This window comes from Phyllobates terribilis, unplaced genomic scaffold (assembly GCF_046119375.1).
Source record: "Phyllobates terribilis strain yellow unplaced genomic scaffold, ASM4611937v1 Scaffold_1__5_contigs__length_1240528914, whole genome shotgun sequence".
Lineage (NCBI taxonomy): Eukaryota > Metazoa > Chordata > Amphibia > Anura > Dendrobatidae > Phyllobates > Phyllobates terribilis.
Window position 1 is genome coordinate 211,540,025 of NW_027362761.1, and position 1,153,433 is coordinate 212,693,457.

The following is a 1,153,433-nucleotide window of genomic DNA, read 5'->3' on the forward strand; positions in this document are numbered from 1 at the left end:
GCCCATTGAGTAAAAGTTGTGGTGTAGGAGACAAACCCTTTAATTTTGTTTTTTTTTAATTTCTTCTATTTGGACGTTCTCCACAGAGATATGGAAAAAGCATCTTCCACTGTCAATGTCAGGAATGCCTGCTCGGGGATGTTAGTGATAAGAGGACAATACCAGGTATTAGAAGCAAGGGTGTACTCACATTCTCCACAGAAAGAAAAGGCCTCGCTGTGTTTTTGCCCTTTAAATTATCACTGTGTCTCTGAAAAAAATTACCAAAATAAGACATTTTATATTTCAACTGGTAGGAGTTCTGCCATTCTAGCTCCTGCTTGTCAAGTAATTGAACTTATAGTCAAATTATACATTAATCCTTTTACCAATTGCTATTTGAAAATGATTTTAGAATACTACTTCAGGTACATAATGCGTACAAAATACAATCCTTTGGCATGTAATTCAGTTAGAAAAAATCAATAATAGTTTTCCTCAAACAGAAATTTGTAAAATCGAAATGAAAAATGATAGGAACTGTAACAATGCATTTTGGTTAGTAAAAAGCAGATCATGGGTTTCTAACACAATGCATTGCCTACTATTAGAGACAGCGGCTGCACTATACAAACAAGCATCGGGCACAGTGAAAATACTGAGTGCTTTTCTGGCCCTTTGCCACTCTTTAATGACTAAGCAATGAAAACAACATGGACTCATTCATAGGTGAAACTATTTGTATTACATTAGCTTTTCATCTCCCTTTTCTCTTTGAAAGTATATGTTTTATGTACATTCTAGTTGAATTAATAGAAACAAAACTGTGGAAATACGCAATAACTGCTCTGCCAACAAGCTGTCCAGTTCTATAAGTCGATTTTACTCTCAAGGTAATAGTAATTCCAAAGCAAACAATCCATTATTAATAATATGAATATGTACAACCAAGTGTGGAAAGTATGAACAGGTGTATACATCCCTTGTTTGTCCAGGGTGTTACTCCTAATAACAGATTAAGTACAATCTGGTACTCGACTCATTATGATAGGATGTTTTCTGGAGACCTATTTTACTTAATTCAAGCTTACTTATAGATCAAGTGGCAGCAAACTATCCATCAATGGATATCCAGTTGGAGAGGAAAGCAAATATACAATAGTCTTAATATAGATAAAGTATGTGTACAAAAAATGTAGTGATTTTGTTTAATACAATGTACAATTTTAGTTGGCATGCTACATTAGAAACCCATAGAAACTAATTGTCTGCTCAGTATGAAACTCCTTATGAGGCCATGTTCACGCATTCAGTATTTGGTCAGTATTTTACATCAGTATTAGTGATAAGTGAGCACTAGAATGCTCTGGTACTCGTTCGAGTCGAACAAATTGGAATGCTCGAGTGCTCGGTCCGAGTAATGAGAACAATGTAAGTCTATGGGAAACTCGAGCATTTTTCTGGCAGCTCCCCCCAGCGGTCTCCAGAGGGCCTAAAAATTGCCCAAATCAGTGGAAACAGTGCTCAAATGACATGGGAACAGCATGGGGAAGACCCCTGGAAGCATTTCTGACTCCCAGGTCACTGCTATCAACAACGTTGTCAGAGGTATTACTGTATGGTATGATCTGCAACAAGTACTAAGGAAAGAAGGGGAAAGCTTTTCCTACAGTAAGACTAAGCTGAATCCCTACGATGTAGCGGGCTGCCTGTTCCTAGTGAACGGACCCGCCTTAGTCCTAGGCTAGTCTGAACGAAGACCTATAGAATAAAGGGAAGGGGTCCTTAAAAGAACTAAGGACTGGAACAAAAATGGGACACCTCCTGAACAGAGAAAGTTGTTGCAGAACACAAAAAGATAAACTGACAAAGGTACTAGAGGTCCCAAAGGACCAAGTGAACTGACAGAGATAGGCACAGAAGCATCTGGCTAATAAAACAGTCAAGCAACACTGAAGTCCAGCACAGCCAAAAAGGCGGAGCTGGAATATAAAGGCAGATGGTCACGTGACCGCAAAACACAAGATGGAAAAAAACAAACAGGAGGGTTCTAATAGTACCCCCTCTTTTAAGAGGATCCTCCAGATCCTCCAGGCCCAGGCCTATCCGGAAACCTCTTGTGGAAAGTTCTAACAAGCCTAGGAGCAGAGACATCATCCGCCATTACCCAGGAGTTATCTTCGGGACCGGAACCCTTCCAGGAGACGAGATACTGTAATCTCCCTCTATGCCATCTAGAATTCAAGATACGAGAAATTTCATATTCGCCGTCTTCCACCACAGGAGGAACTGTGACAGTGGCATCCCTATCAGATACATCCGCCTTTTTCAACAAGGAAACATGAAACACGGGATTAATCTTCCAGGAAGTAGGGACATGCAACCTAACCGCAGATGGGTTAACAACCTGAAGCACTTTAAATGGACCCACAAACTTGTGTAATGCAGCGACTTGCGGCATTATGGTAATGGTCCAGGATGTGTTTTGGCCGACCATGTACCTCCCCCCAGGTGACTGGTCACATGACTCTGACATAGCACAGGTCCTGTGCACACAGAATGTCTGATCACATGACTGTGACACCAGCACAGGTCCTGTGTGCATTGGAAGATATATAACCCCTGGTAGTTTTGAGACAGGGTGTGTAAGGCGTGAGGCCTGTTCCTGTGTGGGACAACGCTAGAGTGTGAGGCCTAGTGAGGCCTATTGAAGCCTGGTGAAGCCTGAAAGGCGGAGGCTGGATCCTTAGCTGTGTAAACGATCCCAGTAGCCTTGGAGGGCCAGAGGCTTGGAAGGCAAGAGCCTGAAAGGCAGAGGCTGGATGTTGGCTGTGTAAAGATACCAGTAGCCTTGGATGGTACGAGGGCTGGAGACCCCCATCTGGGAAGCCGTAAAGGCCACAGCGGTGGCAGAATAAACCTGAAGCAGCTAAAACCCGCCAAAGGTAAAAACACTGCGTTATATGGACATTTATGTTGTAGCCTACCTGAGGGCTGTAACTGGAGCCAAGTGGACGTGTCTGTCGCTGGAAAGGCTCCCGAATGTTGTGTGTGTAATATGCCGGTGAGCCACTAAGATGGACTGTGTGATAAGCAGTTATGAAGTGCAATAAACTGCTGAAGTGTGAAAACTGAAAAACGTGACTGGTGTGCTTTCATTGACCCAGTGCAGCGAGTATCCCCCAGTATGATGACTAGCGCTGCCTTACACTTGGGACCCAATTTTTTAGGGGGAATCCTCAACCGCAGGTTCCTTGAGGACAACCAAACCATGTCACCAACAGTAAACAAAACCTAATTACGTTTCCTGTCAAAATACTTCTTGGACTTCTTGTTAGCCTCTTGAAGGTTGCAGCGTACATTAGTCCAAACTCTCTCCAAATCACCGGGAAAATTCTCCTCCTCCGGCACCGCCGACCCCAATTTGGAGAACGAACCAAAAGACGGATGTCTCCCAGTACAACAAAAAAAAGGAGAACACCCAGCTGAGGCGGATGTATGATTGTTAAGAGCAAAATTCTGCGAGAGGCAGAAACTCAGACCACCCCTCTTGATTGTCCGCCACAAAACATCGCAAAAACTGTTCTATATCCTGGTTCTTTCTTTCAGTCTGTCCATTAGACTCAGGATGATACCCAGATGAAAATGACAAATGGACTCCCAACCTGTCACAAAAAGCACGCCAAAAGTGAGCCACAAATTGAGGACCTCTATCAGAAACAATATCCGTGGGAACGCCATGAAGCTTGATAATCTCCTTAACAAACGCCTTAGCAAGTGTCTTGACGCAGGGCAACTTAATGAATGAAACCAAATGACACATCTTACTAAAACGGTCCACGACCACCCAGATAACAGTAAAACCCTCGGACACGGGCAGATCAGTAATAAAATCCGTTTTGAGATGCGTCCAAGGCGCACTAGGAACCTCCAGAGGGCAAAGCAACCCTGCAGCAGGAGTATGTGAACTCTTTGACCTAGCACACACAGTACACTGGTGCACCCACTTGATGACTTCCTTCTGCCATCCAGGCAGACTGATAAGTCTCTTAGTTTCAGAAATTCCTGGATGACCTGCCAACCGAGACTCATGACACTCCACAAACAAGTCTCTCCTAAAGGTTCTAGGCAGGAAAAACCTCCCATGGGGAGTGCTAGATGGAGCATCATCTTGAGCTTTTAGAATCCCATTCTCCAAAATGGAGTCCAATGCCGCCACCACAACTCCTTTCTGTAAAATGCTCTCCTCCTCCTCGGCACCGACCGCAGGAGAAAAGCTGCAAGATAAAGCATCGGCTTTAACATTCTTAGTACCAGGGATATAGGTAACAGAAAAATGAAACCGAGAAAAAAAAAGTGCCCACCTAGCTTGACGGGCATTCAAGCGCTTGGCAGCATCCAGATAGATCCAATTCTTATGATCTGTGAAAACCTTAATAAGAAATCTAGCGCCTTCCAAAAAATTACGCCAATGTTCAAATGCGAGTTTAATAGCCAGAAACTCCCAATTTCCAACATCATAATTCAATTCGGTTTCCGAAAATTTTTTCGAAAAAAGAAGGCACATGGATGTACTACATCCCTATTCTCCTGAGACAAAACTGCTCCGACCCCCACCAATGAAGCATCGACCTCGACCAAAAAAGGCTTGGTCTCATCAGGCTGCATAAGGATAGGGTCTGTACTGAACCTCTTTTTGAGATACTCAAACTCTTCAATGGCCTCAGTAGTCCATTGGACTGTATTCGCACCTTTCCTGGTGAGATCGGTTAGAGGCTTAACAATCACAGAAAAATTCTTAATGAATTTCCTGTAATAATTGGCAAAACCCAAAAATCTCTGTATAGATTTCAAACCAATAGGCCTAGGCCATTCCTGCACAGCCTGAACCTTCACCGGGTCCATCTCAAAGCCCTCGCTGGAGACAATGTAGTCCAAAAAACTAATTTTCTGCACAGCAAACTCACATTTCTCCAGCTTAGCAAAGAGTGAATTATCACTCAATAACTGCAAAACTTCACGTACACTCTGCCAATGGGACTCCAGATCTGACGAATAAATCAAAATGTCATCCAAATACACAACCACATTCTTACCAATCAAAGGTCTCAGGATGTCATTAATAAGGTTCTGAAAAAATGCAGGTGCATTGGTAATGTTAGAACCCTCCTGTTAGTTCTTTTTCTATTTTGTTGGTCACATGACTTTCTGCCTATATAATCCAGCTCTGCCCTTCTGGCCTTGCTGGACTTCAGTGTTACATTTGCTCTTAAGCTAGCCAGGTGCCTTGTACCTAACTCTGTAGTTTGCTTGGTCTTTGGACCACTAGTACTTTTTGTTTGTTTGTCTTTGCTCTGCTACAATTTCTGCTAGGAGGTGTCCAACTATATCCCAGTCCTTAGTTCTTGTAGGGACCCCCCCCCGAGGACTTAGGCGGGTCTGTTCACAAGGAGCAGGTCCCCCGCTGCATCGTAGGGAATCAGCTTAGTCCTATTGTAGGGACAGTTTTCCTATCTTTCCTTAGTGCTTGTAGAAGTTCATAACAGTAAGTCCAGCCCAAAATAAAACACTCTAAGGAAAGTAATCCAGAATTCAGCATGGTGTCGGTTCAGGAGTTGGCTCAACGCTTGCAGGGACTGTTTTTGGAGGTGGCCGAGTTCCAGCAACACATGAGTAGCTGTCCTGGAGCGCACTTTGTCGAACCGAAGGTAGGACTGCCAGATTTTTTTTATGGTAAACAGCAAGATTTTTATTCCTTTAAAAACGCTTGTTTATTATATTTTCGTTTAAGACCCAGATCCTCGGGGAATGAATCACAGCGCATTGGGTTTATAATGTCACTTTTGCGTAAAGAACCATAGAGATGAGCCTTTTCTCTACAACCTAATGATCCGTGTTTTAGATGTGTGGAAGATTTTTTTTCTGCTATGTCGTTGTTGTATGATGATCCTGATCGAGTCTCATCTGCTGAAACGGAATTAAGACGTATGAAGCAGGGATCAGGTGATGTGGAAAATTATTGTACATACTTCAGAAGATGGTCGGCCGAAGTGGAATGGAATGACTCAGCATTAAAATGTCTGTTTCTTGCTGGTCTAGGTGAAAGGGTTAAGAATCTGCTGATTGCCTTCCCAAAACCTGGAACCTTGCAGAAGGCAATGCAATTAGCTATAGGTGTGGACAGGAGACTGCGTGCTAGGATTAATGAGGAGAAATCTACTGCTATGGCAGCTCCTAGTTTTCAGAGGGTCTGCTCGGAAAGTGGAGAACCGATGGAGATTGGGGCGATGTCACCCCACTCTCAGGAAAAAGACCACAGGTTTGCTAAGGGATTGTGTTTTTATTGCGGTAAATCTGACCACTTTATTAAGAACTGTGTGCTTCGTTTGAACAAAGAAAAAAAAAAAGAGGTCAGTTACGCCCGTATAGCTTGTTTAAACTCAAAAGGAGTATTTCTTTCTGGAAGCACCTCATTCCAGGAGGAGTTGATTGAATTTCGGGTATTTGTGGATTGTGGTTCTACACTCAATGTGATTGATAAGGGATTTTTGCAAAATTTAAATTAGAATCCAAACTTTTGTCATCTCCTATTTCTGTGGTTGCTGTTGATGGCTCTCCCTTGAAATGTATTACTCACACGGTTTTTGAATTTCCCCTCACCATTAATGGTATTCACCAAGAGAATTTGGATTTGGCGGTATTAAATAATTTGCCTTCTCCAGTGGTTTTGGGGTTACCTTGGTTAACCACTTCGCACCAGAGCCTGTTTTTGCCTTCGTGACTGGGCCAATTTTTTCAATTCTGACCACTGTCACTTTATGAAGTAATTACTCTGGAACGCTTCAACGTATTCCCCTGATTCTGAGATTGTTTTTTCATGACATATTGTACTTCATGATAGTGGTAAAATTTCTTCGATATAACTTGCGTTTATTTGTGAAAAAATCGGAAATTTGGCGAAAATTTTGAAAATTTTGCAATTTTCAAACTTTGAATTTTCATGCCCTTAAATCAGAGAGATATGTCACACAAAATAGTTAATAAATAACATTTCCCACATGTATACTTTACATCAGCACAATTTTGGAACCAAAATTTTTTTTTCTTAGGGAGCTATAAGGTTAAAAGTTGACCAGCGATTTCTAATTTTTCCAACAAAATTTACAAAAACATTTTTTTAGGGACCACATCATATTTGAAGTCACTTGAGGGGTCTTTATGACAGAAAATACCCAAAAGTGACACCATTCTAAAAACTGCACCCCTCAAGGTGCTCAAAACCACATTCAAGAACTTTATTAACCCTTCAGGTGCTTCACAGGAATTTTTGGAATGTGGAAGAAAAAAATTAACATTTAACTTTTTCACAAAAATGTTACTTTAGACCCAATTTTTTTTATTTTCACAGGTTTAACAGGAAAAAATGGACCCCAAATTTTTTTGTGCAATTTCTCTTGAGCGTGCTGATACCCCATATGTGGAGGCAAACCACTGTTTGGGCGCACGGCAGCGTTTGAAAGGGAAAGAGCGCCATTTGACTTTTTGAATGTAAAATTTGTTTGAATAATTAGCGGACGCCATGTTGCATTTGGGGAGCCCCTGATGTGCCTAAACAGTGGAAACCCCCCAAAAGTGACACCATTTTGGAAACTAGACCCCTTAGGGAACTTATCTAGATGTGTGGTGAGCACCTTGAACCCCCACAGAAGTTTATAATATTGAGCCGTAAAAATAAAATTTTCACATTTTTCCCACAAAAAATGTTTTTCATTCCCTAATTTTGCATTATCATAAGGGTAACAGGATAAATTGCACCATGAAATTTGTTGTGCAATTTCTCCTGAATACGCCGATACTCCATATGTGGGGGAAAACCACTGCTTTGGTGTACGGCAGGGTTCGGAAGAGAAAGGAGCGCTATGTTGGCTGGGATAGGTAGCAGACACCATGTCACATTTGAAGAGTCGCTGACATGCCGAAACAGCAGAAACCCCCACAAGTGACCCCATTTTGTAAACTACACCTCTCAAGGAATTCATCTAGGGAAGTAGTGAGTATTTTTTAATTTTTAAATTTATACCATTGGGCAGTGAAAAAAGCATAATTATATTTTTACCACAAAAAAATGTTTTACCCTCAGATTTTAAATTTTCACACAGGGCAATGGGTAAAAATGGTGCCGAAATGTGTCACACAATTTCTTCTAAAAGTGGCAATACCCCATATGTGGCTGTATCGTACCGCTCAGCCATACGGCGAGATCTGGGGGGGACGGAGTGCTATTTGACAATTGGAGAACAAATTATTGTAGAATAGGCATTTGGATTTGGGAGCACAAAATTTTCTGAATTTCTTTTGGGTGGCAAGGACCATTTCGCTTTTCCAGAGCCTTTCTGCTACCAGTAACTTGGAAGTCCCTTATATTTTTAACAGATGACGGACCTGAGTGGGGACTAGCTTTTTTTGAGGACTGAGTTGAAGCTTTTATTGGGAACATTTTATGTAACATTTATCCGGCGCTCTAGGCTGAGCACTTACATCGGGGTTTCCATCTAAATTTCCAAGTGATGTAATTCAGATGAAACCCCTGCGGGATCCATTCACTGTAATGAGGCAGCAGAGTTACTCTGGACTCCGTCTGGCCTCTGTTTAGCGGTGTCCTTTTTTTCAGAAGTGCACAAAACTGTGGCCAACCGCACTTTTATGCACGCCTAAAACAAATGACACCGTGGGATCCCAGGCTAGACGGCGTCCACAGTGGCCTATATCTGCCTCATTACAGGGAATCTTCCGTCATGGGTTCCGGCTGAATCACGTATTTCAGAGATTTACACGGAAACTGTGGTGTAAGCGCTTAGCGCAGAGCGCAGGATAAATGTGAGCAGAGCCTTACTGCGATCTTTGGGAGACATAATAAACAAATCAGTAGCAGGTGAAGAATTGGTTTTATTTATTTTTTACGCCGTTCCTAGTGTGATAAATGATTAGATTACTTTATTCTTCGGGTCGGTGCGATTACAGAGATACCAGATTTATATCGGGTTTTTATGACTGACGCTTTTTTTTGCAAAATCTAGTTTTTGCATCACCATATTTTGAGAGCTATAATTTTTCCATATTTCGGCCGACAGTCATGTGATGGCTTGTTTTTTGCGGGACGAGTTGACATTTTTATTGGCACCATTTTTGGGTACGTGACATTTTTTGATCGCTTTCTATTCCATTTTTTGGGAGGTAAAATTAACAAAAACCAACAATTCAGGAATTGTTTTTTTGAGGTTTTTTTTTATACCGTTCTACGTGTGGTAAAAGTGATCAGGCAGCGTTATTCTTCGGGTCAGTACGTTTACAGCGATACTACACTTACTGTATTTTTTTTATGTTTTGGCGCTTTTACAAAATAAAACAATTTATAGAAAAAAATATTTTTTTTGCATTGCTTTATTCTGAGTGCTATAACTTTTTTATTTTTCGGCTGATGGAGCTGTATGGCGGCTTTTTTTTGTGGAACAAGATGACGTTTTCAGCGGTATCATTTTTATTTCTATTTTGCTCGCATTTTTTTCCACTTTTTGTTTGGCGATATGATGAAAAAGCATATTTTTTTGCTCCGTTTTTTATTTATTTTTATTACGGTGTGCACAGAAGGAGTTAATTAGTGTAACAGTTTTATAGCTCGGGTTGTTTCAGACGCGCCGATACCAAATATGTGTACTTTTTTTGGTTTTGTAAAAATATACGGATTTATTGGTTTAATATTTTATTTATTTATTTTTATTTATTTTGTGATTTTTTTTTTAACAGTTTAAAAACTTTTTTTTTTACTTAGTACCTGTATGGGACATTAATTTTTATTTTTCTGATCACTGATCTCATGTAATGTAATAGACATGTATTACATTACATGAGATCTTCGCTGACTGTTTCATAGTCAGAGTCTCCTGCCTGGCTTCAGCTGCAGGCTGAGCCAGGCAGGACACCATATATGGCAGATCTGGAGGCGGTCATGTGACCTGCAGCTGCCTTAGCAACCCCGGGTCCTGGAAGGTATCAGGGGTCGTCGGAGAGGTAAGTAAGACGACCCCCTCTCCTCTGTCTATCTTCTATATGCCGCGATCACTATAGATTGCGGCATATAGAACATAGCAAAGGGTTAACATCACTGGGACCTGATCCAATCAGGTCCCGATGATGTTCCCTGTCAGAGCTAATGCTCTGCACCGGAATCGCAGCGCTTGCAGGACCCTGGGGGTCCTGAGCGCTGCGAGACCACCCACCGTTTTTAAACGTCGGCGCTGCACAGAGCCCAGCAAGTGCCGACGTTTATCTACAGTGGGCGGTTGCGAAGCGGTTAAAATTGCAAAATCCTGTACTGGACTGGTCTACCCATGAAATTAAGTCTTGGAGTCCTAAGTGTCATGATAAATGTTGTAACGGTCGCATTGCTGCTGTGGAAAGAGGGGAATTACCTGTACCTATTCAGGATTTTTGGAAGGTTTTTTCTGAGGAGGAGTCGCAAGTTTTGCCTCCTCATAGGGACTATGATTGCACCATTGAGTTTGTTCCTGGAGCTACTCTTCCCAAGAGTCGCTTATTTAATCTGACTATCCCTGAGAGAAAGGCCTTGGAGGAATACATACAGACAAGCTTGGCCGCCAGTCTCATTAGACCTTCTAAGTCTCCTGTGGCTGTTGGATTTTTTTTTGTAAAAAAAAAAGGACGGCGGTTTACGTCCATGTCTGGACTTTCGCGAGATTAATAAAATTACCGTACGCAATTCCTATCCACTGCCGTTAATTCCTGACTTGTTCAACCAGTTAGTGGTGGCCAAGTGGTTCTCTAAAATTGATCTCCGGGGGGCATACAATTTGTTACGTATGAAGGAAGGTGATGAATGGAAAACTGCTTTTAACACTCCGGTGGGTCATTTTGAGAATCTGGTTATGCCTTTTGGTCTTACCAATGCACCAGCGTTTTTTCAGAACCTTATTAATGACATCCTAAGACCGTTGATTGGTAAGAATGTGGTGGTGTATTTGGATGACATTTTGATTTATTCGCCGGATCTGGAGTCTCATTGGCAGAGCATACGTTAGGTATTGCAGATGTTAAGTGACAATTCGCTTTTTGCTAAGCTGGAGAAATGTGAGTTCGCTGTGCAGAGAATTAGTTTTTTGGGCTACATTATCTCCAGCGAGGGCTTTGAGATGGACCCGGTGAAGGTTCAGGCGGTGCAGGAATGGCCTAGGCCTATTGGTTTGAAATCGATACAGAGATTTTTGGGTTTCGCCAATTATTACAGAAAATTCATTAAGAATTTTTCTATAATTGTTAAGCCGCTGACCGATCTCACCAGGAAAGGTGCGAATACGGTTCAGTGGACTACGGAGGCCATTGAAGCTTTTGTGTATCTCAAGGAGAGGTTCAGTTCTGCCCCCATCCTTATGCAGCCTGATGAGACCAAGCCTTTTTTGGTCGAGGTTGATGCTTCTTCGGTGGGGGTCGGGGCTGTTTTGTCTCAGGAAAACAAGGATGGAGTACATCCCTGTGCCTTTTTTTCAAAAAAATTTTCGGAGACCGAACTTAATTACGATGTTGGTAATCAGGAATTGCTGGCTATTAAACTCGCATTTGAACACTGGCGTCATCTCTTGGAAGGTGCTAAATTTCCCATTCAGGTTTTCACTGATCATAAGAATCTGATCTATCTTGATGCTGCCAAGCGCTTGAATGACCGTCAGGCTAGGTGGGCACTTTTTTTTTCGCGGTTTAATTTTTCTGTTACTTACATCCCGGGTACCAAGAATGTAAAAGCTGATGCTTTATCTCGCAGCTTTTCTCCCATGGTTGGTACCAAGGAGGAGGAGAGCATTTTACAGGAAGGTGTTGTGATAGCAGCATTGGACTCCGTTTTGGAAGGTGGGATTCTGAAAGCCCAGGAGGATGCCCCATCTAATACTCCCCATGGGAGGTTGTTTGTGCCTAGGAACTTTAGGAGAGATTTGTTTGTGGAGTGTCATGAGTCTCGGTTGGCAGGTCATCCAGGAATTTCTGAGACTAAGAGACTTGTAGGTCGCAGTTTTTGGTGGCTTGGGTGGCAGAAGGAAGTCATTAAGTGGGTGCGTCAATGTACTGTGTGTGCTAGATCTAAGTCTTCACATGCTCCTGCTGCGGGGTTGCTTTGCCCTCTGGAGGTTCCTAGTGCACCTTGGACGCATCTTGCTCTGGATTTTATTACTGACCTTCCTGCCTCTGAGGGTTTCACTGTCATCTGGGTGGTCGTGGACCGTTTTAGCAAGATGTGTCACTTGGTTCCTTTCATCAAACTGCCCTGCGCTAAGACACTCGCTAAGGCTTTTGTTAAGGAAATTGTCAGACTCCATGGCGTTCCTACCGACATTGTTTCCGATAGGGGACCTCAGTTCGTGGCTCGTTTTTGGCGTGCCTTTTGTGACAGGTTGGGAGTTCATTTGTCATTTTCATCTGGATATTATCCTGAGTCTAACGGACAGACAGAAAGAAAGAACCAGGATGCTGAACATTTTTTGCATTGTTTTGTGGCTGACAATCAATAGGGGTGGTCTGAGTTTCTGCCACTTGCTGAATTTGCTCTTAACAACCATACATCCTCTTCTGCTGGGTGTTCTCCTTTTTTTTGTTGTACTGGGAGACATCCGTCGTTTGGGTCATTCTCCAAATTGGTATCGGCTGTGCCGGAGGAGAATTTTTCCGGTGATTTGGAGAGAGTTTGGACTGATGTACGTTGTAACCTTCAAGAGGCTAACGAAAAATCTAAGAGGTACTTTGACAGGAAACGTCAAGAGGTTTTGTTTACGGTTGGTGACATGGTTTGGTTGTCCTCTAAGAATCTGCGGTTGAGGATTCCTTCTAAGAAATTGGGCCCGAAATTTGTAGGGCCGTTTAAGGTACTTCAGGTAGTTAACCAATCTGCTGTTAGGTTGGAGATTCCAACCTCCTGGAAGATTAATCCGGTGTTTCATGTTTCCTTATTGAAAAAAGCTGAGGTTTCGGATAGGGACGCCACTGTCTCTGTTCCACCGGTGGTGGATGATGGTGAATATGAAATTTCTCGCATTCTTAATTCTAGATGGCATAGAGGGAGATTGCAGTATCTCGTCGCTTGAAAAGGTTTCGGTCCCGAGGATAACTCCTGGGTAAAGGTGGATGATGTCTCTGCTCCTAGACTTATCAGAGCGTTTCACAGGAGGTTTCCTTATAGACCTGGGCCTGGAGGATCCTCATAGAAGAGGGGGTACTGTTAGAACCCTCCTGTTAGTTATTTTTCTATCTTGTTGGTCACATGACTTTCTGCCTATATAATCCAGCTCTGCCCTTCTGGTCTTGCTGGACTTAAGTGTTACATTTACTCTTAAGCTAGCCAGGTGCCTTGTACCTAACTCTGTAGTTTGCTTGGTCTTTGGACCACTAGTACTTTTTGTTTGTTTGTCTTTGCTCTGCTACAGTTTCTGCTAGGAGGTGTCCAACTATATCCCAGTCCTTAGTTCTTGTAGTGACCCCTCCCTTATATCTATAGGTCTGCGTTCAGACTAGCCGAGGACTTAGGCGGGTCTGTTCACAAGGAGCAGGTCCCCCGCTGCATCGTAGGGAATCAGCTTAGTCCTATTGTAGGGACAGTTTTCCTATCTTTCCTTAGTGCTTGTAGCAGTTCATAACAGGTAAGACCAAAAGGCATCACCAGATTCTCAAAAGGACCTACCGGAGTGTTAAAAGCAGTTTTCCATTCATCACCCTCCTTCACTCGTAACAAATTGTAGATCACTCGGAGATCAATCTTACCACTTGGTCCCCACTAACTGGTTAAACAAGTTAGGAATTAACGGCAATGGGTAGGAATTGCGTACGGTAATCTTATTAATTTCACGAAAATCCAGACATGGACGCAAACCCCCGTCCTTTTCTTAAGAAAGAAAAATCCAACTGCCACAGGCGACTTAGAAGGTCTAATGTGCCCAGCAGCCAGGCTAGTCTGTATGTACTCCTCCAAGGCCTTTCTTTCAGGGATAGTTAGATTAAAAAAGCGACTCCTGGGAAGAGAAGCTCCCGGAATAAACTCAATGGCGCAATCATAATCCGTATGAGGAGGTAAAACTTGCGACTCCTCCTCCGAAAAAAACCTCCAAAAATCTTGAATAGGTACAGGTAATTCCCCTTTTCCCACAGCCGCAATGCGACCATTGCAACATTTATCATAGCATTTCGGACTCCATGACTTTATCATATTAATAGACCAGTCCAGCAAAGGATTGTGCAGTTTTAACCAAGGCAATCCTAGAACGACCGGAGAGGGTAAATTATCAAATACACCCAAGTCCAAAATTTCTTGGTGAAGCCCATTGATAGTGAGGAGAAATGCAGCAACCTTGTGAGTAATACATTTCAAGGGAGTGTTATCAATTGCAATCACAGAAATAGGTGATGACAAAGGTTTGGATTTCAATTTAAGGTTTTCCAAAAACCATTTATCAATCACATTAAGTGTTGAACCACAATCCACAAATACCTGAAATTCAATCAAATCTCCCTGCAAAGTAGAACTCCCAGAAAGAAATACTCCTGCAGAGCATAAACAAGCTATACGGGCGTAACTGACTTTTTTTTTTCTTTACTTAAACGACGCTCAGAATACTTAATCAAATGGTCAGCTTTACCACAATAAAGACACAATCCCTCTGTGAACCTCCGGTCTCTTTACTGAGAGCGGAGTGACATCAACCCAACCTCCATCGGTTCTCCGCCGTCTGAGCAGATTTTCTGGGGACTAGGAACTGACATTACAGGAGTCTTTACCTCATTCAGCCTGCACCTCAGCCTCCTGTCCACACGAACAGCTAATTGCATGGCATCCTGCAGAGTCTCAGGTGCAGGTAATGCAATTAGCAGATCCTTAACCCTTTCACTCAGACCAGCAAGAAATAAACATTTCAGCGCAGGATCATTCCATTTAACTTCCGAGGCCCATCTCCTGAAGTGTGTGCAATAATTTTCAACATCACCTGACCCCTGATTCAAACGCCTGAGTTCTGCCTCCGCAGATGAGATTTGATCAGGATCATCATATAATAGCCCCATAGCAGAAAAAAATTCTTCAACAGACCTTAAACACGGATCATTAGGCTGGAGAGAAAAGGCCCACCCCTGTGGTTCATTGCACAAAAGTGACATAATAAAACCAATGCGCTGTGATTCATTCCCAGAGGACCTTTAAAGGAAAAAAAATCTTGCTGTTTACCATAAAAAACATCAGGCAGTCCTACCTTGGGTTCAACAAAATGCACTCCAGAACAGCTACTCACGTGTTGCTGAAGCTCGGCCACCTCCAGAGACAATCCCTGCAGGCGTTGAGCCAAATCCTGGACGGAAACCATACTGATCCCCAAATTTCTTTCCTTCTAGTTTTTTGGGCTGGACTTACTGTTATGATCTGCAATATGTACTAAGGAAAGACAGAGGAAAGCTGTCCCTACAGACTAAGCTGAATCCCTACGATGTAGCAGGCTGCCTGTTCCTAGCGAACAGACCCGCCTTAGTCCTCGGCTAGTCTGAACGAAGACCTATAGCATTAAGGGAGGGGTCCCTAAAAAAACTAAGGACTGGGACAAAAATGGGACACCTCCTAAACAGAGAAGTTGTTGCAGAACACAAAAAGACAAACTGACAAAAGGTACTAGAGGTCCCAGAAGGACCAAGTGAACTGACAGAGAAAGGCACCGAAGCACCAGGCTAGAGAAACAGTCAAACACTGAAGTCCAGCACAGCCAGAAGGTCGGAGCTGGAATATAAAGGCAGATGGTCACGTGACCACAAAACACAACATGGAAAAAACAAACAGGAGGGTTCTAACACCATGCATACCAGGATTGTGGGGTGAGGGGACCATGCATACAAGGATTGGGGTGTGAGAGGACCATGCATACCAGGATTGTGGGGTGAGGAGATCATGCTTACCAGGATAAGGGGTACCACACATACCAGGATTGTGGGGTGAGGGGACCATGCATACCAGGATTGCGGGGTGAGGGGTACCACGCATACCAGGAATGGGGGTTGAGGGGTACCACTGAATACCAGGATTAGGGGGTGAGGGGTACCCAGCATACCAGGATTGGGGGGTGAGGGGACCACGAATATCAGGATTGGGGGGTGAGGGGACCACGCATACCAGGATTGGGGAGTGAGGGGACCACGCATATCAGGATTGGGGGGTGAGGGGACCATGCATACCAGGATTGGGGGGTGAGGGGTGCCATGCATACCAGGAGAGGAATGCGGGGTATCATACATACCAGGATAGGAATGGGGTGCCATGCATACCAGGATGAGGGGTGCCATGCATACTAGAATGAGGGATTGGGTGCCATGCATACCAGATTTCTGGGATGAGGAGGCCATACATACCAGAATAGGGATGAGAGGTACCATGTATACCAGGATTGGGGATGAGGGGCCCATGCATACCAGGATAGGGATGAGGAGTGCCATGCATACCAGGATAGGGATGAGGAGTGCCATGCATACCAGGATAGGGATGAGGAGTGCCATGCATAGCAGGATAGGGGATGAGGGGGCCATGCATACCATGATTGGGGATGAGGGAGCCATGCATACCGGGATTGGGGATGAGGGGTGCCATGCATACCGGGATTGGGGATGAGGGGTGCCATGCATACCGGGATTGGGAGTGAGGGGTGCCACGCATACCGGGATTGGGGATGAGGGGTGCCACGCATACCGGGATTGGGGATGAGGGGTGCCGAACATACCAGGATTGGGGTGAGGGGTGCCACGCATACCGGGATTGGGGGTGAGGGGTGCCACGCATACCAGGATTGAGGGTGAGGGGTGCTACGCATACCGGGACTGGGGGTGAGGGGTGCCACGCATACCGGGACTGGGGGCGAGGGGTGCCATGCCTTCCAGAATTGGGGGTGAGGGGTGCCATGCATACCAGGATGGGGGTGAGGGGTGCCATGCATACCAGGATAGGATGGTGGGGACAGGATGGGGGCAGCATAAACACCAGGAGGGGGGCAGCACATACCAGCATGGGAGACCATATACCAATAAAAATGCTCGCCACCCGGGCGTAAAACGGGTTCAATAGCTAGTAATATGCACAGTGGGGGAAAAAAGTATTTGGTCAGCCAAAAATTGTGCAAGTTCTCCCACTTAAAAAGATGAGAGAGGCCTGTAATTGACATCATAGGTAGACCTCAACTATGAGAGACAATATGAGAAAACAAATCCTGAAAATCACATTGTCTGATTCGGAAAGAAATTTTTTTCAAATTTTGGTGGAAAATAAGTATTTGGTTAATTACAAACAAGCAAGATTTCTGGCTCTCACAGACCTGTAACTTCTTCTTTAAGAGGCTCCTCTGTCCTCCACTCATTACCTGTAGTACTGGCACCTGTTTGAACTTGTTATCAGTATAAAAGACACCTGTCCGCAACCTCAAACAGTCACACTCCAAACTCCACTATGGTGAAGACCAAAGAGCTGTTGAAGGACACCAGAAACAAAATTGTAGCCCTGCAACCAGGCTGGGAAGACTGAATCTGCAATAGGCAAGCAGCTTGGTGTAAAGGAATCAACTGTGGGAGCAATAATTAGAAAATGGAAGACATACAAGACCACTGATAATCTTCCTCGATCTGGGGCTCCACACAAGATCTCAGCCCGTGGGGTCAAAATGATCTCAAGAACGGTGAGCAAAAATCCCAGAACCACACGGGGGGACCTAGTGAATGACCTGCAGAAAGCTGGGACCAACATTACACAGGCTACCATCAGTAACACACTACGACGCCAGGGACTCAGATCCTGCAGTGCCAGATGTGTCCCCCTGCTTAAGCCATTACATGTCAGGGCCCATCTTAAGTTTGCTAGAGAGCATTTGGATGATCCAGAAGAGTATTGGGAGAAAGTCATATGGTCAGATGAAGCCAAAGTAGAACTGTTTGGTAGAAACACAACTCGTCGTGTTTGAAGGAGAAAGAATGCTGAGTTGCATCCAAAGAACACCATACCTACTGTGAAGCATGGGGGTGGCAACTTCACACTTTGGGGCTGTTTCTCTGCAAAGGGACCAGGATGACTGATCCGTGTACATGAAATAATGGATGGGGCCATGTATCGTGAGATTTTGAGTGCAAACCTCCTTCCATCAGCAAGGGCATTGAAGATGAAACATATCTGGATCACTCAGCATGACAATGATCCCAAGCACACCACCAGGGCAACGAAGGAGTGGCTTCGTAAGAAGCATTTCAAGGTCCTGGAGTGGCCTAGCCAGTCTCCAGATCTAAACCCTATAGAAAACCTTTGGAGGAAGTTGAAAGTCCGTGTTGCCCAGCGGCAGCCCCAAAACATCACTGCTCTAGAGGAGCTCTGCATGGAGGAATGGGCCAGCATACCAGCTGTTATGCACACGCCCGGACTGACTGGCGTGTGCGGGTGTTGTGGTTCCACTGGACCATGGACCGGAGAGTGCCTGGAGGGGCGTGACTAAGTATCTGGCCGATCCGACCAAGGTGGCACGACGGCATACGACGCCAGTGCACCAGGGAGAAACCGGGCAGAGGGACCAGGTGCTACTCCAGGTCAAACTCCGGACACGGGGGTTGACCCACACTGGGATTACTGGAACAGGCAGGTTAGGCTGGCACAGACTGGTGGATGTAAGCAAACACGGCAGGTATGCAGATGGGTGGATACAGGCGAGTATGCAGGCAGGGAGGTACTGGCCGAAAGGACGGGCTGGAGCACAGAAAGGTTAAGACCCAGTACAGACTGGGTCACAGAACCGCAGATGCGGTAGACAACCACAGCAGAGAGGGAACGCCCGAAGCGGTGGGCAAGAACAGAGCAGGACGGGGCTGCAGGAGCAGCGAGCACAAGCAGGGCAGGACAGGACTGCCGGAGCAGCGGGCAGAAGCAGGGCAGGACAGGACTGCCGGAGCAGCGGGCAGAAGCAGGGCAGGACAGGACTGCCGGAGCAGCGGGCAGAAGCAGGGCAGGACAGGACTGCCGGAGCAGCGGGCAGAAGCAGGGCAGGACAGGACTGCCGGAGCAGCGGGCAGAAGCAGGGCAGGACAGGACTGCCGGAGCAGTGAGCAAAAGGGTCAGAGCGGAGCAAGGATGCCGGAGCAGTGAGCAAAAGGGTCAGAGCGGAGCAAGGCTGCCGGAGCAGTGAGCAAGGAGTCAGAGCAGGACGGACAGGGCTCTGTACACACGGAACAGACAGGAAGGGAAAGGCAGAGCCAGATACCCACAGGGTATTTGCAGTGAAGTAGCAAGTGGACCACAAACTCACAAACGGGAGTACAGAGACAACAAGCAGGAGTTAGGTACGAGTTCAGACTCTGCAGAAAAAGGAAAGGAACGGACAGAGGCAAAACAGGTAAAGGATAGGAGAGAGTTCAGACTGGAACTGAGTGTACGGAAGAGACCGACACTGCAGCGGGATACAGGAGCGGGTCTGGGAATACGGCCCCCAGAGAGGCGGGACGAACAGGCAAGGAGCGTGTTCAGACAGGACAGACAAGATACAGGAACGGATCTAGGTAATCGGCCCCTAGAAGGCGGGAGGAACAGGCTAGGAGCATGTTCAGACAGGCCTGGAAATACAGCCTCCAGGAAAGGCAGCAGGCAAAAGTACACAGACAGGACTCAGTTCAGACACGGGAACTGATACCGCAAGGCAGGAGACATAGACAGGACTCAGTTCAGACACGGGAACTGATACTGCAAGACAGGAGAAATAGACAGGACTCAGTTCAGACAGGAACAGATACCGCAAGGCAGGGACACAAACAGGACTCTGTTCAGACGGGAACAGATACCGCAAGGCAGAGACACAAACAGGACTCTGTTCAGACGGGAACAGATACCGCAAGGCACAGACAGGCAGATCTAGGAATACGGCCCCTAGAAGGCGAAAGAACAGGCAAGAAGCGTGTTCACAAGAACAGACCACAGTTCAGACACAGAACTGGAAAACAGGCAGGAAAACAGGATAGGACCTGGCATGTCAGAGACAAAAAGCCGACTGACAGGACACAATGCTCAGGCGCCATCTTGAGGAAGAAGGTGGTATAAATACCCAAAGATGGACAGCAATAGGCTGAAGGTGCAACAGGGGCGTGTCCGCAGCAGGTACAAGAAACAGGAAGTTCAGCGGGCGTCGCCCTATGCAGCCAAAACAGACAAACAGACAGCAAGGAGGGAAGCCAGAGAGACATTCTGGACTGGAGATCAAGTGCGCGCTCTTGCACAGTGGGAGATGGACCACCATGCAAGGACGCCGCCAGGTATGTTACACCAGCAACAGTGTGTACCAACCTTGTGAAGTCTTACAGAAAACGTTTGACCTCTGTCATTGCCAACAAAGGATATATAACAAAGTATTGAGATTAGCTTTTGTAACTGACCAAATACTTATTTTCCACCAAAATTTGAAAAAAATTATTTCCAAATCAGAAAATGTGATTTTCAGGATTTGTTTTCTCATTTTGTCTCTCATAGTTGAGGTCTACCTATGATTAGTGATGAGCGAACACGCTCGCCACTACTCGGTACTCGCCCGAGAATCATGGTGCTCGACAAGCTCGGTGCTCGGCGAGTATTTCCGGGTTGCTCGTGCGGGAACTCGGGTCCCCTCCCTGCATGTTTGGAGCTCTTTAGAGAGCCAATGAACATGCACTGTAATGCCGTAGCCATGTTGGTTGTGGGCATTACAGTGATTGGCAGGCCGCACAGCGTCATCAGATCTATATAAGACCTGGCGCCGCCATGTCTCGTCACAGTCACTCAGGATCAGACAGTGTAGGGAGAGCTGCTGCTGTGTCAGGGAGAGATTTAATCGTGTATTAGGTAGTGTAGGGAGAAAAACCGCACATTACACATATCTATCTTAACAAACAGTCCTTTTGAGGACTAACTAATCCATCTGCAGAGATATCAGGCAGGCAGTGTATATAGGCAGGCAGGCAGGGTATATAACAGACTGCAGTGCACATAGGACAAGAGGCTCCATTCCAGTTCTGCCTTCTGCTGCTGTTATATTTCTAGAAATAGGCCCAGGTCAGGGCCAGGAATAATTTTTTTTGCATCTTAATCCTCATAATTTGCTTAAAAAGCAATCCAGAGAACACAGTTTTTCTGCGCCATGTGCTTGTTGGCACTGCAGAATACAGCCAGGTCCTTTCCATTTTACAGCGCTAAAAATCCAGCTATTTAAAACTGTGTTTCCTCCGTCACACGGATCACATATACGTTTTCAGAAAATACTGCCATTTCTGGCCTGCATTAAAAAAAAATGTCAGTGTGTCAGCAAAGTTTTTGACACTGGTTTGCTGTTCAAAACAGTTACCTACAGGCCAGGTATTTAAAACTGTGTTTTCTCCGTCACACGGATTACATATATGTTTTCAGAAAATACTGCCATTTCTGGCCTCCATTAAAAATTTCCTTTAGTGCGTCAGTGAAGCAATTCATACCAGTTTGCTGTTCAAACTACTTACCCACGGGCCAGGTATTTAAAACTGATTTCTCCGTCACACAGATTACATATACGTGTTCCCAAAATACTGCCATTTCTGGCCTCCATTAAAAAAAATTTTCAATGTGTCAGTGAAGCAATTGACACCAGATTGCTGGTCAAAATAGTTACCTACAGGCCAGGTATTTAAAACTGCGTTTTCTCCGTCACACGGCTCACAAATACGTTTTCAGAAAATACTGCCATTTCTGGCCTCCACTAAAAAAATTTTTCAGTGTGTCAGTGAAGCAATTCACAGCAGTTTGCTGTCCAAACTACTTACCTAGAGGCCAGGTATTTAAAACTGTTTTCTCCATCAAACGGCTCACATATAAGTTCGCTCCAAACTCACTCATTTGTAATGAGCGTGGAAGATGCTGTCCTCCATTTAAAATGGGCAAAGCACGTGGCAAGGGACGGGGAACTGGACGTGATGGTAATGGTGCATGCAGAGGCCGAGGACAAGGCCGTGGGCAAGCCGAAATTGTGCCACAACAAACACCCACATCTTCTCGTCTGACCTTCCTGTCCCAATTTCTAGGGGACCGCAGCACACCACTATTGAACCCAGAACAGTGTCAAAAGGTTGTTGGTTGGATAGCGGATAATGCTTCCAGTCACTTAGCCATCAACACCACCACACTGTCTTCCACACAGTCAAGTCTCAGTAGCCGTGAGTCTGGACCGCATATTCCTCACCCTGATCCTCCTTCCTCCCACCATGCCGAGTACCCAGAGACAACTGATAACACACTTGGACACTCTGAAGAGCTGTTCACTTTTCCATTTATAGATTCGGGCCTCTCGCCCGGTCCACTTGAAGCGGGGCAAGAGGAGATAGCGTGTAGCGATGCCCAAATATTTGCGCAGCCACGGTCACACGAAGGCGACGGTGGGAAAGTGTCACAAGAGGTGGACGAAGATGAGACACAATTGCCAGAAAGTCAGGAGGAGGACCAGGGTGCGGAAGTGGAAGACGAGGTGGTTGACGATATAGTAACTGACCCAACCTGGCAGGAGGACATGCAGAGCGAGGAGAGCAGCACACAGGGGGAGAGAGGCAGAGCACCCCAACAGGCAGGAAGAAGCAGTGTGGTGGCCGCAGACAGAAGGCAGGCAACCGTTCCCCGTAACACCAACAAGAAGGAAGTTGCCAGTACAACTGTTAGGTCTTCCCGAGTCTGGTTGTTTTTTAAAGACTCTGCCGATAACCCCAAAAAGGCCATTTGCACCACCTGCCAAGCCATCATTAGCAGGGGTGGCAAAACGACCAGCCTGACCACCACCAGCATGATCAGGCACATGGCAGCAAAGCACCCGACTTTGTGGGCCGAACCCCAGGGTCCAGGAACAGTGTCTGCAGGTGGCAGCATTGCTTCTTCCGCTGTTGTGGATGCAAGCCAATCCCCTGTCCATGGTGCATGCGAATATGCCTCCTGCCCTGTCGTTGCACACTCTCAAGTAGCAGCATCAGGAAGCACGTCCATGTCCTTGTCCAAGCGCAGCGTTCAGTTGTCCATACCCCAGTCCTTGGAACGCAAGCGCAAATAAGCAGCCAACGCCCCACAGGCCACACTACTAAATTCTCACATTTCACGACTGCTTGCGCTCGAAATGTTGCCTTTTAGGCTCGTGGAGACGGAAGCATTCCGCAAGCTGATGGCGGCGGCCGTCCCTTGGTACTCGGTCCCCAGCTGCCACTACTTCTCCCGATGTGCGGTCCCCGCATTACACAAGCACGTGTCCCAAAACATTAGCCGCGCTCTCAACAACGCAGTTCCCGGTAAAGTCCACCTAACCACGGACACGTGGACAAGTGCTTGTGGGCAGGGACGGTACATCTCACTAACGGCACACTGGGTTAACATAGTGGAAGCCAGGGACCCAGTCGGACCTTGGGACGGAACACGTCCTCCCGACTCCAAGGATTACGGGCCCTAGGTCAATCAGGGTTGCCACCATGGTCTACAGCTCCTGCACCTCATCCTCCTCAGCCTGCTCCTCCTCTTCAGCCTCCATCTCCGAAATGACCACATCAGTCACAAGCTGGAAGCACTGCAGCACTGCCTCGGCCAAGCGGTAACAGGCTGTGCTGAAGCTAATATGCTTAGGTGAAAAACCGCACAATGCTGAAGAGTTGTGGGCAGCTCTGAAAGAGCAGGCAGATCTGTGGCTCACACCGCTGAACCTACAGCCAGGCATGGTCGTGTGTGACAATTGCTGGAACCTTGTGGCGGCTCTGAGGTGAGGCGAGCTCACACACGTACCATGCCTGGCCCATGTGCTTAACCTCGTGGTTCAGCGGTTTCTCAAATCCTACCCGGAGCTGCCAGATCTGCTTGTTAAAGTACGCCGCCTGTGTGCCCATTTTAGAAAGTCAGCTACAGCTTCCGCCGCCCTTGCAGTGTTTTAGCAGCGTTTGCAGCTTCCGGCTCACAGACTGGTGTGTGATGTCCCCATGCATTGGAACTCTACACTGCAGATGTTGGAAAGGATTTGTGAGCAGAAGAGGGCAGTTGTTGAGTACCAGTATCCACAAGGCCGTCGGTAATCAGTTCAGACTCCACACATAAGACCTCAGGAGTGGACATGGATGTCAGACATATGTACCATCCTCCAAAACTTTGAGGACTCCACCAAGATGGTGAGCGGCGATGACGCCATAATTAGCATCACCATCCCGCTTCTCTGTCTTCTGAAACGCTCTCTGCTCACAATCAAAGAGGATGCATTGCAGGCGGAGCATGATGAGATGGAGCAAGGAACCATACAGGGTGATTACACACAGCCAAGCCTCATCTCATCCTCATCCCAACGTGGATTGGGTGACAATGAGGAAGAGGAGGAGGAGGAGGAAGGACAGGAGCTAGTTTCATGCACTATAGATGGTACTACCTGCACAGCTCTCATACTGTCTGTTCAGCGTGGATGGCCAGAGGACAGAGAGGAGGAGGAGAGCATGGTCAGTCATCCTCTTGGTGAGGACACGGAAGTCTTTCCTGTTAGTAGTCTGGCACGCATGGCTGAGTTTATGTTACGCTCCTTTCCCATGACCCTCGCGTTCTCAAAATTTTGGGTGACAGCCATTACTGGTTGGTGACACTTCTAGACCCACGCTACAAGGAGAACTTTATATCTCTTATTCCTGAGGCGGACAGGTCTACAAAAATGGGGCTGTACCAGAAGGCCCTTGTTGCGGAACTATTAAAAATATTCCCATCTGAAAACGCTAGCGGCAGAGGGCACACTTCGTTGGACAACCAAGGAGTGCAGGGAAGAGAGACACAACTCCAATCCAGCAGAGGCAGGGGAACACTGTCAAAGTTCTGGGAGAGTTTTCTCAGACCCTCTCATCGGACAGGCCCTGAGGCGCGGGGTACTCTCACAAGGAGTGCAAAGTTTGGGAAGATGCTGAGGGAGTACCTTGCCGACCATACCAACGTCCTCCGTGATTCCACTGTGCCTTATAATTATTGGGTATCGAAGCTGGATACGTGGAATGAACTGGCTCTCTATGCCTTGGAGGTCCTGGCCTGCCCTGCCGCCAGTGTTTTATCAGAGCGGGTTTTTAGTGCCGCTGGTGGAATTATAACTGATAAGCGCATCCGCCTGTCAACTGAAAATGCTGACAGGCTGACTCATAAAAATGAACAAGGGCTGGATTGGGCCAGACTTCACAACACCACCGAATGATAGCAGCGTAACATAAACTCCAATCCAGTGTCTTTTCTTGAGAGGTGTATTCCCATGCACCTTTTCACACCCACACATGGGTATACGCTTCCTGATTTTGGCTATTTGCTCTTGTCCTCCTCCTTCTCCTCATCCTCCACCACCATATCACCAGGGTGACTGTGGTCCGTGATTCAACACCCACCTAATTTTTTTAAAGGGTGTTTATGATGCCCGTAAAAAAAAATTTTGATACAGTATATTCATGTATACCCCCCAGGGGTAAATGTTTGTGAGCCCATACACTTAGTGCATGGGCATTACAAGTATAGGAGGCCCGCTCCATTCTAATGGGAACATCTTTTTATGAGGCCCTCCTCCACGTCTCTTCCAAGGGGCATTGAAGTGCCTCCAAATTTTTGGCAGCCCTTGCATTCACTGCATAGGTCAACACTATGGGAGACTCTCTCCTTTCTAATGGGAATTTGTCGTTACTGTGGCCCGGCTCTATGTGTCTTTAAATTCTTAGTGGGGTTTTTCCTAAAATGGTCAGCCGTTGGACTCACTGCATCCTCTATAACTGTATAGCAGACTCTCTCCTTTCTAATGGGAACATGTCGTACCTTGTTACTGTGGCCCTGCTCTGTGTGTCGTTAAATTCTTAGTGGGGTTTTTCCCAAAATTGTCAGCCGTTAGACTCACTGCATACCCTATAACTGTATAGCAGAATCTCTCCTTTCTAATGGAAATTTGTCGTACTTGTTACTGTGGCCCTGCTCCATGTGTCTTTAAATTCTTAGTGGTGTTTTTACTAAAATTGGTCAGCCGTTGGACTCACTGCATACCCTATAACTGTATAGCAGACCCTCTCCTTTATAATGGGAAAAATTTTTTTACTGAGACCCTCCTCTATGTCTCTTCAAAGGGGTATTGGGTTGCGTCCAAATTTTTGGCAGCCCTTGCAGTCACTGGATATGCAATAACAGTATAGGAGACCCACCTGTTAATAATGGGAACAACAAAGCATAGCCGGCTGATGGCTCTCTAACAATAACTAGGGTCGACTGCTGGCCTTTGAAGAATGGTAAGGGCTGTCTGATGTCCCTATAAAAACAGGCTTTATGACTTTCAGAGTCACTCCATCATAAATAAAACAGGAAGTGTCTGATGATGTGTCACACACCACATTGTCAGCTAAGGTTGTAAAATTGTAACGGGTCTGGGAGGCGGAACCTCTGAGCAACTATACAAGGGGGCGGTCCTTGTAAGGGAGCGGGTGGCGACCAGGCAGGCAGTCACAGCAGGTGACCGGGACAGTCTCTAGAAGAACGGGCAGGAGGTCACGGCAAGTGACCGGGGCAGTCTCTGGATGAACGGGCAGATGGTCACGGCAAGTGACCGGGGCAGTCTCTGGGTGAACGGGCAGATGGTCACGGCAAGTGACCGGGGCAGTCTCTGGGTGAACGGGCAGATGGTCACGGCAAGTGACCGGGGCAGTCTCTGGGTAAAGGGTTGGTACGACCTGTGGCGGCTGATGGTAGACGTGAGCTTCCAGGTGAGCAGGCGAGAGTCTCTGGATAAACGGGTGGTCACAGCATGTGACGGCGGAGCCTCCAGGAAGACCAACAGACAGGCGGCAGATGAGCGCTCCCAGGTGAGCGGGCAGAAGTCTCTGGACAGGCGGGTGGTCACAGCACGTGACGGCAGAGCCTCCAGGTAGGCTAGCAGACAGGCAGCAGATGAGCGCTCCCAGGTGAGCGGGCAGGAGTCACTGGACAGGCAGGTGGTCACAGCACGTGACGGCAGAGCCTCCAGGTAGGCTAGCAGGCAGGTAGCAGATGTGCGCTCCCAGGTGAGCGGGCAAGCTGGTCCATAGACAGACTGACAAGAGTTGGAAGGCAGACCGTCGGACCTCAGGCAAGCAGGCAGGTAGCAGAATATCAGGCAGGAATAAGACAGCAAGCTGGCAGGAATCTGGCAGGTATCTGGCAGGTAACTGGCAACGGGACCTGAGGGCTGAAGCAGAGTAGTGAACAGTGCAACAACATTGCTCGGGCACCTCCATTTTGGAGGAGGTGCCTTATATATGGTGAAGTCCTCCGGCCATTGGCCGGGGACTCCTTAGGACGGCGCGCGCGGCCCCTTTAAGAGGGAGGGAGAGCGCGCGCGCCCTAAGCACAGTGGCCGGGAAGGAGCGCGCGCTGCCAGCAGAGCGGGAGGAGGACGCCGGGCACGGAGCAGAGAGGTGAGGGGAACAGCGTCCCTGCCTAGCAGAGGGCAGGGACGCCGGCGCTACAAAAATGTTAAAATGACATTTCCCAGTGAATGCATTTGTCTTAAAAAAAAACAAAAACAATAGGATCATACTTTAGTATAAAAAACAGCGTCACCAATTTAACAACAATGTAATCACATTGTTCAGCTCATGCACCTCCTCCTCCATCTCTGAAATGACCACATTAGTCACAAGCTGATAGCACTGCAGCACTGCCTTGGCCAAGCGGCAACAGGCTGTGCTGAAGATAACATGCTTAATTGACAAACCGCCCAGCGCTGCAGAGTTGTTGAAAGCTGTAACACAGCAGCCTGATCTGTGGCTCTCACCGCTGAACATACAGCCAGGCATGGTCGTGTGTGACAATGGGCGGAACCTGGTGACGGAGAAATGACAGCCGGGGTAGATACGGTTTCCCTCTATGCCAGTCCTTTCACCGAGCTAAAGAATATGGCTGTGGTGAAATACAACTCCCACTGAGAAGCTGTTTCAGATTGAAAAACATTGTGCCCACCAGAGGATTTGATTCTGAGGGCTAACCTTTCTCCCCCGCTCAAGAGCCCCATAGCAGCTGCAAAGTTAGCGCTATCATGAACTTTCCTGAGGTAGAAGCCAAGGCACACCAGAGGATTCTCTGGTGGGACCGTCCAACCCTGCCGAGAAGCAGTCCTGGCTAAGAAAAGTGTGTGGAAAGGTTCCCGGACACTCTATGGCTGCTTTTCTAATATGGATCGGCCATGCTTATGCATGTTATTTCTCAAACCGCATTACAGAGCAGGCCATTGTCCAACTCTGTATTCAATAAATTAAATGCGCAAAGAAAAATGTGTGTGTGTGTCAAAGCACCACCGACAAGAGCGACTTGATGTTGGACGGGCTGCCATTGCTTCTACAACAAGCTGCATTACAGGACTTCCTGTGAGAAATGACATGCAGGGTGGATAGGGTTTCCCTCTATGCCAGTCCTTTCACCGAGCTAAATACAACTGTCAGCAAAAAAAAGTTGTGGACTGGCTCCGTACCGTCCATGGCCACATTCTCCTGTCCACGTGTTTGTGGTTAGGCGGTCCTTCCCAGTAAGTGCACTGGGGAGGGCACGGGTAATGTTGTGGGACCCGTGCTTGTGGAAGGCAGAGGCGATACCGGGAAATGTAGTGGCGGCTGGGGACTGAGTATGGCATGAGGTTGTGAAAAGTTTCCGCCTCCACGAGATTAATAGGCCACATTTCAAGTGCAAGCAGCTGTCAAAAGTTTGGCAGTATAGTATTTTGCAGCCTGTGGGTGGGTGGGAGGCTGGCTGCCTGCATACTTGCGCTTGCATTCCAAGGAATGGGGTAGGGACAACTGAACGCTGCAGTGGGACAAGGACGTGGATGGTGATTGTTGCAAGTCTGCAAAGACAGGTGCATGGTGGGAGGCATCTTCGCATGCTCCAAGGATCACTTATGATGGGCACACTTTTAGGCAGTGACCTGGAAGTCAGGGATGCTTCCAGAGGTCTTGCCCATGCTGTTCCCATGTCTTTTCAGCACTGTATGTACAGTACAGACCAAAAGTTTGGACACACCTTCTCATTTAAAGATTTTTCTGTATTTTCATGACTATGAAAGTTGTACATTCACACTGAAGGCATCAAAACTATGAATTAACACATGTGGAATTATATAATTAACAAAAAAGTGTGAAACAACTGAAAATATGTCTTATATTCTAGGTACTTCAAAGTAGCCACCTTTTGCTTTGATGACTGCTTTGCACACTCTTGGCATTCTCTTGATGAGCTTCAAGAGGTAGTCACCGGAAATGGTTTTCACTTCACAGGTGTGCCCTATCAGGTTTAATAAGTGGGATGTCTTGCCTTATAAATGGGGTTGGGACCATCAGTTGTGTTGTGCAGAAATCTGGTGGATACACAGCTGATAGTCCTACTGAATAGACTGTTAGAATTTGTATTACGGCAAGAAAAAAGCAGCTAGGTAAAGAAAAACGAGTGGCCATCATTACTTTAAGAAATTAAGGTCAGTCAGTGCGAAAAATTGGGAAAACTTTGAAAGTGTCCCCAAGTGCAGTTGCAAAAACCATCAAGCGCTACAAAGAAACTGGCTCACATGAGGACCACCCCAGGAAAGGAAGACCAAGAGTCACCTCTGCTTCTGAGGATAATTTTATCCGAGTCACCATCCTTAGAAATCGCAGGTTAACAGCAGCTCAGATTAGAGACCAGGTCAATGCCACACAGAGTTCTAGCAGTAGACACATCTCTTCAACAACTGTTAAGAGGAGACTTTGTGCAGCAGGCCTTCATGGTAAAATAGCTGCTAGGAAACCACTGCTAAGGACAGGCAACAAGCAGAAGAGACTTGTTTGGGCTAAAGAACACGAGGAATGGACATTAGACCAGTGGAAATCTGTGCTTTGGTCTGATGAATCCAAATTTGAGATCTTTCGTTCCAACCACAGTGTCTTTGTGCGACGCAGAAAAGGTGAATGGATGGACTCTACATGCCTGGTTCCCACCGTGAAGCATAGAGGAGGAGGTGTGATGGTGTGGGGGTGCTTTGCTGGTGACACTTTTGGGGATTTATTCAAAATTGAAAGCATACTGAACCAGCATGGCTACAACAGCATCTTGCAGCGGCATGCTATTCCATTCGGTTTGCGTTTAGTTGGACCATCATTTATTTTTCAACAGGACCCCGAACACACCTCCAGGCTGTGTAATGGCTATTTGACCAAGAAGGAGAGTGATGGAGGGCTACACCAGATGACCTGGCCTCCACAGTCACCAGACCTGAACCCAATCGAGATGGTTTGGGGTGAGCTGGACCGCAGAGTGAAGGCAAAAGGGCCAACAAGTGCTAAGCATCTCTGGGAACTCCTTCAAGATTGTTGGAAGACCATTTCCAGGGACTACCTCTTGAAGCTCATCAAGAGAATGCCAAGAGTGTGCAAAGCAGTCATCAAAGCAAAAGATGGCTACTTTGAAGTACCTAGAATATAAGACATATTTTCAGTTGTTTCACACTTTTTTGTTAAGTATATAATTCCACATGTGTTAATTCATAGTTTTGATGCCTTAAGTGTGAATGTACAATTTTCATAGTCAAGAAAATACAGAAAAATCTTTAAATGAGAAGGTGTGTCCAAACATTTGGTCTGTACTGTATGTGTCTGATGATGTGTCACACACCACATGGCCAGATAAGGTGGTAAAATGTTAAAATGAAATTTAAAAAACCATTACGCTGATACACTGAGGAAGATAAGTGAGGATTGTAAGAGGATAATAATGGGTGGATTTACAAATGTTCAGTTAATTTTATTATTTTATTAATTCATAAAATACGTTTAGAGATTTCATGGATACATAAATTAGTATAAAACCATGGAGTCGAGCTATATTAAAAATAGACTACTTGGTCAGTCTTCCAGGGATCCAGAGCTGATTAGGACCTGTAGCAGGATATATAAAGACTATGATTACTAGCCTGTATAGGTTAGATGTTTTGTGGTAGGACTACTATGCATGTATTTACCTTAAAATGCGAGAAGGTCTCTCTGGATAATGAAGAGGAGGACGAGGAGGGGGGTTGTTGTGGGTCCTCTTGTGAGATAGGGTGTCGGAATTGATGCTGTAATGAAAAATCTCATTAAACGAAACAAGCTCTGTCTTGCTTCTGTTAATTAGATTATTAAAAATTACATAATCACAGCTGATAGTTCTACTGAATAGACTGTTAGAATTTGTATTATGGCAAGAAAAAAGCAGCTATGTAAAGAAAAACGAGTGGCCATCATTACTTTAAGAAATGAAGATCAGTCAGTCTGAAAAATTGGGCAAACTTTGAAAGTGTCCCCAAGTGCAGTTGCAAAAACCATCAAGCGCTACAAAGAAACTGGCTCACATGAGGACCACCCCAGGAAAGGAAGACCAAGAGTCACCTCTGCTTCTGAGGATAAGTTTATTCGAGTCACCAGCCTCAGAAATCACAGGTTAACAGCAGCTCAGATTAGAGACCAGGTCAATGCCACACAGAGTTCTAGCAGTAGACACATCTCTTCAACAACTGTTAAGAGGAGACTTTGTGCAGCAGGCCTTCATGGTAAAATAGCTGCTAGGAAACCACTGCTAAGGACAGGCAACAAGCAGAAGAGACTTGTTTGGGCTAAAGAACACAAGGAATGGACATTAGACCAGTGGAAATCCGTGCTTTGGTCTGATGAGTCCAAATTTGAGATCTTTGGTTCCAACCACCGTGTCTTTGGGCGACGCAGAAAAGGTGAACGGATGGACTCTACATGCCTGGTTCCCACTGTGAAGCATGGAGGAGGAGGTGTGATGGTGTGGGGGTGCTTTGCTGGTGACACTGTTGGGAATTTATTCAAAATTGAAGGCATACTGAACCAGCATGGCTACCATAGCATCTTGCAGCGGCATGCTATTCCATCCGGTTTGCGTTTAGTTGGACCATCATTTATTTTTCAACAGGACAATGACCACAAACACACCTCCAGGCTGTGTAAGGGCTATTTGACCAAGAAGGAGAGTGATGGAGGGCTACACCAGATGACCTGGCCTCCACAGTCACCACACCTGAACCCAATCGAGATGGTTTGGGGTGAGCTGGACCGCAGAGTGAAGGAAAAAGGGCCAACAAGTGCTAAGCATCTCTGGGAACTCCTTCAAGATTGTTGGAAGACCATTTCCAGGGACTACCTCTTGAAGAGAATGCCAAGAGTGTGCAAAGCAGTCATCCAAGCAAAAGGTGGCTACTTTGAAGAACCTAGAATATAAGACATATTTTCAGTTGTTTCACACTTTTTTGTTAAGTATATAATTCCACATGTGTTAATTCAAAGTTTTGATGCCTTCAGTGTGAATGTACAATTTTCACAGTCATGAAAATACAGAAAAATCTTTAAATGAGAAGGTGTGTCCAAACTTTTGGTCTGTACTGTGTATATATATATATATATATATATATATATTATGGAATACCTTGACTAATGTAATGCACACGCCTGGGCTGAGCGGCGTGTGCGTGTGATTCCACTGGACCGTGCCGGAGAGTGAATGCCTGGAGGGGCGTAACTAGGTATTCACCCGATCCGACCAGGGTCGCACGACGGCATACGACGCCAGTGCACCAAGGAGGAACCGAGCAGAGGGACCAGGTGCTACTCCAGGACAGACCCCGGACACGGCTGTTGACCCACACAGGGGAATACAGGAACAGACTGGTTAGGCTGGCACACAGACTGGTGGGAATAGGCAGGCACTACTGGTATGCAGGCAGGCGGGTATGCAGGCAGGGGGGTACAGGCAAGCACGGCTAGAGTGCAGACAGGAAGGCACTAGCAGGCAGGAACACAGGCGGGACAGGACCCAGTACACACTGGGACCCTGGAACAGAACCACAGATGTGGCGGACAAACACAGCAGAGTGAGGCCGCCCAGAGAGGTGAGCGAGAACAGGGCAGGACGAGACCGCCCGGAGCGGTGAGCAAGAGCAGGGCAGGACGAGACCGCCTGGAGAGGTGAGCAAGAGCAGGGCAGGACGAGACCGCCAGGAGCGGTGAGCAAGAGCAGGGCAGGACGAGACCGCCTGGAGCGGTGAGCAAGAGCAGGGCAGGACGAGACCGCCAGGAGCGGTGAGCAAAGGGTCAGAGCTGAGCGAGACTGCCGGAGCAGTGAGCAAGGAGTCAGAGCAGGACGAGGCCGCCTGGAGCAGTGAGCAAGGAGTCAGAGCAAGACTGCCGGAGCAGTGAGCAAAAGGATAAGAGCGGAGCGAGACTGCCGGAGCAGTGAGCAAAAGGATAAGAGCGGAGCAAGACTGCCGGAGCAGTGAGCAAAAGGGTCAGAGCGGAGCGAGACTGCCGGAGCAGTGAGCAAAAGGGTCAGAGCGGGCAAGGCTGCCGGAGCAGTGAGCAAAAGGGTCAGAGCGGAGCAAGGCTGCCGGAGCAGTGAGCAAGGAGTCAGAGCAGGACGGACAGGGCTCTGTTCACACGGAACAGACAGGAAGAGAAAGGCAGAGCCAGATACCCACAGGGTATTTGCAGTGAAGTAGCAAGTGGACCACAAACTCACAAACGGGAGTACAGAGACAACAAGCAGGAGTTAGGAACGAGTTCAGACTCTGCGGAAAAAGGAAAGGAACGGACATAGAGGCAAAACAGGTAAAGGATAGGAGAGAGTTCAGACTGGAACTGAGTGTACGGAAGAGACCGACACTGCAGCGGGATACAGGAGCGGGTCTGGGAATACGGCCCCCAGAGAGGCGGGACGAACAGGCAAGGAGCGTGTTCAGACAGGACAGACAAGATACAGGAGCGGGTCTAGGTAATCGGCCCCTAGAAGGCGGGAGGAACAGGCTAGGAGCGTGTTCAGACAGGCCTGGAAATACAGCCTCCAGGATAGGCAGACAAGAGAAACACAGAACGGGACCTGGCACCTTCAGAGTGCAAGCACACACTGAATGAAACACAATGCTCAGGCAGGGATTGATTGGAGCAGCTGGGTTATATATCAGGTGACAGACAGCAATAGGCTGAGGACGCACAAGGGGTGTGACCCACAGCAGGTACAAAAAGCAGGAAGTGATCGGGCGCCGCCCTTAAGCAGCAGAAACAGACACAAACAGACAGCATGGAGGGAAGCCAGAGAGACATTCTGGACTGGAGATCAAGTGCGCGCTCTTGCACAGTGGGAGATGGACCACCATGCAAGGGCGCCGCCAGGTATGTTACAACTAACAGAACGTTCAATGGACCCTCTTGCTATATGCACTGCAGTCTGCCACATACACTGCCGGCCTGCATAACTCCTGCTGTCACCATTGAATAGACGCAGCTGGATTAGTCCTCAGAAGGACTGTTAGTTCAAATGGATATATATACGAGGGTCAGTCAATAAGTAATGCCTCCTATTTTTTTTCTCCTTAAATAAGGTAGTTATGTTAAATATTCGAATTTGGCACAATTCCTCAAACTTTCTTCTCCAATCCACAGCAATTGCAACGTCCTGCACCAACAGGTGGCAGGACTGTATCCATTTGCAAAATGGCTGACATCGATGTTCGTATTAGACAACGTTCTGTGATTGAATTCTTGCATGCAGAAGGTGAAACGCCCATTCGAATTCATGAGAGACTGAAAAATGTGTACGGTGATGCAACAGTGGATGTCAGTACTGTTAGACGATGGGTTTGTCGCTGTAACACAGCTGAAGGGCCATCACCGTTGGCTGACAAAATGCGGAGTGGCAGGCCAGTAACCGCAGTGACTTCAAGCAACATTCAGCGAGTCAATGACATCATTCGTGGTGACCGCCAGGTGACTGCAGATGAATTGTGTGGCATTATCTGCCTCAGTAAAGGCAGTGTGATGAAAATTATTGGACAACTGGGATACAGAAAAGTTTGTGCACGGTGGGTCCCAAGAATGCTTTTTACCATGCTGGAATACATGCCCTTGTTAAACGGTGGACCAAGACTGTGGAAATGGATGGAGATTATATTGAAAAGTGACAAATTAATCGTTAATGTTGTGGTTTTCAACCTATGTAATTGCATTTGAATTTCTTGCCAATTAAAAGGAGAAAAAAATAGGAGGCATTACTTATTGACTGAACCTCGTAGATGTTGTGGTATACTTACACTAACTAATAAAGAAGCAAATCTCTCCCTAGCTCAGCAGCAGCTCTCCCTACTCAACCTGATTCCATGGGTAGACTGTGACGTGCATTGCGGCGCCAGGTCTTATATAGACCTGATGACGCTGTGCGGCCAGCCAATCACTATAATGCCACAACCAACATGGCTATGGCATTACAGTGTGTGGCAGGCAATCCCTGCATGTTCATTGGCTCTCTAAAGAGCGCCAAACATGCAGGAAGGGGACCTGAGCTCCCGCCCGAGCAATCAGGATCGAGGGTCAGGAACCTGCTCGGATCCTACTTTGTTCTGCCCCGAATCCAACGTAAAAAAAAATTGGGCATCGGAGCAGATGCTTTCCTCCTCTTTTTGACACTTTTTGAATGTTTGGAGTACACTTCTGATGCCCATGGTATAGAATGGGTGAACAGTTCTACAGACTTGCACATCTGTGGTTTGCTACAGTCAGTTGGGCGCTTGGACAGTTGTGACACGGGGAGAAGCAAGGGTAATTGGGGTGCCACCTCTGTGGACTGTACTGTGTGTGATGTTGAGGTGGAGGAAGAAGAGGAGAGGCCACTTGAAGCAGCGTTTGCCATCGACTGGAGCACCTGCTCTTTCTGGCACTTATCAACAAGCCGCTGTGGGCTGCCAAAGAGAGGGAGTGAAGTAGCCCGTCTAGTAACAGAAGTTGTCAGTTGTCTTTGGATAGGACATGACAGTGTTGGTTCACTAGTGCTTTCACTAACATTACCACCTACCCCACGTATAACTTGAACACCAAGCCTGTTCCCCCTTCCACCACGACCTCTCTTTTTCCCACTCATGTTGCTCAGATACTGTGGTAGGAGCACGCTATTAGCAAAACAAAATTTGATTTTTTCCTCTGCAACAGCTCTGCACACACTTGAATTTCAGCGGCACTAAATGACAAGGTAAGATATGGCTTGCTGTATAACGTTACTAACCAAACAAAGTATTTTCTTTTACTGTGGATGACGCCTATATAACATAGGAGATTTTCTCCAAACTATTTCAAACTGAGATGTTTCTGCTGTATAGTGTTAGGAACCGAACAAAGTATTTTTTTACTGTGGATGAGGATGTTTTTTACTCTGAAAACAGCTGAAGTTCACCTCCACTAACGTAGAAGTGGAAGTATAGCAGAGTGTATGACGTTTGCCACACAAAAAAAATCTTTGGTGGACTGGGGCACTGGCTAGCAACAGAAAAAATCTATTTTTTGCTCTGAAAACAGATGAATTTAACCGCCACTAAAGGCACTAGGTGGCTTATAACAGAGTGTAACATGTCTGCGACACAAAAAAATCTTTGGTGGACTGTCGCCAGCAACAGAAAAAAAACTTTTTTTTACTCTGAAAACAGCTATTGTTCACCTACCAAAAAATGACAAACTGGGCTAACATAACTTGCACTATCACATTAGCAAATGAAAAAAAAATTTTCTCTGCTCTGCACTGACAAGCTCTGTAGATAGCTGAATTTCAACCCCACAAAAACAAAAAGTGGCCTACAAGGGCTTGCTTGCTTTATCACATTAGCAACTGCAAAAATAGATTGAAGGTCTGCATGGAGCACAGACAGTACAATAGTTGCACAACACTGTTCTATGCCATGGGCCCTGCTCTTTCTGTCAGAATCTCAGTGATTGCACCAAAATAAAAAAAATAAAAAAGGGCTGCAAGGTCGATTGAACAGGTACACAGCGCAGGAATTATCTACACTATCTGACTTCCACAGAAGCGCCCATCTATCTAGCTAATATCTCTCATTACACAGCACAGAGCACACTCTGCAGCGTCTATCTCTTTTAGTGACATGCATAAAATGGCGCTGAGGGAACATGGCCATTTTTTATATGGAAAGGACATGTGATTTCAGCAGCCAACTGCAGAAGCCCTTGTGTCTGGACACTGTGGATGCTTCCTGTGCTCTGATTAGCTAGCCGCGCTTTCCTGACTTAAAGCTACCGCCTACAGGAAAAAAAAAAAGCGCACCGCTGATCTGACCTGTTCTGAGCTATCACCAGCCCCCCACTCATCTGCCACGTGTCCCCGCTCATCATAGACAAGCACTATGCTAGCAAAACTGTAAAAAAACACTGTAGTTGGCCCGCAGTCACGTAACCACAGAAATTCACCAAACGTTACCGATTTTACCAAAAACGCACCCCACATTGCTTTCTATGTCGTATAATGCGCCTCACATTGCCTCTCACGTAGTATAATGCGCCTCACATTGCCTCTCACGTAGTATAATGCGCGCCACATTGCCTTCCAAGTAGTATAATGAGCACCACATTGCCTTCCAAGTAGTATAATGAGCACAACATTGCCTTCCAAGTAGTATAATGAGCCCCACATTGCCTTCCAAGTAGTATAATGCGCCCCACATTGCCATTCATGTAGTATAATTGGCCCCACATTGCCTTTCACATAGTATAATGGGCCCCACATTGCCTTCTTTGTAGTATAATGGGCCCCAGAGAACCTTCCATATAGTGTAATGGACCCCACATTGCCTTCCACATATTATAATGCACCCTGACCCCACCCCCAGGCCTTACAAACAGTATAAGAGTCCCCATGCCGCCTGGAAAAGGCAACCTTCAAACACGAGACAACTGGAGCAGTTTGCTCATGAGGAGTTAGTCAAAATACCTGTTGAGAGGTGCAGAAGTCTCATTGACAGTTACAGGAATCGTTTGATTGCAGTCATTGCCTCAAAAGGTTGTTCAACAAAATATTAAGTTAAGAGTACCATCATTTCTGTCCAGGCCTATTTCATGAGTTTAATTTTTTTTTAAATTCTGTGGAAGCAGGGTTGAAAAGCAATGACTGACTTTCATTTGTTCATTTTCATAGACTTTTAATTTATTATTACTTTTGTCAGATTCAAGTTATTTCTGTGACCATTGTGGGTTTTTCTTTCATTAAACGAGGGGTACCAACAATTTTGACCGCGTGTGTAAATAACGTTATTAACCCCTTTGCAACCCATGCCGTATTAGTACGCATAAGTTGCAATCCCCCCGTTCAGTGAGGGTTGCTGCACTGAGCCCGCACTGAACCGAGCACATGTCAGCTGATTTTACAGCTGACATGTGCCTGCAACAGCCGCGGGTGGAATCGCGATCCACCCACGGCTGTTAACATGTTAAATGCTGCTGTCAATCTCCGACAGCGGCATTTAACGCGCGCTTCCGGGAAGCGCGTCCTAAGTCCCGCCCATCAGCGACCCCCGTCACGTGATCGCTGGTCACCGATGGGTGGGCGTGACAACCCAGGGTCTGCAGCAGACGCCTGTGGTTGTCATAAGCTGGTCGCTATGAGCGCCACCTAGTGGTCGGCGCTCATAGCACAGGACCAATTCTGCTATATGCAGGGGATCTGCTGATCCCCTGTATGTAGCAGAGGCGATCGGATAGTTGCTGCTTCTAGTCTCCTATGGAGACTATTGAAGCAAGCAAAAAGTGAAAAAAAAAAAGTTTTTAAAAATATAAAAAAAATTAAAAAAATATAAAAGTTTAAATCACCCCCTTTCGCCCCATTCAAAATAAAATATTAAAAAAAAAACCCTACATAGACATATTTGGTATCGCCGTGTTCAGAATCGCCCGATCTATCAATATAAAAAAATAAATAATCCGATTGGTAAACGGCATAACGAGAAAAAAATTCTAAACGCCATAATTAAGTTTTTTGGTTGCCGCAAAATTGCAATAAAATGCAATAACGCGCGATCAAAACATTGGATCTACCCCAAAATGTTATCATTAAAAACGTCAGCTCGGTGCGCAAAAAACAAGCCCTCATCCGGCCCCAGATCCCGAAAAATGGAGACGCTACAGGTCTTAGAAAATGGCGCTATTTTTTTTTAATTTTTTTACCAAATTTTGGAATTTTTTTCACCACTTAAATATAAAAGAACCTATACATGTTTGGTTTCTACGAACTCGTAATGACCTGGAGAATAAAAATGGCAGGTCAGTTTTAGCATTCAGTGAACGTGGTAAAAAAAATAAATAAAAAACAACTGTGGTATTGCACTTTTTTTGCAATTTTACCGCACTTGGAATTTTTTTCCCGTTTTCCCGTACACGATATGGTAAAACTAGTAATGGCGTTGAAAAGTACAACTCGTCCCACAAAAAATAAGCCCTCACACGGCCATATTGACCAAAAAATAAAAACGCTATGGCTCTGGGAACAAGGGGAGCAAAAAACGAAAAAGCAAAAACAGAAAAAGCTCTGGTCCTTAAGGGGTTAATTAAACATGTACTGTAGACAAATGACTCGTAATCCGCAGCAAAAAAAATAAAAAATTTAATGCCAAGACTGAAGATTTTGGTTGCAGAAAAATACACTGCAAAAATGCTGTGTGTGAACATATTCTACACCTGTTCAGAAATGTGTTGCTTTTTATGCCAACTTGCTCTGTACTAAAACTAACATACTGCAGGTTCCTAGAATGTGGCAAACGAAAAAATGCTGCTTTTATTTTTAATATGATTTCATTGTTCCAAAAACAATAAAACATGAAAAAAATAGTTGGCCAAAGAGAGTATGGTTATGACTCTCGGAGTACAACAATGAAACTTTCGAACCAGCTTCTGGCGGTGCTTCAAAAAAATGCAGCAAAGACGTCTACAAAAAAAAAAAATAGCCATGTGTGATTCCTGCCTTACCCCCTTAGCAAGGAGTCAAATGCTCTGACTGACAAAACTGATCTGACTTGGACACTGCAGCATGCCTCAGTGTGCAGACCAAATCTCACGAGATGGTGAGAGCAGGGCGAGATTTCCTGCCTGAGAGCTTGGAGCACAGACAGTACTGGGGAGACTTTCTGTATAGCAGCAGCTGTGTGATCTCTGGACGCAGATAAAGCTTTACTTCATGAAAGGTATTGTTATGTGAGCAATGGCGGCTCTGCTGGTGAACACACCGAGCCCCGGATGCAGGACGGTCAGCCTCCTCAGTCCTGTCATCTACCAGCCTGATAGCTCATGCTTTTCGTGTTCACTAGTGAGAGCCTGCTGAAGAACCTCTCAAGCCTTGTGCACATGTTGAGTATTTGGTCAGTTTTTTTATCTCAGTATTTGTAAGCGAAAACCCGGAGTGGAACAATCAGAGGAAAAGTATAATAGAAACACGTCACCGCTTCTGTATTTATCACCCACTCCTGGTTTTGGCTTACAAATACTGAGGTAAAAAGCTAACCAAAAACTGAATGTGTGAACGTGGCCTTACCGGCAGGTCTGTCACTCGTCTAGCTGCGCTGTACAGTGAGATATAGGATACTGTATACCGCTTACATGAAGCAAAGTTTTATCCATCTTCTCTACTGATAAAAGTGCGTGAACAGCCCCCGTCACAGATCACGGTCAGAGAGGAGCAAGAATCCTCATGGAGGTTGTGGTGTATTCACTTGTGCCAGATTTGTTGCAGAAATTCCAGCAACTAAAATTTTTCATTTAATGGGGGGTGGTTTTGGTGAAAAGCACATGGATTACTGCAAGCCTCATTGGGATAAGGCTATTGCATGACTGCAAGTCTCAGACAAGCCGTGTCAGACTGGGGTGCCCAAGGCCCACCAGTAACCTGCTCCAGAGCCCCACTTTCAACTACAAACAAATGTGACATTATCCTCAATCACAGATTTATATAATAATGAACTGTGCGGATTGTTATATGAATAAGATGCTGCCTTTGTCTGTACATAGTGATTCACGTACTGCTCATATAAGAGGGTGGTGGCCCACCAGAGGATTCTCCTGTTCTCCTGTGGGCCAGTCCAAGCCTGCAGACAAGTCAAACAAGTAAAGAGGTTTTGAGGGGTTTTTTTGCTGAGTTTTCAGAGCAGAAACTTTACGAGGCTATGTGAACACGACGTGTTTCTGCCCAGAAGCCGCCGCAAAAGCGTCACATAAAATGAGCACAATGCATAGCAATGTCAAAAAGACATTGCTGTGCACGTGTTTCATCTTCTGTCACATCTTTTACCCTCTCCATGGTTCAGAAACCCTAAAGCGGTTAAAAGGGGTGATAATCTCATTCTTCGCGCTCTATACTTAACAGTATAAAGTAAAAGAATGACGACAAAAACGCCAGCAAAGCCAGAAAATGACTGCCAGTGGTTTCCTGAAGCAGCTTAGCCAAGGAAAACTTTGCGACTAAGGCCACGGCCCCACTATCAGTATTCGGTCAGTATTTTTTCTCAGGAGTGGGAGCCAAACCCAGGAGTGGGTAATAAATGCAGAATTGGTGACTTGTTTCTATTATACCTTTTCTCTGATTGTTCCTCACCTGGTTTTGGCCCCCACTCCTGAGAAAAAATACTGACTGAATACTGATAGTGGGGCCGTGGGCTAAAAGACGCCATGTGCATATAGCCCAACTCTCCAATCAAAACATGTGGTTTATAGTGAGTTTTCGCTTCAGAAACTATGCAAAAAACCTCCGCATGAACACAGCCTAAGGGCTCGCTCACACTGCCGTATATATAACACCGCTGAGTGTTATCTGATGTTTTGTTGAATAACACGCAGACCAATGTTATTCTATGGCGCAATTCGGCTTGAGAAAACAATCGCAGCATGCTGCCGGTGAATCCGATGATCGGATCATGCGCACCCATACAAGTCTATGGGTGCATGTGAAGCATCGGACTGCAATCGGATGTCATCTGAGTGCAGTCCGACATCCACGGACAGAGACAATGGAGAAGATGAAGAAATTAAGTTCTGTGTTCTCCACACCTGTGCTGTAATTCATCCGAGAGAATTGTATCACAGTAAGATGACACTCCGCTCAAACTCTGACAAAGTTTGATCCGATTGACATTAGCATAATTGCCTTGATTCTCTCATGCCATGTGACCGCAGCCGTGGTTTGGATGGATAGCACTCGTACATATGCTGTTCTATGAGGTGGACAGAGTGGTCCGAGGAAAAAAGCAGATATGTCCGATTTTTTTGATCCAAATGTCGGATAAAAATCGGCAATGCAAGTCGATGGATCCATGAAAAAAAAAAATTAAAAAATCGAACCACACTTGAATGTCAAGATTTTCACAGACTGACAGAATTGAGAAGGTAGAGAAACTTTTTTTTTTTCTCTCAACTGAGCAAAAAACTGAGAACACTGATCAAACTCTGATTAGTTTGATCAGAATAATCATATTGTTCTTCTCGGATGTGGAGAAAATGGTCGTGCGATCCTACCTTAAGGGTATGTGCACACGGTGCGTTTTTGATGTGGTAAAGCTGCGTGGAACTGGCCCCAAAAACGCATTGCAAACCTTATCCCAACATTTTCTATGAGATTTTGCAAGATCTGTGCAAACGATCAGGAATTTTCCTGACAGGATTTCATGTGCGTTTAAATAAGCAGCATGTCAATTCTATGTGTACTTTTGCCTGCGTTTTTCCAATACAATGCATTGGAAAAAACACATGGCAAATCTGCAGGTAAAAACGCATCAAAAACGCTGTGAAACTTCTGCAGCGTTTTTGCTGTCAAGAGGTGCAGACTCTTGTAGAAACGCTGCAGAAATTTCTGCAAGCAAATCCTGATCATGCGCACCTTACCTTTAGGGTGTGTTCAGAGTTTTTTTGTTGAGTTTTTGGAGCAGAAACTCCCAAGTTTCGAGGAGCTTTGAGTTTTTGGAAAGGAATTTGCAGAGTTTTGCACACAGAGTTTTTTGAGGTTTCAGACCAGAAACTGAGTGAAAATTCTCCAAATACTCGTCAAAAATGCTCAAACGCCTCAAAAATTTGGAGTTTCTTCTCATTTTTTTCTTAAAAAAACTGCATAAAGACTACATGTGTACATAGCCATTGTCAGCTGCAAAAATCTCAGCAAAAGACTTTGCGTGCACATATCCTTTATTGAATGTGCACACACCTTTTTTTCAGGCAAGAGAGCTATTAAGTTTTTCTAGGCGTATCTGCTTTTCACGTAGTGGATTTATTGTCCTTTTTTTGGGCAGATTTGTTGTCCGCATGTATTCCCTATACTTTCCAATATAGTGGCGAGTGACTTCCTGGCAGAAGCCACTTGAATAGTGAGCATGCTACTTCTTGTAACAGCTTCAGGCTGCGTGCCCACTATGCGTTTTTCAAGCGTTTTTGCTGCAGAATTTCCACAGCGAAAACGCTTAAAAAATTATTGGTAATACGTGCCCCATTGTCCCCAATGATAATCCCCATGTGCTCTGCACATGCTGCAGAAATTACCGCTGCGGATTATCATTGCTTAAAAATACGCAGCATGTCCATTATTTTTGCGGACATGCAGCGTAATTGCCGCCATTGACCTGCATTGAATCGCTTAATATCCGCATGACTACATGTGGTACCATAGAACCTGTTAAAAAAAGAATTTAAAATAAAAAATAAACATTATACTCACCTTCCGATGGCCCCCGGTCTCTTGTACGATGCGTCCGGTCTCTTGTACGTCTTGAGATGGTCTAAAAGGACCTGCGGTGACGTCATTTAGTCATGTGACAGGTCTCGCGACCGCTGACATCGGCGGTCGCGTGACCTGTTACATGACTAAATGACGTCACCGCAGGTCCTTTTAGACCATCGCGAGCTGTACAAGAGACCGGGGGCCATCGGAAGGTGAGTATAATGTTTATTTTTTACCATTTTTATTCTTTTTTTTAACAACTTGGTCACACTACATAAATCCATGCTGTTTGCATGGATTTATATAGTGTGAACAAGTTGTCAAGCACTTTTCCAAGTGATGCTAAAATCGCTTGGAAAGCGCTTCATAACCCGCATGCAGAAATGCATGCAAAAACGCTTGACAAACGCTTCTGCCTGGCAGGAAAAACGCATGTAAAATCCACATGCGTTTTTCTTGCCAGGGAGATGCGGAAAAAATCTGCAGCATTTCTGCATTGTGGGCACTTAGCCTCATGGTTTTGCAAACCCTGGAGTGGTTAAAAGAAGTAGCAAAAGACTGAACATGTGCGCAACAATGTCCTTTTTACATTGCTGTGCAGCATGTTCACTTTTTACAATGATTTTTCAAATGGATTCCAGGCACAATCAAGACATCGTGTGCATCCTAAAGCTGTGGGAAAGAAGAAACCAAATCTCATATGTGAGCCGCAATTCACACACACCTTATATAAAAGTCTTTGTTGCATGCAACCTACTAATAATAATTCAATATTGGATTTTTAGTGATGGTGGTGCTGCTTATGTAGTTGAGATCACATTGTACACTACCCCATTGTCAGTCATTAGCTGCAATATCTCAACGCAAAACCATGATTTCAATGTTACATCTAGCCCTTGCCTAAATGGGACAATTGCTAACATTTCTGCTACAAATCTGATGCAGTTTTAAATGATATGTACAGTACAGACCAAAAGTTTGGACACACCTTCTCATTTAAAGATTTTTCTGTATTTTCATAACTATGAAAATTGTACATTCACACTGAAGGCATCAAAACTATGAATTAACACATGTGGAATAATATACTTAACAAAAAAGTGTGAAACAACTGAAAATATGTCTTATATTCTAGGTTCTTCAAAGAAGCCACCTTTTGCTTTGATGACTGCTTTGCACACTCTTGGCATTCTCTTGATGAGCTTCAAGAGGTAGTCACCAGAAATGGTTTTCACTTCACAGGTGTGCCCTGTCAGGTTTAATAAGTGGGATTTCTTGCCTTATAAATGGGGTTGGGACCATCAGTTGTGTTGTGCAGAAGTCTGGTGGAGACACAGCTGATAGTCCTACTGAATAGACTGTTAGAATTTGTATTATAGCAAGAAAAAAGCAGCTAAGTAAAGAAAAACGAGTGGCCATCATTACTTTAAGAAATGAAGGTCAGTCAGTGCGAAAAATTGGGAAAACTTTGAAAGTGTCCCCAAGTGCAGTTGCAAAAACCATCAAGCGCTACAAAGAAACTGGCTCACATGAGGACCGCCCCAGGAAAGGAAGACCAAGAGTCACCTCTGCTTCTGAGGATAAGTTTATCCGAGTCACCAGCCTCAGAAATCGCAGGTTAACAGCAGCTCAGATTAGAGACCAGGTTAATGCCACACAGAGTTCTAGCAGCAGACACATCTCTTCAACAACTGTTAAGAGGAGACTTTGTGCAGCAGGCCTTCATGGTAAAATAGCTGCTAGGAAACCACTGCTAAGGACAGGCAACAAGCAGAAGAGACTTGTTTAGGCTAAAGAACACAAGGAATGGACATTAGACCAGTGGAAATCTGTGCTTTGGTCTGATGAGTCCAAATTTGAGATCTGTGGTTCCAACCACCGTGTCTTTGTGCGACACAGAAAAGGTGAACAGATGGACTCTACATGCCTGGTTCCCACCGTGAAGCATGGAGGAGGAGGTGTGATGGTGTGGGGGTGCTTTGCTGGTGACACTGTTGGGGATTTATTCAAAATTGAAGGCATACTGAACCAGCATGGCTACCACAGCATCTTGCAGTGGCATGCTATTCCACCCGGTTCGCGTTTAGTTGGACCATCATTTATTTTTCAACAGGACAATGACCACAAACACACCTCCAGGCTGTGTAAGGGCTATTTGACCAAGAAGAAGAGTGATGGGGTGCTACGCCAGATGACCTGAACCCAATCGAGATGGTTTGGGGTGAGCTGGACCGCAGAGTGAAGGCAAAAGGGCCAACAAGTGCTAAGCATCTCTGGGAACTCCTTCAAGATTGTTGGAAGACGATTTCCGGTGACTACCTCTTGAAGCTCATCAAGAGAATGCCAAGAGTGTGCAAAGCAGTCATCAAAGCAAAAGGTGGCAGCTTTGAAGAACCTAGAATATAAGACATATTTTCAGTAGTTTCACACTTTTTTGTTAAGTATATAATTCCACATGTGTTAATTCATAGTTTTGATGCCTTCAGTGTGAATGTACAATTTTCATAGTCAAGAAAATACAGAAAAACCTTTAAATGAGAAGGTGTGTCCAAACTTTTGGTCTGTACTGAATGTACAGAATATATTGTGCTACCGTGTTAGTTCGCAAAATCTATGTAAATTTCGCTGTTTAAAAAGACAAACACATTCTAGGAGTCATACTTTTTTCGTTTTGCTATTTATGTGTATAAAATGTGTTTTTATTTTGTTTTTAGTTTTGTGCCGTTGTGTACATGCGCTTTTTCAGCTGAATTGGAGACTGTGATCCACTTGTAACTTGTGAGTTTCACGGTTTCATCACTGTGTCTTAGGGATGCTGTGAGTGACAGCCTACCTGGCCTATAGGATCTGGAGTGTGTTGGAATGTCAGTATTGTGAGTGACAGCTCAGTTGTCCAATCTTAGACTGGGGCGTGCTGGGCTGTCAATATTTTGATTGACAGCGTTGCTGCTCAATCTGGCCTAGCCTGTGGGCTTTCCTTCAGGAGTCTGCCATTCTTGATAATTCTTTAGCTATTTGCTAGTTATTTAAGTGGCTAGCTATGAGCAGACCATTGTCAGCTGTGGCTTTGCATATTGGGGTGTGTGTTCTGTGTCTGATTTCCTGATCTTTATTGCCAGACCTTGGATTTGTCTTCACTATCCCTTTTGCTTTTCATGCTCTCTGACCTCAGGTACCTAACCCCTGACTTTTCCTCTATCTATTTCTCTTATCACTTTATCTTGAAGTACCCTCCTGGGATTTGACCACGCCTTTGTCTTGCACCTCTGACCTCTGACTTCCTGATTACCCTGTCTCATGGTTTGTCCGTGAGTAGTGACTCAGCGTCACAGTGAGTGATTTTTATGTTTAATGTGTGTTTCTAATCCTAAACTACAAGTGACTCACATTCTGAAAATATGTTGAAAACATGAAATTGCATACTGAAACAGTAATGCAACTTCAAGTCAAAAGAAAGTCAATGACATATCGTAGACTTGTATTAGACGTGATGTTGCCTTAAAGGGGTATTCCCATCTCCAAGATACTATCCCAATATGTAGCAGGTGTAATAATAATAATATTAGCAAATACCTACAATTAGAAGTGTAGTACAGTTTTTTTGATTCGCTATGTCTCTTTCCTCATGTGCAGGCATTGCAGGACCTTAGGTATCAATGGTTATGTCCACTGATAAAGTTACAGTTAGTTAGCTGCTAGTGGTCGTAACCATGGATACCTAAGGTCCTGCGATGCCTGCACATGAGGTAAGTGGCATAGCGAATCAAAAATACTATACTACATTTCTAATTGGAGATATTTGCTAATATTATTATTATTACACCTATTATATATTGGGATAGCATCTTGGAGATGGGAATACCCCTTTAACTTTATAGTGGCAAATGAGAATCTTTTAGGCCTAGTTAACAGTTTGATGCAAAGTTGCATGACCACTAACATGAGTGTAAATTATAAGTTTTATTGTGATAAACATGTTTTGAGTGTTGTCTGAAAAATGTAGATTTGGGTAGTATTGTAACTGTTTGGGGTCTAGCATTCTGGAAAGAGAGGGGTCGTAATCATAGGCACGTGAACAGATATGGATACGTACGTTCTTTTGCTGCATGGCTCCATACAAGTGTAATACTGGTGATCCATGCAGACTTGTATGTATTCCATATGTTCTCACATAAGTCTTATTTACAGGGCAGTGAACTGTTATGTTATGATATTTGAGTTGAACAAAATGATTCACAGAAGTCTATGGCCACTGCTAACCTTCTTATATCTGTTCTGATTACTAGGTTCAGGGTAACGTTGTTGCAACCTGATGCTTGCATGACGTGGTGCTAGGCCTAATCGCAGGGCTCTGGTCTGGCAGGCACAGACTACTAATCTGGCCGCTGTAACAGGGTCCTAAGAATCATTTTGCTCAACTCAATATGGATGTGCATTTATGTAATCTCTGTATTTCTCACACATTCAAGAAGCACAAATATACAATGCGAAAATGACACCTGTTTAGTAGATGGTAGTATATACACAAACCATAGCTCCCAACCGTCCCGTATTCAGCGGGACTGTCCCGATTTGAGGGATCAGTCCCGCGTCCCGTCATGGCACAGTTGTTCTCCCGCAAGGGCTCTGAGGAAGCGAAAGGGCAGAGCCTGTCCAGTCCAGGTCAGATCTGATACCAGAGCGGTAGCCAGTGATGAGTGAGTACACACGATTCTGAGTGGAGACGTGAGGTGCGGCATACTGGAGCTGTGTGCAGATAGAAAGCATGGCTTTTAATATTTTTACATATAGAATTAAGTGCAAGTGTGGCCTGTCAGAATTACTCCTCTAGTATCAGGGAGGTTCTCAGGGGTGTACTAAGATGGCCGACTCTAACTGCATGCTAAGGGTATAGTAGGTGTATAAAGATGGCACTAGGACTACGTTTCCCAGCATACATTGCATCCTTGGACTTCCTGACCCCTTCCTGATGTGGTTTTATGCAGCTGCTGGGGAATACAGTTTTGTACTTGACAGGGAGAAGTGGGAGACAGAAGTGTAACATTGTTATTACACAGCGGTGTCGGGAAGATTAGCATTGTGTACGGGGTGGAGAGTGGAGCTACAAATCCCAGCATTCAGGCAACTCTGTCATCATGCAAGTGGCAGTAGGAAGGGGTTATTATATAGAGAGGGGCTATAATGTGCTGTTATTTACAGGGTAGGATCGGGCACTACAAGTCCCAGCAGCTCTGTCATCAGGCAAATGGAAGTAGGAAGGGATTATGACATGTGTGCAGTCACATATATACACACACATATGCATATTTACATATATACACACGTACTATCACTTTTGCACACATCAACTCACTGTTACACAGACATACACACTGTTAAGGTATGCTCACACTGGCGCAAATTCTCTCATGCAACGCTGATTATGCTAATGACACTCGGCTCAAACTTTGTCAGAGTTTGAGCCTAATGTCATCTGAGTTTCATCCGATTTTCTAGCATGAGAGAATCGCAGAACAGGTGCGGAGAAGATGGAGAACGCAATTTCTCAATCTCCTCTATTGTCTCTGTGAGCGTACATCGGACTGCAGTTGGATGACATCCAAATGCAGTCTGATGTTTCACACGCACCCATAGATTTGTATGGGTGCACGAAATCCAAATATCGGAGCCACCCGCAGCATGCTGTGATTGTTTTCACATGCGCCATAGTTTAACACTGGGCCAAGTGCTATTCAATAAAACGTCACATAGCACTTAGCCGTGTTATACAACAGTGTGGGCGAGCCCTTACACAGACATACACATACTGTTAAACAGACATGCGCACACTATTAGGGTATGTGCACACGATGCAGAAGTGAAGCAGAAAATTTCTGCATCTCCCTGGCAGAAAAAACGCATGCAGATTGTGCATGCGTTTTTCCTGCGGAATACATGCGGATTCACATGCGTTTCCGCATGTGGATTGACAAGCGCATTCCAGGCGATTTTAGCATCACCTGGAAAGTGCTTGACAACTAGGTCACTCTATATAAATCCATGCAGCCGACATGGATTTATATAGTGTGACCCGAGAGAGTGTATATACTTACCTCCGATGGCCCGCGCTGTCCTGCTTTACACTCCGTTCTCCCGGCTGCCGGCAACTTTGAATTGAAAGACCTGCCGACGTCAGCGTCACGTGACCCGTCACATGACTCTGACGTCAGCGCAGGTCCTTCAACTCACTGCAAGTGCCGGGAACCAAGCAGGAGCGGTGCGCGGGCCGACAGATGGTAAGTATATATATATATATATATATATATATATATATATATATATGTATATGTTATATATTTTATTCTTGTTTTACAGCTTTTTTAATGGTACCTGGGTGTGGATGAGACTCTCCTCTCCTCCACACCCGGGTACCATCCGCACATTAGAACGCGCCAATAACGCAAGTACAGATGCAGTCTTGCGGAATTGACGCGTTCTAATGCAAGTCAATGGCGGCGAAAACGCCACGTTTACGCAAAATTAATTAACATGCTGCGGACTTTTGAGCGCAGCGTTTACGCTGCGGAAAAAATCTTCATCATGGGCACAGCACATGCGGATTTCAATTGGGGAACATTGCTGCCCTTCTACCATGCGTTTTTAATGCGTTTCCGCAACTGCAAAAAACGCCGCGGAAACGCATTAAATACGCATCGTGTGAACTCAGCCTTACACACATCTACACTTCTATCTATAGGGGCATAGTTCCCCTTTTTTGGGCTGTGCATCTTGTCTATTTAGCTTCCTACAAGCAGGTGTGAAACAGTCAGTTCTAGGGCCTACTCTGCCCCTTCCCTGTCTATTTTGAGGCCTACTGGCACAAAGCAAGGTGAAATAAGAATTAGGGACTGTCCCGATTGGGTACACCTTGTCACTGTGGAATAGCTTTTATTCTTTTTTCATCAAAATAGTTTCAACCCTAGGTTATTTACATGTACTATTTACTGCAGGGTATTTGTTCATTGCTTTTATTCTAGGTTTTGTCTGTTAATGGTCACAGTGTGAATGTGCACTTACATATTGCACTTATACTAGCAGGTGTGCTGGCCTATTTCTTTGGTTTTACTGTTACACAGACCTAGGCACACACTTGCACATAGATCTGCACACTGTTAGGCCTCATTCAGACATCAGTTTTTCGCAAATGAGTGATATTCGAGTTTTTAATGGAGAGTACTTGTACCTGTGATAGTCTGTAAGGCTGTTCACATGTCCGCGATTTTTTTTGAGGACCAAGTGGTCCATGCAAAATCGTGGAGACATGTCCAATATTGATACAAGTGTCAGATCAAACTCAACAATGCAAATCTATGGGTCCTTTTTTTACGGGCTGGTAAATAAGAGAAGCTGGAAATACTTTTTATTTCCCTTGCAAAAATAATTCTGTTGCATGTATTCCTGCTTTGTGCCATTTCTATGATTCCTCAGATGGATAAAGTATATTTTGTGTGAAATGCCATGGTTTGGCCGGATGAATCAGATGACAGGTTTCGTTTAACTCCATTATGAGTTTCAAATAATCGCTAGCACAAATGACTGAAGTAACTGGAGCAGTGTTACAAAACAGACAGAACATGGCTTCTGTTTACCTCGCTGTGTAAAAAGTGCTTTTCGGTCCCCAGTGTAGAATCTGTGGCTCTGGATACAAATCGTCCATCATTGTGGGATTCAGAACCACAGTTTGGAGCTGTAGCAGCTTTGGTTGAACAAGTGCTGAATGCCAGTGCAAGCAGAAGCTGGGGAGTTTACATTAAAAAAAAAAAAAAAAAAAAAAAAAAAAAAAAAGGATTTACAGAGGGGACTTTGTAAGGCTAAGTGCCCACGATGCAGAAATGCTCCTGATTTTTCCTGAGCGTTTCTGCTTCTCCCTGGCAGAAAAAACGCATGCGGATTTTACATGCGGATTGTACATGCGTTTTTCCTGTCAGGGAAAAGCGGAAGTGAAGCGTTTTCCACATGCATTTCCACATGAGGGTTGTCATCACTTTGAAAGTGCTTGACAACTTGGTCACACTATATAAATCCATGCAACCGGCATGGATAGTGTGACCGTAAAAGAATGGTAAAAAATAAATATTATACTTACCTTCTGATGGCCCCCTGTGTCCTTATCCGATCCGTCCAGTGTCGCCGGTGTCTCGCGGTGGTATAAAAGAACCTTCCATGACGTCATTTAGTCATGTGACGTCAGCGGTCGCGTGACCCATCACATGACTAAATGACATCATGGAAGGTCCTTTTAGACCATCACGAGCTGCCGGTGAGCCAGGACGCATCGCTAAGGAGACCGGGGGCCATCAGAAGGTAAGTATAATGTATATTTTTTATTTTATTCTTTTTTTTTTTTTTACAGGTACTATGGTACCCGGGTCTGGAGGAGAGTCTCCTCTTCTCCAGACCCGGGTACCATCCACACATTGAACCGCATGATATCCGCATGTGCACATGTAGTGATGCGGATATCATGCGATTCAATACAAGTCAATGGCGGCAAAAACGCCGCGATTCAGCAAAACAATTGGTAGTGCTGCGGATTTTTCTGCAGTGATAATCCGCAGCGGAAATATCCGCAGCATGTGCATAGCACATGCGGATTATCATTGGGGAACATGGCAGGCATTCTACCAAGCATTTTTTAAGCGTTTATGCTTAAAAAACGCATAGTGGGCACACAGCCTAAATCTAATTTTTTCTTACCCAAACTCACCATTTTCTTTTTCCAATAGCACCCAGCACTTGTTCGATGACAATGAAGTATCTTCTTCCCAAGTGTGTGGCTAAAAAGACCATATAATATACAATGTGATTTTGTCTTTTGATCTTGCCTTGTTCATTGATTGACATTGGCATTGCAAAAAATCTGTCGATTATGTGGTGCAACTGAAAAATGGCACCTGTGTTCAGTGTTTGCTACTGCGTGAACAGAGTAATCAATTTTGGTCAACACATGATTAAGTGAACAGTGCAAGCACAGACCAAAGTTAATTACTCTGCCCACATATGGGTTAACAACCTGCACATTCGCCAGTAGTCATCTCTGTTTCAATCACTGGAACATTAGCAGTAACAAAGATTGACCAGAAAACAAGGAGACGGTCCAGATACACCTAGCAGACACTTTAAAGGGAACCTTTCATGTCAAAAATGCTACTAAGTTGCAGATATGGAGTTGGTCTGCACATTAATATTGTTCTAAAGCTGTGCGACCACTGCCCTGAAAGCCCAACTACTGGGAGGAAGTGAACTTCCTTTGGCTTTCAGTCATAGAGGCGTTGCTTCAATTACTGCTCAGTACAAAGTGAGCAGTGGCTTTAACCACACCCTGGCACTGACTGACAGGCGGCTCTGCACTGATGCACTGCTGAGCCTGCTGTCAGTCAGTCCGGGGTGCGGTTACAGCCACCGCTCACTATGTACTGAGATGTGATTGAAGCCGTGCCTCTATGACTAGCAGCCGGGCTTTTAGTGCTCTGGCTGCACGGCTTTAGAACGCTATTATCCTGCAGATTAACCTCATATCTGCAGGTTAATAGCGTTTTTTTGACACGACAGGTTCCCTTTAATCTTGGTCGACTTACGATGCATGGGATTTTGCAAAGTATTTATTTTATAAGGTTGCGATAATATTAATGGATATAACTTTAGAAAGCTCTTTTATGTGAAGCTGGCGACTTGCACGCGTGGTAAACGCCACCCTACTCACTGCGGTCACCGCTCTGCTTTCACCAGTCTAGTGCTGTCTAGCTGAGTTGCCTTTTGTAGCATTTCCAACACTGCTGCATTCTCCTGCTGCTGGTAAGTCTCCACCTGGCTATAGGGAGGCACAGCCACTTTCTGCAGAGGTGAGATTCTTTGGCCTATCCTCAATCAGCAGGGGGTTTATTAGGCAGGTCCTCCCACCACTCCTCACCTGATCTAAGGCTCTAGTTCAATCTCTGAAAACTGAGACTGTGACTATCACAACTGCTGTACCCAGTAAACTAATTGATACATTGCAGTAATCAGGGTCTCTGTCCCAACATTATGCTGCTGTCAGATTAAATAGAAAAAAACCTGCTCACAGATTCCCTTTTAAGCAATAGGCCATTTTCTGATTACACATTCCCATTAGGGTCACAAACACTGATAGTTCCTTAAAGGGAACCTGTCATCAGAAAAAAACACTATTAACCTGCAGATATTGGGTTAATCTGCAGGTTTATAGTATTACTAACCTGCCCGGAGCCCACACTTTTCCAAACGCTGCTGGGAGAAAATTAAATTTATTCCCCCCCTCAGTGCTCTGGTTTCAGCCACGGGGGCGGTGGCGGCGCTAGTTCAGTCACCGCTCTGAGTATACAAAGTGGCGGCTGTAACCGCACCCCTGGCCCTGAGTGACCGCTGGCCCCAATGCAGAGCATGTGTCAATCAGGGCTGGAGGCGCGGTTACAGATGCCGTTCTGTAGTCTCATAGCGGTGACTGAACCAGCGCAGGCGCTGCCCCCTGTGACTGAAACTTGAATGTTGCCGGGGGAATAAAGTTAATTTTCTCCCCACAGTGTTCCGCTAAGTGCAGGCGCCAGGCTGGTTAGTAACGCTATTAATTGTATGGAGGATTTTGCTACATGACTTAGCTGAAAATGGGACATGTCTCTGTGATTTTTTTTGTGGACACACTATTTAGTAATTCCCTTTTCTAGTAAGTAAGCAGTCCTGAGCTTTTGATTGTAGTAAAGATAATTTATTGTGGGTAAAAAAAATCACTTTAACAAACACAAATGGAACATAGCAAGAATAGTTGAAGGAGCAATGAAGAATCTGGGACAGTTCTAAAGGTTGCTTCACTAGTACTGCTGGCAACAACTGTCACATCACTTGTCTCAGTCACAGCAGGGTGATGGAAGTCTCTGACAGTAACACCATCAGCTTGAATCAGTGTTCTGCTCAGTTGTCATAACATTTACAGTTGTAAATAGTGAAATTTACATTCTGTCGATGACCGCTATTTCTGTTTTGCCCCTAGGTGCCTAACTCACAAGGAAGATTTTACACTAGAACAACTTCTTCCAGCTGTTTTTTGTAAGAGATGAACAGTAAAAATATATATATATACAACTCTGGCAAAAATTAAGAGACCAATGCAAAATTTTCTTTTTCTCTGATTTTTCTCTTTATATTATTATTTTTGAGTAAAATGTACATTGTTGTTTTATTCTATAAACTACTGACAACATGTCTCCGAAATTCAAAGCTAAAAATTTTGTATTTATTTGCAGCAAATGAGAAATCGTCAAAATAATAAAAAAGAAACAGTGCTTTCAGACCTCAAATAATGCAAAGAAAACAAGTTCTTATTCATTTAGAAACAACAATACTCATGTTTTAACTCAGAAAGAGTTCAGAAAGCAATATTTGGTGGAATAACCATGATTTTTAATCACAGCTTTCATGCGAATTGGCATGCTTTCCACCAGTCTTTCACACTGCTTTTGGGTGACCTTATGCCACTCCTGGCACAACAATTTAAGCAGTTCTTTGTTTGATGGCTTGTGACTATCCATCTTCCTCTTGATTACATTCCAGAGGTTTTCAATGGGGTTCAGGTCTGGAGATTGGGCTGGCCATGACATGTGGAGCTCCTTCATCTACACATTGATTGACCTAGCTGTGTGGCATGGGGCACATGTCCTGCTGGAAAAAACAGTCCTCAGAGTTGGGGAACATTGCCTGAGCAGAAGGAAGCAAGTGTTTTTCAAGGATAACCTAGTATGCGGCTTGATTCATACGTCCTTCGCAAAGATTAACCTGCCCAATTCCAGCCTTGCTGAAGCATCCCCAGATCATCACCGATCCTCCACCAAATTTCACAGTAGGTGCAAGATGACGACCAGGTGTTAGGCAAAGCTGAAAATTAGACTCATCAGAGAAGATTACCTTACTCCAGTCCTCTATGGTCCAATCCTTATGGTCTTTGGCAAACTTCAGCCTGGTTCTCCTTTGCTTCTAATTGATGAAAAGATTTTTTTTTAGCTTTACATGACTTGAGGCCTGCCTCTAGCAGCCTGTTACGAACTCTTTTTGCCATGCACTTTACCCCAGCTGCCATTTGCCATTCCTTTTGTAGGTCACTTGATGTCATCCTGCGGTTGCTGATTGACATGCGAATTAGATGATGGTCATCCCGGTCAGTGGAGAGTCGCTTTCGCCCTCTGCCGGTCTGTAGCTTTGTTGTCCCCAATGTCTGCTGCTTGACCTTGTTGTAATGGACTGCCGTCTTTGAAATTTTAAGGATGGAGGCAACATGACGCTCACTGTATCCCTCTGCTAGTAAAGCCAGAATTGAGCCCTTCCTTTCCTCACTCAAGACTTTTCTTTTCAAACCCTTTGGCATGGCTAAAAGTTATTTTTCATTCAAATTTCTTTTGGACTATTCCTAGCACTTGTTTTGCCATCCAGCTTGTCCTATTGCAAGAGGATTGTGAAGACCACAGCAGTGTTTTTTATACTTTCTCTCGTTACATAAGATTTGGTTCAGGTGATCACCTAATCAGAAGCACATTAAGTAGAATGGGGTGTACTTTGGTTGGAATTCAACTGACACTGGAATGGAATGGCTGTCAGACATGTAGACATGGTAATTTTTAGAAAACTATGCAGTAGTGGTCTCTTAATTTTTGCCAGAGCTGTATATACTCATAAGATATTGGGACAGAGGTGAAGAAGGACCCAGTTTTAATGCCAAGCCTTGTTGTTTCCCATGGTGGTCAGGGCACTGGCAGTGGTAACAGCACACTGAACCAGGGCAAATCTGGGTACAGGGGTAAGGAGCCTATGCAATTTTACCCACAGAGGGAGCTGTTAGTCTAATTTGGGATTATGATTATGATTTTGTGGTGGAGAAAACCACACAGGGGTGCCGAGTAGGTGATATCATCAAAAGAGCAGAGTGTTGCCTAAGCAACACCTAGCACAGGTGACAGGCAACTAAACAATTTTCTGGGGCAAAATCTGCTTGTTCTGCAGTCAGTTGATGCTGCATGTGTTGTTGGTGGAAAATGGTCAATAATGCCTGAAAGGTATGGTTGCAGTGGTGGCGAGTCATACAAGTGGGCATCTCATATGTGGAATTACTTTTGCCACAAAACAATTGTTTGGAAGACTGCTGGCTCTACAAGAGGAAAATAAGCCAGGGATATTACAGCTAGGATCAATCAGAGCAAGCCTCCAGTTGTCTTCTCACCTTTGTCTTTGTCAGCCAGGTTCCACCCTCAAGTAGTACCTGGTCAGTGTAATCATCATCACTATCATTGTCATCCACCACTATTGATTGTCGTACTCCTCATTCTGTCACATCGGCAAATATCCAATCCTGTTTGTGTGTTGAGGAAACAGGTGTATGCGTCTAGTCATTGGCTGGTTTGCCAACTAAACTTTCACTTGGTAAAGTTGCTGTTGGTGCAGTACCTGCCATACCACCTTGTGGAGTTTGTTGCGTATCCAGAAATTATACCATACACTCAGATTCTCTGGTAGATACCCAGCCACCGTTAAATCTCACAGAAAGGAATGACCGCCATGTACTTTCATATGAACATACACTGTTCTCTTGACTTTTCTTTGAATCCTCTATAGCTGGGAATTGTCATGAGCATCATAACTCGCGCTCCCTGCATGGCACACATCCTGAATTTACTTGTGTAACATCTTTTTCAGAAAGATACCCACTTGAGGAAGGTGGTGGCTATGGCCATGTTTGCAAAAACAGAATGGTCTGCCACAGCTCCGCTTGCTTTTTTTCAATGCCTCTTGCTGGAATTCAATCCTGGCTATGTTGGAGCATCTGTACAAACAGTGTAAAGCAGTGATAGACTATATCATGCAGCAGTCAAACTGGAGGGATTGGTTACTTTGTGATATGTCAATGGCACCTCATGCGTGTTGCTTCTTGAAACCCTTTGAAGAGGTGAAAAAATGCTCACCAGAATGCAAGAGGGGATGGAGTGGAAAACCACAAATTGCACATGTTCATCTTTGTCCTGAGTCTGTTAGGCACCCTCAAGGTCCATGTTACATGCTGCAAGATTTTGAAGAGGAGGAGGAACCGCAGCTAGTGATGACCAACCGTTGCAACATGGTGATGAAAATGAACCAACAGTGCCCTTAGTTATGCTGACAAGTTTGGCAAGCTGTATGCTTGAATACTTGAGACAACAGGCATATATTCACTATTAGGTAAAAGGATGATAATTGGATAGTCTTGCTTTTTAGATCTTTGTTATGAAAGCAAAAATGGGGGAATTTTTCTGACTTCAGAAAGGCTTTCTACCAGGGTAGTCTGCATTTATCTGCTCTGTGAAGATATCACTGAGCAAGCATCTGTTGACTGACTAATTAAGAGGCCACTCGAAGAGATGCCCAAAGAGGCATACTTTTTCACTTCTATTTGATTACTCATTACGTCATCTTAAAAACTGCACAACTGTTTTGCTCCCTAAATAGAGGGATAATTGAACAGCTTGTGAAATTCTATCACTTCTCCATTTAGCAAAAAAAAAAGTTTTTATGTTCCCCAAACAGAGATTTTTGCACCACTCTGTGTGAAAAAAGCCATTGTTTTTTCCATTTGCACTCCTTTTGTATAAACATCAGCAAGGTAGGCATCTGACTCCTAAGAGAGATAATTTTTGGACCTTTTTCACAATGTAAGTAGGCAAAAAATTCTGTTACTTCAGTGTGTTGTAAAATAGGCTTTTGGTTACCACTAGTTATCATATGCTTTCCCCAGCTTGATCAGTTGATGCCACTTGGACATTAATAAGGCTGTTCAATACACTCTTAGGAGACCACATAGGTTTATACACATCTTTTTCAGAAAATTAGAGGCTTTGCAGTATTGAGATTCGTGGCAAATTTCCTCACTTTGAATAAAATTTTGAGGGAAAATTCAGCAAAGCTGACTAATTTGAATTTCAAATGATTTGCTCATCTTTAAAAGCCACAACTAGTGTTGAGCGATACCTTCCGATATCGGGAAATATCGGATCGGATTGGATCGGACCGATACCGAAAAAGTATCGGATATCGCCGATTCCGATACCGGAAACCAATGCAAGTCAATGGGACATAAATATCGGAATTAAAATAAACCCTTTCTTTCCTTGTAGGTTATTTCTACATGAAGGAAAACAACTAAGAATAATGTAGAATGTATTGGGGGAGGTGGGGGAGACAATAAAGGCATAGAGGTTTAGCCCAGTCAAATGGAATAGCAGGAATTACTATTTTTTTATTATGTTCTGAGTTACGGAAATATTGACTATGTTAAGTATTTTTATATTTTGTCAGATATTTATGTTTCACTACTTCCATGCTCTTCACCTTCTTTTTTACTTCTCCCACACTTTCTCCTTCATCATCCTCAGCATCTTTTTCATCCACTTCTTCTTCACCTTCTTCTTCTTCACCTTCTTCGTATTATTCTTTTTTTTACATTCTTCATATTCTACTTCTTCATCTTCTTCATATTCTTCTTCTTCATCATATTCTTAATTGTGACAGGCATTCCTGTAGTTGTTATCTATAAAAGGTTGGACATTACACCTTTCGTTCTGCCCGTCACAAAAGATTTACAACAGGATTTGTCCGCGTTCAGTTTGGCCTGCAGCAGCAGGTCTTTTCCAGGGGCACCACGAGGAGGAACGGACTCACCCCCATACACTGCTTAGTCATCTTCTGCTTATAATTTAGATATTATCTTTTGCTCTGATTTTTAGTCTTATGCTTAATGTTCTTCCGCTTTTTGTTCTGCAGCTTCTTGTATTTCTGCTTCTTGGTTTTCTGTCTCTTGTTCTTCTGTATCTTGGTGCTTGTCTTCTCTTCTTTGTCTTCTTGGTCAACTTCTTCAGGGTCATCTTCTTGGTCTTCTTCGGGGTGGTCTTCAGGGTCGTCGTCTTCGGGGGTCCTCGTCTTCGGGGTCCTCGTCTTCTTCGGGTTGGTCTTCTGGGTCCTCGTCTTCGGGGTCCTCGTCTTCTTCGGGGTGGTCTTCAGGGTCCTCGTCAGGGAGATCCAGAGTGATTACCAAGAACCATTTCAAAAAGCTTGAACTTGGAAATGTAGCAGAAGGTACAAGAAAGCTGTGGAACTACCGAGGACCAGCTGACGGTACTGGAACCCGGATGGGTAGCAGAAGGTACAAGAGCCAATGGAACTACCGAGGACCAGCTGATGTTACTGGAACTCGGTTACTAAGCAGGAGGTACCTGTGCCAGAAAGCACTACCAAGGACCAGCAGACGTTGGTGGAACTTGGATACCGAGAAGGAGGCACCTAATCCAAAGGCACTGCCGAGAACCAGCTGACGGTACTGGAACCCGGATGGGTAGCAGAAGGTACCCATGTAAAAAAAAAGTTCAAGGCCGCGAGCCGGCCGCAGTTACCAAAACCCACAGTCCTACAGGGGGTGCTTGTCCTATTGGCACTATGGAACCAGCCTTCATTGCCAGATCCCGCAGCCCACATAGGAGTCACCTAAACTGCAGGCACCATAGAGTCGGCTAACCCGACCGCAACACGACAGGACAACGCATTGGAGGCAAAGTGACGTTGACACTACCCGGAAACAGCTGGCGTGCTGGAACCAGGCTGGGCAGGAGGGAGTACCCGTGCCAAAGACACTGCCGAGAACCAGCTGACGGTACTGGAACCCGGATGGGTAGCAGAAGATACAAGAGCAAATGGAACTACCGAGGACCAGCTGACGGTACTGGAACCCGGATGGGTAGCAGAAGGTACAAGAGCCAATGGAACTGCCGAGAACCAGCTGGCGGTGCTGGAGCCCAGGGTAAATACTAAAAACAGAGGAGCCAGAGGTGTATTTGGAGGAGGTTTTAAATCCGTAGTACAGTGGATGTGGACAAAGCAGGAGAATTTGCCGGACACACAGCTGGGGATCAGCTGACGTTACTGAACCCCAATAACACTGGAGCAAGCGTTGACTGTGCAGACGGCACTTCTGAGCAGCAACTAGCGGTATTGGAGCCCAGGGTAAATACTAAAAACGGAGGAGCCAGAGGTGTAATTGGAGCAAGTTTTAAATAAGTAGCACAGTGAATATGGACAGAGCAGGAGAAATTGCCGTGAACACAGCAGGGGAACAGCTGACATTACCGAACCCCAATAACACCGCAGCAAGTGTTGACTGTGCAGACGGCACTTCCGAGCGCCAACTGGCGGTGCTGGAGCCCAGGGATAAGAATGAAAACAGAGGAGCCAGAGGTGTAATTGGAGCAACTTTAAAATGTGTAGTACAGTGGATGTGGACAAAGCAGGAGAAATTGCCGTCCATACAGCAGGGGAACAGCTGACGTTACCGAACCCCAATAACACGGCAGCAAGTGTTGACTGTGCAGACAGCACTTCCGAGCGCCAACTGGCAGTGCTGGAGCCCAGGGATAAGAATAAAAATAGAGAGGAGCCAGAGGTGTAATTGGAGCAAGTTTTAAATAAGTAGCACAGTGAATATGGACAGAGCAGGAGAAATTGCCGTGAACACAGCAGGGGAACAGCTGACGTTACCGAACCCCAATAACACCGCAGCAAGTGTTGACTGTGCAGACGGCACTTCCGAGCGCCAGCTGGCGGTGTTGGAGCCCAGGGATAAGAATGAAAACAGAGGAGCCAGAGGTGTAATTGGAGCAACTTTAAAATGTGTAGTACAGTGGATGTGGACAAAGCAGGAGAAATTGCCGTCCGCACAGCAGGGGAACAGCTGACGTTACTGAACCCCAATAACACGGCAGCAAGTGTTGACTGTGCAGATGGCACTTCCGTGCGCCAACTGGCGGTGTTGGAGCTCAGGGATAATACTGAAAACAGAGGAGCCAGAGGTGTAATTGGAGCAACTTTAAAATCTGTAGTAGTGAGCATGTGGACAGAGCAGGAGAAATTGCCGTCCGCACAGCAGGGGAACAGCTGACGTTACTGAACCCCAATAACATGGTAGCAAGTGTTGACTGTGCAGACGGCACTTCCGAGCGCCAACTGGCGGTGTTGGAGCTCAGGGATAATACTGAAAACAGAGGAGCCAGAGGTGTATTTGGAGGAGGTTTTAAATCAGTAGTACAGTGGATGTGGACAGAGCAGGAGAAATTGCCGTCCGCACAGCAGGGGAACAGCTGGCGTTACTGAACCCCAATAACACGGCAGCAAGTGTTGACTGTGCAGACGGCACTTCCGAGCGCCAACTGGCGGTGTTGGAGCTCAGGGATTACAGTTCAGGTGGTAGAAACATGAACAGAACAGGAGACCTGGATACTGTTGCCAACCAATTATTTATTCTGGAAGAGGACTGGCAAATTCATGAGAGATCCAGGCCTTGTTCATTTTGAGAAAAGTAAGCCGGTCAACGTTATCGGAGGATAGTCGCATGCGACGGTCTGTTAGTACACCACCTGCGGCACTAAAGACGCGTTCCGATAATACACTAGCAGCAGGGCAAGCTAGCACCTCCAGTGCATACTGACTAAGCTCTGGCCATGTATCCAGCTTACAGACCCAAAACTTGAAGGGAGAAGAGCCGTCTGGGAGTACACTAAGAGGGCAAGACATGTAGTCTGTCACCATCTGACGGAAACGTTGCCTCCTGCTGACTGAAGCCGTCTGTGATGGTGTAGACATTTGTGGCGGCGGGGACACAAAACTTTGCCACATTTCGGCCATACTGGTCTTGCCTTGTGCTGAGGCGCTGCTTCTGCTCCCTCTTTGTGCAGAGCTTCCTCCACTGCCTCGACGCACTGAGCTGCTTTGTAAAGCACTAGCAGCACTGCTCTCGGTTGGAATGGAGAACATGATGGAATGCACCAGTGCGTCTTGGTACTCCCGCATTTTACGCTCCCGGTTCAACGGTGTTATGAGGCTTTGTAAGTTGTCCCGGTAGCGAGGATCTAGGAGGGTGGACACCCAATAATCAGCCGTGTTGAGAATGTGGGCGATGCGGCAGTCGTTTCTCAGGCACTGCAGCATGAAATCAACCATGTGCTGCAGACTGCCAACTGGCCAAGAAACGCTGTCCCCTGCTTGAGGCGTGATCTCTGCCTGCTCTGCATCACCCCACCCTCGCTCTAGATACTGACTACTAGAGCATTGTGTACCTCCCTCCTCTGGACAGATGTCTTCCTCATCCATTGACTCCTCCTCATCCTCCTCACAAAGTGTCCCCTGCCTAGGCCTTTGTGAGGAACCACGTTGCGCAGACTGTAGAGAAGCAGATGGCATTTGTGACTCCTCATCCTCCACCTCTTCCAAAACCTCGTCCCTTAGTGCTGCAGTGTTTTTTCAAGCAGGCAGATAAGGGGGATAGTCATGCTGACTAGTGCATCATCTGCACTCGCCATCCGCGTGGAATAATCGAAGGCACGCAAAACGTGGCAAATGTCCTTCATAGAGGCCCACTCAGTGGTGGTGAAGTGTGAACGGCGCGCACTGCGACTTGTTTGCGCCTGCTGCAGCTGGTACTCCATTACTGCTGCCTGCTGCTCACACAACCTCTCCAACATATGTAACGTTGAATTCCACCTGGTGGGTAGGTCACATATGATGCGATGTTCCGGAAGACATAATCGGCGCTGCAGAGCTGCAATGCGTGATCTTGCATTGCTGGAACGCCGCAAGTGAGCGCACTCTATGCGGACCTTGTGAAGCAGTGCATCAAGATCCGGATAGTCCCTCAAAAAACTCTGCACGACTAAGTTGAGCACATGTGCCAGACATGGGATGTGAGTGAGGTTGCCTAGGCCCAGAGCTGCCACCAGATTTCGGCCATTGTCACACACTACCATGCCTGGCTGGAGATTCGCTGGCACAAACCACACGTCACTCTGCTGCTTGATGGCATTCCAGAGCTCCTGCGCTGTGTGGCTTCGATTCCCCAAAGAAATTAATTTTAATACGGCCTGTTGACGTTTGGCCACGGCTGTGCTCATATCGGTCATCATAACAGGTAACCGTTCACGGGTCGATGTGGAGGTAGACCGTGACGGCTCCTGCAGCGCTGATTCAGAGGAACTGGAGTATGAGGAGGAGTCAATGTGTACAGACTGGATTCCTGCAATCCTTGGAGTTGGCAGAACACGTACAGCGCCACTCTCAAGATCTGTACCCCGCTCCACAACATTTACCCAATGGGCAGTGAGGGAAAGGTATCGTCCCTGTCCATGCTTACTGGTCCACGCATCAGTGGTCAGGTGGACCTTGCTACTGACGGCGTTTTGTAGCGCATGTTTAATTTTTCCCTCCACATGATGTTGCAGGGCAGGGACGGCTTGCCTGCTGAAATAAAAGCGGCTGGGCACGTTGTATTGTGGGACTGCCAATGCCATAAAGTTACGGAATGTGTCAGTCTCCACCAGCCTGAATGATAGCATTTCAAGGGCCAGTAGTTTAGCAATGCCAGCATTCAGAGCCTGTGCTCGGGGGTGGTTTGCCGAGTATGGGTGCCTTTTCTCCCATGCCTGTGCTAACGATGGCTGTAGACTGGCCTGGGAGTGTGAGGATGACTGGGAAAGTGGTGCTGTGGGTGGAATTACACTGTGTCTCTGTACAACAGTGCCAGAGATTCTTCCATGGCGATCCTGTGAGGAAGCCGAACCAGCTGTGTGTGAGCTGGAGGAAGAGGCTACAACACGAGCTGAAGAGGTGGTAGGTGGCGCTGTAGGTTGGCCTAGGTCTTCAGTGTGTTTGTGTAACTCCACCACGTGCTTGGTCCGCACATGTTTCCACATATTTGTGGTATTGAGGTTGCTGACACTTTTCCCTCTTTTCACCTTCTGATTACACAGCTTGCATTTGACAAAGCAAATGTCATCTGCAACTGTGTCAAAAAAGGACCAGGCACTGCAAGTCTTGGGAGCGCCCGCTTTGGATTTTGGAAGAGCCATGCTCCTAATGGGTGCCGAAGTGGAGGCTACAGGCAACCAAGTCTGCCCCCTCCCTCTCCCTCCTTTTTGGGCCGTTCGGGGAATCTCTTCCTCAGAGCTGCTCCCACCACCTTCCTGTCCCTCACGCCATGATGGGTCAAGGACCTCATCATCTACACCACCCTCTTCAAACAACTGCTTCTCCTGGGTAGTCTCGACAGCACAGTACGCACCAGAAAGTGGCACCTGAGTCTCATCATCAGATGCGTACTGAGGTGTGCTGCTGACCATAGGCACTGGCCCACCCGCCTCTTCAGATTCAGAGAGACAAAACGGTTGCGCATCACTGCATACTACCTCTTCTTCAAATTCTCGAATTCTGCTTGGCTGGCCCCCTCTTTCCAAGCCAAGAGATTCAGAGAACAGAAATAGAGATGGCTCCTGTCCAGGGCTCTCTGACTGCCTGGGCAATTTGGCAGGTGGTGAAGAGACAGATGGGTGCTCTTCAGTGCTCAGGACCTGAGAGGATCTGGAACTAATTGAAGTCGATGCGTTAGCTGCAATCCATCCGACAACGGCTTCAATTTGGTCCTCGCGCAGCAGTGGGGTACGGCTAGCTCCTACAAAGCTGCGCATAAAGGACTGTTCCCTGGTAAAACTGGGGGATGCTGAGTCACTGGTGCCCGCAGCAGGCACAGAATCCCCACGTCCTCTCCCTGCAGGCACAGAATCCTCACGTCCTCTCCCTGCAGAAACTCCACGCCCACGACCACATGCCTTACTCCCTGCCTTCTTCATCTTGGTAGACTGATAAAGATAGGCAGAAAAGTACTAAGGGCTTAGTGTGCTTATTCCTGAACAGCTGCTAACAGGTATAAGAAACACTAATTTTATAAAGTGTGGACTAGACTTTAATATGAGCTAATGTGGCCTACACAACTGTAAAGTGGAGTGTTTGGTGAACTTTATTTAGGTTTTTTTTTGTCACAAAAAGACACTGGATGTGCCTAAAGATGTAATAACGATAGTATCACAAACTTTTTGTAGCTATTACAATGTAGGAAGGTAACCTACAATGCAATAGATGAGGCTGCAAAAAATAGGCTAATACTAATCTGGCTGGGGCTGCAGGGCCCAAGGCTGCAGAAAGGCTCCTCTATCTACTCCTATATAGTGTGTTTGGAATCAATTTAGCTGAATACGGATGGAACCACCACACTAATAGGAGATATCAGGAAAAATTCTGAATTGGCAAAAAAGGACAATGTATGAGGCAGTGACACACACTGAGTGCACTACAACCAGACGGGGTTGAAGCACACACTACAGGGTGAGCTGCACTCACACACCAGACCTTGCAGACAGCGGTGAACAGTACAGATGCAGAGCACTGTGCACTAGTGCTGCAAGACGGAAAAAAATGTCTCTATCTACTCCTATATAGTGTGTTTGGAACCAATTTAGCTGAATACAGATGGAACCACCACACTAATAGGAGATATCAGGAAAAATTATGAATTGGCAAAAAAGGACAATGTATGAGGCAGTGACACACACTGAGTGCACTACAGACTTGGCTGAAGCACACACTACAGGGTGAGCTGCACTCACACACACAGACCTTGCAGACAGCGGTGAACAGCACAGGGAACTGTGCACTAGCACTGCAAGGCACAGTGATTTAGAAAGTAGCTTGGGTAAAGCAGTATAGAGCAAATAGGTAGCTAAAACTGTCCCTCAGAACAACAGCGTCCTATCCCTAACTGAATTCACAGCAGAGTGAGCTCAAAATGGCGGCGGTGGCTTTTATAGTGCATCATGACATCATTTCAGCAGCCAATCACAGCCATGCCATTAGTTAAGATGCCTACATGCCTAACAGGATGTGCCCACACTTCTTAGGATCCTCATTGGCTGAATAAAATGAAAATGTCTCATTGCATTATGGGAACTTCCGATTCCGGTATACGATATTGCAAAAGTATCGGAATTCCGATACTGCGAATATCGGCCGATACCCGATATTTCAGTATCGGAATGCTCAACACTAGCCACAACATTTCTGTTCAATAGGAACATGATTACACTTAGTGCAGAATGTAGATATTCCCAAAGTGGAAAAAGGAGCTTTTATCATCACTGGAGGCTGGGCACCTTCACCTACATAAGACTAATTGAAGGTATTCTTGATCTGTCTCCCTTTTGGCTTTTGATAATTTACAGCTGCCCAACTTTTATTCTTCATTGCAAAAGTTTATAAAAAGATTCTCATATTTTCTTAACCATTTGGTTCTGTCAACGAAAAATTGTAGACTTATGCAAAGAACTAATATTTGCAGTTTCTCCTCAAAAGAGAATGGATTTAGGATTAAAGCATGATATTCTGATTGATTTTGGTGAAGGAAGAGACCTAAGGAATTAAAGAAGTCAAAACTATGTTGTCTGTCTGTGCGGATGGCACAACACACAGGTACAACAGGAGAATAATGGACCCCATATAATGCTTCATATAGAATAATGGATCCCATATAATGCTCCATACAGAATAATGGACACCATATATTGCTCCATACAGAATAATGGGCCTCATATAATGCTGCATACAGAATAATGGACCCATATAATGCTCCATACAGTATGGGCCCCATATATTGCTCCATACAGAATAATGGACCCCATATAATGCTCCATACAGTATGGGCCCCATATATTGCTCCATACAGAATAATGGACCCCATATAATGCCCCATATAGTATGTACCCCATATAATGCCCCATACAAAATAATGGGCTCCATATAATGCACCATAAAGTATAATGGGCTTCATATAGTGCTCCATACATTATAGGCCCCATATAATGCTCCATACATTATAGGCCCCATATAATGCTCCGTACATAATAGGCCTCATATAATGCTCAATATATAATGGGCCCCATGTAATGCTCCATACATAATGGGCCCCATATAATGCTCCATACAGAAAAAAAAGTCAAATACTCACCTCTCTTCTCTGGCCGCTGCTCTGCTCTGGACTCCTCAGCATTGCCATCTTCCCGCTCTCTGCACTGTGACTGCTCAGCAGAGTGCGTGCTGAAGTGACGTCATCGCGCCCTGTACCCTGAGACTTCACAGTCAGGAGTTGCGACGGAAGATACAGGACCTGCAGAGGAACGGGGAGAGGAAGTATTGCAAGTGCCTGGGCCCTGAGCAAGCGGGTGGGACCACTCGCGGGCGCTGGCACCGGGACCCCCGGGTCACGGTCACTTGCCCGGGTGCGCCAGGTGCTGACACCGGTACTGATCTAAATCTATGAAGATTGAGAATGCTTTTGTCTGATCTTTTACTGTATTGTGGAAAAAGGTCCTAATCATACATCTCCTAAGCAAATTCTAGAATGCAAGGAGTAAAAGGTTGCTTTTCTGGTCTTCCTTTTAGACTTGGATTAAGTTTGTAAAACAGACTTTACCCAAGCATATGCTGTGTTGGTTGTTTTGCCTCTTTTACTACCAATTTTGACCGACACCTGTATATTGATAAGAGGCTATCAACATTACAGTTGTCATTTGAAGAGTAAGTGATAGGTCAGCAACTGATGAATTAATTACTGGTAGTTTCAGTTGTCTGTCCTGACTCATCAGTAAAAAAATAATAAAACATGGCATTGTGACAAAACCATCTAATGTAAATAAACCTTATGTGGGGTAATTATGGCTCCCTCAAAAAGGAGGGTAAAAAATAATAATGTAAGAGAAATTATTAGCAAAGTTTAAAATTATTTCTCATAAATACCTTGCCCTTTACCCCAGCTGTGAAACTGTTCTGCCAAAATCATGTTATTTATAAAAAATAAATGTAACATGAAGAATGCAATTAATTGGGCTAAGCATATACAAATAGTATATCAGGAAAGGCCATTGGAAAAAAAAACATCACTTTACTGGCGTAACACTTGAGAACATTATATATTTTATAACTGTTTGCTCACTAACCCCTTGGAGTACCCGGGCATAACTGTATGTAGTAGTTTTGTCTACCTGTTCCACAACATGCATCAATTCTGGGGATGGCACAGGTTCTGGTGTCAGCAATAACAGACAACTGACATTTGACTACAATGGCCAGGATTGGAGGTAATTCCAAACATCTGTTTAACCCCTTAGGTGCCATGTTCAGTAGTGATCTTCCTCTGTTACCACATGATCTCTGAAAATTAGAAATTAAGAAAAGTTAAACAATGAGTTATGGGTGCTCTCAAACTATACCACTGATATAACTTGCAAAAAACAATTCCTCATAAGGATACACTGGCAAAAAAAAGTTAAAAAGTTATGGTTCTTGAAATATGACTATGAGAAACAAAAAGCTTTGTTTCGGTGATTGCCTAAAAATAAATGACAACGAAATGTTTATAGAATAACCTAAGTATTTTGTATTATGATCAATGGACACTAGATGGCAGGTGAATTGTACATAATAATTGGCATGCATGTTTTTTACACATCTGTTTTTCTAAAAATTCAATAGAATATTTTATATAAAAATGTTTATATGGATAATCATACTTAAATATTGCCTGCACCAATTTCTTACATCACATTTTTTTTTGCTTTACAGATTTTTTAGGGGGTTTATCAATGTAAAGACTTACTACCACAAAAATTACAAAGTGAAATCAGTTTTGTAGAAATTTTGGCATATTTATTAAAATAGAGATCTGAAATGCAACATTTACATAATTTGTCACTTTTACTATTTATTCAATATGCTACTTAAAGGTGTTTTTAAAAAAAAAAAAAAAAAAATTTAATTTTGCTGAAATTTTGACAACTTGATTTTGCTTTGTCTTTCTTGGAAATTGCTCCATATTTACAAGCAGATTGGGCTGTTTTTTAACATAAACAGCAAAGAAAAGGTGCAAATTTTATTTTCTTAGTTCAAAATGTACCAATTTTATTAATTAGCTTGGATTTTTGAATATATTTGGCACATACCACTTTCCCTATATACTGTTACTAATACTGGAAAATTATACACTGACCTATTGTGTGTAGATTAATTAGGGGAAAAAAATATTTATTCATTTTAGGCCAGGGTCAGACAGTCGCAGATTCTCTCATTCGAGAGAATTGGGTCAATTATGCAAATGACACGCTGATCAAACTCTGATCAGAGATTGATCAGTGTCCGCATAGTGTGAGCTGAATTTCTCGGATGAGAGAATTGGAGCACACTGAGGAGAAGATGGAGAAAAATATTTATCAATCTTCTCCATTGTGTAAGTGCGTGAAAATCGGACTTCACTTCAAATGCAGTCTGATTTTTTCCACGCACCCATTGACTTGCATGGCTGAGTGTGAACCAAATATCGGATTAAACTCGAACTTGCTGCGGCCTCATAGACTAACATTGGCCCGATTGCAATCCAATGTTTTTTTCGGATCACACTCGGATGTGCACCTGGTATTAGAATAAGGCATAAATGGGAACTTTTGTGCTAGGTGAGCCCCCATACATTATAGTAACATATGGGGGTGGCTTTACATAGTGGTAAATTGTGAGAATATTCATACAGGTCCATCAACATTAACAGAAATAAACACTTGAAATACATCACTCTGTTTGTAATGACTCTATATAATATATGAGTTTCACTTTTTATATTGAAAAACTGAAATAAATCAACTTTTTGATGATATTCTAATTTAGAGAGATGCACCTGTATATGTTATCACCTCTTTCTGGTACTGAGAGTATTATTGCTGTATTTAATTGGAGAAAAGCCACTGCAGCCTATAGTCGATTAGGACCTGCCAGTTTAATTTAAGTAGGAACTTGTTATGCTTATACGACGCTATGGATAAATGAGCCCCATTATGTCCACCAGTTTATTTGCAAACTCAAGGATGACTAATAGATCATCTTATGCACTTACACCATATGCAAGCTTTTCCTTTTGTCTTTCATTGTCTCCAAAGAGATGTCTCAAGTGCCCCTTACTATATTTAGTTAGTGTGATCATGGCTGACAAAAAATTTTATGATATGAAGCCATCAGAAAAACGTCTAAGCTCAGAGACTTAAAGTTTAATTTATTTCAATACATGTTGCCATAAATTGTTCAGAAAGGGATGTCACATAAATGACCCTACTAGATCAAATGTATTCACGATCAGACTTGAGATTGATCTTGGAAATTCAGTTTTAAATTTTAATTATTGATTTTTCTACAAAGTAATTCTAAAATGTTAAACATTTGAGGTCTTGAGAATAAAAGGTTATAAAAACTGCTTGATAAAGTTAATTGTTTAATTTCTCAAATATGTTTCTTATGTGAGCCCAGTACTACTAAAATAATTCATTAGGCAAAAAAATCTTTATTTATATAACTCTTTGATTTCGGTCCCACTACTTTGAAGGAATGGCAGGTTCTTTAGTTGAGAGATGACATTTTTAAGGAAACTACCTAGAAAAAATAATTGTCTGTGCTTTAAATTAATGATTTTATTACTGTTTGACTTTTTGATAAGAATGTCATACTTATGTTCTAGTAGAATGTCATGGTTAAAAGTTGATTAAAAGATTAATATTTTATCCTGATGTTACAATGAGATATTCATATTCTTGCTTCTAAAAAGTGCAAGTCAGATGAATGAGTTGTGTGTAATGTTAATGTGTGATATATGGCTACACATTCTTAAACAAATATTCACAGTTAAATTTGAGAGACGATTATTTTATATCTATGGCGAAGAAGAGCGTTCATCTCAGAAACACGTTGGATTGTGGATCGAATGTTTATCATGCTGCACACCATAGAGTATTGTGATGTCAGAACTGGTTACTCGCAGTTCCATAGATGGCATGGTAAATTGCCATTGGCTTGGGCGCTTTCCACAAATGATCCCTTCCTTTAAGAAAACCTGCTGCGCTTTATAAATATATATTCATATCCATACCATATGGTGGATATTGGGTAATATCTAGTGATGAGCGAGCAGGCTCGCTACTGCTCGGTCCTCGCCCGAGCATCTCACTGTTCGAGATGCTCAGCGCTCGCCGAGTAATTCCGGGTTCCTCGGGCGGGAACTCTGGTCCCCTCCCTGCATGCTTGGCGCTCTTTACAGAGCCAATGAACATGCAGGGATTGCCTGCCACTCACTGTAATGCCGCAGCCATGTTGGTTGTGGCATTACAGTGATTGGCTGGCCGCACAGCGTCATCAGGTCTATATCAGACCGGGCGCCGCCATGCTCGTCACAGTAACTCCAGAATCAGACAGTGTAGGGAGAGGTGCTGCTGAGCTAGGGAGAGATTGGCTTGTTTCTATTTAGTGTAGGTGTACCAAACTATATTAGAGACACATATCCATCTCAACAAACAGTCCTTCTGAGGACTAATCCATCTGCAGAGATATCAGGCAGGCAGTGTATATAGCAGACTGCAGTGCACATAGCACAAGAGGCTCCATTCCAGTTTTGTCTGCTGCTGCTGTTAGATATTTCTAGAAATAGGACCAGGAATAATTTTTTTTTGGATCTTAATCCTCATTATTTGCTTAAAAAGCAATCCAGAGAACACCGTTTTTCTGCGCCATTTGCTTGTTGGCACTGCGGAATACAGCCAGGTCCTTTCCATATTACAGCGCTAAAAATCCAGCAATTTAAAACTGTGGTTTGTCCGTCACATGGATAATATCATTGCGCTGAAAATACTGCCATTTCTGGCATCCATTAAAAATTAATTTCAGTGTGTCAGTGAAGCAATTGACACCAGTTTGCTGTTCAAAATAGTTACATACAGGCCAGGTATTTAAAACTGTGGTTTGTCCGTCACACGGATCACATATGAGTTCGCTCCAAATTAAGTCATTTGTAGTGAGCGTGGAAGATATTGTCCTCCATTTAAAATGGGCAAGACACGTGGCAAGGGATGGGGAACTGGACGTGATGGTGCATGCAGAGGCTGAGGCCGTGGGCAAGCTGAAATTGTGCCACAACAAACATCCACATCTATCTTGACCTTCCTGTCCCAATTAATAGGGGACCGCAGAACACCACTATTGAACACAGAGCAGTGTGAAAAGGTTATTGGTTGGATAGCAGATAATGCTTCCAGTCACTTAGCCGCCACCGTCTTGTCTTCCACACGGTCAAGTCTCAGTAGCTGTGAGTCTGGATCGCATATTCTTCAACCTGAACCTCCTTCCTCCCACCAGGCTGAGTGCCCAAAGACAACTGATCCCACACTTGGACACTCCGAAGAGCTGTTCACTTTTCCATATTTAGATTCAGGCCTCTCGCCCGGTCCACTTAAAGCGAGGCAAGAGGAGATTGCATGTAGCGATGCACAAATATTTGAGCAGCCACGGTCACACGAAGGCGACTGTGGGAAAGTGTCACAAGAGGTGGACGATGATGAGACACAATTGCCAGAAAGTCAGGAGGAGGACCAGAGTGCGGAAGTGGAAGACGAGGTGGTGGATGATATAGTAACTGACCTAACCTAGCAGGAGGACATGCAGAGCGAGGAGAGCAGCAAACAGGGGGGAGGGAGGCAGACCACCCCAACAGGCAGGAAGAAGCAGTGTGATGGCCGCAGACAGAAGGCAGGCAACTGTTCCCCGTAACACCAACACGAAGGAAGTTGCCAGTACAACTGTTAGGTCTTGCCGAGTCTGGTTGTTTTTTAAAGACTCTGCTGATAACCCCAAAAAGGCCATTTGCACCACCTGCCAGGCCAACATCAGCAGGGGTGGCAAAACTACCAGCCTGACCACCACCAGCATGATCAGGCACATGGCAGCAAAGCACCCAACTTTGTGGGCCGAACCCCATGATGCAGGAACAGTGTCTGCAGGTGGCACCACTGCTTCTTCCACTGTTGTGCATGCAAGGCAATCCCCTGTCCATGATGCATGCGAAGATGTCTCCTCCCCTGCACTGGTCATTACTCTCAAGTAGCAGCATCAGGAAGCACATCCACGTTCTTATCCCAGCGCAGCGCTCAGTTGTCCATACCCCAGTCCTTGGAACGCAAGCGCAAATATGCAGCCAACGCCCCACAGGGCACGCTACTAAATTCCCACATTTCGCAACTGCTTGAGCTAGAAATGTTGCCTTTTAGGCTCATGGAGACGGAAGCATCCCGCAACCTGATGGCGGCGGCCATTACTCGGTACTCGGTCCCCAGCCGCCACTATTTCTCCCGGTATGCCGTCCCTGCATTACACAAGCACGTGTCCCAAAACATTAGCTGTGCCCTCAACAATGCAGTTACCGGGAAAGTCCACCTAACCATGGACACGTGGACAAGTGTTTGTAGGTAGGGATAGTACATCTCGCTGACGGCACACTGGGTTAACATAGTTGGAGCCGGGAACCAGTCGGACCTTGGGGCGGAACACGTCCTCCTGACTCCAAGGATTGCAGGTCCTAGGTCAATCAGGGTTGCCCCCTCAGTCTACAGCTCTTGCACCTCAGCCTCCTCCTCCTCTTCAGCATCCATCTCCGAAATGACCACATCAGTCACAAGCTGGAAGCACTGCAGCACTGCCTCGGCCAAGCGGCATCAGGCTGTGCTGAAGCTACTATGCTTAGGTGGCAAGCCACACAACGCTGAAGAGTTGTGGACAGCTCTGAAAGAGGACGCATATCTGTGGCTGACACCGCTGAAGCTACAGCCAGGCGTAGTCGTGTGTGACAATGGCCGGAACCTGGTGGCGGCTCTGAGGCGAGGCGAGCTCACACACGTACCATGCCTGGCCCATGTGCTTAACCTCGTGGTTCAGTGATTTCTCAAATCCTACCCGGAGCTGCCGAATCTGCTAGTCAGAGTACGCCGCCTGTGTGCCCATTTTAGAAAGTCCACTACAGCTTCCGCCGCCCTTGCCATGCTTCAGCAGCGTTTGCAGCTTCCGGCTCACAGACTGGTGTGTGATGTCCCCACGTGTTGGAACTCAACAACTGCCCTCTTCTGCTCAAAATCCTTCCCAACATCTGCAGTGTAGAGTACCAGCATCAACAAGGCTGTCTGTATTCAGTTCAGACTCCACACATAAGATCTCAGGAGTGGACATGGATGTCAGACATATGTACTATCCTCCAAAACTTTGAGGACTCAACCAAGATGGTGAGCGGCGATGACGCCATAATTAGCGTCACCATCCCACTTTTCTGTCTTCTGAAACGCTCTCCGCTCACAATCAAAGAGGATGCATTTCAGGCGGAGCACGATAAGATGGAGCGAGGAACCATACAGGGTGATTACACACAGCCCAGCCTCATCTCATCCCAACGTGGATTGGGTGACAATGAGGAAGAGGAGGAGGAGGAAGAACAGGAGCTAGTTTCATGCGCTATAAACGGCACTACCTGCACAACTGTGATACTGTCCGTTCAGTGTGGATGGCCTGAGGACAGAGAGGAAGAGGAGGAGGAGAGCATGGTCACTCATCCTCTTGGTGAGGACACGGAACTCTTGCCTGTTAAACTCAGCCATGCGTGCCAGACTGCTATCTTACGCTGCCTTTCCCATGACCCTTGCATTCTCAAAATTTTGGGTGACAGTCATTACTGGTTGGTGACCCTTCTAGATCCACGCTACAAGGAGAACTTTATATCTCTTATTCCTGAGGCGGATAGGTCTACAAAAATGGGGCAGTACCAGAAGGACCTTGTTGCAGAACTATTAAAAAAATTCCCATCTGAAAACGCTGGCAGCAGAGGTCATTGTTCGTTAGACAACCAAGGACTACAGGCGAGAGAGACACAACTCCAATCCAGCAGTAGCAGGGGAACACTGTCAAGTTCTGGGAGAATTTTCTCAGGCCCTCCCATAGCACAAGCCCTGAGGCACGGGGTACTCTCATAAGGAGTGCAAAGTTTGGGAAGATGCTGAGGGAGTACCTTGCCGACCGTACCAACATCGTCCGTGATTCCTCTGTGCCTTATAATTATTGGGTATCCAAGGTGGATACATGGAATGAACTGGCTCTCTACGTCTTGGAGGTCCTGGCCTGCCCTGCTGCTAGCGTTTTATCAGAGCGGGATTTTAGTGCCGCTAGTGGAATTATAACTGATGAGCGCATCCGCTTGTCAACTGAAAATGCTGACAGGCTGACTCTTATAAAAATTAGCAAGGGCTGGATTGGGCCAGACTTCTCAACACCACCGAATGATTGCAGCGTAACATAAACTCAAATCCAGTGTCTTTTTTTGAGAGGTGTATTCCCATGCGCCTTTTCACACCGACACATGGGTATACACTTCCTGATTTTGGCTATTTGCTCTTGTCCTCCTCATCATCCTCATCCTCCACCACCGTATCACCCGGGTGACCGTGGTCCATGATGCAACACCCACATAATTTTTTAAAGGGTGTTTATGATGCTCGTAAAAAACTTTTTTTATACAGTATGTTCATTTATACCCTCCAGGGGTAAATATTTGTCAGCCCACACACTTCGTGCATGGGCATTACAAGTATAGGAGTATAATATAGAAGGGGGCGCTGTTAGATTTACGTCCAGGACCTGCTGCGGATAAAAGCAGTAAACCAAAAAGGCTGCAAGGGGAATGTAGTGTAGGTGTATATGGTATCTGCGCTAGTCCAGGTATAGTTGAGGTGCTGACAAAAAGTATTTGAGGAGAGATAAAGTTTAAAATAAGGTATTTTATTAGGTTGTTAAAATATTTGTTATGCACACGCCCGGACTGACTGGCGTGTGCGGGTGTTGTGGTTCCACTGGACCATGGACCGGAGAGTGCCTGGAGGGGCGTGACTAAGTATCTGGCCGATCCGACCAAGGTGGCACGACGGCATACGACGCCAGTGCACCAGGGAGAAACCGGGCAGAGGGACCAGGTGCTACTCCAGGTCAAACTCCGGACACGGGGGTTGACCCACACTGGGATTACTGGAATAGGCAGGTTAGGCTGGCACAGACTGGTGGATGTAAGCAAACACGGCAGGTATGCAGATGGGTGGATACAGGCGAGTATGCAGGCAGCGAGGTACTGGCCGAAAGGACGGGCTGGAGCACAGAAAGGTTAAGACCCAGTACAGACTGGGTCACAGAACCGCAGATGCGGTAGACAACCACAGCAGAGAGGGAACACCCGAAGTGGTGGGCAAGAACAGAGCAGGACGGGGCTGCAGGAGCAGCGAGCACAAGCAGGGCAGGACAGGACTGCCGGAGCAGCGAGCACAAGCAGGGCAGGACAGGACTGCCGGAGCAGCGGGCAGAAGCAGGGCAGGACAGGACGGCCGGAGCAGCGGGCAGAAGCAGGGCAGGACAGGACGGCCGGAGCAGCGGGCAGAAGCAGGGCAGGACAGGACAGGACTGCCGGAGCAGCGGGCAGAAGCAGGGCAGGACAGGACTGCCGGAGCAGCGGGCAGAAGCAGGGCAGGACAGGACTGCCGGAGCAGCGGGCAGAAGCAGGGCAGGACAGGACTGCCGGAGCAGCGGGCAGAAGCAGGGCAGGACAGGACTGCCGGAGCAGCGGGCAGAAGCAGGGCAGGACAGGACTGCCGGAGCAGCGGGCAGAAGCAGGGCAGGACAGGACTGCCGGAGCAGTGAGCAAAAGGGTCAGAGCGGAGCAAGGCTGCCGGAGCAGTGAGCAAAAGGGTCAGAGCGGAGCAAGGCTGCCGGAGCAGTGAGCAAGGAGTCAGAGCAGGCTAGAACCGCCGGAGCGGTAAGCAAAGGAGTCAGAGCAGACTAGAACCGCCGGAGCGGTGAGCAAAGGAGTCAGAGCAGACTAGAACCGCCGGAGCGGTGAGCAAAGGAGTCAGAGCAGGCTAGAACCGCCGGAGCGGTAAGCAAAGGAGTCAGAGCAGGCTAGAACCGCCGGAGCGGTGAGCAAAGGAGTCAGAGCAGGCTAGAACCGCCGGAGCGGTGAGCAAAGGAGTCAGAGCAGGCTAGAACCGCCGGAGCGGTGAGCAAAGGAGTCAGAGCAGGCAAGGCTGAGTAGGGGGGACAGGGCTCTGTTCACACGGAACAGACAGGAAGGGAAAGGCAGAGCCAGATACCCACAGGGTACTTGCAGTGAAGTAGCGAGTGGACCACAAACTCACAAACGGGAGTACAGAGACAACAAGCAGGAGTTAGGTACGAGTTCAGACTCTGCAGAAAAAGGAAGGGAACGGACATAGAGGCAAAACAGGTAAAGGATAGGAGAGAGTTCAGACTGGAACTGAGTGTACGGAGGAGACCGACACTGCAGCGGAATACAGGAGCGGGTCTGGGAATACGGCCCCCAGAGAGGCAGGACGAACAGGCAAGGAGCGTGTTCAGACAGGACAGACAAGATACAGGAGAGGGTCTAGGTAATCGGCCCCTAGAAGGCGGGAGGAACAGGCTAGGAGCGAGTTCAGACAGGTCAGACAAGATACAGGAGCGGGTCTAGGTAATCGGCCCCTAGAAGGCAGGAGGAACAGGCTAGGAGCGTGTTCAGACAGGCCTGGAAATACAGCCTCCAGGATAGGCAGACAAGAGAACACAGAACGGGACCTGGCACCTTCAGAGTGCAAGCACACACTGAATGAAACACTATGCTCAGGCAGGAATAGATGGGAGCAGCTGAGCTATATACCAGGTGACAGACAGCAATAGGCTGAGGACGCACAAGGGGTGTGACCCACAGCAGGTACAAAAAGCAGGAAGTGATCGGGCGCCGCCCTTAAGCAGCAGAAACAGACACAAACAGACAGCATGGAGGGAAGCCAGAGAGACATTCTGGACTGGAGATCAAGTGCGCGCTCTTGCACAGTGGGAGATGGACCACCATGCAAGGACGCCGCCAGGTATGTTACAATATTTAAATAGTGATTATGTATAAAAACAAGACTTTAAGACAGGGTCCTGAGTAGGATAACAGTAGATAAGTCAGATGGACGTAGAGGTCAATGCTGAATGGAGGTCACCTAAAAGGAAAGTTGAGCTGTGTTAAAGAGTGACCTGTTTAACTCTACTTGAATTATTCCAGTATTGGTGCAAACTGTTACCTACTTGGTCTGAGATGGATGATCGTATAGTGGCTCATATCCGTGTAGTAGTATGGTATTTTAGATTACTCTGAAAAAGGAGGGTGAAGGTTAATAGAGAACACAATAAGAGGTTGGTAGATCTGTGGTGACAATCACTGATTTACCTAAGTTAGAGGGATATGGCTTTAGTTCAGTCAAGTTCGGTACCAGTGGAGTAATGCAGGTTATACACTACGATCCAGGGTGAGAGATCTAAGAATTGAGAATTTTAGGTATTATTGTGTGGTTAGTATGGGGAACTGAGGCGTTTTTGAGATAAATTACCTGAGGTTGGAGAGTTGAATATCTGTGGGATACCAAGCTGTCCGGTTGGTGTTAGTTTAGCACTGTAGTGTGGTGAGGATCGGTGGGAACCCTTTGCTCCCCTGTACCTAGGGGTACATCCCTTAAGGTGATGGCAAGGGAGAGTTTTTGTTCCTAAAAAACGTTAGTCCTGTGGTTGCATCCACTTTTACGTAACTTACTCAGAGTGTACTATCTGCTGTACGCAGGTAGGCTCAGATGGTGATTCTGGTCGGCTTTGACCAATGAGGTCCATTCGCAGAGTGCTTGCAAAGATGGACAGCCTGCAGAGGTCCGCACTGTGCTGGTGTCGTGCCTAGAATAGCGTTGTTGCCTGGCAATGATCAGCGATGCCTGGAGGGCCTGTAAACTGGCTGATGCTGGTGGAATCGTGCAATGGGCAGCAGGCTGGGTGGGTACTGATCACGTACCTTCAGATGCGGTGGGTGCCGGCGGTAGTCCGGAGTCGTTGAGGAGCTTGTGGGCTCATTAACCTTTCCAGTTGAAGGCTGCTTGATGGATTCTTGCAGTGTAAGTGTCTCGCAGCACGTGGAGTCCCGGCCGGAGGCTCCAGTGAGAGCGGACACAGGATAGTCGACGGTAAAGCTCGTTGTTGGGAGAGGACCTGCGTGACGTCAGGTCATGTGGTTTCCCAAGATGAGGTTAGGACGGATAGCACTGAAGACCTTTCCTACGCGTTTCGGATTTCACGGAATCCTTCGTCAGGGAAGTATAGGAGACCTGCTCCTTTCTAATGGGAACATTTTTTCATGAGGCCCTCTACGTCTCTTCCAAGGGGCATCGGAGTGCCTCCCAATTGTTGGCAGCCCTTGCATTCACTGCATAGGCCAACACTATGGGAGACCCTCTCCTTTCTAATGGGAATTTGTCATTACTGTGGCCCTGCTCTGTGTCTTTAAATTCTTAGTGGGGTTTTTCCTCAATTTGGTCAGCCGTTGGACTCACTGCATACCATATAACTATATAGCAGACCCTCTCCTTTCTAATGGGAACATGTCGTACCTTGTTACTGTGGCCCTGCTCTGTGTGTCTTTAAATTCTTAGTGGGGTTTTTCCCAAATTTTGGCAGCCCTTGCAGTTACAGCAGCATTACCACTATAGGAGACCCGCTCTTTTATAATGGGAACATTTTTTTTCTGAAAGCCTCCTCTGTCTCTTCAAAGGGGTATTGGGTTGCATCCAAATATTTGGCAGACCTTGCAGTCACTGGATACGCAATAACAGTATAGGAGACCCACTCGTTAATAATGGGAACAACAAAGCATAGCCGGCTGATGGCTCTCTAACAATAGCGAGGGCCGACTGCTGGCCTTTTAAGAATAGTAAGGGCCGCCTGATGGCCCCATAAAAATAGGCTTTGTGACTTTCAGAGTCCCTCCATCATAAATGAAACAGGATGTGTCTGATGATGTGTCACACACACCACATGGCCAGATAAGGTTGTAAAATGTTAAAATGACATTTCCCGGTGAATGCATTTGTCTTAAAAAATAACGTAGTAAAAAAAAAACAGTAGGATCTTTCTTTTAGTATAAAAAACAGTCGCCAATGTAACCTCAATGTAATCACATTGTTCAGCTCCTGCACCTCCTCCTCTATCTCCAAAATGACCACATCAGTCACAAGTTGAAAGCACTGCTTGGCCAAGCGGCAACAGGCTGTGCTGAAGATAACATGCTGAATGCTTAGGTGACAAACCGCCCAGCGCTGCAGAGTTGTTGAAAGCTGTAACACAGCAGCCTGATCTGTGGCTCTCACCGCTGAACATACAGCCAGGAATGGTGTGTGACAATGGGCGGAACCTGGTGATGGAGAAATGACAGCCGGAGTAGATACGGTTTCCCTCTATGCCAGTCCTTTCACCGAACTAAAGAATATGGCTGTGGTGAAATACAACTCCCACTGAGAAGCTGTTTCAGATTGAAAAACATTGGTCCCACCAGAGAATTTGATTCTGAGTGCTCACCTTTCTCCCCCGCTCAAGAGCCCCATAGCAGCTGCAAAGTTAGCGCTATCATGAACGCTTCTGATGTAGAAGCCAGGGCACACCAGATGATTCTCTGGTGGGACCGTCCTACCCTGCTGAGAAGCAGTCCTGGCTAAGGAAAGTGTGTGGAAAGGTTCCCGAACACTCTATGGCTGCTTTTTTTACAGAGGTGGAAACCCACGCAAGCACGGGGAGAATATACAAAATCTTTGCAGATGTTGTCCTTGCTGGGATTTGAACCCAGGATCCCAGTGCTGCAAGGCTTCAGTGCTAACCACTGATCCAATGTGCTGCCATTCACCATCTATCTAACAGGCTGGAGAAACTTGCACCTACTGCCACTCTATCGTCAGCTCCTTTGTGAGAAACTAATGTATTTGGGCAGCCACTCAGTCTACCAAATAAAATTCCTGAGAAAGAAATTGGGGATGGCTTCGCTACTGGTACTGGGGGCTGTGCTATTACCATGGCATCGTACCATAGTTTACTGGAAATATTCCAGGCTGGTAAGAGGCAAGCAGATTCCCACAGAAATGTACCAGCAGTAATGTTCAGGGACCCGCGCTTGTAGAAGGCGGTGGCAATACCGGGAGAAATAGTGGCGGCTGGGGACCGAGTATGGACACCCGGCCGCCGTCGCCATGAGGTTGTGGACAGCTTCCACCTCCACAGGCCTAAAAGGCCACATTTCAAGTGCAAGCAGCTGCCCAGAAATTTGGCAGTTTAGTATTGCGGCCTGTGAGTGGATCGGTGGGTGGCTGCATACTTCCGCTTGCATTCCAATTAACAGAAAACTAAGCAGATGGTGGCCTCTATCATCATCATGGCCTCACCTTGGCACTATAAACTCTCCTGAAGGAGAAGCCAGGGCCCACCGGAGGAGTATCCGGTTCTCTGGTGGGCCCGTCCAACCCTGCCTAAAAGCAGTTCTGGCTAAGAAAAGTGTGTGGGAAGGTTCCCGGACACTCTATGGCTGTTTTTTTTAATGTGGATTGGATGTGCTTATGCATGTTCTGTCTCAAACCGCATTGCTAATCAGGCCATTGCCTAACTCTGTAGTCATGAAATTAAAGGTGCAAAGAAAGATGTTTGTGTGTCGAAGCACCACCGACAAGTGTGAGCTGATGTTGGACCGGCTGCCATTGCTTCTGCAACAAGCTGCATTAGAGGACTTCCTGGGAGCAATGACTCCCAGAGTAGATACGGTTTCCCTCTATGCCAGTCCTTTCACCAAGCTAAAGAATATGGCTGTGGTGAAATACAACTCTCAGCAAAAAAAAGCTGTGGACTGGCTCCTTACCGTCCCTGGCCACATTCACTTGACCACGTGTTTGTGGGTAGGCGGTCCTTCCCAGTAAGTTCACTGGAGAGGGCATGGGTAATGTTGTAGGACCAGTGCTTGTGGAAAGCGGAGACGACATCGGGACAAATAGTGGCAGCTGGGGACCGAGTATGGATACCCGGTCGCCGCTGCCATAAGATTGTGGACAGCTTCCGCCTGCACGAGCCTAAAAGGCCACATTTCATGTGCAAGCAGCTGTCAAAAATTTGGCAGTATAGTATTGCAGCCCGTGGGTGGTTGGCTGGCTGCATACTTGCGCTTGCATTCCAAGGAATGGGGTAGGGACAACTGAACATTGCACTGGGACAAGGACGTGGACGGTGATTGTTGCAAGTCTGCAACGACAGGTGCATGGCGGGAGGCATCTTCGCATGTTCCAAGGATCATTTATGATAGGCACACTTTTAGGCAGTGACCTGGGAGTCAGAGATGCTTCCAGGGGTTTACCCCATTCTGTTCAGCACTGTATACATGTCTCTGATGATGTGTCACACACCACATGGCCAGATAAGGTTGTAAAATGTTAAAATTGCATTTCACAGTGAATGAATTTGCCTTGGTTGAAAGCAATGCAAAAGTGCAAAAACGCATCAAAAACACTACATGTGAACATAGCCCAAGGTGTGGAGGAGTATTTTTGTTTTTGTATATTTATTTTGCCTTATATACAAGCCATTACCCTGGAAAGGATGTTCCTTAACATATTTCCCAGGAAAATCCATTTTGGATTAGTTTTTGTATATTTATTGTGAATCCGTAAAAGTGACCTAATAGCTCTGACAACATTGTTGACAGCAGTCAACTGGGAGTCAGAAATGCTTCCAGGGGTCTTCCCCATGCTGTTTTCATGTAATTTGAGCACTGTTCCCATCGATGTGGGCAATTTTTAGGCCCTCTGTAGACTGCCGGGGGGAGCCACCTGAAAAATGCTCGAGCTTCCCATAGACTTACATTGGGCTCGTTGCTCGGATCGAGCACCCGAGTATTCCAATTTGCTCGACCCGAGCATCGAGCACCCAAGCATTTTAGTGCTCACCCATCACTAGTAATATCAACTTATTTGGACCCTTTAATCAGCTTTGGGGACCTTTGAGACTTTTGTTTGATATTACCTCTATTATTTGGACCATTGGAACTATTGGGTATATACTAAATATGTTTATATGGTTGACTCCGCCCCCAGGGCCGTAGGGTACTCGGCAGCCGGGCCTTATGGCTGATTTTGGGGGAAGATTACGGTGGCTGGCCCGGTCCGTGACCCAGGGCGGTCAGTGCAAAAAGGGGATATTTATAGGGGATTTGTCGTGATGCCGCCTGTTGTCTGGTGAGGATCACCAGCGCTGTGACAGTCCTCTGAGGCAGATGATAGGGCAGCTTGAGATGGAACGGCTCCCCACAGGTGGAGCAGGCCTCAGGGCCGTGTAGAGAAAGGGAGGTGCGCTGGGCGTTGTAGTGCAGGGAGGGAAATGGCGCCGGCGAAAGAAAGGAGCAGAGGCAGCTCAGTGCAGTCATCCAAGATTTACTCACAGTTCTTAGACCGTCCACAGGTGCACTGTACTGATGCAGGCCTCCCTCGTCGCACTGTGTTCACCGGGCAGGGGTTCAGTCCTTCCTCAGGCAGCTCGGGTGTACCTGGCAGAACCCCACTTTCTCATGTGCCTCTCTAGACCGACTTCACGCTGGGTCTTTACTCCCTCCTGCCCTGCGCTTCCCACTGTGAATCCTGTTCGGGTGCTGCGAGGTCCCCCCTGTCCGTCAGAGTTGCACAGACCTGCTTGACCTTACTTGGATTGGAGTGGGGGTTTGGCTTCTGGGTATAAAAGCCAGAAGCCTCCGGTTTTTCCAGCCGAGGCCTGAAGCTGCCGACTGGGCCAGGGGCCGGGCCGGTCCCCTTCTTGCGGCCTAGATCCTCCTGACACTTGGCAGGTTCGGGGTGTACGGGTGCCACCTGCACTCGCCGTACTCCCCTAGAATCCCTTCTACAAAACGGAGCCTACTCCCTGCTCCCCTCCTGGGCCTCAGTCCTGGGCCCTTGTAGTGGAGCAGAGCTCCTACAGAGACTCTGCTCCCAGACTGTTCCTCTGAACCACTCTCTACACTCTTAAGATGTCTACCTTTTATATATCTACTATATGAGTGCTCCCCTAAACTACTTCCTCCACCCACACCGACTACTGGTTCCCCCTACCTTCGGGTTCCCCCCACCCCAGCTAGGGACAGGGCTCAGCAGAAAACTACATTGTGGCTTGCCCCTCCGGCTGGCCTGGGGTAGTGTAGTGTTGGTGTTCCATGCAGCACTCCCTCCTTACCTGAGAGAAGTGAGACACCACACCTTTGGGTGAGGTGCAGTACCTCTGTGACGACTGAACCCTCAGGGGCGCCACATGGTCACTGTGCACAAATAGAATGAGCATTGCTTTTTGTTCCAGGTTGATTTATTTTATCGTTTATTAGTGGCACCAGTATATTTTTGGATATTTTATATTGGTGTTTCTCCATTCTTCCTAATAATATATTGGATAGAGTAAAAGAAGAGACAGTAGATTTAATAAGAAAAAGAAAGAGCGGAGATAAAATGGAGGTGGTAGGGGGAAGGGTTAGCAGGAAAGGGTTTTATATTATTACATAGTTATCCAAAGTAACAGGATGGCAAATAGACCTGTGTGGGGGTGAAGAGGGGCTATTTACTCCCTTCAGATCTTGCGACATGTTGCCTCTAAATAAATTAGAATACTCTTTACTAGCGTATATTCTGCCCATTATTGCATATATCAGTCAACATATTGTAAAGTCCTGCTGGCATTGTTTAGACTAGAGGCATAACTTGATGCTCCTGGGACCCTTGTAAAATTTTGTAAAGGCTTTTCACCTACCATTTGCCAACACTGGTATCTACCATTACTTTCAGAGAGGTAGGGATGAACGGACCCATGGATGTTCAGGTCCGTCGGATTCAGCCGAACTTTATCAAAAAGTTTGGTTCGGGTACCAAACCGGAACCCCATTCAAATGAATGGGGGGCCCGAACATCAGGCAGTTCCCACGCTATCATCTGTGTGACAGCGAGAGAAACACTGGCTCTGATTAGCGGTAACTAGTGTTGAGCGATACCTTCCGATATCAGGAAATATCGGATTGGATTGGATCGGGCCGATACCCAAAAAGTATCGGATATCGCCTATTCCGATACCGGAAACCAATGCAAGTCAATGGGACACAAATATCGGAATGAAAATGAACCCTTTCTTTCCTTGTAGGTTAATTCTACATGAAGGAAAACAACTAACAATAATGTAGAATGTATTGGGGGAGGTGGTTGCCCAAATCGATGGGAACAGTGCTCACAGTGAAACATGAAAAGCCTGCAGTTCAGCAGCGGCATACACCAGTACCTGACAACTTAGAATAGAAAGAATAGAGAATCACACATAGATTAGATACATAGAAACATGTCAGTCACATATATAATAAGTACAGTGACAGTGTTGCTTACTGTACTTGTCATTTAGTGTAAAGGATTTATTTAAAAAAATATTAGTGTTTTCATGCACCGTCTCTTTAAAAAAGCCGGCCGGCAATTCAGCAGCGGTACCCGACAATTTATAACAGAAAGAATAGAGCATCACACATAGATTAGATAGATAGAAACATGTCAGTCACATATATAATAAGTACAGTGATAGTGTTGGTTACTGTACTTGTCATTTAGTGTTAAAATAAAGGATTTATTAAAAAAAAAATTGGCGTGGGGTTCCCCGTAATTTTAGTCTCTAGCGGAGGTTAAGCAGACGGCTGGGGCAGATGTTTGAAGCCTGGGAAGAGGGTAATACCCACGGAGCTCCCCAGGCTACTAATATCAGCCCCCAGCTGAATACCTAGCCTTTACTAGCTATTAAAATGGGGGACCCCCCAAAAAAATGACGTGAGTTCCCCCCTATTTTAATAGCTAGCAAAGGCTAGGCAGACAGCTGGGGGGCTGATATTAATAGCCCAGGAAGGGTGCCATGAATATTGGCCCCCTCCCAGGCTAGAAACACCAGCCGTCAGCCGCCCCAGAAATGGCGCATCCATAGGATGCGCCAATTCTGGCACTTAGCCTTGCTCTTCCCACTGCCCTTTGTGGTGGCAGTGGGGTAATAGTGCTGGGGTTGATGTCAGCTTATAATGCCAGCTGACATCAAGCCCAGGTTAGTAATGGAGAGGCGTCTATAAGACACCCCCATTACTAACCCCATAGTCAAAGATAAAAAAAAAAAACACAAACACCCAGAATAAAGTCCTTTAATTGAAATAAACACACAATTCTTTATTGTTCTAAATTAAACCATACTTGCCATCACGCCCATTCCAGCTTTAGCCAACGATCTCCTGCAATAAAAGAAAAATAATAAAGCAACATCATCCTTACCTTTCCATGGTTCCCAGGACATCTTCAGCTCTGCTACATCGAGATGACAGGCTGGACCACAGCAGAAAGCTGCCATCCAGCCTGTCATCCCACGGACACTGAGAAGCGCAGGCATGCGCAGTGGCTGCTCTAAACTGGAGATCATCGTGGGACACTCGTGGACTACTACGGAGGGGTAAGGATAAGGTTGTGGTTTATTATTTTATATTTTATTACAGGAGATCGATGGCTTCGGGGAATTAGGTGTCTAGGTGAGTATAGGGGTGTAGTTTTTTATTTTTTACTTTATTTTAGGTGGCGATCGGCGGGGACAGGTAATGTATAAACTAATTTATTTTAGGTAACCACTGGCCACCAATGACATGTATTTAAAATTTATTGGGGACCAAAAACAAATATATATGGGGGCCTAAAAGAATAAAACGTGTATAGGGGCAAAAATAACATATGGGGCAGTTTAAAGAGCAGGATCAGGCTGATGGGAACTACTGTTCCCATCAAGCTGATCCTGCTGGCACGAGTGGACGGGGGACAGACATAGGCCGATGGGAGTAGTAGTGTCACATCGGCCTATGTCTGCCTGCACGCACACACCCACAGACACCGTGCACACCCGCAGACATCGCACAGACACCGCGCACACACTAATCATGACGGGTCTGATGGTCTGGAAGGTGAGGCTGACCTGTGTGGCCGTGGTAAAGTTCATGTGAGTTCATGCAGTCATGCATGAACTCACATGAACCCTCTGAGGGCACCGCGGCTACTTCAAATGAACAGCTGATCGGCATCACCTGATACCTCAGCTGTTCATTTGAAATAACCGGCGGGAAAGCGCAGCACCGAACGGGAAAGCCGCGGTGAAGTCTTTTCACTGCCGGCTTCCCCGCCCGGGTCCTTCGCTCCCCGCTCCTTGGTGCTGCGCTCCCCGCCCGGTCCTAACTTACGATCAGGATGGGGGGAGCGGAGGATCGGGGTGGGAGGCTGCGGGAAAGCAGTATGGGGCTGTGTGATTGTTTAAAAGCCAGCGGCATTTTACCGCCCGCCGGCTTTTAAACAATCAGGAGAATTCTCCCACGCTGGGATGGCATTCTGATGACAGGCTGGATCGCAGCTGAGCGCTGCCATCCAGGTTGTCATCCTTCAGAGACACTGCAGAGCGCAGGCATTATGGGAACTTCCTATTCCGGTATTCGATATTGTAAAAGTATCGGAATTAAGTATCAGAATTCCGATACCGCGAATATCGGCCGATACCCGATATTTCAGTATCGGAATGCTCAACACTAGTGGTAACCTTACTGATGTTACCACCGGTCACAGCGCTGCGTTTCCCATGCTCTCATCAACGTATGCTTGGTCTCATTAATAGCAGCGAAAGCAGGCAACGCTGATAAGTATTCACCAGCCTGTGCCTGTGCATAGTAATAAAGATGTCAGTGTGATATATAATTAGTGCAGTGTATGTGTAGCTTACTGTACATGTATTTAGCTAATAAAAGGAAAAAATGTTGTGGGGTCCCCCTTATTTTTAACCCCTTTACCTCGGACGGTGGTTTGCACGTTAATGACCAGGCCTATTTTTTTCAATTCTGACTACTGTCACTTTGAGGTAATAACTCTGGAACGCTTTAACGGATCCCACTGATTCTGAGATTGTTTTTTATGACATATTGTACTTCATGATAGTGATAAAATGTATTTGATATGACTTACGTTTATTTGTGAAAAAATCGGAAATTTGACAAAAATTTTCAAAATTTGAATTTTCATGCCCTTAAATCAGAGAGATATGCCACACAAAATAGTTAATTTGTCCTTAGTACGCTGATGCCCCATATGTGGGAGAAAGCCATTGTTTGGGCACACGGCAGGGCTCGGAAGGGAAGGAGCACCCTTTGACGTTTTCAACTCAAAATTCGCTGGAATTGAGAGCGGACGCCATTTCACGTTTGGAGAGCCCCTTATGTGCCTAAACAGTGAAAAAAAACCCACAAATTACCCCATTTTGGAAACTAGACCCCTTAAGCAACTTAGTTAGATGTGTGGTGAGCACTTTGAACCCCCAAGTGTTTTAAAAAAGTTGATTTAATTAGGTAAATGACGAATGAGCTGTCACAGGTGAAGTATCCATTGATATTATATTTCCTGCCGGTATGTGGGTGGTAAATCAAATTCCCTTTTGTGACATTTGTTACATTGCCTACAATGAAGGCAAGGGAAGGTTCCAGTTTTGGGTTGTTGGAGGAAACGTTGTGTGGATACAGATTTATTAGTACCGATGTCAGCTCTGACAAGTGAGTCTCTAAAATTAGGGGCACGTTTGAAGCAGGGCATGAAGGGTTTCTGGAAACCGGTAATAGAGGGATAACTGGTACGTAAAATGCCCCAGTGTCTACGGATGGTTTTGTGAAGTAAATAGGCAAATGGGTGGAACGTGTGGACAAAGGGGATCCGACCAGAATTATCCGGACGTGTTGGAGAGGAATCACGGGGGGGTTGAAGACAAGAGGGGGGATAGCCTCTATTGATGAACTTCTGGTTCATTTCTTGGAGTCTATGTTGTCTGGTGGTGGGATCGGATACGATATGCTCCACCCTCTTGAGTTGTGACTTAGGTATAGATTTCTTGACATGTATTGGATGGTTACTGGTATAATGTAGTAGGCCGTTCCGGTCTGTAGGCTTGGAGTACAGGTCCGTAGTGAGTTGGCCATTCTCGTCCTTGATAACCAGTGTGTCGAGAAAGCTTATCTGATGTTGGTCATATGTAATAGTAAACTTGAGATCGGTGAAGAATGATTCTAGTGTTGCCAGAGGGCCATCCCAAATGCAGAAAACGTCATCAATGAACCTCTTCCAGACAATCGAATGTGTCTGGAAGAGGGGATGGGCATAGACAATGTGATCCTCAAATGCCGCCATATAGCAGTTAGCGTAGGGCGGCGCCACAATGGAGCCCATCGCTGTGCCTTTCGTTTGTAAGAAATATCTATCTTGAAAAAGAAAATAGTTCTTGTGAAGTATGATTGATAACCAGTCCATCACCTGATCAATAATCCGTGGGTCTGTCTGAGATTGTATCAGGAGAGACTTGACCGTGTAGATGCCTAAATCGTGTGGAATAGATGTGTATAGGTTTTTCACATCTAGTGAAACCAATAGGGCAGAAGTAGTAATCTGTTTGTGATCAGCCAGAGTTTTAAGAAATGAACCAGTGTTGAGCAGGAATGATGGACTTTTTTGTATGAGAGCCCGCTCGGCATTGGATAATCTGTTATCCCCGGCCCTATTTGACTACCCTCACTCGCACTGGGGGTCACAACTACGAGCGGTGGATGCCGCGTTGTGATGTCCAAGCGCCCATGTGCTTCGTAGCAGGTAAATTAGTTCTATATTCTATTATGCCCCTCTCCACTTCTGTGGATATTCCACAGCCACTCATACCGTTTACCATTTTACCTCCAGGCAGCCTGACTGGGACCCTATTCCTCCTCATACTATCCGCAGAACTAACTGGTATGTGTATACCTCGGTCCCACCACTGCCATTTGATTGAGTTCTTTTTTCCCCCTCCTCCCCTACGATTCATCCTCGTATGTTCCCTCCCTACTTTCCCAATTTCCTTGTCCTCCCACTTAGATATTATATATGGATAGAAAGCTTTTGTATTCATACTGAACATCAATTTGATTTTCACTGATGTATAATTATGCACACTTTTATTGTTTTGCTATTTAAACTGTTTTTTTTCTTCTTGGAGAATTTCTTTGTGTGGTATCCCGTTTTTGTGGTTTTTCCACCTTTATTTTGACATTGATATTGTCTTATCTTCTGCAGTCAACTGAAGAAGGTCATTTAGACCGAAACGTTTTGTGTTATTTCTGTGTGCAGATTAAGTTCCACAATAAATTTTCACTTACAAAGGACATTTGAGTGCCGAGGCTTTTTGAGCTGTATACCAGGGTTCGGCCCCTACTCGAGCACCCACATAGGGAGTGCAGTGATTTTGTATTTCTACATTGATAAATGGTGTCCTTGCGTATTCCCCTTTTGTAACACACTCGACACCTCTTTTGTGACTTACCTTTTTTTCGTCTTTGAGAGATCATCCCTGGGAAATGCTGGCCTGGTACGATTCAAGGTCCTTCAGAAGTATTAGGGCCCACTCTTCCACCACTGCCAAATATCAGGGCCTTGTACCACACCCTGGTCTTTCTCAAAGCACTGTACGGCTGGTGGACTTGATCAGAGAGATCAACTCCCCCCATGTACTTTTTGTACCCCACTACCCAGTCTAGTTTGATGACCTGTGTAGAGGAACCTCGTACAGTGCTGGGGGTGCTGCCATCACTATGTATGGTGGGCAAGAAAAGGACATCCCTCTTGTCCTTGTACTTGACCACCTGCAGGTGGTAGCTACATTGGGCTCTGCTCTGACCCCTTCTGAGCATCTGCCCAATTAGCGTCTTTGGGAGGCCTCTCTGATTTTTGCAGACACTACCGCAGGCTGCCGTACCTGGCGCAGAGAGAGTCTTGAAGAGTGGGATGCTGGTATAAAAGTTATCCATGCAGAATTGATAACCTTGATCCATCAGTGGGTGCACCAAATCCCACACAATTTTCTCACTCCCTTCCAGGACAGAGGGGCATTTAGGGGGTTCAATCCGGGAGTCCTTCCCTTCATAAACCCTAAACTTGTGGGTGTACCCTAGGGGGATTTGTTGGGGAGTGATTTGTTCAATTAAACAACTTTTTTTTTCTAGGTGTCTTTCTTACTTTTCACTACAGGGTTAGTAATGGGGGTGTCTGATAGATGCCTCTCCATTACTAACCCCTGGACTTAATGTCAGTGGACATAAAACAGCTTACATCAATCTCAAAACCATTACCTCACTTGCCAACGCACCAGGATAAGTGGGAAGAGCCGAGGCTAAGCACCAGAATTGGCGCATCTAATGGATTGTCCCTTCCCAGCCTATTGATATCAGCCTGCAACGGCCTGCTTAACCTATTTATTAAAAATACAGAGGTGGTACAAACAGGGGGAGAGTGAAGGTGTAAAACAGCGAGCACGGATGTTGATCAGTGATATGCGTCACTGGTCAGTGCTCGGCCGCTGCAGGACGCACAAAAAGAAACCTGCTAAAAATCGTGCAATCAAGTACTGATCAGTGCTCTGTGGAAGAAAGGGGGGAGGGGATTGGGGTGGATGAGAAGAGATCAGAGATCAGGCAGGTATCTTCTTACTCGTGTTTTCTGTCTTCTCTCTTCTTTCTTCTGTCTTCTTTCTTCACAGGCAGCAGCAGGCAACAGGCTTCTGTGACACCACAAGGCCCAGCACAGCGCTGATCAGCAGCGTGACCGCCCTATACAAATCCTCAGCTACTATGAGGACGTTCAGGGCGGTCACATCGCGGTCATCACCTGTGCGCTCTGGTGCGATCAATGATGACATCGATCGAACTAATCAGAGTGGGCTCAGGCGATGATTGGCATTGCCAGGCACCAGCCTATGATCGGTGCTCTTACAGCACCGATTCTAGGCTGCACATCAGTGTTTTAGGCAATCTGATTTCCTGAAACACTGAGAAATGCCGCACTTGACTGTTCGGAATTGAGCAGCCTATCACAGCAATCGTAGTTGTAGGGGGGGGCGGCGACACCCCCAAGGATGATGACACCATCTACTCTGTGGTAAGATGACGCCGAAATTTCAATGTGATCACCGCGACTCTGGTCGCCGTGCCGCGTTAAGCATGAGGCGTAATAATACGTACCTGGTCATTAAGGCCCAGGGCGCAGACACGTATTATTACGCCTCATGCCAAAAAGAGGTTAATACATAGCTGAGGGAGGGCAGACAGCTGGGGCTGGTGTTATTATTCTGGGAAGGGGTCAATAAACATGGAGCTACCCAGGCTATTAATATCAGCTTACAGCTGTGTGTGTAGCCTTTACTGGTTTTTAAAATAGGAGTCCCCCCAAAAAATGACATGGGGTCCCATCTATTTTTTATAAATAGGTTAAGCAGGCTGAGCGGTGACATCAGTAATGTGACCGCTCAGCCCCGCAGCCAGATCACACTGAGCTGAGCATGAGAACGTGGCTGTGTGTGACCGGTGGTAACCTTAATGATGGCCACCTCTCCATTACTAAACTCTGGGCTTGATGTCTGCTGACATTACAAAGCTGACAACGCCAAAATATTACCGGGCAACAAACGGGCAAAGCACCAGAATTGGCGCATCTAATGGTTGCGCCTTCTCTGGGGTGGCTGCGGGCTGCTATTTTTAGGCAGGGGAGAGCCAAATATCGATGGGCCTTCCCAGCCTGAGCATACTAGCCCCCAGCCTTTCAACAGGCTTTGTTCGGGCTGCCGAACCCAAACAGTAACGGGAGAAATCCGTGTTCGGGGTTTGTGTGCCCATCTCTACATAGGGGCTGTTGGGTTCCTGCAAGCACCAAGGCTGAATAGTCTGTAATGTTTACAAAGGGAATGTGCATAAAGTAAAGAAAAAACATCTTGTGCAAAAGGTAAAAGAATCTTATAAAAAGACATGTTACTGCAGCTGCTGTTGTGAACTGCTTTGTCTTCAGTATCTGCTAACTGCACCCGGAGCACATGTCCTGCCAGGTTCCCACTAGTTATTAGTCTAAGCTCTCCTATGTGCATGAAGCTCCATTCACTCTCTGTATGAATGTTGGTCTCGTACGCTCACTACAACTCAGGATCAGCACCCAGAACCCCAGGAATAATATTTTAATAATATATCCTGTGCATAGGTGATAAATGCTGTTTATGGGACAACCCCTTTAAAGATGTCCTTACCCAAAGCAGTATTGTACGTTGCAGCAAAAAGAAAACTTGATTTTGAGGTGCTTCTTTTTTGGTCAAGTGTACAGTTAAAACTTTGGTTTGCTTCGCTCTACATCTATGTCTCTGGTTATCCTTAATCATCTTTGAACTATTAAAGAGAACGTGTCACTTGTCTTATATATTTTTCCCTGATCTAAATGCTACTTTCCTATTTTTATTGTTTAGATATAACCCCATTTTCTTTTTTGCACCCTGTACGTAACTCTATTATTGTTAGCCAATGGGGCGTGATCCTGAAAAAGACACCTACAAAAATAGTTGAGGATCACATCCCCTTGGTTACATAACAAGACTGGGTGAACATATAAGGAAGAGGGGGTCATATGTCAGGGATGGAGAGGTGCAGGAACAAAAAAAACAATACCACTAGATTCATAAGAACAGAGACATTTCGTACATGTGAAACGTTACTTATATATACAAAGTGACAGGTCCTTCTTAAAGAAATTCTTAATGCATTTATCGCTGGTACTCCAGGAAGACTTGATTGGAAAACTGTAATTTAGAATAAAGTGTTAAATAGTGTTGCAGTCATACTTGTTAAGATGGTCACATCAATAGCTATTTCTGGCTGATATTAGCTGATCTTCCTAAAAATATTTTATCTTGTTTTTTTACTTTGTATTACCACATTATACTGTTACTTTTTTGTGTATTTCTTTTCATATTTACTTTTCCAAAGAAACAGACTCTGTTTGCTATCAAATGATCATTACCCAGAATGTTAATGGGTTTTTCTGCTATTAAGATGCAATGATATACCTCGAGTATTTAACAATAAACTTGAAAATCTTCTTGTGTAATCTCTAAGGAATACTTAGAATGCACTTCTAGTAAATTGGCTCATTTTCTCATAATTTATAAGAAGCACCGATTTTAGAGCCATGATATTCTAGAACTATATAAAACTTCATTATGCTGCAGGCTTTAAAATAGCTGGAAATGTGAATTTTTAAAATGAATTATACACTTTAAAACCCTCCTATTTTATGAAGCAAATATTCCTAATTTCAATATATTAATATGAAGAGCTAAAAAGAAATTAATAGAAACATGATCCAACCAGTCACTGAGACTTATTCTGCACAATAATTGCACTGGTTTAGTTTGTGGAAGTGAAAATGAGAGAATGGTTTTATTTCAGTAATATGGCCACTGTGCCCTTCTCTTTGTTTTATTGTTCCTCCATCTCTACATAGTGCAATTTAATAGTGGCTCAGTGGGTGTTCAAGAGTTTTACAGCTTGCTCAGGTACACAGGGTAAATCCCTATGCTATGGGGTCACTTGGTGAGATGGTTTCCATAAGCTGTACATCTCGGTGAACAGCACTGACCAAAAGCGATGGTGCAACAGAGTGAGGCTTGATGGACAACACATGGATCAGTGAGTATCAGGACAGCAGGGTATGAATGACAGCAGACAAACAAGCAGAACAGTAACTATATAGGAAACTGGTATCTTCCAGCAGGGAAATAGTTAATCACAGGAATAACACAGAACTAAATGCAGTCTGATATCTATGGTATCTTCCAGAAGGGAAGAGGTTAAGGGCATTATTGTATACAAATTGGGACTTCTAGCAATGACATGGTTAACTGCAGGATAGATGTGAAGTATAGGCAAACTGGAGACTCGCTTGAATAGATGCTTTACTTTGATTGCAGAAACCAGGTATCAACAGCAATGAGAACAGTTGTGAGCAGTTGGTATCTTGCTTTTTGAGATGTAGGTTTGGATTACACATAAAGGTGAAAAAGGAAATCACCAGCTCACCTATATTTCCAACTTTAGATTTCGGAGAACAGAAGGTGGGTTTGTCGAGCTCGATCAAAATAGGTTAAAATTATCACTCTAGTTAAAACTTTTAAAACCCATAGAGGAGTGGTGAGTGGGTGTTGATCATCAACACTTCTCAAACGCTATATGGGTTCTCAGTCTTGATGAAATATACTCTAGCTATGTGGATGAAAATTATATACACTCCAATAGAAAACTCCACTCCTCTCAAATGAAAACAATACCTAATATGCACATGTGAGATTTAGTTATCTTAATTTGATAGTTTGTGTGGTCTAAGAGTTAGTTATCCAAATTGGAGAAACCTCGGATTAATGTGAACAAGGTGTTAAAATATGGAGGTGGTGGGCAAGATTGAATAATTAAAAAATGAGAGATTATACCCCAAATGTGGTTGGTTTAACAATTAAGTACCCCTTGCCTTTGGTGGAGTTGGAGTCCATGTTCTTGGACATGATAAACAAACCTTAAGAGCGATTTATATGAAAATAATCCTTGTCTGCTGCAGATCCAGCAGTCCTTCTATTGATTACTTGGAATTTAAGGTTGTGTTCTCATGTTGTCATGCTGCATTTTTAACAGTCCTGTACCACTGTGGTCTGCAAGACCGCATGACCAATCATAATGGTTATGTAGTTTTGCAGGTGAAACAGCTGTTTCCTTGCAAGATTAAGTGATTGTGAAGGAAAATATTAAAAAGCCACAGCATTACTGCTACGTGTGAACACAGCTCAACAGAATTACCATTAAGAATAATTGTTGACCCTATTTTGGATTGATTTGATTATCTCTACAGGGTTGTGATAAATTTGAAATTATCTCAGGGAGCCTAATACAGCATATAAGATCCCAAAATGGGTTACAGACACATAGGCAATTGTATCACTATGTGTGGTTTTTAAAGAAGGAAAAAAAAAATATCAAGTTTTATAACATCGGTGCTGGATTACAACATTTTCAGCTTTACCTTCTAACTTTTCTAAAACAGCACATATCTCTGCAACAACTAAAATACACCATTTAATTTGAGGGATGGCCACTCGAAGCATTTTGTCATGCCAAATGCACTGTGCCAAAACTCGAACTGTCTTCCTGAAATTTGTAAATTCCAGGAAAATAAATTTAGTAGGATCACCTCAACCCCAATGTATGTGGACCTAGAAAACATTCTCATTTTCTCTCCAGATATCCAGTTGCATCTTATTAATGTAAACAAAGCTTGATAAGAGCCTGTATGAATTGAAGATGATTTCTGAAGAACTCTCTTAAAATGTTCCCTGGCTCCTGTCTTGGATGGTAAAATCAGTCTAGTCCTTTCTCCTCTCTTGTGCATGGCCAAGGTGAAAAAGCTTTCAAAAAGTTCAAAAAGAACATGCATATGTCTCTGTTCTCTAATAACAGTTGTCAGTTAGTTCTATTAGTTGACACTTTGTTTGGTGAGCTAGAAGTAGCTGTACTATGGGTAAAATTGACTTTCTTAAATACAGTCGTGACTGAAAGTGTTGGCACACTTGAAATTGTTATACACATGTTTGATTTGTGTGTATTGGAACAACACAAAAAAAACGGGAAAAAAAGGCAAATTGGACATAATTTCACACTAAGCCTCAAAAATGGGCAAGTCTAAATTGTTGGCACCCTTAGCTTAATATTTGGTGGCACACCCTTTGGAAAGAAAAAAATGCAATCAATCGCTGTCTATAACCATCAACAAGCTTCTTTCACCTCTCAACTGGAATTTTGCCCCACTCCTCTTTTGCAAACTGCTCCAGGTCTCGCATATTTGAAGGGTGCTTTCTCCCAACAACCATTTTAAAATCTCCAGAGGTGTTCAATGGGATTACAAAACGTGTAATTGCAATAATTTTCTGGGACAATTTCGAGAGTGCCAACACCTTCGGCCATGACTGTATAATAATCTTGGCCCTAGTCAGAGGGCCAACAGCCCGAAACACCGTGTCTGCAAATTGAGATTCTGATTTGGCTTATTATTATTATTATTGCACGACTCTTTAAAGGGTTGATTGTGACTTGTAGGATTGCTGCATCCAATAGGTGGCGCTATAGAGTATAAGTCCTCTTTTTCTCTGAAGAGGCAATTTGCATATTAAATTTCCCAGAGGAGCATTGCATGGCGAATAAGTCTCCTTACCTTGACATGCCAGAGCTGGTGTGTCACTCTCCATAAGGAGAAACGTTACTCCTTTTCTCTAGAGTTTTGTAAACCTGCAGTGTTTTTTGGTCATTTCCTGAGTGCTTTTGTGGCCACAGAGACGAGCACGTACCTGCCCACACTGTGTGCGTGACTGGACTCAGGCAGTATCAGTGTGCATGCACACAAGTGCGGTGCAGCTCTCGCTCAATTAGAAGAGGAGGAAGTCCCCAACATGCAGAATGAGGGGACAAAACGTTACACAAAAATCCTCGCCACGCTAAGGGTGCACCAAAGCCGCCTGATTTACATGCAAATTAAAAGTATTTTTCTCAGGTACTCTAGCGGTGTAGTAGGTGCAGTACTGGTATGATTTTTATAGAGGCTAAATCCCCTATAACACACTAGATCATTCACTATTGATTTTTGGCATGACAGACTCACCAACTACAGTGCTGGCCAAAAGTATTGGCACCCCTGCAATTCTGTCAGATAATACTCAGTTTCTTCCTGAAAATGATTGCAATCACAAATTCTTTGGTATTATTCTCTTCATTTAATTTGTCTTCAATGAAAAAAACACAAAAAGAATTGTCCTAAAGCCAAATTGGATATAATTCCACACCAAATCTAAAAAAGGGGGTGGACAAAAGTATTGGCACCCTTTGAAAAATCATGTGATGCTTCTCTAATTCGTGTAATTAACAGCATCTGTAACTTACCTGTGGCACCTAACAGGTGTTGGCAATAACTAAATCACATTTGCAGCCAGTTAACATGGATTAAAGTTGACTCAACCTCTGTCCTGTGTCCTTGTGTGTACCACATTGAGCATGGAGAAAAGAAAGAAGACCAAAGAACTGTCTGAGGACTTGAGAAACCAAATTGTGAGGAAGCATGAGCAATCTCAAGGCTACAAGTCCATCTCCAAAGACCTGAATGTTCCTGTGTCATCAAGAAGTTTAAAGCCCATGGCACTGTGGCTAACCTCCCTAGATGTGGACGGAGAAGAAAAATTGCCGAGAGATTTCAACGCTAGATTGTGCGGATGGTGGATAAAGAACCTCGACTAACATCCAAACAAGTTCCAGCTGCCCTGCAGTCCGAGGGTACAACAGTGTCAACCCGTACTATCCGTCAGCGTCTGAATGAAAAGGGACTGTATGGTAGGACACCCAGGAAGACCCCACTTCTTACCCCGAGACATAAAAAAGCCAGGCTGGAGTTTGCTAAAACTTACCTGAGAAAGCCTAAAACGTTTTGGAAGAATGTTCTCTGGTCAGATGAGACAAAAGTAGAGCTTTTTGGGAAAAAGCATCAACAGAGTGTACAGGAAAAAAAAAGAGGCATTCAAAGAAAAGAACACGGTCCCTACAGTCAAACATGGCGGAGGTTCCCTGATGTTTTGGGGTTGCTTTGCTGCCTCTGGCACTGGACTGCTTGACCGTGTGCATGGTATTATGAAGTCTGAAGACTACCAACAAATTTTGCAGCATAATGTAGGGCCCAGTGTAAGAAAGCTGGGTCTCCCTCAGAGGTCATGGGTCTTCCAGCAGGACAATGACCCAAAACACACTTCCAAAAGCACTATAAAATGGTTTTAGAGAAAGCACTGGACACTTCTAAGGTGGCCAGCAATGAGTCCAGACCTAAATCCCATAGAACACCTGTGGAGAGATCTCAAAATGGCAGTTTGGAGAAGGCACCCTTCAAATATCAGGGACCTGGAGCAGTTTGCCAAAGAAGAATGGTCTACAATTCCAGCAGAGCATTGTAAGAAACTCATTGATGGTTACCGGAAGCGGTTGTTCGCAGTTATTTTGGCTAAAGGTTGCGCAACCAAGTATTAGGCTGAGGGTGCCAATACTTTTGTCCGGCCCTTTTTTGGAGTTTTGTGTGAAATGATCAATGATTTGATTTTTGCTTCATTCTCTTTTGTGTTTTTTCCTTGCAAGCAAATTAAATGAAGATAATAAGACCAAAGAATTTGTGATTGCAATCATTTTCAGGAAGAAACTGAGTATTATCTGACAGAATTGCAGGGGTGCCAATACTTTTGGCCAGCACTGTAGGTTAATCCAGGGCTCGACAAACCCAGGCGCCTGGTCGCCAGTGGCGCCTAGAAAATGTTGTCTGGCGCCTAGAAAATGTTGCCTGGTGCTTGAGGAGTTGAGAAGAAAAAAAAATACTCTCAATCCAATCCCACCTCCTGCACGGAGTCATCCAATCGGAGGAAGCAGGGACAGTATCGCTCAGGCCGCCTTCTCCACTTTGCTCCGCCCCCCTTATGCTCCGGGACTGGACAGGGAGAGTTGGGTTACGGGGGAAGCAAGGCCGGCGTCAGCACCCGGCGTACCCGGGCAAGTGCCGGGGCCCTGGAAAATCAGAGGGGCCCACCCGCCCACTCACTGTCGGGGCCCGGGCCCACACACCCACCCGCCCACTCACTGTCGGGGCCCGGGCCCACACACCCACCCGCCCACTCACTGTCGGGGCCCGGGCCCACACACCCACCCGCCCACTCACTGTCGGGGCCGGGCCCACACACCCACCCACCCACTCACTGTCGGGGCCGGGCCCACACACCCACCCGCCCACTCACTGTCGGGGCCCTGGCCGCTTTCTCGGCACCTGTTCAGGGACGCAGGCGCTGCTTGATTGCCGGCACTTCCCCCAGACATGGCCGCGCGCTGTCCGGCTGTGTCTGCTAGTAATGACACGGCAGGGTCGACGGCACTGCACCTTTAATTGTGCTTGTGTGTCGCTCCTGCCGCGTCATTACTAGCAGACACAGCCGCACAGCGCGCGGCCATGTCTGGGGGAGTGCCGGCAATCAAACACCGTCGGAGCGGAGGTCCTGCACAGATGGGCGGGAGGGGCCCGGACCCGACCGCAAGTGGGCCCCTCTGATGTTCCAGGGCCATGAAGTCTGTGACACGCCGGGGGCCCTGCACTGCCCCATACCCGAGGAGCTGCTGGACAGGACACTGGACCGGGGACAGGTGAGTGAGGCTTCCCCAATCCCCATATTAAAAATATTAGTAATGGGTCTATGTGAGTGCATGTATGTGAATGTCAGTGTATATGACTGTGTATATATATTTGTCTGTTTTATCTATGTGTATGTCTGTATGTGTACATATGTCTGCGTACCGTGTGTGCGCGCGCATATGTCTGCGTACCGTGTGTGCGCGCGCATATGTCTGCGTACCGTGTGTGCGCACGCATATGTCTGCGTACCGTGTGTGCGCACGCATATGTCTGCGTACCGTGTGTGCGCGCATATGTCTGTGTACCGTGTGCGCGCGCATATGTCTGCGTACCGTGTGTGCGCGCGCATATGTCTGCGTACCGTGTGTGCGTGCATATGTCTGCGTACCGTGTGTGCGCGCGCATATGTCTGCGTACCGTGTGTGCGTGCATATGTCTGCGTACCGTGTGTGCGCGCGCATATGTCTGCGTACCGTGTGTGCGTGCATATGTCTGCGTACCGTGTGTGCGCGCGCATGTCTGCGTACCGTGTGTGCGCACGCATATGTCTGCGTACCGTGTGTGCGCACGCATATGTCTGCGTACCGTGTGTGCGCGCATATGTCTGCGTACCGTGTGCGCGCGCATATGTCTGCGTACCGTGTGTGCGCGCGCATATGTCTGCGTACCGTGTGTGCGTGCATATGTCTGCGTACCGTGTGTGCGCGCGCATATGTCTGCGTACCGTGTGTGCGTGCATATGTCTGCGTACCGTGTGTGCGCGCGCATGTCTGCGTACCGTGTGTGCGCACGCATATGTCTGCGTACCGTGTGTGCGTGCATATGTCTGCGTACCGTGTGTGCGTGTGCATATGTCTGCGTACCGTGTGTGCGCGCGCATATGTCTGCTTATGTGAAGGATGAGGGGGCAGGCTGGGCCATGTGTAATAAATAAATATATATATATATATATATATATATATATATATATATATATATATTTATTTCTCCGCCGTATCTGTGCATCATGAATCGTGTATGTGTTAAAAGGGCCCACTGAGACTCTTTCGCCCGGGGCCCAGAAAAACCTGGAGCCGGCCCTGGGGGGAAGGATCGCTGTGGCCGGGGGCCCGTTCTCATCTCCCGCTACCTGTGTAAGTATATACAAAGGCCGTGCTCCCCGGGGAGACGCCGTGTGTGAGGGGGTCTATATGTACAGTTTGTCAACAAAAAAAATTCTGGCTCCTAAATTTTTTGGCTGGCTCCTAGATTCTGAACAACTTTGTCGACCCCTGGGTTAATCCATCACTTGCTACATGATATTTGCAATTTAAAAAACATAGAACATCGTCATCAACCAAGAGAAAAAGTGTGTCACTGTTGAAACCTCTTGTTGTAAATCTGTATTACCGCAATTTGAAGAAGTCTGAGCATGTGATCTCCCAAATTAAAGACTATGAGGTAAAATAAGTAATAAGTCTTGTAGAAATAGAGAACTAACAGACTTTAAAAGGTGAACAAGTGCATGAAGTTCATGCCACACATACTGTAACCTTTGGGTACGGCCAAAGATTTATTTGATTCTGGCATCTTAGTTTGACCACAATACCATCTCCCAGCCATCAGTTGCAATATTGACTATTTTGGGGAGCCCTGTCGCAAAGTCTTTACACCCATGAGATGTAACACACTGGGAAATATTGCACAATAACCAATAGTATTTGGACAAGTTTTCCCACTTTTTTCTTTTAACTCCTTAGTAGTGATGAGTGAGCATGTTCGCTACTGCTCAATGCTCGCACAAGCATCTCACTGCTCGAGATGCTCGGCACTCGCCGAGTATTTCTGGGGTTGCTCGACAGGAGCTCGGGTCTCCTCCCTGCATGTTTGGCGCTCTTTAGAGCGCCAATGAATATGCAGGAGTTGCCTACCCCTCACTGTAATGCCGTAGCCATGTTGGTTGTGGCATTACAGTGATTGGCTGGCCGTACAGCGTCATTAGGTCTATATCAGACCTGGCGCCGCCATGCTCGTCACAGTCACTCCGGAATCAGACAGTGTAGGGAGAGGTGCTGCTGAGCTAAGTAGAGATTTGCTTGTTTCTAGTTAGTGTAGGTGTACCAAATTATATTAGAGACACATATCCATCTCAACAAACAGTCCTTCTGTGGACTAATCCATCTGCAGAGATATCAGGCAGGCAGGCAGGGTATATAGCAGACTGCAGTGCACATAGGACAAGAGGCTCCATTTCAGTTCTGTCTGCTGCTGCTGTTAGATATTTCTAGAAATAGGCCCAGGTCTCAGGGGCCAGGAATAATTTTTTTTTGGGATCTTAATCCTCATTATTTGCTTAAAAAGCAATCCAGACAGCACAGTTTTTCTGTGCGTTTGCTTGTTGGCACTGCAGAATACAGCCAGGTCCTTTCCATATTACAGTGCTAAAAATCCAGCTACTTAAAACTGTGGTTTGTCCATCACACGGATCACATATAATTGCGCTGAAAATACTGCCATTTCTGGCCAACATTAAAAAATTTTTCAGTGTGTCAGTGAAGCAATTGACACCAGATTGCTGTTCAAAATAGTTACCTACAGGCCAGGTATTTAAAACTGTTTTCTCCATCACACGGATCACATATACATTTTCAGAAAATGCTGCCATTTCTGACCTCCATTAAAAATTTGTTTCAGTGTGTCAGTGAAGCAATTGACACCAGTTTGCTGTTCAAAAAAGTTACTTACAGGCCAGGTATTTAAAACTGTGTTTTCTCCATCACACGGATCACATATACGTTTTCAGAAAATACTGCCATTTCTGGCCTCCATTAAATTTTTTTTTTCAGTGTGTCAGCAAAGTTTTTGACACTGGTTTGCTGTTTAAAACCGTTACCTACAGGCCAGGTATGTAAAACTGGGTTTTCTCCATCTGGGGTTACAGTGCCTACAAGTAGTATTCAACCCCCTGCAGATTTAGCTGGTTTGATAAGATGCAAATAAGTTAGAGCCTTCAAACTGCAAACGAGAGTAGGTTTTATGAACAGAAGCATAAATCTTACAAACCAAAAAGTTATGTTGCTCAGTTGAATTTTATTAAATTTTAAACATAAAAGTGTGTGTATTATACAACCCCTATGTTTAATATTTTGTGGAATAACCCTTGTTTGCAATTACAGCTAATAATCGTGTTTTATAAGACCTGATCAGGCCGGCACAGGTCTGTGGAGTTATCTTGGCCCACTCCTCCATGCAGATCTTCTCCAAGTTATCTAGGTTCTTTGGGTGTCTCATGTGGACTTTATTCTTGAGCTCCTTCCACAAGTTTTCAATTGGGTTAAGGTCAGGAGACTGACTAGGCCATTCCAACACCTTGACTTTTTCCCTCTTGAACCAGGCCTTGGTTTTCTTGGCTGTGTGCTTTGGGTCGTTGTCTTGTTGGAAGATGAAATTACGACCCATCTTAAGATCCTTGATGGAGGAGCGGAGGTTCTTGCCCAAAATCTCCAGGTAGGCCGTGCTATCCATCTTCCCATGGATGCGGACCAGATGGCCAGGCCCCTTGGCTGAGAAACAGCCCCACAGCATGATGCTGCCACCACCATGCTTGACTGTAGGGATGGTATTCTTGGGGTCGTATGCAGTGCCATCCAGTCTCCAAACGTCACGTGTGTGGTTGGCACCAAAGATCTCGATCTTGGTCGCATCAGACCATAGAACCTTGAACCAGTCTGTCTCCGAGTCCTCCAAGTGATCATGAGCAAACTGTAGACGAGCCTTGACATGACGCTTTGAAAGTAAAGGTACCTTACGGGCTCGTCTGGAACGGAGACCATTGCGGTGGAGTACGTTACTTATGGTATTGACTGAAACCAATGTCCCCACTGCCATGAGATCTTCCCGGAGCTCCTTCCTTGTTGTCCTTGGGTTAGCCTTGACTCTTCGGACAAGCCTGGCCTCGGCACGGGAGGACACTTTCAAAGGCTGTCCAGGCCGTGGAAGGCTAACAGTAGTTCCAAAAGCCTTCCACTTACGGATGATGCTCCCAACAGTGGAGACAGGTAGGCCCAACTCCTTGGAAAGGGTTTTGTACCCCTTGCCAGCCTTGTGACCCTCCACGATCTTGTCTCTGATGGCCTTGAAATGCTCCTTTGTCTTTCCCATGTTGACCATGTCTGAGTGCTGTTCACAAGTTTGGTGAGGGTCTTAAATAGTCAGAAAAGGCTGGCAAAAGAGATCTTTAATCCACACATGTGAAGCTCATTATTCTTGGTGCCTGAACTACTTCTTAATACTTTAGGGGGACCAAACAGAATTCTTGTGGTTTGAGGGGTTGAATAATAAATGGCACTCTGAATTAACTTTTAATGTTTTGTTTTTTTTTTTAAAAAAAAGAAAAAAAATTTGCTGCAGTGCATTTCCCACTTCCAGGCTGATCTACAGTACAAATGTCACAATGCCAAGTTAATTCCGCATGTGTCAACCAGCTAAATCTGCAGGGGGTTGAATACTACTTGTAGGCACTGTAGAACAGTCAATAAAGTAAGAAGGAATAGAGGTACAGAGAGATACATAAAATGCATGTACACTAATGCCAGAAGCCTCACCAACAAAATGGAGGAATTAGAATAAATTTTGTTGTAAAATAATTATGACATGGTAGGGATATCTGAGACGTGGCTGGACGAGAGCCATGACTGGGCAGTTAATTTACAGGGCTATAGTCTGTTCAGAAATCACCATCCAAACAAGCGAGGGGAGGGGGGGGGCGTGTTTATATGTAAAATCATCCTTAAAACCTGTCTTGCGGGAGGATATATGTGAATCTAATGAAAATGTAGAGTCCCTGTGGGTGGAGATAAGGGGAGGGGTAAAAAATAATAAATTACTGATAGGGGTTTGTTATAAGTCTCCAAAAATAATGGATGTAGCGGAGAATATCCTCGTAAAGCAAATAGATGAAGCAGCGACTCAAGGAGAAGTCATTATTATGAGAGACTTCAACTACCCTGAAATACATTGGGGGACAGAAACATGTAGTTCAAGCAAAGGTAATAGGTTTTTGACAACTATGAGAGACAATTACCTTTCACAACTGGTTTAGGACCCAACAAGAAGGGGGGCACTGCTAGACCTTATATTAACCAATAGGCCAGACCGCATATCAAATATACGAGTTGGGGGTCACTTGGGTAATAGTGATCACAAAATAATACTTTTTCATGTAACCTTTAATAAGATGTGGAGTAGAGGGGTTACAAGGACACTAAACTTCAGGAAGGCAAATTTCCAACGGTTAAGAGATGATCTTAGTGCAATAAACTGGGACGATATCCTGAGACATAAAGCTACACAAAGCAAATGGGAGACATTTATTAACATCCTGAATAGGATCTGTGCACAATATATCCCCTATGAGAATAAACATGCTAGAAATAGGAGGAAACCACTATGGCTAAATGGAGCTGTAAGGGGCACAATAAGTGACAAAAAGAAAGCATTTAGAGAACTAAAGCAAGTAGGTAGTGATGAGGCATTAAATAAATATAGAAAATTAAATAATTTATGTAAAAAACAAATCAAGACAGCAAAGATTGAGGCAGAGAGAATCATTGCCAGAGAAAGTAAAAATAACCCCCAAATATTCTTTAACTACATAAATAGTAAAAAACTTAAAAATGATAGTGTTGGCCCCCTTAAAAATAGTCTGGGTGAAATGGTGGATGAGGATGAGGAAAAAGCCAATATGCTAAATGATTTTTTTTCAACCGTATTTACACAAGAAAATCGCATGACAGAAAACATGATTAGTGATAACAAAAATTCTCCATTAAATGTCACTTGCTTAACCCAGCAGGAAGTACGGCGGCGTCTAAAAATCACTAAAGTTGACAAATCCCCGGGCCCGGATGGGATACACCCGCGAGTGCTGCAGGAATTAAGTAAAGTCATAGATAGACCATTATTTTTAATCTTTAAAGATTCCATAATAACCGGATCTGTACCACAGGACTGGCGTATAGCAAATGTGGTGCCAATATTCAAAAAGGGGACAAAAACTGAACTTGGAAATTATAGGCCGGTAAGCTTAACCTCTACTGTGGGTAAAATCCTGGAGGGTTTCCTAAGAGATGCTATACTAGAGTATCTGAAGAAGAATAACCTCATGACCCAATATCAACATGGGTTTACGAGGGACCGTTCCTGTCAAATTAATCTGATCAGTTTTTATGAGGAGGCAAGTTCTGGACTGGACAAAGGAAATGCAGTGGATGTTGTGTATATGGACTTTTCAAAAGCTTTTGATACGGTTTCACACAAAAGGTTGATACATAAAATGAGAACAATGGGGATAGGGGAAAATATATGTATGTGGGTTAAGAATTGGCTCAGTGATAGGAAACAAAGGGTGGTAATTAATGGAAAACACTCAGACTGGGTCTCAGTTAACAGTAGGGTACCACAGGGGTCAGTATTGGGCCCCCTTCTTTTTAACATATTTATTAATGACCTTGTAGGGGGCATACAGAGTAATATTTCAATATTTGCAGATGACACTAAACCCTGCAGGGTAATCAATACAGAGGAGGACAATTTTATATTACAGGAGGATCTATGTAAACTAGAAGCTTGGGCTGATAAATGGCAAATGAGCTTTAATGGGGATAAATGTAAGGTAATGCACTTGGGCAGAGGAAATAAAATGTATAATTATATGCTTAATTGTAAAACACTGGGCAAAACTGTAACTGAAAAAGACCTGGGTGTATTGGTGGACGACAAGCTCACGTTTAGTGGCCAGTGTCAGGCAGCTGCTGCAAAGGCAAATAAAATAATGGGATGCATTAAAAGAGGCATAGATGCTCATGAGGAGAACATAATTTTACCTCTATACAAGTCACTAGTGCGACCACACTTAGAATACTGTGTACAGTTCTGGTCTCCGGTGTATAAGAAAGACATAGCTGAACTAGAGCGGGTGCAGAGAAGAGCGACCAAGGTTATTAGAGGACTGGGGGGTCTGCAATACCAAGACATGTTATTACACTTGGGGTTATTTACTGTGGAAAAAAAAGGCTTAGGGGTGATCTTATTACTATGTACAAGTATATGAGGGGACAGTACAAAGACCTTTCTACTGATCTTTTTACTCTGAGACGGGGACAAGGGGGCATCTTCTATGTCTGGTGGAAAGAAGGTTTAATCATAATCACAGATGGGGATTCTTTACTGTAAGAGCAGTGAGACTATGGAACTCTCTGCCGCATGATGTTGTAATGAGTGATTCACTGTTAAAATTTAAGAAGGGCATGGATGCCTTTCTTGAAAAGTATAATATTACAGGTTATAAATACTAGATTCCTTGATAGGGCGTTGATCCAGGGAACTAGTCTGATTGTCGTATGGAGTCGGGAAGGAATTTTTTTCCCCAATGTGGAGCTTGGTGTTTGCCACATGGTTTTTTTTTTTGCCTTCCTCTGGATCAACATGTTAGGCTATGGGTTGAACTAGATGGACTTAGTCTTCCTTCAACCTTAAAAACGATGTTACTATGTTACACGGCTCACATATAAGTTCGCTCCAAATCCAGTTATTTGTTGTCAGTGTGGAAGATATTGTCCTCCATTTTAAAATGGGCAAGGCACGTGGCACGGGACGGGGACTGGACGTGATGGTGGTGATGGTGCATGCAGTGGCCAAGGCCGTCGGCAAGCTGAAATTGTGCCACAACAAACACCAACATCTTCTTTCTCGACCTTCCTGTCCCAATTAATAGGGGACCGCAGAACACCACTATTGAACACAGAGCAGTGTGGAAAGGTTATTGGTTGGATAGCAGATAATGCTTCCAGTCACCACCACCACCTTTTCTTCCACACGGTCAAGTCTCAGTAGCTGTGAGTCTGGATCGCATATTCCTCACCCTGAATCTCCTTCCTCCCACCAGGTCGAGTGCCCAGAGATAATTGATCCCACACTTGGACACTCCAAAGAGCTGTTCACTTTTCCATTTATAGATTGGGGCCTCTCGCCTGGTCCACTTGAATCGGGGCAAGAGGAGATCGCATGTAGCAATGCCCAAATATTTAAGCAGCCACGGTCACACGAAGGCGACGGTGGGAAAGTGTCACGAGGTGGACGATGATGAGCCACAATTGCCAGAAAGTTAGGAGGAGAAATAGAGTGCGGAAGTGGAAGACGAGGCGGTGGATGATATAGTAACTGACCCAACCTGGCAGGAGGACATGCAGAGCGAGGAGAGCAGCACACAGGGGGAGGGAGGCAGAGCACCCCAATAGGCAGGAAGAAGCAGTGTGGTGGCCGCAGAAAGAAGGCAGGCAACCGTTCCCTGTAACACCAACATGAAGGAAGTTGCCAGTACAACTGTTAGGTCTTCCCGAGTCTGGTTGTTTTTTAAAGACTGCCGATAACCCCAAAAAGGCCATTTGCACCACCTGCCAGGCCAACATCAGCAGGGGTGGCAAAACGACCAGCCTGACCACCACCAGCATGATCAGGCACATGGCAGCAAAGCACCCGACTTTGTGGGCCGAACCCCAGGGTCCAGGAACAGTGTCTGCAGGTGGCACCATTGCTTCTTCCGGTGTTGTGCATGCAAGCCAATCCCCTGTCCATGGTGCATGTGAAGATGCCTCCTGCCCTGCACCTGACGTTGCACACTCCCAAGTAGCAGCATCAGGAAGCACGTCCTTGTCCCAGCACAGCGTTCAGTTGTCCATACCCCAGTCCTTGGAACGCAAGCGCAAATATGCAGCCAATGCTCCACAGGCCACAGTACTAAATTCCCACATTTCACGACTGCTTGCGCTCAAAGTGTTGCCTTTTAGGCTCATGGAGACGGAAGCATTCCGCAACCTGATGGCGGCGGCCATTCCTCAGTACTCGGTCCCCATCCCCCACTATTTCTCCCGGTGTGCCGTCCCCACATTACACAAGCACGTGTCCCAAAACATTAGCCGTGTCCTCAACAAGGCAGTTACCGGGAAAGTCCACCTAACCACAGACACTTGGACAAGTGCTTGTGGGCAGGGATGGTACATCTCGCTGACGGCACACTGGGTTAACATAGTGGAAGCCAGGACCCAGTTTGAACTTGGGACGGAACTCATCCTCCCGACGCGGAGGATTGCGGGCCCTAGGTCAATCAGGGTTGCCCCCACAGTCTACAGCTCCAACACCTCATCCTCCTCAGCCTCCATCTCTAAAATGAACACATCAGTCACAAGCTGGAAGCACTGCAGCACTGCCTCAGCCAAGCGGCAACAGGCTGTGCTGAATCTAATATGCTTAGGTGACAAACCGCACAATGCTGAAGAGTTGTGGACAGCTCTGAAAGAGCAGGCAGATCTGTGGCTCACACCGCTGAACCTACAGTCAGGCATGGTCGTGTGTGACAATGGCCGGAACCTGGTGGCGGCTCTGAGGCGAGGCGAGCTCACACACGTACCATGCCTGGCCCATGTGCTTAACCTCATGTTTCAGCAGTTTCTCAAATCCTACCTGGAGCTGCCGGATCTGCTTGTTAAAGTACGCTGCTTGTGTGCCCATTTTAGAAAGTCACTGACAGCTTCCACCGCCCTTGCCGTGTTTCAGCAGCGTTTGCAGCTTCCGGCTCACAGACTGGTATGTGATGTCCCCATTTGTTGGAACTCTACACTGCAGATGTTGGGAAGGATTTGTGAGCAGAAGAGGACAGTTGTTGAGTACCAGCATCAACAAGGCCATCGGTATTCAGTTCAGACTCCACACATAAGACCTCAGGAGTGGACATGGATGTCAGACATATGTACCATCCTCCAAAACTTTGAGGACTCCACCAAGATGGTGAGCGGCGATGACGCCATAATTAGCATCAACATCCCGCTTCTCTGTCTTCTGAAACGCTCTCTGCTCACAATCAAAGAGGATGCTTTGCAGGCTGAGGACGATAAGATGGAGCAAGGAACCATACAGCACGCAGCCCAGCCTCATCTCATCCCAACGTGGATTGGGTGACCGTGAGGAAGAGGATGAGAAGGAGGAAGAATAGGAGCTAGTTTGATGCGCTATAGATGGCATTACCTGCACAACTGTCATACCGTCTGTTCAGCGTGTATGGCCAGAGGACAGAGAGGAGGAGGAGGAGGAGAGCATGGTCACTCATCCTCTTGGTGAAGACACGGAAGTCTTGCCTGTTATTAGTCTGGCACGCATGGCTGAGTTTATGTTACACTGCCTTTCCCATGACCCTTGCGTTCTCAAAATTTTGAGTGAGTCATTACTGGCTGGTGACACTTCTAGACCCACGCTACAAGGAGAACTTTATATCTCTTATTCCTGAAGAGGACAGGTCTTCAAAAATGGGGCAGTACCAGAAGGCCCTTGTTACGGAACTATTAAAAATATTCCCATCTGAAAACCATGGCGGCAGAGGTCACAGTTCGTTGGACAACCAAGGAGTACAGGAGAGAGAGACTCAAATGCAATCCAACAGGCAGGGGAACACTGTCAAAGTTCTGGGACAGTTTTCTCAGACCCTCCCATCGCACAGGTCCTGAGTTGTGGGGTACTCTCACAAGGAGTGCAAAGTTTGTGATGATGCTGAGAGAGTACCTCGCTGACCATACCAACATCCTCCGTGATTCCTCTGGGTATCCAAGCTGGATACGTGGAATGAACTGGCTCTCTATGCCTTGGAGGTCCTGGGCTGCCCTGCCGCTAGTGTTTTATCAGAGCGGGTTTTTAGTGCCACTGGTGGAAATAAAACTGATAAGTGCATCCGCCTGTCAACTGAAAATGCTGACCGGCTGACTCTTATAAAAATGAACAAGGGCTTCATTGGGCCAGACTTCTCAACACCACCGAATGATAACAGCGTAACATAAACTCAAATCCAGTGTCTTTTCTTGGGAGGTGTATTCCAATGCACCTCTTCACACCCACACATGGGTATACGCTTCCTGATTTTGGCTATTTGCTCTTGTCCGCCTCCTTCTCCTCATCCTCATCCTTCACCACCATATCACCAGGGTGACCGTGGTCCTTGATGCACCACCCACATAATTTTTTTAAAGGGTGTTTATGATGCCCGTAAAAAAAAAAATTATACGATATGTTCATGTATACCCCCAGGGGTAAAGGTTTGTCAGCCCATACACTTAACATTTTTTTATGAGGCCCTCCTCCACGTCTCTTCCAAGGGGCATTGGAGTGCCTCCTAATTTTTGGCAGCCCTTGCATTCACTGCATAGGCCAACACTATGGGAGACCCTGTCCTTTCTAATGGGAAGTTGTCATTACGGTGGCCCTGCTCTATGTGTCTTTAAATTCTTAGTGGGGTTTTTCCCAAATTTTGGCAGCCCTTGCAGTCACAGCATGGGCATTACCACTATAGGAGACCTGCTCCTTTATAATGGGAACATATTTTTTACTGAGACCCTCCTCTATGTCTCTTCAAAGAGGTATTGGGTTGCATCCGAATTTTTGGCAGCCCTTGCAGTCACTGCATACGCAATAACAGTATAGGAGACCCACTCGTTAATAATGGGAACAACAAAGCATAGAGGCTGATGGCTCTCTAACAATAGCGAGGGCCGACTGCTGGCCCTATAAAAATAGGCTTTATGACTTTCACAGTCCCTCCATAATAAATGAAACAGGATGTGTCTGATGATATGTCACACACCACATTGCCAGATAAGGTTGTAAAATGTTAAAATGACATTTCCCGGTGAATGCATTTGTCTAAAGAAAAATGACGTAAAAAAACCCCAAAACAATAGGATCTTTCTTTCGTATAAAAAACAGCGTCGCCAATGTAACCTCAATGTGATCACATTATTCAGCTCCTGCGCCTCCTTCTCCATCTCCGAAATGACCACAAAAGTCAAGTCACAAGCTGACAACACTGCCTTGGCCAAGCGGCAACAGGCTGTGCTAAAGATAACATGCTTGATGCTTAGGTGACAAACCGCCCAGCGCTACAGAGTTGTTGAAAGCTGCAACACAACAGCCTGATCTGTGGCTCTCACTGCTGAACATACAGCCAGGCATGGTCGTGTGTGACAATGGGCGGAACCTGGTGATCGAGAAATGACAGCCGGAGTAGATACGGTTTCCCTCTATGCCAGTCCTTTCACCGATCTAAAGAATATGGCCGTGGTGAAATACAACTCCCACTGAGAAGCTGCTTCAGATTGAAAAACATTGTGCCCACCAGAGGATTTGATTCTGAGGCCTCACCTTTCTCCCCCCGCTCAAGAGCCCCATAGCTGCTGTAAAGTTAGCGCTATCATGAGCTCTCCTGAGGTAGAAGCGAGGACACACCAGAAGATTCTTTGGTGGGACCGTCCAACCCTGCCGAGAAGCAGTCCTGGCTAAGAAAAGTGTGTGGGAAGGTTCCTGGACACTCTATGGCTGCTTTTTTTACTGAGGTGGAAATCCACGCAAACATGGGGAGAACATACAAAGTCCTTGCAGATGTTGTCCTTGCTGGGATTTGAACCCAGGATCGCAGCGCTGCAAGGCTTCAGTGCTAACCACTGATCCAATGTGCTGCCGTTCACCCTCTAATATCTAACGGGCTGGAGAAACTTGCACCTACTGCCACTTTATCTTCAGCTCCTTTTGTGAGAAGCTAATGTGTTTGGGCAGCCACTCAGTCTACCAAATGAAATTCCTGAGAAAGAAATTGGGGATGGCTTCGCTACTGGTACTGGTGGCAGTGCTAATACCATGGCATCATAACCTAGTTTACTGGAAATATTCCAGGCTGGTAGGAGGCAAGCAAATTCCCACAGAAAAGTACCAGCAGTAATGTTCAGGGACCCGCGCTTGTAGAAGGCGGAGACCACACCGGGAGAGATTGTGACGGCTGGGGACAGAGTATGGACACGAGGCATGAGGTTGTGAAAAGCTTCCACCTCCACGAGCCTAAAAGGCCACATTTCAAGTGCAAGCAGCTGCCCAGAAATCTGTCAGTTTAGTATTGTGGCCTGTGGATGGGTGGGTGGGTTAGCTGGCTGGCTGCATACTTGCGCTTGCATTCCAAGTAGCAGAAAACTAAGAAGATGGTGGCCTCACATCGGCACTATGAACCCTCCTGAAGGAGAAGCCATGGCCCGGAGTCTCCGGTTTTCTGGTGGGTCCGTCCATCCCTGCTAAGAAGCAGCCTTGGCTAAGAATAGTGTGGGGGAAGGTTCCCGGACACTCTATGGCTGCTTTTTTAATGTGGATTGGACGTGCTTATGCATATTATTTCTCAAACCACATTGCAGATCAGGCCATTGCCCAACTCTGTAGTCATGAAATTAAATGTGCAAAGAAAGATGTTTGTGTGTCAAATTGCGACAATTGCGAGTTGATGTTGGACGGGCTGCCATTGCTTCTGCAACAAGCTGCATTAGAGGACTTCCTGGGAGAAATGACACCCAGAGTAGATATGGTTTCCCTCTATGCCAGTCCTTTCACCGAGCTAAAGAATATGGCTGTGGTGAAATACAACTCTTAGCAAAAAAAAGCTGTGGACTGTCACCGTACCGTCCCTGGCCACATTCACCTGTCCACTTGTCCCTGCACATTTCATGTGCAAACAGCTGTCAAAAATTTGGCAGTATAGTATTGCAGCCTGTGGGTGGGTGGCTGGCTGGCTGCATACTTGCGCTTGCATTCCAAGGAATGGGGTAGGGACAATTGAACGCTGCACTGGGACAAGGACGTGGACGGTAATTGTTGCAAGTCCGCAATGACAGGTGCATGACGGGAGGCATCTTCGCATGCGCTATGGATCAGTTTTGATAGGCTCACTTTTAGGCAGTGACCTGGGAGTCAGAGATGCTTCCAGAGATCTTCCCCATGATGTTCCCATGTCTTTTCAGCACTGTATGCATGTGTCTGATGATGTGTCACACACCACATGGCTAGATAAGGTTGTAAAATGTCATTTCCCTGTGAATGCATTTGTCTTGGTTGAAAGCAATTCAAAAACGCATCAAAAACGTTACGTGTGAACATAGCCCAAGGTGTGGAGGAGTATTTTTGTTTTTGGTTATATATTTTGCCTTATATACAAGTCATTACCCTGGAAAGGATGTTCCTTAACATATTTCCCAGGAAAATCCATTTTGGATTAGTTTTTGTATATTTATTGTGAATCCGTAAAAGTGACGTAATAGCTCTGACAACATTGTTGACAGCAGTCAACTGGGAGTCAGAAATGCTTCCAGGGGTCTTCCCCATGCTGTTCCCATGTCATTTGAGCACTGTTCCCGTCGATGTGGGCAATTTTTAGGCCCTCTGCAGACCGCTGGGGGGAGCCGCCTGAAAAATGCTCGAGTTTCCCATAGACTTACATTGGGCTCGTTGCTCGGGTCGAGCACCCGAGTATTCCACTTTGCTCGACCCGAGCTACGAGTACCCGAGCATTTTAGTGCTCGCTCATCTCTACTCCTTAGCACCATAGCCGTTGTGGTGGGATGGTAATTTTTGTTTTTCTTCCCTTCTTCCAAGAGCTATACATTTTTTAATTTTCCTTCAACTGAGCTGTATGAGGGCTGTTTTTTGCTAGGTGCTATTGAAGAAAACAACTTTGTTGTTTTTCAGTTTTGTTTGGATGGTGTTTAATCAGTATTGATAAGTCAAAACTAGCAGTGACTCCCAAACACAAAACTGAATCTTACAATAATGAGTTTTTCTTTCTGTAGGTTCCATGCCTGATGATTAAACAGAAAACGACATGTGAATAAGGCATTACGTGTACCTATAACCTACTGATTTTACTAACTGTTTTTGGGGAGATGGGAAAAAACTGAAATTCTGCCATAGTTTTTTTTTCTACTACATTCACTATGCGGTATAAATGATAAGTTAATTTTGCAGGTAAATCAAATTACAGTTATATCAAATGTATACTTCTTATGTTTTATTACTTTTGCACAATAAAAATACCTTAAATCACTTCACAAAAATATTTTCTCTAAAAGGTAGAATTTAATAATTTGAAATTCTCTAAACATAGGAGTGAATGCACAGATATCCCAAGTGCTTATATTTGGTTGACTAGACTATATTATATTAATTAAAGCCAATTAAAGATTATTTGATTAATTTAAAAATAATGGGTTATTTTTTTCCCCTTTCCACAGTCAGTAAAATGATATAATTTTTGTCTTCTGCTGCAGTCACTGGGAGAATGTGCTAAAATAAATAAATTAAATACAACTCATTTAAATATTAAAATTTTTCTAAATACCTTCATTTTGCAAAAAGATATTTCTCTGTTTAGTCCGACTCCACTCCTCCGTGCCCTCTCAGGTTCAGTTAACAGAGGAATGCACGTCCACGATGCTTGACAGGACTTTGCTCTGACATGACCTCTGTCTCGTGCTTCACCCAGCAATCTAGGATGGGTTGTGATTGATGGGAGCTGCCATCTTTGAATTCTGACAGAGTGCAGTAGATAAAGCATGCATTTTTTTCTAAATTAAGGTATCTAGAAAAATGTTTAATATTCAAATATTTTTTATTTTAGCACATTTCTCGGAGAACCCCTTGTTATATTAGGCTTCCATATTCATTCCCTCTGTTTATGCTTCTGTGTTCGTTTCGCTCTACCATTGCTGGTGCTACTGGGTGACTGGAACAGTTTTGGGTGATTCTGAGACTTGTGGTGCCAGCCAGGCTGGGAGCGCGGGGTTGCCTCCTAACTTGTTACCTAAATTTCTCCCTTCTGTGAGCCTGGGTGGGGCTCACACTATATAATCCTCTGATTTTCACCACTAAGTATCAGTTATGAGCTTAGCTTCCTCACTGCCTGTGTTACAAGCTACTCTGTTTATTTGATTCCTGTGTTTTAACCTTAGCCCGTATTTTGATGATCCCTCTATCTGAAGTTTTTGCTTCTGTTTGTGACCTCCTGGTATTGAGGCGCCCTCCCAACCATCCTATTTCATCCTGCACCGGGTCATTAGCTTGTCTTTAGAAGCCTTTTTTTATATCTGATTGGCTACAATACACAATGCATCCATGACACACCAACAACAAGGAGAACTAAAACCATACTAGAACAGCTATTGAAGAGCCACTTAACATGAGGGTAGATTATTGTCCAAAATCCAGCTGACAACTTTCCTTTAAAGGGGTTGTTCCATGAACAAAAGTATATTTTAATCAATAGATCTTGGAATAATAATAAATTCCACAATTGGATGTGTTGAAATAAAATGTTCCTGTGCTGAGATAATCTTATAAATGTTCCCCTGCTGTGTGTGTGTGACCGTGCAGGAACACGGTCTGATCATACCACATCTCCTGGGCAGGGGAGGAAGCAAAAAAGGAGTATATCGACATTACAGCAGGGGATCACATCTGATTGTTTTTGTGAGTAAAATATTTCCCTGCCTGTTTTTAAACAATATTTTACCTCAATATTTTACCTTAAAACAATATTTTAAGAAAGAATCAGCTGTGATCCCCTGCTGTAGTATCTGTACACTTTCGTTTGCGTCCCCCCCCCCACCTGGCCAGGAGCTGTGGTATGATCAGACCATGTTCCTGCACGGTCAGACACGGCCATTACACAGTACACAGCAGGGGCACCTTGATTTATAAGATTCTCAGCACAGGAACATTTTTTGAAACATATTCAGTTGTGGAACTTATCATTATTCCCAGATCTGTTGAATAAAATATACTTTTGTTCATGGGAAATACGCTTTAAGTCAATGTAAAATTTAAACAATATAAAACATGCGTTACAGTTATTGATAGTAGGCAGGGGAATGCAGAGGGGAGGTGCCCACGGACACTTGTCGTGGAGCCTTATAACTTACTGTAGTGGGTACATTCACTCCCAGTCCCTGCAGTTTAAGGAGAAGATAATGTGACATGCAAAAGTAGTGCTGTTGCTTCCAAAGCATCCAGCAACTGTTACAAATAACACAAGCACAGGAGACAGGAAGTGTTGTGCTTCAGAAGCATCAAGCAACTAGAGGGGTTAACACAGTCACTGGAGACAGGGAGTGTTTTAGCAGAGCCCCAGGGGGATTGTGGGGAATTTGTTATTGTAGTCCAGCTGAAGTCGAAGAGAAAGGTGGTGGTGCTTTATCTGGATCTGACAGAAGGCACCTGAACAGGATTCAGATCAGGAGAGAAACTAAACACAGGTCAGATAAGCTCCCTGAACTAACAGTGCGGAGTATTAAGAGTACTATCAGGCAGAAAGATAAGGACTGGAAGAAATCATGTCACAGGGTTCATCTCCCTCATCAAACCCCCCTCCATCTCCATGCAGGATAAAGAATGCTGTGTACTATTGTGTCCTTGTGAAATAAAAACCTGTGGTTGTGTATGCATAGAAGTGTGCTGCTAACAGATCTAATCTATGCTAATTATGCTACTGAAGAGACTGTAATACTGTGCCTTGTGAAGAAACTACTGTATTGTTACTGGAGCCGGTTGATCAAGAAACTCAGACTGTACTGTAATGAAGATTGTTGCTGTAATATCCCTGAATGGCACTGGCCGTGCTTCAGATTAAGTTACACTGTTAAACTGTTGAAAAAGACTCTTGTCAGATGTGTCTGGTCAGCAATTGAATCTATCGTGTGCCTGAGAGAAGCTGCAGCCTATGGTCGCCCTTAGTAACTGTTCCTCCAGGATTCCAAAGAATTCATGAAACCCTGCCTCGCACTATCTGAACTTAGCGGCATGCGTGTAACATTGGTGGCCCATACGGAGAATCCGGGGGGGGGGGATTAGCGTGTAGAGGGAGAAGAGGAAAAGTGTTTGGAAAAACACAGCAGCACAGCACCTCAATTCAACTCTGCTACACCAGTTAACGGGGACCAGCCCTAAAGAAAACTCACTAGCAGCAATGGATGTGGAAATAGAAATGGACCGAATTAGTGAGCTGCTTCTTCAGTTAACCTGTGAAGAATTGAGAACAGTACCAGAACATATAAAGATGTCAGAAGAACAGATTTCTCAAGCACACGCAGCGCAACCGCAGGCAACTGTTAGCTGCTATTAATGCAAAAATGGATGAGCTGGGGGAGAAAGAAGCTGAAGACGTCATGGAGATGTTCCTCCAGGAGCTAATATAGTTTCTAACCAGATTGAAGTTGGAGGATGGAGGGGCGGCACCAATTACCAAAAGCGTGAATCTCCATCCGCAGACAGAACTACAGGAATTGAAAGAACAATTAAAAGCCCTAACAGCCCTGCAGGAAACGACCAAAACATCTGAACGGGTGACAGACTCAGACAGAACCTTTAACCTGCTCGGGTTAGATAAATCAGGAAGACAGCCCTCTCTAACACCACAAATCACCATAAGGAAAGAATTCAAGATCCTGGGACAGATTGGAGAGTGTGAACAGAAAGAGAAACTGTGTTATATGAACTTGTTGTACCATATGGATGCAGGCTTACAGAAAGGCTACCAGCCAGATGAGATTGTCAAGGGGATGGTGAAAGCGATCAGCCCAGGATTGAACATCCGTAGTATGCTTGAAATGAAGAGTTAATTGACCTTGCAACAGCTGAAGATGATTTTAAAAGGGCACTATAAAGAAGAGAGTACTTCAGAATTGTTCCACCGACTCATTAACCTCTCACAGAAAAATAATGAATCACCCCAAAGTTTCTTGTTCAGAGCAATTGAACTGAAGGATAGACTGTTGTTTGCATCCAGAGATGTAGAATCGGAGGAGAAGTTTGATGCTGGACTAGCCCAGAAGAAGTTCTTGAGATCATTGGGAACAAGGTTAATCAGCAAAGACCTCAAGTTGCAGCTGAAACAGTATCTAGAAGATCCTGGCATTCTGGACGAAGTCCTAATTGAAAAAAAATGAATGAGACAGCTAGTTTGGAGTCAGGGAGCGAACAAAAGTTAAAGAAAGGCTCTGCTCCTAAAATCACCAAAATGAGTCAGCTGAAGTTGGAGACCCCCGGTGGCCAGTCCGAAGATCATCATGGAGACTGTCCAGTGCCACCTCCGAGAGGGAACCTTAAATCACCAACAAAAGAGAGGACCGCCAGTGCTGACTGGGAGGAAATAATAGGAGAACTGCGTGCCGAGTTGATTGAGGTGAAAAAGTTGATTTGTTCCAGGCCAGAACCTGTATCCCTCAGACCCAGGAGTGGGTTCCAAAACAGAAGATACCCGGCTTGTGAAGCGTGCCGTTCATCAAATCAGAGTATGGTGTGTGTCCACTGTCTAAGATGTGGTGAGGAAGGACATTATGCCAAGGAATGCCAATGGTCACAGTTGTTTAGGTTAAAAGACAGGAGGCTGCCAGTGCAGGGCGACTGGTAACAGTGACATGGAGGAGGCCCCAGAAGCAAATCCAAATCTCACAAAACCCCAGTACGGCGCACGAGGTAAAACGGCTGCGTCAGTACTATCCCCAAGTGTGTTCCCGTCTACAACAGCTGCAAGAGTGACAGGGGCATCAGTTACTTAATGCCCAGTGCGGAAGCCAAACAACGTACTCCTGGGAGGAGCATTCCTTGGTCAGTAAAGATAGCCTCATCATCCTAATCAGTGAAAGGTGCTTTATACAGTGCCAGCTAGATGGACTCCTGGTAAAAGCACTGTGGGACACAGGAGCCCAAGCGAGCCTTTTAAATGATTGTGACGGCTGGGGACAGAGTATGGACACGAGGCATGAGGTTGTGAAAAGCTTCCACCTCCACGAGCCTAAAAGGCCACATTTCAAGTGCAAGCAGCTGCCCAGAAATCTGTCAGTTTAGTATTGTGGCCTGTGGATGGGTGGGTGGGTTAGCTGGCTGGCTGCATACTTGCGCTTGCATTCCAAGTAGCAGAAAACTAAGAAGATGGTGGCCTCACATCGGCACTATGAACCCTCCTGAAGGAGAAGCCATGGCCCGGAGTCTCCGGTTTTCTGGTGGGTCCGTCCATCCCTGCTAAGAAGCAGCCTTGGCTAAGAATAGTGTGGGGGAAGGTTCCCGGACACTCTATGGCTGCTTTTTTAATGTGGATTGGACGTGCTTATGCATATTATTTCTCAAACCACATTGCAGATCAGGCCATTGCCCAACTCTGTAGTCATGAAATTAAATGTGCAAAGAAAGATGTTTGTGTGTCAAATTGCGACAATTGCGAGTTGATGTTGGACGGGCTGCCATTGCTTCTGCAACAAGCTGCATTAGAGGACTTCCTGGGAGAAATGACACCCAGAGTAGATATGGTTTCCCTCTATGCCAGTCCTTTCACCGAGCTAAAGAATATGGCTGTGGTGAAATACAACTCTTAGCAAAAAAAAGCTGTGGACTGTCACCGTACCGTCCCTGGCCACATTCACCTGTCCACTTGTCCCTGCACATTTCATGTGCAAACAGCTGTCAAAAATTTGGCAGTATAGTATTGCAGCCTGTGGGTGGGTGGCTGGCTGGCTGCATACTTGCGCTTGCATTCCAAGGAATGGGGTAGGGACAATTGAACGCTGCACTGGGACAAGGACGTGGACGGTAATTGTTGCAAGTCCGCAATGACAGGTGCATGACGGGAGGCATCTTCGCATGCGCTATGGATCAGTTTTGATAGGCTCACTTTTAGGCAGTGACCTGGGAGTCAGAGATGCTTCCAGAGATCTTCCCCATGATGTTCCCATGTCTTTTCAGCACTGTATGCATGTGTCTGATGATGTGTCACACACCACATGGCTAGATAAGGTTGTAAAATGTCATTTCCCTGTGAATGCATTTGTCTTGGTTGAAAGCAATTCAAAAACGCATCAAAAACGTTACGTGTGAACATAGCCCAAGGTGTGGAGGAGTATTTTTGTTTTTGGTTATATATTTTGCCTTATATACAAGTCATTACCCTGGAAAGGATGTTCCTTAACATATTTCCCAGGAAAATCCATTTTGGATTAGTTTTTGTATATTTATTGTGAATCCGTAAAAGTGACGTAATAGCTCTGACAACATTGTTGACAGCAGTCAACTGGGAGTCAGAAATGCTTCCAGGGGTCTTCCCCATGCTGTTCCCATGTCATTTGAGCACTGTTCCCGTCGATGTGGGCAATTTTTAGGCCCTCTGCAGACCGCTGGGGGGAGCCGCCTGAAAAATGCTCGAGTTTCCCATAGACTTACATTGGGCTCGTTGCTCGGGTCGAGCACCCGAGTATTCCACTTTGCTCGACCCGAGCTACGAGTACCCGAGCATTTTAGTGCTCGCTCATCTCTACTCCTTAGCACCATAGCCGTTGTGGTGGGATGGTGATTTTTGTTTTTCTTCCCTTCTTCCAAGAGCTATACATTTTTTAATTTTCCTTCAACTGAGCTGTATGAGGGCTGTTTTTTGCTAGGTGCTATTGAAGAAAACAACTTTGTTGTTTTTCAGTTTTGTTTGGATGGTGTTTAATCAGTATTGATAAGTCAAAACTAGCAGTGACTCCCAAACACAAAACTGAATCTTACAATAATGAGTTTTTCTTTCTGTAGGTTCCATGCCTGATGATTAAACAGAAAACGACATGTGAATAAGGCATTACGTGTACCTATAACCTACTGATTTTACTAACTGTTTTTGGGGAGATGGGAAAAAACTGAAATTCTGCCATAGTTTTTTTTTCTACTACATTCACTATGCGGTATAAATGATAAGTTAATTTTGCAGGTAAATCAAATTACAGTTATATCAAATGTATACTTCTTATGTTTTATTACTTTTGCACAATAAAAATACCTTAAATCACTTCACAAAAATATTTTCTCTAAAAGGTAGAATTTAATAATTTGAAATTCTCTAAACATAGGAGTGAATGCACAGATATCCCAAGTGCTTATATTTGGTTGACTAGACTATATTATATTAATTAAAGCCAATTAAAGATTATTTGATTAATTTAAAAATAATGGGTTATTTTTTTCCCCTTTCCACAGTCAGTAAAATGATATAATTTTTGTCTTCTGCTGCAGTCACTGGGAGAATGTGCTAAAATAAATAAATTAAATACAACTCATTTAAATATTAAAATTTTTCTAAATACCTTCATTTTGCAAAAAGATATTTCTCTGTTTAGTCCGACTCCACTCCTCCGTGCCCTCTCAGGTTCAGTTAACAGAGGAATGCACGTCCACGATGCTTGACAGGACTTTGCTCTGACATGACCTCTGTCTCGTGCTTCACCCAGCAATCTAGGATGGGTTGTGATTGATGGGAGCTGCCATCTTTGAATTCTGACAGAGTGCAGTAGATAAAGCATGCATTTTTTTCTAAATTAAGGTATCTAGAAAAATGTTTAATATTCAAATATTTTTTATTTTAGCACATTTCTCGGAGAACCCCTTGTTATATTAGGCTTCCATATTCATTCCCTCTGTTTATGCTTCTGTGTTCGTTTCGCTCTACCATTGCTGGTGCTACTGGGTGACTGGAACAGTTTTGGGTGATTCTGAGACTTGTGGTGCCAGCCAGGCTGGGAGCGCGGGGTTGCCTCCTAACTTGTTACCTAAATTTCTCCCTTCTGTGAGCCTGGGTGGGGCTCACACTATATAATCCTCTGATTTTCACCACTAAGTATCAGTTATGAGCTTAGCTTCCTCACTGCCTGTGTTACAAGCTACTCTGTTTATTTGATTCCTGTGTTTTAACCTTAGCCCGTATTTTGATGATCCCTCTATCTGAAGTTTTTGCTTCTGTTTGTGACCTCCTGGTATTGAGGCGCCCTCCCAACCATCCTATTTCATCCTGCACCGGGTCATTAGCTTGTCTTTAGAAGCCTTTTTTTATATCTGATTGGCTACAATACACAATGCATCCATGACACACCAACAACAAGGAGAACTAAAACCATACTAGAACAGCTATTGAAGAGCCACTTAACATGAGGGTAGATTATTGTCCAAAATCCAGCTGACAACTTTCCTTTAAAGGGGTTGTTCCATGAACAAAAGTATATTTTAATCAATAGATCTTGGAATAATAATAAATTCCACAATTGGATGTGTTGAAATAAAATGTTCCTGTGCTGAGATAATCTTATAAATGTTCCCCTGCTGTGTGTGTGTGACCGTGCAGGAACACGGTCTGATCATACCACATCTCCTGGGCAGGGGAGGAAGCAAAAAAGGAGTATATCGACATTACAGCAGGGGATCACATCTGATTGTTTTTGTGAGTAAAATATTTCCCTGCCTGTTTTTAAACAATATTTTACCTCAATATTTTACCTTAAAACAATATTTTAAGAAAGAATCAGCTGTGATCCCCTGCTGTAGTATCTGTACACTTTCGTTTGCGTCCCCCCCCCCACCTGGCCAGGAGCTGTGGTATGATCAGACCATGTTCCTGCACGGTCAGACACGGCCATTACACAGTACACAGCAGGGGCACCTTGATTTATAAGATTCTCAGCACAGGAACATTTTTTGAAACATATTCAGTTGTGGAACTTATCATTATTCCCAGATCTGTTGAATAAAATATACTTTTGTTCATGGGAAATACGCTTTAAGTCAATGTAAAATTTAAACAATATAAAACATGCGTTACAGTTATTGATAGTAGGCAGGGGAATGCAGAGGGGAGGTGCCCACGGACACTTGTCGTGGAGCCTTATAACTTACTGTAGTGGGTACATTCACTCCCAGTCCCTGCAGTTTAAGGAGAAGATAATGTGACATGCAAAAGTAGTGCTGTTGCTTCCAAAGCATCCAGCAACTGTTACAAATAACACAAGCACAGGAGACAGGAAGTGTTGTGCTTCAGAAGCATCAAGCAACTAGAGGGGTTAACACAGTCACTGGAGACAGGGAGTGTTTTAGCAGAGCCCCAGGGGGATTGTGGGGAATTTGTTATTGTAGTCCAGCTGAAGTCGAAGAGAAAGGTGGTGGTGCTTTATCTGGATCTGACAGAAGGCACCTGAACAGGATTCAGATCAGGAGAGAAACTAAACACAGGTCAGATAAGCTCCCTGAACTAACAGTGCGGAGTATTAAGAGTACTATCAGGCAGAAAGATAAGGACTGGAAGAAATCATGTCACAGGGTTCATCTCCCTCATCAAACCCCCCTCCATCTCCATGCAGGATAAAGAATGCTGTGTACTATTGTGTCCTTGTGAAATAAAAACCTGTGGTTGTGTATGCATAGAAGTGTGCTGCTAACAGATCTAATCTATGCTAATTATGCTACTGAAGAGACTGTAATACTGTGCCTTGTGAAGAAACTACTGTATTGTTACTGGAGCCGGTTGATCAAGAAACTCAGACTGTACTGTAATGAAGATTGTTGCTGTAATATCCCTGAATGGCACTGGCCGTGCTTCAGATTAAGTTACACTGTTAAACTGTTGAAAAAGACTCTTGTCAGATGTGTCTGGTCAGCAATTGAATCTATCGTGTGCCTGAGAGAAGCTGCAGCCTATGGTCGCCCTTAGTAACTGTTCCTCCAGGATTCCAAAGAATTCATGAAACCCTGCCTCGCACTATCTGAACTTAGCGGCATGCGTGTAACATTGGTGGCCCATACGGAGAATCCAGGGGGGGGGGGATTAGCGTGTAGAGGGAGAAGAGGAAAAGTGTTTGGAAAAACACAGCAGCACAGCACCTCAATTCAACTCTGCTACACCAGTTAACGGGGACCAGCCCTAAAGAAAACTCACTAGCAGCAATGGATGTGGAAATAGAAATGGACCGAATTAGTGAGCTGCTTCTTCAGTTAACCTGTGAAGAATTGAGAACAGTACCAGAACATATAAAGATGTCAGAAGAACAGATTTCTCAAGCACACGCAGCGCAACCGCAGGCAACTGTTAGCTGCTATTAATGCAAAAATGGATGAGCTGGGGGAGAAAGAAGCTGAAGACGTCATGGAGATGTTCCTCCAGGAGCTAATATAGTTTCTAACCAGATTGAAGTTGGAGGATGGAGGGGCGGCACCAATTACCAAAAGCGGGAATCTCCATCCGCAGACAGAACTACAGGAATTGAAAGAACAATTAAAAGCCCTAACAGCCCTGCAGGAAACGACCAAAACATCTGAACGGGTGACAGACTCAGACAGAACCTTTAACCTGCTCGGGTTAGATAAATCAGGAAGACAGCCCTCTCTAACACCACAAATCACCATAAGGAAAGAATTCAAGATCCTGGGACAGATTGGAGAGTGTGAACAGAAAGAGAAACTGTGTTATATGAACTTGTTGTACCATATGGATGCAGGCTTACAGAAAGGCTACCAGCCAGATGAGATTGTCAAGGGGATGGTGAAAGCGATCAGCCCAGGATTGAACATCCGTAGTATGCTTGAAATGAAGAGTTAATTGACCTTGCAACAGCTGAAGATGATTTTAAAAGGGCACTATAAAGAAGAGAGTACTTCAGAATTGTTCCACCGACTCATTAACCTCTCACAGAAAAATAATGAATCACCCCAAAGTTTCTTGTTCAGAGCAATTGAACTGAAGGATAGACTGTTGTTTGCATCCAGAGATGTAGAATCGGAGGAGAAGTTTGATGCTGGACTAGCCCAGAAGAAGTTCTTGAGATCATTGGGAACAAGGTTAATCAGCAAAGACCTCAAGTTGCAGCTGAAACAGTATCTAGAAGATCCTGGCATTCTGGACGAAGTCCTAATTGAAAAAAAATGAATGAGACAGCTAGTTTGGAGTCAGGGAGCGAACAAAAGTTAAAGAAAGGCTCTGCTCCTAAAATCACCAAAATGAGTCAGCTGAAGTTGGAGACCCCCGGTGGCCAGTCCGAAGATCATCATGGAGACTGTCCAGTGCCACCTCCGAGAGGGAACCTTAAATCACCAACAAAAGAGAGGACCGCCAGTGCTGACTGGGAGGAAATAATAGGAGAACTGCGTGCCGAGTTGATTGAGGTGAAAAAGTTGATTTGTTCCAGGCCAGAACCTGTATCCCTCAGACCCAGGAGTGGGTTCCAAAACAGAAGATACCCGGCTTGTGAAGCGTGCCGTTCATCAAATCAGAGTATGGTGTGTGTCCACTGTCTAAGATGTGGTGAGGAAGGACATTATGCCAAGGAATGCCAATGGTCACAGTTGTTTAGGTTAAAAGACAGGAGGCTGCCAGTGCAGGGCGACTGGTAACAGTGACATGGAGGAGGCCCCAGAAGCAAATCCAAATCTCACAAAACCCCAGTACGGCGCACGAGGTAAAACGGCTGCGTCAGTACTATCCCCAAGTGTGTTCCCGTCTACAACAGCTGCAAGAGTGACAGGGGCATCAGTTACTTAATGCCCAGTGCGGAAGCCAAACAACGTACTCCTGGGAGGAGCATTCCTTGGTCAGTAAAGATAGCCTCATCATCCTAATCAGTGAAAGGTGCTTTATACAGTGCCAGCTAGATGGACTCCTGGTAAAAGCACTGTGGGACACAGGAGCCCAAGCGAGCCTTTTAAATGAAGAATGGAGAAGGTGCTACCTTCCACATACCTGCCTTAGGTCGCTAAGAGAACTTTTAGGACCAGTGGAACTGGATGGCAAAGCTGTCAACCAGACTTAAATCCCTTTCATAGGCTGGGGTGAAGTGACTTTCCAACTGAGGGCCACGAAGAACAGCAACACCATCAAGATTTTGGTACCTTTTCTCATGACCAGTGATCAGAACGTGGCAGAGGATCCTATCCTGGGTTATAATGTAATCAGTGAGGTCATCACGAAATGCAAGTCAGGGACGCTAGTGGTGGATGCAATTGCCACATCACTTGCCATACCCAACGCCATGGCGGAAAATGTGATTGATAGAGTAAAGAAAGCACAGAATACAATGGATCTAAAATAAGTCAAGGTAGGCTGGCGCCCAACCATCATCCCTGCAAACCAAATGGTGGGGGTGAGGTGTGGACTCCGGGTAGAACCGGGAAGAAAAGTCCAGAAAAGACTGTTCGTGCCAAAAGACTCCTCAGAACTTCCGAAAGGCCGAGTTCAAGGTGAGACTGTGCTTATGATTCCTACTGGTGGGTTTGCTCGAGTGACAGTACTGGTGATGAATGCTATGAAACACGAAATTAGACTGGATCCAAAGACTGTGTTAGGTCACGTTGAAACCGTTAAAATGGTATATCCAGCCAGTGTGAGACCTGCCCAGGGGTCTACCGTGAATTCAGTCTCCCCACCAAGGAACAGGAGTTGCCCAGGGGAGGAAATTGCACGACCCACCTCAGGGTCCTGGGATCCCCCAGTATCCCTGGAACACTTGTGTGCTGATGATATAGCAATAGCAAAACAGATGCTGAAAGAGTGTCATGCATTCTCTAAAGATGACTCTGATATAGGCTGTATCCTGTCGTTGCAATTGAAAATCAATTTGAAAGACACGACCCCAGTAACCAGAAGTTACATGTCTGTGCCGAAACCATTACACCGTGAAGTGAAAGAGTATTTACAATATCTAATCAACAGAGGTTGGGTCCAAAAGTCGAAGTTGTCTTATTCCTCTCCTATTGTTTGTGTTAGGAAGAAGGACAGTACGTTGAGACTCGGCTGTGATTACCAGGAACTAAATCGAAAGTCAGTACCTGATCGTCACCCGATACCAAAGATTCAAGATATGCTGGATAGCCGATCAGGAAGTACCTGGTTCTCTGTCCTTGATCAGGGTAAAGCATACCATCAAGTGTTTGTTGAAGAGTCCAGTAGACCCTTGACAGCATTCATCACACCGTGGGGGTTATAGGAGTGGATCGACATACCGTTTGGGCTCAGTTCAGCTCCAGCAGAATTTCAGAGGAGCATGGAGACCTGTTTGGAAGGATTGAGGGACGATATCTGCCAGTCGTACTTGGATAACAATGTGGTACACAGCAAAACCTTCTGGGAGCATGTTGAACACGTGAGGACAGTATTACAGCGGTATCAACAACACGGAGTTGAGTTGACCCCAGAGAAGTGTGAACTGTTCAAAAGGCAAATCCGATTTCTAGGGAAAATTGTCTGGAGAAGGATATACCATGGACCCAGCAGAAATCGCTCCGGTACTGGCCTTAAAAGACAAGAGGCCCTCTTCTGTCGGGGAGTTGAGGCAGATCTTAGGATTCCTCTCCTACTATCGTACTTGCGTTCGGAACTTCTCCAGGATTGCCACCCCACTTTACCGCCTCTTGGGGGGGAAAAACCGAGACCACAACACCCACAGAGAAAAACGAACTAGTAGACTACCTGGTAATACCACCTATCTTGGGATATCCTGATTTCAACTTACCGTTTGTTCTTCATTGTGACGCTTCTCAAGTTGGACTGGGAGCTACCCTGTATCAGCATCAAGATGGAAAATTGAGTCATCGGTTACGGTTCTAGAACATTGACAGACGCCGAGAAGAATTACCATCTACATTCTGGAAAATTGGAGTTCCTGGCATTGAAATGGGCTATCTGTGAACGATTTAGAGATTATCTCTACTACAGCAAAGAGTTTGAGGTATACACTGACAACAACCTTTTGACCTATGTCCTCACTACAGCCAAACTGAATGCAACGGGTCAGAGATGGGTCGCTGAACTAGCTGACTTCAATTTCAGCATCAAGTACAGGCCAGGAAAATGCAATGCGGATGCTGACGGATTGTCGAGAATGCCACTAGAGCCTGAGGACTACATGCAAGAATGCTTGGAGGAAGTTTGTCTGGAACCAATTGAGAGCACTACCCAAGCAGTGCAAGCTTATCAAGAGGAAGACACACCATTGTGGTGTCTGTTGACGGTTGAAACCACCATAAAAGCGATAGAACAAGATCACCCACCGTCCATTCAACAACTACCAAAAGGAAAAATCCATAGATCACAACGGGAAGATCAGATAATTGGCAGATTACTACTTTATGTGGACCAAAATCAGTTTCCAAGTAAACAGGAAAAAGATAATGAGTCACAAGCAGTTTCTGTTTTAGTTAAAGAATGGACGAAGCTCTGCCTCAGTGAAGATGGCATTCTGTATCGTAAAGGAGGACAAAACTGACAGTTGGAGTATTCCGTAGTTTGGTCTTCAAATAACTCCATGGAAACATGGGACGCCTGGGAGTGGAAAGGACAACCAACTTGATCCGTGAACGTTTCTTCTGGCCGTACATGCAGAGAGATATTGAAAGATACGTGACCAGGGAGTGTGGGTGTCTGAAAGATATATGTCCCAACATCCAAACTACGTATCCGTTTGAGATGGTCTCAATAGACTTTCTACATCTCGAGACGTGCAAGGGTGGTTACGAATAAATCTTGGTGGTGATGGACCATTTTACTCTATTTGCCCAAGCATATGCCACCACCAATAAAGCTGGTCGAACAGCGGCAGAGAAGATATTCAATGATTTTGCTTTGAGGTTTGAGTTCCCTACGAGGTTACACCACGACCAAGGAAGAGAATTTGACAACTAGCTTTTTACCAAGCTAGGAAAGTACTGTAGAATTCAGAGATCCCACACAATGCCTTATCACCCAGAGGGTAATGGACAAGTGGAACATTTTAACCGGACATTATTGTCGATGTTGCGCACTTTAACAGCTGACGAGAAGAAAGACTGGAAGAGTTCTTGGTCAAAAGTGGTACATGCCTATAACTGTACAAAGAGCAATGCAGCAGGTTACTCACCCTTCTTCCTATTGTATGGACGATTGCCAAGACTGCTAATCGACATCATGTTCGATACTCCGTTGTCCGAGACTTACAGAACAACGTATCCAGAGTACATTCGCAAATGGAAGGAACGGATGGCAGAGGCATACAACATAGCGTCCAAAGTGGTTACGCAAGGACAGAGCAAGAGTAAGGAGTACTATGATCGAAATTATGGAGCAGAATTGGTATCGGGAAGCCGGGTGCTAGTCAAGAACGTATGTGAGAAAGGTGGTCCAGGAAAACTTTGTTCGTACTGAGAAGACAAAGTGTATGTGGTCATAAAGAGGAAAGCCGATGAAAGTCCAGTGTATGAAATCCGATTGGAAAGAGGGAACAAGAAAACAAGAATAGTCCATCGGAATTTGTTACTACCCTGTGATTATCTCCCACCACAACAAGACTTCCCAGAAGCAGACCGACATCAACCGAGATCGACTAAGGGACCACCACAGACTGAAGCTCCGGAGGTGGATAGTAACCTTGAAAGTTCCGATGAGGAAGAGCACACCATTGTCTTTCTCGGACCGGCAAGGAGAGGGACGTATCATCCTCAAGAGAGTGAACGAAGTCCCGAGGCTCCTGAGCTTGTACCAAGGAGTACAGATGAAGTCCAATTCAGATCTGATGATTGAACACCGGTCATTGTAGAGACCGATCGACACTTAGGAATAGCAGAATTACCAGACCAGGTGGAAATGGACGATTCAAGAGAAGTACAGGAATTTACAGAGGCAGTTCCAAGATCATCTGAGGAAATACGAGAAATGAGTGCGGCAGAAGAAACTCCTGTAACTGAATTACCCGTGGTATCTGAGGAACAACCCACCAGGAGGATGTCGACTCGAGAAGTGAGGAGGCCCGTGATGCTGACGTACGAGACACTTGGTGAACCGAGTCAAGTGCCAAGGACTGTTGACTGGAAATAGGTATTTATGCCTGCGGACCAGGTAAGCACACTTGAGTGGTATTCACCACCGAGAGACAGTATGGACAATGTTACCTGGTGGAAAGACTTGTTTTGACCTAGTGAGAGAGAGAGAGCTGGTTGAAGACATACAAAAAGCTCTAGTGGAAGAGATGCTGATTGTTTTAATTGTTTGTTTATTTTCTTACAGGAGTCCTACAAGAAAAAGGTTGTAAGAATAGGTTGTTATCAATTTTTATAAATGTTATACCAATTTGACAATTACAAATTTATATGTATAGTTACTAAGCTTTCACCACTGTCTCAGAATTGGTCAGATTGACCAATTACGATGAATGTCGAGGACGACATTCAAAAAGAAGGGAAGAGTGTGACATGCAGAAGTAGTGCTGTTGTTTCCAAAGCATCCAACAACTGTTACAAATAACACAAGCACAGGAGACAGGAAGTATTGTGCTTCAGAAGCATCCAGCAACTAGATGGGCTAACACAGTCAGAGGAGACAGGGAGTGTTTTAGCAGAGCCCCAGGAGGATTGTGGGGAATTTGTTATTGTAGTCTGGCTGAAGCTGAAAAGAAATGTGGTGTGTTATCTGGATCTGACAGAAGGCAACTGAACAGGATTCAGATCAGGTGAGAAACTAAACACAGGTCAGATAAGCTCCCTGAACTAACAGTGCAGAGTATTATCGGGCAGGAAGATGAGGACTGGAAGGAATTGTGTCACAGGGATCATCTCTCTCATCAAACCCTATCCCCCCTCCATATCCATGCAGGATAAAGAATGCTGTGTACTATTGTGTCCTTGTGAATGAAAAGCCTGTGGTTGTGTATGCATAGAAGTGTGCTGCTAACAGATCTAATCTATGCTAATTATGCTACTGAAGAGACTGTAATACTGTGCCTTGTGAAGAAACTACTGTATTGTTACTGGAGCCGGTTGCTCAAGACACTCAGACTGTACTGTAATGAAGATTGTTGCTGTAATATCCCTGAATTGCACTGCCCGTGCTTCAGATTAAATTCCACTTTTAAACTGTTGAAAAAGACTCTTGTCAGATGTGTCTGGTCAGCAATTGAATCTATCGTGTGCCTGAGAGAAGCTGCAGCCTATGGTCGCCCTGAGTAATGGTTCCCCCCGGATTCCAAAGAATTCATGAAATCCGTCTCACCCTATCTGAACCTAGCGGCATGCGTGTAACAATAAGCACCTTTTTTTTTAGCTGACTGAGAATGAACATCCATCTCAGCCTGACAGTTTTAGTGCATCTGTCTCGTGCTTCTCACAGCCCGTCCTACTGCTTGTCCTGTCAGTTGCCATGTTTAAAATCCATACAGAGTGCAGTAGATAAAGAATACCTTTTTGCTAAATAAGGGCTTGGGTGCATGTTGCAGAGATGGTGCTTTTATGGTGCATTTTTACCATGCAGATTTGCTAGCAAAACCTGAAGCAATCCTGATGGCAGCAAAGTGAATGAGAAACCTGAAGTGTCGTGCACAGATTGCTTATTTGTGACTTGCAGATTTGGTGCAGAAAATAATGTGCAGCATGTCAATTCTCTGTGCGTTTTTACCAGCGTTTTTTACTATTCACTTCACTCAAATCAGTCAAAAGCGCAGAGCATAAACACTGCAAAAATGTGCGTATTTGCAGCTGTGTTTTCCGTGCCAAGAGATGCAGAAATGGTGCAGAAATTTCTGTATCCATTTACTTAATGGTGTGCACATAGCCTAAGGGTATTTAGAAAATTGTTTAATATTTAAATGTTTGTTATTTATTTTATTACATTTCTTGGAGAACCCTTTTTAAGGAAAACCTTTTTAAATGTGCTGTTGAAGCTACATTTTTAATCTATGATTCCATACTGCGGTAGCTGCATGCAGAGAAAATCATGCCTACATGCGATGTTCAAAGATTATAAGACTTTGGAGGTAATTACCTGCAAAATCATTGGCTACCACATGTTTGTTGTTACGTCCCCATGCCGCTGCACAGCTTGGAATCCCCCGGTGGTTACTTATGGAACTACCATTAATTTTTTCTGGTTCTGTTATTCGTGATAGATGCTCTTCAAATTAAAAGACTAATCATACCAACATCCTTTCTTTTGTATTGTTTGTTATATTTTCCTGTATAGTTATTTAATATGTTTTTATTTGTTTCTCTTACAGAATCCGTCTATAAAATGTTCCTGTCCTGCTTGAATCTTGACTTATTTTTGTGGCAATAGGATGGCAGGACATACAGATGACTTGCCATTGATGGCTAACACAAGTCACATTCTAGTAAAACACTATGCCCTGGACCTTGATGTGTGCTTTGGAAGTCAGACCATATCAGGGAATATTGTGTTATTCCTTCAATCCAATAACTCTCGTGAAAGTGACAGTACTGGAAATCTTTGCCCTTCTCAAGCTGGTAAAGCCTTCGGTGACCCGGCACGGGAGTCTTGTATATCACATTCTAGTAAATCCTTATCACAAAGTAGTATAAAAGACTCTACTCTGTGTGCTATAGGTGAAAGAGACACTTCTGAAAAGTATGGTTACCATGGCAACAAGAAGCAGACTTCTGGGATTACTAGTTCAGAGAAAGGCTGTGACAGAGGGAATCATGGGAGTGGGGATTTTGTTCTAGTGTTGGACTGCTGCGATTTATCCGTGCTAAAGGTTGAAGAAGTGGATGTCACCAGGGTCCCTAAAAAATGCATGACCTCTACGCTGCCAAGTTGTGAATCTGAGCAGCAGTTTATACACCACCATCAAATCCCACCTGAAGTTGTGTCTTTACCTGCGAGTCGATGGAAAGAACAACTATCCTATTACATGCAGTGCAGCCGAGCACCAGGATGTGGAGAACTCGTTTTTACCACTGACACCTGGAGCCTACAGATCAGCAAATGTGGAGTAAATGCACCCTCCGACTTCCCTTCTGCTGTAAGAATATGGTATAAGACAACAGCAAATGGCAGGTCGGTAAAATGGACCAAAGACCAAAGTGGAAGGTCAGTATTAGTAAAATAATGAATTAACCGCTACTGTCAACTTACAAGTATGACACGCCTAGACTCCTCTGTCATTAAAGAACAGTAACTATGCTTGGCATGCCTTTTATGCCTTCCTTCTTATTTGGATGACTGCAGAGAAGGTCAGATTTATAGCACATTGGGCTCTAACAGGATTACACAGCTTAAGCTAGGATCAAAGGCGTCAATTTCCCTCCCTCTCCTTTCAGACAAAGCACTTTAAGACAAGTATTGCAGAAGACCAGCTCACTATACAGCTGTCTGCATGTAGTACTAGATTGGCAGATGAAGGGTTGTCTGAAATCCTTTCTAGTTTGAGCATATCTGTTATTGAACACCTGCGTTTTATATGTTCCTACTTTAAATATTAGTGGTTGTTTTTCTATATTACTATAGAGCTTGTTCTCTTTAATGCATAAATTATAGTTTCAAATAGTTTAATGTATTTTGGAAACAATATTTGGTTAATCCATGAGCCATTACAATAAGGACAACTGTGCAGTTCACAACAACCAAACCTCATAAACCCTATTGATTATAATAGTCCATCACGCATATGTCATGGTGTCCATCATTTTACAAGAAAAAATACCTATTTCTTTGTCTTTTTTTTTAAATGTAAACTAAGAGTGTGGGGTGTAGCCGTGGGTGAGGCACTAGTCTTCAGCGCCCCGGCACGTTACATGAAAGTGCGGGTCCTAGCTGGGTGCGTGTCCTTGTGCTATGAGGGCCTTACAGCCATGCAGGCCACATGTAACCGATGGTGTGGGTTTTTCAGGACCAGGTGTTCTACAGTTCAATGAGGGAGACCACCATTCAAAAATAATGTCTTTACTGAACGGTAACTTGATAAGGGTTATATACAAGGGATAAGGAGTACAAAGTCTTATGGACATTTCCTTTACAGTATAATGCTTTTTTTCACACAGTATCCTTCCTTTGTAGTATATTCTAGGGCTTTCAAGGCACACTGTTTCTCTGTACTATAGTCCTGATCAAGTGTCTGTTACTTGTTCAGCGGTTCCGCGTCCTATTTCTTCTACTGTTGTCATCCTTGGACTCCTGCTTGGGACCCTTCACTAGTCCCCATCTTTCAGTGCTGCTAAGGCCTGTTACCTTCTGCATTACAAGTTCTAGATCTTGTGGCTAGGTGTCCTCTCCTAGGACCTGTCTCCGGAAGTGTGTCTCGTCGATCACTTACTTAAGGATCTCACCATCCCTCATCCTTCTGTCTCCTCTCACTCAGGATCACTCTTTTTGCAGTTCTGCTCACTACTCACTCCAAACTTTTTCTAACTAACTATCAGGAAGTCATCACTTTCCCTAATGTTATCCCCTCCCACTACGGGCTAGTCCCAAATATTAACTCTTACTTACACTATAGTCAACTATCTACATCTTACACTACCTATCCTATACCACTATGCCTTACACTATACTGTCAATACTTATCCTACATTACTATATGCTGTAATACCTTACATTATCTATAACACTGCTACATACTATGCATAACTATATCACAATACATTATACATTACAATTCACATGACATGATATATACAAAAGACACAATTCACACAATAAAGCTAATACTTGTTCTTCAAGAGGGAAATGCAATCAGCCTGTCCATACCTTCACACAGCTCCTAAAGTTGTCTGTAATACAGATATGAATAGGGCCTTAGGTTTTGTTCACACTTTCATTTTTTTCTTTGCGTACTAGAAAGATGGGTTGATTTTGATCAGTGTTTTTTAATCCCTTTTTTGTCTGTCTTTTTGGGGCTATATGTCTTCGGACTGTTGGTCCACAAAGACTCAATGGACGCATGAACATGACCATAGACTAAATGGATGTGTGTTCTGTTCATGAAAAATACACATAGAAACATGGATGTGTGCATTAGGCCTAAGGCTGAATTCACACATCTGTATTGTAGTCCATGAATGGTGCACACTTAGTTCACATTGCAACTCTTCTGATTTTTGACTTTCATAGGTTTAAAGAACAATGAGAAAAAGATTTTTGTCAATAAAAGTTGACTTTTAAGTTGGCTAAAACGTCCGGTGGTTGCCCAGTATGCAATTTAGTTATGTCCTACATTTTTATATGGTACTGATATTTTGGATTTGAACTAGTATGATACTTTGAACTACTCATTTGTTCCATACTTCATGGAGACATTAATGTTGCACCTCTTTGTACTGTATGCACTCTAGCGATTTTCATATATTTGTACTAAAGGTTTAGGGCCTGATTATTTATATATATATATGCAGGGTGGGCCATTTATACGATACATTTTTGGTGCGTATTTGCAGCGCGTAAACGCTCCAGAAACACATTGCATACCTTATCCCATGACTTCCTATGACATTCTGCAAGTTCTGTGCACATGGTCAGGATTTTTTCTGCACAGATTTTACTCGCAGAAAAAATACAGACATGACCAATTCTTGTGCGTTTCTGCATGCGTATTTGCCTATACAATGCATTGGAAAAACGCATGCAAAAACGCGTCAAAAACACATGGAAAAACCGCATGTGTTTTTCTGCCAAGGAGATGCAGAAATGCTCAGAAAAATTTCTGCTTCATTTCTGCATCGTGGGCACTAAGCCTAAGAGCAGTAGGAGTGTAAGGTATACCTAGTGTGGCGCTGCAACATTTTCAGAATTTGTCTCCACAACAACAGTCGAGAAAATATTGGCCAACGCTATGGATAAATATGGTAGCATATATTGCTCTACTAGTATTATGAAGTGAATATATAAAGTATAGTAGTTAGCTCAGTGCCCTAATAATACCCTGTTGGAAGTTACAATAGTCAAATGAAGTGTCCATATGGCAAACTGTGTCAATACGTTAATGAACAAAGCCTTGATAGTGCCATGAAGTTTCCCTAATAAATGCTACTGCCAGATGTTACTTTGAGTGAGAGAAAAAGGCAAATCAAGTTTTACTGCAAAAAGATTTTCTGCTGGAATCCAGTTTCACAGCATGAACAAATTGTGTGCTACTAACATTACAAAACAGCGTGTAGTTTCCAAGGAAATTATCATATCTGGGAAAGGCAAACTCAAATGGCCAACAAAGCTCATATGGTGAATGGTTTAGACCAAATGTGGACCTGATCCTGCAATGAGATTTACCGTATTTTTCAGACTATAAGAAGCACCGGACCATAAGACGCACCTAGGTTTTAGAGGAGGAAAATAGGAAAAAATTTTTTCCCCCAGACCTCCTACCACGCAGAGCCACAGTATATACAGGGAGATAGTATTCGGACTATAAGACGCACCCCCCACTTTCCTCCAAAATTTTGGAGGAAAAAAGTGCGTCTTATAGTCCGAAAAATACGGTAAATAAATCAGTCTTAGAAGACAACTGCAAAAGAAACAATTCTAAAAGGGAATCTGTTAGCAGGATTTCACCCCCCAAATAATTTATATCTACATGTAGCTCTTTCAAAGACAAGTCCAGCAATACCTTTACATGGCCAGTCCATTCCTCCATTACTGAGAAATCCGTATATAATTTGTAAATGAGGCTCAAGAACTATTTGTAGATCTGAAGCCTGTTAGTCCAGGTTTAAACCTCGCCCAGGGTTGCTTCCTCCCTACTTGACAGACTGCCTCTATACTTTGTGACTTCAGGTAAAGATTCAGTCAGTCAAGCAGAAGGAGGCAGAGCTGGGGTGACAGAGGCTTCAGATTTACAGTTATGTGCAAAATAATATCAGTGTGTTTTAAAGCAACTGAGAAAAAGCTCAATCCTCATAATAGCATTTATTTCCATATACACAAAGGCACAGAGAGCTGTACATTCAATAGCAAATGAAAACATGAGCAAAATATCCATTTTTAAACTAAAAATGAAGAAAAATAAATAGGCTATTCAAAAAGTAGCTGTGTCTGTATTTTCATTTACAAACTAAAATATCTACAGTATAAACTGAAATATGTTCACAGACTTGGCTTTTCTGTTAATCACTGGACTAATATTTAGTTCTATACCCTTTATTTCTGATAACTGTTTTAAATCTGTGTGGAATTGGGTCAACGAACATCCGACACCTGCGAACAGATATTCCAGCCCCAGCTGGCTGGACTTCATTCCACAGTTCTTTTGCATTCTTAGGTTTTGTATCATAAACCGCATCTATAATATAATCGTACAAGCGTCTCTCTGTCTAAAGCCTCTATAGATTGCGCAAGCGCGACACGCCTGTGAAGTCTGGAGCCCACAGAGGAACGCAACCACATCCTAAACGAGGAGATTAGGATGAGGATTGTGGCCCCGGAGATTGCGGTATGCATAAGCACTGAACGCATACCGCAATTTCCGGCCCCATAACAACTCACCTATCCGGGAGACCGCGCTGTCTCTTCGGACCGGCAGCCGGGAGATGAATGAGCCGTCTGAATCGGCCCATGCGCATAGCGCTATCCGGCACCAATTTACTGAAGACGCATTTGCAGTGTGTCCTCAGCAAAATGGCGCTGGACAGCACAGTACGGGCATGCGTGTACTCTGGCACCTCACTCCTTTCCCGGCCTCCGGCAGAACAGGACACAGCAGCGCTGGAGCACAGGGAAGAAAGGGGAGTATAAGTGTTTTGGTTTTTTTGTATGTGTGCAGCGTGAAAGGTACGACGGGGGCCACACATACCAGGATTGGGGGATGAGGGCGCCACACATACCATGATTGGGAGATGAGGGGGCCACACATACTAGGATTGGGGGGTGAGGGGGCCACACATACCAGGATTGGGGGGTGAGGGGGCCACACATACCAGGATTGGGGGGTGAGGGGGCCACACATACCAGGATTGGGGGGTGAGGGGGCCACACATACCAGGATTGGGGGATGAGGGGCAACACATACCAGGATTGGGGGATGAGGGGTACCACACATACCAGGATTGGGGGATGAGGGGTACCACACATACCAGGATTGGGGGATGAGGGGTACCATACATACCAGGATTGAGGGGTGAGGGATACCATGCATACCAGGATTGGGGGGTGAGGGGACCATGCAAACCAGGATTGGGGATGAGGGGTGCCATGCATACCAGGATTGGGGGATGAAGGGGCCACGCATACCAGGATTGGGGGATGAGGGGTGCCATGCATACCAGGATTGGGGATGGGGGGGTGTCATGCATACCAGGATTTGGGATGAGGGGGGCCATGCATACCAGGATTGGGGATGGGGGGTGTCATGCATACCAGGATTTGGGATGAGGGGTACCATACATACCAGGATAGGGATGAGGGATGAGGTACAATGCATACCAGGATTGGGTATGAGGGAGCCATGCATACCAGCATGAGGGGCGCCATGCATGCCAGGATTGGGATGAGGGGTGCAATGCATACCAGGATTGGGGATGAGGAGTGCCATGCATACCAGGATTGGGGGTGAGGGGTGCCATACATAGTAGGATTGGGAGTGAGGGCTGCCATGCATACCATGATAGGGTTGAGGCGTGCCATGCATACCAGGATTGGGGGTGAGGGGTGCCATGCATACCAGGATTGGGGGTGAGGGGTGCCATGCATACCAGGATTGGGGGTGAGGGGTGCCAAGTATACCAGGATAGGGATGAGGTGTGCCATGAATACCAAGATAGGGATGAGGGCAGCACATAACAGGATGGGGGAACAGGATTGGGGAGCACAAATACCAGGATGGGGGCAGCACATACCAGTATGGGCAACCATATACCAACAAAAATGCTCGCCACCCGGGCGTAGAACGGGCTCAATAGCTAGTTTTTTATGTCACTCTATAAATTTTCAATTGAATTGAGTTCTCTGGATTGGGCTGGCCACTTCATAACATCAATCGTGTTGGTCTGGAACCAGCATGTTGCCCCCTTGCTGGTGTTTGGGGTCATTGTCCTGATGAAACGCCCATCTCAAGGGCATTTCTTCTTCAGCATAAGGCAACATGACCTCTTCCAGTATTTTCATATATTCAAACTGGTTCATGGTGCCTGGTATTTGATAAATGGGCCCAACTCCATAGTATGACAAAAATCCCCAAACCATTATGCTTGCACCTCCAATCAACTTCTTGATCAAAGTTCTTTCTCTTTCGGTGCAATGTCTGGAACGAACCATTTTACTCACTGAGCAAGGGCTAAAACCAATACGTACAACATTTGCTGCCCTCCTTCTTTTAATAAGGGCCATAACTGACACCTGTTTCTTCACAGAATGAACGACCTCACTAATTGAACTCCTCTATTGAACACTGCTATTAATTAAAACACCCCCTTTCATTAAATGAGTCAATTACACCCAATTAGCAATGTGCATGTCATGACTGTTGATTCTGTTGGTTGCCCATTACTCACTTACACCTAGTCATGAATTGTTTCCCATGTTGTTGATCTTTAATGCCAAAAACAGTAATTAAACATATTAGTGCTGTTAGACTGCTATTATTTTGTACTTAACTGTATCATAGTCATTTGTATATCAATTCAAACTCTGATTTCCCAGTAAAAGAGGAATGGACTGGCCATTAGTGTTGAGCATTCCGATACTGAAATATCGGGTATCGGCCGATATTCACTGTATCGGAATTCCGATACTTAATTCCGATACTTTTATAATATCGAATACCGGAATCGGAAGTTCCCATAATGCCTGCGCTCTGCAGTGTCTGTGAAGGATGACAAGCTGGATGGCAGCGCTCAGCTGCGATCCAGCTTGTCATCAGAATGCCATCCCAGCGTGGGAGAATTCTGCTGATTGTTTAAAAGCCGGCGGGCGGTAAAAAGCCGCCGGCTTTTAAACAATCACACAGCCCCATACAGCTTCCCCGCAGCCTCCCACCCCGATCCTCTGCTCCCCTCGCCACCTCCAATCCCAATCGTAAATTAGGACCGGGCGGGGAGCGCAGCACCAAGGAGCGAAGGACCCGGGCGGGGAAGCCGGCAGTGAAAAGACTTCACCGCCGGCTTTCCCGTTCTGTGCTGCGCTTTCCCGCCGGTTATTTCAAATGAACAGCTGAGGTATCAGGTGATGCCGATCAGCTGTTCATTTGAAGTCGCCGCGTTGCCCTCAGAGGGTTCATGTGAGTTCATGCTTGACTGCATGAACTCACATGAACTTTCCCACGGCCGCACAGGTCAGCCTCACCTCCCAGACCCGTCATGATTAGTGTGTGCGGGGTGTGTGTGTGTGCGGGGTGTGTGTGTGTGCGGGGTGTGTGTGTGTGCGGGGTGTGTGTGTGTGCGGGGTGTGTGTGTGTGCAGGGTGTGTGTGTGCGGGGTGTGTGTGTGCGGGGTGTGTGTGTGCGGGGTGTGTGTGTGCGGGGTGTGTGTGTGTGCGGGGTGTGCGTGCGGGTGTGTGTGCGGGTGTGTGTGCGGGGTGTCTGTGCGTGCAGGCAGACATAGGCCGATGTGACACTACTACTCCCATCGGCCTATGTCTGTCCCCCGTCCACTCCTGCCAGCAGGATCAGCTCGATGGGAGCAGTAGTTCCCATCAGCCTGATCCTGCTATTTAAATTGCCCTACTGTGTCCCCAATAAATTTTAAATACATGTCATTGGTGGCCAGTGGTTACCTAAAAGAAATTAGTTCATACATTACCTGTCCCCGCCGATCGCCACCTAAAATAAAGTAAAAAATAAAAAACTACACCTATACTCACCTAGACACCTAATTCCCCGAAGCCATCGATCTCCTGTAATAAAATATAAAATAATAAACCACAACCTTATCCTTACCCCTCCGTAGCAGTCCACGAGTGTCCCACGAAGATCTCCAGTTTAGAGCAGCCACATAGAATGTGACCGCTCTGAACCGCTGCCGCCGCTAGAATGACTGGGCCGTAAGGGTTCACCGGAGTTCAGGCAGCGCTGCTCCGGTTAGCTCCTTTACGGCACTGCTGTATCGTGAGAAATTCCCATGGTACAGCAGTGCCGTAAAGGAGGTCTCCGGAGCTGCGCTGCCTGAATGCACTCCGGTGACCTCAGTCAGTGGCTCCCGCTGCCGGGAGCGGACGTGTTCCCGGCAGCGTGAGCTTACAGCAGCCATGCACAGCTGTCACCATCTCCAGATGTGACAGCTGTGCATGGGAGATCAGCGCAGGAACGTGGACAGGTAACTATTTTTTTTTTAGTAAACTAAGAATTAAATAAAATGGTGTTTTATTTCAAATAAATTATTTTTTTCTGGGTGTAGTGTGTTTTTTCTTTTTAACACTTTGTAGGTTAGTAATGGGGGTGTCATATAGACGGCCATCATTACTAACCTGGGCTTCATGGCAGCTGGCGCTGACATGAACCCCACCACTATTACCCCCTGCCACCGCACCAGGGCAGCGTGGAAGAGCGAGGCTAAGTGCCAGAATTGGCGCATCCTATGGATGCGCCATTTCTGGGGCGGCTGACGACTGGTGTTTCTAGCCTGGGAGGGGGCCAATATTCATGGCACCCTTCCTGGGCTATTAATATCAGCCCCCAGCTATCTGCCTAGCCTTTGCTAGCTATTAAAATAGGGGGGACCCCACGTCATTTTTTTGGGGGGGGTCCCCCATTTTAATAGCTAGTAAAGGCTAGGTATTCAGCTGGGGGCTGATATTAGTAGCCTGGGAAGCTCCGTGGGTTTTACCCCCTTCCCAGGCTTCAAACATCTGCCCCAGCCGTCTGCTTAACCTCCGCTAGAGACTAAAATTATGGGGGATCCCACGCCATTTTTTTTTTAAATAAATCCTTTATTTTAACACTAAATGACATTTGAGGACATAATAAAGATGCAGTCCCTAAATTATTATTTATTTTTTAATAAATTTTTCCCAAAACTTTTGACGTGGGCTTCGCCATATTTTTGTATGCCAGCCAGGTACAGCATCCAGCTTCTATGAACGCGCCATTTTCCGGGGCGACCGCGGACTGCAATTTTCAGCGGGGGGGGGGGGGGCAGAAAGCTTGGGCCTCCCTGCGCTGCAGATTCCATCCCCCAGCTGCCTAGTTGTACCTGGCTGGACACAAAAATAGGGAGAAGCTCCACGTTTTTTTTTTTTTAATTATTTCATGAAATTCATGAAATAATAAAGAAAAAAAGGGCTTCCCTATATTGTTGTGTCTGGCCAGGTACAAATAGGCAGCTGGTGGTTGGGGGCAGCCCGTTCCTGCCTGCTGTACCTGGCTGGACACAAATATAGTGTGAAGCCCCACGTCAATTTTTTTTTAATTATTTCAGGAAATTCATGAAATAATTAAAAAAAAATTATGTGGGGCTTCGCCCTATATTTGTGTCCAGCCAGGTACAGCAGGCAGGAACGGGCTGCCCCCAACCACCAGCTGCCTATTTGTACCTAGCCGGACACAACAATATAGGGAAGCCCTTTTTTTCTTAATTATTCCATGAATTTCATGAAATAATTAAAAAAAAAAAATGTGTGGCGCTTCGCCCTATTTTTGTGTCCAGCCAGGTACAACTAGGCAGCTGGGGGCTGGAATCTGCAGCGCAGGGAGACCCAAGCTTTCTGGGCCCCACCCGCTGCAAATTGCAGTCCGCAGCCGCCCCGGAAAATGGCGCGTTCATAGAAGCGCCATCTTCTGGCGCTGTACCCAACTCATCCAGGGCCCTGGTGCGGTTGCTCACTGGGTAATAAAGGGGTTAAGGCCAGCTTGGCATTATCAGCTGGCCCTAAGCCCGAAATTCATGGGGTCACGCCAATATTAGACATGACCGCCATGAATTTCTAGTAAAGTATTTAAAAAAAACACAAACACCCAGAATAAAGTCCTTTAATTGAAATAAACACACAATTCTTTATTGTTCTAAATTAAACCATACTTACCATCACGCCCATTCCAGCTGAAGCCAACGATCTCCTGCAATAAAAGTAAAATAATAAAGCAACCTCATCCTTACCTTTCCATGGTTCCCAGGACAGCTTCAGCTCTGCTACATCGAGATGACAGGCTGGACCGCAGCAGAACGCTGCCATCCAGCCTGTCATCCCGCGGACACTGAGAAGCGCAGGCATGCTTGCGCTCCTCAGTGTCTCTCTGTGACGTCATCCAGATGAGCCGAGGTCATGTCCAATGAACTCAGCTCACCTCATGCACGTCACTGACAGCGTGGGAAAATTCTCCTGCACTCAGCGCTTCAGCGTGAGAATTCTCCCACGCTGTCAGTGACGTGCATGAGGTGCGCCGAGTTCATTGGACATGACCTCACCTCATGCACGTCACTGACAGCGTGGGAAAATTCTCACGCTGAAGCGCTGAGTGCAGGAGAATTCTCCCACGCTGTCAGTGACGTACATGAGGTGAGCCGAGTTCATTGTCGGCTCATCTGGATGCCGTCACAGCCAGACACTGAGGAGTGGAAGTATGCCTGCGCTTCTCAGTGTCTGCGGGATGACAGGCTGGATGGCAGCGTTCTGCTGCGGTCCAGCCTGTCATCTCGATGTAGCAGAGCTGGAGCCGTCGTGGGAGCCATGGAAAGGTAAAGATGAGGTTGCTTTATTATTTTTCTTTTATTGCAGGAGATCGTTGGCTTCAGCTATAATGGGCGTGATGGTAAGTATGGTTTAATTTAGAACAATAAAGAATTGTGTGTTTATTTCAATTAAAGGACTTTTTTCTGGGTGTTTGTGTTTTTTTTAAATACTTTACTAGAAATTCATGGTGGTCATGTCTAATATTGGCGTGACCCCATGAATTTCGGGCTTAGGGCCAGCTGATAATGCCAAGCTGGCCTTAACCCCTTTATTACCCAGTGAGCCACCGCACCAGGGCCCTGGATGAGTTGGGTACAGCGCCAGAAGATGGCGCTTCTATGAACGCGCCATTTTCCGGGGCGGCTGCGGACTGCAATTTGCAGCGGGTGGGGCCCAGAAAGCTTGGGCCTCCCTGCGCTGCAGATTCCAGCCCCCAGCTGCCTAGTTGTACCTGGCTGGACACAAAAATAGGGCGAAGCCCCACGTTTTTTTTTTTTAAATTCATGAAATTCATGGAATAATTAAGAAAAAAAGGGCTTCCCTATATTGTTGTGTCCGGCCAGGTACAAATAGGCAGCTGGTGGTTGGGGGCAGCCCGTTCCTGCCTGCTGTACCTGGCTGACACAAATATAGTGCGAAGCCCCACGTCAATTTTTTTTTAATTATTTCATGAATTTCCTGAAATAATTAAAAAAAAATTGACGTGGGGCTTCGCACTATATTTGTGTCCAGCCAGGTACAGCAGGCAGGAACGGGCTGCCCCCAACCACCAGCTGCCTATTTGTACCTGGTTGGACACAACAATATAGGGAAGCCCTTTTTTTCTTAATTATTTCATGAATTTCATGAAATAATTAAAAAAAAAAAATACGTGAAGCTTCTCCCTATTTTTGTGTCCAGCCAGGTACAACTAGGCAGCTGGGGGATGGAATCTGCAGCGCAGGGAGGCCCAAGCTTTCTGCCCCCCGCTGAAAATTGCAGTCCGCAGCCGCCCCGGAAAATGGCGCGTTCATAGAAGCTGGATGCTGTACCTGGCTGGCATACAAAAATATAGCAAAGCCCACGTCAAAAGTTTTGGGAAAAATTAATTAAAAAATAAATAATAATTTAGGGACTGCATCTTTATTAACTCCTCAAATGTCATTTAGTGTTAAAATAAAGGATTTATTCTAAAAAAAATTGACGTGGGGCTTCGCCCTATATTTGTGTCCAGCCAGGTACAGCAGGCAGGAACGGGCTGCCCCCAACCACCAGCTGCCTATTTGTACCTGGCCGGACACAACAATATAGGGAAGCCCTTTTTTTCTTAATTATTCCATGAATTTCATGAAATAATTTAAAAAAAAAATGCGTGGGGCTTCGCCCTATTTTTGTGCCCAGCCAGATACAACTAGGCAGCTGGGAGCTGGAATCCGCAGCGCAGGGAGGCCCAAGCTTTCTGGGCCACCCCCGCTGCAAATTGCAGTCCGCAGCCGCCCCAGAAAATGGCGCGTTCATAGAAGTGCCATCTTCTGGCGCTGTACCCAACTCATCCAGGGCCCTGGTGCGGTGGCTCACTGGGTAATAAAGGGGTTAAGGCCAGCTTGGCATTATCAGCTGGCCCTAAGCCCAAAATTCATGGGGTCACGCCAATATTAGACATGACCACCATGAATTTCTAGTAAAGTATTTAAAAAAACACAACACCCAGAAAAAAGTCCTTTAATTGAAATAAACACACAATTCTTTATTGTTCTAAATTAAACCATACTTACCATCACGCCCATTCCAGCTGAAGCCAACGATCTCCTGCAATAAAAGTAAAATAATAAAGCAACATCATCCTTACCTTTCCATGGCTCCCACGACAGCTTCAGCTCTGCTACATCGAGATGACAGGCTGGACCGCAGCAGAACGCTGCCATCCATCCTGTCATCCCGCAGACACTGAGAAGCGCAGGCTTGCTTCCACTCCTCAGTGTCTGGCTGTGACGGCATCCAGATGAGCCGAGGTCATGTCCAATGAACTCAGCTCACCTCATGCACGTCACTGACAGCGTGGGAAAATTCTCCTGCACTCAGCGCTTCAGCGTGAGAATTTTCCCACGCTGTCAGTGACGTGCATGAGGTGAGCTGAGTTCATTGGACATGACCTCACCTCATGTATGTCACTGACAGCGTGGGAGAATTCTCACGCTGAAGCGCTGAGTGCAGGAGAATTTTCCCACGCTGTCAGTGACGTGCATGAGGTGAGCTGAGTTCATTGGACATGAACTCGGCTCATCTGGATGACGTCACAGAGAGACACTGAGGAGCGCAAGCATGCCTGCGCTTCTCAGTGTCTGCGGGATGACAGGCTGGATGGCAGCTTTCTGCTGCGGTCCAGCCTGTCATCTCGATGTAGCAGAGCTGAAGCTGTCGTGGGAACCATGGAAAGGTAAGGATGAGGTTGCTTTATTATTTTTCTTTTATTGCAGGAGATCGTTGGCTTCAGCTGGAATGGGCGTGATGGTAAGTATGGTTTAATTTAGAACAATAAAGAATTGTGTCTTTATTTCAATTAAAGGACTTTATTCTGGGTGTTTGTGTTTTCTTTTAACTTTGACTATGGGGTTAGTAATGGGGGTGTCTTATAGACGCCTCTCCATTACTAACCTGGGCTTGATGTCAGCTGGCATTATAAGCTGACATCAACCCCAGCCCTATTACCCCCTGCCACCGCACCAGGGCAGCGTGGAAGAGCGAGGCTAAGTGCCAGAATTGGCGCATCCTATGGATGCGCCATTTCTGGGGCGGCTGACGGCTGGTGTTTCTAGCCTGGGAGGGGGCCAATATTCATGGCTCCCTTCCTGGGCTATTAATATCAGCCCCCAGCTGTCTGCCTAGCCTGTGCTAGCTATTAAATTAGGGGGGACCCCACGTTATTTTTTTGGGGGGTTCCCCCATTTTAATAGCTAGTAAAGGCTAGGTATTCAGCTGGGGGCTGATATTAGTAGCCTGGGAAGCTCCGTGGGTATTACCCCCTTCCCAGGCTTCAAACATTTGCCCCAGCCGTCTGCTTAACCTCCGCTAGAGACTAAAATTAAGGGGAACCCCACGCCAATTTTTTTTAAAATAAATCCTTTATTTTAACACTAAATGACAAGTACAGTAATCAACACTGTCACTGTACTACATATATATGTGACTGACATGTTTCTATCTATCTAATCTATGTGTGATTCTCTATTCCTTCTATTCTAAATTGTCGGGTACCGCTGCTGAATTGCCGGCCGGCTTTCTTAAAGAGACGGTGCATGAAAACACTATTATTTTTTTAAATAAATCCTTTACACTAAATGACAAGTACAGTAAGCAACACTGTCACTGTACTTCATATATATGTGACTGACATGTTTCTATCTATCTAATCTATGTGTGAAGCTCTATTCTTTCTGTTCTAAATTGTCGGGTACAGATGCTGAATTGCCGGCCGGCTTTCTTAAAGAGACGGTGCACGAAAACACTAATATTTTTTTTAATAAATCCTTTACACTAAATGACAAGTACAGTAAGCAACACTGTCACAGTACTTCATATATATGTGGCTGACATGTTTCTATCTATCTAATCTATGTGTGAAGCTCTATTCTTTCTGTTGTAAATTGTCGGGTACCGGTGAATGCCGCTGATGAATTGCCGGCTTTTCATGTCATTCTACATTATTCTTAGTTGTTTTACTTCATGTAGAATTAACCTACAAGGAAAGAAAGGGTTTATTTTCATTCCGATATTAGTGTCCCATTTACTTGCATTGGTTTCCGGTATCGGAATCGGCGATATCCGATACTTTTTGGGTATCGGCCCGATCCAATCCGATACGATATTTCCTGATATCGGAAGGTATCGCTCAACACTACTGGCCATGTAAAGGTATTGCTGGACTTGGCCAGAATTGTTTTTGAAAGAACTGCAGTACTAAAAGTGCTTGTTGTTGTTAAATAGTTTCGTATTGGATCCCATTTTGGAATTGTCACTTTACTTTGGATATGCACTAGATGGGTAAAACAGATTTGATTAGTAAAACTAGTACATTGAAATTTATGACAACTGGAAATTCTTTTGAATTATTAAAAAAGTGTTAATTATTTGTTGTTACCAAAATCATGAAATGGTGTTGCTGTTGTGAAATGATGTGATGATATTCTTTTTGTCTAGGCCTTGTGTCTTCACTTTCGGATCTCCTATTAACAACAGGGCCCTTTTTCCATGTCAAGAGCCACCAGTAGCCATGTCAACTTGGGATGCAACTGTCCGGACTTCCAGCAACTCTGTTGTATTAATGAGTGGAGAAAATTTTGCTGCTCCCAATTACTGCGCTGAAGGTGAGGGGCCCAATGCAAATTTTACCATTATCAAAGATTTTGGTAAACATTTTATATTAAAGCTCACAAATGGTGTTGCTCTTTTTCACATTTCCTGCACCAATAAAAAATAAAATTATCTATATGCATCAAAAAAATGACTAGCCCACCCCCTGAAACAAAATTCACTGATAACGCTTAATTTCAAGGTGGGGGCAGAGGCTGTGGCAGTGACCTAAAGCCCCCGTCTCACATAGCGAGATCGCTAGCGAGATCGCTAGCGAGATCGCTGCTGTGTCACGGTTTTGGTGACGCAACAGCGACCTCACCAGCGATGTCGCTATGTGTGACACTTTGCAACGATCAGGCCCCTGCTGTGAGGTCACTGATCGCTGCAAAGTGTCCTGGACCATTTTTTGGTCGTTGCTCTCCCGCTGGTCAGCACACATCGCTGTGTGTGACCAGCGGGAGCAGCGATCAGGCTGGTAACCATGATAAACATCGGGTTACTAGGGGCACACGCGCACCTAGTAACCCGTTGTTTATCATGGTTACGAGCCTGCTAAAGTGAGCGGTAACCTCCCGCTCACTGTAGCAGAGTGGTAACCATGATAAACAACGGGTTACTAGGTGCGCATGTGCCCCTAGTAACCCGATGTTTATCATGGTTACCAGCCTGCTAAAGTGAGCGGTAACCTCCCACTCACTGTAGCAGAGTGGTAACCATGATAAACAACGGGTTACTAGGAGCGCGTGTGCCCCTAGTAACCCGATGTTTACCATAGTTACCTGCCTGCTTCTGCTTCAGCAGGCTCGTAACCAGGAGCAGGACATTGTGGAAAGATTCTTTCCACGATGTCGCTGCTCCCCTGATCGTTGGTGAGCCTGCCTGTTTGACAGCTCACCAGCGACCACATAGCGACGCAGCAACGATCCCTGACAGGTCGTATCGCTGTCGGGATCGTTGCAGCGTCACTAAGTGTGACGGGGCCTTAAGCCTCTCCCCCATGATAATGCTTTGTTTGAGTTTCCCAGCATGCACTGGGACACACAAACAAAGGGTTATCAAAATTAGAAGTAGGAAAAAAAGAAAACTAGTTAGCTAGTGTAGTTAAGAAAGGATAGAGAATATTTAATTCAACTATATTAGAAAATAGTTAAGATTATGGCTTTAAATAGACAGGGATTTAGAATGAAAATTAATTAGTATTTTGGACCACCCCTTTAAAATCTATCGTAAGTTTAGAGTATCCTAGCACAAAACACCAGGCTATATGGCATATTTGAAATATTAATTAGAAGTGGCCTCCTTTTACAATTAATAAACTAAATGTTTTTTCGTTTTTTTTTTACAGAATTCTTTACTGACTAATTTTCTTAATATGTTTGTAAATTGAGCAGAGCTCAGGGGTTTTTTTCTGATTCAAGATTTCAAATGACCTGCATAGACCAACAATTAAAACATAAAAAATGCTCTTATACATGGAACTAAATAATAAGACCTAATGCAGGGGTCGACAAAGTTGTTCAGAATCTAGGAGCCAGCCAAAAAATTTAGGAGCCAGAATTTTTTTTGTTGACAAACTGTACATATAGACCCCCTCACACACGGCGTCTCCCCGGGGAGCACGGCCTTTGTATGTACTTACACAGGTAGCGGGAGATGAGAACGGGCCCCCGGCCACAGCTATCCTTCCCCCCCAGGGCCGGCTCCAGGTTTTTCTGGGCCCCGGGCGAAAGAGTCTCAGTGGGCCCTTTTAACACATACACGATTCATGATGCACAGATACGGCGGAGAAATAAATATATATATATATATATATATATATATATATATATTTATTTATTACACATGGCCCAGCCTGCCCCCTCATCCTTCACATAAGCAGACATATGCGCGCGCACACACGGTACGCAGACATATGCACACGCACACACGGTACGCAGACATATGCACACGCACACACGGTACGCAGACATATGCGCGCGCACACACGGTACACAGACATATGCACACACACACACGGTACGCAGACATATGCGTGCACGCACACGGTACGCAGACATATGCGTGCGCGCACACGGTACGCAGACATATGCGTGCGCACACACGGTACGCAGACATATGCAATCACACACGGTACGCAGACATATGCGTGCGCACACACGGTACGCAGACATATGCGTGCGCACACACTGTACGCAGACATATGCGTGCGCACACACGGTACGCAGACATATGCGCGCGCACACACGGTACGCAGACATATGCGCGCGCACACACGGTACGCAGACATATGCGCGCGCACACACGGTACGCAGACATATGTACACATACAGACATACACATAGATAAAACAGACAAATATATATACACAGTCATATACACTGACATTCAGATACATGCACTCACACAGACCCATTACTAATATTTTTAATATGGGGATTGGGGAAGCCTCACTCACCTGTCCCCGGTCCAGTGTCCTGTCCAGCAGCTCCTCGGGTATGGGGCAGTGCAGGGCCCCCGGTGTGTCACAGACTTCATGGCCCTGGAACATCAGAGAGGCCCACTTGCGGTCGGGTCCGGGCCCCTCCCGCCCATCTGTGCAGGACCTCCGCTCCGACGGTGTTTGATTGCCGGCACTCCCCCAGACAGGGCCGCGCGCTGTGCGGCTGTGTCTGCTAGTAATGACGCGGCAGGAGCGACACACAAGCACAATTAAAGGTGCAGTGCCGTCGACCCTGCCGTGTCATTACTAGCAGACACAGCCGGACAGCGCGCGGCCATGTCTGGGGGAAGTGCCGGCAATCAAGCAGCGCCTGCGTCCCTGAACAGGTGCCGAGGAAGCGGCCAGGGCCCCGACAGTGAGTGGGCGGGTGGGTGTGTGGGCCCGGCCCCGACAGTGAGTGGGCGGGTGGGTGTGTGGGCCCGGCCCCGACAGTGAGTGGGCGGGTGGGTGTGTGGGCCCGGCCCCGACAGTGTGTGGGCCCGGCCCCGACAGTGAGTGGGCGGGTGGGTGTGTGGGCCCGGGCCCCGACAGTGAGTGGGCGGCTGGGCCCCTCTGATTTTCCAGGGCCCCGGCACTTGCCCGGGTACGCCGGGTGCTGACGCCGGCCCTGTTTCCCCCGTAACCCAACTCTCCCTGTCCAGTCCCGGAGCATAAGGGGGGCGGAGCAAAGTTGAGAAGGCGGCCTGAGCGATACTGTCCCTGCTTCCTCCGATTGGATGACTCCGTGCAGGAGGTGGGATTGGATTGAGAGTATTTTTTTTTCTTCTCAACTCCTCAACTCCTCAAGCACCAGGCAACATTTTCTAGGCGCCAGACAACATTTTCTAGGCGCCACTGGCGACCAGGCGCCTGGGTTTGTCGAGCCCTGACCTAATGCATTAAGCCCTCATTTTCCTTTTGGTGGTGGCTGGAGGTGGCCATACGCTTAAGAGCAAAGATTTAGAACATGGACAAGAGTTTTGGGGTTTTGTATCAGAAAAATAAATCCCCAATTGATATGAAGAAACATTGAGAACTTACTAAGTATAGAATTTTGGAACTAAAACGTTGTAATGATAAAAAGAGGAGATTTATTCCCCACAATCTTGATAAAATAGCCCCTGACTGAGTTATAGATGTGGCCAGCTGTGCTTTATTTTATTATTAGCGGACTACTTTTTACTATGAGTAAAGCAAACATTGATGGTTGTAATCAACTTGAGAAATCCTAAATATCTGGAGTGAATAAATATGGATCTATGCTTTTCAAAGTGAAGAAATGAAAAGATGATTTACCAGTAATTCTCTTAACAGGATGTCAAAGTGACAATGATATTCCAAGTTGTTGGCAGGACTGGTCCTTAACTTAGTCATTTGTGCCTAATGGCAGAGATGTTACTTTGAAGGGCACTGATTTTCTATTCATTATTTCTGAATGAGTCATGTTAGACTTCAGTAATTATAAGGTAATTTTAGATTTTCCACAGCCCTTTTCCACCTCCAAGTGAGCATAAAAATGGAATGTATTTACTTAAAGCAGATTAGCTCATTCAAACTTCAGTTCACATGGTCCCACCCATCCTGTGTACCTCTTTATTCCCTCTCCACAGACACCCGGTATGCGCCTTTCTGTGCTTAAACAAGTCAAGAGAATGGTGTATTTTTTGGTGTGCATGCTGGAGATCAGGCTCACAAATTGAACAAAGGCGACATCACAAAGAATATAACACAACTTGTGGTTTCCGAGCAAATCATCATATTTGGGAAATGCAAAGTCTAATCTCTAACAAAACTACAATCGATGATTCATGTAAAACCTAGTCCTGATGCTGTGATTTTTTATATATATATATATATATATATATATATATATATATATATATACTGTGTGTATATGTGCATGTATATATATATATATATATATATATAAAGATATATTGTGGACATTGATATTTGCAGTCAGTTGTCCTGTTAAGCTAATGCTGTGGTCATGTGCTTTTCTAATGCTGGAATGTCCTTTTTTTAAAGATTCTAGAATGCAAAGAGTATAATTATTATTTTAATATTATTACTATTATTTGTATTGTTACTTGTATTATTATTTGTATGTATTATTATTTATTTGTTTTTAATATAATTGTACCTCACAAAAATATCATGTGTTTTATGTGAGTACAAATCAGATGGCATTTCTAAAGCCTATATAATAGAGACACAGCAGCACAGAACAACAGACCATTTGTTCTGTTTTCTGAGGCTCAGATATCTGTGCACATAGGGCATCTATTGTATTTTTAGACCACTGTGTATATACAGAAATCTTTAGTATATCATTGACCAGCAACTTATAGCTCATTTAGACGTCCGTTTTTTTCGAATAAGTTCTATCCATGGTTTTGACAGATTGCACTCGTACCTACTATAGTCTATGGAGTTGTTCACATGTGGGCATATTTTTGCGGGCCGCACAAAGTCACAGACATACAGTCATGGCTGAAAGCGAAATGAAGTATTTCTTCCAGAATATGATTGCAATTCTGCATGTTTTGTTATACATATGTTTATTTCATTTGTGTGTATTGTAACAACACAAAAAAACTGAGAAAAAAAAGCAAATCGGACATAATTTCACACAAGAAAAAACACGAAATTGGGCACGACAAAACTGTTATCACCTTCCTAAATTGCAGATAGACAACTTTGTTTCAAGCATGTGATGCGCATTCAAACTCACATGTGGCAAGTAACATACCTGATAAAAAGGGGAGAAGTTGACTCAATCTTTGCATTGTGTGTCTGTGTGTGCCACACTAAGCATGGAGAACAGAAAGAGAAGAGAACTGTCTGGGGACTTGAGCATCAATATTGTTCAAAAATATCAACAATCTCAAGGTTACACGTCAATCTCCAGAGATCTTTATGTTCCTTTGTCCATTGTGCGCAACATAATGAAGAAGTTTACATCCCCTAGCACTGTAGCTAATATACCTGGAAGTGAATGGCAGAGAAAAATTAATGAAAGATTGCAACACAGGATAGTCCAGATGGTGGCTAAGCAGCCCCAATCAAGTTCCAAAGAAATTCAAGCTGTTCTGCAGGCTCAGAGTGCATCAGTGTCAACGCAAACTATCAGTCAACATTTTAATGAAATGAAACGCTATGGCAGGAGACCCAGGAGGACCCCACTGCTGACACAGATGCATAAAAAAGCTAGATTGCAGTTTGCCAAAATGTACGTGAGTAAGGCAAAATCCTTGTGGGAAAGAGTCTTGTGGACAGATGAGACCAAGATAGAGCCTTTTGGTAAAGCACATCATTTTACTGTTTACAGAAAACAGAATGAGGCCTACAAAGAAAAGCACACAGAACCTAAAGTCAAATATGGTGGGGTTTCAAAGATGTTTTTTTTTTTTTGCTGCCTCTGGCACTGGGTGCCTTGACAGTGTGCAAGGCATCATGCAATCTGAAAATTACCAAAGGATTTTGGGTCGCAATGTAGTGCTCAGTGTCATAAAGCTGGATTTGCATCCTAGGTCATGGGTCTTCAAGCAGGACAATGACCTCAAACATACTTCAAGAAGCACCAAGCCAGTAATGGATGGATACAAAGTGCTTGAGAGCTCTGAATTGGCCAGCTATGAGTCTAAATCCCATTGAACACCTTTTGAGAGATCTTAAAATTGCTGTTAGAAGACACCCTTCAAATATGCAGTAGTGGGATGTTGTCCATTCTGCTGTTAGCTAGCAGGGAGTGGCTGTCTGGGGATGATTGGGAGGTATTCAACACCTGATAATTAAGCTGGTTATTTAATCCTGCTACCTGCTCAGTCCTTTGCTGTTTATTGCAGTTCCTATGTGATGTATTGGTGAGTGGTGCTAGCATTAGTTTTGCTATCTTTTCTGGGGTTTTCTCATTTTCTCTTCTGGTTTCACTTCCTGGGGTTCTTGCAGAGGTACTCACCTGGTTCTTGACAAGGCAGACGCCAGCTGTCCAGCGACAGTGGGCCTGGGAAGGGCTCTGCCAAAGTCACCCTTCCATTTACTGGGAGCTGGGTGAAGAGTATTCCTGGCCCTCAAGGGCTTGCCTAGCTGAGCAGCTTGTTCCAAGTGAGTCTGTGACTGCGTTTTTGCTGGTTTGGTGCCAGTATTGCTGGGTCCCTCTGCAAAGCGCATAACAAGTTTACAAAAGAAGAGTGGTCCAAACTTCCAGCTGAGAGTTGTAAGAAGCTTTTTGATGGTTATAGGAAGCGATTGGTTGCAGTTTTTTTTTTCCAAAGGGTGTGTAACCAAATAATAATTTGAGGGTGTCAACAATTTTGTCCTGCCCATTTTTGGGGTTTTGTGTGAAATTATGTCAAATTTGCCTTTTTTTTCTCTTTCCAATACACACAAAGGAAATAAACATGTTTATAACAAAACATTTGTAATTGCAATAATTTTCTGGGAGAAATACTTCATTTTCTGGAACAATTTCAAGGGTGCCAACACTTTCGGCTTTGACTGTATGTGTATTGCATCTATTTAGAAAATTAATGACGTGCTCATTACTTATTTCACGCGTTGTATGTATTTGTCACCATGAGCCAAAGGAAGTGGTTGATTGAACCCTGAAATGCATTGTTTTTACACATCGAATAAAAAGACTTTCATAATACACTTCATAACCTATTGTACATGCTTCAGTCAGTCCATAGTCTAATGTAAACGCTTGTATCAGCATGTACTCTGAATGCATTCTTTATTTAACATTTAATTCTGCTGAATTTTAGGGTTACTAACCAACAATTAGAATCTGGCACCTTACCCCAAATTAATGGGTGAGAAAACTAAGGGGCTTCAAAAGTGGCAAAATACTTTGTAAGTGCTGCAATACACTCTGTCTTAAAATGTTGGGAGATTTGCCCTTCTTTGACTATGCTTATGCACTGTGACCCCACCTACTCCACCAATTTTTTTTTACAATTACTGCATCTACTATAGGGTCCAAAGATTTCTATGAACACACCTGCATACTCATACTTCTAAAAGGTTATTATACTTTTATTAAGCATACAATTACTGTTGGTAAAAATTATTTTGTGTGGCTGTATTCTTTGAGTCTTTTGGAACAGTCTTAGTTATTGATTAATAAAAGTGTCTTATGCGTAAGTCATGTACGTAACATTACACAGAAGGAAACAATGAAGTGGCTGCTTGAAATTTATTACATGTACAGTTTACACTCCAGACATTTTCTTCTTCTTACAAAAGCACTACTTATCTCTTTCTTCTGTCTGAAGAGTGACAATACATTGTTCCCATGACATTAAAAATAACATACTAAAATAATATAGAAAACCAACAGCTTTTGTCTGAGCATGTTCTAATTTTAAAATCAGACATTGTTTTCATTGTCTGATGAAAGATTTGACTTTATTTCTTAGGGCCATGTGACTCATACTGAACTTTCCCTAAGTAATGGAATGGAAAATACCACTAACTAGTTTGCTAGTAACAAAGACTTTCTACTCAATACTGATGTTTGGTAGGTGAACTTGCTGCATGAATAGGGCCTAGCTGTATGAACAGCATAGAAAGTGCAGCATTTACTTGTGTTATTTTTGCTATATTGTTGGAAATATATGGTAATAAATTAAGAATTCACATCCAGGCCTAGGAAGCACCAAGGAAATGAAGCAAATGTGGTGCTAACTTCACGTAACAAGGCTATCTACTCAGAGTGGCCACTAATATAATTTTCTTGAAACTAACGGCTTTACCTAAAATAGCAAAGCACCACATTTGTGGTTAATATATAGATTGCATAAGTACAATTCATCCATTGATATTATTTAAAGGGATTATCCGGGACTTGGGATTTTTCTTCCTATTGGGCAAAGATTTTACCAGGAGGGAGTTGCTAACTACCTACTTGTTCTATCTTTTGACGATTTCTGCTGGCCACGGACCGCTCCTGACAGAGATTTGCCTCCTTCCAGTGACGTCAAGTCAACAGATCAACTTCTTCTTTTCCATTTTGCTCTGGTAATGGGGCGTCTCCACCGATATCATGCTGACTGACAGCCGGCTCTCCGCTGCCTAACTATGCTGAGTCGGCTGTCAATCAGCGTGACGTTGGCAGTGACACCCCGTCGACAGAGCAGAGTGGAAGAAAAAGAGCTGCTCTGTTGACATGAGATAAAAAAAAAAAACACCTGAGCCGGTAAAGTCAACGTAGGGCAGAACGGGCAGGTAGTTCAGGTAGCCCAATAGGAAAGAAAATATAAATTCTGAATAACCCCCTTAACTTTTATGCTTTTATGTCCAATTTTACAGTCCATGTAGTTTTGTATTTGAAGTATAATCCATTAGCTAAGAAATTATCATAACTTTCCCTATCTTTTCAGATATTGGCATATCTGATCACATAATACTAGGTCACTGAAAAATACTGTATAATCATGTCAAGAAATTCTGCTGACTAGATCACACGGGACTTTTCGAGTCCACATTATATAGGTATCAACTAAAGAAGGATTTAGAGGAGTATTATTGTATTTTCAGGTATAGGTAAATCAATGACTGGGTGTTTTGTAAGGTTCTTTTTTGAATCACACAGTTTTTAAAACATTGAGTCTAAGTTTCCATTTTGTTTTTTTATAGAATTAGCTCAACTATTCAAATATAGTGTGACAGCCTGTTCCTTTTCAGTGTCTTGCAATACTTGTTGTTTGTTTTTGTTACATTTAGTTGATGTGGTATGTTGGATTTATAAGGGGATTATCCAGAGTACTGGACAAAAAATGTAGGCAGGTGTGTAAAAAATACTGCAAATGAAGAATACTTTCAAAAATAGAAGTGTTAATAGATTATTTTTTTTTATTAATGAGTAAAATGCAAAGTGAATTAAAAAAGAGAAATCTAAAGCAAGTCAATATTTATTGTGGCCACTCTTTATTGCAGGTGTAGAATTGCTTGAAGAATTGATGTTGTTTTGAAGTCAATGTCAAGGATTTTCTAGGTTTATAGTCAGGTGTATAAGTAATCAATTGTTCCAAAGAGGTGATAATCATCATCATTTTTATATGTAACACAATCATTAGGTGAAATGGAAACAACTGTGTAGGAGGCTTAAAACTTGATGAGGAACAGAAAAAACTGCTACAAAGGTGATACTGTGGAAGACAGTCATCGGTCATATACCATACACTAAAAACAGCAGCAAGACACAAAGTGGTTGTACTGTGTCACCAAGGTCTCTCCCAGGCAAAAATTTCAAAGCAGACAGGGAATTTAAAATGTGCTTTTCAATTTTTTTTAAGAAACAACAAGAAGTGGGCAACATGGAAGACCATAGGTGCAGTGATCAGCTAAAGAAACTTAGTGCACCAGATAAAAGACACATCATGCTTACTTGCGTTCAAAATTGGAAGACGTTCAGCAGTGCCAACAAGTCAGAACCAGCTACACTATTTACTGTTTGGAGAAGTCTGGTGAAAAATTTTCTTCATGGAAGTATTGAAGCCAAAAAGCCCTATATTTGACATGAAGCAAGGCCAAGCAACTCAACTATACACAACAACACAGGAACTAGTGTGCAGAAAAGTGGCAGCAGGTGCTAATGTATGGCTGTCGGAGAAGGCAATTTGTTCACTGAAGGGCTGGAGAATGGTACAAAAATGAATGTCTGTGGGCAACAGTGAAGCATGGTGGAGGTTCTTTGCAGTTTGGGGTTGCATTTCAGCATATGGAGTTGGGGATTTTGTTATAATTAATGGTGTCCTCAATGCTTAAAAAAAAAGCAGAAGCTCTGTGGTTAATTCTCCAAGATGTGTGGCACAACCTCCCTGCTGACTTCCTTCAATAACTATTTCCAGGTGTAGTTAGTAGAATTGATGGTGTTTTGAAGGCAAAAAGCTGACACACCAGATATTGACTTGTTAGATTTCTTTTTTCGTTCGTTCACTTTGCAATTTGTTAACTGATAAAATACACTAAAACTTCTATTTTTGAAAGCATTCTTACTTTGCAGCATTTTTTCCACACCTGCCTAAACCATTTGCAATTTGCTGGCATTATGGCTTAGACAAAAAAAAACAACTAAATTTAGGAGAGGTCACCAAACATTTTGTCTTGGTACCACACCTGTTAATTTTCAGTCTCAACATACTAAAAACACTGTCCTTTCCTGACCACATGGTATTCTTCAAAAACAAGGTCCTATTATATGCAAAAATTGCAGTGCCCCAAACTATCATGTACTTGAGTAACTAACATTGTAAACTAGTCCACTGCTAGGACAACCCCTTCTTAAACTAAATGTTCTGCCCCAATAAAATAAAAAAAACTGTACTCACCTCCTGTGCCGGCTCCATTCCAGCCCGGAGCCCAATCAGCTGTGGCATTACCGTCCCCGCCTTAGACAAACTGAACATGAAGAGGAAGCCAGGGCTGCAGCTGAGCCCCAACTTCCTCTTCATGTTCAGTTTGTCCGAAGGCTGAGACCGTGACACCAGTGCTGATTGCACCAACCAAAGGAACCGAGACAACCTGAGTAAGAGAGCCAACCACAGAGGTATCTGAGAGCACGAGCCAACCAGAGGGATCTGAGCGAGAGAGCTGGCCAGAGAAATTGAGATGACCCGAGAAAGAGAGACGATTAGAGGAATCGAGAGAGAGATAACCAGAGGAACCTAAATGACTGCGGCGTAAATTATGGTAGAGAGGGGACCCGGTGCCTGTGTGATTATTATTGCCGACGTACTGACTAAGTGATGATGATGAAGAACATGAGACTGACTGTGATGCACTATAGACCAGGGTATTAGGATGGACACGCCATTGAACATCATTATTGTTTAGTGCTTTGTATGATAGAGTTTTATTGTTAGAATTGTTATATCAACTTCCACCCTCAAAAGTGGTATACATTTCAATAATTTGTCAATCCTTCTTAATTCTGTATCCTAATCATCTGAACTGTTGTGTTAGATTAATAAATAATCTTTGGTTAAGTTACCACTGTGTCTTCATCCTCTGCGTCATTGCATCCATGCACCTGTTTACAGATGCACCAAGGGAATTGATCGTCAAGGAAAATGGATTCGGGTTTCGAGTTTGGTTCTCTTTTGTAGATTTCCAAATCTTTTTATCTTTAAGTAGCGAAAGGCTAAAATGACCTAATATTATAAAAGGCTATAAATACTGATGCAAATACATTAATATAGATGATAATAGCAGAATGCAGACAACCACAATTATTCATAGGGGAGTTAGCACAAGTGCAACTTCCTGGTGAAGAGCGACAAAACTACAATGTAGGGTGGGGCAACTATTGAAAATAAGGCTTGTATAAAGTCCAAATCATGTGGTTAAAAATCAGCTAGCAGCCTGTTGGCTATTGAAAACAATCTAGCACATTTACTTATGTATTTACACTTGTTGAATTTTCTCTTTTTTTTTTTAAATTTAACTATGAATATATTCTTACAAATGTTTTTTGGACTTTTTTTTTATTTATGTGCAGGAATTTGTAGCTGGTTTTACTATGTGACAATGCCTATGCCTGCCTCTACTTTTACCATTGCTGTTGGAAGTTGGACAGAAGTAAAGAATAGTCCATGCACCTCTTTGGAAAATTGCAATTTAGTAAGAATTATGCCATTAAACATGGATGAGAAAAGGTTTGTATTACCAGTTTGTTATACATTTGCTATATATATATGATATATGTATGTGTGTGTATATATACAGTCATGGTCAAAAGTGCTGGCACCCTTGCAATTGTTCCAGACAATGAAGTATTTTGCCCAGAAAATACTGTAAATTCAGTTACACATGTTTTGTCAAACACGTTTATTTCCTTTGTGTGTATTGGAACAGAGAAAAAAAGGCAAATTGGACATAATTTCACACAAAACCCCAAAAATGGGCCGGTCAAAATTGTTGGCACCCTCAACTTAATATTTGTTTGCACACCCTTTGGAATAAATAACTGCAATCAATCGCTGTCTATAACCATGGACAAGCTTCTTACACCTATTAACGGTAATTTTGGACCACTCTTCTTTCGCAAACTGCTCCAGGTCTCTCATATTTGAAGAGTGCCTTCTCCCAACAGCGATTTTAAGATCTCTCCACAGGTGTTCAATGGGATTTAGATCCGGACTCATTGCTGGCCGCTTCAGAACTCTCCAGCGCTTTGTTTTTATCCATTTGTGGGTACTTCTTGGAGCATGTTTGGGGTGATTGTCCTGCTTGAAGACCCATGACGCAAATCCAGCTTTCTGACACTGGGCACTGCATTGCGACCCAAAATCCTTTGGTAATCATCAGATTTCATGATGCCTTGCACACAGACAAGGCATCTAGTGCCAGAGGCAGCAAAACAACCCCAAAACATCTTTGAACCTGTACCATATTTGACTGTAAGTACTGTGTTCTTTTCTTTATAGGCCTCGTTCCATTTTTGGTAAACAGTAGAATGATGTGCTTTAGCCAAAAAAAAACTATATTGGTTCTCCTGCAGTAAAGTTTCATTTCATTCAAATGTCGAGGGATATCTCGTGCTGACACTGATGCACTCTGAGCCTGCAAGACAGCTTGAATTTCTTTGGAACTTGATTGGGACTGCTTCTCCTCCATCCGGATTATCCTGCATTGCAATCTTTAACCAATCTTTCTGTTGTCCACGTCTAGGGATATTAGCTACAGTGCCATGGGTTGTAAACTTCTTCATTATGTTGTGCACCATGGACAAAGGAACATCAGAATCTCTGGAGATGGACTTTTAACCTTGAGATTGTTGATATTTTCAACAATTTTGGTTCTCAAATCCTCAGATCTCTTCCTTCCTTTTTCCGTTCTCCATGCTTAGTGTGGCACACACAGACACACAATGCAAAGATTGAGTCAACTTTTCCCCTTTTTATCTGGTTTCTTCTGTGATTTTCATATTACCCACACCTGTTACTTGCCACAGGTGAGTTTGAACAAGCATCACATGCTTGAAACATAGCTGTTTACCCACAATTTTGGAAAGGTGCCAACAATTTTGTCTGGCCGATTTTTGGGGTTTTGTGTGAAATAATGTCCGATTTGCCTTTTTTTCTGTTTTTTTTGTGTTGTTCCAATTCACACAAAGGAAATAAACGTGTATAACAAAACGTGTATATTGCAATAATTTTCTGGGAGAAATACTTCATTGTCTGTAACAATTTGAAGGGTCACCAATTGGCAGCTATTTGCAGTGCCTATTATGTATAAAATGATGAAATGTGGTATACTTATCAGCTCTTACACCTACGGCTTTAGTACTGGTCACTTGACATAATTACCGTATTTTTCGGACTATAAGATGCACCTAGGTTTTAGAAGAGGAAAATAAAAAAAAAATGTAAGCAAAAAATGTGGTCATGATGCACTTTTAAGGGGGAGGGGGTCTTCTGCTGACACTGGTATAGGAGTAATGTCCCCTAATTCTGACAATATCCCCCATCCTGGTATATATGCCCCCTCCCTTCCTTTTATACGTGGTCCCCATCCCCATCCTGGTATGCCTGGCATCCCTCCATTCTGATATACATGGAACCCCTCCATCCTGGTATGCATGGCACCCCTCATCCCTGTCCTGGTATGCATGGCACCCCTCATCCCTATCCTGGTATGCATGGCACCCCTCATCCCTGTCCTCGTATGCATGGCACCCCTCATCCCTGTCCTGGTATGCATGGCACCCCTCATCCCTATCCTGGTATGCATGGTACCCCTCATCCCTATCCTGGTATGCATGGTACCCCTCATCCCTATCCTGGTATGCATGGCACCCCTAATCCCTATCCTGGTATGCATGGCACCCCTAATCCCTATCCTGGTATGCATGGCACCCCTCATCCCTGTCCTGGTATGCATGGCACCCCTGATCCCTTTCCTGGTATGCATGGCACCCCTCATCCCTGTCTTGGTATGCATGGCACCCCTCATCCCTGTCTTGGTATGCATGGCACCCCTCATCCCTGTCCTGGTATGCATGGCACCCCTAATCCCTATCCTAGTATGCATGGTCCCCCTAATCCCCATCATGCTGCACATAAAAAAAAAATAAACACTTCTACTCACCTTTCTTCTCTCCTCCAGCGCTGCGTCCTGTCTGCCTGCACTGATCTCTCCATGTGAGCCGCGCATGACGTCACTGCCATACGCGGCTCACAAGGAGAGATCAACTGCCAGAAGTCACTGCTCCCCACGCAGGGTCTGTGTACCCGGGGAGTAGTGACTTCACTCACCTTCATAGCCGGCACACAGCGGAGCCGCTGGCTATCTCGTGTGCCCGCTCATTTAAGGGTATGCATATTCACCCCCTCCCCACGCCCATGGGCGTGGAGAGAGGTTGAATATTCATACCCTTTAACAGCAGGCACAGGCGATTCCGGCAGCGGCAGGAGCCGCAGCGTGGCTACACTGTGTGCCGCTATTAAGGAGCATGAATATTCAGTGCTCCCCACGCCCCATGGGCGTGGAGAGCAGTGAATATTAATTTTCTTTAGCAGCGGGGACAGTGTAGGCTGCAGCTGGTGGCTGCTGCCTCCTATGCCCGCTCCTCCACTGCTACCGCTCCCCCCACACTATATATATATATATATATATATATATATATATATATATATATATATATATATATATATATATATATATGCTCCCCCCACACTATATATATATATATATATATATATATATATATATATATATATATATAATATGCACCCCCCCAACATTCGGACTATAAGACGCACCCCCCATTGTTCTCCAAACTTTTGGAGGAAAAAAGTGCGTCTTATAGTCCGAAAAACACGGTAGATGTGTCTTAGATGACTGTCCATTCCGTTAATCTGACCACTACAGCCAATTATTGGCCTCCGCATTTAGGTGACTGAAGAATAGGATGTCCTCACCTTCTGTACCAGTAGAGACCACCAGGGACAAATGTACTAGAGACACACTGTATGTAGCTGCTGAATATAGATCATTTCATAACCACCCCTGTAATTTTGACATTTTTTGGGAGGGGAAGACCGAGAACCTAATTAAGCTTTTGTGTGTATAAAACATTTTAAAGGAATTTTTACTTTTATAAAAAATTATAATTTTTCTTTTATTGACAGAAGAAAAATGTTTGGTGACATGTTTGTTCCATATTTTACTCTGGTGAATTGCCTACACCAGGGGGTTTAGTTTAAAATATGCTTAATAAACTACAAAAGCTCGCAACCTTTAATCCTGGGATGATTTTGAATGAAGCTCTTGTAAAGCTTTTAAAGTTTTCTTATGTATTATTTATAAATATCTGTGGGATCTCACATTTTTGTGTTACTACAGATATTATGTGGGCTGTGTAGGAATATGTCAAAAGAAACAAAATACAGTTAAAACCTAGATTAAAGAATCCTAACTTACACTATTTTTGTTCTTTACGGGACCGCACATAATAGTTAGCCAGATATATATTACTGTTTTCACAATTTTTTAAATATATGAATTTAATGTATTAAAAAAATTCATTCTTCTAAGGGCTCGTACAGATTTGTAGAAGCAATTTTTGATCTAGTTTCTGCACTAAAAGTATAAAATGTGGGGTCATGAAAACTGGAAAAGCTCTGTTCCGATTTTAGCATTACTAAATATGTTGTAAATATTTCCACTGTAGATTTTCCACAGATTTCGATTTCACCATTTAATTTGCACAATCTACTACAAAGCTGCTTCAAAATAATCAGTAGTGTTGAGCGAGCATGCTCGACACTGCTCGGTACTCGCCCGAGCATCTCACTACTCGGGATGTTTGGCGAGCACCGAGCATTTTCGGGTTACTCGGGCTGGAGCTTGGGTCTCCGCCCTGCATGTTTGGCGCTCTTTACAGAGCCAATGAACATGCAGGGATTGCCAGCCAGTCACTGTAATGCCGCAGCCATGTTGGTTGTGGGCATTACAGTGATTGGCTGGCCGCACAGCGTCACCTCGAGTATTTAAAACCGGGTGCCGCCATCTTGGACACAGGCGCTCCGGATCAGACAGTGTAGGGAGAGTGCTTCTGAGCTAGGGAGAGATATATACTGCGAAATAGGTAGTGTAGGGTCTCAAGCCTGCAAAATCAAACAAACAGTCCTTCTGAGGACTAATATCCATCCCAGATATCAGGCAGGCAGGCTGTATAGGAGACGCAGTGGTTATACCAACAAACGCTGCATTACAGTCCTGTGTGCTGCTGCTGCTCAAATTGCTAGACTTAGCCCCAGGTCTCAGGGGCCAGGAAAAATCCTTTTTTTTCATCTAAATCCTCTTTTTTTTTTTCCCTCAGTCAGACTGTACAAATGCCGTCTTATTAACCTTTTGCTATTCCCCCCCCAAAAAAAAAAAATTGAGTGTGTCTGTGAGTGTTCAGACACAAATATATCTGTTTAAAAGAGTCTGGTTTCGGCCAGATAACTAGAACTGTGGTTTTGCAGTTCCCATGTCTTTTCAGCACTGTATGCATGTGTCACACAAGGTTGTAAAATATTAAAATGACATTTCCCGGTGAATGCATTTTTCACGGTTGAAAGCAATACTAAAGTGCAAAAACGCATGAAAAATGCTACTTGTGAACATAGCCCAAGGTGTGGAGGAGTATTTTTGGTTATCTATTTTACCTTATAAACAAGTCTTTACCCTGGAAAGGATGTTCCTTAACATATTTCACAGGAAAACAGTTTGTTTCGTTTTTGAACGTGTTCTTGTGAGCCCGTAAAAGTGGCTTAATACCTCTGACCACGTTGTTGACAGCAGTGACCTGGGGGTCAGAAATGCTTCCTGGGGCGATCCCCATGCTGTCCCCATGTCATTTGAGCACTGTCACTATCGTTTTGGGCACTTTTTAGGCTTTCTACAGACTGCCGGGGGTGCCGCCGCAAAAATGCTCGGGTCTCCCATAGACTAACATTGGGCTCGTTGCTCGGGTCGAGCACCCGAGTATCACGGTGAGCTCGGCCCGAGCTTCGAGCACCCCATCATTTTAGTGCTCGCTCATCACTAATAATCAGGCTTCATCTGAAGGATTCCATACATCTTAAAGTTCATATTAATCACTTTCATCACATAGCTGACCTAGAAAATGATCTGTGTAGAGATACTAGAGGTCCTTAGATTAGAAAAATAAAGAAAAAAATGTCATTATAACAAAATTCCTAAGTACCTTTTAACCGCTTCCCGACCGCCCACTGTACATAAACATCGGCGCTGCCTGGTCTCTGTGAAGCGCCGACGTTTATGAACGGTCGGCGGTCCCGCAGCCCTCAGGACCCCCAGGGTCCTGTAAGTTCTGCGGTTGCGGTTCAGAGAGACAGCTCTGACCAGGGACATCATCGGGACCTGATTGGATCAGGTCCCAATGATGTTAACCCTTTGCTATCTTCTATATGCCGCGATCTATAGTGATCGCGGCTTATAGAAGATAGTGAGAGGAGAGGGGGTCGTCCACTTACCTCTCCGACGGCCCCCTGATGCCTTCCAGGACCTGCCGTTGTTATGGCAGCTGGTGGTCACATGACCGCCTCCAGATCTGCCATATATATGGTATGGTGTCCTGCTGAGCTCAGCCTGCAGCTGAAGTCCAGCAGGAGACAGACAGTGTGAAACTGTCAGCAAAGACCTCATGCAATGTGATACATGTCTATTACATTAATAATACATTATTGTCCCATACTGGGACTAAGTAAAAATGTAAAAAAAAGTCTAAAATAATGTTTTCAAACTGTTAAAAAAAAATCACAAAATAAATAAAAATAAATAAATAAAATATTAAACCAATAAATCCGTATATTTAAACAAAAACAAAAAGAGTACACATATTTGGTATCGCCGCGTCCGAAACAACCCGATCTATAAAACTGTCACACTAATTAACTCCTTCTGTGCACACCGTAATAAAAATAAATAAAAAACGGAGCAAAAAACTATGCTTTTTCATCATATCGCCAAACAAAAAGTGGAAAAAAATGCGATCAAAAAGCAAAATGGAAATAAAAATGGTACCGCTGAAAACGTCATCTTGTTCCGCAAAAAAAAGCTGCCATACAGCTCCATCAGCCAAAAAAATAAAAAAGTTATAGCTCTCAGAATAAAGCGATGCAAAAAAAAAATTTTCTATAAAATTGTTTTATTGTGTAAAAGCGCATAAAAAAATATACAGTAAGTGTTGTATCACTGTAAATGTACTGACCCGAAGATTAATGCTGCCTGATCACTTTTACCACACGCAGAACGGCATAAAAAAAACCTCAAAAAACAATTCCTGAATTGTTGGTTTTTGTTAATTTTACCTCCCAAAAAACGGAATAGAAAGCGATCAAAAAATGTCACGTACCCAAAAATGGTACCAATAAAAATGTCAACTCGTCCCGCAAAAAACAAGCCATTACATGACTCTGTCAGCCGAAATATGGAAAAATTATAGCTCTCAAAATATGGCGATGCAAAAACTAGATTTTGCAAAAAAAAGCGTCTCTTAGTGTATGACAGCTGTCAGTCATAAAAACCCGATATAAATCTGGTATCTCTGTAATCGCACCGACCCGAAGAATAAAGTAATCTCATCACTTATACCGCTAGAGGTAAATAAAACCAATTCTTCACCTGCTACTGATTTGTTTATTATGTCTCCCAAAGATCGCAGTAAGGCTCTGCTCACATTTATCCTGCGCTCTGCGCTGAGCACTTACACCAGAGTTTCCGTGTAAATCTCTGAAATACGTGATTCAGACGGAACCCATGATGGAAGATTCCCTGTAATGAGGCAGATATAGGCCACTGTGGATGCCATCTGGCCTGTGATCCCACGGTGTCATTTTTTTAGGCGTGCATAAAAGTTCAGTTGGCCACAGTTTTGTGCACTTCTGAAAAAAAGGACACCGCTAAACAGAGGCCAGACGGAGTCCAGAGTAACTCTGCTGCCTCATTACAGTGAATGGATCCCGCAGGGGTTTCATCTGAATTACATCACTTGGAAATTTAGATGGAAACCCCGATGTAAGTGCTCAGCCTAGAGCGCCGGATAAATGTTACGTAAAATGTTCCCAATAAAAGCTTCAACTTGGTCCTCAAAAAAAGCTAGTCCCCACTCAGGTCCGTCAACTGTTAAAAATATAAGGGACTTCCAAGTTACTGGTAGCAGAAAGGCTCTGGAAAAGCGAAATGGCCCTTGCCCCCCAAAAGAAATTCAGAAAATGTTGTGCTCCCAAATCCAAATGCCTAATCTACAATAATTTGTTCTCCAATTGTCAAATAGCGCTCCGTCCCTCCCAGATCTCGCCGTATGGCTAAGCGGTACGATACAGCCACATATGGGGTATTGCCACTTTTAGAAGAAATTGTGTGACACATTTCGGCACCATTTTTACCCATTGCCCTGTGTGAAAATGTAAAATCTGAGGGTAAAACATTTTTTTGTGGCAAAAATACAATTACGTTTTCTTCACTGCCCAATGGTATAAATTTAAAAATTAAAATATACTCACTACTTCCCTAGATGAATTCCTTGAGAGGTGTAGTTTACAAAATGGAGTCACTTGTGGGGGTTTCTGCTGTTTCGGCATGTCAGCGACTCTTCAAATGTGACATGGTGTCTGCAACCTATCCCAGCCAACATAGCGCTCCTTTCTCTTCCGAACCCTGCCGCACACCAAAGCAGTGGTTTTCCCCCACATATGGGGTATCGGCGTACTCCGGAGAAATTGCACAACAAATTTCATGGTGCAATTTCTCCTGTTATCCTTATGATAATGCAAAATTAGGGGATGAAAAACATTTTTTGTAGGAAAAATGTGAAAATTTTATTTTTACGGCTCAATATTATAAACTTCTGTGAAGCACCTGGGAGTGCAAGGTGCTCACCACACATCTAGATAAGTTCCCTAAGGGGTCTAGTTTCCAAAATGGTGTCATTTGTGGGGGGTTTCCACTGTTTAGGCACATCAGGGGTTCCCCAAATGCAACATGGTGTCCGCTAATTATTCAAGCAAATTTTACATTCAAAAAGTCAAATGGCGCTCCTTCCCTTCCAACCCTTCAGTGCACCCAAACAGTGGTTTTCCCTCACATATGGGGTATCAGCGCACTAATGAGAAATTGCACTACAAATTGTGTATTCCATTTTTTCCTGTTACCGTTGTGAAAAAAAAAAATTGGGTCTAAAGTGACATTTTTGTGAAAAAAAGTTAAATGTTCATTGTTTTCTTCCACATTCCAAAAATTCCCGTGAAACACCTAAAGGGTTAATAAACTTCTTGAATGTGGTTTTGAGCACCTTGAGGGGTGCAGTTTTTGGAATGGTGTCACTTTTGGGTATTTTCTGTCATAAAGGCCCCTCAAAGTCACTTCAAATAAGATGTAGTCCCTAAAAAAATGTTTTTGTAAATTTTGTTGGAAAAATGAGAAATCGCTGGTCAACTTTTAACCCTTATAGCTTCCTAACAAAAAAAAAATTTTGGTTCCAAAATTGTGCTGATGTAAAGTAGACATGTGGGAAATGTTATTTATTAACTATTTTGTGTGACATAGCTCTCTGATTTAAGGGCATGAAAATTCAAAGTTTGAAAATTGCAAAATTTTCAAAATTTTCACCAAATTTCCGATTTTTTTCACAAATAAACGCAAGTGATATCGAAGAAATTTTACCACTACCATGAAGTACAATATGTCATGAAAAAACATTCTCAGAATCAGGGGGATCCGTTGAAGAGTTCCAGAGTAATTACTTCATAAAGTGACAGTGGTCAGAATTGAAAAAATTGGCCTGGTCACGAAGGCAAAAACAGGCTCTGGCGCGAAGTGGTTAATTAGCAAAATACACTTGTGTTGCAGGTAATCACTACATTAAAATAACCATCTTGTTGCAGTGACAAAAACCTGTCCTAAAAAGTTAAAAAGACCGGTACCTAGGAGCATATGCAGTATGAAGCTATGCTGCTGTGATCTGTAGATTACCTATGTCATGTACTGTAAAGCAATCTTTAGAACATAGCAGCTGCTCAGCATTCAGAGGTACAGGGTGGACAGCATTGTGAGTGGCCTGTTCTTACCTAAGCATCCCTCGTACTTTCAGTATTCAATCAGAAAGACAGGGTGGCAGCAGTGTGAGCAGCCTCGTCTTCCCTCAGCACTCCTGATATCTCCATTATTAGATCGGATAGACAGAGTGGACATCAGAGTGAGTGGCCATTTCTTAACTCATCACTTCTGGTATCTCTAGTAATAGATCAGAAAGACAGTGTGGACAGCCGTGTGAGCAGCTTGTTATTACCTCAGCACATCTGATATCTTTAGTAATAGATCAGAAATACAGGGTAGACAGCAGTGTGAGTAGCCTCTTTTTACTTCAGCACATCTGGTATTTCCAGTATTAGATAAGAATATCCACTGGAAGCACATCTTCCTACACTTGAAGGGAAGGGAGTGGAGCTTCCTACTGCACATGCTCACAGGCACAGGGGTTGTCTGGTCTTCTGATGAAAGTGTAAGGATGCTGGACTGTGCTACATTGTTACTGCCCCTGAAGACACCGATTACATCAGTGTGAATAATATCTTGCATCTTTTGTATATATTGTGTAGTGTGGATTGTGAGAAGTATTGTAAGTATAACACGCATATTGTGTAGCAGTGTTATAGGTAATGTATAATGTAGGTTGTGATAATGTAAGGTATTATCTTGTATAGTAATGTAATGCATAGTGTATAGTATAGGGATGTAGATAGTTGATTGTAGTATAGGTATTGATGAAAGGATAACATATCGTTAATGTTTGGGACTAGCCCACAGGGGATGGGTTAAGTGTTTGGGCAAATTACGGTTTTCTGTTAGGTAGGGAGTTACAGTTTGGTGTGCAACATAAGCAGAACTGCAGAAGAGGTGGCTCATAGTTAGAGAAGACTAAGACAAAGGGATAGTGTGATCCTGACAGAAAGACAGAGTGGCATTCCGGAAATGCATCCTGGAAGAGGACGCCGGGTCACGAACTCCAAAGCTTGTAATGCAGAAGGCCTAAACAATACTGAGCACGTGGGACTATTGGGGGTCCTGAGCAGTAGATCCAGGAAGCCGGTAGTGGAAGAAATGGGACACGGAACAGCTGAACAAGTAAGGAGACTTGCAGATCAGGACTGTAGTGTTAAAGCTGGAGTGTGGTGAAATAGAGAGAAACCGTGTGCCTCACTAGCCCTGTAGTAAACTTGGAGGAAGGATACTGAAAGTGGAAAATGCTTCATATTGTAAAGGAAACTTCCATAAGACTTTGTACCCGCTATCCCTTGTGCATACCTCTTACCAAGTTACTGTTCAGTAAAGAGTGTGTTTTAGAACAGAAGTCTCTCTTTGAACTGTGAAACAACTGGTGTTGGCAAACCCACAACACTTGCTACATGCAGTGTGCACAGGCGTAAGGCTCTCACAGCACAAGTCGACACACCCAGCCAGTATCCACCCTTTCATGTAGTGTGCCGGGGCGTAAAAGGAAATGAGTGCCTCGCCCGCCGTTACTGCCCCGTTACAAAAATCTGAAGTCACTCTATGTGACTGCAGACTTTTGAATCCTTACTGAGCGCTCATTGCATGCTGTCAGTAATGTCTGGTATTGCTGCCAAGACCAGGCAGTCACATGACAGCAAGTATGCGTTTTGCATACTTCTGACCACATTCCGACTAGACGTCCTGGTCCTCACTCAAAATAAAGCATTGCTGCCAACACTGGGCAGTCATGTGATTATAAGTATGCAATTTGCATACTTTCGCCGACATTTCGACCAGACGTGGTTAGCCTCACTCAGTATTTATAGAGTCAGAATAGCGCAGAACTAGATGGAAAACAAGCAGGTAAGAGAGTGCACTTACAGTGGGTATGGAAAGTATTCAGGCCTCTTTAAATTTTTCACTTTGTTTCATTGCAGCCATTTGATAGATTCTAGAAAGTTCATTTTTTTTTCTCATTAAAGTACACTCTGCACCCATCTTGACTGAAAAAAACAGAAGTGTAGAAGTTTTTGCAAATTTATTAAAAAAGAAAAACTGAAATATCACATGGTCATAACTATTCAGATCCTTTGCTCAGACACTCATATTTAAGACACATGCTGTCCATTTCCTTGTGAACCTCCTTAAGTTGGTTCTACTCCTTCATTGGAATCCAGCTGTGTTTAATTAAACTGATAGGCCTTGATTTGAAAAGGCATACACCTGTCTATATAAGACCTCACAGCTCACAGTGCATGTCAGACCAAATGAGAATCATGAGCTCAAAGGAACTGCCCAAGGAGTTCAGAGACAGAATTGTGGCAAGGCACAGATCTGGCCAAGGTTACAAAAGAATTTCTGCATTACTCAAGGTTCCTAAGAGCACAGTGGCCTTCATAATCCTTAAATGGAAGAAGTTTGGGACCACCAAAAGTCTTACTAGACCTGGCCGTCCAACCGAAAAGAGCAATTGTGGGAGAAGAGCCATGGTGAGAGAAGTAAAGAAGAACCCCAAGATCACTGTGGCTGAGCTCCAGAGATGCAGTAGGGAGATGGGAGAAAGTTTCACAAAGTCAACTATCACTGCAGCCCTCCACCAGTCGGGTCTTTATGGTAGAGTGGCCCGACGGAAGCCTCTCCTCAGTGCAAGACATATGAAAGCCCGCATAGAGTTTGCTCAAAAACACATGAAGGACTCCCAGACTATGAGAAATAAAATTCTCTGGTCTGATGAGAAGAAGATAGAACCTTTGGGTGATAATTCTAAGCGGTATGTGTGGAGAAAACCAGGCACTGCTCATCACTTGCCCAATACAATCCCAACAGTGAAACAAGGTAGTGGCAGCATCATGCTATGGGGGTGTTTTTCAGCTGCAGGGACAGGACAACTGGTTGCAATTGAAGGAAACATGAATGCAGCCAAGTACAGAGATACCCTGGATGAAAACCTCTTCCAGAGTCCTCTGAACCTCAGACGTGGCTGAAGGTTCACCTTCCAACAAGACAATGACCCTAAGCACACAGTTAAAATAACAAAGGAGTGACTTCAGAACAACTCTGTGACCATTCTTGACTGGCCCAGTCAGAGCCCTGACCTAAACCCAATTGAGGATCTCTGGAGAGACCTGAACATGGCTGTCCACCAACGTTCACCATCCAACCTGACGAAACTGGAGTGGATCTGCAAGGAAGAATGGCAGAAGATCCCCAAATCCAGGTGTGAAAAACTTGTTGCATCATTCTCAAGAAGACTCATGGCAGTACTAGCTCAAAAGGGTGCTTCTACTCAATACTAAGCAAAGGGTCTGAATACTTAGTACTTAGTACTTGTAAAAAAAAAACCTGAAAATATCACATAAGTAATGTTCTGCTACCAGCTGTCTTTGGCAAAATTAAAACTTACTCATTAGCCATGAATGGTGCTTGAAATTTGTCATTTCTGTCACACTGTTTGAACACAGCTGGAGTGATCTCATTTTAGAATCCAATTGAAAGAATAGATTTGTCTAGGAAAACTTGTGGCAAATAAAATTAGAACATAAACGTATTAAAAGTAGTCATCTTAAATACTGAGCCATGAATGCTAGCAGGTTGTTTTAGGTATCGCTGCTATACATTGCTTATATTATCATTATAAACATTAATGTATATAGCTTTAGTGGGATTGTCTTAATCAAGCTCTGTTCAGACCATTCTATACTTATGAATATAATGGGCATATGGATTAGAAATATAAAACTGTCATCCAATTAAAGAGGTTGCCCACTATTTTAACAGTAATGTCCGATTGGTGGGGGTACGACTGTCGGCACCACGCTGATCAGCTTTTCTGTCGCCAGCGGCGCTCGGAAGTGCTCAGTTACTGATGGTGGCCGCACATCCGCCCTTAATTAAAATCAATAGGGGCTGGATGTTCAGTACCTGGCTGCGGACACTATCAGTAGACGGAGCAGCTCCGTAACTGAGCCACTGGAACTGAAAACAGCTGATTGTGGGGGTGTCCGGGTGTCACACCCCACAATCATACATTGATTACCTATTATGCTGTCTGTCTATTTGACCACTGCAGCCAATCATTGGTTTTAGAAAGCTTCATGCTGTCCGCTGCTTTAATCAGTGTGGTTGGCTACTGCTCTCACGTAGATAGTTGGTTTGTGGTTAACTGTAAGAAGCAAAACAGCTGGATTGGATGGGAATTAAAAGGGTGAGTAATTATTGTTTTGTTTAACTTTAAAGCATTTCTTACCATTACAAAATCATTTTTATTGGAGAACTCCTGTATTGTCAAAGCTTTAGAATGAACCAGGATGTCTAAAATATCAGCCCACAGCTAAATGTATAAAGGGCAGATCTTAAGTAGACAAGAGATAATCCTTAAACAGTCACTCCTCATTCTCAAGAATTTTAAAAGACCACACCTCATAAAAATAATAATAATATTAAAGAAGAAAGCTGCTCAACTGTACAGGATAGTAGCTTGGTGACTTTCCATCAAGTACTCAAAACAAGTTGATTTTATAATCCTATGTCATGCTCTGCCCAAAAAAAAAAACATACTACATAGTCCCAAAATAAAAAATGTAATTTTGCTCTAATGCGAATATTTATGCAACCTTTCTGCCCCTGTTTGATAGGAAGCTACTGCATTTCCAATCCCCTAAAATCTTTAATAGCATGCCAGAAAGGAAAAAGAGACATAATAGAAAGATTTTTCCAAGTTTATGACATTCAGATTACAGTGCCAGTCAAGCTCACATGCAGTCATCTGTCATGTTACCCTAACTAGCCAAAGCAACACCCACTGTCTAATGAGAAGTCTGCTTTATCGTTTGCAAGGTTTCAGGCAATGGATGAGGGAAATAATAGGATTGTCTGAAGAAAAATATCTGCTTGGATCTGTAGACTAAAGACCCCCATAGACATTAGATAAGTGTCAGGTAAATGGTCGTTTGACCAACAGCTATCTCCCCTGATATTCCCCATACGCAGGAGTGCTCGGTTTGACTCCTGTATTCTCCATCAGAGAGTCTCTTCTAGACTCCTCTGGGCATCCAACAGGCGGAATACTTCTCTTCTCCAATATCATGAAGCAAGAGGCCACGATAGAAATAAGATCGGTGTCAGGTAAATGGTCGTTCGACCAACAGCTATCTCCCCCAACATTTCTCTACACAGGAGTGCTTGGTGAGTCTCTGCTAGACTCCTCTGGTCATCCAACAGGTGGAATTCTTCTCTTCCCCAATATCATGAGTCAAGAGGCAAGACATAGACATTATCCAACTGTAGTCTAATATGTATGGGACTTAGGCCAAGTAGAGATATATTAATTGCGAAAGCAGAATAGAGAGCTGCATGTAATGATAAGCAAGGGCACATTAATGTGAATTAGTAAATTATATCATATGCAGGAATGTAATAATTTTGTCATAGATAAGTGATCTGCTAAAATCCCTTTCTAATTTAAGTAATCATATGCCAAAAGAGTGAAAGCTAAAATAGCTATAAAATTACATATTATCTTTGGGATGGGATTTCCTAAAAGCTTCCATAGGTGTGATGGTCAAATGTCCTCATGCTCCGGCCCAAATAGTGTACAGTCCAACTTTTTTGTTTTTGTACTTTTAAGGTAAAATGTCACATTCTTGAACAAAATTGTTGCAATAGAGGCCAGGGTGAGGGCACTTGTTTGGCTGTTTCCATAATGACAAATACTGAATGGCTGGCAGGAGTAGTAATTGAATACAGTTGTTACATATGATGTCCAGTCCCACATGTGCAAATCTCCTAGACGTTTCTATAGTTTGCTAAAATAAGTATATAATTTTCTACTCATTTATATATTAGCAGTCAGTAATTCATTGATGTATTAACCCTAGAACGCATACCTGGGGCCTCGCAGGCCCGCCCTGTTAATTGTTTTCTATTTTCTGCAAGATTACTTTAGTTAGAATTTTGAAACTCTAGGTATTCCTCAGGTATATAGTTGTTTGTCATTTTTGTTTGAGTTATTCCATGTTATTTGCACACGGGCCTAAAAGGCCCCAGGTATGTGAAAAAGTAGATTTTTATGGTCATGCGTTCTAGGGTTAAGAATGCTTATTTCTGAAAAAATGTACATTTTTCTTTCTGATCCTGCTTAACTTAATTGTTAGTATAAAGCATATTGATAAGTACTCTTTTGTTGTGTTTCCTATCTAACAGATCCTCAGGTGAAGAATGCAGACATTTGGAGTGTCCTTGCCGTTATAGAAGTCTTGAGGCCCACTCTCAGATTTGCATACCTAATCGTATTTTTGCTCCAGATATACTTAAAAACCAATGTAAAGAGATGTTGATTCCTGTTCTTTCTCAGTGCCTTGAGGCAGCCTACTCAGTCCTAGGCACCCACCCATTTTCACGACTTGACATACTTGTAGTGCCTTCTAACTTCTCCAGTCTAGGAATGGCAAGGTAAGACCATCGCCTTTTACATTTATTCTGAGTGTACCGATATGTTCTTTACTGTTTTAAATGCTGTCTGTTGCTCTATACTTAAAAGGAATCTGTCAGCAGGTTTTTGCTATGTAATCTGAGGACAGCATGAGTTAGAAGCAGAAACATTGATTTCAGCGATGTGTCACTTATAAGGCTGTGTGCTGTTGTTTCAATACAATGAACGTTTTATCACCAGATTACCACTGCCTGGACTACAACTGGAGTGAGCTCAGGTGCAACCACGCCCCCTCCTCTGATAAGCAGCTGACTGTCAATAGACAATGTACGTAGAGTGCTCTGGTGTGGGTGGGGTTAGCTTTCTGAGCTCTGCTACATGCTACAAAACTCTGTGTCACAACTGCTGCACTCAGTAAACTAAGTGATACATCGCTAGAATCAGGCTCTCTTTTCCTACATTATGCTGCTCTCAGATGACATAGTAAAAACCTGGTGACAGATTCTGTTTAAAAGGGAATATTCCTTTCATTTCATTCCACAAGAGCGCAATAGGATTGTGCTCACCAATAAATAAAGAGGTATTTATGCTTCTCGTTTTTGACCAAATAGTTTTTCATAGACTGAAAATAAGCTATAGTTTATTATCATGCTGCAAATTGACATTTATACTAATCAAATGCTGAGAACAGTGGATAGCCTGACATGATAACTGACAGCAATAATTTTTGTGTTTCGCTATTACTTGGGCACCATCTAAATCTCCCACCTTACTCGTAATATGACAGCTTCTGTTCCTCAGCCCAGATTGTGTTTTATATTTTCAAGACTTCCCACAGAAAACCTCTCAACAGGAATATGATCTGCAAGTGAGGGACTCCTTTAATGAAATTTCACAACTCTTCAGTTTTAGATAAAATTATTTTAATATACAAAAATGATAGAAATATATACAAATCACCATTATCCAAAGGTTAACATCAACTGCTCCCAATGTGTGTTTTACCCATTGGTGCTTTCTCCGGAGCTGTGATCCATGAATGGTGAAGATACCAAACAAGCATTTGATTGAACAATTAATCTATAGAGAACAGACCATCTTTGTGCTACTTCTAGTATAAGGTTGTTGTAACGCTGGCACCTCTGCCTTCTGCCTCCCTCCCCTGGAAGAGGTGCCGACTCTCCGTGGCTCCTGGCCAGAATTTCCCGCTCCTCCTTCCTCATCCTGCACTGATTCTGCCAGGAAAACGCGCACGGCGCACAGGTCTTCAGGCACTGTGCTTAGGGCACGCGCACGCTCCCTGCCTCTTAAAGGGGCTGCGCGCACAGTCCTAACATATCCCCAGCCAATTGCTGGCGGACACTTACTATTTAAGGCACCTCCTCCATCATGGAGGTGCCTGAGCAATATTGTAAGTTTGTTCATAACACTCTTGTTAGTTCTCAGGTCCCAGTCTGTGTATTCCATTTACTGCCTGTCATTCAGCCGTTCTCGTCTGCCCGTCCATCATTCGTGCCTGCCTGTGAGGTCCCTAGACACGCCCCTCAAGGCTCTCCTCAGATCATGGCACAGTGGTTCCACCACCCGCCCCATTGCAATTGTAATAAAAAAAAGTCAACTGGGTCAATTTTATTTTGCCTCATACTTATATTTTCTCAAAATTCTAACATGCTGCCAGCATTCATTATTTGCTGTTTTACAGATCTTCTCTTCTTTATTCCAAATCCTTAATGCAAATTAATTATGTAAAAATCATACAATGTGATTTTCTGGATTTTTTTTTTAAGATTCTGTCTCTCACAGTTGAAGTGTACCTACAATAAAAATTACAGACCTCTCCATTCTTTGTAGGCGGCAATATCTGTAGTGTATCAAATACTGATGTTTCCCACTGTATCTATTGAACTATTATTTATTTATCCATCCCTCTATCTATCTATCTTTTTAGCTAAGCCTTTTCTTCCTTTTTTTTTCAACTAACTTTAAACAGCATTCAATGTTGTAGAAAAAAGCAATCAAAAACGCGGTAAAAACGTAGCGTGTGTGTACAGCCGAGGGCCTTTAAGGTTACTGGAGTTCCCAGCTGCTAGGACACCTAGAAGCTGTGAACTAAGGTTAACAGAGTTCACAATCTCTAGGTGTTCCCGCAGCTGGGAACTCCAGTTACCTTAACATCTCCCATAAAGGCTCCCTTAAGGTTACCGAGCCTCACAATTTGTTGGACACGCAGAGCGCAGTCTGGCAGTCCACGTGACCCGGCGGAATTTCTGTAGTAAGTCAGACTGCTGGATGGCGGCAGTGGAGTCCAGGAGTCCGATGTCCTACAGAGATTCCGCAATGTCACGGTGCTCTGGTGTGAACTGATGTAATCTCATTGATGACACTAAGGTTACATCAGTTCATAGCCGGCCGGTAGTGGATGGCGGCTGTGTAAGCTTATGGAGCGTCGTTACGGCGCTCCATACACTTCAGACAATGCGGGACATCGTGGGATTGTTGGACTACTTCAGAATTGCATGGGATTTGTTTGTTTTTAATAAATGGGAGAACAAGGGAATCTGTTGTGGGGTGTTTTTGTAAATAAAGGATTTGTGTGTGTTTTTTTTTCCTTTTTCTTACTGGGTTAGTAATGGGGGGTGTCTGACAGACACCTCTCCATTACTAACCCTAGGGGTTGATGCCAGCAGTGATTTTTTGACCAATCACAGCTGTCATCAACCCCAAATCCCATTTACCCAAATTGCCACTGCACCAGTGCAATCAAAAATAGCTGTGGCAAGGCGCCAGAATGGGCGCATCTAATGTAAAGTGCCAGTTCTGCAGCGGGTGCGAGATGATATTTTTAGGCTGGGAAGGGGCCAATAACCATGGACCTTACCAGCCTGATAATATCAGCCTGCAGTTGTCTGCTGTGTCTTAGCTTGTTATTAAAAATAGGGGAGACCACACATCATTTTTTAAAATTATTTATTTATTGCTTATATCGACAAGGAAATGCGGTGAGAGATGGCATTTTTTTCCTTCTCTTTTTTTATTTTGCCTTATACACAAGTCACTATACAGGAAAGATTATTTCCTAACATTTTTTCCTGTAAAATTCATTTTATCTTCGGTTTTGTATATTTTACTGTGAGTCCTTTAAAAGTGGAGTAATACCATGACAACATTGTTCACTGCTGCAACATGGGAGTCAGAGATGCGTCCACGGGTCTTCTCCATGCTGTTCCCATTCCATTTCAGCAGTGTTTCACTCCATTTCAGCGATTTTCCAGCCCCCCAAACCTCCTGTTAGGGTCTGCCGGAAAAATGTTCGAGTTTCCCATTGACTTCCATTATGCTTGTTAGTTGAAACACACACCTGAGAATTACAATTCGAGTAATGAGCACAAAATCATTTTAGTGCTTGCCCATCACTAATGATGACCAAAAGCCTTAGGTCAGTTACAAAGCAACATGTTGATTATTACGAGTCCAGTTTCTTGAATCCCCTATGATCTGCTGAGTTGCCAGAGAAATGTGCTGCCTACCAAGCGTAAAAAAAAGTATTTTTATTTATTTTACTCACTTATATAGCACCATAAATTACATAGCGCTTTACAGACATTATCTGCACTGTCCCCATTGGGGCTCACAATCTAAATTCCCTATCAGTATGTTTTTGGAGTGTGGGAGGAAACGCATAAAAACTCCTTGGAGATGTTGTCCTTGGTTGGATTTGAACGTTGCAAGGCTGCAGTGCTAAACACTGAGCCACCATATACTGTATAGTACAAGTTGATGTCCTTTCAGATGACACGCCATTAGTGATGAGCAAACGTGCTCAGATAAGGGGTTTATCAAGCACACTCGGGTGCTAACTGAGCATCTTCTGCGTGCTCGCAAAATAGGTTTGCGTCACCGAGGCTGCAAGATTCGCAGCTGTTTGACAGCAGTGACACATGCAGGGATTGCCTGACAAACAGACAATCTCTGCATGTGGTGCGGCTGTCTAACAGCTGCGAGACATGCAGCTGCTGCAACACGAACCTATTTTGCAAGCACGCTGAAGATACTCGGTTAGCACCCGAGTGTGCTCGATAAACCCCTTATCCGAGCACGTTCCGAGCTCATCAATACTGGCCATCCATCCATGTAGCACAGTAGATCTACTCATAGAGGGTAGTCCTAAGTGGGTGGCTTCACCAGCTCTTTTATGTACGGTAGATATGTTGTATGATGGCATGTACTGTAGAGAGGGGTTCTTTAGTAAGACCATCCTTAACTCTATGGCTGTGTGAAGCATTGATTTTACTGGTCTGTATCAGGGAAACCGAGCTCATCCTCTATAAATATATATTGTGAAATTAATCTTCAGATTTCTGGTTATTTAGATAAAACAAACGTGCTGCCATATTTGGAAAAACTTGTATTTGTTATACGCAAGTCGCTCCAGTTTCTACCCTTTTTAAGGACATCTTTTTTGTGCTCGTCTTATGTAAAGATCTTCTAATCAGTAGCTGAAGTATTAATAAAATGATGATTTTATCAGGCTCTTAGCTGCAGTATTAGTCTGTGAAATATTTGGCAGCGATTGTCTTGAGTCATGCAGTTTTTGAATATAAAGATGAAATTGTCCGATATTATTAACTAGTTGTGGTTAAACAGAGATGTGAGGACATAGAAAGGCATATTTCAGACAATGCTTAATTTTGTCAGTTTAAACTTCTGTCTTCTAGTTTTGACTACTACCATTACGTAGATGTGAAGAATAATTTTATCCACATGCTTCAATTCATCCATATGTAACTGAGGCTTGTAACAATGTCGCTAGTCTTGGACGGCAGGGAGTTTAAGTCTTCAACCCCTGTGTGTACAGAGAAGAGCAGTAGTAATCTTCTCAAGAACCATATACTCAGGTTACACGTAATCCTTGATGTTGGCTATATAAGTATGTTCCCATATGCTAGCAATTATTGATGTCAGCTGGAAAGTCTGTTTTCTTGATTAAAGACGAAAATGGCAGGCACATTGTTTATTTACTCCATGTCACATCCTGAATTTTGACCAATAAGTCTTTTCATTCTATAAATGTCACAAGCATCTCTTGTTTATGGTGGACATTGCGGTAATTAGCTTTTGATCATCTACTTGTGACTTACGGTCCTGCAGCTGCGTTTTACATCCAGTTTCCTGTCTTTTAGCCAACTCTAAAATTACAGGTGCTTTTCTCACAATGTTCAGTTAGCCTATGTTTTGTGTGAACACTACTACTACGTTATTTAGATTACTTTGCACTTACTTCATAAAATATCATCTTTCTAAATGATAGCCCAAACTAAGGCCAAGCCTTAGATGCACAACATCGCTTCAAAATAAAAGTTACAGATGTGGAACTGCTGTTACTTAGGCTGGGTTCAGATGAATATATGAAATGTCCCCCAATTTTCAACCAGAGAAAAACAGATTATTTATATCCATATTGTCAGCAATCTGTGTGCCATTTGTATGTCCACATATATGACATCCGTTTTTTATACATCAGCAGTAAATAAAATTTAAAAGGACAAATACAGTTTCCTATGTTGTTAATTGCAATGTATCCATCAAAATTGGATACAATACGGATGATCCGTATGTGGTCCATTTTTTTTTTAAAACACCCATAGACTTGAATAGATGAGTCTCATCAAATACAAAAGAGACTAGTGTATGCTGGGATTTTTTTTTCATCTAAATATCTCTACAATACTGGTCTGTGTGCTATCCGATTTTAACAGATGCGTGTCTCTGTCTGAAGCCTTTATAGACTGCGCATGCGCGACGTGCAGTCTGGCTCCAGACAGAAGACCGCATCCAGCCGTTACAGGTAAGAGGAGTGTATGGCACCGGAGATCACGGTATGCGTAGACATTGAACGCATGCTGTGATCTCCGGCGCCATACTTACCTGACCGGGAGGAGCGTTGCCGCGGCGCCTCTCTTCCCCCGGAGACCGGGGCAGGAGTGAGGCGTCGGATCGGCGCATGTGCATAGCTCTATCCAGCGCCATTTTACTGAAGACACATTTGCAGTGTGTCTTCAGCAAAATGGCGCCGGACAGCGTGGTGCCCCGGCGCCGCCCTCCTCCCCCGGCCTCCGTCAGAACAGGACGCAGCAGCGCTGGAGCACATAAAAGAAAGGTAAGCATAACTGTTTATTTTTTTGTATGTGTGTACAGCGTGAAAGGGATGAGGGCCACACATACCAGGATTGGGGGCTGAAGGGGGCCACACATACCAGGATTGGGGGGTGAGGGGGCCACACATACCCCGGATTGGGGGGATGAGGGGTACCACGCATACCAGGATTGTGGGGTGAGGGGACCATGCATACCAGGATTGTGGGGTACCACACATACCAGGATTGCGGGGTGAGGGGACCATGCATACCAGGATTGCGGAGTGAGGGGACCATGCATACTAGGATTGGGGGATGAGGGGTGCCATGCATGCCAGGATGAGGGGTACCACACATACCATTATTGGGGGATGAGGGGACCATGCATACCAGGATTGGGGGATGAGGGGACCATGCATACCAGGATTGGGGGGTGAGGGGACCATGCATACCAGGATTGGGGGGTGAGGGGACCATGCATACCAGGATTTGGGGGGTGAGGGGACCATGCATACCAGGGTTGGGGGGTGAGGAGTGCCATGCATACCAGAATAGGGATGAGGGTTACCATACATACCAGGATAGGAATGCGGAGTACCATGCATACCAGGATGAAAGATGGGGTGCCATGTATACCAGGATGAGGGGTACCATGCATTCCAGAATAGGGATGAGGGGTACCATGCATAGCAGGATAAGGATGAGGGGTGCCATGCATACTAGGATGAGGGATTGGGTGCCATGCATACCAGGTTTCTGAGATAAGGAGGCCATACATAGCAGAATTGGGATGAGGGGTACCATGCATACCAGGATAGGGATGAGGGAGCCATGCATACCAGGATAGGGATGAGGGAACCATGCATACCAGGATTGGGGATGAGGGGTGCCATGCGTACCAGGATTGGGGGTGAGGGGTGCCATGCGTACCAGGATTGGGGGTGAGGGGTGCCATGCGTACCAGGATTGGGGGTGAGGGGTGCCATGCATACCAGGATTGGGGGTGAGGGGTTTAAATTTGGCCCCAAAGTCGCTGATTAGTCGCGTCTGACTGCCGCGACCAATCAACAGAGCGTTGTTTAAATTTTGCGCCAAAATCGCTGATTGGTCGCGGCCGTCAGACGCGACTAATCAGCGACTTTGGGGCCAAATTTAAACCCCGCTCTGCATCGCTCTGCCGATTGGTCGCGGTCGGCGGCCGCGACCAATCAGCAGTATTGGCGCCAAATTTAAACACCGCTCTGCTGATTGGTCGCGACTAATCAGCGATTTTGGTGCCAAATTTAAACACGCTCTCCAGTCCTCACTAACACGGTTCGCAGATTGGTCGCGGCCGCCGCCCGCGATCAATCACCGATATTGCCGCCAAATTTAAACACCGCTTTGCTGATTGGTTGCGGTTGCCGAACGCGATCAATCAGCGATTTTGGCGCCAAATTTAAACGCCGCTCTGCTAATTGCGCCCCGTCGGCCGCATACCTATTCTAGAATACCCGATGCGTTCGAATCGGGCCACCATCTAGTATACAGTATAATCGTCTTATCCCGTCTGTCTGTCTTTCTGTCTGTCTGTCCTGGAAATCCTGCGTCGCTCATTGGTCCGGCAACGGCCAATCAGCGCCGCGGGATTTCTGAAAAAAGATGGCGGCCGTTAGCGGCTCATCTGCTCGACCGAGCTCCGCGTCGATGCAGCCGGGAGATGACCGGCGCGAGGCGCTCATCTCCCGGCCGGTACCAGCAGAAGGACCTCGACCGCCGGACCCATCTGCGGGACGGAGATGCAGCCGGGAGATGAGCGGCGCGAGGCGCTCATCTCCCGGCCGGTAGCAGCGGAAGGACCGCCGGCGTCGCTGACCTCCATGCGCAAGGGAGGACCGGGGAGCGGCTCTGCGGGTCAGGATACTTCTGCTGCAAGCGCCCGCTCATGTCCCGGGTTCTCGCGGCGGAAGTACCCGCACAGGCAGTGCCGCTCCCGGGTCCTCACCAAGATGATTCGATGATTGGTCGCGGTCTTCGGACCCGACCAATCACTGATCTTACCGCTAAAGTTAAACACCGCTGTGCTGATTGGTCGCGGACGCTGCCCGCGACCAATCACCGATTTGGGCGCCACATTTAAATATCGGCCGCGACCAATCACCGATCTTGGCTCCACATTTAAACACAGCTGTGCTGATTGGTCGCCGACGCCGGGCGCGACCAATCACCTATTTGGTGCCACATTGGTCGCGGACGCTATTTAAATGTGGCACCAAAATAGGTGATTGGTCGCGCCCGGCGTCGGCGACCAATCAGCACAGCTGTGTTTAAATGTGGAGCCAAGATCGGTGATTGGTCGCGGCCGATATTTAAATTTGGCGCCCAAATCGGTGATTGGTCGCGGGCAGCGTCCGCGACCAATCAGCACAGTAGTGTTTAACTTTGGCGGCAAGATCAGTGATTGGTCGCGGGCCAAGACTGCGACCAATCACCGATTTGTGCGGCACATTTAAATAGCGGCCGCGACCAATTGGATGTCAGCGCCGCTCCCCGGTCCTCCCTTCACACCCCAGGCGCATGGATGTCAGCGGCGCTGCCTGTACGGATACTTCCGCTGCGAGAACCCGGGACAGCAGAGGTATCCCGACCCGCAGCGCCGCTCCCCGGTCCTCCCTCGACACCCTAGCTGCTGTCCCCACAGTATCCGCATGGTGTTACAAAGGTCCGGACATTTTTGTTAAAATGTTCATCATAATTGTCGGAAGGAGTTGCAGGGGTAACACAGAAATAATTTAGAGGAGATACTGTATATTTATAAGAAAGAGGAGAAGCTAAAAGCCTTATTTAGGCTGTTTGGGGTCATCGTGTTGAGTGTCACAATCCATTTTGTTTCACTTTGTGTCAAAAGCTTTTTAATATTACCCCCCAAATCCCCGTGTGAACAACATCAAAACCACATACCATTAAGGACCTAGGGTCACAGTTATGGACAGCCCGTAAATGTTGTGGGATTGTCTTAAGTTCGAGAGGGGTCGGTCACTGTCCTGGCCGCGCCAATGTCACATACTCGTATGCTAAGCTCCCTGGAGGTTAGGCCGACATATTCCAATGTCCTGCCACATTTGGCGTAGTAAATTATATTTGTGGTACTACACGAAATGTGATGTCTGTTTGGAAATTGTTTAAGGCCATTTGTGGATTCAAATGTGGAACAGCAGAGGACATTGGGGCAGGCAAGACGGTGACCGCAAGTGAAACATCCTAATGTAGGTCCTTGTGAACTGAAAGGGTTCAACTTCTCAGGGACATAATGTCTTTTTACCAAAAGATCATTCAAGTTTTTTGATCTTCTGGATGTCATTAATGGGAAGTCTCCCAGGGAGGGTTCAGTTGTTAATATATCCCAGCACTTTGCCAGGATATCTCTCATACCCGTCCACTCATGATTGAAAGTAGATATAAATATAATCTTCTCCTCATTCTCACTCAAGTATTTATTTTCATGTGCAGCATGGTGGCTCAGTGGTTAGCACTGCAGCCTTGCAGCGTTGGGGTCTTGAGTTCAAATCCCGCCAAGGACAATGTCTGCAAGGAATTTGTATATTCTCCCCATATTTGCGTGGCTTTCCTCCAGATTCTCTCGTTTCCTCGCACACTCCAAAGACATACTGATAGAGATTGTGAGCTCCAATGGGGACAGCGCCGATAATGTCTGTAAATTGTCTCAATTGTAAAGCACTGCAGAGTATGTTGGCGCTATATAAATAAAAAGATTATTATTATTATTCTTTTTTTAGGTATAAAAGATTATTTCCAGGGGTAGCTCTAGCTCTGTTGTAGCCACGCCTGACGCATCTCCAGGTATATCCTCTTTGTTCAAATCTTATTTTCAGATCGCTACGCTAGCTTGTCTCTTGAATTTGTCGTTCGAGGAACAAATCTGCCTCATTCTTAGGAATTGTCCAACCGGGACAGCCCTGATGGTGGCTGGATTATGGGCAGAATCAGCGTGAATCAAAACATTGACTGAAGTCGGCTTTCTGTAGACATCAGTCTGGATGTATGAATTGCCATCAATTTCCAAAGTGATGTCCAGAAAGTCTATCTTCTTTGCATTATATGTATAGATCAGCCTAATATTACACGGATTCACATTCAATTATTCCATAAATATCTTGAGCTGCCGCACCGTCCCCCGCCACAAATCAAAACATCATCTATATATCTGTGCCAGCACAGCACATGGTCTGTGGCCCCCGTGATGGCGTCGCCAAAAATGTCTCTCTCCCATGCCCTGAGGAAGAGGTTGGCATACGACGGTGCGCAGGCCGCACCCATGGCTGTGCCACGCCTCTGCTGATAGAAAAAATCTTTGAACACAAAAAAATTGTGGGTGAGTGCGAAAAGCAACAGCTCGAGGACAAACTCACACATGGGGCCATCCAGGTTTGAGGCCCCCAAGAGGAGGCGGACTGCATCCAAGCCATTAGTATGGCTGATGCACGTATATAGAGTTTCAACGTCGGCCGAGACCAACAGGGTTCCCTCCTCCACAAGGACGACGTCAACCCTGCTGAGGACATCCAGTGTGTCTCTAACATAAGATTATAATGTTTCTACAACTGGTTTTAAGTAGAAATCGATAAATTTACAAATGGGCTCACATAGTCCCTCTATTCCACCTTGGTAAAATCAACCTCTCCCAGTCATATTAGGTCATACTATGTTTTTGAATCTGCTCAAATACTAATTACTGTTGACTTTGGGAGATTCTTCTTGCCTATAAAGCATTTGCCATGTATACTGTACTATATATAAATATGTGTGGTTTTGCATGACTCACAGCTGACATGTTGTCTGTCTTAACACAAAAAAAAGCTTTTTAACTAGTTATCAATAAACATTATGAATTGTTCTACCTACAAACTCTGTTTTCTCCTGTTCCTTATTGAATTTCCCTTAGTTGGTTTCCTTAGGTGATCCACGGCGCTGATTTAGTGTGGTGTTTCACTATTGCCCTAATATGCAACTGGCGTGTTTTCTACTATTGTGAAAAGTGGGATGAAGTTAGTGGGGGATAGGTGTAGCCAAGAAAGTTATCATAACTTATGACATAAAAGTAGAGTAGATTATGACAGAAATGCACTTCAGTCCCTGACTGAAGTACATTTCTTCAGATATTGCATGACAGCTGAAAGTTATGCTAAGATAATTAAGATGTGCACTCCGCTTAATGAACAATTTCCCATAATCAAGGCTGGTGTGCAAAACACCAGTCTAGATGAATCCGTGCTCAAATCTTTCTGGTTTTGGTGGGGATTGTTTTTGAAGATTTCCCACTACGGTTTCCAACAGCTGATCTGAAAAACAGAAGTTAATAAATTAGTACTCACCTTCTACCGCTGTCATAATAACAATGACCCCATCCATTATTGATCTCTGTGTCCAGGCCTCAAAATATGTGACATTTGCAACCTGTAATTGGCTGCAGCGGTTACATGTCTACATGACACGTCATGACTTGAGTAAAGTATATAGAGACAGGCTGAAGACCAAGCTAGTTTTACAGTTGGAGCAGTAGGAAATTAGAAAAGTAACTGATTTTTTTTTTACGGGAACCTGACAGTTGATACATACTGTTCAATCTATGGGCAGCATTCATCAGACACTGGCTGCATGAAGTCAGCCAGGCTTGTTTAACTCTGAAATGCTACGACATATCAGGAAAAAAGATACTTTAATAAAATCCGCTGGGGACCGAGTTGCACAGGAAACTAGTCAGAAAGGCGGGTCCCCGGAGGCTTCTCCCCATCCGCTGCCCTGGAGTTACTAGTGTCTCTCTGTGTGCATGCATAGGGAGTGACCTGTCACTCATTGGTAGCAACATTATGTTTTTTCTCTGAAACGCCGCAGAGTTTCAGAGTCAAACATACATGGCTGAAATCGATCTACGAGAAGCATGTATCAGCTGTCAGGTTCTCACTGCATGTGTATTTTTATTTTACAATTGTACACACCTGTGGGTTTTGTTGCAGATCTTCAGGCAATCCACAGTAAAATACACAACATAGGATTTTATTGCAGGTTTTTTTCAACCCCATTGACTTCATTGCTGAAAAGCAGCAAATCGTTGCTTATTCTACATCAGAAATTGACATGTGATCCACACTGTAAGTACATTTCCATGGTGAAAATATGGATAGAAAATCCATATAATTTCTATCCCATGCGGGCATAGCCATAATGTAAGTGTTTTATCAGACTAATAATAAGGGACAATCGTCAGGGATCCTATTGAAAATAATTATATCTCTTCACTCTAACAATATACCAGGACTTCAGTGGGTCATAGTTGCTATAATCACATAGCAACCCATTTAACTGTGACCTAATATACATCCTCACTTGGATGTATGTGAATTTAATGGTCCTAAGTAGTGTTGAGCATTCCGATACTGAAATATCGGGTATCGGCCGATATTCGCGGTATCGGAATTCCGATACTTAATTCCGATACTTTTGCAATATCGTATACCGGAATCGGAAGTTCCCATAATGCAATGAGCCATTTTCATTTTATTCAGCCAATGAGGATCCTAAGAAGTGTGGGCACATCCTGTTAGGCATGTAGGCATCTTAACTAATGGCATGGCTGTGATTGGCTGCTGAAATGATGTCATGATGCACTATAAAAGCCGCCGCCGCCATTTTGAGCTCACTCTGCTGTGAATTCAGTTAGGGATAGGACGCTGTTGTTCTGAGGGACAGTTTTAGCTACCTATTTGGTCTATTCTGCTTTACCCAAGCTACTTTGTAAATCGCTGTGCCTTGCAGTGCTAGTGCACAGTTCTCTGTGCTGTTCACCGCTTTCTGCAAGGTCTCTGTGTGTGAGTGCAGCTCACCCTGTAGTGTGTGCTTCAACCACGTCTGGTTGTAGTGCACTCAGTGTGTGTCACTGCCTCATACATTGTCCTTTTTTGCCAATTCATAATTTTTCCTGATATCTCCTATTAGTGTGGTGGTTCCATCCGTATTCAGCTAAATTGGTTCCAAACACACTATATAGGAGTAGTTAGAGGAGCCTTTCTGCAGCATTGGGCCCTGCAGCCCCAGCAAGATTAGTATTAGCCTATTTTTTGCAGCCTCATCTATTGCATTGTAGGTTACCTTCCTACATTGTAATAGCTACAAAAAGTTTGTGATACTATCGTTATTACATCTTTAGGCACATCCAGTGTCTTTTTGTGACAAAAAAAACCTAAATAAAGTTCACCAAACACTCCACTTTACAGTTGTGTAGGCCACATTAGCTCATATTAAAGTCTAGTCCACACTTTATAAAATTAGTGTTTCTTATACCTGTTAGCAGCTGTTCAGGAATAAGCACACTAAGCCCTTAGTACTTTTCTGCCTATCTTTATCAGTCTACCAAGATGAAGAAGGCAGGGAGTAAGGCATGTGGTCGTGGGCGTGGGCGTGGAGTTTCTGCAGGGAGAGGACATGAGGATTCTGTGCCTGCAGGGAGAGGACGTGGGGATTCTGTGCCTGCTGCGGGCACCAGTGACTCAGCATCCCCCAGTTTTACCAGGGAACAGTCCTTTATGCGCAGCTTTGTAGGAGCTAGCCGTACCCCACTGCTGCGCGAGGACCAAATTGAAGCCGTTGTCGGATGGATGGCAGCTAACGCATCGACTTCAATTAGTTCCAGATCCTCTCAGGTCCTGAGCACTGAAGAGCACCCATCTGTCTCTTCACCACCTGCCAAATTGCCCAGGCAGTCAGAGAGCCCTGGACAGGAGCCATCTCTACTTCTGTTCTCTGAATCTCTTGGCTTGGAAAGAGGGGGCCAGCCAAGCAGAATTCGAGAATTTGAAGAAGAGGTAGTATGCAGTGATGCGCAACCATTTTGTCTCTCTGAATCTGAAGAGGCGGGTGGGCCAGTGCCTATGGTCAGCAGCACACCTCAGTACGCATCTGATGATGAGACTCGGGTGCCACGTTCTGGTGCGTACTGTGCTGTCGAGACTACCCAGGAGAAATAGTTGTTTGAAGAGGGTGGTGTAGATGATGAGGTCCTTGACCCATCATGGCGTGAGGGACAGGAAGGTGGTGGGAGCAGCTCTGAGGAAAAGATTCCCCGAACAGCCCAAAAAGGAGGGAGAGGGAGGGGGCAGACTTGGTTGCCTGTAGCCTCCACTTCGGCACCCATTAGGAGCATGGCTCTTCCAAAATCCAAAGCGGGCGCTCCCAAGACTTGCAGTGCCTGGTCCTTTTTTGACACAGTTGCAGATGACATTTGCTTTGTCAAATGCAAGCTGTGTAATCAGAAGGTGAAAAGAGGGAAAAGTGTCAGCAACCTCAATACCACAAATATGTGGAAACACGTGCGGACCAAGCACGTGGTGGAGTTGCAAAAACACACTGAAGACCTAGGCCAACCTACAGCGCCACCTACCACCTCTTCAGCTCGTGTTGTAGCCTCTTCCTCCAGCTCACACACAGCTGGTTCGGCTTCCTCACAGGATCGCCATGGAAGAATCTCTGGCACTGTTGTACAGAGACACAGTGTAATTCCACCCACAGCACCACTTTCCCAGTCATCCTCACACTCCCAGGCCAGTCTACAGCCATCGTTAGCACAGGCATGGGAGAAAAGGCGCCCATACTCGGCAAACCACCCCCGAGCACAGGCTCTGAATGCTGGCATTGCTAAACTACTGGCCCTTGAAATGCTATCATTCAGGCTGGTGGAGACTGACACATTCCGTAACTTTATGGCATTGGCAGTCCCACAATACAACGTGCCCAGCCGATTTTATTTCAGCAGGCAAGACGTCCCTGCCCTGCAACATCATGTGGAGGGAAAAATTAAACATGCGCTACAAAACGCCGTCAGTAGCAAGGTCCACCTGACCACCGATGCGTGGACCAGTAAGCATGGACAGGGACGATACCTTTCCCTTACTGCCCATTGGGTAAATGTTGTGGAGCCGGGTACAGATCTTGAGAGTGGCGCTGTACGTGTTCTGCCAACTCCAAGGATTGCAGGAATCCAGTCTGTACACATTGACTCCTCCTCATACTCCAGTTCCTCTGAATCAGCGCTGCAGGAGCCGTCACGGTCTACCTCCACATCGACCCTTGAACGGTTACCTGTTATGGTGACCAATATGAGCACAGCCGTGGCCAAACGTCAACAGGCCGTATTAAAATTAATTTCTTTGGGGAATCGAAGCCACACAGCGCAGGAGCTCTGGAATGCCATCAAGCAGCAGAGCGACGTGTGGTTTGTGCCAGCGAATCTCCAGCCAGGCATGGTAGTGTGTGACAATGGCCGAAATCTGGTGGCAGCTCTGGGCCTAGGCAACCTCACTCACATCCCATGTCTGGCACATGTGCTCAACTTGGTCGTGCAGAGTTTTTTGAGGGACTATCCGGATCTTGATGCACTGCTTCACAAGGTCCGCATAGAGTGCGCTCACTTGCGGCGTTCCAGCAATGCAAGATCACGCATTGCAGCTCTGCAGCGCCGATTGCATCTTCCGGAACATCGCATCATATGTGACCTACCCACCAGGTGGAATTCAACGTTACATATGTTGGAGAGGTTGTGTGAGCAGCAGGCAGCAGTAATGGAGTACCAGCTGCAGCAGGCGCAAACAAGTCGCAGTGCGCGCCTTTCACACTTCACCACCACTGAGTGGGCCTCTATGAAGGACATTTGCCACGTTTTGCGTGCCTTCGATTATTCCACGCGGATGGCGAGTGCAGATGATGCACTAGTCAGCATGACTATCCCCCTTATCTGCCTGCTTGAAAAAACACTGCAAGCACTAAGGGACGAGGTTTTGGAAGAGGTGGAGGATGAGGAGTCACAAATGCCATCTGCTTCTCTACAGTCTGCGCAACGTGGTTCCTCACAAAGGCCTAGGCTGGGGACACTTTGTGAGGAGGATGAGGAGGAGTCAATGGATGAGGAAGACATCTGTCCAGAGGAGGGAGGTACACAATGCTCTAGTAGTCAGTATCTAGAGCGAGGGTGGGGTGATGCAGAGCAGGCAGAGATCACGCCTCAAGCAGGGGACAGCGTTTCTTGGCCAGTTGGCAGTCTGCAGCACATGGTTGATTTCATGCTGCAGTGCCTGAGAAACGACCGCCGCATCGCCCACATTCTCAACACTGCTGATTATTGGGTGTCCACCCTCCTAGATCCTCGCTACCGGGACAACTTACAAAGCCTCATAACACCGTTGAACCGGGAGCGTAAAATGCGGGAGTACCAAGACGCACTGGTGCATTCCATCATGTTCTCCATTCCAACCGAGAGCAGTGCTGCTAGTGCTTTACAAAGCAGCTCAGTGCGTCGAGGCAGTGGAGGAAGCTCTGCACAAAGAGGGAGCAGAAGCAGCGCCTCAGCACAAGGCAAGACCAGTATGGCCGAAATGTGGCAAAGTTTTGTGTCCCCGCCGCCACAAATGTCTACACCATCACAGACGGCTCCAGTCAGCAGGAGGCAACGTTTCCGTCAGATGGTGACAGACTACATGTCTTGCCCTCTTAGTGTACTCCCAGACGGCTCTTCTCCCTTCAAGTTTTGGGTCTGTAAGCTGGATACATGGCCAGTGCTTAGTCAGTATGCATTGGAGGTGCTAGCTTGCCCTGCTGCTAGTGTATTATCGGAACGCGTCTTTAGTGCCGCAGGTGGTGTACTAACAGACCGTCGCATGTGACTATCCTCCGATAACGTTGACCAGCTTACTTTTCTGAAAATGAACAAGGCCTGGATCTCTCATGAATTTGCCAGTCCTCTTCCAGAATAAATAATTGGTTGGCAACAGTATCCAGGTCTCCTGTTGTGTTCATGTTTCTACCACCTGAACTGTAATCCCTGAGCTCCAACACCGCCAGTTGGCGCTTGGAAGTGCCGTCTGCACAGTCAACACTTGCTGCCGTGTTATTGGGGTTCAGTAACGTCAGCTGTTCCCCTGCTGTGCGGACGGCAATTTCTCCTGCTCTGTCCACATTCTCACTACTACAGATTTTAAAGTTGCTCCAATTACACCTCTGGCTCCTCTGTTTTCAGTATTATCCCTGAGCTCCAACACCGCCAGTTGGCGCTCGGAAGTGCCGTCTGCACAGTCAACACTTGCTGCCGTGTTATTGGGGTTCAGTAACGTCAGCTGATCCCCAGCTGTTTATCCGGCAAATTCTTCTGCTTTGTCCACATCCACTGTACTACGGATTTAAAACCTCCTCCAAATACACCTCTGGCTCCTCTGTTTTTAGTATTTACCCTGGGCTCCAATACCGCTAGTTGCTGCTGAGAAGTGCCGTCTGCACAGTCAACGCTTGCTCCAGTGTTATTGGGGTTCAGTAACGTCAGCTAATCCCCAGCTGTGTGTCCGGCAAATTCTCCTGCTTTGTCCACATCCACTGTACTACGGATTTAAAACCTCCTCCAAATACACCTCTGGCTCCTCTGTTTTTAGTATTTACCCTGGGCTCCAATACCGCTAGTTGCTGCTCAGAAGTGCCGTCTGCACAGTCAACGCTTGCTCCAGTGTTATTGGGGTTCAGTAACGTCAGCTGATCCCCAGCTGTGTGTCCGGCAAATTCTCCTGCTTTGTCCACATCCACTGTACTACGGATTTAAAACTTGCTCCAATTACACCTCTGACTCCACTCTGTTTTTAGTATTTACCCTGGGTTCCAGCACCGCCAGCTGCTTCTCGGTAGTTCCATTTGCTCTTGTACCTTCTACTACCCATCCGGGTTCCAGTACCGTCAGCTGGTTCTCGGCAGTGACTTTGGCACGGGTACTCCCTCCTGCCCAGCCTGGTTCCAGCACGCCAGCTGTTTCCGGGTAGTGTCAACGTCACTTTGCCTCCAATGCGTTGTCCTGTCGTGTTGTGGTCGGGTTAGCCGACTCTATGGTGCCTGCAGTTTAGGTGACTCCTATGTGGGCTGCGGGATCTGGCAATGAAGGCTGGTTCCATAGTGCCAATAGGACAAGCACCCCCTGTAGGACTGTGGGTTTTGGTAACTGCGGCCGGCTCGCGGCCTTGAACTTTTTTTTACATGGGTACCTTCTGCTACCCATCCGGGTTCCAGTACCGTCAGCTGGTTCTCGGCAGTGCCTTTGGATTAGGTGCCTCCTTCTCGGTATCCAAGTTCCACCAACGTCTGCTGGTCCTTGGTAGTGCTTTCTGGCACAGGTACCTCCTACTTAGTAACCGAGTTCCAGTACCGTCAGCTGGTCTTCGGCAGTTCCATTGGCTCTTGTACCTTCTGCAACATTTCCAAGTTCAAGCTTTTTGAAATGGTTCTTGGTAATCACTCTAGATCTCCCTGACGAGGACCCTGAAGACGAGGACCCTGAAGACCAACCCTAAGAAGACGACGACCCTGAAGACGAGGACCCTGAAGACCACCCCGAAGAAGACGAGGACCCTGAAGACCACCCCGAAGAAGACGAGGACCCTGAAGACCACCCCGAAGAAGACAAGGACCCAGAAGACCAACCCGAAGAAGACGAGGACCCCCGAAGACGACGACCCTGAAGACCACCTCGAAGAAGACCAAGAAGATGACCCTGAAGAAGTTGACCAAGAGGACAAAGAAGAGAAGACAAGCACCAAGATACAGAAGAACAAGAGACAGAAAACCAAGAAGCAGAAATACAAGAAGCTGCAGAACAAAAAGCGGAAGAACATTAAGCATAAGACTAAAAATCAGAGCAAAAGATAATATCTAAATTATAAGCAGAAGATGACTAAGCAGTGTATGGGGGTGAGTCCGTTCCTCCTCGTGGTGCCCCTGGAAAAGACCTGCTGCTGCAGGCCAAACTGAACGCGGACAAATCCTGTTGTAAATCTTTTGTGACGGGCAGAACGAAAGGTGTAATGTCCAACCTTTTATAGATAACAACTACAGGAATGCCTGCCACAAATAAGAATATGATGAAGAAGAAGAAGATGAAGAAGTAGAATATGAAGAATGTAAAAAAAAAGAATAATACGAAGAAGGTGAAGAAGAAGAAGATGAAGAAGGTGAAGAAGAAGTGGATGAAAAAGATGCTGAGGATGATGAAGGAGAAAGTGTGGGAGAAGTAAAAAAGAAGGTGAAGAGCATGGAAGTAGTGAAACATAAATATCTGACAAAATATAAAAATACTTAACATAGTCAATATTTCCGTAACTCAGAACGTCTTAAAAAAAAAAATATTAATTCCTGCTATTCCATTTGATTGGGCTAAACCTCTATGCCTTTATTGTCTCCCCCACCTCCCCCAATACATTCTACATTATTCTTAGTTGTTTTCCTTCATGTAGAATTAACCTACAAGGAAAGAAAGGGTTTATTTTCATTCCGATATTTCTGTCCCATTGACTTGCATTGGTTTCCGGTATCGGAATCGGCGATATCCGATACTTTTTCGGTATCGGTCCGATCCAATCCGATCCGATATTTCCCGATATCGGAAGGTATCGCTCAACACTAGTCCTAAGCCATAATATCTAATAAATTAATAAAAGTTAATTTTTATTCACATAACTCTTTTTTTCCCCTTTCCTATTAATCTTTTATCAGACTAGTTCTGAAGGCAAGCAACACAATGAAAGCAAAAGTTCTACTAGGTAGGTTATAATGATAAGAAAGTATTTTGAAATGTGAATTTTCAGATTCGCAATTCTATTCAGAACAAATCAAAAGTGCTCCAAAGCCTCCAACTGCTCTGAAAAATGTATATGACCCTATTATTTGTTTTTTTACTTATTTATATCGCGCCATTCATTTTAACAGCACTTTACAGACATCATCATCAATGTCCCCATTGGGGATCATAATCTAAATTTCCTACCAGTATGTGTTAGGCATGTGGGAGGAGTTCCGGGAAGAAAAAACTCCGAAATACGGGATGAGAATACAAACTCCTTGCAGATGTTGTCCTTAGTGGGATTTGAACCCAGCGCTACCAAGCTACCGTGCTAAGTGAGCCACCACACTATTCTCTTTTCCTCACACACTAATGTACCGCTATGCTGTCACACACTATCTGTACAGTTTCTTTAAAGGGGTTGTTTTGGGACGTTAACATTGATTGCCTATCCTTGGGATAGGTCATCAATGTCTGATCAGTGGAGGTCCAACTCCCGACACCCCTGCTGGTCAGCTGTTCCCAGTATCGACGGTGGGCTTAACTACTCAGTTATGGAGCTGCACAGCTCAGTCAACTGTACAGTGACCATGGCCAAGTACTGAACATCCGTCACCTATTCAAATCAATAGGGGGTGGATGTACAGTACCCTGCTGCAGCCACTATTTCGTTGACTGAGCTATGCAGCTCCGTAATTGAACAGTTCCAGCTGCCAGTGATCGGCGGGGGAGCCCGGTGTCGCACCCCCCACCAATCAGATATTGATGACTTATCCTAAGGATAGGCTAACTATGTTAAAGTCTTTATTGTTTTACGGCTTTCTCTCCCTATCTTTATGGCTAAGCTGTGAGCCGTGACGTCCTCTCACTGTTCAGATTCACCACAAAATAGTTGCTGCATTTCTTCCTTCTGTGATAATCCCTCATGATTGGCTCTACTAGAACATATGATGTGATCTTTGCAAGGAATTATGAGGAATCCCTCACTGCCACACCTGAGGCAATTTTATCCTTCTATAGCTGATGTAATCTTCTGCAATATTTTAAATAACTTGCCATTTCAGGTAATTTGCACAAAGCGAATCACAAAAAGTTCGAATTCGCCAGGTTCATTGAATTCTAAAAATTCAACACAAATTCACTTTGCAACGCATCAATTTGCTCATCTCTATAATAAGCACTTTCATGTACATAACAGGAATTAGACAACCTAAAGATTAGCAGCGGTGGACATCATGCAATTTTAATAAACAAGATTGGATTTAGAAATCTATGGGCCTATATTCCTTATAGATCTGGTTTCTCACGAGTTGGAAACTATCAGGCATTGACAAAATGGAAATGTTTATGACTGTCAGAAATCAATGCCATTGGTCGGAAATGAATTGAACAGCAGTTCTCAGGGGATTACACTAAAGATCAAATATGGCCTGGATGTGTAACATGCATAAGTAGAGTATACATCTAATATTAATGACCTTAATTACCGTATTTTTCGGACTATAAGACCCACTTTTTTCCTCCAAAATTTTGGAGGAAAATGGGTGTGCTTCTTATAGTCCTAATGTTGGGGGGTGTATATATATGTGGGGTGTGGGGGGAGCAGTAGTGGTGGAGGAGCGGGGCACAGGAGGCAGCAGCCGCCCTCTGCAGTCTACACTGACCCCGCTGCTAAAGAAAATGAATATTCACTGCTCCCCATGCCCATGGGGCATGGGGAGCGCTAAATATTCATGCTCCTTGATAGCAGCATACAGTGTAGCCGCAGCGCGGCTCCTGCTCCTGCCGGAATCGCCTGTGCCCGCTGTTAAAGGGCATGAATGTTCAACCTCTCTCCACGCCCATGGGCGTGGGGAGGGGGTGAATATTCATGCCCTTTAATAAGCGGGCACACGCGATAGCCCGGCAGCAGCAGGAGCCGCAGCACGGCTAAGCTGTGTGCCGGTTATGAAGGAGAGTGAAGTCACTGCTTCCCGCGCACACAGTCCCGTCGTGGGGAGCAGTGACTTCCGGCAGCTGATCTCTCCTTGTGAGCTGCGCATGGTAGTGACGCCATGTGCGGCTCACATGGTGAGATCAGTGCCCAGCCAGGACGCAGTGCTGGAGGAGAGAAGAAAGGTGAGTAGGAGTGTTTCTTTTTTTTTTTTTAATGTGCAGCATGAGGGGGATTAGGGGGACCATGCATGCTAGGATAAGGATGAAGGGGCCATACATACCAGGGTAACGCTGAGGGGGTCATACATAACAGGATAAATATGAGGGGGCCATACATACCAGGGTAACGCTGAGGGGGGCATACATAACAAGATAAAGATGAGGGGGCCATACATACCAGGATAACGTTGAGGGGGGCATACATAACAGGATAAAGATGAGGGGGCCATACATACCAGGATTAGGATAAGGGGCCATACATACCGGGATAGGGATCAGGGGTGCCATGCATACCAGGATAGGGATTAGGGGTGCCATGCATACCAGGATAGGGATTAGGGGTGCCATGCATACCAGGATGGGGATGAGGGGTGCCATACATATCAGGATAGGGATGAGGGGTGCCATGCATACCAGGATGGGGATGAGGCGTGCCATGCATACCAGGATGGGGATGAGGGGTGCCATGCATACCAGGATGGGGATTGCTGTGCCATGCATACCAGGATAGGGATTAGGGGTGCCATGCATACCAGGATAGGGATGAGAGGTTCCTTTCATACCAGGACAGGTATGAGGGGTGTCATGCATACCAGGACAGGGATGAGGGGTGCCATGCATACCAGGATAGGGATGAGGGGTGCCATGCATACCAGGATAAGGATGAGGAGTGCCATGCATACCAGGATGGGGATGGGGACCACGTATAAAAGGAAGGGGGGGCATATATACCAGGATGGGGGATATCGTCAGATTTGGGGGACATTACACCTATACCAGTGTCAGCAGAAGACCCCGTCCCCCTTGAAAGTGCATCATTAACACATTTTTGGCCTAATTTTTTTATTTTTTTTCCTCCTCTAAAACCTAGGTGCGTCTTATGGTCCGGTGCGTCTTATGGTCCGAAAAATACGGTAGCTATTGAGCTTCTGTAACTAGTATCATTAATTAGTAAGATGTTTCAAATTGCAATGCTAAAAAAAAATGGTATATTATGGTCCAGCATCACATAAATTAATCAATGCATTTGGTAACAAAATACCACTTAGGTTTGCTAAAAGATTTACAATACCTACCAATTTTGCTATTGTATACTTTTATTTTTCCCACATGGAAGGATGGTAAAAAGACAATCTAAAGCCAAATGTACTATGTTTTCTCAGCTGCCACACTTTTCAGTAAAACTGTATTAGCCAGCTCTGTTAACACATATATTCAACCACATTGAATTCATTAAAAACCTGCACTTTACAAGACCCATTTTCACTGTTACGAATGGTTATGTCACTTAGAATAGGACTGTATACCTGCCAAAATACTAAGATTGTACAAATAGTTCAAGAAAAATTAGCATTCTATGTTTTTTCCACGCATTTTAATCACTGATCTTGGTGCTCCCTTTCACACTACACACATAATTTACATTGAAAATAAAAGAAAAAACATTCATGATATTGATAAAGAACTGCATGTACACATTGATGTGGCAATATATTTAATCGAGCAGAATGATTTCAAACATTCAAGTACGTTACAAAGGCATCATGATAATGGATAATCATCAATCATTCAAGTAAAAAGACAATTTGCTAGAAATGTAAAGAAACATATATTTTCCCTTTTAGCAGTGTTTCTTAACTTAAAAAATGCCAAAAGGTGTACACGCCATGTCCAGGAGGTCCAACAAGTACCTAATGTTCAGTTAGATTAGATTGTTTCCACACATCATGATATTATTAAAGCATTGCCTAGATTGTGCGAAAATTGTGGCAAAACCACCACAAATGGCTCCATTCCTCCCTACCGCCTCCTTGTTTCAATATAAGCAGAAAACCTGATGAAGAAAATAGCTCCCTGCTCCAATATCTATGCCCACAGAAAAAAAACTATGTTTCTCTAGGTGGGTGTGTGTGTGTGTGCCTGTTTTTTTGTGTGTATGCCTGTAAATATGCATGTGTATGCATGTATACTTAAAATGTGTGTATATCTTTGTGTCTGTAGTGGGGTTCTTGTGCATGAGTACTTAGGTGTTTGTATTGTATGCATGTAAGTATATATGTATATTTAGGTTTAAATACATGTGTACTTAAGTATATGTATATACAGTCATGGCCGAAAGTGTTGGCACCCTTGAAATTGTTCCAGAAAATGAAGTATTTCTTTCAGAAAATTATTGTAATTACACAGGTCAGCACAAACTATCTATTGACATTTGAATTAAATGAAATGCCATGGCGGGAGACCCAGGAGGACCCCACTGTTGACACAGAGACATTAAAAATCTGGACTGCAGTTTGCCAAAATGTACGTGCGTAAGCCAAAATCATTCTGGGAAAGAGTCTTGTGGACAGATGAGACCAAGATACGAGCTTTTTAGTAAAGCACATCATTCTACTATTTACCGAAAACAGAATGAGGCCTACAAAGAAAATAACACAGTACCTACAGTCAAATATGGTGGAGATTCAAAGATGTTTTGGGGTGGTTTTGCTGCCTCTGGTACTGGGTGCCTTAGTTGTGTGTAAGGCATCTTGAAATGTGAAGATTACCAAAGGATTTTGGGTCGCAATGTAGTGCCCAGTGTCAGAAAGCTGAGTTTGCATCCTAGGTCATGGATCTTTCAGCAGGACAATGACTTCAAACATACTTCAAGAAGCAGCCAGAAATGGATAGAAACAAAGCGCTGGAGAGTTCTGAAGTGGCCAGCAAAGAGTCTGGATCCAAATCCCATTGAATACCTTTGGAGAGAGCTTAAACTTGCTGCTGGCAGAAGGCACCCTTCAAATATGAGCGACCTTGAGTAGTTTGCAAAACAAGAATGGTCCAAAATTCCAGTTAAGAGGTGTAAAACACTTGTTGAAGGTTATAGGAAGCGATTGATTGCAAATATTTATTCCAAAGGGTGTGAAACCAAATATTAAGTTGAGGGTGCCAACAATTTCATCTGGCCCATTTTTGGGGTTTTGTGTGAAATTATGTCCAATTTGCCTTTTTTTCATTTTTTTGTGGTGTTCCAATTTACACAAAGGAAATAAACATCTGTATAACAAAACATGTGTAATTGGAATTATGTTGTTGAAGAAATACATGATTTTCTGAAACAATTGCAAGAGTGCCAACACTTTCGGCCATTATTGTGTGAGTGTGTGTCTGCATGGCTGTGTATACATGTATACTTAATTTGGATTTGCATTTATTTGGATGTGGACCTGGCTTTACAATTGGATTTACCCCATTAATATCAATGTCAGCACTTATTCACACATTGTGATTGTATCCAGTTATTTTGCCACAATTTTTTCTTAAACTTCTAAAAGTTATAGCATGTGAATCAAAAAATGCTATATATTGTGAATAAAACATAACATCAGTTTTTATAAAACATTTAACTCCTTAATGGCAAAGCCAATTTTGACCTTAGTGACCAGGCCAAATTTTTTAAATGTGACCAGTGTCATTTATGTGGTAATAACTCTGAGACATATTGTAATTCACGATAGTTGTACAGTTTGTTCGATATGGCTTGAGTTTATTTGTGAAAATATTAGAAATTTGGCAAATATTTAGAAAATTTCGCAATTTTCAAACTTTTAATTCTCACACAAAATAGTTAATAAATAACATTTACCACATGTCTACTTTACATCTGCATCATTATTGAAAAATTATTTTTTTTTTTATATGAAGTTAGAAGGGTTAAAAGTTGACCAGCAACTTCTAATTTTTACGAATTTTACAAAACCATTTTTTTTAAGGACCACATCACATTTGAAGTGACTTTGGGAGGCCTATATGACAGAAAATACTCATAAGTGACACCATTCTAAAAACTGCACCCCTCAAAGTCCTCAAAATCACATTCAAGAAGTTTATTAACCCTTCAGATGCTTCACAGGAACTGAAGCAATTTGGAGGGAAAAAATGAACATTTTACTTTTTTCACAAAAAAAATTACTTTAGCCCCATTTTTTTATTATTTTTACAAGGGTAACAGGAGAAAATGGACCCTAAAAATTTTTGTGCAATTTCTCCTGTGTACGCCGATACCCCATATGTGGGGGAAAATTACTGTTTGCGTGTATGGCAGGAAGGACCACTATTTGACTTTTTAAACGCAAAAATGTCTGGAATCGAGTGCGGACGCCATGTCGCATTTGGAGAGCCCCTGATGTGCATAAACAGTGGAAACCTCCCAAAAGTGACCCCATTTGGAAATGTATCTAGATGTGTGGTGAGCACCTTGAACTTTATAACGTAGATCCGTGAAAATAAAAAAAATCAAATTTTTCCCACAACATTTTTTTTAGCCCTAATATTTTATTTTTAAAAGGGTATCAGGAGAAAATGGATCCCAAACTTTGTTGTGCAATTTCTCCTGACTATGCCGATACCCCATATGTTGGGGAAAATTACTGTTTGGGCGCACGACAGGGCTCTGAAAGGAAGGAGTGACGTTTTGGAACACAGACTTTGATGGAATGGTCTGCGGGCATCATGTTTGGAGAGCCCCTGATGTGCCTAAACAGTGGAAACCCCTCACAAGTGACCCCTTTTGGAAACTACACCCCTCAAAGATTTTATCCAGGGGTATGGTGAGCATTTTGAACCCACAGATACGACACAAAATTTGATAACATTAGGTCGTCATATTGAAAATTTTCATTATTTTGCCGAAAATGTTTTAGCCCCAAATTTGTATGTTTCACAATGAATATTAGGTGAAAACAGACCCAATAATTTCTCCTGCATGCAATGATACCCCATTTGTGGTTCAAAACGTGTGTTTTTCTGAACATTTTTAACCTTCAGGTGATTCACGAAACTTTATAACATTTAGATGTGAGAATAAAAAATTAAAATTTTTCCACTAAAATTCTGTTTTAGCGCCAAATTTATAATTTAAACTAGGGATAGTGGGAGAAATTGGACCTCACAGTTTATCCAACTTCTCCCGAATGTGGCCGTACCCCATATGTGGTTGTACGCTACTGTTTGAGCACATGGCAGGGATTGGATGGGATGGAGAGCTACTTGGCTTGTAAACCACAGATTTCTTTTGAATAGATTGTGGGCTCCATTATCTGAGCCCCTGAGGTGCCAGAACAGCAGAACCCCACCCAGGTGACCACATATTAGAAACTTCACTGCCTAAGGAATTCATCTGTGGGTGTAGTGAGTATTTTGAACCCATAGGAGCCTCACAGAATTTTATAACATTTAGACATGGAAATATGACATTTTAGTGGTAAAAATGTAGTTTTTGTATTTGCTGCAAATTTGTCAGGGACACAAGGGTTAATAGGTGAAACTGGAACCGATAATTCATTGCACAATTTCTCTAGAACTCGATGATGCCCCGTATGTCAACAAAAATTACTGTTAGGCCACACGTCAGGGCTGAGAAGGAAGGAGAGCTATTTGGCCTTTGGAGCACAGATTTTGGTAGAATAGTTTACAGGTGACATTTGCGGAGCCCCAAAGGTGCCAGAACAGCAGAAAAATCCCCAAAGTAAACTCATTGTAAAAATTGCACCTCTCAATGAATTCATCTATGGCTGCAGAGACTATTTTGTAACATCCACGCCATGCTTTATTCTGGAATATTGCAAATATGAAAGTTTAGTGCCCATACATTGTGCCCCCATACAGTGTATAGCCCCCATACATTGTGCCCAGATTGTGCTTCTGGTGACATGCATGCACCCCGTAAATTAAGTACGCTCTCTCCTCTACTGTAATGTCAAACATGTGGCCACTTGCTGCGGTTTAGGCACAGTGGGGCTCAGAAGGAGGGGGACATTTGGAATTGGGAGTGCATATCTCACTGGATTTTATTTGAGGGGATGGGAACAATGTCGCTTTTCCAGAATCTTTTTTCTACCAGTAATGTGGGAACACCCTATCATTCCAGTGACTGATGATGGACCTGAGTATGGGCTGGTTTTGTATGGGATAAATTAGGGTTTTTATTGGTAACATTTTGGGGTACATCATATTTTTCGATCGCTTCCAATATAAAGTTGGGATCACATTCTTGTGTTATATGCTGAGCACTTACGTCGGGGTTTCCATGTAAATCCCACAAAAATGCGATTCAGACGAAACTTCCAATGGAACCACCCATCATAATGAGGCAGTTGGAGACACTTTGGAGTCTTTTTGGTGTCTGCTCCGGTGGTATCTATTTTTTTAGGCATGCACAGATCTGTGGTTGCCCACACTTGTGTGCTAAAAAGATGCCTAAAATGCTGGAACACTGCCGGAACACAGACCAGTCCAAAGTGACTCCATCTACCTCTTAAGATAGTGGTTCCGTTGGGGGTTTTGTCTAAATTGCAGTTTGGGGGAATTTACACAGAAACCGCAACATAAGCGCTCATTGGAGAGCCCAGGATAAATGTGAGCCAAGTCTTATTCCGATTTCTGGGTGGTAGAATGAACAAATAGACAGCATTACAATAATAGTTCTTAATTTTATTTTTGCTCCATTCACCATGCGGAATAAGTGATAAGGTGGATTTATTCTTTGGGTCGGTACGATTACAGTGATACCAGATTTATATCTGCCATCACAAAGTAAAAATGCTATTTTAAAAAAAAAAGTGTTTTTTTTTTTGTCACCATATTCTCAGAGCTGTAACATTTTTATTTTTGAGTGACCAGAGCCGTTATGAGGGCTTATTTTTTGTGGGACGAGTTGCAGATTTTTTTGGTACCATTTTGGGGTGCATACTATTTTTGATCGATTTTTATTCAGATTTTTCAGACACCGAATGAACAAAAAAAAACAGCAATCCAGTTATTGTTTTTATTTTTGCGCCATTCACCATGCGGTAAAAGTGATGAGACTCTTTTGTTCGTCGGGTCAGCATGATTACAGCGATACCAGATTACATAGTTTTTTTATGCTTTGCTATTAGTACACACTGAAAACAGTATTTTACAAAAATGAATATGTTTTTGCATCACCATATTCTGAGACCTGTAACTTTTTTTTTTTTTGCCAAATGAGCCATATTAGGGCATGTTTTTTGTGGAACGTTTTGACTTTTTCGTTTTTGCCATTTTTTTACATACAGTACAGACCAAAAGTTTGGATACACCTTCTCATTTAAAGATTTTTCTGTATTTTCATGACTATGAAAATTGTACATTCACACTGAAGGCATCAAAACTATGAATTAACACATGTTAGCTCATCAAGAGAATGCCAAGAGTGTGCAAAGCAGTCATCAAAGCAAAAGGTGGCTACTTTGAAGAACCTAGAATATAAGACATATTTTCAGTTGTTTCACACTTTTTTGTTAAGTATATAATTCCACATGTGTTAATTCATAGTTTTGATGCCTTCAGTGTGAATGTACAATTTTCATAGTCATGAAAATATAGAAAAATCTTTAAATGAGGTGTGTCCAAACTTTTGGTCTGTACTGTATGACTTTTTGATTGCTTTTTATTCACTTTTTTGTGAGTTAGTATGATGAAAAAGTGACATTTTTGGCATGTTTTATTATTTTTTTGCGACGTTTGTCATACGGACTAAATAACATACCAGTTTTACAGAGAGTACTTTTTTCTTGTTTTATCATAAATGCTGCGTTTTTAGTGTTGAAACGCCTTTTCGTGATGTGTATGCTTTGTGTGTTTTTTTTTTTTTTACATATTTTATTTCACTTTTTTTTACTTTGTCCTACTGTGGGACATGTATAATTTTTATTTTGATTTCTAGTCTCATACACTGCAGTACTCGTGTACTAGAGTGGATGAGACTGTCAGCGTCTCACTGACAGAGCCTGTGAGACCCAGCTTACAGCTGGATCTCTCAGGCCACTGTACCCTGGGGTCATCACATGACCGCACAGTACCATGGTAACCATCGGCACCTGCGGAGGATGGTAAGCATCTCATCGCAGGGCTTTGATAGTTAAAAATGGGGTCTTGTAACCCCTTTTCACCCAATTAAATACCACTGTCGTGATTAACAGCAGAACTTAACGGGTTTATCGGCCCTGATCCGTTACAAAACCAGCTGGGGCTGATACTTCAGGGTGTCAGATGTCATGTACAGCTGACACTCGCAGGAATTGCGGCCACCAGAAGGCGTTGTACCCCTTAACGACCGCCTTAATGGGTATCATTTCAATGCATATCGGTGGTCGTTAAGGGGTTAAAAGTGATCAGCAAATATGCCAAAATTTGAATTCATCAGTTTGATCTACTTTGGCAAGGAAATTCAATTTGCATCAAATGTATTAATTGTGAACCAAATGTGCCTTATTATGCTTTGGGGTGTCTCTAAACCCAAGAACATAATAAATGTTGAGTGAAAAAATTTAATGCTCAACTCTCCTATGAACGTAACTCCTTCTCCGGTCCTCCGCCCTGCTCCCTCCGGACTCTACTTTGCTGCAGCATGCTATGTCCTCTTAACCCCGTATTCACACTACACTGGTGCTTCCTGTGTGAGTAATCTCTGAAGTCACAATATTCACCTTCAAATGCCATTGTGTCCTACTTGGCATCAGAAGCTGTATTTCAGAGTAAAGATGGGGGAAGGAGGGGTCGCATGAAGTGAATCACAAAAAAGTTGGGTTCAGAAGAAAACAATTTTTTTTGTAAAGGTCAAGGCAATTGGAACCAATCTACTCACCTCTTGCATGTAATGATAATCCAGCCATAGACATTTATGGCACGTATATTGTCTCTGATCTTTTCAACCTTCACTGAATGCAAAGCCCCTCATATATATTAGACTAATGTTGGCTGAATTCACAGATACCGACATTTTTTGTCCAACCGACTAAATGTACAGTATATGGGAGTTAAGAATCCGGCATGTCTGATTTCGGACTACCGATCCTTTTGTTCTCCGAGATAAGTCGCCGCCATCCAATGTGTATGGACTGCTTTAGGACTGAAGTTCATTTAAATCACTGTTTTGTGCTAGTCCAAAAGATCAAGATCAGCTCTCATCGTGTTATGTCACAGTCCAGGAATGTCCCCTAGAGGACATTAATGATCTTAAGAAAATACTTGTGTATTGACATTGCATATCACTAATTGACAGATAACTGGAAGTATATCTGTCACCATACAAACTGTTTACATAATTAAATAGATCTCTTCGACCATGACTGTATAATCATGAAAGGTTTCTCTTCAGATATTAAAATTAAAACTCCACCGATCTGAATGTTTAAACAGCCGTTCTGAAATGGATTTTCAAAGTAAGTATAACAGCCTCATAAGTCTAGGAGATCTTTTTAATAATTTATGTAGTTTGTATTGTGAGCTTTGGTTACAGACCCACTTTAAAGAGAGCTACAATAAAATAATCATAACAATTTCCAAAAAGCTCCAAATCCATGAAATTGCATCACCAGGAGGGAAAAGTCATAGAATTACGGAATTCAAAGGATTGATTGACATGTTAGCAATATGCAAATGATGAATAAAATAGGTAAAACATTTTCAAAACATCTTTTTTATTTACTCAATGTCTAGTATTAGCACCACACACAGAAAAACATGCATTTACACACTTTGCCATGCTACCAATGAGATTATTAATGTTTGTCTGAGGATTTCTCTGCTATCCTGAATAAACTTGGACATGTGCAACTCATCAAGATCCACTACTGGCAGCTTCCTTTGTAGTTGCAATGACGTCCCAGATGTGCTTTATGGGAGACCAGTCCAGAGTCACTGAAGGCCATGGTAGCACATTTAGGCCACACAGGCTACTCACATTAACACAAAAAAACATGCAGCCTATTGTTTTGTTGAAAAATGGCTCCTGGGACACTTTGGAGAAATGGCCATACTACTGGTTTCATGACCAAATCTATGCATCCCGAGCTTGTTAGTGTACTTGGAATAAAGAACGTTGGGGCCCGGCTACAGTACATTATGCCACCCCACACCATAATTCTGAGAGTAGGACCAGTGGGAAGGCCTCTTAATGGCATTACCCATGTGGTCTCATGAAATTCGCAAAATAGCGCAGTGATCTATTTCGTACTATAAATGAAATTGGACGTCACATACCAAAAGTAAGGCATCAAACGGTGTCTACACAAACCATCAGAAGGCATTTTTCAACACAACAATGTCAGACTACATGTTGCTTGTGCTATTGTAAGCAGCCTACATTGCATAAATATGCTACCATGGCCTGCAGGCTCTCCCATGAAGCACTCATTGGACATCATTGATTAGCAATTACAAAGGAAGCTGCCAACAGTGTATCTTTATGATTTGTATATCCAAGTATGTATTGCATGACAGAACATTTCTCAGACAACCATTAATAACCTTCTGCATGTGGCGCTCATACTCGATACTGAATGAATCAAGATACTTTGAAAATTTTGTTTCCATTGTTAATCATTTGCATATCATTAACATGTCTATCAATTTTGTAATTTCCATAATTCCACTACTTTTCCTTCTTGTTGTTGCAATTTCAGTATTGATGGGTGTAGATATAAATGAACCAAAGCAATGTACAATAACAATATTCCTCAAGGCGATCAAATCAAAATGGGCCTTTCCCCTATAGCTGTTATCCATGGCTCCTTTCCCACTGACTTCAGTTTGAGTCACAGTCACTTGAGGAACCCCAGCTCCTAATCACAAGTTGATTATTTTGCATGACTAAAAAGTTGCCAGAATTAACAAGATAGAACTCAAGTCTTGTTGATAGTGATAGTGACCATTGATATGCTTATTCTGATTGGCTGGATCTACCAGTTCCTCACTTGGTCCACAGATCAGCAATGCCTATGAGAGATTGTATGTTGAAAATAGTGTATCCTGAGATCATTGTAACTTTGAGATAGTTAGAACCACTGTATTTTTCGGTTGTATTGTAGTTTGAGTCTGCAGTTTGTTTACCACCTTCCATTTTCCTCTTCTTCAAAATTGCTTTCAATTGTAGCCGATAGCCTTTAAAGAGAAGGTGTTGTGAGAAAATGACCTATTTTTTTAAGCCCGGTTTTCGTGTTACATGTATTCCTTAAAAAATGTTGGCTTTGTTTTTTTTACACAACACAATTCTTATTTATAATCAACACTATTAATCTTGCAATTTTCACATCAGCCACTTGCGCTATTTTAGACTTATAGTTCCTGTTTCTTCAGGATGGATTTACAGTAGTTTTCTTTTCATTAGAGGCAGGATTAAAATGATTGATAACACCTCTATACACAGCTGATAATACAGGATCTACCAATCACAATCAGCGATGTCACAGCTGACACTAGTTACTCTCCCTTCACAATTACCTCTCCACATGCTCCTTAGATGCTTCAGTGCAAGATAGTGGCTGAGTCTGATTTCTGCTCTTTACGCTCTACAGAATCTGCACTTACCAAAATCTCTAATGATCTACTACCTAGTTATTTCTATTAGTAACTACTTTTTTCTGATTATTTTGGATCTCTTTGCAGTCTTTGATACCATAGATCACCAACTCCTACTGACAGTGATCAGCTCTTTAGGCTTTAATGATAGCGTTCTCTTTTGGTTCTCTTCTGATCGCTCTTACTGCTCTTTCAGTGTATCATTTACTGGCTCATAGTTGCATAGTTACATAGTTAATACGGCTGAAAAAAGACACATGTCCATCAAGTTCAACCAAGGGATGGGCGAGGATAAGGGAAAGGGATATATGAACTATTATAATGCATAATCCATTCTGCCCTAATGGAGCTTATATTTTCCTCCTGATTCCAACTGGTTTCTCTGGGCCCAGTCCTCGGTACTCTCCCCTTTTCTCTACACAGCCTCTATTAGACAAACCATCAGTAGATTTTGCTTTCTCTACCATATTTATCTTCTCCGGTCATCACCCCCACATTACTACAAAATACCAGTCATTGTCTGTCTGCTGTCTCTAACATCATGTCTTTCCTCTGTCTGAAACTGAATCATTTCAAAACTGAACCATCTACTAACTTACCTAAAGCTGATATTTCCACTTCCATGTGTGGTGCTACCATACCTCTCAAGCGGCAGACCCACTGTTTTGGGGTTATATTTGACTCAGATCTTTAGTTCACTCTCTACATACAGTGAATCACTTCTTCATGTCACCTACTGACCTATGCCATGAAAACCTCTTCAGAATTCTACCTTTTCTAATCTTCAAAACTGCCAAAACTCTTACTGTCATTCTGATCCATTCTTGACTAGACTATTGCTAATTGTTCTTCCTCTCACTAAACTCTTCCCTTTCCAATGTGTCGTGAAGGCATATTTTTACCAGCCTCTACAAAGAAGCCTCCACTCTGTTCCAGTCTTTGCACTGATTGCCCATCTGCCACAGAGTTCAACATAAACTCATCACAATTCTGTGCACAAAATGACATATCTTCCCTCATCTCTGTCTACCAACTTAAATGTTCTCTCCATTCTGCTGATGCTCTAAGGCTAAAAATCCTTCATAATCTGAACCTAACATTCCTATCTACAAAACATTTCTCATTCTGCACCAGTTCACTGGAGTGCATTACTCCATACAATTAGCCTAATACCCAGTATCCACAGTTGTAAGCATACCCTAAAAACCCATCTCTTTTAGTTGGCCTGTCACATCTCCTCACTACTCTAACTGTTCTTAGTTCTTCCTTCCTATATTTCCCTCAGAATATGGTTCTTTGTATCACCTGTTTCCACATACTCCATGCACTTAGTAGCATTTAAATGAATACCTTTGATTATTATAAAGATTTTATGTTTCCTTTACTTCCTTATAGATTGTAAATTTGCAATTAGGACCCCAACTCCTCTTGTTTGAATTTTTGGATAATGTGTAAAATGCTGCAGAATATGTTTGTGACTTATAAATATAACTAATATTTATTACTATTTGTTACGGATCCGGGTGGTGGAGCCTCTGTGCTTTGATGCAAGGAGGGACCAGAGGGGAGTAACTAAGTGCCTACTCGAGCCGACCCAGGTCACACGGCGGCTTAGTCGACTCCGTGAACCAAGGAGGGACCTAGCAGGTGAACAAAGTGCCACTCTGGGACTGACCTTGTGTGAGAGCAGGTGACTCTCACGGGTCAGATGACAGGAGCTGACCGATACAGTGGATGAGCACGGCAGATAGGCTGGTGGGTGATCCGGGTAGACAAGCAGACGGTTACGGCAGATAGCCAGACATGTACTATGAGTAAACGAGCAGGCGGGTATGGCAGGTAACTTGGCAGGTGCTCCGGGTAGGCAGGCAGGCGGGCACTGCAGGTAACTGGTAGGTACTCTGGGTAGGCAGGCTGGCGGGCACGGCAGGTAGAAAGACTGGTGAGCAGGACTGTTAGACAGATTGGCGGGCAGGACTGTTAGACAGATTGGCGGGCAGGACTGTTAGACAGATTGGCGGGCAGGACTGTTAGACAGACTGGCGGGCAGGACTGTTGGACAGACTGGCGGGCAGGACTGTTGGACAGACTGGCGGGCAGGACTGTTGGACAGACTGGCGGGCAGGACTGTTGGACAGACTGGCGGGCAGGACTGTTGGACAGACTGGCAGGCAAGGAGCCTGAGGGCTGAGGAGAGTGTTAGCACACAAACAACAACCTTGCACAGGCACCTCCATTTTGGAGGAGGTGCTTAATATAGGGGCAGTCCTCCGGCCATTGGCCGGGGACTCTTTAGGACGGCGCATGCGGCCCCTTTAAGAGGGAGGGAGCACGTGCACCCTAAGCACAGTGCCCGGGGAGCTGCTCCCAGTGCGCGCCTCAGCAGCACGAGAACAGGAAGACGCTGGACCGGGACGGCGGCGGTGAGGGGAACGGCGTCTCTGCCCGGCAGCAGGCGGAGACGCCGATGCAACACTATTATTGTTCATAGTTGCTAATGTACATGTTGATTTCCTGAAACAATAGGAAGTTAGAGTCTAAAAAAGCCTTTGTGGCAGTGTAAAAAATGCAAGATTTCTAAGTTTTTTTTAAATAAAGATCATGTAAAAAAAATGGCAAAAAAATGTTTAATACAATCTGATTTAGGCTATGTGCCCACGTTGCGGACCTGAAGCATATTTTTTACGCTTCTCCCTGGCGGGAAAATCGCATGCGGATATTACATGCGGTTTTCCCGCCAGGTAGAAGCGTTTGTGAGGCGTCTTTGCATGCATTTCCGCATGCGGGTTATCAAACACTTCTCCAAGCATCACTTGGAAAAGTGCTTGACAACTTGTACAGAATGGTAAAAAATAAAAAAATAAAGTTTATACTCACCTTCTGATGCATTCTCTGCCCCGTCCGGAGGCTTGAGCGGCTCACGCTGTTGTGTGCAGGACCTGCGGTGACGTCATTGAGTCATGTGGTGGGTCACATGACTCAATGACGTGGCAGGTCCTTCAGACAACAGCGCGACGGAGGGAAAACATCAGAAGATAAGTATAAACTTTATTTTATTCTTTTTTTTACAGGTTCTTTGGTACCCAGGTCTGGATGAGAGTCTCCTCTCATCCAGACTTGGGTACCATCCGCACATTGATTCCGCTGCGCTTCCGCAAAAATAATGAACATGCTGCGGATTTTTGACCGCAGCATATACGCTGCGGAAAAATCCGCAGCATGGGCATTGACATTGCGGAATGCCATTGGGGACCATGGGGTGCGGATATACATGCGTTTTTCAAGCGTTTACGCTGCGGAAATTCCGCAGCATATACGCTTGAAAAACGCTACGTGGGCACACAGCCTTAAGTAATGAGTCATTTTCTGATCTCACATTGCCTTTATTTTTATTTATAGTACTAACATATTGTAAAGTTTTATCACCAAAGGCTTTTTTTAGCAGAATAGCAAAGATATCCAGTTTCTATTGTCTTAAGCATTTTTAACTTGGTCCCATATCCTAATTAGTTCTAACTTTTCTCTAACAATATCATTACCGTATGTGCAAATCCAGGCTGCAATTACAGCAAGCAAATGTTCAGAATCGTTTGCTAGCTACTACCCTTCTGTTTATAATGAATTCATCCAGGGGTAAAACTATTAATTCTGATTGTTTTGTTCATGATTGGGTCTATTTATTGTAAGCCTGATAGAAAAAATCCTAGAATTGTTGGAGGAAGGTTAAACTTGATGGATCTAGGTCTTTATTCAACCTATGTTACTATGAATACGTACATGAAAATACTAATAACATTTTAAAATATGGTGGCCAGACTCTTCCAGAGCCAAAAAACTATGAGAAATCATACTTTCAGAATTACCAAATAGAAAGTAAAACTTATCATCACTTATTATAATCCCGATGGAAGAAATCAGAGGTGAAATTACCAATAATTTTTAAAAATAATGGCTCATTCTCCTCCAGAGTCAAGAGCCATGATAATCTAGCTTTGCTTGAGCTGTGGGGTGCTTCCTATATTGCGGTTGGCTGCACATCCAAAGCTTTCCCCCACCCGCAGTGATCTAATAGCTTTTTTTTTAAACAAAATTGTCCACGGTGGGCGCGTTTTGGAAACACACGGCGAGATGATGCATGTAGTCTCATCCTTAGAGATTGTCTATGCTGGGGTAACATTAGAAAGCTGATGTTACAGGGGTAAGTTTAATCTTTTTGCTCCTGTCTGCATACTATTGTATCCTAAAAAGGACTATATGAAAATATATAGACATAATCTAAAAATGCTTATCATGCATTTCTACTACTTATGGCAGTATTACAGTAAGGCTAAGTGCCCACGATGTAGAAATGCTCCGGATTTTTGCTGAGCGTTTCTGCGTCTCCCTGGCAGAAAAAATGCTTGCGGATTCTACATGCTTATTATACATGCATTTTTCCTGCCAGGGACATGCGGATGTGAAGCGTTCTTCACTTGCATTTCCGCATGCGGGTTGTCAAGCGCTTTCCAAGCGATTTTAGCATCCCTTGGAAAGTGCTTGACAACTTAGTCACACTATATAAATCCATGCAAACGGCAACCAGCATGGATTTATATAGTGTGACCGAAAGAATGGTAAAAAATACAAAAAAAAAAATAAATCTATACTTACCTTCTGATGGCCCCCTGTGTCTTTATCTGATGCGTCCTGGCTTGCCGGCATCTCGCGGTAGACTAAAGGACCTGCCGATGCCAGCGGTCTTGTGACCCTTCACATGACTAAATTATGTCATGGCAGGTCCTTTTCAAACCATCGCAAGCTGCTGGCAAGTCAGGACGCATCGTATAAAGACACCGGGGGCCATCAGAAGGTAATTATAATGTATATTTTTTATTTTATTCTTTTTTTTACAGGTACTATGGTACTCGGGTCCAGAGGAGAGTCTCCTCTTCTCCAAACCTGGGTACCATCCGCACATTGAAACGCATGGAATGCGCATCTGCAGATGCAGTGATGCAGAATCCATGCGTTCCAATGCAAGTCAATGGCGGCGAAAACGCCGCGCTTCCGCAAAATAATTGGTAATGCTGTGGATTTTTCCGCAATGATAATCCGCAGTGGAAATTTCCGCAGCATGTGCACAGCACATGCGGATTATCATTGGGGAACATGGCAGACCTTCTACCTAACGTTTTTTAAGCATTTCTGCAGCAGAATTGACGCTGCGGAAAAGCTTAAAAAACATATAGTGGGCACACAGCCTAAATGTAACATTTACAGTACTAGAATATTCACCAATCAACCATAACATTAAAACCCCTGTATTGAAATTATATCATTACAATAGAATAGATCCTGTCAAGGGGTGGGATATATTAGACAGCAATTGAGTAATCAGTTCAGGTTGATGTGTTATAAGCCAAAAAATGGACAAGCTTTAGGATTTGAGTGACTTTGACAGGAGTCAAATTGTGATGTATGGATGACTGGGTCACAGCATCTCTTAAAATGTTGGAGTTGGTAGTTACACACGGACTATGTCTATTTGTTAGACTGGACACCAATCCAGCTTAACAGACTGGATACTTACAGTTAGGTCCATATATATTTGGACAACAATTTTCTAATTTTGGTTCTAGACATTGCCACAATGAATTTTAAGCAAAACAATTCAGATGCAGTTGAAGTTCAGACTTTCAGCTTTCATTTGAGGGTATCCACATTAAAATTGGATGAAGGGTTTAGGAGTTTCAGCTCCTTAACATGTGTCACCCTGTTTTTAAAGGGACCAAAAGTAATTGGACAATTGACTCCAAGGCTATTTCATGGACAGGTGTGGGCAATCCCTTCGTTATGTCATTCTCAATTAAGCAGATAAAAGGCCTGGAGTTGGTTTGAGGTGTGGTGCTTGCATTTGGAAGGTTTTTCTGTGAAGTAAACATGCGGTCAAAGGAGCTCTCCATGCAAGTGAAACAAGCCATCCTTAAGCTGCAAAAACAGAAAAAACCCATCCGAGAAATTGCTACAATATTAGGAGTGGCAAAATCTACAGTTTGGTACATCCTAAGAATGAAAGCACTGGTGAACTCATCAATGCAAAAAGACCTGGGCGCCCACGGAAGACAACAGTGGTGGATGATCGCAGAATAATCTCCATGGTGAAGAGAAACCCCTTCACAACAGCCAACCAAGTGAACAACACTCTCCAGGAGGTAGGCGTATCAATATCCAAATCTACCATAAAGAGAAGACTGCATGAAAGTAAATACAGAGGGTTCACTGCACGGTGCAAGCCACTCATAAGCATCAAGAATAAAAAAGCTAGACTGGACTTTGCTAAAAAAACATCTAAAAAAAGCCAGCACAGTTCTGTAAGAACATTCTTTGGACAGATGAAACCAAGATCAACCTCTACCAGAATGATGGAAAGAGAAAAGTATGGCGAAGGCGTGGTACAGCTCATGATCCAAAGCATACCACATCATCTGTAAAACACGGCGGAGGCAGTGTGATGGCTTGGGCATGCATGGCTGCCAGTGGCACTGGGTCACTAGTGTTTAATGATGATGTGACACAGGACCGAAGCAGCCGAATGAATTCTGATGTATTCAGAGCCAAACTGTGTGCTCAGATCCAGCCAAATGCAGCCAAACTGATTGGTCGTCGTTTCATACTACAGATGGACAATGACCCAAAACATAAAGGCGAAGCAACCCAGGAGTTTATTAATGCAAAGAAGTGGAATATTCTTGAATGGCCAAGTCAGTCTATAAGGATCTGAATCATGTATCTGTTCTGTCCGGTTTTTGCCCTTATCCAAAATGGAGCCGAATGTACCTGTGCTGCCCTTATCCAAGATGGAGCTGCATGTACCTGTTCTGTTTGGTTCTGCCCTTATCCAAAATGGAGTTGACAGCCTCGGGGGCCATCTTGTTTCCTGTCTGATATCTCCTGTTTCCTGTTTGCTATATATATATAAAGAGACTCTGGCCAACTATACTTTGCTTGTGTATCTTGCATCTTACTTGCTGCCAAGCTTGAAGGACTTGCATCGTGCCTGTTGCTTCTCTACATTGGGATTCCCCACCTGTTACCTGCCTGCCGTTTATCTGGACTTTCATCTGTGTGCAAGGACCCGCTCTGCATCCACCTGCAGTTCAGCCTGCTCTCTGCAAGGAGCCTGGTCCGGACTCAGGATCTCGTGGACTGTGCGTTTCTGGACCTGGGACATCTATCGGTTGGTACTGACATCACAACCATTTCCAGAGCCTTTACTGATCGCTTATTGCCTATACCTGCCTGCTATAATATATGCTTGCCTGCTTCAATATATCCTGTTAATACGATATATCGTGTTTGTCTTCACTCCGACCCACGCTATCGATCTCCATAAGTATAAAGTATATAGTTGACACAGTCACCTGATCTCAACCCAATTGATCATGCATTTCACTTGTTAAAGACTAAACTTCAGACAAAAAGGCCCACAAACAAACAGCAACTGGAAACCACCGCAGTGAAGGCCTGGCAGAGCATCAAAAAGGAGGAAACACAGCGTCTGGTGATGTCCATGAGTTCAAGACTTCAGGCAGTCATTGCCAACAAAGGGTTTTCAACCAAGTACTAGAAATGAACATTTTATTTACAATTATTTAATCTGTCCAATTACTTTTGGTCCCTTTAAAAACAGGGTGGCACATGTTAAGGAGCTGAAACTCCTAAACCCTTCATCCAATTTTAATGTGGATACCCTCAAATGAAAGCTGAAAGTCTGAACTTCAACTGCATCTGAATTGTTTTGTTTAAAATTCATTGTGGTAATGTCTAGAACCAAAATTAGAAAAACGTTGTCTCTGTCCAAATATACAGTACAGACCAAAAGTTTGGACACACCTTCTCATTTAAAGATTTTTCTGTATTTTCACGACTATGAAAATTGTACATTCACACTGAAGGCATCAAAACTATGAATTAACACATGTGGAATTATATACTTAACAAAAAAGTGTGAAACAACTTAAAATATGTCTTATATTCTAGGTTCTTCAAAGTAGCCACCTTTTGCTTTGATGACTGCTTTGCACACTCTTGGCATTCTCTTGATGAGCTTCAAGAGGTAGTCACTGGAAGTGGTTTTCACTTCACAGGTGTGCCCTGTCAGGTTTAATAAGTGGGATTTCTTGCCTTATAAATGGGGTTGGGACCATCAGTTGTGTTGTGCAGAAGTCTGGTGGATACACAGCTGATAGTCCTACTGAATAGACTGTTAGAATTTGTATTATGGCAAGAAAAAAGCAGCTAAGTAAAGAAAAACGAGTGGCCATCATTAATTTAAGAAATGAAGGTCAGTCAGTCCAAAAAAATGGGCAAACTTTGAAAGTGTCCCCAAGTGCAGTTGCAAAAACCATCAAGCGCTACAAAGAAACTGGCTCACATGAGGATTGCCCCAGGAAAGGAAGACCAACAGTCACTTCTGCTTCTGAGGATAAGTTTATTCCAGTCACCAGCCTCAGAAATCGCAGGTTAACAGCAGCTCAGATTAGAGACCAGGTCAATGCCACACAGAGTTATAGCAGCAGACACATCTCTTCATCAACTGTTAAGAGGAGACTTTGTGCAGCAGGCCTTCATGGTAAAATAGCTGCTAGGAAACCACTGCTAAGGACAGGCAACAAGCAGAAGAGACTTGTTTGGGCTAAAGAACACAAGGAATGGACATTAGACCAGTGGAAATCTATGCTTTGGTCTGATGAGTCCAAATTTGAGATCTTTGATTCCAACCACCGTGTCTTTGTGCGACGCAGAAAAGGTGAACATATGGACTCTACATGCCTGGTTCTCACCGTGAAGCATGGAGGAGGAGGTGTGATGGTGTGGGGGTGCTTTGCTGGGACACTGTTGGGGATTTATTCAAAATTGAAGGCATACTGAACCAGCATGGCTACCACAGCATCTTGCAGCGGCATGCTATTCCATCCGGTGTGCATTTAGTTGGACCATCATTTATTTTTCAATAGGACAATGACCCCAAACACACCTCCAGGCTGTGTAAGGGTTATTTGACCAAGAAGGAGAGTGATGGGGTGCTATGCCAGATGACCTGGCCTCCACAGTCACCAGACCTGAACCCAATCGAGATGGTTTGGGGTGAGCTGGACCGCAGAGTGAAGGCAAAAGGGCCAACAAGTGCTAAGCATCTCTGGGAACTCCTTCAAGATTGCTGGAAGACCATTTCCGGTGACTACCTCTTGCAGCTTATCAAGAGAATGCCAAGAGTGTGCAAAGCAGTCATCAAAGCAAAAGGTGGCTACTTTGAAGAACCTAGAATATAAGACATATTTTCAGTTGTTTCACACTTTTTTGTTAAGTATATAATTCCACATGTGTTAATTCATAGTTTTGATGCCTTCAGTGTGAATGTACAATTTTCATAGTCATGAAAATACTGAAAAATCTTTAAATGAGAAGGTGTGTCCAAACTTTTGGTCTGTACTGTATATGGACCTAACTGTATTACGTATTAGTACGTCATGGCGATCGCGCACGCACACAGGCTGTGCTTGCACGATCGTCGCCGGGTGTCAGCTGATTGTCACAGCTGACACCCGGTACTATGTGCAGGGAGTGGTCCCGCACCGCTCCCGGCACATTAACCCCCGCAATGCAGCGATCAAAGTCTATCGCAGCATTGCGGTGGCTAAGGGGAGGTGATTGGGATACTCACCTCCTCTTCCGACCTCCAGCGCTGTCTGCCGCGGCTTCCCGGGTGTTGCCATGACGACCCGATGTCGTCATGACAACATCCGGGTCACCAGACAGCAGGAAGATTTTTTGGTCATGCGCAGTACGTGACCAAACTATCTTCTCACTGTGCAGCGCTGACTGCCTGCATAGCACAGGGATGCTCCATCCCTATGCTATGCAGGCGATCAGAATAAAAAAAAAGTGAAAGTCCCATAGTGGGACAAGGTAAACAAATAAAAAAACTGTCAAAGTGAAAAAAAAAAAATTGTAAAAATATAAAAAAAAAATAAAACAAATAATCCACCAAAAATAAAAATATAATGTACCCATCAATAAATATTATGAAAAAAAAACAAAAAACAAACAATAAAAGTACACATATTTGGTATCGCTGCGTCCGGAACGACCTGACCTATAAAATTGTCCCACTAGTTAACCCCTTCAGTGAACACGGTTAAAAAAAAATAAAATAAACGAAGCAAAAAGCAATGCTTTATCATCATACCGCCAAACAAAAAATGGAATAACACGCGATCAAAAAGACGAATATAAATAAAAATGGTACCGGTCAAAACATCATCTTGTCCCGCAAAAAACAAGCCACCATACAGCTCCATCATCCGAAATATAAAAAAGTTATAGCTCTCAGAATAAAGCGATGCAAAAAAAATTTTTTTTTCCATAAAATAGCTTTTATTGTGTAAAAGCGCCAAAACATAGAAAAACTATATAAATGTGGTACCGCTGTAAACATACTGACCTGAAGAATAAAGCTACCTTATCAATTTTACCACACGTGGAGTAGAATAAAGAAAAAAAAAAAAAAACAATTCATGAATTGTGTTTTTTGTTTATTCTGCCTCCCAAAAGCTGGAATATAAAGCGATCAAAATATGTCACGTGCCTGAAAATGGCACCAATAAAAACATCAACTCATCCCGCAAAAAACAAGCCATCACATGACTCTGTAGGCCAAAATATGGAAAAATTATAGCTCTCAAAATATGGCGATGCAAAAACTAGATTTTATAAAATGTGTCTTTTAGTGTGTGACACCTGTCAATCATAAAAACCCGATATGATTCTGGTATCTCTGTAGTCGCACCGACCCGAAGAATAAGGTCGTCTAATCACTTATACCGCACTAGGAATGGCGTAAAAAATAAATGCTAGTGCTGGGGTTAGGGTTGTGCTAATGTTAGGGTTGGGCTAGGGTAGTGTTGGGGTTAGGGTTGTTTTTTTTTTTCAAAAGTTAAAAAAAAAAAGATGACGATATGGCAACTAGTGTTGAATGCAAGTGCTCGCTACTTGAGTTTGCATCGGGTGCTCGGGTATGCATTGAGTATCGCGGGTGCTCGAGTCTCCGCCCCATATGCTTCGCGGCCAAAAAAAACCTCACGGGGATTGCCTGCCATGCATGAGCGATCCCCGCATGTTTTTTTTGGGGTGTCTAATAACCGTGAAACATGCGGGCGGGGACTCGAGCATTTCACTTGAGCACCTGTGATACATGGTGCATACCTGAGTACCCGATGCAAATTCAAGTAGTGAGCACTTGCGCTCAAGACTAATGACAACTTATTCAATATGATGAGCTAATGTTATCAAATTCTGTGTCGTACCTCTGGGTTCAAAATGTTAACTATACCCCTTGATAAAATCCTTGAGGGGTGTAGTTTCCACAATGGGGTGACTTGTGGGGGGTTTCCACTATTTAGGCACATCAGGGGCTCTCCAAACGCGACATGGCGTCCGCTCTCGATTCCAGACGATATTGTGTTCAAAAAGTCACACAGTGGTCCTTCCCTTCTGAACTCTGCCGTGCGCCCAAACACTGTATTTTCCTCACATATGGGGTATGGCGTACTCAGGAGAAATTGCACAAAACTTTTTGGGGTCCATTTTCTCCTCTTACCCTTGTGAAAATAAAAAAATTGGGGCTAAAACATAATTTTTGTGGAAAAAGTTTGATTTTTTATTTTCACGGCTCCACGTTATAAACTTCTGTAAAGGACCTGGGGGTTCAAGGTGCTCACCACACATCTAGATAAGTTCCCTGAGGGGTATAGTTTCCAAAATATTGTCACTTGTGGGGGGTTTCCACTGTTTAGGCACATCAGGGGCTCCCCAAATGCAACATGGCGCCCGCTAATTATTCGAGCAAATTTTACATTTAAAAAGTCAAATGGCGCTCCTTCCCTTCCGAACCCTGCCGTGCGCCGAAACAGTGGTTTTCCCCCACATATGGGGTATCTGCTTACTCAGGAGAAATTGCACAACAAACTGCATGGTGCAATTTCTCATGTTACCCTTATGAAAATGCAAAAGTGGGGGCTGAAAAACATTTTTGTGGGAAAAATGTGAAAATTTTATTTTTACGGCTCAATGTTATAAACTTCTGTGAAGCACCTGGGGGTTCAAGGTGCTCACCACACATCTAGATAAGTTCCCTGAGGGGTCTAGTTTCCAAAATGGTGTCACTTGTTGGGGGTTTCCACTGTTTAGGCACATCAGGTGCTCCCCAAATGCAACATGGCGTCCGCTAATTATTCAAGCAAATTTTGCATTCAAAAATTCAAATGGCGCTCCTTCCCTTCCGAACCCTGCCATGCGCCCAAACAGTGTTTTTTCCCCACATATGGGGTATCTGCGTGCCCACGGGAAATTGCACAACAAATTTTGGGGTCTATTTTTTCCTGTTACCCCTGCAAAAATAAAAAAAAATGGGTCTAAAGTAACATTTTTGTGAAAAAAAGTTAAATGTTAATTTTTTTCTTCCACATTCCAAAAATTCCTGAGAAGCACCTGAAGGGTTAATAAAGTTCTTGAATGTGGTTTTGAGCACCTTGAGGGGTGCAGTTTTTAGAATGGTGTCACTTTTGGGTATTTTCTGTCATAAAGACCACTCAAAGTGACTTTAAATATGATGTGGTCCCTAAAAAAAATGGTTTTGTAAATTTTGTTGGAAAAATTAGAAATCGCTGGTCAAATTTTAACCCTTATAGCTCCCCATTAAAAAAAAAAATTTTGGTTCCAAAATTGTTCTGATGTACACTGTGTTCCAAATTATTATGCAAATAATATTTTCTCAGATTTTCTCAAATTACCTATATGAATTGCAGTCATTGTAATTTTCCAGTCAAATAACTATTAGAGTACAATTGAAAGGTTTTTGTACAAACTGCCTATGATAACAGTATATTTTTATAAAAATAAAAAACTCAAACTGCACTCAAAATGCATGTTCCAAATTATTATGCACAGCAGAGTTTTCAGCCTTTTCTTTTTAATAAAGAACAAAAAAATGGTCATTTTTGAAATTATAAGCATTAGCAGGTTATTACAAACTGAAATCAAACAGTTTTCAACTCAAAACTTTATTCTAGGTGATGTTACATTTGCACATAGGACCCCTTGTACGAAAGGAGCTTCTGAACTCTCTCGTCCATTGAATTTGTCAGGTTTTGGATGGTTTCTGCTTCAATTGTTTTGCATGAGGACAGAATACCCTCCCAGAGCTGTTGCTTAGATGTGAACTGCCTCCCGCCATCATAGACACTCCTTTTGATGATGCTCCAGAGGTTCTCAATGGGGTTGAGGTCAGGGGAGCATGGGTGCCACACCATAAATTTGTCCCCTTTTATGCCCATAGCAGCCAGAGATGGAGATGTGTTATGTGCAGCATGAGACGGGGCATTATCATGCATGAAATGATCTCGATGGTCCAGATGGATGGAGTGGAGGATGGCTGGTTGATGGACACCCCATGCAAACACGGCTACTGCGCTAACAAGGAGGAGGTGGAGTAAAAGATGAACTCCATAATGTATGTGGAGTTTCTCAAACAGCACTTCCTGCCATGGTTCAAGAAGAAGAACCGTGCATTCCGCAGCAAGATCATTTTCATGCATGATAATGCCCCGTCTCATGCTGCACATAACACATCTGCATCTCTGGCTGCTATGGGCATAAAAGGGGACAAACTTATGGTGAGTGCAGTTTGAGTTTTTTATTTTTATAAAAATATACTGTTATCATAGGCAGTTTGTACAAAAACCTTTCAATTGTACTCTAATAGTTATTTGACTGGAAAATTACAATGACTGCAATTCATATAGGTAATTTGGGAAAATCTGAGAAAATATTATTTGCATAATAATTTGGAACACAGTGTAAAGTAGACATGTGGGAAATGTTATTTATTAATTATTTTGTGTGACATATCTCTCTGATTTAAGGGCATAAAAACTAAAATTTTGAAAATTGCAAAATTTTCCAAATTTTCACCAAATTTCCTTTTTTTCACAAATAAACGCAAGTGATATCAAAGAAATTTTACCACAATCATGAAGTACAATACAGTACAGACCAAAAGTTTGGACACACCTTCTCATTTAAAGATTTTTCTGTATTTTCATGATTATGAAAATTGTACATTCACACTGAAGGCATCAAAACTATGAATTACCACATGTGGAATTATATACTTAACAAAAAAGTGTGAAACAACTTAAAATATGTCTTATATTCTAGGTTCTTCAAAGTAGCCACCTTTTGCTTTGATGACGGCTTTGCACACTCTTGGCATTCTCTTGATGAGCTTCAAGAGGTAGTCACCGGAAATGGTCTTCACTTCACAGGTGTGCCCTGTCAGGTTTAATAAGTGGGATTTCTTGCCTTATAAACGGTGTTGGGACCATCAGTTGTGTTGTGCAGAAGTCTGGTGGATACACAGCTGATAGTCCTAATGAATAGACTATTAGAATTTGTATTATGGCAAGAAAAAAGCAGCTAAGTACAGCAAAACGTGTGGCCATCATTACTTTAAGAAATGAAGGTCAGTCAGTCCGAAAAATTGGGCAAACTTTGAAAGTGTCCCCAAGTGCAGTTGCAAAAACCATCAAGCGCTACAAAGAAACTGGCTCACATGAGGACCGCCCCAGGAAAGGAAGACCAAGAGTCACCTCTGCTTCTGAGGATAAGTTTATATGAGTCACCAGCCTCAGAAATCACAGGTTAAGAGCAGCTCAGATTCGAGACCAGGTCAATGCTACACAGAGTTCTAGCAGCAGACACATCTCTTCAACAACTGTTAAGAGGAGACTTTGTGCAGCAGGCCTTCATGGTAAAATAGCTGCTAGGAAACCACTGCTAAGGACAGGCAACAAGCAGAAGAGACTTGTTTGGGCTAAAGAACACAAGGAATGGACATTAGACTAGTGGATTTTTGTGCTTTGGTCTGATGAGTCCAAATTTGAGATCTTTGGTTCCAACCACCGTGTCTTTGTGCGATGCAGAAAAGGTGAACGGATGGACTCTACATGCCTGGTTCCCACCGTGAAGCATGGAGGAGGAGGTGTGATGGTGTGGGGGGGCTTTGCTGGTGACTCTGTTGGGGATTTATTCAAAATTGAAGGCATACTGAACCAGCATGGCTACCACAGCATCTTGCAGCGGCATGCTATTCCATCCGGTTTGCGTTTAGTTGGACCATCATTCATTTTTCAACAGGACAATGACCCCAAACACACCTCCAGGCTGTGTAAGGGCTATTTGACCAAGAAGGAGAGTGATGGGGGGCTACGCCAGATGACCTGACCTCCACAGTCAACAGACATGAACCCAATCGAGATGGTTTGGGGTGAGCTGGACCGCAGAGTGAAGGCAAAAGGGCCAACAAGTGCTAAGCATCTCTGGGAACTCCTTCAAGATTGTTGGAAGACCATTTCCGGTGACTACCTCTTGAAGCTCATCAAGAGAATGCCAAGAGTGTGCAAAGCAGTCATCAAAGCAAAAGGTGGCTACTTTGAAGAACCTAGAATATAAGACATATTTTCAGGTGTTTCACACTTTTTTGTTAAGTATATAATTCCACATGTGGTAATTCATAGTTTTGATGCCTTCAGTGTGAATGTACAATTTTCATAGTCATGAAAATACAGAAAAATCTTTAAATGAGAAGGTGTGTCCAAACTTTTGGTCTGTACTGTATGTCACGAAAAAACTGTCTCAGAATCAGGGGGATCCGTTGAAGCTTTTCAGAGTAATTACCTCATAAAGTGACAGTGGTCAGAATTGTAAAAATTGGCCTGGTCATTAACGTGCAAACCACCTTGGGTTGTAAAGTGGTTAAAGTACACTCTGCACCCCATCTTGACTGAAAAAAACCGAAATGTAGAAATTTTTGCAAATGTATTAAAAAAGAAAAACTGAAATATCACATGGTCATAAGTATTCAGACCCTTTGCTCATACACTCAAATTTAAGTCACATGCTGTCCAGGGGCGGACACAGACTGTAGTGGGCCCATGTGCAAGAAATTTTTGAGGGCCCCCCCCTGCCCTTCATAAGGCAACAAAGTTATGTAAACATAACCCCCCCATGTGCAGCTCTCATCCCCCCCATGCATCTCTCATCCCCCCCGTGCATCTCATCCCCCCCGTGGATCTCTCACCCTCCCCCGTGGATCTCTCACCCTCCCCCGTGCATCTCTCACCCTCCCCCGTGCATCTCTCACCCTCCCCCGTGCATCTCTCACCCTCCCCCGTGCATCTCTCACCCTCCCCCGTGCATCTCTCACCCTCCCCCGTGCATCTCTCACCCTCCCCCGTGCATCTCTCACCCTCCCCCGTGCATCTCTCACCCTCCCCCGTGTGCATCTCTCATCCCCCCCATGTGCATCTCTCATCCCCCCATGTGCATCTCTCATCCCCCCCATGTGCATCTCTCATCCCCCCCATGTGCATCTCTCATCCCCCCCATGTGCATCTCTCATCCCCCCCATGTGCATCTCTCATCCCCCCCATGCATCTCTCATCCCCCCCGTGCATCTCATCCCCCCCGTGGATCTCTCACCCTCCCCCGTGGATCTCTCACCCTCCCCCGTGCATCTCTCACCCTCCCCCGTGCATCTCTCACCCTCCCCCGTGCATCTCTCACCCTCCCCCGTGCATCTCTCACCCTCCCCCGTGCATCTCTCACCCTCCCCCGTGCATCTCTCACCCTCCCCCGTGCATCTCTCACCCTCCCCCGTGCATCTCTCATCCCCCCCATGTGCATCTCTCATCCCCCCCATGTGCATCTCTCATCCCCCCATGTGCATCTCTCATCCCCCCCATGTGCATCTCTCATCCCCCCCATGTGCATCTCTCATCCCCCCCATGTGCATCTCTCATCCCCCCCATGTGCATCTCTCATCCCCCCCATGTGCATCTCTCATCCCCCCCCATGTGCATCTCTCATCCCCCCCCATGTGCATCTCTCATCCCCCCCATGTGCATCTCTCATCCCCCCCATGTGCATCTCTCACCCCCCCATGTGCATCTCTCACCCCCCCCATGTGCATCCCTCACCCCCCCATGTGCATCTCTGATTCCCCCCTGTGCGTCTCTGATTCCCCCCTGTGCGTCTCTGATTCCCCCCTGTGCATCTCTGATTCCCCCCCACTCCTAGTTAATTAATTGTATTTAAAAAAAATAAAACTTGTTATACTTACCCCCATGCGATCCCTGCAGAATCCTGGCGCTCGTCCACGTCGCTGCCACCAGGTTCTCCTGACTAATATTACCACCACATTACTAATATTACCATAAGTGTCATTATACACGGGAGCTCTATACATTGTATGTATAATGTAAGTGTCCAGGTAATCTAGTGATCACCAGTGACATTATACACAGGAGCTCTGTATATAGTGTCAGTGTACAGGTAATACAGTGATCACCAGTGACATTATACACAGGAGCTCTGTATATAGTGTACAGGTAATACAGTGATCACCAGTGACATTATACACAGGAGCCCGGTACATAGTATATAGTGTAAGTGTACATGTAATACACTGACTCACTGGTGACGTCTCTAGGTGAAGTGCTTCAGCTATTCTTTTCTCCTTCATCCAGCACAGACAGCCATCACGTCTTCCAGCCAGGACTCGTCTCTGCATAAAATAACACAGTTATCTAGAGCACATTCCCCAACTTCTACATTACGCAGCTGAATACAGACGTGCATCCACCATCAATATATGGTTAGATATTATGCAACCTACCATTCCAAATATAAATTGTAATACAACACGGTGCCCCCATTAACTGTAAATAGGCACTTAATATATAATTTAATTACAACTTCTACTCTTTCCGCCAATTTGTTACCAGTTACACTCCTGCATCCGCAACGCCCCCTTCTCTATACTTCCTGCTCCCCACATTCATTATTTACATGCACCCCCTGCCCCAATTCATTATATCATGTCTGTGCTCTCCCCCACCCCACATTCATTATGTGCAGCTCATTATCCCCCTACTCCCAATTCCCCCATGTGCAGCTCATTTTCTCCCAATTCCCCCATGTGCAGCTCTCATCCCCCCCATGTGCACATCTCTCATCCCCCTCCCCCACATGTGCCCCTCTCTCATCCCCCATGTGCATCTCTCACCACTCCCATGTGCCCCTCTCTCATCCCCCTCCCCCACATGTGCCCCTCTCTCATCCCCCTCCACCACATGTGCACCTCTCTCATCCCCCTCCACCACATGTGCACCTCTCTCATCCCCCTCCCCCACATGTGCACCTCTCTCATCCCCCTCCACCACATGTGCACCTCTCTCACCCCCCTCCATCACATGTGCACCTCTCTCACCCCCCTCCACCACATGTGCACCTCTCTCACCCCCCTCCACCACATGTGCACCTCTCTCACCCCCCTCCACCACATGTGCACCTCTCTCACCCCCCTCCACCACATGTGCACCTCTCACCCCCCTCCACCACATGTGCACCTCTCACCCCCCTCCACCACATGTGCACCTCTCACCCCCCTCCACCACATGTGCACCTCTCACCCCCCTCCACCACATGTGCACCTCTCTCACCCCCCTCCACCACATGTGCACCTCTCATCCCCCTCCACCACATGTGCACCTCTCTCATCCCCCTCCCCCACATGTGCACCTCTCATCCCCCTCCCCCACATGTGCACCTCTCATCCCCCTCCCCCACATGTGCACCTCTCTCATCCCTCTCCCCCACATGTGCACCTCTCTCATCCCTCTCCCCCACATGTGCACCTCTCTCATTCCCCCCACTCCTAGTTAATTGTATTTTAAAAAAAATAAAACTTGTTATACTTACCCCCATGCGATCCCTGCAGAATCCTGGCGCTCGTCCAAATCGCTGACACCAGGTTCTCCTGACTTCCGGCCATGTGACGGCGCTGTCACATGACCGGAAGTCAGGGGAATCATGAAGGCGCTGCCGCAGGAGCGCGGCGCTGAGATGTCCCGGACTCGGCGCTTAGCATGGGGCCGGGGGCCCCATGAGGAGGGAGGCCCCCCTCTTGTGCGTCTCTAACGGGGCTCCGAGGGGGCCCCTACCGGCCGGGCCCCATACTGGAGTCAGGGCAGTCATGCCCTGATGGCGGCCCTGCTGGAGGGGCCCCCTCTCCCTCGGGGCCCCCATTCAATGAACTGGCTGCACGGGCGGTAGTTCCGCCCCTGATGCTGTCCATTTCCCTGTGATCCTCCTTGAGATTGTTCTACTCCTTCATTGGAGTCCTGCTGTGTTTAATTAAACTGATAGGACTTTATTTGGAAAGGCACACATCTGTGTATATAAGACCTCACAGCTCACAGTCAGACCAAATGAGAAACATGAGCTCAAAGGAACTATCCAAGGAGCTCAGAGATAGAATTGTGTCAAGGCACAGATCTGGCCAAGGTTACAAAAGAATTTCTGCATTATTCAAGGTTCCTGGGAGCACAGTGGCCTCCATAATCCTTAAATGGAAGAAGTTTGGGACCACCAGAAGTCTTCCTAGACCTGGCCATGCAGCCAAATTGAGCAATCGTGGGAGAAGAGCCTTGGTGAGAGAGGTAAAGAAGAACACCAAGATCACTGTGGCTGAGCTCCAGAGATGCAGTAGGGAGATGGGAGAAAGTTCCACAAAGTCAACTATCAGTTGGGCTTTTATGGCAGAGTGACCCAACGGAAGCTTCTCCTCAGTGCAAGACATATGAAAGTCTGCATAGAGTTTGCAGAAAAACACATGAAGGACTCACAGACTATGAGGAATAAGATTCTTTGGTCTGATGAGACAAAAATAGAACTTTTTGGTGATAATTCTAAGTGGTTTGTGTGGAGAAAACCAGGCATTGCTCATCACCTGCCCAATACAATGCCAACAGTGAAACATGGTGGTGGCAGCATCATGCTATGGGGGTGTTTTTTCAGCTGCAGAGACAGGACGACTGGTTGCAATTGAAGGAAGCATGAATGCGGCCAAGTACAGAGATATCCTGGATGAAAACCTCTTCCAGAGTGTTCTGGACCTCAGACTTGGCCGAAGGTTCACCTTCCAACAAGACAATGACCCTAAGCACACAGCTAAAATAACAAAGGAGTGGCTTCAGAACAACTCTGTGACCATTCTTGACTGGCCCAGCCAGAGCCCTGACCTAAACCCAATTGAGCATCTCTAGAGAGACCTGAAAATGGCTGTCCACCAATGTTCACCATCCAACCTGACGGAACTGGAGAGGATTTGCAAGGAAGAATGGCAGAGGATCCCCAAATCCAGGTGTGAAAAAACTTGTTGCATCATTCCCAAGAAGACTCATGGCTGTACTAGCTCCAAAGGGTGCTTCTACTTAATACTAAGCAAAGGGTCTGGATACTTATGACCATGTGATAAAAATTTACCCAATGGCTGAAACAAGGAGTGAAAAATTTAAAGGGGTCTGAATACTTTCCATACCCACTGTGTGATATATATGTATATATATATGTGTATATATATATATATATATACTGTATCTCTCATAAATATCGGAAAAAACAAAACCCCAATATTTATCACTGACCACTGGCTCCAAAACATCTAAGAAGATTCTTTGATTAGAGGAAGACACATCCCTGGGGAAGGTACTTCTCCGCCTCTGCATAGACTGGTCTGTCGTGTTGTCTTTTCTGCAATGTATTTCTTTTCTGTAATAACCTGAACACTGCAGGAGGTCTCTACTTCAATTGAAGTTGAAGTGTTAGTTCTCTTTCATTTTTCTAATTCTAATTAGTTTTCTTTTTTCCCAGCCAGAATTAATTCTATATATTCAATGTGAGTTGAAGTGCTAGTAATGAGTCCTATATGTTCCATGTGATTTTTTTTTTTTTATATGACATAAAAATGATGATAAGCCTGCAGCATTGTTCCATGTAGACAGGGTACGTGCTGGCATCAGTAATGTACTCTGTATGGGAAAAGGAGGGAAGCAAATGATCATTCTGGCAGGAAAACTGGTGATGATTACAACACGCCCCCTTCATGTTACTGATCAAAGCAGATGGCTTCTATGTGCCATTAGTTTTTATTGGAGCCCCGTAGACTTGAATGACCAATTTTTTTGGTCACCAAAAGTGGATCAAAATAGAACATGCACTAAGTTGGGCACACAGATCTGTTTAAAAAATGTATGTTGTATTAATAGTTCTATTAAATTTTATGAGTCCATGCCCTGTCTATTTTAAAAATGGACAGCACATGTACAAGAAATACTGCCATGTAAATATGTCCCAATGACAGTAAACAAGTGCCAATCAGCTTGCAAAATATAGCCAGTTCTCGTTACAAGCAATTCATCTGATCATGTACAAGAACCCTTAGACCTTTTTCTATCAGACTTTTTCCAAGGAAATGACTACATACCCATTTTTTTGGGCAGTAGCCAAATTTCCTTATTAAAATTCCTTACACAAAATGTATAAATGAAACAAATGAACCAAAAACTTCTTATGCTTATATTGTTTGTTGGGGCAGTAATGTGGTATAACATGGTGTTATTGAAATACATGTGCACCATGTAATGCAGGATTACGCTGAGTTGTCTGTTGAGTCGGCTGTCTTTCCAGTGGCTCTGCACGAACAGTAGAGATATCAATGTTCAATGCCTAGTAAATTGGCTTTTTCTTCTTAATCCTTTATATGGCTTGCACAATATATATGTATAATACAAGCTATTGCCTTGCCATATATGACAATATAACATAGAATTATTATTTTTTTAATTGTAGCATAAATGCTTTGAGGGGTTTGGTACTCACTCAGCCGTGTTAGAGGTAGACACAGGATACTGTTTCTTTAAACACATCAAAGTCATGTTTATTATGCCTGCATAAACCGCACTTTTAGAAGTAAACAAAAGACAGCCTTGTCCGGCACAGTGTAACAAAACAGAAAATAAACAGTCCATACAATATGGCAGGTTCGCCCGCTCACGGTCAGTGTCCTTTAGCACAAACACTCTGGAGGTCTCCTCACCTCATGCTACAGACACTGAATGAGACACTCAGTCTGCATTTTATACACACTTCCTGGGGTGGGGATATGTGAGCAGCCAATCCCACCCATCTCTTATGACTGCTTTTAAAAACCGGCCCTGATGCTCCCAATTAACCCTCTCAGCACTATGTGTGCTGGAGCATGCTTTCCCGGTTTTACATCACTGAAGCTACCAACCTCAGCTATGCATATCTCCCCTCAAGGACATGTTCGGCAGACATCTTATAAAGTGGCGTTATTGACTGAGAATTCCATAAATATAATATAAATAAAAGTTTGTTTCTAGGTTTAAAAAATATAAAAAGTCAGCTTGGTATGGGTTAATATAACAAATGATTAATTTCTCATCTTTCTAGTGCCACACTGACCATTCCTTAGAACAATGCTGAACTGATGGCAGCTTCCATTAACACGTGTCCTAGGGCAGCAATTCACTGGCCACAAAGGTGATACAATATGTTGATGTTAGTGAATCACTGCAGCCAGTAATTGCAGTGTTGTGAACACAGACCACCAGAGACCTTCTAATAATAGTCAGCCAGGGAGTGGAGGAGGATATAGGAGGGGAGTAAACTATAATCATTTATTATTTTAACCAATATCCAGCTTTATTGGCCATTTTTTTTAAAGTTTTGATATTGAAAACTAAATATATAAACTCTGCGACAGTTTTATTTCAATGGTAAATTTAAAGAACCGTGAAAAGATGATTGCAACAGTATATTTAAATAGGAGCAACATGGAAAAAGTATGAAAAGCAAGATATTTTAAAGCAAGAAGTCCAGTCTTTGTTCTTTTAGAGTAAGATGTATCCAGAAGGTTTCAAGTGCTCAGCATGTGGAGATATTCCTTGAATGGGAATTCTCAAGTTTGAATGTTCTACCCTATCCACTGTAAAGGTGATAACTTCCTAATCTCCGGAGGCCTAACCACAGGGACCCACACATATTCTAAGAATCAGTGCTCTGAATAGCCTCATGTTAACTGATCAGTGATCGATAAGGTGCACTGCTTTCATTCTTATGGTAGTGCCAAGACTAGCCAGTGCAGCGCTCTGTTATCTTTAGCGGTTTCGTTAACAATGAATGGAGTCTCAATGCGAATAATTGGCCACTACTCTATTCACATGGGAAGAGCCCTATGTTGCGGGATAGGTGGAGGTCCCAGCAATTGGGAAGTTATCCCCCATCCTATGGATAGGGAGCAACTTCCAGACTTGATAATACTTGATATGTCCAAGACTATTTTATCTTTTTTAAAAACTAACAGGCAGGTAGTTGTTAACAGAGGCAACTACCTGCCTGTTCTACCTAGCGCCGGATCAGAGCGGTCACCAGCAGTTCCTGCCAGTGATTCTGCTGTTGCAAGTAAACAGAGCAGCTCTTCTTTTCCTGGGCTGCTTTGCCTATGGAGCGTCACTGCCGACTGCATGCTGATTAAAAACCATCTCATCGCAGTTAGGCTGTAGGGAGCTGGCTGTCAATCATCATGACATCAGCAGTCACACCTCATTAGCACAGCATAGCGAAAGAGAAGCCACTGCTCTGTCGACATGACGTTAGCGGGAGCCACTGAATCCCTGGCAGGAGCGATCTGTGAACGCTTTGTGCCGACAGAGATCGGTGTCGGGCAGAACAGATAGTTAGCTGCCTGTTAGTTCTTGGACCCTAAATGGAAAAAAATAAAAATACCCTTTTAAGTAGTGTTGTGGGCACAATATATCAATACACTTTCTGTAGATGATGTAGGAGTAGACCAGCTGAAGAATAGCTTAATTTAATCTTACTACAAACATATACTACTAAAAATTTTCTTGTCAGGCATGTTAGTAGAAAAATTATATTTTCAAAATCTCTATGAACCGCTGTCACGTAAAAAAACCTTAGTTCAAAAATCAAGTGTAGATTTAGGCGGGTTTTTGATAAAGCCTTATTTTGAGGTAACAGACGGTTCTAAATTTTTTTAAAAACTTTTTACATATTTTATACATATTTATTAATAAAATCTAGAGGAAAAATCACAACAAAGATGTTATGTCAAAATACTGCAAATGTATTAAAAGAAAAGCATGCTTTGAAATTATAATACATTTCTGTAATAAGAGCTTCAATGTCACATTCCATTTCAATAACATTAACTTTACAGCTGTTGTTGTAAAATCTGAAAAAATGTCATGTGAGAACAAAGCAATAAATGGTTGATGTAATTCTTTAAATCTAGTAGCATTGAATTACTGGCAGGAATCAGCTAAACTTGTTTGTGTGGACTTCATACATGCAGCATTCGCCAGCCACATTTAAAAATGAGTGCATCTTGGCATGAAGAGTGTCCGTTTGCCATGCATTTTCACAGGTCCATGATTGTTCAGCTTTTTAGCGTGTTGAATAACATAGGTTATTACACTTTTGAGAACCACAATAGCTCCACATATTACGGGTCTCGGAAAATGGTGACACAAGCGGAAAACATTTTTCCACCACTTAAATTAAAAAAAAAAACCTATACATGTTTGGTATCTGTGTACTTGTACTGACCTGTAGAATCATACTGCCAGGACAGTTTTACCATATAGTGAACAGGGTAAATAAAAAACAGTTGTGGAATTGCACTTTTTTTGCAATTTCTACCCATTAGGAATTTTTTTTCCTGCTTTTCAGTACATCACATGATAAAATGGATGGTGTCATTCAAAAGTACAACTTGTGCCGCAAAAAACAAGCCCTTATACGGCTATGGAGATGGAAAAATAAAAAAGTTATGGCTCTTGTAATAAGGAGAAGAAAAAACGGAAAATCACAAGGTCATGAACGGTTTAAAGGGAATGTGTTGCAAATTTTTTGCATTAATTATTAATGATATAATCAATTATTTTTTATACAAAATGGCATGTACTGTTTAAACATGTATTTACTTATTTTGTTCTGCAGTCGCTGGGGGCTGTGATTCTTATTTGCAGTGTGTGTCTGAGCACTACACTTACACACTGCAAATACGGCAGTCACTGGGCATAGGAGACTACGGTCAGTGTTAAAGCGCATCTCCTACACTGTGGCTTCTTCACCTATGAACTGGGCACTCCCCTTGGGCTGTCCAAGTCACAGCTGTGGGAGGAGATGAGCACCATTTTATTGTAGTAGAGAGCTGTGTTCTGAACTACAGTAACCCCCTGTCATTGCTCACATAGTGTTCTGCGGCGATCGGTGATGGTGCACAGCCTACAAGTATAGATTGGGCAGTGGCAGTGAGTGCAGGTCAGCAGCCTAGTATTATACTACTAATACCAGGATACCAAGCTGATCTCACCTCTAGAAGAATTTACCATCGTAGGGTTGCTCTGAACGGTGGGAGGAGCCCTGCGACGGTAACTTCTTCCAGTAGTGAGAACAGCTCGGTAGCCTGGTATAAGTAGTACAATGTCAGGCTGCCAACCTGTGCTCACCGCCACTGTCACCACAGTGTTCACAGCACAGCAGTGTAATCATCACGCTGCTGTGCTCTGAACACTGATTCAGCTTGGCTATTTCATCGTAACTCCTCATTCATATGTCTGAATGAGGCTTTACTGCTGCGTCTGCAAAGCGTATCAGAAGTCTGTGTGTGCAAAAACAGCATTAAAGCCTCATTCAAACCTTCCTGCATTGTAGACATATAAATGAAGTGTTACACTGACTGCGCAGAGCCATTTATCTAGCCCCATCATGTGTGATACAGTCCACTGAGTCGTGCATCTAACCATCTTGTGTGATATGGCCTATTGAGCCATGCATCTAATCCCTTAATGTGTGATACAGTCTGCTGAGCCGTGTATCTGATCCCATTATCTGAGATACAGTCTGCTGAGCCGTGTATCTAATCCCATTATCTGTGATACGGTCTGCTGAGCCGTGTATCTAATCTCATAATGTGTGATACGGTCTGCTCAGCCGTGCATCTAACCCCATTTTGTGCGATATGGTCCGCTGAGCCATGCACCTAATCCCATCTAGTGTCATACAGTCCGCTGAGCCAGACATCTAATCCCATTATGTGTGACACAGTCTGCAAAGCTGTGAATCTATTCCCATCATATGTGATATGGTCTGCTGAGCCGCATATTTAATTTCTGCTCATGATACAGTCCTCCTATCTTATCCCCAGTGAGTGATACACTCTTTTGAGCTGTGTATCTAATCCCATCAAGTGATAGTCTGCATATCTATTACCAGTGCATGATACACTCCTCTGAGCCATGTATCTAATCCCATTGCATGATGCAGTCCGCATATCTAATCCCAGCTCATGATACAGTCTGTGTATCTAATCCCAGTGTGTGATACAGTCCACGTATCTAATCTCAGCATGTGATATACTCCGTGTATCTAATCCCACCATGTGATATACTCCGCGTATACAATCCCTGTGTGTGATACTGGAAGCAGCACCAACTAACAGCTGTTCACATCTTGGTATCACTTTACAGTCACCAACAAAATGTCTCTGTACTGTGATCCTAATCTTCATCCTCCCTTATCCTTTTGCAAATGCTCATAAGAGGAAGAGAAGAGAATGACATCACACACGTGCAAGGAGATTCTGCCCACTTTTACTGCAGTCGTAATGTGAGCTAGCAGTACACTAAGTTTTCATGGCAAATTTCAGCAGTGGCTCCCCCTAGTGTTTAAAAGTGGAAAATAACAAAACTGATTAAATTATTTTTCATATTTTAGACCACTAAAAAAGTTGTTTTTTTAAATTGAAACATCAATGCTTTACAAAAAAGCAGATTTCTCTGATAAGATATATTACAAATTTTCTTATTTTCCTATCCTCTATTGATTTATGAAATAAAATGTAAAATGACAGTTACACTTTAAAACATATATATGCACTTACAAGTGTCAGTGACATATTATTGCGACTTCTAAATGTCAAGTATATTAAGAAGTATAATAACAATTCCAGGACAGTCTGGAGTATTCCGTGACTTCATTGTTCAAGAAATTAACCAAATTGCTACCCCTGACATTATTATTATTATTACTATTATTATTTATTTATAAAGCACCATTGATTTCATGGCGTAAATATATCACATCTTTCTTTCCACCATCCTTTATAGTTACTGTGTCACATTATAGAATTGTATATATTGCCAGTTCACTGCAGATCAGATTTTCTCTCACTGATGGGAAGAGGTAAATAAGTTTTCTTTCCTTTATTTACTACAGAAACTTGTTGACTTTTGGTAAGATGGCAAATCAATTTATGCATTCATATTTGGTTTCTGAACGTCTGGAAAATGTTTCTCACAGCTCACGTCTACTCTGATGTAAAGCTAGGAAACAGCTGGGGAATTAGAGAACGACTCGGGAGGCAATGCACCTTAAATCATGCTTTATGTTTTTACAGCAAATGACTTGCAAATGAGAGTAGATACTAGTCTTGAAGATTAGATCCTGCTCTATTTTCATTCTGCCATTTGCATTCATAGATGTCAGCTTCCAATGATCCAAATAAGTGGAATTTGAACATTCTTGATAAAAGAATGACATTTTAATGTAAAAGCGCTAAGTTGAAAGAGAGAGACATGGCTGTGATATATGAAAGGGCTGAAACTAAAATTGAATCAGTTTGCCTTTACACTTTGTAAGTGGAGGTGATGGGAAATGAATTTGATTGAAGACATTTTACTTTAGAAGCAAATTAATGCTTCTTTTATGGGTATGATGAAGATCTTTCTTGTAAAACAGCAAAGTATTTTAATATGATCAGGGCTAAAAAAAAGTATATTTAAAACAGTTTTACCAAGAATTTATTAATTATTTCACCATATTGGAATTTTGAGTGTTAAATATAATGTTCACTAAGTTATATTAGAGATCAAAGATATAGAGACCCAAGACTTGCTTTACTTAATGTATATACAGTTTTAGAGGCTTCACTTTTATGCATCTTTAGTAGTGATGAGCGAGTATGCTCGCCACTACTCAATGTCTTTACCCTGTCTTTACCCTAAAAATTACATGGAGATATTGTTGTGTGACTGCCTATATTGGCTTTATATATATTATTCTACATGACAGCTAGTTGGGCTGACCAGTTTACTTTCTATATATTTGTACTTTGTCTCTAACTGGTCTTATATACACTGTTCTTTGTCAGCTCTTTCAAAATTGAAGCCCATGTTTCAGTAAATGAACCTTCACTATTTCTTGTGGGGCCTTTTATGCTGGGGGCTTGAGGTACCTCTTTTTTCAATCTTCTACATGAACATTTGTGTGTTGTACTCCGTATGTAATCTTATTGATCTTTTATCGACCTATAACTAATAAAGATTGTATTTTTTACTCTTTGAAGTACATTGTGGGCCTTTATGTCGTATATTTTTTCTTGTATTTCGTTATGGTTTCTTCGAGATGCCCATTCCACAATTATCTATAAGTCCTTCCACTGTGGCTTTATACCATTAACATGCTGTGGATTTTTCTGTGGTACGCTATAAATATGAAACTCAATGTTGCCCAGCGACAGCCCCGAAAACTGAAAAATCTGGAGAAAATCTGTATGGAGGAGTGGGCCAAAATCCCTGCTACAGTGCGTGCAAACTTGGTCAAGAACTACAGGAAATGTCTGACGTTTGTAATTGCAAACAAAGGTTTCTGTACCAAATATTAACCCCTTAAGCCCCGCGGGTGGTTTGCACGTTAATGACCGGGCCAATTTTTACAATTCTGACCACTGTCACTTTGAGGTAATTACTCTGGAACGCTTCAACGGATCCCCCTGATTCTGAGATTTGTTTTTTTTGTGACATATTGTACTTAATGATTGTGGTAAAATTTCTTCGATATCATTTGCGTTTATTTGTGAAAAAAATGGAAATTTGGCGAAAATTTTGAAAATTTTGCAATTTTCAAAATTTGAATTTTTATGCCCTTAAATCAGAGAGATATGTCACACAAAAGAGTTAATAAATAACATTTCCCACATGTCTACTTTACATCAGCACAATTTTGGAACCAAAATTTTTTTTGTTAGGGAGCTATAAGGGTTAAAAGTTGACCTGCGATTTCTAATTTTTCCAACAAAATTTACAAAACCATTTTTTTAGGGACCACATCACATTTGAAGTCACTTTGAGAGGTCTTTATGACAGCAAATACCCAAAAGTAACACCATTCTAAAAACTGCACCCCTCAAGGTGCTCAAAATCACATTCAATAAGTTTATTAACCCTTCAGGTGCTTCACAGGAATTTTTGGAATGTGGAAGAAAAAAATGAACATTTAACTTTTTTCACAAAAATGTTACTTTAGACCCAATTTTTTTATTTTCACAGGGGTAACAAGAAAAACTGGACCCCAAAATTTGTTGTGCAAATTCCCCTGGGCACGCAGATACCCCATATGTGGGGAAAAAACACTGTTTGGGTGCACGGCAGGGCTCGGAAGGGAAGGAGCGCCATTTGACTTTTTGATTGTAAAATTTGTTTGAATAATTAGCGGACGCCATGTTGCGTTTGGAGAGCCCCTGTGTGCCCAAAAATTGGAGCTCCCCCACAAGTGACCCCATTTTGGAAACTAGAACCCCCCAAGGCACCTATCTAGATGCATAGTGAGCAGTTGGAACCCCAAGGTGCTTCACAAATTGATTCGTAAAAATGAAAAAGTGGAAAAAAAATACTTTTCCATTTTTACGAATCAATTTGTGAAGCACCTAAGGGTTCCAAGTGCTCACTATGCATCTAGATAGGTGCCTTGGGGGGTCTAGTTTCCAAAATGGGGTCACTTGTGGGGGAGCTTCAATGTTTGGGCACACAGGGGCTCTCCAAATGCAACATGGTGTCCGCTAACAATTTGAGCCGACAATTTGTTAGCGGACACCATGTTGCATTTGGAGAGTCCCTGTGTGCCCAAACATTGGAGCTCCCCCACAAGTGACCCCATTTTGGAAACTATACCCCTCAAGGATTTTATTAAGGTGTATAGTGAACATTTTGAACCCAGAGGTATGACACAGAATTTGATAACATTAGGTCATCATATTGAATAAGTTGTCATTAGTCTTGAACGCAAGTGCTCTCTACTTGAGTTTGCATCAGGTACTCAGGTATGCACCATGTACTGCGTGTGCTCGAATGACATGCTCGAGTCCCCGCCCGGATGTTTCACGGTTATTAGACACCAAAAAAAAAATATGCGGGGATCGCTCGTGCATGGCAGGCAATCCACGCAAAGTTTTTTGGGCCGTGAAGCATATGGGGCGGAGACTCGAGCATGTCACTCAAATACCCACGATACTCAATGCATACCAGAACACCCGATGCAAACTCAAGTAGCGAGCACTTGCGCTCAACACTAGTCGCCTTATCGTCATCTTTTTTTCTTACTTTTGAAAAAAATCCCAGCCCCAACCCTAACCCTAGCACAACCCTACCCTGAGAGTTTATTTTTTACGCCGTTCCTCATGCAGTATAAGTGATTAGACGACCTTATTCTTCGGGTCGGTGAGACTACAGCGATACCAGAATCATATGGGTTTTTTATGACTGACAGCTGTCACACACTAAAAGACGCATTTTTTGTAATATCTAGTTTTTGCATCGCTATATTTTGAGAGCTATAATTTTTCCAGATTTTGGCAGACAGTCATTTGACGGCTTTTTTTTTGCGGGATGAGTTGACGTTGTTATTGGTGACATTTTCATGCACGTGACATTTTTTGATCGCTTTCTATTCCGATTTTTGGGAGGCAGAATAAACAAAAACCAACAATTCAGGAATTGTTTTTTTTTATTCTGTTCCGCGTGTGGTAAAATTGATAAGGCAGCTTTATTCTTCGGGTCAGTACGTTTACAGCGGTACCACATTTATATCGTATTTCTATGCTTTGCACTTTTACATAATAAAAGCAATTTTATAGAAAAAAATATTTTTTAGCATAGCTTTATTCTGAGAGCTATAACTTTTTTATTTTTCGGCTGATGGAGCTGTATGGCGGCTTGTTTTTTGCGGGACGAGATGACGTTTTCAGCGGTACCATTTTTATTTATATTTGTCTTTTTGATCTCGTGTTATTCCATTTTTTGTTTGGCGGTATGGTGATAAAGCATTGTTTTTTGCTTCGGTTTTTTTTTTTTTTTTTTTTTACCGTGTTCACTGAAGGGGTTAACTAGTGGGACAGTTGTATAGGTCAGGTTGTTCCGGACGCGGCGATACCAAATGTGTGTACTTTTATTGTTTGTTTGTTTTTTTTAATAATAATATTTATTGATGGGTACATTATATTTTTATTTTTGGTGGATTATTTTTATTATTTTTTTTATATATTTTTACAATTTTTTTTTTTTTTTTCCACTTTCTGATAGTTTTTATACTTTATTACTTTGTCCCACTATGGGACTTTCACTTTTTTTTCTCTAATCGCCTGCATGGCACAGGAATGCAGCACCATCCCTGTGTCATGCGGGCTGTCAGCGCTGGACAGGGAGAAGATTGTCTGGAGATGCACTGCACATGTCCAAAAAATCTTCCTGCTGTCTGGTGACCCAGATGTTGTCATGACGACATCGGGTCGTCATGGCAACATCCTGGAAGCCACGGCAGACAGCGCTGGAAGCCGGAAGAGGAGGTGAGTATCTGCGATCACCTCCCCTTGCCTCCGCAATGCTGCGATCGACTTCAATCGCAGCATCGTGGGGGTTAATGTGCTGGGAGCGGTGCGTGACCGCTCCCTGCACATAGTACCGGGTGTCAGCTGTGACAATCAGCTGACACCCGGCGGCGATCGCGCCCGCACAGCCTGTGTGCGCGCGCGATCGCCATGACGTACTAATACGGGTCTGGCTCTTAAGTCCCAGGGCACAGACGCGTATTAGTACATCAAATGTTGTTAAGGGGTTAAGTTCCGTTTTTCTATTGTAACAAATACTCATTTCTTGCAATAAAATGCTAATTAGTTATGTAAAAATCATGCAATGTGATTTTCTGGATTTTTTTTAAGATTCTGTCTCTCCCAGATGAAGTGTACATATGATAAAAATTACAGACCTCTCCATTCTTTGTAGGTGGGAAAACTTGCAAAATCGGCAGGGTGTCAAATACTTATTTTCCCCACTGTATATGTATACCCTCCAGGGGTAAATGTTTTTTATCCATTGCGCTTTATGATTGTACCTAACAATTTTAACAGAATGTGTATGATGAGGACCTCCTTCATGTCTAATATAGGGTGTATTGGTGTCTGACCATGTCACACACACCACATGCCCAGATAAGGTAGTAAAATGTTAAAATTACATTTACCAGAGACTACTGGTGGGTGTAGCTTTATTTCCCCTTCTGCTATGTCCTCTAACATAGTCATAGGTGACAGGGAAATACAATGAGAGATGGCCCGGCTATTAACCCTAGAATGCATGACCATAAAAATCTACTTTTTCACATACCTGGGGCCTTTTAGGCCCGTGTGCAAATAACATGGAATAACTCAAACAAAAATGACAAACAACTATATACCTGAGGAATACCTAGAGTTTCAAAATTCTAACTAAAGTAATCTTGCAGAAAATAGAAAACAATTAACAGGGCGGGCCTGCGAGGCCCCAGGTATGCGTTCTAGGGTTAAAGGGAACTTGTCATGTCATTTGTATAATTTAAACTGTCCCCAGGTCACAATTAGTAATGCAATGTGCATCACTAACATGCTTTTTCCATGAAAATCAGTGCTATAGTCATTTGTCAAAAGCACTTTATATAGTTATAACCAGGGCCGGCTCCAGGTTTTTCTGGGCCCCGGGCGAAAGAGTCTCAGTGGGCCCCTTTAACACATACCACGATTCATGATGCAGAGATACAGCGGAGAAATATATATATAGTACAATGCAAAGATTTCACTTCTTACATTACATGAGTGATATCTATTGTAAATTCCACAATAGCTCAGAAACCGGTGAATCGCTCCACACAGAATACTGGCCCCCATACAAGGCTCCATACGGAATACTGGCCCCCATATAACGCTTCATACAGGATACTGGCCCCCATATAACGCTCCACACAGAATACTGGCCCCCATATAACGCTCCATACAGGATACTGGCCCCCATATAACGCTCCACACAGAATACTGGCCCCCATATAAGGCTCCATACGGAATACTGGCCCCCATATAAGGCTCCATACGGAATACTGGCCCCCATATAACGCTTCATACAGGATACTGGCCCCCATATAACGCTCCACACAGAATACTGGCCCCCATATAACGCTCCATACAGGATACTGGCCCCCATATAACGCTCCACACAGAATACTGGTCCCCATATAACGCTCCACACAGAATACTGGCCCCCATATAAGGCTCCATACGGAATACTGGCCCCCATATAAGGCTCCATGCGGAATACTGGCCTCCATATAAGGCTCCATGCAGAATACTGGCCTCCATATAAGGCTCCATATGGAATACTGGCCCCCATATAAGGCTCCATACAGAATACCGGCCCCCATATAACGCTCCATTCAGGATACTGGTCCTCTTATAAAGCTCCATACAGGATACTGGCCCCCATATAACGCTCCATACAGGATACTGGTCCCCTAATAAAACTCCATACAGGATACTGGCCCCCATATAACGCTCCATACAGGATACCGGTCCCCTATATAACGCTCCATACAGGATACCGGTCCCCTTATAACGCTCCATACAGGATACTGGCCCCCATATAATGCTGCATGCAGGCTGTTACCCCCCACATAATGCCCCATACAGACCCCCCCCCCCTTTAATGCTCCATGCAGGCTGTTACCCCCCACATAATGCCCCATACAGGCTGCCCCCCCTTATAATGCTCCATGCAGGCTGCCCCCCCCCCCTTTATAATGCCCCATGCAGGATGTCCCCCCCTTTATAATGCCCCATGCAGGATGCCCCCCCTTCTCTTTATAATGCCCCATGCAGGCTGTCCCTCCCCCCTTTATAATGCCCCATGCAGGATAATAATAATAATAATAATAATAATAGTTTATTTTTATAGCGCCAACATATTCCGCAGCACTTTACAAATTTTAGGGGGGACTTATACAGACAATACAGAATAAGCATATCTCATATCGAACGGAGTGAGGGCCCTGCTCGCGAGCTTACAGTCTATGAGGAAGTGGGGGAGACACAAAAGGTAAAAAGTACATATATTGTATAATGCAGCCTTGATATACTGAATAGGATAAATAATAATAATAATACATGGACTGGTCGCCAGCCAGTATGTGTGCAGTCCTGACAGAGGCTTTTATGTGCATGGTTGGTTTGAACCCGAAGTTGAAGAAGATTTTAATATGGGGGAAAGCTGGGATGGACAGAGTGTGTTTAGGTGATACGCCAGTCTAAAGAAATGTGTTTTTAGGGTTCGCTTGAAACTGTGGGTATTGGGAATTAATCGAACTGTCCTGGGTAGTGCATTCCAGAGAATTGGCGCAGCACGCGAGAAATCTTGGAGACGGGAGTGGGAAGTTCGGATTATGGAGGATTTTAGTTTCAAGTCATTTGCAGAACGGAGGGCACGTGTAGGGTGGTAGACTGAGACAAGGGAGGAGATGTAGGGGGGTACTGAAGCATGGAGCGCTTTGTGGGTAAGCGTGATAAGTTTAAAACGAACTCTATATTGGATGGGCAACCAATGCAATGACTGGCACAGGGAAGAGGCATCTGAGTAGCGGTTGGCGAGGAATATGATCCTGGCTGCTGCGTTCAGGACGGATTGGAGAGGGGAGAGTTTAGTAAGAGGGAGACCGATTAGTAGAGCGTTGCAATAGTCAAGACGAGAATGAATAAGAGCGACAGTAAGAGTTTTTGCCGAGTCAAAGGTGAGAAAAGTCCTGATTCTTGAGATGTTTTTGAGGTGTAGATGACATGAACGAGCGAGTGATTTGATGTGAGGAGTGAAAGAAAGATCTGAATCAAAAATGACCCCAAGACAGCGGGCTTGTAGCTGGGGAGTAATGGTTGAGCCACAAACGGAGATGGCAATATCGGGCACAGGTAGATTAATGGAGGGAGAAAAGACGAGTAGTTCAGTTTTTGACAGATTCAGTTTTAGGTAGAGGGAGGACATAATGTTAGACACAGCAGAAAGACAATCACTGGTCTTTTGTAGTAATGCAGGGGTGATGTCCGGAGCAGAGGTGTATAATTGGGTGTCATCAGCATAGAGATGGTACTGAAAACCGAATCTACTGATTGTTTGTCCAATAGGAGCGGTGTATAAGGAGAAAAGAAGGGGGCCTAGGACTGATCCTTGAGGAACCCCGACAGTAAGAGGAAGTAGGGAGGAGGAGGAGCCGGCAAAAGACACAGAGAAGGAGCGGTCAGAGAGATAAGAGGAGAACCAGGAGAGAACCGTGTCCTTGAGGCCAATAGTGCGGAGCATAGTGAGGAGGAGCTGGTGATCCACAGTGTCAAATGCTGCAGAGAGATCCAGGAGAATCAGCAGGGAGTAGTGACCATTAGATTTAGCTGTTAGTAGATCATTAGAGACTTTAGTGAGGGCAGTTTCAGTAGAATGTAAAGAGCGGAAACCAGATTGTAAAGGGTCAAGAAGAGAGTTGTCTGAGAGATAGCGGATTAGACGGGAGTGGACCAGGCGTTCCAGGAGTTTAGAGATAAAGGGAAGATTGGAAACAGGTCTGTAGTTGGCCGTGCAGTTCTGGTCGAGGGATGGTTTTTTAAGTAATGGTTGTATGCTGGCGTGTTTAAAAGAAGAGGGAAAGATACCAGATGAGAGGGAAAGGTTGAAAATTTTAGTTAGGTGAGAGGTGACAGCTGGAGCAAGGGACTGAAGGAGATGTGAGGGAATAGGGTCGCTGGTGCAGGTGGTAGGGCGAGAAGATGCAAGGAGCCTGATCACTTCATCTTCCGTGACTGGTTCGAAGTCAGAAAATGAGCAAGATACAATGTGGCGGGGGGGAGCATGCATAACATTTGGGGATTGGGAGAAAATTTCCTGTCGGATATGGTCAATTTTTTCTTTGAAATAGTTAGCCAGATCGTCAGCGCTGAGGTCGGTGGTCGGGGCCTGTGCTGTTTGATTGAGGAGAGAATGAAACGTGTCAAAGAGTCGTTTAGGATTATTGGAAAGTGAGATGATGAGGTTGTTAAAGTAGGTTTGTTTGGAGAGGTGAAGGGCAGAGTTATATGTTTTCAGCATAAATTTATAGTGGAGGAAATCTTCGGGCAGATTTGATTTTCTCCACAGCCGTTCAGCGCACCTGGAGTACCTCTGGAGAAGACGTGTTTGAGGCGTGTGCCAGGGTTGTCGCCGTCTATGCCGAATTGTTCTTTGTGTAGGAGGTGCGGCTTCATCCAGGGCGCATAGCATTATTTTGTTATAATGCTTCAATGCAGATTCGGGACATGAGAGGGAGGAGATTGGGGCCAATGATGATTGCAACCTTTTTATAAATTTCTGGGTGTTAATGGCGCGTAAATTTCTATAAGTGTGGACGGTGGGAGTGTCTTGAGTAGAGTCACAGTTCTTGACAGAGAATGAAAGAAGATTATGGTCAGAGAGTGGAAGGGGAGAGTTAGTAAAGTCATGTACTGAGCAAAGCCGGGAGAAGATCAGGTCCAATGTGTTCCCGTCCTCATGTGTAGGAGAATTAGCAAGCTGTGAGAGGCCGAAGGAGGAGGTTAATGATAAAAGATGCGTGGCAGATGGGGAAAGAGGATCGCCAATTGGGATGTTAAAGTCTCCCATGATTATCGTGGGGATGTCGCAGGATAGAAAATTTGTAAGCCAGGCAGCAAAGTGATCCAGGAATTGACGGGGGGGACCTGGGGGGCGATAGACAACAGCCACTCGCAGGGAGAAGGGCCGGTAGAGTCTGACTGTGTGGGCCTCAAAGGACGGGAAGATAAGGGAGGGTACAGGGGGGATAACCTGAAAAGTACATTTTGTTGAAAGAAGCAGACCAACACCTCCACCTGATCTGTTGTCAGGTCGCGGGGTATGAGAGAAATGTAGGCCACCATAGGAGAGAGCTGCAGCGGCGGTGGTGTCCGACTGCTGGATCCAGGTTTCAGTGAGAGCCAGAAGGTTGAGGGAATTAGAGAGGAAAAAGTCATGGATGTAAGAGAGTTTATTACAAGCTGAGCGTGCATTCCAAAGGGCACAGTTGAATGAGACAGAAGATATGCAGGGAATATTAATGAGATTAGCAGGGTTTCTGAATGTAACAGGGAAAGAGTTAGTGTTATTATTACTGGAGGGTCCTGGGTTGGGAGAAATATCACCTGCGACTAATAGAAGGAAGATACAGAGAGTGAGCAGATGATTGAGTGATTTGTGAGAGCGTTTCCTGCGTTGTATGGTGGGAATGAATGGATCTGCGTGGTATAACATTGTGAAGAGAGCATGACAACTGTACATAGGAGAAGAGAGGAGTGAGGGATTAATATGGATGAAGTGTGCCGCATTTGTGGGAGAACGGTGAATGTGGATGATTGTAGCAACCAGAGTATAAATGGCACAGATACAAATGGTGAATACTGTTTGACAAAAAGATGACCTGGAAGCAAGTTTGTTTAATTGTCTTGCATGTCTTACCTGTCTCCTGCCCTGTCCAACTGCCATTTTCTAACTGCCAGGGCACTTTGCTAAATTATGGCACTTCGATAAAGTATGCATAAATGCTATATGCATAAATGCCCACGCATAAATGCCTCCCCTTAACTAAGTCTCAATATATAGGGACGTATCTGCTTAGATCTGCACAGATTTAACTCATTAACAATCAATCACTAGCTTAAAAGACAACAGGAGACCATAAAGTGCAGGGAAAAAAAAAAAAAAAACAGACTAGTAAACTCGGCATGGATCATAAACTCTTAAAGTAAGTGTGATGACCTTTAAGTATCATGGAATAAAAAAGCTAGAGGAGTGAAAAAATATATACCAGAAATTGATAGGCTGCAGAGCATTGCATGGAGATATAATGCAGTTTTCAGGACAGATCACACAAGCAGTGAAAAATATATACCAGAAATTGATAGGCTGCAGAGCATTGCATGGAGATATAATGCAGTTTTCAGGACAGATCACACAAGCAGTGAAAAATATATACCTGTAAGAAGAGAAGAAAGATGAATATTAGCAATGCCATTTTCTAACTGCCAGGGCACTTTGCTAAATTATGGCACTTCGATAAAGTATGCATAAATGCTATATGCATAAATGCCCCCGCATAAATGCCTCCCCTTAACTAAGTCTCAATATATAGGGACGTATCTGCTTAGATCTGCACAGATTTAACTCATTAACAATCAATCACTAGCTTAAAAGACAACAGGAGACCATAAAGTGCAGGGAAAAAAAAAAAAAAAACAGACTAGTAAACTCGGCATGGATCATAAACTCTTAAAGTAAGTGTGATGACCTTTAAGTATCATGGAATAAAAAAGCTAGAGGAGTGAAAAAATATATACCAGAAATTGATAGGCTGCAGAGCATTGCATGGAGACATAATGCAGTTTTCAGGACAGATCACACAAGCAGTGAAAAATATATACCAGAAATTGATAGGCTGCAGAGCATTGCATGGAGATATAATGCAGTTTTCAGGACAGATCACACAAGCAGTGAAAAATATATACCTGTAAGAAGAGAAGAAAGATGAATATTAGCAATGCCATTTTCTAACTGCCAGGGCACTTTGCTAAATTATGGCACTTCGATAAAGTATGCATAAATGCTATATGCATAAATGCCCCCGCATAAATGCCTCCCCTTAACTAAGTCTCAATATATAGGGACGTATCTGCTTAGATCTGCACAGATTTAACTCATTAACAATCAATCACTAGCTTAAAAGACAACAGGAGACCATAAAGTGCAGGGAAAAAAAAAAAAAAAAACAGACTAGTAAACTCGGCATGGATCATAAACTCTTAAAGTAAGTGTGATGACCTTTAAGTATCATGGAATAAAAAAGCTAGAGGAGTGAAAAAATATATACCAGAAATTGATAGGCTGCAGAGCATTGCATGGAGATATAATGCAGTTTTCAGGACAGATCACACAAGCAGTGAAAAATATATACCAGAAATTGATAGGCTGCAGAGCATTGCATGGAGATATAATGCAGTTTTCAGGACAGATCACACAAGCAGTGAAAAATATATACCTGTAAGAAGAGAAGAAAGATGAATATTAGCAATGCCATTTTCTAACTGCCAGGGCACTTTGCTAAATTATGGCACTTCGATAAAGTATGCATAAATGCTATATGCATAAATGCCCACGCATAAATGCCTCCCCTTAACTAAGTCTCAATATATAGGGACGTATCTGCTTAGATCTGCACAGATTTAACTCATTAACAATCAATCACTAGCTTAAAAGACAACAGGAGACCATAAAGTGCAGGGAAAAAAAAAAAAAAAAACAGACTAGTAAACTCGGCATGGATCATAAACTCTTAAAGTAAGTGTGATGACCTTTAAGTATCATGGAATAAAAAAGCTAGAGGAGTGAAAAAATATATACCAGAAATTGATAGGCTGCAGAGCATTGCATGGAGATATAATGCAGTTTTCAGGACAGATCACACAAGCAGTGAAAAATATATACCAGAAATTGATAGGCTGCAGAGCATTGCATGGAGATATAATGCAGTTTTCAGGACAGATCACACAAGCAGTGAAAAATATATACCTGTAAGAAGAGAAGAAAGATGAATATTAGCAATGCCATTTTCTAACTGCCAGGGCACTTTGCTAAATTATGGCACTTCGATAAAGTATGCATAAATGCCCCCGCATAAATGCCTCCCCTTAACTAAGTCTCAATATATAGGGACGTATCTGCTTAGATCTGCACAGATTTAACTCATTAACAATCAATCACTAGCTTAAAAGACAACAGGAGACCATAAAGTGCAGGGAAAAAAAAAAAAAAAACAGACTAGTAAACTCGGCATGGATCATAAACTCTTAAAGTAAGTGTGATGACCTTTAAGTATCATGGAATAAAAAAGCTAGAGGAGTGAAAAAATATATACCAGAAATTGATAGGCTGCAGAGCATTGCATGGAGATATAATGCAGTTTTCAGGACAGATCACACAAGCAGTGAAAAATATATACCAGAAATTGATAGGCTGCAGAGCATTGCATGGAGATATAATGCAGTTTTCAGGACAGATCACACAAGCAGTGAAAAATATATACCAGAAATTGATAGGCTGCAGAGCATTGCATGGAGATATAATGCAGTTTTCAGGACAGATCACACAAGCAGTGAAAAATATATACCTGTAAGAAGAGAAGAAAGATGAATATTAGCAATGCCATTTTCTAACTGCCAGGGCACTTTGCTAAATTATGGCACTTCGATAAAGTATGCATAAATGCCCCCGCATAAATGCCTCCCCTTAACTAAGTCTCAATATATAGGGACGTATCTGCTTAGATCTGCACAGATTTAACTCATTAACAATCAATCACTAGCTTAAAAGACAACAGGAGACCATAAAGTGCAGGGAAAAAAAAAAAAAAAACAGACTAGTAAACTCGGCATGGATCATAAACTCTTAAAGTAAGTGTGATGACCTTTAAGTATCATGGAATAAAAAAGCTAGAGGAGTGAAAAAATATATACCAGAAATTGATAGGCTGCAGAGCATTGCATGGAGATATAATGCAGTTTTCAGGACAGATCACACAAGCAGTGAAAAATATATACCAGAAATTGATAGGCTGCAGAGCATTGCATGGAGATATAATGCAGTTTTCAGGACAGATCACACAAGCAGTGAAAAATATATACCTGTAAGAAGAGAAGAAAGATGAATATTAGCAATGCCATTTTCTAACTGCCAGGGCACTTTGCTAAATTATGGCACTTCGATAAAGTATGCATAAATGCTATATGCATAAATGCCCACGCATAAATGCCTCCCCTTAACTAAGTCTCAATATATAGGGACGTATCTGCTTAGATCTGCACAGATTTAACTCATTAACAATCAATCACTAGCTTAAAAGACAACAGGAGACCATAAAGTGCAGGGAAAAAAAAAAAAAAAACAGACTAGTAAACTCGGCATGGATCATAAACTCTTAAAGTAAGTGTGATGACCTTTAAGTATCATGGAATAAAAAAGCTAGAGGAGTGAAAAAATATATACCAGAAATTGATAGGCTGCAGAGCATTGCATGGAGATATAATGCAGTTTTCAGGACAGATCACACAAGCAGTGAAAAATATATACCAGAAATTGATAGGCTGCAGAGCATTGCATGGAGATATAATGCAGTTTTCAGGACAGATCACACAAGCAGTGAAAAATATATACCTGTAAGAAGAGAAGAAAGATGAATATTAGCAATGCCATTTTCTAACTGCCAGGGCACTTTGCTAAATTATGGCACTTCGATAAAGTATGCATAAATGCTATATGCATAAATGCCCCCGCATAAATGCCTCCCCTTAACTAAGTCTCAATATATAGGGACGTATCTGCTTAGATCTGCACAGATTTAACTCATTAACAATCAATCACTAGCTTAAAAGACAACAGGAGACCATAAAGTGCAGGGAAAAAAAAAAAAAAAACAGACTAGTAAACTCGGCATGGATCATAAACTCTTTAAGTGTGATGACCTTTAAGTATCATGGAATAAAAAAGCTAGAGGAGTGAAAAAATATATACCAGAAATTGATAGGCTGCAGAGCATTGCATGGAGATATAATGCAGTTTTCAGGACAGATCACACAAGCAGTGAAAAATATATACCAGAAATTGATAGGCTGCAGAGCATTGCATGGAGATATAATGCAGTTTTCAGGACAGATCACACAAGCAGTGAAAAATATATACCTGTAAGAAGAGAAGAAAGATGAATATTAGCAATGCCATTTTCTAACTGCCAGGGCACTTTGCTAAATTATGGCACTTCGATAAAGTATGCATAAATGCTATATGCATAAATGCCCCCGCATAAATGCCTCCCCTTAACTAAGTCTCAATATATAGGGACGTATCTGCTTAGATCTGCACAGATTTAACTCATTAACAATCAATCACTAGCTTAAAAGACAACAGGAGACCATAAAGTGCAGGGAAAAAAAAAAAAAAAACAGACTAGTAAACTCGGCATGGATCATAAACTCTTAAAGTGTGATGACCTTTAAGTATCATGGAATAAAAAAGCTAGAGGAGTGAAAAAATATATACCAGAAATTGATAGGCTGCAGAGCATTGCATGGAGATATAATGCAGTTTTCAGGACAGATCACACAAGCAGTGAAAAATATATACCAGAAATTGATAGGCTGCAGAGCATTGCATGGAGATATAATGCAGTTTTCAGGACAGATCACACAAGCAGTGAAAAATATATACCTGTAAGAAGAGAAGAAAGATGAATATTAGCAATGCCATTTTCTAACTGCCAGGGCACTTTGCTAAATTATGGCACTTCGATAAAGTATGCATAAATGCTATATGCATAAATGCCCCCGCATAAATGCCTCCCCTTAACTAAGTCTCAATATATAGGGACGTATCTGCTTAGATCTGCACAGATTTAACTCATTAACAATCAATCACTAGCTTAAAAGACAACAGGAGACCATAAAGTGCAGGGAAAAAAAAAAAAAAAAACAGACTAGTAAACTCGGCATGGATCATAAACTCTTAAAGTAAGTGTGATGACCTTTAAGTATCATGGAATAAAAAAGCTAGAGGAGTGAAAAAATATATACCAGAAATTGATAGGCTGCAGAGCATTGCATGGAGATATAATGCAGTTTTCAGGACAGATCACACAAGCAGTGAAAAATATATACCAGAAATTGATAGGCTGCAGAGCATTGCATGGAGATATAATGCAGTTTTCAGGACAGATCACACAAGCAGTGAAAAATATATACCTGTAAGAAGAGAAGAAAGATGAATATTAGCAATGCCATTTTCTAACTGCCAGGGCACTTTGCTAAATTATGGCACTTCGATAAAGTATGCATAAATGCCCCCGCATAAATGCCTCCCCTTAACTAAGTCTCAATATATAGGGACGTATCTGCTTAGATCTGCACAGATTTAACTCATTAACAATCAATCACTAGCTTAAAAGACAACAGGAGACCATAAAGTGCAGGGAAAAAAAAAAAAAAAAACAGACTAGTAAACTCGGCATGGATCATAAACTCTTAAAGTAAGTGTGATGACCTTTAAGTATCATGGAATAAAAAAGCTAGAGGAGTGAAAAAATATATACCAGAAATTGATAGGCTGCAGAGCATTGCATGGAGATATAATGCAGTTTTCAGGACAGATCACACAAGCAGTGAAAAATATATACCAGAAATTGATAGGCTGCAGAGCATTGCATGGAGATATAATGCAGTTTTCAGGACAGATCACACAAGCAGTGAAAAATATATACCTGTAAGAAGAGAAGAAAGATGAATATTAGCAATGCCATTTTCTAACTGCCAGGGCACTTTGCTAAATTATGGCACTTCGATAAAGTATGCATAAATGCTATATGCATAAATGCCCCCGCATAAATGCCTCCCCTTAACTAAGTCTCAATATATAGGGACGTATCTGCTTAGATCTGCACAGATTTAACTCATTAACAATCAATCACTAGCTTAAAAGACAACAGGAGACCATAAAGTGCAGGGAAAAAAAAAAAAAAAACAGACTAGTAAACTCGGCATGGATCATAAACTCTTAAAGTAAGTGTGATGACCTTTAAGTATCATGGAATAAAAAAGCTAGAGGAGTGAAAAAATATATACCAGAAATTGATAGGCTGCAGAGCATTGCATGGAGATATAATGCAGTTTTCAGGACAGATCACACAAGCAGTGAAAAATATATACCAGAAATTGATAGGCTGCAGAGCATTGCATGGAGATATAATGCAGTTTTCAGGACAGATCACACAAGCAGTGAAAAATATATACCTGTAAGAAGAGAAGAAAGATGAATATTAGCAATGCCATTTTCTAACTGCCAGGGCACTTTGCTAAATTATGGCACTTCGATAAAGTATGCATAAATGCTATATGCATAAATGCCCCCGCATAAATGCCTCCCCTTAACTAAGTCTCAATATATAGGGACGTATCTGCTTAGATCTGCACAGATTTAACTCATTAACAATCAATCACTAGCTTAAAAGACAACAGGAGACCATAAAGTGCAGGGAAAAAAAAAAAAAAAAACAGACTAGTAAACTCGGCATGGATCATAAACTCTTAAAGTAAGTGTGATGACCTTTAAGTATCATGGAATAAAAAAGCTAGAGGAGTGAAAAAATATATACCAGAAATTGATAGGCTGCAGAGCATTGCATGGAGATATAATGCAGTTTTCAGGACAGATCACACAAGCAGTGAAAAATATATACCAGAAATTGATAGGCTGCAGAGCATTGCATGGAGATATAATGCAGTTTTCAGGACAGATCACACAAGCAGTGAAAAATATATACCTGTAAGAAGAGAAGAAAGATGAATATTAGCAATGCCATTTTCTAACTGCCAGGGCACTTTGCTAAATTATGGCACTTCGATAAAGTATGCATAAATGCTATATGCATAAATGCCCACGCATAAATGCCTCCCCTTAACTAAGTCTCAATATATAGGGACGTATCTGCTTAGATCTGCACAGATTTAACTCATTAACAATCAATCACTAGCTTAAAAGACAACAGGAGACCATAAAGTGCAGGGAAAAAAAAAAAAAAAACAGACTAGTAAACTCGGCATGGATCATAAACTCTTAAAGTAAGTGTGATGACCTTTAAGTATCATGGAATAAAAAAGCTAGAGGAGTGAAAAAATATATACCAGAAATTGATAGGCTGCAGAGCATTGCATGGAGATATAATGCAGTTTTCAGGACAGATCACACAAGCAGTGAAAAATATATACCAGAAATTGATAGGCTGCAGAGCATTGCATGGAGATATAATGCAGTTTTCAGGACAGATCACACAAGCAGTGAAAAATATATACCTGTAAGAAGAGAAGAAAGATGAATATTAGCAATGCCATTTTCTAACTGCCAGGGCACTTTGCTAAATTATGGCACTTCGATAAAGTATGCATAAATGCTATATGCATAAATGCCCCCGCATAAATGCCTCCCCTTAACTAAGTCTCAATATATAGGGACGTATCTGCTTAGATCTGCACAGATTTAACTCATTAACAATCAATCACTAGCTTAAAAGACAACAGGAGACCATAAAGTGCAGGGAAAAAAAAAAAAAAAACAGACTAGTAAACTCGGCATGGATCATAAACTCTTAAAGTAAGTGTGATGACCTTTAAGTATCATGGAATAAAAAAGCTAGAGGAGTGAAAAAATATATACCAGAAATTGATAGGCTGCAGAGCATTGCATGGAGATATAATGCAGTTTTCAGGACAGATCACACAAGCAGTGAAAAATATATACCAGAAATTGATAGGCTGCAGAGCATTGCATGGAGATATAATGCAGTTTTCAGGACAGATCACACAAGCAGTGAAAAATATATACCTGTAAGAAGAGAAGAAAGATGAATATTAGCAATGCCATTTTCTAACTGCCAGGGCACTTTGCTAAATTATGGCACTTCGATAAAGTATGCATAAATGCTATATGCATAAATGCCCCCGCATAAATGCCTCCCCTTAACTAAGTCTCAATATATAGGGACGTATCTGCTTAGATCTGCACAGATTTAACTCATTAACAATCAATCACTAGCTTAAAAGACAACAGGAGACCATAAAGTGCAGGGAAAAAAAAAAAAAAAACAGACTAGTAAACTCGGCATGGATCATAAACTCTTAAAGTAAGTGTGATGACCTTTAAGTATCATGGAATAAAAAAGCTAGAGGAGTGAAAAAATATATACCAGAAATTGATAGGCTGCAGAGCATTGCATGGAGATATAATGCAGTTTTCAGGACAGATCACACAAGCAGTGAAAAATATATACCAGAAATTGATAGGCTGCAGAGCATTGCATGGAGATATAATGCAGTTTTCAGGACAGATCACACAAGCAGTGAAAAATATATACCTGTAAGAAGAGAAGAAAGATGAATATTAGCAATGCCATTTTCTAACTGCCAGGGCACTTTGCTAAATTATGGCACTTCGATAAAGTATGCATAAATGCCCCCGCATAAATGCCTCCCCTTAACTAAGTCTCAATATATAGGGACGTATCTGCTTAGATCTGCACAGATTTAACTCATTAACAATCAATCACTAGCTTAAAAGACAACAGGAGACCATAAAGTGCAGGGAAAAAAAAAAAAAAAACAGACTAGTAAACTCGGCATGGATCATAAACTCTTAAAGTAAGTGTGATGACCTTTAAGTATCATGGAATAAAAAAGCTAGAGGAGTGAAAAAATATATACCAGAAATTGATAGGCTGCAGAGCATTGCATGGAGATATAATGCAGTTTTCAGGACAGATCACACAAGCAGTGAAAAATATATACCAGAAATTGATAGGCTGCAGAGCATTGCATGGAGATATAATGCAGTTTTCAGGACAGATCACACAAGCAGTGAAAAATATATACCAGAAATTGATAGGCTGCAGAGCATTGCATGGAGATATAATGCAGTTTTCAGGACAGATCACACAAGCAGTGAAAAATATATACCTGTAAGAAGAGAAGAAAGATGAATATTAGCAATGCCATTTTCTAACTGCCAGGGCACTTTGCTAAATTATGGCACTTCGATAAAGTATGCATAAATGCCCCCGCATAAATGCCTCCCCTTAACTAAGTCTCAATATATAGGGACGTATCTGCTTAGATCTGCACAGATTTAACTCATTAACAATCAATCACTAGCTTAAAAGACAACAGGAGACCATAAAGTGCAGGGAAAAAAAAAAAAAAAACAGACTAGTAAACTCGGCATGGATCATAAACTCTTAAAGTAAGTGTGATGACCTTTAAGTATCATGGAATAAAAAAGCTAGAGGAGTGAAAAAATATATACCAGAAATTGATAGGCTGCAGAGCATTGCATGGAGATATAATGCAGTTTTCAGGACAGATCACACAAGCAGTGAAAAATATATACCAGAAATTGATAGGCTGCAGAGCATTGCATGGAGATATAATGCAGTTTTCAGGACAGATCACACAAGCAGTGAAAAATATATACCTGTAAGAAGAGAAGAAAGATGAATATTAGCAATGCCATTTTCTAACTGCCAGGGCACTTTGCTAAATTATGGCACTTCGATAAAGTATGCATAAATGCTATATGCATAAATGCCCCCGCATAAATGCCTCCCCTTAACTAAGTCTCAATATATAGGGACGTATCTGCTTAGATCTGCACAGATTTAACTCATTAACAATCAATCACTAGCTTAAAAGACAACAGGAGACCATAAAGTGCAGGGAAAAAAAAAAAAAAAACAGACTAGTAAACTCGGCATGGATCATAAACTCTTAAAGTAAGTGTGATGACCTTTAAGTATCATGGAATAAAAAAGCTAGAGGAGTGAAAAAATATATACCAGAAATTGATAGGCTGCAGAGCATTGCATGGAGATATAATGCAGTTTTCAGGACAGATCACACAAGCAGTGAAAAATATATACCAGAAATTGATAGGCTGCAGAGCATTGCATGGAGATATAATGCAGTTTTCAGGACAGATCACACAAGCAGTGAAAAATATATACCTGTAAGAAGAGAAGAAAGATGAATATTAGCAATGCCATTTTCTAACTGCCAGGGCACTTTGCTAAATTATGGCACTTCGATAAAGTATGCATAAATGCTATATGCATAAATGCCCCCGCATAAATGCCTCCCCTTAACTAAGTCTCAATATATAGGGACGTATCTGCTTAGATCTGCACAGATTTAACTCATTAACAATCAATCACTAGCTTAAAAGACAACAGGAGACCATAAAGTGCAGGGAAAAAAAAAAAAAAAACAGACTAGTAAACTCGGCATGGATCATAAACTCTTAAAGTAAGTGTGATGACCTTTAAGTATCATGGAATAAAAAAGCTAGAGGAGTGAAAAAATATATACCAGAAATTGATAGGCTGCAGAGCATTGCATGGAGATATAATGCAGTTTTCAGGACAGATCACACAAGCAGTGAAAAATATATACCAGAAATTGATAGGCTGCAGAGCATTGCATGGAGATATAATGCAGTTTTCAGGACAGATCACACAAGCAGTGAAAAATATATACCTGTAAGAAGAGAAGAAAGATGAATATTAGCAATGCCATTTTCTAACTGCCAGGGCACTTTGCTAAATTATGGCACTTCGATAAAGTATGCATAAATGCTATATGCATAAATGCCCCCGCATAAATGCCTCCCCTTAACTAAGTCTCAATATATAGGGACGTATCTGCTTAGATCTGCACAGATTTAACTCATTAACAATCAATCACTAGCTTAAAAGACAACAGGAGACCATAAAGTGCAGGGAAAAAAAAAAAAAAAACAGACTAGTAAACTCGGCATGGATCATAAACTCTTAAAGTAAGTGTGATGACCTTTAAGTATCATGGAATAAAAAAGCTAGAGGAGTGAAAAAATATATACCAGAAATTGATAGGCTGCAGAGCATTGCATGGAGATATAATGCAGTTTTCAGGACAGATCACACAAGCAGTGAAAAATATATACCAGAAATTGATAGGCTGCAGAGCATTGCATGGAGATATAATGCAGTTTTCAGGACAGATCACACAAGCAGTGAAAAATATATACCTGTAAGAAGAGAAGAAAGATGAATATTAGCAATGCCATTTTCTAACTGCCAGGGCACTTTGCTAAATTATGGCACTTCGATAAAGTATGCATAAATGCTATATGCATAAATGCCCACGCATAAATGCCTCCCCTTAACTAAGTCTCAATATATAGGGACGTATCTGCTTAGATCTGCACAGATTTAACTCATTAACAATCAATCACTAGCTTAAAAGACAACAGGAGACCATAAAGTGCAGGGAAAAAAAAAAAAAAAAACAGACTAGTAAACTCGGCATGGATCATAAACTCTTAAAGTAAGTGTGATGACCTTTAAGTATCATGGAATAAAAAAGCTAGAGGAGTGAAAAAATATATACCAGAAATTGATAGGCTGCAGAGCATTGCATGGAGATATAATGCAGTTTTCAGGACAGATCACACAAGCAGTGAAAAATATATACCAGAAATTGATAGGCTGCAGAGCATTGCATGGAGATATAATGCAGTTTTCAGGACAGATCACACAAGCAGTGAAAAATATATACCTGTAAGAAGAGAAGAAAGATGAATATTAGCAATGCCATTTTCTAACTGCCAGGGCACTTTGCTAAATTATGGCACTTCGATAAAGTATGCATAAATGCCCCCGCATAAATGCCTCCCCTTAACTAAGTCTCAATATATAGGGACGTATCTGCTTAGATCTGCACAGATTTAACTCATTAACAATCAATCACTAGCTTAAAAGACAACAGGAGACCATAAAGTGCAGGGAAAAAAAAAAAAAAAACAGACTAGTAAACTCGGCATGGATCATAAACTCTTAAAGTAAGTGTGATGACCTTTAAGTATCATGGAATAAAAAAGCTAGAGGAGTGAAAAAATATATACCAGAAATTGATAGGCTGCAGAGCATTGCATGGAGATATAATGCAGTTTTCAGGACAGATCACACAAGCAGTGAAAAATATATACCAGAAATTGATAGGCTGCAGAGCATTGCATGGAGATATAATGCAGTTTTCAGGACAGATCACACAAGCAGTGAAAAATATATACCAGAAATTGATAGGCTGCAGAGCATTGCATGGAGATATAATGCAGTTTTCAGGACAGATCACACAAGCAGTGAAAAATATATACCTGTAAGAAGAGAAGAAAGATGAATATTAGCAATGCCATTTTCTAACTGCCAGGGCACTTTGCTAAATTATGGCACTTCGATAAAGTATGCATAAATGCCCCCGCATAAATGCCTCCCCTTAACTAAGTCTCAATATATAGGGACGTATCTGCTTAGATCTGCACAGATTTAACTCATTAACAATCAATCACTAGCTTAAAAGACAACAGGAGACCATAAAGTGCAGGGAAAAAAAAAAAAAAAACAGACTAGTAAACTCGGCATGGATCATAAACTCTTAAAGTAAGTGTGATGACCTTTAAGTATCATGGAATAAAAAAGCTAGAGGAGTGAAAAAATATATACCAGAAATTGATAGGCTGCAGAGCATTGCATGGAGATATAATGCAGTTTTCAGGACAGATCACACAAGCAGTGAAAAATATATACCAGAAATTGATAGGCTGCAGAGCATTGCATGGAGATATAATGCAGTTTTCAGGACAGATCACACAAGCAGTGAAAAATATATACCTGTAAGAAGAGAAGAAAGATGAATATTAGCAATGCCATTTTCTAACTGCCAGGGCACTTTGCTAAATTATGGCACTTCGATAAAGTATGCATAAATGCTATATGCATAAATGCCCCCGCATAAATGCCTCCCCTTAACTAAGTCTCAATATATAGGGACGTATCTGCTTAGATCTGCACAGATTTAACTCATTAACAATCAATCACTAGCTTAAAAGACAACAGGAGACCATAAAGTGCAGGGAAAAAAAAAAAAAAAACAGACTAGTAAACTCGGCATGGATCATAAACTCTTAAAGTAAGTGTGATGACCTTTAAGTATCATGGAATAAAAAAGCTAGAGGAGTGAAAAAATATATACCAGAAATTGATAGGCTGCAGAGCATTGCATGGAGATATAATGCAGTTTTCAGGACAGATCACACAAGCAGTGAAAAATATATACCAGAAATTGATAGGCTGCAGAGCATTGCATGGAGATATAATGCAGTTTTCAGGACAGATCACACAAGCAGTGAAAAATATATACCTGTAAGAAGAGAAGAAAGATGAATATTAGCAATGCCATTTTCTAACTGCCAGGGCACTTTGCTAAATTATGGCACTTCGATAAAGTATGCATAAATGCTATATGCATAAATGCCCCCGCATAAATGCCTCCCCTTAACTAAGTCTCAATATATAGGGACGTATCTGCTTAGATCTGCACAGATTTAACTCATTAACAATCAATCACTAGCTTAAAAGACAACAGGAGACCATAAAGTGCAGGGAAAAAAAAAAAAAAAACAGACTAGTAAACTCGGCATGGATCATAAACTCTTAAAGTAAGTGTGATGACCTTTAAGTATCATGGAATAAAAAAGCTAGAGGAGTGAAAAAATATATACCAGAAATTGATAGGCTGCAGAGCATTGCATGGAGATATAATGCAGTTTTCAGGACAGATCACACAAGCAGTGAAAAATATATACCAGAAATTGATAGGCTGCAGAGCATTGCATGGAGATATAATGCAGTTTTCAGGACAGATCACACAAGCAGTGAAAAATATATACCTGTAAGAAGAGAAGAAAGATGAATATTAGCAATGCCATTTTCTAACTGCCAGGGCACTTTGCTAAATTATGGCACTTCGATAAAGTATGCATAAATGCTATATGCATAAATGCCCCCGCATAAATGCCTCCCCTTAACTAAGTCTCAATATATAGGGACGTATCTGCTTAGATCTGCACAGATTTAACTCATTAACAATCAATCACTAGCTTAAAAGACAACAGGAGACCATAAAGTGCAGGGAAAAAAAAAAAAAAAACAGACTAGTAAACTCGGCATGGATCATAAACTCTTAAAGTAAGTGTGATGACCTTTAAGTATCATGGAATAAAAAAGCTAGAGGAGTGAAAAAATATATACCAGAAATTGATAGGCTGCAGAGCATTGCATGGAGATATAATGCAGTTTTCAGGACAGATCACACAAGCAGTGAAAAATATATACCAGAAATTGATAGGCTGCAGAGCATTGCATGGAGATATAATGCAGTTTTCAGGACAGATCACACAAGCAGTGAAAAATATATACCTGTAAGAAGAGAAGAAAGATGAATATTAGCAATGCCATTTTCTAACTGCCAGGGCACTTTGCTAAATTATGGCACTTCGATAAAGTATGCATAAATGCTATATGCATAAATGCCCACGCATAAATGCCTCCCCTTAACTAAGTCTCAATATATAGGGACGTATCTGCTTAGATCTGCACAGATTTAACTCATTAACAATCAATCACTAGCTTAAAAGACAACAGGAGACCATAAAGTGCAGGGAAAAAAAAAAAAAAAAACAGACTAGTAAACTCGGCATGGATCATAAACTCTTAAAGTAAGTGTGATGACCTTTAAGTATCATGGAATAAAAAAGCTAGAGGAGTGAAAAAATATATACCAGAAATTGATAGGCTGCAGAGCATTGCATGGAGATATAATGCAGTTTTCAGGACAGATCACACAAGCAGTGAAAAATATATACCAGAAATTGATAGGCTGCAGAGCATTGCATGGAGATATAATGCAGTTTTCAGGACAGATCACACAAGCAGTGAAAAATATATACCTGTAAGAAGAGAAGAAAGATGAATATTAGCAATGCCATTTTCTAACTGCCAGGGCACTTTGCTAAATTATGGCACTTCGATAAAGTATGCATAAATGCTATATGCATAAATGCCCCCGCATAAATGCCTCCCCTTAACTAAGTCTCAATATATAGGGACGTATCTGCTTAGATCTGCACAGATTTAACTCATTAACAATCAATCACTAGCTTAAAAGACAACAGGAGACCATAAAGTGCAGGGAAAAAAAAAAAAAAAACAGACTAGTAAACTCGGCATGGATCATAAACTCTTAAAGTAAGTGTGATGACCTTTAAGTATCATGGAATAAAAAAGCTAGAGGAGTGAAAAAATATATACCAGAAATTGATAGGCTGCAGAGCATTGCATGGAGATATAATGCAGTTTTCAGGACAGATCACACAAGCAGTGAAAAATATATACCAGAAATTGATAGGCTGCAGAGCATTGCATGGAGATATAATGCAGTTTTCAGGACAGATCACACAAGCAGTGAAAAATATATACCTGTAAGAAGAGAAGAAAGATGAATATTAGCAATGCCATTTTCTAACTGCCAGGGCACTTTGCTAAATTATGGCACTTCGATAAAGTATGCATAAATGCTATATGCATAAATGCCCCCGCATAAATGCCTCCCCTTAACTAAGTCTCAATATATAGGGACGTATCTGCTTAGATCTGCACAGATTTAACTCATTAACAATCAATCACTAGCTTAAAAGACAACAGGAGACCATAAAGTGCAGGGAAAAAAAAAAAAAAAACAGACTAGTAAACTCGGCATGGATCATAAACTCTTAAAGTAAGTGTGATGACCTTTAAGTATCATGGAATAAAAAAGCTAGAGGAGTGAAAAAATATATACCAGAAATTGATAGGCTGCAGAGCATTGCATGGAGATATAATGCAGTTTTCAGGACAGATCACACAAGCAGTGAAAAATATATACCAGAAATTGATAGGCTGCAGAGCATTGCATGGAGATATAATGCAGTTTTCAGGACAGATCACACAAGCAGTGAAAAATATATACCTGTAAGAAGAGAAGAAAGATGAATATTAGCAATGCCATTTTCTAACTGCCAGGGCACTTTGCTAAATTATGGCACTTCGATAAAGTATGCATAAATGCTATATGCATAAATGCCCCCGCATAAATGCCTCCCCTTAACTAAGTCTCAATATATAGGGACGTATCTGCTTAGATCTGCACAGATTTAACTCATTAACAATCAATCACTAGCTTAAAAGACAACAGGAGACCATAAAGTGCAGGGAAAAAAAAAAAAAAAACAGACTAGTAAACTCGGCATGGATCATAAACTCTTAAAGTAAGTGTGATGACCTTTAAGTATCATGGAATAAAAAAGCTAGAGGAGTGAAAAAATATATACCAGAAATTGATAGGCTGCAGAGCATTGCATGGAGATATAATGCAGTTTTCAGGACAGATCACACAAGCAGTGAAAAATATATACCAGAAATTGATAGGCTGCAGAGCATTGCATGGAGATATAATGCAGTTTTCAGGACAGATCACACAAGCAGTGAAAAATATATACCTGTAAGAAGAGAAGAAAGATGAATATTAGCAATGCCATTTTCTAACTGCCAGGGCACTTTGCTAAATTATGGCACTTCGATAAAGTATGCATAAATGCTATATGCATAAATGCCCCCGCATAAATGCCTCCCCTTAACTAAGTCTCAATATATAGGGACGTATCTGCTTAGATCTGCACAGATTTAACTCATTAACAATCAATCACTAGCTTAAAAGACAACAGGAGACCATAAAGTGCAGGGAAAAAAAAAAAAAAAACAGACTAGTAAACTCGGCATGGATCATAAACTCTTAAAGTAAGTGTGATGACCTTTAAGTATCATGGAATAAAAAAGCTAGAGGAGTGAAAAAATATATACCAGAAATTGATAGGCTGCAGAGCATTGCATGGAGATATAATGCAGTTTTCAGGACAGATCACACAAGCAGTGAAAAATATATACCAGAAATTGATAGGCTGCAGAGCATTGCATGGAGATATAATGCAGTTTTCAGGACAGATCACACAAGCAGTGAAAAATATATACCTGTAAGAAGAGAAGAAAGATGAATATTAGCAATGCCATTTTCTAACTGCCAGGGCACTTTGCTAAATTATGGCACTTCGATAAAGTATGCATAAATGCTATATGCATAAATGCCCCCGCATAAATGCCTCCCCTTAACTAAGTCTCAATATATAGGGACGTATCTGCTTAGATCTGCACAGATTTAACTCATTAACAATCAATCACTAGCTTAAAAGACAACAGGAGACCATAAAGTGCAGGGAAAAAAAAAAAAAAAAACAGACTAGTAAACTCGGCATGGATCATAAACTCTTAAAGTAAGTGTGATGACCTTTAAGTATCATGGAATAAAAAAGCTAGAGGAGTGAAAAAATATATACCAGAAATTGATAGGCTGCAGAGCATTGCATGGAGATATAATGCAGTTTTCAGGACAGATCACACAAGCAGTGAAAAATATATACCAGAAATTGATAGGCTGCAGAGCATTGCATGGAGATATAATGCAGTTTTCAGGACAGATCACACAAGCAGTGAAAAATATATACCTGTAAGAAGAGAAGAAAGATGAATATTAGCAATGCCATTTTCTAACTGCCAGGGCACTTTGCTAAATTATGGCACTTCGATAAAGTATGCATAAATGCTATATGCATAAATGCCCCCGCATAAATGCCTCCCCTTAACTAAGTCTCAATATATAGGGACGTATCTGCTTAGATCTGCACAGATTTAACTCATTAACAATCAATCACTAGCTTAAAAGACAACAGGAGACCATAAAGTGCAGGGAAAAAAAAAAAAAAAACAGACTAGTAAACTCGGCATGGATCATAAACTCTTAAAGTAAGTGTGATGACCTTTAAGTATCATGGAATAAAAAAGCTAGAGGAGTGAAAAAATATATACCAGAAATTGATAGGCTGCAGAGCATTGCATGGAGATATAATGCAGTTTTCAGGACAGATCACACAAGCAGTGAAAAATATATACCAGAAATTGATAGGCTGCAGAGCATTGCATGGAGATATAATGCAGTTTTCAGGACAGATCACACAAGCAGTGAAAAATATATACCTGTAAGAAGAGAAGAAAGATGAATATTAGCAATGCCATTTTCTAACTGCCAGGGCACTTTGCTAAATTATGGCACTTCGATAAAGTATGCATAAATGCTATATGCATAAATGCCCCCGCATAAATGCCTCCCCTTAACCAAGTCTCAATATATAGGGACGTATCTGCTTAGATCTGCACAGATTTAACTCATTAACAATCAATCACTAGCTTAAAAGACAACAGGAGACCATAAAGTGCAGGGAAAAAAAAAAAAAAAACAGACTAGTAAACTCGGCATGGATCATAAACTCTTAAAGTAAGTGTGATGACCTTTAAGTATCATGGAATAAAAAAGCTAGAGGAGTGAAAAAATATATACCAGAAATTGATAGGCTGCAGAGCATTGCATGGAGATATAATGCAGTTTTCAGGACAGATCACACAAGCAGTGAAAAATATATACCAGAAATTGATAGGCTGCAGAGCATTGCATGGAGATATAATGCAGTTTTCAGGACAGATCACACAAGCAGTGAAAAATATATACCTGTAAGAAGAGAAGAAAGATGAATATTAGCAATGCCATTTTCTAACTGCCAGGGCACTTTGCTAAATTATGGCACTTCGATAAAGTATGCATAAATGCTATATGCATAAATGCCCACGCATAAATGCCTCCCCTTAACTAAGTCTCAATATATAGGGACGTATCTGCTTAGATCTGCACAGATTTAACTCATTAACAATCAATCACTAGCTTAAAAGACAACAGGAGACCATAAAGTGCAGGGAAAAAAAAAAAAAAAACAGACTAGTAAACTCGGCATGGATCATAAACTCTTAAAGTAAGTGTGATGACCTTTAAGTATCATGGAATAAAAAAGCTAGAGGAGTGAAAAAATATATACCAGAAATTGATAGGCTGCAGAGCATTGCATGGAGATATAATGCAGTTTTCAGGACAGATCACACAAGCAGTGAAAAATATATACCTGTAAGAAGAGAAGAAAGATGAATATTAGCAATGCCATTTTCTAACTGCCAGGGCACTTTGCTAAATTATGGCACTTCGATAAAGTATGCATAAATGCTATATGCATAAATGCCCCCGCATAAATGCCTCCCCTTAACTAAGTCTCAATATATAGGGACGTATCTGCTTAGATCTGCACAGATTTAACTCATTAACAATCAATCACTAGCTTAAAAGACAACAGGAGACCATAAAGTGCAGGGAAAAAAAAAAAAAAAACAGACTAGTAAACTCGGCATGGATCATAAACTCTTAAAGTAAGTGTGATGACCTTTAAGTATCATGGAATAAAAAAGCTAGAGGAGTGAAAAAATATATACCAGAAATTGATAGGCTGCAGAGCATTGCATGGAGATATAATGCAGTTTTCAGGACAGATCACACAAGCAGTGAAAAATATATACCAGAAATTGATAGGCTGCAGAGCATTGCATGGAGATATAATGCAGTTTTCAGGACAGATCACACAAGCAGTGAAAAATATATACCTGTAAGAAGAGAAGAAAGATGAATATTAGCAATGCCATTTTCTAACTGCCAGGGCACTTTGCTAAATTATGGCACTTCGATAAAGTATGCATAAATGCTATATGCATAAATGCCCCCGCATAAATGCCTCCCCTTAACCAAGTCTCAATATATAGGGACGTATCTGCTTAGATCTGCACAGATTTAACTCATTAACAATCAATCACTAGCTTAAAAGACAACAGGAGACCATAAAGTGCAGGGAAAAAAAAAAAAAAAACAGACTAGTAAACTCGGCATGGATCATAAACTCTTAAAGTAAGTGTGATGACCTTTAAGTATCATGGAATAAAAAAGCTAGAGGAGTGAAAAAATATATACCAGAAATTGATAGGCTGCAGAGCATTGCATGGAGATATAATGCAGTTTTCAGGACAGATCACACAAGCAGTGAAAAATATATACCAGAAATTGATAGGCTGCAGAGCATTGCATGGAGATATAATGCAGTTTTCAGGACAGATCACACAAGCAGTGAAAAATATATACCTGTAAGAAGAGAAGAAAGATGAATATTAGCAATGCCATTTTCTAACTGCCAGGGCACTTTGCTAAATTATGGCACTTCGATAAAGTATGCATAAATGCTATATGCATAAATGCCCCCGCATAAATGCCTCCCCTTAACTAAGTCTCAATATATAGGGACGTATCTGCTTAGATCTGCACAGATTTAACTCATTAACAATCAATCACTAGCTTAAAAGACAACAGGAGACCATAAAGTGCAGGGAAAAAAAAAAAAAAAACAGACTAGTAAACTCGGCATGGATCATAAACTCTTAAAGTAAGTGTGATGACCTTTAAGTATCATGGAATAAAAAAGCTAGAGGAGTGAAAAAATATATACCAGAAATTGATAGGCTGCAGAGCATTGCATGGAGATATAATGCAGTTTTCAGGACAGATCACACAAGCAGTGAAAAATATATACCAGAAATTGATAGGCTGCAGAGCATTGCATGGAGATATAATGCAGTTTTCAGGACAGATCACACAAGCAGTGAAAAATATATACCAGAAATTGATAGGCTGCAGAGCATTGCATGGAGATATAATGCAGTTTTCAGGACAGATCACACAAGCAGTGAAAAATATATACCAGAAATTGATAGGCTGCAGAGCATTGCATGGAGATATAATGCAGTTTTCAGGACAGATCACACAAGCAGTGAAAAATATATACCAGAAATTGATAGGCTGCAGAGCATTGCATGGAGATATAATGCAGTTTTCAGGACAGATCACACAAGCAGTGTGCCCCCCCCTTCTCTTTATAAAGCCCCATGCAGGCTGTCCCCCCCCCCTCTATATAATGCCCCATGCGGGATGTCCCTCCCCCTTTATAATGCCCCATGCAGGATGCCCCCCCCCTTCTCTTTATAATGCCCCATGCAGGCTGCCCCCCCACTCTATATAATGCCCCATGCAGGATGTCCCCCCCCCTCTTTATAATGCCCCATGCAGGCTGCCCCCCCCCTTCTCTTTATAATGCCCCATGCAGGCTGTCCCCCCCCCCCCCTCTATATAATGCCCCATGCAGGCTGTCCCCCCCCTCTATATAATGCCCCATGCAGGATGTCCCCCCCCCCTCTATATAATGCCCCATGCAGGCTGTCCCCCCCCCTCTATATAATTCCCCATGCAGGATGTCCCCCCCCCCCTCTATATAATGCCCCATGCAGGATGTCCCCCCCCCCCCTTTATAATGCCCCATGCAGGATGCCCCCCCTTCTCTTTATAATGCCCCATGCAGGCTGTCCCCCCCCCTCTATATAATGCCCCATGCAGGCTGTCCCCCCCTCCTCTATATAATGCCCCATGCAGGATGTCCCCACCCCCCTCTATATAATGCCCCATGCAGGATGCCCCCCCCTTCTCTTTATAATGCCCCATGCAGGCTGTCCCCCCCCTCTATATAATGCCCCATGCAGGCTGTCCCCCCCCCCCTCTATATAATGCCCCATGCAGGATGTCCCCCCCCCTCTATATAATGCCCCATGCAGGATGTCCCCCCCTCTTTATAATGCCCCATGCAGGATGCCCCCCCCCTTCTCTTTATAATGCCCCATGCAGGCTGTCCCCCCCCCCCTCTATATAATGCCCCATGCCTCCATACATTAAAAAAAAAAATCAAATACTCACCTCCCTCCTCCTCACCTGCTACCTGCTGCCCGCTGCCCGCCGCTCGGCTCCGAACTCCAGCGTTGTCGGTGTCTTCCCGCTCAGCGCTCCCTGTGACTACTCAGGGGAAGGCGCGGTGTAAAGACGTCACCGCGCCCTCTGACCTGAGACGTCACAGGGAGCGTAGAGCAGGAAGACAGCGGATCTGCGGAGGCACGGGGAGAGGTAAGTATCGGGCTGCCGGGGCCCTGAGCAAGCGGCGGAGAAGGGCGGGCGCTGGCACCGCTCTCCTCCGCCCATAGCCCAGCGGGGTGCGCGACCGCTAGTGGGCCCCTCTGCCTGCTCAGGGCCCCGGCATTTGCCCGGGTGCGCCGGGTGCTGACGCCGGCCCTGGTTATAACTTACTTGCTCGTTCAGTCATAGGGGTGTTCTTTACTGTATTAAGTCATGCTGGTCGCCGCCCACTCAATTTGAATTCTAATACTGCACTTGCGCACTTTGCTGTATTAGTCAGCTTACTGAGTGTGTTTGTGACATTACCTGCGCTTGCGCAATGTGTAAGTTTAATCCGCGCCTGCGCATTGTTCCTGGGGTCCCTGCGTGTGCGCCGTGACGTGCGGCTCCCCATGCGTGCGCACACAGTCAGTGATGCTGTGAACTAAACACAGCTTCACTGTGCACGCACGCATGTTAGTGATGCACATTGCATCACTAATTGTGACCTGAGGACAGTTTAAATGATACTAATGACATAACAGATTCCCTTTAGGGGGTGTAGGAGGCATTTTTTTTTCTCTTTTTAATTTTACCTTATACGTATACAAGTCATTACAAAGGAAAGAATGTTTCCTAACATGTTATCCTTTAAAATCCGCTTTAGCTTCTGTTTGGTATATTTTATATGTCAGCCCTTAAAAGTGGAATAATACTCTGACAACATTATTCCCAGCAGCGATCTGTGAGTCAGAGATGCATCCAGGGGTCTTCTCCATGCTGTTCCCATTCCATTTGAATTTTGTTTCCATCAATTTCAGCGATTTTTTTTTTTTCCTGCCCCCCATCCCTCCTGTTAGGGTCTTCTGGAAAAATGGTCGAGTTACCCATTGACTTCCATTATACTCATTGCTCGAGTTAAGCCCATCCGAGCGTCCGACCTGCTCGATTCGAGTACCGAGCACTCGAGCATTTTAGTGCTCGATCATCACTAATCTTTAGGCCTAGGGAATTTTTGCCCGAATAGCAGGATCTGTGCCCTAATCCTCATGGCCATAATAAAGCATATGTGGTAAGCCTGCCCACCTAAGTAATGCAAATCACAAAAATAGCCTTTGCCTCACATTTAAGGGAAACTGTAACAAGATTTCTGTTACCCCAGTAGCAGGCTGAGACCCTGATTCCAGCGATGTATCAGTTGGACTGTGTGCCCACGATGAGTTTTTGGTGCGTTTTTGATACATATTTTTGCTGTGTCAAATACGCATTTTCTTACAGATCCAGCAAAGTAGATGGGATTTATAGAAATCTTATGCCCACTGTGCTTCTTTTTTACTCACCATAAACTGCCCTGCGGTGCATGTTTCAATACTGCAACATATCAATTTCTCTTGTGGAAACGCTGAGTTTTATATGTCGATTTATTCCCGTAGACTTGTATTAGATGCGGAAAATAGTAAAAACACACATGCATCTTTAGCGTGTTTCCATGGCAGAAATGCATCAAAAACTCATGAAATCCTCACATGACTGTATCAGCAAAGTTATGTCAAAGACAATTAACCGGAAGTATCAAAAGACAAAGCAGCTTTCTTTAAAACATGACATATCAAAAAAAGGCAAAAAACCTGATAAAAACCCATGTCTGATTTATTTAATAGGTTCAGAAATGGTGCAGAAAATCTGCAACACCAAAATCTCACCAAAAGCTCATTGTGGGAACATAACCTGCGTGTTGTATTTTTTTTTTAATAAATCTTTTTTTTTTTTTCTTTTAATGCGGAGCTCTGTATAAGTCTACCCACACCAGTGATTGGCAGTTTTATGTGTACACTGTGCATAGGCAGAAAACTGCCAATCAGTGGTGAGGGCATGGTTACACAGAGCTCGTAAATATGGAGGACTACATGGCAGCAAATTTACTAGTTCTCTAGTGATAATCTCCTGCTGATAAAACTGTGATTTTAACAAAACTACAACACGCAGCGCAGTTAGTGATACATCGCTTTAATCGGGGTCTCTGTCTCTACTGTATATTATGCTGCTCTCAGATTAGATGGCAAAAGCCTGGTGGCAGATTCCCTATAAGTAGCATTTAGGGTCAGATGCCTTTGAATTATACAGGTTTCATGTTATTAAAGAAAATAGGCAGTGTTACTATTCAAGATGCACTTTCTGATTACAATCTCAGTATGGGTTCCCATTAGTGGTTCTAAGTTGAGTGTTGGATCATCACTTTTCATTTCTTTTAGATTGTAGTTTCCATTATTTATGATAAAGTGGGTAAAACTAGGCATATAGCTACAGTATAGTTATCTGCATGATGTTAAACCTTATAGCAATCTCCAGTTGTTGTCTGCTACCTCATGCTGACAGATTTATCAGTAGTGAAGAATGATATCATGCAGAGTAATTTAAGTGGGAAGAAGAAATAGATGAGCTCTAAAGTAGAAGTGCTTCTAGATATATAACTAACTTCCAAGGTCAACCAGTCTTGCTCACCCATCGCTCAGTAATGTAAGTAGGCCAGCATCTGCTCATAATGTCCCTGTTGAAATGGTTGGCTTAAATTATTTTCCAGACATTAGCGGGCATTTACTATTGTGTGAATCTGACTCTATTGTTACCTGCTTATAAATATCAGAAAACAGTTACTCTGATTATGGCTGTCTGCTTTCCAGAACCTCAGAGAAGTTCCAGGGGTTTTGTCCAAGTCTCGTTGCAGTGTATGCATGTTAATATCGTGCCTTGTGATGTGTCCCATGAACAGAAGAGATAATGAATATATTTACTAAAAGTACAATTCAAATTTCTTTATTATGCAACTTATGCCATTTTTCTGCCAGAAAAAAAGATAAAGATTTTGGCACAGAAATGTGTGACTTTTTCACTTTTAAATTGGGCTGAAAAGATTTCATATAAGAAATCCAAAAAGAGAGGGAAAGACACCATGCAAAAATGGCACATTTCAGTACAAGTATCATCATTTTTACATATGTTTTGTTATACACATGTTCATTTCCTTTGTGTGTTGGAAAAACACAAAAAAAAAAAAAAAAAAAAGGCAAATTGGAAATAATTTCACACTAAACCACCAAAAAGAGCCAGATAAAATTGTTGGCACCTTTCCAAAAATGTGGGTAAACAACTTGGTTTCAAGTATGTGATGCTCGTTCAAACTCAACTGTGACAAGTAACAGGTGTGGGCAATATGAAAATCACACCTGAAACCAAATAAAAAGGGGAGAAGTTGACTCAATCTTTGCATTGTGCATCTGTGTGTGCTACACTAAGCATGGAGAACAGAAAGAGGAGAAAGAGAATTGTCTGAGGACTTGAGAACCAAAATTGTTGAAAAATATCAACAATCTCAAGTTTACAAATCCATCTCCAGAGATCTTGATGTTCCTTTGTCCACAGTGTGCCACATAAACAAGAAGTTTACAACCCATGGCACTGTAGCTAATCTCCTTGGATGTGGACGGCAGAGAAAAAATTATGGAAGGTTGCAGTGCAGAATAGTACGGATAATGGATAAGCAGCCCCAATCAAGTTCCAAAGAAATTCAAGCTGTCGTGCTGGCTCAGGGTGCATCAGTTTCAGCGTGAACTATCCGTTAACATTTGAATTAAATTAAACGTTGTGGATGGAGACCCAGGAGGATCCCACTGCTGACACAGAGACATAAAAAAGCATTGGAACCCTTGAAATTGTTCCAGAAAATGAAGTATTTCTCCCAAAAAATGATTGCAATTACGCATGTTTTGTTATATAAATGCTTATTTCCATTATTTCCTAGTGCCAGCAGTCAGTCAGTGCCTGTGGCGTGGTTACAGCTAACATTCTCTATACAGAGAGTGGTGACAGAATCCACATCTCAATGATTGGGTATAAATAATCCCAGCAATACAGACACAAAATGGTTTAAGATTAATGGGTGAGCAGTTGTGGGAACCCCAACAGCATAATTCGCACATGGTATAACATTTAATCACAGAAAAAAAAAAAAATAAAATAAATATATACATATATACACTGTTCAAAAAAATAAAGGGACCCCCAAAATTAAAGTGGAAAAACAACACTACAGGCTGATCCAACTTTGATGTAATGTCCTTAAAACAAGTCAAAATGAGGCTCAGTATTGTGTGTGGCCTCCATGTGCCTGTATGACCTCCCTACAATGCCTGGGCATTGTCATGATGAGGTTGCAGATGGTCTCCTGTGGGATCTCCTAAAGCATCCGCCAACTCCTGGACAGTCTGTGGTGCAACGTGACGTTGGTGGATGGAGCAAGACATGATGTCCCAGATGTGCTCAATCGGATTCAGGTCTGGGGAACGGGCGGGCCAGTCCATAGCTCCAATGCCTTCATCTTGCAGGAACTGCTGACACACTCCAGCCACATGAGGTCTGGCATTGTCCTGCATTAGGAGGAACCCAGGGCCAACTGCACCAGCATATGGTCTCACAAGGGGTCTGAGGATCTAATCTCGGTACCTAATGGCAGTCAGGCTACCTCTGGCGAGCACATGGAGGGCTGTGCGGCCCTCCAAAGAAATGCCACCCCACACCATTACTTTGCAGGTGGCAGATCGCTCTCCATGGCGTCTCCAGACTCTGTCACTTCTGTCACATGTGCTCAGTGTGAACCTGTTTTCATCTGTGAAGAGCACAGGGCACCAGTGGCAACTTTGCCAATCCTGGTGTTCTGTGGCAAATGCCAAGAGTTCTGCACGGTGTTGGTCTGTGAGCACAACCCCCATCTGTGTACGTCGGGCCCTCATACCACTCTCATGGAGTCGGTTTCTAACCGTTTGTGCAGACACATGCACATTTGTGGCCTGCTGGAGGTCATTTTGCATGGCTCTGGCAGTGCTCCTCCTGTTCCTCCTTGCACAAAGGCAGAGGTAGCGGTCCTGCTGCTGGGTTGTTGCCCTCCTACGACCCCCTCCACGTCTCCTGGTGAACTGGCCTGTCTCCTGGTAGCGCCTCCAGCCTCTGGACACTACGCTGACAGACACCGTAAACCTTCTTGCCACAGCTCGCATTGATGTGCTATCCTGGAGGAGATCCTACAGGAGACCATCCACAACCTCATCAGGAGTATGCCCAGGCATTGTAGGGAGGTCATACAGGCACGTGGAGGCCACACACAATAATGAGCCTCATTTTGGCTTGTTTTAAGGACATTACATTAAAGTTGGATCATCCTGTAGTGTGTTTTTCCACTTTAATTTTGGGGGTGACTCCAAATCCAGGCCGCCATTGGTTAATAAATTTGATTTCCATTGATGATTTTTGTGTGATTTTGTTGTCAGCAAATTCAACTTTGTACAGAACAAAGTATTCAGTGAGAATATTTCATTCATTCCGATCTAGGATGTGTTATTTGAGTGTTCCCTTTATTTTTTTGAGCAGTGTATATGTCACTGGTATGGTATATGAGGGGAGATATGTGTCGCACAGGTTGCTAGCCTGTGTGAACTGAAACCAATGGACTTTCTGCCAGCATGTTATATGCTGGTGGGTTAACTCACTTAAAGGGCGTGGTTTCAGGGAAATGACATAGAGATGGGAGGGATGTCATTCCCTATACCTCCACCTCCGGGTGTGGCTGAGCAACGTTTAAAAGTTCTGTCCTGTTTTTTTTTTCTGTGAGTTGTGTTTGGAGAGGCAAGGTCTCCAGACTGGACAGCCATAGCTCAGGAGGGAGCTGAAGGTTGGACATAACCTGTGTGTGCCACCCGCACACACTTATATGGACTGTGCTATAGTTTATCTTTTGTTTTGTTTTTTGTGGTTTAGCCAAGTAAGGCTGTATTTATTTTGCTGGAGTGCAGAGCTTTATGCTGCTAATAAAGCCTGCAAAGAAAACCCGGGTTCCTGAGTCTACTTCCGGAAGTGGCCGAGCGAGTCGTCCTACCACAGTTGGTGCGAGAGTGCGTCCTGGGTAAAGGCCACCAGCCAGCCAGAGAAGTCCGGGAGCATGGAGGAGCTCGTTAAGCACCTGGCCCAAAGCCAGCAGAGCATGCAGCAACTGCACTTGCAGACCCAGCAGAGCATACAGCAGACCCAGCAGAGCATGCAGCAGCAGCACCGAGAGCAGTTACAGCAGCAACGGGAGCAGCTGCAACAGCAACAGGAGCAGCAGCAGGAGACAAATAAACTCCTGATACAGCAAATCCAGCAGCAGCAACGACAGATGGAGCTCCTAGCAGCAGAGATACATGGCAGGACATCCGCTCCACCCCCAGATCCAGGTGAGGACGCACACGTCAGGAAAACGGTAAGGACAACCTTACAGAAGATGACCCCGGGGGATGACGTTGAGGCGTTCCTGACTGTTTTTGAAAGGGTGGCGGAACGGGAGATATTACCTCAGGAGCAGTGGGAGGAGGTTCTGGCGCCATATTTGACTGGGGAGCCATAGAAAGGCCTATTATGATCTGACTTTACAAGACGCGAAGGAGTATGCAAAATTAAAAACCGAGATATTGGCACTCTCAGGAATGACTATGTCTGTCAGAGCGCAAAGGTCCACCACTGGGCGTATGCTGGCGACAAACCTCCACGCTCACAGATGTTCGACTTGTTACATCTAGTCCAGAAGTGGCTGCAGCCAGAATCTTCCACTCCTGCCCAGATGGTTGAGCGTGTGGTGATGGACAGGTTCATCCATTCCCTACCCAGGTCGGCGCAGACCTGGGTTGCCCAGGGCAACCCTCAGAATGTGGATGACCTTGTTGGCCTGGTAGAGAGGTACCAAGTGGTCGAAAAATCCCTAGGGAAACCCGACATTATCACCTCCCCCTACTGGAGTGCCCAAAAGTGGGCGGGTTCACAACGGAAGGGGTTCAGAGCCACAACTGGGGGGCGTCCCACTTCCACTGAAGGTGCCGCAAGGACTGTTGTTAAGGACGTGATCTGTTGGCGGTGTCTCAATCCGGGACGCATAGCCGCCCAGTGTCATACGTCTGCTCAGCCAATGGACTGCAGCCTAAGCAGACGATGTTCATACTATGCTTACCCAGCCTGCAGTGTGGACTGTCAACCTGGCGAGGGGCCGCAGGCTTGTGCCGTATCCGTTAACGGAGTGATGGTCCTGGGGCTGTTGGACTCTGGGAGTCTGGTAACCTTAATCAGTGCCACCCTTCCCCACCAGCTGATCCCTACCAAATCTGTGGGTGTCCGCTGCATACATGGGGACACCAAGAATTACCCGGTGGCCAGAGTGACAGTCAGAACAGACTGTGGCGCCCAGTCCCACGAAGTCAGGGTGGTCAAGGACCTGATACATCCCGTCATTTTGGGGCACGATTTTCCCTTGTTCTGGGACTTGTGGGGGAAGGGATCCAGACTGAGTCCCATGAAAAAAAGCCAGGACCCTAGAGAAATACCCCGGTCGACATCGGAAGTGGATGAGTTCCCACTATGTGTCCTTGTCGGCGACGAGGACTAGACTGTGTCTGAGGTGGTCGACCTCCCTGAATTAGAGGTGCCTGGAGAGAACTTTGGGTCAGCTCAGGTTCGGGACTGGACTTTGAAAGGGGCGTGGGATAATGTTACTGTTTGTAATGGTGTTGCTCAAGAGCGGGGGCGGACACCAGGTACCCACACTTTGCAGTTCAGGGGGAGCTATTATACCAAGTGACCAAACTAAAAAGTGAAGAGGTAGTGGAACAGCTGTTAGTTCCAGGTTCATATCGTCAAAGGATATTAAACATGGCACACTCACATATTCTGGGTGGACACCTAGGGGTTGAGAAAATCCAGGAGAGAATTATAAGGAGGTTTTATTGGCCAGGATGTTATCGGGAAATGTTAAATTATTGTAGGTCCTGCCCCACCTGCCAGATAACCGCGCCAACCTCCCACTTCCGTAGTCCATTAGTTCCACTACCTGTCATAGAGGTTCCCTTTGAGAGGATTGCCATGGACCTTGTGGGTCCCTTAGTTAAATCGGCCCGGGGCCACCAATACATTCTAGTGGTCATGGATTATGCGACCCGGTACCCCGAAGCGGTACCCCTAAGGAACTCGTCCAGTAAAAGTATAGCCCGAGAGCTAGTTCATATTTTTGCTCGGACAGGTCTGCCAAAAGAGATTTTGACAGACCAAGGAACCCCCTTCATGAGCAAGGTGATGAAGGAGCTATGCAGAGTCCTTCAGATTGCCCAGATTCGGACCTCAGTTTATCATCCACAGACGGACGGCTTAGTGGAACGCTTCAATAAGACCTTAAAGGTGATGCTCAGGAAGGTCGTTGAAAAGGATGGGCGAGACTGGAACTACCTGCTACCATTTCTGCTTTTCTCTGTCACAGAACTTCCTCAAGTCTCCACTGGCTTCTCTCCATTTGAGCTCCTGTATGGACGGCATCCAAGAGGTCTCCTAGACATCGCCAAGGAAACCTGGGAGGCCGAGGTCACGCTCCACCTGAGCATCATTGAACATGTCACCCAGTTACAGGAGAGAATGGCAAAGGTGATGCTCATCATGAAGGAACATCTCCAGGCGCAGGAAGCCCAGGCGAGGGTGTATAACTGGTCGGCAAGGCTGAGACAGTTCCAACCTGGGGATCACGTCCTGGTTCTTATTCCCACCATTGAAAGTAAGTTTCTGGCCAAGTGGCAAGGCACATATGAGGTGGTGGAGAAGCTCAGTGAAGTGAACTACAGAGTCCACCAGCCTGGCCGTAGAAAGCCACACCAGGTGTACCATGTAAACCTGCTCAAGCCGTGGCGAGATCGGGAACCCGTGGGAACTCCTTGCCTGGGAGCTACTCCCGAAGGCCAGGTGGAAGATGTCACGATAGCGGAGACCCTTTCGCCAGCCCAGAAGCAACAGTGTCGAGAACTGCTCCAGCAGAATCTGGACCTGTTCTCCGAGTTGCCGGGGCATACGCAGGTGGTAGAGCATAATGTACTAACAGAGCAGCATATAAGGGTGAACCTGAAGCCATACAGGATTCCTGAAGCACGCCGGGAGGTGATCTCGGCCGAGGTGAAGAGGTTGTTAGACCTCAGTGTAATAGAGGAGTCAAAGAGTGGATGGTCGAGCCCCATCGTCCTTGTGCCAAAACCCAACGGATAGTGGAGGTTTTGTAACGATTACCGCTGGCTGAATGAGATGTCCAAGTGTGACGCGTATCCGATGCCCCGCGTCGATGAACTCATCGAGAGGCTTGGACCTGCGAGGTACATCACTACTCTGGACCTGACGAAGGGCTACTGGCAGATCCCCATGTCCCAGACGGCCAAGGAGAAGGCGGCTTTCTCAACACCTGATGGGTGCTTCCAATACACTCTGATGCCGTTCGGACTACAGGGGGCCCCAGCCACCTTCCAGAGGGCTATGGATTGGATCCTAGCCCCACATAAGAAGTATGCCGTAGCCTACCTTGACGACATTGTAGTCTTTAGCCCAGACTGGGAAAGTCCTCTACCTAAACTACAGGCCGTTCTGGATGCTCTAAGGAAGGCGGGATTTACAATAAATTAAAAAAAATGCGCCGTTGGAAAAGAGGAGGCCAAGTACTTGGGCTATGTCATCGGGAGAGGCGAAATAAAGCCGCAAGTTAATAAAGTGGAGGCAATCCAGACCTGGCCGAAACCGCTCTCCAAGAAGCAAGGGAGATCATTCCTGGGAATGGTAGGATATTACCGGCGGTTTATCCCAAATTTTGCCATGATGGCCGCGCCAGTGACGGATCTCCTAAAAGGCACCAGATCAACCATGGTGAAGTGGACGGAGGAAACAGAGACTGCGTTTCAACTGTTGAAGTCAGCACTGTGTAAACAGCTGGTCCTGGTCGCACCAGACTTCAAGAAAGAGTTTGTGGTCCAGACAGACGCTTCAGAGGTTGGTCTAGGAGCCGTACTCTCTCAAGAGATAAACGGAGAAGAACATCCCATTCTGTATCTGAGTCGGAAGCTTTCGTCCTGCGAGAAAAACTATGCAATAGTAGAAAGAGTGTCTAGCCATAAAATGGGCCATAGATACACTAAGATACTACCTACTAGGCTGGAAGTTTAAGTTGGTATCAGACCATGCCCCATTGAGATGGTTGAGGGAAAAGAGGGGTAAAAATGCCATGGTAACTAGATGGTTCCTAGCTCTTCAGGACTTCAACTTTCACGTAGAGCATAGGCCCGGGAAGTTACACGGGAACGCTGATGCCCTTTCTAGAATTCCCTGTCTAGTATCGGAAAGTGCCCAAACCCCCGGCTTTGGGCAGATGGGTGGAATATGTGACAGAGTCACTGGTATGGTATATGAGGGGAGGTATGTGTCTCACAGGTTGCTAGCCTGTGTTAACTGAAACCAATGGACTTTCTGCCAGCATGTTATATGTTGGTGGGTTAACTCACTTAAAGGGCGTGGTTTCAGGGGAATGACATAGAGATGGGAGGGACGTCATTCCCTATACCTCCACCTCCGGGTGTGGCTGAGCAACGTTTAAAAGTTCTGTCCTGTTTTCTTTTCTGTGAGTTGTGTTTGGAGAGGCAAGGTCTCCAGACTGGACAGCCATAGCTCAGGAGGGAGCTGAAGGTTGGACATAACCTGTGTGTGCGACACACACACACGTATATGGACTGTGCTATAGTTTATCTTTTTTTGTTTTTTTGGCGTTTAGCCAAGTAAGGCTGTATTTATTTTGCTGGAGTGCAGAGCTTTATGCTGCTAATAAAGCCTGCAAAGAAAACCCGGGTTCCTGAGTCTACTTCCGGAAGTGGCCGAGCAAGTCGTCCTACCACAATATATATAGAATATTTCAATAAAATGTGTATGAGTCAAAATGTAATAATATGTGAATGTGTATATAAAAATATTTATACGCTAATAAGTATATATTCCACAATGGGTCACAGGTAAAAATTGATAAATCATGAAAGATGAAAGGCTCAACCACCAAACACCAATGCGCTTTTCACCAGTGCTTTGTCAGGGGTCAAGACAAATTTGGAACTAATCGCTGAAGACAATACACCTACAATGCTGTTTTGCTCTACACCATTAGAACCTTTGAGCACGGTGGCGTGAGTTCAATGGAACACGTTCCCAAAAGAATATTGCACCTGTCCTACTCCCAGGATTATGGTGTGGGGTGGCATAATGTACGGTAGGAGGAACCCTCTAGTCTTCATTCATTTACTAAGTGCTTGGTGTTACATTGATTTGGCCATGGAACCCATGCTACAGCCATTTCTCCAAAATATACTAGGAGACGTTTTTATAAAATCCCTATGAGTGTCTAGTATACCAGAAACAAATTGGATAAACAGGTGAGCTGGGTTTGTTTTGCTTTTTATGTTGCTGGGGGACCTAGTGGTTGGACCCCCAATGATTAATAAGGTATCCTTTATCCTATGGATAGGGAATAGCTTTCAATTGTGAAAAATTGCTTATTGCAACCTGTTAGTTTTACTTTTATCACTTCTTGACTTTGTTGTTTATGTAAACTGTGTGCTACTTTCCCCTTAATATGGTAGGGAGTATGGCAGCTTCCTGGCAGCTAGTTAATATGGCACAGAGGAGTATAGGACTTCATGGTACTGGGAACTGCAGTCACTAGGTCCTCTGAATAAGGGGCCTGCGTGACAGAAGTGTGACCCGAAATACTGCTGACACAGCATTTAAGAAGGTGTTTTAATTTTGTGAGTTTTGGTGTGCTAAACTTGGAAGCATAAGCTGCCAAAGGTGACTTCTGTTATGAGACAAGATTGTCCACTGAAAATAAAGGTGCAGCATTGATTCTGGTGGGCTACTGAAAAACCTAAATGGAGTGGTTGCCAAGCTGTGAGATTGTTGAGGCCAAGTAGTTGGAGCATAGAGTGTCTTTGGGAAGAGGTTGGATAATGTAATTTATCATTGTGACAGATATACACACGTGGTCAAAATTGTTGGTTCCCCTCATTTAATGAAAGAAAAACCCACAATGGTCACAGAAATAAATTGAATCTGACAAAAGTAATAATAAATTAAAAATCTATTAAAATGAACAAATGAAAGTCAGACATTGCTTTTCAACCCTGCTTCCACAGAATTTAAAAAAAAATTAAACTCATGAAATAGGCCTGGACAGAAATGATGGTACTCTTAACTTAATATTTTGTTGAACAACCTTTTGAGGCAATCACTGCAATCAAACGATTCCTGTAACTGTCAATGAGACTTCTGCAAGTCTCGACAGGTATTTTGGTCCACTCCTCATGAGCAAACTGCTCCAGTGGTCTCGTGTTTGAAGGTTGCCTTTTCCAGACGGCATGTTTCAGCTCTTTCCAAAGATGATCAATAGGATTTAGGTCAGGGCTCATAGAAGGCCACTTCAGAATAGTCCAATGTTTTCCGCTTAGCCATTCTTGGGTGTTTTTGCTGTGTGTTTTGGGTCATTATCCTGTTGCAAGAGACCCATGACCTGCAACTGAGACCAAGCTTTCTGACACTGGGCAGCACATTTCTCTCTAGAATCCCTTGATAGTCTTGAGATTTCATTGTACCCTGCACAGATTCAAGACACCCTGTGCCAGATGCAGCAAAGCAGCCCCACAACATAACAGGGGCTCCGCCATGTTTCACAGTAGGGATAGTGTTCATTTCTTGATATGCTTCATTTTTCCGCATGTGAACATAGAGCTGATGTGCCTTGCCAAAAACTTTCATTTTTGTCTCATCTGTCCATAGGATATTCTCCCAGAAGCTTTGTGGCTTGTCACCATGTAGTTTGGCAAATTCCAGTCTGGCTTTTTTATGATTTTTTGTCAACAATGGTGTTCTCCTTGGTTGTCTCCCATGAAGTCCACTTTAGATCAAACAATGACGGATGGTGCGATCTGACACTGATGTTCCTTGAGCTTGAAGTTCACCTTTAATCTCTTTAGAAGTTGTCCTGGGCTCTTTTGTTACCATTTGTATTATCCATCTCTTTGATTTGTCATCAATTTTCCTCCTGTGGCCATGTCCAGGGATGTTGGCTACAGTCCCATGGAGCTTAAATTTCTGAATAATATGTGCAACTGTAGTCACAGAAACATCAAGCTGCTTGGAGATGGTCTTATAACCTTTATTACCTGTCAGGGCCATTTGCTTCTAAATTAATTCATTAACACAACACTGTATCTGTAACCCTGATCTAATCTGCAGACCCTATCAGGTGATCCTTGTTATTATATCACCTCTACTGTACTGCTGTTTCCCAGTTCTCTCTCATTATTATTATTTAATGACCTTAAGCTCGATCTAGAACCATGGCGACTTGATGGATGAATTCTCTGTAGGAAGCTTGATCTTGTGCAAGCCTAGATAGGTCCACCAGGGTTTTCTCCGCCGTTATCTTAGTTGTACAAAGTCCAAGCTATCGGGTTGCTGGTCTTCCTCTTTGCCTTGTTCCTTCTATTCTTCCGACCATGATGTCCTTCTCCAGTGATTGCTCTCTTTATATGATGTATCCAAAGTAGGCAAGTCGTAGCTTGGTGATCCTTGCTTCAAGTGACATGCCTGGCTTGATTTGTTCCAAAATTGATTTGTAAGTTCTTCTTGCCATCCATGGTATTGAAAACATCCTTCTCCAGCACCATATTTTGAAGGCGTTCATTCTTCTATTTTGTTTCTTTATCGTCCAGGTTGTGCATCCATATGTTACTACAGAAAAGACCAGACTATGTACAAGCCATATGTAAAGTGAAAAGATGGCAATACGTCTTTAAAGTGCAAATAGTAGCAAAATGCAGCATTGTAGGTGTGACTATGAGATATTTTAATTCAAATAGTCATTCCATTTTCAGTAATAATTGCTCATTCACAATAATGCATATCTGTTTGCTGATAAACAACCCGTAGGATGTTGCAAAGTGGCTTCCAATAAGAAGTTTAATATAATGAGAAATGAGGTGCTGTCGCTGAATGTGACTTTTGTTCTGTATTTAACACATTAGTATGTTGACATTTGTCCGTGGTGGATTTCATTATTTGCTGAAAGGGTATTAGAGGGCTTGACAGCGTGAATGGCTTGTCCTATGGTCTTTGAGAATTGATAAAGGCATCTTTGTTCTGAAAGCAAAAGCATAACAGACATCTTATTGATGGACACAAACACACATACATACATAGTGAAACTTTGTGTCCCAAACATACACATGCTACGAAAGATTATGCAAACGTCATCTATTGAATATATTCTGATCAAAATTATTAACCATAGTTTTTCTTATTTAATTTATAATACATTTAAAATCACTATCTTCTTAAATATCATTCTTAGCCTTGACTCGTTTTGACAGTAATGATTTTTTTGTGTTGAATTAAAAATTATATCAAAAGAATGACTGTGGGAATTACAGCATGATACTTTTATTTCTAAGACTTATCTCACACTGGCATTATTCATATTTTCACAGCAAGAATAGTTCTCTTTTAATGTAATTCAAAATTCCAGATACAACCCCATTCCAGCAAAGTTGGGACACTATGTAAAATGTAAAGAAAACAAGAATACAATGATTTGGAAATCTCTTATAGCTATATTTTATTCACAATAGAACATAGAACACAGATTATAAATTAAAAGTTAGACATTTTTCCATTTCTGATGGCAGCAACACATCTCAAAAAAGTTGAGACAGTTAACAAAAGGTTGGAAAAGTAAGTGATACTAATGAAAAACAGCTGGGGTCAATTTTCAACTAAGTCACATGGCTGTGTAGAAAAAGAACATGATAAATAGGCAGAGCCTCTCAAAAGCAAAGAAGGTCAGAGGCTCACTATTCTGTGAGCAACTGTGTCTAACAATTGTGGAACAATTTCAAGGTTTCACAAGGTTAATATTGGATGATCAGGATCTACGAACTCTCAGATATCACTGCTTTAAAAACAGAAATGATTTGATATAATCCACAAATGTAAGTAAAAGCTCTATCATGTAAAGAAGAAGCCTTATATCAACACAATCCAGAAATGATGCCATCTTTTCTGGGCCAAAGCTCATTTAAAATGGACTAAGGCAAACTGAAAAACTGTTCTTTGATCAGATGAATCAAATTTGAAATTCTTTATGGAAATCACAGATGCCATATCATGCAGGCTCAAACGATAAGGGACCATCAAGCTTTTTATCAGTGCACAGTTCAAAAGCCTGCATCGCCGATGGCATGGGTTTCAATAGTGCCTATGGCATGGGCAGCTAACACATCTTGAAAGGCACTATCAATGCTGAGCATTATATAGAGGTTTTAGGACAACATACAGTGGATACGGAACGTATTCAGACCCCTTTAAATTTTTTACTCTGTTTCATTGCAGCCATTTAGTAAATTCTAAAAAGTTTTTTTTCCCCTCCCCCATGACAGCACACCTTGACAGAGGATCCGCCCCACCAAGGACAGGAAACCGTCTGAAATAAAAGGGCGGCACCTCTCCCTCGCTTCAGTTGGTTTCCTGTCCTTGATGGGAACCTGTCTCAGGAAGAAAAGAAGACTTACCTGGGGCTGTCCCTGTGTGGAAGAGTGGGCACTGGCCTGTGCACCGGGTTCAGTATCCCAGAAGCGCCGTCCGCAGTTTCCCCTGGGGTTTCTGCGCCGAGCGGGGCGCACACGGTGAGGCGGTCTCTGTCCTCCTGGAGACCGCGGCGCCGTCCTCCCCCTGCCGTGCGGCAGCGCTTCCGGGTGTGACGTGCCTGACGGCATGGCGCAGGGCGCGCTGGGTGACGCCAGGAGGTGGCGCCCGATCCAAGATGGCGGCGCCCATCGCAGCGTTCCAGGCCGGAGGTTTTTTTCGATAGAGCTCCGGCCTGGGGAAGGGGGAGGGCCCACGAACCGGAGGAGGCTGGATGGCCCTATTTTTAAGGGGGGGGCTATCCTGGAAGCGTGGTATGCTTCTGAAACATGGCTGACCAGGATAACCCGGAGCAGCAGCTTACCCCCCCCCCTCAGCAACGGAAAAGCAGAGGGACTCAGACCTTTCTGGGTCTAATCCTAGACTCTCATCGCCAAGCCTGCTTCCTCCCAGAGGACAAAAACTGCAGGTTGATTGCGTTAGTCTCGAAGGCCATTCAAGCTCCAGGGATGTCTCTGAGAGAGGCAATGTCCCTCCTGGGTTCTATGACGGCCTGTCTCCCAGCAGTAATGTGGGCTCAGGGGCATATGAGACGGCTTCAGTGGGAGGTCCTGTCAGCACAGAGGTCCTGCAACGGGCATTTAGAAGGCAGGCTCTCTCTCTCCCCAGAAGTAGTAGATTCCCTTTCGTGGTGGACAGTCAGGGGAAATCTGACCGCAGGCGTTCATTGGTCCAGACCAGTAGATCGGATAATTACGACCGACGCATGCAGTTCCGGATGCTGGGGTCATCTGGCAGAACTCTCAATACAGGGTCACTGGGCTTGCCACAAGAGGGGGGCATCCTCAAACATAAAGGAGCTTTGGGCAGTAGAAAGATCCCTCAGGGGCTTCCTCCCTCACATCCAAGGTCACCATGTCCAGGTCAGGTCCGACAACCGGACAGCAGTAGCCTATGTGAATCACCAGGGGGGGACAAGGTCACGCCCTCTGATGGTGGTGGCAGACAGGATCCTTCGTCTAGCAGAGCGAAACCTACCATCCCTCAGCGCCCTTCACATAAAGGGGGTAGAAAAATGTGAAAGCAGATTTTCTAAGCCGCCATACCCTAAGACAGGTGGAGTGGGGGTTAAACCCAGAGGTCTTCCACCAGATTGTCCAGTTATGGGGGCAGCCAGACATAGACCTATTCGTCACAAGGGCAAACAGGAAGGTGCAGAGATTTTGCTCCCTAAATCCGGCAGAGAATCCCCATGCCGTAGATGCCCTCCAGATTCCTTGGGGGTTCAGGAAGGCCTATGCCTTCCCACCATTAGTGATGATTCCAGTAGTGTGAGGAAGATCCGGGAGGAGGGCGCCAGGGTGATTCTGATAGCCCCATTTTTTCCCAAGAGGCCTTGGTTCTCTCTGCTTCAGCTAATTGTCGGTGTCAGATCCCTGGATTCTACCAGAAAGGCCGGACCTTCTCATGCAGGGACCAGTATTCCATGCCCAGGCCAGGGGGTTCCATCTTTCGGCATGGAATTTGAGAGATCACTATTGAGTAGCAAGGGGTTTTCACCATGCTTAGTTTCTACTTTATTGGGGAGCAGAAAACCAGTTACAACTAAGTTTTATAGCAGGGTTTGTGTTAAATTCCTAGAGTTTATAGATGTCCCGTTATCGAGCAGACCTCCGATCAGAGGGATCCTGGAATTTCTACAAAAGGGGCGGGACCTGGGTCTAGCTACAGGGACTCTTAAGGTTCAGGTTTCAGCTTTGGGGGCACTCTATAATTGTAATCTGGCTGGGAATACGTGGATCTCGAGGTTTATCAAGTCCTGTGCCAGAGCAGGACCGGTTAGGTCCATGGGAGTTCCTCCTTGGGACCTGAATTTAGTCTTGAACGCTCTTACCAGCGAACCGTTCGAACCCCTACACAAGGTCTCTCCAAAGATTCTCACCCTCAAGACCATCCTCCTAGTGGCCTTAACGTCAGCCCGTGGGGTGGGTGATCTGCAGGCCCTCTCTGTTAATCCTCCTTACACACAAATCTTTGAGGATAGGGTCACCTTGCGGCCAGATCCAGCATACCTTCCCAAGGTGGTATCTAGATTTCACCGTAGTCAGGAGATTTTGCTACCCTCGTTCTGCAGCAATCCCAAGAACCCAGGGGAAGTCAGGTTCCATAGCCTAGATGTAAGGAGGTCCCTGCTACAGTACATTCACATGACTAGTCTGTGGAGGAAGGACTATTCCTTGTTCCTGGCCTTTCAAGGGAGTAGGAAAGGTCACGGGGTGTCCAAGGGTACCATCTCTAGGTGGCTTAGGGAGGCCATTTGCTTAGCCTATACATCCACAGGGGTTCCAGCCCTGGACAATGTGAGGGCTCATTCCACCAGAGCCGTCGCAACCTCCTGGGCAGAGAGGGCAGACGTCGATCGAGCAGATATGTAGGGCTGCTACTTGGTCTACACCATCCACCTTCTTTAAGCACTATCGGTTGGATCTGTCCTCTTCTGATCTCACCTTTGGGAGAAGGGTACTTCAGGCGGTGGTCCCTCCCTAGGGTGCTCATAAATTCTCCAAATTTCTCTCAAGGTGTGCTGTCATGGGGGAGGGGAAAACACCAAGGTTACTTACCGGTAGCCGGTTTTTCCTGAGCCCATGACAGCACCCGTAGGTTCCCCCCCTATTTTTTCTATGTTTCTCACACCCTGGTGTGCACTGTTTTGGGTGGTGTGTATATGTATATTGTGGGTGTTGGTTATATGCCTAACCTGTTTAGGGAGGTCCTCTCAATGCTCTGTAAACAACTGAAGCGAGGGAGAGGTGCCGCCCTTTTATTTCAGACGGTTTCCTGTCCTTGGTGGGGCGGATCCTCTCTCAAGGTGTGCTGTCATGGGCTCAGGAAAAACCGGCTACCGGTAAGTAACCTTGTTTTTTTTCTCATTAAAGTACACTCTTGACCCCTTCTTGACTGAAAAAAAACAAATGTAGAAATTTTTGCAAATTTATTAAAAAAAAAACTGAAATATCATACTGAAGTATTCAGACCCTTTGCTCAGTATTGAGTAGAAGCATCCTTTTGAGCTAGTACAGCCATGAGTCTTCTTGGAAATAATGCAACAAGTATTTCACACCTGGATTTGGGGATCCTCTGCCATTCTTCCTTGCAGATCCTCTCCAGTTCCATCAGGTTGGATGGTGAACATTGGTGGACAGCCATTTTCAAGTCTCTCCAGAGATGCCCAATTGGGTTTAGGTCAGGGCTCTGGCTGGGCCAGTCTAGAATGGTCACAGAGTTGTTCTGGAGCCACTCCTTTGTTATTTTAGCTGCGTGCTTAGGGTCATTGTCTTGTTGGAAGGTTAAGTTTCAGCCAAGTCTGAGGTCCAGAGCACTGTGGAAGAGGTTTTCATCCAGAATATCTCTGTACTTGTCCGCATTCATGTTTCTTTCAATTGCAACCAGTCGTGCTTTCCCTGCAGCTGAAAAACACCCCCAATATCATGATGCTGCCACCACCATGTTTCACTGTTGGGATTGTATTGGGCAGATGATGAGCAGTGCCTGGTTTTCTCCACACATACTGCTTAGAATTATCACCAAAAAGTTCTATCTTCGTCTCACCAGACCAGAGAATCTTATTTCTAATAGTCTGGAAGTCCTTCATGTGTTTTTGAGCAAACTCTATGAGGGCTTTCATATGTCTTGCACTGAGGAGAGGCTTCCGTCGGGCCACTCTGCCATAAAGGCCAGACTGATGGAGGACTGCAGTGATAGTTGACTTTGTGGAACTTTCTCCCATCTCCCTACTGCATCTCTGGAGCTCAGCCACAGTGATCTTGGGGTTCTTCTTTACCTCTCTCACCAAGGCTCTTCTCCCATGATTGCTCAGTTTGACTCGACGGCCAGGTCTAGGAAGACTTCTGGTGGTCCCAAACTTCTTCCATTTAAGGATTATAGAGGCCACTGTGCTCTTAAGAACCTTGAGTAATGCAGAAATTCTTTTAGAACCTTGGCCAGATCTGTGCTTTGCCACAATTCTGTCTCTGAGCTCCTTGGGCAGTTCCTTTGAGCTCATGATTCTCATTTGGTCTGACATGCACTGTGAGCTGTGAGGTCTTATATAGACAGGTGTGTGCCTTTCCATATCAACTCCTATCAGTTTAATTAAACAAAGCTGGACTCTAATGAAGGAGTAGAACCATCTCGAGGAAGATCACAAGGAAATGGACAGCATGTAACTTAACCCCTTTAAAGCCTGGGGCGTATTAGTACGCCCCAGGCCATCACCCCCGGTTCAGTGAGGGCTCCGGCACATGTCAGCTGATTTATACAGCTGACATGTGCCCGCAACAGCCGTGGGTGGAATCCCGATCCACCCACGGCTGTTAAGTAGTTAAATGCCGCTGTCAATCTCTGACAGCGGCATTTAACATCGCCGCGCTGAAAGCGCAGCATTAGCCCCGCCCATTGGTGACCCCGTCACATGATCGCGGGTCACCAATGCGTGGGCATGACAACCCGGGGTCTGCAGCAGACCCCTGTGGTTGTCATGTATTGATTGCTATGAGCGCCACCTAGTGGTCAGCGCTCATAGCACATGAGCATTTCTCCTGCATACAGGCGATCTGCTTGTTGCCTGTATGCAGTAGAAGCAATCAGACAACTGCTGCTTCTAGTATCCTATGGAGACCATTGAAGCATGCAGAAAGTGTAAAAAAAATGTTTTTAAAAATATTAAAAAAATATAAAAGTTTAAATCACCCCCCTTTCGCCCCATTCAAAATAAAATAATTTAAAAAAAAACCACATACACATATTTGGTATCACCACGTTCAGAATCGCCCGATCTATCAATATAAAAAAAATTAATCTGAACGGTAAACAGCGTAATGAGAAAAAAAATCTAAATGCCAGAATTACTTTTTTTTGGTCGCTGCAACATTGCAATAAAATGTAATAAAGGGCAATCAAAACATCGTATCTACCCCAAAATGGTATCAATAAAAACGTCAGCCCGGCGCGCAAAAAATAAGCCCTCAACCGGCACCATGATCCCGAAAAATGGAGACTCTACGGGTCTCGGGAAATGGCACCATTTTTTTTTTTTTTTTTTTTTAAGCAAACTTTGGATTTTTTTTTCACCACTTAAATAATAAAGAACCTATACTTGTTTGATTTCTACAAACTCGTAATGACCTGGAGAATAATAATGGCAGGTCAGTTTTAGCATTCAGTGGACATGGTAAAAAAAAAAAAACATTTGTGGTATTGCACTTTTTTTGCAATTTCACCGCATTTGGAAATTGTTTCCTGTTTTCCCGTACACGATATGGTAAAACCAGTTATGTCGTTCAAAAGTACAACTCGTCCCGCAAAAAATAAGCCCTCACACGGCCATATTGACCAAAAAATAAAAACGCTATGGCTCTGGGAACAAGGGGAGCAAAAAACGAAAATGCAAAAAACGGAAAATCCCAAGGTCCTTAAGGGGTTAAATATGAGTGTCTGAGCAAAGGGTCTGAATACATATGACGATGTGATATATCAGTTTTTCTTTTTTAATAAATTTGCAAAAATTTCTACATTTCTGTTTTTTTTTTCATTCAAGATGGGGTGCCGAGTGTACTTTAATGAGAAAAAAAATGACCTTTTTAGAATTTAGAAAATGTCTGCAATGAAACAAAGAGTGAAAAATTTAAAGGGGTCTGAATACTTTCCGTACCCACTGTATGCTCCTAACCAGAGAATGTCTGTGTCAGGGAGGGCCTTAAATATTTCAGCAAGATAATGCTAAACCATATACTGCATCTGTAGCACCCCGAGGGCTCGGCTGCTACAGGGGTATTGCACCTCAAACCAGAGGTGTGATATTTCACTCCCGGGTAAGGATGCAGTGTGGACCAGGACTCGTTAGGCTGCATGCACCACACACACCCCATTTCCGAGGGACAGCTCAACGGTGCTCCCACAGAAGTGCAGGCATGACAGCTTCTGTCCCTGGCTGGAGTGAGGAGGGGGAGGAAAACCCAGTGGTGTAGGAGCAGATAGGGGTGGGTCTCTGGGCATAGGTAGGAGCCCATTGGTTGCTAGTCACCTGGGCTCACACATAGAGGGAGGTATATAAGGTGGGCACCATCTTAGATCAGGGTCCAGTCGGGAGAAAGAAGAAGAAGTTGAGTCTGAAGAGAAGTGACAGGGAGCAGAGCTGCTGCATGGGCTCTGCTCCACGGGCAGGCCTTGTCAGGAGGCCAGGGCCTGAGAGAGAGAGAGGAGAAGGAACAGCAAAGGAAGTAAGAAAGGAAACAAGGAACTGGAACACAGAGAAAGGCCCAGAGACACGAAGGCAGAAGGAACCCCAAAGGCCCAGGAGATTGCGGGTGAAGGGTTGGCAGAGCAGGGTACCGGGACCCAAATTGGTGGAGGCAACAGATTCCTCAGCCAAGGACCGGAGGTTGTGACCACATCTTGGTGCGACCCCTCACTACATCCACCAGGAAAGCATACCACATAGGGTCAGGGAAACCGGAGATAGGTTTCGCCAAGAGAAGGCCCGAGGAAGCTGGACAAAGGTGGGTCACTGGTGAGGACGGCCAGAGAAGGGAAGAGAAGGGAGCCCTGTGCCACGCTCTGGAATTGCCTGGGAGTTGGTCGAGCCCCTTGCCTGGTGAACGCAGCACGGCTCAGGCGGTCCTTCATGTGCACAAGTGACCTGGATGAGAACTGTGAGTAAAGCATTGGAAACTGTACCACACGTCTCTGTGTTTCATCGCCGCACCAGCACCATTAGTACTGGGACGCTCACACCATCACTCCCATCATCCACACTAGCTGCCCTGAGGCAATACTTCTCCCGTGGGGAGTTATCCCATACTCGGCTGCGCAAACATCATCAGCCTCAGCGGTCTGCAGCGCAGCGGCGGTCCCCACTGACCGCAATCCACGGGTGGCGTAGTCGGACATTTGTTATTATACTAAGACTGCCACTGAATTGACCACCCTGGGCACGGACCGGGTCAGCGCCACGGAGACTACAACCCCCAGCGATCCGGCTCCGGGTATCCCCTGCACAACACAGGCCCAGGGGGCGCGTCACATCCAACACAACAGCATGGCTTCACAGAAGAAGAGTTCGGGTGATAAACTGGCCGCCCACAGTCCAAGCCTTTCACCAATACAATACAATCGGTGCACTATGAACTGGAAAATCCGGAAAAGAAAACCCAGGCAGCTGGAATCTTACATCAGACAAGAACATTCCTGTCCCAAAACTCCATTAATTGGTTTTCTCTCTTCCCATACATTTACAGACTGTTGTGCAAAGAAGAGGGGATGTTGCAGAATAATAGGCATATGACCCTGTCACAACTTTTTGAGATATATTGCTCCCATCAATCTGTAAATTAGTTAATATTTCCACATGAGATGGAAAAATGTCTATCTTTCAACTTATGATCTGTGTTATAGGTTCTGTTGTAGATAAAATATGGCTATAGGAGATTTCCAAATCATAAATCATTGCTTTCTTGTTTTCTTTACATTTTACACAGCATACCAATTTTTTTTTTTTAATTGAGGCTGTAATAGGATCACCAGGATTTTTGGAGATCTGTTAGATTGGTTTTCAATCATATATCCTTCTGTTATGAATGGAAGCCAATAGAATATATTATTCATGGTTTATATGTTTTAGAGAAAATGTGAAATCCCATTTACCCCACCCCATGTTCATTGGCTGTTTTCAATGATACAAATAATTTATAAATAATCCAATGCACTGCACATTTATACTAATTGTTGCAGGATCTTTCACATACAGATTCTGGTTCAGCAAATTAGCAAATGGGAATTAGTTTCCCATTGCTAATTATTATATAAAGGATTTAATCATATTAAGCAGGTGGTTGGACCAGATGACCCTGGAGGTCCCCTCCAACTCTAACATTCTATGATTCTATGATGGAAATGAAAAGTCTCATGTAATCACTAAAAAATAAATGCTATTAGGGCTGCACAGTGAGTAAATAGTTCCCACAACAGACTGTTCCCGTTGTGTAACCGCCGAGCTCTGTACCTCAATACTATGTGTAGCTACTGGACTGCGACCTTCTTAAGATATTTAAACCTATAAGCTTAGTTGCCTCTTGCTGAGTAAATTTATGTTCCAGTGAAAAACCTGAGACCTTGTGAGTAACTGCAACATCCTTAAGTGGCTTACCAAGTTAAAGAAGTTGTCCAGTACTTTATATTAACCCCCAATGTATCCCCCCGGGGCCCCTCTTTTTGTAAATACCTTACTTTGCTGATAATGCCTGAGAGCGGCGCTATCCTTGGCCGCTCACAGGCATCACGTGACCCCGCACTGACGTCACGAAAAGTGAGGCGTGACTCAGCGCTGGGGTCCCCGCGGTGGCTGCTGGGTTGTGGGCGGGGTTACCCCCCGTGTCACACCCAGCATCCATCGAGCGCTTTCCCATTGAATGGGGAGAGGCAGAGCGCGCGGTGGATGCCGGGTGTGACGCGGGGGGTAACCCCGCCCACAGCCTGGCATCCACCTGGAACGCGGAGACAAAGACCCCCGGCTGCTGCCAGCACTTGTCGTGACATCAGCGGATGTCAGAGCCGGCTGCAGCCGGGGGTCACGTGATGCCTGCCGCTCACAGGCAGTATCTGCAACGTAAGGTAATTGCAAAAATCCTTAGGAGCCCTGGGGGGATACATTGGGGGGATAATATTAAGTACTGGACAACCCCTTTAAGGGTCACACATGCAAAACTCACCCTCTTACAATCTTATTTTTGGCTTATTAAGCACTTGATTTACTCCCTTTTACATATTTCTTTTTATCTTGTAGATGATGGGATGCTTTCTTCACTCATCAAAGCCTAGCTTAGTCAGCGATTGACCTCTAATGTTTTGTCCTTGTACACCTTTTAGACCTAATAAAACAATTCTTGTTTCCTGCTAATAACTGCATCTACTCCTATGAATTGCCTCCACATGAAAGGTTCATTTAAGGAAGATTATCATGCAGTTTAAAGCTGCACTCCCATCTATGTTTTCTTTATTAAACGTGTGTATTTATGTATGTAATGTAGTGTGAGTGTATAAATATACTAAACTATCGCTGCTCTCTCTGGGATCCAGCACCGTTCTTCTCCTCTTCTCAGTGACGTCTCCAGAGTTGCAACTAGCCGGATCACTCTATGATCAATGCGTGACCCAGAAATCTCTTTTACAATGAAAGCTTATGGTGCCTTATTCTCATGCTCCATATTCTAACATTGTAAAAGCCACTTCTGTGTCACGCAGAGTGATACGGTGAGTCTACTGAGCGGTGATGTCACTGAGAAGAGGAGAAGAATGGCATATATACAGACATTTAATAAAAAAAATATTGATGGGAGTTCTTCTTTAAAGAAGCTGGTAATCACCCAACAAACGATCAAAGTATTTGTTTCTCGGGTGAAATAATCTTCTGCGCTGCACAGAAGATCATGGTCCTCAGCAGCGCATAGTCTTGTGTAAACAGGACCTCCGCTGCTGAAAATAATGTCAGCCTATGTTCACTGAATGATCTATTACAGCTCATTCAGTGCTCACCTGAAGAGTGGTCGACCTGTTTAAACAAACTATTTAATGGCTCCTGCTAACAAGTCATTTAATGCTGTTGGTCAGTTTGTGTAAATGGATCCTTACACTTGCAGTTTAAAAAGCAATTTCTCTATAACCAAGGTCACCGGGAAATTTCTGGATGCTTAAAAGATCATCCGTAGTTTGGTTCAAAATTGGAGAAAATTCTTGCACTTTGCTGCCCACGGTTATCGTGGCAGCAAGCTGAATTTTTTTTCAGGTTATAGCAATGAAACAGTAATGATTTTCATATCCACATTTGATTTCTATGCAGAAATTTTGCTTTAGAATTATAAAGTATGCATATAACTAAACAAGCACAATTGACATGTACAGTTGAAACCAGAAGTTTACATACACTTTATAAAAAGACACATATTCATGTTTTTCTCAATATCGGACATGAAATCAGAATAAACCTTTCCCGTTTTAGGTCAATTAGGATTACCATAATTTTTAATATTTGCCAAATGCCAGAATAATGAGAGAGAGAGAATGTTTTAAGGCATTTTTATTACTTACTGCAAAGTCAAAAGTTTACATACATTTCATTAGTATTTGGTACCATTGCTGAATGATTTGGGTCAAACATTTGGGATATCCTTCCACAAGCTTCTCAAAATAGTTGGTTGGAATTTGGGCCCTTTCCTCCTGACAAAACTGGTGTAACTGATCCAGGTTTGTAGGTTGCCTTGCTTGCACCTGCCTTTTCAGCTTTGGCCATACATTTTCAATAGGATTGAGATCAGGGCTTTGTGATGGCTACTTCAAAACATTGACTTTGTTATCCTTAAGCCACTTTGTTACCATTTTGGCCGTATGCTTCGGGTCATTGTCCATTTGGAAGACTCATTTCCACCCAAGCTTTAACTTCCTGGCTGATGTCTTGAGATGTTGCTTCAGTATTGCCACATAATCTTCTTTTCTCATGATGCCATCTATTTTGTGAAGTGCACCAGTCCCTCCTGCAGAAAAAACAACCCCACAACATGATACTGCCGCCCCCGTGTTTCACAGTTGGGATGGTGTTCTTAGGCTTCCAAGCTTCTCCCTTTTTCCTCCAAACATAACGATGTTCATTATGCCCAAAAAGTAAAATTTTAGTTTCATCAGACCACAGGACATGTTTCCAAAAATTAAGGTCTTTGTTCCTGTGTACATTTGCAAACATTAATCTGGCTTCTTTATGTTTATTTTGGAGTAATTGTTTCTTCCTGGCAGAGTGGCCTTTCAGCTCATGTTGATACAGTACTCATTTCACTGTGGATATTGACACAATCTTACCTGCTTCCGCCATCATCTTCACAAGGTCTTTTGCTTTTATCCTTGGGTTGATATGCACATGTCGGACCAAAGCACATTCATCTTTGGGACACAGAACCCATCTGCTTCCTGACTAGTATGATGGCTTGACATTCCCATCTTGTTTGTACAATTAAACATCTTGGCTGATTTCTTTAGACTTTCCCATGATGCTACACAAAGAAGCAGTGTGTTTCAGGTGTGCATTAAATACATCCACAGGTGTGTCTCTAATTAACTCAGGTTTTTGGCAACATCTATCAGAAGCTTCCAAACACAGGACATCATCATATGGGCAGTCCATAATTGTTTAAAGGCATAGTAATCTCTTTCATTATTCTGGCATTTGGCAAATATTAAAAATTATGGTAATCCTAACTGACCTAAAACGGGAAAGGTTTATTCTGATTTCATGTCAGACATTGAGAAAAACATGTATATGTGTCTTTTTATGTAGTGTATGTAAACTTCTGGTTTCAACTGTAGGTAATGAAAACTAAATGACCTATACTACAGATACAATATCTACAAAATAACTCTGTAGAACTTAATCTAGGACTAAAAGATATAGGGAGAAAATTTAGATAGAGAATTTGACCTGTCCATCAACAATTGGTATCTGTAATTTTCTTTTTGGATTGTCTTCACTCAGTCCTATGGCTTCTGTTTGTGCAGATGATAATGGGAACATTTTCGAATTGTAAATATGCATGTTTGCACACGAGTGCTTAAAAACCTCATGGGAATGCTTACATGAAAAGGAAAAACAACAGAGAAAAGGGAAAATCGCAGAATTGTGGCTTTGATAGACAGAGGATTGTGTACGTGAGAATTATCTTGTCCGTCAGTATGTTTATCGACGATCCTGTCTAAATGTTTATGGGAAGCTCTGTGGTGAATCCGTCAACACATCCACAAACTTGTAACCATTACATAGAAGAAAAAAAAAACCTGAACCAACAAAGCAACTATGCTGTGGTCTGTTACTAATTTCTCATATATATTTCCTATATGAAAGAAATAGAACGTTGATTCAAAAATGCAGATGCTTAAGCTTCAGGTTACATTGTGTTTGGTCTTGCAAACTCTTACAGCAAACAGCCATGAACATTTATAGACAGGAAATAGGACGGACAAATGTGCAAGACAGTACTGATACCAAGGTGGCAGGGATACCCTAAGGGATGTCTCCTACTGAGTTATTGACTCTAAGTACAATGTAGAAAGCCAACACTGCTATAATTATCCCTCTAGTAAAGATTAAATAGAAATTCCTTCCTCCATATAGAAAAACATTATGGCGACATCAAGCAACTTGAAGAACATTGAAATATAAAAACCAGATTGAAAGTAGCTCAAGAGGCAGCTGCATTTTTTATCCAAAAGGAACTACTATGTGTTATTATGTTACTAACTATGGACCTAATTAAGAGTGTGTACAGGCTTCAGCTTCCCAACCTACATAAATACAAGCTGCCCACATTGTTCAGTCTGTACTTTTATCTACAGAAGCATTACTAAGGCTTTCAATGGATGTCCAAGTGTACTCCCTTTTACTTAGACATGAACCCCTGGATTTTGTTTCTTCTTTCCAATCATTTTTCACAAGCCCATTAATTCAATATTCTCTACTTTATCTGTTTGGGATGGTGAGAAGTAATCTTCAGTCACATCTCTTCCTACAACTGGAACTTCCTGCAACTGGAAAACCAACTATTCTGCCCCAGGTTATAATTCTCTGGTGAACTTTAGATCTCGGAGATCATCTTGGGGTGGGGGAGTTAAAGGGTTGGTCCAGTACCTTAAATGTCTTTATTTATTTTTACATCATAATCACCTTTGTAATTAGCTTCATTATAACATACCTTACAGTTCTTCCTATCTTGCTAATACGTAAATGTGTTTTTTTTTCACTTCACTTCCTGTGAAGTTTCGTTTGAGAGGAGTCTAAGGCAGATAGGAGCCTGGGGCTACCATCATTTCCCCACAGCCTGTATCACTCCTCCTGGAACAGGACATCTTCAGGTGGCAGCATTGCAGTTGCTATAGTTTCTTTCATTGCCGCCCTTTGAAGATGTCCTAATTCCATGGTGCTGTTAGAAGCTGTAGGAGAGGCGAGTGCCTGCATTCTGCTTCTGTCTCAGCCACTGTAGTTTCCAACTGGGAAACAAGACATTGTCGGGAGGCACAGAAAGTAGCAATGAGGGACACCAGTGCTACCACACAGCTTCTAGCACCACTCTTAAATGAATCGTCATCATTCTGTTTGAGGAGTGATGAAGCTGACAGGGTTGCTAAACGTCCAAAAATTCCAGTACAGTCCATAAAAATAGGGCACTTTTTTGCCCTGTCCAAATTCCAAAATGGAAACAAAATGGCAGACACTAAACTCTGTCAGATGGCACGAGCAGTTTCTGGCTATTCATTATTTTTGAGGGTGTCAAATTCGATGTGACCTCCTCTATAGTTAGTGGAAGTGCCCAAAAGTTCCTGTATATGCACCTATACACTAATGCTCTCTCTTACTAAAACAAGTGAGCACCCCCTGGAAGTTGTGTTAAGCATCTTTAATTCAACCTGAGTCCTTATCTTTCTTGTAATCCTGGCCACCAAGCAATCTATGGAAGCTTCCTAGGAAAATAATGAAACAGAACTTATAAGATAATTGTTTTTTGTGTTTGTTTTTTTTATTTCAACCTGTCTTATGAGCTTTAAGTAATTATATGCATTTTCAGATTTTGGAGAATGCCATCCAACATTCCTATTGCTATACCGGTCTTATCTTTTGTTTTGTTGTTGGTTACCTCATTTAGCATTCTTATTTTGGAACTTATAATGGTTTGTAATTTTTATTAGAGTGTTTTCACACGGTAGTTTTTTTTTTATTAAATAATACAACCAGTTGCATTATATGGGAATATAAAGCTTGCTACAAACCTGTGTATCCATCTAGCTGGCCTCTGTGATATCAGTTTAACATTCTAATCAACCTTTGTGACTAGTCAGTCCAGTGAGGATATACTGTACCAGTCTATGCCCTCCACTAATGAGAGCAGTTGCTGTGTCAACCTTAAATGTGGCCCATTTGGTCCTACCCTACCAGAAACACCTTATGGCCATGTGGACTGTCCCATTTTGTTACATTATACAGTCATGGCCGAAAGTATTAGCACCTTTGAACTTGTTTCAGAAAATTAAATATTTCTCCTAGAAAATTATTGCAATTACACATGTTTATTTCCTTTGTGTGTTTTGGAACAACACAAAAAAGAGAACAAAAGGCAAATTGGACATAATTTATTTCCCACAAAACCCCAAAAATGGGCCAGACAAAATTGTTGGCACCTTTCCAAAATTGTGGGTAAACAACTTTGTTTCAATCATGTGATGCTTATTCAAACTCATCTGTGGCAAGTAACAGGAGTGGGCAATATGAAAATCGCACCTGAAACCAGATAAAAAAGGGAGAAGTTGATTAATCTTTGTATTGTGTGTCTGTCAGGGGTGGATTAAGAGTAGCTTTGGCCCCGGGCAGTTTAGAAGGCGTGAACCCCCTTCCCCCCCCGTACCTGATGTATCACGTGACATGTCACATGACCCACTTTGATTAATGATGTGATAGTTCATGTTGGTAACGTGCAGGTGCTCTGATGTAGATCTGTAGACGGAAAAAGACAGCCAAATTTTTCCCTTGGGTACAGCGCTATGCATAGCAATGCGCTATACAAAATAGAGCAGGGGTGGGAGATTAATTTTCTCAAGGGGCCATATGAGAGACCATGACTGTTGTGGAGGCCGAACTATAGGCTGAAATTAATTCTGCTCAATATTAATATATTAATTATAATTTTTTTACATTAATTGTATGACTTAATATTGAGCACAATTAAGCATGCTGACATCCCTCTATATACCGTATGAGACCGTAGATACAATATGAGCCCCCACATACAGCATGAACCCCTGCATATCCCTCTACAAACAGTAAGCGCTTCCACATAATCCCCTTAAATACAGTATAAACCCCACAACTCCCTATATACAGTATGAGCCCCCAAATAACTCCCTATATACAGTATCAGCCACCATATAGCCTTCTAGATACAGTATGAGCACCACGTAGCCATCTATATACAGTATGAGCCCCACGTAGCCATCTATATACAGCATGAGGACGCACGTAGCCATCTATATACAGCATGAGGCTGCACGTAGCCATCTATATACAGCATGAGCCCTACATAGCCATCTATAAACATGGGTCCACACGTAGCTCCCCAGATACAGTATGAGACCGCATGTAGCCATCCATATACAGCATGAGGTCGCACGGCGCTCCCCAGATACAGCAAGGGGCTGCACGGCGCTCCCCAGATACAGCAGGGTGCCGCACGGCGCTCCCCAGATACAGCGGGGGCCACACGGCGCTCCCCAGATACAACGGGGGGGCCACATGACGCTCCCAAGATACAGCGGGGGGGTCACATGACGCTCCCCAGATACAGCAGGGGACCACACGACGCTCCCCAGATACAGCAGGGGCCCACATGGCGCTCACCAGATGCAGCAGGGGGGCGCACGGCGCTCCCCAGATACAGTAGGGGGCCGCATGCAGTCACGCACACACGCAGTCATGCACACACATGCAGACTTGCACGTATACGAGTCGCAGAAATGTGCACACACTCAAACATATACAGACATATACAAAGACACATACAAGCATAAACATATTTGAAACACAAAAATACATATAAACAAACATCACACATACATAGATAACACAATGATATCTGTACACACACACACGTCACTCAGCATCCCCCTGCTCGGCTTCTGTCGTCCAGCTCCTCTCCGGTGGTAAGTAGCAGTGCAGCATGCACTGTGTGACGTCACTTCAGCAGACACGGCAGTGCACAGGGCCATGTCTCCTAGCTGTGACGCAGGCGGGCCAGCACACAAACAAGTTTACAGGTGCAGTGCCGGCCTGGCCGAAGAAGAAGCAGGGGCCCTGTGCAGCTGCTGGGGGAGCGTCAAGGGGGCCCCCCGGCCCAGCCCACCCCTGCCTACCGGGATATGTGGGCCGCACACATTAAAATGAGGGCAAATCTGGCCATGGACCCACCCGGAGCTTCGAGCCCCGGGCGGTAGCACAGATTGCCCTCATTATAATCCGCCTATGGTGTCTGTGTCTGCCGCACTAAGCATGGAGAACAGAAAGAGAAGAAAAGAAATGTCTGAGGATTTGAGAACCAAAGTTTTGAAAAATCAACAATCTCAAGGTTACAAATCCATCCCCATAAATCTTGATGTTCCTTTGTCCACGGTATGCAACCTAATCAAGAGTTATCAACTCATGGCACTGTAGCTAATCTCCTTGGACGTGGACGGCAGAGAAAAATTTATGGAAGGTTGCAAAACAGGATAGTTCAGATGGTGAATAAGCAACCCCAATCAAGTTGTAAAGAAATTCAATCTGTCCTGCAGGCTCAGGGTGCAACACTGTCAGCGTGTATTATCTATCAACATTTGAATGAAATGCTATGGCAGGAGACCCAGGATGACCCCACTGCCGAGACATGAAAAAGCTAGACTGCAGTTTGCCAAAATGTATGTGAGTAAGTCAAAATCCTTCTGTGAAAGCGTCTTGTGGTCAGATAAGACCAAGATAGAGCTTTTTGGTAAAGCCCATCATTCTACTGTTTAGCAAAAACAGAATGAGGCCTATAAAGAAAAGTACCCAGTACCTACAGTTAAAATGGCAGAGGTTCAAAGATGTTTTCTGGTTGTTTCGCTGCCTCTGGCACCAGGTGCCTTGATTGAGGGCAAGGCATCATGAAATCTGGAGGTTGCTAAAGGATTTTGGGTCGCAATGTAGTGCTCAGTGTTAAAAAGCTGGGTTTGCATCTTAAGTCTTGGGTCTTCCAGCAGGACAATGACCCCAAACATACTTCAAGAAGCACCCAGAGATGGATGGAAACAAAGCACTGGAGATTCCTGAAGTGGCCATCAATGAGTCCAGATCTAAATCCCATTGAACACCTGTGGAGAGATCTTAAAATTGCTGTTGGGAGAAGGCACTAGTGATGAGCGAGTATGTTTTGTTAACCCTTTCGCCGAATATACTCGGCCGAGCACTGAGTATTTATAGCGTGCTTGGGCTTTAAGTATTCGTCACTCCGTGAACATGATTTGCGACTGTTTGACAGATTTAATACATGTGAGGAATGCCTGTTTTTCCAGCATTCCTCACATGTATTAAATCTGTCAAACAGTTGAAAATCATGTTCACGGAGCGACGAATACTTAAAGCCCGAGCACGCTATAAATACTCGGTGCTCAGCCGAGTATACTCTGCGAAAGGGTTAACAAAAAATACTCGCTCATCACTAGAAGGCACCCTTCAAATATGACTTTGGGCAGTTTGCAAAAGAAGAGTGGCCAAAATTCAAGTTGAGAGGTATAAGAAGCTCGTTGATAGTTATAGGAACCGATTGATTGCAGTTATTTATTCCAAAGAGTGTGCCAAATGGGTGCCAAAAATTTTGTCCGTACCATTTTTGGGGTTTTGTGTGAAATTATCTCCAATTTGCTTTTTGATTTTTTTCTGTTGTTCCAATACACACACAGGAAATAAACGTGTGTATAACAAAACATGTGTAATTGCAATAATTTTCTGGGAGAAATACTTCATTTTCTGGAACAATTTCAAGGGTGCCAACACTTTAGACCAGTGTTTCCCAAACGCCAGTCCTCACGGCCCCCCACACATCCTGTTTTCAGGATTTCCTTAATATTGCCCAGGTGATAGAATTATTATTAAGGCATCAGAAACTGCCACAGGTTCTCTCACCTGTGCAATACTAAGGAGATCCTGAAAACGCGATGCGTTGGGGTCCGTGAGGATAGGGTTTGGGAAACACTGCTTTAGACCATGACTGTATAACCCTTTCTATCTTCTCTGATATAATTGCTATTAATAAAATATTAATATCACTGGGTGACAATTTTCCCATTATCACCATTAAAGGGAATCTGTCATCTGTTTTTTGCTATGTGATCTGACAGCAGCATAATGTAGGGACAGAGACCCCGATTCCAGTAATATGTCACTTACTGGGCTGCTTGCTGTCATTTTGATGAAATAACTGTTTTATTTGCTGCAGATCTACCAGTTTTCTGAAGGTTGAGCTCTGTATAAACCCGTCCGAATGGCTTCTTTCTGCCCATAAACAATGTACACAGAAAGCTGGCAATCAGTGGTGTGTTATACAGCTGTGTTATACAGAGCTCATGAATGTGGAGGACTACATGGCAGCAGGTTTACTATTCCTTTAACCCCTTTAAAGCCCATGACGTACTAATACGCGTCTGTGCCCTGGGACTTAAGAGCCTGACCCGTATTAGTACGTCATCGCGATCGCGCGTGCACACAGGCTGTGCGGGCGCGATCGCCGCCGGGTGTCAGCTGATTGTCACAGCTGACACCCGGTACTATGTACAGGGAGCGGTCCCGCACCGCTCCCGGCACATTAACCCCTGCAATGCTGCGATCAAAGTCGATTGCAGCATTGCGGTGGCTAAGGGGAGGTGATCGGGATACTCACCTCCTCTTCCGGCCTCCAGCGCTGTCTGCCGCGGCTTCCCGGGTGTTGCCATGACGACCCGATGTCACCATCCGGGTCACCAGACAGCAGGAAGATTTTTTGCTCATGCGCAGTGCATGACCAAACAATCTTCTCACTGTGCAGCGCTGACTGCCTGCATGGCACAGGGATGGTGCTCCATCCCTATGCTATGCAGGCGATCAGAATAAAAAAAGTGAAAGTCCCAGAGTGGGACAAAGTAAAAAAGTAAAACAACTGTCAGAAAGAGAAAAAAAAAATTAAAAAAATTGTAAAAATATTTAAAAAAAAAATAAAAAAAGAATCCACCAAAAATAAAAATATAATGTACCCATCAATAAATATTATTATGAAAAAAACAAACAAACAATTAAAGTACACATATTTGGTATCGCCGCGTCCGGAACAACCTGACCTATAAAACTGTCCCACTAGTTAACCCCTTCAGTGAACACTGTAAAAAAAATAAATAAAAAAAAATAAGCAAAAAACAATGCTTTATCATCATACCGCCAAACAAAAAATGGAATAACACGCGATCAAAAAGACAAATATAAACAAAAATGGTACCGCTTCATCTTTTCCCGCAAAAAACAAGCCGCCATACTGCTCCATCATCCAAAAAATCTAAAAGTTATAGCTCTTAGAATAAAGCGATGCAAAAAAATATTTTTTTCTATAAAATAGCTTTTATTGTGTAAAAGCGCCAAAACATAGAAAAACTATATAAATGTGCTACTGCTGTAAATGTACTAACCCGAAGAATAAAGCTACCTTATCAATTTTACCACACGCGGAGCAGAATAAAAAAATTTAAAAAAAAAAGCAATTCCTGAATTGTTGGTTTTTGTTTATTCTGCCTCCCAAAAGCTGGAATAGAAAGCGATCAAAAAATGGCACGTGCCTGAAAATGGCACCAATAAAAACGTCAACTCATCCCGCAAAAAACAAGCCATCACATGACTCTGTCGGCCAAAATATGGAAAAATTATAGCTCTCAAAATATGGCGATGCAAAAACTAGATTTTACAAAATATGTGTTTTTTAGTGTGTGACAGCTGTCAATCATAAAAACCCGATATCATTCTGGTATCTCTGTAGTCGCACCGACCCGAAGAATAAAGTAGTCTAATCACTTATACAGCACTTGGAACGGCGTAAAAAATAAACGCTAGGGCTGGGGTTGGGGTTAGGGTTGTGCTAATGTTGGGGTTGAAAAAAAAAAAGATGACGATATGGCAACTAGTGTTGAATGCAAGTGCTCGCTACTTGAGTTTGCATCGGGTGCTCGGGTATGCATGGAGTATCACGGGTGCTCGAGTCTCCGCCCCATATGCTTCGCGGCCAAAAAAACTCGCGGGGATTGCCTGCCATGCACGAGCGATCCCCGCATGTTTTTTTGGGGGTGTCTAATAACCGTGAAACATGCGGGTGGGGACTCGAGCATTTCACTTGAGCACCCGTGATACATGGTGCATACCTGAGTACCCGATGCAAATTCAAGTAGTGAGCACTTGCGCTCAAGACTAATGACAACTTATTCAACATGATGACCTAATGTCATCAAATTCTGTGTCGTACCTCTGGGTTCAAAATGTTCACTAAAATCCTTGAGGGGTGTAGTTTCCAAAATGGGGTCACTTGTGGGGGGTTTCAACTATTTAGGCACATCAGGGGCTCTCCAAACACGACATGGCGTCCGCTCTCGATTCCAGCCGATTTGGCGTTCAAAAAGTCACACAGTGCTCCTTCCCTTCTGAACTCTGCCGTGCGCCCAAACACTGTATTTTCCCCACATATGGGGTATTGGCGTACTCAGGAGAAATTGAACAAAAGTTTTTGGGGTCCATTTTCTCCTCTTACCCTTGTGAAAATAAAAAATTCGGGCTAAAACATCATTTTTGTGGAAAAAGTTTGATTTTTTTATTTTCATGGCTCCATGTTCTAAACTTCTGTAAAGGACTTGGGGGTTCAAGGTGCTCACCACACATCTAGATAAGTTCCATGAGGGTTCTAGTTTCCAAAATGGTGTCACTTGTGGGGGGTTTCCACTGTTTAGGCACATCAGGGGCTCCCCAAATGCAACATGGCGTCCGCTAATTATTCAAGCAAATTTTGCATTCAAAAAGTCAAATGGCGCTCCTTCCCTTCCGAACCCTGCCGTGCGCCCAAATAGTGGTTTTCCCCCACATATGGGGTATCTGCTTACTCAAGAGAAATTGCGCAACACACTGTATGGTGCAATTTCTCCTGTTACCCTTATGAAAATGCAAAAGTGGGGGCTGAAAAACATTTTTGTGGGAAAAATGTGAAAATTTTATTTTTACGGCTCAATGTTATAAACTTCTGTGAAGCACCTGGGGGTTCAAGGTGCTCACCACACATCTAGATAAGTTCCTTGAGCGGTCTAGTTTCCAAAATGGTGTCACTTGTGGGGGGTTTCCACTGTTTAGGCACATCAGGGGCTTCCCAAATGCAACATGGCGTCCGCTAATTATTCAAGCAAATTTTACATTCAAAAAGTCAAATAGCGCTCCTTCCCTTCCAAACCCTGCCGTGCGCCCAAACAGTGGTTTTCCCCCACATATGGGGTATCTGCTTACTCAGGAGAAATTGCACAACAAATTTTGTGGTCCATTTTTTTCTTGTTACCCCTGCGAAAATAAAAAAAATTGGGTCTAAAGTAACATTTTTGTGAAAAAAGTTAAATGTTAATTTTTTTCTTCCACGTTCCAATAATTCCTGTGAAGCACCTGAAGGGTTAATAAAGTTCTTGAATGTGGTTTTGAGCACCTTGAGGGGTGCAGTTTTTAGAATGGTGTCACTTTTGGGTATTTTCTGTCATAAAGACCCCTCAAAGTGACTTTAAATATGATGTGGTCCCTAAAAAAAATGGTTTTGTAAATTTTGTTGGTAAAAAGAGATCACTGGTCAACTTTTAACCCTTATAGCTCCCCAATAAAAAAAAAATTGGGTTCCAAAATTGTGCTGATGTAAAGTAGACATGTGGGAAATGTTATTTATTAACTATTTTGTGTGACATATCTCTCTGATTTAAGGGCATAAAAATTCAAATTTTGAAAATTGCTAAATTTTCAAAATTTTCGCCAAATTTCCGTTTTTTTCTCAAATAAACGCAAGTGATATCAAAGAAATTTTACCACTATCATGAAGTACAATAGTCATGAAAAAACAATCTCAGAATCAGCGGGATCCGTTGAAGCGTTCCAGAGTAATTACCTCATAAAGTGACAGTGGTCAGAATTGTAAAAATTGGCCTGGTCATTAACGTGCAAGCCACCTTGGGTTGTAAAGGGGTTAATGATAATCTCCTGCTGATAAAACTGTGATTTTTATTAAAATTACACTAAGCAGCTCAATAAGTGACACAAACCTGGAATCAAGTTCTCTGCCCCTACATAATGCTGGTCTCCGATTAGGTGTCAAAAACCTGGTGACATATTCCCTTTAAGCACATTATCAGGCAATATCCTATCTGATAGTAGTGCTGGATATTATATATTTTACAAATATAGAGTCTTCTTTACCCACAGAACAATCGCATTGATAAAATACACTGTTACTGCACAAAGAAAATGTATATTGCAAAAACTAAAAAAATACAGATTGGTAAAATAACAATGTTTTTTTTTTTGTTTTGTTTTGTTTTTTAAGGCTGAGTTCACACGATGCGTTTTTCATGCGTTTCCGCGGCGTTTTTGCAGTTGCGTAAACGCCGCGGAAACGCATGAAAAACGCATGGTAGAAGGGCAGCAATGTTCCCCAATTGAAATCCGCATGTGCTGTGCCCATGATGCGGATTTTTCCGCAGCATGTCAATTAATTTTGCGGAAACGCTGCTCTTTTGCCGCCATTGACTTGCATTAGACCGCATGGAATCCGCATCACTGTATATGTTGATGCACATTCCATGCGGTCTAATGTGCGGATGGTACCCGGGTGTGGAGGAGAGGACTCTCATCCAGACCCAGGTACCATTAAAAAAAAAAAGAATAAAATAAAAAATATATATACTCTCACCTTCTGACGGCCCGCGCAGCGCTCCTGCTTGATTCCCCGCACTTCGCGGTTGAATGAAGAAGGACCCTCGCTGACGTCAGAGTCATGTGACTGGTCACGTGATGCTGACGTCGGAAGGTCCTAAAGTCTTCACTGCCGGCAGCCGGGACCGAGCGAAGCAGGACACCGGGGGCCATCAGAGGGTAAAGTATATATTTATTTTTTATTTTTTGACATTCACACACTATATAAATCCACGCCGGTTGCATGGATTTATATAGTGTGAAGTTGACAAGCACTTTCCAAGTGATGCTAAAATCGCTTGGGAAGCGCTTGTCAACCCACATGCGGAAATGAAAGTGAAGACCGCTTCACATCCGCTTGTCCCTGGCAGGAAACCGCATGTACAATCCGCATGTACAATCCGCATGCGTTTTTTCCTGCCAGAGAGATGCAGAAACGCTCAGGAAAAAATCCTGAGCATTTCTGCATCGTGTGCACATAGCCTAAAGGGTGTTTTTTAGACTATAAGTACATCCAGAATATTTTCTCTGGTCTAATCGGAAGTAAGTTAACCAAGATTATCTTGGAATGCACATGTTTCATGATAAAAACAAATATACAAAATAATATAAGAAATATATAACATCATAAAGTACTACAAATAAAAAACAATTTTAACTTAACCCCTATAATAACCAATTGTCATATTACTAAACATTAATACATCGAGTAATATGAAGCTCAATAAAAAAATAAGTGTGCAGCCAAATATAATTTTTGTATTTAAATTTACAGACTGCTTTGCATGATCTTGCAGAAAACCCCTGTCAGAATCTGTAAGTGAAATGTGAAGAAGATTACACAGGGCTGTGTCAGAAGGAAAATCAGTGCAGGAATGCAGCAGTGCTATTACAAGAGAGCTACGGAGGGCAGCAACAACCTGTATTCATAGAGAACGCATTCAGTATGTGTTGTATTACTGGGACTCATAAGCAAAGTTTGAATTGGGGAGAGAATGAAATTGCATTTCAGATGGGCCTAAGAATGGATAAAGAAATGAAGATTGCAGGATGAAACTTGTTGCAACTTTTTCAATTTTTTTACTTTATTATGATATTGGGTTGAGCAAATGCACATTTAAGGGTCCTGGACTTATACTCCTAGCAAGAATTAAATTATTTATATTATGAACTTACTGTCAATATCTTTTTAATCTCTTTGTTTAACCTCTTTACTCGCGAAGGCTGTTTGCACATTAATGACCAGGACAATTTTTACAATTCTGACCAGTGTCATTTTATGAGGTACAGTAATTACTCTGGAACGCTTCAACTGATCCCAGTGATTCTGAGATTGTTTTATCATGACATATTGTACTTCATGATAGTTGTAAAATTTCTTTGCTATGACTGGTGTTTATTTGTGAAAAAATCAGAAATTTGGCAAAAAAAATTTTGAAAATTTCGCAATTTTCAAAATTTGAATTTTCATGCCCTTAAATCAGAGCGATATGTCACGCAAAATAGTTAATAAATAACATTTTCCCCATGTCAACTTTACATCAGCACAATTTTCGAACCACAAAGTTATAAGGATTAAAAGTTGACCAGCGATTTCTAATTTTTCCAACAAAATTTATAAAACCATTTTTTAGGGACCACATCACATTTGAAGTGACTTTGAGGGGCCTTTATGACAGAAAATACCCAAAAGTGACACCATTCTACAAACTGCACCCTTCAAGGTGCTCAAAACCACATTCAAGAAGTTTATTAACCCTTCAGGTGTTTCACAGGAATTTTTGGAATGTGGAAGAAAACAATAAACATTTAACTTTATTTCTCACAAATATTACTTTAGACCCAAATTGTTTTTATTTTCACAAGGGTAACAGGAAAAAATGTTCAAATGCAAGAGAAACATTCTGGCACCACACTGTTTTTTCAGAAGATCAATCACCAGGGCATAATTCAGACTGTGTGCTTCAAGACTTAAACGGTGGTGCACATCCAAGAAATATTTAAATCACAAGCAAGAATAGAAGGAAAGGCAGCACTCACCCAGTCTTCTTTAAAACGGCCGTTGTCCCTTTTTTCCTCTCCCCCGCATACCCTTCGGGGTCTCAGTCCAATGCTGTACGCTGAAATGCTCCGCACACAAAAATAAAAGAAAGTTTTAAAGAAGACTGGGTGAGTGCTGCCTTTCCTTCTATTCTTGCTTGTGATTAACAGGAAATAATGGACCCCAAAATTTGTTGTGCAATTTCTCCTGAGTACGCCGATACCACATATATGTGGGAAACCATTGTTTCGGCTCATGGCCATTTGCCTTTTGAATGTATAATTTGCTTGAATAGTTAGCGGACGCCATGTTCCATTTGGAGAGCCCCTGATTTGCCTAAACAGTGGAAACCCCCCACAAGTGACACCTTTTTGGAAACTAGACCCCTTAAGGAGCTTGTGGGGGGTTTCCACTGTTTAGGCACATCAAATTTTACATTCAAAAAGTCAAATGGTGCTCCTTTCCTTCTGAGCCTTGCCATGCGCCCAAAAAGAGTTTTCCCCCCACATATGGGGTATCGGCTTACTCAGGAGAAATTGCACAACAAATGGTATGGTGAAATTTCTCCTGTTACCCTTATGAAAATTCAAAATTTGAGGCTGAAAAACATTTTTGTGGGGAAAAATGTGAAAATGCTATTTTTACGGCTCAATGTTATAAACTTCTGTGAAGTTCCCTCAGGAATTTATTTAGATGTGTTGTGAGCGCCTTGAACCCACAGGTGCTTCACAGAATTTTACAACGTGGATCTGTAAAAATGAAAAATATATATTTTTCCTACAAAAATGTTGTTTTTGCCCCAAATGTTTTCATTTTCACAAGGATAGCAGGAGAAAATGGACCCCATTTTACAAACTACACCTCTCAATTAATTAATTAAATAATTAATTAATTAATCTAGGGATGTAGTGAGCATATTGACACCACAGGTGGATCACAGAATTTTATAGCATTGGGCAGTGAAGAAAAAACAATTACACTTTTACCACCAAAATTTTGTTTTAGCCCCAGATTTTACATTTTCACACTGGGAAATGGGTAAAAATGGCACCAAAATTTGTCCCACAATTTCTGCTGAATGTAGGAATACCCCATATGTGGCTGTACAGTACTACTTAGCCATACGGTGAGACTCAGGAGGGACAGAGCGCTATTTGCCTCCTGGAGTGCAGATTTTTCTAGAATAGTATGCGGACTCCTTATACAGAGCCCCTAAGTGCTAGAATAGCAGAATTCCCCCTCAAGTGAATTTATCTACATCTGTAGGGATGATTTTGACTCCATGGGTCTTTTCCAGAAACAAGCAGCAGCGGATGTTGCTGAGTGAAAATTGCAAACTGCTGTTGTAGTGACCAGTACGTTGTGCCCAGCTCATGCTTCTGGAGACACACACCTGTAAATTAGGCAGTCTCTCATCACTATAGAAATGCAAAACATGTGGATGCTAACTGCAGTTTAGGCACACACTGGACCTCATAAGGAAGGGTGGCATTTGGATTTGGAAGTGTAGAATTTGCTCAATTTCTTTTGGGGGGCGATGAGCCGTGGCGCTACCAGTAATGTGGAAGCCCTATATTTCCGATAACAGATGACAGATCTAAGTGGGGACTTGTTTTTTTTTCTGGGTGTCGGCACTTTTATGCATGCCTAATAAGACGGATGCTGACAGATCATAGGCCAGACGGCATCCACAGTGACTCCATCTGCCTCATTATAGGGAATCTTCTGCCGGGGGTTCTGTCTGAATCACATATTTCAGAGATTTACACAGATATCTCGGTGTAAGCGCAGAGCGCAGAATAAATGTGAACCGAGCCTTACTGTGATCTTTGAGAGGCAGAATGACCAAATCAACAGCAGGTGAAGAGTTGGTTTTATTTATTTTTTATGACGTTCTATGTGCGGTATAATTGATTGGGTGACTTTATTCTTTGGGTCGGTGCAATTAAAGCGATACCAGATTTATAGCGTTTTTTTATCTTTGGCAGCTGTCATACACTAAAAGATGCTTTTTCTTGCGCATCGCCATATTTTGAGACCTATAATTTTTCGTTATTTCGGCCCACAGAGTTATGTGAGAGGCTTTTTTTGCAGGATGTCTTGATGTTTTTATTGGTACCATTTTTGGGCACGTGGCATTTTTTGATCGCTTTCTATTCTGATTTTTGGGAGGCAGAATGAACAAAAACCAGCAATTCAGGAATTTTTTTTATGCCGTTCCGCATGTGGGAAAATTGATAAGGCAGCTTTATTCTTTGGGTCAGTACGATTAGAGTGGTACCATATTTATAGCGTTTTTTATGTTTTGGCGCTTTTAGACAATAAAAACAATTTTATAGAAAAAAATATTATTTTTGCATCGCTTTATTCTGAGAGCTATAACTTTTTTATTTTTCCCCTGGTGGAGCAGTATGGTGACTTGTTTTTTGCAGGACAAGATGACATTTTCAGAGGTACCATTTTTATTTACATGCATCTTTTTGATCACGTTTTATTCCACTTCTTGTTCGGTGGTACCATGATAAAGCATAGTTTTTTGCCTCATTTTTTAGTTATTTTTTATGGTGTTCACTGAAGGGGTTAACTAGTTTTTTTTCATAAAAATATTTATTTATGGGTACAATATTTTTTATTTTTATTTTGTGAGTTTTTAAAAAAATATTTTTACAAATAGTTTTTCGCTTTTTTTCACTTTTACAATCTGTCCCACTAGGACTTTCACTAATTGCAGGCTGTTCGCTTGTATAGTATAGGGATGCAGGAGCATTCCTATACTATGCAAACTGTTAGTTCTGTACTGACACACAAAGCTGCCAGATCATGCACTGCGCATGATCTGGCAACTTTCCTAGCTCTGGTGACCCGGATGTCATGACGACATCGTGTCACCATGGCACAGATCTGGACCCACGATGACGTTGCGGGGTCTCCAATCCAAAGGCAGAGGCACTTTCTTCCCTCTGCCTACACGTTAAATGCTGTGATCGCAGCATTTAGCTGTTTAAATTTCCGGGAGCAGTGCAGAATCAGCTGATATCCGGCGGCGCAAAATCGGCCAGACGTATCAATATGTCCCTGGTGAATAAGTTCCAGGCCACAGGGACGTATGAATATGTCTCATGTCAGATAGGGGTTAAAGAAGTTCTCCATTACTTGGACAACTCCTTGTCATACCCCACGCTTGGCTCCGATAAAATAAAAAAAGCTTATACTCACCGCCCATTCTGGCACTCGCTCTCCCCGGGGCTCCTGTTCAGTTGTGACACATGATCCCGGCACCAAATCAGCGCTGTCATCACTGTCCCCACCTCCTGTCCGATTGAGCATGAAGAGGAAGTCAGAGATCAGCTGCAGCCCGGACTTCCTCTTCATGTTCAATTCGACAGTAGGCGGTGACAGTGACGCTGGCGCTGATTGAGTGCCTGGTTCATGTGTCACAACAACAGCACGGGAGACCCGGGACCGCGAGTGCCAACACCGCTGGAACAGCACCAGCACAGAAGGTGAGTATAGGCTTTTTTTATTTTATTGAGGCCAAACATTTAGATCAAGAAGGGATTGTCCAAGTATGGGAAAACCCCTTTAGGCTTTGAGATGTCTTTATCTTATAGTGATTCAATAAACACTGTGAAATATTAAACAGTGCATTTTTTTAAATTTAGCCACTAACAAAGAGTAGGTAAAAATCATATATTTCACCTTAAAAAGTGTTCTTATCATTTAGGGCTCGTGCACAATGCCGTATTTTTGGTCCGAGTGCGAGCTGACAAAACATTGAATCGCACTCGAAACAATGTTATGCTATGGGGCCGTGCACATGTCAGATTTTTTCCTCAGACAGAGCCAGTCAGAGGAAATAATCTCTGCATGCTCGAGTTTAATCTGATATCCGGATCGCACTCGGCCATGCAAGTCAATGAGTCCATGGAAACCATCGGACTGCACTCGGATATCATCTGAGTGCATTCCTGTTTCCACAGACTCACAGAATGGAGAAGATGGAGACATTTTTTTCTCCATCTTCTCCTCATCCGAGAGAATCAGATCATACTATGCTCACGCTCTGATCAAACTGAACAGAGTTTGAGCGGAGTGTGATTTACATAAGTGACCCAAATCTCTCGGATGAGAGAATATACACTTGTGTGACCCTAGCCTTAGACTGAGTTCACATGAAGATATAATTTCTTGAGCCAGTCTGGTTCACAAGTTGCAAGCAAGGACAGCATTCCGACAGAAAATATGGTTATGTGAATGTAGCCTAAGGGAAATGCTGTGCTTGTGCCATCACGTGCGAGTGTCAGCTGTAATTTCAGCCAACATCAGAATGCCATAGCTGTAATTGTAGATAACTCCGATCTCAGCTGCTTAACCCCTTAAGTGCTGCAGAAATAGTGTTTGTGGCACCTATCCTAAAAATCAAACAGTTTACATATATGTCCACTTATGTTAAAAAATGTGTCTCTATATTTTCACATGACATTAGTTATGCAAATATCTTAATTTTATATTTACAACCTATATAATTTATTTAAAGGTGTAACTTTGTCTTGCATTAGTAAAAGCATCCGGCAAAAATAAGGTCACTCTCTTTAGCCTGTCTTCACAACATACATTTATTTTTAATCCCAAATCAATAGCGAGGAGTTGTATGGAAAGTAAACCTAGCGCTTTTTTAAAAAAAAAAAAAAAAACATTTTTATAGGAATGTTCATTGCTTGTAAGACACTTCTAATCTTATCCCATTAAAAAGTCAGTTAACAGTTTTTACCCTACAAGACTGCTGACAGTACTAGGAGTACTAGGTAAGAGATCTGTGTTAAAACACATTTGGGTAGGGGTTTAGCATCAGAATCAATGAAAAAGTAAAGTTCTACGCTGACCAGGCAATGTTATCTGGTTGTAGACATTTGTGTTTCTCTTCTCTATCCATTCTAGATCTCTGTAATGACAATTACCACCACAGACTCTTACAGGTGCATCTCACTAAATTAGAATATCATCAAAAAAGTTAATTTATTTCAATACAAAAAGTGAAACTCATATATTGTATAGTCATTACAAACAGAGTGATCTATTTCAAGTGTTTATTTCTGTTACTGTTGATGATTATTGCTTACAGCCAATGAAAACACAAAAGTCATTATCTCAATAAATTTGAACAATTAAGAAAAAACACGTGCAAAGGCTTCCTAAGTGTTTCAAAAGGTCCCTTAGTCTGTTTCAGTAGGCTATATATAAACAGGAGAAAAAACGAGCGTATTGGCATAAAAAAGCTTGATTAGTAATTCATATAAAATTCCATTAATAAATGGCAAGGAATATATAATGTAAAGTGCAGACATGCAGATAAAAAAAAAACACCAAATCTATAGCCTAAAAGAAAGGGTAATATAGATATATTCAAGAAATTACATAAATATCAAAAAACATACAAGTATTACACACACATCCTCCTTAAAGGAGGAAATGTAATGAGTATTAAATAATAATGACAAAACAGTAGAGGTAGTAGAAAGAAATAGACCGGGGCAAAAAGAGGTGGTATACATGGACAATTAAATATACCACTGAGTATATGGGGATCACGTATACCATAGTCCAATGCCATTAATCAATTGCCATAGTGCATATCATGTACAGCACAATGGTGACTCACCCCAATATTGTCACATGTAGAAAGGTGACCACATGAGGGCAGGTGTCTGTCGTGGAGGGCAGCCTCGACGCTCGTTTCGTGGGTGCTTTTTCGAGAGGCGTCTTTTGATATTTATGTAATTTCTTGAATATATCTATATTACCCTTTCTTTTAGGCTATAGATTTAGTGAGGGGTTTTTTCTTCTGCATGTCTGCACTTTACATTATATATTCCTTGCCATTTATTAATGGAATTTTATATGAATTACTAATAAAGCTTTTTTATGCCAATACGCTCGTTTTTTCTCCTGTTTATATATATATCTTGTTCGAGTTGGCGACACGGATATGGGGTGTGAGTGGCATTTCCTCCACACCGCCTTTGTGTGAATCTCAACATGTGGGCTACCGTGTTTCTCATTGTTTCAGTAGGCTGCAGAATCATGGGGAAAACTGCTGACTTGACAGATGTCCAGAAGGCAGTCACTCTACAAAGTCCCAGAGATCCAATTTTCATTTGGAAATCAAGGTCCCAGAGTCTGAAGGAAGAGTGGAGAGGCCACAATCCAAGCTGCTTGAGGTCTAGTGTGAAGTTTCCACAATCAGTGATGGTTTGAGGAGCCATGTCATCTGCTGGTGTAGGTCCACTGTGTTTTATCAAGACCAAAATCAGCGCAGCCGTCTACCAGGAAATTTTAGAGCACTTCATGCTTCCCTCTGCCGACAAGCTTTTTGGAGATGGAAATTTCATTCTCCAGCAGGACTTGGCACCTGTCCACACTGCCAAAAGTACCAATACCTGGTTTAAAAACAACAGTATCACTGTGCTTGATTGGCCAGCAAACTCGCCTGACCTTAACCCCATAGAGAATCTATGGGGTATTGTCAAGAGGAAGATGAAACACCAGACCCAACAATGCAGACGAGCTGAAGGCTGCTATCAAAGCAACCTGGGCTTCCATAACACCTCACACACTCTGTTTGTAATGACTCTATATAATATGAGTTTCACTTTTTGTATTGGATAACTGAAATAAATTAACTTTTTGATGATATTCTAATTTAGTGAGATGCACCTGTAAGTGTCTGTGGTGGTAATTGTCATTACAGAGATCTAGAATGGATAGAGAAGAGAAACACAAATGTCTACAACCAGATAACATTGCCTGGTCAGCGTAGAACTTTACTTTTTCATTGATTCTGATGCTAAACCCCTACCCAAATGTGTTTTAACACAGATCTCTTACCTAGTACTCCTAGTACTGATGATATTCTAATTTAGTGAGATGCGCCTGTAAATGCAGTCGCAAGAAACTTTTCAACCCACTTTGCAAATTAGATTTTTTTCCAAAATGTACCAGCTTTCTGCTGTTTTTCATAATAAAGCAATGAAACAAATAATTTAAATACCTCAAAGCAACTCATGTGACAAGTGATTTCTGTAAATTCAACACAAAATGGCACTTTTAATGACTACTGCAGGCGCAGGATTATTCAACTCTTTCATCACTACCATTTGTAATACTTAGTAGAGCAGCTATGGCTATTATGACCTGCTGCAAACATGATGCAGAGCCAGACAACAGCTTCTAGAAGTGTTCCTGAGGAGTCATAGCCCATGGTAATACAATGGCCTACAGTTGACAAATATTTTTGCCTTTATATTCCGCAAACATTTTATTCAAATACCTTCAATATTTTCTAGCTACACCACCAGAATCTTCCAGGACTAGTTCTGAGCCAAACCTGGTGGACTTGCGATCATTGTCCTGTTGGAAGGTTCAGAAATGTCATTGTCCAGGCTTAAACTTTTCTCCTAAGATTTCCTGATACTTGATTGAATCAATCTTGCCCCCCACATGCTGCAAGTTCCCAGTGGCAGAGGGAGCAAAGAACCCCCAGATCATCATTGAGCCACCACCAAGCTTTATGTAGGTGGCGTGTTCTTCACAGCATATGCTTCATTTTCCCACGCTTGACATACCGCTGATCCATAAGCCTAAAAATCTACAAAAACTACAAAACTCATCACTTATTTATATGGTTTTGAGCATATTGGAGTCAACTTTTTTATGCTTTAAGGTTAGTAGAGGTGTGTATCTTGGAGTTTTGGCATGAATACCTTCAGTATATAGTTTGCACCTTGCTGTACCAATTGAAACCTCAGTTCCTGTTGCCTCCCAATTTTGCTTCAGGACTATTCCAGTCACTTGAGGGGTTTTGACCTTTTGTCTCCACAGGAATTTGACCGTAGCCTGTGTTGGCTTCCCGGTTCTGTCACATTCAGGCAATGTTGCCAGTATTCCTCTAAGTTTGAACTTATGAAATATGCTTCCAGCTGTATCTCTAGGAACATTCAATGGCTTTGCTATATTTTTGTATTATTTTCCATCTTTATGCAAGGCTTAACTTTTTGGACTACTCTCTCGACTTAAGGTGAATTTAAACTGGACAACTGTTGTGATCAAGCGACGAATCAGAAAAATGCGCATTTGTCGGGTGAAATGATCTTTTGGTTTGCACAAAGGATCATCGTTCTCTGCACTACTTCATTCTGTGTAAAAAGACATGTGCTTCTGAGAATAATGGCAGCCTATGCACACTGAATGATCTGTTACACATCTGAAGCTGCGTCTGCTGTGTAAATACAGTTAGGTCCATATATATTTGGACAGAGACAACGTTTTTCTAATTTTGGTTCTAGACATTACCACAATGAATTTTAAACAAAACAATTCAGATGCAGTTGAAGTTCAGACTTTCAGCTTTCATTTGAGGGTATCCACATTAAAATTGGATGAAGGGTTTAGGAGTTTCAGCTCCTTAACATGTACCACTCTGTTTTTAAAGGGACCAAAAGTAATTGGACAGATTAAATGATTGTAAATAAAATGTTCATTGCTAGTACTTGGTTGAAAACCCTTTGTTGACAATGACTGCCTGAAGTCTTGAACTGATGGACATCACCAGACGCTGTGTTTCCTCCTTTTTGATGCTCTGCCAGGCCTTCACTGTGGTGGTTTTCAGTTGCTGTTTGTTTTTGGGCCTTTCTGTCTGAAGCTTAGTCTTTAACAAGTGAAATGCATGCTCAATTGGGTTGAGATCAGGTGACTGACTTGGCCATTCAAGAATATTCCACTTCTTTGCTTTAATAAACTCCTGCGTTGCTTTGGCTTTATGTTTTGGGTCATTGTCCATCTGTAGTATGAAACGACGACCAATCAGTTTGGCTGCATTTGGCTGGATCTGAGCACACAGTATGGCTCTGAATACATCAGAATTCATTCGGCTGCTTCTGTCCTGTGTCACATCATCAATAAACACTAGTGACCCAGTGCCACTGGCAGCCATGCATGCCCAAGCCATCACACTGCCTCCGGCGTGTTTTACAGATGATGTGGTATGCTTTGGATCATGAGCTGTACCACGCCTTCGCCATACTTTTCTCTTTCCATCATTCTGGTTGACGTTGATCTTGGTTTCATCTGTCCAAAGAATGTTCTTCCAGAACTGTGCTGGCTTTTTTAGATGTTTTTTAGCAAAGTCCAGTCTAGCCTTTTTATTCTTGATGCTTAAGAGTGGCTTGCACCGTGCAGTAAACCCTCTGTATTTACTTTCATGCAGTCTTCTCTTTATGGTAGATTTAGATATTGATACGCCTGGAGAGTGTTGTTCACTTGGTTGGCTGTTGTGAAGGGGTTTCTCTTCACCATGGAGATTATTCTGTGATCATCCACCACTGTCTTCCGTGGGCGCCCAGGTCTTTTCAGCAGCAGAAGGGAAGGAAGGGAGACACAGATTCTCTACTTCGTGGGTAGGCGGAGCCCCATAGGATAGTCACCTCAGATTGGAAAATGACGACCGGCCCCTCCAGTATATAGGCTCCTCCTACTCCCATGTTCATCAGTCTTTTTATCTGAGGTCTCAGAGGATAGTCGCTGCTTCGGCAGCTCCTCAGAAGAGTTTGTTATTTTATATCCAGCGAGTCCTGGACCCCCCGTGGTCTAGAGGTCTCTAGGGGTCTCGGCGCTGCTGAGACCCCTGACCCTGCCCTGGCAGCTCTGTGTACCCCTTGAGGAGGTTCCCACTTATGCCTGCCGGCCCCGGGGGATACAGGGCGCTCCCTGGTGGAGGCGCACACCACACATCTGAGAGGGTCCCTGCGTGCTCCGCCATAGGGGGGAGCAAAGGGCCATGGCGCCACACATCCCTGAGGATCCCTGTGGCGTTCACCCGGGTAAGTGCTCTTTGGTCTAAAGAGTATCTTTGACGGCTACGGCAAGTGTACTGCCTGTGTGTTTCTTGTCTAGTTCAGACGCTGCCTTGACTGGGGAGCAGAGACGGAGGCCAGTAATTTTTATTTTTTATTTGCGCATGCTTTTTCGTTTTTGTGTCCTGCCTTCATTGAGGCAGGAAGCTCCCTGTATTTGCGCGCGTTTCCTTGCTTTTATTGACTTGCTTCCTGCCTTCATAGAGGTAGGAAGTTTTCTGCCCTCGTTTTTTGAATAAGCGCGGGCTTTGGCGGGGGGCGTGGCCTAGCGGGGCGTGGCCTAGTGGGGGCGTGGCTTAGCGTCTCCTGGCTTCCTGCCGTCATTACTTAGACAGGAAGTGCTTGGTTGAGCACGCGCTGGCAGTCCCTGCTTCTCCCTCCGGCGTCCAGCGGCATCTCCTGCTCTCTGCTCCCCGTCCGTCCGTCCACACACTCAGGAGGAGCGGTCGCCGCAGTACTGGTGAGTCCCCTCTGCCTCTGGCAGAGGTTCGTTGTCAGTGCTGTCACTTCGGCTACCTATTAGGAGTCCTCGTGAGCACTGCCGCTTTCCCTCCTAAAGCTATTTACTCCACTGACCTTTTTAGGCAGCGTAGTATTATAGTTGCTGTGATGTTAACCCCTTCTGAACAAGTGGAGCTTTAGGGGAAACACATGGTGTTTAAGGGAATTTCTCCCTTTGATTTTTTGCTCGGCATTTCTGGGGTAGCTCTTTTCTAAGAGTGAGCTTTAACCCTTCAGAGCCTGACGCATATATATAAAAAAAAAAAAAAAAAGTGAAGCGACACACTCAGGAGGAGCGGTCGCCGCAGTACCCCCTCTGCCTCTGGCAGGGGTTCTTTGTCAGTGCTGTCACTTCGGCTACCTATTAGGAGTCCTCGTGAGCACTGCCGCTTTCTCTCCTAAAGCTATTTACTTCACTGACCTTTTAGGCAGCGTAGTATTATAGTTGCTGTGATGTTAACCCCTTCTGAAAAAGTGGAACTTTAGGGGAAACACATGGTGTTTAAGGGAGTTTCCCCCTATTGATTTTTGCTTGGCTTTCTGGGGTAGCTCTTTTCTAAGGGTGAGCTCTAACCCCTCAGAGCCTGACGCATATATAAAAAAAAAAAAAAGAGTGAGTTTTGAAAACAGGCTGTGCAGCTTTTACATTTTTTCTGGCATCTGGTGTGGGTGGCATGTCGGATCAGGGGCCTGGGAGTGCGGATCGGTCTCCTGATCCGTTTCAGGTTCAGTCGCACGCCTCTGATACACTCAGGCCTTCTACTACATCAAGTTCAACGCTCAGTGATGTTAAAGTGGAGGCGCTCACTCGCTCCAATGATAGTCTCTCTAGTCTCCTGGGACAGTGGGTGTCAGCTAGATCACACCCAATGCCACGAGGTAAAAAGCGCCACAAGACTATGGTGGCGTTGTCTCCCTCGCAGAGCGCATCAGAGGCTTCGGATTCACCAACAGATTCGGTTGATGAAATTTCTGAGTCCGAAGAGGAGGATCAACAGGATCGCTCTGTTTCTCTTTCAGGTCGTGTAGATGGGCTTATTAAGGACATGCGGGAAGTATTAGAGCTGTCTGAAGAGCCGACAAGACCGTCTAGGTCGGCCCGTCTGTATCAGAAGATGCGCCGTGTTCATTCTACATTACCTGCGCATGAGGAACTTAACGAAGCGGTGGAGAAGGAGCGTCAGTGTCCGGATAAACGCTTCCGAGGAACGCGTTTTTTTGATGCCCTATATCCCTGTGCCAAGGAGATGGTTATTAATTGGGTTCCCTCTCCTGAGGTGGATATATCTCTGTCTCAGCTGACCAAGTCTTCCCTGCTTCCTGTTAAAGGGAGAGCCAATCTTCAGGATCCTTTGGACAGAAGATCGGAGTCAGCGGCGAAATCCATCTATGAAGCCGCAGGTCATGGTTTCCAAGCGGCCTTGGGGGCCATGTGGGCCGGTGAGGCTTCTCTGCGGTGGTTGGATCAGCTGCGTGCGGCGTGGCAGGATGGGACTTCGCGTTCAGAAGTGGAAAAGCTTTTTCAGCGAATGGAAGAAGCTATGTATTATGGCAGAGATGCAGTACTGGACACTGCTTCAATTCTATCCAGGGCTCAGGCTTCGGCAGTCACGATTAGAAGAGCTCTGTGGCTTAAACAGTGGACCGGAGATGCGGTATCTAAACAGGGATTGCTTAGTCTGGCATATAAGGGCGGTCAGCTCTTTGGTTCAGATCTTTCGGAACTAATTGCCAAAGCTAAAGCTAAGGATGTTACTCTGCCTGGGAAAAAGGCAGTGGCATCCACAGCCAGCAGGACAGGGCCCGGCAGAGGTCTTCGGTCCTTTCGGGCCAGGGGACGATTCAGTCAGCCTTCTTGGAGATTGGGTCGTCCCTCATCCTCCGGCAGATCCGCCCAGAAATCTCTTACTCCCTGGAAGCAACGGTCCCGTCAGGACAGACTGGAGGTTGATAAAAAGTCCGCTAAGGCTGACTGACGCCAGGGATCCCCCCGAGGGCTCTCGGGTGGGAGGTCGTCTGCTACAATTCGGGTCGATCTGGGCATTCCACATAGCAGATGCCTGGGTGACACGGGTTATGTCGGCAGGCTATTTCATAGAGTTTCATTCTCTACCTCCAGACAGGTTTCGTCTGACGGGCATTCCGTCCGTGCCAAGACTGGCTGCCGCACTGTTTCAGGAGGTCGACTCTCTCCTACAGCAGGGTGTGGTGGTTCAGGTTCCTCCGGAAGACCAGGGAAAGGGTTTTTATTCCAACCTTTTTGTGGTCCCCAAAAAGGAGGACAAGTTTCGTCCGGTGCTGGATCTCAGGGATTTGAATATTTACGTCCAGACACGGAAGTTCCGCATGGAGTCTCTCCGATCGGTGATAGCGACCCTGTCGCAGTACGATTTCTTGGTGTCGATAGACATCCGCGACGCCTATTTGCATATCCCTATCGGCAGGGCTCACCAGCGTTTCTTGCGTTTCGCTATAGGTCAACCCCATTACCAGTTTGTGGCTCCCAGGGTTTTTACAAAAATTCTGGCTCCTCTCATGGCGCTTCTTCAAAGACAGGGGGTTACGATCCTCCCCTACCTGGACGACCTGTTCACAGTGTCACCCACAGCAGAGGAGGCAATAACTGCTCGCGATCTCTCCCTTCAGTACCTGATGGACTTCGGGTGGCTGATCAATTGGAAGAAATCGTCATTGGAGCCAGCACAGTCCATTCTTTTCCTGGGGATGCAGTTCGATACAGTTCGGGCAGTTGTGTCCCTGCCTCCTGTCAAACAGACGAACCTTCGTCTTCTGGTCCAGGCTATGAGGTCGGCGCTGTCAATGTCCCTTCGGGAATGCATGCGCCTTCTGGGTCAAATGGTGGCAACTATGGAAGCCGTACCGTTTGCACAATTTCATTCCCGGGATCTCCAAAACCTTATTCTGACCCATTGGGATCGATCGCTAACTTCTCTGGATCGCTCGGTCATGATCTCCCGCAGGGTGCGAGAGTCTCTTGGATGGTGGTTACGCCCGGAGACTCTATCCGTGGGGAAATCCTTCCTTCCCCCGAGATGGTCGGTGGTGACAACCGATGCCAGCCGGACAGGCTGGGGGTGAGTTTGGAACGACCTCTGGATTCAGGGGGTCTGGTCGCCAAAGGAGTCGTCTCTCCCGATCAACATTTTGGAGTTGAGAGCAATATTTCTCTGCCTCCAACATTGGACGGTCTTATTAAGCGGTCTACCGGTCCGGATCCAGTCGGACAACGCTGTCGCGTACATCAACCACCAAGGCGGGACGAGGAGTTCCAGTCTCATGTCGGAGGTCTCTCGAATCCTGGTCTGGGCCGAGTCCAAAGTTCCAGCAATTTCTGCAATTCACATTCCAGGGGTGTTGAATATCTCGGCGGACTTCCTCAGTCGCGAGCAAGTGGACCCTGGGGAATGGAGTCTCCATCCAGAAGTGTTTTCTCTGCTGTGTTCCCATTGGGGGACTCCTCAGGTGGACTTGATGGCATCCAGGCAGAACGCCAGGGTTCCGACGTTCATGTCCAGGTACAGGGACCCGGAGGCGGTGGCGGTGGATGCTTTAGTGGCCCCGTGGGGTCAGTTCAAGCTGATCTATGCGTTTCCGCCGATATCCTTACTGCCTCTGGTGATCCGACGGATCAAACTCGAAGGGGTATCAATAATTCTGATAGCACCAGACTGGCCGCGGAGGACATGGTATTCGACGCTGGTGTCTCTTCAGGCGGCACCTCCGTTTCCGCTGCCCCTTCGCCCGGACTTGCTCACTCAGGGGCCCATTCGTCATCCGGACCTGAGGTCCCTTCGTTTGACGGCGTGGCTCTTGAGACCGAGATCTTGACCCGTCGCGGTTTTTCGCCCGAGGTCATTGCTACCTTGCGGGCGGCCCGGAGTCCAGCTACGTCCAGGATTTATCACAGAACTTGGGAGTCTTTCTATTCATGGTGTTCTGGATCCTCAAGAAACCCGAGGGTTTTTTCCATCCCCAACTTCTTGGCCTTTCTGCAATCTAGTCTGGCCAGGGGTTTGGCAGTAAGTACGGTGCGGGGACAGGCTTCTGCTCTTTCCGCACTTTTTAGGAAGGCTATTGCCTCTCGCAGGGATGTTCGTTCTTTTTTTCGCGGAGTCACACGTCAGTTTCCGCCACGGAGGGCAGTTGTGGCTCCATGGCGGCTTAATCTAGTCCTGGAAGCCCTTCAGCATAGGACTTTTGAGCCTATGGATTCTGCTAAACTTTTACTACTTTCTTGGAAGGTGGCCTTCTTGGTGGCAGTCACCTCTTTGAGAAGGGTATCGGAATTGGCAGCACTTTCTTGCTTACCTCCTTTTCTGGAATTTTTTCCGGATCGCGTGGTGCTTCGTACTCGTGAAGATTTTTTGCCTAAGGTAGTGTCACAATTCCACATTAATCAGGACATTGTGTTGCCTTCGCTTTGTCCAGGACCTAAGAATCCAAGGGAGCGGGCTTTGCACTCGTTGGACTTAGTGCGGGCATTGAAGTTCTATCTTACGATCACTCAAGGTTTTCGGAAGTCGGACTCTCTTTTTGTAATTCCGGCAGGTCGTCGGCGTGGTCAACGTGCTTCCAAAGACACGATAGCTCGGTGGATCCGTTCAGCTATTTTGGAAGCGTACCGGCTCAAGGGCGAGCCTTGTCCGGTTAAAGTTAAAGCTCATTCCACGAGAGCCATTGGCTCATCGTGGGCTTTTCGTCAGGGGGCCTCGGCAGCGCAGCTCTGCCGGGCGGCCACCTGGCGCTCCGTTCACACCTTTACTAAGTTTTATAAGGTGGACGTAAGTGCTTCAGCCGATGCGGCCCTGGGACGCAGGGTCCTGCAGGCGGCGGTAATTTAAGTTATCCCTTTATTTAGTTTTCCATTATTTAGCGCGGTTTGCGCTCTTGCCTAAGTTTTGGGGTATGGAAGCTTCTGCCTCTATTTCCCACCCTTAAGTAGGTACTGCTTTAGGACGTCCCACGAAGTAGAGAATCTGTGTCTCCCTTCCTTCCCTTCTGCTGCTGAAAGACGGATTTTGGTAAGAACTTACCTGTAAAATCCTTTTCAGCGAAGGAAGGAAGGGAGACACAGCACCCTCCCAGGGCAGAAGTGTGTTGTTGTGTTTCTAGATACTGCGCGTCTCCTTCCTGATGTCGATCTTCTGGACTGGGTTTAGCGCTCTACGGCTCTCCTTCCAGTTTCGCCAGCTCTACACAGTTGTCAGGTCCAATGGGGTATGCCTAAGACTGTGTGTTTCTATTACATAACCTGTTTTCTCTCATTTCTGAAATTTCAGAAGGGGATATGTTGTTCTGCTGGTTGGTCTGCTCTTCCTTAGCTTGTGTACGGACTGATGAACATGGGAGTAGGAGGAACCTATATACTGGAGGGGCCGGTTGTCATTTTCCAATCTGAGGTGACTATCCTATGGGGCTCCGCCTACCCACGAAGTAGAGAATCTGTGTCTCCCTTCCTTCCTTCGCTGAAAAGGATTTTACAGGTAAGTTCTTACCAAAATCCGTCTTTTGCATTGATGAGTTCACCAGTGCTTTCTTTCTTTGTCAGGATGTACCAAACTGTAGATTTTGCCACTCCTAATATTGTAGCAATTTCTCAGATGGTTTTTTTCTGTTTTTGCAGCTTAAGGATGGCTTGTTTCATCTGCATGGAGAGCTCCTTTGACCGCATGTTTACTTCACAGCAAAACCTTCCAAATGCAAGCACCACACCTCAAATCAACTCCAGGCCTTTTATCTGCTTAACTGAGAATGACATAACGAAGGGATTGCCCACACCTGTCCATGAAATAGCCTTGGAGTCAATTGTCCAATTACTTTTGGTCCCTTTAAAAACAGGGTGGCACATGTTAAGGAGCTGAAACTCCTAAACCCTTCATCCAATTTTAATGTGGATACCCTCAAATGAAAGCTGAAAGTCTGAACTTCAACTGCATCTGAATTGTTTTGTTTAAAATTCATTGTGGTAATGTCTAGAACCAAAATTAGAAAAATGTTGTCTCTGTCCAAATATATATGGACCTAACTGTAGGCTATTAAATGACCGCTGACTGGAAAGCATGTTGCTTGTCTGTGGTTGTTTAATGCTGTGCATTATTTAGTGTAAGTGGACCTTAAAGGGGTATTCCCATCGCCAAGATCCTATCCCAATATGTAGTAGGTGTAATAATAATATTAGCAAATGCCTCCAATTAGAAATTTAGCATAGTTCTTCAGATTCACTATGCTTCTTACCCCATGTAGGGCATTTCAGTACCTTAGGCATCCATGGTTACGACCACTATGAGCTGTCTAACTAACTAACTATCACTATATGAGTGGTCATAACCATAGATAGATAATCTACTGCAATGCCCTGCACATTGGGTAAGCAGCATAGTGAACCTGAAGAACTATACTATATTTCTAGTTGGAGGTATTTACTAATATTATTATTACACCAACTACATATTGGGATAGGATCTTGGAGATGGAAATACCCCTTTAAGCCATAATTATAACATGCAATCACACAGCCAACAATTCCCCAGCCAGTCCAGGTATTTGATGCTTTATATCTCCAGCACACAATGCCAGTGATGAAGACCTTGATGAGTTGCATGTGGTGATTGAGAAATTGCCTAATTTGTAAATGTTTGCCATTAAGAAGTATTCTATCCAGTGGGTTAAATAATTCTGACACTGACATTAAAGGTGGCAGTTTGTGTTGGATTTGGAGAAACCACTTGTTATAATAACAGAGAAAATCTTGGCACTTGTTCTATTAGTTATGTTATGTATGCAATTTAATTTTTTTTTATTGCGAACAGCAGAAAGTTTGTAAGCATTGCTAATAAAGTTAATTTGCAATGGGAATTGAATAATTTTGATTTCAGGCCTCAGATCACATGCCTAAATTAATTCTGACCCCATATTAGATGCCTTAATTTATTTAGTCCCCATACCAGAACTCAAAATTAATTTAGAACCCAGACGAGACCCAAAAATTAATTTTGACACAAAATCCTAAATAAATATAGACCACAGTCCACTTTTCAAATCAGACCACAGACCAAACTCCTGTATATCCATATCTTTCTATATGCTGGGCTTCTCCTTAGCTCCAGGTGTCACCATACTCATGGTCCTAACACTGGCATAATTTAGACCTTAAAGCACCACTCTGACGTTTTTGATATATTGCAGCGCTGGAGTGATGCTACTAATCTAAGATACCTGCCCTTAGTATTATATTTATCAGACAGCCGCCATTTTCAGCTCTTCTCAATGCCCTTCCGGTCGGTTTTCTGCAGCTTGTGACCTGCCGGATCGCTGAAGTGTTTGCTGGGTGATTGGAAGCTACAACTCAATGTAAATCTATGAGAGCCAGAACAAGGTATAGACTTACATTGAGAGCTTGTGATCATTACTTCTGACCAGTAAAAAGTTGTGATCAGAAGATGGCGGTGCAGGACCGGAGTGGCACGGCTCCGGGAACAGCTAAAGACGGCAGCTGGTAAGTATAAAAATAGGGTCAGGGAACGTACATTAGTGGCACCACTCCAGCACTGAAATGAAGAAAAAAAAATCGCTTGAGTGGTGCTAAAATAGAAATCTATGTTGTATATCTGCAACATAGTGCAACTTTTCTACCGCTTAGTGCTTAGAACCAGAAAAAAAAATTAGTCAATGTCTTTAGCTTATTTATTTTATTACAGACCAGGAAATATATCCAGAACATATATTTTTTGTCCATATCACTGGGATTGTGCTTTAGGACATTTGAAATGTAAAATGAGACAGGCAGGTAAACTGTATTATTGTTAGAAACGGGCAGAGGACTGCCAATTCAAATGTGAAGCTTGTATACAGATAACATCGGCACACACCCTGTTCTGGCAGCCAAGTATTAGTCACTTAACCACTGAAATAGTAGAACATGTAATAGTGTAAAAGTGTTTGCCTTGGAACCCTGTCACAACTTACCTGTACCTTTACGTGTTCTTTGTGGAACGCTCTCGTGTGGGTGTTAGTTTATTAGGTATCAAGTGCCTTATTAATACACTGCCAAGAGGTGACAATTGAGCCAGCGGTATGAATGGAATGTTTTTTACAAGGTGCATGTCTGCGGTTGTCTTTCTATGGTTCTAGGTATACTCCTGCTCTGGTCATATATGTTACTGAGAAAAAAAATAATCTCAGACCTACATTTTCACATGACTTTCCACTATGTCTTTTTCATACAAATCTAACTCTAAGGGCTCATTCAGAAGAGTAAAAATTGGACAGCACACTGATCAATGTAATTCAATAGCACTGTGTAGATGACCATTTTTTCAAATGGAAACACTGAGTGAAAAAAATTGCAGCATTCAGTATTCTCTTCCGTATATCGGAAGATACTTCCCTATTTCAGTCTATGGGTGTGCAAAAAAAAAAAATCAGATCCCATCCAGGACATCCATATTGCATCTGATTTTTATGGATACATTGCCATTATTAACATAGGGAACTGTATTTGATCATGTACATTTTACATTGTTGCTGTATAAATATGGATGTCATACAATGTATCAGGTAATCCGCCCCTCTATATCTCTTCTCTAGTGATGTCCAAAGAAAAGATATGAGTGCAAGCTAATAGTCCTGTAATATTCTTTTCATGAAAGTTGCTAGCACTTTCACCTTTGAGTAAGGAGGGGACATTACTTGTGACAGAGGAATCCTAAAGATATTGGAATGCAGCGGTTTCCACGACAGTGTGATAAAGAGGCAGTAACCCAGATTAGTCCAACTTAAACGTCTTTATTTTCTACTCACAACCAAAATCCAGAACTTTTATCCTCGGGTTCGCAGCCGGATCAACCAAAACAGTCTGTTGTCGTGGGTGACTGCACCACTGTATGACTTGTAGGTGCGTCAATAGCTTTGCCTTTTCTGGCCTGAGTTCAGACTCACACAGACCAGTCCTGCACATAGCTTCCTACTTTGCTGCTTGCAAACAAAACACTGACACACCAAGACCTAAACTGAAAGTTTAAATGGGAATCATGGACATGAGCCACTCCCAAGATCCGGAGTGAAGGGAGATCCACCCCACTACCATCCCGCATATCTCTCCAAAAATAAAAGCCCATGTCAGGTTTTCCTAAATCTGACTTTGTCAAATAGCTTGACCAAGTTCACATTCACTTTTACTTTGCATTGTAACCACACCTGTGGCTGTAATTACAATGCACTCCAGCAGGTTTTAGTATGCTTCTATGCGCATCCTGGGGGACACATGCCGACCATCGTATATGATTCTCCTCACTGCCTCACATACCCCCCCTGTTCAAACTTGGGGGTTGAACACCTGTCACCATACAGGGCGCCCGTGACAGGGAATCCGCATTTCCTTGTCCCTTCCCAGCTCGATATTACACTGAGAAACTAAAGTTTTGCAGCGACAGAAACCATCTGGTGACTCAAGCATTTCCTCTGTTCCACCAAACCATGCCCGATTTCCTTCCCTTTAAAAGGTTGGTAAGGGGTGCACATCTCCTAGCAAAATTAGGTATAAATCGTCGGTAATACCCAATGATGCAGAGGAATGCTCTTACCTGTTTTGTCATAAGAGGCAGGGGCCAGTTTTGTATGGCCCCAATTTTGTTTATTTGGGGTTTAACCACTTCGCACCAGAGCCTGTTTTTGCCTTCGTGACCGGGCCAATTTTTTCAATTCTGACCACTGTCACTTTATGAAGCAATTACTCTGGAACGCTTCAACGGATCCCCCTGATTCTGAGATTGTTTTTTCGTGACATATTGTACTTAATGATAGTGGTAAAATTTCTTTGATATCACATGCGTTTATTTGTGAAAATATCGGAAATTTGGCGAAAATTTTGAAAATTTTGCAATTTTCAAACTTTGAATTTTCATGCCCTTAAATCAGAGAGATATGTCACACAAAATACTTAATAAATAACATTGCCCACATGTCTACTTTACATCAGCACAATTTTGGAACCAAAATTTTTTTTTGTTAGGGAGCTATAAGGGTTAAAAGTTGACCAGCGATTTCTCATTTTTCCAACAAAATTTACAAAAACATTTTTTTAGGGACCACATCATATTTGAAGTCACTTTGAGGGGTCTTTATGACAGAAAATACCCAAAAGTGACACCGTTCTAAAAACTGCACCCCTCAAGGTGCTCAAAACCACATTGAAGAACTTTATTAACCCTTCAGGTGCTTCACAGGAATTTTTGGAATGTGGAAGAAAAAAATTAACATTTAACTTTTTTCACAAAAATGTTACTTTAGACCCAATTTTTTTTATTTTCACAGGGGTAACAGGAAAAAATGGACCCCAAAATTTTTTGTGCAATTTCTCTTGAGCGTGCTGATACCCCATATGTGAGGGAAAACCACTGTTTGGGCGCACTGCAGGGCTCGGAAAGGAAGGAGCGCCATTAGACTTTTTGAATGTAAAATTTGTCTGAATAATTAGCAGACACCATGTTGCGTTTGGAGAGCTCCTGATGTGACTAAACAGTGGAAACCGTCCACAAGTGACACCATTTTGGAAACTAGACCCCTTAGGGAACATATCTAGATGTGTGGTGAGCACCTTGAACCCCAAGGTGCTTCACAGAAGTTTATAATATTGAGCTGTAAAAATAAAATTTTCACATTTTTCCCGCAAAAACGTTTTTCATCCCTTAATTTTGCATTATCATAAGGGTAATAGGATAAATTGCACCATGAAATTTGTTGTGCAATTTCTCCTGAACACGCCGATACCCCATATGTGGAGGCAAACCACTGTTTGGGTGCACGGCAGGGCTCGGAAGGGAAGGAGCGCCATTTGACTTTTTGAATGCAAAATTTGTTTGAATAATTAGCGGACGCCATGTTGCATTTGGGGAGCCCCTGATGTGCCTAAACAGTGGAAACCCCATACAAGTGACACCATTTTGGAAACTAGACCCCTTAGGAACTTATCTAGATATGTGGTGAGCACCTTGCACCCCCAGCTGCTTCACAGAAGTTTATAATATTGAGCCATAAAAATAAAATTTTCACATTTTTCCCACAAAAAATGTTTTCCTTTCCCTAATTTTGTACTATCATAAGGGTAACAGGATAAATTGCACCATGAAATTTGTTGTACAATTTCTCCTGAACACGCCGATACCCCATATGTGGGGGAAAACCACTGCTTTGGTGTACGGCAGGGTTCGGAAGAGAAAGGAGCGCTATGTTGGCTGGGATAGGCAGCAGACACCGTGTCACATTTGAAGAGTCGCTGACATGCAGAAACAGCAGAAACCCCCACAAGTGACCCCATTTTGTAAACTACACCTCTCAAGGAATTCATCTAGGGAAGTAGTGAGTATTTTTTAATTTTTAAATTTATACCATTGGGCAGTGAAAAAAGCATAATTATATTTTTACCACAAAAAAATGTTTTACCCTCAGATTTTACATTTTCACACAGGACAATATGTAAAAATGGTGCCGAAATGTGTCACACAATTTCTTCTAAAAGTGCCAATACCCCATATGTGGCTGTATCGTACCGCTCAGCCATATGGCGAGATCTGGGGGGGACGGAGTGCTATTTGACAATTGGAGAACAAATTATTGTAGAATAGGCATTTGGATTTGGGAGCACAAAATTTTTTGAATTTCTTTTGGGGGGCAAGGGCCATTTCGCTTTTCCAGAGCCTTTCTGCTACCAGTAACTTGGAAGTCCCTTATATTTTTAACAGATGACGGACCTGAGTGGGGACTAGCTTTGTTTGAGGACTGAGTTGAAGCTTTTATTGGGAACATTTTACGTAACATTTATCCGGCGCTCTAGGCTGAGCACTTACATCGGGGTTTCCATCTAAATTTCCAAGTGATGTAATTCAGATGAAACCCCTGCGGGATCCATTCACTGTAATGAGGCAGCAGAGTTACTCTGGACTCCGTCTGGCCTCTGTTTAGCGGTGTCCTTTTTTTCAGAAGTGCACAAAACTGTGGCCAACCGCACTTTTATGCACGCCTAAAACAAATGACACCGTGGGATCACAGGCCAGACGGCATCCACAGTGGCCTATATCTGCCTCATTACAGGGAATCTTCCGTCATGGGTTCCGGCTGAATCACATATTTCAGAGATTTACATGGAAACTCTGGCGTAAGTGCTCAGCACAGAGCGCAGGATAAATGTGTGCCGAGCCATACTGCGATCTTTGGGAGACATAATAAACAAATCAGTAGCAGGTGAAGAATTGGTTTTATTTATTTTTTTACGCCGTTCCTAGTGTGATATAACTGATTAGATTACTTTATTCTTCGGGTCGGTGCGATTACAGAGATACCAGATTTATATCGGGTTTTTATGACTGACAGCTGTCACACACTAAGAGACGCTTTTTTTTTGCAAAATCTAGTTTTTGCATCGCCATATTTTGAGAGCTATAATTTTTCCATATTTCGGCTGACAGAGTCATGTGATGGCTTGTTTTTTGCGGGACGAGTTGACATTTTTATTGGTACCATTTGTGGGTACGTGACATTTTTTGATCGCTTTCTATTCCGTTTTTTTGGGAGGTAAAATTAACAAAAACCAACAATTCAGGAATTGTTTTTTGAGGGGTTTTTTTATGCCGTTCTGCGTGTGGTAAAAGTGATCAGGCAGCGTTATTCTTCGGGTCAGTACATTTACAGCGATACTACACTTACTGTATATTTTTTTATGTTTTGGCGCTTTTACACAATAAAACAATTTTATAGAAAAAATATTTTTTTTGCATTGCTTTATTCTGAGAGGTATAACTTTTTTATTTTTTGGCTGATGGAGCTGTATAGCGGCTTGATTTTTGCGGAACAAGATGACGTTTTCAGCGGTACCATTTCTATTTCCATTTTGGTTTTTGATTGCATTTTTTTCCACTTTTTGTTTGGCGATATGAGGAAAAAGCATAGTTTTTTGCTCCGTTTTTTATTTATTTTTATTACGGTGTACACATAAGGAGTTAATTAGTGTGACAGTTTTATAGCTCGGGTTGTTTCGGACGCGGCAATACCAAATATGTGTACTTTTTTTATTTTTGCATAACTATATGGATTTATCGGTTTAATATTTTATTTATTTTTATTTATTTTGTATTTTTTTTTAACAGTTTCAAAACATTTTTTTTTACTTTTTTTTACATTTTTACTTAGTCCCTGTATGATTTTTCTGATCCCTGATCTCATGTAATGTAATAGACATATATTACATTATATGAGATCTTCACTGACTGTTTCACAGTCTCCTGTCTGGCATCAGCTACAGGCTGAAGCCAGACAGGAAGGACACCATATATGGCAGAGCTGGAGGCGGTCATGTGACCTCCAGCTGCCATAGCAACGCCAGGTCCTGAAAGCAATCAAGGGGTCGTCAGAGAGGTAAGTGGACGACCCCCTCTCCTCCTGCTGTCTCCTATATGCCGCGATCACTATAGATCGCAGCATATAGAAGACAGCAAAGGGTTAAAATCACTGGGACCTGATCTAATCAGGTCCCGATGATGTTCCCTGTCAGAGCTAACGCTCTGCACCGCTCTCACAGCGCTTGCAGGACCCAGGGGGTCCTGAGCACTGCGAGACCACCCACCGTTTTTAAACGTCCGCGCTGCACAGAGCCCAGGCAGCGCGGACGTTTATCTACAGTGGGCGGTCGGGAAGCGGTTAATAACCCCAAAGTCAATCACGTACCCCAAGTACCAGGCTTCTTCGAGCCCTATTGCACATTTTTTGGGGTTCACCGTCAAGCCCGCGGCTCAGAGCGAATCCACTATTACTTGCACCTGGGACAAGTGGGTATTCCCAGTCGGTATTAAAGATGATAATATCATCCAACTACGCCAATGCATACTTCTTATGGGGCTCTAAAACTATGTCCATCAACCTCTGGAACGTGGCCAGGGCCCCATGTAACCCAAAAAGCAAGAAGACATAGTAATAGAGACCCTCTGGCTTTATGAACGCTGTCTTTTCTTTCGCCGTCTCTGTCAGAGGCACCTACCAGTAATCTTTGGTCAGATCAAGCATTGTGACCTACTGGGCCTGCCCTAGTCTCTCAATCAGCTCGTCCACTCGGGGCATTGGATAAAGGTCAAATATTGACACTTCATTAAATTTTCGGAAATCATTAAAAAATCATAACGATCCACTCAGCTTTGCAATCAGTATATTGGGGCTAGCCTACTTACTTCTGACTTTTCAATAACTCCTAGCTGGAGCATTTGTTTCACCTCAGCAGCAATGGCTTTCCTCCGGGCCTCCAGCACACGGTACGGTTTCATTCATACCCTTAGCTGAGGCTCGGTGACAATGTCATGTTGGATTACAGATGTACAGCCAGGCAGTTCTGATACTACGTCCGTATTGTGCTGCACCAATTTCTGAGCCTCCCATTGCTCCTGTTTAGAAAGAGCTTCTCTTATCTTTACTTCTCTCTTGGCCTCCTTCCGGGCCGGTCTTGAAGGGTCCACAGACGATTAGAGCGGAGTCTCATCCGTAATCATACATTCCCGGTCTTTCCATGCTTTTAGCAGATTTACATGATATAGTTGTTCGTTTTTTCTCTTCCCGGCGGGTATACTCTGTAATTCACCTACCCAACCTTTTCCCATTCTTCATATGGCCCTTGCCACTTGGCAATGAGCTTACTTTCTAATACCCGATTCCCTTTTTAAAGGACCTGACTGTGGCCTTTCTATTATACATTCGGCTCTGCACTGCCTGGGTTTCCAGAAGGTGTTCCTTTACTATAGGCATCACCTATCACCACTTCTGGGAAGTCTTGTTGTGGTGGGAGATAAGCACAGGGTAGTAGTAAATTCCGATGGACTATTCTGGTTTTCTTGTCTCCCTTTTCCAATCGGATTTCATACACTGGGCTATCATCAGCTTTCCTCCTTACGACCACATACACCTTGTCTTCCCAGTATGAACAAAGTTTTCTTGGACCGCCTTTCTCACGTACGTTCTTGACTAGCACCTGGCTTCCGGTGCCGATTCTGCTCCATAACATTTTCGATTATAGTACTCCTTACTCTTGCTCTGTCCTTGCATAACCACTTTGGACGCTATGTTGTATGCCTCTGCCATCCGTTCCTTCCATTTCCGAACGTACTCTGGATACGTTCTGTAAGTCTCTGACACCGGAGTATCGAACATGATGTCGATTGGCAGTCTTGGCGATCGTCCATACAATAGGAAAAAGGGTGAGTAACCTGTTGCATCGCTCTTTGTACAGTTATAGGCATGTACAACTTTTGACAGAGAACTCTTCCAGTCTTTCTTCTCATCAGCAGTTAAAGCGTGCAACATCGACAATAATGTCCGGTTAAAACGTTCCACTTTTCCATTACCCTCTGGGTGATAGGGCGTTGTGTGGTATCTCTGAATTCTACAGTACTTTCCTGGCTTGGCAAAGAGCTGGTTCTCAAATTCTTTTCCTTGGTCGTGGTGTAATCTCGCAGGGAACCCAAACCTAAAAGCAAAATCATTGAAGATATTCTCTGCTGCTGTTCGACCCAATTTATTGGTGGTGGCATATGCTTGAGCAAATCGAGTGAAATGGTCCATCACCACCCAGATGTATTCGTATCCACTCTTGCACGTCTTGAGAGGAAGTCTATTGAGACCATCTCAAATGGATACGTAGTTTGGATGTTGCCCATAGGTGCCCGGGTTGATGTATTGGGACGTTTATCTTTTAGACACCCACACTCCCTGGTCACATACCTCTCAATATCTCTCTGCATGTACGGCCAGAAGAAACGTTCACGGATCAAATTTGTTGTCCTTTCCACTCCCAAGTGTCCCATGTGTTCATGGAGTTCTTTGAAGACCAACCTACGGAATACTCTGGGTAGTCCCAACTACCGGTTTTGTCCTCCTTTATGATACAGGATAACGTCGTCACTGAGGTAGATCTTCATCCATTCTTTAATTAAAACAGATACTGCTGGTGACTCATTGTCTCTTTCCCGTTTACTTGGAAACCGATTTTGGTCCACATAACGTAGTATTCTACCAATTATCTGATCTTCCCATTGTGTTCTAAGAATTTTCCCTTTTGGTAGTTGTTGAATAGACTGGGGGTGATCTTGATCTCTCGCTTTTATGGTGGTTTCCACCATCAAAGAACACCACAATGGTGTGTCTTCCTCCTGATAAGCTTGTACTGCTTGGGTAGTGCTCTCAATTGCTTCCAGACTGACTTCCTCTGAGCATTCTTGCATGTACTCCTCAGGCTCTAGTGGCATTCTTGACAATCCATCAGCATCTGTATTGCATTTTTCTGGCCTGTACTTGATGCTGAAATTGAAGTCAACTAGTTCAGCGACCCATCTCTGACCCGTTGCATTCAGTTTGGCTGTAGTAAGGACATATGTCAAAGGGTTGTTGTCAGTGTATACCTCAAACTCTTTGCTGTAGTAGAGATAATCTCTAAATCGTTCACAGATAGCCCATTTCAATGCCAGGAACTCCAATTTTCCAGAATGTAGATGTTAATTCTTCTCGACGTCTGTCAACGTTCTAGAACCGTAACCGATGACTCTCATTTTTTCATCTTGATGCTGATACAGGGCAGCTCCCAATCCAACTTGAGAAGCATCACAATGAAGAACAAATGGTAAATTGAAATCAGGATATCCCAAGATGGGTGGTTTTACCAGGTAGTCTACTAGTTCTTCCAATACCTCCTGGTGGTCTGCTGTCCAGAGAATGGGTTGTTGGGACGAAACGGCGTTGTTTCTTTTAAGCCCAGTCCTACCCACGTTCTTCTTTTTCTCTGTGGGTGTTGTTGTCTCTGTCCCGTCCCCCCCCAAGAGGAGGTATAGTGGGGCGGCAATCCTGGAGAAGTTCCGAACGGAAGTACGATAGTAGGAGAGGAATCCTAATATCTGCCTCAACTTCAACTCCCCGACGGTAGAGGGACGCTTGTCTTTTAAGGCCAGTACCGGAGCGATTTCTGCTGGGTCCATGGTAAAGCCTTCTCCGGACACAATTTTCCCTAGAAATCGGACTTGTTCAACCTTCTTTGGGGTCAACTTAACTCCGTGTTGTTGATACCGCTGTAATACGGTCCTCATGTGTTCAACAGGCTCCCGGAAGGTTTTGCTGTGTACCACATTGTCATCCAAGTACTGCTGGCAGATTTTGTCCCTCAGTCCTTCTAAACATGTCTCCATGCTCCTCTGAAATTCTGGTGATTTAAGGTTTCCTCTCGGAGGTGGCACTGGATTGTCTCTATTATGATCTATGGACTGGCCACAGGGGCACTTTCAACTAATAAAATAATTACAAATGTATCAATCATCTTACACTGTGTGCAGAATTATTAGGCAAATGAGTATTTTGATCACATCATACTTTTTGTTACGGGGCCGGGCGGTGGAACCTCTGTGCCGAGGTGCAAGGAGGGACCCAGAGGGGCGTGACTAAGTATCCACCCGAACCGACCCTGGTCGTACGGCAGCTAACGACACCGTGACCAGGGAGGATCCGGGCTGAGGGACCAGGTGCTACTCTGGGGACGACCCGTGAGAGCAGGTGGCTCCCACGGGTCAGAGGGCTGGGACTAACCGGTATGGCGGATGGACACTGCAAGCAGGCGGAAGTCTCTGGTAGCTGGCAGGTGGTCACAGTTCGAGAAAGCAGGGCAGGTAACAGTCTTTAGGTTTACCAGGAAGATGGTCACAGCAAGTGACAGCAGGGTCTCCAGGCAGGCTGGCAGGAAACAGGCAGGTGCTCCCAGGTGAGCGGGCAGACAGAGGAGGCGGGTATCTGGCTGGTAACTGGTGGGCGCTCCCAGGTGAGCAGGCTGACGGACACAGCAGGTAACAGGCGGGTGCTCCCAGGTGAGCGGGCAGACAGACGAGGCAGGTAACAGTCAGGTAACTGGTGGACGCTCCCAGGTGAGCGGTCTGACAGACGAGGCAGGAACAGTCAGGTAACTGGTGGACGCTCCCAGGTGAGCGGTCTGACAGACGAGGCAAGTAACAGGCAGGTAACTGGTGGACGCTCCCAGGTGAGCGGTCTGACAGACAAGGCAGGTAACAGGCTGGCAGGCTGGACGAGGAGTCAGGCTAGCAGCGGAACCTGAGGGCTGAAGCACAGGTGAGACACAGTGCAAACAACTTTGCTCGGGCACCTCCATTTTGGAGGAGGTGCCTTATATATGGGAAGTCCTCCGGCAATTGGCCGGGGACTCCTTAGGACGACGCGCGCGCGGCCCCTTTAAGAGAGGGGGAGTGCGCGCGCGCCCTAAGCACAGTGCCCGGGAAGGAGCGCGCGCCGGCAGCAGCGAGGGAAGGAGCGCAGGAGGATGCCGCGCGCTGAACAGGAAGGTGAGAGGAACGGCGTCTCTGCCTAACAGGAGGCTGAGACGCCGATGCTACACTTTTTATGCATGTTGTCCTACTCCAAGCTGCATAGGCTTGAGAGCCAACTACCAATTAAGTAAATCTGGTGATGTGCATCACTGTAATGAGGAGGGGTGTTGACTAATGACATCAACAATAGTGTTGAGCCACCCCCGTAGTGTTCGAGTTTGGTTCGGTTCGTCGAACACCCGTATGTTCGACGAACTCTTCGTCGAACTGTTTGACGAACACCTTCGAACACCATTAAAACCAATGGCAGGCAAGCAAAAACACATAGAAACACATAGAAAACACCTTCAAAGGTGTCCAAAAGCTGACAAACTGCTCAGAAGACACAACTAACACATGGAAAAGTGACAAGTACATATAGTCATGCGAAAAGAAAAGAGGTGGAGGAGTAAAAGGAGGGGGAGACACAGATATAGGCATGTCATGCCCTTCTAAAACAAAAAAAAGTGCGAAGCCGACACGGCCAGTCCGTTCCTGCCCGTGCGACCTCAGTGTCGCCGGGTTTGTGCCAGAGCCGCGGTGGACCCTGACGGCCAGCCCCCCTCTCCCAATACTGGTGCCTGTCCGCTGGTGGGTCGAGCGAGCCCCCCTGCGGTGGAGGCAGGTCTAAGCTTTTTCATTGAAATTGTCTCTCTAATTTGAATGAGTACACTTTAAATCCTTTTACAAGGATCTATTGGAGGGCAAGTCTGATGCCAGCAGCTGCGGGAATTGCAGCTCCAGTAGCGTCCACCAAAGCTGCTCCAGTTAAAAAGCTTTTATAAGGATCGAGCTTGGCGGTCCACCGCAAGGCGTCCTACCGCCAGTCCCAGCCCCTATGCCTTGGGGTGCCTCCCGATGCTAGGGGACCCTTTTATAGCCAAAATCACTGCCCTGTATCGCAATACATCACCTAGGCTGAAGATTAATGGAACTGTAGCACCCGAGGGCTCGGTTGCTACAGAGGTATTGCACCTCACCCAGAGGTGTGATATCTCACTCTCAGGTAAGGATGGAGTGTGGATCAGGACCCCAGACACCTGCATGCATTACACCACATTGCCGTGGGGCAGGGCGACCAATATGCCCCTGAGATGGGCACAACAGTCCCTGTCCCTGGCTGGAGTGGGGGGAGGGAACACCGAGGAAGGGGAACCATGTAGTGCAGGAGCAGGGAGGAAGCAGTTCCTGGGTGCATTGAAAAGGGAGTATAAAAGGTGGGCACCATCTTAGTTCTGTGCAGAGAAGTCTGAGCAGAAGTGACAGGGAGCAGGGGCTCTGCATGAGCTCTGCTCCGGAGGCGGGCCTAGTAACAGAGGCCCAGGCCTGGAAGAGGAGCGGAGAAGGCTCCAGGAAAGAGGAACGAAGGGATCCCAGGGGTGCGGACGGGCGAGTCGCCACCGCACGCCCGAATCCACCTGCGTGGAGGGGTCAGGCCAAAAGGGGAGACCGGTCCCAGAAACTAGTGGAGGCGGGAAACGACCCTCAGCTAGAAACCGGAGGCTGTGACATTTTATGTGGCGCAGCCCCTCGCTACACCCACTAGCAAGGCACCACATAGGGTCAGGGAAACTGGCGCGAAGTTTACCAAGAGGAGGCCCGAGGCAGCTGGACAGAAGCGTGGTCACTGGTGGGGTAAGAAAGGCCAGAGAAAGGACACACAAAGGGGGTCCTGTGAAGCATTCCAAAGTTATCTGGGAGTTGGCCGAGCCCCTCACCTGGTGAGCACAGTACGACGTGGGCAGCCGTTACCTGCAGAAGTGGTCTGGATAATAAGAACTGTGAGTAAAGGCCCTGGACTGCATCACTGACTCCGTGTCATTACTGCTGCTGCCCTGCACCATCACCCCCATCCTCCGCATACACTGCCCTGAGGGTATACTACGCTCTGCTGCACCCACAACACCAGCCCCAGCGGTCTGCCCTGCAGCGGTGGTTCACTCTGACCGCAATCCACGGGTGGCGTAGTCGGACATTTAAACATCAAAACCACATAAATAGTTCCGCCACTGGTTTGACCGCCCTGAGCCACGGAACCGGGTCGCCGCCACGGAGACTAAAACCCCCAGCATCCACCAAAAAGGGTCCGGCTCCGGGAGTCCCAAGGCCCAGGGGGCGCGTCAGAACATTTTCATCACCTTTCATAATCACCAATGGGATAAGGCAGGGATGTCCTCTGTCCCCTCTCTTATACATCCTAGTGACGGAGCACCTGCTCTCATCAATTCGCCATAACCCCATTATTAGGTGGATTGAGGTGGGAGGCACCGAGTACAAGTGCTCTGCATTTGCTGATGATGTCCTAGTATATATCACTCAATCACATATATCCATCCCTGCTTTTATGGCTGAAATAGATCACTTTGTTACATGGTCAAATTTTAAAATCAATGCAGCGAAGTCTGAGGCCCTCGATGTTTCCCTCCCCAAATCCATACAGGATTCCATCCAGTCCAACTTTCCCTTTGCCTGGCCCTCACAGGGTATCAAATACTTAGGAATTCATATTCATAGAGACCTCTCCCATCTGTTATCTTAATTTTGGGCCCTTTATTGAACAACTCCATACAGACCACAGTTGGCAAGTTAGAACTGTAAGATTCACTACGTGAACCACAGGTGTTTTGTGGAAAAGCACATGTACACTGTGTTCCTAATTATTATGCAAAAAGTGTTTAGGAGTGATAAGGTAAGAATTTTTTTGTCAGTTAAACTCATTGATGGTGATGTGTGTCAGGGCTCTTTATATCACTGTAAGCAATTGCAGACACCTGTGCTAATTAGTTTGGCAGGTGTGTCCAATGAAAGGCAAGACTACTTAAGAAGGCTGTCCCACATTATTAAGCAGCCTACATTTTCTGCCAAAATGGGAAAGAAAAAGGATGTGTCGGCTGCTGAGAAGCAACAAATTGTGGAGTGTTTAGGTCAAGGCATGACTACAATCAACATTGCCAAGACACTTCATCCTGATCATCGCACAATCAAGAAGTATGTAGCTGATTCACAGTACACACGTGTGCGTGCTGATAAGGGAAAATTGAGGACTCTTTCCTACAGGCAATTACGTCAGGTTAAATGAGCAGCAGCAAAAAAGCCTTGTCATAGCAGCAGACAAGTTTTTGAAGCTGCTGGTGCCTCCAACGTCCCCCAAACAACAAGATGCAGGGTCCTTCAGAGTTTGCAGCTGTGCGTAAGCCATCCTGTCGACCTCCTCTATCCACTGTACACAACCAGAAACGGCTCCAGTGGGCCAAACAATACATGAAGACTGACTTCAAAACTGTTTTGTTCACCGATAAGTGCCGTGCAACGCTCGATGGTCCAGATGGATGGAGTGGAGGATGGCTGGTTGATGGACACCCCATGTAAACACGGCTACGGCGCCAACAAGAAGGAGGTGGAGTAATGTTTTGGGCTGGATTCATGGGGAGAGAGATTTTCTTCCCCTTTAGGATCCCTGAAGGGGTAAAGATGAACTCCATAATGTATGTGGAGTTTCTCAAACAGCACTTCCTGCCATGGTTCAAGAAGAAGAACCGTGTATTCCGCAGCAAGATCATTTTCATGCATGATAATGCACCGTCTCATGCTGCACATAACACACCTGCATCTCTGGCTGATATGGGCATAAAAGGGGACAAACTTATGGTGTGACCCCCATGCTCCCCTGACCTCAACCCCATTGAGAACCTCTGGAGCATCATCAAAAGGAGTGTCTATGATGGCGGGAGGCAGTTCACATCTAAGCAACAGCTCTGGGAGGGTATTCTGTCATCATGCAAAACAATTGAAGCAGAAACCATCAAAAACCTGACAAACTCAATGGACGAGAGAGTTCAGAAGCTCCTTTCGAACAAGGGGTCCTATGTGCAAATGTAACATCACCTAGAATAAAGTTTTGAGTTGAAAACTGTTTGATTTCAGTTTGTAATAACCTGCTAATGCTTATAATTTCAAAAATGACCATTTTTTTGTTCTTTATTAAAATGAAAAGGTTGATCGAAGAGTTTGGGGGATCTAAGAGTGTGGCAACCCAGTAGTCAGGATTATTTCAAATTCTGAAAATCTGAGGGTCATGTTGCAGGTAGTGCAGCAAGAAGACACTCATGTGTCTTGCGCATCTAGGAGCCCCAAAATTATTTTCCGGGCTAGATGCAGCTAAAAATTATTATTAATTTGAAAGCTGGTGGAGCTTAGTATAGATGACCTAATAGAATCAGTACTGCAAACTGCTACAAGGCCCAAATTATTTTACAGCCAAGATACAGATAAACATGATTAGTAATTTTAAATCTGGTGGAGTTTAGTATAGATGGCCTAATAGAATCAGTACTGCAAACTGCTACAAGGCCCAAATTATTTTCCAGCCAAGATACATATCAACATTTTTAGTAATTTTAAATCTGGTGGAGCTTAGTATAGATGGCCTAATAGAATCAGTACTGCAAACTGCTACAAGGCCCAAATTATTTTCCAGCCAAGATACAGATAAACATGATTAGTAATTTGAAAGCTTAAAACGGTTGGTGAGGTGATTTTAACAAATCATCAAGCTTTTACTCTCCCCAGGATGACACAGGGGTAGAAAAGTCCTTTCGGATCCATGATTTGTTCATCTTTATGACCGTGAGTCTGTCTAAATTATCAGTGGAGAGCCGCGTGCGCTTATCTGTCAGCACACCACCAGCAGCGCTGAACACACGTTCAGACTGAACGCTGGCTGCGGGGCATGACAAGATCTCCAAGGCGTAAGTGGCGAGCTCCGGCCATTTATCCAGATTGGAAGCCCAAAAAGAGCAAGGGTCCAGTGACACAGTCATGGCTTCAATGTTTACTTGGAGATACTCCTGTACCATCGTCTCTAGGCGTTGACTATGTGTCAGACTTCTTGTCTCCTGTGGTCTTGCAAAGGATGGGCTAAAAAAGTGGTGAAATGATTCTGCAAAATTGATGTTACCAGCAGATACTGTGTTTCTGTTACGTTTTGAGTGCTGAACACTCGACGGTCCCACAGTTGGCAAGTTGGAACTGTGAGATTCACTGCGTGCACCACTAGTGTTTTGGGGAAAAGCACATGTAAGATTCTGCAACAGTCTCTGCTGATACTCCTGCATGCGTGCATCTCTTTCTATGGCAGGAATAATTTCTGCAAATTTACTTTTGTACCGGGGATCTAACAGTGTGGCAACCCAGTAGTCAGGATTATTTCTAATTCTCACAATTCGAGGGTCATGTTGCAGGTAGTGCAGCAAGAAGGCACTCATGTGTCTTGCGCATCCAGGAGCACCAAGTCCCTGTTGTGTTGGTGGCGAGATAACAATCATGCTTCCTTCCTCTGCCCTCTCACCCCAACCTCGCACAACAGAAATGTGATCAAGGTCTCCCTCATCTGATGAGTCTTCCATCAGTTCGTCCTCCACTTCTTCCTGGGCTCCTGCACCTTCCTCACTAGTTTGGCTGCTACCATGCACCCTGGTAAAACCATCTCCCCCACCCTCACATGCCTGCCGCCTTGGTGCTGCCGACCGTCTGGACCTTGCAGATGTTAGCCCTTCCGCATACAACTCCTCCTCCTCTACTTCCTCCACCTCCTCTTGTGCCACCACCTGACTCCGAATTCTGTTTAACATGTGCTCCAGCATGTAAATCACCGGAATAGTCATGCTGATAATGGCATCGTCAGCACTAAACATCCTCGTCGCCATTTCAAAACTGTGCAGAAGGGTGCATAGGTCCCTGATCTGAGACCACTCCTCCAGCGTGATTTGCCCCACCTCTGGATCTCGTTGGCCCAGGCTATACGTCAGAACGTATTGCACCAGGGCTTGTCGGTGCTGCCACAGTCGCTGCAACATGTGCAGAGTTGAATTCCACTGGGTAGGCACATCGCATTTTAGCCGGTGAAGTGGCAGGCCCAACGACTTCTGTAGAGATGTAAGTCGCTGAGCTGCGGGATGCGAACGGCGGAAGTGAGCACACAGCGACCGTGCCCTCTGCAGAAGGCCATCTAGTCCGGGATAGTGGGCTAAAAATTGCTGGACAACCAGGTTCAACACGTGAGCCATACAAGGCACGTGTGTGACATTGCCCCGGCGAAGGGCCGCACCCAGGTTTGCAGCATTGTCGCACACGGCCTTCCCTGGTTTCAGGTCCAGTGGAGACAACCATTCATGAAACTGGTTCTCCAGAGCTGACCACAACTCCTCAGCTGTGTGACTCACATTTCCCAGACATTTCAAAGTGAAAACCGCCTGATGACTTTGAGCCCTGCTGGCAGCATAGTAAGGAGTTGTGCAGGATCCCTTCTGCGCAGTTAGAAAGCTTGTGGCATGACCAGACAGGCTTTGGGTGCAGGTGGAGAACCGAGAGGAGGTTGAGGAGGCAGAAGCAGTGGAGGAACTTTGACATAAAGAGGATTGACGCACAACTCGTGGGGACGGCAAGACTTGGACAGCAGCCCCTTGTCCTGCTGTCACCATAGTTACCCAGTGCCCAGTCAGCGACCTGTAACGCCCCTGTCCATGCCTACTCGTCCAAGTGTCTGTGGTGAAATGCACCCTGTCACACACAAAGTTTCTCAAAGAAACGGTGATGTTGTGTGCGACATGCTGGTGGAGCGCAGGCACATCTTTCAGAAGTAGTGCCGACTGGGCATCTGGTACTGGGGCACTGCGACGGACATAAGGTCTCGAAAATCCTCTGTGTCCACCAGGCGGAAAGGCAGCATTTCTGTAGCCAAGAGCTTGCAGATGGTGAAATTCAACCTCTTAGCTTTCTCAAGGCTAGGAGGAAATGGTCTTTTACTTGTCCACATCTGAGGGACCGAGGGCTGGCTGTTGTGCTTAGACGGGGTTGAGAAAGGTGTCCCCAGCAAACTGCCGGTCTGTGAGGAAGATGCAGGCGGACATGTTAGGTTGCCTTGATCCAAAGGTGCTGCTATCGATGTCGGACAGCGCTGAACACCAGCCAAATGATGACCTGCCAATCATGCTGGCTGTTGCCGGTAAAGAGGTGGCAGGTCTGCGTCCCAAAACAGGTGTGACTGCTGTCCCCCCAGTCACAGAGGATGAAGAGGCCGCAGATGCACAAGATGGGGCAGACGGTGGTTGGCCCGGCCGGCTAGGCCGCATTGTAGCACAGTGAGCTTCCCACTGCAACTTATGCTTCATATCCATGTGCCGGTTCATGCATGAAGTACTCAAACTATGTATTTTTTGGTCTCTACTTAGCTTTTGCTGACAAATGTTACAGATAACACGAGTTGGGTCATCTTTATCGATCTGAAAAAATGCCCAGGCTATGCAAGGCTTAGCACCCATGCGGCCTGAAGAGCCACAACGACTTGTGGTCAGAGGCAGAGTTGTCTTTTAGGATGCAGTTGTTGACGTGCTTCCAGTACTATGTCTCTGTCCAGGAAGGCGCAACCTGACCTCTTCGTCACTAGTATCCTCCTCCACTTCCTCTGCTGACCTCATCGACTGGCTGACTATGGGTTGACAGTAAGTGGGATCTCCAAACTCGTCATCATCACCCTGTGTGTTATCACACCCGTCGTCCTCAGAGCCAACCTCTTCCTGCCCTGACAAAAAACTAAAGTTGTCGCTCCAATCAGGTATTTGAGTCTCATCATCGTCTTCCTCATTGTCTCCACCAACAGGAGTTACAGTTTGGGAACGAGGGTCGACATTATGGTCAGAACCTTCTGCGTCTGGTCCTGGATCCGACTCATAAAGATTCTGGGCATCAGTGCAGATCATTTCCTCGTCTGGATTCACTGAAGCTCTGGAGCCGACCTCTGATTCCCAGGCTATAGTATGAGTAAACTGTCATGGGTGTGTCGCCACGAAGATCGTCGCGACTACACAGCCTGACTTCTCGCAGCTGAGTTTTTGGTGGTTTGTGTTTTTTGGTTGTGAGGGAATTAATTCCCTCTCTCTGTGCTTGATGAGGCTCAGCCTCGCCCAGCTGCAGTTAATGCTGCAGTATTGGGATTCCTTCAAATACCTGCTGGTCTGATAGGGAAGTTGTCGGTGAAAGCATTTCTTGCAGACCTTCAGAGTGGATCATTGTTTGGTGGAGTTCGGAGCGAGGAGTATGCGGTGTGGTTTGTTCCCTTCCTCCCTTTATCATTTATCTCCTAACCTGTTGTTGTTCCCTCTGTAATTGTAGTGTTAGTTTTTGTATGCAAGGTGGTTTTTGGTTTTCCCCTTGTACTGTCTCGTTTGTCTAGTACTGTGTTTTGGGCATTTTCTATCCTGTTCCCCATTGTTGTGATCGGGGTCCTTCTCAGGACTAGATTACTTAGGTTCAGGGATATTCAGGAGTTTAGGGTTACGCTGGCAGCCTGGACCTCTGTACCATTAACAGTACCTCCAGGTTGAGGGATTAGTCAGGGCCCCCGTCTAGGGTCAGCTCAGGCCCCTGACCCCCTGTACGCTGAGACAGCGTGACATTTTCACCGACCGACCATAAAAAAAAAAAATAAATAAATTTTTTTCCTACCACCATGGATCCAGTAGCCAGTCTAGCTCGGCAGCTGCAGAGTTTGTCCATGGAGTTGGCGGACGTTAAGTCCAAGGTTTTGTGTCCTCTGGAGCAAGCCGGACCAGAACCTAAAGTAGCTCTCCCTGACAGGTTCACTGGGGGGCGGGACAAGTTTTTTGTTTTCCGGGAGGCATGCAAGTTGTACTTTCAGCTGCGGCCTCGGTCATCGGGGAGTGAGGAGCAAAGGGTGGGAATTGTCATCTTGCTCCTACAAGGGGACCCACAATCTTGGGCGTTCTCTCTTCCCCCGGGCTCCCCGGCTCTCCAGTCAGTGGATAGGTTTTTCGCTGCTCTGGGACTCGTATATGATGACCCGGATCGGATCTCCCTTGCTGAATCTAAGTTACGTAGGATCCACCAGGGAGATCGTCCGGCGGAGGAATTCTGTTCGGAGTTCCGTAGGTGGGCCACGGACACCCAGTGGAATGACCCGGCTCTTAGGAGCCAGTTTTGTCAAGGGTTATCTGACAAATTAAAGGATGTGTTAGCACAGTATGACCCTCCCGCCTCACTGGAAGCCGCTATGGCCCTTGCTATTCGCACTGACAGACGGCTTCGGGAGGGGTGCGGGATAACTCCGCCCCCTGGGATGACTCCACCTCCTACAAGGTCCCCTCATATGGAGGTTCCCCTGCTCAGTCCAGAGGAGCCTATGCAGTTAGGAGGGACATCTTTCCGGGGGAAGGGACCGGCGGTGCACCACAAGACTGGAAGGTGCTTCTTCTGCGGGCGAAAGGGACATTTTATTGGGGGGTGTCCATCCCATCCTTTGCAGAGTAAAGAGTCGTCGGAAAACTATTGATCCCAGGTTGTGTTGTGGACTGCAATCTGGGAGTAGGTATTTCGTCCCTAGGTTCGTCTCAGTTTCTCGTACCGGCGGAGGTGGTGGTGGGTACGAGAACTGAGAGGATATCTGTTCTTCTAGATAGTGGGGCCGGGGCTAATCTAGTGGACGCTCGGTTTGCCCGGGTTTAAGGTATGCTATTGAATATGTTGGCTAAACCCATCCCCATATTTTCGATCGACGCCAGGCCTCTCGGTCAGGGAAGTTTTTTGCAAGTGGTGCATAACGTAAATCTTCAAGTGGGGGCGATACATAAAGAACTGTTGTCTTGTTACGTGTTGGAGGGTCTTCCCACTCCTATTGTGTTGGGCCTTCCTTAGTTAACTAAGCATAATCCGGTTATTAATTGGCAATCCAGGGAGATAAGCCAATGGAGTGAATTCTGTAATAAAAACTTCATGAATACGGTCATCGGTGCTGTCACTCCTAGGGTGTTACCTCCATTTCTGGCGGACTTTGAGAATGTATTCTCGGAGAAAGGGTGTCAGGAACTATCTCCTCATCGCATGTATGACTGTTCTGTAAAATTGCTCCCTGGGGCCAAGTTACCTAAATCTAGGTTGTATAACCTATCTGGTCCGGAGAGGCAGGCCATGAAGGATTATATTTCTGAGAGTCTGGCTAAGGGGCATATTAGACCTTCATCTTCCCCGGTGGCCGCGGGGTTCTTCTTTGTGAAGAAGAAAGATGGAGGCCTACGCCCTTGCCTGGATTTCCGTGAACTTAATCGGATTACGGTCTGAGATCCTTATCCACTCCCACTTATTCCCGATCTCTTTAATCAGATCGTGGGCGCCAATGATACCGTCACCTTTACCTCCTCCTCCAGTGGTGGTCAATGGAAATTTGGAGTTTCAGGTATCGAAAGTCATCGATTCACGTTTTAGTCGCCGGTCCCTTCAGTACCTGGTTCATTGGAAAGGGTATGGTTCTGAGGAGAGAATGTGGGTTCCTGCGTCAGATGTTAACGCAGGCCGGTTAATTCGGGCCTTCCACACGACTCACCCGGATAAACCTGGCCCTGAGGGTCCGGAGGCCCCTCGTAGAAGGGGGGGTACTGTCATGGGTGTGTCGCCACGAAGATCGTCGCGACTACACAGCCTGACTTCTCGCAGCTGAGTTTTTGGTGCTTTGTGTTTTTGGTTGTGAGGGAGTTAATTCTCTCGCTCTGTGCTTGACGAGGCTCAGCCTCGCCCAGCTGCAGTTAATGCTGCAGTATTGGGATTCCTTCAAATACCTGCTGGTCTGATAGGGAAGTTGTCGGTGAAAGCATTTCTTGCAGACCTTCAGAGTGGATCGTTGTTTGGTGGAGTTCGGAGCGAGGAGTATGCGGTGTGGTTTGTTCCCTTCCTCCCTTTATCATTTATCTCCTAACCTGTTGTTGTTCCCTCTGTAATTGTGGTGTTAGTTTTTGTATGCAAGGTGGTTTTTGGTTTTCCCCTTGTACTGTCTCGTTTGTCTAGTACTGTGTTTTGGGCATTTTCTATCCTGTTCCCCATTGTTGTGATCGGGGTCCTTCTCAGGACTAGATTACTTAGGTTCAGGGATATTCAGGAGTTTAGGGTTACGCTGGCGGCCTGGAACTCTGTACCATTAACAGTACCTCCAGGTTGAGGGATTAGTCAGGGCCCCCGTCTAGGGTCAGCTCAGGCCCCTGACCCCCTGTACGCTGAGACAGCGTGACATAAACAGCTCTGCAGACTCAACCATCTGTTCTACCCCATACTCAGACGGGCAGCTGGAGACTTGGGAGCTGTGAGGAAGCAAGTGCGATTGGGGTGACACCTCTGAGGACTGGAGTATTTGTGATGTTGAAGTTGAGGTGGAGGAGAGCCCACTTAAAGGAGCACTTGATATCCGTTGAAGCACCTGCTGTTTTTGTGCCTCATCTGGAATTTGTAGTGATTGGCGTGGCCGTAAGAAAGGGATCTTATCACATTGTCCGCTAAAAGAAGTAGACATCTTAGTTTGGCTGGAAGATGGTCTTTCTTCTGCAGATGTTACTGTTGCTTTAACACCTACCCCACGGACACAACCTTTTTTTCCCTTCCCAACACGCCTATTCCCCTTTCCACCAGCAGCAGGCCTTTTTCCACTCATTTTGGTTGTTAATTAATTCACAACTCTGGAGTTGTTTGCACAAAAAACAATGGATGGGAACCGAGCAGAGCTGAGTGGCCAAACTGTGGTATTAGCCCAAAAGTATTGGCTTGGTTAGATGCAGATAAAAATTATTTTGAATTTGCAACCTGATGGAGGTTAGTATAGATGGACTAATAGAACAAGTCCCACACACTGCTACAAGCCGAAATATTTTTTCAGAGCTAGATGCAAAAAAAATTATATTGAATTTGCAACCTGGTGGAGGTTAGTATAGATGGACTAATAGAACAAGTCCCACACACTGCTACAAGCCGAAATATTTTTTCAGAGCTAGATGCAGAAAAAAATTATATTGAATTTGCAACCTGGTGGAGGTTAGTATAGATGGACTAATAGAACAAGTCCCACACACTGCTACAAGCTGAAATATTTTTTCAGAGCTAGATGCAGAAAAAAATTATATTGAATTTGCAACCTGGTGGAGGTTAGTATAGATGGACTAATAGAACAAGTCCCACACACTGCTACAAGCCGAAATATTTTTTCAGAGCTAGATGCAGAAAAAAATTATATTGAATTTGCAACCTGGTGGAGGTTAGTATAGATGAACTAAAAGAAAAAGTCCCATACACTGCTACAAGCCGAAATATTTTTTCAGAGCTAGATGCAGAAAAAATTTATATTGAATTTGCAACCTGGTGGAGGTTAGTATAGATGGACTAATAGAACAAGTCCCACACACTGCTACAAGCCAAAGCCCAAATATTTTTTCAGAGCTAGATGCAGATAAAAATTATATTGAATTTGCAACCTGGTGGAGGTTAGTATAGATGGACTAATAGAACAAGTCCCACACACTGCTACAAGCCGAAATATTTTTTCAGAGCTAGATGCATAAAAAAATGATATTGAATTTGCAACCTGGTGGAGGTTAGTATAGATGGACTAATAGAACAAGTCCCACACACTGCTACAAGCCGAAATATTTTTTCAGAGCTAGATGCAGAAAAAAATTATATTGAATTTGCAACCTGGTGGAGGTTAGTATAGATGGACTAATAGAAAAAGTCCCACACACTGCTACAAGCCGAAATATTTTTTCAGAGCTAGATGCAGAAAAAAAATTATATTGAATTTGCAACCTGGTGGAGGTTAGTATAGATGGACTAATAGAATGATGCTATGCCCAAAAGGTTTTACTTCACTAGGTGCAGTTAAGAAATTGGTATTCTATACAAAGGTGGTGTAGCTTGCAACACAGATAGGCTACCCAACTGACTAACACACACTGCAAGAGGCCAAAAAGGATTTGCTTTGCTAGATTTAGCCAAATGCTGTGAAAAAAACTTGCACAGCACTAAAACAGACCTGCCTGGCAAAAAGTGGTAGGAACTGATATAACCTAGTCCTTAAAAGGACTGCAATCACAACTATTCCCTACTCCCAAGCTATCTGTAGATTTGTGCGAAAATTGGCTTGAAATTAACAAGGTATAGCGCACACAGCAACAGCGGTGCCGTCTAACACGCAGCTGCAGCAGTGAGAAAATGGTGGCGACGGGTAAAATGGCTGGGTCTTATAGGGCAAGGACATGTGACCTACACTGCCAATGACACATGCCCTTGCTTGTGTGAAAAAAAGCAGTTCGCTCCGTGTGTGCGCTGCTGATAGGCTGACAGATTGCACCTCCCCACTGTAAATGCGGGAAAGAGAAAAAAAAATGGAGATCTTCATTATTTATGCAGAGATCCATCCCCTGCCCCTCCCCCCGCCCCGCTGTACACTGAAACTGCGTATTAACATTAATTTTCAGCATTACTGAGAAAAAATCCAGTTATGATTTTGGTGCACGAACAGTTATCGAACATAGCCTCGAACAGCCAAATTTTTTTCAAATCGTTCGTGTTCGCCGAACGTCTCGAACACCGCCCAAAACAGCTCGAATTTGAGATTGGCGAACAGTTCGATTCGAACACCGCTCATCTCTAATCAACACCCTATATAAGGTGTGCTTAATTATTAGGCAACTTCCTTTCCTTTGGCAAAATGGGTCAGAAGAGAGATTTGACGGGCTCTGAATAGTCCAAAATTGTGAGATGTCTTGCAGAGGGATGCAGCAGTCTTGAAATTTCCAAACTTTTGAAGCGTGATCACCGAACAATCAAGCGTTTCATTGCATATAGCCAACAGGGTTGCAAGAAGCGTGTTGGCCAAAAAAGGCGCAAAATAACTGCCCATGAATTGAGGAAAATCAAGCGTGAAGCTGCCAAGATGCCATTCGCCACCAGTTTTGCCATATTTCAGAGCTGCAATGTTACTGGAGTATCAAAAAGCACAAGGTTTGCGATACTCGGGGACATTGCCAAGGTAAGGAAGGCTGAAAAACTACCACCTATGAACAAGAAACATAACATAAAACGTCAAGAATGGGCCAAGAAATATCTTCAGACTGGTTTTTCAAAGATTTTATGGACTGATGAAATTAGAGTGACTCTTGATGGGCCAGATGGATGGGCCAAAGGTTGGATCAGTAAAGGGCAGAGAGCCGCACTCCAACTCAGACGCCAGCAAGGTGGAGGTGGGGTACTGGTATTGGCTGGTATCATCAAAGATGAACTTGTGGGACCTTTTTGGGTTGAGGATGGAGTGAACCTCAACTCCCAGACCTACTGCCAGTTTCTGGAAGACAACTTCTTCAAGCAGTGGTACAGGAAGAAGTCGGTATCGTTCAAGAAAAACATGATTTTCATGCAGGACAATGCTCCATCACATGCATCCAACTATTCCACAGTGTGGCTGGCCAGTAAAGGTCTAAAAGAAGAAAAAATAATGACATGGCCCCCTTGTTCACCTGATCTGAACCCCATAGAGAACCTGTGGTCCATCATAAAATGTGACATCTACAGGGAGGGAAATCAGTACACCTCTCGGAACAGTGTCTGGGAGGCTGTGGTGGCTGCTGCACGCAATGTTGATCGAAAACAGATCAAGCAACTGACAGAATCTATGGATGGAAGACAGTTGAGTGTCATCATAAAGAAAGGTGGCTATATTGATCACTAATTTTTTTGGGTTTTGTTTTTGCATGTCAGAAATGTTTATTTCTAAATTTTGTGCACTGATATTGGTTTACCTGGTGAAAATAAACAAGTGACATGGGATTATATTTGGTTTTTATTAAGTTGCCTAATAATTCTGCACAGTAATAGTTACCTGCACAAACAGATATCCTCCTAAGACAGCCAAATCTAAAAAAAAAAACCACTCCACCTTCCAAAAATATTAAGCTTGGATATTTGAGTCTTTTGGATTGATTGAGAACATAGTTGTTGATCAATAATAAAAATAATCCTCTAAAATACAACTTGCCTAATAATTCTGCACACAGTGTAGTGTATGTGCAGAGGTAAAGTATTTGAAGTAGACATTTCTGCACTATTTCTGCATCTCTTGGCAGGAAAAACGTCTTGTAAAATATGCATGTTTTTGATGCCTTATTTACATGCATTTTTGTTGCAGATTTTAGTATGGGAGAAATCTGCAGCAAAACACTGAAGGAATTGACATATTGCAGATTTACATCTGCTCCAAGTCTACAAGTCAAAAATAAGCAATGTGTGCATGAGACTTCAGGATCCTAATTCACTTTGCTGGCACCAGGAAACCCTTCAGGTTTCGTGCCAAAAATGCTCAGAAAAAATGTGACAAAAAGCAACGTGTACATGTTGCCTTATATAGTTTTGATTTATTGAAAAAATGTAAACACAATAGTTGCTCTTTAACTTCTCTTGTCCCTCCTCTCTAATACAGGGATTTACTATGATATAAAAAATGTGCTTAAGCCAGGACTCCTAAAATAAACGGTACTCACCCATTGTATTACCTGCTACTCTAGTGCCACGTCACTCTCGCTGAAGCCAGTCATTTACTGCAGTAGGCATGTGGGGTACACAGTATATGACTGCTGCCAGGTAAACAGGCAGGAGGATCCAGGTACTGGGTGAACACAGCTTCTTTTAGTATTCCTTGCTTACATTTTGATTTTAGGAAGTAAATTAACATTAAAAAGTAAGTACAAAAGTATACTTAGCCTTTAAATAAATAAGTCTTTATGTATTCAAGTGTTTATAACATAATATCTTGTAAAATTGCCACAATGCTACAAGAGCTGTTGTTCTAAGCAGTCTGACGTTCGCCTAACAATGTTGCTATGTTAAAATTGTGCGCAACAATGAGTCAATAAGAACAAAATAGAAGGCGTTAGCAGACGAGAACATTTTCATGCTTATTAATTGTGCAGATAATTGCTTGTCATTTTGGAGCTGATGTGGGCTGATTTTTTTTTTTTGCCAGAATATTACCTTTAGGATGGATTTAACCATGTTTTAATTTGGCAATTTACAGAGATTTTTTTTCTCAATGTTATGATCAAGGCGACACACCAAGAGGTGGCTTTGGATTCTGCATACAGCAGATCTAGGATTTGAGGTGTAAAAGATTTTCTTAAAGGGAACCTGTTACGTCACAAAATGCTATTAATCTGCAGATATGGGGTTAATCTGCAGGTTAATAGCATTCTAAAACCGTGAGACCGCCACACTGGAAGCCTGGCAGTTTGAAGGAAATCAACTTATTCCTCCCGGCAGCCTCCGGATTTCAGTCACAGAGGCGTGGCCGACGCGTCTTCAGTTACTGCTTAGTACGTAGTGAATGGCAGCTGACAGCACTGACTGACAGCCTACTTAGCAGTGCATTAGTACAGAGTCGGCTGTTAGTCAGTGCTGGGTGTTGTTACAGCTGCCGCTCACTATGTACTATGCAGTGACTGAAGCCGTGCTGGCCGCGCCTCTATGACTGAAATCCGGAGGCTGCCAGGAGGAATAAAGTTAATTTTCTCCCTTTCAATGCAGTGCCTCATGGCTTCAGAGTGTTATTAACCTGCAGATTAACCCCTTTACCCCTGAAGATGGTTTGCACGTTAATAACCAGGCCATTTTTTACAGTTCTGACCACTGTCACTTTATGAGGTAATAACTCTGGAACGCTTCAACGGATCCAACTGATTATGGGACTGTTTTTTCATGCCATTTTGCACATCATGATAGTGGAAACATTTCGTCAATATGACTTGTGTTACTTAGTGAAAAAAATCGGAAATTTGGCTAAAATTTTGAAAATTTAGCAATTTTCAAACTTTGAATTTTTATGTCCTTAAATCAAAAAGATACAGTACCGACTAAAGTTTGGACACAGCTTCTCATTTAAAGATTTTTCTGTATTTTCATGACTATTAAAATTGTACATTCACACTGAAGGCATCAAAACTATGAATTAACACATGTGGAATTATATACTTAACAAAAAAGTGTGAAACAACTGAAAATATGTCTTATATTCTAGGTTCTTCAAAGTAGCCACCTTTTGCTTTGATGACTGCTTTGCACACTCTTGGCATTCTCCTCATGAGCTTCAAGAGGTAGTCACCGGAAATGGTCTTCCAACAATCTTGAGGGAGTACCCAGAGATGCTTAGCACTTGTTGGCCCTTTTGCCTTCACTCTGCGGTCCAGCTCACCCCAAACCATCTCGATTGCTCGATTGGGTTCAGGTCTGGTGACTGTGGAGGCCAGGTCATCTGGAGTAGCACCACATCACTCTCCTTCTTGGTCAAATAGCCCTTACACAGCCTGGAGGTGTGTTTGGGGTCATTGTCCTGTTGAAAAATAAATGATGGTCCAACTAAACGCAAACCGGATGGAATAGCATGCCGCTGCAAGATGCTTTGGTAGCCATGCTGGTTCAGTATGCCTTCAATTTTGAATAAATCCCCAACTGTGTCACCAGCAAAGCACCCCCACACCATCACACCTCCTCCTCCATGCTTCACGGTAGGAACCAGGCATGTAGAGTCCATCCGTTCACCTTTTCTGCGTTGCACAAAGACACGGAGGTTGGAACCAAAGATCTAAAATTTGGACTCCTCAGACCAAAGCACAGATTTCCACTGGTCTAATGTCCATTCCTTGTGTTCTTTAGCCCAAACAAGTCTCTTCTGCTTGTTGCCTGTCCTTAGCAGTGGTTTCCTAGCAGCTATTTTACCATGAAGGCCTGCTGCACAAAGTCTCCTCTTAACAGTTGTTGTAGAGATTTGTGTTCTGCTAGAACTCTGTGTGGCATTGACCTAATCTCTAATCTGAGCTGCTGTTAACCTGTGATTTCTGAGGCTGGTGACTCGGATAAAATTATCCTCAGAAGCAGAGGTGACTCTTGGTCTTCCTTTCCTGGGGCGGTCCTCATGTGAGCCAGTTTCTTTGTAGCGCTGGTTTTTGCAACTGCACTTCTGGACACTTTCAAAGTTTTCCCAATTTTTCGCACTGTCTGACCTTCATTTCTTAAAGTAATGATGGCCACTCGTTTTTCTTTACTTAGCTGCTTTTTTCTTGCCATAATACAAATTCTAACAGTCTATTCAGTAGGAGTATCAGCTGTGTATCCATCAGACTTCTGCACAACACAACTGATGGTCCCAACCCCATTTATAAGGCAAGAAATCCCACTTATTAAACCTGATAAGGGCACACCTGTGAAGTGAAAACCATTTCCGGTGACTACCTCTTGAAGCTCATCAAGAGAATGCCAAGAGTGTGCAAAGCAGTCATCAAAGCAAAAGGTGGCTACTTTGAAGAACCTAGAATATAAGACAAATTTTCAGTTGTTTCACACTTTTTTTGTTAAGTATATAATTCAACATGTGTTAATTCATAGTTTTGATGCCTTCAGTGTGAATGTACAATTTTCATAGTCATGAAAATACAGAAAAATCTTTAAATGAGGTGTGTCCAAACTTTTGGTCTGTACTGTATGTCACACAAAATAGTTAATAAATAACATTTCCCACATGTCTACTTTATATCAGCACAATTGTGGAACCAAAATTTTTTTTTTTGTTAAGAAGTTACAAGGGTTAAAAGTTGACCAGCGATTTCTCATTTTCCCAACAAAAGTTACAAAATTATTTTTTTAGGGACCACATCACATTTGAAGTGACTTTGAGGGGCCTTTATGACAGAAAATTCCCAATATTGACACCATTCTAAAAACTGCACCCATCAAGGTGCTTAAAACCACATTAAAGAAGTATATTAACCCTTCAGGAATTTTTGGAATGTGGAAGAAAACAATGAAAATTTAATTTTTTTTCACAAAAAATTTACTTTAGACCCAAATTTTTTTATTTTTGCGAGGGTAACAGGAAAAAATGGACCACAAAATTTTTTGTGCAATTTTTCCTGATCATGCCAATACCCCATAGGTGGGGGAAAACCACTGTTTGGGCGCATGGCAGGGTTCGGAAGGGAAAGAGCGCCATTTGACTTTTTCAATGTAAAATTTGCTTGAATAATTAGCGGACACCATGTCGCGTTTGGGGATTTTCTGATGTGCCTAAGCCGTGGAACCCCCCCACAAGTGACAACATCTTGGAAACTAGACCCCTAAGTGAACTTATATAGATGTGTCGTGAGCACCTTAAACCCCCAGGTGCTACACAGAAGTTTATAACATTGAGCCATAAAAATAAAATATTCACATTTTTCCCACCCCCAATTTTGCATTTTCATAAGGGTAGCAGGAGAAATTGCACCATACCATTTGTTGTGCAATTTCTCCTGAGTACGCTGATAACCCATATGTGGGAGAAAACTACCTTTTGAGCACACGGCAGAGTTCGGAAGAGAAGGAGCGCCATTTGACTTTTTGAATGTAAAATTTGCTTGAATAATTAGCGGACGCCATGTCGCATTTGGGGAGCCCCTGATGTGCCTAAACAGTGGAAACCGCCCACAACTGACCCCATTTTGGAAACTAGACCCCTCAGGGAACTTATCTAGATGTGTGGTGAGGACACTAAACCCCCAGATGCTTCACAAAAGTTTATAACGTAAAGCTGTGAAAATAAAAAATCAAACTTTTTCCACAAAAATGTTTTTAGCCCAAATTTTTTTATTTTCACAAGGGTAATAGGAGAAAACGACCCCAAAAACTGTTATGCAGTTCCTCCTGAGTACGCTGATACCCCATATGTGGGGAATAAACACTCTTTTGGCATTTTTGAACGCAAAATTGGCTAGAATTGAGAGCGAACGCCATGTCGCGTTTGGAAAGGCCCTGATGCTCCTAAACAGTGGAAACACTCCTACTCCGCTTCCTCCACAGCCTCCTCATCCAGTCAGCATAACACCTGCAGCAGAACTTCCACACAGCCAGAGAGAAACGAAAGCAGGCTGTTCTGAAAGCTGGAGTTGTGGATGGGGATCAAACAATAGACTGATGAGTGGTTGTTGCCGTGAAACATCAAGCCTGGCCTGGTGGTGTGATAACAGGCAAAATCTCGTAACAGCTCTCTGTTAAGCTGGTTTGACACACATTTTGTGCCTTCCATAAAAATTACCCAGTAATGTCAGAGCTGCTGCTGAAATTGCGGGCCGTCTGTGCGCGCTTTCGTTGTTCTTACCCTGCTGCTGCTCGCCTGTCTGTGCTGCAGCGTCACTTCTGCCGCCTCATTTGCTACGTACCAACAAGGTGGAATTCCACCTTGCATATGCCAGAGCAGCAACAGGCAATAGTGGAGTTTCAGCTGTGGTGGAAGAGTATGTGTACTGAGTGATGCATCTGCCCCATTTAACTTCTGGGTCTCCAAATTGGACACATGGCCTGAGCTTGCCCTTTACACCTTGGAGGTGCTGACCTGCCCTGTAGCAAGTGTAGTATCGGAACATGTGTTTAGCATGGCAGGGGGTGTGATCACAGACAAGCGTATCCACCTGTCCACAGCCAACGTGGGTAGCTCAAATTCATTAAAATGAACCAGGAGTGGATCCCACAGGACTTGTCCGTACCTTTGACTAACTAGAGAAGTATACCAGCTGCACCCAGCAATTGTTATACTTTACCACAGTTTGCTCATTTTGTTTGCCATTCCCAATGTAATGGGGCCTCCCAAAATTAAAAAAAAATTAAAATAAATGAACATCAAAGTTCAAGATTGTTATTTTTTATTTTTTTATTCTGCTATTTTAAGTCATTTCCCTAAAAAAAAAAAAAACACACAAAAACAATGTTGGCTACTTCCTCCTCCGCCTCTTCCACCTACACCGCCACGTCCTCATCCTCTTTTTTTATTCTATGTTATTTTAAGTCATCTCCCTAAAAAACAAGCGGTGTTGGTTACCTTCTCCTCCGCCTCTTCCACCTACACTGCCGCCTCCTCCTCCACGTGGACCTCCGCCTACTTGTTCAAGATTGTTATTTTTTTTATTCTATATTATTTTAAGTCATTTTCCTAAAAAAGAAAAATTTAAAAAAAAAAAACAGTGTTGGCTGCTTCCTTCTCCACCTCCTCCATGACGACCTTCATGCAACATTGTGAAAAACAGGAATTTCAAAAAGAATATGAAATCTCAAGTTTGCAACTAAACCAATGGTAATACTGTCAAGTAACAGTAGCTACACAAAGCACAGCACGTTGGATTGTCTAATACTGTCACTAGGTAGTGTGTATGCTTGCCTCTTTTTATTGCCATTATTATATTGTCTATTTTCTATATATTTATAAATACTGTGGTAAAGTGACAAGCTCGGCTGTATGCGGAGATAAACACGGTATACTGTCTCTAAATTTTCGGGTTAGTTTATTCAGCAGTCATAAACTACCCTGGAGTCCATTTAAGAAAACACAGCCCATTCGGCTAAAAAGACAAAACAAAATACAAAAACTTGCAGCACAGTCCATATTTCGGCTAAGGTCTGGCCACTCACACTTAACCACACACAGGTTCAGCACAGCATGTGCTAGCTATTTCCTGGAGCAAAATTTCCCCAGGTACTGAACCTCCCTGAGTGTCAAGGCTGGCTATTCATAGCCAAGACCCTCCCCTGATTGGAGGTATCGTGGATAATGTCCCACCTGCACTTCGTTATCCACTAAAAACATTCCCTTGTAAATGTGGACCTATTAACTCTCTCTGCACCGAATGTGCAGGAGAAGTTTCCATGTTTTCTCATCACTGAGGCTAAGAGTCTCAGCGACACATACCTCCCTTCCGACACACTACCAGTGACATTGTCACATATTTCCCCCCTCTGCTTTCACTCATTAGACAGGGCAAGTCTGGACAGGGCATCAGCATTAGCATGCAGTTTCCTGAGCCTGTGCTCTACCAAAAACTAAAGTCCTGGAGGGCCAGGAACCATCTGGCCTCCCGGGCATTTTTCCCCATCCGTTCCCTCCTCCATCTCAGAGGGGCATGGTCTGAGACCAGTCTGAATTTGTGGCCCAACAGGTAGTACCTAAGGGTATCAACTGCCCACTTGACGGCCAGGCACTCCTTTTCCACAATTGCATAATTCTTTTTGCAGGCCGAGAGTTTTCTGCTCAGGTACAGAATGTGGTGTTCCTCCCCATTTACCTCCTGTGATAAGACGGCTCCTATACCGTCGTCTGGAGCGCAAACTCTATACGATAGTCTGGTGCTATCAAGACCGGCTGGTTACAAAGTGCGCCTTTCAGCTCTTGTAATACCATCTCTGCCTCAGAGGACCATCGTCGTCTTTGTACCTCTCAATAGGTTGGTCAGGGGTGCCGCTATTGTGGCAAAATTCGGGATAAACCGCCAATAATACCCCACAATACCCAGAAAGGCCCGTACCTGTTTCTTGGAGACTGGTTGCGGACAATTCTCGATTGCCTCCACCTTGTTCATTTGCGGTTTTATTTCACCCCTTTCAACCACGTAGCCCAAGAATTTTGCTTCCTCCTTTCCTGTGGTGCATTTTCTTGGGTTTATGATAAACCCGGCATTTCTCAATACATCCAGTGCTGCCTGGACCTTCTGTAGGTGGGTTTCCCATCCTGGGCTGAAAATCACGATATCGTCCAAGTAAGCAGCAGCGTATTTATATATGTGACCCCAGAATCCGGTCCATAACCCTATGGAAGGTAGCTGGGGCTCCCTGTAGTCCGAACGGCATCCTAGTGTATTGAAAACACCCATCGGGTGTAGAGAAGGCTGTTTTCTCCTTGGCCCCTGGGGCCAGGCGGATCTGCCAGTACTCTTTTGTTAGGTCCAGGGTAGTGATGTACATGGCAGGCCCCAGCCTCTCAATAAGTTCATTGACCCAGGGCATCGGGTAATCGTCGAACTTTGACACTTCGTTTAGCTTTCTGTAATCATTACAGAACCGCCATTCTCCATCCAGCTTAGGCACAAGAACAATCGGGCTGGACCAGCCACTCTTAGATTCCTCGATAACGCCCAGGCTCAACATTCTCCTCACCCCCTTGGAGATCACCTCGCGGCGGCTTTGGGAATTTGATAGGCTTTTGGTTCACCCATATGTGCGGTTCCGTCAGGATCTCATGTTCCACAACTTGCGTACATCCGGGCAATTCTGAGAACAGGTCTCTGTTTCTCTGCAAGAGTTCTCGGCACTGTTGTTTCTGGGCCGGTGACAGTGGCTTCAGGATTTTCCCCTAGAGATGGATCTTCCACAAGTTCCCTGTCTTGCCACGGCTTCAGTAAGTTGATGTGGTAGATCTGGTATGGCTTCCTTCTACCCGGCTGAACTTTGTACTCTTGACCGTGGGTACCAACACCCGATCTCCAGGGCTGAATTGCCTCAGCCTTGCGGCCCGATTATAGACCCTTGCCTGGGCTTCTTGTGCTTGTAGAAGGCTCTCCTTCACAATTGGCATTACCCTTTAGATCCGGTCCTGCAGTTGGACGACATGTTCTATGACACTCCGATGGGGTGTAACTGTTAGAACCCTCCTGTTAGTTTTTGCTATCTTGTGTTTTGCGGTCACGTGACCAGCTGCCTATATATTCCAGCTCCGCCCTTCTGGCTTTGCTGGACTTCAGTGTTTTTTGCCTGTCTCTCTAGCCAGGTGCTTCGGTACCTATCTCTGTCTAGTTTGCTTGATTCTCTGGGACCTCTAGTACTTTTTGTCAGTTTGTCTTTTTGCTCTGCAACAACTTCTGTTAGGAGGTGTCCCATTTTTGTCCCAGTCCTTAGTTCTTTTAGGGTCCCCTCCCTTTATTCTATAGGTCTTCATACAGACTAGCCGAGGACTAAGGCGGATCTGTTCACTAGGAACAGGCAGCCCGCCACATCGTAGGGATTCAGCTTAGGTTATGTTGCAGATCATAACAGTAAGTCCAGCCCAAAAAAAAAAAAAAAAAACTAAAAGGAAAGAAATTCGGGGATCAATATGGTTTCCGTCCAGGAGTTGGCTCAACGCCTGCAGGGATTGTCTCTGGAGGTGGCCGAGCTTCAGCAACACGTGAGTAGCTGTCCTGGAGCGCATTTTGTGGAACCGAAGGTAGGACTGCCTGATATTTTTTATGGTAAACAGCAAGATTTTTTTTCCTTTAAAAATGCTTGTTTGTTATATTTTCATTTGAGACTGAGGTCCTCTGGGAATGAATCACAGCGCATTGGTTTTATTATGTCACTTGTGCACAAAGAACCACAGGGGTGGGCCTTTTCTCTCCAACCTAATGATCCGTGTTTAAGTTCTGTTGAGGAATTTTTTTCTGCTATGGGGCTATTATATGACGATCCTGATCGAATCTCATCTGCTGAATCAGAACTTAGACGTTTGAATCAGGGGTCAGATGATGTTGAAATTTATTGCACACACTTCAGGAGATGGGCTTCAGAAGTTAAGTGGAATGATTTGGCGCTGAAAAGATTATTTCTTGCTGGTCTGAGTGAAAGGGTTAAGGATTTGCGAATTGCATTCCCTGCACCTGAGACTCTGCAGGAAGCTATGCAGTTAGCTGTTCATGTGGACAAGAGAATAAGGTCCAGGGTCAATGATGTAAAGACTCCTGTAACTTCAGGTCCTAGTTCCCAGAAAATCTGCTCTGACAGCGGAGAACCAATGGAGGTTGGGGCGATGTCAGTCCGCTCTCAAGAAAGAGATCGGAGATTCGCCGAAGGTTTGTGTCTTTATTGTGGTAAAGCTGATCATTTGATTAAGTATTGTGAGCGTCGTTTAAGTAAAGAAAAAAAATAGGTCAGTTACGCCCGTATAGCTTGTTTACGCTCTGCAGGAGTGTTCCTTTCTGGGTGTACTACTCTGCAAGGAGATTTGATTGAATTTCAGGTATTTGTGGATTGTGGTTCAACACTTAATGTGATTGATAAAGGGTTTTTGGAAAAACTTAAATTGAAATCCAAACCTTTGTCATCTCCTATTTCTGTGGTTGCAATTGATAACACTCCTTTGAAATGTATTACTCACAAGACTGCTGCATTTCCCCTCACTATCAATGGTGTTCACCAAGAAATTTTGGACTTGGTTGTTTTGGATAATTTGCCCTCTCCAGTTGTTCTAGGATTGCCTTGGTTAAAACTGCACAATCATTTGTTGGACTGGTCTACTAATGTGATTAAGTCTTGTGATTAAGTCCGAAGTGCTATGATAAATGTTGTAATGGTCGCATTGCGGCTGTGGAAAAAGGGGAATTACCAGTACCTATTCAAGATTTTTGAGGGTTTTTTTCAGAGGAGGAGTCGCAAGTTTTACCTCCTCATAGGGATTATGATTGACTTTGTTCCAGGTGCTACTCTTCCCAAAAGTCGCTTGTTTAATCTTACTATCCCTGAAAGAAAGGCCTTGGAGGAGTACATAGAGACTAGCCTGGCTGCTGGTCACATTAGACCTTCTAAGTCGCCTGTGGCAGTCGGATTCTCCTTTGTTAAAAAAAAAGGACGGCGGTTTACGTCCATGTCTGGATTTTCGTGAAATTAATAAGATTACCGTACGCAATTCCTACCCATTGCCATTAATTCCTGACTTGTTTAACCAGTTAGTGGGAGCCAAGTGGTTCTCAAAAATTGATCTCCGAGGGGCATACAATTTGTTACGTGTGAAGGAGAGTGATGAATGGAAAACTGCTTTCAACACTCCGGTAGGTCATTTTGAGAATCTGGTGATGCCCTTCGGTCTTACCAATGCACATGCATTTTTTCAGAACCTTATTAATGACATCCTGAGACCTTTGATTGGTAAGAATGTGGTTGTGTATTTGGATGACAGTTTGATTTATTCACCAGATTTAGAGTCCCATTGGCAGAGTGTACGTGAAGTTTTGCAGTTATTGAGTGATAATTCCCTCTTTGCTAAGCTGGAGAAATGTGAGTTCGCTGTGCAGAAAATTAGTTTTTTGGGCTACATTGTCTCCAGCGAGGGCTTTGATATGGACCCTGTGAAAGTTCAGGCTGTGCAGGAATGGCCTAGGCCTATTGGTTTGAAATCTATACAGAGGTTTTTGGGTTTTGCCAATTATTACAGGAAATTCATTAAGAATTTTTCTGTAATTGTTAAACCTCTAACCGATCTCACCAGGAAAGGTGCGAATACGACCCAGTGGACTACTGAAGCCATTGAAGCGTTTGGGTATCTCAAAGAAAGGTTCAGTTCTGCCCTTATCCTTATACAGCCTGATGAGACCAAACCTTTTTTGGTCGAGGTCGATGCTTCATCGGTGGTGGTCGGAGCAGTTTTGTCTCAGGAGAACAAGGGTGGAGTACATCCTTGTGCCTTCTTTTCGAAAAAAATTTCGGAAACCGAACTGAATTATGATGTTGGAAATCGGGAGTTGCTGGCTATTAAACTTGCGAAAAACAGACAGCATAGCCAGAACAATAGACAGAATTTTTAGAAAATAGCAAAAGGCAATGGTACTCACCAGCCAATGTTTCAAGAAAAAATGCACACCAGGACACGGCCGGCCCCCTTTTGTTAGAAGGAGGTAACACAGGTGCAGAATGCTAATGAACAATCGCCCTCACCCACTCTCACTGGAGGGGCGACTGCCCAGCACTAAAACTGCACACAGATGAAACTTGCAGTAGGGTGCAATTCACACACTCGCGGCACCGTGCCTAGCCAGCATCCTAATACACGCCCCTACTATTCGACTAGGCGGGATGCCCGGCACCCTATCCGTGCATCGCAGAGTTGTGAAGCCCCCACTCACAAGGTCACCATTACTGGGCCTGGCCGTGCCCTGGCAGATAAAAAAAGTGCAAAAAATATCATATGAGGTATTAGTTGATATTTTGGCCAAAATACGTAAGCTCGCAACCCATCGTAAAGGGTCCTCACGGTTTTGCGAGTCCCTACTCTAGTATTAAAAACAGACAGCATAGCCAGAACTAATACCTCATATGATATTTTTTGCACTTTTTTTATCTGCCAGGGAACGGCCAGGCCCAGTAATGGTGACCTTGTGAGTGGGGCTTCACAACTCTGCGATGCACGGATAGGGTGCCGGGCATCCCGCCTAGTCGAATAGTAGGGGCGTGTAATAGGATGCTGGCTAGGCACGGTGCCGCGAGTGTGTGAATTGCACCCTACTGCAAGTTTCATCTGTGTGCAGTTTTAGTGCTGGGCAGTCGCCCCTCCAGTGAGAGTGGGTGAGGGCGATTGTTCATTAGCATTCTGCACCTGTGTTACCTCCTTCTAACAAAAGGGGGCCGGCCGTGTCCTGGTGTGCATTTTTTCTTGAAACCTTGGCTGGTGAGTACCATTGCCTTTTGCTATTTTCTATTAAACTTGCGTTTGAACACTGGCGTCATTTTTTGGAAGGCGCTAGATTTCCTATTCAAGTTTTCACAGATCATTAGAATTGGATCTATCTGGATGCTGCCAAGCGCTTGAATGCCCGTCAAGCTAGGTGGGCACAATTTTTTTCTCGGTTTCATTTTTCTGTTACCTATATCCCTGGTACTAAGAATGTTCAAGCCGATGCTTTATCTCGCAGCTTCTCTCCAACGGTCGGTACCGAGGAGGAGGAGAGCATTTTGCAGAAAGGAGTTGTTTTGGCGGCATTGGACTCCGATTTGGAGAATGGGATTCTGAATGCTCAAGATGATGCTCCATCTAACACTCCCCATGGGAGGTTGTTCGTGCCTAGAGCCTTTAGGAGAGATTTGTTTGTGGAGTGTCATGAGTCTCGGTTGGCAGGTCATCCAGGAGTTTCGGAGACTGAGAGACTTATCAGTCGCAGTTTTTGGTGGCCTGGATGGCAGAAGGAAGTCATCAAGTGGGTGTGTCAGTGTACTGTGTGTGCTAGGTCAAAGGCTTCACATACTCCTGCTGCGGGGGTTGCTTTGCCCTCTGGAGGTTCCTAATGCGCCTTGGACGCATCTCTCTATGGATTTTATTACTGATCTTCCTGTGTCTGAGGGTTTTACTGTCATCTGGGTGGTCGTAGACCGTTTTAGTAAGATGTGTCATTTGGTTCCATTCATTAAGTTGCCCTGCGCCAAGACACTCGCTAAGGCGTTTAAGGAGATTGTCAAGCTCCATGGCGTTCCCACGGATATTGTTTCTGATAGAGGACCTCAGTTTGTGGCTCGCTCTTGGCATGCTTTTTGTGACAGGTTGGGAGTTCATTTGTCATTTTCGTTTGGTTATCATCCTGAGTCTAATGGACAGACTGAAAGAAAGAACCATGATGTTGAACAGTTTTTGCGTCGTTTTGTGGCGGACAATCAAGAGGTGTGGTCTGAGTTTCTGCCTCTCGCAGAATTTGCTCTTAACAATCATACATCCTCCTCTGCTGGGTGTTCTCCTTTTTTTTGTTGCACTGGGAGACATCCGTCTTTTGGTTCGTTCTCCAAATTGGGGTTGGCGGTGCCGGAGGAGGAGAATTTTTCCGGTGATTTGGAGAGAGTTTGGACTAATGTATGTTGTAACCTGTGTAATGCAGTAGGTTGCTAGCATTACTGTAAATGGTCCAGGATGTGCTTACCGGACCATGTACCTTCCCCTTTAACTGACTGGTCACATGACTGTGACATCACACAGGTCCTGTGTGCACAGTAAAGCTCTGTATACATGACTGGGACAGCACACAGGACCTATACACACAGCTGACTGATCACATGACTGTGACATCAGCAAGGTCCTGTCAGTATGTGGCTGTCTGTGCACAGCATATATAAACCTGCTTAATTTGAGACAGGTGTGTTCGGTGTGAGGCGTGAGGCCTGTTCCCCATGTGTGTGGGATACCGTGATACCGTTTGTGAGAGGCCTAGTGAGGCCGAGAGTGAAGCCTGGCAGCCTGAAAGGCCAAGCCTGGATCCGATGCATGGATGTCAGTGGCCTTTGAGGGAAAGCCGGCTTGTGGAAGAGTCCTGAAAGGCGCAGGCTGGATGTGAGTGGAGACATACCAGTAGCCTTAGCCGGAACGACGGCTGGAGACCCCTACCTGGGAAGCCGCAGAGCCACAGTGGTGGCAGAGTAACGGACTGAGACAGCTATACCCGGCAAAGGTAATACCCGGTGCTATATGGACATTGTGATATGAACATTGCTACTTTATTACCTTGCCGTAAGCTGTACCCTGGAGCAAGTGGGCCGGTGTGCCACTTGGCTCATGAATTGTTTGTGTGTGTAAACCTGCCGGTGGCGGACTAAGATGAACTGTGTGTGAACAGCGGTTTATGAAGTGCCATAATAAACTGCAACACTGTGTGAAAAACGTAAAGACATTGCACGTGTGCATTGATTGACGCAGCGAAGCGAGTTACCCCAGTATGATGACGAGCGCTGCCTTACACCTGCAAGAGGCTAACAAGAAGTCCAAGAGGTATTTTGACAGGAAACGTAAAGAGGTATTGTTTACTGTGGGTGACATGGTTTGGTTGTCCTCGAAGAACTTGCGGTTGAGGATTCCCTCTAAAAAATCTGGGTCCTAAGTTTGTGGGTCCATTTAAAGTGCTTCAAGTTGTTAACCCATCTGCTGTCAGGTTGGATGTCCCTACTTCCTGGAAGATTAATTCTGTGTTTCATGTTTCCTTGTTGAAAAAGGCTGACATTTCTAATAGGAACGCCACTGTCACAGTTCCTCCTGTGGTAGAAGACGGTGAATATGAAATTTCTCGTATTTTGAATTCAAGATGGCATAGAGGGACATTACAGTATCTTGTCTCCTGGAAGGGTTTCGGTCCCGAAGATAACTCCTGGGTAAGGACGGATGATGTCTCTGCTCCTAGGCTTGTTAAAGCTTTCCACAGGAGGTTTCCTGATAGGCCTGGAGGATCCGGAGGATCCTCATAGAAGAGGGGGTACTGTTAGAACCCTCCTGTTAGTTTTTGCTATCTTGTGTTTTGCGGTCACGTGACCAGCTACCTATATATTCCAGCTCCGCCCTTCTGGCTTTGCTGGCCTTCAGTGTTTTTTGCCTGTCTCTCTAGCCAGGTGCTTCGGTACCTATCTCTGTCTAGTTTGCTTGATTCTCTGGGACCTCTAGTACTTTTTGTCAGTTTGTCTTTTTGCTCTGCAACAACTTCTGTTAGGAGGTGTCCCATTTTTGTCCCAGTCCTTAGTTCTTTTAGGGACCCCTCCCTTTATTCTATAGGTCTCCGTTCAGACTAGCCGAGGACGAAGGTGGGTCTGTTCACAAGGAACAGGCTGCCCGCTACATTGTAGGGATTCAGCTTAGCCTTACTGTAGGGACAGCTTTTCCCATTCTTTACTTGGTTTATGTTGCAGATCATAACAGTAACCTCTGCTTCCCAGGTCTCCTTTGCTATGTCCAGAAGTCCCCGAGGGTGTCGTCCGCATAGCAGTTCAAACTGCGAGAACCCTGTAGAGCTCTGGGGAACTTCCCTAATGGAGAACAGCAGGTACAGCAGCAGGCAATCCCAGTCTCTACCATACTTCTCCACAACTTTCCTTAACATCGACTTTAAGTTTTGTTGAAACAGTCTACCAGTCCGTCCATCTGTGGGTGGTACACAGATGTGTAATTTGGAGGGCCTTACACAATTCTCTCATCACCTTCGACATAAACGGAGTTCTCTGGTCCGTCAGGATCTCCTTTGGCAGACCTGTCCGGGAGAAAATATGTACCAGTTCTCTGGCGATACTTGTGGCGGAGGAATTTCTTAATGGTACTGCTTCCGGATAACGCTTAGCATAGTCCAATACAACCAGAATGTATTGGTGGCCCCGGGAAGACTTCACCAGGGGCCCGATAATGTCCATGGCGATCCGGTCAAATAGAACCTCTATGATAGGTAACTGCACTAGGGGGCTCGGAAGCCATTAGCTGACAGGTGGAACATGACCGGAAGTAGTTCATAATCTCCCGGTGACATCCAGGCCAGTAGAACCTCTGTAGGACCTGCTCCCAAGTATTATCTACCCCTAGATGCCCACCCAAGATGTGAGAATGGGCCAGGCCTCACACTCTATGCTTATAGGGTCCTGGCACTACCAACTGCTCTATTAATTCCCCTTTTGGGTTAGTGACCCTATAAAGAAGCTCCCCATTAAGTGTAAAATATGGGAACCTGGTGTCAGTCCCCGGCTCCAGAGCAACCCTATTGATCACAGACACATTGTCAAATGCATACTTCAAAGTGAGATCCTGCATCTGCGCAGTACCAAGGTTCCCTGCAGACACCCCCAAGTCTAGGACCTCGTCTTCCGGGGTCACCACCTTGTCTTCGTCCTCCGCAAGGACACACAGGGGCAAGTCATCTGCCTCTGACTGCGGCGGTGATGCATCATGGTGTGACCGGCTCCCGGTTGAGACACTTGGCACCCCCGCTTTCTGCCACAAGTCCCAGAACAGACTGAAGTTCCGCCCTATTATCACCAGGTGGAGCAAATCCCTAACCACCCCCACCTCATGGGACTCAGCTCCACAGTAAGTGTGTATTGTCACTCTGGCAATAGGGTAATCCTTTGCAACTCCGTGTATGCACCGCACACACACGTTTTTCCCGAGGATCAACTGGTGTGGAAGCTTGGCCCTTATGAGAGTCACCAAGCTCCCTGAGTCCAGGAGTCCTGCCACCAGTACCCCATTAATAGTCACCGGACACAACTGTGGCCCCTGACCGGGCTGATAGTCCACACTGCATGCGGGGTAGGCATAGTAGGAGCAGCGACGTCCAAGGCTACAATCCATCTGTTCAGAGGGCAGCGGGCAGCTACATCGCTGTGACAGGCTACCAGTGACTTTGTCACAATACATAAATCTATAATACTGTCATTGATGTCAATGAAGTATATTGGTGCCATTTGGTTCTGTCCTGCTGCTGTATATTACATTGTATTTATGTTACTTCATGTTTATCTTTACTAAACAAGGTTTCTTCTGTCTTTCAACTAAGCAGACTCAGCTTTTACCCAATTTACTTGAGTTATCATTATATGTGCATACCTTAATTAAATTGCTCTATCAAATATAGATAAAGACTTATGTGCTTTTTTTTGTTGATATTAAACACCTGGTTAAGTCATTGAGCAGAAGCATTAGCTACAGGAGGTAATGTGATGAACATACTCATCTTCTCACTCCTCTAGTAAAGAAATGTAGTAATATCACATAGTATGGAAAACATCTACGCGAAAGCTGCAAAGGTGTTTTCTTGTGACCTTAATATCAAAAACTAACTATTAAAGGGGGTTTCCAATAAAATAAATATTATTTACATGATCCACTTGTAATGCTGCAGTGATGACTGATTGGAAGGCAGCAGCAGGGGATTGAAGTTGTAGGTAACACCTTTTTTTAATTGCCGTATTTTTTAATTATTTTATGCCGATCTCTTCTCTATGGCCAGTTTTAATAAAGTTGAAGAAAGTCCATTTAATATTTGATTAATAGAGATCTGACTCATAACACTCTGCCAATTAGCTGAACGGGGGACCATACCCTCTTTACTTCATTAATCGTGAGCTGCAGTACCAGGGGCAGCCACAACTGTATAGATGGTGCTGTACCTGGTTAAACCATTGGATATTCTTTAGTAATTTCACTAAAAAAGTTTATAAGGTCATTAATGCCATTCTTGGGCATAAAAAGATTGCAAGTTATGGTTATTACCATATATTACTTAATTGAGTTGTTCATCTAGGGATTTATTCTTCATTTTTGGGATTGGGAAAATTTGTCTTTTCCTTTACAGGAGTTATGCCTTCTTCTAGATCAAAATTGCAGCATAAAATTGCTGATTGATGAATGTTAGCGATAATCAAAAAAAATTGCAGGACCGTAGTCCAGCGGCCAACGGCAGACTCCTGAGAACCTCCACCTGATATGCTACCATCATGGCTGCTGGATAAGGGTCCTGTGAATCTTTTTGATCATCTAAAATGAACGTTTGTCCTTTTTTTTCAGCCTGACAAGCTATATTACTATGTTACAATAATCATAGAGGTTTTGGCTGTTGGAACTCCACTAATCAGATATAAATGACTCATCCTAGAGATAGGCCATCAATATCAAATTCACAGAAAATTCCTTTAAGTTTACTAAGCAATAATCTCCACACAAGCTATTTTTTCCTAAGAGATGCTTGAATTAATGTTAATTTAAGGTTTTAGAAGCATAATAATAATAAAGAGCTTGAAATGATGAAAATATGGTTATTATAGTGTAAAAAGAAAACAGATGAATAAAGAATATTTTTTGGAGAGGATAAAGCAATGCAGACAAAACAACGTGGAACTGTATATTTTCACCTTCCTGACATACTATTATTATTAGTATAGATTATTTTACCAAGCAATGTAAGACCTATAAAGAAAGTTTAAAGAGACAGTTCTGTCAATTTTTTTAGGCATATTAACAATCTATATGTATTGTAAACTCCCTGACAGAAGTTATGTCGCTTATCCATGTTATGTAAATAAAAGCTTATAACCTGATGTTAAATTCATCCATTGGTTTTATAAATTACTCTTTTGAAAGCTGAAACCCTCCCAAATTTGGTTTCGGTTAAGAAAATAAATTGGCATCAATGCTGAAATATTGATCATTTAATGAACACAGAATGGTCAGATTTTGGCAAGACAAAAGTTTTGTCGCCTGGTCATATAATGCACCCAATCCTAGTTTACATCCTCAACAGTGCTCAGTAAATGATCGATTAATTAGTGGGTGTGTATAAAAAGAAACCCAGCACCACAGACCTTCACTTGAATTGCCAAAAATCCACCCTGCGACCAAAGCCTTGATTATAAAGAGGCTGAAGACTAGATTCACTGCAGAGGTGGCTGGCACCTTTAATGTGATTCAGCGTCAAGTACAAAGAATTAAAAAAAGATTTGAAGAGACTGGAGATGTGTTTGACAAGCCCAGGTCCCGCAGACCCCGCAAGACAACTGCTCAGGAGGAACATTTGTTTGTTAGATAATCCAAAGCAAGCCCCTCTTCCACTGCAGCACAGCTCCAACAGGCATGGCCACTTCAAGACCCTGTGTCAACTAGAAGAGTTTGTAGGATTCTGTCGCGAAATGGCCTCCATGGTTGAATCAGTGCCCAGAAGCCAGCAATAAACAAAAGGCAAATAAAAAACCGTGTGGCATTTGCAAAGTCACACAGCCAGCTAAACAGATGGACGCTGGAAAAGTGGCAGAAGGTGGATTTCTCTGATGAATCTTCAGTAGAATTACACCACAGTCGTCGCAAATACTGCAGGAGACCTACTGGAGCCCGTATGGATCCAAAATACACCCAGAAAACAGTTAAATTTGGTGGTGGAAAGATCATGGTCTGGGGTTACATTCAGTATGGGGGTGTGCAAAACATTTGCAAGGTGGAAGGCAATATCAATAGCCTAAAATATCAAGAAGTATTAGCTACCTCTTACATTCCAAATCATAAAAGGGGTCAAATTGTGCAGCAGGATGGTGCTCCATCTCATACATCCATCTCTACAACAAAGTTCCTCCAGGCAAAAAAGATCAAAGTGCTCAAGAACTGGCCAGCCCAGTCACCAGACATGGACATCATTGAGCATGTTTGGTGTAGGATGAAAAAGGAAGCTTGGAAGACAAAACCAAAGAATCTAGATGAACTCTGGGAGGCATGTAAGACTGCATTCTTTGCTATTCCTGATGACTTCATTAATAAATTGTATGAATCATTGTTGAACCGCATGGATGCAGTCCTTCAAGCTCATGGAAGTCACACAAAATATTAAATATGACTCTAATAGCACCAGAACTTCATTCACCAATGTTATGCAACGTATATTTGTATTTTAAGATAATTATTTGTTTGAATATCACATTACTTTCTGTGGGCGACAAAACTTTTGTCTTGCCAAAATCTGACCATTCTGTGATCATTAAATGATCAATATTTCAGCATTGATGCCAATTTATTTTCTTAACCTAAACCAAATTTGGGAGGGTTTCAGCTTTAAAAAGAATAATTTATAAAACCAATGGATGAATTTAACGTCAGGTTATAAGCTTTTATTTACATAACATGGATAAGCGACATAACTTCTGTCAGGTAGTGTAAGGTAGCGCTATTCATCACGTTGGGGGCACTCGCTTCACCGGGTCAATTAAAGCACACATGCAACGTTTTCCCGGTAATTCACAGTCCAGCAGTTTATTACATATCATAAACCGCTCATAACATAGTCCATCTCAGTGGCTCGCCGACATGTTACACATATAATATCCAAGAGCCTTTCCAGTGACAGATATGCCCACTTGGCTCCAGATACAGCCTTCAGCAAGGTACAGCAACAATATTCACTCATAGCGCTGATTTACCTTTGCCGGGTCGTAGCTGCTTCTGTCAGCTCGGTTCTGCCACAGCTGTGGCTTTAAGGCTTCCCAGACGTAGTCTCCAAGCCACGTACCTTCCAAGGCTACTGGTATCTCAAACACAGGGGATCCAGGCTAGTGGAGTCCCACTCAGGGACCAGGCCTCTCACCTTCCAAGGCTACTGGCATCTCAAAACACAGGGATCCAGCCTCTGCCTTCCAGGCTTCACCAGGCCTCACTCTCTAGGCCTCACCAGGCCACTCTTTCTCTCCCTGTTTCAAAACTACCAGGGTTTATATATCCTTTTGTTCACACAGGACCTATGATGATGTCACAGTCACGTGATCAGTCACCTGAGGGGGAGGTAAATGGTCAGCTAGAGCACATCCCCTGGACATTCTAGCATTGCAGCAAGCTGCTGCATTACATATTCCCCCCCTCTGTTCAAACTTGTGGGGTTGAACACATATCATACACAATCACATTATAACCCACAGTTCACACAGAGACCATGTACTTGACAATTGCTCTGCTCAGCCCCTGGAACATTAGTCATCGACATTATCCCATTCTTTAGGGACCTACCATCTGTCATTGTCACTAACTTCGTCAAGTCACATTTCCGAGTAGTAACCTTGTCAGACCTCCCCCGCTCCCAGCGGTCAGTCGTAACCTTGTCAGACCTCCCCCGCTCCCAGCGGTCACTACAGCAATGTGACTTACTTGCCCTTGTATCTACGGTCAGGTCTGACTTCGTGCTGTCCCGTACTCTATTGGGTCGTTTGTATTGGCCTCTCAGACCTGAGTCTCACTACCTCTAAACCCACGCCCACTATCCTCAGGACATCTTGAAAGGTCTCTAACTTCTACTGTAGCCGTCCTATTATTTGAAGGGCCCTTTCTCTGTCTGGTCTCACAATTTATAGACGGCTGCCATCTTCTGCTGCTCAGACGATGCTGTCTTTCCATTCGCAGTCTGGCGAGATTCAACTGTTCTACCTCTCGCAGGTAGGTCACTCGGTACTCCAGCAGCATGCGTATATATGCAAGATTTTCTTCCTTTCCTACAGCGGAGAATGACACCATGCCATCTTCATCTGGTATCCAGTCCTGATGATCACGTGGACTGCTTACTTTCATCACACCAGACTTCTTTACCATCATTTGCATGGCTTGGCCATTTCTCCCAATGAGCTTTCTTACCAGAGCATGAGGCACCCGGATGACTTCTTCCCGCAGACTTTGAGCTTCTCTCATAAGCTCCAGTTGTCTAATGGCTTGTTCCATCTTCAATCGGACAAACCGCTTAGTGCGAATACATCGCCAGTGCATGTCACTTAGGATAGCCACCCTCCTCACTGTGACTTCGGTTGTGGACAGGACCACCAGCTGTTTAGCTTCTGAGGTCGAGTACGCCTTACAGGCTCCCACGGCCTTCTTGAACACTTCATGCACTGACTCTCTGGTGCATTCTTCTCTCAAATCTTCGGGTACATCTATGAGATACTTGTACCGAGACATTTCTGTCTCACCAGTGGTCTCCAAATGATCATCTGGCTCAGGTTTCAGGGACAACTGAGTTTCAGCTTCTTCACCCTGTATGCTTCCCCTGAGCTGACTCACAGCTATGAACTCAAGAATTCTCGTCTTGACCACTCCCATTTCATACTTATTTTCTTTCAACACTCTCTCAGCCCTCCTCAGGTCCACCCTCTCATGGCCCAAAGGACTGAGCGCAACTTGTTTGCCCTTCTCCAAGGAGGCCTTGTTCACTGATTGGTACTTTGCCAGGCGACCTTTGAGCTCAACAACTTCTTTCTCTAGCTCAGCTATTCGCCTCTCAGCAGCCCATCTCTAAATCTCTTTCGGCTTCAACTGCTCCTTTATCAGCAGAATTTTCTCAGAGCTCTCTGTCTCCAATGCGCCCCCTCGGCTCTCGACAGCCAGTCTCTCAAGCTTCTCTTGCTTCAAATGGGCTTGTAGCGACTCCTTGAGCTCCTTGATCTCGGCTCTCACATCCACCGAATCACCCAAGCTCGCATTATCCGAAGAAGCATTTGCTTCATACCTCCTTCCTTCGATGGACTCCTCCATCCTGCAGATTCTATCCTTAAGGCACGTCTCTGCCCTATGGAGTTCACCACAGAACGTCTGCAGCTCCTTCACCTGAGCTTCCAGACCTGGGATCTTTCTGCCAAGATCATCATTCTCAGCACGGGTGTCCTGTAGAGTAGTCTCAATCACTTGGCGCATGTGCTCTGCATCAGTTTTATCATCCTCTAGTTTTTCCTTAACCTTGAGGAGATCCTCATAGTCTCTCTTGATTTGTTGCAGTTCCCTATTGAACTTTTCATGCCTCTTTTCTGCCTCACGGTCGTGACCAGACACTTCATCTTTATTGCCTCTTTCAGGGCGGATAGCTCCCGGTCTCGCTGGTACAGAGAGTCCACCAGCCGCTCCTTCTCCTGCATTAGAGGCTTTACTTGGTCCTAGAATTGCTGCAGCTCCTTCATGAGTTCACCATACTCCTTCTTGGAGTCACACAGCTCCCGGTTGAACTGTTCGCGCAGTCGTTCTAGGTTTTGGTCACGTCCAGAAACTTCATCCTGTAGCGCCTCTTTTAAGGCAGACCGTTCCCTATCCCTCTGGTGTAGTCCCTCATCCAGCTTTTGCTTCACCTGCAACAGCTCTAAGTGTGCCAGGTAGAACCGATCTTTCAACTCGTACAACTCATCTTCAAACTCCGCTTTGTCAAGCTCCAACTGAAAAACCTCCTCTTTATTTTTATGTAACTTTCCTTCCAATGGTTGACTTCCTTGCTGCTTTCCTCCAGTTCTCGCTGTAAGTTCCTCACAACCTGGTTTATTTTCTGCCTTTCAGTCTCCAGGCTCAGCTGGTTTGAGGACACGTTCTCCAAGTGTTTCCTTAGTTGCTGCACGTCACTCTTATACTGCTGCCTGATAGGCTTCAGCTCTTGGTCATGACTGGCCGCCTCCTCTTTCAGGGCTGTCGGATCCTGATCCTTCTGTCTCAGTACTGTACCGGAGGTTGCTACTGGCAACGTCACCTCCTCTTCTGCTTCTAAAGGAGGATCCACACTCGGAATAAAAGCACACAGCATTACATTTTCTTTATTTGCGCTTTCAGCAACGGCTACAGGAGCAACTTTTTTGTGGCCCTTGCGCCGTCGACGACGAGAGGGGGACTTTCTCACCTCGTCTATCTCTTCCTGGCTGAACTCTTTCTACTTTCGTAGTGTCACCATCAGTTGTGGGGTCTGTGTCACTCCCCATGGTGTTGTGGACCAACAAGTCACCTCCCACTTTGACGTCAACCCCTTCTACTGGAGCTACTCCGTTATCAGCAGTGAAATTGTCATTTTTAGGCGGTACCAACCCACAACCAGTAACCAATTTTGGTTTCCTATACTCCACGCTCTTTTGAAAATCCGCCCCCTTTTGAGACTCCGCCCCCTTTTGGACATCCACACCTGTAGAGGGTTTTTAAAAATAAAAAAAAACCTGCGATAGTCTTAGAACCCAGTTCACAACATCTCTTACCACCTCCCTAGGCACTCTGGGACAATACTGGCGCCCCCGGAGAACTCACAGAATGGTCCACTGCCGCCATTCTATACGGTGCCAACAGCTCCTGCCGTTCCTGCACCATGTCCTGTTGCTGCAATTTTAACAGGTACCTTAACCACTCAGCAGTTTCAGTCTCATCTGCTGCTCCCTTCACAGTCATCTTTATCTGCTCCTGCATTTCTTCAGAACACTCTATTTTGCTGAAGAGCGTTTGCAGCCGGTCATCTAACCACTTCTCCATTCCGTCTGGGGATACTGCTCCATTCATAGCCATCGCGGTACACTGTTCACACTAGACACTTCACACCGCTCTCCCCGGAAAATTTTCGTGGCCCCACCAAGCCACAGCAAACCAAGTTTGAGTGCGATGACCATTTTCGTAACTCCGCCGAGTTACAGCCAGATGCTTTAATCTTCGTGACCCCGCTGAGCCACAGCAAGATGCTTGCATCCACACTCGTTGTCCTGTGCCGTTACCCCTAGCAACCAGGCTGCAGTTGCCCGCATTCTCGAACCACATGTAAGGTAGCGCTATTCATCACGCTGGGGGCACTCACTTCACCGGGTCAATTAAAGCACACATGCAACGTTTTCCCGGTAATTCACAGTCCAGCAGTTTATTACATATCATAAACCACTCATAACATAGTCCATCTCAGTGGCTCGCCGACATGTTACACATATAATATCCAAGAGCCTTTCCAGTGACAGATATGCCCACTTGGCTCCAGATACAGCCTTCAGCAAGGTACAGCAACAATATTCACTTATAGCGCCGATTTACCTTTGCCGGGTCGTAGCTGCTTCTGTCCGCTCGGTTCTGCCACAGCTGTGGCTTTAAGGCTTCCCAGACGTAGTCTCAAAGCCACGTGCCTTCCAAGGCTACTGGTATCTCAAACACAGGGAATCCAGCCTCTGCCTTCCAGGCTAGTGGAGTCCCACTCAGGGACCAGGCCTCTCACCTTCCAAGGCTACTGGCATTTCAAAACACAGGGATCCAGCCTCTGCCTTCCAGGCTTCACCAGGCCTCACTCTCTAGGCCTCACCAGGCCACTCTTTCTCTCCCTGTTTCAAAACTACCAGGGTTTATATATCCTTTTGTGCACACAGGACCCGTGATGATGTCACAGTCACGTGATCAGTCACCTGAGGGGGAGGTAAATGGTCAGCTAGAGCACACCCCCTGGACTTTCTAGCAATGCAGCAAGTCGCTGCATTACAGTATATATATTTTCTTTTTCAAAATTGGGTAGTTCATTTTCATGATTTAATAATTTAGTGTCTTCGACTGCATCTCTATGTGCGCTATTAGCACAGCAATGAGTAAATCGCTTTACAGCTCTTTGAGTTAGTGAGGAGGAGTTAAAGATGGTGATGAAGTTAGAGAACCTCACATCCCCTCAAAACTGTAAACTTTTGGTATGTAACTTATGGTATACTGCAATGTACAATATGTAAGAGGCTTTCTTACATTACTGATATAATGCAATCTACTATACGTTTGCTCCCTGTATATGAAAGAGAATGTCCCTGAGGTGTAATTTGTAACATACCTGGCGGCGTCCTTGCATGGTGGTCCATCTCCCACTGTGCAAGAGGGCGCACTTGATCTCCTGTCCAGAATGTCTCTCTGGCTTCCCTCCATGCTGTCTGTTTGTGTCTGTTTCTGCTGCTTAAGGGCGGCGCCCGATCACTTCCTGCCTTTTGTACCTGCTGTGGGTCACTCCCCTTGTGCGTCCTCAGCCTATTGCTGTCTGTCACTTGGTATATAGCTCAGCAGCTCCCTTCTATTCCTGCCTGAGCATAGTGTTTCTTTCAGTGTGTGCTTGCACTCTGAAGGTGCCAGGTCCTGTTCTGTGTTCTCTTGTCTGCCTATCCTGGAGGCTGTATTTCCAGGCCTGTCTGAACACGCTCCTAGCCTGTTCCTCCTGCCTTCTAGGGGCCGATTACCTAGACCTGTTCCTGTATCTTGTCTGACCTGTCTGAACACGCTCCTAGCCTGTTCCTCCTGCCTTCTAGGGGCCGATTCCCTAGACCCGCTCCTGTATCTTGTCTGTCCTGTCTGTACACGCTTCTTGCCTGTTCATCCTGCCTCTCTGGGGGCCGTATTCCCAGACCCGCTCCTGTATCCCGCTGCAGTGTCGGTCTCCTCCGTACACTCAGTTCCAGTCTGAACTCTCTCCTATCCTTTACCTGTTTTTCCTCTATGTCCGTTCCCTTCCTTTTTCTGCAGAGTCTGAACTTGTACCTAACTCCTGCTTGTTGTCTCTGTACTCCCGTTTGTGAGTTTGTGGTCCACTCGCTACTTCACTGCAAGTACCCTGTGGGTGTCTGGCTCTGCCTTTCCCTTCCTGTCTGTTCCGTGTGAACAGAGCCCTGTCCCCCCTACTCAGCCTAGCCTGCTCTGACTCCTCTGCCCGCTGCTCTGGCAGTCCTGTCCTGCCCTGCTTTTGCCCGCTGCTCCGGCAGTCCTGTCCTGCCCTGCTTCTGCCCGCTGCTCTGGCAGTCCTGTCCTGCCCTGCTTCTGCCCGCTGCTCTGGCAGTCCTGTCCTGCCCTGCTTCTGCCCGCTGCTCTGGCAGTCCTGTCCTGCCCTGCTTCTGCCCGCTGCTCTGGCAGTCCTGTCCTGCCCTGCTTCTGCCCGCTGCTCTGGCAGTCCTGTCCTGCCCTGCTTCTGCCCGCTGCTCTGGCAGTCCTGTCCTGCCCTGCTTCTGCCCGCTGCTCTGGCAGTCCTGTCCTGCCCTGCTTCTGCCCGCTGCTCTGGCAGTCCTGTCCTGCCCTGCTTCTGCCCGCTGCTCTGGCAGTCCTGTCCTGCCCTGCTTCTGCCCGCTGCTCTGGCAGTCCTGTCCTGCCCTGCTTCTGCCCGCTGCTCTGGCAGTCCTGTCCTGCCCTGCTTCTGCCCGCTGCTCTGGCAGTCCTGTCCTGCCCTGCTTCTGCCCGCTGCTCCGGCAGTCCTGTCCTGCCCTGCTTGTGCTCGCTGCTCCTGCAAACCCGTCCTGCTCTGTTCTTGCCCACTGCTTCGGGCGTTCCCTCTCTGCTGTGGTTGTCTACCGCATCTGCGGTTCTGTGACCCAGTCTGTACTGGGTCTTAACCTTTCTGTGCTCCAGCCCGTCCTTTCGGCCAGTACCTCCCTGCCTGCATACTCGCCTGTATCCACCCATCTGCATACCTGCCGTGTTTGCTTATATCCACCAGTCTGTGCCAGCCTAACCTGCCTGTTCCTGAGTCCCGGTGTGTACTGGGTCCTATCCCGCCTGTGTTCCTACCTGCTAGTGCCTCCCTGTCTGCACTCTAGCTGTGCTTGCCTTTACCCCCCTGCCTGCATACCCGCCTGCCTGCATACCAGTCGTGCCTGCCTATACCCACCAGTCTGTGTGCCAGCCTACCAGCCTGTTCCTGTATTCCCCTGTGTGGGTCAACAGCCGTGTCCGGGGTCTGTCCTGGAGTAGCACCTGGTCCCTCTGCTCGGTTCCTCCTTGGTGCACTGGCGTCGTATGCCGTCGTGCGACCCTGGTCGGATCGGGTGAATACTTAGTCACGCCCCTCCAGGCATTCACTCTCCGGCACGGTCCAGTGGAATCACTACAATCACACGCACACGCCGCTTAGCCCGGGCGTGTGCATAACAGCATAACATAATTCTTAGAAGCCCTACCTAATGACAACTGGACAACTTCTGATTTCAAAGGAAAGTAAGCATAATGTGTCTTTTATCTGCTGCACCAAGTTACCTTGGTCAACCACTGCGTCCACAGTCCTCAACATTGCCCATTTCTTGGTGTCCTCAGTGCCGAGAAATAAAGACAGAAACTTATCCATCATACCATATCATCAAGGTGGCATGTTTAATGCTGTCAACACATCAACTTCAAGAACTGATAGTTCAATTGCTGCCTATGTATCGTTCTCCTTCAGGTACCACTGTAGCAAGAACATAAGATGATATAATTACCATCATAGCTGACCTACACATGTGTGTATATACAGTGGTGGTTGAATGTTTGTAAACTCTTTAGAATTTTCCATAATTCTGTATATCTTTGTCCTAAAATGACATAAGATTTTCATACAAGTCATAAAAGTAGATGAAGAGAACTAAATAAAACAAATGAGTCACTATTTGTCATGGGTGTGTCGGGTTTGACAGACAGTAGTTCTGGGTCCAGCGGTAAAAGGTCACTGCACTTGGCTTTGCAGACACCTTCTTGATCCTTTCATCTCTGTAGTGTAGTGGTATCTTTCGCTCACTAGGACCCAGCAGTGATTTCCACCTTCTGTTGCTCCTGCTCGGTGTTAGGTGCGGAACTTATTTAGGGACGGTAGGGGAGTCAGGGTGTAGTAAGATCTGCCTAGGGGTCGCCACTCTCCCTTTCCCTAGTTGTTTGGCTTTCCCCCCTTTTCTCATCATCATACACTTGGTCCTTCTCTTATCTAGCGTGACACTATTAGGCTTTTTTATTTTTTGAATTATGAAATGATCCCATAATATAGCTCAGTTAGTAGCAAAAGTATGTGAACTTTTAGTATTAGCATATATGAAGGTGAAATTAGTCTTCTGTTTTATTTAAAGGGAACCTGTCACCAAAAAAAACACAATTAAAATGGTTGTCCGGTCAAAAGTGTTAAGTCTCCAGTCACTCTGTGTGACTACAGACTTATGAATCCCCCCAGCACAGGCACTGTGCGATGTGGGGATTCACCGGTATGAGACCCAGTAGTGGAGGGTGTTAAACATACTCCTGACAATACACTTGTATTGAGCGAGGCCGCACCTTCTAGTCGGACGTGGCCACCGGCCGTCTGTGTCACTAGATGGGGCGTGGCCTTGCTCCATACAAGTGTATGGAGTGAGGTGGCGCTGAATGGCTGGGGGTATATACAACATATACATAGCCTCCGATCTCGGGTATCATACCGGCGAATCCCTGCAGAGCACAGTGCGTGCGCTGAAGGAATTCATAAGTCTGCAATCACACAGAGTGACTGCAGACTTAACACTTTTGACCGGACAACCCCTTTAACCTGCAGATATGGGGCTAATCTGCAGGTTAATAGCTTTATTAATCTGCCCAGTCTTCAGGTTTCAGTCATGAGGGCGACGCCAGAGCTAGATCAGTTACCACTCTGAGCATAAACAGCGACGGCTGTAACCGCGCTCCTGGCCCTGATTGACATTGACTCTGCATTGGGGCTGGCTGTTTGTCAGGGCCGGGTGCACGGTTACTTATACTCAGTGTGATGGCTGAATCGTCACTGCTCCCATGACTGAAACCGGAACGCTGCCGGGGGAATAAAGTTAATTTTCTTCCCGCAGACGTAGGCTAAGTGCGGGCACCAGGCAGGTTAATAACGCTATTAACCTTCAGAGTAAGACCATATCAGCAGTTTTTTTCTGGTGACAGGTTCCCTTTAAAGAACAGGGACCTAGCACAGTCTGATCTTCGCAACATATGTTTTTGCAATTGTGTCATTGCACGAACAGTAGTTTTCTGAGGACCTTAGAAGAAGAGTTGTTGACGCTCTTCAGGCTGAAAAAAATGTACACAACCATCTCTAAACGTGGACAGATTTCCATCGATTCATCACCACCATTGTGAGCGTCAGTTCTGATGAGCGGGTGTGTTGGAGTCACACACTCCAAAGATGTGAATGCCTTTTAATGAATCAGAAGCTTCTGACAAGTGGAGTGTGCCTCCATGTGCCTCTCCACTAATCTTACTCCAATTAATGAACTGTGGTGTCATGCCCCCATTCTGCACCTGCCCCAGTGCTGTTCATTTTGGCAGAGATGGGCGGAACTGGCATGGTAATGCAAAAAGTTACAAAATTTTGGCGCAACTCTGGGTTATGCAAAAATGTTGCCATTTTTCAAATCGATTTGCGCCAGAATTCTGGCCATTGTGTACAAATGGAAAACACTCAAGACCGTTATTACTCTCCTCAGGAGTAGTTGACCAGCAAATATCACTCCAAGAGCAATGCGCATAATAGTTGATGAGGACACTAAGGTACCCAAGGAAACCTTTAAGCATCTAACTACCTAGCTCACATTCGCTAACATTAAAGCACCACTTCGGTGTTTTTTTTATATTTTACCGCTGGAGTGATATCACTAATGTCTGTTCCTTGCCTCGAGAAATATACTTACCAGCCACTGTTTTCTGCTCTTCCCGGCACCGCTCTGATCCCATTCCACGATCTTGTGACCACAGCTCCTGACTGACCGGAAGTCAGAGTGAATGGTCACAAGCTTTCAATGTAAGTCTATGCCTCGTTCTGGCTCTTATAGACTTAAAGGGGTTTTCCCACAAACAAAAGTTCATTTTAATCAATAGATCTTGGAATAATAATAAATTCCGCAATTGGATGTGATTAAATAAAATGTTCCTGTGCTGAGATAATCTTATAAATGTGCCCTTGCTGTGTATTGTGTAATGGTTGTGTCTGACCATACAGGAACATGGTCTGATCATACCACAGATCCTGGTCAGGGGAGGAAGCAAATGAGTATACAGATATTTCAGCAGGGGATCACAGATGATCCTTTCTTTGAAGTAAAACATTGTTTAAAAACAGGCAAGAAAATGTTTTATGTTTAATACATAAAACCAATTAAATAGGGTATACATACTTTTTCTCATGATTGTGTATATATACTATATAATAAGATTGTTTCTGTGTTGCAAATTTACTTGCAAGAACCTGGCATTCATATGTGAATGATGATAAAGCTAATAAAGAGGACATAATGGATGAGATGTTCATGCTGCAACAAGTTAATATGTAATTTGTTCTTTATTTTTCTGACCCAGCCCACACATTATTTATCTAACACAAAGTGTTCTGTCTGGAAGAAATCAGCTCTGTGTTTCACGTGTCTGCCATGAAATCGCACATGCTTGGTTTGGGTTGGCCATTGGTGCACGTGACTGGACAGAAGAATGGATAAGTGAAGGATTTGCCACGCATCTAGAAGATGTTTTCTTAGCAAAAGTCTTGAAGGTAATCATTTGCTGCAAATCTGATGCTAATGTGTGACAAAGTATATTGAAATAAAGTCTTCTTAAAGGAATTTTTCTTTAGTTTTTTTGCTATCCCATGTTAGAGCAGCATGATATAGGGGCAGAGATCCAGATTCCAGCGATGTATCACTTAGTGGGCTTCTTGGTGCAGTATTGATGAAATCTCTAAATACCTACAAAAAATACTGGAGCTATATACTCAATACATTTAAATCTTTATTTAGAAAATTACAATTTACAACAATTACTAAGTAAAAAAACATACATTAACAGATACAGAATATGCGCATTTCACGTTGGCTTTATCGCAACAAGGTATCTTGTTGTGATAAAGCCAACATGAAACGCGCGTCACAAGGGTCTTTCCCGGACCTCTACAGGTGTCTTACTTATGGGTAAACTATCTATTCATTATAGGTGCGTGATTCAAGCTGTATTCTGTATCTGTTAATCTGTGCACGCTGATGGAAATTAAGGGATTCATCCCAGGTGACATTTTTTTAAACCCCTTTATGGCATTGCGGTTTTGAGTCTTGGCAGCCTGTCTGATCACTTGATTTAAAGGGGTATTCCCATCTCCAAGATCCTATCCCAATATGTAGTAGGTGTAATAATAATAATAATAATATTAGCAAATATCTCCAATTAGAAATGTAGTATAGTTTTTCTGATTCGCTATTTCTCTTTCCTCATGTGCAGGCATTGCAGGACCTTAGGTATCCATTGTTACGACCACTGATGATAGTGACAGCGAGTTGCTAGTGGTCGTAACCATGGATACCTAACGTCCTGCAATGCCTGCACATGAGGAAAGAGATAGCGAATCAGAAAAACTATACTACATTTCTAATTGGAGGTATTTGCTAATATTATTATTATTGCACCTTCTACATATTGGGATAGGATCTTGGAGATGGGAATACCCCTTTAAATTTCCAGATGACTCATATTATATCTAGCCTTGGGTATTTCACTGATATATGGGGTTATCTATATGTTATTCATACTTTGACAGAATGTATGCTCAGTACTAGTTGTCTTATCCCATATATAACACACACTTGTGGGTAATGATTCAAATCTCTGAAGCTCTGTATGTAGGGACTACATTGTGGTTCTTTCTGGATTGCACCTCTGTATGTTTTTTTACTTAGTACTTGTTGTAAATTGTAGTTTTCTAAATAAAGATTTAAATGTATTGAGTATATAGCTTCAGTGTTTTTTTGTAGCCATTTATTGATTATGGAGACTACTCTAACCTTGCTCCATAACAATATTCGCAATTGGAATTAAGTACTGGGAGATCACTTGATCTAATTAATATGTTTTTCCCAATTAATCTTCATTCTGTGAATTTAATGATATTGATGAAATCTTTGTTTTATCTTCTGCAGAACTACCAGTTCTCTGAATGCTGAGCTCTGTATAACCCCACCCACACCACTGATTAGCAGCTTTCTGTGTACACTGTGCATAGGCTAAGAGCTGCCAATCAATGGTGGGGGCGGGGTTATACAGAGTTTACAAATATGGAGGGCTACATGGCAGCAGGTTTACTAATCCTATAGTGATACTCTCCTGCTGATAAAACACTGTATTGAAATTGTAGCAAGCAGTTCAGTAAGTGATACATCGCTGGAATCAGGGTTTCTGTCTCTATAACATGCTGCTGTTAGGATTAGGTGACAAAAACATGGTGACAGATTTCAGTTAAAGCAAATTGTGGTTAATTGTTCATGCATTAAAACAGTATTGTCTCTTAGCGATGCTGCACTAAAAGAGATACAATAACCTAATTTGTAAGGAGCATAATGAGTAATAATAAATCTGATTCATTGTGTTTTTTTTCTATTTTTAAGCATTGTAGTTATTTGTTTTGGTATTTTTATAAATTGCCATACTGGTAATACACAGATTCTTTCTGTATTATTTGTATACTAAGCACAGTAAGGTGAGTGTTTTAGGTGAATTGTAATGAATAAGAGTTAAAAGACAAAAAACAGTCTATAAACTAATATCGTCTGTAGAAAGAGATGGGGTACAGCCCTTCTCCCAGAGACCATGGGATAGCACAGGAAGCCTTTGGAACATTTGGAATATATTTATGGAACATAAAATTCTCCAACATATTCATGGGAAACCACATTGATGCCTATTGGCTAAAGAAAAGGTTCATTAATATTCTACTATTTGCAGAATTACACCCTTTACAACTCTTGTAAGGTGATGTTTCTCCTTAAAGAAACTCAGCAAGTGTGAGGAGATTTACAAGCAATGGTTCCTAATAAAAATAGCTCTTCCCCCCAAAAATTAAAAAAGCTGTTTGTCTAATGTCACCTATAGGTAACTACAGCTTTCTTCCTTCTGGAGGAAGGTTATTTTGCATACTTTTTCCAATTGAACATTGCCTGTAAGACTCCCTGCATCAACTGTGTCTCCATAAGAAGAAATAGTAATTTTCCAGAGCTGCTCCAAAAGTATATCTTCCAACAAACTAGAATCCTTCTCTGTACTGATGAGGAGCAAAAACTCTGAAACCATGCTTTCTACTAGTGGATGTATCTGGTGTGCCTAGTTATGTCTGTAGGCTTTATTACGGATTGACCAGTACTTGCAAAACAGCGCACTTTCCGAGTAAATCAAGAAATATGATGGAAAATTCAAGACATTCAAGGGCCCCATTACCATTATACTAAAATTGTCTGAATCCGCCGATAGCAGGATCTATCGACAGTCTAATGTAAAAGATGGTCTCTGGACTCTTCCCTAATAGATGTTGTTGAAGTAGAAAAGGATTCAGCCTGTTGGATTTTCCCAACAGACTGGATCCTTTTGTTCTCCCCATAGATAAGCCCCTGCATGAGAAGTCTGGCAGTCTCTCTCATACAGAACAAAAAGGTTCTCAGTTGAGTATTCCAGTGTATGGTGGAGTTAGGAGACATAATTGACGGCCAAATGATCAAGGGACTTTAAAGTATCTAAAGATGTTGTTTGGCCAATAGCTATCTAATGTGTATGGAGGACTTTAAAATACCTAAAACTGCTCCTCCCAGCACCACAAATTATACAGTAGCTGGTACACTTATATTTTATAGAAAATGTAAAAAAAAATGTATTTTAAGAATTGTAATTAGTGTTGAGCGATACCTTCCGATATCGGGAAATATCGGATCGGATTGGATCGGACCGATACCGAAAAAGTATCGGATATCGCCGATTCCGATACCGGAAACCAATGCATGTCAATGGGACATAAATATCGGAATTAAAATAAACCCTTTCTTTCCTTGTAGGTTATTTCTACATGAAGGAAAACAACTAAGAATAATGTAGAATGTATTGGGGGAGGTGGGGGAGACAATAAAGGCATAGAGGTTTAGCCCAGTCAAATGGAATAGCAGGAATTACTATTTTTTTATTATGTTCTGAGTTACGGAAATATTAACTATGTTAAGTATTTTTATATTTTGTCAGATATTTATGTTTCACTACTTCCATGCTCTTCACCTTCTTTTTTACTTCTCCCACACTTTCTCCTTCATCATCCTCAGCATCTTTTTCATCCACTTATTCTTCACCTTCACCTTCTTCGTATTATTCTTTTTTTTACATTCTTCATATTCTACTTCTTCATCTTCTTCATATTCTTCTTCTTCATCATATTCTTATTTGTGACAGGCATTCCTGTAGTTGTTATCTATAAAAGGTTGAACATTACACCTTTCGTTCTGCCCGTCACAAAAGATTTACAACAGGATTTGTCCGCGTTCAGTTTGGCCTGCAGCAGCAGGTCTTTTCCAGGGGCACCACGAGGAGGAACGGACTCACCCCCATACACTGCTTAGTCATCTTCTGCTTATAATTTAGATATTATCTTTTGCTCTGATTTTTAGTCTTATGCTTAATGTTCTTCCGCTTTTTGTTCTGCAGCTTCTTGTATTTCTGCTTCTTGGTTTTCTATCTCTTGTTCTTCTGTATCTTGGTGCTTGTCTTCTCTTCTTTGTCTTCTTGGTCAACTTCTTCAGGGTCATCTTCTTGGTCTTCTTCGGGGTGGTCTTCAGGGTCGTCGTCTTCGGGGGTCCTCGTCTTCGGGGTCCTCGTCTTCTTCGGGTTGGTCTTCTGGGTCCTCGTCTTCGGGGTCCTCGTCTTCTTCGGGGTGGTCTTCAGGGTCCTCGTCTTCTTCGGGGTGGTCTTCAGGGTCCTCGTCTTCTTCGGGGTGGTCTTCAGGGTCCTCGTCTTCAGGGTCATTGTCTTCGGGGTCCTCGTCTTCTTAGGGTTGGTCTTCAGGGTCCTCGTCTTCAGGGTCCTCGTCAGGGAGATCCAGAGTGATTACCAAGAACCATTTCAAAAAGCTTGAACTTGGAAATGTAGCAGAAGGTACAAGAAAGCTGTGGAACTACCGAGGACCAGCTGACGGTACTGGAACCCGGATGGGTAGCAGAAGGTACAAGAGCCAATGGAACTACCGAGGACCAGCTGATGTTACTGGAACTCGGTTACTAAGCAGGAGGTACCTGTGCCAGAAAGCACTACCAAGGACCAGCAGACGTTGGTGGAACTTGGATACCGAGAAGGAGGCACCTAATCCAAAGGCACTGCCGAGAACCAGCTGACGGTACTGGAACCCGGATGGGTAGCAGAAGGTACCCATGTAAAAAAAAGTTCAAGGCCGCGAGCCGGCCGCAGTTACCAAAACCCACAGTCCTACAGGGGGTGCTTGTCCTATTGGCACTATGGAACCAGCCTTCATTGCCAGATCCCGCAGCCCACATAGGAGTCACCTAAACTGCAGGCACCATAGAGTCGGCTAACCCGACCGCAACACGACAGGACAACGCATTGGAGGCAAAGTGACGTTGACACTACCCGGAAACAGCTGGCGTGCTGGAACCAGGCTGGGCAGGAGGGAGTACCCGTGCCAAAGACACTGCCGAGAACCAGCTGACGGTACTGGAACCCGGATGGGTAGCAGAAGATACAAGAGCAAATGGAACTACCGAGGACCAGCTGACGGTACTGGAACCCGGATGGGTAGCAGAAGGTACAAGAGCCAATGGAACTACCGAGGACCAGCTGATGTTACTGGAACTCGGTTACTAAGCAGGAGGTACCTGTGCCAGAAAGCACTACCAAGGACCAGCAGACATTGGTGGAACTTGGATACCGAGAAGGAGGCACCTAATCCAAAGGCACTGCCGAGAACCAGCTGACGGTACTGGAACCCGGATGGGTAGCAGAAGATACCCATGTAAAAAAAAGTTCAAGGCCGCGAGCCGGCCGCAGTTACCAAAACCCACAGTCCTACAGGGGGTGCTTGTCCTATTGGCACTATGGAACCAGCCTTCATTGCCAGATCCCGCAGCCCACATAGGAGTCACCTAAACTGCAGGCACCATAGAGTCAGCTAACCCGACCGCAACACGACAGGACAACGCATTGGAGGCAAAGTGACGTTGACACTACCCGGAAACAGCTGGCGTGCTGGAACCAGGCTGGGCAGGAGGGAGTACCCGTGCCAAAGACACTGCCGAGAACCAGCTGACGGTACTGGAACCCGGATGGGTAGCAGAAGATACAAGAGCAAATGGAACTACCGAGGACCAGCTGACGGTACTGGAACCCGGATGGGTAGCAGAAGGTACAAGAGCCAATGGAACTACCGAGGACCAGCTGATGTTACTGGAACTCGGTTACTAAGCAGGAGGTACCTGTGCCAGAAAGCACTACCAAGGACCAGCAGACGTTGGTGGAACTTGGATACCGAGAAGGAGGCACCTAATCCAAAGGCACTGCCGAGAACCAGCTGACGGTACTGGAACCCGGATGGGTAGCAGAAGGTACCCATGTAAAAAAAAGTTCAAGGCCGCGAGCCGGCCGCAGTTACCAAAACCCACAGTCCTACAGGGGGTGCTTGTCCTATTGGCACTATGGAACCAGCCTTCATTGCCAGATCCCGCAGCCCACATAGGAGTCACCTAAACTGCAGGCACCATAGAGTCGGCTAACCCGACCGCAACACGACAGGACAACGCATTGGAGGCAAAGTGACGTTGACACTACCCGGAAACAGCTGGCGTGCTGGAACCAGGCTGGGCAGGAGGGAGTACCCGTGCCAAAGACACTGCCGAGAACCAGCTGACGGTACTGGAACCCGGATGGGTAGCAGAAGATACAAGAGCAAATGGAACTACCGAGGACCAGCTGACGGTACTGGAACCCGGATGGGTAGCAGAAGGTACAAGAGCCAATGGAACTGCCGAGAACCAGCTGGCGGTGCTGGAGCCCAGGGTAAATACTAAAAACAGAGGAGCCAGAGGTGTATTTGGAGGAGGTTTTAAATCCGTAGTACAGTGGATGTGGACAAAGCAGGAGAATTTGCCGGACACACAGCTGGGGATCAGCTGACGTTACTGAACCCCAATAACACTGGAGCAAGCGTTGACTGTGCAGACGGCACTTCTGAGCAGCAACTAGCGGTATTGGAGCCCAGGGTAAATACTAAAAACGGAGGAGCCAGAGGTGTAATTGGAGCAAGTTTTAAATAAGTAGCACAGTGAATATGGACAGAGCAGGAGAAATTGCCGTGAACACAGCAGGGGAACAGCTGACGTTACCGAACCCCAATAACACCGCAGCAAGTGTTGACTGTGCAGACGGCACTTCCGAGCGCCAACTGGCGGTGCTGGAGCCCAGGGATAAGAATGAAAACAGAGGAGCCAGAGGTGTAATTGGAGCAACTTTAAAATGTGTAGTACAGTGGATGTGGACAAAGCAGGAGAAATTGCCGTCCGTACAGCAGGGGAACAGCTGACGTTACCGAACCCCAATAACACGGCAGCAAGTGTTGACTGTGCAGACAGCACTTCCGAGCGCCAACTGGCGGTGCTGGAGCCCAGGGATAAGAATAAAAATAGAGAGGAGCCAGAGGTGTAATTGGAGCAAGTTTTAAATAAGTAGCACAGTGAATATGGACAGAGCAGGAGAAATTGCCGTGAACACAGCAGGGGAACAGCTGACGTTACCGAACCCCAATAACACGGCAGCAAGTGTTGACTGTGCAGACAGCACTTCCGAGCGCCAACTGGCGGTGCTGGAGCCCAGGGATAAGAATAAAAATAGAGAGGAGCCAGAGGTGTAATTGGAGCAAGTTTTAAATAAGTAGCACAGTGAATATGGACAGAGCAGGAGAAATTGCCGTGAACACAGCAGGGGAACAGCTGACGTTACCGAACCCCAATAACACCGCAGCAAGTGTTGACTGTGCAGACGGCACTTCCGAGCGCCAACTGGCGGTGTTGGAGCCCAGGGATAAGAATGAAAACAGAGGAGCCAGAGGTGTAATTGGAGCAACTTTAAAATGTGTAGTACAGTGGATGTGGACAAAGCAGGAGAAATTGCCGTCCGCACAGCAGGGGAACAGCTGACGTTACTGAACCCCAATAACACGGCAGCAAGTGTTGACTGTGCAGATGGCACTTCCGTGCGCCAACTGGCGGTGTTGGAGCTCAGGGATAATACTGAAAACAGAGGAGCCAGAGGTGTAATTGGAGCAACTTTAAAATCTGTAGTAGTGAGAATGTGGACAGAGCAGGAGAAATTGCCGTCCGCACAGCAGGGGAACAGCTGACGTTACTGAACCCCAATAACATGGTAGCAAGTGTTGACTGTGCAGACGGCACTTCCGAGCGCCAACTGGCGGTGTTGGAGCTCAGGGATAATACTGAAAACAGAGGAGCCAGAGGTGTATTTGGAGGAGGTTTTAAATCAGTAGTACAGTGGATGTGGACAGAGCAGGAGAAATTGCCGTCCGCACAGCAGGGGAACAGCTGACGTTACTGAACCCCAATAACACGGCAGCAAGTGTTGACTGTGCAGACGGCACTTCCGAGCGCCAACTGGCGGTGTTGGAGCTCAGGGATAATACTGAAAACAGAGGAGCCAGAGGTGTAATTGGAGCAACTTTAAAATCTGTAGTAGCGAGAATGTGGACAGAGCAGAAGAAATTGCCGTCCGCACAGCAGGGGAACAGCTGACGTTACTGAACCCCAATAACATGGTAGCAAGTGTTGACTGTGCAGACGGCACTTCCGAGCGCCAACTGGCGGTGCTGGAGCCCAGGGATAAGAATGAAAACAGAGGAGCCAGAGGTGTAATTGGAGCAACTTTAAAATGTGTAGTACAGTGGATGTGGACAAAGCAGGAGAAATTGCCGTCCGTACAGCAGGGGAACAGCTGACGTTACCGAACCCCAATAACACGGCAGCAAGTGTTGACTGTGCAGACAGCACTTCCGAGCGCCAACTGGCGGTGCTGGAGCCCAGGGATAAGAATAAAAATAGAGAGGAGCCAGAGGTGTAATTGGAGCAAGTTTTAAATAAGTAGCACAGTGAATATGGACAGAGCAGGAGAAATTGCCGTGAACACAGCAGGGGAACAGCTGACGTTACCGAACCCCAATAACACGGCAGCAAGTGTTGACTGTGCAGACAGCACTTCCGAGCGCCAACTGGCGGTGCTGGAGCCCAGGGATAAGAATAAAAATAGAGAGGAGCCAGAGGTGTAATTGGAGCAAGTTTTAAATAAGTAGCACAGTGAATATGGACAGAGCAGGAGAAATTGCCGTGAACACAGCAGGGGAACAGCTGACGTTACCGAACCCCAATAACACCGCAGCAAGTGTTGACTGTGCAGACGGCACTTCCGAGCGCCACCTGGCGGTGTTGAAGCCCAGGGATAAGAATGAAAACAGAGGAGCCAGAGGTGTAATTGGAGCAACTTTAAAATGTGTAGTACAGTGGATGTGGACAAAGCAGGAGAAATTGCCGTCCGCACAGCAGGGGAACAGCTGACGTTACTGAACCCCAATAACACGGCAGCAAGTGTTGACTGTGCAGATGGCACTTCCGTGCGCCAACTGGCGGTGTTGGAGCTCAGGGATAATACTGAAAACAGAGGAGCCAGAGGTGTAATTGGAGCAACTTTAAAATCTGTAGTAGTGAGAATGTGGACAGAGCAGGAGAAATTGCCGTCCGCACAGCAGGGGAACAGCTGACGTTACTGAACCCCAATAACATGGTAGCAAGTGTTGACTGTGCAGACGGCACTTCCGAGCGCCAACTGGCGGTGTTGGAGCTCAGGGATAATACTGAAAACAGAGGAGCCAGAGGTGTATTTGGAGGAGGTTTTAAATCAGTAGTACAGTGGATGTGGACAGAGCAGGAGAAATTGCCGTCCGCACAGCAGGGGAACAGCTGACGTTACTGAACCCCAATAACACGGCAGCAAGTGTTGACTGTGCAGACGGCACTTCCGAGCGCCAACTGGCGGTGTTGGAGCTCAGGGATAATACTGAAAACAGAGGAGCCAGAGGTGTAATTGGAGCAACTTTAAAATCTGTAGTAGTGAGAATGTGGACAGAGCAGGAGAAATTGCCATCCGCACAGCAGGGGAACAGCTGACGTTACTGAACCCCAATAACATGGTAGCAAGTGTTGACTGTGCAGACGGCACTTCTGAGCGCCAACTGGCGGTGTTGGAGCTCAGGGATAATACTGAAAACAGAGGAGCCAGAGGTGTATTTGGAGGAGGTTTTAAATCAGTAGTACAGTGGATGTGGACAGAGCAGGAGAAATTGCCGTCCGCACAGCAGGGGAACAGCTGACGTTACTGAACCCCAATAACACGGCAGCAAGTGTTGACTGTGCAGACGGCACTTCCGAGCGCCAACTGGCGGTGTTGGAGCTCAGGGATTACAGTTCAGGTGGTAGAAACATGAACAGAACAGGAGACCTGGATACTGTTGCCAACCAATTATTTATTCTGGAAGAGGACTGGCAAATTCATGAGAGATCCAGGCCTTGTTCATTTTGAGAAAAGTAAGCCGGTCAACGTTATCGGAGGATAGTCGCATGCGACGGTCTGTTAGTACACCACCTGCGGCACTAAAGACGCGTTCCGATAATACACTAGCAGCAGGGCAAGCTAGCACCTCCAGTGCATACTGACTAAGCTCTGGCCATGTATCCAGCTTACAGACCCAAAACTTGAAGGGAGAAGAGCCGTCTGGGAGTACACTAAGAGGGCAAGACATGTAGTCTGTCACCATCTGACGGAAACGTTGCCTCCTGCTGACTGGAGCCGTCTGTGATGGTGTAGACATTTGTGGCGGCGGGGACACAAAACTTTGCCACATTTCGGCCATACTGGTCTTGCCTTGTGCTGAGGCGCTGCTTCTGCTCCCTCTTTGTGCAGAGCTTCCTCCACTGCCTCGACGCACTGAGCTGCTTTGTAAAGCACTAGCAGCACTGCTCTCGGTTGGAATGGAGAACATGATGGAATGCACCAGTGCGTCTTGGTACTCCCGCATTTTACGCTCCCGGTTCAACGGTGTTATGAGGCTTTGTAAGTTGTCCCGGTAGCGAGGATCTAGGAGGGTGGACACCCAATAATCAGCCGTGTTGAGAATGTGGGCGATGCGGCGGTCGTTTCTCAGGCACTGCAGCATGAAATCAACCATGTGCTGCAGACTGCCAACTGGCCAAGAAACGCTGTCCCCTGCTTGAGGCGTGATCTCTGCCTGCTCTGCATCACCCCACCCTCGCTCTAGATACTGACTACTAGAGCATTGTGTACCTCCCTCCTCTGGACAGATGTCTTCCTCATCCATTGACTCCTCCTCATCCTCCTCACAAAGTGTCCCCTGCCTAGGCCTTTGTGAGGAACCACGTTGCGCAGACTGTAGAGAAGCAGATGGCATTTGTGACTCCTCATCCTCCACCTCTTCCAAAACCTTGTCCCTTAGTGCTTGCAGTGTTTTTTCAAGCAGGCAGATAAGGGGGATAGTCATGCTGACTAGTGCATCATCTGCACTCGCCATCCGCGTGGAATAATCGAAGGCACGCAAAACGTGGCAAATGTCCTTCATAGAGGCCCACTCAGTGGTGGTGAAGTGTGAACGGCGCGCACTGCGACTTGTTTGCGCCTGCTGCAGCTGGTACTCCATTACTGCTGCCTGCTGCTCACACAACCTCTCCAACATATGTAACGTTGAATTCCACCTGGTGGGTAGGTCACATATGATGCGATGTTCCGGAAGACATAATCGGCGCTGCAGAGCTGCAATGCGTGATCTTGCATTGCTGGAACGCCGCAAGTGAGCGCACTCTATGCGGACCTTGTGAAGCAGTGCATCAAGATCCGGATAGTCCCTCAAAAAACTCTGCACGACCAAGTTGAGCACATGTGCCAGACATGGGATGTGAGTGAGGTTGCCTAGGCCCAGAGCTGCCACCAGATTTCGGCCATTGTCACACACTACCATGCCTGGCTGGAGATTCGCTGGCACAAACCACACGTCACTCTGCTGCTTGATGGCATTCCAGAGCTCCTGCGCTGTGTGGCTTCGATTCCCCAAAGAAATTAATTTTAATACGGCCTGTTGACGTTTGGCCACGGCTGTGCTCATATCGGTCATCATAACAGGTAACCGTTCACGGGTCGATGTGGAGGTAGACCGTGACGGCTCCTGCAGCGCTGATTCAGAGGAACTGGAGTATGAGGAGGAGTCAATGTGTACAGACTGGATTCCTGCAATCCTTGGAGTTGGCAGAACACGTACAGCGCCACTCTCAAGATCTGTACCCGGCTCCACAACATTTACCCAATGGGCAGTGAGGGAAAGGTATCGTCCCTGTCCATGCTTACTGGTCCACGCATCAGTGGTCAGGTGGACCTTGCTACTGACGGCGTTTTGTAGCGCATGTTTAATTTTTCCCTCCACATGATGTTGCAGGGCAGGGACGGCTTGCCTGCTGAAATAAAAGCGGCTGGGCACGTTGTATTGTGGGACTGCCAATGCCATAAAGTTACGGAATATGTCAGTCTCCACCAGCCTGAATGATAGCATTTCAAGGGCCAGTAGTTTAGCAATGCCAGCATTCAGAGCCTGTGCTCGGGGGTGGTTTGCCGAGTATGGGCGCCTTTTCTCCCATGCCTGTGCTAACGATGGCTGTAGACTGGCCTGGGAGTGTGAGGATGACTGGGAAAGTGGTGCTGTGGGTGGAATTACACTGTGTCTCTGTACAACAGTGCCAGAGATTCTTCCATGGCGATCCTGTGAGGAAGCCGAACCAGCTGTGTGTGAGCTGGAGGAAGAGGCTACAACACGAGCTGAAGAGGTGGTAGGTGGCGCTGTAGGTTGGCCTAGGTCTTCAGTGTGTTTGTGTAACTCCACCACGTGCTTGGTCCGCACATGTTTCCACATATTTGTGGTATTGAGGTTGCTGACACTTTTCCCTCTTTTCACCTTCTGATTACACAGCTTGCATTTGACAAAGCAAATGTCATCTGCAACTGTGTCAAAAAAGGACCAGGCACTGCAAGTCTTGGGAGCGCCCGCTTTGGATTTTGGAAGAGCCATGCTCCTAATGGGTGCCGAAGTGGAGGCTACAGGCAACCAAGTCTGCCCCCTCCCTCTCCCTCCTTTTTGGGCCGTTCGGGGAATCTCTTCCTCAGAGCTGCTCCCACCACCTTCCTGTCTCTCACGCCATGATGGGTCAAGGACCTCATCATCTACACCACCCTCTTCAAACAACTGCTTCTCCTGGGTAGTCTCGACAGCACAGTACGCACCAGAAAGTGGCACCTGAGTCTCATCATCTGATGCGTACTGAGGTGTGCTGCTGACCATAGGCACTGGCCCACCCGCCTCTTCAGATTCAGAGAGACAAAACGGTTGCGCATCACTGCATACTACCTCTTCTTCAAATTCTCAAATTCTGCTTGGCTGGCCCCCTCTTTCCAAGCCAAGAGATTCAGAGAACAGAAGTAGAGATGGCTCCTGTCCAGGGCTCTCTGACTGCCTGGGCAATTTGGCAGGTGGTGAAGAGACAGATGGGTGCTCTTCAGTGCTCAGGACCTGAGAGGATCTGGAACTAATTGAAGTCGATGCGTTAGCTGCCATCCATCCGACAACGGCTTCAATTTGGTCCTCGCGCAGCAGTGGGGTACGGCTAGCTCCTACAAAGCTGCGCATAAAGGACTGTTCCCTGGTAAAACTGGGGGATGCTGAGTCACTGGTGCCCGCAGCAGGCACAGAATCCCCACGTCCTCTCCCTGCAGGCACAGAATCCTCACGTCCTCTCCCTGCAGAAACTCCACGCCCACGACCACATGCCTTACTCCCTGTCTTCTTCATCTTGGTAGACTGATAAAGATAGGCAGAAAAGTACTAAGGGCTTAGTGTGCTTATTCCTGAACAGCTGCTAACAGGTATAAGAAACACTAATTTTATAAAGTGTGGACTAGACTTTAATATGAGCTAATGTGGCCTACACAACTGTAAAGTGGAGTGTTTGGTGAACTTTATTTAGGTTTTTTTTTGTCACAAAAAGACACTGGATGTGCCTAAAGATGTAATAACGATAGTATCACAAACTTTTTGTAGCTATTACAATGTAGGAAGGTAACCTACAATGCAATAGATGAGGCTGCAAAAAATAGGCTAATACTAATCTGGCTGGGGCTGCAGGGCCCAAGGCTGCAGAAAGGCTCCTCTATCTACTCCTATATAGTGTGTTTGGAATCAATTTAGCTGAATACGGATGGAACCACCACACTAATAGGAGATATCAGGAAAAATTATGAATTGGCAATAAAGGACAATGTATGAGGCAGTGACACACACTGAGTGCACTACAACCAGACGGGGTTGAAGCACACACTACAGGGTGAGCTGCACTCACACACCAGACCTTGCAGACAGCGGTGAACAGTACAGATGCAGAGCACTGTGCACTAGCGCTGCAAGACCAAAAAAATTTCTCTATCTACTCCTATATAGTGTGTTTGGAACCAATTTAGCTGAATACGGATGGAACCACCACACTAATAGGAGATATCAGGAAAAATTATGAATTGGCAAAAAAGGACAATGTATGAGGCAGTGACACACACTGAGTGCACTACAACCAGATGGGGTTGAAGCACACACTACAGGGTGAGCTGCACTCACACACCAGACCTTGCAGACAGCGGTGAACAGTACAGATGCAGAGCACTGTGCACTAGCGCTGCAAGACCAAAAAAATTTCTCTATCTACTCCTATATAGTGTGTTTGGAACCAATTTAGCTGAATACGGATGGAACCACCACACTAATAGGAGATATCAGGAAAAATTCTGAATTGGCAAAAAAGGACAATGTATGAGGCAGTGACACACACTGAGTGCACTACAACCAGACGGGGTTGAAGCACACACTACAGGGTGAGCTGCACTCACACACCAGACCTTGCAGACAGCGGTGAACAGTACAGATGCAGAGCACTGTGCACTAGTGCTGCAAGACGGAAAAAAATGTCTCTATCTACTCCTATATAGTGTGTTTGGAACCAATTTAGCTGAATACAGATGGAACCACCACACTAATAGGAGATATCAGGAAAAATTATGAATTGGCAAAAAAGGACAATGTATGAGGCAGTGACACACACTGAGTGCACTACAACCAGACTTGGCTGAAGCACACACTACAGGGTGAGCTGCACTCACACACACAGACCTTGCAGACAGCGGTGAACAGCACAGGGAACTGTGCACTAGCACTGCAAGGCACAGTGATTTAGAAAGTAGCTTGGGTAAAGCAGTATAGAGCAAATAGGTAGCTAAAACTGTCCCTCAGAACAACAGCGTCCTATCCCTAACTGAATTCACAGCAGAGTGAGCTCAAAATGGCGGCGGTGGCTTTTATAGTGCATCATGACATCATTTCAGCAGCCAATCACAGCCATGCCATTAGTTAAGATGCCTACATGCCTAACAGGATGTGCCCACACTTCTTAGGATCCTCATTGGCTGAATAAAATGAAAATGTCTCATTGCATTATGGGAACTTCCGATTCCGGTATACGATATTGCAAAAGTATCGGAATTAAGTATCGGAATTCCGATACCGCGAATATCGGCCGATACCCGATATTTCAGTATCGGAATGCTCAACACTAATTGTAATAAATTAGAATGCATGCCCAAAGTGCTTGCTTTTACATCCAGACCTAAGCCCATTTTAAGATGTATAAGGCTGATAACGAGAAGACTTGGTGCAGAGATGGAGTACAATATGTGATGATGTTGGATCTGTTTAGTTGTGACTCAACTGCACTATTTTTATGTTATGAGATGTTTGCCAGAAAACACAAGCCCTGTCGTTTTGTAATAGAATTTCATTTGTCTGTGGGAGCACTGAATAACAAATATATTTTTAAAATAACATGTTTTGATGTTTCATGGTCTATATTTCCACTTGGAAGCTCTGATATCTGACTCACTTATGGTTCCCTCACAGACTGTAAACAAGTTTGGATGTAGGGCAGATCCATCCATCTTTTGTCTTCCCACTGTTTTTGGCATTGGAAATAAAGTTATTAGGTTCTTATGGAATCTAAATTAATATTGCATCAAAGCTTGTCCCTGTAACAACTCCCTGCCCTTTTTCTGAAATGTTTACATTTTTTTTACTGTTTGTATGATGTAACTTGTAACTGTTCTTGCAACTTTCTACAAATGCCACTGTGTAAGATCCTTTGTAAAATATCTTATGATACAGAAAAATTATACCGTGCACACATCAGTCACTTTTTCTCACCCTCCACTAATTTTTCAGTCTCAAAAATTGCTAAAATACGGTATGCCTACAGATATCTGTTCAGCGAAGGATCGAATTACACTGGCTGCCTATAAAAGTCTATGGTGAGAGGAGGAGGTAATAGATGACACAAAGAGAAACTACTAAAGCTTTTAGTAATTGGGACTGTGATGATACAGCTTAAAATCTTAATCAGCCAGACGATTAGATTTGTTAAGCCAATAGAAATACACTATTGTGTTTCTGTTGACTTGTGAATATATGTGTATTTCAAGAAGGACAGACTAGTATTTGTATAACCCTGATTATCTCCTCTTGGGTTTGGAAACAATAATGTGTGCTAAAATGCTAATTACATATTGTTCTAAAAGCCAGCTGAATGTTGATTTAAAGAACCCACTGTATACCAACTATGTAAATTATTTAGCTCAAAGAATGAGACCTGAGTGAGCCCTGCATCTTTACCTCTGACTAATGACCCTCAACCTGTGGATGTGAGCTTAAAAAGGACATGTGCTTCTGTAACAGAGAGACTTAAAACATAGAATCAAGGAGAAGGTAAATAAACACAAATGCAGCCTCACCTTGTCCTATTTATATGACTCAGTCCGTCTTGCACTGTTCTGGGTCTCCAAACAGTAGCCATGACTTACGGCTTCACAAAAGAAAATAATTTTGGTGAGTCCCAAAAATAATTAAAATCCTCAATTCATTACAAAATAATTTAAAAGATCATACAGGTTGGGAATACATCTCAACGTGTTTCTGGCAAAAAGCCCTTATTCACTGAGATCCCAGCATCTTTACCTCTGACTAATGACCCTCAACCTGTGGATGTGTACTTAAAAAGGGCAAGTGCTTCTGTAGCAGAGAGACTTAAAACAGAGAATCAAGGAGAAGCAAGAGGACATTCAGACTCTCTTTACACCATCAGCTTGGTAGCATGGCCTTACCCAAAGAGACACAGATTTGGATTCGACATAATTCTAGCCTAAGGGTATATAGCCCTGACTGGAAAGATACGGATCTGCTCCATTAGCCATCAGAGAGCCCATGGATACATTTCGGGAGACCAGGTTGTGACGATGAAGTCACCTGGTCCCATGGATATGTTGTTTGGGGTTGCCAGGAGGAACCCAATGGTTGCCTGGAACCCATGGAGACATTTGGAGAAGCCAGATTGGAACCAGCCAGTCATCTGGCCCCATGGAAACTTTTGGAGAGGCCAGGGTGGGACCCTCAGGTCTCCTGCCCTTGTACCTTGATGGACTGCTAGCTTCCTAAGCTTGCCGCTACCTTCTCTCTGTGGGGACCCGCCAGAAGCGGGGGGCCACTGGTTGAGGTAGTTGGCCCTGGAAGTCCCAAAGTCACAGTTGTTCTATCCCAGGCAGGCCAGTGGAAGGGTGAGACTGTGTAATGTTGTACCATCTTGGGTATTTACTGGGACTGTTCTGTGTGTTTATTGTCCGTTTTGTGGTTCAATAAAGTATTGCCACACTGTTTTACCCTCACACTGTATTGTCTGAGTAGCGCTACGCCTACGGAAGACCCTGGGTCTTCACAGGGACATGCAGAGATGAAAACTGCTAAAATCCTGCAAACTTATGACAGTTTAATCAGACAAGTTACCTTAAAGTGCATTTACTCTTTTACTCAGATGTAATATATACTGTGTATGTATGTGTGTGTATACACGGTGGGTACGGAAAGTATTCAGACCCCTTTAAATTTTTAAATTTTTCACTCTTTGTTTCATTGCAGCCATTTGGTAAATTCTAAAAAGTTCATTTTTTTCTCATTAAAGTACACTCTGCACACAATCTTGACTGAAAAAAAACTGAAATGTAGAAATTTTTGCAAATTTATTAAATAAGAAAAACTGAAATATCACATGGTCATAAGTATTCAGACCCTTTGCTCATACACTCATATTTAAGTCACATGCTGTCAATTTCCTTGTGATCCTCCTTGAGATGGTTCTACGCCTTCACTGGAGTCCAGCTGTGTTTAATTAAACTGATAGGACTTAATTTGGAAAGGAACACACCTGTCTATATAAGACCTCAAAGCTCACAGTGCATGTCAGACCAAATGAGAATCATGAGCTCAAAGGAACTGCCCATGGAGCTCAGAGACAGAATTTTGGCAAAGCATAGATCTGGCCAAGGTTATAAAATAATTTCTGCATTACTCAAGGTTCCTAAGAGCACAGTGGCCTGCATAATCCTTAAATGGAAGAAGTTTGGGACCACCAGAAGTCTTCCTAGACCTGGCCGTCCAGCCAAACTAAGCAATCATGGGAGAAGAGCCTTGGTGAGAGAGGTAAAGAAGAACCTCCAAGATCACTGTGACTGAGCTCCAGAGATGCAGTAGGGAGATGGGAGAAAGTTCCACAAAGTCAACTATCACTGCAGCCCTCCACCAGTCGGGCCTTTATGGCAGAGTGGCCCGACGGGAGCCTCTCCTCAGTGCAAGACATATAAAAGCCCGCATAGTTTGCTCAAAAACACATGAAGGACTCCCAGACTATGAGAATTAAATTCTCTGGTCTGATGAGACAAAGATAGAACTTCTTGGTGATAATTCTAAGCGGTATGTGTGGAGAAAACCAGGCACTGCTCATCACCTGCCCAATATAATCCCAACAGTGAAACATGGTGGTGGCAGCATTATGCTCTGGGGGTGTTTTTCAGCTGCAGGGACAGGACGACTGGTTGCAATTGAAGGAAACATGAATGCAGCCAAGTACAGAGATATCCTGGATGAAAACCTCTTCCAGAGTGCTCTGGATCTCAGACTTGGCCGAAGGTTCACCTTCCAATAAGACAATGACCCTAAGCACACAGCTAAAATAACAAAGGAGTGGCTTCAGAACAACTCTGTGACCATTCTTGACTGGCCCAGCCAGAGCCCTGACCTAAACCCAATTGAGCATCTCTGGAGAGACCTGAAAATGGCTGTCCATCAACGTTCACCATCCAACCTGACGGAACTGGAGAGGATCTGCAAGGAAGAATGGCAGAGGATCCCCAAATCCAGGTGTGAAAAACTTGCTGCATCATTAACAAGAAGACTCATGGCTGTACTAGCTCAAAAGGGTGCTTCTACTCAATACTAAGCAAAGGGTCTGAATACTTATGACCATGTGATGTTTCAGTCTTTCTTTTTTAATAAATTAGCAAACATTTCTACATTTCTGTTTTTTTTTCAGTCAAGATGGGGTGCAGAGTGTACTTTAATGAGAAAAAAATGAACTTTTTAGAATTTACCAAATGGCTGCAATAAAACAAAGAGTGAAACATTTAAAGGGGTCTGAATACTTTCCGTACCCACTGTATATGGCTCATAGAAGCCTGGTCATAAACAGCCTTTAGTAGTAAAATCAGGATATGGTTTCCATGGCTTTATGAAAGATGCAGTAAACTTTGTATGATGAGCCCATATAGAATACAAGATAAAGCCCATCTGCCTGCTGTCTCCATCTTCAAACTCAAGCGTTATGTGAGGAGACGTCACAACACTACCCCACGTGTAATAATAACATGGAATCTCTCCATTCTTTCTCCCTTTTAACTTACAAATTGTTTTGATTCTACTCTGCCTCGGTATTGTGCTCTATAGATACAACATGTAGTATTTTTGTCTCTGGTTTTAATTATAACAGCAGGAAATTGTAGTTTTCAGTGATTATATTTGAACAAAGGGATTGAATATTATCTTTTTGAAAGAATTTTTTTTTTTTGTTAATTAAATTTAGAGTGTGTACCTTAAACTGTTGTCATGTTATATATTAACAACCAACTGAAATCATTTTCAATTCTTCACCTAATATCAATTGACATAAATGAGATTACTTGTAATCGGCACATATTATTACTCATAAAAAGCATTTTAGCATCTATCTTTCAATTTAAGTAGAAATACTCTGAAGTGTACTTACAGTGCCTTGCAAAAGTATTCACCCCTCTGTGATTTTCCCTTTTCGATGCATTTATGATACATTTTGATTTATGCAAAGTCTTCTTGAAGCAAGAGTAATCATTTAATAATAGTATCTGCTGCATTTTATAGGCAACAAAAAATGGAGTGCTGTTTTCAATGTTACTCTTTTTACTGTTGAATCATAATTTGTGTATTCAGGAATTGCATTAATGGCAATTTTCTGACACATGCTGAAGATTAAGAGTCCATATCTGTAATATTGTTGGCTCTTATTGTCTCACTGAACAGTTATCAGAGGAAGAGTCTAAAGAACATCAAGATTTAAAAGCACTTTTGCGATGGCGCCATCTCAATGATGAGCTCTGCAATTCGCAGGAGGAACTACAAATACTAAGGTGCAAACTTTATATCTTTCTCTTTTGCTCTGCATTGTCCTTAGGTATGATCTCACATGTGCTTCATATGTCATTTTAAATGTTCTAATTTTTTAAGTATGTAGAATATCAGCGAAACATAGAAATCATCTAAGTGCTTTAAAGGAAACCTGTCATGTAACATAATGCTATTAACCTGCAGATATGGGGTTATTCTGCAAGTTAATGGCTTTCTGACACCGTCCAGTGCCGGCACTGAGAGCCCCACTGTCGAGAGGAAACTAACTTTATACCTCCCGACAGGCTAGTTTTTCAGTCATTGCTCTGTGTATAGAGAGCGACGGCTGTAACCGCTTCCCTGGCAGTGACTGACAGCCGGCTCTAATGCTGAGCTCTAGTACTGAGCCGGCTGTCAGTCAGTGCAGATGCACGGTTACAGCCACTGCTGCGAAACACAGAGCAGTGACTGAAACTGTGCCTACGCCACCTTTGTGACTGAAAGAGCGAGGCTGTTGGGGGGAATAAACTTAATTTCCTCCTGGGAGTGGGGCTCTCAATTCCAACGCCGCATGGTGTCAGAACACTCTTAACCTGCAGATTAACCCCATATCTGCAGGTTAATAGCGTTATATTACATGACCGATTCCCTTTAAATGAGTCCAGACAAAATTGTTATACTGTGATATGCCTAGTAGTAGGATGTAAGGATGTAAGAGATTGGTGCATGATTCGAGAATTGAAATAAAACTTAGAGGTTTTTCACTGCTAAATTAACCCCCTTTCATTTATTCTAACACTTTTATGACCTGCCTTCCTCCAGTAAGCGCAACTCCCTGTGGGTTATATATTTTTATGTTTCGAAACTGGCTCTGCTACATCCGGTTTGGGTACCGGAATCGGATGAACAGAGGAGGGCACGTCAGTGGTGGGAGCGATGCTAAGTCTCGGTGAGTAACAGCAGTCTGTGCACGCATGCTCAGTTCAGACTTCACTCTCCTCTCTGATTTTCAGCTGAAGGCACAGCACTTCAAAGCAGCTTTCAGGCAGTCTGCACCATGTATGACCGAGCTCAGAGCAGGCTTCACTCTCCCCTGCCTGAATGCTGCTTTGAATTGCTGTGCCTTCAGCTGACAAGCCCTGTGACATACTTTATATTAATCAGCACATTGCAGCTCTTGTCAGCTGAACACATGGCACTTAAATGCAGGATTCAATCAAAGAGGAGAATGAAGTCTGATCTGAGCGTGCGTGCTCAGACTGCTGTCACTCACTGAGTCTTAGCCCCGCTCCCACCAGTGATGTGCCCTGCTCTGTTAGTCTGATTCCAGTTCTCAGATCGGAAGTAGCAGTGCCAGGATCAAAATAGAGGCATGCAGAGACATGAGTTTACAGGAGCAGGGCAGGTAATAAAAGTATATTAGGAAGAGTTATGACAAATGAAAGAACGCTAAATTAGTAGTGGAAAACCTCTTTAAAATATTCCAGAATTTAAATAAAACTTAAAATGCAATGCTCCCTCAGACTATGCTTCAGACAAAAACATGGGGTATCCAATTGCCTGACATATAATTTTTAAAGAATTTTTCATTAAAGTGGTTGTTCACTACATTGTTGAATCTGCCCCCGCCAGTCTGGAAGATGAGTATTAGTGATGAGCGAACGTGCTCGCCACTGCTCAGTACTCGCCCAAGCATCATGGTGCTTGACCAGCTCGGCGAGTATTTCCTAGTTGCTAAAGTGGGAACTCTGGTCCCCGCCCTGCATGTTTGGTGCTCTTTAGAGAGCTAATGAACATGCAGGGATTGCTTGCCACACACTGTAATGCCGTAGCCATGTTGGTTGTGGGCATTACAGTGATTGGCTGGACGCACAGCTTCATCAGGTCTATATAAGACCTGGTGCCGCTATACTCGTCACAGTCTAGCCCAGAATTAGGCAGAGTAGGGAGAAGTGCTGTTGAGTCAGGGAGCGATTTGCTTGTTTAGAGTTAGTATAGGTATTCCACAACATATATCTATAAATCCATCTGAACTAACGGTCCTTCTGAGGACTAATCCAGGTGCATATTTTCAGTGGTGAAGGTGATAGCAGGAATTAGGCAGGCAGGCAGTGTATGTGGCAGACTGTAGTGCATATAGTACACGAGGGTCCATAGCACGTTCCTGCTGCTGCTCTTACAGATATTTGTAGACATAGCCCCAGAAATCAGGGGCCAGGGCAATTTTTTTTTTATCCTAATCCTGGTTATTTGCTTAAAAAGCAGTCCAGAGTACACCATTTTTCTGCTCCATTTGCTTGTTAGAACTGCAGAATACAGCCAGATCTGTTCCATATTTCAGCGATAAAAATCCAGAAATTTGAACTGAACCTGGAAAACATTGGCCTCCTTTTCCATTCTGTTGCAGTGTGTCGGTCAAGCTATTCACACTAGGTTTCTGTGTAGTATAATATTAGTAAATTACAGGCCTGCTATTTAAAACCGTGCTTCTCTATCAGACGTATCACATATAACTGCGTTCCAAAATCAGCCATTTCTAGTCAACGTGGAAAATATTGTCCTCCATTTAAAATGGGCAAGGTGCATGGCAAAGGACGGGGAAGTGGACGTGATGGTGCATGCAGAGGCTGAGGCCATGGGCAAGCTGAAATTGTGCCACAACAAACACCCACATCTTGCCGCCCAACCTTCCTGTCCCAATTGCTAGGGGACCGCAGCACACCACTATTGAACCCAGAGCAATGTCAAAAGGTTGTTGGTTGGATAGCAGATAATGCTTTCAGTCACTTTGCCGCCACCATGTCTTCCATACGGTCAAGTCTCAGTAGCCGTGAATCTGGACCGCATATTCCTCACTCTGATCCTCCTTCCTCCCACCATGCCGAGTGACCGGAGACAACTGATCCCACACTTGGACACTCAGAAGAGCTGTTCACTTTTCCATTTGTAGATTCGGGCCTCTTGCCCGGCCAGCTTCTAGCGAGTCAAGAGGAGAACGCGTGTAGCGATGCCCAAATATTTGAGCAGCCACGGTCGCATGAAAGAAACGATGGGAAAGTGCAATTACTGTCACAAGAGGTGGATGATGATGATGAGACACAATTGGCAGAAAGTCAGGAGGAGGACCAAGGAGCGGAAGTGGAAGATGAGGTGGTGGATGATATAGTAACTGACCCAACCTGGCAGGGGGACATACAGAGCGAGGACAGCAGCACACAGGGGCAGGGAGGCAGAGCACCACAACAAGCAGTGTGGTGGCCGCAGACACAAGGCGGGTAAGCGTTCCTCGTAACTCCAACACGACGGAAGTTGCCAGTACAACTGTTAGGTCTTCCCGAGTCTGGTTATTTTTTAAAGATTCTGCAGATAACCCCAAACAGGCCATTTGCACCACCTGCCAGGCCAGCATCAGCAGGGGTAGCAAAACTAGCAGCCTAACCACCTCCAGCATGATCAGGCACATGGCAGCAAAGCACCCTACTAAGTGGGCTGAACTCCAGGGTCCAGAAACAGTGTCTGTGGGTGACACCACTGCTTCTTCCGCTATTGTGCGTGCACGCCAATCCTCAGTCCATGGCGCATGCGAAGATGCCTCCCGCCCTGCACCTGTCGTTGCACATTCTCAACTAGCACCATCAGCAAGCATGTCCACGTCCTTGTCCCAGCACAGCGTTCAATTGTCCCTACCCCAGTCCTTGGAACGCAAGCGCAAACACGCAGCCAACGCCCCACAGACCACACTACTAAATTCACAGATTTCACGACTGCTTGTGCACGAAATGTTGTCTTTGCTCGTGGATACAGAAGCTTTCCGCTACCTGATGTTCTCAGCCGCTACTATTTCTCCCGGTGTGCCGTCCACGCATTACACGAGCATGTGTCCCACAACATTAGCCGTGCCCTCAACAACGCAGTTACTGGGAAAGTCCACCTAACCACGTACACGTGGACAATTGCTTGTGGGCAGGGACGGTACATCTCGCTGATGGCACACTGGGTTATTATAGTGGAAGCCGGGAACCAGTCGGACCTTGGGACGGAACACGTCCTTCCAACGCCGAGGATTGCGGGCCCTGGATCAATGAGGATTGCCCCCACATTCTACAGCTCCTGCACCTCCTACTCTTCCTCTTCAGCCTCCATCTCCAAAATGAGCATATCAGTCAGAAGCTGGAAGCGCTGCAGCACTGCCTTGGCCAAGCGACAGCAGGCTGCGCTGAAGCTAATGTGCTTAGGTGATTAACAGCACACCACTGAAGAATTGTGGACAGCTCTGGAAGAGCAGGCAGATCTGTGGATGACACCGCTGAACCTACAGCCAGGCATGGTCGTGTGTGACACTGGCCGGAACCTGGTGGCAGCTCTGAGGCGAGGCGAGCTCACACGCGTACCATGCCTGGCCCATGTGCTTAACCTCGTGGTTCAACGGTTTCTCAAAACATACCCAGATCTGTCGCATGTGCTTGTCAAAGTACGCCGCATGTGTGCCCATTTTAGAAAGTCAGCTACAGCTTCTGCCGCCCTTGCCGAGCTTCAGCAGCGTTTCCAGCTTCCTGCTCCCTGACGATGTCCCCAGGCATTGGAACTCTACATTGCAGATGTTGGGAAGGATTTGTGAGCAGAAGAGGGCAATTGTTGACAACCAGCATCAACACGGCCATCGGTATTCAGGTCAGACTCCACACATAAGACCTCAGGAGTGGACATGGATGTCAGATATTTGTACCATACTCCAAAACTTTGAGGAGTCCACCAAGATGGTGAGTGGCGAAGACGCCATAATTAGCATCACCATCCCTCTTCTCTGTCTTCTGAAACACACTCTGCTCACAATCAGAGAATGCATTGCAGGCGGAGCAAGATGAGATGGAGCAAGGAACCATACAGGGTGATTCCACACAGCCCAGCCTCATCTCATCCCAACGTGGATTGATTGGTTGCCAATGAGGAGGAGGAGGAACAACAGGAGCTAGTTTCCTGCACTATAGACTGCACTACCTGCACAACTATCATACAGTCTCTTCAGCGTGGATGGCCTGAGGATAGGCAGGAGGAAATGGGGGAGAGCATGGGCAGTCGTCCTCTTGGTGAGGACTCGGAAGTCTTGCCTCTTTGCAGTCTGGCACACATGGCTGAGTTTGTTACGCTGCCTTTCCCATGACCCTCACGTTGTCGAAATTTTGGGTGACACTCATTACTGGTTGGTGACATTTCTAGACCCACGCTACAAGAAAAACTTTCTGTCTCTCATTCCCTTGCTGGACAGGCCTAATAAAATTGGACAGTACCAGAATGCCCTTGTTGCGGAATTATTAAAAAAATTCTTATCTGAAAACGCTGGCAATACAGGCGAGAGAGACATAAATGAAATCCAGCAGAGGCAGGGGAACACTGTCAAAGTTCTGGGACTGTTTTCTCAGACCTTCCAATCGCAAATGCCCTGAGGCGCGGGCTACTCTCTCAAGGAGGGAAAAGTTTCGGAATATGCTGAGGGAGTACCTTACCAACCTTACCAACGTCCTCTGTGATTCCTTTGTGCCTTATAATTATTGGGTATCCAAGCTGAACACATGGCATGAACTGGCTCTCTACGCCTTGGAGGTCCTGGCCTTCCTTGCCGCTAGCGTTTTGTCAGAGCGGGTTTTTAGTACCGCTGGTGGAATTATAACCGATAGGCGCATTCAGCTGTCAACTGAATATGCTGACAGGCTGACTCTTAGAAAAATGAACAAGGGCTGGATTGGGCCAAACTTCTCAACATCTCCGAATAATAGCAGCGTAGCACAAACTCAAATACAGTGTCTTCTTTTTGGGAGGTCTAACTCTATTCGCATGTACCTCTGTCTTCACACTCAGACATGGGTATAAGCTTCCCGATTTTGTCTATTTGCTCTTGTCCTCCTCCTTCTCCTCATCCTCCACCACCATATCGCCACAATATCTACCATATCACCATATCTACGTCTCTTGCAAGGCGCATTGAAGTTCCTCCAAATTTTTGGTAGCTGTTGCATTCTCTCCATAAGCAAACAGTATGGGAAACCCACTTCCTAATAATGGGAACATTGTTTTCAGGAGGCCGTCTGACCTCTACGTCTCTTGCAAGGGACATTGGAGTTCCTCCAAATTTTTGGCAGCTGTTGCATTCACTGCATAGGCAAACAGTATGGGAGACCCACTCCTTTCTAATGAGAACATGTCGTTACTGTGGCCCAGCTCTGTGTCTTTAAATTGATATTGTTTTTTTTTCAAAATTTTGGCAGCCCTTGCAGTCACTGCATGTGCATTACCACTATAGGAGACCCACTCCTTTATAATGGGAACATTTTTTTTACTGAGACCCTCCTCTACGTCTCTTCAAAGGAGTATTGGGGTGCGTCCAAATTTTTGGCAGCCCTTGCAGTCACTGCATACGCAATAACAGTATAGGAGACCCACTCTTTACTAATGGGAACAACAAAGCATAGCCGACTGCTGACCTTTTAAGAATAGTAAGTGTCACCTGATGACCCTATAAAAATAGTGTTTGTGACTTTCAGAGTCCCTTCTTCATAAATGAAATAGGATATGTCTGATGATGTCTCACACACAACATGGCCAGATAAGGTAGTAAAATGTTAAAATTATATTTCCTGGTGAATGCATTTTTCACCGTTGAAAGCAATGCAAAAGTGCAAAAACGCATCAAAAATGCTACATGTGAACATAGGCCAAGGTGTGGAGGAGCATTTTTGTTTTTGGTTATTTATTTTGCCTTATATACAAGTCATTACCCTGGAAAGGATGTTCCTTAACATTTTTCTCAGAAAAATCCATTTTGGTTTCATTTTTCTATGTTTTATTGTGGGTCCATAAAAGTGGCGTAATACCTCCTAGTGACCTGGGAGTCCGAGATGCTTCCAAGGGTTCCCATGCTGTTCCAATGTCATTTGAGCACTGTTCCCATCGATTTGGGCAATTTTTAGGCCCTCTGCAGACTGCCAAGGGAGGGGGGCCGCTGGAAAAATGCTAGAGTTTCCCATAGACTTACATTAGGCTCGTTACTCGGACCGAGCACTCGAGCATTTCAATTTGCTTGACCCGAGCAATTAGTACCTGAGCATTTTAGTGCTCGCTCATCACTAATTAGTATATGATGTTTTATGTATTACATGGAGCACTGCTTCATTTAAGAACTATTTTAGATAACACCTTTAAAATAAGAGATACAGGAGATGGCTGTCAGCCAGATGATGCTTCTGTCGATCATTCTGCCAGCAGCCATTTCAGACAGCTCTCCCATATGCAGGAGCACTTGATCTGGCAAGCTCTCCGGTATTCTTTAAGGCCTCATTGCCTCATTCAGACATCAGTATTTTTGACGTACGTGAAAAAATGGTACTGGTGTCATCAGTATGTTTGATCCATGTCTCATTAATATTTTTCATGGATGGATAAATATATAAATTACAAAACTTCTGCTATGCTTTGCAATGTTAAATATGGACAGCACAAGGAAGGCACACGGATGCCATCTTTGTGCTGTACGTGTTTTTCACGAACCCATCGAGTTGTATTGGCACTTTTCATGCATGACACAGGAAAAAAAATGGATGTCACTGTGAGCTTTAAATGGATACCTAGTCTATGAAAAAACAAAGACATGTGAATAGCACCAATGATAATGGGTACGTGTTGTAAGTAAGTGCAACACGGACATCTGAAATCGGACATGCCGTGTTGATATCTCCCCTGACAATAAATTGTCAGCTGTCCCCATGTAAATTAGATAGTTGGCTGAACCCATCAATATCAACGAGTTCAGCCACGATTAGTCTAATATGTATGGGAGGCTTTAGACTGCAGCATTTTCTATTAGGATCCTGAAACAGCCTTGTAGAAATCCTGCAAAGAAAAAAAAGATTAAAGGGGTTGTCTTCTACTCGACATTCCCTTCTCAATCCGTATGTTTCCCTTTGTTAAAATAACACTTATACTCTCCTCCTCAGATGACGTCATTCCAGTGGGGTCGGCTCTGTCTATCCCGGCGTTCGTGTAGCAGTGTGACGTCACGCTAACCCTGCAGCCAATTAGCTGCCGCTTCACTCTCCCCACCTTCGGACAAATCGCTTGCAGCCAGAGGAAGTTAGTGCTGGTGCTCTCGCTCTTCCTCTGGATGTATATGTTACATCTGAAGGTGGAGAGAGTGAAGCAGCTGCTGATTGGCCACACTGCTACGCAATCACCGGGGTAGACCGTTCTGACACCGCTGGAACCGGAGGTGAGTATAAGTGTTATTAATTTAAAATGGGGAAACATACGTCTTACAACCATACAACACCATCTTACAACCATAGGACAGTCATCAAGAGGAGAGGTACATGGATGAGCTCTTGGGACCCACGGACATTTATTTTCAGATTTCTTAGTTTTAACTTTAGTATGAATTAAAATAGGATAAAAGGGGAAGGTAGATTTAATTTTTCATTTTGTATGAATTTATTGTGTGCAGTGTACCTCAGTGGGATTCTCCTTCAGTGCAGTTGTTAATAAAACCACTTTGATTATAAATAATTGTGATAATGCAAGTTTCTATGTGTCACTTTACGTGTTGAGTCATAAGCAACTTGAATAACTTTATTTTGAAAATAATACTTCTATTTGTCTTGTGGGATTTTCAATGCCACCCATGTGGCAGCTGTTCCATATATTGTTATTATTCAGTGATGCTTGCACATGTCACCCTTAATATGAAATAAGATACAGAGGAAGTGAGTCTATATTTACAGTGATGCTTTCCCGGGCACTGTGGATTATACAGCCTTAATTAGAAGTTTTGTCTCCCATGTGCCCTTGTCTTATTACACCACATCAGAGGTGGCCATACCATTGGTGGACCCTTTTCAGCAGAACACGGGCCCAAGAGGTAAGGGGGCCATTTCCCCTTCCAAAGCAGCAAACCGCTTCTGTCACAGAACATTATTGTACTGCATGGCGACCCTCTTCTCTGTGTGTCCATCCTTGCACCATATACTAGACTTATGTTAGTAAAATCAATGAGAAATGGGAATTCTAAAATGAGAAAATTAATAATATTTACTGTATGTCTGGAATACCTAAATGGTTCATTGCAGACAAGTTGGAACTTAAATAAAACACTTTTAACCATTTTAAAGTGGATATGTCATCAAAATTCTCAATATAAACTGCATATATTATAAAGTTCTTTTAGAACTGAGGAAGCTGGCATTATTACTTTTAAATCCATGAAAAAAAAAGTTTCTGCACCTAATATTAAAATAAGCGTTTTATGAGTCCACCTCTGGCTGGATTCATAAAATGCTCATTTTAATTTGACTATTATGCAATCATTTTGATATTAATTTTTAAAGCAAGAACACCTGCCTCATCAGGTCTAAACAAGCTATTTAATAATTTATACAGTTTGTATTGTGAAATCTGGTGATAAATACCTTTTTATTGTTGAAAGAATTGTATTAATGCATCCAAGTCAAAGCTTTCTCCCACAGCACACAAATTAAATCTACACTCATTTTTATGGTTTAATGCTAATAACAACCACCAAGCCCAATTTTTTTAATTTTTGGGCAGTGTTTTATATTGTTCCATTCATTTCAACTCAAAGCAGCGGATCTACTAACCATTTGTATTAAAGAAGTTGTCCACTACTTTATATGAACCCCCCAATGTATCCCAGCGGGGCCCAGAAGTGTTTTATAAATACCTTGCGGTACCTTTTTTGCCTCGGAGCGGCGCTATCGCTGGCCACTCAGAGACATCACGTGACCCCTCACTGATGTCATGTCAAGTGAGGCGTGACATCACTGACGCCTCCCCGCAGTAGACGCTGGGCTGTGGGCGGGGTTACCCCATGTGTCACACCCAGCATCCACCGCACGCTTTTCCAGTGAATGAGGAGAGGGAGAGCGTGCAGTGGATGCTGGGTGTAATGCGCGGGGTAACCCCACCCACAGCCCAGCATCCACCATGGAACGCAGAAGTGAGTACCCCGTGCTGCAGCCGGAACTTGACGTGACATCAGCGGATGTCAGAGCCGGCTGCAGCTGGGGGTCACATGCTGCCTGTTACCGGCCAGAGACAGCACCGCTCACAGGCAGAAAAGGCACCACAAGGTATTTAGAGAAACACTTATGGGCCCTGGGGAAATACATTGGGGGATCATATAAAGTAGTAGACAACCCCATTAAATAGCCAGCGTAAACTTAGACTGGACAGTCTTAAAATGCACAAATATTTGTTACAGTGGCTCATACTGGTTGATAAATCTGGTGCATGTTTTAGACTTTCTAGTCTGTTTCCTCCATCAGCTAGTTGGCTTACTTTTTATACCATTTTTCAAGGCAAAAAGCTCGTAAACTTTCTAAAACCCTTAAAAAATATGACACATGACATCTACTATTTTTATTTTAGAAAGAATTTTGTTGCATTTTAGTTAATAAATTTCCCCCAAAGTGCCTAATAAAATACATTGAGAAGCTTTGGAGAGGGAAAGAAGCGCACACAAAATAAGGCAATATCATCTGGCAAAGGATAGGTACGAGTGATGATAGCATTTGCCTAAAGATGTTGCTGCTGCTGCTCCGTGGCTGGACGAAATTGTTCTTCCAGATGTATAATAACAAAAAATGGACGCTGGCATGTTTAGGTGGGCTTAGTTTTTATACCTTGAGAAAGGCGCCGGTCCGGCACTGAAACTCGTTGGTATTAATGAAAACCGTTTTGAAATCCCAAGGCTCTTCATTCCCGCAGCGCAGCCCACCTAAACAAGCCAGCATCCATTTTTTGCCATAATAAAATACACTAGAGCAACTTAATTCCTTTCCTCCACCTATCTATCCATTTGTTAGATTCATGTGTTTGAACTTTTCTTGTAAATAGTCTTCAAGTATTTGCCCAGATGATGACATTGTATACATAAGTAATAAAGTACTTCTACAGTTTTCCTTTTTAGCACAGGGCTCTCAAAATAAAGTGCTGTAGACACTCCTGAAACGTCATGGTCTATTTTGACGTCATAGCATCACACAATTTCTTCAGATAGCTCATGCAATCAGCAAATAAACTGGATTATAAAAAATATTCCACTTTTGTTTTCAATATTTTAAAAGATAAATCTTGAATACATTATAGGTCCTAAAATGTTATTCCGCAATACATTGACTACAAAGCCCCCATTCGGTACTTCCAGGTAAGATAAGTAATCATGGCTACAAATGAATGGATTATACATTTATTGAAAGTTCAAGTATCTGGAGAAATATCTGAATATAGGGAAAGTTGCCTTCCTACTTGAAAGCGGTATCAGAGACCTAAACCATGATATATATCATACAGTGACCAACAAATATATGCATGTGAATTTCCTTACCCATAGCATTGTGGAACGCAACCACAAGACCCTCATCCCCACTTCTGCTATTGGTACAGGACAGCCACTAATATCCATTAGTTTGAGCTCCTATCTATCAGGAAAATGGAGCTTCCCTGATCCCCTGTTCAGCGCTCCAGAGAAGAGGACATGAGTTGGATAGGAGGCCATGCATGCTGATCTCTTTATTTTAATTTATGTGACTTACTGTATATAACAGCTATTAATTCTTGTTTTCTATCCACATCCAAGAGTAAAAACCATAAACAGACTAGATTGAAGTGGGCTAAACCAGCAATTATATGTATGGGGTAACCAGGAGAGACAGCTGTTTGACTGACTGACTGACAGCTATTTAAGGTCCATGGGCACCTTAACACTGTGTATACTGATTCCAGGAGATATACAATGTAGTGTACTTAAAGCTATTACAAGACAGAGGTGTCACTAAAATGCCAATGAAGCCCTAATCGCAGTGTTCCCCAACACTGACCAGGCGCAGATATCACTAAATGAATACTATGAAATTCTTGAAGGCCTGAACAAGATGTTTACCTAAAGGCTCATGGGCCCTGATGGAAAAAGTTTATTTTGGGTTACCCATGGGCCCATCTTTGACACCGCTGAATTGTCAATCAATTTCAAGCTCAGTGTCCACCTATCAGGCCTCGCTAAGCAAGACAGCCAAACATTCTACTGCTTTGAGGTCAGCAATTCTCATTGTTTTCTGCTTCACCTCAGAGGAACCAGTTGGCAGATCAATTGCACTGCAGATCTCACACCTCATGCGGTAAACCACTCACTCAAACAAATGGTGCTAAGCCTTGTCGATTTGTGAACTCTCTTAAGTACCCTCCTAAAAGCGTGGTAACATGATCAACTGGCATCACCTGGCTCTTAATGTATTTAGGTATGCCAACATATTGTACCTCATTGGTCAATTACTTTCAGAAGGCCGTAAATTTTTGTCCAGTCAAAGCAATACTCACATGGAATAGAGTCATAGGCTGTCATAATGCGGCTCCACAAAGCAAACACATATGTAAAGTGCCACAGAAAATATTATTAAAATATATTAAAATACACATAAATAAAAACTAAAAAGTCTCTCGGACAACTTAAAGGGCTTGTCTGGTCTAAAATGACAAGTCTACAGCTACTCTATGTCCTTGAATCCTTGAACAGCGCGCATTAAACGTTGTGAGACTTTTCAGGTGTCAGCGCCGGGAACGGCATTCACGTGACCGCAAGTATAGGATATGCATACTCTCAGCCACAAGCAGACTAGACTGTTTCCACTTAACTCAATGCAAGTATATTGCACGAGGCTGGAAACAGTCAAGTCGGGTTTTGGCCGGGAGTATGTATATCCCATACTTGCAGTCACCATTGACCACCGTTTCCGGCACTAACACCGGAGAATCCTCACAGCACACAGAGCGCACTGTTTGAGGATTTACAAGTCTGCAGTCATATAGAGTTTCATAGCTTTGAAGAACTCAAAAATATGTACCAATGCCGCACATTGCTTTTTTTTCAGTCTTTGCAATTAATACAATCTGTTAATGTCAAATTTGGACCAAAGAAAGGTGGTGCAGCCCAGCTATGACCAATCTGTAATCTTTGCTGCCAGCTGACTCGGTTTAGTATTCTCTCTATGCAGTATTTGTTATTGTATGGTCATTACTCAAAAGGAATTCAGCTTCTTATTTAAAAAAAAAATCATCTTCAAATTGTTGTTTCTTAAACAAAAGTTTGAAGTCTTTCATAGTCTCCTCATTTTGTAACCGCAGACGGAGGGAAACATGAGCACAGAACTGGCAGCCTCAAAGAAATCAATGGGGATGTAAAGCAAAATCCCATGCAATCTTCGAAAAAGCAGATGCTATCTGTCCTTGCTTTAAAGGTAAAAACAGACAAGAGAGGTTCCAGAGACCCAAGAAGAAAGGGCCTACCTTCCACCCAGATATCCAAAACAAGATTATACATAAGGGAAGGGATGGAGGAAAGGGAATGCACCTCCCAAATACAGAGATTAATTCCGGAATGCCGCCTTCCCCTTTGTTCTGCTCAGTAACCACTAACATACCCTGTCAGAGACAAGCAGGCCAGGGAAACATGCCTGCAGGCCAGTTTCCCCTCTCAGGTTACTCACTCTTTGGATTAGCAAAGAAGAAAATACATATTGTTCCGTAAACCGCACCCTGCTCTCTCTGTCTTTCTGTCTCTATTCTGCAGGGGAAAAGAGACAGACGGATACAGGAGACTGGATCCAACTGAGAAACAAGTGTAACACATCGGAATGAATGGTGTTATGTCACTGATGCCCATTGTAGGCTACCGTAAGAAATAGACACGGCAGTATGTATGAACAGTATGGCAATGACTGATAGTAGGACAGGCCAGACATGGCTGTGTGTATGAACTGTATGTGCAATGACTGATAGTAGGACAGGCCAGACAGGGCAGTATGTATGAACAGTATGGCAATGACTGATAGTAGGACAGGACAGACATGGCAGTGTGTATGAACTGTATGTGCAATGACTGATAGTAGGACAGGCCAAACAGGGCAGTATGTAAGAACAGTATGGCAATGACTGATAGTAGGACAGGCCAGACATGGCAGTGTGTATGAACTGTATGTGCAATGACTGATAGTAGGACAGGCCAGACAGGGCAGTATGTATGAACAGTATGGCAATGACTGATAGTAGGACAGGGTAGACAGGGCAGTGTGTATGAACTGTATGTGCAATGACTGATAGTAGGACAGGACAGACATGGCAGTATGTATGAACAGTATGGCAATGACTGATAGTAAGGCAAGCCAGACAGGGCAGTATGTATGAACTGTATGGCAATGACTGATAATAGAACAGGCCAGACAGGGCAGTATGTATGAACAGTATGGCAATGACTGATAGTAGGACTGGCAAGACAGGGCAGTATGTATGAACAGTATGGCAATGACTGATAGTAGGACAGACCAGACGGGGCAGTGTGTATGAACTGTATTTGCAATGACTGATAGTAGGACAGGCCAGACAGGGCAGTATGTATGAACAGTATGGCAATGACTGATAGTAGGACAGGCCAGACAGGGCAGTATGTATGAACAGTATGGCAATGACTGATAGTAGGACAGGCCAGACAGGGCAGTATATATGAACAGTATGGCAATGACTGATAGTAGGACAAGCCAGACACGGCAGTATGTATGAACTGTATGGCAATGACTGATAGTAGGACAGGCCAGACTCGGCCGTGTGTATGAACTATGTAGCACCGGCGTCCCTGCACGCTGCCTCCCTCCCCCTGCAGGGACACCGACTAACTCACCGCCGCGGTCCCCGTCCCACACTGCCTTCTCCTTCCTTACCTGCTGCTGTATAGGGTACGCGCACGGTGCGCATATTCCTGGGCACTGTGCTTAGGGCACGTGCTCTTCCTCCTTCTTAACGGGTACGCGAGTGCACAGTCCTAAAATGTACGCAGTCAATGGCTGGGAGACACTTACTATTTAAGGCACTTCCATTAGTCTGTTTCCAAACTCGCTTGCTAGTTCTCAGGTCCCCAGTGCTCATATCTCAGTATCGTTGTCCTGTATATCCACACCTGCCGTGCCTACCTGTGTTACAGTTATATCTTCCAGCTCACCTGCCTGTATATCAGCCGTGTCCGCAAACACCTATCTGCCTGTATATCAGCCATGCCTGTCAGCACTTGCCTGCCAGTATTCCAGACGTGCCCGCCAGCACCTGCCTGCCAGTATATCAGCCATGCCCGCCAGCACCTGCCTGCCTCTGTCTCAGTCATGCCAGTCACTATACCTGCCGTGTATACTAATAGATCACAGACTGAACATCAGTCAACAGTGTGATGCAGCAGAAAAAAAGGCAAACACAATTCCGGGATGCATTAACAGAAGCATAGAGTCTAGATCATGTGAAGTAATTATCCCCCCTCTTCTCCTCTTTGGTCAGACCTCATGTGGAATACTGTGTCCAGTTCTGGACACCACATTTTAAAAAAGACTTCGAAAAACTGGAGCAAGCTCATAGAAGAGCTATCAGGATGGTGATCGGTCTACAAACAATGTCCTATGAGGAACGGTTAGAGGATTTGGGAATGTTTAGCTTGCAAAAGAGAAGACTGAGAGGAGACTTAATAGCTGTCTACAAATATCTGAAGGGCTGTCACACTGTAGAAGGATCATCTTTATTCTCATTTGCTCAAAGAAAGACTAGAAGCAATGGGGTAAAACTGAAAGTGAGAAGATACAGATTAGATATTAGAAAAAACTTTTGACAGTGAGGGTGATCAATGAGTGGAACAGTCTGCCAAGAGAGCTGGTGAGTTCTCCTTCAATGGAAGTCTTCAAACATTGGCTGGACAGACCATGGGGTTGGACCAGATGACCCTGGAGGTCCCTTCCAACTCTACCATTCTATAATTCTATGAGTAGAACAGGCCAGACATGGCAGTATGTATGAACTGCATGTGCACTGACTGATAGTTGAGAGTCACAAAGGGAAAAGCTTATCACTTGCTAACATACAACAGTGACTAATGGCTGCCCATTGTCCTTAATATAAGGCCTGAAGAATAACAATCACACGTCGGAGACATGCCACTTATCTGGACATTGATTTCCTTGTTTTCCTTCTTTTGAGGGAATTTATGAATGAAATAGGTGTTAAGTCCATTGTGGACTGAAGACCTGTTAGGAGCCAATGTATCCTTTCTGCACATTATATGTTGCTGAGCTCTGTATCACCTTCCCCCACTTTACTGTGTTTTTTATTGTTCTGTCATGATAACTGGTAATTTTCACAAGAAGTTATTGGGGGATTTCTCCAAGAAAATCCTAGGAGTGGTTGACGACAGGAAGTCTGCCAACAATAAATTCTGCAGTGCCTGAGGCTCAAGCTGTTTTGTGAGACTCGTATTTTACAGCTTTTGATTTCCTGATAATGATGCAAAGAAATACAAGCTCACGTGAGACAAAGCCGACATAGCTGTGGCATTTCAAGGAAAAACAATAGCGTATTGATGGCTTTAATAGTTGTGTAATCTTTGCTATAAAATAGAACTTAACAGATATATGTCTTCCTGCCAGATTATTTCACCAAGGGACATCTGAGGTCACGATAACACATCCTGAATGCTATAAACGGTTCTTGTAGATCACCTCCATGTTGCTACTGAGAATTCTACAGAATTCTGCTACAGTTTGCTACAAACATGCTTTACCATCATGTTTATCTGTTGTACAAAAATTTCAATGGTGTTCTCCCAACTTGTTAACAGTCCCTATACAATAAACTGACCACAGCGTGTTCCCCAGCTGAAACCTCTAGTGAGCTGCTGTAATCTGTGGGCGAAAATGACTTTATAAGTACAATTTGTCTGCAGTTCCATCTTTGGAAATTAAAGGGGTATTCCCATCTCCAATACCCTATCCCAATATGTAGTAGGTGTAATAATAATAATAGCAAATTCATCCAATTAGAAATGTAGTATAGTTCTCCTGATAACCTATGTTGCTTACTCCATGTGCAGGCCATTGCAGTAGCTTAGGTATCCATAGTTACGACTACTAGCAGCTAACTAACTGTCACTATATGAGTGGTCATAACCATGGATACCTAAGCTATTGCAATGTCCTGCACATGGGGTAAGCAACATAGGTTATCAGGAGAACTATACTATCTTTCTAATTGGAGACATTTGCTAATATTATTATTATTACTCCTACTACTCATTGGGATATGATCTTGGAGATGGGAATACCCCTTTAATTTTGAAAGATGGAACTGCAGACAAATTGTACTTATCACCCCTGCCCTCGTTTTGCAGTCATATGTTTCCCTTGGGTAGACCTTTTATATGCTGCATATGAAGTGTACTGGGCTCCCTACACTGAACACTTGCAACTCATTCATTCTGCTTTAAGAGACTCTAGCAGTCTTCTAATTTGACATTGTCTGTATAATTTAGGACAGGTTGTTCAGAATTAAAGAAGTCTGGTAAAGAGTTAAGAATCTTGAAGAGAGTTACCAGTGTGATGTGTAATGGCCGATCTCTGCTCTCCTGATCTCACTGCAGAGCTGTGTGTGATTATAACTGACACATCTGCAGGTTCCTCTCAGCTCCAACTTCCAGCTCACAGGCAGGCAGAGCTATAATATTGTTACAATACAGCAGAGCTCAGAGAGCTGCAAAATGTGTTTGAAAGAAAACAAATTTAATTTCTCCTGTTCTGTGTTAGTTACAGTACTTGTCTCACACTGATTACTTCAGCCTTCATGTAAAATAAAATATCTGGAGGCAGAGTTATCTTCCAGACAACATCCTCCCCAGAGGCTGGAAGAGGTCATTTATATATAAGAAAAATGTGGATTTCTCTGGAATAAGACTTCAGATCCCAGATATTAAGGTATAATTTTATTCAGCTTCCTATGACCTACATGCCCAAATAGACGGCTTAGGAGGGTTGGTCCTACTAACAGATTTCCTTTAAGAAGAGTTGTTACTGCTGCTGTGTGTTACGGATCCGGGTTGTGGAACCTCTGTGCTGCGGTGCAAGGAGGGACCAGAGGGGCGTAACTAGGTATCAACTCGGACTGACCAAGGTCGTACGGCGGCTCAATCGACTCCGTGACCAGGGAAGCACCGAGCAGAGGGACCAGGTGCTACTCTGGGACCGACCTTCTATGAGAGCAGGTGACTCCCACGGGTCAGAAGGCAGGGACTGACCGGTACAGCAGATGAGCACGGCAGGCAGGCTGATGGGTGATCCGGGTAGACGGACTGGCAGACACGGCAGGTAACAAGCAGGAGCCTCCAGGTAGGCTGGCTGGTAGGCACGGCAGATAACAAGCAGGAGCCTCTGGGTAGGCTGACAGGTAGGCACGGCAGGTAACAAGCAGGAGCCTCCAGGTAGGCTGGCTGGTAGGCACGGCAGGTAACAAGCAGGAGCCTCCGGGAAGGCTGACAGGTGATCCGGGTAGACGGACTGGCAGACACGGCAGGTAACAAGCAGGACCCTCCAGGTAGGCTGGCTGGTAGGCATGGCAGGTAACAGGCAGGTGCTTGCAGGTAAGCAGGCGGGCAGGGCCCATAGACAGACTGGCGGACTGGTAGACAGACTGTTGAGCTGGAGAGTAGACAAGCTGGCGGACTGGACTGGTAGTCAGGCTGGCGGACTGGACTGGTAGTCAGGCTGGCGGACTGGATCTGAGGGCTGAAGCAGAGTTCTACACACAAAGCTACAACCTTGCACGGACACCTCCATTTTGGAGGAGGTGCCTTTTATATGAGAGGTCCTCCGGCCATTGGCCGGGGACTCCTTAGGACGGTGCGCGTGGCCCCTTTAAGAGGGAGGAAGCACGTGCCCTAAGCACAGTGCCCGGCAAGCTGCGCGTGCCGGCAGAAGCAGGAGTGCCAGAGGACGCCGGGCGGGGAGCGTGGCGGTAAGAGGGACGGTGTCTCTGCCTACTACAGTACCCCCCCCCTTACGCCCCCTCTTTTTTAGGCCTGAAAGAAATTTTTTAAGGAGAAGCGGGGCGTGGATGTTCTATCTGGGTTCCCAAGTTCTCTCCTCTGAGCCAAACCCCTTCCAATCCACCAGAAAAAAGGTTTTTCCTCTTACCCTCTTGGTGGCCAGAATGTTCTCTACCTCATAGACGTCCTCAGCGGAGACCGGAGCTGGGGAGGTACCTGGATTGTCAGAAAAAGAATTAAGTACAACTGGTTTGAGGAGAGATACGTGGAAGGAGTTGGGAATCCGTAAGGTGGCCAGGAGTTTTAACTTGTAGGCTACTGGGTTGATTTGCTTGAGGACTTCAAATGGACCGATGAACCGTGGGCCCAACTTATAGGAGGCTATTTTGAGACAAACATGTTTGGAGGAGAGCCAAACCTTGTCTCCCGGACGGAATTGAGGCGGATCCAGACGTCTCTTATCAGCATGTTTCTTCATCCGCTCGGAGGACTGAAGAAGTGCGGATCTAGTGTCCTCCCAAATAGTGGAAAATTCACTGACCAGAGACTCCGCGGCAGGGTTGTCCACTGAAGCCGAAACGGGAAACTGAATCCTGGGATGTTGACCGTAGACCACAAAGAACGGGGACTTGGAAGAAGATTTGCTCTCATGGTTGTTATAGGAGAACTCGGCCCATGGTAGGAGCTCCACCCAATCGGTATGGTGAGCGTTGACGAAGTGCCGGAGGAAGCTGGTAATGATCTGGTTGATACGTTCCACATTGGACTGCGGATGGTAAGCAGAGGAGAAATCCAGGGTGACATCCAGCAGCTTACACGTAGCTCTCCAGAAGCGCAAAGTGAAATGGACCCCCCGATCAGACCCAATGTGGAGGGGTAGGCCGTGGAGAGGAAAGATGTGATGGATGAAGTCCTTAGCCAGCACAGATGCAGACGGGAGACCAGGCAGAGGGATGAAGTGGGCCATTTTGGAAAAGCGGTCAGTGACCACCCAAATGACCGTACAACCGGCAGAAACAGGAAGATCAGTAATAAAGTCCATAGCAATGTGTTGCCACGGGGCAGCAGGTACGGGAAGAGGCAGGAGACGGCTGGCTGGAAGATGTCTGGGAACCTTGTTGCGGGCACAGGACGAACAGGCCGTGACTAAGTCTACCACATCCTGGCGTAGGGTAGGCCACCAGTAATGCGGGTAATGTGCAGGAAGGTCTTCTTCTGGCCAGCATGGTCGGCTAGTTTGGATGAATGACCCCAGTGAAGAACCTTCTTATGATCCGGAACCGCTACAAACGTCTTACTGGGTGGGAGACGAGACAGGTCCAAGGGGCCACATTCATCACTTTGGAGGGATCGATGATATGCATAGGCTCCTCCTCTTGATCGGAAGACAGGAAGGATCGGGACAAGGTGTCGGCTTTAACGTTCTTGTCCGCCGGGCGGTAATGTAGGGTAAAGTTGAAGCAGGCGAAGAACAAAGACCACCGGGTCTGACGTGGATTGAGTCTCTGGGCATTTTGTAGATATGCCAGGTTTTTGTGGTAGATGACTACCGGGTGCAGAGTCCCCTCGAGCAGGTAACGCCACTCCTCCAGTGCCAATTTGATGGCTAGCAGTTCTCGGTCTCCTATGGAGTAGTTGCGCTCAGACGAGAAGAAGAGCTTGGAGAAGAAGCCGCAGGTTACCATTCTCCCGGATGAAGATTTCTGGGTGAGCACCGCTCCGCCTCCGGAAGATGAAGCATCAACCTCCAGAAAGAACTGTTTGTTGCTATCCGGACGGTGCAGCACAGGGGCAGAAGAGAAGGCTTGTTTTAAGGAGAGGAAGGCCTCCTCAGCTTCGGACGGCCATTCCTTAGCATTTGCTTCCATTCGGGTGAGCGCAGAGATGGGAGCAGTCCGGGAAGAGAAATGTGCGATGAAGAGACGGTAACAGTTGGCGAAGTCCAGGAATCGCTGAATCGCCTTCAACCCCACCGGATGGGGCCACTTTAAGACGGCAGAGACCTTCTCGGGGTCCATCTGTAGACCTGTCTTAGAGATAATATAGCCCAGGAACGGAAGAGAGGTCTGCTCGAAGAGGCATTTCTCAAATTTTACATATAGGTGATTCTGCCTGAGCCTAAGCAGGACCTGACGAACCTCCCTCCGGTGTGTAGGAAGATCCGGAGAGAAGACCAAGATGTCGTCCAGGTACACCACTACGCAAGAATATAAGAGGTCACGGAAGATGTCGTTAACTAATTCTTGGAAGACGGCAGGAGCATTACAGAGACCGAAGGGCATCACACGGTATTCATAGTGACCGTCCCGGGTATTGAATGCCGTCTTCCACTCGTCTCCTTGGCGGATCCAGACCAAGTTATACGCCCCACGAAGATCGAGCTTGGTGAAGATCTTCGCACCTTTAAGGCGATCGAACAGCTCAGAGATGAGCGGCAGGGGGTATTTGTTTTTGGTAGTAATTTGCTTGAGTCCTCTATAATCGATACAGGGGCGTCTTTCTTTTTTACGAAGAAGAATCCGGCTCCACCCGGGGAGGAAGATTTCCGGACTAATCCCCTAGCCAGATTTTCTTCGATGTACTCCGACATGGCCCGGGTTTTGGCCAATGACAATGGGTAAATACGCCCACGGGGTGGAGTGGCACTGGGTGCCAGGTCGATAGGGCAATCATATGGCCTATGAGGTGGCAGTGTCTCTGCCTCCTTCTTGTCGAAGACATCAGCATAGGACCATTAAGGTGCCGGTAGCCCAGGTAAATTAGCCGGAGTAGATGGAGGTCGAGCCGGGCGAACCGGAACCAGGCAGGTCTCATGGCAATCCTGCCCCCAATGGAGCACCTCACCAGATTGCCAATTCAGAACAGGTTCAGGTCTCTTTAGCCAGGGTAGAACTAGCAAAAGTGGGTGAGAGAGTCCGGAAAGCACATGGAAGGAGATCCTCTCTGAGTGCAGCATTCCCACCTGCATGGTTACGGGCTCTGTGACGAGCAAGATGGTCACCGGAAGGAGTCTTCCATCCACGGAAGTGACTGCCAATGGTTCAGTCAGAGGTTTGGTAGGAATCTGATACTTCTCTACAAGGGACTGGGAAATGAGATTCAGAGCGGCTCCGGAATCCAGATGTGTGGTTTCAAAGAAGCGGTTCTCTCCACAGGAGATAGAGACGGACAAAGTCAATAATGGAGAGGATTTACTCTTGCCTAGGATGACCTCTCCGAGCGGTCCTAGACACTGGAGTTTCCCGGCTTCACCGGACAGGAACGGATTAGGTGCTCCTTACTACCACAATACTGTAGAAACAGCTCCCCTAGGCTCGGCGTGTTTCTTGGCGAGACTTGACCATCTTGGTCTGGTCGATCTGCATAGGTTCGGGCGAGCGTGCCCGGGGAGTTGCTGGTTGGGAAGCCGGTTTCTGGAAAACAGGAGCAAGACGGGGAAATCTTCTCTCCCGGGTAGTCTCCTTAGCACGTTCTAGGAAACGGATGTCAATCCAGGTAGCTAGTGACACCAGGTCATCCAGGGTGGTAGGAATGTCCCGGCCGGCTAACTCGTCCTTAATCCGACCAGAAAGACCCTCCCAGAAGGTGGACACCAGGGCCTCATTGTCCCAGGCAAGCTCAGAAGCGAGGGTACGGAACCTTATGGCATACTGGCCCACGGTGAGACTCCCTTGGCAGAGACGGAGCAATGAGGAGGCAGTAGAAATCCTTCGTCCGGGTTCATCGAAGACCCTCCGGAAGGCAGTGAGGAAAGCCGGAAGATCGGACACCAGAGAATCCCCTCTCTCCCATAGAGGGTTTAGCCATGTCAATGCTTCCCCGGTGAGGTGAGACATGATGAACGCCACCTTGGACAGGTCGGAGGGAAACTGATGTGGCAGAAGTTCAAAGTGCGGCGTGCACTCGTTCAAAAAGCCCCGACATAGGACGGGGTCACCTCCAAAATGAGGAGGCGCAGAAAGCCGGGGTCCTAGGCTGGATGCCGTGGTATTGGTAGGCACCGGCGCTGACAGAGCGGGTGTCACTCGACTCGAGTTGGGCACAGGTGGAACAGACAGCATGTCCAGGCGAGAGTTGACAGACCGTAGGTAGGTCAGGATGGTTTCCTGTTGGGATCTCTGACGAGAAACCTCCTGGTACAGGTCAGCAAGCGAAGGGGCCTGGGGGCCACCGGGTTCCATGGCCCGTGCAAACTGTTACGGATACGGGTGGTGGAACCTCTGTGCTGCGGTGTAAGGAGGGACCAGAGGGGTGTAACTAGGTATCAACTCGGACTGATCAAGGTCGTACGGTGGCTCAATCGACTCCGTGACCAGGGAAGGACTGAGCAGAGGGACCAGGTGCTACTCTGGGACCGACCTTGTATGAGAGCAGGTGACTCCCACGGGTCAGAAGGCAGGGACTGACTGGTACAGCAGATGAGCACGGCAGGCAGGCTGATGGGTGATCCGGGTAGACGGACTGGCAGACACGGCAGGTAACAAGCAGGAGCCTCCAGGTAGGCTGGCTGGTAGGCATGGCAGGTAATAAGCAAGAGCCTCCGGGTAGGCTGACAGGTAGGCACGGCAGGTAACAAGCAGGAGCCTCCAGGTAGGCTGGCTGGTAGGCACGGCAGGTAACAAGCAAGAGCCTCCGGGTAGGCTGACAGGTAGGCAATGCAGGTAACAAGCTGGAGCCTCCAGGTAGGCTGGCTGGTAGGCACGGCAGGTAACAGGCAGGTGCTTCCTGGTAAGCAGGCGGACTGGACTGTAGAGCATAGACAGACTGGCGGACTGGTAGACAGACTGTTGGGCTGGAGAGTAGACAAGCTGGCGGACTGAACTGGTAGTCAGGCTGGCGGACTGGACTGGTAGTCAGGCTGGCGGACTGGACTGGTAGTCAGGCTGGCAGACTGGACCTGAGGGCTGAAGCAGAGTTTTACACACAAAGCTACAACCTTGCACGGGCACCTCCATTTTGGAGGAGGTGCCTTTTGTATGAGATTTCCTCCGGCCATTGGCCGGGGACTCCTTAGGATGGCGCGTGCGGCCCTTTTAAGAGAGAGGGAGCGCGTGTACGCGCCCTAAGCACAGTGCCCTGGAAGCTGCGCGCGCCGGCAGCAGCAGAAGCGGGAGCGCCGGAGGACGCTGGGCGGGGAGCGCGGCTGTAAGAGGGACGGCGTCTCTGCCTGTCAGGGGGCAGAGACGCCGATACTACACTGTTTTGCAAAAAATCTGCCTGTTTTGTGTTGGGTCTGGTTATGGATGGTCAATGATTTATTTAGTGTACAATTAGAAAAATGACTCCTTTGTTGCCAGTAATTTAAAGTGTTTATCCTTGATTCTAGGTGTCCGAACATATTATACTCAAAGTGTTTTTGACTTATTTGCTATGTTTTTTTTTTACAATATTTTATTATACAGTTTAGCAAAGATTATCAAATATAGGATCATAATAGTGCTAAATAGGCTGGGGTAGGCAGATTGTCAGTATTTTGTATAATACAACAAATAGTGTATGTCCTTGAAACATGAAATCGTTCTTATTGCATCTCACCTTTCTAAATATGGAGCTAAGAACTATTTTAACTTTTCTTTCTAATCTATTGCTCCCTTATCTGTTACCTAGAGTAGGAATGAAAAGAGCCTTTCTTCTGACAGGCTTTGTATTGTGAACGTTTAAATCAATACTTGAAATGGAATAGATGTACCTTGTGCTTTAGTTATTGTGATGACTTGGGAATCATCCAGGTTAAGAATCTTAAATTTGTCTCCTACTATAGCATTACATTTTAGAACAAGACGTTTTTTAAGTGTTAATTGAAATTTATAGATTTATGTTTAAATATGAGGTTATTGGACATTACATTTTTCTTGACAAGAGTTTTGACAGTATTGTAGACCGCCATTGTGTTTTTCCAAATAAAACTATAATCGTCATTTCTCAGTTTTGTTATCTCAAACTGATTTTCTTTTACTTGTAAATTATAGGAAAATGAAATTCAATAACAATAGGTGTCGAAAATTTCAATTGACCTTCAATGCGATACTAAACAATGGCTGATAATAGTAGATTCCATAGGTTTTTTAGTATTTGACAGTTTTATTTTAAATAATTTACGCTGCTTATTGTGTTTATATTTGTCACATTGTTAGACCACAAGGAGAATCCACTGGTGAAGTCAGTGATTCTGGAGCTTCCATAGTACGGCACGGCTTAAATGCAGATAAAACTTTCATGCAGGTGCATTACCTGAAGGTTAGTAGTTAAATGTTTAATTTTATTAACGTGTGTGGACACTTGAATATCACATCTGTTTGAGCTTGTTGGACATCGCATTCCATTGCAGCAAAAACTAATCAAACCATGTGTTTATGGGTCATGTTTTTATACAACTCAGTCATACTGAAACTGTAAAAAGGCATTGCCAAACTATTAGTACAAAGTTTACAAATGTCTGCAATGTCTTTATATGGTGAAGACCTAACTATTTACTGGAAATAAGACTCTTAGGACAAACCATGAGAACCAGTTGCATACCGTTATTACTCTTCCACCTAATTTAACAGTAGGGACTATACATTCCGGGTGGTGGCATCCTCCAAGCAAATGACCATCCTATTTTCACCCATCATCTTCACCCATCAGACTGACAAATGGTGAAAATGTATTCATCACTCCAGAGAACAACTCCAGCTTAACACGAGTACAACCGTCACTTGGCTAATATGCAGCTACTCAACCAGTGAAACCCCTTGTTGAGAAGCTCCCAACATGAAGTTCTTTTACTGATGTCATTTCTAAAGGCATATTGGGACTCTAGCGAATGATGCTGATGCAACATTGAAAAATCAGTTTTTACTTTACTTGCTTCAAGCACCCATCAGCACCCCTTCTTTGTAAATTTGTGTGGTCTATCTCTTCTTGGTTTAACTGTTGTACTCATAGACGCTTCTACTTCTCAATACTCACACTTACAGGAGCAGATCTTGCTGATCTGAAATTTCACAAACTGAATTGTAATCATCAGAATGTGACCCATTGTTCAAATCAAGATTTTGTTTAATGTGTATTTTTTAATTTGGGTAATTGGTTTTTTTTTAATATACATCATGATCTTTATTAAAAAGCAAAATTAGTAATCTTGCAGTTTTCACACTGGCCACTGGGGCTTTTTTAGACTTCTACTTTCTGTCACAGCTGATAACTCATGATCCACCAATCACAATAGGTGATGTCACAGCCCGGTTGACCATGCCCCGCCTCCTGTCACAATCACCACTGCAAAGGCTCATCAGATGCTTCTAAACAAAAGATAGGGTCTGGGTCTGACCAAAGTGGCTATGTACAAATATTATTTTCTGAAGGAACAAGAAGTTAGAGTCTAAAAAAGCCCCAGTGGCCAGTGTGAAAATTACAAGAATTGCAATTTTTCTACATTTTATTTTTAATAGAGATTGTGATATGGAAAAAGAAACATTGCCAAAAAATATACATTTAAAACAAAAACCTGATTAATTCAATAGATCATTTTCTGATGATAGCTTCCTTTTACAGTCATTGAGCTCTTCAGTACTCTCTATATTACTATCTGTGTTTCTCTATAGTAATTTTATTGCATATACAGTACATACACTGATCAGCCATAACATAAAACCATTGACAAAAGTGGTTTTATATATATTTAGGCAGCAACTGAACAGCTAGTTCTTGAAGCTGATGTGTTGGAAGCAAGAAAAATGGGCAAGGATACAGTTCTTTATGGACTTTAAGCCCTTACCGACATTGGAAGTACTGGTACATCCAATGTCGGCTCCCCTTCTTTTATGAACTGAGCTTGCATTAAGCCGAGCAGGTGCTGCCTGTGTTACTCAGCCAGTATCTACCTCTAACAGCCAGGATCGGCCTTAAATGGTGCTGTCAATCTCCGTCGTTTCACGTATCAATGCCCCCCACAACCCCGCTAGGTGCAAAGTGCCAATTGGCTGCCAATGCAGCCAGGGGTCAACTAAAGACTGCTAATGCCTGCAATTATGGTGGCTGGCATTCATAGGAGACCATGATTTTCACTATACACCATCAAACTATAGTATTGCAGTATGTAGTGTGAGTCATCAAGTGATTGCAGGTAAATGATGTTAAAAATTTTTGAACCATCCCTCTTTTTCCCCTTTAAAAATACAGAAATGATAAAAATTAAAAAATAAACGTGTGTCCATAAAACACTAAACTATCACAATATAAAATTACTTAACCTGACTGGTAAATACTGTAAAGGAAAAAAAATGCCAGAATTGCGTTTTTTTGTTCACCGCAGCACCACAAAAAATGCAATAAGAAGAGATCATAACTTCATATCTACCCCAAAATGATATAAATAAAAAAGCCAGCTCTCACACAGCTCCATCAACCAAAAAATGAAAACATTACGGTTCTCAGAAAATTGTGACACAAGAAACATTTTTGTGGCATGCATATACAATGTTACATTGCCACTTATGCAACTAAATTTTGTATCAAACCATGTGCTTTCGCTCATGGAAACTTTTGTTCCTAATTTCATTGGATTCTCTGAGTAAGATAATGGACCCTGCCACACTGAAAAAGTGTTCAGGTATTGTTTAAGTTACATGATGAAAAGTTCAAGTTGTTAATTTGGCCTGTAAATTTCCTCGGAAGCTTGGCCAGTCTGGGACTAAAATTCCATCTTGGCATTTAAATGCACACATGCCCATGTAGCCCCCAACACCCACTTCCACAGATGGGGATCTTTGTTACAAATATGACCTTTCCTGATGTAGTAATAGTACCAATAATACTGCTATAAAAGGTTAAATAATGCCACAACACTATGGCTTTGCAATACCACCACATAGGGAATTGCACCATTCCGATTATTGTCAAACACGTCTGTAGCAAGACCAATATTACCATCAATTCTACAATGACACAAAAAATACCACCAGACCTTAAACACATATTAATTGAATTCTGCTCAAATTTTATTTGCCAAAATGCTGATTCTTTTATAATTGTGCATGTGCGCAGGCTCAGCAAACTGGCGGCAGCTGGCCGCCATTTTACAGAACGTTAAAGGGCCATCAAAAGGTTTAAAAAAGAATCCTTATACTCACCTCACCTATCACCTTTCCAGCCCCTCTGCTCCTCTCCGTCACCCATTAGGTCCTCATTGTATCTACTGATCAGCACTGTGGCGCACATCATGAACTTTTCCACACTTGTAAAGAACCCACCCGGGCCTCATCAAAGCCGGAAGTCCCAGCCTAGTGTGAAAGGCCAAGGATTAAAAGATTTCTATACGAGCAGCTGTATGTCTCCTTTTATTAATGACCCTCATTGTACCTCCTTTTAATAATAACCCCTGGATTGTGTCTCCTGTTAATAATGACCCCCAGCCTCCCATGTTGTTCCTATCTCTAGTAATAATAATGCCGCCATTGTGCCTGTCAGGAATGAAAAAAACAAATGCTCACCTCGCCCTACTGCCATACCAAGATGATACTCTGCTCCTGTGGAGTTTTTGAAGCAGAGAAGGCGGCGAAATCTATTGATATTTTCAGGTCGCCTGACCTCCCTTATGTGGCATGAGCCTTGCAGGACAAAAGCTGCTTGCAGCCTGACTAAGTGGTGGAGCAGGGAGGTGATGGCTCTCTGCTCAGCTACAGTTGTTAGCAGTATTGGTGTCATTGAAACGGTTGTGGGTCGATGCGTCCCATTGCCGTAACGGCATTTTCGAGAATTTCCAGATAGCTAGTGCGACCTTGCTCATAAGTAACTGTGGAATATGCTGGAAATATAAATCCAATCCAACTGTAATAAAGAATCTGCTTCTAATTTATTGATGGTAGAGAAAAATTCTACAGGGCACATTCAGAGGATTAAGTAGCAGGAAGGGTAAATACAGTACATTATGATAGGTGGTTTTAATACTAGGCAGGTGGTTTTAATATTATGGCTGATCAGTATATATTTTTATCAAACTGAAAACCAATATAGGTATTTACAGGGCATGTTCATGACAACTGGACGTCAATCACAGATTTTTCTCATGCAAACATCCAAGAAAAAGTGAACAACATGGAATATGGACATTGGCCTTTATTTCTCCATATGAACCCAAAATTGTTCTCAAGAATTAGAACATGTACCACATTTTATGTATACATTAAGCTTTTCTTACATTATTCTGCCCATAGCACTGCCACTATACAGTAATGTTCCTTTGTAGCATATTATTGTACTAGTAATTAGTAATATCACAATGATGCATTACTATTTGTGATTCTTTATATGACAGAATGTTAGTTCAGATTACTATTTATTTTGTGGTCTTCATTATGCCCTATGATTTAATTTATGCATCCTGGATTACTTTCTGGAATAACATCTTTGTTGCATTTTCATTTATAGGGTTATTTTCTACTACGATATCTTGCAAATACCATAGGTGCAGATACTTACTTTTCATTTCTGAGAAGATTTGTGAATCTATCTCATGGACAATTGATACTTTCTCAAGTAAGTTTAAAAAGTAATGCACTCATTATTATAAAGGTCAATAGCATGCTCGTTACTCAAGATTTAAGAGCATGCTCGGGTGTTATCCGAGTATTTTCAGCATGCTCGGGTGTTATGTTTTACTCCCTCTGTGCGCATGATTTGTGACTGTTTGTCAGCTTTAATACATGTGAGGAATGACTAAGAAACAGGCATTCCTCTTATGTATTAAAGCTGTCAAACAGTCGCAAATCATGCGCAAAGAGAGACTCAAACACAACACGCGAGCACGCTGATGATACTCAGTGAGCACCCGAGCATGCTCGCTGAAAGGGTTAACAGAACATGCTCGCTTATCACTAGTCAATACACCTTAACTGAGTACTCAGTTAATCAAGGTGCATTGCGATGTTGAAGGAGAATTCTAGTAAAGTAGAAAGAAAAAGGAATGTAACCGGTACATATCCTACATTGAAACTTGGTGATAACTGGTCACGCAGCCTCCTACTCTCTGAATATTTGACAGCTCTTAACTACAATCCTCTTTCATAAAAGTTATTAGGTAATTTTCTGATTAATGGCCCCTTATGCACATGATGAAAATGAACAATTTCAGCCAAAAATGATCAGTCATTGAGTAAAAACTTAAAAACAAACGATCGTTTTCGCCTACTGATCATAGTAATTGTTTGAAATTAAGTTGTTGATGTTTGATTTTGGATTAAAAAAAGTGGATTGAAAGTGGATTAAAATATCTTTTGCTCAAAGACAAATTGTTTCTCCATGACACCCGTACAGCGCGCTGCAATATGATCGTTATGTGCTGCCCTGCCTGAATGTCTGCAGCTTGATTTTTGGTATGCTCAGTATATCAGAAGATTGAATTGTGAAGAAAATAAAGTTAAAGGGCCCAATTCTGATATTTTGTACACCAGTCTTAATGAAAGCATCGCTGGAGTAAAATGCATCTAATTAAATTAAAAAGTGCATGTCTCTTTATGAATAAGACGCATTTCACGACTGCCTTGCACCTCCAATAGCAATGTACTCCAGTGAGGGACTGAAGTACATTTCTGGTGTAATGTAAAGTTGCAGTAAATTTTGATGACTTTTCCAAGCGTGCATCGCCACGCCTTTTCCCACCCAACCTCCAACTACTTTGAAAAAACTAGGATGAACTGGAGTAAAAATGGCAGAAGTTGCAAAATTTTTTGCAACTTAAGATTTCAATTTCAAGATGTTTTACGCCAAGCTGACAAAAACACTTTGATGAATAGGGCCCAAAGTTTGAAACAAAAAATGTGGCTGGTAAAAAATAATAACTATAACAAGTGGTTTCATTTTGTAAAAATGTTAAAAATATTTGGCACATATATGGTTTTGCTGCAAACATCATGACTTAAGTGCCTTGGAAAACTATTCATATACCATGAACTTTTTACTCATTTTTTCATGTTACACCCACAAACCTAAATGTATTTGTGAAATGTAAAGGAAATGATACATGGTTTCCTAAATATTTTAAAAATATAAATCTGAAAATTGTGACGTGCATTTGTATTAAGCCCTCCTGAGTCAATATTTTGTAGAGCAACCTTTCACTTCAATTACTTGTGTCTTTTGGGGTATGTCTCTATTAGCTTTGCATATCTAGAGGCCAAAAATTTTTCTTTGCAAACTTGCTGTAGCTAAGTGAGATGGGATGGAAGCATCTGTGAACATCAATTTTCAAGTCTTGCCACGGAGTCTCAATAGGATTTAGGTCTGGACTTCGACTGGTCCATTCAAACACATGGATATGCTTTGATGTGAACCATTCCATTTTAGCTCTGGCAGTATGTTTACGTTGTCCTGCTGGAAGGTGAACCTCCAGTTTCAAGTCTTTTGCAGCTTCTAACAGGTTTTTTTTCCAGGATTCTCCTGTATTTAGCTCCATCCATATTCCCATCAACTCTGACCAGCTGTCCTATCCCTGTTCAAGAAAAGCATCCCCACAGCATGATGCTGCCACCACCATATTTGATGCTGGGGATGGTGTTTTCAGGGTGATGTACAGTGCTAGGTTTCCACCACACATATCATTTTGCATTTAGCTAAAAAGTTCTACTTTGGTCTCATCTGACCTGAGCACCTTCTTCCACATGCTTGCTGTGTCCCTTTCATGGCTTTTTGCAATCTTCAAATGGAACTTCTTATGGTTTGCTTTTAAAAATCACTTTCTTCATGTTATGCTTCCACAAAGTAAAAGTAAAGTGAACTATCTCAAACGGATACGTAGTTTGGATGTTGCCCATAGGTGCCAGGGTTCATGTGTTGAGACGTTTATCTTTCAGACACCCATACTCCCTGGTCACGTACCTCTCAATATCTCTCTGCATGTACGGCCAAAAGAAACGTTCACGGGTCAAATTTGTTGTCCTTTCCACTCCCAGGTGTCCGATGTTTTCATGGAGTTATTTGAAGACCAACCTACGGAATACTCTGGGTAGTACCAACTGCCAGTTTTGTCCTTTACGATATAGGATACCGTCTTCACTGAGGTAGAGCTTCGTCTATCCTTTAATTAAAACAGATACTGCTGGTGACTCATTATCTCTCTCCTGTTTACTTGGAAACCGATTTTGGTCCACATAACGTAGTATTCTACCAATTATCTGATCTTCCCGTTGTGCTCCATGGATTTTTCCTATTGGTAGTTGTTGAATGGACAGGGGGTGATCTTGTTCTCTCGCTTTTAGGACACCACAATGGTGTGTCTTCCTCTTGATACTGACTTCCTCCGAGCATTCTTACATGAACCCCTCAGGCTCTAGTGGCAGTCTCAACAATCTGTCAGCATCCGCATTGCATTTTCCTGACCTGTACTTGATGCTGAAATTGAAATCAGCTAGTTCAGCAACCCATCTCTGACCCGTTGCATTCAGTTTGGCTGTAGTGAGGACATAGGTCAAAGAGTTGTTGTCAGTGTATACCTCAAACTCTTTGCTGCAGTAGATATTTTCTCTAAATCATTCACAGATAGCCCATTTCAATGCCAGGAACTCCAATTTTCTGGTAGATGGTAATTCTTCTCGGCGTCTGTCAACGTTCTAGAACCGTAACCGATGACTCACAATTTTCCATCTTGATGCTGATACAAGGCTGCTCCCAGTCCAACTTGAGAAGCATCACAATGAAGAACAAATGGTAAGTTGAAATCAGGTTATCCCAAGATGAGTAGTTTTACCAGGCAGTCTACTAGTTCTTCCAATACCTCCTGGTGGTCTGCTGTCCAAAGAATGGTCTGTTGGGACGAAACGGCGTTGTTTCTTTTAAGCCTGGTCCTACCCGCGTTGTTCTTTTTCTCCGTGGGTGTTGTTGTCATCCCCCCCAAGAGGAGGTATAGCGGGGCCGCAATTCTGGAGAAGTTCCGAATGTAAGTACGATAGTAGGAGAGGAATCCTAAGATCTGCCTCAACTCCCCGACAGTAGAGGGCTGCTTGTCTTTTAAGGCCAGTACCGGAGCGATTTCTGCTGGGTCCATGGTATATCCTTCTCCGGACAAAATTTTACCTAGAAATTGAACTTGCCTTTTGAACAGTTCACACTTCTCTGGGGTCAACTTAACCCCATGTTGTTGATACCGCTGTAATACGGTCCTCACGTGTTCAACATGCTACCAGAAGGTTTTGCTGTGTCCAAGTACGGCTGACAGATATCATCCCTCAATCCTTACAAACAGGTCTCCATGCTCCTCTGAAATTCTGCTGGAGCTGAACTGAGCCCAAACGATATGCTGATCCACTCATATAACCCCCACGGTGTGATGAATGCTGTCAAGGGTCTACTGGACTCTTGAACAAACCCTTGATGGTATGCTTAACCCTGATCGAGGACAGAGAACCAGGTACTTTCTGATAGGCTATCCAGCATATCTTGAATCTTTGGTATCGGGTGCCGATCAGGTACTGACTTTCGATTTAGTTCCCGGTAATCACAGCAGAGTCTCAATGTACCGTCCTTCTTCCTAACACAAATAGGAGAGGAATAAGACGACTTCAACTTTTGGACGCAACCCCTGTTGATTAGATCTTGTAAATACTCTTTCACTTCACGGTGTAATGGTTTCGGCACAGACATGTAACTCCTGGTTACTGGGGTCGTGTCTTTCAAATTGATTTTCAATTGCAACGACGGGATGCAGCCTCTATCAGAGTCATCTTTAGAGAATGCATGACACACTTCTCTCAGCATCTCTTTTGCTATCGTTATATCTTCAGCACACAGGTGTTCCAGGGATACTGGGGGATCCCAAGACCCTGAGGTGGGTCGTGCAATTTACTCCCCTGGGCAACTCCTGTTCCTTGGTGGGGAGACTGAATTCACGGTAGACCCCTGTGGGGGTCTCACACTGGCTGGATATACCGTTTTAACGGTTTCAATGTGAACTAACACAGTTTTTGGATCCAGTCTAATTTTGTGTTTCATAGTATTCATCACCGGTATTGTCACTTGAGCAAACCCACAAGTAGGAATCGTAAGCACAGTCTCACCTTGAACTAGGCTTCTGGAAGTTCTGAGGAGTCTTTTGGCACGAACAGTCTTTTCTGGACTTTCTTCCCTGTTCTAACCGGACTCCACACCTCACCCCCACCATCTGGTTTGCAGGGATGATGGTTGGGTGCCAGCCTACCTTGACTTCTTTTAGGTTCATTGTATTCTGTGCTTTCTTTACTCTATGAATCACATTTTCCTCCACAGCGTTAGGTAGGGCAAGTGATGTGGCAATTGCATCCACCACCAGCATCCCTGACTTGTGTTTCGTGATGACCTCACTGATTACATTATAACCCAGGATAGGATCCTCTGCCATGTTCTGATCACTGGTCACGAGAAAAGTTACCAAAAGCTCAATGGTGTTGCTGTTCTTCGTGGCCCTCAGTAGGAAAGTCACTTCCACCCAGCCTATGAAAGGGATTTTGGTCTGGTTGACAGCTTTGCCATGGAGTTCCACTTGTCCTAAGAGTTTTTTTAGGGAACGAGGCAGGTATGTGGCAGGTAGTGCCTTCTAGATTCTTCATTTAAAAGGCTCTCTTGGGCTCCTGTGTCCCACAGTGCTTTTACCAGGAGTCCATCTAGCTGGCACTGTATAAACCACCTTTCACCGATTAGGCTGATGAGGCTATCTTTACTGACCGAGGAATCCTCCTCCCTGGAGTACATCGTTTGACCTCCTCACTGGGCATTAAGTAACTGATGCCCCTGTCTCTCTTGCTGCTGTTGTAGATGGGAACTCACTTGGGGATAGTAGTGACGCAGCCGTTTTACCTCATGCGCTGTTCTGGGGTTTGGTGAGATTTGGATTTGCTTTTGGGGCCTCCTCCGTGTCGCGGTTACCAGTCGCCGCACTGGCAACCTCCTGTCTTTTAACCCAAACGACCATGACCATTGGCATTCCTTGGCATAATGTCCTTCCTCACCACATCTTAGACAGTGGACAGACACCATACTCTGATTTGATGAGCGGCACGCTTCACAAGCCGGGTATCTTCTGTTTTGAAACCCACTCCTGGGTCTGAGGAATACAGGTTCTGGCCTGGAACGAATCAACTTTTTCACCTCAATCAACTCGGCTCGCAGTTCTCCTATTACTTCCTCCCAGTCAGCGCTGGCGGTCCTCTCTTTTGATGGTGTTTTAAGGTTCCCTCTCGGAGGTGGCACTGGAGGGTCTCCATGATGATCTTCGGACTGGCCACTGGGGGTCTCCAACTTCAGCTGACTCATTTTGGTGATTTTAGGAGCAGAGCCTTTCTTTAACTTTTGTTCGCTCTCTGACTCCAAACTAGCTGCCTCATTCATTTTTTTTAATTAGGTCTTCGTCCAGAATGCCAGGATCTTCTAGATACTGTTTCAGCTGCAACTTGATGTCTTTGCTGATTCCCAATGATCTCAAGAACTTCTTCTGGACTAGTCCAGCATCAAACTTCTCCTCCGCTTCTTCATCTCTGGATGCAAACAACAGTCTATCCTTCAGTTCAGTTGCTCTGAACAAGAAACTTTGGGGTGATTCATTATTTTTCTGTGAGAGGTTAATGAGTTGGTGGAACAATTCTGAAGTACTCTCTTCTTTATAGTGCCCTTTTAAAATCATCTTCAGCTGTTGCAAGGTCAATTGACTCTTCATTTCAAGCATACTACGGAGGTTCAGTCCTGGGCTGATCTCTTTCACCATCCCCTCAACGATCTCATCTGGATGGTAGCCTTTCTGTAATCCTGCATCGATCTGGTGCATCAAGTTCATATAACACAGTTTCTCTTTCTGTTCACACTCTCCAATCTGTCCCAGGATCTTGAATTCTTTCCTTATGGTGATTTGTGGTGTTAGAGAGGGCTGTCTTCCTGATTTATCTAACCCGAGCAAGGTAAAGGTCCTGTCTGAGTCAATCACCCATTCAGAGGTTTTGGTCGATTCCTGCAGGGCTGTTGTTAGGGCTTTGAATTGTTCTTTCAATTCCTGTAGTTCTGTATGCGGACGGAGATTCCCGCTTTTGGTAATTGGTGCCACCCCTCCAACTTCAACCTGGTTAGAAACTGTGTTACCTCCTGGAGGAACATCCCCACGACATCTTTAGCTTCTTTCTCCCCAGCTCATCCATTTTTGCATTAATAGCAGCTAATAGTTGCCTACGGTTGCGCTGCGTTGTGCTTGAGAAATCTGCTCTTCTGACATCTTTATATGTTCTGCTACTGTTCTCAATTCTTCTCAGGTTAACTGAAGAAGCAGCTCACTAATTCTGTCCATTTGTATTTCCACATGCATTGCTGCTAGTGAGTTTTCTTTAGGGCTGGTCCCCTTTAACTGGTGTAGCAGAGTTGAATTGAGGTGCTGTGCTGCTGTGTTTTTCCAGACACTTTTCCTCTTCTCCCTCTACATGCTAATTCCCGCTCAGGATTCCCCGTACGGGCCACCAATGTTACACGCACACCACCTAAGTTCAGATAGGGGCGAGACCAGTTACATGAATTCGTTGGAATCCTGCGGGAACCGTTATTCTGGGTGACCATAGGCTCCAGCTTCTCTCAGGCACACGATAGATTCAATTTCTGACCAGACACATCTGACAAGAGTCTTTTTCAACAGTTTAACAGGGAATTTACAGTTTAACAATCTTCATTGCAGTACAATCTGAGTTTCTTGAGCAACGGCTCCAGTAATAATACAGTAGTTTATTCACAGGGCACAGTATTAGTCTATTCAGTAGCATAATTCAGCATAGATTAGATCTCTTAGCAGCACACTTCTATGCATGCACAGCCACAGGCTTTTCCTTCACAAGGACTCAATAGTAAACGGCATTCTTTATCCTGCATGGACATGGGGGGGGGTAGGGTTTGATGAGGGAGATTATCCTTATGACAGGATTCCTTCCAGTCCTTATCTTCCTGGCCGACAATACTCCACACTGTTAGCTCAGGGAGTCTAACTGACCTTTGTTTAGCTTCCCTCCTGACCTGAATTCTGTTCCCTTGCCTTCTGTGAGATACATATCATAAGCCACCTTTCTCTTTGGCTCCAACCAGACAGTAAACAACTTCCCCACAATCCCCCTGGGGCTCTGCTAAAACACTCCCTGTCTCCTGTGACTGTGTTAACCCCTCTAGTTGCTGGATGCTTCTGGAGCACAACACTTCCAGTCTCTTGTGCTTGTGTTACTTCTTATAGTTGCTAAATGCTTTTAAAGCAACAGCACTTCTTCTGCATGTCACATCTTTCTTATGGGAGAGTCATGAACACTGACCTTAACTGAGGCAAGTGAGGCCTGCACTTCTTTGGATGTTGTTGAGGGGTCTTTTGTGACCTCTTGAATGAGTTGTCGCTGTGATCTTGGGGTAATTTTGGTCAGCCGACCACTCCTGGGAAGATTCACCACTGTTCCATGTTTTCGCCATTTGTGGATAATAGCTCTTACTGTGGTTCGTTGGAGTCCCAAAACTTTAGAAATGGATTTATAACATTTTCCAGGCCGATAGATCTCAATTACTTTTTCTCATTTGTTCCTGAATTTCTTTGAATCACAGCATGATGTCTAGCTTTTGAGGACCTTTTGGTCTACTTCACTTTGTAAGGCAGGTCCTATTTAAGTGATTTTTTGATTGAGAACAGATGCGACAGTAATCAGGCCTGTATGTGGCTAGGAAAATTGAACTCTACTTCTCAAAGATGTAATAAACCACAGTTAATTTATGTTTTTTTGGGGGGAGGGAGCAGTCACTTTTTCACATAGGACCCTGTAGGTTTGGATTTCTTTTTTTCTTAATAATAAAGATCTTCATTTAAAAACTGCATTTTGTGTTTACTTGTGTTATCTTTGTCTAATATTTTAATTTGTTTTGTGATCTGAAACATTTAAGTGTGGCAGACATGCAAAAAAATAAGAAATCAGGAAGGGGGCAAACACTTTTTCACACCACTGTATATGGTATCATTATAATAGTACCAACCTATATAAAAGGATGGCTGATTAAAAGAACAATCTTGTACAGCTACACTGACATCAAATAACATGAAAAAAATGTCTCAGTAAATGCAGGAGCCCAAAAACAAAGATATTGCTGGCAGTTAATCCCTTTCTGACATAGAATATTATAATATGCTCAGGGACTAATCCTGCAACATACGCCGCAGATTTCAGCTCTTTTAGGGTAAAGGTTTAAAAGCCAAAAATATGCATGGTATTTAAAGCGCACCTGTCAGCAGGATTGTGCACAGAAAACCACATACACTGCCAGGTGGGCGCCGTTACACTGATTAAAATTATACCTTTGTTGATGAAATCCGTCCCGTGGTTCTTTCAGAATTTTTATTTTCATTTCTGACATAAAGAGATGCTCGTGCTTCGAGGCTGGCGTTTAGGGAGGGGCTTTAACTGGTGCTCTGCTTATGTATTCCTATGTCTGCCTTCTGACATGTCACTGTGCCTTCAGTGACCTACCTACTATTTTAAATGCTGCATGTGTAATTGTGCTCCAAACCTTAAATTTACATGCAGCAAAATGCTCCCCCCCCCCCCTGCCCACACATGAGCTGTGTTATCTCTGTTGCTGAGAGATGCTACAGCGCAAGCGCGGCCGGCGGTGCCATATTGCTGCAGGCAAATTTCTTTTTCCTCCAGCAAAATGGCGCCTGCGCAGTAGCATTTATCGGCAAGCGATAGATGTTACTGCACCACTATCAGTGCCATTTTGCTGGAGAAAAAAGAAATTTGCCTGCAGCAATATAGCACCGACTGCCACGCTTGCGCAGTAGCATCTCTTGATTGCCGAGAGATGCTTCTGTGCAAGCGCGGCGGTCAGTGCCATTTTTCTGCAGGCAAATTTCTTCTCCTACAGCAAAATGGCGCCCGCGCGTGTGCAGTAGCATCTATCGCTTGCCGATAGATGCTACTGTGCAAGCTCAGCTAGCGCTTGCACAGTAGCGCTTGCACAGTAGCATCTCTCAGCAGCAGAGATACTACAGCGCATGCGTGGGTGAGAGGGGCATTTTGCTGCATGTAAATTTCAGGTTTGGAACACAATTACACATGCAGCATTTAAAATAGTAGGTATGTCACTGAAAGTACAGTGACCTGTCAGAAGGCAGACATAAGAATACATAAGCGGAGCACAAGATAAAGCCCCTTCCCAAAGGCCCACCCCGAACCACAGGATGGATTTCATCAACAAAGGTATCATTTTAATCAGTGTAATGGTGCCCACCTGACAGTGTATGTGGTTTACTGCTCACAATCCTGCTGACAGGTGCGCTTTAACGAATTAAAAAACAGTATTATATATTCAGCAATTTCTGGTGAACTCCTTTTATGGGATATTTCTCCCTAAAATCAATGATCACATATATATTATTGGATGGGAAATGCCATGTATGCAGTGTACTTTTGTACAAAATCCAAGGCATACTTACGTACTGTAGAATTTATGCACTTCTATGGCAGCCCTACTAGAGCTGTGTACAATAGAGAGCCACAATATGGCCGTGTATGAGTGCAAATACAGACCACTGTGTTGCCAAAAGCATGTTTCATTAGCTAATTGCTGCTGATAGCATTTTAGCAATGATGCCAAACACGTGTCTGCTCCCTAAGAGATTTTCAAACAAGGTTTTCATTGATGTTGCTGCATATTGTAAACTACCCTTTTATCAATGTTGTCTTAACATGCAGAAGGACATGGATTTATGTTTTTAGGATGTCATCAAAAATGTATTTACCTCTAAATAAACACACCTCAATTATCACATCCTTTCTTCCCGTACTCTTGCACCTGGAATATTTCATCTTTCCATTTCAGTCCACAACATGCATAAAAAAACATTTTTATTGTTTTTTTTATATATATATTATGGAGGCAGACATTTTGTACAAGCTGCTATTTTGAGCAGAAAATAACAGTTTAAAGGGAATATGTCAGCAGGTTTTTGCTATTCAATCTGAGAGCAGCACAATATAGGGCAAGGGAACCTGATTCCAGTGATGTATCAATTACTTGTGATACCTATATGGAAGCACATGAAAAATCTACAATGAAGAATCCTCCTGTAATTTTATTATGGACTTTTTCATTCTTACTAATATATACCAACCCATATTGCCATCTATGGGGGTATCTGTAGGTGTGATGGATGGATTTACCTTCATATCTTTGATTTCCAACAACCATTATTTGCTGGCTATGATGTGACTATATGAGTTATTTATAATATATTGTTTCCCTTTCTTCCTCCCCCCCTTCCTCTTCTAGGTAGGAGTCAGGGGGGGCTAAAACATGTCTATGTAACATTAATGGCACCAGCTACTATAGATCAAATATCTTTGGTATATGGTGTACCAGCTACGTATATACAGTCACTATATGAATTGACTTCATCCTTCGTAAATGTATGCCTCTCTATGATATTAGTGTGATCTGTATCCTGTAGTATGGTGGGCCTTGTGATGATAAAGGTATTGATAGCAATGTACAAGCCCCTTTACTACTCTGAAGGCAACATGTACGTACCTTCAAATAATGTATTGTTTACAAAGGATGATCCTCCTTCTTTTATGTGCTGGGGCTGTCCTATTCAGCTGGAGAGGACATCTCCCCTTTTGCCTCGGCTGAGGTGCTTGTTGGCGCGCACTGCGCATGCACTGCCTCAATAGCTGCCGGGTGGTGCTCTCACTGTGTTTGCCATCACCGGATCAACGAGGCGGGTCAGCTGACCCGCTCACATGTCTGGACGACGTCGGCACTGAGCGTCAGCCCTGCCATGATGAGTCAACATGGCAGGGGCGCACCAATACACAGGCGTCAGCATGGTTCCACTACAGGGCGGGTACAGGTGTTATCAATTAATATGGCACATATAAACGGCTCTAGAGCCATGGATACTTACCTCCTGATGAAACCACTGGTTGTGGTGAAATGCGTCGGGGTGTAGAGGAGATTGGCAGCTCCAACACCACACTGGGTGATACCATGGCTTCGGGTAATATGATCCTTATCTGGTGTTAAGCATGCTTATATTATGGGTGCACGAGTAGGTGTATAGCAGTGAGGGTGTTTGTTGACATCTAGCTTTATTATCTGACCATTCATCAATTTTTTGACTTGTCAGAATATTTATACCTAATATATACAGTACAGACCAAAAGTTTGGACACACCTTCTCATTTAAAGATTTTTCTGTATTTTCATGACTATGAAAATTGTACATTCACACTGAAGGCATCAAAACTATCAATTAACACATGTGCAATTATATACTTAACAAAAAAGTGTGAAACAACTGAAAATATGTCTTATATTCTAGGTTCTTCAAAGTAGCCACCTTTTGCTTTGATGACTGCTTTGCACACTCTTGGCATTCTCTTGATGAGCTTCAAGAGGTAGTCACCGGAAATGGTTTTCACTTCACAGGTGTGCCCTGTCAGGTTTAATAAGTGGGATTTCTTGCCTTATAAATGGGGTTGGGACCATCAGTTGTGTTGTGCAGAAGTCTGGTGATTACACAGCTAATAGTCCTACTGAATAGACCGTTAGAATTTGTATTATGGCAAGAAAAAGGCAGCTAAGTAAAGAAAAATGAGTGGCCATCATTACTTTAAGAAATGAAGGTCAGTCAGTGCGAAAAATTGGGAAAACTTTGAAAGTGTCCCCAAGTGCAATTGCAAAAACCATCAAGTGCTACAAAGAAACTGGCTCACATGAGGACCGCCCCAGGAAAGGAAGACCAAGAGTCACCTCTGCTTCTGAGGATAAGTTTATCTAAGTCACCAGCCTCAGAAATTGCAGGTTAACAGCAGCTCAGATTAGAGACCAGGTCAATGCCACACAGAGTACTAGCAGTAGACACATCTCTTCAACAACTGTTAAGAGGAGACTTTGTGCAGCAGGCCTTCATGGTAAAATAGCTGCTAGGAAACCACTGCTAAGGACAGGCAACAAGCAGAAGAGACTTGATTGGGCTAAAGAACACAAGGAATGGACATTAGACCAGTGGAAATCTGTGCTTTGGTCTGATGAGTCCAAATTTGAGATCTTTGGTTCCAACCACCGTGTCTTTGTGCGACGCAGAAAAAGTGAACGGATGGACTCTACATGCCTGGTTCCCACCGTGAAGCATGGAGGAGGAGGTGTGATGGTGTGGGGGTGCTTTGCTGGTGACACTGTTGGGAATTTATTCAAAATTGAAGGCATACTGAACCAGCATGGCTACCACAGCATCTTGCAGCGGCATGCTATTCCATCCGGTTTGCGTTCAGTTGGACCATCATTTATTTTTCAACAGGACAATGACCCCAAGCACACCTCCAGGCTGTGTAAGGGCTATTTGACTAAGAAGGAGAGTGATGTGATGCTATGCCAGATGACCTAGCCTCCACAGTCACCAGACCTGAACCCAATCGAGATGGTTTGGGGTGAGCTGGACCGCAGAGTGAAGGCAAAAGGGCCAACAAGTGCTAAGCATCTCTGGGAACTCCTTCAAGATTGTTGGAAGATCTTTTCCGGTGACTACCTCTTGAAGCTCATCAAGAGAATGCCAAGAGTGTACAAAGCAGTCATCAAAGCAAAAGGTGACTACTTTGAAGAACCTAGAATATAAGACATATTTTCAGTTGTTTCACACTTTTTTGTTTAGTATATAATTCCACATGTGTTAATTCATAGTTTTGATGCCTTCAGTGTGAATGTACAATTTTCATAGTCATGAAAATACAGAAACATCTTTAAATGAGAAGGTGTGTCCAAACTTTTCGTCTGTACTGTATCTTCAGGTGGGACACCATTTATCTACTGATGAATTTAGGTTGGGTATCTACTATGCTATTTATATGATTGTCCCCTTATGCTTACACTTTACTACCTAGGTTCCTGTAGCTGTATAACAAGTGGTTTCACTGCCTTATATTATTGGTGTGGGTTGTATACAGAGCTGCCTCTCTAGGGGAACATTCAGGTACTGGCCTCACCGGGACCAGGGGACTTCAGGAGCAGAACTGGTTGCCGCACCAGGACCAAGGGACAATTTTCAGACACAGGCCGCTCCAGGACCAGGGGACGAGGGTACAGCCACTGGGCGCCCCAGGACCAGGGGAGAATGGTATATGCACTGGTCGCTCCAGGACCAGGGGACAAGAGTTCAGGCACTGGCCGCTCCGGGACCAAGGGACTTCAGACACAGGACTGGCCACTCCAGAACCAGGAATTCGGGTACAGAACTCTGGCCACACTTGGACCAGGGGACTACGGACTCTTGACTGGGGATTCAGGTACAGGACTCAGGCCACACCGGAACCAGGGGACTACTGACTTAGGACTTTGGCCACTCCAGGACCAGGGGACTACGGACTTAGGACTCTGGCCACTCCAAGGCCAGAGAACTACAGACTCAGGACTCTGGCCACTCCAAGACTAGGGGACCTCACAACTCACTAGCAGTACACCTTACTAACTAATGATTACACTAGTTTCTTGGCAACTCCCTAGGGGAGAGGGAGTCTTTTATACAAGATGCCTCCCAGCTAATGGCTGGGAGCCATCTTGCAGGTATACTACTTATGCTAAATGCCTCTCAGCAACAAGCTGAGAGCATTTAGTGCATGTGCACTGTCCCTTTAAGAGCAGGGGAGTGCGAGCATGCACACTAGACGGCGCCGGGAACTGCAGCGCACACAGCAAATGAGGACAGTTAGTGCGCGGGGAACCACGCCGAGTAAGCCAGCATCCTTGCATGAGGGGAGAAGGGGACACCATGCAGAGGCACCGGCGGCAGCGCTACAGTACCCCCCCCCCTTTACGCCCCCTCTTCTTCAAGCCCATGAGGACTCTCTGCAGAGAAGTTGGAGGCCAACACCTCATCATGGACTCCCACGACTTCTCAACAGGACCATCATCTCTTCTGTCCATTAGAAGAAAAGTGATACCTCTCACCATCTTCTCAACTAGGATGCTTCTCTCCATCAAGCCATTGACAGCATGGGATGAAGTGGGCATAGTACCAGGAACTGGACATTGCAAAGTCTCACTCTATACGTTGAGATCAGCTACCACCCCAGAGAGGATTCAAGGACCGATTGGAGATCATCCGCCTGGTTGGTAGATTGCAGAGACTTGGAAGATGCACCACCTTGACGTTCCCTTCACCTGACCTACTAGAGACTGAAGATACCTGCTCTAGGTCCGTCTTCAGCCTGGACTCCAAGGCGACACGTTCACGAGGTGAAGAGGTTCCTGGGGGCAGATCATTGGAACTATCGTCGGGTCAGTGTGGGGACATCGCCTCTGCTTCCCTTCCTTCAGAGGTACCTGCACACAACGACGCGGAAAAGATGTCGAAACTGCTGACTAACCTTGATGTATAGGGACCAAACACCTCTTATGACTCGGCTGTTCCCAACATAGCACCATGTGGGGTCTCCAGACTATAACGGGCACTAGAGTTCTTAGCTCTGGACGACCGATGGGAATACCAGACAGTACGTGGAAGGCTATCTTCTCCATGTATAACACTTCGATTTGGAGCTTACGTTGTGCCTTCATTACGTCACTTTTTCTGAGTAGGACTCATCCAATATGCTAAATGATTTTTTTTCAACAGTATTTACACAAGAAAATCGCATGTCAGAAAACATGATTAGTGATGACAAAAATTCTCCATTAAATATCACTTGCTTAACCCAGCAGGAAGTACGGCGGCGTCTAAAAATCACTAAAGTTGACAAATCCCCGGGCCCGGATGGGATACACCCGCGAGTACTGCAGGAATTAAGTAACTTCATAGATAGACCATTATTTTTAATCTTTAAAGATTCCATAATAACCGGATCTGTACCACAGGACTGGCGTATAGCAAATGTGGTGCCAATATTCAAAAAGGGGACAAAATCCGAACTTGGAAATTATAGGCCAGTAAGCTTAACCTCTACTGTGGGTAAAATCCTGGAGGGTTTCCTAAGAGATGCTATAATAGAGTATCTGAAGGAGAATAACCTCATGACCCAATATCAACATGGGTTTACGAGGGACCGTTCCTGTCAAACTAATCTGATTAGATTTTATGAGTAGGCAAGTTCCGGACTGGACCAAGGAAATGCAGTGGATGTTGTGTATATGGACTTTTCAAAAGCTTTTGATTCGATTCCACACAAAAGGTTGATGCATAAAATGAGAACAATGGGGATAGGGGAAAATATATGTATGTGGGTTAAGAACTGGCTCAGTGATAGGAAGGAAATGGTGGTTATTAATGGAACACACTCAGACTGGGTCTCAGTTAACAGTGGGGTACCACAGGGGTCAGTATTGGGCCCGCTTCTTTTTAACATATTTATTAATGACCTTGTAGGGGGCATAGAGAGAAGTATTTCAATATTTGCAGATGACACTAAACTCTGCAGGGTAATCAATACAGAGGAGGACAATTTTATATTACAGGAGGATCTATGTAAACTAGAAGCTTGGGCTAATAAATGGCAAATGAGCTTTAATGGGAATAAATGTAAGGTAATGCACTTGGGTAGAGGAAATAAAATGTATAATTATATGCTTAACCACTTCGCGCCAGAGCCTGTTTTTGCCTTCGTGACCTGGCCAATTTTTTCAATTCTGACCACTGTCACTTTATGAAGTAATTACTCTGGAACGCTTCAACGGATTCCCCTGACTCTGAGATTGATTTTTCGTGACATATTGTACTTCATGATAGTGGTAAAATTTCTTCGATATCACTTGCGTTTATTTGTGAAAAAAATCGGAAATTTGGCAAAAATTTTGAAAATTTTGCAATTTTCAAACTTTGAATTTTCATGCCCTAAAATCAGAGAGATATGTCACACAAAATAGTTAATAAATAACATTTCCCACATGTCTACTTTACATCAGCACAATTTTGGAACCAAAATTTTTTTTTGTTAGGAAGCTATAAGGGTTAAAAGTTGACCAACGATTTCTCATTTTTCCAACAAAATTTACAAAAACATTTTTTTAGGGACCACATCTTATTTGAAGTGACTTTGAGGGGCCTTATGACAGAAAATACCCAAAAGTGACACCATTCTTAAAACTTCACCCTTCAAGGTGCTCAAAACCACATTCAAGAAGTTTATTATTATTAACCCTTTAGGTGTTTCACAGGAATTTTTGGAATGTGGAAGAAAACAATGAACATTTAACTTTTTTTCACAAAAATGTTACTTTAGACCCAATTTTTTTATTTTCACAAGGGTAACAGGAAAAAATGGAATACACAATTTGTAGTGCAATTTCTCATTAGCGCGCTGATACCCCATATGTGGAGGAAAACCACTGTTTGGGCACACGGCAGGGTTTGGAAGGGAAGGAGCGCCATTAGACTTTTTGAATGTAAAATTTGTTTGAATAATTAGCAGACGCCATGTTGCATTTGGGGAGCCCCTGATGTGCCTAAACAGTGGAAACCCCCCACAAATGACACCATTTTGGAAACTAGACCCCTTAGGGAACTTATCTAGATGTGTGGTGAGCACCTTGAACCCCCAGCTGCTTCACAGAAGTTTATAATATTGAGCCGTAAAAATAAAATTTTCACATTTTTCCCACAAAAAATGTTTTTCATCCCCTAATTTTGCATTATCATAAGGATAACAGGAGAAATTGCACCATGAAATTTGTTGTGCAATTTCTCCTGAGTACGCCGATACCCCATATGTGGGGGAAAACCACTGCTTTGGTGTACGGCAGGGTTCAGAAGAGAAAGGAGTGCTATGTTGGCTGGGATAGGTTGCAGACACCATGTCACATTTGAAGAGTCGCTGACATGCCGAAACAGCAGAAACCCCCACAAGTGACCCCATTTTGTAATCTACACCTCTCACGGAATTCATCTAGGGAAGTAGTGAGTATTTTTTAATTTTTAAATTTATACCATTGAACAGTGAAGAAAACATAATTGTATTTTTACCCCAAAAAAAATGTTTTACCCTCAGATTTTACATTTTCACACAGGTCAATGGGTAAAAATGGTGTCGAAATGTGTCACACAATTTCTTCTAAAAGTGGCAATACCCCATATGTGGCTGTATCGTAGCGCTTAGCCATACGGCGAGATTTGGGAGGAACGGAGCGCTATTTGACAATTGGAGAACAAATTATTGTAGATTAGGCATTTGGATTTGGGAGCACAAAATTTTCTGAATTTCTTTTGGGGGGCAAGGGCCATTTCGCTTTTCCAGAGCCTTTCTGCTACCAGTAACTTGGAAGTCCCTTATATTTTTAACAGATGACGGACCTGAGTGGGGACTAGCTTTTTTTGAGGACCGAGTTGAAGCTTTTATTGGGAACATTTTACGTAACATTTATCCTGCGCTCGAGGCTGAGCACTTACATCGGGGTTTCCATCTAAATTTCCAAGTAATGTAATTCAGATGAAACCCCTGCAGGATCCACTATAATGAGGCAGCAGAGTTACTCTGGACTCCGTCTGGCCTCTGTTTAGCGGTGTCCTTTTTTGCAGAAGTGCACAAAACTGTGGCGAACTGCACTTTTATGCCTTCCTAAAAAAAATGACACCGTGGGATCACAGGCCAGATGGCATCCACAGTGGCCTATATCTGCCTCATTACAGGGAATCTTCCGTCATGGGTTCCGTCTGAATCACGTATTTCAGAGATTTACATGGAAACTCTGGTGTAAGTGCTCAGCGCAGAGCGCAGAATAAATGTGAGCAGAGCCTTACTGCGATCTTTGGGAGACATAATAAACAAATCAGTAGCAAGTGAAGAATTGGTTTTATTTATTTTTTATGCCATTTCTCGTGCGGTATAAGTGATGAGATTACTTTATTCTTCGGGTCGGTGCGATTACAGAGATACCAGATTTATATCAGGTTTTTATGATTGACAGCTGTCACACACTAAGAGGCGCTTTTTTTTTCAAAATCTAGTTTTTGCATCGCCATATTTTGAGAGCTATAATTTTTCCATATTTCGGCCGAAAGAGTCATGTGACAGCTTGTTTTTTGCGGGACGAGTTGACGTTTTTATTGGTACCATTTTTGGGTATTTTGGGTATATTCCGTTTTTTGGGAGGTAAAATTAACAAAAACCAACAATTCAGGAATTGTTTTTTGAGGGTTTTTTTTATGCCGTTCTGCGTGTGGTAAAAGTGATAAGGCAGCATTATTCTTCGGGTCAGTACATTTACAGCTATACTACACTTACTGTATATTTTTTTATGTTTTGGCACTTTTACACAATAAAATTTTATAGAAAAAATATTTTTTTGCATCGCTTTATTCTGAGAGCTATAACTTTTTTATTTTTTGGCTGATGAAGCTGTATAGCAGCTTTTTTTTTGCGGAACAAGATGACTTTTTCAGCGGTACCATTTTTATTTCCATTTTGCTTTTTGATCGCATTTTTAACAGTTTGAAAACATTTTTTAGACTTTTTTTTTACATTTTTACTTAGTCCTGTATGGGACATTAATTTTTATTTTTCTAATCACTGTTCTCATGCAATGTAATAGACATGTATTACATTGCATGAGAATTTTGCTGACAGTTTCACACTGTCTGTCTCCTGCTAGACTTCAGCTGCAGGCTGAGCCTAGCAGGACACCATATATGGCAGATCTGGAGGCGGTCATGTGACCTCCAGCTGCCATAACAACAGCAGGTCCTGGAGGGCATCAGGGGGCCGTCGGAGAGGTAAGTGTACGACCCCCTCTCCTCTCACTATCTTCTATATGTCCCCTGTCAGAGCTGTCGCTCTGAACCGCAACCGCAGCACGTGCAGGATCCTGGGGGTCCTGAGGGCTGCGGGACCACCAACCGTTCATAAACGTCGGCGCTGCACAGAGCCCAGGCAGCGCCAACTTTTATGTACAGTGGGCAGTCGGGAAGCTGTTAATTGTAAAACACTGGGCAAAACTGTCACTGAAAAAGACCTCGGTGTATTGGTGGACGACAAGCTTACGTTTGGTGGCCAGTGTCAGGCAGCTGCTGCAAAGGCAAATAAAATAATGGGATGCATTAAAAGAGGCATAGATGCTCACGAGGAGAACATCATTTTACCTCTATACAAGTTACTAGTGCGACCACACTTAGAATACTGTGTACAGTTCTGGTCTCCGGTGTATAAGAAAGACATAGCTGAACTAGAGTGGGTGCAGAGAAGAGCGACCAAGGTTATTAGAGGACTGTAGGGTCTGCAATACCAAGACAGGTTATTACACTTGGGGTTATTTACTTTGGAAAAACGAAGGCTTAGGGGTGATCTTATTACTATGTACAAGTATATGAGGGGACAGTACAAAGAACTTTCTACTGATCTTTTTACTCTGAGGCCTGAGACAGGAACAAGGGGGCATCTTCTACGTCTGCAGGAAAGAAGGTTTAGTCATAATCACAGATGCGGATTCTTTACTGTATGAGCAGTGAGACTATGGAACTCTCTGCCGCATGATGTTGTAATGAGTGATTCACTGCTAAAATTTAAGAAGGGCATGGATGCCTTTCTTGAAAAGTATAATATTACAGGTTATATATACTAGATAGGGCGTTGATCCAGGGAACTAGTCTGATTGTCGTATGGAGTCAGGAAGGAATTTTTTTCCCCAATGTGGAGCTTGGTGTTTGCCACATGGGGTTTTTTTTTGCCTTCCTCTGGATCAACATGTTAGGCTATGGGTTGAACTAGATGGACTTAGTCTTCCTTCAACCTTAAAAGCTATGTTACTATGTTACCTGACAACACCCTCACCGGATTCTGGAGCTGTCAGATGGGAATCTGACATCGACTCCTTACAGCTTGCAGACCGAACTCTCCCCTCGACCCGAAGCCTCCACTTGCCACGGACACAATCGCAGTTATTTGTGGAGAGATAATACTCCTGCCAAGGGCAGCCTCTCCCACTGACCCAAGGTTTTGGTGTTTTTTTAAATTTCACTGGACAAAGACCATCAGGATGCTTCACACAACTGCATTGATACCGCAATCCCATCTCACGACTGAGTTCTGGCTTCTGATTTGCCTGCCAAACACGGTCGACCCTCATGGATTCTGCATGGGTAGCTGCCTCTACAGGCTGGGGAACAGGTGGAATTGAAAGGACTGGGTCTGATGCGAAGGCTTCCTGATATGCGCCACCCGTCTGGTCTGCTCCTGGAAGCTGGGAAGGGACAATTTTTCAGGAGATTCTGGATATGGCTCATCAAAGACCATTAGGAAGGCCACCAGGAAGGCCTGCAGGTACGAGGTACCCCCATAGGGGGTTGAGCCTAGCCAGGGCGTCTCCTGCTAGGTAAGACATTAAGAATCCCACCTTGGCCTGATCAGTGGAAAACTGCTGGCTGAAAACTTCAAAGTGACACATGCACTGCATCGGATCCCCATAGTACCGAGGCGGATCAGTCAGGACTGGTTCCATTAGAGGGGCACAAGTTTCAGATAGTCCGGACATCAGGACTTCCAATCGGGCATCTAGTGTCATCAGTTGGTACAAAAATTCTTCCTGGCTCTCTCACTGGTAGATCAGCTGGCGACACTGCTGCGAGTGCAGAGAGGGCTGGGGATCAGCGGGGCCCATTGCCGAGCAAATTGTTATGACACCCAGTGGCGCACATGGATTTGTGGACCCACTGTGCCATAGACTAGGCCTACCCTGTAGGGGCGTAACTAAGCAGCTACCTTGGTGTTCACTGGAGCCTCTAGTGGTGAGGTCAGTCTTGTGCGGCAAGTAGCTGCCAGGTACCACTCCAGGGTGGTGTCTGGCAGCAGCTGCTGATCCCTGGGGTCAGGTTAGCTGACACTGATTAGGGCTCCTGTTCAGACTCAGTAGAGTCCAGGATCCAGTCCAGGATCACTGACGAGGAGACTTAGATAGGGAAACATTCAGGTACTGGCCTCATCAAGACCAGGGGACTTCGGGAGCAGGATTGGCCGCACCAGGACCAGGGGACGAGAGTTCAGGCACTGTCCACTCCAGGACCAGGGGATGAGGGTTCAGACACTGGCCGCTCTAGGACCAGGGGACAAGTGTTCATGCACTGGCCGCTTCGGGACCAAGGAATGAGGGTTCAGGCACTGGTCACTCCAGGACCAGGAGACTTCAGACACAGGACTGGCCACTCCAGTACAGGGAATCGGGTACTGTACTCTGGTCACACTGGGACCAGTGGACTACAGACTCAGGACACTCCAGGACCAGGGGACTACGAACTCAGGACTCTGGCCACTCCACGACCAGAGAACCACAGCCTCAGGATTAGAGATGAGCGAATATGTTCGGTGAACGATCGCCATTTTCAAATTGTCCTATACAGTGCTGTCTTCTATAGCAGTGACATCAGTAATTGCTGATGTCTCTGCTGTAGAAGTGACCCGGATCGCCGTGGGACACTCGGATTACATCATGACGGCGGACAGGTGAAGGGTATAGTTGTTTTTTATTTTGTTTTTTGTTTTTTACAGAAGATCGATGGATTCAGGGACTGGGCGAGTAATAAATACATTATTAAAACTGTGAGGAATTTCATTTAAATAAAAGAAATGGCCCCTTCCTTGGCTATTAATATCCGCTCACAGCTGTCTGTTTAGCTTTTGCTAGTTAGATTTTATAGGGGGGACCCTACGTCAATTTTTTTCTGGGATCCCCCTGTAATTTAGCCAGTAAAGGCTAAACAAACAGCTGTGAGCTGTTATTAATAGCAAGGGAATATTTTTGGCTAATGGCCCCCTCCCCAGCTACTAATATCAGCCCCTAGCGGTCTTCTTTCCCTCTGCTGGTTACGAAAATGACGAGAGAGCCCATGTCATTCTTCATTTTATTTCATCTATAAGAATCCCATGCCCACTGTGCTTGTCTTTGATGCTGTGTAAACTCACCTGCAGCATGTCAATTTCTGTAACGGAGATGCAACTCTCCGCTGCAGATTTTGACCAATTGAAATGCCATTACATGTGGTAGATCCGCATGTACTGACAAAACAAGTGCGGCATTAGAACGCAGCGTTTCGGATGCATTGTAAATATTCACCCCTGGTCCAACAGTAATTCAGGGGTTAGGGTATGTGCACATGATCCGGACAAGCAGCGCTTTGGACGCAGTATACTTTATGCTGTGTCCAAAGTGCTGCATTCTATTGAGCATAGGTGAATCCACATGTGTTCACTGAACCATGCGGATTCCCCCGCATTCAATACATTCTTCTGATCAGATTTGTCTTGCGGAAACTAGCGACTCCACAAGAGAAATTGACATGGTGCGGTCTTGAAAGACGCATTGCATGTCCGTGTCCGCTGGTGATCCACAGGCACAGATGAACGCATAGTGGACATGGGATTTCTACAAATCCTATCCACTCTGCTGTAATATCTGGCGCTGTAGGTTTGACGTTGCATAAGCACGCAGCATCAAACCCACAGCGGCTCCTGATTGTGGGCACATACCCTTAAAGCGATGTCCCTTGTTTCTTTTTTCAAATATATTTATTTAGCTCCAAAAAACATTAATTTCTGTACAAAAACACATGCAAAAACTCACAAAAAACTCCTCAGCAAAGTGAATGAGAAATGTGAAGTGTCATGTACACGTACAGTATATTTTGATTTGCAGATTTGGTACACAAAATAATCATCAGCATGTCAATTCTCTGTGCGTTTTTGCTGCTTTTTTTCCTGCGTTTTTTCAGTGCATTCAATGGGTGAAAAACACAGGCAAAATGCACCAAAAGCCAATATAGAAAATAATCTTAAGCATGTCAATTCTCTGTGCATTGAATGCACTGAAAAAACGCATCAAAATCGTGACAATAAAAAGCATCAATATCTCCGTAAAATCGTGGCAAAATGCAGTGTGTAAACATAGCCCTATTCTGCGAAAAAACATTCAAAGCATAAAATCCTAATTAAATTAAAAAAAACAAGATGTGTGTATGAGATTTCTGGTACTGTAAAATGCAGCAGAAAATTAGCATAAGAAAAGCATAAAAAATGGGAATTTAAATATGAAAATATTCATATTCCTCTTCATTGAGGAGGACTGGAACTCTAGTACAACCTATTGGATGTAACAATCCTAAAAGTCATTATCGACCCTTTAATAAGCCTTACCCCATGACTTAGGATAAGAAGCCAAACCTGACATTCCATTTGCAACATGAGTTTTGGGGTGTTTGCACCTCATCAGTGCAAAACAGGAGATCTGATTTGGCTAGGGGAGATGTCTCTGACATTGGGTGTAAGGGGAAACGTTTTTCTTTGTGGAGAGTGTCAAGTTAATATAAGGAGACTGATAGGCCTTGCAATACTTCTCTGGGGATTTGAACATGCATATATCCTCTTCAGAGAGGAAGAATATCATGTCATGTGGCAAAAGTCATTAAATGGTAACTTTTAGGATTGCTACATCCAGGGTGGCACTATAGTTGTAGTTCTCTTCCTCTCTGAAGAGGATATTTACATATTAAAATAAACGTGTTAATTTTCAATGCAATTCTGCCTCTGAAGAAAATATTACTACTGAAAAGTGATCTCTATTGAACAGGAAGTGGGAATATATTGGTAAATACAGAGACCAGTGTGAAAATGTAAAATATTTATAGGAACATTAAAAACTTAAAGTACACAAAAAAAGTGCTGGAAATTTCTCTAAAGTGCTAAAAATGGAAAATTTGTGGTAGTTAAAGGGAATCGGTCAGCAGGTTTTTGGTATGTAATCTGAGGATAGCATGAGGTAGGGACCGAGACACAAATTTCAGGGATGTGTCACTTATTAGACTGTGTGCTGTTGTTTCTATGCAGTGAATATTTTATCATTAGAAGATTATCACTGCCTGACTAGCTTCCCCATTCCAAGTGGTCGAACCACGTCCCCTCCCCCTCTGATAAGCAGTTTACTGTCAATAGACAATGTATACAGAAAGCCATGACTCAGTGGTTGTTACTGATGTCCAATTTGGACAATAAACCAATATTAGGCTGCGTTGCTGGAATGAAGGACCAAGATGAGTTGAATGGACTTTATTTCTACAACACATTTCAATGCAAGACTAGTATCTTTTTCAAGTGAAAAAAAACATTTGCATGTTGCCTAAGGATTCTTCATTACAGCAGCGCAGCCTAATATCTGTTTATCATCCAAATTGGTCAGCTATCCTGAAGGACATCATCTTTCAGCCACGAGGCAGCAGCAGCTGATTTTTTTGAGGTTTTCATAGGAGTTTTTCCTACACACAACCTGCTAAGGTGAGCACCTTCCTTTTACTTTCCTTGCACCCAAAAGGGTTTGACTCTATGGTCTTCTGTGCTTTTGTTCTACAATTTTTTCTACTAAATTGTGACTGATGAAAGTTTGTAATTAAAGACCCCCCTCATACATGTCTTGTGTAAACTTTAGAGACTAGTGGTGTATGCATCAGTACGATGAACATGGCACTTGTGTTTTAAGTGTAAGGCCACATGGATGGCGGTGGAGTTTTTGCCTGCATAATTGTTTGCCCATTGGCCATTCAGGGTCGACTAGTTTTTTTTACTTCTACAGCAGTAAAACTGTTTGGTTTTACCCTTTGTTGAACTATTTAATCCAGTCTAGCGCTAATAATATAGTTACTCTACTTATATGTGAATCAAGTAATACCCTTTTTAGTTTCAAGAATTATTTAGGAGTAATAAACTTCCAAAAGTTTGATTTTACTAAGACATTCTATTTTTATTCTACCGTTAAGCATTTGTTATGCTGCCAAAGGGTTAATGCAGGGTCCAAATGTTTCTGTTTATAGGCTTTGGCTTGAAAAGTTAGAGACTTTCTTCATTTTTTGCCTTGGCTCAGTAAGAAAGGCTTGTAGCACGTGATTACCTGGCAGTGCTGTTCATTTTCCAACATTTAAAATAGTTTGAAAAAATAAAACTTTGTGAGAATAGAGGCAGGAAGCAAGCTAGTGTGCATAGCTGCTACCTCTATCTCCAGCTTTTCTTTGGCTTTGCATTTTATTGTGAAGGCAGGGCAGCGGCGTTGAGTTTAATAAGTTGGCAGGAAGAATCTGGATATTTTAAGACACTGAGGCTCTCATGTCTCCTACACCTTGTTAAAACATCTCACTGCATAAATCCAGACCCTCTGATATAGATGACATCCTCATTATGTGATTCCACATTTTTAACAAATCTACTCCAAGTAATGACCACTGGACAAAAATAATCTAAGGGAATATATATTTACTCTTAAAGATGCCTTATGTCGTCACTCTTGGATGAGGTTTAACATTATCATCCATGCATATACTTGAAAAAGGGGTTGTCCGGTCACCAAATATTGATGACTTATCAAGCTCCTATCAATAGTATAGGAGCTGTCCTCTAGTACCCAGGAGTGGCCGCTACACTTTGAATGGAGCTGTGCTTTGCAGTTCCTTTCAAAGTTTTTGCATCTAGCCACCGCTGGAGCAAATAACTGCTTCTGATCTGATATTGATGACCTATTCTTGTGGATAGACCAACAGTATTCACTAGACAACCTCTTTAATAGGTAACGTAAAGGGATTATGTCCCCACATTTTCTCCATATTATTATTATTTATTTAATTATATAGCACCATTGATTCCATGGATGCTGTACATAAGAAGGGGGTTACATACCAAATACAGATATCACTTACAGTAAACAAACTAACAATGATAGACTGGTACAGACGGAAGAGGACCCTGCCCTTGTGGGCTTACATTCTACAGGATGGTGGGGAAGGAGACAGTAGGTGGGGGGTTGCAGCAACTCCGGTGTTGGCAAGGCATCAGATCCAGTGGTGTTGAGGAGGTAGCGGGGTCATGGTAGGCTGTAAGCTTTCTTGAAGAGATAGGTTTTCATGTTTTTTTCTGAAGGATCCGAGTGTGGTGGATAGTCGGACGTGTTGAGTCACAGAATTCCAGAGGATGGGGGATATTCGAGAGAAGTCTTGGACGCGACTGGGTGAGGAACGAATAAGTGTGGAGGAGAGAAGGAGGTTTTGGGAGGACCGGAGAGTACGTGAGGGAATATATCGGGAGATTAGTTCAGAGATGTATGGAGGAGAAAGGTTGTGGATGGCTTTGTAGGTCAGTGTTAGTAGTTTGAATTGGATACGCTGAGGAAATGGGAGCCAGTGAAGGGTTTTCAGAGGGGGTTAGCAGAGAAGTAACGCGGAGAGAGATGAATTAGTCTGGCTGCAGAGTTAAGAACAGACTGGAGAGGTGCGAGAGTGTTAGCAGGTAGGCCACAGAGGAGGATGTTGCAGTTGTCCAGGCGGGAGATGATGAGGGCATGCACGAGCATTTTAGTAGTTTGAGGGTTGAGGAAAGGACGGATTCTGGAAATATTTTTGAGATGGAGGCGACAGGAGGTGGAAAGAACTTGGATGTGCAGTTTGAAGGACAGGGCAGAGTCAAGGGTTACGCCAAGGCAGCGGATGTCCGGTACAGGGGAAAGCGTGATGTCGTTTATTGTGATAGATCAGGTAGGGAAGGTACGTGAAATGGTGGAAAGATGATGATTTCAGTTTTGTCCACATTTAGCTTGAGCAAGCGAGTGGAGAAGAAGGAGGATATGGCTGATAGACACTCTGGGACTATGGACAGCAGAGAGGTGATGTCTGGGCCAGAGAGGTAGATCTGGGTGTCGTCAGCGTATAGATGATACTGGAAGCCATGTGAATTTATGAGTTGTCCCAGGCCAAGACTATAGGTGGAAAATAGTAGGGGTCCTAGAACAGAGCCTTGAGGGACTCCAACAGAGAGAGGGCGGGGTGAGGAGGTAGTGTGGGAGTGGGGGACGCTAAATGTGCGGTTGGAAAGGTATGAGGAGATCGAGATAGGGCAAGGTCTTTGATGCAAAAGAAAGAGGATCTGTAGTAGGAGGCAGTGGTCTACTGTGTCAAAGGCAGAGGACAGGTCTAGAAGGAGGAGTATAGAGAATTGTCTGTTACCTTTGGCTGTAAGTAGGTCGTTAGTAATTTTGGTCAGGGCAGTTTCAGTGGAATAAAGGGGACAGAAACCAGATTGTAGGTTGTCGAAGAGCAAGTTAGATGAGAGATGGGAAGAAAGTTTAGCGTGAAAATTTTGCTCAAGGAGTTTGGAAGCAAACAGGAGCAGCGATATGGGGCAATAGCTTGACCTAGCGGTTGGGTCGAGGGATGGCTTTTTGAGCATAGACGTGATTGTGGCATGTTTGAAAGCAGAAGGGAAGGTACCAGAGGTTAGTGATAGGTTGAAGAGGTGGGTTAGGGCCGGGATAAGTGGGGTAGTGAGGTTGGGAGGAGGTGGGATGGGATGGGGTAGAGTGCACAAGTGGTGAGGTGTGATTTGGAGAGGATGTGAGTAAGCTCTCCTTAAGTGATGTTGAAGAAGGAGGTTATAGGGGAAGGGCATTGGTCTGGTATACAAAGGGGTTGTGGTGGTCGGACAATAAGGACTTGCATTGATTGGTCAATCTTATTTTTGAAGTGTGTGGCAAAGTCCTCAGCAAAGATAAGGGGGCGGAGGAGAGAGTTAAAAGTGTTGAATAACTGTTTGGGGTTGTAGGATAAGGAAGATATGAGGGTTGTGAAGTAGGCCTGTTTGGCAGAGGTGAGGGTTGATTTGAAAGTGAGTGTTGCTTGTTTGAATGCAGTGCAGTCTCCATATTAATGCAGTCCCCATATTAACCGTATCCATTACCTTTTAGCTATCTTTAATAGCATAGCATTCCTTCAACCCCTTCATAAAAGCCCAGCTGCCCCCTTATATGTAGGAAAATCCCCTTCATAATTTTACCAAGCCATTTGCTGATCGGCGCTTTGCAGTCCAATGGAGGGTTATTTTGTGCCAGCAGTTGCTGTCTCCTATGTCATTCAAACTGCTTGTTCAACTCTCCCACCTGCACAATAGGGAAAATGACATCATCAATGTCAATCAAGTTAGGAGAGGTGACGATTGCAGGCACAGGGAAGGCATGGAGTATAGTCCTGAGACACCCATCGGACCTCTTTGCGCCAATTTACATATGGCGTGGGACAACTATAAAAGGCATTTTCTTACACATATGAGACTTTTATGCAGAAAAAGTCTTAAGGGGTTGCAGAAACCTTATTTACGAGGTCCAAAAGTTGGTGGATACCGCTTACATTGAGAAAACTTGGTTACAGGTTCCCTTTAATAGGTTTCAAAAATGCTACTAATACCAAAATAGCTGATGTAACTGTAAGGATATAGACAAGTGAGAAGATGCACACAGTTAATGCCTAACAGAGTGTCTGCAAGCGAACACCACCATCTGCTGGTCAAAGAAGATGGCGAAAGGAAAAGCAAAAAGAATTACATTTGCAGGAACTCAAGAGTGAAGTGCATGTTCCCTCGAGGAAGATATTGGAGGAGTCAACAGATCAGATAACATAAAAAGCCCGGGAGTGCCGAGAAAGGGAGGAGTTGGCACCTGGACCTGTAGCAGGATGGGAGCAGCGGAGTTGGCTTATAGCATCCATTACAAAAGACAGGACCCGAGATAATACACAAGAAAGACCAGACCAGAGAGAGACCAGAACCGGGAGAGCTGAGCCTAGTGTGCAGAATCAGGGCCGAGAGAGAGACGACTAGGCTGCAGCGGAGGGACGTTCGTGTGAACCATCACTTCCAGTGTAGACATATGGTGCAAAGTGGGGACTTGGGCCACGCTTCAGGGAGCGAAGGCGGCCAGCGTGCCAAGTGTGCTGAGCTACCCACCAATCTGAGAATTCCGGCATAGAGGTTAGTATCATCGACCCCCCCTCTAGGGCCTGTGTGGCGTTCTGCGTTGCCTAGAGACTGACGGCAGTGACTGGCCTGGTAATGACAGTGATGCTGTTATGGTATTAAGACTAAGACATCACTGATGATAACAGTTGTTTAATGGTAATAGTAGAACGATAGTGGGTCAATACCCTGTTCATCTGAATTATTGTATTCTCCTTGTAACATAACGTGTTTAATTTTTCACTGATTGTGTTATCCCCTGATAATGTGCTGAAGGCACCCTTTAATTGTGATAATTGAATAAATAGTTGTTGGTTTAAGTACCACTGTCTCCTCATTGTCTGTGCTGTTGCAACCACGTACCTGTTAACATGACCATCACAGAAAACAACATAAATTACCCTGTGCTATTTAATTTATTAAAATTGTAGAATTTTGCGAAGAACAGCCAAAATATTACAAATGAAGAGTTTCACAAAAAAATAAATATGTAGGTTACCATACATAGGAACAAAGATGTTTTGGACAAACAATGACACATATTTCTTTTGGTGCAATCAACTTTTCGCCGTATGCCATCTAGAAACTTTGCAGCTAACAGATTTTTTTTATTACTTTTATTATTTGTATTTATTATATAGCACCAGTGCTTTATGCCATCAGATGCACACAGGGACTTGTCACCATTCCTGATATGGCTGTTTAAGTACATACAGTACAGACCAAAAGTTTGGACACACCTTCTCATTTAAAGATTTTTCTGTATTTTCATGACTATGAAAATTGTACATTCACACTGAAGGCATCAAAACTATGAATTAACACATGTGGAATAATATACTTAACAAAAAAGTGTGAAACAACTGAAAATATGTCTTATATTCTAGGTTCTTCAAAGTAGCCTCCTTTTGCTTTGATGACTGCTTTGCACACTCTTGGCATTCTCTTGATGAGCTTCAAGAGGTAGTCACCGGAAATGGTCTTCCAACAATCTTGAAGGAGTTCCCAGAGATGTTTAGCACTTGTTGGCCCTTTTGCCTTCACTCTGCGGTCCAGCTCACCCCAAACCATCTCGATTGGGTTCAGGTCTGGTGACTGTGGAGGCCAGGTCATCTGGCGTAGCACCCCATCACTCTCCTTCTTGGTCAAATAGCCATTACACAGCCTGGAGGTGTGTTTGGGGTCATTGTGCTGTTGAAAAATAAATGATGGTCCAACTAAATGCAAACCGGATGGAATAGCATGCAGCTTCAAGATGCTGCGGTAGCCATGCTGGTTCAGTATGCCTTCAATTTTGATTAAATCCCCAACAGTGTCACCAGCAAAGCACCATCACACCTCCTCCTCCATGCTTCACGGTGGGAACCAGGCATGTAGAGTCCATCCGTTCACCTTTTCTGCGTTGCACAAAGACACGGTGGTTGGAACCAAAGATCTCAAATTTGGACTCATCAGACCAAAGCACAGATTTCCACTGGTCTAATGTCCATTCCTTGTGTTCTTTAGCCCAAATAAGTCTCTACTGCTTGTTGCCTGTCCTTAGCAGTGGTTTTCTAGCAGCTATTTTACCATGAAGGCCTGCTGCACAAAGTCTCCTCTTAACAGTTGTTGTAGAGATGTGTCTGCTGCTAGAACTCTGTGTGGCATTGACCTGGTCTCTAATCTGAGCTGCTGTTAACCTGCGATTTCTGAGGCTGGTGACTGGGATAAACTTATCCTCAGAAGCAGAGGTGACTCTTGGTCTTCCTTTCCTGGGGCGGTCCTCATGTGAGCCAGTTTCTTTGTAGCGCTTGATGGTTTTTGCAACTGCACTTGGGGACACTTTCAAAGCTTTCCCAATTTTTCGGACTGACTGACCTTCATTTCTTAAAGTAATGATGGCCACTCGTTTTTCTTTACTTAGCTGCTTTTTTCTTGCCATAATACAAATTCTAAAAGTCTATTCAGTAGGACTATCAGCTGTGTATCCACCAGACTTCTGCACAACACAACTGATGGTCCCAACCCCATTTATAAGGCAAGAAATCCCACTTATTAAACCTGACAGGGCACACCTGTGAAGTGAAGACAATTTCCGGTGACTACCTCTTGAAGCTCATCAAGAGAATGCCAAGAGTGTGCAAAGCAGTCATCAAAGCAAAAGGTGGCTACTTTGAAGAACCTAGAATATAAGACATATTTTCAGTTGTTTCACACTTTTTTGTTAAGTATATAATTCCGCATGTGTTAATTCATAGTTTTGATGCCTTCAGTGTGAATGTACAATTTTGAAAGTCATGAAAATACAGAAAAATCTTTAAATGAGAAGGTGTGTCCAAACTTTTGGTCTGTACTGTACTTGTGTTCTCCATCTCAGGCCACATTCACACGTTTAGTATTAGGTCAGTATTTTACATCAGTATTTGTAAGCCAAAACCAGGAGCGGGTGATAAATACAGAAGTGGTGACGTGTTTCTATTATACTTTTCCTCTGATTGTTCCACTCCTGATTTTGGCTTACAATCAGGAGTGGAACAATCAGAGGAAAAGTATAATAGAAACACGTCACCTCTTCTATATTTTTTCACCCATTCCTGGTTTTGGCTTACAAATACTGATGTAAAATACTGACCAAATACTGATAGTGTGAACGTGGCCTAATAAAAATTCTAAAGCATTTTTTTCTAGGATCTCTGCAGTGGGTATTTTCTCTGTTACTCCTCCTAGAAATATCTGAATAAATTGACAACTGGGTGGCACTATTTTTTTTTTTTTTTTTTACAACAAAGTACTGTGTCTCTATACGTTATTACTGATTGGACACTGAGTTGTCAATTTATTAAGAAAAGATACTTCAGAATTGTTGTATTATGAGGTACATAAACGTCCTAAAATAATAAAAAGACATTTTAATAGAGCACACAAGTCCCCTTTAAGGGAGGCTAATAAAAATCATTGCATTTTTTTTATGTAGATGGAAACCCACACCAATGTGGAGAGAACATGCAAAATTTATGCAGAAATTGCTAGAGTTTTTTTTTCCAAACCATGACCGCAAGGTAGCAGTTCTAACCAGTGCTACCATTTCTTTGGACGTCAGACACATGGTTGGGTAGGAGGATAGGAATAATATTTAACTGGGAAGGATTTTGATTTGCAGCACATTTTGAAAATGTATAAATAATTGTACTTGCATTGAAATAGACCAACATGAGCGGTTACAAGCTAGAAACATTTAGCTTAGCTTTTCTACTCATATGGAATAGCATTTGTATTTTGTTTGACGCAGTATAAGGGAGTGGTTATGTATTAAAGTGCATTTGTATGGATGGAAAATAGAATCTTCCCACTCTGAGAACTTACTCTGTTTTAAGTGGTGGTTTGGTTTTTCTCTAGATGTGAACTGCAGGTGCAAAGGAAATGACTTCAGATGTAATACATTAATCAATTGCATTTATTTTTTTCATTTAAATTGTATGGCATGTTTCTAATTTTAGGTCCTGCTTGCATGGTATAAATTCTACTCTGGGGCCACAAGCGGGAGGCTTCAAAAACACACATGCTCCATTCTCTGCCCTCTCAATAGTTTCTTTGTTGCTTCTTTTTCAGGTTTATAATAAGTAGAATTAAACTGATTATATGTGAAATACAAATAAGTGTCAATGGTTTATTTCAGTAGTGAACCCAGTTTATGTTTTTGTAGGGTTTGTGGAAAATAATGGAACCCATGGGAGGATTTAACTTGGCTATAGGCTTCCATAAGATTTGAGATGTGGTATTCATAAATATCACCTTTTTATGTTTTTATAATGGAAACTAATAATAATTGCCACCTAAAGAAAATGCACTTTGTCTGCATTTCTTGAATATTATCTAGAAGTTTAACTGCTAATATACCATTATATTTACATCATACATACATATGTACATATTACATTTGTTTGTTAATAGAAAATAAATAAATTAGGTGTTGTTTCTACAATGAGTATTTGGGGTGATTTTAATGTTTCAGACCTACACTGCTTAAAAATGGAAATCAAATTATTTAAAATGTTTAATTTCTTTATTTTTGAAGGGAGGAAAGGAAGGGTGATTTAAATATACAGTACAGACCAAAAGTTTGGACATACCTTCTCATTTAAAGATTTTTCTGTATTTTCATGACTATGAAAATTGTACATTCACACTGAAGGCATCAAAACTATGAATTAACACATGTGGAATTATATACTTAACAAAAAAGTGTGAAACAACTGAAAATATGTCTTATATTCTAGGTTCTTCAAAGTAGCCACCTTTTGCTTTGATGACTGCTTTGCACACTCTTGGCATTCTCTTGATGAGCTTCAAGAGGTAGTCACCGGAAATGGTCTTCCAACAATCTTGAAGGAGTTCCCAGAGATGCTTAGCACTTGTTGGCCCTTTTGCCTTCACTCTGCGGTCCCGCTCACCCCAAACCATCTCGATTGGGTTCAGGTCTGGTGACTGTCGAGGCCAGGTCATCTGGCGTAGCACCCCATCACTCTCGTTCTTGGTCAAATAGCCCTTACACAGCCTGGAGGTGTGTTTGGGGTCATTGTCCTGTTAAAAAATAAATGATGGTCCAACTAATCGCAAACACACACCAGGCAGGTCCGAGATACTGTTGTGGCGAAGTTTAAGACCAGATTTGGATACAAAAAGATTTCCCAAGTTTTAAACATCTCAAGGAGCACTGTGCAAGCGATATTGCAAATGGAATGAGTATCAGACCAATGCAAATCTACCAAGACCCGGCCGTCCCTCTAAACTTTCATCTCGAATAAGGAGAAGACTGATCAGAGATGCAGCCAAATGGCCCACGATCACTCCGGATGAACTGCAGAGATCTACAACTGAGGTGGGAGAGTCTGTCCATAGGACAACAATCAGGCGTACACTGCACAAATCTGGCATTTATGGAAGAGTGGCAAGAAAAAAGCCATTTCTCAAAGATATCCATAAAAAGTCTTGTTTGAAGTTTGCCACAAGCCAACTCGGAGACACACCAAACATGTGGAATAAGGTGCTCTGGTCAGATGAAACCAAAATCAAACTTTTTGGCCACAATGCAAAACGATATGTTTGGCGTAAAAGCAACACAGCTCATCACCCTCAAAACACCATCCCCACTGTCAAACATGGTGGTGGCAGCATCATGGTTTGGGCCTGCTTTTCTTCAGCAGGGACAGGGAAGATGGTTAAAATTGATGGGAAGATGGACTGAGCCAAACACAGGACCATTCTGGAAGAAAACCTGTTGGAGTCTGCAAAAGACCTGAGACTGGGACGGAGATTTATCTTCCAACAAGACAATGATCCCAAACATAAAGCAAAATCTACAATGGAATGGTTAAAAAATAAACGTATTCAGGTGTTAGAATGGCCAAGTCAAAGTCCAGACCTGAATCCAATCGAGAATCTGTGGAAAGAGCTGAAAACTGCTGTTCACAAACGCCCTCCATCCAACCTCAATGAGCTCGAGCTGTTTTGCAAGGAAGAATGGGCAAGAATTTCCGCCTCTCGATGTGCAAAACTGATAGAGACATACCCCAAGCGACTTGCAGCTGTAATCGCAGCAAAAGGTGGCACTACAAAGTATTAACTCAAGGGAGCCGAATAATATTGCACGCCCCACTTTTCAGTTTTGAATTTGTTAAAAAAAAAGTTTCAAATATCCAATAAATTTTGTTCCACTTCACGATTGTGTCCCACTTGTTGATTCTTCCCCAAAAAATGTGAATTTTATATCTTTATTTTTGAAGCCAGAAATGTGGCAAAAGGTAGAAAAGGTCAAGGGGGCCAAATACTTTCACAATGCACTGTATATTTTTACTGTGTATGTTTATTTACGGTATATTCAGTGGTGACCAAAAGTTTTGCATTGTTTTTAAAAGTGTGATTACTTCTGTCTGGTTGTTGTAATGCCATTTTCCTGGTGATTTTAGTACACCAGAAGCAAATGGTTGCCAGCTATAAGGATGAAAATTGTGTTTGACATTGTTTTATCCCTTTATGTATTAGTTTTCAACATTTGCTGGGCCAAATGTTTTGCATAGTAGTCGAATTTTGCCTAAAATTTTATATATTTTTTTTATGTGTGTGTTTTTAGGTTAAAACATGGCAAAGACCAAGCCAAATTTATCACCAGATGTCAGGAAGCTTATTATTCTAAGAGTGAAGGCAGGCAAAAAGAGAAAAAGAGGTTGCTATGGAATTCAACTGTTCAGCTGTTCTCAGAGTCAAGTGTCACGGATATTAAAGAAAGAAAAGGAAGGTTATGGAACAGCTGACAAACCTAGAAGTGGACGACCATGGAAAACTTCCTAAAGAGTTGATCACATTATTATGAAAAAATCAGTATCTGAAAATATTTCGCATGAAATGAACAAAGAATATGGGATCAAAGTGAGTCACCAAACTGTGGTGCGATGTCTAAGAGCAGTAGGGTTGAATGCACAAGTTCCAGTCAAGAAGCCTTTCATCTTTGTATAGAACCGCAAGGTCCAACTTGAGTTTGCCAAAGAACATCGCCAATGGAAAGCAACAAATTGGTCTAAGGTGTTGTGGTTGGACGAATCCAAGTTCAATCTGTTTGGTAGTGATGGCAAGCACTATATATACCGCCTAACTGGAAAACATAATGATGTAAGGTACTAAACACCTACAGTGAAACATGGTGGTGGCAATGTCATGGTTTGGGGCTGCTTTTCTGCATCTGCCATTGGCCTTCTTCATAGAATTGATGGAAATATGAATGCTACCATGTACAAGGATATACTGGAGAATGTAATGATACCACATGGTAAAACCAAAGTAGGCAGGGGATGGAAATTCCAGCAAGACAATGATCCCAAGCACACATCCAATTTAGTGAAAAATTGGTTAGCAACGAAAAATGTTTGCCTGCTGCAATGGCCAAGCCAATCACCTGATTTAAACCCTATAGAGGACCTTTGGAATGAGTTAGGGCAATGAGTTGGGGCCTGTACCCATAGCAATAAAGATGAAGTGTTTGCAGATTTACAAATGGAATGGGGCAAGACCCCTCAAGATATCTTGAATACCCTAGTGGCTTCAATGCCCCTTCGGTGTGGTGCATAAATTAAAGCAAGAGGTTATGCTACAAAATACTATGGCATTGTAAACAATGAATTACTCTCTATGTTGTGATCAATTAAATAGTATATGCAAAACTTTTGGCAGTCAGTTTTCTTAAACCCCTTGACCCCCGAGGGTGGTTTGCATGTTAATGACCAGGCCAATTTTTACAATTCTGACCACTGTCACTTTATGAGGTAATAACTTTGGAATGCTTCTACAGATCCCACTGTTTCTGACACTGTTTTTTCATGACATATTGTACTTCATGATATTGGTAAAATTTCTTTGATATGACTTGCGTTTATTTGTGAAAAAAGCGGAAACTTGGTGAAAATTTAGAAACTTTCGCAATTTCCAAACTTTGAATTTTCATGCCCTTAAATCAGAGAGATATGTCACACAAAATGGTTAATAAATAACATTTCTCACATGTCTACTTAACATCAGCACAATTTTGGAACCAAAATTTTTTTTTGTTAGGAAATTATAAAGCTTAAAAGTTGACCAGCGATTTCTCATTTTTCCAACAAAATTTACAAAACCATTTTTTAGGGACCACATCACATTTGAAGAGACTTTGAGGGGCCTTTATGACAGAAAATACCCAAAAGTGATACCATTCTAAAAACTTAACCCCTCAAGGTGCTCAAAACCACATTCAAGAAGTTTATTAACCCTTCAGGTGCTTCACAGGAATTTTTGGAATGTGGAAGAAAAAAATGAACATTTAACTTTTTTCACAAAAATGTTACTTTAAACCCCAATTTTTTTATTTTTGCTAGGGTATCGGGAAAAAATGAACCCCAAAATTTGTTGTGCAATTCCTCCTGAGCACGCCGATACCCCATATGTGTGGGCAAACCACTGTTGGGGCGCACGGCAGGGTTCCGAAGGGAAGGAGCGCCATTTGACTTTTTGAATGTAAAAATTGCTTGAATAATTAGCGGACGCCATGTTGCATTTGGGGAGCCCCTGATGTGCTTAAACTGTGGAAACCCCCCACAAGTGACACCATTTTGGAAACTAGACCCCTCAAGGATTTTATCAAGGGGTATAGTGAACATTTTGAACCCAGAGGTACGACACAGAATTTGATAACATTTGGTCATCATATTGAATAAGTTGTCATTAGTCTTGAGTGCAAGTGCTCGCTACTTGAGTTTTCATGGGGTACTCAGGTATGCACCAAATATTGCAGGTGCTCTAGTGACATGCTCGAGTCCTCGCCCCGCATGTTTCACGGTTATTAGACACCCAAAGAAAAACACGCGGGGATTGCTTGTGCATGGCAGGCAATCCCCGCAAGTTTTTTTTGGCTGTATAACAGCTGCAAAACATATAGGGCGGAGACTCGAGCATGTCACTCAAGCACCCGCGATACTCAATGCATACCAGAGCACCCGATGCAAACTCAAGTAGCGAGCACTTGCTCTCAACACTTGTCGTCATATCGTCTGCATTTTTTCTCTTTACTTTTGAAAACATCACAACCCTAGCCCTAACCCTAGCACAACACTAACACTAGCCCAACCCTAACCCTAGCCTAACTCTAGCCCATCCCTAACCCTAGCTCAACCCTAACCCTAGCCCAACCCTACCCCTAGCCCAACCCTACCCCTAGCCCAACCCTACCCCTAGCCCAACCCTAACCCTAGCCCAACCCTAACCCTAGCACAATCCCAACCCTAGCACAACCCTAACCCTAGCAAAGCCGCAACCCTAGAGTTTATTTTTTACGCCTTTCCTCGTGCAGTATAAGTGATTAGACGACTTTATTCTTCGGGTCGGTGCGATTACAGTGATACTAGATTCATATCGGGTTTTTAGGATTGACAGCTGTCACATGCTAAAAAAAACCTTTTTTTTTTTTGCAAAGACTAGTTTTTGCATCGCCATATTTTGAGAGCTATAATTTTTCCATAATTTGGCCGACAGTCCTGTGATGGCTTATTTTTTGCAAGACAAGTTGACGTTTTTATTGGTACCATTTTCGGGCACATCTGGAGGTAAATAATTAGCATGCACCCTGTCTATATTACAGGATGTTAAAGGATGGACCTTTCGGACACAGAAAGGCCTTATTCATTACGTCGCTACTGCAAGAAAAATACATCACATCAGAATAAGAACATAAAGCGGTAAATTATAAAACTACCAAATTTCCAAATAGTGGGAAGTGGAGGGTAATTATGATGGGAAAAGGGAGGTGGGGGTGAGGAGAAAGGAAGGCACAATCACAAGTAAGGCAACCCCTTTCTCTGTAAATACCACCTGTGCTCTCTATGATACTCTATGATTGTATAGAAGTGTATATATGTATATTTGTATTTATGCTAAAAATGTTCCCCTGTTCTTTCCTCTCTTCCCCCATTTCCTAATCACCTTCCTTTCTCTTCACCCCACCTCCCTTTTCCCGTCATAATTACCCTCAACTTCCCACTATTTTTAAATTTTGTACTTTTATAACTTACCGCTTTATGTTCTTATTCTGATGTTATGTATTTTTCTTGCAGTAGCGACGTAATGAATAAGGCCTTTCTGTGGCCGAAACGTCTATGACTTACTGTCGCCTTCACCATTGTTTGGATTTTTAGCCTGTAAATAAATATACACTATAATAGCAATATATGAGTGTGCGATGAATTAATGTTTGTGCATTTTCGGGCACTTGACATTTTTTGATTGCTTTAATTCCGATTTTTGGGAGGCAGAATAAACCAAAACCAACAATTCAGGAATTCTTTTTTTGTTTCTTTTTATGCCGTTCCGCGTGTCGTAAAATTGATAAGGCAGCTTTATTCTTCGGGTCAGTACAATCACAGCGGTACCACATTTATATTTTTTTTATGTTTACACAATAAGAACTATTTTATTGAAAAAAGAAATTTTTTTGCATTGCTTTATTCTGAGAGCTATAACTTTTTTATTTTTCAGCTGATGGAGCTGTATGGTGGCTTGTTTTTTGCGGGACAATATGACATTTTCAGCGGTACCATTTTTATTTACATCGCGTTTTATTCCATTTTTTGTTCAGCGGTATGATGATAAAGCATAGTTTTTTACTTTTTTTACCGTGTTCACTAAAGGGGTTAACGAGAGGGACAGATTTATAGGTCAGGTCGTTACGGACACGGCAATACCAAATATGTGTACTTTCATTGTGTTGGGTTTTTTTTGTTTTCTTTCATTATAATATTTTATTTTTCATTTTTTTTTAACTTTCTGAGACTTTTTTTTAACTTTTACACTTTTTCCCATTATGGGACTTTTATTTTTTGCAGTTTGATCGCTTCCACAGCATAAGGATGAAGCATCATCCCCTATGCTGTGCAGGCTGTCAGCCCCTGCACACACAAGCAGATAGATTGTGCACTAAGCACGATCTACCTATCTTGCTGATACCTAGTGACCTGGATGTCGTCGTGACGACATCGGGTCACCATGGCAATTATCCGTAGCCGGCATACACAGCGCGGGACGCCGGATAGAGGTAAGAGGGGGCGCTCTCACCGCTGCTTGCCCCAGAAATGCTGCGATCGCAGCATTTCGCGGGTTAATGTGCTGGGAGAGGTGCCGTTGTCAGCTGTGACGATCAGCTGACACCCGGCAGCGATTGTGCCAGCACAGCCTCTGTGCAGGCGCGATCGTCAGGGCGTATTAATACGTATCTGGTCCAATAGGCCTAGGGCGCAGATATGTATTAATACGCCCCACATCAGAAAGGGGTTAATTAAATGACCATACCTATATTCAAAAGTATTTTGGTTAAAATTAAGGTCTTGCATGATGACAACTTCATGCACTTGCAATTCTTCACTAGAAAAAAATGGCATCACAACAGCCAGACAAAAGAAATCACACTTTTAAAAAAAATTGCAAAACTTTTGGTCGCCACTGTAAATATATATACTGTGTGTATATGTGTGTGTGTGTTGTATATATGATAGTTATATATATATACAGTGGGGGAAATAAGTACCGTATTTTTCAGACTATAAGACGCACTTTTTTCCTCCAAAATTTTGGAGGAAAATGGGGGGGGTGTCTTATAGTCCGAATGTTGGGGGAGTATATACACTGCTCAAAAAAATAAAGGGGACACTTAAACAACAGAATATAACTCCAAGTAAATCAAACTTCTGTGAAATCAAACTGTCCACTTAGGAAGCAACACTGATTGACAATCAATTTCACATACTGTTGTGCAAATGGAATAGACAATAGATGGAAATTATTGGCAATTATCAAGACACACTCAATAAAGGAGTGGTTCTGCAGGTGGGGACCACAGACCACATCTCAGTACCTATGCTTTCTGGCTGATGTTTTGGTCACTTTTGAAAGTTGGTTGTGCTTTCACACTCGTGGTAGCATGAGACGGACTCTACAACCCACAGAAGTTGCTCAGGTAGTGCAGCTCATCCAGGATGGCACATCAATGCGAGCTGTGGCAAGAAGGTTTGCTGTGTCTGTCAGCGTAGTGTCCAGAGGCTGGAGGCGCTACCAGGAGACAGGCCAGTACACCAGGAGACGTGAAGGGGGCCGTAGGAGGGCAACAACCCAGCAGCAGGACCGCTATCTCCGCCTTTGTGCAAGGAAGAACAGGAAGAGCACTGCCAGAGCCCTGCAAAATGACCTCCAGCAGGCCACAAATGTGCATGTGTCTGCACAAACGGTTAGAAACCGACTCCATGAAGGTGGTATGAGGGCCCGACGTCCACAGATGGGTGTTGTGCTCACAGCCCAATACCGTTCAGGATGCTTGGCATTTGCCACAGAACACCAGGATTGGCACCCTTTGCTCTTCACAGATGAAAGCAAGTTCACACTGAGCACATGTGACAGACATGACAGTCTGGAGACACCGCAGAGAGCAATCTGCTGTCTGCAACATCCTTCAGCATGACCGGTTTGGTAGTGCGACAGTAATGGTGTGGGGTGGCATTTCTTTGGAGGGCCGCACAGCCCTCCATGTGCTCGCCAGAGGTAGCCTGACTGCCATTAGGTACCGAGATGAGCTCCTCAGACCCCTTGTGAGACCATTTGCTGGTGCGGTTGGCCCTGGGTTCCTCCTAATGCAGGACAATGCCAGACCTCATGTGGCTGGAGTGTGTCAGCAGTTCCTGCAAGATGAAGGCATTGAACCTATGGACTGGCTCGCCCATTCCCCTGACCTGAATCCGATTTGAGCACATCTGGGACATTATGTCTCGCTCCATCCACCAACGTCACGTTGCACCACAGACTGTCCAGGAGTTGGCGGATGCTTTAGTCCAGGTCTGGGAGGAGATCCCACAGGAGACCATCCGCATCCTCATCAGGAGCATGCCCAGGCGTTGTAGGGAGGTCGTACAGGCACGTGGAGGCCACACACAATACTGAGCCTCATTTTGACTTGTTTTAAGGACATTACATCAAAGTTGGATCAGCCTGTAGTGTGTTTTTCCACTTTAATTTTGGGGATGACTCCAAATCCAGGCTGCCATTGGTTAATAAATTTGATTTCCATTGATGATTTTTGTGTAATTTTGTTGTCAGCACATTCAACTTTGTACAGAGCAAAGTATTCAATGAGAATATTCATTCATTCAGATCTAGGATGTGTTATTTGAGTGTTCCCGTTATTTTTTTGAGCAGTGTATATACTGTGTGGGAGGAGCGGTAGCAGCCGCCTGCTGCAGCCTACACTTTCCCCGCTGCTAAAGAAAATAAATATTCACTGCTGGGCGTGGGGAGCACTGAATATTCATGCTCCTTAATAGAGGCACACAGTGTCTCCACAGCGCGGCTCCTGCTGCTGCCGGGTGATCGAGTGTGCCCGCTATTAAAGGGCATTAATATTCACCCCCTCTCCACGCCCATGGGCATGGGGAGGGGTAAATATTCATGCCCTTTAATAGCGGGCACACGCGATCGCCCGGTAGCAGCAGGAGCCGCACTGCGGCTACGCTGTGTGCTGGCTATTAAGGAGCATGAAGTCACTTCTCCCCGCGCACACAGTCCCGGCGTTGTGAACAGTCTCTTCCGGCAGCTGATCTCTCCTTGTGAGACGCGCATGGCAGTGACGCCATGCGTGGCTCACATGGCGAGGTCAGTGTGGGCAGACAGGATGCAGCACTGGAGGAGAGAGAAGAAAGGTGTGTAGGAGTGTTTATTTTTTTATGTGCAACGTTATGGGGATTAGGGGGACTATGCATACCAGGATAAGGAAGAGGGGGCCATGTATACCAGGATAAGGATGATGGATGTCATGCATACCAGGATAAGGATGAGGGGGCCATGCATACCAGGATAAGGAAGATGGGGTCATGTATACCAGGATAAGGATGATGGATGTCATGCATACCAGGATAGGGATTAGGGGTGCCATGCACATCAGAATAGGGATGAGGGGTGCCATGCACACCAGGATAGGGATGAAGGGTGCCATGCACACCAGGATAGGGATGAGGGGTGCCATGCATACCAGGTTAGGGATGAGGGGTGCCATGTATACCAGGATGGGGATTGCTGTGCCATGCATACCAGGATGGAGGGGTGCCATGCATATCAGGATGGAGGGATGTCATGCATATCAGGATGGAGGGGTGCCATGCATACCAGGATGGGGATGGGGGCCACGTATAATAAGAAGGGGATATTATCAGAATTGGGGGACATTATTACTATACAAATGTCAGCAGAAGACCCCCTCCCCCTTAACAGTGCATCGTGACCACATTTTTTGCTTACATTTTTTTCCATTTCCCTCCTCTCATGATCCGGTGCGTCTTATAGTCCGAAAAATACTGTATTTGATCCCTTGCTGTTTTTGTAAGTTTGCCCACTGACAAAGACATGAGCAGTCTATAGTCTTAAAGGTAGGTTAATTTTAACATTGAGAGATAGAATATACAAAAAAAAAATCAAGAAAATCACATTGTATAAATTAGATAATTTTTTTGCATTTTGCAGTGAGAAATAAGTATTTGATCCCTCTGACAAACAACACTTAATATTTGGTGGCAAAACCCTTGTTGGCAAGCACAGCAGTCAGGCGTGTTTTGTAGTTGATGATGAGGTTTGACATATGTCGGGAGGAATTTTGGACCACTCCTCTTTGCAGATCATCTCTACATAATTAAGATTTTGAGGCTGTCGCTTGGCAACTCGGAGTTTCAACTCCCTCCATAAGTTTTCTATGGGATTAAGGTCTGGAGACTGGCTAGGCAACTCCTTGACCTAACTGTGCTTCTTTTTGAGCCACTCCTTTGTTGCCTTGGCTGTATGTTTTGGGTCATTGTCTTGCTGGAAGAACCAGCCACGACCCATCTACAATGCTCTTACTGAGGGAAGGAGGTTGTTGGCCAAATATCGCGATACATGACCCCTTCCATCTTCCCTTCAGTACAGTGCAGTCGTCATGACCCCTTTGCAGAAAACCACCCCCAAAGTGTAATGTTTCCCCCATCATGCTTCACGGTTGGGACGATGTTCTTAGGGTTGTACTCATCATTCTTCTTCCTCCAAACACGGCGAGTTGCGTTAATGCCAAAGAGCTGAATTTTTGTCTCATCTGACCACAGCACCTTCTCCCAATAACTCACAGAATCATCTAGGTGTTCATTTGCAAACTTCAGATGGACCTGCACATGTGCCTTCTTAAGCAGGAGGACCTTGCGGGCACTGCAGGCTTTTAAACCTTTAAAGCATAATGTGTTACCAATGGTGTTCTTGGTGACTGTGGTCCCAGCTGCCTTGAGATCATTAACAAGTTCCCCCCGTGTAATTTTAGGCTGATTTCTCACCTTCCTAATGATCAAAGATACCACACGAGGTAAGATTTTGCATGGTGCCCCATATCGATGTCGATTGACAGTCATTTTGTATTTCTTCCATTTTCTTACTATTGCACCAACAGTTGTCTCCTTCTCACCCAGCGTCTTACTTATGGTTTTGTAGCCCATTCCAGCTTTGTGCAGGTCTATGATCTTGTCCCTGACATCCTTAGAAAGCTCTTTGGTCTTGCCCATGTTGTAGAGGTTAGAGTCTGACTGATTAATTGAGTCTGTGGACAGGAGATTTTTATACAAGCTCATCAAGAGAATGCCAAGAGTGTGCAAAGCAGTCATCAAAGCAAAAGGTGGCTACTTTGAAGAACCTAGAATATAAGACATATTTTCAGTTGTTTCACACTTTTTTGTTAAGTATATAATTCCACATGTGTTAATTCATAGTTTTGATGCCTTCAGTGTGAATGTACAATTTTCATAGTCATGAAAATACAGAAAAATCTTTAAATGAGAAGGTGTGTCCAAACTTTTGGTCTGTACTGTATATACCGCACTTTCAGAAGAACAAAAGAAAGCCTTGTCCGGCACAGTGTAACAAAACAGAAAATAAACAGTCCATACAATATGGCTGGTTCGCCCGCTCACGGTCAGTGTCCTTTTGGGCACAAACACTCTGGAGGTCTCCACACCTCCAACCACAGGCACTGAATAAGACACTTGGTCTCCATTTTATACACACGCCCTGGGGTGGCGATATGTGAGCAGCCAATCCCCCCCATCTTTTATGACTGCTCCAAAAAATACGGCCCTCATACGCCCTATTAACCCTCTCAGCACTATGTGTGCTGGAGCATGCTTTCCCGGTTTCACATCACTGAAGCTGCCAACCTCAGTGACACATATCTCCCCTCAAGGACATATCCGGCGGCCCTCTTACAATATATATATGCATTGTGACAGAGTCACTGGTGATATATGTGAGGGGAGATATTTTTCACGGCAGCTACTAGCTTCAGTGAACTGAACCTACAAGTCTTCTCCTCATGTTATGTGTTAGGGATTAAACCACCATTTTTTAAGGGAGTGTTTTTTTGTGAATGACCATTGTGAAGGGTGAGTTGTCATTCACCATATCTCCATCTCAAGGGTGTGGCTAGAGAAGTTAAATCTCTAACATTGAGGTTTTTTTCTGTTGTGAGTTTTGAGAAGGAAGTCTCTACACTGTGTGGAACTGTAAGGTGCCCCAGCGAGGTAGTCGTGGGCGAGCTGTAGCCCCCTCTCGCTATGGCACTCTACAGACAATACGTGTCCTCCCTCTGAAGTGTGGCTGTGTATGTAGTGCTCTTCACTTACTTCAAGCCATCCGATCGCGGCTGTCTCCAGGCAATTTTCTTCTGGGACCAGGGCAGCAATAATTTCAGAGGACACGAGGTTCTTAACCAGAACTTGGACTTTACTTGGGGAAGAGGAATATATACAATATTTACAGTCAGATATAATGGATAAGGCCCGACAGGCAATCATCTCTCTCACAGGCGCTGTTAACTGCTTCAGCCCTGGTTCCCTCTTTAAGCGGAGCATCTCTGTGGCTATAATTCCTGGCCCAAGAGACTCCTCTGTATTGACAGTGACCGGATCCAATATCTCTCCCCCACGTCTTGGCTTGGAGTCCTATTTAGCTTCCTCTGCTTCCTGCAGACTAGAAGTGCCCCGTGTCCTCACTACGCTTTGATGAGTTTCTCCGGCGAGCGAACAGGACTCGTGCTCTTGTGTGGGGAGAATTGCGCACTGGGATCTCGCTGTCTGAGGGTTCGGAGCTCCCGTCTACCCTAGCAGCCACTATAGTCAGGCTGTCTGATCAACTTGAGGTCTCAACTCGTACTCAAGAATCACTTCCTGATTCTGGAAACTTAAACAGAGACTTTCCGAATTTGCCCACCCTCAGTGAGCTGTCATCACAGAACTTTAACCCATCACTGTCTATAACTTTGCTGGCAGACTCAACGTGACATCTGCACCCAGAACAGTGGCATCTTGTGGCTGTTTTAAGGTACTACAGCCCAGAAGGAATTATACCAGGAACAAGCTCCATATCTCTCTAGGCTTGCTAAGGGCACAAAGTTCCCCCTCTGCTCTACCAACTGGACCACTAAAGCTAACCCCCTTAGCTTGGCCTACCACAGTTGGGGAGGTCTGTCTTCAGGAACACTTCCTTTAACTCTCTCAGTCTCAAGGGAAGACTACGCCCTTCCCCACTATTACATTCCCCGACACTTTAATGTTGGTCGTCCCTGACCACACTAGGCAATCAACAGTTATAAAATTACATGACTAAATTTTACTAAAACATTTTTAGTAAGCGACTGGTCCTGAGGTCATCTTCTTGGATGGAAGACCGGCCCTTCTCGGTTAAGGGCCCTGGAACAGCAATTCAGGACAGTCCATTATCAACTTTTTCAGAGGCACCGGTCATTCTTGGTAAGGACACTGGAAACGAAGTGTCCAAGTCCACATTTTTAAATCAGGTCAACACTTCAATAGCCCTTAATCCCCTCCTGGGGCTACATTCTGAGGCACACAGTCACAGGTAACACCCTGTGAGTCTCTTTTCTTCTTGGCCCTAGCGGGGGGTCACCGGTTCTTCCCGCTAGGCCGCAAGTCTCTTAGATTTGGAGGATATCCATCCTCAAGGTGTGCCTCAGCGCTTTAAATTCCAGCAGAAAAAGGCGCAACAAGCGCAACAAAAAGAAAACAAAAGTAAAAACAAAAAGAGCAGCTCTCCTGGGCACGCAACTTTTGGGTGCTGCTTAAGGCCTCCCTGGCCTAGGAGGTAGGGGAACAGTCCTCCATTTTTTTTTTTTTGTTTCAACTGAAGTCAACATGGGGCACCTCACCCCCACTGGGTAACAGTCCCAAACTGCAGACAGGACCACCACCGATGGGTCCTAAAGAGGGAAGTGGAAGGTCAACGGACCTTTTAGCCGGCTCACTTCCCTCAGGCGTCCTTCCTCTCCTTCATCAAGGCGGCCCATTCTGCAGAGGAAGGTGGCTTCCTCCACCTCCAAGGCTGGTCAGGGTGTCGGCTACGCCCGGGGTCATCATCCGAGGAGGTGGCGCTGCCACAGCCAACTTGCGTGGGGCCGTAGCTGGTCACAGTAAAACTGTGGACCTCCTGACTAACAGCCGCCTGAGTCCTTTCGGCGACTCCACTATTAGTTGCCTCGGCCCCTCCTGGGTGTTTGGTTGTTGAGCCCATGGCCTTAGGAGAGTCAGCCCTACTACGATCTGGGACATCCTCCTCTTTTTCGGCACCATCTCTCCGCTACTGGCTTCCCGGCTTTTCCTCTGGCGGGGTGCCGCCCTTGGGAGGGGACAAGAATCCTCCAGGGGCTTCCCTAGCCCGACGTTGCCGAGCCTCCCTCTCAGCCCTTCGCCGGAAGACCTGCCGGTCCTTCTCTAGGACGTCTTCCCACTTGTAGGGGCGGGTGACCGCAGCCGCATACCACCCATTTTGGCACTCACATTTTACAAAGTGCACGATGTCCCCCACGTGCAGGTTGTGTAAACGGTCAGGCAGATAGTCCCGCTTTACCGCTTCGCGGTACACGAACACCTCGTGCCCGGTCCATTCCTCTTCCAGAAACCCGTACCCCTCATGGATACGGAATTCTATGACCCGCCCCCGGGTCTGAGCTTCCTCCACTGACTCCCTTCTTGCCGCATTGTTGGACCCCTCCAGCCAGCCTCTCAGGAAGGTATCGGTCCATCGCCGCTGTTCTCGCGCGGTCATCGGGGGGTCCCGGGTAGCCCACTTAGGACTCCCGGGCTTGGCGTACTGCTCTGCCGAGGGGGAATGTAGGGCCTCCAAGGCCAACGACCAGAAATTCTCCCGCAGGGCCTTTCTTTTAGGGGGCTTCCCTTCCGCACCGTCCCCTGAAGGCCTGGGGGCCTCTGTTGCGACAGAAGCTACTGGGGCAGGTACCGCAGGCGTGACCGGCTGTTGGGGCATGGACCGCTCACCTTCTGTAAGCTTCGCTGCAGCTATTGCTCCGGCCCCACCTGGATGTTCTCCCTCGGCCGAGGGGGACGTTTCCTCCGGCATCCGGCTCCAGCACCATATGTGAAGCTCGTGGACAAGCAGGCCCAGCTCTGGATCAGGCCTAGTGGCCCACTGGACAGCCACTGGGGGTAAGGGCAACTGTTCGCGGGCAGCGCCCGCCGGCGAACGACTTCCAGTCGCGGCCCCTGGGGTGGTGATCTCCAGGGGTTCCTCCTCACCGCTTGTCTCGCGCACATTGTCAGGCCCTGGGGCTGCCATCCTCTCAGGACGTCCGCTGCCGTACCTTCTTCTCCTTACGTGCTGGACAGAAAATGGCGCCGGTCGCTTACCGGTGACGCGCGTCCTGCGCGTCCAACTCCGCCTCTTCCTGGCCGACTGCCGCGTCACTCTCGGCCGCTCCGCCTTCAGCCTCGCCCCCTCTCTGTGCGCGCTGATACTCACGGGGCCGGGCTTCACTTTATGCCGCGCCCTCTTCCTCTCTGGACGTCCCATCCTGGGACGCATCTTCACCGCTGGGCCCATCCTTCTTTGGGCCGGAACTCGTAGGGGCTGGACATCTTTTCGCGCTGACGGTCTGCATGGCTCAGGGATGGTGCTGCATTCCTGTGCTATGCAGGCGATCAGAGAAAAAAAAGTGAAAGTCCCATAGTGGGACAAAGTAATAAAGTATAAAAACTATCAGAAAGTGAAAAAAAAAAAATAAAAAAAATTGCAAAACTATTAAAAGAAAAAAAAAAAAAATCCACCAAAAATAAAAATATAATGTACTCATCAATAAATAATATTATAAAAAAAAACAATAAAAGTACACATATTTGGTATCGCCGCGTCCGGAACAACCTTACCTATAAAACTGTCCCACTAGTTAACCCCTTCAGTGAACACGGTAAAAAAAAAAAAAAAAAACGAAGCAAAAAACAATGCTTTATCACCATACCGCCAAAAAAAAATGGAATAACACGCGATCAAAAAGACAAATATAAATAAAAATGATACCGCTGAAAACGTCATCTCGTCCCGCAAAAAACAAGCCACCATACAGCTCCATCAGCCAAAAAATAAAAAAGTTATAGCTCTCAGAATAAAGCTATGCTAAAAAATAATTTTTTCTATAAAATTGCTTTTATTATGTAAAAGTGCAAAACATAGAAAAACGATTTAAATGTGGTACCGCTGTAAACATACTGACCCAAAGAATAAAGCTACCTTATCAATTTTACCACACGTGGAACAGAATATAAAAAAAACAATTCCTGAATTGTTGGTTTTTGTTTATTCTGCCTCCCAAAAATCGGAATAGAAAGCGATCAAAAAATGTCACGTGCCTGAAAATGGCACCAATAACAACGTCAACTCATCCCGCAAAAAACGAGCCGTCACATGACTGTCTGCCAAAATCTGGAAAAATTATAGCTCTCAAAATATGGCGATGCAAAAACTAGATTTTACAAAAAATGCGTCTTTTAGTGTGTGACAGCTGTCAGTAATAAAAACCCCATATGATTCTGGTATTGCTGTAATCACACCGACCCGAAGAATAAAGTCGTCTAATCACTTATACCGCACGAGGAACGGCGTAAAAAATAAACTCTCGGGTTAGGGTTGGGCTAGGGTTAGGGCTGGGTCTGGGGTTAGGGTTGTGATGGGGTTGGGATTATTTTCAAAAGGAAGAAAGAAAGATGACGATATGGCGACTAGTGTTGAGCGCAAGTGCTCGCTACTTGAGTTTGCATCGAGTGCTCTGGTATGCATTGAGTATCGTGGGTATTTGAGTGACATGCTCGAGTCTCCGCCCCATATGCTTCGCGGCCAAAAAAACTTTGCAGGGATTGCCTGCCATGCACGTGCGATCCCCGCATGTTTTTTTTTGGGTGTCTAATAACCGTGAAACATCCGGGCGGGGACTCGAGCATGTCACTCGAGCACACGCTGTACATGGTGCATACCTGAGTACCCGATGCAAACTCAAGTAGCGAGCACTTGCGCTCAAGACTAATGACAACTTATTCAATATGATGACCTAATGTTATCAAATTCTGTGTCGTACCTCTGGGTTCAAAATGTTCACTATACACCTTAATAAAATCCTTGAGGGGTATAGTTTCCAAAATCGGGTCACTTGTGGGGGAGCTCCACTGTTTAGGCACATCAGGGGCTCTCCAAACGCGACATGGTGTCCGCTAACAAATTGAATGGAAAATCGGCTCAAATTGTTAGCGGACGCCATGTTGCGTTTGGAGAGCCCCTGCGTGCCTAGACATTGGAGCTCCCCCACAAGTGACCCCATTTTGGAAACTAGACCCCCCAAGGCACCTATCTTGATGCATAGTGAGCACTTGGAGCCCCCAGGTGCTTCACAAATTGATTCATAAAAATGAAAAAGTGTTTTTTTTTCACTTTTTCATTTTTACGAATCAATTTGTGAAGCACCTGGGGGTTCCAAGTGCTCACTATGCATCTAGATAGGTGCCTTGGGGGGTCTAGTTTCCAAAATGGGGTCACTTGTGGGGGAGCTCCAATGTTTGGACATACAGGGGCTCTCCAAATGCAACATGGTGTCCGCTAACAATTTGAGCCGATTTTCCATTCAATTTTTTAGCGGACACCATGTTGCATTTGGAGAGTCCCTGTGTGCCCAAACATTGGAGTTCCCCCACAAGTGACCCCATTTTGGAAACTAGACCCCCCAAGGCACCTATCTAGATGCATAGTGAGCACTTGGAACCCCTAGGTGCTTCACAAATTGATTTGTAAAAATGAAAAAGTGAAAAAAAAAACACTTTTTCATTTTTACGAATCAATTTGTGAAGCACCTGGGGGTTCCAAGTGCTCACTATGCATCTAGATAGGTGCCTTGGGGGGTCTAGTTTCCAAAATGGGGTCACTTGTGGGGGAGCTCCAATGTTTGGGCACACAGGGGCTCTCCAAACGCAACATGGCGTCCGCTAATTATTCAAGCAAATTTTACAATCAAAAAGTCAAATTGCGCTCCTTCCCTTCTGAACCATGCCGTGTGCCCAAACAGTGTTTTTTCCCCACATATGGGGTATCTGCATGCCCAGGGGAAATTGCACATCAAATTTTGGGTCCATTTTTTCTTGTTACCCCTGTGAAAATAAAAAAAATTGGGTCTAAAGTAACATTTTTGTGAAAAAAGTTAAATGTTCATTTTTTTCTTCCACATTCCAAAGATTCCTGTGAAGCACCTGAAGGGTTAATAAAGTTCTTGAATGTGGTTTTGAGCACCTTGAGGGGTGCAGTTTTTAGAATGGTGTCACTTTTGGGAATTTTCTGTCATAAAGACCTCTCAAAGTGACTTCAAATGTGATGTGGTCCCTAAAAAAATGTTTTTGTAAATTTTGTTGGAAAAATGAGAAATCGCTGGTCAACTTTTAACCCTTATAGCTCCCTAACAAAAAAAAAATTTGGTTCCAAAATTGTGCTGATGTAAAGTAGACATGTGGGAAATGTTATTTATTAACTCTTTTGTGTGACATATCTCTCTAATTTAAAGGCATAAAAATTCAAATTTTGAAAATTGCAAAATTTTCAAAATTTTTGCCAAATTTCTGTTTTTTTCACAAATAAACGCAAGTGATATCGAAGAAATTTTACCACAATCATGAAGTACAATATGTCACAAAAAAACAGTCTCAGAATCAGGGGGAACCGTTGTAGCGTTCCAGAGTAATTACCTCATAAAGTGACAGTGGTCAGAATTGTAAAAATTGGCCTGGTCATTAACGTGCAAACCACCCTCGGGGGTTAAGGGGTTAACCACTTCGCGCCAGAGCCTGTTTTTGCCTTCGTGACCGGGCCAATTTTTTCAATTCTGACCACTGTCACTTTATGAGGTAATTACTCTGGAACGCTTCAACGGATCCACCTGATTCTGAGATTGTTTTTTTGTGACATATTGTACTTCATGATAGTGGTAAAATTTCTTTGATATCACTTGCGTTTGATTGTGAAAAAATCGGAAATTTGGCGAAAATTTTGAAAATTTTGCAATTTTCAAACTTTGAATTTTCATGCCCTTTAATCAGAGAGATATATCACACAAAATAGTTAATAAATAACATTTCCCACATGTCTACTTCACATCAGCACAATTTTGGAACCAAAATTTTTTTTTGTTAGGAAGCTATAAGGGTTAAAAGTTGACCAGCGATTTCTCATTTTTACAACAAAATTTACAAAAACATTTTTTTTAGGGACCACATCTTATTTGAAGTGACTTTGAGGAGCCTTTATGACAGAAAATACCCAAAAGTGATACCATTCTAAAAACTGCACCCCTCAAGGTGCTCAAAACCACATTCAAGAAGTTTATTAACTCTTCAGGTGCTTCACAGGAATTTTTGGAATGTGGAAGAAAACAATGAACATTTAACTTTTTTTTCACAAAACTGCTACTTTAACCTCAAATTTTTAATTTTCACAAGGGCAGCCAGAAAAAATGGACCCAAAATGTGTTGTGTAATTTCTCCTGAGCACGCTGATACCCCATATGTGGTGCAAAGCCACTGTTTGGGTGCACGGCATGGCTTGGAAGGTAAGGAGCGCCATTTGACTTTTGGAATGGAAATTTGACTGGAATGGATAGCGGACGCCATGTTGCATTTGGAGAGCCCCTGAGGTGCCTAAACAGAGGAAACCCCCAACAAGTGACCCCATTTTGGAAACTAGACCCCTCAAGGAACTTATCTAGATGTGTGGTGAGCACCTTGAACCCCCAGGGGCTTCACAGAATTTTATAATGTTGAAGTGTGAAAATAAAAAAACACATTTTTAACACAAAACTGCTACTTTAGCCTCAAATTTTTAATTTTCACAAGGGCTGCCAGAAAAAATGGACCCCAAAATGTGTTGTGCAATTTCTCCTGAGCACGCTGATACCCCATATGTGGTGCAAAGCCACTGTTTGGGCGCACGGCATGGCTTGGAAGGTAAGGAGCGCCATTTGACTTTTGGAATGGAAATTTGACTGGAATGGATAGCGGACGCCATGTTGCATTTGTAGAGCCCCTGAGGTGCCTAAACAGAGGAAACCCACAACAAGTGACCGAATTTTACAATCTACTCCTCTGTATAAATTAATCTAGTGGTGGGAAAATAAGTAGATAGGTAAATGGTCACTAAACCCATAGATGAATTCCCACAGAGGTGTCATTTCTATAATGGGGTCACTTCAGGGGGGATTATGCTGTTCTGGCACTTTTCAGAGTACCAGAGCTAAAGAATCCCCCCTGAAGTGACCCCATTTTGGAAATGAAACCCCTCTGGGAATTCATCTATGGGTTTAGTGACCATTTTAACTCAATGGATGATTTCCAGAAACAAGCACGCAATGGAAGGTTTAGATTCTGGAGAACCCCCCCTGGAAATTAAGTGAGCTCTACTCGAATGTGTCTTTCACTAAATGAACCAAATGTTTGAATGACAAATTGGGATACATTTTTACAGTTTAAAAACGTGGTTCTGTGTGGAAGATTTTAAAGCAGTCAGTGACGCATAAGGCTGGCAATGATGGGCATTGTGGGCAATAGTAGCGGGTATCACGCCTCATTCCTCTCTTAGTACATACACGACATCTTTTCTGGGGGTTCCTTCTTGTTTCCGTTGCTGGAATAAGTGCAATAAAATGTCGCTCAGTGAGTCTTTTCACATCCTCAGATTCTAATGGATGAGCGGGGCTAACACTTTGAAAGACAAGATTTTCAATTACCTTTTCTTGATAATCAAGAAAAGGATCTGAATTTCCTGCTTTTTTGTACAACACAAAAGAATTGTATGTGGCCACCTGAAACAAATAAATAACCAACTTTTTATACCAGGTATAGGACTTTCTTGATACCTGGTATGGCTGTAGAACCTGGTCTGCAAGGTCCACACCCCCCATGTGTTTGTTGTAGTCAATGACTGACACAGGTTTTTGCTTCGGAGTGGTGGATCCTAGTTCTACAGTGGCCCTTGTGGCATCTGTGTGGATCGAGCTGAGGACAAAAATATCCCTCTTATCCCTATATTTCAGGGCAAGCAGCTCTCCGTTGCGTACAGCCCCTGACTGCCCCTTTTGAAACTTTTGGTTGACCAATGGTTGTGGAAACCCCTGACGGTTTTTACGGATGGTCCCACAAGCCCCGATGTTGTGTTCAACCAGACTTTTAAATAGGGGTATGCTGGTGTAATAATTGTCCACATATAGATTGTAGCCTTTTTGAAAAAATGGACTTATCAGCTCCCAAACAATTTTTCCAGATGTCCCCAGATAAGTAGGGCATCCTGGTGGGTTTAGTTGGCTATCTTTCCCCTCATATATACGAAAAGCGGATGTGTATCCGGTTGAACTTTCGCACATTTTATAGAGCTTTATTCCAAACCTTGCCCTTTTAGATTGGATAAATTGCTTGAGGTGCAGTCTTCCTTTGAATTTCACAAGGGACTAGTCTATAGAAATATTTTGTGTTGGGGTGTAGAGGCTTAAGAATTTTTCTCACAAATTTTCAATGATGGGTCTAATTTTATATAACCTGTCATGTTCTCGGTCATTTCTGGGCAGGCATTGACTATTGTCGTTAAAATGCCAAAACCGCATGAGCATTTCATAACGGGTCCTAGGCAGAATGACTGAAAACATATGGGTGGCTTGAACAGGGTGGTTGGACCAGTAGGATCGAATGCTCGGTTTTTTAACAAGCCCCATGGCAAATGTAAGTCCTAAAAAATTTTTTATTTCCGGGACATTAGTTGGTGTCCATAAATTTGCCCTAGCATAGTAAGATCGGGGATTCTGGCTTATGAATTGGGACGCGTATAAATTTGTTTGCACGACAATATGCTCTAGCAAGCTGTCTGTAAAAAACAAATTAAAAAAATGAATTGGTCCAAAATCTTCCACCTCCACATTTATACCAGGAATGGCGTTGAAATCAGGGCTGAATGGAGCAGCCGAATCTGAAGCCTCCCATCTGGGAAATGCTAGATCATGTGGCAACGCCCCTTGTACACTGGCGTGCGCCAATTCACTAGTAGCAGGGACAGCGCTTGTACTGGGCAGTGTTCCCTGATTTGGAGACGTTTCTCCAGTAGCGCTATTTGCCCCTATTGCTGTACTGGTCCTTGGGCTTGAGGATGGAACAGAATCACTGCTCATTTCTGGGCTCTCAGTGTCGCCGCTACTAAAGCCCTCAAAATCCATATCTCCATCTGAGATTGCGCTGTCATCAGTGTCAGAACACAGCAGGGCATACACCTCCTCTGCGGTATAAGTCTGACGGGCCATTTTATTTTTATATTTTTTGACTGGACTGAACGGACGGGACCGGACTGGACTGACCGGACTGATCTGACAGGACTGACTGACTGATGTGACAGGACTGACTGACTGATGTGACAGGACTGACTTACTGACAGATCTGACTGACTGACAGATCTGACAGGACTGACTGACTGACAGATCTGACAGGACTGACTGACTGACAGATCTGACAGGACTGACTGACTGACAGATCTGACAGGACTGACTGACTGACTGACAGATCTGACAGGACTGACTGACTGACAGATCTGACAGGACTGACTGACAGATCTGACAGGACTGACTGACTGACAGATCTGACAGGACTGACAGGACTGACTGACAGGACTGACTGACTGACAGATCTGACAGGACTGACAGATCTGACAGGACTGACAGATCTGACAGGACTGATCTGACAGGACTGACTGACTGATGTGACAGGACTGACTGACTGATGTGACAGGACTGACTGACTGATCTGACAGGACTGACTTACTGACAGATCTGACTGACTGACAGATCTGACAGGACTGACTGACTGACAGATCTGACAGGACTGACTGACAGATCTGACAGGACTGACTGACTGACAGATCTGACAGGACTGACTGACAGATCTGACAGGACTGACTGACTGACAGATCTGACAGGACTGACTGACAGATCTGACAGGACTGACTGACAGATCTGACAGGACTGACTGACTGACAGATCTGACAGGACTGACTGACAGATCTGACAGGACTGACTGACAGGACTGACTGACTGACAGATCTGACAGGACTGACAGATCTGACTGGACTGATCTGACAGGACTGACAGATCTGACTGGACTGATCTGACGGACTGACAGATCTGACTGGACTGATCTGACAGGACTGACTGATCTGACAGACTCACTAACCCTAACTCTTACTTTCTTTTTTATTTATTTTTTTTTTTTTACTTTCACAGTGGCAAGGCTGACAGCTCTTGTCACACTGTTTCTCCTCTGCTCTCTCACTGAGATCGGAGGAGAAACTGCATTTATCAGGCAGATCGCCCGGGAAAGTTTGTTGCTAAAACAAACTTCCCTGGTGATCTCTCTGATTGGCTGGTGTGACGCTGACATCATCGAGACCTGAGCCAATCAGGTCTCGATGATGTCAGAGGTCACAGCACCGGGATCCCCGCCGCTGACAGGTATGTGGGGGGTCCCGATCGCCGACCACCAGCTGTCCCTATCTTTTAAATGCCGCGATCGCTATGGATCGCGGCATCTAGAAGATAGGAACAGGTTAACATCATGGGGACCTGATCCAATCAGGTCCCCATGATGCCACATGTCAGAGCTATCGCTCTGAACCGGTACCGCAGCGCTAGCAGGACCCTGGGGGTCCTGAGCGCTGTGGGACCACCCACCGTTTTTAAACGTCGGCGCTGCACAGAGCCCAGGCAGCGCCGACGTTTATGTACAGTGGGCGGTCCTGAACCGGTTAATAAAACTGCCCTTTGTTTAACACCATCATCTCCATTGGATATTTTCTTGACTGGCAGCACAGCAGATTTATCCGTATATCCCTTTCTACTACTATATTCCCATATTGGGAAATTAGAATCCGTTCAAAGGCGGGCAACTCAATTATTACATAAGATGTAAGACCTCACCTATAATGAGAGATTAAAAAAGTTATGCTTGTTTTGCCTCAGGGATCTCATTTATATGTGTAAATACATAGGTGGTCAATACAAAGGACCAGCACATGATTTATTCATTCCAAAGACCTTACAAAGGACAAGGGGACATTCACTACGTGTGGATCAAAGGCTATTCTGTCATCTAAATAGGAAAGGGTTCTTTACAGTTAGAGCAGTCAGAATGCGCTACCACAAGAGGAAGTAATGGCAGATCCTAGATAATACATGTCAAACTTTGGCCTGCAGGGTGATTATATTTGGCCTGCGACTTTGGCCACTGCCTTCTCCCGCCTGGCATCGCACTTTCAACTTTATCATCATCCTGGATGCCGATAGAGTTAAAAGTTAATTCTCCCTCTGCATCTGACATCTCAGCGCAGAGGGCATGATGACATCACTATTTCGTGCCCGCTATGCCAAGCAGTGAAGAGGTTCAGAGCTCTCGCAGCTGACACTGGAGCAGCGAGGAACAAGGAGAGGTAAGTACTTATTTTATTTTTATGTGAGGCCCATAATACTATATGGAGGACTATGTGGGGCCCATAAAACTATAAAGAGGACTATGTAGGGCCCATTATTCTGTATGGAGGACTATGTGGGGCCCATTATACTGTTTGGAGGACTTTGTGGTGTCCATTATACTGTGTGGGGATCACAGTTCGGGCATCATACTATGTTGGGGTCACTGTACTTTGCCAGGGAGAATGAGAGAGGGCACAGTAGGGTCATCATACCGTGCATATAGAGGATACTGTGGAGGAATTCACTGTGGGGATATGCTGAGTTTGAGAGGCACTTTTGTTGGCATCATACTTTTATGGGAGCAATGAAAAGGCAATCTAGGGGCTTCAATAGAAAGACATTTTTTTGTAAGGGCTGTAAAGTTGTGAGATATGTTCTCCTTTGACTCCACCGATTATTAAGGGATTTTTTTTTGTTGAGGTGGCACAAATAGAACTTCTGCTATTGTTTCTATGTATGCCCCTGCCCGGGACGAAATAACCAATGCTCCGGTCCCGTGTTCTGACTCTTCAGATCTATTAATTAAAATGTACTTTTTCGTGGGACAACCCCTTTAAGTTTGTTTACATATGAAAAGGTTCATCGTTATATTTGAAGATAAGGAAAAACTTCCTCAATTGTAGACATTTTTGTTAAAAATACCAAGGTTGGCTCACGACTTTGTCTAAGTTTTAATTTTGGCCATCTATATATATAATCGTCTTATCCCGTCTGTCTGTCTGTCTGTCTGTCTGTCTGTCTGTCTGTCTGTCTGTCTGTCTGTCTTTCTGTCTGTCTTTCTGTCTGTCTGTCTGTCTGTCCAGGAAATCCCGCGTCGCTCATTGGTCCGGCAGCGGCCAATCAGCGCCGCGGGATTTCTGAAAAAAGATGGCGGCCGTTAGCGGCTCATCTGCGGGACGAAGCTCAGCGGCGATGCAGCCGGGAGATGACCGGCGCGAGGCGCTCATCTCCCGGCCGGTACCAGCAGAAGGACCTCGACCGCCGGACCCATCTGCGGGACGGAGATGCAGCCGGGAGATGAGCGGCGCGAGGCGCTCATTTCCCGGCCGATAGCAGCGGAAGGACCGCCGGCGTCGCTGACCTCCATGCGGAAGAGAGGACCGGGGAGCTGCGCTGCGGGTCGGGATACTTCTGCTGCGAGCGCCCGCTCATGTCCCGGGTTCTCGCAGCGGAAGTACCCGCACAGGCAGCGCCGCTCCCCGGTGCTCACCAAGACGATTCGATGATTGGTCGTTGTCTTCGGACCCGACCAATCACTGATCTTAGCGCAAAAGTTAAACACCGCTGTGCTGATTGGTCGCGGACGCTGCCCGCGGCCAATCACAGATTTGGGCGCCACATTTAAATATCGGCCGCGACCAATCAGCACAGCGGTGTTTAAATGTGGAGCCAAGATCGGTGATTGGTCGCGGCCGATATTTAAATTTGGCGCCCAAATCGGTGATTGGTCGCGGGCAGCGTCCGCGACCAATCAGCACAGTAGTGTTTAACTTTGGCGGCAAGATCAGTGATTGGTCGCGGGCCAAGACTGCGACCAATCACCGATTTGTGTGGCACATTTAAATAGCGGCCGCGACCAATTGGATGTCAGCGCCTCTCCCCAGTCCTCCCTTCACACCCTAGCCGCATGGATGTGAGCGCCGCTCCCCGGTCCTCCCTTCACACCCTAGCCGCATGGATGTCAGCGCCACTGCCTGTGCGGATAGTTCCGCTGCGAGAACCTGGGACATGAGCGGGCGCTCGCAGCAGAAGTATCCCGACCCGCAGCGCCGCTCTCCGGTCCTCCCTTGACACCCTAGCCACTGATGTCCCCACAGTATCTGCATGGTGTTACTAAGGTCCGGACATTTGTGGTAAAAATCGCTGATTGGTCGCTGGCGCTGCCCGCGACCAATCACCGATTTGGGCGCCAAATTTAAATATTGGCCGCGACCAATCACCGATCTTGGCTCCACATATAAACACCGCTGTGCTGATTGGTCGCGGACGCTATTTAAATGTGGCGCCAAAATCGGTGATTGGTCGCGCCCAGCGTCGGCGACCAATCAGCACAGCGGTGTTTAAATGTGGAGCCAAGATCGGTGATTGGTCGCGGCCGATATTTAAATTTGGCGCCTAAATCGGTGATTGATCGCGGGCAGTGCCCGCGACCAATCAGCGATTTTTAACACAAATGTCCGGACCTTTGTAACACCATGCAGATACTGTGGGGACATCAGTGGCTAGCGTGTCAAGGGAGGACCGGGGAGCGGCGCTGCGGGTCGGGATATTTCTGCTGCGAGCAGTCGCTCATGTCCGGGCTTCTCGCAGCGGAAGTAGCGGTACAGGCAGCGCCGCTCCCCGGTCCTCACTAATACGATTCCGCTCCCCGCTCCTCACCAATACGATTCGCTGATTGGTCACGCTCTCCGCACGCGACCAATCAGTGATCTTGACGCTAAAGTTAAACACCGCTCTGCTGATTTAGGCGCCACATTTAAATAGCGGCCGCGACCAATCACCAATTTTGACGCCACATTTAAACACTGCTGTGCTAATTGGTCGCGGACGCCAGCCGCGACCAATCAGCGAGCTTGGCGCCAAATTTAACCGGTTCAGGACCGCCCACTGTACATAAACGTCGGCGCTGCCTGGGCTCTGTGCAGCGCCGACGTTTAAAAACGGTGGGTGGTCCCGCAGCGCTCAGGACCCCCAGGGTCCTGCTAGCGCTGCGGTACCGGTTCAGAGCGATAGCTCTGACATGTGGCATCATGGGGACCTGATTGGATCAGGTCCCCATGATGTTAACCTGTTCCTATCTTCTAGATGCCGCGATCCATAGCGATCGCGGCATTTAAAAGATAGGGACAGCCAGTGGTCGGCGATCGGGACCCCCCACATACCTGTCAGCGGCGGGGATCCCGGTGCTGTGACCTCTGACATCATCGAGACCTGATTGGCTCAGGTCTCGATGATGTCAGCGCCACACCAGCCAATCAGAGAGATCACCAGGGAAGTTTGTTTTAGCAACAAACTTTTCCGGGTGATCTGCCTGATAAATGCAGCTTCTCCTCCGATCTCAGTGAGAGAGCAGAGGAGAAACAGTGTGACAAGAGCTGTCAGCCTTGCCACTGTGAAAGTAAAAAAAAAATAAAATAAAAAAGAAAGTAAGAGTTAGGGTTAGTGAGTCTGTCAGATCAGTCAGTCCAGTCAGATCTGTCAGTCAGTCAGTCCTGTCAGATCAGTCCAGTCAGATCTGTCAGTCCTGTCAGATCTGTCAGTCAGTCAGTCCTGTCAGATCTGTCAGTCAGTCAGTCCTGTCAGATCTGTCAGTCAGTCAGTCCTGTCAGATCTGTCAGTCAATCCTGTCAGTCCTGTCAGTCAGTCAGTCCTGTCAGTCCTGTCAGATCTGTCAGTCAGTCAGTCCTGTCAGATCTATCAGTCAGTCAGTCCTGTCAGATCTGTCAGTCAGTCAGTCCTGTCAGATCTGTCAGTCAGTCAGTCCTGTCAGATCTGTCAGTCAGTCAGTCCTGTCAGATCTGTCAGTCAGTCCTGTCAGATCTGTCAGTCAGTCAGTCCTGTCAGATCTGTCAGTCAGTCAGTCCTGTCAGATCTGTCAGTCAGTCAGTCCTGTCAGATCTGTCAGTCAGTCAGTCCTGTCAGATCTGTCAGTCAGTCAGTCCTGTCAGATCTGTCAGTCAGTCAGTCCTGTCAGATCAGTCAGTCAGTCCTGTCAGATCTGTCAGTCAGTCAGTCCTGTCAGATCTGTCAGTCAGTCAGTCCTGTCAGATCTGTCAGTCAGTCAGTCCTGTCAGATCTGTCAGTCAGTCAGTCCTGTCAGATCTGTCAGTCAGTCAGTCCTGTCAGATCTGTCAGTCAGTCAGTCCTGTCAGATCTGTCAGTCAGTCAGTCCTGTCAGATCTGTCAGTCAGTCAGTCCTGTCAGATCTGTCAGTCAGTCAGTCCTGTCAGATCTGTCAGTCAGTCAGTCCTGTCAGATCAGTCCGGTCAGTCCAGTCCGGTCCCGTCCTTTCAGTCCGGTCCGTTCAGTCCAGTCAAAAAATATAAAAATAAAATGGCCCGTCAGACTTATACCGCAGAGGAGGTGTATGCCCTGCTGTGTTCTGACACTGATGACAGCGCAATCTCAGATGGAGATATGGATTTTGAGGGCTTTAGTAGCGGCGACACTGAGAGCTCAGAAATGAGCAGTGATTCTGTTCCATCCTCAAGCCCAAGGACCAGTACAGCAATAGGGGCAAATGGCGCTACTGGAGAAACGTCTCCAAATCAGGGAACACTGCCCAGTACAAGCGCTGTCCCTGCTACTAGTGAATTGGCGCACGCCAGTGTACAAGGGGCGTTGCCACATGATCTAGCATTTCCCAGATGGGAGGCTTCAGATTCGGCTGCTCCATTCAGCCCTGATTTCAACGCCATTCCTGGTATAAATGTGGAGGTGGAAGATTTTGGACCAATTAATTTTTTTAATTTGTTTTTTACAGACAGCTTGCTAGAGCATATTGTCGTGCAAACAAATTTATACGCGTCCCAATTCATAAGCCAGAATCCCCGATCTTACTATGCTAGGGCAAATTTATGGACACCAACTAATGTCCCGGAAATAAAAAAAATTTTAGGACTTACATTTGCCATGGGGCTTGTTAAAAAACCGAGCATTCGATCCTACTGGTCCAACCACCCTGTTCAAGCCACCCCTATGTTTTCAGTCATTCTGCCTAGGACCCGTTATGAAATGCTCATGCGGTTTTGGCATTTTAACGACAATAGTCAATGCCTGCCCAGAAATGCCCCAGAACATGACAGGTTATATAAAATTAGACCCATCATAGAAAATTTGTCAGAAAAATACTTAAGCCTCTACACCCCAACACAAAATATTTCTATAGACGAGTCCCTTGTAAAATTCAAAGGAAGACTGCACCTCAAGCAATTTATCCCATCTAAAAGGGCAAGGTTTGGAATAAAGCTCTATAAAATGTGCGAAAGTTCAACCGGATACACATCCGCTTTTCGCATATATGAGGGGAAAGATAGCCAACTAAACCCACCAGGATGCCCTACTTATCTGGGGACATCTGGAAAAATTGTTTGGGAGCTGATAAGTCCATTTTTTCAAAAAGGCTACAATCTATATGTGGACAATTATTACACCAGCATACCCCTATTTAAAAGTCTGGTTGAACACAACATCGGGGCTTGTGGGACCATCCGTAAAAACCGTCAGGGGTTTCCACAACCATTGGTCAACCAAAAGTTTCAAAAGGGGCAGTCAGGGGCTGTACGCAACGGAGAGCTGCTTGCCCTGAAATATAGGGATAAGAGGGATATTTTTGTCCTCAGCTCGATCCACACAGATGCCACAAGGGCCACTGTAGAACTAGGATCCACCACTCCGAAGCAAAAACCTGTGTCAGTCATTGACTACAACAAACACATGGGGGGTGTGGACCTTGCAGACCAGGTTCTACAGCCATACCAGGTATCAAGAAAGTCCTATACCTGGTATAAAAAGTTGGTTATTTATTTGTTTCAGGTGGCCACATACAATTCTTTTGTGTTGTACAAAAAAGCAGGAAATTCAGATCCTTTTCTTGATTATCAGGAAAAGGTAATTGAAAATCTTGTCTTTCAAAGTGTTAGCCCCGCTCATCCATTAGAATCTGAGGATGTGAAAAGACTCACTGAGCGACATTTTATTGCACTTATTCCAGCAACGGAAACAAGAAGGAACCCCCAGAAAAGATGTCGTGTATGTACTAAGAGAGGAATGAGGCGTGATACCCGCTACTATTGCCCACAATGCCCATCATTGCCAGCCTTATGCGTCACTGACTGCTTTAAAATCTTCCACACAGAACCACGTTTTTAAACTGTAAAAATGTATCCCAATTTGTCATTCAAACATTTGGTTCATTTAGTGAATGACACATTCGAGTAGAGCTCACTTCATTTCCAGGGGGGGTTCTCCAGAATCTAAACCTTCCATTGCGTGCTTGTTTCTGGAAATCATCCATTGAGTTAAAATGGTCACTAAACCCATAGATGAATTCCCAGAGGGGTTTCATTTCCAAAATGGGGTCACTTCAGGGGGGATTCTTTAACTCTGGTACTCTGAAAAGTGCCAGAACAGCATAATCCCCCCTGAAGTGACCCCATTATAGAAATGACACCTCTGTAGGAATTCATCTATGGGTTTAGTGACCATTTACCTATCTACTTATTTTCCCACCACTAGATTAATTTATACAGAGGAGTAGATTGTAAAATTCGGTCACTTGTTGTGGGTTTCCTCTGTTTAGGCACCTCAGGGGCTCTCCAAATGCAACATGGCGTCCGCTATCCATTCCAGTCAAATTTCCATTCCAAAAGTCAAATGGCGCTCCTTATCTTCCAAGCCATGCCGTGCGCCCAAACAGTGGCTTTGCACCACATATGGGGTATCAGCGTGCTCAGGAGAAATTGCACAACACATTTTGGGGTCCATTTTTTCTGGCTGCCCTTGTGAAGATTAAAAATTTGAGGCTAAAGTAGCAGTTTTGTGTTAAAAATGTGTTTTTTTATTTTCACACTTCAACATTATAAAATTCTGTGAAGCCCCTGGGTGTTCAAGGTGCTCACCACACATCTAGATAAGTTCCTTAAGGGGTCTAGTTTCCAAAATGGGGTCACTTGTTGGGGGTTTCCTCTGTTTAGGCACCTCTGGGGCTCTCCAAATGCAACATGGCGTCCGCTATCCATTCCAGTCAAATTTCCATTCCAAAAGTCAAATGGCGCTCCTTACCTTCCAAGCCATGCCGTGCACCCAAACAGTGGCTTTGCACCACATATGGGGTATCAGCGTGCTCAGGAGAAATTACACAACACATTTTGGGTCCATTTTTACTGGCTGCCCTTGTGAAAATTAAAAATTTGAGGTTAAAGTAGCAGTTTTGTGAAAAAAAGTTAAATGTTCATTGTTTTCTTCCACATTCCAAAAATTCCTGTGAAGCACCTGAAGGGTTAATAAACTTCTTGAATGTGGTTTTGAGCACCTTGAGGGGTGCAGTTTTTAGAATGGTATCACTTTTGGGTATTTTCTGTCATAAAGGCTCCTCAAAGTCACTTCAAATAAGATGTGGTCCCTAAAAAAATGTTTTTGTAAATTTTGTTGTAAAAATGAGAAATCGCTGGTCAACTTTTAACCCTTATAGCTTCCTAACAAAAAAAAATTTTGGTTCCAAAATTGTGCTGATGTGAAGTAGACATGTGGGCAATGTTATTTGTTAACTATTTTGTGTGACATATCTCTCTGATTAAAGGGCATGAAAATTCAAAGTTTGAAAATTGCAAAATTTTCGCCAAATTTCCGATTTTTTCACAATCAAACGCAAGTGATATCAAAGAAATTTTACCACTATCATGAAGTACAATATGTCACAAGAAAAAAATCTCAGAATCAGGGGGATCCGTTGAAGCGTTCCAGAGTAATTACCTCATAAAGTGACAGTGGTCAGAATTGAAAAAATTGGCCCGGTCACGAAGGCAAAAACAGGCTCTGGCGCGAAGTGGTTAAACAACGCTCTGCTGATTAATCGCGGCCGGCCACCGCGACCAATCAGCGAGATTGGCGGCAAATTTAAACGCCGCGCTGCTGATTGATCGCGGTGGCTGGCCGCGACCAATCAGCGAGATGGGCGGCAAATTTAAACGCCGCTCTGCTGATTGGTCGCGGTGGCCGGCCGCGACCAATCAGCGAGATGTCCGGCAAATTTAAATGCTGCTCTGCTGATTAATCGCGGCCGGCCACCGCGACCAATCAGCGAGATGGGCGGCAAATTTAAACGCCACTCTGCTGATTGGTCGCGGCCGGCCACCGCGACCAATCAGCGATATCGCCGGCAAATTTAAACGCCGCTCTGCTGATTGGTCGCGGCCGCCAGCGACCGCTACCAATCAGCGATTTTGGCGCCAAATTTAAACACCACTCTGCTCATTGGTCCCGGCCGCCGGCCGGCCGAGACCAATCAGCGAGATTGCCGCCATATTTAAACAAGCTCTCCGGTCCTCACTAACACAGTTCGCTGATTGGTCGCGGCCGCCACCCGTGACCAATCACCGATATTGCCGCCAAATTTAAACACCGTTTTGCTGATTGCGCCCGGTCGGCCGCATACATATTCTAGAATACCCGATGCATTAGAATCGGGCCACCATCTAGTCTGTGTATAATGTAGATGCTTTACTCACAACAAATGGCATTGTGGATTATAAATAATCTAATTATAGAGAATGTATAACTGGTGCAGAAAGGTTGAACTTGATGAACCTATGTCTTTTTTTGTAACTATGTAACTAATATTTGGATAATCTTGCAATTTAAATTTGTAAATTCTCAAGACCAGAGGCAGAAATAGGAGATAAGATAACCAACTCCTCAGTAAACAATAATGATAGTTGCATATTTTATATTAGTCTTTTATGTTTAGTTTTCTACTCTTATAAGTTTTAGGTACTTTTTTAATGCCCATATGTTAATCCTGAATATTAGTCATCTTGCCTTTATCAGGTTCCTTATTGAGTAACCGCCATTTAAATTTTTATTTCATAAATCAATAATAAGCAATAATAAGCAACTTTGTAACTTTGTAATATATATCTTATCTGAGAAATGTTCTTCTTTCACTCCCTGAACTGATATTTCACTCTCAACTCATTGGTAAAATCTGTAAAATCTTTATTTAGTAAAGACAGATTTTCTTCTTAGCTAGATAGGAGATGACAATTGTTGCTTTTAAAATTCTATGGAGAGGAGAGGAGGGCGGAGGAGGAAGGAGCTAGAGGCAGACATAGACATTCTATTGCAAATTCCCCTGAAGGGACAGTTTTGAACTCTGAGTGCCAACTGTGATCTCCTATCTCAGTAATGTAATAATCTGTATTCACTGAAGACAGATTTTACCCATGAATTGAGAATTTTGAGAATTAAAAGTGGGTTCAGGAGGAGAAAGAAGCAGATTTCTCCATTAAGATATATTACAAAGCTTCTCATTTTCATATATACTATTAATTTATTGAAAAATACATAAATATTATTTCTCTTAACATTAAATGATGCAATAAATTAGAAATGTTGATGAAATCTTTGTTGATCTATTATGCCATGTCTGTTCCCTGAAAAGACCTCTACATGTTATTAAAGAATGAGCTGTTGCAAATCATCTTAATTTAGTTTACTTAATATGCTTTTTATACAGATTGGTGCTCAAATAAGTGTACAGGAAGCCAAGTTGTGAGAAAGGTTGCAGGACTCTCTTGGCTAGGTTCTATCTTAATGTTTTGTCATGCTGGGCTTGATGCAATGTACAGTTGTAAGAGTGCAGCAGAAGAAGAAACTAAAGATGTTAGTAATGTTGTGAGATGCTAACTGAATGCATTATTTATATGTTGATGCTTGATGCAACTGTTTATTGTTGATATGCTTAGAAAAATTTCATAATATTTGGAAAAGTGAAAGTAGTATTGCAGGCACAGGGCACAGAGAGGTTAACACTTTACCAGGTCCTTTAACTGGGAGAAGATTTAGGAAGCAAAAAGGGAATTTGGAAGTTTGCCAGAGAGTGAAGCCAGTACAGTTCTTGTGGTAGAATAGGCGGCACTAGGGTCTATGATAAGGAAAGTAGATGATAGCGTTCCTCTAAATTGACCCTGATACTGATACCTTGCTGAGAAGCTGGAGTAAGACCTGGGACCAGCACAGAAGTCTGGGAGAGAAGTGAAGGAAGCAAATTCAGTGGTATTGACCCAAATGTCCAGAGAGTTAACCATGGGTTTATGAGAACCCTAAGATGCAAAGGCGACAGAGGTACGTGTAAGCCAGGCTTGGAATTTAAAGAAAGAAGTGTAGATAGCTAAGCAAAGACACATATTGTACACTTAGAGTGGGCTGCAAGAAGTAGAAGGAAAGGAAAGTAGTATCAGGAAAGATAGAGGGACAACTAATGGCTGTAACTGATAGATACTTTGTAAGATATGTGCTGCCACATGTAACCGGTAAGCCTGTGCCTCTGCCTCTGTTCAACACAGAAGAAGTGATTTACTAGTCATATTCTATGTATATGTCTTACATCAAGTTCTTTAGTAAAATCCAGTTTATTTTTATAATATGGACTGAACCAGTAGCGTAGCTACGGGAGGGCAGAGGAGGCGGTGGCTCTGGGCCCCGCTCTCTCAGGGGCCCACCCGGAGCTACACTAGTGTTACTGTATGGGCATACGCAGCACACCGATACAGTTACACTCCGGGGCAGAGCAGGGAGACACGATGTTCCTGCACTGCCATGTGGCCGATTTTGGGCACTTGAACAGGAGGGCGTCACCGCAAGTTCAATGATGAGAGAGGGAGTGCGACGCTCCCTCTCCCATCAGTCCCCCTCTGCGTCTGACGTCACTGACGCATACACTGACGTCATCACTTGGCACCCGCTTCTCTGACATGTGCAGGCGCTCAGAGCAGTGGGGGAACGAGGAGGAGAGGTGAGTATTGTATTTATTTATTTATTATGGGGGTGCATCATACTATATAGCGTCTGCCTATGGGGTTTGCATTATACTATATAGAGTCTGCCTATGGGGGTGCATTATACTATAGACTCTGCCTATGGGAGTGCATTATACTATAGACTCTGCCTATGGGGGTGTGCATTATGCTATAGACTCTGCCTATGGGAGTGTGCATTATACTATAGACTCTGCCTACTGGGGTGTACATTATACTATAGACTCTGCCTATGGGGTGTGCATTATACTATATAGACTCTGTCTATAGGGGTGTACATTATACTATAGACTCTGCCTATGGGGATGCATTATACTATAGACTCTGCCTATGGGGGTGTACATCATACTATAGACTGTGCCTATGGGGGTGCATTATACTATATAGAGTCTGCCTATGGGAGTGCATTATACTATATAGACTCTGCCTATGAGGGTGCATTATCCTATATGGAGGCCTATGGGGGGTGCATTATACTATAGAGGCCTATGGGGAGTGCATTATACTATATGGAGGCCTATGGGGAGTGCATTATACTATAGAGGCCTATGGGGGTGCATTATCCTATATGGAGGCCTATGGGGAGTGCATTATACTATAGAGGCCTATGGGGAGTGCATTATACTATATGTAGGCCTATGGGGAGTGCATTATACTATAGAGGCCTATGGGGAGTGCATTATACTACATAGTTTGCCTATGGGAGTGCATTATACTATATGAAGGCCTATGGGGAGTGCATTATACTATATGGAGGCCTATGGGGAGTGCATTATACTATAGAGGCCTATGGGGAGTGCATTATACTACATAGAGTCTGCCAATGGGGGTGCATTATACTATATGGAGGGCCTATGGGGAGTGCATTATACTATATGGAGGCCTATGGGGAGTGCATTATACTATAGAGACCTATTGTCATGGGTGTGTCAGAGATAACAGACAGTCGCCCTGCAGTGGGTTGCAGGAGATCTCCACGTTTGGCATTGCATACAGCTGCTTAGATAGGAGGCTGTCTTTAGGACCGAGCGACTACCTCTCTTGCTAATTTGCTCTATGGCCTGGGTGTATATATACCTGGTGTGTCTGAGAGGGCATTGCCAGTTATATTCATTTCTACTTGTGAAGCTTAGCAGGAGCAGTACCTCGTCCTCTCTGGAGCTTGAGGCCATGTGTACATTTGGAGTTCATCTAAAGCTAAGCCGTTTTCCCCCTGTTTTGTATAATACTTCTGTGAAACCAGCGTATAGCCAGCTTAAAGTCCCCTAAGTCGACTAATAAATACAGTAGAATAGGGAAAAATGTTTTTAAAAATGTGAAAAAAAGCAAAAAAAAACAAAAGATCAAATCACCCCCCTTAAGTTATTACTCTTGGAAGAAAGGGAAGGAAAAAATGGAAAATAGCCTCGTCAGGAAGGGATAAGGGTTTTTTTTCCACAAAAACTGATGTTCCTTTTGGTTCTTTCTTGCTGTCCCTTTGACTTCACCTGGAGACAACAGCTGAATTGTATGGAATAGTACCATCATATTTTTGATCTTTCAAATGTGGGATATCTTTTAAAATTCCCCAAATTAAGAACTGGGAAAAACTTACTTAAAGAGGTTGTCCAACCCTAGGATCAAAATTATTATTTTTTAGCTAATCTGTGCTGTATTGCAATATACAACACCCCTATACATTTTGATTTTTGTTTCTACCTTTTGTTCCTCCTGAATTTGTTAGTTGACATCTAGCCCTACCAGACCTGGAAGCTTCCTAGCATTTTTTTTGGTAAGCTCACAGTCAGAGGTAGCCCCGCCCCCAGCCTTAGTGTCCAGCCCCACCCTCTGCCCTCCCACTACACACTCATTGGCTGTTAGTATCTGCCCCAGCACTGACCTCTGTCATTCATTACAGCATTGGAAGTGACAGAGGAGTGCAATAATCTACCTCACATCACATCCACAGTGGTAACAGAGCCGTCACATGTCCACCACATCACATCCACAGTGGTGACAGAGCCGTCACATGTCCACCACATCACATCCACAGTGGTGACAGAGCCGTCACATGTCCCCCACATCACTTCCACAGTGGTGACAGAGCCATCAAGTGTCCCCCACATCACATTTACAGTGGTGATAGTGACTCGCCCCCAGGGCAATGGGGTACTCTGCGTCCGGGCCTATGGATGCCAGTGGGGGATATCACGGTGGCTGGCCCGGTCCGTGGCCCAGGGCGGTCACCAAAAAGGGGGATTATTTATAGGGGATTTGTAATAGTGTTCGTGACGCCACCTGTGGAATGCGGCTACAGGGAGCCGCCGCTGCGGAGCAGTCCTCTGAGGCAGATGTTAGGGCAGCTTATGATGGAACGTCTCCCCACAGGTGGAGTGGGCCTCAGGGCAGTGTGAATAGGGTGGATTGCGCTGGGCGTTGTAGTGCCGGGTGGCAAGAGGGCGCAGATGAAAGAATGGACGGAGGCAGTACGGTGCAGTCATCTGAGTCTTTACTCACAATTCTTATGACAGTTCCACTGGTGCACTGTACGGGTGCTAGCCTCCCACGTCGCGCTGCGTTCACCAGGCAGGGGTTCATCTCTTCCTCAGGCAGATCAGGAGCACCTGACGGAACCCCACTTTCTTGTGTTCCTAGCTAGACCGTGTTCATGCTGGGTCTTTCTCCCTCCTGCCCTGCACTTCCCCACTCTCAATCTCGCTCGGGTGCTCTGAGGTCCCTCCTGTCTTACTGGAGTTCCCAGACCTGCTTGACCCTCACGCAGATTAGGATAGGACTTCGGCAACTGGACTCTGAAAGCCAGAAGCCTCCGGTTTTTCCAGCCGAGACGTGGAATTACACGACTGGTCCAGGGGCCGGTCCCCTTCTTGCGGCCTACGATCCCTCTGTCTTCTGACAGATTCGGGGCGTACGGGTGCCGTCCCGCACTCGCCGTATCCCCTGGGATCCCTTTAACTAGAATGGAGCCTACTCCTCCGCTCCCCTCCTGGGCCTCTAGCACTAGGCCCCAACTTGTGGAGCAGAGCTCCTAAAGAGACTCTGCTCCCAGACTGACTTCTCTCACTGTCTGACCTGCCACCCTAAGATGGCTTCCCTTTAAATACCTCCTTCTATGGTGCTCCACTAAACTGCTTCCTCCACCCACACCCACTACTGGTTCCCCCTACCTCTGGGTTCCCCCCACTCCAGCCAGGGACAGGGCTCAGCTGGTGCGCATTGCATCTTGCCCTTCCAGCCGGCCTGGAGCAGTGTAGTGTTGGATGCAGGTGTTGGGGTTCCGGGCAGCACTCCCTCCTTACCTGAGAGAAGGAGACACCACACCTCTGGTTGAGGTGCAGTACCTCTGTGGCGACTGAACCCTCAGGGGCGCCACACTCCCCCCTGGTAAAACACAGCACGTCCGCGGGCTGGAACAGAGTAAACACATTATATTAGACATGCAAATTTTTAAGAATGCATTCGCATATAAGATTATAAAACTTTCTTCCCTTTATGGGAGGCACTTCACTTTAACGTTACAGGTTATCATTATATTGAAAAGTGTCTAGAATGTTATTTCTGTAAGAGGGTGTAACAGTAGCAGCATGAGGGACCTGTCCGCAAACCCTCAACGTAGGCCCTAGGCGTGGCTGCAGGGCATAGGTGATCCTGGTGGTGGACCACATCTTCCGCCACGCCAAACGGGTTTTTCTTCTGAGGTCATGGGTTGCTAATATAAAACCAATAGGGTGCACTTTAAGAAGTGCAGAACTATGTGCAAAATAAGTTTTTGGCTGTTCACAGTCCCCAACCTGGAGTCTGTATATCCTTACGGGTAATTATGCACACAATAAGAAGCAACACAATTTAACTCCTATACCCTTACGGGCGACTATTTACAGTTAGTCCCACCTACTGGACTAGTAGTGGGGTCCCCGCCTGGGGTATTTTTGATTTTTGATGGACCCAGCCGGGTCATCAGCTATGTCCTGCGGGGGGTGTCCTCGATCACGCGGTACACTTGTAGGGCGTACCACCCGCGTTCCCCATGGTGCCGAGTATAAGTGACACGGTCACCAGGGTACAAGTTCCGGTCGGGATGGCCCTGTTCCAGGTGGGGCTCGACATCCCGCCGATTTACAAAAATGTCTCTGTCGAACTGGGGAAGCCATTTTGCTCCGGGGATGTACGGCAAGGCCATGGGCATGACTGGAATCGCGACCCCTGCTGGTGGGGTGGCTGCTCCGGCCTGTGCAGCGCCGGGCGCAAGTTGGGCATCTGGAGCGTTAACCGGTGCTCCAGCGGCTTGCTGGTCGTCGGCCATGGTTGCTCCCCCTAGTAAACCGTATCCTACCTTCTTTACTTGGATCGGGTAGGCCGCAGCTCCGCAGGCGACGGTCTCCTTCCAGGACCTTGCGTCTCCCTCGCGGCTGACGTCAGAGCGTGCGCTTGACAACGGTCTCCTTCTAGGACCTGACACTTCCTGGTGCTGCGTCAGAGCGCGAGGCGGGGCTTGAGCTTCGCACGCTTCCAGCGGTTACGCCTCTCCGATTCCCGCGGTTACGCCCCTCTTCTTCCCGCGCGGCGACAGGAAAATGGCGGATAATGGCGGGAAACCTTTGGAATGGCGGGAAATCTTCACCACAGTAAGTGTTACAGTCTTTTAAGGCGCACAGTACCCGGTGGCAACGGGCACGGAATCCTGTTCATTGCAACGGGCACGAAATCCTGTTCGTGACGCCAGAAGGTTGACTCGCCCCCAGGGCAATGGGGTACTCTGCGTCCGGGCCTATGGATGCCGGTGGGGGATATCACGGTGGCTGGCCCGGTCCGTGGCCCAGGGCGGTCACCAAAAAGGGGGATTATTTATAGGGGATTTGTAATAGTGTTTGTGACGTCACCTGTGGAATGCGGCTACAGGGAGCCGTCGCTGTGGAGCAGTCCTCTGAGGCAGATGTTAGGGCAACTTATGATGGAACGTCTCCCCACAGGTGGAGCGGGCCTCAGGGCAGTGTGAATAGGGTGGGTTGCGCTGGGCGTTGTAGTGCCGGGTGGCAAGAGGGCGCAGATGAAAGAATGGACGGAGGCAGTACGGTGCAGTCATCCAAGTCTTTACTCACAATTCTTATGACAGTTCCACTGGTGCACTGTACGGGTGCTAGCCTCCCACGTCGCGCTACGTTCACCATGCAGGGGTTCAGCTCTTCCTCAGGCAGATCAGGAGCACCTGACGGAACCCCACTTTCTTGTGTTCCTAGCTAGACCGTGTTCATGCTGGGTCTTTCTCCCTCCTGCCCTGCGCTTCCCCACTCTCAATCCTGCTCGGGTGCTCTGAGGTCCCTCCTGTCTTACTGGAGTTCCCAGACCTGCTTGACCCTCACGGAGATTAGGATAGGACTTCGGCAACTGGACTCTGAAAGCCAGAAGCCTCCGGTTTTTCCAGCCGAGACGTGGAGTTACACGACTGGTCCAGGGGCCGGTTCCCTTCTTGGGCCTACGATCCCTCTGTCTTCTGACAGATTCGGGGTGTACGGGTGCTGTCCCGCACTCGCTGTACCCCCTGGGATCCCTTTAACTAGAACGGAGCCTACTCCTCCGCTCCCCTCCTGGGCCTCTAGCACTAGGCCCCAACTTGTGGAGCAGAGCTCCTAAAGAGACTCTGCTCCCAGACTGACTTCTCTCACTGTCTGACCTGCCACCCTAAGACGGCTTCCCTTTAAATACCTCCTTCTATGGTGCTCCACTAAACTGCTTCCTCCACCCACACCCACTACTAGTTCCCCCTACCTCTGGGTTCCCCCCACTCCAGCCAGGGACAGGGCTCAGCAGGTGTGCATTGCATCTTGCCCTTCCAGCCGGCCTGGAGCAGTGTAGTGTTGGATGCAGGTGTTGGGGTTCCGGGCAGCACTCCCTCCTTACCTGAGAGAAGGAGACACCACACCTCTGGGTGAGGTGCAGTACCTCTGTGGCGACTGAACCCTCAGGGGCGCCACAATAGAGTAGTCACATATCCCCCATGTCACATCCACAGTGGTGATAGAGCCATCACATGTCCCCCACATCAACCCCTGACATAGGAATACTGTGAAGTGAACAGGTTATAGTCGTGTGTGTGCAAGAGTGTAAGTATTTGTGTGTGTGTATCTACAGTATGTGTGTATGTACTGTATATATGTATATGTATATTAGTCCACACATAAACCTCAGCTTCTACAGAGCAGCATAATACACACCCCAGCTGCTGCAGAACATCATAATACACACCTTAGCTGCTGCAGAACATAATACACACATCAGCTGCTGCAGAACCTCAACATACACACCTCAGCAACTGCAGAACATCATAATACACACCTCACCTACTGCAGAACCTCATAATATACACCTCAGCTACTACAGAACATCATAATACACACTTCAGCTACTGCAGAACCTCATAATACACACTTCAGCTGCTGCAGAACTTCATAATACATCCTAGCTGTTATCGTTGCATTAAATTGATAGAATCGCTTTTATTTCCACATTGAGCCATTACATGGTGATATGAAGATAGCAGTATGTAACATATGATGCTGAGGTTTCCATTGTTATTTTGCCACACGACAAGGAACCTGACAGCTGATTCCTACTGCACAACACCCCGGGCAGCAGGAATCAGACATTGACTCTATTATTGCAGTGGTGTATGTTTTACTCTGATGCTACGCCATTTCTGATAAAACATACACTTAATATCTGTCTGACGACTATGATGACCAGCTCAAGAGTCCGGTCCTCAGCAGCTTCTCCCTGCTCCCCTAGACTGACAGGTGTCCCCCTGTGTTTGAAATTCTGTAAGTTGACATTGACATGCTGAGTACTAAAGGTGTGTAATATGGGCCCTATTAGGATGTCGCTCTACTTGCTGATTCGAGCGGTCATCATATGATCTCTCACATGCGATTTGCAAACTTGTGATCATGTTACGAATGACGTTCCTCTGGCTTCTCTCAATTAAAAATTAGAACAAAGAGGGAAGCAGGAGAAACGTCAGTCGGCACATGACCATGAGTCTGCAAATCGCATGTGAGCGATCATGTGATGACCGCTCGATTCAGCAAATAGAGCGAAATCCTAACAGCGAGCATATAGAACAGTGGACTCCTCATCGACCACCTCGTCTTCAATCTCATCCTTCTTCCCAGTTGACATTTTAGGCTGACCTGATGGCAACTGTGTCTCATCATCATCAGCCTCCACCTCTGGAGACAGTAAATGACGTTCCGCCAAGTGGCTTTCTTCTGGCCGTAGGTCCTCAAATACTTGAGCATCAAAGCACACCACCTCCTCTTGTCCCTCTTCAATGCTGCACGATGATAGGCCAGAGCCAACCAAAGGATACGTACCAAACAGATCCTCTGAGTGGCCACGTTTGGGGTCATATGTCTTCTGTGACTGATAATGGTGGAAGGAAGGAGAACCAGCTTCAGGATTGGATGGGCCAGCCTTCTGTGTCTCCACCGTAGATTGTGTCATCGTGGAAGATTTGTTGCTGCTTGACAAATGCGTATGGGGAAGGATACAGTAGGTTGAGAGGTTGCAGTAGCTCCGGTGTTGTTGGGGTGGCAGCAAGTAAGGTTATGGCAGGCTGTAAGCTTGTTTGAAGAGATGGGTTTTCAGGTTGCGTCTGAAGTATCCATGTGTGGTGGATAATCGGACGTGTTGGTGCACAGAATTCCATAGGACGGGAGATATTCAGGAGAAATCTTGGAGGCGATTGCGTGAAGAACGAATAAGTGTGGAGGAGAGAAAGACGTCTTGGGAGGACCGGAGATTACATGAGGGAATATATCGGGAAATTAGTTCAGAGATGTACGGAGGAGAGAGGCTATGGATGACTTTGTAGGTCAGTGTTAGTAGTTTGAACTGGATACGCTGGGGAAATGGGAGCCAGTAAAGGGATTTGCAAAGGGGGGTATCAGAGGAGTAGCGAGGTGAGAGATGGACCAGTCACGCAGCAGAGTTAAGGATGGACTGGAGGGGTGCGAGAGTGCTAGCAAGTAGGCCACAGAGAGGGATGTTGCAGTAGTCGAGGCGGGAGATCATGAGGGCATGCACAAGCAGTTTAGTAGATTGAGGGTTGAGGAAAGGACTGATTCTGGAAATATTTTTGAGCTGGAGGCGACAGGAAATGGCGTGTAGAGTTTGAAGGACAGGGCAGAGTCAAGGGTTACACCGAGGCAGCAGAGTGTCGGTACAGGGGAAAGAGTGATGCCATTTATTGTAATAAAAAGATCAGGTGGGAAAGATATGCAAGATTGGAGATAGATAATGAGTTCAGTTTTGTCTACATTGAGGTAGCTGGAGGAGAAGAAGGAGGATATGGCTGCTAGACATGCTGGGATTCTGGACAGCAGAGAGGTGACATCTGGGCCAGAGAAGTAGATCTGGGTGTCATCAGCGTACAGATGGTACTGGAAGCCATGGGATTTTATGAGCTGTCCCAGGCCAAGGGTATAGATTGAGAAGAGTAGGGGTCCTAGGACAGAGCCTTGAGGGAATCCAACAGAGAGGGGGCGGGGTGAGGAGGTAGTGTGGGAGTGGGAGACGCTAAATGTGCGGTTAGAAAGGTATGAGGAGATCCAAGATAGGGCAAGGTCTTTGACGCCAAAGGAAGAGAGGATCTGTAGTAGGAGGCAGTGGTCAACTGTATTGAAAGCAGAGGACAGGTCAAGAAGAAGGAGTACAGAGAATTGTCTATTAGCTTTGGCTGTAAGTAAGTCATTGGTGATTTTGATAAGCGCAGTTTCGGTGGAATGGTGGGGGAGGAAGCCGGATTGTCGGTTGTCAAAGAGGGAGTTAGATGAGAAGTGAGAAGAAAGTTCAGCGTGAACGTGTTGCTCAAGGAGTTTGGAGGCAAATGGGAGCAGCGATATGGGGCGATAGCTGGACAAGGAGGTTGGGTCGAGGGATGGCTTTTTGAGGATGGGCGTGATTCTGGCATGTTTGAAGGCTGCGGGGAAGGTATCAGAAGATAGTGATAAGTTGAAAAGATGGGTTAGGGATGGAATGAGTGTGGGGGTGAGGTTGGGGAGCAGGTGGGACGGGATGGGGTCCAGTGCACATGTGGTGAGGTGTGATTTGGAGAGGAGATGAGTAAGGCCTCTTTCCGTGATGTTGGGAAGGGAGGTTATGGAAAACAAGTCAATCTTGTTTTTGAAGTGTGTGGCAAACTCCTCAGCAGAGATGATGGAGGGTGGAGGGCGGAGGAGAGAGTTAAAGGTGTTGAATAGCTGTTTGGTGTTGTAGGATAGGGAAGATATGAGGGTTGTGAAGTAGGCCTGTTTAGCAGAGGTGAGTGCTGATTTGAATGCGAGTGTTACTTGTTTGAATGCAGTGAAGTCATCTTGAGTATGTGTTTTCTTCCAATATCGCTCCGCAACCCTGGATGCTTGTTGAAGCTGTTTACTGAGGTCGTTGTGCCAGGGTTGCCTATTGACTCGTCGCTCTCTGCCATGCACAAGAGGGGCGACCGAGTCAATAGCTGATGCGAGAGTGGCATTGTAGAAAGCAGTGGCACTGTCTGTGTCATGAAGTGAAGATATGGGTGTCAGTGGTAGAACAGAGTCAGAGAAGTGTGTGAATGTCCAGATGTGCAAGGTTTCTGCGGTGGTGTGCCAGTTGCTGGACATGGGTGACAGGTGAGGAGGACAGGGATGAGAAAGTGAGTAGATGGTGGTCAGATAGGGGTAGGGGGGAGGTTGTGAGGTTAGATAGGGAGCAGAGTCAGGTGAAGATGAGGTCTAGCATGTGTCAGTCTGTGTGGGTGGCTGAGGAGGACCACTGAGTAAGTCCAAAGGATGAAGTAAGCGACAGGAGTTTGGATGCTGTTGACTGGCGAGTGTCAGTGGGGATGTTGAAATCGCCCATGATGATTGTGGGAATGTCAGCAGAGAGAAAGTAAAGAAGCCAGGTGGAGAATTGGTCAATAAAGGCAGTGACCGAGCATGGAGGTTGGTGTATGACAGCCACTTGGAGGCTGGAGGGAGAGTAAATGCAGACAGAGTGGACTTCAAAAGAAGGGAGAATAAGGGAGGGAAGAGGAGGAGTAGGGCTAAAGGTGCAGTTGTTAGAGAGAAGACCCACTCCTCCACCATGTCTGTTAACAGGGCGAGGAGTATGTGTGAAGTGCAAGCCACCATAACACAGCGCAGCAGGGGAGGCAGTGTCGTAGGGTGTCAGCCATGTCTCTGTGATGCCCAGGAAGGAGAGATGACGAGAGATAAAGAGGTCGTGGACAAAATGGAGCTTGTTGCACACAGAGCGGGCATTCCAGAGTGCTCCAGAGAGAGGGAGCAGGGGGGTGGGAGTCAGGGGGACCGGAGTTGCATAAGAGAGGTTGTGGTAGTTTGCAGTTGGTTTGATGCGATAGGTGGGGGAATTGGTGGAAGGTGCATGCTGTAGGGGTCCAGGATTGAGAGATATGTCACTAGCAGTGAGGAGAAGCAAAGAGAGGGAAAGCAGGTTGGAGAAGGAGAGTGTGCGGCTTGTTTTATGTTTTGGTAGGATCGATCTCAGGTTGAGGAGTAGTGTTGAGCCACCCCCGTAGTGTTCGAGTTCGGTTCGTCGAACACCCGTATGTTCGCCAAACACCTTCGAACACCGTTAAAACCAATGGCAGGCAAACAAAAACACATGGAAACACATAGAAAACACCTTCAAAGGTGTCCAAAAGCTGACAAACTGCTCAGAAGACACAACTAACACATGGAAAAGTGACAAGTACATATAGTCATGCGAAAAGAAAAGAGGTGGAGGAGTAAAAGGAGGGGGAGACACAGATATAGGCATGTCATGCCCTTCTAAAACCAGAAAAGTGCGAAGCCAACACGGCCAGTCCGTTCCTGCCCGTGCGACCTCTGTGTCGCCGGGTTTGTGCCAGAGCTGCGGTGGACCCTGACGGCCAGCCCCCCTCTCTCAATACTGGTGCCTGTCCGCTGGTGGGTCGAGCGAGCCCCCCTGCGGTGGAGGCAGGTCTAAGCTTTTTAATTTAAATTGTCTCTCTAATTTGAATGAGTACACTTTAAATCCTTTTACAAGGATCTCTTGAAGGGCAAGTCTGATGCCAGCAGCTGCGGGAATTCCAGCTCCAGTAGCGTCCACTTAAGCTGCTGCAGTTAAAAAGCTTTTATAAGGATCGAGCTTGGCGGTCCACCGCAAGGCGTCCTACCGCCAGTCCCAGCCCCTTTTGCCTTGGGGTGCCTCCCGATGCTCTTCACTGAGTGTCCCGGGGGCCCAAAGCATTTCCTTTGAAAAAATTAAGTGTCCAAACTACAGGTGGTGTAGCTTGCTTAACAGCTGGGATAATCCGCTGACTAGCAGACACTGCTACTAGGCACAAAGTATTTCCTGGAACAAAACCTACAAAAGACAAAAGACAAAAATATATCTCATACCCTACCATCATTATATATAAATGTAAAGCAAAGTTGCATAATAAATATAGGGTACTTAGTGAACTATTTTTGATCAAAAAAAGTATACAAGCCGTCCCACCAGCGGCAAGGTGACCCTAAATTGGGACGGTACCTATACTGCCTATATTAAAAACCTTACTGTATATCAAAGTTGAAGCAATGCATATAAAAGGGTAGACAAATAGGACCGGGTCCCAACTCCAGACCACCCAGGCCCGTGGTAAGCTACATATATACCAGTCAGCTCAACAAAGGGGATGCCACACCCTTAAATTGCACAGAATGCAAACAAGACAAAAAACCAGGCAATGTGAACTGAGGTCTAAGATGGTAGACATGCAAGAAATAGGAGCATGTTCACACTAGCAAAAAAGAAACAAAGCCTACAAAAGACAAAAGACAAAAATATATCTCATACCCTACCATCATTATATATAAATGTAAAGCAAAGTTGCATAATAAATATAGGGTACTTAGTGAACTATTTTTGATCAAAAAAAGTATACAAGCCGTCCCACCAGCGGCAAGGTGACCCTAAATTGGGACGGTACCTATACTGCCTATATTAAAAACCTTACTGTATATCAAAGTTGAAGCAATGCATATAAAAGGGTAGACAAATAGGACCGGGTCCCAACTCCAGACCACCCAGGCCCGTGGTAAGCTACATATATACCAGTCAGCTCAACAAAGGGGATGCCACACCCTTAAATTGCACAGAATGCAAACAAGACAAAAAAACAGGCAATGTGAACTGAGGTCTAAGATGGTAGACATGCAAGAAATAGGAGCATGTTCACACTAGCAAAAAAGAAACAAAACCGACAAAAGACAAAAATATATCTCATACCCTACCATCATTATATATAAATGTAAAGCAAAGTTGCATAATAAATATAGGGTACTTAGTGAACTATTTTTGATCAAAAAAAGTATACAAGCCGTCCCACCAGCGGCAAGGTGACCCTAAATTGGGACGGTACCTATACTGCCTATATTAAAAACCTTACTGTATATCAAAGTTGAAGCAATGCATATAAAAGGGTAGACAAATAGGACCGGGTCCCAACTCCAGACCACCCAGGCCCGTGGTAAGCTACATATATACCAGTCAGCTCAACAAAGGGGATGCCACACCCTTAAATTGCACAGAATGCAAACAAGACAAAAAACCAGGCAATGTGAACTGAGGTCTAAGATGGTAGACATGCAAGAAATAGGAGCATGTTCACACTAGCAAAAAAGAAACAAAACCTACAAAAGACAAAAGACAAAAATATATCTCATACCCTACCATCATTATATATAAATGTAAAGCAAAGTTGCATAATAAATATAGGGTACTTAGTGAACTATTTTTGATCAAAAAAAGTATACAAGCCGTCCCACCAGCGGCAAGGTGGTGGGACGGCTACAAGGCCCAAGTTATTTTCCAGCCAAGATATAGATAAACATGATAAGTAATTTGAAAGCTTAAAACGGTTGGTGAGGTGATTTTAACAAATCATCAAGCTTTTACTCTCCCCAGGATGACACAGGGGTAGAAAAGTCGTTTCGGATCCATGATTTGTTCATCTTTATGACCGTGAGTCTGTCTACATTATCAGTGGAGAGTCGCGTGCGCTTATCTGTCAGCACACCACCAGCAGCGCTGAACACACGTTCAGACAGAACGCTGGCTGCAGGGCATAACAAGATCTCCAAGGCGTAAGTGGCGAGCTCCGGCCATTTATCCAGATTGGAAGCCCAAAAAGAGCAAGGGTCCAGTGACACAGTTATGGCTTCAATGTTTACTTGGAGATATTCATGTTCCATCGTCTCTAGGCGTTGACTATGTGTCAGACTTCTTGTCTCCTGTGGCCTTGCAAAGGATGGGCTAAAAAAGTGGTGAAATGATTCTGCAAAATTGATGTTACCAGCAGATACTGTGTTTCTGTTACGTTATGAGTGCTGAACACTCGACGGTCCCACAGTTGACAAGTTGGAACTGTGAGATTGACTGCGTGCACCACTAGTGTTTTGGGGAAAAGCACATGTAAGATTCTGCAACAATCTCTGCTGATACTCCTGCATGCGTGCATCCATTTCTATGGCAGGAATAATTTCTGCAAATTTACTTTTGTACCGGGGATCTAACAGTGTGGCAACCCAGTAGTCAGGATTATTTCTAATTCTCACAATTCGAGGGTCATGTTGCAGGTAGTGCAGCAAGAAGGCACTCATGTGTCTTGCGCATCCAGGAGCACCAAGTCCCTGTTATGTTGGTGGCGAGGTAACAATCATGCTTCCTTCCTCTGCCCTCTCCCCCCAACCTCGCACAACAGAAATGTGATCAAGGTCTCCCTCATCTGATGAGTCTTCCATCAGTTCGTCCTCCACTTCTTCCTGGACTCCTGCACCTTCCTCACTAGTTTGGCTGCTACCATGCGCCCTGGTAAAACCATCTCCCCCACTCTCACATGCCTGCCGCCTTGGTGCTGCCGACCGTCTGGACCTTGCAGATGTTAGCCCTTCCGCATACAACTCCTCCTCCTCTACTTCCTCCACCTCCTCTTGTGCCACCACCTGACTCCAAATTCTGTTTAACATGTGCTCCAGCATGTAAATCACCGGAATAGTCATGCTGATAATGGCATCGTCAGCACTAAACATCTTCGTCGCCATTTCAAAACTGTGCAGAAGGGTGCATAGGTCCCTGATCTGAGACCACTCCTCCAGCGTGATTTGCCCCACCTCTGGATCTCGTTGGCCCAGGCTATACGTCAGAATGTATTGCACCAGGGCTTGTCGGTGCTGCCACAGTCGCTGCAACATGTGCAGAGTTGAGAATTCCACTGGGGAGGGAACATAGCATTTTAGCCGGTGAAGTGGCAGGCCCAACGACTTCTGTAGAGATGTAAGACGCTGAGCTGCGGGATGCGAACGGCGGAAGTGAGCACACAGCGACCGTGCCCTCTGCAGAAGGCCATCTAGTCCGGGATAGTGGGCTAAAACTTGCTGGACAACCAGGTTCATCACGTGAGCCATACAAGGCACGTGTGTGACCTTACCCAGCGAAGGGCCGCACCGAGGTTTGCAGCATTGTCGCACACGGCCTTCCCTGGTTTCAGGTCCAGTGGAGACAACCATTCATGAAACTGGTTCTCCGGAGCTGACCACAACTCCTCAGCTGTCTGACTCACGTTTCCCAGACATTTCAAAGTAAAAACCGCCTGATGACGTTGAGCCCTGCTGCCAGCATAGTAAGGAGGTGTGCAGGATCCCTTCTGCGCAGTTAGAAAGCTTGTTGCATGACCAGACAGGCTTTGGGTGCAGGTGGAGGACCGAGAGGAGGTTGAGGAGGCAGAAGCAGTGGAGGAACTTTGACATAAAGAGGATTGACGCACAACTCGTGGGGACGGCAAGACTTGAACAGCAGCCCCTTGTCCTGCTGTCACCATAGTTACCCAGTGCCCAGTCAGCGACATGTAACGCCCCTGTCCATGCCTACTCATCCAAGTGTCTGTGGTGAAATGCACCCTGTCACATACAGAGTTTCTCAAAGAAGCGGTGATGTTGTGTGCGACATGCTGGTGGAGCGCAGGCACACCTTTCTTTGAAGTAGTGCCGACTGGGCATCTGGTACTGGGGCACTGCGACTGACATAAGGTCTCAAAAATCCTCTGTGTCCACCAGGCGGAAAGGCAGCATTTCTGTAGCCAAGAGCTTGCAGATGGTGAAATTCAACCTCTTAGCTTTCTCAAAGCTAGGAGGAAATGGTCTTTTACTTGTCCACATCTGAGGGACCGAGGGCTGGCTGTTGTGCTTAGATGGGGTTGAAAAGGGTGTCCCCGGCAAACTGCCGGTCAGTGAGGAAGATGCAGGCGGACATGTTAGGTTGCCTTGATCCAAAGGTGGTGCTATCGATGTCGGACAGCGCTGAACACCAGCTGGTGTTTCCACCTCCAAAGAAAATGATGACCTGCCAATCACGCTGGCTGTTGCAGGTAAAGAGGTGGCTGGTCTGCGTCCCAAAACAGGTGTGACTGCTGTCCTCCAGTCACAGAGGATGAAGAGGCCGCGGATGCACAAGATGTGGCAGACGGTGGTTGGCCCGGCCGGCTTGGCCCCATTGTCACCCAGTGAGCTTCCCACTGCAACTTATGCTTCATATCCATGTGCCGGTTCATGCATGAAGTACTCAAACTATGTATTTTTTGGCCTCTACTTAGCTTTTGCTGACAAATGTTACAGATAACACGAGTTGGGTCATCTTTATCGATCTGAAAAAATGCCCAGGCTATGCAAGGCTTAGCACCCATGCGACCTGAAGAGCCACCACGACTTGTGGTCAGAGGCAGAGTTGTGTTTGAGGATGCAGTTGTTGACGTGCTTCCAGTACTACGTCTCTGTCCAGGAAGGCGCAACCTGACCTCGTCGTCACTAGCATCCTCCTACACCTCCTCTGCTGACCTCATCTCTTGGCTGACTGTGGGTTGACAGTAAGTGGGATCTCCAACCTCGTCAGCATCACCCTGTGTGTTATCACACCCGTCGTCCTCAGAGCCAACCTCTTCCTGCCCTGACAAAAATCTAAAGTTGTCGCTCCAATCAGGTATTTGAGTCTCATCATCGTCTTCCTCATTGTCTCCACCAACAGGAGTTACAGTTTGGGAACGATGGTCTACATTATGGTCAGAACCTTCTGCGTCTGGTCCTGGATCCGACTCATAAAGATTCTGGGCATCAGTGCAGATCATTTCCTCGTCTGGATTCACAGAACCTCTGGAGCCAACCTCTGATTCCCAGGCTATAGTATGAGTAAACAGCTCTGCAGACTCAACCATCTGGTCTACCCCATACTCAGACGGGCAGCTGGAGACTTGGGAGCTGTAAGGAAGCAAGTGCGATTGGGATGACACCTCTGAGGACTGGAGTATTTGTGATGTTGAAGTTGAGGTGGAGGAGAGCCCACTTAAAGGAGCACTTGATATCCGTTGAAGCACCTGCTGTTTTTGTGCCTCATCTGGAATTTGTAGCGATTGGCGTGGCCGTAAGAAAGGGATCTTATCATATTATCCGCTAAAAGAAGTAGACATCTTAGTTTGGCTAGAAGATGGTCTTTCTTCTGCAGATGTTACTGTTGCTTTAACACCTACCCCACGGACACAACCTTTTTTTCCCTTCCCAACACGCCTATTCCCCTTTCCACCAGCAGCAGGCCTTTTTCCACTCATTTTGGTGGTTAACTAATTCACAGCTCTGGAGTTGTTTGCACAAAAAACAATGGATGGGAACCGAGCAGAGCTGAGTGGCCAAACTGTGGTATTAGCCCAAAAGTATTGGCTGGGTTAGATGCAGATAAAAATTATATTGAATTTGCAACCTGGTGGAGGTTAGTATAGATGGACTAATAGAACAAGTCCCACACACTGCTACAAGCCGAAATATTTTTTCAGAGCTAGATGCAGAAAAAAATTATATTGAATTTGCAACCTGTTGGAGGTTAGTATAGATGGACTAATAGAATGATGCTATGCCCAAAAGGTTTTACTTCACTAGGTGCAGTAAAAAAATTGTATTCTATACACTGGTGGTATATCTTGCAACACAGATAGGCTTCTCCACTGACTAACACACTGCAAGAGGACAAAAAGGATTTGCTTTGCTAGATTTAGCCAAATGCTGTGAAAAAAACTTGCACAGCACTGGCACAGACCTGCCTAGATAAAAGTGATAGGAACTGATGTAACCTAGCCCTCAAAAGGACTGCAATTACAATTAGTCTTTACTCCCAACCTATCTATTTAAGAGCACAGACCTGCCTGATAAAAGTCGTAGGAAATTATGTAACCTAGTCCTTAAAAGGACTGCAATCACAACTATTTCCTACTCCCAAGCTATCTGTAGATTTGTGCGAAAATTGGCTTGAAATTAACAAAGTATAGCGCACACAGCAACAGCGGTGCCGTCTAACACGCAGCTGCAGCAGTGAGAAAATGGTGGCGACGGGGAAAATGGCTGGGTCTTATAGGGCAAGGACATGTGACATACACTGCCAATGACACATGCCCTTGCTTGTGTGAAAAAAAGCAGTTCGCTCCGTGTGTGCGCTGCTGATAGGCTGACAGATTGCACCTCCCCACTGTAAATGTGGGAAAGAGAAAAAAAAATGGAGATCTTCATTATTTCTGCAGAGATCCATCCCCTGCCCCTCCCCCCGCCCCGCTGTACACTCAAACTGCATATTAACATTAATTTTCAGCATTACTGAGAAAAAATCCAGTTATGATTTTGGTGCACGAACAGTTATCGAACATAACCTCGAACAGCCGAATTTTTTTCAAATTGTTCGTGTTCGCCGAACGGCTCGAACACCGCCCAAAACAGCTCGAATTTGAGATTGGTGAACAGTTCGAGTCGAACACCGCTCATCTCTATTGAGGAGCAGGTCTGTAGATGAGGTCAGGTGGGGTGGTAAGAGGGAAGGAGAGATGGTGATTTGATTAGAGGGTGCTGAGGTTTGGGGATAGCGAAGGAGAGTGAGGATTAGTGGGGCAAAAACAGTAAGGGCATATGTAAGCTTAATGAATGTTAAGTGTGAATGAGAGAATCTAAGTACAAATAGTAGATAGTTATTAGTACCTTCTGGCCCATTTCTGGCAGATTTCATTTTTCAACCCTTTAAAAGCCAGACCCATCTATGCCAGACTTGGCTCACTTGATTTATGGAGCTCTGGCCATCACATTGGTGGGTCAGGTGTGCAGGAGGGGAGGAGTTGCAGGAAGACTGCTCACAAAAGCATGGGTGGAGGGGGGAGTAATTAGGACACAGAGGCTAAATGTATTCAGGAAACAGACAGCTAGGGACCAGTGTGTATTGGGATCAAAGGATTGAGGTGATGAACATGCAGATTTGGATCGAACATACCAAGGACAGATAGAAGGAAATTAGCAGGGATCAGTGGATACACAGCAGATAATGGATGCAGGGAACATACCGGGAGACAGATAGATACAGTTTGGAAAAGACGGTCAGATAAAGTTAAATAATAGAGTGAGGGCCCTACAATAAGAATAAGTGAGGGCACTCTCAAATGTATTGTACACAAGAGGGACCTCCAAAATCTCTAGAGGAGGGCACTTCAAAATGAATGTTAAAGGGCCACACGAGGGCTCTCACAAAACTCAGTTTTCCTGCCTTCTGCAGGGCCTCTGAACATTTGAATTTAGGGCCGCAGTATCACATGGTGGTGGAGGAGGAGGAGGAGGGTCAAGCCCAACATTACAATGGGCACAATGTAAACTGCTATTGAATATGTATTCCACTATCTGAGTGTCAATGATGGAGGGACCGCCCAAATGTCTAAGTGACAGCTGTCCCTCCAAAACGCATGTTACAGAGCCACCTGAGGCCTCTCAGGTCAAAGATCAACTTACCTACTGGTGCGTTCTAGCTGTGCTTGTAAAGTGCTGGGGAATAGCAAACTGTGATATTTCAGTTTTTCTTTTATAATAAATTTGCAAAAATTTCTACATTTCTGTTTTTTTTCAGTCAAGATGGGGTGCAGAGTGTACTTTAATGATAAAAAAAATGAACTTTTTAGAATTTACCAAATGGCTGCAATGAAACAAAGAGTGAAAATTTAAAGGGGTCTAAATACTTTCCGTTTTCGCTGTACACATGTATATACATACTATGCTATTTACATACTCACGGTCTTGTGCGGACTAAATGTACCTGGCTTCTCTCAGGCTGTGTGCCCACGATGCGTTTTTAAGCGTTTCCGCAGCGGCAAAAATGCTGCAGAAACGCTTAAAAAACGCTTGGTAGAAGGCCTGCCATGCTGTGCACATGCTGCGGAAATTTCTGCTGCGGGTTATCATTGCGGAAAAAAACGCAGCACTACCAATTATTTTGCGGAAGCGCGGCGTTTTAACCGCCATTGACTTGCATTGAATCGCTTGGATTCCGCATCACTGCATCTGTAGATGCGGAATCCATGCGTTTCAATGTGCGGATGGTACTAGGGTGTGGAGGAGACGAGACTCTCCTCCGGACCCGGGTGCCATAAAACCTGTAAAAAAAAGAATTAAATAAAAAATAAATATCATATTTACCTTCTGATGGCCCGCGCTGCGCTTGTTCTCCCTTGCCGGCAGATCGCGGTGGACTGAAGGACCTGTGTTGACGTCATAGTCATGTGACGGCAGGTCCTTCAGTGTACCGGGATCTGCCGGCAAGCCAGGAACGGAGCGAAGCAAGACTCCGGGGGCCATCAGAAGGTAAGTATAGATTTATTTTTTTATTTTTAAACATTCTTAAAGGTCACACTATATAAATCCATGCCGTTTGCATGGATTTATATAGTGTGACCAAGCTGACAAGCACTTTCCAAGTGATGCTAAAATCGCTTGGAAAGCGCTTGTCAACCCGCATGCGGAAATGCATGTGAAGAACGCATTTCACATGTGTTTTTTCTGCCAGGGAGATGCAGAAACGCTCAGGAAAAAATCCGAAGCATTTCTGCATCTTGGGCACATAGCCTCAATACACTTCCATGGAAAGAAGTCAAGCAGGTCCTGGCAAGATCTTTAGTCTTTGCTGATATTGAAAAGTGGAGGAAAGAGCTTTCAGCTCCTTGTTATACGTTCAATTTCTCTGTCTGTCACGGGGTTACCGCAACCGTGTGGAGCCAGAAGACCACTGCGTCAGATGGCCCCTACTCCAGCTCTGAGAAGAAGCACTTCTCTGTAATTTTAAATGAGTTTATTTTATTCTGGCAGAACAGGGGTTAAACAGCCATGTTGGAAATCCCTGTATTCACAGCTGAGCTAGGTTAGCCACTCCTTTTCCCTTAATAATCTGGGCTCTTATACTAATCCTTGTCAGAGCTAGCTCTTGCTGCATGGCTAATGGAGGAAGAGGAATTGTAATGAGGAGAGTTGGAGGAGTAATCAGTGACTGTTGTCTGGTTTGCATGCGTGATTATCCATTAACCTTCTCTAATTTGGTTTATTCCTTTACCTTCACACCCCGGTGCATTTCTCTATTATATGTGAGTAAATATTTTGTGTGCCTGGCGTTTTTTTGTTTACCCTTGTCTGTATTGCTCTGTTCGTCAGGTTAGTGTACTACAGTGCACAGTAGCGCCCCTCTTCCCTGGGTGGAGAAGGTGAACAGACGGAGGGCTTATTCAGGAGGTAGGGCGAGGGTGGAGGCCCCGGCATCCTCACCTTCAGAGGTATCCCGGGGAATAGGGTGAGCTAGGGCGCCCCCTTGCGTTAGGGACAGGGTAGGTGCCCCTAGTCCCGGTTCTTTCAACAGCTATGTCGTGACACTCTCCTGCTAACAGCTGATTGCACTGATTAGTCCAATCAGCTGAGTTCTGCCAGTGCTGGCTTACACTGTGTGCCGGCACAGGGAGACTGAAGCAGGAGGCAATGGGGGAGGGGGTCTGAAAGAGACTAAGGGTGGTGTCTGTTGTGACGTTATGTCCAGTCTCTGCCAGACAGGAAAACTCTAGATGAGGAGTGAGCAGCTCCTACCAAATCAAGAGCTGGTTACGTCCCCAAGTGTTGTATCTAGGCAACAGTGCAGAATGTTGACATGGAGTATATTACAAACTATCAGCATTCTGCCTATGTACACTCGCAGGATAGGTAAAAATCCCATACATCTCCTTTAACTTATATATCATGGACTTGAGAGATTTTGGTTAGAATTGGGTTAACTGATTTATTAAGACCATTTTCCCCAGGTGGTTTTAAAAAGCCCAAACTGCATTTGCTAAGATCTACAGCACTTCCCGTACTTAAAGTGATATTTATACTATTTTGATGTACTAAAAAAACAAAGTTTTCAAGCTGAAAGAAATTTTCTCTCAGTAAAAAACTTTGAAGTTATAGTTTTTTATTTCATTTACAATATATCCTGATGGCTGCCTTGGCTTCAAATATATACTAATATTTTTCTTTCCATGAGTATGACGCAGTATGGTCAAAGGATGTGGTAATGCTTAGATGTGCAGTTTTGGATGTGTTAAAAGTTTAGTCAGGAGATTCTCAATCTTTGATAGATGTAAATTTTGAAAACTGCAGGGACAACTTTATTATTAGCAATCTTTATATCTATATTTACTATCAAAATTATTGTTGCTCCTCAAGAAACTCAACCCAAATAATTTTAAGAGCAAACCACAAAATTATTAGATATTATTTTTAGAACCTTCATCTTTCCTACTAAAGCATGGTTATTATTTAAGAATAGTGTATACTTCTAAAAATCTAAAAATGCAAACTTAATGGTCCTACTAAAGAAAAATTTAAGTAAAATGGAAGAAATGATCATCTTTGAGCAAGTAAAACATTTATTATCTCCAGAAAAACAATTATTCACCACATTCATGACCTGTTTCTTTGGGATATAAATACAAGGTTTTTCATATTTAAAATTTCTTTGTCATCCATCAACATATATTACACCAAAGAGCTGTGGAGAAGATGAGACAAGTTTGTAGACCTGCACAGCAAAGGGAATACTTATGAAAAAATAATATTCAGCGTAAAGTAACATGAAGAACACTCAAAGCAAAGCTAAAAACATTAGAAAAGCATATAACAGATGAAAACTGGATGTATGAGAGTACTACCGCCACACGTGGTGATGAGGATGTTAAGAACGGCTGAGACAAGATAAAAAAAAAATCCACAAAAGATGCTGTTCCTAACAACAACCCATAAAATGCAGCTCTTGAAATGACATTGGAACTGTAAAAGGAACTGTGTGATGTGATCAGATGATACAGAACTAACTTTTGGTCATGCACACTATTGTCAGATTTGGCAAAGAAAAGATTGCTTGCAAAACAAGCTCCTGTTTCCTACTGTCAAAAATAGTGGTGAACCAAAAATGCTTTTGTATCTGTTTTGTGGTCCAAAACTTGCAAAAATCAATTAAATCAAAGGCAAAGTGGATTTCGCTACCAATAAATTTAAGTGTGTTGTCCAACAACCTCATCAATTATTAAAAAAAGAAGAAAAGCAAAAAGTTTAGAAGAGGGTACATAATGTTGTATTACCATACCAATTCCTTGCTGCTCCTGTGCTAATTCTGTTTTTGTCTCCAGAGTTGCTTTATCAATACAACATGCAGCCAATCACGTACTGCAGAATTGGCCCAAAACTTTTTTCCATTCGCAAGTACAACAAAAGTTAATGCCAGTACATGTAGACCCCAATTCATTAGTGTTTATGCCAGAAAACTGGTGTAAAGCATTTTGAAAAGATGCAACATTTTAGCACAACTTTCATGCCAATTGCGGTAGCAGAGCTTAGAAGGATCCAGAAACGGGCATGGCTATGCCCACCCATCAACTAAATCAATACTGATGCCATTTCTTACCCCAGAAAGGTTACTCCAGTCTCTAACTGGAGTAAAATTTCTCACCATGGGGCATGGAGGTGCATGCCTCTGATAAGATGAGCCGAATACATTAAGTAGCATTCTTAATGAATTTGGCGCCTCTTATTTCTACACTCTCACGAAATACCAGTCTAAAGTAATCGGGGACAACGTTTTACAATGGCAGTTTTTAAATGCAAAACATGTTTAAGGGGTATTCCATTTTTAGAAAATGCATGTTGTTTTTTGTTTATTGAAAAAAGTTACCATTTTCCAAAATACTTTTTGTAACAATTACTCGTGGTTTTCAATATCTCTGTTTACAATCATTCAAGAGTTTTCATTCGATTTTGAAGCTCTATTTTGGAATCGATAGTTTCTTAAGGTTAACAAAATTTGTAAAAAAAAAAAAAAAACTTGAATTACACAGTATTTCAGTTCATGTCTGAGTAAACCTTAAACGACAAATGGTATAGATATATATGTCATTATGGAGTTGACTCCGAGCTGAGTTAATTCCATGCAAATTGTAATATACAGCTGACACCCATCTGCAACTGAAGAGGTTGGAGCTGGCTCATCTGTCATCCCATTAGACCCCCCAACACAATCGTGCCTATGATTTGTCATGACAGTAGTAATAAATAAATAAAGGCTCCAGTATCTGACATATTTGTCCTTGATGACAGGACAATACACTGCAATATAGAAGTATGGCACTGGGGATGAAAAAAATGAAAAAAAAAGTCGCAAAAATGTAAAAAAAAATAAAAAGTATTACATTGTGAAGTATAACATGAATTATCCTATGCAAATGAAACACTTGAAGACAATAGCAGGATATAGGGTCTTATCCAGTATAGAGTGGAAGAAAGGAGCGCAGGGATGTGCTCACTTGGTATGGTTGTGTAAGACACAACACTGTATGAGCTCAGCAAATATGGCTGTTACAGATCCAAGAAGGAATGTCCAGTAAGACAAAAGTGCAGAGATGGATCTTTCCTTGCGCTGCCGGAGTCACCAATGGATTTTGCCGGTGCAATTAGTGGAAGTATCCATGTGGTTTGGATTGAAGATTGTGAACTTTGAAAAGCGTTGCCAATAGAAAAAAAACGCTACTTCTAATCTTGTCTCCTAGACACTTTCACCATTTACATCAGCAAAATCCATTGGTGTCTTTGGCAGCGCAACAGAGATTCATCTCTCCACTTCTCTCCTAATGAATTATCTTATATGATAAACATCTTAAAATAAATAAAAATACTAGAATGTTTTTTGTCACCTTGCCACTCCAAAATAATTAAAATAATCCAAAAGTCCTATCTTAGTTATAATGCAGAATAAATGTGACATGTCATTTTTACCGCATAGTGAAAGCCTTGTAACAATAGCAGATTTACTTTTTTTTTTTCTATTCCACCCCCACAAAGATTTTTTTCTATTTTTTCTGTACACTATACTGTATAATAAGTTAAATGGAGGTGATGCAGAACTACAATTTGACCAGCAAAAAAACAAGCCTATTTATGTCTATGTAAAAAAAAAGTATTCTTTTGGAAAACAAGGATGAAAAAACAAAAGCAGTAAAAAAAATAGCCTGATCTTTTTGTGAAATATGTCATAAAAAAATAACCGATTGTTTCAATCAGGTTTTTGTCTTACTTTTTTTTTTAATTTTTGCAATATTTTTACTTTTCCATATCACAATCTGTATTATAAATGAGAAATCTTGTACTTTTCACACAGAAACAAGCCACTGGGCTAATTAAGACTCTAACTTCCTGTTCTTATAGGAAATCCACATATACATTAATAGCAATAGACAAATTCCAACTCTATATTTTGTAACAAAGCATAAGTGTGTGCAAATGTCATTGTGAAATGAGAAGGGAAGGGGAGTAAAAGTATGTGCACACGTTGAGTATTTGATTGCAGAAAATTCTGCAACGTTTCTGCATTGCTAGGAATTTGTTGGCAGCAAAAATGCAACTGAAAATACGAGTTTTTTTTTGTGCATTTTTGGTGCACTTTTTGCCTGATTTGACTGAAGTCAATGGTGAAAAATGCAGGCAAGAAAGGTAAAGAGAATTGACATGCTGCTGATTATTTTCTGCACCAAATCTGCAAGTCAAAAATACTCAACATGAGCATGGCACTTCACGTTTTTCATTCACTTTGCTGGCATCAGGTTTTGATACAAATCCGCGCAGAAAAAGCTTGACAAAAAAGCACCCAATCTGCAACATGCGCACACAGCCTTAGGGAAGAAGTTGAACTCTCCAATTAGAATGGTGGATCCTCTGTTATTAGTTGTGTATAGAGATGTTACCTGCCATCGTAATCTTACTTGGGATGATGAGGAAACTGCTGTAAACTGTTTTTGAAAGAATAGGATGGTTGAGTTTAAAAAGCCCCCCATGGCTAGAATGAATATTGTAAGATTTTTTATTTTGTTTTAATACAGATCGTGGTATAAAAAAAAAAACTTTACCAAAATACTTTGAAAAATCCATTTGGCACAAAGAAAACTGATTTAAAAATAAGTAATTTTCTGATGATACATTCCTATATCCACCTTAATTATCTGTCCATGTTAATTGCACATATACGTGTCCAGTAAATTGTATTGAGATATTACGCACAATCTAATTCAATGTGTGTTTACAGCTGTGTTTATGGAACACTGTAAAATTAATATGGGATCCACAAAAAAAATTCAATATGACCTCAAATAAAATCAATATGACTGATAGATTAATATGCATGATATACTACTGTTCCATAAAATTAATCTAAAGTACTGTATACCTGAATTTGTGGTGTTAAAAATATACTGTTTAGAGAACTAAATTTGCATTCAATAAACCTGTTTTTGAAGACATTGTCCTAAATCATATTTTATTTCTTCTCTTTCAGGATTTTCTGCATATGATATTGGAAACTGTTCCAGAACATTTGAAGTAAGTGATATTATATAAACTTATTATGTTTGTTCATTTCACATTAGATATACACTATATGGCTAAAAATATATAGGCACCTATATAGGCTGGACATCCCATTCCAAAACCATGGGTGAAATTAGTTGAACCCTCTTTTGCGACTATAAAAGATTATTCCCTTCTCAGAAGACTTTCTACAAGATTTTGGAGGTGTCTGTGGGAATGTGAGGTCAGACAGTGATGTTGGACATGAAGGTCTGTCTTGCATTCCTCATTTTATATTATCCTAAAGCTGTTCCAAAGGGTTGAAGTCAAGATTAAAAATCTTCCTTGAGACAAGCACTGGAATTAAGAAAATTGACAGGATCCCTTCAGGTGTAAAATTCCTGATGTTTTAAGTCAATCTTGTAACATACATTTGTTGTGAATTCGAAACACACAACGGTCTTAGTCAAGCATTCATTCTTGTACTGATGTCACTCTCAGAGACAAGTTGGGACTCTATAGCGAGTGATGCAGTAGAAAATTGGTGATTTAATTTGTTATGGGTTATACAATTTTTTTTGTGGTTTCAGGGAGTCTGTCACCCTTGAAACTTAAATGAAACCATTTCATAACCATAAAACCATTCACAAACCATTAATAAAAATTATACCTGTAGTGTAGATTTTCGTTATTGCGTTTTATATAGAAACAGCTTTTTGTTAGATACCTAAATTAAAAAGAATCTGTCAGCAAGTTTTTGCTATGTAATATGAAGGCAGCATGAGGTATGAGCTGATAAACTGATTTCAGTGATGTGACACTTATTAGGCTGTGTGCTGTTGTGTGAATACAATGAGTGTTTTAGCAGCAGATTAACACTACAGGACTTCAGCGCCCATGCATCCTGGTCCAACCACGCCCCCAGCACTGATTAGCATCTTATTGTCAATATACAATGTACACAGAAAGATGCTAGTCAGTGGTGTGGGCAGAGTTAACTTTCTGAGCACTGCTACATCTAAAAACTCTGATTAGATCACAACCGTTGCATCCAGTAAATTAAGTGATACATCGCTGCAATGATTGTTACTTTCTCTACATTATGCTGCTCTCAAATTAGGTAGCAAAAACCTGGTGGCAGATTCCCTTTAATGGTCCTCGGTGGTCAAGAGCTCAGTGGACCCTTCCTTTCACTCAATTAACATCCACCCCCCCCTTATGATGATTGATAGTACTCACTGCTTGAATTGAATCTTTAGTCCTGAACACCCAGACATTGCAGAAGCCGAGAGCAGTGTCAGTGTGCGCAGGTGCATTCTCATTCTTCTCCTGTTTGCAGTGGCCACTTGCTGCACGCTGTGTGCGCTCGCTTGCTCAGCTCATGCAATATCAGTGTGTGCAACGGTAGGTGCAATAAATTGTAATAGATGAGGAGAAATAGTCCACTGAGCTCTTGCCCATGCAAAGGGTGTACCAAACCCCCTCAGTTTCATATGTAATATATTTTTTTTTATATTAAGCGCAATAAGTAAAATCTACATGACAAGTATGATTTTTATGGTGGCTAAGTACCCTAAATGAATGTATAAATGGTTTAATTCCAGGTTTGTGACTTTAAGAGAAGTCCTAAAACAGTCTTCTTTTTAGTGCCAATTTTATATTAGAGCGTACACCACTATGATACATTTGGCACAGCCTCTTGCTGCTTGATGTGTTTTTTAATCTTTTTTAAATTACAGGATGTATTAATGAATGTCCGCTGTGTTAGTTATTTGTACCAGATTATTATTCATGTATTTTGTGTTGTTAATAAGTCAAATCTTGGTTTTCATTTGAAGTATGATCAAATTTGACTATAGCTATTTCAGTCCTCTGATTTTTGATAGACTATTTGGCCTTATTTCAAATTTTATGCCTTTTTTAGACCCTGGTCTGCTCCGCAGTGATCCTAGTCAAAGTGTAGGACTTCAACTGATTACTATAAAAGTTAAAAGCTGCCAATTGTGTTACTTTTGCTATGGTTTTAAACACTTCTCTTTGAGGCGTATGATATTCTTACAATTCCATTTTGAGGACAGATGTCTAACCTAAACACCGTAAAGTACATATTTCTGTCCAAGGCCTAAAACAACCTTTTTTTTTGTCAACTTTAAATGAATACATGAAGAAACTTCACATAACTTAAAAATTGTCAGAACTTAAATATTATCTTGCATAAAAATAATCTTTAATAACGTATGGTTGATAAAAATCCAACAAAAAAATTACTTTTCATTTCTCAAAATGTCTAAAAGCTATTTTGAGTAGGGTTTTGCTTGGCACAGTTCTTTGCTTTCTCTTATGAAGATGATGTTTTACAGATGTGCACCACTGTCTCGCTCGTTCATGACCGGATGCTTCAAGAGAAACAGTTGACATGAGTTGTTAATTTTATGACTGCAGCTGAAAATAAAAGCGCTCTTAATTTCCAGTGGGACTGGAAAACATGAATTATTTGTTTCAAAGAGTCAATTTAGTCACTGTGCTGACAGTTTCTGGTAGCACTTGTTGGGTTGCACCAAATGTTCCTTTCTTTGTATAGAACAATTCCATTCAGAAATAGAAATTAAATTAGTCCAAAAGATATTCCTCCAAATATTTTTCATATCAGGCAGTACCAGCTATGCTGAATTCTGCCACTGCCTGATCTAACCTCTAAAACATTAACTGTATTTATGCATAAAATTAGTTTCTTAGTTTTGCAAATGTTGTTTTTAGATTTATAATCCCGCTTGGTTGACCTTACCAATCATTTTTTAACTTATACAAGATTATATACAAGTTCACATTTATATAATATTAGGTTTACCTTCAAAACTGATAAAATAAATAAATGGTATTAAAAAAGGAGAAAAAAATAAAAAATATTTTTAAAATTAGCGTTTAAAAAAAATAAGTGAGAAAACCTAAAAAGCTTAAAAACCAACAGAAAGAGCAAACATATTGACACAAAATTTGGGGCCAAAATTTCACAATTAGTAAAAACAACATTTGCAAAAATAATTTAATAATTTAGGTTTCTCATTTTTATTTTATTAAACATTGTTTTTAAAAATACTTTTCAAAATCCTTTATATTTTTTCTTCTTTTTTAATACAATTTATTTTTATATCATGTTTGAAGGTAAACCTAATGTTATGGAAATATGGACAGGGCCTGTTCATTATATATAATCTTGTATCAGTTAAAAACTATCGACAAATTCAACCAAGCTGGCGGTTAAGCAAAAGGAGGAAATAAACTATATTGGGAGAAAGGTCAGAGGTCATAACAGGATACAGACAAACATTTTTAGAGTCAAGCCAAGTGTCATGGCTACAATTAGAAACAATAACAATACAGTCAATGTGTTACCACAAGTCAAGTATAGTTGCTAAGAGAATTTGGCATAGAATAGGAACCATACAAGGAATGTATCAGAAGAAGTAGGCACCTGCAAAAATTAATTACTATTATTATGTTTAGGTGCTTATTCTATATTTCATCTAATAAACAATTCTACCTAGTGCAGAATAGTCTCTCAGCATGATATACTTTCTATTTTTTCTGAGCTAAAGGAGTTATCCAGGATTATTTAATTTTTTTACTACGAGCCTAAAAAGTAACAGGCAGGTAGTTGCTACCTACCCAACTGTTGTGTCCGGCGCCGATTTATGCCAGCACAGAGCGTGACCACTTCTGCCGGTAATTCAGCGGCTCTTGCTGGCATCACGTTGACAGAGTAGAAGCTTCTCTCTTGCTCTGATCTGTTGACGGGGTGTGACTGTTGATGTCGAGCTGATTGACAGCCGGTTCCTTGCTGCCTAACTGTCAATCAGCATGATGCCGGCAGTCACGCCAGAGCAGCCCGGAAGAAGAAGAGCTGTTCTGCTGACGTGTAGCAGCTAAATTGCCCTCAGGAGCGGTCGGTGACTGCTCTGAGCCGGCGCCGGGTAGAACAGGCAGGTAGTTGCCTCTGTTAGCAACTACCTGCCTATTAGTTTTTAGGCTCGTAGTAAAAAAAAATACTGGACAACTTCTTTTAGGATTGCAATAAATGAAATGTACATTATATGTGACACTCCAGGAGTCCGGTTGCCACATTGGCATTTCCTCCCTCACAGGGGGTGATGCCATGCCTGGAAGCAAAGAGGGGTCCCCTTATCAGGTAACACCAGCATCCAACACATTTCCTGGCTCCAGACCAGAAGGGGGAGCTCTAACTCGGTTTCAGGGGAGCTTCCCCTTTAAATTGGAGCCCGAAGGCGGGGGTTAGAAACGTCAGTTGGAGTAAGAAAAGTCAGTTGGGGACGGAGGAGAACGAGAGAAAGACGAGGGAGAACCTGGGGAGGAGAGCTGTGACCAAGCTTTCCCCAGAGAAAAGCGCCAGAAACCGGACATCGGAGTCCGTGATTGTTTGGGTACTGAAGTCCCGGCAGCTAAATCCGGAGGGCAGGAGACTGCAGGTCTCCTGGTCCCACCAAACACCTGGCGGCTCAGCAGCATACTAGAGCCTGGAGCTGCCACGAAGGAGCGACACCTGTAAAAGGCTCAATCTGCCTGCCATACGGGCTCGGATTTAACGATCACTCAGGAAAGAGGGCCGCAGCATAGCTTTAGGCAGCAGGGCCAAAGAATACAGCGGTCTCTTTCAGCAGCGGCGGCCACCTATAGCCGCATACCACTGATGGCATCACAAAACTTTTCCCCTAAATAAACTGCCCTTTTTATTGACCGCCTGGGGCCCCAGACCCCGTGACTATCCCAAGGAACCGACCGACCCGGTGGTGAGTACCCCACGGTCCTAAGGGGCGCATCATATACACATGTTATATCGTGTACAATAAGTTCCACTCACATCTGGAGCATTTATTGAAAATAATAAATTATTCTTCAATGAATCATTTTTTGATTATAATTAGTACTGCCATTTGTAGTAGCAAAAACACATATGCATAATTAAAAGGCTGTAGTTGTGTTTTTGAAATCCGTTATAGCGATTAGTAGTAAATTGTGCCATCTGCCCAACTGAAATACTTTTTTTCTTTCATTTACGGAGCTCCTGGTTCTCATTTTGTCCGTCTCTGCTTTAATACTATTATATTTACACTCTATGCTCTGTAACCACTTACCAAGACCCATGATTGGCTAGAGCCATTTTCCGATATTATGTTGCCAAGCTATGTGTAGTCTATTGCCAGCTTTCGGAATTTGTGGTTTGAATTTCAATGCTAGCTCTTTGTGGAAATTCTATTTCCATAATATTCAGACATCGAATAAATGATCATTTCCTGAAAAAGAGAGAATGTTCCTGATTCAGTGGAAATAAAGCAATTTATTTTTACTTGTTTTGATCATATTATGATAGTAAATCTATAGTAACTACTGTTGTTTACTGGTAAACTCAAAGACTTACTCATATGTCTTGGAAAACTGTAGAACACTAGTTGTAATGTGTTCAACAATTACTGTGAGCAAAATATAACTGATTGAAACACTCATTTCATATATAACCGTCTCTTGTAAATATCATATAGCAAAATGTCCAGTAATAGGTGTGTGAAGGAATGGCAAAATGGAGACCCCACAGAATCTCACAGTTACAACCCCTTGTGATGGATCCACACCCCGCCACCCACCTGACATCACAATTATGTTAGATGAGGCACGTAGTACGGATCTGCCCTTTGCACCAATGTGACGTTCCACACCCCCCTGAGGGACGCGTAAGGTCAGATTGGTACAGATATGCACAGACACCCCCTGTCCACACGGGTACAGGGAGGCACCAGGGAGTGAGAAGAGGAGGCGCACTCAGTCACTGACGTGGCATCACACTTGTCCACAACCCTGACAGCCTCAGAGGCTCCTTTCACCAGCTCCAGTGAAGCGGAGCCTGGTCGGCCTGGGAGAGCTGCCACCAGAGTTTCTATTTAATATAACAGACTTATATCAGGCTAGAAACCAGTCCGGTAGCGTGTTTGTTGGACCGAACAATGGACGTAAGGTTCGTGGATCGAGATAAAAGAACAGCCCAAGGTTAAATTATATATTTAATCGCTGAAAGGGCACACTAAACAAACAATATATATATAAGGGTTATACATACTGTAGCATCGGCGTCTCTGCCCCGTACTAGGCAGAGACGCCGTCCCTCTCACCTCCCCGCTCCTGGCGCGGCGTCCTCCAGCGCTTCTCTCCCCGCTGCTTCCGGCACGCGCTCCTTCCCCGGCAGTGTGCTTAGGGCGCGCGCGCGCGCTCTCCCCCTCTCTTAAAGGGACCGCGCGCGCCGTCCTAAGGAGTCCCCGGCCAATTGCCGGAGGACTTCCCATATTTAAGGCACCTCCTCCAAAATGGAGGTGCCCGAGCAATGTTGTTGCAAAGCCTTCACTCTGCTTCAGCCCTCAGGTCCCGTTACCAGTTACCAGCCAGTCACCTGCCAGATTCCTGCTTGTTACCTGCCAGTCACCTGCCGGATTCCTGCCTGTTACCTGCCAGTTACCTGCCAGATTCCTGCTTGATTCCTGCCTGATATCCGCTTACCTGCTTGCAAGCCTGCGGTCCGACGGTCTGCTTTCCGACACCTGTCAGTCTGTCTATGGACCAGCCTGTCCGCTCACCTGGGAGCGCTCATCTGCTACCTGCCTGCTAGCCTACCTGGAGGCTCCGCCGTCACTTGCCGTGACCACCTGCCTGTCCAGAGACTCTTGCCTGCCCACCTGGGAGCGCTCACCTGCTACCTGTCTGCTAGCCTACCTGGAGGCTCTGCCGTCACTTGCCGTGACCACCTGCCCGTCCAGAGACTCTCGCCCGCTCACCTGGGAGCGCTCACCAGCCACCTGCCTGCTGTCCTTCTACCCAGAGACTGTCCCTGTCACTTGCCGTGAGTACCCGTCCTTTTACCCAGAGACTGTCCCTGTCACTTGCCGTGACTACCTGCCCCTCTACCCAGAGACTGTCCCTGTCACTTGCCGTGACTACCTGCCCCTCTACCCAGAGACTGTCCCTGTCACTTGCCGTGACTACCTGCCCGTCTTCCCAGGGAGCCACCCGCTTCCTTACAAGGACTGCCCCCTTGTATAGTTGCACAGAGGTTCCACCTCCCAGACCCGTTACAGTTTGCTCGGGCCATGGAACCCGGTGGCCCCCAGATCTCTGATCTGCACCAGGAAGTCTTACGTCAGAAAACTCAGCAGGAGGTGGTACTGTCCTATCTACGGTCCGTTAACTCTCGTCTAGGCGCATTGTGTGACTTGTCTATGTCTACCTCTGGTCCAGCCGTGCCCATTCCTGCGGTACTGCAACCCAGTCCCTTCATGGTACCCGACTATGGACCTCGGCTTCTGGCACCTCCACGCTTTGCCGGCGAACCTACTTTAGCTCGGGGTTTCATAAACCAGTGCACCCTGCACTTTGAGCTATTGGAATACCAGTTCATCTCCGACCGGGCCAAGGTGGCCTTCATCATGTCCCATCTTACTGGGGAGGCACTGGCATGGCTAAATCCCCTGTGGGAGAGAGGGGATCCCCTGGTGTCCGACCTGCCGTCTTTCCTCGCTGCTTTCCGGAAAGTCTTCGATGAACCTGGACGGAAAACCTCTTCTGCCTCCTCACTGCTACGTCTCCGCCAAGGGAGTCTCACCGTGGGCCAATATGCCATACGGTTCCGCACCCTCGCTTCTGAGCTTGCCTGGGAAAATGAGGCTCTGGTGTCCGTCTTCTGGGAGGGTCTTTCCGGTCGGATTAAGGACGAGTTAGCTGGTCGGGACATTCCTACCACTCTGGATGACCTGGTGTCACTAGCTACCCGGATTGGCATCCGGTTCCAAGAACGTGCCAAAGAGACTACCTGGGAGAAAGACTTTTCTTGCTCTGCTCCTACTTCCCTGAGACCTGCCTCTCAATCAGTCACTCCGCGGGCGCCCTCGCCTGAACCTATGCAGATCGACCAGACCAAGATGGTCAAATCTCGCCAAGAATCTCGCCGAGCCGAGGGAAGCTGTTTCTATTGTGGCAGTATGGAGCACTTCATCCGTTCCTGCCCGGAGAAGCCGGGAAACGCCAGTGTCTAGGACCGCTCGGAGAGGTCGTCCTAGACAAAAGTAAGCCCTCTCCGTCTCTGACTTTACCGGTCTCTATTGCTTGGGGAGAAAACCGTCACTTTGAACTTGCCCACCTGGATTCTGGAGCTGCTGGAAACCTCATCTCCCAGTCTCTGGTAGAGAGATACCGTATTCCCACCAAGTCCCTGGCTGAACCATTATCAGTCGCCTCCGTGGATGGAAGACTTCTCTCGGAGACCATCCTGCTCGTCACTGAACCCATAACCCTGCAGGTGGGAATGCTGCACTCTGAGGAAATCTCATTCCATGTGTTGTCCGGACTTTCTCACTCCCTGTTGCTAGGTCTACCTTGGCTCCAGACACACAAACCCGTATTGAACTGGCGATCCGGTGAAGTACTCCGATGGGGTCCAGACTGCCATAGGACCTGCCTGGTTCCGGTCCGCCCAGTTCGCCCTCCGCCTACTCCAGCTAATTTACCAGGTCTCCCGGCTCCTTACTGGCCCTATGCGGACGTCTTCGGTAAGAAGGAAGCAGAGACGTTGCCACCCCATAGGCCATATGACTGGCCGATCGACCTGGTACCTGGCACCACTCCTCCCCGTGGGCGTATCTACCCGTTGTCTGCAGCCGAGACCCGGGCCATGTCTGAGTACATTGAAGAGAATCTGGCTAGGGGATTTATCCGGAAATCTACCTCCCCGGCTGGAGCCGGATTCTTCTTTGTCAAAAAGAAAGACGGCTCGCTACGCCCCTGTATTGACTATAGAGGACTCAATCAGATCACGGTTAAAAATAAATACCCCCTTCCGCTCATCTCTGAGTTATTTGATCGTCTTAAAAGCGCCAGGATCTTCTCCAAGCTGGATCTGCGTGGAGTTTATAACCTGGTCCGTATCCGTCAGGGAGACGAGTGGAAAACAGCATTTAATACCCGGGACGGACACTATGAGTACCGTGTGATGCCCTTCGGTCTCTGCAATGCTCCCGCCGTCTTCCAAGAACTGGTCAACGACATCTTCCGTGACCTTCTTTACTCCTGCGTGGTGGTATACCTGGACGACATCTTGGTCTTCTCTCCGGATCTTCCCACACATCGGAGGGATGTTCGTCAGGTCCTGCTTAGGCTCAGGCAGAACCACCTCTATGCTAAATACGAGAAGTGCCTTTTTGAGCAGACCTCTCTTCCTTTCCTGGGCTATGTTATCTCCCAGACAGGCTTGCGAATGGATCCCGAGAAGCTCTCTGCTGTCCTAAAGTGGCCCCGTCCGGAGGGCTTGAAGGCGATACAGCGATTCCTGGGCTTCGCTAATTACTATCGTCTCTTCATTCCTCACTTCTCGTCACGGACTGCGCCCATATCTGCGCTCACCCGTAAGGGAGCAAATCCCAAGGTATGGTCATCCGAAGCTGAGGAGGCCCTTCCTTTCCCTGAAACAAGCCTTCTCCTCTGCCCCTGTGCTGCACCGTCCAGACTGCAACAAACAGTTCTACCTGGAGGTTGATGCCTCCTCCTCTGGAGCCGGAGCGGTGCTCACCCAGAAGTCTTCCTCCGGGAGAATGGTAACCTGCGGCTTTTTCTCTAAAATCTTCTCCTCCTCTGAGCGCAATTACTCCATAGGAGACCGAGAACTGCTTGCCGTTAAATTGGCGCTGGAGGAGTGGCGTTACCTGCTTGAAGGGGCCCTATACCCGGTGATCATCTATACGGATCACAAGAACCTGGCATATCTCCAAAATGCCCAGAGACTTAATCCACGTCAAGCCCGGTGGTCTTTGTTCTTTGCCCGCTTCGATTTCATCCTTCATTTCCGCCAAAAATGTCAAAGCTGATGCCTTGTCCCGATCCTTCCTGTCCTCCGACCAAAAGGAGGAGCCTTTGCACATTATCGACCCCTCCAAGGTGATGAATGTGGCCCCCTTGGATTTGACTCGTCTTCCACCCGGCAAGACGTTCGTGGCGCCTCCAGACCGTGAGAGGGTTCTTCGCTGGGGTCATTCTTCTAAACTAGCTGGCCATGCCAGCCAAAAGAAGACCTTCCAACTCATTTCCCGGCATTACTGGTGGTCTACCCTGCGTAAGGATGTGGTAGACTTCGTCTCTGCCTGTTCATCTTGTGGCCGCAACAAAATTCCCAGACACTTACCAGCTGGTCATCTCCTGCCGCTTTCCATACCTGTTGCCCCGTGGCAACACATCGCTATGGACTTCATTACCGATCTTCCTGTCTCTGCCGGGTGTACTGTCATTTGGGTGGTCGCGGACCGCTTCTCTAAAATGGCCCACTTCATTCCCCTGCCTGGTCTTCCGTCTGCACCTGAGCTGGCTAAGGACTTTATTCGCCATATCTTCCGTCTCCATGGCCTACCCCTCCACATCTTGTCGGATCGAGGGGTTCAGTTTACCTCACGCTTCTGGAGAGCCACATGTAAACTGCTGGACGTCACCCTGGACTTCTCCTCCGCTTACCACCCTCAGTCCAATGGTCAAGTGGAGCTGATCAATCAGATCCTTACCAGCTATCTCTGGCACTTTGCTAATGCCCACCATTCTGATTGGGTGGACCTCCTTCCTTGGGCCGAGTTCTCTTATAATAACCACGAGAGCGAATCCTCTTCCAAGTCCCAGTTCTTTATTGTCTATGGCCAGCACCTCCGGATTCCGCTCCCTGTCTCTGTTTCTGTGGACAACCCTGCTGCGGAGTCTCTTGTCAGCGAATTTTCTACTATTTGGGAGAGTACCAGGTCCGCTCTTCTTCTGTCCTCTGAGCGGATGAAGAAACATGCTGATAAGAGACGTCTGGATCCGCCTCAATTACGTCCGGGAGACAAGGTTTGGCTCTCGTCCAAACATGTGCGGCTCAAAGTACCCTCCTTCAAGTTGGGCCCTCGATTCATCGGTCCCTTCGAAGTCCTCAGGCAAATTAACCCTGCGGCCTACAAATTAAAACTCCCGGCCACCCTACGGATTCCCAACTCCTTCCACGCATCTCTCCTCAAACCCGTTGTCTTTAACTCTTTTTCCAATAATCCAGGTGCCCCTCCTGCTCCGGTTTCCGCTGATGACGTCTTTGAGGTAGAGAGTATTCTGGCCTCCAAGAGGGTAAGAGGAAAGACCTTTTTTCTGGTAGATTGGAAGGGGTTTGGTCCTGAGGAGAGAACTTGGGAACCCAGGGAGAACATCAACGCCCCGCTTCTCCTTGAAAAATTTCTTTCTGGCCAAAAAAAGAGGGGGCCTAAAGGGGGGGGTACTGTAGCATCGGCGTCTCTGCCCCGTACTAGGCAGAGACGCCGTCCCTCTCACCTCCCCGCTCCTGGCGCGGCATCCTCCAGCGCTTCTCTCCCCGCTGCTTCCGGCACGTGCTCCTTCCCCGGCAGTGTGCTTAGGGCGCGCACGCGTGCGCTCCCCCTCTCTTAAAGGGACCGCGCGCGCCGTCCTAAGGAGTCCCCGGCCAATTGGCGGAGGACTTCCCATATTTAAGGCACCTCCTCCAAAATGGAGGTGCCCGAGTAATGTTGTTGCAAAGCCTTCACTCTGCTTCAGCCCTCAGGTCCCGTTACCAGCCAGTCACCTGCCAGATTCCTGCTTGTTACCTGCCAGTCACCTGCCGGATTCCTGCCAGTTACCTGCCAGATTCCTGCTTGATTCCTGCCTGATATCCGTTTACCTGCTTGCAAGCCTGCGGTCCGACGGTCTGCTTTCCGACACCTGTCAGTCTGTCTATGGACCAGCCTGCCCGCTCACCTGGGAGCGCTCATCTGCTACCTGCCTGCTAGCCTACCTGGAGGCTCCGCCGTCACTTGCCGTGACCACCTGCCTGTCCAGAGACTCTTGCCTGCCCACCTGGGAGCGCTCACCTGCTACCTGTCTGCTAGCCTACCTAGAGGCTCTGCCGTCACTTGCCGTGACCACCTGCCCGTCCAGAGACTCTCGCCCGCTCACCTGGGAGCGCTCACCAGCCACCTGCCTGCTGTCCTTCTACCCAGAGACTGTCCCTGTCACTTGCCGTGAGTACCCGTCCTTTTACCCAGAGACTGTACCTGTCACTTGCCGTGACTACCTGCCCCTCTACCCAGAGACTGTCCCTGTCACTTGCCGTGACTACCTGCCCCTCTACCCAGAGACTGTCCCTGTCACTTGCCGTGACTGCCCCCTTGTATAGTTGCACAGAGGTTCCACCTCCCAGACCCGTTACACATACACAATGGTCAGAGTTGCAAGCACAATAGCATGGAGCCGGTTCTGGTGTCATCGGATCCAGCCGGGCCCATTCTATGCGTGGAGACCAAACACAGGGGCCCTAGGGGCTTCTGAAAGGCTTTGCCACATATTCCCTTATCCTTGCTTGCTGGGCGGTGAAGAAAGGAATGGGGAGATTCTCCATTCTTTTAGGTTTCCAAAAATCTATTTTGTGTATCACTCGGACATATCATCTTCCCATAACTCGCTGTTGAATCATAGTAGTTCACACACACAGGAGCACATGATCTCTGTAACCCTGCCAAACAGTGCACAGTGATTGACATGGGATTACCTTGAATATCTTCACAGGGGGTTTTAAGGTGGCTGCCGGACAGGTCGTGGACGGGAGGTATGTGTCCCCGAAGTGCCAAGCTTCGGTGATGTAGGACCCGGAGAAGCAGGCTCCAGCACACATAGTGCTGAGAGGAATTTATTGGGCCCGGATTACAGGGCCGGGTTTTACTAGCAGCTGAAAGAGCTGGTGGGGGAACAGCTGTTCACTTACCTCCAGTCCAGGTCTTGGAAGGCTGATTTAAGACAGCTGCGCCTGTCTCAGTTTGTCTGTGTGTGTTGGGCAAGGTGAGTACAAATCCCTACAATTGGTGGAGAATGGGGGCACAGATCCCAAGCGGCAGTGTGACTGCTACAAGAAGACGTATATGTCCTGGGTGAAGTTGGCCATAAGCCAGCAAGTGTCGCCGGACAAAATGGAGGACCTGCTTAAACATCTGTTGCAGGTACGACAAGCGTAGCCCAGCAGCAACTTCAGCAACATCAGGCTCAGCAGGCGCAGTTCCAGCAGCAGTACCAGCAGAGCCAGCAGAACATACAGCAGCAGCAACGGGAGCAGCAGCAGGAAACAAATAAACTTCTGATGCAGAAGATCCAACAGCTGCAAAGACAAATGGAAATCTTGGCAGAGCAGATCCGTGGCAGGATGACCGCCACATCCTCAGATCCAGGTGATGACTCACACATCAGGAAGACGGTAAGAAGAGCATTACAAAAGATGACCCCGGGTGATGACGTTGAGGCGTTCCTGACGGTCTTTGAGAGCGTGGCAGAGCGGGCGAAATTGCCTTCAGAGTAGTGGGCGGAGGTACTGGCGCCATATTTGACAGGCGAGCCGCAGAAGGCCTATTATGACTTGGTCTTGCAGGACACAAAAGAGTACGCTAAGTTGAAAACTGAGATTTTGGCACACTTGGGAGTAATTCTGACTGTCAGGGTGCAACGGGTTCACCACTGGGCCTATTACTGACAAGCCTCCCCGGTCCCAGATGTTCGACCTCCTACACCTGGTCCAAAAATGGTTGCAATCTGAATCTTCCTCCCCAGCACAGATGGTGGAGAAGGTCGTTCTAAACAGGTTTATACACTCTCTCCCGAAGTCGGTGAAATCCTGGGTTGCCCAGGGAGATCCCCATAATGCCTATGACTTGATGGGGTTGGTGGAAAGATACCAGGCGTTTGAGAGTTCGTTGGGAAAACAAGGGGTCGTAGCCTCTCAATACTGGGGTTCCCAAAAGGCGGCGGACACCCAAAAGAAGGGAGCTGGAGCCACACCTGAATGCAGACAAGACTCAGGAATGGATCCTCCAGAGATTCTACTGGCCAGGTTGCTATAGAGAAATAAAGAGTTTAAAGAGTTATTGTCGTTCCTGCCCCACATGCCAGATAACTTTCCCAGTGGCCCACTTCCGCAGTCCCCTAATGCCCCTACCAGTCATCGAGGTTCCATTCGAACGCATAGCAATGGATCTAGTGGGGCCTCTGGTCAAGTCCGCCCGAGGGCATCAGTATATCCTGGTGGTATTAGATTATGCTACACGGTATCCGGAGGCCGTACCACTACGAAACTCCTCCGCCAGGTGTATAGCCCGGCAGTTAGTCCACATGTTTTTAAGAATGGGGTTGCCTAAGGATATCCTAACAGAAAAAGGAACTCCATTTATATCGAAGGTCATGAGGGAATTGTGCAAGACATTGCAGATTGCACAACTGAGAACCTCCGTGTACCATCCCCAGACGGACGGACTGGTCGAGAGGTTTAACAAAACCTTGAAAGCAATGTTGAGGAAAGCAGTGGAAAAGGATGTCCGAGACTGGGACTGTCTGCTTCCTTATCTGTTGTTCGCCATCAGGGAAGTTCCCCAAGCTTCCACAGGTTTCTCCCCGTTTGAACTTCTCTATGGACGACACCATCGAGGACTCCTTGATGTGGCGAAAGAGTCCTGAGAAGCTGAGACCACTCCATATAGGAGCGTGGTGGAGCACGTTGCCCAGATGCAAGAGAGGATTGCCCACGTGATGCCCATTGTGAGGGAGCACCTCCTCAAGGCACAAGAGGCACAGTCCAGGGTGTATAATAGGTCGGCCCGGGTGAGATCGTTCAACCCAGGAGATTGAGTGCTTGTGCTAGTGCTCACAGTGGAGAGCAAGTTCATGGCCAAGTGGCAGGGCCCCTATGAGGTGGTAGAGAAAGTGGGGGAAGTCAACTATAAAATCCACTAACCGGGGAAGAGGAAGCCCTACCAAATTTACCATGTTAACTTGATTAAGCCATGGCAAGATAGAGAGCCCGTGGAAGCTCCCTGTTTAGTGGCTGAGGCTGAGGCCAATGTGACAGAGGTCAAGGTGGCAGAGTCACTGTCACGTGCCCAAAAGCAACAGTGCAAAGAGTTGCTACAGCAAAATAAAGACCTGTTTTCGGAGTTGCCAGGACTCACTCAGGTCATAGAGCATGAGGTTCTCACAGATGCTCATGTTCGCGTCAATCTAAAACCATACCGGATCCCCGAGGCCCGCAGAGAGGTGATCTCAAAAGAAGTGAGGCGAATGCTTAACCTGGAAGTCATTGAAGAGTTCAAAAGTGGATGGTCCAGTCCTATTGTCTTAGTGCCGAAACCAGATGGGGAATGGCGGTTTTACAACGACTATAGGAAGCTGAACGAGGTCTCAAAGTTCGACGCCTACCCAATGCCTAGGGTAGATGAGCTTATCGAAAAGCTAGGACCCGCTCGGTACATCACCACTCTGGACCTCACCAAAGGATATTGGCAAATTCCCCTGTCCAAAGAGGCCAAGGAGAAGACAGCCTTCTCGACGCCAGACGGATGTTATCAATACATCAGGATGCCGTTTGGGTTGCAGGGAGCTCCGGCCAACCTCCAGAGAGCCATGGACCGGATCTTAGCACCCCACAAAAAGTATGCAGCGGCCTACCTAGATGACATCGTCATATTCAGCCAGGACTGGGAAATTCATCTGGACAAAGTTCAAGCCATACTTGATGCCCTAAGGAAGGCCGGCTTTACGATCAACCCGAAGAAATGTGCCATGAAGATGGAGGAAGCCAAGTACCTAGGGTACGTGGTTGGTAGAGGGGAAATAAAACCACAAATAAATAAGGTCGAGGCGATCTTGAACTGGCCACAGCCCCTCTCGAAGAAGCAGGTCAGGGCGTTTCTAGGCATTGTGGGCTACTATCGAAGATTTGTCCCTAACTTTGCCCTGATAGCAGCCCTGCTGACGGATCTTCTGAAAGGGACGAAGTCAGCTATGGCCAAGTGGTCCCCGGAAGCAGAAGCGGCCTTCCAGGAATTGAAACTGGTCCTCTGTAAACAGCCAGTCTTGGTGGCGCCCAACTTCTCCAAAGAGTTTGTGGTTCAGATGGATGCATCGGATGTCGGGCTGGGAGCAGTCTTGTCCCAGGAGATTAACGGAGAAGAACACCCTGTAATATACCTCAGGCGGAAGCTCTCCACTTGTGAAAAGAACTACTCCATTGTAGAAAAAGAATGTTTGGCCATTAAGTGGGCGTTAGACACGCTGAGGTATTACATTTTAGGTAGAAGGTTCAAGTTAGTGTCAGACCATGTCCCACTGACGTGGATGCGAGAAAAGAAGGGGAACAATGCCAGAGTGACTAGGTGGTTCTTGGCTCTACAAGATTTTAGTTTCCGGGTAGAACATAGGCCTGGGAAAAAACATGGGAATGCTGATGCCTTGTCAAGGGTTTATTATATGGTGACAGAAGGTGCCAAGTCCCCCCAGCTTTGGGCAGAGGGGGGGTATGTAAGGTGGCTGCAGGACAGGTCGTGGATGGGATGTATGTGTCCCCGAAGTGCCAAGCTTCGGTGATGTAGGACCCGGAGAAGCAGGCTCCAGCACACATAGTGCTGAGAGGAATTTAATGGGCCCAGATTACAGGACCGGGTTTTACGAGCAGCTGAAAGAGCTGGGGGGGGACAGCTGCTCACTTACCTCCAGTCCATGTCTTGGAAGGCTGATTTAAGACTGATGCGCCTGTCTCAGTCTGTCTGTGTGTGTTGGACAAGGTGAGCAGACCTTGCATGTGCTGCTCAGACTCTGCTGGAGGCAGAGGAAGGCACTTTGTTTAAACGGTTGAGGCCGTGCTGCATGGACTTGTTATTTTGAGCTTTGTTCTGTTACTCCTTTTTGTGACAGGAAAAGGCTGTTCCTTTTGTTTCCTCACTGGTGTATGGACACTTAATAAACCACCAGTTTGTTTGAACCCGCAGACTGCATCACTGTGTGAACCTGTGCCTACCTCCAACGCTTCTCAGTGAGTACAAATCCCTACAGGGTATATTAGACTTAATGGGATCCGGTGATGTTCGATAATGTGATTAATCTGCAGGTTAATAACATTATGAAGGTGCCCGGCAGCAGTACTCAAAGTGTGGCACCCGGGAGAAAATTAACTTTATTCCTCCCACAAGCCGTTGGCTTCCAGTCATGCAAGCATGCCCGGAGCAATTACAATCACCACTCACAGCACTGAGAGCGGCGGATGTAAGCACACCCCAGCACTGACAGACAGGTCTATATTGATGCACTGCAGAGCCAGTGGGCAATCGGCGCTGGGGTGTGCTTACAGTTGCCACCCTCAGTGCTGTGGGCGGTGATTGTCATGGGTACGCCTGCATGACTGAAAACTGGCGGCTCACAGGAGGAATAAAGTTCATTTTCTTCCGAGTGCTGCACTTTCAGTACTGGTGCTGGGCACCTTCATAATACTATTAAACTGCAGATTAACCCTATATTATTATTAATAAAAAAAATTTAGCACAGTTCATTCCATGGTGCTGTACATGACAAGGGGTTACATACAGGATACAAGTATAAATTACAGTCAAGAAACTAAAAATGATTGACTGGTACAGAAAGGAGAAGGCTTTTCTTGCAGGCTTACAGTCTACAGGGTAATGGGGAAGGAGACAGTTTATTCTGCAGGGGAATCTGCAAGTTAATAGCGTAATGAAATCTGACATGTTCCCTTTAAATATTGCTTATAGATTATCTTTTGAGGCCTTTTATTGTAAGAGAGAATTTTATATTATATGTGCACGTTGCTTGTTTCTGAACCCTTTCCATCGGTCCCAAGTCTGTTATACAGTGTGGAGCCTGAGGATGTGTCCTGCTAAATGATCAGTAAGGCAAAATTATTCCTGAATCCATAGCAGAAAAAGACAATTTTGACTAGAAGAGTTCTTAATATACAGGATGTCATTTTATAAAAGTAACTCAAGTGTAACTGCCATATTATTGGCAATGTTTACGTTTTCTGAAGTCTTTTTGGACTTCTGTCGCCTAATGTCCAGTATCTGTACATGGGAATTGTCAAAACCATATGCAAAAAACTTGACCTGAGTACATCTTACTGTGTGCATATATGCTAAATGTGTCGGTCAGAAACTCATCTAGCAGAAACTATTAAAGAAAAAAAACAGCTGCTTTAACCATATTTTTCGGACTATAAGATGCATCGGAACATAAGACGTACCCTAAATTTGGGGGTGGAAAATAGGAAAAAATTATTTTATAAGATGGGGGGTCCGTTTTATAGTACGAATAGGTATCTTACCTGAGGGGGCGGTGGAGCGGGGATCACAGGAGGCATTGTCTGTAAGGAATCCAGTGTTTGAGCAATGCTGTGAGCCCTGGGTGGGAGAAGGGCGGGTTGTGGCGGTGGTGGAGCGGGATCGCAAGAAGCATGGTCCCTCCCTCAGGAACCCAGTGGCAACAGAAGCCGGTGTCGGCGGTCAGGGAGAGTGGAGTGCATTGCTTTTCTGGCGGCCGCGGTCATCTTACTGAAGCCGTGATCTACGCATGCGCAGACTGGGATCTCGGTGGCCATCTTACTGAAGTCGTAGGCCTCAGGGAAATCCCAGTCTGCACATGCGCGGCCATTTCCCTGTTGATCACGGCTTCAAGAATATGGCCGCGGCTACAAGAAAAGAAATGCACTCCACTCTGCCTGACTGCCGACACCAGCCCCTCAGCATCTCATCGCTTCTGCCGCCTCCGGGTTCCTGAGGCTTCCTGCGATCCCGCTCCACCACCACTGCAACTCCCCGGTAAGCTACTTTCGGACCAAGTTTAGGGGAAAAAAGTGCGTCTTATGGTCCAAAAAATACTGTAAATGAAACAAATAAATGTAAAAATATTTAAAAATACTTTATTGATAACAAATTGACCATTTGACAGCAAAAATAAATTGTCAACAAGATCATATAGAGAGATGAAGAAAAAGTGAGGCACAATGTATACACTGCTGCCTGTGGTACAATTAATAGAGGCATCAAAAAATAAATTAACGATCAAGACTGCAAATGAGAAATGGCGGTCATAAATCCTGGTGGGTGTAAAACAATACATATTAGACTAGATTGGATAAAAGGAAAAAAAATGGAAATGATTCAATTGTATAAGAAATAGCACTGCTACAACATTCATACATAAGTGTAAGGAAATAAGTAGTGAGTATGTGGCAATCAAAGGTAAATACAATCACAGAATGGCGGTGTTTAGTTGCTCTTCTCCTCCATTCTACACCCCAACGTGCGTTTTTTATTCCTTATTCCACTCCCTAAATGAGCAACGTGAATTATGCTTTGGGGGTGTGAAACAAAAGAGCATTGCAACTAAAATCATCACTCTAGGTCAGGATATATGTTTGATCATTTTTGTTGGCTTTGGATTGCCTTATTCTCACTACGTATTTCCTTACACTTCTTATGTATTAATGATAGACCACTATTATTTATTAAACCATTGAAACTTTTCCATTTTTATTTACTCTAACCTGCAATGTTGTACACCCATCAAAGGTTACAGCTACCATTTCTTTTATGCATTCTTGATTTTTAATTTATTGATACCTTTAAATCGTTCAAGAGGCAGCGGTATTTCCTATTTACATTGTCACTCACTACTCCTCCACCTGTCTATAGGCTTTTTAACCTTATGTCTTGGTGGAATTTTGTTGTTTTTAATCAGTTTAGTCAATTCGTTATCAATAATGTACTTCAAATAATTTTTAACATGTTCATATATTTATTAAATTGAGTGAGGATAGTGGCTTTTTTTTTTAGGTAATAAATCTTCAGTGGGTTTTACTTTCTAATACAGATAATATCTGTATACCTTAGCTATATCCTTCTAGTATATCAAGTATACTCATCTAAGAGAGTCCAGACCATTAAATGACACTAACTCTTGTTTTAGCGATAAAACAAGCAATTCGTCAAGCAGTTACATTAACCAAGGCATTTTAAAAACATCTCCTCATCCTACTATTAAGACAAAAGGGACACACCACACTACCCGCAAAGGTGAAGCACTGTAAAACTGCAACAATGAAGCACTGCAAGATGAAAGATTTGGACTTGCAGTGTTACAGTATTGCAGATCGTGTGGTGTGTCCAGTAGGAGGAGGAAATACTGTAAAAGTGCCTCGGTTAGAAATAAGACAACCATGGACATGTGACTGCTTGTGAAACCAGTATACAATGACATTTTAGCTAATGATCAGTCAAACTCAGTTAAATCATTTGTACACAATTTTTATAAACCCGACTTTCCCTATAACAAATAGTCATGGCCGCTTATATACTGTGAATCTTCATGCAAAATGCTGAGTTATCTTTTTTCTTCTCTTATAGACATGACTTATCTGTTGATGCCATCTACCAAATCTGGCTTGACCCTCCAGGGATGCCACAGGTGACTGCCCTAATCTATCATTTATTTTTTAGTTTAAATAATCTACTAGCTAAATAAAAATAAATTATAGCTTCATAACTATTTTTATGGTGTGGGAAAAAAATGGATGTCCTGAATGTAAAGATCTGTGAATGTAACTTGAAAAACCTGAAAGTATAAATCTGAGTGTTTTGGTGCCAATGGCCACCCAGGGTAAACCTTATAATTTTGACTAAGCTATTAGGCTAAGTGCCCACGATGCAGAAATGCTGCAGATTCTTTCTGCATCTCCCTGGCAGGAAAAATGCATGCGGATTTTACATGCGTTTTTCCTGCCAGGTAGAAGCGTTTGTCAAGCGTTTTTGCATGCATTTCTGTATGCGGGTTATCAAGCGCTTTTCCAAGCAATTTTAGCATTACTTGGAAAAGTGCTTGACAACTTGGTCACACTATATAAATCCATGCAACCGGCATGGATTTATAGTAGTGTGACCAAGTAATAGTTTAAAAAAAAAAAAAAAAAAAAGGTAAGAAATAAAAAATAAAGATTATACTTAGCTTCCGATGGCCCCCGGTATTTTCTCTGCTCCATCTGGTCTGTTGTATGGGTTGCGGTGGTGTGAAAGGACCAGTGATGACGTCATTGAGTCATGTGACAGGTCACGCGACCGCAACCGTCAGCTGTCGCGTGACCTGTCACATGGCTAAATGACGTCATGGAAGGTCCTTTTACACCATCGCGAGCCTCCGGGGAGGCAGGACGCATCGTACAGGAGACCGTGGGACATCAGAAGGTGAGTATAATGTATATTTTTTAGTTTAAATTCTTTTTTGTTACAGGTACTATGGTACCCGGGTCTGGATGAGAGTCTCCTCTTCTCCAGACCCGGGTACCATCCGCACATTGAATCGCTTAACATGTGCACATGTAGTCATGCGGATATTAAGCGATTCAATGCAAGTCAATGGCGGCAATTACACTGCATGTCTGCAAAATTAATGGACATGCTGCGGATTTTTCCGCAATGAAATTTCCGCAGCATGGGCACAGCACATGTGGATTATCATTGGGGTCAATGGGGCACGTATTATCAAGCGTTTTTTAAGTGTTTTCGCTGCGGAAATTCCACGGCAAAAACGCTTGAAAAACGCATAGTGGGCACGCAGCCTTAGGCGAAAACGCTTGGTAATACGTGCCCCATGGTCCCCAATGATAATCCGCATGTGCTGTGCACATGCTGCGGAAATTTCATTGCGGAAAAATACGCAGCATGTCCATTAATTTTGCAGACACGCAGCGTAATTGCCGCCATTGACTTGCACTGAATCGCTTAATATCCGCATGACTACATGTGCACATGCGGATATTAAGCGATTCAATGTGCGGATGGTACCAGGGTCTGGAGAAGAGGAGACTCTCCTCCAGATCCGGGTACCATAGAACCTGTAAAAAAAAGAATTTAAAATAAAAAATATACATTATACTTACCTTCTGATGTCCCCCGGTCTCCTGTACGATGCATCCTGGCTCCCCGGCAGCTTGCGATTGTGTAAAAGGACCTTCCATGACGTCATTTAGTCATGTGACAGGTAAAGGAGACCGGGGGACATCGGAAGGTGAGTATAATGTTTTTTTTTATTTATTTTTTACCATTTTTATTTTTTTTTAAACTATTAACTTGGTCACACTATATAAATCCATGCCGGTTGCATGGATTTATATAGTGTGAACAAGTTGTCATGCACTTTCCAAGAGATGCTAAAATCGCTTGGAAAAGCTCTTGACAACCCGCATGCAGAAATGCATGCAAAAACGCTTGACAAACGCTTCTACCTGGCAGGAAAAACGCATGTAAAATCCACATGCGTTTTTCCTGCCATGGAGATGCAGAAAGAATCTGCAGCATTTCTGCATCATGGGCACATAGCCTGAGTGGCAGCTCATTTAAGGCACATAACATACATCTGTTTAGTTTACATGATGAGTTTCTGCCTTCAGATCTGTATACTGGGAAGACTATATATGTATTAGCTTGGTATTGCCTCCCCATAAGTCCTGAAAGCAAATGTCAAGTTGTGACCTTAAAGAGTATACAGTGGTGGCCAAAAGTATTGGCACCCCTGCAATTCTGTCAGATAATACTCAGTTTCTTCCTGAAAATGATTGCAATCACAAATTCTTTGGTATTATTATCTTCATTTAATTTGTCTTCAATGAAAAAACACAAAAAGAATTGTCCTAAAGCCAAATTGGATACAATTCCACACCAAACCTAAAAAAGGGGGTGGACAAAAGTATTGGCACTGTTTGAAAAATCATGTGATGCTTCTCTAATTCGTGTAATTAACAGCACCTGTAACTTACCTGTGGCACATAACAGGTGTTGGCAATAACTAAATCACACTTGCAGCCAGTTAACATGGATTAAAGTTGACTCAACCTCTGTCCTGTGTCCTTGTGTGTACCACATTGAGCATGGAGAAAAGAAAGAAGACCAAAGAACTGTCTGAGGACTTGAGAAACCAAATTGTGAGGAAGCATGAGCAATCTCAAGGCTACAAGTCCATCTCCAAAGACCTGAATGTTCCTGTGTCTTCCGTGCGCAGTGTCATCAAGAAGTTTAAAGCCCATGGCACTGTGGCTAACCTCCCTAGATGTGGACGGAAAAGAGAAATTGACGAGAGATTTCAACGCAAGATTGTGCGGATGGTGGATAAACAACCTCGACTAACATCCAAACAAGTTCAAGCTGCCCTGCAGTCCGAGGGTACAACATTGTCAACCCATACTATCCGTCGACGTCTGAATGAAAAGGGACTGTATGGTAGGATACCCAGGAAGACCCCACTTCTTACCCCGAGACATAAAAAAGCCAGGCTGGAGTTTGCCAAAACTTACCTGAGAAAGCCTAAAACGTTTTGGAAGAATGTTCTCGGGTCAGATGAGACAAAAGTAGAGCTTTTTGGGAAAAAGCATCAACATAGAGTGTACAGGAAAAAAATGAGGCATTCAAAGAAAAGAACACGGTCCCTACAGTCAAACATGGCGGAGGTTCCCTGATGTTTTGGGGTTGCTTTGCTGCCTCTGGCACTGGACTGCTTGACCGTGTGCATGGCATTATGAAGTCTGAAGACTACCAACAAATTTTGCAGCATAATGTAGGGCCCAGTGTGAGAAAGCTGGGTCTCCCTCAGAGGTCATGGGTCTTCCAGCAGGACAATGACCCAAAACACACTTCCAAAAGCACTATAAAATGGTTTGAGAGAAAGCACTGGAGACTTCTAAGGTGGCCAGCAATGAGTCCAGACCTGAATCCCATAGAACACCTGTGGAGAGATCTCAAAATGGCAGTTTGGAGAAGGCACCCTTCAAATATCAGGGACCTGGAGCAGTTTGCCAAAGAAGAATGGTCTACAATTCCAGCAGAGCATTGTAAGAAACTCATTGATGGTTACCGGAAGCGGTTGTTCGCAGTTATTTTGGCTTAAGGTTGTGCAACCAAGTATTAGGCTGAGGGTGCCAATACTTTTGTCTGGCCCATTTTTGGAGTTTTGTGTGAAATGATCAATGATTTGATTTTTGCTTCATTCTCTTTTGTGTTTTTTCCTTGCAAGCAAATTAAATGAAGATAATAATACCAAAGAATTTGTGATTGCAATCATTTTCAGGAAGAAATTGAGTATTATCTGACAGAATTGCAGGGGTGCCAATACTTTTGGCCACCACTGTATAAAGCATTAATTAGGTGATGCTTGTCTCCAGGGCTGGACTGGGAACAGAAAATGGCATACAAGCATGGCCAACCCCCATAGAATATGCCCCAACAGGCCATATCACAGCAAATTCTTACATTTTGTCAGCTTTCTTGACAGATTTGTTAAAGTGGAGAGGAGTAACTTCATTTTAGACATGAATATCTGATAGGTGTTGGTAACAGAGGTGAGAACCGCATTGATCCAGTGAAGGATGCCCTTGACACAACATTCACCTTCCCTGTCTTGCCTTGAGCTACCAATGATGTCAGAGTAGAGGTGACAGTGCATGCACGCACACTCAACTGAGTTTGATAGAGGTGGTCCCCTTTATCAACCCTCCTACACTCTCTGTAGCACTGTGCACCCTCTGCCTACTGGCAGCAATGTTATGCCTCTCACCCGCCCAGGGGAATATGGGGGACTCGGTACCCGGGCCTTTACCTTCTTGGGATGTCACGGCGGTCGGCTCCCCGGCCCGTACCCTGGGGTCACTCTTTAAAAGGGGCTTGTCACTTGATGGAATGAATAATAGTTTTGTCTCGTGACGCCACCTGTGGTTCCCGGTAATGGGTACCGGCGCTGCTGCAGACCTCTGGGGCAGATGTTAGGGCAGCTGAGTTGGTGCGGCTCTCCACAGGCAGAGCACGGCTCCAGGGCAGTGTAGGTGCAGATGGTGATGCTGGGCGTTGTAGTGCAGGAGCGATTGCGTGATAGAAATAACAGACAGAAACAGTGGGGTGCAGTCATCCGAGTTTACTCACAGTTATTCAGGTTCCTCAGGTAGCACTATACAGCTGACAGTCTCCCACGTCGCACCGCGTTTACCTGGCAGGGGTTCAGCACTCCCTCAAGTATCTCAAGAGCACTCAACGGGACCCCTCCCTGTATGTTCCCTTCCCAGCCAACTTCCCGCGTCTCTCCCTGCAGCCCTGCGCCTCACCACACAAAGTCCCGATCGGGTACCTTGAGATCCCTCTGGGCAACTTGAAGTTCCCGGATCTTGCTTGGTGCCCTTTTCGGCGGCTTAGGTACGGATGTGGCGACTGCACCTTAAAAGTGCAGAAGCCTCCGGTTTTCTACTTGAGACGTAAAGTAACTCGGCTAGTCCAGGGACCGGTTCCCTTCTTGCGGCCTGATCCCTCTGACGCCTGGCAGATTCGGGCGTACGGGTGCCGTCCTGCACTCACCGTACCCCCTGGGATCCCTTCTGTTACTGGAGCCTTTCTCCTCTGCTCCCCTCTCACTCCTGGAACTCTCTTATTAGGCCCCACTCTGTAGCAGAGCTCCTGAAGAGACTCTGCTCCTCAGACTGCTCCTCTCCTCTCTTTGAATCCACCCCTGCACATGATGGCTTCCCTTCTTATACTACTCCTGACGGTGCTCCCCTGTTCTGCGTCCTCCACCCACACCCACTACTTGGTTACCCCTCACTTTTGGCTCCCCCCCCCACTCCAGCCAGGGACGGGGCAGCAAAAGAAGTGCATAAATGCCCTTCCAGCCGGCCTGGAGTAGTGTAGTGTTGAGTGCAGGTGTTGGGGTCCTGGGCAGTACTCCATCCTTACCTGAGAGAAGGAGATGCCACACCTCTGGGTGAGATGCAGTACCTCTGTGGCGACTGAACCCTCAGGGGCGCCACACCTCCCCCTTCCCCACTGACCGCAGCACTGAACTCCTCTCTTCAACTGGCAGCAGCACTGTGTGCCTCACACCCCCTCCAGGGAAAGTGTAAGGACAGCTCCCCAGTCTCTTTAATGCCTTGCTGTTCATCCAGTCTCCTGCAGGGTGAAGGCCCTTTGATCATGTGACAATAACGTTATCCTTTTCTTCTAAAATTTCAAACTACATTGATAATGCAGAATTGGGATTATCAGTGCAGTTCCTGCTTTGTGAAAGTAGGCAGACCCCTGACTGACCCACCCATGTAAGCCGCCTGCCAGAGTACCAATGCATTTAGGCTATGTGCACACGATTATAATCAGAAGAGCAAAGAAATTGTCCTATGATAACATATGTAATTGCTGAACCAGCCTAAACCTAGATATCATATTATTTGGTCCACAGTCTGATAAATTAGTCAGAAACCAAAATAGATTCAGCAAGTATTCAATCTTTATTAGTAAAATACATACACGTAAATAAGAAAGAAGATAAAAAGTACCTCCATACTGTGAGGGATCACTAGCCGCATATATGTGCCTAATTAGAGATATATATGTTGTACATATAATACTATATATCCATGAAAGTGCTATAGTGCAGACTGTGAGTAAAAAGTACCCTAACAGTGCAAAATGCAAGACATGATATAATAATTAGATAGACGTACCACAAAGCAGTTGTGTTGCAGGCACCGGGATACTGCGGTCTCCCTCATTCCCCTACGCACGTTTCATCATAATGACTTCCTCAGGGGGCGTGGAAATATAGGAGAGGTAGCAGCCTTTTTGTGTGTGGTGAGAGCCAATGGGAACGAGGGGGAGTGTAACGAGACTAGAAGCTTGTCAAATAGGGTGCCGGCTCTGTGAGGGGAAAGCGTCATAAAGCTGGAAGCCAATAGGGTCTGATAGTCACCGACCATGTATGGCGCGTGCTTAGAACCTCCCGCAGCGCTTCCTATTAATTGTGACTTCCGGGTTCCGGTCTGTGGAGCGCACGCCACCTCAGTCACCATGGTGATTTACGAGGTTTACCGCGCATGCGCTCCCACTGTGGCCGGATACTCAGAAGTCTGAAGCGCTGAACGTGAAGGCGCAAGCGCACTAGTGGGTGACAGCAGCTGAAGAGAGAAGGACAGAGCGGTGCTGGGAGTGATTATACCAGACATTGTGTAATCTCACTAAAGCATAGTGCAATATGAAAAAATAATGTATATGTTGTAAAAGAAAAAAAAAAAAAAGTGACGTGCATGTATGTAGGTATTAAGATCCCGAGCTCGTGAGGACTAGTGACATGCGTGCGTAAATGAATTAAAAAAAAAAACTAAAATGTGTAACATTGATGTATATTGGAGCCATAAGTTAACTTCTATTATACTTATAGATGCAATATAGTATATTATGGAGTGTATATTATGCAAATAAATAAATAAAGTGCTGTGTGCATGTAAAAGCGTAGTTATTTATATTAGTGAAATATGACAAAATGTGTATTGCCAGTTAAAAAAGGTGCCGCATACATTTAGATTGCACATATATACAGCAGTTAATACAAAGACATACATATACATATCTCATATAGTCCTCCGTCAAGAAAACATGCGATATTCATGATGACGTTGTTTTCCAGAATCCCAGTGAGCCCGGACCACCCAACAGAGACACAGCCCCACGTCTCAAGACAGACCCCCCCCGGACAGCATCCATATCCGCAACGGCTCCAGGTAAGTATATTTTTTGTTGAGTCCACATAGGGCATGTATCAAAGTTCACATCCAGCAAATCATCACCACACATGGAGACTGTAATCTATAGAAGTAAAAAGAAGTGAAGAAAATGTAAAATCAATAAAAACACATAAAAACCTATTCCCACCCATGGAAACCACAGCCAAAGCCATATAAAGGAATAGTAGATAAATAACAAAAAAAGGGAAATTCTTTTTGTTAGAGAAAAGCATTAAACCCAAAATTTTCATTGAGACCATGGGGTGATACAGTCTTGAGCCTATATATCCATTTGCTTTCAGTTTGAGCAAGCGATTTGCCAAGATTTCCACCTCTGGACCCCATGGTTACCTGGTCGATTGCCCAAACTTTGAGCAGTTTAGCATTGCTCTGATGGTAAAGATAGAAATGCTTTGGTAGTGTTTTCAGTGAGGTTGCATCTTCTGTTGTTAGACTCTTTTCGATGTCCCGTACGTGTTCACGTATACGAATCCTCAATTCTCTGGTGGTCAGTCCTATATAGATTTTTTTGCAGGGACATTCAGCAAAGTATATAACACCTTTAGAAGAACACGTAAGATGATGTCTAATTGTATATGTTCTTGTCCCGGTTGAGTTTCTGAAGTCCTTCGCCTTAAGCATGTTGGCACATGCTTTGCAGTGGTTACATGGATAGAAACCAATTGAATCTAGCCAGGTGTTGGCACTTTGACGTCTACCTTCATAGTGACTTTGAACTAGAATATCTTTGAGGTTTTTTGACCTACGTGCTACAATAGACGGATGTTCCGGTAGGTACTTTTTAAGGACAGGGTCAACTCGCAATACATTCCAATGTTTATGTACGATTTTTTTGAGATCATTCCATTGATCATTGTATGTTGTGATCAATCGAATAGACTCATTGTTGGAGGATTCATTGAGTTTAGATTTATATAAGATATCATTTCGTGGGGTATGTTTGGCCCTAAAGTATCCTTTCTGTATCTGATGGTGGTTGTATCCTCTTTCCTTAAAGCGTTTTTTCAAATCTACTGACTGTCTTTCAAAGGAATAATTATCAGAGCAAATTCGCCTCAGTCTCAGAAATTGACCTACTGGAATGGCTCTGATTGTGGACGCTGGATGAGAGGAGCTTGCATGGAGGAGTGTATTTGTGGAAGTCGGCTTTCTATAGACATCTGTATGCAGGCTACCACATGGTAGAGCCGAGATACTGATGTCCAGAAATTCCACATTTCTTCCTGCTTTGTGTGATAGTTTGATATTCAAATCATTACAGTTTAGTTTGGACATAAATGACTCCAATTCCGCATTAGTGCCCTCCCAGATGAACCATACATCGTCTATGTATCTCATCCACTGTTGAACATTTTCAATGCCTGGTATTAAGTCTATCATGAAGATATCCCTTTCCCATGCTCCAAGAAACAAATTTGCATAGCTGGGTGCACAAGCCGCACCCATAGCTGTGCCTTGGGTTTGTAAGTAAATCTGTTTGTTGAAGATAAAGTAATTATGAGTAAGGGCAAATTCTAATAAAATCAGCAATAGTTCCACCAGTTCGGGTTCAATGTCACTAGATTTCAGAAAAAAAGAGACCGCCCTTAGACCGTCCTCATGCTTAATTGAGGTGTACAGGGATTCGATGTCTGCCACTACCATGGTCATATTAGAGGTCAGCTGTATACCATCTATACGATGTAGTGCCGCAGTAGTATCTCTAATGTGGGATGGCAGTGTGGTAACTATAGGTTTCAAATAGAAATCAATGGTCACACATATTAGTTCACATAGACTGCCAATACTCGCGACAATGGGTCTTCCAGGTGGGTCAGTCAGATTTTTGTGTATCTTAGGGATAATATAAAAGGTGGAGATACGAGGATGTAGATCTCTAATGGCATCTAACATTTTCTTTGGAATAGTGCCTTGCTCAAAACTTTTTTCCAGTATTTGGACCAGTTCCGATTGAAAATGGGCTGTAGGGTTGTTCGATAATCTGCGGTAACAAAGTGTATCATTAAGCAGTCTATAGGCCTGTTTTTCGTAGGCTTCCTTAGGCCAAATAACAGTATTGCCACCTTTATCGGCTGGTTTATAGATGACATCCTGCCACTGCTGTAACTCCTTCAATGCTGATTGTTCAATTTTGTTAAGATTTTTGTATGCCTTACTAGATGTAGAGACCAAATTCTCTATGTCAGTTGATACCAATTTTGTAAAGACATCCACAGCTGGACATATACTGATTGGTGGAAATCTTTTGGATTTACCATATAGGTGAAGAGGAAAGTTACTCACCGTGTTAGAGGTAGAGTTTTCCTCAGATAAGGATTCTAGAATGGCCAACGCCTCCAGTTCTTCCCTAGTAGTGAAGTGATCCTCATAAGATGGAGCCGAGTGTAACTTTTTCAATATCATTTTTCGGGCAAAGAGATGGACATCTTTTATAGCTATGAAAGGGTCAAGAGATCGAGACGGTGAAAAAGAGAGACCTTTCTCTAGCACTTGTAGTTGTGCGGAACTAAGAGTATGTGTAGATAGATTGATTACCTTGTTCCGTTCTCTCCTCTGTTCCTTGCTCCTATGAGATCCTATCGGGGAGGTGTGGGGCCCACGTTTAGTAGCATATCTGGTACGGGGGCCCTCCTTAGTTGAATTCGTGGGTTCCTCATTGGAAATGTCAGAAACAGATGGTAAGGACAGCAAGGAACTACTACGGGATACTGATTTTTTGCGTTTATTGATAGAATCTCTATATTGCCATCGAAATATCATGTGATTGTCATAATCGGTAACGTCCCTGGTGAACTTTTTCATTTTACCAGAACTGATCTCCTGCTCCCATCTCTCAAGATCTTTTTCAAACTCTTTAGAGTGTTTGTCAAGTGCCTCTACAGATAGTTCTTGCTTCATAGTTTTTTGAAATTGTTCAATCTCATTATCAATAGATTTTAAAGACGAGGTATTTTTTTCAATGATAATTTCCATAAATGTGATGGAGCAGCGGGTAGCCGCCTCCATCCATCTTTTTATAGTAGTGAACTTTTTATAAGAGGACAAGATATGGTGGACAAGAGCTACTTTGGAGAACTATATTAAATGTAATATTGTCCCCAGAGGTCTCAGGATCCAACTGTTTCCTACATTTGACCTTGACAATGAGGAATTACTCAAAAGATGGATGGAGGCGGCTACCCGCTGCTCCATCACATTTATGGAAATTAGCATTGAAAAAAATACCTCGTCTTTAAAATCTATTGATAATGAGATTGAACAATTTCAAAAAACTATGAAGCAAGAACTATCTGTAGAGGCACTTGACAAACACTCTAAAGAGTTTGAAAAAGATCTTGAGAGATGGGAGCAGGAGATCAGTTCTGGTAAAATGAAAAAGTTCACCAGGGACGTTACCGATTATGACAATCACATGATATTTCGATGGCAATATTGAGATTCTATCAATAAACGCAAAAAATCAGTATCCCGTAGTAGTTCCTTGCTGTCCTTACCATCTGTTTCTGACATTTCCAATGAGGAACCCACGAATTCAACTAAGGAGGGCCCCCGTACCAGATATGCTACTAAACGTGGGCCCCACACCTCCCCGATAGGATCTCATAGGAGCAAGGAACAGAGGAGAGAACGGAACAAGGTAATCAATCTATCTACACATACTCTTAGTTCCGCACAACTACAAGTGCTAGAGAAAGGTCTCTCTTTTTCACCGTCTCGATCTCTTGACCCTTTCATAGCTATAAAAGATGTCCATCTCTTTGCCCGAATAATGATATTGAAAAAGTTACACTCGGCTCCATCTTATGAGGATCACTTCACTACTAGGGAAGAACTGGAGGCGTTGGCCATTCTAGAATCCTTATCTGAGGAAAACTCTACCTCTAACACGGTGAGTAACTTTCCTCTTCACCTATATGGTAAATCCAAAAGATTTCCACCAATCAGTATATGTCCAGCTGTGGATGTCTTTACAAAATTGGTATCAACTGACATAGAGAATTTGGTCTCTACATCTAGTAAGGCATACAAAAATCTTAACAAAATTGAACAATCAGCATTGAAGGAGTTACAGCAGTGGCAGGATGTCATCTATAAACCAGCCGATAAAGGTGGCAATACTGTTATTTGGCCTAAGGAAGCCTATGAAAAACAGGCCTATAGACTGCTTAATGATACACTTTGTTACCGCAGATTATCGAACAACCCTACAGCCCATTTTCAATCGGAACTGGTCCAAATACTGGAAAAAAGTTTTGAGCAAGGCACTATTCCAAAGAAAATGTTAGATGCCATTAGAGATCTACATCCTCGTATCTCCACCTTTTATATTATCCCTAAGATACACAAAAATCTGACTGACCCACCTGGAAGACCCATTGTCGCGAGTATTGGCAGTCTATGTGAACTAATATGTGTGACCATTGATTTCTATTTGAAACCTATAGTTACCACACTGCCATCCCACATTAGAGATACTACTGCGGCACTACATCGTATAGATGGTATACAGCTGACCTCTAATATGACCATGGTAGTGGCAGACATCGAATCCCTGTACACCTCAATTAAGCATGAGGAAGGTCTAAGGGCGGTCTCTTTTTTTCTGAAATCTAGTGACATTGAACCCGAACTGGTGGAACTATTGCTGATTTTATTAGAATTTGCCCTTACTCATAATTACTTTATCTTCAACAAACAGATTTACTTACAAACCCAAGGCACAGCTATGGGTGCGGCTTGTGCACCCAGCTATGCAAATTTGCTTCTTGGAGCATGGGAAAGGGATATCTTCATGATAGACTTAATACCAGGCATTGAAAATGTTCAACAGTGGATGAGATACATAGACGATGTATGGTTCATCTGGGAGGGCACTAATGCGGAATTGGAGTCATTTATGTCCAAACTAAACTGTAATGATTTGAATATCAAACTATCACACAAAGCAGGAAGAAATGTGGAATTTCTGGACATCAGTATCTCGGCTCTACCATGTGGTAGCCTGCATACAGATGTCTATAGAAAGCCGACTTCCACAAATACACTCCTCCATGCAAGCTCCTCTCATCCAGCGTCCACAATCAGAGCCATTCCAGTAGGTCAATTTCTGAGACTGAGGCGAATTTGCTCTGATAATTATTCCTTTGAATGACAGTCAGTAGATTTGAAAAAACGCTTTAAGGAAAGAGGATACAACCACCATCAGATACAGAAAGGATACTTTAGGGCCAAACATACCCCACGAAATGATATCTTATATAAATCTAAACTCAATGAATCCTCCAACAATGAGTCTATTCGATTGATCACAACATACAATGATCAATGGAATGATCTCAAAAAAATCGTACATAAACATTGGAATGTATTGCGAGTTGACCCTGTCCTTAAAAAGTACCTACCGGAACATCCGTCTATTGTAGCACGTAGGTCAAAAAACCTCAAAGATATTCTAGTTCAAAGTCACTATGAAGGTAGACGTCAAAGTGCCAACACCTGGCTAGATTCAAGGGTTTCTATCCATGTAACCACTGCAAAGCATGTGCCAACATGCTTAAGGCGAAGGACTTCAGAAACTCAACCGGGACAAGAACATATACAATTAGACATCATCTTACGTGTTCTTCTAAAGGTGTTATATACTTTGCTGAATGTCCCTGCAAAAAAATCTATATAGGACTGACCACCAGAGAATTGAGGATTCGTATACGTGAACACGTACGGGACATCGAAAAGAGTCTAACAACAGAAGATGCAACCTCACTGAAAACACTACCAAAGCATTTCTATCTTTACCATCAGAGCAATGCTAAACTGCTCAAAGTTAGGGCAATCGACCAGGTAACCATGGGGTCCAGAGGTGGAAATCTTGGCAAATCGCTTGCTCAAACTGAAAGCAAATGGATATATAGGCTCAAGACTGTATCACCCCATGGTCTCAATGAAAATTTTGGGTTTAATGCTTTTCTCTAACAAAAAGAATTTCCCTTTTTTTGTTATTTATCTACTATTCCTTTATATGGCTTTGGCTGTGGTTTCCATGGGTGGGAATAGGTTTTTATGTGTTTTTATTGATTTTACATTTTCTTCACTTCTTTTTACTTCTATAGATTACAGTCTCCATGTGTGGTGATGATTTGCTGGATGTGAACTTTGATACATGCCCTATGTGGACTCAACAAAAAATATACTTACCTGGAGCCGTTGCGGATATGGATGCTGTCCGGGGGGAGTCTGTCTTGAGACGTGGGGCTGTGTCTCTGTTGGGTGATCCGGGCTCACTGGGATTCTGGAAAACAACGTCATCATGAATATCGCATGTTTTCTTGACGGAGGACTATATGAGATATGTATATGTATGTCTTTGTATTAACTGCTGTATATATGTGCAATCTAAATGTATGCGGCACCTTTTTTAACTGGCAATACACATTTTGTCATATTTCACTAATATAAATAACTACGCTTTTACATGCACACAGCACTTTATTTATTTATTTGCATAATATACACTCCATAATATACTATATTGCATCTATAAGTATAATAGAAGTTAACTTATGGCTCCAATATACATCAATGTTACACATTTTAGTTTTTTTTTTTAATTCATTTACGCACGCATGTCACTAGTCCTCACGAGCTCGGGATCTTAATACCTACATACATGCACGTCACTTTTTTTTTTTTTCTTTTACAACATATACATTATTTTTTCATATTGCACTATGCTTTAGTGAGATTACACAATGTCTGGTATAATCACTCCCAGCACCGCTCTGTCCTTCTCTCTTCAGCTGCTGTCACCCACTAGTGTGCTTGCGCCTTCACGTTCAGCGCTTCAGACTTCTGAGTATCCGGCCACAGTGGGAGCGCATGCGCGGTAAACCTCGTAAATCACCATGGTGACTGAGGTGGCGTGCGCTCCACAGACCGGAACCCGGAAGTCACAATTAATAGGAAGCGCTGCGGGAGGTTCTAAGCACGCGCCATACATGGTCGGTGACTATCAGACCCTATTGGCTTCCAGCTTTATGACGCTTTCCCCTCACAGAGCCGGCACCCTATTTGACAAGCTTCTAGTCTCGTTACACTCCCCCTCGTTCCCATTGGCTCTCACCACACACAAAAAGGCTGCTACCTCTCCTATATTTCCACGCCCCCTGAGGAAGTCATTATGATGAAACGTGCGTAGGGGAATGAGGGAGACCGCAGTATCCCGGTGCCTGCAACACAACTGCTTTGTGGTACGTCTATCTAATTATTATATCATGTCTTGCATTTTGCACTGTTAGGGTACTTTTTACTCACAGTCTGCACTATAGCACTTTCATGGATATATAGTATTATATGTACAACATATATATCTCTAATTAGGCACATATATGCGGCTAGTGATCCCTCACAGTATGGAGGTACTTTTTATCTTCTTTCTTATTTACGTGTATGTATTTTACTAATAAAGATTGAATACTTGCTGAATCTATTTTGGTTTCTGACTAATTTATCAGACTGTGGACCAAATAATATGATATCTATGTGCACACGATGCAGAAATGCTCAGGATTTTTTCCTGAGCGTTTCTGCATCTCCCTGGCAGAAAAAAACGCATGCGGATTGTACATGCGGATTGTACATGCGTTTTCCTGCCAGGGACATGCGGAAATGGAGCGGTTACCCACTGACATTTCCGCATGCGGATTGACAAGCTCTTTCCAAGCGATTAGCATCACTTGGAAAGTGCTTGTGACAACTAGGTCACACTATATAAATCCATGCAACCAGCATGGATTTATATAGTGTGACCCGAGAGAGTGGTAAAAATAAAAAATAATGTATACTTACCCTCCGATGGCCCCCGGTGTCCCGCTCACTCCGTTCTCCCTTGCCGGCAACATTGAATTGAAAGACCTGCCGATGTCAGCGTCACGTGACCCGTCACATGATTCTGACGTCAGCGCAGGTCCTTCAACTCACTGCAAAGTGCCGGGAACCAAGCAGGAGCTGTGCGCGGGCCGACAGAAGGTAAGTATACATTTATTTTTTATTTTATTCTTTTTTTACAGAATTTTTAATGGTATCTGGGTGTGGATGAGACTCTCCTCTCATCTACACCCAGGTACCATCCGCACATTAGAACGCTTGGATTACACATCTACATATACAGTGATGCGTAATCCATGTGGTCTAATGCAAGTCAATGGCCGTGTTTCTGCAAAATTAATGGACATGCTGCGGATTTTTGAGCGCAGCATAAACGCTGCAGAAAAATCCGCAGCATGGGCACAGCACATGCGGATTATCATTGGGGAACATTGCTGCCCTTCTACCATGCGTTTTTAATGCATTTCCGCAGCTGCAAAAACGCATCGTGTCCACACAGCCTAAGAGCTGTTTTCTATTATAGTGAGGGCAGACAGATTATTAGGTACAGAGTAGGCCATTAAACTACCAGTGAGGAAATGAAGTTTACCAGTAGATTTTAGTAAGGAAAACCCTGGAAAGTCACTTTATAAATATAGCCATCAGAGTTATACTCATTAATACATTAGAACATTTATAATAGACCAACAATTTGGCAGGATGTAGTTAATAACACAGTTATCTTATTACTCCAACTGAGTAATAAAATAGAGCTACATTAAATGTCATTCTGGTTTCTGCAAATGAAAATAATTCATTGTGCTTTGCTCCTGTGTTATCATCATATGACCACATCACATATTTCACAAATATATGTGAAGCCAATATTGTTTCATGATTTTTTATAGGCAAATAGGCACATAAAGTTTGAAACACAGCCAAAAATGTTCACATTATTTCTATTTAAATAAAATGGAATCTTCAACCTTTCCTTTAACCCATTCCTTCCTTGAGTGGTAAATATACTGTACTGAAAGATGTGCTGTTATGTTCAACTCCTCACATTCATGGCAATATGACAACAAAAGTTGTGTCCCAAATTGGAGGCTCAATTTAGTCCCCAATCTGCCCCTGCATTCTTTCTATTTAAATGTGACATGTTTTTATAGGGAATCTGTCAGTAGGATCGTCCTTTCTAAGCCGTCTACATGGACGTATAGGTCATAGAAAGTTGAATAAAATGATACCTTGATATCTGCTATCTGATGTCTTATTCCAGGTAAATTCACATTTTTCTTATATGTAAATTAACTGTTCAGGACTATGGGGCGGACACTGATCTGCAGGAGAATCTGTCTCCACAGCCTTTATTAAATAAAAGGGGGTTTTATCAGTGTGAGATATGTAATGACTGACACGTTGATCTCACAATCACACGTAGTTCTGCAGTGAGACCAGAACTAAGGCTGCGTGCCCACTATGCGTTTTTCAAGCGTTTTTGCAGCGGAATTTCCGCAGCGAAAACGCTTAATAAACGCTTGGTAATACGTGCCCCATGGTCCCCAATGATAATCCGCATGTGCTGTGCACATGCTGCGGAAATTTCCGCTGCGGATTATCATTGCGGAAAAATACGCAGCATGTCCATTAATTTTGCGGACATGCAGCATAATCACCGCCATTGACTTGCATTGAAACGCTTCAAATCCGCATCACTACATGTGCACACGCGGATATGAAGCGATTCAATGTGCGGATGGTACCCAGGTCTGGAGAAGAGGAGACTCTCATCCAGACCTGGGTACCATAGAAACTGTAAAAAAAAAAAATTAAAATAAAGATTATACTTACCTTCCGATGTCCCCCGGTCTCCATAGCGATGCGTGCGGTGTGTTGGGCTGCTCGCGGTGGTGTGAGGACCTGATATGACGTCATTGAGTCATGTGACAGGTCATGCGACCGCTGACGTCGGCGGTCGCGTGACCTGTCACATGACTCAATGACGTCATCGCAGGTCCTTTACACCACCGCGAGACACCGGGGAGACCGGACGGAGCGGAGAAGGAGACTGGGGGACATCGGAAGGTAAGTATAATCTTTATTTTTTATTTTTTACCATTCTTATTTTTTTTTATTAACTATTACTTGGTCACACTATATAAATTTATGCCGGTTGCATGGATTTATATAGTGTGACTAAGTTGTCAAGCACTTTTCCAAGTGATGCTAAAATCGCTTGGAAAAGCGCTCGTTAACCCGCATGCCGAAAACGCTTGACAAACGCTTCTACCTGGCGGGAAAAATGCATGTAAAATCCGCATGTGTTTTTCCTGCAGGGAGAAGCGGAAAAAATATGCAGCATTTCTGCATCGTGGGCACATAGCCGAACACTGTGTGTGATTATGAGAGCAAAGAGTCAGTCTTTACATATCACACTGGTAATGTCTCTTTTCATTCAATGTATCTGTGTCCAGCCCATAGATCTTAGCAGCCCATTTGCATATAAGAAAACTTTGATTTCTCTGGAATAAGACATCTGGTCGCAGATATCAAGGTACCTTTTTATTCATTGTATAGCATGAACCTACAATTCCCAGTGTGTCTTTAACAATGGTAAGGAAACTCTGGGAGTTGTTGTTATCAGACATCCTCAGACTGCGGGCCGTATAGGAGCCACAGTACTGCTGAGAATTAGTCAGTATCACAAATTAACATTACATCCAGGTACCTTATAGGTGACATTTTCTCTAATTGGAGTCGCTCTCTTTCATTTCTTCTCCATCTTGAACACAGGATTTTTCACATCCACAGCTCATGTCTGCAGATTTCATCTTCTCTGGTCTTTTGCAGCACATCCCGACATGCTCCTGATTAAAAATATCCGCTCACCACTGTGGCCCTGAATAAATGCTTGCTCCTCACTGTACTCCCTGCACAAAATATGACTCCCACACTGTCTCTCTTTTGGTGCCTGCCCTTCACACTGACCTCTCTTTTCCATACTGAGCATCCTCTTCACATGGTTCCCTCATACTGTGTCTTGCCCATATTGCCCAGTCTTTATACTATGCTCCCTTCTCACTTTCCCTCTCTCTGCATACCGTCCCTTTCATACTGTGCCCTTACACTGTTCCCATTGTTTCCCCCTCTCCATACTGCCTCCCTACTCTATGCAGTCTCTATACTGTGCCCCCTCATATTTTTCTCCCCCCAGACTATCTTTTCACACATTTCTCCTCCCATACATATCTCTCCCATGCTATCCCCTCAAGCTCTCCCCACCATACTATCTAATCACACATTTCTCCACCCCTCACCATATTGTTTTCTCACACATTTCTTCATCCCCTCCACATACTGTCTCCTTACACATTTCCACCCTACCCATATTGTCTCCTCACACATTCCCCCCACTCTTCATACTTTCTCCTACATATTTCCCCCTCCCCACACGGTCTCCCCACACATTTCCCTTGACTCGTAATGTCTCCTTAAACACCTCCCTTTACCCCCTCTGTACTGTCCTCTCACAAGATTATTCATTACAATAAAACTATGGTTGCTTAAGCTTCATTGGAGCATTTACCAGCAGGAGAGTGACATTAGTTGAATGATATCATCATCGTGACCTGATTACGCTTCTGACGTCACCCTGACCTGGAAGTGCCAGTGGTCAGGACTTCAATTGTATTTGTGTCCAAAAGATGTGAGTACAACTTAATTTGGGGAAGTCAGTGTGCTACATCTTCTCTGAGTTGACTCTCAGACTGTCAGCTTGAATAGCCAAATCCTACTCTGGGGTGGCAAAATGCAGCCGCCTGGGAGATACCTGACTGTGCTCCCCTGCTGGCTGTGCCCAGTGCAAATGCCCTGCCTGTCCCCCCTGGATACCCCACTAGCAGGATAATAGTCAGAAAGAGGTTGAGATAAGAACAAAATAAATGAATGTAAACAGACAGCAGAACCAAAGTAGTATTCACTATAAGTGGCATAGGAAACGGACTCTCAGGAGTTTAAACAGAGAGCAGTCCCACCCAAAATTGACTGCACGGAGAAACATTAACAACCTAGGCATTAACCATCAAGCTGCCAGGCTAGCGGAACCACAAATCCCAAGAGTAAAACAGGGCTACTGTATTATCGCCATTCATCGCCCATCAACTGAAGCAGACACAGAGGGAACAGGCACCAGCATGGATGTCACAGATTAACTCGATTCATTTTTCTGGGATAGTGAAAAAACAATAGCAATTCTGTCTTTGTGATTGTGATTTTACGTTTTAAATAATGTGTCATTCAACATATGCCGGACATGACATGTTAACTTTATACTGTGAGTTAGTACAGTGGTTGCTATGCAAAATGTATATACTTTTTTGTGTTATTACTTTTGCACAATAACATCATTTGTTTTTTTAAAACAAAGTAACTTATTAAGGAAAAGTTCTAATGCTTTATTTTTCCTTTAGTAAAAAGTTGTGTGAGGGCTTGTTTTTGGTAGGATTGATTTTTTTCACAGTACCATTTTTGGTGCTGGTACACAGCATTATATGTACATAATATAGTGAGAGAAAGGTACTAATCAGTGCTGGAGGTGTGGTTGGACTAGGATGGATAATATTCTACTGATAAAACACTAATTGTATTGAAACAACAAAGCACAGCCCAGTAGGAGACACATACCTGTAATCAGACTCTTTTCTACTCTTTTTGAACCGGAGACAAGGTGGCTAAGTGGACTAGTCACGGGGAACAGTTCCCACCAGCTTCTCCTCACTTGGCTCTGCTTGACTGAAAGGTTTCTAGTCATGTGAGTATAGGGAGAGACATGTCAGCCAAGCAGAGTCAGGCATGGAAAAGCCGACGGGACCTGCCTCGCAAGATTAGTCCCTTTAGTGAACTCGTCCCCGGCTCCCACGGGGCACATGTATCAGGCACAGGCTGTATGATTTCCGCCATGTATGTTTGACTCTGAAATGCTGCAGTGTTTCAGAGGAAACGTATTTTACAACCTGCCAGGGAACCAGGCCGCATGGGTGACTAGTCGAAAGGCCAATACCCTGTGACTTCTGCCTGAATACTCCCCTTAAGTGACTGGTCTTTCCCTGTGTGTGTATAGGGAGAGACCTGTCAGTCATTGACAGTGGGCCTTTTTGACTAGTCACCCATGTGGCTTGGTCCTCAATCAGCTTTTAAAGTATGTTTGACTCTGAAACACTACAGCATTTTAGAAAAAAACATACATGGCTGAAATCAGCTAGTGCCTGATGCATGCTGCCTGTGGTTCGGGCAGCATATGTCTCCTGTCAGGTTAACTTTAAGCAGCTGTCTGTAAATTCTTGTACAGTTCATAGAAATAAGGACTTATTTTCTTATCCCCAGGAATGAAACTAATGTGTCTGTGATTTTTTTTTGACGGGTGATGGAGCTTAATCAAGTCATTGTGATTATAATTATCATCATTTTGTATTTCGCAATTATAAATGTTTGTAACAGCACATATTAGAATTTAGGCCTATAGACATATTTAAGGTATAATATTTATCAATTATTATGGGTTTCCAATTTATTTGGAAAAAAAAAGTTCTATAATATGGAACCATAAGTCCTTAGACTTATTCCTATCTATGTGAAGTAATACTCAAATTTCTGAATATTGTTCCCTTTTCCCATGACCTGATGGGGCACACTCCGCTACTACAGTTGTGCTCAAAAGTTTACATACCCCGGCAGAATTTTTCCTTTCTTGGCCTTGTTTCAGAGAATATGAATGATAGCAAAAGTCTTTTTCTCCACTCATGGTTATTGGTTGGGTGAAGCCATTTATTGTCAAACTACTGTGTTTTCTCTTTTTAAATTTTAATGGCAACCAAAAACATCAAACTTAGCTACTTAGCAAAGTCATCTAGCAGCCACATTTCTCTAATGTTAAAATGTAATAGTTTGGCAGTACAGACACATATTCACCCGTTTGTATTTAGGCAGGTGTGTCTAATGGGAACATTTGCTTTTTAAAATGTCTGTGATGCATTGTTTGTAAACCATGTTTTTTAGTGAGTTGCAGGGCTGTTGAATACAAAAGCTGTGTTATTTGCGAAAGACAGTGCTTATCCCTACTTGAGCCGAGTTATGTGTGGTATCTAAAGAACAATGAGGGTTTGCTGCCTCACTGATCAGTGTTGGATCAAGTTCACATTCCCGAGCTCCCACTCTCCCACCTACATATGTTAGGCTGGAACCTTTTGCAATGTGATGGGAGGCTGGGTACTTTATACACAGCGATCTGAGGCTTTCCAAATACGGCCTTGGCTTTGCCCACTCTAGCATAAACAGCAGTCAGTGCTGCTTCATGTAAAGAAGGCCTTTCATGACAGCCTGTCAGTATTCTGATGACATGGATATCTCGATGCCTCTAGATTTATGTAGGATTCATTATTATTTGCATTGAGAGCCATTCCTAGGAACTAGACATCATTCTGAAAGTGATAAGCACATTAATCATCTACTTTACACAGGTAGAACCCCTCCTGAGTAATATTTCCATTTAGATGTAAAAAAGGAAATATCTAATGTTGTTAAAAGGAAAATAATAATATTATTAATAATAGGGGCTTTGGCTAGTTAGTGAATAAATAATGGAGACTTGAATAAGGCCCCATTGTAAGCAGCTGCATTATTTTGTCCTTAACTGTTTGATATCACAATGCACTTGATCCCTGTACTATGACATTGGACAAAAACATACTAGATAAAAAATGCAAGAGCGCACTAGGGTCTTATCCAAGTAAACTGGTGAGGAAAAAAAGGTATAAGCTCACCTGTCATCTGTGGTTGTCCTGAAGAAGGAGGAGGACTCTGAAACACGTTGACATTAAACCACTTTTTCCTGAGATCATTTGGATTGTGTTACATCAGCAGCGCATATCAAACATCCACTTTACCCTGATATTTCATTGGACAAAAACATGGCAGATGAATTTTTTAATATTGATAAATGTCAAGTAAACCAACAGTAATAATACAAAAGATAAAAGAACATGAAATGGATTGGGAATTCTGGTTACAAGTAAGCTAAGCAGCAATACTCAATGTCAAGCAGCAGCTGCAAAAGCAAACAAGACTTTAGAATGTTTAAAAAGAGAATGTGATCTGAATGTAATATTACCCCTTTATAAGTCCCCAGTATGGCTACATCATGAATATCGGATTTAGTTTTTTTGGCTACACACTGTAAGAGGATATAGTAGAGCTGGAAGGGGTTCAGAGGTGAGTGACTAGATTATTATTAAATAGGATGAGAGGTTTCTCTAAGGACAGTTTCACACGGCAGTATTTTGTTCACTATTTTACATCAGTATTTGTAAACCAAACTCAAGAGTGAATCCAGAAACAGAGGAAGTACAAATCTTTCCATTTTACTTTTTCTCTTATTGTTCCATTCTTGCATTTGCATGTGTAGAGATATGTGAGTGAGCAATACTAAGAACGTTGCTAAAGACCAGGGGACATATATTGTATGTAGAGCAAAGGATTCTTAGAGTAGTCAAACTATGGAATGCCCTACCCCAAGATGTAGTAATTCCAGATACTATGTCAACATTTAAAAAGGACGGTTATTCATGCACATTTTTATCTTATTGTGTGAGCCCACCTGCCAAGACATGGCAATCTCGAACAGATGTAACTCAGCACTAAATAAACTTGCTTCTTTCTTGCACCTAAGACTATAATATGATCTAAGAGTAGGTGGAATTCAGCGATATACTGCTATAAATGAAATAAATGAGATAAATGAAAAAAGACTTGCATAGGGAGGTGTACACAACAAAAAAAAGGCAGTCATAACCGCCAAAAAGTGCAAAGCAGAATATATAGTTAGTCAGCACTTCCTAACAAAGTAAGATCATCAGGCTTTTGTATATACCGTATCTAGTGGCTGTCTTCCTAGACCTGTCAGTCCAGCCAAACTGAGAAATCGTGGGAGAAGAGCCTTGGTGAGAGAGGTAGAGAAGAACTCCAAGATCACTGTGGCTGAGCTCCAGAGATGCAGTAGGGAGATGGGAGAAAGTTCCACAAAGTCAACTATCACTGCAACCCTCCACCAGTCGGGCCTTTCTGGCAGAGTGGCCTGACGGAAGCCTCTCCGCAGTACAAGACATATGAAAGCCCGCATAGAGTTTGCTCAAAAACACATGAAGGACTCCCAGACTATGAGAAATAAGATTCTCTGGTCTGATGAGATGAAGATAGAACTTTTTGGTGATAATTCTAAGCGGTATGTGTGGAGAAAACCAGGCACTGCTCATCACCTGCCCAATACAATCCCAACAGTGAAACATGGTGGTGGCAGTATCATGCTATGGGGGTGTTTTTCAGCTGCAGGGACAGGAAGACTGGTTGCAATTGAAAGAAACATGAATGCGGCCAAGTACAAAGATTTCCTGGATGAAAACCTCTTCCAGAGTGCTCTGGACCTCAGACTTGGCCGAAGGTTCACCTTCCAACAAGACAATGACCCTAAGCACACAGCTAAAATAACAAAGGAGTGGCTTCAGAACAACTCTGTGACCATTCTTGACTGGCCCAGCCAGAGCCTTGACCTAAACCCAATTGAGCCTCTCTGGAGAGACCTGAAAATGGCTGTCCATCAACGTTCACCATCCAACTTGACGGAACTGGAGAGGATCTGCAAGGAAGAATGGCAGATGATCCCCAAATCCAGGTGTGAAAAACTTGTTGCTTCATTCCCAAGAAGACTCATGGCTGTACTAGTTCAAAGAGTGCTTCTATTCAATACTGAGCAAAGGGTCTGAATACTTATGACCATGTGATATTTCAGTTTTTCTTTTTTAATAAATTTGCAAAAATTTCAACATTTCTGTTTTTTTTCAGTCTAGATGGGGTGCAGATTGTACTTTAATGAGAAAAAATATATACTTTTTAGAATTTACCAAGTGGCTGCAATGAAACAAAGAGTGAAAAATTTAAAGGAGTCTGAATACTCTCCATACCCACTGTACATTTAGATGTGACAAACATGCAAAAGAATAAGAAATCAGGAAGGGGGCAAACACTTTGTCACACCACTGTATGAGCTAATGAAGACAGTAGTACCCTGAATTCACACATTTAACCTATATTACTGGGAAAGACACTCCCACAAGGGAACAATCTGAAACCTGGATCAGGCTGCAAACTGCATATCAGGTGGTCTGAAAATGAATGAAATAATGAAGATTGCCGACTGAAACTTAGTGCAATTTTATAACTAGAGGTAACCACTAATTTTTCCTCATCAAAGGTGTCCATAGCCTTTACAATATTATGACTTTGGGTAACATACTATACTCTATACATACATACCTTTTCTTACCTCTTACACATTCCTAGAGCAATGGAGCTACTAACACAAATATGAAAGAAAAACAAATCATTGTGGGATTCCATCATTCAACATTCATTTATATTGCTCTAGACTATATTGTGTGTTGGCACAATTTAGTATCTTGAGTGCAACATAATTGACATAAACTTAAATTCAATATATCAGAGTAGTTTGTTAAAACTAATAAATGGAAAGGGCAGGTTAAAAATAAGGGCAAGATACTTTAACAGAACCACAGCTCAGTAGTAAACAACACAAGATTAATAACAAGAGCCTCACTGGATAATTCAGACATTGCAATATCAATACAGGAAGAACACCATGGCACATAATATTAAGGCTATTTCAAATGATCTGCAGAGACAGAAAGTCTGGATCTATTGATTGTAAAGTTCCAGAACGGTCGTTCTTTATAGGAGACAAAATCTGTCTCCATTGTGCATTCCAAATGTGCTTTCCATTTAGCACCATTTAGATACTTGTCATTTTCAGGAATTTTATTAAAGGAACATTTTCCTTGTGCATAAACAATTACTTATTAGGCTCCAGTCACACTTAGTAGGCCATGCATGTTCCATATAAATGTGCATGTCTTTATTTCACATTGCAGTAAAGTACTCTATTAAGCTTCATTCACATGTGTATGATTTTTCTGGTATGTAAAAATACGGACTGTTGTTCATCAGTGTTTAGTTAGTCTTTCATCAGTGATTTTTCATTGATTTTTTTATACATTGCTATGTTAATCACAAGCAGTAGATTGACTGCACACTGATGCCATCCGTGTGGTGTCCACGAGTCTCACGGACCAATACACTTGTATTGGTAATTTTGATCCGTAATGAAGATCTAAGACGGATATGTCTCCGGGACGGTTTAAGGACACACGGGTCTGCCAAAAAAAATGAACATGTGTACAGGTTCAGAGATTATAATGGGTATGTGTTCTGTCTGTGAAAACCAAAGAGAACACACACGTGAAAAATGGATGGCTCAATGAGGTTCAATTAAATGGGTTATCCCACCAGCAATATTTTACCCTAATCCACAGGATTGGTGAAAAATGTATGACAAGCGGTGATCTCACTACTGGGCCCCCACAAATCATGAGAACATTGTCCCATGATCCTGTGTGATTGGAGTAGTAGTGCATGACCACATCTCCATTAATATATATAGTCTATTGAACTGGCAGTACACATCTGTGATCACTGCTCCCCTAGACAATTATCAAAACAACTGACAAGCTCTTCCAAATAGAACAAGATAAGTGTTAATAGGTGCAAGGTAAGAGAGCCACTCTATATAAGTAACTAATTAAAGCTACACTCTGAAACTATATAATATGTACACATTGAATATATGAAATTGGAACTGCATTACTGTTGTAGAAAACATGCAAAAAATGAATATACCGTATTTTTTGGACTATAAGACGCACTGGACCATAAGACACACCCCAAATTTTGGTGTGGAAAACAGACAAAAATATATTTTTTATAAGATGGGGATCCGTCTTATAGTCCAAATAGGTATCTTACCTGGGGGGCGGTAGAGCGGGGGTCACAAGAGGCATGGTCCCTCAGGAAGCCGGTGATGGAAGTGGAGCAATGCTGCGGACCTTGGGTGAAAGAAGGAGGTGTCCTAGCAGTGGGAGGTTGCGGTGATGGTCGAGTGGGATCGCAGGAAGCAGGGCCCCTCCCTCTATCTGGTACCCAGCGGCGGCAGCAGCAGAAACGGTGAGATGCTGCGGGGCTAATGTCGTGCTGTCGGCTGTCAGGCAGAGTGCCGTGTGCTGCTTTTCTGGTGGCCGTGGCTATCTTCCTGAAGCCATGATCTACAGGAAATGGCTGCCCGAGCCGGCACAAGCGCAGACTGGGATCTCGGTGGCCATCTTCCTGAAGCCGTGGATCTCACCGCTTCTGCTGCCGCCGCCGGGTTCCTGAGGGGAGGAATGGAGGGACCCTGCTTCCTGCGATCCCACTCCACCACCGCCGTAACTCCTCAGTAAGCTACATTCAGACCATAAGACATACCCATTTTCCTCCCAAATTTGAGGGTAAAAAGTGCATCTTATGGTCTGAAAAATACGGTACTTAGCACACAAATTGGCCAATTTGAGTGAGCCCAACAACCAGGAACAGGGTGTACCCCTTTGTTGGGACCCTAAACCTAACATGATGCCTCACCCAGGCTAAAAGTCTACAATTATAAGGGCAGGTAGGATCAAACTCTATTTAAAAACACCTTAGGCTGATGGGAGGAGTGCTCAGTGAAAGGGCGAACTGCAAATATCAAAAAGCTGACCGGCACTTCCAAACAGAAAAAGACAAGTGTGAACAAGCAACTTAGTACTCTTAGCTTGAGAGTTATTTATGTTGAGTGTCTCTCTTAGCTTTTCACACTTGTCTTTTTCTGTTTGGAAGTGCCTGTCAAAAACGCCATCTTGTCCTGCAAAAAAACAAGCCTTACAGTTCCATTAGTGGAAAAATAAAAAAATAATAGCTCTGAGAATATAGCGATGCAAAAACAATATTTATTTTATACAATTGTTTTTATTGTGTAGAAGTGACAAAACATAAAAAAATATATAAATGTGATATCGCTGTAATCGTACTGACCTGAAAAATAAACTCATTATAGTGATTGGATTCCTCTGGAGTTTCTTCCGAATCACATATTTTGTAGATTTAGATGGAAACCCTGATGTACAGTGGGTACGGAAAGTATTCAGACCCCTTTAAATTTTTCACTCTTTGTTTCATTGCAGCCTTTTGGTAAACTCTAAAAAGTTAATTTTTTTTTCTCATTAAAGTTCACTCTACAACCCATCTAGACTGAAAAAAAACAGAAATGTAGAAATTTTTGCAAATTTATTAAAAAAGAAAAACTGAAATATCACATGGTCATAAGTATTCAGACCCTTTGCTCAGTCACTCATATTTAAGTCACATGTTGTCCATTTCCTTGTGGTCCTCCTTGAGATGGTTCTACTCCTTCATTGGAGTCCAGCTGTGTTTAATTAAACTGATAGGACTTGATATGGAAAGGCACACACCTGTCTATATAAGACCTCACAGCTCACAGTGCATGTCAGACCAAATGAGAATCATGAGCTCAAAGGAACTGCCCAAGGAGCTCAGAGACAGAATTGTGGCAAGACACAGATCTGGCCAAGGTTACAAAAGAATTTCTGCATTACTCAAGGTCCCTAAGAGCACAGTGGCCTCCATAATCCTTAAATGGAAAAAGTTTGGGACCACCAGAAGTCTTTTCTAGACCTGGCCATCAAGCCAAACTGAGCAATCATGGGAGAAGTGCGTTGGTGAGAGAGGTAAAGAAGAACCCCAAGATCACTGTGGCTGAGCTCCAGAGATGCAGTAGGGAGATGGGAGAAAGTTCCACAAAGTCAACTATCACTGCAGCCCTCCACCAGACGGAAGCCTCTCCTCCGTGCAAGACATATGACATATGAAAGCCCGCATAGAGTTTGCTCAAAAACACATGAAGGACTCCCAGACTATGAGAAATAAGATTCTCTGGTCTGATGAGACGAAGATAGAACTTTTTGGTGATAATTCTAAGCGGTATGTTTGAAGAAAACCAGGCACTGCTCATCACCTGCCCAATACAATCCCAACAGTGAAACATGGCGGTGGCAGCATCATGCTATGGGGGTGTTTTTCAGCTGCAGGGACAGGAAGACTGGTTACAATTGAAGGAAACATCAATGTGGTCAAGTACAAAGATATCCTGGATGAAAACCTCTTCCAGAGTGCTCTGGACCTCAGACTTGGCTGAATGTTCACCTTCCAACAAGACAATGGCCCTAAGTAAACAGCTAAAATAACAAAGGACTGGCTTCAGAACAACTCTGTGGCCATTCTTGACTGGCCCAGCCAGAGCCCTGACCTAAACCCAATTGAGCATCTCTGGAGAGACCTGAAAATGGCTGTCCACCAACGTTCACCATCCAACCTGACGGAACTGGAGAGGATCTGCAAGGAAAAATGGCAGAGGATCCCCAAATCCAGGTGTGAAAAACTTGTTGCATCATTCCCAAGAAGACTCATGGCTGTACTAGCTCCAAAGGGTGCTTCTACTCTACCGAGCAAAGGGTCTGAATACTTATGACCGTGTGATATCAGTTTTTCTTTTTTAATAAATTTGCAAAAATTTCTACATTTCTGGGGTTTTTTTCAGTCAAGATGGGGTGCAGAGTGTACTTTAATGAGAAAAAAATTAACTTTTTAGAATTTACCAAATGGCTGCAATGAAACAAAGCGTGAAAAAATTATTGGGGGGCTTTCCGTACCCACTGTAAGTGCTCAACGTAGAGCACAGGATAAATGTAAACTGATCCAAAATGTTATGTACCCCAAAATGCCACCAATAAAAGATTCTACTCTACCCACAAAAAACAAGTCCCCACTCATGTTCATCATCGTTAACAGAAATATAGGGGGTGTCCACTTTACTGGTAGCACAAAGGCTCTGGAAAAGTGACGTGGCTCCCACCAAAAGAAATCAAGTGGAATCTGTGCTCACAAATCCAAATGCTCCCTTTCCCTGAGCCCCACTGTGGGCCTAAACCTCAGTTAGCATCCATATGTTTTGAATTATTGTAGCGAGGAGAGCCCACTTAATTTACGGGGTGCGTGTTTCCAGGAGCATGAGCTCGGCACAATGTATGGAAGGGCACTACAATGTACTGGGCACTCTAATGGCATGTTTGCATTTTCTGGAAAACACCCATAGAGTCAAAATCATCATTACACCTGTAGATGAATGCCCAGAGGGGTTTAATTTCCAAATTGGGGTCAATTGAGGGAGGTTTCTGCTCTTCTGGCACTTAAGGTCTCTGTATATGGAGTCCGTAAACTATTCTACGAAAATGTTGTTCTCCAAGAGTCAAATAGCGCTCCTTACCTCCCGAGTCTCGCTGTGTGGCCTAACAGTATTGTATAGCTACATATGGGGTATTGCCATGTTCATGAGAAATTGTGTAACAAATTATGTGGTCATTTGTACCTATTTCCCCTTGTGAAAATATCAAATCTGGGGATAACACAACATTGTAGTGGTAAAAATTAAAAAATATTTTCTACACCGCTCAATGGTATAAAATTTTGTGAAACACATGTGGTGTCATTATGGTCTCTGCACCCCTAGATGATTTCATTAAGAAGTGTAGTTTGTAAAATAGGGTTATTTATGGGGGGTAGTGGTGTCCTAACACCTCAAAGGCTCTGCCAATGGGACATGGCACCCACAAACCATTCCAGGCAAATCTGCAATCCGATATGGCACTCTTTCCCTTCTGAGCTTTGTACTGTGCCTAAAAAGTAATTTTTGGCCACGTGGGACATTGCGTAACAAATTTTGTGGTCCATTTTCTCCTCATCTCTTTTGAAAATTAAAAACTTGGGGCTAAAACAACATTTTAGTGGAAAAAATAAAACTCTTTATTTTCACAGCCCAATGTTATACAATTCTGTGAAATACCTGTGAGTTTAAAATGCTCACTACACCCTTACAGAAATTCTTTGAGAGGTATAGTTTCCAAAATGGGGTTTATTGTGGGAGTTTCTGCTGTTCTGGAAACTTGGCAGCTCTCCAAACGTGACATGGCGTCTAGTGATGGGCGAGCCCTAAAATGCTTGTTGCTCGGGTCGAGCACATTGGAATACTGGGGTGCTCGACCCGAGCAACGAGCCCAATGTAAGTCTATGGGAAACTCGAGCATTTTTCAGGAGGCCCCCCCCAGCGGTCTGCAGAGGGCCTAAAAATTGCCCAAATCGATGGGAACAGTGCTCAAATGGCATGGGAACAGCATGGGGAAGACCCCTGGAAGCATTTCTGACTCCCAGGTCACTGCTGTCAACAATGTTGTCAGAGGTATTACGCCACTTTTGTGGACTCACAATAAAACGTACTAAAACGAAACCAAAATGGATTTTCTTGGGAAATATGTTAAGGAACATCCTTTCCAGGGTAATGACATGTATATAAGGCAAAATAAATAACCAAAAACAAAAATACTCCTCCACACCTTGGGCTATGTGCACAAGTAGCGTTTTTGATGCGTTTTTACACTTTTGCATTGCTTTCAACCGTGACAAATGCATTCACCGGGAAATGTCATTTTAACATTTTACAACCTTATCTGGCCATTTGGTATGTGAGACATGATCAGACACATCCTGTTTCATTTATGAAGGAGGGACTCTGAAAGTCGCAAAGCCTATTTTTATAGGGCCATCAGGCGGCCTTTACTATTCTTAAAGGGCCAGCAGTCAGCCCTCGCTATTCTTAGAGAGCCATCAGCTGGCTATGCTTTGTTGTTCCCATTACTAAAGATTTGGTCTCCTATACTGTTATTGAATATGCAGTGAGTGGCAGGTCTGCCCAAAATTTGGACGCACCCCAATACCCCTTTGAAAATTTGGACGCACCCCAATACCCCTTTGAAAATTTGGATGCACCCCAATACCCCTTTGAAGAGACTTAGAGGAGGGCCTCCTGAAAACAATGTTCCCATTATTAGGAAGTGGGTCTCCCATTGTGTTTGCCTATGCAGTGAATGCAAGGGTTTCCAAAAATGTGGAGGCACTCCAATGCCCCTTGGAAGAGACGTGGAGGTCAGAGGGCCTCCTGAAAACAATGTTCCCATTATTAGGAAGTGGGTCTCCCATTGTGTTTGCCTATGCAGTGAATGCAAGGGTTGCCAAAAATTGGGAGGCACTCCAATACCCCTTGGAAGAGACGTAGAGGGCCTCCTGAAAAAATGTTCCCATTATTAGGAAGTGGGTCTCCCATAGTGTAGGCCTATGCAGTCAATGCAAGGGCTGCCAAAAATGGAAAGGCACTCCAATGTCCCTTGGAAGAGACGTAGAGGAGGGCCTCCTGAAAAAAAATGTTCCCATTATTAGGAAGTGGGTCTCCCATTGTGTTTGCCTATGCAGTGAATGCAGGGGTTGCCAAAAATTTGGAGGCACTCCAATGCCCCTTGGAAGAGACGTGGAGGTCAGAGGGCCTCCTGAAAACAATGTTCCCATTATTAGGAAGTGGGTGTCCCATTGTGTTCGCCTATGCAGTGAATGCAAGGGTTGCCAAAAATTGGGAGGCACTCCAATACTCATTGGAAGAGACCTAGAGGGCCTCATGAAAAAATGTTCCCATTATTAGGAAGTGGGTCTCCCATAGTGTAGGCCTATGCAGTGAATGCAAGGGCTGCCAAAAATTGAAAGGCACTCCAATGTCCCTTGGAAGAGATGTGGAGGGCCTCATGAAAAAATGTTCCCATTATTAGGAAGTGGGTCTTACATAGTGTTGGCCTAAGCAGTGAATGCAAGGGCTGCCAAAAATTGGGAGGCACTCCAATACCCCATGGAAGAGACGTAGAGGGCCTCCTGAAAAAATGTTCCCATTATTAGGAAGTGGGTCTCCCATAGTGTTGGCCTATGCAGTCAATGCAAGGGCTGCCAAAAATGGAAAGGCACTCCAATGTCCCTTGGAAGAGACGTGGAGGAGGGCCTCATAAAAAAATGTTCCCATTCGAAATGAGCTGGTCTTCTATACTTGTAATGCCCATGCACTAAGTGTATGGGCTGACAAACATATACCCCTGGTGGGTATACATGAACATACTGTATAAAAAATTTTTTTTACGGGCATTATAAAGACCCTTTAAAAAAATTATGTGGGTGTTGCATTACGGACCACGGTCAACCTGGAGATATGGTGGTGGAGGATGAGGAGAAGGAGGAGGACAAGAGCAAATAGCCAAAATCATGAAGCGTATACCCATGTGTGGGTGTGAAAAGGTGCATGGGAATACACCTCCCAAAAAAAGACACTGGATTTGAGTTTGTTACGCTGCTATCATTCGGTGGTCTTGAGAAGTCTGGCCCAATCCAGCCCTTGTTCATTTTTATAAGAGTCAGCCTGTCAGCATTTTCAGTTGACAGGTGGATGCGCTTGTCAGTTATAATTCCACCAGTGGCACTAAAAACCCGCTCTGATAAAACGCTAGCGGCAGGGCAGGCCAGGACCTCCAAGGCATAGAGAGCCAGTTTATTCCACGTATCCAGCTTGGATACCCAATAATTATAAGGCACAGAGGAATCACGGAAGACGGTACGGTCAGCAAGCATCTTCCCAAACTTTGCACTCTTTGTGAGAGTACCCTGCGCCTCAGGGCCTGTGCGATGGGAGGGGCTGAGAAAATTCTCCCAGAACTTTGACAGTGTTCCCCTGCCTCTGCTGGATTGGAGTTGTCTCTCTCGCCGGTAGTCCTTGGTTGTCCAACGAACTGTGACCTCTGCTGCCAGCGTTTTCAGATGAGAATTTTTTTAATAGTTCCGCAACAAGGGCCTTCTGGTACTCCCCATTTTTGTAGACCTGTCCACCTCAGGAATAAGAGATATAAAGTTCTCCTTGTAGCGTGGGTCTAGAAGTGTCACCAACCAGTAATGACTGTCACCCAAAATTTTGAGAACGCGAGGGTCATGGGAAAGGCAGTGTAACATAAACTCAGCCATGCGTGCCAGACTGATAACAGGCAAGACTTCCGTGTCCTCACCAAGAGGACGAGTGACCATGCTCTCCTCCTCCTTCTCCTCCTCCTCCTCTCTGTCCTCAGGCCATCCACACTGAACAGACAGTATGACAGCTGTGCAGGTAGTACCGTCTATAGCGCATGAAACTAGCTCCTGTTCTTACTCCTCCTCTTCTTCCTCATTGTCACCCAATCCACTTTGGGATGAGATGAGGCTGGGCTGTGTGTAATCACCCTGTATGGTTCCTTGCTCCATCTCATCGTGCTCCGCCTGCAATGCATCCTCTTTGATTGTGAGCAGAGAGCGTTTCGGAAGACAGAGAAGCGGGATGGTGACGCTAATTATGGCGTCATCGCTGCTCACCATCTTGGTGGAGTCCTCTAAGTTTTGGAGGATGGTACAGATGTCTGAAATCCATGTCCTGAGGTCTTGTGTGGAGTCTGAACTAAATACCGACGGCCTTGTTGATGCTGGTAGTCAACAACTGCCCTCTTCTGCTCACAAATCCTTCCCAACATCTGCAGTGTAGAGTTCCAATGCATGAGGACATCACACACCAGTCTGTGAACCGGAAGCTGTAAACGCTGCTGAAACACGGCAAGGGCAGCGGAATCTGTTGGTGACTTTCTAAAATGTGCACAGAGGCGGCGTACTTTAACAAGCAGATCTGGCAGCTCCGGGTAGGATTTAAGAAATTGCTGAACCACGAAGTTAAGCACATGGGCCAGGCAAGGTACGTGTGTGAGCTCGCCTCGCCTCAGAGCCGCCACCAGGTTCCGGCCATTGTCACACATGACCATGCCTGGCTGTAGTTTCAGCGGTGTGAGACACAGATCTGCCTGCTCTTTCAGAGCAGTCGACAACTCTTCAGCATTGTCCAGTTTGTCACCTAAGCATATTAGCTTCAGCACAGCCTGTTGCCGCTTGGCCGAGGCAGTGCTGCAGTGCTTTCAGCTTGTGACTTATGTGGTCATTTCGGAGATGGAGGCTGAAGAGGAGGAGGAGGCGGAGGAGGATGAGGTGCAGGAGTTGTAGACTGTGGGGGCAACCCTGATTGACCTAGGGCCTGCAATCCTTGGCGTCGGGAGGACGTGTTCCGTCCCAAGGTCCGACTGGGTCCCGGCTTCCACTATGTTAACCCAGTGTGCCATCAGCGAGATGTACCATCCTTGCCCACAAGCACTTTCCCACGTGTCCGTGGTTAGGTGGACTTTCCCGGTAACTGCATTGTTGAGGGCACAGCTAATGTTTTGGGACACGTGCTTGTGTAATGCGGGGATGGCACACCAAGAGAAATAGTGGCGGCTGGGTACCAAGGGACGGCCACCGCCATCAGGTTGCGGAATGCTTCCATCTCCACGAGACTAAAAGGCAACATTTCGAGCGCAAGCAGTCGCGAAATGTGGGAGTTTAGTAGTGTGGCCTATGGGGCGTTGGCTGCGTATTTGCACTTGCGTTCCAAGGACTGGGGTATGGACAACTGAACGCTGCTCTGGGACAAGGACGTGGACGTGCTTCCTGATGCTGCTACTTTAGAGTGTGCAATGACAGGTGCAGGGCAGGAGGCATCTTCACATGCACCATGGACAGGGGATTGGCTTGCATGCACAACACCGGAAGAAGCAGTGGTGCCACCCGCAGACACTGTTCCTGGACCCTGGGGTTTGGCCCACAAAGTCGGGTGCTTTGCTGCCATGTGCCTGATCATGCTGGTGGTGGTCAGACTGGTAGTTTTGCCACCCCTGCTGATGCTGGCCTGGCAGGTGGTGCAAATGGCCTTTTTGGGGTTATCGGCAGAGTCTTTAAAAAACAACCAGACTCGGGAAGACCTAACAGTTGTACTGGCAACTTCCTTCATGTTGGTGTTATGGGAAACGGTTGCCTGCCTTCTGTCTGCGGCAACCACACTGCTTCTTCCTGCCTGTTGGGGTGCTCTGCCTCCCTCCCCCTGTGTGCTGCTGTCCTCGCTCCGCATGTCCTCCTGCCAGGTTGGGTCAGTTACTATATCATCCACCACCTCGTCTTCCACTTCTGCACCCTGGTCCTCCTCCTGACTTTCTGGCAATTGTGTCTCATCATTGTCCACCTCTTGTGACACTTTCTCACCATCGCCTTCGTGTGACAATGGCTGCTCAAATATTTGGGCATCGCTACATGAGATCTCCTCTTGCCCCGCTTCAAGTGGACCAAGTGTGGGATCAGTCGTCTCTGGGCACTCGGCATGATGGGAGGAAGGAGGTTCAGGGTGAGGAATATGCGGTCCAGACTCACGGCTACTGAGACTTGACCGTGTGGAAGACAGGGTGGTGGTGGTGGCAAAGTGACTGTAAGCATTATCTGCTATCCAACCAACAACCTTTTGACACTGCTCTGTGTTCAATAGTGGTGTTCTGCAGCCCCCTATTAATTGGGACAGGAAGGTCGAGTGAGAAGATGTGGGTGTTTGTTGTAGCACAATTTCAGCTTGCCCACGGCCTCGGCCTCTGCATGCACCATCACTATCACCATCACGTCCAGTTCCCCGTCCCTTGCCACATGCCTTGCCCATTTTAAATGGAGGACAATATCTTCCCCGCTCACTACAAATGGCTGAATTTGGAGCGAACGTATATGTGATCCGTGTGACGGACAAACCACAGTTTTAAATAGCTGGCCTGTAGGTAACTATTTTGAACAGCAAACTGGTGTCAATAGCTTCACTGACACACTGAAACAATTTTTTAATAGAGGCCAGAAATGGCAGTATTTTCAGCGCAATTATATGTGATCCATGTGACGGACAAACCACAGTTTTAAATAGCTGGATTTTTAGCGCTGTAATATGGAAAAGATCTGGCTGTATTCTGCAGTGCCAACAAGCAAATGGTGTAGAAAAACGGTGTTCTCTGGATTGCTTTTTAAGCAAATAATGAGGATTAAGATCCAAAAAAAAATTATTCCTGGCCCCCGAGACCTGGGCCTATGTCTAAAAATATCTAACAGCAGCAGCAGAGAAAACTGGAATGGAGCCTCTTGTGCTATATGCACTGCATTTGCTATATACCCTGCCTGCCTATATACACTGCCTGCCTGATATCTCTGCAGATGGATTAGTCCTCAGAAGGACTGTTTGTTGAGATGGATGTGTGTCTCTAATATAGTTTGGTATACCTACACTAACTAGAAACAAACAAATCTCTCCCTAGCTCAGCAGCACCTCTCCCTACACTGTCTGATTCTGGAGTGACTGTGACGAGCATGGCGGTGCCAGGTCTGATATAGACCTGATGACGCTGTGCGGCCAGCCAATCACTGTAATGCCACAACCAACATGGCTGCGCATTACAGTGAGTGGCAGACAATCCCTGCATGTTCATAGTCTCCGTAAAGAGCGCCAAACATGCAGGGAGGGGACCCGAGCTCCCGCTGAGCAACCCCGGAAATACTCGACGAGCGCCGAGCATCTCGAGCAGTGAGATACTCGGGCGAGCACCGAGCAGTAGCTAGTATGCTCGCTCATCATTAATGGCATCCTCAATCTGTTCCAGACAATTTTGCAATCCAAAATCAAATAGCCCTGCCATTTGCCCAAACAAGAGTTTCTGAGAACATATGTGGCATCCCTGTACTCAGAAGATATTGCGCAACAAATTGTATGGTCTATTTTCTCCTGTTACTCTTGTGAAAATGAAAAATTTGGGGCTAAAGCAATATCTTTGCTGGAAAAATGAAAATTTTCATTTTGTCCGTCCACTTTATTTTAATTTCTGTAACGCAAACAAATGGTTAATATACTTCTTGAATGTGGGTTAGAACACCTTCAGGGGTGCAGTTTTTAAAATGGCGTCACTTTTGGGAAATTTCTGTCATATCGCTCCTCAAAGTCACTTCAAATGTGCTGTGGTCCTTAAAAAAAAAATAGATTTTGTAAATATTGTTGGAAAAATTGAAAATGGCTCTTAACCCTTCTAACTTCCTAATAAAAAAAAATTATGCACCCCTGTGCATTCTTATAATAGTAATGTCTCCTGTGCTCTCCCTATAATGATTTCCTAATGTGCCTCCTCCTAATAATGGCCCCCCATGCTGCCCCTGAGCAGGGGCGCACATAGAAATTACAGGACTTCTTTGCAAATGTCCTACCATGGCACAAAGGCGCAGTCACAGAAGGGCAGACTTCCCAACTTAAGACATGGTGTGCGATATGTATTATGGCACTTTACACCGTTATTTTGCCCCTATTGTAGCCCCTTAGTGTTCTTGCCCACTATGATACATCTTACATTGCCCCATAGGCTATGATACTTTACCTACACACTATGATGGTTCCATAAACCCCACAGAGTAAGATGGTCAACCCAACCCCCTACAAAGTAAGATAGTTACCCCAGCCCCCCACACAGTATGATGATCACCCTAGCTCCCCACACTGTATGATGGTCACCACAGCCTCCCCACACAGTATAATGGTCACCACAGCTCCCCTATGCACAGTTTAATGTGCACCACAGCCAGGGGTGGATTAAGAGTAGCAAGGGCCCAGGGCAGTTTAGAAGGTGCAGGCCCCCCCACACACACACACACCTGATGTATCACGTGACATGTCACATGATCCCCTGTGATAGATCATGTGATAGTTCACGTGAAATTAATTTGGCACAATATTAATTATATATTTTTTTTCATTAATTGTATGACTTAATATTGAGCACAATTAAGTATGCTGACATCCCCTATATACAGTATGAGCTGCCACAATCCTCCTATACACATCGGGAGGCCGCACGTAGCCATCTATACACAGAGGGAGGCCGCACGTAGCCATCTATACACAGCGGGAGGCCGCACGTAGCCATCTATACACAGCCGGAGGCCGCACGTAGCCATCTATACACAGCGGGAGGCCGCACGGCGCCATCTATACACAGCGGGAAGCCACACGGCGCCATCTATACACAGTGGGAGGCCGCACGGCGCCATCTATGCACAGCAGGAGGCCGCACGGCACCATCTATTCACAGCGGGAGGCCGCACGGCACCATCTATACACAGCAGGGGGCCGCACGTAGCCATCTATACACAGCAGGAGGCGGCACGTAGTCATCTATACACAGCAAGAGGCCGCACCGTGCCATCTATATACAGCAGGGGACCGCACGTAGCCATGTATACACAGCAGGAGGCCGCATGTAGCCATCTATACACAGAGGGAGACCGCACGGTGCCATTTATACACAGCGGGAGATAGTAGGTAGCCATCTATACACAGCGGGAGCCCGCACGTAGCCATCTATACATAGCAGGAGACCGCACGTAGTCATCTATACACAGCGGGAGGCTGCACATAGCCATCTATACACAGCGGGAGGCCACACGTAGTCATCTATACACAGCGGGAGGCCGCATGTAGCCATCTATACACAGCGGTGGGCCGTACGTAGCCATCTATACACAGCAGGAGGCCGCACGTAGCAATCTATACACAGCAGGAGGCCGCACGTAGCCATCTATACACAGCGGAAGGCCGCACGGCGCCCCCCCCAGAGACAGCGGGAGGCCGCACGGCGCCCCCCCCCAGAGACAGCGGGAGGCCGCCCGGCGCCCCCCCATAGACAGCGGGAGGCCGCACGCAGTCGCGCACACACAAACATATACTGACATATACACACTCACACACTCACTCACACACATATAAACATACATCACACAATGATATCTGCCTTCACACATACACACACACTCACACTCACTCACTATCCCCCGGCTCGGCTCCAGTCGTCCAGCTCCTCTTCGGTGCAGCAGTGCAGGGCGCACACTGCGTGATGTCATGCCAGTAGAACCCGGCCGCGCACAGGGTCTTGTCTCCTAGCTGTGACGCGGCCGGGCCAGCACACAGGGAAGTTAACAGGTGCAGTGCTGGCCCGGCCGAAGAAGAAGCAGCGGCCGTGCACAGCTGCTGGAGGAGCGGTCCGGGCCCCCCCCCGCGCCTCTGCCTGCCGTTGTGTGCCGCACATATTATAATGAGGGCAATCTGGCCATGGGCCCCCCAGAGCCCTGGGCGGTAGCCCAGATTGCCCTCATTATAATCCGCCTATGACCACAGCCTCCCCACGCATTATAATGTGTACCACAGCCTCCTCACAAATTATGATGGTCACCACTGACCCGCACTCATTATGATGGTCCTCCCACAGCCCTAATACAGTATGATGATCCCCCACAGGCCCCTATACAGTATGATCGTCTGCTCACAGGCCTCTTTATAGTACAATGGTACCCCCACAGGCACAATTATAGTATGATGGTTCCCCACAGCCCCAATACAGCATGATGGTCCCACACAGTCCCCCACAAGCCCCTTTATAGTATTATCGAACCCTCACAGACCCCTATATAGTATGATGGTCTCCACAGCTTTCCATTTAGTGTGATGGTCCCCCTACAGGCTCCTCTATAGTATTATGGTCTCCCACAGCTTTACATATAGTATGACGGTTCCCCCACAGGCCCCAATATAGTATAATGGTCCCCCACAGCTTTCCAAATAGAATGGCAGTCCCCCCACAGGCCCCAATATAGTATGATGGTCCCCCACAGCCTCAACACAGTATGATAGTCCCCTCACAGGCCTCTTTATAGTATGACTGTCCCTCTACAGGCCCCTATATAGTATGATGATTAGTGTTGAGCGAGCACTAAAATGCTCGGGTGCTCGAAGCTCGGGCCGAGCTCGCCGTGATACTCGGGTGCTCGACCCGAGCAACGAGCCCAATGTTAGTCTATGGGAGACTCGAGCATTTTTGCGGTGGCACCCCCGGCAGTCTTTTAAAAGCCTAACAAGTGCCCAAAACTATAGTGACAGTGCTCAAATGACATGGGGACAGCATGGGGATCGCCCCAGGAAGCATTTCTGACCCCCAGGTCACTGCTGTCAACAACGTGGTCAGAGGTATTAAGCCACTTTTACAGGCTCACAATAAAATGTTCAAAAACGAAAGTGAAACTTTTTTCCTGTGAAATATGTTAAGGAACATCCTTTCCAGGGTATAGACTTGTGTATAAGTTAAAATAAATGACCAAAAACAAAAATACTCCTCCACACCTTCGGCTATGTTCACAAGTAGCATTTTTTATGCGTTTTTGCACTTTTGTATTGCTTTGAACTATGACAAATGCATTCACCGTGAAATGTCATTTTAACATTTTACAACCTTATCTGGCCATGTGCTGTGTGGCACATGCAGAAAGTGCTGAAAAGACAAGGGAACAGCATGGGGAAGACCCCTGGAAGCATCTCTGACTCCCAGGTCACTGTCTAAAAGTGTGCCCATCATAAGTGATCCTTACCGCATCAGAAGATGCAGACTTGCAACTATCCCCATGCAAGTTCTAGTCCCAGGGCAGTGTTCAATTGTACCTCCCCCATTCCTTGCAATACAAGCTCAAGTATGCAGCCTGCCACCCACCCACCCCCAGGCTGCAATACCATACTGCTTGCTTGCTTGAACTTGAAATTGGGCCTTTTAGGCATGTGGAGGCGGAATCTGGCCACCACGTCATGGCTGTGTTGGCGGCCTGGAATCCATACTCAGTCCCCAGCCGCCTGGCGGCCGGGTGTCCATACTCTGTCCCCAGCCGCCCCGCGGCCGGGTGTCCACACACGGTCCCCAGCCGCCTGGGGGCAGCCGGGTGTCCATAAACGGTCCCCAGCCGCCCCTATTTCTCCTTGGAAAATCCCCCCACACACTTTTCTTAGCCCGGCCTGCTTTAGGCAGCATTGGACGAGCCCACCAGAGAACCAGACTCCTCCGGTGGGCCCTGACTTCTCCATCGGTGGAGTTGAGAGTGCCAAGGTGAGGAGCATGATGATGATGACAGAAGTTAGCATCTGCTATGTTTTCTTTTAATGCAAGTGTAAGTGTGCAGCCTGCCACCCACCCACCCCCAGACTGCAATTCCATACTGCTAGCTTGCACTTGAAATGGGGCCTTTTAGTTTGGAGGAGGCCGAAACTGGCCACTACCTCATGGCTGCTTCGGCAGCGAGGTATCCATACTCAGTCCCCAGCCGCCCATATTTGTCCTGGTGTGCCTTATGCATAAGATTAAGCGCGTATACCAAAACATTACCTGTGCTCTCCCCAGTGCATTTAGTGGGAAGGAGAGCCTATTCCGCTGTAGTGTGTGCATGCCAAACCCCTGTTCATGGTACATGCGAAGATGCCTCCCACCTTGCACCTGTCGTTGCAGACTTGCAACTATCCCCATTCAAGTCCTTGTCCCAGGGCAGTGTTCAATTGTACCTCTCCCATTCCTTGCAATGCAAGCGCAAGTATGCAGCCTGCCACCCACCCACCCCCAGGCTGCAATACCATACTGCTTGCTTGCTTGCACTTTAAATTGGGCCTTTTAGGCATGTGGAGGCGGAATCTGGCCACCACGCCATGGCTTTGTCGGCGGCCTGGTATCCATACTCAGTCCCCAGCCACCTGGTGGCCGGGTGTCCCCGCTTGCTCCCCAGCCTCCAGGGGGTGGCCGGGTGTCCATACTCGGTCCCCAGCCACCCCTATTTGTCCCGGTAACCTTTCCCACACTTTTCTTAGCCTGGCCTGCTTTAGGGCAGCATTGGCCGAGCCCACCGGACTATCTGACTCCTCCGGTGGGCCCTGGCTTCTCCATCAGGGGAGTTGAGAGTGCCAAGGTGAGGCGCATGATCAGGATGATAGAAGTTAGCATCTGCTTTGTTTTGTTGTAATGCAAGCGCATGTATGTAGTAGCGGCTAGGCCTGAGGTGGTCAGCGTTTTGGCGCATATCCTACCTCCTCCGAGGATTGCTGGATGTTTTCCTGCTACTATCCAAGTTCTATGACTCCCGTTAAAACAAAGCTTCAGGTGATAAATGATGGATGAGGTAGTGGCAAAGGAGAAAGAGCAGGAGGAACAGGGACCATTCACATCAATATCAGGCCAGTCAACCAGATATGTCTTGTAGGATATGTTTCTGTAACAAAAGGAGCGGTTCGGCTACACAGTTATAGGGCATACAGTGAGTGCAATGCCTACCAAAAATTTCGAACCACTCCAATGCCCCTTGGAAATGACATGGAGGTCAGAGGGCGTTAACTAAACCTTTTTTTCCATTTATAGCAACTGGGTCTCCCGTGCACTGTTGGCCTAAGCAGTGAATGGAAGGCTTTCCAAAAATTATGAGGAACTGCAATGCCCCTTACAAGAGCCATGTGTGGCACCCCAGGGGTCTGGTCACCACAGTAATAGAGATATTACGTCGGAGAGCAAGTGGGAGGTTTCCTGGTCAGGATCCCTTAAACATTCAACATCCTCCTGCCCCAATCCTGGGAGGGGAGAATTCTGCCCTTATAAACTGGATCTGGGGCGGGGTTGAGTGTGTCAGAGAACAGAGAACAGTCAGAGTCAGAGTGAGAGCAAGGGAAAGTAACAGCAAGGAGCTCTGTAGGAGCTAGGAGCTAAAGACCAGGGGCTGGAAGCTGAGCAGAGCTCGCCCAGGCAGAAGACAATAGGAACCGGACACAGGAGTCCGAAGCTGTGAGGACTTATATATCCAGCAGCAGAAACCAGCCGGCAGGGGATTTCAGGTCCTCTGGCCATAGAAGCCCGGAGGCTCAGTCACAAGCAAGGGACCAGCACCGCCGTCGTGGAGCGGAGGCTAACAGAAGGCCCCAAGTCACCAGCCATACGGGTGAGCACTACACGGTACACTCAGGGACGTGGGCTACTTCTACCCGCTTACAGCAAGGTAGCCAGGAAGAGTGCAGACAGACGGGGAGGCCTACAACTCCACCTGGCCAGGGGAACTCCTGCTTGCTCACAGACTGACCAGGCCTCTTATGCTAGCCAGTACTCCCGGGAGGGTCTACCTTATAATTATCAGTAAAGACCCTGAACTGCACTGCAAAGACTCTGAGTCATTCCTGCTGCGCTCGTGCACCATCACCCCCATCATCCACACTCACTGCCCTGAGGCTATACTCCTCCCGAGGGGAGTTATCCCATTCTATGCTGCGCACACAACACCAGCCTCAGCGGTCTGCCTCGCAGCGGTGGTACTCCCTGACCGCAATCCACGGGTGGCGCAGTCGGACAATTAACCTCAAAACCTAAGAAAGACTGCCACTGGTTTGACCAGCCTGAGCTACGGGACCGAGTCACCGCCACGGAGACTACAGACCCCAGAGACCCGGCACCGGGTATCCCACACACGTGTACACACGGCCCAGGGGGCGCGTCACATGCAGTACAGCATATTACAAACATAAGTCCCATTATTGGGGAGTGGGTGTCCCATGGTATTTGCTTATGCTTTCCAAGCAAAAGCTGCCAAAAATTAGGACGGAGCAACTTGCAATGCCCCTTACAAGAGCCATGCAGTACAGCATATTACAAACATAAGTCCCATTATTGGGGAGTGGGTGTCCCATAGTATTTGCTTATGCTTTCCCAGCAAAAGCTGCCAAAAATTAGGACGGAGCAACTTGCAATGCCCCTTACAAGAGCCATGCAGTACAGCATATTACAAACATAAGTCCCATTATTGGGGATTGGGTGTCCCATAGTATTTGCTTATGCTTTCCCAGCAAAAGCTGCCAAAAATTAGGACGGAGCAACTTGCAATGCCCCTTACAAGAGCCATGCAGTACAGCATATTACAAACATAAGTCCCATTATTGGGGAGTGGGTGTCCCATAGTATTTGCTTATGCCTTGCAAGAAAAAGCTGCCAAAAATAAGGACGGAGCAACTTGCAATGCTGGCACCCTGGTGGTATAGTGGTGGTGGAGGCTGAGGATAAGGAGAAGAAGATTAAACAGCCGAAACGAGGAAGCGTATACCCATGTGTGGGTGTGAAGCGGTGCATGTGAATACACCTCCCGAAATAACACAGTGGATTTGACTTTATGTTACTCTGCTGTCATTTGGTGGTGATGAGAAGTCTGGCCCAATCCAGCCCTTGTTCATTTTGATAAGGGTCAGTTTGTCAGCATTGTCAGTTGACAGGCGAGTGCGCTTATCAGTTATAATTCCCCCAGCGGCACTAAAAACACGCTCCGATAACACGCTAGCGGCAGGTCAGGCCAGGACCTCCAAGGCGTACAGAGCGAGTTCATTCCAAGTGTCCAGCTTGGATACCCAATAATTAAAAGGCACAGAGGAATCACGGAGGACGCTGGTACGATCGGCAAGGTACTCCCTCACCATCTTTTGAAACTTTCCACTCCTTGTGAGAGTACCCCGCGCCTCAGTGCCTGTAAGCTGGGCGGGTGTCAGAAAACTGTCCCAGAACGTTGACAGTGTTCCCCTGCCTCTGCTGGATTGGAGTTGCATCTCTCTCACCTGTACGCCTTGGTTGGGCAACGAACTGTGACCTCTGCCGCTAGCGTGTTCAGATGGGAATTTTTTTAAGAGTTCTGCAGCAAGGGCCTTCTGGTATTGCCCCATTTTTGTAGACCTCTCCACCTCAGGAATAAGAGAGTGAAAGTTCTCCTTGTAGCGGGGGTCTACAAGTGTCACCAACCAGTAATGACTGTCACCCAACATTTTGACAACGCGAGGGTCACGGTTAAGGCAGCGTAACATAAAGTCAGCCATGCGTGCCGGACTGGTAACGGGCAAGATTTCCGTGTCCTCACCAAGATGACGACTGACCATGCTCTCCTCCTCCTCCTCCTCCTCCTCCCCCCTGTCCTCAGGCCACCCACGCTGAACCGACGGTATGACACTTGTACAGGTACTACCGTCTACAACGCATGATAGCAGCTCCTGTTCTTCCTCCTCCTCCTCCTCCTCCTCCTCTCCCTCATTGTCCCCCAATGCACGTTGGGATGAGATGAGGCTGGACTGTGTGTAATCGCCCGCTACGGCTTCTTGATCCATCTCATCATACTCTGGCTGCAATGCCTCCTCTTTAATTCTCTGCAGAGAGCGTTGCAAAAGACAGACAAGTGGGATGCTGACACTAATGATGGCGTCATCGCCACTCACCATCTTGGTGGCCTCCTCAAAGTTTGTCAGGATGGTACATATGTCAGACATCCAGGTCCACTCCTGAGGTCTTATGTGGAGTCTGACCTGAATATCAACGGCCTTGTTGCAGCTGGTACTCCACAACTGCTCTCTTCTGCTCACAAATCCTTTGCAACATGTGGAGGGTAGAGTTCCAACGTGTGGGGACATCACACACTAGTCGGTGTGCCGGAAGCTGCAAACGCTGCTGCAGCACAGCAAGGGCGGCGGAAGCTGTAGCCGACTTGCGAAAATGAGCTGACAGGCGGCATACTTTCACGAGCAGATCTGGCAACTCAGGGTACGATTTAAGAAACCGCTGAACCACGAGGTTAAGCACATGAGCCAGGCATGGTACGTGTGTGATCTCACCTCGCCTCAGAGCCGCCACCAGGTTACGGCCATTGTCACACACGACCATGCCGGGATGTAGGTTCAGTGGTCTCAGCCACAGATCTGCCTGCTCTTTCACAGCTGTCCACAACTCACAAGCAGTGTGAGGTTTATCACCTAAGCTTATGAGTTTCAGCACAGCCTGTTACCGCTTGGCGGAGGCAGTACTGAAATGCTTCCTGCTTGTAACTGATGTGGTGATATCTGAGATGGAGGCTGAACATGAGGAGGAGGAGGAGGAGGATGCGCAGGAGCTGTACACTGTGGGGGCAACTCTGACTGACATAGGGTCCGCAATCCTCGGTGTGGGGAGGATGTGTTCCGTCCCAAGGTCCGACTGGGTCCCGGCTTCCACTATGTTTACCCAGTGTGCCGTCAGAGAGATGTACCGTCCCTGGCCACAAGCACTTGTCCACGTGTCCGTTGTCAGGTGGACTCTCCCAGTAACTGCGTTGTTGAGGGCACGGCAAATGCTTTGGGACACGTGCTTGTGTAGTGCGGGGATGGCACACCGGGCAAAATAGTGTCGGATGGGGACCGAGTACCGAGGGACGGCCACCGCCATAAGATTGCGGAAGGATTCCGTCTCCACCAGCCTAAAAGGCAGCATTTCCAATGCAAGCAGTCGTGAAATGTGCGAATTTAGGACTGTGGCCTGTGGGGCGTTAGCTGCGAATTTCCGCTTTCGTTCAAAGGTCTGGGATATGGACAATTGAACGCTGCGGTGGGACGTGGACGTTGATGCTGTTTCTTGAGAAACTGCCATAACAAGTGAAGACTGAGTGGAGGGGGCATCTTTACATGCAGTATGGACAGGGGATTGCCTTGCACACACAACAGGGGGTTCTATTGCACGCACAACAGTGGAAGAAGCAGTGGTGACACCCGCTGACACTGGTCGTCGACCCTGGGTTTCGCCCCACAAAGTCGGGTGCTTTGCTGCCATGTGCCTGATCATGCTGGTGGTGGTCAGGCTGGTAGTTTTGTCACCCCTGCTGATGCTGGCATGGCAGGTGGAACATATGGCCTTTTTGGGGTTATCAGCAGAATCTTTAAAAAAATTCCAGACTCTGGAAGACCTACCGCTTGTACTAGCAACTTCCCTCGTGTTGGTGTTACGGGGAACGGTTGCCTGCCTTCTGTCTGCGGCCACCACACTGCTTCTTCCTGCCTGTTGGGGTACTCTGCCTCCCTCCCCCTGTGTGCTGCTGGCCTCACTCTGCATGTCCTCCTTCCACGTTGGGTCAGTTACTAGATCATCCACCACCTCCTCCTCTTCCACTTGCGCACCACGATCCTCCTCCTCACTTCCTGGCAATTGTGTCTCGTCATCGTCCACCTCTTGTGACAGATTGCCAACGTCGACTTCCTGTGGCCGTGGCTGTTCAAATATTTGGGCATCGCAACATGGGATCTCCTCTTCCACCACTTCAAGAGTATCAGGCGAGGGGCCCAAATATGGAAATGGACCAGTGAACAGCTCTTTAGAGTGTCCAAGTGTGGGATCACTTGCTGTCTGACGACACTTGGCATGGTGGGAGGAAGGAGCATCAGGGTGAGGAGGAGTATGCGGTCTCGACTCACGGCTACTAAGAGTTGACCGTGTGGAAGACAGACCGGAGGTGGTGGTGCCCAGGTAACTGGAAGTATTATCTGCTATCCAATTAATAACCTGTTCACACTGATCAGTTCTCAATACTGGTGTTGTTCTGTGCTTCCCTAGTAATTCGGTCAAGAAGTGGGAGCGAGAAGATGTGGCTGTTGGTTGTGGCACATTTTCACCTTGGCCACGGCCCCGTCCTCTGCACGAACCATCACCAGAACGTCCACTTCCACGTGCCTTGCCACGCGCCTTGCCCATTGTAAATGAAGTAAAATAGCTTACACTTGCACTATCAATGGAAAAAGGGTAATAAAGAGTAGATTAGAACCGTGGAAGAGGAAAACCACAGTTATTGTTTACTGGGGTATACCACACTTTTTTAAATAGAGATATTTGCGGCTGAACAGTGAGCGACACACTCAAACTGCTTTTTTTTTAAGATACCAAAGGCCCAAAACTGGATAGTACAGCGATTTGACCCGTGGAACTGCGAAACCACACTGGGATGTCGGGCCTACACAAAACTATTTTCAACAGATATATTTTTGTGTCACAACAGTCAGGAGACACTACTGTTTTTCTTTACGGAAAAAACTACCAAAAGCTGAATAATAGAGATTTTTTACTGTGGGATGGCAAAACCAAAGTTATTGTTTACTGGGGTATACCACACTTTTTTAAATAGAGATATTTGCGGCTGAACAGTGAGCGACACACTCAAACTGCTTTTTTTTTTTTTAGATACAAATGGCCCAAAATGGATAATACAGAGGTTTTAACCATGGAAGTGCAAAACAACACTTCTGTTTCTCTAGCCTACACCAGACTATTTTCAACAGTTATATTTGTGTCTGAAAAATCAGAGACACGCTTTTTTTTGGGGGGGGGGGGGGGGACACCAAAAGGTTAATAAGACGGGTATTTGTACAGTGTGAAGGAGGAAAAAAAAGGAGGATTTAGATGAAAAAAAAAGGATTTTTCCTGGCCCCCCACACCTGGTGCTAAGTCCAGCAATTTCAGCAACAGGAGCACACAGGACTGTAATGCTGCGTTTGCTGGTATAACCACTGTGTCTCCTATACAGCCTGCCTGCCTGGTATCTGGGATGGATATTAGTCCTGAAAAGGACTGTTTGTTTGTTCTGGCAGCCTTTACAGACCCTACACTAACTATTTCGCAGTTTATATCTCTCCCTAAATCAGCAGCGCTGTCCCTACACTGTCTAATCCGGAGCGACTGTGTCCAAGATGGCGGCGCCCCGTTTTAAATACTCGAGGTGACTCTGTGCTGCCAGCCAATCACTGTAATGCCCACAACCAACATGGCTGCAGCATTACAGTGATTGGCTGGCAATCCCTGCATGTTCATTGGCTCTGTAAAGAGCGCCAAACATGCAGGGCGGAGACCCGAGCTCCCGCCCGAGTAACCCGGAAATGCTCGGTGCTCGCCGAACATCCCGAGTAGCGTGATGCTCGGGCGAGTACCGAGCAGTGTCGAGCATGTTCGCTCAACACTAATGATGATCCCTTACAGGCCATTATATAGTATGATGGTCCCCCCCCCCATATGCCACTATATAGTATGATTCCCCACACAGGTCCCTATATAGTATGATGGTCCCTCCACAGGCCTCTATATAGTATGATGGTTCCCCACAGATTTCCATATAGCATGATGTTTCCCCTACAGGCCCCTTATAGTATGATGGTTCCCCACAGGCCCCTATAAAGTATGATGGTTTCCCCACCCACCCCTACATAGAATGATGGTCTCCCCACAGGTCCCTATATAGTATGATGGTCCCACACACAGTATCATCGCCACCACAACACACAAAAAAATGTGCTCACCTAATCCAGCCTTTACGTTGACAATGTCATGACGCCGCACAACGTCACCTGCATTGACGCTAGTGGTGCTGGCCTCCAGCAGACAGCAGGTCGGAAGCATCCTGTGGCCTGCCAGAGTAAGTGTTGGAGTATAGAGCCGGTGGCTTCTTGCTCTGACATAGCTGTTAACAGTACTGGCATCCTGAGGCTGCCGATACTGTTAGCAGAGTCGCAATTGATGCAGCCCATGGCTGAAGCAGCCCATCTGGCATTTCCCTGACTATTCCCTACTAGATTTAATGTGATGTCTTCCTTTGTTAAAAGTAATAGGGGACATATGTTTTTTAACTGTATTGAACATGTTAACTCCATGTTTACTCCATAAGTTTCTTCCTCAGCATTTCTGAAGTTGTCCTTCTAGTTTGACAGAGATGAAAAGTAGTGTATTGAAATTTGTACTTTTAACTGAAATCTGTTGCAATAAATAAATGACTATATATGTAATAAAATATATCATGAAGTAAAAGCATGAATGCATTACATAATACTAGCATTGGTTTTAGTCAATATGCACATAAGAGTGGCATATGGTATTGTTTACCTTGTTTTTCTAGCCTTTTTGTTTTCCATATTCACTACAAAGCTCCTATGTTAAGGCCTGATGTGCAATTAAAAAGTCATTTAAATGACCATGCATGTCTCTGACATTTCATTTACCTTCTTCATGCTTGTCATTTTGAATCTTTATTAAGACACATTGAATTTGTTTCTTGCATGGAGTCAGTACACTGAAGAAGCTTGCCATGTAGTAAGCTTTACTCAAGACTATTCAGTGGTGACATTAACCATAAGTGTAACATATTTCATAGTTTTGCAAATTTCTTTGAATATGTTAGAAATAAAAAGCATTTAGATACATTGCTATGTACAAGACTACTGATTAGCATTAGCATGCTATAAAAGATTATAATATGGGTGGATTTGGCAGCTACCTGAGGCCCTATTCTTCCAGGAAAATTTTATGCATATACAGTTAGGACAGTGACCGAATCTTCGTGATTTGGGCTCTGCATGCCGCTATTTTTGATTTGAGATGCAACTGAAGCGTAGACTTTCAGGTTTAATTGAAGGGGTTAACAAAAATATCCTGTGAAACGTTCAGGAATTGCAACCATTTTTCTACAAAGCCTCCTCATTTCAGTAGTTCAAAAGTAATTGGACAAATAACTGTACCATAAATAAAATGTTAATTTTTAATTGTAGGGTTTCTACTCACTTGGGTGCGTCGGGAGGCAAACAGGAAGCGTTTTTCATTTAAGTGTCCATGTCAGTTTATTACTTCATAAACCGACCCTAAGTTAAAAGGAAAACAAACAGCCTTTAGTGCACGTAAAACAAAGTAAACAGTCCTTTAGGCAAAGCCTCTAATTAGCCAATCCTGTGGGTACACAGGCTGGATAGCGTCCAGTACCCTGGCTCAGTCTGAAGACAACACACAGGAGGCCTTCTACCTCCAAACACAGACCATGTGTCAAACAAAGGACTCCATTTTTAAACTCTTAACCACACCCAGAGATGAGGTATGTGGGCAACCATACCCGCCCATCTCTCATGGCTTCCCGTAACCTGGTCCCGGATGGACCAAACAATCCTCTTAGTGCTATGTTCATTAGAGCAACACTCCAGAATTACATCACAGATGACAGCCATCTCTGTGACACATACCTCCCATCAACTATATATCCAGTAGATGCCTTACATAATACTTTGTAATGAATTCTTTAAAGGCAATGACTATGTGTCATCTGGTAGCCATGGACTTCACCAAACACTGGGTTTCTGCCTTTGTGATGTTTGCCAGCCTTTACTGCAGCTGACTTCCATTGTTGATTGTTTGTGGATCTTTCTGCCTTAAGTTTTGTCTAAAGGCCCCGTCACACTTAGCGACGCTGCAATGATCCCGACAACGATACGACCTGTCAGGGATCGTTGCTGCGTCGCTATGTGGTGGCTGGTTAGCTGTCAAACAGGCAGGCTCACCAACGATCAGGGGAGCAGCGACATCGTGGAAAGAATCTTTCCACGATGTCCTGCTCCTGGTTACCAGCCTGCTGAAGCAGGAACAGGCTGGTAACCATGATAAACATCGGGTTACTAGGGGCACACGCACACCTAGTAACCCGTTGTTTATCATGGTTACCACTCTGCTGCGGTGAGCGGGAGGTTATCGCTCACTTTAGCAGGCTCGTAACCATGATAAACAACGGGTTACTAGGTGCGCGTGTGCCCCTAGTAACCCGATGTTTATCATGGTTACCAGCCTGATCGCTGCTCCTGCTGGTCACACACAGCGATGTGTGCTGACCAGCGGGAGGGCAACGACCAAAAAATGGTCCAGGACACTTTGCAGCGATCAGCGACCTCACAGCAGGGGCCTGATCGCTGCAAGGTGTCACACATAGCGACATCGCTGGTGAGGTCGCTGTTGCGTCACCAAAACCATGACACAGCAGCGATCTTGCTATGTGAGACGGGGGCTTTAAGCATGTGAAATGAATGCTTGATGGAGTTGAGATCTGGAGATTGACTCGGCCATTGCAGAGTATTCACCTTCTTTGCCTTAAACTCCTGGGTTACTTTTGCAGTATGTTTTGGGTCCTTGTCCATCTGTACTGTGAAGCACCATCCAATCAACGTTGCTGCATTTGGTTGACCCTGAGCAGAAAGTATAGCCCTGTACACTTCAGAATTCATCCGACTGCTTCTGTCGTCTGTCACATCATCAGTAAACACTAGTGACCTAGTGCTATTGGAAGCCTTGCATGCCTATGCCATCACACTGCCGCCCAGGATCAGACTGGCCTGGCGGGGTACCGGTGGAATGCTAGTGGGCTCCAGGGAAATAGGAAGGAGAGGAGGAGGAAAAGAAAAACATTTTTTTTAGGGACACGGGCCCTTTAAAAGTGCCGGAGGCAGGAGCGCGCGCACGCACGCAGACCTGACCCGCCGCAGTTACCATGGTTGGCGTCATCACCACCCGGCGCACCCAGGCTAGTGCTGGTGCCCTGGGGGGAAGAGACACCAGCACACTATAGGGCCCATGAGTCATGGGAGGGAGAGCCCCCACCCCCCTCCTCTTCAAATACTTACCTTTCATCATTCCCCGCAGCTCCAGTGACGTCAGAGTCTTCGGACTCTGATGTCTCAGGTCAGAAGGGTGAGGTGACGTCACTACTGTCCTCTGCTCTGATCACTGCACAGTCAGAAAACGCCCTGAGTACACCGGACCTGCAGGGAACGGGAGAAGTGAGTACTTGATTTTTTTTTTATGTATGCAGCATCATGGGGGCCCATATACTATATGCAGCATCATGAAGGCCCAGGCCATATACTATATGCAGCATCATGGGGGCCCATATACTATATGCAGCATCATGAGGGCCCAGGCCATATACTATATGCAGCATCATGGGGGTCCATATTCTATATGCAGCATCAAGGGGGTCCAGTCCATATACTATATGCAGCATCATGGGGGCCCATATACTATATGCAGCATTATGGGGGCCCAGGCCATATACTATATACAGCATCTTATGGGGTCCAATATACTACATGCAGCATCTTATGAGGGCCAATATACTATATGTAGCATCTTATGGGGGCCAATATACTATGCAGCATCTTATGAGGGCCCATATACTGTATGCAGCATTTTATGGGGGCCCATATACTGTATGCAGCATCTTATGAGGGCCCATATACTATATGCAGCATCATGGGGGCCCAGGCCATATACTTTATGCAGAATCATGGGGGCCCAGGCCATATACTATATGCAGAATCATGGGGGCCCAGGCCATATACTATATGCCGCTTCATGGGGGCCCAGGCCATATACTATATGCAGCATCATGGGGGCCCATATTCTATATGCAGCATCATGGGGGCAAGATATTGTTATGCAGCATCATGGGGCTCATATACTATATGCCGCATCGTGGGGGCCCAGGCCATATACTATATACAGAATCTTATGAGGGCCAATATACTATATGCAGCATCTTATGAGGGCCAATATACTATATGCAGCATCTTATGAGGGCCAATATACTATATGCAGCATCTTATGGGGGCCAATATACTGTATGCAGCAACTTATGGGGGTCCATATTCTATATGCAGCATCTTATGAGGGCCAATATACTATGCAGCATCTTATGAGGGCCCATATACTGTATGCAGCATTTTATGGGGGCCCATATACTGTATGCAGCATCTTATGAGGGCCCATATACTATATGCAGCATCATGGGGGCCCAGGCCATATACTTTATGCAGAATCATGGGGGCCCAGGCCATATACTATATGCAGCTTCATGGGGGCCCAGGCCATATACTATATGCAGCATCATGGGGGCCCATATTCTATATGCAGCATCATGGGGACAAGATATTGTTATGCAGCATCATGGGGCTCATATACTATATGCCGCATCATGGGGGCCCAGGCCATATACTATATACAGAATCTTATGAGGGCCAATATACTATATGCAGCATCTTATGAGGGCCAATATACTATATGCAGCATCTTATGAGGGCCAATATACTATATGCAGCATCTTATGGGGGCCAATATACTGTATGCAGCAACTTATGGGGGTCCATATTCTATATGCAGCATCTTATGAGGGCCAATATACTATGCAGCATCTTATGAGGGCCCATATACTGTATGCAGCATTTTATGGGGGCCCATATACTGTATGCAGCATCTTATGAGGGCCCATATACTATATGCAGCATCATGGGGGCCCAGGCCATATACTTTATGCAGAATCATGGGGGCCCAGGCCATATACTATATGCAGCTTCATGGAGGCCCAGGCCATATACTATATGCAGCATCATGGGGGCCCATATTCTATATTCAGCATCATGGCGGCACATATTGTTATGCAGCATCATGGGGCTCATATACTATATGCAGCATCATGGGGGCCCAGGCCATATACTATATACAGAATCTTATGAGGGCCAATATACTATATGCAGCATCTTATGAGGGCCAATATACTATATGCAGCATCTTATGAGGGCTAATATACTATATGCAGCATCTTATGAGGGCCCATATACTGTATGCCGCATTTTATGGTAGCCCATATACTGTATGCAGCATCTTATGAGAGCCCATATACTATATGCAGCATTTTATGGGGACTCATTATATACTGTGTGCAGCATCATATGGGAGCCCATTATATACTGTGTGCAGCATCTTATGGGGGCCCATAATTCTGTATGGAGGACTATGTGGGGTCATTATACTGTATGGAGGACTATGTGGGCCCATTATTCTGTATAGAGGACAATGTGGTGCCCTTAATTCTGTATGGAGGACTATGTGGGGCCATTATTCTGTATGGAGGACTATGTGGGGCCCATTATTCTGTATGGAGCACTGTGCAGCCCATTATACTGTATGGAGGACTATGTGGGGCCCATTATACTGTATGGAGGACTATGTGGGGCCATTATGCTGTATGGAGGATTATGTGGTGCCCATAATTCTGTATGGAGGACTATGTGGTGCCCATAATTCTGCATAGAGGACTATGTGGGGTCCATTATTCTGTATGGAGGACTGTGTGGGGCCCATTATTCTGTATGGAGGACTGTGTGGGGCCCATTATTCTGTATGGAGGACTGTGTGGGACCCAAAATTCTGTATGGAGGACTGTGTGGGGCCCTGTGGTAAGTCACCTCACTCGGCTGCTTCCAGAAGTAGACTCAGGAACTGTGTTTTCTCTGCAGGCTTTATTATGTGGCATAAAGCCTTGCAGCTCCAGCAAAAATAAAACACAGCCTTACTGGCAAAACGACAAAACAAAAGATAAACAATAGCACAGTCCGTAGTTATTTTGCTCATGAACAGGGTTCCTTGGTCCGGTCCTGGCAAATAAAAAGTTCCCGGGCTATGCTCCTACTCAACGAGTTCCTCAGTGGTACCACTTCCGGGTACCGGGTCGCATAGTCCATGACCACCAGGATGTATTGGTGGCACCGGGCTGATTTGACTAAGGGCCCCACTAGGTCCATCACAATCCTCTCAAAGGGGGTTTCTATCACAGGTAGGGGGATTAAAGGACTACGGAAGTGGGAAAAGGGGGCAGTTATCTGGCAGGTGGGGTAGGACCTACACTAGTTCAGGATCTCCCAGTAGCACCCTGGCCAATAAAACCTCCTCAAGAACATATGAATGGGCTATATCTAATACCCTTGGTCGGTATGGCCCTGGAACTAATAGCTGCTCCACTATCTCATAACCCCTTGGTTTGGTCACCCGATACAATAATTCCCCCTGAACTGCGAAGTGTAGGAACCTGGTGACGGCCCCTGGCTCTTGAGCAACCCCATTACAGACAGTAACATTGTCCCATGCTCCATTCAAGGTCAAGTCCCGAACTTGAGCAGACCCAAAGTTCTCTCCTGTCACCTATAACTCAGGGAGGTTAGCGTCCTTGGTCAGTCTCATCCTCATCGCCAACAAGAACACATAATGGGAACTCATCCCCTTCCGATGTCGACGGGGGTATTTCCCTAGGGACCTGGAATTTATCCACGCGACTCAGTCCGGTTCCTTTCCCCCACAAGTCCCAGAACAACGGGAAATCGTGCCCCAATATGACGGGATGTATCCGGTCCTTAACCACCCCGACCTCGTGGGATTGGGCACCACTGTCTGTTCCAACTGTCACTCTAGCCACAGGATAGTCCTTGGCTTCTCCATGTATGCAGCGAACGCCCACAGTCTTGGCAGAGATCCGCTGGTGGGGAAGGTTGGCACTGTTTAGGGTCACTAGACTCCCTGAATCCAACAGGTCAAGCACCATCACCCCATTAACGGACCCGGCACATGCCTGTGGCCCCTTGCCAGGTCGACAGTCCACACTGCAGGCTGGATAAGCATAATAGGAGACCCATCTGCCTAGGCTGCAGTCCATGGGCTCGGGGGATAATTGACACCTGGCGGCCACGTGTCCAGAGTTGTGACACAGCCAACAGACTATATCTTTAACAACGGTCCTTGTGGCACCTTCAGTGGGAGTGGGACGCCCCCCAGTGTTGGCTCTAGACCCCTTCCATGGTGAACCCACCCCCTTTTGGGTATCCCAGTACGGAGAAGTGACTATATCCGGTTTCCCGAGGGATTTCTCAACCACCTGGTACCTCTCTACCAGGCCTATGAAGTCATCTGCGTTCTGAGGATCGCCCTGGGCAACCCATGTCTGTACAGGTTTGGGAAGGGAGTACAAATATCTGTCAATCACCACCCGCTCAACCATCTGGGCCGGACTGGAGGATTCTGGCTACAACCACTTCTGAAGAGATGCACTAGGTCAAACATCTGCGAGCGAGGGAGTTTGTCACTGGCATACGCCCAGTGGTGGACTCATTGGGCTCTCACCGCCATATTCACTCCCAGATGTGCCAAGATCTCTATCGTTAGCTTCGCATATTCCTTTGTATCCTGCAGTACCAAGTCATAATATGCCTTTTGGGGTTCACCCGACAAATATGGCGCCAGAACCTCTGCCCACTGATATGGTGGAAGTCTCTCCCAATCAACCACCCTCTCAAAGACCGTCAGAAATGCTTCTACATTATCCCCGGGGGTCATCTTCTGCATGGCCCATCTTACCGCCTTCCTGACGTGGGATTCATCAGTCGACCCTGGATGGCATCCGCCAGAAGCTGTATCTGCTGTTGCTGCTGCTGCGCCTTTTGTTGCAACTGGATCTGTTGAAGCAACAGTTTGGTTGTCTCCTGGTGCTGCTGCTGGCTCTGCAAGTGCTGCTGGTGCATCTGTTTTTGGCTCTGCACCAGGTGCTTAATGAGCTCCTCCATGCTGCCTACTGTACCTATATTTCTCTGCAGTATTTGTGTATCATGAATCGTGGTTTGTTTTAAAGGGGCCACTGAGACTCTTTCGCCCGGCAGAGCTGGCCCTGGTGACTATGCACATCAAATGCAACTGTGACGGGGCGATCTGCTCTGTGACAGGCCGCGCACTGACGTCACAAAGCAGTTACATTAAATAGCCGCCGGCTGTGTATAATGTCACCGGTGGTCACTGTATTACCTGTATATACCTGGATTACAGCATATACAGGTACTCTGTGTATGCTGTAATGTCACTGGTCATCACTGTATTACCTGTACACTTTAACTATATACAGAACACCTGTGTATAATGTCACCAGTGGTAATATTAGTGTTATTAGTATTCTGGTTTTTATTAATGATCAGTATTGTATTATTCAGTCACTATGAGATGGTAATATGTGATCTGGTCTTGGTGTGGAGGTATTTGTTCCTTGTATGTGGTATTATTCGGTCACTGTGGTGGTAATACCTGGTCTCGTCATGATGAAAGGGTAGTTATCCAGCAACTCGTGAAATTGACTTAAAAAATAGCCTTTATTTTGAAAAAATTAAAAACATGAGACCATAGTGCAAATAAAAGCGTACAGAGGCTTACGCGTTTCGGATACGTAGATCCTTATTCATAGCATAATACAATGTTGAAATGGAAAAACTTTTAAGGCATATGGAGAAAGTAGCCGCCCACCGACATCACCTGTTCAGAAGCTCAATTACACGAGTCCAGAGTCTCAGACAAACTCAGTTTTAACCCTAAATGAACTGACTGTTTCTATTTTAAAGGGTGGGGGGGGGGATTGGAAAGTTGCCAAACAATTACAAACTCCATAAATATAACTCGCTAAGTATAAGTCACATAATATCAGCCTAGAAACAGATAGTTATAATGAATATAGCAGGAAATCAGCTAGTGTAAAATAGTGCAAGTGGAAATAACCGGAATATTAATACAAATACATTAATTCATTTCTCATATTTAAACCTGTTGGATATCTAGTATTTAATTTCAAAATCCACTGTGCTTCTTTTTCCCTTAATAATTTAACCCTGTCCCCACCATGATGAGATATAGGGACAGTTTCCAATGCACTTACACGTAAGCAGCTGATATTACCTCCATGTTCATGCAAAAAATGCCTGGAGGCTCCTGACAAACTACGGGTAGTGGGATTTAGGACATCGTATATGTGTTCTGACAAACGTTTTCTCAAAGTGCGGCTTGTGGACCCAACATACTGTTTATTACACTGTGTACAGAAAATCACATGGTCTGGTCATGGTGTGACGGTATTAATCGCCTGTATGTGGTGGTATTCGGTCACTATGTGGTGGTAATATGTAGTCTGGTCACCGTATGGTGGTATTTGTCCCTTGCATGTGGTGGTATTGGTCTTGCTATAGTGGATTATGTTGTGTATGGTGGCCATTTGTTCTCTCTGATATCAATAAGGGGAAGATTCTTGATTTCCAATAGAGATTGAATATGTAGACGTTTAACCCCTCCCTGTCCGGTGACTATTACACAGTAGCAAATATGCATTTACAGGTGTTATATGGTGAAAACAAGAAATTACCTATCCTAAGACTACATTCACACATTCAGTTTTTGGTCAGTATTTCACATCCGTATATGTAAGGCTTAGTGCACGCGATGCAGTTTTAATGCATTTCCGTGGCGTTTTTTCCGACTCGGAAACGCATTAAAACCGCTTGGTAATAGGTCTGCCATGTATAGCAATTATAATCCGCATGTGCTGTGCACATGATGCGAAAATTTCCGCTCCGGATTATCATTGAGACAAAAACCGCAGCATAACCAATTTAGGAGCGATTCCGCTGCGAATTCACGCCCATTGACGTGCATTGAAGCGCAACAAACCCGAATGTATAATATTTATACATGCGGATTTGCTGCGTTTCAATGAAAATCAATAAGCGCAAAATCGCACAGGAATCGAGCTGTGGCTGGTACCCGGGTTGGAAGAGGAGGCTGCTACTCCTCTCATCCGACCGCTGCTCTGGCTGATAACAGCGAGAGCAGCGTGGATGGGAGAAGCAGCAGTCTGCTCTTCCCAGCACTCATGCCCGTAGTAGTTAGAAAAAGAATAAAAAAGTAAAAAGAAAAGAAAAAACCTTTTATACTCACCTGTCCGGCGGCCCCCGGTGTCCTCCTGGTCCCCGACGGCGATCCTCTCTCGTCGGCGGCCAGTGGTACACTGCAGGGTGCGGGCTCGTCTCATGACTAGAGATGAGCGTTGTTCTACTCGAACTGTTCGCCAATCTCAAATTCGAGCTGTTTTGGGCGGTGTTCGAGCCGTTCGGCGAACACGAACAATTTGAGAAAAATTCGGCTGTTCGAGGTTATGTTCGATAACTGTTCGTGCACCAAAATCATAACTGGATTTTTTCTCAGTAATGATGAAAATTAATGTTAATACGCAGTTTGAGTGTACAGCGGGGTGGGGGGAGGGGCAGGGGATGGATCTCTGCAGGAACAATGAAGATCTCCATTTTTTTTCTCTTTCCCGCATTTACAGTGGGGAGGTGCAATCTGTCAGCCTATCAGCAGCGCACACACGGAGCGAAGTGCTTTTTTTCACACAAGCAAGGGCATGTGTCATTGGCAGTGTATGTCACATGTCCTTGCCCTATAAGACCAAGCCATTTTCCCCGTCGCCACCATTTTCTCACTGCTGCAGCTGCGTGTTAGACGGCACCGCTGTTGCTGTGTGCGCTATACCTTGTTAATTTCAAGCCAATTTTCGCACAAATCTACAGATAGCTTGGGAGTAGGGAATAGTTGTGATTGCAGTCCTTTTAAGGACTAGGTTACAGCATTTCCTACGACTTTTATCAGGCAGGTCTGTGCTCTTAAATAGATTGTGGGAGTAAAGACTAATTGTAATTGGAGTCCTTTTCAGGACTAGGTTACATCAGTTCCTATCAGTTTTTGCCAGGCAGGTCTGTGCCAGTGCTGTGCAAGTTTTTTTCACAGCATTTGGCTGAATCTAGCAAAGCTAATCCTTTTTGGCCTATTGCAGAGTGTGTTAGTCAGTGGAGTAGCCTATCTGTGTTGCAAGATATACCACCTGTGTATAGAATACCAATTTTTTTACTGCACCTAGTGAAGTAAAATCTTTTGGGCATAGCATCATTCTATTAATCCATCTATACTGACCTCCATCAGGTTGCAAATTGAATATAATTTTTTTCTGCATCTAGCTCTGAAAAAATATTGGGCTTCTAGCTGTGTGTGGGACTTGTTCTATTAATCCATCTATACAGACCTCCATCAGGTTGCAAACTGAATATATTTTTTTCTGCATCTACCTCTGAAAAAATATTGGGCTTCTAGCTGTGTGTGGGACTTGTTCTATTAATCCATCTATACAGACCTCCATCAGGTTGCAAACTGAATATATTTTTTTCTGCATCTACCTCTGAAAAAATATTGGGCTTCTAGCTGTGTGTGGGACTTGTTCTATTAATCCATCTATACAGACCTCCATCAGGTTGCAAATTGAATATAATTTTTTTCTGCATCTAACCCAGCCAATAGTTTTGGCCTAATACCACAGTTTGGCCACTCAGCTCTGCTCGGTTCCCATCCATTGTTTTTTTGTGCAAACAACTCCAGAGTTGTGAATTAGTTAACCACCAAAATGAGTGGAAAAAGGCCTGCTGCTGGTGGAAAGGGGAATAGGCATGTTGGGAAGGGGAAAAAAGGTTGTGTCCGTGGGGTAGGTGTTAAAGCAACAGTAACATCTGCAGAAGAAAGACCATCTTCCAGCCAAACTAAAATGTCTACTTCTTTTAGCGGACAATGTGATAAGATCCCTTTCTTACGGCCACGCCAATCGCTACAAATTCCAGATGAGGCACAAAAACAGCAGGTGCTTCAACGGATATCAAGTGCTCCTTTAAGTGGGCTCTCCTCCACATCAACTTCAACATCACAAATACTCCAGTCCTCAAAGGTGTCACCCCAATCGCACTTGCTTCCTCACAGCTCCCAAATCTCCAGCTGCCCGTCTGAGTATGAGGTAGAACAGATGGTTGAGTCTGCAGAGCTGTTTACTCATACTATAGCCTGGGAATCAGAGGTCGACTCCAGCGCTTCTGTGAATCCAGACGAGGAAATGATCTGCACTGATGCCCAGAATCTTTATGAGTCGGATCCAGGACCAGACGCAGAAGGTTCTGACCATAATGTAGACCCTCATTCCCAAACTGTAACTCCTGTTGGTGGAGACAATGAGGAAGACGATGATAAGACTCAAATACCTGATTGGAGCGACAACTTTAGTTTTTTGTCAGGGCAGGAACAGGTTGGCTCTGAGGACGACGGGTGTGATAACGCACAGGGTGATGATGATGAGGTTGGAGATCCCACTTACTGTCAACCCACAGTCAGCCAAGAGATGAGGTCAGCAGAGGAGGTGGAGGAAGATGCTAGTGACGACGAGGTCAGGTTGCGCCTTCCTGGACAGAGACGTAGTACTGGAAGCACGTCAACAACTGCATCCTCAAACACAACTCTGCCTCTCACCACAAGTCGTGGTGGCTCTTCAGGTCGCATGGGTGCTAAGCCTTGCATAGCCTGGGCATTTTTTCAGATCGATAAAGATGACCCAACTCGTGTTATCTGTAACATTTGTCAGCAAAAGCTAAGTAGAGGCCAAAAAATACATAGTTTGAGTACTTCATGCATGAACCGGCACATGGACATGAAGCATAAGTTGCAGTGGGAAGCTCGGTGTGCTACAATGCGGCCTAGCCGGCCGGGCCAACCACCGTCTGCCATATCTTGTGCATCCGCGGCCTCTTCATCCTCTGTGACTGGGGGGACAGCAGTCACACCTGTTTTGGGGCGCAGACCTGCCACCTCTTTACCCGCAACAGCCAGCGTGATTGGCAGGTCATCATTTTCTTTGGAGGTGGTAACACCAGCTGGTGTTGAGCGCTGTCCGACAACGATAGCACCACCTTTGGATCAAGGCAACCTAACATGTCCGCCTGCATCTTCCTCACAGACCGGCAGTTTGCCGGGGACACCCTTATCAACCCCGTCTAAGCACAATAGCCAGCCCTCGGTCCCTCAGATGTGGACAAGTAAAAGACCATTTCCTCCTAGCCATGAGAAAGCTAAGAGGTTGAATTTCACCATCTGCAAGCTCTTGGCTACAGAAATGCTGCCTTTCCGCCTGGTGGACACAGAGGATTTTCGAGACCTTATGTCCGTCGCAGTGCCCCAGTACCAGATGCCCAGTCGGCACTACTTCTCAAAGAAAGGTGTGCCTGCGCTCCACCAGCATGTCGCACACAACATCACCGCTTCTTTGAGAAACTCTGTGTATGACAGGGTGCATTTCACCACAGACACTTGGACGAGTAGGCATGGACAGGGGCGTTACATGTCGCTGACTGGGCACTGGGTAACTATGGTGACAGCAGGACAAGGGGCTGCTGTCCAAGTCTTGCCGTCCCCACGAGTTGTGCGTCAATCCTCTTTATGTCAAAGTTCCTCCACTGCTTCTGCCTCCTCAACCTCCTCTCGGTCTTCCACCTGCACCCAAAGCCTGTCTGGTCATGCCACAAGCTTTCTAACTGCGCAGAAGGGATCCTGCACACCTCCTTACTATGCTGGCAGTAGGGCTCAACGTCATCAGGCGGTTTTTACATTGAAATGTCTGGGAAATGTGAGTCACACAGCTGAGGAGTTGTGGTCAGCTCTGGAGAACCAATTTCATGAATGGTTGTCTCCACTGGACCTGAAACCAGTGAAGTCCGTGTGCAACAATGCTGCAAACCTGGGTGCGGCCCTTCGCCGGGGCAATGTCACACACGTGCCTTGTATGGCTCACGTGTTGAACCTGGTTGTCCAGCAATTTTTAGCCCACTATCCCAGACTAGATGGCCTTCTGCAGAGGGCACGGTCGCTGTGTGCTCACTTCCGCCGTTCGCATCCCGCAGCTCAGCGACTTACATCTCTACAGAAGTCGTTGGGCCTGCCACTTCACCGGCTAAAATGCGATGTGCCTACCCGGTGGAATTCAACTCTGCACATGTTGCAGCGACTGTGGCAGCACCGACAAGCCCTGGTGCAATACGTTCTGACGTATAGCCTGGGCCAACGAGATTCAGAGGTGGGGCAAATCACGCTGGAGGAGTGGTCTCAGATCAGGGACCTATGCACCCTTCTGCACAGTTTTGAAATGGCGACGAAGATGTTTAGTGCTGACGATGCCATTATCAGCATGACTATTCCGGTGATTTACATGCTGGAGCACATGTTAAACAGAATTCGGAGTCAGGTGGTGGCACAAGAGGAGGTGGAGGAAGTAGAGGAGGAGGAGTTGTATGCGGAAGGGCTAACATCTGCAAGGTCCAGACGGTCGGCAGCACCAAGGCGGCAGGCATGTGAGGGTGGGGGAGATGGTTTTACCAGGGCGCATGGTAGCAGCCAAACTAGTGAGGAAGGTGCAGGAGCCCAGGAAGAAGTGGAGGACGAACTGATGGAAGACTCATCAGATGAGGGAGACCTTGATCACATTTCTGTTGTGCGAGGTTGGGGGGAGAGGACAGAGGAAGGAAGCATGATTGTTACCTCGCCACCAACACAACAGGGACTTGGTGCTCCTGGATGCGCAACACACATGAGTGCCTTCTTGCTGCACTACCTGCAACATGACCCTCGAATTGTGAGAATTAGAAATAATCCTGACTACTGGGTTGCCACACTGTTAGATCCCCGGTACAAAAGTAAATTTGCAGAAATTATTCCTGCCATAGAAAGGGATGCACGCATGCAGGAGTATCAGCAGAGACTGTTGCAGAATCTTACATGTGCTTTTCCACAAAATACCAGTGGTGCACGTAGTGAATCTCACAGTTCCAACTTGCCAACCGTGGGACCGTCAAGTGTTCAGCACTCAAACCGTAACAGAACCACAGTATCTGCTGGTAACATCAATTTTGCGGAATCATTTCACCACTTTTTTAGCCCATCCTTTGCAAGGCCACAGGAGACAAGAAGTCTGACACATAGTCAACGCCTAGAGACGATGGTACAGGAGTATCTCCAAGTAAACATTGAAGCCACGACTGTGTCACTGGACCCTTGCTCTTTTTGGGCTTCCAATCTGGATAAATGGCCGGAGCTAGCCACTTACGCCTTGGAGATCTTGTCATGCCCCGCAGCCAGCGTTCTGTCTGAACGTGTGTTCAGCGCTGCTGGTGGTGTGCTGACAGATAAGCGCACGCGGCTCTCCACTGATAATGTAGACAGACTCACGTTCATAAAGATGAACAAATCATGGATCCGAAACGACTTTTCTACCCCTGTGTCATCCTGGGGAGAGTAAAAGCTTGATGATTGGTTAAAATCACCCTACCAACCGTTTTAAGCTTTCAAATTACTAATCATGTTTATCTGTATCTTGGCTGGAAAATAATTTGGGCTTTGTAGCAGTGTGCAGCACTGATTCTATTAGGCCATCTATAATAAGCTCCACCAGATTTAAAATTACTAATCATGTTTATCTGTATCTTGACTGGAAAATAATTTTGGCTTTGTAGCAGTGTGCAGCACTGATCCTATTAGGCCATCTATACTAAAGCTTCACCAGATTTAAAATTAATAATAATTTTTAGCTGCATCTAGCCCGGAAAATAATTTTGGGGCTCCGAGATGCGCAAGACACATAAGTGCCTTCTTGCTGCACTACCTGCAGCATGACCCTCATATTGTCAGAATTCGAAGTAATCATGACTACTGGGTTGCCACACTCTTAGATCCCCCAAACTTTTCGATCAACCTTTTCATTTTAATAAAGACCAAAAAAATGGTCATTTTTGAAATTATAAGCATTAGCAGGTTGTTAGAAACTGAAATCAAGCAGTTTTCAACTCAAAACTTTATTCTAGGTGATGTTACATTTTCACATAGGACCCCTTGTTCGAAAGGAGCTTCTGAACTCTCTCGTCCATTGAATTTGTCAGGTTTTGGATGGTTTCTGCTTCAATTGTTTTGCATGAGGACAGAATACCCTCCCAGAGCTGTTGCTTAGATGTGAACTGCCTCCCGCCATCATAGACACTCCTTTTAATGATGCTCCAAAGGTTCTGAATGGGGTACAGGTCAGAGGAGCATGGGGGTCACACCATAAGTTTGTCCCCTTTTATGCCCATATCAGCCAGAGATGCAGATGTTTTATGTGCAGCATGAGATGGTGCATTATCATGCAGAAAAATGATCTTGCTGTGAAATACACGGTTCTTCTTCTTGAACCATGGCAGGAAGTGCTGTTTGAGAAAATCCACATACATTATGGAGTTCATCTTTAGCGCCTTCAGGGATCCTAAAGGGGCCGACAATCTCTCTCCCCATGATTCCAGCCCAAAACATTACTCCACCTCCTCCTTGTTGGCGCTGTAGCCGTGTTTGCGTGGGGTGTCCATCAACCAGCCATCCTCCACTCCATCCATCTGGACCATCGAGCGCTGCACGGCACTCATCCGTGAACAAAACAGTTTTGAAATCAGTCTTCATGTAATGTTTGGCCCACTGGAGCCGTTTCTGCTTGTGTGAAGTGGATAGAGGAGGTCGACAGGATGGCGTATGCACAGCTGCAAACCTCTGAAGGACCCTGCATCTTGTTGTTCGGGGGACGTTGGAGGCACAAGCAGCTTCAAAAACTTGTCTGCTGCTATGACAAGGCTTTTTTGCCGCTGCTCTTTCAACCTGACGTAATTGCCTGTAGGAAAGAGTCCTCAATTTGCCCTTATCAGCACGCACACGTGTGTTCTGTGAATCAGCTACATACTTCTTGACAACTTCATCCTGATCATCGCACAATGTTGATTGTAGTCATGCCTTGACCTAAACACTCCACAATTTGTTGCTTCTCAGCATCCGACACATCCTTTTTCTTTCCCATTTTGGCAGAAAATGTAGGCTGCTTAATAATGTGAGACAACCTTCTTAAGTAGTCTTGCCTTTCATTGGACACACCTGCCAAACTAATTAGCACAGGTGTCTGCAATTGCTTACAGTGATATAAAGAGCCCTGACACACATCACCATCAATGAGTTTAACTGACAAACAAACAAATTCTTCCCTTATCACTCCTAAACACTTTTTGCATAATAATTTGGAACGCAGTGTACATGTGCTTTTCCACAAAACACCAGTGGTTCACATAGTGAATCTTACAGTTCTAACTTGCCAACCGTGGTCTGTATGGAGTTGTTCAATAAAGGGCCCAAAATTAAGATAACACAGATGGGAGAGGTCTCTATGAATAGGAATTCCTAAGTATTTGATACCCTGTGAGGGCCAGGCAAAGGGAAAGTTGGACTGGATGGAATCCTATATGGATTTGGGGAGGGAGACATCAAGGGCCTCAGACTTCGCTGCATTGATTTTAAAATTTGACCATGTAACAAAGTGATCTATTTCAGCCATAACAGCATGGATGGATATATGTGATTGAGTGATATATACTAGGACATCATCAGCAAATAGAGAGCACTTGTACTCGGTGCCTCCCACCTCAATCCACCTAATATTGGGGTTATGACGAATTGATGAGAGCAGGTGCTCCGTCACTAGGATGTATAAGAGCGGGGACAGAGGACATCCCTGCCTTGTCCCATTGGTGATTGTGAAAGGTGATGAAAATGTTCTGATGCACCCCCTGGGCCTTGGGACACCCGGAGCCGGACCCTTTTTGGTGGATGCTGGTGGTTGTAGTCTTCGTGGCGGCGACCTGGTTCCGTGGCTCAGGGTGGTCAAACCAGTGGCGGAACTATTTATGTGGTTTTGATGTTTAAATGTCCGACTACGCCACCCGTGGATTGCGGTCAGAGTGAACCGCCGCTGCAGGGCAGACCGCTGAGGCTGGTGTTGTGGGTGCAGCAGAGCGTAGCATAACTCCCCACGGGAGGAGTATAGCCTCAGGGCAGTGTATGCGGAGGATGGGGGTGATGGTGCAGGGCAGCAGCAGTAACGACACGGAGTCAGTGATGCAGTCCAGGGCCTTTACTCACAGTTCTTATTATCCAGACCACGTCTGCAGGTAACGGCTGCCCACGTCGTACTGTGCTCACCAGGTGAGGGGCTCAGACAACTCCCAGATAACTTTGGAGCGCTTCACAGGACCCCCTTTGTGTGTCCTTTGTCTGGCCTTTCTTACCAACCCTTCTGTCCGGCTGCCTCGGGCCTCCTCTTGGTAAACTTGGCGCCAGTTTCCCTGACCCTATGTGGTGCCTTCCTAGCGGGTGTAGCGAGGGGCTGCGCCACATAAAATGTCACAGCCTCCGGTTTCTAGCTGAGGGTCGTTTCCTGCCTCCACTAGTTTCGGGGACCGGTCTCCCCCTTTGGCCTGACCCCTCCACGCAGGTGGATTCGGGCGTACGGTGGCGACTCGCCCGTCCGCACCCCTGGGATCCCTTCATTCCTCGTTCCTGGAGCCTTCTCCGCTCCTCTTCCTTCCTTCTCCCTCTTCCAGGCCTGGGCCTCTGTTACTAGGCCCGCCTCCGGAGCAGAGCTCATGCAGAGCCCCTGCTCCCTGCCACTTCTGCTCAGACTTCTCTGCACTGAACTAAGATGGTGCCCACCTTTTATACTCCCTTCTCAATGCACCCAGGAACTGCTTCCTCCCTGCTCCTGCACTACAGGGTTCCCCTTCCTCAGTGTTCCCTCCCCCCACTCCAGCCAGGGACAGGGACTGTCGTGCCCATCTCAGAGGCATATTGGTCGCCCTGCCCCACGGCAATGTGGTGTAATGCATGCAGGTGTCGGGTCCTGATCCACACTCCATCCTTACCTGAGAGTGAGATATCACACCTCTGGGTGAGGTGCAATACCTCTGTAGCAACCGAGCCCTCAGGGTGCTACAGTTCCATTTATCTTCAGCCTAGGTGACGTATTGTGATACAGGGCCGTGATTTTGGCTATAAAAGGGTCCCCTAGACCCCTACCCCAAGCTTTTTAAGAGAATCATATATGGCGTGCCAGGAGACTCTATGGAATGCTTTCTCAGCATCCAACGAGAGTATCTAATTACAAATTTTTAACTGCATCTAGCCCAGGAAATACTTTGTGCCTAGTAGCAGTGTCTGCTAGTCAGCGGATTATCCCGGCTGTTAAGCAAGCTACACCACCTGTAGTTTAGACACTTAATTTTTTCAAAGGAAATGCTTCGGGACCATGGGATACTCAGTGAAGAGCATCAGGAGGCACCCCAAGGCATAGGGGCTGGGACTGGCAGTAGGATGCCTTGCGGTGGACAGCCGAGCTCGATCCTTATAAAAGCTTTTTAACTGCAGCAGCTTTAGTGGACGCTACTGGAGCTGGAATTACGCGGCTGCTGGCATGAGACTTGCCTTCCAATAGATCCTTGTAAATGGATTTAAAGTGTATTCATTCAAATTAGAGAGACAATTTAAATTAAAAAGCTTAGAGCTGCCTCCACCACAGGGTGGCTCGCTCGACCCACCAGCGGACAGGCACCAGTATTGGGAGAGGGGGGCTGGCCATCAGGGTTCACCGCGGCTCTGGCACAAACCCGGCGACACGGAGGTGGCACGGGCAGGAGCGGACTGACCGTGTCGGCTTCTCACTTTTTGGATTTTAGAAGGGCATGACATGCCTATATCTGTGTCTCCCCCTCCTTTTACTCCTCCACCTCTTTTATTTTCGCATGACTATATGTACTTGTCACTTTTCCATGTGTTAGTTATGTCTTCTGAGCAGTTTGTCAGCTTTTGGACACCTTTGAAGGTGTTTTCTATGTGTTTCTATGTGTTTTTGTTTGCCTGCCATTGGTTTTAACGGTGTTCGAAGGTGTTCGACGAACAGTTCGACGAACAGTTCGGCGAACACACGGGTGTTCGACGAACCGAACTCGAACACTACGGGGGTGGCTCAACACTACTCATGACCGATCAGCTGATGCTCACCATGGGGACATTCACAAGAATGTTCCCACGGACTCTAGCTCACAGGGGCTCATCAGCTGATCTTCAGCTGATGAACCCCAGTGACCTCCTGCAGCTTGTATACTGACGTGGGTGATTTTACACCCCTGTCAGTATACAGTGCTGTATTCTACAGCAGTGATTTCTGATGTCACAGCTGTAGAACTGACCCAGATCGTCGTGGGACACTTGGCGGTACGTGGACTGCGTCGTTGACGACGGACAGGTGAGAAATATTGTTGTTTGTTTTTTTACGTTTTTTTTAGGAGATCGAGGGTTTCGCGGAGGCGTGTAATAAAAAAAATTGTAGAACCGTGTGTGTTTTATTTTATTAAAATACTTTATTCTGGCCATGTCTTTTATTGAAGAAGCGGCGACCATTTTACCATGCGGTTAGTAATGGGGGCGTCTTATAGACGCCCTCCATTACTAACCCGGGCTTCATGTCAGCCGCCAATACAAGGCTGACGTGAACCCCAACCCCATTAACCCACTGCCACCACTATAGGGCAGTGGGAAGAGCGAGGCTAAGTGCCAGATTTGGCGCATCTTATGGATGCGCCATTTCTGGGACTGCTGAGGGGTGATAGTATCAGCCAGCAGCTGTCTAGTTTAGCCTCTGCTGGTTAGATTTTATAGGGAGACCCCACGTCAATTTTTTTCTGGGGTCCCCCTGTAATCTAGCCAGTAAAGGCTAAACAAACAGCTGTGGGCTGATATTAATAGCCATGGAACATTGTTGGCTAATGGCCCCTTCCACAGCTACTAATATCAGCTCCCAGCAGTCGGCTTTCCCTCTGTTGGTTATAGAAATGACGCAGGAGCCCACGCCATTTTTTTTTTAATTTTAGGCTCTGTGCCCATAATTCAGACGTAGCAGCACTTCAAATTTTTGCTGCGTCCAAAGCGATTTACCGCATTCAATACATTCTAGTGATGAAATTTCTGTTGTGGAGACTGGCGACTCTGCAAGAGAATTTGACATGCAGCGGTCCTGAAAGACGTGCTGCATGTCAGTGTCCACGGGTGATTCGCAGCCTCTGATGCATGCATAGCGGGTCTCTAGAGATCCTATCCACTATGCTGTAACATCTGGACGCTGCAGGGTTGAATCTGTATAAACACGCAGCGTCAAACCTGCAGCGGCTCCTGATCGTGGCCACATACCCAAACTCACCCGCAGCATGTCAATTTCTGTAGCGGACACGCTAGTCTGCGCTGCAGATTTTGACCAATTGAAGTGTCATTATATGCCTTGGATTCACATGTACCGACAACAAAAGTGCAGCATTAGAACACCGTGTTTTGGACGCAACATAAATAACGCTGTGTCCAAAGCGCTGCTGATTGGGGGGATGGTAGAGGCTAACAAACCAGCTGTGAGATGTTATTTAATAGCCAAGGAAACGTTTGCCTACTGGCACCTTCCCAGGCTAAGAAAAACATCTCACAGCAGTCACATAAATTACATGAATAGAAATGCTAATAAAGACTCAGTGAATGGCACTAGCTGACACCCAGCTCTTTTGTTTGGTCATGTCAAGGTGTCAATCAGACCTTTTCATGACCAAACAAAGTAAAGAAACACACCGACACAGTGTAAACACTTTATTTGAAATACAACAAACCCATTCTTTAATCATTTAAATGAACCAATATACTCACCCCAGTTCTTATGGTAATCCAAGGACTTAAGCAATGTCCCATCAAATAACTTTATTTAGCTCCAAAAATCATTCATTAATGCTCAAAAACCGCTTAAAAAAGCATGTAAAAACACGTCAAAAACGAATGTAAATCCGCATGCGTTTTTTTCTGCCAGGGAGAGGCCAAAACGCTCAGGAAATTTCTGCTTCAATTCCTGAACGTGTGCACATACCCTTAGTCAAAACCAGGAGTGGGTGATAAATACAGAAGTGGTGACGAGTTTCTATTCTACTTTTCCTCTGATTGTTCCACTCCTGGTTTTGGCTTACAAATACTGACCAATTACTGAATGTGTGAACGTGGCCAAAGGATAAGTAATAAGTTATTGATTGGTGGGGGTCTGACTGCTGGAACCTGCACCGATCTGCAGAATGTGCAACTTTTATCCCCATTAGTATGGAGCGGCATGTACGACTCGACCACTGATCCATTCATTCCCTAAGGGGCTGCACTTGGCTTTTTCTGGAAGCCCCAAAGAGAATGAATGGAGCTGCGGTCAGACATCCCACCTGCCGCTCTATTTTAAAATGGGGATAAAAGTGCCCTGTCAGGGACACAAGTTCCCCATTCTTCTGATCGGTGCACTTTCCAATGCTCGGATTCCACCGATCAATAAGTTATCACTTAATACCTACCTAACCTGTGGATCGGTGATAACTTAATTTAATCAAAGAATCCCTTTAATGCAAACTACAGTAATTGTACATCCCAGTTATAGTGGCGCATAGTAGATGTGCATGAGCCGCATGTGTTTTATAGTCGACACTCCACTATAATGGGGATAATGGCTAACAGGTATTTGCATATAGCTGTAGGTGGGCCCCTAGGGTCAATTCCCCCTGTGGACCCCAGACACCCCAGTCCGACCCTGCTGCCGCCACCATGTTTTAAAGAGAATGTGGTGTGCTTTGCATCATGAGCAGTTCCATCCCTTTCAATACTTTCTTCTTCCCATCATTCTGGTACAGATTGATCTTAGTTTCATCTGTCCAAAGAATGCTTTTCTAGAACTGGATTGACTTCTTTGGATATTTTTTGGCAATGTCTAATCTGGCCTTTCTATTTTTAATTACCACAAAGAATTTTTTTACCAGGATGTATTATAATAACCCAGTAAAACATGAAGTACCAAAATAATTTTAAAATAAATATTTTATTTTAGACACGTTAAAATTTAACGTGTCTAAAATAAAATATTTATTTTAAAATTATTTTGGTACTTCATGTTTTACTGGGTTATTATAATACATCCTGGTAAAAAAATTCTTTGTGGTAATAATTGAGTGTTCGGAAGTACTATTAATTTATCAATTTGGACACTTCTTGTGAAACTTTCTATTTTTAAGGCTGATTAATGGTTTCCACCTTGTATGTATATATATATAGCATGTTTTAACAGGACCAGACAATGAAGTCCAGAAACAATTATGTTTCTATTATTATTAGGGCAGATGGATACAAGGAAAGATCTCACCAAATTCGTTGATCTCCGAGTTCCTCCAAAAGATCCTCATCAATAAAGGCCCTTTTGGAGGAACTCTGAGACCAACGAATTTGGTGAGATCTTTCCTTTTATCCATCTGCCCTATCGTACATAATTGTTTCTGGACTTCATTGTCTGGTCCTGTTAAAACATGTTATACAGTCATATGAAAAAGTTTGGGCACCCCTATTAATCTTAAGCTTAATGTTTTATAAAAATTGGTGTTTTTGCAACAGCTATTTCAGTTTGATATATGTAATAACTGTTGGACACAGTAATGTTTCTGCCTTGAAATTAGGTTTATTGTACTAACAGAAAATGTGCAATCTGCATTCAAACAAAATTTGAAAGGTGCATAAGTATGGGCACCCTTATCATTTTCTTGTTTTAAATACTCCTACCTACTTTTTACTGACTTACTAAAGCACTTTTTTTGGTTTTGTAACCTCATGGAGCTTTGAACTTTATAGCCAGGTGTATGCAATCATGAGAAAAGCTACTTAAAGTGGCCACTTGCAAGTTGTTCTCCTGTTTGAATCTCCTCTGAAGAGTGGCATCATGTGCTCCTCAAAACAACTGTCAAATGATCTGAAAACAAAGATTATTCAACATAGTTGTTCAGGGGAAGCATACAAAAAGCTGTCTCAGAGATTTAACCTGTCAGTTTCCACTGTGAGGAACATAGTAAGGAAATGGAAGAACACAGGGACAGTTCTTGTTAAGGCCAGAAGTGGCAGGCCAAGAAAAACATCAGAAAGGCAGAGAAGAAGAATGGTGAGATCAGTCAAGGACAATCCTCAGACCACCTCCAGAGAGCTGCAGCATCAACTTGCTGCAGATGGTGTCACTGTGCATCGGTCAACTATACAAGGCACTTTGCACAAGGAGAAGCTGTATGGGAGAGTGATGCGAAAGAAGCCGTTTCTGCAAGCACGCCACAAACAGAGTTGGCTGAGGTATGCAAAAGCACATTTGGAGAAGCCAATTTCTTTTTGGAAGAAGGTCCTGTGGACTGATGAAATCAAGATTGAGTTATTTGGTCATACATAAAGGCGTTATGCATGGTGGCAAAAAACCACAGCATTCCAAGAAAAACACTTGCTACCCACAGTAAAATTTGGTGGAGGTTCCATCATGCTTTGGGGCTGTGTGGTCAATGCTGGCACTGGGAATCTTGTTAAAGTTGAGGGACGCATGGATTCCACTCAGTATCAGCAGATTCTTGACAATAGTGTTCAAGAATCAGTGATAAATATGAAGTTACAAAGTGGATGGATCTTTCAGCAAGACAATGATCCAAAACACCGCTCCAAATCTACTCAGGCATTCATGCAGAGGAACAACTACAATGTTCTGGAATGGCCATCCCAGTCCCCAGACCTGAATATCATTGAACATCTGTGGGATCATTTGAAGAGGGCTGTCCATGCTCGGCGACCATCAAACTTAACTGAACTGGAATTGTTTTGTAAAGAGGAATGGTCAAAAATACCTTCATCCAGGATCCAGGAACTCATTAAAAGCTACAGGAAGCGACTAGAGGCTGTTATTTTTGCAAAAGGAGGATCTACTAACTATTAATGTCACTTTTCTGGTGAGGTGCCCATACTTATGCACCTGTCAAATTTTGTTTGAATGCAGATTGCACATTTTCTGTTAGTACAATAAACCTCATTTCAAGGCAGAAACATTACTGTGTCCAACAGTTATTACATATATCAAACTGAAATAGCTGTTGCAAAAACACCAATTTTTATAGAACATTAAGCTTAAGATTAATAGGGGTGCCCAAACTTTTTCATATGACTGTATATATATAGGTATTTACTGATGCCTTTGCCACTTTTTGACTACTGTCAGGTTATGATCCTATACAGGGACATTGGCAATTTTTTCAGTTTTTAATATATCTGTTATGTGTATTGTCAATTTTGTATTGAGGATTGCCAAAAAATCTTTTATTCTTGGTAGTAAAAGTTAAGTTTTAAATCCACTATAGCTACTATATATGGTTCTGAATTGTGGATTTGGCAGGAGAGGCAACTCACGTACATTGCCTCCCCTTAAACTTTGCTGTAATTATTACACTTTAATGTATAGTCATAAGTGTCTATAGAGTCACAAAAAGTGGGAAAATATGCAAAATAAATAAACAGTATCCCAAAAGGTGATAAGAAACCACTCATTATCAGCAATCTCATATTCATCTAGCCTGATATCACCTGCTGTACATCCACATCAAATCCTACTTGTTGTTGTCTTATTAAATACTGGACTAATCCCTAGTCATTATAGCCAATATGGTCAATGGATTCGCCAAAAGCCATAAGCCAGGGTCATCCCTATTAAGAAAGTAAAGTAATAATATAGGGTTATACCAAATGGCAACCAAAAACGGATAATATTAAAGGTAAGGGTGCAGTCCTAAAACCTATACACTTGTTACTGGTTTCCTAATGCAAGATACGGGAATAAAACAGTGAACACCAGAGCAAGTTAATTAAATAAAACTTGCATAACTTAGTTGTTCATTCAATCCCTTTGGACTTAAAGAATCCTGCCAGAAAATCCACCTCGCCTCACGTTGTACGATCATTCTGTCCCAATCGCCTTGTCTCGTCGCACCACCTCGATCACCGAGAAAGATATTGACCCAGTGGCACAAACCGTCCTAGCAGTAGTAGCAACAAATTGGCCTCATTTGCCTCTGGCATTTGTATTAATGGGGAAGAAGTGGAGGAATATACAGTCATGGCCGAAAGTGTTAAAACCCTTCAAATTGTTCCAGAAAATTAAGTATTTCTCTCAGAAAATTATTGCAATTACACATGTTTTGTTCTACACAAGTTTATTTCCTTTGTGTGTATTGGAACAACACAAAAAAACTGAGGAAAAAAGGCAAATTGCACATAATTTCACAGAAAACCCCAACAATTGGCCAGACAAAATTTGTTTGACGGTGGGGAAGGAGTTTTCAAAGTGATGTGCAGTGTTAGTTTTCTGTCACACATAGGGTTTTGCATTTAGCCCAAAAAGTTCTACTTTGGTCTCATCTGACCAGAGCACCTTCTATCACATGATAACTGTGTCCCCTAAATTGCTTTTTGTAAACTGTATATGAGACTTCTTATGGTTTGCTTTCAAATATGACTTTTTTCTTGTCCTTCTCCCATAAAGGCCAGATTTGTGGAGTATGCGACAAATAGTTGTCCTGTGAGCAGAGTCTCCCACCTGAGCTGTGAATCACTGAAGCTTCTCCAGAGTGACCATGGTTATTTCGGCTTCTTCTCTAATTAGTGCTCTCCTTGCTTGAGATGTCTGTTTAGATGGACGGCCATGTCTTGATAGGTTTGCAGTTGTGCCATACTCTTTCCATTTTGGGATTATGGATTGAACAGTGCTCCGTGATATGTTCAGAGCTTGCGCTATTTATTTTATAACCTAACCTTGCTTTACTCTTCTCCACAACTTTATCCCTGACCTGTCTTGTGTGTTCCTTGGTTTTCAAGATAAGGTTTCATCCCTGATGTTCTCAAACAAACCTCTGAGGCCTTCACAAAACAGCTGTAGTTATATGGAGTATAAATTACACATACATTACAGACCAAAAGTTTGGACACACCTTCTCATTTAAAGATTTTTCTGTATTTTCATGACTATGAAAATTGTACATTCACACTGAAGGCATCAAAACTATGAATTAACACATGTGGAATTATATACTTAACAAAAAAGTGTGAAACAACTGAAAATATGTCTTATATTCTAGGTTCTTCAAAGTAGCCACCTTTTGCTTTGATGACTGCTTTGCACACTCTTGGCATTCTCTTGATGAGCTTCAAGTGGTAAATACCGGAAATGGTTTTCACTTCACAGGTGTGCCCTGTCAGGTTTAATAAGTGGGATTTCTTGCCTTATAAATGGGGTTGGGACCATCAGTTGTGTTGTGCAGAAGTTTGGTGGATACACAGCTGATAGTCCTACTGAATAGACTGTTTGAATTTGTATTATGGCAAGAAAAAAGCAGCTAAGTAAAGAAAAACGAGCGGCCATCATTACTTTAAGAAATGAAGGTCAGTCAGTCCAAAATATTGGGAAAACTTTGAAAGTGTCCCCAAGTGCAGTTGCAAAAACCATCAAGCTCTACAAAGAAACTGGCTCACATGAAGACCACCCCAGGAAAGGAAGACCAAGAGTCACCTCTGCTTCTGAGGATAAATTTATCCGAGTCACCAGCCTCAGAAATCGCAGGTTAACAGCATCTCAGATTAGAGACCAGGTCAATGCCACACAGAGTTCTAGCAGCTGACACATCTCTTCAACAACTGTTAAGAGGAGACTTTGTGCAGCAGGCCTTCATGGTAAAATAGCTGCTAGGAAACCACTGCTAAGGACAGGCAACAAGCAGAAGAGACTTGTTTGGGCTAAAGAACACAAGGAATGGACATTAGACCAGTGGAAATCTGTGCTTTGGTCTGATGAGTCCAAATTTGAGATCTTTGGTTCCAACCACCATGTCTTTGTGCGACGCAGAAAAGGTGAACGGGTGGACTCTACATGCCTGGTTCCCACCGTGAAGCATGGAAGAGGAGGTGTGATGGTGTGGGGGTGCTTTGCTGGTGACACTGTTGGGGATTTATTCAAAATTTATTCAAAATTGAAGGCATACTGAACCAGCATGGCTACCAGAGCATCTTGCAGCGGCATGCTATTCCATCCGGTTTGCGTTTAGTTGGACCATAATTTATTTTTCAACAGGACAATGACCCCAAACACACCTCCAGGCTGTGTAAGGGCTATTTGACCAAGAAGTGCTACGCCAGATGGGGTGCTACGCCCGATGACCTGGCCTCCACACTCACCAGACCTGAACCCAATCGAGATGGTTTGGGGTGAGCTGGACCGCAGAGTGAAGGCAAAAGGGCCAACAAGTGCTAAGCATCTCTGGGAACTCCTTCAAGATTGTTGGAAGACCATTTCCGGTGTCTACCTCTTGAAGCTCATCAAGAGAATGCCAAGAGTGTGAAAAGCAGTCATCAAAGCAAAATGCGGCTACTTTGAAGAACCTAGAATATAAGACATATTTTCAGTTGTTTCACACTTTTTTGTTAAGTATATAATTCCACATGTGTTAATTCATAGTTTTGATGCCTTCAGTGTGAATGTACAATTTTCATAGTCATGAAAATACAGAAAAATCTTTAAATGAGAAGGTGTGTCCAAACTTTTGGTCTGTACTGTAGGTGGACTCAATTTACTAATTATGTGACTTCTGGAAGCAATTGGCCACTCAGGATTTTATTTAGGGATATTAAACTACAGGGGGCTGAATACAAATGCACAATTTTCAGATTTATATTTTTAAAATATTCCGAAAACCATGTATCATGTCTTTTACACTTCACAAATACTTTCTACTTTGTGTTGGTATATCAGACAAAACCCCAATAAAATACATTTAACTTTGTGGGTGTAACATGAAAAAATGTGGAAAACTTTATGAGGTATGAATACTTTTTCAAGACACTGTAGTTTGTTAAACAAAATGATTTTTATTTGTAATTTTAAATGTGGTCACTATTCTTTTTGTAATTGCCATCTAACTAGTAATCCTATTTGCATGTGCTCTATTATGCATTCTGTTATACAATTTATATCGTGTGAAACTCAGTCATATTTTCTGTCATTGTGGACTCTTCTATAAAGGGAAAACTTTCAAGTCTTTACACATGAGATTTAGAAAAGACTTTCATTCTATTCAATCTGGAAAAACGTCCATCTTCTTAACTAAAGGGAACATGTCACCTGAAAAAAATGCTATTTTCCTGCAGATATGGGGTTAATCTGCAGGTTAATAGCATTGTAAACCTGCCCAGAGCCCGAACTTAGACCTTCACTGTCGGGAGGAAATTAACATTATTCCCCTGGCAGCATTCCGGTTTTAGTCACAGGGATGAGGCCGTCACTGACTGACGGCCGGCCCTAATGCTGTGCTGCTGTCAGTCAGTGGGGGGGGCGCTGTTACAGCCACCACCCAATATACACAGAGCGGTGACTGAACCAGCGCCGAAGCCACCCCACATGACTGAAATCGGAACGCTGCTGGGGGGGTAAAGTTAATTTCCTCCCAGCAGCGTGGGTCTAAGTGCCAGCACCAGGCAGGTTCACAACACTATTAACCTGCAGATTAACAGCATTTTTTCAGATGACAGGTCCCCTTTAAACACATTCACGAAGTACATCAGGCAGATCCTACTTTTCTCAGATTTGCAGGATAAGAAAAAGTGAATCTATCTGAATGGGGTGGAGATCACCATAAGCTTTTGTTACAAATAGAAGCAAAGTGTACCATAGAAAGTAATGCACAGGGTCCACTAGGCTTCAAAGAAAAAAAATGATCTTTTTGTTTTCCTGTAATTAACCTCACAATTACTTTTTGCTACATTTTTGTTGTTGTAATTTATTATATTGTATCTTGTTTTTATTTGTTGGTTATTATGACATACAGTTATATGAAAAAGTTTGGGCACCCCTATTAATCTTAAGCTTAATGTTTTATAAAAATTGGTGTTTTTGCAACAGCTATTTCAGTTTGATATATGTAATAACTGTTGGACACAGTAATGTTTCTGCCTTGAAATGAGGTTCATTGTACTAACAGAAAATGTGCAATCTGCATTCAAACAAAATTTGACAGGTGCATAAGTATGGGCACCCTTATCATTTTCTTGTTTTAAATACTCCTACCTACTTTTTACTGACTTACTAAAGCACTTTTTTTGGTTTTGTAACCTCATTGAGCTTTGAACTTCATAGCCAGGTGTATGCAATCATGAGAAAAGCTACTTAAAGTGGCCACTTGCAAGTTGTTCTCCTGTTTGAATCTCCTCTGAAAAGTGGCATCATGGGCTCCTCAAAACAACTGTCAAATGATCTGAAAACAAAGATTATTCAACATAGTTGTTCAGGGGAAGGATACAAAAAGCTGTCTCAGAGATTTAACCTGTCAGTTTCCACTGTGAGGAACATAGTAAGGAAATGGAAGAACACAGTGGCAGGCCAAGAAAAACATCAGAAAGGCAGAGAAGAAGAATGGTGAGATCAGTCAAGGACAATCCTCAGACCACCTCCAGAGAGCTGCAGCATCAACTTGCTGCAGATGGTGTCACTGTGCATCGGTCTACTATACAACGCACTTTGCACAAGGAGAATCTGTATGGGAGAGTGCTGCGAAAGAAGCCGTTTCTGCAAGCACACCACAAACAGAGTCGGCTGAGGTATGCAAAAGCACATTTGGAGAAGCCAATTTCTTTTTGGAAGAGGGTCCTGTGGACTGATGAAACCAAGATTGAGTTGTTTGGTCATACAAAATGGCGTTATGCATGGCGGCAAAAAACCACAGCATTCCAAGAAAAACACTTGCTACCCACAGTAAAATTTGGTGGAGGTTCCATCATGCTTTGGGGCTGTGTGGCCAATGCCGGCACCGGGAATCTTGTTAAAGTTTAGGGACGCATGGATTCCACTCAGTATCAGCAGATTCTTGACAATAATGTTCAAGAATCAGTGATAAAGTTGAAGTTATGCAGGGGATGGATCTTTCAGCAAGGCAATGATCCAAAACACTGCTCCAAATCTACACAGGCATTCATGCAGAGGAACAATTACAATGTTCTGGAATGGCCATCCCAGTCCCCAGACCTGAATATCATTGAACATCTGTGGGATCATTTGAAGAGGGCTGTCCATGCTCGGTGACCATCAAACTTAACTGAACTGGAATTGTTTTGTAAAGAGGAATGGTCAAAAATACTTTCATCCAGGAACTCATTAAAAGCTACAGGAAGCGACTAGAGGCTATTATTTTTGCAAAAGGAGGATCTACTAAATATTAATGTCACTTTTCTGGTGAGGTGCCCATACTTATGCACCGGTCAAATTTTGTTTGAATGCAGATTGCACATTTTCTGTTAGTACAATAAACCTCATTTCAAGGCAGAAACATTACTGTGTCCAACAGTTATTACATATATCAAACTGAAACAGCTGTTGCAAAAACACCAATTTTTATAAAACAATAAGCTTAAGGTTAATAGGGGTGCCCAAACTTTTTCATATAACTGTATGTAATTACCAACTGCTTAAAAGGAGGTGTATCAACGTCATGCCATATTGGGACCCGTACAAGCATTTTAGTATGAGAAAAGGCCGTCATCCATACACATTTCGCTAGCTCGATTGCTATTTTCTAATGGATTTATAATAAATTATTCATTTTTTGCAAATGGTGAGTGCCACTTTAACTTCTCACTGGGATTTTCAAAGCACTCCATGCTGACTTTGCAAAAACAGAACGATCTGTCAGAGCATCATCTAATTTGTAATGTCGCAAACCCGCTGGAATTCGACGCTGCATATGTTAGAGCACCTCCAGGCTGTGTAAGGGCTATTTGACCAAGAAGGAGAGTGATGGGGTGCTACGCCAGATGACCTGGCCTCCACAGTCACCCGACCTGAACCCAATCAAGATGGTTTGGGGTGAGCTGGACCGCAGAGTGAAGGCAAAAGGGCCAACAAGTGCTAAGCATCTCTGGGAACTCCTTCAAGATTGTTGGAAGACCATTTCCGGTGACTACCTCTTGAAGCTCATCAAGAGAATGCCAAGAGTGTGCAAAGCAGTCATCAAAGCAAAACGTGGCTACTTTGAAGAACCTAGAATATAAGACATATTTTCAATTGTTTCACACTTTTTTGTTAAGTATATAATTCCACATGTGTTAATTCATAGTTTTGATGCCTTCAGTGTGAATGTACAATTTTCATTGTCATGAAAATACTGAAAAATCTTTAAATGAGAAGGTGTGTCCAAACGTTTGGTCTGTACTGTATATCATGTAGCAGCCAAACTAGAGCTTGTGGTACTTTAAGATGTGACATTGGCAGCTGATGAAGGATGCATGTCGACTATTGACTCACTTCAAAGAGGCTACTACATTTGTCAGTAGTGACATCTGTGGCATCAACGATATCTCACTCATTTATCTTGGAAAATACAACTACCATGATGGAAGAACAGTAACTTTTAGATGTTTATCATCCCCTGGGGCAGAGGAGAATGCTTATGGTCCATATTACATGCAGTAGGGTGTGGATGAGTGAGAGGAATAGGAGCAGCAGCAACAGGTGGATTTATAGGGGACATTGAGTTATCCCGGGCACTGGCAAGTGCTGAGACTGACAGTCAGACTGAAAATGATGATGATGATGACACTGGCCATTATGGCCATCCATTGCAGTGGCGTGCAGAAAGTTAACCAATGGGTCGCATGGTCGTGCTGGTGATCTCGACAAGCTATATGCTGGAATGCTTGCAGGATCACAGGCGTATCGTTACAATCAAGCAAAGGGATCACATGCTTTTAGACAGTCACTATAAAAGCAAAATGGAGGGATTATTTTTCGACTTTTGAAGGAGAGTCAAATTGGCATTTTACCAGGATAAGCTGAGTTGCTTTCCTGAGTAATCTTCTGCCAAGCAAACGTCTGTGGAGTACATTGCAGTACTGTGTAAAAGTTTTAGGCAGTTGTTGGAAAAATGCTGCAAATTAAGAATGCTTTCAAAATGAATAAACAAAAGAGTAATCTAAATAAAATTTATATTTGATGTGACCTCCCTTTGCCTTCAAAACAGCATACAATTTTCAAGGTATGCTTGCACAGAATTTTTGAATGAACTCGGCAGGGAGGTTGGTCCAAATATCTTGGAGAACTAACTACAGATCTTCTGTGGATGTAGGCTTGCAAATCCTTCTCTCTCTTTATGAAATCCCAGACAGGCTTGATGACATAGAGATCAAGGCTTAATGGGGTATATCATTACTTCCAGGACTCCATGTTCTTGATTACACTGAAGATAGTTCTTAATGGATTTTCTGTATTTCTGGGGTCATTTTCCTGCTGCAGAATACGTTTAGAGCCAATCATGCTTACCTAGTGGTATTGCATGGTGGATAAGTAAAGGCCTGTATTTCTCAGCATTGTGGACACAATTAGTCCTGACTAAATCACAGACTCAATTTGTTTAAATGCAGCTCTAGACTTGCAAGGAACCTCCACCATGCTTCACTGTTGCCTGCAGACATTCATTATTGTACCATTCTCCAGCCCTTTGGCAAATTAATTGCTTTCTATTACAGCCAAATATCTCACATTCTGACTCTTTAGTCCAGTCAGAGAAGTTATTTTTTGGCACCCCAGTTCCTATATTTTCATGCTTAGATGAGTCACTTGGACTTGTTTCCAGCTCAAAGGTGTGGCTTTTTGGCTTCAATTGTTCCATGAAGACCACTTCTGGCTAGACTTCTCCAAACATTAGATGAGTGTAGCTGGTTTACAATGGGAGCTGCCAGTTCTCAGCTGATGGCAATGCTTAATGCTCCTATTTTGATGGGAAGTAAGGATGGTATGCCTTTCATCTCTGATTCTGTGCATGTGTTTCTAGAAAAATTGATGCTGTTTTGAAGTCAAAGGGTGTTCACACTAAATATTGATTTGACTTTGAGATCTCTTTTGTTCATTTACCTAGCATTGTTTTAAGTTATATAAATATACTATTTAAATTCTATTTTAAAGCATTCTTACTCTGCATCACTTTTTTCCACACCTGCCTAAAACCTTTGCATGGTGCTGCAAATTTTTCACAGAATTGAACCCGCAATTCTTATGCTTTTGTTCTGTGTTATTTATGCAATCCTGGACCCATTGCATGTTTTGTTACCCTAGAGAGGCCACTCTATCATAAGTTTGACTTATTTTTAATGCTTACTTGAATTTACTTATGCAAGCTTGTTACATCTCCAGTATAGCTATAGAAACCCATTGAATGTGGGAAAGTAACTTGATATCTGGCCTGGAATAAAAAACAATAAACCTTTATAATGATAGCAGAAACACTTTTACCTCACTCCACTATTTGTTTTTCCGTAATCAAACAATTAAGAATCGATAATTCTTTCACAGCAGAGCGATATATGGTTCCATATATCCTGGGTAGTTTCCCACAAGTATACAGCATGGACATCGAATGTATACTATGTATGTAGAATTGCAAGAAAAAAAACAGACACAGATTTGCTTGCGTGAGGATGTACTTTTCTCTTTCCTTTAATCATCAAGCACAATTGAGGTAAGAAGAATACCACATTTCATCTATTTAAAATGTGTTTGTCTCTTTGGGAGCTTTAGGTTTCCAATGAGAGATTTAACAAAAATATAAACATGGGTTTCCCAAACTTACTCACTGGTGGGCAGGTACGTACATACACCCCCCATCAAAATATATATATTTGATGGAGTATATGGGGTAACCATCATAGAAGGGCATACCTCCCAGCTTTTAAAGACAGGGAGAGGGACATCTATTGCAGCAAGAACACAATAATTGTAACTTGAAACCCTTTAGATTTCTCACCCACTATCTAATTAATTAATGGTTCCTATAGAGGTATAGAGGTTGATGTTTTCCACACACATAGTATTCCCCATAGTTCCCTCACACAAATTGTGAGACCTCCATACATTAGGATGCCTCCACTGCTTCTCAACACAGTATGATGCCCCACAGTTTCCACACACAGTTTAATGGCCCACACACACATTATGATGTACCCCTATTGCCCAATACACTAAGATTCACAAACATTATGATGCCCTGCAGATCCCAACACAACTTCATAATTACCACAGCCCCATATAGTATCATGGCCCACCACCCCTCCTCCCCATATACACTGACAGGGTCTCTTAGGTCACACCAAAAGTAGTAACATTTAAAAAAAAATTATAGAAACAACTAACCTAGCCCCATTCCCTGACGTGCGATTTACTGACATCACCCCATCTGCTGCGCTATGACTCGGATGCAACTGCTGAATGATGGAACAAGGAGCATACAGCTCCCTCCTCCAACATGTTATTCAATTGTATCTGCAACCTGAGTAATGTGATACCATTGAAATTATGACACTATTAGGGGATTGGGTGCCCTGTGACCCCCTGGCTCGCGGGCCCTATAGCGGTCGTGTAGTCCGCTGCTATTAGTGGTACGTTAATGCATGTAGGCATGATCTTTCCAGTATAGGCCAATGTCCGGGCATAGGAAGAAATGTGCTTCTAAAAGTAAATTTACGTGCATTATTACATGTATCTCTCAGACAATAGGACATTCTCTTTATTCAAATTTACAAGACATCTCTTCGAGTCATACACTGCTCAAAAAAATAAAGGGAACACTCAAATAACACATCCTAAATCTGAATGAATGAAATATTCTCACTGAATACTTTGTTCTGTACAAAGTTGAATGTGCTGACAACAAAATCACACAAAAATCATCAATGGAAATCAAATTTATTAACCAATGGAGGCCTGGATTTGGAGTCACCCCCAAAATTAAAGTGGAAAAACACACTACAGGCTGATCCAACTTTGATGTAATGTCCTTAAAACAAGTCAAAATGAGGCTCAGTATTGTGTGTGGCCTCCACGTGCCTGTATGACCTCCCTACAACGCCTGGGCATGCTCCTGATGAGGTTGCGGATGGTCTCCTGTGGGATCTCCTCCCAGACCTGGACTAAAGCATCCGCCAACTCCTGGACAGTCTGTGGTGCAACGTGACGTTGGTGGATGGAGCGAGACATGATGTCCCAGATGTGCTCAATCGGATTCAGGTCTGGGGAAGGGGCGGGCCAGTCAATAACTTCAATTCCTTCATCTTGCAGGAACTGCTGACACACTCCAGCCACATGAGGTCTGGCATTGTCCTGCATTAGGAGGAACCCAGGGCCAACCGCACCAGCATATGGTCTCACAAGGGGTCTGAGGATCTCATCTCGGTACCTAATGGCTGTCAGGCTACTTCTGGCGAGCACATGGAGGGCTGTGCGGCCCTCCAAAGAAATGCCTTCCCTTTCAAATGTACCAAATTACAATTATTTGGAACAAGAAACAACTAGCGTAGTAACATTATACTGTAGTTAAAGGACTGTAAGGTCAAAGTTTAAAAAAATGTCATTATATTAATTATTGTTAAGAGACAATCCAGTGATACAAATTATTTAGTACAAGCTTCTATCCACTGCACATGGACCTATGATACTCATAAATCAACTAAAATTTAAATAAATATCATTGACAAGAGTGGACTCACAATAAAAAAAGTAACCTTAATTAAAAAACACAAAACCCCAAGTTAACCCCTTAACCCCCGAGGGTGGTTTGCACGTTAATGACCAGGCCAATTTTTACAATTCTGACCACTGTCACATTATGGGGTAATTACTCTGGAACGCTTCAACGGATCCCCCTGATTCTGAGACTGTTTTTTTCATGACATATTGTACTTCATGATTTTGGTAAAATTTCTTCGATATCAGTTGCGTTTATTTGTGAAAAAAATGGAAATTTGGCAAAAATTTTGAAAATTTTGCAATTTTCAAAATTTGAATTTTTATGCCCTTAAATCAGAGAGATATGTCACACAAAATACTTAATAAATATCATTTCCCACATGTCTACTTTACATCAGCACAATTTTGGAACCAAATTTTTTTTTGTTATGGAGCTATAAGGGTTAAAAGTTGACCACCGATTTCTCATTTTTCCAACAAAATTTACAAAACCATTTTTTTAGGGACCACATCACATTTGAAGTCACTTTGAGAGGTCTTTATGACAGAAAATACCCAAAAGTGACACCATTCTAAAAACTGCACCCCTCAAGGAGCTCAAAATAACATTCAAGAACTTTATTAACCCTTCAGGTGCTTCACAGGAATTTTTGGAATGTGGAAGAAAAAAATGAACATTTAACTTTTTTCACAAAAATGTTACTTTAGACCCAATTTTTTTTATTTTCACAGGGGTAAAAAGAAAAAATGGACCCCAAAATTTGTTGTGCAATTTCCCCTGGGCACGCAGATACCCCATATGTGGGGAAAAAACACTGTTTGGGCGCACGGTAGGGCTCGGACGGGAAGGAGCGCCATTTGACTTTTTGATTGTAAAATTTGCATGAATAATTAGCGGACGCCATGTTGCGTTTGGAGAGCCCCTCTGTGCCCAAACATTGGAGCTCCCCCACAAGTGACCCCATTTTGGAAACTAGACCCCCCAAGGCACCTATCTAGATGCATAGTGAGCACTTGGAACCCCCAGGTGCTTCACAAATTGATTTGTAAAAATGAAAAAGTGAAAAAAAAACACTTTTTCATTTTTATGAATCAATTTGTGAAGCACCTGGGGGTTCCAAGTGCTCACTATGCATCTAGATAGGTGCCTTGGGGGGTCTAGTTTCCAAAATGGGGTCACTTGTGGGGGAGCTCCAATGTTTGGGCACGCAGGGGCTCTCCAAACGCAACATGGTTCCAATTTGTTAGCGGACACCATGTCGCATTTGGAGAGCCCCTGATGTGCCTAAACAGTGGAGCTCCCCCACAAGTGACCCCATTTTGGAAACTATACCCCTCAAGGATTTTATTAAGGGGTATAGTGAACATTTTGAACCCAGAGGTACGACACAGAATTTGATAACATTAGGTCATCATATTGAATAAGTTGTCATTAGTCTTGAGCGCAAGTGCTCGCTACTTGAGTTTGCATCGGGTACTCAGGTATGCAACATGTACTGCATGTGCTTGAGTGACATGCTCGAGTCCACGCCCGGATGTTTCACGGTTATTAAACACCCAAAAAAAAACATGCGGGGATCGCTCGTTCATGGCAGGCAATCCCCGCAAAGTTTTTTGGGCCGTGAAGCATATGGGGCGGAGACTCGAGCATGTCACTCAAATACCCACGATACTCAATGCATACCAGAACACCCGATGCAAACTCAAGTAGCGAGCACTTGCGCTCAACACTAGTCGCCATATCGTCATCTTTTTTTCTTACTTTTGAAAAAAATCCCAACCCCATCACAACCCTAACCCCAGCCCTAACCCTAACACAACCCTAACCATAGCACAACCCTAACCCTAGCACAACCCTAACCTGAGGGTTTATTTTTTACGCCGTTCCTCATGCGGTATAAGAGATTAGACAACCTTATTCTTCGGGTCGGTGAGACTACAGCGATACTAGAATCATTATGGGGCGTTTTTATGACTGACAGCTGTCACACACTAAAAGACGCATTTTTTGTAAAAATCTAGTTTTTGCATCGCCATATTTTGAGAGCTATAATTTTTCCAGATTTTGGCAGACAGTCATTTGACGGCTTGTTTTTTGCGGGATGAATTGACGTTGTTATTGGTGCCATTTTCAGGCACGTGACATTTTTTGATCGCTTTCTATTCGGATTTTTGGGAGGCAGAATAAACAAAAACCAACAATTCAGGAATTGTTTTTTTTTTTTTAATTATTATTCTGTTCCGCGTGTGGTAAAATTGATAAGGCAGCTTTATTCTTCGGGTCAGTACGTTTACCGCGGTACCACATTTATATCGTATTTCTATGTTTTGCACTTTTACATAATAAAAGCAATTTTATAGAAAAAATTATTTTTTAGCATAGCTTTATTCTGAGAGCTATAACTTTTTTATTTTTCGGCTGATGGAGCTGTATGGCAGCTTGTTTTTTGCGGGACGAAATGATGTTTTCAGCGGTACCATTTTTATTTATATTCGTCTTTTTGATCACGTGTTATTCCATTTTTTGTTTGGCGGTATGGTGATAAAGCATTGTTTTTTGCTTCGTTTTTTTTTTTTTTTTTACCGTGTTCACTGAAGGGGTTAACTAGTGGGACAGATTTATAGGTAAGGTTGTTCCGGACGCGGCGATACCAAATATGTGTACTTTTATTGTTTTTTTTTTATAATAATATTTATTGATGGGTACATTTTATTTTTATTTTTGGTGGATTTTTTTTTATTTATTTTTTTAATATTTTTAAAAAAAAATGTTATTTTTTTTTCACTTTCTGACAGTTTTCATACTTTATTACTTTGTCCCACTATGGGACTTTCACTTTTTTTCTCTGATCGCCTGCATGGCACAGGAATGCAGCACCATCCCTGTGCCATGCAGGCTGTCAGCGCTGGACAGGGAGAATATTGTTTGGAGATGCACTGCGCATGTCCAAAAAATCTTCCTGCTGTCTGGTGACCCGGATGTTGTCATGACGACATCGGGTCGTCATGGCAACATCCTGGAAGCCACGGCAGACAGCGCTGGAGGCCGGAAGAGGAGGTGAGTATCTGCGATCACCTCCCCTTGCCACCGCAATGCTGCGATCGACTTCGATCGCAGCATCGCGGGGGTTAATGTGCTGGGAGCGGTGCGTGACCGCTCCCTGCACATAGTACCGGGTGTCAGCTGTGACAATCAGCTGACACCCGGAGGCGATCGCGCCCGCACAGCCTGTGTGCGCGCGCGCGATTGCCATGACGTACTAATACGGGTCTGGCTCTTAAGTCCCAGGGCACAGACGCGTATTAGTACGTCTAATGTTGTTAAGGGGTTAAAAACAAAATCAGCAAATACCCTGTAGTAAGTATAGAAATAAATAGTAATAGTACATATAAATACTATAGAGTACTTCGTTAACACTATTTTGATAAAAAAAAAGCGTAAGAGCCATCCCACAACGACAAGGTGTACCCAATCGGGACGGTCCTATTTCTAGTATTAAACTTCTCTATGTGTTAGCAAGCTTCAAAATAGATGTGGCCATAGCACGACCCAGGCTTGACTATTCAGACACCTGCCTCTGGAAAGCTATGAAAACAAAATGCACAGCCCAAAAAGGGGGACCACACCCCTGTTTGTACAAAGTACAAAAGACCAAAGCAACACCAAAGAAATGAGCCGGAACATATGTCAGAGATAGGACCATCCCAGTTGGGTACACCTTGTAGCGGTGGGATGGCTTTTTGGATCAAAATAATGTTAACTAAGTACCTATGTTATTTACATGTACTATTACTATTTACTTATTGTTTTTATCTTGGGGTTTATCTGTTAAATGGCTACAGTGTGAATATATACCTCTAGCTCATTTCTTTGGTGTTGCTTTATTATAAAACACATTAAATATGTTTCACCAATTCTTGCGTGCCTAGTGCAAGTCTATCCAGCAAACCCAAGTAGCATCTGTAGTTACTTAGGTAGCACAGCCCCCACACTAATGGTGGTAAGTAACTACTGCTGCTGCTAGGGTTTGCTGGATAGACTTGCACTAAGCACCGTAGAATTGGGAAACATATTTTAATGTGTATATAATAAATGTTACATTTCATATTGCTAGTCAGTGATATTTAGTACAGACTTCCCTTCAATGCATAAAACACCAGAAAAATCTAAACAAAAATGTTTGTCTGAATTTTTTTTCTAGTTACTTTGTAATGTAATTGCATTTCTTGGTGATAGATTTTTATACAGTACATCAACACCTTTAAATCCATTTTGAGAATTTCTTGCTAGAACATAATGTCACATTTACAGTAGAGTTTCTAGGTGAATCTTACAGAATTCAGTGTCCTATACATTTTTTAGATTACCAGTTCTCTACCATAATTTTTTTCACTCTCTAATAGGCTGCAATTACTGAAGAATTCAGAAAAGGTAAAAGTCACTTTTGATCAGATTGATCAAAGATGAACCCTAAGCTACAAGCTTTATCTACAAGCCTAGGCATAATCCTATTAATCTATAGGTCTCCAACCACTATGTCAACACAAAGTGTCAAACCACTTTTTCCCCCTCAGAGGAGAACTTCCTTCTTATCCAGATTATCCATGGCCCAGTTAGCAGACATTCCATTGATGACTTTAGACACATGGTATCCTTCAGTGATAGACATTTTGTCAAGAGTACTATATATAAATGCATTCCTTGACATTATCAGAAGCTTTGAAATGTCTAGACTCACACATCTTTTTTTTCTCCGCAAGGTTTTAAAGTCTGGGTATATAAAAGTATACATACAAGGACGAAGTGCTTAGGCTTGCATTCTGAAGACTTGTATTCTCATGTAGAACCTAGGATAAAAACAAATGAGCAAATACCCTGCAGTAAGTAAATAAGTAATAATGCATGTAAATAACATACTTTATGTAGGTGACACTATTTTGATCAAAAGAGTGTAAAAGCCATCCCACCACGACAAGGTGTACCCAAGCAGGACGGTCCTTAGCTCTTGTAGTTCACCTCACTACCTGCCAACAGGCCTCAAAATACAAGAGGACAGAGCAGGACCCAGACCTGACTGTTTCACCATCTGCCTGTGGAAAGCTATATAGACAGGATGCACAGCTCAGAAAGGGGGAGCCACACCCCTGTATCTACAAAGTACAAGAAAGTAAACCAAAACCAAAGAAATTGGCACACATGTTGGTATAAGTGCAATGTGTAGGTGCACATTCACACTGGCCAATTAACTGGCAGAACCTAATATTAAAACAAAATGAGCAAATACCCTGTGGTAAGTAATAGTAATAGACATGTAAAAGAGATAGGTTACTTAGTACACATGGTTTTAAAGTCTGGCTATAGCAAGGTATACACACAAGGATGAGGATGCTTGCATTCTAAAGAATTCTATTCTTTAATTCTATAATTTAAATAAAAACAATAAAAAGCATTATATAATAATATATAATAATATGATCATTGGCAAACAATCATATCAATTATTGCAATCACTGAATCACATTTCCTTCCATTTCAACATAGCTCAGCTCTCTTTTAATCAAGTGAATAAATATATAGTTATAGACCCTGTAAATATATTAGTGAAATATCAATTTACTTCTGATCACCACTGTTTTACCCATTGAAGTATAAATCTTGCTTTGAAATTCAGGATCTACCCCTCCTTTTAATCATCTTTTTTTAATAATCCATTAAAAGGGTTTTCCTCAAATGAAATATTTTTCCCTATAGATTCTTACTAGTTAAAATAATACATAGGGCTTCAGTCACCCTTCTCTGATCTAGCACTGACTCTTCACCAATGCCTCCGGTTCTTGTTAACGCAATGGTGACTTCATTACTGCAGCGCGGGGGAAAGCAGCAGCCAATCAATGACCTCAGTGGCTCGTGACATCTACATAGACATAAAATAACAAACGGAGATGCTGAAGTTAACAGTAGAGATAAAAAAAATTCAATTGTGAAAAATCACAACTGTAGTTTGGTCTAATCTAAGCAGAGGGGCATTTACACTACAAGATAATTGTGGACAAGTATTGATAAAATGCTGATTTCATGATCATCTAACTGTGTAAACAGGCTGCTGATTACCTGATGATCGATAAAAAAACACTTGTTCATTGGGTGAAACGATCTTTTGTGCACCATAAAAGATCATCATTTTTGGCTTTGCATCGGTCTGTGTAAACAAGACTTGCGCTGCCGAGAACCACCAGATCGCTCAGTGTACATCATTTGCTTTAATCATCCTGTGTAAACGGTCTATTAAATGATCAGGGGTTGTATCGTGCAGTTGGACGGTCAGTGTAAATGGAATTTTATGCACCACTCCAACATTTATTTTATTCCAGCTGTGGAGTGGTGCTACTAATGTATGCTCTTAGTCTTATACTTACCAACCATCATATTCATTTTGTTTATCGGCATCACTCCAGTCGGTCTTCTGCAGGTTTAACCTGCCAGATCGCTCCATAGTTTGCCAGGCGAACCGGAAGTCATTTCTCAATGTCGGTCTTTGAGAAGCAGGACGAGGCTCTCGTAGACTTTCATTGATAGCTTGTGACCGTAACCTTTAACTTCCAGTCAGTCAGAAGTTGTAGTCACAAGATGGTGATGCTGGATTGGATCGGGGCCGGGAACAGCTGAAGACTTTGGGTGGTGAGTATAATACTAGGTGCAGGGACCTTATTTCAGTAGAACCACTCCAGTGCTGCAATAAAAAAAATGCTTGATTGCTGCTTTGATTAGCTGTGTCCTTTGGTGCCAATGTATCATCTATATGCCCTTTTATATACATTTTAATTGCTGGGCTTTTTTCCTTTGTCAGCTATACAGACCATTTCAAGTTTTGAGCTGATATTTTTAGAAAGCACACATACGTATATAAATAAAATTTCATGTTCTGACCTACTATAACTTGCAGATATTTATCCATCTTGCACATTTGTATTTCCAGAACATGGGAGCATTTTTGATGCAACTGAATTCTAAAATCACTGCGTTTTCACGAAGCTATATCGGTTTATGAAAGAGCATAAATATGTATGCAGTAGTAAACCACAGTGAGAGTATATTTAGAATGCATTATGCTGAGATTGAGCAATATGTTTTACTTAATGGTGCGTACAATGCCGAAAAACAGCTGTATGAAAATAGTTTGATTAGAATAAAAACTGCCTGGTTATTGTAACATTTCTCCCCTCAAGAATGACTTTCCGTATAAGAATAGAATTTGGCTTTCACTTTGATCACAGTCTTTTGATCCTGAACACGGATACAAATGGATTGAAATGATACATTAAGTATACCATTTCAAAGTTAATTTAATCATATGGATACATTTGGAAAGATATAATCAAAATTGTAAAATAGGTCAAAGAAAATGAACAATGAGTAGGGTGTTTTTGCCCATATTCTCAGACAAGAACAACTACAAGTAAATGTACTAAATTATTTCTGCCACTGCAACAGTGGGAAGTGCTATATGCAGAAGGTAAATCACTCAAGATGGAAGCCAAAAATATTGACAGATATCACCATCAATTTATTCTCAAAGGGAATGTATCTCTTATATTTTTACTAATGAGAATCATACCTTGAAACATTCTTTATTCTAATTTTTTATTTTCCGATTATGTATTTATTTTCTTTATTTTTATTTTATGAAAATAATGTCTTTATTTTTTTGTACATATTAATGAGCGCTGCCATCTTACCCGAGCTGTTGCTATTAACAACAATTAAGGGATTTCCTTTATATAGGCATGTGGTATCTGGAAATAGCAACAAATGTTGGAGAGAGTGTTCTAGGCTTTTTCTTTGACTTGTGCAAAGGTGATTGTGCAAGAACGGGGAGAAGATGAATTGTGACCATTTCTTGTGATTGTGAGTAGTAAATCCTGTGTTCTCTGCCTCTAGGTTCATAATAGAAATGTTACCTTTTACTGGAAAGCAAATGAGTTGGCTGCTGTTGGGTAATTGTTACAGAGCAGAGTATCACGGCTGCACCTCGCGGGCCTCTTCAGTGCTGCCCTACTCACCGTGGTCACCTCGCATCATCTACTCTCATCAGGTCGGTTGGCTGAGGCTGTTCCTGCAGCACTCCTCCACACAGCTGCTACAGCATGGTGTTTCCATCTAGTCTTAGGAGACGTAGCCGTTCTCTGCAGGAATTGAAACCGGCTGTGTCCTGCAGAGATTTGGCTCCCCAGTTTATCCCATGCGAGCAGGATCAATATAAGGCAGCTCCTCTCCTCACCCCTTGCTCGAACGTTTGGTTCCTACACGTTTGTTATCGTGCATGCCTATCTCTGTATTCCACTTCCCGTTAAGTCCTGGCTTGCTTTCCCGTCCAGCCTAACCTCTCTACTACTGACCTCGGCGATATCTATTGACCCAGTGCTGCTTGCACCGACCTTGGGTTGTCTGACCATGTTTTGTCTTTGCCCCTCTGTCAGTAGCTGCTGTCCCAGGGACTGCCTTGGCTTGGTACCTGGTGACTACCTGCAGCCAAGCCTAACCTTGCCACCAGAGGCTCTAGTGAACACCAGGTAGTCGCTTAGTCGCGCCCCTCCAGGATTAGCCCGGCCCGTGGCGCAGTGGGTCCACACCCACCAGCGTTACACAAAGTCAGCTTATTAAGAAGCTTGTTTGAGAGTATGAAGATTACAAGACTTTAGGAGTGTTTTTCAATTTTCAAAAGTAACATGAAAAATTAGAAAAATCATTATCAAAATAAAAACAATAGGTTTCAAATAAAAAATAATTAAAAACTTAAAACAGTATGTGATTTTCTGCCGATATATTCTCTTTAACCGCAAGTAGTGGAAAGTGTAAAATTAATGGGAGAGGTCATTTGCATACATAAGGATCAATTGAACTGGAAACCGTATGATGTAGCTTTCTCTAATGCACTTTCATGGTAATTCTTTTCATTTTAATGTTTTGTTTTCAGACCTTTCACTTCAAAGAGAAATCTGGTCCCTTAGCTCCTTCTAGTCCTAAAAAGCCACTGTACTATAGTGTGTCTGCTCAATTCAAAACTTTGAGTTATGACAAATACCAGCAGTCACATTTTCCTTAGGAGAAACCTTTTGCCTTAAACCTACAAGAAAGTCTGGTTACTGTACAAAAAAGTGTGAATATGAAAGAAATGACATCAATGGAATAATGTGGAGCAAAATTATCTTTACTTTTATAATGGCTAAAATTGTAAGAAGTAAAAATAATACATGTAGTGTAGGAAATATACGTGTCTAACATTTATGGATGTGGACACCTTCAGGGTTGAAGAATATGGTAATGCTCTAATCTTATCTGACGGCTCTGTATGTAACACTTGTCTCTCTTTTCCTGAACTATATTCTAAAATGATTTATGAGCAAATCAGAGTTGAAGTTTGATTTAGTCATAAATCAGCTTAACAGTAGTACACAGTCCCATCGTCTTTTTACAGATGTTTGGCAAAAGAATCTTCTTTTTGGCATATGTCTAGCAGGATTACATCTGGACACCTTTGAATGTGTAGAAAAAATGCTGTTTATAGATGTTGTGCACACGTTCAGTATTTGCACTCTGAATTTTCTGCACCAAAACAATGGTTTACAATGCTATCAAAATGAATGAGATTTCTGAAATCTCATGCACATGTTGCTTATTTTTTCCTTGCAGATTCAAAGAAGTTTCAAATCTTCAACATGTAAATGCTTTCAAAATTTTTGCAGCGTTTTTCACCCATTCAAATGAATGGGAAAAATGTATCAAAACTTGTCAAAATGCATCCAAAATGCATCAAAAACGTACATATTTCATGCAGCATTTTTCTTGCTTTTTGGTGTAGAAGTTTCTCCTGCAAATACTTAACGTGTGAACATACCTTTAGCTTATGGGTTTACTGTACATTTGCATACCTGTCAGCCCTTATGTTTCTGACCTGATTTCCAGTCCTTACCAAACTTCCTCTGCTTTCCTCTAGTCTACTTACACAGTTGTCTCCAAGATTTCTCTCATGTGTCCCCTATACTCTGGAACACAATACTCCAGATGGTCAGACACTGCACCACCTAATAAACCTTCAAAACTTGAAAACCAATCTCTTCAGAAAAGCCAACAAGTTAAGGGTATGTGCACATGATGTCTTTTTCAGGTGGATACCACCTGGAACCTGCCTGAAAAAGCGCAAAAAAATGCCACAGGGATTGAACATATGCACAGAATGTCAAACTGAGTTCCAAATTTTCTTTTTTAACTTTTCTTAACCGCTTTGGGCTTTGAAAGCCGCAAAGTGGCTAGAAAAAGTGACCAGTTCATTCTTCTGGCAGCTTAGAAGACTCCACTATGTTATGTAGTATATAAACACTGGTATCTACCTGAAGTGTCAAAAAATGATGTGGGTATGCTGGAGTCTAGAGACACCATGTGCACATAACCTAAAATAACCCTACTGCTACTATACTGCCATCTGAGCAGCTTCTACCCCCACCTGCTATCTCCTTCCCCTTCCATTCTAGATTGCAAGCCCTTCGGGATAGGGACCACCTCCCTCTGTACTAGTTTAACACTAACTTAGGTCATGTATTTACGTATTTATTCATGCACAGAGATCTGAAATTAATGACAGTTCAAAATAATAATAATAACTTGATTCATATGACAAATAGGAGGCTTTAACAATGCTCAATTCCTCTATAAAAAAAAATAAAAAGCACATGTATTAAACAGATATCGAAAATGCACAAGTCTGTCTTTCTTGACAGCGGTTGTCTAACAAAATGTTGTATGAACTGGTGATATTTTATTTTTTATCATTATAGAACAAAAAGACTGTAAGAAAAGACTTTGTCAGGTGAACGTGAATGAGAGATATCTTAAACAATGAAAAATTCCAGTGCCAAAATGCATTTCTAAAAATAAAATATTCTTCTTAAAAGATTTTTCATCTTCTTGTATTACTTAAAAAAGTTATCACCTACTTTCACATTGAAGCCCTATCCCATCAATGTATGATCGGCCGGGGTCCCCGCTGATCAGCTGTTATCGGTGTCGGCGGCTGGCTGCCGGAAGTGCTTACCTGCGGTGCTTGACCGTCCATCTGTAGTGGCCGTCACGGGGTACTGCACATCCGCCTCCCATTCAATTGAATGGGAGGCGGATGTGCAGTAACAAGCTCCGGCCTCTACAACTTGATGGCCAAGCACCGCAGGTAAAGACTTCCGGCCGCCATAACTTACATGAAGGTGGGGTTCCTGGCTAGGTGCGTGTGCTTTGGCTACTGGGCGCTACGCCCTTGCAGGCTGCATTCTACCTATAACTTTAGTTGGCCAAGACCAGGTGTTGATCAGTTCAATGAAGAAGACCACAACTCAAAAATAAACAGTGATTTACTTACTCATTTAACAAAACTGAACTGTATCACAACATTGAATGAAAGTATTTTTTTAGTAACTTTTGATTGTTTCCAGTACAAAAATTCACTGGTGAGGCAATGAGTAGTAATGTTCTACTTATAAAAATATGTATGAAATTTGCGAGGGACTGAAACATGCTGAATCCTAAAAGTGTGTAATGTGCTCATTGTTAAGATTCCACTCATCATGTAACAGCTCATATGCGATTTGCATACTTTCAATCAGATGCTGACCAATTTATATTCAATTGAGACCGAAACTGTTATAGATCCACCAGAGCTGGATTAAAGGTTTATGCAAAGTGAAGTTTCTGGGCAGTTGCAGGATAGGAGAGTGTTCATTTTTACTTTAATATCTGATCAGGTCCCCTCTCATTTAGAACTAGCTGGCGGCACTATGGGAACCTGTCCTGGACTTTGTTATACTGCAGTGCCGGCACCACCACCGGTTAATTAATGGAGAATGGATGCTATTATTGTCTGAGACAGTGAGAGATGTGCTATGTAAAGAAGGTGCCCTTGCTTGTTTTACTTGCTGTGCATGTCTTATTTTGTCTCTTTTAGCACTTTCTGTTCCCTCCTGGAGGCCGGCCCATGCGGTTGTCATGTGTATCTGTAGCACTTGAGACTGAGTGGTGGGAAGGCAGGTAAACCTCTGCCCTTATTAAAGGGATTATCCAAAACTATTTTTTTTACTATGGGCTTTAGAACTAATATGCAGGAAGTGTGAGCCCAACAGCCAGATCCTACCTGCCCATATAATTGTAGGCTTTTAACCCGGGAGAGACATCAAGTTAGGTTTAGGGTCCCAACAAAGGGGTACGTCTTGTCACTGGCTCTTGGGTTCACATGAATTGGTTAATTTGTGCACTAAGTATCTTCATTATTTAACATGTTTTTTACAGCAGTAATGCAGTTCCAATATCATATATTCAATGTTTACATATAATAGCTACATAGAGTGGCTCTCTTAGCTTGCACCTGTTCACACTTGTCATTTTCTGTTTGGAAGTGCTGGTCAGTTTTTTGATATTTGTAGTACATGCCCTCTGACTGAGCACTCCTCCCATGAGCCTAAGATGTTTTTTAAATAGAGATTGATCCTACCTGCTCTTATAACTGTAGGCTGATATCCTGGGAGAGGCATCATGTTATGTTTAAGGTCCCAACAAAGGGGTACATCTTGTCGCTGGCTATTGGGCTCACATGAATTGGCCAATTTGTGCGCTAAGTATGTTCATTTTTAGCATATTTTCTACAGCCATAATACAGTTCCAATTTCATATATTCAGTGTTTACATATTATAGGGTTTCAGAGCTTAGCTTTAATTTGTTACTGAAAGCAAAGTTACTGGGAGAAAATTAACTTTTTACCTCCCAAAAACCGCTCGCTTTCAATCATAGAGGCGTGCTCAGAGTGATTACAGTTATCACTCACTATACTGTTCTTTGTGGCTGTAATCACTCTCCAGAACTTTGATTGACAGCTCGCTTTGCAGTGTATATGTGGAGTGAGCTGTCAATCATTCTGCAGAGGAGAAATTACATCCACCACTTACAGTATAGTGAGCATTGACTGTATTGGCTTTGTTCATGCCTATGACTACCTCCCGGTAGCTGTTCTTTCAGTAAGGTGGCAGGCAGCATTTTAATGCAATTTACCTGCAGATTAATTCAATATCTGCAGGTAAATAGCAATTTTGCACATTACAGTTTCCCTTTAAGTAGTTTTCTTGGCATAACACAATAAATAAGTTATGTGAGGTTCTGCATGTTCAAAAAGATTATGGTTGGTTTATGCAGAAGAGCAAAATGCAGCAATGCTCTCCAGGGAATTTCTTTTTGCAACATAATGTTTACTACAATTTTTGGCTTCTTTTTTAACAAAATTTAATGTACCATAGAGAAACATATGAAGCATCTTATTTAAGGGCTCAGTATATCAAAGTGGTTTTATGTAAGTGTTCCAGCTCCCAGTTGGGTCCACAATACTTTCCAAAAACACTGACGCCACAGTTAAGTACACGAAGTTCTGTACTTAGTGCAATAAAACAGAAGCAGGACTAATAAAATTTTACACCTGCACTCTAGCTGTATTTTCTTTCTTAACATTACGCAACTCATTATTATTTCCATTATTTCAATATTTTTCTTTGCTGTTTTACACAAGTTTTCACATATGGGATCTACACATTTTGCAGACTTCTCAAAGGGCTGCCAAATTAGCAATATCGTCCCGAGCTTCACCATTTGGTTTTTAAGACCTTCCCAAACACTATGAAACCGTATAAAGTTAACCTCTTCAAAATGAGCTCAACATTATGAGAATGAATTTGGTTTTATTACTAGGTATCCAATCTCAATCAGATTACTGTCATGTGTCGTCATCTTGTTCGGTCTATGATTCAAACGACTGGATCAGAGCCAAATTGTCTATCCATGTAGTTTTAGACTCTGATCTTGTCACTTAAGGTTAAGACTGCGTGGCAGGATAGGTTCGTGTTTGATCAGCAGAATGTAGTATTTCCAGTAAAGAACCCCTGCAGGTCTTGCTCTAGCATTGTACATACTCATGCATTATACATGATACATGTACAAACGTTGCTCAAGAATCATGAGTTGTTGTACTGATGTTATACAACAAAATGTGACAGAGAACCGAACAAGCTGTGAAAAATGTGGGAAGATTATCACGCCTAAATGCCACGACATCTAAAATATATAACTGACAGCAGAAAAGACGAAGTGATAAACTCCAGAACCCAATAAAGGTGAACAATGAATTGATAGAGAATGTCATATTAGCGTAACTATTTTTCACCACGTCTTCACAAATATAAGTAAAAAGCACTAGGTTGTGCACCATAACAAAACAAATTAAAATATGTTTGGGGCATTATATGTAAAATTGTGTACTATACAGTATATGAATTATGAATTATAAAAATATGAAAATGTTTCTCATAGATTGTCAATACAGAAAGATAAAACTTTGTTCTGAACTTCACCCTTTTGTCTGATTTGAACATGCAAATCCAGTAAAGTTGCGGTCCTAGTGATCATGCCGATACATCAGTTGTGCAAACCTTTTTGTCAGTTTCAGATGATAGATGGGGTTGAAATTCTTACCGTGAGCAGTGCCCATTTGGGCATACATGCATAACTTCAATAGTTTATATGTATTGGAGACAGCCCATACAGAGTACAAATAAACGCTTTCATTAATAACACTTTTAATGGGATTTTCTAGGACTTTAAAGGTTTATTCCCAAAAGGAATTAGTTATCCCCTCGCTACAGGATAGGGGATCACTTGCTGAGCGCAGAGGACATCGTGCCCCAGTGTCTCTGATGAGCGGTAATGTTACTGAAGTCACCGGTGTTCAGTGCCGCCGGGTCTCGCGCCTCACAGAGTGACCTGGCAGTGGCTGTTTGCAAAGACTATGGAGCCGCAGAATGACTACGGCTACGTCTTATTCGGAGGACTACATTGGACCTTTGTGGGAACTTTTTTTAATCAAGTGGTGAACAAGGGAAAATTTCTTTGTTTTATTTCTCTGTGTTTTGAGTGTATGTTCTTTTCAGGTTTCCATTCATTGGACTATGTCGGATTCGGTGGACTACAGCGAACCTACGTGAGATTTTTTTTAATAAACCAGGTAAAACAGGGAAAGTGTTGGGGAGTGTTTATCTAAATAAAGTATTTTTTTTGTGTGTGTGTGTTTTTTTGATTTCTGGATTACTAATGGGGGTGTCTCCCTTACTAACACCAGGGCTTGATGCCAACTGTGTTTTTGGACAATTTACAGCTGACATCAACCCCAAACCCCATTTTCCCGATTGTCAACGTACCAGGGAAATCAGGAAGAGAGAATGCAAAGCGCCAGAATTGGATCATCTCATGTGATGCTCCACTTCTGGGGCAGCTACTGGACCTTCCCAGCCTGATATCATCCTGCAGCTGTCAGCTTTACCTTTGCTGGTTACCAAAAATGAGAGGGACATTGATTTATTAGACTAATAATACATGTACAGTACGCTACACATGCAAGGCTCTAATTATATATCTCACGGATAACTATTTATCTATAAATTACTTATCTAGCTATATCTTTGCACATCTTTAACCCTTAAAAATCTGTAATTTCTATTCTGCATTATATTCTGGTATGTGTCACACAGATGACACACGATGTTATTCGTGTGCAGTACGTATGGTCATCCATGCTGCCTTTCTATCTATCTGTCTTTGCACATCTTTAACACCTAAAAATATGCAATTTCTATTCTGTATTCTATTCTGTTGTGTGTCATGCGGATGGCACACGGATGTCCTCCATGTGCACGTTTGCGGTACGCATTGTCATCAGTGCTACAGGAAAAAAATGCACATGTCTACATGTGGGTCACATGGATACACAGTCCGTGTGAAAACACAGACATGTGCACAGTCCCATACCCATAGATTATAATGGGTGCGTGTGTGTACGTGTCTCTGGTACGTGTGAAAACTAATGCCACACATACCAGAAACGTGGACATGTGAAGGGGGTCTTATGCAGGTTGTCAGTATAAGGCTAGGGTCACATGAGCGTGTATGCTCTCATATGAGAGAATCAGGTCGATTATGCAAATCACACTCTGATCAAACTCTGATCAGAGTTTGATCAGAGTGTGGTCATAGTGTGATCTGATTCTCTTCGATGAGGAGAAGATGGAGAAAAGAAATTTCTCCATCTTCTCCATTCTGTCAGTCCATGGAAATCAAACTGCACTCAGAAGTCATCCGAGTGCAGTCCAATTTTTCCCAGAGACTCATTTACTTGCATGGCCAAGTGAGATCCGAAAATTGGATCAAACTTGGACATGCAGCAATTTTTTTCCTCGGACAGACTCTGAGGAAATAATTGTACATGTGAATGATGGCCTAATGAAGTAACATTGGTCGGGGTACAATCTCATGTTTTGTCAGATCACACTCTGACCTGTACGAGCCCTTATACCTATTTATGAGGCATCTCAACCGCTATTAAAATCAGCTGATGCTCAATCAGTGGTCTCCACAGATGCACTAGCTATTTCATTTATTGTAATCTGCTTAGTGTCTTCTAGAAGGTCTTTGATGAAATGATATGTGCATCAGTTCAGTCTTGGAGTCTTGGTTTTGCTGATTTACTGTATACAGATCAGATGCATGGATAACATGTAATATTAACCCCTTACCAACATGTGCCATACATGAACAGCACATGTCGTGTCTCTCCCTTTGGCGCGGGCTCCGGCGATGAGCCCGCACCTCTCCGGGGACATGACAGTTGATCTGATCAACTGTCATGTGCCCCTAACATCCGCGAGAGGAATCGTGATCCACCCGTGGCTGTTAGTATGTTAAATGCCGCTGTCAATCTCCGACAGCGACATTTAACATGGCCGCGGCGGAAGGACATCACTAGTCTCGCCCATTGCCGGGTTGCCGATGGGTCGGCATGACAACCCAGGGTCTGCAGGAGACCCCTGCAGTTGTCATTGCCAGGATGCTATGAGCATCGCCCATCGGTTGGCGCTCATAGCAAGTGAGCAATTCTGACACACACAGGCTATCTGACAATCGCAGCTTCTAGTCTCCCATGGAGACCATTGAAGCCAGTAAAAAGTAAAAAAAAATGTTTTTAAAAATATTAAAAAAATAACTAAAAATTCTTTTTTTGTCACCGCAACATAGCAATAAAATGCAATAATGGGCAACGTAGCGTTGCGGGTCTCGGAAAATGGCAACTTTTTTTTAACAAACTTTGGATATATTTTTTAGCCACTTAAGTAAAAAAGAAAAACCTACAAGAAGCAAGATAAACATAAACCCTGCTGTATATAAATAAAAAGCAAGTGCATTTAAATAAAATAGGGTTCTTAGTAACACTGTTTTTGATCAAAAATAGTATAAAAGCTATCCCACCATGACAAGGTGAACCCGTTCGGGACGGTCCTACACTGTCTAATATTAAAAACCTTACCATGTGTCAAAGTTGACCTCAATGTGTGAATAAGGGCAGACAAAGGACTGAGTCCCAAACTGTGAACACCAGCCTAGGGAAGCTTTAAATGTATTATCCAGCTCTAGGAAGGGAGGCCACACCCAGGTTTGCACAGAATGCAAAAAATACAAAGAAAAAACACAAAATTTGAGCTTCAAAAGAACCCTATTTTATTTAAATGCACTTGCCTTTTATTTATTTACAGCAGGGTTTATTTTAATTTTGCTTCTTGTAGGTTTTTCTGATTCATGGCCATTGTGAAACATGCATTTATGTGCTGCATGTACACCAACTTAACCAAGCTCAAATTTTGTGTTTTTTTTTTTTGTTTTTTTAAAGTAGAAAAGAACCTATACATGTTTGGTATCTACAAACTCATAATGACCTGGAGAATAAGAATGGCAGGTCAGTTTTAGCATTTCCAGAACATGGTAAAAAAAAAAAACAAACAAACTGTGGAATAGCACTTTTTTTGCAATTTCGCCGCACTCGGAATTTTTTTCCTGTTTTCTAGTACACGATATGGTAGTACCAATGGTGTCGTTGAAAAGTACAACTTGTCCCACAAAATATAAGCCCTCACATGGCCATATTGACCAAAAAAATAAAAAAGTTATGGCTCTGGGAAGAAGGGGAGCAAAAGACGAAAGCGCAAAAACGGAAAATGGCCCGGGGGTGAAGGGGTTAAAGTAACAAACCACTTATGATTAATATGAGCTTTATAGTTGGCGAATGTAAATCAAGGATCAGAATCTTTGTGCTATATACTATTTTGGTTATATTCACCTATTTTTTTTTTCCTATATGCAGTGCAGCATAGAAAAAAAAAACGTTTTTACCTGAAAACTATCAACAAGTGTGCCAACTATTGCGGAGAGATCTTTTTTTTTTTTCTTCATTTACCAGGAAAAAAAAAAAACCTTTGTACTAAGGGGGGTATTTATTAAAGGGTAATTTTTTTTTTATGTGTGTTTGCTAAAGGGTGTGATTTGCACCACGTTTTCAAAGGATCGCTCAATATTTAATGAATTTGGTGAATCTTTACATACAAAGCTTCTGTATTTAGGGTATGTGCACACGATGCAGAAATGAAGCAGAAAATTTCTGCATCATTTCTGCATCTCCCTGGCAGAAAAAACGCATGCAGATTGTACATGCGTTTTTCCTGCAGAATACATGCGGATCCACATGCGGGTTCACATGCATTTCCGCATGCAGATTGACAAGCGCTTTCCAGGCGATTTTAGCATCACTAGGAAAGTGCTTGACAACTAGGTCACACTATATAAATCCATGCAAACAGCATGGATTTATATAGTGTGACCCGAGAGAGTGTATATACTTACCTCCGATGGCCCGCGCTGTCCTGCTTTACACTCCGTTCTCCCGGCTGCCGGCAACTTTGAATTGAAAGACCTGCCTGTGTCAGCGTCACGTGACCCGTCACATGACTCTGACGTCAGCGCAGGTCCTTCAACTCACTGCAAGTGCCGGGAACCAAGCAGGAGCGGTGCGCGGGCCGACAGAAGGTAAGTATATATATATATTTTTTATTTTATTCTTGTTTTACAGCTTTTTTAATGGTACCTGGGTGTGGATGAGACTCTCCTCTCCTCCACACCCGGGTACCATCCGCACATTAGAACGCGCCAATAACGCAAGTACAGATGCAGTCTTGCGGAATTAGCGCGTTCTAATGCAAGTCAATGGCGGCGAAAACGCCGCGTTTACGCAAAATTAATTGACATGCTGCGGATTTTTGAGCGCGTTTACGCTGCGGAAAAATCCGCATCATGGGCACAGCACATGCGGATTTCAATTGGGGAACATTGCTGCCCTTCTACCATGCGTTTTTAATGCGTTTCCGTGGCGTTTACGCAACTGCAAAAACGCTGCAGAAACGCATTAAATACGCATCGTGTGAACTCAGCAAAGTGTTTTTTTCTCTTATTTTACCACCTGCTTATTTCAGTGAAAACTCTTGAGATTTTCGAAAAAGTTGCAATTCATAAATCTGGCTTAGACCTTATTTTTATAAGTAACCTCATCACTTTCCTACCCACTTTTAAGTGTCAAAAGCAGTGTAAAATGAGTCTTTACATTTATCACACCAGTTTATGTTTGTAATATATTTCTACATTATATTATACTTATTGCATATATTTTATTATAGTCGTTCATTTTTTACAGTGACTCATACATTTGTCTGTTGAAAAAAGTGTAGCACCACCGGGCTGTTTCTACTTAGGCTACGGTCACACTATCAGTATTTGGTCAGTTTTTTACATCAGTATTTGTAAGCCAAAACCAGATGAGGAACAATCAGTAAAGTATAATAGAAACCCGTCACCACTTCTGTATTTATCACCCACTCCTGGTTTTGGCTTACAAATACTGAGGAAAGCTGGGGAAAAATACTGACCAAATACGGATAGTGGGGCTGTAGTCTTTGGATAAAATACTCAACAGTTTTCCTGTAAGCCACTACAGCAGAATACAGTGGCTATTACAGCGACCTGTATTATCTTATTGGGGTAGGACTAGATTTCTGTAGCATTTTAGTTATTCTTGTTAAAATGTCAGCTTGACTTTTTTTTCCAAATAGAGCCATTAAAGGGATCCATAGGTTTCCAGTGGGACTTTCATCATGGTTAAAAGTGTCCATTTGTCTCTGTTTTACAAGTTTCTGTCAAGATCCATTTTTTTAAAACAACACAAGCCGAGTCTGTCTCCCTTTTTGTCCTGTTGAACAGGATTCCGACGGATTAATTTTAATTATAATGCAAGTCTATAGCAGCAGAATTCTGCAGACTAGGCATCCTGTTCCACCATCCTGTCTGACTCTCATATTTTTGCTTTATATGCTAAAAAAAAAAAAAAACCTAAGAAACGTCTGCATTTAGAATGTAATTATTTTTTACATTAAAGGAGAAGTAAAAAAGTATGAAAAAATACTTACATGCGCTAAGGGTTAAATTTCTTTATATATGATGGATCATAGTTTGACACATTGTGACGTTTATTCCTTAACGATTGCTAGAATTACAATTTTTTTATTTGTATTTCTTCTAGGTTTTTCCATCTACTTTGGTTTTCTTCTAAACTCCAAAAATACAGATTACACTTGTATTCGACACTCTATATGGTAGAATATTCTGATATTAGCATGTTTTCAACTAAAAGCAATATGTCTGATCTATAAGAGGAATTTCATACTTTTTACATATATTTTTTTCCTTCTTTTCGGGTCAAACATTTGTGGGCAGATGTTGGCTGTTAGAAATTATGAAACCTACCACAGTGCAATTTTTTTGTTGGGTGTCAGGAGGGTTTTTTGGGTGTATTTTTTCCAAATGTAAAATGCTTTAGGTATGGCATTTTTTCATGTATTTTTCAATAGGCTTATCAACAGAAAAAAAAAGAAAAAAAAAAAGAAAGAAACAGAACACATGAAAATCATGGTGTAAAAAAAAACAATGGCACAAAATGAACTGGTGTGAATGAAGCCTAGGGTTACATTCATATACCACAGATTTGTAACAGTAATTTCTGCAACTGAACTTCAATTCCTTGCATGCAAATTGATTATTTTGGTGGCAAGCACATCCATTTCTATAGCCTTATTCCAATGAATGAGATGGTTCCATGTATTTCTGCAACAAATTTGCCACTTGTGAATTGAAAAGTGAAAGGGGTTTCCCACCTCTTGGACAACCCCTTCTTGATCTAAATGTTTGGTCACAATAAAATAAAAAAGCCTATACTCACCTCCCGTGCTGGCGTCGTTCCAGCGGTGTCGGCACTCGCGGTCCCGGGGCTCTCTCGTTGTTGTGACACGTGAGCCCAGTGCCCAATCAGCGCCGGCGTCACTGTCCCCACCTTCAGACAAATCAAACATGAAGAGCAAGTCCAAGCTGCGGCTGCTCTCTCACTTCCTCTTCATGTTCAATTCGATAGGAGGTGAAGACAGTGACGCCAGAGCTGATAGGGCACCAGGGTCACTTGTCACAACAACCGCACGAGAGCCCTGGGGAAAGCGAGGGCTGACACCGTGGGAAGCACGCCAGCACAGGAGGTGAGTATAAGCTTTTTTTATTTTATCGGGGCCAAGCGTGGGGTATTACAAGGAGTTGTCCAAATAGTGGACAATTTCTTTAAAGTAAAAGTTTGACTTTTTCGGTCTTTTTTTTTTTTTACACATTAAGGCCTCAATTCATTAAAGGGGTTTTCCCACAAAGTTAATTTTAATCAATAGATCTTGGAATAATAATAGATTCCAAGATTTAACTAAAATTTCCCTGTGCTGAGATAATCTTATAAATGTGCCCCTGCTATGTCCTGTGTAATGACTGTGTCTGACTGTGCAGGATCATACCACAGCTCCTGGCCAGGGGAGGAAGTAAAAGAGTATACAGGCATTACAGTACAGGATCGGAAATAATTATTTCTTTTAGGTAAAATATTTTTTAAAAACAAGCAGGCAAATGCTTTATCTCACAAAAAGAATCAGATGTGATCCCATACTGTGCTATCTGTATATTCTCTTTTGCTTCTTCCCCTGCCCAGGAGCTGTGGTATGATCAGACCATGTCCCTGCACGGTCAGACACAGCCATTACATGGGACATAGCAGGGGAACATTTATAAGATTATCTCAGCACAGGAACATTTTTTCTAAACACATTCAATTGCGGAAATTATTATTATTCCAAGATCTATTGATTAAAATTAATTTTAAAATTAACTTTGTTAGTGGGAAAACACCTTTAAGGCCACGGCCACACTATCAGTATTTTGTAAGTATTTTTTCTCAGGAGTGGGAGCCAAAACCAGGTGAGGAACAATCAGAGAAAAGGTATAATAGAAACAAGTCACCAATTCTGCATTTATCACCCACTCCTGGTTATGGTGCCCTCTCCAGAGGAAAAATACTGACTGAATACTGATAATGGGGCCATGGCCTAAGACTGACATTTTGCTTGTCTTGAAGGATCTGCTGTCAAATTCATTACAAGTGTGGCCTATTAATGAGGTTGCTGCATCTTTCAGCTGCCTTGTGCCAGTGTAAGAAATGGAAAACAAAAATTGTATGCAAAAGGAAGACTGCACGTCCACAAATGAGTCTTTATTATGAAAATTAGAGAAAAAATATAACACAGCAATTAAAAACAATTAAAAACATCAAAGGTGTGTATGATAACATATATCAGCCCTAGATAATGAGCAAAAATAGACCATGTCCTCAAGCCAAAATAATGGGTACAGATATTTATTAGGAACACACAAAAATAACAGGATCCCACACAGTTAGACAAAAATGCATTGGTCAACGATATAAATGACTAACTGTGTGGGATCCTGTGAGTGGCTATTGTGGGGCTCCCACTTATATATACTAGTGTTGGGGGGCTAGTTTTTGATCCTAGTGATAATATTTATGGGACAAATTTCCCTCTGTCTTTGCATTTTTTTCCCTATTAACATGCATGTTGTGTGATATTTAGCATGTCAATTATGACATGATTGTATTTGATGTTGGTCAACATTTATTATGTTATTTGTGTGCTTGTTTAGGGAGATCTAGGGACAGGTTAGGGACAGCCTCCGTGGATCGGGGACACCAACTCGTATCGTTAGGGTGAAAACACTCCGCTGTTAGATAGGGCATTCCATCCCATAAGGGCTATTTAGGGTAAGCCTGATTGCATATTTTTTTCACCCTGACTATCCTTCTCCCATATGTTTTTATTGATATGTGTAGTTATGTTTTGTCCCATTTGGACTATTTAGTACACTTTTAATGATAATTATTAAAAGTTACTTTTTATTGGGTATTTTTTTCTGTCTGGTTCACATAACTGTATATTTAGGGTAATATTCCTGCTGCGGAATAAATTGGAGTCAATCATATTCCTCCAAAAAGGTATTGGTTGATAGATATTTATCTGCCTGTATTTCTCAGAATTGAGGACACCATTAATCCAAATACGCAACTCCATTCATTCAAATACAGCCCCGTCTTGCAAGAAACTTCTACCATGCTTCACAGTCGCCTGCAGACACTCCTTAGTAGTGTTGAGCCACCCCCGTAGTGTTCGAGTTCGGTTCGGTTCGTCGAACACCCGTGTGTTCGCCGAACTGTTCGTCGAACTCCCGTGTGTTCGCCGAACTGTTCGTCGAACTGTTCGTCGAACACCTTCGAACACCGTTAAAACCAATGGCAGGCAAACAAAAACACATAGAAACACATAGAAAACACCTTCAAAGGTGTCCAAAAGCTGACAAACTGCTCAGAAGACATAACTAACACATGGAAAAGTGACAAGTACATATAGTCATGCGAAAATAAAAGAGGTGGAGGAGTAAAAGGAGGGGGAGACACAGATATAGGCATGTCATGCCCTTCTAAAATCCAAAAAGTGAGAAGCCGACACGGCCAGTCCGCTCCTGCCCGTGCCACCTCCATGTCGCCGGGTTTGTGCCAGAGCCGCGGTGAACCCTGATGGCCAGCCCCCCTCTCCCAATACTGGTGCCTGTCCGCTGGTGGGTCGAGCGAGCCCCCCTGTGGTGGAGGCAGCTCTAAGCTTTTTAATTTAAATTGTCTCTCTAATTTGAATGAATACACTTTAAATCCATTTACAAGGATCTATTGGAGGGCAAGTCTCATGCCAGCAGCCGCGTAATTCAAGCTCCAGTAGCGTCCACTAAAGCTGCTGCAGTTAAAAAGCTTTTATAAGGATCGAGCTCGGCTGTCCACCGCAAGGCATCCTACTGCCAGTCCCAGCCCCTATGCCTTGGGGTGCCTCCTGATGCTCTTCACTGAGTATCCCATGGTCCCGAAGCATTTCCTTTGAAAAAATTAAGTGTCCAAACTACAGGTGGTGTAGCTTGCTTAACAGCCGGGATAATCCGCTGACTAGCAGACACTGCTACTAGGCACAAAGTATTTCCTGGGCTAGATGCAGTTAAAAATTTGTAATTAGATACTCTCGTTGGATGCTGAGAAAGCATTCCATAGAGTCTCCTGGCACGCCATATATGATTCTCTTAAAAAGCTTGGGGTAGGGGTCTAGGGGACCCTTTTATAGCCAAAATCACGGCCCTGTATCACAATACGTCACCTAGGCTGAAGATAAATGGAACTGTAGCACCATGAGGGCTCGGTTGCTACAGAGGTATTGCACCTCACCCAGAGGTGTGATATCTCACTCTCAGGTAAGGATGGAGTGTGGATCAGGACCCGACACCTGCATGCATTACACCACATTGCCGTGGGGCAGGGCGACCAATATGCCTCTGAGATGGGCACGACAGTCCCTGTCCCTGGCTGGAGTGGGGGGAGGGAACACTGAGGAAGGGGAACCCTGTAGTGCAGGAGCAGGGAGGAAGCAGTTCCTGGGTGCATTGAGAAGGGAGTATAAAAGGTGGGCACCATCTTAGTTCAGTGCAGAGAAGTCTGAGCAGAAGTGGCAGGGAGCAGGGGCTCTGCATGAGCTCTGCTCCGGAGGCGGGCCTAGTAACAGAGGCCCAGGCCTGGAAGAGGGAGAAGGAAGGAAGAGGAGCGGAGAAGGCTCCAGGAACGAGGAATGAAGGGATCCCAGGGGTGCGGACGGGCGAGTCGCCACCGCACGCCCGAATCCACCTGCGTGGAGGGGTCAGGCCAAAGGGGGAGACCGGTCCCCGAAACTAGTGGAGGCAGGAAACGACCCTCAGCTAGAAACCGGAGGCTGTGACATTTTATGTGGCGCAGCCCCTCGCTACACCCGCTAGGAAGGCACCACATAGGGTCAGGGAAACTGGCGCCAAGTTTACCAAGAGGAGGCCCGAGGCAGCCGGACAGAAGGGTTGGTAAGAAAGGCCAGACAAAGGACACACAAAGGGGGTCCTGTGAAGCGCTCCAAAGTTATCTGGGAGTTGTCTGAGCCCCTCACCTGGTGAGCACAGTACGACGTGGGCAGCCGTTACCTGCAGACGTGGTCTGGATAATAAGAACTGTGAGTAAAGGCCCTGGACTGCATCACTGACTCCGTGTCGTTACTGCTGCTGCCCTGCACCATCACCCCCATCCTCCGCATACACTGCCCTGAGGCTATACTCCTCCCGTGGGGAGTTATGCTACGCTCTGCTGCACCCACAACACCAGCCTCAGCGGTCTGCCCTGCAGCGGCGGTTCACTCTGACCGCAATCCACGGGTGGCGTAGTCGGACATTTAAACATCAAAACCACATAAATAGTTCCGCCACTGGTTTGACCACCCTGAGCCACGGAACCGGGTCGCCGCCACGAAGACTACAACCACCAGCATCCACCAAAAAGGGTCCGGCTCCGGGTGTCCCAAGGCCCAGGGGGTGCATCAGAACATTTTCATCACCTTTCACAATCACCAATGGGACAAGGCAGGGATGTCCTCTGTCCCCTCTCTTATACATCCTAGTGACGGAGCACCTGCTCTCATCAATTCGCCATAACCCCAATATTAGGTGGATTGAGGTGGGAGGCACCGAGTACAAGTGCTCTCTATTTGCTGATGATGTCCTAGTATATATCACTCAATCACATATATCCATCCATGCTGTTATGGCTGAAATAGATCACTTTGTTACATGGTCAAATTTTAAAATCAATGCAGCGAAGTCTGAGGCCCTTGATGTCTCCCTCCCCAAATCCATATAGGATTCCATCCAGTCCAACTTTCCCTTTGCCTGGCCCTCACAGGGTATCAAATACTTAGGAATTCCTATTCATAGAGACCTCTCCCATCTATGTTATCTTAATTTTGGACCCTTTATTGAACAACTCCATACAGACCACGGTTGGCAAGTTAGAACTGTAAGATTCACTACGTGAACCACTGGTGTTTTGTGGAAAAGCACATGTACACTGCGTTCCAAATTATTATGCAAAAAGTGTTTAGGAGTGATAAGGGAAGAATTTGTTTGTTTGTCAGTTAAACTCATTGATGGTGATGTGTGTCAGGGCTCTTTATATCACTGTAAGCAATTGCAGACACCTGTGCTAATTAGTTTGGCAGGTGTGTCCAATGAAAGGCAAGACTACTTAAGAAGGTTGTCTCACATTATTAAGCAGCCTACATTTTCTGCCAAAATGGGAAAGAAAAGGGATGTGTCGGCTGCTGAGAAGCAACAAATTGTGGAGTGTTTAGGTCAAGGCATGACTACAATCAACATTGTGCGATGATCAGGATGAAGTGTCTTGGCAATCAAGAAGTATGTAGCTGATTCACAGTACACACGTGTGCGTGCTGATAAGGGCAAATTGAGGACTCTTTCCTACAGGCAATTACGTCAGGTTGAAAGAGCAGCGGCAAAAAAGCCTTGTCATAGCAGCAGTCAAGTTTTTGAAGCTGCTTGTGCCTCCAACGTCCCCCGAACAACAAGATGCAGGGTCCTTCAGAGGTTTGCAGCTGTGCATACGCCATCCTGTCGACCTCCTCTATCCACTTCACACAAGCAGAAACGGCTCCAGTGGGCCAAACATTACATGAAGACTGATTTCAAAACTGTTTTGTTCACGGATGAGTGCCGTGCAGCGCTCGATGGTCCAGATGGATGGAGTGGAGGATGGCTGGTTGATGGACACCCCACGCAAACACGGCTACAGTGCCAACAAGGAGGAGGTGGAGTAATGTTTTGGGCTGGAATCATGGGGAGAGAGATTGTCGGCCCCTTTAGGATCCCTGAAGGCGCTAAAGATGAACTCCATAATGTATGTGGATTTTCTCAAACAGCACTTCCTGCCATGGTTCAAGAAGAAGAACCGTGTATTTCACAGCAAGATCATTTTTCTGCATGATAATGCACCATCTCATGCTGCACATAAAACATCTGCATCTCTGGCTGATATGGGCATAAAAGGGGACAAACTTATGGTGTGACCCCCATGCTCCCCTGACCTGTACCCCATTCAGAACCTTTGGAGCATCATTAAAAGGAGTGTCTATGATGGCGGGAGGCAGTTCACATCTAAGCAACAGCTCTGGGAGGGTATTCTGTCCTCATGCAAAACAATTGAAGCAGAAACCATCCAAAACCTGACAAATTCAATGGACGAGAGAGTTCAGAAGCTCCTTTCGAACAAGGGGTCCTATGTGAAAATGTAACATCACCTAGAATAAAGTTTTGAGTTGAAAACTGTTTGATTTCAGTTTCTAACAACCTGCTAATGCTTATAATTTCAAAAATGACCATTTTTTTGGTCTTTATTAAAATGAAAAAGTTGATCGAAAAGTTTGGGGGATCTAAGATTGTGGCAACCCAGTAGTCATGATTACTTCGAATTCTGACAATATGAGGGTCATGCTGCAGGTAGTGCAGCAAGAAGGCACTTATGTGTCTTGCGCATCTCGGAGCCCCAAAATTATTTTCCGGGCTAGATGCAGCTAAAAATTATTATTAATTTTAAATCTGGTGAAGCTTTAGTATAGATGGCCTAATAGGATCAGTGCTGCACACTGCTACAAAGCCCAAATTATTTTCCAGTCAAGATACAGATAAACATGATTAGTAATTTGAAAGCTTAAAACGGTTGGTAGGGTGATTTTAACCAATCATCAAGCTTTTACTCTCCCCAGGATGACACAGGGGTAGAAAAGTCGTTTCGGATCCATGATTTGTTCATCTTTATGAACGTGAGTCTGTCTACATTATCAGTGGAGAGCCGCGTGCGCTTATCTGTCAGCACACCACCAGCAGCGCTGAACACACGTTCAGACAGAACGCTGGCTGCGGGGCATGACAAGATCTCCAAGGCGTAAGTGGCTAGCTCCGGCCATTTATCCAGATTGGAAGCCCAAAAAGAGCAAGGGTCAAGTGACACAGTCGTGGCTTCAATGTTTACTTGGAGATACTCCTGTACCATCGTCTCTAGGCGTTGACTATGTGTCAGACTTCTTGTCTCCTGTGGCCTTGCAAAGGATGGGCTAAAAAAGTGGTGAAATGATTCCGCAAAATTGATGTTACCAGCAGATACTGTGGTTCTGTTACGGTTTGAGTGCTGAACACTTGACGGTCCCACGGTTGGCAAGTTGGAACTGTGAGATTCACTACGTGCACCACTGGTATTTTGTGGAAAAGCACATGTAAGATTCTGCAACAGTCTCTGCTGATACTCCTGCATGCGTGCATCCCTTTCTATGGCAGGAATAATTTCTGCAAATTTACTTTTGTACCGGGGATCTAACAGTGTGGCAACCCAGTAGTCAGGATTATTTCTAATTCTCACAATTCGAGGGTCATGTTGCAGGTAGTGCAGCAAGAAGGCACTCATGTGTGTTGCGCATCCAGGAGCACCAAGTCCCTGTTGTATTGGTGGCAAGGTAACAATCATGCTTCCTTCCTCTGTCCTCTCCCCCCAACCTCGCACAACAGAAATGTGATCAAGGTCTCCCTCATCTGATGAGTCTTCCATCAGTTCGTCCTCCACTTCTTCCTGGGCTCCTGCACCTTCCTCACTAGTTTGGCTGCTACCATGCGCCCTGGTAAAACCATCTCCCCCACCCTCACATGCCTGCCGCCTTGGTGCTGCCGACCGTCTGGACCTTGCAGATGTTAGCCCTTCCGCATACAACTCCTCCTCCTCTACTTCCTCCACCTCCTCTTGTGCCACCACCTGACTCCGAATTCTGTTTAACATGTGCTCCAGCATGTAAATCACCGGAATAGTCATGCTGATAATGGCATCGTCAGCACTAAACATCTTCGTCGCCATTTCAAAACTGTGCAGAAGGGTGCATAGGTCCCTGATCTGAGACCACTCCTCCAGCGTGATTTGCCCCACCTCTGAATCTCGTTGGCCCAGGCTATACGTCAGAACGTATTGCACCAGGGCTTGTCGGTGCTGCCACAGTCGCTGCAACATGTGCAGAGTTGAATTCCACCGGGTAGGCACATCGCATTTTAGCCGGTGAAGTGGCAGGCCCAACGACTTCTGTAGAGATGTAAGTCGCTGAGCTGCGGGATGCGAACGGCGGAAGTGAGCACACAGCGACTGTGCCCTCTGCAGAAGGCCATCTAGTCTGGGATAGTGGGCTAAAAATTGCTGGACAACCAGGTTCAACACGTGAGCCATACAAGGCACGTGTGTGACATTGCCCCGGCGAAGGGCCGCACCCAGGTTTGCAGCATTGTCGCACACGGCCTTCCCTGGTTTCAGGTCCAGTGGAGACAACCATTCATGAAATTGGTTCTCCAGAGCTGACCACAACTCCTCAGCTGTGTGACTCACATTTCCCAGACATTTCAATGTAAAAACCGCCTGATGACGTTGAGCCCTACTGCCAGCATAGTAAGGAGGTGTGCAGGATCCCTTCTGCGCAGTTAGAAAGCTTGTGGCATGACCAGACAGGCTTTGGGTGCAGGTGGAAGACCGAGAGGAGGTTGAGGAGGCAGAAGCAGTGGAGGAACTTTGACATAAAGAGGATTGACGCACAACTCGTGGGGACGGCAAGACTTGGACAGCAGCCCCTTGTCCTGCTGTCACCATAGTTACCCAGTGCCCAGTCAGCGACATGTAACGCCCCTGTCCATGCCTACTCGTCCAAGTGTCTGTGGTGAAATGCACCCTGTCACACACAGAGTTTCTCAAAGAAGCGGTGATGTTGTGTGCGACATGCTGGTGGAGCGCAGGCACACCTTTCTTTGAGAAGTAGTGCCGACTGGGCATCTGGTACTGGGGCACTGCGACGGACATAAGGTCTCGAAAATCCTCTGTGTCCACCAGGCGGAAAGGCAGCATTTCTGTAGCCAAGAGCTTGCAGATGGTGAAATTCAACCTCTTAGCTTTCTCATGGCTAGGAGGAAATGGTCTTTTACTTGTCCACATCTGAGGGACCGAGGACTGGCTATTGTGCTTAGACGGGGTTGATAAGGGTGTCCCCGGCAAACTGCCGGTCTGTGAGGAAGATGCAGGCGGACATGTTAAGTTGCCTTGATCCAAAGGTGGTGCTATCGATGTCGGACAGCGCTCAACACCAGCTGGTGTTACCACCTCCAAAGAAAATGATGACCTGCCAATCACGCTGGCTGTTGCGGGTAAAGAGGTGGCAGGTCTGCGCCCCAAAACAGGTGTGACTGCTGTCCCCCCAGTCACAGAGGATGAAGAGGCCGCGGATGCACAAGATATGGCAGACGGTGGTTGGCCCGGCCGGCTAGGCCGCATTGTAGCACACTGAGCTTCCCACTGCAACTTATGCTTCATGTCCATGTGCCGGTTCATGCATGAAGTACTCAAACTATGTATTTTTTGGCCTCTACTTAGCTTTTGCTGACAAATGTTACAGATAACACGAGTTGGGTCATCTTTATCGATCTGAAAAAATGCCCAGGCTATGCAAGGCTTAGCACCCATGCGACCTGAAGAGCCACCACGACTTGTGGTGAGAGGCAGAGTTGTGTTTGAGGATGCAGTTGTTGACGTGCTTCCAGTACTACGTCTCTGTCCAGGAAGGCGCAACCTGACCTCGTCGTCACTAGCATCTTCCTCCACCTCCTCTGCTGACCTCATCTCTTGGCTGACTGTGGGTTGACAGTAAGTGGGATCTCCAACCTCATCATCATCACCCTGTGCGTTATCACACCCGTCATCCTCAGAGCCAACCTGTTCCTGCCCTGACAAAAAACTAAAGTTGTCGCTCCAATCAGGTATTTGAGTCTTATCATCGTCTTCCTCATTGTCTCCACCAACAGGAGTTACAGTTTGGGAATGAGGGTCTACATTATGGTCAGAACCTTCTGCGTCTGGTCCTGGATCCGACTCATAAAGATTCTGGGCATCAGTGCAGATCATTTCCTCGTCTGGATTCACAGAAGCGCTGGAGTCGACCTCTGATTCCCAGGCTATAGTATGAGTAAACAGCTCTGCAGACTCAACCATCTGTTCTACCTCATACTCAGACAGGCAGCTGGAGATTTGGGAGCTGTGAGGAAGCAAGTGCGATTGGGGTGACACCTTTGAGGACTGGAGTATTTGTGATGTTGAAGTTGATGTGGAGGAGAGCCCACTTAAAGGAGCACTTGATATCCGTTGAAGCACCTGCTGTTTTTGTGCCTCATCTGGAATTTGTAGCGATTGGCGTGGCCGTAAGAAAGGGATCTTATCACATTGTCCGCTAAAAGAAGTAGACATTTTAGTTTGGCTGGAAGATGGTCTTTCTTCTGCAGATGTTACTGTTGCTTTAACACCTACCCCACGGACACAACCTTTTTTCCCCTTCCCAACACGCCTATTCCCCTTTCCACCAGCAGCAGGCCTTTTTCCACTCATTTTGGTGGTTAACTAATTCACAACTCTGGAGTTGTTTGCACAAAAAAACAATGGATGGGAACCGAGCAGAGCTGGGTGGCCAAACTGTGGTATTAGGCCAAAACTATTGGCTGGGTTAGATGCAGAAAAAAATTATATTCAATTTGCAACCTGATGGAGGTCTGTATAGATGGATTAATAGAACAAGTCCCACACACAGCTAGAAGCCCAATATTTTTTCAGAGGTAGATGCAGAAAAAAATATATTCAGTTTGCAACCTGATGGAGGTCAGTATAGATGGACTAATACAACAAGTCCCACACACAGCTAGAAGCCCAATATTTTTTCAGAGGTAGATGCAGAAAAAAAATATATTCAGTTTGCAACCTGATGGAGGTCTGTATAGATGGATTAATAGAACAAGTCCCACACACAGCTAGAAGCCCAATATTTTTTCAGAGCTAGATGCAGAAAAAAAATATATTCAGTTTGCAACCTGATGGAGGTCTGTATAGATGGATTAATAGAACAAGTCCCACACACAGCTAGAAGCCCAATATTTTTTCAGAGCTAGATGCAGAAAAAAATATATTCAGTTTGCAACCTGATGGAGGTCTGTATAGATGGATTAATAGAACAAGTCCCACACACAGCTAGAAGCCCAATATTTTTTCAGAGGTAGATGCAGAAAAAAATATATTCAGTTTGCAACCTGATGGAGGTCTGTATAGATGGATTAATAGAACAAGTCCCACACACAGCTAGAAGCCCAATATTTTTTCAGAGCTAGATGCAGAAAAAATATATTCAGTTTGCAACCTGATGGAGGTTTGTATAGATGGATTAATAGAACAAGTCCCACACACAGCTAGAAGCCCAATATTTTTTCAGAGGTAGATGCAGAAAAAAATATATTCAGTTTGCAACCTGATGGAGGTCTGTATAGATGGATTAATAGAACAAGTCCCACACACAGCTAGAAGCCCAATATTTTTTCAGAGCTAGATGCAGAAAAAAATATATTCAGTTTGCAACCTGATGGAGGTCTGTATAGATGGATTATTAGAACAAGTCCCACACACAGCTAGAAGCCCAATATTTTTTCAGAGGTAGATGCAGAAAAAAATATATTCAGTTTGCAACCTGATGGAGGTCAGTATAGATGGACTAATACAACAAGTCCCACACACAGCTAGAAGCCCAATATTTTTTCAGAGGTAGATGCAGAAAAAAATATATTCAGTTTGCAACCTGATGGAGGTCAGTATAGATGGACTAATACAACAAGTCCCACACACAGCTAGAAGCCCAATATTTTTTCAGAGGTAGATGCAGAAAAAAATATATTCAGTTTGCAACCTGATGGAGGTCTGTATAGATGGATTAATAGAACAAGTCCCACACACAGCTAGAAGCCCAATATTTTTTCAGAGGTAGATGCAGAAAAAAATATATTCAGTTTGCAACCTGATGGAGGTCTGTATAGATGGATTAATAGAACAAGTCCCACACACAGCTAGAAGCCCAATATTTTTTCAGAGGTAGATGCAGAAAAAAATATATTCAGTTTGCAACCTGATGGAGGTCAGTATAGATGGACTAATACAACAAGTCCCACACACAGCTAGAAGCCCAATATTTTTTCAGAGGTAGATGCAGAAAAAAAATATATTCAGTTTGCAACCTGATGGAGGTCTGTATAGATGGATTAATAGAACAAGTCCCACACACAGCTAGAAGCCCAATATTTTTTCAGAGGTAGATGCAGAAAAAAATATATTCAGTTTGCAACCTGATGGAGGTCAGTATAGATGGACTAATACAACAAGTCCCACACACAGCTAGAAGCCCAATATTTTTTCAGAGGTAGATGCAGAAAAAAAATATATTCAGTTTGCAACCTGATGGAGGTCTGTATAGATGGATTAATAGAACAAGTCCCACACACAGCTAGAAGCCCAATATTTTTTCAGAGCTAGATGCAGAAAAAAATATATTCAGTTTGCAACCTGATGGAGGTCTGTATAGATGGATTAATAGAACAAGTCCCACACACAGCTAGAAGCCCAATATTTTTTCAGAGCTAGATGCAGAAAAAAATTATATTCAATTTGCAACCTGATGGAGGTCAGTATAGATGGACTAATAGAATGATGCTATGCCCAAAAGATTTTACTTCACTAGGTGCAGTAAAAAAATTGGTATTCTATACACAGGTGGTATATCTTGCAACACAGATAGGCTACTCCACTGACTAACACACTCTGCAATAGGCCAAAAAGGATTAGCTTTGCTAGATTCAGCCAAATGCTGTGAAAAAAACTTGCACAGCACTGGCACAGACCTGCCTGGCAAAAACTGATAGGAACTGATGTAACCTAGTCCTGAAAAGGACTCCAATTACAATTAGTCTTTACTCCCACAATCTATCTATTTAAGAGCACAGACCTGCCTGATAAAAGTCGTAGGAAATGCTGTAACCTAGTCCTTAAAAGAACTGCAATCACAACTATTCCCTACTCCCAAGCTATCTGTAGATTTGTGCGCAAATTGGCTTGAAATTAACAAGGTATAGCGCACACAGCAACAGCGGTACCGTCTAACACGCAGCTGCAGCAGTGAGAAAATGGTGGCGACGGGGAAAATGGCTTGGTCTTATAGGGCAAGGACATGTGACATACACTGCCAATGACACATGCCCTTGCTTGTGTGAAAAAAAAGCACTTCGCTCCGTGTGTGCGCTGCTGATAGGCTGACAGATTGCACCTCCCCACTGTAAATGCGGGAAAGAGAAAAAAAAATGGAGATCTTCATTATTTCTGCAGAGATCCATCCCCTGCCCCTCCCCCCACCCCGCTGTACACTCAAACTGCGTATTAACATTAATTTTCATCATTACTGAGAAAAAATCCAGTTATGATTTTGGTGCACGAACAGTTATCGAACATAACCTCGAACAGCCGAATTTTTCTCAAATTGTTCGTGTTCGCCGAACGGCTCGAACACCGCCCAAAACAGCTCGAATTTGAGATTGGCTAACAGTTCGAGTAGAACAACGCTCATCTCTACTCCTTAGTGTACGGTTTTCCAGCGTTTCTGCAAACAAGCTGCCCTTTGTTAGAGCCAAATGTTGACGAATCATTATAAGTACCTTGTGCCTTGCTGTTGTGCTCAGTCTTGCCATTATGTATGACCCATCACCTGAAACTGTCTTCTACAACCTCACCTGAGAGTTGGGCTGTTCCTCACCCAGTTTTAAGACTCTGACACAGCTGTTTCTGTTTCAGTTAAAAACTGTGTTTCAACCTACATATGAAAATGATTATTGTCTACTGTTTGGTACAATTGGTTACTCATACACCTGATTTGTAGGTGATTGGTCTTTACACCTAATATTGATTTCATATAGATATCTCTTTTGATCATTCATTTTGCATCTTTTGCATCATACTACCACTTCTATTTTTGAAAGCATTCTTACTATGATGCATCTTTTGCCACAGCTGCCTTAAACTTTTACATAGTCTTTTATTTATACCCAAACAGTTTACCTTCACATCATAGGTGATGCCAACCATGGAGATTCAACACCCCTAATATGAGTATTATTTTATGTTAAGGTTTATACTGCAGGGTAATTATTTCTTTTAAAATGACACTATTTCTATTTTTGCATAATGGACAATGGTGTCTAGTCACAATCAATCACGACTAGTATTTGAACCTGGGCATCATTCAGTGGCATTGAATAAGATTGTGAAAACACCCTCTATCGGGAACTAATGAAAATAATATGAAGCATGATATTAAAATCGAGAGCCTAGAGACCAGTGTTTCCCAAACCCCGTCATCACGGCCCCCAACACATCATGTTTTCAGGGTTTCCTTAGTATCGCACAGGTGAGAGAACCTGTAGCTATTTCTGATTCCTTGATGAGTGTGTAATACTAAGGAAATCCTGAAAACATGACGTGATGTGGGCCGTGAGGACTGGAATTTGGAAAATACTGGTCTAGAGGGTGATTTTCTGGCATGCAAAAAAATATTAAAAACATAATTGGCAATCCATACAGTCCTTTTTTTATCTGCATTGTTTTAGGTACTTTTTCGGTAGTACAATGTGCATGCTCATGGCCATATTTAGTACATCGGTGTAGAAAAAAAAAATCCTATAATGTATGACTTGTGGTAAGAGCAGACGGCCTTGCTAGACTTCCATCCCAAATTGTTGCACACTTTGCATAACTTAGTGTCTGGACTATGGCTGTGAGGCAGGGTGTTGTTGCACAAGGTGTATTCCTCTAGGTATTCGGCAGCATGAGGTGTGTGTGAACTGAGGAGAGCTTGCTGATTTTTTAATAGCTGATAGTCTAAACATTGCCGCCCTGTGCATTCCATAAGTAATCCGTCAATGTATTTCTGCGAAGAAGAGAGGGAATAAAAAAAAAACAACTTTGCATGTGTGAGTGTAATCATGCGAGCGAAGTATTTGAGGCTGACACTGAACAAATATTGCCGGGAAAGCCTCTACCTCCAGCCCAATGTAGTGTGCAGGCTCCTCCCCAGCAGACAGCACAAGCTGGAGGTGTTTCATTTCCTAACAAGACACGTTTGTACACTCTCCTCACCATTCTTCCCTGCAGACAGGCAGCTGAGGGAAGGAGGGAGGGAGGCCGCATCTCCCTCACCATGGCTGGGATGCACAGCCTACAGCAGCCTGCCAGCTATGAGGGAAGATGTGACTGCTGGCCCTGTAGACACAAGATGAACCACAGCCTTATGACATTATTTGTGCTGCTCATTGGCTGACCTCATGATGAAAAGATTGCTCTTCTTTACTTGTGTCTCCTTATGTAGCCCTTGCTGGAGGAAAGCCAGACATGGACAGGAAATGGACTAGTGCAGCAAGTCCAACAAGAGGTAAGGACAGCATGAGGAGGATGCCTTCTCCCTACACTCCTAAATCTTTTGTCCTGTACCTGTTGCAGGGAAAGCACCTCTGATAAACCCTAGTAGTGAGACTTCAGCAATCTCCCAAGTCCCTCTGAAGCTCCCTGACTTGACGAGGTCCTTCATAGGAATGTTAGTGACATGGAGTGTACTTTATTGTAACTGGGAAAAAGAAGCCCTCAGAGGGTTGACTTCACACTGTGGTCACCACTAGGCTTGTAGACAGATTATAACATGACCCAGGGTGATCATGGCTTGTAATGGGAACAAAGAGAAAGAACATTGTTAGCATAGACCAGTGCCAGGGGTAGGGGAGCCACATCCTTTGTCTTCCAGAAGAATGCAGGTAATTTCCTCCCTGCCTCCAAGTCTTCTCCCAACTCTGGGAATGGTGGTACAGAATTATCTCCCAACTCTGGGAATGGTGGTACAGAATTATCTCCCAACTCTGGGAATGGTGGTACAGAATTATCTCCCAACTCTGGGAATGGTGGTACAGAATTATCTCCCAACTCTGGGAATGGTGGTACAGAATTATCTCCCAACTCTGGGAATGGTGGTACAGAATTATCTCCCAACTCTGGGAATGGTGGTACAGAATTATCTCCCAACTCTGGGAATGGTGGTACAGAATTATCTCCCAACTCTGGGAATGGTGGTACAGAATTATCTCCCAACTCTGGGAATGGTGGTACAGAATTATCTTTTTGACGGTAAATTTTATGGCACATCTAATAAAGTCGTTTTTGATCAATACAGTATATTAACCTGTAATGGTCGGTAAAGTCAAAACACTTAAGTAATGTAGTGATACATAAATTAATGACTTAACTGTTAGCGTGTTACTTTACTGATTGCTCTGGACTCGCTAGAATTCTAATTCCTAGGACATGAAGGGAAAAGTTTTTACCTGTGTCCTTATCCCCCATAAAGGAAGATTATTACTCACCTAGCCTACACTTTAGGGGGGACCAGAGACTGCATTCTGATCTCATATGTTGTGATTACTGAGATTACTGGCATCTTTATTCGGAGCAGCTTTTCCCAGAGATAAGGCTCCATTCTCTCACTTATCAAGTATATGAAGTATGCATATTTTAGGAACGTAATTTCAGGCTGAAGAGGATAAGGACTTTTTTTTTTTTTTCCATGCAGTGAAGCAATGGAAAAATGTGTGTAGTGTCTGTTTATAGTTCCTTACGCACATGGGCCATCTGCACACAAGTAGAGTATCTCTCTAAACAAACTCTGTAATCTCTAACCCAGGTCTCAAAGTGGATTCGATTCAACCAAAGAAACAGGCGAGGAGGTACAGGACGGAAACGACAACGCAGTGAAGAATTTGATGAAAAGGTAGAAATCGCTTACTATTTATTCTATAACGTACCTTTTGCCAATAATTCTTCCCAATCCCACTTTTAATTCTGTCTATAAAAAGATGGAAACGATTCTTGTTGTGTAATTTATATCGGAGGAGTTTTTCCTGCTAAGAAGTATTTTTCTTTTATTCTTTCTGTAGTCTGAGGTTGAGATCACACAGTCTGTGTACATATATTTATATATATATATATATATATATATATTAACGCTTTCTGTTTCCTGAGATCCTAAATTTACACTAGAGCGAAATAAATATATATATATATATATATATATATCTTTTTACCGTTTCATGTGGCCAAAACGAGATTAAATCTACAATAGTAAAATGATTACAACTATCAGAATCTTTGGTAACAGACTGCAGTGTCATGATTGATTGTTATCCATAGTCATAATGTATATGTATGGCAAAACTAAAATAATCTGTAATCTAATTATATAATGGGGTCCATACTATTCTGCATAGGCGCTGATCTCCTTACATAATAACTAAGGTGAGTGTACACAGACTGTTTGTTTCCTGCAAACAGACTGAGGGGCCCCAGAAATGGCAGGAAGCCGAACAAAGTTTTTCTGTAGAAACCAAATCTTGTGCATTTGGATTGAGCAAGAAAATATAAAGACGTTCGCTTTTCTTAAAGTGAAAGACCGAGCAACTTAAGGTTTCACTTTTTGTGATTCTTTAGGCTTCTCTGTAGATTGCAGACATTTTTTTAACAATACTGCTCCTTCCTTAAGTTTTGCTTTGTGTGATTTAGTGGCTGTTGGATAATGTATATGACAGAGTACGATAATATATCACTTAATGCTTCAGCTTTTCTGACAAGATTTATTTTCTGCATCCAGACTTTGATATAATGGGGCTAAGTTAAGAGGCAAATAATATTGCAACTGTTTAATGCAAACCTTTTTTTTTCCACCCCTATACGACATATGTAACATACTCTGTTATTCCTGTGTCATTCGATACCTTATCCTTCTTAATTTGACCCTATAAATCAAGGATATGGAACTTTTAGGAAATTATAACTCAGCATCTGCTATCAAAGTATAAACATTTTGCATGATGTTAAAACTATCTGTACTTTAGCCATTACCCTATTACAGATATTTCCATTCTTCTTCTTGCTTTTACTTCTGAAATTCTATGTTTTATATACTATAAAATCGAATTCAGAATATGCTGTAATAACACACCATGAGGTGCACAGTGTGAATCTTTATTAACGATCACGAGGGTTTGTAACCATGCTTCTAGGGCGCCAAAATCGACAGACCACTAAAGCCTGGTGCTTGTCTGCTTATACTGTAGTTTATGGGATTTCAAACACAGGTTTATTTTATATTTCTTCAATTTTTTTACTATTCTCGTCAATAGTAAGGAGTAACTTTTTTGCTTTTGGTCGAGGAGAGTGAAAAAGTTGTTTAACTTCCTTTACTATAAGTCAGACTTGTTGATTTGTTTGATTATTCCTTACAGTCTTTCCTAGTCATATTCTATTGTTGACACTTTATGAACCGTCAGACAGACACTGATTTTAGTTGTATCTGCCTATATGTGTTCATATAAATATTTGTGTACTATCTGAACTCCGTATCTTGCTTCTACAAGTTGGCGCGGGGCAGTGAAGGTGTTAACACTCTTTCCAGTCATCCAGTGCCATCTGTAGTTGGTCAGTTTGCTGTGGAATCAAAAACAACAGGGAGTTTGGTCTGATGCCCCGAGCACTAGAACAGAGCGCAGCAGATTAAAGCGACATAATGAAGTGCTTTTGGTCCAAAGCAGACTCAAAGATGGGCAATTAAAAGTTTAAAACATCCATTACTTGCTCCCTGTCTAAGTCATTTCCTCTACTGCAATAATTAGATCTGTCTTGGTTTTAGGTGTTATCGCTCTCTAACATCCCTCCTTTCAGCCAGGCACCTCTCATAATTTCCAGTAACAACTATTCCCCACTTTAAGACGGACTGGTGCACAACACATGGCTAAGCGAAAGGTTAATCCGTAGACGTTTTTGCCTAAATTGGGAAATTGCAGCTTTTCAGACCATTTGTGATCTTCTGTAGACGTTGATTAAAATGTGTTGTATGTACAAAATGATATTTATTTTTTTAAATAGTTTTTTATTTCTACACAATATATTAATCTATGTAGTATAAAAGCTTCCTATTCATTTATTATCATTTTATTAATATGCGAAAAATTTCATCACTCCTCCAAATAAGTAAAAAAAATAAGGTGCCTTTATTAGTGCATATCAAATAGCAACGTTTCAGTTCCTCCTAAAATCTTTCTCAAGGAACCTTTATAATCATAATCATTACCTTCATTATAACTGAGTCTTTCCTGGTGCTTTATACTATATCTATCTATCTATCTATCTATCTAGATAAAAAGTAACGAATGGAGGTAGCACAACAAGCTATATGGAAAAAAAACTGCGGTTTATTAGCCCATAATGGCTGTGGCAACCTTTCGGTTCGGAAGCATGAACCTTTCTCAAGCCGATCTATCTACCTAGCCATCTATGCATATATCTATCTATCTATCTAGATATATATATACACGAGACAGAAGATCGTTATCTTCTGCTTGTTCCAGTAAGATGATGTGAGATGATCACTTACCAACTAGTATTGCGTTGGGGGTTCATTACATGTTAAGAAACTCAGTTCTTTATTTTGAAAGGGTTTGTATGGCTATCCTTTAATCGCATCTGGTGCGTGTTTCCATGTCTGGCTGGTGGTGTACTTTCCATAGTGCTCATTCTACAGAAGGAACACCAAGCAGTCCCTCAATGATCTGGACAATGTTGTCTTTGTTTAACCAGTTGGTAAAGTTTTAATGGATTACTGCATGTTCGGTGTTATTTTAGGTATGCGCTCTCAGACTTCATGGCAATCATGTAATGGAGATATTTGGCTGCAGATTTAAAGGACTTGTCTCATTATTTTTAAGGGAGTCTAGGAGGTATTAAGAAGATTTAAGATCATATTTGTGAGGGATCCAGGCCTTTTTAAGTACACAGACAAAAGAGTGTCTAGTGCAACAAACAGCCAGTGTATGCATGCATGTCAAGAAGATGGTTTACTGGTATTTTAGTGTAGGAAAACAATATTTAATGTCAATTTTTCATATGCTGTACAAAATGAAAATTACAATATAAGATAAAATAGATTTTAAGATTTGACCGTAAGATACACAACAGACTGACTGATTTAATCTGAGCACTGTTCAACTTGTATATTTGGTCAATATTGCTATAGCTTGCGGTTTTCAAGAAACCAACAAAAAAAAAATAATACAATTATAATCATATGTGCCAAATGGCAGTAGTCTTGTGAATATATTTAAAATGTAGTTTCACATACAATGACCTTGTCCTTGTATATTCCTATTAATTTATCTCTCCTTTTATGAAAGGAATCTTTCTATTTACTGTGTGGTAGGCTATGTAATAGCAGATATGGATCCATAAAATATAAGACAGACAAAATGAACATATACCATGCTGTAAGTAAATAAGTAAAAGCAATAGTGCATGTAAATAACATTGGGTACTTGGTAAACACCGCTTTTGATAAATGCGGGATGGTCCTAACCTTTAGTATTAAAACCTTAACATGTGTCAAAGTGACATCAGTGTGAATAAGGGCCGAGCAGGACCAGGTCCTGAATATGAGTACCTAGCAAAATGGGAAGTTATATAAACATAATGTCCAGCTCAAAGAAATGAGTAGTGTAAACATGCTCCTATGTTGTATGCATACCAACTTATACTCCAGTTCATTTTTTTCGGTTATGGGTCCATAAAATAGCCTGTCCTTGTAATACAGGCTGGGCCAGCCCATCAACTGAATGGTTAATGGAAGGAAAATTGATTTTCCTTACATATGACTTTCTAATACAAGTATATTGTTCATGCATAAGTATATGGTTTTTTTTTAAAAGGGAATTTATCATCAGAAAATGATGTATTGTTTAAAAAAAATTTTGTGTTAAATGTATATATTTTTTTAAAACATATGGGCATTGTTTTTTTCATATCACAACCTGTATTGCAAATAATAAAATAAAAACCTTGTTAATTTTCACACTTGTAACTCTAACTTAATGTGGTTTAAGGAAACAACATATTATTTATTTTTCGAGCACCATTGATTCCCTGGTGCTGTACATGTGAAAAGGGGTTTACATACCAAATACAACTAAAAATTACAATAAACGGACTGATAATGACAGACTGGAACAAAAGGGAGAAGGCCTTGCCATTGTGGGCTTATAGTCTACACTGTAATGGGGAAGGAGACAGTACGCTTGGGGATGCGGCAACTTTGGTGGTGGCGAGGTGGGTCATTGCAGGCTGTAAGCTTTCTTGACGAGATGGGTTTTCAAGTTTCGTCTGAAAGTTCCGAATGTGGTGGATAATCAGACGTGTTGGGGCATGGAATAACAAGAGGATGGGGGATACACAGGAGAAGTCTTGGAGGCGACTGGACGAGGATTGTATGAATTTGGAGGAGAGAAGGAAGTCTTGAGAGAAACGGAGAGTATGTGTGGGAAGATATTGAGAAATTAGTTTGGAGATATATGGAGGAGACAGATTATGGAAGGCATTGTAGGTCAGTGTTAGTAGTTTGAACTGGATTAGTTGGAAATCGGAAGCCAATGAAGGCATTTGTAAAGGGGAGTAGCAAGGAGTAAGACTAATCAGTCAACAGAGTTAACGACAGACTGGAGAGATGCGAGAGTGTTAACTGGGAGTCCAAAGAGGAAGATATTGCAGTACTCGAGGCAAGAGATGATGAAGGCATGCACTAAAATTTTAGTCAAATCAGGGTTAAGAAAAGGATAAATTCTGAAAATATTATTGAGTTGGAGGCAGCAGGAGGTAGTAAGAGCTTGGATGTGTGGTTTGAAGGACAGGGCAGAGTCAATGGTTACTCCGAGGCAGCGGACTTCTGGTACAGGGGAAAACATAATGTCAATTATTGGGTAGATAGATCGGGTAGGTGAGTTGAGTGGGATGGAGGAAAGATGATGAGTTCGATATTGTCCCCATTAAGTTTTAGAAAGCGTGAGAGGGCCAGAGAGGTAGTCATGAGTGTCATCAGCTTATAGATGATGCTTGAAGCCATGAGACTTTGAGTTGTCTCAAGCCAAAGGTATATATGGAGGAGATTAGAGGTCCAAGGACAGAGCCTTGAGGGACACTAACAGAGAGAAGGCAGGATGATGTAGTATGGGATTGGGAGACACTAAATGTTCAGTTAGTAAGGTATGAAGAGATCCAGGAGAGGGAAAGGTCTTTGATACCAAGGAAAAAGAGGATCTGTAGTAGGAGGGAGTGGTCAAGTATGTCGAAGGCCAAGGACAAGACTAGAAGGAGTAGTATAGAGAATTGTCTGTTAGCTTTGGCAGTAAGTAAGTCGTTAGTAATTTTGGTTAGGGCAGTGCATATGTAATTTAGCTGCAATGAACAGACACTGACCTTATCTTTTGTATTGAAGCATCTAGTCAGCATGTGCAAAGGTCATTTATATTGGGAAGGGAGGGGGAGCAAGGTCAGCTATGACATCCCTTATTGTTAATCGTAACTCCTTTGTTAACAGCTGTGTATACAGGTGTTACCGGTCATTGTAATCCTGCCTCTGATGACAAGGAGCCTGCTGAAAACTGTTCCTGAAAGGAGAGAACGGATGAATAAGAACATTGCAAGACTATTAGACTACTAATTTAGCTTTTTTTTTTTTTAAATAAAAACAGTGAAACAGTGATATGAAAAAAAAGCTTCTTTTTTTTTAAAGAAACATTAACACAAAAATCTGATTTAAAGGGAACCCGTCGCCTGATTCACGCTTCCCAAATCGCGACAGTATGAATCAGATCTTAACTGCACAATTGCAGGCAGGTATATATTTATCTGAAGTTCATTGGTGTTTCTGACAAAATGTAGAGGGCTGCTAGAGATAATTGACAGGATTCATGTGTGTGTACATAGCGAGAGTCCTGTCAATCATCTGCAATAGTGCTGGGACAAGAAAGCCAGGGAAGAGAAAAATATGCCTGGCTGCAGTCGTTCTGCCAGGATCTGATTCATGCTGCCTGCGGATTAGACAGCATGAATCAAGTGACAGGATCCATTTAGACAATCGGTTATTTTCTGATGATGGCATCACTTTAAGTTAAACATATATGTTATGCTTTCATATAAAAAATCTTGTCTGCCATACCTTTCATAGTCTGCCATGTCTCCCGGGGACTTTTACTTTACTTACTATGATACTTCCACCTCTTGATTTTAATATTTTGCAATATTTTGGACTCTTTAAGACTTTGCACATGATTACTTTGGGGCTGTCTTTCATCTGGAGCATAATAGTCCACCGTCTGTCATAGTAATTGTAATGTTTTATTTCTGTCTATTGGACACTTAGCTAAAAGCAGCCTCCGTAACTTTTCTGAGGTTCTTTGTCTCATGCTATATTATTATTATTTTTTGTTTGTTTCTTGGTCATTTTAATTAGTTATTGAGACTGTGATATTTTTCATGACATTTTCCCATTTCTCGTAGACTAGCATCAAAGTTAAATAAAGAGTAAAAATATAACATATTGTGGGCCGCACAGTGGCTCAGTGGTTAGCACTGTAGCCCTGGGGTCCTGGTGTTCAAATCCCGACAAAGACAACATCTACAAGGAGTTTGTATGTTCTCCCCATGTTTGTGGGTTTCCTCCGGGTTCCTCGGTTTCCTCTCACACTCCAAAGACATACTGATAGGGAATGTAGATTGTGAGCCCCAATGGGGACAGTGACAATGATGTATATAAAGAAATGTGGAATATGATGGCGCTATATAAGTGAGTAAAATAAATAAATGACAAATTTGTCATGCCTTCAGTAATAAAGCACAACCAATAATGGCATTCAGTTGTCTTAGCGTTCATCCTATGTGGCATTTATATGATTTCATACCATTGTAAGCCTATTTAAGCAAATATTATTATATAGACTTCAACCTGCAATGTCCAAAATGCATGATATGTAGCCACTGACTACTCGCAATCACATTGCTTCTAAATTGGGATTGCCTTTGAAGATGGTACTACTATCGTTATACCCAAGTACCCCTCTAACGAATGCCAGATTGCCACAAACCTTTTCATAATAATATCGATAGGATTGGAAGAGGTCGAATAGTCATTATATTTGGAGATCAATTTTTTCGTTAGATTCCACATTAACATGCATCACGATGTGTGGAGAAGGAGCATAGGAGGATTTGACGAGTGAACTCGCAGTAGTATCCTTTTGCCGATAAATGGATTGTATTATTTATTTATGTAAAGGGACCATTCAAGACATGATTTAGATTACAGTTTAGAAGCTATCTAAGCAGGACAGAAGCAGGAACATTTGCCTAAGTGATTTCAGAATAGAATGAGGTTACATTCTACAAGGAAACAACAGTCTTGGCGACTATTCAGCCACAGAGGATTGTATATAATGGCCCTTTTCATGGCTGTGATTTATACGGCTCGGCCCATGCCTTTATCTGGCCATATAAAACACTAGGGTTTGCTGAAAGAGCTGTGTCCTGTCGTCCTGTCACCTCGGGTGAAGATTGTTGTATTTTATCAATTTATTGTTTTATTGTTATCCCAGTCTGGTTCAATAATAATCTTTTCCAAAAGTTATAGTATTCTGGTATTTTTGGATTAATTTACTTTAGTTCTTGGTTTGGATATGAGACCACTTAGAGACCATAAAACAGGTGAAAGAGCATCATCTGATTTTTTTTTTTTAATTCGAAGGGTTGAAATAATTTTTGGATTGTTTTTAAGCTTCTGGCAGTTGAGCAAAAAATGATAGTGAAGTGTAAGCTGTGATCTCTTGTGAAGTATGAAGTGAAATCAGCAGTACAGATTGACCTTTTACTGTTATCATTACGTCCTTATAAAAAGGACTTTCACACTAAAAATAGAAGCAAAGTGAAGTACTGTGCCTAGCACTGGAGCCATTATTATATCAAAGGAGGTCAGGTAGTGAATAAAATATGCTGTGCATAGCTAGAATGCTGTTAAGAGCGACTGATTTGCGACTTTAAACGAGCGCCGATAGGTAAATATATGTACATACAATATTGGCGGTTTAATAGCATGTAGACAGTCAGTCTGCGCTTAACAATGTGCATTGAATGATCTGTAATAGTGCTCATAGGACGCGATTGTTCTCGGCAGCACAAGTGCTGCTGAGAACGATAATAATTTGCACAGCACTAAAGATAATTTTAACCTGTGAACGAGTATTTTGCTCGTCCATTGGGTATACACTTGCCCATAAAGCTGACATTACTTACAATTAAATGTGTTTAGATGCGACAACCCAACATTCCTGAAAGGGCAGATTTTTCCAAAATTAAGATGCCAAAGTTGATGTTCTCCAGGAATCATGGATGGACATACCATTGGTGCAACCGGTGCAGTCGCACAGGAGCCCAAGAAGTAAAGGAGCCTAGTTATACCTCCAAAGCAAGTGGAATTGTGCAATATGATGAGCTATTGGACTAGAAAGGCCCATATATTGTTCTTGTACATGGGTCCTCTTCTGTCTGTGTCCACCAGTGCGAGGAGGTTAGTGGTGCTACTGATGTCTAGAAGCCATTTATCCATGCATTTCTATAGCAACGAACATGCTTACTTGGCCCATCTGAAATGAATGTTTATGAGAGGTGTATGTGTAGGGAGGGGGCTGTAGGCCACACAAAGGTTTATCGTCAACCGCATAAAGCAGTTAAAAAGGTTGTCCAGTACTTTTAAAAATATGCCAATGTGTTTTAATGATAGATAGAAGCTTCTTTCTAATTACCTCCTGGTGCTGTTTCTGCCTGTGAGCTGCGCTATCGGTGGCTGCTCACAGGCAGCACATGACCCCCTGCTGACGTCACATCAAGTGAGGCGTGACTCAGCGCTGGGGTCCCTGCAGTGGCTGCTGGGTTGTCCCTGCATCACACCCAGCATCCACCACGCGCTTTCCCAATGAATGGGGACAGAGAGAGCGCGCGGTGGATGCCGGATGTGACCCCGTCCACAACCCAGCAGCCACCAGTGAAACGCAGAAGAGGGACCCTCGGCTGCAGCCTGGACTTGTCATGACGTCAGCGGATGTCAGAGCCAGCTGCAGCTGGGGGTCATGTGCTGCCAGTTACCGGCCAGAGATAGCGCCGCTCACAGGCAGAAAAGGCACCACAAGGTATTTAGAGAAACACTTATGGACCCTGGGGGAATACATTGGGGGATCATATAAAGTAGTGGACAACCCCTTTAAGGGTCATGGGATACAACTATGGAAAGCCATTAGTGCATTTTGTCTAAAAACCACATGGAGCAGTGCATGTGAACAAACAATACCCCATGGATTATGTTTTTTGTTCCTTTTTTTTACATGTAGACATCCTTAAATGTATTTACCTTTCTACCAGCAAGTATCAGGAAGGCTGGGGCTATATTAAGAATTTTCAGACTTTTGTTTCAGAGCTTACATGCAATATTTTTGTAAATTTTGAACCTTTCATCTGAATTTGACTTTTTTTTTTATTAACACCACATTTCTCTCTTCTTTTTGTATCTTAATAGTCACATGGAAATCTTAATGAAAGTTGTACAGTTTCCCACATTTATTAAGCAGCTAACTCCCAGTTTTTGTCATAAACAATGTCTCAGAATGTCACAAATGGCACAAAAATGTGCAATAAGTCAAAAATTGTACAAAAAGCTGCAAATCATTTTTCATTATGCTCATCAAAGGTTGAAAAAGTAAGCATGGAGTACCAGAAAGGGGCAAGGTCAACAACTTTCAGATTGGTTATTATGTCACAAACTGTGACTCAAATCTGCACATGCTCAAAAGAAGTGTCTTCTGTCTTTAGGACAGCCTAATACTGCACTAAGTATTTAAAATGATGTGTGCATTTTAATACATTTTCTCCAATTTACTCCAATGATCTTTGATAAATCTATCCCTGTATTCCTTCAGGGAATTCACAGAATAATACTGTCATCAGAGAAATTAAAATAATAGTAAGGAATATGTTTTCAGTGGGAACATGGGGGGGGGGGGGCTAACCGACACTTCTGCCAGTGGCCTACCTCCTTTGAGAACAGTAAACCAGACATACCGAAATTCAACATACCCAATCCTTTTTTCCCCCAACATATTCTGAACAAACATTGGCCAAAATCATTGACCGCAACTGATAAAAAACAACCCGCCCACAGTTATGACTCACCAGTTTAAATATCTGGAGATTGATGAGCCGTATAAACTGTCACATATTTTCAGTGATTACTTTGTGTACTCTTCACTTTACAAAATTTCAAGGATTGAAAAAAAAAGTGATAAAAATATAATTATTTCTTGTTCTTATACTTGTTCCTTTGAACTTTCTTCCTAGTCATGATGTCTTTAAATATATAGATTTTTTATATACCGTAACCTTTTGGTAGTATAAAGATTTTGTATTTTGACTTATAAATTTACAACCTAGTCATGTTTTAATATGTGAATCTTGTAAAACTCTCGTTATTTACATGAAGAGTAATTAGTCTCATGCCTAGGTTAATACTCTATATGGTATGCTAAAGTATCTAAGTACTCTAACTGACCATCTGAAACTAATGACCAATAAATACTATTGGCAGCATGTAATGTGTAGGCCATGGAATGAAGGCTGAGTACTGCTAAAGTCCAGATATCTAGTGGTTGAAATAAACCATTCTTCTTGTTTAGTATGACATTCTTTTTAATTGTTTCCCTTGGGCTACTTTAGTAAACGCATATTCTAGGCCTGGATAGTCTCATAGACCCTTCCCAGGACTAAGTGGCTTTGAGTGAAGCTGTGTGGTCCTTACCTTTTTAAGGTCAGAATGATTCCATTAAAAGACCAGAATGCTTCTGTAGAGTGACAAACAAGGCGCATTTCAGACAAGTCTTTTCAACAGTAATCTTCTGATGCCCTTTTCACAGTTACCAGTCCTCTTCATCCCTCGGAAATCACATTATCAAAGCTTGATAACTTAACTTTAGATGCCAAATGCAATATCTAGTCCATCTTCTTTGAATTAACCATGAATCAGGAGTATTCTTAGATTTAGGTCCAATATAAGTTATTACTTTAAAATATCTCCAGGTTTGAGCATGATTTCTATGGGGTGAAAGATCTCCATTGCCTCTATTTTTGCCTAGATAAAGAATGATCACAACCACTGTGGTCACTATCAAATATATACCGTAGCTTCCAGTGTGGTACGGTGAAGTTCATTAAATCCACCTGATTTTGTCTATCACATCAAATTCCACAGTCAAGTTAGGCCGTATCTTAGTAAAATTAAGCAAAACACTGCAGTGCACTTCTACAACTTCCACTTTGTCTATATTTGATAGCTTATGCTTTTTTTTTTGCATTTAGCACCCTCTGAACATTTTTTCTTATTTTTTTATGTTAGATTTGTGTTTTGTCCTCCAAATGAACAAACTAAAGGAATTGTTCAGCTTTCCTCAATCAAATAACAGGATTCAGAAATGATCAGAAGCATTGCTAAGCTTATCTTAGCCATTTTTACCTACAGTGATTTAACTGTACCAGAATGTCTCCACCTACTCAGAATGCAAACTTTCAGGGACTTGTCGCTTAGGAGAGAATAGAAAAATTATGTGGTATTGGACATTTGCTGTCTATTCTCTATGTTCTGTACATGACAGTTGTCTATGATGGGCCTGACGTTTCCAAAAAGAGTGTCCTTCTGGCAAACGTCCTGGTGATATGTGTTTAAATTACATTTTTGGATATTTTTTTTTAAAGAGGTTGTCCACCCTTGGTGAAATCTGCAGCTGCAACTTGCTAAATCATAACGTTGTGTAATACACACACTGTTAGGAATCAACTCAGCTTGCTGGTTTCAACGGCCATCACTTGATCACCAGTATGTGTTTTACATACTTGCAGTAACATGCTGACTAGAGACTCAGCAGCATCTCGCAATAGAACATTGTGAGATGTGGCTGAGACTCTAGTCAGCATGTTACCGCAAGTATGTAATTCTCATACATGAGGTCACTGCTGGAAGCACCAAGCATAGCTGCATCCTAATGGTGTGCGCATTACACACTGTTAGGATCCGACAAACTACAACAATTGCCAAAAATGTTACCATGGGTGAACAATCTCCTTAATGTAAGTCAAAAGGCATATGGTATACATCAGAGCCATATATTTTACATAAACCAAGATTTTTCCACCATATGTGTAGAATATGTGCATACTGTATGTCCTCATTCAGACGTACACACTTCACATACGTGTTCTTAATTTCCACAGATAGAACATAGACTATAATGGTACATGTGGTAAATCACAAATATACTTTTTGGCGGAATGATTGTCACCCACCCTCCCCCTAAAAAAAGGAGACATTTTTGTTTTTTTTATCTAATTTGCAAATCAAATTTGCCCATTCAAGTGAATCCATGTGTCATCTTAGTGCCATTTGTTTTTTACTGTTTAAGACAGTGTTCTCCAACATTAGTCCTCAAGAGCCGCCAACAAATCACGTTTTCTGGATTCCCTAGTATTGCATCGGCTAATAATTCCATCACCTGTGCAATACTAAGGAAAGCCTGAAAATATGATCTGTTGGTGGGTCTTGAGGACTGGAGTTGGGGAACACTGGTTTAGGTGAAGCTAAACGGGTGACAATTCGAAATAAAGCTAAAGCGGTTACAACCCCAAATATATAAATACAGCTATGAAGAAATTGGCAGTAGAGTTATTGTAACACATTGCTTTCATTTTTTTTTGTAAGTGTTCCCTACAGAGTTGTAGCTTGTTGTATTAATATTGATGCAATGTATTAAGAAAAAATATACACTCTCTTTTCATGTACTTGTATGCATTAAAACCTTCTCCGGTTCCAAATATAAAATGGCTAATGCTCCAGATGCCATAAAAACCTACTGTGCCATCTCCAATAAGATAAAGTCTAGTAGTTGGGTCGTTGTGTTCAGCTATTGTGTATAATAGTCGTTTATCTATATTACATCATTTTTGGTTTTGTTTCGCACTTGTCTGTACATAGTACAGCATTTTAGTTTACTGTTGTAGCAGTAGTATTCACTGGACATTTATCTGGCTCCTTAAGATCAGCGGTTGTCTCATAGTCTAGTCATTTAGCGTACATTATTAGATTATGTCATCCATGAAGTAAACCGAGATGAAGAGAGCGGGTGCTATGAGCTCCGATTTCATTGCTTGCTAGATAATCCTATTGTATTTATGCTTACGATTTTGTTGCTTTCGCAAAGGGACAAATCTTTAGCTCCAAAGCTCACAACTGTACCGAGACAAATGTGACATACATCATAGGATGGACACTATTTAGATGTACGCACTTCACTTTCTAATATCCCTTCTGTGTTGTTCTGATAAAACTGTAGATGATTTAATCAGATGCATAAAATAATTGGTGGAAATCCTCCTATTACATCCAAGGTATTTTGTAAGTGTTTCCATGTAATGATTGCTAAAACAAACAATGGAGCACACATTTCTGATATGAGCCCTCCTTCTTAACTAATTTTCTTTACAAATACAGTTAAAATAGCAGTAAGGGATGGTAAAATTCCTGCCATGTTTAGTAGCCTGATAAGACAGGATAACCGCCCTTTCGTGCATACAGAATTATTGTTAATACGATTGTTCTGTGCACACGGTCTGTCACTGGTCTAAAAAGCATATCTGATAATCATAAGCTTATAAATAATTTCACCCAATGAATGAAAGTTTTGCTAATTTGTTGGGTGTTTGCTAGACTTTTTACCATATTTTACTACCATCCCAGATCTTGCAGTCTCGATTTTGTGGAGCTGTCCTGGGAGGTTAAGGATATGTCTCAACTTCAACTTAATTTTTATCCTCAGGACACAGATACATTTGAACACAATGGTGAGCAGGGAGCTAATAGATCCTTGCTTCGCCATTCTATCTATGTAGAGTTTGAAGGTCTTGCCAGAACTTTTAGGTTATATGACATTCTCATGTCATGTGACTAGGCAGAGACTGAGACCAACTCCGTCATCAGAGCTGGTATGCAGGCACAAGTGATGCTTGTATGGATGCAGCATACTGTGTAGGGGCTGTAGGGTCTTCATACTGTGTGTGGGGATTTTTGGGGTGTCATACTGTGTGTGAGCAGCTGTGAGGAACATCATACTGTGTGTACAGGCTTCATTCTGTGTGTGGGAGTTGTGGGTGTATTATACCATGTGAGGAGGAATGTAGTATGGGGACATCATATTGTGTTTGGGGGGGTCTGTGAGACTCATACTGTGGGTAACTATGGGGCTTCAAACAGCGGAGGCATCAGACTCTGTGGGGCAGTGGTAGCATCATAGTGTGTGTGGGAGCATCATACTGTGTGGGGTACTATGAGGGCATCATACTGTGAGTGGCATTATATTGTGTATGAGTAGCTTTAAGGTTATTAGAGTGTGTGGTGGAACTATGGGAGAATCATACTGTGTGGGAGGGAAGGGAAACAATTACTGGGCTGTTGGGGCATCATAATGTGTGTGAGCAATTGTTAGGGACATCATACTGTGTGTAGAGGCTTCATTCTGTGAGTGGAGGTTGTGGGTGTAAAAAAAAAAAAAAAAGCAGATCACAGACATGGCACAAAACTAAAGTCATTTCAAATGGCAACTTTAGAGCTTTAATAAACACTAAAAGAAATCAAGATTAAAAATGTGGTACTCAGTAAGGGTCATTTTTTTCAGACCAAGCAGAGGGAAAAAAATATGGAATCACTCAATTCTGAGGAAAAAATGATTGAATCACCCTGTAAATTTTCATTTCCAAAACTAACACCTGCATCAAATTAGATCTGCTCGTTAATCTGCATCTAAAAAGGAGTGATCACACCTTGGAGAGCTGTTGCACCAAGTGGACTGACATGAATCATGGCTCCAACACGAGACATGTCAATTGAAACAAAGGAGAGGATTATCAAACTCTTAAAAGAAGGTAAATCATCACGCAATGTTGTAAAAGATGTTGGTTGTTCACAGTCAGCTGTGTCTAAAATCTGGACCAAATACAAACAACATGGGAAGGTTGTTAAAGGCAAACATACTGGTAGACCAAGGAAGACATCAAAGCGTCAAGACCAGAAACTTAAAGCAATATGTCTCCAAAACAAGAAATGCACAACAAAACAAATGAGGAACGAATGGGAGGAAACTGGAGTCAATGTCTGTGACCAAACTGTAAGAGCTTGGGAGCTTTCAATCAGACTAGGTGGGTGGAGATTGAGTTCCATTTTTATATTGATTATACAGCCATTCTAAAGTGGATTTTGAAAGTAAGTTACTCTTACTCATCTGGTCTAAGGGATCTATTCAATAATCTATGCAGTTTGTATTGTGAAATCTGTTGACAGATCCACTTTAAAGCTGGTTGAACTGTGCTAGAAGCAGAACGATGGGGTACAGCAGACTCACCATGCCATTTCTCTAGGCAGGCATTTGTATTGATAAGAAGTTTTCATAGAAAGTTTACAGCAATTCCTATTATATTTTATAGCTGGCTGCCGCTTTCGAAGGCAGAATATGATGGCTGTAAATGCATTGGCATTATTATAAAATATATACCATGGGTTAGAGGGTAAATAACTGTGATATATCTACTGTGGAGTTTTCTGCCTAGTCTGGCCACCCATATGAATTTTTACTATACCTCACTGGGTTCCTGGCTGTGTGCTGGGTCTTCTTCAGAATAATCATCAAAATCAAAACCCCACATTTCCCTTAGCTATCCCCCTGTTGCTTCTGCTTCCCATTTCCCTTGTTCTTACATGAAGCAATTGTCATCCGTAGCTTTCAGCTTCTGAAACCTTTTAGAGGCTGATTTGTCCTGATGGCACCAGTTCTATGTTTCACTAGTGCAAATTCCCAACACTTAATCCGGTATTGCCAATACATGACATAATTATCTCTCGCTGCCATATATCCATGAGGCATCTGGTATGACGCAACTGGTATATCGATGGCCACTTGTAAAACTACATTTAATTTGATTTTTAAGACTATAGGTCATAATGAATAGTAATTTCCTCTGTAAGCTTGGATGATGTAGTTTTATTCCCTCCTTTATCTTTAACTTACATTTTATACAACTGTATTTGGTGTATATTTAGCTACCATTTTGCATCACATTCTAAGAACATTCACCCAAAAAAAAAGCTTTATATAAAGGCCAAAGTGTTAAAAATGTATAATTTTTTTTAGTAGAATTAATACAAGACACAATAAAAACACGTATAAAAAATGAAAAAATACACTGGTGGGAACACCCGGATGGTAAAACAATCATCATTGTGCTGAATATTGAATTTATCCTTGCAACATGAATATAATCAATTCTCTAAAAGAATATACTTCATATACCCGTATGGAAAACATGTGTGTGTGTATATATATATATATATATATATATATATATATTAAATGTAGGTACAACAATTTATGCCTAATACATCATCATAGCGTATAATACAGCATCAGAACGGTTGTGCATAGGTATAACAGAAGTATATTTAAATACATCAGGAAGAAAATATTATATCAAAAGCACATGGATTACCTTAGCAGTTGCTCCAGGGACCCACCACACAGGACGCGTTTCGCACTGAAATGCTTAGTCAGTGGGTCATTCTAAGAACAGAAAACGTGTTGAAATCAGATACGCTTTAATCACCTATTTAATTTGCCGCCACTCCAGGGTTCTTCGCAGATCTTGCAATGATGACATCATGTCCATCATGTCACAAGCTGTACATGTAAGCATCACTGCCATAATTGGTTGCATTCGTTATCTGATTGATGGACACAGCATTGTCTCTGCAGGATCGGATGGGACCACTATAGCGACGGCAGTGAAGCCGCGCTGATTGATTAGCCATATAATGCTTATTTTTCTTGCCTTCCATAGAATGAACATGATACAATTACATGTTGGACAAGTTGGACCTTTGACTTTTTTCAATCTGATCAATTAAAATCCAACTATACCATAGTCCAAAATATAGATATATATATATATATATATAATCACAATAACAAGCTTAATATGTAGTTTGTGCCCTATGTACGTATATCTGAAAAATATATGACACAACAATAATGCATCTGCTCACTTACGAAAAAATGTAACCTTCAATATGCGGTAAAGGATGGTGGCGTTTGCTTGCACACCTGCATCAGGACGCCTCTCCATGGCCCAAGGATAAAAAAAATATTGACACTAAATATCAGAAGAAATATTTTGACGTCTTGTCCTACTAACATAATTCATGAGAGAACCCCAGACAATAACAGAAACAGGTGTAAAACCTTACAGCTGGACTTGGTATGCCGAATATGAAGAATATGGAAAAATGACTTGTATTTACCTATAGACTGTCCATCGTGTAATGAATCAGTCTCATTTTTCTTTAGTGTTTCAGAATATAGTAATCCATCATGCAGTAAAACAAATATATGCTTTACTGCTTTATTGCTTATAATACAATAGTTGTAACCTGAGTATGATATAAATCCATTAGAATTCAGGGCCAATTCCCCAATCCCTGCCAGAGATCGAAAGCGGAATTGTATCCCTCCCACCCACAATAAAATTTGTGCTAAGTAAAGGAATTGGATCAGGTGGCACATCGGGTGCCAAAATGCGTATTTTGAGATGTTGGGACTGTCCCTGAATACTTTGGTCACCTCTTGATCATACCCTGAAGGCCATACTGATATATTCTTACATTAGTACTCAGAGTGTCAGCCTCAGGGCGCAGTCAGACGGCCGTATAACACGGACGATGATCTCATCGCAATGCTCAGACTGTCCGGCGGCTCTCCTGACCCAAGCGTAACAGTATGTACTTCTATGTAGCTGTCACGCTTGGGTCAGGAGAGCCGACAGCCAGTTCGCTCATTGCGATCGTTGTGCATGTTATACGCCCATCAGACTGCCCCTCAAAGTAGTCCTCATAGTCTCATTGATGGTAATCCCTAATATTTTGCCACCTAATAGTCCATAACTCAGTTCCATGTTGCGCCCACCATGAAGGTCAGGGACTAGGACTATACATGCAAGCATCCTATCTGCATATGTTGCATATAGCTTCCTGGATAATCAAAATAGTAATGGCGGAAAATACACCCTAGGAAAGAGTATATTTATAAATACATTAGGCTACAAACTTCAATGCTTTCAGGGGCCGACCTCCAGAGATCCACAAAAGAAAAAGAAATATTTTTAACACAAGGACTGTGTTTTCTAATCTCTGGTAATGGGACAGTGCTGGATTGTGTCTGGGGGCAGATATTATATCAGTATCTACCAAAATGTTGCCCTTTTACATTTAAGGAAAAACATAGGGCTCAATTTAATTCATCGTTTGCATTTTGTGGTTTTTGATGACTTTTTTTTTGCATCAAATTCTTCCAACCTTCACTTGGATCCTAAATTTTGTGGCTCATCATTTTTTCTCTTTTACCCTTATGTGCCTTTTTAGAGCAAAAAGTTATATGTTCAGCTGAAGTGTCACAAAAATGGCAAGACAAATTTAGAAGTACATAACATTTTTTTTTTGGGGGGGGGGGGTGTACTGGAGTACATTTGCACAAAAATTGTACTTTTTAAAAATCCAAATTGATGAATGAGCCAAAAATCTCTGAAAATCCCAAACCTCGCCCACAAACCCCTCAAAAAACAGGCTACAGATATACAATACAGAATAACATATACAGGTATTGCCTTAACTATGGCAGTGAAGGGCATCGGTTTTACACAAATTGTATTCCATTATGCTTTAGTGTAATTGCGTGCGGACATTGAATATGAGCATGAATTTTGACCATTTCCAATGTATCGGTATGCTACTTTGTATGTAAGAACATTTTCTGTTCACCCAAAGGATAATTTCTTCATGTGATTGTAAGTAATATTAGTCAGCGGAAAGATCTCTATAAATCTAGATGGGATGAGTATTGTTTTCGTATGATCAATAACTGCTTTTAAGATGAAGCTCTTTGCTTTTGCTCTCTCTTAAAGGTCCACGTAAAACCAGCAATCCTGCATTCACAGATCTGGCATTCTTCAGTACCGTTTGCATTGCATATGTATTGTAAGGGCTACAGTATGTGTAATGGGCTCCTTTCATTACAGAAGTGGACACCATTTATGGCACATTGAATCAATCTGAGTAAATAGTGGAATTGTATTCATTTCATTATTCCCATTTTAAAAACAAGGCAAAAACTAGAAAAAATGACTGTAATAGACCTGATGCCTCCCATAAACAAGATGAAAGCGGCCATTGGGAGGCAAAGTGGCTTTTCAATTGGAGGTACAATACAATGAACCCCTTAATTTTAGTGATCCATGGTAGATATTACAAGAATTTGGAAAACCCCAGTAATATAGGGATCCACTTCCTATTGCATCTGCTATGTCTTTACTGTAACATGTCACAGAAGAGAATAACAGACCGTATTAAATCTAGAAGATTAGTACGAGCGTTCACTATTGTTTACTGATGATTCCTCCCAGCCATATAATGCTGAGCCCTGTTAGCCACCTATAGTTTTTTAGTAAAGCTCCTCATCTGTAAAAGCAATCCAGGAGCATTTTCTCATTGTCATGCCTGCCTTCCCTCCCCTACCTTACCATTGACCTACTGATGATTTGGGTCCATGACCACCGATTCAAGGAATCAAGCACAGAAACAACATTTACGTTTAAAAACTGTATGGAATAGTAACCAATGCTACAGTTTCCATTAAAAGTGTAATATAGTTTTCTTCCCCTGTAGTAAAGGCAACCATGTAATGTCCTTACATTGCCCTTATGGGGGCTCCAGGAGGTTTTGCTACACTCTCCGGTCCTGGATGTTATTTCACTTCACAGGCCTGCTAGGTCTCGTTTGAAGTGGTTTATATTTTCAGACTCCAATGGTTGCTTTTGAAGCTCCCTTCTGTTCGCTTTTTCAGAAGCATCAGTCCATGTAATGCCGGCATGTAACTGAGTGCTCCGCTGCCAAAAAACATCATACGTCATATTTGTTAGTTTTTTACAAATCTTCAAGTGTAAACATCATAATTTAATGGCGAAAAAAAAAGCAATCCAAGGCAGGGAACTCTTGAATAGTCAAGATATGATGATAATTAAGGTCTATTCTTGTATGTGCATACATACAGTACAGACCAAAAGTTTGGACACACGTTCTCATTTAAAGATTTTTCTGTATTTTCATGACTATGAAAATTGTACATTCACACTGAAGGCATCAAAACTATGAATTAACACATGTGGAATTATATACTTAACAAAAAAGTGTGAAACAACTGAAAATATGTCTTATATTCTAGGTTCTTCAAAGTAGCCACCTTTTGCTTTGATGACTGCGTTGCACACTCTTGGCATTCTCTTGATGAGCTTCAAGAGGTAGTCATGGGGAAATGGTCTTCCAACAATCTTGGAGGAGTTCCCAGAGATGCTTAGCACTTGTTGGCCCTTTTGCCTTCACTCTGCGGTCCAGCTCACCCCAAACCATCTCGATTGGGTTCAGGTCTGGTGACTGTGGAGGCCAGGTCATCTGGCGTAGCACCCCATCACTCTCCTTCTTTGTCAAATAGCCCTTACACAGCCTGGAGGTCTGTTTGGGGTCATTGTCCTGTTGAAAAATAAATGATGGTCCAACTAAACGCAAACCGGATGGAATAGCATGCAGCTGCAAGATGCTGTGGTAGCCATGCTGGTTCAGTATGCCTTCAATTTTGAATAAATTCCCAACAGTGTCACCAGCAAAGTACCCCCACACCATCACACCTCCTCCTCCATGCTTCACGGTGGGAACCAGGCATGTAGAGTCCATCCGTTCACCTTTTCTGCGTCACACAAAGACACGGTGGTTGGAACCAAAGATCTCAAATTTGGACTCATCAGACCAAAGCACAGATTTCCACTGGTCTAAAGTCCATTCCTTGTGTTCTTTAGCCCAAACAAGTCTCTTCTGCTTGTTGCCTGTCCTTCGCAGTGGTTTCCTAGCAGCTATTTTACCATGAAGGCCTGCTACACAAAGTCTCCTCTTAACAGTTGTTGAAGAGATGTGTCTGCTGCTAGAACTCTGTGTGGCATTGACCTGGTCTCTAATCTGAGATGCTGTTAACCTGCGATTTCTGAGGCTGGTGACTTGGATAACCTTATTCTCAGAAGCAGAGGTGACTCTTGGTCTTTCTTTCCTGGGGCGGTCCTCATGTGAGCCAGTTTCTTTGTAGCGCTTGATGGTTTTTGCAACTGCACTTGGGGACACTTTCAAAGTTTGCCCAATTTTTCGGATTGACTGACCTTCATTTCTTAAAGTAATGATGGCCACTCGTTTTTCTTTACTTAGCTGCTTTTTTCTTGCAAATTCTAACAGTCTATTCAGTAGGACTATCAGCTGTGTATCCACCTGACTTCTGCACAACACAACTGATGGTCCCAACCCCATTTATAAGGCAAGAAATCCCACTTATTAAACCTGACAGGGCACACCTGTGAAGTGAAAACCATTTCCGGTGACTACCTCTTGAAGCTCATCAAGAGAATGCCAAGAGTGTGCAAAGCAGTCATCAAAGCAAAAGGTGGCTACTTTGAAGAACCTAGAATATAAGACATATTTTCAGTTGTTTCACACTTTTTTTGTGAAGTATATAATTCCACATGTGTTAATTCATAGTTTTGATGCCTTCAGTGTGAATGTACAATTTTCATAGTCATGAAAATACAGAAAAATCTTTAAATGAGAAGGTGTGTTCAAACTTTTGGTCTGTACTGTGTATGTATATATAGATAGATAGATATCTCTAGATATATATAGTGTAAATATGTATGCACATATAAGAATAGACCTTAATTATCACAATTTCTTGATATATATAAAATATAGGAGGGTTGCACTCCAAACATAGCAAAAAAATGTATTCCATGGCAAAGGTACACAATGTTTTGGCTCAAGGTGTGAGTCTTTCTACAGTGGAGAATATATATATATATACAGTGTACATATATATATATTTGTAAATGTTACATTTATTACATTTGTAAGGAATGAACAAAAACATTTGGACACATCCCAGTTTTTATTGAGAATTTTGACAACGTATCTGTCTGGCACAAGCTGGGTCAGTTCTGTGTCTCCTGTACAAAATCACAAAATCACTTTCAAGTGCAATGTATTTTCCCTTAACAAAAATAATTATGGCAAACTCTATAAAATCAAAATGAAATGCTACTCGTATCTGTATGAAAATGACATTGTTTTGAAGCTATGCATGAATAATTGCACTCACCGTGTCGACTATCTCTGTGTTGCCAATTCGCTGTGATAAGAGCTTCACAGATCTGGAAGCGCCGACACATTTGCATTGCGAGGTTCAGCCACGTAACACTTTACGTTCGCTCTGAGGAAGGGTGTTTGGCTTCTTATTCACAAGAACTTTATCTTATACATTTAAGTCTTCAGTGATACCAAATGCAAATTGTATAGGAGAAGATCTGCAAAATACTAAAATCTTATCTGAAATTTTTGAGATGATTTTCACCACTAAACACAGCACCACATATCTTGTGCCCAGGATAAACATTCTGAACCCACGTGCCAGGCTTACACATCACTTGATTGTGTGCCCTTGACCCAGAGCAGTCAGAAAAACTTGCAAAAAATATTTTAGGTGAGACATTAATAATTACAGTTGTCATTGACTAAGGGAAAAACACCCATTTAATCTCTTTCCTGAAATTTTACATTTAAAAGGTTGTATTGTGGGATTGATCTGAAGAGTGATGGAAATTTGGGAAATGGTGGGATGAAAGGAAGTTATATTTTTGTTCTGTCAGTGTGTAACTTAACTCTGTTCCATTTATAGGCTCTTTGATCTTGCAACTGTTCATGTACATTCATCACCACATTAATATGTTCTCCTCCCCTCGCTTGTCAGTGTTGGAAGTGCACTCATTGTCGTATGCTCGGTGTGTAGGACAGTCATCCCGTTCATGTTGGTCCGGGTGCAATGCAAACTCTAGAACGAGAGCATCAGGTGCATTTTATGTAGTTACTTGGAAGGGCTTGTAACAAAATCATCTAAATATCAAAATGAAGCAACATTACCTGTACTATTTATATGGTTTATAATACCCTACAGTTTATCCATAGATAATCCATATACAGTCTATCTAGATAATCCAGCCTTCTTCTAAAACTCATTGGCAGAGATTTTTCAAAACTAAATTACATTTTCTAGAAAATCTTTGAAAATCTCCTCCATTATGTATTATATAAGCTTTTAGGCACTGCTTGTTGGCCTTGGTATGGATCTCTAGTAGGTTGGTCATATTACAGTTGCCAGAACACCATATTTCAGTGCCTTAATATTTTTAGTTACATAATAAACATATTTTGCTAATTAGAGGTCTTGGACCTGCATTTGTCCCCATCAATGGCTTTTTGTTAGCGAAAATAAGAAGAAAATATCTTAAGACCCTCATACACATTAGACCGTTGCCTTCTGAACGATCGTTTGGCCGACATCTCTTCTGTCTCCCACATACACATGAATGTTTAGCTCAGCCAAACATTAGAGGGAACTTGTCACATGAGAAAACACTATTAACCTGCAGATATGGGTTCTAAACCTGCCCGGCCCCACCGCTGGGAGGAAATTAACTTTATTACCCCCAGCAGTGTTCGGTGTTCAGTCATAAGGTTGGCATCTGCGCAGTTTCAGTCACTGCTCTGTGTATAGAGAGCGGCAGCTGTAACAGCACTCCCGACACTGACTGACAGCCGGCCCTAATGATGAACTGCTTTCAGTCAGTGGAGGGGGCGTGGTTACAGCTGAATGTCTGTGTCTACCTCTACTTTCTCCCTCGTGCTCCTCCCCTCCATAGAAATTTATGAGCACCAACTGCCATCTCAGTAATGGGAAAGTCTGTATTTACTGAAGACAGATTTTACCCTTTAAATTGAGAGTGAAGCAGTTTTCTCTGATAAGATATATTACAAAGTTGCCTATTTCCATGTTTACTATTGATTTATAAAATACAAATTATAATGATGATATCTCTTTCAGTATCTTTACTAAACTGCTCTATGCAGTGTAATGCATTATGTTCTCGGCATTGTTCTTTAATAAATTGAGTTCATCTAGTATAAATTGAACATCACAACACTGAAACTCAATATTATCTAATGTCTGGTTGCCTTAAAAATAAAAAAAAAATAATAAAAAATTGACATTTTGTGGGTCAAATGAATCTTGTTCTAAGCAGCTCCTCTCTGCACTTCACTTTCATCATGAGATCCTCCTTCATTGCCAATTGCTAAGCATGTGTTTGAGTTTGTATATAACATTGGAAGGTCAGCAGTTGTATTACAGCCTAGAAATGACCCTTGTAACGTGTCTCTGGGCTACCAATAGTTCAGTTACAAATCTGAGTCACTGATACCAGGAATAGTTCACAGCGGTGCGCTGTCAGTTTTAATCCCTAGTCGAAATGTTATATAAAATCACTTTCTACCCATCCCAGGAATGCATGCTTTCCATAAATATAGCCCATTGATGCTTTTTATAGTTCTTGTGCTCCTTGAGTACACACATATACAACTATTTTCCACAGATTACTTTACAGACATTAGCTAATACAACCTTTTTCCGCTCGCTCCGTCGTCTTCTGTGAAAGGTTTGAAGCAAAGGACATTTCGAAACGTTTCAGTGTTAGGACTCGAAGAGTCGCTCCACGTCTGCAGCTTTTTTCCTTGATAACCGTTTAAACCGTTAGTGTATTTTATACTATTTCTATAGTAATGCGAACAGCATCCTTGTTCAAATACTGCATTAGAGGTGATGAAAAACTGTGTAGATTGTAGTATATTGAAAGAACTCCATACTCAAACATCGCGTAGTGTGATTTCTCCACAGCTCAGATTTCTGCTTTTGCACAGACTAAGACACCTATGCAGGGAAGAGGAATAATAACCCTTTGGTCACCACCGAGTGAATGAAGTAACATTAATGCTATGTTGTCTGTACCTGGTAATTAAGGAGTTAAAATCTAAACCACAATTCTGGGTGGACTTGCTCTGTGAAATTTCCTGTCATACATCCACTCTTTTACATAGTCTATGTAATGTTCAATTATCTACTCAAAGGTTATGTTTATGGTTGATTTGTGGGTCACTTAGAGAATTAAAAAAAAAAGTTAGAGGACCATTCACCAGTTTTTGCATGTTAAACTGGCCACATCATGGAAGAGTGGCAGCAGAGCTGAATAAAACATAGTTATCATTTCTATATTTCTCATCTCCGTTGTGGAGATATTAGCTTGTAAAGTTTAGATTCTCATTTCCCCTTCAACCAAGGGGGCATTAGCAGAGATTTCTCTCTGTGGGCGTGTAATTTTCCCTTGCTTGACGTTGACCAATCATAAGCAGTAGACATCATGCTGGGGAAAAATGAATACGCCCCTAGAGAAGATTACAGCCTTCTTTCTCCTATTAGACATGTCAGCCCTGCTCTCTGTGATTTGACTGCTGGCAGCTACTCTCTACTGTAGAGCAGAGCTGTGTGTCATTAATAATACCTCTTGCAGCTTTCATCTCAGGGCAGTCAGTGTAGGGGGAGGGGAGAAGATGAAGTACAGCAGAGTTGACAGTACCCTGAGATGAAAGCTAGAAGAGGTGTTTGCAGTGACATATAGCTCTGCTCTGCTCTATTATCTACTACATAGTAGGTGCAGAGATCAAGGAGGAGAACATGACTTTCATTACATATCTCACACAGAAAAGGCCTGTTCTGGTTTGCAGGGGAAAAAGCACAAAGAAGAATCTCTGGTAATGCCTCCTTGGTTGAAGTGGAACTTAGGATCTAATCTTCATAAGCCAATATCTCTCCAACTGGGATAAGAAATAAGTAAAAACAAACTAAGTTTTACTCAACTCTGCAACCATTATTCCATGATGTGGCCAGTCTAACATGCTAAAACTGGGGAAAGGTCCTCTTAGATCAAAATTAGCCAGTTGTTGCTCCTAGTTTATTCCTGCTGCCCACTCATCTAAGTAACCCGTTTTATGTATATAGATACCGGTGTGTGTGTGTGTGTGTATACAGTACAGACCAAACGTTTGGACACACCTCATTTAAAGATTTTTCTGTATTTTCATGACTATGAAAATTGTACATTCACACTGAAGGCATCAAAACTATGAATTAACACATGTGGAATTATATACTTAACAAAAAAATGTGAAACAACTGAAAATATGTCTTATATTCTAGGTTCTTCAAAGTAGCCACCTTTTGCTTTGATGACTGATTTGCACACTCTTGGCATTCTCTTGATGAGCTTCAAGAGGTAGTCACCGGAAATGGTTTTCTCTTCACAGGTGTGCCCTGTCAGGTTTAATAAGTGGGATTTCTTGCCTTATAAATGGGGTTGGGACCATCAGTTGTGTTGTGCAGAAGTCAGGTGGATACACAGCTGATAGTCCTTCTGAATAGACTGTTAGAATTTGTATTATGGCAAGAAAAAAGCAGCTAAGTAAAGAAAAACGAGTGGCCATCATTACTTTAAGAAATGAAGATCAGTCAGTCTGAAAAATTGGGCAAACTTTGAAAGTGTCCCCAAGTGCAGTTGCAAAAACCATCAAGCGCTACAAAGAAACTGGCTCACATGAGGACCGCCACAGGAAAGGAAGACTAAGAGTCACCACTGCTTCTGAGGATAAGTTCATCCGAGTCACCAGCATCAGAAATCGCAGGTTAACAGCATCTCAGGTTAGAGACCAGGTCAATGCCACACAGTTCTAGCAGCAGACACATCTCTTCAACAACTGTTAAGAGGAGACTTTGTGCAGCTGGCCTTCATGGTAAAATAGCTGCTAGGAAACCACTGCTAAGGACAGGCAACAAGCAGAAGAGACTTGTTTGGGCTAAAGAACACAAGGAATGGACATTAGACCAGTGGAAATCTGTGCTTTGGTCTGATGAGTCCAAATTTGAGATCTTTGGTTCCAACCACCGTGTCTTTGTGCGACGCAGAAAAGGTGAACGGATGGACTCTATATGCCTGGTTCCCACCGTGAAGCATGGAGGAGGAGGTGTGATGGTGTGGAGGTGCTTTGCTGGTGACACTGTTGGGGATTTATTCAAAATTTAAGGCATACTGAACCAGCATGGCTACCACAGCATCTTGCAGCGGCACGCTATTCCATCCGGTTTGCATTTAGTTGGACCATCATTTATTTTTCAACAGGACAATGACCCCAAACACACCTCCAGGCTGTGTAAGGGCTATTTGACCAAGAAGGAGAGTGATGGGGTGCTACGCCAGATGACCTGACCTCCACAGTCACCAGACCTGAACCCAATCGAGATGGTTTGGGGTGAGCTGGACCACAGAGTGAAGGCAAAAGGGCCAACAAGTGCTAAGCATCTCTGAGAACTCCTTCAAGGTTGTTGGAAGACCATTTCCGGTGACTACCTCTCGAAGCTCATGAAGAGAATGCCAAGAGTGTGCTAAGCAGTCATCAAAGCAAAAAGGTGGCTACTTTGAAGAACCTAGAATATAAGACATATTTTCAGTTGTTTCACACTTTTTTGTTAAGTATATAATTCCATATATATAATATATTAAGGCAGCACTCCAGATTTTTATGGGCACTTTTTATTAGGTGTTAATTTTTCTGGTCTTTACCAAGGGAGCGGTGCTCACAGGATTCTCTGGGGACATGTCTTTAGACTGTTTTGTATAATTATCCTGTACTGTCTCCTTGATAAAGACAATAGAATTTTGGATTTCCTGGTAATCTGCTATTGCTACAGGCAAAAGGTGGGGCCGCCATGCATTTTACCTACAGCGCAAAATGTAGTGGTCCCAAACACTTCTTTAAATTATTGAGCAATGATGTAATAAATAGCCCCTCCAATTTCTTCTTTCTGTGAATCTCCACTATTGTGAATAGAGGGTAGTCTCAAGAAGGAAGACCACCTCTAGGATGCTTGCGGTGTTTAGAATATTAGTAGGATGATTTTTCTCTTCTAAAGTTTTGTTCGTCTCAATAGCTACTCTCCGCAATTGGGATTAATCTAAATGCTCATCAGTTTGTGCTTATATCTGATCATGTGCTCCAATGGTTCATGTAGGTTATGGAGCTGTATTTGAACCTTTTCCCTAATTATGTATCAAGTTGTTTTTTTGATTGTCCTATCTCAAATGGAAATTATATTAAGAAAATGTCAAAGATATGGGCATGCAAATTGCCTCTTCATATAGGAAGAGGACTATAACGCTAGCGCCACCTATTGGAAGTAGCAATCCTAAAAGTCACTATCGACCCTTTAACGAGCTTTGTCACATGACTTAGGATAAAAGCCAAACTAGAATCTTGTATATGGGCTTGGGTATCTTGGACATGGTCAATCATTATTGTGTTGTATTGTTTAAATGGGCTTTCCCCCCAATATATCTATCACCTATCCACAGCATAGGTGATAACTGTATGATAATTGGTGGCCTGACCATTGGGAACCACGACTGATCCTGAGAATAGGGGTCCCACTGTGGCTGAAAGGTGTCCATGCCTGATGACTGCTCCATTCATAGCCATTTCATAAGTCCCACAGAACTGTGCTTGAGCATGTATTTTAATGTTTTATTCAGACAGGAACTGTCTAGATCTGTTGGGGTTCCAGCAGAGAAACCCCCAGAGATCTTGCATCATTTATTCCCAGATTTAGTGGGATAACTCCTACAAGTATAGTCGGAATGGACGTAAACTGTTTCAGTCTTGGCTGACTCCATCTCATGCAGTGGACACTCTTTCGTCATCATGCATTATATAATGTACACTTTATTTTAAAGAATTCTATGTATTACTATCTGTAACAAGGTTGTAGATGTGATAGACACGTAACATTTGGCCCATATTTGTACATTGAGAACACAGTGAGGATTACCAGTGTTCCTTATTGGAGCTGTAATGTAAATGTATCTCTTTAAGGACATAAGGACACAGTAGCATAAATCAGGTTGTGGGATTCCTGGCATGTGGGATCTTGTGTGCTTTCAGTCTGGCTTGAGTAATCCCAGAAGGGACAGGTACAAATCATACTAATGAGCTTCACCATAAAAAAATATAAATTATGGTTCTGTCTCCCACTCAGCTCATAGAATTTCCTTGCTACATCTGTTCAGTTTGTTGTGTATTTGGTATTGCTACATCAGAACATCAGCCCTAACACTTATTATAACACACAACACACATTTTTGCTCTTGTTTGTGGTCATTTCACAACACTTTTAAAATCTGTTAAGAAATGTGGAAAATGCGTAATTTTAAATGCGGATGTATTTAAAGAGGACCTGTCTTATTTTATTCCCGATGCTCCCCTGAATATTCAGTTGTTTTGTTTTTTTTTTCATTTTATTTAAATCCACCATACTCTTCCAGAGAATAGGGGCTTTTATTTTTATGATCTTTACCAAGTGGGCGTGGCTAACAGGATTCTCTGGGGTTGTGTCTTTAGGCTGCTCTGCATAATTACCAAGGGGGCGCTGCTCGCAGGGTAGAGAGCATAAAGAGTAGCACAAAAAAGGCCTATATCTCTGGAACCACATGGGGGGATTTCAAAAGAAAATGGAATACTTAGGCGAGAAGCAAGAATAAAATAAGAACAAAAAGTGAACTCAAGGAGACAAGTTCTCTTTAAATCACACATGCCTGAAATAAAAAGGACATTTAAGGGCTCAGCACAAAATGACTGTTCAAGCGAATTACTACTGCTCAGTGCACAAAGGTGTGAACAGGCATTTACATACAACTTCCCACCTGCTTGTTTTCCCTAGATCTCCTCCACACTCTTCTTTGATTGACACCTTTGGCTTCATAGGGCGGAAATGGATGGAAAACAAACCACGCCATGATGCACTAAGTGCCTGGACTTAGCTTGAACAGTCATTCTGTGGACAGACTCCCTTTAAATTATCCATATGTTCTATACTAGCCACTGCAGTGTTGTTTGTACTGTTCAATGTGAATAGTGGCCTGTGAGTGGGACTGGAGTACTGTAATTGACAGCCCTCGTCTATGTTCTGATGCATGGTCTTTTGCTAGGAGAAAACAGGGCTATGAGCATTTTAAAACTTTGCTAATTATAAAAGGGGTTGTCCACTTAATCTTTATTTTAATAAAGGTATTGGGGATATGATTTTATGACGGTTACTAATTTATAAGTAAGAACAAGGGGAAAAATAATGACTTCGGAGGCATATATTTTTGAATTAGCAAGAAGGGTGATAACCCCATGTTTAAATCCCTCTCTAGCAAGCCATAAAACATAACTTTTAATGCTAAATCTAAAACACATATGGGGTATTGATAAAATGATGTCCCTAATCTGCCTACAATTTATTGACTTCAAGGATAACTACCTATATTTATTCAATTGATGGCACCCCGGGGTGTCATCACTAACTAGCAGAACAGGACATACAATTAAAGCACATGTCCCCCCAACATGTTTCATCCCATGTGCGACGTCTTCAGGGATGGGACAATGGCATGTGATGGTAATTTATAAGTATTACTGCTTCTCATCACACTTGTTAGTACAGCCTTCTTCATAGATTGTATGGCTCTTCTCATAATGATATATGATGGAGGAACTTGTGACCAGACCTGTTGACCAGCCTCCTCCAACTGAAGAACAGCTTTCCTATGCGCAGATTTTTTTTTCATAAGGAGGAGACTGATGGACAGGTCTGGTCATATGCTCTTATTAAAGCCATTTTTGAAATAGTATTTCTGTGCAAGTTTTAGGAAACTTTCATTTACTTGTAATACTTTTGCAACAAAATCGTGTCCCCAATGCCATTTGTCAAAATAGAGATATAGTGGAGAACCAATTTAATCTGGCCTTTGAAGGAGGATCATAAAAAATTGACTTAACGCAGGACTAGGATATAATAGCAGAACTATGCTCGCCCATTAAATCCTTGCAGCTCTGGTGCTCCTTTTGTTTGGCTGTAGTGATGATCTGCTGTCTAGAAATGTGATAGCTGCAGCCAATCACTGCCTCAGTAGTGTAAGCACAAGACAACAGAGGCCAGTGATTGGCCGATGCAGTCACAGTAGCGCTCGTTGCCGCAAGTAAACAAAGACTGAGGAGAGCTGTGTAGCGGTGGGGGATATAATGAGTGAAGACAAGTTCTCTAGGTACTTTATCGTATTGCCTGCCTTTGGCCAGGTTTTTTATGATCTTGCTAAACCATTTTTAGACTCCTGTTCCAGAGCACCCTAAATTATAGTCAATGATGTTATTGGTTCTTTTTGAGTTTAAGGGGTATTCCCACTTTGTACATTTATGTCATATCCATAGGATATGACATAAACTAATTTTATTCACTTATATGGCATCATTAATTTCACAGCGCTTTGCACAATCCCAATCTAAATTCCCTATCGGTATTTTTTTCGAGTGTGGGATGAAACGGGAGCACCCGGAGGAAACCCACGAAAACACAGGGAGAACATACATTCTGAGTATTTTAAACCCAGGAACCCGGCACTGCAAAGCAACAGTGCTAATCACTGAGCCACCGTGCTTATATGCAAGTTTAACCACTGAGACATGTATCCATTTTGAGAAAAGCACCCAGCATTTCACTAATTTCGGTGGAGAGGTAATCACAATTCCCATAAATAAATCAGAATTCTGACCAACTCTCCACCAACAGTGGATGCATCACGGCCCTGTTCCTGAGATAGTGCGGGATGGTGTGACCTAAATGTACTATAAACTTATGGCATAAACCATGGATATGTTATAAAGTATACTAGATGCGAATACCCGTTAAGTATCAATTATGATACTGCAGTATCATAATGAATAAAATAATATTATCAATAGTGCTACATTTTGCAGTGGTAGATAAAGTAATTAAAGGAGATTTACTCATATATGATATGTGCAGTATAACAATTTAATCTTAAAGAACTCCCATTTGTTTTTTTTTTATTAAATGTGTGTGTACATGCATGTGACGCGCCCCCTGGGCCGTGTGTGTGTGGGGATACCCGGAACCGGACCTTTTGTGGATGCCGGGGGTTGTAGTCTCCGTGGCGGCGACCCGGTCCATGCCCAGGGCGGTCAAACCAAATGGCAGTCTATATGCTGAATGTCCGACTACGCCACCCGTGGATTGCGGTCAGAGTGAACCGCCGCTGCAGGGCAGACCGCTGAGGCTGGTGTTGTGGGTGCAGCAGAGGGTAGTATAACTCCCCACGGGAGGAGTATAGCCTCAGGGCAGTAAATAGGGATGTTGGTGGTGATGGTGCGCGGGAGCAGCAGTAACCACACAGAGTCTGTCATGCAATTCAGGGTCTTTACTGTTGGTGGTATTAAGGGACCCGTCCGGAATACAGGTTAACAATGGAGGCCTGGTCAGTCTGAGAGCAACTGGGAAATCCCGCTGGTCAGGGGAAGTTTGTAGGCCTACCGTGCTGACTTCACTCTTTCTTGGCTATCCCGCTGTAGTGTGGTGGTAGCCCACGTCTCTGAGTGTACCGTGTTGTTCTCACCCGTATGACTGGCGACTCGGGCCTTCCGTACTTCTCACCCCTCCGGGGCAGTAGTGGTCCCTCTCGTGTGGCTTAGCCTCCGGGCTTCCTTGGGCCAGAGGACTTGAAGTCCCCTGCATGGTGGTTTTCTGCTGCTGGGCTTATAACCCTCACAGCCTCGGACTCCAGTGTCCGGCTTTGTAAGTCTCTAGCCAGGACGAGCTCTGCTAGCTCCCCTCTTGGCCTTGTGTTCCTCCTCTGCCTACAGGGACTCCTCAGCCTGCTGCTGACCTGTCCCTATCTGCATCTTCACTGGAACCTTGTCTGGAACGTGTCTCTAACTTGTCTCTCTAACCCCGCCCCAGATCCAGTTTATAAAGGGCAGGTTTCTCCCCTCCCTGGACTGAGGCAGGAGGTGCTGCATGCTAATTGTCCCCAACCAGGGAACCTCCCACCTGCTCTCAGACATGACATTGTTGCCACTGTGGCGACCAGACCTGGGGTGCCACACATGTAATGTAGTGTGAGTGTATTAATATACTCACCTGTTGCCACTCTCTCTGGTGTCCAGCGCCGGTCGTCTCCTCTTCTCAGTGACATCACCGCTCTGCAGACTCTCCGGGTCACACTACGTTCTACCTGACCCAGAAGTGGCTTTTACAATGTAAGAATATGGAGTGTCAGAACGAGGCTCCATAGGTTTTCACTATAAAAGAGACTTCTAGCTCACATATAGAGTATAGAGGGAGCCGGCTAGTCACAATTGCAGTGACGTCACTGAGAAGAGGAGAAGAACGGCGCTGGACAACGGAGAGAGCTGTGGTAGGTGAGTATATTATTACATTCACACTATACTACATGTATATAAACACACATTTAATAAAAAAAATACGGTAGATGGGAATGGTTTTTTAATTTTGCTCAAAAATGTATCTTCAGGAAGCACAACTTTTTAATTAATTCAGTCCATTCATCGTTGCAGTGAATGAATGGATAAGGCTGTTCTATGTTAGCTTTTTTTCATGTTTTTATATTAGCTTTTTTCATGCTTGATATCTAAGAGATATTTACTGCAATATAGAAATATAACACGTTTCAAATAACTCCTTATGCATGGCCAGATGTTATGAAAGAGTATCAATCCTATGTTCTTTTAATAAGGTTAAGCAAAAGTTTGCAATCACTGAAACTTTTGCAATCGCACATGTACAGTATATTTATTAGGCCTTCATTTTAAAAAGAAAGCTTAAATTCACCTTTATTTGGAGGGAAACGATAGCAAAGGAGTGGCTGTGGCATAAGTCATGATAAAATTGGCTTTCTTATCAGAACAGAATTTTGCAACAATGATTAAGGAATTGGCACAATGAACGTTGTATGTGCAAGCCTGTGTTGTGAGGTAGAGGTCACCGAGGAAGGCAGCTTTATATGGCTGTGTCTGGCTGTGTCCTTGCAGATGCACATTTTTAAGAGTTCATGTTACCAATGAATTAATTATTCAACAATTTGTTAAAGAGATTTCCTTTTTTGTAAAAAAAAAATAAAAATAAAAATCAAACTTGAAGGTTTTTTTTTTTTTTTAGAAATTTCAGACTGACAAAAATTTTCTGTGCTATCATTTCTGTCAATAAATGCTTCTTTGATCCTGGAATTCATATTTTTACATGTTTTTAAACTATTTATATTTAACACAAGAACTACAATTTTACAGAGTGAAAAAAATAAAATTAAATGTATTTTTCATTTCATGTTTAATTTCTTGTTTTCCAAGAATCCGTCTAAATACTTTTAAAAGAGTCACATGTACTTTTTATAATTATTATTGTAACTCGTGTATAAAAAAGTTTTAAAAAAAGTCACAAAATATTCCTCTGACTGCCCGAATCTTTTTGTGAGTGTTTTCATTACTCCAGTTTGTACCTCTGTAAATCGAAAAATGGCATTTAAAAAATTGTATAGATCCCTACTGTGTCCCATATATGTCTCTGATATTATACAAATGCACATGGCGGTTTTATCTTATGCAATTCATATCAATGTGATGGAGGTTTTGCTTCTAAGGCGGATGCACATTTGTAGATAGCTATTGGTTGGTGGGTCAACAGGTAATCCAGCTGACCTTTAGAAGCATGCTCACCTTGGCCAAGTGTGTTATTTGTTCTCAATGGTAAAAATGGATAAAGGGCCTTTTAAATGAGGCAATAATGGCAACGTCATTGGTACAGATGATCTTTCATAATCATTGCCAAATATAAACATACCCAACAATCGAATGATATTTTTTGCTGGTTTATCACTAATCACATCTTTTATGTTGACTGTGATGAACCTGTAGCCGCCATCTTGGTAATGATAAATCATATCCAGGGATGGCCACACTTCAGCAGCCCCCACCCTTGGGACCTTCTGTTAAAACGTCAACTAGATAGTTTCCCCCCATCCAGGCTCCTGTAAGATAAGAAGCCTACTTAACACTTGAATGCTAGGAGCTTCAAAGACTTCGAGAGGAAACACAGCCAGCAGGGGGGGGTGCTTCGTCCATCTGTAACTGACCATTTGTCCCATAGGACTAGTTTCTTTGTCTGTCACAAGCATGGAGGCATAAGATATAGAAACATGAATAGTACACGCATGTTGCGTGGGATGGGCCAATAAAAAAAATATCACGGCGTCCCGGAACCATTGCGCACACAAGCCTCCGCGGTAGACGTTTGTACGTGCTCTGGAAGCCAAGATATAGCGCGGAGCCATTCCTGAGGACCGTATGGTATCATAATTGATATCAAAAGGTCGGTTACGGCGGCCCGAATCCATGGGAACCCCTGGGGGTATCATGAGACCATCCCAGAAGAAGTTATTGGGTTCCATAGAATTTGGGCTTCTGATCGAAGTTAGACCTGAGGGTGGAGACTGAGTCAGCTGACCTCACCAGCAGTGGGCGGGACAGGGCAGGTAAGATAGCAGGACAGACAAGAGACAAGTCAGTCTTGACCCAAGAGTGGTGTGCTGAACATCTGAGCACCAGCTGAGGCCACCAAGGGGAGGAGCAGTTTGACCATGCGGTGGTAGGCCTCAGCCTGTAACAAAGAACCGTGCCTGCGACCGCAGAATCCTCTCCCTGCGTCACAAGAAAATCAAGAAACCGGTAACTGATATGCTGTGGTGATTCTGTGTGTTGTATTCCATTGTTGTATAGTTTAGCCTGACCTTATACCTGTGTATATTTAGTTGTATATCGTGTATCTAGTGTATTATTATAATCAATTACCTCAAGTAATTGTGGGCCTGCCTTTTATTCTGCATAACGAACGCACGTCCGTGTGAGCTCGGCTCAAGCCAAAACGCTACCCAGGGTTGGTTCCTGACCCGATATAGGCCCATTCACGGACTGGGCGTATATCTAAAATAGGGACTGGTGGCAGCATACCAACTGGGGATTGGGGAAGGCTAGTAGTGACGGTCGGAGGTTCAGATATATATATTCCTGGCGCGGCCAAGGAAGATATATATACCGCCCTCACTACAGAGGGCCCCGATACCCAGTAGGTTACAGGACAGTCTCTCTGGCGACCGCTTATCCTAGGTGCAGTTCCTTGACTGACCTGAGGCTAAGAGGGCGCTAGCGAGTTGTGCTGTGTAGTGACGTTGTAGGGATAACACACTACCGTGTTCCCTGCGCTGGTTGCAGCTACCTGGCACTACTTTCTCTAGGTGCAGTACCTTGACTGACCTGAGAGGTAAGGGGGCGCCAGAGAGCTGCACCCACCGGCCGGCTTTCATCACATTGGTGGCAGAGCGGTGGGATTGCAGAATAATAGTGTTGTGGGACCCCTACTCCCAGGCACTAAAGACTGCCAGTGGTAACTTCCACTGCTGGAGTCTTAAGGTCAGCCCAACGTTAGACGGTCAGGCTAAAAGTATAACAAGGTGTGTGCAAACTCAGGGTTGCAGCGGTGTCGGTTACCAAGATGGCAGACGGCACCAGGAGCAAGACCCTGCAGGAGGCTAATGCTACGGTCCGTGTGGCAGGAGGGGAGGACATTGTTACTCATGGCGAGGAGGAGTCCAGCCCGGGCACCTCAGGGAGCCAGTCCCCAGTATACGGTCCCGCAGTGGGCTGCCCACCACCTACCCAGCCCAGCCTGTCCAGATCACAAGCCCTTTTACAAGCGGCTATGGCAAGTCTCCAGTCTCATGGCGATGCCGTCTACAAAACCCTCCTGGCAGCATCAGAGAAGGCAGCGGAGGAGGAGCGCGAAGCTGCGGAGCGCCGGGAGGCTGCGGAGCGTGAAGCTGCAGAGCGCCGGGAGGCTGCGGAGCGTGCAGAGCGAGCTGCGGAGCGCCAGCACCAACTGGACCTGGCCCAGCGGGGGCTTCCGCTAGAGCAACCAACCCATCAGGAGACCAAGTCGTCCAAAGTCCGAGCTGAGGACTTCCCTCTACTGGAGAAGGATGGGGACCTGGACTCCTTTCTGGTGGCATTTGAACGGACCTGTCTTCAGCACCATCTGGCCCGGGATCAGTGGGCCAGATACCTGACCCCCCGTTTGAGGGGTAAGTCCCTGGATGCCTTGGGGGACTTACCTGCCGGGGAGGTACAGAACTACGACTGCATCAAGCGGGCCCTGATCCGGCAGTACAACCTCACTCCCGAGTCGTACCGCCAGAAGTTCCGGAGCCTGCTGCGTGGCCCCAAGGACACCTGGACCGATCATATGCGGGCGCTGTTGAGAGCCGCAGAGCACTGGACCTCGGGTCTAGCGCTTACTACCCGCCAGGAGGTCCAGGAACTGTTCGTCACGGAGCAGTTTTTGTGGAACTGCCCAGAGGACCTCCGACAGTTCCTCCGTGACCGAAAACCAACAGGGGCTTCTGCTACAGCCGCCCTGGCAGACGAGTATGCCAATAACAGGGCGCCTGAGCTGAAGAAGTCTGCCAGCAGCACCTGGAGAGGGGGTAAGCCCAGTCATGCCCCTGTTTCCCCGGCCCCTAGAACACAAGGGGTGTATCCCCCTGTTGCCCTCTCCAGGCAAGGACCAGACGTAAGACGTTGTCATCTATGCAACAAACCAGGACACTTTAGGGCTGAGTGTCCCCAGCGCCAAAAGACCCCATCCCAGTCCCAGAGAGCGCCCAATGTTTTGTGTGTGGGAGGGGGTGGTGGTAGGTCCCTGGACAACATCCAACCCGTCACCATAGGCCGTTCTGCGGTCATGGGACTGCGGGACACGGGCGCTGAACGAACACTGGTACGGCCTGAGGTGGTGTCCCCCCAGGACTTGGTACCAGGAAAGACTCTTTCCGTCTCCGGGGTTGGAGGCGTGGAGCCGGCACTTCCCGTTGCCATGGTGTATTTGGACTGGGGTGCCGGAAGGGGGATGCGGGAGGTGGGAGTAACGCCAAATATTCCCGCAAATGTTTTATTAGGGACCGACTTGGGGCGTCTAGTATCGCAGTATGTACCCTCTGAACCCCCAAGTTCGGCCCCCCAAGAGTGTATTGATTTGTCTGCTGCTAATGCCAACCATGTTGTATGTAGTGTGTGTCCTGCTGAGGAGGAGGGAGTGAAACCTGAGGGTAACACCTGCACAGACACAACACAAACAGGGTTAGTGAAAGCAGGTGGGGAGTGTGGGGATGCCCGCAGAGGTGCTCAGCCGGCGTGCCGTGACCTCTTGTCCTCCGGTGAGGGAGGGGGCGGGCAGGATTCTGTAGAGGGAAGCTCAGGGATGGAGAGGGGGGCAGCTACCGGCAGTGTAGGGCTCCCAGGGGTATCCAGGCTGCTGAGTATAGGCCCACTGCAGGGGGAGGAACAGGCCATGGGAGGTGGGGGTGTCCCAAGAGAGGAGCCGCCAGGTAAGACCCCAGGGCAGGAGTTCCCCACATCCGAGATGTCCAAAGGCCTAGGAAGCCTGCCTGATCGGGCGGCTTGGTCAGAAACAGAGGGGAAGCAGGCACTACCCACGGTCACAGCGGTCATAGCCGCTGTCACCAGGAGTGGGAGCGCCGGAGCCCAAGGAGCCTTGCAGAGGTCCGACGGCTTCCCCACTTCTGACCAAGTGTCTGCCGGGTCAGACAGCGGCCAGGTGACATGCCCGGAGGGGCTGACAGAGGATGTGGCAGTTTCGTCGATTCTGGCCACATCAAGTCAGGAATTTCAGGCTGCGTTGGAAGCAGACGACAGCCTGAAAGCTCTCAAGGAACAGGCGGCACAGCCTCCCATGGAGTCAGACTGCGAGCGTGTGGTCTGGGACCAGGGACGGCTGTACCGGGTAACGGTCCAGCAGGGTTCACCGGAGGCGTGGCCCAGGGACCGACAGTTAGTGGTACCCTATCCGTTCAGGGCGGAATTGTTGCGGATCGCACACGAGATTCCGATGGCCGGACACCTAGGGATCGCTAAAACCAAGGCCAGGATAGCTCAGCATTTCTACTGGCCTGGGATGGGAGCCGCGGTGGGTGCCTACTGCCGTTCGTGTGACACCTGTCAGAGGGTGGGGAAGGCGGGGCCGCGCCCCAAAGCCCCACTGGTAACTCTGCCAATCATCGAAGAGCCTTTCTCGAGGGTCGCTGTGGATCTTATTGGACCTCTGTCCACTCCCAGCCACTCCGGGAAATGCTTCATACTCACGGTAGTGGACTATGCCACCCGGTACCCGGAAGCGGTAGCTTTGTCGTCCATTCGGGCCGACAAGGTGGCTACCGCCTTACTGGAGATCTTCTCCAGAGTGGGTTTCCCCCAAGAAATGCTCACCGACCGAGGGACCCCGTTCATGTCGCGGCTGATGGAGTCCCTCTGTAAGCAAATGCAGGTGCAACATCTGGTGGCCAGCCCGTATCACCCACAGACTAATGGCCTGTGTGAGCGGTTCAATGGCACCTTAAAGCAGATGCTTAAGATGTTGGTCGACTCCCACGGGAGAGACTGGGAGCGTTACCTCCCACACCTCCTATTTGCTTACCGGGAGGTTCCGCAGGCCTCAACGGGGTTCTCCCCCTTTGAGCTCCTGTACGGGCGACGGGTACGGGGCCCCCTGGCTCTGGTGAAGGAAGCATGGGAAGGGGATTTGGCCACCCCCGAGGTGTCGGTCATCGAGTATGTCGTGCGCCACCGGGACAGGATGATGGCCTTGGCAAAGCTGGTGCAGGACAATATGGCCCAGGCCCAGGCCGACCAGAAGCGGTGGTACGACCAGAATGCTTGTGAGAGGACCTACCAGGTGGGTCAAAAGGTGTGGGTACTGGTCCCCGTACCACAGAACAAGCTTCAGGCAGCCTGGGAAGGTCCCTACTTCGTGCACCAGAAACTCAATGCCGTCACCTATCTGGTCACCCTGGATCACGCCCGTGGAAGGGGGAAGGCCTTCCACGTGAACATGATGAAGGCTCATCATGAGCGGGAAGCGACTGCCCACCCAGTGTGCAACCTTCCCGAGGAAGGAGAGGTAGAAACCCTCCTGGATCTGCTCACCCAAGCCAAGGCGGGTGGGTCCATCGAGGATGTGGGGGTTGGCCACCAGCTCACGGAGGACCAACGGTCCCAGCTGGGGACCACCCTGCACCCCTTCCGGGGGCTGTTCAGCAGCCTGCCCGGAAGGACTGAGATGGCTGTCCACGACGTGGACACTGGCGATCACCCGCCGATCCGGCGTTCAGCATATCGGGTCTCTCTCGAGGTGCAGGGAAACATGCGCCAAGAGATAGACGAGATGCTGAAGCTGGGGGTGATCCAGGCATCCAGCAGCGCGTGGGCCTCGCCTGTAGTCCTCGTACCAAAGAAGGACCGAACTACACGGTTCTGCGTGGACTACCGGGGGCTCAACGCTGTAACGGCCACCGATGCGTTCCCCATACCACGCATCGATGACCTGCTCGATCGGATGGCCGGGGCTAAGTACCTGACCATCATGGATCTGAGCCGGGGGTACTGGCAGATTCCTCTGACCCCCGCGGCAAGGGAACGCTCTGCCTTTATCACCCCTTTTGGACTGTACGAGTCCACAGTGATGCCATTCGGCATGAAGAATGCCCCTGCCACTTTTCAGCGGATGGTCAATACGCTGCTTGAGGGACTTGAAGGGTACGCGGCTGCGTACTTGGACGATATTGCAGTCTTCAGTCCCACTTGGGAGGATCACCTAGAGCACCTGCGGCAGGTGCTCGGTCGGATCCACCGGGCAGGCTTGACCATCAAGCCGGAAAAGTGCCAGCTGGGCATGAGTGAGGTCCTCTACCTGGGTCACCGGGTAGGCGGGGGGGTTCTGAAGCCAGAACCGGGGAAAGTGGATGCCATCGCATCCTGGCCCACTCCTAGGACCAAAAAGCAGGTGATGTCCTTCTTGGGGACCGCCGGGTACTATAGGAGGTTCGTCCCACACTATAGCATCCTGGCCAAGCCCCTGACGGACCTCACCAAGAAGAAGCTGCCCGTCGCAGTCGACTGGACAGTCGCCTGCGAGACAGCTTTCGGGGCACTCAAGGCCGCCCTAAGTAGCTCCCCTGTACTGCAAGCTGCCGACCTCGACCGGCCGTTTGTGGTACAGACCGACGCCAGTGACTTTGGCCTCGGTGCTGTGCTAAGTCAGGTCAACACGACAGGCCAGGAACATCCTGTCTTGTACCTGAGCAGGAAGCTACTGCCCCGGGAGGTGGCTTACTCCACGGTGGAAAAAGAATGCCTGGCAATTGTATGGGCCCTGCAGCGTCTGCAGCCCTACTTGTACGGGAGCCATTTCACCGTGGAGACGGACCACAACCCCCTCAGCTGGTTACACACGGTCTCTGGGTCGAATGGCAGGTTGCTACGCTGGAGCCTCGCTCTCCAGCAGTACCACTTCTCCATTCGCCACAGAAGAGGCCGTGACCACGGTAACGCTGACGGGTTATCCCGGCAAGGGGAGGGTGCAGAAGGACGCACGGGGGAACACAGGAATGTGCTACCCCCTCGCGCCCTCGTATAGGGGGAGGTGTGATGAACCTGTAGCCGCCATCTTGGTAATGATAAATCATATCCAGGGATGGCCACACTTCAGCAGCCCCCACCCTTGGGACCTTCTGTTAAAACGTCAACTAGATAGTTTCCCCCCATCCAGGCTCCTGTAAGATAAGAAGCCTACTTAACACTTGAATGCTAGGAGCTTCAAAGACTTCGAGAGGAAACACAGCCAGCAGGGGGGGGTGCTTCGTCCATCTGTAACTGACCATTTGTCCCATAGGACTAGTTTCTTTGTCTGTCACAAGCATGGAGGCATAAGATATAGAAACATGAATAGTACACGCATGTTGCGTGGGATGGGCCAATAAAAAAAATATCACGGCGTCCCGGAACCATTGCGCACACAAGCCTCCGCGGTAGACGTTTGTACGTGCTCTGGAAGCCAAGATATAGCGCGGAGCCATTCCTGAGGACCGTATGGTATCATAATTGATATCAAAAGGTCGGTTACGGCGGCCCGAATCCATGGGAACCCCTGGGGGTATCATGAGACCATCCCAGAAGAAGTTATTGGGTTCCATAGAATTTGGGCTTCTGATCGAAGTTAGACCTGAGGGTGGAGACTGAGTCAGCTGACCTCACCAGCAGTGGGCGGGACAGGGCAGGTAAGATAGCAGGACAGACAAGAGACAAGTCAGTCTTGACCCAAGAGTGGTGTGCTGAACATCTGAGCACCAGCTGAGGCCACCAAGGGGAGGAGCAGTTTGACCATGCGGTGGTAGGCCTCAGCCTGTAACAAAGAACCGTGCCTGCGACCGCAGAATCCTCTCCCTGCGTCACAAGAAAATCAAGAAACCGGTAACTGATATGCTGTGGTGATTCTGTGTGTTGTATTCCATTGTTGTATAGTTTAGCCTGACCTTATACCTGTGTATATTTAGTTGTATATCGTGTATCTAGTGTATTATTATAATCAATTACCTCAAGTAATTGTGGGCCTGCCTTTTATTCTGCATAACGAACGCACGTCCGTGTGAGCTCGGCTCAAGCCAAAACGCTACCCAGGGTTGGTTCCTGACCTGATATAGGCCCATTCACGGACTGGGCGTATATCTAAAATAGGGACTGGTGGCAGCATACCAACTGGGGATTGGGGAAGGCTAGTAGTGACGGTCGGAGGTTCAGATATATATATTCCTGGCGCGGCCAAGGAAGATATATATACCGCCCTCACTACAGAGGGCCCCGATACCCAGTAGGTTACAGGACAGTCTCTCTGGCGACCGCTTATCCTAGGTGCAGTTCCTTGACTGACCTGAGGCTAAGAGGGCGCTAGCGAGTTGTGCTGTGTAGTGACGTTGTAGGGATAACACACTACCGTGTTCCCTGCGCTGGTTGCAGCTACCTGGCACTACTTTCTCTAGGTGCAGTACCTTGACTGACCTGAGAGGTAAGGGGGCGCCAGAGAGCTGCACCCACCGGCCGGCTTTCATCACATTGACATAAAACGGTTTGTCGTCAGCACATCATCTTGTTCTAACAGGCATCTACATGTTGCTTTTAATGAAAACGGCATCAGGAGGGAGGGAAACATTACGAATAGTGCAATCATTTGTATAAGAGCCTTATGATTGTTGAAACATACACTACTGAACAATGAAATTGCAACACCATGAAGGAAAAGTCATGAAATTATGGAAATCATAGGTTGATAGATATGAAAATTGTATGCAGATGATGAAAAAATGGAAACAGAATTTTCAATACATCTTGATTTATAAAGTATTAAACATGAGCACTACAAGCACTTATACTTCTTGGCATTATATCTATGAGGTTAATATTGGTTGTCTGAGGAATGTTCTGCCACGCTGAATGCACTTGGGCACAGAAACAATCAAGATCTGCTGCTGGCAGCTCACTTTGCAATTGTCGACCAATGATGTCCTAGATATTCTCGATGGGAGAAGTCCAGAGAGTTGGTTCCTGGGACACTTTGGAAAAATGACCGTACTACTGATTCTACGATTGATTCCTTCTGTACTGCAAATCAAATTGGACATCACGTTCCAAGGCTAAGGCTTAAAACAGTCACTGTTTTAAGGCTATTATAATGCAGAGCAAGATTGTAATAGAGGCTGAAATAGAGTTCTGTCCTCTTCAGGGATGAGTCCTGCTTTTGTATTGGATGCAATAATAGCCAGAGATTGGTTTGGAGACCACGTGGGCAATGTCATGCTAAGACGTGTAAGCTCATGTATTTCATACTCGATACTAAATAAATTTAGATGTTTGATAATTTGGATCTATTTTTTCATTATCTTCATATCTATCAATCCTATGATTTCCATAACTCTATGACTTTTTCTTCTTGATGTTGCAATTGCAATGTGGAGGAGTGTGGAAAAATAACAAAATGCAAAAAGTATGTTGATATCCAGCAAGCCCAATTCCGCTTTACCCCGACATCTATAATTAATGGAGAGTAGGAATATCTCCATTCATGTTAGATCCTAACAAAATCGACAGGTATGGCCAACATTTATCTTAGGTGTATGACTGCCTTAAGGCAGAAAAACAGAATCATGTGTAAACACACAGGGTGATTTTGTGACCATAATGCTGACCTGTAGAGACTTTGTCACCATGCGTAAGGCATTGTTGTGTTCATGAGACATTAAAGAGGTTGTCCTGTCCAAATCGATAAGCCTGCAGTCACTGTGTGTGACTGCAGGCTTATGAATCCCTCCAGCGCACACATTGTGCGCTGCAGGGATTCGCCAGTTTCTGACCCCGGACCCAATGTTATGTATGCGTTATACATACTCCCAGCCAGAGCCCGTCTAGTGGGGGCAGCCTCGCTCCATATACTAGTATGGAGCAAGGCTGTGCCCTTTAGTTCGCCATGCCCACTGAACGGCTGCATCACTACATACAAGTGTATGGAGCAAGGCTATGCCCACTAGTCGGGATCTGGCCGGGGTATAACGCATACATACTCTCTGATCCCGACTCAGAAACCGATGAATCCCTGCAGTGCACAGTTCGTGCGCTGGGGGAATTCATTACTCTGCAATCACACAGACTGACTGCAGATTTATCATAAAACTGAATTACTGCTATATAGACAATACTTTTAAGTTCTTAATTTATATTATTATCAAATTGTGAGAGCCCTTATGCCAGTGACAAGGTGACCTCCACAGATGGGAACCCCAACTGACAGACTTTGTATTCTATAGCAATGCAGTCACAGCTTCCCGAACTTGTACATTTATTGTCTGAGAATTCCTCTCGTCTGTCCAAAGCTGTTTTAAAGTAGAGCGGGATCCTACCTGATCTTTAAATTTGTAGGCCGAGAAGAGGTAAGTATGTTAGTATGGTGTAAGCACCATGCACCTGTACAATATTTTAATTTTGCTAGGTTTTTATTAATTTTGTTTGTAATAGATAGATACATGCATAGATAATTAAAATACTGATTGGAAAAAAGAAAGTTTAGCAGGCTTAATATAACTTTTAGTCTTACCAACATTTTTTAAGCTATATTTGCAATTCTTTTTCTATTTCTTTTAGAATAAAAACGGAACATATCAATTTAACTGTTAAATATATGCAGTCTTATATATAGTCGACTTTAAACTTTTTATGAAGATTGGTAACGCTGATCCGTTAGCCTTTTAAGTTTCATTTAGTTGCCCCAAGCTGCAGGGGCCTAAAAACGTGTAGAGCCAAGTCCTTAGCGTGTTCTGCTACTGACGGAGCTACTCCCTTCCTATTTTCCCCCTTGAGGTGCAAAGTCCTGTAAAATCCAGCGTCTGCTGATTGAGAACAACTGGCAAGAAGAAGAATGAGGTGAAATGGGAACGTACAGCCTTGAGATTTCGCTAGGAGGGCGTGTTCTAAAGTGTTGCAGGGAGAAAATGAGTCATATAGTAAATGAGTCACAGAGATTCAAATCTGTTTTTAGCATATCTTCATTTCTGTGAAGAAAGACTAAATTGCTAAATAAAACTGACAAATGAACATTTTTTATGTCTATGACAAAGTGTGCATAAAAGGTAATGCATAACTAAGGAGGTACGAAACAAAGTCTCATAGGCCAAAACAAATGCACTAGTCAAAGGATGGGCTACTAAACCAACCATTTCATAAAAGAAGGTTTTTTGAATGTCTTCTTTGAAGCAAGTCTTAAAGGTTTCCAATACTGAGACTATTTCTAGTTGAGCAATCTCCAAAAGACTGAGGCACTGAGATGGTTTTCTTTGTGGACATCTTTTTAATTTTAAAAATCTTAAAAACCCATAGTAACAGATATGCATGGCAAGGTTTCAACCATTACCGGCCTTTTTCAAGCCAGAATTCAAATACAGGCAAAAAAAACTCACCGGCTTTGCGTGATACATATATCTACGACTTTCCAAAATGTACCAGCAATATGTGCAACACGGTGCTGCTTATCAAGACATCTTGCGCTCAGATGACAATGCTCAGCACAATAGTAGAAGAATATCCACAAAGCTCAGGAAGGATGTGGTGGCACTTCGTCCCTTCAAATATGCACTTTTATTTCAATTCAATATCATATGGACTGCATTGGCTAGATGGCGCTCCCATCGGCCAACGTGATTCAGACTGACGAAGTGCCGCTACATTCTTCCTGAACGTTATAGATACATGCCTGTATGGTTGTATTTTATTTATGAATTCTGGCGTGAAAAAGGCTGGCTAATGCCAAAACCTTGCCATGCATATTCGTTGCCAAGAGTTTTTAAGGATTTAATAAAAGTAAAAATGTTTCCACAAAGAAAACTAAAATATCCCGGTGCCACAGTCTTCTGGAGATTATTTGGCTAGCTGGGAGGCCATATTGAAGACGCATGGAAATATAAGTGAATGGTGCATGAGACTCTTTTCAATTATTGGAATATTTCTAGTTGAGCCATACAAAAGCCCTAGGTTTGAAACGGTTTTCCTTACATGACATCTGTCTTTTCATTTGTACACATTAGATCATGCATATGGTTATGTAGAAGGCAATTAGCAAGCCTTAACATTCACTTGGAAGAGGAGCTGTAAGAAAAGGAGTTTTCTGTATCTCCCATTTATTTCACCCTCGGTCAGAGGAGATTCCAAAGGTTAGGAATCAACCAGCCACATACACCACAATATAAAATATCAGTATGAAAAGGATGGATGCATACTCCCTGATATAGTGGTGGGTCTGGTGGCCATATTTTCCAAGGCAAATCTTACAGTTAGTCTTCTACTGTTGACACTATACATTATCCATGCTTGGGGAATTATTGGTTTCTGTGATGGTCTTCTAGCTGTGATGTGTTCTGGTTCTTCTTAGACCTAATACTAACTTTTTGACCAAATGTATTTTGATATAAAGCATGAATTCCCTTTACATTTAATTCTTCATGAAAATTAAATTCACCTTGTAATATTCTGTTACACATTTACACAAATTTTCCCTTCCATTTGACAACCATTTCCGTAGCCACCCATGACTACTGTTACATTTTTTGTTGTATTGATGAGTGTGTATGCATTAGGCGTAGCATCTATGGTTATTCTATTTCACCGAGAACCATTACCAGAATGTAGCAGAAGCATTCATAAAGATGGCATTGAACTTGGCATGTTCAACAACTTTTTCTTTATTTTGTGTCCAGTTCCAGTTTTCTTCATCATGATATATTTCTGTACAGCATATAGTTAATGCATTGTGTGTTAATAAATGCTACATCTGTATGAATATGCCTGCAGAGATATCCAATTAGACGCTCTGATTCCATGTAGCATATATATCTAGAGACTGCAATAAAAAAATAGCTGGAAACTATAAGTAGGGGCTCATTCATGACCATTATTCATTGACTTTAGGTTCTGGATAAATATCAAGTTTTCTTTTTGTAATTTAAAAAAATACTGGATCCATTACAGACGGAGTGAAAACAGATGCACCCTTTGGTTTCCATGTTGCATCCATTTTTGTTCCATTTGTAACAGACCTGTTTTCACTAGAGATGTCCCTGAATCCCTTTAGGGTTCTGGCATACATATTGCTTAAAAAATTGATCCATTTATGGATGACAGAACAGAAGACCATCCTTTATGGTCCGTTTCCCATAGACTTCAGTGTTTAAAAAAGTTGATCCAGTCGTTATCCATTTTTGAGCCAGGTAAAAACGTGTAGACTGTTTTTCGATTCAGCTAAAAAACAAGTAGCAGCTGGAAAGAAGGCAAAAGCTGGACATTTCCTTCCCCATTCAAATGAATGAATCCTCTACTAGATCATTTTATTTTCATTTTTGTCATCCCAAAATGGATCTAAAAGCAGAAATAACTACTGGACGTGTCCACATAACCTTAGTATTTTATGTGGACTCAACGATAGCATCAACAAAGTCAGAATTGAAAGAAAAGAGCACATTTTTCACTCCACTGAGCCAGCTTTGTTATGAGGTTCTAACCTTATTCTTAACGTAGAATACTCTTGGTTACTTTTGTCAATTCATTTGAAAATAAAGGCAAATCCTTCTCTTTTTTTTTAAATTATTTACATTGCTAGAGATTCAAAGTAATAAATTAGCATTCATTTAAAACTATGTACAACTAAAATTAAAGCAATATTACTTTTTCTCCAAACTTGCACTGATGTTGTGCAGCTGCCGTTTGTAAATTCTGGATATGATTACTTTTAAAAACAGGAAAAAGCAACTTTATTTGCCTTTCTGATAAGGTACTTGGTGCCATGTAATTATAAACTGGAGTTTCGTGTCACGGTCTTAGCTTATACAGTCCCTAATAAACTGCAGGCTTTTACTTGGCAAAGGATCTAAAGGACGCAACATGTTTTTCCCCTGTGGGTATAAGGGGATAGCCTTCAAAACCAAAATATACTAAGGCTTTAGCCAACGTTGATGTGGTACAGCATTAATCCTTTGTTGCGGAAATTCTTCTGAGGTTACCGAAGTCCAGATATAGAAGGACATTATATCAGAGCCGCATATCATTTTTTTACTTGTAGGACTTCTGTGCTGTGAACGGCTGTTTTAGCTTTCGGGAGCATTAGGGTTAACACGAGAATGAAATCTTTTCATTAATGTAATTACATGGTGAGAGTTGATGGCTCAGAGAACAAAGTCTTTAGACACTGTTATAATAATGGGAACTATAGGGTGGAAAATTTAAACCTGTGAAGGTTTTTTTTTTTAAGGTGGGGCAGGTTCAAAGCTATTAAGTGATTGGTCTGATGTAAAGGGAGTGGACACCTGGTCTGACAGCAGAGTGCAATATTGTGCCGACATGAAAGGTATACCCAGGTGAGAACAGACGCCGAGGCAGCAATTCCAGTCTTGTCCACATCTAAGCTGCATTTCCAGTCATTCATCTGTCTCTAGAACCAGGTAACCTTAATTCTGCGCTTTACTTGCTATACCTAAATATATGATGTCAAACACATTTACTCAATGTTAATGGTTAATCTGGTCTCGCCTCATAGTGGATGATAATGCAATCACGTGTTTTACAATATTACTATGCTTTGTAAGTTTTACATGCATGCGACAGTATAACCTATTGCTCATACTACTTGTGTAGGCTCAGTGGGCAATATATGAATGCTCACACTACTTGTGTAGGCTCAGTGGGCAATATATGAATGCTCACACTACTTGTGTAGGCTCAATGGGCAATATATGAATGCTCACACTACTTGTGTAGGCTCAGTGGGCAATATATGAATGCTCACACTACTTGTGTAGGCTCAATGGGCAATATATGAATGCTCACACTACTTGTGTAGGCTCAGTGGGCAATATATGAATGCTCACACTACTTGTGTAGGCTCCAGTGGGCAATATATGACTGCTCACACTACTTCTGTAGGCTCAGTGGGCAATATATGAATCAAGTGACCTTTGCAGTTCTGTGAAGGTTCAGAAAATCTAACCAGTTTACGTCATTCGTTTACATTCATTCTTTTTTCGAAAATGAGTTTGATTACTGTTTTTCTTTTCTTCTTTTATGAAACCTGTAGAGGTGCTACTTTGATTTACTATAAAGGCATGGTAACAGCCTACTCCTTTTAGTGTCATGATTTCTTAACTTGGATGTTGGTGTTGGTGACATTTCTTTGATTTAAAGGCATAATCCTAATGGTCTGAAAAATTGTTACCCGGAACAAATTCACAGATGCAAAAAAAGGTTATTATGACCAAATAGCAAAATTTGAATTTAAAAAGGTGAATTATTAGAAATACTGGTTTCATTCCCAACGGTAATAATATCACATGCAGTGCATTACAAAAAGACTTGTTTAGGCTGCCACAACTTTCTTATCTGCTTGGAGAATGGAAGAAGAAAATGCTAAATTCTCCAGAATCCAATATCCTTTACTTGGAAATACTTATCTTAAATATGTTCTATATTAAAAAGAAATGAACAGTTCAGGACCAGACCTCTGACCCTCACAGTACAATAGTGTAATGCTAATTCTTATTCAGAATATTCCTTTCATTAGAGTGCTTTCTCGCATGACTTTCTTTTTTTTTTTTTGCAAAAATGCCCAGGATTTTTTTTATTGCTTTTTTGACACATTGTTTACGGGGAAAAAAAAACTATGGCAAGATGTTGCTTGTGGGTGAAAAGGAAAATATGAAACGTAATAAGTATTTTTCTTTTGTGGTGTAATTTTAGAGGGATGTTGTAGGTGTCCTTTTTTTCATGTGCTTTAAAATATAGGAAAAAAGCTGGTGTGGTTTGTGAAAAAATAACACACAAATTCATGAAATCAAGCATTTTTTTTACAATAATACTATAAAAACCTGTATTTAAGGGAAACCATAATATCACGGGTGAATTATTTAGTCTAAGATTGGATTAATGAATATATATGATAGAAATTTATATACAGTACCAAGCAACTGTGTCGTGACAATATCAAGATAGGGCTAGTGTAGGGAAACTCACTAATGTTCCTTACTGTTTGGGACAGTGTACACCCTTATATACACGTGTTGTATTGGAAGCTATGGTAAGGTGTTTCTAATATTTTTCAATTCAGAAGAAAAATGTAAAGTTTGTTGTGGGCTTCAGACAAACATGAAATCATAAGATATCATGCTGTTGTCAGAAGAAGAATGATAGAAGTAGCAGAGCTTACAGTAGTCCTTGTAGACTGGCACATTGAGTATTCGCACTGAATGTACAATGTATGGACTCTGTGTGCTCTATAATGTGTATTTGCTAACTATTGAGGTGGTGTAACATGGTCAGTAAAGGAGATAAATCATAAAATAACTCCCAGCAAATTACTACCCTTGTGCCTCTTCCTTGTAAAGTGGTGTGAGTATATGTGGTGTAAGCTTCACCTGCGGGATCAGCCCCTAGTATGTGTTCAGTGATTGGGCGTCCTGTGTAGACCACACACATACTGTGGCGCAAAGAATTCTGTATTGTTGAAAGATGGGATTAACAAATATGATGACTGAACTGTTTCCCATAGCATTATGTTATTCTTTTCCAAGGAAGAGGCCCTTCCTCGTTTCAGAAAGTGTACATACAGAGGCCATTGGGCCTTTTAAGTAGACTTTTAGTATTTTTGCGTTATCATCCTGATAAAAGTATTTTAAATTAAGTCTTATAAATAAATAAAATATAAATGTCTTCTATTTCTACTGTCAGTAATGATTGCTCATAAATGTATATACTGCATATGTTCTTCTTAACCTTTCCTCTTGGATCAATCAAATCTTTCGATTCGGTTGTGGTTTTGATGTGGATCGCAGCTCTTTGAGGGTTATGCCAGTATGGCGCAAATTTTATTTTGTTTTTTTTCTTGTGACAAATTGAAGTAAATTTTGCAGAAAAGTAAAGTTAGGTGACGTGTGCAATCGAGAAGTAGTTTTCTGGACTTAGCTTAGAAATTATTCATTGTGAATAATAAAAAAAATCAAATAAGGTTTACCGGATTGTAGACACTATTTTCTCGCATTTGTCTGGTAGGTTGCTGGGTACTCTTGTTTTCTTCCCACATCACAAAAACATGATGGCAGGTTCCGATAACACTGAGTGTTTGTGGTAAGGAAATTGCAAGCTCCATTATGGGCATGAATGAATAAATTATACAGCGCAACCTTTTACATCTTTGCCAAATAAAGTGGAACCAAAGAATATACCAGTAGATATAAGTATTTTGTTGTGTCATGTACACGGAAATAATATAGTACATTTAGACCTAAGAGCAATCTATGTCACACTATTAATAAAAAATAACGTCGGGACAAATCGTACATGTAGAAAGTGCAGTCATGTATAGTAGACATTTAACCCTCCGTCAGGGGCAACTGATCTGAGAGGCGCAGCTCACTTAGTTTCATTTCTCTATTTTCAGTGCGCACTTTGAAATATATTACTTTTCTGGTTAGTAAACATTTTTTTTTCCACCTGATTATGTGTATTCTCATTTATTACACTCCTATTAAGCTAACTGATCACTTTTAGAGCATTGAAATTTAAAAAAAAGGAAAATATAGCCAATTTTCTAACCTGTGCATGACAAGCGCAATGCCCCTAAACTCGTTATGAAACATATTGCCCCTGACGGAGGGTTAATAATATATTTTTTATTACTGGTTTAACACAAGCAACTGGATGTGACATTAGGGTACAGCCCATTCGTGCACAGGGAAAAAGCAACCAACACCTTCAAAGCTTGACATAAGGGGCAAAGTGCTGAGGGTCTCTATCCTCTGTCTTGTTTTCATAGTGATAGCAGTTGCTGAATCTTATTGGGACTCAAGTAATTGATAAATGAAGTTAAAGACTCAGTTACGATTATGATCTGATTCCTCTAAAGACCTCATTGACATTAGAAAAAAATTGTCGGAATCCAGCAATTTTGGCAGGACTTGCTGACTAGCTTATGTGTATGTTAGATACCTGGTAGTGGCTTACTCCCCTCTCCCCATTGAAAACACACGAACACCTATCTAGACAAGCTATACATGTATATGAGGGGGTAAAGAAACAGCACTTTCAGCCAAGAAAACATTCAATCACCAGCTATTGAAATTGTTCGGGCTCCTTTAGAGATGGCTGTTATGGCTGCTTGTTTTATGTATCCTACAAATATTTATTAAAATACACACTTTTTATTGCTATTTTTTAATATTCTCAAGTTGAAAGTCAAATACTTTACAGACAAAGCATACAAGGTATTCTGTAATGGTTTTGGCTATAGTTAAAAAAAACTATATTTACAGGGGTTGCCTGTGTGTCCATGTATCTTGGGCTAAAAATATTTTTTTCAATTTGGTTTAATTCAAGATGTTGAAGCTTTTAATGGCTCGTTGATTCCTTTCACATTCAACATTGATGAGGTCATAAATCAGCAGAAAAGACAGATACAATTATTATAAACCCTCACATTGAACCGTCAGAACGATCTCACTGATGAATCCTCGGTTAATTCATTCTGCAACCAGCAAAAGAAGGCTGTAGAAGGCAAAAAGTGCAAAATTTTCAATTAAAACCAATCAGTGCCAAGGGGTTCAACAGTGACATTGATATTGGGGGCACCACTGTTCAGCTGAAATATTAGCTGACCCTCATTCAAACACTCACCTATGCTTTGATATATTAAACTGGGTAGTTTGTTAAATGAATGATGAGATGCTGCTTTAGCCTGTGTGCAATAAGTGTACTGTCCCAAGCATTGCTCACATGGGAGGCCCACTCCTGCACAGGGGCCCACCGGGGGATTCACCTGTCCCCTATGAGCCAGTCCGAGCCTGAACCATATTACAAAAATGATTATTACCCCAAACTACATGCATTTAAATAAGAAAAAATGTCCACAACGGTGTACAACCCCTTTGTTTAATGAAAGCAAGATGAAGTCTTCTAGGTCCTTATGTTTTCCTTGGACATGCTGTACAAGTCCTCGTAGCCTCTGGGGTAGCCTCTGGGCCTGAGCAGCTTTCAGGGCCTCCTCTGGACTGAGACTGCTATATAATTGGTCTGGCTTTTGTGACTTGATGTGCATCTGTAAAGGCCCCGTCACACTAAGCGACGCTACAGCGATCCCGACAACGATACGACCTGTCAGGGATCGTTGCTGCGTCGCTATGTGGTCGCTGGTGAAATGTCAAACAGTCAGATCTTCCCAACGATGCGGTGACCCGTAGCGACCTGTATAATGATGCACGCCTATGTGTTTCTGTGTCTGAGTCGTCAACAAGGTCGTTGGTAAGGTGTCAAACACACCGATGCATGCTACCCAGTGGGACCTCAATGATCAAAGAAATGTCCAGACCATTCCGACACGACCAGTGATCTCACAGCAGGGGCCTGGTCGCTGCTAAGTGTCAAACGTAGCAAGATCGCTACTGAGGTCGCTGTTGCGTCACAAAACTTGTGACTCAGCAGCGATCTCGCTAGCGATCTCGCTTAGTGTGATGGGGCCTTTAGGGATATCAGTACAGCTCATTACCGGTGACAACTGCTATCAGTCTACAAATGTAAATTATTGGTGCTGAATAGAAACCTTAAAACATCTCCACTCCTATAGTCTGTCCACTTTTAGGGTTAGCAGGATTTATTCCTTGAGGTAAACTAATGGAAAATATTTTCAGGGTTTGTCTTAATACGATATGACCTTCAAACATCAGCCTGGATAAGCTGCCTTAGTGTTTTGACCCCTACTGAACACACACATAGCTCCCTTCTATGGGTAAAGCATATTATATAATTTAGTCTTATGTCTAAGTGTTAGAATTAGGAGACAGGAATTAATTATCCGATATTTTTTTTTCTACTACTTTCTGTGTCTACTCTGGACATAGGAATGATTTAACGTGCTGCTACCGTATTTCCCATAAAACGTACCTTTTTGCAGTAGTGACAATCTATTTCCTGGCATAGTAAAAAAAAAAATGGGGATTTAAAGGACCATAATATTATTTATCAAGTTAAATTCTAGAAAATGCAGAGTAATTGAATCCCCTTGACTTGCATGAATGCCCCATGTGCGACTGGCCTAGGCAGCGTTGGCCGGTCCATGTAGACAGCTGATTCTTCCTACATTTAAAAATCACAATGGTAATATAGGATTGAGAATAATGAGTATTTGAAATCTTAAGATGAAATTTGATGTCTGCCTAAAGGCCCCGTCACACATAACGAGATCGCTAGCGAGTCACGTTTTGGTGACGCAATAGCGATCTCGCTAGCGATCTCGTTATGTCTGACAGGTAGCAACGATCAGGCCCCTGCTGTGAGATCGCTGATCGTTACAAAGCTTCCTGGACCATTCCTGGGTCGTTGCGCTCCCGCTGGGCAGTGTGCATCGCTGTATTTGACACCTTGTCAACGACCTCGCTAGCGATTCAGAACTGAGACACGTAGAGGTGCATAAATTGGACTTTTCTGCGTTCACCGTCCCCGATTGGTGGTCGCTACTGCGTCCTTGTTTTTTCAGATCCCACCAGCGTTCTCCGGCTGTGACTCCACTTTGAACAAATCAGACATCTTTAGCGAAGTAGGTATTGTTTGGGGTCTCAAATGAGTTTCCATTTTTAATTCATTTATAGGACATCTACCAATTATCTGCTATCATTGCTCTTCAGGGAGGGAGGGCTTGGCTTCTATCTGTATATATATGCTTTTGCATGGGCAGATATTTTAGGGGTCTCGTGCACACACACCCACACAGCACGTTTTCTGACACGCTGTCGTGGCCAACCGCTTCAGAGTTTTTCATACGCCAATTAACATGAAGCTTAAATCAATAGACTCTGTTCTTTTGGCCTGTTGCACGCTTCAAAACTTTCTTCGTCGACGTGATGCAATTACGTACTGTCCGCCTGGCTTTGTGGACTCTGTGGACCGAGCCAATGGGGAAGTGGAGCTCAGTGAATAGCGTGCAAACAATCCTGCAATTGCAGGCCTTCAACCAGTGGGACATGGCAGAAACACCCATGATGCGAAGACCTGCCGCGACAACTGCTGCCAGTATTTTATCGGTCCTGGTGCCCCGTCACACATAACGAGATCGCTAACGAGATCGCTATTGAAGCCAAGCCCTCACTCCCTGAAGAGCAATGATAGCAGATAATTGGTAGATGTCCTATAAATGAATTAAAAATGGAAACTCATTTGAGACCCCAAACAATACCTACTTCGCTAAAGATGTCTGATTTGTTCAAAGTGGAGTCACAGCCGGAGAACGCTGGTGGGATCTGAAAAAACAAGGACGCAGTAGCGACCACCAATCGGGGACGATGAACGCAGAAAAGTCCAATTTATGCACCTCTACGTGTCTCAGTTCTGAATCGCTAGCGAGGTCGTTGACAAGGTGTCAAATACAGCGATGCACACTGCCCAGCGGGAGCGCAACGACCCAGGAATGGTCCAGGAAGCTTTGTAACGATCAGCGATCTCACAGCAGGGGCCTGATCGTTGCTACCTGTCAAACGTAACGAGATCGCTAGTGAGATCGCTATTACGTCACCAAAACGTGACTCATCAGCGATCTCGCTTGCGATCTCGTTATGTGTGATGGGGCCTTAAGGGACACTGTGTATTTAACATTCCTACCCAGACCCTACCTAGAAACCAGAGCGTCTACTTGTCTCCTTCCAGACATGCCTTGTCCTGGAATGCACCCAAAATTATTTTCAATTGACTGGAAAACTAAAAGATTATTATTCTTTTTTTATCCTTAAGAAAGAAAACTCAGCTGCTGATATTTAAAGTGAACTGGTGTTATATTTAATAGCCACATATATATTTAGTCACCTTATCTTGTTGATCTATGGATTAGGTTCATCCATTATCCATGTGTTTGATGAAGATTGCCATTTCTGCAGTCACCTCTGTTTTGTGGACTCTTGTAGTACAAAGGCAAGAAGGCAGCTGATCTTCAGACATGTTTTTGTTTTTAGCATGAGCCATTAGTAGTGAGTGACATGTTCCATGCGTGGCCCCTTACCTCCGATTATACAAGATTACAAGACCCTCCATTGTTGTGCCCTGGGGACTACTGTTTTTTTTAGTTCATTTTGTTAGAAAATTGTTGGCAAATGTTATTTTTTTTTTTAAATATAATGCATGTAAATAGGGCATCATGGTGGCTCAGTGGTTAGCACTATTACTTTGCAGCGCTGGGGTCCTGGATTCAAATCCCACCAAGGACAACATTTGCAAGGAGTTTATATGTTCTCCCCGTGTTTGTGTGGGTTTCCTCCAATTTCCCCCCACACTCCAAAGACATACGGATAGGAAATTAGATTGTGAGCCCCAATGGAGACAGTGCTGATCATATCTGTAAAGCATTGTAGAATTAAAAAAGTTGGCCACTACTTTTTATGATTGCCCCAATCGATTGACCCTGTGCCCATAAGTGTTTTTCTAATTACCTCCTGCTGTCCTTCTTATAGTGCCGCTCACAGGCATCACGTGACCCCCGCTGCTGTCTCTGACATCCGCTGCAGCCAGGGGTGACTCAGTGCTGCGTTCCATGGTGAGTGATCGGCTGTGGGCGGGGTTAGCCCGCGCATCACACCCGGCATTCAGTGCGCGCTCTCCCTCTCCTCATTCATTGGGAAAGCGTGCAGTGGATGCTAAGCGTGATGTGCGGGGTAACCCCGCCCACAGCCCACCATCCACCGCGGGGACCGAGTCACTGATCGTCGTGCCTCACTTAACGTGACATCAGTGGAAGAAAAAGCCGGCTGCAGCCGGGGGTCACGTGATGCCTGTGAGCGGCCAGCGATAGCGCCGCTCACAGGCAAGAAGGACAGCAGAAGGTAATTAGAAAAACACTTATGGGCACCGGGTCAATCGATTGGGGCAATCATGAAAAGTAGTGGCCAACTTCTTTAATGGCACTATATGAATAAATAAAATTAATTAAATAATTCAATAAAATGTAAAAATGAATAAAAAATCTTGGTGTAGTGAATGTTGCAATAGTACATACACAAGCAAGTGCTCCAGAATAATAAGGGGTGTCTTATATCATTAAAGGAAATTTGGACTACCCTATTTAGTTATTTCCAGTATGTCAAATGAAATTACTGCAGAGATCCCACTTTAAATAGCACAATTATAAAGGAAATACAACTTCTCATGCAGTAGAACATTCGTTTATTCAAGGTACAAAGTGAAGCAAATGTCATTCTACAACAGAGTGACCGTAAATGGCTTGTAAGCACTATGCTTTTCTGAGCTGTGCCTTTTTTCCTGTTTTTTTTGTTCTCAGTAGGTGTATATAATGTGGAATAAGGATATATGGTTATATAACTGCATCACCGCCTGCTGTTTTGACTGTGACTGCTCCATTTAGTGCAGTGTCATCATTACCTAAACAAAATGGAGTCACTTTTTTAAATCGGCCGTTGTGAAAAGACAGAAAACCTTAGATCAAGTTTAGCTATTTGGGGCAATATTTTTTTGGACAGTATGTTAATGTTCTGGTAGGAAATATCTTAATGAACTGTATCTTTCCAGATAAAAAATATTATATAATGTATACTTTATTTTCTAGAGGAGATTGACAAAGTTCTAGAAATATCCAGTACAAAGAGCTTCAGAAAATGTGCTGGACGGTACTAAAATATGATGTATGTCAGCGTGCAATGAAGGTGAACTCAGAAATTAGTAAGCTCTAAAGGCCATAAAATAATGATGAAACTGAAGCAAAATATTATCATATTGGTATGGCATAGATGTTATCTACTCCATGGTCAGGATATCTTGGCACTACAAGAATTATTCTATTTCTACAACTTTTTATGCATTAGGCCATATGCATGATTTTCATATCTTGTTTCTTCCTGTTCCGGTTTTCTACATATCGACTTTGTTTTTATGTATTTATTTAGTTTTTAATGCTGAAATGCGAAATATGCCGGCATTACGTAAGCAAAGCATAATAATAATAAATGCCTGAAAAAAGGAAAAAATACACAAAGAAATGTATAAACACCCAACTTCCCTAACATGGTCTCGCTATTGTCTGTGACTTATTTTGATATATAATACTCAAATTTTAGGGCTTACTGCTAGTGCTGTGTATGGACATGGGAAGGTGCTTGTTTATGGATTATTATTATTTGGTGTCAAAAGAAATTATTGCGAAAATATAATTGTATATACTATTGTTTTGATTGTATATGATTTTTTACTGTCTATATATACTTTACCATTTTTCACAAATGTTGGCAGTAATTTCTGCAACTGTCACACATCTGATTGGCGCTTGCAGAGATCCATGTGCTGGCTGCCGAAGTTACTCCATTCAGTTGTACGGAACCGATTTCCAGCTGCAGAAATGTTTGCATCAGATTTGTCATGTGGGAGCCCACCTTTACATGTAAGGCTTATCTATATGTGACGGGTTATAAGGGGTCTTGTTAGATTCAGCTGTCAGAAAAGAGTCACATGAACGGCACTGGAAATGCAAAGTGTGAAACTTTCCTTTTCTGCATAGCAATAGAGCTCTGTTTTGTATAAAACTATCCAGATAGCAGAAGATGTAAAACAGGAGATGTCCTTTTTTTAGGGAACGCAATAGAAAGTTAGGGCTATCTTTTGCAGTTGCATCTGGAAAGCAGACATGAGATGTTTATATACATATATTTATTATTATTTATGTTTTTCACTCTTGCACATTTATGGGTGATGCATATAGTCTTGTTAGTGGTGTGCAAGCGGTTAAGATTGCCGTCCGTTGTTCTGCGTGGTTGTAATGCTGCGTAATGAACCGTTTCATGCTACTTTCAGGTTCGCTTTTCTCTCCTCTTTAATTCAGTATAAACAGTTCTTGCTGTAGTAAGTTGGATAAATATAGCAGAGAACCCTTTTCTGGTAGAAGAAGATCCGTAAGCATTTCTTAACCATTTTTGGGAAGAATTGATCTATCTGAACTATGAGAAAGAGAGGGAGGCAGTGTCTGTAAATTGAAGTGACATCATATGTATTACTCCCCATTGATCCGCTTTTAGACTACAGGCAGGATAAAAGGAAATGGCATCAGGGAGGAAGTTTGCCTCATTTAGGCACAGATCCCAGCGTGATAATGGAGTAATAATAGAAAACACGCCACTATCAATCGCTCGCTGCATTAGTCCACAGCACATTTTCTCTCTGAGGAGGATTTCAATACCCTCATTGAAGTGCAGCCTGAACCAAATGGGATATTCAGCATGCCAGCTGTAGAGCGATGTATGGTCTCCACTCCGGGGTTGGAGCTGGGGATGTTTAAGTGCAGAATTATGTCACATTTCATGCCTGTGGAAAGGTCAGTATTCAACTGTCTGTAGTGCAGACCTAGAACCTGCCATTAATTGTCCTGCTCTAATGTATGGATTGACAGATCAAGCCTGGTCTTGTGGGTGGTCTTGTTTTTTTTTTTTTCTGCTGTGAGACAGATGGGCTGTGTCCGGCAACCACAAGTTTTTTTCCCCTTCTTGTATAACGCAGGGAGGTTTCTTCTTTAACTTTCATATTGTTTCAATTCTCCGCATAAATGCCAGGTCGAGTTTCCTGTCTGATAAAGTGATACATTTACATGCTGAAAGATCAAGTCGGAATATTATAAATGCTTCAGATGTTATGAAATTCTGGATTTGCGTGGTGGAGCAATTTAATCACACTCTATATTGTCATAGTCTTTCGGCATTTTTTTTGGGGGGGTGGTATGTAATGCGGCAGGCGTGCAATAGGCAAATGTGTTCTACTTATTTCAAGTTATTCATACGGATGCTTTTTCTTTATTACTAAAATGCTTTAGAAAAACTTTGGTTTCATGAGAAACTTCATGTAATATGGAAGAATATTAGTCCAATTTGTACAATACATCTATCGTTTACACTTCTTATTACAATCTGGACAGTATATATAGCGATAGAAATGGGATAGACATATATATAGATAGATATGGATAGATAGATGGATAGATAGATAGATAGATAGATGGATATGAGATAGATAACATAAAGAAAAACAAGCAGCACAGTCTTCAGTAGTGTATGCAAAAAAATCTCAAAGGAATTGCCAAAAATTCTCCAATTAAATAGCAAAACAAAAGTCAAGAAGATATAGGTGGGAAAAAAGAGGATTTATTTGCTCCAAAAAGTTTTTGGGGTGAATAAATCCACCTTTTCTCCAGTTTTATCTCCTGGAGTGCAGCCTCAACTTTTTTATGATAGATAGATAGATAGATAGATAGATAGATAGATAGATCGACCAACAGATAGACAGATAAAGAAATAGAGGTGCACTTTGATTCATGTCAGTGATTCAGTTCATTTGAAAAGATAACATCAATATTTTTAGAAAAAAAAGTAAAAATAAAAATGTATTACAATTTGATCAGTTATTATTATATCTATACTTTCTACCTATTTATACATTTTAAGCATTATTATATCTATCGCTGTTATTCATAGTACCCCTCACTATTTATATCCTCCAATTTTACTATATTTTTCATAGCGTCATTCATCAATTTTCAGCATGCCTGTGTATACTGAAATAGATCATTTTATTTATCAAGGGTGTAAATCATAAGATAGGACTGTGTTATATACCAAGTATTTGGGGGTGCTTTATATGGTACTTTGCGAATATAAACCTTCCACCTCTACCAATTTACTCAGATCTAAAAAAAAAAAAAAAAAAAAAAAAAAAAAAAAAAAAAAAAAGCTATTTCATTCAAATGATGCTTTTATGCACACCTCATTCCTGATCAATAAAATAGCCACTTTGTAATAATATTTCTAATAATATAGCATAATATTATAATTATTTTGCAGTGTATCAATAGCCAATCACTTTGTAAGTTTTTTCTTTTTGAGATCCTTAACATATTTTGCATGTTTTTTAAATTTGTATAAAGTCGTTTTAAAGTTGTATACGTTCAGAATAAATGTGATGAGAACTAAAAGGTGAGTTTCATATACAATGTCCTACCTACCTGACAGGTATTATTTCCCGGGCATTCAGACTAATGTGTAGATATACGATCCCTTCAGATACACTGGGCACATCTGGCCTCACCTCTACAACAATAACGTTTGCTTCTCGATAACTTATACCTACATTTTAGGAGATAAAAAGGCTTCGTTGCTAGAGGGCGGAAATTTGACGACGGGTTTGCAAACTGAAACGAATTCAGTAAAATGCAAATGGTGTATAATTTAAATGTCAGTTGTGGCAGTAAGATAAGATATAGGAGGCCTGAGGGCAGCCATTGTTGTTGTGAAAGTTTGAGCTGTCATAAGCTGTCTGGCAACTGGGTAATTTATATTGGGCTCTAACACCTGGTCTTTAGAAATATAGAACATGCAATTGTAAGAGATTTACAAGGGGAGAGCGTGACACCCAACTGCCAGACTTGTAATGGATCAAATAAGACCACTGGAAAGAAACCTGTGTATTTTTGGGGGCAGCTGACGATTTTCTCATGTGTTGTCTGTCTTTAATAGACTTGTATACTGTGTATCTCCCACCTCCTTTCTTTCTGTTTCCTTCGTGTAACATTTCAAAGTCTTCCTCGTAGAACCTTATCTCTGCGTTCTGTAAAGTTCTGACATAAAAGGAATACTCTATAGACACGGAAAGTCTGGTGGCTTTTTTTTTTTTTTTTTTTTTTTTAGTTCATCCTAGGTGAGGCTGAATGGAAAAAAATGTGAAAATTCTTTAAATGAATTCTTAGAAAAATATCTTTTTTTTTTGATCTATGTGTTTATGTCATGGTATAGCATTCTTGTTTACAGAGAGCTGTCTGGTCTTGGGTGAGGACTTGCAGACGTACTTCACCTACGATTACAACGAGGCCTAGTCACTCCAATCCCAGAAACAAGTGACAAGACGTTGAGCAGTGTATGTCTGGGTTATGACCCAGGCACTTTTCTAACCTTCTACTTTCTTCCCCAATCCAGTACACATTCAACCGTACATTGGCAGATGTAAAATACGGCTTTTTAATCACATAGGACTAACAGCGAGCAGCTTGTTATGGTGGTGACGAGTGATTTTTATTATATGATGAATTATACCGTAGGAGCTTGGTGTTCCCTATTACTGCAAATCCCTTTCAATATATGAGATTCATTTGTTTTACATTATACAGACTGCAAATGGTAACTATTCATAAAAGACATACATTTTCTACTCCAACAAGTATATTAACATCTATTATTTGTTCACAGATTGTTCCAGATCAGCTGGTTTTACTTTTGGATTTGCTGTTAGAGGAGAAGACATTATGCGCAAAGGCCCTGCAATGCTTAAAGAAGACCTACAGGTTGCAGGAGCAGGATGCAGAGGTGAGATCCAAGTGTCCTATGGATAGATATCCCTATTCTTTTCTGTGGGAACCTATCTTTTAAGTACAAAATAATTATTTAGTCACTGTTCAAACTGAATGACAAGCTGCAGGAATACATTTTTTTACAAGGTCCATAGTTATCCGCAGTTTTTTTTTTTACATACAAATAACACTGGACAGTGTATTGGAGGAAAGGTTTAGAACAAAAGCTTCTACATAATGTAAAATATATAAGTTTCTGATATATGTTCGTAAGTCGTTAACAATGCCTCGTATCTAGTTATTGGAGCTTGTCATGAAAAGTCAGTCTCTGATTAAAATTTGTGATAACCTTGAAAATGGAGCACAGAATAGGATCCAAAAATAGTGAGAAACTCACGTGACAGCGTCAAATGAAGTAGAAATTGGTAAAGTAAGTTAGTTCTGGAGTATTTGTTAATTAAAGGGCTAATCTAGAGAGTGAATTTGTTTTAAAAAAATTCAAAGGGGAGGGTTTAAAAAGATAAAAATAATCACCTTATTAATCCTTTAATGCTCCCGATCTGATTCTGCCCATCCCCCAATAAATTCTGCTTCCTACTGCAGCAATGACATCCTGTGATGATGTCGTCAGTGCCTGACGGAGATGGAATGAGAGAAACAAAGGGTTTTTTTTTTAAACCGTCTCCAGTATTTTCGCTCCCTAGACAACTTCTATAAGTATTGTCAGCTTATTAACTACACACTGTGGAATTGTTATTTTTTTTAAACTGTTTTTATTCTAATTTTTCAAACAAATAAAATAACAAAAATAAAGAAATAACTTCTCTCCCCACCGGCATATATTATGTTATTTTCCCTTCCCCTCCCCTGTACATTATGTTTGAATAATGCTTATCCGTAAAACAATTAACTACCGTATTCAAATAACTCCTCTATCCAAACCAGTGAAGTAATACAAGGATTATCATTTTCATAAATTCCACAGGTAAGAATCATGTTGACCTTCCACTTGACAAACAGGATGTAATTAAATTTAGCCAGACTGCGGACCCCACCACCACCAGTTGACCTTAACAATATCATCCCCTGCTACAATTCTTTCTTGATACCACACTGTTGAGTTTAAACAATTTTTTATATCATTTAGTACATTGTACAATTATTTTTTTGCCAAACAATCTATAGTGTAAAAAGACCGCATAGTGTTACAATGGTAAAGATCTATGAAGGTTTTAAAGTTCAGGGTGTTTGGATGCTTACAGTTGAATCTTATCTCCGTTATGGGATAAATATCATTCTGTAGATAATGAAGGGCTATAGAATGACAGAAAGCAGGTCTACAGGTCTCATCTGACTTTCTTATATGTAATATTGAGGTGCTGAAGGACCCTTTCTTTACCTGACAGACCTCAAATAGGTAGAAATGGTCTTATGTTGTGGCTCATGACAGTAAGATGTGAAATGGCCGTAGGCTCCCCACACCGTGCTCCCCGCATGGTCTCACAGTCTACTTAATTACTGTTAGTAACCGAATTGCATCTTCCACTAGCCTGGAGGTGTACTTGAACTTCAGAATTCTTTAAAATTGACAAATGGGAATAAACTGCAGGTCTGAAAAATGTAAAATGAAGTTTTTATTAATGGTATAATACACAACAGTGATGGAACTTGGAATCAACAGAGTTAACAGCTGATGGTGACGGCTCTCAGTGGTGGACCTCCTGTGATCTACTTGACTCTGGGGTATCCACATACTTGTCCAAACCAGATAACCCTTATAATTAATTTTTGACAAATGAGCTGATTTTCTAGCTATTTGTTAATGATCATCGAAGAAATGATATTCATATATTTTATCCACTTGGTAACATCTACAACTTGTATGATAAGTGAACCATAGCCTTTCCATATCATATTGAACGCAAGGAGAAGAGGCAAGTAATGCTTCCTAGCTGTGGGGAAAAAAAGGCTGTAAGAACCATGCGCTTATCCAGCAGCAGGGTTGTAGAAGTAAGATGGAAAGACCCTGTAATGTAGAATCCCGGTGAAAACTATGTTATGCAGAGGGAGAAGCAGGAGTTAAGAGTCTGGACTGAGAATGAAGAACAAATAAGGCAAGGAGAGAATTTCGAGTAACTGCTTTGGAATTTACAGACATTCACACACGACCAGTTCAGAACTTTCTTGGGTTCTGTTTCTAACATGTGGAGACTTTCTTCAGGTCCTGCAGCCAATTTAAGAGAAAAGATATTTGGGAAAGGAAAGTACAACAAAGTTTTTTTAAGAAACATTTCCCTTTTTTGCGTTACCACTTTTGGTCCTGTTCAGGCAACTTTCTATGTAATGTTCTGATGGAGAAGATACATTTATTGTGATATTAGTGCGATACATTCATACATAAATGTTGAATCTCCTAAAAACTGAGAACAATATCAGCTGATTCAAACAACCTGCTCGTTATGTATGTCATTTCCCATCACCTCTACATTGACAATTGTCTAAACATCTAGGAAAAATAATCAATCCTTATCTTTTACCACCTACTAACATACTCTGTTATCTCTCATGAAGGTAATGTAATTGTGCATTCACACTGGACAATTATCGGGAACAAGCATTCCCAGGAATGCTCATTTCCTGATAATTATCCAAGGCTGACAGTCACCCGATGAACCAACAAAACGTTCATTTGTCGGATTTAACTATTTTTGCTTGCTTATAAATCATCGCTCTAGGCAGCTCATCTTTGTGTGTGAACAGGACATGTGCTGCCGAGAACAATGCCAATCTATGCACACAGAACAATCATATTACCGATTGTTCTGTGTGTACGGGAAGTGTAGTTGGCCTGTCTAAACAGGTTATTAAATGACCGCCGATTGGCTTCCATGTAGCTGAGCGGCGGCCATTTAACGGCTACCATTGGCCAGTGTAAACTCGTCCTAAGCTGTAAGGGTTCAGAGACCCCTTCCAAGATGTACACCATGCTTCAGTATGTTGAAAGCAGACAGGATCCAGTGGACACTACCATAAACTGCCATCATTCCTAAAAGATATCGTATGATAATAATAAATGTCACAGCACATTTCCACCCTACAACTGGACACCATGTTTGTGTGGATGTGCACTTGGTTAGCAACTGCTATATCTCTTAGGCCTCCTTCACATGTTTGTGTTTGCAGTACCCCACACGTACCCATTATAACCTATGCTGCTGTGCACATGTCCATGTTTTTATATGGACCGTGTGTCCCATGTCCATTTTTTAATGGCAGCAAAGATGACAAGGGCCAATACAAGCCTATGGGTCTGTGTAAAACATGTATAGTACATGGATGGCATCCATGTCCCATGCATGTGCTGTACGTGTTTAACATTGCAAAGTATAGGAGAAGCTTTGTAAGTTCTTTTTCTTTAGCCAAACCTAGAAAATCACTGATGGTACACTGATGGCACACTGGTGACACACTGATGGCACACTAGTAACACACTGGTGGCGCACTGGTGGCGCACTAGTGGCGCACTGATTGCACACTGCTGGCACAATAGTGACAGACTGATCACACACTGGTGACACACTGCTGACTCACTGATGGCACACTGGTAATACACTAGTGACTCACTGATGGCACACTGATCCAAAAAACTGATGACACGGAACTATTTCTTACGGTACCGCTTTTATATGGCCGTGTGCAGGAGGCCTAAGACTGCCCATTACATAGCCTGCTAGTTCCTAAAGGGTGACTCTGTATGGACTCTCGTGCATTTCCTATGGTGTATACCCCACTGTACTAATCACAGGCTGTGTAATAACCCGCTTCTCACCCTTGTGCTGAGTACAACACTATTGTAATAGTCTGCTGATGTAGACACGTAGGAATGTGTTTATTTACGTAAGTAGGTATTTTCACTCCCTTTCCGCAGGAGCTTTTCTTTTTTCATGGCTTTTCATATCCTGCGATACTTAAAAAGGGTGAAAGAACAAATATGGTAGAGTTAGGAACTGAGCACTAAATATCCTTATAGGGCAATAGAGATTTGTCTCATTTTATTCCAGCCGTTTTGACATTGTTTATACACATTTACAGTTGCCAGACTGTTATTTTTAATTAGTATGCAAACATACTTTCACTATATATAGTAATTAGAATGTATTTTCATCGGAGCTGAATACCAGTGAAATGTCAGTTCTAAAACAGGGAGAAGAGAGACTCTGAAGTTTGGAGTAAAGCAGGACAGATCTCATTCGGGAGTGTCAGGCAAAGTGAAGTAAGACTTACAAGTCACCGTGATTTCATTACCTACAAAAAAAAATCAGTCTTAACTGTCAATAAAGTACTTCTGCTCCCCCAAAGAATAGGACACCGTGACCTTTACAAAGGCCGTATCTTCAACTCTCATCTTATCAGTCAAGGTGATATCAAGGACTCCAAAGACTTCTCCAAGGTGGAGATAACATTGTTAGCTCAGTGCAGCAGCTATAATTGACAGGTCTTTTGGTCTGCCAATATGAGCCCATACTTCCCCCCCCAGTCCACTTTATATACTGAGATTGTACTGACATTACGAATAGAAAGATTGTGTTGAGCTTCACCACTTATATAGTGCTTGATAACTATGTGCTAATTTACTTATGTATATTCATGTATTAAGACTGAAAATAACATTTGTTGGGGATTCTCATGGTCCACAATGACGAGTGAATTGCAATAGGTATAGCAGTCAAGCTGTAAATGAACGAGCGCAACGAGTAAAACCTCATCGTCTACAGGACGACAGGGGATCCACAAATTTAGCTTTTCTGGGGTTCTACTATCCAACCTTGGTCTATGCCTAACTTCAGTTATGATTATATGAGCTATAGCGATCTGTAAAAATTCTTTAAAATTACGTAGTATATTATGCCCAGCCGTTCATTGTCTATATTTTATGTGTTTTCTAAAGGAAACTATCACCAGAAAACAACCTATTATTTACAACAGGTGTTTGTCTGAAATGTATTACTTTTTAATATTTGGCATTTTCTCCATATTACAATCTGTATTAAAAATAAAATCTTACAATTTTCACACTGGCAACGGGGACTTTCTTAGACTCTTATTTCCTATTGTGTCAAAAAAATCTACATATACATTAGGAGCAACAGACTGACTTTGTCCCTGTTGTTTGTTTTGAAGCATCTGATGAGCGTGTGCAGAAGTCATTGTGAAAAAGGGAGAGCAGGGGGAGCTGTGACATCTATTGTGATTGGTGGATCCTGTGTTATATGCTGTGCATAGAGAGGTTACCTGTCATTGTAACCGTGCCTCTGCCTATCAGGAGCCTTGCTGAAAAATCTTCCTGAAAGAAGAGGAAAGTATTAGTCTACTAAAGCCCCAGTGGCCACTTTGAAAATTGCAAGATTAGATTTTTTTTTTTTTTTTAGTAAGGATTATTATATGTTAAAAACAAATTGTTGCCCCAAAAACATACATGTAACACATGAGTTAAACAATAGGTCATTTTCTGATCATATGTTCCACAATTTTAGTAAACTGAATGGAGCAGTGTATGCATATGGGGTCTAGATAATTGTTTAGTGGGCTTTGATAAATGAAGAGAAAGATACTGTACAGCTCACACAGCTGCACGGCTCGGATAGACTCCTTTTAATAAGTTTATCTGATTATGGCTCCTTCAGTCTGCACACTAATGTTGTTATTCTGGAAGGATAATATGGCATGTTGTATTTTACGTCTGAGAAAATGTTGCTTCCCTTAAAGGGACACTACAACCAGAGCCTATCTTGTCATTGTTGGTTATGTACATAGTTAGTACTAGTGTGCATAAGCCTCGGGTTAGTGGAGTTTTCCTGAATAGGACTTTATTCTAGTATTCAAGAAAAATGCCTGATCAATACTTCACCAATTAATTCATTCAGGACCATACATAAGTCATTTTTAGTATGCATTAGTTTGACAGCTGCAACTTTTATTTTTTAAGCTATTAGGGGGATTTTTACAACATTTTTTCGTGACCAATACAGATTTCTCTTATTTTTCTACACATATTTAAAATACTTTTTTTAAGAGTTAATCATTTTATAGTTTGAATTTTCTATCATGAATTTAATTTTTCCATCATGTAACATTACCCTAGTGTTAGTCTTTTTATTTGTGCACCCCAGAGAATACTTTTCATTTTCACATGTTACATTTCTATTTCAAAGTAATTGTCAGGCGTAGAATTTGAAGAAAGATTGGGGGGGTTCCTATCATTTTTTAGGGGATTTATGTGAACTTTTTAGTCATTTTTGTTTTGTTGTTTTTTCATTTTATTTTATTTCATGGTCTTTACTTCAAAAGTAAAAAAAAGTCCATTGGAAGATACTAATATTTTATATATTTACATGATACTGAGTGTATCTCATAGGCAGCTCAGGTGATTGAGGCTGTGTATCTAAGAACAGAGAAGACAGGAGTGGTGAAAAATGCTTCTGTTTTCTCTCCAGAATCCAACAATTGGCTGCCTCATTGCTAAGTCAGCTTAAGCTATATATGACAAGGGTTTTCAGCATATACAGAGGGTGCTTAAAATAATGGGTGGTTGTTAAGCAGTTAAATGAATTCATTCAGATCAATCCAAATTCGAGTAACGTTTGCATTCATATGTCTGAATTACATTAAAGGGGATATCCAAGACTTTAAATAAAAAATGTGGCTTAGTACTAACAAACAGGCAATTGCAACTTACCTGCCTGTTGTGCACGGCGCCGTTCTTCCTCAGGATTCTGAAGCCGATGCTGACATCACGTCTACAGAGTGAAGGCGTCTGTACCGCTTCGCTCTGTCGATGGGGCGGGACTTCCGACATTATTCTGATTGACAGCCGGATTCTCGCTGCCTAAGTGGGGGGCCTGGCGGTCAATCAAAATGATATCGGAAATCACGCCCCGTCACATCGCAGTTGCAGCTGAATCCCCTGCAGGAGGGGCCTGTGACCGCTATGTGCCGGGAAACAACGGCACCGTACACAACAGGCAGGTGAGTTGCAATTGCCTGCCTGTTAGTGCCTAGCCACATATTTTGTTTTCCCTAAAGTCCTGGATATATCCTTTAACAACTGTTATTATATATTAGACCTATAAGCTTTTTTCTACAATTTTTTTGCCCTGTAGGCTTTTTTTCACACATTGGGATCATTTTGCATTTTTTTGCCAAATTTTTTATTCTAAAGCATTGCGAAACTAGAGCTTTTTTGCCATAATTTATGTAAATCATGGCAAAAATCATGAATTAAATTAATTCAACTAATAATTCAGGGGATACTGTTTAGTCATAATAACCTATTAGAATACACTCCTAGACAATATTTACAACCGCAAAACAATGCAGTCCCAATCCATATATCATAGGTGTAAAGAAAAAGCAAATATGATGAGTCTCAGCTACCTGTCCTCATTCATAGAGGTGGCACATTTGTGGTATATCCTGTGAATACAAATGTACAGTACAGACCAAAAGTTTGGACACACCTTCTCATTTAAAGATTTTTCTGTATTTTCATGACTTTGAAAATTGTACATTCACACTGAAGGCATCAAAACTATGAATTAACATATGTGGAATTATATACTTAACAAAAAAGTGTGAAACAACTGAAAATATGTCTTATATTCTAGGTTCTTCAAAGTAGCCACCTTTTGCTTTGATGACTGCTTTGCACACTCTTGGCATTCTCTTGATGAGCTTCAAGAGGTAGTCACCGGAAATGGTCTTCCAACAATCTTGAAGGAGTTCCCAGATATGCTTAGCACTTGTTGGCCCTTTTGGCTTCACTCTGCGGTCCAGCTCACCCCAAACCATCTTGATTGGGTTCAGGTCTGGTGACTGTGGAGGCCAGGTCATCGGGCGTAGCACCCCATCACTCTCCTTCTTGGTCAAATAGCCCTTACACAGCCTGGAGGTGTGTTTGGGGTCATTGTCCTGTTGAAAAATAAACGATGGTCCAACTGAACGCAAACCGGATGGAATAGCATGCCGCTGCAAGATGCTGTGGTAGCCATGCTGGTTCAGTATGCCTTCAATTTTGAATAAATCAACAACAGTGTCACCAGCAAAGCACCCCCACACCATCACACCTCCTCCTCCATGCTTCACGGTGGGAACCAGGTATGTAGAGTCCATCCGTTCACCTTTTCTGGGTCGCACAAAGATATGGTGGTTGGAACCAAAGATCTCAAATTTGGACTCATCAGACCAAAGCACAGATTTCCACTGGTCTAATGTCCATTCCTTGTGTTCTTTAGCCTAAACAAGTCTCTTCTACTTGTTGCCTGTCCTTAGCAGTGGTTTCCTAGCAGCTATTTTACCATGAAGGCCTGCTGCACAAAGTCTCCTCTTAACAGTTGTTGTAGAGATGTGTCTGCTGCTAGAACTCTGTGTGACATTGACCTGGTCTCTAATCTGAGCTGCTGTTAACCTGCAATTTCTGAGGCTCGTGACTCGGATAAACTTATCCTCAGAAGCAGAGGTGACTCTTGGTCTTCCTTTCCTGGGGCAGTCCTCATGTGAGCCAGTTTCTTTGTAGCGCTTGATGGTTTTTGCAACTGCACTTGGGGACACTTTCAAAGTTTGCCCAATTTTTTTGACTGACTGACCTTCATTTCTTAAAGTAATGATGGCCACTCGTTTTTCTTTACTTAGCTGCTTTTTTCTTGCCATAATACAAATTCTAACAGTCTATTCAGTATAACTATCAGCTGTGTATCCACCTGACTTCTGCACAACACAACTGATGGTCCCAACCCCATTTATAAGGCAAGAAATCCCACTTATTAAACTTGACAGGGCACACCTGTGAAGTGAAAACTATTTCCGGTGACTACCTCTTGAAGCTCATCAAGAGAATGCCAAGAGTGTGCAAAGCAGTCATCAAAGCAAAAGGTGGCTACTTTGAAGAACCTAGAATATAAGACATATTTTCAGTTGTTTCACACTTTTTTGTTAAGTATATAATTCCACATGTGTTAATTCATAGTTTCGATGCCTTCAGTGTGAATGTACAATTTTTAAAGTCATGAAAATACAGAAAAATCTTTAGATGAGAAGGTGTGTCCAAACTTTTGGTCTGTACTGTATATCATAAAAAAAAACCAATCCTTAAACGTCTCCAATATTGGATCCCAATTGCTACTTGCAGAACCTCATTGATGTGGAATATGGTTTTGATTGTGGTACGTCTGGCTTTGCACAACTGTACGACTTTGTAATAACATAATACTTTAGTCACAAGGTCATCTCCATGGTGGTGCATGATATTTGCTGTCAGACATAGTCAATATGTCTTCAGTTCTACATGTCCCACTACATATGCATGAGATTATCACTATGAAGAAGTTAGATATAAAGGCCCAGATTCATCAAAGCGATTACGTCCGAATTCTGGCATAAAACGCTTGAAAAGTCACAAAATGTTTGCGCAACACATAGTTTCGGCCAGCTCCACCAAAGTGGGCACGTCTGGAGTGGAACCGAAGAATGATGGAGCCGGCTCATACGATTCATGACAAGTTGTGCCGTGTTACAACTCTTATTTCTGTCCCTGAGGTAACATTTCTGGTGAGGCGCATAGATGCGCATGCCAAGTTTCAGATGCGTCTGATTTATTAAAAAGCATGAACCTCTGACTCCAGCATGCCCCCTCAAGACCATCGTGAACGCCAGGCTTGATATCCCCAACACTTAAGTATGCAGTGCATTCATTGGCAATCTAAACCTCAAAAACTATTAATAGTATAGTGTGATGTTACTCTAGAAAAAGGAGGAATGTAAGAAGGCAGGAGGCAGTGGTTGTAGGGTGACCGCCAGATGGAACATTTCTGATCAGACATGTAAGTCACACAAGTCATTGTGAGACCTTCAGTAGTTTCCTGGTGGAAAGGAACTGATGCAAGAATGGATTGTGCAGGAAGTCTTGGACCGTATTGCCACTGAGATTATCCAGTATCCACCCAAAACTCGAGACCTTAACTCATTTTCTAAATAACGTCTATTGGCCAGGCACGACACATGCAGGCATCAGTGTGGTTATTTCAGAACTTGTATATTTGAGAAGTAAAACAAGCACATTCTTCATGTCTTCAGGATGTGCTTAGCATTACAGTCTTTTATTAAATTAATTTAGTAAGATTAATCACCCTAGGTGATAATGTAAAAGTCACATTGCACAATTCACAAGACATGCGGGTCAATATTTACCATAGAGATTACTTCTTTTGCAGCTGCCTGTTATCACTCACAAGTACAGCATGTTCCGCCTGCATCTGATTGTATGTGGCTTACTCCAGGGGACTGCTGGATCTGCCTAGGAAACTTTATCTATGTAGGATCCTTCCACCATTTTTAATTATTATTTAAATTGGACCTGTCATCTCTCCTGATATTAGATCAGTAATTGTATTCCTCAATTAGTACTCAACATTGTACTATTCCTCATTTAGGCTAAGTTCACACGTCCAGTTAGAAACTGATCCAGCGGCAATCTGTTAACCTTTTTGTCGAGTTTTAAAAAAAAATTATTTCAACTGGATTAGTTTTTTAACATTGAGGTCTATGGAAAATGGATCCGTTAAATAGCCATCAGTTTTTCTTTCATTTGAAAATAATCCATTTTTTGTTTACTGGATCCATTTCAAATGGAGGGAAAACAGATGACTATTTAACGGATCCATATTTCATAGACTTCAAAGGTAAAAAAACAAACAAAACGGATCTAGTTGAAATAAATTTTTTAAGGTAGACAAAAAATGGTTGTTTCCCCTTTTTTTGTCAGTGGATTGCTTCTGGATCCATTTCTAATGGATGAGTACTGTACATGTGAATTTAGCCTTATTCTGCCTAGATATCTAGGAATAAATTACCAACTGGGTGTTACCTAGGGAGGGGAGTCCCTAAAAACTTTCACACTATACAGTTAGAGCTCCATGTGTTAGACTGTGTAGGGAAATGCCCTTTGATAAGAGAAATTGGTAACACCCAGTTGTCAATTTATGCATAAATTTTGAAGATGACTAGCAGGAGGAACAGAACAATGCAGAGTTGAAAAAAGATACACCATAATTGTAGTTATGGGGGTCTACAGCTTCTTTCTTAAACAGACATGTCAGGTGAGGTGATTGGACCACTTTAAGACATTTTCTTAAAAATATTTATTGTATGTACAGAAATTGTCAGCCTCCTCATGTAAGCCGGGTGATATGATAAAATAAAATTTCATTGGTGGAAAAAAACTCTACAATGCTTATTTTCTATATGCTTCAAAGTGCCTAGATAAGCCTGTTGGTCATAATGCAAAAAACGTACAATATTCCGTGTTTCTGCATTTTCTCCCTTGTCTTGCTCGATATCATGTTTCTTTAGGGCTGGATTCATGCATGAAAGTTTTTGATGCAGCTTTCAAGAAACCCACAGTACTGAAGACAAGAGGGAAGTATCAGCCTTTGGTCACGGCACCACTATCAGTATTCGTTCAGTATTTTTTCTCAGGAGTGGGAGCCAAAACCAGGTGAGGAACAATCAGAGAAAAGGTATAATAGAAACAAGTCACCAATCCCCTGCATTTATCACCCACTCCTGAGAAAAAATACTGACCGGATACTGATACTGGGGCCATGGACTTTCATTTATTCTTGCAGTCCTTTTAGATCAGGATTGTACAAGCTTTTTGGTTTTAAGGCTACATTGTCAGATCGAACCAACCTCAAGCTGCAGCATTACTACAGTATTACCTTCAGAGACATGTTGAAAGTATGTGCCATAAATATCTAGTAAGTGCTGGTTCCATTTATAGGGTTCCCACCTATCAGGATGGTAGAGGTACCGTTCTCATGGATGTGCAGTCGAGAAAGGCAGAGACCATGCATTCAGCTCACTACGATGTAATATATACCAGACACTGAAACAGTCCAGTGTTACCCTTCTCCCATAAACTACAAAAAATATAGCAGGACTCATGCATGGCCACTTCTTCATCCAAACTACTCCTTTTTTGTGCTATAGGAGTCAGGACCCATTTTGCCAAAATATGTCTGACACAGAAAAGACAACACAGCACACCATTCATAATTACCCATCCTAACGGAGCTACGCACCACTGGTCTTCTCCATGACATGGACTATGCATGGGACCAGATATTATCATGTCTGTGAGCATATGATTGAAGGTTGCATAGAAGGGCCTTACGGACTACTTTTTGGCCTCGAGGCCGCAAGTTATGCACCCCTGCTCTTGATTCACTGCTGCCATTGCCTAAATCAAAGTTGAGTATACATTTTTTTTAGCATGAAGAAGCTGTGTATTTCTGTGACCTCTTCTGTACATGCATTGAAAAGTAGAGTCACCGAGAAAGGAAAGCTGCCATGTCCTGTATGTAAGTTTAGTAGCATTGGATATAATGGACGCTATTCAATAGGATCATAGTAGTAGTGCGGCATACCATGGACAGTCTGTTTATTGTTAATACATTTGCTAATTTCTTTAATATATTGTATATAAGGCATCTTTCCTATCAATGTTGCCTTCCATTTACAAAAGAAAGTACTCCGCTGTCCCAGATCTTTCACACGACAGACATTAGCGGAGCCTATGGACCCTACTGACTTATTATTAGGGTCATCATTTATAAAAATGCTCCATGTAGTGCCTTTTCTTTTTCCATCATATATGACAGAATCTGCGGTGTGAGCTCCTTGCGGAGCCTGTAACACAGATGTGATCACAGCCTAACCGGTTGATCATTGTAAATAATTTATTTGTAGTTCTTGGGTTACACTCCACTTTATGTACAAATGGGGCAGTTATGTAAGATTTCCAGCGCTAATCTGTCTCTATGTGTAGCCTGCTGGAGGGCAGTGTACAATGTATACCAGACTGTGTGACTGACACAATGGTGTGGGTGGAATGGAGCCATGCACACAAATGTCTCATTGTGCCTGTAGTCCTCCTATAAAAAAAGAGCTGCACTATAAAACAGTGGCATTGTATTTCACAGCTGGAACTTACAAGCACTCATAAAGCCATACAAAAAAGCCATATGAAACAAAGTTGTTCTTTTCTCCAACCTATAGACCATTGTATGCCCTTTATCTCGCTAATAAATAACCATTTTGTAGACCACTACAGATTGCACCTCGTATTTTGGTGTTGCCTCCAGCTTCTTCTGTTTGTAAACTTCATATATACAGTATGTGTGCTCATCCAAGTCTAACATAAAAGGTTTCTACCTTTCTAGTATACACGGTAGTGTTATTTTCTATACCATTCATGTATAGCTTGTTTCTTAGGAGTAACTTGTGGTGAGGTCCATGAAGGGTATAAACATGACGAAGGACAATGCATTACTAGTTATGTGTTTGTCGAATACATACTGGCCAATTCTTTCCCAGCAAGGCTATGACCCCAAAAATAAGGCCAACGCTGTGCACATTATGTCCTGAAGTGGCCAAGGCAGAACACAGACCTCAATGCAAAAAAGAACTTGTGGCTGGACATGAAAATAGTTGGTCATTCATATTATTCGGGAAACTTGAAAGAGGTTAAATTGAATCTGTTAGTTAGTAATGTGTGTGTAGGTTATAAGAACCCAAGGAAATCCAATACCATTATTAAACAAAAGCACTGCTCTGTTACATTGGGATCCACTTTAGAAGTGATATGGAAATGAGGCTGGAAATGGCACTGACTGGACAGAGAACCTTCACTGCCTTGCTTCTTGGCTCCTTTCCTAGCCCAACTCCACCCATTACAAGTTGATTGACAGACAGTACTGCTGCAGCATGACAATCACCTAGTGAAAGGCGGAGTTAGGTTGAGAATGGAGTCAGGAGCTTAGACTGTGGAAGTAGTCCGTCCCGCCCAGAGCACTTCCAGCCTAATTTGCATATCAATTCTAAAGTGGATTCCTCTGCAAAAAGGCATCGTTTTTGTTTAGCAAAGGTATGGATTCACTTGTATTCTTATAACCTACATACACATGTAATCGGATTGGGGAGTAAGAATGAGGTGACTGATTCCGTTTAAGAAATTCTACTAAGAGGAACTTCAGTGTCCATATGTGTAAGGGCTCGTGTAGACGGCCATATTTTACGGTCTGAGGGTGATCCGACAAAACATCAGATCGCACTCAATGTTATTCTATGGGGCTGTGTACGCACATGTCCGATTTTTTTTTTTTTTTTTTCCTTGGACAGAACCAGTCCGAGGAAAAAATTGCAGCATGCCAGAGTTGGATTCAATATTCAGATTGCACTCGGCCATTCAAGTCAATGAATCCATGGAAAACATCGGACTGCACTCGGATAACATCTAAATGCAGTCCGATTTTCACAGACTGGAGAAGATGGAGACATTTTTTTTCTCCATCTTCTCCTCATCGGAGAAAATCGGAGCGCACGCTGATTGCACGCTGATCGCACTCGGAATCGCACTCGGATCGCACTCTGATTGCACGCTGATCGCATTCAGATCACACTCTGATCAGAGTGTGATTAGTATAATTGGCCCTATTCTCTTGGATGAGAGAATATACTATCATGTGACCCTAGCCTAAGGCCATGTTCACACGTTCAGTATATGGTCAGTAGTTTACATCAGTATTTGTAAGCCAAAACCAGGAGTGGGTAAAAAATGCAGAAATGGTGCAGGTATGTCTATTTTACTTTTCCTCTGATTGTTCCAGAAAAAAAGCTGCAAAAAATGCATTAAAACATGTGCGCATTGTACATTTTTTCTGCCAACACTGTTTTTTTGGTGCAGAAAATTTCACAGCAAAAACGCTGTGTGTGAACATACCCTTACCGTTTTGTCTAGCGATTGTTCCCTACTTGTAGCAATGTTCTTTGTTCTAGTGACTGTAGCGCAACTTCTAGTATGTGACAGAGGATGGCATTTATCATTTATTCTACACTGAATTTGATACTGTAGTATTTTGTTTTCCTGTTATATTTTCGTGTTGCTCTACAGTCCATTTGTAAAATCTACATTTCTGATGATATTCATTCTTATTTACGGTACTTGCGGTGACGTCGCACAGCCCTCTGTGTTTTCAATGCCATTCTTTTCCAGTAAAATGGATGTTGATTGCCACCCTGTATAAAGTCGTTTCATCTGAAACATATAACCAATCATGTTACAGTTTTATGACACACACAGACACATTGGTTGACTATGTAAGAATAACGGCAGCAGGGTGAACAGAGCATCAAATTGGTTGAGTACTAATACTATCCATCACATACGCCTATCACCCCTTCATACAAAAGAAATTCAGTCAGCCAGAAATATACAATGTTTTTTATGGTTTCCTTCACGCTAACACCTAAGCTGTATTTATAGCTGTCTGTGTGTATTTCTAAATTATTTTTATCACAGGATGTATATCCTGTACAATGGGGACACAATTCTTATTTTTACTTTACAAGACATTTTTTGACAGGATTGACATGTCCAAAAATGAGACTACCCTCTACAGAGTAAACCGGTATCTAAATAATGAATTATCTGCATGTCGGAAAGAGTGTAACATTTATATATATATATACAGATATTTTGTTAAGAGAGGAACATGTTTGTACATTGCAGAATAAATTCTATTCCTCACTGTTATATCATTAACTGTGATCAGATTGTAATTTTTCTCAAAATTCTTTTTATTAAGGGGATTTTTTACAATATGGGTGATGGGGGAAAATAAGAGTACTCAGATGACCTTTATTTTGTTCTCCCTTTTCTTTTCTCTTTCCTCCCTTTTTCTCCCCCCCTTGCTCCCACATTCCTCCCCCCCAATAACTGTTGATCCCGCTTTCCCCCTCCTGCTTCTTTTATGCCGCATAATCTCTCTATAAGTCTTATCTGGTCCTCAGATTGTAATTCTTCAATGCCGATGAGACATTGATCCGAACTGATGGATGGTTTTGGCTATTTACATATATAGAGCATATTACATTTTGGTTATATGGGCAAAAAATCATTGTTTCCATTATTACAAGAGTAATTACGACTTTCCTGAAATGGATAACATAACTACTAACACAAGACATTTAGGGAACGCTGATAAACGCTGTGGATTTGTATGGTAACTCTCCTGGAATTAATAGCAGATTGGTCAAAGCAAATTACCTAATGAAAAATAATAAACGTCTTTTTAAGAGGTTTTAATTGAATTATGCAGCCCCTATTTTCAGTGGGTAGATATCTCCTTAATTGTTCTGTGTTCCTGGTGCCAAGTTCTTTTTCTCATAGATTTTTCAGATTCTGGGAATGTGTTTTATATATTGCAGGCTTAAAGACCAGGATCAAGCCTGTTTATTCAGCTCAGGGCCAAAGATATGGCTCATGAAGTCTAATAGTTTTAAAGCATTCATAATCTGCTATTTAGCGAAGTAATGTGTATTTCTTCCCCTCTTTGCTTCAATTTATTGTAGTTGTTTGCTGTTTGTCTACAATATGAGATCATGCTTGTAGTTATTGTACATTCTCATCCTGATACATGAGAAAAGCTCATCCTGGTGACCATGAGTTGCAAGTATACAGTACATTGCTAAAAGTGATCTTAGTCAGGATGTCTAGGGCTGTTACAGAGGTTACAAATGGACATTGGATTGTAAAGAAATAGGTATATTCCAGAAAACACAAAACTGGTGATAACCCAATGGTACAAATTACTTATTTAGCATCTAAGATGAAAGCAAAATGAGCAAATACTCTGTAGTAAGTATATAAGGAGTAAAAGCACATGTAAATAACTTAAGGCCCCGTCACACTAAGCGATATCGCTAGCGAGATCGCTGCTGTGTCACGGTTTTGGTGACTCACCAGCGACCTCACCAGCGATGTCGCTATGTGTGACACTTTGCAACGATCAGGCCCCTGCTGTGAGGTCGCTGATCGTTGCAAAGTGTCCTGGACCATTTTTTGGTCGTTGGCCTCCCGCTGGCCAGCACACATCGCTGTGTGTGACCAGCGGGACCAACGATCTGGCTGGTAACCATGGTAAACATCGGGTTACTAGGGGCACTCGCGCACTTAGTAACCCGCTGTTTACCATAGATACCACTCTGCTACTGTGAGCGGAGGCTCCAGCGCACGGTAGCAGAGTGGTATCCATGGTAAACAGCGGGTTACTAGGGGCACACGCGCACTTAGTAACCCGATGTTTACCATAGTTACCAGCCTGCTCCTGCTTGCGGCAGGCTGGTAACGGGAGCAGGACATCGTGGAACGATTCTTTCCACGATATCGTTGCTCCCCTGATCGCTGGTGAGCCTGCCTGTTTGACAGCTCACCAGCGATGTATTAGCGATGCAGCAACGATCCCTGACAGGTCGTATCGTTGTCGGGATCGCTGCTGCATCGCTTAGTGTGACGGGGCCTTTAGGGTACTTAGTTAACACTGTTTTGATTAAATAAGTGTAAAAGCCATCCCACCATGACAATCTGGACGGTACCGAACTCTTTTAGTTCACCTCACTATGTGTCAGCAGACATAAAGATAGATAAGGGCAGAGCATGACCGGTTCCCGACTGTTAAAACACCTGCCCATGGAAAGCTATATAAACAAAATGAACAGCCCAAAAAAGGGAAGCCTCACTCCTGTTTGTACAAAGTACAAAAAACTAAACCAAACCCCCCAAAAAAATTGAGCCAGAGTATATATTGGTATAAGTGCAATGCATAGGTGCGCATTCACACTGTGGCCATTTAACAAACAAAAATTACTTATTAAGCATGCGGCTACTATTTATCAACAGCAATGGTATAGCGTTGGGGGGGAACATGGGGCAGTAGACCTCGGTGCCAAATTTTATGTTGGTTGCATACTTTCGTCCCTCCCAACTGGAGGACCAGCAGTGAGCCTTGCTTCTTCTTGGAGCTGCAACCTACAGAACAAAAGTTGAGCAAGACCGAAGTGAATCATGTTCACTGCTCATGTGCTGTCCTCAAGAAGCTATCTGTTATTCTGGGAGAAGAGATACAGAGACCTACTGGGAAAGCTGTCCTAAATTTAAAAAAAATTGACCCCTAAAAAAAATAATAATATAATAATATAACACTAGGGTTGGGGGTAGGGTTAAGTTTGAGACTATGGTAATTATAAAAAAAAAACCACAAATACAATGTAATAGAAAATATAGTAAAGTGTAACTTTTTGTTTCTAAAATTGTATGCAAGATGTCAGCAAAAAGTAGAAAAAAGGGCAAACTGAAATAACATCAGTATTTTCTTAAAATACAATTCATGTGCTTTGGGGATAAAGAGTTCAATACTGGACTGGAGGAAGGGGCACATAGTTTTCACTCCATCTGTGGGTTAGGAGGTGCAAAATACCTTACCCCAGAGCTGGCAACCCAGACTACCGCAACGGTCAACAGTACACTGAAGTCTCTAGTGATAACTGCCATTTGCTACCGTTTCTTAGTGGTATCGCAGATGGTTATCCGGCTGCCTATGTAATGGCTGGTAATCCAGCAGATACCAGAGAGAAGAGGCATTTATAACAATATGACACAGCATTCTTCTTCCATATTTACATAGCTCTCTCTTTACTGGATATTGCAGTTTCCCATCTACTTCATTTCCACTACTTGCGTGGGCTCCAATATATAGTCTGGCCCAGTCACTGCCAATCACACGGAAATCATTATAAATACAAATTTCTTACAGAGGGTTATCTTATCTATATCTGTTTTTCTGCTGTATTGGTTAGGTAGCTTTAGCCAGAAGAAGCACCTACATGAGCCAATTTCTGCTCTGAAAATATATATAAGTCGATTGTTGACCATGTAATGGCTGGTTGACATGGGCCAACACAAACTGTATGGGAACAGAACTATCATTTATAGAATTGTTCTGTCCGCATACAGTAAGCATGGTGATGGTAGGACATGCCTTGTGTCACGGGGGTCAATGTGCTGCTGGCAACGAAGTTTTAACTGCTGTGTAAATGATACAATCAGCCCACAAGCAAGCGTCTACACTGGAGGATGATCCGAAAGGAGTGATAATCATTGAATGAGCATTCATACAGTCTGTGTAATTTGGCCTTAAAGGAGGTTTTAAAGGCAGTGCTATCACTTCTTTGAAGCAACCAATGATGGTATTCCTGATCACTGTTATACACCTTCTACCGGAAGTGACATAATACAATAAAGATTGAAACCAGAATAAAGTTGTCATGGTTAGCAAGAGGTGTAAATTATTGTGTGCTTTGTGTTCTATATAAGGGGTAGATAGATACATAGATAGATATGAGATAGATATGGGATAGATAGATAGATAGATAGATAGATAGATAGATAGATAGATAGATAGATATGGGATAGATAGATAGATAGATATGGGATAGATAGATAGATAGATTTTTCCTGTAGATGGATATGGACAGACAGAATACTATCATTACTAATGTCAAATCCTTTTATTCTGGGAAGTCAGTTCACAGACACTTCCTAGAAAATCAAATGTTCTTACTGTTGTTCTTTAGTTGTAATTGAAACTCATTCCAGAATGTCGGAATGAATGTAGCATGAAATCCGGATTGGGTGGATGAGACAGGGCAAATGGTTTACAATCTGGCCCGCTTTGCTTCGACAGGTGTTTTGAACATGCCCTATGATATAACTTAAATGATATTGACTAGATTTTTGCAGAGCGTATCTCCTAATTCTCTCCTTTAAGAGCCCTCAAAGAGAATGTGTCCTCTGACAAGGCCTAGTCCTTCACACCGCACTAATTTGACATTTTCTGCATCAGTCAGTATCCGTGTCCCTTTACTCCATGGCAGTGAGATCATGTGAGTCAATGAACATGTATGTGGACTTAAAAATGAACAGAAGCAGAGCGCATCATGGTTTTTCGTTCACTGAGATGGCGGCATATGTTTGAGTGCGTGTTTTTCGAGTATTGTGACTGTAGTGATGGAGAATCATGAGTAGTTGGAAACATTGATGTGTATCCTGTCACGCTGTCTGGCATTTTAATGCATTAAATATTTTGGCAGCTTGATAGGTTTTTATATGCTGGCTTGTTGACAAAGCTAAACTGTGTGATACAAAAGTTCTAGAAAGAAAAAGCTGTGAGACATTTTTAATCTTTAGTTGTGGTTGCTGTTTTTTGATGAATATGCAGGTAGAATATTCTCTCTTCGAACTATACTGCTCCTTGGGTTCTGAACCTTGACAATGTACATGATAATGAGAGTGATAGCTGTCTACCGAGCCATCCTTCTCATCAATGGGGCCATCTAAAGGTGTCAGCTCTGTGCCTTTTTTAGGATCTCCTTCCAAAATGTCTTACCTGAGATTTTTTGATTCTTGGAGGTTCTTATGAGCTACTTACTCTGTAGTATGACAGCTCTATAATCTTCATGGAAACTGGAAGATAAAATGAGGCATCTGAGAGAAGAAAATGGTCACTAGATAATTACACCATGTAAATGACAGAGACCAAATTCTTGGAGAATTCTGGATCATTTCAGTTATGCTGGATTTTGTAGAGCAGGACTACCTTCAGCAAAAAAAACCTTACATAATTTATATATACTGTAAATGTAATTTCTTCATAGTTCACTCATTTGATTTTCCTTTAAAGGGTTTGAATGCTCAAAACATATTGATGACCTAATTTTAGGATAGGTCATCAATATCAGATTAGTTGGGGTATGGCATTCAGAACCCCCACATATTGGGTGTTATTCGGTCCAGTGGCCATTGAATGTAAAGACTTTGAACAGAGGTGCAAAGCACAGCTCCATAACATGTGTAGCAGCCACTGTCGTGAACAGCAGAACAGCACTGCCAGATTCTGCAGCACCACCCAATGGCTGCTTTGCAGCGCTTTACATCCCTTGGCACCCAGAGAAAATAACCTATTGCTCGGGGCTCCAGATTCCCACAAATTTGCTATTGATGTCTTACACTATGATTAGGTCATCAATATGTTGTGGCCGGACAAGGTGTATTGTGAAAAATACAATGGTGAGGGAGTGTAAAGTGTGTACAGCACAGCTACATTCCTGATGGGAGATAAGTATATACATTGTAATCCAGTATCCACTGCCATGTGAGGGACATTTCTAAATCCTGAACTGTAAGTTGGACGCACAATTTTTGGTTGTGAAAAGTTCCTGTCAATGGCTGGTTTAGTTTAATTGAATTTCCCAGCTGCCAGATGAGAACATTCTCATCATTTCTTGTCAACCCATCAAGTGTGGAACAGAGGAAATAGCTTGCATTAACTGAAGGCCTAATTCCAGCAGCATACATCCGTTCAGTACCAGTGTGCACTGTCTGATAACAGTGGGAGAATTATGTATGATGTAACCAATAGATCTGCCCAGTAGTCTAAGGCCAAACTAATTGCACTAACTTTTACAGTGTGGAACTGCTTGATAGAGTTAACCTTTTGTCTGCCAATTTTGCTTGACTTTCCTGTCTACAAACACTATTATGGATCTATTGAGCTGAACTTATTCAATGAAACTTTTGTGTAACTTCCATATTAATCATACATTTTGCTATGTAAGTGTGGCTTGGTTTCCGCTAACTGTTATTCATGACTGATGCATCCCATCACCCATTTGCAAATTACAAGAACAGAGGGGAATATGGGGCAAAGGAATAGTCAGCTCACCAAACGTTGATTAGCAGTCTTCATCTGTTAGGCAGCGCACGGAGCCGTCCCAGTCTTGGACATAGAGACAAATAGCAGAAAAAACAGAAAATCCTCCACATACACCAGAGGAGGTCTGTTTCTCCTATGTCTATTGGATCTCATTTGGTGACCTGCTACTAGAGTTTTTAATGTGAACAATAAACTTCACTCTTTTTATATTTTTGGCTACCGCTGGAGGATTTTCTTGTTTTTCTGCTATTTTCAAATTATGGGTTAAGTGAGAACATGATAATTCAGCTTTCTTAAAGTCAAATAGAATCTGCAAAATGAACAGACTCGGTGGATGTGGTTTGGAGCCTAGAAGTAAAATATATTCTAAGTGTTCTTCTTAAAAAAAATCATTCTTTGTCCCATTTAATAGCATTTGATGGTGTATTCCCATCATGTACATTTATGGCATATGCTTATGAAATTTCCTAAATGATATGGGACCCACATCTATCTTGAGAATGGTACTTCTATTTGTGGATAAGTGGTCAGAATTCCCATTCATTTGTATGAGAAATCCAACCACGTCTCCACTGACAGCAGTGCATGATGTAGCCTGGTTCCCATCATAGACGTGGACTCCATTGATGGGACTGTCATCTACTACGCGTTTATGACATATCCTATGGATAGGCCATATATATATGAATGGGAATAGCCCATTAATGGTCGGGACTTAGTAAGACATAAACCAGTCTGACATTTTCCATGCATACTACTTGTCAGGTTACCATTTTGGCAGATGTTCACCTGGGTGTTGTCAGTAATGTGAAGGTGTGAAGCTTTGAGATGTCCAATGCTCAGTCCTTCCAGCTATTTCCTGTCATGACTCTGTGAAGTGAACCACCTGTGTCTTTATATCCATGTTAATATAGACAAAGGAGGCATCTTCTTTGAATAACAGCTAGATCAGATATCTGCTAGCAAACACATATATGTTTACACGTCCCAGGTGGAAGGCTTTTTCTAAGCTAGGCTTGTTCCCGAAGTTTGAAAATCCTGAATATTGATAGAATAACAATGGCAGTCTTCATATGACATCCATGATTTACGATCCCTGCGTCTATTAGGAGCAGAAAATGGCAAATGTATATTTTATAGCACTTTCATTTCCTGTGTTGTTACAGAGATTATGGCATCGACCATTTTACAAGAAGTGCCTTTGTATTTGGAAAACTAAAGCTCCTTCAAACCACAAAGATTTCTGTAAATCTTGTTTTAATGCATCGTTTTTAGCATCTGAATTTCCAATATTTGTTTTAAGCTCCCTGAATATAAAGTATAATTGCTTAAGGGGGAAAAAAATGAATTTCTAGAACAGATTTTACATATGCTAGATGTCTATATATGTATAAAATATGGCAATATCTAAGCTTTCAGTATGCACAAACTACTGTTGTATTGTGTGCATTAGGCCTATTGTATACAAAGAAAAGGTAACATAATTCTAGAAAACTATTTCGTGGGGGAGTGCAACAGCTCAATAAATAAAGCAATCATGTACCGCTAAGCCTAAGGTTGTAGACACATGCCTTGGATCAGTTTTTACCTAATGCAGTAGTAAGACACATGACATCATCCATTTCCCTTCCAGGTGATAGATGACTTTTTCTTTAGCTCCTACAGGTTAAAGAGACACATTCAACGTTCCGAACCTTTTTTGTTTTTAATGTTCCATATAATTCATGCCTTGCATTGGACATAGTGCACAATAGACTGGGGAACAAACTGTTGCATCAATCAGTAGTATTGGCAAGTCTTTTCCAGATTTCCCTGCAGGATTGTACAAACCCAGAAGCTTCACATCACTGTGATTGATTCGATTTTCATCCATTTTTGGTCTGTGTAACAATCAGTTTGGCATTCGTTTTTCTCTCTTGCAAGAAAAAAATCCCAAGTTTCTCCTACCGGTACGACAATAAAAAAGCGGATAGCATAGATGACACACGGATGGCATCTGAGCTATCCGTTTTTTTTCAAAGACCATTGACTTGTACACTCAATCAAAAAAAAAACAAAACATAGAATATGTGAGCAGCAACTATAATGACCTTACATTTTATCTGCCAAACAAAGGCGAACCCTGATGTCTGAATGAAATCTAAAGTCAGGTTCAGACGAAAAAATTTGGAAAAAACTGACAATTTTTCAACTGTATTGTCATCTGTGTGACTGTATAGTATAATTTATATTATCCATGTCGCATCTTTTATACTTCAGCAGTGATGAATAAAATTTACAGGACCCAATACAGTTCATAATTGCAATGTATGCGAAAAAATCAGATGCAATATGGATGATCCGTATTGGATCCAATGTTTTTTGCACAGCCATAGACTGGACTAGGCGAGTGTCACATGAAATATGGAAGATTCTAATGTATGCTTCATTTTGTTTTTCACATGGATACTTCATCAAGTAAGTATTAGGCCAAGATCAGATGAGCAAATCTATGTACATGTGGTATCCGTATTAAAATCTGACAGCATACGGACATCATACGGACCAATTGATTTGAATAGAGCTGTTCAGATGATTGTTTTTTCCACACAAACCGATAGTTCGTGTGAAAAAAAGTCAGCATGCACTAGCCTCTTCTGTTCTTCTGATGAAAGTTGACCGTTCAAGTCTCTAGGTGCCCAAGAAAAAAAACGAATCTCATAAAGATCATCCATATTGCATCTATTTTTTTAGAGATGAGTTACAATAATTAACATAGGAAACAGTATTTGGTCTACAGGTGTAAAAAGACAGACATACAGATGCCATAAGTCAGGAATCGAGGTGACAATGAAAATCGTCCATTTTTTTCAGAAACGATGTTTCTTACTCTCGAATGAATCCGGCCAAAATAACAGCTGTTGTAGGAGATAGTTTACAGATATCTGATATAGGAAATAAAATATTCTCCAAAGCGATTTGTTTCATTTATCACTCATTAAACATTTTAATGAGGATCTTAAACGAGCGCTTAGCTATCAGCAGCTGTATGTTAGCAGGAATATGCGGTCTGTAAGTCCACTATGCATATCTAACCAAATCCAGGTACGGCACATGGAAAGCCTACGAGATGCTCCTCTATTCAGACATGATGAATGACTCGAAGACCGCTAAGAAGTCAGCATACATTAGGAAAGACTCTGGATGCTGACATTATGTTTATGTTAGATGCTTACTTAATCTTGTTTATCCTTTATAACCGTCTCCGTAGCCCTTTATGGAAGATTAATGACTTGCACTATTTACTTTAAACATCGCATAATGGCAAACACACTGATGCAGCTTCTTTCCTAATTCCAGAGCCCTTTTCATTGAAAATGCCCTGTCATGGTAGAATCACTTAACCTACCAAGCTCGAGGATACACACCTTGCTATCCAGACGTGTGTAATGTACTGCTGTTAATATACTGTATATTAATATATGCATAACATAAAGGCAATTGGCTCAAGACGTCCATATTACTAGATTGTGTATACTGTGTGCAGTCAGGCAGTATATGACGCTTTCTCTCAGCGCTGTGGATATTACACACCTTTATATGGTCATTGATCCATTTTATACTCTAGTATATAGAATATATAAATCACAAATGTAGGTAATCAATAAAAGCTGGACCTGATTCTTTATTCTTTTATTCTTTATTTATCAGCACTGTTCTTAAACAGTTCTTGCTGTTTGATACATTTTGTGCATTTTTAGGGTATGTGCACATGTTGAGTATTTGCAGATGATTTTTCTGCTGAGTGTTGGCATGAAAAATGTTGCGTAAAAGACGTGCATTTTTATGCGTTTTTACTTGTGTTTTTTTTCCTATTCATTTGAAAAAGTGGGAAATGCTGCAAAAGCGCTGGAAGAATTGACATGCTGCAGATTTGAAAAAAACTAAACGCTTTGATGATTCAAATCCGCAGGGAAACCAAATAAAATGGTGCAGAGTATGTGAGTTCAGTGCAAGGTATTCATTAGGGCATGGTTATGAATTGGTTTCCAGCAAGGTAGGCCTCATTCACACATCTGAATTTTCTCACGTAAGAGAAAAACAGACCGATTAAATTGATAAGAGTTTGATCAGAGTGTGGGCCGAGTGTCGTCAGTTTTTCTCGTACACTAAGAAAAAAAAAAGTTTCTCCACGTTCTCCTTTCTGACAGTCCGTGAAAATCGGACCGCACTCGGAGGTCATCCAAGTGCGATCTGATTTTTTTCAAGGACCCACAGACTTCCATTGCCGATTTTGAGCCCACTCTCGGATCAAAATTGGACACATCTCCACGAAAATCACGGACATGTGAATGGCTCTATAGACTATCACCGGTATGAGTGCTATCCGTGAAAGACATGGATAGCATTCATATAAGAATATCGGACGTCTGAATGAGACCATAATAGTTAATTCATGTCATAGAGCAGATGTCACCTGCATGCATCACTTTTTGCGTGTCCCGAGTTGACAACCATATTGATTTTCTTTTAAAATAGATGATTCTTTACTGAAGACCTCATTTTACTTAAGCTCATTGAAAAAAAATTGAGGTGAATGCTGTTCTGCTAAATGTATAATTTATATATATATAGGGTGGGTAAGAGTTTGATGTTTCTGATTCACAGCTCCAAATTATCTGCTTTCCTACAAAACACCATAATGTTAAATAATTTGTGTCGGCAGCCACCACAAGGGCACCAATAATGTGGGATACTCCAATCCCATTAATGCTGAAATATAGAAATACTATGAACTATATTGTGATACCAATACTTGATGCTGCTTTATGCAAACACATTTGTGGTTATTACATCTATGTGACCAAATTATTATATACACTAAATAAGAAAATTGTAAATTTAATTAATTTATCATTTCTTTTACAGGTCCGACATAGATGGTGTGAGCTGGTTATAAAACATAAGTATACCGCATCTTACAAGGATGTGGAGACATTTCTACTCCAGGACCAGGTGTGTAAACCACTTCTTGAGTTGTACCACTCATCTTACACAATGTTCTCCTTGTTCCCATGGTAGACTACCATTATGTTTCCTGTAAGTGAATGTTCCCATAGGTGCTACAAGTTTCATCAGGTTAGAAAACAATGAGTATCACACTAATGTCTCTTTTTCTAGAGTTGAAACATGCATGGTAATATATAGATGCTTGACCAATATTCTTTATGACATACAACTACTACATGTAGGTTTTTGATGAGAACCTCAACATGATACAGTTTACTTGACCTGCAGTTAGGCAAAATTAAATACCCCCTGCAACTGATACCTGACTTTCATAATGTACAGTTGATATTTGCTTCATTTCATAATACCCTTCTTACATTAATAATATATCAATTGAATTGATCCTGGGATGAAACAATTGAAGGTTAAAATACGTTAGTGGAAGTAGTAATGATGGACTAGGATTTTATGTCTCGCATTTATTCCAGTTGTGTGTTGGGAGTTATTCACATGTATTAGATAGTTACAGAGGAGATATAACAACAAGATTCAAGCTGAGTGGTTGGCAAAAAAGGTAGCACCCTGAGATGAATTTTGCATGGCAAGCGTAAAATTGAGCTACAGTGCTCTGATACCCCTTATGGCTGTGTGCCCACGATGCGTTTTTTAAGCTTTTCCGCAGCGGCAAAAACGCTGCAGAAACGCTTAAAAAACGCATGGTAGAAGGCCTGCCATGTTCCCCAATGATAATCCGCATGTGCTGTGCACATGCTGTGGAAATTTGAATTGAAACGCATGGATTCCGCATCACTGTATATGTAGATGCGCATTCCATGCGTTCCAATGTGCGGATGGTACCCGGGTGTGGAGGACAGGAGACTCTCCTCCGGACCCGGGTACCATAGAACCTGTGAAGAAAAGATTAAAATAAAAAATAAATGTTATATTTACCTTCTGACGGCCCCCATTGCGCTCGTCCTCCCATGCCGGCAGATTGCGATGGACTGAAGGACCTGCGCTGACTTCATAGTCATGTGACGGCAGGTCCTTCAGTGCAGTGTACCGCGAGCTGCCGACAAGGGAGAACGGAGCGAAGCAAGACTCCGAGGGCCATCAGAAGGTAGGTATAGATTTATTTTTTACCATTCTTTCAGTCACACTATATAAATCCATGCCGTTTGTATGGATTTATATAGTGTGACCAAGTTGTCAAGCACTTTCCAAGTGATGCTAAAATCGCTTGGAAAGCGCTTGACAACCCGCATGCGGAAATGCATGTGAAGAACGCTTCACTTCCGCTTGTCCCTGGCAGGAAAAACGCATGTACGATCCGCATGTACAATCCGCATGCGTTTTTTCTGCCAGGGAGATGCAGAAACGCTCAGGAAAAATCCAGAGCATTTCTGCATTGTGGGCACATAGCCTATTAATTTTTAAGTGCCTCATTGTTAAAATTTTTGATCCTTAAACAAAATTGAAAATTACATGAAGAAACCGAAGCATACATTCCAGACCCGGTAAAGGAAGTACTGATGTAAAAAGATGTTTGTTTGTTTTTTAAACACAAACTGTAGCTGGGAACAAAGATTATGACAAGTCATAAGCAGCTATCGGCCTAACTTAAAGACCTGAAGTGGTTTGGTTGCTCTACTGATATGTTATGAATTATGAATTTGAAGCCCTTATACACACGTGGTCAAAATTGTTGGTACCCCTCGTTTAATGAAAGAAAAACCCACAATGGTCACAGAAATAACTTGAATCTGACAAAAGTAATAATAAATTAAAAATCTATGAAAATGAACAAATGAAAGTCAGTCATTGCTTTTCAACCCTGCTTCCACAGAATTTAAAAAAAAATTAAACTCATGAAATAGGCCTGGATAGAAATGATGGTACCCCTGAAAATAATGTGACAAAAGGGACATGTTAAATCAAGTTGTGTCCACTAATTAGCATCACAGGTGTCTACAATCTTGTAATCAGTCAGTGGCCTGTATATAGGGCTACAGATACTCACTGTGCTTGTATATAGGGCTACAGATACTCACTGTGCTTGTATATAGGGCTACAGATACTCACTGTGCTGTTTGGTGACATGGTGTGTACCACACTCAACATGGACCAGAGGAAGCAAAGGAAAGAGTTGTCTCAGGAGATTAGAAAGAAAATTATAGACAAGCATGTTAAAGGTAAAGGTTATAAGACCATCTGCAAGCAGCTTGATGTTCCTGTGACTACAGTTGCACATATTATTCAGAAATGTAAGATCCATGGGACTGTAGCCAACCTCCCTGGACGTGGCCACAGGAGGAAAATTGATGACAATTCAAAGAGACGGATAATACAAATGGTAACAAAAGAGCCCAGGATAACTTCTAAAGAGATTAAAGGTGAACTTCAAGCTCAAGGAACATCAGTGTCAGATCGCACCATCCGTTGTTGTTTTATCCAAAGTGAACTTCATGGGAGACAACCAAGGAGAACACCATTGTTGAAAAAAAACATGGAGGAGGCTCTGTTATGTTCTGGGGCTGCTTTGCTGCATCTGGCACAGGGTGTCTTGAATCTGTGCAGGGTACAATGAAATCTCAAGACTATCAAGGAATTCTAGAGAGAAATGTGCTGCCCAGTGTCAGAAAGCTTGGTCTCAGTCGCAGGTCATGGGTCTTGCAACAGGATAATGACCCAAAACACACAGCTAAAAACACCCAAGAATGGCTAAGAGGAAAACATTGGACTATTCTGAAGTGGCCTTCTATGAGCCCTGACCTAAATCCTATTGATCATCTTTGGAAAGAGCTGAAACATGCCGTCTGGAAAAGGCAGCCTTCAAACACGAGACCACTGGAGCAGTTTGCTCATGAGGAGTGGACCAAAATACCTGTCGAGAGGTGCAGAAGTCTCATTGACAGTTACAGGAATCGTTTGATTGCAGTGATTGCCTCAAAAGGTTGTCCAACAAAATATTAAGTTAAGAGTACCATCATTTCTGTCCAGGCCTATTTCATGAGTTAGATTTTTTTTTAAATTTTGTGGAAGCAGGGTTGAAAAGCAATGTCTGACTTTCATTTGTTCATTTCATTTGTTATTTCTGTGACCATTGTGGGTTTTTCTTTCATTAAACGAGGGGTACCAACAATTTTTACCACGTGTGTAGTGCATGTTCCATTTGAAGAGAATTGCTTGTTTTGTGGTCTGAAGGGATCCAAGATTTTTAGGTTGGGTTCACACCTTCCAGCCACAGGATGGTAATATGCTGCGTGGCCAATAACCCACGCTGTGTACTGTGAATTGTTCAGTGGCTTGGCAAGTACAGGTGAAGCCCACCAACTACTGCACTGCAGTCAGAATACGACGACCCAGCCTTTGGGTTTGTAGACTAATATATATTTTTTTTTAAACTTGATTTGTTTATTAAACAATTTTATAAGCAATTATACATTACATTTGGTGTCGGAAAACATCCAGAGATAGCACATCAACATAGATATACATCAAAAAGGACATATTAAAGTAAACCTGTCAAATGGGTTACCACCTACATATATATAGTTTCCTTGTCTTAGGCATGTCCCATCTTCTGAAATTATATGCAGAGAAAAAGATGGAGAATAGGATATTTTCCTAATTAGGATACAATCCAAACTTGAATCTTTTAACCACAACTTATCAAACGTATGCTGTCTTTTCCATGCTTAAAATATCTCACATCATAATGTATAAGGATCTAGATGTCTGCCTCCATGAGTAACATTTGTCATCCGTGACACGTGATTTACTATTCATACACATATCTCGTGCATATTCACTTTCAGGCTCAAACCTTTCGCCTAAGTAGAGATTGTAAGACATGAAGAATTCCCATAGTCCCATATTTTGGAGAATTTTAATGGACAGCCTCTATTTTGGTATACTATCTTTTCAAATGGAATTACTGAGTTAACCAGAGCAATCCAGGAACGCAATGTTGGCTGTGTGTTGCCCATCCATCTCAAAGCCAATAATTTCCTTGCCAGAAACAAGGTTTCCCTCAAAAAAATCTTAATATAATGGTCCAAGGCATCATCCTCCATTACCCCAAAAAGGCAAATCAGAGGACCACATGGAATTGGAATGGAGATTAAAGAGGCTAATAGGGAGGTAACTTCCTGCCAGAAGGACCTAATAATGGAGCAGTCCCAAATTAAATGGACGTAGACTAATATTTTTGAGTGACTTGTTTTCTAATTTCTTGTGAACCTACAAGAAGTGGTTAGAAATTGGTTCATGCAGAAAGAAACTTTATGTATGTTTTCTAAATCAGTTCTGCTAATTGCAATTTACAGAAAATATATCATAGCAAATTATCCTTTAATAGCTGTCAGTCAAATGCTTGATTATTGAACATCTATTAAACGCACTCCCCTATACTTAGTGTGGCAAAGCGTGCAAGAGTACTTTTAAAGAGAGAAGGAATGGCTATTAAAATTCAAGATGCTTGATCCTTCTTTCTTTTAAAGGGTTACCCGAACTTCTGATAAAAGTTTGCATTCATTTTGATATTACAGACTTCTAGATTCTTACAGCGTATGGATCTAGAAGTCTACAACTAGACTTGCTTGGCTTCACTCAATAAAAGTGAATTAAGCCTAGCACTTCAATTTTGAATATGGCCAGAAGTATGTAAATCGCATACTTTCAGTCACATGACCGCCCGCTCTCGCCGTCAATGCTGAAGAATCCTGACCGCGTGTGGTGCACACACTGTAAGGATTGAAAAGTATGCAGTCACATAGAGTGACTGAAGACTTTTATCAGAAGACCGGACAAGATCTTTAAAATGCCTGAGATCGGAAGATTCAGTCAACTTTGCTCTAATGTCTATGAGTGAGCACCTTTACTTTATGTGCTCATGGGCATGTTTTGGAAATCGATTACTATTCTTGCCTTTGGTGCCAACTTACCTGCTTCTACCACATTGATGGTAGATTACATGATAGCTGCTATCAGAGGAATCATATGGCGTGAATTTTTGTCTCCGGACACAAAATTCAGGCATTGTTCGAGATTAAAAGTGAAACCTTTTGAGAGGGTAAACTGAAGAAATGACAGTACTTTTCTATTTTTGGTCAATAAATTTTAGTTGGTTTTGGAAATGTTAGTGAGCAAATATGTTTCCTTGTATAACAGCCATAAAGTCATATATTCATAAAGATATTGGCAAAAAAAACAACTGGAAATTGAGTTTAACAACGCTAACTTTACTTATGAAGTATTGTTGTCTCCTTGCAAATTTGCAGCATGACTGGTTGTACATACGAAGCCTACTGTACATGGAGCAAGCTTTCTTTGGCTTGTTATGCCCTATACATCATGGTGTTGTAATTTTGATTTCTTTATGGAAACCTTTAACCGCTTCCAGACCACCCACTGTGCATGAACGTAGGCTCTGCCTGGGCTCTGTGCAGCGCCGACGTTTATGAACGGTCGGTGGTCGCGCAGCCCTCAGGACCCCCAGGGTCCTGCAAGTGCTGCGGGTGCGGTGCAGAGCGACAGCTCTGACAGGGGACATCATCGGGACCTGATTGGATCAGGTCCCAATGATGTTAACCCTTTGCTATCTTCTATATGCCGCGATCTATAGTGATCGTGGCATTTAGAAGATAGTGAGAGGAGAGGGGGTCGTCCACTTACCTCTCCGACGGCCCCCTGATGTGTGACATGGCAGCCGGAGGTCACATGGCCGCCTCCGGATCTGCCATATATGGTGTCCTGCTAGACTCAACCTGCAGCTGAAGTTTAGCAGGAGATCTGACAGTGTAAAACTGTCAGCACAGCTCTCATGCAATGCAATATATGTCTATTGCATTGCATGAGAACAGTGATTAGAAAAATAAAAATGAATGTCCCATACAGGGACTAAGTAAAAATGTAAAAAAAAGTCTAAAAAATGTTTTTAAACTGTTAAAAAAAATCACAAAATAAATAAAAATAAATAAATAAAATGTTAAACCTATAAATCCGTATATTTATACAAAAACAAAAAAAGTACACATATTTGGTATCGCCGCGTCCGAAACAACCCGATCTATAAAACTGTCACACTAATTAACTCCTTCTGTGCACACTGTAATAAAAATAAATAAAAAACGGAGCAAAAAACGATGCTTTTTCATCATATCGCCAAACAAAAAGTGGAAAAAAATGCAATCAAAAAGCAAAATGGAAATAAAAATGGTACCGCTGAAAACATCATCTTGTTCCGCAAAAAAAAAAGCCGCCATACAGCTCCATCAGCTGAAAAATAAAAAAGTTATAGCTCTCAGAATAAAGCGATGCAAAAACAATATTTTTTCTATAAAATTGTTTTATCGTGTAAAAGCGCCAAAACATAAAAAAATATACAGTAAGTGTAGTATCGCTGTAAACGTACTGACCCGAAGAATAATGCTACCTTATCACTTTTACCACACGCAGAACGGCATAAAAAAAACCCTCAAAAAACAATTCCTGAATTGTTGGTTTTTGTTAATTTTACCTCACAAAAAAACGTAATCAAAAAATGTCACGTACCCAAAAATGGTACCAATAAAAATGTCAACTCGTCCCGCAAAAAACAAGCCGTCACATGACTGTCGGCCGAAATATGGAAAAATTATAGCTCTCAAAATATGGCGATGCAAAAACTAGATTTTGCAAAAAAAGCGTCTTTTAGTGTGTGACAGCTGTCAGTCATAAAAACCCGATATAAATCTGGTATCTCTGTAATCGCACCGACCTGAAGAAAAAAGTATTCTCATCACTTATACCGCACGATGAACGGCAAAAAAAATAAATAAAAACAATTCTTCACCTGCTACTGATTTGTTTATTATGTCTCCCAAAGATCGCAGTAAGGCTCTGCTCACATTTATCCTGCGCTCTGCGCTGAGCACTTACACCAGAGTTTCCGTGTAAATCTCTGAAATACGTGATTCAGACGGAACCCATAACGGAAGATTCCCTGTAATGAGGCAGATATAGGCCACTGTGGATGCCGTCTGGACTGTGATCCCACAGTGTCAGTTTTTTTAGGCGTGCATAAAAGTGCGGTTGGCCACAGTTTTGTGCACTTCTGAAAAAAAGGACACCGCTAAACAGAGGCCAGATGGAGTCCAGAGTAACTCTGCTGCCTCATTACAGTGAATGGATCCCGCAGGGGTTTCATCTAAATTACATCACTTGGAAATTTAGATGGAAACCCCGATGTAAGTGCTCAGCCTAGAGCGCCGGATAAATGTTACGTAAAATGTTCCCAATAAAAGCTTCAACTCAGTCCTCAAAAAAAGCTAGTCCCCACTCAGGTCCATTATCTGTTAAAAATATAAGGGACTTCCAAGTTACTGGTAGCAGAAAGAAATTCAGAAAATGTTGTGCTCCCAAATCCAAATTCCTATTCTACAATAATTTGTTCTCCAATTGTCAAATAGCGCTCCGTCCCTCCTAGATCTCGCCGTATGGCTAAGCGGTACGATACAGCCACATATGGGGTATTGCCACTTTTAGAAGAAATTGTGTGACACATTTCAGCACCATTTTTACCCATTGCCCTGTGTGAAAATGTAAAATCTGAGGGTAAAAATATAATTATGTTGTCTTCACTGCCCAATGGTATAAATTTCAAAAATTAAAAAATACTCACTACTTCCCTAGATGAATTCCTTGATAGGTGTAGTTTACAAAATGGGGTCACTTGTGGGGGTTTCTGCTGTTTCGGCATGTCAGCGACTCTTCAAATGTGACATGGTGTCTGCCACCTATCCCAGCCAACCTAGCGCTCCTTTCTCTTCCGAACCCTGCCGTACACTAAAGCAGTGTTTTTCCCCCACATATGGGGTATCGGCGTACTCAGGAGAAATTGCACAACAAATTTCATGGTGCAATTTCTCCTGTTATCCTTATGATAATGCAAAATTAGGGGATGTAAAACATTTTTTGTGGGAAAAATGTGAAAATTTTATTTTTACGGCTCAATATTATAAACTTCTTTGAAGCACCTGGGGGTGCAAGGTGCTCACCACACATCTAGATAAGTTTCCTAAGGGGTCTAGTTTCCAAAATGGTGTCAATTGTGGGGGGTTTCCACTGTTTAGGCACATTAGGGGCTCCCCAAATGCGACATGGCGTCCGCTAATTATTCACAAATTTTACATTCAAAAAGTCAAATGGCGCTCCTTCCCTTCCGAACCCTGCAGTGTACCCAAATAGTGTTTTTCCCCCACATATGGGGTATCGGCATACTCAGGAGAAATTGCACAGCAAATTTCATGGTGCAATTTCTCCTGTTACCCTTATGATAATGCAAAATTAGGGGATGAAAAACATTTTTTGTGGGAAAAATGTGAAAATTTTATTTTTACGGCTCAATATTATAAACTTCTGTGAAGCACCTGGGGGTGCAAGGTGCTCACCACACATCTAGATAAGTTCCCTAAGGGGTCTAGTTTCCAAAATGGTGTCACTTGTGGGGGGTTTCCACTGTTTAGGCACATCAGGAGCTCTCCAAATGCAACATGGCGTCCGCTAATTATTCAAACAAATTTTACATTCAAAAAGTCAAATGGCGCTCCTTCCCTTCCAAACCCTGCCGTGCGCCCAAACAGTGGTTTTCCTCCACATATGGGGTATCAGCGTGTTCAGGAGAAATTGCACAACAAATTTCATGGTGCAATTTCTCTAAATTACCCTTATGATAATGCAAAATTAAGGGATGAAATACGTTTTTGTGGGAAAAATGTGAAAATTTTATTTCTACAGCTCAATATTATAAACTTCTGTGAAGCACCTGGGGGTGCAAGGTGCTCACCACACATCTAGATAAGTTCCCTAAGGGGTCTAGTTTCCAAAATGGTGTCACTTGTGGGGGGTTTCCACTGTTTAGGCACATCAGGAGCTCTCCAAATGCAACATGGCGTCCGCTAATTATTCAAACAAATTTTACATTCAAAAAGTCAAATGGCGCTCCTTCCCTTCCAAACCCTGCCGTGCGCCCAAACAGTGGTTTTCCTCCACATATGGGGTATCAGCGTGTTCAGGAGAAATTGCACAACAAATTTCATGGTGCAATTTCTCTAAATTACCCTTATGATAATGCAAAATTAAGGGATAAAATACGTTTTTGTGGGAAAAATGTGAAAATTTTATTTCTACAGCTCAATATTATAAACTTCTGTGAAGCACCTTGGGGTTCAAGGTGCTCACCACACATCTAGATAAGTTCCCTAAGGGGTCTAGTTTCCAAAATGATGTCACTTGTGGGGGGTTTCCACTGTTTAGGCACATCAGGAGCTCTCCAAACGCAACATGGCGTCCGCTAATTATTCAAACAAATTTTACATTCAAAAAGTCTAATGGAGCTCCTTCCCTTCCGAACCCTGCAGTGCGCTCAAACAGTGGTTTTCCCTCACATATGGGGTATCAGCACGCTCATGAGAAATTGCACTACAAATTGTGTAGTCCATTTTTTCCTGTTACCCTTGTGAAAATAAAAAAATTGGGTCTAAAGTAGCATTTTTGTGAAAAAAAAAGTTAAATGTTCATTGTTTTCTTCCACGTTCCAAAAATTCCCGTGAAACACCTGAAGGGTTAATAAAGTTCTTGAATGTGGTTTTGAGCACTTTGAGGGGTGCAGTTTTTAGAATGGTGTCACTTTTGGGTATTTTCTGTCATAAAGGCCCCTCAAAGTCACTTCAAATAAGATGTGGTCCCTAAAAAAATGTTTTTGTAAATTTTGTTGGAAAAATGAGAAATCGCTGGTCAACTTTTAACCCTTATAGCTTCCTAGCAAAAAAAAATTTGGGTTCCAAAATTGTGCTGAAAAATGTTATTTAATGTGGGAAATGTTATTTATTAACTATTTTGTGTGACATATCTCTCTGATTTAAGGGCATGAAAATTCAAAGTTTGAAAATTGCAAAATTTTCTAAATTTTCGCCAATTTTCCGATTTTTTCACAAATAAACGCAAGTGATATCGAAAAAATTTTACCATTATCATGAAGTACAATATGTCACAAAAAACAATCTCAGAATCAGGGGGATCCGTTGAAGCGTTCCAGAGTAATTACTTCATAAAGCAACAGTGGTCAGAATTGAAAAAATTGGCCCGGTCACGAAGGCAAAAACAGGCTCTGGCGCGAAGTGGTTAAAAGTCTTGGCTATTTTGTCACCATAGTGAGTAATAAAGGGTGTAGTCTTAATGGGGTGTGAATGGGATGGGAACTGTGTAAGTGTGATTGACTACAGAATCTTCTTTTTACTGCAATGTTTACTTGTTCTTTTCTTCTTAACAGGCCATGGGTGTGTATCTCTATGGAGAATTAATGGTGAACGAGGATGCCAGACAGCAAGAACTTGCACACAGATGCTTTGCTGCTGTAAGAGATCAAATGGATGTATCCTGTGTAAAAGTGGTGGGAGAAATGTTGTTTTAATGGCTTGAGTTCCATAGAACAATGCCGTGACTGAAAACGGCCAAACTCTCAGTGTGGTCATGTTAATGCAAGTTAAACTGGATAGGATTAAGTTGTGAACTATGGGTGGATTACTTGTTCTAGAACAAGGCCGTCCTAGGAGCCTGGCCTCCAGCACGTTACCTCAATGTTAGAAGCTAAGTCTGTGTGGCATGTTTCAAGTGCAAGTTGAAAGATAGTAGGTAATCCTAGTCTCAGACTGTCTGTAATGTCTGTAATGTCTCATCCAGCATTTTTACATTTCTATGCAGTAGTTAAAAATAAAATCCTTTTACGACTTTCTAAAAATGCAACACGTGCCTACATATCTTTGTGTCTCCAAGTGATTCCCATCCTTTACTGTAAAAGCTGAGAAATGAAAGTTTACCATCATAGAATTGGGAATTTTTAATTTAAATGACTATTGTTTGGCTGCTTATAAGTACAATATACAACATCTGTATAGATGTCAGTTCGAGGCTTTATTCACACCATTGTGTTATGCAATGGACAGTTTTGTATATTTATTTTTTACTCTTGGATTTACATATATATATATATATATATATATATATATATATATATATATATATATATATATATATATATATATATATATATATATATATATATATATATATATATATGTATGGCTGTAAGTTTGGGATGGGAAAGCCATGACCAGTCTGGACACTGCAATCTGTATCCAGACCAAGAAATACACTCTTGTGGACCCAGCATAAAAATATAATCTTTTGATATTCTGTTGGGAGATGTTTATGCCAGATATGTCTATGGTTGTGGTGTGAATGAAAGCTTGTAGAGCGTTTTGCTAACATGTCATGATATTGTATTGACTTTATATCATGAGAAAGTAGAGTCCTTGATGAAATTTGCAAAATGGTGGACACATTTGTATTTAGTACCAAAAACTGGACTGGGTCTCATCATTCGAGAGAAGGATAATCGTTCCAAAACAAGACTTTTGGGATAATATATCCAATCTTGTACTTAATGTGTGTGTGTGTGTGTGTGTGTGTGTATGTGTGTATGTGTATGTGTGTGTGTGTGTGTATATATATATATATATAAAAGCAGTTTCTGTCACAGACACATAAAGGGGCCAATGTACTGTCATTATACAGGGTCCCTTTTCAGTCTGTGACTGTGTGTGTGTATATATATATATATATATATATATATATATATATATGATGCTCACACATAGTCATCATACAACAGAGTGAATCAAGCGAAAACTACTCTATTGCAAGGATTTTCTTTTAAGTCAGTCTGTGAAATGAAGTTTTAGTGTCAGGCTTCACTGGAGCAATATTTGAATACCCCGAGGTAACCTCCGTGCTGTTGTTTGCACATGCTAGTTTAACACATATTCATTTGGTTTGGTATGAAGGTCTTCTGTAGTGCAGCATACTTCAGATACTTGTCTAATGAAATAACACAATCAACAGACTCGTTGTCCTCCTCGATGTGGAGGGTTCCCCTTATCTAGAGATTTTGACTTTGGACATAGAAAAATGTGTGATGTAGACATATGGAAAGTCAGAGATGCCAAAGCATTGCCTGGACCAATTATAGTGACTAATATTATCATTTCACTTAGAGTTTCATGGATGGATGTAATGAGCGCTCCGTTAGAAGTAAACTCTTAAATCTGCATTGCATGGAAAAGCCATTTGTTAATTTTCAGCATTAGCTACGGAGAATATGTAGGTGAGATAATCCAAAATGTATTCCTGCAGATGTGATAGGCTGAATCTTTATCATGCACAGAAAGTGAAAAATTTTTAGTGCATTTATGGCCGATTTTTGCCTAAAATGGAATGGGAAAATTTGACGTTAAGGCCAAATCCAATGCCTAAATCCTTGCACCACTTTTCCTGACATATGAATATGTTGGAAAAAGTTGATGGAACTTAAGAGCTGTGTTGACCATTTCTTTCTGAAATGTCATTTTAACCTACACCAGTTTCTTGTATAGGGTTTGCACCTTGTTTTTAGATCTTATGCATGCCGCAATTGAGAGGGAGGACTGTCTCACTGCCAGTATAGTGCGTCAGTATTAGTGAGTATAGGCCAGGGCAGGACAGACATGTTGGGGGTATCTTAATTAATGCTGGTAAAACAAACATACAGTGTGCCATTATTAGAAAGAAATGTTCCACAGTGTTTGTCCTATGTTATCTTCTAAGATCGCCACACTCAATAGATTAAAGTCAGGACAAGCCACCAATTTTAGCCGCACCAAACATCTAATGTGTATTTGGTCCCTGAATCTTCCCTGACAGTTGATGTTGGGGAGAGAATTATGGTTTAGTTTAAATTTCATTGCCTGATCCTTTTGTTTTCATGGGAGATAAGCTCATGGGCGCTTATCTGAGCATGTATTTGTAGGGTTGGTGGGCAGAGTTAGCGGTCAGTCAAAGCAATGTTTGGCTGACAGCAATCTGTTATATATTGCCATCTATTATTCTAAGCATGGAAAGTGGCAGATATATATATATATACTCTCCTGAGTATTTCTTTTATTGTTTTTTATCCACCATAAGGTTCCATAGATATGATATGGGCCTTTTTATTTGGTGATAATTTTATGGTCTTTACCAAAGGGGTGGTGCTCACATGATTCTCTGGAAATGTGTCTTTTTGGCATTATTACTCTGTGAGCAATGTCCCCGTAGCAAATACCATAAAAATTAACACTAAATAAAAAGGAGCTCTGGAACCATATGGCGGACTAAAAAAAACCAACGCATACTCAATTAAGTAGTAATAATAAAATAAGAGCAAAAACTGGCCACATTTGACCTGGTTACTGGTCTTCTTTAAAAGGGTTGTCTTGTGAGAGACAGTCATGGCATAACCCTTTGTTAAAGGTGGTTCCCACCTATCCCCAGGCTTCTCTGATTTTCCAGCCAGCTTCTAATAACCAGTGACTGGAGATTTGGTGGTGAATATGCCGACTCTCTCCATTTATTATCGGAGTTAACGAATACAGCCAAGCAAACACTCTTAGCAGTATTTGGAACTCGCATAGCAATGAATGGAGAGAGCTGGCGATTGTGCCGCTACCTCTCCACTCACTAGTGGTTGGACACCGGCCAGATCGGGGAACCCCAGTTCTGTAGACTGGTGCATGCCACGGAGATGGTCATATATATATATATATATATATATATGCCATAAATATCCATAGTGATACAACACCTTTAACACAAATGCAGTCGAAACGTATTGCAGTAAAAAAGTTATGTCCCCTACTAGATTACACTGTGTTCTCATTCTGCTGTGTTCTTGAGTGTTTCAATATCTGCAATTATGTCCTGTCTCTTGTATCACTGTGGATCTTGTGCTAATGTGTAATATTGGTCCATGAAAGAAAGAAACACAAGTAAGAGTTTACAATTGGAACAGCAATGAGGAAACCTAGGAACAATACAGAATGAGCTTTGTATGTGTCTAACAGTTTTTTTCTTTTTAGCAGACCTATGAACAGTTAACAGCATAACTTTTCCTTTATACAGTTAACATCTACTTCCTACAGATCACATCGGTTTTGAATCCCTGTAACTGACACAAAATAGCAGTCGCTTCCAAGTTCTTTCTCATGATTACATGTAGAGTGTGGAATTATGGCCATGGAAGATGAAAGGAAATAGTTTGTGTAATTTGCTGTTTTGTAGTAGTGATGTGGTTGTTTGGGTTCCTGGCATGCTGATTTGTGAGTTAAGATTAAAATCACATTGCCAGGGATTACCACACAGCCATGTCCTTGGCTGCTTCAATGGAAACACCAGCTCTCTTCACAAATTGGGACCATAAACGTAGATATACTGAAGAAAGAAGAACAGAGTTACAAGTCTTCGAAGGCAGAGAATAAGAGCGCGCGTTACGCTCTCGGCGTTGGCCTTTCTAGCAAGGTGCAGAGCTTAGCTGATTGGTGAACAGTGATTACTTTCCTCTTTGTTCACAGTGGCTAAGTTCTGCACCTGAAGAGAGGGAGAGTTGGAGCCGGCACAGGATGGCGGTGCTGTATTGCGGCCTGTATGGACATATCTGTAAGATGGACATTTGCCAGAAAAAGTGGGCAAAGAATGTAGCGAAATAATCTTTTTGTTCTTGTATTATATTATGTCATTGGATATCGGAGGCTAGTGTTACAGGATGAATCGAAATGTGACCAAACTGTGTCATCTAGATTATTCCAGCAACTTTGTGAGACCTTGGATCAGTCGTGGTGCATTTGTAGCTGTACAACATTTTCCACTTCCCGCTGTTCTGCACGTACGATGGACCCGTCCTCTTGTGCCTACTGAACTGATATCAGTTCTACCCTAAACACTGGCTCAGTTCAGCAGGAACAGGAGTCGGGCCCTTGAGCAATGAAACAACTGTTCCAATGTGCCGAAAATCTCCACCAGGATAAGCAACGCTATGTTTGATGAATGTTAACTGTTTTCATTGCTGTATTGACTTTATTGTTAATACTTTAGAAAAAAATGCATTTGCTGTCAATGTAAAAGAATACTTTTGTATAAACTAAATATTACATTCTTTCCATAATAAAGTGGTATTTCTTTTTCGATTTGTATGTGTAATAACATTTGGCAAAATATTGTAGACTTTTTGAACATATATAACAGTAGAAGAAATGTGATGGATCCATGTAATGTCTCAGTGATGCTAATTATCAGTAGATTTCTATATAGTGGAAATTTGTCTCAGCTCTAGAAATAAATGTGTAACATCTTAAAGTGCCCTGATCTGTTTTACTTTTTTTTGCTAATTTACATTTTTACTAATTCTATTAAATGCTTAGTTTAACTTAAAAATGGATTTCTACTCTTTTATTCGCTTTAACAATTTATCCGTATTTTTTATTTTATCCCGGTCATGTTGTCTGGTCTCGGTTCTTCCTGTTAGTTAAATATCTAGGTTTATGATAGTATCAGAATTAAATGATCAATGCATGTACTACCCAGTGCAGCTGGAAGGACTGATCGTTACAATGAACACTGGGCCAGGGGCGTAACTATATAAGGTGCAGGAGTGGTAATAGCACCCGGGCCCTGGAGTCTAGGGGGCCCAAATGGTCTTTTTGGCCTATATGAAAAGACCATTAATATTAAAGATTTGCAATAATTGGGGGCCCCATTGGAGCTTTTGCATTAGGGCCCACGAGCTTCAAGTTACACCACTGCACTGGGTTCTACCTTCATGATATTCTAGTTAGAGTCTAGACTGGGGCACCATTTATTCTTTACCTTTTGTATTAATTATGAATTTTTAAAGACTTCTTAAATCTGAAAGGTTGCGTTCTTTCTTAACGTTTATTGCTGTTTAAAATCAAGTGATAACTCACTAGTTCCCTATAAAAAAAAGTGTAAAAGACTATTTTCTCCAATTTCTGGAACCTGATCTGAGCTCATGGTGTTATGACCCTCTACAATGTAACATTGGTATACTGATGTATATGTTGACTTCATTGCAGGAGGAATATAGAGAAAGCATTATTAAATTACTGACATACATTTTTGCATCAGTTTCAGCAATGAGACTAAACAATAATCTCTTCTTTGAATAAGTAAATTACCGATAATGGCTTTCTTATTTCATGTATTAACCCTTGGCATTATTGCTTCTGGAAAACAACACTGCTGGTAATTATTTGGAACTAGTCTCTAAACCTATAATACAAGTTGGATTACAAACTTTTGCCTTTAATAACATCAAGTGCACTCAATGGAAGAAGAAATAGAAATCTTGTCAAGGGGAGCAGCATTTTTCTAAGCTTCCAGTTAGCGGTCTCATTGATGAACTTTACAGTCAACTATCTGCAGTCTACAATGGATGGCAACCAACACCAAAGGACTGTATTCTGCATTTGGGTAAAATAAGACCTGCCTGGCTGAGTTTACAAAGGTGTTTTTAAAATGTTTTTGACTCATGGAATCTAACAAATACTTCAGATTAAAAGGTTACCTTTGATGAAAATGTTGGTATTATAAATCCATTGGCACTGACCCCTGATGTATTTAATTTGCACAGGAGCATAAAACCTTTCATATTTTGTAACATGTTTAAAAAAGCAATTTATTAGCCCTTTTTTGTATCTTTTAGATATACTGTAAGCTTGTCTGGCATAGGTGTCATAAAAATAGCAAAGCCATACGATGAAGCCATATGACACTGTATTGTGTATTTTTTAATTCGGCAAAAATAGGGGGAAATGTATCAAGACTGCTGTTTTATACACAAGTTTTAATCATAATCTCACTGCAGTAAGATGTGCTAAATTTCTGGTGCAAATTAGGGTGAATGTGTACGGCCCGGTTGTCCCTTCCTGTCAACCACCGCTCACATTTTTTTTTTCTAATAAAAGTGGCCAGGCCATCATAGCAAACAGTTGCAATGCTTTTATGTAACTATGGTGAAAATGTGTGATGCACTCCCCCAATCTGCCAATAGAATCATAGAATGTTAGATTTGGAGGGGACCTCCAGCGTCATCGTGTCCAACCCCCTGCTCAATGGAGGATTCACTAAACCATCTCAGACATGTCTGTCCAGCCTCTGTTTGAATACTTGTATATTTAGAAAAGTGAATTCACATGCTGCAGATTTTGTTGCAGAAATTTAAACAACTGGAAATAACTTTGATACTAGAAACAAGTAAAAAGATTTGCTCTGCCCTGGTCTGGAGTCTAGTCTATCAAAGGGAGTCTTGACTTCTGTGGCTGGCATCATTGGCTTCTCTTGCTCTTACTAGGCCATCTACATCATGACTTCAAGTGTGACCTAGTGGCTGGGCCTCACATGATGCTATGTGGTGGGGCCTAGTAAGTCCAAGAGACCCAGAATGATGGGCCAAACTTGCCAATTGGAGAAGTCAAGACTGCCCTGGTTCGGTTGCCATGCAGTTCCAGACTGGATGCCAGACCTGGGCAGCGTCAATTTTTATACTCTACTCTATTCCCTATATCTGAAGGTGGTTGTTCTGGCAGAAATCACATGGATACATGAATTTTTTGCAACAAAATTTGCCACGTGATTCCACCCTTAGGGTATGTGCAGGCAGACCCACTTCAGGAAAACGCCGGCGGTCATTTTCCTGAGGCGGCTCCACTGCCAGCAGCTTTCAGTCTATACTGTTAGGTGAATGAACAATTCCCCTTTCTTCAGTTTCCAAACCCTAAAGCAATTAAAAGAAGACAGAACACGTGCACAGCAATAGCGTTTTGACATTGCTGTGCACTGCATTATGTTCATTTTATGGGCTGCTTTTGCAGCTCTTTTTCAAGTGGATTCCAGGCAGAATTCACCAGAAAAAGACATTGTTTGCACATAGGCATTATTTAGATTGAGAAGGGCTATTTTGTTTGTATTTTATTCACTGAAGTTAGCACCACACCTAAAACATTCTGTTGTGAAAGATTAAAGTAAACTCAAGTATGGCAAGAAGTTCTAAAATCATCCATAAATGCACTTTTATAAAAATGTTGTGTGAATGGAAAATATCTTTTCTGTCACATAAATCTAACATCTGCTTGTTATACTCTTTTGCATTCAAAATACACAAAAAAGACCAAAAATAGTCCCATGTGAGTCCAAACTACGGTATATATTACGTAAACTCTGATTTTACAGTCATCTCTGTACCCTCACATGTATTTTGAGTATACTGTTCCTGGTTACTACAAAACATGATGGCCTATAAAAGAAGAAAGAAACAATAAAATAGAGAAAAATGATAGAATTTGTATCTTTCTCCAGGGCGTAGCCTGTCTGCACGCAATCCGTGTCATAAATTCTACAATTTCCCCTTGCAGGAAAAACTACATAGAATTTCTTTATTTTTATTACGTTGAACTTCTATTACAGCCTTTAGCTAGTAGAGTTTCATTGACCTGCCCATCAAAGCAAGGATTATGTGACTGTTAAACAATCAGCTGACAGCAGCATTAACCTGGGGACAATTACCGATTATAGAACGCCGCAGCCACGCACATTAAAATTAGACGAGGACAAACAATGCTTTCTAGTTAAATAATGTTGTGTGGACGTCATCCTATTGTGTGCAGGAAGGATGTGTTACAGCTAAAGACATAAGAGGGTTAACTGGTTATAATGGCGCGCTGCATATGCTGCACTGTCTGCTTTGTTTTATGTACAACTCTTATCCGTCTAATGGACAACAATTGACTTATTTTCTGGAAGTGCAGACTGAATCCGGTATGGAGTTTGGACATGTCTGCTAATAGCACAAATCAGATTATAACATTTTACTCCATGCAATTTAAGATCATTTCCTGAGTGTACTGAAAGCCTCAGCCGACAACAGATCTTGGCAAGAATACAAAAGTTAATTTCCGATTAACCCCTCCCTTATGGACATGCTCACTGTTTGGCTTCAAACCATCCGATAAACAGTTTACATTTGCAATACTGCTGGTTTCTCTTTGTCTTGTCGATTATGATGCAGAAAGCACAAAGTTTATACTTAAAAAATAATAATTTTTTATATGCTTCGGGGCTGTGCAAAGCTTTTTTAATATCATCTAATATAATCTTGAATTTTATAGAATTCTACATTGTCATGCATTGTTCACAGAAGCATTTTTTTTACCTATAGAGAAGAACATAGGAAAACGCATGGAAATGAAAAAGACAATAAACACTATCCAAACCATTCAACATTTGGAAAAATATAAAAAGCCGTAAAAAAAAAAAATTAAAAAGGGCACAAATTTTTTAAAACTGTTATTTTTCTTCTTTAACCACAAGCTAACATTTAGCAACGGGCTAATAAAGCAACGTTTTCTTGAAAAAACTCAGTGTAAAACCATTTTAGTCAAGAAATCTGGATTAGGAGTCAGTACATTTTTATTACATTAATATATAAATTAAGATATGCACTGTTATTATCTTCATGGTGTATCCTTACTTCTGCAATTATTCTTTATTTTGAACTGGATCTTCTGGGATTTACCGTGCTCCCATACCAATTATGTTGTATTAACTGTATTAATTATAAATGATTGGAAGTCAAAGCCCTTCCTGTATTACCAGCATCATTGGAGGGTAGTATAATCCTGCTCCTCATAAACCAAGCCTGTTGGGCTTTCATCCCACTATTGCTTTTGCTCGTTCTCATATACAATTGTCCTCACATTATAGGACATCATTAGAGACCTGATGGTCAACATGGATGGGAGAATTCTAAACATGTAACTTTGCTTCCTCCAATCCTTCTGGGTGCAAGTTTTTTTCAATGGTCTTAAAGCCCTCAAAGTAAAAACAGCTGAACTGCTGATTTTGGCAGAATCACGTGATATCCAATGAGTATAATGATTCCTGATTCTCAACTGATACATGTAGTCGTGGGAAGAAGGATCGTGCATGTGGAATGTAAGCGCTTGATCCTTTTGGTATTCCTGGAGATAAGCCATTGATCAGAGGTTTCTGATTAGGGTGTTTTTAGACTGTCCAACGCACGGCATTATATGACCGTTGATCAGTTACACATAAGCTTATGGAGGGTCATTTAACCTGTTCAGACAGGCCGACTTCACTTTCCATGAGCACAGAATAATCAGTAATATTATCATTCTGTGCGCATATACTGTCATTGTTCTCTTGAGTATAGATCCTGTTCGCACAGGGTCTTGTGCTGCCGGGAACAATGATTTTTGACCAAGGTTAAAAATCATTTCACCCAACAAACTAGTGTTTTGCTCATTTTTCAGGTGATTGGCAGCCTGTTTACACTAGCCAATTATTCCTAAGAATGCTGGTTTCCCTATTATCGGCCAGTGTAAATGCACCTTTATTTTCTGCAGATCCAGGTCACATGCACACTTTTGTAGACTGTCAAGAAATCCAACCTTCTGCCTTCAGCTCTCTAATGTGTATGGCTACACTAAGACTATTTAAGTGAATAATGGATTTGATCTCGATAGATGCCATATATGTCTAGATGTTTTCTATATTTTAATTACAGTTGATCTAAATATGTTTTACAGGTTTTCCCTCTGTTCCCCTTTTCTTACACGTCAATAATAAAAAATAAATTAACTTTTACGCTTGCACCAGCTTCTTTGTTTTTCATTTATACATTTTGTAAACTCTTGACCATCTGTCTTAATAAAATAGACATGGGGGCTTTTATATGCATCTGAGCCGAAACTCACACCATGGTGTACTGACAGTAATTATGCCAACTGGCCCATAGTCCTCAATTGACAAGCATATGCCACAAAGTTTGCTCTTACCCATATGTTTAGGCAGATTTATACATGTACCATAATATTTAAATCATGTAATGATGAATTTAAAGGGATCCTAACAGCTGATACATGCTGAATGATCCACTGGATGTGTGATTTCAGCAATATGTGTCCAACTATGAAATGCTGCAGCGTTTCACAGAAAGACATAGTTTAATAACTGCCGGGCATCGAGCCACAGGGGAGAATGGTTGGGTAGCGGTTCCCTGGTGGCTTCTCCCCGCCCACTCCCCTTGAGTGACAGGTTTTTTTCAACACACGCATGCAGGCTTTTAAACTACGTTTTTCTTTGAAACGCTACAACGTTTCAGAGTTAAAAATATAAGTTTGAAATTGTGCAGCCAGCATCTGATATATGCTGCCCGTAACTCAGGCAGCAGTTATCAGCTGTAAGGTTCCCTTTAAAGCGTACTGCAACTGCACTTTCAGATACTATCATATACAGGTGCTATGAGATTGGTAAAATGAAGGAGTAGAAGTGCTCAGCTAAATGCACCTCTCCTATTAGACTGAGTACACACTCAGATTTTCATTTGAGTCCGTCTTCAGTCTCGGAGGACAGCAGTTCGGTTGCATGTTATTGATCCTTCATTTTAGTGATTGGTGGTGTTCTTAACACCTGCACCCCCAACTATTAAAACTTCTAACATGAATCTAGAACATATTAACATTTTCTGAAAGAGAAGTTACTCTTTAGTTTCATAGTTTTCTTTTCATATAAAAAAAACAAAAAAAAAACATGTTATTGTATTGTGCCTCAGGCAATGAATAGCAAAATGATTGCTGCACTACAAAAGTAGATATTCTCTTTGCAAAGTCTTAAGAAAAAGAAAATTAAGTAAGCTAAATCACGAAGATTTTCTTGTTTGTCAGTTTTGTAACAAAGTACTGTACGCTACAAATGCGGAGAACAACTTAAAACTTGTATAGATTTTTAGGTTTAAAAAGTAAATAAAGTTTTATTTTTTTTTAGAACTTTGTCTAGCATGGAATTTTATGAAACTTTGCAAATTACTTTATTAGAGGATTTGACTTCATTCCTCTGAACAAATTTCATGTTGGTGACTTTTACCCAGTCTATTTGCCTTCCTTTAGCTGAATTAATATCAGAATGTACTCATTTGGAGTACAGATGATGGTAGTGACTCAGTACCTGTATCTCACTAACACTGGGAACAAGCTGCTACATGAGATTGTTCTGATATGCACAGCACTCAGAAGGGACAGGTGCTGACCCTTTCACTGCAATCATCTGTGCTCCGAATGAGTATGTTTTGATATCCCCACTCCACAAACTTGCAAGACAGAGTCCCTTCTCTAGGTTCCTTACACAATGCAGATGCTGCTACCGCTTTATATAACACAACAGCTGCAGCTCTCGAATCGGTCGCCCCCTCACATATACCAAAGTTCTCATAATCAACACGCAACCCTGGCACACCAGCCTGGCTAAAGAACTGAGGCAGGCTTCCAGGGTTGCTGAGCGGAGATGGAAAAGATCCCACTCCAACGAGCACTTCATCGCATTCAAACAGTCACTACTTTCAAGTCCACACTCACTGCAGCAAAACAAACCTACTTCTCATCTCTCATATCCTCCCTGTCTCACAACCCTAAACAGCTATTCAACACTTTCAATTCTCTCCTTCGTTCCCCAACACCTCCTCCCTCTCCTCTCAGCTGAAGAACTTGCCTCATTCTTCAAGCAGAAGATCGATAACATCAGAGAAACTTTTGGCCTACAGCCCCTCCTCATAACTACTCAGCCTTCCTCTTCCAAAACCAGCTTCTCTGCCATCACAGAAGATCAATTTTCCTCTCTAGGCTCAAGATCACATCTCACCATCTGTGCACTTGACCTGATTTCATCCCAAACCTCACCACACTCTTCATCCCAACACTAACCCATCTCTTCAAACTATCACTAACAACTGTTTTCCCCTCATGCTTCAAACATGCCTCAAACACACCCATCCTCAAAAAGCCCTCCCTTGACCCATCCTGTGTGTCTAGCTATCGCCCCATATCACTTCTCCCATATACCTCAAAACTACTGGAACAACATGTCCATCTTGAACTGTTCTCCCACCTTTCCTCCTGCTCCCTCTTTGACCACTTACAATGTGGCTTCCAACCGCATCATTCCACTGAAACTGCCCTGACTAAAGTCACCTACTAATGCCAAATCCAAGCAACACTACTCTGTCCTCCTCCTCCTAGACCTGTCCTCTGCTTTTGACACAGTGGACCATTCCCTCTTACTACAGATTCTCTCATCTCTTGGCATCACAGACTTGGCCCTATCTTGGATCTCTTCATACCTAACAGACCGGACATTCAGAATGCTGATGACACACTGATCTACCTCTCTGGACCCAATATCATCTCCTTACTAACAAAAAACGCTATTTCATCCTTCTTCTCTGCTAGATTTCTAAAACTTAAGGACAAAACATAATTCATTTTTCCCCCATCTCACTCAACCCCCCCCCCCCCCAACAGACCTATCCATTAAAGTCAATGGCTGCTCACTCTCCCCAGTCCCGCAAACTCGCGGTAACCCTGGATTCTAATCTCTACTTCAAACCACATATCCAAGCCCTTTCCACTTCCTGCTGACTCCAACTCAAAAATATTTCCCAGATCTGTACATTCCTTAATCAAGAATCTGCAAGAACTCTAGTGCATGCCCTCATCATCTCCTGCCTCGACTACTGCAACCTCCTGCTCTGTGGCCTTCCTTCTAACACTCTCGCACCCCTTCAATGTATCCTAAACTCTGCTGCCCAACTAATCCATGTGTTTCCCTGCTATTCCTCGGCCTCTCCTCTCTGTCAGTCCCTTCACTAGCTCCCCAATGCCCAGAGACTCCAGTTCAAAACCCTAACCATGGCATACAAAGCCATCCACAACCAGTCTCCTCCATAAATCTGGGACCTAGTCTCCTGGTACTTACCTGCATGCAACATACAATCCTCACAAGATCTCCTTCTCTACTCCCCTCTTATCTCCTCTTCCCACAATTGCATACAAGATTTCTCCTGTGCATCCCTCCTATTCTGGAACTCTCTACCCCAACATATCAGACTCTCTCCTAACGCGGAAACCTTCAAAAGAAACCTGAAGACCTACCTCTTCCGACAAGCCTACAACCAGCAGTAACCCTCGTTCCACCATACCGCTGCACGACCAGCTCTACCCTCATCTACTGTATCCTCACCCATCCCTTGTAGATTGTGAGCCCTCGCGGGCAGGGTCCTCGCTCCTCCTTTACCAGTTGGTGACTTGTATTGTTTAAGATTATTGTACTTCTTTTTTATTATGTATACCCCTTTTCACATTTAAAGCGCCATGGAATAAATGACGCTATAATAATAAATAATAATAAAATAATGCAGGTAAATAGACTGGTGAAAATTAGTTTTACAGGAATGAAGACAAATCACCTAATAAAGTGATTTGAAAAGTTTCAGAATGTTCCATGCTAGAAAAAGTTATTTAAAAAAAATTAAAGTTTAAGTGAGGGAGTAGGAAGGGGGGGGGGTTGAATGTAAGTTATGGGTCAAATACCTGGTTTTTAGTAAGCGTACTGGAAGGATAGAATTGCTTAGTTCAAAGGGTTGATGAATCAGGCTGGCTGACAGGGTGTAGTTTCATAGTGTTATGGTTCAAAGAAGATGCAAATCCATTGAGTTCAATCTACAGTATAACCTAAAATGTTGATCCTGATGAAGGTAAAAATCTCATGAGGCAAATGCTAATTGCCCCATATTAGGTGAAAAATTACTTCCTGACTTTAAATAGAGCAATCAGTTCCCGGGTTCTATGTCCCACTGCAGTGCCTACTACTCCTAACGAGTAATATTATATTTTTCAAGAAAAGCATCCATGCCCTCCTCCCCTTGTCTGTTCCCCAAAGATATTCAGTTAATTACAGATGTTCTTAGTGGTTTTTTTTCTCCTTGGTTTTATTTTTGTCCAGAAGCCGAATGGTCAGTAGTTGTAATTTCCAGATGCTAACATCACTTCATATTAAGGCCTTGTTTTACATAGGATATATGACAGTAATAAAGAGGTTTTTGAAATGTTGAAATACTGGTTCTTCTTATGGGGAGTTAGTCACCCCCAAAATGCATTTTATATGGGCTATTCAGTGTTGTACTGGTCTTAACTCCTATAACAACCATACTAACACTGTACCTGTTACTTTTACAGTGCCTGAGAAAAATTTTAATTCATATGCAAATAAGGAGGCTTTAGAGCACCATTACGCCTCCTCATTTGCATATTAGGCCCTTCCACCACTGTCTGAATGCTACAGACTTGTGTGGCCATATGCGTTCTCCCTGCCTCCTTTCTACTGACGCCACTGTACTTCTGAGTGTATTAGTGTAGCGAGCGGCGTCAGAAAGAGAGAGGCAGGGTGGAGAATGTACGCGTGCAGCCACACACGCTGGCAGCATTCAGACAGTGCTTGCTCTGGGAAGCATGCACTGTCAATCAGAAGTGGGAGGAGGGTCCCAATATGCAAATCATAGTCACAGTGGTGAACCAAACTCCTGGTCACATCAAAGGAGGAAGCCTCCTCATTTGCATATGAATTAAAAGTTATTTTCTCAAGCACTGTACCAGTAGCTGTACAGTAGAGGCTAGTATGGTTGTTATAGGGGCTAAATACCCTACAACCATGTATAGCCTATTTAAAATGCATTGTGGAGGTGACAAACTCCCTTTAAAGAGACCATTTTGGTATGGGATCTTTCAGGCAGTGCCTTATAGGAGAAAAAGTATGCAAATTAGCTCTCTCACAGAACAGAAGAAACTATCTCACCAGAAACTCCACTCTTGTCCATGAACAGTGTATTGCAGCTCAGCTCAATTAATTTGAAGAGAATTGAGAAGGAAATGTAGAAAACAGCTAATGGACAAGACACTTTTCCTGAATTTCATACATTCCTGTTAAGCTAGCCATAGAGCGTGAATATCTTTCCCCTCACTCGATACTTGTTTGCCATTAAAACACCCATCACAAAATGAGCACACGATTGATTATATATCTTTAATAATAAACTGTATGATTTATATTGTGAAAAAGTTTCATACTTTTGCATTCCCCTTGATACACTTTTTTTGGACAGCATTGAATTCTATGTTCATAAGGTCAAAAAGCAGCTGAGAGAAATTTTGAATCTGTGACAATCAGCATATCTAGGTATGGTTCACATTGCTGCAAATATTAATATGTTGTGAGATTGCTCATAGTTGTTAACAGTATTAATTAAGTCTATAGCGAGAGGGAGAATAAACATGAAGCCAATTATTTTGAGTTTACTGAGAAGTAAATCACTTTTGTAGAGATTTGTTTTACGTTGATATTAAAGAAAACAATATAGCAAGTGTTTTTTCCATATTTAACACAAAATGCCACTTTTAATGATCACTGCAGTCTCAGATTAATTCAACCCCTTCATGATAACACCAGATACTGAAAGTAAAGCACATACTTTTGTCACCCATAGGCATATGATATTGGCTCATTCCAATCAATTTGATCATTGATTTAGTTCTCTATATCTACTTTTAGGACTTATGAGAAAATCTGATATAGTTTTAGATTAAATTTATATAGAAACATGGAAAATTCTGAAGAGTTCACAAACTTTAAAGCACCACAGTGTATGTATGTATATATATGATAGATATTTACACATAGCGAAATATAATATTTTTTTCCATTCTTAAAGAACAACCTCTTTCAGAGCCTGGATACTGGAGGAAGAGTGATGCTAAACTTGTCTCTTCAGAATTCCCCATAGGTATTTCAGTTGGGTTAAGATCCATGCAGACCCATAAAAGGAGAATGCCACCATCATGTTTCACTGTAGGCACTATGCATTTAAACAAACGAATTTAAAATTTTCAGATGTACTGCTCTATATTGAAAGAGAAGATGCTACCATCACTCCATGATCTTTGGTACATGTGCATTTTTCTAAATGCATGGTGCCTACAATGAAACATGGTGGAGGCAGTGGCATCATGTAGGGCTGCATGAATTCTGCTGGTGTCATTGATCATTTCATTGATGTTATCATGAGTTCACAGATGCTATCATTCTGTGCCATTGGTAAACATACACTTTTCCAACATGACATTGATCTATAATACACATCTGTTGCATTTCTGAAGAACAAGCGATTCAGTGGTCAAGAATGTCTCCTGACTTGAACCCAACTGGACACCTATGGGGAATTCAAAAGAGACAAGATGAGCATCACTTTCCATCCAGCATCCAGAGTCTAAATATGTAATTCTTGAAGAATGGAAAAAGATAGATGATGTAATATGTGCCAACCTGTTTAATCCATACCTAGAAGACTTGGTGCTGTCCTTCAAAATCATGAAGGTCATACAAAAAATACTAGATTTAGCAGTTTTTGATGTGGGGTGTATTCATTTTTCATCAACTAATTTGAGTAAAACCAGATTTCATAATGAGAATGATATTATTAACCTTACTTTCATGTTATGGGTTAAACGATGTTCTATGAAACTCAGCCTTGTCAAAATTGTGTAACTTGTTCTTGTGTTAACTGAGATATTGAATAAAATCGTACTTAAAGGGGGTGTACTCATTTATGCTGAGCACTGTATATGTATTGTTTGTTTGAGGAAAGGGGATACTTCTTATAGTATGTTCACTCACAGGGGATTTGTTGCAGGCATTTCTAGAACTATTTGATTTATCTAAGTTTAGCTTGTAGAAATCCATGCACATGTTGCAATACCTCATTATTTAGATGTTAAGAAAGTCCCAGAAATTTCACAAATCAGTAGTGTGTGAACATACCCTTATATTCATTATGAGATTGCTGTAAAATGCACTGGTAATATTCTAACGATCAGATAACATTAATCACTTGTGGGACTCTCCACCGTTACCCTCAAAGTCTGACATTAAAACCATACTCTTTGTTTATGGAAATTCATTTACATTTTTGTGAAGCTACGCATTTATGTCTGTATGGATAATGTAAACCATAACTTGCTAATATAGTTAAGTAATTTAATTCTGCTCGCTCTCAAAAAAAAATAAAAAAATCTGCAGCCAGAGCCTCATTACATTGTCTTTATGTCTATTATATTTGTGTTCTTCTAACAATGAACAATGCTCAGGAAGTCATCCATTTATGTATGCTGGAGTAAGTGCACATACCAGTAAGGGTTGAAAAGGATGTTCTGTAAATCAATGCAAAGTGAAGGTAAAAAGACAGAAATTGACTTATTTGTACATTTACTAAGACCTGTTCCTATTAAACATGACCCCTATTCTTCATAATGTTGTCAGAAGAGTGTTTTGTACATTGCCTGCAGTCTTATACATTCCCAGTAGTCAGGAAGATGTTTGAATGTTGATTTTACTTGTGGTTATAAATTTAAAAGGGGCATTTTTTTTTACTTAAATGCATGTATTTTGAACAAAATTTTTTTTTTTGGAATTGGGTGTCATTAAAAACTGTTCACCATTTGGCTTTTAGAGGCTTTTTGTTTCCTTGCACATTGCTGGGCTTAAAATATGAATTAACTGATAATCCATCAGTGAGATAGTTCTGAGTTTGTAACTCATCTTTTTCTCAACTCCTTTCAGCAGGTTTATGATTAAATTAAAGTTCAGCTCTCCTTTGATATGGCTTGTGATCATAAATCTGCTGAGAGGATCTCTCTAAAAGACAAATAAGAGTTACAAACTCTGATAGAACTAGCTCAATAACGGGTTAGGATCTGTTTACACGGACCAACCGGCAGCATGATACGATAGCCTTTACCGATTGGTATGCCTCTGTAAAAAGGCATTTAACCTAAGAAAATGAACCACACAGCGATATGTAATAGATCGCTCAGTGCATGTAGACTACCATAGTTCTCGGCAGTGTGAGTACTGTTTACACAGGATGATGCAACGCCGAGAATGATGATTTTTTGCACTGCGCAAAAGATCATTTCACCCAATAAATGAGCATTTTGCTAATTCATAGGCTGATCGGCAGCCTGCTTACACAGAAAGATTATTCTGAATTTAACATTTTTAAGAACATTTGTTCGCGATAACCTTTCAGTGTAAATGAAGCTTTGACAAAGCACTCTACAGACGGCAATAAGTGGGGAAACATACAGCTTGAAACGTCAAAGTCAAAGGTGTAGACTTTTAAATGACGGTCAAATAGCAAAAATTATTTTTAACCCCAAAACACATGCATTTAAAGGGGTTGTCCAGGCCGAACCTTGTGAATCTTCCCAGTGAACGCACTGTGCGCTGCAGAGATTCCCCGGTTTCTGAGTCGGGCCATCTAGTCGGCTGCATCACTAGACGGGGTGCAGCCTCGCTCAATACAAGTGTATGGAGAGCGAGGCCGCGCTCACTGGCCAGGAGTATGTATAACTCATACCCTCCGGTCCCGAATTAGAAACGGGCAAATCCCTGCAGCGCACAGTGCACGCGCTGGGGGGATTCATACAGAGTGACTGCAGACTTATCGGTTTGGACTGGACAACCCCTTTAAGAAAAGAAAATACTCTTGAAGGTGTCCATATCCTTTACATGGTAAATCTGGTTTAATTCACTCATGTGAATGCTGTGGTGCACTTTTTATTACAAAGTGCCATGTTTGCTAGCCAGTATATGGATAAGATAGCATTAACTTCTCACCACTAAAGAAAGAACAACTTGTTTCCTTCTCTACCTGGTCATTTGGTCAGTATGGATGGAAGGTATTTACTAGTAGACAATGGGGCACAATTATAAAAAAAACTGTCACAACTAAAACTGTAAAGCTGTTTGAAATGTTTCATAGTTTTTTGCAACTCAAAGTTATTTTGCACTGGTCCAGCAACTTTTTGAAAAGTGAATGGATTTTAGTTAGAAGGGGGCAAGGGCAAACATGCCTGTTAATTAATTTGGCACATCTCCATCACGACTAGCTTACAAAATGCCAATGTTTTTGGGTCTCACTGAGCATGCACTAACATTTAAAGCCCACTTACATTTTAGACTAAAGTCAGCCAAACTTGCCGATATCGACAGTGTCAGTCGATAGTCTAATGGGTATCGAGGTCCCCGACAGATGTCGGATTTAAAACTGATTATCCTTTTGTTCTCCTAAAGATACGCTTCCACCAGAGATGTCTGGCAGTGGCTCTCTCTTAGGGAACACAAGAGCGCTTGGCAGAGCGAACTCTCCTGTGTATGGGAGAACCAGGCGAGATGCCAGCAAAACAATTGGCTAAAACATTGACAGCTATCGAAAGTTTGGAGGGGAGGGGCTTTAGAACGTGCAACAAATTTGCATATGTCAATGTGCTGAAGTGGTGCATTTGGACTAAATGTAAAAGCAGTGTCTCCATGTCAGGGTCTCCTAACTAACTAAATATCCATAAGCAGTTATTTTATCATAAAGAAACAATTACCTTTTTTGTACAGTCATACCAATAGCCATATGTTCAGTTACTGTGCATAGATATTGATTCTTAAATTGTGTAAGCATGTTAGAGTCCTGTGCTCATAGCAATTCCATGTCCATGGACCTGTATGACAGCACACCCAATCACCTTCCTGTACTCCCATATGGTGCCTCAAAGAGGCAACATATTCTCCATTGTTTGGAGAATATGTAAGGAGAAATGCCATCATGTGTTAATAAATATGCTCCCCTGTTTTTCATGTATTAATTCATCAAACTGCAGGGGTATTTAATTTTTACTGAGCCAGTGAGCACATTTAGACAAACTATCCTTTTAAAGGGAACCTGCTATGTGAAAAAACGCTATAAACCTGCAGGTATGGGGGTTAATCTGCAGGTTAATAGCATTCTGGACCTGCCTGGAGTCGCTACTTAAACACCCGCTGCCGCAAGGAAATTAACTTTATTCCTCCTGGTAGCATTCAGGATTCAGTCATAGGTGTGGCGCCAGCACGGATTCAGTCACTGTTCTGTGTATGGAGAGCGGCGGCTGTAACCGCATCCCCAGCACTGACTGACAGCAGCTCATCATTAGAGTAGACCGTCAGTCAGTGCTGGGGGCTCGGCTACAGCCGCCACACTCTATATACAGAGCGGTGACTAAAACCGCGCCAGCCCACCCCTATGACTGAAACCCGAACACTGCCGGGAGGAATAAAGTTCATTTCCTCCTGGCAGCAGGGTTCTAAGTGCTGACACCAGACAGGTTCAGAATGCTATCAACCTGCAGATTAACTTCATATCTGCAGGTTAATAGCATTGTTTCTTGTATGTGTTGATTAGTTAAGCATCTATTGCCAAAGATTGGGTTAGAGGTTTCTCCAGAGGTCAGAAGACTTAAAGAGGAAAGCAGTATGATTCATCTGTGGTTCTGCCCTTCCATCAGAAAGTAATTAGACCTATTGGCTCACTTTCATCGCTGAAACATTTTTGTCTTCTAAACAGTGAATTTTAAAGCCGAGCTGGCTTCTTCATCAAGTATAACACAGCCAAGATTCATTCCATTACTATACCTTTGTGAAAATTACTAAATATAAAACAAAGTAAAGGATAAAATAAAGTCATAATAAGATCAGTCAACAGGATGAACAGTACTTTGTTTAGTAGCTAGCAAATGCAAAGCTATGCAAGTTCTAGAATGTTTCCATTCTCTGATCTGTTCCAAGATATAGTGCTCATATACCAGTTTTGATGAAGAGTGTGCTGGAGTGACCAGCACCAAATTCATTAAAGAGCTGTGCTTGACTACATTCCCTCACGGTCAAGATCCACCTGCTTTTCAAAATATTGGCCGGGATAGGAGTAAAACAGTCAAAAATTGCAATTTTCAAGTTGGGCAAAAATTTTGTAACATTTCAAACAGTTTTGTGTTAAAATTCTGTCAAAAACTGTGTAATGGATCTGCACCTTGGTGTATAATAACAGAATGGAGAATGCATCTTCTGAAAATCAGTACACCATCCACAAGAAGAATGTGTATGTAGAACTTTCTTCACACATTGACCTGCGTACCTATATTAGGTTCCTCATCTGATTGGCTAAAAATATTGAGCTTTCTACAAGTATAAGTGAGATGAACTGTGAAAAATGAGGTCTTAATGCTGGTAACAAAAACAGTTTTGTTGGTTTTCACATTTAGACAAAACAAATAATTCCAAGCTTGATTGCTGGTGGAGTAGCTGTCCAGTCTGCAATGCTTTTACTGTGGCCTTTAAAGTGCTATAGCTCTAACCACAAATACTCTCCCAGACACATGCTATTCATCAAAGATTTATGCACCATTGCACAATCCCTTGGCAGGTCCAGCAGAGTAAAGTAGTGACTACAGCAGTGAATCAGGTGCACTTTCTCTCTTCAGTCATAAAATGAGAATCTTAATTCCTGTTGCAATGTCAAAAAATGATGTATTCACATAAGCTTTATTAGCCATGTTATCACCTGGGATTACTTAACTAAAATAGAAAGACATTCTTTTATATAAACATTTTCATTGTAGAAAGAATACATTATATCACAATGCTGCTATACGTGATGAAAACAAGACGCATAGTTTCGGATCAAAAACCTATTGAACAGCAAAGCTTGAAAAAATTCCTTGCACACTTGCGTTGCATGATGCAAGGCAAACAAAGAACATATAATGCCTTGGATTCACAGCAAATGATGGAAAGGCGACAATAGTAAATAAAATTTTGACCCTCCCAGATGATTTTTTTTTCTACAAGTGTTGCAGGTAGATGGGGAGGTAGTCCTAAACTCTTTTATTCTTGCTCCTGCTCATGCATCATTGAGAACGCTTAATTTTGGATGATAATTTTGAACAGTAATAATCAGGGTTCTGGAAAAATAAGCAATAGTGCCACAATTAGCAGAGCTAGCTATGCACTTCTTTCAAGTGAAACAGTATGGTCCTCCATCTTTTTGATCTACTGTATTGTATTCAGCCATTAAGAAATTTATGGAGTTTATCTATAGAACGCTGCAATGCTGGAGTACTGCGCTGACCAAATGGCACACCAAATATCTTCAATGAATATTTACATCCACCTAGTAAAACTACACTTGCCAATGGGGTTTATTCCTCCATGTGTTTATTAGTGATGAGCGAGGACTAAAATACTCAGGTACTCGTTGTTCAAGTCGAGCAAATTTGAATTCTCGAGTGCTTGGACCGAGTAACGAGCCCAATGTAAGTCTATGGGAAACGCGAGCATTTTTCTGTCGGCTCCCCCCGGCGGTCTGCAGAGGGGCTGAAAATTGCCCAAATCGATGGGAACAGTGCTCAAATGACATGGGAACAGCATGGGGAAGACCCCTGGAAGCATTTCTGACTCCCAGATCACTGCTGTCAGCAAAGTGGTCAGAGTATTACACCACTTTTACAGACTCACAATAAAACATACAAAAACAAAATGGATTTTCCTGGGAAATATGTTATCCTTTCCAGGGTAATGACTTGTATATAAGGCAAAATAAATATACAAAAACAAAAATGCTCCTCCACACCTTGGGCTATGTTCACACGTAGCGTTTTTGATGCATTTTCGCACTTTTACATTGCTTTCAACCAAGACAAATGCATTCACAGGGAAATGTAATTTTAACATTTTACTACCTTATCTGGTCATGTGTGTGACACATCAGACACATCCTGTTTCATTTATGATGGAGGGACTCTGAAAGTCACAAAGTATTTTTATAGGGCCATCAGGCGCCCCTTACTTTACTATTCTTAAAGGGCCAGCAGTCGGCCCTCGCTATTGTGGCGCCCCTGCGGGTTTAGTCGCCACAGAGGTACTGCATCTCACCCAGAGGTGTGTTATCCCACTCTCAGGTAAGGATGGAGTACTGCCCGGGACCCACACACTTGCATCCATTACACTCCACTTCAGAGGGAAGGGCGAGATTGCTCCTAAGGGAGAGCACAGTCCCTGCTCCCTTGCTGGAGGGTGGAACCATGTAGTGGGTGTGGGTGGAGGAAGTAGTTTAGGGGAGCACTTCAGTAGGAGTATAAGAAAGCAAGGAACCATCTAGAGGGGTGGAGTCCTGCTCAGGAGAGCAGTGGAGGAGGTCCAGGGTCCTGGCTCCAGTGCTTGGAGCAGGCTACTGGCTTGGGACACTGATTGTGAGGCGCAGGGCAGGAGGGTGAGAGCCAGCACAGGAAGACGACCGAGGAAGTCACATAGAACAGGGTCCCGTTTAAGTACTCCTGAAATACCTGAGAGCTGCTGAACCCCTTCCCTGGTGAATGCAGGACGACGTGGGAGGTTACTCACTGGCCTTGGTAACCTGGAGTCTTGAACAGCTGTGAGTAAACCTTGAAGACTGCACCCCACTGTGTCCTAGAATTATTATCTGCGCCATCCCCTGCACTACACTGCACAGCAACATCTATAACATCATCACTGCACTGCCCTGGAGCTTAGCTCTGCCTGTGGAGAGCTGAACCAACTCTGCTGCGTCACCATCAGTTCCATGAGATCTGCACCGCAGCGGCGGCTCCATATAGCCGCATACCACTTTATTCCCCTTAACTATAATCTTCTTTTATTGACCGCCCTGGGTCACGTACCGGGTCACTGCCACTGTGACATCCCCTGCAACGACCGGCCCGGCTACCGAGTACCCCACGGCCCAGGGGACGCATCACTATTGTTAGAGAGCCATCAGCCGACTATGCTTTGTTGTTCCCATTATTAGGAAATGTGTCTCCCATACTGTTTGCCTATGCAGTGAAGCAACAGCTGCCAAAAATTTGGAGTAACTCCAATGCCCCTTGCAAGAGACGTAGATATGTTGATATGGTACATATGGTGGTGGAGGATGAGAATGCGGAGGAGGAGGACAAGAGAAAATAGACAAAATCAGGAAGCGTATACCCATGTCTGGGTGTGAAGACAAAAGTGCATGGGAATAGTTAGACCTCCCAAAAAAAAGACACTCTATTTGAGTTTATGTTATGCTGCTATCATTCGGTGGTGTTGAGAAGTCTGGCCCAATCTAGCCCTTGTTCATTTTTAGAAGAGTCAGCCTGTCAGCATTTTCAGTTGACAGGCGGATGCGCCTATCGGTTATAATTCCACCGGTGGCACTAAAAACCCGCTCTGAGAAAACTAGCAGCAGGGCAGACCAGGACCTCCAAGGCGTAGAGAGCTAGTTCATGCCACATGTGGATACCCAATAATTATAAGGCACAGAGAAATCACGGAGGACGTTGGTACGGTCGGCAAGGTACTTCCTCAGCATCTTCTGCAACTTTTCCCTACTTGAGAGAGTACCCTGCGCATCAGGGCTTGTGCGATGGGAGAGTCTGAGAAAACTGTCCCAGAACTTTGACAGTGTTCCTCTGCCTCTGCTCGATTGGATGTGTCTCTTTTGCCTGTACTCCTTGGTTGTCCAACGAACTGTGACCTCTACCGCCAGCATTTTCAGATGGGAATTTTTTTAATAATTCCGCAACAAGGCCCTTCTCGTACTGCACCATTTTATTAGGCCTGTCCTGCAAAGGAATAAGAGATAGAAAGTTCTCCTTGTATCGTGGGTCTAGAAGTGTCATCAACCAATAATGACTGTCACCCAAAATTTGGACAACGCGAGGGTCACGGGAAAGGCAGCGTAACAAACTCAGCCATGTGTGCAGACTGCAAAGAGGCAAGACTATTGTGTACTCACCGAGAGGACCACTGACCATGCTCTCCTCCTCTTCCTCCTCCTCCCTGTACTCAGGCCATCCACGCTGAACAGACGGTATGACAGTTGTGCAGGTAGTACCGACTATAGCGCAGGAAACTAGCTCCTGTTCTTCCTCCTCCTCTTCCTCATTGTCACCCAATCCACATAGGGATGAGATGAGGCTGGGCTGTGTGGAATCACCCTGTATGATTCCTTGCTCTATCTCATCATGCTCCGCCTGCAATGCATCCTCTTTAGTGGCGGCTAGGGACCGAGTACCGAGGGATAGCCACCGCCATCAGGTTGCGGAAAGCTTCCATCTCCACGAGCCTAAAAGGCAAAGTATTTGTGCTTGCGTTCCAAGGACTGTGGTAGGGACAACGGAACGCTGCGCTGGGTCAAGGACGTGGATGTGCTTTCTGATGGTGCTAGTTGAGAGTGTGCAATGACAGGTGTAGGGTGGGAGGCATCTTGGCATGCGCCATGGACAGGGGATTGGTATGCATGCACAACAGCGGAACAAGCACTGGTGTCACCCGCAGACACTGTTGCTGGACCCTGGGGTTCGGCCCACTTAGTCGGGTGCTTTGTTGCCATGTGCCTGATCATGCTGGTGGTGGTCAGGCTGCTAGTTTTGCTACCCCTGCTGATGCCAGCCTAACAGTTGTACTGGCAACTTCCACCGTGTTGGCTTTTATGAGGAACGCTTTCCCGCCTTGTGTCTGCGGCCACCATGCTGATTCTTCCTGCCTCTTGTGGTGCTACGCCTCCCTCCCCCTGTATGCTGCTGTCCTCGCTCTGTATGTCCCGCTGCCAGGTTGGGTCAGTTATCATCCTCCATCACGTCTTCCACTTACGCACCCTGGTCCTCCTCCTGACTTTCTGGCAATTGTGTCTCATCATCATCCACCTCTTGTGACAGTAATTGCACTTTCCCACCATCGCCTTCGTGTAACCATGGCTGCTCCAATATTTGGGCACCGCTGCACGCGTTCTCCTCTTGACTCGCTTGAAGATGGCCGGGCGAGAGGCCCGTATCTATAAATGGAAAAGTGAACAGCTCTTCGGAGTGTCCAAGTGTGGGATCAGTTGTCTCCGGGCACTCGGCATGGTGGGAGGAAGGAGGATCAGGGTGAAGAATATGTAGTCCAGACTCACGGCTACTGAGACTTGACCGTGTGGAAGAAGGGTGGTGGTGTTGGTGGTGGCGGCTAAGTGACCGGAAGCATTATCTGCTACCCAACCAATAACATTTTGACATTGCTCTGTGTTCAATAGTGGTGTTCTGCGGTCCCCTATTAATTGGGACAGGAAGGTCGAGCGACAAAATGTGGGTGTTTGTTGTGCCACAATTTCAGCTTGTCCTCGGCCTTTGCATGCACCATCACATCCACTTTCCCGTCCCTTCCCACGCACCTTGCCCATTTTTAATGGAGGACAATATTTTCCACGTTCACAAGAAATGGCTGATTTTGGAACACAGTTATATGTGATACGAGTGACAGAGAACCACAATTTTAGGCCTGTAATTTGCTAATACTATCCTTCACAGACACCTAGTGTGAATAGCTTGACCGACACACTGCAACAGAATGGAAAAGGAGGCCAATATTTTCCACGTTCAGCTTAAATTTCTAGATTTTTATCGCTGAAATATGGAACAGATCTGGCTTTATTGTGCAGATCTTTTTAAGCAAGTAAACCAGGATTAAGATAAAAAAAAATTCCCTGGCCCCTGATATCTGGGGCTATGTCTACAAATATCTGTAAGAACAGCAGCAGAAACGTTCAGTGGACCCTCTTGCACTACAGTCTGCCACATACACTGCCTGCTTGCCTAATTCCTGCTATCACCACTGAATATATGCAGCTGGATTAGTCCTCAGAAGGACTGTTCGTTCAGTTGGATATATATATATATATATATATATATACATATATCATGAAATACTTATACTAACTAACTATGAAGAAGCAAATTTCTCCCTGACTCAACAGCAGCTCGCCCTACTCTGCCTGATTCCGGAGTAGACTGTGACGAGCATGACGACGCCCGGTCTTATATATACCTGATGATGCTGTGCGGCCAGCCAATCACTGTAATGCCCACAACCAACATGGACCCGAGTTCCCACCCGAGCAACCCGGAAATACTCGTCAATGGTCAGGTGATGGTCACGTGACCATGAGCTGATTAAATGACATCACCGCAGGTCCTGCCAGTACACCACGGGCCGACGAGGAGAGAGGATCGCCGCAGGGAGGAGACTGGGGGCTGCTGGAGAGGTGAGTATAAGGTTTTTTTTTTCTTTTTAATTCTTTTTTTTTTAGTATAGATGCACCATTTGAAAGCAGAACTCTCCTCATAAGTTGGTCACACAATATAAATCCAAGTCAGTTGCATGGATTTATATTGTGTGACCAACTTATATTGTCAAGCTCTTTTCCAAATGCATTTGAGTGATGCTCAAAATCGCTTGGAGAACCGCTTGAAAAAACGCATGCATAAACGCATGTAAAAACGCTTAAAAACGCACGCGTTTTTTCTGCCAGGGAGAGGAAAAAACGCTCAGGAAATTTCTGCTTCAAATCTGCATTGTAGGCACATAACCTAAGGCTATGTGCACACGATGCAGAAATGAAGCAGAAAATTTCTGCATCATTTCTGCATCTCCCTGGCAGAAAAAACGCATGCAAATTGTGCATGCGTTTTTCCTGCGGAATACATGCGGATTCACATGCGTTTCCACACGCGTTTCCGCATGTGGATTGACAAGCGCTTTCCAGGCGATTTTAGCATCACCTGGAAAGTGCTTGACAACTAGGTCACTCTATATAAATCCATGCAAACAGCATGGATTTATATAGTGTGACCCGAGAGAATGGTAAAAATAAAAAATACATGTATACTTTGCCCTCTGATGGCCCGCGCTGTCCTGCTCAATCCGTTCTCCCGGCTGCCAGCAACTTTGAATTGAAAGACCTGCCGACGTCAGCGTCCCGTGACCCGTCACATGACTCTGACGTCAGCGCAGGTCCTTCAACTCACTGCAAGTGCCGGGAACCAAGCAGGAGCGCTGCGCGGGCCGACAGATGGTAAGTATATATATATATCTTTTATTTTATTCTTGTTTTACAGCTTTTTTAATGGTACCTGGGTATGGATGAGACTCTCCTCTCCTCCACACCCGGGTACCATCCGCACATTAGAACGCACCAATTACGCAAGTACAGATGCAGTCTTGCGGAAATGGCGCGTTCTAATGCAAGTCAATGGCGGCGAAAGCGCCGCGTTTACCAAAATTAATTGACATGATGCGGATTTTTGAGCGCAGCGTTTACGCTGCGGAAAAATCCGCATCATGGGCACAGCACATGCGGATTTCAATTGGGGAACATTGCTGCCCTTCTACCATGCGTTTTTAATGCGTTTCCGCGGCGTTTACGCAACTGCAAAAATGCCGCGGAAACGCATTAAATACGCATCGTGTGAACTCAGCCTTAGGCTAAGTTTGCCTCTAGAATCATATAACCAGATAGGGCACACTTATACCTATGTGGCATGACAACTTCCACTTACATAAATCAAGACCCAGCTATGCATAGAGTATAGGGCCTTATGCAAAAAAAAAAGGAGAGGGGAAACAGATGCAGGTCCAATGAATCCAAACGAACCTTACATCTCTATCACCCATAAGTCATACTAAAAACTAGCACAATTATAACTATGGATACACCCTATCAGTCAAGTCACAGAGATAGTGCAAGGGTATGCAATTGACATCCACAGCATAATAACCGTTCGATAAACAGTACCAGAGTAGAAAATAGACCAACTAGGTCACATGTCACTAGGCAAACCAAATGCATCATAGGTAATGGTTACACACAACTTATGCCATAAACCCATATGATCACAGATGATGAATCTGTAAAAGGAACAATCATAGCTCTATTGGAAGATAGTTAAACAACTTATCTATCCCTTCATTGGTGGCAGCGTTCCAACACAGGCAGGCTCCGACGCATTTCCCTTTTCATCATCAGGGGAGTTCACGGCCTATAAGTTTCAGCCCCTCAGTTCTCTAGACATGTTTGAGGCTTAAGCGTTCACGGCATTATGACCGCTATACTTTTTATACACGTGCCGCACACTTACCACCAGCGTGCGGCGCACTTCCGGGTGTCACGTGTTGCCGGTGTAAAAGTTCACATCCCGCCAGGTGCATGACGAATTCGGGTCTGTGCACCGCAAGTGAAATGCCTGGCCTTTGCGCATGCGTGAGCTACAGAATAAGCAAAACCCTATTCGTCCCAGCGCTAGCCAGAGGATGTAATCTAAATGTCTGTCCTCAGTTGCATCACACTGGATCCATGAGCTATATAAAGGGCATGGATCCATACTATATGACCGCAAGGCAACAGCATATATAGAGTGGGTATTTAGCCAGAGTGGTCATACACCACAGAGTAATGTGCATTAACCCGATCACGGTAATATAAATACAATCATATCTGGATCACTATATAAAGCCTGAGAAAGTCCATTACACAGAAGTACGATATGTATTAACATTAATAGAGGTAAGTATGTAGTAAATAGATCTACAGGGGTCCTGAGCTCGTACAAACGGACCCACAGAAATGTGACATATGTGACAATAAAGGTGGGAAAGACAAAGTGGAAGGTGAGTGGGGTAAGGGGAGAAAAAAGGGGGGACTACCTCTGTCCCTAACACACACCTCTCTAATCAGTGACACCTACCTATCGTGGAGGTTGGCACCCTAGGGGGACTACGCAAATGGCGCCCCCACTCCTTGATGACTGTCCCTGTACTAACTGGTCCCTATATAGACCCTATAACTCATAAAAAAAGAGGTGAAGGACAGCTGTTCATTAAGGCCAGTTGGTTGTACAGTTTTTAACCAAAATATCCATTTGCACTCTTTTTGCAAGATCTTTTGGTCCCAGTCACCTCTTCTGACCGGAGGTTTGGTCCTGTTAATACCCACAAAACTAATATTGTCAGTGTTGCCGTCGTGAAATTTTTTGACATGATTAAAATAGGGGTGTCACGCTTCTTGATGATGTCACGTATATGTTCCCTCACTCTCCTCCTGAACTCATGCCTCGTCTTTCCCACATATTCGATACCACATTGACATGTTGCCTTATACACCACTCTGGTGGTACGACAGTTGATGTAATGTCGTATGGTGTAGTTCTTCCCGGTCACATTACTACTAAAATGTTTTCCTTGTACCACGGAATCACATGCACTACAGTGACCACCCTTATAACACCCCTTGATCTGGGTTCCCAACCAAGAGAAGTTCTGATTCCCCTTAAAGTGGCTGTGGACCAATCTATCCCTTAGGGATCTCGCCCCTTCTCATACACCATTGAGAACACTTTATTTTGGATGATCATTTTGAACAGTAACAATCGGGGTTCTGGAAAAATAAGCAATAGTGCCACAATTAGCAGAGCTAGCTATGCACTCCTTTCAAGTGAAACAGTATGGTCCTCCATCTTTTTGATCTCCTGTATTGTATTCAGCCATTAAGAAATTTATGGAGTTTATCTATAGAACGCTGCAATGCTGGAGTACTGCGCTGACCAAATGGCACACCAGATATCTTGAATGAATATTTATCTCCACCTAGTAAAACTACACTTGCCAATGGGGTTTATTCCTTGATGTGTTTATCATTAATAAAGATCTATTCATGATGTCCTCATCCTGCATCCAATCCAGTTCTCTATGGCAGGCTTTCTTCACTTCTGCACTTTGCATCCTCAGCCTGGAATCCTGGGCCTCTCTTGTGTTTTCTAGACCCTGTGACCTCATGATGTCACCATACCTTGTCTCTAGGCCTCAAGCAACTTCATGATGTGCATCACGTAGTAGCGTCATGATTTCACGGGCGCATTAAGTGCCAGATGATTCCGGGATACCGAGTGCAAGAGTGAAGACCAGACACCACAAAGGACTAGACAAGATGCCAGATCAGCAAATATCGAATTGTTTATCTCTGTAAAATAATATTTGTGTTGTGTGTTGACTTCCGAACGCACTCATTATATAGTTCGTTCCGATCAGGAGATACTTCATTCATTCTAATGACCTCTGACATAGAAACAGAAGGCTCCATGTGAGAGGCCGGGCATTGTAACTACCACGACACCTACTGTAGATAGGAGGTACGGTAAGTCCTGATTGTGTGTGGCTCTTAAAGTCAGATTGTAGTTGGCACTGAGAAGGACATCTAAGACTACGGGTATACTGGGCTGGCTTTGTAATGCACACTTTAACTACTGCAGTCCACTTGTTGTGGCCTTTATGTAAGAAGTTTACATTTAGTCAATCAGTGAATTAAATGAAGCTTGGCAACTGTAAAATTGCTCATATACCTTGAATTGCTATTGACCAAAAAAGACAGCCATCTTTAATGACTTCCCATACACATGAATGTTCGGCTTGGGTAAATGTTTTCAAAGGGCAGAGGGGAGAAAGTGTGCATAGGAGGCCATAGTTGTCGGCAATGTGAGTCCCGTTTATAATGTTGAGAGCGATGATCATTTCACCTGATGAACGAGCATTTTATTTATCAGGCGATCGGCAGTCTGTGTACACGTCAAGATAATCGTGAAATTAGCGTTTTTAACATAGTTCGTTCAAGATTATCTTGCAGTGTAAACGCCCCTTTAGTTTACAGAAGGGGGAACTTCTATCCTGTATATAATAGTAGTAACTATCCATTTTTTCAAGTGAAACCTTCAAAACATGAAGCTAGGTGAGATCATCTCCCAAATGGTCCATCTTTATACATCAATATTGTGTTTATTTTAGTCTTTTTTACATTACATTCTCTATCACATCAGTCCTAATTAGAGGAAGAACTGGCCTTGTATTTTCACCATTGTCAGGGTTCTCCTGGTATTTCTGACCTCATACCATACACCCCATTAATCAGTCATGTGATTAGCGGGTAACTGATGAGTCTTGTACATCGCTCCTCGCTGGAAGCTTGACTCCCCTCCTGGTATTTGTTTAGTTGCTAATGTTAAATTATAAAAAAAAATACATTTACAAAAGTTTTATTATGGCAGGTATGTGCAGAGCACCCAAAAATGTAAGGCACTACCAATGGCCTAGTGGTAGCTTTCTGCAATAAATAATTGATTAATCTATTTAGGTTTCTTTCTAGAATAATAAAATATATAGCAATTCCCAGAAAATCTCTCCACTAAAATGATAAAACATATTGTAAAGTCCTTGCGTTAAAACATTTACAGGAAAGACTGATAAATAGATGAATACACAACCAAACCCACAAGTTCAACAGGAACTGATACGACTGTAATGTATGAGATAGTAATTGGCTTTCTGATTTAGAACTCACTACTGCTTTGTTCCAGATAGATAAGTCGCAATTTCTAAGAAGACCTTTGTTGCCAAAGCATTCTGCTTTGAATTAATTGAAAATTAATCACATGGGTGGGTACAATAGACTTACTGATAGAAAACTGCAAGCAGCTCTGCTGGATATGCACATGTCCCTACTACTGTGACACCAATGTGATATGTGACATAACAGCTTGTAGGGAAAGTTAGACCTTCAACGCGTCTGATGTAGTTAGGGGGTAAAGTCCCCTATACACCGTCAATTAAAGAGGGTCTCCACATTTCCAGCTTTTAGTGCACAGACTCTATGTCTAAAAATAATAAATATAGAGAAAAATAGAGGTATATCCAAGGAATAAAATAACAGAATCTTCTTTATTGCATTACAAAAGTGGATAAAAATAATATTGCCGTAAATAAGGTTCACACGATAGAAAAAAATAGTGTGTGACATTTTTTGTTCCCTGATACAAATAGCATTAATTCCGTTCATTCTTTGTAAATATTTATTGCATTATCTTTATACAGGAAACATTACTTTTGTATAATTGTAAAACACATTTCACTCAATGTATTATATTCATGCAGATATATACCATAACCTGAAATAATTATGTCTATTGAGAACTTGCATGTGATTGGTCGGCCTTGGTTTTATATACTCTCCCATGACGCCCTGATTTAGACTATGAGTAAGGGCATTATTGTTGCACTGGAAACGCGTCAGTCTATCATATGAACTTTGTTTACTGTAAGGTTTTTATTCACTTTTGTAATGCAATAAAGAAGATTCCATTATCTTATTCCTTGGATGTGTGGCTCTTTTTGTCTTTACTCGTGAAGTGAACGGTCTGCTTTAGTATTGATACACATACGCACTAAGCCAGGAAACACTATATGGACCATGGATGTGGTGACATCTCATATCAAATCCTCTGTTTAAAATAACAAAATTAGCCTTACTTACCACCTGCCACTACAGCAAAGCCTCTCTGCCACTGCCCTAGGTCTATGTTGACACGTCTGCAGTGGTGATGTCATGGATGCAGCCGATCACTAGGCTCAGCAGTTATGCCATGACAAGGTACATCGCACCACAACAATGATCCCGTTGATTATGTGTAGTTGACGTGCTGTATTTGTGATAATGCCGCTGCTGTCTCCAGCCATGGCAGCAGCAGTATTATCAAAGAGGCAATGTTGGACGGGGGAAGGGGGAGGCTAATTTTGTTATTTTAAGGCTGTGTGCCCACGTAGCATTTTTCAAGCGTATATGCTGCGGAATTTCCGCAGCGTAAACGCTTGAAAAACGCATGTATATCCGCACCCCATGGTCCCCAATGGGATTCCGCAAGTTCTATGCACATGCTGCGGATTTTTCCGCAGCGTTTATGCCGCGTTCAAAAATCCGCAGCATGTCATTTAATTTTGCGTTTCCGCAAGCGGAATTGCCTTTGTCCAATGCATAAAAAACGCAAGGCAATTCCGCATGTGGAAAACGCGTGATAAACGCGCGAAAAATGCGCGATAAACGCGTGCGGAATTCCGCATGCGTTTTTCCGGGAGAGGACTTGCATTTATGCAGCAGAAATTTTCTGCTTCATAAATGCAACGTGGGCACATAGCCTAAAACAGAACAGCCTGTGCACTAAAAAAAATGGCAACATGGAAAACCCCTTTAATGACAATTTCAGGCCTACTAGATCTCCCTCAACAGATCTCATCACTGGAGAGAAAGGCTGGGGTTAAGGCCCCCACACACATCAGATTAATATTGTCTGAACATGGTGGGATTAGCCATCAGTCAAATGTGCATAGAGGCCTTCCAACCCATCCTTGACAGATAATGTCTGGGGAGAGAAGGATCTGAAGAAAGAAGCAATAGATACACTCCGATACCAAAAATTGGCCCCAAGGCCCAATGGACTGCTAATTAAGTAGTATTGCAGTATATATAGCAGACTTAAAATATAACTTTTAATATATTCTTTAAAAAGACAATTAAAGTAAAGACGGATACAAAACACGTGAACTAAATATAGTCCTTAACCCTGTATGGGAAAGGTGATTACCCTTGAATTGTATAACCATTGTTATGTAAATTTATCAACTCACTTCACCTAACCAACAGCATACTCCTGTTTAGAGACAATACTGCATAATCATAAGGTGAAAAGTGAAAAAAGGAACAGTCTCACCAGTCCTGCAGCATGGGTTGTCCCATGCAAAGACACCAAACTCGCCTGGATGGTCATCAGTGACTGACCGTATCAGACCTCATATCACTGACTGACCCTAGGACCACCTAAGACTCCCGCCCTTACAAGGGCAGTCCACAGCTGACCCTCAGTTACTAGTCAGCCCTAAGATGACCCTAATACGTGCCTCCCGACGTGTTTCCTCAACATCGGGTGATTCATCAGGGAATTGGCACAAGTAGATTCAAAGATGTAGAGTATGGCATCCCTCCATCAGGGTATGAGAGAAGACATTGGCATCAGACCCTAGGTCAATTTCCTTTTATACATTAATTTGCAATTAGTCTAAACACCTGTCATGTGTGTGATCACAGATCCCTGCCACCATAGTGGACAAGGCTCCAAATGAAGTGAACGCTAGCCAATCAAGGCATACAATAAACGCCCCTTAATTTCAAAAGTAATCCCACCCATATGCTCTGAGGCTGGTACACATACAACGCCCCATTTCCATGTTCATACTAGTGAGGTTTAATTCACCGGTTCTTGGACCGCACGCAGGTTCCACGCCTGTCCGCTCCGGTGGTCGCGCCCCCACAAGACACCATCCCCATGGTTGCGGAACGCACGCACCGCGAGCGTCGCATCTGGTGTAACCGCCCCCAACCAATGACGCTGCCACAATCGAGGAACGCAAGATGCGTTCCAGTGATGTCACATCCGGTCAGCGTCACCTGATCTGAAACCAGCAATCGTCATTTCCGGTCCTGTGGAGCGCATATGTGCGTTCCAGCCCACATTAACCCTGTATATTTCAGGTTTCACGCAGGAAAATGTACCGGACATAATGCATAGATCTCTCGTTGACAAACATATACTAATTCCCCATAAGGAGCAACTAATCCAGTGGAACCATAATACTCTAATATTTCAAGGGAATATGACCATTGGTATTGGTGATTTTGGTCTCCTCACGCACGTATTAGGGTCATCTTAGGGCTGGCTAGTAACTGAGGGTCAGCTGTGGACTGCCCTTGTAAGGCAGTGAGGTGAAGTGAGTTGATAAATGGACATTACCCTTGAATTGCATAACCATTGTTATCACCTTTCCCATACAGGGTTAAGGGCTATTTTTAGTTCACGTGTTTTGTATGCGTCTTTGATTAAAATGTCTTTTTAAAGAATATATTAAAAGTTATATTTTAAGTCTGCTATATATGCTGCAATACGAGAGAAGGATCTAGCACAACGAAAAGCTGATCATTTTGTTCTATGGGAGAGGAGATAAGCCACAGCCAGGAGAGTCTGACACTGGCTCTCTACAGGACACAGGAACCTTCAGCCAAGTCGAGCATTCCAGTGTTTGGTGTTTGGGAGACTCAAGAGAAATAGCTGTCAGCTAAATGATGGCTTGGACAGGTGTCTATTGCATATGGGGGGAATGTGGAGATTTCAATGACAGATCTTTTGTCTTTTTGGGTATCAAAAATCTGGTATCAAATCTGAACAATGAATAAAAAAGTTTTGAAATTTTCAACACTAGAGGAAGCAGCTGCTGACATGTGCCATAAAAACCTAAAGTAATGCAAGGCTGCCTTAGGACTGCAGTAAATGTGGGCAGGATCTTCTCGTCTGATGTCACTCCTCCATCCCCTTCTGGGTGTTTTCAAAATGATAAGAGAAGATGAAGTTTAAGATCACAGTGAGAAGACATTTTGTTGGTGACTGCAATGCGATACCAAGCTGTGGACAGTGTCACTGAGGATTGCTGGCAGCACTGATTCTGTTAACTGACTGATGTTTACAGAGATCTGAGCAGAGCAATCATTTAATTGTGACTGAGCGCTGAGTAATTAAACAGTTCAGCAGTCAGTATCTCACACAAAATGATTACATACACAGGTCATTGGACTGTATCACACATGATACAATATCTTGTGCTGTGCATCTAATTCTATCACTCATGATAAGATTAGATACATGGTTTAGCAGACTATAACACGTGATAGGATAATACAGTGGTGTGAAAAAGTGTTTTCCTCTTCCTGATTTCTTATTCTTTTGCATGTTTGTCACACTTAAATGTGCCGGTATGTCACTCTCCACAGGGAGAAACATTACCCCTTAGACCTCAGTCCAGAGCCTCTCACCTAGCAAAATCAGTTCTGATACTTTCCACTGACGAGAGCTAACAGCCCGAAACACCGTGTCTGCAAATTGAGATTCTGATTTGGCTATTATTCTAAGTCATATTGCATGACTCGTTAAAGGGTCGATTGTGACTTGTAGGATTTCTGCTTCCAATAGGTGGCGCTATAGAGTTCAAGTCCTCTTTTTCTCTGAAGAGGCAATTTGCATATCAGATCACACAACAAATTTAAATATTAGATTAAAATAACACAAGTAACCAAAAAAATGCAGTTTTTAAATGAAGGTCTTTATTAATAAGATAAAAAGAAATCCAAACCTACAGGGCCCTGTGTGAAAAAGTGATTGCTCCCCCCCTTAAAACATAAATTAACTATGGTTTATCACATCTTTGGGAAACTGATTTTAATTTCCCTAGCCACATACAGGCATGATTACTGCCACACCTGTTCTCAATCAAGAAATCACTTAAATAGGACCTGCCTGACAAAGTCAAGTAGACCAAAAGATCCTGAAAAACTCGACACCATGCTGCGATCCAAAGAAATTCAGGAACAAATGAGAAACAAAGTAATTGAGATCTATCAGCCTGGAAAAGGTTATAAAGCCATTTATAAAGCTTTGAGACTCCAGTGAATCACAGTGAGAGCCATTATCCACAAATGGTGAAAACATGGAACAGTGGAGAACCTTCCCAGAAGTGGCCGGCCGACCAAAATTGTCCCAAGAGCGCAGCGACGACTCGTCACAAAAGACCCCACAACAACATCCAAAGAACTGCACGCCCCACTTGCCTCAGTTAAGGGGCATGCATGGCAGAGTTCCAAGATGAAAACAACTGCTGAGAAAAAGAACATAAATGCTCATCTCAGTTTTGCAAGACAAAATGATGATCTCCAAGACTTTTGGGAGAATACTCTGTGGACTGATGAGACAAAACTTGAACGGTTTGGAAGGTGTATGTCCCATTACATCTGGCATAGAAGTAACACAGCATTTCAGAAAAGGAACATCATACCAACAGTAAAATATGGTGGTGGTAGTGTGATGGTCTGGGGCTGTTTTACTGCTTCAGGACCTGGAATACTTGCTGTGGTAAATGGAACCATGAATTCTGCTGTCTACCAAAAAATCCTGAAGAAGAATGTCCGACCATCTAATCTTGACCTCAAGATGAAGTTCACTTGGGTTATGCAGCAGGACAATGATTCAAAACACACCAGCAAGTCCACCTCTGAATGGCTTAAGAAAAACTAAATTAAAACTTTGGAGTGGCCTAGTCAAAGTTCTGACCTTAATCCGATTGAAATGCTGTGGCATGACCTTAAAAAAGGTGGTTCATGCTCGGAAACCCTCCAATGTGGCTGAATTACAACAATTTTGCAAAGATGAGTTGGCCAAAATTCCTCCAGAGCATTGTAAAAGACCAGTTATCGCAAACGCTTGATTGCAGTTGTTGCTGCTAAGGGTGGCTCAACCAGTTATTAGGTTTAGGGGGCAATCATTTTTTTACATAGGGCCCTGTAGGTTTGGATTTCTGTTTCCCTTAATAATAAAGACCTTCATTTAAAAACTGCATTTTGTGTTTACTTGTGTTATCTTAGTCTAATATTTAAATTTGTTTTGTGATCTGAAACATTTAAGTGTGAGAAACCTGCAAAAGAAAAAGAAATCAGGAAGGGGCAAACATTTTTTCACACCACTGTATATATGGCTCATCGGACTGTATCACGCATAGGATTAGATCTACAGCTCAAAGGACTTTATCACAATGTGTTATGTGGACTGCATAGCACATGATAGGATTAGATATACGGCTCAGCGGACAATTTCTGTGATCACACATGATAGGATTAGATACACAGCTCAACGGACTGTATCACACATGATAAGATTAAATATGAGGCTATGTGGACCCGTGCATCACATGTGATATGATTAGATACAAAGCTCAGTGGACTGTATTACGCATGATAGGATTAGGTACACCGTTCAGAGGACGGTATCACACTTGATAGGATTAGATACATAGCTATCTGGACTGTATAATATATGACAGGATTAGATACATGGCTCAGCTGACAATTACTGTGATCTGAGCAGGCATGTCATTGGAGCTGCAGCACCCAGATCATAGTAAATGGTCGATGAGCACAGGTCTGGGCACCAGCGCCGAAGCAGGGATTTCATTCAGCGATGTACTCATCGCTGAATGAAGTCACTGCCACAGAACTGGTGTTTGAATCTGAAGAGCGCTCACCAGTTATTACTGTGATCTGAGTGCCACAGTGACATGACTGTTACTCTCAGACCACGTTAATTACTGGTGAGCGCCCACCAGGTCTAGGCATCAGGGCCGTGGTGTTGATTTCATTCAGTGATGTGTACTCAATGCTGGATGAAGTCACCGCTGCAGCCCTAGTGCTTGGATCGGATTCTGATGAGTGCTTACTGGTTATTACTGTGTAATGACATGAAAGCTCCAGTCAGATCATAGTCTTTACAGGTAACAGGGAAATCGGAACCCACCGCACTGCTCCAAGCTCCACCTACACCACTGAACTGGGCATGTCCGGGGAAGTGCCCAGTTAACAGCTGATAAAGCCACAGAATAGGAGATTGGGACGGACGTCAACCCAGTCTCCTATGGTCTGGGGCTGCTGAATTTGCAGTGTGTAAGTGTCGAGCTCTGACACAAGCACACCAGCAAATAAAAATGGTAGCCCCCAGTTTACACCACTTAGTATCATACATTTTTCAATAAACCTTTTAACATAAAGTCCTAACATTAAAAAAAAAAGTGAAAACATTCCCTTTAACACAATAAAAGCCATTGAAATTGTACAGCATGGGGGAAATGCGTGCCACACACGTGCACACTGATGACACATGTGTGACATGTACCCTAGTGAAATGCCCCAGCAGCTAGGAAAAACAGTACAGATAGCGCTGTCCCCAGGCGCTGGGAGCTTACTATAACTGTCATCATCCTTGCCTGATCTCCTTGCGATCAGTGAGACCAGGCGACGCTGATGAGAGTTGTAGTCAGAACATTAAATAATTAAATATAAAAAACAGCGTGAGGTTCCCCCTATATTTTAAAACCTGGGAACATAAAGCAGACAGATGCGGACTTTTGTTATCAGGCTGGGACGGTCCATGGTTAATGACCCATCCCCATCCAAAAAATAAAGGCTTGCAGCCGCCCCAGAGTTGGCACATCACATGAGATGCGCCAATTCTGGCACTTTACTTGGCTCATCCCGATGCCCTAGTGCGGTGATAATTGGAGTAATATATTGGTTTGATCACAGCTGCCATCAAGCCCTGGGGTTAGTAATGAAGAGATGTCAGTCAGACACCCCCATTACTAACTCCATAGTCAAAATAAATAAACACACACACCGAAAAGTCCATTAATTGTAAAAAGCACTCTCAAACAATTACCCTCTTTTACCCATTTATTAACAAAAATAAAAGTAAATCGATAGGGGTCCGCCACAATCTAATATATAGAGGTCCCAAGACGATTCTTGATTCTGCTACATACAGAGGCTGTGATGAGCAGTGACATCAGTAACGTTACCACTCCCCGCGGTCGCCGAAACACACAGAGTAGCGTGTGTCTGCTTAGCCTTTGCTGGTTATTAAAAATAGGGGGGACCCCCACGTAATTTTTTTGGGTCCCCCCTTTTTAATAACCAGTAAAGTCAAAGCAGGGGGCTGATATTAATAGGCTGGAAAGGTCCATGGATATTGTGCCATTTCCCAGCTCTCAGCTGTCTGCTTCCCTCAGCTGGTTATAAAAATAGGGGGAACCCCATGCCATTTTTTTTTTTCATTTATTCCTAAAAAGATGCTGGATAAGCTCCACAGAGCTTATTACATATCTGATGGCTATCTTTCGCTCTCTGTCTCTATCATCTATTCATCTCCATCTTTGTACATCTAACACCTAAACATCTGTCGTTTTTATTCTTCATTCTATTCCAGTACTTGTCACATTGATGATACACACGGACACATACACATGTATGCAACACGGATGGTGTCACACTGCCACACAGATGGCACGCGGACACAGCCACTCCGTTACTGGTTTTTCCAGTACCGGAATCACCAGGACGTGTGAAGAGGGCCTTAGTTATATTTTCATGAATTTTTCCCGAATTAGTGACAGTAATCACTAAAATACCATGGTGCCTACACAGAGATAAAACCATACAGTTTTTTTTCCACTTTCGTGTCCATACTGTAGTGATAATCAAACCATTATTGTCAGCACAAATATGTCGTCTGCATAGAGCCGCTCATAACAAAATGATAACTATAAAAATTTTTGCTTGTCTTTTCCTATTGGCAACAGAATTACTGCCATAATTGTTCTAATGTGAGATAGCAGTGTCTTTACTAATATGCTAGCCACACTACCCCTATAATGTAACAGTTATCTTCCACACTATTTTATATAAGCAGACAATTCTTAAATGAGTTTTTCCAGAACTGACTCTTAACATCTAAAAGGTCATGTGTCTGATCACTTGGACTCCCACTTATCACTAGAATAAGAGGTTCCTTTTGAATCTAGAAGCAGATGATCAAGCAGGTTGACAATTTATTTAAAGTCAATGGGACTAAGGCCTCATTCACACGTTAGTATTTGGTCAGTATTGTGCATCAGTGTTTGTATGCCAAAACCAGGAGTGGAACTTACAGAGAATGACTAGAACTGAAAGATTGACCCCTGTTCTGTGTTTTGGAGACACTCCTGGTTTTGGCATACAAATACTGATGACATACTGATCAAAAATACTGATGAATGTGTGTGTAAAGCCTAATGGAGAGAGACGAGTAGACTTTGGATAGATCGGCAACGAGCATTCCTGACTCCACTCAAACCGAGGACACAAGTCACATTGATCAGACAATTATTACCTTGAACATGGATAGGTGATAATAATTGATCCCCATAAGGCCATGTTCCCACGATGAGTTTTTGGTGAGTATTTTACGCTGCGTATTTTGGAAAAAAAATGCAAGTAACCTATTTTACATAATGGGTGCAGAAAATCTGCAACATCAAAAACTCACCAAAATCTCATAGTGGGAATGTAGCCTAAAGGCCTAAAGACACACGTCTTTTTGATTTTTTTCAAACAGATTCTGCCTGGAACCCGCCTGCAAAAGCACTAAAAAAAAACACTACAATGAATGAATTTAATGAACAGCAATGTAAAAACGACTTGACGTGCATATTGCCATGAACAGCACTCTGCTCCCTCCAATCGTGAGAACAATAACGCAATTGACTGATGATTGATGGATGAGGCCACGGCTGCTTTTGCTACTAGGCAGGTTATTGGACACTTCACAGTGAATGTATAGTATATACTGTACAGTTTCAGCTTTCTGGTAGTGGCTTGAATACGCCCCGGCAAAGTGTACAGTGTTTTTATGTCAAAACAGCATAAAGTTTATTGTCCATCATAAACTTTACAGCTGTAAAACAAAAACATTTTCTCCAGTACAAATGAATAATATAAAGAGTCCTTTCTTTAACAAAATGAAGCAAACTATATGTAGCCTCACCAATCTCAGTATTCCAGGCAGTATCAGCTCAAGTAGTTTAAACGTGTTCACCGAGCAAACACACCTCCTTTCAGCTCTAGCCCAAACTCCTCTCTGCAGAGCCAACCCAGCTGCTGTTATTAAGCCCCATGCTGGATTATGGGGAAAACCTTTCCAACCCAGATTCTTTTGTATTGCTCCTAAATCCTGGACCCAAAAACAAGTCAAATTAAAACTCTCTCAGTAACCTAATGTTACTGGTACACACTTTACCAACCACCTCTGTGACACATATCTGCTATTCAGGACCTTACCTCCTGCTTTCTCACAATACACATCCCATTCCAACCCACAAATATATATACATATACAACCCCTGGCAAAAATTATGGAATCACCGGGCTCGGAGGATGTTCATTCAGTTGTTTAATGTTGTTGAAAAAAAGCAGATCACAGACATGGCACAAAACTAAAGTAATTTCAAATGGCAACTTTATGGCTTTAAGAAACACTAAAAGAAAATCAAGATAAAAAATGTGGTACTCAGTAAGGGTAATTTTTTTCAGACCAAGCAGAGGGAAAAAAATTATGGAATCACCCTGTAAATTTTCATTTCCAAACACATGCATCAAATTAGATCTGCTCGTTAGTCTGCATCTAAAAAGGAGTGATCACACCTTGGAGAGCTGTTGCACCAAGTGGACTGACATGAATCATGGCTCCAACACGAGAGATGTCAATTGAAACAAAGGAGAGGATTATCAAACTCTTAAAAGAAGGTAAATCATCACGCAATGTTGCAAAAGATGTTGGTTGTTCACAGTCAGCTGTGTCTAAAATCTGGACCAAATACAAACAACATGGGAAGGTTGTTAAAGGCAAACATACTGGTAGACCAAGGAAGACATCAAAGGGTCAAGACCGGAAACTTAAAGCAGTATGTCTCCAAAACAGGAAATGCACAACAAAACAAATGAGGAACGAATGGGAGGAAACTGGAGTCAATGTCTGTGACCGAACTGTAAGAAACCGCCTAAAGGAAATGGGATTTACATACAGAAAAGCTAAACAAAAGCCATCATTAACACCTAAACAGAAAAAAACAAGGTTACAATGGGCTAAGGAAAAGCAATCGTGGACTGTGGATGACTGGATGAAAGTCATATTCAGTGATGAATCGCGAATCTGCATTGGGCAAGGTGATGATGCTGGAACTTTTGTTTGGTGCCATTCCAATGAGATTTATAAAGATGGCTGCATGAAGAGAACATGCAAATTTCCAGAGTCATTGATGATATGGGCCTGCACGTCAGGTAAAGGCACTGGGGAGATGGCTGTCATTACATCTTCAATAAATGCACAAGTTTACATGGATATTTTGGACAGTTTTCTTATCCCATCAATTGAAAGGATGTTTGGGGATGATGACATTTTTCAAGATGATAATGCATCCTGCCATAGAGCAATAACTGTGAAAACATTCCTTGAAAGAAGACACATAAGGTCAATGTCATGGCTTGCAAATAGTCCGGATCTCAATCCAATTGAAAATCTTTGGTGGAAGTTGAAGAAAATGGTCCATGACAAGGCTCCAACCTGCAAAGCTGATCTGGCAACAGCAATCAGAGAAAGTTGGAGCCAGATTGATGAAGAGTACTGTTTGTCACTCATTAAGTCCATGCCTCAGAGAGTGCAAGCTGTTATTAAAGCCAGAGTTGGTGCAAGAAAATACTAGTGATGTATTGGAGTGTTCTTTTGTGTGTTTGTTTTTCATGATTCCATATTTTTTTCCTCAGAATTGAGTGATTCCATTATTTTTTCCCTCTGCTTGGTCTGAAAAAAATTACCCTTACTGAGTACCACATTTTTTATCTTGATTTCTTTTAGTGTTTCTTAAAGCCCTAAAGTTGCCATTTGAAATTACTTTAGTTTTGTGCCATGTCTGTGATCTGCTTTTTTTCAACAACATTAAACAACTGAATGAACATCCTCCGAGCCCGGTGATTCCACAATTTTTGCCAGGGTTTTTTTTCTTTAGTATGGTCACTGCGAAGCTCTGCAATAACCCAAGAAAAACAAGATGCCATGACCAATTGTTTATGCAGGCGGATTGGACACCCATTACTGGTAACATATGGTCTCACGAGGCTTCAGGGATGTGATTTATAGAGCAAGAGGTACAAATTTACTACATTTTAAATATTTAATTAAAAAAATTAGACAGTGTTTATAAAAATATACAAAATATATTACAAAGGGGACAAAACAATACAATGGCACATATGTTCCGTATTTTATCACTTCTTTCAACCGCTTCAGTCTTTGAAAGCTGGAAAGTGGTTCAAAGAAGTATCATGTTCATTTTCTGGGTGGCTTCTGCTTGAATGCTGCACGCTATTTAAAATCTGCCTCAAAAATTACAGGAAAGATGCCAATGAAGGTTTCCTGATGGTGTTTTCCTGAAGCATTTACACTTTGGAAAATTGTATGCCAGTATCTAAAAGATGCCATGTGCACATACCTACATTTAGGGTATCTTTTCCTGTGTTAGGCCGGTTTCCCACGTCCGGATATTTCCGTTACCAGAAAAACCCATACCGGAGATATCCGTGTCCGTGTGTACCTATGTGGCAAATGTGTGCCGCATGAGGAGCACACAAACCGGCATTTGGGAATCAGCGGAACAGTTAGCGCTGTTTCCAAGCACCTGGTGCTGTATGCTGCCCTCATCATTGTCCCCTGCCGGCGCTGTGATCAGCACCAGCAGGGATTAATGATGAGAGTTGTAGTCTGCGGTGTCCTGTCACTCACTGAGCTCAGCGCAGCTCCGGGGCCCGCTCACTGCAGGAGTTATTCTCCTCCTCTGAGAGGTCGCATGGATTACAGCGGGGGACACTTAGGACAGATGAGTATATGGATTTTTTTTATTTAAATCTTATTTTTACAGGTGGAGACAACGGGAGCAGACTACAACTCTCGTCATTAACCCCTGCTGGTGCTGATCGCAGCGCTGGCAGGGGACTATGATGAGGGCAGCGTTCAGCACCCGGCGCTTGGGAACAGCTCTAACTGTACTGCTGATTCCCAAATGCTGGTACGTGTGACACGGATAGCATCCGTGTGCGGTACTTGTTTACATGGACCCATTGACTTGAATGGGTCCGTGTGATCCGTGCTGCCGGCTAAAAACAGACATGTCTACGTTTGGATCACATGGACACACGGTCCGTGGAAACACACTGACATGTGCGCAGACCCATGGATAATGCCCCGTCTCATGCTGCACATAACACATCTGCATCTCTGGCTGCTATGGGCATAAAAGGGGACAAACTTATGGTGTGGCACCCATGTTCCCCTGACCTCAACCCCATTGAGAACCTCTGGAGCATCATCAAAAGGAGTGTCTATGATGGCGGGAGGCAGTTCACATCTAAGCAACAGCTCTGGGAGGGTATTCTGTCCTCATGCAAAACAATTGAAGCAGAAACCATCCAAAACCTGACAAATTCAATGGACGAGAGAGTTCAGAAGCTCCTTTCGAACAAGGGGTCCTATGTGCAAATGTAACATCACCTAGAATAAAGTTTTGAGTTGAAAACTGTTTGATTTCAGTTTGTAATAACCTGCTAATGCTTATAATTTCAAAAATGACCATTTTTTTGTTCTTTATTAAAATTAAAAGGTTGAAAACTCTGCTGTGCATAATAATTTGGAACATGCATTTTGAGTGCAGTTTGAGTTTTTTATTTTTTTAAAATATACTGTTATCATAGGCAGTTTGTACAAAAACCTTTCAATTGTACTCTAATAGTTATTTGACTGGAAAATTACAATGACTGCAATTCATATAGGTAATTTGGGAAAATCTGAGAAAATATTATTTGCATAATAATTTGGAACACAGTGTATATGAAGGATAATTTTTTTGGTGTGCTTATAAAGGCTATAATGTTAATAAATTGCTACGTTTATTGCTAACGGGGGGCAGAATATCTCCTCTGTTCAATGAAAGAAAGTCTTTTGTTGGTTCAGAAGCAATGGTAAATGCTCTGCAATGGGAGTGCATTATGTCGCTGGGGACTATAGGTGCTTTTTGTCTGCTCTAAGTCTGGGACTCCAGGGCACAGTTTGGAAAAGAACAACATAGTAAGGTTGGGATTTTTAAATTATTGGAAATTATAAAAAAAAAATGCTTGGTATTCACAGATGGAACCTTTAGTATTAGCTCTTTTGAATCCCTATAAGTCATTTACTATGCAATAATGATTTTGTTTCTACACAAATGCATTTGTACTTCTATCAGGCAAAGTATTGGACTGTTTCAGGATATTATGCCATCATGCAGGCACAGTAAGTGTCCCGCATGTGGATCATGGACCCATTGCGCGATGGTCCAGGTTTATCCTTGAAGGGGCATGGCTAAGCGGCTACCTGTTTTTTCGCTAGAGCTCCTGATAGTGGAGTTAGGCTTGAGCTGCAGGTGACCACCAGGTACCACTCCAAGGGCAGTTCCCGGTACTGCAGCATGGACTTGAAGTCCAAGGCAGTCCTGAATACTGATGCAGGTTTAGACAGTGCGGATCCTGGAACACTTGACAGGACGGACACTAGTACTGGTTCACGTTCCGCCCAAGCGGCCGCAGGCTCAGGTACCGCTGGAGCGGCTTCAGATTCCAGAGCGGCTTCAGATTCCAGAGCGGGTTCAGATAACACGAATAACAGGAACAGGTTTGGGTCCAGACTAGGCGGGTTCAGCAACAGGTTCAAAGTTCCAACAGAATAGGTCCAGGAACAGGTTCAGACTAGGCAGGTTCAGCAACAGGTTCACGTTCCAACAGAATAGGTAAAGGGACCTGACAAGTAACTATCAGGGACAAATTCAAACACTAAAAACGGCGTTGTATGGGCACCTCCCTACAGGGGAGCGTGCCTTAAATACTAGATGCCTCCCAGCTATTGGCTGGGGGCAGAATCAGAGTGCGAACATTACCCCCTTAACATGCGGGGAGCGCGAGTGCACTAAGCGTGCCCAGGGAAACCTGCGTGCCCTGCGCGGACTCAGGAACGGAAACCGCAGCAGGACAGAGAGATGCCGCCAAGCGGCCGTATGTCGGTGTTCCTGCCGGGAGGGAGAGGGAACAAGCAGGGACACCCGCATTGACGTTACAGTAAGGGACTATGAGGTCACTGTATTTATTTTCTATGTCAGGGAGTAGTGATGCCACTTTGTTGTCTTTTAAAAAATTTTAAAACAGTAACAAGAGGTTTGTCCTTAAAAGTATAACTAGTCCATGGTAAATTTAAAGAATCAGTGAAACCTCTAAAACCTTACCTCCTAAAGCTCTCAGGTGAACATCCCCTGTCAGTGATGACGGCTGCAGTCGATCAGCTGCAGTCTTCACACTTCTGTCCAAACAGAAGAACAGTGTTTTAAACACCCTGATGGAAATGATGTGAAGGATGCAGCCAATTAGTGGTCGCTGATGAACCGCAGCGGTCACGTGATATTGCTTATGTAAAAAGACTGACGGGAAACACAGAACTAAGAGTAAAGTAGCGGCACTGGGAAGTAGATATTTTTAAAATTTATGCAGCACCCTGGTGTCATTAATAGGGGCTGTTGAGTAGTTAACCCCTTTCTTGAAGAAGGAATGGTACAATATAAAGTATGGCAGTATTCTTGATAACACGTGGCTAGCTACCTAACTTTGAGATAACTTCCTCACTTTAGTGACAATATGGATGAAGCAGTTTTCTGAGGCAGTTCACTACTGCACTAGCTCCTATAATCAGACATCAGCTCAGTGACTGAGAAGAAAGTTTTGACAGAAATGATCATTTGCTGCACATGCCTTTGAATGGGTGTAGTATTCTCTTGTTTAGCAACATAACTGGCTCTTATATACTAGTAACACTGGGTACAGGAGACAAATTTTAGAATAAAATGAGGTACATTTTTTACATTTTGGCATGAACTACAACCAGTGTTGAGGCATCACAATGTACTGGCAGATGTGGCCATAGAAGAAGAAAATTAAGAAATCCTTGTCTACTGATCACATTTTGCAGGGATAATCCCCAAATTGGATTGAAAAATTAAAGATGGGCAGAGTTTAGCAAAATGGCCAAAAGTATCAGTTAAAGGAAGTTGCTGGGGGAAGGGTTTAGGTGTCTTGGCATTGTAAATGCTGGTAAGTATGCTAATCTAGATTGGAACAATCTCACATATGCTTCGAAAACAAAATGATTAAAGAATCTAAAATGAAAGAGTGAAAAAACAATTTCATAAAGCTATACTCTAGTTTCAGCAAATGCACGTTATTCTTTGAATAATGAATATTGTGTCCAACACACGACTAGGACAGATTTTTATTCCCTGGAAGTAAACAATTGAATGACACTAAACTGACATTTTTTAAAATGTTAGAAATTACTCCAAAAATTAAATTAGAAACTGTAAAAGGAATAGCATAAGTTTTTATTTTTGTATGTTTGCTAAACGCAGAATGCCTATGTATGCAAGAATTTTGACACAGTTTTACTAAACATTTACTGACAGAATGCTTAAAATGCTTTCAATTACTACAAGGTGATGTTAGATTTGATGTAATCTCCAATGTCTGGTGTGATTTTTAATATGGATAGTGTAATAGTGTAATGTCTGTCAGAGGCCATAGGCTTAAAAAGCCTACCATGGACATTTTGGTACTAGCCACTTCATCTGGCAGATTCCGGTATTTGCACTTTAACCTCCGTACAAGGATCTGGCCTTACAACAGGGTCCACTGGATAGCTTCCATGAATGGGTTGCTGGCCGGTGGAGCGAACCAAAGGTAAGAGAAGCCAAGATAGCTGGGTTAGAACCAGGAGGACAGCAATGGTACAAAATCAGTAGACAAAGAATGGTCAGGAATAAGGCCATGGTCAGACAATAGGAATTCAAGAAGCAACAAAGGAGCAGATAGCAAAAGACAAAGCTAGAGAAGAACTTTAACTGGCAGTGAGTGTCAGAAGTTCAGCAGCATAAAAGACCCAGGCATTAAACAGGACTGCCATGTCTCTGCTCTGCATCACAAAGGTGTGGCGCCTCCCAGTGCAACAAAGGGGACAGTTACTGGCTTAGATGTTACAGATAGTCATAGAAAAAAGACCACCAAAACAAAGCAATATTTTTAAATTAAAAACAAGATTTAAATAACATGCCAGACTCATACAGTTTTGCTCTTTTAAGAAGGAGATACAACCACATGCCAGACTCACACCTACCTGGGAAGCATGGTATAAACATATGTGTTACAGTGTCAAAGAGAAGATTAGAATCTATATGAGACGTCAACTCTTTAGGTCTATACAAACTTTATAACGTAGAGCCGTGAAAATAAAAATCTAATTTTTCCCATAAAAATGTTCTTTTAGCCCACAGTTTTCATTTTCACAAGGGTAACAGGAGAAAATGATCCATAAAATTTGTTGTGCAATTTCTCCTGTGCACACCAATGTGGTGGAAACCTACAGTTTGGGCGCTTGGCAGGGAAGCAGCACCATTTGACTTTTGGAGAGTAAATTTGGCTGGAACAGATTAGTGGACGTGTCACGATTCCACCCCTCAGTGTGCCTGGGATGCAGTTACCGATGGCTCAGCAGTCCAATTTAGTACAAGTGTGTGCTGAAGCTGTCAGTACTTTGACAACTCAGTGTCCGGTCTTGTGCAGGGGTGTGCTGAGCGGTCGGTGTTTTGATTTGACAGCTCGGCCATCCAATCTGAGACTGGGAGGCGCTGGAGGTGTTCATTGCATCAGTTGATTGCCCAGCTACTTAGCTGTGCTGTTAGTCCCAGACCTCTGCCAGACGTAGCTTTAGCTAAAAAGTGGTTGGTGTTGCCTGTGCCTAGTGTTTTGCTTGATGATCTTTCGTTGCCTGACCTTGGACCACGTTTTAATCATCTGTCTTTTTAACCCCTTTGTTCTGATCTGCTATCCTTCCTGGTATTTTGACCTCGGACCGTTACCTGTCTACGCCTTTGTTTCTTCCCTCTCTTTATGACGTACCCTCCTGGCTTTTGACCTCAGACTCTTGACTATCCTGACTCACGGTTTGTCTGTGAGAAGTGACTCAGTGTCACAGGACGCCATGTCGCGTTTGCAGTGCACCTGATGCCTAAACAGTCGAAACCTCCCACAAGTGACAATATTTTACAAACTACACCTTTCAATGAATTCATCTAGCCAAGTTTTTAATTTTTAGATGGGATGATAGGAAAAAATTAACTGCTGTATTTGTTGGGCAATTTCTCCCGAGTGCGCCAATACCCTACATATAATTGGGAACTAATTTTCAGGCAAAGTGAAGACTCAGAAGGGAAGTAGTGCCATATTATAGTGCAGATTTTGCTGGAATGGTTTGTGGGTGTCATGTCACATTGGAAAAGCATCTGAGGTAGCAGAACTCCCCCAATAAGTGACTCAATTTTAAAAACTACACCTATTGTAGAGGCAGTGACCCAAGAATGTCCAACTTAAAGTTTTTATTGTCCAAAAAACTCACACAGCGAAGGCAGCTTTATCCTCTGGATCGTAGCCGGGTTGTCTACAATAGCCCATACAAACAAATCACCGTTGCCGTGGGCGATTGCACAGGCCTCTATATCCCAGAGCCTCCTGCTCTGCAGCTTGCAAACCAATGACTGACACACCCAAACCTTTGCTGTAGGTTTTTAAATTGAATCTGTGGCCATGAGCCACATTTAAGACCCGGCTGGAGGGAGTGAACCGCCCCACTGCCACCTGTAGTTCACTCCCAAAATAAAAGCCCATGCCGGGTTTTCTTAAATCCAACTTGGCCAAATAGCTTGACCAAGTTCAAACCTTTTTTTTTATTTTGCAGTGCAACCACAGCTCTTTCTGTGATAGCAATGTACTCCAGCGGGTTCAATATGCCTTTATGCGCATCCTGGGAGATGCATACCGTCCTTCGCATATGATCCCTCTCACTGCCTCACATATCCCCACCCTCTGTTCAAACTTGTGGGGTTGAACACGTCACCATACAGGGTGCCCGTGACAGGGTATCTGCATTTCCCTGCGACTTCCCAGCAGTGGGTGTGGTAAGTTGACACTTGGGACATAGCTCACAACACCTCTGCACCTCGGCATAAATTCCAGGCCAAAAGAACCACTGCACAATATGTTCTAGTGTTTTCTTTACCCCTAGGTGTCCACCCAGCATGTGTGAATGGGCCATCTCTAGGACCGCCCGACGGTACGACTGGGGCACTACCAGCTATTCCAAGACCTCATCCCGGATTTTAATGAACCCTATATAATAAATCCTGGTTGACAGCCATGTGTGGGAAAACCTCCTCTGCACCCGGTTGCTGAGACCCCCATTTATTTCTACCACCCTTTTTCGTGCCCGGGCTAGAGTTGAGCTGAGCTGTCCCAAACATACCAGGGGACACTTCCAGCTCTGGGATCGACGGGGTCTCCTCGACCTCTCCTGCCAATACCTCTAGGGGAAACCTTTCGGGGTTACACTCTGTCCCTAGGTTGGTGACCCCTACGGCAGGTATCCTTGACTCGGGATCTTCGGGTTCCGCACCCGGACACATCTGGATTGTGGGAGGGTTAATTCTACTCTCCCACAAGGACCAAAACAGGGGTAAATCTCTTCCCAGCACAGTCCCGTAAGGAAGAGTCTTTACCATTCCCACCACATGTTTAACCTCTCCACATGGACTGGAAAAGGTAACCTCCGCTGTCGGATATTTGCGTAACTCGCCATGTATGCAAACGACCCCGACTTTACCCCAAGTGGGTTCTAACCCAGAGAACAATGACCAATGGACAAGGGTCACTAGGCTCCCTGAGTCCAAGAGAGCTTCCGCTCGATGTCCATTGACATGCACCTGACACAGATGGGGTTCAGCCGTTGGATCGACAGGGTCTGCGGTGTAGATGATGCGAGCATACATAGACACCCGGCGTGTAAACCCGCAGTCCATGGGTTCAGCAGTCAGGGTGCAGTTGGCAGCCACATGTCCTGGTCCTTGGTATCGCCAGTCCTCGAGACCGATTTAGGGGAAACTGGTCTCCTGCCTCCCTCACTCCGGGGTACCCCCTCAGTATGGGCTTGGTTCCGACTGTCCCCAGCAGAGGGACGTGACCCCCTTCCAGGCTCCTGGGATTGCAGGGGCTGGCGTGCTACCCGCAGTGGAGCAGAGTCCCGTACAAAGACCTGGATAGCTGTATACTGCTCCATCAGGCTAACCACCTGGTCTAGGTTACTCGGGTCCCCTTGCCCCACCCAACGCTGTATGGCTGCTGGCAGAGTTCACACCAGCCATTCAACCACTACTCTTTCTACTATTTGGGCTGGGCTCAAGGTCTCAAGCTGGAGCCACTTTTTGACCAACTGTAACAAGTCATATGCCTGAGACCTAGCGGGTAGGGACTCCGCAAAGGACCACTGGTACACATGTTGTGCCCGCGCATAAGTGTTAACCCCTAGTCGGGCAAGAATCTCACCTTTCAGCTTCCCGTAGTTCAGGGCATCCTCCCGGGTGAGGTCAAAGTACGCCTTCTGCGCATCTCCCATCAGGAACGGGGTCACTATCTCAGCCCACTGAGCAATTGGCAAGCTCTCTCGCTCAGCTGTGCATTTAAAGACCATGAGGAAAGCTTCTATGTCGTCCTTAGGACTCATCTTCCTCAGTGCTGACCTGACTTTTTCCCGGGCCTCAGAACAAATTGGGGTCGGTGTTTGGGAAGTCTCTCACAGGGCCGAAATCTGTTGCAAAATCAGTTTGCTAGTTTTCTGCTGCTGTTGATACAGTAGCTACTGTTGCAGTTGCTGTTTGTGCTGCTGTTGCTGGGTGAGTATCAACTACTTAAGTAACTCCTCCATGATGTCAGCCGGCCTGAGCTATAGCTTTGCAGGCTTGATAACGGACGTGCAGCTTTTGGGGTTTGTCTCAATTCACACTGCCCGCATTCTCCCCTATATTGTAGTGCGGCGGTGTTCACACAGTGCGATTTAATAGGCAGTGACCCAAGAATGTCCAACTTAAAGTTTTGTTTGTCACTCATTAAGTCCATGCCTCATAGACTGCAAGCTGTTATTAAAGCCAGAGGTGGTGCAACAAAATACTAGTGATGTATTGGAGTGTTCTTTTGTGTGTTTGTTTTTCACGATTCCATAATTTTTTCCTCAGAATTGAGTGATTCCATAATTTTTTTTTGGTCTGCAAAAAATTACCCTTACTGAGTACCACATTTCTTGATTTCTTTTAGTGTTTCTTAAAGCCCTAAAGTTGCCATTTGAAATGACTTTAGTTTTGTACCAGGTCTGTGATATACATTTTTTCAACATTAAACAACTGAATGAACATCCTCCGAGCCCGGTGATTCCATAATTTTTGCCAGGGGTTGTAGAACCAAAATATGTCAAACAATTTCTGCTGAAAGTGGAAATAATTCATATGTGGCTGTACAGTAGTACATGTTTTTTGCATCGCCATATTTTGAGACCTATCATTTTTCTATACTTCTGAAGACAGTCACGTAAGGGCTTTCTTCGCGGAATGAGTTTTTATTGGTACCATTTTTGGGCACAACATTTTTTGATCGCTTTCTATTCTGATTTTTGGGAGACAGAATGAACAAAAAACAACAATTTAGGAATTTTTTGTTTTAATTTTACAGTGGGTACGGAAAGTATTCAGACCCCTTTAAATTTTTCACTCTTTGTTTCATTGCAGCCATTTGGTAAATTCTAAAAAGTTCATTTTTTTTCTCATTAAAGTACACTTTGCACCCCATCTTGACTGAAAAAAAAAACAGAAATGTAGAAATTTTTGCAAATTTATTAAAGAAGAAAAATGGAAATTTCACATGGTCATAAGTATTCAGACCCTTTGCTCAAACACTCATATTTAAGTCACATGCTGTCCATTTCCTTGTGATCCTCCTTGAGATGGTTCTACTCCTTCACTGGAATCCAGTTGTGTTTAATTAAACTGATGGAACTTGATTTAGAAAGGCACACACCTGTCTATATAAGGCCTCACAGCTCACAGTGCATGTCAGACCAAATGAGAATCATGAGCTCAAAAGGAACTGCCCAAGGAGCTCAGAGACAGAATTGTGGCAAGGCACAGATCTGTCCAAGGTTACAAAATAATTTCTGCATTACTCAAGGTTCCAAGAGCACAGTGACCTCCATAATCCTTAAATGGAAGAAGTTTGGGACCACCAAAGACCTAGCTGTCCAGCCAAACTGAGCAATCGTGGGAGAAGAGCCTTGGTGAGAGAGGTAAAGAAGAACCCCAAGATCACTGTTGCTGAGCTCCAGAGATGCAGTAGGGAGATAGTTGACTTTGTGGAACTTTCTCCTATCACTGCAGCCCTCCACCAGTCAGGCCTTTATGGCAGAGTGGCTCGACGGATGCCTCTCCTCAGTGCAAGACATATGAAAGTCCGCATAGAGCTTGCTCAAAAACACAAGAAGGACTCCCAGACTATGAGAAATAAGATTCTCTGGTCTGATGAGATGAAGATAGAACTTTTTGGTGATAATTCTAAGCGGTATGTGTGGAGAAAACTAGGCACTGCACATCACCTGCCCAATACAATCCCAACAGTGAAACATGGTGGTGGCAGCATCATGCTATGGGGGTGTTTTTCAGCTGCAGGGATAGGACGACTGGTTGCAATTGAAGGAAACATGAATGCAGCCAAGTACAGAGATATCCTGGATGAAAACCTCTTCCAGAGTGCTCTGGACCTCAGACTTGGCCGAAGGTTCACCTTCCAACAAGACAGTGACCCTAAGCACACAGCTAAAATAACAAAGGAGTGGCTTCAGAACAACTCTGTGACCATTCTGGACTGGCCCAGCCAGAACCCTGACCTAAACCCAATTGAGCATCTCTGGAGAGACCTGAAAATTGCTGTCCACCAACGTTCACCATCCAACCTGACGGAACTGGAGAGGATCTGCAAGGAAGAATGGCAGAGGATCCCCAAATCCAGGTGTGAAAAACTTGTTGCATCATTCCCAAGAAGACTCATGGCTGTACTAGCTCAAAAGGGTGCTTCTACTCAATACTGAGCAAAGGATCTGAATACTTATGACCATGTGATATTTCAGTTTATCTTTTTTAATAAATTTGCAAAAATTTCTACATTTGTTTTTTTTTCAGTCAAGAAGGGGTGCAGAGTGTACTTTAATGAGAAAAAAAAAAAACTTTTTAGAATTTACCAAGTGGCTGCAATGAAACAGAGTGAAAAATGTAAAGCGTCTGAATACTGTCCGTACCCACTGTATGCCGTTCACCGTGTGGTAAAATTGATAAGACAACTTTATTGTTTGGGTCAGTACGATTAGACATCTATATCATTTGTTTATGTTTTGCCGCTCTTACACAATAAAAACTATTTTCTAGAAAAAAGTATTGTTTTTGCATCGCTACATTCTGAGAGCTATAGTTTTTTATTTTTCCACTGGCGGAGCTGAATGGGGGGCTTGTTTTTATTCGGGACAAGATGACGTTTTCAGCTTTACCATTTTTAATTATAAAAGACATTTTGATTGTGTTTTAGTTCACTTTTTTCAGCGGGGTGATGAAAAAGAAAACATTTTTGCCACTTTTTAATTATTTTGTTTACAGTGTTCACTGAAGGGTTTAACTAGTGTAACATTTTTATAGATTGGCTCGTTCTGGATGTGGCAATACCAAATAATTTATTATTATAGCGTCATTTATTCCATGGCAATTTACATGTGAAAAGGGGTATACATAATAAAACACAAGTACAATAATCTTGAACAATACTGTCACCGACTGGTACTGGAGAGAGGACCCTGCCCGTGAGGGCTCACAGTCTACAAGGGATGGGTGAGGATACAGTAGGTGAGGGTAGAGGTGGTTGTGCAACGGTATAGTGGAATGAGGCTGTTGCAAACTTGTCAAAAGTAGCTCTTCAGGTTCCTTTTGAAGGTGTCCACGGTAGGCGTGAGTCTGATATGTTGGGGTAGAGAGTTCTAGAGTAGGGGGGATGCACAACAAAAATCTTTTATGCAATTGTGGGAAGAGGAAATAAGAGTAGAGTAAAGAAGGAGATCTTGTGAGTGGAGATGAGTGAACATGTTCGGAAAATGTTCGCTACTCTCATCTTTGGCATGAACATTGCACATTCGGATTAGCGTTCAGACCCCCGAGCATTTTTACTCAAAATCGGGAAAATTCGGCAAGAGCCCGAACATCAGTGGTTTCCCACGCTGTCATCTGCCTGACAGAGCAGGAAATGGGCTCTGATCGGCGGTAACATTGTAACATGTCAGCGTGATCCCACAGCTGTGACTGTGACCCGCGGTAAAAAGCTTACCGCCGGAGACCTCACTTACTGCACCACTGCTGAGTAAGAAAATTCTCACACAGCGGTGGTGCTGTGAGGTCACCGGGGCTCATGAAGTACTGAAAAATATCAGTCTTTATCTCACTTGATCTAATTTCTTATGATGGACTATACTTTTTTCTTGACACACTTATTGAACATGGATTCAAGGTCAGCACATAGTTGTCTATGTAAGGGGTAACCTTTACATGGTTAATAGCTTTGATCCTCTGCTGTGTGTCTAGCTCACTCGCCATTACTTTACGAATGGCCAGCATGATATAGCTATTAAATTACAGAACTCTTGAACTGCATAAGAGGATAGAGGACAGCCACGAAACGGAGGTAGGGGGCATCAACACTAGAATAATTAGGTTGGTGCTCTGAAAACACATTAATTTCACACTATTCTCATGGGCTTGTCTCTCCCTGCTATACATTCTAGATAGACATGATCAAACTGATTCAATGTGAATTCATTCAAATCAAATTTTATGAAATTAACAGGCCCCTGCAAATTCAGCCATTTTACAATTCCATAAGCATCAATGCCAATAGAATGGCTGTCCACTTTTTACACCATGCAGAAGATTGCATTAGCCACAGAAGGTTGACATGACCTGAAGCGCGACCGTGCAGGCTTCTCCATAATGCTTTGCAGCTATCACATCACATGGTATAACGCAGCCAATTAGAAGGAACTATCGTATTCATATAGTAGCCTAGGCAGGGAACACAATAGCCATTTTAGGGTAATTTAGAATAGTGAAAGGACGTCAAGGGTCACAAAACAGTAATAGAGATAGGAATATAAAGTCCTAAAACACTGGGCAAATATTCCAGACAATATTGCGTTGTACTACTGCAGCAGTGAAAAAAGATGAGAGTAGTATTCTGAGTAATAAAGAGATTCTATTGAAAGGGGCAGATAGAGATAGAAGAGGTGCTAGCACCAGTGCCAGTGTAATTTATCAGCGATATGATATAGCTGGCATCTGTCTTGGCCAATATTTTCAAATCTGACATGTATCTGGAATGTTTTAACATATTCTTTAACATTTTTTTGTGTTTATTTATAAAAATATCAGAAATTTAACAAAAAAGGAAAAAAAAATTAGCAATTTTCAAACTTTGAATATTATACTTTTAATCCAAATAGACATACCACTACTAAACATTAAGAAATAACATTTATCTCATGTCTGCTTTACGTCAGCACCATTTGTAAAATGTTCTTTTATTTTGTTGGTATGTTAGAAGGTTTAAAAATGTGGGAGTCATTTTTCTTTTTTTTTCAAGGAAATTTACAAAACTTATATTTTTAGGGACCTATATTTTGAAGTGACTTTGGAGGTGGAATGAAAAAATATATTTGTACCACTTAAATGTTGCTAACTTTTGAACTGGCAAACTCGATGGCCATTATCTGCCTGTGAATTGCTATGGCAACAATGAGAACCATGGGTGTCAGCTATAGTGCACAGCAAACAGTTGCTGCATTTTCACCCATCGGGGGATGCTACTCTTTTTAAATATCAGATCAATAAAAAGACATATTGGTGTTTACTAAGGGATAAATTCATAATGCATTAGAAAGCAGCAGCAAGGCAGCACAATATTTTTTGCAGAAAAAAAAATTAAATGTGCATATCTGTTTTACTAGTCCATTTTGACAACTGTACATACCATACTTAGACTGCAGTCTGCTGCCTAACATACTGAAAAAGCAATTGAGAATTTTTTTTAAGGCAAAGACGTGAAATATTCTGCAATGTCCAAGTCAATCACCAGATCTCAATCCCATCGAGTATGCATTTTACATGCTTAAGACAAACCTTAAGACAGAAAGACCCGCAAACAAGCAACAACTGAAGTCAGCTGTAGTAAAGGTCTGTCAAAGCATCACAAAGGAGGAAACCTAGTGTTTGGTTGCGTCCATGGCTTCCAGACTTCAGGCAGTCATTGCCTGCAAAGGATTCTCTACAAAGTACAGAGTGATAATAAAAGATTCATCGGGTTTCGAAGAGGTATATTTCAAAATGCATTACATAAACAATAGTGAATGGCACATGATAACGAACATAAACTCTCCAAGTTTAGCACGTTTACAAAATGTTCTGTGTGTCCTCCCTTTGTCATACCACACACATCTATGTGGTAATCCAGTTCGACCCAAACACGCTGCAGCATGTCTCCACTGACTGTCATTAGAGCGGCGTTAATGCGGTCTTGGAGCTCATCCAGTGTTGCTGGCAAAGGCGGCACGTAAACAATGTCTTTGACGTACCCCCAAGGGAAGAAATCACACATTGTCAGATCGAGAGACTTTGAGGGCCATCTGAAGAGTGCCAAGTCAACACCAATAGCCTTCTCTTGCATAATCGCCATTTTGGGATCTTATGCCCCCCTGCCACCTGGTGAGTCACAAGCGAGTCTGCATGCACGAGTTACAAACTCTGAGATGTGACCTTTCGATACCTTATTATTACAAACAGGTGAAATTTATATCTTTGCAGTAATATGAATACAAATCCCAATGAATCTTTTATAATCATCCTGTATTACAGATGAACATTTTATTTATGGTAAAGTTAATTAGTCCAATTCATTTTGAGCCCCTAAAATGAGGAGTCTTTGTAGAAAAATGGTTGCAATTCACAAGCTTTTCACAAGATATTTTTGTTTAACCCCTTTAATTAAACCTGAAAGTCTACACTTTAATTGCATCTCAGTTGCTTCATTTTAAATAAAAAAAATAGTGTTCCACAGAGCCCAAATCCCATAGATTCGGTCACTGTCCAAATATTTCTGGACCAAACTGTAAGTTATCAGAATTGAAATAGGAATCATCCTTCCTGCTCAACTGATCTAAACTAATGCAATTATTATATCATCAGTAAATTATTTCATGTACCAGTCCATGAACTGGAAAAAGTTTTGCAGTGCCTGATTCATAGTCTGATATGATCATCTCTTTACTGGATGTGATGTCTGTTCACCAAGGATGCTGTCAGCTTTAGCAGGTCTCAGCTTCATCCCTGAAGTAGGTTTTTCATTGTGCTGACAGGGTGTTAGATTCCCCCTCCTTAGCTGGGTTCTCTCATCTTTCTGAAAAATCATAAAGAGCCACTGTGATTTCCCCCTCCTCTGTAAAATGCCACGCATACTTTCCTTCCCATCTTAATACTGTATAGCCTACCTGATTTGCCCTCGTTGAAAAAATGGATGTTTTTTCTCGCACAACACACTGATCTACCATATACACCTCTCCTCTCTGCTGCTGTCCCTGAAAGAAGGAACTTGGAGCTAAGAGAGGGTGGATCCATTTCAGAAGCAGCAGGAAAGCCAGCTATGTGATGGGGTTGCTTACAATTCTACAACAGTAAAAAAGTACAACATTCATAATAAAGATTATTTAAAAAGTTTCTTAACTTTGTATTTAAGTAGCAAGTGCACGTAAACAGTATACTATTGTTTATAGACTTTAACATATGGAAGCTGTTACAGTGGTAGGTTCTTAATATCTTAGTAAATTAATCCTGTCCTATTAAAATTATATTTAATATTTATTTTCCAGTATTGCTCACATGTAATGATCAGTTTTATCGGGTTATATTTCCATATCCATTGTACTTTATATATTTAAAACATAACTCCCTGAAAAATCTTTTACTGTTTTTTTCCTACCATACATTTTCCCGGCCGAGCTTTATAGGAAAAATCCTAAAATTTCAAGTTTAATTTAAGCTGAACAGAATGTTTATTTTATATTTTAGAAATTACACTTCGCCACCCAAACACATACTGTATTTGTCGCTGAAACTTTCCAGTTGCTCGTTTTCAATTACCACGAAATTCCAAGGTTGAATGATCTCTGTGCATGGATGCAAGTATTGTTATCAACAGGATTTTCAAAAAATAGTATGACCCCAAATCATTGCTATATTTGCAAAATACAAACATGGGAGATAATTAAAAGAAAAAAACTAACACAAATGAAAACAATTGTGTGCATAGCATCCAGTCTGACCACCTTTTGTGCAGTAATATGACTGTCTGGGCTAGTATGGGCATGACTTCTATTTTTTTTAAAACTTTTTATAAAGCCTTTCTGCATACCAACAATAAAAACACTAATAGGTATATAGACAAGTTAGTGGAGCTGGCCCCTTGATTAAATCTGTAAATTCCTGGTGGAGAGTGCGGGGTGCAGACTCTACTGTGCAGTAGTGAAGTGAGAAGCTGTAGTCTCCAAGGCACTGTGTAGAACAGGGATGTCAAACTCACACAGAGGGTCAAAATGAAAAACTTGGACAAAGTCGCAGGCCAACAAGTATACAGTATAATGGGTCCCACATAGTCCTCCATTCAGAATAATGGCCCCACATAGTTCTACATACAGTATTATGGGCCCCACATAGTCCTCCATACAGTATTATGGGCCCCCCATAGTCCTCGATACAGAATAATGGGCAACACATAGTGCTCCATACAGTATTATGGGCACCACACAGTCATCCAATCAGAATAATGGGCACCACATAGTCCTCCATACAGTATTATGGGCAACACATAGTGCTCCATACAGAATAATGGCCCCACATAGGGGTGGTGGTTCTGTTGTCACAGGCCAAAAACACTACCCTGCAGGCCAGATTTGACCCACGGGCCAGAGTTTGACATGTACAGTACAGACCAAAAGTTTGGACACACCTTCTCATTTAAAGATTTTTCTGTATTTTCATAACTATGAAAATTGCACATTCACACTGAAGGCATCAAAACTATGAATTAACACATGTGGAATTATATACTTAACAAAAAAGGGTGAAGCAACTGAAAATATGTCTTATATTCTAGGTTCTTCAAAGTAGCCTCCTTTTGCTTTGACGACTGCTTTGCACACTCTTGATGAGCTTCAAGAGGTAGTCACCGGAAATGGTCTTCCAACAATCTTGAAGGAGTTCCCAGAGATGCTTAGCACTTGTTGGCCCTTTTGCCTTCACTCTGCGGTCCAGCTCACCCCAAACCATCTCGATTGGGTTCAGGTCTGGTGACTGTGGAGGCCAGGTCATCTGGCGTAGCACCCCATCACTCTCCTTCTTGGTGAAATAGCCCTTATACAGCCTGGAGTTGTGTTTGGGGTCATTGTCCTGTTGAAAAATAAATGATGGTCCAACTAAACCGGATGGAATAGCATGCCGCTGCAAGATGCTGTGGTAGCCATGCTGGTTCAGTATGCCTTCATTTTTGAATAAATCCCCAACAGTGTCACCAGCAAAGCATCCCCACACCATTACACCTCCTCCTCCATGCTTCACGGTGGGAACCAGGCATGTAGAGTCCATCCGTTCACCTTTTCTGCGTCGCACAAAGACACGGTGGTTGGAACCAAAGATCTCAAATTTGGACTCATCAGACCAAAGCACAGATTTCCACTGGTCTAATGTCCATTTGTGTTCTTTAGCCCAAACAAGTCTCTTCTGCTTGTTGCCTGTCCTTAGCAGTGGTTTCCTAGCAGCTATTTTACCATGAAGGCTTGCTACACAAATTCTCCTCTTAACAGTTCTTGAAGAGATGTTTCTGCTGCTAGAACTCTGTGTGGCATTGACCTTGTCTCTAATCTGAGCTGCTGTTAACCTGTGATTTCTGAGGCTGGTGACTCAGATAAACTTATCCTCAGAAGCAGAGGTGACTCTCGGTCTTCCTTTCCTGGGGCGGTCCTCATGTGAGCCAATTTCTTTGTAGTGCTTGATGTTTTTATCAACTGCACTTGGGGACACTTTCAAAGTTTGACCAATTTTTCGGACTGACCTTCATTTCTTAAAGTAATGATGGCCACTCGTTTTTCTTTACTTAGAATTTGTATTATAGCAAGAAAAAATCAGCTAACAGTCTATTCAGTAGGACTATCAGCTGTGTATCCACCAGACTTCTGCACAACACAACTGATGGTCCCAACCCCATTTATAAGGCAAGAAATCCCACTTATTAAACCTGACAGGGCACACCTGTGAAGTGAAAACCATTTCCGGTGACTACCTCTTGAAGTTCATCAAGAGAATGCCAAGAGTGTGCAAAGCAATCATCAAAGCAAAAGGTGGCTACTTTGAAGAACCTAGAATATAAGACATATTTTCAGTTGTTTCACACTTTTTTGTTAAGTATATAATTCCACATGTGTTAATTCATAGTTTTGATGCCTTCAGTGTGAATGTACAATTTTCAAAGTCATGAAAATACAGAAAAATCTTTAAATGAGGTGTGTCCAAACTTTTGGTCTGTACTGTATGGTGTAGAGCCAGGGTGCTCCGGCCGATTGCGTCCCTTGTAAATATGTGGGAGAATGCAGAAGGAACACAGCTGCTGGCTACGCAGTCCTATGGAGGCCAACCTACGCGTTTCATGTAATCTCGGTTCCCCTTCAACAGGTTATTTGAGAAACACTATTTATTAACCCCCTTATACATCATATATTACTCATCTATAAGAAGTATCATTTTACTGTCCGAGTTCATCCTTAGGCTGTGTGCCCACGATGCGTTTTTTAAGTGTTTCCGCAGCGGCAAACACGCTGCAGAAAGGCTTAAAAAACGCATGGTAGAAGGCCTGCCATGTTCCCCAATGATAATCCGCATGTGCCGTGCATATGCTGCGGAAATTTCCGCTGCGGATTATCATTGCGGAAAAAAACGCAGCACTACCAATTATTTTGCGGAAGCGCTGCGTTTTCGCCGCCATTGACTTGCATTAGAACGCATGTATTCCGCTTCACTAGATAAGCGCATGCGGAATACATGTGCTCAATGTGCGGATGGTACCCAGGTGTGGAGGAGAGGAGACTCTCCTCCGGACCCGGGTACCATAGAAAACTGTAAAAAAAAAAAGAATAAAATAAAAAATAAATGTTATACTTACCTTCTGATGGCCAGCGGTGTGCTCGTCCTCCTTTGCCGGCAGATCGCGGTGGACTGGAGGACCTACGCTGACGTCATGGTCATGTGACGGGTCACGCGACGCTGACGTCGGCAGGTCCTTCAGTGTACCGTGATCTGCCGGCAGCCAGGGCGGAGTGAAGCAAGACACCGGGGGCCATCTGAAGGTAAGTATAGATTTATTTTTTAGCATTCTTTACGGTCACACTATATAAATCCATGCCGTTTGCATGGATTTATATAGTGTGACCAAGTTGACAAGCACTTTCCAAGTGATGCTAAAATCGCTTGGAAAGCGCTTGACAACCCGCATGCGGAAATGCATGTGAAGAACGCTTCACATCCGCTTGTCCCTGGCAGGAATTACGCACGTACAATCCGCATGCGTTTTTTTCTGCCAGGGAGATGCAGAAAAGCTCAGGAAAAATCCGGAGCATTTCTGCATCGTGGGCACGTAGCCTTATTGTGAAGTTCCTTTTAAACAGAGCATTATTACAGATATAAATTTCTATTGTGTGTGCTCCTCTTCTCTATTTGTTGCTACTTTCAATCTATTAGCTGTCACAGGTGTGTCGGGTGTGACAGCTCTGGATCTGGCTGTAGAAGGTCGCTGCACTTGGCATTACAGACGCCTTCTTGATCCTCTCATCTCTATAGTATAGTTATATCCTTCTCCCTTTAGGACCCAGCAGCGACCTCCATCTTCTGCTGCTGATTGACACACCCTTGCTTGGTAGTTTAAAAACCCTCAGTTTCTCCAGAGAGTCGTCGGTGATCGTTCTATGTGCCTCTGTGGATGCTTGGAGTACTAGCAGTCGGCTAGTTTGCTCTTTGGTGCCCTTGGAGGACAGTTGGCGTTATCTCTCTGGTGTCTGCTCAAGCTAAGTGTATTCCCTTTGTTTGTTTACCTTGTTGTCTTTAGTTTGTAGTGGGGCCTGACTAGTGCTCACCCCGTCCCCTCCCTATCTAGTGCCTAGCTCTAGGGACATTCAGGGATTAGGTTCCTGCTCGGCGATAGGTGCGGAACCTATATAGAGACGATAGTATAGGCAGGGTGATTAGATCTGCCTAGGGGTCTCCACTCCCCCTTTCCCTAGTTGTTGGGCTCCCTTCCTCCTCTTCCTGTCATTGTACACTTGTGCCTTCCCTCACATTGCGTGACATTAGTGCGACAGTACCATTTGTTTATCATTATTTCCTTATTTACAGGCCATCACAGGCTATCACTTTCCCCACCATCCCTGGGTGCTAGTGTATTTTTATACCATATTTTGATTATAACCTCTGCGTGTTCGGAATGTTTATTCTCAAAGGCTTTGTGCAAATCGGTGTTAAGAGTCTCTAATGAGAATTTTGTCATTTTTTACGACAATGGTGCAGCATGGTGGAGATATTTTATTCCATCAAAATGATATACTGGTCTCCTTGGAAGTTGAAAACTCAATTGGGTCGGTTGCTGCTGCTATGTAGATAATGTGGTTTAAAGGTAATCTGTCAGCAGGCTTTTGTTATTTAATCAGGGATCAGCATAGTGTAGGGGAAGAGAGCCTGATTCTAGGGATGTGTCAATTATTAGGCTGTGTGATATCGTTTAAATGCAATCAATGTTTTATCAGCAGGAGATTTTCACTGCTGGATTAGGTGTCACATGCAAACCAGACCAGCTAAACTGTGTAACCCTGCCCCCCACCACTGATTGGCAGCTTGCTGACAATGTACAGTGTACACACAAAGCTGCCAATCAGTGGTGTGGGTGGGGTTATACATAGCTCTGCATTCCGGCCACTGCTGCAAAGAAAACAAGGATTCTTTCAAAACTACACCAAGCAGTCCAGTAAGTGATATATCATTGGAATCAGATTCCCTGCCCCTACATTATGCTGTTCTCAGAATAGATAGCAAAAACCTGATGACAGGTTCCCTTTAAGGAAGTTAGAGTGCTGAGCTGCATTTAAACAATTTAATTCACAATTTAAATAATTCCAGTCTTATTTAGTAAAAACTGGCATAAAATTTGCACCACCAATGCCTCACATCTCTTTACCCCTTCAAGACATTTCCAATTCTCTCGAATAGGGGAGATGGCATAACCCTGTTTATCTGGAGAAGAGACCCACATGCACTCCACCATAATTTGCAGCAGGGGTTTGTCTGTAGAACTAGGCAACAAAGAAAGCTTGAAAAATAGTGTCAGGGGATCTTAGCGTTCATCAGTATTAGGTTTTAAATAAATGCACGAAGTGCAGGGCCTGTATACACTGCTGTGGATATATTTATATGACTCTTATTAAAGCTCTAACATACGTCATGCAAAATACAACTGTTATTTATCTAAATATGCAAATGTATACCATCCTTACATAACGCTTTAGCAGCATAATTGAATCCACAGACAGCAAAATAGGATACATGATGTATATGTGTAATGTACTGAGAGAGAATGCTGCATGGGACAAATGCATCTGTAAGCAGTTAACACCAAATGAATGGAACAGAGCAGCAGATGTGTACTCTGCTTGAATTCTTTTTTTAAATTAATAGTAGATATATCAAAGTGGAGATAAGAGGTTTATCAATAATCTGAAACAGGTTGACTGTCTAAATGCCTATTCATTAAATGTACAGGTCAGGAAGCATCAGTGCTATTCAAGGCTGAATTCACACTACGTTTGCATTGTTCATTTATGGTTGACAAATATTCATAAGCCTTTTTTTAATCTAAGGAGACCAAAAAGTATGCCTTTTGAATACATTAGGCTGTTTTCTTAATATTGTTATCTAATGGGGTCACTATGTGACTGCAGACCCGTGAACCCACAAAGCGCACGCAAGTGCCCCGGAAGCGGCCGGCACGTGACCGCTATTATATGATTTGCATATATGCAGTCACGTGCCGACTATATGGGCGCGGCCTTGACAAAAATACACTTGTATTGAGCGAGGACGGATGAGTCTAGTTGGAATGTAGTCGGAAGTATACAAATCGCATACTTGCGGTCACATGGCGACTGAGAATCCGTACAGCATGCAGTTCGCGAGCTGTGAAAATTCACAAGTCTGCAGTCAGATAGTAACTGCAGACTTTTACCCAAAGGCTAGGCAACCACTTTAATCTGTTTGGAATACTGCAGTCTGATCCAATATGCCGTACAAAGGGATCTTGCAAACAAATGTATGTACCAGTATACATATTATTTGAACATTCGTGGCTATTGTGATGACACAGCTTCCAAACTTAATTAGCTAGACGTCTAGATTTATTAGGCCAAGAGAAATACATTCAAAAGTCAACACAAACACAATAGTGTATGTGTTTCTTTGGCTGGTCAAGAAGGACAGTGCCTCAGGGTATAACAATAGTGTTTGTTAATATGCTAATTACATATTGTACTAAGCCAGCTAGTTGTTGATTTGCAGAGCAGGGGGATACCAACAATATAAATTGATTAAATGCTCAAACAATGAGACCCGAGGCCTGCACCTTTCCCCCTGACCTGTGAATGATGACCATAGCCACATATGTAAATATAAAAAGGTTTTTTTATCCTGCTATAAGAAGAATCAGACAGACTCTTCAGGACAGTAGTTTGATAGCATGGCTCCATCCAGAGAGAGACAGATTTAGATTCTACAGGATTCTAGCCTAAGGGTACATGGCCCTGGCTGGAAGGATACAGATCTGCTCCATTGACTATCAGAGAATCCATGGAAACATTTGGGGAAACCAGGCTGGAACAATGAGGTCACCTGGCCCCATGGATATGTTGTTTGGGGTTGCCAGGTTGGGACAATGAGGTCACCTGGAACCCATGGAGTTGTTCGGAGAGGCCAGGGTGGGACCCTCGGGTCTCCTGGCCTTGTACCTCAATGGACTGTGAGCTTTCTAAGCTTGCCGCTATCTCCTCTCTGTGGGTGTCCACCCAAAGCAGGGTGCCACTGGTTGAGGTAGTTGGCCCTGGAAGTCCCAAAGTCACAGCTGATCTATTCCCAGTGGGCTATAAAAAGAGTGAGACTGTGTAATTTTGCACCATCTTGGGTATTTGCTGGGACTGTTCTATATGTTTATTGTCTGTTTGGTGGTTCAATAAAATATTGCCACACTGTTTTACCCTCACCTTGTGTTGTCTGAGTAATATTATGCCCACGGAAGACCCTGGGTCTTCACAGCTATGTTTTACAGTGGTGTGAAAAAGTGTTTACCCCCTTCCTGATTTCTTATTCCTTTGCATGTTTGTAACACTTAAATGTTTCATATCACAAAACAAATTTAAAAAATTTGACAAAGGTAACAGGTAAACACAAAATGCAGTTTTTAAATGAAGGTCTTTATTATTAAAGGAAAAAAGAAATCCAAACCTACAGGGCCCTGTGTGAAAGTGATTGCCCCTTAAAACATAAATTAACTGTGGTTGATTAAATCTTTGGGAAGTGGAGTTCAATTTCCCTAGCCACACACAGGCCTGATTACTGCCATACCTGTTCTCAATCAAGAAACTACTTAAATAAGACCTGCCTGACAAAAGGAAGTAGACCTAAAAGATCCTCAAAAGCTAGCTATCATGCTGCAATCCAAAAAAAAATCAGTAACAAATGATAAACAAAGTAATTGACATCTATCAGTCTGGAAAAGGTTATAAAGCCATTTCTAAAGCTTTGGGACTCCAGTGAACAACAGTGAGAGTCATTATCCACAAATGGCGAAAACATGGAACAGTCGTGAACCTTCCCAGGAGTGGCTGGATGACCAAAATTACCCTAAGAGCGCAGCAAAGACTCATCCAAGAGATCACAAAAGACCTCACAACAACATCCAAAGAACTGCAGGCCTCACTTGCCTCAGTTAAGGTCAGTGTTCATGACTCCACCATAAGAAAGACTGTACAAAATGGCATGTACAGGTTTAAAAAGAGAAAACACAGTAGTTTGACAATAAATGGCGTCACCCAACCAATAACCATGAGTGGAGCAAGTTTTTTTTTGTTATCATTCATATTCTATGAAACAAGGCCAAGAAAGGAAAAATTCTGCCGGGGTATGTAAACTTTTGAGCACAACTGTATGTAAAGGGTCTTTAATGCTGAGTAAATCCTTACTTATTTTGTAGAAATCCATTTTGCTGTTGTAGAGAAATCCATAGTTGAAATTGTATGCTAATTAGTTGAAAGTGCAATGGGGTGGCTACTGCACTTACAGATCTCCTACCTCTCTCACTATTCCTCGCCTGCTGACTGCACCTGTCTCTGACTGATAGGTGACTGAAACATGATTTTTATCCCCAATTACAGGCATTTTAGTAATAAAAAAAAAGTCCCCAAAAGGTGGACAACTTCTTGAATGCGGAGAAATACAGGCAGATACAAATCCATCATGCAATACCATCAGGGAGGTGTCTGACACAAAATGTATTCTACAGCAGGACAACATACAGTCAACGTCATTAAGAACTATCTTCACCATAAAGAAGAACAAGGCATCCTGGAAGTGATGATATGGATCCCATCATCGTCATCAAGTCTATCTGGGATTTACATCAAGAGACTGAAGGATTTGTGAAAACTTACATTCACAGAAGATTTGTGGTTAATTCTCCCAGATATTTAGTACAAACTCTCTGCCAAGTTCCTTCAAAAGCTTTGTGCCTAGAGGAACTGATGAAGTTTTGAAGACAAAGGATGGTCACACCAAATATTGATTTGATGGAGATTTCTTTTTTCTTCATTCTCTTTGTGTAGCACCCCGAGGGCTCGGCTGCTACAGGGGTATTGCACCTCGAACCAGAGGTGTGGTATTCCACTCCCGGGTAAGGATGGAGTGTGGACTGGAACTCAGTTAGCTGCATGCACCACATACATCCCATTTCCGGGGGACAGATAAACGGTACTCCCACCAGATAGATGTGCAGGTACGACAGCGTCTGTCCCTGGCTGGAGTGGGAGGGGGGGAGGAATATCCCAGTGGTGCAGGAGCAGAGAGGGGAGGGACTCTGGGCATAGGAAGGAGCCCATTGGTGGCTAGTCACCTGGGCTCGGGTGTCAGAGGGAGTATAAAAGGTGGGCACCATCTTAGGAGTTCAGTCAGACAGAAAAAGAGGAGAAGAGTAGTGACAGGGAGCAGCAGCCCTGTCTGGGTGCTGCTCCTGAAGGGAGCAAGAGAGAGAAAGACAAGAGGAAAGGAACAAGGAACAAGGAAGGAATGGAACCTGGAGAAAGGCCCAGAGACATGAAGGAAGAGGGAACCCGAACACGCTAGGAGTCAGCGGGTGAAGGGTTGGCAGATCAGGGTACCGGATCCCGAACTGGTGGAGGCCACTTATCCTCAGCCAGGAACCGGAGGTCGTGGCCACGTCTTGGCGCGACCACTCACTACACTCACCACGAAGGCACGCCACATAGGGTCAGGGAAACCGGAGATAGGTTTCGCCACCAGAAGGCCCGAGGAAGCTGGACATGGGTGGGTCCCTAGTGGGGACGGCCAGAGAAAGGAACGGAGAAAGGAGTTCAAGGTCACACTCTGGAACTGCCTGGGGGTTGGTCGAGCCCCGTACCTGGTGGACGCAGCACGGCTCGGGTCGTCATCACCTGCAGGACTGACACTGATAACATCTGTGAGTAAAGCATTGAAAACTGCAATCAGTCTCTGTGTTCCATCGCACTACCAGCACTAAAGGTACCGGGACGCCCTTTCTATCACTCCCTTCACCCGCACCAGCTGCCCTGAGGCCATACCTCTCCCGTTGGGGGTTATACCACCATTGCTGCACACATACCACCGGCCTCAGCGGACTGTTCTGCAGCGGCGGCCTTGCGACCGCAAATCAACGGGTGGCGTAGTCGACACTTAAACAACATCTACAAAGACTGCCACACGTTTAGTTTGACCACCCTGGGCACAGACCGGGTCCCCGCCACTCGGAGACTACTACCCCCATCGGATCCGGCTCCGGGTAAGCCCCCGTGCGCGCGATGCCGCACGACACAGCAGGCCCAGGGGCGCGTCATTTGCATTTTGTTAAATGCTAAAAATAAACTAATTTTTACTGAACCAATTCCTACTTTGCAGCATTTTTTTCATACCTGCCTAAAACTTTTGCATATTATTGTATACATTAACATAACTCAAAAATGGAAAGACTTCCATGGATCCTGGTGAAAATGATAAATTTGCTCAAAAGCCCTTCCACTCCTTTCGAACCAACCTGTATTACATGAATGACCATGAAATACTACCGTTTGATGGAAGAAAATAAATGTTTAGCTGTAACTTTTCCTAACAGCTGATCGCCAGAGATATTAGAAGCCAGAAAAGTAGAACCAAGCCTTATTTTTAGAAGGAGTTGCCATAGAGAGACAACCTCAATAAAATGATTTACTTTCCAACAGCCAAAATGAGGTCAAGGAGTTAAAAGTTAATTAAAATTGAAAGAAAAATGCAAAGATTGCGCATCACCAATGAAACTACCCTTTCGACAAAGTGTTCATTCTCCTGTGCAGCAGGCGAGCTAACTTTAAATTCCTTGGACAGAGTAAGGCATTCCTCACTTATGTTCCCACTTGATGGAACAATCCGTTTTGAAGCACGCAGACAGCATCCCCATTTAGACTCCATTGGAATGCTAAACTCACATGATTGCATTTCCACTTCTGTTACAGTCTGACAGATGTTTCAACAGCCAGGCAGCAATTTAAATATTCTCATGGAAAAAAAATGATATATTTCAAAATGTAGCTAAAATCATCTAGCCATATGGATGACAGACACATGGTGAAAGATAATAAACAGCACGTTGTCTCTAATCACCTAGTCACCCCTGATACCGATTACAAATACTAACTGCTGATCAGAATGATACATTATTAATTACATAAGCGTTAACAGACCTGGGGAAATACAGATTACTTAGTCAGCAAGCCATCCAGAAATAGTATGGTTGTTTCAGATCTTCCATTGGCATGCAATACTTACCCTTGCTTTTGTAGTAAAAAAATATAATTTCTTTAGGATTAATGGTCAACAGAATTGCGATTACCTAATTGATCCCTTAATGACTGCTGATATGCCTTTTTTTGGTGGTCAATAAGGGAGCTGAATATTAAGTGAATAGCGCCCATTGATGAGTGAAAATGTTATATACTGTATTATAGCTGACACCCTACTGCATAAGATTTAATCGTTTTTTTTTTAACGCCAAATCGCAGCGGTTTAACCCCCTAGATCATGCTGTCAATTGTGACAGCGGCATCTAGGTAACAAACAGAAGGAGAGGTACTCACTGTTTAAAAAAGCACTCACAGCTATATTTAATGTGTGCACTAATGTAGTGTGAGTGTATTAATTTACTCACCTACTGCTGCTCTCTCTGGTGTCCAGCGCCGGTCTTCTCCTCTTCTCAGTGACATCACAGCTCTGCAGACTCTCCGGGTCACACTACGTTCTACCTGACCCAGAAGTGGCTTTTACAATGTAAGAATATGGAGTGTCAGAACGAGGCTCCATAGATCTACATTGTAAAAAAGACTTAGTGCTCACGGATTGTGATCTGGATAGTTGGAATTGCAATGACGTCACTGAGAAGAGGAACAGAACGACGCTGGATCCCAGAGAAAGCAGCAGTAGGTGAGTATATTAATACACTCATACTACATTGCATACAAATATACACATTTAATGAAAAAAACCTAAATGGGAGTGCTTCTTTAATCCTACTGAGACCCACGATCATTACCATGGCACTCCAAAGCCAAGTGAAGGCCTAGGGATTGTCGTAAGTCGACTCACTCAGCTTCTTAAAGAGGTAGACACAGGAACCGTTTCTATTTAAAGTCCGGCTGGCGAATATGGTATAAATATATGAATATGTGCAATTGGATATATAAAATACTTTCTATGCAATGAAGAAATTTAGTTACACGTATTACTTTCTTTAATGGTTTAAAGGCAATCGGTCATCAGATATTTTGCCACTTAATCTGAGAGCACCATAATGTAGAAACAGAGATGCTGATTCCAGTGATCTGTTACTTACTGGGCTGCTTACTGTAGTTTTGATAAAATCACTGTTTTATCAGCAGGAGATTATCATTAGAGGACTAGTAAACCTGCTGCGGGTAGTCAAGAATATTCATGAGCTTTGTATTACCCCACCCCACCACTAATTGGCAGCTTTAGGTGTACACTGTACATGGGTCGAAAGCTACCAGTCATTGCTGTGGACGGGGTTATACAGAGCTCAAGATTTAAAGAATTGCTACATAATATCAGATAAAATGGTAATTTTATCAAAATGACAGCAAGCAGCCCAGTAAATGACTGGAATCTGGGACTCTGCACCTATATGATGCTGCTCTAAGACGGGGCAGCAAAATCCTGGTGACAGATTCCCTTGAACACAAGGACTGAGAAATCCTTATTTTACATGCAATACAGCTGGTGTGGAAGGTTGCACGTTTTGAAGACGTTTGGCCTAAATGTGCTACCATGGCCTGTAAAGTCTCCAAACTTGCTCCCATCAAACATATTTGGAATGTCATTGCATTGGTTAGCAATTGCAAAAGGAAGCTGCCAGCAATGGAGCTTGATGATTTGTGTGCCCAAGTGCATTCAGCATAGCAGAACAATCCTCAGACAACAATTAACAACCTCAGTTGGTTCCATTTTTTATCATCATTTGCATATCATTAACATGTCTAGAGGATGTTATGTTATTTCCATAATTTCACAACTTTTCCTTCTTGGTGTTACAATATCAATGTTGTGGACTGTCTTTTCTTAAACAGAATGATTCACATTTGTATTATTCCAAACTACAAATACGGTATCTATTAGTAAGAAGTCACTGTAATATCAGCTTTATTATATATCCAAATGAATATGTTATAAATCCACAACAAAATCATTAAAAAAAAAAATCACTCATTAATATTAAACTGCTCACCAGCAACTTCCTGACATCTGCACTCTAAATAAGCAATTCTCTAGAGTCAGAGCTGTGAACAAACAGCTCCATTTTTCATACAGGAAAAAGCGACATGGACAAATCAGTGCCAAGAGACATCAATTTCCAGTGGCAACCAGAGAGTGATAGAACCTGTATGCGGTGATGTTATAAGGAACATTTAAGTCTTGCTTTTCTGCTTCACATTATAAGTCTTGCAGCAGTTCGTGCACTATCGTGATTATCTTCTGACTTTCCATTCCTGAAATATCAAGTCTGCTTAAAGTACGAGCCAGTACGTCAGAAACTTCACTGGCAGCTTCCTGTGTCTGAGTCATCTGAGAGAAAGGAAACAAGTAACATTATCCTCAAATGCATTTCAATATTCCACAAACAAATATGCAGTGTGATTTCCCAAAATGCTAATAAGCAAAAATATGACAACAAATACAATTTTCATGTTTCCAATTAATCTTCTCAAAGTAAGAGCTGGCTGCCTACAATTTGATCACAATGTGACCTTCACTTGGGGTCTTGAAATCAAAGGCTTTGCAGCCAAAACTGGAAGAGATATGCAGCAAAAAGAAAAAGCATTCTCACATCACCCTTAAGCAGTTACTTTTCTCCTTATTCTGTTTTATATTGTAAGTCGGTTTTATTGTTTCTCCAATGAAAACAGATTCCGATCTGGCAGCAGGAATTCCTAGAAAACAATTTATAGTAATCTCTACAAGAGTCTGAATGTGCAAAAATGTAAAAAGACTTCCAGCAACTGAAAAAAAAAAAACAAATTGTAGAATTTAGAGGAAACCTGTCATATTGTACAGGTAGGCCGATCTGTTGACAACATGGTATAGAGAAGGAGAAGATGAGCAGAATGTATATACACATACACGGCCTAAAGTGTTGGCACCTTTGACATTGTTCCAGAAAATGAAGTATTTCTCCCAGAAAATTATTGCAAATACACAAGTTTATTTCCTTTGTGTGCATTGGAACAACGTAAAAAAAATGAGAAACAAAAAGGCAAATTGGACATAATTTCATACAAACCTCAAAAATGGGCTGGACAAAGCTGTTGGTACCCTCAACTTAATATTTTGGTGCACACCCTTTGGAATATATAACTGCAATCAATCTCTTCTTATAACAATCAACAAGCTTCTTATACTTCTCAAGGCACAGAGTGCCAGAGGAAGCAAACAACCCCAAAACATCTTTGAATCTCCACCATATTTGACTGTAGGTACTGTATTCTTTTCTTTGTAGGCCTTATTCCAACTTCAGTAAACAGTAGAATGATGTGCTTTACTAAAAAGCTCTAGCTTGGTATCATTTCTCCACAAGACGCTATCCCAGGAAGATTTTGGCTTACTCATGTACATTTTCGCAAACTGCAGTCTAGCTTTTTCATGTCTGTGTCAACAGTGGGGTACTCATCGGTCTCCTGCCATAGCGTTTCATTTCATTCAAATATCAAAGGATAGTTCGCGCTGACAGTGATGCACCCTGAGCCTGTAGGGCAGCTTGAATTTCTTTGTAACTTGATTCGGGCTGCTTATCCACCATCCGGACTATCCCGCGTTGCAATCTTTCATCAATTTTTCTCTGCCATCCACCTCCAGGAATATTAACTGCAGTGCCATGGGTTATAAACTTCTTGATTATGTTGCGCACTGTGGGCAAAGGAACATCAAGATCTCTGGAGATGGACTTGCAACCTTGAGATTATTGATATTGTTCAAAAAATTTGGATCACAAGTCCTCCGACAGTTCTCTTCTCCTCTTTCTGTTCTCCATGCTTAGTGTGGCACACACAGTCACACAATGCAAAGATTGAGTCAACTTCTGCCCTTTTTATCTGGTTTCAGGTGTGATTTTCATATTGCCCACACCTGTTTCTTGCCACAGGTGAGTTTAAAAAAGCATCACATGCTTGAAACAAAGTTGTTAACCCACATTTTTGGAAAGGTGCCAACAATTTTGGGGTTTTGTGTGAAATTATGTCCAATTTGCCTTTTTTCAGTTTTTTTTGTGTTGTTCCAATACACACAAAGCAACTAAACGCGTTTAAAAAAACTTGTGCAATTGCAATAATTTTCTGGAAGCAATACTTAATTTTCTGGAACAATTTCAAGGGTGGCAACACTTTTGGCCATAACTGTATGTGTATATTTATATATATGTTTGTTGTAAAATATTCAGTATAATTTGTATTCAATTTATTAAAACCCTTGGTGTTTGTATGGATATAAATCCAGTGCGTGGTCCTACTCAATAGTCATACAGGGAAGCCTGTCAAACACTGAATAGGACAAACCCACTTGACTCGTATACAAACAAATACCAGGAATTTCAATGAAAAACAACTGTTCCCACAAAAATGTACATCAATCTGATCAACTCCTCTTGCTCTATAACATCCTGCCAGCAGACCAGAAACCATTTTCCACATGACCGGTTACCTTTAAAATACAATTTCATGAAGAAAAAGTTATGTCCTGTACTGAGACTTGTAGGAAGAATTTAGCAAACAAAGATCATAAAGAGGACCTGTCATTAAGTCAAAAGTGGTAATTTTGTACTTTTATTTTATTCCTGCTGATAGCATGTAATTTTTTTTTTTACAAATGCGCCATAATAATAATAATAATAATAATAATAGTTTATTTTTATAGCGCCAACATATTCCGCAGCACTTTACAAATTTTAGGGGGGACTTATACAGACAATACAGAATAAACATATCTCATATCGAACGGAGTGAGGGCCCTGCTCGCAAGCTTACAGTCTATGAGGAAGTGGGGGAGACACAAAAGGTAAAAAGTACATATATTGTATAATGCAGCCTTGATATACTGAATAGGATAAATAATAATACATGGACTGGTCGCCAGCCAGTATGTGTGCAGTCCTGACAGAGGCTTTTATGTGCATGGTTGGTTTGAACCCGAAGTTGAAGAAGATTTTAATATGGGGGAAAGCTGGGATGGACAGAGTGTGTTTAGGTGATACGCCAGTCTAAAGAAATGTGTTTTTAGGGTTCGCTTGAAACTGTGGGTATTGGGAATTAATCGAACTGTCCTGGGTAGTGCATTCCAGAGAATTGGCGCAGCACGCGAGAAATCTTGGAGACGGGAGTGGGAAGTTCGGATTATGGAGGATTTTAGTTTCAAGTCATTTGCAGAACGGAGCGCACGTGTAGGGTGGTAGACTGAGACAAGGGAGGAGATGTAGGGGGGTACTGAAGCATGGAGCGCTTTGTGGGTAAGCGTGATAAGTTTAAAACGAACTCTATATTGGATGGGCAACCAATGCAATGACTGGCACAGGGAAGAGGCATCTGAGTAGCGGTTGGCGAGGAATATGATCCTGGCTGCTGCGTTCAGGACGGATTGGAGAGGGGAGAGTTTAGTAAGAGGGAGACCGATTAGTAGAGCGTTGCAATAGTCAAGACGAGAATGAATAAGAGCGACAGTAAGAGTTTTTGCCGAGTCAAAGGTGAGAAAAGTCCTGATTCTTGAGATGTTTTTGAGGTGTAGATGACATGAACGAGCGAGTGATTTGATGTGAGGAGTGAAAGAAAGATCTGAATCAAAAATGACCCCAAGACAGCAGGCTTGTAGCTGGGGAGTAATGGTTGAGCCACAAACGGAGATGGCAATATCGGGCACAGGTAGATTAATGGAGGGAGGAAAGACGAGTAGTTCAGTTTTTGACAGATTCAGTTTTAGGTAGAGGGAGGACATAATGTTAGACACAGCAGAAAGACAATCACTGGTCTTTTGTAGTAATGCAGGGGTGATGTCCGGAGCAGAGGTGTATAATTGGGTGTCATCAGCATAGAGATGGTACTGAAAACCGAATCTACTGATTGTTTGTCCAATAGGAGCGGTGTATAAGGAGAAAAGAAGGGGGCCTAGGACTGATCCTTGAGGAACCCCGACAGTAAGAGGAAGTAGGGAGGAGGAGGAGCCTGCAAAAGACACAGAGAAGGAGCGGTCAGAGAGATAAGAGGAGAACCAGGAGAGAACCGTGTCCTTGAGGCCAATAGTGCGGAGCATAGTGAGGAGGAGCTGGTGATCCACAGTGTCAAATGCTGCAGAGAGATCCAGGAGAATCAGCAGGGAGTAGTGACCATTAGATTTAGCTGTTAGTAGATCATTAGAGACTTTAGTGAGGGCAGTTTCAGTAGAATGTAAAGAGCGGAAACCAGATTGTAAAGGGTCAAGAAGAGAGTTGTCTGAGAGATAGCGGATTAGACGGGAGTGGACCAGGCGTTCCAGGAGTTTAGAGATAAAGGGAAGATTGGAAACAGGTCTGTAGTTGGCCGTGCAGTTCTGGTCGAGGGATGGTTTTTTAAGTAATGGTTGTATGCTGGCGTGTTTAAAAGAAGAGGGAAAGATACCAGATGAGAGGGAAAGGTTGAAAATTTTAGTTAGGTGAGAGGTGACAGCTGGAGCAAGGGACTGAAGGAGATGTGAGGGAATAGGGTCGCTGGTGCAGGTGGTAGGGCGAGAAGATGCAAGGAGCCTGATCACTTCATCTTCCGTGACTGGTTCGAAGTCAGAAAATGAGCAAGATACAATGTGGCAGGGGGGAGCATGCATAACATTTGGGGATTGGGAGAAAATTTCCTGTTGGATATGGTCAATTTTTTCTTTGAAATAGTTAGCCAGATCGTCAGCGCTGAGGTCGGTGGTCGGGGCCTGTGCTGTTTGATTGAGGAGAGAATGAAACGTGTCAAAGAGTCGTTTAGGATTATTGGAAAGTGAGATGATGAGGTTGTTAAAGTAGGTTTGTTTGGAGAGGTGAAGGGCAGAGTTATATGTTTTCAGCATAAATTTATAGTGGAGGAAATCTTCGGGCAGATTTGATTTTCTCCACAGCCGTTCAGCGCACCTGGAGTACCTCTGGAGAAGACGTGTTTGAGGCGTGTGCCAGGGTTGTCGCCGTCTATGCCGAATTGTTCTTTGTGTAGGAGGTGCGGCTTCATCCAGGGCGCATAGCATTATTTTGTTATAATGCTTCAATGCAGATTCGGGACATGAGAGGGAGGAGATTGGGGCCAATGATGATTGCAACCTTTTTATAAATTTCTGGGTGTTAATGGCGCGTAAATTTCTATAAGTGTGGACGGTGGGAGTGTCTTGAGTAGAGTCACAGTTCTTGACAGAGAATGAAAGAAGATTATGGTCAGAGAGTGGAAGGGGAGAGTTAGTAAAGTCATGTACTGAGCAAAGCCGGGAGAAGATCAGGTCCAATGTGTTCCCGTCCTCATGTGTAGGAGAATTAGCAAGCTGTGAAAGGCCGAAGGAGGAGGTTAATGATAAAAGATGCGTGGCAGATGGGGAAAGAGGATCGCCAATTGGGATGTTAAAGTCTCCCATGATTATCGTGGGGATGTCGCAGGATAGAAAATTTGTAAGCCAGGCAGCAAAGTGATCCAGGAATTGACGGAGGGGACCTGGGGGGCGATAGACAACCGCCACTCGCAGGGAGAAGGGCCGGTAGAGTCTGACTGTGTGGGCCTCAAAGGACGGGAAGATAAGGGAGGGTACAGGGGGGATAACCTGAAAAGTACATTTTGTTGAAAGAAGCAGACCAACACCTCCACCTGATCTGTTGTCAGGTCGCGGGGTATGAGAGAAATGTAGGCCACCATAGGAGAGAGCTGCAGCGGCAGTGGTGTCCGACTGCTGGATCCAGGTTTCAGTGAGAGCCAGAAGGTTGAGGGAATTAGAGAGGAAAAAGTCATGGATGTAAGAGAGTTTATTACAAGCTGAGCGTGCATTCCAAAGGGCACAGTTGAATGAGACAGAAGATATGCAGGGAATATTAATGAGATTAGCAGGGTTTCTGAATGTAACAGGGAAAGAGTTAGTGTTATTATTACTGGAGGGTCCTGGGTTGGGAGAAATATCACCTGCGACTAATAGAAGGAAGATACAGAGAGTGAGCAGATGATTGAGTGATTTGTGAGAGCGTTTCCTGCGTTGTATGGTGGGAATGAATGGATCTGCGTGGTATAACATTGTGAAGAGAGCATGACAACTGTACATAGGAGAAGAGAGGAGTGAGGGATTAATATGGATGAAGTGTGCCGCATTTGTGGGAGAACGGTGAATGTGGATGATTGTAGCAACCAGAGTATAAATGGCACAGATACAAATGGTGAATACTGTTTGCCAAAAAGATGACCTGGAAGCAAGTTTGTTTAATTGTCTTGCATGTCTTACCTGTCTCCTGCCCTGTCCAACTGCCATTTTCTAACTGCCAGGGCACTTTGCTAAATTATGGCACTTCGATAAAGTATGCATAAATGCTATATGCATAAATGCCCCCGCATAAATGCCTCCCCTTAACTAAGTCTCAATATATAGGGACGTATCTGCTTAGATCTGCACAGATTTAACTCATTAACAATCAATCACTAGCTTAAAAGACAACAGGAGACCATAAAGTGCAGGGAAAAAAAAAAAAAAACAGACTAGTAAACTCGGCATGGATCATAAACTCTTAAAGTAAGTGTGATGACCTTTAAGTATCATGGAATAAAAAAGCTAGAGGAGTGAAAAAATATATACCAGAAATTGCTCCATAGATATGGACCTTTCTTTAGTGCCCCCAATATGCACATTTTTGTGGTGTTTATAAGGGGGGTGTTGATCACGGGATTCCCTAGGGGCATGTCTTTAGGTTTCTCTACGTTATTAGCATATGAGGAGTGCTCCCTTGATAAAGACAAAAAAAATTTGCATATTGGGAACATGAAATATAAAGGCCCATATCTCTATGGAACCATGTCAAGGATTTTTAAAAAGAAAAAAAAAGGATTTAGCATAAATAAAATAAGCGCAAAAATTGGCCACTTGACCTGGTGACAGGTCCTCTTTAAATATGTATCAGGAGATTTATTGTGCAGATTTATCTTTTTTTTGGGGTTTTGCTTTTATGGCATTAATTGTGTGGTAAAAATTAACTGGAAACATGAATGTCCAGGTTAGTCCAATTATAGAGATACCAAACATGCATTTATTTAAATGCTGAAAAAAAAAATCGTAATATTGCAAAAAATAGTTTTTTGCTTTGTGTCACCATTTTCCAAGACCCATAACATTTTTATTTTTCTGTTGATGGGGCTGAGTGACAGTTTATTTTGTTGTGCAGGGAGCTGACATTTTTAACACTAATTTTATGTACATAAGATGCTTTGATTTTTTATTTTCTTTTTTAGGAAAGGGAGGTTACCAAAAAATGCATTTCTGGCACTTTCAAATCGGGTTAATGCCATTAACCCGTAATGTTAGGAGTGGCTAATTTAACAGTTTGGTACATTCTGCAAAAAAAAAAAAAAAGCGCATTGGTGAGCTTAGAGATTCAAAACGCCTGGACACCCATGGAAGACAACAGAGGTGGATGATCGCAGAATCCTTTCCATGGTGAAGAAAAACCAAGTGAATAACACTCTCCAGGAAGTACGGTAGGTGTTTCAGTATCTAACTCTAAGGCTGCGTGCCCACTATGCGTTTTTCAAGCGTTTTTGCCGTGGAATTTCCGCAGTGAAAACGCTTAAAGAACGCTTGGTAATACGTGCCCCATGGTCCCCAATGATAATCCGCATGTGCTGTGCACATGCTGCGGAAGTTTCCGCTGTGGATTATCATTGCGGAAAAATACGCAGCATGTCCATTATTTTTGCGGAAACGAGGCGTAATTGCCGCCATTGAATCGTATAATATCCGCATGACTTACATGTGCACATGCGGATATTAACCCTAGAACGCATACCTGGGGCCTCGCAGGCCCGCCCTGTTAATTGTTTTCTATTTTCTGCAAGATTTCTTTAGTTAGAATTTTGAAACTCTAGGTATTCCTCAGGTATATAGTTGTTTGTCATTTTTGTTTGAGTTATTCCATGTTATTTGCACACGGGCCTAAAAGGCCCCAGGTATGTGAAAAAGTAGATTTTTATGGTCATGCGTTCTAGGGTTAAGCGATTCAATGTGCGGATGGTACCCGGGTCTGGAGAAGAGGAGACTCTCCTCCAGACCCGGGTACCATAGTACCTGTAAAAAAAAGAATAAAAAATATACATTATACTCACCTTCTGATGGCACCCGGTCTCCTGTATGGTGCGTCCTGGCTCCCCGGCGGCTCGCGATGGTGTAAAAAGGACCTTCCATGATGTAATTTAGTCATGTGACAGGTCACGCGACCGGCGCTCTTGGCAAGTGAGCATTTCTGCTACACACAGGAAATCATATGATCGCCTGTGTGTAGCACATATGATCGCAGCTTCTAGTCTCCCATGGAGACTATTGAAGCATGTAAAAAGTAAAAAAATATATTTTTAAAAATATTAAAAAGATAAAAAAATATAAAAGTTTAAATCATCCCCCTTTCGCCCCATTCAAAATAAAACAATAAAAAAAAAATACACATATTTGGTATTGCCACGTTCAGAATAGCCCCATCTATCAATATCTAAAAATAATTTATCTGATCTGTAAATGGCGTAATGATAAAAAAAATCAAAACGCCAGAATTACATTTTTATGCAACATTGCAATAAAATGCAATAACAGGCGATCAAAACATCTTTTTTTTTATACCATTTTGGGATAGATATGAACAGCTCAGTGCACAAAAATAAGCCCTCACCAAGCCCCAGATCCCGAAAAATGGAGACACTGCGGGTCTTGGAAAATGGCGACTTTTTTTTCTTTTTTTTTTTTAAAGAAATTTTGGAATTTTCTTTCACCACTTAAATAAAAAAGAATCTACACATGTTTGGTATCTACGAACTTGTAATCACCTGGAGAATCACAATGGCAGGTCAGTCTAGGCATTTAGTGAACATTGTTAAAAAAAAAAAAAAAAAAAACAACAAACAATTGTGGAATTGGCCTTTTTTTGCAATTTCACTGCAGTTGGAATTTTTTCCCGCTTTCCAGTACATGATATGGTAAAACCAATGGTGTCATTCAAAAGTACAACTTGTCCCACAAAAAATAAGCCCTCACATGGCCATATTTACAGAAAAAAAAAAAAAGTTATGGCTCTGGGAAGAAGGGGAGAAAAAAACGAAAGCGCAAAAACGGAAAATGGCCCGGGGGTGAAGGGGTTAAAGAAGCCAGCCCAGTTCTGGAGATGTATTCTTTGGACAGATGAAACTAAAATCAACCTGTACTAGAATATGTGAAGAAACTATGGAAAAAGATTTGAACGGCTCATGATCCAAAGCACACCACATCATCTGTAAAACATGGTGGAGGCAGTGTGATGGCATGGGCATGCATGGCTGCAAGTGGCACTGGGTCACTAGTGACTGAAGACATAAGCAGCTGATGAATTCTGAAATGTACAGGGCAATACTTTCTGCTCATATTCAACCAAAGGTTGATTGGACGGCACTTCACAGTACAGATGGACAATGACCCAAAACATGCTGCGAAAGAAAACCAGGAGATTTTTTTAAGGCAAAGAAGTGGAATATTTTGTAATGGTTGAGTAAATCACCAGATCTCAACCCCATCAAGGATGCATTTCACGTGCTTAACCCCTTAACGACCTTGGGTCTTTCGGTTTTCATTTTTTGCTCCCCTTCTTCCCAGAGCCAGAACTTTTTAATTTTCGTTCAATATGGCCGTGTGAGGGCTTATTTTTTGTGGGAAGAGTTGTACTTTTAAACGCCATCACTGGTTTTACCATAACATGTACTGTAAAACGGGAAAAAATTCCAAGTGCGGTGAAATTGCAAAAAAAATGCAATTCCACAGTTTTTTATTTTGTTACCACGCTCACTGATTGCTAAAACTGACCTGCCATCATTATTCTCCAGGTCATTACGAGTTCGTAGACACCAAATATGTATAGGTTCTTTTTTATTTAAGTGGTGAAAAAAAAATCCAAAGTTTGCTAAAAAAAAAAAAAAAAAAATGGAGCCATTTTCCGAGACCCGTAGTGTCCCCATTTTTCGGGATCTGGGGCCGAGTGAGGGCTTATTTTTTGAGCGCTGGGCTGTCGTTTTTATGGATATAATTTTGGGGTAGATCCAATGTTTTGATCGCCCGTTATTGCAATATTACAGCGACCAAAAAAATGTAATTCTGGCGTTTAGAATTTTTTTCTTGTTACGCCGTTTACCACTCGGATTAATTCTTCTTTCATATTGATAGAGCGGGTGATTCTGAACGCGGTGATACCAAATATGTGTATGTGCTTTTTTTTTTAAATTATTTTATTTTGAATGGGGCGTGATTTAAACTTTTATATATTTTTTTAATATTTTTAAAAACATTTTTTTTTACACTTAGGCTAAGTGCCCACGTTGCGGAACTGAAGCATATTTTTTACGCTTCTCCCTGGCGGGAAAATCGCATGCGGATTTTACATGCGGTTTTCCCACCAGGTAGAAGCGTTTGTGAGGCGTCTTTGCATGCATTTCCGCATGCGGGTTATCAAGCACTTCTCCAAGTGATTTAAGCATCACTTGGAAAAGTGCTTGACAACTTGTTCACACTATATAAATCCATGCAACCGGCATGGATTTATATAGTGTGACCAAGTAATAGTTAAAAAAAAGAATCAGAATGGTAAAAAATAAAAAAATAAAGTTTATACTCACCTACCGATGCATTCTCTGCCCCGTCCGGAGGCTTGAGCGGCTCACGCTGTTGTGTGCAGGACCTGCGGTGACGTCATTGAGTCATGTGATGGGTCACATGACTCAATGACGTGGCAGGTCCTTCACACAACAGCGCGACGGAGGGAAAACATCAGAAGATAAGTATAAACTTTATTTTATTCTTTTTTTTACAGGTTCTTTGGTACCCAGGTCTGGATGAGAGTCTCCTCTCCTCCAGACTTGGGTACCATCCGCATGCGGAAACACAATATTAATGAACATGCTGCGGATTTTTGACCGCAGCATATACGCTGCGGAAAAATCCGCAGCATGGGCATTGACATTGCGGAATGCCATTGGGGACCATGGGGTGCGGATATACATGCGTTTTACAAGCGTTTACGCTGCGGAAATTCCGCAGAATATAAGCTTGTAATATGCAACGTGGGTACGCAGCCTTACTGCATGCTTCAATAGTCTCCATAGGAGACTAGAAGCAGCAGTTGTCTGATTGCTTCTACTGCATACAGGCGATGAGCAGATCTCCTGTATGCAGGAGAAATGCTCCTGTGCTATGAGCGCTGACCACTAGGTGGCGCTTATAGCTAGCGAGACATGACAACCACAGGGGTCTGCTGCATACCCTGGGTTGTCATGCCAACCCATCGGTGACGCACGATCACGTGACGGGGTCAAAGATGGGTGGGGCCTAGGACGCGCTTCCCGGAAGCGCGAGTTAAATGCCGCTGTCAGAGATTGACAGCGGCATTTAACTAGTTAACAGCCGTGGGTGGATCGCGATTCCACCCGCGGCTGTTGCGGGCAGATGTCAGCTGTAAGAATCAGCTTACATGTGCCTGGTTCAGTGCGGGCTCACTGCCGGAGCCCCCGCTGAACCCGCCTTTCCGTCCTGGTGCGTACTATTACTGACCAGGTCAGAAAAGGGTTAAGACAAAACTTAATGCAGAAAGACCCAAAACAAACAACAACTGAAGTCAGCTGCAGTAAAGGCTGCCGAAGCATCACAAAGGAGGAAACCCAGCGTTCGGTGACGTCCACAGCTACCGAACTTCAGGCAGTCATTGTCTGCAAAGGATTCTCTACAGGTATTACAAATGAACATCTTATTTATGGTAAAGTTATGAAATGAGGAGGCTCTGTAGAAAAATGGTTGAACGTTTCACAGGATATTTTTGTACAACCCCTTTAAATTAAACCTAAAAGTCTACACTTCAATTGCATCTCGGTTGTTTCATTTTAACCCCTTAAGGGCGGACCCAATTATGTCCTTAATGACCGGGCCAAATTTTGCAATTCTGACCAGTGTCAATTTATGAGCTAATAACTCTGGAACGCTTCAACGGATCCCACTGATTCTGAGATTGTTTTTTCGTGACATATTGTACTTCATGATAGTTGTAAAATTTCTTCAATAAGACTTGCATTTACTTGTGAAAAAATTGGAAATTTAGTGAAAATTTTTCAATTTTCAAACTTTAAATTTTCATGCCCTTAAATCAGAGAGATATGTCACACAAAATAGTTAATAAATAACATTTCCCACATGTGTACTTTACATCAGAACAATTTTGGAACCCAAATTTTTTTTTGTTCGGAAGTTAAGGGTTAAAAGTTGACCAGAGATTTCTCATTTTCCAACAAAATTTACAAAACCATTTTTTTTAGGGACTACATCACATATGAAGTCACTTTGAGAGATCTATACGACAGAAAATACCCAAAAGTGACACCATTCTAGAAACTGCACCCCTCAAGGTGCTCAATATCACATTCAAGAAGTTTATTAACCCTTTATGAGCTTCACAGGAACTGAAGCAACGTGGAAGGAAAAAATGAACATTTAACTTTTTTTCACAAAATGTTTACTTCAGACCCAATTTTTTTATTTTCACGAGGGTAATGAGAGAAAATGGACCACAAAATTTTTTTCTGCAATTTCTCCTGAGCACGCCGATATCCCATATGTGGGGGAAAACCACTGTTTTGGCGCACGGCAGGGTTCGGAAGGGAAGGAGCACCATTTGACTTTTTGAATGTAAAATTTGATTGAATAATTAGCGGACGCCATGTCGTGTTTGGGGAGCCCCTGATGTGCCTAAACAGTGGAAACACCCCACAAGTGACTTCATTTTGTAAACTAGATCCCTCAGGGAACATTTCTAGATGTGTGGCGAGTACCGTGAACCGCCAGGTGCTTCAAAGAAGTTTATAACGTAGAGCCGTGAAATTAAGAAATCAAATTTTTTCACACAAAAATTTACTTTTAGTCCCATTTTTTTATTTTCACAAGGGTAACAGGAGAAAATAGACCCCAAAATTTGTTGTGCAATTGCTCTTGAGTATGGACATACCCTATATGTAGAGGAAAACTATTGTTTGGGCTCACAGCAGGGCTTGGAAAGGAAGGAGTTACGTTCGGAACGCAGACTTTGACGGAATGGTCTGCGGGTGTCATGTTGCGTTTGGAGAGCCCCTGATGTGCCTAAACAGTGGAACCCCATTTTGGAAACTACACCCCTCAAGGATTTTATCCAGAGGTATAGTGAGCATTTTGAACCGACAGGTACTACACAGAATTTGTTAAAATTAGGTCGTCATACTGAAAATTTTCATTTTTTTCATGAAAATGCAGTTTTAGCCCCAAACTTATAATTTTTGGAATGGATAATAGAAGAAAATGGACCCTATAATTTGTTATGCTATTTCTCCCGAACGCAATGATGCCACATATGACATAATAAGTTACTGTTAGGCCACACGTCAGGGCTGAGAAGGAAGTAGCACTATTTGACTTTTGGAGCATAGATTTTGGTAGAATAGTTTGTGGGTGACATTTGTTGAGCCCCTAAGGTGCCAGAACAGCAGAAAAACCCCATACGTGACCCCATTGTAGAAATTACACATCTCAATGAATTCATCTACTGCTGCAGTGACTATTATGTAACATCCACGCCAGCCTTTATTCTGGAGAATTGCAAATATGCCAGTTTAGTGCCCATACATTATGCCCCCATAAAGTGCATTGGCCCCATACATTTCGCCTCTTGACACACACCCTATAAATTAAGTGCTCTCCCCGCTACAATAATACCAGACATGTGTCTGCTTACTGAGGTTTAGGCACAGTGGGGCTCAAAAGGAGGAGGCATTTGGATTTGGGAGCACAGAATTCACTGGATTTTATTTGAGGGGCAGGAGCCATGTCGCTTTGCCAGAGTCATTGTTCTACCAGTAACGTGGGACCCCCTCCCTATAGTCCAGTGACAGATGACGGACCTGAGAGGGGGCTGGTTTTGTGTGGGATAAATTAGGGGTTTTATTGGTAACATTTTGGGGTACATAATTTTTGATTTCTTCCAGAATAAGACTGGATCGCCAGTCTACGCTGAGCACTTACGACGTAGTTTCCGTGTAAATCCCACAAAAATGTGATTCAGACAAAACCCCCAATGGAACCACCCACCAAAAAGAGGCAGATGGAGACACTTTGGAGCCCGTTTGACGTCGACTCTTGTGGTCAGCATCTTTTTAGGTGCACACAGATCTGTGGTTGTCCACACTTGTGCGCTAAAATAAAAGCCTAAAATGATGGTACGCCGCTGAAACAGAGACCAGTCCAAAGGGACGCCATCAGCTTCATAAGTGAGTGGCTCCATCTGGGTATTTTGTCTGAATTGCGGTTTTGGTGAATTTACACGGAAACCCCGATTTAAGCGCTCAGCGAAGAGCGCAGGATAAACGTGAGCCGAGCCTTATTCCAATTTTTTTTTAGAGGCAGAATGAAGAAATAGACAACAGTACTAGAATAGTTATTATTATTTTTTCACAGTTCACCGTGTGGTATAAGTGATAAGGCAGATTTATTCTTCGAGTCAAAGCGATTACAGCGGTACCAGATTTGTATGTTTTTTTTTTTAGGTTTTGTTGCCATCGCAGTAAAAATGTTTTTTTTGTTTTTTAATAAAAAGTACCGTATTTTTTGGACTATAAGACGCACCGGACCATAAGACGCACCTAGGTTTTAGAGGAGGAAAACACCATTACCCTGGTATGTATGATACCCCTCATCCTTACACTGGTATGTATGATACCCCTCAAGCTTACACTGGTATGTATGATCCCCCTCATCCTTATCCTGGTATGTATGATCCCCTCATCCTTATACCGGTATGTATGATCCCCTCATCCTTATACCGGTATGTATGATCCCCTCATCCTTATACCGGTATGTATGATCCCACTCATCCTTATCCTGGTATGTATGGCCCCCTCATCCTTACCCTGGTATGTATGGCCCCCTCATCCTTACCCTGGTATGCATGGTCCCCCTAATCCCAATCATGCTGCACATAAAAAAATAAAAACACTCCTACTCACCTCTCTTCTCTCTCCTCCAGCGCTGCGTCCTGTCTGCCCACACTGATCTCATGTGAGCCGCGCATGGCATCATTGCCATGCGCGGCTCACAAGGAGAGATCAGCTGTCGGAAATCACTGCTCCCCACGCCGGGACTGTGTACACGGGGAGCAGTGACTTCATGCTCCTTAATAGCCGGCCCAAAGTGTATCCGCAGCGCGGCTCCTGCTGCTGCCGGGCGATGGCGTGTGCCCGCTATTAAAGGGCATGAATATTCACCCCCTCCCCATGCCATGGGCGTGGAGAGGGGGTGAATATTCATGCCCTTTAATAGCGGGCACACTTGATTGCCCGGCAGTAGCCGCGCTGCGGATACACTGTGTGCCGCTATTAAGGAGCATGAATATTCAGTTTCTTTAGCAGCGGGGACAGTGTACGCTGCAGTTTAGGCTCCACCGCAACTGCTCCCCCCACACCACACACAGTAAATATATAAGATATATATACAGTGGGTACGGAAAGTATTCAGACCCCTTTAAATTTTTCACTCTTTGTTTCATTGCAGCCATTTGGTAAATTCTAAAAAGTTCATTTTTTTCTCATTTCTCAAGTACACTCTGCACCCCATCTTGACTGAAAAAAAACAAATGTAGAAATTTTTGCAAATTTATTAAAAAAGAAAAACTGAAGTATCACATGGTCATAAGTATTCAGACCCTTTGCTCAGTATTGAGTAGAAGCACCCTTTTGAGCTAGTACAGCCATGAGTCTTCTTGGGAATGATGCAAAAAGTTTTTCACACCTGGATTTGGGGATCCTCTGCCATTCTTCCTTGCAGATCCTCTCCAGTTCCATCAGGTTGGATGGTGAACGTTGGTGTACAGCCATTTTCAGGTCTCTCCAGAGATGCTCAATTGGCTAGGCTGGGCTAGTCAAGAATGGTCACAGAGTTGTTCTGAAGCCACTCCTTTGTTATTTTAGCTGTGTGCTTAGGGTCATTGTCTTGTTGGAAGGTGAACCTTCAGCCAAGTCTGAGGTCCAGAGCACTCTGGAAGAGGTTTTCATCCAGGATATCTCTGTACTTGGCCGCATTCATGTTTCTTTCAATTGCAACCAGTCATCCTGTCCCTGCAGCTGAAAAACAACCCCATAGCATGATGCTGCCACCACCATGTTTCACTGTTGGAATTGTATTGGGCAGGTGATGAGCAGTGCCTGGTTTTCTCCACACATACCGCTTAGATTTATCACTAAAAAGTTCTATCTTCGTCTCATCAGACCATAGAATCTTATTTCTCATAGTCTGGGAGTCCTTCATGTGTTTTTGAGCAAACTCTATGCGAGCTTTCATATGTCTTGCACTGAGGACAGGCTTTCATCGGGCCACTCTGCCATAAAGGCCCTACTGGTGGAGGGCTGCAGTGATAGTTGACTTTGTGGAACTTTCTCCCATCTCCCTACTGCATCTCTGGAGCTCAGCCACAGTGATCTTGGGGTTCCTCTTTACCTCTCTCACCAAGGCTCTTCTCCCATGATTGCTCAGTTTGGCTGGATGGCCAGGTCTAGGAAGACTTTTGGTGGTCCCAAACTTTTTCCATTTAAGGATTATGGAGGCCACTGTGCTGTTAGGAACCTTACATAATGCAGAAATTCTTTTGTAACCTTGGCCAGATCTGTGTCTTGCCACAATTCTGTCTCTGAGCTCCTTGGGCAGTTCCTTTGAGCTCATGAGTCTCATTTGGTCTGACATGCACTGTGATCTGTGTGGTCTTATATAGACAGGTGTGTGCCTTTCCAAATCAAGTCCTATCAGTTTAATAAAACACAGCTGGACTCCAATGAAGGAGTAGAACCATCTCAAGGAGGATCACAAGGAAATGGACAGCATGTGACTTAAATAAGGGTGTCTGAGCAAAGGGTCTGAATACTTATGACCATGTGATATTTCAGTTTTTCTTTTTTAATAAATTTGCAAAAATTTCTACATTTCTGTTTTTTTTCAGTCAAAATGGGGTGCAGAGTGTACTTTATTGAGAAAAAAAATGAACTTTTTAGAATTTACAAAATGGCTGCAATGAAACAAAGAGTAAAAAATTTAAAGGGGTCTGAATACTTTCCGTACCCACTGTATACCCCCCCCCAACATTCGTACTATTAGACACACCCCCCATTTTCCTCCAAAATTTTGGAGAAAAAATTGCGTTTTATAGTCCGAAAAATACGGTAGTTATTTTCGTCGCCATATTCTGAGAGCTGTAACTTTTTTATTTTTTGTTGAACAGAGCTATATGATGGCTTATTTTTTGCGGGACGAGTTGCAGAGTTTTTTGGTACCATTTTGGGACACACAGTAATTTTTGATCGCTTTTTATTCAGATTTTTTTAGATACAGAATGAACAAAAACCAGCAATTCAGTTATTGCTTTTACTTTTTGCGCCATTCACCGTGTGGTAAAAGTGATGAGATCTATATGTCCGCCAAGTCAGTATGATTACAGCGATACCAGATTTATATTTTTTTTATGCTTTGCTATTTTTTACAGACTAAATACAGTATTTTACAAAAAAGAATTTGATTTTGCATCGTCGCATTCTGAGTGCTGTAACATTTTTATTTTTTTGCTGAATGAGCCATATTATGGCTTGTTTTTTGTGGAATGGTTTGGTGTTATTTGTATAATTTTTTTTTACATACGACTTTTTGATCACTTTTTATTCACTTTTTTGTGAATCAGTATGATGAAAAAGCGTCATTTTTTTTTTTTTTACAGCATTCGCCAAATGAACTAAATAATGCAACAGTTTTATAGATTGGGTTGTTCCGGACGCGGCAATAGCAATTGTGTGTATGTTTTTTCGTTTATTTTTGTTTTATCACAAACACTGAGTTTTGAGTGGCGAAACGGATTTTAGTGATTTTGGTCCACTTTGTGTGTGTTTTTTTTTTAACTTTTTTACACATTTTATTTAACTTTTGTTTTACTTTTTCACCAAGTCACACTGTTGGACATGTGTGATTGTCACTTTGATAGCTGGTCTCATACTCTGCAGTACCTCTCAGTGAGTCATGTCTGACTCGCTGGATCTCACAGGCCACCGTACCCTGGGATCATCACATGATCTCAGGGTACCATGGTAACCATCGGGACCCGCGATTTTCATCGTGGGGGTCCGATGGTTACTAAGAGGGTCGCAAGGGGTTAATCGGCCCCAATCTGCATCGAGACCGACCAGGGCCAATACTGCAGGATGTCAGCTGTTATATACAGCTGACATACGTAGGAATTGCCGCCGCCGGGCGGCGCTATTTACTTATTCCACAGCGACACATTTTAACAGCGCTGTGGAATAAGTACCCTTAATGACCGCCGTAAAAATGCGTTACGGTGGTCATTAAAGGGTTAAATAAAAAATAGTGGCATGCAAAGCGCAAATCATGCAGATTCAGTCACTGTCCAAATATTTTTGGACCTAACTGTATATTATAATAATATAAAGTGTTTTACTAGCCACTAGACCAAAAGTAGTGATTGCTTCTGGCAACATGAATACTTGTTACACATTGACACTCACATGAGAAATACAGTCCTTGGCGACACTCTGACACTCAGGACAGAATAGAATGAAAGTGACACAGAGATGTCTAATCAACTGCAGCGTACATGGATGCCATGTATTTGATTTTTTTTCATCAGCAAACATTTTATGAAATGACATGGAACAGATGGATGAACTTCTTCGGAGTGATACGAAGCATTCATAAACCTCTTTAGCTTCAACCTAAAAAAAGATAACACATTACAATGATTAATATGTTTTAGTGATAGCAAGACTTCAAATATGTAGACATCTCTAGAAAAAAACTTCTGTAACTGGCTCATTCCAAATGAGGGATTAGTGACTGCTGAAATCCATGTTAGAAAGTCAGTAGACCATTCACTTCTAGAAGGAAAGGCAGATTTTAGGCATTAGTGCACATGAGTTGACATTTAATTCTGAAAAGGCAAAAAGTGAAGGCTAGGCATTCCTTTAGTGTCTACAATTAAGCTGTCAGGGCATTTAGCCAGAATGTTTTTTTCTAAACGAAGAAACCGATGAAAGAGTCATTATGGATTGCAAGGTTGAAACCTGAAAATAGGAACGTTTGGAAAGAGGAAATTTTGGACTGAGTACAAGGTATATAGAAGACCGATTTGGATAAATTATATAACAAAATAACATTACATCATTACATTGAAATTCCACAATTTTAAGAAATGCGTTCTGCTAATCTTCAATGAGAAGGTATTAACCTAGGTTTTTATAACAGCATGAAAAAATACAACAGTTTTATCAAGGAGTAACATCAAATTAACTAGTAATTGTGTCTGATGTACTCAAATCTATATACAGGCACTGGATCTTGCAGGGGGGCAAGATGAATTCTATTAGGTATCAGAAAATCCTAAGAGAATGCATCATGAATTATTCTGTGAGGAAGCTGAAGTCTGGATGGCATTGGACCTTCCAACAGAATGATCCCAAACATACTTCAATAATCACCGAGGCTTCATTTCAGAAGAAGTCCTGGAAGATTCAGGAGCTGCCGTCACGGTCGTTAAGACTTGAACCCCATAGAAAATCTTTGGTGAGATTTCAATAAGACATTTGCAGCACACAAACCCAAGAAATTTAGTGTACTGGAGGCCACTGCCCATGAGAAGAGGGCTAAGATTTTTCACGAACATGGCCAAAATCTGGTGTCTGGCTCTGCATCATGTCTGCAGCAGGTCACAACAGCCAAAATGTGCTGTAATAAGCACTAAAGACACTTGTCATAAAGGGATTGAATAATTTTGAGATGGTAGTTATCATTAAAAGCGGCATTTTGTGTTGAATTTGGAGAAACGACTTTATATTAGATGAATTGATCTTTGACTGATTTTAAAAAAACAGAACGTTTGTAAATTGTAATAATAAACTTAATGGGAGGGGGTGTGAATAATTTTGAATGCAACTGTACATTGTCACTTTCTGTATTCATATAAATCAACACACACACTTTATACAGTGGATTCAGTAAGATTAAACTGACATTAGTACTGTGGACAATAAGCTCTATTCTTACGTCTGGAAAAATAGTTGGAAAATAAAGTAATATTCTGGCTGCAAAAATGGTAATTTAGAGGTCACAAAAAAGCCTTTGGTATTACATATAAGAAGTGTGTTTCTCTACACTTACAGTCCTGCTCATCATTATTGGCACCCATGAAGTTTAAGTACATAATGTGGAATATCTCCTGAAAAAATGAAATCAAGTGAAACAATTTTCTTGTGTAGAGCACTCGTGTTAAATACAAAAGAGCAAATGATAATAATTTAAAACAAAAAACAATGGGAGGGAAAAATAGAAAAACCTAAAGCTTGCTGTGCCACTGTTATTAGCACCCTTTACATTAATTTAGTATGGAAACACATTTTGACTCGCCTGTGGTAAATCACAAAAGAGATTATTCTGTGATTGTCGGTGCCCTTGTGACATGAATTAGCCCATAAATGATGACTTCAGTGTTTTAAAAAGCCACATAGTAGGCCCTGTTCCTTTATCACAATGGTGAAGACAAAGGAGCTGTCTGAGGACATCAGAACTGCTATTCTTAGCAAAGACAAGACTTCTAAAGGGTATAAGGTCATCTCCAAAGACCTTGGTATCCCAGTTTCAACAGTGCGCAATGTTATTAAGAAGTTTCCCAAGCATGGAACTGTCAAGAATCTCCCTGGATGTGGGGGAAAGAGGAAAATTGACAAGAGATGTCTTCGAAGGTTGGTGCGTATGGTGGAAAAAACACCACGTCAAACATCCAAAGACCTGAAGGCCAACCTGGAACAGTCTGGGGGTCATGGCTTCAACAAGTACCATACGCCGCACACTAAACCAAGCAGAGCTTTATGGGCGAAGGCCAAGGAAGAAACCATTGCTCAAGAAAAGACATAAAAAGAAATGACTGATCTTTGCCAAAGAATACCTTGGCAAACCACAATCCTTCTGTGGACAGATGAAACAAAAATAGAGGCAATGCAAAGTAACAGTTTGCTTACAGACGGCACAATGAAGCTTATAAGGACAAGAATATGTTAGATGAATCAAGATATAAATCACTCTGTGTAATGGTGCACATAAAGGAAACCACTCCTTAATCACATAGAAAAGAACACGTTACCAACAGTTAAGCATGGTGGAGGATCCATTATGCTGTGGGGTTGCTTTGCTGCATCTGGTATTGGAGGCCTTGACGGTATCACAGGAATCATGGAATCAGAGAATTATCAAGTGTATGAAAACTTGGCTTGATTCTCGAAGATCATGGGTCCTCCAGCAAGACAATGACCCAAAGCACACATCCAAAAGTACACAGGAATGGTTGAAAAAGAAAAAATTGACTGTTTTAAAATGGCCAGCAATGAGTCCTGACCTCAATCCCATTGAAAATCTTTGGGATGAGCTGAAATCTGCCATTGGGAAAAAGAACCCTGCAAACATTCAAGAGCTTAAAGGGAATCTGTCACCACTTTGGAGTTATCAGACCTCTACTATGGCCATACAGGGTATAGAAAAGTAAATCTATACATATATATATTTGATTGCAGAGATAAGCGCTTTAATCAACTCTATTTTGTACAGGCTTGGCGTCCGGGGGATGCCAAGCAATCCTCGCCTATGTGCTTATTATTCCCCCAAATCCCCACCTATATGCTTAATTATCAAATTCCCCGCCTCCCCTGCACGTCACAGGTCCCTGTGCCAGGCCCTGTGACATGCACTGTCCTCCCTGACTTCCCGGGCATGCGCAAAGCGCCGCACACATAGAGCGCGCTTTGCTTCATCCCGGCCCCGTCTGCCTGTGCACTGCACTGCACTGCAGGGTTCTATTGCGCAGGCGCCGGTAAGAGACAGTGAATCCCTGTCGCCTGGGGCGGGGATTGCTTGGCATCCACTGGACGCCAAGCCAGTACAAAACAGAATTGATTAAAGCGCTTTTCTCTGCAATCATACCTCTACTATGGGCCATAGAGGTGTGTATAGATTTACTTTTCTATACCCTGTATGGCCATAGTAGAGGTCTGATAACTCCAAAGTGGTGACAGATTCCCTTTAAACAAACTGCACAGGAAAAGTGGGAGAAAATTCCAGCTGAGAAGTGCAAGAAGCTTATAGATGGCTACAAGAAACGTTAGGAGGCCGTCAGCAATGTAAAAAAAAAAAAGTGTAAAACCAAGTATTAATTAGGGGTGCCTTTATTGCTGTACATGCTGTTAATTCTGTTTCTTCTTTGAAATCGCAACATGGAAGTTGAAAAACAATGTTTTATTTTTGTATTACTTTGGACCACTAATTAAAAAATCCTGAGGATATAACTTTCGTACATTTCCATTTATTTCTGAAGATATTGTACAGTCTATGAAAAAAAAATGAAGGGGTGCCAATAATGGTGAGCTGCACTGTATGGCAACCTATGTGCTCTGACCGATGTAGCATAGTGCTCAGTGCACATCTTTTCACTTTGGTCTGCCAGTGTAAACAGGCATTTAAACGGCCGCCAATGAGCAAAAGTTTACCGATCTGCAGTCGTATCGTGTCGCCGGTTGGTCCATGTAAACAGACCATTACTATGAGACCTAGAAGAGACTACCTTAAACACATACCTTTTGAAAAGCAATGAATGCATGGAGCTGCATGTCCCTAATCGGATTACTTTACATTTAATTTGATTAACTCTTATGTAAAAATGGAAATAATGCTGAACAACTACTGCACTTACTAAATTATGAAACATTATCATGGGTGGTCCGTAGATTTAACAAATTCAAGTCAGTGCTGGGAAAAGCTAACATCATAAATACATGCACAAATAAAGCTCTCATACACACATTCTTTGAATGCATAAACAGAATGAATGCAACCATTTTATTTTTAGAGTTTAGCTTAGAAGAAATTTCGGAATTGAGCCACTTTCTATGCCCATGAAAATGTCTCTGCCACTTCTTGCTAGCAGTATTTGCTTCAAAGCCTAAATATACATATATAAGTGAAATACTTAGCTCAGAAAGGATGGCCATGCCCCTGTTTGTACAAAGTACAAGAAATTAAAGCAAAACCAACAAAATGAGCTGGTATACGTGCAAGTGTAAGGCTATGTGCCCACGTTGCGGACCTGAAGCATATTTTTTACGCTTCTCCCTGGCGGGAAAATCGCATGCGGATATTACATGCGGTTTTCCCGCCAGGTAGAAGCGTTTGTGAGGCGTCTTTGCATGCATTTCCGCATGCGGGTTATCAAGCACTTCTCCAAGCATCACTTGGAAAAGTGCTTGACAACTTGTTCAGAATGGTAAAAAATAAAAAAATAAACTTTATACTCACCTTCTGATGCATTCTCTGCCCCGTCCGGAGTCTTGAGCGGCTCACGCTGTTGTGTGCAGGACCTGCGGTGACGTCATTGAGTCATGTGGTGGGTCACATGACTCAATGACGTGGCAGGTCCTTCAGACAACAGCGCGACGGAGGGAAAACATCAGAAGATAAGTATAAACTTTATTTTATTCTTTTTTTTACAGGTTCTTTGGTACCCAGGTCTGGAGGAGAGTCTCCTCTCCTCCAGACTTGGGTACCATCCGCACATTGATTCCGCAGCGCTTCCGCAAAATTAATGAACATGCTGCGGATTTTTGACTGCAGCATATACGCTGCGGAAAAATCCGCAGCATGGGCATTGACATTGCGGAATGCCATTGGGGACCATGGGGTGCGGATCTACATGCGTTTTTCAAGCGTTTACGCTGCGGAAATTCCGCAGCATATACGCTTGAAAAACGCTACGTGGGCACACAGCCTAAGAGCATGTTCATGCTGTGACCATTTCAGACAAGCCCCAAGAAAAAAACAAAATGAGCCCTACAACAAGTAAATAAAGAAAATAAAAAGTATTTCATCTGTATAGCTTCCCATGGGTGGGTGTCTCAGTCGGGACCCTGTCCCGCTCAGCCCTTTTTCACACTGAAGTCGTTTGACACAAGTTAAGTTTTTAATACTAGAGACAGGACAGGACCTTCCCAATTGGGTGCACCTTGACGTGGTGGGATGGTTTTTATGTTTTTTTTTAAATTAAAATAGCGTTAAGTACCCTATGTTATTTACTTGCTCTAGTGTATATGCTCTTTTTTTTCTTGGGTTTGGTGTTTGAAGTGGCCACAGTGTGAACGTGATCTTACACTTTGCACGTATTTGAGCTTATAGTGCGGCTCATTTCTTTGTTTTTTCCTTTATCCTACTAATGGGAATTTTGACAGTGTTAAACGTATAGAAGTGTCCTACAGCCTATGTACTGTATGTAATTGAGAAGGAATTTATGAAGCCAGGAATCCTCCACTTTATTACTCTATGAAATGCAACTACAAACTTTGGATAATTGCTAGAATTTAAGATTAACCTTAAAGAAATGACTTGACTTGTAAATATACTACACACTATTGAAACAGTGAAACGCGAATTACACAATGAGGATCCTCACATTTTTTTGTGCCAAACACAGACTTGCTTTGGAGCACAACCTACCATTGTTCTACCTCTGCTTTGGCTCTCATTGCATGGATTGTAGTAAAATGCCAGAAGCCACAGCAGGTCGTCTGAAATTTCAGGGTCTGACGTCAACAGCTGCTCTGCTGCTATGTCCACCCATCCTCCTAAACGGATTAGCAAAAACCAGGATTGAAAGACATTCTCGTGAGATCTGGAAAAGAATCAAATGAGTCACTACAGAGTGGAAAAGCTAATCTAAAAAAATATTAGGAAAAACATCTATTCTTTATCTGATGTTCTCTACAGGGCACATGCTACACATTAAAATCTCTTTCAAGCTACAATCATGTGGTCAGGCATGCATCATATTAAAAAAGAGAATAACATAGTAACACACGGGTAAATGAACACAAGACATACAGCCTAAAATTGGTTTCTAGATTCAACTGACCATGTCTCCATTTCCTTATCACTATAGTACTGCTAATGCATTCTATATTTCATATTGCTTTCCCACTATGCATCTGACAGCTGCAAGGTATGTTAATCACTTAAAGACCAGGGACTTTTTTATGGTTTTGTTTTTTCATCCCCTTGTTCCAAGAGCCATAACATTTTTATTTTTCTGTTGACATAGCTGTATGAGGGCTTGTTTTTTAGTGAGGCTAGCTGTAGCTTTGAATGAAATTATTTCCTTTACAATGCAATGTAATGGAAAATGGGAAAAAAAATCCCAAGTATGGTGTAACTGTGAAAAAACACAAATCTACCATTGTTTTTTTAGGTTTTGTTTTTACAATATTTATTCGGTGGTAAAAATGACCTGGCAAAATGTTTCTCCAGTTCAGTGCGATTACAGCGATAACCAGCTTCTTTATTATTATTATTTTAGTGTGTAAAAATTTTCTGAAATTTGTAATTATGTATGTGTCGGCATTTTCTGAGACACGTAACGTTCTTATTTTTCCATCGATAGAGCTGTGTGATGGCTTTTTTTTTGCACCCTAAGCTGACATTTTATTGATACCATTTTGGGGACATATAACACTTTTATTGTTTGTTATAGCTACAACTGAAAAATAGCAATTATAGTGTTCTATTTTTTCTTCTTTTTGGTGTTTAACATATAGTTTAAATAATTTTTAATTTTAATAGATCTGACTTTTTGGGACACGACCATAGCATATGTTTATTTTTTTAACTGCATTATTTCTTTATGTTTGAAGCAAGAAACTTTTTTTTTTACTAGATTTTTTAGACAAATTGAACATGTGATCGGTCGATTGCTTATCTATATACTACAATACCATAGTATTAGTGAATAGTATTAATGAATACCGCGAATTTGTGATTCCCTTATGAAACTCAGTCTGTAGATGAACAGGAAGATCAAGATGGCAGTAACAGGGTACTTTAGCATTTCCTTGGCTAACAAGGTAACCCATCAATTCCCTGCAAGTGCTGCATGGAGTGCCATTGGGAGCCAGTGCGCATGTGCAATGGAATTATTTAAATGCCACTGTCAGATATTGACAGTGGCATTTAAATGGGTAAACTACAGTTTTGAGCTAAATAAATAAACTCTTCTGCAGACATAGGCAGAAACCAAATATGTAGCACAATTGGCATCTGCCTGGTATTAAGCACAGCTTCATACTAACCTTAGTGACCAATAATGTAAATGTACGACATAGATTGATATGAATTAATAAAAGTGGCATAAACATCATATTGCAGGCCACTTATTAGATATTAAAGGGGTTGTCCAAGTAAAATAATAACAAAACCTAGACTCATCTCCGGTGCAAGCGGTTTTCACACTGGCTCTCCCAACACGATCCTTGGTGGAAGCATGGTGATTGAGAAGGGTTTGCCCGAGTAGCGGACAACCCCTTTAACTTATGAGCCAACAGACTAAACTCCCAAGCCTATTTACTGGCAAGTACAAATGCCACAATAGGTATCAATATATAGAAAGAAAAAAAAGACCCTAATTTTAGGATCGCTACACCTAGTGTGAATGGCCAAAAAAGCAGTTGTTCCCGTTACTGCCATATTACATGCAATATAGAAAAACGGCAAAACACACTTGAATTTTCTTCAATGCTTCATTCATAAAAAATCAGTTTAAATTTCCAGTATATTAATACTTTTCACAGAAATATGATATAATAAACGATTTCCAGTCACCATATTCACCTCACTGGACTCAGTTCAGTAGATTCGGTGTAGACAATCCTCTTCACTCCAGCAAGCAGGAGCATAGGCAGAGACGTCGTTCAGACATTCAGAGGGTCTGAATGCGTGAAAGAAGCCTAGTGCAAAAAAAAAAACCCAAACAAAGACTAGTATGAATAAGAATGATATTTCTGTTGAAATAAAATTAATGGTTTTATATGTTTTAAATACCTGTTTATAGAATTGGTGAAGGGTGTCATGTGGTGTATATTGTTTTAAGGAAAGAAGAGCAGTAGGATTGTGCGATCCTACTGTAGTGAGATGCTCCTGGTTGCTGGAGAGAAGAGGATTGTCTACACCAAATCTACTGAATTGAGTCCACTGCTGTGAATTATGGTGACTGGAAATTGGTTATATTTCCGTAAAAAGTATTTAATATACTGGAAATGAAAATTGAATTTTTATAAATAAAGCCTTGAAAAAAATTCAAGTGTGTTTTGCCATTTTACTACATTGCACAATAGTTATCAACAGCATCTGTATTTTAAAGCTTTCATGACCATGAGACTTTAGAGTCTCCAAATTTTCATTTGCATTCTAAAAAGCGAACAATGCTTTTGATTTCTTAATCTGCCCTAATATTATCTGTACTGATGTTGGCTTTGATTGGCACCAAGTTGGAGAAGTGTTTTATGCTGTAATCATTCTAAAGCAAAAATGGGGAAATCAAGAAAAAATTCAAGATATATTTTCAGTTATTTTTTAATAGTTTTGGGTCAACTAATGAATTTACCTGAAAAAATAATTCTCATGTGTGGCAAATAAAGTGTACCTGTAATCTATTGTTACTGTAACTCCTGACAACAAATGTTGCCATTTTAGCTTTAAGGTGAACCCATCACTAATTTTTTAGTATTTAATTTAAAAGCACAAGTAAAAATATCAATAATTTGACAAAAAAAATATAATCATATCGTATATACCAAGTGGGAGAAAAACTCCCTTTCTTGGCACGAGCCTCTCATTTAACTGAGTCGACTTCAGCTCAAGTCGCCTCCAGGGGAATCCTCAAGCTCCTCTGCTCTGCTGATGTCACTCTCCCATGATGCACTGCACCAAGGGAAAGTGATCAGCAGTCTGCGCTCTGGAAGTAATACTTCAGCTGCTCAGTTAGGGATGAAATTCCAACCAGGAGACAGGCCAGTACATCAGGAGATGTGGAGGAGGCCGTAGGAGGGCAACAACCCAGCAGCAGGACCACTACCTCTGGCTTTCAGCAAGGAGGAACAGGAGGAGCACTGCCAGAGACCTGCAAAATGACCTCCAGCAGGCCACAAATGTGCATGTGTCTGCACAAACGGTTAGAAACCGACTCCATGAGGGTGGTATGAGGGTCCGACATCCACAGATGGGGGTTGTGCTCACAGCCCAACACCGTGCAGGACGCTTGGCATTTGCCACAGAACACCAGGATTGGCAGAGTCGCCACTGGCGCCCTGTGCTCTTCACAGATGAAAGCAGGTTCACACTGAGCACATGTGACAGACGTGACAGAGTCTGGAGACACCGTGGAGAGCAATCTGCTGCCTGCAACATCCTTCAGCATGACCGGTTTGGCAGTGGGTCAGTAATGGTGTGGGGTGGCATTTTTTTGGAGGGCCGCACAGCCATCCATGTGCTCGCGAGAGGTAGCCTGACTGCCATTAGGTACCGAGATGAGATCCTCAGACCCCCTGCGAAACCATATGCTGGTGCGGCTGGCCCTGGGTTCCTCCTAATGCAGGACAATGCCAGACCTCATGTGGCTGGAGTGTGTCAGCAGTTCCTGCAAGATGAAGGCATTGAAGCTATGGACTGGCCCACCCATTCCCCAGACCTGAATCCGATTGAGCACATCTGGGACATCATGTCTCGCTCCATCCACCAACGTCACATTGCACCACAGACTGTCCAGGAGTTGGCGGATGCTTTATAGAATCATAGAATGGTAGAGTTGGAAGGGACCTCATGGGTCATCTGGTCCAACCCCCTGCTCAAAGCAGGATTCACTAAATCATCCCTGACAGATATCTGTCCAGCCTCTGTTTGAAGATGTCCATTGAAGGGGAACTCACCACCTCTCGTGGCAGCCTGTTCCACTCATTAATCACCCTAACTGTCAAAAAGTTTTTTCTAATATCTAATCTGTGTCTCCTCCCATTCAGTTTCATCCCATTGCTTATAGAATCATAGAATGGTAGAGTTGGAAGGGACCTCCTGACACCTTTAGTACAGGTCCACCTTTATTCCAGACCTTTAGTCCAGGTCTGGGATGAGATCCCACAGGAGACCATCCGCAACCTCATCAGGAGCATGCCCAGGCGTTGTAGGGACGGCATACAGGCACGTGGAGGCTACCCACAATACTGAGCCTCATTTTGACTTGTTTTAAAGACATTATATCAAAGTTGGATCAGCCTGTAGTGTGTTTTTCCACTTTAATTTTGGGGGTGACTCCAAATCCAGGCCTCCATTGGTTAATAAATTTGATTTCCATTGATGATTTTTGTGTCATTTTGTTGTCAGCACATTCAACTTTGTACAGAACAAAGTATTCAATGAGAATATTTCATTCATTCACATCTAGAATGTGTTATTTGAGTGTTCCCTTTATTTTTTTGAGCAGTGTAAATATATTGTGGTTAAGCAACTTGCTCGGCCCTCCGGAGGTAGACACAGGACACACTGTTCGGGTAAAACTTCCTGCGGGTTTATTATGCGGCATAAACTCCAACAGCGTCCCATAAAAAGAAACAGGCCCTCTCAGGGTTAACGGGAAAACAAAAGAGAAAGTACAATAGAGTCTATTAGCAAGCAAGGCTCGGTCTGCTCCAGGTAGCACAGCGAAGTCTTCAGCAACACCAGTCCTCCGATGTTGCTCTATGGCTTCAGCCCAACACAGCCTGGAGACTTCCTTCTCCAAGCCACACACACTACACAGAGCAAACTACTGACTGAGTATTTAACCCTGCTCAGCCACACCCTGAGGGGAGGTAGGGGAATGGCCTCCCACCCTCTGCCATTCCCATAAAACCACACCCTTTTAGTGAGTTAACCCCCAGCATGCTGGCAGAAAGTTTATTGGTTCCAGTTCACACAGGCGAGCAACCTGAGTGACACATACCTCCCCTCGTATAGTAGACCAGTGACTCTGTCATATATAGTATATATATATATATATATATATATATATATATATATATATATATATATATATATATATATATACACATATACACACACACACATTTATGCAAATAAATTTATCTAATTTATACAATGTGATTTCCTTGATTTTTTTGGGGGGGATATTCTATCTCTCAATGTTAAAATTAACCTACCCTTAAAATTATAGACTGTTCATGTCTTTGTCAGTGGGTAAACTTACAAAAACAGCAAGGGATCAAATAATTATTTCCTTCACTATATATAGAAAAATAGCAGCACAGTACTATTGTTGTGGGTTCAATACTTCCCCAAGCAACCAGGCAAAAGCCTCCAAGTATAGGAAAAATAGAATGGAGGCAGCACTCCAATGGAAATTATTTCCACTAGAGTGCTGCGTCGATATATACAATTATATTATATACATACATGGACATATACAGTCACACTTGCTGTGTTTACTCTGTAGCCTTTTCTCTGGCTATACACACACTATATGCAACATGGATAGATATCCCCTTTATATACATGTTTCGTGTTCCTATAACGGTACAGTTTGGTATATGTGAAGGTGATAGGTCCTCTTTAAGGTTTTTTTTCCCAGTTATAGATTAAGTTCCCACAATGAGTTTTTGGGGCATTTTTGATATTGTGTATTTTGGCTGCACAAAAAAAGCAGCATCTTACAGTTCCAGCAAAGTGGAGGGGATTTATAGAAATCTCATGTCCCTTTTTTTATGCATCATAACCTGACCTGCATTGTGTTTTTGAAACCCGCAACATATCAATTTCTCGAGTATGCTGCATTTTCTGTGCAAATTTCCCCCATAGAATTACATTAGATGGGGAAAATCCACAGATAAAAAACGTACATGCTTTTAGTGCTTTTCTACTGTGGAAACTCACTAAAAATACATGTAATCTGCACATGACAGTAACTATGACGTTTTGTCAAAGTCAAATACCAGGAAATATCAAAAGCAAAGCAGCTTTATTTATAGCCTGACATACTACAAAGAGACAACAAAGCCATAAAAAACGCAAGTAAAAAAATGCACTCAAAATTGCAATGAAAAAAAAAAAAAAGTTTTAGCAACCTAATTTACATAATGGTGCAGAAAATCTGCAACATCCAAAACTCACCAAATACTCATCCTCTGAGGCTATGTTCACACGTTGGGTTTTTCAGCGTATTTTGCTGCAGATTTTTATGCAAATTTTCAGCGCATTTTGCAGTACCAGCAAAGTCTATGAGAAAACAGAATTCTCTGTTCACACAGCTTGTGTTTTTTTTCCTGTGTATTTTGTGCCTTGGTTGGGTTTTTGGAAAATAGAGCATGTAACTTCATTCAGCATTTTTTCAGCTTTTTTCAGCCATAGGAAGTAATGGGTGGTTAAAAAAACGCTGAAACAACGCACCAAAAAATGCAGGTAAATTTTTCAGCGTTTTTGATGGCAAAATAGAATGGGGTTCTTGTTTTAACAGAACTTTATGTACATGCATAAATAGAGACAGAAGGACAGTGAAAAAAACGCTGAAAAAAGCATCAAAAAACGCAGCAAAACCTACATTTTTGATTTCCTGCCAGAGATCAGCTTTGCTGCAGATTTCTGACGTAAAAAAACACAACATGTGGGAACATAGCCTAATTAAAAAACAAACAAACAATAAAGTACTTCAAATTTTGTCTTTACATTCCTCACCAGTTTCAAGATCTATGTTTGATTTCAGTTAATAAAAAAAATGTTGTGCACATCCAGAGGCGTAAAAAAGCCACACAGATCCAGTCCTGCTCACAGCTGAGAAATAAATACAATTTTACATTGTAGAGAGGGAAGACAACAGTAGGACAAATCACATTTTAGGCATGTCTTTTGTTGCCATACATTCTCAAAGATATGGGCCATTTTATTTAGTCCTAATTTTTATGGTCTCTACCAAGTGGGCATGGCTCACATGAGTCTTTGGGGGCATGTCTTTAGGCTGGTCTGCATAAATACCGTGTGAGCAACCCCCCTTGATAATCCTGTCCTGTCCTCCATACTTAAACTGTAGGTAGCACTACCATCCTCCTTTGGCATCAGGCCCATTGTAGGCTGCACGGTCATACATGATCCATGCATGCAGTCAACAATTTCCAGGTTTGCAGGGAATCTGTCAGCTTGGAAATGCAGTGGATTCTGCCAAGAGCATGTTATAGAGCAGGAGGAGCTGAACTTATTGATATATAGTCTTACAGGAAAAGATTCAGTAGAACTTGTATTTTATACAATAAAATCCTTGTGCTTTCTTGGCACACAGGTCCAGTGGGCAGTCTTAATCAGTGATTGACAGTTGTCCCTTCTTAAATATATATGCATTGATAGCGGTCAATCACTGATTAAAAGTGGCTACTGGACCTGAGAGCACAGAAGGAGCAGTCAGTTTTAGTGCGTCTTATCCCACAATTCTATACATCAATCATTTCAGCTCCATCTGCTCTATAAAATGTGCTGGCAGATTGCACTGTATTTCCAAGCTGACCGATGCCCTCTAACTTGCCTTTAAAACTGATTTCTCCATGGAGACCATTATCACTTACACTGATTTCAAATACAGAACATAAACTGGCTTGGTGATCCACAAACCTCCGTGCTGCAATGCTCTCCACTAGCTACCCTTGTCACATTCTGCATTTTGAGTTACATACTGGTTAATTCATGAATTATTTATATTTCATTTGTCAATTCAATAGGCTTTTTCCTGGGCAATATTAGCGTTATGTACCTATTATTTGACTCGTCATTTCATTTAGATTGTCCCAATCTTTTGTGGCGCCCCTGAGGGTTCAGTCGCCACAGGGGTACTTCACCTCAGAATGAGGTGTGGTATCTCCACTCCCAGGTAAGGATGGAGTACTACACAGGACCCCAACCACACACTCAACACTACACCACTCCAGTTCTGAAGGGGGCCTAAAGCACCATAGTGCTGCCCCGGGCCTGAATGGAGGAGTTGGGGGGAACCACGTAGTGAGTCAGGGTGGAGGAAGCATTTTACCTTAGCACTTTATTAGAATTCTATATAACTGGAAGCTATTTTAATAACCGGGTCTTTGGTTGTGGGTCTTTGGGACGGCAAGTTGGCACAAGGCTGCAGCCGGCTCAGGGACCGCGGTTCCCGGTCTCAGGCCTCAAGACGGGGGTCGGGGCAGAGTTATAACCGGCTCTGTTCCCAGTCAGAGTCCAATCAAGAAGGCCCAGGAGGGGAGCAGAGGAGATAGGCTCCACAGGCGAAAGGATCTCAGGGGGTGCAGACTGAGCGGAGTCGCCACCTGCATACCTTATTCTGGCCCTGCCAGAGAGACCCTGCCGCAAGAGGGGGTACCGGTCCCCGATTATCTGACTTCGCACTTCACGTCTCTGTCGGAAAAGTCCGGAGGCTTATGTGGATCCCAGGGGGATATGGACAGAGCGGAGTCGCCACCTGTATGCCCTAATCTGAGTTTATCCAGAGGGACCCGGCCTTACGCCACGTTCTCACCACCAGTCACCAAAAAGAGCACCCAGTCGGTCCGGGAACTACACGTTACCCACAAGGGACATCGCAGTACCTGTACGGGACTCAGTGGGGGACACAAGGCGGGAGAAGTTCATCAGAAGAGGGACACACTAGAGCGGGGGTCCTGTCAAGTGCTCCTGAACTACCTGGAGTGTGCTGAACCCCACCTTGGTGGCCGCAGCTCGCCGTGTGACAGGAGAGAGAAGCTCTGAGCTGAGAAAACACTACCGTGAGTAAAGACTTGGATGACTTCAACTACTGCCTCTGTCTGTTCTTTCCTCCGTGGCTCTGCACCCGCCAATGCTCTATTCTTCACTCTCATCTACGCTGCCCTGAGGCCCCGCTCCACCTGTGGGGAGTCGCACCAACTAAGCTGCCCGAACACCGGCCTCAGAGGACTGTAGCAGCGCTGGTGATCCTCACCAGACACCACAGGTGGCGTCACGAACATTCCCTAGCCCATATAACTTCCCCCTCTTCTTTTAAGAGTGACCCCAGGGTACGGGCCCGGGAGCCGACCACCGCGACATCCCCAAAACCAGGCAACAAGGCCTGGGCGCCGAGTCGTCCCCATCCCCTGAGTGCGTCACTTTCATCTTAAAATTCCTATCACCACAAAATTAGAAAAGCTAAATAAAATAAATCAGTAAACATAAACTGTGCATTATATGTGTGGTGTATTTGCAAATTAGGGATTATTTTTATACTGAGGAGTCATTATTTTGTCAAGAAAATGCCATGCATGAGGTAATCCAGTAAGAAAAACTGATTTATGTATGTTCTTTCTAAAACCTCTCCTTAAAGGGTCAGGTATCAAGGATTTTTCCAACATGCACGTACAACCATCTACAAGATGTGTAATAAAACATAATGCATTACCTTTCTTCGTTGTCCTCATTTCTTAACATTTTCACAATAGTATGTAAATGTTGAATGCGGGTATTAGATGCCAGTCCTAAAAAAAACCAAAAACATACATTTGAATTCAAACTGCAGACATAAATGGAATTTCATCAAAAAATATTTAAACTGCTACACAGGGCTGGGACGAGGTGTAGGCAGGGAAGGCACCCACCTAGGGTGCTACCTCCTGCCTCCTCGAGGGGGGCGCACTATGTGGGAAAAAAAACGACATTGCTGAATGACTGCAGCAGCCTGGCATCTTTCTCTGGCAGCAGGTATTCAGCACAGTAATGGCCAAGGAGTGGGCACACAGGGGAGCAGTGTCAGTCACTGACACCGCTCCGGTCGTCGCACCCTCCCTGCACTCAAACGTATTCACGTCTGTCAGATGCTATGAGCACAGGTGCAGAGGAGCTGTAATCGGCAGATCACAGGCTACTTCCGGTCTCCGCCCTGTCTGAGACGTCACAGACAAGGGACGTCAGATGGCGCAATGTAGTGACATCATCGCGCCATCCAGCGCCCATTGCTGTACTTCATAAAAGCAGTGGAGACGGAACTACGCTGGACTGGAGCTTGGATTAGGTGAGCATAATTTTTTTTCAAATTTATTTTATATTAGTTTGTCAATGTATGGGTGCTGGTTGTGGGACAAATACAGGTGGGACTGGATGTGGGAACATATGTGGGGCTGGCTTTGGGGGAAATACAAGCGGCTGGCTGTGGAGGACATACGAGCAGCTGGCTGTGAGGACATAAGAGGAGCTGACTTTGGGAAAATAAAAGGGGCTCTAGGGGACATCATATTATATGGGAGACTGTTGGGAACCTTGTATTGGAATATTGGGAGCTGTGGGGACATCACACTATTTACAATATGTGGAGGGCATCATATTGTACAAATTACACTGGGGGGAAATTATACTGGGGGCATCATACTACATAGGGGGCTGTGGGTGACTTTATACTGAAGGCTGTGGAGACATCATACTGTAAAGGGGGCGGTGGTGACCATGCTGCATAGGGGGCTGTTGAGGACATCATACTGCATAGCGGGCTGTGGTGACCATATTATATAAGGGGCTGTGGTGGACATCATACTGAATATTGGGGGGCTGTGTTAGACATACTGCATGGGGGTCTGTAGTGTACATCATAGTGTATATTAGGGGGCTGTTGTGGGTATCATACTGATTGGGCTGCTGTGGTGACCATCATACTGTGTAGGGGGACAAAGTGTGAAGGGGTACAGTTTGGAGAGGACAACACGGTGGGCAGTATGAGGGCATAGTGTGAAAAGGGAGCACAGTGGATATGGAGAGGGGGCAGTGTGAAATGAGGGCACAGTATGGAGGGAGGTTAGCATGGCAGGGACAAAGTGTGCAGATCTACAGAGTGTAAAGGAAAACAGTGGAGAGGGGACAGCCATGGTATAGGCCATGGTTCATGAGGGTGCACGGTGTGGCAGTCATATCTGACAATGGTAGACAGTGAGGTGGTTACAGATCATTAAAGTGGACAGTGTGGAGGCCATATACCATTGGAGGCTTATTTAGAGCACAGTATGGACAGATATTTTTATGCAGAGATTTTATGATTCTCTTATTTTTAAGGGCACTGTCAGAATGTGCCGCAGAAGGCAGGAGAAGAGGGAATCTGGAGAGAAGAGCTGTGGATGTGAAAAGTCATCATGGCATCAGGACAAGATAGAAACTAAAAGAAAGAAACGATTCAATCAGAGAAGATGTGACCTATAAGGAATTTCACTTTTTTTTAAGGATTCGCATCAGTTCATGTAAAGAATATGGCTACAACTATGAACATTTGGTTTTCTTTTTATTGTGAAGCAAACAACAAATAGGACAGAATAACTGGAACATTCAGTGTGCATAACCACCCCCGTAGAGTAAGTATTTTGCAGAGCCTCATTTTGCGGCAATTACAGCTGCAAGTCGTTTGGATAAGTCTCTATGAGCTTTTCACATCTTGCCACTGGTATTATTGGCCATGTCTCAAGGCAAAACTGCTCTAGCTCCTTCAAGTTAGATGGTTTCCTCTGGTGAACAGCAATCTTCAAGTCTGACCACAGATTCTCAATTGGATTATGGCCTGGGCTTTGACAAGGCCACTCCACAACATTTACATATTTCCCCTTAAACCACTTGATTGTTGCTTTAGCAGTATGCTTTGGGTCATTGTCTTGCTGGAAGGTAAATTTCCATCCCAGTCTCAAATCACTGACTAACATATTATGCTTAAGATTATCCCTGTATTTTGCACCATCTATCATCTTTCCCTCGACTCAAACCATTTTCCCTGTCCCTGCTGCCGAAAAACATCCCCACAGCATGATGTTACCACCACCATGTTTTACTGTGGGTATGGTGTTCTTGAGGTGATGAGCTGTGTTGGTTTGGTACCAGACATAGCATTTACCTTGGTGGCCAAAAAGTAAAATTTTGGTTTCATATTACCACAGCACCTTACTCCATACATTTGGGTACACATGTCTTTTGGCAAGCTCAAAATGAGCATACAAAATGTGTGTGTGTATGTAAGTAAAGGTTTTTTTTCCGGCCTTTCTTCCATAAAGGCCAGCTCTATGGAGTGTACAGCTTTTTGTTGTTGTGTGGACAGATACTCCAGTCTCTGCTTGGTAACTGTGCAGCTCCTTCAGGGTTACCTATGATCACTGTGCTGCCTCTCTGATTAATGCCCTTCTTGTCCGGGCTGTGAGTTTTGGTGGGCGGCCCTCTCTTGGCAGGTTTGTTGTGGTACCAAGTTCTTTCCATTTGATAATAATGGATTTAATGGTGCTCCGGGAAATCAGAGATTGGGATATTTTTTTAGAACCCAACCCTGATTTGTACTTCTCAACAACTTTGTCCCTGACTTTTTTGAAGATATCTTTGGTCTTCATGGTGTTGTTCAGTTAGTCATGCCTCTTGCTTAATGGTGTTGCAACCTCTGTGGTCTTTCAGAAAAGGTGTGTATATACTGACAGACCATGTGACACTTAGATTGCACACAGGTGGACTTCCTTTCACCAAGAATGTGACTTGTGAAGGTAATTAATTGCACCATAAATTTTTAGGGGCTTCATAGCAAAAGGGGTGTATACATATGCACATGCCATTTTTTTTTGTTTTTTGATACCATAAATGTAATTTATTCCTATATTTTGCTCACTTCACCAACTTAGACTAGTGCTGATTAGTGTTGAGCGAGCATGCTCGTTTAACCCTGTAAACAAGCACGCTCGGGTGCTCGTCGAGTATTTGCGACGCGCTCGGCATCTAGGTTTGATCCGCCACAGCTGCATGTGTCACGGCTGTTAGACAGCTGCGACACATACAGGGATTGTCTGTTAGTTAGGCAATCCCTGCATGTGTCGCAGCTATCTAACAGTCGCGACACATGCAGCCGCGGCGGATCAAACTTAGATGCAGAGCACGCCGCAAATACTTGGCGAGCACCCAAGCGTGCTCGTTTAAAGGATTAAACTAGCACGTTCACTCAACACTAGTGCTGACGCATCACACACTAGTGCTGACGCATCACACACAAATCAGATTACAAAAATATTTAAACACAGGTTGTAATGTAATAAACTAGGTAAAAAGCCAAGGGAGTTGAATACTTTTGCAAGCCAATGTAAATGTTTAGTTGTTGATATGATACTGACTACGTTTCATCAGTACTGTGGTTCCTGTATGGTCCACAGTCTGATAACAACAACTCCCAGCATCTCCTTACCATTGTTAAAGACATACTGGGAATTGTTGGCTCATGAGGTACAAATGTATATGGGCCTAACTTGCCATTAAAATTGATTTCTGTATTAAGTTTTGTTACATATTCATGTAGTGATGGTAGTACTGGCGACATATACATGTATTGGAGTTGTATTTATTTACTGACGGTGATTCTCGTAATGTATTCCTGGACAGATTGAGGTTCTGGTGATGAATTAATGTACTGATGGTGGTTCTGGTGACCTAAAGATATACTGGTGTTGTATTTATTTAGTGACTGTGGTTTTGGTGATGTACTCCTGTACTGATTGAGCTTCTGGTGACGTATTCATGTACAGATGGTGGTTATGGTGCCGTATTCATGTACTGATGGTGGTTCTAGAGACCTATTTATTTACGGATTATAGTTCTGGTGCTGTATTAATGTACTATCAATGGCTCTGGTGTTCTATTTATGTACTGATGATGATTTTGGTTTAATATTTATGTACTGATGATGGTTCTGGTGGTGCATACAGCACCAGAACAACCATCACTACATGAATACATCGTCAGAACAATCATCAGAGCAGGAATACGACACAAGAATCACCATCAGTACATGACCCACGGCCCCAGAACCACCATCAGTACAGGAATACGGCCCCAGAACTACCATCACTTTTGTTGCAAACTGTATTTGTCGCATGACGGACGTAAAAACCATCATAAGAAACCCCGTAATCTATAATGAGATCTGTCTAGTTTTCATTAGGGTATCCTCCAAATGCTGGATCCCTTAAAGGGGTTTTTCCCATGAACAAAAGTTGATTTTAATCAATAGATGTGGGAATAATATTAACTGCACAATTGGATGTGTATAAATAAAATGTTGTTGTGCAGGAACATGGTCTGATCATACCACATCACCTGGGCAAGGGAGGAAGCAAAAAAGTATACAGACATTACTGCAGGGGATCGCAGCTGATTCTTTTTGTGAGGCAAAACAATTTCCTGCCTGTTTTTAAACAATCTTTTACTTGAAAGAAAGAATCATTTGCGACCCCGTGCTGTAATGTCTGTATACTTTTATTTCCCCCCCCCTGCCCAGGGGCTGTGGTATGATCAGACCATGTTCCTGTACGGTCAGATGCGGCAATTACATAGTATATAGTAGGGGCACATTTATAAGATTATCTCAGCACAGGAACATTTTATTTAAACATCCAATTGTGGAAGTTATTATTATTCCAAGATCTGTTAATTAAAATCAACTTTTGTTTGTGGGAAGACCCCTTTAATTGGAATCAATTAGCCACCATCAAGTGATATTAGTTTCTATGACCACTCTTGAGCCTGATATTTAAATATAGGATGTCAGCGATACATATTACTATTTGTCCCTGGTATTGTTTAAATGGTTCCAAACAATGTTTCTATATCTAACTTTGTACATCCCTTTTTTAAAGTTTTGATAGTATTATTTGGTAAAAAAGGTAACAATTCTAGTGAAGTGGTTGTCTGAGCTTGTTACCTGACCCATCGGAGGGGGAGGGGGTGCGTTAGGGCTCCTTTTACTTTAGTCTCTGACCCATTCCTTTACTTGGGGGAAGAGAGTTCATCGGATGGGGGTAAGGGGCCGCCATTGGCTTCATCTGCCTAGGACACCAAAATACATTGTCCCGGCCCTGCTGATAGAAACACAGTCACATGAAGTTGTATTTCATAATTGCTTTTTCCTCCTGGTGAATAGGAGCTAGTGATCAGCTTGCAGAAAATGTTGACTGATAACTAGTGATGAGAGAGCGAGCTCGTTTAACCCTTTAACCGAGTATGCTTGGGTGCTTGCCGAGTATCTTCGGCGTGTTCGTATATTGCAGGGATTGCCTGTTTGTTAAGGAATCCTCACGTGTTGAGGCTGTCTTACAGCTGTAAATCATGCAGACGCAGGGACTCGAACATATTATATGAGCACGCCGAAGATACTCGGCAAGCACCCGAGCATGCTCGGTTAAAGGGTTAAACGAGCACGCTCGCTCATCACTACTGATAACCAGCCAGAAACTAAGAAGTAGTATATCACATTATTTGGCACACCACAAAAGTTGTACGATCACTCATCTTCCCCACTTCAGTAACACATTTTGTGTCCTACCTGCTGTGTAGGTGCTCTCACAACAGCTGCACAGTTCTCCGCTTTATCTTGACACTTGTGGCTCAAGTCTATAAAGACACTAGAACCAACATCTAAATCTATCTAACCCTGTTTATCTCATTGGCCGCAGAGATTGCGTGACAATGTGTCATGTGAGCCCGGAGAGAGCCAGTGCAAACACCAGCACCAGAGTTGAGTATAGATGTTATTATTTTAAAAGGGGAAAACAGTGATTAAGAAGAGGTTGTCCGAGTAGTGGACAGAGCTGGTGTGTCACTCTCCATAAGGAGAAACGTTACCCCTTGGATGACCCCTTTAAACTCTTAATGACCAGTTATGTACATTTTTGTCACAGGTTGCTGCAGAGCGTAATGAGCAGGCTTAGGAGCTAGGCTCGCTTCATACACAGAAAATGCCTGATGTATCACACAGCCGAAATCAAACTCTAATCGCTGCAGTTAAACAGTTAGATACAGCTATTAATCACAGAGCAGACCAAATGCTATTGGTGCCCTCATGACTCAATCGCAAGGAGCCAATGGATTACCAATTATGGAGGCCTTCTAAAGCCCCCCCATGGCAGCAATCTTCGTTCTCCTGTGACGATCAGCCAGAGGGATTTCATAAGAATACCACAATCACACTAAGCACTGCAATACACCAGCAGGATATAATATCTCAAATGATAGTTCAAGTTCCCAAGGGAAATTGGAAAAAAAATTAAACATAAAACTGTTTAAAAAAAAAAAAAAATGTATAAAAGTTTAAATCACCCGTTTTCTTAACTCAAAAATAAAGAAATTAAAAAATGAAGAAAAAAAATAAAACATGTATCCTAAGGTCAACAAATAAAAAATATCCAGGTCCTTAAAGAGTTAAACTTTCTGTCTGAATAAACATGATAGAATGCCAGAAAATATGTGGAGGGAGGGCGAGAGCTCACAGCACTGTCAGATGAGATCTGGAAGTGTTTGAAATAATACATTACTCAGTTCATGTATATCTCTGCACAGTAGCTGCAAAGTTATGTAACATTACAAACCCCTCTAGATCTCATCTGACAGTGCTGTCAGCTGTCACCCTCACCCCACATTGACTGCAGTAAGTACAGATCTGGAAAGGTTTGTACAGATGCTTAACTCAGCTCTGCTGTATATTTGCAGTAGCTGCAGAGAAGGGTGTGTTCTTTTCTCCTCTTCATAAGGCTGCCTACTGTTGATTAGTCAGCCTTATGCAGGGAAAGAAGTACAAGCCCCGAGAGCCAAGCCCCTGGTAATGCCCAGTTTAACCATAACATAAATTATAACCTAAACTTTATAAACTAATCTACAAGAAGAAAATCGAGTACCAGCTGTTGTAAAATCTTATTAGGCTAATATTACCATTAACCTACTCAGGACAAAGACAAAAAAGTTAATCACTGATACGTTTCGGATTGCAAAAGATCCTTAGCTATTATTATGGATCACTTGAGATCCGAAAGGCATCCAATGATGTAACTTTTTGTCTTTGTCCCAAGTACGTTAATGAATATACAGTAGTGTTCAAAATAATAGCAGTGTGTTCAAAAACATGAGTTGAGCACAACATCTTTATACTAGTTTTTATTTCCATGCATTGGGAACATTGCACACTGTTTCCTAATTCAAAATATTAAGAGAAATGTATAGAATTGTTAACTACTTTACAGAAAATAACAAAATTAACATTGGGGTTTTCTAAAAAAAAAAAAAATAGCAGTGTCTGCATTTGTCTTTACAAACTCGCAATATGTACTCTTTTTTTTTTTTTTTTTGAGGCTTTAGCATTCCTGTGAATCACGAACCTAATATTTAGTTGTATACCCACAGTTTTTTAAAACTGCTTCAAATCTATGTTGTATACCGTCAACCAACTTCTGGCACCAGTCAACTGTTATTCCAGCCCAGGATGCTTTGACTACATCCCACAATTTTTGGCATTTGTTGACTTTGCCTCAGAAACAACATTTTTGATGTCACCCCACAAATGTTCTATCGGATTGAGGTCCGGGAATTGGGCTGGCTACTCCATAACTTCCATGTTGTTGGACTGGAACCAAGATTTTGCTCGTTTACTGGTGGTTTTAGGATCATTGTCTTGTTGAAACACCCATTTCAGGGGCATATCTTCTTCAGCATAAGGCAACATGATCTCTTCAAGTATTTTAATATATGCAAACGGGTCCATGATCCCTGATATGTGGTAAATAGGTCCGGCTCCATAGTAAGAGAAACATGCCCATATCATGATGCTTGCACCACCATGCATCACGGTCTTCAGAGTGTACTGAGGCTTGAATGCAGAGTTTGGGTGCCGTCTGACGAACGGTCTATGGCCCTTGGACCCAAAAAGAACAATTTTACTTTCATCACTCCACAAAATGTTTCTTCATTTCTCTTTAGACTAGTTGATGTGTTCTTTGGCAAATTGCATCCGCTTCAGTAAGTTTTTATTTTTTTATTTTTTTTTTCTTACAGTGGAACTTTGCGGGGACTTCTTCGAAGAGATTAGCTTCACACAGGCGTCTTCTAACTGTCACAGTACTCAAAAGGAACTCGAGACTGTCTTTGATCATCCTGGAGCTGATCAATGGCTGAGCCTATGCCATTTTGGCTATTCTTCGATCCATTCAAATTGTAGTCTTCCGTTTTCTTCCACGTCTCTCTGGTTTTGCTTTCCATTTTAAAGCATTGGAGATCATCTTTGCTGAACAGCCCATCATTGCCTGCACTACTTTATAAGTTTTACTCTCTCCAATCAACTTTTTAATCAAAGTACACTGTTCTTCTGAACAATGCCTCAAACGACTCATATTTCTCAGGCTTTCAAGGAGAAATGCATGTACAACATGTGCTGGCTTCACCCTTAAATAAGGGCCACCTGATTCACACCTGTTTCTTCACAGAGTGATTGACCTCACTAATTGAACTCCACACTGCTATTATTTTGAACATACACCCTTTCAATTAATTATTCAAATACACAGACTCAAAAACATGCAGATCATGAATGCTGAGTCTGTTGGTTTTCTTACAATCTACTGCACCAACTGGTAAATTGTTTGACATGTGGTAATATAATTTATACCAAAAACAGTGATTAACATGGTTAGTCATATTGGACTGCTATTATTTTGTATAATAAAGCTCAATTTTCTCTTTGTATCCTAGATCCATTACCCTGTGTTTCATGCACCTGTGCATGGTGAATGAGCTGGACTTGGCTTCCTCTTTTACAAGCGAATATCTCTGCAATGGTGAGGAGAAATCAAAAATAAAAACTATGTTTTACTCAGCTCTCCAGTCACTCTTCCATGATGTGTCCAATTTACCATGCTCAAACAGGTAAAAGGTCCTCGTTAAGTAAATAACCTCTTGTATGCAATCTATGTTTACCCATCTATGAGCCAGTGGAAATACAAGGATGAAATATTAGGGAAATTCCCAGAGAAAGTGTTCCAATAAAATACAGCACAAGGAATGCTGCAGGACAGAAAGATTTATTTTCTTGCCTGACCTCAGATCCTATAACATGTTGAAATGAGATGTGAGCACATTCAGCTGCAGACTGATGCCCAAGCATCTGATATCCTTGAGAATCAGATCATTACATGCATAGCTTGTTAACATAACAATACAGCACATGATAGACGAGATGAGAAATTGTTTCCTTTGCAAGGAAGCAAAAAGGAGACTCCTAAATGTGCACTATAAAACTTATGAACATAGTGTACTTCAAAAAATGGGAATAGATGAAAAGGATGTAGAAAATGTGTTTATCTGCATTGTAAGATAACGGATTCAAAAAATGTTGCTAGTGAGCACTTACCTTCAACTTTTCTTAGTAAAGCCAACACTAATGGAGTATTCCCGTGTAAAAAATAAGCTCTTAACGGCAACCTTGCCTAAAATGCGGGAGAAAAAATAAATAAATAAATAAATAAAAAAAAATTACTTCTTGTTTTACAGATTTTTCTAGATGAAACTTAATTTTCAGGAAACATAAAGGCGTAAAAATAGTTCTAACAGTAACTTTTTGGTTTTTGCAATATTCATTATTTAATTTGCGCCTTTTAAGTTAACTTTACTTTTGTCAGGTTTTTTTGTTTCACAATCTGGTTTTCCTTATCCGGATGTCCAACTGTGACTTTTCAATTTGGACCGGTGGTATCATTGCGCTGCTGAACTGAACTGTGTGCTCTCTAATGCGGCAAGCAGAGGCAGCTTTGCTTCTGCAGCGCTTAACGAGCTCAGTGGCATTGAAACCGCTCAGATCAGACTATTTCCTTATTTGTTTTGCAGGCCCCATTAAGGTGATTTTACAAGGGCCTTGCAAGTATAATAAGGGTATTAGTCTTATATTTAACACATTAAGTGCCAGAACTAATTTGGTCTTAAAGGGGTGGTCCAAAAGTAACTTTTTTAATCCTAAATGTCTCTATATTTAATGCCATAATCTAATCTCTTTTCTAATACTTTAATTAAAAATCCCCTATCATTCCCTCACTACACTAACTACCAAATTTGGGAGGAAAATGGGGGTGCTTCTTATAGTCCGAATGTAGCTTAACGGGGAAGTGGGGAGGCGGTGGAGAGTGGTCAAAGGAGGTAGGATCCCTGCTGCAGGAAGCCGGCGGCAGAAGGGGTGGAGCGATGCAGTGGGCCCTGGGCTTGGACGAGGGGTTGTCCCGGCGATGCGAGGCTGTCGATCCTTGGGCTTTAATAAAATGTCGGCCGTGAGGCAGGAGCGGAGTTCTCGCCCTGCGCATTGATTTCCCAGTGGTGGGCTTCAGGAAAATGGCCTCCTCCTATGCAGCAAAGGATAGGTTCAGCAAAGATACCACCTTCAAAAATCTGAAATTTACAGCACCTCAAATAACAGCCCTCATAAATGATGCACAGAAATCATGAAGCTGATACATCTTAACATCAACTGTCCAGAAGAGACTGTGAGATGTAAGACTCTATGATCAACCTTCTACAAAGAAGCCACTACTGAGGATTGCAAAAAAGAAGAGACTTGTCTGGGTCAACCAACACAATAACTGGCTATCAGATCAATGGAAATATGTAGTTGTGGTCTGGTGAGTCAAAATTAAACATTTTTGGTATAAATCGCTAAGTCTTTATGAGCCACAGAAAAGGTGAGAGGATGATACTGCTAATCATGAAGCATGGAGGGGAAGGTGTGATAAGGTAGGGGTGTTTTGCTGGTGACAGGACACTGTTGATTTATTCCAATTTCAAGGCACACTTATTCAGCATGGCTACTACAATATTCTGCAACAACATGCCATCCCATCTAATTTGCACTTAGTGGGACCATCATTTGTGTTGCAACAGAATAATAACCCAAAATACACCTCCAGTGAATGTAGGCGCTATGTGACCAAGAAGGAAAGGGATGGAGTGCTGCATCAGATGACATGGCCTACACAATCACCCAACAATGCAGTCAAGACCTGCCTCTAATAGCTGGGGGCAGGGCAAAGCTCTGCCCATGACTGTTAACCTATCAACCTCTGACAGTGGCATTAATAGTTTGCTGTTATGGGGACAAGTCATTCAATTCTCTCATCACGTCACAGGAACACCGATGGGTTGGTATGACAGCCGAGGGTTTGTTGAAGATCTCTGTGCCTGTCATCAAGGAGCTCCCTTGAAATCCAGCCTGTGGCTGGGCTTCAAAGAAGGCCGTTATTTTTACTATATGTAGTATATGTAGCAATACTGTGGTACTGCTATATATAATACAAGCAATCAAACGATAGTAGGTTCAAGTTCCAAATAGACTAACAAGTATAAATAAAATGGAGAGTGTTCAAAAAATGGCTCACAATAGGCTTATCTCATCCAGTTAAAAACTCATAATTTTATTAACCCCTTTCTGACGTGAGGCGTAATTATACGTCCCTGGGCCTTGATGACCAGGTACGTATAATTACGTCTCACCTTTAATGCAGCACCGCATTAAAATTCTGGCACCCTTACCTCAGGGTAGGTGGCGTCGTCCTGGGGGGTGGCGACACCCATCCGCAATTATGATCGCCGTCATTGGCTGTTCAATTCTTTACAGCCAATCACAGCATTTCTCAGTGTTTCAGGCAATCAGATTGCCTGAAACACTGATGTCCAGCCTATGATCGGTGCTATGGGAGCACCAATCGTAGGCTGGTGCCTGGCAACGCCAGGCCTCACCTGAGCCTGCTCTGATAGGTGCGATCGATGATGACATTGATCGCACAAATCACAGCTCACAGACGTGCTGTGACTGTCACACTGTCACAGAATACTGGAGGTAGGGGGCCTAAGCTGACCCTAAGCTGGGGCCCTGACTAATCCCTCATCCTGGAGGTACTGTTAAAGGTACAGAGGTCCAGGCCGCCAGCGTAACCCCTACCTTCTGAGGATCCCTGCACCTAAGTAATCTAGTCCTGAGAAGGACCCCGATCACAACAATAGGGAACCAGAAATAATATGCCCACACACAGTATTTAGACGAACGAGACAGTACAAGGGAAAAACCAAAACCACCTTGCATACAACTTCTAAACAACTACAACAGAGGGAACACCAACGGGAAAGGAGATAAATGATAAAGCGAGGAAAGGGAAAACACACTTCCAAATACACTTATCTCAGCAACTCCAAACACCACGATCCGCTCTGTAAGTCTGAATGAAAAGCTTTCACCGACACCTCCCAAACAGACCTGCAGGAATATAAAGGAGTCTCACTAAAGAAGCATTGATTGCAGCTGGGCGAGGCTGGACCTCAGCTAGCCCAGAGAGAGAGAGAGAATTAACTCCTACACTGACGAGAAAACACAAAGCACCAACAAGTCAGCTGCGAGAAGTCAGGCTGTGTACTCGTGACGATCTTCGTGGCAACACACCCGTGACAGTACCCCCCCTTCTACGAGGGGCCTCTGGACCCTCAGGGCCAGGTTTATCCGGGTGAGTCGTGTGGAAGGCCCGAACTAATCGGTCTGCGTTAATATCCGACGCAGGAACCCACATCCTCTCCTCAGGGCCATACCCCTTCCAATGAACCAAGTACTGAAGGGACCGGCGATTAAAGCGTGAATCAATGACCCTCGATACCTGGAACTCCAAGTTACCATTGACAACCACAGGAGGGGGAGGTAAAGGTGACGGTACCACCGGCGCCACATACCTCTTAAGCAATGATCTGTGAAACACGTTGTGAATTTTAAACGTAGGGGGGAGGTCAAGACGGAATGCCACCGGATTAATAACAGAACTGATTCTGTACGGCCCGATGAACCTGGGACCCAGTTTCCAGGAGGGAACCTTAAGTTTAATATTCCTGGTAGACAACCATACCTGATCGTTCACACTTAGGTCCGGACCAGACACTCTCCTCCTATCAGCCATACGTTTGTATCGGTTCCCCATAGTATTCAGATTCTTCAGCACCCCTCTCCATACTGAAGCGAGAGATGAGGAAAATCGTTCCTCCTCCGGAACCCCCGAAGAGCCCCCCCTACTGAAAGTACAAAACTGGGGGTGAAAACCATATGCCCCAAAAAACGGGGACTTACCAGTGGACTCGCTCCGCCTATTATTGAGAGCAAACTCTGCCAGAGGTAGGAAAGAAGCCCAGTCCTCCTGGTTCTCTGACACAAAACACCGAAGATATGTCTCCAAGCTCTGGTTCATACGTTCCGTCTGACCATTGGTCTGAGGATGAAAAGCCGACGAGAATGACAAATGCATCCCCCGCCGTGCACAAAACGCCTTCCAGAACTTGGACACAAACTGAGACCCCCGATCAGACACCACCTCGGAGGGTACCCCGTGAAGCCTCACAATCTCCCCAATGAACACCTGCGCAAGAGTTTTAGCATTAGGGAGAGCCGGAAGAGCGATAAAATGTGCCATCTTGCTGAACCTGTCCACTACAACGAGTATGACCGTTTTACCCGAAGACGGAGGGAGGTCAGTAATAAAGTCCATAGACAGATGAGTCCAAGGACGCTCCGGGATCTTCAAAGGTAAGAGGGCCCCAGACGGACGGGTATGTGAGGTCTTAGAGCGCGCACAAACCCCACAGGACGCGACAAAAGTTACCACCTCTTTATGTAAGTTAGGCCACCAAAACCGACGCGAGAGGAGATCCACAGTTGCTTTACTCCCCGGGTGTCCTGCAAAAACTGAGTTATGGTGTGCCTCGATCACCTTTTGTCGCAACTGATCTGGAACGAACAGTCTCCCCGGAGGTCCAACAGGGGCGTCTCCCTGAGCCTCCAATATCTCCTCCTCCAGCTCAGAGCATACTGCCGAAACCACCACCCCCTCCTGAAGAATAGGAATCGGGTCGTCCGTATTCCCGGCCCCAGGGAAACTACGAGATAAGGCATCCGCCTTTACATTTTTAGACCCAGGACGATATGTAACGACGAAATTAAACCTGGTAAAAAACAATGACCACCTAGCTTGTCTGGGATTCAGACGTTTAGCGGACTCCAGATATAGCAGGTTCTTGTGATCGGTGATGACGGTGACCGGATGAACTGCCCCCTCCAAAAAATGGCGCCACTCCTCAAAAGCTAACTTAATGGCCAAGAGTTCCCTATTGCCGACATCGTAATTCCTCTCAGCGGACGACAATTTTTTAGAGAAAAAGGCGCACGGATGCCACTTACCAGGGGACGAACCCTGTGACAATACTGCTCCCACCCCTACCTCGGAAGCGTCTACCTCTACAAAGAATGGCTGAGACGCATCAGGTTGAATGAGTATGGGTGCCGAGGCAAAACATTTTTTCAAGGAGGAGAATGCTTGACAAGCCTTGTCAGACCACCTAGAAAAATCCGTCCCCTTTTTAGTCATGTCTGTGAGAGGCTTAACCATGGACGAGAAATTACGAATGAACTTCCGGTAATAGTTAGCAAACCCCAGGAAACGTTGTAGTGCCTTAAGATTCTCCGGCCGATCCCACTCAAGAACTGCCCGCACTTTCCCAGGGTCCATACGAAAACCGGACGCTGAAACCAGGAAGCCTAAAAACTGGAGTTCCTGTACGGCGAACACACACTTTTCCCACTTGGCATACAGTTTATTATCCCGCAAGATCTGTAACACCTGTCTAACGTGCTCCTGATGAGACACCAGATCCGGCGAGTAAATTAAGATATCATCCAGATATATGACAACAAACTGTCCCACCAGGTGGCGAAAAATATCATTAACAAAGTGTTGAAACACCGCCGGGGCATTAGTCAGACCGAATGGCATGACAAGGTTCTCATAATGCCCCTCCGGAGTGTTAAAAGCCGTCTTCCACTCATCCCCCTCCTTCATCCTAATCAGATTGTACGCCCCCCTGAGATCCAACTTAGAGAACCATTTGGCGCCCACGATCTGATTAAAGAGATCGGGAATAAGTGGGAGCGGATACGGATCTCGGACCGTAATCCGATTAAGTTCACGGAAATCCAGGCAAGGGCGTAGGCCTCCATCTTTCTTCTTAACAAAGAAGAACCCCGCGGCCACCGGAGAAGATGAAGGTCTAATATGCCCCTTAGCCAGACTTTCAGAAATATAATCCTTCATGGCCTGCCTCTCAGGACCAGAAAGGTTATACAACCTAGCTTTAGGTAACTTGGCCTCAGGGAGCAGTTTTACAGAACAGTCATACACGCGATGAGGAGGTAGTTCCTGACACCCATTCTCCGAGAATACATCCTCAAAGTCCGCCAGAAATGGAGGTAAGACCCAAGGAGTAACCGCACCGATGACCGTGTTCATGCAGTTTTTATTACAGAATTTACTCCATTGGCTTATCTCTCTGGTTTGCCAATTAATAACCGGGTTATGCTTAGCTAACCAAGGAAGGCCCAACACTATAGGAGTGGGAAGACCCTCCAACACGTAGCAAGACAACAGTTCTTTATGTATTGCCCCCACTTGAAGTTTTACGCCATGCACAGCTTGCAAAAAACTTCCCTGACCGAGAGGTCTGGCATCGATCGAGAATATGGGGATGGGTTTAGCCAACTCACTCAATCGCATACCTTGAACCCGGGCAAACCGAGCATCAACCAGATTAGCCCCGGCCCCACTATCCAGAAGAACAGATATCCTCTCAGTTCTCGTACCCACCACCACCTCCGCCGGTACGAGAAACTGAGACGAACCTAGGGACGAAATACCTACTCCCAGATTGCCGTCCACCACACAACCTGGGATCAACAGTTTTTTCGACGACTCTTTACTCTGCAAGGGACGGGATGGACACCCCCCAATAAAATGTCCCTTTTTCCCGCAGAGAAAACACCTTCCTGTCTTATGGCGCACCACCGGTCCCCTTCCCCGAAATGATGTCCCTCCTAATTGCATAGGCTCCTCCGGACTGACCAGGGGAACCACCATATGAGGGGACCTTGTAGGAGGTGGAGACATTACAGGGGGTAGAGTTATCCCGCACCTCTCCCGAAGCCGTCTGTCAACGCGAATAGCAAGGGCCATAGCGGCTTCCAGTGACGCGGGAGAGTCATACTGTGCCAACACATCCTGTAATTTGTCGGATAAACCATGACAAAACTGGCTCCTAAGAGCCGGGTCATTCCACTGGGTGTCCGTGGCCCACCTACGGAACTCCGAACAGAATTCCTCCGCCGGACGATCTCCCTGCTGAATCCTACGTAACTTAGACTCAGCAAGGGAGATCCGATCTGGGTCATCATATACGAGTCCCAGAGCAGCGAAAAACCTATCCACTGACTGGAGAACCGGGGAGCTTGGGGGAAGAGAGAACGCCCAAGATTGTGGGTCCCCTTGTAGGAGCGAGATGACAATTCCCACCCTTTGTTCTTCACTGCCCGATGACCGAGGCCGCAGCCGAAAGTACAATTTGCATGCCTCCCGGAAAACAAAAAACTTGTCCCGCCCCCCAGTGAACCTGTCAGGGAGAGCTACTTTAGGTTCTGGTCCGGCTTGCTCCAGAGGATGCAAAACCTTGGACCTAACGTCCGCCAGCCCCATGGACAAACTCTGCAACTGCCGAGCTAGACCGGCTACTGGATCCATGGTAGCTGGAGAAAAACTAAGATGGTCGGTGAAAATGTCACACTGTCACAGAATACTGGAGGTAGGGGGCCTAAGCTGACCCTAAGCTGGGGCCCTGACTAATCCCTCATCCTGGAGGTACTGTTAAAGGTACAGAGGTCCAGGCCGCCAGCGTAACCCCTACCTTCTGAGGATCCTTGCACCTAAGTAATCTAGTCCTGAGAAGGACCCCGATCACAACAATAGGGAACCAGAAATAATATGCCCACACACAGTATTTAGACGAACGAGACAGTACAAGGGAAAAACCAAAACCACCTTGCATACAACTTCTAAACAACTACAACAGAGGGAACACCAACGGGAAAGGAGATAAATGATAAAGCGAGGAAAGGGAAAACACACTTCCAAATACACTTATCTCAGCAACTCCAAACACCACGATCCGCTCTGTAAGTCTGAATGAAAAGCTTTCACCGACACCTCCCAAACAGACCTGCAGGAATATAAAGGAGTCTCACTAAAGAAGCATTGATTGCAGCTGGGCGAGGCTGGACCTCAGCTAGCCCAGAGAGAGAGAGAGAATTAACTCCTACACTGACGAGAAAACACAAAGCCCCAACAAGTCAGCTGCGAGAAGTCAGGCTGTGTACTCGTGACGATCTTCGTGGCAACACACCCGTGACAGTGACTTGGCGGTAATCTCCCTGCACTTCCTCAAAGTAGCTGAGGATTTGTACAGGGCGATCACTCTGACCATCTGTGCGCTGTGTTGGGCCTTGTGGTGCCACAGAAACCCGTGACACCACAATCGCTGCTCCTGCTGCTGAAGAAAGAAGAAAAGAAGAAAACAACTGTAAGAAGATTTTTTAATCCCTGATCTCTCCTCATCCACACCAATCCGCCTCTATGCCCTTCCCCCCTCCCCACCTTCCCTTTCTGCCACTGGGTGCTGATCAGTACTTGATCGCTCGATTTTTGGCAGGTTTTTGCTTGTGCGTCCTGCAGTGGCCGAGCACTGATCAGTGACGCAAATCACTGATCAACGTCCGTGCTAGCTGTTTTCCAGGACTTTTTTTTCGTCCCTGTCCATTTTTCTCCCCCAGCTTTGAACTACCTCCGTGCACGCATCAAGTCCAGCAGCCGCCGAGCGTTGACCAGGGACGCAAATCACTGATCCGCACCCATGCTTGCTGTTTTCCACTTTTCTATTCACTTACTAATCCCCCCCCCCCCCTTGGCACCACCTCCGTGCGCACCAGTAGCCGCCGAGAGTTGATCAGTGATGCTGATTCGGAATCGTGCTTGCTGTTTTCCCACTTTTTTTTTCACTGAATCCCCCCCCCCCGCCTTTGCACCGCCTCCAGTTGTTGCTTTTTTTCTTTTATCTTTTTCTTTTCAAAAAATAAAAAAAGTTTACACCAAGCACTCTCACACACACAACTGAATAAAGTTTGGTACTCACACAAACACCACATACATAAAAAAAAATGTCGTCCCGCTCGTCCCAAACACGCTATTCAGTGGAGGAGGCATACACTTTCCTTGCCTCTGACACTGTCAGTGAGGGAAAGGATCCCACCTTCATTTTTATTTTTCCAACTCTGACTCCTCTTCCTCCTCAGGTGATGCTGAACTGCCAACTAAGATGCCCCAGGACAGAAGCTGAACCAGCACCCAAAGTTACTGACCCCATATAGACCTCTCCCCCTGAAAATCATGAGCCACTGATTCCTGATATTGTGGCGAAATCAGGAATCTAGTTTGACACCACTCCAGTGTATAACACTCCAGTGGTCCGAATGGTCATGACCCGAACACGTTTTGAGGCCATCCACAAATTCTTGCATTATAATGATATTGCACGGTGTCCTCACCGAGATGACCCCACCTTCGATCGTCTTTTCAAAGTTCGGCTGGTCATTTAGCACTTCAACAACAAGTTTGCTGAGGTGTACGTGCCCCAAAGGGACATCTGCGTGGATGAGTACCTAAACAATTTAAAAGGGAGGCTTAAATTCTGGCAGTACCAGCCCAGTAAGAGGGCCAGGTACGTAATTAAGCTGTAAAAACTGTGTAAGAGTACCTCAGGGTACACCCACAAGTTTAGGGTTTATGAAGGGAAGGAGTCATGGATTGAACTCCCTGAATGCCCCCCCTGTCCTGGGAGTGAATGGGAAAATTGTGTGGGATTTGGTGCACCCACTGCTGGATCAAGGTTATCACCTCTACGTGAATAACTTTTTTTACCAGCATCCCACTCTTCAAGTCCCTCGCTGCACGATGTACCGCAGCCTGCGGTACTGTCTCCAAAAATCAGAGAGGCCTCCTTAAGACGCTAATTGGGCAGATGCTCAGAAGGGGTGACAGCAGAGCCCAATGTAGCGACCACCTGCTCTTGGTCAAGTATAAGGACAAGAGGGATGTCCTTTTCTTGATCACCATACATGGTGATGGCAGCACCCCCAGCTCTGTACGAGGTACCTCCACACAGGTCACCAAACCAGACTGTGTACTGGGGAACAACAAAAACATGGGGAGAGTTGATCTCTCTGATCAAGTCCTCCAGCTGTACAGTGCATTGAGAAAGGCCAAGATGTGGTACAAGAAGCTGGTCGTGCACATAGTACAAATGGCAATGCACAATGCTTTCCTGCTAGGCCAGACCGCTACGTCGTACTTTCAGTTCCAAGAGGTAGTGATCAAGGCCTGATATTTGGCAGTCAGGAAGGAGCGGGCCGCAGTACTTCTGGAACTGAAGGTGCTCGTATCATACCAGGCCAACATTTCCTGGGGGAGGTCCCTCAATGCGGAAAAAAAGGTAAGTAACAAAAAAGGTGACGAGTTTGTTACAGAAGGGGGATGCGCAAGGACACCATTTATCAATGCAATGCCTGCCCCGACAAACATAGCCTGTGTATGAAAGAATGCTTCAGACTGTACCACACATCCATGGACTACTAAATTCATTTCTGACTTGCACAACTGACATACAACAACCCAATGAACACTACACAACTCACGTATGCCACTACATTATAAAATTCACATACCATGAAACAGTAGATCAGTTCCAAAAAGGGGGCACTTTTTGGGCATTTCAACGGTTTAGGCACATCAGGGGCTCTGCAAACGCGACATGAAGCCAGCAGACCATTCCATCAAAATCTGCATTCCAAAACGTCACTGCTTCCCTTCCGAGCCCTGACGTGGCCCAAACAGTAGTTTTCTCCCACATGTGGGGTATCCGCGTACTCAGGACAAATTGCACAACAGATTTTGAGGTCCACTTTCTCCTGTTACCCTTGTGAAAATACATTTTTTCGGCTAAAATAACATTTTTGCGGAAAAAAAAATATATATTTTTTTTGTAAGTCAACATTATAATTCTCTGTGAAGCACCTGGGGGTTCAAGGTGCTCACCACACATCTAGATAAATTCATTGGGGGTCTAGTTTCCAAAAAAGGGGGCACTTGTTGGGATTTCTACTGTTAGGCACATCAGGCGCTCTGCAAACGCGACATGACGCCCGCAGACAATTCCATCAAAGTCTGCATTCTAAAACATCACTCCGTCCCTTCCGAGCCCTGACATGCGCCCAAACAGTAGTTTTCTCCCACATATAGGGTATCAGTGTACTCAGGAGAAATTGCAAAACAACGTTTAGGGTCCAATTTCTCCTGTTACCTTTGTGAAAAAAAATTGTGGAAAAAAAAAAAGTGATTTTTTATTTTCATGGGTCTACATGAATTTTTGTGAAACACTTGGGGGTTCAAAGTGCTCACCATACATCCAGATAAGTTCCTTAAGGGGTCTAGTTTCCAAAATGGGGTCACTTGTGGGGGATTTCCACTGATTAGACACATCAGGGGCCGTGAGTCCAAACATTGGTTCTCCCCCCACATATGCAAAACAACTTTTTTGTGGAAAAAAAGTGATTTTTTTTATTTTCATGGCTCTACAACGTTATAAACTTTTGTGAAACACTTGGGAGTTTAAAGTGCTCACCACACATCTAGATACGTTCCTTAAAGGGTCTAGTTTCCAATATCGGGTCACTTGTGGGTGGTTTCCACTATTTAGACACATCAAGGACTCTCCAAATGCGACATGGAATCCGCTCTCAATTCCAGTGAGTTTTGCGTTGAAAAAAAGTTAAACGGTGGTCCTTCCCTTCCGAGCCCTGCCTTGCGCCCAAATAATGTTTTTCCTCCACATATGGGCTATCTGCGTACTTAGGAGAAATTGCACAACACCTTTCTCCTGTTACCTTTGTGAAAATAAAAAAAATTTGGGTCTCAAGTAAAATTTTAGTGAAAAAAAGCTAAATGTTCATTTTTTCCTTTCACGTTCCATTAATTGCTGTGAAGCATGTGAAGGGCTAATAAACTTCTTGAATGTGGTTTTGAGCACCTTGAGGGGTGCAGTTTCTAGAATAGTGTCACTTTTGGGTATTTTCTGTCATATAGACTCCTCAAAGTGACTTCAAATGTAATGTGGTCCCTAAAAAAATGATTTTGTAAATTTTGTTTGTTTCAGCTTTTAACCCTTATAACTTCCTAAGAAAAAAAAATGTGGGTTACAAAATTGTGCTGATGTAAAGTAGACATGTGGGAAATGTTAAAAAAGTACAATATGTCACGAAAAAACAATCTCAGAATCAGTGGGATCCGTTGAAGCGTTCCAGAGTTATTACCTCATAAAGTGAATTTTAAAAATTGGCCTGATCATTAATGTGCAAACAGCCTTCGGGGGAAAAGGGGTTAATATCTTAAAAAAGAAACACAACCAAGTTTCTGGTCATAGACAATAATAATAATAGAGAGGTAGTGTCTACTCAAAGGGGTAAAGTGTTAGGCTGTGTGCCCACTATGCATTTTTAAGCGTTTCCGCAGTGGCAATTCCGCCACGGAAATGCTTAAAAAACGCTTGGTAGAAGGTCTGCAATGTTCCTCAATGATAATCTGCATGTGCAGCGCACATGCTGCGGAAATTTCCGCTGCGGATTATCATTGCGGAAAAATCCGCAGCACATCCATTAATTTTGCGGAATCGCGGCGTTTTCGCTGCCATGGACTTGCACTGGACCGCATAACATCCGAATGACTACACGTGCACATGTGGATATTATGCGGTTCAATGTGCGGATGGTACCCGGGTCTGGAGAAGAGACTCTCCTCCAGACCCGGGTACCATAGTACCTGTAGTTAAAAAACAATTAAAATAAAAAAACCTTATACTAACTTTTCCGGCGCCCGCCGGTCTCCTCTCAGCGGCGCTGGTGTCTCCTTGGCTTCCAGCGGTGGTCTGCAAGGACCTTCCGTGACGTCATTTAGTCCTGTGACGGTCACGCGACCATCATCTGACCGCTGACGTCAGCGGTCGCGTGACTGTCACATGACTAAATGACGTCACGGAAGGTCCTTTTTAGAGCACCGGGAGCCGCAAAAGATACCGGACGCATCGCTGAGGAGACCGGGGGCCATCTGAAGGTGAGTATAATGTTTTTTTTTTAATTTTTTAACATTTTTATTATTTTTTTATATATATATATATATATATATATATATATATATATATATATATATATATATTTTTTTTTTTATTTTTTTTTTTTACTATCGATGCTGCATTTGCAGCATCGTAACTTGGTCACACTATATAAATCCATGCCGGTTGCATGGATTTATATAGTGTGACCAAGTTGTCAAGCACTTTTCCAAGTGATGCTAAAATCGCTTGGAAAAGCGCTTGACAACCCGGATGCGAAATCACATGTTCAAAACGCTTCACTTATGCTTCTACCTGGCAGAAAAAACGCATGTAAAATCCGCTTGCGTTTTTCTGCCAGGGAGATGCAGAAACGCTCAGGAAAAATCCGCAGCATTTCTGCATCGTGGGCACTTATCCTTAATGTAAATGTACACTCAAGATATCACACAAATACCAAGAGTTATGTTAATGTCACTCAATAGGGTTGAAATTATACAGACACAACAGGGCAGAGAAAATCAGGAACCATGATCTATTTGCTTTTCCTCCCTAAAAGACATCCCTGCCTTGCCGCAGAGGTTGGCACCCTAGATGAAAGCAAGTTTATGGCGACTCCGCACACCATCGTCTTGCCCTAATTTGCCCTCGGTGACCATAGATAGTAAATACCCCTCATAAGAAAAAATATTTCAGCAAGCAACAGACAGTAATCCCTATATAGGATAATAAAGCGGTAGTATCAATTCAAAAGGTAAATGCACAATCAGAATGCCACATATAGGCTCAGGGTTTACTCAATGGTGTTGAATTTGTTTGGACACAGCAAAGCGGAATACAGTCAGGGACCATGATCTGTTTTCTTTCCTTTGTTTTCTGCTCTAATTGGCCCCCGCTCACCGTCGGCTTACCCTTGTTTGCTCTGAGTGACCCTAGATGCTAGCTACCCCTCATAGCAGGAAAAACTCCAACAAGCATCAGACAATAGTCCCTATTTGGGGATGCACAAGACTAGTGACAAAGCAGTTTAAAATATAGACTGCACAATGGCCTGTATTGCCACAAAATAGATCCCTGTTGTCAACAAGCCACATATGCAGATTGTCCGTATTCAAAATATAGAATACAATAGAAATAGGAAAGACCCACATACCTCTATACACCTGCATATGCCAAAAATTAGAGCTAGCGTATATATACAGTGGGTACGGAAAGTATTCAGACTCCTTTAAATTTTTCACTCTTTGTTTCATTGCAGCCATTTGGTAAATTCTAAAAAGTTCATTTTTTTCTCATTAAAGTACAATCTGCACCCCATCTTGACTGAAAAAAAACAGAAATGTAGAAATTTTTTAAAATTTATTAAAAAAGAAAAACTGAAATATCACATGGTCATAAGTATTCAGACCCTTTGCTCAGTATTGAGTAGAAGCACCCTTTTGAGCTAGTACAGCCATGAGTCTTCTTGGGAATGATGCAACAAGTTTTTCACACCTGGATTTGGGGATCCTCTGCCATTCTTCCTTGTAGATCCTCTCCAGTTCCATCAGGTTGGATGGTGAAAGTTGGTGGACAGCCATTTTCAGGTCTCTCCAGAGATGCTCAATTGGGTTTAGGTCAGGACTGTGGCTGGGCCAGTCAAGAATGGTCACAGAGTTGTTCTGAAGCCACTCCTTTGTTATTTTAGCTGTGTGCTTAGGGTCATTGTCTTGTTGGAAGGTGAACCTTCAGCCAAGTCTGAGGTTCAGAGGACTCTGGAAGAGATTTTCATCCAGGATATCTCTGTACTTGGGGCCACATTCATGTTTCCTTCAATTGCAACCAGTCGTCCTGTCCCTGCAGGTGAAAAACACCCCCATAGCATGATGCTGCCACCACCAAGCTTCACTGTTGGGATTGTATTGGGCTGGTGATGAGCAGTGCCTGGTTTTCTTCACACATACCGCTTAGAACTTTTTGGTGATAATTCTATCTTCGTTTCATCAGAGCAGAGAATCTTATTTCTCATAGTGTTTTTGAGCAAACTTTATGCGGGCTTTCATATGTCTTGCACTGAGGAGAGGCTTCCGTCGGGCCACTCTGCCATAAAGGCCCGACTGGTGGAGGGCTGCAGTGATAGTTAACTTTGTGGAACTTTCTCCCATCTCCCTACTGCATCTCTGGAGCTCAGCCACAGTGATCTTGGGCTTCTTATTTACCTCTCTCACCAAGGCTCTTCTCCCACAATTGTTCAGTTTGGCTGGACGGCCAGGTCTAGGAAGGCTTCTGGTGGTCCCAAACTTCTTGCATTCAAGGATTATGGAGGCCACTGTGCTCTTAGGAACCTTGAGTACTGCAGAAATTCTTTTGTAACCATGGCCAGATCTGTGCCTTGCCACAATTCTGTCTCTGAGCTCCTTGGGCAGTTCCTTTGAGCTCAGGATTCTCATTTGGTCTGACATGCACTGTGAGCTGTGAGGTCTTATATAGATAGGTGTGTGCCTTTCCAAATCAAGTTCTATCAGTTTAATTAAACACAACTGGACTCCAATGAAGGAGTAGAACCATCTCAAGGAGGATCACAAGGAAATGGACAGCATGTGACTTAAATATGAGTGTCTGAGCAAAGGGTCTGAATACTTATGACCATGTGATATTTCAGTTTTTCTTTAATAAATTTGCAAAAATTTCTACATTTCAGTTTTTTTCAGTCAAGATGGATTGCAAAGTGTACATTAATGAGAAAAAAATGAACTTTTTAGAATTCACCAAATGGCTGCAATGACACAGAGTGAAAATGTAAAGGAGTCTGAATACTTTTCGTACCCACTGTATATCAACATAGTGATTTTTGTCCCCACATATACTCGTAGATGGCAAGGATCCCTGTAGCAAAAATGTATTTGTGCAAACTATTAACATCCACAACACAAGAGTTTATAGAGTATAACAGAACCATAATATGTACATATGTACTGCACAAATATATTCAGTAGAAGATGGTCCCAATGGATCCTAGTCGCTATGAAGATAGGGCATACTAATACAAAATGCCTAAAGTGCTATCAGTGCTAAAGTGCTAGTATGATTGTCTAAAGTGGTATTAGTGCGCAAATGCTCTAGATGTAATTTAATGAATTAAGCTATATACAACCACTGTTTCTTATCAGTACATAAGCAATGTTATAACTGCTTTGTCACAAAGGGTAAAACCCCAAATAGCTACCAGTTCACCACAACAAGTTCCCCCCTTCTTTCTATGGTTCATCAGGAGATTTTTGAAATAGTGGCTTTTTCAGACATTTAGTAGACTGCTGCAGATTCACACATCCATGATGCTCGTTCATCAACATTAAGTCCCCTAAAGGGACTAATAAATACAGTGAAAAGTAAAAAAAATAAGATTTTAAAAAAATACAAAATAAAAGTTAAAATCACCCCCATTAAAAATATTGATAATAAAAACCATGCATATATGTGGTATCGCCACACCCAGAGAAGTCCGATCTAACAAAATATAAAAATAATGAATCCGATTGTAAAACAAAATAATGAGAAAAAATGTCAAAAAAGCCCAAACTGCAAAACATGCTGGAAGAAGCTATAAAAATGTCATATCTATACCAAAATTGTATCAATAAAAACATGGTCTCTCCCCACAAAAAACAAGCTCTCACAGAGCTCTATCGATCAAAAAATGAAAGCGTTACAAGTCTCAGAAAATGGCAAGAATAACATTTTTTAAGAAGGGGAAGAAGAAAAAAAAAAGGAAATTGGCCATATTGAGAATGGGTTGAAATCGTTGGTATTCATTTAGGGGTATAATGAGAACAACAATTTAAAGGAAGAAGTGAATTTCTTAGTTTATAAACACTCTAATGTGGTGTATGCAAAAACACTCTCTGATGCAAAATTCAGGTTTGGAGAGTGAGGAGTGGGAATGACTTTTTTACTGTGCGGCTGGAATTTTAACCTAATTTGAAAAGTGATGCCCCAGAACAATTCTAGAGGGAGAACTCCCTTATTCATTTGCCAAATTTCCAAAAATTAGATCATTTAAATTATTTTCTCCTGGTATTTCAGGTATTCCTGGTGACCGTGTACATATATACACACGGACAAAATTGTTTATACCCTTCTGTTAAAGTGAGGAAAACCCACAATGGTCACTGAAATAACATGAAACTGAAAAGTAATTTTCAATTTAAATTTACTAAATAACTATTGGATTCAGACATTGCTTTTGAATTGTGGACAAAAATGATGAAAAATAATTTTACCATAGGAACATGTTAAACTAAGGTGTGCCACATAATTAGCATCACAAGTGTCTATCAACTTGTAAAGTCAGTCTGCCTATTTGAATGCTGAAAAGTAGTCATTGTGCGGTTTGGTATCATGGTGTGTACCACACTGAACTCGGACCAAAGAAAGCTAAGGTGAGAGTTGTCTCAGGAGATTAGAAAGAAAATTATTGACCAGCATGTTAGCTACAAGCTATAAGACCATCTCCAAACAGTTGGATGTTCCTGTAACTACAGTTGCCATATTATTCAGAAGTTTAAGGTCTACGGGACTGTAGCCAACCTCCCTAGACGTGGCCGCAAGAGGAAAATTGATGACAAATTTAAGGAACGGATAATAGAAATGGTAACTAAAGAGCCCAGAAGAGCTTCCAAAGAGATTAGAGTTGAACTCAAGGTCAAGGTACATCAGTGTCAAATCGCACCTGTAGGGTTTGTACTCACTCAGCTGCGGTTGACGTAGGCACAGGAAGCATTTTCGTTGGAATATCCAGGCTGGTTTATGAAGACAGCATAAACAGCTCAGGACGCAAAACACAAAAACAGCCTTTCTCAGCACAAAATAGAAACACAAAGTAAAATGGCCCTATAATATGGCGGGTTTGCCCGGTCAGGTTAGTGTCCAGTTTCTTAAGTCCTTAGCACAGACCAACACACTGGAGATCCAGACATCTCCAGACACAGACACTGAATGAGACACTTGGTCTCCATTTTATTTACAAAACCATGTCCTCGGGGTGGGGATATGTGAGCAGCCATTCCCGCCCATCTCTTATGACTGCTCGTAAAACCCGGCCCTGATACGCCCTATTAACCCTCTCAGCACTACTCGTGCTGGAGCATGCTTACCCGGGTTTACATTATCGAAGCTACCAACCTCGATGATACATATCTCCCTTTAAGGATCTGTCTGGTGGCCATCTTACATACCCCCCCCTCGGCCCAAAGCCAGGGGTTTGGCACCTTCCGCTATCAAACAGTGGACCCTCTACAGTGCATCAGCATTGCCATGCAGTTTCCCGGGCCTATGCTCTACATCTAAGCTAAAATCCTGAAGGGCTAGGAACCACCTGGTCACTCGGGCATTGTTCCCAATCTTCTCCCTCATCCACCTTAGTGGGGCATGGTCTGACACCAACCTGAAATTCTTGACTAAGAGGTAGTAGAGTGTAAGTGTAACATAGGGAGAAGGGGAAAAGAAAAGTCAGCTCACCAATTAGTATATGCACTTTGCTTCTAAGGAGCCATCGCACGGAGCCGCCCTGGTCCGGGTGGAAAACAGTGCAGAAAATAGGAAGAAATCTCCAGAGATCAGGAAATAAAATGATAAAACCATAAATATGGAAATCAGCAACCACCAAGTGTCCAATATTAAGATCGACGCATTTTGATTACCAGTTTTAGTCATGATCTGATCACAATTTTTTTTAATTATCACAAATAAAGTTTCTGGACATTTTATTTCCTGATCGCTTTCTTCCTATTTTCTGTATCTTAGAGTGTCCAAAGCCCAACTTGATGGTCAAACATTCCTTCTCCACTATGGAGTAATTCTTCTCACAGGATGTCAGCTTCCGACTTAAATACATTATGGGTTGCTCTTCCCCGTTCATCTCTTGTGATAGGACAGGACAGCACCCAGTCCGACATCTGATGCGTCCGTCTGGACCCCAAACTCCTTTGAGAAATCCGGTGCCACCAGCACTGGCTGTTTACACAGAGCTAGCTTCAGTTCCTGGAAGGCCCCCAGCTTCTGGAGACCACTGAGCCATAGCCAACTTTGTCCCTTTAAGGAGGTCTGTCAAAGGGGCGGCTATCACGTCGAAGTTGGGGATAAACCGGCAGTAATAGCCCACGATGCCCAAAAACGCTCTGACTTGTTTCTTTGAGAGGGGTTGTGGCCAACGCTGGATCGAGTCGACTTTATTTGGGGCTTTAATTCGCCTCTGCCTACGACATAGCCCAAGTCACATTTCTTCGGGTTTATGGAAAACCCCGCCTTCCGTAGAGCATCAAGTATCGCCTCGACGGCTTCCCCAATCCTGGCGGTAGATCACGATGTCATCCAGGTAGGCCTGCATACTTCTTGTGGGGAGCTAGGATCCAGTCCATTGCTATCTGGAAGGTAGCTGGGGCCCCTTGCAACCCAAATGGCATCCTTGTGTACTGGAAACAACAGTCTGGCATTGAGAAGGCCGTCTTCTCCTTGGCATCCTTGGGACCTGGGTTTTTTGCCAATATTCCTTTGTGAGGTCAAGGGTGGTAATATACCTGGCCGGCCCCAACCTTTCAATTAGTTCATCTACCCTGGGCATTGGGTAGGTGTCAAACTTCAAGACTTCGTTGAGCTTCCTATAGTCATTGCAAAACCGCCATTCTTCATCTGGTTTAAGCACGTAGACTATAGGACTGGACCAGCCACTCTTGGACTCTTCAAAGACTCCCAGGCTCAGAATCCACTTCACCTCTTTCAAGATCACCTCTTGGCGGGCTTCAGGAATCTGATACAGCTTCATGTTTACTCGGACATGAGGCTCCGTAACAACCTCATATTCTATGATCCGATTACATCCCGGTAGTTCTGAGAATAGGTCTCTGTTCCGCTGTAGCAACTCTCGGCACTGTTGCTTTTGGGCACGTGACAGCGACTCTGCCACCTTGACCATCTCCTCGTCGGCTTCAGACTTCACCACCAAACAGGGATCTTCTACAGGCTCCTATCTCGACATGGCTTAATCAGGTTGACGTGGTACACCTGGTAGGGCTTCCTTCTCCCTGGTTGGTGGACTTTACAGTTGACATCCTCAACCTTTTCAACTACTTCATATGGGCTCTGCCACTTCGCCAGGAATTTGCTCTCCACAGTAGGTATCAGCACCAGTACCCGATCCCCAGGGTTGAAGTGTCTCACCCTCGCCGATCTATTGTACACCAACTGTGCCTCTTGTGCTTTGAGGAGGTGTTCTTTCACAATGGGCATCACCTCGGCAATGCTCTCTTGCATCTGGGGCCCATGTTCGATTACACGCCTGCAGGGTGTAGACTCCACCTCCCAGGTCTCCTTTGCCAAGTCCAGGAGTCCGTGGGGGTGTCGGCCATATAACAGCTCAAAAGGGAAGAATCCAGTAAAGGCCTGAGGGACCTGTCTGATGGAAAACAGAAGGTATGGCAGTAGACAGTCTCAGCCATCTTTCTCTACGACCTTCTTCAACATGGCCTTCAAGGTCTTATTAAACCTCTCCACTAAGCCGTCAGTCTGCAGGTGTTAGACTGAGGTCCTGAGTTGTGTAATTTGCAGGGTTTTGCACAACTCCCTCATCACCCTCGACATAAATGGGATCCCTTGGTCCGTTAGGATCTCCTTAGGCAATCCCGTTCTCGAAAAGATGTGGACCAACTCCCGGGCTATGCACTTGGCAGAGGAGTTTTGTAGTGGTACGGCCTCAGGGTATCGTGTAGCATAGTCCAGTACCACCAGGATATACTGATGTCCTCTGGCGGACTTGATGCGATCGAACAGGACCTCAATGATAGGTACTGGCACTAAGGGGCTACAGAAGTGAGCCACAGGGAGGTCAACTGGCAGGTGGGACAGGACCTACAATAATTCACGATCTCTCGGTGGCAAACAGGCCAGTAGAACCTCTGGAGGATCCTTTCCTGGAATTTTTCTACCCCCAGATGACCACCTAAGATATGTGCATGGGCCATATCTAACACCCTGCATCTGTACGGCCCGGGTACTAGTAACTGCTCGATTACCTCTCCTCTGAGCTTGGTGACCCGATATAGTAACTTAGTTACTCTCCATTTACGGCAAAGTACGGATATCGGGTGTCAGCCCCCGGCTCTTGAGCAACACCATTAAGAACAGTGACATTATCAAACGCCCCTTTTAGAGTTAAGTACCTGAGTTGGGTGGTTCCAAAGTTTCCCCCGGACACCTCCAGCCCAGGGATGTTGGCCTCCGGGGATAATGCCTCATCCTCATCCCCATCCCCAACAAGCACACAAAAAAGAAACTCGTCAGCTGCGGCCTGCGACGAGGTTTCTTCAGGATCAACCTGGTTGTTGTCCGGACAACCCAGCTTCCGCCCTTTCTCCCAAAAGTCCCAAAACAAGGCAAAGCCCCGCCCTATTATAACAGGGTGTAACAGGTCCTTGACTATACCCACCTCATGCGACTTGGCACCACAGTTTGTGTCTATGACGACTCGGGCCACACGGTAGTCCTTAGCGTCCCCATGGATACAGCAAACACCCACCTTTTTCCGCGGAATCAGACGATGAGGAATTTGTGGTCCTCACTAGGGTTACCAAACTCCCCAAGTCCAATAGACCAGTCACTTGCACACTATTCACTGACAAAGGGCATGCATGTGGTCTCTCGCCTGGTTGAGGGAAAGCACTGCAGGCAGGATATGCAAAGTACGAGTAGCGCCATCCTATGCTGCAATCCATTAACTTGTTGGCAACGGGCAGCTATATGACCCGGGGTGTGACATTTCTAACAAATTACGTTATTGGATGGGGCCTTTGGCAGCAACTCCGACACCTCCAGAGTAGAGATGAGCGGTGTTCGACTAGAACTGTTCGCCAATCTCAAATTCGAGCTGTTTTGGGCGGTGTTCGAGTTGTTCGACGAACCCGAACGATTTGCAAAAAATTCGGCTGTTCGAGGTTATGTTCGATAACTGTTCGTGCACCAAAAGCGTGTCCTGCATGTCTGGCGCTATTTAGAGCACCAATCATGCAGGGATTGTCTGCCACTCACTGTAATGCCACAGCCATGGTGGTTGTGGCATTAGAGTGATTGCCCAAATCGATGGGAACTGTGCTCACAGTGAAACATGAAAAGCCGGCAATTCAGCAGCGGCATACACCGGTACCCGACAATTTAGAACCGAAAGAATAGAGCTTCACACATAGATTAGATAGATAGAAACATGTCAGTCACATATATAAGAAGTACAGTGACAGTGTTGATTACTGTACTTGCCATTTAGTGTAAAGGATTTATAAAAAAAAAAATATTAGTGTTTTCATGCACCGTCTCTTTAAAAAAGCCGGCCGGCAATTCAGCAGCGGTACCCGACAATTTAGAATAGAAGGAATAGAGAATCACACATAAATTAGATAGATAGAAACATGTCAGTCACATATATAAGAAGTACAGTGACAGTGTTGATTACTGTACTTGCCATTTAGTGTAAAGGATTTATAAAAAAAAATATTAGTGTTTTCATGGACCGTCTCTTTAAAAAAGCCGGCCGGCAATTCAGCAGCGGTACCCGACAATTTAGAATGGAAGGAATAGAGCATCACACATAGATTAGATAGATAGAAACATGTCAGTCACATATATATGAAGTACAGTGACAGTGTTGATTACTGTACTTGTCATTTAGTGTTAAAATAAAGGATTTATTTAAAAAAAAATTAGCGTGGGGTTCCCCTTAATTTTAGGCTCTAGCGGAGGTTAAGCAGACGGCTGGGGCAGATGTTTAAAGCCTGGGAAGGGGGTAATACCCATGGAGCTTCCCAGGCTACTAATATCAGCCCCCAGCTGAATGCCTAGCCTTTACTAGCTATTAAAATGGGGGACCCCCCAAAAAATTGACGTGGGGTCCCCTCTATTTTAATAGCTAGCAAAGGCTAGGCAGACAGCTGGGGGCTGATATTAATAGCCCAGGAAGGGTGGCATGAATATTGGCCCCCTCCCAGGCTAGAAACACCAGCCGTCAGCCGCCCCAGAAATGGCACATCCATAGGATGCGCCAATTCTGGCACTTAGCCTCGCTCTTCCCACTGCCCTGTAGCGGTGGCAGTGGGGTAATAGGGCTGGGGTTGATGTCAGCTTATAATGCCAGCTGACATCAAGCCCAGGTTAGTAATGGAGAGGCGTCTATAAGACACCCCCATTACTAACCCCATAGTCAAAGTTAAAAAAAAACACAAACACCCAGAATAAAGTCCTTTAATTGAAATAAAGACACAATTCTTTATTGTTCTAAATTAAACCATACTTACCGTCACGCCCATTCCAGCTGAAGCCAACGATCCCCTGCAATAAAAGAAAAATAATAAAGCAACATCATCCTTACCTTTCCATGGTTCCCACGACAGCTTCAGCTCTGCTACATCGAGATGACAGGCTGGACCGCAGCAGAACGCTGCCATCCAGCCTGTCATCCCGCGGACACTGAGAAGCGCAGGCATGCTTGCGCTCCTCAGCGTCTCTCTGTGACGGCATCCAGATGAGCCGAGGTCATGTCCAATGAACTCGGCTCACCTCATGCACGTCACTGACAGCGTGGGAAAATTCTCCTGCACTCAGCGCTTCAGCGTGAGAATTCTCCCACGCTGAAGCGCTGAGTGCAGGAGAATTCTCCCACGCTGTCAGTGACGTGCATAAGGTGAGCTCATGTCCAATGAACTCAGCTCACCTCATGCACGTCACTGACAGCGTGGGAAAATTCTCCTGCACTCAGCGCTTCAGCGTGAGAATTCCCCATGAATGAATGACCCCATGAATTTCGGGCTTAGGGCCAGCTGATAATGCCAAGCTGGCCCTAACCCCTTTATTACCCAGTGAGCCAACGCATCAGGGCCCTGGATGAGTTGGGTACAGCGCCAGAAGATGGCGCTTCTATGAACGCGCCATTTTCCGGGGTGGCTGCGGACTGCAATTTGCAGCGGGGGTGGCCCAGAAAGCTTGGGCCTCCCTGCGCTGCGGATTCCAGCCCCCAGCTGCCTAGTTGTACCTGGCTGGACTCAAAAACAGGGCGAAGCCCCACGTCAATTTTCTTTAAATTATTTCATGAAATAATTAAGAAAAAAAGGGCTTCCCTATATTGTTGTGTCCGGCCAGGTACAAATAGGCAGCTGGTGGTTGGGGGCAGCCCGTTCCTGCCTGCTGCACCTGACTGGACACAAATATAGTGCGAAGCCCCACGTCAATTTTTTTTAAATTATTTCATGAATTTCCTGAAATAATTGAAAAAAATTGAAGTGGTGCTTCGCACTATATTTGTGTCCAGCCAGGTACAGCAGGCAGGAACGGGCTGCCCCCAACCACCAGCTGCCTATTTGTACCTGGCCGGACACAACAATATAGGGAAGCCCTTTTTTTCTTAATTATTTCATGAATTTCATGAAATAATTAAAAAAAAAATACGTGGGGCTTCGCCCTATTTTTGTGTCCAGCCAGGTACAACTAGGCAGCTGGGGGCTGGAATCTGCAGCGCAGGGAGGCCCAAGCTTTCTGGCCCCCCCCCCACTGCAAATTGCAGTCCGCAGCCACCCCAGAAAATGGCGCGTTCATAGAAGCGCCATCTTCTGGCGCTGTACCCAACTCATCCAGGGCCCTGGTGCGGTGGCTCACTGGGTAATAAAGGGGTTAGGGCCAGCTTGGCATTATCAGCTGGCCCTAAGCCCGAAATTCATGGGGTCACGCCAATATTAGACATGACCGCCATGAATTTCTAGTAAAGTATTTAAAAAAAACACAACACCCAGAATAAAGTCCTTTAATTGAAATAAACACACAATTCTTTATTGTTCTAAATTAAACCATACTTACCATCACACCCATTCCAGCTGAAGCCAACGATCTCCTGCAATAAAAGAAAAATAATAAACCAACCTCATCCTTACCTTTCCATGGTTCCCAGGACGGCTCCAGCTCTGCTACATCGAGATGACAGGCTGGACCACAGCAGAACGCTGCCATCCAGCCTGTCATCCCGCAGACACTGAGAAGAGCAGGCATGCTTGCGCTCCTCAGTGTCTCGCTGTGACGGCATAAAGATGAGCCGAGGTCATGTCCAATGAACTCAGCTCACCTCATGCACGTCACTGGATTTCATTGGACACGATAAAGGTAAAAATCACTGCTGAAAGCAAATCATAAAAAAATGAGACTGGAATTTGCCAAAATGCATATTGACAAGCAACAAAGCTTCTGGGAGAATGTACTTTGGACAGATGAGACAAAACTGGAGCTTTTTTGGCAAGGCACATCAGCTCTGTGTTACAGACGGAAAAATGAAGCATACAAATAAAAGAACATTGGAACTACTATATAACATGGAGAAGACAGGGTTATGTTTTAGGGCTGCTTTGCTGTATCTAGCACATGGTGTCTTGAATCTGTGCAGGGTTCAATGAAATCTCAAAACTATCAAGGAATTCTGAAAAGAAATGTGCTGCACAGTTTTGGAAAGCTTGGCATGAGTCGCAAGTTATGGGTCCTCCAACACGACAATGACCCAAAACACACAATTAAAAACATCAAGAAAGGCCAAGATCAAAGCATTGGACTATTCTGAAGTGGCCTATGAGCCCTGATCTAAATCTGATTAAACATCTGTGGAAGGAGCTGAAACATTCAGTCTAGAGAAGGATCCTATCACACAGGAGACAACTGGAGCAGTTTGCTTATGAGGAGTGAGCCAAAATACCTGTGGACAGGTGCAGAAGTCTCATTGAAAGCTATAGAAATCATATGTCTGCAGTGATTGCCTCAAAAGGTTGTGCAAAAAAATATTAGTTTGTGTGTGCCAGAATTTTTGTCCAGGTCAATTAGTTGTTTTTTTTTTTCTTCTAAATCACAATTCAAAAGCAATGTACGATTTCCATTAGCTAATGCTCAGTAAATTGAAACTGAAATTTACTTTTGTCAGTTTCAAGTTTTTCATTGACCATTGTGGGCTTTTCTTACTTTAAAGAGGTTGTCCACTGCTATATATAATGTGCCCATTAATTTAAACAGTGGAAAGAAGTGTTTTTGTAATTACCTTCCATTGTCATTGTTGCCTGTGAGCGGCGCTATCGCTGACCGCTCACTAGGCATCATGTGACCTGGCTGCAGTCTCCTCAGACATCCGCTGATGTCAAGTCAAGTTCCGGCTGCAGCCGGGCGTGACCCAGAGACACGCACCCCCGTGACTGATGGGCTTTGGGCGGCGTTGCACCGCATGTCACAGCCTAGCATCTAGCGCGAGCTTTCCCTCTCTGCATTTATTGGGACCAGGGCAGAGTAAAATACTGGTTCATGTGGTTCAATCCGGTGCATGCACATTGCAATACTTTGCTCTGCCCTCCACAGGGCAGAAAAGTACGCCTGCGCAGGAGCGCAATGCCAAGGAGACTGTGTGGATGAAGTAGGGACATATGTGATGCAGTGTGTGTGTGTGTGTGTGTGTGTGTGTGTGTGTGTGGTGCATCTTATAGTTCGGATGTACAGTACCTTATAGTCCGGCTGTGGATGGTGGTTGGCAGCGCCGGAGGAGCGGGTCACAGGAGGCAGGAGCCGCCTGCTGCAGTCAACACTATGCCTGCTGTTAAAGAAAACGAATATTCACTGCTCCCCACTCCCATGTGGCGCATGGCAGCGTGTGGAGGAGCATGGCAGCGACGACATATGCTGCTTACACACTGAAATCAACTGCTGGTATCAGAACAGAACGCCGCTGGAGCAGAGGGAAGGTGAGTAGAATAGTTTATTTTTTGTGTGCAGCGTGATAGGGATGGGGGTACCATGCATACCAGGATGGGAATGGGGGTGCCATGCATACCAGGATGGGGGTGCCATGCATACCAAGATGGGGGTGCCATGCATACCAGGATGGGGGTGCCATGCATACCAGGATGGGGGTGCCATGCATACCAGGATGGGGTGCCATGAATACCAGGATGGGGGTGCCATGAATACCAGGATGGGGGTGCCATGCACACCAGGATTGGGATGGGGGTGTCATGCATACCAGGATGGGGGGCCATGTATACCAGGATGGGGGGCCATGTATACCAGGATGGGGGGCCATGTATACCAGGATGGGGATGGGGGCCATGTGCCACGTATATCAGAATGGGGGGGCCATATATACAAGGATGGGGGCATACATATACCAGGATGGGGACTATTAGTACAGAATTGGGGACATTACCCCTATAACAGTGTCAGGTCAGTAGCAGACACCCTCTCCCATAACAGTGCATCATGACCACATTTTTTGCTTCAATTTACCTCCTCTAAAACAGGTGCGTCTTATAGTCCAAAAAATACGGTATAAAATGGAATAAAATTGTACAGAATGGAATTTTTTTTTCTAACACAGAACACAAACTGAGACTGACACTAACAAGCACTATATAAATATATATATATATATATATATATATATATATATATATATTACATATACATACACACACATTTTTACACTAAAAAAGCATCTCCATGTGGAACTGATGGAATAATACTGTGAAAAACTTTATCACTTGGGGTGATGATTTACCATTATGTCTTCCATTGCTTTCATTTGCATATATATGTCATTATATGGTACAATGAACAGATAAAAATTGTGCAAACATTTGTATGGTGTGAACATGATTTTCTATTTGATATTATTGTAGTGTTAACGAGAGGATCTATTGGATACACATTAGGTTCCTCAGTGGCTTCAAAAGAGTTTGGATATGTATATGTGAAATGAAGAGAGCAAATATTGGCACTTAGGAACTTTACAGACTGGCATTAAAGCCTGCCATTGGAGTCTTATACTGGGATGTTAAAAAAGCCAAAAAGGGGCATATAAGGCATTTAAAAGAAAAACATAGTTTTTTAATGGATGCCTCTGAAAAAAAAAAAAGTGTAGCTAACTACGCTTTTAAATGCAGAAAAAAAAGTATACCAGCCTGATGTTGGAAATGTTTGTTTCATATCATATAAAAAAAGCATATGCCTATGTTTGGAGTATTTGTTGGCAGGTTTCCTGGCACATAAGCCATATGTGTTAATAAAAATTTGATGTAAATAGCATTTACTTTTCACATCAAGCAAAACAGAATTAAACAAAGAAAAACTAAAATTTTGGTGTGCACAAAAGTGTTCTAATGTAAATGGTATAAACACCATGCAAAGCAAACAACAAAAATAAGAGTTCTCTCTTTAAATAAACTAAAATGTGTGACTCTAGGATGCATACATTTCTGCCACGTTAACAGATTTAGTTATGTGTCTACTGTACTTGTAGACATCTGTAATTTTTGTGTAAGAATCAATGCACCTGGGGCTACAGCAATCAAAATTTCGATTGACTTGACACAGAACATATTTTAGCTCATGTGCCAAAAGTTCTAAAGTTAAAATAGCCAAAAACACACAAAAAGAACTGAATGCCTGAGGATTAAAACTCATGTCAATATGACTGCAACGCTGTGCTTGTTACTTCAGTAATTACAAAATAAGAGGTTAAAAGATTGAGTGCAATCAGTGCTGCTGGCAATCCGATGGCCATACACTTAAAGGGGTTGGCCACTATTTTACGTGTCCCTTTTATGTGAACAAACTGCCATAGATATGCACTTTACTAAACACTTTGCTTTTCCAAATTTTTCTCTAACCTGAGCTGATCTAATGGTCACATGATCTCTGGCTGATAATCTCCTTGCTTCCTGTGATGTCACATCAAAATCTCCTTCAGTTCCAAGCTCTGGAAATTGACGGGTCGCCGTGGCTTTAAGTGTGAGTGGGCGTGACTCTATTCAGCAGAGCTCACCCTGTTCCTGTGCATGCTGCAGATATGTTTCCCCAGCAGATCCAGTACCCTCCTGTATCTGTATGAAACATCCCATTATCTATCTATCCCATCTATCTCTGTCAGTGAGGGGAACTAGGGGATAATCTTTATTGGCATGGTCGGTGTTCTGGTGCTTTGTGCATTACTTCTGTTCCATGTAACAGGGTCCAGTACAGGAGATCATGCTGAACCTGTGCGCTGGGGGAGGAGTGGGAGGGGTTTAAGAGTTTTCTTTCAAGGGGTGTGCTAACTATTGGCTGGCAGCCCAGTACAAGGAATGATGGGAAATGTAAGAAAAGAGCAGAGGATTCTGAAGAGGAAGTGATGAATGTGTTAGCAGAGTTGATGCCAGGACATAGGAAGTATGAAGACAGACATAAAAACAACATAAAAAATGGCAGGAAAAGTATATGGGGATCATTAGGGGCATCATCCTTAGGAATTTATGGCAAAACCAGTAACTCGATTAGGATAGTGGACAACCTCTCACTATACCATACATTTTAGTTGGCATGGATTTTAATATAACTTTGATTTTAGATTTTGAGGCAGTTTTTGAACGAGTATTATTCACATTTTATGAGGATTTAAAAGTAATAAAATCATTAAACCATACATGTACAAGGGACACACATTAAATGGGATTTGGCTTATTTGGGAAAAATGAAACATGATAATCTGTTCTCATTACAAAAGATTTTAGTAATGAATAATATACAGAAATGTTTTTACATCACCTTTGCGTTGTCCTTATAATATTCATGGATAAAGCAATTGGTAAATAATCGTATGATTGTTATTATTTTATGGTTTCCTCCACTTTCCAAAATAGCACTCCTAGGAAGAAATAAACTCATTGGTAGAAATTAACCTTAGAACTGATAATAAATATGATAAGATAGGCTGACTGATGTAATAAATCAGCCAATTCAGCATAATGAATGCTGGAATATCATGTTTGTGCATTTAGATGGAATCTGTCAGCAGGTTTTTGATATCTCATCTCAGAGCCGCCTAATGTAGGGAAAGAGACCTTGAATCCAACGATGTATCACTTAATTTACTGGCTGCAGCCATTCTGACACAATCAGAGCTTTTAGATTTAGCTATGGCAGAGGTGAGGAATCTGCCCCCACCCACAACGGGCTCTGTATATACAACGTCTATAGACAGTGAGCAGCTTATCACAGGAGGGGGCGGAGTCAGACCAGGGGAGTAACACTGCTAGGTGCCAGTAATGATCAGTTCCTGGTGCTAAAATAATAATTTCAAGCAAACAACAAGAGGAGCATGATAAGATAAGCATTGCTGAAATCAGTGTTTTAACCCCTACAGCATGCGGTCTTCAGATTACATAGCAAAAAACAGCTGACAGATTCCATTTAATCAACAATTAGTTAAAAAAAAAAAAAAGGGCAACCATTTAAGGCACTGTTTTAAAGGGGTTGTGCCACGATCAAAAGTATATTTTAATCAACAGATCTTGGAATAATAATAACTTCCACAATTGGATGTGTTTAAATAAAATGTTCCTGTGCTGAGATAATCTGATCAATGTTCCCCTGTGTAATGGCTGTGTCTGACTGTGCAGGAACAAGGTATGATCATACCACAGCTCCTGGGCAGGGGAGGAAGCAAAAGAATATACTGATATTACAGCAAAGAATCACAGCCGATTATTTCTTTGAGGTAAAATATTGTTTAAAAACAGGCAGTGAAATGTTTAAAGAGGTGGTCCACTACAATGTATAATTCGCCCATCAATTTAAACCTTTTAAATAAGTATTTTTGTAAATACCTTATGTTGTCATATTTGCCTGTGAGCGGCGCTATCGCTGCTTGCTCAATCCCGATCACTTGAGCCCCTTCTGCAGCCACAACTGACATCTAATGTCACGTCAACTTCCGGACTCCCTTGCATCACAGAATGTGTGACCCAGTCGCATGCACTCCCCTTGATTGACTGGGCTGTGGGTGGCGTTTCACCGCATATCCCAGCCCAGTATCCAGCGAGCGCTTTCCCTCTCTCTTCTGCTTGCACTGACTGCAAGCGCGCGCTAGATAGTGGGCTGTGACGTGCGTTAATACACTGCATACAGCCCAGTCAATCAGGGGGGTGCACGCCACTGGGTCACGCCTCGGTGATGCAAGGGAGTCCGCAAGTTAACGGGACATCGGCAGATGGTAGGGGTAAAGTAATCAGGACTGAGTGAGCAGCAATAGCGCCGCTCACTGGCAAATATTGCATTTACAAAAATACTTACAGTTATATGAAAAAGTTTGGGCACCCCTATTAATCTTAAGCTTAATGTTTTATAAAAATTGGTGTTTTTGCAACAGCTATTTCAGTTTGATATATGAAATAACTTTTGGACACAGTAATGTTTCTGCCTTGAAATGAGGTTTATTGTACTAACAGAAAATGTGCAATCTGCATTCAAACAAAATTTGACAGGTGCATAAGTATGGGCACCCTTATCATTTTCTTGTTTTAAATACTCCTACCTACTTTTTACTGACTTACTAAAGCACTTTTTTTGGTTTTGTAACCTCATTGAGCTTTGAACTTCATAGCCAGGTGTATGCAATCATGAGAAAAGCTACTTAAAGTGGCCACTTGCAAGTTGTTCTCCTGTTTGAATCTCCTCTGAAGAGTGGCATCATGGGCTCCTCAAAACAATTGTCAAATGATCTGAAAACAAAGATTATTCAACATAGTTGTTCAGGGGAAGGATACAAAAAGCTGTCTCAGAGATTTAACCTGTCAGTTTCCACTGTGAGGAACATAGTAAGGAAATGGAAGAACACAGGGACAGTTCTTGTTAAGGCCAGAAGTGGCAGGCCAAGAAAAACATCAGAAAGGCAGAGAAGAAGAATGGTGAGATCAGTCAATGACAATCCTCAGACCACCTCCAGAGAGCTGCAGCATCAACTTGCTGCATCGGTCAACTATACAACGCACTTTGCACAAGGAGAAGCTGTATGGGAGAGTGATGCGAAAGAAGCCATTTCTGCAAGCACGCCACAAACATAGTCGGCTGAGGTATGCAAAAGCACATTTGGAGAAGCCAATTTCTTTTTGGAAGAAGGTCCTGTGGACTGATGAAACCAAGATTGAGTTGTTTGGTCATACAAAAAGGCGTTATGCATGGCGGCAGAAAAACACAGCATTCCAAGAAAAACACTTGCTACCCACAGTAAAATTTGGTGGAGGTTCCATCATGTTTTGGGGCTGTGTGGCCAATGCCGGCACCGGGAATCTTGTTAAAGTTGAGGGACGCATGGATTCCATTCAGTATCAGCAGATTCTTGACAATAATGTTCAAGAATCAGTGATAAAGTTGAAGTTACGCAGGGGATGGATCTTTCAGCAAGACAATGATCCAAAACACCGCTCCAAATCTACTCAGGCATTCATGCAGAGGAACAATTACAATGTTCTGGAATGGCCATCCCAGTCCCCAGACCTGAATATCATTGAACATCTGTGGGATCATTTGAAGAGGGCTGTCCATGCTCGGCGACCATCAAACTTAACTGAGCTGGAATTGTTTTGTAAAGAGGAATGGTCAAAATACCTTCATCCAGGATCTCATTAAAAGCTACAGGAAGCGACTAGAGGCTGTTATTTTTTGCAAAAGGAGGATCTACTAAATATTAATGTCACTTTTCTGGTGAGGTGCCCATACTTATGCACCTGTCAAATTTTGTTTGAATGCATATTGCACATTTTCTGTTAGTACAATAAACCTCATTTCAAGGCAGAAACATTACTGTGTCCAACAGTTATTACATATATCAAACTGAAATAGTTGTTGTAAAAACACCAATTTTTATAAAACAATAAGCTTAAGATTAATAGGGGTGCCCAAACTTTTTCATATAACTGTATTTAAAAGGTTTAAATCGACGGGCGAATTATACACTGTAGTGGACCACCTCTAAGAATAAGGTACGATCCCCTGCTGTAATGTCTGTATACTCTTTTGCTTCCTCCCCTGCTCAGGAGATGTGGTATGATCAGACCATGTTCCTGCATGGTCAGACACAGCCATTACATAGTACACAGCAGAGGCACATTTATAAGATTATCTCGGCACACAATTTTTTTTTAAAACACATCCAATTGTGGAGTTTATTTTTATATTATATTATATAATTATGTACAAGGTGGTGCTATATAAATTAATAATAATAATAATAATAATAATAATAATATGGGTAGGTTTTAATATATAGGCCCATGAGAACCATTTCAGGGCTAAATTGGGCCCTAAAAAGTAGGTTTGGAATTTTTTCTTAGAAATTTGAAAAATTAAGAGCTAAACTTAAAAGCCTTCTAATATTCTAAACAAATAAAGGGACATACAAATAAAGCAAACATAAAGAAGCCATATATCTACTGTTCTGTAAACATATCAAACACCATTAAAATAAAACACAATGTGTCAAGAAGTGGCACATGAAAAACAGAATTAAAGGGAATCTGTCAGCAGTTTTTGCTATGTAATCTGAGGACAGAATGAGGTAGGGGTCAAAACACTCAAATTCAATGTGTCACTTATCAGGCTGTGTGCCATTTGCCTACAAATGAAGGTTTTATCACTAGGACATTATGACTGTTGTGACTTCCTGCTGCACGAGCAGTGGTTTGACTATGCTCCCTCCTCTGATAAGCTGATTACTGTCAATAGACAATGTACATAGAAAGTCTAGTTTGGGCGGAGTTAGCTTTCTCAGCTCTGCTTCATGATATATCTAAGAACTCTGATTGCATCAGAACAGCTGCACCAAGTAAAATTAGTGATACATCACTGGAATCAGGGTCTCTTTTCCTACATTACGCTGCTCTCAGGTGAGGTGGCAAAAACCTGGTGACAAATTCCCTTCAAGTCAGTAAGCCTAAACATTGGCGGCATCCTTAAAGGGTAATTAAACTTCTAGACATTAAATATTATAATCCTGTAAATTAGGGGTGGCCCCAGCCTGGAAACCCCCACTGATAACTCAAACCACAGGCCAGAAGAGCTCAGCTAATACACGATGTACAAACCCATAAACTGTCAATTGAGTGTGTACACTGCTGTTCACACAGTTTGAGCAATCAGTTGGTGTCTAACGAACCAAACCTCAACCCATCAACAAGGCATTTAAAGGGCATGGATGTTTAGAAGTTTACTTTAAGGAGTAAAACTCTAAGTACCAGGTTGTGTTTCAAGGGCTTATAAAATTAGTTTGAGATTGATGAAAAATTATACATGTATTTCTAAAGTAAATTCAGATCGCCTAGAACAAGGAAAAGAAAAACGTTAGCGTACATTGTCAAGTTTAAAGGAAATGAACATCAATATGTTCTTGAAGTTCAATACATGGAACATACAGTACAGACCAAAAGTTTGGACACACCTTCTCATTTAAAGATTTTTCTGTATTTTCATGACTATGAAAATTGTACATTCACACTGAAGGCATCAAAACTATGAATTAACACATGCAGAATTATATACTTAACAAAAAAGTGTGAAACAACTGAAAATATGTCTTATATTCTAGGTTCTGCAAAGTAGCCACCTTTTGCTTTGATTACTGCTTTGCACACTCTTGGCATTCTCTTGATGAGCTTCAAGAGGTAGTCACTGGAAATGGTCTTCCAACAATCTTGAAGGAGTTCCCAGAGAAGCTTAGCACTTGTTGGCCCTTTTGCCTTCACTCTGCGGTCCAGCTCACCCCAAACCATCTCGATTGGGTTCAGGTCTGGTGACTGTGGAGGCTAGGTCATCTGGCGTAGCACCCCATCACTCTCCCTCTTGGTCAATTAGCCCTTACACAGCCTGGAGGTGTGTTTGGGGTCATTGTCCTGTTGAAAAATAAATGATGGTCCAACTAAACGCAAACCGGATGGAATAGCATGCCGCTGCAAGATGCTGTGGTAGCCATGCTGGTTCAGTATGCCTTCAATTTTGAATAAATCCCCAACAGTGTCACCAGCAAAGCACCCCCACACCATCACACCTCCTCCTCCATGCTTCACGGTGGGAACCAGGCATGTAGAGTCCATCCGTTCACCTTTTCTGCGTCGCACAAAGACACAGTGGTTGGAACCAAAGATCTCAAATTTGGACTCATCAGACCAAAGCACAGATTTCCACTGGTCTAATGTCCATTCCTTGTGTTCTTTAGCCCAAACAAGTCTCTTCTGCTTGTTGCAGTGGTTTCCTAGCTGCTATTTTACCATGAAGGCCTGCTGCACAAAGTCTCCTCTTAACAGTTGTTGAAGAGATGTGTCGGCTGCTAGAAATCTGTGTGGCATTGATCTGGTCTCTAATCTGAGCTGCTGTTAACCTGCGAATTCTTAGGCTGGTGACTCGGATAAACTTATCCTCAGAAGCAGAGGTGACTCTTGGTCTTCCTTTCCTGGGGCAGTCCTCATGTGAGCCAGTTTCTTTGTAGCGCTTGATGGTTTTTCCAACTGCACTTGGGGACACTTTCAAAGTTTTCCCAATTTTTTGCACTGTCTGACCTTCATTTCTTAAAGTAATGATGGCCACTCGTTTTTCTTTACTTAGCTGCCTTTTTCTTGCCATAATACAAATTGTAACAGTCTATTCAGTAGGACTATCAGCTGTGTATCAACCAGACTTCTGCACAACACAACTGATGGTCCCAACCCCATTTATAAGGCAAGAAATCCCACTTATCAAACCTGACAGGGTACACCTGTGAAGTGAAAACCATTTCCGGTGACTAACTCTTGAAGCTCATCAAGAGAATGCCAAGAGTCTGCAAAGCAGTCATGAAAGCAAAAGGTGGCTACTTTCAAGAACCTAGAGTATAAGACATATTTTCAGTCGTTTCACACTTTTTTTGTTAGGTATATAATTCCACATGTGTTAATTCATAGTTTTGATGCCTTCAGTGTGAATGTACAATTTTCAAAGTCATGAAAATACAGAAAAATCTTTAAATGAGAAGGTGTGTCCAAACTTTTGGTCTGTACTGTATACCATAAGGGGGATTGATGGATTTAAAAACATTTTAGTGCAGAATCACCTGCAAGCATTTTTAGGCCAATTTTACACCATTTGCAGGAAATAGTTTATCTTAGTACAAAAATAAGCACCAGAAAGACCATTGACAATCTGTCTAAATAAAATCTATAGTACATTAGTTATTTCAACACTTCAAGGATCTGAGAAGGGTTTAATACCTTTATTGTATACACCGTAAACTGTGCAGACAGGTGAGCGATGTTTATACTTTTTGTGAGCCGGCCAATGCCAAGGCATTTGCAGCTTTTATCATCGTTACATAGGTTAAAAAAAGATAGATTCATGAAGTTAAATTAAACCTTTCTCCTTCAAATATATATATCAATGATATTATTCATAACTCACAATACAATTTCTTAAGAAGGAAGCATCCAACCCATTTTTAAATTTTGTTTTAGTATCTGCCATTACTACCTCTTGCAGTAGGGCATTCCACAGTCTGACTGCTCTAACTGTAAAGAACACTTTTTTAGATGACAGAATCACCTTTCCTGGAAGGAATACATCATGTGCCAGTCCTTTGTATCGACACACATGTATTTATACATATAAATAGATTTTTTTCTAAGACAAAAAAGCCCGCCTTTTCTAACCTCTCATCATAGGAGACACTTTCCATCCCAATTAATAATCATGTTGGTGCCTTTGACAAGACTCTAAATTTCCAATATCCTGTTTAGATTTTGGTGCCCAAAACAGGATCCAGTATTCTAGATGTGAGCTTATAAGTGATTTATAGAGGGGTAATAATACATTGGGTTCATGGTTTTTAATCTCTTTTTATACACATTAAAATCTTGTTTGCTTTTGCGGCTGCTGCTTGAGATTGAGTACTGCTGCTCAGCTTACTTGTAACCAGAATACCCAAGTCCTTCTCCTGTTCTGTAGTCCCTAGTATATTTCCATGTAATGGATCCGTCAGATGTGGTAAGAATTATAAAATAGTTAACATATATAAAATGATATTTAAAAGAAGGAGAGCCAATACTTGTAGTTTGAGGTGAGAAAGACCTCAGCATTTTTCTATGTATTTAAAGGGCTTGACTTAGTGATTCATTCAGTGATGAAATTATTAATGGGTTGCATGTACTAGTTTTACATTCGTCATAAATTGAACATTTTTTTTTTACAATATAAAATTAGTAAACCTAAAAGGGGTATTCCCATTTCCAAGATCCTATCCCAATATGTACTAGGTATAATAATAATAATATTAGCAAATAACTATACTACATTTTTAATTGGAGGTATGTGCAAAATAGCAGTTTTTAAAACAACTGGGAAAAAGCTCAATCTTCATAATAGCATTTATTTCCATATACACAAAGGCACGGAGAGCTGTACATTTGACGCGCCCCTGGGCCTGCTGTGTCGCGCAGCGTCTCGCGCACGGGGCTTACCCGGAACCGGATCAGATGAGGGTTGTAGTCTCCGAGTGGCGGGGACCCGGTCCGTGCCCAGGGAGTCAAACTCAGTGTGTGGCAGTCTTGATAGGTGTTATTTGAGTGTCGACTACGCCACCCGTTGATTTGCAGCTATGGAGCTGCCGCTGCAGGGCAGACCGCTGAGGCCGGTGTAGAATTGTGCAGCGTGATAGTATAACCCCCAACGGGAGGGGTATGGCCTCAGGGCAGCCGACGTGGAAAATGAGGGTAGCAGGAACCACTCAGAGACGGTGCGGTGTAATTCAGGGTCTTTACTGGTAACAACGATAGACCCTCCCGGAGTACTTGCTAGCGAACGGGGCCTGGTCAGTCCTTGAGCAGATGGGATCTCCCCTGGCCAGGCGGAGTTGTAGGCCTCCCAAACTGGCTGTACTCTTCTGGCTACCTTGCTAGAAGCGGATATAAGTAGCCCACGTCCCTGAGTGTACCGTGTGGTGCTCACCCGTATGGCCGGTGACTCGGGGCCTTCTAATGGCTTCCGCTCCACGATGGCGGTGCTGGTCCCACGCGTGTGACCGTGCCTTCGGGTTTCTGGGCCTGAGGACCTGAAATCCCCTGCCGGTCGGCTTCTGCTGCTGGGTAAGAGTTAGTCCCCACAGCCTCGGACGCCGGGTCCGGTAAGAAAGCTTCTCAGTCAGGGCGAGCTCTGCAGCTGCCAGCCCCTGACTTGTAGTAGTATTGCTCCCACTGAGCTTCTGCTGTTTCTTCCTATGACTGTTTCTTGTCTCTACTCTCCTAGACTCCTAACCCTGCTTCAGCCCCGGGTTTATATAGGGGAAGTTCTTCCCCTCCCAAGACTGGGCAGGAGGTGTGGCATGCACAGGATCCCTGACCAAAGGACCTCCCACCTGCTCTCAGACATAACATTACATTACTGTGGAAACCAGACCCCTGGGGTGCCACACATTCAATGCCAAATGAAAACAAGAGCAAAATATAAATTTTTAAACTTAAAATGAAGAAAAAGAAATAATAGTCTGTTCAAAAAAATAGCAGTGTCTACATTTTCATTTACAAACTGGAATATCTACAGTATAAACTGAAATTTGTTTACAGACTTAGCTTTCTTGTTATTCATTGAACTAATATTTAGTTGTATGAGCTTTATTTCTGATAATGGCTTTACATCTGTGTGGCTTGGAGTCAACTAACATCCGACACCTGCGAACAGATATTCCAGCCCCAGCTGACTGGACTTCATTCCACAATTCTTTTGAATTCTTAGGTTTTGTATCAAAAGCAGCATTTTTTATGTCACTCTATAAATTCACAAATCGGATTGAGGTCGGGGATTGGGCTGGCCACTTCATAACATTAATGTTGTTGGTCGGGAACCAGGATGCTGCCCGCTTGCTGGTGTTTGGGGTCATTGTCCTGCTGAGACACCCATCTCAAGGGCATTTCTTCTTTAGCATAAGGCAACATGACCTCTTCCAGTATTTTCATATATTCAAACTGGTCCATGGTGCCTGGTATTTGATAAATGGGCCCAACTCCATAGTATGAGAAACATGCCCAAACCATTATGCTTGCATCTCTATGACTTACAGTCTTCACAGTGTACTGCGGCTTGAATTGAGTCGTCTCTCAAACTGTCTACGGCATTTAAACCCAATAAGAACAATATTGCACCACCTTTCTTGAGGTCAGTCAATATGTTCTTTGGCAAACTAACTTTTGCAACACGTCTTTTTTTCGCAATGGTACTTTACGAGGGTTTATTGCAAATAGTTTGGCTTCACTTAGGCGTCTTTTCATGGTTGCAGGACTCACAGGTAACTGAAGATCTTCTTTGATCTCCTTGTAGCTGATCATTGGATGATTCTTTGTCATTCTTGTGATTCTATGATCTATGGGGATGGTAGTATTTCTTTTCCTACCACGTGTTTCAGGTTTTGTTGGCCATTTTAAGGCACTGGAAATCTTTTGGCTGAGCAGGCAATTATTTCCTGTACTTCTTTATATGTTTTCCCCTCTCCAATTAACTTCTTGATCAAAGTTCTTTTTTCTTTCAGTGCAATGTCTGGAACGAACCATTTTACTCACTGAGCAAGGGGTAAAACCAGCAGGTACAACATTTGCTACCCTCCTTTTTTAAACAAGGGCCATAGTTGACACCTGTTTCTTCACAGAATGAATGACCTCACTAATTGAACTTCACACTGCTATTAATTAGAACAATTACACAAAATTAGTAACAAAAGCGCGCATGTCATGACTGTTGATTCTGTTTGTTGTCCATTACTTGCCTACACCCACAGTAGTGTTCAAAATAATAGCAGTCCAATATGACTAACCAGATTAATCATTGTTTTTGGTATACATTATATTACCACATGTCAAACAATTTACCAGTTGGTGCAGTAGATTTTAAGAAAACCAACAGACTCAGCATTCATGATCTGCATGTTTTTGAGTCTGTGTATTTGAATAATTAATTGAAAGGGGATGTGTTCAAAACAATAGCAGTGTAGAGTTCAATTATTGAGGTCAATCACTCTGTGAAGAAATAGGTGTGAATCAGGTGGCCCTTATTTAAGGGTGAAGCCAGCACATGTTGTACATGCATTTCTCCTTCAAAGCTTGAGAAATATGGGTCGTTAGAGACTTAGAGACATTGTTCAGAAGAACAGCGTATTTTGAGTAAAAAGTTGATTGGAGAGGGTAAAAATTATAAAGAAGTGCAGACAATGATAGGCTATTCAGCTAAAATTATCTCCAATGCTTTAAAATGGAAAGCAAAACCAGAGAAACGTGGAAAAAAACGGAAGGCTACCATTCGAATGGATCAAAGAATAGCCAGAATGGCAAAGGCTTAGCCAGTGACCAGCTCCAGGAAAATCAAAGACAGTCTCAAGTTTCCTGTGAGTACTGTGACAGTTAGAAGACGCCTGTGTGAAGCTAATCTTTTAGCAAGAAGTCCCGCAAAGTCCCACTGTTTAAAAAAAAAACAAACAAAAAAAAAACACATACTGAAGCAGATACAATTTGGCAAAGAACACATCAACTGACCTAAAGAGAAATGGAGAAACATTATGTGGACTGATGAAAGTAAAATTGTTATTTTTGGGTCCAAGGGCCACAGACAGTTCGTCAGACGACCCCCAAATTCTGCATTCAAGACATAGGACACTCTGAAGACAGTGAAACATGGTGGTGCAAGCATCATGATATGGGCATGTTTCTCTTACTATGGTGCCGGACCTATTTACCACATATCAGGGATCATGGACCAGTTTGCATATATTAAAATATTTGAAGAAGTCATGTTGCCTTATGCTGAAGAGGATATGCCCTTGAAATGGGTGTTTCAACAAGACAACGACCCTAAACACACCAGCAAAAGAGCAAAATCTTTGTTCCAGTCCAACAAAATTGAGGTTATGGAGTGACAAGCCCAATCCCCGGACCTTAATCCGATAGAACACTTGTGGGGTGACATAAAAAATGCAGTTTCTGAGGCAAAGCCAACAAATGCCAAAAAATTGTGGGATGTAGTGAAAACAACCTGGGCTGAAATTACAGTTGACAGGTGCCATAAGATGGTTGACTCTATGCAACATAGATGTGAAGCAGTTCTAAAAAAATCTGTGGGTATATAACTAAATATTAGGTTAGTGATTCACAGGAATGCTACAGCCACAAAAAAAAAGTACATATTGTTTTTCAAAACAGCCTGTTATTTTTTTGTTATTTTCTGTAAAGTAGTTACAAATTATAAACATTTCTCTTCATGTTTAGAATGAGAAAACAGTGTGCAATGTTCCCAATGCATGGAAATAAAAACTAGTATAAAGATTTTGTGCTTAACTCATGATTTTGAACACACTGCTATTATTTTGAACACTACTGTACTTATGAATTTTTTCAATATTATATAATGTTTAATGCCAAAACAGTAATTAAAACACTTTAATGATGTTAGACTTCAATTATTTTGCACATAACAGTATAGTTCTTCAGATTCACTATGTCACTTTCCCCATGTAGGTCATTGCAGTAGCTTATGTATCTATAGTTACGACCACTCATATTGACAGTTAATTGTTAGTGGTTTTTAACCATGGAGAGCTAAGCTACTGCAATACCCTGCACATGGGGTAAGTGACATCGCGAATCAAAAGAACTATACTACATTTCTAATTGGAGGTAATGGCTAATATTATTACACCTTCTACATATTGGGATAGGTTCTTGGAGATGGGAATACCCCCTTTAAGGTCTCCATACACACTAGATTGTAGTTAGCTGAACAATTGTTCGGTTGACCGTTAACTCACCAGACTCCCCCATACACAGGAACGCTCATCTTGGCCAAGTGTTGCATTTTCTATGAGAGTCGTTGCTTATTCAGAACAGAAGAATCAGCAGTTTGAAATCCAATGGGTCGGCTCCTTCTCTAACCAGACATGGTCTGATGGTCCTGAATCTTGCCCTACAGGTTATTAGTTGATCCCACTCATATTGGCGGTTCGGTCAACTTTTGTTTAACATGTATTGAGGCCACCAGTGCACATCCGCTCAACATCAGAAAAAGCATTCATTTGGGCAAAGGTATTCTGCTGGCTGCCCGTCACAAAGTCTTACCTGAAAAAGTCCTCAATTACTCTGAATATGCACAGGTGACAAGCAGCTTGAGGCTAGGGAGCAAATGACAAGAAAATCACATAAAACGGTTTTTTTGTCATTTATTTGATAGCAACTCTATCAGCAACACTTAAACTATATGGACAACTTCACGGACATTTTTTTTTCTTTTTTAACATAAATTATGACTATTTCTTCAACATAGTAAATGGATAAGCTGGCTCAAACTGCCAACTAGAGGTAGGTGCTCAGAAGAAAAATTATTTCAAAAGCACATGAAGTTACTTCGGCATTCAATTAAGAAATAGGTCATCTTAATTTATAGTTTTTATTGTGATAACCAACCCATGCAGAACAGAAATCAATAACCAACGTTTCAGCACGACAAGAATAGAAAAGGTCCGCAAAGCTCTGCGCCTCCGTCCACTCACCAACAGGTAAACCTTGAAGAAGCCTATACACAGCCGAAACGTTGGTTATTGATTTCTGTTCTGCATGGGTCGAAGTAACTTCATCAGCTATTGCTTCAACATAGTTAAAATAGATCAATAGTACAAAACTAATATAATAAACTTTGCAATATGCCTTATCATGTAAATGTACATTTTTTCTCCACTTATGAGCTAGTTCCCCCCCACCTTCAAACTCTTCAATTATTTGAAATACAGCTAAAACTCATCTATCTAAAAAAAAATTGGACTGCCAGCTCACTGAGGTAAAGGATTACAGCTGTCCATTGAAGTCTATGGAATTGGTGGAGGAGGAGCAAAGTGAACAAGATAGAGGCACAGACACATATAGACCCATGCCACAGCTTACTAGTAAGTGTTTATCTCACCCCAGTGGTAAGGGACGCTCTATTACGTCCTTCATGCTTCTGCTGCTCCTGAACATGGGCTATATAGAGTCATGGGAGCAGGAATGTCTCTTACATATGTGTGTTTTTCAATATGACAACACCAGGCGGCATGTTGCATGTGCTACTGTGAGCAGTGTGCATGGTCTAAATGTGCTACCATGGCCTGTAGCGTCTCCAGACTTGTCTCCCATTGAACACATCTGGGACCACATCAGTCGGCAATTGGAAAGGGAGCAGCCAGCAGCGAATCTTGATAGTTTGCATGCAAAAATGCATTCAGCGTGGCAGAATGTTCATCAGATACCATTAATAAACTCGTTGATAGCAGCTAAGTGTGTGTGTTCATTTATGCGCATTGCACTAATACTCTGTACTGAATAAACTGAGATGATCTAAAACTTTTGTTTCCATTTATCATAATTTGCATATAATTATTATGCCTATTAATCATGTGATTTACATAATTCTATGACTTTTGGTTCTTGGGGTTGTAATTTGAATGTTGAGGAGTGTGTGTATATACACAGATTCAGAAATATTTGGACAGCGACAAAAATTTTGTCATTTTAGCAGTTTACCAAAACATACTCAAGATAAGGTTATATAATCAATATGGGTTTAAAGTGCCGGCTCTCAGCTTTAATTTCAACGTATTCACATCCTATTTGGAGTACGAGTTTAGGAATTACAGCTCTTTAATATTTAGCTGCCTCTTTTTAAAGGGACCAAAAGTAATTGGACAATTATCACTAAAGCTCTTTAATAGGCCTTTCCCTTATTAATTCATCATCAATGAAGAAGGTAAAAGGTCTAGAGCTGATTCCAGATGTGACATTTGCATTTGGAAGTTGTTGCTGTGAACCCACTACATGTGGTAAAGGGAGTTCTCAATGGAAGAGAAACAGACCATCAGTAGACTGAAAAAACAAGAAATCCATCAAATAGATAGCAGAAATGTTAGAAGTGGCCAAATCAGCAGTTTGGTACATTCTGCAAAACAAGAGCGCACTGGTGAGCTTGGGAACTCAAAAAGGCCTGGACGTCCACAGAAGACAACGGTGGTGGATGAGAGCAGAATATTTTCCATGTTGAAGAAAAAACCCTTAACACCATCCACCGAAGTGAAGAACACTTTCCAGGAAGTAGAGGAAGAAGGTGTTTCAGTATCTAAGTCTACCACAAAGAGAAGACTTCATGAGAGCAAATGCTGAAGTTTCATCACAACGTGCAAAGTATTAATCAGCCTTAAAAATAGAAAGGTCAGATTATACTGTCAAAAACAAACATCTAAACAAGCCAGTCCCAGGTCTGGAAAAGCATTCTTTAGACAGATGAAAGTAAAATCAACTTGTACCAGAATGATGGGAAGAAGAAAGTATGGAGAAGTCTTGGAACTGCTCATGAGTCAAAGCACATCACATCCTCTGTAAAACATGATGGAGGCAGTGTGATGGCATGAGCATGCATGGCTTCCAATGTCACTGGGTCACTAGTGTTTACTGATGATGTAACAGAAGCAGTTGGATGAATTCGGAAGTGTACAGGGCTATACTTTCTGCTCAGATTCAACCAAATGCAGCAAGGTTGATTGGACGGTGCTTCACAGTACAGATGGACAATGACTCAAAAGATACTGCGAAAGCAACCCATGAGTTTTCTAACCCCTTAGTGACAAAGCCAATTTTGACCTTAATGATCAAGCCAATTTTTTTTTTAAATCTGACCAGTGTCACTTTATGTGGTAATAACTCTTGAATGCTTTAGATATCCCAGTGATTTTGAAACTGTTTTTTTTCTGACACATTGTACTTTATGCTAGTGGTAAAATTACGTTGAAATGTTTTGCGTTTATTTGTGGAAAAAAAAAAATCAGAATTTTCAAAATTTCAATTTTTATATCTTTAAACCAGTTAGTTATGCTGTACAAAATTAATAAGTAACATTTCCCATATGTCTACTTTAGATGTAAGTTTTTTAAATGTCATTTTATTTTATTTTGTTAGGATGTTAGAAGGGTTAAAAACTTACAAGTAATATTTTATTTTTTCACGAAATGTACAAAACCTGTTTCTTCAGGGACCTATTCAGATTTAAATGGAATTTGAGGGGTCTAGATATTGTAAACTCCCCAAAAGTGATACCATTTTAAAAAACGCATCTCACAAATACTACAAAACTGCTATCAGGACATTCTTTAACCCTTCAAGTGCTACACAGGAATTAATGCAAAATGGAATGAAAAAAGCTATTTTTTCCTCTAAAATGTTGCTTTAGCCCCAATTTTTTCACTTTTATTAGGGTAGCATGACAAAATGGACACCACAATTTGTTACCCAGTTTCTCCTGAGCACAATATTACCGCTCAATGTGGTCAGAAGCCTCTGTATGGACAAATGGCAGGGCTCGGAAGGGAAGGAGCGCCACTTGAATTTGGGAACATAAATTTGGCTAAAATAGATTGCTGGCATCACGTCGCATTTGCAGGGCCCCTTAGTTGTCTCAACAGCAGAACCCCCCTAGATGTGACCCTATTTTGGAAACTACACCCCTCAAGGATTTTATTCAGTGAACATTTTGAACTTACAGGCACTGCACAAAAATTGATAACATTTTCATTTTTTTTTTTTTACGAAACTGTTGCTTTAGCCCCAAATGTATCACTTTTGAAAGAGGTAATACGAAAAAGTGGATCGCACAATGTTACGCACTTTCTTCTGTGTGTAGCGATACCCCACATGTAGTCAAAAGTTCTTTTTACACGCACGGCAGGGCTCAGAAGGGAAGAAGGGACATTTGGTATTTGATATGTAAATGTGTCTGGAATAGATTGCAGACACCATGTCTCATTTGCACAGGCCCTGAGGTACCAAAACAGCAGAAACTCAAACAAATGACCCCATTTTGGAAACTAGACCCATCAAGGAATTCATCTAGGGATTTGTTTGGAATGTTGAACCCATAGGTGCTTCATAGAAATTTTTAGAACTTTTAGAAACACCCCCATATGTGGCTGCACACTACTGATTGAGCACACAGCAGGGATTATAATGAGCGCTACTTGGCTCTCAGAACGCAGATTCCATTTGAATAGATTGTGGGCTCCATTAGCCGAACCCCTGAGGAGCCAGATCAGCAGAAACACCCTAAAAGTGACCCCATATTGGAAACTTCACTGTTTAAGTAATTCATCTGGGGGTGTACTGAGTATTTAGAACCCAGAGGTGTTTCACAGAATTTTATAACGTTGAGAAGAGGAAATAAAATTTTACTGGTAAAAATGTAATATTTTTATTTGCCGCAAATTTGTCAGTTACACAAGGGTAAAAAGGTGGAAATGGACCCCACAGTTTATTGTGCAATTTCTCCTGAACACAGTGTCATAAAAAACTACTGTTACTACATGTCAGGGCTGAAAAGGAAGGAATGCTATTTTAGTTTTGGAGCACAGATTTTGCTATGATAGTTTGTGGGCGACATTTGCGGAGCAAGAACAGCAGAAAAACTGCAGAAATGATCCTATTCTAGAAATTACACCTCTCAATGAATTCATTTATGGCTACAATGACTATTTTGTAACATTCACGGCAGGCTTTTTTTTCAGAAAATTGAAACTCTGCCAGTTTAGTGCTCATACATTGTGCCCCGATACAGAGTAGAGCCGCCATATATTGCAGCACTCCCATACATTGTGCCTAGCTTATGCGTCTTCAGATATGCACTGCGTAAATTAAGTGCCCTCTTCCCGCTACCAAACATGTAGCCATTTACTGCAGTTTAGGCACAGTGGGGCTCCGAAAGAGTAGGGATTTGATTTAGGAGTGCAGATTTCACTGGATTTAATTTGAGGGGGTGGGAGCAGTGTCATTTTCCCAGAGTCTTTGTTCTAACAGTAACGTGGAAACCCCATATATTTACAGTGACTGATGACAGACCTGAGTGGGGACTGCTTTTGTGCAGGATAAATTAAGGTTTTAATTGATAACCTTTTGGGCACATAACATTTTTTGATCGCTTTCAATATAATGCTGGGATCACATTCTTGTATTTTGCACTGAGCACTTACGTCGGGGTTTCCATATAAATCCCACAAAAATGTGATTCAACCCCGATGTAATCACTCACTATGAGGTAGATGGGAGTCACTTTGGACTTCGTTTGGCGTCCAAAATCTCACAGTGTTACGATGAGCTCAGTGGATTCACTTTCAGTTCACCGTGAGAAACTGCAGCGAGCGGGCCCCTGAACTCACTGAGCTCAGTGCAACACCGTGAGATTTTCTTCTCACTGTGCTAGCAGTGATCTCACTGAGGTCAACGCAGTTCAGGGACCCGCTCACTGCAGCTCATTCTCCTGTTCTTTTTTAGTATGAATCATGTCACTGTTCATTCTGAAGAGCACATGTCTCACAGATGGATTACGGCGTGGGACAGTATGGATTTTTTCCACTTCGGACAGGTGAGGAATATTACTTTTTATTTTGCTTTTTTTCTTCAGGTGACAATGGCTTTATTGGATTAAGCATTAAAGTGAGTATAAATTAACTTTTATTTTCTGTTTTTCACAGGGGACATTGGCTTCAATGGATTAGGTGTTAAGGTGAGTATAACTGCGTTTTTTATGCTTTTTAATAAATGTTTAAACATGGTGCTGACTTTTATTTCAAATAAAGGATTGTATTCAGGCTGTGTTTATTTCCCAACTTTTACTATTGGGTTAGTAATGGGGGCGTCTTATAGACGCCTCTCCTTTACTAACCCTTGGGCTTCATGACAGCTGACATGAACCCAAACCCTATTACCCCACTTGCCACCGCACCAGGGCAAGTGGGAAGATCCGAGGCTAAGTGCCAGATTTGGCACATCTTATTGATACACCATTTCTGAGGCCGCTGAAGGCTGAAGTTTTTAGCCTCGGAGGGGACCAGTATCTATGGCCCCTTCGCTGGCTATTAATATCAGCCCATAGCTGTCTGTTTAGCCTTTGCTGGGCAGAATTTATAGGGGGACTCTAAGTCAATATTTTTCTGGGGTCCCCCTGTAATCTAGCCAGTAAACACTAATCAAACAGCTGTGAACTATTAATAACAAGAGAACATTTTTGGCTAATGGCCCTTTCCCTGGCTAGTAATATCAGAAAGGTTAGAAATAATTGGCGAGAGCCCATGGCATTTATTTTATTTAATTTTACACAGCATGTACACAGTGCTGAATACAATTCCCATCATTGTCTCCTGCTCACCCTGATCTCAGCGTGAGTAGGGGACAACGATGAGAGCAGCCTTCAGTGGCAGTGCCTGGGATCAGCACGAACTGTAATGCTTTTCTCAGGCGCCAGTACGTGTCACACGGACGGCACGCGGATGTCACACATGTACATATGGATGGCACACCAGTACTGCTTTTTCCTGTACAGGAATAACCAGGACTTGTGAAGGAGGCCTTATAAAGTGTGATTCAGTTAAGGTTGCTGTAAGAAAGTCTGGGTCAAGAAAGGAAGATGCTTCATGACATCAAGCGCCCTCTTCTTCCTCACTTCACTCTACTAAAAAGGTTTCTGATGCTTTTAGAACCAGCACTTCTTCTGTTTGTGGTACTGGACTGTATTGCAGATGGAATGTTAGGATACTGTAAAGTCCACTCCTTTTGCCTTGAAACTCCTTTCCTAATGGGGGGGGGGTACAATGCAGAAATAGCAATTGCTAGTGTGATTGTTTGGCTCTTTCCAGATTATTGGGACTGCAAAATGCATAGTTTGCCTCTTCTTATGCAGCCACTAAGTAAGATGTGATGCACATCTTTTGAAGCATGTGTGGAGCCCAACTCTTATCCTGATCTCTTATTCTGCAGCCTAAATACAAGTTGTAGGCATTCCTTATCATGGTAGTCAAGTTTCGCCTTGGTGACGCAAAAGTGGCTTCTCATATTTAGCAAAAACTATTTGCTTTGTTAATGCAAGAAGGAGGCATACAGTGGCAAGTAAAAGTTTGGGCACCCCTGGTCAAAATTACTGTTATTGTGAACAATTAAGCAAGTTGAAGATGAAATGATCTCTAAAAGTCCTAAAAGTTAAAGATGACAAATTTAATTTGTATTTTAGGCAAAAAAAACTTTTACATGCTACTGTATCTGAAAAAACATAGAAACATGTTAATATGCTAAGAAATCCTAAAACTGTATACCTTACACAGAGAACATTTAGAAAAGTAGGTGATGCACCTGTAATTAGGATTACGTAACCGAAGCAGAGTTGGCGTTTTTTGATTGGTCACCCTAAAATGATAGAATATTGAAGGCTCAATAGACTAAATAGATGATGTAATGGACTAGCTACTAACAATGCCATAATGATGATGAAATAATAGACAATTTTTCATAAAGCCTGCATGAAAAGTGTCATAAGTAATTACAACCTCCTCTGGATCTTGAAAATTAGAGGCAATCAGCAAATTTAAGTGTCTTATTTGTTTTCCGCACCAGAAAGTTTGTTCAGTTAAACTGTTTTCGTCTCAGAACCAAATTGGCTGTAGAACAGTGTTATCTGTACTTTTTTTTGTTTTAACAACAAAAGCGGTTTTTTAGTGGTAAAATGGCTTTTCGTTATTTTTGTGTGCTTTTTTACATATTTTAGTTTACTTTTTTACTTAGTCCCACTGTGGGACATGTATATTTCCTACTTTGATCACTAGTTTCATGCATTGCAGTACTTGTGTACTGCAGTGTCTGATACCTGTCAGTAACTCACTGACTGTGCTTGTTAGACTCTGCTTATAGCAGGATCTAACAGGTCACAATATCCTGGAGTCATCAGATGACCTCAGGGTACCAAATCAACCATCGAAACCTGCATTTACGATAGTGGGGGTCTGATGGTGCCAAAGGTGATCTTTTAAACCCCCTTTTAACCACTTAGATGCCGCTATCATGATTGACAGTGGTTTTTAAGGGGTTAATTGGTTTCAATTGGTTCCAAAATTGGTCGGGGCCAATGTCGCAGGGTGTCAGCTGTCGTATACACCCTGCGACTCTGATTGCCGTTTTAAAACGATGATGGGGGAGTAAGGCCCCTTAACAACCACGGATTTAATTCATATCAGAAGTTTTTAAGGCAAAGAAGTGAAATATTCTGCAATGCCCAAGTCAATCACCAGATCTCAATCCCATTGATCATGCATTTCACATGTTTAAGGCAGAACGAAACCTTAAAGGCAAAAGACCCACAAACAAGCAACAACTGAATTCAGCTACAGTAAAGGCCTGGCAAACATCACAAAGGAGGAAACCCAGTGTTTGGTGACATCCATGGCTTCCAGACTTCAGACAGTCATTGCCTGCAAAGGATTCTCTACAAAGTATTAAAAATGAACATTTTATTTATTGTAAAGTTAATCTGTCCAATTACTTTTGAGCATGAAATCAGGAGGCTGTAGCATCGGCGTCTCTGCCCCCTGCCAGGCAGAGACGCTGTCCCTCTCACCGCCGCGCTCCCCGCCCCAGCGTCCTCCAGCGCTCCTTTTCCTGCTTCTGCTGCCGGAGCACGCAGCTTCCCAGGCACTGTGCTTAGGGCGAGCGTGCGCTCCCTCTTAAAGCAGCCGTGCGCGCCGCCCTAAGGAGTCCCCCGGCCAATTGCCAGAGGTCCTCCCATATATAAGGCAGCTCCTCCAAAATGGAGGTGCCCGAGCAATAGTTGTTGCACAGTGTACTTACCTCTGCTTCAGCCCTCAGGTCCCGCTGCTAGCCTGACTACTAGTCCTGCCCGCCAGCCTGACTACCAGTCCAGTCTGCCAGCCTGACTAATCTCCAGCCCGACAGTCTGTCTATGGGCTTTGCCCGCCTGCTTACCTGGAAGCACCTGCCCGCTACCTGCCGTGCCTACCTGGAGGCTCCTGCTTGCTACCTGCAGTGCCTACCTAGAGGCTCCTGCCTGTCACTTGCCGTGACCACCTGTCAGCCTACCTGGAGGCCCCTGACCGTCACTTGTCGTGACCACCTGACAGCTTACCTAGAGGCTCCAGCCTGTCGTGTCTGCCAGTCCATCCACCCGGATCACTCGTCAGCCTGCCTGCTGTGCCCATCTGCAATACCGGTCAGTCCCTGCCATCTGTACCCTGGGAGTCACCTGCTCCCTTACAAGGTTGTCCCCAGAGTAGCACCTGGTCCCTCTGCTCGGATCCTCCCTGGTCACGGAGTCGATTGAGCCGCCGTACGACCTAGGTCGCTCCGAGTGGATACCTAGTTACAACCCTCTGGGTCCCTCCTTGCACCGCCGCACAGAGGTTCCAACACCCGGATCCGTAACAGAGGCTTTGTAGAAAAATTGTTGCAATTCCTAAACGTTTCACAGGATATTTTTGTTCAACCCCTTTAATTAAATCTGAAAATCTACACTTCAATTACATCTCAGGTGTTTAATTTTAAATCTAAATTACTGTTATGCAGAGCCCAAATCACAAAAACATTCGGTCACTGTCCAAATATTTCTGGACCTAACTGTATACATTACATACATATACAGATATACACACGGTATGACAAAATCTGGTACAGCATTTTCATAAAATTATTCTAATTTTACATGTTGAAACTGAAACATATAAGACATGAAGTAAAGCAATGTAAAACGAAACCATCAACATCCAATAATCTACCCACAAGGACTCCATACCATATACTTTCAATATTTGTCAGTACCTTATATGAATGCCTGAATGACCAACTCATGTCAGACAAAACTCTGGATGCTGACATTGGCTGGTCACTAGGTTTACAAAAAAGACTAACTTAGACCAGGTCCTTCTATTTTTTACATTGTGTATTCATAAGAGGATGGATATCCCATGCCATGATATCAACACTTTGGATAACATTTTTCCTTATATATTGCTTTTCTCCTATTTTAACATTTCATGTAAACAAAACGAAACTTTACTAAACTCTTTAATATGCTACTGATTTCTTATGTACAGTAATCATGTGTAGTCTTTTTGTCAGATTATAGGTTTGTGGTCTCGACTTTATTTTGTCTTTAGTTTTTTGGACAGCAAGTAGATATCTAATACTTCCTATAAGCCATATTGGCTCTCAAGGGGCTAGTTTCTGCGACATCTAGTTACCTAACATGTCCTTTCTCTGTATTACTAAGCTGCCATCAACATCAAGAACAGCAACAGAACATTGCAATTTCTCTCACGGTGCAGTAATGTCCTTTAGGGTATGTGCCCACGTAGCGTTTTTCAAGCGTATATGCTGCGGAATTTCCGCAGTGTAAATGCTTGTGAAACGCTATGTAATCCGCCCCCCATGGTCCCCAAGGGGATTCCGCAAGTTCAATGCCCATGCTGCGGATTTTTCCGCAGCGTTTTTGATGCGCGGGAAAATCCGCAGCATGTCCATTAATTTTGCGTTTCCGCAAGCGGAATTGCCTTTGCAGTGCAATAAAAAACGCAAGGCAATTCCGCATGTGGAAATAGCGTGATAAACGCACAATAAACGCGTGCGGAATTAAGCATGCGTTTATCCGGGAGAGGACATGCAGAAATGAAGCAGAAAATTTCTGCTTCATTTCCGCAGCGTGGGCACATAGCCTTATTCAACTTTGTACAGTATGAAATACGATCTATTTGTGACCAAAGGTGTGGTCCTCTGTAATATATAGCTGACACCCGGATGCAACATGTGGTTACATTCTTGGATACTATGATCATTAGTGAATGTGGCCTCCAAACGGTGACAGAGAAAAAGGGGTCTCCCCATGTCACCTCACTGCTCCCACTTTATACAATCTCGCAGTAGCCATGTTTTGCTTTGGCATCCAGGGGCCTAACAATGGCCCCTATCTTTGCCATTATTACTACACAACATAGAATACATATTACCTTGAAATATATAATTACAGCAGTATATGGTATAAGACAGGGTTCCCCAACTCCAGTCCTCAAGGCCCACCAACAGGTCATGTTTTCAGGATTTCCTTAGTATTGCACAGGTGATGGAATTATTGCCTGTGCAGGTGATGCAATTATCACCTGTGTAATACTAAGGAAATCCTGAAAACATGACCTGTTGGTGGGCCTTGAGGACTGGAGTTGGGGAACCCTGGTATAAGAGATCTGATCTTGTAGGACGTGAAAAAAAAAGTTCAGAAAGAGAAAAGAAAAACACAATGCCAGATTTGCAGTTTTTTTGATCATCCCGTGCACTCCATAAGAATATCAATAAAAACAATAACTTATCCTGCAAAAAACAAGCCCTCGTAATCAGTTGATTGAAAAAAAATTCTGGCTCTCAGAATAATTGGGTCAAAAAAATTATTTTCTTTAAAATATTTTGATTAAGTAGTAAAACATAAAACTATATAAATGTGGTGTCTCAATCATATTGACACACAAAAAAATATATAATTACTGTACTAGAGCAGGTGCAGAGAAGAGCAACCAAGGTTATTAAAAGAAAGGGTGGACTGCAATACCAAGACAGGTTATCAAACTTGGGGTAATTGTCCATTATGTATGAAGATTCAGTACAGAGATGTTTCTATTTATCTTTTTACATTCAGGCAATGATGATGAGATGGCATACTCTACATCTACAGGAAAGAAGGTTTATTCATAATCTCAGACGGTGATTCTTTACTGTAAGAGCAGTGAGACTATGGAACTCTCTACCACATGTGGTGTAATGGTTCATTCACTACAAAAGGACAAGGAGGTCCTGAATACGTTTCATGAAAAATATAATGTTACAGGTTATAGGTACTAGATTCTGCGATGGGACATTTATCCAGGGAACTAGTTTGATTGCCATATTTGGAGTCAGAAAGGATTTTTTTCTCCTATCAGTGGGCAATTAGCATCTGCTTCATGGGGTTTTTGTCTTCCTCTGGATTAACATGTTAGGGTATGTGCACATGTTCAGTATTTGCAGCAGAAAATCTGCTGCAAACACTGTAGTGAAGGCAAGAAAACCACTGTGTATAGAATGAACATTTAAAATCGTGTTTTTGATGCGTTCTTTTCCCATTCATTTGAATCTGCTACAAATCTGCAAAGAAAGAATAAGCAGCATGTACGTTAGATTTCAGAAATCTCAATCACATTGCCGGTACAGTAAAACGCTGAGTTTTTTAAGCAAAGATGAGCAGAAAAAATGCGGGAACAATGCAATGCGTCAACATACCCCCAAGTCATAGGTTGAATTTAATGGACTTGTGTCTTCTTTCAAGCACAAAATTTTGAACACACGTAAAAATGAAATAAAAAATAAAAACAAAAATTATGCAGAGCTGTTTTTTTGAACCTCCCCCACCTCAAAAAATGAATAATTGTTTTTCAATACATTGCATGTACATCAAAATCTTTCCAACACCTGTCGGATGCAGGAGTATGGAGCAATCTCAGGAACTGAGCAGACACCATAACAGCACTGGACTAGAGTGAGCTCTGATTGCTGCTCTTTAACTATTTAAATAACACTATCAAATCTGCTAAAACCATGCATGGTAGAGAAATAGAGTAAAAAAATGCTGTAAATAATAGTAACATCAACCCATAGTCGAAAAAGAAAATAAAGAAGCAAATTTAGCCAACTATATCTGGAGACAAGGAGGAGGTAGACAGAGGCCCAACGCGTATCGCCTCACACACCGGCTTCGTCAGCTCCTGACATATCGCGATATGTGTTGGGCCTCTCCTTCCACCTCCCCCTTGTCTCCAGATATGGTTGGCTAAATTTGCTTATTTTCTTCTTCACCTATGGGCTGATGTTACTATTATTTACAGTGATTTTTTCCCTCTAGTTCTCTACCAAGCAGGTTTTTCTATCTTGACCAATATCACTGTTGCAGTTTCACACTTCCAGCATTTTCTTTCTTTTCTTATTCTCTCGTCATCCCTTTTTGAAACCTTATATTTATTACATGCCAATTCTTCAAATATTGAATTTGCCTTGTATTATATTTACATTCTTGGGGATATTGTTTTTTTTTATTTTTTGTGTTCCAACGACATATCTGTACCCATTTTTTTTGTTTGCAGACATGGTCTATTCTTGTCCATTATCTTGGGCTGAGATACGTTATCATACACATGTTTGGGTTTTTAATTGTTCTTAATTTCTCTTATATGTGTTCTCTTTTTCTCATAATGAAGTTTACATATTTTTGGATGTGCAGTCATTAACCGGTTCCCGACCGCCCACTGTAGATAAACGTCGGCGCTTGCTGGGCTCTGTGCAGCGCCGACGTTTAAAAACGGTGGGTGGTCTCGCAGCGCTCAGGACCCCCAGGGTCCTGCAAACGCTACGATTCCGGTGCAGAGCGTTAGCTCTGACAGGGAACATCATTGGGACCTGATCGGATCAGGTTCCAGTGATGTTGACCCTTTGTTATGTTCTATATGCCGCGATCTATAGTGATCGCGGCATATAGAAGATAGAAGGAGGAGAGGGGGTCGTCTTACTTACCTCTCCGACGACCCCTGATACCTTCCAGGACCTGGGGTTGCTATGGCAGCTGGAAGTCACATGACCGCCTCCAGATCTGCCATATATCCTCCCAGGCTCAGCCTGCAGCTGAAGCCAGGCAGGAGACTGACTGTAAAACAGTCAGCGAAGATCTCATGTAATGTAATGTAATACATGTCTATTACATTACATGAGATCAGTGATCAGAAAAATAAAAATTAATGTCCCATACAGGGACTAAGTAAAAATGTAAAAAAAAGTAAAAAAAAATTTTAAACTGTTAAAAATAAAATCACAAAATAAATAAAAATAAATAAAATATTAAACCAATAAATCCGCATATTTTTACAAAACCAAAAAAAGTACACATATTTGGTATCGTCGCGTCCGAAACAACCCAAGCTATAAAACTGTCACACTAATTAACTCCTTCTGTGCACACCGTAATAAAAATAAATAAAAAAACGGAGCAAAAAAATATGCTTTTTCATCAGATCGCCAAACAAAAAGTGGAAAAAAATGCGATCAAAAAACAAAATAGAAATAAAAATGGTACTGCTGAAAACGTTATCTTGTTCCACAAAACAAAAGCCGCCATACAGCTCCATCAGCCGAAAAATAAAAAAGTTATAGCGCTCAGAATAAAGCAATGCAAAAAAAAATTTTTCTATAAAATTGTTTTATTGTGTAAAAGCGCCAAAACATAAAAAGAAATACAGTAAGTGTAGTATCGCTGTAAACGTACTGACCCGAAGAATAACGCTGCCTGATCACTTTCACCACACGCAGAACGGCATAAAAAAAACCCTCAAAAAACAATTCCTGAATTGTTTGTTTTTGTTAATTTTACCTCCCAAAAAACAGAATAGAAAGCGATCAAAAAATGTCACGAACCCAAAAATGGTACCAATAAAAATGTCAACTCGGCCCGCAAAAAACAAGCCGTAACATGACTCTGTCGGCCGAAATATGGAAAAATTATAGCGCTCAAAATATGGGGAAGCAAAAACTAGATTTTGCAAAACAAAGCGTCTCTTAGTGTGTGACAGCTGTCAGTCATAAAAACCCGATATAAATCTGGTATCTCTGTAATCGCACCGACCCGAAGAATAAAGTAATCTAATCAGTTATATCACACTAGGAACGGCGTAAAAAATAAATAAAGCCAATTCTTCTCCTGCTACTGATTTGTTTATTATGTCTCCCAAAGATCGCAGTAAGGCTCTGCTCACATTTATCCTGCGCTCTGCGCTGAGCACTTACACCAGAGTTTCCGTGTAAATCTCTGAAATACGTGATTCAGCCGGAACCCATGACGGAAGATTCCCTGTAATGAGGCAGATATAGGCCACTGTGGATGCAGTCTAGCCTGGGATCCCACGGTGTCATTTGTTTTAGGCGTGCATAAAAGTGCGGTTGGCCACAGTTTTGTGCACTTCTGAAAAAAAGGACACCACTAAACAGAGGCCAGATGGAGTCCAGAGTAACTCTGCTGCCTCATTACAGTGAATGGATCCGGCAGGGGTTTCATCTGAATTACATCACTTGGAAATTTAGATGGAAACCCCGATGTAAGTGCTCAGCCTAGAGCGCCGGATAAATGTTATGTAAAATGTTCCCAGTAAAAGCTTCAACTCAGTCCTCAAAAAAAGCTAGTCCCCACTCAGGTCCATCATCTGTTAAAAATATAAGGGACTTCCAAGTTACTGGTAGCAGAAAGGCTCTGGAAAAGCGAAATGGCCCTTGCCCCCCAAAAGAAATTCAGAAAATTTTGTGCTCCCAAATCCAAATGCCTATTCTACAATAATTTGTTCTCCAATTGTCAAATAGCACTCCGTCCCCCCCAGATCTCGCCGTATGGCTGAGCGGTACGATACAGCCACATATGGGGTATTGCCACTTTTAGAAGAAATTGTGTAACACATTTCGGCACCATTTTTACCCATTGCCCTGTGTGAAAATGTAAAATCTGAGGGTAAAATATTTTTTTGTGGTAAAAATATAATTATGCTTTTTTCACTGCCCAATGGTATAAATTTAAAAATTAAAAAATACTCACTACTTCCCTAGATGAAATCCTTGAGAGGTGTAGTTTACAAAATGGGGTCACTTGTGGGGGTTTCTGCTGTTTCGGCATGTCAGCGACTCTTCAAATCTGACATGGTGTCTGCTGCCTATCCCAGCCAACATAGTGCTCCTTTCTCTTCCGAACTCTGCCGTACACCAAAGCAGTGGTTTTCCCCCACATATGGGGTATCGGCGTACTCAGGAGAAATTGTACAACAAATTTCATGGTGCAATTTATCCTGTTACCCTTATGATAATACAAAATTAGGGAATGAAAAACACTTTTTGTGGGAAAAATGTGAAAATTTTATTTTTACGGCTCAATATTATAAACTTCTGTGAAGCAGCTGGGGGTGCAAGGTGCTCACCACACATCTAGATAAGTTCCCTAAGGGGTCTAGTTTCCAAAATGGTGGCACTTGTGGGGGGTTTCCACTGTTTAGGCACATTAGGGGCTCCCCAAATGCGACATGGCGTCTGCTAATTATTCAAACAAATTTTACATTCAAAAAGTCAAATGGCGCTCCTTCCCTTTCAAATCCTACCGTGCGCCCAAACAGTGGTTTGCCTCCACATATGGGGTATCGGCGTGTTCAGGAGAAATTGCACAACAAATTTCATGGTGCAATTTATCCTATTACCCTTATGATAATGCAAAATTAAGGGATGAAAAACGTTTTTGTGGGAAAAATGTGAAAATTTTATTTTTACAGCTCAATATTATAAAATTCTATGAAGCACAATGGGGTTCAAGGTGCTCACCACACATCTAGATAAGTTCCCTAAGGGGTCTAGTTTCCAAAATGGTGTCACTTGTGGGGGGTTTCCACTGTTTAGGCACATCAGGAGCTCTCCAAATGCAACATGGCGTCAGCTAATTATTCAGACAAATTTTACATTCAAAAAGTCTAATGGCGCTCCTTCCCTTCCGAACCCTGCAGTGCGCCCAAACAGTGGTTTTCCCTCACATATGGGGTATCAGCACGCTCAAGAGAAATTGCACAAAAAAATTTGGGGTCCATTTTTTCCTGTTACCCCTGTGAAAATAAAAATTGGGTCTAAAGTAACATTTTTGTGAAAAAAGTTAAATGTTAATTTTTTTCTTCCACATTCCAAAAATTCCTGTGAAGCACCTGAAGGGTTAATAAAGTTCTTGAATGTGGTTTTGAGCACCTTGAGGGGTGCAGTTTTTAGAATGGTGTCACTTTTGGGTATTTTCTGTCATAAAGACCCCTCAAAGTGACTTCAAATATGATGTGGTCCCTAAAAAAATGTTTTTGTAAATTTTGTTGGAAAAATGAGAAATTGCTGGTCAACTTTTAACCCTTATAGCTCCCTAACAAAAAAAAATTTTTGTTCCAAAATTGTGCTGATGTAAAGTAGACATGTGGGAAATGTTATTTATCAACTATTTTGTGTGACACACAGTACAGACCAAAAGTTTGGACACACCTTCTCATTTAAAGAAATTTCTGTATTTTCATGACATTGAAAATTGTACATTCACACTGAAGGCATCAAAACTATGAATTAACACATGTGGAATTATATACTTAACAAAAAAGTGTGAAACAACTGAAAATATGTCTTATATTCTAGGTTCTTCAAAGTAGCCACCTTTTGCTTTGATGACTGCTTTGCACACTCTTGGCATTCTCTTGATGAGCTTCAAGAGTTAGTCACCAGAAATGGTTTTCACTTCACAGGTGTGCCCTGTCAGGTTTAATAAGTGGGATTTCTTGCCTTATAAATGGGGTTGGGAACACCAGTTGTGTTGTGCAGAAGTCTGGTGGATACACAGCTGATAGTCCTACTGAATAGACTGTTAGAATTTGTATTATGGCAAGAAAAAAGCAGCTAAGTAAAGAAAAACGAGTGGCCATCATTACTTTAAGAAATGAAGGTCAGTCAGTGCGAAAAATTGGGAAAACTGTGAATGTGTCCCCAAGTGCAGTTGCAAAAACCATCAAGCGCTACAAAGAAACTGGCTCACATGAGGACCGCCCCAGAAAAGGAAGACGAAGAGTCACCTCTGCTTCTGAGGATAAGTTTATCCGAGTCACCAGCCTCAGAAATCGCAGGTTAATAGCAGCTCAGATTAGAGACCAGGTCAATGCCACACAGAGTTCTAGCAGCAGACACATCTCTACAACAACTGTTAAGAGGAGACTTTGTGCAGCAGGCCTTCATGGTAAAATAGCTGCTAGGAAACAACTGCTAAGGACAGGCAACAAGCAGAAGAGACTTGTTTGGGCTAAAGAAGACAAGGAATGGACATTAGACCAGTGGAAATCTGTGCTTTGGTCTGATGAGTGCAAATTTGAGATCTTTGGTTCCAACCACCGTGTCTTTGTGCGATGCAGAAAAGGTGAACGGATGGACTCTACATGCCTGGTTCCCACCGTGAAGCATGGAGGAGGAGGTGTGATGGTGTGGGGGTGCTTTGCTGGTGACACTTTTGGGGATTTATTGCAGCGGCATGCATCTTGCAGCGGCATGCTATTCCATCTGGTTTGCGTTTAGTTGGACCATCATTTATTTTTCAACAGGACAATGACCCCAAACACACCTCCAGGCTGTGTAAGGGCTATTTGACCAAGGAGGAGAGTGATGGGGTGCTACGCCAGATGACCTGGCCTCCACAGTCACCAGACCTGAATCCAATCGAGATGGTTTGGGGTGAGCTGGACCGCAGAGTGAAGGCAAAAGGGCCAACAAGTGCTAAGCATCTCTGGGAACTCCTTCAAGATTGTTGAAAGACCATTTCCGGTGACTACCTCTTGAAGTTCATCAAGAGAATGCCAAGAATGTGCAAAGCAGTCATCAAAGCAAAAGGTGGCTACTTTGCAGAACCTAGAATATAAGACATATTTTCAGTTGTTTCACACTTTTTTGTTAAGTATATAATTCCACATGTGTTAATTCATAGTTTTGATGCCTTCAGTGTGAATGTACAATTTTCATAGTCATGAAAATACAGAAAAATCTTTAAATGAGATGATGTGTCCAAACTTTTGGTCTGTACTGTATCTCTCTGATTTAAGGGCATGAAAATTCAAAGTTTGAAAATTGCAAAATTTTCAAAAATTTTCGCCAAATTTCCGATTTTTTCACAAATAAACTCAAGTTATATCGAAGAAATTTTAGCACTATCATGAAGTACAATATGTCATGAAAAAACAATCTCAGAATCAGGGGAATATGTTGAAGCGTTCCAGTGTAATTACTTCATAAAGTGACAGTGGTCAGAATTGAAAAAATTGGCCCGGTCACGAAGTCAAAAACAGGCTCTGGTGCGAAGTGGTTAATTGGCATATAAATTTTGTTTTCCATGTATTGCAGTATATAGTAACATACATAGTAACATAGGTTGAATAAAGACCTAGGTCCATCCAGTTCAACCTTTCTCCCCCAATTGTACTCCCTACACTAACACTACACTAACTTACTGTGGCTAGGCCTCACTAATTAATTATTACCATTTTTATTATTGCTGCACTATTACAATTAAAAATGAACCCTTGTATAATTTAATTAGTTTTATATTTTGTATTACTCTTGTGATTCTAATAATGGTATTACTAAAATTCCTAAGCCTAACTCTGTTGATCCAGAAGAAGGCAAGAACCCCAGGACACATTCAGCCAATTTGCATCACCGGGAAAAATTCCTTCTTGACCCCAAGTCAAGAACAAAAACAAGCGATCAAAAGAACGCAGGTTCATGTCACATAGGAAAACTAAAGAATAAACTAAAAAGTAACAAAATAAATGTTTCTTTTAAAGACCTACAGTGTAGCTTTTTTAATGTTTGGACAAATGCAGGACTTTAACAAGACCCTGTGTGTATGTATATATATATATATATATATATATATATATATATATATATATATATATATATTATATATATATATATATATTATATATATATATATATATATATATATATATATATATATATATATATATATATATATAAATAATACACACAGTACAGGCCAAAAGTTTGAACACACCTTCTCATTTAAAGATTTTTCTGTATTTTCATGATTTTGAAAATTGTACATTCACCCTGAAGGCATCAAAGCTATGAATTAACACATGTGGAATTATATACTTAACAAAAAAGTGTGAAACAACTGAAAATATGTCTTATATTCTAGGTTCTTCAAAGTAGCCACCTTTTGCTTTGATGACTGCTTTGCACACTCTTGGCATTCTCTTGATGAGCTTCAAGAGGTAGTCACTGGAAATGGTTTTCACTTCACAGGTGTGCCCTGTCAGCTTTAATAAGTGGGATTTCTTGCCTTATAAATGGGGTTGGGACCATCAGTTGTGTTGTGCAGAAGTCAGGTGCATACACAGCTGATAGTCCTACTGAATAGACTGTTAGAATTTGTATTATGGCAAGAAAAAAGCAGCTAAGTAAAGAAAAACGTGTGGCCATCATTACTTTAAGAAATGAAGGTCAGTCAGTGCGAAAAATTGGGAAAACTTTAAATGTGTCCCCAAGTGCAATTGCAAAAACCATCAAGCGCTACAAAGAAACTGGCTCACATGAGGACCGCCCCAGGAAAGGAAGACCAAGAGTCACCTCTGTTTCTGAGGATAAGTTTATCCGAGTCACCAGCCTCAGAAATCGCAGGTTAACAGCAGCTCAGATTAGAGACCAGGTCAATGCCACACAGAGTTCTAGCAGCAGACACATCTCTTCAACAACTGTTAAGAAGAGACTTTGTGCAGCAGGCCTTCATGGTAAAATAGCTTCTAGGAAACCACTGCTAAGGACAGGCAACAAGCAGAAGAGACTTGTTTAATGTTAAAGAACGCAAGGAATGGACATTAGACCAGTGGAAATCTGTGCTTTGTTTTGAAGAGTCCAAATTTGAGATCTTTGGTTCCAACCACCGTGTCTTTGTGCGACGCAGAAAAGGTGAACGGGTGGACTCTACAAGCCTGGTTCCCACCGTGAAGCATGGAGGAGGAGATGTGATGGTGTGGGGGTGCTTTGCTGGTGACACTATTGGGGATTTATTCAAAATTGAAGGCATACTGAACCAGCATGGCTACCACAGCATCTTGCAGCGGCATGCTATTCCATCCGGTTTGTGTTTAGTTGGACCATCATTTATTTTTCAACAGGACAATGACCCCAAACACACCTCCAGGCTGTGTAAGGGCTATTTGACCAAGAAGGAGAGTGATGGGGTGCTACGCCAGATGACCTGGCCTCAACAGTCACCAGACCTGAACCCAATCGAGATGGTTTGGGGTGAGCTGGACCACAGAGTGAAGGCAAAAGTGCCAACAAGTGCTAAGCATCTCTGGGAACTCCTTCAAGATTGTTGGAAGACCATTTCCGGTGACTACCTCTTGAAGCTCATCAAGAGAATGCCAAGAGTGTGCAAAGCAGTCATCAAAGCAAAAGGTGGCTACTTTGAAGAACCTAGAATATAAGACATATTTTCAGTTGTTTCACACTTTTTTGTTAAGTATATACAGTGCCTACAAGTAGTATTCAACCCCCTGCAGATTTAGCTGGTTGACACATGCGGAATTAACTTGGCATTGTGACATTTGTACTGTAGATCAGCCTGGAAGTGGGAAATGCACTGCAGCAAATTTTTTTTTTTTTTTTTTTTTTTTAAAAACGTTAAAAGTTAATTCAGAGTGTCATTTATTATTCAACCCCTCAAACCACAAGAATTCTGTTTGGTCCCCCTAAAGTATTAAGAAGTAGTTCAGGCACCAAGAATAATGAGCTTCACATGTGTGGATTAAAGATCTCTTTTGCCAGCCTTTTCTGACTATTTAAGACCCTCCCCAAAATTGTGAACAGCACTCAGACATGGTCAACAAGGGAAAGACAAAGGAGCATTCCAAGGCCATCAGAGACAAGATCGTGGAGGGTCACAAGGCTGGCAAGGGGTACAAAACCCTTTCCAAGGAGTTGGGCCTACCTGTCTCCACTGTTGGGAGCATCATCTGTAAGTGGAAGGCTTATGGAACTACTGTTAGCCTTCCACGGCCTGGACAGCCTTTGAAAGTGTCCTCCCGTGCCGAGGCCAGGCTTGTCCGAAGAGTCAAGGCTAACCCAAGGACAACAAGGAAGGAGCTCCGGGAAGATCTCATGGCAGTGGGGACATTGGTTTCAGTCAATACCATAAGTAACGTACTCCACCGCAATGGTCTCCGTTCCAGACGAGCCCGTAAGGTACCTTTACTATCAAAGCGTCATGTCAAGGCTCGTCTACAGTTTGCTCATGATCACTTGGAGGACTCGGAGACAGACTGGTTCAAGGTTCTATGGTCTGATGAGATCAAGATCGAGATCTTTGGTGCCAACCACACACGTGCGTTTGGAGACTGGATGGCACTGCACACGACCCCAAGAATACCATCCCTACAGTCAAGCATGGTGGTGGCAGCATCATGCTGTGGGGCTGTTTCTCAGCCAAGGGGCCTGGCCATCTGGTCCGCATCCATGGGAAGATGGATAGCACGGCCTACCTGGAGATTTTGGCCAAGAACCTCCGCTCCTCCAGCAAGGATCTTAAGATGGGTCGTAATTTCATCTTCCAACAAGACAACGACCCAAAGCACACAGCCGCCAAGAAAACCAAGGCCTGGTTCAAGAGGGAAAAAGTCAAGGTGTTGGAGTGGCCTAGTCAGTCTCCTGACCTTAACCCAATTGAAAACTTGTGGAAGGAGCTCAAGAATAAAGTCCACATGAGACACCCAAAGAACCTAGATAACTTGGAGAAGATCTGCATGGAGGAGTGGGCCAAGATAACTCCACAGACCTGTGCCGGCCTGATCAGGTCTTATAAAAGACGATTATTAGCTGTAATTGCAAACAAGGGTTATTCCACAAAATATTAAACATAGGGGTTGTATAATAATTGACCCACACTTTTATGTTTAAAATTTAATAAAATTCAACTGAGCAACATAACTTTTTGGTTTGTAAGATTTATGCTTCTGTTCATAAAACCTACTCTCGTTTGCAGTTTGAAGGCTCTAACTTATTTGCATCTTATCAAACCAGCTAAATCTGCAGAGGGTTGAATACTACTTGTAGGCACTGTAATTCCACATGTGTTAATTCATAGTTTTGATGCCTTCAGTGTGAATGTACAATTTTCAAAGTCATGAAAATACAGAAAAATCTTTAAATGAGAAAGTGTGTCCAAACTTTTGATCTGTACTGTATAAATAAATAAAAAAAATATATATATATTATATATATACACACACACACACACACACACACACACACATATATATAGAATTAGTCGATTTGCACTAGTATTCCAATAGCTACAGTGTTAGGATCTCTATTTGACATTATTGCCAAAGACAAATCCAATGTCTTGTTAAAAACAGGATGCAGCTCACATGACTCCCAGAGGCTACAAAAAAGGAAAGCGTTTTAACAAGCTACTTTTTCAGGAGAGTTGAAGACATTCTATCTTTCCAGTGCCATGAAAAATGCATCAATGTCACTGTTGACAGACTTTGAGGACACCAAAGTTTACTGTGGTAATGTTTTTCTACTCCCTTTGTGTGTGTTAAATCATTCTTAAGACAGTGTGAAAGCCACAAGAAATCACTAGTTTCTATTGTGGTTAAAGGGTTTATCTACATTTCACATACAGCGTGACACAACAAATACACAATTTCTTAAGTTATTCAAGAAAAAAAAAACAGACTAACACAAAGGACGTTTTTCTTGGACCGCAAATATAACTGAGTGTTTGTGCTATGGGTGAACCATGAGGATTTTTAGAGATGTTTCTATGAACCACCATGTATTACACTGTAATTTTAGTTTGGTTTTCTTTTTACAAAAATCCATTTGATTTCCTGAATGCCCTGTTATACTTCTAGGCACTATTTCACACAGATACTGTATATTTCCCCTGCGAGTCTCACTAAAACATTAACCCCTTCACTCCCAGCCTGTTTTCACCTTGTTGACCAGGCTAAATTTTACAATTCTGACCAGTGTGCCTTTATGAGGTAATAACTCTGGAACGCTTCAATGATTATAAGACGTTTTTTTCGTGACACATTGTACCTTATGTTAGTGGAAAATTAAGGTTAAAATTTTGTGTGTGTGTGAAAATATTGCAATTTTGGCAAAAAGTTTGAAAATGTTCACATTTTTCATTTTTAGCCCTTAAACCAAATAGTGATATCACACAAAATAATTAATAAGTATTTACCACATGCCTCCTTTACATCATAATTTTTTAAACAATTATTTTTTGTTAGGTAGTTAGAAGGGTTAAAAGTTGATCATCAATTTCTTGTTTATCCAACAAAATTTACAAAAACATTTTTTAGGGACCACATTGCATTTGAAATGGTTTGAGTGCCTATGTGACGGAAAATACCCAACAGTGACACCATTCTAAAAACTGCACCCCTCAAAGTGCTTGAAACAACATGCAATAAGTATATTAACCATTCAGGTGCTTCACAAGAATTAAAGCAATTTAATAATAATAATCTTTTTATTTATATAGCAGCAACATATTCCGCAGCGCTTTACAATTCAGACAATTTGCAAACATTACCCACTGGGGCTCAGAATCTCCATTCCCTATAAGTATGTCTTTGGAGTGTGGGAGGAAACCCACGTAAACACAGGGAGAACATACAAACTCCTTGCAGATGTTGTCCTTGGTGGGATTTGAACCCAAGACTCCAGCGCTGCAAGGATGCAGTGCTAACCACTGAGCCACCGTGCTGCCTATCCACTGAGCCAAAGTGCAATTTGAAAATTTAACTTTTTTCCACAAAAAATGTTGGTTTTAGCCCCAAATTTTGCATTTTTACAAGGCTAACAGGAGAAAATGGACCTCAAAATTTCTTGAGTAATTACTCCTGAGTACACAGATACCCCATATGTGGTGGAAACTACTGTTTGGGCAGATGACAGGGCTTGGAAGGGAAGGAAAACCATTTGACTTTTGGAGTCCAAAATTGTCTGGACTAGATAGCAGATGTCACGTTGCGTTTCCAGACCCCCTGATGTGCCCAAACAGTGGAAAACCCACATAAGTGACCCTATTTTGGTAACTACACCCCTTAAGGAATTTATTTAGGGGTGTGGTGAGAAGTTTGAACCCAGAGGTGCAACACAGAATTTTATAACGTTGAGCCATGAAAATGAAACAATACATTTTTCCCAGAAAATTGTTGGTTTTGTACCAAATTTTTCATTTTCACAAAGGTAACAGGAGAAAATAGACTATACAATTTCATGTGCAATTTCTTCTGTATGCGCAGATACCCCATATGGGGTGGAAAACTGTTGGAACACGGGCACACGGCAGGACTCAAAAGGGAAGGAGCATCAACTGACTTTTGGAACGCAAATTTGGCTGGAATAGATAGCGGACGCCATGTCGTGTTGGGAGAGCCCCTGATGTGCCTAAACAGTGGAAACTCCCCACAACTGACCCCATTTTGGAAACCACACCCCTCAAAGAATTAATCTAGTTGTGTGGTGAGCACCTTGAACCAGAAGGTGCTTCACAGAATTTTATAACACTGATCCATGAAAATAAAAAAAAATAAATAAATAAAAAAATCACATTTCTCCCACAAAAATATATATATTTTTTTGCCCCAAAGTTTTTATCTTCACAAGGGCACCTGGGAAAAATGGACCCCAAAATTTGTTGAGCAATTTTTCTTGAGAACATCGATAACCCATTTGTGGTGGAAAACTACTGTTTGGGCAGACGGCATGGCTCAGAAGGGATGGAGCACCTTTTGACTTTTGGAGTGCAAAATTGGTTAGACTAGATAGCAGATGTCATGTCGCGTTTGCAGAACCCCTGATGTGCCTAAACAGTGGAAACCCCCCACAAGTAACTATTTTGAAAGCTACACCTTTCGAGAAATTCATCTTGGCAAGAAGTAAACCTCATGCGATTCACAGAATTGTATAACATTGGGCTGAGTAAATGGAATATTACCATTTTATCCAATAAAATGTTGCATTAGCCCTATGTTTTTCATTTTGAGAAGGGGTAATAGGAGAAAACTAATGTCACAATTCACTGTACATTTTCTCCTGAGTAAGCTAATACCCCATATGTCGTTGAAAAATATTTTTTGAGACACAGTGCAAAGCTCAGAAGGGAAGGAGCGCCATATATTGGCGTACAGATTTTGCTTGAATGGTTTCAGGGTGCCATGTCATATTGGCAAAGCCCCTGAGGTGCCAGAACATCAGAATACTCTGTAAGAGACCCCACTTTACAAACTACACCCCCCAATGAATTCATCTTTGGGTGCAGTCAGCATATTGACACAGCATGTGCCTAACAGAAGTTTATACCATTGGGTTAAAATAATAATTAAATTTTTTACCACTAAAATGTTGTTTTAGCACTAATTTTAAAATTTTTATAAGGGCTAATAGAAGAAAATGTACCACACAGTTGTGGGGAATATTATAGTGCAGATTTTGTTGCTATGGTTTGTGGTGCCAAAACAGCAGCCTTCCCCTCCCCCAAAAATGACCCCATTTTACAAAGTACACCTCTCAATGAATTCATCTAAGGGTGCAGTGATCATATTGACACCACAGAATTTTAGATAATGGGGCGGTGAAGAAAAAATAATTAAATTTTTACCACAAAAATTTAGTTTTAGCCCTAGATTTTACATTTTCACATGGAGAAATTGTCAAAAATGGCACCAACAATACCCCATATGTAGCTGTACAAAAAGAGTGCTATTTAGCTCTTGGAGAACAAATTTCCGCAGAATAGTTTGCGGACTCCATATACAGAGTCTTAAAGAGCCAGAAGAGCAGAATCCACCCTGAAGTGACCACATTTTGGAAATTACACCACTTTGGGAATTTATCTACAGGTGTAATGATAATTTTGACTCCATGAGTGTTTTCCAAAAACAAGCAGCAATGAATGTTTTGAATAAAAATTGCAAATCTGCCGTTGTAGTGCCGAGTTTATGTTTCTGGAAACATGGACCCCATAAATTAAGCTGGCTATCATCACTACAGAAATGCTAAACATGTGGATGCTAACTATGGTTTAGGCACACTGTAGGGACTCCGAAGAGAGGGGGGCATTTGGATTTGGGAGTGCAGAACTCGCTAGATTTCTTTTGAGGGACGAGGAGCCATTTTGCTTTTCCAGAGCTTTTGAGCTACCAGTAACATGGAAGTCCCCTATATTTCCATTGATATTGATAGATGGCAGTCCTTAGTGGGAAATTGCTTTTTTTTGTGGAATGAGTTGAAGCTTTTATTGGGAACATTTTACATAACATTTTGGATCACATTTATCCTGTGCTCCATGCTGAGCACTTACATTGGGGTTTCCATCTAAATCTCCGCATGACATGATTCAGATGAAACTCTCGAGGGATCCATTCATTATATTGAGGCAGCAGCATTACTCATGAGTCTGCCTGGTCTCTGTTCAGTGGAGTCCTTCTTTTCAGACGTACACAAAACTGTGGCCAATTGTGCTTTTGTGCAAGCCTAAAAAAAAAAAAAAAGGACACCGCCAGATAATAGGCCAGACTACATCCACAGTGTCTCCATCTGACTCATTAAAGGGAATCTTCAGACAGAGTTCCACCTGAATCATGAATTTTAGAGATTTACACTGAAACCATGGTGTAAGCGCTCACCTTGGAGCGCAGAATAAATGTGCACCGAACCTTACTGTGATCTTTGTGAGGCAGAATGAACAAAATCAACAGCAGGTCAAGAATTGGTTTTATTTATTTTTTTTACACCATTTCTCGTGCGGTGTAAGTGATTAGAAGGATTAATTCTTCGAGTCGGTGCGACTACAGCAATACCAATTTATTTTGTTTTTTTTTTAGATTAGGCTGCTGTCACAAAAGTTTTTGAATTGCCATATTCTAAGAGCTATAATTTTTATATATTTCTGCCGACAGGGTCATGTGAGGGCTTGTTTTTTGCGGGACAAGTTGACGTTTTTATTGGTACCATTTCCAGGCACATTTTTGATCGCTTTGTGTTCCAATTTTTGGGAGGCAGAGTGAACAAAAATCAGCAATTCGGGAGGTTTTTTTTATATGCTGTTCTGTTTTTGCAGGACAAGATGACGTTTTCAGCTGTACTATTTTTATTTACATTCGACTTTTTGATTGCGTTTTATTCCATTTTTTGTTTGGCGGTATGATGAAAAATCATAGTTTTTACCAGTTTCTTACAGTGTTCACTGAAGGGGTTAACTAATGTGACAATGATATAGTCTGGCTTGTTATGGACGCGGCGATGCCAAATGTGAACTTTTTTTTGTTTTTGTTTGCTTTTACATAAATATATGTATTTATTGGTATAATTTTTTTTTTTTTTTTTTTTTTTAATTTTAAAACTTTTTGTTTACTTTTTTTAGTTAGTCCCTTTATGGGACTTTAACGTTCATGGCTCTGATCGTTGGTATAACGCATTGCAATGCACCAGCACTGCAATGCATTAAACCAGTCAGTGCTGCACTGACAGAACGCCCCTTGGACCATGTTCTCAGCATGGTCTAACAGGCTTGCTATATCTGGCAGATATGGAGGTCATCATGACGACTTCAGGTTGCCATGGCAATGATCAGGCCCTCGCAATAATGTCGCAGGGGTGCCGATCGGAAGGGAGGAGTCCCTTCCCTCTCCTAAATGTTGCGATCAATCGCAGCATTTAGGGGGTTCAATGGCCTGGAGCAATGCGGGCACCCCTCCTGCCAGTGTCAGCGGGAGGTCAGCCTTAACTTACGCCTTACGTCAAAGATCGTGACGGGGTTAAAGGAAATCTGTTAGCACATTTTTACATATAGAAGTAGAGGTATAGCTGCTTGTTCTCCCCAAAAGAATTCTACCTTTTTCGCACAGATCTGATGTGACAGTCACAAGAAATCTAGAGTAGACTGCAAATGCAAATCAGGCTGTAAGTGCACTGTGGCTATGTCAATGCACAACAATGAATAAACCATTCAACTGAACTAACGCCCTGAGTGCACAGCCATTCTTATTTACGTATGGCTATTACTGTAGATTTCTCATGAATTGCCCATTGGATCTCTATATAAAATGTCTAATTTTATTTTGGGATAAGCAACTGTACGGCCATACCATTACTTTCATAAGTCAAATGGTGCTGGAAAACGCCTTTTAAATAGGCAACATTTTGTAAGAAAATAGGACAAAGACTTTTCAGGAGAGAGAACTGTTGCAGCAAAAGTTTTCGTGTCCTGTAGGAGCAAAACATTGATATTAATTAACAACTGAATGGGAATTATCATGGTCAAACAAACAAGGCTGGCAACCTCACTAGAGCAATACAGTAATGCAATCGATATTGCACCACACTTCGTGTACTAGGTATTTGAAAATATGACCATGGTTAAATACAATGGCCCAGATTCATCAAGACCAGCAATTTTCACCACAGTTTTGATGAGGTGGCGTGCTGGAGTCAGAAGCTTCTGATTCAATAGGAGGCGCACACCTCTTAATGAATCAGGAGCATTTGACCCCTTCACAACATCGCTTCCCTTCTTTTAACCCCATCACGACATCCGCTGTACATGTATGGTGCAACTTGGAAGCAGTTGTATGGAGCAGGCTCACAGGGTGAGCCCACCCCATACCTGTGGGTTACAGCCAGGAACTGACTAACAATCACGGGTGGAGCGGAGCTCAGCCCGTAATTATTAACTTGTTCAATGCCACCGTCAATCTGACGGTGGCTTTAACAACGCACACACATGGGGGCACGTCATTCCATGCACCCATTGACGTGCCCGTAACGTGATCACGGGTTGCTATGTCAGTCGGGGGTCTATTGAAGACATCAAAGCTTGTCATTACGAATCTCCTTTGAAACCCTGCCGGTGGCTGGGCTTTTAAAAAAGATGGTGATTTCTGCAATATACAGCGATGAATACAAAATAAAACAAATAAATAATAATAATGAATAATTATAAAATGAATAAAAACTAAAAAAAAAGAAACATGACAGTTGAAATCACCCACCTTTTCCCCACATTAAAAATAAAGATAATAAAAAAATAAGAATATTCCATATATGTGGTATTGCTGCATTCATAAAAGTCCAATCTACCAAATTCTAAAAATAATTAACCCGATTGGTTAACACCATAAATGAAAAAATGCAAGAACGTAAAAATGTTGTTGTTTTGGGTGCTGCAATTCCACAAAAATTTTTGTAACAAGCGATCAAAACATCATATCTATCCCAAAATAGTATCAATAAAAATGTTGTCTTGCCACACAAGAGATAAGACATCACACAACTCCATCACCCAAAAAATAAAAATGTTACGGGTCTCGGAAAATGGCGACAACCCAAAACAATTTTTTTTTGCACCACAAAAATAATTAAAAAAAACTGGACATGTTTGGAATCGCCGTAATCACACTTACGAGTAGAATCATATTGCTAAGTAATTTTTATCACAAAATGTATCCTGTAAAAACAATTCCCAAAAAATTGTCACAATTGTGTTTTTCTTCACAATATTTCCCTACTTAGAATTTTTTCCCATTTTCCAGTACACCATGTGGTAAACTGAATAATGTCATTCAGAAGTACAACTCGTCCCGCAAAAAACAAGCCCTTATATATCTATGTGGACAGAAAAATAAAAGAGTCATAGCTCTGGGAAGAAGGGGAGGAAAAATGAAACCGCAAAAACAAAAATTGGCCCCATTGTGAAGGGGTTAAACTCGCTTTCGTGTGTCAGTGCTGGTGATCATACATGCTCAGTAGCTTGATCTTTTTATACAAGGGCCGCAGTGCAATTCCTACGACTTTAAAAAGTCGGTTAATTAAAATGTTACAGTTATAGATACAGTAGACGCTCTGATGGAATCAAAAGAAAATGAAGGGGCACCATAAGAGAAATATGTAACGGAAATATCTGGACACAAATGTATGACTATTGAAAAATTGGTACGTTCTGTGAGATCTAAAGAGAAATGTAATATTTAATCACGTGACAACTCTGTAATGATATCATTTTGTATCCTTATACTCAGGTTGATGCTAAAATGACTTTTTTTTGCATTGCCAAGTTATGTATGCAGTATGAAAATGTTGTATATCAAAAATATCTTTAGATTTCGTCAGCACTACTTGTCAGGTCACATTAACACTAAAGTAAACATAATAAACTAAAACCAGTGTTTCCAGTAAAATGAACTGAAGTTTGAATGTTCACTTTCAAACACTGCCACCTAGTGTACATTATGATGAAGTGAAAAAATAAGCTGGTTAGTGAAATAAAACACAGTAATATAATGCTTATTGTCTCACCCGCTACATTTAAAGGGAATATGTCATAAGGTTTTTGTCACTTAAGCTAAGCGCAGCATAGTTGGAGAGAGATACCCGGATTCTAGTGATGTGTCACTTACTGGGCAGATTGCTGTAGTTGTGATAAAATCACAGTTTTGTCAGCAGACTATCACTAGAGGTTTAATAAACCAGCTGCCATGTAGTTCTCCACATGAGTTCAGTATAACCACGCCCCACTGACTGGCAGCTGTCTGCCTATGCACAGTGTACCCAGAAAGCTGTCAATCACTGGTGTGCGTGTTGTTATACAGTAACTCAGCATTCAGAGAGCTTATAGATCCGCAGCAGATAAAACTGTGGTTTTATGAAAACTGCAGAAAACAACCCAGTACATGATACATTGCTGGAATCAGGTATATATCTGCCTCTATATCATGGTGATAGCTTACTTTTAATTGTTGGAGAGAAAAATGGCATGACCTGTGGCTTTGTAGAGGTTTCTGTGATTGTGATGTGAATAATAGGCCAGGCCAAATCAAATTGCAGCTATTTAGACTATCTCTAAGATATGTAGAACACTGAGAGGTTGACAAACCGTTAATGAACTTGGGATGGAGGCTTCAAATTGTTTAAAATATCGAAAAGCACTATTACCAGATTCTAAAATGTGCATGTCATGTTCTCCCGGATCACATCAGGATCATATGACCCCACAGTCATTCTCTAACTGCTACAGTGACATCCGTGACAGCTCATGCCATCATTGTGACCAGACGTTGGCTGAGGGGCCACACGATGCAGAGATGGCATTACAGAACTGAAGTAAAACACAGCATGTAGCACAACATGCATTTCAGTTTTTTAACCCCGTTTCCGAGCAGGCGATTTTACAAATTTTCATTTTCGCGTACTCTTCTTCCAAGAGCTGTTACTTTATTTTCCAATCGACATAGCCACCTAGCCGTACGAGGATTATGAGGTGACGAGTTGTAGTTTTTCATTTTACCATCTTATAAACTGACAAAAACAGAAAAAAATCCAAGTGATGGTTAAATGGTGAAAAGAATGTATTTCCAACAAAATTTATTGGGTTTCATTTATACGATATTCATTGTTTAATAAAAATGACCTGATTCTGCAGCTTAAGTCTTTTACGACAATACCAAACTTACATAGTTTTATATATACAGACATGTACAAAAGAAAAGCTAAGGAGAGCGTTGTCTCAGGAGATTACAAAGAAAAGCTTGATCTTCCTACTGCTACAGTTGCACATATTATTCAGAAGTTAAAGGTCCATAGACCTTAGGACTGAAGACAACCTTCCTGAAAGTGGCCACAAAAGGGAAAATTTGAAGAGACGGAGAAAACAAATGGGGATCAAAGAGCCCAGAACTACTTCCAAAGAGAATAGGAGGTGAACTCCAAGGACAAGGTACATTATCAGTCGCTATCTTGGCCAAAGTGGACTTCATGGAAGATGACCGAGGAAGAAATCACTGTTGAAACGCAAATCATAAAAATACAAGAGAGTGGAAACTGCATATTGACAAGCCACAAAGCTGCAAAAATTGAAGAATACAAAGAAAAGAACATTGTACCTACTATGAAACATGGAAGTAGCCCGATTATGTTTTGGGGTAGGTGTGATGTATCTGGCAGAGGGTCGCTTGAATCTGTGCAGGGTACAATGAGATCTCAAGACCATTCTGGAGAGAAATGTGCTGCCCAATGTCAGAAAGCTTGGTCTGAGTCACAGGTCATGGGTCCTCCAACAGGATAATGACCCAAAACATACAGCTAAACACATCAAAGAATGACTAAGAGCAAAGCATTGGACTATTCTGAAGTGACCTATGAGCCCTGATCTAAATCCTATTGAACATCAGTGGAAGGAGCTGAAATATTCAGTCTAGTCATGAGGATGTGACCAATACTCCTGTGGACAGGTCAATCAAGATAAATTAAGTATAGATGCCAATAAAAACAATATTTATTTCAATTGATTAAAACAATAAGTATAAAAAACACAGTACTAAAAAAGGAGAAGTAAATAGAAGGATCCCACAGTCAGTAGGTTGGGAGTATGACCGAGTGTATGAGCAAGGTAATAAACAGGTATCCGCACATACAAGGATAATATAGAGGCATAGAGGGCCTATCCAATCAATCAGAAAAAATCTGTAAAGTGCCACATGCAATAGAAAAAATAATAATACAGCAATTAGTGATAGTGAAGGCTCAAGGTATAGAGTCACACAAATAAGCTCAACGGTATAAAAACCTAAGAGACCACTGCACAGTTTTCTAAAAATCCCCATCTCTACATGTCTGACTGCTATTCCAGTGTCAGTCGTATTCCAACCAAAGTCCACCTCATTCTACTTAATGTGCTTCTGATTAGGTGATCACCTCAACCAAATCTTCTGTAACGAGGGAAAGTATAAAAACACTGCTGTGGTCTTCACAATCCTCTTGCAATAGGACAAGCTGGATGGCAAAACAAGTGCTAGGAATAGCCCAAAGGTAATCTGAAAGAAAAAATAACTTTTAACAATGCCAAAGGAGTTGAAAAGAAAAGTCTTGAGTGAGGAAAAGAAGGGCTCAATTCTGGCTTTACTAGCAGAGGGATACAGTAAGCGTCATGTTGTCTCCATCCTTAAAATTTCAAAGACGGCAGTCCATTACAACAAGGTCAAGCAGCAGACAACAAAGCTACAGACCGGCAGAGGGCGAAAGCGACTCTCCACTGACCGGGATGACCGCCATCTTATTCGGATGTCACTCAGCAACCGCAGGATGACATCAAGTGACCTACAAAAGGAATGGCAAATGGCAGCTGGGGTGAAGTGCATGGCAAGAACAGTTTGTAACAGGCTCCTAGAGGTAGGCCTCAAGTCATGTAAAGCTAGAAAAAAGCCTTTCATCAATGAGAAGCAAAGGAGAGCCAGGCTGAAGTTTGCCAAAGACCATAAGGATTGGATCATAGAGGACTGGAGTAAGGTAATCTTCTCTGATGAGTCTAATTTTCAGCTTTGCCCAACACCTGGTCGTCTAATGGTTAGACGGAGACCTGGAGAGGCATACAAGCCACAGTGTCTTGCACCCACTGTGAAATTTGGTGGAGGATCGGTAATGATCTGGGGATGCTTCAGCAAGGCTGGAATTTGGCAGGTTAATCTTTGCGAAGGACGTATGAATCAAGCCACATACAAGGTTACCCTTGAAAAACACTTGCTTCCTTCTGCTCAGGCAATGTTCCCCAACTTTGAGGACTGGTTTTTCAAGCAGGACAATGCCCCATGCCACACAGCTAGGTCAATCAATGTGTGGATGAAGGAGCACCACATCTAGACCCTGTCATAGCCAGCCCAATCTCCAGACCTGAACCCCATTGAAAATCTCTGGAATGTAATCAAGAGGAAGATGGATAGTCACAAGCCATCAAACAAAGAAGAACTGCTTACATTTTTGTGCCAGGAATGGCATAAGGTCACCCAAAAGCAGTGTGAAAGACTGGTGGAAATAATGCCAAGACGCATGAAAGCTGTGATTAAAAATCATGGTTAATCCACCAATTATTGATTTCTGAACTCTTCCTGAGTTAAAACATGAGTATTGTTGTTTCTAAATGAATAAGAACTTGTTTTCTTTGCATTATTTGAGGTCTGAAAGTACGGTTTCTTTTTTATTATTTTGACGATTTCTCATTTGCAGCAAATACAAATTTCTTAGTTTTGAATTTCGGAGACATGTTGTCAGTAGCTTATAGAATAAAACAACAATGTACATTTTACTCAAAAATATACCTACTGTATAAAGAGAAAAATCAGAGGAAATTAAAATTTTGCAGTGGTCTCTTAATTTTTGCCAGAACTGCGTGTGTGCGTGTGATGTATGTATGTATGTATGTATGTATGTATGTATGTATGCACAGTACGGACCAAAAGTTTGGACACACCTTCTCATTTTAAGATTTTTCTGTATTTTCATGACTATGAAAATTGTACATTCACACTGAAGGCATCAAAACTATGAATTAACACATGTGGAATTAACAAAAACGTGTGAAACAACTGAAAATATGTCATATTCTAGGTTCTTCAAAGTAGCCACCTTTTGCTTTGATGACTGCTTTGCACACTCTTGGCATTCTCTTGATGAGCTTCAAGATGTAGTCACCGGAAATGGTTTTCACTTCACAGGTGTGCCCTGTCAGGTTTAATAAGTGGGATTTCTTGCCTTATAAATGGGGTTGGGACCATCAGTTGTGTTGTGCAGAAGTCAGGTGGATACACAGCTGATAGTCCTACTGAATAGACTGTTAGAATTTGTATTATGGCAAGAAAAAAGCAGCTAAGTAAAGAAAAACGTGTGGCCATCATTACTTTAAGAAATGAAGGTCAGTCAGTGCGAAAAATTGGGAAAACTTTAAATGTGTCCCCAAGTGCAGTTGCAAAAACCATCACGCGCTACAAAGAAACTGGCTCACGAGGACCGCTCCAGGAAAGGAAGACCAAGAGTCACCTCTGCTTCTGAGGATAAGTTTATCCGAGTTACCAGCCTCAGAAATCGCAGGTTAACAGCAGCTCAGATTAGAGACCAGGTCAATGCCACACAGAGTTCTAGCAGCAGACACATCTCTACAACAACTGTTAAGAGGAGACTTTGTGCAGCAGGCCTTCATGGTAAAATAGCTGCTAAGAAACCACTGCTAAGGACAGGCAACAAGCAGAAGAGACTTGTTTGGGCTAAAGAAGACAAGGAATGGACATTAGACCAGTGGAAATCTGTGCTCTGGTCTGATGAGTCCAAATTTGAGATCTTTGGTTCCAACCACCGTGTCTTTGTGCGACACAGAAAAGGTGAACTAATGGACTCTACATGCCTGGTTCCCACCGTGAAGCATGGAGGAGGAGGTGTGATGGTGTGGGGGTGCTTTGCTGGTGACACTGTTGGGGATTTATTCAAAATTGAAGGCATACTGAACCAGCATGGCTACCACAGCATCTTGCAGCGGCATGCTATTCCATCCGGTTTGCGTTTAGTTGGACCATCATTTATTTTTCAACAGGACAATGACCCCAAACACACCTCCAGGCTGTGTAAGGGCTATTTGACCAAGAAGGAGAGTGATGGGGTGCTACGCCACATGACCTGGCCTCCACAGTCACCAGACCTGAACCCAATCAAGATGGTTTGGGGTGAGCTGGACCGCAGAGTGAAGGCAAAAGGGCCAACAAGTGCTAAGCATCTCTGGGAACTCCTTCAAGATTGTTGGAAGACCATTTCCGGTGACTACCTCTTGGAGCTCATCAAGAGAATGCCAAGAGTGTGCAAAGCAGTCATCAAAACTTTGAAGAACCTAGAATATAAGACATATTTTCAGTTGTTTCACACTTTTTTGTTAAGTATATAATTCCACGTGTTAATTCATAGTTTTGATGCCTTCAGTGTGAATGTACAATTTTCATAGTCATGAAAATACAGAAAAATCTTTAAATGAGGTGTGTCCAAACTTTTGGTCTGTACTGTGATATATATATATATATATATATATATATATATATATATATATATATATATATATATATATATATATATATATATATATATATTCACACACATACATACACACATACATTTTGTGGTAGATCAGCTCACTAGGTTGCACATAGAGGTACACAGGAAAACTGTCTCTTTAAATATTCTGCTGGGTTTATTAAGGGAACTGCATAAACCACGGTAATGTTAAAGCAAACATGGCCTAACAGTAAAAACAAAACATAACATATTGCACAGTCCTTGTTGCTACGGGTAACAGCCCGCTTCAGGAACAAACAGCCCGCTTCAGGAACAAACAGCCCGCTTCAGGAACAAACAGCCCGCTTCAGGTACAAACAGCCCGCTTCAGGTACAAACAGCCCGCTTCAGGTACAAACAGCCCGCTTCAGGAACAAACAGCCCGCTTCAGGAACAAACAGCCCGCTTCAGGTACAAACAGCCCGCTTCAGGAACAAACAGCCCGCTTCAGGAACAAACAACCCACGGGTTGGCGTTCCTTCACATGACAAAACAGCTCAGAGATTTCCTCCCCACACACAAATGCTCTAAAAGGCTGGGACTTTATCCACTTACCTCCTCCCTTTAAACAGGTGTTTAATCATCCTAGCGCTAAAAAGATGGCTGATTAACCACATTCTTTCTGTGTTGGAGCATTTTCCGACGTTTAATTACTAGAACTAACAATCTCAGTGCTACATATCTCCCCTCCAGTACTTTGCCAGTGACTGTCACATTTCCACCCCCTCTGCCCAAAGCCGTAGGTTTCGGCACCTTCAGTCACCAAATATGGAAGTCTAAACTGAGCATGTGCGTTGCTGTGTAGCTTACCAGGCCTTGTGTTCCACATGAAAGATGGAGACCTGTAGCCCTGAGTTTCAAATCCTGGAACACCATCTCTGCTTCAAGAGGCTATTTGGCCATTGACGTCTTTGTGCCCTTAAGAAGGTGGGTCAGGGTTGTGGCTATCACGGTGAAATTCGTGATACCCGGCTGATCGTGTCTCACCATTCCCAGAAATGCCCGAAGCTGTTCCTTGGAGAACGGTTTTAGCCAATTTTGGACTGCCTGCACCTTATTCACTTGCGGCTTTACTTTGCTTCTTCCAACGATGTAGTCCAGGTATTTTCCCTTCTTTTTTCCGATTGCACACTTCTTTGAATTTATGGTAAACCCCCTTTCCTCAACGTATCCAGGCTGGACCTTCTGCAGATGACTTCCCCAATCCGAGCTGAATATCAAAATATCGTTGAGGTAAGCTGCGGTGTACTTTTTGTGACTGGCTAAGATCCGGGCTACGGCCCTCCGGAGGGTAGCTGGGTCTCTTTGCAGGCCAAATGGGCTTCTGGTATACTGGAAGCAATCATCAGGTGTAAAAAAGGTAGTCTTCTTCTTGGCATTTTGAGAAAGGAGGATTTGCCAGTAACCTTTCGTCAGATCCAGGGAGGTGATGCATCTGGATGACCCCAGCTTCAGTTTGAGTTCATCCTCACGGGGTATCAGATATGCATCAAATCTATCCCCTTCCTTCGAAAACACCTTGCGGTGGGCTTCAGAGATTCTATACGGCTTTTGGTTCACTTGTACATATGTTTCCATCTGGATTCCATGTTCACCAACCAGCGTACGTCTTGGCAACTCCGAAAACAGGTCCTGGTTCCAGTGCAGCAGTTCTCGGCAATGTTGTTTCTGGGCCACTGACCGTGTCTCTGCCACAGTGACACCCTTAGTGTCACCTTCTGATCTGTCTAGCCCACGTGGAGTTTCAACTTGGTTTCTCTGTTGCCCTGCCTTGAAAGATCGAGGCACGAGAGGATTTTGGAAGGGAGAGGTGGTAGCAGTTAACTGACTTACAATATTTTTTGGATTTCATGATTACATCTGGGCCAATAGTACCTTCGTATGACCCATTGTTGAGTTTTTGTTCAGCCCCAGATGGCCACCCAAGACATGTGAATGGTCCTGTCCAACACCCTTTGTCTATAGGGTCCTGGTACCAATAATTGCTTCAGTATCTCCTCCCTCATCTTAGTAACCCGGTATAAAAAGTCCCCACTGAACATGAAATAGGGAAACCTGGTGTCAGCCCCCGACTCCTGTGCTATGCCGTTTATAACTGTTACCTTATTGAATGCCTTTTTTAGACTTAGGTCCCTATGTTGGGTGAACCCCAAATTTTCTCTGGTCACCCCTATCTCAGGAATGTCTGCCTCATGTGAGGATACTATCTTCTCCTCTTCACCCATTACACAGAAGGGAAAATCGTCAGACTCCAGGGTTGGTGGAATGGGACTTTCTTTTTCTTTTTTTAGGGACAACCCGTTTCTTACCCGAGCAACTGAGGTCTCCGCCCCTCCCCACAAGCCCCAAAACAACACAAAGTCCCAACCTATGATAATTTGATGCAACAAATCCTGGACCACGCCGACCTCATGGGACTCCGTACCTTGGGCCGTCTCAATGAGCACTCTGGCCACCAGATAGTCTTTAGCATTCCCATGAATGCAGCGGACGCCCACCTTCTTCCCAGGGATCAATTGGAGAGGGAGTGTGTCCCTTACGAGGGTCACCATACTCCCGGAGTCTAGTTGTCCAGTCATCTGCAGGCCATGCACTTTGATAGGACATGCTTAGGGGCCCCTTGTCTGGTGGACACTGCAAGCTGGACATGAGTAGAAGGATCACCGGCATTCCATGCTACAGTCCATTTACTCGGTGGTCAAGGGACAATGTGCAGCTATATGACCTGGGCTGTGACATCTCCAGCAAATTACATCCCGTGATGAGGACTTTGGCAAGACCTCTGCAAAAACTTTGGACACCCCACCCCCTTTTTTAACCTCCGCCCCCAGTATGGAATGGATTCCATACTCCCCACGGACCCGTCAACCGCCTGATACCTTTCGACTAGTCCAACCAAGTCATCGGCATTCTGGGGATCTCCCTGGGCAACCCAAGTCTGCATGGGGCTCGGAAGGAAGTGCACTAACCGGTCCATTACAACTCGCTCCACCATCTGAGTTGGAGTAGAGGACTCGGTCTGTAACCACTTTTGGACGAGGTGTAGCAGAACAAACATTTGGGAGTGAGGGGGTTTGTCACTGCGATATGCCCAGCGGTGGACCCATTGTGCCCTGACAGACATGGTCACCCCCAAGTGTGCCAAAATTTCTGTTTTCAATTTTTCATATTTTTTGGCGTCCTGTAAGGCCAAATCATAGTAGGCCTTTTGTGGCTCCCCCGTTAAGTATGGTGCCAGGACTTCCAACCACTGCTGTGGTGGGAGTTTATCTCCATCGGTGACCCTTTCAAAAACAGTTAAAAAGCCCTCTATGTCGTCACCCGGGGTCATTTTCTGCAAGGCTCTCCTAACAGCCTTCCGGATAGAGAAATCATCAGTTGACATTGGGGTCAGAGCTGCCGTCGTGCCACGAATCGCCTCTTTGAATAACTCAATCTGCTATCGTCGACTCTGGTACTGTTGGAACTGCTGCTGGTGCTGTTGCTGAAGCTGTTGCATAAGCAGCTTACTTGTCTCCTGTTGTGCCAGCTGTTGCTGCTGCAGCTGTTGGAGCTGCTGCTGCTCCCAATGCTGATGCAGCTGTTGCAGGTGCTGGCTTTGGACAAGGTGCTTGATCAATTCCTCAATTTTGTCAGACCGCTGTTCCATCCTTGCAGCAGTCTTCACCCATGACATGCAGTTTGTCCTCAGCCATCACACTTGCTTCCTGGGGATCTTGCTCGCACTTCTAACACCAACTGTGGTAGATCGGCTCACTTGGTTACACATAGATGTACACAGGAACACTGTTTCTTTAAATCTTCTGCTGGGTTTATTAAGGGAACTGCATAAACCACGGTAATGTTAGCAAAGCAAACACAGCCTTCCCGGCCTAACAGGAAAAACAAAACATAACGTACGGCACAGTCCTTGTTGCTACGGGTAACCGCTCGCTTCAAGAACAAACAACCCATGGTTTGACTTTCCTTCACATGACAAAACAGCTCAGAACTTTCACCTCCATGCCCTCCCCACACACAAATGCTCTAAAAGGCTGGGATTTTATCCTCTGACCTCCTCCCTTTTTGGTCCACTCCTCCATACAGATCTTCTCCAGGTCACTCAGGTTTTGGGGCTGTCGCTGGGCAACACAGATTCTAAGCTCCCTCCAAAGATTTTCTATTGGGTTCACATCTGGAGACTGGCTAGGCCACTCCAGGACCTTGAAATACTTCTTACGGAGCCACTCCTTAGTTGCCCTGGCTGTGTGTTTCGGGTCATCGTCATGCTGGAAGACCCAGCCACGTCCCATCTTCAATGCTCTTACTGAGGAAAGGTTGTTGAACAAAATCTTACGATGCATGACGCCATCCATCCTCCCTTCTATACGGTGTAGTCATCCTGTCCCCTTTGCAGAAAAGCACCACCAAAGTACGAGGTTTCCCCCACCATGCTCCACGTATGCGACGGTGTTCTTGGGGTTGTAGTCATCCTTCTTCTTCCTCCAAACACGGCGCGTGGGGCTGATACCAAGAAGTTATATTTTAGTTTCATCTGACCACATGGCCATCTCTCATGCCTCATCTGGATCATCCAGATGGTCATTGGCGAATTTCAAACAGGCCTGGACATGTGCTGGTGTGAGCAGGGGTACCTTGCGTGCCCTGCAGGATTTTAATCCATAACGGCGTAGTGTGTTACTAACGGTAATCTTTCGGACTGTGGTCCCAGCTCTCTTCAGGTCATTGGACATGTCCTCCCGTAGAGTTCTGGACTGATTCCTGACCTTTCGCAGAATCATGCTTACCAAATGAAGCGGGATTTTGCATGGAGCCCCAGACCGAGGAAGATTGACAGTCATCTTGTATTTCTTCCATTTTCTAATAATTGTGCCAACAGTTGTTGCCTTCTCACCAAGCTGCTTGACAATTGTCCTGTAGCCCATCCCAGCCTTGTGTAGGTCTACAATTTTTTTCCCTGGTGTCCCTAGACAGCTCTTTGGTCTTGTTCATGGTGGATAGGTTGGAGTGTGATTGATTGAGTGTGTGGACAGGTGTTTTTAATACAGGTAACAAGTTCAAATAGGTGCAAGGAGTGAAGGGTAAGAGGGCTTCTTAAAGAAAAACGAATGGGTCTATGAGAGCCAGAATTCTTGCTGCTTGGTAGGTGATCAAAGACTTATTTCATGCAACAAACAGAATTTAATTATTTAAAAATCAAAATGTGATTTTTTTGTTTTTATTTTTAGATTCTGTCTCTCACAGCTGAAGTGTAACTTCGATAAAAATTACAGGCCTCCCCATTCTTTGTAGGTGGGAAAACTTGCAAAATTGGCAGTGTATCAAATACTTATTTTCCCCACTGTGTGTACATGTATATTTTCCCCACGTGTGTGCAATGTAAGTGTTACATGGTCTGTCAGTATATACACACCTGAAAGGCCACAGAGGCTGCAACACCATTAAGCAAGAGGCACCACTATCCAAACACCATGAAAACCAAGGAGATCTCCAAACAAGTCAGGGACAAAGTTGTTGAGAACTACAAGTCAGGGTTGGGTTTTGAAAAACTGTCTCTGATGATCCTCCGGAGTACCATCAAATCAATTATCATCAAATGAAATCAACATGGTACCACAACAAACCTGCCAAGAGAGGGCCGCCCACCAAAATTCTCAGCCCGGGTAAGGAGGGCATTAATCAGAGAGGCAGCACAGAGACCAAAGGTAACCCTTAGGACAGGGAAAATGGTGCACCGGCAAGTCAAGCGTATGTAAATGCGAAATGAATATTCACCCCTTTGATGAATTACTGATTGGATGCAGTCAGATTGCTGTGTTACTCATCCGAGGATCATCCACCTGGTCTTTATCAGCTAATACTGGAGATATGAGGAGTGCTAAGGTAAGAAGAGGCAACTCGCACTGCTGTATATGCAGTCTTTCTAATATAAAATCCTGGAGATACCAGGGGTGCTGAGGTAAGAGGAGGCTGCTCACACTGCTATCCACCTGGTATTCTGATCTAAAATTGGAGAATACTAGGGGTTCTAAGATAAGAGGAGGCTACTCACACTTCTACTTTCCATGCCTTTCTGATTTACAACTGGAGAATATCAGGGGTGTTGTTGTAAGAATATGCTGTTCAAACTGCTGTCCAACTGGTCTTCTTGCTCTAATACCGGAGAATGCAGAGTTGCTGACATAAGAAGAGGCTGCGCACACAGCTGTTCACTGGGTCTTCCTGATCTAATATAAGAGTTACCAGGACTGCTGAGATAAGGATCTGCCCTCATAGCTGTCCACTGTGTCTTTCTGATCGAATACTGGATATACCAGGGGTGCAGAGGTAAAGGCTGCGCGCACTGCTGTCAACCCTGTCTTTTTGATCTATAACTGGACATACCAGTTGTGCTGAAGTAGGAGGAGATTGCTCACACTGTTGTGCATCCTTTCTGATCTAATACTGGATATACCACGTATGCTAAGGCAAGAGGCTGCTAACACTCCATTTAAGTTGTGGATTTATGGAAATCACAGGATGGATGGACAAGTTAATGATTTGCCAATGATGAAAAGACTACAAAATTTTTAATACATCTCAATTTATTGAATATTGAGTATGAGCGACAAGCGCAGAAATACACGCACTTTCCAAAATGTGACCTATACATGCTACCATGGCCTGCAGAGTCTCCGGACAAGTCTCCCATCAAGCACATCTGGGACTCCATAGACCGGCAACTGCAAAGTAAGCTGCCAGAAGAGGATCTAGATGATTTGTGTGAACAAGTGCATTCAGTGTGCAGAACATTCTTCAGACATCCATTAATAACTGCATTGATAGAATGCCAAGGCGTGTAAGTGCGTGTATATTTGCGAGTGGTAGTCATGAGCGAACGTGCTCTTCACTACTCGGTACTCGCCCGAGCATCATGGCGCTCGACAAGCTCGGCGAGTATTTCCGGGTTGCTCAGGCCGGAGCTCGGGTCCCAGTCCTGCATGTTTGGCGCTCTTTAGAGAGCCAATGAACATGCAGGGATTGCTTGCCACGCACTGTAATGCCGTAGCCATGTTGGTTGTGGCATTACAGTGAATGGCTGGCTGCACAGCGTCATCGGGTCTATTTAAGACCCGGTGACGCTAGGCTCGTCACAGTCTACCCCAGAAACAGGCAGAGTAGGGAGAGCTGCTGCTGCGCGAGGGAGAGTTTTGCTTGTTTATAGTTAGCAAAAGTATTCCACAGCATATCTATATATCCATGTGAACTAACAGTCCTTCTAAGGACTAATCCAGCTGCATATATTCAGTGGTGATAGCAGGAGATAGGCAGGCAGGCAGGATTTGTGGAAGACTGCAGTGCATACAGCACAAGAGGGTCCATTGCACATTCTGTCAGCTGCTGCTGCTACAGATATTTGTAGACATAGCCCCAGATATCAGGAACCAGGGCTAATTTTTTTTAATCTTAATCCTGGTAAATTGCTTAAAAAGCAAGGCAGGCAGGGTTTGTGGCAGACAGTGTATACAGCACAAGAGGCTCCATTGCACGTTCTGACTGATCCTGCTGTTACAGATATTTGTAGACATAGCTCCGGGTATCAGGAGCCAGGGCTAATTTTTTTTTATTTTATCTTAATCATGATTATTTGCTTACAAAGCAATCCAGAGTATCCCATTTTTTTGCTCCATTTGCGAATACAACCAGATCTTTTCCATATTACAGAGATAAAAATCCAGAAATTTGTAGTGAGCGTGGAAAATATTGGCCTCCATTTACATTTTGTGGCAGTGTCACTGAAGCTATTTACACAAGGTCACTGTGAAGAATAGTAACCTACAGGCCCGCTATTTAAAACTCTGGTTTTCCGTCACACGTATCACATATATCTGCGGTCCAAATTCAGCCATTTCTGGCCTCCATTTACATTTTGTTGCAGTGTGTCAGTGAATCTATTCACACGAGATCGCTGTGAAGAATAGTATTAGTAAACTACAAGCCAGCTATTTAACACCGTGGTTGTCAGTCAGACATATCACATATAACTGTGATTCAAATCCAGCCATTTGTATTGAACGTGGAAAATATTGTCCTCCATTTAAAAAGGGCAAGGCGCGTGGCAAGGGACGGGGAAGTGGACGTGATGGTGCACACAGAGGTCAAGGCCGAGTCCGTGGGCTAGCTGAAATAGTGCCACAACAAACACCCACATCTTGTCGCTCGACCTTCCTGTACCAATTACTAGGGGACCGCAGAACACCACTGTTGAACACAGAGCAGTGTCAAAAGTTTGTTGGTTGGATAGCACATAATGCTTCCAGTCACTTTGCCACCACCACTACCACCCTATCTTTCACACGGTGAAGTCTCAGTAGCCGTGAGTCTGGATCGCACATTCCTCACACTGTTCCTCCTTCCTCTCACCATGCAGAGTGCCCGGAGACAACTGATCCCACACTTGGACACTCAGAAGAGCCGTTCACTTTTCCATTTATAGATTCGGGCCTCTCGCCCGGCCAGCTTCAAGCGAATCAAGAGGAGAATGTGGGTAGTGATGCCCAAATATTTGAGCAGCCACGGTCACACAAAGGCAATGGTGGGAAAGTGCAATTACTGTCGCAAGAGGTGAATGATGATGAGACAATTACCAGAAAGTCAGGAGGAGGAACAGGGTGAGGAAGTGGATGACGAGGTGGTGGATGATATAGTAACTGTTATGATCTGCAACATGTACTAAGGAAAGATAGGAGAAAGCTATCCCTACGATGTAGCGGGATGCCTGTTCCTAGCGAACAGACCCGCCTAAGTCCTCGGCTAGTCTGAACGAAGACCTATAACATAAGGGCAGGGGTCCCTAAAAGAACTAAGGACTGGAACAAAAATGGGACACCTCCTAAACAGAGAAGTTGTTGCAGAACACAAAAAGACAAACTGACAAAAGGTACTAGAGGTCCCAGAAGGACCAAGCGAACTGTCAGAGATAGGCACCGAAGCACCAGGCTAGAGAAACAGTCAAACAACACGGAAGTCCAGCACAGTCAAAAGGGCGGAGCTGGAATATAAAGGCAGGTGGTCTCGTGACCGCAAAACACAAGATAGAACCCTCCTGTTTGTTTTTTCCAACAGTTACTGACCCAACCTGGCAGGGGGATATGCAGAGCGATGACACCAGCACACAGAGGAAGGGAGGGGTAGCATCACAACAGGCAGGAAGAAGCAGTGTGGAGGCCGCAGACACAAGGCGGGGAAGCGTTCCCAGTAACAGCAACACGAAGGAAGTTGCTAGTACAACTGTTAGGTCTTCCCGAGTCTGGTTGTTTTTTAAAGACTCTGCAGATAACCCCAAAAAGGCCATTTGCACTACCTGCCAGGCCAGCATCAGCAGTGGTAGAAAAATTAGCAGCCTGACCACCACCAGCATGATTAGTCACATGGCAGCAAAGCACCCGACTAAGTGGGCCGAACCCCAGGGTCCAGAAACATTGTCTGCGGGTGACACCACTGCTTCTTCCGCCATTGTGCGTGCACGCCAATCTTTTGTCCATGGCGCATGCCAAGATGCCTCACACCCTGCACCTGTCATTGCACACTCTCAACTAGCTCTATCAGCAGGTACGTCCACGTCCTTGTCCCAGAGCAGCGTTCAGTTGTCCCTACCCCAGTCCTTGGAACGCAAGTGCAAACACGCAGCCTACGCCCCACAGGATACACTATTAAATTCACAATTAGCAAACGCTTGCGCTCGAAATGTTGCCTTTTAGGCTCCTGGAGACGGAAGCTTTCCGCAACCTGATGGTGGCGGTCGTCCCTCAGTACTCAGTCCCCAGTCGATACTATTTCTCCCGGTGTGCCGTCCACGAATTACACAATCACGTGTCCCACAACATTAGCTGTGCCCTCAACAACGCAGTTACTGGGAAAGTCCACCTAACCACAGACACATGGACAAGTGCTTGTGGGCAGGGACGGTACATCTTGCTGACGGCACACTGGGTTAATATAGTGGAAGCTGGGACCCAGTCGGACTTTGAAACGGAACACGTCCTCCCGACGCCGAGGATTGCAGGCCCTGGGTCAATCAGGCTTGCCCCCATATTCTACAGCTCCTGTACCTCCTCCTCTTCAGCCTTCATCTCTGAAATTATCACATCAGTCACAAGCTGGAAGCACTGCAGCACTGCCTCAGCCAAGCAGCAACAGGCTGTGCTGAAGCTAATATGCTTAAGTGACAGACCGCACACTGCTGAAGAGTTGTGGACAGCTCTGAAAGAGCAGGCAGATCTGTGGCTGACACCGCTGAACGTACAGCCAGGAATGGTTGTATGTGACAATGGCTGGAACCTGGTGGCGGCTATGAAGTGAGGCGAGCTCACACAAATACCATGCCTGGCCCATGTGCTTAACCTCGTGGTTCAGCAGTTTCTCAAAACCTACCTGGATCTGCCAGATTTGCTTGATAAAGTACGCCGCGTGTGTGCCCATTTTAGAAAGTCAGCTACAGCTTCCGCAGCCCTTGCCGTGCTTAAGCAGCGTTTGCAGCTTCCAGCTCACCGACCGGTGTGCGATGTTCCCACGCGTTGGAACTCTACATTGCAGATGTTGGGAAGGATTTGTGACTACCAGCATCAACACGGCCGTCGGTATTTAGGTCAGACTCCACACATAAGACCTCAGGAGTGGACATGGATGTCGGACATATGTACCAACCTCCAAAACTTTGAGGACTCCACCAAGATTGTGAGTGGCGATGACGCCATAATTAGCATCACCATCCCTCTTCTCTGTCTTTTGAAACGCTCTCTGCTCACAATTAAAGAGGATGCATTGCAAATGGAGCACGATGAGATGGAGCAAGGAACCATACAGGGTGATTCCACATAGTCCAGCCTCATCTTATCCCAATGTGGATTGGGTGACAATGAGGAAGAGGAGGAGGAGGAAGAACAGGAGCTAGTTTCCTGCGCTATAGATGGCACTACCTGCACACCTGTCATACCGTCTGTTTAGCATGGATGGCCTGAGGACAGGGAGGAGGAGAGCATGGTCAGTCGTCCTCTTGGTGAGGACACAGAAGTCTTGCCTGTTAGCAGTCTGGCACGCATAGCTGAGTTTATGTTACGCTGCCTTTCCCGTGACCCTCGCGTTGTCCAAATTTTGGGTGACCGTCATTACTGGTTGGTGACGCTTCTAGACCCACGCTACAAGGAGAACTTTATATCTCTTATTCCCACAGCGGACAGGCCTAATGAAATGGGGCGGTACCAGAAGGCCCTTGTTGCGGAATTATTAAAAAAAAATTCATCTGAAAACGCCGGCGGCAGAGGTCACAGTTCGTTGGACAACAAAGGAGTACAGGCGAGAGAGACACAAATCCAATCCAGCAGAGGCAGGGGAACACTGTCAAAGTTCTGGGACAGTTTTATTAGACCCTCCCATCGCATTGGCCGTGATGCACAGGGTACTCTCACAAGGAGGGAAAAGTTTGGGAAGACGCTGAGGGAGTACCTTGCCGACCGTACCAACGTCATCCGTGATTTCTCTGTACCTTATAATTATTTGGTATCCAAGCTGGACACGTGGAATGAACTGGCTCTCTACGCCTTGGAGGTCCTGGCCGGCCCTGCCGCTAGCGTTTTGTCAGAACGGGTTTTTAGTGCCATTGGTGAAATTATAACTGATAGGCGCATCCGCCTGTCAACTGAAAATGCTGACAGGCTGACTCTTATAAAAATGAACAAGGGCTGGATTGGGCCAGATTTCTCAACACCACTGAATGACAGCACTGTAACAAACTCAAATCCAGTGTCTTTTTTTTGGGAGGTGTATTCCCATGCACCTCTTCACACCCAGACATGGGTATACACTTACTGATTTTGTCTATTTGCTCTTGTCCTCCTCTTCCTGCATCACCATATTATTCACCACAATATCTACCATATCACCTACGTCTCTTGCAAGGGGAATTGGAGTGCTTCCAAATTTTTGGCAGCCGTTGCAGTCACTGTATACGCGTATGGAAGACCCGCTCCTTTCTAATGGGAACATGTCATTACTGAGGCCCACCTCTATGTGTCTTTAAATTGTTATTGTTTTTCCCAAATTTTGGCAGCCGTTGTACTCACTGCAAACCCTATAGCTGTACAGCAGACCCGCTCCTTTCTAATGGGAACATGTCGCTACTGAGGCCCTCCTCTATGTGTCTTTATATTGTTATTGGGGTTTTTCCTAAATTTTAGCAGCTCTTACTGTCACTGCATGGGCATTACCACTATAGGAGACCCACTCCTTTATAATGGGAACATTTTTTTTTTTTTTACTGAGGCCCTCCTATGTCTCTTCAAAGGGGTATTGGAGTGCGTCCAAATTTTTGGCAGCCCTTGCAGTCACAGCATACGCAATAACAGTATAGGCGATCCACTCTTTAATAATGGGAACAACAAAGCATAGCCGGCTGATGGCCCTCTAACAATAGTGAGGGCCGACTGCTGGCCCTTTAAGAATAGTAAGGGCCTCCTGATGGCCCTATAAAAATAGTCTTTGTGACTTTCAGAGTCCCTCCTTCATAAATGAAACAGGATATGTCTGATCATGTCTCACACACCGCATGGCCAGATAAGGTAGTAAAATGTTATAATGACATTTACCGGTGAATGTATTTTTCACCGTTGAAAGCAATGCAAAAGTGCAAAAAACGCATCAAAAACACTAAGTGTGAACATAGCCCAAGGTATGGAGGAGCACTTTTGGTTATTTATTTTGCCTTATATACAAATCATTATCCTGGAAAGGATGTTCCTTAACATTTTTCCCAGGAAAATTAATTTTGGTTTTGTTCTTGCATATTTTATTTTGAATCCGTAAAAGTGGCATAATACTCTCACAACATAATTGTCAGAGATGCTTCCAGGGGTCTTCCCCATGCTATTCCCATGTAATTTGAGCACTGTTCCCATCGATTTGGGCAATTTTTAGGCCCTCTGCAGACCGCCGGGGAGGGCGCCAGAAAAATGCTCGAGTTTCCCATAGACTTACATTGGGCTCGTTGCTCGGACCGAACACTCGAGCATTCCAATTTGCTTGACTCAAATGACAATCAACGAGTACCCAAGCATTTTAGTGCTCGCTCATCACTAACGAGTTGCGTTCATACTCCGTATTGAATAAATCTAGATGTTTGAAAATATTCTTTCCATTTTTTTTTTTTATAACATGTTGATTCCATGACTTTTTCTCCTCGGTGCTGCAATTTCAGTGTTGAAGAGTGTATATATACACACACATAATATTTCTCTTCGACTGAACTCAGTTAAAACAGCACAGACTGGAATCCTATCCTCATTCTATACAGCAGGTCAGCTTAAGCCAGAGGAAACAAAAAAGGCACAGTGTCTGCTTAAAAATTTTATAACTTCCCAGAGATTCTAGAATTTCTATAGCTAATTTTGTTACATTCTCAAGGGACAGGAAACAAAATTAACAGCAAACCATATAAAATAGGAGTTACCAGACCATCACACTTTAATTACTCTCACAAACCAAAAATAATGCAGTGACTATCAGGTTTCCTCTCCAAGAAAGAACAGGGGTCACCCTGACAGCCCTTTTACACTATGCTCAGAGATACTGCTTCTGATAAATGACACACTTATGGTCTCTCGTATTGTGGCCATAAGTATAATCAGGGTACATGTATTTTGCCGTAGAACCACAATGCTTTAGAATTTAATCAGAAATGCATGACTCATGTTCCCACATAGTAATACTAATAACCTAACACCATATGGTTCATGTACAGGCCATTAATACAACACACTACTTTCTTGTTCACATTGGATCTCTGGATGAACAAAGGAGTTGAAATATGGGTTATGTTTTACAAACACAGCTGCAATGAGAAATTCCAGGGAGAGCAAGGCGACTGACTTTCTGCCACATATATTGTATACATTCTGCCCTTTGAAAGTGCATCAAACAGTAATGAGCCGCTAATGCTGCTTTATGTTTCTGAAGCAAGGAGTATAGCCATGTAAAAGTAGAATAAATGCTCTCATCAACCAGTTACCAAAATATAAGATCCTGAAATAGATTTTACTAAATATATGTTGGTTGTGTATTCCTGAAAAATATTATTTTAAACCCTTTCACCCTGCTCTAACATAATAAAACACAGTATATTTATCTTACCAATACCCTGCCAGTGATCGGCTAAAGTGGCGCGCCAGCTCTTTTCTGGACATGTGACCTCTGCAGCCAGTCACTGGCTGCAGTGGGGATGTGCTGTCCACTCCTGTGGCCAGTGATTGGCTAGATTGGTTGCATTCTCGTTTGGCAGTAGCATGTCGTATGGGCGACCGGGGAGTGGTGATAGAGGAGCTGAGGGTGGTCGGAAAGGTACTTTATTCTAATTTTTTATGGAGCATGTTCGGTGTTCTTTTTTTTTTAATGTTTTCAGGGGTGCTCTAATTAGCACTCAACTTTAATTACTGCTCACAGATTAAGGACAGAAAACTTTCATCATAAATATGTGATATATATGTAAAATCTGTAAAATCATTAGGGAAACCATTAGAAATTATGACGTGTTTTGAGACACGAGCACTTACCAAGTATGAATCTTTTATTATCTGTTCCATTTCTGTGAATGATTTGCTTTGGAGAGCGATTAATCTTTGAAATAGACCCAGCACTGCTTTTTCCAGGCTCGGCAAATGGCGAAGCCACAAGCTAAGTACTGCTGATTCACTTAGCGCAATCTTCTTCCTTCATTTGTAAGGAAAATACAAACCAATTTAAAAGTAATCATTTCTTATGAGAAGCAGCGCCACAAATGGAGAAAGACACTTCCTGTCAGAATACTTCAAGCTTCTTACTGTTCGTACACTCTGACATCAGAGACCCATCTCCTGGGATTCTGGATATTACATCTTTTCCTCATAGAGATATACGGTAGTCACAACGGGATTCCTAATATAATGCTTCTGTTACAGTAACAGTGTTAATAACTGTACCGTCAGTGGAATGCCCGCAGATCTTACAAGAACACATCTTATCTCCGCAGGCAGAAGAATGACATTTGTTCTATACCAACGATTGGGTCACTGGGTTATATCCAGCTTCTTCTCAATTATCTACTACCTGAATTACGTTCTATGTTGTGACGTGTATGGTGCATGACAGAGAATTCAAGCTTCTCATTGAAACTATAAGGAGTGCGTCTATCAATCTGGATCACGCTAAATTTGAAATTATTTTTTCTCATTACTGTTCATACGAAAGAATCTTCTAAAGAGAACCTGTCAGAATGATTCTGTAATGTACAGTAAAGACATGGCTGTAATGGTGCTGTAATACTGATTACATTGATTTTTCTGGTGAAGAAATCAGCTTTGTAGTTAATCACCATTTGAAGATTTCTGCTAATTAGATTTTGGTGCACAGGGGCCGGAGTGTGCACTGGGTCTTCTCCTCCGTGTTCGTGATTCCCCGACCCCTCGACTGCCTCCGGTCTGTGAAGGTCAGGGGTCATTGCTGAGATTTCAAACTGAGGCAGCAGGTTATTCACAAACTGGAGGCAGAAGGAGAAGACCCAGTGCACCGTCCGGCCCCTGTGCACCAAAATCTAATTAGCCGAAAGCTTCAAATGGTGATTAAAGAACCACCACAAAATATATACAGGTGCATCTCACAAAATTAGAATATCATCAAAAAGTTAATTTATTTCAGTTGTTCAATCCAAAAAGTGAAACTCATTATATAGGAGTCATTACAAACAGAGTGATCTATTTCAAGTGTTTATTTCTGTTAATGTTGATGATTATGGCTTACAGACAATGAAAACTCAAAATTCATTATCTCAGTAAATTAGAATAATTAACAAAAAACACCTGCAAAGGCTTCCTAAGCGTTTAGAAACGTCCCTTAGTCTGTTTCAGTAGGCTCCACAATCATGGGGAAGACTGCTGACTTGACAGATGTCCAGAAGGCAATCACTGACACACTCCACAAGGTCCCAGTGTTCCAATTTTCATTTGGAAATCAAGGTCCCAGAGTCTGGAGGAAGAGTGGAGAGGCACACAATCCAAGCTGCTTGAGGTCTAGTGTGAAGTTTCCACAATCAGTGATGGTCTGGGGAGCCATGTCATCTGCTGGTGTAGGTCCACTGTGTTTTATCAACACCAAAGTCAGCGCAGCCGTCTAAAAGGAAATTTTAGAGCACTTCATGCTTCCCTCTGCTGACAAGCATTTTGGAGATGGAAATTTCATTCTCCAGCAGGACTTGGCACCTGTTCACACTGCCAAAAGTACCAATACCTGGCTTAAAAACAACAGTATCACTGTGCTTGATTGGCTAGCAAACTCGCCTGACCTTAACCCCATAGTATGTGGTATTATTAATAGGAAGATGAGAGACACCAGACCCAACAATGCAGACGAGCTGAAGGCTGCTATCAAAGCAACCTGGGCTTCCATAACACCTCAGCAGTGCCCCAGGCTGATCGCCTCCATGCCACGCCGCATTGATGCAGTAATTGATGCAAAAGGAGCCCCGACCAAGCATTGAGTGTATTTACTGAACATACATTTCAGTAGGCCAACATTTCGGATTTTAAAAACATTTTTCAAGCTGTTGTTATAAAATATTCTAATTTACTGAGATAATGACTTTTGTGTTTTCATTGGCTGGAAGCCATAATCATCAACATTAACAGAAATAAACACTTGAAATAGATCACTCTGCTTGTAATGACTCTATACAATATATCAGTTTCACTTTTCGTATTGAAAAACTGAAATAAATTAACTTTTTGATGATATTCTAATTTTGTGAGATGCACCTGTAAATGTAATCAGTATTACAGCACCATTACAGCCATGTCTTTACTTTACATGACAAAATCATGCTGGAAGGTTTTCTTTAACAGCACCTAAGAGAGGGGGAAGCCTGAAAATCATGAATACATCGGACTCGTTTTGCACAGAGCTTGCCAGAAGCTGTTAGGATTAAAGTATGAGTTGAACAAATGACCTTGTAATCATAAAAGAGACACAATGTTCAAGACTGCTTGTCACCACTGCATGCTGCTCCCTAAGAGGGCGCTATTAAGCATTTGACAGGTTTCCCATAAATATAGGAGTTTTCTACTGCAAACTTTTCAGCTTTCAAATACACCTTGGAAAAGAATGAATAAAGTCATCTCATTATCATTAAAGGCTGAGGGGAGGGTTAATGACAGATAGAGACATTATCAGGCCTAGATAAAGCAGAATAGAAAAAGTCTATACACAGATAAAGCTTTGTATGTTCCCTTTTGTATTCCGAGCTCCCTTTCTTTAAAAGATAGGTTTAAGGCTAAAGCCCCCGTCTCACATAGTGAGATCGCTAGCGAGATTGCTGCTGTGTCACGGTTTTGATGACGCAACAGCGACCTCACCAGCGATGTCGCTATGTGTGACACTTTGCAACGATCAGGCCCCTGCTGTGAGGTCGCTGATCGCTGCAGAATGTCCTGGACCATTTTTTGGTCGTTGCCCTCCCGCTGGTCAGCACACATCGCTGTGTGTGACCAGTGGGACCAGCGATCAGGCTGGTAACCATGATAAACAGCAGGTTACTAGGGGCACACGCGCACCTAGTAACCCGCTGTTTATCATGGTTACCACTCTGCTACGGTGAGCGGGAGGTTACGCTCACCGTAGCAGACTGGTAACCATGATAAACAGCGGGTTACTAGGGGCACACGCGCACCTAGTAACCCGCTGTTTATCATGGTTACCACTCTGCTACGGTGAGTGGGAGGTTACGCTCACCGTAGCAGAGTGGTAACCATGATAAACAGCGGGTTACTAAGTGCGCTTGTGCCCCTAGTAATCCGCTGTTTATCATGGTTACCAAGAAGCAGGCTGGTAACCAGGAGCAGGACATCGTGGAAAGATTCTTTCCACGATGTCGCTGCTCCCCTGATCGCTGGTGAGCCTGCCTGTTTGACAGCTCACCAGCGATCACTTAGCGACACAGCAACGATCCCTGACAGGTCGTATCGTTGTCGGGATCGCTGTAGCGTCGCTAAGTGTGACGGGGCCTTAAGAAGCCCCAAATGCAAGCTGTTGTTCATCTGGCAGCTATCTCTCTCGACTCCTCCATGCACAGGAGTTCATCCTCTACAAAGCGCTCCTGTATTCTCTTTGAAAGAGTTGCGGTTAGGCCACGGCCCCACTGTCAGTATTTGGTCAGTATTGGGTCAGTATTTTTTCTCAGGAGTGGGGGCCAAAACCAGGTGAGGAACAATCAGAGAAAAGGTATAATATGAACAAGTCACCAATTCTGCATTTATCACCCACTCCTGGTTTTGGCTCCCACTCCAGAGAAAAAATACTGACCGAATACGATAGTTGGGCCATGTCCTTAGACTCCTATGGCGGATTATCTTGCTGAGAACAAAAGTATCAGCAGTCTGAAATCAGACATGTTATTTCCCCCAAGGTCATCTGTCGGGGCAGTGTTGGGGGGCCAATACAAATTAACCCTTTAAGGACCTTAGGTTTTTCCGTTTTAATTTTTTGCTCCCCTTATTCCCAGAGCCATAGCCTTTTTATTTTTAGGTCAATATGGCCATGTGAGGGCTTATTTTTTGCGGGACAAGTTGTACTTTTAAACGCCATCACTGGTTTTACCATATAGTTTACTGGAAAACAGGAAAAGAATTCCAATTGCGGTGAAATTGCAAAAAATATGCAAATCCATAGTTGTTTTTTTTTTTTTTTTTACCACTTTCACTGAATGCTAAAACTGACCTGCCATTATTATTCTCCAGGTCATTACGAGTTCGTAGACACCAAACATGTATAGGTTCTTTTTTATTTAAGTGGTGAAAAACATGTTTGCTACAAAAATAAAAAATGGCGCCATTTTCCCGAGACCCATAACGTCTCCATTTTTCGGCATCTGGGGACAGGTGAGGACTTATTTTTTGCGAGTCGAGATGACGTTTTTTTTTATACCATTTTGGGGCAGATGTGATATTTTGATCGCCCATTATTGCATTTTATTGCAATGTTGCGACGACCAAAAAAACGTAATTCTGGCATTTAGAATTTTTTTCTCGTTACGCCGTTTACCGATCGAATGAATTCTTTTCTTATATTGATAGATCGGGCGATTCTGAACGTGGCGATACCAAATGTGTGTATATGGGTTTTTTTTTTTATAATTTTATTTTGAATGGTGCAAAGGGGGGTGATTTAAACTTATTTTTTTATTTAATTTTTTTTTTTAACTTTTTTCTTACACTTTCTGCATGCTTCAATAATCTCCATAGGAGACTAGAAGCAGCAGTTGTCTGATTGCTTCTACTGCATACAGGCGGTGAGCAGATCGCCTGTATGCAGTAGAAATGCTCACTTACTATGAGTGCCAACCATTGGGTGGCGCTCATAGCAAGCGAGACATGCCAACCACAGGGGTCTGCTTCAGACCCTGGGCTGTCATGCCAACCCATCGATGACCCGCGATCATGTGAAGGGGTCACCGATGGGCGGGGCTAATGCCACGCTTCCAGCACAGCGCTGTTAAATGCCGCTGTCAGAGATTGACAGTGACATTTAACTGGTTAACAGCCGCAGGCGGATCGCAATTCCACCTGTGGCTGTTGCAGGCACATGTCAGCTGTAAGAATCAGCTGACATGTGCTCGGTTCAGTGCGGGCTCAGCGCCGGAGCCCGTGCTGAACCGGGGGTGATGGCCTGGGGCGTACTAATACGCCTCAGGTTATTAAGGGTTTAAACTGAGCCCGCTGATATTGTTAGTCTAATATGTATGGTGGGGCCTTAGTGCCTTCCCAACATGGCAATATTCCATTTAGGCGTTTACATTTTTTCCTCTCCTTCTTCCAAGAGCCATAACTTTTTTATTTTTCAATCGATATAGCCATATGAGGGCTTATTTTTTGAGGGATGAGTTGTACTTTTGAATAACACCATCCATTTTATCATATAATGTACTGGAAAACGGAAAAAAAATCCAGGTGCGACGAAATTGCAAAAAAAAAAGAGCAATTCTACAATTGTCTTATATTTGCAGCATTCATTATACAGTAAAAATTACCTGGAAACATGATTCTCCAGGTCAATATGATTACGGAGATACCAAACATGTATAGTTTTGTTTTGTTTTTTATTTAAGTGGTGAAAAAATTCAGAAATTTGTAGGAAAAAAAAAAAAGTTTCCTTGTGTTGCCATTTTCCAAGACCATTTACGTTTTCCAGATATGATGCTTTGCAATTTTTTGAGATGTTGATGTCGCCAGAAAATGAAATTATAGGTTAATGTTATATTTTGATAGACTTTTAGGGACGTAACCACATGTGTATTTTTATATTTACCTTCATTTCTTTATTTTTAATTGAAGATAGTGATTTGAACGTTGATAATTTTTTTTCATATTTAAATTTTTTTAAATACTTAATATTTTATTATTTTTTTAAAAACATTATTTTTCACTGTATTCCTCTTAGGGGACTTGAACCTGCGATAATCCGATCGCTTGTGCTATATACAGCAATATTAAAGTATTGCTGTATAACCTAAGAAATCACAGTCTCCTATGAACATCAGACAGAAGCTGGCGTTCACAGAAGTACCGCCATGACAGGCACGGGGGTCTTCAGCAGACCCCCGGGTTGTTATGGCAACCCATTGGCACCCCACAATCTCATTACTGGGGCGCCGATGAGTGCATAAAATGCTGCGCTCCCCCCTGCCAACGCGTTTTAAATGCTTTTGACAGAGATTGACAGCAGCATTTAACAGGTTAAAAGCTGCGGCCCGAGCTAAGCCCTCCAAGTCAGGGAGCCGGCATGACCTATCTGTACATTATATGTTGGTAAGGTATTAAAGAGTAGGCGTCATTTTAATTTTTTACACATAAATCAATAACACATGTGAAAAATAAACTTTGTAATATATATCTTTTTAGAGAAATGGCTTCTTTCTTCACAAGGACTAATCATTTATTCTCAGAATTCTCAATTCCCAGGTAAAAGTTGTACTGAATTAAAGGCGTATTCACATCTCTAAGATCCTATCCCAATATGTAGTAGGGGTAATAATAATAATATTAGCAGATAGCTCCAATTAGAAATGTAGTATAGTTTTTCTGATTCACTAGATCTCTTTTCCTTATGTGCAGGCATTGCAGGACCTTAGATATTCATGGTTACGACCACTAGCAACTAGCTGTCACTATATCAGTGGTCGTAACCATGGATACCTAAGGTCCTGCAAAGGTATACTACATTACTAATTTTACTACCTATTTGCTAATATTGTTATTATTACACCTACTACATATTGAGACAGGATCTTGGTGATGGGAACACCCCTTTAAGACAAAGTTTTACAATACCGAGAGAGGAGGTGACAGTTGGTGCTGATAAGATTCTATGTAGAGGGGAAGGGCTAAAGGCAGAGCTCCTCCTTCTCCTCTCCTTCCCGTATACATAGAGTCTTATCAGTAATAACTGTCACTTCCTATCTCAGTAATAGGAAAATCTGTCTTAATTGAATACAGAGGTTACCTGGGAATTGAGAATTTTGAGAATGACTGATCATTCCTGGAGGAGAAAGAAGCAGATTTCTCTGATATTTTACAAAGTTGTTTTTTTTACATTTACTATTGATTTATGAAATAAAAATTTGAACAATGGTTATGCTTTAAGTTCACAGATCAAGAATGCAAATCATACATATTTTACTGAAGGGTCTATAGCAGAAATCTGAGGCTACATTCATATTAGCTGGGATCCACATGAGGATTTCTCCTATTTAAGGGAGATAATCGATTATTTTCTCGGATGTCACACAGAAAAGCTCTGGACATGCTCAATATTGTCACACGCAGTGGCATGGAGGAAAATCGGCACTGTTAACGTGTGCTGCACGTGAAAGGGGTTGTGGAAGCCCCATTCACATGCACTGGAATCTTAAAAGAAATTCCCCAGTCTTTTTTCCAAAAGAACATTAGCCAAGATACAAAAATAAAAAAAAAAAAGAGGTTAAAAAATAGTCAGCATCTAGGACAAGTTTCCTAAATGTGAAACCAGGGAGGACAGACAGAAGAGGACCACTGTGCAAAAACAATACATGGGCCATGCAATAGATCATCATAATGCATAATTCCTCCTGCGCTGGCAGTGGATGTGGCCCCCTTACCTGCACAGGTTGCACCAATGGTTTGTCTGCCCGTGTGAAACCCTAAAGATCTTTTGCTTAATTTTTAAGAGAAAGGCACATTACTAGCTCCGTCAGCATATCCCACTATGAAACAGTGATACCTAAATTCTGTGTAACTCGAAGTAATTCCACTTTGTAATTTATGTTTTTTTATATTCTATTGTCTCTAGAGGATTATTAATGCGCTAAGGCTGGAGTCAATCACTCATCCTAGAATGGTTTTCCAACCTCTAAAAATTGATGGCTTATTGCTAGGATAAGCCATTAATATAAAATTGTGGGGGTGTGACTATCGGCACCACCAGCGATCATATTTTTTTTTAGGTGCTATTAAGATATTGCAGGGATGTCGCATTGAAACAAATTCTAAAATGCTGCAATATCCTGAACAAAGGCTAAAAACAATCAGGCCGAGGCAAGAACGAACCAGACTGCAGCCTTTTCTAATAGCTGATCAATGAGGGAGCTGACCGTCAGACTCACACCTACCTAATGTTTATGGCTTACCCTAAGGGCTTGTGCAGACGACCAGACCAATAATACGACAAAACATCGGATCGCGCCTGGAACAATGGTCGTCCATGGGGCTGTGCACATGTCCAATTTTTCCCTTGGACAGAGTCAGTCCGGGGGGAAAAAAAAAATTTGCTGCATGCACAAGTTTGATCCAATATTCGGATGGCACTCAACCATGCAAGTCAACGAGTGCATGGAAACCAATGGACTGCACTCGGATGACATCTGAGTGTAGTCCAATTTCCACGGACTGACAGAATGGAGAAGATGGAGATATTTTTTTCTCTGTCTTCTGCTCATCCAAAACAATAAGATCACACTATGATCACAGTGTGGTTTGCATAATCGACCAGAGTCTCTCGAATGAGAGCATATACGCTCACGTGACCCTAGTCTAAGGATGGATAACCCATTTACCATATTCTTTCTATTCAGTGTATATATCCTCATATATATGTCTCCTTCTCTTCATGTGACCTCATATTTTCCTCATTAGCTTTGTACAAGCTATGCATCACATCCGCTTGCCATGTATGCAATTATATTTTCGGCTATTATAAAAAATACAACACAATATTTTACCCATTCCCATCACCCCACCATTCCCTAACTGTTTTGTTTCTTCTCTACCTCTTTTCTCATTGTATATGTTATCTTTGGCAAATGCAGCTTTGCCTTGCCTACCCTACATTTTCTTTTTGAAATATATTCATTAAATAAAGTTTGGAAAAAAAGCCCCATTTGTATTTATCTGCGTAGGGGAACGTTGCATCTGAGCTCACGAATAATAATGAAACAAGAAAATAATAATAAAAAAAAAGGTCTGAACTTTTGGCATATGATATCCTAGTAGAAACCTATGAAAACTTTAGGATATGCGTTTGTGTACTTGTCAGTAAACTAATATATAGCTCAGTAAATGTTAAATGTGATGTGAATAGCATTTTACTACAAATCAGAGTGACAGTGAAATGACCAATTTTAGCCGTGGCCACTAGATGGCAATAGTGTTACACACAAAATATCACATGCTGAATAACTGACTGAATTAAACGCTCTCTCCAATGCTTTCGCCCCACCTACAGAAAGCATATACACAAACAACAATTCTACGGGTTCCTTTGTTTTCAAGACTTTGTTACTTAAGCTACATACTGTAGCTACATGTAGGTAAAAAAGCCTTATATAACCAGTAGCTGACGAAAACAGAAAAAACTGCTTGTAGAATACAAGCTTCCAAGCCCCTGAAAGGGCTGAGAATAGGTGGTCGATCAGTGAGGGCTCCGTCATTCTTGATCATTCCCTTTTCCTCTGAAGAGAAGTCTGTTACATCATATGGCAAAAGAAGAATGATCTGTGGCTGTCATTTCACGTGGTTGTTCAACAGTAAAATACATTTTTTAGGCATTGATTTATTAAAAAAAATAATAAAAGGAGGCATACTCACTTTCTGGCCCACCTGCAGATCCAGCACAGGCCGTTCTGGAGGTCTCCGCTGGCTTCGGAAGCGGGGACTGCCCCCTGTAATTGGCTGCAGTGGTCACCTGACTAGAAGAGCGCGTCATTGGAAGTTTCTTCGATGGTGCGCTCTTGTACGTCGTAAGTACAATTATTAGGAAAGAGTATTTTGACCATATCATTATTTTTATGTAGATTTTCCAACTCTGCGCTGTATGACCTTGAATGCTTATAGGATGGAGCAGATCTGGTGATGTGTATTTGTGTAATGAGGCAGGGTGCGGCCTAAGAATACGACACCCTTTATCAAGGTGTGCAGAATTATTAGGCCGCTTGTTTTACTCAGGAAAAATGGGACAAGAGAGATTTAACTGACTAAAAAGTCCAAAATTGTTAAAAGTCTTAGAGAAGGATGTAGCACTCGTGAAATGACTAAGATATTGGGAGGTGATCACAGAACCATCAGAAGTTTTGTTGCAAATAATTCATCAGGGTCGTAAAAACATGTTGAGGAAAAAAGATGCACATTAACTGCTAAAGATTTGAGAAGAATCAAACGTGAAGTGACCAGGAATCCATTATCCTCCAGTGCTGCCATATTCTAGAACTACAACCTCCCTGGAGTCCAGAGGTACAAGGTGTTCACTGCTCAGAGACATGGTCAAGGTAAGGAAGACTGAAACCCGACCACCACTGAACAAGACATAGACGGAGAAACGTCAAGACTGGGCCAAGAAATATCTGAAGACAGGTTTTACAAAGGTTATATGGACTGATGAGATGAGAGCGACTCTTGACGGACCGGATGGATGGGCCAGTGGCTGGATCAGTAATGGGCACAGAGGCCAGCAAGGTGGAGGAGAGGTACTGCTATGGTCTGATAATATTAATGATAAGTTGGATCTAGTTGGACCTTTTCGGGGTGCAGATGGACTCAAAATCAACTCTCAAACCTACTGTCTGTTTTTAGAAGACAGTTTCTTCAACCAGTGATAGAGGAAAAAGTCTTCATCTTTCAAGAAAACCATGATTTTTATGCTGGACAATGTTCCATCGCATGCATTAAAGTACTCCATTGAAGTGTCTCCAAGAAACTGACAGACTCCATGGATGGAAGGCTTATGACTAGTGTTGAGCGAGTATGTTCTATTAACCCTTTCGCCGAGTATGCTTGGGCCGAGCTCCGAGTATTTATAGCTGCTCGGTGTTATGTTTGAATCGCTCCCGTGTGCATGATTTGCAACTGTTTAACAGCTTTAATACAAGTGAGGAAGGTCTATTTCTTATACATATCCTCCCATGTAATAAAGCTGTAAATACTCGGGGCTTGGCCTGAGCATACTCGGACAGAACATACTCGCTCAACACTACTTATGACTGTTACTGAATGGAAGGGTGACTATACTGGTCACTGAGATTCTTTTTCAAATATCAGAAATGTATTTTTGTACATTTTGTTTGGTCATTATTCTCAATTTAAAAGATGAAAAAAAAACAGATGAAAATATATTTTTTTTCCATTTAGTTCCAGAATAATTCTGCACACATACAATAGATATTCTCCTTAAATATTCAGGTTATTAACCTTCTGGATTGACCAAAAAATCATCAAAAATACAAAATTTCCTAATAATTGTGCACACAGTGTAGTTACCTAACCACTACAGGCTGCAGCAGAGCTGGGACTTCAAAATGGGGCAGACAACACTTCTGGAGCACCAGCAGAAGTTTTGGAACGGCCAGAGTTGGATTTGCAGGGGTACCAGAAGGGGAGTATGTATCAGTTTATTATTTTTATTCAATACATACCTTAAAAATAAATATTTGACCATCGGACAACCCCTTTAAGCACATGGTTAAGAGATGTGATTCAGGCACTATGCCATAGAGGCTGAAGGAGAATCCAGGGTTAAGATAGATGGAAATTTCAAGATGGTTTGGGGTGAGCTGGACCGCAGAGTGAAGGCAAAAGGGCCAACAAGTGCTAAGCATCTCTGGGAACTCCTTCAAGATTCTTGGAAGACCATTTCCGGTGACTACCTCTTGAAGCTCATAAAGAGAATGCCAAGAGTGTGCACAGCAAAAGGTGGCTACTTTGAAGAACCTAGAATATAAGACATATTTTCGGTTGTTTCACACTTTTTTGTTAAGTATATAATTCCACGTGTGTTAATTCATAGTTTTGATGCCTTCAGTGTGAATGTACAATTTTCATAGTCTTGAAAATACAGAAATATCTTTAAATGAGAAGGTGTGTCCAAACTTTTGGTCTGTACTGTACTTTTATTACCTGGCCTGCTCCTGTAAGCTCATCACTCTGAGTCATTTATCCTTCTGTTGTGATTCTGGCTCCGCTACTTCCAGGCCTGGAAAGCAGAATCGGACAAACTGAGTAGCACAACTCATTGGTTGGGGTGGGGCTACCTCTGTTAGTGACAGGAGTCTGAGCACGCAAGCTCAGATCAGACTTCACTCTCCTCCTCTGCCTGGATCCTGCTGATGCTTTGAAGTGCTGTCCCTTCAACTGACAAGCGCTGCAATGTGCTGCTTGCTATCAAAAAGTATATCACAGGGTTTCTCAGCTGAAGGGATGGCACTTCAAAGCATTGGCAGAGTTAGTCTGCACCACACATGACCGAGCTCAGAGCAGGCTTCACTCTTCTCTCTGCTTGGATCCTGCCGAGGCTTTGAAGTGCTACCCTTTCAGCTAACAAGCTCTGTGATTTGCTTTCTAATAACAAGCAGCACATCGCAGCACTTCTCAGCTGAAGGGACGGTGCTCCAAAACATTGACAGGATCAGGAGGAGAGTGAAATCTTATCTGAGCATGCGTGCCCAGACTCCGGTCACTCACAGAGGTAGCCCACGCCAATAACGTGCTACTCAGTTCGTCCGATTCTGGTTTCCAGGACAGAAGTGACAAGAGCCAGAATCACAACAGAAGGATAGATGACCCACATAGAGATGATCTTACAAGAGCAGGGCATGTAAGAGTAGTATATTAAAAAAAAATTGTTAAAAAGAGATAGGACATATGAAAGGGGGTGAAATTAATAGTGGAAAACTAGGAGGCCTACAAAATAAGCCGCCTGAGGGACAACCCCTTTAGATCCATGGTTATGCAGGAGGTTTGAAGCTCTGTATAAAAAAAATTAGCACTGAAGATATTTTATAATATTTCATTTAAATACAACAAAAATGGAGTTGGTCAATCACTTTAAGTGCTTTTAAAAATGTGGTGTGTGTACTAGTTATATAAACACTTGAAAAAGCAAAAAAAAAGTAACATAAAAGGGCAAAAGAGGTTTTAAAACAGGAAATCCATGCCTACATACCTTTGAACTGCATCACTTACAGCACATAAGAAATGACTGTCAAGAACTTCATATGGCTGGGGTCCATGGTAGCATAGTAAAGCTTCCAGCAATGGGGCTACTTCAGACAAGGTAAGAATAGGAATACATCCAATGCATATTGAGCGTACTCGCTCAGCCAAGATTCTATTGAAAAAGGCATGAAAAATAAAAATAGGGATTTATGATAAAGTAACCATTTCTAGTCTTCTAAAATCAATATAATTATAGTATCCATACATATAAGAAAATGGGCTAGACAATACCAGGATCAGGAAGATATTAAGACTGGCGTTTCCTATGCCAGTTCTAATCTAAAGTGCACTGGAACAAGATGTGTCAAATTTAGTGAAAGGTGCACGCACCTCTAAATAAATATGGCACATCCTTGTCCTTCAAGAAGACAGAAAGAAAAATCTACACCATCTAAACTTATTGGGCAGAGAGACTCCATAGTCCTTTTGTCTAAGCACTGTCCAATTTTTTTTTTATATATATTATGCCCTGATATGTAAAACCAGAGGGTGTACTTAGCTTTTCTCATGACTGTATATGGAGACTCATGACTGAAAAACTGGCTTAAGGACCACACGAAAGTCCTTAAGGACATGGCGATCTTTCGTTTTTGCGCTTTCGTTTTCTCCTCGACTTATTCCAAGAGCCATAAACTTTTTTATTTTTCTGTCAGCATAGCTGTGTGGGGGCTTGATTTTTGCAGGACGAGTTAAACTTTTGAATGACACCATCTATTTTATCATGTGATGTACTGGAAAGCGAAATAATAAATAAGCGCAATTCTGTAATTTTTTTTTTAATTACAGTGTTCATTTTACGGTAAAAATGACCTGGCAACTTGATTCTCCAAGTCAGTACAATTATGCGGATACCAAATATGAATAGTTTTTGTCTTATTTAAATGGTGAAAAAAAACCTTCAGAAATTTGTAAAAAATAAATAAATAATAATAAAATAATAATAATTTACTTATTCTGTAAATTATACTCAGAGCCGTAACATTTTCAATCCTCCGAGTATGGAGCTATTCGAGGACTTGTTTTTTGCACCCCGAGCCAATGTTTTGCAGCAGTCAAAAAAACAACAACACGCAATTCTGAGGTTTTGATTTTTTACTTTTTATTTTACTGATCAGATTAATTTATTTCATATTTTGAGAGATTGTACTTTGCCAAACACCAAATATGCACATTTTTTATTTCTTAATTTTTAATAGGGGAAAAGGGTGTGACTTGAACTTCTACTTTATTTTTTTTTATTTTCTTCATATACAGTACAGAACAAAAGTTTGGACACACCTTCTCATTTAAAGATTTTTCTGTATTTTCATGACTACGAAAATTGTACATTCACACTGAAGGCATCAAAAGACTACCTCTTGAAGCTCATCAAGAGAATGCCAAGAGTGTGCAAAGCAGTCATCAAAGCAAAAGGTGGCTACTTTGAAGAACCTAGAATATAAGATATATTTACAGTTGTTTCACACTTTTTTTGTTAAGTATATAATTCCACATGTGTTAATTCATAGTTTTGATGCCTTCAGTGTGAATGTACAATTTTCATAGTCATGAAAATACAGAAAAATCTTTAAATGAGATGGTGTGTCCAAACTTTTGGTCTGTACTGTATATTTTTCAAAAAAAATTTTTTTTTTTTTCTTTACTTTTCACTGTATTTGTTGGTCCCCTTAGGGGACTTGAACCCGAGATCGTCTGAACACTTGTATTATATACAGCAAAATCATAGCATTGATGTATATAGTAAAAATTACAGTCTCCTATGAAAGCCAGCTACATTGTGGCTCTCACAGGAGAACAGTCATGAGAGGCACAAGGGTCTTCATGGTAACCCACCCGCGATCATGGGCACACAAATGGGCACATAGAACATCGCGCCCTCCTGACAGTGAATGTCAATGCCGCTGTCACAGATTGAATGAGCGGCTGTTAGAGGCAGATGATGGCTGATTTTATCAGCCATCATCTACCGACAAAGATGCAGGTTCGGCTTGTGAGTCGTATCAGCGACAGGGAGACGGGATATGATGTACCCTGTACATTATATGTCATTAAGGGTTTAAACTATATAACACTCTGTAGCAATGCATTCGAGCAATAATATGTATTTGACTTTAAGGTCACTGATGACTTTCTAGTATCACTCATCTCCTGAGCAATTTTAAAAGAGTATTCTCAAGTTATTAAATTGCTTTAATTAGTTTGCATGAAAATGACTTGCTTTTTCTATCTGCTGTCATTCATATTTCATATTACTTAATATACAGCAGGTTTAATGGAGCTTGGTCACTAGTGCCTGCCCAGGCCCTTGCAGAGAGTTCACAGTTCACAGTAGTTACATTCCATCAGAGGAAGTAATATTTAGCACCAAATTATAGTTTCCATTTTTATCCTCAACTACGGCACAGATATGAACAGAGCCTTACATTTCATTGATACTGAATAGGTAAATTTGTTGTGAAGTTTGTTGCAAAAGTAATTAAAACGTGTGTATATACAGCATTTACACTGATCCATAGCGTTAAAACCTTATATTGTCAACCCAATATTGACACAACCCCTGTCAGGTGACAAAGCAGGACAGGGACTCAACAATGAAAGACGCCTTGACGCTGGCTGTTGGGCACATATATATTGGCCAATCTATGTGCTAAGTGCTTTCCTTTACTATAATTTTTCATATTAATATTAAAGAAATTTTTTTTGAAATATTTCATGCGTACATTTTGTAGCGCTTTCTTATTTTTCCATTGCAGTAATGCAGTTTTAATGTCTTAGAGCAATGAATAGGAGGCAACTTTGACCCTTTTTTATAGTTTGAATTCTTTTAGTTGGCTCCTGTTCACATTATTTAGGATGTGCTGGCCATTTTCACTATTTGTTTACACCCCAACACAACCCCAACCCCAAGTCTAATAGCAAAGAAGGAAAAAAAATATTTTAGAATTTTTATCTAACCAAGGGGGTGACAAAAGGAGATTTGATTTACTATTTTTTTTGCTTTTGATCACTGTAATAGCATCTATCACAGTGATCAAAAGGAACCAATAGGAAAAATTCCCTACTGTTGCCGGGTACCGGCCGGCAGATCTCAGTGGGCGCACTGCACATGCGCTCGTCTTTTTTTTTTTCCAGGAAGAGGACGGAGGGCCGGGGTACGGAGGTACGGATCAGGAGTTCCAAGCGACAGCGGATGTAGTGGGGGAGCTCGGAGGGCTTCATTTCTCTCTCCTCTGATATGTATATCATGTCAAAGGAGAGAGAAATCATTGTAACCCCAGGCACAGTTTTTATCCCGTGATCGCTGTTATTCACTGAATAACGGCGATCACATGATCGGGGACCGGAAAAACAGCTCTGAGCATGTTCTCCAGGGTCTCAGCTACCCCCAGTTTTACAACAGCAATGAGGTAATAAGGCCCCTTAATGGCCGCCTTTTTAATCAGTATCGACGGTTGTTAAGGGGTTAATACTATCTATATCCTAACAACAAAAGAGGCACAAATTAAGGGAGTATATAGGCTCCTATATACCAGTTCTAAAGAAAGTAAAGAATTGGTAGGGGGCCAAACTATAAGACCTTAGAGATCTAGCATTCACCACCTATCCAGTATGCCTCAGGCCGGAATACAGCTTTAATGTTATCAATGATCTCGTATATATTGTACACGGATGTTAGGGTTTTAAAAATTCCATAAAAAAAATTAATAAATGAGTGGTAAAAATGAAAAACTGGACTGGTTCAAATGCCCCAAATTATTCTGGATCTACGGTGACAGATATTGTGCATATATTTAGTATGAACCGGGAGTTTTTCTGTTTCTCTTCTGCAGAATTTTCCACAAATCCACAGAAAATCTTCAAATGAATTTCCTACGAATTTGACATAGGTTTTATAATTTGCACTGCAAAGGGTGAAATCATTTTTAAATTTGGTTCAAATCTTTACAATTATGATTATTAAAGGCAAAACATACGGAATTTTGTTATCTTGATGACTTCGTCTAAGCTGCTTAATTATTGATGAAATGACCTATCAAGAGAGAACAAAAAATATATAGTTAAAGCAAATAGTGAGTTTCTTTGTACATTTTTAACCGAACGCTATATATATATCTAATGTATAATAAGTGCAAACTAGGTAAGTAAAAATTGTATTGTTTTAGAGAATGCATACTCTGAGAAGCCGGCTGGGAATAATGCATCTCGGATGACTCAATATCACAAAACCTGAGCTTAGAAACGGCAGCCAGTAGACCAGAGTCTTAATATCCAAACTATATCACTTTATTAAACATATATAGAAACATTTAAAATAACACAGTGCTGCTAAGAGAGGAAACACCGTCCACATCAAAGTAGTCCCTACCCTGTATTGCTAAACTGCTCTGGTGTATCTGGTGGCTGGGATGACTGGATTCTCCCTACCCCACTCCCCTACACCGACAAGTCAGTCCCTATCGGTGTGTACGGAGAGTTCTGTCAGTCTAGGGGAGCGGAACGTAGAGAAGCAGCCAGCTACTCAAAGTATGTCTTCTCTAAAATGCTGCAAAGTTTCAGAGTAAAACATACCCGACTGTAATTGTGCAGTCAGTGTCTGATTGACCCATGGTTTATTAAATTCGGGCAAAATATGATTATTATGATGACCATATATAGTGTTCATTTGCCTTAGTCTTTTAGGGTGGGAATGGTGTCAAGGGTAATGCCAAACGGTGTGGCCATGAAATGGACATAAAAAAAAAAATGAGGTTGACTTTTGCGTAAACAATCAGTTTCATTCCAAGAAGCAAATCAGGGTTGTTATCCCTGGCGTTACACATTGATTAAACAGACCTATTAATATTGGGTCATGCAGTCCAAAAAGGCGTTGCCATGCATGTTTGTTTATGCAATTATGCATAAAGTCCCCCCCAAAAAAACACATAGCCAATTGCATTAAGGTTTAGTTCTTTATAGTTGACATCAAAAGCACATTTTGGCCTTAAAGAGGTTGGCCTTAACGACTGATCGGCGGGGGTGCCGGGTGTTGGACCCCAGCCGATCAGACATTGATGACCTATCCAAGGATAGGCCATCAATTAGTGTTGAGCGAGCTTTTGCCGAGTATGCTCGGGCCGAGCTCCGAGTATTTACAGCTGCTCGGTGATAAGGTTAAATCGCTCCCGTGTGCATGATTTGCGACTGTTTGACAGCTTTATTACATGTGAGGAATTATTTCTTACACGTTCCTCACATGTAATAAAGCTGTCAAACAGTCACAAATCATGCACACGGGAGCGATTCAACAATATCAACGAGCAGCTATAAATACTCGGAGCTCGGCCCGAGCATACTCGGACAGAACATACTCGCTCAACCCTACCATCAATGTAAAAGTAGCGGACCTCTTTAACCTTATGGCACTGATCAAAGTTTGACAAGAGGAAACGATTTGGGTAAGGCCCCAATGTACAACTGTACAGCAGTCATCCATTCACAGCACACATGTAGCAACTGCTTCCTAAGGGTGCAGACGGCCGTATAACACAGATGACGATCGCATCACAATGCTTGGACTGGTCGTCGGCTCTCCTGACCTGAGCGTGACAGCATATATTTCTATGCAGCGGTCATGTTTTATTCATGAAATAAACCAGTCTTTGATAGTATGCAATGGAGATAATCATGGTTTGTCTGCATTACGAATAAGGTGCAAACACAGCATAAAACAGGTTAGACACAATGTTACATACACTTACGTTTTCCAAAAGCTTATCATAGTAGTCAGTAGCTGTACAGCCAAGTTCGGCAAAAATATTACCGTCTTCCTCTCCTTTTCCAGATGAAGAAAGGAGATGACAAAACAGGCTCTGTGGGTACATAGACCATTATTTACAAAGGGTTAATGTTATTTTTTGTTATAAATTCTGTAGATAACAATTGTAACTAAAACCTATAATGGTCTCTCTTGAATGTTGAGTGTTTTTATTTCAGTCTGTTGGACCCATGTTTGGTCTGTGTGTGAGCTTTACAATACTTGTTGCATCTGTTTTTCAGGTATAAATAAAAAATCTTTGCGTTTATCAGCCATTAAACAATAAAATACAGACCGCAATGGATGATATCCGTGTGCATCTTTTTTTTCATGAGGTCATTGACTTGATCCACAACACGGATTAAAGTAGGATAAGTCTCCATTAATTTTTATTTTTTTTTTACAGGCAAATGAGGACGAAAAAAAAAAAAAGTACATGTAAAAAGGCACATTCTTTGTAATGGGTCCATGATCTATCTGCAAAAATAACAGATCGCAAAAATATTAAAAAAAAATTATATGTGAAAGTGGCCTAGTAATGGTATTAAACAAATCCCAAAAAGTGTAAAAAAAAAATGGAGAATCAGAACATAAAAACACAAAAAGGGAGAATGTTAGACACAGAATAAACTCTTCCAGTCTGTCCCATCCAAAACCAGGTCATAATAGGTTAGCTCAAAAATCATGTACAATTATTATGGTAATAAATAAATATATAAATATTATATTACATATATATATATACACATATATATATATATATATATATATATATATATATATTACATACACACACAGTACAGACCAAAAGTTTGGACACCCCTTCTCATTTAAAGATTTTTCTGTATTTTCATGACTATGAAAATTGTACATTCACACTGAAGGCATCAAAACTATGAATTAACACGTGTGGAATTATATACTTAACAAAAAAGTGTGAAACAACTGAAAATATGTCTTATATTCTAGGTTCTTCAAAGTAGCCACCTTTTGCTTTGATGACTGCTTTGCACACTCTTGGCATTCTCTTGATGAGCTTCAAGAGGTAGTCACCGGAAATGGTTTTCACTTCACAGGTGTGCCCTGTCAGGTTTAATAAGTGGGATTTCTTGTCTTATAAATGGGGTTGGGACCATCAGTTGTGTTGTGCAGAAGTCAGGTGGATACACAGCTGATAGTCCTACTGAATAGACTGTTAGAATTTGTATTATGGCAAGAAAAAAGCAGTGGCCATCATTACTTTAAGAAATGAAGGTCAGTCAGTCCGAAAAATTGGGAAAACTTTGAAAGTGTCCCCAAGTGCAGTTGCAAAAACCATCAAGCGCTACAAAGAAACTGGCTCACATGAGGACCGCCCCAGGAAAGGAAGACCAAGAGTCACCTCTGCTTCTGAGGATAAGTTTATCCGAGTCACCAGCCTCAGAAATCGCAGGTTAACAGCAGCTCAGATTAGAGACCAGGTCAATGCCACACAGAGTTCTAGCAGCAGACACATCTCTACAACAACTGTTAAGAGGAGACTTTTTGCAGCAGGCCTTCATGGTAAAATAGCTGCTAGGAAACCACTGCTAAGGACAGGCAACAAGCCTGGGTTGTCCCAGCCACAATAGTGCCGTTAGGTTTTAACTAGCTGCAACTTGCCACATGGAAGTCCCACACACTGTGCAACTGGATGTATAGTGGCATGTAAAAGTGTGGGCACCCCTGGACAAAATTACTGTCATTGTGAACAGTTAAGCAAGTTGAAGATGAAATGAACTCTAAAATACCTAAAGTTACAGATGACACATTTCCTTTCTATTTTAGGCAAAAAAAAAAAAAAAAAGTCATTTTTTACATTTTAAAAATTACAAAAAGGAAATGATCATCTAAGCCTAATGAAGAGGTCTTAGTAGCCTCGAAAGCTTGCAATTTGTTACAATCTTTTCAGTTAGCCATTAAAAGGTATCAATCACTGACAACTCTCAAATCTTAATATTTTTCTAAGCTTAGGAAAACAATTTCTTTCAAAGTTTTAGGATTACTACCAGGAGGTGCGAGAACAGTGACAGCAACTAGCCTAAGCTGATCCATTACTCAGTCATATCACCAGCAACTCAGTTCATATTAATTCTTTAAGGACTATGCAAAGCCCTTTCTCCTACTAGCAGCAACTCCGACAATACAATAATACCAAGAAAAAGGTGTTTATTGACTTGGGGAGAATCTCCCAAACAATCACTAGCTATGAAGTCACTGTTCTTGTGTTACACTTGGTTATTATGCCACACTAATGCCTGACGAGCCACTGCGCTAACTGCCATTACAATGCAACACATAGGAGTAGGCAACTTCTGCATTACCCAGCTTTAAGACTTCTTGTTGAGGGTCAGGATCTGGCTAAGTGTTTGGTAGCACTTGTGCTCAGTCAAATATCTACCCTGCAACCTCTGGTAAATGTGACTCGTTCTGCTGTCTATACTTTTCATTTTTGTGATTTTTACTTTTAGTAAACAGAACTTACTTTTTAAGACTTTATTGCAATATTCCCTGTAAAAGAGGGAGACATAATGCAACCATTGTTGGGGTTGGAGGGCTCCTTTTTAAACAAACGTATAAGTCTCTGTGCAGTTATGTGTATATGTATTTATATATGTTAGCCAGTCGAAAAAATATGAAATGAGCTACACAACTGCATGCCACCCACTACTAAGTGAAATCTCAATTTCCCACAAGGAAGCTATACTTCAATTCTGTCCACATAAATCCGATGACACAATAAATGTAAAGATTGCTTTCCCTGCATGTCTTCAAATGCACTACTTCTCACAGCATGTGAGAAAGGCAAGTATCTGACCACTAAGGAGACCGCAGCCCCTGAATTGAAACTACAAGGCAAAATTAGAGACAACATGTTCTGGAATTATTCAGAAGAAAATTAAGTAAGAGTGATAGTGCCACTTCTATAAGATTTTCATTAGCAGCCTGTTGCCTAGTACTTTGTAGCAATTCAAACTTGAGAAATGGAAAGAGAGACTTTGACAGAATATAGAAAATCGGGAGCTGCAGTTCAGTCCAGGTATGAGATTAGTGAGTAAATGTCTGGTTTCTTCTATATTGGAAATAAAAATAATAGGGGGGTAGGGGTACCTGTCTCCAGCTCTCGCTCTGCGAGACAGAACTCTCTGTAAGATCAGCTACTGCTTTGGCTGACCCAACTATTCATTCAAATGATCGTCTCATAATACCACATTCCTCAGTGTAAATGAGACAAACTTTTTAAAGTTTTGTCGTATAACATGACATTTTTTTACTCATTTACCGTATATAGAGCCAACCGAAGAACCCGTAGGAAACCCACAAAAACATGGAGAGAACATACAAGTGCTTCTCACTAAATTAGAATATCATCAAAAAGTTAATTTATTTCAGTTCATCAATACAAAAAGTGAAACTGATATATTACATAGAGTCATTAACGTTGATGATTATGGCTTGAAGATAATGAGAACACAAAAGTCATTATCTCAGTAAATTACAGTAATTACCAAAAAACACCTACAAAGGCTTCCTAAGCGTTTAAAAAGGTCCATTAGTCTGTTTCAGTAGGCTCCACAATCATGGGGGAAGACTGCTAACTTGACAGATGTCCAGAAGGCAGTCATTGACACACTCTACAAGGAGGGTAAACCACAAAAGGTCATTGCTAAAGAAGCTGGCTGTTCACAGAGTGCTGTATCCAAGCATATTAATGAAAAGTTGAGCGGAAGGAAAAAGTGTGGTAGAAAAAGTTGCACAAGCAACCGGGATAACCGCAGCCTTGAAAGGATTGTTAAGAAAAGGCCATTCGAAAATTTGGGGGAGATTCACAAGGAGTGGACTGCTGCTGGAGTCATTGCTTCAAGACCCACCACACAGCGCCGTATCCAAGACATAGGCTACAAGTGTCGCATTCCTTGTGTTAAGCCACTCATGACCAATAGACAACACCAGAAGCGTCTAACCTGGGCTAAGGAGAAAAAGACCTGGACTGTTGTTCAGTGGTCTAAGGTGTTGTTTTCAGACGAAAGTAAATTTTGCATTTCATTTGGAAATCAAGGTCCCAGAGTCTGGAGGAAGGGTGGAGAGGCCACAATCCAAGCTGCTTGAGGTCTAGTATGAAGTTTCCACAATCAGTGATGGTCTGGGGAGCCATGTCATCTGCTGGTGTAGGTCCACTGTGTTTTATAAAGACCAAAGTCAGCGCAGCCGTCTACCAGGAAATTTTAGAGCACTTCATGCTTCCCTCTGCCAACAAGCTTTTTGGAGATGGAAATTTCATTCTCCAGCAGGACTTGGCACCTGTCCACACTGCCAAAAGTACCAATACCTGGTTTAAAAACAACAGTATCACTGTGCTTGATTGGCCAGCAAACTCACCTGACCTTAACCCCATAGAGAATCTATGGGGTACTGTCCAGAGGAAGATGAGAGACACCAAATCCAACAATGCAGACGAGCTGAAGACAGCTATCAAAGCAACCTGGGCTTCCATAACACCTCAGCAGTGCCACAGGTTGATCGCCTCCATGCCACGCTGCATTGATGCAGTAAATGATGCAAAAGGAGCCCCGATCAAGCATTGAGTGCATTTACTGAACATACATTTCAGTAGGCCAACATTTCGGATTTTAACCCCTTTCCGACGTGGTACGTAACAGTACGTACCACTTTGGAACCCCCGGTTCAGAGCGGGCTTCGGCGCTGAGCCCGCACTGAACCAGGCACATGTCAGCTGATTTATACAGCTGACGTGCTCGCAACAGCCGCGGGTGGAATCGCGATCCACCCGCGGCTGTTAACTAGTTACATGCCGCTGTTAATCTCTGACAGTGGCATTTAATAGCGCCGCGCTGGACGGAAGCGCATCACTAACTCCGTCCATCGGTGACCCCATCACATGATCGCGGGTGAACGATGGGTTGGCATGACAACCCAGAGTCTGCAACAGACCCCTGTGGTTGTCATGCCCAGATTGCTATGAGCGCCGCCCAGCAAGTGAGCAAATCTGCTACATACAGGCGATCTGCTCATCGCCTGTATGCAGCAGAGCCGATTAGGCAAGTGCTGCTTTTAGTCTCACATGGAGACTATAGAAGCAAGCAAAAAAACATTTTTTTTTAAAAACCATTAAAAAAATATATAAAAAGTTTAAAATCACCCCCTTTCGCCCCATTCAAAATAAAACAATAAAAAAAAAAACCACATACACATATTTGGTATTGCCGGGTTCAGAATCGCCCAATCAATATAAAAAAAGAATTAATCCAATCTGTAAATGGCGTAATGAGAAAACAAGTCTAAAAAGCCAGAATTACGTTTTTTTTTGTTGCCGCAACATTGCAATAAAATGCAATAATGGGTGACCAAAACATCACATCTATCCCAAAAAGGTATCAATAAAAACGTCAACTCTGCACGCAAAAAATAAGCCCTCACCTGGTCCCAGATCAAGAAAAATGGAGACGCTAGAGGTCTCGCAAAATGGCATTTTTTTTAAGCAAACTTTGGATTTCTTTTTCACCACTTAAATAAAAAAGAACCTATACATGTTTGGTGTCTACGAATTCGTAATGACCTGGAGAATAATAATGGCAGGTCAGTTTTAGCATTCAGTGGACTTGGTAAAAAAAACAAAAACAAAAAACACACAACTGCTGTATTGCACTTTTATTGCAATTTCACCAGACTTGGAATTTTTTCCCGTTTTCCAGTACATGATATGGTAAAACCAGTGATGGCGTTCAAAAGTACAACTTGTCCCGCAAAAAATAAGCCCTCACACGGCCATATTAACCGAAAAAAAAAAGTTATGGCTCTGGGAACAAGGGGAGCAAAAAACGAAAACGCAAAAACAGAAAATGCTCCGGTCATGAAGGGGTTAAAAACATTTTTCAAGCTGTTGTTATAAAGTATTCTAATTTAATGAGATAATGACTTTTGTGTTTTCATTGGCTATAAGCCATAATCATCAACATTAACAGAAATAAACACTTGAAATAGATCACTCTGTTTGTAATGACTCTATATAATATGAGTTTCACTTTTTGGATTGAAGAACTGAAATAAATTAACTTTTTGATGATATTCTAATTTAGTGAGATGCACTTGTACAAACTCCTTGCAGATGTTGTTCTTGGTGGGGTTTGAACTCAGAGCTCCAGCATTGCAAGGAAATGTGCAACAGATGAAAATAAAATGTTTCTCTGGATTTTTTTTTTAATTAATACTCTTCATCTCCATAATTTTTTTTTGTTTTCGGTTGACCTAGCACCTATTTAAAAGACTTAAATAAAGCTTTTGAAGGTATGTTCACACTCCCTCTTTTTCCATAATTTTTTGAGCTAGCCTATGAAAAAAATGGTAGAAAAAGCACTAACAAAATGGTCAAAAGAATGGATCTTTTAATTTGTATTGGAAAGTGACTTGCTGTTCATGTGTTTACTATTAAAAATCTTTGAAACGCATCAGGCTTTCAAAGACAAAGCCTTTAAAAAGAAGTAACATACATTCTTCAGACGCTCAATACTTTAGAATGAAAGTCAATAGGGTGGTTAAAAAGACACCCGGAAGCACCTAAGGGTCTAAAAAATCTGCTAATGATTGTTTTACTTAATTGCTGAATGGATTTAAAAATCTGTCCTAAAAATGCAAGTAAATATATGCTCCAAAAAGACTAAAAAAATAAATCACTCCAAAAAATACAGAGTGAAAAATTTTGAAAAAGTTCTCAGGAAACAACCAAAAAATGCTATAAAAATACACTTCAGTTTACAAAACTCTAGAGAAAAAAAAACGATTCCAAAAGAGTCTTCTTCTCAAAAAAACATACGTTTTTGACTGCTGGAAAGAGACTTGACGTGAACATACCCTTAATTGTTTAAACACGGAGAAGGCCAAAAAAAAAAATGAAATAAAAAAAAAAGCAGGCATAATAGCCCCACAAAATAGGCTATAATCATGCCAATTACCTGGATTCATGACTAATAATATGGAAAAATGGAAATGACTGTAATTGAAATAAACAAACATATTTTCTGGTTTCATTGTAAGGAAACCAGAATTCTCAACGTCAAACATTTTTGTGCTTCTTTCAAATATGGTTAACCACATTGAACCTAGGTTGCAATCGAGATAGAGCCAAAAATACTAGGAGAAAAAGACTGTCATTTGTGTTACTATATTTCTTTCACAGATTCCAACTCATTTCCTTGTACCTTAGTGTTACTAGGATAGGAAAACTGATGCAGTGCTGCTACTGTGGCTAAGACCACACAACTTCGCAGTGGAAAACATCCAAGTTCCATCAGTGAGTCACGCTCAGCTCTGGTACGAGGTTCAGTTATGCATGTATGATATCCATCAGGTTTACAAGTTTGCATATGGCAGAGGCAGTGAACAATTAACTGTGTAAAGCCTAAAATTTATTAAAAGTCCTTCTTCTGAGTAGTAGCCACAGAGCAAAACTTGCCTGTATTTTTCACCGCCAAGACATCCATTTCACTAACAGGTTAAGTTAATGCCTGACCCATAAATATGATATTTCCTATGCTACAATTGAACAGTTTTAAGCCAAAAAGTAACAGGACACCTTTGGCTGAATCCATGTTAGACAAACAAACGTACAGAGTTGTTGATTTTTCTTACTCAGTTCTCGTCTAGAGATTTTCGAGTTTCAAAGCCAGACAGAGTAGACACCTACAGCAAAGTGTAGCTGCCTTGTGGTTGAAAACCTACACCGACATCTGCCAATGCCAAGCTCAAAACACCAACATTTCAAAGTAGGGGTTTTATTAAGTAGATTGTAATACAAATTTGTTGGCAAAATTAATATTATAATCACTGTTGACTTGTATTTTACAATCCTGTCCAAATTAAAATCATACCTACATATTCCTAATAAAATTATAAACACTTTTAGTAATTATAGCACAACAAGGTAACAATGAAAAATAGGACCTCATAAGTAATAAGGGGCATACCACTAAACATTAGGTAAGCAAAAGAGGGACCATAAGTGTTTCAAAAACCCCAGAATAAAGCGTAGTTAGAACACAATGTGTTGACTAAAAAAGGAAAATACTTTATTTGAATATTTAAAAAGACACATATAGTATAAATTGCATGTGTGAACAGACATAACATGGGCAGATGAGGCAACAGAGGGTAGATAGAGACACAGCTGGTATCAAATTTACACTGGACCTATAATAGGTCACATAGTCCAACCCATACCATCCATTGATCACAACAAAAGTGTGCAGGGAAAGTTATAGTAACATAGATCATATGACCTGTATCAGGTCAAATATATACAGTCATCAAAAATCCTGCAACACACAGAAAATATAAGTATCACATGGATAAGGTTAAATAAGACATACTTAGTGAAGGTAAAAAGGATAACCAGCAGTGCCAGGGGAAGCCGCGACACGTGTTTCCGTACTTCCTCAGGGGGCAGTGGTGGGGTGTGTGTGGATACAAGGCCTCTTATATGAGCCCTATAAAGAGCAAGTGGGTACTGACCAATAGAGGCGCACAGCAGCGGACTTTTAGTAATTATAAGCAATTCTATGACCAACAATTGCCATACACTAAAGGGATTTTGACAGCCATTATTTTTTTTATGTCTACAAATCATTACCCATAGGGTTGGCATTAAGAGGAATTCAACGGAAAACATCTCTAGAGGTTTAATTCCATACAAAAGGAATTTTAAAAAGTTGTTCCCAAGATTTCCAGTAGGTGGAAAATGGATTCCAAAGCTGTTTAGACTGAAAATTTTAGACCTGCAGGCAATTCCAAGTATAACCGTTTTGGGTGAATCACTAAAATTCCCTGAGACCACATTACAGGACTCTCTTTGTACTGAGCTTTTAACACTCCCACACAACCCGGATGAGAGCTACCTTCTGCCTTTTCCAGTTTTTACAGATAAAACCTTTACATACATATCAAAAGAGATGACTAGCAGGGGTCTTTTACTTTAAAATGGAAATTGTTTTAAAAGAAATTGAAAGATATAAAACTGAAACAAATCCCAACAAGGGCATGATCAGCAGCCACTGAGACCAGACACGCACTAGTGAAGCTCCATTTTTAAAAAAAGGTTCAAAGGACCTGGCAAAAGCCCCCATCCTTCCAGTCAGGTCCAGATTACTGGCATCACTAAAGCCTAAAATTGAAAAATAATGCAATGTGTGCAAATTAGTCCTCCACTTCTGAGTAGATGGTACTTGTATGACCTCATTCACACCTTCAGGTATCCTGTTCTCTATTAATCCACACTGCATCCACATCAGGTGCACCCTGTCTCACCTATCGCACGATAAGATAGAAGAAGGACACATCCTCCCAATGGTGAAGCGCCATGGAAATTAGTATACAGCAAGAAAGCTTTATTATACTCACAAGATAAAAATTTGTTTAAGTGTACAAATATTATCGTGGTAAGGTCTTCCAAAAAAAGACATTGACAAGTGAGAGGAATCAGAGTACGCATACACCGACACTGTAGATGCAGAGTGTGCACACACTGTCTCCGTGCAGGCACACACTGTAGACGCAGAGTGTGCACACACTGTCTCCGTGCAGGCACACACTGTAGACGCAGAGTGTGCACACACTGTCTCCGTGCAGGCACACACTGTAGACGCAGAGTGTGCGCACACTGTCTCCGTGCAGAGTGTGCGCACACTGTCTCCGTGCAGAGTGTGCGCACACTGTCTCCGTGCAGAGTGTGCGCACACTGTCTCCGTGCAGAGTGTGCGCACACTGTCTCCGTGCAGAGTGTGCGCACACTGTCTCCGTGCAGAGTGTGCGCACACTGTCTCCGTGCAGAGTGTGCGCACACTGTCTCCGTGCAGAGTGTGCGCACACTGTCTCCGTGCAGAGTGTGCACACACTGTCTCCGTGCAGAGTGTGCACACACTGTCTCCGTGCAGAGTGTGCACACACTGTCTCCGTGCAGAGTGTGCACACACTGTCTCCGTGCAGAGTGTGCACACACTGTCTCCGTGCAGAGTGTGCACACACTGTCTCCGTGCAGAGTGTGCACACACTGTCTCCGTGCAGAGTGTGCACACACTGTCTCCGTGCAGGCACAATCTCATCCCTCTCTCCTGTGAGCATTTGCCGCCCACTACTATGTGATCCTGAGAGCAGAGAGCGGCCACTGCAGACAGGAAAGGCGGATGAGAACGCACATGACAACACACTGACACTGGCTCCTGCAGTGTTAGTGTGTGCAGGGCTAGGGATTTAATTCAAGTAGTGCTCCAAAGCAAACACAGTCATTCAACATGATGGGAGGTGCAGAGAATCGTAATTCAGAAGGAGGACCGATGCACTGAGCTCTGGAACCCTTCATTTACATAATCAACAAAACTATTATCATGTAAAATAAAATAAGTAAAACCTGCACTACAAGTATTAATACTATAGGAGCTTAGTCGCCTATGAATAGTCACATATCCCCTTTAAGGTCTGTGGTCCGTGTTGGCCTGTACTCTCTTCACTAACATCAGGCTGTGTGCCCACGTAGCATTTTTCAAGCGTATATGCTGCGGAATTTCCGCAGCGTAAACGCTTGAAAAACGCATGTATATCCGCACCCCATGGTCCCCAATGGCATTCCGCAATGTCAATGCCCATGCTGCGGATTTTTCCGCAGCGTTTATGCTGCGTTCAAAAATCCGCAGCATGTCATTTAATTTTGCGTTTCCGCATGCAGAATTGCCTTTGTCCAATGCATAAAAAACGCAAGGCAATTCCGCATGTGGAAAACGCGTGATAAACGCGCGAAAAATGCGCGATAAACGCGTGCGGAATTCCGCATGCGTTTTTCCGGGAGAGGACTTGCAGAAATGAAGCAGAAATTTTCTGCTTCATAAATGCAACGTGGGCACATAGCCTGTCAGTGGTTTCCAGGGTACCCATTTTACTCTCGAATGAGTAAGAAATACCATAGTCAAAATTAAACATTTTCCTGACATAACATTCATATACAACCAGTTTGATTTTTTTCTTCTAAACTTCAAACAGATCATAAAATAAACTAAAATGCACTCATGATTTCTGTGCAACCACCTTATTAGTTCTACATAAATTTGTATAGTCTACAACATAAATAGCCACAATCTATAATTACTGACCAAGGAAATTATGCATGACACAAAAATGTATCTACAGAGATGTTTCAAGCTACAATTACCTGAGGTTACAATATTTTCAGCATACAGTGTCTTTTAATAGACTATCTTAGCCAGGTGTGTACATAGAAATCATGGAGCCCATAGCAGATGGGCGGTGTCGCAGCAGAGCTTATCTCACAACTTTGCAACCCTTACAAAGTAATTTTTTTCCTTTGAAGCCTTTTGATTCCCCTTTTATTGCTCCATAAAATATGATGCCAACAATATTCCCGCAAACACAGTAGGATACCCCCACAGTGAATTCCTCCAAAATAACCTCCACACACAGTATGATGACCCCATTGTACCCCACCTGTCAAAGTATGGTGGGGTATGATTTCTTAACTGTAACCTCCACACAGCCCTGCAAACAGTATAATGGCACCAGTAATCGCCCTCCAAACAGTATAATGGCCTCCTCATAGTCCTGAAAAGTGTATAATAGCCCCCACATAGCCCTGAAAACAATAGAACGGCCCCCACATAGCCCTGCAAATAGTATACAGTATAATGGCCCCCACATAACCCTGCAAACAGTATAATGGCCTACCACATAGCCCTGCAAACAGTATAATGGCCCCCACATAGCCCTGCAATATATATATTGGCCCCCAAATAGCCCTCCATAAAAGTATAAAGGCCCCAAACACAGCCCTCCATATAATATAATGGCGCCCACATAGCCCTCCAAATATAGCCCATGTATTATATAGTATAATGACCCCCATAAAACCCTCATAATCCCTTGCCAGCAGGCTCTTTATTAGGCAGCTGATCCCACCATTCCTGGACCAAAAGTTGGTTCCTAGCTTATTAGCACATAGTTTATGCATTTCACCATATTCTGCTTCCCATTAACGACCCGGCTTGTTCACCCGTCCTGTCTGACCTCACTGCTCCTGACCTCAGCTACTTGTATCGAACCTGTGCTGGCTACACTGACCTCCGATTGTCTGACCACGTCTTTGTCCTCCTGTACCACGTACCCACGCCACTGACCCTCCAGCTCCAGACTGCCCTGGAATGGGACCAGGTGTCTTCCGGCTGCCCAGCCTACCCTCACCACCAGAGTCTCTAGTAAAGACCCAATATACACCTAGTTACGCCCCTTGGCGCAGTGGATCCATACCCACCAGCATTACAAACAGGCTCCACATAACCTTCATATAGTATAATGGGCCATACATAGCCCTTCACATAGTACAATGGGCCCCACATTGCCATTCATGTAGTGTAATGAGCCCCACATTGCCTTTCAAGTAGTATGTGCCCCACATTGCCCTCTGTGTAGTATAATTCACCTCAACATTGCCTTCCACGTAGTATTATGCACCCCACATTGCCTTCCACATAGTATAAAGCACCCCACATTGCCTTCCATGTAGTATAATGGCCCCCACATTGCCTTCATTGTAGTATAATGGGCCCGACAGAGCCTTCCATATAGTATAATGCACCTCACATTGCCTTTGTAGTATAATGGGCCCCACAGAGACTTCCATATAGTGTAATGGGCCCTACATTGCCGTCCACATAGTATAATGAACCTCACATTGCCTTCCACGTAGTATAATGCGCCCCAAAGCCTTCCATGTAGTATAATGCGCCCCAACATTGCCTTGCATGTAGAATAATGCACGCCACATTGCTTTCCACATAGTATAATGCGCCCCGCATTGCCTTCCATGTAGTATAATGGCCCCCATATGACCTTCATTGTAGTATAATAGGCCCCACAGAGCCTTCCATATACACTCTCTGACAGAAGTTATGTCGCTTAGCTATGCTATGTAAATAAAAGCTTAGCTGACGTTAAATTCATCCATTGGTTTTATAAATTACTCTTTTGAAAGAGGAAATTGTGCAGCAGGATGGTGCTCCATCTCATACATCCATCTCTACAACAAAGTTCCTCCAGGCAAAAAAGATCAAGGTGCTCAAGGACTGGCCAGCCCAGTCACCAGACATGAACATCATTGAGCATGTTTGGGGTAGGATGAAAGAGGAAGCTTGGAAGACAAAACCAAAGAATCTAGATGAACTCTGGGAGGCATGTAAGACGGCATTCATTGCTATTCCTGATGACTTCATTAATAAATTGCATGCATCATTGTTGAACTGCATGGATGCAGTCCTTCAAGCTCATGGAAGTCACACAAAATATTAAATATGACTAATAGCACCACAACTTCATTCAAAGTTATGCAACATATATTTGTATTTTAAGATAATTATTTGTTTGAATATCACATTACTTTCTGTGCGCGACAAAACTTTTGTCTTGCCAAAATCTGACCATTCTGTGTTCATTAAATGATCAATATTTCAGCATTGATGCCAATTTATTTTCCCAACCCAAACCAAATTTGGGAGGGCTTCAGCTTTCAAAAGAGTACAGTAATTTATAAAACCAATGGATGAATTTAATGTCAGGTTATAAGCTTTTATTTACATAACATGGATAAGCGACATAACTTCTGTCAGGGTGTGTAGTATAATACACCCCACATTGCCTTCCACGTAGTATAATGGCCCCCACATTTCCTTCTTTGTAGTATAATGGCCCCCACATTTCCTTCTTTGTAGTATAATGGGCCCCACAGAGCCTTAAATATAGTGTAATGGGCCCCACATTGCCTTCCACATAATATAATGAACTCTACACTGCCTTCCACATAGTATAATGCACCCTGACCCCATTAACCCTCAAAGGCCCTCCAAACAGTATAATGGCCCACACAATGTACTCAATGATTAAAGAAATAAATAAATACTAACCTTCCTAGTACCCGCGCTGCTCCTGTGTCTACAGCGTGTGGTCTGAAGCACCACACATCTCGGCACAGAGGACGCGCTATAGTGACATCATATCCACTGCGCTGAGACATCAGAGCTCAGATGCAGGACAATGATGGAGGAGAGAGAACTGCTCCCTCTTCCATCATTGCTTTCAACTATATCGGCATCTATGATGCCGATATGGTTGAAAGTGTGATGCAGGGCGGAGGGAGGGGTCCCAGTGCCAGCGCTGGCACCAGGCCCCCTCAGCTTATGGGCCCTATAGTGGCCGCAAGGTCTCTCGCCATTGGTGGTACGCCACTGATCTTAACATGAAATCACATTCAATTTAATGTTAAGCAGTGATGATCTGCAGAGCACACACTAGGCTAGAAGATTCAGACAATGGTCATGTGCATTTCACTGGTAAAATGTTTGTGAATCACTACATGACACTGGGGGCAAGTAGTGCCAATCTGCAGATGGATACACTGATGTACTGTCTAATGGTGCTACTCTACTATTCACAGTACTAGATGCACTGGAATTTACTATGGCCCTTAAAGCACCATTCCAGTGTTTTTTTATTTCAGGGCTGGAGTGGTGCTACTAAACTAACTTCCCTGGCCCTAGTCTTACGAGACACCATTTTCAGTTCTTACCAGTGTCGCTCCGGTCCAGATCCGCCATCTTGTGACCACAGCTTCTGACTGACCTGAAGTCAGAGGTAATTGTTAGAAGCTCTCCACGTAAATCTATGAGAGCATGGTTCTAGCTTTCATTGACTTACATTGAGTTGTGACTTCTCGCCCAGCAAACACTGGAGCGATCCGGCAGGTCACAAACTGCTGGAGACCGACCTGAGCCGCACCGATAAAAGATGAAGACGGCGGCTAGTAAGTATGAGACAAGGAGCAGGGAACTTAGTTTAGTAGCACCACTTCACCGCTGCAATAAAAAAAACGCTGGAGTGGGGCTTTAATTGAGGAAGAGGACCTGCTCAGTACAGAAAGCAAAGGGCAGAAAGGAATTATCTGAATGGCTACACAGTACCTCTTCTATAAAGTATCAGATAGCCTCCTGAATCCACTAGATGGTACTAATGATGTCCTAAATTAGAGGCACAGCTCTAAAGCCACATGTTACTAAAGCAAAATGAAGCAAAACATTTCTCAAAATAAAAGAAAAAAAACAGCCAGTGCTACATGGAATGCTATTTACTCCAGTTTAGCTTGAAAATCACTGTTGCATGAGGAGAAAACTGACAAAGTCTTTAGACTGTGACCACCCACATTATGGGAAGCACTATGATTAAAGGGAGTTCTGTGCTCCAATATCTGCCAGCACAGTCTGCTCCATGCTGTAATTATTATATTTGCAGTCTTCTCATAATCTGTTTCATGTGTTGTGGCAAGTCTCCCTCACATTACCCATCCTGAATAAAACAAGGTGAAATATTTGTAACACACTCGAATAATTGGGGCATCGGAAAAATAAAAAATTACAAGTTGAGCAAAAAAAAACAAACAACCAAAAAAAACCCCCAACACAATACATACAGAAGACAAGCAGTTTGTAAACATTGTGCAGCCTCTTCTAATGAACTGGTCGAGTTCAGTACCCCCTCCTCAACCCCCTGTCTAATAATGAGCCAAGTCATTAACCGAGGTCTTAAAAAGCCTGAAACCATGTAAGTTGTGGTTTAAGACTGCACCAAGAGAACAGTAAAAACAGTCAAATGCATCTGTCACTTTGTTAAGAGATTACACAAATTGGACATTATTGATTAACCCATGGATTTACAATTTCAATACATTTTCCTGTAACGGCTCTAGGGAATCTTGTAAAGAAAAGAAAGAGGGAAAAAAACAGCAGTCGCTATACTAATAAAAAGAACTTAAGCATGTCAGTAATGAAAACCAGCACCGAATAAAAAGAAAAATATGTCCCATAGTATTAGAACATCTGCCAGCCAAAGGAATCATCGGCACCCCCTAAACACAGCACGGACTCTAGGTAAACCTCTACAGGTTCTAAGCTGGGAAAAGTTGATACCTTGGCTAAGTACTAAAAAACCTAGCCAAGACTCAATGAGAAGGTGGTAGACAGGGAAACATGCAGTTTTATTGGTTGTTTAGCAATTTTACGCTTTTTTTTTTTTGTTTCATTAAACTGTAAAAAATAGGTCAGACATAAAAGTCTTCTTCGCTACAGTATTCAGAATGCTATGCTAATAGTCTTCTATGTTGTACTGAAGAAGTCACGATTAAGCTAAAGGCAAGACAGCCACACTATGGATTTCTACTATTTTAAGGGCTCATGCAGACGTCCGAGCGCGGACCACTAATGCAGGGACTGGCCATGGCTATCACAGTGCGAGAATAAAAGCTTCATATATTTCTTTGAAGCTGTCACGTTCCAGTCAGGAGAGCTGTGAGCAGTCTGTACATTAGAGTCTGGGCTCAGACCGATTTGCATGTATTGAATGAACCCTAAAACACTAGGTGTCACCTTAAACCAACAAAACAATTGCAATTTCTTAATATTGCAGACTCTCTTGCTTCCTCCCCTGCCCAGGAGCTGTGGTATGATCAGACCATGTTCCTGCACGGTCAGACACAGCCATTACACAGTACACAGCAGAGGCACATTTATAAGATTATCTCAGCACAGGAACATTTTAAACACATCCAATTGTGGAACTTATTATTTCAAGATCTATTGATTAAAATGAACATTAGTTAGTGGGAAAACCCCTTCAATATGTTGAATGCGACTTCAAGCAACTGAACAGTGTGCATGCACTGCAAAATAGATGCGACTGGTTAGTGCTGTGTCTTACAACAATAACAGGAAAGAAGTGGGCACAGTGCAATTTCAATGGCATTTTCTGGTTTCACCATTACATGATACCAATCACAATGACATGACCTGGGTGGTAATTATAACATCCAGTCTGCTCTGCCTTTACTTACGGTAGATAATTACCATTGCGGATACGTTTCTGTGCCTTTGTAGCTCACACATCCCCAAAACATCAGCGTTCCACCTCCGTGTTTTACTGTAGGAATGGTGTTCCTTTCATAATAGGCCTTGTTGATCTCTCTCCAAATGTAACATTTATGGTTGTGACCAAAAAGTTAAATTTTGGTCTCATCACTCCAAATGACCTTGTTCTAGAAGTTTTGAGGCTTGTCTCTGTGCTGTTTGGCATATTGTAGGCTAGATACTTTTTGGCATTTGCGCAGTAATGCCTTTCTTCTGGCGACTCGACCATGCAGCTCATTTTGCTTCAAGTGCCTCCTTATTGTGCATCTTGAAACAGCCACATCGCTAGTTTTAAGAGAGTCCTGAATTTCAGCTGATGTTATTTGTGGGGTTTTATTTGCATCCCATACAATTTTCCTAGCAGTTGTGGCCGAAATTTTGTTGGTCTACCTGACCGTGGTTTGGTTTTTACAGAGCACCTGATTTTCTATTTGTTAATCACAGTTTGAACGCTGCTGACTGGCATTCAATTCCTTGGATATTTTTTTGTATCCCTTTCTTGTGTTATACAGTTCAACTACCTTTTCCCGTAGATCCGGTGACAATTCTTTTGCTTTCCCCATGACTCACAATCCAGAAATGTCAGTGGCTGGATGAAAGATGCAAGAGTCTGTCTGGGTCCCAGAAACTCACTCAGCTTTTATGCACACACACTGATTACAAGTAAACAGGTCACAGGTGAGGATGTTACCTTTAGTAGCCATTCAAACCCATTTGTGTAAAATGCTGTGCATTTTATCAGGCCAAAATCACCAGAGTATGTGAACTTTTGATCAGGGTCATTTGGATGTTTTTGGTTGTCATTAAGATTTAAAAAGAGAAAACACAGTAGTTGGACAATAAATGGCTTCACCCAACCAATAAGTTTTCAGATTGGGTGCTCACTATTTTATATACGGTACTCAATAACGATGAGTGGAGAAAAAGTTTTTTTTGTTATCATTCATATTCTCTGAAACAAGGCCAAGGAAGGAAAAATTCTGCCGGGGTATGTAAACTTTTGAGCACAACTGTATACAGAATTTAGTAGTCAATAAACTTTGTAATTCTTTATTAATCCCCTTCTACTGCCAAACTGCAGATATACATTATTGCTGACTGTGCCTGCATTCTAAAGCTGGCCACATACATTAGATAACTGCAGGCAGAATGATTGTTAAGCCGACTGCTATCTGTTCCGACTCTCCCATCATACACATGAATGTTCAACTTGGTCAAGTGCACTGGTGTTCTCAATGAGAGATTGTCAGACGCCTCAGGCAGTGGTATGTCTCTCCGGCAAACAAAAAGGATCGTCCACTAAAATTTCAAGACTGGAACCTTCTCTTCCCTGATATCATCTTTCAGAGGAGAGTGAAATGATCACACTTATCTCACACATAATGCTAAACACTGCACTCCAACTTAGCATTGCATAGAGTACTGGGATCTGAATACAGGAAGCCATCTTCCTGCGTTATGCCTGTGGTCATTGAAATAAATTAAATTTTGGTATAGACATTCTGATATTTGAAGGTTTTGGGCTAAACATTTAATTCATTTATTGCGGTTATGATAGTCTAGTAAAAACTCGTCAAAATACATAACTTATCAAACACACAAAGTCATCATAGATTGTTTTTACCTTTAAATAAGCGGATAGAATAATACACGTATAACGCAGTAGCAGTGTCATCTCTTGTCAGAGTCCTAAATAAGTATCGAGAAACACCACACGCAGAGCATTCCAAAACTAATTAACTCACACCCTGGGTGCTCTTAACCACCCACGAGCTGTTACTCCAGGATGAATGGAAAATGATGGGAGATTTGGAAAGAAATGCTTTTCAGTTGGTTGGTACCACAATATTTATACAGTCGGAATGCACTTGATGGTGCCAGGTTTTTTCCCCCAATAGATCATCTGCCACTGCTGATTATAGCTTATGAACAAGCCTTTGGTTTACAATGTAAGGATTAGAAATATTAAACACGTTCGCCCTGTGTGGGCTAAGCCGAAGGAAGAGCAAAAATTACTAAACAGAAGTTAAAAATTAGAAAGAAGCTTTTTTTTTTCGCTAGACTGGAGTCTTAGGCCGCAATTCATCAACGCTAGTAAATTGGTGGTGTGCGCCTCCGTATGATTAGTCACAAACCGTACTCTAGCCAGGAACTAAAGTAAGATCTCTGGCATGAGGTAAGCCACAGCTAATCATGAATTAGACAAGCTATGGCGTTACATCACCGTTCGCCCATTTTTGGTGAAGCTGGGCAAAACTGTCGTGGAAACGCAGAGCTGTGCAAAAAAATTGCTACTTTTCAAAGTGATTTGTGCCAGAATTCTGAAGTAATCCAATTGATAAATTCGGGATCAGAGTTTAAACAGATAGTTAATGTTTATAGTGCATGTTAATTATGTTCTAAAATGGCCCATTTTACCATGATGGGAAAAAAATAGAACAAAGACAGCTCAGACTGCTCACAAAGTGTCATCTGGGAGTTCCTGGAAGGGTACAAAGTCAATGTCAACAGTATCAATATTGTAGAGATTCACACTCTCTGGTAGGTATTCGGCATTAGGCCTTAAGTAGTGTTCACACAGGCAATGCAGTTTTGGTCCAAATAGGTGCAGTTTTTATTGCTTTCCACAGGTTGCACAGCACCAAAATACTCAAACATAAATCCCTAGCCTTGTCCAGGCGCTAACTAAACAGAACAGACCCTGGCTACTTATACACGGCAGAACTTGCCCCAGCTCGGTAAAAAAAAACAGCTATTGTCCATAACAACCACTGACGCTTACGGTTCTCCGCACACAGCCTGTGCAGACTCTTCTCAGAGAGGGATTCTGCCCTCTGTTTAGCGCCAATACACATCCAGTCTGGTGCCCACGGTCTGTGCATTCACGAGCTAACACATTTGCCTCTGCTACATCCAGCAGACTGACTCCTCAGTCACTCCATTTAAAGAGAGATCCTGGCACATGTCTCTCTCTCAGCTACAGCTCATAATTTGACTGGTCCCATAATGAATCTACTTCCTGCTTCTTAGAGAAACCATGCAGGTGCTTCTTATCAAACACTGCAGAGCTTGGACTTAACCCTGTCCTTACCAGCTATGCGAACATATATTATATAAATGATATACTGTGTCCGTGTGTGTGGATGGATAGATTTCGGCAAACTACTGCACAAACAACTTTAGTTAAAAGTGTCCACAGGGATTGTTCTGCATGACCTTTAAAATTTCTTCCAGTAGTGCAGCCACTGAAGCTAGTTTTCTACAGTATAAAACATATTTAGGCTTCACCACAGGTAGAAGTGGAGGAGTGTTAAGTCAGGGGAACAAGGTGGGAATTCACCATTGTCATACTTCACACATTCTCATATTCAAATGTCCATTATCACATGAAAATGGTCTCATCTAACTCTCCTGACGGCCACATGGGGATCTAGCAATTATGTGAGTACATGCATCTTTAGGAGACAACATATTGCATAATTCAATTTGGATTTTTGAAATTATTGAACATATTATATATACACACACACATGCATACATATACACATACAATTTTTACATGAATTACGTGAACTGTAATAACATAGATGGATAATTAGATCATGATTTAGGGATCTGCCTGCCTCATTTGGAGTCCAGAATGATTTTTTCCCCTAAGATGAGGAATATTGGGATGGGATTTTTACCTTCTATGGATCAACTGACTTTTAATTATACATTAAGTACTTTACGTGAATGTGTGATCATAGTCTTAAAGTATTTATAGCTAACTGGCCATGGGAGAAGGGAAAATTGAAGAATTATGTTTTAATTACTGGATGCTATGAGGCAACAGAAAAATTAAGTCCACAAAAGACCAACAGGTTGTATTTTAACATGATGATTTGTTCAGCAATATAAGAAAATCCACTCAAATAGATTTGGTCAATGACAAAGTCAAGGTGATCATAAAAAACAGGTCATCCGGAGAACATCACTAAAATCTCAAACATCCTGTTTTTAATTGGCAGTAAATGATTTCATCTGGCCTTCTGGAGCCCTTTAAAAGACTCAAAAACAACAGTGACTTGCAAATGCATAAACCAACTTGAAAAGTCAGCCTCCAATTTCACTCCTGAGCTAAAGCAAATATTGTCCTTAAAAAATTTTTTAGGCGTGATAATTTTACAAAGACATTGTTGCTTGTATGTTGCATTGTGATATGCAGTATAATATAGAACAGGTAAGGCTTTGTTCACTGCATTCTCATCTGAGACTTAAAGCATAACCATGGAGTACAGCCAAGTGCACTTACGCAGTTACTTTCGGAACTCACAATGAAGTCAGTGGAGATAGCCGCACATGCGTGATCACATCTCCACTGATAGAGGCCACAAGAATTGGGTCAGAGGTTGCAACCACATCTCTTAGATATTTCTAGCATATCCTGTTAACTTCAAAGTTTCCAGATGTAGATCAATGAGTCATAACATTAAAACCACCAACCTAATATTATGTAGATACTACTCTCAAACCAAAATTGCTCTAACATATCAACATTGACTCGATTCCTCAAAGTATTTATACCAGAAAACTGCTATAAGTCGCTTTGAAAAGTTGTCAAATTTTTGTGCAATGCGGAGATGTGCAAAAATGTTGCAACTTTCAGCATTTTCATGCCAGTTTTTGGTCAGTTCAGTCAAAATAGGCAGAGTTGGGAAAGGGCCCAGCGGGGCATGGCTTCGCACACCCATCAAATTCATCAATAATGGGGGCATTTCTTATGCCAGAAATTTTACCTCAATCCTGTGTGTTCCAATGCTGCTTCACAACCCTGGACACTTGTCGAAGCTTTTTGTGAAGTTAGTGTTCCAGGGTTGTCTATTGATTCATCACCCTTTGCTATGTACAAGAGGGGCAACCGAGGCAATAGCTGATCCTATAGTGACGTTATAGAAAATAGTGGCTGTGTCTGTGTCATGAAGTGAGAATACGATGGACAGCGGTAAGAATGCGCTGACCTAGTTATTTTTGCAAAATAATTTGTCCCTTGTTGCTCAAATTCTTATACTTGCCCATTCTTCAGCTTTCAAAGCATACAATAAAGAATTGGCTCTTAATTTGTTAACCCATCGATTTTAACGGTTTGCCGACTAAATGATATGTCCAATGTTGAATCCCCATTGCTTGATGTCAGGAGTTGAGCCTGAACCATACCTGGGAAGACGCTGGCTGTGTTACACAACTTCCAACTGTTTCTAACATCACTGTAGCAGTTAGTGGAACTGAGCCATGCCCACTGCTGTTAACCCCTTTAATGAGGATTTCAATCTCTGAAGTGATATATGTGTTTCAGCGTCCTTCTAATTGGAAATGGCTTATAGTTTGCATTCATATCTGTTGCATTGACTGCTAGCCTTCCTACGCAAGGCATAGTTGGTTATAAGTAATACATGTTGTGAACTTGTAGAGTGTCATCCATTTCATAGTTTGACTACAAATTGTTTGCTCCTTCCCAATAGGAGTGTGACTAAAATGAGGGTAGAATAGAATGGTATTGCTCATGATACAGAGTAGGGTGCTGACACAAGTACTATATGTCAGCACCTTGTATATATAAAATATATAGGGAAAGCTTTGGGTTTTTTTGGTGTACACTCACCATAAGTCAGCCAATTGGATACATCAAGTTAGGAGATTACATGAAAATATTATGGTGGATGCCGCATTTATAAGAGGTGACAAATTAATCCTGACTTAACACATGAATTAGACTTCACCCTCCTATAACTTTCTACACGCAACACTGAAATTGAGGAAATTATGGAAATCACAGCATGGATAGACATGTTAATGATATTCAAATGATGAAAAAATGAAAACAACATTTTCAAAACATCACGATATATTCAACAACTTGTCCTTCCTTGTTTTGCAATTTTAATGTTGTGGAGTGGAGAATAAAATAGTGTAGTCAAAATAGAAGAAAACTACCAAGCACTCTTACAAATCCTTAATTAATTGTATCATGTTGAAGTTATTTAGACACCCCTAATTCAGTGAACACTAGAAGTGTGATAGAGGAAGAACTGAATCACTTTCATTATTCTGCAGTTTTTATTCCAGGTCAGGGGTCATTAGATCAGTGAGACGCTAGTAAAAGCACATTACCAGAGATCGGAATTGCAATGGATATAGGACCTTTAAGTAGTTTTTCCTTCTCAAAATATTTAAAGGGGTTGTTCGTGACTAGCACTCAATATGAGATCAGTTGGGTTTAAGACACCTGATATCTGGTCCAGCAGCGGCCGTACATAAGCAATGTGCAAAGAGAAACATCGCCGGTCCGAACATTGTTTGGAGGCTGCTGAGTACTGTAGTTTATCTCTTCTTGCTTCCATCTGAAAGCTGCCAGAGCAGAAATCAGCTGATCGGTCAAGGATCTGAGTGTCAGGACCCACTGATTTCATCAGGATGGATCATCAATATATAAATCTCAGACAACGCAGTTCAAGATTAGGTCGTTGTCCGCCATTAAAGGAGCACTCCAACGTTTTTTTTTTCTTCTTTATTTCCTGCATTGTTACCAATCAGTAACATGGGTGTAGTGTGAGTATTACAATACTTACTGGTTGCCATTTTCTGCCGTGTCCAGCATTGCTCCGGTCCTCTCTTGCATCATGTGACTCCAGCTCTCCTTGGCCGCTCATACCTGCAAACCAGAAGTTCCTTTCTCAATATAAGTCTATGAGACTTATAGACTTACATTGAGACAGTAAGTCCATACCAAAGATGCTGAGTGAGCCGGCAGGTCACATAATCTAGGAGAGGGAACAGAGCAATACTGTAAATGGCAGAAGATGGAGACTTGTAAATAATTTAAAATATTCATTACACACACTAGTGGCAGGTAAAAGAAGGGATAATGAAAAAAAATCTGTAGTGCTCCTTAATGACCAGATATAGTGCAACTCTTTTTAGCACATACATTTTGTCTCGTTTGGTTATTAAATTCACTTTGGTGTCATACATTCGCATTTTTTCTTAATGTCATTTTTAAAATAGAGTGAAATCACAGGATTATACATACATTTTTCTTATGTTTTTCTTTTATTTTGTAATAGAACACACAGCCAAAATAATTAAGTTGTGTTCACGATTCCATTTTAACATAAAGGATGCATAGCTTTAAGTCATTTCGGGAAGGTCCGGCAACAGACGTATTAAACACTGTAGAGGAGGGGGCTGGAGTCGGGCGTAGCTAGAGGGAAGCCCCCCATGACCGGGATTGGCCGGGAGGATTTTGAGTTTGGAAGATGCGGGGGTTTAGGATTGGGTGAGGAAGTATGGGGGCGGGCATTATAAGAGTTGAGGGGTGGTTTATGGGGAATAGTGTGGGAAGGACCATTCTCCTGTAGGATTCGGTAGAGGGAAGACCCATAGCACAAATCCCTACCTCTATGGAGTCAGTTGATTCATTGGTGGCCCAGCTGCGGGACACGGCCCGTTACATGGATGGAGGCTGGCTGGCGTTCCAGCTGTCAGCCTTGCTGAGGGCAGCAAGTGCGGCGGACCAAGCACCGGGACACCTCGAAGATCGAGAGCTCCGGAGCGGCTGTCGCATGGAGCATCTGCGGGCAGCAGGCGGCGGCTGCGGAGCCCCTCATGGGACCCTGCGGGTAGAGAACAGCACAGTGCGGTGCCACGCCGCCGTGCTCGCACCGGCAGGAATCCGCACAGCCGGCCCTGGACAGCGTAGATCGGGGACCGGCGCCGAGGTGCAGCGCAACCCAGACCGGAAGTCAGGGCAGCGCCTTGCAGGGGCATCCCTGCATCAGGAAGATCTGCCTGCACACGGCAAAAAATTGGAGATCGGAGGCGCGCAGCGGTGGAGCAGGCGGGACGGACATCTGGAACGGCAGGTATCCCTGGCGATGCTCCTGTCGGAGTACCTGCCAGATGGAGCGGGAGACTCACCATACGGCGGCGATCGGAGGGCAGGCAGCAGCAGGGAGAAGCAGCACTGGCTGGCCCAGCTCTTCAGTCTGCGACGGGCGGCAGAGTGGAGCTGCCTGGCAGTCACATCCCATCCAGCACGGGCCGGCCGGTCCGGGTCTGGGGGCGATCGGGGTCACAGGCCTACTAAGCGGAGCACAGTGAGGACAAGCCGGAGGCGAACTCCAGGCGTGGGAGCATCAGCGGCTGTGGCAGGCACTCGGGTCCCCCCCGGATTTGGAACAAGGAACCAACAACTCATGGGATCGGCAGGACTCAGGATTGTCGGCTGGCGGGGACACAGCACCTGCGCAGCTATGCGAGTATGATTATATGTCTGGTTTGTTGCCCGCAGGGGCTCTATCACAAGGAGTAGCGAATAGTCAATTGGTGGGGTACGACGTGAGGAATGTGGGTGGGCCGAGTGGGGCACAGGTACAGAGGCTTAGTGATATTTTACGCACTATGTCACAATTCTTGCTGAGGTTAGACGGCGGGGTAGCAGTTGAGACGGGTGTCTCGCCCATGAGAGCTTGGTTGCCTGGGCAGGTGGCAGCGTAGCGGGCTGGGCCTGAATGGGGTCAGATCAATATTTTGTAGCGGGGAGGTGTCCTTCGGGGTCTCGGTATCGGTGCAAACCGAGAAAGAAAAAGGCGATACGGTAAAGCTTGATGACAGGGCAAGGGGTGAAGTGTACGTGTGTTTCGAGGGCCCTTTGGGGCACATTTAAAAAAGAGGTAAGGGAAAAAATTTGGTGGGATGAGTATGTCGAAATTTTCTCCCTCCTCCCCTTGGAAAAGTTCAATTTAGATAAGCGAAAGAAGGACGGATAGCCAGAAGGAGGAGGAAGAAAAGCGGAGGTGGCGTTTGATTCCCCAGACGTTTGTAAATTGGTTGCAAGCGTTTGCAATATTGGCTAGCGTTATCGGGGAGAAGTTTCCGGAAAATTGTTCCGGTTTATTTTGTTATTTGGATTCTATAGGGGAGGCCCACCGTACATACGGGGGGCAGGCATGGTTATGTTACGACGAGTAGTTCAGGCAGAGGAAGGCGGTGAGGCCAGAAATTAAGTGAGATCAGAAGTACATAGGGTTGTGGCTTAAGGAAATTGCTCCGGGCAGGTACGGGCAGTCCTTTCACGGGAGCGGAGGCAGCGGTAGTCAATAGTCCGGACTGGGGGGGGGGGTAACGCGGTGGCGCAGGGTGGAAAAGAAAAAATTGGGAACGTGTTGGCAGTTTAATGACGGCCAATGTAAGTATGGCAACAGCTGTAAGTTCAAACACGTGTGCTCCCATGGCACCTCTAGATGTTTCAAGAAAAGAAAAGGGAAGCCTTCAGTGGGTCCCGGTCAAGGGGGAGACTCCAGTGAAACTTCCCGGGATGGCCCCCTTTCTAAGTAGATATCCAGATGGGGAAAAACTGGATGTTATTAGTCACGGTTTTTTAGAAGGTTTTAGGATTCCTCCACCCGCACATAAAGTTCCTTTTTCACGTGGTCAGTGCAAAGTTGACTAAAGAGGTGGAGTTGGGTCGTATGGCTGGTCCTTTTCAGCATTTGCCGGGTGTGGGTGTGATTATTTCTCCTTTGGGAGTTGTGCCAAAGAAGGAACTGAATAAATTTCGCCTGATCCAGCACTTTTCATATCCAAAAGGGCTTTCAGTAAATTATGGTATTAATCAGGATCTATGTTCGGTGGTGTATACATCATTTGATGCGGCAGTAAAATGGGTGCGCAGGTATGGGCCTGGGTCGTTGTTGGCCAAGACCGACATTGAGTCAGCATTCAGATCACTTCTACTGCACCCGGATAGCATTCCGTTGTTAGGGTGTTTTTGGTGTTAGGAGTAGTACCTAGATAGATGTTTGCCCATGGGTTGTGCAATTTCTTGTTCGCTGTTTGAAACTTTTAGCACTTTCTTGGAATGGGCGGTACGGGACGTTGCAGGTGTACAGTCGGTCATTCATTATTTGGATGATTTTTTGTTCACAGGTCCTCCAGAATAGTTAAGTTTGTGGGAACTTGTTGGCATCTATGTTTTGGGTTGCTAAGCATTTTGGCGTTCCGCTAGCAGAGCAAAAAACAGAAGGGCCTTGTACTGTGTTGAGTTTCTTAGGTATTCTGATTGATTCAGAAAAGATGGAATGTCGTTTACCGGAGGATAAATTGCTCATGCTGAAGCAGAAGGTGAACAGGGTGGGGAGCTTGCGTAAGGTAACGTTGAAGGAGTTGCAATCTCTGTTGGGGAGGTTGAATTTCGCTTGCAGAATTATGCCTATGGGCAGAATTTTTTGTTGCAGGTTGTCCGGGGCGACTGCAGGTGTTAGGGCACCGCACCATTTCATTCATTTGAATAGGGACCACAGAGGTGACTTGGAAGTGTGGAAACGTTTTTTGGAGAATTACAATGGGAGGTCGTTAATTCAGCAGGATTTCGTGGACAGTTTTGATTGCGAAATCTATACGGATGCAGAAGGCGGGGCAGGTTTCAGAGCGTACTGTAAGGGGAGGTGGAGTGTTGGAAGTTGGAGTGTTGGAACGTGCCCAACATCGTGGAAACAGTTGGGTTACACAAAAAACTTGGACTTGTTGGAGTTGTTCCCAATAGTGGTGGTGGTTTCTATTTGGGGGGAACTTTTCTTGAATAGGAGGGTACGTTTTCATTGCGACAATATGGCAGTGGTGGCGGTTATTAACAGTTTGTCAGCCTCATCCCCTCTGGTCATTAAGCTGCTCAGGGAACTCGTGCTCAGGTGTCTTGAATTGAATGCTTGGATTTCGGCTGTACATGTTCCGGGTGTTCAGAATTCTATAGCGGATGCATTGTCTCGTTTTCAGTGGGACCGTTTCCGGGCTCTGGAGCCAGAAGCGGAGGATGTGGGAGACGAATGCCCTTCGCACTTGTGGCAACAGATTACTGAGGAGCAGGAAGGCTAATTCTATAGCGAGTAATATCTGGTCTGCTTACGAGGCATTATGGCGAGTATGGCAAACTTGGGTGGCTGAATGGGGGCCAATTGTAAGTGACGAGGATAGAAGTTTGGCGGTTTTGTTTCTGATTGGTAAGGCGTCAGAGATTGGGTGGTTCGGGTCAAGGGTTAGTAAGTTCATGGCTGGGCTGGCGTTCGGTTTTAAATTGCAGGGAGTAGGGGACGCTACAAAATCCTTTTTAGTCAGGCAGGCATTAAAGGGTTTCAAGAGGGGCAGGCACATGCCGGACAAACGGAGACCAGTGTCATTTACGACGTAAGAGGGTTTGGGTGCAGTACTAAGGACGATTTGTAGTTCTAGTTTTGAGCTGGCATTGTTTAGGCTGGCTTTTTCTTTAGCTTTCTTTGGCGCAATGCGAGTGCGAGTTGGGGAATTGGTGGCTCCAAGTAAAAGCAGGGCAGGGGGACTGCGGGCTGGGGATGTGGGATATTGGGGGCGAGGGGGCATTGATTTTTGGTTAAGACACTCTAAGTCGGATCAAGCTGGAAAGGGCAGGCGTGTGGTGTTGGGCAAGGTGGACAGGACAATGTTGTGCCCAAGGAGATGTTTGGAAGAATATTGGCAAGTATGGTCGGGTAGAGCTGGCCCGCTTCTATGCCATGAAGACGGAACGTTTTTGTCCCGTTTTCAGTTTACTGCAGTACTTAAAAAAGAGATTCTCAAGTAGGGGCATTTAGGATTGGTGCAGAGTCAGAGGCAGATAGGTGCGGTTTGGGTGCTGAGGTGACAAAGCGCATCGGCAGGTGGAATTCGGACCGCTATCTTACGTATGTGAGGTATTAATTATGATAAGGCAATGGAAAAAGTGGTTTGTCAAGTTGGTTAATATGTTTTTCGTTAATCATTTTAGGTGCTGGTCCATTGTTAGCCTGGATTTTCGGACATTCGCTCGTACATTGGGGGGCACTGCGTGCCGACGTAAGGCCGGATGGTAAGCAACTGGGTTTTGGTAGGGAGCAGATTGTTGTCCGCTGGCTGGGTTTTAGGGGGATGGTGTGGAGTCGTTTTTTGTTCGAATTCCACAAAGCGGCACGGTTGGATAGAGCACCTGATATCTTGGTGGTTCACATAGGCGGGAACGATTTGGGAACAAGGCCCGTTAGGGAATTAATTTCCGACATTCGGTTTGATTTTTTGAGATTATGGACAACTTTTCCAGGGTTGCTGACGGTGTGGTCAGATATTGTGCCTAGACAGAAGTAGAGGGCGGCGAGATCGTTAAAAGGGATCAATAGAGCGAGGGTGAAGTTTAATAGGGCTATAGGGCCCTTTGTATCCAGGAATGGAGGTATAAGTATTAGACATTTAGATTTAGAGTCCGGAACGGGGAATTTTTGGATGGCAGACGGTGTTCATTTGAATGCCATCGGAATTGATCTCAAGGCTTTGGCGATACAGGGTGGGATTGAAAGGGCATTGTTGGGGTTAGGGCACTCATGAGCCTGAGGTGTCAGGGCTGTGCGTGGTTGGCGGGGTTCTTGGAGTTGGTACGGATTTGTTGGTACAAGGAATTTGCGAGAATTCCGGGTAATTTGAAGTTACATTGGGGGTGGTCTGGCAATTTTTGGTCAGGGCTCTGGACGGGGTTTTTACCCTGGGAGCTCTTAGGTGATTAATCTTTCATGTATTGTGGAAGTATGGTGCCCTCGAGCTGGTGGTGCACGGCTGAGGGTAAGATGGCGGTTGGATTTCTTTCGTGTTATAAAAGCCAGACTTATTAGCTCCAAGAACCCTCCCATCTTAATTTATCTGGTATTATTATTGTTAATATGTTAATGTTTGTTTGTTAATAAAATGGCCGCTGTGGCCAAATTTATCCAAAGAATCCAGTGTTGAAGTGTTTTTTATTCGTGGGGGGTAAGGTGTAGCATTGGAGAAGGTGGAACGAGGAAAATATGGTAAGAAAGCCGTACACGGACATGTTTTTTTGTGTTTATTTTTTGTAGCTATTTATTTTGTATTGGTTTATTTATATATGTAGCTTATATGTCAGATCAAGTTACAGGGAAAATCAGCAATTTAAAAAATTGCCATGCTAAAATGCTTACCAAAGGTTTCTTGCGACCTTATGGGACGATTTAACACGATACTACACTGTGAGAGTTGATATAAGTTAGCAGCTTCTACAGCTATCCAGTAATCATAAGACTGGGACTGCATGGGACATTAGGTGGCATTGAAGCTTCCCGAATGGTATATTCAGGACTTGTTGAGCACTGTGAATATCACAAACAGAGTAGATCCAGTATTAACCCCTTCACCCCTCAATCCTGATTTCATCTTTATGACCAGGCCAATTTTTACAATTCTGACCAGCGTCACTTTATGAGGTAATAACTCTGGAACGCTTCAACGGATCCCCGATTCTGTGATTGTTTTTTTTGTGATATATTGTACTTCATGAAAGTGGTAAAATTTGTTTGAAATGACTTGTGTTTTTTTGTAAAAGAAATCAAAAATTAAAAAATCTCCAATTTTGAAACTCTCAATTTTTATGCCATTAACCCACACAAAATAGCTAATAAATAATATTTCCCACATGCCTACTTTTCATCAGCACAATTTTTGAAACATAATTTACTTTTTGCTAGGAAGTTAGAAGGGTTCAAATCTGTCAGCAATTTCTCATTTTTCCAAAAAAATTCACAGGAATTTTTGGAACATGGAAGGAAAAAATTAACTTTTTTTTTTTCACAAAAATTTTACTTTAGACTTTTATTTTTATTTTCACAAGGGTAACAAAATAAAATAGATCCCAAAATTTGTTGTGCAATTTCTTCTGAGTATGCCATATGTGGGGGAAAACTACTGTTTGAGCGCATGGCAGGGCACGCATGGGAAGGAGCACCGTTTGACTTTTTGATCACAAAAAAGCCATATCACGTTTGCAGAGCTCCTGATGTGCCTAAACAATGGAAACTCCCAAGTGACCCCATTTTGGAAGCTAGACCCCTCAAGGAATTTATCTAGACGTGTGGTGAGCACCTTGATACCAAAAGTGCTTCACATAATTTTACAACGTTGATCTGTGAAAATGAAAAAATATATATTTTTAAACACAAAAATGTTATTTTAGCCCCAGTTTATTTCATTTTCATAAAGCTAGAAGGAGAAATGGACCCCAAAATTTGTTGTGCAATTTCTCCCAAGTATATCAATACCCCATATGTGGTCGGAAACTACGTTTGAGGCATAGTGCAAACCTCAGAAGGCAAGAAGCGCCATATTGGAGTTCAAATTTTGCTGGAAAGGTTTGAGGGTGCCCTGTCACAGTGGCAGAGCCCCTGAGGTGCCAGAACAGCAGAAACCCCCCATAAGTGACCTCATTTTACAAACTACACCCCCAATGAATTCATCAAGGGGTGCAATCATCACATTAATTGACATCATAAGTGTAGCACAGAATTTTATACCAATGGGCAGTGAAGAAAAAATAATTACATTTTTACCACTAAAATTTTGTTTTAACCCCAGTATTCACATTTTCACACTGGGAAATGGGTAAAAATGGCACCAAAATTTGTCCCACAATTTCTGCTGAATGTAGAAATACCCCATATGTAGCTGTACATTACTGCTTAACCACACGAGGCTCAGGAGGGACGGAGCGCTATTTGCCGTCTGGAGCACAGATTGTCCTAGAATAGTTTGCAGACTCCATATACAGTTAGACACAGACAAACAGGGAGGGCACCATCAAATAAATGGGATCAACCCGCAACATGTCAAAAAATATCTGATTAAAACCTGAAAAAGAGAGAGACATGTCATACTACAGTGGTCACCAGAAATATAACTAGGAGATAATATAAACTGCATTAAATACAAAAACACAGAACACTTTGGTTAAAAAACAAGTAAAAACCCAGAAAGACCCAACCTGGGTAAATGTCCATCCAGAAAACTCCAACCCAAATATGTTATTAAGGCCTTAGGTGTAGCACACACATATTTTCTGATGATCAGTACTCACTATTTCCTGTACCCTCTATAACCTGTGAAAACCAAGAAAAATTCAATCTGGTCTACAAAATGGAACAGGTGTATATAAAAATATATATATGATAGAACCAAACAGTATCTTAGGCAGAGTTGCACAGTGCCACCGATAACCAAAAAACACCTGGAAATGTTGGAATATAAGCAAATCTTATTTTATATAAAAGTGTGCAACCCAAACAGCCAAACAAATCTTTGTAAATACCTCTGTCCCCATGTCCAACCGGACAAAACTGCTCAGTCAAATGTAGAACATAGTTACCAGCTCAAAGCTGCTGCTATGTGGCTTCTTCATGGGCCTATAGAAAGAGTTCTGCATAGCCTGTATATAAATAAAGTAATTCAATCAGAGAAAAACTCAGCAGCTATGAAGACGGGTCCGGTCCGTGGTCCAGAGTGTGCCGCGATTGGAAATCCCCACTTCTGTACCGGAAGTGATCTACTGGTTCTCGTGCAAGGCAATCCTGCCTTCACGCATGCGTGCATCTTCGCAACCCGGCACACAACCATCACAAGCAATGCCAACAGGGATGTCGTCTCAGGTTGGAGTTGTGGCTAGTGCGATATGACTGTTCAAGAGAACAGGGACCACATAACCCTGCCACAAAGAGATCCTGTGATACGATTATACCGCTATGATAAAAAGCACTAGACTGAATGTATACTCCTATCAGATCCTTTTAGGAAGTGCAAGCCACTTGAAAAAAAGAGATCAATATATGCTAAACAATTGTATATCTAATAAGGTATGTTCATGTGAACATGAGGAAAGGATTAAGGGAGAGAGTACATATGCCATAGTCCAATCCACACATTCATTACACAAGTGCATCCCCCAAAAACATAGTAACATATTTAACTGCGTCGGCGCATTTCTTGTGTCAAACGCATGAACATCATTCAACTCGTCACTTCATAAGAGAAATTTTCAGTAAGTCACAAATGTATGCAAACAAACGGCAGTGTTTGGTGCTGTGGGTCTGACACTCCATATGTAGCGCCCCGAGGGTTCGGCCGCTACAGGGGTATTGCACCTCAAACCAGAGGTGTGATATCCCACTCCCGGGTAAGGATGGAGTGTGGACCAAGACTCGGTAGGCTGCATGCATCACACACACCCCATTTCCGAGGGACAGCTCAACGGTGCTCCCACTAGACAGAAGTGCAGGCACGACAGAATCTGTCCCTGGCTGGAGTGGGGAGGGGGGAGGAAAACCCAGTGATGTAGGAGCAGGAGGGGACGGTCTCTGGGCATAGGTAGGAGCCCATTGGTTGCAAGTCACCTGGGCTCATACACAGAGAAGGAGGTATAAGAGGTTGGCACCATCTTAGAACAGTGTTCAGTCTGAGAGAGGAAGTGACAGAGCAGGGCCTCTGTGGAGCTCTGCTCCGAGGCGGGCCTAGCCTGTGAGGCCAGAGCCAGCAGAAAAGACAGGAACAGAAAGGAAAGGAAGAAAGGAACAGAACACCAAGAGAGGCCCAGAGACACAAAGGCAGAAGGAACCCCAAAGGCCCAGGAGATTGCGGGTGACGGGTTGGCAGAACAGGGTACCGGATCCCAAGTTGGTGGAGGCGACTAATCCTCAGCCAAGGACCGGCGGTCGCGATCATATCTTGGTGCGACCCCTCACTACACCTACTAGAAAGGCACACCACATAGGGTCAGGGAGGTGAGCACGAAGCCTTCCCAAGAGAAGGCCCGCGGGAGCTGGACAGACGTAGTGTCACTGGTGGGGCACGGCCAGAGAAAGGAATAGAAGGGAGTCCTGTGACACACTCTGGAATTGCCTGGGGGTTGACCGAGCCCCCCTGCCTGGTGGACGCAGCACGGCTTGGGCAGTCATTTCCCGCAGAATGACTTGGGACATAAAGAACTGTGAGTAAAGAACTTGAACTGCAACCCCACGTCTCTGTGCTTCATCGCCGCACCAGCACTACTAGTGCTGGAACGCCCGCGCACCATCACTCCCATCATCCACATTCTCTGCCCTGGGGCTGCACTCTTCCCGTGGGGAGTCACACTACCTCAGCTGCATACACCATCAGCCCCAGCGGTCTGCCTTGCAGCGGCGGTCCGCACTGACCGCAATCCACGGGTGGCGTAGTCGGACAATTAACCTAAAACCCCAACAAAATACCGCCATCGGCCTGACCACCCTGAGCCACAGAACCGGGTCACAGCCACGGATTCTACAACCCCCCAGAAGCCCGGTTCCGGGTGCCCCTCGGCCAAGGGGGCGAGTCACATATACAGACCACCTAAATGTGAGAAGAGCACAATTCCCCCTCATGTGACCCCATTTTGGAAATTATACCCCTGTGGGAATCTACAGGTGTGGTAACAATTTTGACTCCATGGGTGTTTTCCAGAAGCAAGCAGCAGTGGAAGCTGCTGAGTGAAAATTGCAAACTGTCGTTGTTGTGACCAGTACATTATGCCCAGCTCTTGCTTCTGGAGACATGCACAAGTAAATTAGGCGGGCTCTCATCGCTACAGAAATGCCAAACATGCGGACGCTAAATGTGGTTTAGGCACACTGGGGCTCAGAAGGGAGGAGCAGCATTTGGATTTGGGAGCGCAGAATTTGCTGAATTTCTTTTGGGGGGAGAAAAGCCTTAATGCTTTTCTCGACCTTTGTACTGCCAGTAACATGGAAGCCCCCTATATTTCTGTTAACAGACAATGGACCTGAGTGAGGATTTGCTTTTTTTTGGATTGATTTGAAGCTTTTATTGGAAACTTTTACATAACATTTTGGGTCACATTTATCCTGTGCACTACGCTGAGCACTTTGGGATTTCCATCTCAATCTCCAATTGACATGATTTAGATGAAATCCCCAAGGGATTCATTCACTATAATAAGCCAGCAGAGTTACTCTGGACCCTATCTCGCCTCTGCACAGCGTTGTCCTTTTCAGAAGTGTACAAAACTATGGCGGAAAGCGCTTTTACGCATGCCTAAAAAGATGGACACTGCCGGATCATAGGCCAGACAGCATCCACAGTGACTCCATCGGCCTCATTATAGGGAATCTTCCTCAGGGGTTCCATCTGAATCACGTTTTTCAGAGATTTACACAGAAACCCTGGTGTGAGCACTCAGTGCAGACTGAATGTGCGCCGAACCTTACTGCGATCTTTGGGAAGCAGAATGAAGAAATCAACAGCAGGTGAAGAATTGGTTTTATTTATTTTTTACGCCGTTCCTCGTGCGGTATAAGTGATTAGATTACTTTATTCTTTGTGTCGGTGGGATTACAGCAATACCAGATTTATATTGTTTTTTTTTTTATGTTTGGCTGCTGTCACACACTAAAAAAAAACTTTTTTGAGAGCTATAATTTTTCCATATGTCGGCCGACAAAGTCAAGTGAGGGCTTATTTTTTGCGGGACGAGTTGACGTTTTTATTGGAACCATTTTTGGGTACATGACATTTTTTGATTGCTTTGCATTCCAATTTTGGGAGGCAGAATGAACAAAATCAAGCAATTCAGGGATTGTTTTTTTGTGTTTTTTTTAAGCAGCTCCGCATGTGGTAAAATTTATAAGGCAGCTTTATTCTTCAGTTCACTATGATTACAGCGATACCACATTTATAATTTTTTTTTATGGCTTGGCGCTTTTACACAATAAAAACTATTTTATAGAAAAATTATTTTTGCATCGCTTTACTCTAAGAGCTGTAACTTTTTTATTTCTCCACTGATGGAGCTGTATGGCTGCCTGCTTTTGCGAGACAAGATGACGTTTTCAGAGATATAATTTCATTCTTCTTTTTTATCGTGTTTTATTTCAATTTTTGTTTGGCGGTGTGATGAAAAAGCATTGTTTTTTGACTCGCTTTTTTTCATTTTTTTTTTTTTTTTTTTTTACCGTGTTCACTGAAGGGGTTAACTAGTGTGGGGCGAGTCGTTTCGGAAGCGGCAATACCAAACATATATATATATATATATTTTTTTTTACATAAAAATACAAATTTCTGGGTACAATATATTTTTATAATACATCCAAGGTCGGGAAGTCATTCCCAACCAGGATGTATTGGGTATGTCTGAGGTTGTGAATGGGTTAAACTTTCTCTACCTTGACTATGAGGAGTCCAACCTGCTGACAGCTGATTAATTTTAATCCAGATGAATGATGTAGACCACCCAAATGCTTTGAGAGGTGTAGTAGTCCACAAATAGTTAACTACTAAATAAAATGAGCCCAATCCACGCTGCGGTGTTTAAAAACAAAAAAAAATTACTTTAAAAGCTGCCAGGGACTGATCAGCGCTAAAGACTAGTCAGACACTCGGGACCCTGATTGCTTCTCCTCACTTGCTGCCCTGCATTGAAAGATCTCTGAACTTGTTACTCTTTTTAGAGAATCCTATGAATAACTCAATTTGGAATATTAAGAATATCTACTCAATTTTTAATTCTGATGTCTCATTTGAAAAACTGAATTATATGTGGAGATGGGAAAAAGATCTAAATAATCATTTCCTCCTAGATAAATGGAAAAAAGCGGTGGAACTAGCGTACAAATCTTCTATTAGCGCAAACTTACATGAAAATTATTTTAAAATTTTATGTAGGTGGTTCTACACTCCCGCTAGACTTAAAAACGCATTTCCTGATCAATTTGTGCAGGAGCAATTGTGGTCAAAGAGGCAATCTTCTTCACATATTCTGGGAATGTCCAAAACTTTCGATACTTAGGAGAGAGGTCTTTTTACTATTGAATAAAATCAATGAATCGCCTATAAAAATTTCTCCCCAATTGATTCTCCTTTTTCTGGAAGCAGATGACCTCCCTCAAAAAATTAGACAAGTTTCTTTACATATTTTTTCTATTATAAAAACTTGTATTGCGTCAAAGTGGAAATCAATTGACATTCCCTCTATTTCCGACATAATTGATATTATGTTCTCCCATAACGTCTTAGAAATCTCCTGAGCTTTAAGGAATAACTCTCTACGCAAACATAATTCCAAATGGTCCTCTTGGAACGCAATTTTTCCTCCAAACAAGAGAAGCCTCTTTATATGATATTTTATTACTTTGCCAGAATTATTTTAATCTATACTCCATTCTATGTTGTTTTTACACTTGGTATGTTAACGTTGTGGTGCAACTATGTTAAGATGATCTTCATTTCCTTTTTTTATTTTTTCTCTTCTCCTGTCCTTTTCCTCCCTACGCCATTTTCTCTTTTCGTTTATTAGGTTGCTTAACCTTTCCCTACATCCCTTTCCTGACCCCTTGTCCCCTATATTGTAAAACTACCCTAATAAAAAGAAATTTGAAAGAAACATCTCTGCCTACGTGTGAGCAGACATTTGTCAATCCATGGCAGCAGGTGGGGAGAAGCCACCAGGGACCCACCTGTTTGGTAGCTGTTAAAGTATATTTCTCTGTGAAACGCCACAGCGCTTCAGAGTCAAACATACCTGGCTGAGATCATACGGCCAGTGGCTAATACAGTGCATTGAAAACGTATTCATATCCCATGTACTTTACATTTTTTCAAGTTACACCCACAAACGTAAATGCATTTTATTAGCAAAAATAGCAACACACAAAATTGCAAGGATATATGAAGTGTATACATGAATTTCTAAATATTTTAAAAATATAAATCTGAAAATTGTGACATGCATTTGTATTTGGCCTCCTGTAGTCTGATACTCCTCAATAAAATCCTGAGTGACCAATTACCCCAGAAGTCACATACTTAGTAAATTGAGTTCACCTGTGTGTAATTTATTCTCAGTATAACTACAACTGTTCTGTGAAGACCTCAGAGGTTTATTTGAGAACATTAGGGACCAAATAACATGATGAAAACCAAGGAACACACCAGACAGGTCAGGGATAAAGTTATGGAGAAAAGTAAAGCAGAGTTAAGTTATAAAAAAAAAAATAGCCCAAGATCTGATCATCTCACAGAACCCTGTCCAATCCATGATCCAAAAAGGAAGGAGTATAGCACAACTGCAAACCTACCAAGACATGGTCATCCACCTAAACAGACATCCCAAGCAAGGAGAGCACTATTAAGAGAATCCGCCAAGAGGCCCATGGTTACTCTAGAGGAGCTGTAGAGATGCACAGCTCAGGTGGGAGAATCTGTCCACAGGACAACTATTACTCATATACTCCACAATTCTGGCCTTTATGGAAGAGTGGCAAGAAGAAAACTAATTTTGAAAGCAAGCCATAAGAATTCATGTTTGCACTTTGCACAAAGTCATGTAGGGCACACAGCCATCATGTGGAAGAAGGTGCTCAGGTCAGATGAGAAAGAAGTAGAACATTTTGGGCTAAATGCCCTATGTGTGGCGGAAAACTAAACTGAACATCACCCTGAAAACACCATACCCACCATTAAATATGGTGTTAGCAACATCATGCTGTGGGGATGCTTTTCTTCAGCAGGGATAGAGAAGCTGGTCGGAGTTGATGGGTAGATGGATGGAGCTAAATACAGGGCAATCCTGAAGGAAAACCTGTTAGAGGCTGCAAAAGACTTGAGACTAGGGCATAGGTTCACCTTCCAGCAGGACAGCGACCCTAAACATAATGCCAGAGCTACAAGGGAATGGTTTAGATCAATTATTCATGTATTTGAATGGCCCAGGCAAAGTCCAGACCTAAATCTCATTGAGAATCTGTGACAAGACTTGCAAATTGCTGTTCACAGACGCTCTCACTAAGCTAGAGATAGTTTGCGAAGAAGAATGGGCAAACATTTCAGCCTCTAGATGTGCAAAGCTAGTAGAGACATACCCCAAAAGACTTGCAGCATTAATTGCTGCGAAAGGTTGCCCTGCAAAGTATTTAGGGCTGTATATAATTGGGGGCTGAATACAAATGGACATCACAATTTTCAGATTTAGATATTTTTTAAAAATTAGAAAACCATGTATCATTTCCTTTATACTTCACAAATACTTGCTACTTTGTGTTGATATATCCCACAAAACCCCAATAAAATACATTTATATTGTGGGTGTATTGTGAAAAAATGTGGAAAAGTTCACAGGATATGAGTACTTTTTCATGGCACTGTACATGCTTCACATGGATCAGGCAGCATGCATTAGCTGTCAAGTTCACTTTAAATACTAACTGCTGTAGTTTCATGCCACAAACATTTGAAGGGATTGTTCTCTTTCAATTAAATTCTCCCCTGGCTGCAGTTTGCTATAAAAAACAAACCATGCAGTACTCACCTTCCTGGGTCCACAGGCGAGTCTCCATCACTATTTCCGGCATCCGGTATTGGCTGCGCACTGACATCATCTTGACAGTGCAGCAGTCAATAAATAAGCTCAAAGGCTTTAGCAGGGCCTTCCCGTTTTAGATGCGGAAAAATAAAGAGGCGAATGGAACACCAAACAGTGGGCTGCGGGGTCAAGGCAAGGGAGCAGCGAGGGTTTTTTTTTTCACATCCTGCGTTTATTATGTTCGGCAATCTGGAGAGACCCAAGAGCATAAATGTCAAACTCTGGCCCCGTAATCCAAATCTAGCCAGCAGGGTGATTATATTTGGCCCGCGACACCAGAACGACCACCCTTATGTGGGGCCATTATTCTGTATGGAGAACTTTGTGGGGCCCATTATACTGTATGGAAAGCTATGTGGGACCATTATACTGTTTGGAGGACTATATGGAGCCCATTATTCTGTATGGAGGACTATGTGGGACCCATTATACTGTATATTGGTTGGCCCACGACTTTGTTCAAGTTTTTTTATTTGGGCGCTCTATGTGTTTGACATCTCTGCCCTAGAGCATGAACAAGAATATTCAATTCGAGTTAAACAACTTCAATGCAAAACAAAATTTCACTGTCAAATTTGACTAATATGCCAACTTTGAATCTCAGTAGAGTCGATCATCTCTGCCCCTCAGATTAGTTATCTAGAGGTTTACTGGGTATTTTTACTCCACAGTAGGTTCACAAATTTACTTACATTAAAGGGGTATTTGTCACGGGTGTGTCGCCACGAAGATCGTAACGATTACACAGCCTGACTTCTCGCAGCTGAGTTTTTGGTGTTTTGTGTTTTTCGGCAGTGAGGGAGTTAACTCTCTCTCTCTGTGCTAGACGAGGTCCAGCCTCGCCCAGCTGCAATCAATGCTGCAGTAGTGGGACTCCTTCAAATGCCTGCCGGTCTGTTAGGGAAGTGTCGGTGAAAGCATTTCATACAGACAAACAGAGCGGATCGTGGTATTTTGGAGTTCTGAGCTAAGTGTATTTGGTGTGGTTTTTCCCTTCCTCGCTTTATCATTTATCTCCTTTCCCGTTGGTGTTCCCTCTGTAGTTGTGGTGTAGTTTTTGTATGCAAGGTGGTTTTTGGTTTGACCCTTGTACTGTCTCGTTCGTCTAAGTACTGTGTGTTGGCATATTATTTCCTGTCCCCTATTGTTGTGATCGGGGTCCTTCTCAGGACTAGATTACTGAGGTGCAGGGATCCTCAGGAGGTAGGGGTTACGCTGGCGGCCTGGACCTCTGTACCTTCAACAGTACCTCCAGGTAGAGGGATTAGTCAGGGCCCCAGCTTAGGGTCAGCTTAGGCCCCTGATCTCCTGTACGCAGTGTCAGTGTGACATTTTCACCGACCCACTAAGATTCTCTCCAGCTACCATGGATCCAGTAGCCAGTCTAGCTCGGCAGTTGCAGAGTTTGTCCATGGAGCTGGCGGACGTTAGGTCCAAGGTTTTGTATCCCCAGGAGCAAGCCGGACCAGAACCTAAAGTAGCTCTCCCTGACAGGTTCACTGGGGGGCGGGACAAGTTTTTTGTTTTCCGGGAGGCATGCAAGTTGTACTTTCGGCTGCGGCCTCGGTTGTCGGGGAGTGAAGAACAAAGGGTGGGAATTGTCATCTTGCTCCTACAAGGGGACCCACAATCTTGGGCGTTCTCTCTTCCCCCAGGCTCCCCGGCTCTCCAGTCAGTGGATAGGTTTTTTGCAGCTCTGGGTCTCGTATATGATGACCCGGATCGGATCTCCCTTGCTGAATCTAAGTTACGTAGGATCCAGCAGGGAGATTGTCCGGCGGAGGAATTCTGTTCGGAGTTCCGTAGGTGGGCCACGGACACCCAGTGGAATGACCCGGCTCTTAGGAGCCAGTTTTGTCAAGGTTTATCCGACAAATTAAAGGATGTGTTGGCTCAGTATGACCCTCCCGCGTCACTGGAAGCCGCTATGGCCCTTGCTATTCGCATTGACAGACTGTTTCGGGAGAGGTGCGGGGCAACTCCGCCCCCTGTGATGACTCCACCTTCTACAAGGGTTCCTTATATGGAGGGTCCCCTGGTCAGTCCAGAGGAGCCTATGCAATTAGGAGGGACATCATTTCGGGGGAGAGGACCGGTGGTGCGCCATAAGACAGGAAGGTGTTTCTTCTGCGGGAGAAAGGGACATTTTATTGGGGGCTGTCCATCCCGTCCCTTGCAGAGTGAAGAGTCGTCGGAAAACTGTTGATCCCAGGTTGTGTGGTGGACGGCAATCTGGGAGTAGGTATTTCGTCCCTAGGTTCATCTCAGTTTCTCGTACCGGCGGAGGTGGTGGTGGGTACGAGAACTGAGAGGATATCTGTTCTTCTGGATAGTGGGGCCGGGGCTAATCTGGTGGACGCTCGGTTTGCCCGGGTTCAAGGTATGCGATTGAGTGAGTTGGCTAAACCCATCCCCATATTCTCGATCGATGCCAGGCCCCTCGGTCAGGGAAGATTTTTGCAAGCTGTGCATAACGTAAAACTTCAAGTGGGGGCGATACATAAGGAACTGTTGTCTTGCTACGTGTTGGAGGGTCTTCCCTCTCCTATAGTGTTGGGCCTTCCTTGGTTAACTAAGCATAACCCGGTTATTAATTGGCAATCTAGAGAGATAAGCCAATGGAGTAAATTCTGTAATAAAAACTGCATGAATACGGTCATCGGTGCGGTTACTCCTAGGGTCTTACCTCCATTTCTGGCGGACTTTGAGGATGTATTCTCGGAGAAAGGGTGTCAGGAACTACCTCCTCATCGCAAGTATGACTGTTCTGTAAAACTGCTCCCTGAGGCCAAGTTACCTAAAGCTAGGTTGTATAACCTTTCTGGTCCTGAGAGGCAGGCCATGAAGGATTATATTTCTGAAAGTCTGGCTAAGGGGCATATTAGACCTTCATCTTCACCGGTGGCCGCGGGGTTCTTCTTTGTGAAGAAGAAAGATGGAGGCCTACGCCCTTGCCTGGATTTCCGTGAACTTAATCGGATAACGGTCCGAGATCCGTATCCGCTCCCACTTATTCCCGATCTCTTTAATCAGATCGTGGGCGCCAAATGGTTCTCTAACTTGGATCTCAGGGGGGCGTACAATCTGATTAGGATGAAGGAGGGGGATGAGTGGAAGACGGCGTTTAACACTCCGGAGGGGCATTATGAGAACCTTGTCATGCCATTCGGTCTGACTAATGCCCCGGCGGTGTTCCAACACTTTGTTAATGACATTTTTCGCCGCCTGGTGGGACAGTTTGTTGTCATATATCTGGATGATATCTTAATTTACTCGCCGGATCTGGTGTCTCATCAGGAGCATGTTAGGCAGGTGTTACAGATCTTGCGGGATAATAAACTGTATGCCAAATGGGAAAAGTGTGTGTTCGCCGTACAGGAACTCCAGTTTTTAGGCTTCCTGGTTTCAGCGTCCGGTTTTCGTATGGACCCTGGGAAAGTGCGGGCAGTTCTTGAGTGGGATCTGCCAGAGAATCTTAAGGCACTACAACGTTTCCTGGGGTTTGCTAATTATTACCGGAAGTTCATTCGTAATTTCTCGTCCATGGTTAAACCTCTCACAGACATGACAAAAAAGGGGATGGATTTTTCTAGGTGGTCTGACAAGGCTTGTCAAGCTTTCTCCTCCTTGAAAAAATGTTTTGCCTCGGCACCCATACTCATTCAACCTGATGCGTCACAGCCATTCATTGTAGAGGTAGACGCTTCCGAAGTAGGGGTGGGAGCAGTATTGTCACAAGGTTCGTCCCCTGGTAAGTGGCATCCGTGCGCCTTTTTCTCTAAAATATTGTCGTCCGCTGAGAGGAATTACGATGTCGGCAATAGGGAACTCTTGGCCATTAAGTTAGCTTTTGAGGAGTGGCGCCATTTTTTAGAGGGGGCAGTCCATCCGGTCACCGTCATCACCGATCACAAGAACCTGCTATATCTGGAGTCCGCTAAACGTCTGAATCCCAGACAAGCTAGGTGGTCATTGTTTTTTACCAGGTTTAATTTTGTCATTACATATCGTCCTGGGTCAAAAAATGTAAAGGCGGATGCCTTATCTCGTAGTTTCCCTGGGGCCGGGAATACGGACGACCCGGTTCCTATCCTTCAGGAGGGGGTGGTGGTTTCGGCAGTATGCTCTGAGCTTGAGGAGGCTCAGGGGGACGCCCCTGTTGGACCTCCAGGGAGACTGTTTGTTCCAGATCAGTTGCGACAAAAGGTGATCGAGGCACACCATAACTCAGTTTTTGCAGGACACCCGGGGAGTAAAGCAACGGTGGATCTCCTCTCGCGTCGGTTTTGGTGGCCTAACTTACATAGGGAGGTGGTAACTTTTGTCGCGCCCTGTGGGGTTTGTGCGTGCTCTAAGACCTCATATACCTGTCCGTCTGGGGCCCTCTTACCTTTGAAGATCCCGGAGCGTCCTTGGATTCATCTGTCTATGGACTTTATTACGGACCTCCCGCCGTCTTCGGGTAAAACGGTCATACTCGTTGCAGTGGACAGGTTCAGCAAGATGGCACATTTTATCGCTCTTCCTAATGCTAAAACTCTTGCGCAGGTGTTCATTGGGGAGATTGTGAGGCTTCACGGGGTACCCTCCGATGTGGTGTCAGATCGGGGGTCTCAGTTTGAGGCCAAATTCTGGAAGGCATTTTGTACACGGCGGGGGATGCATTTATCGTTCTCATCGGCTTTTCATCCTCAGACCAATGGTCAGACGGAACGTATGAACCAGAGCTTGGAGACATATCTCCGGTGTTTTGTGTCAGAGAACCAGGAGGACTGGGCTTCTTTCTTACCTCTGGCGGAGTTTGCTCTTAATAATAGGCGGAGCGAATCCACTGGTAAGTCCCCGTTTTTTGGGGCATATGGTTTTCACCCCCAGTTTTGTACTTTCAGTAGAGGGGGCTCTTCGGGGGTTCCTGAGGAGGAATGATTTTCGTCATCACTCGCTTCAGTATGGAGTGGGGTGCTGAAGAATCTGAATACTATGGGGAACCGATATGGCTGATAGGAGGAGAGTGTCTGGTCCGGACCTAAGTGTGAACAATCGGGTATGGTTGTCTACCAGGAATATAAAACTTAAGGTTCCCTCCTGGAAACTGGGTCCCAGGTTCATCGGGCCGTACAGGATCAGTTCTATAATTAATCCGGTGGCATTCCGTCTTGACCTCCCCCCTACGTTTAAAATTCACAAAGTGTTCCACAGATCGTTGCTTAAGAGGTATGTGGCGCCGGTGATACCGTCACCTTTACCTCCCCCTCCAGTGGTGGTCAATGGTAACTTGGAGTTCCAGGTATCGAAGGTCATCGATTCACGCTTTAATCGCCGGTCCCTTCAGTACCTGGTTCATTGGAAGGGGTATGGTCCTGAGGAGAGGATGTGGGTTCCTGCGTCGGATATTAACGCAGACCAATTAGTTCGGGCCTTCCACACGACTCACCCGGATAAACCTGGCCCTGAGGGTCCGGAGGCCCCTCGTAGAAGGGGGGGGTACTGTCACGGGTGTGTCGCCACAAAGATCGTCACGATTACACAGCCTGACTTCTTGCAGCTGAGTTTTTGGTGTTTTGTGTTTTTCGGCAGTGAGGGAGTTAACTCTCTCTCTCTGTGCTAGACGAGGTCCAGCCTCGCCCAGCTGCAATCAATGCTGCAGTAGTGGGACTCCTTCAAATGCCTGCCGGTCTGTTAGGGAAGTGTCGGTGAAAGCATTTCATACAGACAAACAGAGCGGATCGTGGTATTTTGGAGTTCTGAGCTAAGTGTATTTGGTGTGGTTTTTCCCTTCCTCGCTTTATCATTTATCTCCTTTCCCGTTGGTGTTCCCTCTGTAGTTGTGGTGTAGTTTTTGTATGCAAGGTGGTTTTTGGTTTGACCCTTGTACTGTCTCGTTCGTCTAAGTACTGTGTGTTGGCATATTATTTCCTGTCCCCTATTGTTGTGATCGGGGTCCTTCTCAGGACTAGATTACTGAGGTGCAGGGATCCTCAGGAGGTAGGGGTTACGCTGGCGGCCTGGACCTCTGTACCTTTAACAGTACCTCCAGGTAGAGGGATTAGTCAGGGCCCCAGCTTAGGGTCAGCTTAGGCCCCTGAACTCCTGTACGCAGTGTCAGTGTGACAGTATTCCCATCTCCAACATCCTATCCCAATATGTAGTAGGTGTAATAATATTATACAAATACCTCCAATTAGATATGTTGTAGAGTTTTCTTGATTGGCTATGTCTCTTTCCTCATATGCAGACATTGCAGGACCTTAGGTATCCATGGTTACGACCACTGATAAACTGACAGTTAGCTTGCTGCTAGTGGTCGTAACCATGGATGCCTAAGGTCTTGCACTGCCTGCACATGAGGTAAGTGGCATAGCGAATCAAAAATACTATATTACATTTCTAATTGGAGGTATTTGCCAATATTATTATTACTACACCTACTACATATTGGGATAGGATCTTGGAGATAGGAATACCTTTTTAAGCTTGAAAAAAAAAAAAAAAAAATACATTTGGTATAATAAGTAGATTTACCTTTAATTTTTTTTTCCATGTTACAAAGATAAGACCCGTAACATTTGTATTTTTTGGCCAAAGGAGCTGTGAGATAGCTTATTTTTTTGTGGGGCGAGATGTTTTATTAGTACCATTTTGGGATAGATGTGACTTTTTGATGGCTTGTTACAGCATTTGGAATTGTGGCAACCAGAAAAAATAAATTTTGGCGTCCTTGAATATTTTCCGTGTACGGTGTTTGCTGATCGGGTTGTTTTTATATTTTGATAGATCGGACCTTTCTGAACGCGGCGATACCACATATGTATTTTTTTATATATATTTTATTTATTTTCAAGGGGTGATTTGAACTTTTTTTTTTATCGTATTTTTTTTTTACTTTTTTTTTTTTTTATTTTTTTTTACTTTTTACTGATCTTTTTAGCTCCCTTAGGGTATTTGAAGATGCTGTCACATTGCTGCATATAGCAGAAATCACAGTCTCCTTTGAAGCCCGGCCACAGGCAGAGTTTCAAAGGAGCTCCGTAATGACAAGGACGGGGGTCATCATCTGGCACCCGGCTGTCATGACAACCGATCGGCGACCCGCGATTATATCACGGGCGCGGCGATGGGCAGAGGTAATGACACTCGTGCACGTTGGCACATGCTAAATGCCGCCGTCATATTGACAGCGGCATTTAACAAGTTAACAATCGTGGGCGGCTTTCTGCCCATGTACAGTGTACACAAAGCTGCCAGTCGGTGGTGGTGGTGGTGAGCTCATGAATATAATTGACTACCTGGCAGCAGGTTTACTAGTCCTCTAGTGATAGTACCCTAAACAGCATTAAACTGCATTAAACAGCCCAGTAAGTGACCCAATGATGGAATCCGGGTCTCTGTCTCTACATGATGCTGCTCTCAGATTCGGGTGAAAAAAACTGGCGACAGGTTCCCTTTAAGTGGAGTTTGCTATGCAAATAAATTTGTCGCAATTTACTCCAATTATCTATTTTTTTTAGAAAGGCATATTAAATGCCAGTTGTAATAAATCTGTTTAGTGTAAAACAATTTTAGAGATGAGAGTTTAAAAGAGAATGCTAAGAAAGGCAGCACTGAAATACATTAAGTCATTGCATAATGTCATTATCAAGTAACCCTAGTATAGAAATTGAGAGGTTATAAGAATTAGTTTATATAAGGCCTCACACTGCCGCCAAGTGTGGTGTCGTACCTTTATCCAGCTATTGGCTTTTCTTTCTATGGCATTCTGTGGTTCACTGCTGGTCAAGCAGCAAAGGCAACATATCAGGATTTCTCGAGTGTCCTCTGCAAAAGAGATTTTATTTGATATATTTCTACATAATACACACATGTTACGACAGCATTCGACTTCAAAGTAAGAAATGTTTATTCACATAAGTGACATTTTGACTCATCTTTTCTAACGTATAATACCAGATGAATGTATTCCATTATATGTGATTATATTATACAAGGTGCTTTTAAGAGTGGAAAGCTATAACCTTTAGATGGTAAACTTCTCTGCAAGGCGGTTCTTCTTACTTTTGTAGTTTATCGGCTAAAATGCACCATATGTTACTCAGTGCTAAGAAATAATAATACAGTGACATATAAAAGTTTGGCCACTCCTGGTCAAAATTACTGTTATTGTGAACAGTTAAGCAAGTTGAAGATGAAATGATCTCTAAAAGGCCTAAAGTTACAGATGACACATTTCCTTTGTATTTTAGGCAAAAATAAATACATTTCATAGTTTACATTTTAAAAATTACAAACTGAAAATGGGCAAATGCAAAAGTTTGGGCATCTTGCATGGTTAGTACCTAGTAGCACGTTCTTTCAATGTATCTGCAGGCCTTGAAATTTCCACAACTCCAGGAACCCCACTTGGGACCCCTGGAACCAAAGATGAATGTGGAAGTAGAAGGTGCATGATGACTATGTACCAATAAGTCACCTAATGTTTTACTGCGTTTAGCAGTAAACCAAAGGTCGACTCGGTAACAATTTAGTTAGGACAGAATCCTGCTGAAGAATGGGCCAATATTTAGTGATAACATCAAGTCATCTCACGCCACCGAGAATGGTAGTTCATAATAAAGCAAACATGTCCGTCAGTTTCCTTCTTCTTGTTAGAAAATAATAAAGTTTGTTGATCAGTATGTTTAGCCCGAGTATACGCCCGATGGATATTGATCATCTTGTAACCACCCTGTAGGAATCTGGAAGTTAAATCACATGCTTACTCCTCTTGATCACAAATGCATTGGGCACGTAGGAATTGTCCTGTAGGTATGGCTCTAAGAATATGAGCCGGATGTGACGATTTGGCATGTAAAAATGCGTTGATGCTGTTTTTTTTCCCGAAAGAAAAATGTGCTATGCACATTGCACTTTTTTGGTACTCTATATTAGTATCATTATTTATTGGATTTGATTGATTATATTATTTCATCATGTATTCTTAATATATTTTATGTATTTTTATTGCACTTTATGGTATACATCTATACATATAATTTTCTTTAAGCATTACACCTTTTGCTTATAGGTTACGTAGTACCAGTATTAATTCTTTGCATGTGGGCCTATTTATTGCTATTATGGATACACCCAGATCTCCTCTTTTTATATTTCGCGTTTTTATTGTGTTGTGCTTTTATTTCTTTGTTATATAGTTTAGTTTAAATTAATAAATTCATTTCTTATTAACAATTGTCTAGTCTTGGAATACATTTGTTTGCTTTCTTGTTCTCTTTGGTATTCTTTGGCACTCATTATATTTTCTTATACGTTTGGTATTTCTTTTCTGTATAGGTATTCAATATTACATAACAGTCCAATCAGAAGCAAGAATATTTGTCACCTTTTAACTTTAAATATGGTCTACTGGTCATAATGAACAGAATATCTTGAGTCTGCGCAGCAGTTGTAAAGTGAGATCCTTTCAATAAAGTTTTCTGACATCTTCTGGCCAATAAGAAAACTGCAAAAATCTTAATTAAAACAATTATGAAATAGAGTTGCGTAATAAAAGTAAACTCTACTTTTGGAAACTACACTGCTCAAAAAAAATAAAGGGAACACTCAAATAACACATCCTAGATCTGAATGAATGAAATATTCTCATTGAATACTTTGTTCTGTACAAAATTGAATGTGCTGACAACAAAGTCACACAAAAATCATCAATGGAAAAAAAAATTATTAACCAATGGAGGCCTGGATTTGGAGTCACCCCCAAAATTAAAGTGGAAAAACACACTACAGGCTGATCCAACTTTGATGTAATGTCTTTAAAACAAGTCAAAATGAGGCTCAGTATTGTGTGTGGCCTCCACGTGCCTGTATGACCTCCCTACAACGCCTGGGCATGCTCCTGATGAGGTTGCGGATGGTCTCCTGTCGGATCTCCTCCCAGATCTGGACTAAAGCATCCGCCAACTCCTGGACAGTCTGTGGTGGATGGAGCGAGACATGATTTCCCAGATGTGCTCAATCGGATTCAGGTCTGTGGAACAGGTGGGCCAGTCCATAGCTTCAATGCCTTCATCTTGCAGGAACTGCTGACACACTCCAGCCACATGAGGTCTGGCATTGTCCTGCATTAGGAGGAACCCAGGGCCAACTGCACCAGCATATGGTCTCACAACGGGTCTGAGGATCTCATCTCGGTATCTAATGGCAGTCAGGCTACCTCTGGAGAGCACATGAAGGGCTGTGCGGCCCTCCAAAGAAATGCCATCCCAGACCATTACTGACCCACTGCCAAACCGGTCATGCTGAAGGATGTTGCAGGCAGCAGATTGCTCTCCACGGTGTCTCCAGACTCTGTCACGTCTGTCACATGTGCTCAGTGTGAACCTGCTTTCATCTGTGAAGAGCACAGGGCGCCAGTGGCGACTTTGCCAATCCTGGTGTTCTGTGGCAAATGCCAAGCGTCCTGCACGGTGTTGGGCTGTGAGCACAACCCCCATCTGTGGAAGTCGGGCCCTCATACCACCCTCATGGAGTCGGTTTCTAACCGTTTGTGCAGACACATGCACATTTGTGGCCAGCTGGAGGTCATCTTGCAGGGCTCTGGCAGTGCTCCTCCTGTTCCTTCTTGCACAAAGGCGGAGGTAGCGGTCCTACTGCTGGGTTGTTGCCCTCCTACGGCCCCCTCCACGTCTCCTGGTGTACTGGCCTGTGTCCTGGTAGAACCTCCAGCCTCTGGACACTACGCTTACAGACACAGCAAACCTTCTTGCCACAGCTTGCATTGATGTGCCATCCTGAATGAGCTGCACTACTTGAGCAACTTCTGTGGGTTGTAGAGTCCGTCTCATGCTACCACGAGTGTGAAAGCACAACCAACATTTAAAAGTGACCAAAACATCAGCCAAAAAGCATTGGTACTGAGATGTGGTCTGTGGTCCCCACCTGCAGAACCACTCCTTTAATGAATGTGTCTTGATAATTGCCAATAATTTCCATCTATTGTCTATTCCATTTGGACAACAGCATGTGAAATTGATTGTCAATCAGTGTTGCTTCCTAAGTGGACAGTTTGATTTCACAGAAGTTTGATTTACTTGGAGTTATTTTCTGCTCTTTAAGTGTTCCCTTTATTTTTTTGAGCAGTGTACAACATTCCTATTCAGCATGTTCAGAATATAGTTTGGACTTGATGGACCTGTCAACTATGAAACTATCAAACTTTATGTAAAAACTCTTGTGCTCATGAGACCATTGCACAAGTGAAGGGATGCAGTATAGCTCTGTTCACACATTAGCATTCATGTGATAAATATTTGTCCTTTGGAAAATTAAACATATAATTCCTCAAAAGCTTAACTAAGGCTATGTTCCCATGTCCAGTAGTGATCAGCTAGAATGGATCCAGCAGCAATTCATTGGCAAAAAAGTTGTGCAGACACAACTTTTTAGTCCCTTTTTTAAATAACTGATCTCAGCTGGAGCGTTTTTTTTTTATTTTTTATTAACATTGAAGTCTATGGTAAATGGATCCGTTAATCACCCATCCGTTTTTCTTTTATGTGTAAGATTCAGTAAACAAAAAATGGATCCGTTACAAATGAAAGAAAAATTAATGGCTGATTAACGGCCATCTCATTTTTAAATAGCCTAAATGAGAAACATATCAGAAAAATAAAATGTAACCGAGAAGAAAAAAAACAGTTCAAGTGAAAAACAAAACAAGAAACAGAATTTTTACACAGTCATATTTAGTTTCTACAGCACTCCTTATATTTCTGTCCCATTTTAGTAGCAGAAGCTGTAAAATAACAGCAGAACAGAGGTCCCTTCTGAATGCTGACCACCGGCAGTGCCACACAGTCCCCAATGACTTCCAGAATTTTACAAGAAAAAATAGAACAGCATGCTGCACTTTTTTGTCTTGTATTTTTTTGCAGGATCTTCTAAGAATGGAGACTCAAATTCAGATGTGAACAGAGACTTTGGTTTACATGTCTGCATTTTTGTGATCAGAGTGATTCATTTGACATTTTTGTCTTAAAAAAAAAACATAGTATAGAACCGTAACATTGACTATATATACTATACACTTACAACCAAAATTATACAACCACCGTTGCAAATTCGTTTCATTAGCATCATTTACAAACGTTCTGCTTTTTCAAAATAAATCAATAACACAAGAACAATTAAAAAGCTCAACACAACTAATATAATAAGTGTTTTCTCCAAATTTAACACAAAATGCCACTTTTAAAAACTTCTGCAGTTTCAGAAATATGTAACCCCTTCATGACAAGCAGTCAGTAGAGCACCCTTTGGCTGTTATGACCTGTTATAAATGTGATTTATAGGCAGGTACCAGCATCTGGCAGCATTCCTGGGGAATCTTAGCCCATTCCTCATGGGCAACTGCCTCCGGGTCATTGGAATTCTTGGGCTGTCGAGAGAGTGATTCAAAAAGTCAAAGTGAACCTGTCCCCATGAAAATGCAAACCAATCTGCAGGCATCATGTTTTATTGCAGTGGGAGCCGAGTAGATTCACATATACAGTGGGGAAAAAAAAAAGTATTTAGTCAGCCACCGATTGGGCAAGTTCTTCCACTTAAAAAGATGAGAGGCCTGTAATTGACACCATAGGTAGACCTCAACTATGAGATACAAAATGAGAAAACAAATCCTGAAATTCACATTGTCTGATTTGGAAAGAATTTTTTTTTTCAAATTTTGGTGGAGAATAAGTACTTAGTCAATTACAAAAGTTCATCTCAATACTTTGTTATACAGGGTGGGCCATTTATTTGGATACAACTAAATTAAATGGGAATGGTTGGTGATAACTTCCTGTTTGTGGCACATTAGTATATGGGAGGGGGAAAACTTTTCCAGATGGGTGGTGACCATGGTGGCCATTTTGAAGTCGGACATTTTGGGTGCAAATTTATTTTTTTCAAAGGGAAAAGGGTCATGTGACACAAACTTATTGAGAATTTCATAAGAAAAACAGGGGTGTGCTTGGTTTTAATGTAACTTTATTCTTTCATGAGTTTTTTACAAGTTTATGATCACTTATAAAAAGTGGTCAAAGTGCTGCCCATTGTGTTGGATTGTCAATGCAACCCTCTTGTACCACTCTTGACACACCGATAGCGACACCGCAGAAGAAATGCTAGCACAGGCTTCCAGTATCCGCTGTTTCAGATGCTGCACATCTCGTATCTTCACAGCATAGACAATTGCCTTCAGATGACCCCAAAGATAAAAGTCTAAGGGGGTTAGATCGGGAGACCTTGGTGGCCAGTCAACTGGCCCACGACGACCAATCCACTTTCCAGGAAACTGTTCATGTAGGAATGCTCGGACCTGACACCCATAATGTGGTGGTGCACCATCTTGTTGGAAAAACTCAAGGAACGTGCCATCTTCAGTGCATAAAGAGGGCAAAACATCATCATGTAGCAATTTCAGAAATCCCCTGGCATTGAGGTTTCCACTGATGAAGAATGGCCCCACTATCTTTGTACCCCATATACCACACCATACCATCAAGATAAGAGATGTGCAGCATCTGAAACAATGGATACTGAAAGCCTGTGCTAGCATTTCTTCTGCGGTGTTGCTATCAGAGTGTCAAAAGTGGGAGAAGAGGGTTGCATTGACAATCCAACACATTGGGCAGCACTTTGAACACATTTTATAAGTGGTCATAAACTTGTAAAAAACTCATGAAAGAATAAAGTTACGTTAAAACCAAGCACACCATTGTTTTTCTTATGAAATAAGATTGATGTGTCACATGATCCTCTTCCCATTGAAAAAAATAAAGTTGGATCCCAAATGGCCGACTTCAAAATGGCCTCCATGGTCACCACCCATCTGGAAAAGTTTTCCCCCTCCCATATACTAATGTGCCACAAACAGGAAGTTGATATCACCAACCATTCCCATTTAATTTAGGTGTATCCATATAAATGGCCCACCCTGTATATCCTTTGTTGGCAATGACAGGGGTCAAACATTTTCTGTAAGTCTTCACAAAGTTGGCACAAACTGTTGCTGGTATGTCGGCCCATTCCTCCATGCAGATCTCGCTGGGCAACACGGACTTTCAACTCCCTCCAAAGGTTTTCTATAGGGTTTAGATCTGGAGACTGGCTAGGCCACTCCAGGACCTTGAAATGCTTCTTACGAAGCCACTCCTTCATTGCCCTGGCGGTGTGCTTGGGATCATTGTCATGCTGAAAGACCCAGCCAAGTTTCATCTTCAAAGCACTTGCTGATGGAAGGAGGTTTGCACTCAAAATCTCACGATACATAGTCCCATTCATTCTTTCATGTACACGGGTCAGTCTTCCTGGTCCCTTGGCAGAGAAACAGCCCCAAAGCATGCTGTTGCCACCCCCATGCTTCACAGTAGGTATGGTGTTCTTTGGATGCAACCAGCAGTCTTTCTCCTCCAAACACGACGAGTTGTGTTTCTGCCAAACAGTTCTACTTTGGTTTCATCTGACCATATGACATCCTCCCAATACTCTTCTGGATCATCCAAATGCTCTCTAGCAAGCTTTGTATGGGCCCGGATATGTAATGGCTTAAGCAGGGGAACACGTCTGGCACTGAAGGATCTGGGTCCCTGGCGGCGTAGTGTGTTACTGATGGTAGCCTGTGTAACATTTGTCCCAGCTCTCTGCAGGTCATTCACTAGGTCCCCCCATGTGCTTCTGGGATTTTTGCTCACCGTTCTTGAGATCATTTTGACCCCACGGGGTGAGATCTTGTGTGGAGCCCCAGATCAAGTGAGATAATCAGTGGTCTTGTAGGTCTTCCATTTTCTAATCATTGCTCCCAGAGTTGATTTCTTCACACCAAGCTGCTTGCCTATTGCAGATTCAGTCTTCCCAGCCTGGTTGCAGGGCTACAATTTTGTTTCTGGTGTCCTTCGACAGCTCTTTGGTCTTCACCATTGTGGAGTTTGCAGTGTGATTGTTTAAGGTTGCGGACAGGTGTCTTTTATACTGATAAGTTCAAACAGGTGCCAGTACTACAGGTAATGAGTGGAGGACAGAGGAGCCTGTTAAATAAGAAGTTACAGGTCTGTGAGAGCCAGAAATCTTGCTTGTTTGTAATTGACCAAATACTTATTTTCCACCAAAATTTGAAAAAAATTTCTTTCCAAATCAGACAATGTGATTTTCAGGATTTGTTTTCTCATTTTGTCTCTCATAGTTGAGGTCTACCTATGATGTCAATTACAGGCCTCTCTCATCTTCTTAAGTGGGAGAACTTGCACAATTGGTGGCTGACTAAATACTTTTTTTCCCCAACTGTAGTATTGTGGGAAAATATTCAGTATAACCTGTGTTTTAATCATTTAAACCTCTGCTCTTTCTGGGAATTCGGTCCAGTTGGCAGTCCGTTCAGTGATTTTATAATAGTTCATAGAGAGAAAGCTGTCAATGAAGGCTATCAGTCACTGATAGAACAACCCATTGGACCCCAGAAAGACCAGAGGTTTAAATTTAAACTGAATTTTATCACAAAACATATATATCTATATCTATATATATCTATATATATACTAAGCTATTCATGCTCTATAACAGGGTGCCTGCAGTGGTCTGCATTTTCATAGCGATGGGTTCTCTTTGAGAGAGGTGATCATTGCATTTCACAAACAAGGAAAATGGATACAAAAATATACCAAAAGGCATTGAATGTTCTGGACCTGGACATGACAGAAAAAGGAAGCCATCACCGGCTGACACTAGATACCCCACATGGCTGCAAAAGATCTGCAGCAAAATTTGGAGGCAGCAGGCAGTTAGGTTTCAGTGTGCACAGTAAGGCACATACTAAACACTGAAGGTATCCATGCCCGAATATCAAGACGACCCTCTAGAGACCCAAAATCACAAGGAATGTCAGCTCTAACATAAAAACCATAAGAATAAAAATCAAAGTTTCGGGATTCTAGTCTTTGGAGTATGGAAACAAAAATGGGACTTTTTTGGTACGTAAATCGGAGGCGAAAGAATGAAGCATAGAATTAAAAGAACACCCTGCCTATATGGAAGCATGGCTGTGGCTCGGTGATGCGCTGGTGCCTCTTTGCTTTCTCTGGAAATCATCAGTGAGTGAAGGGCATATCAGAAAATCTTCAGAGAAAAAGTCATGCTGTAGCATAGGAATAATTGGACCTTTCAAATGGAGAATGATCTCAAGCATACATCAATTTCCACTATAACTTGGTTTCAGTAGAAGTTGTAGAAAATTCTGGAGTGGCAGTCCCAGTTGTCTTACTTGAACCGCAAAGAAAAGGTTAGGTGGAATTTGAAAAAGGTGATTGCAGCACGCAAACTCAAGATTATCAGTGAACTGGAAGCCACTGCCTATAAGCAATTACTCAAGAATGCTACCAGAAGCTTGTGTCTAACTATGCATCATGTCTGCAGGAGTTCGAAGCAGCCAAAGAGTGCTCTACTAAGTGAGAAAGATGCAAGTCATGAATAGGTTGAATAAAGCTGGGGTCAAACGGCCATCGATTCTCTCATGTAAGAGAATTGGGCAGTTTATATTAATGTCACTCGGATCAAACTCTGTCTCGTGTTTGATACGATTCTCTCGAATGAGAGAATCATATTACAGGTGTGGAGAAGACGGAGAACTTCATTTCTCCATCTTCTCTATTCTCTATGTCTGCTGTAATCGGATGCTGTAATGTAACAGACTTATATGGGTGCCCGTGATCTGACTAACAGATGCACTTGCAGAATGCGGCGACTGTTTTCTCATGCCGAATCGGCGTGTGTGTGTGTGCTGTCCAGTAGGAGTAATGCACCACATTCTAAACTCCAGCTGGGAGTTGCCAGTTATAGCTTATAAGTGCTCTGGTTCATTCCTGGTATTCAGCCTGTTTGATTATCATTTTTGACCTCGGTTCATGTTTAGACATGTAGACTATCCTTCTGCCCGACAATTCTGTTCCTGGCCTCCTGGTATTGACATGGCTTCCTGATGACACTCTGTCAAGATTGCTAAATTGGCCACCAGCTACTCCATGGACCCAACCCAGGGGCCCCTGTGTAAGTCCAGATCCCTGTAGTGGGGTTAAAGGGTGAAGGCCAGGACATCTCTTGGGATCTGCTAGATGGAATGGCTAGTGCAAAGTCTGGTTATGGAAGCCCTAGTAAGAGATTCCAGGCTTCCACTGACATTATCTTTGCAAAGAAATAAAGTTGTTTTTTTATCTACAGCACTCATCACACCACTATCTCATTGGTGTTATATAATGACTCAAAGGGGTTATTCAGCTTTTAAAAATTGATCAATTATCTTGTGAATAATCAAGTTGATCATATAGCATGTCTACAGTCAGATCCTTACCGACCTAATGTTAATCGGCTAGATAACCCCTTTAAATTAAAAAAAAATATTCAAAGAAGTTGTAAAGTGTGCAGCAACACAGAAACACAAATCTCTGTTCAGGTGACCAATAATACTGCAAATATAAAATCAAATCAAAATGTCTAAGCTTTTACATAGTAACATAGTTTTTAAGGTTGAAGGAAGACTAAGCCCATCTAGTTCAACCCATAGCCTAACATGGTGATCCAGAGGAAGGCAAAAAAACCCATGTGGCAAACACTAAGCTCCACATTGGGGAAAAATATTCCTTCCCGACTCCATACGACAATCAGACTAGTTCCCTGGATCAACGCCCTATCAAGGAATCTAGTATATATAACCTGTAATATTATACTTTTCAAGAAAGGCATCCATGCCCTTCGTAAATTTTAGTAGTGAATTACTGATTACATTTTGAAGTTGAAATAATTATTAGGGTTGATTTTGTGTTAAAAAAAAAAAAAGTTTTATACATCAGCACTAAACTCCATATTATAACGGTGTATTTTAATGCTAACATATACAGAAGTAGTGCAAAATGACTCAAAAGGTATTTTAGGACTACTAAGCCACTTTCCGAAAAAGAATTAAGATCCATTTTGCATTAATCTAAAAAAAGAATAATCTCCACAAACGATGAAGGTAAGGATTTGTGGGATTTCATCCAATGAGTTTAGCATTTTAAAACCATTAACTAAAGTAATTGAAAATAAACAATTTCCTGAAAGGGACTGTAGACTGTCCAATATTTCATCCATTTTTTTTCTTTAGCAACCAATGTACGTAACTGAGATAGAATTTAGTTGGCTATAATGGTAAAAGCAAGCTTCTTTGATTGAACTCTATGCTTTTTATCAGGTGCTTAGAGATGTTAATGCTGATGTAAAGCAGCCTGGTGTAATAAATGTCTAGCTGGCCTGTAGGCCTGTAGTGACCTCCTGCTGGTAGCATCTTTACAAATCAGTAATGTTTGGCCTTTCTCAACTGACAACCATGTATTGCATTTATATTCCTTTACTTACTCTGCTCTGTTATTAATTCACAGAGATACACAGTGTTTAAGTGGATCAATACTGGACCACATTTTCCAACATAACTATATTTTAAAGATATTTTTTTATCTACTGCCCTCTGCCCGTCCAGTGTGGTCAGTTGGATTATTTTTATTTATTTTTTTTAACCAGGAAACTCTACAAATCAAAGTCTATTCTTTAACAGCAGACATTTAAACAATATGAATATGATTTCCTGCTTCACAATGAGAAAATAACTCAACCACTACACCGCAGTAGTTAAAATCGATTTTAACTGCCTACTCTGCTCCCCACACACAAAATGCATGCTCAGCATAATAAAGCAGGGGATATGTGGAGTATTGTAATTAAAGGAAAAGAGGAAGGGGGTGTTTCTGGCCTTTCTAAATTAAAGAAGAAGAATTAAAGACCACAAAAGTTTGCTCGATTCTTTATTTTTCCAAGGAAAATAAGACAAATTCCAGCTGTTTGAGACCCCAGGAAAGTAGCTGTAGGTTTATATTATGTAAAAAATAGTACTTAGATGATATAAAGGGTGACACATAAATGAACCACCTGTATTTATAAATTAGAAAAAAAAGTAAGGAAAGTTCAAGCAAAACATTTTTGAGTAAAACGGAACTATGTTCTCTGACAGATTCCTTAGGATATTTTCAGTTCCTTCCTCTGGTGGATATATAATAAACTGAAAGCATCAAGTTCAAAAAAACAATTCCAACAAGTCCGTCTAAACATTACTTGTTAGGAGAGTTGGTGCGAAACTATTCATACAGTACAGACCAAAAGTTTGGACACACCTTCTCATTTAAAGATTTTTCTGTATTTTCATGACTATGAAAATTGTACATTCACACTGAAGGCATCAAAACTATGAATTAACACATGTGGAATTATATACTTAACAAAAAAGTGTGAAACAACTGAAAATATATCTTATATTCTAGGTTCTTGAAAGTAGCCACCTTTTGCTTTGATGACTGCTTTGCATACTCTTGGCATTCTCTTGATGAGCTTCAAGAGGTAGTCACCGGAAATGGTTTTCACTTCACAGGTGTGCCCTGTCAGCTTTAATAAGTGGGATTTCTTGCCTTATAAATGGGGTTGGGACCATCAGTTGTGTTGTGCAGAAGTCAGGTGGATACACAGCTGATAGTCCTACTGAATAGACTGTTAGAATTTGTATTATGGCAAGAAAAAAGCAGCTAAGTAAAGAAAAACGAGTGGCCATCATTACTTTAAGAAATGAAGGTCAGTCAGTGCGAAAAATTGGGCAAACTTTGAAAGTGCCCCCAAGTGCAGTTGCAAAAACCATCAAGCACTACAAAGAAACTGGCTCACATGAGGACCGCCCCAGGAAAGGAAGACCAAGAGTCACCTCTGCTTCTGAGGATAAGTTTATCCGAGTCACCAGCCTCAGAAATCGCAGGTTAACAGCAGCTCAGATTAGAGACCAGGTCAATGCCACACAGAGTTCTAGCAGCAGACACATCTCTACAACAACTGTTAAGAGGAGACTTTGTGCAGCAGGCCTTCATGGTAAAATAGCTGCTAGGAAACCACTGCTAAGGACAGGCAACAAGCAGAAGAGACTTGTTTAGGCTAAAGAACACAAGGAATGGACATTAGACCAGTGGAAATCTGTGCTTTGGTCTGATGAGTCCAAATTTGAGATCTTTGGTTCCAACCACCGTGTCTTTGTGCGACGCAGAAAAGGAGAACGGATGGACTCTACATGCCTGGTTCCCACCGTGAAGCATGGAGGAGGAGGTGTGATGGTGTGGGGGTGCTTTGCTGGTGACACTGTTGGGGATTTATTCAAAATTGAAGGCATACTGAACCAGCATGGCTACCACAGCATCTTGCAGCAGCATGCTATTCCATCCGGTCTGCGTTTAGTTGGACCATCATTTATTTTTCAACAGGACAATGACCCCAAAACACACCTCCAGGCTGTGTAAGGGCTATTTGACCAAGAAGGAGAGTGATGGGGTGCTACGCCAGATGACCTGGCCTCCACAGTCACCAGATCTGAACCCAATCGAGATGATTTGGGGTGAGCTGGACCGCAGAGTGAAGGCAAAAGGGCCAACAAGTGCTAAGCATCTCTGGGAACTCCTTCAAGATTGTTGGAAGACCATTTCCGGTGACTACCTCTTGAAGCTCATCAAGAGAATGCCAAGAGTGTGCAAAGCAGTCATCAAAGCAAAAGGTGGCTACTTTGAAGAACCTAGAATATAAGACATATTTTCAGTTGTTTCACACTTTTTTGTTAAGTATATAATTCCACATGTGTTAATTCATTGTTTTGATGCCTTCAGTGTGAATGTACAATTTTTATAGTCATGAAAATACAGAAAATCTTTAAATGAGGTGTGTCCAAACTTTTGGTCTTTACTGTACGTCCCATTCCATCGCCCATGTCAGTGGTCTGTCTGCTCACCCATTCCATCGCGCACGTCAGTGGTCTGTTCACCCATCAGTGAAGGATTTATCACCAAGACATTAAGGCTGTGTGCCCACTATGCGTTTAAGCGTTTCCGCAGCGGCAATTCCGCTGCAGAAACGCTTAAAAAATGCTTGGTGGAAGGTCTGCCATGTTCTCCAATGATAATCCACATGTGCTGTGCACATGCTGCGGAAATTTCCGCTGCGGATTATCATTGCTGAAAAATCCGCAGCACTACCAATTATTTTGCGGAAGTGCTGCATTTTCGCCGCCATTGACTTGTATTGGAACGCATGTCATCCGCATCACTGAATCTGTACATGCAGATTCCATGCGTTTCAATGTGCGGATGGTACCCGGGTTTGGAGATGAGGAGACTCTCCTCCGGACCCGGGTACCATAGTACCTGTAAAAAAAAAAAAAAAAGAGTAAAATAAAAAATAAATATTATATTTACCTTCTGATGGCCCCCGGTATCCTTGTCTCGGCTTGCCGGCAGCTCGCGGTAGACTAAAAGGACCTGCCATGACATCATTTAGTCATGTGACGGGTCACGCGATTGCTGACGTCGGCAGGTCCTTTAATCTACCGCGCGCTGCCGGCAAGCCGAGACAAGGACACAGGGGGCCATCAGAAGGTAAGTATATTTATTTTTTACCATTCTTTCGGTTACACTATATAAATCCATGCTGGTTGCATGGATTTATATAGTTTGACCAAGTTGTCAAGCACTTTCCAAGTGATGCTAAAATTGCTTGGAAAGCGCTTGTCAACCCGTTTGCGAAAATGCATGTGAAGAACGCTTCACTTCCGCTTGCCCCTGGCAGGAAAAAAAGCATATTTAATCCGCATGCGTTTTTTCTGCCAGGGAGATGCAGAAACGCTCAGGAGAAATCCGGAGCATTTCTGCATCGTGGGCACATAGCCTAACATTGCAGGACTACACTAATCTGGCAATGCCCCCTCCTGTGAGAAGCACCTCACTGTCTATGGGTTTTTGTACACAGAGCCTGGTGTGGGCGAGGTTAGCTTTCTCAGCTCTGCTTCTTACTAGATCTAAAAGCACTGATTGTGTGAGTACGGCTGCACCCAGTAATCTAAGTGATACATCGTTGGATTCAGCTTCTCTTTGTCTACATCATGCAGCTCTCAGATGAGGTAGCGAAAACTTGCTGACAGATTCCCTTTAAGCACAGTATGGGATATGACATCCAATTTGACATTGTGTGCACACATGTTAATTTTACGGCATATGATGGAAGTATTGCTATTTCGATAACTAAGGATTTTACATGTCCATTTTATGGCATTGTTATTTCAGGACCATCAGGTATAATACTGAGAGTTAGCCCTGTATAACAGAACACAATACAGGGGGGGTGCCATCAAAAAGTGCTACACAGAGCACAATCCAAAGTAACACTGGCCCTGGCTACAAAAAACTGATTTTCATCAAGAAAAAAAAAACAGGCAGTAATGCAGGCCTCTGTACTTACCATGTCCAATGACAAAATTATTCCAGCAAAGACGACCCAGAAACTGACCAAGCATAGGAAACTTTTCTATCGCCGTGGAAGGCTCCTGAAAGTTAAAGGACAAAATAAAAAATATCTTCAATGAGGTTGTACCAACTTTACATTAATAGCCCATTGCCCTAGACAGGACATGCGTCTTTGCAATTACATTTATTTTTCAAAAGTGAAGCAGTCAAAAGTTCACACTTTTGTCAATATATCACCCACAATTGTTTCCTCTTGTTGCCCATGGACACGACCAAAACATGATCGGCAGCTCTTCTGCAGATACTACAAAAAATGATGCCCGACAGAGAACAATGTGACTCTGATGGCATCATTAAAGCCAATGGTCCCATCAGTGCAAACAACCAAATCTTGATTTCCAAGGCTTCAGAAGTAAGCCCCATGGAGCCACAAACAGTGGCCTAAAACGTAAAGTGAACATAGCCAACTTGATTGTCCATGCAAATATCCCAGATCACAGTGCAGAGCCGGTTTATCTGAGCTGTACAGTCATTCTCACTGCACAGGGCGAGCATGCGCCGTTCAGCTGTGTACAGTCTCTCAAAGGTGGTCATGGGAAACACAGTTCTCCCAACTTCAACACGCATCACCTGTTCCGGCTGCAGGAGCACCCCAACAAGCTTCTTGACCCCTTCAAACCAAACCCTGTTTGAACCTTCCTGACCAGGCCATTTTTTTCAATTCTGACTAGTGTCACTTTATGAGGCAATAACTCTGGAACACTTCAATGGATCTTAAGGATTCTGAGATTTTCTCGTGACATATTGTACTTCATGATAGTGGTAAAATTTCTTCAAAATTACTTGCGTTAAGTTTTGAAGCAAATCTGAAATTAGGCAAAAATTATGCAATTTTCAAAAATTTTTGCTCTTAAATCAGATTTATGTCATTGAAAAAATGAACATTTAACTTTTTAGTCACAAAAATGATCTTTTATCCCCAAATATTTTATTTTCACAAGAGTAACAGGAGAAAATGGACACTAAAAGTTGTTGTTCAATTTCTCCTGAGTACGCTGATACCCAATATGTGGGGGAAAACCACGGTTTGGGCGCATGGCAGGGTTCAGAAGGGAAGGAGCACCATTTAACCTTTTGAACGCAAAATTGGCTGGAATTAAGAGCGGACGCCATATCGCGTTTGAAGAGCCCCTGATGTGCCCAAACAGTGGAAACCCACCACAAGTGACCCCATTTTGGAAACTAGACCCCTCAAGGAATTTATCTAGATGTTTGGTGAGCACTTTGAACCCCCAAGTTCTTCACAGAAGTTTATAACGTAGAGCCGTGAAAATAAAAAAAAATAAAAAAATAAATAACATTTTTCCCACAAAAATAATCTTTTAGGCCCAATTTCTTTGTTTTCACAAGGGTAACAGAAGAAAATTGACCCCAAAAGTTGTTGCTCAATTGCTCCTGAGTACGCAGATACCCCATATGTGGAGGAAAACTACTGTTTGGGCACACGTCAGGGCTCGGAAGGGTAGGAGTGACGTTTTGGAATGCAGACTTTGATGGACTGGTCTGTGGTCGTCATGTCGCGTTGGGAGAACCTCTAATGTGCCTAAACAGTGGAAATCCCCCACAAGTGATCCTATTTTGGAAACTACACCCCTCAAGGAATTTATTTAGAGGCATAGTTTTATAGTAATGAATAGAATGCTTTTTGGTTTTAGTGGTGTATGGATTTATAATGTGGTGGTATATGTAAATTGTGCAAAGTACATCAGATTATAAAAGCGTGTTGTATCAACAGGGTAAAAACAAATTTATTAATTTGTGGACGTGTGGTATGGTTTGAAGCAATTCTTAATGCAAAGGCCAGGTTTCTCAGGGCAGGTTTCACAATGGTAAATGGTGTCTTTTCGGATTCCCCTCTTGGAGCATTCTCTGCAGCATTTTTGTGATCTTCCCTTCCTCGCGGTTTGGGGAAACTCTCCAGGAAAATGTTGACCTGGGACGATATGGGCACCATCAGTTTCAGAAGTACTGGGACCTTCACCTTTCTGAGTGCCAAACATTAGGGCCTTGATGGCTACCTCCTGAAACTGAAGGAAGGTCCTCGTATTCCCTGCAGATTGAGACAGCACAAAAGCATTGTACATTGCCATCTGTACAATGTGCACAGCCAATTTTTTGTACCATACTTTAGCTTTTCGCATGGCACTGTATGGTTTTAGGACCTGAACTGAGAGATCTACACCCCCATGTACTTATTATTATCATCCAAGATACAATCTGGCTTTGGGACTTGTGTTGTGGTACCTCGGACAGTGATAAGGGAGCTGTTGTCACGGTATATGGTGGTCAAGATAAGTACATTCCTCTTGTCCTTATATTTGACCACCAGCATGTTGTCACTGCATTGGGCTCCGCTTTCACCTTTTTCAGCAGTTGCCCAATTAGCGGCTTCGGGAGGCCTCTCTGATTTTTTTGCATGATGTCGCATGAAACTTTACCTCGGACAGAGAGGGTCTTGAAGAGCGGGATGCTGGTGTAAAAGTTATCAATATACAAGTGATAACCCTTATTCAGCAGTGGGTGCAGCAATTCACACACAATTTTCCCACTCATCCCCAGGACAGGGGTCATTCAGGGTGGTCAATCTGGGTGTCCTTCCATTTGTAGACCTTAAATGTACCAGGAGGTACTCTCGCACAGATTGTACAGTTTTATTCCGTACCTGGCCCTCTTACTGGGCAGGTATTGTCTGAATTTTAGCCTCCATTTGAAATGAACCACAGATACATGTACAGCGCTGTCCCTTTGGGGGTTATACACCTCAGTAAATTTTCTGCTGAAGTGTTCAACTGCTAGCCAAGTTTTGTATAGATAATCAAAGTTAGGATAGTCTCGGGGAGGACACTCTGCATTATCACTATTAAATGCTACATTTTTTGGATCACTTCAAATTGTGTCCTTGTCATGGCAATATGGAATACCGGTGTGCTGTAGAGCAGGGATGTCACACTTAAACACACAGAGGGCCAAAAAATGAACACTTGGACAAAGTCGTGGGCCAATCAGTATACAGAATAATGGTTCCCACATAGTCCTCTATACAGAATAATGGGCCCACTTAGGGGTGGCGGCTCTGATGTCACGGGCCAAATATAACCAATGTGCGGGCCAGATTTGGCCACGTATTCTGTAGAGAATATCAGTACTCCAGTAATGCCGAATCTCTGGTTTTCTGATTATGCCCATCTGCAGAACAATGCCCCAAAATGTCATCATCTCTGTTTGCATTTACAGGGGTCCATCTGGCTTATGATCATGTGGGATTTTGGGGGAAAAAATTGATGGGCGTAGAAGTTTTTCTGGGCCACCATAACATTTATTATTTCCTCGTTGAAAAATAATTTTAAGAAGTCAATTTCAGTGAGGCCTGTAACTTCAAATTGTATTCCTGAGCTGCATGTGAAATCCAGAATAACAGGCTGATAATTTTTTTGGGGGGGGAGGTGCAGTCCATATGGGATCGATTGCTGTAGGGGTTGCATGGGTCCTAGGACGCCTTTCTGGGGGTCCTCACTCACTAGATGAGGAAGAGGAGCAGTAATAGAAGAATGTGGGATCTTCCTCACTGCCTGAATCCGTGTCGGAGACAAGGAAAGCATATGCCTCCTCTGGTGAATAGCGTTTTCTTGACTAATGGGCCATTTTTATTTTATTTTTCAAAACACTGGGGACGTGTGTGTAAGTGGTGCTTTTACACGTGTATTGTGTGGGGTTTGCTTAAGGGGTACTATTTATTATAAAAAGTAGAGAGAAAAAAAAGTAGAGAAAAAACAGGTACAAATTTAGAAGAAACGGAAGAAAAAAATTAAAAGAAAAAATAGATGTAAAAAAAAAAGTTTGTCTAAAAAAATTAGTGACGTTCACTACATTAATGCCCTAACTATAAATTTACCCAGCGCTATTTTTTTTTTTTTTGCAAAAGAAAAACGGACGTCACCATCACTGTGATGTACACTCCCCTAATGCACCAGCTAAAAATTTACTCAACGCAAATAATTCTTTTTTTTTTTGCCAAAGAGAAACGAACATCATTAACAATGCGACGTACTAATGCACTAGTCAAAGTGGTTGTCCATGGGCATCAACGTGTGCCGCGTGCGGGACCCCAGCCGATCGTATATTGATGCCCTATCCTATGGATAGGGCATCAATGTGAAAGTAGTGGACAACTCCTTTAAGAATTTACCCGGTGATAATCTTTTTTTTTTTTTTTTTTTTTTTTTATGCAAAAGAAGGACACTACCTCCCTACCTATCAAGCTACTCTGTGCTATTTTTTTTTTTCTCTAAAAACAAAATTGGACGCCACAAAACGTTGTGATGTCCACTACTCTAATACGCTACCTCGCTACCTATATTGCTACACTGTACTAATCACAATTTTTTTTATTTTTTTTTTAAAATATCGGACGTCACTGCGATGTCTGCTACTTTAACTACAAACAGAAAAATTCTCTTGATGCAGACTCAGCAACGATACTGATCTTCCCGTAGCCGCAGAGCTCTGAGCAGGAATACTCAGCGCAGGACGTCACACACACGAAAACAAGCGTAAAAAAAGTGTGCCAAAAAAATCAATTGGGAGTGGGGGGGGGGGGGGAGCGTAAGGGAGTGGGGTGACTGGAACAGGGATTGGGAAACTCCTGCGGTGGATGAGTCACACAGCAGTCAACAGCACAGGAGGCAGGAGATCGGAGCACAGATCTCAGGACAGGAGATCACAAACCAGGAGCAGGAGGAACAGTACAGCACTGGATCATAGGGGAATCACACAGGCCACCAATGAGTCTCTCGCTCTCAGGTAACAGAGGGGTTTCACAACTTTGAGGTAAAGGTAGCGTGCAGAGCGGTGATCGCTATTTTAGATTACGGCTTAGTGCCCACAATGCAGCAATGAAGCAGAAATTTTCCTGAGCATTTCTGCATCTCCTTTGCCGGAAAAAGCATGCTGATTTTACATGCGTTTTTGCATGCGGATTTGCCATGTGTTTTTCCAATGCATTGTATAAGCAAATCGGCATGCAGAAACGCACAAGAAATGGTCATGTCCGGATTTTTCCTGCAACTAAATTCCATGCAGAAAAAATCCTGAACATGTGCACAGAACTTGCAGAGTGTCATAGGAAGTCATGGGATAAGGTATGCAATGCGTTTCTGGAGCGTTTTCGCGTTGCAAATCCGCACCAAAAACGCATAGTGGGTACACGGCCTAACCCCTTTGGCGCTGATTGGCTGAACAATAGTTTCTGATCAATCAGCGCCAAAGGGGTTAATCAGGAGAGGTGACGTTGCCATCACCCCACCCATTCTGACGGCTGTAATTAGTGTTGTGTCATACAGCACCAGTCACATCATGTCACATGTTTTTTTGTTTTGTTTTTAACTTTATTGACACATTGCTCTGATTGGCCCGTCAGAATTGACCAGCCAATCACAGCGATCGCCGATGCGGGGGGGCAGGTGCAGTACAGACCCCCGGGGCGAAGTACAGGGATGGCCTGCTGTCAGAGAAGCGGTGAGCGGAAATCCAGGTGCCGTATATATACTGCTCTTTGTGGGAACGCAGCTCCCGCAGAGTCGTATATTTACAGCGCATGTTGGGAAGGGGTTAAAGGGACTGTGTTATGAGAAAATTATCCACTGTATAAATCAGGTTTTTGGGGGGTAAAAGAGGTTTTCCTATGAACAAACTACATTTTAATTACTAGATCTTAGAATAAAAATAAGTTCCACAATTGGATGCATTAAAAAATTGTCACGGGTGTATCAGAGGTGACAGTCGCCCTGCAGTTGGTTGCAGGAGATCTCTACGTTTGGCATTACAGACATCTTCTTAGATGAGAAGCTGTCTACCTCCCTCTGGTAATTAGCTCCCTGGCCTGGTGTGTCTGAGAGGGAGGTGCCGGCTATATTAATTTCTACTTGTAAAGGATTAGAAAGAGCAGTACTTCGTCCTCTCTGGAGCTTGAGGTCGAGTTCGCATTTGTCTGGAGTCATTGAAAGCTAAGCAATCCCCCCCCGTTTGTCTCCCTTTGTTGTTTATACAGTTTAGTGGAGATTGACTAGTGCTCATCTCCTCCCATCCCTAGCCTTAACCATACGCCAGGGAAAGTCAGGGCGAGGCCCATGTGTGCCAATTGCTGAAGAGGCAATTTAGGGACGGTAGTTGAGATAGGGTGACACTAGACCAGACTAGGAGGTCTTCACTTCCCCCTTTCCCTAGTGTCTGGGCTCCCTTTCCCTCTGTGTTGCACTAAGTCTTTCCCACACCTGGTGTGACAAAAATGGTCCTGAACTGAGATAATCTTATAAATGTTCCCCTGCTATGTACTGTGTAAGAGGTAATTGGAATGCAAGGGTTAATTTTGCACTGCCCATATAGAAGATAGAAGAAAACAATCTCCAAGATGCAGTTTATTAGTCAACGCGTTTCAAAGTTGAAAATAAACCGTATCCTGACCAAAGTTGACTAATAAACCGTATCCTGGATATTGTTTTCTTCGATCTTCTATACCGGAAGCGCAGAATTAACACTTACATTCCAATTACCTGTTATCGAAGCCGTGGATCTGCACCAGCCTTGAGCCTTTTAGTGGTTGTGGGTACATAACCACACCAGGTGAGTACCTTTGCCTTTGGTCTCTCACATTGTTATTTGAATAATACCCTATTTGTGCTTTATTGTTATTTCAGTTTTTCCCCATGTACTGTGTAAGTGTGTTTTCACATTGCGTTCAGGCACCCTTTCATTGGCCCCGTCAGGGATTGCATCCGGACACCCCAACCCGCAAAAAGAGATTCGGGCATATTTGCCACCATGGCCTAGAATATAATGGTGCCGACAGAGCGAACATGTGCTCTGTCATCATGCATCATTTTTTGACGTATACGCTTACTGGAGAAGGACACCCAATCTACTACGTCCGAGTGTCCGTAGTAGAGCATTATCCCGTCTGTCAGTGTTAAGCCAGGTTCAAATGGCCGTACTAAAATAAGGGCCAGTCACATTATTATATGGGCCCTTTGCAGTTCAATAGCTCATCATAGTGCACAATTCCTCCTACTTTGGAGTTAGAAGTGTCCCCCTTACCTCTTGCGCCACTGTGCCAATACCAAGCACTTTAGCTGTACACTGTGTATATACCATCACATTCTGAAGCTCATTCCAAGTATGTGACTGATCAGATGACTTAAAAGGTCCTTTATCAAGTCAGGACCTGCAGCATCCATGCAGCTTTAGGCTATGTGCACACAATCAGTACTTGATTGCAGCAATTTCTGCATCTCATGGCAGCAAATAAGCTGCAGCAAAACACGTGTTTTGCCACGATTTTGGTGCGTTTTTGTACAGTAATGAATGCTTTCTGGAGCTAAATCAATATATTTGAAAAAAGAAAAGTGGGACATCGCTTTAACCCTTGGATTACCGTCAGACCCAGAGTGAGTATATTGGTTAATTTAAATGATTAAAGAATGTGTCTGTTTTATTTCAAATATAGTGTTTTATTCTCAGTGTGTGTTTATTTAACTCTTTACTTAGTAATGAGGGTGTCTGGCTGACACCTCTTCATTACTAAAGCTAGGGTTAGGTGTCAGCGACACCTAATCCCATTAACCCTCATCCCATTAATCCTAATGCCACACTTGTTTTGTCAGTATATGCGAATCCACCGCATGTAATGACATTTCAAATCAGTCAAAATCTGCAGCGGAGACTAAAGTCTCCGCTACAGAAGTTGACATGCTGTGGGTGATTTTTGGTACGTGCCCATGATCAGGGAATGCTGCTTTTTTGACGCTGCGTATGTATAAAGCGTCAAACCAAAAGCGGCCAGATGTTACAGCATAGTGGATGGGATTTCTAGAAATCCCATGTCCACTATGCATGCATCTAAGACTGCGAATCACACGCGGACACTGAGATGCGAAGCGTCTTTCAGGACTGCAGCATGTCAAATTCACTTGAAGAGTCGCTAGTCTGCGCAACAGAAATTTGACCACTAGAATGTATTGAATGCGGTAAATCCGCATAGTTCAGTGAACACATGCAAATTTACCTGCGTTCAATAGAACGTAGCGTTTCGGACAGAGCAAAAATATGCTGTGTCCAAAGCGCTGCTACATCCGGATTGAGGGCACATAGCCTAAAATTTTTTAAAAAATGGCGCGGGTTCCCGCGTTATTTTCATAACCAGCAGAGGGAAAGCCAACCACTGGGGGCTGATATTACTAGCTGGGGAAGGGGCCATTAGCCAAAAATGTTCCCTGGCTATTAATAACAGCCCACAGCTGTTTGCTTAGCCTTTACTGGCTAGATTACAGGGGGACCCCAAAAAAAAATTGACGTAGGGTCCCCCTATAAAATATAACCAGCAAAAAACAGGCACACAGCTGCGGTCTGATATTAATAGCCAGGGAAGGGGCCATGGATCCTGCCCCCCTTCTGAGGCTAATAATATCAACTCTCAGCAGCCCCAGAACTGGCGCATCCATAAGATACACCAAATCTGGCGCTTGGCCTCAAATCTTTCCATTTGCCCTGGTGTGGTGAAAAGTGGGGTAATAGGGTTGGGGTTCATGTCAGCCTTGCATTGGCAGCTGACATGAAGCCCAGATTAGTAATGGAGGGTGTCTATAAGACGTCCCCATTATTAACCCCATAGTAACGTTTTTTTTAAATAAAGATACGGCCAGAATAAAGACGTTTATTTTAAATAAAATTCCACATGGTTTTAATAATTTATTTAAAAATAAACACAGTATACTCACCTAACGCCCGCATTCCGCTGAAGTCAATGTCACATGTAAAAAAACAGAAAAAAAAAAACAACCATATTCTTCACCTGTCCGCCGTGATGACATAATCCAATGTCCCACGACAATTTGGGTTACTTCTGGTGCAGTCACACCAGCAATCACTGATGTGGCTGCTCTAGAGGATAGAACTGTATACACTGACAGGAGTGTAATAACTCTTGTCAGTGTATAACGCTGAGCTGCCAGGACGGAAGGACGGAGGTCACTGGAGTTCAATCAGCTGATAAGCTCAGGTGACCTCACTTACTGCATCAGTGTTGCATGAGAAAATTCTCAGGCAGCATTGGTGCTGTAAGTGAGGTCACCGGAGCTCTCAGCTGATCATCAGCTGATTGAACTCCAGTGACCTCACTCTCGGCAGCTCAGCGCTATACACTGCAGTGAGCGATCACACTCCCGTCAGTGTATAGAGTGCTGCCGGGTGATCGGATCGCCGTGGGACACTCGTGATGACAGCGGTAGATAGGTATAAAGTGTTTTTTATTTTAACTTTTTTTTTTTTACACTGCACTCAGACAACGGCTGAGGAGACTACTTCTCCTCTCAGCCGCCCCTGCTCCCGCTATTATCAGCAGAAGCGGACATAGAATAATGGGAGGAGTAGTCTACCGCAAGCAATTCTTTGTGTGTTTTTGCCTCATTGACTTGAATACAATCAGTAAAATCCGCAGCAAACCCGCAAATATTTTTATACCTGCATTTTTGCTGCGGATTTGACTGACTCAATTGAAGTCAATGGGTGAAAAACGCTGCAGAAACGCACAAAGAATTGACATGCTGTAGATATAAATGCAATGACAATCCTGACAGGAAAATCCCTGATCATGTGCATAGCACTTCAGGATTTGTCATTGCATTCACTGGCAAAAGGATTCCCAACGTTTTTGGCCCATTTCCAAGCGGGAAAAAAAAACGCACCAAAAAACGCACCGTGTGCACATAGCCTTAGTGATGTGCAAGTCCTGGTAGCTCTGTCTCCTGTCCTGCACAGATCAGACTCATCAGTTTCAGCGTAGAGGAGAGACAACTGAGCCACTGTGCCAGCTTTCTCCTTGATCATAGGAAGTGGTAACAGGTAGTGTTGAGCCACCCTCGTAGTGTTCGGGTTCGGGTTCGGTTCGTCAAACACCGTCATGTTCGCTGATCGGTTCGTCGAACACTTAAAACCAATGGCAGGCAAACGAAAACACACAGAAAACACATAGAAAACACATAGAAAACACATAGAAAACACATAGAAACTACCTTCAAAAGGTGTTCAAAAGCTGACCAACTGCTCAGAAGACACAACTAACACATGGAAAAGTGACAAGTACATAGGAGTGACAAGGAGGAGGAGACACAGATATAGGCATGTCATGCCCTTCTAAAATCAAGAAAGGCTGGAGTAAAAATCTAAAATCAGCCTACCAACACCCAGACGTCGCGACAAGAAAATTAAAAAAAGAAATATCTTTAGGTAGAACGGCGGTTCCATTCAGAACACTTTCCTTACAAGACGTAGTGGTATCCCCGTTGGGAGTCGTGCCAAAAACGGAACCCAATACATTCGGACTAATCCACCATTTGTCATATCCAAGGGGCAGGTCAGTAAACGACAACATTGACGCGGAACCAAGTACAGTAGTATATACTGTACCTCCTTTGACAAGGCAATCAGGCGAGTCAAGAAGTTGGGAAGGGGCACCCTAATGGCCAAAACAGACATTGAGGGGGCGTTCCGGTTACTTACTACCTGTGCCTCCGAATAGTGTCTGCCTATTGGGCGGCTTCTGGGAAGGAGCATACTATATAGATCGCTGTTTGCCCATGGGGTGCTCCATATCCTGCTCACTATTTGAGGCGTTTAGTTGCTTCCTCGAATGGGTCGTCATGGAAGTTTCTAAGGGGGCACATATTATCCATTACCTCGACGACTTCTTATGCCTGGGCCCAAAAGATTCGCCACAGTGTGAATACACACGGTAGTCCACCTGTGAGAAGGAGAGAGCTGGAGGGAGAGCGGACACCACAGAGCCGAGGGCTTAGATGGAGAACGGAAGAAGGAAAGAGGGCGAGGGAGGTAAGGGAGTACGGTAGAAGGCCAACCTGAGCTCCCCCACGTTCCTGCTGGGCGGGGAACAGCCCGGGGAAGAAAAGTCGCTTGCGCATCCCTTTGAGGTTACGGGCGCGAGAGGGCAGAGGGACTACGCTGGAGTGTGAAGCCGACACGGCCAGGCCGTTCCTGCCCGTGCGGCCTCCGTGTCGCCGGGTTTGTGCCAGAGCCGCGGTGGACCCTGACGGCCAGCCCCCCTCTCCCAATACTGGTGCCTGTCCGCTGGTGGGTCGAGACCCCACGCGGTGGAGGCAGGTCTAAGCTCTGTAATTTGAATGAGTACACTTTAAATCCTTTTACAAGGATCTATTGGTGGGCAAGTCTGGTGCCAGCAGCCGTGGTAATTCCAGCTCCAGTAGCTTCCAATAAAGCTGCTGCAGTTAAAAAGCTTTTATAAGGATCAAGCTTGGCGGTACCGCCAGTCCCAGCCCCTTTGGCATGGGGCGCCTCCCCGATGCTCTTGACTGAGTGTCCCGGGGGCCCGAAGAGTTTCCTTTGAAAAAATTAAGTGTCCAAAGCACAGGTGGTGTAGCTTGCTTAACAGCTGGGCTACTCCACTGACTAGCAGACACTGCTACTAGGCCCAAAGTATTGCCTGGGCTAGATGCAGTTAAAAATTGTTATTAGATACAAAGGTGGTGTAGCTTGCTTCAGATGGGCTACTCCACGGACTACGAGACACTGCTACTAGCCCAAAAGGATTTCCTGGGTTAGATGCAGTAAAAAATTAGAATTAGATACACAGGTGGTGTAGCTTGCAACAAAGATAGGCTACTCCAATGACTACCAGACACTGCTACAGGCCCAAAAGGATTGGCTGAGCTAAATTTCACCAAATGCTGTGAAAAACACTTGCACAACACTGGCACAGACCTGCCTGGCAAAAAGTGCTATGAACTGCTGTAACCTAGCCCTCAAAAGGGCTGCAATTAGAACTAGTCCCTACTCCCTAAACCTATCTCTCTATGTAACTGGAAATTCACTCGCAATTCACACAGTTATACTGTATAGCGCCCACAGCAGCAGCGGTCTCGTCTAACACTCAACTGCAGCAGTGAGAAAATTGTGGTGACGGGGAAAATGGCTGAGTCTTATAGGGCAAGGACATGTGACATACACAGCCAATGACATATGCCCTTGCTTGTGTGGAAAAAACACCAAGGTTACTTACCGGTAGCCGGTTTTTCCTGAGCCCATGACAGCACACCTTGAGAGAGGATCCGCCCCACCAAGGACAGGAAACCGTCTGAAATAAAAGGGCGGTACCTCTCCCTCGCTTCAGTTGTTTACAGAGCATTGAGAGGACCTCCCTAAACAGGTTAGGCACATAACCAACACCACAATATACAAATACACACCACCCCACACAGTGCACACCAGGGTGTGAGAAACATAGAAAAAATAAGGGGGGGAAACTACGGGTGCTGTCATGGGCTCAGGAAAAACCGGCTACCGGTAAGTAACCTTGGTGTTTTCCCCTCCCCCATGACAGCACACCTTGAGAGAATTTTGGAGAATTTATGAGCACCCTAGGGAGGGACCACCGCCTGAAGTACCCTTCTCCCAAAGGTGAGATCAGAAGAGGATAGATCCAACCGATAGTGCTTAAAGAAGGTGGATGGTGTAGACCAAGTAGCAGCCCTACATATCTGCTCGATCGAGACGTCTGCTCTCTCTGCCCAGGAGGTTGCAACGGCTCTGGTGGAATGAGCCCTCACATTGTCCGGGGCTGGAACCCCTGTGGACGTATAGGCTAAGCAAATGGCCTCCCTGAGCCACCTAGAGATGGTACCCTTGGACACCCCATGACCTTTCCTACACCCTTGAAAGGCCAGGAACAGAGAACAGTCTTTCCTCCACAGACTAGTCATGTGAATGTACTGTAGCAGGGACCTCCTAACATCTAGGCTATGGAACCTGACTTCCCCTGGGTTCTTGGGATTGCTGCAGAACGAGGGTAGCACAATCTCCTGACTACGGTGAAATCTAGATACCACCTTGGGAAGGTATGCTGGATCTGGCCGCAAGGTGACCCTATCCTCAAAGATTTGTGTGTAAGGAGGATTAACCGAGAGGGCCTGCAGATCCCCCACCCTACGGGCTGATGTTAAGGCCACTAGAAGGATGGTCTTAAGGGTGAGAATTTTTGGAGAAACCTTGTGTAGGGGTTCGAATGGTTCACTAGTAAGAGCGTTCAAGACTAAATTCAGGTCCCAAGGAGGAACACCCATGGACCTAACCGGTCCAGCTCTGGCACAGGACTTGATAAACCTCGAGATCCACCTATTCCCAGCCAGATTACAATTGTAGAGTGCTCCCAAAGCTGAAACTTGAACCTTAAGGGTCCCTGTAGCTAGACCCAGGTCCCGCCCCTTTTGCAGAAATTCCAGGATCCCTCTGATCGGAGGTTTGCTCGATAGCGGAATATCTATAACCTCTAGGAATTTACCCCAAACCCTGCTATAAATCTTAGTTGTAATCGGTTTTCTGCTCCCCAATAAAGTAGAAACTAAGCCTGGTGAAAACCCCTTGCTACTCAATAGCGACCTCTCAAATTCCATGCCGAAAGATGGAATCCCCTGGCCTGGGCATGGAATACTGGTCCCTGCATGAGAAGGTCCGGCCTCTCTGGTAGAATCCAGGGATCTGACACCGACATTAGCCGAAGCAGAGAGAACCAAGGCCTCTTGGGCCAAAAAGGGGCTATCAAAATCACCCTGGCGCCTTCCTCCCGGATCTTCCTCACCACTACTGGAATCATCACTAATGGCGGAAAGGCATAGGCCTTCCTGAACCTCCAAGGAATCTGGAGGGCATCTATGGCATGGGGATTTTCTGCCGGATTTAGGGAGCAAAATCTCTGCACCTTTCTGCTTGCCCTTGTGGCGAACAGGTCTATGTCTGGCTGCCCCCATAATTGGACAATCTGATGGAAGACCTCCGGGTTCAACCCCCACTCCCCCTGTCTTAGGGTATGGCGGCTTAGAAAATCTGCCTTCACGTTTTCTATCCCCTTTATGTGAAGGGCGCTGAGGGATAGGAGGTTTCGCTCTGCTAGACCAAGGATCCTGTCTGCCACCACCATCAGAGGGCGTGACCTTGTCCCTCCTTGGTGATTCACATAGGCTACTGCGGTCCGGTTGTCGGACCTGACCTGGACATGGTGATTTTGGATGTGAGGGAGGAAGCCCCTGAGGGATCTTTCTACTGCCCAAAGCTCCTTTAAGTTTGAGGATGATCCCCTCTCGTGGTAAGCCCAGTGACCCTGTATTGAGAGTTCTGCCAGATGACCCCCCCATCCGGAACTGCTTGCGTCGGTCGTAACTACCCGATCTATCGATCTGGACCATTGAACGCCTGTGGTCAGATTTCCCCTGACTGTCCACCACGAAAGAGAATCTACTACTTCTGGGGAGAGAGAGAGCCTGCCTTCTAAACGCCCGTTGCAGGACCTCTGTGCTGACAGGACCTCCCACTGAAGCCGCCTCATATGCCCCTGGGCCCACATTACTGCTGGGAGACAGGCCGTCATAGAACCCAGGAGGGACATTGCCTCTCTCAGAGACATCTCTGGAGCTTGAATGGCCTTCGAGACTAATGCAATTAACCTGCAGATTTTGTCCTCTGGGAGGAAGCAGGTTTGACGACGAGAGTCTAGGATTAGACCCAGAAAGGTCTGAGTCCTGGAGGGGGTTAGTCTTGATTTTTGGAAATTTACTAACCACCCCAGCTGATGCAACACTTCCGTGACCACTAGGAGCTGACTGGAGCAGTGGGCTTCTGTTTTCCCTATTATCAAGAAGTCGTCTAAATATGGCACGATCACTACATTCTTGATCCGTAGGAAGGCTGTCACTTCTGCTATTAGTTTCGTAAATATTCTCGGGGCAATGGAGAGGCCAAAGGGTAGGGCAGCAAACTGAAAATGCCTCAGCTTCCCCTGAATAAACAGGGCTACTCTCAGATACTTCTGATACTCCGGATGGATTGGGACGTGATAATATGCGTCCTTCAAGTCTATTACAGCCATAAAGCAGTTGCGATGTAAGAGCTTCACTGCCGAGCCTACTGACTCCATTTTGAAAGTCTGGTTTTCTACTACTTGGTTCAGACTCCTGAGGTTGATGATGGTCCTTAAGGACCCGTTTGGTTTTTTTATCATGAATAGTGGGGAATAGAACCCCCTCCCTCTCTGTGTTGCTGGTACTTCGAGAAGGACCTGCTTTCCTACTAACTCTAACACTTCTGTTTCCAGGGCTAATTGTTCTTCCTGGACCTTTCGTAGGGGGGTAACCACAAAGGTCCGCCAGGGGGTCTGGCTGAACTGGATCTTCAGGCCCCCACTGATAATTTTCAGAATCCATGGGTTTGTTGTTATCGCGTCCCAAGCTGGAAAAAAGTGGGAAAGCCTTCCACCCACTTCCAGCCTGGCGTCATTGGGAGGATCTCTTCGAACTCGAGGATGGTCCTCCAAACATGTAGCCCGATTCTTTTTTGGACTTGGCTTCCCATTTCTTTTTGTCTCCCGGAGGACGACCCCGGTTAAATTTTCTCCTCCGAAAACTAAATCTTCTTGGTTCCCCCGAAAATCCCGGGAACCCTTTGGTTTTATCGCCTGCTTTTTCTAACAGGTCCTCTAACTTTTGGCCAAACAGGAGTCTACCGTCACACGGGAGGGAGCACAGTTTCTGTTTCGAAGGTAGGTCGCCTGGGCAACCCTTGAGCCACAAGGCCCGCCTGGCTGCGTTGGATAGTCCCGCTGCCCTAGCTGACAGTCTGACCGAGTCAGCTGAAGAGTCGGCCAGGAAGGCCGATGCTGTTTGAATTAAAGGTAGCTCTGCAAGTATTGCCTGTCTGGAGACCTTTTTATCTTTAAGCTGGTCTTCCAGCTGTTGAAGCCACACCATCAAGGACCTCGCCACACAGGTGCTAGCCACCGCTGGTTTTAGGCCACCTGCTGCCGCCTCCCACGTGTGGCGCAGGAAGGAGTCAGCTCTTTTATCCAGGGCATCTTTAAGGACGCCAGAGTCCTCCAAGGGCAGGGAAGATCTCTTTGATGACCTTGCCACAGTCCCGTCCACCTTGGGGATCTTATCCCAAGGTTCCGCATCCTTCTCTTCGAAGGGGTACCTTCTTTTGGAGAAGGAGGGTAAAGCCCCTGATCTCTCAGGTCTCCTCCACTCCCGGTCAATGAGGCCCTGAATCTTACTGTTCACCGGAAATGAGCGTCTCTTCCGCTCTCCCAAGCCCGCAAACATGATGTCCTCCCGGGATTTAGATGCTCTCTCTTCCTCCAGACCCATGGTTGATCTTACTGCCCTAACCAGTCTGTCTGTATTCTCAATGGGGAAGCAGGGTCTACCGCCCCCCGATGAGGAAGAGGACGATGAATCCCACTGCTCCTCGGACTGGGAGGAATCAGAGACAGAGGAAACCTCTCTACGGGGCCTTTTCTTCCCTCTAAGGAACCCCTTCAGGGACCCCTGAACTTCTGCATGTACTATGGACTTTAAATTTGCAGCAAAATCCTGGGAATTCTCAGCTATGGTTTTGGTCACACAGCCCTGGCAAAGTGGTTTCTGCCACTCTACTGAGAGAGAAGCTTGGCAAAGGGCACACATCCTATGCTTTTGCTTGGCACTACTCTTCTTAGGCTCCTAAAAAAAGGAAGCACATAAGAGACTTCCCGTTACTAATCAGTGACATTCACGAAGCTCACTCACCCTCGGAGGTCACAAACGGGTACCGGATTCGGAGGCTGTCGCGGAACTGATGATTCCATTCTGGAAGGTCCCGAGGCGCTCGAAGCCTTACTCCTGCGGCTGCCACTACGATTACTCGAGCGGCTGTCTGTATACGATGCATCCCTCTGCTTCTGTTGCTGAGGTGGGGGGGTAAGCTGCTGCTCCTGGCTATCTGGATCAGCCATGTCTCAGAAGCGCACCACGCTTCCAGGAAAGCTCCCCCCCCTTAAATATAGGGCCATCCAGCCTCCTCCGGTCTGTGGGTCCTCCCCCTTCGCCAGGCCGGAGCTCCGTTGAAAAAAACCGGCCTGGGACGCTCCGATGGGCGCCGCCATCTTGGATCGGCGCCGCCTCCTGACGTCACCCAGCGCGCCGCTCCCAGCGTGCCCTGCGCCGTGACGTCAGGCGCGTCACACCCGGAAGCGTTCCACACTGCAGGGGGAGGACGGCGCCGCGGTCTCCGGGAGGACAGAGCCTGCCTCACCGCGTGCGCCCCGCTCGGCGCAGAGACCCCAGGGGAAGCTACGGACGGCGCTTCTGGGATACTGAACCCGGTGCACAGGCCAGTGCCCGCTCTTCCACACCGGGACAGCCCCAGGTAAGTCTTCTTTCTTCCAGACAGGTTCCCCATCAAGGACAGGAAACCAACTGAAGCGAGGGAGAGGTACCGCCCTTTTATTTCAGACGGTTTCCTGTCCTTGGTGGGGCGGATCCTCTCTCAAGGTGTGCTGTCATGGGGGAGGGGAAAAAAGAACTTCTCTGCGTGTGTGCGCTGCTGATAGGCTGACAGACTGCACCGCCCCACTGTAAATGCGGGAAAGAAAAAAAAAATGGAGATCGGCATTATTTTTGCAGAGATCCATCCCCTGCCTCTCCCCCCGCCCACTCTACACTGAAACTGTCTATTAACATTGATTAACAGTAGTGATGAGCACTAAAATGCTTGGGTGCTCGAAGCTCGGGTCGAGTACATTGGAATACTCGGGTGCTCGACCCGAGCAACGAGCCCAATGTAAGTCTATGGGAAACTCTAGCATTTTTCTGGCGGTCCCCCCCGGCGGTCTGCAGAAGGTCAAAAATTGCCCAAAATCGATGGGAACAGTGCTCAATTAAATGTCAGGCAGGCAGAATATACAGGCAGGCAGGGTATATAGGAGGGTGCATGAAAAACATAGCAGGGCACTTGGAACGCACTAGTGCCCTCCGATTTTCATGCAGCCTTCTCTTTAAAAAAAGCCGGCTGGCAATTCAGCAGCGGCATACACCGGTACCCGACAATTTAGAACAGAAAGAATAGAGCATCACACATAGATTAGATAGATAAAAACATGTCAGTCACGGCATCACAGACTTGGCCCTCTCCTGGATCTCCTCATACCTAACAGACAGTACATTCAGTGTCTCCCACTCACAGACCACCTCCTCATCTTGCCCCCCATCTGTCGGTGTCCCCCAAGGTTCAGTTCTAGGACCCCTGCTCTTCTCCATCTACACCTTAGGCCTGGGACAGCTCAGAGTCTCATGGCTTTCATTATCACCTCTATGCTGATGACACACAGACCTACCTCTCTGGACCCGATATCACCTCCTTACTAACCAAAATCCCACAATGTCTGTCTGTTATTTCATCCTTCTTCTCTGCTAGATTTCTAAAACTTAACATGAATAAAACTGAATTCATCATCTTTCCGCCATCCCATTTAACCCCCCCAACTGACCTATCTATCAACGTCAATGGCTGCCTACTCTCCCCAGTCCCTCAGGCTCACAGCCTTGGGGTAACCCTGGACTCTGAACTCTCCTTAAAACCACATATCCAAGCCCTTTCCACTTCCTGCCGACTCCAACTCAAAAATATCTCCCGGATCCGCACATTCCTCAACCATGAATCTGCAAAAACACTAGTGCACGCCCTCATCTCCCGCCTTGACTACTGCAACCTCCTGCTCTGTGGCCTCCCTTCCAACACTCTCGCACCCCTCCAATCCATCCTAAACTCTGCTGCCAGACTAATCCACCTGTCCCCCCGCTATTCCCCGGCCTCTCCTCTCTGTCAATCTCTTCACTGGCTCCCCATTGCCCAGAGACTCCAGTTCAAAACCCTAACCATGACATACAAAGCCATTCACAACCTGTCTCCTCCATATATCTCTGACCTAGTCTCCCGCTACATACACGCACGCAACCTCCGATCCTCACAAGATCTCCTTCTCTACTCCCCTCTAATCTCCTCCTCCCACAATCGCATACAAGATTTCTCCCGTGCTTCCCCCCTACTTTGGAACTCTCTACCCCAACGCATCAGACTCTCGTCGACCGTGGAAACCTTAAAAAAAAAAGCCTGAAAACCCACCTCTTCCGACAAGCCTACAACCTGCAGTAACCACCACTCCACCAATACCACTGCACGACCAGCTCTGCCCTCACCTACTGTACCCTCACCCATCCCTTGTAGACTGTGAGCCCCCACAAGCAGGGTCCTCACTCCTCCTGTACCAGTTGCCGTCACATTGTGTTCAAGATTATTGCAATTGTTCTTATATGTATACCCCTTTTTCACATGTAAAGTGCCATGGAATAAATGGCGCTATAATAATAAATAATATATAATAAGTACAGTGACAGTGTTGGTTACTGTACTTGTCATTTAGTGTTAAAATAAAGGATTTATTAAAAAAAAAATTCTTGTGTTTTCATGCACCCGTCGCTTTAAAAAAGCCGGCCGGCAATTCATCATCGGTACCCGACAAATTAGAACAGAAAGAATAGAGCATCACACATAGATTATATAGATATTATATATGTGACTGACATGTTTCTAAGTACAGTGACAGTGTTGGTTACTGTATTTGTCATTTAGTGTTAAAATAATGGATTTATTTAAAAAAAAAATTGGCGTGGGGTTCCCCGTAATTTTAGTCTCTAGAGGAGGTTAAGCAGACGGCTGGGGCAGATGTTTGAAGCCTGGGAAGGGGGTAATACCCACGGAGCTTCCCAGGCTACTAATATCAGCCCCCAGCTGAATACCTAGCCTTTACTAGCTATTAAAATGGGGGACCCAAAAAAAAAAAATGACGTGGGGTCCCCCCTATTTTAATAGCTAGCAAAGGCTAGGCAGACAGCTGGGGGCTGATATTAATAGCCCAGGAAGGGTGCCATGAATATTGGCCCCCTCCCAGGCTAGAAACACCAGCGGTCAGCCGCCCCAGAAATGGCGCATCCAGAGGATGTGCCAATTCTGGCACTTAGCCTCGCTCTTCCCACTGCCCTGTAGCGGTGGCAGTGGGGTAATAGGGTGAAGCTCCTCAGTGTCTGACTGTGATGGCATCCAGATGAGCCGAGTTCATGTCCAATGAACTCAGCTCACCTCATGCACGTCACAGACACTGCTACTAGGCCCAAAGTATTGCCTGGGCTAGATGCAGTTAAAAATTGTTATTAGATACAAAGGCAGTGTAGCTTCCTTCAGATGGGCTACTTCGCTGACTACGAGACACTGCTATTAGGCCCAAAAAGATTTCCTGGGTTAGATGCAGTAAAAAATTGTTATTAGATACACAGGTGGTGTAGCTTGCTTCAGATGGGCTACGCCACTGACTACCAGACACTGCTACAGGCCCAAAAGGATTGGCTGAGCTACATTTCGCCAAATGCTGTGAAACACTTGCACAGCACTGGCACAGACCTGCCTGGCAAAAAGTGCTATGAACTGCTGTAACCTAGCCCTCAAAAGGGCTGCAATTAGAACACCCAAAATAAAGTCCTTTAATTTAAATAAAGGCACATTCCTTTAATGTTCTAAATTAAACCCTACTTACCGTATTGTCCATTCCAGCTGAAGCCAACGATCTCCTGCAATAAAAATATAATAATAAACCAACCTCATCCTTACCTTTCCATGGTTCCCAGGACAGCTTCAGCTCTGCTACATTGACATGACAGGCTGGAGAGCAGCAGAACGCTGCCATCCAGCTTGCCATGCTGCAGACACTGAGAAGCTCCTCAGTGTCAGACTGTGACGGCATCCAGATGAGCCGAGTTCATGTCCAATGAACTCAGCTCAGGTCATGCATGTCACTGACAGCGTGGGAGAATTCTCCTGCGCATGCGGTGCCGGCAAATGACGTCACTGCTTGAGCAGGAGAATTCTCCCACGCTGGGATGGCATTGAGATGACAGGCTGGATCGCAGCAGAGCGCTACCATCCAGCTTGTCATCCTTCAGAGACACTGCAGAGCGCAAACATGGAAGGGGCAGTAATAGCCGATAAATCAGCAAGCGCTCTGCAGTGTGTCTGAAGGATGACAAGCTGGATGGTAGCGCTCTGCTGCGATCCAGCCTGTCATCTCAATGCCATCCCAGCGTGGGAGAATTCTCCCACGCTGTCAGTGACGTGCATGAGGTGAGCTGAGCTCATCTGGATGCAGTCACAGCCAGACACTGAGGAGTTTCTCAGTGTCTGCGGCATGGGGCAAGCTGGATGGCAGCGTTCTGCTGCGCTCCAGCCTGTCATGTCAATGTCGCAGAGCTGAAGCTGTCCTGGGAACCATGGAAAGGTAGGGATGAGGTTGGTTTATTTTATTTTTTATTGCAGGAGATCGTTGGCTTCAGCTGGAATGGGCGATACAGTAAGTAGGGTTTAATTTAGAACATTAAAGGAATGTGTCTTTATTTCAATTAAAGGACTTTATTCTGGGTGTTTGTGTGTTTTTTTAACTTTGACTATGGGGTTAGTAATGAGGGTTTCTTATAGACGCCTCTCCATTACTAACCTGGGCTTGATTTCAGCTGGCATTATAAGCTGACATCAACCCCAACCCTATTACCCCACTGCCACCGCTACAGGGCAGTGGGAAGAGCGAGGCTAAGTGCCAGAATTGGCACATCCTATCGACGGCTGGTGTTTCTAGCCTGGGAGGGGGCCAATATTCATGGCAACCTTCCAGGCCTATTAATATCAGCCCCCAGCTGTCTGCCTAGCCTTTGCTAGCTATTAAAATAGGGGGGACCCCACGTCATTTTTTTTTTTTGGGGTCCCCCATTTTAATAGCTAGTAAAGGCTAGGTATTCAGCTGGGGGCTGATATTAGTAGCCTGGGAAGCTCCGTGGGTATTACCCCCTTCCCAGGCTTCACACATCTGCCCCAGCCGTCTGCTTAACCTCCGCTAGAGACTAAAATTACAGGGAACCCCACACCAATTTTTGTTTTAATAAATCCTTTATTTTAACACTAAATGACAAATACAGTAACCAACACTGTCACTCTACTTATTATATATGTGACTAACATGTTTCTATCTATCTAATCTATGCGTGATGCTCTATTCTTTCTGTTCTAAATTGTCGGTACTGGTGTATGCCGCTGCTGAATTGCCGGCTTTTCATGTTTCACTGTGAGCACTGTTCCCATCGATTTGGGCAACCACTATAATGCCACAACCACTATGGCTGTGGCATTACAGTGAGTGACAGACCATCCCTCCATGATTGGTGCTCTAAATAGCGCCAGACATGCAGGACGGGGACCCAAGCTCCCGCCCGAGCATCTCGAAAGTACTCGGCGAGCTCCGAGCATCTCGAGTACTGAGATGCTCGGGCGAGTATCGAGCAGTGGCGAGCATGCTCGCTCATCACTAATTAACAGTATTACTGTGAAAAAATCCAGTTACGCTTTTGGTGCACGAACAGTTATCGAACATAACCTCGAACAGCCAAATTTTTTGCAAAACAGCTAGAATTTGAGATTGGCGAACAGCTCGAGTCGAACACCGCTCATCTCTAGTCACAGGACTATAAAAAGGCACAATTTTTTACCAAGTTTTTTTTTTTCTACAAAAAAGTGCATCTTACAGTCTAAAAATGTAATAACTTATTTGTAACTAGTTTATATAAAAAAAAGAAAGAAAAGGCAGGGTGGAGGGAGTTTGGGGCACTGGGAGGATCAAGAAAGTCAGTGAAGGGGTTAAAGAATTTTTATTTAATTTATTTTCCCGGAAGTCTGTTGTAATGTTCGGAGTTCTGGGGAAAAAGAGAAAAAAAAAACAAAAAAAAAAACAGAGAGAGCGAGAAAGAGAGCCAGAGACAGGGTTCGGGTACTGGTTCAAGCTTGAATACAGTTCTGGTACCCCACCCGAACTTTGGAATAACTGGGGTACCAGAATCCGAACTTCCATGGGTCCGCTCATCCCTAGACAGGAGAATAAGCATCAGGCCTCTGATCTCAACAGCACTTACAGGAGTGAGGAGGTCAGAGGTGAGAACAGCTTTTTTTTCTGTTATTATGACAATTACAGCTATGATTGGTCCTTCATCTTGTGACTGACAATCATAGTGGTCGGTCAGTGGGACGGTGTGTTTGGTACGGCAGCTGAGCTCAGTGCCAATCAGCTGTCAGGGACAGTCGTTCACATGGTCCTGTTTAAAGTCATGATGAAAACGTACATCATGATACAGGAACTAGCACCAGACCGTGACGTACATTTTATTCGTAGGTTATAAAGGGGTTAAAATTAGCTCTCCACTTTTTCAAACTTTATATTAAAAATCAACTTTTCAAACAAAGTGAAATTGTACTTTAGGAAGCGTACTGGTTTTGGAATCAGCCAAAGTATAATAAGGGTATATAAAACCAATTACAAAAGAAAAACGATGAGCAATGTTGTGCAGGAAAGGCAAATAACAATAAAAACATAACAGACCGCCAAAGAATTATTTTTCTCTTCCTTTTTTTATGTGATGGCTGTTCTCTACCTGCTTATACAATTTATAGCTACATCATAGGCTTCTAAAGTGGGTGCTGAACAGGGATAATGCACATGTAAAAAACCTGCTAACCATCTCCTGCTGTTGCAATAAACATAACATCTTTGTTTTACATGCGCAGCTTATTCTAGACTTGCTGGGGCCATGCACAGAGACAGTCCACTGAGAGCCAACCTAATAACTGTACCAAGGCAACAAAAGAAAATCACAAAATGGTATAGGCTGTTCATTATAGCAAGTGATAAATCAGAGTTATTGCCGGGCTGCAGCGCTTACCACCAGCCGGCCAGAGATGATGTTGTTTACTATTGCTATTAACAAGCCACATTAACCTTAATATATGGACCTGCTGTATGCCAGCAATCTGATCTAGCAAAAGGCAACTGTTTCAACTAATTGCACTGCCAACAATGACTAAAAAAATAGAAAATGTTATAGAATAAAGTCCAAATCTGGAAGAGACTGACACAATTATCAATATTAGCAAGTTTAGATTAAATACATAAATTATATCCTCCAGTTTGCTTCGTTTTGTGACTTTAGCAGCTTATATGCTCAGTGGGCGAAAACTGTATCAATTTGTTTAAAAAAAAAAAAAACAATTGCTTTTGCTGCGCGTGGCATACTACCAATGCGTTACAAGCACCCTTAGGATGGGGCTATTGACCAACTTTAAAAGGTCACATGACTAAACACCTGTCAAATTTGCTTACAAAAGTGCAAGAACATGACCATGTCTGTATAGCGCTGTAAAATACATAACATGCTTAACCCCTTTACACCCGAAAGTGGTTTGCACGTTAAAGAAGTTGGCCACAACAGTTTATTATGCCCCCAATGTATCCCCCCGGGGCCCATAAGTGTCTTTGCAATTACCTTCTGTTGCAGTTTCTGCCTGTGAGCGGCGTTATCGGTGGCCGCTCACAGGCATCATGTGACCCCCCCACTGATATCACGTCAAGTGAGGCGTGGCATCAGTGATGCGGTCCCCGCGGTGGATGGTGGGCTGTGGGCGGGGTTACCACACGCGTCACACCTAGCATCCACCGCGCGCTTTCCCGATGAATGAGGAGAGGGAAAGGGTGCGGTGGATGCCGGGTGTGACGTGAGGGGTAACTCCGCCCACAACCCAGCATCCACCGGTGGAACGCAGAAGACAGAGACCCCCGGCTGCATCTGGAATCATGACGTAACATCAGCGGATGTCAGAGCCGGCTGCAGCCGGGGGTCACGTGATGCCTGTGAGCGGCCACCGATAGCGCCACTCACAGGCAGTAACTGCAACAGAAGGTAATGACAAAGACACTTATGGGCCTCGGGGGGATACATTGTTGGGGGAATAATAAGTAGTGGACAACCCCTTTAATGACCAGGCCAATTTTTACAATTCTGACCAGTGTCACTTTATGAGGTAATAACTCTGGAACTCTTCAATGGATCCCCCTAATTCTAAGAATGTTTTCTCGCGACATATTGTACTTCATGATAATGGTAACATTTCTTCGATATGACCTGCGTTTATTTGTGAAAAAATCTGAAATTTGGTGAACATTTTTCAATTTTCAAAATTTGACTTTTCATGCCCTTAAAATCAGAGAGATATGTCACACAAAATAGTTAATAAATAACATTTCCCACATGTCTACTTTACATCAGCACAATTTTGGAACCAAATTTTTTTTTTTGTTAGGAAGTTAAAAGGATTAAAAGTTTGACCAGCGATTTCTCACTTTTCCAACAAATTTACAAAACCATTTTTTTTTTTTAGGAGCCACATCACATTTGAAGTGACTTTCAGGGGCCTTTATGACCAAAAATACTCAAAAGTGACACCATTCTAGAACCTGCACCCCTCAAAGTGCTCAAAACCACATTCAACAAGTTTATTAACCTTTCAGGTTGTTCACAGGAATTTTGGGAATATGGAAGAAAAAAATGAACATGTTATTTTAGACCAAAATGTTTTTATTTTCGCAACGGTAACAGGAAAAGATGGACCCCAAAATTTGTTATGCAATTTCTCCTGAGCACGCAGATACCACATATGTGGGGGAAAACCACTGTTTGGGCACACGGCAGGGTTCGGAAGGGAAGGAGCGCCATTTGACTTTTTGAATGTAAAATTTGCTTGAATAATTAGCGGACGCCATGTCACGTTTGAAGAGCCCCTGACGTGCCTAAACAGTGGAAACCCCCCACAACTGACCCCATTTTGAAAACTAGACCCCTCAAGGAACTCCTCTAGATGTGTGGTGAGCACCCTGAACCCTCAGGTGCTTCACAGAAGTTTATAACGTCGAGCCGTGAAAATAAAGAAATCAAACTTTCCACAAAAATTACCTTTTCGACTCAAAGTTTTTATTTTCACAAGGGTAAGAGGAGAAAATGGATGCCAAAAACTGTTGTGCAATTTCTCCCGAGTACGCCGATACCCGATATGTGGGGAAAATACACTGTTTGGGCGCACGGCAGGGTTCAAAAGGGAAGGAGCACTGTGTGACTTTTTGAATGCAAAATTGTCTGGAATCGAGAGCAGAGACTCTATTTTGTAAACTAGACTCCTCAAGCATTTTATGAAAGGCTATAGTGAACATTTTGAACCCAGAGGTACGAGACAGAATTTGATAACATTGAATAAGTTGTCATTAGTCTTGAGCGCAAGTGCTCGCTACTTGAGTTTGCATCGGGTACTCGGGTATGCACCAAGTATCGCGGGTGTTCAAGTGACATGCTCGAGTCCCCGTTCACATGTTTCACGGTTGTTGAATACCCCAAAAAAAACATGCAGGGATCGCTCGGGCATGGCAGGCAATCCCTGCAAGGTTTTTTTGGATGTATAACAGCCGCAAAACATATGGGGCGGAGACTCGAGCATGTCACTCGAGCACCCGCGATACTCTGTGCATACCCGAGCACCCGATGCAAATTTAAGTAGCGAGCACTTGTGCTCAACACTAGTCTCCATATAGTCATCATTTTTTTTTTCTTTACTTTTGAAAAAATCCCAAACCCTAGCACACTCCAACCCTAGCACAAACCTAACCCTAACACAACCTAACCCTTGGAGTTTATTTTTTACGCTGTTCTTCGTGTGGTATAAGTGATGAGATTACTTTATTCTTCGGGTCGGGGCAATTAGAGCGATACCAGATTCATATCGGGTTTTTATGTTTGGCAGCGTCACACACTAAAAGACTTTTTTTTTTTTTTGCAAAGACTAGTTTTAGCAATCATTTTTCCATATCTTGGCCGACAGAGTCATGTGACGGCTTGTTTTTTGCGGGACGAGTTGACGTTTTTATTGGTACCATTTTCGGACAAATTACATTTCTTGATCGCTTTCTATTCCGATTTTTGGGAGGCATAAAAAAAAAAAACAACAATTCAGGACTTGTTTTTTTGTTTTTTTTATGTTGTTCCACGTGTGCTAAAATTGATAAGGCAGAATTATTCTTCGGGTCAGTACGTTTACAGCAATACTACATTTAGATCGTTTTTTATGTTTTGGCGCTTTTACATAATAAAAACAATTTTATAGAAAAAATATATTTTTTTCTATCGCCTTCTGAGAGCTTTAACTTTTTTATTTTTTGGCTGATGGAGCTGTATCGCGGCTTGTTTCTTGAGGGACAAGATGACATTTTCAGGGGTATCATTTTTATTTACATTTGTCTTTTTGATCGCGTTTTATTCCATTTTTTGTTTGGCGGTATGGTGATAAAGAACTGTTTTTTTATTTATTTATTTTTTTTACTGAGTTCTCTAAAGGGGTTAACTAGTGGGACAGTTTTATAGGTCAGGTCATTCCGGACGCGGCAATACCAAATATGTGTACTTTTATTGTTTTTTTTTTTCATAATAATATTTAATTTATGAGTACAGTATATTTTTATTTTTTCAGTTTTTTTTATATTTTTACAATTTTTTTCTTTTTCACTTTGACACTTTTTTTTACTTTTACACTTTGTCCCATTATGGGACTTTCATTTTTTGCAGGCTGATCACTTGCATAGCTGATCACATGCACTGTGCATGATCAAAGTAACTTCCTCATGCCTGGTGACCCGGACATCGGGTCACCATGACAAAGACCGGGACTCAGCAGACACAGCGCAGGACCCCGGAAACAAGGCAAGAGGCACACGCTTACCTCCCCTTGCTCCCGGAATGCTGCGATCGACTTCGATCGCAGCATTTCTGGGGTTAATGTGCCGGGAGTGGTGCAGGACCGCTCCAGGCACAAAGCGGCCCTGGCATAAAGCACCGGGTGTCAGCTGCGAGAATCAGCTGACACCTGGTGGCGATTGCCCCACACAGCTTCTGTGCAGGCGCGATCACATTGTGCGTAATAGTACGCACCTGGTCCAATAGCCCCAGGTCACTACGACGTACTATTACTGACAATGTCAGAAAGGGGTTAAAAGGGTGGTCTGAAACTAACATTTATTTTAATCCTAAATGCCTGTCTATTTAATGTAATAATCTAATCTCTTTTCTAATATACTTTACTTAAAAATCCCCCATCATTCTCTCACTATGCTATCTGCTTTATTTTTTATTTTTTTTAACTTACTTCCTGTTTGATGACGCTTCAATTGAGAACTCCCAATGCATGCTGGGATATTCAAGCAAGTCGTCATCAGGGGGCAGAGGCTGAGGTCACTGCCGCAGTCTCTGCTTCTACCCTGAAACAAAGTCTCATCAGTGACGTTCGTTTCAGGGGCTGAGCTAGTCCCTGCTCTACCGAGTATGCATCGGTTGACATCTGGTAGGATCTAGTTACTGTGCACTAATCTTCTCAATGCGCCGGCTCTGATGCGAAGTAACAAGCCAGTAAGAGAGCGCACTGTCAGTGCGCATTACAAAAAAGATTACCCGGCATGGAGGAAAAGCAGAGACTAACCCCACCCTCGCATGCGAAGTCACTTTCTGGGGCGGGTCTCTGTTCACCGGGTTTTCTATTTACAATGCACACTGACATTGCGCTCTCTTGCCATCACGTCACTTTTTTATGACCAAACAGGACCATTAAAATACATTTCATTTAAAATTTGTTTCCCATTATTTTTACACAAACCTGTTTAGGGTCTGTCCAAAAACTCATGGACAGTTCGTAAAAATAGAACACTTTTTTCTTCTGTCCATAAAAAAAAATATTTGATGCATCCGTAATTTTTTCGAAGTTAAGCTTACAGATTATTAAGATTGAAATTCTCATCATTTTATAGTTCACACTGTATAGCAACTCATGTCTTCATATAAGAATTATGGGCTGTGGACATATCACCAATAATCATAATGATTTATTATGGTTTTTCAATGTGTCTGTAAAAAAATAGCCAGTTAAGTTGGCAACGCTGCTGCTGTTCTGTCCCTTCCACTTGCATTTTTACCTAATATATCGGTGTACATGGAGGAATACAGACAAGCATTGCAGGCTATGTGCCATGATGTGGTGCAATATGTTCTGGAAGCAATGTTGACTGGCACTGTTCCGGTAGTAAAAGAAAAATGAAGCCTAGACCATGGACAACACTAAAAAATTGTAGTTTGATCTAAAACATCTGTTGCAGTTACCACACTGAAGATATTTTTCATGTGAGGCTAAGGGAATAATAGACGCAAGTATGAACAATAAATAATGAGAGCGGACAGACTAACTATGTCATTTAAACCCATATTTGCTGTTCTGATAAAAACGGATCAGGTTAATGTCAATACCATGATCACACACAAAGGCTAATTCCAGCAAGTCACTTACCATATGCTTTATTGTTTCATACATCTTCAACAGGAACTCATGTAATTCAGTTAAACGTAGGCAGACATCTTGCTGGATTTCCATCGAGGTTGCACTCCCCCACTCCACAACTTTATTTAGCCAGGGCTCAAAATGTATCTCAGGGCCTGGTAAGCTGGTCATTGCCACATGGGTGACACAGAGCCACAGTAGCAAGAATCTATAAACTCATGTCAAAGTGTGATGCCTGAAAGGGAGGAAATCATCCAATATTACACAAATCACATTTTAAATTATGCACTTAGAATTATGCAGATTCCACAGCACAGTTTTTACATTTTTCTTTTTAACTGTTTGTTTACCGAATCATAAGTGATGCTTCTGCCCTTCGGCAGCTTCTAGGCATTTCCTGCACAGAGGGGGCTTGGAGAGATGGAGAGAAGATGTTACATTTTGAGCAAAAAGTGCTAAGTGGCATTTTTTTTTTTTTTACAATAGGTCTACTTTCGGAAAAACTATTGGGCACGTCATATATCCCTCTAAACCGCAATGCGCCCGCCACACATCCCTCTACACCGCAATGCGCCCGCCACACATCCCTCTACACCGCAATGCGCCCGCCACACATCCCTCTACACCGCAATGCGCCCGCCACACATCCCTCTAAACCGCAATGCGCCCGCCACACATCCCTCTAAACCGCAATGCGCCCGCCACACATCCCTCTAAACCGCAATGCGCCCGCCACACATCCCTCTAAACCGCAATGCGCCCGCCACACATCCCTCTAAACCGCAATGCGCCCGCCACACATCCCTCTACACTGCATTGCGTGTGCCATAGAGTGACATGTAAAAGTTTGGGCACCCCTGGTCAAAATTACAGGGCACAAGAATAATGCAATAGATGAGACAAGTGACGTGGAGCTGAATTAAGAGTATGGGAGGGGGAAGAAAGAGTTGTGGGTGTAAATATTGTAAATAACGTAAACTGCTCCAATATTTACGGCCACAACTCTTTCTCTCCCCTCCCATACTCATAGTTCTGCTGCACGTCACTTGTCTCATCTATTGCATTATTCTTGTGCCCTGCTGTGTATAAATATGAGATTCTTCAGATTTTGTGTTATACTATGCCTGATGAACAGACTTGAGTAGTCTCGAAAGCTTGCAATTTGTTACCATTTTTTCAGTTAGCCATTAAAAGGTATCAACCACTGAGGACTCTCAAATCTTAATATTTTCTAACAAAACAGTAGAAGTTTTCAGGTATAATCTCATACATTCCTAGACAAGATCGGCAGCCAACATAGATAGGCAAGTGTAAATAAGGCCACTGATGGAAAATCCAATGCTTTTTACAGGAACGCCTATGTGTTTAAGATTTTAAGAAATCTTATATTCACACTGCAAACAATATACAGTGTAAAAATGACCAGAGCTGCACATTTTAAATCAGCAGCATGTTAGGGTAAGTGCACACATGTTGTGTTTTGCTGCGTATTTGCAGCAGATTTTTATGTAAATTTTCAGCTGCGTCTGGCAGTACCAGCAAAGTGTATGAGAAACCAGAATTCACTGTTTCCACATGTTGCTTTTTTGTTTGCTGCGTATTTTCAGTGATTAGAAAAACGCTGAAAGAAGTGACATGTCACTTCTTTCAGCGTTTTTTCACCCATAGGAAGTAATGGGGGGGGGGGTGAAAAATGCTACAAATACACAGCAAATTCAACCTGCGTATTTGCAGAGTTTTTGGGCCAGAAATGAGAGAGAACATTTTTTTTCTCTGTAGTTACTGAACTTTATTTGCATGAACAGGAGATAGAATTCAACAAAAAAAAGGAAAAAAAGCAGCTAAAACATAGCTAAACCTGCGCTTTTGACGCAGCTAATCTCCTGCCAGAGAAAAGTTATCAGCAGATTTTGGTGCAGAAAAAAACACATGTGTGCAATTACCCTTATGCGTATTACATCCTCTGCAAAGTGAAACGTGCAGTTTAGGTCCAGTTCAGCGTATACTGTGCTTTAGAGTACGATGAAATCTGCGTATATAAAGTAGCAGAGATTCTCGGCCAGAAAAGTTGGAGACTGTCAGGCGAGTGTCAGGCTGTGTGCCCACTATGCACTTTTTAAGCATTTCCGCAGCGGCAATTTCGCTGCAGAAACGCTTAAAAAACGCTTGGTAGAAGGTCTGCAATGTTCCCCAATGATAATCCGCATGTGCTTTGCACATGCTGCAGAAATTTCCACTGCGGATTATCACTGCGGAAAAATCTGCAGCACTACCAATTATTTTGCGTAATCGCGGAGTTTTCGTCGCCATTGACTTGCATTGAATCACTACATGTGCACATGCATATACTAAGCGATTCAATGTGCGGATGGTACCCGGGTCTGGAGAAGACGAGACTCTCATCCAGACCCGGGTACCATAGTACCTGTAAAAAAAAATAATAATAATTAAAATAAAAAATATACATCATACTCACCTTCTGATGGCCCCCGGTCTCCATAGCGATGCGTCCAGGCTCTCCGGCAGCTTGCGATGGTCTAAAAGGACCTGCCATGACGTCATTTAGTCATGTGACGGGTCATGCGACCGCTGACGTCGGCGGTCGCGTGACCTGTCACATGACTAAATGACATCATGGAAGGTCCTTTTACACAACCACGAGACACCGGGAAGACCGGACGCATCGGATAAGGAGACTGGGGACCATCAGAAGGTGAGTATATGTTTTGTTTGTTTTTTACCATTTTTATTCTTTTTTTTTTAACTAACTTAGTCACACTATATAAAATCCATGCCGGTTGCATGGATTTATATAGTGTGACTAAGTTGTCAAGCACTTTCCAAATGATGCTAAAATCGCTTGGAAAGAGCTTGACAACCCGCATGCGAAATCGCATGATCAAAACGCTTCACATCCGCTTGTTCCGGGCAGGAAAAACGCATGTAAATTCCGCATGCATTTTTTCTGCCAGGGAGATGCATAAACGTTCAGGAAAAATCCGGAGCATTTCTGCATCGTGGGCACTTAGCCTCATGTGTTTTTTCCTCACCTAGCATCCGTATGACATGTCTATGCAATCTGTATGCAATGCCTTTTAAACATCATCTTTTAGGCTGTGTGCCCACGACGCGGATTTAATGCGGAAATGCCGCCGTGAAAACGCATTAAAAAAGCTTGCTAAGTTGTCTGCCATGTTTCCCAATGATAATCCGCTGCGGATTATCATTGCGGAAAAATCCGCAGCACAACCATTTATTGTGCGCAATCGCCGCCATTCTTGCACTGAACTGCATAACATCCACATGTATACATGTATGCATGCGGATGTTATGTGGTTCAATGCGCAGATGGTACCCGGGTCTGGAGAAGAGGAGACTCTCATCCGACCCGGGTACCATTAGTAAAAAAAAGAATTAAAACGTAAAAAAAAAAATAAAAAAAATAAAAACATTGTACTTACCTCTCCGGCGGCCCCCAAGCTCTCCGGTGGCCTCCTCTGTCCTCGGCGTCCCGCGGTGTTTTGAAAGGACCTGCGGTGATGTAATTTAGTCATGTGATGGTCACGAGGGTCCTTTCAAAACACCGCGGGACGCCGAGGACAGAGCACACCACCGGAGAGGAGACCAGGGGCCACCGGAGAGGTAAGTATAATGTTTTTTTAATTTATTTTTTACATTTTAATTCTTTTTTTTACTATTGATGCTGCATTTAAAGCAACATAAGTTGGTCACACAATATAAATCCATGCCAGTTGCATGGATTTATATTGTGTGACCAACTTGTCAAACACTTTTCCAAGTGATGCTCAAAATCGCTTGGAAAAGCGCTTGAAAAAACGCATGCGAAAACGCTTAAAAAAAAAAAAAAAAACGCTTCTCCCTGGCAGAAAAAAACGCATGTAAAATCCGAATGCGTTTTTTCTGCCAGGAGGAGGCTGAAACGCTCAGGAAAAATCCACATCAATTCAGCATTGTGGGCACATAGCCTTACATACAGTAATTCTCTGTCATTTCAAGCTAGTTTTCTAACTAATAAAATAATCTTATATACAGACATAGATAGATAGATAGAAATATGTCAGTGAGGTATATAATTAGTTCTTTCCGTGTGAAGATTTCTGTACTTGTATTTAGCTAATAAATAAAAGTAGAAAAATTGGTGTGGGGCCCCCTTAATTTTAGTAACCAGCTGAGGGAAAGCAGAGAGCTGGTCTTAATAGTCTGGGAAGAGGGCAATAATAATGGAACTTCCCAGGCCATTAATAAAGGCTCACAGCTGTCTACCTAGCCTTTACTGGTTATTAAAAAGGCGGGACCCCTCAAAAAAAATGATGTGGGGTCCCCCTATTTTTAATAATCAGCAAAGGCTAAGCAGACAGATGCAGGCTGATATTAATAGGCTGAAAAGGGGCCATGGATATTGGCCCCCTCCCAGACATGGAGCATCCATTAGAAGCGTCAATTCTGGTGCTTAGCCTCGGCTTGTCCAGCTTGACAATGCACCCGGGCATCATCTATCAGACACCCCAATTACTAACCCCGAGGCCAAAAGAAATAAACCCTCAGAGAGAAAACTAACTAACTAGCACTCTGTAACGCTAAGTATGCGAACATGAAATATGAATAGAATTACTGCTGTAGAAAATAGAAATAAATGAGAAATCTTATCGCATAAATTGGCCAATTCATGTATACCTGGTAGCCACGTGAAGGCGTCTCTCAAAATACCAGGACCCTATCAATGTGAATACCTCTCCAAGAGACATCCATCTGCTTATGTGTGGGATAATAAGATCCTGCTGTAATTAACCGGTTCCCGACCGCCCACTGTAGATAAAAGTCCCCGCTGCCTGGGCTCTGTGCAGCGCCGACGTTTAAAAACAGTGGGTGGTCCCGCAGCGCTCAGGACCCCCAGGGTCCTGCAAGCGCTGCGATTCCGGTGCAGAGCGTTCGCTCTGACAGGGGACATCATCGGGACCTGATTGGATCAGGTCCCAATGATGTTAACCCTTTGCTATGTTCTATATGCCGCGATCTATAGTGATCGCGGCATATAGAAGATAGACAGAGGAGAGGGGGTCGTCTTACTTACCTCTCCGACGACCCCTGATACCTTCCAGGACCTGGCGTTGCTATGGCAGCTGGAGGTCACATGACCGCCTCCAGATCTGCCATATATGGTGTCCTGCTAGGCTCAGCCTGCAGCTGAAGCCTGGCAGGACACACTGACTGAAACAGTCAGCAAAGATCTCATCCAATGTAATACATGTCTATTACATTGGATGACATCAGTGATTAGAAAAATAAAAATTAATGTCCCATACAGGGACTAAGTAAAAATGTAAAAAAAAGGAAAAAAAATGTTTTTAAACTGTTAAAAAAAAAAATCACAAAATAAATAAAAATAAATAAATAAAATATTAAACCAATAAATCCGTATATTTATGCAAAACCAAAAAAAGTACACATATTTGGTATCGCCGCGTCCGGAACAACCAGATCTATAAAACTGTCACACTAATTAACTCCTTCTGTGCACACCATAATAAAAATAAATAAAAAACGGAGCAAAAAAATATGCTTTTTCATCATATCGGCAAACAAAAAGTGGAAAAAAATGCGATCAAAAAGCAAAATGGAAATAAAAATGGTACCGCTGAAAACATAATCTTGTTCCGCAAAAAAAAAGCCGCCATACAGCTCTATCAGCCAAAAAGAAAAAAAGTTATAGCGCTCAGAATAAAGCAATGCAAAAAAAATATTTTTTCTATAAAATTGTTTTATTATGTAAAAGCGCCAAAACATAAAAAAAATATACAGTAAGTGTAGTATCGCTGTAAACCTACTGACCCGAAGAATAATGCTGCCTGATCACTTTTACCACATGCAGAACGGCATAAAAAAAAACCCTCAAAAAACAATTCCTGAATTGTTGGTTTTTGTTAATTTTACCTCCCAAAAAACAGAATAGAAAGCGATCAAAAAATGTCACGTACCCAAAAATGGTACCATTAAAAATGTCAACTCGTCCCACAAAAAACAAGCCGTCACATGACTCTGTCAGCCGAAATATGGAAAAATTATAGCTCTCAAAATATGGCGATGCAAAAACTAGATTTTGCAAAAAAACGCGTCTTAGTGTGTGACAGCTGTCAGTCATAAAAACCTGATATAAATCTGGTATCTCTGTAATCGCACCGACCCGAAGAATAAAGTAATCTAATTAGTTATATCACACGAGGAACGGCGTAAAAAATAAATAAAACCAATTCTTCACCTGCTACTGATTTGTTTATTATGTCTCCCAAAGATCACAGTAAGGCTCTGCTCACATTTATCCTGCGCTCTGCGCTGAGCACTTACACCAGAGTTTCCGTGTAAATCTCTGAAATACGTGATTCAGACGGAACCCATGACGGAAGATTCCCTGTAATGAGGCAGATATAGGCCACTGTGGATGCAGTCTGGCCTGTGATCCCACGGTGTCATTTGTTTTAGGCGTGCATAAAAGTGCGGTTGGCCACAGTTTTGTGCACTTCTGAAAAAAAGGACACCACTAAACAGAGGCCAGACGGAGTCCAGAGTAACTCTGCTGCCTCATTACAGTGAATGGATCCCGCAAGGGTTTCATCTGAATTACATCACTTGGAAATTTAGATGGAAACGCCCATGTAAGTGCTCAGCCTAGAGCGCCGGATAAATGTTACGTAAAATGTTCCCAATAAAAGCTTCAACTCAGTCCTCAAAAAAAGCTAGTCCCCACTCAGGTCCGTCATCTGTTAAAAATATAAGGGACTTCCAAGTTACTGGTAGCAGAAAGGCTCTGGAAAAGCGAAATGGCCCTTGCCCCCCCCCAAAAGAAATTCAGAAAATTTTGTGCTCCCAAATCCAAATGCCTATTCGACAATAATTTGTTCTCCAATTGTCAAATAGCACTCCGTCCCCCCAGATCTCGCCGTATGGCTGAGCGGTACGATACAGCCACATATGGGGTATTGCCACTTTTAGAAGAAATTGTGTGACACATTTCGGTACCATTTTAACCCATTGCCCTGTGTGAAAATGTAAAATCTGAGGGTAAAACATTTTTTTGTGGTAAAAATATAATTACCGTATATTCCGGCGTATAAGACGACTTTTGAAGACTGAAAAATCTTCTGTCTAGTCTGGGGTCGTCTTATACGCCGGTAATGCTTTTAAACTTTCAGAAATTGACATGCGGGGATACTCTGGGGGTGTTAATAAGCTGCCGTGGCCGTATCCCTGCCATGTCGGAGTTAATATAAGGTGGAGGGAGTTAAAATACGGCGGCGGTAGGTCCAGACAGTCAGCGCTTCTGTGCTGAAACTGACACATCGCTGCGTATTCCCAGCTCCGGACACAGCGCAGGGCTTCTGTGCCGACAGCTTTCACTTGTCACAGAAGCGCTGCGCTGTGTCCGAAGCAGGGAAGTTCGCATCGCTTCTGTGACAATATATGAAAAGCCGGCAATTCAGCAGCGGCATAAGCCGGCACCCGACAATTTAGAATAGAAAGAATAGAGCTTCACACATAGATTAGATAGATAGAAACATGTCAGTCACATATATATGAAGTACAGTGACAGTATTGCTTACTGTACTTGTCATTTAGTGTAAAGGATTTATTAAAACAAATATTAGTGTTTTCATGCACCGTCTCTTTAAAAAAGCCGGCCGGCAATTCAGCAGCGGTACCCGACAATTTATAACAGAAAGATAGAGCATCACACATAGATTAGATAGATAGAAACATGTCAGTCACATATATATGAAGTACAGTGACAGTGTTGGTTACTGTACTTGTCATTTAGTGTAAAGGATTTATTAAAACAAATATTAGTGTTTTCATGCACCGTCTCTTTAAAAAAGCCGGCCGGCAATTCAGCAGCGGTACCCGACAATTTATAACAGACAGAATAGAGCTTCACACATAGATTAGATAGATAGAAACATGTCAGTCACATATATATGAAGTACAGTGATAGTGTTGGTTACTGTACTTGTCATTTAGTATTAAAATAAAGGATTTATTATTAAAAAAATTGGCGTGGGGTTCCCCTTAATTTTAGGCTCTAGCGGAGGTTAAGCAGACAGCTGGGGCAGATGTTTGAAGCCTGGGAAGGGGGTAATACCCACGGAGCTTCCCAGGCTACTAATATCAGCCCCCAGCTGAATACCTAGTCTTTACTAGCTATTAAAATGGGGGACCCCCCCAAAAAAATGACGTGGGGTCCCCCCTAATTTAATAGCTAGCAAAGGCTAGGCAGACAGCTGGGGGCTGATATTAATAGCCCAGGAAGGGAGCCATGAATATTGGCCCCCTCCCAGGCTAGAAACACCAGCCGTCAGCCGCCCCAGAAATGGCGCATCCATAGGATGCGCCAATTCTGGCACTTAGCCTCGCTCTTCCACGCTGCCCTGGTGCGGTGGCAGGGGGTAATAGGGTTGGGGTTGATGTCAGCTTATAATGCCAGCTGACATCAAGCCCAGGTTAGTAATGGAGAGGCGTCTATAAGACACCCCCATTACTAACCCCATAGTCAAAGTTAAAAAAAACACAAACACCCAGAATAAAGTCCTTTAATTGAAATAAAGACACAATTCTTTATTGTTCTAAATTAAACCATACTTACCATCACGCCCATTCCAGCTGAAGCCAACGATCTCCTGCAATAAAAGAAAAATAATAAAGCAACCTCATCCTTACCTCTCCATGGTTCCCAGGACAGCTTCAGCTCTGCTACATCGAGATGACAGGCTGGACCGCAGCAGAACGCCGCCATCCAGCCTGTCATCCCGCAGACACTGAGAAGCGCAGGCATGCTTGCGCTCTGCAGTGTCTGGCTGTGACGGCATCCAGATGAGCCGACAATGAACTCAGCTCACCTCCTGGACGTCCGTCACTGACAGCGTGGGAAACTTCTACTGCGCATGCGGGGAGCAGGAGAATTTTCCCACGCTGTCAGTGACGTGCATGAGGTGAGCCGAGTTCATTGGACATGATCTCGGCTCATCTGGATGCCGTCACAGTCAGACACTGAGGAGCACAAGCATGCCTGCGCTTCTCATTGTCTGCCGCATGGCAAGCTGAACGGCAGCGTTCTGCTGCGGTGCAGCCTGTCATGTGAATGTAGCAGAGCTGGACCGGTCCTGGGAACCATGGAGAGGTAAGGATGAGGTTGCTTTATTATTTTTCTTTTATTGCAGGAGATCGTTGGCTTCAGCTGGAATGGGCGTGATGGTAAGCATGGTTTAATTTAGAACATTAAAAAATTGTGTCTTTATTTCAATTAAAGGACTTTATTCTGGGTGTTGTGTTTTTTTTAATTACTTTACTAGAAATTCATGGTGGTCATGTCTAATATTGGCGTGACCCCATGAATTTCGGGCTTAGGGCCAGCTGATAATGCCAAGCTGGCCCTAACCCCTTTATTACCCAGTGAGCCACCGCACCAGGGCCCTGGATGAGTTGGGTACAGCGCCAGAAGATGGCGCTTCTATGAACGCGCCATTTTCCGGGGTGGCTGCGGACTGCAATTTGCAGCGGGGGGGGCCCAGAAAGCTTAGGTCTCCCTGCGCTGCAGATTCCAGCCCCCAGCTGCCTAGTTGTACCTGGCTGGACACAAAAATAGGGCGAAGCCCCACGTCTTTTTTTTTTAATTATTTCATGAAATAATTAAAAAAAAAAGGGCTTCCCTATATTGTTGTGTCCAGCCAGGTACAAATAGGCAGCTGGTGGTTGGGGGCAGCCCGTTCCTGCCTGCTGTACCTGGCTGGACACAAAAATATGGCGAAGCCCACGTCAACATTTTTGGGAAAAATTAATTACAAAATTAATAATAATTTAGGGATTGCATCTTTATTAACCCCTCAATTGTCATTTAGTGTTAAAATAAAGGATTTTTTAAAAAGAAAATTGGCGTGGGATCCACCATCATTATAGTCTCTAGCGGAGGTTAAGCAGACGGCTGGGGCAGATGTTTGAAGTCTGGGAAGGGGGTAATACCCACGGAGCTTCCCAGGCTACTAATATCAGCCCCCAGCTGAATACCTAGCCTTTACTAGCTATTAGAATGGGGGACCCCCCCAAAAAATGACGTGGGGTCCCCCCTATTTTAATATGTTTATGAGTGACAGTTTTCCTGCTATATACCTGCATGTCATAAGAATTTAAATTAAAAAAGGACCATGTTAAATTCAAATCTGTTTTTTTTTAATTTTTACCGGTGTTTGGTATGCGTTGGAAAAGGGGTAGTCTTATACGGTGAATATATCCTAAACTCTATATTTTTACAGGAAAGTAGGGGGGTCGTCTTATACACCAGGTCGTCTTATACGCCGGAATATACGGTATGCTTTTTTCACTGCCCAATGGTATAAATTTAAAAATTAAAAAATACTCACTACTTCCCTAGATGAATTCCTTGAGAGGTGTAGTTTACAAAATGGGGTCACTTGTGGGGGTTTCTGCTGTTGCGGCATGTCAGCGACTCTTCAAATGTGACATGGTGTCTGCAATCTATCCCAGCCAACATAGCACTCCTTTCTCTTCCGAACCTTGCCGTACACCAAAGCAGTGGTTTTCCCCCACATTTGGGGTATCGGCGTACTCAGGAGAAATTGCACAACAAATTTCATGGTGCAATATATCCTGTTACCCTTATGATAATGCAAAATTAGGGAATGAAAACATTTTTTGTGGGAAAAATGTGAAAATTTTATTTTTACGGCTCAATATTATAAACTTCTGTGAAGCAGCTGGGGGTGCAAGGTGCTCACCACACATCTAGATAAGTTCCCTAAGGGGTCTAGTTTCCAAAATGGTGGCACTTGTGGGGGGTTTCCACTGTTTAGGCACATTAGGGGCTCCCCAAATGCGACATGGCGTCTGCTAATTATTCAAACAAATTTTACATTCAAAAAGTCAAATGGCGCTCTTTCCCTTTCAAGCCCTGCCGTGCGCCCAAACAGTGGTTTGCCTCCACATATGGGGTATCGGCGTGTTCAGGAGAAATTGCACAACAAATTTCATGGTGCAATTTATCCTGTTACCCTTATGATAATGCAAAATTAAGGGATGAAAAACGTTTTTGTGGGAAAAATGTGAAAATTTTATTTTTACAGCTCAATATTATAAACTTCTGTGAAGCACCTTGGGGTTCAAGGTGCTCACCACACATCTAGATAAGTTCCCTAAGGGGTCTAGTTTCCAAAATGGTGTCACTTGTGGGGGGTTTCCACTGTTTAGGAACATCAGGGGCTCTCCAAACGCAACATGGCGTCTGCTAATTATTCAGACAAATTTTACATTCAAAAAGTCTAATGGCGCTCCTTCCCTTCCGAACCCTGCAGTGCGCCCAAACAGTGGTTTTCCCTCACATATGGGGTATCGGCGCGCTCAAGAGAAATTGCACAAAAAATTTTGGGGTCCATTTTTTTCCTGTTACCCCTGTGAAAATAAAAAAAATTGGGTCTAAAGTAACATTTTTGTGAAAAAAGTTAAATGTTAATTTTTTTCTTCCACATTCCAAAAATTCCTGTGAAGCACCTGAAGGGTTAATAAAGTTCTTAAATGTGGTTTTGAGCACCTTGAGGGGTGCAGTTTTTAGAATGGTGTCACTTTGGGGTATTTTCTGTCATAAAGACCCCTCAAAGTGACTTCAAATATGATGTGGTCCCTAAAAAAATGTTTTTGTAAATTTTGTTGGAAAAATGAGAAATCGCTGGTCAACTTTTAACCCTTATAGCTCCCTAACAAAAAAAAAAATTTGGTTCCAAAATTGTGCTGATGTAAAGTAGACATGTGGGAAATGTTATTTATTAACTATTTTGTGTGACATATCTCTCTGATTTAAGGGCATGAAAATTCAAAGTTTGAAAATTGCAAAATTTTCAAAATTTTCGCTAAATTTCCGATTTTTTCACAAATAAACGCAAGTGATATTGAAGAAATTTTACCACTATCATGAAGTACAATATGTCACGAAAAAACATTCTCAGAATCAGGGGAATCCGTTCAAGCGTTCCAGAGTAATTACTTCATAAAGTGACAGTGGTCAGAATTGAAAAAATTGGCCCGTTCACGAAGGCAAAAACAGGCTCTGGCGCGAAGTGGTTAAAATCACCTGTGGCATAGAGGCGGAGTGCTCAGTCAAAGCTTATACACAGAAACAGAAAAAAACTGACCGGCACTTCCAAAACAAGAAATAGGTGTGAACAGGTGCTTACTATTTCTTGTTTTGGAAGTGCCAGCATCCCACACATAAGCAGATGGATGTCTTTTGGAGAGGTATTCACATTGATAGGGTCCTGGTATTTTGAGAAAAGCCTTATTGCGGCTACCATGTACAAATGAATTGGCCAATTTATGAGCTAAGATTTCTCATTTATTTATATTTTCTACAGCAGTAATGCCATTCATATTTCATATATTTCATGTTCGCATACTTAGGCTGCGTGCCCAAGATGCAGATTTAATGCGTTTCCGCGGTGCCATTTCCGCCGCAAAAACGCATTAAAAACGCTTGTTAAGTTGTCTGCCATGTTTCCCAATGATAATCCGCATGTGTTGTGCACATGCTGCGAAAATTTCCGCTGCGGACTATCATTGCGAAAAAATCCGCAGTACAATCATTAATTTTGCGGAATCGCGTCGAAATCGCCGCCATTGACTTGCATTGGACCGCATAACATCCGCATGACTACACGTACACATGTGGATATTATGCGATTCAATGCGCGGATGGTACCCGGGTCTGGAGAAGAGGAGACTCTCCTTCAGACTCGGGTACTATAGTACCTGTAGTTAAAAAAGAATTAAAATGTAAAAAAAAAAAAAAAAACACACACTTACCTTCTGATGGCCCCGTCTGCTCCCGGCGGTGCTGCGGACGTCGGCGATCGCGTGACCTGTCGCATGACTAAATGACGTCATGGAACGTCCTTTTTAGAGCACCGCGAGTCACCGAAGACAACGGACGCACCGGAGAAGAAGACCGGGGGCCATCGGAAGGGGAGTATAATGTTTTTTTTTATTTTTCAACATTTTTATTCTTTTTTTTTTTTTAACTATTGATGATACATTTGCAGCATTGCAACTTGGTCACACAACATAAATCCATGCCGGTTGCATGGATTTATATAGGGTGACCAAGTTGTCAAGCACTTTTCCAAAGTGATACTAAAATAGCTTGGAAAGGCGCTTGACAACCGTCATGCAAAATCGCATTTTCAAAACACTTCACAAACGCTTCTACCTGGCAGAAAAAACGCATGTAAAATCCGCATGTGTTTTTTCTGCCAGGGAGATGCAGAAACGCTCAGGAAAAATCCGCAGCATTTCTGCATCGTGGGCGCTTAGCCTTAGCGTTACAGAGTGCTACTTTGTTTGTTAGTTGTATATGGAGATGGCTGCTCCTCGTAAGCACCTGTTCACACCTATTTCTTCTTTTGGAACTGCTTGTCAGTTTTGTTTTTTTTCTTTCTCTGACTCAGAGAGAAAAGTTATTTAACTACAAAAAAAAAAAACCACACTCCCCAACCCTGTTTACCCAGTTATTACCATCAAAAAATGAAATAATCCAAAGGAAATTTCTCATGCTGTGAGGGCTGATGTCAGTAAGCTTAACGCAGTTCATCAGCTATGAACTGATAACTTTAGTGACATCAGCGCTCATTGCAGCAGCCGGTTTCACACGGTAATGTCAGTGTGTTCCGGCTGGCGTGCTAAGCAGTCACATTACTCATGTCACCGGTCAACACACCATCCGGACGTAGCAGAGGGAATTGTCATGGGACATGGGATGGATTTACGGCAGACCCCTTTGGATTATTTCATTTTTAATGGTAATAAATGGGTAAAACAGGGTCGGGGCGTGTTTTTTTACAATTAAAGGATGTTTCTCTGTGTGTTTATTTATTTTGACTAAGGGGTTAGTAATGGAGGTGTCTGATAGACACCTCTCTGTTACTAAGGCTATGTGCCCACGTTGCATTTATGAAGCAGAAAATTTCTGCTTCATTTCTGCAAGCCCTCTCCCGGAAAAACGCATGCGGAATTCCGCACGCGTTTATCGCGCATTTTTCACGCGTTTTCCACATGCGGAATTGCCTTGCGTTTTTTATGCATTGGACAAAGGCAATTCTGCTTGCAGAAACGCAAAATTAAATGACATGCTGCGGATTTTTGAACGCAGCATAAACGCTGCGGAAAAATCCGCAGCATGGGCATTGACATTGCGGAATGCCATTGAGGACCATGGGGTGCGGATATACATGCGTTTTTCAAGCGTTTACGCTGCGGAAATTCCGCAGCATATACGCTTGAAAAATGCTACGTGGGCACACAGCCTAAGCCCAGGGCTTGATGTCAACAGACATTACACAGCTGACATCAACCCCAAAACCATTACCCCACTTGCCAACACACCAGAGTTGGCACTTCTAATGGATGCGCCATTTCTGGGGCGGCTGAGGGCTGGTGTTAGTAGTCTGGGAGGGGGCCAATATCTATGGCCCCTTCCCAGGCAATTAATATCAGCCCGCAGTTGTCTACTTAGCTTTTGCTGATTATTAAAAATAGGGGAACCCCATGTCATTATTTTTTTGGGGTCCCCCCCTTTTTAATAACCAGTAAAGCCTAAATAGACAGCGATAAGCTGATATTAATAGCCTATGAAGCGCAATGTTTATTGCCCCCTTCCCAGACTATTAAGACCAGTTCTCACCTGTCGGTTCTCGCTCAGATGGTTAATAAAAATAAGGGAGCCCCACGTCATTTTTTTATTTATTAGCTAAATACATGTACAGTCAGATACACAAGCACTGTACTAATTATGTCACTGACTTCTTTCTATTTATTCTATTATGACGGTTCACACTGTGAACTTACTGTACTCTGGCTGATGAAATGTCAGGTTTCCTATGAGATGGGTGCATAAAAATCAGGTGGCATATTCATGGTCTGTGCGCCGTGCAATTATTTTCTCGCACCCATTGAATTGCATTGGTGAGTCTCGGTTGTTTCACGTGGCTATACACAGAATGCTGCGATATTTTCCTCATAACAATTCAAAGTGAGGAAAAACTCAAAGATGAACACTGCTTAACTGACTAACGTTGTTGAGAGTGCAATGCTATTTTTTTCTCACATTGTACTCGCCGCGTTCAGAAATGTCCGATCTATCAAAATATAAAGTAAATTAATCAGATCGGTAAACGGCGTAACAGGTAAAAAAAACAAAAAACACCAGAATTACATTTTTTTGGGTCGCCGCAACATTACAATAACTGCAATAAAAGGAGATCAAAACTTCATATCCATCCCAAAATGATATCAATAAATAAGTCAGTTCGGGGAGCAAAAAATAAGCCCTCACTCAGCCCCAGATTCTGAAAAATGAGAACTTTACGGGTCTAGGAAAATGGCGACAAAAGCTTCTTTTTTTTTCACCACTTAAAAAAAAAAAAATCATACATGTGTGGTATCTGCGTAATTGTACTGACATGGTGAATCATACTGCCAGGTCAGTTTTAGCGTATAATGAACATAATAAATAAAATTAAAAAAAAATATTGTGGAATTGCACTTAATTTTGCAATTTCGTCGCGCTTGGAATTTTTTTCCCCATTTTCCAGTAAACTATATGGTAGAATGAAAGGTGCCCTACTTGTCCCGCAAAAAAACAAGCCTTCATACGGCTATATAGCTGGACACATAAATATGTTATGGCTCTTGGTGGAATGGGAGGCAAAAACGAAAAATCACTCAGATGAGTGAACGCAGCCTAAGGCTATGCGCCCACGATCAGCCTATAGCAGTGCTTTGGATGCAGCGTATTTTCCAAAGCGCTGAGTCCGATAATGCAGGTAAATCCGCATGTGTTCATTGAAATTGACATGCTGCGGCTCATAAAGACGTGCCGCCATTGAGTTAACGCGACGTCAAATAGAAGAACAGTGGGCAGTGGATTTCTATAAATCTTATCCACTGTGCTTCCACTATACAACGCAGAGGTTTGGACGCAGCGCAGGTGAGCTGCATCCAAAACGCTGCAAATACTGGTAGTGGGCACGTTCCCTAAGGGCTCATTCAGACAGCCGGTGATGCCCGGGCCGCAGCAGCTCTCCAGACCCGAGCGTGACAGCTTGGTATATTCCAGGTAGCACCATGCAGGGAGTGAAGAGGCTGTTTAAGTCACAGCCCTGCTCTCTGGATGATTGGGCTACCTGGCTTACTGATAATAGCAGCTGGCCTGACCCTACTTTGGGCAGCTGCCGTCCCTAGAGCAGAGTGGCACTACCTGGGAGTTGCAGCATGCAGGTAACACAGCACAAGTTCTGCACAGCCCTGGAGCAGAGTGGCGCTACCTGAGCGCTGCAGCATGCAGGTAACAGCACAAGTGCTGCACAGCCCTGGAGCAGAGGGGCGCTACCTGAGTGCTGCAGCATGCAGGTAACACAGCACAAGTGCTGCACAGTCCTGGAGCAGAGGGGCGCTACCTGAGCGCTGCAGAATGCAGGTAACACAGCACAAGTGCTGCACAGCCCTGGAGCAGAGGGGCGCTACCTGAGCGCTGCAGCATGCAGGTAACACAGCACAAGTGCTGCACAGCCCTGGAGCAGAGGGGCGCTACCTGAGCGCTGCAGAATGCAGGTAACACAGCAGTGCAGCACAGCCCTGGAGCAGAGGGGCGCTACCTGAGTGCTGCAGCATGCAGGTAACACAGCACAAGTGCTGCACAGCCCTGGAGCAGAGGGACGCTACCACAGCGCTGCAGCATGCAGGTAACACAGCACAAGTGCTGCACAGCCCTGGAGCAGAGGGGCGCTACCTGAGAACTGCAGCATGCAGGTAACACAGCACAAGTGCTGCACAGTCCTGGAGCAGAGGGGCGCTACCTGAGCGCTGCAGCATGCAGGTAACACAGCACAAGTGCTGCACGGTCCTGGAGCAGAGGGGCGCTACCTGAGCGCTGCAGCATGCAGGTAACACAGCACAAGTGCTGCACGGTCCTGGAGCAGAGGGGCGCTACCTGAGTGCAAAAGCATGCAGGTAACACAGCACAAGTGCTGCACAGCCCTGGAGCAGAGGGGCGCTACCTGAGAGCTGCAGCATGCAGGTAACACAGCACAAGTGCTGCACAGCCCTGGAGCAGAGGGGCGCTACCTGAGAGCTGCAGCATGCAGGTAACACAGCACAAGTGCTGCACAGCCCTGGAGCAGAGGGGCGCTACCTGAGCGCTGCAGCATGCAGGTAAGAGCACAAGTGCTGCACAGCCCTGGAGCAGAGGGACACTACCTGAGAGCTGCAGCATGCAGGTAACAGAGCACAAGTGCTGCACAGTCCTGGAGCAGAGGGGCGCTACCTGAGCGCTGCAGCATGCAGGTAACACAGCACAAGTGCTGCACAGTCCTGGAGCAGAGGGGCGCTACCTGAGTGCCGCAGCATGCAGGTAACACAGCACAAGTGCTGCACAGCCCTGGAGCAGAGGGACGCTACCTGAGCACTGCAGCATGCAGGTAACACAGCACAAGTGCTGCACAGCCCTGGAGCAGAGGGACGCTACCTGAGCACTGCAGCATGCAGGTAACACAGCACAAGTGCTGCACAGCCCTGGAGCAGAGGGGCGCTACCTGAGTGCCGCAGAATGCAGGTAACACAGCACAAGTGCTGCACAGCCCTGGAGCAGAGGGGCGCTACCTGAGAGCTGCAACATGCAGGTAAGAGCACAAGTGCTGCACAGCCCTGGAGCAGAGGGGCGCTACCTGAGAGCTGCAGCATGCAGGTAACACAGCACAAGTGCTGCACAGTCCTGGAGCAGAGGGGCGCTACCTGAGAGCTGCAGCATGCAGGTAACACAGCACAAGTGCTGCACAGCCCTGGAGCAGAGGGGCGCTACCTGAGCACTGCAGCATGCAGGTAACACAGCACAAGTGCTGCACAGTCCTGGAGCAGAGGGACGCTACCTGAGAGCTGCAGCATGCAGGTAACACAGCACAAGTGCTGCACAGTCCTGGAGCAGAGGGGCGCTACCTGAGTGCTGCAGCATGCAGGTAACACAGCACAAGTGCTGCACAGCCCTGGAGCAGAGGGGCGTTACCTGAGCACTGCAGCATGCAGGTAACACAGCACAAGTGCTGCACAGCCCTGGAGCAGAGGGGCGCTACCTGGGTGCTGCAGCATGCAGGTAACACAGCACAAGTGCTGCACAGCCCTGGAGCAGAGGGACGCTACCACAGCGCTGCAGCATGCAGGTAACACAGCACAAGTGCTGCACAGCCCTGGAGCAGAGGGGCGCTACCTGAGAACTGCAGCATGCAGGTAACACAGCACAAGTGCTGCACAGTCCTGGAGCAGAGGGGCGCTACCTGAGCGCTGCAGCATGCAGGTAACACAGCACAAGTGCTGCACGGTCCTGGAGCAGAGGGGCGCTACCTGAGCGCTGCAGCATGCAGGTAACACAGCACAAGTGCTGCACGGTCCTGGAGCAGAGGGGCGCTACCTGAGTGCAAAAGCATGCAGGTAACACAGCACAAGTGCTGCACAGCCCTGGAGCAGAGGGGCGCTACCTGAGAGCTGCAGCATGCAGGTAACACAGCACAAGTGCTGCACAGCCCTGGAGCAGAGGGGCGCTACCTGAGAGCTGCAGCATGCAGGTAACACAGCACAAGTGCTGCACAGCCCTGGAGCAGAGGGGCGCTACCTGAGCGCTGCAGCATGCAGGTAAGAGCACAAGTGCTGCACAGCCCTGGAGCAGAGGGACACTACCTGAGAGCTGCAGCATGCAGGTAACAGAGCACAAGTGCTGCACAGTCCTGGAGCAGAGGGGCGCTACCTGAGCGCTGCAGCATGCAGGTAACACAGCACAAGTGCTGCACAGTTCTGGAGCAGAGGGGCGCTACCTGAGTGCCGCAGAATGCAGGTAACACGGCACAAGTGCTGCACAGCCCTGGAGCAGAGGGGCGCTACCTGAGCACTGCAGCATGCAGGTAACACAGCACAAGTGCTGCACAGCCCTGGAGCAGAGGGACGCTACCTGAGCACTGCAGCATGCAGGTAACACAGCACAAGTGCTGCACAGCCCTGGAGCAGAGGGACGCTACCTGAGCACTGCAGCATGCAGGTAACACAGCACAAGTGCTGCACAGCCCTGGAGCAGAGGGGCGCTACCTGAGTGCCGCAGAATGCAGGTAACACAGCACAAGTGCTGCACAGCCCTGGAGCAGAGGGGCGCTACCTGAGAGCTGCAACATGCAGGTAAGAGCACAAGTGCTGCACAGCCCTGGAGCAGAGGGGCGCTACCTGAGAGCTGCAGCATGCAGGTAACACAGCACAAGTGCTGCACAGTCCTGGAGCAGAGGGGCGCTACCTGAGAGCTGCAGCATGCAGGTAACACAGCACAAGTGCTGCACAGCCCTGGAGCAGAGGGGCGCTACCTGAGCACTGCAGCATGCAGGTAACACAGCACAAGTGCTGCACAGTCCTGGAGCAAAGGGACGCTACCTGAGCGCTGCAGCATGCAGGTAACACAGCACAAGTGCTGCACAAGTGCTGCACAGTCCTGGAGCAGAGGGGCGCTACCTGAGTGCTGCAGCATGCAGGTAACACAGCACAAGTGCTGCACAGCCCTGGAGCAGAGGGGCGTTACCTGAGCACTGCAGCATGCAGGTAACACAGCACAAGTGCTGCACAGCCCTGGAGCAGAGGGGCGCTACCTGAGTGCTGCAGCATGCAGGTAACACAGCACAAGTGCTGCACAGCCCTGGAGCAGAGGGACGCTACCACAGCGCTGCAGCATGCAGGTAACACAGCACAAGTGCTGCACAGCCCTGGAGCAGAGGGGCGCTACCTGAGAACTGCAGCATGCAGGTAACACAGCACAAGTGCTGCACAGTCCTGGAGCAGAGGGGCGCTACCTGAGCGCTGCAGCATGCAGGTAACACAGCACAAGTGCTGCACGGTCCTGGAGCAGAGGGGCGCTACCTGAGCGCTGCAGCATGCAGGTAACACAGCACAAGTGCTGCACGGTCCTGGAGCAGAGGGGCGCTACCTGAGTGCAAAAGCATGCAGGTAACACAGCACAAGTGCTGCACAGCCCTGGAGCAGAGGGGCGCTACCTGAGAGCTGCAGCATGCAGGTAACACAGCACAAGTGCTGCACAGCCCTGGAGCAGAGGGGCGCTACCTGAGCGCTGCAGCATGCAGGTAAGAGCACAAGTGCTGCACAGCCCTGGAGCAGAGGGACACTACCTGAGAGCTGCAGCATGCAGGTAACAGAGCACAAGTGCTGCACAGTCCTGGAGCAGAGGGGCGCTACCTGAGCGCTGCAGCATGCAGGTAACACAGCACAAGTGCTGCACAGTCCTGGAGCAGAGGGGCGCTACCTGAGTGCCGCAGAATGCAGGTAACACGGCACAAGTGCTGCACAGCCCTGGAGCAGAGGGGCGCTACCTGAGCACTGCAGCATGCAGGTAACACAGCACAAGTGCTGCACAGCCCTGGAGCAGAGGGACGCTACCTGAGCACTGCAGCATGCAGGTAACACAGTGCTGCACAGCCCTGGAGCAGAGGGACGCTACCTGAGCACTGCAGCATGCAGGTAACACAGCACAAGTGCTGCACAGCCCTGGAGCAGAGGGGCGCTACCTGAGTGCCGCAGAATGCAGGTAACACAGCACAAGTGCTGCACAGCCCTGGAGCAGAGGGGCGCTACCTGAGAGCTGCAACATGCAGGTAAGAGCACAAGTGCTGCACAGCCCTGGAGCAGAGGGGCGCTACCTGAGAGCTGCAGCATGCAGGTAACACAGCACAAGTGCTGCACAGTCCTGGAGCAGAGGGGCGCTACCTGAGAGCTGCAGCATGCAGGTAACACAGCACAAGTGCTGCACAGCCCTGGAGCAGAGGGGCGCTACCTGAGCACTGCAGCATGCAGGTAACACAGCACAAGTGCTGCACAGTCCTGGAGTAGAGGGACGCTACCTGAGCGCTGCAGCATGCAGGTAACACAGCACAAGTGCTGCACAAGTGCTGCACAGTCCTGGAGCAGAGGGGCGCTACCTGAGTGCTGCAGCATGCAGGTAACACAGCACAAGTGCTGCACAGCCCTGGAGCAGAGGGGCGTTACCTGAGCACTGCAGCATGCAGGTAACACAGCACAAGTGCTGCACAGCCCTGGAGCAGAGGAGCGCTACCTGAGTGCCGCAGAATGCAGGTAACACAGCACAAGTGCTGCACAGTCCTGGAGCAGAGGGGCGCTACCTGAGAGCTGCAGCATGCAGGTAACACAGCACAAGTGCTGCACAGCCCTGGAGCAGAGGGGCGCTACCTGAGAGCTGCAGAATGCAGGTAAGAGCACAAGTGCTGCACAGCCCTGGAGCAGAGGGGCGCTACCTGAGTGCTGCAGCATGCAGGTAACACAGCACAAGTGCTGCACAGCCCTGGAGCAGAGGGGCGTTACCTGAGCACTGCAGCATGCAGGTAACACAGCACAAGTGCTGCACAGCCCTGGAGCAGAGGGGCGCTACCTGAGAGCTGCAGCATGCAGGTAACACAGCACAAGTGCTGCACGGTCCTGGAGCAGAGGGGCGCTACCTGAGAGCTGCAGCATGCAGGTAACACAGCACAAGTGCTGCACAGCCCTGGAGCAGAGGGGCGCTACCTGAGAGCTGCAGCATGCAGGTAACACAGCACAAGTGCTGCACGGTCCTGGAGCAGAGGGGCGCTACCTGAGAGCTGCAGCATGCAGGTAACACAGCACAAGTGCTGCACGGTCCTGGAGCAGAGGGGCGCTACCTGAGAGCTGCAGCATGCAGGTAACACAGCACAAGTGCTGCACAGCCCTGGAGCAGAGGGGCGCTACCTGAGAGCTGCAGAATGCAGGTAAGAGCACAAGTGCTGCACAGCCCTGGAGCAGAGGGGCGCTACCTGAGAGCTGCAGCATGCAGGTAACACAGCACAAGTGCTGCACAGCCCTGGAGCAGAGGGGCGCTACCTGAGTGCCGCAGAATGCAGGTAACACAGCACAAGTGCTGCACAGCCCTGGAGCAGAGGGACGCTACCTGAGCACTGCAGCATGCAGGTAACACAGCACAAGTGCTGCACGGTCCTGGAGCAGAGGGGCGCTACCTGAGCACTGCAGCATGCAGGTAACACAGCACAAGTGCTGCACAGCCCTGGAGCAGAGGGGCGCTACCTGAGAGCTGCAGCATGCAGGTAACACAGCACAAGTGCTGCACGGTCCTGGAGCAGAGGGGCGCTACCTGAGAGCTGCAGCATGCAGGTAACACAGCACAAGTGCTGCACAGCCCTGGAGCAGAGGGGCGCTACCTGAGAGCTGCAGCATGCAGGTAACACAGCACAAGTGCTGCACGGTCCTGGAGCAGAGGGGCGCTACCTGAGAGCTGCAGCATGCAGGTAAGAGCACAAGTGCTGCACAGCCCTGGAGCAGAGGGGCGCTACCTGAGCACTGCAGCATGCAGGTAACACAGCACAAGTGCTGCACGGTCCTGGAGCAGAGGGGCGCTACCTGAGAGCTGCAGCATGCAGGTAACACAGCACAAGTGCTGCACGGTCCTGGAGCAGAGGGGCGCTACCTGAGCACTGCAGCATGCAGGTAACACAGCACAAGTGCTGCACAGCCCTGGAGCAGAGGGGCGCTACCTGAGAGCTGCAGCATGCAGGTAACACAGCACAAGTGCTGCACGGTCCTGGAGCAGAGGGGCGCTACCTGAGAGCTGCAGCATGCAGGTAACACAGCACAAGTGCTGCACAGCCCTGGAGCAGAGGGGCGCTACCTGAGAGCTGCAGCATGCAGGTAACACAGCACAAGTGCTGCACGGTCCTGGAGCAGAGGGGCGCTACCTGAGAGCTGCAGCATGCAGGTAAGAGCACAAGTGCTGCACAGCCCTGGAGCAGAGGGGCGCTACCTGAGCACTGCAGCATGCAGGTAACACAGCACAAGTGCTGCACGGTCCTGGAGCAGAGGGGCGCTACCTGAGAGCTGCAGCATGCAGGTAACACAGCACAAGTGCTGCACAGCGCTCCGGTAGCCCTGACAGTTCCTATGCACGACCATTATAGAGACTACAGCCGGCAGGCAGCACATACACAACATACACATACGTACAAGTGGAGTACCGGCAGCTCAGCCGACCCGGAAGAGCCTCGCTGTGCTGATAGGACGACCGGTGCATGGGGGCGGGGCACAGACAGGAAGATCTCTGTTCGCGCCAAAAGTTCTGCTGCAGTTTAGCAGTAAGGTTTGTCAGCGGGAGAAGCGCTGAGCTGCTGCTACTTGTCGGGGTAGTCACAGGGTTAGCTGGGGTCTTTTCGTTATTACCCTGGTGCACCTGGCCAGTGTATATAGACTCCTGTATGGGGACAGTCTAATGCATGAGTTGTACTCTCTATGCACTGTAAAAGACCACCCTGGTAAGTTGTTTTAGGGAGAGACATAGGCTGCTCTTTAGAATAGTTAGTGAGCGCTTACGTCTATGTTTAACCCCCAATCTTGTTTTCACCTCCCTGACCAGTGTCCCTTTATGAGGTAATAACTCTGGAATGCTTCAATGGATCCCACCAATTGTAAGACAGTATTTTTGTAAGCATATTGTAGTTCACGATAGTGATAAAATTTGTTTATGACTGGTGGTTGTGAAAAAATTGTCACTTTCAAAATTGTAGTTTTTATTCCCTTAAATCAGAGATATGTTACTTAAAATCTATATAAATGTAAATGTTCGTTGACTCAAAATCGTAAGTTTCTGAAAGTTTTTCACCGATTGCTTTGAAATTTTGACCTAACTACATTCCAATACACCCATGTTTTTATATACCAGCTGTTGGATGTAAAAGTAACAGCGTGAGGGGGGTGTTACGAGCTCAGTCCCAGGCTGAATTCTCCCCGGCCGCCTGGCATCATTTTCCCCCCTCCTCCTTAGTGACTTCTCGCTCGCCTTCATTCACCCCAGCCGTTGCCTGTGCTCTGCTCCTTTCATTGGGGTAAGGGGAATGACTAGACCGTCTGTCCGAGGCCGAATGACGCTGCTGCTCATTACCACCATTGCCTGAGAGGCGTCCGCCTCTGTTCTCCGGCAGGCAGGGCTGTGGAGTCTTACCAACTCGACTCCAACTCCTCAATTTTCATGACTCTGACTCCCTCATACATGGCTCATGTTTAAGTGATAAATTTATGGTAGGACACATTTTTCTCAGCTAAAAGGCTAGACCCTTAGATCAAGAATAACTTTCCCAAATTCTTATGAGAAAATATTCCCCACAAACTGCATTGAACTACTGTACCCAATTATTATATATTTTAGGAGTCGGTCCATTTTATACCGACTCCACAGCCCTGCTGGCAGGTGAGTCTTGTTTCCAACTGTGCAACAAGCGGGGGAGAGAGGGAGGCTGCACGGAGAGGCACAGGCCACGGCCTCCATTCTGGGCACTGAGCTGGGCCCGAGCCTCGCAGCAGTGGGCAAACAGCGAGAGTGCGCAAATCCCACTGCGCCACCGGCGGGAGCGGCGCTGTGATCTGGCCTGTACTGGCCTGGGACATGTCAAGCGGATCACCCCTCCCTCTCCTTCTTTCACCCCTCTCCTTTTCTTTCTTTTCCATTTAACCAGACTGAGCCACAGCAACGTGAACATTTCCCACATGTCTACTTAATATCAGCACAATTTTTTAAATAGAATTATTTTTTTTTTTTTTTGTTATGCAAATTGCCTCTTCAGAGAAAAAGAGGACTTGAACTCTATAGCGCCACCTATTGGAAGCAGCAATCCTACAATTCACAATCAACCTTTAACGAGTCATATAATATGACTTAGGATTTTGTTAGAAACTTAGAGTTAAAAGTTGACCAGCAATCTCTCATTTTTCCAACAAAATATACAAAACCACTTTTTTTTTTTCTTTTTATTAATCACATTTGAAGTGATGTTGAGGAGCCCATATAACAGAAAATACCCAAAATTGACACCATTCTAAAAACTGCACCCCTCAAGGTGCTCAAAACCACATTCAAGAAGTTTATTAACCTTTCAGGTGCTTCACAGAAATAAATGGAATGTGGAAGGAAAAATAAACATTTTACTTTAGACCCATTTTTTTTTTCACAAGGGTAGCAGGGATAAATGGACCCCCAAATTTTTTTGTTCAATTTCTCCTGAGTATGCAGATGCCTCATTTGTTGGGGGAAAACTACTCTTTGGAGAGCCCTTAATGTGCCTAAACAGTGGAAACCCCCACAAACGACCACATTTTTGAAACCAGACCCATCAAGGAATTTATTTAGATGTGTAGTGAGCACTTTGACCCCACAGATGCTTCACAGAATTTGACGTTGATCTGTGAAAATGAAAAAAAAAACTATTTTTCCCACAAAAAGAAGTTGTCAGCCCCAGATTTTCTAATTTTCACAAGGATAGCAGGAGAAAATGAACCCCCAAATTTGTAGTGCAATTTCTGTGTACACAGATGCCCCATATGTGGTCAAAAACTACTTTTGAGGCACAGTACAAAGCTCAGAAGGGAACAAGTTCCATATTGGAGTTCAGATTTTGCTGGACTGGCTTGAGGGTGCCAAGTCACATTGGCAGAGCCCCTGAGGTCCCAGAACAGCAGAAGCCCCCATATGTGACCTCATTTTACAAACTACACCCCCCATGAATTCATGATGGGATGCAGTGATCACATTCACACCACATCTGCCTCACAGAATTTTATTACCGACCTTGGACGTATGGGTACGTCCAGGCGATTTTGCACGCACAGAGGCTGTGCGTGTGCGATCACTGCTAGTGTCAGCTGATTCTGACACTCGGCACTCACTGCCAGTAGCGTTACCCGGATTCTGTTCGTGACATTTGATAGTGTTAAGGGAGGGAAATAACCCTTCACGGTTGACCAAGTGAGTGTCAAATTATGTTGATTGCAATCCACAGAAAACCAAACAGAAACAATGTTCTGTATTGGGAGGACTCAAAGAATCTCTGATCCTGTTTATTTTGCTTAGCATTTTATATTGTTTTGAGTATATCAAATAGCCAATCAACTCTACAGCCATACTATAGGCTAACTGATGTTAGTACAATTATTACGGAAAACACATATATGGTCATATTATCATTGTTAGTTTGAAGCACTATGGAAATTTTGCAAGGTTGTTATCTAACTTGTTTAGGCCAGGTTCAGAGTGTCTGACAAAATGTTCTCTTGAGAAAAAGTTAGTGTGAGAGAAGTTCTATGGGAAGAGAGAAAGAATGTATGTTATGCAAGGAGTGATAATAACATGATTTTAAAGCGAGCAGACAAAATGGAGTTGCTCTAGCATGAGTATCAATATGTCCTCTACAATAGGAAAGCCATCAGTCCCCAGTGTTTTATTGGGTGGGAAGGGACATGATGGCGTCAGTTACCTCCTTTTTAATTACTGTTTTGTCCAATAAAACTGCAGTATTTATGAAGCGAGTTGGGAAGAATGTGATGTGTATAATGTTAATTTTGTCATTCAAATGAGTTAACTTACAGGTGTATAAGGACCTATAAAACTTTGCAAAAACTGAATTTGCCTAGACAGGTTCAGTAACCATGGTACTATTCATCTCCTAAGCAACTCTAAAAGGGGATTAGTGTTGAGCCACCCCCGTAGTGTTCGAGTTCGGTTCGTCGAACACCCGTGTGTTCGCCGAACACCTTCGAACACCGTTAAAACCAATGGCAGGCAAACAAAAACACATAGAAACACATAGAAAACACCTTCAAAGGTGTCCAAAAGCTGACAAACTGCTCAGAAGACACAACTAACACATGGAAAAGTGACAAGTACATATAGTCATGAGAAAAGAAAAGAGGTGGAGGAGTAAAAGGAGGGGGAGACACAGATATAGGCATGTCATGCCCTTCTAAAATCCAAAAAGTGAGAAGCCGACACGTTCAGTCCGCTCCTGCCCGTGCCACCTCCGTGTCGCCGGGTTTGTGCCAGAGCCGCGGTGAACCCTGACGGCCAGCCCCCCTCTCCCAATACTGGTGCCTGTCCGCTGGTGGGTCGAGTGAGCCCCCCTGTGGTGGAGGCAGCTCTAAGTTTTTTAATTTAAATTGTCTCTCTAATTTGAATGAATACACTTTAAATCCATTTACAAGGATCTATTGGAGGGCAAGTCTCATGCCAGCAGCCGCGTAATTCCAGCTCCAGTAGCGTCCACTAAAGCTGCTGCAGTTTAAAAAGCTTTTATAAGGATCGAGCTCTGCTGTCCACCGCAAGGCATCCTACTGCCAGTCCCAGCCCCTATGCCTTGGGGTGCCTCCTGATGCTCTTCACTGAGTATCCCGTGGTCCCGAAGCATTTCCTTTGAAAAAATTAAGTGTCCAAACTACAGGTGGTGTAGCTTGCTTAACAGCCGGGATAATCCGCTGACTAGCAGACACTGCTACTAGGCACAAAGTATTTCCTGGGCTAGATGCAGTTAAAAATTTGTAAGTAGATACTCTCGTTGGATGCTGAGAAAGCATTCCATAGAGTCTCCTGGCACGCCATATATGATTCTCTTAAAAAGCTTGGGGTAGGGGTCTAGGGGACCCTTTTATAGCCAAAATCATGGCCCTGTATCACAATACGTCACCTAGGCTGAAGATAAATGGAACTGTAGCACCCTGAGGGCTCGGTTGCTACAGACGTATTGCACCTCACCCAGAGGTGTGATATCTCACTCTCAGGTAAGGATGGAGTGTGGATCAGGACCCGACACCTGCATGCATTACACCACATTGCCGTGGGGCAGGGCGACCAATATGCCCCTGAGATGGGCACGACAGTCCCTGTCCCTGGCTGGAGTGGGGGGAGGGAACACTGAGGAAGGGGAACCCTGTAGTGCAGGAGCAGGGAGGAAGCAGTTCCTGGGTGCATTGAGAAGGGTGTATAAAAGGTGGGCACCATCTTAGTTCAGTGCAGAGAAGTCTGAGCAGAAGTGGCAGGGAGCAGGGGCTCTGCATGAGCTCTGCTCCGGAGGCGGGCCTAGTAACAGAGGCCCAGGCCTGCAAGAGGGAGAAGGAAGGAAGAGGAGCGGAGAAGGCTCCAGGAACGAAGGGATCCCAGGGGTGCGGACGGGCGAGTCGCCACCGCACGCCCGAATCCACCTGCGTGGAGGGGTCAGGCCAAAGGGGGAGACCGGTCCCCGAACTAGTGGAGGCAGGAAACGACCCTCAGCTAGAAACCGGAGGCTCTGACATTTTATGTGGCGCAGCCCCTCGCTACACCCGCTAGGAAGGCACCACATAGGGTCAGGGAAACTGGCGCCAAGTTTACCAAGAGGAGGCCCGAGGCAGCCGGACAGAAGTGTTGGTAAGAAAGGCCAGACAAAGGACACACAAAGGGGGTCCTGTGAAGCGCTCTAAAGTTATCTGGGAGTTGTCTGAGCCCCTCACCTGGTGAGCACAGTACGACGTGGGCAGCCGTTACCTGCAGACGTGGTCTGGATAATAAGAACTGTGAGTAAAGGCCCTGAACTGCATCACTGACTCCGTGTCGTTACTGCTGCTGCCCCCCCATCACCCCCATCCTCCGCATACACTGCCCTGAGGCTATACTCCTCCCGTGGGGAGTTATGCTACGCTCTGCTGCACCCACAACACCAGCCTCAGCGGTCTGCCCTGTAGCGGCGGTTCACTCTGACCGCAATCCACGGGTGGCGTAGTCGGACATTTAAACATCAAAACCACATAAATAGTTCCGCGACTGGTTTGACCACCCTGAGCCACGGAACCGGGTCGCCGCCACGAAGACTACAACCACCAGCATCCACCAAAAAGGGTCCGGCTCCGGGTGTCCCAAGGCCCAGGGGGTGCGACAGAACATTTTCATCACCTTTCACAATCACCAATGGGACAAGGCAGGGATGTCCTCTGTCCCCTCTCTTATACATCCTAGTGACGGAGCACCTGCTCTCATCAATTCGCCATAACCCCAATATTAGGTGGATTGAGGTGGGAGGCACCGAGTACAAGTGCTCTCTATTTGCTGATGATGTCCTAGTATATATCACTCAATCACATATATCCATCCATGCTGTTATGGCTGAAATAGATCACTTTGTTACATGGTCAAATTTTAAAATCAATGCAGCGAAGTCTGAGGCCCTCGATGTCTCCCTCCCCAAATCCATATAGGATTCCATCCAGTCCAACTTTCCCTTTGCCTGGCCCTCACAGGGTATCAAATACTTAGGAATTCCTATTCATAGAGACCTCTCCCATCTATGTTATCTTAATTTTGGGCCCTTTATTGAACAACTCCATACAGACCACGGTTGGCAAGTTAGAACTGTAAGATTCACTACGTGAACCACTGGTGTTTTGTGGAAAAGCACATGTACACTGCGTTCCAAATTATTATGCAAAAAGTGTTTAGGAGTGATAAGGGAAGAATTTGTTTGTTTGTCAGTTAAACTCATTGAGGGTGATGTGTGTCAGGGCTCTTTATATCACTGTAAGCAATTGCAGACACCTGTGCTAATTAGTTTGGCAGGTGTGTCCAATGAAAGGCAAGACTACTTAAGAAGGCTGTCTCACATTATTAAGCAGCCTACATTTTCTGCCAAAATGGGAAAGAAAAAGGATGTGTCGGCTGCTGAGAAGCAACAAATTGTGGAGTGTTTAGGTCAAGGCATGACTACAATCAACATTGTGCGATGATCAGGATGAAGTGTCTTGGCAATCAAGAAGTATGTAGCTGATTCACAGTACACACGTGTGCGTGCTGATAAGGGCAAATTGAGGACTCTTTCCTACAGGCTATTACGTCAGGTTGAAAGAGCAGCGGCAAAAAAGCCTTGTCATAGCAGCAGACAAGTTTTTGAAGCTGCTTGTGCCTCCAACGTCCCCCGAACAACAAGATGCAGGGTCCTTCAGAGGTTTGCAGCTGTGCATACGCCATCCTGTTGACCTCTATCCACTTCACACAAGCAGAAACGGCTCCAGTGGGCCAAACATTACATGAAGACTGATTTCAAAACTGTTTTGTTCACGGATGAGTGCCGTGCAGCGCTCGATGGTCCAGATGGATGGAGTGGAGGATGGCTGGTTGATGGACACCCCACGCAAACACGGCTACAGCGCCAACAAGGAGGAGGTGGAGTAATGTTTTGGGCTGGAATCATGGGGAGAGAGATTGTCGGCCCCTTTAGGATCCCTGAAGGCGCTAAAGATGAACTCAATGTATGTGGATTTTCTCAAACAGCACTTCCTGCCATGGTTCAAGAAGAAGAACCGTGTATTTCACAGCAAGATCATTTTTCTGCATGATAATGCACCATCTCATGCTGCACATAAAACATCTGCATCTCTGGCTGATATGGGCATAAAAGGGGACAAACTTATGGTGTGACCCCCATGCTCCCCTGACCTCTACCCCATTCAGAACCTTTGGAGCATCATTAAAAGGAGTGTCTATGATGGCGGGAGGCAGTTCACATCTAAGCAACAGCTCTGGGAGGGTATTCTGTCCTCATGCAAAACAATTGAAGCAGAAACCATCCAAAACCTGACAAATTCAATGGACGAGAGAGTTCAGAAGCTCCTTTCGAACAAGGGGTCCTATGTGAAAATGTAACATCACCTAGAATAAAGTTTTGAGTTGAAAACTGTTTGATTTCAGTTTCTAACAACCTGCTAATGCTTATAATTTCAAAAATGACCATTTTTTTGGTCTTTATTAAAATGAAAAGGTTGATCGAAAAGTTTGGGGGATCTAAGAGTGTGGCAACCCAGTAGTCATGATTACTTCGAATTCTGACAATATGAGGGTCATGCTGCAGGTAGTGCAGCAAGAAGGCACTTATGTGTCTTGCGCATCTCGGAGCCCCAAAATTATTTTCCGGGCTAGATGCAGCTAAAAATTATTTTTAATTTTAAATCTCTTGGAGCTTATTATAGATGGCCTAATAGAATCAGTGCTGCACACTGCTACAAAGCCCAAATTATTTTCCAGCCAAGATACAGATAAACATGATTAATAATTTGAAAGCTTAAAACGGTTGGTAAGGTGATTTTAACCAATCATCAAGCTTTTACTCTCCCCAGGATGACACAGGGGTAGAAAAGTCGTTTCGGATCCATGATTTGTTCATCTTTATTAACGTGAGTCTGTCTACATTATCAGTGGAGAGCCGCGTGCGCTTATCTGTCAGCACACCACCAGCAGCGCTGAACACACGTTCAGACAGAACGCTGGCTGCGGGGCATGACAAGATCTCCAAGGCGTAAGTGGCTAGCTCTGGCCATTTATCCAGATTGGAAGCCCAAAAAGAGCAAGGGTCCAGTGACACAGTCGTGGCTTCAATGTTTACTTGGAGATACTCCTGTACCATCGTCTCTAGGCGTTGACTATGTGTCAGACTTCTTGTCTCCTGTGGCCTTGCAAAGGATGGGCTAAAAAAGTGGTGAAATGATTCCGCAAAATTGATGTTACCAGCAGATACTGTGGTTCTGTTACGGTTTGAGTGCTGAACACTTGACGGTCCCACGGTTGGCAAGTTGGAACTGTGAGATTCACTACGTGCACCACTGGTATTTTGTGGAAAAGCACATGTAAGATTCTGCAACAGTCTCTGCTGATACTCCTGCATGCGTGCATCCCTTTCTATGGCAGGAATAATTTCTGCAAATTTACTTTTGTACCGGGGATCTAACAGTGTGGCAACCCAGTAGTCAGGATTATTTCTAATTCTCACAATTCGAGGGTCATGTTGCAGGTAGTGCAGCAAGAAGGCACTCATGTGTGTTGCGCATCCAGGAGCACCAAGTCCCTGTTGTGTTGGTGGCGAGGTAACAATCATGCTTCCTTCCTCTGTCCTCTCCCCCCAACCTCGCACAACAGAAATGTGATCAAGGTCTCCCTCATCTGATGAGTCTTCCATCAGTTCGTCCTCCACTTCTTCCTGGGCTCCTGCACCTTCCTCACTAGTTTGGCTGCTACCATGCGCCCTGGTAAAACCATCTCCCCCACCCTCACATGCCTGCCGCCTTGGTGCTGCCGACCGTCTGGACCTTGCAGATGTTAGCCCTTCCTCATACAACTCCTCCTCCTCTACTTCCTCCACCTCCTCTTGTGCCACCACCTGACTCCGAATTCTGTTTAACATGTGCTCCAGCATGTAAATCACCGGAATAGTCATGCTGATAATGGCATCGTCAGCACTAAACATCTTCGTCGCCATTTCAAAACTGTGCAGAAGGGTGCATAGGTCCCTGATCTGAGACCACTCCTCCAGCGTGATTTGCCCCACCTCTGAATCTCGTTGGCCCAGGCTATACGTCAGAACGTATTGCACCAGGGCTTGTCGGTGCTGCCACAGTCGCTGCAACATGTGCAGAGTTGAATTCCACCGGGTAGGCACATCGCATTTTAGCCGGTGAAGTGGCAGGCCCAACGACTTCTGTAGAGATGTAAGTCGCTGAGCTGCGGGATGCGAATGGCGGAAGTGAGCACACAGCGACCGTGCCCTCTGCAGAAGGCCATCTAGTCTGGGATAGTGGGCTAAAAATTGCTGGACAACCAGGTTCAACACGTGAGCCATACAAGGCACGTGTGTGACATTGCCCCGGCGAAGGGCCGCACCCAGGTTTGCAGCATTGTCGCACACGGCCTTCCCTGGTTTCAGGTCCAGTGGAGACAACCATTCATGAAATTGGTTCTCCAGAGCTGACCACAACTCCTCAGCTGTGTGACTCACATTTCCCAGACATTTCAATGTAAAAACCGCCTGATGACGTTGAGCCCTACTGCCAGCATAGTAAGGAGGTGTGCAGGATCCCTTCTGCGCAGTTAGAAAGCTTGTGGCATGACCAGACAGGCTTTGGGTGCAGGTGGAGGACCGAGAGGAGGTTGAGGAGGCAGAAGTAGTGGAGGAACTTTGACATAAAGAGGATTGACGCACAACTCGTGGGGACGGCAAGACTTGGACAGCAGCCCCTTGTCCTGCTGTCACCATAGTTACCCAGTGCCCAGTCAGCGACATGTAACGCCCCTGTCCATGCCTACTCGTCCAAGTGTCTGTGGTGAAATGCACCCTGTCACACACAGAGTTTCTCAAAGAAGCGGTGATGTTGTGTGCGACATGCTGGTGGAGCGCAGGCACACCTTTCTTTGAGAAGTAGTGCCGACTGGGCATCTGGTACTGGGGCACTGCGACGGACATAAGGTCTCGAAAATCCTCTGTGTCCACCAGGCGGAAAGGCAGCATTTCTGTAGCCAAGAGCTTGCAGATGGTGAAATTCAACCTCTTAGCTTTCTCATGGCTAGGAGGAAATGGTCTTTTACTTGTCCACATCTGAGGGACCGAGGGCTGGCTATTGTGCTTAGACAGGGTTGATAAGGGTGTCCCCGGCAAACTGCCGGTCTGTGAGGAAGATGCAGGCGGACATGTTAGGTTGCCTTGATCCAAAGGTGGTGCTATCGATGTCGGACAGCGCTCAACACCAGCTGGTGTTCCCACCTCCAAAGAAAATGATGACCTGCCAATCACGCTGGCTGTTGCGGGTAAAGAGGTGGCAGGTCTGCGCCCCAAAACAGGTGTGACTGCTGTCCCCCCAGTCACAGAGGATGCTGAGGCCGCGGATGCACAAGATATGGCAGACGGTGGTTAGCCCGGCCGGCTAGGCCGCATTGTAGCACACTGAGCTTCCCACTGCAACTTATGCTTCATGTCCATGTGCCGGTTCATGCATGAAGTACTCAAACTATGTATTTTTTGGCCTCTACTTAGCTTTTGCTGACAAATGTTACAGATAACACGAGTTGGGTCATCTTTATCGATCTGAAAAAATGCCCAGGCTATGCAAGGCTTAGCACCCATGCGACCTGAAGAGCCACCACGACTTGTGGTGAGAGGCAGAGTTGTGTTTGAGGATGCAGTTGTTGACGTGCTTCCAGTACTACGTCTCTGTCCAGGAAGGCGCAACCTGACCTCGTCGTCACTAGCATCTTCCTCCACCTCCTCTGCTGACCTCATCTCTTGGCTGACTGTGGGTTGACAGTAAGTGGGATCTCCAACCTCATCATCATCACCCTGTGCGTTATCACACCCGTCGTCCTCAGAGCCAACCTGTTCCTGCCCTGACAAAAAACTAAAGTCGCTCCAATCAGGTATTTGAGTCTTATCATCGTCTTCCTCATTGTCTCCACCAACAGGAGTTACAGTTTGGGAATGAGGGTCTACATTATGGTCAGAACCTTCTGCGTCTGGTCCTGGATCCGACTCATAAAGATTCTGGGCATCAGTGCAGATCATTTCCTCGTCTGGATTCACAGAAGCGCTGGAGTCGACCTCTGATTCCCAGGCTATAGTATGAGTAAACAGCTCTGCAGACTCAACCATCTGTTCTACCTCATACTCAGACGGGCAGCTGGAGATTTGGGAGCTGTGAGGAAGCAAGTGCGATTGGGGTGACACCTTTGAGGACTGGAGTATTTGTGATGTTGAAGTTGATGTGGAGGAGAGCCCACTTAAAGGAGCACTTGATATCCGTTGAAGCACCTGCTGTTTTTGTGCCTCATCTGGAATTTGTAGCGATTGGCGTGGCCGTAAGAAAGGGATCTTATCACATTGTCCGCTAAAAGAAGTAGACATTTTAGTTTGGCTGGAAGATGGTCTTTCTTCTGCAGATGTTACTGTTGCTTTAACACCTACCCCACGGACACAACCTTTTTTCCCCTTCCCAACACGCCTATTCCCCTTTCCACCAGCAGCAGGCCTTTTTCCACTCATTTTGGTGGTTAACTAATTCACAACTCTGGAGTTGTTTGCACAAAAAAACAATGGATGGGAACCGAGCAGAGCTGAGTGGCCAAACTGTGGTATTAGGCCAAAACTATTGGCTGGGTTAGATGCAGAAAAAAATTATATTCAATTTGCAACCTGGTGGAGGTCTGTATAGATGGACTAATACAACAAGTCCCACACACAGCTAGAAGCCCAATATTTTTTCAGAGGTAGATGCAGAAAAAAATATATTCAGTTTGCAACCTGATGGAGGTCTGTATAGATGGATTAATAGAACAAGTCCCACACACAGCTAGAAGGCCAAATATTTTTTCAGAGGTAGATGCAGAAAAAAATTATATTCAGTTTGCAACCTTATGGAGGTCAGTATAGATGGACTAATAGAACAAGTCCCACACACAGCTAGAAGGCCAAATATTTTTTCAGAGGTAGATGCAGAAAAATTATATTCAGTTTGCAACCTTATGGAGGTCAGTATAGATGGACTAATAGAACAAGTCCTACACACAGCTAGAAGGCCAAATATTTTGTCAGAGGTAGATGCAGAAAAAAATTATATTCAGTTTGCAACCTTATGGAGGTCAGTATAGATGGACTAATACAACAAGTCCCACACACAGCTAGAAGCCCAATATTTTTTCAGAGGTAGATGCAGAAAAAAATATATTCAGTTTGCAACCTGATGGAGGTCTGTATAGATGGATTAATAGAACAAGTCCCAAACACAGCTAGAAGCCCAATATTTTTTCAGAGGTAGATGAAGAAAAAAATATATGCAGTTTGCAACCTGATGGAGGTCAGTATAGATGGACTAATAGAACAAGTCCCACACACAGCTAGAAGGCCAAATATTTTTTCAGAGGTAGATGCAGAAAAAAATTATATTCAGTTTGCAACCTTATGGAGGTCAGTATAGATGGACTAATAGAACAAGTCACACACACAGCTAGAAGGCCAAATATTTTTTCAGAGGTAGATGCAGAAAAAAATTATATTCAGTTTGCAACCTTATGGAGGTCAGTATAGATGGACTAATAGAACAAGTCCCACACACAGCTAGAAGGCCAAATATTTTTTCAGAGGTAGATGCAGAAAAAAATTATATTCAGTTTGCAACCTTATGGAGGTCAGTATAGATGGACTAATAGAACAAGTCCCACACACAGCTAGAAGGCCAAATATTTTTTCAGAGGTAGATGCAGAAAAAAATATATTCAGTTTGCAACCTGATGGAGGTCTGTATAGATGGATTAATAGAACAAGTCCCACACACAGCTAGAAGCCCAATATTTTTTCAGAGGTTGATGAAGAAAAAAATATATGCAGTTTGCAACCTGATGGAGGTCAGTATAGATGGACTAGTACAACAAGTCCCACACACAGCTAGAAGCCCAATATTTTTTCAGAGCTAGATGCAGAAAAAAATTATATTCAATTTGCAACCTGATGGAGGTCAGTATAGATGGACTAATAGAATGATGCTATGCCCAAAAGATTTTACTTCACTAGGTGCAGTAAAAAAATTGGTATTCTATACACAGGTGGTATATCTTTCAACACAGATAGGCTACTCCACTGCCTAACACACTCTGCAATAGGCCAAAAAGGATTAGCTTTGCTAGATTCAGCCAAATGCTGTGAAAAAAACTTGCACAGCACTGGCACAGTCCTGCCTGGCAAAAACTGATAGGAACTGATGTAACCTAGTCCTGAAAAGGACTCCAATTACAATTAGTCTTTACTCCCACAATCTATCTATTTAAGAGCACAGACCTGCCTGATAAAAGTCGTAGGAAATGCTGTAACCTAGTCCTTAAAAGGACTGCAATCACAACTATTCCCCACTCCCAAGCTATCTGTAGATTTGTGCGAAAATTGGCTTGAAATTAACAAGGTATAGCGCACACAGCAACAGCGGTGCCGTCTAACACGCAGCTGCAGCAGTGAGAAAATGGTGGCGACGGGGAAAATGGCTTGGTCTTATAGGGCAAGGACATGTGACATACACTGCCAATGACACATGCCCTTGCTTGTGTGAAAAAAAGCACTTCGCTCCGTGTGTGCGCTGCTGATAGGCTGACAGATTGCACCTCCCCACTGCAAATGCGGGAAAGAGAAAAAAAAATGGAGATCTTCATTGTTCCTGCAGAGATCCATCCCCTGCCCCTCCCCCCACCCCGCTGTACACTCAAACTGCGTATTAACATTAATTTTCATCATTACTGAGAAAAAATCCAGTTATGATTTTGGTGCACGAACAGTTATCGAACATAACCTCGAACAGCCGAATTTTTCTCAAATTGTTCGTGTTCGCCGAACGGCTCGAACACCGCCCAAAACAGCTCGAATTTGAGATTGGCGAACAGTTCGAGTAGAACAACGCTCATCTCTAAAGGGGATATAGTACTACTCCTTGCCAAGTAAGTCATATATTTAGTCAAGGGAGAAAAAAATGGATACCGTGTGTACATTGGTTTCTTTCTTGTATAGTCAATTAACAGTGTTTTTATATTCTCTCTTTAGCTGTTTGCTGGTTATCCAGTGTAGGGTGAGCCACATAAGTAGTTTTATCCTCACAATTCTCAGTCTAATCTAGTGTTATGTCCTTTATTAGAAATTGTAGAAAAAATGGGACCCCTTATTAAAGGCTTTAAAGACCTCCCACACTGGCTCAGGTGCTGATTCAATATTAACCTCACCTGACATTTCTGCTTCCTTTGCACACCTCTAGCACAGTTAGAGTAGGTGGCATATTAAGCTGGGCTTTCACAAGCCCACTTAAATGTCAGCACCATAGACTTCTTTAGATGTGTGTGTATCTTGCAAAAAATATAATCTGAGAAATAACCTTTTAAGAAAATTGAACATTAATGCTCTTTTGAATTTAAATTTTATGTCCCTCACATTCCAAGAGCAGTTTGAACTTTTTAGCCTTCTGGAATTGTGGAAAAATTTAAGAGAAACCGACACCTGTAAGTAGACAATGCCACTCTGCTGACGGGCAGTGTTAATCTCCTGCTGATAAAACATTCATTGTATGGAAACAACTGCACACAGCATAAGTGAAATCTGTCTCAGCCCTTACCTCATGCTGTCCTCAGATTACATAGCAAAAACCTACCGACCGATTCCCTTTAATCAGTGCTTATTCATTACTTTCTTTTCATGACTCCACCCAAAGTAGATATTAAACAGCCATGACATGTTCCTCCAAGTTGGTTCTTATATTGTGACTAGTGTTGAACATTCCGATACTGAACTATCGGGTATCGGCCGATATTCGCGGTATCGGAATTCCGATACTTAATTCCGATATTTTTACAATATCGAATACCGGAATCGGAAGTTCCCATAATGCCTGCGCTCTGCAGTGTCTCTGAAGGATGACAAGCTGGATGGCAGCGCTCAGCTGCGATCCAGCCTGTCATCAGAATGCCATCCCAGCGTGAGAGAATTCTTCTGATTGTTTAAAAGCCGGCGGGCGGTAAAAAGCCGCCGGCTTTTAAACATTCACACCGCCCCATACTGCTTCCCCGCAGCCTCCCACCCCGATCCTCCGCTCCCCCCATCCTGATCGTAAGTTAGGACCGGGCGGGGAGCACAGCACCAAGGAGCGGGGAGCGAAGGACCCGGGCGGGGAAGCCGGCAGTGAAAAGACTTCACCGCCGGCTTTCCCGTTCTGTGCTGCGCTTTCCCGCCGGTTATTTCAAATGAACAGCTGAGGTATCAGCTGATGCCGATCAGCTGTTCATTTGAAGTCGCCGCGGTGCCCTCAGAGGGTTCACGTGAGTTCATGCTTGACTGCATTGCATGAACTCACATGAACTTTCCCACGGCCGCACAGGTCAGCCTCACATCCCAGACCATCAGCCCGTCATGATTAGGGTGTGTGCGGTGTGTGTGCGCGTGCAGGCAGACATAGGCCGATGTGACACTACTACTCCCATCGGCCTATGTCTGTCCCCCATCCACTCGTGCCAGCAGGATCAGCTCGATGGGAGCAGTAGTTCCCATCAGCCTGATCCTGCTATTTAAATTGCTCTATTGTGTCCCCAATAAATTTTAAATACATGTCATTGGTGGCCAGTGGTTACCTACAATAAATTAGTTCATACATTACCTGTCCCTGCCGATTGGCACCTAAAATAAAGTAAAAAATACACCTATACTCGCCTAGACACCTAATTCCCCGAAGCCATCGATCTCCTGTAATAAAATATAAAATAATAAACCACAACCTTATCCTTACCCCTCTGTAGTAGTCCACGAGTGTCCCACGATGATCTCCAGTTTAGAGCAGCCACATAGAATGTGACCGCTCTGAACCGCTGCCGCCGCTAGAATGACGGGGCCGTAAAGCAGCCCCATCACTGCATAAGCGGGTTCGCCGGAGTTCAGGTAGCGCTGCTCCGGTTAGCTCCTTTACGGCCCTGCTGTATCGTGAGAAATTCCCACGGTACAGCAGTGCTGTAAAGGAGGTCTCCGGAGCTGCGCTGCCTGAATGCACTCCGGTGACCTCAGTCAGGGGCTCCCGCTGCCGGGAGCGGACATGTTCCCGGCAGTGTGAGCTTACAGCAGCCATGCACAGCTGTCACCATCTCCAGATGTGACAGCTGTGCATGGGAGATCAGCGCAGGAACGTGGACAGGTAACTATTTTTTTTTAGTAAACTAAGAATTAAATAAAATGGTGTGTTTTATTTCAAATAAATAATTTTTTTCTGGGTGTAGTGTGTTTTTTTTCTTTTTAACACTTTGTAGATTAGTAATGGGGGTGTCTTATAGACGCCCATCATTACTAACCTGGGCTTCATGGCAGCTGGCGCTGACATGAACCCCAACCCTATTACCCCCTGCCACCGCACCAGGGCAGCGTGGAAGAGTGAGGCTAAGTGCCAGAATTGGCGCATCCTATGGATGCGCCATTTCTGGGGCGGCTGACGGCTGGTGTTTCTAAAGAAAGCTTGGGCCTCCCTGTGCTGCAGATTCCATCCCCCAGCTGCTAGTTGTACCTGGCTGGACACACAAATAGGGAGAAGCCCCACGTCAATTTTTTTTAATTATTTCAGGAAATTCATGAAATAATTTAAAAAAAATTGATGTGGGGCTTCGCACTATATTTGTGTCCAGCCAGGTACAGCAGGCAGGAATGGGTGTTTCCCCCCAACCACCAGCTGCCTATTTGTACCTGGCCGGACACAACAATATAGGGCAGCCCTTTTTTTCTTAATTATTTCATGAATTTCATGAAATAATTTAAAAAAAAATAATACGTGGGGCTTTTCCCTATTTTTGTGTCCAGCCAGGTACAACTAGGCTGCTGGGGGCTGGAATCTGCAGCGCAGGGAGGCCCAAGCTTTCTGGGCCCCCCTCCGCTGCAAATTGCAGTCCGCAGCCACCCCGGAAAATGGCGCGTTCATAGAAGCGCCATCTTCTGGCGCTGTACCCAACTCATCCAGGGCCCTGGTGCGGTGGCTCACTGGGTAATAAAGGTGTTAGGGCCAGCTGATAATGCCAAGCTGGCCCTAAGCCCGAAATTCATGAGGTCACGCCAATATTAGACATGACCGCCATGAATTTCTAGTAAAGTATTTTAAAAAAAAAAACAACACCCAGAATAAAGTCATTTAATTGAAATAAACACACAATTCTTTATTGTTCTACATCGAGATGACAGGCTGGACCTGCAGAACGCTGCCATCCAGCCTGTCATCCCGCGGACACTGAGAAGCGCAGGCATGCTTGCGCTCCTCAGTGTCAGGCTGTGACGGCATCCCGATGAGCCGAGTCTCTCACGCTCACCGCATGCGCAGGAGAATTCTCCCACGCTGTCAGTGACGTGCATGAGGTGCGCTGAGTTCATTGTCGGCTCATCTGGATGCCGTCACAGCCAGACACTGAGGAGCGCAAGCATGCCTGCGCTTCTCAGTGTCTGCGGGATGACAGGCTGGATGGCAGCGTTCTGCTGCGGTCCAGCCTGTCATCTCGATGTAGCAGAGCTGAAGCTGTCCTGGGAACCATGGGAACGTAAGGATGAGGTTGCTTTATTATTTTATTTTTATTGCAGGAGATCGTTGGCTTTAGCTGGAATGGGTGTGACGGTAAGTATGGTTTAATTTAGAACAATAAAGAATTGTGTGTTTATTTCAATTAAAGGATTTTATTCTGGGTGTTTGTGTTTTTTTTTAACTTTGACTATGGGGTTAGTAATGGGGGTGTCTTATAGACGCCTCTCCATTACTAACCTGGGCTTGATGTCAGCTGGCATTATAAGCTGACATCAACCCCAACCCCATTACCCCACTGCCACCGCTACAGGGTAGTGGGAAGAGCGAGGCTAAGTGCCAGAATTGGTGCATCCTATGGATGCGCCATTTCTGGGGCAGCTGACGGCTGGTGTTTCTAGCCTGGGAGGGGGCCAATATTCATGGCACCCTTCCTGGGCTATTAATATCAGCCCCCAGCTGTCTGCCTAGCCTTTGCTAGCTATTAAAATAGGGGGGACCCCACATCATTTTTTTTTTTGGGGGGGGGGGTCCCCCATTTTAATAGCTAGTAAAGGCTAGGTATTCAGCTGGGGGCTGATAATAGTAGCCTGGGAAGCTCCGTGGGTATTACCCCCTTCCCAGGCTTCAAACATCTGCCCCAGCCGTCTGCTTAACCTCCACTAGAGACTAAAATTACGGGGAACCCCACGCCATTTTTTTTTTTTTTAATAAATCCTTTATTTTAACACTAAATGACAAGTACAGTAATCAACACTATCAATGTACTTCTTAGATAGAAACATGTCAGTCACATATATATCTAATCTATGTGTGATTCTCTATTATTTCTATTCTAAATTGTCGGGTACCGCTGCTGAATTGCCGGCCGGCTTTTTTAAAGAGACGGTGCATGAAAACACTAATATTTTTTTAAATAAATCCTTTACACTAAATGACAAGTACAGTAAGCAACACTGTCACTCTACTTATTATATATGTGACTGACATGTTTCTATCTATCTAATCTATGTGTGAAGCTCTATTCTTTCTGTTCTAAATTGTCGGGTACCGGTGTATGCCGCTGCTGAATTGCCGGCTTTTCATGTTTCACTGTGAGCACTGTTCCCATCGATTTGGGCAACCACCTCCCCCAATACATTCTACATTATTGTTAGTTGTTTTCCTTCATGTAGAATTAACCTACAAGGAAAGAAAGGGTTTATTTTCATTCCGATATTTGTGTCCCATTGACTTGCATTGGTTTCCGGTATCGGAATGGGCGATATCCGATACTTTTTGGGTATCGGTCCGATCCGATATTTCCTGATATCGGAAGGTATCGCTCAACACTAATTGTGACCTTTTTGGGGGTGTATGTAAACTAGCCTTGTAACCTTAGAATTTGGGAATATACTACAGTTGATTCTGACAAACAATATTTTAGTGGCCGCCGGTTGGGTACAATCATTGGACTACGTCCCACAATTTACTTGTTAGCTGCCCCTTAACATGGTTCCCCTTATTTGACAAAGCAGGCAATTACTACTTACCAGAAAATCTCCATTATATTTGCTTGACAGCATGTAACCCCATATTTTAGTGAGTCATTTCAGCCAGGGCTGACTGGATAGCGAGTGGTGACCGTGAATTGTTCCCGCTAACCCCCTATTTTTAACAAAATTGTCTGGATTTAGTTGAGAACCCTGAGGCCGCAGTTTGCAGTCTGTAAAATACTTGTTTGTTTTTTTTAACAGGTTGCTTTGCCCAGTCTCAAAGGCTGACCTTTGTTTTGGTACCCATTTCCCATTGTGACACTTTATCTAATTAGAACACTAACCATAATTTGGAGGATTCTCTGGACTCAATCACACCTGTACCATCTGTTCCAATACCGAAAAAGCCAAGAGATGGCTCCTCCAAAGGACTCAGGGGCTGCTGCCATTCCAGCACAGGTCTTAACCACGCCACCATCAGAGGGGCAGCAATTGGCCAGGCCCATTCGGCAAACCACACAGGCAAAGCGGACCAGGCATCATCAAGAGCAAAGTTCGGTGCCACAAGAAATTGACATTCGTGTCCTAAACATCCTTAATACATTAACTCCAGAGGATGATGTAGATAAATTTGCCCGGTCCTTAGTACCCCAAATGTGAAAAGTTCCCCCTCATCATCAGGCACGGATGAGGTCTGCGCTCATAACCCTCCAGGATGCCTGCCAGGAACAGCTTGACCCCACCTACCTGTTTGGAGTCATTGAGGACTGGCAGATCATATTTGATACACTGCAGATTTTGCAAGTTTTCCCACCTACAAAGAATGGAGAGGTCTGTAATTTTTATTGCAGGTACACTTCACCTGTGAGAGACAGAATCTAAAAATTAAAAAACGGAAAATCACATTGTATGATTTTTAAATAATTTAATTGCATTTTATTGCATGAAATAAGTATTTGATCACCTATTAACCAGCAAGAATCCTGGCTCTCACAGACCTGTTACTTTTTCTTTAAGAAGCCCTCCTACTCTGCACTCATTACCTGTATCAATTACACCTGTTTGAACTAGTTAAAGGGGTTTTCCCACAAACAAAAGTTCATTTTAATCAATAGATCTTAGAATAATAATAAGTTTCACAATTGGATGTGTTTAAATAAAATCTTCCTGTGCTGAGATAATCTTATAAATGTGCCCCTGCTGTGTACTGTATAATGGCTGTGTCTGACGTACAGAAACATACTCTGATCATACCACAGCTCCTGGGCAGGTTAGGAAGCAAAAGGGAGTATACTTTTATACTGTGTCTTTTATACTGATAACAAGTTCAAACAGGTGCCAGTACTACAGGTAATGAGTGGAGGAAAGAGGAGAATCTTAAGAAGTTACAGGTCTGTGAGACCCAAAAAAATCTTGCTTGTTTTTAGGTGAACAAATACTTATTTTCCACCAAAATTTGAAACAAATTTCTTTCCAAATCAGACAATGTGATTTTCAGGATTTGTTTTCTCATTTTGTATCTCATAGTTGAGGTCTACATATGATGTCACTTACAGGCCTCTCTCATCTTTTTAAGTGGGAGAACTTGCACAGCTAGTGGCTGACTAAATACTTTTTTTCCCCCACTGTATTACTACTGCAACATTGAAATGGCTGGTAGTCTTGGGAAGGCCCAGAGGTTTTGGGCCATTAAATGCTGTTTTTCTGTTGGCCAGATAGATAAACTCCTGACCCAAGCCCCATACGGAAACCTCTGATGATTCTATTTAACGGTCGACCGGTCCACAGAATGAGGGGCTGCATTCACCAAGTCATATTTATGTTATGCTTTCTTTTCACCCGGTATACCGTGATTTAAACAGAGTTCTCTATATCCCTTATATTTTACTTATAAACACATTCATATATTTTTATTTCATTATTCTAGAAGTTATGAACCTAAAAAGCCAGAAGTTGACACAAGACCGCCATCATAAATCCCACTTCAGTTTTCACTCCTTTGTTGTAATTTATGTTATCTATACTGTATATAAGCATGTGTAGAATATTACTTGCTAATATATATGTGCTGTATGATGTATGCAACAGCCGGGTTATACTACTTCTTAATTATTTAAGATAAACCATTCACTTTCTTATGGAAGGTTCATCATTAAGATTGATGTACTTTAGTTTATCACCTTTCAGTTTCTCCTACTGTCCCCTTGTGATGCTGACAGAGTTCGTTCGGCTAGACAAGTGTTTCCCAAACCCCATCCTCACGGTCCCCCACAGGTCATGGTTTCAGGATCTCCTTAGTATTGCACAGGTGAGAGAATTCCTGATGCCTTGATGATACTTCAGTCACCTGTGTAATACTATGGAGATCCTGAAAACATGACCTGTGAGGGGCCGTGAGGATGGGGTTTGGAAAACACTGGTCTAGACTAACCAGCATTGGCTGTCCAGGTTCATTCATTCTTGGATGCATTGCACTCCGCTCATCCAACTATCGCAGTTGTGGGTGATAACAATGGATGCTGAGTCCCTGACTGCCAGAGTATGGCTGTAGCATCGGCGTCTCTGCCTCCTGCCGGGCAGAGATGCCGCTCCCCTCACTGCCGTGGTCCAGGTCCGGCGTCTTCCTGCTCCCCCGCTGCTGTGGCGGGAGCAGGAGCTTCCCGGGCACTGTGCTTAGGGCGCGCACTCCCTTCATCTTAAAGAGGCCACGCGCGCCGTCCTATAGAGTCACTGGCCAATGGCCAGAGGACTTCTATATAAGGCACCTCCTCCAAAATGGAGGTGCCTGTGCAAGGTTGTTTTTCCGTGTGCTAACACTTGCTTCAGCCTTGCGGTCCCGCTGCCTGTCAATTCTGCCCGCCAGTCTGTCTAACAGTCTTGCTCGTTAACCTACTGTGCCCACCAGCCTGCCTACCTGGAGCACCCACCTGTAACCTGCCGTGCCCGCCAGCCTGCCTACCTGGAGCACCTGCCTGCTACCTGTCGTGCCCACCAGCCTGCCTACCTGGAGCACCTGCCTGTTACCTGTCGTGCCCACCAGCCTGCCTACCTGGAGCACCTGCCTGTTACCTGTCGTGCCCACCAGCCTGCCTACCCTGGAGCACCTGCCTGTTACCTGTCGTGCCCACCAGCCTGCCTACCCTGGAGCACCTGCCTGTTACCTGTCGTGCCCACCAGCCTGCCTACCCTGGAGCACCTGCCTGTTACCTGTCGTGCCCACCAGCCTGCCTACCCTGGAGCACCTGCCTGTTACCTGTCGTGCCCACCAGCCTGCCTACCCTGGAGCACCTGCCTGTTACCTGTCGTGCCCACCAGCCTGCCTACCCTAGAGCACCTGCCTGTTACCTGTCGTGCCCACCAGCCTGCCTACCCTGGAGCACCTGCCTGTTACCTGTCGTGCCCACCAGCCTGCCTACCTGGAGCACCTGCCAGTTACCGGCCGTGCCCATCTGCTTGCCTACCCAGAGCACCCGTCTGGCTATCTGCCGAACCAGCCTGCTTATCTACCCAGACTACCCGTCAGCCTTCCTGCTGTGCTCATCCGCTGTACCAGTCAGTTCCCGTCATCTGTCCCGTGGGAGTCACCTGCTCTCACACAAGGTCGGTCCCAGAGTGGCACCTGGTCCACCTGCCCGGCCCCTCCCCGGTTCACGGAGTCGACTAAGCCGCCATGTGACCTTGGTCAGGCCAAGTAGGCACTTAGTCACGCCCCTCTGGTCCCTCCTTGCACCGAAACACAGAGGTTCCACCACCTGGACCCGTAACAGTGGCTTTGCCGCGACAAGCACCAATTGCCTCTGCCAGTATCCTTGTTTCTACCTTTTTGATGAGTACACATAAAAAAACAGGCCACTATGCTACCCTTTACAATGCCTCCCAAGGAAGCTAACGTGAATCACTCATTGGGTCACGATCTGTTCTGCCTGATAGCCTCCCAACCGCCTGCTTATATTCAATTTGCACACTTACAGTCACACACCGATGAGCTGTTCTTCCTAATTCTCTCAATGTTTATGTGAAAAACTATAGCCCCTGCTTCATTGAGAGAAGAAGGAAGAAAAGCTAGTTGTCAAGTCTAAAAAATACATATGAATGGTCATGTGTTGACCACTGGAACTGACAAACAGAGACGAATTATGACAGTGACTATACTGTATTACACATCATTAGAATTGGTTATGCTACATTGTTTAATGTTATGATTAAAGGGGTCTTCCATGCTTGTGATGAAAATCTGCAGTCACACTATGTGAATGCAGACTTCTGAATCCTCAGTGCGCACTGCGCACTTTCAGTATTCTCCCTTGCCAGCGGCAAGAGCAGGTGATCATGTGACCGTAGGTATGCGATTTGCATACTTCCAGCCACATTTCGACTAGACATACTGAAGCTCACTCAATACAAGTGAATTGAGCAAGGCAGCGCACAGCTAGTTGGCAAATGACCACATATATGAAAATGGGATACTTGAGGTTACATGACCTCCCGCTCTTATCAAAAGCACCAGAGAATCCTGACAGTGTGCAGTATGTGCACTGTAAGGATTAAGAAGTCTGCAGTCCATCAAAACCCTGAACAACCCCTTTAATGCTTCTAATATACATACAAATGGATTAACCCTTAACTTGGCAGATAGCATAACACTTTATTAACATAGTCATGTGTGAAAATCTGAGGTTGTGGGTTGTAATATTACCTAGGCATGTTAACTATGCAACTCTTTTAAATTCCTTACTTCCATGGTTTTACAACAACTCTGGGTAGATGGCCAAAATACCTTGCCCCACAGTCCACAAGATCCCTTCCTGGAACTGGAAGCGGAGCCGAATCTTGACAGTGACTATATTACACATCATTAGAGTTGGTTATGCTACATTGTGTAATGTTATGATTAAAGGGGTCTTCCATGCTTGTGATGAAAATCTACAGTACAGGCACACCATGTGAATGCAGACTTTTGAATCCTAACAGCGCTCACTGCACACTGTTGTAACGGGTCTGGAAGGCGGAACCTCTGAGCTACTATACAAGGGGGCGGTCCTTGTAAGGGAGCGGGTGGCGACCAGGGAAGACGGGCAGGCAGTCACAGCAGGTGACCGGGACAGTGTTATGCACACGCCCGGGCTAAGCGGCGTGTGCGTGGGATTGGTAGTGATTCCACTGGACCGTGCCGGAGAGTGAATGCCTGGAGGGGCGTAACTAAGTATTCACCTGATCCGACCAGGGTCGCACGACGGCATACGACGCCAGTGCACCAAGGAGGAACCGAGCAGAGGGACCAGGTGCTACTCCAGGACAGACCCCGGACACGGCTGTTGACCCACACAGGGGAATACAGGAACAGGCTGGTAGGCTGGCACACAGACTGGAGGGTATAGGCAGGCACGACTGGTATGCAGGCAGGCGGGTATGCAGGCAGGGGGGTAAAGGCAAGTACAGCTAGAGTGCAGACAGGGAGGCACTAGCAGGTAGGAACACAGGCGGGATAGGACCCAGTACACACCGGGACTCAGGAACAATACAGGCAGAGGGTTACAGGCAAGCACAGCTAGAGTGCCGACAAGGCTGAGCAGGGAGGACAGGGCTCTGTTCACACGGAACAGACAGGAAGGGAAAGACAGAGCCAGATACTCACACAGTACTTGCAGAGACAACAAGCAGGAGTTAGGTACGAGTTCAGACTCTGCAGAAAAAGGAAGGGAACGGACATAGAGGCAAAACAGGTAAAGGACAGGAGAGAGTTCAGACTGGAACTGAGTGTACGGAGGAGACCGACACTGCAGAGGGATACAGGAGCGGGTCTGGGAATACGGCCCCCAGAGAGGCGGAACGAACAGGCAAGGAGCGTGTTCAGACAGGACAGACCAGACACAGGAGCGGGTCTAGGAAAACGGCCACTAGAAGGCGAGAGGAACAGGCTAGGAGCGAGTTCAGACAGGTCAGACAAGATACAGGAACGGGTCTAGGTAATCGGCCCCTAGAAGGCAGGAGGAACAGGCTAGGAGCGTGTTCAGACAGGACTGACAAGAGACAGGAGCGGGTCTAGGTAATCGGCCCCTAGAAGGCGGGGGGAACAGGCTAGGAGCGTGTTCAGACAGGACAGACAAGATACACAGAAAGGACTCAGTTCAGACACGGGAACTACTACCGCAAAGCAGGAGACATACAGGACTCAGTTCAGACACGGGAACTAATACCGCAAAGCAGGAGACATACAGGACACAGTTCAGACAGGCCTGGAAATACAGCCTCCAGGAAAGGCAGACAAGGAAACAAAGGACGGGACCTGGCACCTTCAGAGTGCAAGCACACACTGAAGGAAACACTTATGCTCAGGCAGGGATAGAAGGGAGCTGCTGAGCTATATACCAAGTGTCAGACAGCAATAGGCTGAGGACGCACAAGGGGTGTGACCCACAGCAGGTACAAAAGGCAGGAAGTGATCGGGCGCCGCCCTTAAGCAGCAGAAACAGACACAAACAGACAGCATGGAGGGAAGCCAGAGAGACATTCTGGACAGGAGATCAAGTGCGCCCTCTTGCACAGTGGGAGATGGACCACCATGCAAGGACGCCGCCAGGTATGTTACAGACAGTCTCTGAGTGAACGGGCTGGAGGTCACGGGAAGTGACCGGGGCAGTCTCTGGATGAACGGGCAGGAGGTCACGGCAAGTGACCGGGGCAGTCTCTGGATGAACGGGCAGGAGGTCACGGCTAGTGACCGGGGCAGTCTCTGGATGAACGGGCAGGAGGTCACGGCAAGTGACCGGGGCAGTCTCTGGATGAACAGGCAGGAGGTCACGGCAAGTGACCGGGGCAGTCTCTGGATGAACGGGCAGGAGGTCACGGCAAGTGACCGGGACAGTCTCTGGGTAAAGGGTTGGTACGACCTGTGGTGGCTGATGGTAGACGTGAGCTCCCAGGTGAGCAGACGAGAGTCTCTGGATAAACGGGTGGTCACAGCATGTGACGGCGGAGCCTCCAGGAAGACCAACAGACAGGCGGCAGATGCGCGCTCCCAGGTGAGCGGGCAGAAGTCACTGGACAGGCGGGTGGTCACAGCACGTGACGGCAGAGCCTCCAGGTAGGCTAGCAGACAGGCAGCAGATGAGCGCTCCCAGGTGAGCGGGCAGGAGTCACTGGACAGGCAGGTGGTCACAGCACGTGACGGCGGAGCCTCCAGGTAGGCTAGCAGGCAGGTAGCAGATGTGCGCTCCCAGGTGAGCGGGAAAGCTGGTCCATAGACAGACTGACAGGAGTTGGAAGGCAGACCGTCGGACCTCAGGCAAGCAGGCAGGTAGCTGATGTGCGCTCCCAGGTGAGCGGGCAAGCTGGTCCTTAGACAGACTGACAGGAGTTGTAAGGCAGACCGTCGGACCTCAGGCTAGCAGGCAGGTAGCAGAATATCAGGCAGGAATAAGACAGCAAGCTGGCAGGAATCTGGCAGGTATCTGGCAGGTAACTGGCAACGGGACCTGAGGGCTGAAGCAGAGTAGTGAACAGTGCAACAACATTGCTCGGGCACCTCCATTTTGGAGGAGGTGCCTTATATATGGTGAAGTCCTCCGGCCATTGGCCGGGGACTCCTTAGGACGGCGCGCGCGGCCCCTTTAAGAGGGAGGGAGAGCGCGCGCGCGCGCCCTAAGCACAGTGGCCGGGAAGGAGCGCGCGCTGCCAGCAGAGCGGGAGGAGGACGCCGGGCACGGAGCAGAGAGGTGAGGGGAACAGCGTCCCTGCCTAGCAGAGGGCAGGGACGCCGGCGCTACAGTACCCCCCCCTTTAGGCCCCCCCTTTTTTAGGCCAGACAGAAATTTAGCAAGGATAAGAGGGGCATGGATGTTCTCCCGGGGCTCCCACGTTCTCTCCTCAGGACCAAACCCCTTCCAATCCACTAGAAAAAAGGTCTTTCCTCTTACCCTTTTGGTGGCAAGAATGTTCTCTACCTCAAACTCGTCCTCAGCAGAAACCGGAGCAGGAGGCGTACCTGTAGACTTGGAAAAAGAGTTAAGAACCACAGGTTTGAGGAGAGATACATGGAAGGAGTTAGGGATCCGTAAGTTGGCCGGGAGTTTCAATTTATAGGCCACCGGGTTGATCTGACTGATGACCTCCAGAGGACCGATGAACCGAGGCCCTAACTTGTAAGAAGGTATCTTGAGTCGGACATATTTAGATGAGAGCCAGACTTTATCTCCAGGACGAAATTGTGGAGGATCCAGGCGTTTTTTGTCAGCGTGTCTTTTCATCCGTTCGGACGACTGAAGGAGTGCGGATCGGGTACTCTCCCAAATGGAGGAAAATTTGCTAACGAGAGATTCCGCAGCCGGGTTGTCCACAGAGGTGGAGACAGGAAAAGGAATCCGAGGATGCTGACCGAAGACTACAAAAAACAGGGATTTGGAGGAGGATTCGCTCTCGTGATTGTTATAAGAGAACTCGGCCCACGGTAGGAGATCCACCCAGTCTGAATGATGGGCATTAACGAAGTGCCGGAGGTAACTGGTCAGGTTCTGATTGATCCGCTCCACTTGACCATTGGACTGTGGGTGGTAAGCGGAAGAGAAGTCCAGGGTGATGTCTAGCAGTTTACAAGTGGCTCTCCAGAAGCGTGAGGTGAACTGTACCCCACGATCCGACACGATGTGGAGGGGCAGGCCATGAAGACGAAAGATGTGACGAATAAAGTCTTTAGCTAGCTCGGGTGCAGACGGGAGGCCTGGCAGGGGAACGAAATGAGCCATCTTGGAGAAGCGGTCAGCGACCACCCAAATGACCGTACAACCGGCAGAGACTGGGAGGTCAGTTATAAAGTCCATTGCTATATGCTGCCAGGGGGCAGCAGGTACAGAAAGCGGAAGGAGGCGACCGGCTGGCAGATGTCTCGGAACCTTGTTGCGGGCGCAGGACACACAGGCAGAAACAAAGTCTATTAAATCCTTGTGCAGGGTAGGCCACCAGTAGTGCCGGGTAATAAGCTGGAGGGTCTTTTTCTGACCGGCGTGGCCAGCTAGTTTAGACGAGTGACCGCAGTGAAGGATCTTCTCCCGATCAGGTACTGATACGAACGTCTTTCCGGGAGGGAGACGATTTAGACTCACGGGAGCCACCTGCATTACTCTGGCGGGATCGATGATGTGTTTCGGATCTTCCTCGAGATCAGACACCAGAAAAGATCGAGACAAGGCGTCCGCCTTGACGTTTTTGTCAGCCGGGCGAAAATGAAGAACAAAATCAAAGCGAGCAAAAAACAAGGACCACCGGGCTTGGCGCGGGTTAAGTCTCTGGGCATGCTGGAGGTAAGCCAAGTTCTTGTGGTCAGTGTAAATTATTACCGGGTGAAGAGCCCCCTCGAGCAGGTAACGCCACTCCTCCAATGCCAGTTTGATGGCCAATAACTCTCGGTCTCCTATGGAATAATTGCGCTCTGAGGAGGAGAAGAGTTTAGAGAAGAAGCCGCAAGTTACCATCCTCCCGGAAGATGATTTTTGAGTAAGTACCGCTCCGGCTCCAGAGGAGGAGGCGTCAACTTCCAGGAAGAACTGCTTGTTGCCGTCCGGGCGATGCAGCACCGGGGCGGAAGAGAAGGCCTGTTTTAAGGAAAGAAAGGCCTCCTCTGCTTCGGGCGGCCACTCTTTGGGATTAGTACCCTTACGGGTGAGCGCAGAAATTGGGGCAGTCCGGGAAGAGAAGTGTGGTATGAAGAGGCGGTAGTAGTTGGTGAAGCCCAGGAACCGCTGAATGGCCTTCAACCCCTCCGGTCGAGGCCATTTCTCGATGGCAGACAGTTTCTCTGGATCCATTCGTAGGCCGGTCTGAGAAATAATGTAGCCCAAAAACGGAAGCGAGGTCTGCTCAAAGAGGCACTTCTCGTATTTAGCGAAGAGGTGATTCTGCCTGAGCCTGAGCAGGACCTGACGAACGTCCCTCCGGTGAGTCTGGAGATCCGGAGAGAAGACCAAGATGTCGTCCAGGTACACCACTACGCAGGAGTAAAGAAGGTCCCGGAAGATGTCATTGACCAACTCTTGAAAGACGGCAGGAGCGTTACAGAGACCAAAGGGCATTACCAGATATTCATAGTGGCCGTCCCGGGTGTTGAATGCCGTCTTCCATTCATCCCCCTGACGGATACGAACCAGGTTGTACGCCCCACGGAGGTCCAGTTTGGTGAAGATTCTAGCCCCCCTCAGACGATCAAATAACTCCGGAATGAGCGGAAGGGGGTACTTATTCTTCAACGTGATCTGGTTAAGGCCTCTATAGTCTATACAGGGACGGAGAGAACCGTCCTTCTTTTTGACGAAAAAGAAGCCTGCTCCCGCCGGGGAGGTAGATTTCCGGATGAATCCCCTGGCCAGATTCTCCTCAATATATTCGGACATCGACCGGGTCTCAGCAGCGGATAATGGATAAATACGCCCACGGGGAGGAGTAGTACCGGGTAACAGGTCGATAGGGCAGTCGTATGGTCTATGAGGGGGTAGTGTCTCTGCCTCCTTTTTATTAAAGACATTAGCATAAGACCAATAAGGAATCGGAAGTCCAGGTAGATTAGCTGGGGTAGGAGAAGGACGGACGGGATGGACGGGAACCAGACAGGTCTTATGGCAGTCCTGTCCCCAGCGAAGGACTTCTCCGGTCTGCCAGTCAAGCACGGTTGCATGTAAACCTAGCAAGAGGGCGTGAGAGAGTCCAGGCAGAACATGAAAGGAGATACTCTCAGAATGCAGCATTCCCACCTGCAGAGTAATGGATTCGGTGATGAGTTGGATGGGGCGTGGTAAGAGACCCCCATTCACGGCAGCAACAGACAAGGGTACAGCCAGAGGTTTGGTGGGGATGCGGTATTTCTCTACCAGGGACTGTGAAATAAGATTCCCGGCTGCTCCAGAGTCAAGTTGGGCTAGTTCGAAATAACGGTTCTCCCCGCAGACGATTGAGACTGACAGCAGCAGAGATGGAGAGGATTTATTCTTGTCTAGGTCGACCTCTCTGAGCGAACCTAGACACAGGCGTTTCCCGACCTCTCTGGGCAGGCACGGATCCGGTGCTCCTTACTGCCACAGTAGAAGCAGCTCCCCTCGGCACGGCGTAAGTCCTGACGGGTCTTGACCATCTTGGTCTGGTCGACCTGCATAGGCTCAGGAGAGTGTACCTGGGGAGAGACGGAGGGAGTGACGGGTTTCTGAAAAGTAGGAGCTAGACGTGGAAACCTCCTCTCACGGATGACCTCTTTGGCACGCTCCTGGAACCGTAGGTCAATCCGGGTGGCAAGAGTTATTAGGTCATCGAGAGTGGTAGGAATGTCCCGACCGGCAAGTTCATCTTTAATACGGCCGGACAGACCCTCCCAGAAGACGGAAACCAGAGCGTCGTTATCCCAGGCCAGCTCCGAGGCAAGGGTACGGAACCGTATGGCATATTGGCCCACGGTGAGACTTCCCTGACGGAGGCGTAGCAGTGATGATGCGGATGAGGTCCTCCGTCCGGGTTCGTCGAAGACTTTCCGGAAAGCCGTGAGAAAGGCAGGCAAGTCGGACACCAGGGGGTCTCCTCTCTCCCATAGAGGATTTAGCCAGGCCAGGGCCTCCCCGGTGAGATGGGACATGATGTAGGCAATTTTGGCCCGGTCGGAGTTAAACTGGTGGGACAATAGTTCAAAGTGCAGGGTGCACTGATTTATGAAGCCCCGAGCCTGGGCGGAGTCGCCTCCGAAGCGAGGAGGTGCAGAAAGCCGGGGTCCGGGGTAGGATACCATGGTATTAGTGGACAGCGGAGTTGCCGGATTGCGAGTCCTGGCACTGGCGGAGGTTGCTGGCGGAGCAGTCAGAGTGTCCAGGCGAGAATTGACATTCCGCAGGTGACCCAGGATGGACTCCTGTTGGGACCTCTGACGGGACAGTTCATGACACAGGTCCGAGAGCGAGGGAGCTTGGGTGCCACCGGGTTCCATGGCCCGAGCAAACTGTAACGGGTCTGGAAGGCGGAACCTCTGAGCTACTATACAAGGGGGCGGTCCTTGTAAGGGAGCGGGTGGCGACCAGGGAAGACGGGCAGGCAGTCACAGCAGGTGACCGGGACAGTCTGAGTGAACGGGCTGGAGGTCACGGCAAGTGACCGGGGCAGTCTCTGGATGAACGGGCAGGAGGTCACGGCAAGTGACCGGGGCAGTCTCTGGATGAACGGGCAGGAGGTCACGGCTAGTGACCGGGGCAGTCTCTGGATGAACGGGCAGGAGGTCACGGCAAGTGACCGGGGCAGTCTCTGGATGAACGGGCAGGAGGTCACGGCAAGTGACCGGGGCAGTCTCTGGATGAACGGGCAGGAGGTCACGGCAAGTGACCGGGGCAGTCTCTGGGTAAAGGGTTGGTACGACCTGTGGCGGCTGATGGTAGACGTGAGCTCCCAGGTGAGCAGATGAGAGTCTCTGGATAAACGGGTGGTCACAGCATGTGACGGCGGAGCCTCCAGGAAGACCAACAGACAGGCGGCAGATGAGCGCTCCCAGGTGAGCGGGCAGAAGTCACTGGACAGGCGGGTGGTCACAGTACGTGACGGCAGAGCCTCCAGGTAGGCTAGCAGACAGGCAGCAGATGAGCGCTCCCAGGTGAGCGGGCAGGAGTCACTGGACAGGCAGGTGGTCACAGCACGTGACGGCGGAGCCTCCAGGTAGGCTAGCAGGCAGGTAGCATATGTGCGCTCCCAGGTGAGCGGGAAAGCTGGTCCATAGACAGACTGACAGGAGTTGGAAGGCAGACCGTCGGACCTCAGGCAAGCAGGCAGGTAGCTGATGTGCGCTCCCAGGTGAGCGGGCAAGCTGGTCCTTAGACAGACTGACAGGAGTTGGAAGGCAGACCGTCGGACCTCAGGCTAGCAGGCAGGTAGCAGAATATCAGGCAGGAATAAGACAGCAAGCTGGCAGGAATCTGGCAGGTATCTGGCAGGTAACTGGCAACGGGACCTGAGGGCTGAAGCAGAGTAGTGAACAGTGCAACAACATTGCTCGGGCACCTCCATTTTGGAGGAGGTGCCTTATATATGGTGAAGTCCTCCGGCCATTGGCCGGGGACTCCTTAGGACGGCGCGCGCGGCCCCTTTAAGAGGGAGGGAGAGCGCGCGCGCGCGCCCTAAGCACAGTGGCCGGGAAGGAGCGCGCGCTGCCAGCAGAGCGGGAGGAGGACGCCGGGCATGGAGCAGAGAGGTGAGGGGAACAGCGTCCCTGCCTAGCAGAGGGCAGGGACGCCGGCGCTACAACTGTCAGTATTCTGATAGTGTAGTTCCACTGTCCCCGTACCGGGTGATACTCACTGTCTCCCAACTTTTTGTTGGCCAACAGATATCGTATCTCCCGCCAGTATAGTCTGTAGTCACAGTCTGCGCTCTTCCAGATGACAGGTAACATGACCGAAGCACATGGATCCAGCAACAACAGTCCATAAGAAAGTTCCTCAAGTCCAGACAATAGATCCCTCAACTGTAGCCTCCAGCCCAGCCAGCAACCGATCTCCAAACTTCATAGGCCATCCATACATGGGCACCAGGACCTCAGCCATAGATCCTCGCCTCTCAACGTCACTCCACTAACTCCTCACTAAACACATGGCTTATTGTCCTCCCTCCCTGGGATCAGCCCCCTGAATGGGCAGAAGTGATACCTGTGAGTGGCCAGCTACAGCGCTGCTCTCAGGCAATACATACAACTAAAGATATTTACAAAAACACTTATGGGCATATGCTAAATACATTGGGGCAATTGAAAAAAACTACTGGACAACTTCTTAAGTAGCATTTCTAGAAACGTTTGATGATAATCTTGCCATTGCAACAGGCAGCCGATCATCCCACGAACAAGCAAACTCTGATTTGTTATTGAAATTATTTTATTTTATGCTACATAAAAGATCATCGTCCTCGGCTGCAAATTGTCCTGTGTAAACAGGACCAGCTTAGCCGAGAACAATGGAAGCCTATGTGCACTGAATGATCTATTACAGTTTATTCAGTATGCATCTCAGGCATAGTCTGTGTTACGGATTCGGGTGGTGGAACCTCTGTGCTGCGGTGCAAGGAGGGACCAGAGGGGCGTAACTAGGTATCAACTCGGACCGACCAAGGTCGTACGGCGGCTGAATCGACTCCGTGACCAGGGAAGGACTGAGCAGAGGGACCAGGTGCTACTCTGGGACTGACCTTGTATGAGAGCAGGTGACTCCCACGGGTCAGAAGGCAGGGACTGACCTGTACAGCAGATGAGCACGGGAGGAAGGCTGACGGGTGGCCCAGGTAGACGGACTGGCAGACACGGCAGGTAACAAGCAGGAGCCTCCAGGTAGGCTGGCTGGTAGGCACGGCAGGTAACAGGCAGGTGCTTTCAGGTAAGCGGGCTGGCAGGTAACAGGCAGGTGCTTCCAGGTAAGCAGGCAGGTAACGGGCAGGTGCTTCCAGGTAAGCAGGCGGGCAAGGCCCATAGACAGACTGGTGGACTGGACTGTAGACAGACTGTCGGGCTGGAGAGTAGACAAGCTGGCGGACAGGACTGGTAGTTAGGCTTACGGAGAGGACTGATAGGCTGGCGGGCTTGACTGGTAGTCAGGCTGGCGGGCTTGACTGGTAGTCAGGCTGGCGGGCTTGACTGGTAGTCAGGCTGGCGGGCTGGACTGGTAGTCAGGCTGGCAGCGGAACCTGAGGTCTGAGGCAGAGTTTAACACACAAAGCTACAACCTTGCACGGGCACCTCCATTTTGGAGGAGGTGCCTTTTATATGAGAGGTCCTCCGGCCATTGGCCGGGGACTCCTTAGGACGGCGTGCGCGGCCCCTTTAAGAGGGAGGGAGCGCGCACCCTAAGCACAGTGCCCGGGAATATGCGCGCACCGGCAGATGCAGGAGCGCCAGAGAACGCCGGGCGGGGAGCGCGGCGGTAAGAGGGATGGCATCTCTGCCTGTCAGGGGGCAGAGACGCCGATACTACAGTACCCCCCCCCTTTACGCCCCCTCTTTTTTAGGCCTGAAAGAAATTTTTTAAGGAGAAGCGGGGCATGGATGTTCTCCCTGGATTCCCAAGTTCTCTTCTCTGGGCCAAACCCCTTCCAATCCACCAGAAAAAGGGTTTTTCCTCTTACCCTCTTGGTGGCCAGAATGTTCTCTACCTCATAGACGTCCTCAGCGGAGACCGGAGCTGGGGAGGTACCTGGATTGTCGGAAAAAGAATTAAGCACAACTGGTTTGAGGAGAGATACGTGGAAGGAGTTGGGAATCCGTAAGGTGGTCGGGAGTTTTAACTTGTAGGCCACTGGATTGATTTGCTTGAGGACTTCAAATGGACCGATGAACCGTGGACCCAACTTATAGGAGGGTATTTTGAGACGAACATGTTTGGAGGAGAGCCAAACCTTGTCTCACGGACGGAATTGAGGCGGATCCAGACGTCTCTTATGAGCATGTCTCTTCATCCGCTCGGAGGATTGAAGAAGTGCGGATCTAGTGTCCTCCCAAATAGTGGAAAATTTGCTGACCAGAGACTCCGCGGCAGGGTTGTCCACTGAAGCGGAAACGGGAAACGGAATCCGGGGATGTTGACTGTAGACCACAAAGAACGGGGACTTGGAAGAAGATTCGCTCTCATGGTTGTTATAGGAGAACTCAGCCCATGGTAGGAGCTCCACCCAATCGGTATGGTGAGCGTTGACGAAGTGCCGGAGGAAGCTGGTAAGGATCTGGTTGATACGTTCCACTTGGCCATTGGACTGCGGATGGTAAGCAGAGGAGAAATCCAGGGTGACATCCAGCAGCTTACACGATCAGACACAATGTGGAGGGGTAGGCCGTGGAGACGAAAGTTGTGATGCAGATGCTCAGATGCAGACGGGAGACCAGGCAGAGGGATGAAGTGAGCCATTTTAGAAAAGCGGTCAGCGACCACACAAATAACCGTACAACCGGCTGAAACAGGAAGATCAGTAATAAAGTCCATAGCGATGTGTTGCCACGGGGCAGCAGGTACAGGAAGAGGCAGGAGACGGCCGGCTGGAAGCTGTCTGGGAACCTTGTTGCAGGCACAGGACGAACAGGCCGTGACAAAGTCTACAACATCCTTGCGCAGGGTAGGCCACCAGTAATGGCGGGTAATGAGCAGGAAGGTCTTCTGGCCAGCATGGCCGGCTAGTTTGGATGAATGACCCCTGTGAAGAACTTTCTTACGATCCGGAACCGCTGCAAACACCTTACCGGTTGGGAGACGAGACAGGTCCAAGGGGGCCACATTCATCACTTTGGAGGGGTCGATGATATGCATAGGCTCCTCCTCTTGATCGGAAGACAGGAAGGAACGGGACAAGGCGTTGGCTTTAACGTTCTTGTCCGCCAGCGGTAAAGTTGAAGCTGGCGAAGAACAAAGATCACCGGGCCTGACGTGGATTGAGTCTTTGGGCATTCTGTAGATATGCCAGGTTTTTGTGGTCAGTATAGATGACCACCGGGTGCAGAGTCCCCTCGAGCAGGTAACGCCACTCCTCCAGCGCCAATTTGATGGCTAGCAGTTCTCGGTCTCCTATGGAGTAGTTGCGCTCGGACGAGGAGAAGAGCTTGGAGAAGAAGCCGCAGGTTACCATTCTCCCGGATGAAGATATCTGGGTGAGCACCGCTCCGGCTCCGGAAAAGGAAGCATCAACCTCCAGAAAGAACTGTTTGTTGCTATCCGGACGGTGCAGCACAGGGGCAGAAGAAAAGGCTTGTTTTAAGGAGAGGATAGCCTCCTCCGCTTCGGACGGCCATTCCTTAGGATTTGCTCCCTTTCGGGTGAGCGCAGAGATGGGAGCAGTCCAGGAAGAGAAATGTGGGATGAAGAGATGGTAATAATTGGCGAAGCCCAGGAATCGCTGAATCGCCTTCAACCCCTCCGGACGGGGCCACTTTAAGACGGCAGCGAACTTCTCGGGGTCCATCCGTAGACCTGTCTTAGACATAGTATAGCCCAGGAACGGAAGAGAGGTCGGCTCGAAGAGGCATTTCTCAAATTTTGCATATAGGTGATTCTGCCTTTGCCTAAGCAGGACCTGACAAACATCCCTCCGGTGTGCAGGAAGATCAGGAGAGAAGACCAAGATGTCGTCCAGGTATACCACTACGCAAGAATATAAGAGGTCACGGAAGATGTCGTTAACTAGTTCTTGGAAGACGGCGGGAGCATTACAGAGACCGAAGGGCATCACACGGTATTCATAGTGACCGTCCCGGGTATTGAATGCTGTCTTCCACTCGTCTCCTTGGCGGATCCAGACCAAGTTATACGCCCCACGAAGATCGAGCTTGGTGAAGATCTTCGCGCCTTTAAGGCGGTCGAACAGCTCAGAGATGAGCGACAGGGGGTATTTGTTTTTGATAGTAATTTGGTTGAGTCCTCTGTAATCGATTCAGGCGCGTAGTGAACCGTCTTTCTTTTTTACGAAGAAGAATCCGGCTCCCGCCGGGGAGAAAGATTTCCGGATGAATCCCCTAGCCAGATTTTTTTCGATGTACTCCGACATGGCCCGGGTTTCGGCCAACGACAACGGGTAGATACGCCCACTGGGAGGAGTGGCACCGGGTACCAGGTCAATAGGGTAATCATATGGCCTATGAGGCGGCAGTGTCTCTGCCTCCTTCTTGTCAAAGACATCAGCATAGGACCAGTAAGGTGCCAGTAGACCAGATAAATTAGACGGTGTAGATGGTGGTCGAGCCGGGCGAACCGGAACCAGGCAGGTCTCATGGCAATCCTGCCCCCAACGGAGCGCCTCACTGGATTGCCAATTCAGAACGGGTTCATGTCTCTGTAGCCAGGGTAGACCTAGCAAAAGGGGGTGAGAGGGTCCAGAAAGCACATGGAAGGAGATCCTCTCGGAGTGCAGCATTCCCACCTGCAGGGTTACAGGCTCTGTGACGAGCAAGATGGTCACCAGAAGGAGTCTTCCATCCATGGAAGCGACTGCCAATGGTTCAGCCAGAGGTTTGGTAGGAATCGAATACTTCTCTACAAGGGACTGGGAAATTAGATTCCCTGCGGCTCCGGAATCCAGATGTGCGGTTTCAAAGAAGCGGTTCTCTCCACAGGAGATAGAGACGGACAAGAACGAAGAGGATTTACTCCTGCCTAGGACGACCTCTCCGAGCGGTCCTAGACACTGGAGTTTCCCGGCTTCACCAGACAGGAACGGATAAGGTGCTCCTTACTACCACAGTAGAAACAGCTCCCCTCGGCTCGGCGTGTTTCTTGGCGAGATTTGACCATCTTGGTCTGGTCGATCTGCATACGTTCGGGCGAGCGTGCCCGGGGAGTTGCTGGTTGGGAAGCCGGTTTCTGGAAAACAGGAGCAAGATGGGGAAATCTTCTCTCCCGGGTAGTCTCCTTAGCATGTTCTAGGAAACGGATGTCAATCCGGGTAGCTAGTGACACCAGGTCATCCAGGGTGGTAGGAATGTCCCGGCCGGCTAACTCGTCCTTAATCCGACCGGAAAGACCCTCCCAGAAGGTGGACACCAGGGCCTCGTTGTCCCAGGCAAGCTCAGAAGCGAGGGTACGGAACCGTATGGCATACTGTCCCATGGTGAGACACCCTTGGCGGAGACGAAGCAATGAGGAGGCAGTAGAAATCCTTCGTCCGGGTTCATCGAAGACCCTCCGGAAGGCAGTGAGGAAAGCTGGAAGATCGGACACCAGGAAATGCCCTCTCTCCCATAGAGGGTTTAGCCATGCCAATGCTTCCCCGGTGAGATGGGACATGATGAACGCCACCTTGGCCCAGTCGGAGGGAAACTGATGTGGCAGAAGTTCAAAGTGCAGCATGCACTGGTTTAGAAAGCCCCGACATAAGACGGGGTCACCTCCAAAACAAGGAGGCGCAGAAAACCCGGGTCCGAGGCTGGATGCCGTGGTATTGGTAGGCAGCAGCGCTGCCAGAGCGGGTGTCGCTCGACTCGAGGCAGGCACAGGTGGGACAGACAGCGTGTCCAGGTGAAAGTTGACAGACCGCAGGTAGGTCAGGATGGTCTCCTGTTGGGATCTCTGACGAGAAATGTCCTGGTACAGGTCAGCAAGCGAAGGGGCCTGGGGGCCACCAGGTTCCATGGCCCGTGCAAACTGTTACGGATTCGGGTGGTGGAACCTCTGTGCTTGCAGTGCAAGGAGGGACCAGAGGGGCGTAACTAGGTATCAACTCAGACCGACCAAGGTCGTACGGCGGCTCAATCGACTCCGTGATCAGGGAAGGACCGAGCAGAGGGACCAGGTGCTACTCTGGGACCGACCTTGTATGAGAGCAGGTGACTCCCACGGGTCAGAAGGCAGGGACTGTACAGCAGATGAGCACGGGAGGCAGGCTGACGGGTGGTCCAGGTAGACAGACTGGCAGACACGGCAGGTAACAAGCAGGAGCCTCCAGGTAGGCTGGCTGGCAGGTGCTTCCAGGTAAGCGGGCTGGCAGGCATGGCAGGTAACATGCCGATGCTTCCAGGTAAGCGGGCAGGCAGGCGCGGCAGGTAACGGGCAGGTGCTTCCAGGTAAGCAGGCGGGCAAGGCCCATAGACAGACTGGCGGACTGGACTGTAAACAGACTGTCGGGCTAGAGAGTAGACAAGCTGGCGGACAGGACTGGTAGTCAGGCTAGCGGACTGGACTGATAGTCAGGCTGACGGACAGGACTGGTAGTCAGGCTGACGGACAGGACTGGTAGTCAGGCTGACGGACAGGACTGATAGTCAGGCTGACGGACAGGACTGATAGTCAGGCTGGCGGGCTGGACTGGTAGTCAGACAAGCAGGGCTGAAGCAGTGTTTAACACACAAAGCTACAACCTTGCACGGGCACCTCCATTTTGGAGGAGGTGCCTTTTATATGAGAGGTCCTCCGGCCATTGGCCGGGGACTCCTTAGGATGGCGCGCGCAGCCCCTTTAAGAGGGAGGGAGTGCGCGCGCCCTAAGCACAGTACCCGGGAAGCTGCGCGCGCCGGCAGCAGCAGATGCAGGAGCGCCAGAGGACGCTGGGCGGGGAGCGCAGCGGTAAG

The 1,153,433-nt window shown here is 43.6% G+C and overlaps 2 protein-coding genes across 5 annotated transcripts; one reads left to right on the forward strand and one right to left on the reverse strand.

Annotated features, from left to right (window-relative positions):
- Nucleotides 1-39,963: 39,963 nt before the first annotated feature.
- Nucleotides 39,964-771,539, forward strand: AOPEP (aminopeptidase O (putative)). Of its 3 annotated transcripts, none has more exons than XM_073670973.1 (16): nt 39,964-40,082; nt 133,110-133,942; nt 148,616-148,782; nt 160,756-160,912; nt 176,466-176,714; nt 384,117-384,306; nt 404,200-404,306; nt 429,316-429,418; nt 433,592-433,699; nt 527,611-527,654; nt 547,916-547,976; nt 669,650-669,712; nt 671,009-671,095; nt 733,993-734,109; nt 760,664-760,750; nt 771,057-771,539. In XM_073670973.1, exons 2-16 carry the CDS (start codon nt 133,170-133,172, stop codon nt 771,195-771,197), a joined length of 2,454 nt encoding a protein of 817 aa, XP_073527074.1. In that variant the 5' UTR covers nt 39,964-40,082; nt 133,110-133,169; the 3' UTR covers nt 771,198-771,539. The 3 variants fall into 3 exon arrangements, with proteins under 3 accessions (XP_073527074.1, XP_073527075.1, XP_073527076.1); XM_073670974.1 differs by having other exon boundaries at nt 148,655-148,782; XM_073670975.1 differs by lacking the exons at nt 527,611-527,654; nt 547,916-547,976; nt 669,650-669,712; ... (2 more) ...; nt 760,664-760,750; nt 771,057-771,539 and adding an exon at nt 469,016-469,188.
- A 73,021-nt stretch (nt 771,540-844,560) lies between these two features.
- Nucleotides 844,561-1,114,327, reverse strand: FANCC (FA complementation group C). 2 transcript variants are annotated; one of them, XM_073670976.1, is made up of 15 exons: nt 1,114,263-1,114,327; nt 1,091,127-1,091,352; nt 1,061,884-1,061,968; nt 1,047,233-1,047,327; nt 1,000,175-1,000,285; nt 998,411-998,466; nt 994,384-994,548; nt 981,450-981,606; nt 930,571-930,623; nt 918,227-918,326; nt 888,924-888,999; nt 879,162-879,237; nt 869,396-869,570; nt 863,377-863,583; nt 844,561-845,134 (listed from the first exon to the last, which is right to left on the reverse strand). In XM_073670976.1, exons 2-15 carry the CDS (start codon nt 1,091,286-1,091,288, stop codon nt 845,003-845,005), a joined length of 1,650 nt encoding a protein of 549 aa, XP_073527077.1. In that variant the 5' UTR covers nt 1,091,289-1,091,352; nt 1,114,263-1,114,327; the 3' UTR covers nt 844,561-845,002. The 2 variants fall into 2 exon arrangements, with proteins under 2 accessions (XP_073527077.1, XP_073527078.1); XM_073670977.1 differs by lacking the exon at nt 863,377-863,583.
- Nucleotides 1,114,328-1,153,433: the final 39,106 nt, after the last annotated feature.

Coding starts and splice junctions, on each gene's coding strand:
- AOPEP (XM_073670973.1), top strand. CDS start 133,170: ATGGCAGGACATACAGATGACTTGCCATTGATGGCTAACACAAGTCAC. Junction 148,783..160,755: donor TCCCAATTACTGCGCTGAAG/GTGAGGGGCCCA, acceptor ATTTATGTGCAG/GAATTTGTAGCTGGTTTTAC. Junction 160,913..176,465: donor TTAAACATGGATGAGAAAAG/GTTTGTATTACC, acceptor CCTATCTAACAG/ATCCTCAGGTGAAGAATGCA.
- FANCC (XM_073670976.1), bottom strand. CDS start 1,091,288: ATGACCAGCTTACCAGGCCCTGAGATACATTTTGAGCCCTGGCTAAAT. Junction 1,047,328..1,061,883: donor TAATTTTGTCATTGGACATG/GTAAGTACAGAG, acceptor TCTCTTTTGCAG/AGGACACTCGAGAAATCCTG. Junction 998,467..1,000,174: donor ATGATAAGCTTTTGGAAAAC/GTAAGTGTATGT, acceptor CTCTCTTGATAG/GTCATTTCATCAATAATTAA.